Genomic DNA, 1,153,433 nt, shown 5'->3' with positions numbered 1-1,153,433 from the left:
TTCTTTTTTCAAACATAAGTAGTCCTCTGCCCAAAAGTCCTGCTCTTACAAGAATCCTGGAAAATCTGCAACATGCCTCTAATATTAGGCCTTTTGAAAGATTCCTTCCACAAAGGACACCTCTAGTATCTTGGGCTCTGCCAGGCCACATAGGCTGAAAAGCAGAGCAGCTTGCACCATCTTCTATAGAGCTGTTTCTTCCTTCACAGACCATGAGATCCCTAAAAACTTCACCTGTGTGACAGACCCCTGAATTTGTACCATGTATCTTTGCTGTCTGGTATGTGTTTCTCCTCCTAAGGAATCCAGAGTATTTCCTGTACCCTGAGTCACTTGGCATGATGTTATCAGCATAGTGGACAAGGATAAATAAAACTGCTGCAAACATCCTTGTACATTTTGGTGGGCACATACATTCTTCTTTCTTGGATATACCTAGAATGTTCAGGTTGAGGAGACAAAATCCAATCATTTTCCAAGGTGGATATACACATTTATACTCCCATAATCAGTGTATGAGCATTCCAGTTGCTTGATCTTAATATATATATTACATATATATATATAAAATATATATAGTCTTATTTATATATATATATATATAAAATATATATAGTCTAAAGAAATAGTCTTTCTTTATCATTAGGACTTCCCATATCCTGCTTAAGAAATTTTGGCCTACCTTCATATTCTCCTGTGTTTTGTCTTCAAACTTTTCTTTTGGTTTTGAATGTCTATAGTCTTCATAGATACTGCTGAATTTCTCTCGATTATTCTCATTTACATTTCTATCTTTAGTATTATGAGCTAGCTTATTTCCCCATATCGTCCCCAACACCAGGTATTATTAAATTTTTCATGTTGGCAACGTGATATGAGGTGATATTTTGTAGTTTTTAATACTTTTTTTTTATGACTCTGGCTGAAAATACTGCGTTTATCTTTTTTTTTCTTGAAAATCCTCTTCATATCCTTTGCTTCTTTTTTTAATTAAGGTATGGTTGCTTTGCAATGTTGTGGTAGTTGCTGCAGGAACGGAATTGTAGAGACATGGATGGACCTAAAAACTGCTTATTTTTTTAAATTGAAGTGTTCAGTTTTTCCTTACTGATTTGTACAGATTCTTTATAAATTACAAAGTTAGCTCTTTAACAGTGTTATAAGTGTTACAATTTTCCTGGTTGGTTGGTGCTCTTTTGGCTGACTTTATGAAATATTTTACAGAATGATTACATATTTATGCAACTCAAATGTATTAACTTTTTCTCTGTATGTTTTTTAGGGCTTTTACTATAACTTTCCCCACTTTAATACTTTCAAAACTTGGTCATGTCTTCTGAGAGTGTATTATTGAATTTATTTATTATGTTTAAATCATTGAGCCATCTGCAATTTAATGTTATCTAATTTTATTTGGTCTTGTATCAGGGAGCATGCTCTGTAAGGGACACCATGTGGACAGGGTACCTGAGCATCATTCTCTTAGTCAGGTTAAGCCCCAAAACATTGATTCCAAGAGAGACCACAAGCCTCCCATGTACCTTGAGATAGGTCCCATGGTTACTGTATTCCAAGTGTATATACATTTCTTTCTCTTGTTTTTTTTTTCCCCCCGAAGAATTGGCTCACCTTTTAAGTACTATTTTTTTTCACTTGTCTCTTTAGGAACTGTTCTCATTCTCTTCACAAAGAGAGAAAAAGAGGTGAAATCTATACATTATAATTGCTGATCTGAACTGTATGTGAAAAGATAGACTTAACAGAAGCCCTCCGAGTACCATACTTTCCAGCCTGTCATGCTCTGTACTGGTCTTACCTATTTCTTTCCTTTTTCAGCTTTCGATTGCTGGAGATATTTCACTGAAGGAAAATTTTATTTTTCTGCCATATTTCTGCTCTCTAGTTGGGGTGAGGATGAAAATGTTGAGATGACAGGAAGTGGCTTTTTTGCAACATTTCTCTTGGTTGCCTACTGACCCATTTGGTTGGTTACTCCATAGATTAATGAAATTGTCCAGATTTTTTTTTTATTCATTCTTCCCTCATTTTGAATTTTAAAAGTAGATACCACATGTCAATTCTTACATAATTGTCTCCTTCTATTCACGATTAACACTTTAAGTTATGGAATAAGCATGTACCCTTTCCTTTGTCTATATGTGATTACAAGAGCCCCTTACCTTATACTCAGTAGAAGGCAAAACTAGAAAGTATTTACAAAATAACATGAGAAAATATGATCTCAAAGTAGGGAAGATGTTCTAAATAAGATACAAAAAACATAAACCGCAGGAAAAAGCTCATGAATTTAACCACATTGAAATTAAGAGCTTCTGTTTACCACCACAAAGCAAGTGAAAAGAGAAACTAAGAGCTAGAATTAAATTTGCAATACACACAGTAAATAAAGGATTAGGATTTAAAACATCCAAAAACAAGCAACAAAAATTATGACCAAAATGATTTTTAAACGTGCAAATTAAATAAACAGGAATTTCACAGCTGAGGAAGCATAAATAGTACTACACATATGAAAAGATTTTCAATTTACTAGTAATGAGGCAAATGGAAATTAAAATTGCAGTAAGACACAGTTTCACAGCCACTTGAATGATAAAAGTTAGAAGTCTCATAATACCAAGAGTTATCATGGATGCAGAGTAAGGGAAACCCCTTAATCCGTTGCTTATAGGAATGTGGGGCTTCCCTCATGGCTCAGTGGTAAAGAATCTGCCTACCAAGGCAGGAGACAGAGTTAGATCCCTGGGTCAGGAGGATCCCGAGAGAGAGAGGAGCCTGGCGGGCTACAGTCCATGGGGGTCACGAAAGAGTCGGACCTGACTTAGTGATTAAAACAGCAACAATAGGAATGTAAACTGCTGCAACTTTGGGAAACATTTAAGTATTATTTAGGAATGTTGATCGTGTACATCGACCAAGATTCCCCTCCAGGCAATATTTTCTAGAATAGCCCATGTTCATGTGCATCAGAAGACATGCACAAGAATGTTCAAAACTACATTATGCACTCTAATATTCATCAACAGAAGCATGGATAAGTCAGATATGGCAAAGTAACTCAGTAGAATATTAAATAGCAATGAAAAATAACTACAGCTACATCAATGTGGATGAATGCCAAGTGCATGTATAGGTAACAAACCAGTCCCAGTAGACAGAACCAAGCAGTATGTTTTCTATGAATATTTTTATGGGTGGTAGAATCTCCAGTGAAAATTCCTGGATCCTAAACCTATTTGCATACAGCTGAGAAAGATGCCATTTAAAGAGGGAAATTTTAACTTGGAGTTAAGTCCGTGAGAACGAAGGAGAGAATGAACTTCACTTTACTTCTTTCTCTTATTGTGGTTAGGAGTGATATTATACAGGTGGTAATTGTATGATTCCTATTTTATTTTCAGTAATTACCAACTTGTAATCTACCAATCAAAACCTTACAGATTGATAGGAAGTACAAGGACAAAAGTTTTTAATGAGTGGTTTGAGTAAGAAATTGAATCACCTTCCAATACTTCAGTGTGTATTTCAACAAACAAGGAAATTCTAGCCACAGTACAAGGAAACCTAGTCACAACACAACCATCCAAATCGGGATGGCTAACTTGGGGTGGACACTGATGTTAACTTAGATATTGATTACTTTCATCTAATCCTCACACTTCATTCAAGTTTCACCAATTGTCTCAATAATGTGCTTTATAACAAAAAGACCCAGCATAAGTTGCATTGAATTGCCTCCAATCTGAAACATTTCCTTAACCTCTACATATTTATGACCTTGACACTTTTCAAGATGAGAGGCCAGCTATTTTGTAGAGCATCCCTCAATTTACATTTGTATGATGTTTCAGGATTCGTAGATCTAAGTTATGCATCTTGGCAGGAATATCACAGGAGTGATGCTGTGTACTCGCCATCCTATTCGGGTTCATCTTTCTCATTTGTCCCATATGGATGTCATTCACCTCGATGACGCAAAGATACCACTGAAAAAAGGGGCCTGCAGGCTTCTCCACTGTAAAGCTAGTCTTTCTCATTGTCATTAGTAAGTATTTGGTGGGAAGGTAAATCAAAACTTTGTCAACACACTATTTGTCATCAAATTTTCCACTTATTCACTTACTTATTTATATCTATTTGAACTCATGGTTCTCTATATCATTTAGTGAATTATCTGATTATTCAGTGGATAATCTGTTACTACACTATTTATTTGGATCCTCCAGTTGTCCTAGATTTGAGTATCAGGAGCCTATTCAAGTTGACTAAACTTTTTAGTACTTTCTGTATCTTTCTTTGATCTCTTCCTTGCTTTCTGGACAAAAAAAAAAAAAAAAAAAAGATGTTTCAAGCTTATCTTAGCCTTTCCCTGTCCCATCTCTGGAATCTGCTATCTTTCTAAGAGGCCCTGGTTTTTTAGAGAGAAAAATGGCATTTAGAAGGCACCATTTGAGTGCTAGTTGTGCTCATTGCTATGGAGGTGTCTCCCCTCACTCTCAATCAACAAGAGAAGACAATATACTCACAGCTATGTTTATTTCCATATCTAAATATACTTTAAAAACATGAATTCACACAGATATCTCCAACTGTAGTTCCATACTGCAAATTATCTATCCTCTTCTCATGTTTGTAACCCACTTCTCCAACAGTGAGAAACACGGCTTTCACTTCCTTACATATTTTCTTATTTGAGTAATCCCTCTGTGTAATCAATCTTCTATCTCAATGCTGCTATCTCCTGCCCAGAAGAAGTGCCCTCCTCTCTCAATTCAGCTCTGACTCTTAACCAAAATGAACTTTAATGATTTCTAAGCTTCCCAGGTGGCTCAGTGGTAAAGAATCCTCCTGCCAATGCAGGAGATGTGAGTTCAATCCCTGGGTCAGGAAGATCCCCTGGAGAAGGATATGGCAACCCACTCCAGTATTCTTACCTGGGAAATCCCATGGACATAGCAGCCTGGTGGGCTACAGTCCACAGGGTTGCAAAGAGTCAGATACAACTAAGCAGCTGAGCGTGAAATCTTTACTAAACTTGGGACAGGTATCTTCTAGATTATAGGTCCCTGACTAAAGGCCTCCCTTTCCTTAAAGCATTTACTTTAGAAAATTTGTTGTTGCAAATTATTTCTTTGCCCCTTTAAAATGTATGCAAATATTCTCCTAGCCTGGTTCCAGTTTTATAACCCAGGATTGTCCTTCTCAAGCACCAGGGAACTAGGTATTTGAAATGTAAACATCAAAGGAGATAGCACCCCTGTTTCCCAGTATCTGTGAGAGGGTGGAAACCTTGGATGCATGTCAACTAGCAAACCCAGGGGGCCTAATCACAGAGAAAAACATTTGCAAACTAAGCAACACAGTGTCCTTCAGGCACCCCATTGACCAACCTACCACATAGTAGTCCAGTTTTTTCCACTAATTCATTCCAGGGTTTAAAAACCTTCCCATGTTTTACTTAAGAAGAGCTGAATTCAGTCTCTCTCTCTCTCCCCTCTATTACCACAGAGGTGGTTTAGTTGCTAAGTCATGTCCGACTCTTGTGACCCCTGTGGACTGTAGCCCACCAGGCTCCTCTGTCCAGGGGATTTCCCAAGCAAGAATACTGGAATGGGTTGCCATTTCCTTCTCCAAGGGATCTTCCTGATCCAGAAATCAAATCCTGGTCTCCTGCATTGCAGGCTAATTCTTTATTGACTAAGCTATGAGTTCTCCAATAAAGTCTTCCTTGCCTGTTTAACTTTCCTCAGTGCAATTTTTGACCCTCTTCATTTTAGGATCTTCTCCCAGAGGAACACTCTCTTTTCTGCTTGGGCTCTAGTAGCCCACACCAGATCAATCCTCCACTGAGACACTCTGCTCACTGTGCTAGCGCTCCGACACCACACCAGACGCCCCTGCACACCCTCCACACCTCCGTCAGGCTCGGATGCCCAGCACTGGGTCACCCCCACAGGTGGATACTCCCTTCACACCATGCAGGTTCTGACCCGCCCCACCTCGACCGCACCCCCACCCCGCCAGGTCATCCGCCTTCCTAGGCCCTGACTTGCCACTCTCCCACCGTAGACATCTACTTTTCTCTGCACATGTAATGATTTAAGGACTGAACTGCTTGAAAATGGAAAAGAGATAAAAAAGAAGGTAAGGAAAAGAAAGGGGAAGATGAAGACTTCATTTTATTCTAGACATTCTCGCTTTGTCTATATATTAGAACTACTTAGGAAGCTTTTAAAAATTTACTGATATGTGGCCTTGTCCCTAGAGATGTATGATTGCCCAAAAGCAGTCCTGGGTGTTTTCTGCTTTTATTGAAAACTCCAGGTGACGTTATTGTGGAGTCTGGGTTCAGAACTGCACCCTTAGCTACAAAGAAGGGGTAAACAGGGGCACATGTGGGCTTAGGATCTGGAGAATGAGGTATATGAGAAAGCCCACCTGAAGCCTTCAATTTTGCTCAGTAAGTAGGAAGAGATGTCACCAGGGGAGGATGAGGGGATCAGAATTTTCAGGAGATGGGAAATGGAAAATCTAGTAAACTGTACTTATTCAGAGAGGGAGACAAAGTGTAATAAAGAACAAAAGACTGTGGACATAATGCTGAACTTAACAAAAACTATAGCAAGAGTCCTACTGGGGTGGATTGTTCATCTTTAGCATATTGTGGAACACAGGAACATGCGCATTCCAAAAGTCCACACTCACTTGGGTTTTAATATAGCCCACCAGTTTGGTAAGATACCTGGGAGTATCAGTAGACATTATAGCTCAAACAACTATAAAAATGATCTTCACGTAATGAAAAAATGTTCATCATATCCTTAGAGAATTTTGTTTAACTAGCTTACCAAGGTTGTGGGGGTGTGTGTGTTATTAAGATTTTATTGTTTATTAATTATATCATTCCATACAATTTTAAGTAAACAGACTTTGAGAAAATACACTGGGAGATTTAAACAGATGATGGTAATATTGATGAAAATGTTCAAATGTGTTACATGAGATAGTAAGAGGCACCACTTCCACTATCATCCCCCAAATTTGTAGATTTCATGTAAGAATAAAAACAGTTCATGGCATTCTTTATAAGTCTATGAACCACAATGTGTGTGTGTGTTAGTCACTGTGTCCAACTCTTTGTGACCTTAGGGACTGTGGCCTGCCAAGGCTCCTCTGTCCATGGGATTCTCCAGGCAAGAATACTGGAGTGGGTTGCCATGCCCTTCTCCAGAGGATATTCCCAACCCAGGGATTGACCCGGTTCTCCCATACTGCAGGCAGATTCTTTACCATCTGAGCCAGCTGGGAAACTCTTGAACCATGATACACCTAAACAATGTCAAAACTTCAAAGCAAAACAAAGCATTTCTTCTACTAGCAGATGTAGCAGTTTCAGTTTCTTTAAAAAGCAACAGCAGAAGCTAATGCAACATTGCAAAGCAGTTTTCCTCCAATTTTAAAATGCAAACAAATTAACAAAAACTATACACACAATCCCCAAAGTTGTCATATTCCAGTGGTTCTGAATTTTGATATTCATATCAGAATAATTCAAGAAATAAAATGTGATTCAGCATTTACTGGGCAGTGTTCACTACCTATTTGAAATTATATGTTTCAGAGTCTGGTAAAATTTCTCAAATATTAAATTTATATTTGAAAAATATATGAATAGAAAAAAGTATAATGGAAAACAAAGATTGCATTTGGATAATATGGTTCCTCCCCTTTTTTCTATATTCTGTATTTCTTAAGTTTGAAAATGAACTTCAATTATATTCATAATTAAACTAATGTTCTAATTTTTAAACAATAATGAAATTCATGTAAGTATTAGCTTGCAGGGACTGCCATAACAAATCTCTTCAGATAAGATGAGTTAAAAATCAGAAATTTATTTGCTCACAGAGGTTTGAAGACCAAGATCAAGGATTTGCCAGAGTTGGTTTCTTTTAAGGCCTCTACCTTTGACTTATACATGACTGTCTTCTCCATTCGTGTGTGTGCGTGTGTGTGTGAGAGCATGTAACACCAATCTCTTCTTACAAGGAAACCAGTCATATCTGGATTAGGGTCCACCCTATGACCTCATTTTAGCTTAATTAACTCTTTAAAGACCTTCTCTGCAAATACAGTCACATTCTGAGATAAGGAGGGTTAGGGCTGCAACCTATGAATTTGGGGAAACAGTTCAGCCTGTAACAGACACTTGGATTACTCTGAGCTTTCAGTGTTTTCCCAGTATTTTTTTCTGTAGGTTTTTTGTTTTTTTTTTCACCTCATTTTCTTAACGCTGGATGACTTGAAACTGTGTCTGGTGGACAGGTTCTCAGCAATCGTTCAACTTTGTTGATTTTCTGTGATGTTAATCTTTTAATATTTTATAACCATTAACATATATTTACAGATATTTAATATTTTACAAACCTAAAGAAATACGTTCGAAAGCAAAACTGAAACTGTTTGCATTTCTGCTTCCTCACTCTGCTTCTGCACAGGGTCAAGGTTCCAGAAGACAAGTAAACGTCACAACCTAAAGCCTTATTTTTTAAAAAGGATTCTAACAGCCACACATCTCCTACCCATGAGAAGAAGAATAAGAAAGCAAAAGTTAAAAAATCAACCGTTTAGAGTTTCTGATATAAGAAGTTTTCAGAAGAATCCTGGTAAGTTTCCCAATCGTTACACTTTTATTTTTTTTATGCTTATGAGGAAACTGCTATTTTTATAAACTCCAGCTGTACTTTTTAATTAAAACAACATGTGCTTGTACATAAGCCATTACTTGTAAAACTATTGAAAGTAGAAATACCAGTGTTTTAAATCTCTATCAGTATATCTAACTAAGACTATCTTTGTAAATGTTCTTCTAAAAAGAAATGGATCATTAAATATATTTAAGGTGGTGAGGAGGTTTCTGGTCATGGGGCAGTAGGGAAAAACGATACAGAAACAATGCAAAGACCGTCAGAAACTTTAACATAAAAGATTGTAAAGGAACCTGTGGTCATGTGCAATTCTGCCTTCCAGAACTTGCAATGTTATTAGAAGTTCAACAGAATATTTAATCAAAGATAATATCCCCCGGAGGCTATTTTTTAGGTTAAGTGCTTCCTTCACATCCATCTCATACAGCAATTTGGTTTAAAAACTAAAATGAAAACTTATGCTTAGGAAAATAAAACTAAGTTTGGCTTATGTGTGGTTTCAGTTCGTCAGACCATCAAAAGACAGTGTGGGTAGCCTTCCTGGGCAGCAGCCAGGATTCTGAATGGTCTCTCCCCCAGTCAGCTCTCAGTCGTGTGAAGCAGACAGCTCCTCAGGGCATGATATCTGGGATGCTACTGAGGACCTTCGTCTTCCCTGGTGGCTCAGCAGTAAAGAATCCACCTGCGATGCAGGAGACTGAGGTTCAATCCCCGGGTCAGGAAGACCCCCTGGAGAAGGGAATGGCAACCCACTCCAGTGTTCTTGCCTGGAGAACTCCATGGACAGAGGAGCCTGGCGGGCTACAGTCCATGGGGTCGCAAAGAGTCGGACACGACTGAGTGACTAACCAATAACAACTGAGAATCCCTTGAGATGAAGGTGGGTGAGCACCAGTTCTCATCCTGACGAGTTCTGCTGATTTGGTGCTTCTTAACACCTCAAGAGAGAAGACTGGAGGAGTCACTGGAGAACGGAATCCTGTAGCTCCTTTGTCAATGATTAGTTACTACCACTACTACTAAGATTTGTGTTCATGATTATTTCAAAGCAGGAAGATGAGGGCCCCTAGGAAACCAAGACTGGGGCAAGGCATTCTCAAAATTTGTGCGCACCAGTCATTTTGACCTTTATATATTTCCAACTATATACACACATGCATACATACGGTCTTAAAATCGATGAACTGTAAACTACTTTAAAAGCATTACTGAATATAATAGGTTAAAATCATTATATGTCACCACTCCTATCATGTGGGAGAGAGGAGTTGAGAAACTTTTGAAATTATAATCAGTCCACAGATATTTTTAAAGAGTTTAGCATATTTTATTGAGACCAGGTATTGTTGATGTTTACATTTAACAGAAGAAAATACATTTAACATTACATTTAACAGAGGAATAAATGTCAATGACCTTATGTGAGAAAAGTATTTCTATTTCCCTGGTATCTATAGGCAGAATCTGAACAAAAAGATGTAACAGAGAACTGTCACCTGTTAGATGGCACGAAGTTCCCTTTGCAGCATCCCCCAGGTTAGACACCAGTGAGTCACTGGTGGTTTAAAAGCCAAGGAAAGAACTGTAAAAATAAGGGACTGATTACACATGAAAATCAAGGAAATTCTTTCTTTTTTTTAATTTATTTTTAATCGGAAGATAATTACTTTACTATGTTGTGTTGGTTTCTGCCGTATAACAACGTTGAACCAGCCATAAGTATACATATATCTCCTCCATCCTGAGCCTCCCACCCACCCACCCCACCCATCCAGCCCCTCCAGGTTGCCACAGAGCACTGGGCTGAGCTCCAGAGGGAAATTCTTGATGTGCTGCTTCATTTCCAGAATGTTGGGCCTTATTGGAATATTGTAGTCACTGGTTAAATCAAAAGAGAAAATTTGGAGTCTGTCCTCTGAGTCCTTAGGATATGCAGAGAGACGGGAGATGCTTAAATTACTGAAAGCAGACCTGGGCTAAGAGAAGGTATTGCATCAGACCCTAACAGACTACGTCTGTGGAAAGAGGCAGGTGCCTCACGTGGAGATCAGCTTCCCTGAGCAGAGACAGCAGGTGAAAGCAGCAGAGGGGCTGAGGCTCCAACCCTGAGGGCCCAGGAGAAAAAGGGACCCACGCAGGGAGAAACCTGGTTTGGGAAATGGCCTCATTTGGGGACTGGGAGTGACACAGCAGAAAAGTTTTATGGAGTATTATGGAACTGGGGTACCTAGAAGGACTGGGGGAGAAAACACACTAACTTTCTTTTCCTTTTGATAAAACTTTTTTTTTTTCTTCTTTTGTGACCAGATGATTGAAGCTAGAGTTAGGTCTGGCCTAACAGGCAGCAGAGTAAAGAAAGTTCTCCAGATTTCAGTCTGGGATTCAAGCCAAGGAAAATAAGTGCCCTAGTGTAATGAGCAAAAATTCCTTGACCCAGACATTGCTAACTCAACGGTTTTCAAAAATTCATTATTTTTAACTACTCTAAGAAAATATGTTATTTGCTCAACAAATTTTTGTTAAGAAGCTACCACATGCCAGGCACTGAAAAATAGTGAACAAAACACACAAAAACTCTTGACACAAAATAATGGATAGAACAGAAAATAAAAAGGTAAATAAGTAAAAATACATGGAATGGAATACTGGATTGTGGTAAGTCCTATCTAACTTTTTAAAAAAGCCAGATGAGGGAAAGGAGACATCGGGAGATGGGATAGTATTCAGTAGGTGGCCAGAGCAGTGTCTCTGTGAGCAGGTGATGTTTGATAAAGACCTGAAGGAAGTGAAGGAGTGAGCCCTCTGGTGTCCAGGGATATTCCAGGGAGAGGAAACAAGTAGAGTGCTGGAAGCAGGAACAGATGCCACCTGCGAGGAGCAACAGGGGAGTCAGAGAGCTGTAGCAGGTTTAGAGACAGAAAAATAAAACTAAGATGTCATATCAGAGGGGTAATAGGGTGCCTGGCCATCTGAGGCCTGGGCTTCCCATGTGGCACAGTGGTAAAGAATCCACCTGCCAGTGCAGGAGACCCAAGAGACACAGGTTCAATCCCGGGGTCAAGAAGATCCCTTGGGTAGGAAATGGCAGCCCACTCCAATGTTCTAGCCTGGGAAATCGCATGGACAGAGGAGCCTGGTGGTCTACAGTCCATAGGGCCACAATGACTCAGACACGATTGAGCAAGTAACACACACACATGAAGTTCATAATAAGGGGCTCAGCATTCACTGCAAGTCAGATGGGAAGCCGCTGGAGGAACTGAACAGAGTGTTAGTGTGTTACTTACTTTTAGAAAGGGTCACTCCAGCCGAGATTTTGAGATGTCCCCAAAGGGATCAATTACAGCAAGGGTGAAACTCGTGAGAGAGCCACTCCTCAATTTAGGAGAGAGATGATGGGACCTGGACCAGGAATGGAGGGGCTAACTGGTAATTGGATGACTGTTTTGAAGATGCGACCTACAGAATTTGCTCCACACTGAATGTAGAATGTGGGAGAAGAGAAAGAGAAAGTATGCCTGCAACAAATCTTGAATGTTTATTTAATTAAAATTATTTATATTTAGAAAGAGATGCCATGTAGCTGAAGAATGCGCTTTTAAATTTTCTACACTTGAAAAATTTTCTAGTAAAAAGTTAAGGGGAAAATCTGTCCCACAAACAGTTTCTAGTAACAGTCCAATCAATTGCATTTTAATTTTGCTGTGATTTTTTAATGTAATAGATTCTCAACAAATATATCCTCAGGTAAAGTTGGGCAATGACCAGGTCTTCTCTTCTCACACCTCTGCTTCCTCATAGATGCCTTCTGGGATGTAACTCCTGTAAATTCACAAGAAAATGCAACTCCTCTAACAGCGGGAGATCAAAGAACCTCTTGAAGACCTATTTCAAGTTGCTCTTGTGAAAATGAGGAGTTTTCAGAAAAGCCCTGGTAAGTTTCTAAGAATTAGAGATATCTGTTTCATCAACTTTCTTTAAAAGCTATCTTTAAAAACTAATTCTAAAAACTAAAACATAACTTTGGAAATGAATGTACTTTGAAGTGTACATAAGCCATTTCTAACAAAATGATTCTAAAAGGAATGAGAGATCTCATTGCTTTCATATACACATCGCCAGATGCCACTGTTTAAAAAAAGAGAAGCCTTCCAACCAGCAAGGTGCAGAATGTTTCTGATGGTGGAAGACTCTGGAGATGAGGCTAGAAGAACTAAGTAAAATTTAGATCAGAAGATCAGGAGTTCAAGCGTACCAAACCGTGCAGAAAATTGTGACTACATGCAGCTATGCAAAACTCTGTCTGACGTAACTCAAGATGGGATCAAAAGTTTTTGTTGTTGCTGTTGTTTAGTCACTAAGTCGCGTCCACCTCTTTTGCAACCCCATGGACTGTAACTCCCCAGGCTCCTCTGTCCATGGGGTTTCCCAGGCCGAGAATACTGGAGTGGGTTGCCATTTCCTTCTCCAGAGGATCTTCCCAACCCAGGGATCGAACCCTAATCTCCTGAATTCTTTACCACTGAGCCATCAGGGAATCCCTATCAAAAGTTTACATCTAGTTAAAGATGAAAACCTCCCAAGTTTAATCAGCATTTTACTCAAGGCTTTCCTTTACAATTAGCTTGTATAAAGACTATGAGAAGAATTACATAATTTTAATGTAGTTAAACACAGTCCTAGAAAATGAAACTAGCTAGCTTTGTAGTTTCAGTCTCAAAGAACATCAGAGCAAGGCATATGCCTGCTGGGCTCCGGCCAAGACTGGGAACATCCTTTCTGGGAGGCATGAGTACCTTCAGGCTGCTGAGGCCGTTTCCTCAAGGTGGGGGTGGGCACCAGTTCTCACCACAAAAGCTGCTAGTTTGATCCTTCCTGCTCACCACTCCCCAAGAGAAAAAATAAAAGACTTTAGGGAATGGATCCTGAGAGTAAGTACCCATGAAGGGAACTCTGGGTTCAAAACTTTCCCAGAGCAGAATAAAAAGGTAAACTGCAATTCTTCTCCCCAGCTGCAGGAGCAGCTCCGCCTTTACCCATTTTAGACATAGATGTTTCTAGTGCATTTCTTTTGAAGAAGCAAAGCAAAAACAAGCAACAAACAAGACAACACTGGTTCTGGTCCAGTTGCCCTATACGCACAATGAACGGTAAAACAGATTAGCTGAGAGGAGACATAATTTAATTATGAAATAGTTTTCCTGATCGCAACTCCCCCCACCCCCTTTACTTACACTGTGTAGTCTTGCCAAACATAGAGGTCTCTCATGTTTAAAAATATGCCAACACTCCAGAACGTAAATCTGATCAGGTGATGTTCATGAAAGGATTTTGTAAGCCTCAGAACAGTGAACTAGATTAAAGCTCTGTATAAACACTAACAAACCATCACTGAAAAAAAGGTTGAAGACAGTGATTGGCCTAGGAGTTATATTAAAGCACTGTGAGAAATTTTTGCTCTAATTATTGTCACCTTGAATTAAGTACAATATATCACTCCAGACCAAATAAGGATCAGTGACCATATAAGTTGTTCATGTAATTGACAGAGTGCAAAATTCATGTGAAAGCATTACCAAATATATAGTAGCTTCAAATCAGTATGTATCTTCTCAGCTCCCATCATAAGAGTGGGCAGTTGAAAAATTTGTTGATGTTATAAACGGTCTTCATTTTTGAATAATGGGGGAGGCTTTGAGATAACGCAAAGGATTTAAAAAAAAAAAAACTGGCTTGGGAAGAACAGATGTCAGTCACTCTATTCCATCTCCCTGGATAGAATTCCTGGGAGAATTTAAACAATGAAGGAGAAAGCAAGAAAGAGCCTGTCTCCCTGTTAGGTGGCGCAAAAAAAAACAAAAACAAAAAACAAAAAAACCAACCAAAGATCCCTCCCGCCATCCCCACGTTACACATGCGCACATCCACATGCCGGTGCGCGCGCACGGTGTCTCCGGGCAGGTGATAGCCTGTAAACAGGAAATCCTGCATGGGCTGTTTCTTGTCGAGTTCCGGGGCGGAGGCAAATGCTGTAATCATTGGCTCAAACAGGAGAGAAAACCTAGAACTCTTCTTTACAGTCTTTGGGGGTGCCCAGAGAAGCCACGGGTGGGTAGCTTACTGAGAGAAGACACCGGCTAAGAGAAGGTAGTGCCTCAGACCTGGGCAGGGCAGGTCTGTGGAGAATGATAAGAGCATCTCCAGAGTCAGGTCTGTCTGGCTGTCACAGCCAGAGCAGTTAAAAGAGCAGAGGATAATGCAGAGACCCCCTGAGTCTAGCTCACTGAGGCTCTAAAGTAGAAAACTCTGGAAACAGGGTGAAGCAGGACAGCCAATGGAAAAGGCTTATACTTAGAAAATAGCTTAGCGTGCAAGCCCAGCAGTGCCAGCCCTCCACAGAGCGAGTTACACAGGTAAGTTAGAACTCTGTTTTCTCACTTGTGAAGTGAAAATAAATTTTGTTTGCAAGCATCTGGTAAGGATTAAATTGAATAGTGTAAGTTATGGATATGTATCTGGCACTTAGTAGGCTGTTATTAGAATGAGATAATTCACATACTATAAAATTCTCCCTTTTAAGTTATACAAGTCAGTGGTTTTTGGTATATCCATAGAGTTGTGCACAATCAATTTTAGAACATTCTCATCACACCCTTAAAAATCCTGTACCCATTAACAGTCAGTCACCATTTACCCTATCCTCCAGCCCTTGGCAACCACCAATCTACTCTCTGTCTCTATGGATTTGCCTATTTTGGACACCTATTTTGGACATTTCATATAACTGGAATCACATAATATATGTTTATTTGTAAATGGCTCCTTTCATTTTGCATAATGTTTTCGAGGTTCATCCATGTTATGTTATCATGATTTCATTCCTTTTTATTATTAAATAAATTCCACTGTATGAATATACCACATTTTGTTTATTCAGTCATGAAGACAATTTATTTTTGTGAAGCACTAAATGAATATTGCTTTGTTGATCTAAGATGGGAGTGTTTTACCAAGTTTGCCAAGATCGTCTTGAATTTAAATAACTGTCTTTGTCACTCCATTTCAGTCTTTATTTAAAGTCCTTTATTCACTGATAGTCTATTTCAATCCCCTTCTCCTAAACATATAACCTTAGTTTTCTCAAACTGTATTGTTTACCCCTTTTCCAATACTCACCTTCGCATTTAGTTATGTCATAGGTACATCAGTTTATATGATTTAAATAAAAACAATATTTTTCTAATAGTTGGAAAACTAATTATCACGCTGGAAACAAGGAAATGAACAACTGGATGGATAGTTTTTTTTTCCATTATTTATACCTAAGTTAAGTATAAATTGAAAAAAAATTATATCCCAGAATGTTTCTTCAAACCATTTGAATGTTTTATTTTTTAATTTTTATTAGAGAAAACAAATATCATTCCTGAATACCAAATATACATGAGTTATCTAAGAGCCAGGATATCTTTAAATATGGTTGGCTTCTACTAATCACTGTGAAGCCACGTCACAATACCTCTGAAGGATAGATAAATACAGACTATTTGAATCAGCAAATTCTTTAGGGAACAATCATTCTATTTTCCAGCTTCAACAATACTCTCAATATTTCCTCAAAACACTTGACTAAATAAACAGAGACTGGGTTAGACAAAAACTTACAGTAAGCTTGATATCACTCTGAAGGAATAACTAGTATATTAGTGTGGAAATAGCTATGATAAGAAATGCACAGCCAATGTGGGATTTTAAATCATGTGAATAGTATTTTAAGTTACCAAAAAGACTCTTAACAAAGAGACATGGAACAAAGAGGAAGAAAAATTTGTTTTGGCTGCACCGTGCAGCTTTGGAGATCTTAGCTCCCTGACCAGGGATAGAACTCAGACCCTAGCAGTGAAAGTGGAAAATTCTAACCACCGGACCGCCAGGGAGGTTTTAAGAGATGTCAGAGGTCTCTGCTTAAAGCTGAGTAACCCTTGAGTAAATAAAGCGTATCTGTGTGCTCTGAGTTTAACCAATCTTTTTTTTTTTTTTTTTTTTAACAGTCTATGGAATAGAGACTCTGTTGTGCAAACATACCTAGTCTCTGTGGGAAAACTGGGCATTCCCAGTGGACAGCTGGCAATGATTATCTATTGCTCATAGGATATAAGCCAGTTTCTGAATGCGGTGGACTCTTCAAGGAGCCTCATGTGTCCAAAAAACTGAACACATGCATTGGATATAAATAGCCATAGGAATATTCATTTTGTTCTTACAGTCTTAGAAAAATGGAAAGTGGCATTCAAATTAGTCATGGCACACAATTTATAAGTCCATCCACAAAGAAGAAATTAGTAAGAAATAGAGAGTTAATAGGAAATATCCACATGGTCTCCTATTATTTAAAAGATATTCATTGTGTGCAAAGGAGCAAGAGCTGCCTGGTAGAACACAATATCCATATGTGATCCTCATAATGTCACTTTATTTTGTTCTTTCAACTACTTGTATTAACTTTCCATCTGTGCACTCAATATATATAAAGCAGATTGACTTTGCTGGCTTATCTTATAAGTTCTGAAATGAGGTTCCTTGTAGCTATTGTAAAAATATAAACATTTGAGTGTCACATTTGACCCTTCCTAAGATGGTGAGAACATATTAGGCAGTTCTAACATCAGGCCGTATAGTTTGGGTACCAATTAAACTAAAACACCTTTTGCTCACAGATGTGGTAGGGTAAAATTATGATATTTGGCAGCCTCAGACTCTTGATACAGATATGCTGAGTATCATTATTTCTTTATTCCTAAACTTACCGGGTGAGATTACACCAGTTCCTTATTTCACTTTGACTGATAGAGGGATCTGATGCAAAGACTCACCATGCCTTAAAGAGTATTGCTTCTGGTATGAGTTTGGGTGAAGGCTTGACAGTTTCTTAAAAAGTTAAACAGGCAGCTATTAATATTTGATCCAGCAATTCCTTGCCAGGGCTGTTTACCTAAGAGAAATGAACATATATGTCTGCATAAGACTTGTGCAGAAATAGTCATAGCAGCTTTCTGCATGACTGCCAAAAATGGAAATAGCTCAAATGTCTATTAAAAGAAAATTGGATAAACAAAGTGTGGCATGTTAATAGAACAGAATACTATTCAACAATAAAAAGAAACAATCTATGGATACATGCAACATTTAGACCAATCTCAATGACATTATATTGAATAAAAGAAGTCAGTCACAGAGGAGTACATTCTATATGATTCTAGTATTTCAATTCTCAGATAAGGTTAAGCTAATCTGTGTGTGTGTGTGTGTGTGTGTGTGCCAAGTCACATCAGTTGTGTCTGACTCTTTGTGACCTGTGGACTATAGCCTGCCAGGCTCCTCTGTCCATGGGATTCTCCAGGCAAGAATACTGGAGTGGGTTGCCACACCCTCCTCCAGGGGATCTTCCTGGCCCAGGGATCGAACTCATGTCTCTTATATCTCCTGCATTGGCAAGAGAATTCTTTATCACTAGCGCCACCTAAGAAGAATGGTTTCCTCTGGAGGGGGTTAGTAGTGACTGAGAAGGGACATGGGGTGACAGAAATGTTCTGTGTCTAGATTGGGGTGGTTTGTCAAAATTTTACAGTGCACTCCAGTTTTACCTCAGGGCAAGTATAGCTGAAATAAGAGTAACTGAATGTAAAAAAGAGAGGGAGAATAGCAGGAGGTCAATGGCTCTGAAGCTGAGTGATGGACACAGTGTTCATTATGCTGTCCCGTTTACTTTGTATGTAAAATTTTCCAAAGAAATTGTGCTGTAAAAGTCTAGTTCATGATGTGAGGAAACAGAAGCTATAGTTTGATGAGTGGGAGGACAAAATATTATGACACATGCTTCTCCTGTTGGCAAATCTTTTGCTGAGAGATTACAAAAGAGTGAGATTGTACACCAGAAATGTTAATAACCATGAACAAGGGATAGAAGTCAGGTAGATCTTGTTTTTTGTTTTTTTTTTTTTCCGTAGTTGTTTCTGATTTTTTAATTGGACACATATTAGTCTTTTAATTAGAAAAATATATCATAAATATTACTGTCTTAAAAATACTAGGACTTCCCTGGTGGTCCATTGGTTAAGAATCCACCTGCCAATGCAGGGGACACAGGTTTGATCCCTGGTCCAGGGAGACTCCACATGCCATGGGGTAACTAAGCCCGTGCACCCATACTCTAGAGCCAGCGAGACACAGCTACTAAGCCGCCGTGCCCCAGAGACCATGCTCCGCAACAAGAGAAGCCACACAGTAGAAAGTTGCGCACCATGACTAGAGAAAGCCCACACGCCACAGCAAGGCCCAGCACAGCCAAAAATAAATGAACAAATGTTTTTTAAAGTTTTTAAACAATAACACACCCCCCCCCCAAATGACTCTCAGTCCTAATTACTCTGAAGCAATAACAACAAGGGTAATGTACTCCGGATGCTTGCAAAAATCCTGTCTCATGAGCTAAGAGGCTTCTTGGTACTGTAATATGGCAATACTTCCTTCATCTGAGAGAAAGAGGAACATGGTCAAATGTAAACCTTTTGGTGGTTTTGTTCCTAAGAGAAATTTTATATAAAAACAAGAGCATGGAATGAAAACATGAGCTATTCTACAGAGCATTTCTAGATCATGACCGATTTTTCTGTACTTACTACATTATAATAATTTTATTAGTGCATAAGGACCCCAAATGAGTTAAAAGAGAAACCCTGATCAGATAGTATCCAGGGAGCTTAACTTTGAACACTCTTAAAGGGATCTTCACTCTTTGGTTTATTGAAATAATTTTTTAAAGATAACAAACCTCATTCCAACAAAGAGTTTAAAAGAAGGCCTGGAAGGGACAAGGAACTTCCCTCGATCTATAGCAAAGAATTCCTCTCAAATATAGATCATGACTGCCAGTGAGACAGGTCACATCCCAGGATTATTCAGAGGCTGACTCCCAGCAGGAGAGGGCTGGTGGTTGAAGAACCAGACTGAGATCTTAGAGTGCAGGAGAAGAGAAGGAGCTGGACAACATCAGAATTCACCAGCAGAATCTACTCCCTCAGGTGGACAGACATAACTGGTTCCGTTTTCTATACAGGACTGTTTGAGGAAAGAGTTGGCCCAATGAACTCATATGCAATAGCAGGACTGAACCAGCAGGGTGGGTGAAGTAAGGAGGAATCCAGGCAAATAGTATATGCACATCTAGATCATGCATTCTCAACTTACCTCTAAGGAGTAAAAATTGCTTCTTAGAAGCAAAAAAAAAAAAAAAAAAAAGAAAAGAAAAAAAATCAGGCCTTTCTTTAAAGTAGACCTCATTGTTAGAGCAGTTTTAGGTTCATAGCAAAATTGAGAAGAAGATACAGAGATTTCCCAACTTCCCTCTGCCCCCACATATATGTTAATACTACCTCCCCCACTATCAACATCCCTCACCGGGGTAGCACATTTGTTACAATTGATGAACTTACATTAACATATCATCACCCACACTCTGTAGTTCAGCTTATGGTTCAGTCTTGGTGTTGTATCTTCAATGGGTTTTGGCAAATACATATGTAATGGCATATATCAACCATTATAATGTCATAGAGAATAATTCCATTGTCATAAAAATCCTCTATGCTCCACCAATTTATCCCTCACTCCTCCCAGACTCCTGGCAAACACTGATCTTTTTGCTGTCTCCAAAGTTTTGCCCTTTCCAGACTACCACAGAGTTGGAATCATATAGTATGTAGCCTTTTCAGATTAAGTACTTTCACTAAGTAATATGCATTTAAGTTTCCTTCATATCTTTTTATTGCTTGACAGCTCACTTCTTTTCAGCACTGAATGAAGATTCCATTGTCTGGATGTACCAGTTTATTTATCCATTCACCTGCTAAAGGATATCTTGGTTGCTTCCAAGCTTTGGCATTTATGAACAAAGCTGCTATAAGCTTTTGAGCACAGGTGTCTGTGTAGACACAAGTTTTCGATTCCTTTGGGTAAATACCAAGGAATGTGATTGCTGGGCCATATGGTGAGAGAAGGTTTAGTTTTATAAGAGACCACCAAACTGTCTTCCAAAGTGGCTGCACCATTTTGCATTCCCACTAGCAATAAACGAGAGTTCCTGTTGCTCTAACATCCTCACTAGCCTTTGGTGGTGTTAGCAGATTTCAGCCATTCTAATAGGTGTGTATTTCATTGTTTGAATTTGCAATTCCCTGATGACCTTTGATGCCCCTGTTTATGTATAAGGCACAGATATACATAAACTCCTGCAGTATATCTGTAGTATTACGATTTCAAGGGAGAGGACAACTAGGTTGAAATCCTCCTCCTTAAGGGGGAAACAGTCTAATAAAGAACCGGAGAGGCACTGTCTGGGTCGTCAGAGAGGCAGCAAGAGGAGAGAGACACAGGACAGACGAGAAGGACTGCACACGCTGGAGAACTGGAACCTGGCCTCGCAGGGAATCTGAGCAATGAGACAAGCCAGGGGAATAAAACTGAGTATGGAAAGCAGAGCGTCAGTTAATTTTTGTAACCTGTTTGTGTTAGGCAAGGCTCTCCAGAGAAACAAAACCAGTAGTACATATTGGAGAGAAAGAAGGGGGGAGACAGATTATTTAACAGTTTGTGCCTCAGTTTCTTCAGCTGTAAAATGGAAACAATAATAGCATCTACCTCAGAGGATTGTGGTGAAGAGGAAATAAGTGATGGAAAGCACTTAGAACAGTGCCCAGTACATAGTATATGCCCAACAAACGCATAAAAAACAGATGAAGCCAGTCTGAATGTGGAAGCCAAAAGCTAACTGAGTTCGCATAATACATGTTAACACTTGCTATTAATTTTTTTTTTTTTTTTTGCTTTTTAGAATTTTTATTTGTTTTTGGTTCTCTAGTCACCATGAGCCGGGGCCACTCTCTCTAGTTGAGGTGCGCCGGCTTCTCATTGTGGCGGCTTCTCTTGTTGCAGAGCACAGGCTCTGGGGCACGCAGGCTTCAGCAGTTGCAGGATGTGGGCTCAGCAGTCGCAGCTCACGGACTCTATAGCATGGGCTCAGTAGCTGTAGCACACGGGCTTAGTTGCTCTGCAGTGTGGGGAATCTTCCCAGACCAGGGATCAAAACTGTGTCTCCTGCGTTGACAGGTGGATTCTTTATCACTGAGCCTCCAAGGAAGCCCCGCCACTTGCTATTAATTTTTTAAATGCTATCTTTGCCACTCTCAGGCGTTCTGTGCCTGTCAGTCAGACGTTAGAAAAGATGAATCCCAGCATAGTGGCCACTGGGGGCCCCACCCTGGTCTGCTCTGCAGAACTAACCTGGAGGGCTTTAGCATTCATGTGAATATGAATGTGCTAAGTCACTTATTCATGTCCAACTCTTTGCGACGCTATGGACTGTTAACTGACCAGGCTCCTCTATCCATGAGCTTCTCCAGGCAAGAATACTGTAGTGGGTTGCCATTTCCTCCTTCAAGGGATCTTCTCCACTCAGGGATCGAACCCACATCTCGTCTCCTGCATTGTAGGTGGGTTCTTTACCACTAGTGCCACCTGGGAAGTCCCTCAGTTCAGTTCAGTTCATTTCAGTCGCTCAGTCGTGTCTGACTCTTTGCGACCCCATGAATCGCAGCACACCAGGCTTCCCTGTCCATCACCAACTCCCAGAGTTTACTCAAACCCATGTCCGTCGAGTCGGTGATGCCATCCTGCCATCTCATCCTCTGTCGTCCCCTTCTCCTCCTGCCCCCAATCCCTCCCCGCATCAGGGTCATTTCCAGTGAGTCAGCTCTTCACATGAGGTGGCCAAAGTATTTGAGTTTCAGCTTCGGCAGCCGAGGTCAGAGGCGGCGGCCGAGAGGAGCTACCCCACGCCCAAGGTCAGGAGCGGCGGCGGAGAGGAACTACTCCACGCCCGGGGAAGTCTCTAGGGAGCTCCAAAAAGGCCCTGAAAGTCATTCCTTTATATTCTCTTTGGGAAAACAGAGACAGATGGATAGTGCACCCAAGAAAACCAGTGAAATGCCAGCTTAAAGTCTTACCAAGTTCTGGGCTCTTGGCAGCCCTCAAAAGTCTTAAGCAAAGAACAGATTTTAACATTTTAATTCTAACCACACACACCAGCAGGGTGGATGAGTAATGGCTTACCGAAGGACTCCTTTCAGAGAGAGAAAAAAGTCACTTCAGCAAATGCAGATCTGGGAAAACGAAACTGAAATCAAATCTGCAGACTTCCTTCTCCCCACCTTCACCAGTTTCAGCACACCCATACTGAAAAACACTCTGCCATTTCTGAGCCAATTAGAGCTCAGACTGAAGTGGAAGCAGAGGAGAAAAGTGCATAAAAACCTGACTGAAAAAAAAAAAAGTGTTTTTCTCTAACCTAAAAGAAAGAAGAAAACACAGACATTTGAATGCCTCCTACACTGAAATACATGATTTTCCTGTAGTTTATGTAGAAGAACTTTGCAAGAAAAATCTGGGTGAGTACAATATCTGTTATTAACAGTATTATTACTATCTATAGAAGCATTTTATTGAATAGGAAGGAATCTACTTCTCAATTAGAAAATTGAAATATACTCCAAAAAATAATATTTTAAGCCTAAATTTTTTTAGCCTAAACTGTTCACTGCTGTGACACTGTGTGCTTTATATTAATTGAAAAAGAATCACAACATTCCATAAAATATACAGTTGAAAACTAAAGGCACTTTTCCTCTAGAGGTATTTTTATTGATGAACTCCCCCAAGGCATTAGCAGCATCTTCAAAAAGAACATATAATGAAAATTTTAAAATGTACTTTCTATTAATCTACTCTGAGTTGCCAGAAAATAAAACTCCCTGATAAATCCTCAGATATTAGTGTCAGATGATATGTATTATAAACAGACAGTGGTAGAGATGTAGACAGACTACAGGAAGTACTTGAAATTATAACAGCCTTCCTCTTGCCTGGTAAAAATCTTGGGTTTATGTTTGATTTTCTCCAAAATAAGGAACAAGGTAGTACAAGAGGGTGAGGGACATACAGTTCTGATTAAAACCCTACTCTTCAATTTCCTTTTCCTTTAGAAAAACTAACCAGCCCTAAAGTTAACCCTACAGCTGATAAGTATATACATGTTTGATCAATCACTAACAATCAATTAACAAGTTCCTTTTTAAAATACTAGTTGCTAAGAAGCTCAGAACCAAATTTTCGGGACAGTTGTAGTAAAGCATATAGAACTGAAAAATTATTTTTGCAAATTTCATCTGCATGTACAATGGGAAAATCATGTATTTCGGTGTAGGAAACATTCAAATGTCTGTGTTTTCTTCTTCCTACTATATTAGAGAAAAATACTTCAGGGTCTTTTATGGTTCCATACAAATTTTAGAATTATTTGTTCTAGCTCTGTGAAAAATGCCTTTGATATTTTGATAGGGATTGCATTGAATCTGTTGCTTGCCTTGGGTAGTATGGCCATTTTAACAATATTAATTCTTCCAGTACATGAACATGGTATATCTTTCCATCTGTTGTATCAGTGTCACATGGTTTCCAGTGTACAGGTCTTTTACCTCCTTAGATTTATTCCTACCCATTTATTATTTTTGATGCAAGTATAAATGGGATTGTTTTCTTTACTTCTCTTCTGATAGTTTGTTGTTAATATATAGAAACACAACAGATTTCTGTATATTAATTTTATATCCTGCAATTTTATTGAATTTGTTTATTAGTTCTAATAGTTTTTTGGTGGCATTTTAGGATTTTCTATATATAGTATTATGTTATCTCAAAACAAGGACAGTTTTACTCCTTCATATCCAATTTGGATGACTTTTATTTCTTTTTCTTGTTCAATTGCCATCACTAGTATTCCAATGCTATGTTAAATAAAAGTAGCAAGAGTAGGCATCCTTGTCTTGTTCCTGATCTTAGAGGAAATGCTTTCAGCTTTTCACTTCTAGTTTGATGTTGACTGTAGGTTTGTTATATACGGTTCTTATTATGTTGATATATGTTCCCTGGGTTGGGAAGATCCCCTGGAGGAGGGCATGGCAACCCATTCCAGTATTCTTGCCTGGAGAATTCCATGGACAGAGCAGCCTGGTGGGCTACAGTGCATGGGGTCGCAAAGGGTTGGACAGTACTGAGCGAGTAAACACAGCACATGTTCCCTCCATGCCTGCTATCCTGAGAGTTTTTTTTATCATAAATGGATTGTCAAAAGCTTTTATTGAATCTTTTGAGTTGATCAGATCATTTTTATTATTCAACTTGTTAATGTGGTCTTTCACATTGATTGATTTACAGATATTGAACCATTCCTGCATTGCTGGGATAAATCCCTCTTGATCATGTTTATGATCCTTTCTCATCTAGTGTATTGCTTAAGGCCAGTGTTTCTTTATTGATATCCTGTCTGGATAATCTGTCCACTGATATAAGTGGAATGCTAAAGTCCCATAATACTGGTATTAGTTTCGATTTCTTTCTTTATGTTTGTTAATATTTGCTGCATGTAACTAGGTGTTCCTATGTTGGGCTTCCCTGGTGACTCAGATGGTAAAGAATCCACCTGCAGTGTAGGAGACCCAGGTTCTATCCTTGGGTCAGGAAGATGCCCTGGAAAAGGGAATGGCTACCCACTCCAATATTCTTGCCTGTAGAATTCCACGGACAGAGAAACCTGGCAGGCTACAGTCCATGGAGTTGCAGAGAGTCAGACATGACTGAGCAACTAACACTTTCTTTTTGTCTTGGGTGCATCTATATTTGCAATTGTTGCCTCTTCTTGTATTGATTTATCTTTATGTAAGGTTCTTTTTTTCCTGTCATTTGTTGTAGTCTTTCTTTTAAAGTATATTTTGTCTGATAAATGTGTTGCTACTCCAGCTTTTCTCCTTTCAATCTGTGAAGAATGTGGTTTTCTTTCCCCTCCCTTTCAATTTGCCCATCCCCCTCCCCCACTCCAGCACCTCTTAACCTCTGTTCTCTGAGTTCAGCTTTAAAGGGGAAGTGGTGGTTTTCTTAGATTCCACATATAAGTGAGTTCATACAGTAATTGTCTTTCTCTCTCTGGCTTATTTCACTTAGCATAATGTCTTTCAGTTTCACCTATATTGTCACAAATAAAAGGATTTCCTTCTTTCTCATAGCTAGTGTAAATATGTTTATATGCTACAATGCACATGGGAGTGCAGCTGTCTCTTCAAAATACTTATTTCATTTCTTTCTGATATATAGTCAGAAATGAGGCTGCTGGGTCACAGAGTAATTCTGTTGTTAATTTTTTGAGGAATCTCCATACTGTTTTCCATAATGGTTGTACCAGTTTACATCCCCACTAGCAATGTATTTTCTCCCCATCCTCACCAGCTTTCATTATCAGTTTTATTTTGAGTAATAGCCATCTAACAAGTGTGAGAGGTTACCTCATTTTGATTTCGATTTGTATTTCCCTGATGATTAGTGATGTTAAACACTTTTTTCCTATATCTGTTGGCCATTTGTGTGTCTTCATTTGAGAAATGTCTGTTTGGGTCCTTTGTTTATTTTTCAAATAAGATTATTTTCTTGCTATTGAGTAGTTTGAGTCCCTTATTTATTTTGGAGGAGAAGGGGGCGACAAAGAATGAGATGGTTGGATGACATCGCCAACTCAATGGACATGAGTTTGAGTAAACTCCGGGAGTTGGTGATGGACAGGGAAGCCTGAAGTGCTGCAGTCCATGAGGTCGCAAAGAGCTGGACATGACTGAGAGACTGAACTGAACTGAACTGAGATATGGTTTGCCAGTACTTTCTCTCATTCCATAGGGTGCCTTTTAATTCTGTGGATTGTTCCTTTTGCTGTGCAGAAGTTTTTTAGTTTGATTCAATCCCATTTGTCTGTGTCTTATTTTATTGTTTGTGTTTTTGGGGTCATAGCCAAAGCTTGTTGCTCAGACTAATGTCAAGAAGATTTTCCTCTATTTTCATCTATAGTTTTTTGGTTTCGGGTCTTAGAGTTAAGTCTTTAATCAATTTGTGTTTTCTACTCAAGATCACTTTTTCATGGGTCTTTTGTAGTTCCATATGAATTTTAGGCTTTTTTTTTCTATTTTTGTGAAAAATTTCATTGGAATTTTTATAACTATTGCATTGAATCTCTAATTGATTTGGGTAGTATAAACATTTTAATAATATTCTTCTAATTCATAACACAGGATACCTTTCATTTATGTGTGTCTTCTTCAGTTTCTATGTTTCACAGTGTTCAGTGTATGGATCTTTCACCTCCTTCTTCAAATGTATCCCTAAGTAATTCTTATGCTACTGTAAGTGAGCTCATTTTAATTTTTTCAGATGGTTTACTGTTAGGGTATAGAAATGCAGCTTTTTAATACTGATTTTGTATCCTGTACCTTTTCCTAATTTGTTTTTTTGTTCTAAAGCTTTTCTCTTTTTTTTTTTTTTTTGGTGGTGGTTTCTAAGGTTTTATGGGCTTCCCTGGAGGCTTAGATGGTAAAGAATCCGTCTGCAGTGCAGGAGACCTGGGTCTGATCACTGGGTTAGGAAGATCCCCTAGAGGAGAGCATGGCAACCCACTCCATTATTCTTGCTTGGAGAACCCCCACAGACAAAGGAGCCTGGCGGCCTATAGTCCATGGGGTCGCAAAGAGTCAGACACCACTGAATGACGAAGCACACACACAAGGTTTTATGTGTATAATATCATTGCAAACAGAAACAATTTTGCTTCTTCCTTTTCCTGTTTGGAGGCCTTTATTTGTTTTTCTGCTAATTGCTCTGGCTAGGACTTTTAGTTTTATATAGAAGGAAAGTGCCTGGAGTGAGAATTCTTGTCTTGATCTTAGAGGAAAAGCATTCAGTTTTTCAGTACTGAGTATGATGTTAGTTATGAGCTTGTCATATATGGCCTTTACTGCTTTTAGGTAACCCTAATGCTTCAATGTGGAAACAGTTTCAGACTTTATTTTTGGGGGCTCCAAAATCACTGCAGATGGTGACTGCAGCCATGAAATTAAAAGACGCTTACTCCTTGGAAGGAAAGTTATGACCAACCTAGATAGCCTATTAAAAAACAGAGACATTACTTTGCCAACAAAGGTCTGTCTGGTCAAGGCTATGGTTTTTCCAGTGGTCACGTATGGATGTGAGAGTTAGACTGTGAGGAAAGCTGAGTGCCGAAAAATTGATGCTTTTGAGCTTTGGTGTTGGAGAAGACTCTTGAGAGTCCCTTGGACTGCAAGGAGATCCAACCAGTCCATCCTGGAGGAGATCAGTCCTGGGTGTTCATTGGAAGGACTAATATGAAGCTGAAACTCCAATACTTTGGCCACCTCATGTGAAGAATTGACTCATTGGAAATGACCCTGATGCTGGGAGGGATTGGGGGCAGGAGGAGAAGGGGACGACAGAGGATGAGATGGCTGGATGGCATCACCAACTCGATGGGCATGAGTTTGAGTGAACTCTGGGAGTTAGTGATGGACAGGGAGGCCTGGTGTGCTGCGATTCATGGGGTTGCAAAGAGTCGGACATGACTGAGCGACTGAACTGAACTGAACTGAATGCTTCAATACCTAATTTGTTGAATTTTTATCATATAATACAAGTAAAGAATTTCATCAAATACTCTTTCTGGATCTATTGAGATGATCGTATTATTTTTATCCTTCATTCTTTTAATGTGGTATGTTGCATTTATTGGTTTGCGTATCTTGAACCATTCTTGCATCCCAGAGATAAATCCCATTTGATTATGGTATATGATCTTTATAATGCTTATAATGTTCTGTTGAACTTCATTTGCTTGCATTTTGTTGATGATTCTTACATTTATGTTTATCAGCGATATTGGTCTGTAACTTCTTTTCTTGTACTGTCCTTAACTGGCCTTGGTATCATCTTTATGCTGGCCTCATAAAATGTACTTATATAACTGTTCCCTCCTTTTCTGTTTTTTGGAAGAATTTAAGAAGAATTAACATCAATTCTTCTTTAAATATTTGGCAGAATTCACTGGTAAAGCCATGAGATCTGAGGTTTTTCCTTCTTTGCAAGGTTTTAATTACTAATCCAAACTGCTTACTCATTATTGGTCTGGGAGGTTTCAGTTACTGATTCAAACTCCTCACTCATTGGGCTGTTCAGATTCTTCATTCATGATTCAGTCTTGATGGTTTGCATGTTTCTAAGAATTTATTTATTTCTTCTACATTGTCCAATTTGGGGCATATAAATGTTCACAGTGGTCTCTTAATATACCTTGCGTTTCTGTGATACCAGTTGTAACATCTCTCTTTCATTTGTAATTTTATATATTTGAACTTGCTCTCCTTGTTTCTCAGTCTAGCTCAAGGTTTGTAAATTTTGTTTATGTTACAAAACAATAGTTCCCAGTAGCAAGGGAAGGTTGATGCCTCAGTCACTGATTTGGCTGGTCTTCTTTTCTCTTTGCAGTGTTATTTCCTTCATGCCCTGCTGCTTCGAGATACAAACTATTTTTTAAGAAACTTGGTATTGATGCAATGGTGGAGTAGAAGGACCCTAAGCTCACCTCCTGAATGCACCCAAATCACTATCTGAAGAATTATCTGCAGAACAACCGTCATTGAAACACACTGAAACCTACTAGAAAAGATCCTCTACAACTAAAGACATAACAACAACTAAAGCCCATCCCCCCCCCCAGGTGGGTGACCCACAGATAAGAAAATAATTATATTACAGAGGTTTTCTCAATGGGAGTGAGATTCTGAGCCCCACATGAGTCCTCCAGTTCAGGGGTCTGGCAGTGGGAAAATATGACCTTTTCCATGGTTCTTCTAGTTTCTGTTTCACTTATTCCTCTGATCGTATTATTTCATTCCTTCTGTGAACTTTAGGTTGAGTTTGTTCTTGAGGTGTAACACTGGGCTGCTTATCTGAGACCTTTCATAACGTAGGCCTGTGTCACTGTTAACTGCTCTCTTACAACTGTCTGTGCTGCATCTCATAAGTTTTGGTGTACTGTGCTTCCACTTTTATTTGTCTCAAGATATTTGTTGAGATCCCTTTTGACTTCTTCTTTGATCAAATGGTTGGTCAGAAGTATGTTATTTAACTTCCACGTATTTATGAATTATCCAACTTTCCTTCTATTATTGTTTGCTAGTTTCATATCATTGTGGTCAGAAAAGATACTTGATGTGGACCTCTTAAATTTGTTAAGACTTCTTTTGTGAACTAATATAAGATCTATCCTGGAAAATGTTCCATGTGTATGTTGAAAGAATGTGTACGCTGTTGCTCTTGGGTGGAATGTACTGAATATGTCTGTTAGATCCATTTGACCTATGGTGTTTTTTAGGTATGCTGTTTCCTTATAGATATTTTGTCTGAATGATCTATCCATTGTTAAAACTGGGATATTGAAGTCACCTACTATTATTACATATGTCTATTTCTCCCATTTAGTTTTACTAATACTTGCTTTATTTTTAGGTACACTGAAGTACCTAAATTTTGGTATATTATATATTATCATCTTGATGAATTGACCACTTTATCATTATATAGTAACCTTCTTTGTCTCTTTTGGCCGTTTTGACTTAAAGTCTATCTTGTCTAATTACTACCACTCCTGCCTTCTTCTCGTTGCTATTTGCATGGAATATATCTTTCCATCCCTTTATTTTCAGTGCATGTATGTCCTTAAGTCTAAAATGAGTCTCTTGAAAAGACAGCATATCACTGTTGGATCTGTTTTCAATCCATTCAGACACACTATATCTTTTGATTGGATAATTTAATTCTTTTCTATTTAAAGTAATTATTGATAGGTAAAGAGGTAAAGAATCTCTCTCTTCAGGAGATGCAAGAGACATGGATTTGATCCCAGGGTCAGGAAGATCTCCTGGAGCAGGAAATGGTAACCCACTCCAATATTCTTGCCTGGACTATTTCATGGACAGAGGAGCCTAGTGGTCTACAGTCCATGGGGTTGCGAAGAGTCAGACACGACTGAGTGACTGAGTGCACATGCACACAGGATTTGCTGTTGCCTTTTGTTTGCTGTTTTCTGGCTGTTTTGTAATTCCTTTGTTTCTTCCTTCCTCTCTTGCTGTCCTCCTTTGTGATTTGATGACTTTTTGTAGAGGTATGCTTTGACTCCTTTCTCTTTATGTTTTGTATATCTGTGCATGCTTGTGTCCTAAGTTGCTTCAGTCATGTCCAACTCTGCAGGCCTACGCACTGCAGCCCGCCAGCTTCCCCTGTCCACGGGATTCTCCAGGCAAGAATACTGGAGTGGGTTGCCATGCCCCCCGCCAGGGGATCTTCCTGACCCAGGGATCAAACCCAGGTCTCTTAAGTCTCCTGCATTGGCAGACAGGTTCTTTACCACTAGCACCACCTGGGAAGCCCTTTGTATATCTACTACAGGTTTTTTACTCGTAGTAATCATGAAGCTTTACATTATTCATCCTATAGCTATAACAGTCTCTTTTAAGTTTATAACAACTTAACTTCACCCACATACAAAAACTCTACACTTTAACTTAACTTCTCCCTCCACATTTTGTGTTATTAATGTCACAGTTTACATCTTTTATTCATATCATATCTACTAACACATTATCTTACAGTTATTTTTAGTACTTTTGTCTTTTACTTTTATATCAGAGTTAAAAGTGATTTATCTACCACCATTACAGTATTAGAGTGTTCTGGATTTGACTATATTTTCACCATTACAGTAAGTGTCATACTTTCATATTCTTTTCATTTGTCAGCATATTTTTGTTACAACTCAAAGACCTCTCTTTAGCATTTCTTGTAAGATAGGTTTAGTGGTGAATAACTCTACAGTTTTTGTTTTGGTCTGGGAAAGTCCTTATTTCTCCTTCATTTCTGAAGGACAACTTGAAAGTTTCTTAAGTATTCATGGTTAACGCTTGTCTTTTGGCACTTTGAATATGTCATCCCACTCTCTACTGGCCTGTAAGATTTCTGCTGAGAAATCCACTGATAGTCTTATGCGGGTTCCCATGTATGTGGGATTTTTTTTCTCTTGCTGCATTTAAAATTCTTTGTCTTTGATTTTAGTCTTATTATGTGTTTTAGAGAAGATCTTTTTGTATCAAAACTCTTGGGGAAATCTATGAGCTTCAGGAACTTCAATGTCCAAATCTCTACCCCCCACCCCGCCCCCGCCCAACAACTGGGAAGTTCATGGACATGACTATTTTTTTAAAATTTTAATTGGAGGCTAATTACTTTACAATATTGTGGTGGTTTTGCCATACACTGACATGAATCAGCCATGGGAGCACATGTGTCCCCCTTCTCAAACCCCCCTTCCCACCTCCCTCCCACCCCATCCCTCTGGGTTGTCCCAGAGCACCAGCTTTGAGTGCCCTGTTTCATGCATTGAACCTGGACTGGTCATCTATTTCACATATGGTAACATACATGTTTCAATGCTATTCTCTCAAATCGTCCCACCCTCGCCTTCTCCCACAGAGTCCAGAAGTCTGTTCTTTACATCTGTGTCTCTTTTGCTGTCTTGCATGTAGGGTTGTCATTACCATCTTTCTAAATTCCATATATATGCATTAATATAGTATATTAGTGTTTTTCTTTCTGACTTACTTCACTCTGTATAATAGGCTCCAGTTTCATCCACCTCATTAGAACTGACTCAAATGCGTTCTTTTCTATAGTTGAGTAATATTTCATTGTGTACATATACCACAAGTTTCTTATTCATTCGTCTGCCAGTGGACATCTAGGTTGCTTCCATGTTCTAGCTAATTGTAAACAGTGCTGCAATGAACATTGGGGTACACGTGCCTCTTTCAATTCTGGTTTCCTCGGTGTGTATGCCCAGCAGAGGGATTGCTGGGTCATATCAGCCATGATTTCTTTAAATAAACCTTCTGCCTTTTTCTTCCTCTCTTCTCTTTGGATTCCAACAATGAATGGATTGTTACATTTGATGGTATCCAATAATGCACGTAGGCCCTTTTTTCACTCTTTTTCATTCTTTTTTCTCTTTTATTTTTTTCTCCTCTGAATGGAGAATTTCAAATGTATTGTCTTCAGAAGTTCACTGATTGTTTTGCTTGGATGAGTCTGCTATTGAAGCTTTTTATTGAATTCTTCAATTTAATCATTGTGTTCCACAATGCTAGGATTTCTGTTTGTTTTTAATGGTTCCTGTTTCTTTGTTGAACCTCTCATTTTGTCCATTCATTGTTTTACTAATTTTGTTTGTCTGTGTTTTATTGTAGTTCACAGAATTTTGTATGAAGATTATTCGAAAGTATTTATCAGGTAGTTCATTGACTTTCATTTCTTTAGGGTCATTTATTGGAGCTTTATTAGTTTCCTTTGATGGTGTCATGTTTCATTGATTATTCATAATTCTTGTGGCCTTTCATTGTTGTCTACACATTTAAAGAAGCAGGCACCTCTTCCAGTCTTCACAAATTGGGCTTAGGCAGGAAAAGGCCTTCTCCAGTCACCTTGTCCAGAGATTGTAGGTGAATTGTCTGGTAGATTCTGAAGATGAGCTTGATGCTGGAGTCCTCAAGTGGGCAGGCCTGGTGCCTGGGTCAGTGACTGGGCTGGACTAGTGCTTGGGTTTATAAGGGTGGGCTAGTATTTGGGTCCATGGGGTAACCCTGGCCCCTGAAGTCCTGGTGGTGGACTGATAAAACAGAATTTGGCCTATAGCCTGGGGCTGCTGATACTGGCCTGAAGGTTGGGTCCATGAGGTGCAGCCTGACACTGGGGCTGGCCATGTGCCTGAGTCCTCAGGAGCCAGTCTGGAATCTGGGGGCAGGCGAGGAGCTTGACTCCAAAGGAACCAGTCTGGAGTCTGTGTCCATGGAGCCCAGCCCAGCACCTGGGCAAACAGAGAGCCTAGGTTCATAGAAGCAGGCCCAGTCCTGGAGTAAGGCAGGAACCTGACTCTGCAGGAGACTACTTTGAGCCTGGGGTCTCCGGTAACTGTCTTGTTACTAGGGTGAGGCAGGAGTCTTGGTTCATTGAAGCTCACCTCAAGGCTGGGTTTGCAGAGGCTTGGCTAGTAGGGTAATACCAGCTTCATAAAATGAATTGAGAAGAATTCCCTCTTTTACTGTGTTCTAGAAGAGATTATATAAAATCAGTGTTAATTCTTTAAATGTTTGGTAGAATTCTTCAGTGAATCTGTCTAGACCTGGAAATTTTTCTTTGTAGGGAGATCTTTAAAATTAAAAATCCAGTTTTCTTTTAAGTTATGGGACCATTAAAATAATCTGTTTCATATTAAATGGACTACAGAAGTTTGTTTTTTGAGGAATTGTTCCATTTCATTTCAGTTGTCAAATTTGCATGTGTGAAGGAACCTTGGTATAACTTTTTATTGGTTTCTATAGATGTTACATTATGTATACATAACTTGTGATAGTTCAATAGTGGGGTTTTTTTTTTTTTTACCAGTTTGAGTGAAGCATAGAAATCTTCATAGAAGATATCCCTTACCTGTCATAGAAAGCATAGAAGCACAGAAATCCCCTTACCTGTCATGTATAATGATCTTAAATATTTTCACTAAATACATTTAGAACCATATCAGACAGTGGTTTAAAAATCAAACATAAGTTTTAAAAACCAAAGAGAAGTCGTCTATTATATTTACCAGTTTTTTTTGCTTACTGTGTTCCTTTTTCCATCCTAATGTACCAAGGTTCCTTCTCTTATTATTTTCTTTCTGTTTAGAGAACTTCCTTTTCACCATTCTCTTAAGCTAGGTTGTATAGGTTGCCTCTTTTCATATTCCCACCAGTAGTGCACAGAGTTTCCTTTAATTTCTCCACGTCGTCCTCACTCTTGTTATTTTTCTGGACGTTTTTAATAGTAGTCATCATCATAGGGTCGCACAGAGTCGGACACGACTGAAGCGACTAGCAGCAGCAGCATCACAGCAGATGTGCAATGACACAGCATTGTGTTTTAGGTTTGTATGTCTCTAATGATCAGTGATGGTGAACATCTTTTCATGTGCTTGTTGGTCACTGGTACATCTTTGGTCTTTGGAGAAATGTTGAAGTCCTTTGCTCACTTTTAATTGGGTTATTCGTTTTGTTGTTGTTGAGTTGTAGGAGATTTTTTTTTAACATATTCTAGATTAACCCCTCATCAGATCTATGCTTTACAAATATTTTCTCCCATTCCATAAGTCACCTTTTCATTCTATTCATTGTGTCCTTTGATGCATAGTTTTTGAGTTTGATATAGTCCCACAAAAGGGCTTACTTTAAAAGTTAGTACACTTAAAATAATTTCCCACCTCTTTTCTTTCTCTCTTTCCCCAGCTTATTTTAAATTTGAGCTACTTAGTATCTACAGGCCAAATTACTGAAAGAAATTTCACCTAATTAAACTTTTTTAGAAGGCATTACATCTCTGTGGTTTCTGATTGTCATAGTATTTTAAGAATTTCCATCAATTGTGCATATCTTTGCCAGTTTTTGTGTTGATATAGCAAAAGATAAGCTATATCTTTTATTCACTTAATATGAATACAGGAATTACTAACCAGAGAATAATAGCTTTAACCTTGGGCCATTGGTCTGGCAGCTTTATGTCTGGAAGGGGAAGTAAATCCTAACCTGAGTTTTTATCTGCCTCTTGTAGGCAGTATTCCTGTGTATTAATTATTTCATGGAAGTGTACCTATATAGTCTATTTTCCATATCCCCGAGGCTTTTCTTCTTTGTTGATTTGATTCTCCCATAGTGATTTTATAGGAATGGCTCACATTTTTGGAGCAATTTTTGGATTGTACTGAAAGCTATTTAAGCTGTACTTAAAGCTCACATTTTTTAGCCATTTGGGGTTGTACTTAAAACTATTTTTGTCTATTGTTTTTTATCCCTAACCATTGCTATATATCCATAACCCAGATTGCCAATGATTTTCCAAATAGTAGCTTGCCATTTGTATACCAAATAGTAATGCCATTTGTTACTGCCCAGGAATCAGCTATTACCAAATATTATGTGAAAATTTACATGAATGTAATAGTAGCCTCTAAATTCACTACCCAGCAAGCTATCCCAGAAGTCATGAAATTGAATGGCTCACAGATCAATCTAAGGTATTTGAGGCACATCTTCATTGAATCAATTAAAAGGTCTTTCCAAGGGAAATCAGCAAATACAAGATACCTTGTGTCAGTGAAGTCCACTTGCTCCAATCAGAGAGATGCAGAGGGGCATGTATGCCTGACTGCAGCTCTAACTAATCAACTAGCCTCATAAGCTACTCAGGATTTTGTTTATGTTTCTTAATTACAGGACACTAGAGATCAGAATGGGTGTCAACAGTAGGTGACCCAATTAAAATTTTAAAACATATAAAGTGCTTCAAGAGTGCCTCATGAATATTTAATATCTATTTGGCCCTTCAGTCTCTTCCTAACTATGTTTAACACTCACATGTGCTATTTACTTAATCTATGTCTATTATAACATGTTTCACAAATGACTTGCTTCCATACCTTGCTTCGTAAATACTTCTCATTTTACATGTCCATCTCTCTTTAGTTTCATATACCCTTTTTTGTTTCTCTTATTTTCTATAGCAGAATTGAATATTTAAACAATAGAGCTAACACACATTATAGAAAACAACCATTAAGGAGGAAGAAACTTCTCTCTCTCTCTCTCTCTCTCTCTCTCTCTCTACTAGAAGCATCCCCAAGATGCAGTTAATGAATAAGGCAAGGCAAAGGGAATTGTGCATGGTATGTTGCCATTGAATGGGAAAAAGTGCTCACTCATTTATATTTGGTAGTATTTCTCTGGAAGGATATAGAAGAAACTGATAATGGTAATTTCCTCTCAAGAGGGTCATTAGAGGGTGTGTATATCCTTTTGTGCCATTTTCAATTTTCTAGGACACACACATATTGTCAATTGAAAAATTAACTGATTATTTTTTAAATTTCTTTATAAAAATACAAAATAATTTTTCTTTTTCTATACACAGGTATCAGAATGGCAGCACAACTTAACTTACCAGAAAATACAGATGACTGGACAAAAGAGGATGTAAATCAGTGGTTAGAAAGTCATAAAATTGAACAAAAACACAGAGCAATTTTGACTGCACAAGATGTGAATGGTAGAAATTTGAAGTACTTAACTAAAGATCACCTTGTTGCTATGGGCATAACATTTGGACCAGCTATCCAAATAGAGCATCTCTTCAAAGAGTTGCTGGAGACATCCTCTGGAGATCCTTTCCAGACATGTAAGAGTGGAAAAGGCAGTAAAAGTGTTCCTAAAACACATGAGAAAGATGGAGAGACTTCAAAACAAAAGAATAAAAAGAAATCAGATAAGGTTAATGACTCTACAGTGAGTACAGTTACTAAAGGTTCTAAGTCACTGAAAAATGAGTTCATGGAAGATGAAATAGATGACACAAAGAAAAAGCAGCCATCCACAGAGCCGACATGCGTGTCATACCCTTTTGATGAATTCAGTGATCCATATCGTTACAAATTGAATTTTAAACTGCAGCCTGAAACAGGACCACTCAATCTCATTGATCCAATACATGAATTCAAAGCCTTCACAAACACAGAAACAGCCACAGAAGAGGATGCTAAAATGAAATTTAGCAATGAGGTTTTCCGATTTGCTTCTGCTTGTATGAACTCACGTACCAACGGCACCATTCATTTTGGAGTCAAGGACAAACCTCATGGAACAATTGTTGGCGTGGAATTTACCACCATCACCAAGGAAGCTCTCATTGACCACTTCAATCTGATGATCCACCAATATTTTGAAGACCATCAGGTCCAAAAAGCAAAGAACTGCATTCGAGAGCCAAGATTTGTAGAAGTTTTACTGCCAAATAGTTCTCTATCTGACAGATTTGTTATTGAAGTGGATGTTGTTCCAAAATATTCTGAATGTGAAGTTGATTATTTCCAGATTAAAATGCAAAATTACAGCAACACAATATGGAAACAAAGTCCAAAATTCTCAGTCTTTGTGCGAGATGGGGCCAGTTCTAAGGACATCATGAAAAGTAATGCAGATTTCAAAGCATTTAAATTAGATTTGAAAAAACTGGCGGAATCTAGGAAAGAGGCAGAAGAGAAATGCAGAGTAAAAATAACTAAAAAAGAGAGCGAGGGGCCAAAGCTTGTTAAATTGTTGACTGGAAATAAGGATTTGTTAGATAATTCATACTACGACTGGTACATTCTTGTAATAAACAAATGCCATCCTACACAAACCAAACACTTAGATTTCCTAAAGGAAATTAAATGGTTTGCTGTGTTGGAGTTTGATCCTGAATCTGTGAGCAAGGGTGTGGCCAAAGCATATAAAGAAACCCGAGTAGCAAATCTTCACTTCCCAAGTTTGTATGTGGAGGGGAAAACCACAAATGAGAAGATTGCTAGTCTGAATCTTTATCAACAACTCAGCTGGATTTTCTGCAATGGCCGGTTAGATCTTGACAGTGAAAAGTATAAACCCTTAGATGCAAGTTCCTGGCAAAGAGAAAAAGCGTCTGAAGTCAGGAAACTGATATCATTTCTTACCCAAGAAGACATAATGCCAAGAGGGAAGTTTTTGGTGGTATTTCTATTACTCTCCTCCGTTGATGACCCAAGAGACCCCCTCATTGAGACCTTCTGTGCTTTCTACCAAGATCTCAAAGGAATGGAAAATATATTGTGTATTTGTGTAAATTCACGCATATGTCAGGGATGGAAAGATCTACTTGAAGCAAGATTAACAACACAGCAAGATGAATTATCAAACCAATGTATTTCTTCTTTAAGTCTTGAAGAGATAAATGGAACTATTCTTAAGCTAAAATCTGTGACTCAATCTTCCAAGAGATTTTTACCATCTGTTGGTTCATCTACTGTCCTTCTGAAAAAAGAAGAAGATATCATGACTGCTCTGGAAATTCTCTGTGAAAATGAATGTGAAGATACAATCTTAGAGAAGGACAAAAAAAAATTACTTGAATTCAAAGCATTGAAAGAGGAAGATTTTTATCGAGGTGGCAAAGTAACATGGTGGAATTTCTACTTTTCTTCTGAAAACTATTCTTCCCCTTTTGTGAAAAGGGATAAATATGAAAAACTTGAAGAAATGATTCAAAGAGGGGCAGATTCTTCTAAGTCGACGTGTGTCAAAATTATTCATCTGTATCATCATCCGGGCTGTGGTGGGACTACGTTGGCCATGCACATTCTCTGGGAACTAAGGAAGAAATTCAGATGTGCTGTACTGAAAAACAAGACAGTGGATTTTTCTGAAATTGGAGAACAAGTGACTAATTTAATAACCTACGGGACAACAAATAATCAGGAATACTTACCTATATTGCTGCTTGTCGATGACTTTGAAGAACAGGATAATGTCTATCTCCTGCAGGCTTCTATTCACACAGCTGTAGCTAATAGGTTTATTCGATATGAGACACCTCTAGTGATCATCCTAAATTGCAGGAGATCACAGAATCCTGAAAAAAGTGCAAAGATCTCAGACAGTATTGCCCTAATACAACAACTGTCTCCCAAGGAACAGAGAGCTTTTGAGCTTAAATTGAAAGAAATTGAAGACCAGCATAAAAACTTTCAAGATTTTTATTCCTTCATGATTATGAAAACCAACTTTAATAAAAAGTACATAGAAGATGTGGTCAGGAATATCCTGAAAGAACAAAATATTTCCACCAAGGAAGCAAAGCTTTTTTCCTTTCTGGCCCTTCTTAACTCATACGTGCCAGATACCACCATTTCATTATCACAGTGTGAAAAGTTCCTAGGAATCACAAACAAGAAAGCTTTCTGGGGAACAGAAAAATTTGAAGACAAAATGGGCACCTACTCTACAATTCTAATAAAAACAGAGGTGGTAGAATGTGGTAACTACTGTGGAGTACGCATTATTCACCGTTTGATTGCCATTCGTTCATTGGAAGAGTTGAAGATAAGCTATGACTTGGATAAGAGTCAAATTATGCTGGATATGCTAACAGAAAATTTGTTCTATGATACTGGAATAGGAAGAAGCAAATTTTTAGAAGATGTGCAAACATTGCTGCTCACAAGACAGCGCAATGAAAATGAAGGTGAATTAGGAACTTGGTTTTCCCCGTTCATTGAAGCATTACATAGAGATGAAGGGAATGTGGCAGTTAAAACTGTATTACTTGAAGGCATTCGTCGGTTCAACCCAAATGCATTCATTTGCCAAGCCTTGGCAAGACATTTCTACATTAAAGAGAAGGACTTTCACAGTGCTCTACAATGGGCAAAGCAAGCAAAAAAGATAGAACCTGACAATTCTTATATCTCAGATACACTGGGTCAAGTCTTCAAAAGTAAAATAAGATGGTGGATAGAAGATAATGAAAGAAACAGGAGCATTTCTGTTGAAGAGCTATCTGAGCTTTTGGATTTAGCAGTACATGCCTCAAATGCATTCAAGGAATCTCAACAGCAAAGTGAGGATAGAGAGTATGAAGTTAAGGAAAGGTTTTACCAGAAGTCAAAAAGGCGGTATGATACTTACAATATAGCTGGCTATCAAGGGGAGATAGAAGTTGGGCTCTACACAATCCACATTCTCCAGTTCATTCCTTTTTTTGACAATAAAAATGAACTGTCTAAAAGAGATATGATCAACTTTATATCAGGAAGTAAAGACATTCCTGGAGACCCAAACAATGAATTTAAATTAGTCCTCAAGAACTTTATTTCTTACCTAACCAATTTGAAATTTTCTTTGAAAAAGTCCTTTGATTTTTTTGATGAATACTTTGTCCTTCTAAAACCTAGGAACAATATTAAGCAAAATGAAGAGGCCAAAACACGGAGAAAGGTGGCTGGGTATTTTAAGAAGTATGCAGATATATTTGGCCCCTCAGAGGAATTACAGAACACAGATTTTGGCCCAAAGCTTAGTTTGCCACTTCAGGTAGAGCTGTATCGGAGAAGACTGGAAGTTTTAAAAGCGGACAAGTTTTCTGGACTCTTGGAATATCTTATCAAATCTCAAGAAGATGCCATACACACCATGGAAGATATAATGAACAAATATACTTTTCTCTTTGAACAATGCGCTGTCAGAATCCCGCCAAAGGAAAAGCAAAATTTCATCCTGGCCAACATCATTCTCTACTGTATTAAACCAACCTCCAAAATAGTGAAGCCAATTAAAAAACTGAAAGAACAGCTTCGAGAAGTCTTACAACAAGCAGGAATGTCATGTCGGTATCCAGAACCTTATTTCCTAGCTTCCCTCTTATTCTGGCCAGAAAACCAACAACTAGATCAAGATTCTAGACTAATGGAAAAGTATGCTCGGTCACTGGAAAATTCTTTTCGGGGACAATATAAGCATATGTATCGTATAAAGCAACCAATTGCTTATTTCTTTCTTGGGAAAGGTAACAATATGAACAGACTTGTTCACAAAGGAAAAATTGATCAATGTTTTGAAAAGACAGCTGATATTAATTCCTTGTGGCAGAGTGGAGATGTATGGAAGGAGAAAAAAGTCCAAGAGCTTTTGCTTCGGTTAAAGGGACGAGCTGAAAATAATTGTTTATACATAGAATATGGAATCAAGGAAAAAATCACAATACCCATCACACCTGCTTTTCTGGGTCAACTCAGAAGTGGCAGAAGCATAGAAAAAATATCTTTTTACCTGGGATTTTCCATTGGAGGACCACTTGCTTATGACATTGAGATTATTTAAGAGTTTGGCCTTCTCCCTCCAGGAATATGGACAAAATGCCACTTAATTTTTGAGACCCAAGAAGTATACTTTTTTTTTTTTTTTTGGAGGATAATTGCTTTTCAGTGTTGTGGTGGTCTCTTCTGTGAATCAGCCATAATTATCCCTTCCCTTTTTAGTCTCGCTCTTCCCCACTCCCCACCCATTTTACCCACCTAGGTGATCACAGAGCACCAAACTGGACTCTGTGTGTTACACAGCAGTTCCCCGCTGGTTTACTGTTTTACACATGATAGTGTATATATGTCATTGCTACTTTCTCAATTTGTCCTACCCTCTCCTTCTCCCACCATACTTTAAATTGGCAAATTTATAGATACAGCCTCTATTTTTTTGGCCCTGTGAATACAGTATTTATATTTCCTTGTAAGCATGTTGTAAGTCCCACATCGATTGTGATGAGAAAGCAAGGAATGAGAGATGTGAAAACTATCTCCTATCTTCCTTGGCTTGGACAACACCACTGAGGGCAGAATAAGAAGGAGCCGGATGGAACTGGGCTTCCCAGGTGGCTCAGTGGTAAAGAATCTGCCTGCCAAGCAAGGGACACAAGAGACATGCATTCAGTCCCTGGGTCAGGAAGATCCCCTGGAGAAAGAAATGGCAACCCACTCTAATATTCTTGCCTGGGAAATCCCATGGACAGAGGAACCTGGCATGCTACATTCCATGGGGTCGCAGAAGAGTAGGACACGACTTAGTGACTAAACAACAACAACATGGAAGGAATGAGAAGCAGTGAATGTAATCATTCAGCTGCACAGAAACCCACCATTCCCTCAATTAACCAACCAAGGCATGGATTGAGGAAGATTGTCTACTTTCTTCTTAAATGTGAAAATTTTCACATAACCAAAAGACAATGGTTATGGTACCAAGACATTATAATATCTGCAAAACTATTTCACAAAAAAGGTGAAAACCTCTCAACAATAACATTTAATCTTACCAGGAAGACTGGAAAGGTACTCTGTACTTGGCACTGAAGGATCTTTCAGAGCAGAGGACCAACCAGTTCTCTGAAGGTCATAGCCATAGAAGTATGCAGATCTTACCAAAGTAGGTTGGAGAAGCAGGCTTCCTTTTCATGAAGTAGGTGACAATTGAGCAGAAGTGAATTTTGTTTCTATAGCTAAGAAGCTCATAGGCTTCCAAACAAACAAAAATACAGCAAAATTCCAAAGCTAAGGAATAAAAAGGACTCTTGTGAAAAGATTAATGAGTCCCCAATCCAGGGGATCCCATTGTTCTAGCAAGTATACATATAACCAATGCACAACCAATGATAGGTCATCAAAATGTCATTTTCCCTAATAGAATTATGGATCTGGGAAATCGTCAGTGGTTACTAAAACTGATTTTTTTTAGAAAGCTGATAAAGAACTATAATAGATGAGTCAAACTGTCCTAAATGCTGATCAATATTAACGTTGCTGAGAGAGGCCCAGACATTACTGTCCTGGAAGCGCTATAGGAGTGCACACTAGAACCCTGAGACAGTCTCACTAATTAAATGAACCTGAATCTAATCAAACCTCTGGATCTTACTTCCAATATAAAGGAAATACAGACATTGGATATGTTTCTAAGTAATTCTGTGTATGGGATACGGAGATGGATAAAAGAGAGTAGATGGACATTATAGCTGCAACAAGATTGAACCAGAGTTAACAACTGCTATGTTATGAGGACATGAGAGGTCATCAGACTCTGCTCTTCTCTTTGGACTGTGCTTTTGAAGTTTTCTGTTATAAAATATTTGTAAAACCAACAAGAAATGCTGTTTGTTTTTGCCTTAACAGTCCCATTCAATTTTTTTCACTGGAGGAGGTTTTTCCTTTGCTCCTGCATGAAATTTCAGCTTCATAACTTATTGGCTCACTCTTGGCATAAAATAATCCTCTGTTCAAACACAGTCTCAATTTACAGATGAGAAGGTCAAGTCACAATAATTTCTCTGGGGCCACTTCCCATACTGTTCCAAGTTTTGTTCTACTCTACAGAGAATAGTCTCTGTTGGAGTCCTCTCACCTTCCCAGGTGTTCCTTTTGAACTCAGACCAGCTTAGGCAGGTACGTGAGAAGCACTTACGGATGTTTGTTCTACCATTGGTTCAGAGTGCATCTAACGTCCAGTCTTGAGAACAACATGCCCCATATAGCCAAGAGGATGCATCAAGCATGCCACATGGTCCTCTTGAAGCCTCCTCCCCACCTCCCAGGCTCAGGATGAGAGTCTCATGGTGCTTGGGAGAATTTTCACCAAAAGAGCCTGTTGATAAACCCTCTCTTCCTCAATGCCAGCAGTGGACAAGCTACAGCTTGTGGGCCAAATCCAGCCTGTCATTTACTTTTAAATAAAGTTTTATTGGAACACAGCCATACTCACTCATTTAAATACTGGCTTTGGCTGCTTTTGTGTTGCAACAGAGTTGAATAGTTGCAACCGAGCCCATCTAGCCCACAAACCTGAAATATTTGCATAGCCATCTGGCTCTTTCCAGAAAACACTGCCAACCCCTGCTCCATGCTATCAACTCTTTTATGTCTTAATTGTAGGTCAGTTGTCTAATTGGTTCTTGGACATTTACCTTGAAAATACACATCTTGGTGTATCATCTAACTTTGGTATCTGAGTTCTGTCATTTTAGGGCCAAAGTTAAAATTTAAGAAGAATTTTATCTCACAAAATCTGTTTTTCACAGATAAATCTAATTATGCTTTATTTGGGGACTCTGTATGCCTAACTTGTTCATCCTAAGAAAGCCAGAGTCCCAGACTGGCCCATGCTGCTGCCTCTCCCTTTTTTGGGATCTGTGGGGGAGTGGGGCGGGCAGCCCTGCTAGTGTATCTCTCCCTTTCAAGAATTTCTAGACCATCTCTGGAGAGCAGATGGCTATGAGGTGGGGTGGGGTTTGAAATAATGTGCTAACATATTTGCTTTTTTAGGCTGTTGTTTATTCTGAGCTGCCTTGACTGGACTCTCCCTTGCAGCTGCAGTAACTATGGATCTTTATCAAGGTGGTCTTGGGGTAGAATCCCTCTTTTATTTTACCATGTGATATAAAACATTTATTTTTGACCTGGCCTGTGGCTTCCAACAGCAATATGTTTCCTTTTCCTAGTATGCAAGTACTGGCTTTGTTTGCTCAATTTTGTGAGTGCTTTGGAATTTAGATGATCATATAACTCAAGAGGGACTTCCCTGGTGGCTCAGATGGTAAAGCATTTGTCTACAATGTGGAGACCGGGCTCAATCCCTGGGTCAGGAAGATCTCCTGGAGAAGGAAATGGCAACCCATTCCAGTAGTCTTGCCTGGAAAATCCCATGGACAGAGGAGCCTGGTAGGCTACAGTCCATGGGGGTCGCAAAGAGTTGGACACAACTGAGCAACCTTCATTATCGACCTTCATTATAACTCAACAAGATCATGATCACTTTATTATCTTGCTCAAAATAATAATTATAAACATCATCAGCATCCAGGCCACTTCACCAAGGAACAGCAGAGTAATAAATGTGTGTCAGTTTTTCTTTTTTGCAAATTAAAAAAATAGCTGAATTATGCTGGACAAATTTGACAAGTGTATTGATCTAGCATTCTCTTTACCTATTTAGCTTTATATTTTCCTTAGGTCCATGGAATTTGGTCTTGAAAAACAGAAATTTGGAATGTTAGATTTAAATATTAATAATTTACTATTCCGTAAGCCAGCAGTTTCAGTTGAACAGAATCCCCTGAAAGGTGTTTCCAAATTGCCTGTTCTATCTCCCAATTCAGACAGAGTCAACCTAGACCAAGAAGGCATCAGATATTTTTTTGTTTAACTTGAAAATCATTGATTAGGTCATTGTAATACAAGTTTCCCAGGAATTCCCTGGCAGTTCAGTGTCTAAGACTCAGAACTTTCACTGCCATGGGCCTGGTTTCAATCCCTGGTCGGGGAACTAGTATCCCACAAGCCATCTGGTACAGCTTCCCCACCAAAATAAGAAAAAAGTTTCCCAACTCAGTATTCAGAAAGAAATATTAATCAACTCTGTTAAACAAATGGTGGCCAGAACAAATGAGCTTTGGAAACTTAATGGGATTCTTCTTCTGGTTATTTGGAATGTAGATTAGCAAAGAAATCTCAGTAACATCAAAGGGAAGATCACTTTTTAAATAGACTAAGTTATTTCTCTTAAAAATTTTTACTTTATTTCCTCACTTATTTTTATATTTCTTGCTTCTCCAAAGGTCTTTCTGTTGGAAACTTGGAAAATACTAAAAAAGAGCTCCTATGCACTGAAATGTTTATAGATTTTTCACCTTCTCTTTTCCTACTGTCAAGAAGCCCAGCGCCAATTAAAGTATGTATACTATTATTCTCTGTTCCTTTCTGTACTTTCAAAACTTAATTATGTATGTACACCATCACCATAATATTGTAGACCAGTTTATAATTCTAGGGCAGGCTTTGTAGCCTGAGAGTCCTATGTCTCCACTGAATACATTTAAAGTAAGTAAAAAACTATTTTCTTTCATTAGTGGAAGGAGAAAATTGTTCAGTTTGAAATCCAGAAATTTACCCTTTAGTTAAATGTTATCATCATCTCATCCTATTTGTTGAAAATATAGTTAAAGCCTGTATTTTAGTGATTTACTTTATGTCACTTGGCTAGGCCACAGTACCCAGATATTTGGTCACCCACATGTTATATCAAACAGCCATCTAGATGTTGCAGTGAAGGTATTTTTAAGATAATATTAGCATTTAAATCATAGATTATGAGTTTAATCCTCCATAATATGGGTGAGCCTCATCCAATCAGCTGAAGGCCATAAGAGAAAAAGGACTGAAGTCTTTTAAGGAAGAAGTTCTAGAGAGAGCGCCTCCAAACTCCAGCTACAAAACAAACACGCACCACACACATACACGCTATGTGCGAGTGTGGATTGTGTGTGTGTATACATCTTTCTCTGTCTTGTTGTTGTTTAGTTACTAAGTCCTGTCCTACTCTTTGTGACCCCATGGACTATAGCCCGTCAGGCTCCTCTGTCCATGGGATTCTCCAGGCAAGGATACTGGAGTGAATTACCATGTCCTCCTCCAGGGGATCTTCCCATCCCAGGGATCAAACTCACGTCTCCTGCTTGGCAGGCAGATTCTCTACCACTGAAGGCCTGGGAAGCCCCTATATATATATATATATACATATATACACATCCTATCAGTTCTGTTCTCTAGAGAACTGACTGTCACCATCCTTAAACCAAAAATTAGCCATCAGGAGTCTCAGATCTTCCAGAAACCAGCCTTGGTATCCTTGCTTTGATCAGTCACTGGTTGTGAAAGGTCCATGGAATTTGCCTTGATGCAAATGCAGGAATGAATTTCAGAGTCCAGCAGCAAAGGTGCTTGGTCCATTAAGCTCCCTACAGTTAGAGATCTGCAAAGTGCATCTTCACGGCTATCACAAACACCAAGCTCAAATAAAACAAAATTAAAGTAGTTCCAAGTCCTAGACAAAAATGGATTACATTTGGTAAACTAAGACAATCTGATTTCTGAATGTCTACACAAGAAGATGTCTCTTTAAATATCTCTATGGAAAGCTCCAAGTGAGCTAAGTGTTTAAGAATAATTTAGCATTAATTCAAAATCATGATACAGGAACAAAAAGACATTATAGCTAGTTTATTGGATAAGAAAGAAGTTGAGAAGGTCCCTGGTGGTGCAGTGGATAAGAATCCGCCTGCCAGTGCAGGGGACACAGGTTCGATCACTGGCGCTGGAAGCGCCCACATGCCTCAGAGCGACTAAACCCATGCACCACAACTGAGCCCATACTCCAGATCCCACAAGCTGCAATTTGCTGCAACTACTGAAGTTGCATGCCTTATGTGTTCCACAATGAGAGAAACTACCACAATGAGAGGCCCACACACCACAATGAAGGCAGCTCTCACTAGCTGCAACTAGAGAAAGCCTGTGCAAAACTCAAAGACCCAGTGCAGCCAAAAAACAAATCAATAAAAGAACTTGGTCTGCACGTAGTTCTGATTCACTGGTCCATGGTAATGGCTAGACGTAGGGTGAAGGTGAAAGCCGCTCAGTCAGTCCAACTCTTTGCGACCCCATGGATGACACAGTCCGTGGAATTCTCCAGGCCAGAATACTGGAATGGGTAGCCATTCCCTTCTCTAGGAGATCTTCCCAACCCAGGGATCAAACCCAGGTCTCTCACATTGCAGGTAGATTCTTTACCAGCTGAGCCATTAGGGAAGCCCAAGAATACTGGAATGGGTAGCTGTTCCCTTCTCCAGCAGATCTTCCCGACCCAGGAATTGAACCAGGATCTCCTGCATTGCAGGCAGATTCATTACCAACTGAGCTACCAGGGAAGCCAGATATAGGGTAACAGGGATCACATAAAATAGAGAAAAGTATCCATTTCACAGAAATGGGTTGCTCATTCGTTTAGTGTGTTTCATGCAGTATTATATTCTGCAGTCTGAAGTGGGGCTTTAGGATTTCACTGGATCCAAACACAGAATCAGCAATAAGAAAATGACAAATGAAAAGGTAGCATGTTCTTTTAGTCTCATTAAATATGACATCAATAGTTCAAGATCTTCAGAATTAATGAGAAAATCTGTTGCAGTTCATGTTCTCCTGAAAACAGACTCAGACACCGATGTGACCAGTCCTCAAGTCTTCAGGGTGTTTATCTCCCATCCTCTAGGGCGCTTGTTTCTTACCAAGTGTTCTAATGTGCTGGCCTGCTCATCTGACTTGATTAACATGATGTTATCAATGTAAGGGATCACAGTGATGTTCAGCAGGATGTCCAGATATGTGCATTAATATCGTGACAGAGGGACCAAGAATTTATGCAGTCTTCAGGCAAAGCTACTGACTGTATACTGCTGTCCATTTCTGATCAGGCTGGACCATAAGGCATTGTCTAAACAATGCCTTCATATCATGTGCCTGACAGCATTCTAATCTTCTCTGGGGAAGATGCCACAACTGTCAGTGAAATTGCAATTAGGGCTTCTATTGGTTAAGTCTGTAGTATTTATTGTCTAGAGAAGAGGTCTTAACAACTTCAAACAATAAGCATAAGGGATGCATATTCTTGGACTATAATGCAAGGAAGTCAGAAGTGGATCATAAAAATAACTAAAATACCCCTATATATTTGGAAATTTAAAAACAAACCAGAAAACTTATAAGCTAACAATAAAATAAAAAAGTAAATTTTAAAGCAATTGCAACTGAATAAAAATTAAAACATTACATTTTAAAACTTGTGAGATGCGGCAAAAGTGTTACCTGGAGAAGAACGTATAGCCTTAATTACTGATTCCAGATAATAAAACATAATGAAAATTAATCAACTGGGTGTAAACTTATGAAAAAATAGAATATCTCAAAGAAAATTTTAAGGTATATTACAATAAAGATAAAAGCAGAAATTAATGATATAGAAAAGAAGAAAACAGAAGAGCTGGATAAACTAAAAAATGGCTCTTTGTAAAACCTAACAAAATATGCAGACTTATGGCATGATTGATCATAAAATAATTAAAGAAGAAACATAATTACAGATAAAGCTAAAAATAGATTTCAGCTTTTATGAGGATGGATTAGACACACTTTTCCCCATTCTTTTCACTAACTACAAAAGACATACAAAAGATGGCTTTTAAAGGTAGACAATGGAAGGTAAACTAACTAGGGACCTAGCTATCGAAAGAAACAACGTGATGCAGGGTGTTATCATCACCAGAACTCTCATCCTCATTCAGTGGTCATGCCCCACTGCACTGTCAATGGAGGCCAGTGGGGAGGCTGGGAGGAACAGGGCAGAGCGCACTCTCATTCTCCCTGATGGAGTGGCATCACAAAAAGTCAATTACAACAGAAACTTCACATAAGATTTGGAACCTCATAACAGGATACCCCAAATGTCCAGGCTTCAATAAAAAAAAAAAAGTCACGCATCATACCAAGAATTAAAGAAAAGGCCTCAGAAGGAATGAAACAATACACTTGATTGATGCCAATACCAAGATGACAGAGAGATTTGAATTCTCTAACAAAGATTTTAAAACAGTTATGGTAAAAATCCTTGACTGAAGACATTGAAGGTACTTGAAACAAATGAAAAAAGAGTTTCAGCAAATAAATAAATTTAACAAACAAAAAGAAGATGTAGGAAGAACGATATAGAAATTTTAGAACTAAAATCACAATAATTAAAATAGACAACACAAAGGACTAACTCAGCAGAATTCAGGGAACAAAGGAAAGAATTACTAAACTTGAAGATAGAGTAAAAGAAATCACCAATCTGAAAAAATTGCAGAGAGATTCAAGAACCATGGGTCCATTAAAAAAAAAATCTGTATTTTATTTAATAGTAATCATAGGAGTGGAGAAAGAGGGTGGGATTGAAGAAATTATTGGAAGAAATAATGGCTGCAAACTTCCCAAATTTGGCAAATATATAAATTTACAGATTCAAAAAGCCAAGCAAACTTCACCTGAATAAACCCAAAGACAAACACACCAACATATACTAGAGTCAATGATGAGAGAAGAATTCAGTGAAATTGAATTCAGAACAACAAATATAGAGAAAATCAACCTGTAAAAAGCTGGTAATTAGAAAAGAAAATTGACAAACCTCTAGTAAGACTGACAAAGAAAAAAAAAAAACAAAAAACAAAGAATTACCAATATCAAGGAACAGGGGTATCATTACAGACTCCAAAAACATTAAAAAGAGGGAATACTATGTGGGAGACCTGGGTTCGATCCCTGAGTTGGGAAGATTCCTCTGGAGAAGGGAAAAACTACCCACTCCAGTATTCTGGCCTGGAGAATTCCATGGACTGTATAGTCCATGGGGTTGCAAAGAGTCAGACATGACTGAGCAACTTTCACACACACATGAACATCCCTACACACATAAATTTTACAACTTAGATGAAGTTGACCAATTCTCAGAAAAGCAGAAACTACTATATCTTATCCAGTGTGAAACAGATCATTTGAATAACCTTATAAGTGAAAGTAGCTCAGTCAAGGCCAGAATGCTGATAGCTGTTCCCTTTTCCAGGGGATGTGGAAAATCCCAAACCAAGGATCAAACCCAGGTCTCCCACATTACAGGCGGCTTCTATACCATCTGAGCCACCAGGGAAGCCTGAATAACCTTATAACCTCTAAGGAAATTGAATATATAATTTTTAAATTCCCAAAAATGAAGTCTCCAGGCTCAGATACTTTTACTGGAGAACTCTGCCAAAACAAGAAAAGCAGTGTTAATGCCACTTCTATACAATCTTTTCCAGAAAATAGAAGAACCACTCCTAATTGATTTTATAAATTTAGAATTACCCTTATGCAAAAATCAGACAGACTGCCTCACCTAAAAAAAAGCAGACCAATATCCCTCATGAACATATACACAAAAGATCCTTAACAAATATAAGCAAACAGAATTCACATATAAAAGGATTATATACCATGACAAGTGGCATTTATACCAAAATATGAGGGTGATTCAATGTTCAAAAATTAATCAACTACCATATTTAACAGGCTAAAATAGAAAATTAAACAGCAAATCAACTTATAGAGAGAAATCATGTGACAATATTCAACATTCATTTGTGATAAAAAAAATCTCATAGAAAACTAGGAATAGAGGGAGACTTCCTTAACTTAATAAAGAGCATCTACAAAAAACCATGCAATTAAATCATACTTAATGGTAAAAAAAAAAATAAATGTTTTTTACCCCAAGAATGAGAAGTAGGCTAAGATATCTGCTCTTATCACTTTTATTCAACATTGTACTAGAAGCTCAAGCTAATGCAATAAAGCAAGAAAGGAAATTAAAAGATACAGATCAGAAAGGAAGAAATAAAAACTGAAAATTATGTAATTTTCTACATAAAAAAATCCTAAGTAATCTACCAAAAAAAAAAACAAAAAACCACACCTAGAATTAATAAGGGAATTCAGCACGGTCACAGTAGACAAAATGAATGTACAAAAATAAATTTTTTTTCTATATATGAGCAATAAACACATGAACACTAAAATAAAATATCAATACTATTTATAATCACTCAAAAAAGGGAAATAGCTCAATTTAAGTCTAACAAAACATGTGCATAACTCTTATATTGAAAACTACAGCATGCCAATGAAAGCGATCAAAGATTAAATGGAGAGACATACCATGTTAAAGGATTAGCAGACTCAATGTATCCATTCTCCCCAAACTGATACATTTTTAGTGAAATTCCTATTGCAATTTCAATAAGATTCTTTGTATAGACAAAATTATTATAAAATTTATATAGAAAGGCAAAAAAAGAATAGCTAAAGCAATCTTTTAAAGGAATTAAATGGGAGGAGGTGACTTACCTGATTTCGAGTCATAAAATGGTCAAGGCTGTATGACAGAGACAGATACAAAGATCAAAGGGACAGAATAGAAAGCTTATAAATAGCCTCACATAAATATGCTCAACTGATATTTTACAAAGTTGTAACATTAATTCAATGGAGGAATAATAGCCTTTTCAACAAACGGTGCTAAAGCAATTGATCATCCATAGGTTCAAAAATGAACTTAAACCTCGTGTTTAATGCAAAAATTAACTCAAAATGGGTCACAGGTTTAGATTTAATTATGTTTTTACAATTTTATAACATTATAAAACTTTTAGGAAAAAACATGGGAGAAAGTATTTGGTGTCTAGGGCCAGGCAAAGAATTCTTAGACTTGACACCAAAAGTACCATAGAGGAGAAGTTAATAAATTGGACTTGATCAAAGTCAAAAACTTTTGCTCTGTCAAAGATTCTATTACGAGGATCAAAAGACAGAGATAGAACAAAACAAAATATTTGCAAACCACATATTTGACAAAAGACTATTGTTCTGAATATATAAAGAAGCCTAAAATCGCAACTGTTAAAATCACTCAACTCCATCAGAAATGGGCAAGGGTGCATGCTGCAACTACTGAAGCTGGCGTGCTCTAGGGCCCATAAGACAGCCACTGATCCCGCAAGCTGCAACTCCTGAAGCTCCTGTATTTAGAGACTGTCCTCTGCACTGAGAAGTCACTGCAACGCAAAACCCACTTACCGCACGGGAGAGAAGTCCCCTCTCACCGCAACTAGAGAAAGCCTGAGAGCAGCAAGGAAGACCCAACACAACCAACAATAAGTAAATAGACAGAGTGTTTAAAAAAAAAAGGAAAAAGAAAGGTGGTGAGGGAAGAATTAAAAATGTGGTCTCCAGACCAGCAAGATTAAGAAAAAAAGAAACGGGCAAGTGACATGAAAAAACATTGAGATGTTTCATCAAAGAGAATATATAGATGGCAAATGAGAACGTGAAAAGATGCTCTGCCCAACATTGTTAGCCATTAAGGAAACGCAGACTAAAACCACAGTGTGTTATCAGTATTTGCTTATCAGAATGGCTAACAGAAAAAAGTAGGGCCAATGCTAAATTTTGGAAGGAAGCTGAGAAACATATGCATTGTAGATGGGATATAAAATATGATATAGCTGCTCTGAAAGATGGTTTGGCATTTTCTTAAAAATCTAACTGTGTAGCTATTATATGATCCAGCAGTTGCACCCCTGGGCATTTATCCCAGAGAAATGAAAAGATATGTTTACACAAAGTCTTATACAGTAATGTTTTAAATACCTTTACTCATAACATCACCAAACCAGAAACAACTCAGGTGTCCTTTAAGATAAATAGCCAAACAAACCACAGAATGCCCATGCTAGGACTTACTACTTTGCAATAAAATGAAATAAACTACTGATACACTCAACAACTTGGAATTGGCTGAGTAAAAAAATCCAGTCTCACAAGTTTCCATACTGAGTGATTCCATTCATATCACAATCTTGAAATAACAATTATAGAAATGGAGAACAGATTATTGATTGCCAGGAGTCTGGGGAAGAAAGTCTGGGAGAAAGATGGGTACAGCTATAAAAGGGCAATAGAAGTGATCCTTGTAGGGATGGAATTGTCTGTATTGTGTCTGCATCAGTGTCAATATCCTGCTGGTGATTGTAGCTCCTCTAGATGTTACCATTGGGGGGAACTAGGCAAAGCATACCCTGAATCTCTGAATTACTTCTTACAACTGCTTGTGAATCTACAATCTTCCCCTCCAAAATTTTTTAAGTGAAAAAGAAAATTAGTAAGATGGACTTCCTTGGTGGTCCAGTGGCTAAGAACCCACTGCCAATGCAGTGGACACAGGTTCTAATCCTGGTCTGGGAAATCCCCACTACCACGGGACAGCTGAGCCTGGGCACCACAGCTAGTGAGCGCTCCCTCTAGAGCCGGCACGCTGCAACTCGAGAGTAGGGGCCCTGACTCCTGCAACTAGCAAAAGCCCACACACAGCAACAAAGACCCAGACTAGCCAAAAGTAAATAAATTCTTTCTAAAGTTAATAAGAGGATACTCCCCAAAATTTACAACTTTGAAAGCAAAGTAGTAAATTCATATAGATTAACTTATATTTATAGATTTACTCACATATATTTATATTTCTTCATATAATCTGACTTATGTTGTCTTTGTAAGAAGGTTTAAAATCATGGTTTAATTTTCCATAATAGTAATAGGACTTTTCCAAACTTACTTTTTATTTAAATCCAGTTATGTAAATTTTCTATAACTTAAGTAAACTGGATAAATGAATAAATGTGTATATATATGCATGTATAGCATAATTATACACTATATATGCATAATAATATATGTGAGTTGAAATAATCTATCAGTAGCCCCTCGCATGCTATAGCACTGCAGTTACTAAGACTTTCATCTGTGGTAAATCTGAATGGCATACAGTAGAAAGATAATCTGTGCGATACTTATACTCTTCGAGACTTAGACAGAAAATAGTAACTATGAAGCATGTGGAATTAGTTGGTGGTTGCCAGGCTCTATTGATTAATGAAGACAGAGAATGATATGCTCAAATCATACTAGAATTGTAGAAGCTGGATTCTACTGTTTCAACACCCCAAGGCTCAGCAGTCCTCTAATCGGAATCATTGCTGGAGACTTTAGAAAAGTGAAGACTCATTTCCTCTTCCACTCCATAGCTAGTGCATAACCTTGCATTAGCCAGCGTTTGAAACATGTTTGTGCTGTGCGCAATCATCAGTCGAGTCTGACTCTTTGCAACCCTTTGGACTGTAGCCCACAAGGCTTTTCTCTCCATGGGATTTCCCAAGCAAGAATACAGAGTGGGTTGCCATTTCCTTTTCCAGGGGATCTTTCCAACCCAGGAATTGAACATGCATCTCCTGTGTCTTCTGCATTGCAGGTGGATTCTTAACCTGCTGAGCCATTGGGGAAGCTTGGAACATGTTTATTGGTCATTATATTTCATTCTCCAAAGGCTTTTATTGTTCTGATAGCTTCCACTTGCCCCATGGGGTCTATTCTCCACCCTATCCAGCCCTGCCTTCTGCCCAAGATGCTCACCTACATGGACCACATAAATAGGCCTCCTTCTGAACTCTGGCGTCCAGGTGGGGGTGGCCATGAAGGATGTCTCAATAAGAAACTGGAGGGAAGGAGAAAAGTAAGGATATTTATTAGCCTGGTTGCTTTGCAAAGTCACCTTTCCAGCTGTGTTCCTGACTAATGGTAACTGCTTCTTTCTAGTGTGACTTCTTGACAAGACTCTCTTTCCTTTTGGGTTCCAAAACCTCTCCCTGTTTTCATTTCTTCATGGGTTGAAGGTTACAGCTCTGCTGCCGCTAACTCCAACACAGCGCGTGTGGTTTCCCTGATCGTCATACCTTTGTATGTGTTCCGTTATTAATCTTCCTCAAGTATTCTAATTTGCATGTGTCATCTATTTCCTGCTAGGATCTGACTGATGCATGTATTCTGTGCTTTGCTCTGAAGCATCTCCTAGTGGCTGGATATGATTAACTTGGAATGACCTTAGCCAATTCCAGAAGGGATGCAAACTTTGAAGAAACATCTCTCTCTCTGTACTAGTAAGCCCAGAGCCTTAGCCTCGCCAAAATGAGAAAACATACAAATTTTCACCAGGTCCTTTTCTTTCTCCTCTCCCCTCTCCTCAGGTCAGATACTCTGTATAGCTCCCCCTTAACTGATTGGATTGTTAATTTCAACTTAATTGGATGGTTAATTTTATGGATTGTTTTCTAAACTTTGCCCTGCAGAACCCCAGGTTTTGATGGAAGGTCTTTGGGAGGTTCTTTGGGGAAGAAAGTAGAGCAAAAATGAAGACCGCCTCTGTCATTAGAGCTTTCTGATACCCATTTCATTTAATTTTTAAAAGTTATATACTGTGGTCCCCTATGAAATTTTATTTGAAAGGTAATTTCAGTCCGACAAATAAAAAGGTTTTGATTACTGGTTTAATTCACTTTGCTAGCCACTGACAAGTCAAAACTCTTTAGGATTCAAAAAGCAACCTCTAATGGTAGGACTTCGGTAACAGCAGAAGTAGAAGTGGTAACAGTGTACATTTAGAGTCAGGTTACTCCAGTCCAATGTACTTCAAATTAAGCCCCGTAAAAGAAGCTGCTTTTTATCAATAGCCACTCAAAAGCTCTGATGATCTGTTTCTTTGTCAACGTGGATACATCCTTTATTATTTACAAATTCCAATCTCCAGCTGAGTCAATCTTTATCTGATTATTTTTATCTTCCTCCAGGAACTCTTCCCAGGCTAAGTAGTAATCAGCCTTCAGCAATTACCATCTGGTGTTATTTAGTGGCTTCCAATTTGTGAGTCATGGAATCACAGAAACTTATTGAGTTGGGGTTGTCAAGATCACTTGGTCTAGTATTCCTTCCCTGCCAGAAATCCTGCTCTGTTTTCCCTGACTAGTCACGACTCAGCCACCCTAATGCTTTCAGGTAACAGGTAAGGCCCTGTTTTATGAGGTACTCCACTTGTAAAAGAGTTTTTCCCTCTATTAAGTCAAAATGTGTGTTTCTGTGCATGGCACCAACTAGTGTCATGCATTCCCTGTAGAGAAAAGACTTGTTCTCCTCCTTATTTACAGAAAAATTCTTAAAGTATTAGCCAACAGGAATCATGCCTTTGGGCTTCCCAAGTGGCACTAGTGGTAAAGAACCCACCTGCTAATGCAGCAGACATAAGAGATGTGGGTTCAATCCTTGGGGTGGGAAGATCCCCTCGAGGAGGGCACGGCAACCGAATCCAGTATCCTTGCCTGGAGAATCCCACGGACAGAGGAGCCTGGCGGGTCCTAGTCCATAGGGTCGCAAAGAGTTGGAGGACTGAAGCAACTTAGCATGCGTGCTTTTACTTAGCTTCTCCACAAAAACCATCCATCACTACCAGATCTAAAACTGTTCCTCTGAGGACATTTAATAGTTTCCAGACTGCTCACCATGCTCATAGCCCTTTTCTGACTGTGCTTCAGTCTTCACTTCATTCTTAACATTTATGCTCGCTATAGAACACGATTCAGGAAACATGTTCTGACCAGCTGAGCCCACTGGCTACTCTACTAAAGACATTAGACTGATTAACATCACCAAGTCTGTATACACCATCAGTCACTACACACCATCAGGGCTTCCCAGATGACGTGAGTAGTGAAGAACCCGCCTGCCAATGCAGGAGACATGAGTTTGGTCCCTGGGTCAGGAAGATCCCCTGAAGGAGGAAATGGCAACACATTCCAGCATTCTTGCCTGGAAAATTCCATGGACAGAGGAGCCTGGTAGGCTACAGTCCATGGGGTCTCAAAGAGTCAGACATGACGGACTGCACGTGCACACACACATACACACACACACCCCATCATTCTGACTCTTAACTGAATCAACTACAACACTCCCATCTTTCTCACATGAACCCTTACAAAGGCGGGTGTCTCCTGTCCTATGTTTGTATCTAAATTCAAATATCACAAGGTGGGTACATTCTTCCTAGTCTACAGGCAAGAAAAACTGCATTCAGAGAGGTTTGGTATTTTTTAAGGATCACACAAGTGGCTTAGCAGAAATCTGATTTTATATCAAAACCTGTATGTTTTCTGCTTGGTCATGCTGCCTTTTCATTCATTTACCCTCTCATCAAATATAACTGAGCACTTTCTATGTGTCAGACATGCTAGGCCCTCAGGATAAAGTGATGATGAACACATGTCCCTCATGGAAAATAAACTCTAGTGAAGAATATGGTTTACATGCTTGAAGACAAGTAAATGAATATAGGAAGGATTTGCAGAGACATAGAAGAGAAAAATATCAATGCCATTACTTTTTTTTTTTTTTTTTTTGCCTAATTGATCAGGGTAGAACTTCCTGTACTGTGTTGAATGGGTGTAGTGAGAGTGGGCACCCTTGTGTTGTTCTTGATCTTAGAAGAAAAACCTTTCACACCGAGTATGATGTCATGGTGGGTTTGTCATTATAGCCCTTATTTTATTTAGATACATTCTTTCTATACCTAATGAGAATATTTATCATGAAAGGATGTTGAACTCTGTCAGATGCACAGATTCTTTATCTATTAAGATGGTCATATGATATTTATTTCATTCTAATATTGTGATATATTCTATTAATGATATGTGTACGTCAAAACTTTCTTGCATCCCAGGAATAACTTTCACGTAATCATGATATATAAGCATGTAACGTAAGATTGTTTATTTGAGATCTTTCTATTTCATTAGTGTAGATGTTTATTGCTATGAACCTCCCACTTGGAACTGCTTTTGCTGCATCTCATGAACTTTGGTATGTCGTTTCCATTTCCATTCGTTTCAAGATATTTTTTGATCTCCCTTCTGATTTCTTCTTTGACTTGGTTGTTCAGGGGTGTTTTGTTTAATTTCTGTATATTGGTAGATTTTCCAGTTTCCTCCTATTACTGGTTTCTAATTTCACACCATAGTGATTAGGAAAGGTTCTTGATGTGATTTCAGTCATCTTAAATTCGTTAAGACTTGTTTTGTGATCTAACACATTATCTGTTCTCAAGAATGTTCCGTGTGCACTTTAGAAGAACGTGTATTCTGCTGCTATTAGGTAGAATGTTCTGTAAATGTCTGTTAGGTCCTCTTAGTCTAAAGTATAGTTCAAGTCCAATGTCTCCCAATTGATTTTCTGTCTGGATTATCTATTGTTAAAAGTAGTGTGTTGAAATTCCCTACTATCACTATACTGTTGCCTATTTCTCCCTAAATTGGCTCAATATATTTTGGTGCTCTGATATTGAGTGCATATATAAAAAATGAATTGCAAATTGGTAAAAATGTTGAAACTGAATCTATGAGGCTAAAGTGCACTCTAAGTAGAAGCCATACAAGTAAATATTTACCTACATTTGTCCATATAAAAGCAAAAGATTTTTTATTCATCCATTTCTCCAAGATTATTGAGTGCCTACTCTGCATTAGTTCTAGATACTAAAGATACAACAGTGAACAAAACACAAATTTTTCTGCACTCCTGGAGCTTGGATTTTAATAGTGGAAGTCTAGTTATTTAGTATATCTCTGGCATAGGCCTATGGAGGAAAAATAAAGCAGAAAAGGGGCACAAGGAATGTGAGAGTCGTGGAGGTCAATTAAAACAGAGTGCTCAGGAAAGGCCTCGGAATAATGGTGATTAAAGTGTTCTGAACTCAAGCCGTGAGTGCAGGTCACATGGAATCGATCAAGCAAAGGAGACAGCAGATGCAGAGGCCCTAACGTGGGTACAGGATTGGGCATGTTTGAAGAATGGAAAGGAGAGCAGTAGAGCTGAAGCAGAATAATCAAGGGGGAAAGAACAGGGCATAAACAGGGTAGCCAGGGCCAGACCTGCTGAGTTTTCAGAAGCCATTATAGGACGCTGGATTCTACTCAGGGGGAGATGGGGACCATAGTGTCTCTCTAGTCGCTTTTGTCAAGAAGGATCATGTTAGCAAGGCTTTATTGAAATGAACCATCTTTGTATTTTCCCAAAATTTTAAGAATAGACTGGGGCTGGAGGTGGGCAGTGCGGGAACAAGGAAGGAGGCAGGGAGAGAAGCTGTGGGCTATGGGCTATTGTGAGTATCCAGGCCAGAGATGATGGTGACTTTGAAAATAATGAACACAGCAGAGATGGCAGAGAGTACCCAGATTCTGGTATACTTTCAAAGTATAGTCCACAGAATTTGCTGGCAGATTTAGTATGGATTGGGAGAGAATGAGAACATTGAATGATGATCCCAAGAGTTTCAGCCTAACTGGAAAGATGGAACTGAAATGGGAAAGACTTCAAATGGAGGTGGTATGGAGGGAAGACAGGGGATTCCATTTTGGCTAATGTAGGTCTGAGAGGCATATTAGACATCCACGTGAAGATGCTGAATAAACAGAGGATAAATGAGTCCAGAGTCTACGGGAGATGTCTAGGCTGCAGATATAAGTTTGGAAGCTATTACTGTATTGATTCTAAATAAGGAAAAATATACCTTAAACAAAGACAATAAACAAGGGATTAGAGAAAACATAGATAGAGATAGAAGATAAAATAGAGATAAAAGTATGTGTGTATATGTATATACATAAATATGCATACACACATAAGAAAACAGTAGAAAAGAGGACAAAATAAACAACATGTGATTTGCAGAAGAGAAAAACTGAATGGCCAACAGATGTATAAAAAGAAGCTCAAGGTCAGTAGCAAAGAGGAAAATGTGAATTTTAATATAATAAAGAGATAACAAGTCACACCCATCAGATTGGCAAAAATTTTTTTAAATATTGGCAAGGATGTAGTACAAAGGGAACACTCATTCACTGCCAATAGACATGAAAATCAGAATGAACTCATGCAGTCACTTCTCAGTATATTAAAAGTTAAAGGCATACATGTTCTAACCCTGAAATTCCACTTCTTATATTCCCTTGAACTGTGGATCTTCAGATCAGGCGCTTTGTATTTTCTGAGGGTGTGTGAAAGCCTTCCAATGTGTGACAGGGTACGGATAAAGAACTCAGCGTTAGACTTCCCATCTCTACATCTACTCTTCCTAAAAGCGATCTACCTAAAAGAATGCCTACTTCATTCACTCTTAGGCTCATCCTTCCATTTTACCAACACCCTTTCCAGTTTACAATGCTCAGAAGTTTGAATCACCAGAGGGAACTACTCTAGAGCTCTTTTTCCTTTGCTACAATAGGTAGCAACACCGCAGTGGAAGCAGCCTGGGTACCAGAGCAGGGACAATGTTCAGTGGAGCCCCAGCTAATCCAAGACGACAGGTAGGGTTAGAGATAATTAAACCTCATTGTTTTAAGCTACTGAAATTTGGGGGTTGTTTGTTACTATACCATGAATTGCCTATACTGAGTGATTGAGCGACATGACCCTGCTCACTCTAAATTTTATTATGGTGACTTGCTTCTGGTGTAGAAACCTCCAGAGCACCAAACAAAAATGCAGTTTAAAAAATTGGTTTCTTCTCAAATGATTGACCTATGCACCATAAACCAAAGTCTTTTTTCTGGCTTATATGTATTTCTTTTAAGACAGAGAAGCCAAGTGTTAGGAATAGGATATTTTGGCCCATGTTGGGATGTTGTGAATTTAAATTGTGGTGTACAAAGATGGAAGAGATAGCTCCTGCATTGCAGGTGAATTCTTTACCAGCTGAGCCACCAGGGAAGCCCAAGAATACTAGAATGTTTAGCCTGTCCCTTCTCCAGCAGATCTTCCCAACCTAGGGATTGAACTGGGGTCTCTTGCATTGCAGGCAGATTCTTTACCAGCTGAGCTGTCAGGGAAGACAGGGAGAGAGAACATTCATTTAATGACTTCATCTCTTCAGTCTCTTTCCTACTGCCAAACAATTCTTCTTGCTAAAAAGTACCATAAGAGTAATGCAAGGAGAACATTAGAAGGAAATAATGCCCAAAAGGCTTTTTCTACATATTTTAGTGTAATTAACTCATATAAGCTAGTCTCAAGATTGTAGAAGTACCATCACATCTGAAAAGAATGAGTCTTTGGACAGCTGAAGCAGGACAAGTTAATGATGCTTCTTCATTTAAGAGACACTGGGAAAATATTCAGGACCACCTTATGTTTCAAAATACACTACATGAAACTTAAGGATGACAGTTTAGTGGCTATCCTTCAGATTCAGTGTACACTGTTTAGTATAAACCTACTGTGCTTCTCACTACCTGTGTGAGTGTTCAAGGTACCTCTCCTGGCCTTGGTTTCCTTGACTGTAAAATGGGGATAATTACTGTAGCTACCTGACAGAGTTGTTCTGAGGGAAGTAAACCAGTGTGTATTTGTAGAGCCCTTAATGAAAGTGAAATGAAAGTCATTCAGCCATGTCCAACTCTTTGGGAGCCCAAGGACTATAAAGCCCATGGAATTCTCCAGGCCAGAATACTGGAGTGGGTAGCCTGTCCCTTCTCCAGGGGATCTTCCCAACCCAGGGATCAAACCCAGGTCTCCTGCATTGCAGGCAGATTCTTTACCAACTGAGCTATTGGACCAGAGAAAAAGCTGTTTTCTATTAAACAATAAAGAAATTAGTGAATAAATGTCCCACGAGATAGCTAAAGCATATTTAGCAAATTCTATTCTGAATATTTATACCACTTACATAATTATATAATAAAAATTATATATGCTTAAATAAGATGATCTGGTATCACCTTATAAAATGTTTATTTCTAATTCTTGTTAAAATGTGGTCCAATATATTTACAGCAAATATACCCTTTTTATTAAATCAAGAGGGAAAAGTTTAAATGTTTATTGAGATTACTAAAGTTATTTCTGATTTTTTTTACATGATTCTTAATTATTTCCAGAAGGTAAAAACCAGAGTTTAATACACACATACACACACTCTCACACTTTTTTACTGAAAGAAATATCACATCTTTGTTTATATTTGCTTCACACATATCATGTAGCTTGGCTGCATATTATGTTGTGTTAGTTCTAATTAAGGAACGAAAGACTTCATTATTGTCCTACTTTATATTATGATGCAAAAGGAATAATTTCTATTAGAACCACATCACATTAACCCTGCCTTTTCTTCTATTAGTCTGTTTTGCAAGGTACATTTTAATTTGTCATTGGCTTTTATAATATACCTTGAAATGTGTATTAACATATATTTGATTTTAAAATTTGAAGTCACTTTCTGACAGAAAGTTTAATTTCGCTGATATATTTGCAAATTAAATTTCAGGTTGTCATTTCAATGAAGTAGATAAATCTATAGTTCTAAAATTTTGATAAAAATCTTTAAAACATGAGTATAGCTTTTTATATAAAATCACAATTAGCAGAGCTGTATTGAAATTAACAATATATTTATTTTCCCAAAACTTTCTGACTGTATTGAGTCAAATAAGATGCTTCTAAGTGAAAGAGCAACAAATACAATTAATAATTTTTCCATTGGACTGCTAACCTTTTTGGTACATTTCCCAGAAACTGAGAAAGTGACTGACTATAATATAATATCATATAACAAACTATTTTGCAAGTCAAGCTGTTTCCAAATCTTTGCATTCAATAAAATTGAATACAGACATAATCGAGTTGTCAGATCATTAACTTTTATGATAGATGATTACATTATTTTTATAGTATAACTTATTCCTCATAGGTTCAAATAACTGACATAGTCTTAGCAAAATACTCCCTTTCCATTCATTTTCAAAATGTGAACAAGAGTTTTCAGCAGCTTCATCCATAACGATAAAGTGAAGTGAAAGTCACTCAGTCGTGTCTGACTCTTTGCAACCCCATGGACTATACAGTCCATGGAATTCTCTAGGCCAGAATACTGGAGTGAGTAGCCTTTCCCTTCTCCAGGGGATCTTCCCAACCCAGGGATCGAACCCAAGTCTCCCACATTGCAGGCGGATTCTTTACCAGCTGAGTCACAAGGGAAACCCATAACAATAAAAATCAGGGACAAAATTGAGGCTGAATTCATGTATTTCCAGCAATAACCATTCTTTATTGATGGCTATATAAACTGAAGAAACAGTCAAGTATATTTTATCAAATACATTTCTAAGAAAAATTTAACATTTATGCTTAATGAGTATTTGCCAAAATAATTATATGCCTTGACCAATTTTGTACTACTAATGATAATGCTAATAACTCAGAATAAAATGTTTTAATTTTCTGAGTCTTTTGGTCTCAGGAAAAAAAGTTTAAAAATTTTGATACATATTTTATTGTAGAGAAATATGATAAGGCAATTGAGAAAATATTTTTCAAACATCAAAAATGTATTAGGATAGATCTCTGTGGAGTGGAATGGAAATGTGAGTTCAAGGAGAAAAAAAGAACAATGTATAATTTCAGACTACTATATGATAAGAGCCTTTTATGTTTCTTTATATTGATGATGGTGCCTGTCAACTTTACTATTTACAAAGCACAACCCAAAGTATCTTATTTGAGCTTTAAAATAGCATCCATGTTTTTCTGATGAAAACACTGGGACTCTGAATGACAGTTGCCCCCATGGTAAGGAAGAGACAAAAACGAATGTCCCCTCAAGCCCACTGGAATCCAAATGCCACTAAGTCACAGCTCTTCCACTTTCCATGCTGAAATGTTTGATGAGATGTGTTATAAGCAAACTCTTTGGTGTGGAAAGCAAAATAAAAACATTCTTCTTCTATCTGACATCTTCCAATTCACTAACTCTTCTCTGTTTTAAAATGAATGATGTTCATAAATACTCTTCAGGAGACTATTAGAACTTAAACACTGTCTATCGCCATTGTAATCCTCATACTTATGGGGCTCTGCATGCATGTTTTTATAGCCAGAAATAATTTCTGCATAATGCCTGCTAGTAAATTTGAGCAAATGATGATCCTAAATGTGTCTTGTCAGGAAGTAAACCACTCAGCGGCAAGAAGGGCACTGTATCTGTATATAAGTCACCCACATTTGAATCTCCACGATAATCTCCTTTCTTTTGTCTTCTCAATGGCTTCCCCATTGTGAGCGGGGAGAGTTCTGGGGAGAAGGGTAGAAACCCATTGATTTTGCTTTAGTTCTCCAAGATTCCAAGCTCATCTCTATTTGGAAGGAAGTTCTCATAACATTGTGAGCTTTCTACCTGTCCAGAGATACTTTTCATTTATTTTTACATTCTGCATTCTCCCGAGCCTGCGATCTCTCCAGATGTGGGATCATCAAAAGACTGTTTTGGTCTTTTGCATCAGGCAATTTTGTTTTCTTTCTTTAGTAGTTTCAACCCACAGAAATCGACTTGAATATTAGGCTTTATCCAAAAAGAAATATCAACATGTGGCAGCAACTTCTGTCTGGAATTCCCTTCTTTCCTTCAACTGAACAAGTAGCTGCATTTAAAAATAATATTTACAATGAACCAGAAATCACATAATTTGTCACTATTCAAATTTAAAATGAAAAATGTCATTTTAAAAAATTTTATTTTAATTTTTAACTGGATACAATGTTGTGTTGATTTCTGACTAAATATTATCTTTAAAATGTGCAAGGAATGACATCATCTGTCAAGATTTTTTTAGGGGATAGGAAAACAAAAAATTCAAAGTTGCTTTGAAGACATTCTCTTATGCACATGGAGAAATGTAAAAGAACACTATTCTAATGTTGCTTGAAATAAGGGAAACTGAGGAAAGAATTTACCATCCATCAACAAGAGAATGGGTAGGAAAAGGAAAAAAAATAGAGATGTCAATGGAATACAGAAATTAAAAGGGTGAACCAGATATATATGAATCAGTGTGAATGAATGTCAAAAGCATAATGTTGATAAGAAAGTAATATTATTTATATAAACATTCTAACCAGAAAAACATTTAAAACTATTGAACTACATTGTTTAGCCAGAAAATATAGAATAAGATTTTAAAACATATGTGGAATTAATAAATATAAAATTCATGGTAGGGGTTAACTGTCAAGAGGGAGAGAGTAAAATGAGGTTGAGGGGTACACAGGGCCTCAACTGAATCTATAATTTTCTTTCTTATTTAATAAATCCAAAGCAGTTCCAGCTGAATGTTAGGGTTGTTAAAACTTCATAAAACTGGGAGATGGGCATACAGATCATTATCTATTTATTTGTATATTTGAATGATTTTCCCTAATTAAAAAAATAGTTAAAAGACAATATGTAAAAGAAAACCAGGAATACAATATATCCTAAAACAGTAGAGAGAAGAATTTTTTAAATATATCAATCCCATAAATGACAGCAGGATCCTCTATGACCCACCTCCCAGAGTAATGGAAATAAAAGCAAAAATAAACAAATGGGACCTAATTAAACTTAAAAGCTTTTGCACAACAAAGGAAACTATAAGCAAGGTGAAAAGACAGCCTTCAGAATGGGAGAAAATAATAGCAAATGAAGCAACTGACAAAGAATTATCTCAAAAATATACAAGCAGCTCCTTCAGCTCAATTCCAGAAAAATAAACGACCCAATCCAAAAAAATGGGCCAAAGAACTAAACAGACATTTCTCCAAAGAAGACATAAAGATGGCTAACAAACACATGAAAAGATGCTCAACATCACTCATTATCAGAGAAATGCAAATCAGAACCACAATGAGGTACCATCTCATGCCAGTCAGAAGGGCTGCTAGCAAAATGTCTACAAACAAATGCTGGAGAGGGTGTGGAGGAAAGGGAACCCTCTTACACTGTTGGTGGGATACAAACTAGTACAGCCACTATGGAGAACAGTGTGGAGATTCCTTAAAAAACTGGAAAGAGAACTGCCGTACGACCCAGCAATCCCACTGCTGGGCATATACACTGAGGAAACCAGAATTGAAAGAGACACATGTATCCCAATGTTCATCGCAGCACTGTTTACAATTAGCTAGGACATGGAAGCAACCTAGATGTCCATTGGCAGACAAATGGATGAGAAAGGTGTGGTATATATACACAATGGAATACTACTCAGCCAGTAAAAAAGAATGCATTTGAATCAGTTCTAATGAGGTGGATGAAACTGGAGCCTATTATACAGAGTGAAGTAAGTCAGAAAGAAAAACACCAATACAGTATATTAATGCATATATATGGAATTTAGAAAGATGGTAACGATGACCCTATATGCGAGACAGCAAAAGAGACACAGATGTAAAGAACAGTCTTTTGGACTCTGTGGGAGAAGGCGAGGGTGGGATGATTTGAGAGAATAGCATTGAAACATGTACATTATCATATGTGAAGCGGATCACTGGTCCAGGTTCGATACATGAGACAAGTGCTCAGGGCTGGTGCACTGGGATGACCCTGGGGGATGGGATGGGGAGGGAGGTGGGAGAAGGGTGCTGGCTGGGGAACACAGGTGCGCCTGTGGCTGATTCACGTCGATGTTTGGCAAAAACCACTACAATATTGTAAAGTAATTAGTCTCCAATTAAAATAAATAAATACATTTAAAAAAAAACCCTCAACATTCAAAAAACTAAATTAAAAAAAAAAGTCAATCCAGTAGATCTTAAGGAAAAAGAAAATATAAAAAATAAACAGTAAATAACTGTAAATTATGTAGTGGAAGTAAGATTAAATAGATCAATCATCACAATATATGTAAAGAGAATAAACTCACTATTAAAATACAAAGATCCTCAGTTTTAAGTTAGCCGTATATGGTTTATGAGAGACATACTGCAAACGAAAAGACACTTTAAGGTTAAAGATATTAAAAGAGATTTAAAAAATACAAGCACATTTTTTCCTAAGTGATTGTAGCAATATTAATGTTAGATAAAATGGAATTTAAGGCAAAAGACAACAATGCGGATAAAAAGAGAAATACACAATTAAAAAGAATATTTCACTAAGAAGATTCAACAGCCATGAACTTGTGTGCATTTAAAGTATATACAAAAAGCAAAAAGCTCATTAAAGTATAACACGGTATTGACAAACCACAGTCATGGAGGAAGATTTTATCTAATCTGTATCAGAATATGATAAATTGAGTAACTTGAACAAACAAGTCAGTATTTAAACTTCACAGGTGTATATGGAATCCTGCAAAAAGCAAAAACAAACAAACAAACGAACAAAAATACGGTATATGCTCTTTAGAAATGCACATAAAACAACGACAAAAAGCTAGCACAGTTTAGTTAGCTTTCAAGTCTCAATAAATTTCAAATGATCACATTCCATTACCACAATAAAATTAAATTAGAAAACATAAAATGATAATTTTAAGTAATAACAAATGTTTTAAAACTTATATATATACACTCTTAAAATAAGGAGAAAGGGCTCTTAGGTTTGTCCTCTGGGATTTGTAGAACTATGGTGTTGGAGAAGACTCTTGAGAGTCCCTTGGACTGCAAGGAGATCCAAACAGTCCATCCTGGAGAAGATCAGTCCTGGGTGTTCATTGGAAGGACTGATGCTGAAGCTGAAACTCCAGTACTTTGGCCACCCCATGCGGAGAGCTGACTCATTGGAAAAGACCCTGATGCTGGGAGGGACTGGGGGCAGGAGGAGAAGGGGACGACAGAGGATGAGATGGTTGGATGGCATCGCCGACTCGATGGACATTGGTTTGGGTGGACTCCGGGATTTGGTGATGGACAGGGAGGCCTGGCGTGCTGCGGTTCATGGGGTCACAAAGAGTCGGACACGACTGAGCGACTGAACTGAACTGAACTTAAAGTTAGCTCTGAGTTTAAGCTCTACCTCAAATAGTGGCAGTAACACAAAGTATCCACTAGATGTCAGTATTACTTTACGTTCATTCTCATTTGCCCACATGTTGACGTCGAATTACACCCAAGACCACCCAGTCCAACGAGTTAGATTTCAGACCCAGTTCTAGCCCTTTTAGGTTTGATTCAAGTATCTAATAATGCAGAAATAATAATACCTATAGTGAAAATTTTTAACGTGCTATATACAAATGCAAATATTTATCATAAAATAGTTTCCTAGATCTCTTTCTGTGTATTTTCCCTGAATTATTAATTTAGCTTGCTAAAGCAGTTTTGTATAGTTCTCTAAGCCTTTTGAGAGACAAGGGAAGCCTTTTGAGTAAGCATTTCCTATTTTGGTGGGGGGAAACATCCCTCTAAGTGGTCTTCAATTTGTATTTGCACATTCCTCTTAGCAATATAGCCCTGCGACAGAACTAATGATAACATTGAAAGAGATCTCTCGAGAAGCTATCTATTCTAACTGCCTGCCTCTTAAACACCGACAAATGGGGAACTATTCTATTTTTAAAGACTGCAGGGAAGGAAATCATCAGTCAGGAAGTTCTTCTTCCCGTCTAATCTAATTCCTTCCTGGTGAAATGTAATCCCATTTCCCCTAGCGTGAGCCTTTCCAGCTGAGGATGAAGGAGTAAACTGCCCACAATCTTCATGTGGGGAATGACCCCTCACATCCTGGAGTATGTGCCTATAAGTCTCCTGAGCTACAAAGTAGATCTCAACAAGCGAGGAGGCAGCAGCATTGCAAAGTCAGGTAAAGTCTTAATAGACCCAAAGTTATTGAGCTAAGACTCTCTCACAAAAGCCTTTTGTAATGTAAAGAGACCCGACCTTGAAGTAAAGCAATAGGTTTTCTTATCTCCCATTAGCTTTCTGGGTTAGTTTAGGAGGTTGGATTAAATATGATCAGGATTGAGCACCTGCTAGGAACAAGGTTTTTAATCAATTCTGAAGGTTTCATCTATTCTTAACATAATCCTTACAACAGGCCTGCAAGGTAGGATGCTTACCACCATTTCCAAAGAAAGAAACTGAGGCTCAGGAAGGTTAATTACATTGCCCAGAAGCAGACAGAGCTGGGCTTCGAGTTCTCTATGATTCCCAGGCCGAGGATGAACAGCAGACTTCTTGTTCTTCATGTTCTTAAAGTTCACAGTGATGGGCTCTAAAAACAGAAACATAGGAATAGGAGTGTAGAAGGGCATTCCTCATCTAAGCCACTGCTCCTGTCTCAACTTCCAGGTGGGTCATTGAAAGCTAACAATGTGTGTCTTCATATATGGTGACCAGCTGTTCAGATTCTACATTAGGGATGTGAGTGCATCCTCAGTTGCTTCAGTCAGGTCCAACTCGTTGCAATCCTGCGGACTGAAGCCCACGAGGCTCCTCTATCCATGGGATTCTCCAGGCAAGAATACTGGAGTGGGTTGCCATTTCCTCCTCCAGGGGATCTTCCTGACTCAGGGATTGAACCAGAGTCTCTAGAGTCTCCCTTATTGGCAGGTGGGTTCTTTACCACTGAGCCACCTGGGAAGCACGTTCAGTTCAGTTCAGTCGCTCAGTCGTGTCCGACTCTTTGCGACCCCATGAATCACAGCACGCCAGGCCTCCCTGTCCATCACCAACTCCCGGAGTTTACTCAAACCCATGTCCATCGAGTCGGTGATGCCATCCAGCCATCTCATCCTCTGTCGTCCCCTTCTCCTCCTGCCCCCAATCCCTCCCAGCATCAGGGTCTTTTCCAATGAGTCATTCTTCACATCAGGTGGCCAAAGTATTGGAGTTTCAGCTTCAGCATCAGACCATTCTCAATCAAGTGAAGTTGAGGAATCTTCTGCTCTATCTTTAAAAGTAAGAAATAGTCAGAATCATCTCGGGTGTGAAATCTGGCCCTACCTGAACTCAGGGAGTGCACTAGAAGGAATCATTCTTCCAAATATGTCCATGTGTGCAAACTCAGTCGTGTCTGACTCTCTGCTGCCCCATGGGCTGTAGCACGGCAGGCCCCTCCGTCCATGGGATTCTCCAGGCAGGAATACTGGAGTGGGTTGCCATGCCCTCTTCCAGGGGATCTTCCCGACCAAGGATCAAACTCCTGTCTCTTGCATCTCCTGCATTGGCAGGTGGGTTATTTGCCAACTTCCAAGTTAAGTCCTGACCAATTCTGAACGTTGATTAGGTGGTTTCTGCCTCTGCACTGCAGACACCTGTTTTCTCCCTCTGTCCTCTTCCTTCTTCATTCCCTCCTCTCCTTTTTTCCTTTTCTTCCTTTCCTTTTGCCTTTCTTTTCTCCTCTTCCTTTCTTTCTTGAAACATTCAGAGGTGGGGTAGGGGTAGGGTGGGGAGATAGAAATGGGTCAGTCAGTCAGTTCAGTCGCTCAGTCATGTCCAACTCTTTGCAACCCCATGCATGCAGCACACCAGGTTTCCAACAACTCCCGGAGCTTACTCAAACTCATGTCCACTGAGTCAGCGATGCCATCCAACCATCTCATTCTCTGTCATCCCCTTCTCCTCCTGCCTTCAATCTCCCAGTATCAGGGTCTTTTCAAATGAGTCAGTTCTTCACATCAGGTGGCCGAAGTATTGGAGATTCAGCTTCAGCATCAGTCTTCCCAATGAATATTTAGGACTGATTTCCTTTAGGATTGACTGGTTTAATTTCCTTGAAGTCCATGGGACTCTCAAGAGTCTTCTCCAACACCACAGTTCAAAAGCATCAATTCTTCAGTGCTCAACTTGCTTTATAGTCCAACTCTCACATCCATACATGACCACTGGAAAAACCATAGCTTTGACTAGATGGACCTTTGTTAGCAAAGTAATGTCTCTGCTGTTTTTAATATGCTGTCTAGGTTGGTTATAGTTTTTCTTCCAAAGAACAAATGTCTTTTAATTTCATGGCTGCAGTCACCATCTGCACTGATTTTGGAGCCCAAGAAAATAAAGTCTGCCAGTTTCCATTGTTTCCCCATCTATTTGCCATGAAGTGATGGGACCAGATGCCATGATCTTAGTTTTCTGAATGTTGAGTTTTAAGCCAGCTTTTCACTCTCCTCTTTCACTTTCATCAAGAGGCTCTTTAGTTCTTCTTCACTTTCTGCCATAAGGGTGGTGTCATCTGCGTATCTTAGGTTGTTGATATTTCTCCCGGCAATCTTGATTCCAGCTTGTGCTTCATCCAGCCTGGCATTTCACATTATGTACTCTGCATATAAGTTAAATAAGCAAGATGACAATATACATCCTTGACGTACTCCTTTTCCTATTTGGAACCAGTCCATTGTTCCGTGTCTGGTTCTAACTGTTGCTTCTTGACCTACAAATAGATTTCTCAGGAGGACAGTAAATGTGATCTGGTATTCTCATCGCTTAAGGATTTTCCACAGTTTGTCGTGATCCACACAGTAGAAAGGGGTGGGGGGGTCAAAAGGTACAAACAACTTTTAGTTATGAAATAAGTAAGTCCTTGGGATGTAAGGTACAGCATGGTGACTATAGTTAGTAATAGTCTATTGTATACTTGACCGTTGCTAAAAGAGTAATTGTAAAAGTTCTCATCACAAGGAAAAAAATTTGCAACTATAGGAGGTGACAGATGTTAACTAAACTTACTGTTGTGGTCATTTTGCAATACAAACATGTATAAAATCATTATGTTATACAGTTTAGTTCAGTGGCTAAGTCGTGTCCAACTCTTTGCGATCTGATGGGCTGCAGCACACTAGGCTTCCCAGTTCCCCGTCCTTCACCATCTCCTGGAGTTTGCTCAAACTCATGTCCCTTCAGTCAGTGATGCCATCCAACCATCTAACTAATACAGTGCTATGTGCCAATTTCATCTCAATAAAACTGAAAAACATTTTTAATTACAACAATACATTCATTGAGAAAAAAATTAAACAGTATGGGCTTCCCTGATGGCTTAAAGGGTAAAAAAACCTGCTTGCGATGCAGGAGACTCAGGAGACACAGGTTCAATTTCTGGATCAGGAAGATTCCCTGGAGGAGGAAATGGCAACCCACTCCAGTATTCTTGCCTGAAAAACCCCATAGACAGAGGAACCTGGGCAGGCTACAGTCCAAAGAGTCACAGAGAGCTGGCACAACTAGACAATAAAGACATACACGAAAGGCTGATAGAAAGTGTGTTTTTTAAATTGGAGTATAACTGCTTTACAATGTTGTGTTACTTTCTGTCGTACAACAGAGAGAATCAGCTATACGTGTACATACATCCCCTCCTCCTGGAGCCTCCCTCCCACCCCTCCACCCTCGTCCCACCCCCTAGGTCCTCACAGAGCACCAGCTGAGGTCCCTGCGCTGCCCCGCAGGTTCCCACTACCTATTTTGCACATGGTAGTAGCGTCTTCCCCCTAGTGGGGGTTTCAGTATCTGCAGAACAGCTCAAAGGGTAGGGCTTAGAATATCATCTATAGCCCTTGACTTTGCTTAATGGCTAACCTAATATCATTTTGTCTTCCTTGACTGTTTTCCGAATTTCTGTGCTTTCTCACTTTAAAAAGATGAAAGTTCTCACTTGCCATCTCTCCACCCACCTCTCTCCAGGTGGTAACCACGGATAATAGTCTGATGTGTATCCATCAGGGCATTTTCTATGCATTTACAGAAAAAAAAAAAATGGAGAGAAACTAAGAGAGAAGGCAGGGAGTTATTTTTACAGAACTGGGACCATATTGTTCACATTGTTCTGTAGCCTGCTTCTTTCACACGCAACTATCTCATAGACATGTACTTTTATACTTTCAACAGCTGCACAATATTTGTTAATGTAGATGTGCCTTAATTAGTTAACCATTCCCCTACCCACAAACATGTAAAGTGTCTCCAATTTGCTCCTATTCCAAACCATGCTATAGTGAAATCATAGCCCACATATACTTATGCATTTAGTATGATTATTAGCAGGGCAGGTTTCTACAAGAGGGATTTCTGGGTCAAAGATAGTCTATTCAAAGTTTGATAGGCTCTGTCAAGTTTTCCTTAAAAGCCTCTAAGAAGTTACACATGTACCAATTATTAGCTTTTTTAAAACTCTTTACATGAATTAGGAACCAGTCTAACTTTCACAGCACAAGCAAATAGGAGTGATGAACAGAGAATATGCCAAGGCTTCAGGACCACTATTTAAAGATATTTTCAACATTTTTCTAACATTATTTTTCGCAATTGCTTTATTTTAGAGGGGAAAGTGGTAAATATGAGACTGGTTCGTTTTTTTTTTCTTCTTTCTTTTTAAAGACTTTTTAGAGCAGTTTTAAGGGCTTCCCTGGTAGCTCAGCTGGTAAAGAATCCACCTGCAATGCAGGAAACCCTAGTTTAATTCCTGGTTTGGGAAGATCCCCTGGAGAAGGGATAGGCTACCCACTCCAGTATTCTTGGGCTTCCCAGGTGACTCAGCTGGTAAAGAATCTGCCTGCAATGAGGAAGACCTGGGTTTGATCCCTGTGTTGGGACGATCCCCTGGAGAAGTTAAGCATGAGATTGGTTGGTTTCTTGGCTTTTTTTTTTAAAGACTTTTTATAGAGCAGTTTTAAGTTCAAAGCAAAATTGAGGGAAAGGTACAGAGATTTCTCATATTCCTCTCCGCTTACTGCTCCCCCATTATCAGTATTCCCCACCACAGCAGTATGTTTGTTTGTTACAATGGATCACCCTACACTGACACATTATAATCACCCAAAGTCTATGGTTTACATTCGGGTTCTCTCTGGTGTCACCTGTTGTATGAATTTGGACACATGCAAAATGACATGTCCATCATTATATTGAGAGTAACATCCAGAGTATTTTCCTGTTCCTTTGTCCATGGGATTATCCCAGCAAGAACACGGGAAGAGATTGCCATTTCATTCACCAGGGGCATCTTCCCAGACCAGGGATTGAACCCACATTTCTGGCGGCTCCTGCATTGGCAGGCAGATTCTCTACCACTGAGACACCTGGGAAGCCCACAGAGTACTTTCACTACCCTACAAATCATCTGTGCTCCAATTCATCTCCCTTCTCCAACCCCTAGCAATCACTAATCATTTTACTGTCTCCATAGTTTTTCCCTTTTCTTGAAAATCATATAGTTAGGATCATACCACATGTATCCATGTCAGACTGACTTCTTCTGCTTAGTAATATGCATTTAAGTTTCCTCTGTGTCATTTCTTGGTTTGATAGCCCCCTGCCCCTATTTTTCGTGCTGAATGGATGTATCATAGTTTATTTATCTACTGAAAAACACCTTGATTGCTTCCAACTTTTGGCCATTATTAATAAAGCTGCTATAAACATCTGTGTGCAGGTTTTTTTTTTTTTTTTTGGACATAAGCTTTCAACTCTTTTGGGTAAATATCTATCCAGTCTGGATACTGGATTTGCATGCTAAGAGTAGGTTAATTCTATAAGAAACCACCAGACCGTCTCCCAAAGTTGCTGTAACACTGTGCATTCCCACCAGCAATAGTTTAGAGTTTCTGTTGCTCCGTGGGCTCTCCTGGTGACTCAGTGGTAAAGAATCCACCTGCAATGCAGGAGACATGGGTTCAACCCCTGGGTCAAGAAGGTCCCCTGGAGGAGGGCATGGCAACCCACTTTAGTATTCTTGCCTGGAGAATCCTGTGGACAGAGGAGCCTGGCGGGCTACAGTCCATGGGGTCACAAACAGTTGGACATGACTGCGCACAGCACATCCATGCTATTATATGATGTGCAGCATCTCTTCATATGCTTATTTGCACCTATATATCTTCCTCGGTGAGGTGTCTGCTAAGGTCTTGGCCTGTTTTATAATCAGGTTGCTTTCTTACAGAGTTTTAAGAGTGCTTTGTATATTTAGGATAACCGTCCTTTATCAGAACTCTTTTCCAAGCCTTTTCTCCCACTCTGTGACTGATTTTCTTATTCTCTTGACATTATATTTCACAGAACACAAGTTTTTAGCTTTAATGAAGTCCAACATATCACTTTTTTTTATATAGATCATGCTTTCAATGTAAAAAGACATCACCTTACCCAAGGTCATCCAAGTTTTCTCATATGTTATTTTCTAGGATTTTTTTAGTTTGCATTTTACCTTTAGGTCTATGATCTGTTACGAGTTAATTTTTGTAAAGGGTGTGAAGTCTCTGTCTAGATTCATGTTTTTGCATATCAATGTCCAGTTGTTCTAGTATCATTAGTTGGAGGGACTGTCTTTTTTCCATTGTGTTGCTTTTATTCCTTTGTGAAAGATCGCTTAACTCTATATACACGTGGTCTGGGCTTCCCTGCTGGCTCAATGGTAAAGTATCCGCCTGCAATGCAGGAGACGCAGGTTCAATCCCTGGCTCAGCAAGATCCCCTGGAGGAGGGCATGGCAACCCACTCCAGTATTCTTGCCTGGAGAATCCTGTGGCCAGAGGAGCCTGGTGGGCTACCGTCCATAAGGTTGCAAAGAATCTGAAGTGACTTAGCACACACATGTGGTCTACTTCTGGGCTGTGTATCCCATTACACTATTTTGTTGCCAGTACTATACTGTCTTGATAACTGTGAGTGAGTGATAGTCGCTCAGTCATGCCTGACTCTTTGCAGCCCTGTGGACTGTAGCCCGCCAGGCTCCTTTGCCCATGGAATTCTCCAGGCAAAGAATACTGGAGTGGGTTGCCATTTCCTTCCCATAATTGTGCTTTATGGCAAATTTTGAAGTCAGGACACATGTGTTCTCTTATCTTCCCTTCTTCAGTATTGTGTTGGCTATTCTGGATCTTTTGCCTCTCCACATAAACTTTAGTATCAGCTTGTCAGTATCCATGGAATAGCTTCCTGGAACTTTCATTAGGGTTGTACTGATAAACTGGGTAGATCTGACATCTTAACAATGTTGTTGGCTTTAAAAAAAATGAGGTCAAATTCATATAGAATGAAGCTCAGATATCTAAAGTATACAATTCAATGAGTCTTGGTAAATGTAATTGAGATTATTTATATTACCTCAGTGGAGGAGAAACCCACTCCGTATTCTTGCCTAGAAAATCCCATGGACAGAGGAGCCTGGCAGGCTACAGCCCATGGGGTCGCAAGAGTTGGACACGGCTGAGTGACTAAACCACCACCACCATATCACCTCAGACGATTCCCTTATATTCACGTCCAGTAAATCCCAAATCTCATGAATTCTATTCTCATACACAATTTTTTCTGGACATAATTTTTTTTCATTTGAGCAAGTATCTACAAGTAGAATTACTAAATGATGGCATAGCTAAATATATAACCATAAGAAACTACCATATAGGTGATACCGTTTTGCCACTAACATGGTATGAAATTTTTACACTTCCAGTCTCACCAATTGGCGAGCCTCACCATGTGGTATGAAACAAAATATCATGATGATTTTAATCTGCAATTTTCTGACAGCTAGTGGTGTTTGAGCTTTTATTCTTGTACATTTATTTTCTGAAGTATCTGTTCAAATGGTCTGTCCATTTAAAAATTCTTGTTTGGTTTCTAACTGTTGATTTGTAGGACTCTTCTTTATGTATTCTGTATGTAGGTCCTTTCTCAAATATGGATATTATATTTTCTAGTGCTCTGTGGCTTATCATTTTATTTTACTAATGGATCCTTTAGATAAAAAGAAGTTTCAAAATTTTTATAAAGTCCCAATTTACAAATTTTCCTTTTATGTTTAGTGTTTTGGTCTCCTCATCAGAAATCTTTGCCAATTCATGGTCTCAAAGATATCCTCCTATGCTTTCTTCTAGAAACGACCTAGTTTTAGCTTTTAGGTTCAAACATAAAATTCATCTCAATTTCTGCTTTTGGTGTGAGATAGGAACTGTGAGCTCATTCACTGAGTGTGTATTTGCTGAATGCTATTTGTTGACCTAAAGGCATAATATTCTCTTATTTTCTTCTATTATCATTTTAATGTCTGTAGGATCTGTAGTATCATTTTCTGTTTTGTTCCTGATATTTATCATTTGTGCTTCTCTTTTTTTCTTAATTATCCTTGCTAGGAGTTTATACATTGTATTAATCTTTTCAAAAAAGCAATTTTTGGTAATTTCACACATTGTGTTCTATCTTATTGATTTCGGCTCTTATCATTCCTTCCTTTTATTAATTATTCTTTTTTATAGCCATTTTAAATAAAAACTTACATCATCGATGTAATATCTTTCTTTATTAAAACATAAGCATTTAAGGTTTATTCCCTCTCGGCACTGATTTTAGCTACATTCCACAAATTTTAACATGTTGTATGTTCAGTAGTTTCTAATTTCCCCTGTGTTTTCTTCTTTGACTCACAGTCATTTAGCAGCCTTCAGGATATATTATTATTGTTAATTTCTAATTTAACTCTACTATGTAAGAAAATAACTTTTGTAAAATTTCAATCCTTTGAAATTTGAAACTTATTTTATGACCCAGCATATGGTTTATCTTGGTGAATATTCTATGTGAACTTGAAAAGTATATGTATTCTGAAGGTGTAGGTAAAGACATTCTATAAATGTCAAATAGGTCAGGTGGTTGGTAATGTTCAAATCTCCTATGCTCTTGATTTTCCATCTAGTAGATCTATCAAGTACTGGGGGAGTAATATCAAAGTCTCTAACTATGACTAGATATTTCTCTTTTTAGTTCTGTCCATTTTTCTTCATATATTTTGAAGTTCTGTTATTAATTACATATGCTTTTATAGTTGATTATTGTGTCTTTCTGTTGAATTGGTCATTCTATCAGTATGAAATGCCTTTAAGTTCTAGCAATGTTCATTTTGTGAAGTCCACATTTGTCTTGGGTTAACACGGCCACATCTTATTTCTTGTAGTCACAGTCTGCATGATATAACTTTTTATTTTTAAGCTATCTCTTTATATTTAAAGTGCATCTCTTAAAGACTGCATATGGTCGAATCTTGCCTTTTTATGCTATTTGGCAGTATCTATCTTTTAATTAGTGCTTAGCTTATTTAATACTGATACAGTTGAATTTAGGTTTATTGTTTTATTATTTGTTTTCTACTTGTCCTATCTTTTTCCTTTGTTTCTCCCTCCCTACATTATTTTGGATTTATGATATTTTTAAAATATTAACTTTAATTTCTCCATGCATTTGACTCTACCTTTTTGTGTTACTAAGTGATTTCTCAAGTTTTATAAAATGCACTCTTAACTTACCATAGCCTACTCAAATTGGATGTTTTACCCCTTCACATAAAACTTAAAAATACGGCAACAGTGAAATTCCATTAATGCCCATAATGCATATCACTGTATTACAAATACCAAAATACATAATTTTATAAATTACAAATTTTGCTTTAAACAGCGATTTTTTTTAAATTTTAAGGAGATAAAATTGGCATGCATCACTGTGTAAGTTTCAGGTGTTCGGGATAATGACTTGACTTACATACATCATGAAAGTATTACCACAATAAGTTTAGTGAACATCTATCATCTCATAAATGTACACAATTTAAAGAATTAGAAAACAATTTTCCCTTGTTATGAGAACTCTTAGGATTTACTCTCTTAACAACTTTCATATATAATGTTAATTCTATTTATCATGTTGTACATTACATCCCTAGTGACTAGTGACTCATTTCTTCAGTAACTATGTTTGTCCTTTTATATTTCTATTGACATGAATTTGTATCTGTTATTATTTCCTTTCAGCCTGTAAAGTTTCTTTTAACCCATCTTTAGCAAGTCAACCTTTACCTTCATTTTTGAAGGCTATTTTTGCTGGGTGTAGAATTCTGGATGGATTGAATTTATTATTTAGCACTTCAGTGATATTTCCACTGTCTCTGTCTCCACTGTTTCTGTTGAAAAGTCAGTTATTATCTGTATCATTGTCCCCTTATGTGATGTCTTTTCCCTCTGAGAACTTTTCAGGATTTTCTCTTTATCATTGGTTTTCGGAAATTTGGCTAACCTGTGTCTAGATGTGGTTTCCTCATACTCTGTATGGGGTTTGCTAATCTACTTGGATCTGTAATTTGATGTTTTCCATCAAATTTGGGAATTTTTCATCTATTATTTTTTCAATTGTTTTTTCTCTTTCATATTTTTCTCTCCTCTTCTCCTGAGAAACCTATTCCACATATGTTACACTGTTTGGCATTTTCCCACAGGACCCTGAAGTTCTTTTCACATACTTAAAAAACTGTTTTCCTCCCTATTCTTCACTTTGGATAGTTGGTATGGATGTATTCAGGTTTTCTGACCCTTTATACTGCTCTTAAGACTATCTGGTGAGTTTTAAACATTATAATTTTCAGTTCTAAAATGTCCATTTGGCTCATTTTTTGCAGTTTCCATTTCTTTGCTGTAATTCTCCATCTGTCTGCTTACTATAATTATCTTATTCTTTAGCCCTTAAATGAATATTATATTATAGCTGCATTAAAGTCTTTGTAACATCTTGGACATCTCAGGTCATTTACTGTTTGGTCACATTTTCCTGGTTTCTTACTATGTCTAGTAATTTTTAAATTTTATATTGAACATTGTAGAAGATAACATTATAGGTTCTGTTATTTTCCTGTGAACAGTATTTAATTTTGTTCTATCTGCCAGTTAAATTACTGACTGATCACCTTGGAAGTATAGAGGCCTGGTTTGATGCTTTGACGGGCTCTGTTTTCGTTTTGTGATTAGTCCTAGGGCAAATACCTCAATGTCTAGTCTTTGTACCCAGGGCGTAACTTTTCTAGAGTTTAAGTCAAAACCTTGAAAAGCTACCATACTTGGCATACTTGGCAAAATCTAAGCGCTGTCTCCATACAGTGAACAGGAGCTAAAATCTCTATTCTGTTTTTTCAGTCTTCCAGCGATGGTTTTCCTATTCCCTCTGCAGTATCTCTTTTAGGAATTTTTACCCCTCAATTTCCAGTCACTGTAACAAACCCAAATTCTGTTCTCTGAATTCTCAGGCCAATTAAGATGGTGTGGCTTTCTGCTTCAGTTACAGTTGTCCTGTAATAGGTGGACCCTCTAGGTATGCTCAGGAAAATCCATAAGCATACTGATAAACATATGGATCTTTCTTTATATCTCTTTTGTCATTTTTAAAAATTTTATTTGCTTTTAATTGGAGGTTAATTGCTTTATGATGTTGTATTGCTTTCTGCCATACCATTCATCAGCATGAATCAGTCATAGATATACACATGTCCCCTCCCTCTAGAACCTCCCTCGCACCTCCCACCCCACTCTGGATTATCACAGCATGCCAGGATGAGCTCCCTGCACTATATAACATCTTCTCATTAGCCATCTATTTTGCATATGGTAATGTACATATTTCAATGTTACTCTCTCAATTCGTCCTACCCTCTCCTTCCCCTACTGTGTGTGTAAGTCTATTCTCTATGCCTAAGCCTCAATTCCTGCCCTGAAAATAGGTTCATCAGTACCATTTTTCTCGATTCCATACATATGTGGTAATATACGATATTTTGTTTTTGTCTTTCTGACTTACTTTACTCTGTATAACAGACTAGCTTCTGTATAACAGGCTCCAGTTTCATCTACCTCACTAGAACTGAATCAAATTCATTCCTTTTTATTTCATTGCATACATGTACCACAACTTCTTTATCCATTCATCTGTCAATGGACATTTAGGTTGCTTCCATGTCCTGACTGTTGTAAATAGTGCTGTGATGAACACTGGGGTAAACATATGGATCTTATCCAGTGTAGTTTCTTATTTCAAGGATCAAATTCCCTGCAGTTTCTGCCTGCTTTGGTATCTGACTAATACGTTTAAATAGGTGTCTTTTAATAATTTAACCAGAGTTTATAATTGCTATCTGTAGGAAGGACAGCCTGACAGAAGCTACTCCACCATGATTAGAACCAGAACATATACAGGTAACTTTTTCATTTGATTTCACCGAAATGATAGCTGCCTTCTACACATGCAGCAAAGGTTGTTTACAATTTGAGGATGAAGCTTTCATTTTTTAATCACTGGCTTCCACTTCTAGATCATCATCATGGCTTTACTAAAAGGTAGATACACCAAAGACACAGATATTTGCCTTCCTTGTGACAACTTCAAATGAAGTACCATGTCTGCTTTTGAATAATTTAGTGTCTATAATAGAGATTTAGGACCTCAGCTTTCTAAAACTCTTCAGCCTGAAAGATGTGATTTTACAAATAGTGCCTTGGAAATATCTTCTTGACTGACCATTTTGTAAATAAGGGAAACCTCTGTTTTAAATAGCTTTACTGGGTATACTGGGCAAATTAAGGGAAAGAGAGCCAGGTAAAAGAACTTAGTGTGCTAGGAAATGTGGAGTGTTTATTTTGTAGGATGTGGTTTATAGATTCCTGGTTGGAATGGCCCATACCATGAGAGTTCCGGGTGGGTGCCATGCCACGCAGGAAACAATGGTAGCCTGCCCCCGGGAGTGAGCCGGGGAGCTAACAAATTCAGTGTGCATTGAAATGCTTCATCAACACGCCTTCTGCAGGGCCTGCCCTCTCTGCTGGGTCACTGACCTTTATAAGTGCACAGTCATGGCCACTGCCTGACAGGCATGAAAAGGAGACAGACAATGGGCGAGGAGGAGACATGCTCAGAGCGGGAAAATGCACTCATTCAAGGGATTTACTGGTCAGGGGTGTCTTGTCCTATGTCTAACTCCAGAAAGCAAGCGATGGGGTTTAAACCATGCATATCAGGCTGAATAAATATAAGGAATGATTATTATCCACATAAACATACCCCTGAGAATTGTGATGAGTTTTATGGCAGCATAGAACAACGTAGAAAGTTGCTCTTTGCTATGAAAATTTTCATCAAGTTCTAAAAGCGTTACATCATTAAAATTGATTAGAGCATCCTCCAGCCTGATTTCAAAGGCATTCCAGACCTCAGAGACAGCATCATGTAGCAGCTTCAAGTGGGGGGAAAATAATTGAATTTGGAGCCTGAATTCATCACAAAGTAGCTGTGTAACCTTGAACTACTTGCTGCAAACCACCTTCATCTGTATGAAGAATGGGTGTTCTTCTAGTAGAACGGTCCATTTCCCTGGTATCTTAGGGTATCTGTGTTTACTGTCCCCTTGCAGTCTCAGATGATTTGTATAGCTTCTTGTTCAGGAAGTTTAAAAACCATGTTAACCCAGTGATTTTTCAAAACAAGTTCCTGGAACCCTAAATGCTTCCTCAGTCCAATAATATGCCATGGTATTATTTTACATGTTAGAATTACATGTAGGCTTGTGTTTATTTTTATTTTATTTTTAAGAAGGCCCATTAGGAGGAGGAAAAAGCATTTGAAAATCCATTCTCAAGGATGTTTCTTCTACTTCCAAAGGCCTATAATTTTTGTAATGAAAAAGGAAGGCATAAATGTGTACCTCTTACTGATAAACATTTTTCAGAGGTTTTTATCAGTCACATTAAATGACATATCACTCCTATTGATTCTTGACCAAAATGCTCTTCTGACAGAGAAATAATGTACTACAGATACATATGGAAAGACACATGTGTTCTGAGAAGCGGAATCTAGAATGGGGACACCGTCCTAGCTTGTATACACACCCCTCCCCACTAAAGAGACAGTCAGGTAGAGTGGTGGTATCAGCTGGTTCTGACTGCATTTCATGGTCTCTCAGTCCTACTGCCCTTTTCTGAAAATTACGTCCACCTACAGTGGCTCAGCATAAAGAATTCTACAGGTAAAGAATTCGCCTGCAATGCAGAAGAAGTGGGTTTGATTCCTGGGTCAAGAAGATCCTCTGGAGCAGGAAACGGCAAGGCACTCCAGTATTCTTGCCTGGGAAATCCCATGGAGCCTGGCAGGCTATAGTGCATGGGGTCTCAAAAGAGTCAGACACGACTTAGCAACTCAACAACAACAAATCTAACTTTAACATTAACTGAACCTGAACATAATTACAGGCAAAAATTTGCAGAAAGAATAAGTGTATGAAGCATTTCCAAGCCAAATAAAAATGATTTCTATTATTGATCGCTGAGAAGTAATCTTTCTCACTACTACCTTCTATAAATACAAGGCAACTAAAGATGTGTTAAAGTGAAAGTGTTAGTCATTCAGTTGTGTCCGACCTTTTGTGACCCCATGGACTGTAGCCCGCCAAGCTCCTCTGTCCATGGGATTCTCCAGGCAAGAAGTAGCCTGGAGCCACTAGCAAGTAGCAAGAGTAGCCATTCCCTTCTCCAAGAGATCTTCCCAACCCAGGGATTGAACCTGAGTCTCCTGCATTGCAAGTGGATTCTATACCATCTGTGCCACCAAGGAAGCCCAACTAAAGACGTTAATGTGTGTGAATAATCTGCAAGTGGGTTCCTAACTACAAAATATATATTCAATATTTGCAGTAGCTTTCCCTTCCAGAACCTACTCCCTTCTGTGGTAACAATTCTACTCTCTCTTTGAAAAAGTAAAGAAAGGTAATCCTGGAGAGAATGACATCAAGGTTCATTTTAATAGTCAAGATAATTGTCCTTGACCACTGAAGACCTGAGCTCTCTGAGAGAACAAAGTGTCTGATTAGGTATTAAGGGGAAAGCCTTGTCCATCTTCTGGAAGAAAAGGTTGATACTTCCTGCGAGTCTCTAAGCCTTTGTAGTTGAAATAACTGTTCTGGGGGCTTCGTGAGAAACACTGAAAGAGCAATCATTATGTTTATTATATTTATCCACACCACCAAATGCAAAGGTGCTGGAACACCCTCTAGGAGTCTTAATTTTGTTGAGTAAAAACGCACGAATCATTCCCATAGCCTAAAATATCATAGACGCTGAACAGTACACACTTAGCTTTTTAGATGTCTTTTTAGTTCTTTATTTCTCTATTTCTTCATAACGGTTTTCTTGCTAGAGGGTGGAAGGGGGCCCATTTAAATGTAATAGCGACGACTGTTAGAATTCTGAGGGAAGTAAGCGTAGTCACCCCACCCATTTCATCCCATTTCTTCCTGTGTGAGGTAGGGTTTGAGTCATATTAATTTGTCCCAGACCACACCAAAATTAAGCTGTTCACGTCCGAAACATTCCATGAATTCAGTTGCGAGGAGGAATTTGTTCAGCCATGTTATGGATTCATATTTCCCTTCTCTCCCAAGAAGGTCTGGGTGTCCTTATAAGGGAGAACGCCTCTGTTTCCCACAGTGTGGAGAGCTAAATAAATACTCTCTCACAGTCAATGCAGAGGTAACTTTTTTTTTTTTAATGGATTAAAAAAAAAAAAAAAAAGCAGTTCTGAGAGTCCATCACTGTTTCAGCATCCCCATTCAGAGAGGGGGCTTTTGTCTCTCTCTCAGTGGGAGCTGCCATTTTAATGGGGCCTCCAGCGGGGCCTAGTTTGATGATGTGAAGTAGGCCTGCAAGAATTGAGGAATTTTTTTTAAATTTAGATTTTGGTCAAGTTAACCATACTGGCTTTCAAATGAACTGAAATTTTAAAAAGTGAATCCATGGTAAATGTCTCTGAGAAGTTGCTACAAGAGAATTTCAGCAGTTTCTCATTTATGAAACAACTTTTTCACATGAAAACCAATCCCTCAAAGTCCTAATAAATATCACCTCCCCCCTCCCAATAGTCCCCATCTGTGTGCAAAGATGAAAATTGGGAGGGGGAATTCATTCTTTAAATTATACCTATATATACACACACATAAAGTGGGCACAGGCATGCACTTCTAAGTGCTAAATGAAAGCATTTTCCAAAAATGGCTTTTAGCTGATTGGTGCCACCAAGCCAGGATTGGGGTGGCTTGGTGGTAATCCTGGGGTTTCCCTCTGGCCTGAGCTGGGAGCACAAAGGTACAGGCAGTACTGCCCCCACCCATGCCCCCCTCCAGTGCCAATGTTCCTCTCCACCCCACAGGGACACCAACCTCCCAAAGCACCTTTCTAGATACAACTGATGCTCTCAGTAACCAGGCCTGAGGCTGCAGAGCCAAACTGGCCCACCGGCCGCTTTCCACAGACCTGCTCTGCCCCTGCCCTGCGGCCCCACGGCCACACACTGGCTGCGTCTGGCAGCTGCAAGCCCAGATGCCAACCGCTGGAATGTGTTTCATGTTCCCAGGTCTCTGCCTGGCCGGCCTCGGGGAAGGCGGTTCCCTGGCCCTGCCCGGCTGGGCCAGCAGGGGAGCTGTTGCTAGATCCCATTACAGATGAGCCTTCACCCCTCCGTGGAGGGTTTGTCTGCGCCAAGTCCATGCAGGACGCACGCTGAGCTCTGCATGGTCGTGCTGCCCCATCTGAGCTCCCAGGCATTCCTGTGTGCATGTGGGTACGTGAGTTCATATTCTTACACAGAGGCACTCACTCGTTGCAGAAACAAATGAATAGGTGAATAAGTGAATGAGGTTTTTAAAAAAGCATGGAAGAAGGGATGTAGTTCTGAAAAAAAGCAAATATCTGAGAAAGAACCATAGGCCTGTATACATTGTCACGTGTATCTATCTCTGCTCCCATTATTGGGAAGTTTACATAAAGATATCTTACAGTCAAGTAACCAGCAAACAAGAAAAGCACTCCTTGATGAAAGTGGGGGGGCACGGAATTGTCCCTACAAAATAATTTTAAATTCAACTTAAATTGTTCCATAATGCCCTTCTTTTTACTCAAAAGCATCTATCACGGACAACCCTGCATGCCAATAAATACATTCTTTTTTTTCCCAGTATATATATTCTTTTTAGAGGTCCGTAGTATTTCAGAATACCAATATATGGTGGTGTATTTAGTCCTTCCAAAATGATTTATGGTCATTTAAGTTGTCCCCAAGTTTTCAGTGATACAAATAATGCTGGCATAAATATCCTTGTATGTACACCATAAATTTGAAGCATATTGTATTTACTATAATCTCTTCTTTTTTGCCATGCGGCTTGCAGAATCTTAGTTCCCCTGCATGCATACATGCTAAGTCACTTCATTCGTGTCCAGCTCTTTGAGACCTCATGGACTGTAGCCCACCAGGCTCCTCTGTCCGTGGGATTCTCCAGGAAAGAATACTCGAGTGGGTTGCCATGCCCTCGATCTTCTGGATTCAGGGATCGAACCTGCATCTGTTACGTCTCCTGCATTGGCAAGTGGGTTCTTTACCACTAGTGCTAACTGGGAAGCCCCTTGGAATTCCCCTTGGGAGTCCCCTACCAAGGATTAAACCCGGGCCCCAGACCACCAGGGAATTCAAGCATGTCTTATTTAGATTCAGTTGCCTGAAACTGTCGATTGAGCAGACAGAGGCAGCAAGGAGTGAAGCACAGGTGTTGTATAAAGTGTGAGGCCGCAAATTGCAAAGCAGTGAGTTACAAGTGGCTTACAGAAACAAAGTACACTCACAGCAGTTGCACTAGGGTTTGGAAGGTATTATTTTTCACAGTCAGGAGACTATGTTCATAAATTCTTCTTTCATATATCACACCTGTAGATATATAAAACTCTGTCTCCAGCTTTGTAACTAAAGTGGGTATGGATTCCCATCTGCCATAATAATCATGAGGATAGGAATAGTTGTAAGGTTCTCTGTAGCTAAAATGACTTTAAAGGTTACTGCAACCTATAGCCATTTTCCCCTTACTTCTCAAGGCCTGAAATTAAACATTAAAATTTATTTTTCCTTCAGTTTGATCTCCTCTATTGTACATTGTTTATTTTATATATTTTTAAGATCCCCCCACATCTGTATTAATTGAGTCTAGATTCATTCCTTTATCCATTCAATTATTGATATGGATAAGAATACAATAGAACTCAATAATCTTCAGTGTTCCAGGACAAAGTCATCACAACTTAACCAGCTGGGCCAATGAGTCCTTTTTATTCATTTATGTTTTATATTTTTAAGTCATTTTATGAATAATTTCTAGAAATAACAGGAGAGTTAAAATGATTTTGTTAGAAATAATAAGAACTTAAACATAGTAAATTCAAATTTACATTCCATATTTTCCTGGTTTTGAAGGTGTCTATGCCCAAAATGGGCACCGTCTTTAAAATTCAACTAACTGTCCATTGCTTGTCATGCAGAATCATATCTACACTGTAAATACTTATTCCAGATTTAAAATACCTCTTTAAGAAGTTTTAATGTATCATTATTCCTGGTTCTTATTGTGTTTGGCATTATCAAAATGCAATTCAGGTCTGGAACATATAGCTAAGATAAAACTGGCCCATCACAATGCTTTGCAGAAAGCATTGGATAGAAATGGAAATTTAACAAATTATTGTCTGCTATGCATGCATGCTCAATTGCTTCAGTTTCATCCGACTCTTTGCAACCCACAGACTAGACTGTAACCCACCAGGCTCCTCTGTCCATGTGATTCTCCTGGCAAGAATACTGGAGTGGGTTGCCGTGCCCTCCTCCAGGGAATCTTCCTGACCCAGGAATTGAACCCATGTCAGGAGCATGGCCAGAAGCATGGTGACCAGAGGTAGGCTTTGGGGTCAGCAAACTGTTTGAAAGCTTAGCCTTGCCATTGATTAGCTGCATGATCTTGCAGCAGTTCCTTAAAGTCTATAAGCCTCCGTTTCTTTATCTGTCGAATGGAAATAACCTCTTTATCTAGTATTTGTGTGAAGGTTAAATGTCTACCCTATAGTTAGGGCTCAGGGAAGTCATTGTTATTATTGGATTTTCCTTGTATGGTTATCCTTCCCAAAATGCCCTGTGTCCCCAAAGCATATCCCCAGAGATATGCTTTCCTTTTCCCCAAATAAAACCTGCTCTCAGAAGAACATCAGAAAAATTATTTTCTAAAAACCATAGCTGCTAAGTGCATTTTTCAGAGGTGACTAGCATGGTTTTGGCATATAGTAGACATCAAAATTGGAGAAGGCAATGGCACCCCACTCCAGTACTCTTGCCTGGAAAATCCCATGGATGGAGGAGCCTGGTGGGCTGCAGTCCATGATGCTGCTAAGAGTCGGACACGACTGAGCGACTTCACTTTCGTTTTTCACTTTCATGCATTGGAGAAGGAAATGGCAACCCACTCCAGTGTTCTTGCCTGGAGAATCCCAGGGACGGGGAGCCTGGTGGGCTGCCGTCTATGGGGTCGCACAGAGTCGGACACGACTGAAGCGACTTAGCAGCAGCAGCGGCAGCAGACATCAAAATATTTAGAGTCAATTTTAGCAACTGATATTACTAAAAGCATCTACCTTATTAAATCATAAGAAAAAACATCTCATTCATTCAACAAACAATTACTAAGCACTCATACTGAGTTTCAGGCACTGTGCTAGATACTTGTTATATGTATAGTAGTATTCCAAGCTGATAACGTACTACATTTGTAGAACTTTGACTCAAACAAACCAAAACATAAGTAATAGTTGGATTTCAAATACTGGTGACTGTATAAGGTGGGAGGTAAATTTCAGGCATCCTCCTAATCACAACCCACTATATTTTATTTTATAGTTTAATCAGCATGATGGAGAAGAGAGTTTTAGGGGCCTTAGGAGATGAAGAAGAATGATGGGGAATAATAAAGGAAGAAAAAATTAAATGAAGAATTTAAATTCCAAGTAAAAGATCATTTTAACAGGGTGAAAATAATCACACAAGCAGCCCTAATTTCAAATGGTTTCTTGACTGAGATCCAAGGTGGCAGACTTCATTCTTGTTGTTTAGTTGCTCAGTTGTGTCCAACTCTTGGGGACCCCAAGGACTGCAGCACACCAGGCTTCCCTTAATAAACTATTAAACTTCCCTTATTAAACTATTTATAGTTTATAGTGGTGGACGTATAGTTTATTCTCTGATTTACAACCTACAAAGGATGTGGATTGAGTTATTCCATGGAAGCAACTAGTCTGGCCTTGAAGGGACTTGGCATCACCTTTTGGTAGAGGAGCAAGGAACAGGAGACTCTGATTCTTTCTCATCAGGAACTTCCAAATGAATGAGGGAGAGAACGCATGCTCCGTCCTTCAGGACCTGGTTACCTGCTGAGTGTAGGCTCCTGCAGGCCCCACACATCTTAATACTGAGAATGCTCCTAGTGTGGTGGTTGGTGTTCAGTCATTCAGTCACGTCTGACTCTTTGTGACCCTGTAGACTGCAGCCCATCAGGTTCCTCTGTCCACAGGATTCTCCAGGCAAGAATCCTGGAGTGAGTTGCCATTTCCTTCTTCAGGGGATCTTCTTGACTCAGGGATCGAACCCATGTTTCCTGTGTCTCCTGCATCGCAGGGGGATTCTTTACCACTGAGCCACTGGGGAAGTCCAAGTGATGCTCATAGAGTTTATCATCCAACTTTACTTCTGCCGACTGAAAGTCCCTTGGGACAACCCAGGATATTCGACAACATGCTCAGCCTTGGAGGCTCATGACTAAACCCCGGAATACGTGCAGGAAACGCCACAGATCCTGAGATGTAGAACTGTCTTAGCAAACACACATCGCTCATAGTGTGAGACTCGTAACATTCCCTGCCTCCAGAGTTAACTGGGGCTGCTTACCTCGGCGGCTTCCTTGTCTTCTGAGAAAGCAACGGCGGGTGCTAGCAAGCTACTTGTGCACAGGACAGTGAGTGCAAGGTGCTCCAGGCTTTCAGCACAAATGCCGAGGCTTCAAACCAAGCCAACCAGTGTCTACAGGGGGAAGGGAACCTCAACAGCAGAGGTGCGACCTTCTGCTCCACGGGATGCAGACATACCAGGCACGTCCAGTGAACCACGGGAGCTGGTCCCAGGACTGGTTTGTAAGAGGGTTTGTGTCTGAAGGACCAGAGCAGAGCGCGGGCTTTCAGGTGAAGGAGATCACAGAGAACAATGTATTCGGCATTACGGGTTCTCCTTCCTCACCTCAGCCCCACGGTCTCATGTCTGAGCCCTGTGGAGACAGAAACTGAAGGAAGAGTTTTCCTGAGGAACTCTGTGAGGCAGGAAATATGAACCTCACTGCTTGGGGCCTGGAGACCAGGTACAACAGCCAGATAGCAAGAACTGTGGTCCCCATGCTGGGGTTGGACGCAGCAGCATTCTCACCAGGGCTCTGGGGGACGCTGCCCTGTCCCAGCGTGGTAAGGATATGCACTTTAGAAGGCATCATGGCACCTTTATCCCAGACAAGGGCATCCATGGGGTGGTGGTACCATTTAATGCCATCAGGGGTGGCTGAAACCGAAAGAGAAGCTGTAGCAAAAATCACTTGAGGACACTGGGTGTGAGTTTCTTTTAGAAACCCAAGGTCTCCTGTGAATCAACAGGTAGGATTCCAAGCCTGTGCTAGCTTCTGTGTTTGGAGGTAGTCAGAAGAACAAGATGCTTTGAATAGTTTCTTAAAATGTGACCCACAAAGGCTTTCATTGTCCAGAAAATGGAATTTCATATCTCTAAAAATGAGTTCTGAGAATCCCAAACCCACTCGTGCAACAATGGCTTCGACCCTCTCACTTCTTTCTTAGCTTTCTTACTAGCTCCTGCCTACTCGTATCATCCTGGCCTTTCTTCTTGTTCCTGGCTGTCCACACTGGCATTTTCTCTGATGATTAATGCATTGGGCTTCTCCTGACCGGATCTTCTCTTTCTTGAACACTGCTTGCTGTGGGTTATCCCACCCCTCCTCAACGTAGGGCCTTCTCAGGAGGAGCCTCATTCATCTGCCCAGCTTTGCCATGCCTCTCACAAGTGTAGTCAAATATATAGAGAGAAACTTTTTGCACACTATGGTTTAGTGAAAGCAGACAGCAAGTAATTGAGACCCTCCACATAACAAAAAAATTGACATCTGTAGTTTACAGGATACATGCTTTTAGGTTAAAGGACAATATATTACAAACATAAATGACACTTTCAGGGAAGCATATTGTATATATTATAATTCCTAACATTGTAAAACAAGAATGTCAGAAGTCCCCTAAAGAAAGAAGAGAACATCTGTGGGTTTATGACATGAAGCAGATGGACTAGCATCTGAGAAGTGCTTAACCGTTTCTCTTCCTGATGTTGTCATCAATTCAGTCACGACTGGAATAGTCTGAGAAGGGTATTTTCAAATCCCAAACTGACAGTTTGTAGGAGGCACTGTAGAAATGATGGGGTGCCTTGGACTTCACCCCAGTGATTAAGCATCCACTATGTTCCTGGCGTACATTGATACACCATGTCATCAAATGTGACTCTGTATCCTACCAAGAGAAAAACAGCTGTGAAAACCACACTTTTTCTTTTCTTTCCTGATTTCTCCCTGATGTCACTAGTCCCATTACTGTCTAGCACAAGACTGCCTTAAAAGTTTTGCATAGCATTTCAAGGTCTTCAAATGGAAAGAATCAAATAAAGGGAACAAATAACCTCACCCTTTTATTAAAAGAGACTTTGGCTCTATAATGCAAGCTGCGGTTGTCTCAAAGCACAACAGTCAACTGTACGCCCCCTGAGCAAGAGCCCTGGGGGGCCTTGGAACCTGCATTTTAATATACTCCATAGGTACTTTTTGGGCTTCCCAGGTGGTGCTAGTGGTAAAGAACCCACCTGCCAATGCTTAAGAGATGCAGATTCAATCCCTGGGTGGGGAAGATCCTCTGGAGGAGGGCTTGGCAACCCAGTCCAGTATTCTGGTCTAGAGAATCCCATGGACAGAGGTGTCCATAGTGTGGCAGAGTCTGACATGACTGAAGCAACTTAGCATACAGGTATCTTTTGCACAGTGAAATTGGAGAACTGACGCAGAATATTCTAGTTTGCTCTAAAAATATGAGAAAATGCTCCACATACACTAGGTCGTGTTCTCCACGTAATCTCAGAAGCCAAAATGAATAAAATCAGGATGCTTGTTGTTTTGTTTGTGACGTTTTGCTTAAAAGGAATGAAAGATATGCAAATAGTTCAAGAGGAAAGCATGCATGATAAAGGTTTAAGGAAATGAATTATACATATCTTCCAAAGGAGAATTAAGACAGTACAACCTATGCATTTTTACAGCCTGGGTTAAGCCTGTTCTATGGCATCATACAATTAGAATTTGTGAGAGAAGGATTACTTTGCTGGGAAATCAAAGCAAAACAGCTTCCCAAATATCATATGTCTTTTCTCACAGACATAAAGCACAAAAAAACTATTTAGGCAAATTCACCCAGTGGACCCTGTTTATTACAACATACTTTTAGTAAAGCCTCTTTGGACTAGATCAGCTCATAGCAGCTTGAAGTGGAATGCCCAAACACTGGAACAGCTGCTCTTTAAGTAAAATATCTTGTTACAGCTTCATTAACCAACCAACTTTCAGAATGTGTTATCAGTGTTATCACACAAACATACACAGTGCTGTAAAACTATCCAAAATCTACTAAAATCCAATGAACAAGAATGGCTAGTTCTCCAAAGACAGTTCACATTCAGTCACAAAGCCCTTCCCAACATCCTTTGTTCAAGTTTGTAGAGTAAATTAGCTCATTTATTTTACCGTGGGCTACAGCTAGCTTCAGATGCCTCTTGAAGCTCCTGTGATGGCTTGTCCTGTCCCTGGGTCTGCCAGGCCTCAGGGTGGCATCTGATTTCTCCCTCACCAAATGGTCTCACCAGCCCAACACCAAATCGAGAAAATTTAGGCTGCTCTTCTGGAAGCTTCCCGGAAATACATCTGACTAGCCAAGAAACCCAGCCTTGTCCTAAACTTCCCTAAAAAAGAGACTGAATATACAGCCAAGCCAGATTTAGTGCCTTCTCTTCTACATTTTGAAGTAATTGTAACCAAACACAGAAATCCTTCACAAGGGTTCCGTAGTTGGGCTTCCCTGATTCCATAAAATGTCTGAGATAGTCTGTAAGGATTTCCTGTGTAAATGTGCATATGCATTTCCCTAAAGAGTTTGTCTACAGCATCCTCCGGTTTCCCAAAAAGGGTCTTTTAAAGGTATGCCAGTCACATCTAAAGGCTGAATGTAATAGAGGTGGGTTAGAATCTACCTCTAGTGTTTACAATGACTTACTTTACCGTTTGAGCAGCCCCTTCTTTGTGTCATGTGGACTACCCACGTACTGAGAAAAAAAGTAAGCAGCTTGCCTTCTGCATCAGTTCGGAATTAGCTTTGCCTACTGGTAACACAGACCCTTGTCACAGTGGCTTAAACAAACTAGGGAGTTTTCTTGTAAAAGAAATCTGGGAAAGGAAATCCAGAGTCTTTATGCAGCCAACAAGATGCCATTAGAGACACACAGTACTTCCATCTTTCCATTTTTACATCCTCAGTCCCTAGCTTTGCATTTTACAATGACAAGAGAGCTGCCATCTGTCTATTTTTCAAGGACCTTTCCTGTATGTTCCCCCAAATAAAATTTAATTTATATGCTACTGGCCAAAACTTAGCAACGAGGGAGACTGAGACATAAAAGCCGAGATAGGCAACTTACCTTCCTTCACCCCGCATCCTCAAATTAGGTTTTTGTTGGTTTTTTTTAGGAAAGAAGAAAGGGAAAACATATTCAGTAGGCAACTAGCAATCCTTTCTATCTTTTATGAAAACAAGTATTAATGAAGTTATTTTCTGCCTATGGGTCCTTGGGAAGAAGTGCTTTGTAACAGGTATTCATTCAACAAAGCAGAACCAAGTCTATGAAGCACACCGCTCTGCAAGAGCGTGGATCGCTCGCACGCACGCACGCACGCGCACGCATGCGCCCTCCCGGCCAGCACACGTGAAACTCATTGAGGAGCCGCTGACCGGCTCTGGCCTGGCGGCCGCGTTCACCTACCCGCTGCGTCCTCGCCTCACGCGCCATCTATCTGCTGGCGCACATACCTGGGAGAGAACAAGGGGCCCCTCCTCTTCCCACTGCTCTACTTCTCTCTCCGTCTTTGAGAAGAATGAGCAAAGAGGCTGTCTCTCCATCCAGAATTCCTTCGCTTTTCTCCCCACGCCGTGGCTGCGCTCTGCCCTTCGGGGATCTACCTGAGCCTTCCTGGTGAGTCGAGTCCAGTTCACTTGTTTGTAGAGTGGAGGTCGGAATCCCGAGCTCTAGATCCTTGTCCATACTCTACCTCACTTCCTGTGATTTTCACGATGAGCCAGATGGGCTGCTTTTCTGTCTGACGTGAGAAAACACCCGGAACCGCATTTGTCTTTCTTTCCTGAGAAGGATTCTGACTTATTACCCAGAACGAGTTCTCAGAGTGACCTCAGCGGGTCCACGGGGGCCGGGGGCCTGCGTCCTCCCATGGTCAGATGGGATAGGAGTGTTCTAAGGCAGTGGTCCCCAACCTCTTCGGCACCAAAGACCGATTTCATGGAAGACAGTTTTTCCCCGGACAGGGGCATGGGCTGGGGGAGCGGATGGTTCGGTTCCCCGCTCGCCACCTGCTGGGCCGGCCGGTTCCTGACAGGCCACGGACCAGTCCCGGCGCCTGGCCCCCGCGGGGGCGGGGCTGGGACCCCTCTTCTGAGGCCTGGTCTTTCTGTGTCCTTGCAGCGGTGACTTCTGCTTGCTAAACCTGCGTGCTCACAGAAGTCAACTGGCAGTGACCGGAACTTCCTCAGACTTGGGCAGACGACGCTCTTTCACCTGAAAGGTAGTGCTTTGGCCAGGGCCTTCGTCCTCCTAACTCCTTGGGCACCGAGAGAACACGCCTGTTTGAGTGCTGGCCGCCTGTGGCGCCAGTACTTGCACTGCAGAGTCTCACTTCCGGTCCCTGAAAGCGAGCGGGGCTCAGGGTCCTGCGGGGGGACCGGGGAGTGGCCAGACCCCCGCTCAGCTGGGTAAAGGACCGACAGCGTTCTGAGCTCTGTGGATGGTCTGACGCATCCTTTCAGCCAAGAAAAGCTGATGGCTGCAGGATGAGCCCGGAAGTCCAGGAGAGGTGCTGTTAGGGAAGGAAATGGGCTCCCCCGCCCTCCCCGGGAGCTGATGTGGTCATCCTTAGGACTAGCTAGGGGGCGGCTCTCGTCCAGAATGGTTTCTCTGTTTGGTTTTCCTGTCTTGAGAACTGGATGTGTTATAGGGTCACAAATGCTGTGTGGAAGGGGGCTCTTTAAAAACAATTAAACTGAGAAGCCCTGGCTGCTGCTGGCTGAGCAGTCTGCCTCCTCTGCCTGCCAGAGAATACAAGCCCTGCCTGACTTCCTGTGAAGCTAGTCAGGGCAGAACATCTTTTCTCCGGATCCTCTTCTCAGCAGCAGCCACTGCAGTAAATCTTCAGAGAGGCCTCATTAGGCAAGTTCCTTTTTGAACTCCCTCCACCCACAGACCTCTCGAAATCACCACCGCCATTCTGGCATGTTATTATTTTTTCCTCCTAAGCTTGCCGTTTTCCTCGCTCCTGGCACTCAGGCCTCCCTCCACCGCTCTCACTTTCCTTAACGGACTCTTCTCTAGCTGGAATCTCTCCAAAGGGTGTGTTCGTGCAATCAGAAACTTCCCTTTTTGTTTTATCGCATCACTGAACAGACCAGATAAGGCCCAGCTGAGGGAGAGAGGGAGGGAAGGAGGGGTCTCCACAGGGTTGGGCTGGTAGGGGGGTGGGGGGCAGGTGAAGGGGGCAGATGAAATCTTCCCATCAGTTCTTAGGAACACATAGGGACAGCAAACACAGGCACGTGGGTATATGGTATAGCTGGTCCCCATTGGAGCCCAGCTGCCTTTCAGGAAGCCACACGCCCTCATTCAAACCTGTAGCAAATGACCATCCACGACTTGAAAGGAGCATCATATAGAGCAAACCAGACACAAGACACCATGAGCCCCGGAGACCAGGGCTTTAAATAGTTAATTTTTAGCAAACCCAAATTGCATTTCCATCATGTGCAAGTAGTCAGCTGCTATTGTAGGTCACCAAGATACAACGCATTATTTCTACAGTTTGTGGAAAACATTAGGCAGCTGTAATAAAGTCGATGGTATTTCCTTCCTTACTGAAACATGACTTCAGTAAATCCCTGTTTAAATTTTTTCCCCTTTCTAAACATTTCTCTCCATCTGCACGATAAGTCAATAAAAGAAATTAAAAGTTAAAATGTCTAATGAAATTTTATCAGGCATGAAATGGCATTTAAACTAGAGTTGCCACCCGGGCTTCAATGCATGAAAACTGACCCGAACTTCAGGGGTTATAAAAGGCAGGGGGAGGGTAACAGCAAGTTTCAGTGGCCTTTATGTATCTCAGCCACTGGGGGAAAAAAAAATCATTCCAAAGAGGCATTCCATGAAACCGACAGTCTCTGAGCAGTTAAAATTTTTACAGGAGGTACATCATTTCTGTAAACCTCTGCATTCTTTTAGGCCACCATTCTTTTTTCTTTATTCACTTCTTCGTGCTGACATGCTTGTTTTGAAACCAGTCTTCCTCTGCGTACCTCTGCCATGATCTCAGGCAAAATGACAGGAAGAAAGCCTGAGAACATTTTTAAGAAGAAGGAACAGATAGAAAGAGTAAGGGACTTAATTCTTAATCTTCCTTAGAGAAGAGCTTTAGGATGTTCCATGGAGACTCAGAAAGAGTTTGAAATATATGGAAGGAAAAAACTCATTCTTCCCTATATGAAATTGTTTATTTTCATGATTACTGACTGCCTCATCCTAAGGTCAGAATTGTGCTAAGTCACTTAAGTTGTGTCCCGCTTTTTGCGACCTTATGGACTGTAGCCCACCAGGCTCCTCTGTTCATGGGATTCTCCAGACAAGAATACTGGAGTGGGTTACCATGCCCTCCTCCAGGGAATCTTCCTGACCCAGGGATCAAACCTTTGTCTCTTAGGTCTTCTGCATTGGCGGGTGGATTCTTTACCACTCACACCACCTGGGAAGCCCTTAGTTCAGAATAGGCATCTCATTTTCATAGAAGCCTAAAAAGAAAAGAAGCCAGTCAATGGGTATGTGGATACTCCCCAGCTTTACCATTTGAAACAGTAAACTTCTTTCAAAGTGAATCCCAGAGTCCTCCCGCATACGGGACATCCACTGCGGTCAGGAGACATTATGCCTAAGAATGGACAGCAGAGGCAGACTAATGAGAAAGCATATTTAGAACTTCCAAGTAACTTCCTAGAGTTTGTAACCAGAGGGCTATACTTCAAAGTCATTGGCCTTACTGATTGCCTGGGTGAAAAGGAAGTGGTTGTCCAGCCTGCAGATCCAGGAGAGGGACTCCATCCATTTCTAATGGCTCCAGAATTGAGCACGGGATGGTGCTCTTCCCACAGGGTGTTCCATTCAACTGCACACTGAAGCGTCAGCTGCAGGGGTTCTGAGCCCAAGCGATGGGGGAGCGAGTCCTCGCCTCCATCTAGAAACTGGCCATCAGGTAGGCAGGAGAGTGTGTGTGTGAGCTGCGGGCCCCTCAGTTACGAACAGATCTTACCAGTGCCCATCCAGCTGGACAGATACGTTAAAATTCAGGCAAGGTGATGCCATTTTCAAATATTTACATAGCTACCAGTGCCCCCCGGGCTTTTAAAAGTTATCCAAGAAAGATGGGTTGGCAAGTCCAGGAAAAAGCACTTTTATTTTTTTTTAAAGCCTGACCTTCTGTCATAATAAAACAATGTAGCCTGAATTTTCGAGCTTTTGCCTTCCCAGTCTAACCTTAGAAATCCTGTAGTATTAAAGATCCGTGACACTAAAAGGGAGGCTTCCCAGGTGACTCAGTGGTAAAAGAACCCACCTGCTGATGCAGGAGACACAGGTTTGATCCCTGGGTTGGGAAGACCCCCTGCAGGAGGAAATGCCAACCCACTCCAGTATTTTTGCCTGAAGAATCCCATGGACAGAGGAGCATGGTGGGCTGCAGTCCAGAGGGTTGCAAAAGAGGTGGATAACCAATCACAGAGCAAGTGAATGTGAAACCAACCTGGTAAACGTTGAAATGAAGACTATTAGAGTTACTGTTAGATATAACTGGTCCTTCATGAATCTAGACCCCAAACATCATTAAAAACAGACTTGAGAGTTCAAACCATTGTTAAAGCAACTGTTGAACAGAATATCTTCATAGTAGAGACAAACCAATCTTATTAGTCCCGATTTTTTTTTATCTCAAATAAAATCTGTAAGATGTTGAGTTCAATATCCTTTTCTCCACTCTCATATCAGCTGGTTAACTGATTGATTCCAAGAGGAAAATACAGTTAATGCTTCTAAGATTGTCAAAAGCATTAGCAGTTAAAGAATGTACTTCCCTTCAGCCCCAGAGCTGTGTGAATATCTTGGTGATATTATCAATATTCCAGATAGCATTTTGCTATTAATAACTAGAAAATGGCTCTTTTTTGAGGAAAATTAAACTGGGGGTGCCCCTAGTCCCTAAAAATGGGTTTTGAGTTGAGTGAACACAGGAGTTAACACCCTTCTAAACAAAACTGGTTGCCTGGGAGTTTCATCCCAAAAGCTGGAGTGGTCAGTAGTCCTAGTGATGCTATCAGAATAACTATCTCTTCTAAAAGGATTGGAGGTCATTCCAGTGGACATGACCCATTTCCCACAGTGCAGCATGAATTATAAAATTGTCAGAGTTGCTATGGCTATCCCGTATCAATAAACACAAAGTCTATGTGGTTTTTTTTTTTCCCAGGAATTCAACAAACATTTATTGAGGGCTTAATTTATACCAGCCCCAGGTATATAGAGAAACTCTTCTGGAACTTAAAATATATATGATACGTGTATACATGTATTATTTACTTCTTACATACTTACATGCAATATTTACTTCTTACATACTTAGCACATAGATACCACACCAGACCCCCTCCTCTCTCTCTCTGTCACACACCCACAAACACTCACACACACACGTAAACAGGAGAAGCCTGTGGGCCACATTCACTTGCTTTTCTCACAATTCCAGGAAGCTAAATTATCATTTCTAATGTAGTGGTTCAGTAATGTCATTGCAAAACAAAAAGCATACCAGCAAGAGTGGAGGGAAGCGATTAAATGAACAAAGGAAATGCAATAATTTAGAACCATTTCATACAGGGGCAAACAACACTACATCCTCCATAGTCTCTGAGATACCAGGTGATGTTAAATTGGTTCAGCATATTCCATTATTAATACGAGGAATGTACAGTTCATTTTAGAAAAATATTTTAGTTTTAAGGTGATACTTTGTTACATTTCTTCAATAATATGCTAAACACATGAGCTGCTATTATGCAAAGACACTTGTCTCTCACCAGGAAACTCGTAGTCACTGTTTGTCCTTCACTAGTTTGGGAAGAGAAAATTACAAGTAGGAAAATAATTATAGAATGGTGAGTGATATAATGCACACTTCTTGCACTGTGAAAATAACAATATTTCTGTCCCAAACTCCCTTTGGTGACAGAAGAGAGGGTCTCTGCATTTCAAAGATGAGGACAGGACTGTGTTTTCAGTATAAATCCCCTTGATTTCTGACATAATAGTTCACGTGACTCATGTTGATTCCTCATTTCCACCGACTGAATTGGGGAAAGATTTACTTTCCCTGAAATTCTCAAGACTTAAAAAGCCAGCTGTTTGCTATTTTGAGTGCAACCTGCACAACCTGTTTTCAAAGCCTCCCAAGAATCAGGGAACCGTGGGAGAGCAGGATAACTTGAGAGAAAAGTAGAGCTGTTCAGTATCAGTGCCCCCCTTGCCCCTCGTGGTGCTGGAGGCCTGGCCTTTGTGCCCCCGTGACAGATAATGCACATCATGGACATGAAGTGATCTGCTCATGGGGTTCATTTGCAAGAGAATATGAAAGCTAGGCTTTATAATGAACTCTTAAAATACTTCAGACTCACAGCCGCTGATGTAAACTATTACAGGAAACAGAGATGCTTCCAAAATACGTACAAGCGGCCAGTGTACTTACGTGAGAAAAAGAAATATCTTCTCTGAGTATTTCCAAATTTGAGCATCTATAAATCATGTAGTGAAAGTTGGAGGTCTCCTACCACCTGATTTCAAGATTTAGTAGAGAGCTGCAGTAATTAAAGCAATGTGGTGCTTGCATAAGGATAAACATAAAAGAGAGTCAGAAATAGAATTACACATTTATAGCTAATGAATTTTTGACAAAGATGCCAAGGTTATTCAGTGGGGCAAAATAGCCTTTTCAATAAATGGCACTGGAAGAATGGACATAAAGTATGAACTTTGATCTTTGCCATCATATGCAAAAATTTATTCAAAATGGCTTACAGAATTAAGCATAAGTGCTAGAACTATAAAACTTTTAGAAAAACTAAAGAACAAGAGAAAATCTTTGTTACCTTGAGTTAGGCAGAGATTTCTTAGGACATAGATATCATGAACCATGAAAGAAAAAATTGGTAAATTGGACTTCATTAACTTAAAAATGCCAGCTCTTTCAAAGATAATGTTAAGAAAATTAAAAGCAAGACATAGACTGGGAAAAAAATGGTTTCATGTCACATGTCTGATAAAGATCTTGTATCCAAGGTATATAAAAGAAATCTCAAAACTCATAGGAAAGCAAACCACCTGATTTTTTTTTAACAGGCAAGCAATTTTAAATAGTTCACTAAAGAAGATATATATGGCAAATAAGCACATGAAAAGATGCTCAATATCATTAATCATTGTGGAAATACGAATTGGAACCCTGATGTGATACAATTACACACTCATCAGAGTGGCTGAAATTTTAAAATATTCTTGCAAATGTTGATCAGTCTATGGAGTCCCTTGAAACTCTTGTATGTTGCCAAGGGAATGTAAAATGGCACAACCACACTTAAGTGAGTTTAGCAGTTAAACATCAAATATAATGTAACAATTCTATTTCTGGGAAGAGAAACTTTATTTCTAAAGACTGACTTCTACACAAAAACCTATATACAAATGTTTATGTTTGTGAAGTTTTTATTCATAGCCACCAAAAGCTGCAAACAACCTAAATGTTCAACAGCTGGTGAATGGATAAACAAATTGTGGTACATGCATAGGATGGACTAGGACTCAGTAACAAAAAGTAGCAAAGTACCAATACACACAACAGGTGTGATGAATCTCAAGAACATTGTGCTGCTGAAAGAAACCAGTTTCAAAAGGCTTTCTGCTACTATTTGATTTCATGGCTCATAAACTCAAGCTCTTTAACACAGCTAAGATTGTAGCCAACACAGAGGCACATTACAGAATACAGAGTTTTCATGTGCATTTTCTATTTGATTAAATTTGTAGTTTTCCCCCCTTTAACTACTTATTAAGTGGAGGTTAAAGAGCTTTTCTTGAAAGTCAGGCAGAAGCTTTTTACCATCAGATGTTCAGTGTTTGAAAGATAGTTCTTGGTGATGCTTGGCCAGTTTAAAACAGCTTCACCACACTTTGAAAGTGTGCCCTGAATTCTACCTTCCTTATTTCTGAGTCTACTCATACTGAAAAAGAAGACTGGGGAGAATATGACTGGTAGGGATCTGGAGGAAAGGAACTTAGAAATTGAACAGAAAGATGTTAGCTGGTGCCCAACTGGAACTTCACAATTAAGAACTGAGAGGTCTTGTTTGGGTCCTGGTACCTAGCCCCCTACCAAACCTTCAGTAAACCATCCATTTCTGTTTAACATGTTGTGCAATTTAACCCATTTCTACATGACATCTAAGTACTTGGTCTTCCTTCACAGTAGGAGTAGAGGAAAATGAGGGTTTCCAGAAAGAAGTAGCCAGGTACAGATGCAAGGCTAATATAATTGGATTCTCTAAATTATTCTGAGAATTAAAAAAGGTATTAAAGTATCTTCTACAGGACTGGGCACTCTATATATATTCACCAAATTTTTATTTTCCTTCACTTTCTTTATGGAAGGAGAATATTTTTAGAACTGAAAAGAACTTGGAAGTTATCTTTTTCAGTGTTTTAATTTCACAAATAACAAAACTAAATTCAGTGAGATTAAGGGTATTGCTCAAGCTCACACAGAGTTAGAAGTCCAACTTCCAGTTCTCATAGATCTTTTTCATGAAGCATCTGCCTTCAACTGTGATGCTCCCTGGAGCAGGGCCTGAGGAAGTTTTGATCTGTGTATTGAGGGATCCATGGACTCTTTGCTTCTGGTTCTGTGTTCATTTTAGCTATTTTCTTTTTTTTTTTTTTATTCCAAGAATGAAAGTTACTGAGAAGCCTTTCTGTTCAGAGGCTATGATTGCCAGATTTAGCAAATAAAATACCAGGCACACAAATAGATTTGAATTTCAGATAAACAACATAATTCTTTAGTCGAATGACAAATTTGGAACATACTTACATTAGCACTTTATCTGTCCACCTTACCAGGGACTCAATAGTAGGTAGTTCCCAACTATGAAAATTTCTTTTTAACCCTAAAACAAATAAACAATGGAAGATTGTTTGCATAAATCTTGACTGACCATTTTCTTCCCCATGACCATTTTTCCTCACCTGAGATCATCAGGACAGCTGTTGTGAACAGTCTCTGTGACCAAGGCTAAGGCTGATAAAGACAGTGATGGAATAGGAGGAAGTCAACGATGTGCCCAAGCAGCCCGAAGCAAAGACATTCTTTGCCAAACAGGAAGTGCACAATTCTAAGCAGAGGGACTGAAATCCAGATCCCTCTCTCTCACTAACTCATGACTATATGGCTTTGAATAAGTTGCTTAAACTCTTCTGTACCCATCTACCTTTGGATTCTGCTTTTTTTTTTTTCATATAAAATAAGGATACCTTTTGTTTTAGTGAAGATCAAATATGATAACAGGAAGAAAGCACTGACCGCTGTGCTTGGAATATAATAGCTACTCTTATAGTCTGTCATTTTTTAAACCATACAGCTTTGCATGCTTTTCTGTGGATTTGATATAGTTCACAATGAAGATTGTTTGATTGTTTAAGCAAAATTGCCTGATGCTGGGAAAGATTGAGGGCAGGAGGAAAAGGGGGTGACAGAGGATGAGATGGTTGGATGGCATCACTGATTCAATGGACATGAGTTTGAGCAAAGTGGGAGATGGTGAGGGACAGGGAGGCCTAGGGTGCTGCAGTCCATGGGGTGGCAGAGTCAGACATGACTGAGTGACTGAACAACAAGGAGACTGGTGAAGGGCTTAAGTAAGTGCTGGGGTCTACTTTGGATGCTAAATTTTATTCTGTAGTTTGTAGGGGAACCATGGTTACCCAGACAATGTCTGGGGCCTTACAGTCAGACAGCCTTTCTCTAAGTTCCCCTGAAAACTACCTGGGAAATTTTGTAGCATATCATTTCCTACTGGGTCAGGCATACATTAACCAACATAGAATGAACTGACCTGCCTTCTCTAAGCATCTTCTTCAGTTCCTTCAGATCCAGCCTTGACAGAGAAGAAAATGAGAAGTTGTCACTCTTCCCATCGATCTACTTTGTGGGGCATGAAAAATGGGCAGGCATCTGGCACGGTCAGAAGTAATTCCTGCTTCGACACTGGTTTCTTAATGTCGATGTTGTTCAATCGCTGTGTTGTGTCCGCAAACCCGTGGACTGCAGCACGCCAGGCTTCCCTGTCCTTCACTGTCTCCTGGAGTCTGCTCAGACTCATGCCCGTTGACTCAGTGATGCCATCCAACCATCTCATCCTCTTGCCCGTTCTCCTCTTGCCCTCAGTCGGAGCAGCCTTCTCCAATTTAACCAGCCCCTTTTGTGATCCATACAATAGGGATAAGATCACCTAAGATGGTAGGGTCTTAGAATTAAGACTACGGCAGAGTGTCTGGTTATAGGATGTGCTTGATTTCTGGGTTTTTATTTTCTGCTTGGGTTAGAACACTATACTTAAACTTTATGAATCATACATAGGTCCCTGGAGTGTTCTTTCTCACACTTATCACAAAAATCTTGTGACTCAGTTTCAGAAGACTGTCCAAAATTGAGGACCAGTTGTTCAAACCAACTTTGTTTAGAAAATTGTTTTACCAAAATATCTTAGACAGTTGACACCTGAGCGAGTCAGACTCTTACTCAGCCTTCCACTTCACGCCGTGTCGGCTGCAGTTCTAAGGTTCACCGGTTCTCCACTCAGGCCTTGCGAACCTGCAGATGTGTGTTATCTGCGCCTTCTGTTTGGTCAGCTCCAAGTGCTTCTAATCTTTTTATAACCAGTTCTGTTAGCTGTTATCTGGATTCCTTTTAGTGCCGTGTCTATTGTACATTTTTAACAGGTCTCCACCCTCTTCCCTGGCAATTAGAAGGGCAATATAATTATTTTACAATGTGTCTTCTATCGAATAAGCTCCTTAATTGGACCTTTTCATCCTTTGGCATTTGTGTGTGTCTGTGTGAAAAATATCACTGAAAGGTTTTTCTGAAAGTGCGATTCTTACACAGTTTCCTGAATTAAATGCCAAAGGAGCGCCCACAGCATCTTCTAGCCAATGGCAGCCCCTCTTCCTTCTCTCTCAATGCTTGAAGACATGGCTATTGTTTGTTACAACCTGAAAAGATTATTTGGACTTACTGCTTTTGTTTTGTACCTCTGTTGTGTGTTATTTTCTTGTATAATCTTACCACTCATCCTATTCTGGGGTCCTTCTCTGTGTGTGACACCATAGTTAGTGAAATCTCCAATTCCGTAGTTAATCATAGAATAACATGGGATAGTGGGGGGGGAAATGAACTTTGAGTCAAGGGAGGTTAGTTTTTTTTCCAAGCTCTGCACTAACTAGCTATGTGTCTTTGCCAGGTCAGTTAATTGCTTTGGGTTTCAGATTCTTTATCTAGAAAAGAATCTATGTATTCTAGAGAATACATACTTTTCCCTTAAAATTTGAGCTTTGTACACCTTCACCTCTGAAGCAACATCTATGGATTTTCCTGTTCATTCCCAACCACCCAGCAAAGAACTGTTTTTATTTTATTACAGTTTTGACTTTTGTTGTTTAGTTACTAAGTTTTATCCAACTCCTTGTGACCTCACGTGTGTAGCCCGCCATGCTCCTCTGTCCATGAGATTTCCCAGGCAAGAATACTAGAGTGGGTTGCCATTTCCTTCTCCAGGAGATCTTCCTGACCAGGGATCGAAGCTGTCTTCTGCATTGCAGGTAGATTCTCTACTGCTGAGCCGCCAGGGCAGCCCATTTACCTCTAAGTTTTTACTAAATGACCATGCTATTTTACTAGCTCCAAGTGGCTCAATTAAAACCCAACATAAAGCATTTCAATAATTTATTTATATCATTTCCCCTTATAGATCCACCAACCTAACTATAATTAGAACTACTATTCTCTGTAATATTAAAATATTAAGTCATATCAGTTTTCCCTAAATCATAACATGAATTTATAATTTAAAAGTGAAATTGTACGTATCCTAGTCAAGTTGTGAAATTCCCTCCTCTTTTTCTTAAAAAAAAAAGGTGGGGGTTGGTGGGGGCTGCTGCTGCTGCTAAGTCGCTTCAGTTGTGTCTGACTCTATGCAATCCCATAGACAGCAGCCCACCAGGCTCCACCATCCCTGGGATTCTCCAGGCAAGAACCTGGAGTGGGTTGCCATTTCCTTCTCCAATGCATGAATGTGAAAAGTGAAAGTGAAGTCGCTCAGTCATGTCCAATTCTTATTGACCCCGTGGACTGCAGCCCACCAGGCTCCTTCATCCATGGGATTTTCTAGGCAAGAGTACTGGAGTGGGGTGCCATTGCCTTCTCCGGGTTGCTGGAGGAGGGTTAACTATAAACGACATTTGTTGCCCTCATGAATTAGAAGAGCAGTAACCAGATATATTATGTTCCTGGAAAGGCAAAAAATAAATTCCAGATGAGAATTGAAGACCCTCTCCATCTTTCCTAAGACTTGTCGGGTTCTTTCCTTCTTAGAGCTTGGGTGTCTCCCTGGTTGCTGATTAGCATATAACAGTAGAGCTCAGGCTTCCAGGAAACCCCCCTAGGGTGTGGGCAGGAGCCTTGAGATAGGAGTTCCCTACAGCTTGGGCCCAAATCCTTGCATTATCAGAACCCTCCAGCCAGTGTAAGGACGCGCAGAAAGCAGCCCACAAATTTACTGACCACAAGCTACGCCCAGCTCTGGACTAACAGCCTCTCCACCCCTGACCCCAGAGTTACATTGGTGAGAACAAAAAGGGGGGCATCTTAGCTTTGAAGGTGAAGCTATGCTAAAATGGAAAAGAAGTTAAGTGTGTCCTTGGTGGTGTTTTTCTTTGAGTGTAATTGTAGCTCATCGGGGAAGGGTGCCACAGAACGTGCTTGTTGCTCTCCTCCCAGCCTTTCTTTCTTGGCTAGGTTCAGGCTTCCCCATCTCGCTCGGCCACCTGTCCTGCTTGAGTGATCATCCTGTCTTCAGCCGCACCCTACCTGCAGGGTCAAAGTGATTTTCCTAAAACTCCGAATTCAATTGGAATTTTTCCTGTAGAAAGTCCTTACTGGATCCTGATCGTCCTCAGAATACAAAGGTCTTTACCATTCCCTACTCAGTATCCTCCATAATCCTGACCTTCCTACTTATCTTGCCTCACCCCTCACTCTTCTCCCCCTTGCATAATCATCTCTAGCAGTGCTGAACTTTTCACGTCTCTGAACACAGAGTACAACTTCAAACCTCTAGAGTGCCCTTCTCTCAGACTCTTACCCTCTTGTCCACTTAATTAATTTACATTCAACCCATCTGATAGATGGATGGATAGAACTTTTAATGCAGTCTTCAAAACCCAATTCATAAAAAGTTAACAGGAAAAATGGTATTTTGACATCATTTGTAGTTGCAAACATTTTTATTACTAGTAACATTCAAGTTTTTCTTTTTTATCAGTCACTTATATTTCTTATTTGAATGATTTAATTCTTTTATCTTTTTCTGTTTTTACAGTGTTTTTAGAAGCAGTGCATAAGATATTTTGCTATAAGGAAGACCCATTTGCTTGTCATATTTAGGGGCAAAACTTTTCTTCCAGTATATTGCTCATCTTTTAGTATCCTGTTTCAGTAGACAGTTTTACATCATTGTGAAAATTTTATCTGAAGTTAAATTCAAAGTTCTATTGTTGATGTTGGCTGCTTTGAAGTCTTGATAGTAGCCATAATTAAGAATTATATTCTAATTTTAAATTTCTAAATGTAAAAATACACTAAATTTTAAAAATACACTGTACTTAACAAAACAGTGACAAACTTGTTAGTCACAGCCCCCAACATAGAGCAGGTGTTCAGTAAACCATTTCTGAGTGGAATGGTACACAGAAAGCTAGGATCTAAGTGGTAAAGTTAGAACCTTTCTATTTTCCTTTAAATTCCATATTCCTTCTGACTTCCATGGTTTCAGAGGTGTCAGATGCCAGAAGCTAAAAAGGCATCTAAGAAAGTACCACTTCCCCCCAGTACTTAGTCTCTCTCAGAAGATACCAGTTCCACAGACCTGAGAAAACCAACCAAACCCTAAATCTCCTTCGTTCCAGAAGAAAAGGGAAGAACTATTCCAAACCTTACCTGGGATGGTCAGTCAAATGATGTAGTCACTTCACTTGTTCTTTTGATTGACCCTGGGTCCAGAAGTTGTAAAGCCATTACCTGCTAGCATCTGTCCCCAGATCTGCTGTGATAGATAGTTCCAGCCCCTGGAGCATTCATGTGGTTAGTCTTGGGCTAACTTGGCCAGAATTTTGAGGGTCATTTCTGTCCGAAACATTAGCAGGACCTTGGTCCTGCTTTAGGTCATGACTGGTGTCCAGACCAGGGTAGAAGAAAGATTCAGTTCTGGCCTCTGGCATTAGTTTTCCTCACATGATAGAATCCTTGAATTCCTGAATTGTATTTTCCCAATGCCTTTCATATAATGTGAGAAATTATATAACTTTAAGATTTAAAATATTCACAAATCGTTCTTAACAATAGAGAGAAACCTTTAGATTCCATTTTAAAGATAACATAAAATCATACTGCTTATGCAGTGACCAGATATGTATTAAGTGCTTCTCTGAGCTAGACACTGAGAATAGAGTTGATATGGAAATACTTAGAGCATAGAAACTTATAGCAAGTAACAGTAAGTATTAAAGATTAAATTAAAACAGCGATTGAGAGAGTTGCATTGAAGCCTATACACTACCCTGTGTAAAATAGATAGCTAATGGGAAGTTGATGTATAGCACGGGCAGCTCAGGTCAGTGCTCTGTGATGGCCTAGAAGGTGGGATGGGGTGGGGCAGGAGGGAAGTTCCAGAGGGATGGGTGTATGTCTACTTAGGGTTGATTCAGGTTGCTGTATGGCAGAAACCAACACAACATTGTAAAGCGATTATCCTCCAATTTAGCTTTTTAAAAAAGAATTAAAACACTGGAAACTTTTAAAGGAGAATACACCACAGCCTTTGACTGTGTGGATCTACAGCAAAGCCTTTGACTGTGTGGATCACAACAAACTGTGGAAAATTCTGAAAGAGATGGGAATACCAGACCACCTGACCTGCCTCCTGAGAAATCTGTCTGCAGGTCAGGAAGCAACAGTTAGAACTGGACTGGCTCCAAATCCGGAAAGGAATACACCAAGGCTGTATATTGTCACCCTACTTATTTAACTTATACGCCGAGTACAACATGAGAAACACTGGGCTGGATGAAGCACAAGCTGGAATCAAGATTGCCAGGAGAAATGTCAATAACCTCAGATATGCAGATGACACCACCCTTATGTCAGAAAGTGAAGAGGAACTAAACAGCCTCTTGATGAAAGTGAAAGAGGAGAGTGGAAAAGTTGGCTTAAAACTCAACATTCAGAAAACTAAGATCATGGCATCCAGTCCCATCACTTCATGGGAAATAGATGGGGAAACTATGGAAACAGTGACAGACTTTATTTGGGGGGGCTTCAAAATCACTGTAGATGGTGACTGCAGCCATAAAATTAAAAGCTTTCTCCTTGGAAGAAAAGCTATGACCAAACTAGACAGCATATTAAAAAACAGAGACATTACTTTGCTAACAAAGGTCCATCTAGTCAAAGCTATGGTTTTTTCAGTACTCATGTATGGATGTGAGAGTTGGACTATAAAGAAAGCTGAGTGCCGAAGAATTGATGCTTTGAACTGCGATATTGGAGAAGACTCTTGAGAGTCCTTTGGACTGCAAGGAGATCCAACCAGTCCAACTGGTTCCTTTCCTTTAGTTCCTTTCCAACTAAAGGAAATTAGTCCTGAATATTCATTGGAAAGACTGATGCTAAAGCTGATGCTCCAATACTTTGGTCACCTGATGCAAAGAACTGACTCATTGGAAAAGACCCTGATGCTGGGAAAGATTGAAGGCAGGAGGAGAAGGGGACGACAGAGGATGAGATGGTTGGATGGACATGAGTTTGAGTAAGCTCTGGGAGTTGGTGATGGACAGGGAAGCCTGGTGTGCTGCAGTCTATGGGGGTTGCAAAGAGACACAACTGAACAACTAAAATGGATAAATGAATGAAACTTTTAAAGTTTGATCGCTCACCTCAGTTAACAGCTGCTGTTATTTTGGTTGTTCCAAATCTAAAACCTTATTCTCTTGACTCCTTTCTCTCTTTCTTTCAGATGTCCAATTCATCACCAAATCCTGTCACATCTAAATTTCAAAGATATCTATGATTCTGTGACCTCTCTCCAGCTCCACCGTTATCTGCCTGGTCCAAGGTAAATAATCCCTTTTAACTACTGAATACTCAACCTGATCCTCCTGCTCTGCCCTTGTCTCCTACAATCTGCTCTTAACCCAGTAATCAAGGTGATGTCACTTCTCTACCCCAACCCCTCCAATGGCTTTCCATGTTACTCAAGGTAATAGTCTTTGCCTGCCGTGACCTCCCCTCAACTGTCTCTCTAGCCTTTTTCACTCCCATTCTCTGCTTTTTGAAGAACCAGTAAGACCTCGGTTCTTCACTATACTACTATACACTATACACTACTTACTAGAGTATAAAGTTAGTCTTTCAACTGAGACTAGCCATGTAACATAGAATTGCATATCACAACAGGGAGCACATATCAACTGAAACTAGCACTCCTGGTGTAGGTGGATAAGTGAAGTTGTAGCTTGTGTTGTCCAGTAGTGTTGAGGAGTATTTTCGTGTACATCCTGCCCAATCAAACCTTATGGTGACCTTTGGAGCTTGACAGGAAGAACTTATCAAAATATATGACAGATTTTAGTGTTATTTTTTTGATAATATCATCTCCTTAAATATATATATATATATATATATGTTTCTTCAAAACCAAAGACAAAAGTGGAGATTGTTGTGATGATATAATGACCTTAAAAATTAGTTAACAAGAAGCTCACCATTGAAAACATTTACATTAGCAACTAATTGTGTGGTCTATAAGTTGTTCATCTACAAGACAGCTTTATATGTTCTTTTTTAGCAAGAGAAGGGAAGGAAAGAAACTATTAAAAAAAAAAGATATGTTTCTTTTATCCCTTGATTTCCAAGATAATTAATGGCAAATCCATTTCCCAGATGATGTAAGCGACTCATCCCAAATTCCTGGTAATATCCTTTCCTCAATTTCCACTGGCTAGCCCAGGTTCTGTTCTAACGTTAACTGTACTGTTTTATACCATAGTACACCTTGTAAACTACCATAGATCTTTTGGGGGTTTGTTTTTTTTTCTTGTTTGTTTGTTTTGTTTGATTGTTTTTTAAAGTCTTCACTGAATTTGTTACAATATTGCTTCTGTTGTTTATGTTCTAGTTTTTGGCTGCTAGGCTTACCATCTTAGCTCCCCCAGCAGGAATCAAACCCATCCCCCTTGCATTGGAAGGTGAAGTCTTAATGACTGGACTGCCAGGGAAGTTCCTACCATAGATTTTTTTGAAAGTGGGCAGGAAAATGCACCTCCTTGATATTTTAAAACTTAACTGTGCATCATATTTTTAAAAGTCCTTTACCAAAACTGTCATTTCTGAATTTCAGAATCAGTCCAAGATTTCCTCTTTTCTATTCATATTCTTGGAGTCTAACCTTTGCCTTCAGGTTTGAGACTTCCCTGGTGGCTGAGATAGTAAAGAATATGCCCTTGGAGAAGGGCATGCAACCCTCTCCAGTGTTCTTGCCTGGAGACTTCCACAGACAGAGAAGCCTGGCAAGCGATAGTCCTGTGTGCTGTGTGTGCTTAGTTGCTCAGTCATGTCCGACTCTTTGAGACCCTGTGGACTGTAGCCTGCCGGGCTCCTCTGTCCATGGGTATTCTCCAAGCAAGAATACTGGAGTGCATTGCCATGTACTCCTCCAAGGGATCTTCCCAACCCAGAGATTCAACCTGAGTCTCTCACATTGTAGTCATATTCTTTACCATCTGAGCCACCAGGGAAGCTCAAGAATACTGGAGTGGGTATCCTTTCCCTTCTGCAGGGGATCTTCCCAACCCAGGAATCAAACTGGGGTCTCCTGCATTGCAGGCTTATTCTTTACCAGATGAGCTACCAGGCAAGCCCAGCTCTAGTCCATGGGGTGGCAAGGAGTCAAAGATGACTGAACAGGTAACACTTTGGGTTATTGGATTGCTATGGTTTGTTCTATTAATACTTACTTTACTTTTCATTTATTTTTGAGATATAATTTACATATAACTTTGGGCAAGTTAAAGTGTACATACAACCTGTTGATTTGATACATCTGTGTCTCTTTTGCTGTTTCACATACAGGGTCATCATTAGCATCTTTCTAAATTCCACATATATGCTTTAGTATACTGTATTGGTGTTTTTCTTTCTGACTTACTTCACTCTGTATAGTAGGCTCCAGGTTCATCCACCTCATTAGAACGAATTCAAATGCATTCTTTTTAATAGCTGAGTAATATTCCATTGTGTATATGTACCACAGCTTTCTTATCCATTCATCTGCCAGTGGACATCTAGGTTGCTTCCATGTCCTGGCTGTTGTAAACACTGCTGTGATGAACATTGGGATACACGTGTCTCTTTCAAGTCTGGTTTCCTCAGTGTGTATGCCCACCACACCAGGTCGGGTGGGATTGCTGCGTTGTATGGCAGTTCTATTTCCAGTTTTTAAAGGAATCTCCACACTGTTCTCCATAGTGGCTGTACTAGTTTGCATTTCCACCAACAGTGTAAGAGGATTCCTTTTTCTCCTCACCCTCTCCAGCATTTATTGTTTGTAGACTTTTTGCTAGCAGCCATTCTAACTGGAGTGAGATGGTACCTCATTGTGGTTTTGATTTGCATTTCTCTGAAAATGAGTGATGTTGAGCATCTTTTCATGTGTTTGTTAGCCATCTGTATGTCTTCTTTGGAAACATGTTTGTTTAGTTCTTTCACCCATTTTCCAATTGGGTCATTTATTTTTCTGGAATTGAGCTGCAGGAGTTGCTTATATATTTTTGAGATTAATTCCTTGTCAGTTGCTTTGTAGTAGAACCTAAAGTCAGGCAGTTTGATTCCTCCAGTTCCATTCTTCTTTCTAAAGATTGCTTTGGCTATTCAAGGTTTTTTTGTATTTTCCTACAAATTGTGAAATTATTTGTTCTAGTTCTCTGAAAAATACTGTTGGTAGTTTAATAGGGATTGCATTGAATCTATAGATTCCTTTGGGTAGTATACTCATTTTCAGTATGTTGATTCTTCTGATCCATGAACACGGTATATTTCCCCATCTATTTGTGTCATCATTGATTTCTTTTATCTGTGTTTTATAGTTTTCTATATATAGGTCTTTTGTTTCTTTAAGTAGACTAATTTCTAAGTATTTTATTCTTTTCATTGCAATGGTGAATGGAATTGTTTCCTTAATTTCTCTTTCTGTTTTCTCATTGTTAGTGTATAGCAATGCAAGGGATTTCTGTGTGTTAATTTTATAATCTGCAACTTTACTATATTCATTGATTAGCTCTAGTAATTTTCTGGTGGAGTCTTTAGGGTTTTCTATGTAGAGGATCATGTCATCTGCAAACACTGAGAGCTTTACTTCTTCTTTTCCCATCTGGATTCCTTTTATTTCTTTTTCTTCTCTGATTGCTGTGGCTAGAACTTCCAAAACTATGTTGAATAGTAGTGGTGAGAGTGGGCATCCTTGTCTTGTTCCTGTCTTTAGGGGAAATGCTTTCAATTTTTCACCATTGAGGATAATGTTTGTTATGGATTTATCATATATGGCTTTTATTACGTTGAGGTACATTCCTTCTATGCCTGCTTTCTGGAGGGTTTTTATCATAAATGGATGTTGAATTTTGTCAAAGGCTTTCTCTGCATCTATTGAGATAATCACATGGTTTTATCTTTCAGTTTGTTAATGTGGTGTATCACATTGATTGATTTGCAAATATTGAAGAATCCTTGCATCCTTGGGATAAAGCCCACTTGGTCATGATATATGATCTTTTTAATATGTTGGATTCTGTTTGCTAGAATTTTGTTAAGGATTTTTGCATCTATGCTCATCAGTGACATTGGCCTGTAGTTTTCTTTTTTTGTGGCATCTTTGTCTGGTTTTGGTACTAGGGTAATGGTGGCCTCATAGAATGAGTTTGGAAATTTACCTTCCTCTGCAATTTTCTGGAAGAGTTTGAGTAGGATAGGTGTAAGCTCTTCTCTAAATTTTTGGTAGAATTCAGCTGTGAAGCCGTCTGGTCCTGGGCTTTGTTTGTTGGAGGATTTCTGATTACAGTTTCAATTTCTGTGCTTGTGATGGGTCTGTTAAGAGTTTCTATTTCTTCCTGGTTCCGTTTTGGAAAGTTATACTTTTCTAAGAATTTGTCCATTTCTTCCAAGTTGTCCATTTTATTGGCATATAGTTGCTGACAGTAGTCTCTTATGATCCTTTGCATTTCTGTGTTGTCTGTTGTGATACCTCCACTTTCATTTCTAATTTCGTTGATTTGATTCTTCTCCCTTTTTTTCTTGATGAGTCTGGCTAATGATTTGTCTACTTTATTTATCTTCTCAAAGAACCAGCTTTTAGCTTTGTTGATTTTGGCTATGGTCTGCTTTGTTTCTTTTTCATTTATTTCTGCCCTAATTTTCATGATTTCTTTCCTTCTACTAACCCTGGGGTGCTTCATTTCTTCTTTTTCTAGTTGCCTTAGGTGTCAGTGAGTTCAATTCAGTCGCTCAGTCATGTCCAACTCTTTGCCCACCCATGAATTGCAGCACGCCAGGCCTCCCTGTCCATCACTAACTCCCGAAGTTTACTCAGACTCATGTCCGTTGAGTCGGTGATGCCATCCAGCCATCTCATCCTCTGTCGTCCCCTTCTTCTACTGCCCCCAATCCCTCCCAGCATCAGGGTCTTTTCCAATGAGTCAACTCTTCACATGAGGTGGCCAAAGTATTGGAGTTTCAGCTTCAGCATCAGTCCTTCCAATGAACATCCAGGACTTATCTCCTTTAGGATGGACTGGTTGGATCTCCTTGCAGTCCAAGGGACTCTCAAGAGTCTTCTCCAACACTACAGTTCAAAAGCATCAATTTTTCGGCGCTCAGCTTTCTTCACAGTCCAACTCTCACATCCATACATGACCACTGGAAAAACCATACCCTTGACTAGACAGACCTTTGTTAGCAAAGTAATGTCTCTGCTTTTAAATATGCTATCTAGGTTGGTCATAACTTTCCTTCCAAGGAGCAAGCATCTTTTAATTTCATGGCTGCAGTCACCATCTGCAGTGATTGTGGAGCTGAAAAAAATAAAGTCTGACACTGTTTCCAACTGTCTCCCCATCTATTTCCCATGAGGTGATGGCACCAGATGCCCATGATCTTAGTTTTCTGAATGTTGAGTTTTAAGCCAACTTTTTCACTCTCCTCTTTCACTTTCATCAAGAGGCTGTTTAGTTCCTCTTCACTTTCTGACATAAGGGTGGTGTCATCTGCATATCTGAGGTTATTGATATTTCTCCCGGCAATCTTGATTCCAGCTGTGCTTCTTCCACACCAGCGTTTCTCATGATGTACTCTGCATAGAAGTTAAATAAGCATGGTGACAATATACAGCCTTGACGTACTCCTTTTCCTATTTGGAACCAGTCTGTTGTTCCATGTCCAGTTCTAACTGTTGCTTCCTGACCTGCATACAGGTTTCTCAAGAGGCAGGTCAGGTGGTCTGGTATTCCCATCTCTTTCAGAATTTTCCCCAGTTTATTGTGATCCACACAGTTGAAGGCTTTGGTGTAGTCAATAAAGCAGAAATAGATGTTTTTCTGGACCTCTCTTGCTTTCTTGATGATCCAGAGGATATTGGCAATTTACTGGTTCCTCTGCCTTTTCTAAAACCAGCTTGAACCAGCTTTAGATGTAGAGTTAGGTTATTTATTTGATTTTTCTCCTGTTTATTGAGGTAGGCTTGTATTTCTATGAACCTTCCCCTTAGCACTGCTTTTACTGAATCCCATAGGTTTTGGGTTGTTGTGTTTTCATTTTCATTCATTTCTATGCATAGTTTGATTTATTTTTTTATTTCTTCTGTGATATGTTGGTTATTCAGAAGTGTGTTGTTTAGCCTCCATATGTTTGTATTTTTAATAGTTTTTTTCCTGTAATTGACATATAATCTTGCTGCACTTTGATCAGAAAAGATGCTTGAGATGATTTCAATTTTTTTAAATTTACCAAGGCTAGATTTATTGCCTAGGATGTGCTTTATCCTGGAGAAGGTTCCATGTGCACTTGAGAAAAAGGTGAAATTCATTGTTGTAGGGCAAAATGTCCTATAGATATCAATTAGGTCTAACTAGTCCATTGTTTTATTAACTATACCAAAGCCTTTGACTGTGTGGATCACAATAAACTGGGGAAAATTCTGAAAGAGATGGGAATACCAGACCACCTGACCTGCCTCTTGAGAAACCTGTATGCAGGTCAGGAAGCAACAGTTAGAACTGGACATGGAACAACAGACTGGTTCCAAATAGGAAAAGGAGTACGTCAAGGCTGTATATTGTCACCATGCTTATTTAACTTCTATGCAGAGTACATCATGAGAAACGCTGGTGTGGAAGAAGCACAGCTGGAATCAAGATTGCCGGGAGAAATATCAATAACCTCAGATATGCAGATGACACCACCCTTATGTCAGAAAGTGAAGAGGAACTAAACAGCCTCTTGATGAAAGTGAAAGAGGAGAGTGAAAAAGTTGGCTTAAAACTCAACATTCAGAAAACTAAGATCATGGCATCTGGTGCCATCACCTCATGGGAAATAGATGGGGAGACAGTGGAAACAGTGTCAGACTTTATTTTTGGGGGCTTCAAAGTCCCTGCAGATGGTGACTGCAGCCATGAAATTAAAAGATGCTTGCTCCTTGGAAGGAAAGTTATGACCAACCTAGATAGCATATTTAAAAGCAGAGACATTACTTTGCTAACAAAGGTCTGTCTAGTCAAGGCTATGGTTTTTCCAGTAGTCATGTATGGATGTGAGAGTTGGACTGTGAAGAAAGCTGAGTGCTGAAAAATTGATGCTTTTGAACTGTAGTGTTGGAGAAGACTCTTGAGAGTCCCTTGGACTGCAAGGAGATCCAACCAGTCCATCCTAAAGGAGATAAGTCCTGGATGTTCATTGGAAGGACTGATGCTGAAGCTGAAACTCCAATACTTTGGCCACCTCATGTGAAGAGTTGACTCATTGGAAAAGACCCTGATGCTGGGAGGGATTGGGGACAGGAGAAGAAGGGGATGACAGAGGATAAGATGCCTGGATGGCATCACCAACTCGATGGACATAAGTTTGAGTAAACTTCGGGAGTTAGTGATGGACAGGGAGGCCTGGCATGCTGTGATTCATGGGGTCACAACGAGTCAGACACAACTGAGCGTCTGAGCTGAACTGAGTCCATTTTATGATTTAAAATTTGTGTTTCCTTGCTAATTTTCTGTTTAGTTGATCTATCCATAGGTGTGAGTGGGGTATTAAAGTCTCCCACTATTCTTGTGTTACTGTTAATTTTCCCTTTCATGCTTGTTAACATTTGTCTTACATATTACAGTGCTCCTATGTTGGGTGCATATATATTTATATCTTCTTTTTGGATTGATCCTTTGATCATTATGTAGTGTCCTTCTTTGTCTCTTTTCATGGCCTTTATTTCAAAGTCTATTTTATCTGATATGAGTATTGTGACTCCTGCTTTCTTTTGGTCTCCATTTTTGTGAAATATCTTTTTCCAGCCCTTCACTTTCAGTCTGTATGTGTCCCTAGGTTTGAGGTGAGTCTCTTGCAGACAGCATATATAGGGGTTTTGTTTTTGTATCCATTTAGCCAGTCTTTGTCTTTTGCTTGGGGCATTCAACCCATTTACATTTAAGGTAATTGTTGATAAGTATGATCCCATTGCCATTTACTTTGTTGTTTTGGGTTCGAGTTTGTAAACCCTTTCTGTGTTTCCTGTCTAGAGAAGATCCTTTAGCATTTGTTGAAGAGCTGGTTTGGTGGTGCTGAATTCTCTCAGCTTTTGCTTGTCTGTAAAGCTTTTGATTTCTCCTTCATATTTGAATGAGATCCTTGCTGGGTACAGTAATCTGGGTTGTAGGTTTTTCTCTTTCATTACTTTAAGTATGTCCTGCCCTTCTAGCCTGAAGAGTTTCAATTGAAAGATCAGCTGTTATCCTATGGGAATCCCTTGTGAGTTATTTGTTGTTTTTCCCTTGCTGCTTTTAATATTTGTTCTTTGTGTTTGATCTCTGTTAATTTGATTAGTATGTGTCTTAGGGTGTTTTGCCTTGGGTTTATCCTTGGACTTGGGTGGCTACTTCCTTCCCCATTTTAGGGAAGTTTTCAGCTATTATCTCCTCAAGTATTTTTTCATGGCGTTTCTTTTTGTCTTCTTCTTCTGGGACTCCTATGATTCAAATGTTGGGGCGTTTACCATTATCCCAAAGGTCTCTGAGGTTGTCCTCATTGCTTTTAATTCTTTTTCTTTTTTCTTCTCTGCTTCATTTATTTCCACCATTCTATCTTCCACCTCACTTATCGTATCTTCTGCCTCAGTTATTCTACTGATGGTTCCCTCCAGAGTGCTTTTGATCTCAGTTACTGCATTACTCATTATTGATTGACTCTTTTTTATTTCTTTTAGGTCCTTGTTAAACTTTTCTTGCATGTTCTCAGTCCTTGTCTCCAGACTATTTATCTGTAACTCCATTTTTTTTTTTTTTCAAGATTTTGGATCATTTTTACTATCATTATTCTGAATTCTTTTTCAGGTAGACTCCCTATCTCCTCCTCTTTTGGTTTGGTGGGCTTTTATCATGTTCCTTTACCTGCTGAGTATTTCTCTGCCTTTTCATCTTGTTTAGGTTGCTGTGTTTGGGGTGACCTTTCTGTATGCTGGAAGTTTGTGGTTCCTCTTTATTGTGGAGGTTCCTCCCTGTGGGTGGCATTGGACGAGTGGCTTGTCAGGGTTTCCTGGTTAGGGAATCTTGAGTTGGTGTTCTGATGGGTGGAGCCGGATCCCTTCTCTCTGAAGTGCAGTGAAGTGTCCAGTAGTGAGTTTGAGGTGTCTATGGGTTTGGTGTGACTTTTGTGCTCAGGGTTATGTTCCTGCATTGTTGGAGAATTAGCTTGGTATATCTTGCTCTGGAGCTTGTTGGCTCTTGGGTGGAGCTTGTTGGCTCTTGGGTGGAGCTTGTTTTCAGGGTAGGTATGGAGGCTTTTGGATGAGCTCTTGTTGATTAATGTTCCCTGGAGTCAGGAGTTTTCTGGTGTTCTCAAGTTTTGGATTTAAGCCTCCTGCCTCTGGCTTTCAGTCTTATTCTGACAGTAGCCTCAAGACTTCTCCATCCATACAGCACTGGTGATAAAACATCTAGGTTAATGATGAAAAGATTCTCCATAGTAAGGGACACCCAGAGAGGTTCACAGAGTTACATGGAGAAGAGAAGAGGGAAGAGGGAGATAGAGATGACCAGGAGGAGAAGACGGGGAATCAAAAGGGGAGAGAGCAATCTAGCCAGTAATCAATTCCCTATTTGTTCTCCACAGTCTGGAACACTCAGAGAGATTCATGGAGTTCCATAGAGAAGAGAAGAGGGAGGAAGGGGATAGAGGTGACCAGGAGGAGAAGAGGGGGAGTCAAAAGGAGAGAGACCAATCTAGCAAGTGATCAGTTCCTTAAGTGTTCTCCGCAGCCTGGAACACCCAAAGAGATTCACAAGGTTAAGTAGAGAAGAGAAGGGGAAGGGAGGAGATAGAGCTGACCTGCGGGGGGAAAAGGAGAGTCAAAAGGAGAGAGAGCAATCAAGCCAGTAATCACACTCCTAAGTGAAAATGGGTACTGAAGATTGGATTCTTAAAGGTGCAAAATTGATAACAAATACCAAAAAGCAAAGATTAAAAATCTAGAGTAGAGGTTACACTCTCAAAATTACAATATTAAAGAAACAAAACAAAGTTGTAAAAGTTATTAAAAATATATATATGAAATGTGCTTTAAAAATAGGGTCTTTTTTTTGCAAGGTAATAGTAGATTTTAAAGATGAAAATTAAAGGAGTAATAAAGAACTTAAATATTCAAAAAATTTTAAAAATTTTAAAATGATAATAGTAAAATATATCTAGGAATTTCTCTGGAGCTGTTGAGGGCAGTGTGGGGTCAGTTCAGTTTCAGATAGTTCCTTGCTCCTGCTTATACTTCTTCTCAAGGTCTGTAGGCCCCTTCCAATGTAGTCAGTGCTAACTACAGGGGTTTAATCTGTTGCACCTGTCACTTCCAGAGCGGTTCCGTCTTCTTTGTTTATTTTGGCTTCCCCTGTTTGCAAGTCTCTTCAGTGTCTACCTTCCGCCCTGACACAGGGGGGTGAAGGTGGTCATTTATTTAGGCTGACTTGTTCATTTGTGCTGCGGGGAGGGAAGAACACTGCAAACAAATCTCACTGGTGTGTGTGGGGAGTGCGCGCAGTGTCTGGGCCACACTGGGTTTGCCCCCACTCACGGTGTGTGTGCTTTCCCGGTCTGCACTGCTCAGGCTCCAGGTTGCTCTGCAGGGGAACTGTCTAAACCAGACCCTGGGTTGCATCCACTTCCCAGGTCTCAGCCGCTCAGGTTCATGTTCTCAGGTATTCCCACAAAGGCACAGACTCGGTGCCTGCGTTTTGTGCCCTTCCCAGGTTGGAGCAGCTCAGGTGACCAGGTGCTTGGCAAGGGCACTCTCCCCAGGTGGGCGGTGCATCTTATCACCTCCCCGGTCCCAGCCGCAGCGGTGTGCCGGTGTGCCCTGTGTCTCCTCTGGGGAGCTGATCTCTGACTGCGGCCCTCCTGGCAGATGTCAACCGTCCAGGATCCCAGGAAGACTTGGTTAGCAACTGGGAGCCTGCTCGCAGTTTGGAAGAGGATGCCATCTCTGGGGCCGAGTTTGCCCCTTGCCTTCCAGCTCTGGCTGTCACCCGCCTGTAATGGCAGGACTTCTTTCAGCCTTTTTTCTCAAGGCCAAATATTTCGTTGTATATATACCACATCTTCTTTATTCGTTTGTCCCTTGGCAGAAAGTTAGATTGTTCCCATATCTTGGCTATTGTGAATAATGCTGCAGTATACTTGGGAGTGTAGGTATCTACTCGGTGTCTTGTTCTCATTTCCTTTGGATGTACACCCAGAGAAGGGTCAGTTGGATCATATGGCAGTGGTATTTTAGTATTTTTGTGAAACCTCCACATTAGTTTTCCAAAGGGGTTGAACCAATTTTCACTCTCACCAACAGCAGACAGGGGCTCCATTTTCTCCACACCCTTGGTATCACTAGCTATCTCTTGTCTTTTGATGGTAGCCATTCTAACAGGTGTGAGTTGATATTTCATTGTAGTTTTGATTTGCATTTCCTTAAACGTTAGTGATGTTGATCATCTTTTCATATACCTGTTGGCCATTTGGATGTCTTCTTTTTAAAAATGTCTATTCAAGTCTTCTGCCCATTTTTAGTTGGATTATTTGGTTTTTCCTGTAATTGAGTTGTATGATTTCTTTCTGTATTTTGGATATTCACCTCTCATCAGATATACGGGTTGCAAATATTTTTTCTCGTTCATAGTTTGCTTTTCATTTTGATTGCTTCTTTTGCTGTGCAGAAGGTCTTTAGTTTGAGCTGATGCCACATGTTGATTTTTGCTTTTGTTGTTTGTGCTTTTGATGTCATATGCAAAAAAATTATTGCCAAAATGAATGTCAGGGAGCTTCTTCCCCATGTTTTCTTCTAGGAGTTTTATGGTATCAGGTCTTCTGTTTAAGTTTTAATTCATCTTGAGTTAATTTTTGTGAGTCGTATATCTCTCATTCTTCTTCATGTTCTTGGTTTTCCTTTTATTTATGTGTGTGTGCCAGGTCGCTTCAGTCATGTCTGACTCTTTGTGACCCCATGGACTGTAGCCTGCCAGTCTCCTCTGTCCTTGAGATTCTCCAGGCAAGAACACTGAAGTGGGTAGCCTTTCCCTTCTCTAGGGGATCTTCCCAACCCAGGGATCAAACTCCTATCTTTTGTGTCTCTTGCATTGGCAGGCAGTTTTTTAACCACTGGCACCCTGGGAAGCTCCTTTTGTTTATAGATTTTTCTTTTTAAATCAAAACTCTGTGTGTGTGTCTGTGTCTAGTGGGAGGAGGGAAAAAGAACGAAGGAGAGGGAGAGAGGGACTGGTGGAATGGCTCTTTAAAGGGGTTTTCCAGTATTTACTTTATGAAAAAAATTTGAAGTTTTTCTTTAACTTTTAATGAAAGCCAAATGTTAGAAATAGTAATTAAAATGTTTACATTGAAGTAGATTGCTAGATCTGCAATGTAGCCAAGCCTGGCAGCTTTTGATAAATTCGAATGAGCCACACAGGCTGGCCTTTTTTCACTAAAATGCCACAGTGTCTGGAAAGCAAATCCTCCTCACACACTACCCTTGTTTCAGATAAACTGAGCAAACATAGCAAAATGCCTACCAACATAGCTAAATGCCCAAGAGAAACTGGAAATTGCTATCAGTGGGTGAGAGTGGCTTTGCAGAACGTGAAGATAAGGGTTTTGATGTAAGGTTTGATCTTTGGGCTTCTACCAAACTGCCCTTCATTCAAAGAAGCGTCACTCTGGGTCCTTAAGGTGACCATCATTATAGCTTGATCAGCCCAGATACCACTGACACATTTGAGAAAATAGAAATGAAGAGAAGGGAGACAGCTCTTCTGGCTCACTTTCCCTAAATGCCCTTATTTAAAAACCTCTCCCAGACCCCAGAAAAACACTTGTTTCACTCTTCCCTGAGTGAATAAATCTGCGGCCTGCAAAGTTGCCACAGATATCTGGCAGAATAGTTTTGGAACTTTCACATGATTCCCCCACACAGCAGTGCCTTCTAAATGAAAGAAAGAAATTGCCAGTGAACACACTTTGATGACTGCCTCCCATATTTAAATCAGACCTTCTGATCAAGGAATAAATAATTCCACATGTCCCCAGAAATTGCAGTGTATTTAGAAATTATCATGCACAGAATGGTTCTCAACATTGGCTGCATGTAGAGATTGTCTGGGAGCTTTTAAAAACACTGAGGCCTGTGATCCACACCTAGAGCCCGAGGAAAGGGTTGGACATCAGTGTTTATCAAAAGCGTTCATACACAGTCAAAGCATTCATACACAGTCCTTCCTGCTAATGCTAATGGACAGGCAGGTCAAGAGCCACTGGCTGTGGAAGAATGACTGATGTTTAGAAATTTGTGTTTTAATTATTATGGAATTTTGTATATTGTAGCCCACTAATGGAAGCATCTCACTTGGTCAAGTAACCTTCACTTTTGTGTGGTATGTCAGAGACCTGGAACTCTTGCTTTTTAAGTGATATTTGGATATGCATACCATTACAATGTCTGTGGAGTTTCTCAGATGGTAGCCACCTTCTTTAAAAGAAAGATATGTAATTTGATTGCTTTGAAAACAATTCAGTAAGTCCAAATGTTAACATACAAATAATTCTCAGGGCCATGGTTAACACTTTAAAAAATTCATCATTAGTTGCATGAAAAATAAAAGTAGCCAAGACTTGTTCCCATATATTAGAGAGCTTTTTCTCTTGAAGAAACTCAAAAAGAAAACCATAGATTTTAATTTGGTTTGGCGGGGCAGAAGAGTGTGAGAGAGAGAGATTTGGTTCTTTAAAAAAAAAAAAAAACAGTGTCATCAATAGTCATACTTTGTAAACATGGAAATAATGCAGCCTTACCCTGCTGACTCAGATGGTAAAGAATTCACTTGCAATGCATGAGATGCGAGTTCAATTCCTGGGTCTGGAAGATCCTCTGGAGGAGGAAATGACAACCCACCCCAGTATTCTTGCCTGGAGAATTCCATGGAGAGGAGCCTAGCGGGCTACAGTCCATGGGGCCGCAAAGAGTCAGACATGATTGAGCGACTAACGCACACACACAAAATAAAGATAATGATACCTGCTCTGTAGAGATCATCTGTCCTCTGCAGGATTAGGGCTAAAATATGTAGCTACTTTTGTTTTTACAACTCTTGTAAAGAAAAGTAATCTGGCCTATGGCCTTTAGAAAGGTACTCCACAAAAATAATTAGTTGTTTCTTAAACACATTTGTCTAAAATACTTACTCATCCTTTTTGAATCTGCCATGCAAGTCTATTAAATTTACAAATAACTGAAGTTAAACCAGATGAAAAGAAACAGAAAATCATGTAGACATAAAAATATGTAGTGGGAAATTCTTAATAAGACATGAGCTCTGATGAAATTCAATTTAGCAGCAGAGCTTGAAAGCCACCAAAAAAGAAGTAAATTCTTGGACTCTCTTTTCTCTTCCCAGCTGTCCCACTTGGCTGTGACATAAGAGTGGGCACAGGCAGTTACCACAACCAACAAGCAGACTAGAGTTTCACCTTGGATCTAGAAGAACCACATGAGGGAGGTACCAAAAGCTTCAGTCCAAGGAGTGGCTGAGGGCTGAGAGCTGAGAAGAATGACTATGATGATGAGAGAGACAGAGGAGGAGGAGAGGGAGAGGAAAGTAGGGAACTCACGGAGGCAGCCATAGGCACCTTGCTCGTTCTGAATGCCTGTTTCACAGACTTGTCGTGGCAAAGTAAAACATAGAAACCCAAAACCACACGAAATCATAGCTTAACGAATTATTACAAGGGGAGCACCCCATAGCCACCACCCAGGTCACGAAATAGAACGTTGGTAACATCCGTGAAGCACTTCTGTGTGTTCCATCCAAATTTAACACCGTCCCTCATCCCAGAAACACACACCAACCTGACAAGCGTTGTAATCACTCCTTCTGTTTCTTCCTTGTTTTTACCAGCCCTAGGAGGCACCTTAGACACTCTTGATGAAGACTTCCCTAATTTAAAAACATTATTTTTAAAGTCATCTTTATTCTAGAGATTTCCTCTCTGTATCTTTTCTTTGCAGTTGATCTGTTGAAGAACCCAGGGCATTTGACCTGGAGAGATTCCCATAGTCTGGATTGTGCAGGTTGCACAGAGTTTAACACTTCTCCTGCCCTCTCTGTTTCTGGCAAATTGGCAGCTGGAGCCAGAGGCTTGGTCAGACTTGGGTTTGTCAAGTTCATAGGTGGTGGCGTGTTTTTTCATCAGGAGGCACAGGATATAGCTCTTTAGGGATGTTAGTAACCTTGGATGCTTGATGACTTAATAGGTTCATTGGTTAGGGACTGTAAAATGGTAATACTCTGCCATTTGTTTTATATTCATTAGCTGGAACACTTATATCAAGATATATTTCTTTCATCTACTTTAGATTATACAGTAGTATAATGCAGCTGAAAAGACAGGATAATTGCTTGATTCTTTCCTTTTATTTAGCAGTTTTCAAAATAATAAGTTGATTGAAGGTGACTGGGGTTTTTTTTTTATTATTAGTTTGAACCCGTGAATTTAAACATATTCAACAGTTCAGGTTGCTTTTATCAGTCATGTGCACTGTGTTTTAAAGACAATAGTTGGTATGTGATTCCAAGTATTTATTTCTTATGCCTTTTTTTGTATGTACCATCAGAAAATTGGAGTTAGATTTGCTAATCCTTGATAATACCACCTTGATAAAAACTAGTTTTATGAAACTTGCCTATCACAAGTTCATCCTAAACTGATTATTCTCCCCCCAAAATATATAATTTCCAACTTTACTGAAAATAAACAAGCTAATTATTAATTAAATCTGAGATCCTAGAAGTCACGGGAAGAGAAATACCAGTCATCCAACCAGCAGAGGGAGTGCAGTTTAACTGACAAATATAATCTTCCATGCTCTGCTTTCCTACTGGTGAAATCACTGGTAATATTTTGGAGAGAAGAAGATACCAGGAACAAAACCGGACTGTGTGACTATTGTCTGTTGGATGCAAAAGAACTACATTGTGTCTTAACAAAGGGAAAAAAAAAACTACAGCAATAAGAGAAAAAAGGATTCTCCTGAATTTCATCAGAGCCACCTTTGCTCAGAATTAAACACATTGTCCACAGCCTGATCGATACCTATCTTGGAAGAATAAGAAGGTAGAAGATATGATTACCTCATTTTTGGGTAGATTTTCAAAATAGAAACATCCAGTGGTTGTGTGCATTTCTTAAAGTAACATAAGCTCAGAGGTAGAGGCACAATTTAATACAAACCATCCAAGCCCCATCTCAGCTTTTCACAGGGAACCTTAGTCAATGACAACTTTTTTTTTTTCTTTTAAAGGAAAGAGAGCTTACAGAAGTATCTTGTAGTTTTTCTACCTGTCTTTGCTAATAATGATCCAGTCAAGGCAAGAATAAGAGCTTGAGACTACAGAGCACCCCAGCATTCCCTGCTTTCTTTGCAAAATTTCCTCTGGGGTTGGTGCTTTAATTTCCAGTAACTCTGAGTCAATAACGTATGGTTTCAGTGCCATTACTGCCTCTCACAATTTCTTGTCTCAGTCCCATAGTTCGTAGAGCTTGGGGCTTGGGGTCACTGGCAGGGGTTTTGATTTGCAGCTCTCTGTGTTTACACAAAAGGGCAAGTCAATATCTCCCCTGTATCGGTGAATTCTGGACTAAACTGATCTATCAAGCGTTGTAAACAAATGAAGACCCTAAAGGACAGAAAGAAGCCTCTCTGGCAGTCTCCGCTGCCTTTACGTTTCATTGAGTCCACAGACTCGCTTGCTCCCCACAGGGATCTGTGTACAGCTGAATAAGAAAGAAAGAAACGTCTCCTGAGAAGAATGGAATGCTCTTAAGTATTTTTAGGCTGCAATGTATACTGAATTCCATTCACACAGTCCTGCAGGAGGTTTCCCCTGTCTTCACAGAGCATGCAATTGCTGCTTATTGCAACAGATACCTTCATTTCTCAAGAACTGATAATAATTAAAGAAAAAACAAACCGAGAGCCTCTTTTCATAGGATTGTTAAGGCAGACTTTCCCCTTTTCTTCTGTTGATACTTCTTTTATAAAAGAAGACAGTTAAACTGATAAACTGGTGTTGGAAAGTTCATCTCTTTCTCCAACTTGACGGATTCATAAGTGTGCACCTAATTCAAACCAGTTTTGAAGATCACAGAGCAACTTCTAAATTTCTGAGAGGCTAATGAAAAAAATAAAGTTTTTGAACAGTCTACCTCATTTTTAAAGAGATAATACAGAGATGACTTTTTATGAAAAGAAAAATTTTCCTTGGAGACATGGGTTGAAAAAATGAGGACTTCTTAGTGATGGCTGTAAATGAATGAGTTCAGTTCTTGCTTTCACTGAACTTGAAGGGTGTGAGTTCCTACTTGCATGTTCATTTGTCTTTATTCTGTGAATCTAATCTGTCTAGTCTACACCAACAGACAGCAAGGTCTCCTGAAGCCTGCTCTTTCTCTGTCTAGGATCCCTCAACCCAGATACAAGGCTTTAATTGCTGCTGAGTGTTCTGAAACACCCAAGTCTGCACTAAGCTCGTTTAGCTGCATGCAATACGAAGTTAATGAAGTCAAGGTCATTGATTCAGTTGTGCATAAGAGGAACTTGCTGATCTTGTCCTCTCTGTCAGCTGAACACATGACCACTGCACACATCCCTACTGGCATTGCATCCGTTAGTCAAAAAGGGTAAATGATAGGTGTATATAGATGGAGTCAGACTGTGCTAAACTGTCTCAGCCGTTTCACAGCTTTGCAGATTCAGGTTGCTTACTTGGCGTTTCCATTTCCTTATCACAAAATGGAATAATAACAGAAAATACTTCATAGGATTGTTATAAATATTTAATGAGATTACCCATGTAATGTGCTTAACAAAAAAGTAGGTACATAGAGAATACTCAATAAATGGTATTTTTAGTTCATTTTTTGCTGAAAAGCTGGCTTAAAACCCAGCATTCAAAAACTAAGATCATGGCATCCAGTTCCATCACTTGATGGCAAATAGATGGGAAAAAATGTAAACAGAGATTTTATTTTCTTGGACTCCAAAATCACTGCAGATGGTGACTGCAGACAGAAGAAAGATAACTGGCTCCTTGGAATAAAAACTATGACAAACCTAGACAGCATATTAAAAAGCAGAGGCATCACTTTGCCAACAAAGGTCTGTATAGTCATAGCTATGGTTTTTCCATTAGTCATATATGGATGTGAGAGTTGGGCCATAAAGAAGGCTGAGCACCAAAGAATTGATGCTTTTGAAATGTGGTGCTGGAGAAGACTCCTGAGAGTCCTGTGGACAGCAGGGAGATCAAACCAGTCAATCCTAAAGGAAATCAACTCTGAACATTCATTGGAAGGACTGATGCTGAAGCTCTGATACTTTGGCCACCTGATGCAAAGAGCCAACTAATTGGAAAAGACCCTGATACTGGGAAAGATTGAAGGCAGAAGTAGAAGGGGACGAACAGAGGATGAGATGGTTTGGATGGCATCACTGACTCAATGGACATGAGTTTAAGCAAACTCTGGGAGATAGTGAAGGACAGGGAAGCCTGGTGTACTGCAGTCCATGGGGTCACAAAGAGTCAGATATGACTTAGCAACTGAGCAATAAAAAATTGTTTTTATTGAACATTTCAAAACACATGAATTTAATAGTGGCTAATTATATTTAAGTATGAGTTATAGCTTAAATTCCTTTAGCATTGGTACATATTAGTGTTAAAACTTAGGTCCACAAGGTACATAGAAGAAGCCAACACACCTTCATGAAAATGCAAAGGAGTTAGGATACCTCCATTCTCAGAGTAACTTCACATATCACACACTTGTATCAGCCAACACAGCTGAATATAAGCAGAAAGTAATTTACTGGTGCTCACAGTGACTTTCTAATCTGCTGAGGACCTCTTCTCTTCCAATGACAAAACCTATATGAGTTTAGAAATGAGGAGTGTGGATTAATTCAAGACATGAAAAAGATGGTCTCCTCTTTTAACAAATCTAGAATGCAGCCATTAAATGGTTATAAGTGGTTATTTATACATTTTTGCCTTTGAGGAGAAAAACAATGTTGAATTAGAAGAGTTTTCTGTTTTGTTTTCATTTTTTCTTTCTTTTTAAAATAAAATATGTCATTAGTTTTATACTGCACTAGTCAAAAAAAGGGGTAAATAATACTAGATGTTTTAGAGAAGTATCAGTATCTATTTCAGATCATTTCCCATACCAACTGCAAGTACATATCTACACAACTTAAATGTGGTCACTGATTCTTCACTTCTCTTTAGCTTGGATGTATAGCCTAAGAAGTATATCTTAAGATGGATGGAAAATGAGAATATTGCAAATACTTCTTTTTTTTTTTTTTATTAGTTGGAGGCTAATTACTTCACAACATTTCAGTGGGTTTTGTCATACATTGATATGAATCAGCCATAGATTTACACGTATTCCCCATCCCGATCCCCCCTCCCACCTCCCTCTCCACCCGATTCCTCTGGGTCTTCCCAGTGCACCAGGCCCGAGCACTTGTCTCATGCATCCCACCTGGGCTGGTGATCTGTTTCACCATAGATAGTATACATGCTGTTCTTTTGAAATATCCCACCCTCACCTTCTCCCACAGAGTTCAAAAGTCTGTTCTGTATTTCTGTGTCTCTTTTTCTGTTTTGCATATAGGGTTATCGTTACCATCTTTCTAAATTCCATATATATGTGTTAGTATGCTGTAATGTTCTTTATCTTTCTGGCTTACTTCACTCTGTATAAGGGGCTCCAGTTTCATCCATCTCATTAGGACTGGTTCAAATGAATTCTTTTTAACAGCTGAGTAATATTCCATGGTGTATATGTACCACAGCTTCCTTATCCATTCATCTGCTGATGGGGCAAATACTTCTTTAGATTTTAGCAGAAGTAGTGACTAACATGGAACAGTCGTTAATCCTATTAAGAACACCAATTCCTAAACAACTCCTCTAAGTGATTCTGATTCAATAAGAATGAGAAGGGGTCCAAGGATCTCTGTTTTTTAACACTCATTTCAGTGATTCCTATGATCTGACACATTGGGAACATTGGTCCTCTGTTGTTTTTGTTTGGTGGACTCTCTTCCTTCTTCTGATAAGAGCACCTTAATTTTCTTTTGATAAAATCCTCCTCCCCAACTCTCAGACCCTGTGGATGGTTGGTGCTCATTCCATCACCAGCTTCTAAAGGGAGTCTAGATCCCAGGCCTGTTCAGTTGTTGTAATCAAACATTCAGTATCTCTGGTTGAGTGTGAAACTCAATCCTGAAATGGTGAAACCATTGGAAAGAGGAGCTCTCTCTTTCCTCTGTGTTTAGGAAGCTCTATCCATCTCCAACCAGGCTTCAACAGTACGTGAACTGTGAACTTCCAGATGTTCAAGCTGGATTTTGAAAAGGCAGAGGAAGCAGAGATCAAATTGCCAATATCCGTTGGATCATTGAAAAAGTGAGAGAGTTCCAGAAAACATGTACTTCTGCTTTATTGACTGTGCCAAAGCCTTTGACTATGTGGATCACAGCAAAATGGAAAATTCTTCAAGAGATGGGAATACCAGACCACTTGGCCTGCCTCCTGAGAAATCTGTATGGAGGTCAAGAAGCAACAGTTAGAACTGGACATGGAACAACAGACTGGTTCCAAATAGGAAAAGGAGTACGTCAAGGCTGTATATTGTCACTCTGCCTATTTAACTTATATGCAGAGTACATCATGAGAAACTCTGGGCTGGAGGAAGCACAAGCTGGAATCAATTGCTGGGAGAAATATCAATAACCTCCGATATGCAGATGACACCACCCTATGGTGGAAAGCGAAGAAGAACTAAAGAGCCTCTTGATGAAAGTGAAAGAGGAGAGTGAAAAAGTTGGATTAAAACTCAACATTCAGAAAACTAAGATCATGGCATCTGGTCCCATCATTTCATGGCAAATAGATGGAAAGAGTGAGAGACTTTATTTTGGGGGGGCTCCCAAATCACTGCAGATGGTGACTGCATCCATGAAATTAAAAGACGGTTGTTCCTCGAAAGAAAAGCTATGACCAACCTAGACAGCATATTAAAAAGCAGAGACATTGCTTTGCCAAAAAAGGTCCTTTTAGTCAGAGCTTTGGTTTTTCCAGTGGTCACATATGGATGTGAGAGTTGGATTATAAAGAGAGCTGAGTGCCAAAAAATTGATGGTTTTGAACTGTGGTGTTGGGGAAGACTCTTGAGAGTCCCTTGGATTACAAGGAGATCCAACCTGTCCATCCTAAAGGAAATCAGTCCTGAATATTCATTGGAAGCACTGATGCTGAAGCTGAAACTCCGGTACTTTGGCCACCTGATGTGAAAAACTGACTCATTTGAAAAGACCCTGATGCTGGGAATGATTAAAGGTGGGAGGAGAAGGGAACAACAGAGGATGAGATGGCTGGATGGCATCACCAACTCAATGGACATGAGTTTGAGTAAGCTCTGGGAGTTGGTGATGAACACGGAGGCCTGGCGTGCTGCAGTCCATGGGGTTGCAAAGAGTTGGACACAACTGAGCAACTGAACTGAACCTGGAAAGAAAGAAGCTAACACAAAGATGGAATAAATGGAGAAAGGAGAGAGAAAATTAATTTAGATGACATTGTTTAGATTCCTAGACCCAGGTGATTTTTTTAATTGTAAAAACTTAGCTCATAATGACAGCAATAAAAGAAATTAAATGGAAACATAACTAAAAGTTTACAAATTCAGATGGAAATGACTTAAACTATATTACCTAGTAATAACTGTTTTCTGAGAGTTTATTAAATGAGGCATAGGAAACTGTGGTGATCAGAGATACATCATAAGAATAAGGGTATGTTGTGATTTTTATAGAATTTTTCAAACTTAATAATTGCATTTTAAAATGAACTGGTTAATTATCTTTACCTAAAATGGCATATTTCAAGTATAACTATGCTTAAAATATATGGATGGGAATTCCTTGGTAGTCCAATGGTTAGGACTTGGTGTTTACGCTGCCATGGGCCCAGGTTCAGTCCCTGGTTGGGAACTAAAATGCACCATTCAACAATAATAATTGAAGACTTTAATACTTTGCTTTAAATAATGAATAAAATGATAGAAAATCAACAAAGAAATAGAAGACTTAACACTATAAACCAAATAGACCTAACAGACATCTATAGAACATTCTACACAGCAAAAGAATATACATTCTTCTCAAGTACACATAGAACAGTTTTCAAAATAGACCATACGTTAGGCCATAAAACAAGCCACAGTAAATTCAGAAGGACTGAAATAAAACAACATATGACCTCCAACCACAATGGATCACAAATAGAAATGCAAAACAGAAGGAAATTTGGGGAGTTCACAAGTATGTGTAAATTAAACAGCACACTACTAAATGATCAACAAGTTAAAAGCTAAACCAGGAACAGAATTGAAAAATTCTTTGAGATGAATGAAAGTGAATACAGGACATACCAAAATTTATGAAATGCAGCTAAAGCAGTGCTTCAAGAGAAATTTATATCAACAGATGCCCATTAAAAAAGAAAAGTCTCAAATCAATAACCTAACCTTCCACTTTAAGAAACTAGAAAAATAAGCTAAAACTAGAGGAAAAAGAAGCTGAGGGAAAATGAATGATTAGATAGAAAAACTTGAAATAGAGAACATAAAATCAGTAAATAATCAATGAAAGTTGGTTCTTTGAAAATGTCACCAAAACTGACACACCTCTAACTTCAGTACCTATAAGAGAGAGGAGACTCAAATTACTAAAATAAATAGTATTTTGAAATAATAAGTTTCTTATCTTATAGAAATAAGAATTATAAGAGAATATCATGAATTATCACATGCCAACAAATTAGATAACCCAGTTGAAATGGACAAATGCCTGGAAGGATACTAACTACCAGAACTGTCTCAGAGGGAAATAGAAAATCTGAATCAGCCTAGGACGAGTAAAGAGGTTGAACTAGTCATCAAAAAAATTCCACAAAGAAAAGCATATGCCCAAATAGCTTCACTGGGAATTCTACCAAACATAAGATCATTATCAATCTCTCACAATCTCTTACAGAAAATAGTAAAGGAGGAAACATTTCCAAATTCATTCTGAAGTCAGTATTACTCTACTACACAAACCAGACAAGGACTTACTGAGAAAACAAAAATTCCTCAACAAAATACTAGCAAAGCAAATCCAGCAACATATAAAAAAGATTATAAACCATAATCAAGTAGAATGTAACCCAGTTAATTAAGGTTAGTTCAGTGTAATATACTGTATTAATAGAATAAAGGACAAAAACACATGATTGTCTCAAATGATACCAAAAAAAAAAAATATTTGGCAAAATGGAACACTCTTTCAGGATAAAAACATTCAAGCTAGGAATAGCAGAGAACTTCCCCAACCAGATGAAAGGCATCTATGAAAAACCCATACCTAACATAATCATTAATGGTGAAATTGTTCTGCAGACCTTAATTCCCTCATGGACTACATTGAAAATGCTATAAGCCCTAGAACTTTCTAGGTCAAGGCTTTGGATTTTACTCTGATCTTGATGAGGTGTCATTAGAGGAACTTCAAGGAAGAGTGAGTCATGATTTGATTTTTATTTTTAAAAAACACTTTGTCAAAAAAAAAAAAATAAACACTTTGTCTGCCATATAGTCATCCATTGGGATTCCATTTGTACTGGGAGTGGGGAACAGGAGGGAACCCTGGTAGACTTAGCAGACTATGGAAATAGTCCAGAGGAGAAGGTAGTAGTAGAAACAGAGAAAAGTAGAAGTTTTCAGAATACTTTTGGAGGTTAAGTTAGCAGGCCTTACTAAGGGTTTAGATGTGAGGATGAATGAGGAAAGGAGAGGAATCAATGTTGAATCCAAGATGATGTTATGTACTGAGAAAAAGACCCATTAGGGTTGGACTTGGGAATGACAAAGGAAAGTTCTATCTTGAACACATTAAATTAGAGATACCTAACCTATTTAACAGAGAAGGCAATGTCACCCCACTCCAGTACTCTTGCCTGGAAAATCCCTTGGACGAAGGAGCCTGGTAGGCTGCAGTCCATGAGGTCGCTAAGAGTTGGACATGACTGAGCGACTTCCCTTTCACTTTTCACTTTCATGCATTGGAGAAGAAAATGGCAACCCACTCCAGTGTTCTTGCCTTGAGAATCCCAGGGACAGAGGAGCCTGGTGGGCTGCCATCTATGGGGTCGCACAGAGTCGGACACGACTGAAGCAACTTAGCAGCAGCAGCAATCTGTTTAAAATCAGTGTGGTGATGTCAAATAGGAACCTGAATGTTTAGTCTGGAGCTTAAAAGAGAGGTCAGAGCTGAACATAGAGATTTGGAAATCATCAGCATACAGATCGTATTTAAAGCCATGGTACTGAATGAGGTTAATTGGGAAAACTGCATACATAAAGAAAAGAAGGGAGAGCAAGACAGAGCCCTGGAGTGCTAATACCTTTAGCATTCAGATAGAGGACATGATTGAAGTGACTTAGCAGCAGCAGCAGCAGAGGAGAAGGCAGAGCCCATGTAGAAGACTTAAGAAGCAGAGGCCAATGAAATAGAAACCAGGAGAGTATGGTGTCATGGATTCCAAGAAAAGTAACTGTTTCAAGTTGGAAAGTTAATAAGTCCTAGGGATCTGCTGTACAAAATTTTGCTTATAGATTATATATATTGTATATAATATACACTTGAAAATCTGAGAGTATATTTCATGTTGTGTTCTTATCACAATAAAAAAATTAATTTTTTTTAAAGAAGGAAAGGATGGTCAACTTTCTTGAATACTGCTAAGAGGGCAAGCAAGAAAGGAATGGCAGAGTCCATGGAGTTATAGGGACAGGTGTCTAATTGAGGTAGGTTAGGAGAGAATGTGAATTGAAAAAGTAAGAGCAGCAACTCTGGATAACTCTTTGAAGAGAATTCTTATGAGGAGCAGCAGAAAAAAGGAACAATTCACAGGACATACGGATCTGAGATATTAGAGATAATTGTAGAAATTAAGTCCCTAGAAAAGATCTGGAAGACAATGGATGACCTGATCAAGTTGTCCTTTGACCCGGGCCGAGCTCCGTCATCTGTAGTAAAGAGAAGGAGGCAGAAGGGGAGGAGCAATGTGGCAAGCAGACTGGTAGTTTTCAGAGGCGTTTCTGTCTAGTTGCTTCTCCTTTCCTGATAAATTTATGATAAGCGTATGTTAAGTAGTGGGGCTTCTCTGGTGGCTCAGCTGATAAAGAATCTACCTGCAATGAAGAAGACCCAGGTTCAATTCCTGGGTTGGGAAGATCCCCTGGAGAAGGGCTGGACTTCCCACTCCAGTATTCTTGGGCTTCCCTGGTGGCTCAGACGGTAAAGAATTCATTCTCCTGCTACCCACTCCAGTATTCTTGCTGGAGAATTTCATGGACAGAGGAGCCTGGCAGGCTATAGTCCTGGGGATGCAAAGAGTCGGACATGACAGAGCAACTTTCACCCTTTCACTATATGTTAAGTAGCGAGGGTACGGGAGAAGCTGAATGAGTTTCAGAGCTGAGTGAAATGATCATTTGAGAATTGCTACGAACTGAGTTGTATCTCCCTAAAGCTTATATGTTGAAGCCCTAACTCCCAATGTGTCTTTACTAGAGATAGGGTCTTTAGGAGGCAGTATATAAATACACACACACACACACACACACACATATATATATATATAGTGTGCATGTGTGTGTGCGTGCGCACGCGTGCTCAGACGTGTCCGACTATTTGCAACTCCGTGGACTGTAGCCTGCCAGACTCCTCTCTCCATGGGATTCTCCAGGCAAGAATCATGGAGTGGGTTGCCATACCCTCCTCCAGGGAATCTTCCTAACCCAGGGATCAAACCCACATCTCTTTTGTCTCCTGCATTGGCAAGTGGGTTCTTTACCACTAGCACCACCTGAGTTGAGATTAAATGAACCCATAAAGGGGGAGCTCTAACCTGATAGGAGTGTGGCATTATAAAAAGAGGGAAGGAAGGAAGAAGAGAGGAAAGGGGCAGGGATCTTGAGAAAAAGAAAGAATAAATATATCTCTGCACTGTGAAAACACAGCCATCCACATCCAGGAAGAGGGCCCTCAGGAGAAACTGGAACTGGCCAGCACTGATACTGGACTTCTCTACCTTTGGAATTGTAAGAGTGATTTCTGTTGCTTAAGCCACACAGCCTCGTATCCTGTTATGACAGGCTGAGCAGACTAAGGTAGGAAAGTAAGATGGTGAGGATGTTATTCAATCTTAGTAGTATTCTGGACATGTTGTGTGCCCATCTGAGATTTGGTGCTGTGGAACTTAAAGAGGGAGTAAGACACGCAGTTAATGTGTTTTGTTTTTGTCATTTCAGCTGTTCAGATGCCAGCGCAGGGTCAGCAGACAGATGGGTTTAAACCTAGGTTATGACTTTGGAATTAACTCCAGCCTCGAGAATTAGGGGTATTCATAAGGGTGTTTAAATGAGAAGAGATAAAAATGTGGAAGGTGGCAGCTTTAAAAACAAGTTTCTCTGTCTCCTGTCTGATACAAAGATGAGCTTTGTTAAGAAAGGTTAGGGTAGATGTTCTTTACCCATATTTGCAGTAAAGTGTAGATCTATTATCTGTCATTATCAAATAATGCCACTGCAACTGGTAGTGTATTACTTTAGAGTAATTGTTGAAGTAATCCATATATGTTGATATTTGTGTACTGCAAACATTCAAATAGACTGGAGAGCTAAGTAATCAAGAATCAGGTGAGTACATATTTATTGAAGAAACTCAGAATAGAACTTAGAGTAACTTTGTCTGACCTTACTAATTAGAACTTCCATTTAATTTTTCACTTCTAAGGCTATTTTCTCTTCAGAGCTTAATATGTTTTATCTCAGTCTGGTATCAACATGCATCGGAGGAAGTAAGATTGTACAGGTGAAATTTTGCCTTGGAAGTTAAACTATGTCCAGTTTTCCATCCTGTTCAAACTTTGAGCTAAAATGCTGAAAATGAAAACCATTTCTAGACTCCATGAATGCCCTAATCCTAAATTCTTCCTGAATTGTGAAGTGGAAAGTTAAATCGTTTTTGTTGGAAAACTCCCTGTTCAGTGGGTCCAGATCAGCACTCAGATGATGTCAGCAAATGTTACATTTTTTTCCAATTATGAAATGAATTATGGGGCGCTAGCTAACCACAGTCAGTCATTAAATAAAGCTATTTTGGCTGATACATTGTTGTCCTGCCAGAAAACACAGGTGTTTTGTTTTTAAAGAATTTTTTAAACATTTCTTTAAGAAACGATTGCATTAACAATCCTTCAACACAAGCAATATAGGAGCATAAATGAGAAGGTGCTATTTATAGAGAATTTGTGTGGCAGGGGTAGAGATTGTATTTTCATAAATGAAATAAAGACTTGCTTTATGTCCAAGGAATTGAAACATTTGGCCTGTGATGTATGAAGACAGTGATATATGACCGTGCATATTTAAATGCATCTGTACACAGTGTCTTAAGAGTTTAATGAAAGACACCTTATAAACATGAATTGTTATTATTGAGAACAAACTTTCTTGGACTGGGATTTTCAAAGAATATTAGTTCATTCGTTCTATGACGACTCCCAAGGGTTTCAAGTTCATAATCTCAAAATGATGGCATGTACATCTGTCAATATCAAATATGTACTAGTAGAACTAGAGTTGCATTTTCGTTTGGAGGTATTCCTTGCAAGATGAATGAGCATAAATTTTTTCAATTGGCCCAGTAGTCATAATGACTCTTTAATCATTTTGTATTTTTAATGATATCTTTTCACTTATCTCTTTTTTTCTCCCTTGCAATCTACTATCTTCAATTTACATATCTCTAAATCGTTCCTAAACGAAGCAGCTGCTTTCAGTTGATTCATCTAAGGAATTTGATTATCTCATCCAAACTATGACATCTTGAGTCATGCATTAATGGCATGCTTATGGAATGAAGCAGTTTTCTGTTTCAAAATGACTTTTTTTCTCTGTGTGTGTAAGAGAGTATAAATACCACATATCTACTATAATCCTCAGAACTCAAAAGCTTGTGCAACAGTCAACTTCTCACTGGGTTAAAACTAGGCTTAAAAAGAACAGTGAGTTTTAACAAATGCTTTTTCTGCATCTGTTGAGATTGATCATGTGGTTTTTGTCGTTTCTTTTGTTGATGTGGTGTAGCTCCTTGATTTGTGTGTTGAACCATCTTTGTGACCCTGGGATGAATACAATTTGATCATGGTGTATGATCATCTTTTTTATGTATTATTGGATTCAGTTTGCTAATACTCTGTTGAGAATTTCTGCATCTGTATTCATTAAAGATATTGACCTATAATTTCCTTTTTTGGTTGTGGCTTTGTCTGGTTTTGGTATCACAGTGGTGGTGACTTCACAGAGTGACCTTAGGAGTGTCCCTTCCTCTTCAGTCTTTTGGAAGAGTTTGAGAAGGATTGGTATATGTTCTTTGTATGTTTGGTAGAATTTCCTAGTGAAGCCATCCAGTCCTAGGCTTTTGTTTGCAGGGGGTTATTTTATTACAGATTCTACTTCACTGCTACTGATCAGTCTATTCATAGGTCTGTATCTTCTTGATTCATTTTGATGGATTGTATATTTCTAGAAACTTGTGTATATCTTCCAGGATGTCCAGTTTCATGGCATACAATTGTTCGTAGTATTCTCTTAAGGTTTTTTTTTATATTTCTGAAGCATTGGCTGTTATTTCTTCTTTTTCATTTCTTATTTTGGTTATTTGGGTCCTGCTGCTTTTCTCGGTGAGCCTGGCCAGAGGTTTGTTGGTTTTTGTTTACCCTTTCAAAAACACAGGTTGGTTTGATTGTGTTTTTTTCCTATTTTTTTAATCTCTATTTTTTTTTACTTCCTCACTAATGTTTATTATTTCCTTCCTTCTGATGACTTTAGGTTTTATTTGTTTTTCTTTTCCTCCTTTTGATAACTTCAGGTTTTATGTGTTTTTCTAACTCCTTTAGGTTGTTTATTTGGGATTTTTCTTGTTTTTTTTGAGAAAGGTCTGTATCGCTGTGAACTTCCCTCTTACGACTGCTTTTACTGCAATTTTGTATAGTTGTATTTTCATTGTCATTTATCTCAAGGTATTTTTTAAATTTCCTCTTTGATTCTGTCATTGAAAAAGTCAACATCCATTTGTGATTAAAAACAAAAAAAAAGCTCTTGCCAAAGTGGGTATAGAGGGAACATATCTCAACATAATAAAAGTTATTTGTGACAAACCCACAGCAACATAATACTCAATGGTAAAAAGTTGAAAGCCTTCCTGCTAAAACCTGGAATAAGACAAGGGTGCCCACTCTCACCACTTCTATTCAACATAGTATTGGAAGTCCTGGCCATGGCAGTTGGGCTTCCCTGCTAGCTCAGCTGGTAAAGAATCCACCTGCAATGCAGGAGACCCCAGTTTGATTCCTGAGTTGGAAAGATCCCCTGGAGAAGGGATAGGCTACCCATTCCAGTTTTCATGGGCTTCCCTGGTGGTTCAGATGGTAAAGAATCTGCCTGCAGTGTGGGAGACCTGTGTTCAGTTCCTGGATTGGGAAGATCCTCTGGAGGAGGGCATTTCAACCTACTCCAGTATTCTTGCCTGGAGAATCCCCATGGACAGAGGAGCCTGGTGGACTACAGTCCATGGGGTTGCAAAGAGTCAGACATGACTGAACGACTAAGCACAGCACAGCATGGCAATTAAACAAGAAAAATAAATGAAAGGTATCCAAATTGAAAGAAAAGAGGTAAAATTGTCATTAGATGGCAATGACATGATAATATATAGAGAAAGCACAGAGACTCGCCACAAAAACTGCTAGAACTGAAACAAATTCAGCTAGGTATCAGTATACAACATTAACATACGAAACTCAGTTGCATATAGTCACACTAACAATGAAATATCAAAAAGGAAAACTTTTTTTAAAATCCACTTTAAATTCACATTAAAAAAAGTTAGTAGTAAACCTGACTGACCGAGGAGGTGAAAAACTTGTATGCTGAAAACAATAAGACGTTGATAAAGGAAATTGAATATGATTTAAAGACATGGCAAGATAGCCCATGCTCTTGGATTGAAAGAATTAATATTGTTAAAATGCCCATACTACCCCCAAACAATCTACAGGTTTAATGGGATCCCTATCAAATAATTTATGACATTTTCCATAGAACTAGAACAAATAATGCTAAAGTTTGTATTGTATCATAAAAGACCCATAATTGCCAAAGCAATCCTGAGGAAAAACAACAAAGCTGGAAGCTCTCCCAGACTTCAGGCAATACTACAAAGCTATAGTAATCAAAACAGCAGGATATTGGCACAAAAAGAGATGTATGTATCTGTGGAACACAATAGAGAGCCCAGAAATAAACTCACATACCCACTGTGAAATTAATCTTAGACAAAGAAGGCAAGAATGAATATACATTGGAGGAAAGATCATCTCTTCAGCAAGTGATGGAGGGAAGACTGGACAGCCTCATGTAAACCAATGAGATTAAAACATTTCCTCACACCATACACAAAAATAAACTCAAAATTGCTTTAAGACTTAAATATAAGACAGAACATTGTAAACCTCCCAGAAGAGAACATAGGCAAAACATTTTCTGACATAAATTGCAGCACTGTTTTCTTAAGGTTGGTCTCCCAAAGCAGTAGAAATAAAAACAAAAATAAACAAATTGGACCTAATAAAACTCAGAAGATTTTGCATAGCAAAGGAAACCATAAACAAAATGAAAAGACAGCCAGCAAACTGGGAGAAAGTATTTGCAAATGATGCGACTGACAGGGGCTTAATTTCCAAAATACACAAACAGCTCATACAAGTCAAGAACAACAAAAACAACCCAGTCAGAAAGTGGGCAGAAAACCGAAATAGACATTTCTCCAGAGAAGACACATTGATGGCCAGTAGACACATGAAAAGATGCTCAACATCAATAATTAGTGAAAATGAAAGTCACTTAGTCATGTCCGACTCTTTTTGACCCGATGGACTGTATAGTCCATGGAATTCTCTAGGCCAGAATACTAGATTAGATAGCCTTTCCCTTCTCCAGGGGATCTTTCCAACCCAGGGACTGAACCCAGGTCTCCTGCCTTGCAGGTGGATTCTTTACCAGCTAAGCCACAGAGAAATGCAAGTCAAAACTACAGTGAGGCATCACCTCACAGCAGTCAGATTGGCCATCACCAAAAAGTCTACAAACAATTCATGCTGGAGAGGGTGTGGAGAGAAGGGAGGCTTCCTTCACTGTCGGTGGATATGTAAATTGATACAACCCCTATGGAGAACAGTGTAGAGATCCCTTCATCCCAGAGTTTGTAAATGCTTTTATTGTAGACTTTAAAAAGTTTTCCTCCTCAAAGTAATTATGATATCTTTAAGTGCTGGAATATACCACAATCATTAGTTAAATTCTGAGAGTGTCTTAAACATACATTTTAATCAACAGCATATTCAGAATTTCACTAATTATTCACAAATGTGTAGAATTCACTAGAGTAAAATAACAATTTTTAAAATAATGAAAAGACTTAAATACAAAATTGAATGATTCTGTAATAGTCTGGTAGAGGGTCAGCTGTTGTTCAATTAAATGCTAGGGACAGTTTACAAAATGAGATAGTTCATCTCAGTGACCAAATTTTATTTTTGTTTTAAGTCTATGAACATAGAACTCCTACATCATTTCATGAATTTCAAGCTTAAATGTGGTAACTTCTGTTATCAAGGTTAATTGGGAAGTATATTCTACTTTATCAAGGTTCAGGTTAAATAAATGGTTAAAAAATTATATAAAGAAATACATAATACATATAGGATAATAGATTATAATATATCTAGACATATGTATTGGAGAAGGAAATGGCAACCCATGCCAGAATTCTTGCCTGGGAAATCTCTTGGACACAGGAGCCTGGTGGGCTACAGTCCATGGGGTCATAAAGAGTTGGACACAACTTAGCAATTAAATAACACCACCACCCAACACGTATTACACCACCACCATACATGTATACCAACTTTCAAAGAATTTCAATGCCTCAGTATGCAACTAAGCATATTTAACCACAAATAAGTGGTTAAACACTGTCATCATCACATTCTAGAACTAATCTACATGTATGACAGTGTCTCTAAGGAAAAAGGCATATATAATTCTTGCCCGTTGTGTCTAGAACTTTGTTCCTAGAGGATATCGTTACTCCCTGCTCCACTTGCCATCCTTGACCTTAAACAGACAACAGGAGCTAGATTCCCACAGTCTCTACCCAGTAATGGTAGCCTCTAAAGCTGGATCATCATTTGAGGATGTGCAGAGCTGAAGGTAAACTCCAGAAGACTGAAAAGCTATGATAGAGTGACCAGAGGTCTTCCTCAAAATTCTAAGGAAATCTGGGTCAGGGAGGATGGAATATTTAAGTACCTGAAGGTAAATTTTCAGCCTGATAAATTAAAGGGTGAGATTATTTACAGAGGAAAAGGATGACAGTGTGTTCCAGGGACATTTGAAGAAACACATTTTCAAGTGTTATGAAATGTAACTCTTTAAATAATTAAAAAAGGCAGAAATTAGCTAAAATGTTATAGCTACTGATGATTTGCAAAAGTAGAAATTTGCATATCCATTTTATTTTCTTAATATAAAACTATTGATTTTTTTTTTAATGTCTCTGCTTTTTTTTTTTTTTTATTAGTTGGAGGCTAATTACTTCACAACATTTCAGTGGGTTTTGTCATACATTGATATGAATCAGCAATAGATTTACACATATTCCCCATCCCGATCCCCCCTCCCACCTCCCTCTCCACCCGATTCCTCTGGGTCTTCCCAGTGCACCAGGCCCGAGCACTTGTCTCATGCATCCCACCTGGGCTGGTGATCTGTTTCACCATAGATAGTATACATGCTGTTCTTTTGAAACATCCCACCCTCACCTTCTCCCACAGAGTTCAAAAGTCTGTTCTGTATTTCTGTGTCTCTTTTTCTGTTTTGCATATAGGGTTATCGTTACCATCTTTCTAAATTCCATATATATGTGTTAGTATGCTGTAATGTTCTTTATCTTTCTGGCTTACTTCACTCTGTATAAGGGGCTCCAGTTTCATCCATCTCATTAGGACTGGTTCAAATGAATTCTTTTTAACGGCAGAGTAATATTCCATGGTGTATATGTACCACAGCTTCCTTATCCTATTGATTGTTTTTCACCAGTTTTTATAGAAGGTAAACAATATACAGTTGGATAACATTCTTTTTATTTTTCAAATGCGCAAAACTCTTAAATAGATATTTTACCAAAGTGGGTAAACAGAAGTTAAATAATCACATAAAAGATGGTCACTATCATTAGCCATTATCAAAATGCAAATTAAAGCAAAAGTGAGATTATGCTACACATGTATTTCAATGGCTAGAATTCATATAAAGTAAATCACAATACAATTCAAATTTGGTGCAAAAAAATACAACTCTTTGAATAATTTTCAATGCATGGGCATAATGTTTCTAAAATATATTCCCGATATCTTTAATTAATAATCTTTATAAAAGTATATATTCCTGTTTCCTATAACTAAATCTAATATTCTTCTCCATTTTGGAATTTGTCCTTACGTATTTGTGTGTAGCATAACACCTGATCATAGCAAACACCCTCTTCCAACAACACAAGTGAAGACTCTACACATGGACATCACCAGATGCTCAATACTGAATCAGATTGATTATATTCTTTGCAGTCAAAGATAAGAAGCTCTATACAGTCAGCAAAAACAAGACCAGGAGCTGACTGTGGCTCAGATAGTGAACTCCTTATTGCCAAATTCAGACTGAAATTGAAAAAAGTAGGGAAAACCACTAGACCATTCAGGTATGATCTAAATCAAATCCCTTGTGATTATACAGTAGAAATGACAAATAGATTCAAGGGGTTAAATCTGATAGATGAGTGCCTGAAGAACTATGGACAGAGGTTCTTGACATTGTAAAGGAGGCAGTGATCAAGACCATACCCAAGAAAAAGAAATGCAAAAAGGCAAAATGGTTGTCTGAGGAGGCCTTACACATAGCTGAGAAAAGAAGAGAAGCTAAAGCAAAGGAGAGAAGGAAAGATATTCCCATTTGAATGCAGAGTTCCAAAGAACAGCAAGGAGAGATAAGAAAGCCTTCCTCAGTGATCAATGCAAAGAAATAGAGGAAAACAGTAGAATGGGAAAGATCTCTTCAAGAAAATTAGAGATATCAAGGGAACATTTCATGCAAAGATGGGCACAATAAAGGACAGAAATGGTATGGACCTAACAGAAGCAGAAGATAATAAGAAGAGGTGGCAAGAATACACAGAAGAACTGTACAAAAAAGATCTTCATGAGCCAGGTAACCACGATGGTGTGATCACTCACCTAGAGCCAGACATCCTGGAATGTGAAGTCAAGTGGGCCTTAGGAAGCATCACTACAAACAAGGCTAGATGGAATTCCAGTTGAGCTATTTCAAATCCTAAAAGATGATGCTGTGAAAGTGCTGCACTCAATATGCCAGCAAATTTGGAAAACTCAGCAGTAGCCACAGGACTCAAAAAGGTCAGTTTTCATTTCAGTCCCAAAGAAAGGCAATGCCAAAGAATGCTCAAACTACCACACAATTGTGCTCATCTTACACACTAGCAAAGTAATGCTCAAAATTCTCCAAGCCAGGCTTCAACAGTATGTGAGCTGTGAATTTCCAGATGTTCAAACTGGATTTAGAGCAATTAGAGGAACCAGAGATCAAATTGCCAACATCCAGTGGATCATCGAAAAAGCAAGAGAATATCAGAAAAACATCTATTTCTGCTTTATTGACTATGCCAAAGCCTTTGACTGTGTGGATCACAGCAAACTGGAAAATTCTTCAAGAGATGGGAATACCAGACCACCTGACCTGCATTCTGAGAAATCTATATGCAGGTCAAGAAGTAACAGTTAGAACTGGACATGGAATCATAGATTGGTTCCAAATCAGGAAAAGAGTATGTCAAGGCTGTATATTGTCACCCTGCTTATATGCAGAGTACATCATGAGAAATGCTGGACTAGATGAAGCACAAGCTGGAATCAAGACTGCTGGGAGAGATATCAATAACCTCAGATATGCAGATGACAACACCCTTATGGCGAAAGTGAAGAAGAACTAAAGAGCCTCTTGATGAAAGTGAAAGAAGAGAGTGAAAAAGTTGGCTTAAAACTCAACATTCAGAAAACTAAGATCATGGCATCTGGTCCCATCACTTCATGGCAAATAGATGGGGAAACAGTAAGAGACTTTATTTTTGGGAGCTCCCAAATCACTGCAGATGGTGACTGCAGCCATGAAATTAAATGATGCTTGTTCTTTGGACGAAAAGCTATGACCAACCTAGACAGCATATTAAAAAGCAGAGACATTATTTTGCCAACAAAGGTCCATCTAGTAAAAGCTATGGTTTTTCCAGTGGTCATGTATGGATGTGAGAGTTGGACTATAAAGAAAGTTGAGTGCTGAAGAATTGATACTTTTGAACTGTGGTGCTGGAGAACACTCTTGAGAGTCCCTTGGACAGCAAGGAGATCCAACCAGATCCTAAAGGAAATCAGTCCTGAATATTCATTGGAGGAACTGATGCTGAAGCTGAATCTCCAATACTTTGGCCACCTGATGCGAAGAACTGACTCATTGGAAAAGACCCTGATGCTGGGAAAGATTGAAGGCAGGAGGAGAAGGGGACGACAGAGGATGAGATGGTTGGATGGCACCACCATGAGTTTGGATGTGAGTTTGAGCAAGCTCTGGGAGTTGGTGATGGATAGGAAAGCCTGGCGTGCTGCAGTGCATGGGGTCGCAAAGAGTCGGACATTACTGAGCAACTGAACTGAACTGATTTGTGTGTAGGAGGTGATACAGGAAATTTGTTCTATAATTTTATAATCTCTACACTAAGAGGAGCCATAATTAACTGGGCAACATTCTGATTACTACGATGTTATTGCTTTTTCACACTTCTGCTGAACCAATAACCCAGATACTGAAAAGATTGAACCTATATGTGAAGAATCAGTTGGGGTAAAGAAAAACATGTAGATCAGTAGTTTAGATTACAAAAGCTTATTCACCCATTTATTCTAGCAGGTCCTAAATTGACATCTCTAACCGCACAATTAGGTTTTCATGAGCAAAGTCTTATACATTGGCCTCTTTTTTTTTAAATAGAAATTTATTTATTTTAACTGGAGGCTAATAACTTTACAATATTGTATTGGTTTTGCCATACATTGACATGAATCCGCCACGGGTGTACATGTGTTCCTTATCCTGAACCATTGACCTCTTAGTTGACACAGTGCAGGGATTTCAACTCTAGGACAGAAGAGGTTCACTAGAAGAAACCTGTAAATGTCCATTTAACTAAGTCTTGCTTGGCTAATTAAAACACATTAGGATTTTTCTAGTTTTCTCATCTGGGTGGGAAGATTCTTGTTAGTGATGAAATTTTTCCTGTCAGGAGTTTTTCAAATAAACTTCCTTTTATATGTAGTTACAGATATGGATTCAAATACAACTGCTTTTGTTGTCCAATTTAATTTTTTTACATTATGTTTAAATTTTCCAAATAATTACAGAATCAGCTACCTAATTTGAAAGGATAAGGTTTCAGGAAAGTTTCCATTTTACTTGAATTGATTTATTTCTTAGGCTGCTCAGAGTTAGAGCATCCCAGAAACATGGGCTTATTCATGGTTATGAATTGGCATTTTTTTGGCAAATGTTTTTAAAAAAATAAAAACAAGGAAGTGAAAATCATTTACATGTGTTTTATATATATACACACACAAAAAAAACTTCAAATAAAAAAAAAAACCCAAAATTGTCCTTAGGCATATATGAGTTAAACACAAAATCAGATTGAGTAATGACTATGGAGATTTCCTCCAACATTTAGAAAATATGTTCCCTAATGCAGAGGAAATAATGTATCATGTTATCAAATGGCTTTTTCCTGATAAAGGAAGCAACTAAGAAAGCTTTATTTATTTGTTCAAAGTGACCAGAACTATAGACTCAAAAAATAAATAAAAAACAAAAACCAGCACCTCTAATACAACTTCAAAATGAACATATGAGACTTTATCTTCTTTAGAATCTAGTTATTTCTTCATACTAATAAACCAAAAACCAAGACCCACCGTTTATATACATCAGTTTATGTATATATGAAATTATATGTATGACAACGTAGACCACTATTGAGCTTCATTTTCTGGACAAGAATGTCAAGTTAGTCTGTGCATAAGTGGCAGTTACAATCTGAGCACACTTCATCTTTGCTGCTTCTACCAGCACCAAGTCTGCCTCATCTGAATCTTCCTGCCCGCTTCATGAGAAGCATGAATTCTCCACTGCTGTCTGTGCACCAGTTATTTGTTCAGGATCATACCCCTGACACAGCCCTTGATTTGACAGCAGCATCTCTTTTTCTTTGATTCCCTGGCGTCAGATTCACTGCCTGATAAAGATTTTCTTTTTGTACCACCTTTTCTGTACCAGCTGTTGGAGAATTAAGAAGTGTTTCAGTTAAGTCTGGGTAATCCGAGTTTCCTTTCAGAGTCCCGATATCATCAACATCTGTATTTCCTTTTCACTTGAGGAGATACCATCTCCCACCCTTTCACTACAAGTCAGTTCTGTCTTTTTCCATCATCAGTTCTTCAGGCTTTTCTCTCTGACTTTTAGTCTTTGCGTTCTGTTTCTTTCCCACGCTTTGCAGTGCAGTTTTATTGGAGGCTGTTGTTATTGCAAACTGGAAGAGGCATCACTCCCCGCCTTCGCGCTGCCCCAGCTGTCCCTGCCGTCCAGTCCTGCACGCCTCACGCTCGCGCTCCCTTTGATTCTCATGTGTCGGGTGCAGCTACAACCCAGCTACCCTGCGGTGGGGTAGGAGTGGGAGGGCTCCCTGTGGGTCTCACCATCGTCTTTGCCTCAGGCCCCAGCCCTGTCCCCTCCGGCCACGGCACCCCCACAGTGAGGATAGCATCAGTCATTGCAGCTCTCCAGGGGACAGGAAAGCAGAATGGAAGGCTCGCTGGACAAATGTCCCCCATGTGGGGAACGGTAATGAAGGCTCATCTCTGTGCATGAGAGCTCTCCTGATTCCTCCTCACCTATGACCCTCACTTTCACTAGCCTTCTTCCTGAGCTCTCACTCCACAGGCTTGCCCTCCCCTGGTTGTCTTTTTGACTCAGAGGAAAGAAATGCTCACCATGGATTGGACAAAAAGCTGAGGAGTTATCTGCGTCTGATACACAGCTGCTCTCCTCTCCTCATCAGGACATCCTTGGTGAACATTTCCTGGCAGATCTGTACCAGACATAACCTGGGGAATTGATTCTCCCTGTCTTTGACCCGGTTTTATCAGGGGACAGCTAGCAATGAAGTGATAAAGGTAAGTGAATACCTAAGGCTACATAAAGCATAACTTAAAAACGTGCATTTTTAGGCTATATCTCATTGCAAGCTAACTGCAGGCTGAAGCTGGTCTTTCCAGCGCATCACCATTCCACTGAACTCCCTCAGTGTTCAGCAGCAGGTTACCGTGAAGAAGTGCAAGAAAAGATGCCATGTGCTTCAGTCAGATTGATAGATTTTCGAAAAATATTTGCACCAGTGAGTTCCCTTTGTGGGAAAGAATCTTTTCAAAGAGCATTGGGTAGGTTTTTGTCTATTTATAAAAGTGGTGGAAGATCAAGTACAGAAAAGCCCCAAAAGCATAAGAAGGAAAATAAAAATCATATTCCACTTCACAGAGACAACCACTGTTAACATTTTGAGAGATTTCTTTTCAGCCATGAGAGATGAGAGAGAGTTACCACAATTGGGATCTTATTTAATTTATGGATGCATTTTTATGCCTTGCTCTTTTCATTTAACACTACATCATTCATTTCATATTCATCAAATGTTAATGGACCACTATCAATCAGAACAACACATGTCTCTGAATACTATGAGCATTTTCTGACAATACTAAATGCTCTTTGAAAAAACATTTTTAAAAGATATAGTATTCCAAAAATTTACTGTTCTATAGCATAATTAAATCATTCTCCAACTTTTGAACATGTGCGTTATTTCTCTTGTTTTAACACCTTTATTAAAATGTAATTATCTGTTCATATTTAAAGTATGTGTATGTGTCACTCAGTCAAGTCCAACTCTCTGTGACCCCATGGACTGTAGCCCACCAGCTCCTCTCTCCATGGGATTCTCCAGGCAAGAATACTGGAGTGGGGTGCCATCCCTTCCCCAGGGGATCTTCCTGACCCGGAGATTGAACCTGAGTCTGCTGCAATGCAGGTGGATTCTTGACTGTCTGAGCCACCAGGAAAGCCCATATTTAAAGAGTAAAGTTTGCTAAGTTATGACTAATGAATGTACCTATGAAACCATAATCACATTCAAGATAATGAACATATGCTTCACCCACAAAAGTTTTCTTGCTTTCCACTGTAATCCTTCCACCTGCCTCCCCCAGCCCCAAGCCCCATCTCCAGGCAACCTCTGATCTGTTTTCTGATCCTATAGGTTAGTTTGGGTTTTTAGACTATTTTATGAATGGAACAATACACTGTGTGCTCTCTTTTGTCTGACTTCTTTCACTAACCATATTTATTTTGAGATACAGCTATGTTGTACAGACAGCAGTTTGTTTACTTTTATTGCCAAGTAGTATTCCATTGTATGGATATACCACAATTTATTTATCCACTCACCAGTTGATGGGCATTTTTGTTGCTTCCTTTTTTAAAAGATTATTACAAATAAAACTTCCATGAACATTGCATGTATCTTTTTATAGCCATAAATTTCTTTTTCTCTTGGATAGTCTATACAAAGTTCAGTTCAGTTGCATAGTCGTGTCTGACTCTTTGTGCCCCATGGACTACAGCACGCCCGGCTACCCTGTCTATCACCAACTCTTAGAGCTTACTTGATCAAATTCATTTCCATCGAGTTGGTGATGCCATCCAACCAAAGTATTGACCCGGTTCAAAGTATTGAAATTTCAGCTTCAGCATCAGTCCGATAAATATTCAGGACTGATTTCCCTTAGGATGGACTAGTTGGATCTCCTTGCAGTCCAGGGACTCTCAAGAGTCTTCTCCAACAGCACATTTCAAAGCATCAATTCTTTAGCACTCAGCCTTCTTTATAGTCCAACTCTCACATCCATACATGAGTACTCGAAAAACTACAGCTTTGACTAGATGGACCTTTGTTGGCAAAGTAATGTCTCTGCTTTTTAATATGCTGTCTAGGTTGGTCATAGTTTTTCTTCCAAGGAGCAAGCGTCTTTTAATTTCATGGCTGCAGACACCATCTGCAGTGATTTTGGAGCCCCCCAAAATAAAGTCTCTCACTGTTTCCCCATCTATTTGCCATCAAGTGATGGGACCAGATGCCATGATCTTAGTTTTCTGAATGTTGAGTTTTAATCCAACTTTTTCACTCTCCTTTTTTCACTTTCATCAAGAGACTTTTTAGTTCTTCTTCACTTTCTGCCATACAGAAAGCAAAGTCTGCGCAGACTTACACACAAATATTTTTGATTCTGAGGATGAAGTGTCTTTGTCACATGATATGGATGTAGATGTGCATATTTTTAAGAAACTGCCAGACTATTTTTCCAAAGTGGTAGAACCATTTTCATTCCCATCAACAGTTCATAAGAATCCTCCTTGTTCCAGATCCTTGCTAACACCTGGTATGTTCAGTGTGTGCCATTTTGGATACTCTAATAGGAGTATGGTGGTATTACCTTGTATTTTGTGTATCCCTGATGAGTAATAATTTTGAGCATCTTGTTGTATCCTTACTCAGTCTATTGGGCAAATTTGTAAAATCTTCAATCAGGTTTAACCTAAAGTGAGTTTCAGTCACAGAAAAGTACTTCAAATTTTATTTTACTTTTTTGGCTGTGCCACGCAACTTGCAGAATCTTAGTTCCTGGAAAGGAATCAGACCCGGAGCTCAGGCAGAGTGTTTAGTTCTAACCACTGGACCGCCAGGGAATTCACAGAAGAGTGCTTCAAAATGTAAGTTCTTAGAACATTATTTTGTTAATGATACACTTCTGCCATTTTGTCTCACTCCTATTCAAAGCACTGAAGATGGTCTTAGAAACAAAAGATTGATCATATTAATAGATGACTAACAGGTGATGATGGACTTCCCTGGTGGCTCAGAGGGTAAGGCGTCTACCTTCAATGCAGGAGACCTGGGTACAGGTGATGATGATAATTTACAAGTCATCATGTGGACAGCTTCAAAACAAATGTATTTTAAAGAGGAACATCACCTTTCAAACTACCCACCAGCACTTTCTAAAAGACCACAGTTCCCAAGGTCTTGACAATTATCATATTACTCTAAGCCTTTCCTCAGAAATCTCCCCACTTCTTCAAAGTCAGTCCTGTTGAGCAGTTCTGATCACTTCTGGCTCTTTTCCCCCACCCATTTCTTCTTCACACTCTCTGCCCCACCCTGTTTCACCCCCCCTTCCATTCTCTCTCTCAGCAAATGGTCTGTTTCTTATCAAGAAAATAATCTATTGGGTGTGATTTCTACTCCCTTCTTTCCCCCAGTTTACAAACACATCTGCTTTTTCACTCAGGCTTCCCTCCTCTGCCTCATATTGAGAAACACATAATTCTCTTCTTACCTAAGACCAGCACTGCCTCCTCCAGCCTCCATCTTTCTACTCCAAATCTGAGGGCATCTAGTATCAAGTATCTGCCTCTCTCCTTCAAGTCTTATCTAACCATTGACTTCTTTCTTTCTGCATCCATACCTGTTTAAGATTTTTACAGCTTAAGATCAAAATCTTCCTCCATTTTATGTTTTTCTTCAGATAGAGCTTTCCTTCCCTTCAGAGCCAAGCATTCAGAAGACAGATTACTCTACTTCCTCTTCCTCATCTCCTATTCATACCATAATCCCTGCAGTGTGACCCAGTTTACCTCCCGGTCAGTGTTTGCTAAGAATATCAAAGGTTTCCTAACAGTCAAAGCTACTAGACACTCCTCAGCCCTGATCTTTCTTGACAAGATAGCAGTGTTTGACCCTCTTGAGTAACTCCCCTCATTTGGTTTCTGTTTCACAGTTTTTTTATTACTTTTTTTCCCCACAGTTCTTTTAAAATCAACAAAATGGTTTCTGTTATCTGCACCTGAACTCTGAATGATCTAGTGTCCTTCTATATTTTATCCTCCTAAAGGATTAAACCAGCTCTTTGCACTGCCTCTACACAGCATGCTATCTCTTACTTCCCAATCTCTGATCACAGTGTTCTTTTACCTGGAATGCTTTTTCCCTTTAATTTGCCCAGGTTACTTTAGTGAGATGGGAAACTTTGCATGTATTAAAGGAGCTGCCAAGGAACTGTGGTATGTAAATGTGTCAGTCCCTAGGTTTGTAAAGCTAAAGGTTTCTCTGTAATATTTCTCCTAAATTTTTCTTCTATTCCTGATGTACTAATGACAAAATATATCACTTCAAATCACCAATTCAGTATACACCCATGAAACTTTGGCTGATTTCTGATAGCCAACTACCGTCTATTTCTATCTCTTCTTTTTTTAAAAGAAAAAACTACATTTTAAAATTCCACTTCTATTTGTCTATCTAAAATTACTAGAAACAAACCAAAAATGAAAATCTCTGAGAAAGACCCACTCTTTCCTCAGGAATCCATTTTGTATGGTGTTCATGGAAAAGTTCTATAGTACAAAGAGAAAAAGAAGCAATTAGAGGCTTTTTATGAAAATACCAAGATCAAATCTCTACAGCCATGAACTTGAAAGTTTTATTCCTGTTCCAAGCTAGAGCTTTATAGATGAGATAGAGACTGAGAAAAGAGAAATTACATACCTACTACAGTGGTCTTGCATATTTATGACAAAGTTGTATCCCCTAATTCCAGTTAAAGTATCATTTCCACTATTTTTTCAAAACCTTTCTTTGTCAACATTTCCAACACTGATCAATGGTCTGAAAGATTCAGTTTTTAAACTCTTAATTTTGGGGCAGCTGGGAAATGGAGAATTTTTACACAATGCAAGTAAAACCAAAGAACAACATATTCAAAATCTGGAAACCAAATTTATCTTTTCAATTAATTGTTTGTTCTGTCCTAAGTTAGAAGGGAACAGGCCCTGGAGAATTTGTGTATGTTACAGGATAATGCAGTTCAATCTTTTCTTATGTTTCTCCAGAGCCAGTACGGATGGACTTTCAGTTACTGCCTAGATTCAAAGCTATGCTTCATATGTGCTAAATAAGTTTATGACTTCTCTCATTTCAAGTACATTTTGGGCTTCCCACAAGGATTTCCAAATAAGTACTACTTCTTAACTGAGTTAAAATAGCAGCCTCTTTCTTAACCAAGTGGAAAGAAAGTAAATCTATTTCAGCTAGACCTGTTTTATTACCATTCCCACTCCTAATTTTGAAGCTTTCTGACTAGCCAGATATCAAGACAAGATCCATAATGATTTGTGAACCTCCACAAATTAAGAAACTGGAAAAGCACCAGGGACAGTAACTGGGTACTATCCCAGATGCTAGCAGCCAGTCTCATCCGTGTGGGTCCCTTAGAGAGCCAGGCTTGAATGACCAGGGCTGGTGTGTAGGTCACCATCAGACTCCAAGTCAGATAGCAGTTTTTACAGATCTAGCTACTGTTGCTCAACTTGGTGTCCATGGAAACCAAAAAAAATTGGTTTGTTGCCTAGAGAAGTGGAAAGAAAACCAAGTCATTTGGTTTCTATGCGGTTACCACGAAGCTAAGGAAATTTTTTGGCAAATGATAAAAACAAGGATGGCTAAAGCTACATGATCCCCTTGGTCATTTCTTGATCTTATCAAGAAATATTCTCTACATATATTATTCAAAGATATGAAAATATTCTAAATGAAGGAGTACCAAATTCTTGGGTTATTTGATTCTTGGTTAGATTGGGAACAATTCCTTAAAACAGTGACCAATATATATAACAAAACTGAGTAGGTTAAAAAGTCCCTGGATTCATTATATATGGAAAATGTTTCTCATCTACAAATTCAACAGAGTTCCAAGTACGAAAGAAAAAGCGAGGATTTAATGAGAACAGAGGAGACTTAAACACCTATTCATTAATCCTATGGAAATATTTGTCACTCGTATGTAGCTTTTAGGGAATCAGGTAAAAATAGAACCCTCCTAAGAGTTCAGTCATCTGGACATGGGCCTTTATCTATCGGAACAAGTAAATATGACATAACAGTGGGCAAGGGATTTGTACAATGAAGTCTCTGATAACAGGAATACTGAGGTGACAACTTGGCCCGTGGTGGCATGATTTCACAGCATCTGTTGGCCTGCCGTCAAATAGAAAACAACTTCTGGCAGATTCTCTTTGTCAATGAATACACAGAATTAGCCAGGCCAAGAAATATGGTATACATGAGTTACAACCACGCGTTGGCCTGACCTCAGCTCTTCAGCATTTATGATAGTCAATGCTGCATTTAGCTTGTCTAAGAATATTTAGGAGAAATACCTATAAAAATTCAGCTTCAGACAGGAAAATAAAAATTGGTTTTATCCATGAGTCACAAGCTAAAATGCACATAGATGCCAAGTAGGGAATGAAAATCAATGTGTGGAAGCAACCAGAAGTGAAACAAGAGTGCTATTGTGACGATAAACACCATTGACACACAGGCTCAGGGTTGGGAAATAAAATGGCGTAATGACCACTGTAGAAAAGCGAGGAACACTTTTTTTTTTTTTTTTTCATGAAAGGGAACAGTTCCAGTTCCAGTCTAATCATTTGGTGCCACATCTTCAGGTATTTCAAAGGAAGCTAGCTTTCATTTGCTTGCATCTTGCTGGAGTCCCAACAATGATCTATTTATTTAAGGAAAGAATAGTAAAAGGGATGTGAACACAACCACTAGAACAAATTCATAAATCATTAAAATTGCTGTGTGATTTTGTACAAATCACATGAAAAATGTAATTTTATACAAATGTATACCCTGCTGAAAATACATACATGCATGTATACAGACACACATACCCACACTCAGGGTCCACGGCTCAGAGATAAAGAAGAGCTGACTTGGTTAGTATACAAAACAGTGAAACATGGGCTCTGAGTCCTTTGGGGATTGAGGACAGTGTTTTCCTGCCTCATGTTCCCAGACCATTTCCTGCATGTGTGTTTTGGCTTTGCATTCGGGATGTAAGTCATCAGGAGGTTACAGCGAAGGAGCACATGTGATGATGGCTGACATCTCCTCTGCCTGTAGAAGAGTTGTCTCTCTATAAGCCATTCTACCTCAGTCATGTTATTTTTCGATCCAATATCTTCCCTTGTTTCCCAGTGCCTGTGAGATAAAGAAAGCCCCGACTTCTGGGTTCAGGCCCCAGCAAGCTTCCTGCATGTGGCCCCCTGCTGCACACCCTCGGCTTTCACCTGACCTTCCCTCCTCGTGGTTCCTTGTAACCCACAGCCAGGTGATCTTCATCGGCCTCTGTGCAAGGCTTTTCCTCTGCCCTTCTCAAGCCCCTACTTATTCTTCAGTGTCAGTGTAAAGAATTCACTTTGTCTGAACCCCTCCGAGACCAGGCCAGTCGAGGGCTGCTGCCTCCGTGGAGTTTTACACAGACTCATGATAAGAGTGATGGGGATCCTGACCAGCATGTCCTGGACTCTGCCCTCAATGCTTGATTTGCCTGACTTCATTTACTCCTAGTCCCTGACTCTTTGCAGTAGCTCTTGATTTAGTTTTTGGTGGTACTGAGTCTTTGTTGCTGTACAAGGGCTTTCTCTAGTTGCAGGGAGCAGGGACCACTCTCTAGTAACGGTTTGCAGGCTTCTCATTGCAATGGCCTCTTCTGTTGCCCAGCACGGGCCCTGGGTGTGCAGGCTTCAGTATTTGTGGCACTCAGGCTTAGTTGCTCCGCTGCATGTGGGATCTTCCCTGGCCAGGAATTGAACTGGTGTCCCTTGCATTGCAAGGCAGATTCTTAACCACCAGACCACCAGGGAAGTGGCTGAATTATACCTCTTAATAAATTTGTTAAACTGTTTCTCACAAGAAAAACTCTTGTAAAGTGTGTTTAGAAATTCTTAACTCGGAATTTTCACCTCAGTGAAAAGTATGAGTGTAATATAAATATCTGATGCCCATGCTCTGTTCACATTTACAGTCTCATCCTTACCACACGAGAAGGCAAAAGATTTTGAGGTTAATAGCACAAATTAGAGGTTCAAAGTCATTTAAATAGGGAGAAATAGTGGGAAAACCCAGCCATCACACAATGTATGGTAATAAAGGGGAAGCCAGTCTTGAAGAGCTGGCTCACAGCAGTCAGGACCACATTTAAAAGAGTAAGTATATCATAGTATCACAGGTCCTGGTTTGTACCTGCCATCTTGTGTGGTAATAGCAATAAGAGTAGTGGCAAACCCATAGTTAAGGATTTGTTATAAAACAATTTTTTAGTATTATTTTTAGGGTGCATTACTCAAATGATTAGCATGAATACAAGATCACTGATTAGGGGAAGGCTAACGATAATGACTCAAACCATGGTTTACAGTGCTGGGAATCAAGTTAATATAGATATTTTTTCCATATCTAACCCAAAGTTCAAACAAGACCATTCATCACATCAAGCTTATGCTGTTCATCTGAATTACATTGTTTTGCAGTTTTATTTGTATTAGATCCCTAAATTTCTCTTTTTTAATTTTAGTAAAAGCTCTAAGTATTATAAGTTTAAATCTGGTTTTTATCAATGTACATATTATATAAGTATAAAATTAAAAATAACCTCAGGGTTAGAAATCTATGTATATTATTTTCTTCTAAAAAGGTTTTGTGCCTTTATTTCTTGTGAGAGTTCAGTGAGACAGTCTGTAAAGTGCTTAGGCGAGAAATGCAGATTTTAGACTTGGGCAAAACTAATGGTCTGAAGTCTCATGGTCTGAAACTGCAGTGAAGCTGGGCATCAGAGAAAAGAGAACATTAACTAGAATGTTTGAGACTACTCTGCTTTGAATAACCAGATATTTATTTTTTAAGTTTCAAGCCTCCTTGAGTTTAATCTTTATTTTATGACCTAGAAACTGACAGAGCCTCAGGTTCACTTTTCAGCAATAAATTCTTACTATAGATCCATAATTACAGAAAATAAAACAAGAATTTACTCTTTTAAAAATGTAGTGCATAAGAAATACCAATTTCTATCCTGTTTCAGCAATGGAATATATAACATGAGTTTTCTCCATGAAGCTTTTCTGTGTGTGTGTGTGTGTGTGTAGCAATATATATATATTGCTACTTAGATGTAGGATTGATCAGCCTACAGAGTTGAGGAGGAGGTGAGTCATTTGTCCCTGTGGGCAAAGCAGCCAGGAAAGTTTATGTTCCGTTTAATACACTTTGGTTGAATGACTGAACAAGAAACTGCGGGAAGGATCTGGAGACAAGTAAAGAGATGAGTGAGATGCTATTACAGACGTCTTAGAAGTTTATAGCCAAAGGAGAAATCAAAACTTTGTAATCCTGTGGCTTCAGTGGGCCTCAAGGCGCAGCTGCAGTGACCAGCCCTAAGGCTGAGAGAACGTCTGAACACTGAGGATCCCAGCGCCATCCACGGTGGTGATGGGACGTCAGCCTGTAGCCCGTCTAGGGAACCAATCAATGTCAGGACAGGGCCAGTTCCTGAGAGGCCACCACAGGTTCTGGGCAGAGCCCTGTCCTGCTAACAACCTTTGTAAAAGATGAAAACACAATGATATTTTGCAAATATTTCAGATTTGCAGTTAAAAACAAACCAGAAAGGACAGCAAACACAGGATGAGAGAATCGGGATCCAAAAAGCTGCAACTGTTGGCTAAATTTAACAAGATGATTGCAAAGGGGAAAATGGAAGTTCCTGCATTCTGGCCCATAAAAAGAAAAAAGAAAAAACCACTGTGTACAAATGCAGGATGGGAGAGGCATGGAACTGTGTGTGTGTGTTTTAGAGTCAGACTTGAACTGGCAACCATGCAAAGAAGGAATATAAATGATTCATAAACAAAATGGTTTATCTTCATTATTATTCCAAGAGATTTAAGTTGAAACAGTAATCCCTCGATCTACCAAATTGATAAAGGTAGGAAGAAGGATAATTCTCAGTGCTGACAAGAATTTGAAGAAATAGGCATTCTCATATACTTCATGTCAAAGTGTGAATTGTTAAGTCCCTCTTCAACAATTTGGCAATATGTATTGGAATCATAAAACCATGCAGACTTTTTATCCTAAGAATTACACTTTCAGAAATTTCTCTTAAATAATTAAGGATACACATAAGTGTTTGGCTACTAGAACATTAATCATAGCATTTATTTTTTCTAGTTTTACTGAAATATTATTGCCATAATGCATAATTAAGGTGTGCAAATAGATCTGATACAATTGTGGAATTGTTACCTCATTAACATTATTTAACATATCACCTCATTTCATATAATGACCTTTTTTTTTTCTTTTTTGTGGTGATAACACTTAAGATTTACTCTTAACAACTTTCAAGTTTATAATACAGTACTGACTACAGTCACCATGATGTACATTAGATCCTCAGAACTTATTCATCTGTAACTGGAAGTTTGTACCCTTTGACCAACATTTTACCATTTCCCCACAATCACCATTCCACTCTATTTCTGTGTGGTTGGCTCTTTTAGATTCCACATACAATAGAAAACACAGTATTTGTTTTTTGCTGTCTGACTTCTTCACTTAGCAGAATGCTCTCAAGGTCCTTCCATGTTGTCACGAAAAGCAGGATTTCCTTCTTTTTTATGGCTGAATGACGTTCCATTTTCTTTCTTCACTCATTCGTTTCACATTCTCTTTATCCATTTATTCACGGATGTACCGTTAGGTTGTCTCCATGTCTTGGCTGTTGTGGATAATGCTACAGTGAACATGGGGGTGCAGACACCTCCCTGAGGTCCTGATTTCATCCTTTCAGACATGTACCCAGAAGTGGGATTGCTGGATCATGTGGTAGTTACATCTGTAATTTTTTGAGGAACCGCCATACTCTTTTTCACAGTGCTCTACAAATTTGCATTCCCACCATCAGCGCACAAGGGCTGCCTTTCTCTACATTCTTGCCAATACTTAATCTCTTGTTGTTTTGATAATAAATACCCTAATGGATATGAAGTGATACCTTGTGATTTTGATTTGCATTTCCCTGATGATTAGTGATGTTGAGCATCTTTTCATGTACCTGATGACCATGTGAATGTCTTTTTCTTTGGAAAAATGTCTGTTCAGATCCTCTGCCTATAATTTAATTGGATTATTTGTTCTTTTGCTGTTGAGTTATATTAGTTCTTTATATATTTTGGATATTAACCTAAATACTACCAGTAGATGATTTGCTAATATTTTCTCTCACCCATATGTTGCCTTTTCACCTTGTTCATTGTTTCTTTTGACATGTGGAAGCTTTTAAGTTTGGTATAGGCCTACTCAGAGAGGTCAGATAACTTGCCGACAGTCACACATGCATTAATGCTAGAATTAGCAACTCAAACCCAGGATCTGTCTGTGCTGTCAGCCTTCATACAGACTACCTCACATCTCAACAAGGGAAAACAGACTGGACTTGTTTGTGTGCCTCCAAACGGGTAGAATTAGAAGAGAGATTCAGGGACACAGATATCAGCTCAATATTCAAAAGTTTTCTCTCAAAAGAAAAAAGAAAAAATTAAAACTGTCCATTGGAAGATAGCAGATGTCCCTCTGCACATTTCATGTCGGTTCGGTGATGTTCTGTGATGTCTGAGAAATCTCAGACTTCAGTACACGTTGGACTCACCTGGGGGAGCTTTGTGGGACAGATTCCTGCTTTCACCCCTAGAGATTCAGATTCAGGTGGGCTGGTGAGACTCGTCAGTTTGCGTTTCTGTCAGGCTTCTGGGTAGTGCCGGTGCTTCTGGTCTAAGATCATACATGGGGATTTCTTCAGACCCTAAAATCTTGTTACTTTTAAAGAGTCATACTCTACAAAGCAGACGAATTATGTGTTCTGCACAACCTCTCTCAAGGAATGGCAGCCATAATGCCCCTAAGCCATACAACAAGGCTTGTTTGTTTTTCCGATTTACCAGTCAGTAGAGTGAACCACATCTTTTAAAGTAGATGTTCATGGTTTTCTTTAAATTCCCAAGGTTTACTCATATATTAGAGACAGTTTTTTTTTTAAGAAATCCATATATATTTCTGATAAACAATGAATAAAAGCAGACCTCCTTAAATTATGAGACAAGAAACTGATAAATCTTATTAGTACATTCACATTATCCAAGAGGAAGTGTAGTTTTCTAACAGTGATGCACTCTTCAGCCGTCTAGCTCAATTTGGATTGAAAAGTAGAAATGCTGTTGTCTGCCAAGAAATAAGGACAATGACCATATATTGTAAACTGTACTTCATTGTTTTCCACAGTGGCAAACATGGTGTTAAATAGTGTGAATTTTTCAAAACTTCTGAACTCTTCTCATATCTACCTTTAAGGGCAGCTTTATCTGTTTTTCACTCCCACTTTTTGATGAAGTTAAAACTGCTGTCCTTAAAGTAGGCAAAAACACTCCAAAGTAAAATATTAAGGAGAAAAATAGGTCCCTGTGGATTGCACCGTTGGCGCTCTCCTTCCTGGAGGGCGGCTGATACAGTGCCTACAGCTGCTTTATTACACACCGGCTCGTCCTCTGCACCTCCGAACAGCCAGCATCTCCATTTGAGAACCGCAAGTGGCTTTTAAGTGATAAGATAGAGTTTAGCTGCTGTATTTTATGACATAATTCAGTTGGTGTTCCTTTACAGAGTGCCACTGGCTGGCCGACTTTAAACAGTCATAAACATTTGATGGTGGAGTAATTTAATTTAATGATTTCTTTAATCTTCAAATTGCGAGACTGTTTTCAAAATATTTTGTTGCCATGTGATCTCCTTTCAACCCACAGGATTAATAATTGATGTTGAAATATGGATGGGAAAAAAATTGACAATGGACTTCTTTCTAGAGGAAGTAGCACCTGGAGAAATACCAGATTTACACAGTGACTCCCCTAGATAACAGATAACTGTATTGACCAAACTTGTAAAATTGCAACATTTTGAATTGAAATGTTTCTAAAATGTCTTACATGCTTTCTTACCACTTTAAACAGTGGAACATTCTTAAACATCCTTTGATGAATCAAAATAATCCTTATAAATAAGCACGTCTCTATGGTATAACCAAATAGTTTTTAACCTCTTAAAAATGCCTTCAAAACTTTACCCCATGTTAGTCACGTTATTGAAATTTTACAGCATTACGCTTTCCCTTTTCACTTAAATGTACCGACCCCTGTTAATTTTTCCTTCCCTTTTAACTTGCTATTAAATTTACTACATGCTAGAAATCTGGGTTACTAAATTTACTAGGAGTTTGTGCAAATGAGTATGGGGAGTTTCTGAGAATTGTCTGTGGCTCCTAAGGTGTGTCAAGTCTGCACTGGTTAAGTTTTAGCCTCTCCAGGAGTTTATTTTGAATGATTCCGTTTTGTATCTGTTTTGTCCTGTAAATCAGGTTGCCAGATACACTGCCCCTGGTTAAGAAAAGTCTTAGCTGTGACCAAGCAATGATAACCACTGGTTTGTTTTCTTCCCACTCCGCCCTAGCCAGGCAGACTCTTTATATTCAAATCCACATCTTAGAGTGTAGCACCCACAGTAGCAAACAGAACTGAGATGACTCTTCTTTTCCAAACCCAGCACTCTTCCATCTCTTTATCCTTTAGACCTCACACAGGAAACTAGAGTGAGAGGAGAAGATGGGAGTTCAGACAGGAGTTGAACCACTCATGAGAAGGTCCCTGCAGCGGAGTTTTTTGTCTCCCCTAATCACAGAGATTAACGAAGGAACAGAAATAGGAATGGAAGGAAAAGTGCACCATTTTACCCTTCTGAAAAGCAGTCTTTGAAATTCTTTTCGAGTTTCGGGTACCTGTTCTGTGTGCTGCTCTGAGAAATGGCATTAATCACTTTCATCATCAAGTACAAGTACCAACTCTGGCCCTCTCAATCCTCTAGGATGTGGCTCAATTCACTTTCTGATCTCTCCTTCCACTGCTGTCTGTGTGCCAGACCAAATCCTCCAGACTCCCACATCTCTTTCACTTTTCTGCTCTGGAAGCATTTATTAGGTGCTAGCATGTGCTTCTCTGAGGGGAGAAAAGCAGGGTCAGGGTGCCATAGTAAGATAAATTTGGGAAATGTTGAGTTAACCAGTATAAAACAAGTTTCTTTACTAGAGTACTTTTCAGAGTCTTTTAAAATCCTAATCTTCATTTTAATCTTCAAATGGGGATTCTGGTATAGAATGAGGGTCACCATTCATCCCAGTCTGCCTGGGACAGTCCCAATATACACCTGTTGTCCTGGCATAATTAACATTGTCTCTTTTCAGCTTAAAAATGTCTCATGGTTTTCCTATCTGTTGCTGTTTAGTCGTGTCCGACTCTTTGCGACCCCATGGACTGTAGCCCGCCAGGCTCCTCAGTCCATGGAATTCTCCAGGCCAGAATACTGGAGCGGGTTGCCATTCCCTTCTCCAGGGGATCTTCCCAACCCAGGAATCGAACCCAGGTCTCCTACATTGCAGGCAGATTGTTTACCCTCTGAGCCTCCAGGAAAGTCCATCTAGATCTCAAATCCTGTCCCAAATAATTTACGCTGTAGTGGAGGCTCCCTTACTATTGGTCCTCCTCCAAGGCAGGAAGTACTCCTCTACTGAGAGTGATAATACCATGTCAGTTTCTTTCCCTTGTGACATGAGTGTTTTCTGCCCTGTATTTAGTTTGGGGGTTCAAGCCTTCCCTCCTCTATTGTACCATTAGAGTGAAAGCCAGGTTGTGTTTCACTTTGTCTTCACCCTCAATGCCAAACTCAAAAAATATCTTTGGAAGATTAAATTTAGTTGCCCTGGAAGCTGCCCTGTCCTCTCTGTCACTATACAGAGATGCGTCCTTGGTGCGGGCCAGAGCAGCTCCAACCACTGCCCTTTCTTGCCTTCTCAGAGACCTCTGCTGACTATCTCCACCCTGGCTCCTATCTCCCGTGAGCACTCAACATGCTCAAGATTCTCCTACTTAAAAAAGCTGGTTCTCAACTTTGTTCCTCCAGCTCCCACCTTGCCTTTTCCCCATCGTTCACCGTTCAGATCCTCACAAGACTTGAACAAATAGCTGTCTCTGCTTCTCCCATTCACATGCCAGTCCACTCTAATCTGGCTTCTGTCTCCTCACCTCCACCCCCGCTGCTCATAGCAGGGTTATCGATCACTTCTTTCTTTTTTTCCTAAATCCAATTGACACTTCTCATTTGGGCTTGCCTCTGTGATTTATCTCTCTTTAAAAGTGCCCAAACTTCCTTGAAAAGTTTAACACAGAATTGCCATTTGACCCAGCAGTTTCACTTCTAAGTGTGTACCGCATGGAGTTGAGAACAACGACACACACAGATAATTGTACACTGATGTTCATGGCAGCATTATTCACAGCAGCCAAAGGCCAGAAACAACTCAGATGTCCCTTAGCAATGAACGGATAAGCAAAATAGGGTTTTTACATACAGTGGAATATTATTCAGCCTTCGAAAGGAATGAAAGTCTGAAACGTGTGAAAACATGGGATGAGGGCTTCTGTGGTGGATCAGTGGTAGGGAATCTGCCTGCCAATGCAGGAGACACAGGTTCAATCCCTGATCCGGGAAGATCCCACGAGTTGTAGAGCAACTAAGTGTGTGCGTCACAACTACTGAAGCCCATGTTGCAGCGGGAGAAGCCAATGCACTGAGAAGCCTGCATAGCAATAAAGATCCAGGGCAGTCAAAAATAAATAAATTATATAAATATTTATAAAGACGTGGGATGAACGTTGAAGACACTGTGCTGAGAAAAGAAGCCAGACACACTTTGTGAGGACAGTATTGCATGACTCCACTTACATGAGCTACCTAGAATAGGCAAATTCATAGAGACCGAAAGCAGAAGAGAGGGAACCAGAGCCTGGGGGAAGCCGAAATGAGGTGGTGTTGTTTGATGGGCACAGAGTTTGTTTAGGAGGATGAAAAAGTACTGGTTGCAGAACATTGTGAATGTATTCAATGCCACTGAATTGTACGCTTTAAAAATGGTTAGGGACTTCCCTGGGGGTCCAGTGACTAAGACTGCAGGCTCCCAGTGCAGGGGAACCCGGGTTCGATCCCTGGTCAGGGAACTAGATCCCCTGTATTGCAACTGTAGATCCCGCATGCTGCAACTAAGACCCAGCACAACCAATAAATACTTAAGAAAAATAATGGTTAAAATGATCAATTTTATGTGGTGTATCATCGTAACAGGGGAAAAAAAAAGAATGCGCCCAAAGTATCAAAGTTCCTGAAATGAAAACCTTCACAGTAAACAGAGAAAAGTCAGTTTCGTAACTCCCCTCTATTCAACAAGAATCTCCTTCTGGGGGAAGAAATCTGCCCTGGGGAATTCCCAGGTAGGCGTCCTGAGAGGCACCTTGGAAAGAGCCTTCTGCTTCAGCTTATCTCTAGCCTTTCAGGTTACACAGCCACACCTTGTTTTACCAGTAACAATTGTCTCTGTGACGTGAGGAGCTAAATCACATCTTCCCAATGACATGGGTTCTAATAGGCAGAGGGGTTTTATCTCATTTATAACTGCTTTTCAGGTGGCACTGCTCGAAAGGTTTTTCTTTCGCTTTCCTTCAGTCCTCTTCTACCTTGACCCCACACCTCCCTCTCCAGGAGGACAGTGGTGTATAGACAGGTGCTTTGTAAGCAAGAATAGAACCAGCCACCTGCACAGTCAAGTGAAAAAAGTAGGGGTGGTGTGAATGGTGATGAGGGTGATTGGGGAAGGGCCTCGAAATCTACTCCTGCAGGCCCAGATTCAGTCTTTCCTCGAGCATGAAGTTATCAAGTTATCGGTGCTTGAGTTTCCAGCCTGTGGTATATTTATACTTGTGTCATACAGGCTTCCCTGCTGTCTCACTGGTAAAGAACCCTCCTGCCACGCAGGAGACATGGATTTGATCTCTGGGTCTGGAAGATCCCCTGGAGGAGGAAATGGCAACCCACTCCAGTATTCTTGCCCAGGAAAATCCCATGGAGAGAGGAGCCTGGCGGGCTACAGTCCAGGGGGTCGCAGAGAGTCGGACACAGCTGAACGACTGAGCACCCACGCGGTCCTCTTGTGTTGATGTAAATAGCCTCCCCATGCCCAAGTTTTCTGTGACAGCAGGAAGCCAAATACATAAAGATAATTTCTCCAGTGTTTCAAAAGTAACACATGACTCGTTAGTGTTCGCTGATGATGTACCCATTGCCTATGAGGAAAGTCTTCCTCATAATTCTCAAACCCCGTGTAAAGGGTCTTGTTCCCTCACAGGTTTGCTGTCCGCCCATCATAGAGAAAGCCCCTCGTGTTGCAAAGTGTGAGCTTTTATTTGGTCTGGTAGCACTTGTGAGCTCCTTGTAAAATTCCCACTCAAAGAGTAAGAAGTCCAAAATCCTGCCTGGGGCGATTTTCACCGCTGTGAATTCCGGAGACTTGAGGGCGGGTAGACAGATACAAACGCTGAGGCTTCTCAGGACACCGCGTTATGAAGGCCTGAATGTGGGGTGTAGTAGTGGGAAAGGAAAGAGTCCAAAAATATTAAAAACACGAGAAAGGAGGCCCTTGGTATCTGAAACATTCGTCTCTCTGTGTGTCTTTTTCTCAGCTTCTCCAAGCTACCTGATCACATGGGGGAAAGTTCCCTGTTAGAATAAAGTTCCAGGAAGCCTCTTTTTCACTCTTTTCCCCTAAAAAAACAAAAACAAAAAAACAAAACAAAAACTTACCACAAGAGCTCTTTACTGCCCTGGAATTTCGAGGAGATCCTGTGAAACTGTGCGTGAATTGTACCTCCTCCAAGGACACTCCCTCATGCACACGACGCTGGCCGGATTTTGTAACTGCGTTTATGACTGATTTACGGAACTTTTACTTGGCAGGCCCTACTGTTACTGTTAGCTGGTTACTATGGATCTTTCAACATGCCACTCTGGCATGTTGCATTAAAAATAACCTCCCAAGACTGTACAGAATGCATAGAACAACGGGAGTACAGTCAGCGCCTCAGACTCCAGGCGCTGTTTCAGTGCCGACGCAGTCACATGTGCTCCCACGTGAAGCAACAGCAGGAAAAATTTTCAGACACCTCTGAAAAGGTCTGGTTGCATTATAATTTTTCTGATTCCCCAAAAGCAGAAGTTCTCAGAGATCAACAACATCCTTAAAAAAAAACAAACAAAGGAAAACTGTAGACCGAAAGAATAAGAAAAACACACGTTGTATTTGGGAAGGGCACAGACCCAGAGGCAGGCAGGCTGGGTTTGACTCCAGGACTTAACTAGCCCTGGGATCTCAGCAAGCTGCACCATGACCACAGCTGTCTCACCTGCAGAATCGCGTGGTAGCAGTGTCCGGCTCAAAGGGTTCTTCTGAGGATCAAGCCACGTAAAGGCCATTGGTTCGGTACGTGCACATTAAAGGGGCACTCATTAAATAGATCATTATCTTTTGAACACCATCCTTTCTGCACATAGACTCATAGCATTTATCAATATGCGGCTTAATCAGCCCTGAGTATTCACGGAAGGATTGATGCTAAAGCTGAAGCTCCAATACTTTGGTCACCTGATGCAAAGAGCTGACTCATTGGAAAAGACCCTGATGCTGGGAAAGATTGAGGGCAAGCGAAGAAAGGGGGTGACAGAGGATGAGATGGTTAGATGGCATCACCGACTTGATGGGCATGAGTTTGAGCAAACTCTGGGAGTTGGTGAAGGACGGGGAAGCCTGGCGTGCTGCAGTCCATGGAATCGCAGAGAGCTGGACATGACTTAGCAACTGAACAACAATAGTGGCTGGCGTTGAGGTGCTGAAGAGTGATGCCCAGTTACTTACCTACATGTCTGACATGCTTTCTAGAATATATACTTCTTAAGATCAGAGCTATACTCCATTCATCTGTATACTGGTTTTTTTAATCCAAGTGTAATTGCTTTACAATGTTGTGTTGGTTTCTGCTGTTCAACGATGTGAATCAGCTAGACATATACATATATCTCCTCCCTCTGGAGCCTCGCTCCCCCCCGCCCCACCCTGGCCAGCATCCTGCCCCTCTAGGTCATCACAGAGCACCAAGCTGAACTCCCTGTGCTATCTAGCAGCTTCCCGCTAGCTGTCTCTTTTATCCATGGTAGTGTGTACATGTCCGTGCTACTCACTCAGCTTATCCTCCCCTCCCCAATCTTATATTCTCCGTAGCAACATGGTGGGTGCTGAATAAATATTTATCAAATTAAATGGAAAGAGAGGAAGTTCCCTGGTGGTCCAGTGGTGAAGAATCTTACCCTGCAAAATCCAAGGGACATGGATCTGATCCCTGGTCCAGGGACTAAGATCCCACATGCCAAGGGGCAGCAAGGCCCTCATGCCACAAGTACTGAGCAGTGAGCCTGTGCTCCAGAACAAGAGAAGTGCCACAACTAGAGAAAGCCCCAGTGTAGCAGCAGAGACCAGTGCAGGCAAAAATAATGAATAAATAAAAATCTAAACAATGCCTTTAAAAATGGGAAGAGAAAGGCCATCACAATGTAAGAGGCAACAGTTCATATGTGAACTGGTAGCCAAAAAAAAAAAAAAATCACAGTCTTCAGGGGCAAATAAAATCCATTGCCAAGAAAACCCTGGTGTTCCCTGAGACTAAATGACTATATCAAGCTACATGTGAATACAGTATTTGTAATGCTGGGTCTGGCTCAGTGAGTCTGGTTCTTACTGGGTTCGGCAGAGGAGAGAAAAGCTTTTATCTCTGTCCCAGCCCTGGCCTCAGCTCATGAGCCAGCCTTGCCCATGACTCAGGAGAAGAATTGCTCTCCCGGAGCCAGCCACCACAGCCACCACAAGCAGAGTACTTTCCTTACAGCGTTTCAAATCGGGGCTCGGTGGCAACAGCGCAAACACAAGGGGACGCGGGGCCTGGACAGGGTGGTCCCTGCCCCCCGGCTCGTGCTCGGCCAGCGTGACCAGGGCTGCACCACGCAGAGGTGACAGGAGGCGGCACCTCCCGGGAGGACAGCCAGCGGGCCCTGCAGGGGCCTCGGCAGGGATAACTGCAGTCGGGTCTGTGACTGCGGACTGAAGTCAGATCTACCAGGCAAAAATGAACGAATAAGTCTGGGGTGTGTGTCTATGTTTGTGAAGAACATTGTTTTTTTTTTTCCCCCGACATTGCACTTTCTAGCCAAAGGGCCGTGGGAAAGCACACCTATCGTTGTAAGAAGGAGCCCTCTGAACCTGGCTGCACGTATTTCTTCACCTGACTATTCATCCGGATCCTTTACCAGAGCCTTTATTATGTGCCAAACCAGTCAATATAAGCATCTCCCTGAGTTCTGTGAGCTAGCAAACTGTTGAACTTGAAAAGTGGGTCCTGGGAGCCCCGAGCCAGTCGCTCAGAAGTGAAGAGGGTAGCCTATGGTTTTGATCAGCTTCTGACAGTTTTATGAGACCGAGCCCTTACCCTGTGGGATCCAATGATAACCGGAGGTAGATTGTGTCAGGACTGAATTGAACTGCGTGACAACGAGTAGGTGTCCACCAGGAACAGAAGAAATTCTCAGTGTGTGGGGAAGCCCTACACGTTTGGTAGCGAGAAACACGAGTGTGGTGTGTGGGGTGCTCAGTCGTGTCTGCCTCTCTGTGACCCCATGAACAGCAGCCCACCAGGCTTCTCTGTCCATGGGATTTCCCAGGCAAGAGTACTGGAGTGCATTGCCGTTTCTTACTCCAGAGGATCTTCCTGACCCAGGGATCAAACCCACCATGCCTCTGGTATTTCCCGAATTGGCAGGCAAGTTCTTTACCACTGAGCCGCCTGGGAAGCCCTGCGAGTGTGGCAGTAATAGTGAATAAAGTGATAGAGAGGAAAGTGAGGTTTTTCTTACACTGTTATATTTGGGAGTGTAAGCCCGAGCCAGCAAGAGTAGGAGAAAAAGAAAATGAAGCAGGAAAAGAAGGGAAGCCACACAAGGTGAATGATCTCCACGCTGGCCACTGTTTGCCACGCGCCAGACACAGCAAGTCTCCTGACAGACCGTGTGGAGAAGCTGTGCCTCGAGGGAAGGAGGAGGAGAAGAGAACAGATCTGCCACCTTCTCTCCCGGTTCCCACTTGCTGTTAGTCCAAGTCTGGCCCCTGGGCCGTGAGTTTCTGAGCCCTTTCAGGTTGCCACCTTCAGTTCCTTTGGCATCCTCTGGGAAAGCTGGACTCCACACCTTGCTGGGTAGCGTTTCATTCACGTCCAGAGAGGACAGGCACCGCTGCAGTGGCTGGCTCTCCCGGGACTGGAGAGCGGCAGATGCTGGAACCACCTGGATGCTGCGGCTGAGACCGCGCTGGGGAGGTGGCTGAGGCTCGGGAGACGCTGGTACGGAGTGAGCCTGCAGAGCCCTGGCACTGTTTCCCATGCACTCCTCTGACTGCCCAGGTTTCCCTCGTTTTCTGCTTCGGTGAACGTCGAGCAGAGCTTGGTACGTACTCTCAACGCACAGACGTCTAGTGTCTCTCGTGTTTGGCTCTGCTCTCCCTCCTGGGCCCACAGGAAGGTCCCACTCCTGCCTCCGCGCGGGCATGTGGGCGATGCGGCTGCCTGATGGTCACGGGAGGAAGTGCCCCGTGTGCTTCTGGTCCAGAGCCTGTACGAGCGAGTGTAAGTTCTCACACTCTTGCTCTGGTGCCGTGATCCTGGGAGCTCTACTGAAACAGAAGAGCTGCATGGAGGTGGATGGAAGCCCTGAGACAGTGGGTGTGGAGAGGAGCTGTATTTACCTTTGGTTAGTCAGACTTTTGTTAGTGACCCACCATTGCAACCGAAGTCTTATCTAACTAACTCCAGCAAGCTAGAAAGGGCAGCTGGAGAAGCAGATTGAGAGTGTGTGTAGGAACAAGAGACTTGACAGTAATCATACTCAAGGTCCAGCCGTGGGAACCATTGGCCAAGCACATCCTCCCTGTCCCATGGACAGTACTGTGGACTCTCTTTGCTGCCATGAAAGTGAAATGAAATGAAAGTGTTAGTCGCTCAGTCCTGTCTGACTCTTTGTGACCCCATGGACTGTAGCTCACCAGGCTTCTCTGTCCATGGGAATCTCCAGGCAAGAATACTAGAGTGGGTTGCCATGCCCTCCTCCAGGGGATCTTCCCAACCCAGGGATTGAACCCAGGTCTCCTGCATGCAGGCAGATTCTTTACCATCTGCCTTAGTCACAAGAGATGATCCCTGTGCCTTTGTGTCTACTTTCAGGATAAAAATACCAAGGGAAGAAATTATCTTAGCCTATATGGAATGTACACACCCCAGCCACAAGAGGGATGGGAGAAGGGACTTGTATTTCACGCTCCTTTCAACACTCCAGTACCACACAATGGACTTTATTGCAGATAGGAAACATCTTGGATGCTAGGCAGCCAAAAATTTAAAAAAATTAAAAATCCTACAGATGTTCACTGCAGTTATATATGTATGCAGTCATATGTGTATTTAGTCATATGTAACACAAGCCTACAAGTCCATGGGATTTCCCAGGCAAGAATACTGGAGTGGGTTGCCATTTCCTTCTCCAGGGGATCTTCTTGACCCAGGGATCCAACCCGCATCTCCTTCATTGGCAGGCAGATTCTTTACCACTAAGCCATCTGGGAAGTCCTGTAGAAAGTATGAGACTAAACCTAAAAAGATCCATTTCTCCTTTGACTCTGTTTCTACCATGCAGTATATCATTATCTGTTTCAGGAAACCAATCCTAGAGAGACAAAGAAATTCTAGGTGAACAGATAACAGATTATTGTTTAGCAACTTGTTTGACTTTGACTGTGTGGATCATACCAAACTGTGGCAGATTCTTAAAGAGATGGGAATACCAGATCACCTTATCTGGCACCCACCTCATGAGAAATCTGTATGCAGGTCAAGGAGCAACAGTTAGAACCAGACATGGAACAATGAACTGGTTCCAAATTGGGAAAGGAGTACATCAAGGATGTATATTGTCACCCTGCTTATTTAACTTATATGCAGAGTACATCATGTGAAATGCTGGGATGGATGATGCACAAGCTGGAATCAAGACTGCTGGGAGAAATATCAATAACCTCAGATACGCAGATGACAACACCCTTATGGCAGAAAGCAAAGAAGAACTGAAGAGCCTCTTGATGACAGTGAAAGAGAAGAGTGAGAAAGTGGCTTAAAACTCAACATTCAAAAAACTAAGATCATGGCATCTGGTCCTATCACTTCATGGCAAATAGATGGGGAAAGAATGGAAACAGTGGCAGACTTTATTTTCTTGGTCTCCAAAATCACTGCAGATGGTGATTGCAGCCATGAAATTAAAAGACGCTTGCTCCTTGGAAGAAAAGTTATGACCAACCTAGACAGCATATTAAAAACAGCAGAGACATTACTTTGCCAACAAAGGTCCATCTAGTCAAAGCTATGGTTTTTCCAGTGGTCATGTATGGATGTGAGAGCTGGACTATAAAGAAAGTTGAGCGCTGAAGAATTGATGTTTTTGTTGGAGAAGACTCTTGAGAGTCCCATGGACTGCAAGGAGATCAAACCAGTCAAGCCTAAAGGAAATCAGTCCTGAATATTCATTGGAAGGACTGATGCTGAAGCTAAAGCTCTAATACTTTGGCCACCTGATGTGAAGAACTGACTCATTGGAAAAGACCCTGATGCTGGGAAAGATTGAAGGCAGGAGGAGAAGGGGACGACAGAGAATGAGATGGTTGGATGGCATCACTGACTCGATGGACATGAGTTTGAGCAAGCTTCAGGAGTTGGTGATAGACAGGGAAGCCTGGTATGCTGGTATGCTTTGCCACGGGCTCGCGAAGCATTGGACACAACTGAGCAACTGAACTAAACTGATCTGAGGAAGTTGTTAATGATAAATAAGGCATTATAAATACCAAATAAGATGCTGATCAATATCTTCAAAACCTTTTGAGACTCTCCACAAAATTTTGGTGTAGAAATAAAATACTGATATGGGTAGACACAAAATCTGACAGGTTAGCACATTTTATCTCTAAAATTCCTAAAAGGGATCATTAAACACTAAACTTAGAGTTTAAGGAAGACTGTCCTGGTCATTTGTGTAGAAAGAACTGGAACAAGGTGAGTGAAGACCAGTGATAAAGACCAGGATGCAGGCTGTGGAGATAAAGGGAAAGCATAAATCTAGGAAAAGTCTGCTGTCTTATCCAGCAGGGTGTCAGTGATAGATGCTGGGAGCGGTGGGTGAGAGGGAGTGCATACCACTGGAAGCAGAGGGCGTCAGGCAGGCAAACATTCCAGCTCCCCTGTTGCAACACAGGGTGACATTCTCCAGGTGAGTGCGGAGATGAGATGATTGTTTTGGCAACGATCAGCAGTATTGTTTGCTGTTTAGTCACTCAGTCCTGTCGGACTCTTTGAGACCCCAGGGACTGTAGCCTGCCAGGCTTCTCTGTTCATGGGATTTCCCAGTCAAGAACACTGGAGTAGGTTGCTATTTCCTTCTCTGGGGGGCCTTTCCAACCCAGGAGTTGAACTTGTGTCTCCTGTGTCTCTTGCATTGGCAGGCAGATTCTTTTACCACTGAACTACTGGGGAAACCAGTAAATCATCAGAGCAGCAGTCAAAGGCATCAAGCCCCAAGCCAATGATCTGAAAGGGGTTCCTTCCTCACTTATTGCCCCCAAAATGTGCGGAATGGTTTCAAGTGTTCTGATTAAGGGCAACCAGGGGATGACAGGATTTTTGCCCTTAATAATAACCATCACTGATTGATTGGCTACTCAATGGGGGCCACTTTATTAGGTACTTAACATAGCCTCAGGCTTCTGAGGTCAAGCTAGTGGTAAAGAAGCTACCCACATACTGCCTCATATACTCTTTACATAATTTTTACACATGAGGAACTGAAGCTCTGAGAGGTTCTATAATTTTTCCAAGATCACATAGCAAATAAATGGCAGAACTAGGAACTGAACCTAAGGATCCCCAGTTCCAAGTGCATCCTCAGTATACTGAAGCACAGCATCTCAAAACAAATGTGCTGAAAGAGAAGGTGCTTGGCTAATGATTGAGAAATAATACCACTGTGAATTACAGTGATAGGTGATTACTTAGCAGCAACAGAGCCAAAACCTTTTCCCTGGTACTACTGTCACATTTAAAACATAAATTTAGAGTTCTTCTTGTGTCAGTGGTACTGGGAAATTCTGGTTATAACTCTTTGACAACCTGGTCACCATTTTGTAGATAAGTACAGTATTCTTTATTTAATATAAAACTCCTGCTTGGAAAAACCAGTTTAAAACATATTACTTAAAATGCCCCCAAAGATTAATTATGTATAATTAGGTATATGCACTGCTTCCCCATGAATATATTTTCCTTTTCCTTTTGGTAATGATAATGTGATTTTTCTGTGTTTCTTTTGGCCCTGACTTTCAGAGCCAAATCTGATGCTCAACACAAAAATCTATCTCAATCTGTATATTTAGAAAAGTTGCTTTCTGTTATTTTCCTTGATTCTAATTTTTATTTAATTTTTCATTCACTCAGTAACTATTTGAGTACCTAACACATGTCAGATGTTTTGTCAAGTACAGTGCAGACAAGACAACATGATAAATGCTACAATAAATTTATGGCATGAAATAGTAGAAGGACAAGATAGAAGGGTCAGATTGGTGAGGGGTTTTGAGTTAGATCTCAAAGTATGAGACTGTTTGATGGATGGAGGGCTGACTGAGGGTCAGGGGTTGAGAAAGAGCATGGCGAGTAAGTTTATAATTATTTTGCTTTTTATTAACTTTGTTGTTGTTGTTATTGTTTGTTGTTCAGTCACTAATTCATGTCCAACTCTTTGCGACCCCATGGACTGCAGCACGCCAGGCTTCTCTTTCCTTCATTATCTCCCAGAGTTTGCTCAAACTCGTGTCCATGGACAGAGGAGCCTGGCAGGCTACAGTCTCTATGGTCACAAAGAGCTGGACATGACTGAAGTGAATTAGAACACACACATGTCCATTGAGTCAGTGATGCCATCCAACCATCTCATCCTCTGTCGCCCCCTTCTCCTGCTGCTTTCAGTCTTTCCCTGCATCAGGGTCTTTTCCAGTGAGTCAGCTGTTCAGATCAGGTGGCCAAAGTACTGGAGCTTCAGTCCTTCTGGTGAATATTCAGGGTTGATTTTCTTTAGGATTGACTGGTTTGATCTTCTTGCTGTCCAAGGGACTCTCAAGAATCTTCTCCAGCACCACAATTCGAAAGCATCATTTCTTTAGTGCTCAGCCATCTTTATGGTCTAACTCTCATAACCGTACATGACCACTGGAAAAACCATAGCTTTGACAGTACAGGCCTTTGTCGGCAAAGTGATGCCTCTGCTTTTTAATATGCCCTCTAGGTTTGTCATAGCTTTTCTTCCAAGGAGCAAGCGTCTTTTAATTTGTGGCTACAGTCACAGTCCACAGTGGTTTTGGAACCCAAGAAAATAAAATCTGTCACTGTCCCTACTTTCCCCCATCTTTTTGCCATGAAGTGATGGGACTGGTGGCTTCCCAGGTGACACTAGTGGCAAGGAACCTGACTGCAGTGTGGGAGCTGTAAGAGGCCGGGCTCCATCCCTGGGTCGGGAAGCTCCCCTGGAGGAGGGACAGCAGCCCACTCCAGCATTCTGGCCTGGAGAGTCCCATGGACAGAGGAGTCTGGCCTGCTGTGGTCCATAGGATCGCCAAGAACTAGACACGACTGAAGCAACTTAGCAAGCATGCCTGCACAATGGGACCAGATGCCAGGATCTGAGTTTTTTGAATGTTGAGTTTTAAGCCAGCTTTTTCACTCTCCTCTTTCACCCTCATCAAGAGGTTCTCTTGTTCCTCTTCACTTTCTGCCATTAGACTGGTTATCATCTGCATATCTGAGGTTGTAGATATTTCTCCTGGCAATCTTAATTTCAGCTTGTGTTTCATACAGCTCAGCATTTCACATGATGTACTCTGATCAGTTAAATAAGAAGGGTGACAACTTGACGTACCCCTTTCACAATTTTGGACCAGTCCGTTGTTGCATGTCCAGTAACGTGTTGTTGCCTTTAGGATTGAATAGTTTGATATCCTTGCTGTCCAAGGGACTCTCAAGAGTCTTCTCCAGCACCACAATTTGCAAGCATCAATTCTTCTGCATTCAGCCTTCTTTATGGTCCAACTTTCACATCCATACATGACTACTGAATAAACCATAGCTTTGACTATATGGACCTCTGTTGGCAAAGTGATGTCTCTCCTTTTGAAATTTTATTAACCTTATTGAGTAAATATATTTTTATAAAAATTGCTTTAGATCTGTCTCAGAAAGAGATGGAAGAGGATAGAATAGATAGACTAGCAGATTATCGTGCCAGTGGATTCTTACGCATTTGGGACAAAACAGGCACACAGCTGAGCGAAGCCTGAGAACAGACTCAGAGTTGCGTATAACACAGGAAGCTCAGACCAGAGCTCTGTGACGACCCAGAGGGAAGGGTGGGATGAGGGAGCGGGAGGGAGGTTCCAGGGGGAAGAGGTACGTGTATATTTACGGCTGATTCACGTCGTTGGACTGCAGAAACCAAGACGATATTGTAAGGCAATTATCATCTAATTAAAAATAAATGTTTAAAAAACAGTGAAAGGTACATTGACTTGCACATCCAGGGCTCTTTCCCTGCCCCCCCCCCACTTCCTCAGGAGGTTTGCCCCCATCCTGTCCATCTCTCCTCATTGCTCGTTTTCTCCACAGTCACACCCTATGCTGTCCTCTCTGACTGCTCTCCCAGGATGTTGGCATAAGTCTCAACAGATTTTTATTTACTAGTGATAAATGCAGTTCAGTTCAGTCTTTTAACCTATCATCATTGATTCTACTTTTTCTCACCTAAGAAAACATACCCCCTTAAATTGGGCTTCCCAGGTGGCGCTAGTGGTGAAGAACCCGCCTGCCAGGGCAGGAGAGGCAGGTTCAATCCCTGGGTCGGGAAGATCCCCTGGAGGAGGGCATGGCAACCCCGTCCAGTATTCTTGCCTAGAGAATCCCACAGACAGAGGAACCTGGTGGGCTACAGTCCAAGGGGTCACAAGGAGTCGGGCATGACCAAAGCGAGTTATCTCACACGCATGCACCCCCTGAAATGCTGAGTTGGCTGTGCTGCATTGTTGCCCCGGGTATACAGTTAACCCTACTGTGCTCTAACCCTCCTGTCTATTCCTCACTCCTTGAGAATCTCTTTGCTTTGAGGATTGAGCGTGGAGTAAAAGCCTGGACTTTGAAGTCAGATCTAACTTTGAATTCATGCTCACCCACTTACTACCTGTGTCATTCTGGTGAGTTCCCTGGCCTCTGAACCTCAGTTTCCACTTACATAAAGTGAGGACATTAAATCAGCCTCTGAAAATTGGTGAAGTAATATCTGCACGGGGGTCTAGCAGGTTGTCGGGCATGTAGTAGCTTCAGTACACTGTGGTGGTGTTTTAGTAGCTAAGTCATCCTAAAGTACACTAAGTCATACTTAGTCAAGAGTAGCTAAGCTGACTCTTGCAACCCCGTAGACTGTAGCTCGCCAGACTTCTCTGTCCATGGGATTCTCCAGGCAAGGATACTAGAGTGGGTTGCCGTGCCCTCCTCCAGGGGATCTTTCTGACCCAGGGATCATACCCACATCTCCTGTATTGGCAAGCGGATTCTTTTCCACTGAGTCACCAGCCACTGCTAAAGTATTAATGCTGCTTCACTACATATATAATTATTGTCACAATGAGATTCATTTTTCTTAACCTTTCCCCCTGCTCTCAAAACAAAAAAAAAAGTTTTCTTTCAAGAGTATTTTACTGACTAAACCTCATGTTTACTTTTAAAAGATTTCTTTGAAAGTCCTCTATCCCCTCCCCATTCCCATCCCCACTTTCCCAGAGATTTCAGCCTTTCTTCTCTTCTCCCTCGGCACCCTCTCTTCCTCTTCTGCCAACTCTTCCCCACATAGAGATTCTATCCCCCTCTCTGTTTGTCCACATTGGAACATAAGCACCCCAGGGCAGAAAACTTGTCTTTCTACATATTTGTCAAGTGTCGTGTTCACGTAGAGATGAACTCAATATATAACAAATACAGTACAGTCAGAATACCTTACGTGTTCAATAGATACCTTAGGTATTGCCTCTTTGTTCTAATTATACCAACGCTATGGACATGAGATGTATAAAGAGAAGCCTGGCTATTATAGTTTTGGCTGCTCTGCATCAGTGACAGGCTCTCAGTGGATGGGTAGCCAAGGTGTTTCCTACCCTGCTCAGCTTCTAAGAGCAGAGCCTCAGCCGTCATACTCAGGGTCATACTCAGAAGGCTGCCCAGCATCCAAAGACGAGCCCAGGGCATCTCCTGCAGCATCAGCCACGGCCAGGCCGCTGAAACCCTCAGTGCAAGAAGGTTGTGCTTCACAACTGCTTGCCTCTGTGTATTTGTGGTGTTGTTCAGTCACTAAGCCATGGCCAACTCTTCGTGACCCTGTGGACTGCAGCATGCCAGGCTTCCCTGTCCCTCACTATCTCCCGGAGTTTGCCCAAGTTTATGTCCATTGAGTCACTGATGCCATCTAGCCATCTCATCCTTTGTCACCCCCTTCTCTTCCTGCCTTCAATCTTTCCCAGCATCAGGGTCTTTTCCATTGAGTCAGTTCTTCACATCAGGTGGCCAAAGTATTGGAGCTTCAGCTTCAGCATCAGTCCTTCCAATGAATATTCAGGACTGATTTCCTTTAGGATGGACTGGTTTGATCTCCTTGAAGTCCAAGAGAATCTCAAGGCTCCTAGAAATTGCCTATTCCTTCTTTTTGGATCCCCTTACAATACTGAGAACTTATTCTATACTCAAGAATTACTTGTTTTGACTTGAAGAGGCATAAAAATGATGGTCCCTTGTGTAAAGTTTTGGCTTTCATTTCTTTTTAAAATGTTTTCAAATTGTGTGTATAAAATATTTCCAGCATATAGAAAAGAACCAAAAGATAATATGATACCTATGCACCCAGTACCTAGATTTAAAAAATGTGAATATTTTTCCATGTTTTCATCAACCCTCTCTTTTGTTTTTATATGCTACAAACACAGAGAAAATTACCATTCCTACATTCTCCCTCCATCCCTCAAGGTTTCTTTTAGTTGGTCTAGCTCATTCACCTCTAAAGTTTTTATCTACTACATATGTAATTATCTATATGTTGTTACATATGTTGTTATCTATATTATGTTACAAGTGTTTTACTGCTTTATTTAAATTTTTGAGCTTCCCAGGTGGCTCAGTGGTAAAGAATCTGCCTATCAAACAGGAGATGCAGGTTCAATCCCTGGGTCAGGAAGATCTCCTGGAGAAGGAAATGGCAACCCACTCCAGATTTCTTGCCTGGAAAATGCCATGGACAGAGGAGCCTGGCAGGGTACAGTCCATGAGGTTGCAAAGAGTCGAATACAACTTAGCAACTAAACCACACCATGTATTATGTTGAAAGTGCTTTACTTCTTTTTAAAATTTTTATTAAAATATAATTGATTTGCAATGTTTTGTTTAGCTTCAGGTAAAGAGCAAAGTGATTCAGTTTTTTATATATACAAACTTTTAAAAAATTCTTTTCCATGCTATGTTATCACAAGATACTGAGTATAATTCCCTGTGCTATACAATAGGTCCTTGCTGATGATGTATAGTAGTGTGTATATTTTAACCCCAAACTCCTAATTTATCCCTCAAGTATTTTAAAAATTTATATCATCCCCGGTGTACTTATATATATCTTGCTGTACCTTGCTTTTTCTTACCAGATTCTATTTTTTGAGATTCATCTGTGTTGATATGTGTGGATTTAGTTCATTCATGTTAGCTCCTGAAACAGTAGCCCGTGGGTATAGCCACCCATTCACCTTTGGACGGCAGTTTGACCATTCATGCCTTTTTGCTGTTCTAAGCAGTACTGCAGTGAACATTTGTGAACATTTATAAACACGGTTTCTAGGGCATGAACTTCTCCAGGCAGAATTGGGTAGACAACACCTTAGGCTCTGAAACCCAGTTGCCCATTCCAAATCTATGTTCCACCACAAAGTCACAACAGTGTGATCCTGGGTGTGTTACTTAATTTTTCCATGCCTGGTTTCCTCTTCAGTAAAATTAGAATAATGATAATACCTCCTTTAAGAAAATAAAGCTGTGAGAACAGAGTCTTACAAAAAGGAAGCATTCAGTGTATGATAGCAGTCATGATTATTAGGAAGCAGTTCTAAGCATCTGTGGCTTTACTGCTGCTGCTGCTAAGTCGCTTCAGTTGTGTTCGACTCTGTGCAACCCCACAGACAGCAGCCCACCAGGCTCCGCCGTCCCTGGGATTCTCCAGGCAAGAACACTGGAGTGGGTTGCCATTTCCTTCTCCAATGCATGAAAGTGAAAAGTAAAAGTGAAGTCGCTCAGTCATGCCCGACTACTCACGACCCTATAGACTGCAGCCTACCAGGCTCCTCCGTCCATGGGATTTTCCAGGCAAGAGTACTGGAGTGGGGTGCCATTGCCTTTTCCTTGTGGCTTTACTAGGTAATCCCAAATTGATTTTCAGTTGGTTGTAACAGTATGTGCTCACCAGCACGATCTTAGTTTCTTGAGAAACCTGTATACAGGTCAGGAAGCAACAGTTAGAACTGGACATGGAACAACAGACTGGTTCTAAATAGGAAAAGGAGTACGTCAAGGCTGTATATTGTCACCCTGCTTATTTAACTTATATGCAGAGTACATCATGAGAAACTCTGGGCTGGAGGAAGCACAGGCTTGAATCAAGATTGCCGGGAGAAATATCAATAACCTCAGATTTGCAGATGAAACCACCCTTATGGCAGAAAGTGAAGAAGAACTAAAGAGCCTCTTGATGAAAGTGAAAGAGGAGAGTGAAAAAGTTGGCTTAAAGCTCAACATTCAGAAAACTAAGATCATGGGCATCTGGTCCCATCACTTCATGGCAAATAGATGGGGAAACAGTGGAAACTGGCTGACTTTATTTTTCTGGGCTCCAAAATCACTGCAGATGGTGATTGCAACCATGAAAATAAAAGACGCTTGCTCCTTGGAAGGAAAGTTATGACCAACCTAGACAGCATATTAAAAAGCAGAGACATTACTTTCCAACAAAGGTCCATCTAGTCAAGGCTATGGTTTTTCCAGTAGTCATGTATGGATGTGAGAGTTGGACTATAAAGAAAGCTGAGCACAGAAGAATTGATGCTTTTGAACTGTGGTGTTGGAGAAGACTCTTGAGAGTCCCTTGGACTGCAAGGAGATCCAACCAGTCCATGGTAAAGGAGATCAGTCCTGGGTGTTCATTGGAGGGACTGATGTTGAAGCTGAAACTCCAATACTTTGGCCACCTGATGCGGAGAGTTGACTCATTTGAAAAGACCCTGATGCTGGGAAAGGTTGAGGGCAGGAGGAGAAGGGGACAACGGAGGATGAGATGGCTGGATGGCATCACCGACACAATGGACATTGGTTTGGGTGGACTCCGGGAGTTGGTGATGGACAGGGAGGCCTGGAGTGCTGCGGTTCATGGGGTCGCAAAGGGTCGGACATGACTGAGCGACTGAACTGAACTATCTTAGTTTGTTCCCCGCATCCTCACCAGGGCTTGGCATTTAGCACTGTGACTTCCTACTCTTTTCAAATGCAAGAAGATCCAAGAATGAGATAGGCTAATGGGAGGAAAGAGAGGAGTACTGGTGATGAGTGATCAGGGGGTCAGCTAACCTCCAGGAGGAAAATAATCAGTGGCAGATTTAGGAAAATGGAGGAATGTGAATTATTTTAGGTGGAAACAAAAGATCATTTACAGAGTCTGACTCACTAGAAGGTCTGGGGATTTACAGAAAATAAGATGTCACAAAACTAAGGAATAACATTAACAGAGGGCGTGTATAAGGTGGAACTGTGAAAGGGTTAGTTACTCAGTCACCTCCAACTCTTTGTGACCCCAAGGACTGTAACCCACCAGGCTCCTCTGTCCATGGAATTCTCCAGGCAAGAGTGCTGGAGTAGGTTGCTGTTTCCTTCTCCAGGAGATCTTCCCGACCCAGACATCGAACCCTGGTCTCCTGCATTGCAGGCAGATTCTTCACCCTTTGAGCCACCAGGGAATAATGTGAGGGAAGGAGAAACCCCAGTGACATGGGGAGATAAGGAGACGCGTTTCCACAAAAGAAGTCAATTGAAAACTATCTTTTTTTTTCTGAAGACCAGCAGACCAGAGTCACCTCTGTGGTAAAGCATCAGCACTTGCAACCTCTCTGATCTGTTCTTTTCACTCAATTCCTGCAGCCCCTGCTGTCCTCCAGACCCTGACTCCATCACACCCGTGTGGCCGTGATGGACCACGTGTGACTGACGTGGGGTGCTGAAGCAGGCCGTCAAGGCAGGTATCAGCATTCCTGTTTTATCAGCGCAAGGACTAAGGCTCAGACAAATTCACTGACCTGCTCAAGACTGTACATCATGAAAACGGTGAAATGGAGACCAGAGCCTGGGTGTTCTGATTCCAAGTCTAGGGCTCTTTGCATCAAAAAGAATTGATAATCATCTGAAATCTTTCATTCTCAACTCAGATCTTAAGAGGGTCACATTTGTCTCCCCAAGACAATCACTACTCTTCTTTTTGACTTTCAAGGACTTTCATTAGTAACTCTTGTCTCTCTCTCAATCCTCTTTCCTATCACCTTCTTAGCCATACTCTTAACCTCTCCACCCAGGACACAATTTGTCTGATTTTTGAGTTCATTAAGTTCTTTCCCACCTCTATGCTTTGTTCATGCCATTCCCCTCTCTTAGAGAAATTTCCCTTCTTTCTCCACCATCTTTCTAGGCCCAGTTTCAGTCTTATACGTTCTGTGATTGCTCCAGGGAACACTTTCTGAACTGCCACATTGGATATTTCATCATGAAATATGACTCTATTGTACATTCTCTTGATGTCCTCAAAGTGTTACCCTATGTAACAAAATGCAGAGTAGATCACTGCAGACAGTTGTTTGTTTTTTTCTTTTTAAACCAACTCCTTCTTTTTATATAGGGATCTTCCAATTACCCTTAGACTGACACTAAACATACTTGGTAAAATATGAAAGATACTTGATAAAGCATGAAACATACTGATGAAATATAGAGGGATCAGAATTAATAGGAAATACAAAGTATGAAAACTTGGAAGTTAGAAAATCAGTAGTCACGATGAAATTCCCTAAGCCCTGATAGAAAATTTTAATGACAAACGCGTAAGGCAAGCTGGTTAAAAAGATGAGGAAGCAGAGGTCAGCACCAGATTGAAATGGCTTTTTCTGTTCCTTCTCTGATGGCTCTGGATTTCTGGCATTCTGAAAAACAAAGGAAGTGACTTCTAATCACTACTTAACAAATAGGCTCCCCCATGCTCAGAAATAAGCAGTATTAGTCTGCAAATGATGATCACTTTGTGTACTTACGCAGCCAAAGTTGTATTCAGCATTTTATGAACTGATGCAAAAGTTTTTGTGCATATTCAATTTTCCAAACTTAATGAGCATCTCATATATAGAGATATCAAGAAGAACATTACCCCTGCCCTTGGGGAGTGAAATTGTGTGTAGTTAGGAGAAAGTACTCATGCACAAGTAAATTGGTCCTTTGCAGAGCAACAGGTGAACTAATGTAAGTTCACAGAACAGTGTATGTATTTCCATGTGAGGTAACAGTGATAAAAAGAATTAAGTGGGAGATTTCCAAAACAAAATCAGTAAAAAATATGCACTTCATTTCATGTAAGGGAAGGGGAAAAACAGTGTAATGTCTGCAAGGTATTGGAAGTGGAAACACAGACCTTATCACAGTTCACCCAGTAGAGAATATATTATTAGTATAAGTGTTAGCATTGCTGCAGGAGAAGCCAATTCTGACTACATGTTGGAATGGTTTCTTTGAGTTGCTTTTCATTGTTTTTGTCACTATAATCATGCACAATGGCCTGCCTCAGGGAATCCTGCTTATCTGCCCGACTGTGGAACTAAAGTGCCCTGGTTCAGGACCCTGTCCACCTGTAGATGGCAGGAAGGAAGAATTAACATATCCCCTGCCTGAGGCTTGCCATTCTAGGAGATATTTGCAAGATTAATGGCCTTTTTACATTGTTTCCTCACCTCTTCCCATCTCCAATCCATAAGATAACCTGACATCCAGGCCCTGACAACATGGTTATTTTGAGACATTAGTCTGCCATCTTCTGGGTCTGCCAGCTCTCTGAATGAAGTCCTATTCCTTGCCCCAACACCTGTCTCTGATTCGTTGCCCGGCTGTGCGGTAAGTTTGGACTCTGTAACAGTATTAGCGTTCCCATTTGATCACAGGAAATGGCTAGACATCTAAATTAACTTTCCCTAAGTCATATGGCAAGTTACTGGCGTAGCTAAAGCAAATGACATTTTGGGAACAGTCTGCATCATGAGACACTAAAGCTGTATATTTTTCAATGCATGCAAGTACTCCCAGATACTCCTTAAACAACGAGTAAAAAACGAAAACATATTCATAAAATATTTGTTTTACAAGTAGTGCAAATGACAGAAGAAGATGCTTTCTTATTCCCCTAGGTCAGGAAATCAGAGAATATTAAAAAAAACACAAAAGCAAAAAACCCCCCAAGATTCATTAACAGTGTTTCCTGAGGAAGAATATAGACTTCCAGACGGTGCCAGAATTCCACATTACTGCCTGAATTCAAAGATTAAGGGTGTGTTTTGCCCACACCCTACATTTTTTGGAACATAGGCCTTGCCATTATGTAAGGTCTACTCAACAAGGCTGACATGACTCTCCTCTTCATGGGAGAGCCCTTCTTCTGATCCATAACATGCATATTTTTATATGTACCTCATCTATTAACCAAACTGACAGATTATCACCCAGATTAACACGAATCTATTTATCTCTACAACTGCCAGCTCCTGTAGATGGTAGCTGTTACACAAGACAGAAAAATCTCTTGGAATGACCTGCAGACTTGTTTCAGTCATCCACAGAGCCATAAAGTTGGATGGATTCAGAATAGAGAAGTGGCTGGCTGTAAATATGATATAATTTTTCTCCCAGGCCAGTTCTGAGCACCTCGCACACCACAGCACCGCAGTATAGTATGGGCCTTTGTTGGGCCTTATATTTCCCACCTGTATTTCTTTTTCTTTTTTCAGCAAGTCTGTCTTTGTGCCAACTGCTAAATAACCATAAATTTTGTTCTTATAAACCTTAATGAATGCTTGGCCAAGATGCTGTAACTATTGGCTTCTACATTGGAGCATAAATGGAAAGGAAAGAAAAAAAAAGTGCACACTGTGAAAAACTGGATAAAATGGAAAAAAAGATCACAGCAAACCCAAAGTCGCAATTTGCCTTTAATGTGAAGGAGGCCTTGTTTTCACGGTGTGGCAGCTCTCAGGGGTTTTAATCTCAAAGTAGCTGATCAATTTAAGGTAAGTGGCAGGCATTTGGCCTGGTTCCCAGGCTTTGCTTTGCTGCTCTGAGAAAAGAAAGGATTCAGTCAGACACACAGACAACAGGCATCATCAGCGGCTCCCACATTCCAAGCATTTTAACACAGATTAGGTTGGCATGATTCTACTGTTTACCGAAATCTCCTAGCTGTTGCATTTTTCCTTCTCCTTGCCACGGTTATCCAAGATGGTTTTCTCAGGTCAGGACCTTCATATGCCAAATAGCTTGCAAGGCTGCAAAGGAAAACAGAAGAGCATGGGTCAAGACGTCTGATTAAAATGCTGTTTCACTGGCTCACTGCAAAATATGAGACTGCAGACAGCAGGTAATTGAGCACTGAACTTTTTGCCTTAGGCATGCATCGAGACAGGAACTGTTTTACATGCATTCCTAAGAGGGGAAGAAAACGAAGATAATTTCTTTAACAAGGACAAACTTAATTCAGCCAGAAGTGCCCCATGGATTAGCAGGGTGACTGGTGGTTATTTTCTCTTCAGATTTTATAAGCAGGAGCCATATACATATGTTAAGCAAAATTGTAACCAATAAAGTCCATGTGTTAAACAATTTCAGATTAATTATTCTTCATTTTTTCAGAACAGTAATATTAAATGAGCTCGACAGTTCCCTTACCAATATCTTATTTTCCTAGCAAAAGTGAATTTCTTAATCCATCTGACCTGTAACCTAAGTTACATAAAATATGTATTCAGTGAATCAGACCGAAAAATACATAAAAATCATCTTCCATGTGTTTTTGACTGTATCATGCTTTTGGACAAATTTTGTATTTTTAAGTACATTTTTACTGTCTTTAAAGATACTTTGTCTTTAATATATTCAAGATGCCTCTCCCCTTACTCATCTTTATGGCAGATTTCTACATGTGTTTTTTTTCTCAGAATTTTATCAAAACAAGTAACTGATATGAATTTTTAAATATAATTTTTCTAGCTATTAAACTTTTTAAGCACAGTGTCCAAATTATTATACTTTCTAAATCCAAAATGCCTTAATGTTTCATAAATTTACATTGACATGTTTCTTCCAAAAATAATATTGTTACAATTAAGTAGTTTATGCTAAGAATGAATACTTTTTTTTTGAGGGGGGGGGGAATACCTACAGCATGCAGGACCTTAGTTCCCTGACCAGGGATTGAACCTATACCCCCTGCGCTAAGAGTGCAGAGTCTTCCCTGCACCACCAGGGAAGTCCCAAGAATATATATTCCTGTCAATAAGGGTTAGCTTAGAAACTAATGCAATTATATGCATTTATTTTAATTTCAGATGTTTCCCTGGTGGCTCAGACAGTACAGAATCTGCCCACAATGCAGGAGACCTGAGGATCTTCCCTGGGTCGGGAAGACCCCCTGGAGCAGGAAATGGCACCCCGCTCCAGTGTTCTTGCATAAAGAATCCCATGGAAAGACCCCCTGGAGCAGGAAATGGCACCCCGCTCCAGTGTTCTTGCATAAAGAATCCCATGGAAAGACCCCCTGGAGCAGGAAATGGCACCCCGCTCCAGTGTTCTTGCATAAAGAATCCCATGGAAAGACCCCCTGGAGCAGGAAATGGCACCCCGCTCCAGTGTTCTTGCATAAAGAATCCCATGGAAAGACCCCCTGGAGCAGGAAATGGCACCCCGCTCCAGTGTTCTTGCATAAAGAATCCCATGGAAAGACCCCCTGGAGCAGGAAATGGCACCCCGCTCCAGTGTTCTTGCATAAAGAATCCCATGGAAAGACCCCCTGGAGCAGGAAATGGCACCCCGCTCCAGTGTTCTTGCATAAAGAATCCCATGGAAAGACCCCCTGGAGCAGGAAATGGCACCCCGCTCCAGTGTTCCTGCATAAAGAATCCCATGGAAAGACCCCCTGGAGCAGGAAATGGCACCCCGCTCCAGTGTTCCTGCATAAAGAATCCCATGGAAAGACCCCCTGGAGCAGGAAATGGCACCCCGCTCCAGTGTTCCTGCATAAAGAATCCCATGGAAAGACCCCCTGGAGCAGGAAATGGCACCCCGCTCCAGTGTTCCTGCATAAAGAATCCCATGGAAAGACCCCCTGGAGCAGGAAATGGCACCCCGCTCCAGTGTTCCTGCATAAAGAATCCCATGGAAAGACCCCCTGGAGCAGGAAATGGCACCCCGCTCCAGTGTTCCTGCATAAAGAATCCCATGGAAAGACCCCCTGGAGCAGGAAATGGCACCCCGCTCCAGTGTTCCTGCATAAAGAATCCCATGGAAAGACCCCCTGGAGCAGGAAATGGCACCCCGCTCCAGTGTTCCTGCATAAAGAATCCCATGGAAAGACCCCCTGGAGCAGGAAATGGCACCCCGCTCCAGTGTTCCTGCATAAAGAATCCCATGGAAAGACCCCCTGGAGCAGGAAATGGCACCCCGCTCCAGTGTTCCTGCATAAAGAATCCCATGGAAAGACCCCCTGGAGCAGGAAATGGCACCCCGCTCCAGTGTTCCTGCATAAAGAATCCCATGGAAAGACCCCCTGGAGCAGGAAATGGCACCCCGCTCCAGTGTTCCTGCATAAAGAATCCCATGGAAAGACCCCCTGGAGCAGGAAATGGCACCCCGCTCCAGTGTTCCTGCATAAAGAATCCCATGGAAAGACCCCCTGGAGCAGGAAATGGCACCCCGCTCCAGTGTTCCTGCATAAAGAATCCCATGGAAAGACCCCCTGGAGCAGGAAATGGCACCCCGCTCCAGTGTTCCTGCATAAAGAATCCCATGGAAAGACCCCCTGGAGCAGGAAATGGCACCCCGCTCCAGTGTTCTTGCATAAAGAATCCCATGGAAAGACCCCCTGGAGCAGGAAATGGCACCCCGCTCCAGTGTTCTTGCATAAAGAATCCCATGGAAAGACCCCCTGGAGCAGGAAATGGCACCCCGCTCCAGTGTTCTTGCATAAAGAATCCCATGGAAAGACCCCCTGGAGCAGGAAATGGCACCCCGCTCCAGTGTTCCTGCATAAAGAATCCCATGGAAAGACCCCCTGGAGCAGGAAATGGCACCCCGCTCCAGTGTTCCTGCATAAAGAATCCCACGGACAGACCCCCTGGAGCAGGAAATGGCAGCCCGCTCCAGTGTTCCTGCATAAAGAATCCCACGGACAGACCCCCTGGAGCAGGAAATGGCAGCCCGCTCCAGTGTTCTTGCATAAAGAATCCCACGGAAAGACCCCCTGGAGCAGGAAATGGCAGCCCGCTCCAGTGTTCCTGCATAAAGAATCCCACGGAAAGACCCCCTGGAGCAGGAAATGGCAGCCCGCTCCAGTGTTCCTGCATAAAGAATCCCACGGAAAGACCCCCTGGAGCAGGAAATGGCAGCCCGCTCCAGTGTTCCTGCATAAAGAATCCCATGGAAAGACCCCCTGGAGCAGGAAATGGCAGCCCGCTCCAGTGTTCCTGCATAAAGAATCCCATGGAAAGACCCCCTGGAGCAGGAAATGGCAGCCCGCTCCAGTGTTCCTGCATAAAGAATCCCATGGAAAGACCCCCTGGAGCAGGAAATGGCAGCCCGCTCCAGTGTTCCTGCATAAAGAATCCCACGGAAAGACCCCCTGGAGCAGGAAATGGCAGCCCGCTCCAGCGTTCCTGCATAAAGAATCCCATGGAAAGACCCCCTGGAGCAGGAAATGGCAGCCCGCTCCAGTGTTCCTGCATAAAGAATCCCATGGAAAGACCCCCTGGAGCAGGAAATGGCACCCCGCTCCAGTGTTCCTGCATAAAGAATCCCATGGAAAGACCCCCTGGAGCAGGAAATGGCAGCCCGCTCCAGTGTTCCTGCATAAAGAATCCCATGGAAAGACCCCCTGGAGCAGGAAATGGCACCCCGCTCCAGTGTTCTTGCATAAAGAATCCCATGGAAAGACCCCCTGGAGCAGGAAATGGCACCCCGCTCCAGTGTTCTTGCATAAAGAATCCCATGGAAAGACCCCCTGGAGCAGGAAATGGCACCCCGCTCCAGTGTTCTTGCATAAAGAATCCCATGGAAAGACCCCCTGGAGCAGGAAATGGCACCCCGCTCCAGTGTTCCTGCATAAAGAATCCCATGGAAAGACCCCCTGGAGCAGGAAATGGCACCCCGCTCCAGTGTTCCTGCATAAAGAATCCCACGGACAGACCCCCTGGAGCAGGAAATGGCAGCCCGCTCCAGTGTTCCTGCATAAAGAATCCCACGGACAGACCCCCTGGAGCAGGAAATGGCAGCCCGCTCCAGTGTTCCTGCATAAAGAATCCCACGGAAAGACCCCCTGGAGCAGGAAATGGCAGCCCGCTCCAGTGTTCCTGCATAAAGAATCCCACGGAAAGACCCCCTGGAGCAGGAAATGGCAGCCCGCTCCAGTGTTCCTGCATAAAGAATCCCACGGAAAGACCCCCTGGAGCAGGAAATGGCAGCCCGCTCCAGTGTTCCTGCATAAAGAATCCCATGGAAAGACCCCCTGGAGCAGGAAATGGCAGCCCGCTCCAGTGTTCCTGCATAAAGAATCCCACGGAAAGACCCCCTGGAGCAGGAAATGGCAGCCCGCTCCAGTGTTCCTGCATAAAGAATCCCACGGAAAGACCCCCTGGAGCAGGAAATGGCAGCCCGCTCCAGTGTTCCTGCATAAAGAATCCCACGGAAAGACCCCCTGGAGCAGGAAATGGCAGCCCGCTCCAGTGTTCCTGCATAAAGAATCCCATGGAAAGACCCCCTGGAGCAGGAAATGGCAGCCCGCTCCAGTGTTCCTGCATAAAGAATCCCACGGAAAGACCCCCTGGAGCAGGAAATGGCAGCCCGCTCCAGTGTTCCTGCATAAAGAATCCCACGGAAAGACCCCCTGGAGCAGGAAATGGCAGCCCGCTCCAGTGTTCCTGCATAAAGAATCCCATGGAAAGACCCCCTGGAGCAGGAAATGGCAGCCCGCTCCAGTGTTCCTGCATAAAGAATCCCACGGAAAGACCCCCTGGAGCAGGAAATGGCAGCCCGCTCCAGTGTTCCTGCATAAAGAATCCCATGGAAAGACCCCCTGGAGCAGGAAATGGCAGCCCGCTCCAGTGTTCCTGCATAAAGAATCCCACGGAAAGACCCCCTGGAGCAGGAAATGGCAGCCCGCTCCAGCGTTCCTGCATAAAGAATCCCATGGACAGACCCCCTGGAGCAGGAAATGGCAGCCCGCTCCAGTGTTCTTGCATAAAGAATCCCACGGACGGAGGAGCCTGGTGGGCTACAGCTCACAGTGTCGCAAAGAGTCGGGCAGGACACACACATATCGCACATGCAAGGGTGTTTTTAAAAAAAATAATATGTTTACTCATTGATTAAAAATAAAAGGGGATAAATAAGAAAACAAATTGCAGCCATCATTCTGCTCCTGCTAGATGAGTCTGAGATGTGACGTCTGGAACTGCAGTAGCCATCTTGCAACTATGCCAGGAGCTAGCCTAAGAGACCCACCTGACATGCTGAGGATGGCAGGCAGAGAAGATAAAAAGAGCATGGTTCTTAGTTAGGCCACTGAGCTACAGAACCGAAAATCCTGGGAATACCCAACTTGAGACTTCTTCTTATGTGATATAACAAATTCCCTTTCATTCAGTCAACAGTATTTATTGAGCACCTACCATGAGAGGATGCTCTAGGTACCCTATTATAGGTATTCAGAAAAAGAAAGTGTCAGTTGCTCTGTTGTGTCCAACTTTCTGTGACTCCATGAACTATAGCCCGCCAGGCTCCTCCGTCCATGGGATTTTCCAGGCAAGAATACTGGAGTGAGTTGCCATGCCCTTCTCCAGGGGATCTTCTTGACCTCGGGATCAATCTGCATTGCAGGCAGATTCTTTACCATTTGATCTACCTGAGAAGCAAGTATTTGGAATATGTCGATAAATCAAGTACACAAGAGCCCTACTCTGGCAGAAGTAACATTCCAGCTGAGATGGATAAATTAAAAACATGAATAAGAAAATACTATACTATCTTAGGAAGTACTAAGTGGGGAAATATAAAAATAGAGCATGGTGAAAAGAATCAGGACTGCTGGGATGGAGGGAACAGTTTTGGCTGAATAAAGTGAAGGAGGGCGATTTGAGCAAACACTTGTAGGAAATGAAATTTTCTTGAAGGCATAGGATGTGGGGATTTGGGGCTTTTTATTTTTCTTTTTGTTTCAAATCCACTAAATGAGGAAGAGAAGTGAAGAGATTGAGACAGAAAGAGAGAAATTGATGTTGATTTGGAATATATCTGATCCCAGTTCCAGTTCAGTTCTTCCTCATTCTTTTGAGCCACAACATTCCTTCCTCTGCTTAAGTTTAAACTGGGTTTCTGTCACTTGCCACTGAAAGGGGACAGACTAGTACATTTTAAATTGGTCACATGAACTATCTCTGCTTCTACAGACCACAGGTCCAAGTAGCTACTAGACCATAATTCCATCCTGTACGTAATGAGCTTCGTGCTTCACACTGGAGGTATCTCGGGAATGGTAGTCAGGACAGTGTGATGTTGGTCAAAGAACAGGCGAGTAAATCAATGTAACAGAATAGAGAACCCAGAAATAGACTCCCATAAATAGAGTAAACTGATTTTTGACAAAAGAACAAAGGCAAAACAGTAGAGCAAAGATAGTATTTTCAACAAATGATGTTGGAACAACATCCACACGCTAAAAGAAGAAAAGAAAGAATCCAGACAAGAACCTTACACCTTTCACAGAACCTGACGTAAAATGAATTGTATAGCTAAATGAAAAACATAAAACTATAAACTCCTAGAAGATAACATAGAAGGAAACCTAGGTGATTATGGTTGGGCATGGCAGTGACTTTTTCCACACAACACCAAAGGAATGATCCATGAAAAAAAGAATGGATAAACTCAACTTCACTGAAATTAAAAATTTCTGCTCTGCAAAATATCAGGAGAATGATAAGACCAGCCACAGATTGAAAGAAAGTACTTGTAAGAGACATACCTGATCATGGGGTTATTCTAAATATACTAAGAAGTCTTAAAGTCAACAATAAGAAAACAAGCAATCAGATTATAAAGTGGGCTAAAGATCATAACAGACACCTCACCAGAGAAAATATACAGATTGAAGAAGCTCCACAATGCATGCCCCCAGGAAAGTACAAACTGAAACAAGATAGCACCACACCACTGTTAGAATGACCAAAATCCAGAACACCGACACGAGCAAAGGCTGGTGAGGAGTTTTTCTTCATTGCTGATGAGAATGCAAAATGGTGCACTTTGAAAGACAATTAGGCAGTATCTGACAAAACTAAATGTAATCTTACCATCTGATCTAGCAATCAGCAGTTGAGTCGCTCAGTCGTGTCCAACTCTTTGCAACCCCATGGACTGCAGCACACCATGCTTCCCTGTCCATCACCAACTCCCAAAGCTTGCTCAAACTCATGTCCATCCAGTCAGTGATGCCATCCAATCATCTCATCCTCTGTCATCCCCTTCTCCTGGCTTCAGTCTTTCCCAGCATCAGGGTCTTTTCCAGTGAGTCAATTCTTCTCATCAGGTGGCCAAAGTATTGGAGTTTCAGCTTCAGCATTAGCATCAGTCCTTCCAGTGAATATTCAAGATTGATTTCCTTTAGGATGGACTGGTTTGATCTCCTTGCTGTCCAAGGGACTCTCAAGAGTCTTCTTCAACACCACAATTCAAAAGCACCATTTCTTCAGTGCTCAGCTTTCGTTATTGTCCAACTCTCACATGCACATATGACTACTGGAAAAACCATAGCATTGACTGTATGGGCCAACCATAGCATTGATTAAAAAGCAGATGTCTCTTCTTTTTAATATGTAGTCTAGGTTGGCCATAGCTTTTCTTGCAAGGAGCAAGTGTCTTTTATTTCATGGCTGCAGTCACCATCTGCAGTGATTTTGAAGCCCAAGAAAATAAAGTCTGTCACTGTTTCCACATTTTCCCCATCTATTTGCCATGAAGTGATGGGACCAGATGCCATGATCTTAGTTTTTTGAATGTTGAATTTTAAGCCAGGGTTTTCACTCTCCTCTTTCACCTTCATCAAGAGGCTGTTTAGTTCTTCTTCATTTTCTGCCATAAGGGTGGTATTATCTGTGCATCTGGGGTTATTGATATTTCTCCCAGCAATCTTGATGCTAGCTTGTACTTTATGCGGTCTGGCCTTTCACATGATGTACTCTGAATATAAATTAAATAGGCAGGGTGACAGTATACAGCCTTGACATATTCCTTTCCCAATTTTGAACCAGTCCATTGTTCCATGTCCGGTTCTAACTGTTGCTTCTTGACCTGCACACAGATTCCTCAGGAGGCAGGTGAGGTGGTCTGGTATTCCCCTCTCTTTAAGAATTTTCCACATATTGTTGTGATCCACAGTCAAAGGCTTTAGCATAGTCAGTGAAGCAGAAGTAGATGTTTTTCTGGAACTCTCTTGCTCTTTTTCTGTGATCCAACGGATATTGGCAATTTGAGCTCTGGTTCCTCTGCCTTCTCTAAATTCAGCTTCTACATCTGGAAGTTCTCGTTTCACGTACTGTTGAAGCCTTGCTTGGAGAATTTTGAGCATTACTTTACTAGCGTGTGAGATGAGTGCAATTGTGCAGTAGTTTGAGCATTCTTTGGCACTGTCTTTGTTTGGGATCGGAATGTAAACAGACCTTTTCCAGTCCCATGGCCACTGCTGAGTTTTCCAAATTTGCTGGCATATTGAGTGCAGCACTTTCACAGCATCATCTTTTAGGATTTGAAATAGCTCAACTGGAATTCCATCACCTCCACTAGCTTTGTTCCTCGTAATGCTTTCTAAGGCCCACTTGACTTCATACTCCAGGATGTCTGGTTCTAGATAAGTGATGACACCATCATGGTTATCAGGGTCACTAAGATCTTTTTTTGTATAGTTCTTCTGTGTATTCTTGTCACCTCTTCTTAATATCTTCTGCTTCTGTTAGGTCCATACCATTTCTGTTCTTTATTATTCTGTTCCATCTTTGCATGAAAGTATCTCTAATTTTTGAAGAAATCTCTAGTCTTTCCCATTCTATTGTTTTCCTCTATTTCTTTGCATTGATCACTTAGGAAGGCTTTCTTATCTCTCCTTGCTGTTCTTTGGAACTCTGCATTCAGATGGATATATCTTTCCATTTCTCCTTTGCCTTTCATGTCTCTTCTTTTCTCAGCTATTTGTAAGGCCTCCTCAGTCAACCATTTTGCCCTTTTGCACTTTTTCTTCTGGGGGATGGTTTTAATCATCGCTTCCTATATAATGTTATGAACCTCCGTGCATAGTTCTTCAAGTACTCTATCTATCTGATCTAACCCCTTGAATCTATTTGTCACTTTCACTGTATAATCATAAGGGATTTTATTTAGGTCATACCTCAATAGTCTAGTGGTTTTCCCTACTTTCTTCAATTTAAGTGTGATTTTTGCAATAAGGAGTTGATGATCTGAGCCACAGTCAGCTCCCAGTCTTGTTTTTGCTGACTGTGTAGAGTGTCTCCATCTTCAGCTGCAAAGAATATAATCAATCTGATTTTGGTATTGACCATCTGGTGATGTCCATGTGTAGAGTCCTGTCTGTGTTGTTGGAAGAGGGTGTTTGCTATGACCAGTGTGTTCTCTTGGCAGAACTCTGATAGTGTTTGCCCTGTTCATTTTGTTCTCCAAGGCCAAAGTTGCCTGTTACTCCAGGTATCTCTTGACTTCCTACTTTTGCTTTCTAGTCCCCTATGATGAAAGGACATCTTTTTTTAGTGTTAGTTCTAGGAGGTCTTGTAGGTCTTCATAGAACCATTCAACTTCAGCTTCTTCAGCATTACTGGTTGGGGCATAGACTTGGATTACCGTGATATTGAATGGTTTGCCTTGGAAATGAACAGAGATCATTCTGTCATTTTTGAGATTGCACGCAAGTACTACATTTTGGACTCTTTTGTTGATTATGAGGGCTACTCCATTTCTTCTATGGGATTCTTGCCCACAGTAGTGGATATAATGGTCATCTGAGTTAAATTCACCCATTCTGGTCCATTTCAGTTCACTGATTCCTAAAATGTCGCTCTCCACTCTTGCCATCTCCTGTTTGACCACTTCCAATTTACCTTGATTCATGGACCTAACATTCCAGGTTCCTATGCAGTATTGCTCTTCACAGCATCACCAGTCACATCCACAACTGGGTGTTGTTTTCACTTTGGCTCAGCCTCTTCATTCTTTCTGGAGCTCTCTCTCTACTCTTCTCCGGTAGCATATTGGACACCACCAACCTGGGGAGTTCATCTTTTAGTGTCATATATTTTTGCCCTTTCATCCTGTTCATGGGGTTCTCAAGGCAAGAATACTGAAGTGGTGTACCATTCTGTTCTCCAGTGGACCACGTTTTGTCAGAACTCTCCACCATGATCCCATCTATCTTGGGTGGCCAGCAAGCATACTCTTTGGTATTTACGCAGAGAAGAGGGTAACTTAAGTTCACACAAATACCTGTACACAGATGTTTATAACAGCTTTGTTTATAATTGCCAAAACTTAGAAGCCACCAAGGTTACTTTCAGTAGGTAAATGGATAAATAAACTCTAGTATATCCAGTCAATGGAATATTATTCAGTATAAAATAATGAGCTATGAAGCCATGGAGGAGCCTTAAATGTGTATTGATAAGTGAAAGAAGTCAGTCTGAAAAGGCTACACACTATATGATTCCAAACATATGACATTCTGGAGCAGAAACTATGAAGACAGTGGTTATCAATGGTTATCAAGGGTTGAGAGGGAAGATGAAGAGAAAGACAAGAGATTTTTAGGGCAGTGAAACTACTCTGTATGATACTATAATGGGGGATAAATACCATGATTCATTTGTCAAAACCAAAAAAGTGTACAACATAAAGAGTGAAATGTAAATGTAAACTATGAACTTTAGTTACTAATAATGTATCAGTATTTGTTCATCAGTTTTCAGGAATGTGCCATATCAAATCAATGCATGATGTTAATAATAGGGGAAACTTGGTGAGTAGGGCTGAGTATATAGGAATAAAAGTTCTTTCTCTCTGCTCATTTTTCAATACGCCTAAGACTGCTTTAAACAATAAAGTCTATTTTCTTTTGGAAAAACACCATCATAGGAAAAAGTAGTCATTTAGATGTATTGTAATTTTAAAACTTCTATTCATCAAAAGAAGTTATTAAGAGAATGAAAAGGCAAGATACAAAGTAGGAGAAGATAATTTATGTATATAAATCACACAGATAACTCATATCCAGAGTGTATAAAGATTTCTTGTAACTCAATAAGAAAAAAATTGACTCAGTTTTTTTTAAAAGAAATCCTCAATGATATGAACAGAATTATGAAAGAGTATATGCAAATGTCAGTGAACATGAAAATGTGTTCAACATCATTAGTTATCGGGAAAATTCAAGTTGAAAACATAACAATATCTCTACACACATCCCAGAAGGGCTAAAATTTAAGAGGTTGATGATACAGATTTTAGGATATAGAGCAACAGAAACTCCTGGAATGCTTGAGAGTGTGAACTGGTAAAACTACTTTGGAAGTTTCGTTGCCAGTTAAATTAAGCATATGTCCACCCCGTGATTAAGCAATTCAACCCCTAGGTGTAAATCCAAAAGAAATGCATACATATGAGCATGAAAGATAATTCTCAGTACATTATTCTTAATAGCACCAAACTGGAAGCAACCCAAATGTCTATTAACAGTAGAATGGATAAATAAAGTGTGGCATGTATTGCTATGTAGCAATGTAAAGAACTATTTCTGTGTGCAACACCTATGTATGTCAAAAGATGTAACATTTAGCAACAAAAAGATTACATACTATAGAATCTCAATTATATAAAGTTCAAAAACAGGCAACCTAAATTTATGGTAAGAGAAATCTGTGTAGTGATGCCTTTGAGGCTGGGAGCACAGAGTAAGCCTCTGTAGTAATGGTAATATTCAACAGTATGATAATCAAGTTATAAACAGTATGATAATCAAGTTATAAACTTAAGATGTGTGCCCTTTTTGGTCCACATGTCAAATTTAGATAAGAAAATTAGATAAATATTTTGTTCAAAGTATTTATGGTTGCCTAAATCAACCAACCATAAATTAAAGCCATCAAAGTTCCTAGGTTACTTTTCATCCTATCTTTGCAATAAAGATGGAATTATTTCTTCAACATAACCAGTCAGATGGGACCACAGTACTTGAATCTTGAAGCTAACATATAATGATCTCTCATTTATAAGACTCCAAGCTATGGCTCTTAACTCTAAGATAAATGACAAGGACTTTCTCGTATCACGTTTCACTCTTATTTAAGCAGTCCAATGTACTTCTTGTGCCCCACAAATTATTAATAATAGTAGCTAATATTTTAGGGATCCTTACCGTATACCAGTACCATAATGAACACTGGCATGCAGTAGCATATTTACAAGTCTCCTACTAACCCTAAGAGATAGATACTACTAAGCTACTTTACAGATGAGAAAATAAGGTGAGAAAACTTAATAAAATTTTCCAAGGTCATTGTATCAGTCAGTAATCTTAGTTATATTTTTTAAAAAGCCAAAAGTTGAAGCAGAAAAGAAGGTGTTAAAAGGTGACTGGATAACTCCCGCAGTTGCCAGCATGGACGGGTTGAGAACGATGCAGTCGTGGACAGTACTCCAGATCCAAGACGTGGATAGCTGCTGGTCAGCCCTGGACAGTGTGAGCTACTCTGCCCACCCTGGAACCGGACGCAGCCAGCAGGAGGACCGCCCTGCTGGAGCTTGCTGTGACTGCTGCCGGTGTAGCGGCAGGAGGATGACCCTCCGCTCCTCCTGCACCAGTCACGGGAAGAGCACACCATTCATGCCCTGGGGCAAAAAAGGGATTTATGCACACTTCTAAAATCACAGGTCCAGGGGTGGTGAGCAGGGATTTGAGCCCAGCCAGCTGGGTGCCAACATCCAGGGCCTCAGCTGCCATGCTAGGCTGCCTCCAAGTGAGTGATGGGAGTTTATCACTTTAAAGACCAGGGAAGGCAAGCAAGTATCAAAATGGCCAGCAGCACCCCATGCCACCATATCCTGTAGATCAGAAAGCGTCAGCCACTTGCTGCTTGACTAATTTAGAAAGACAGGGTAAAACTACTCATATGCAATGTGGGCTTCTGAAATCACCAAGTGCTTTAATAAAGGCAGGTCGGGAGGATCTGGCATGACAACTCATCAAGAGCCGTCGCTGTCCCATGTGGGGCCATGTGGCTGCATGCTGACTCAAACTGGTCTGGGGGGGGGGTGCCTCTGAATCACCAAGACCACATCCTGCCCCTCCCTCATTTTTTCCCCTGGAAGCTGCCCATCAGTTTTCTTGCTGAGATCTCCACCCAAAGCATGGGGCACAGGTATTTGCACCAAATGTCTGTGAATGTCTAAGAAGTCCCATTTTCCAGGAACATTTGGCCCTGGTTGTTTCAGTGGCATCTATGTGTGAAGTTACTATGACTAAGTGTGAAACTGATAGTCTGTGCGTGAAGACTCAGGGCTCAATTCAGGCCATTTATTTAGTTTCCACTGTGTTTTGGTGGACACACACCAGCATGTAACATCACATATACTTGCCTTCAACCATTTTTTATTGCTTATTTGACCTAAAAGAAAATTCTTAATCAAAATGCCAGCTAGATAGTAACTTGGGAGAAATATGTTCTTTTTGAGAATGGTGTCACAGACACACATTCATTATAGCCAAAGACTAAGCAGGAATCTCATCCTGCTCTGATTCATTTTGGGAAAACATGTGGTAGGCGATTCATAATCCTCGCCCATTTACTTTCAAATACAGAGTAAGAGGAAAGGGCAATTTTCTGTCTGTCTTTTCTTTTTTCTGTAAAGGCATTTTACTAAAATTAGTATCTGTTGGGGCTTTTTTGGTTTTGTTTTGTTTGGGGTTTTTTGGGTTTCCACTGAAGGTAGTAGTGGGAGTTAGGATCAGAGAGGCTGAAAAGTCATCAGTAGATGGAGGAATTTGAAAGTTCAGATGAAGGAGTCAGAACTTTACTCTATAGGCAGCAAGTAATCCATAGAAGTTTTTAAATTTTATTTTTAAGTCAAATACAACAAATCAAAAAATGTGGAAGTCAGATGTAAATTTAATTTACAAAATGACAAGGCAAAATTTGTGCAACCAGCATATGTGACAGGATGGGGGTGGTAGCTAACATTATAGTGGTCATCATTTTGTGATTTATAAATGTATCAAATCAACAGATTATACACGTTAAACATATACAATGGCATAAGTCAATTACATCTCAACAAAGCTGGAAATAAAAAAGAAAAGAGAAATAGAAGACTGCCAGCACCTCAGAAACTTTCTTAGTGACATTTTTTTTTTTTTAATTATGAGAATACAGAAGAGCATGAAACACTTACACTCAGTTTAACATGCCATCACCGTCAAGGTCAAAAAGTCTAAGGTCAGTCACATCCTAAAGTCTCCTTGAATTTACCTTCCCCAGTCACAACTCCCTTCCTCCTCCCCCACCCACGATAATCACTAGCCTAACATTTGGGGAAATCATTTTATTTTCTTGCTTTTCTTTATGGTTTTACCCCCTAGGTATGCATCCCTAAATCAGATAGTATAGTTTTGCCTTTTTTGAACCTAGTTTAAACAGAATCATGCTTTTTGTTTTCTTGGTTTTTTGCTTCTTTGACCCAACAGTACTTTTTGAGAGTCATCTATGTTGACATTTGTATTTAATAAGTGAAGTCGCTCAGTCGTGTCCGACTCTTTGCGACCCCGTGGACTGTAGCCCACCAGGCTCCTCCATCCATTGGATTCTCCAGGCAAGAATAGTGGAGTGGGTTGCGATTTCCTTCTCCAAATGTATTTAATAGTCCTTTGCTTTCTTTATTGTAAATGAATTCTTTATTCGTGCTGCAGTTTTTACACAGTGGGTTGTTTCCAGCTTGGGGCTGTTACAGGGCTATGGCATATGTGTGCATGGGTATATCTGTGCCTGTCTATAAGTATTCGTAGTATAAGGCTGAACTCAGGGAGAAAAGAATTAAGGGGGAGGGAAGGTTGGTCGGAGGCTCAATTGTATAATATTTAACATTTGAACTTGGTGATTAACAAAAGGAGTAAGAGGCAATAGATTCCTAGCAGTTCACAAGCAGAAGGTATGTTCATTTACAGTTTTCAGAGATGCTATTACATTTCCTTCTTAAAAGGCTTTGTCAATGTACACTCTTACCAAAGGCTTTGTGTGTGAATAAGGATGCCCATTCCTCTTTATTTTTGCTAACTTTTAATAGTATCCAAAATTATCAGAAAAAGTTAAGATCTCAATTTTGTTTCCCTAATTGTTAATGAGTTTGAACATTTTCATACACACTGTTGTGTTTTGTGTTGTGGTTCTTCAGTCACTCAGTTGTGTCCAAATCTCTGTGACCCCCTGGACTGCAGCACGCTAGGCTTCCTGCCCTTTACCATCTCCCGGAGTCTGCTCAGACTCATGTCAACTGAGTCAGTGATGCCATCCAACCATTTCATCCCCTGTCATCCCCTCTTCCCCCTGCCTTCAATCTTTGCGGGCATCAGGGTCTTTTCCGATGAATCGGCTCTTCACATCATGTGGCCAAAGTATTGAAGCTTCAGTTTCAACATCAGTCCTTCCGATGAATATTCAGGGTTGATTTCCTTTAGGATTGACTGGTTCAATATCCTTGCAGTCCAAGAGACTCTCAAGAGTCTTCTCCAGCACCACAATTCAAAAGCATCATTTCTTCAGCACTCAGCCTTCTTTGCGGTCCAACTCTCACATCCATATATGACTACTGAAAAAAACATAGCTTTGACAGTATGGACTTTTATCAGTAAAGTGATGTCTCTGTTTTTTTTTTTTTTTTAATTTATTTTTTCAGTGGGTTTTGTCATACATTGACATGAATCAGCAATAGATTTACACGTATTCCCCATCCCGATCCCCCCTCCCACCTCCCTCTCCACCCGATTCCTCTGGGTCTTCCCAGTGCACCAGGCCCGAGCACTTGTCTCATGCATCCCACCTGGGCTGGTGACCTGTTTCACCATAGATAATATACATGCTGTTCTTTTGAAACATCCCACCCTCACCTTCTCCCACAGAGTTCAAAAGTCTGTTCTGTACTTCTGTGTCTCTTTTTCTGTTTTGCATATAGGGTTGTCGTTACCATCTTTCTAAATTCCATATATATGTGTTAGTATGCTGTAATGTTCTTTATCTTTCTGGCTTACTTCACTCTGTATAATGGGCTCCAGTTTCATCCATCTCATTAGAACTGGTTCAAATGAATTCTTTTTAACGGCTGAGTAATATTCCATGGTGTATATGTACCACAGCTTCCTTATCCACTCATCTGCTGATGGGCATCTAGGTTGCTTCCATGTCCTGGCTATTATAAACAGTGCTGCGATGAACATTGGGGTGCATGTGTCTCTTTCAGATCTGGTTTCCTCAGTGTGTATGCCCAGAAGTGGGATTGCTGGGTCATATGGCAGTTCTGTTTCCAGTTTTTTAAGAAATCTCCACACTGTTCTCCATAGCGGCTGTATTAGTTTGCATTCCCACCAACAGTGTAAGAGGGTTCCCTTTTCTCCACACCCTCTCCAGCATTTATTGCTTGTAGGATGTCTCTGTTTTTTAATGTCCTATCTACTTTTGTCATAGCTTTTCTCCCAAGGAGCAAGTGTCTTTTATTTCAAGGATACAGTCACCATCCACCGTGATTCTGAAGCCCAAGAAAACAAAGTCTGTCACTGTTTCCACATTTTCCCCATCTATTTGCCATGAAGCGATGGACCACATGCCATGATCTTAGTTTTTTGAATGTTGAGTTTTAAGCCAGGGTTTTCACTCTCCTCTTTCACCTTCATCAAGAGGCTCTTCAGTTCTTCTTCATTTTCTGCTATAAGGGTGGTATTATCTGTGCATCTGAGGTTATTGATATTTCTCCCAGCAATCTTGATGCTAGCTTGTACTTTATGCGGTCTGGCCTTTCACATGATGTACTCTGAATATAAATTAAATAGGCAGGGTGACAATATACAGCCTTGACATATTCCTTTCCCAATTTTGAACCAGTCCATTGTTCCATGTCCGGTTCTAACTGTTGCTTCTTGACCTGCATACAGGTTTCTCAGGAGGCAGGTGAGGTGGTCTGGTATTCCCCTCTCTTTAAGAATTTTCCACATATTGTTGTGATCCACAGTCAAAGGCTTTAGCATAGTCAGTGAAGCAGAAGTAAATGTTTTTCTAGAACTCTCTTGCTTTTTCTGTGATCCAACGGATATTGGCAATTTGAGCTCTGGTTCCTCTGCCTTCTCTAAATCCAGCTTGTACATCTGGAAGTTCTCATTTCATGTGCTGTTGAAGCCTCGCTTGAAGATTTTTGAGCATTACTTTGCTAGCGTGTGAGATGAGTGCAATTGTGCAGTAGTTTGAGCATTCTTTGCAATTGCCTTTCTTAGGGATTGGAATGAAAATGGACCTTTTCTGGTCCCGTGGCCACTGCTGAGTTTTCCAAACTTGCTGGCGTATTGAGTGCAGAACTTTCACAGCATCATCTTTTAGGATTTGAAATAGCTCAGCTGGAATTCCATCACCTCTACTAGCTTTGTTCCTAGTAATGCTTCCTAAGGCCCACTTGGCTTCACACTCCAGGATGTCTGGTTCTAGGTAAGTGATCACACCATTGTGGTTATCTAGGTCATTAAGATCTTTTTTTGTATAGTTCTTCTGTGTATTCTTGTCACCTCTTCTTAATATCTTCTGCTTCTGTTAGGTCCATACCGTTTCTGTTCTTTATTATTCTGTTCCATCTTTGCATGAAATGTTCCCCTGAAATCTCTAATATTCTTGAAGAAATCTCTAGTCTTTCCCATTCTGTTGTTTTCCTCTATTTCTTTGCATTGATCACTTAGGAAGGCTTTCTTATCTCTCCTTGCTGTTCTTTGGAACTCTGCATTCAGATGGGTATATCTTTCCTTTTCTCCTTTGTCTTTTGCATCTCTTTCTTTTTCAGCTATTTGTAAGGCCTCCTCGGTCAACCATTTTGCCTTTTTGCATTTCTTTTTCTTGGAGGTGGTTTTGATCACCGCCTCCCGTACAGTGTTACAAACCTGCATCCGTTGTTCTTCAGGCACTCGTCTGTCAGATCCAATCCCTTGAATCTATTAGTCACTCCCACTATTTGTGTATGTACTACCTATTCATATTCTTTGCTCATTTTTCTATCAGCTGTTTCATGACTTTCTTCTTGATTGGGAGAACTCAATAAATTTTGAGTATTAATCCCTTTATTATCCCTATTGTAGATAATATATTTTACCTGTCCATTGTCTCTCTTTGTTCACAGTCTTTCACTGAACATAAATTTTTAATTTGTATATATGATGACTTTGAGCTGTCAACAGTATCCAGTTATTCAACCATATGCTAATCTTGGTTTTGCTGTAAAAGTATTTTAAGATGCAATTAAAGACCCTAATCAGTTGACTTTAAGTAAGGGAAATTATCGTGGACAATTGGTGGGGTGGGTGAGGGGAGGGTGTTGCTGATTCAATCAGTTGAAAAGCCTTAAAAGCAGAACAGAGGCTTTTTCCAGAAGGAGAAAATATAGTTCCAGTCTACTTGTGATGTTCTCTTCCTGAAGATCTGCTTTACTGATTTAAAATTTTCTTAGTCAACATCCCAAATTATACACACACACACCTACATGCTTTTCCACTTCTCAGGTTGAACTCTGAGTGATACAGTGTAGAAGTCTTACATGGCCTGTTCATTTCGTTTATAGCATTCAGGTTTCATATCTTACTGAGCTAGGCTTCATACTAAGATGTGTGTAAATCATGTTCATGCAGCATTGGTTCAGTTCAGTCGCTCACTCGTGTCTGACTCTTTGCGACCCCATGAATCGCAGCACTCCAGGCCTCCCTGTCCATCACCAGCTCCCAGAGTTTACTCAAACTCATGCCCATCGAGTCAGTGATGCCATCCAGCCATCTCATCCTCTGTCGTCCCCTTCTCCTCCTGCCCCCATTGGTAGTAATGGCTAAAAACTGAAAAGTCCTTCTTTACTCCTCTTTGCCATTCTTTACCCATCTAGAGGGTAAATAAGCTGGAAGTATATTTTCCAGCTGCCTTTTTATGTAAAAAACTAATATCCCACAACACATTAATAAAAGATTAAAATCACATGGTTGTCACAGCAGATGCAGAGAAAACACTTAACAAAATTCAACATTCATTCATGGTAAAAGCTATCCACAAAATTGGTATAGAGGGAATATACCTCAATATAATAAAGTCTATTTATGGCAAACCCACAGCTAACATCATACTTAATGATGAAGAGCTGAAAGTTTTACCTCTAAGATCAGGAACAAGACAGTGAAACCCACTCTCACTACTTTTATTCAACATAGTATTGCAAGTCCTGACCATAGCAATCAGACAAGAAGAAGAAAGGAAAGGTATCCAGATTAGAAAAGATGTAAAATTGTCACTATTTTCAGATAATACAATTCTATATACTGAAAAATCCTTAAGAACCACCAGGGAACTGTTAAAACTAATGAATGAATTCAGTAAAGATGCAGAATCCAAAATTAGTATTCAGAAATCTGTTGCATTTTGATACACTAGTAATGAGCTATCACAAACAGAAATAAAAACAATTCCATTAAAATTAAATATAAAATACCTGGGAATATTATATTTCACCAAAGAAGTGAAAGATCTGTGCTCTGAAAACTATAAGATATTAATGAAAGAAACTGAAGATGACACAAATCAATGGAAAGACATACCGTGCTTAGGGATCAGAAGAATTAATGTTGTTAAAATGTCTGTAATTCCCAAAGCCATGAACAGATTCAATGCAACCCCTATCAAAATATCAATAGCATTTTTCCCATAGCTAGAGTAAAAAAATTAAAATTTTTTAATGGATCTACAAAGATCCTGAAAAACCAAAGCAATCTTGAGAAAGAAGAACAAAGCTGGAAGTATCACCACATTTCCAGACTTCAAATTATACTGGGAAGCTACAGTAATAGCAGTGAGGTACTGACGCAGAAAAGAGACACGTAGATCAGTGGGACGGAATGGAGAGCCCAGAAAAAAAAAGTTACACACATGGTCAATTAATCGGTGACACAAGAGGCAAAAATATTAAATGGGTAAAGAAGACAGCCTCTTCAATAGCTGGTGTTGGGAAAACTGGATAGCTACTTGTAAAAGAATGAAACTAGACCATTCCTCAGACCATGTACAAAAGTAAACTCAAAATGGATGAAAGACGTAAATGTAAGACCTGAAACAATTAAAACTCACAGAAGAAAACTCTGAGTTTTCTTAATTAATATCTCTTTCATATTAATCTTAACAGTGTATTTTGGATCTGACTTCTCAGGCAAGGGCAACAAAAGCAAAAATAAACAAATGGAACCAAATCAGCCTACTGAATGGGAGAATATATTTGCAAACGCCATGTGTGATAAGGGGTAATATCCAAAATATTGGAGGGAATAATGAAATGTTTTGGAATTAGTAGTGTTGGTTGTGCTATTCTGTGAATACACTGAAAACCACTGAATCAGTTCAGTTCAGTTCAGTGGCTCAGTCGTGTCCGACTCTTTGCGACCCCATGAATCGCAGCACGCCAGGCCTCCCTGTCCATCACCAACTCCCGGAGTTTACTCAAACTCACACCCATCGAGTCAAGTAATGCCATCCAGCCATCTCATCCTCTGTCGTCCCCTTCTCCTCCTGCCCCCAACCCCTCCCAGCATCAGGGTCTTTTCCAGTGAGTCAACTCTTCGCATCAGGTGGCCAAAGTACTGGAGTTTCCGCTTAAGTAGGTGAAGTGTACGAATATGAACCATGTCACAATAAAGTTGTTATTAAAATTAAGTTAAAGACTGGATGGCAGAAATAGTACCTAGCCATACCCCTACAGGCAGTGGAATGGGATAACAATAAAGATGCTCTGTTGTTGGATATGTGGAAACAGTTAACTCTGACAGCCAGCTCTTTATTGTATAAAGCTCAAAGATTTCCAAATTTCTCTCCTCTAGCCCGAAGCCTCAAATTGAATTTAATATAGCACAATTCAGTATAACCAAAGCTTTGGATCATTCTCTGGGAGTTTTCGCAGACTAGAAGACTGAACAAGATCATGCATAAAAATCAGGGGTGGGCTAGTTTTTTGGACAGACGTACTAGACAAGCTAAAAGGCAAGAAATCTCAAACAGTTGCAGTCTCTGAATTGCAGCTGTACCTGCAAAGCCAGACAGGTTCCACACGTGCTTCCCACTGAAAAGATGGCCCATCAGGAGTAATGATGGTGTGCCTACTGTGGGCCACACACCGTGCTCGCTGCTGGAGATGAAACAGTGAGCAAGGCAGTTTCTCTGCTTCTGAGAAGTTCCCAGTGAAATGAAAACCAATAGCTGACAGATAAATGCTATCATGGAGGTCCGCAGGAAGTGCCGTGGGAGCAGCGCGGGGGCGCAGCTGACTGTAGGAGTAATGCTGAGAACAATTCTTGTGAAGGTGACCTACCTGCCGGGTCTTGGAAAATGAGCAGAAAATGCCTGCAGTGCCCTCTAGGTATTTTTATGCATATAAAATTCTTGTTATGCTATTATACAGTGTTTACATATACCATTATCTAAAAATGAAGCAGAACCAAATCAATACCAAAAAGGCACTAAATACTCCAAAAAGCTATTCAGAGAATAATAGACACGTGTATGTGGTTTGAGACATTTACAGGCATTCTTTATCCTGCATTCTTTTTAGTAAGAACACAGATAAGTAACAAAATAATCTATTGTCGACCCTAATTTATCTGCTAATCATTAAGGCTTTTCTGCTCTGTTTTGCATTATCAAACAACAGACTCATTTCTGTATGAAAGACTGGGCTGAACCATAAAATCCCTTAATTGTAGAAACAAGCAACTCCAGTGTGTCCTCTGTGCATCTCGCGTTTAGGCCTGGCTGGGTTTAGTTACTCCTGGTCTAAGTTTTTTCTTTTCTTAAAATAGTTTAGAAGGATTTTCCACAACTTTCCCTCATAATCTATCTTCTGTCGTCTGTGGTCTCAGCTGTCAGCTGTTAAGTGAAACAAAGTGGAGTTCTAATGTGCAATTACAAACAAAAACAAACTGGCAACCCAAAAGAATACTCAAAAGCTATGGGCATGGGATTTCTCAAAAGCTTGAATTCCTCTGAAATTGGAGCTTATCAGCAAATGGCCTGTGAACTCATTTTGGCCCTCAAATATTTTAAATACTCCATCTCTGAATGAGCAAAGGGTTTTTATCTCAATATTTGTCAAGCAATTGCAAAGACACCCTACCATTTGATTTCCAGGCTGCCATCTCCCATTGTGTTAAAACTGCAATTTTTGCTGTCAGTTTGGTGGGAAAAGGGCAGAATCATGATATCAGGAAGAAAAGTTTTACTTTAGGAAAAAATAAAAAACTTTCCCCTCACAGAAGAGAATTTCCTTTTTTTCCATCCTTGGTCTTTACTGCAAATGTCTTAGCAGTCAACAGACACTCTTTCTCACCCACTATGCCTGGTTATGGGGCTTCCCAGATGGCACAGTGGTAAAGAACCCACCTGCCAATGCAGGAGACACAGGTTCAACCCCTGGGTGGGGAAGATCCCTTGGAGTAAGAAGGAGTAACCCACTTCAGTATTCTTGCCTGGAAAGTTCCATGGATGGAGAAGCTGGGCAGGCTACAATCCATGGGGTTGCAAAAGATTTGGACATGATTGAGTGCATGCACACATGCACACACACACACAAACACACATGATTGAGCGCGTGCACACACACACGCCCCATGCGTGTGCGTGGGCATACACACACACCCACCCACCCCTACCTGGTTACACTTTAAATTAGCCAAATAGATTTTCTGCTTACATTTGTGGATTCTCTGTTTTTGTGTAGCTAACAGCGTGACAGATTTTGTTTGCTATTCATTAAGCATGACTTTACTTTTTTAGAATTTTTTATTGGAATATAGTTAATTTATGTTCAATGTTGTGTTCATTACAGGTGCTCAGTAACATGAATCAGCTACCAGTTCAGTTCAGTTCAGTCGCTCAGTCCTGTCCGACTCTTTGCAGCACACCAGGCCTCTCTGTCCATCACCAACTCCCGGAGTCCACCCAAACCCATGTCCATTGAGTCGGTGATGCCATCCAACCATCTCATCCTCTGCCGTCCCCTTCTCCTCCTGCCCCCAATATTTCCCAGCATCAGGGTCTTTTCAAATGAGTCAGCTATCTGCATGAGGTGGCCAAAGTACTGGAGTTTCAGCTTCAACATCAGTCCCTCCAATGAACACCCAGGACTGATCTCCTTTACCATGGACTGGTTGGATCTCCTTGCAGTCCAAGGGACTCTCAAGAGTCTTCTCCAATAACACAGTTCAAAAGCATCAATTCTTCTGTGCTCCGCTTTCTTTATAGTACAAATCTCACATCCATACATGACCATTGGAAAAACCATAGCCTTGACTAGATGGACCTTTGTTGGCAAAGTGATCTCTGCTTTTTAATATGTTGTCTAGGTTGGTCATAACTTTCCTTCCAAGGAGCAAGCGTCTTTTAATTTCATGGCTGCAGTCACCATCTGCGGTGATTTTGGAGCCCAAAAAAATAGTCAGTCACTGTTTCCACTGTTTCCTCATCTATCTGCCATGAAGTGATGGGACCAGATGCCCATGATCTTAGTTTTCTGAATGTTGAGCTTTAAGCCAACTTTTTTACTCTCCTCTTTCACTTTCATCAAGAGGCACTTTAGTTCTTCACTTTCTGCCATAAGGGTGGTGTCATCTGCATATCTGAGGTTATTGATATTTCTCCCGGCAATCTTGATTCAAGCCTGTGCTTCCTCCAGCCCAGCATTTCTCATGATGTACTCTGCATATAAGTTAAATAAGCAGGGTGACAATATACAGCCTTGATGTACTCCTTTTCCTATTTGGAACCAGTCTGTGGTTCCATGTCCAGTTCTAACTGTTGCTTCCTGACTTGCATAGCGATTTCTCAAGAGGCAGGTCAGGTGGTCTGGTATTCCCATCTCTTTCAGAATTTTCCACAGTTTATTGTGATCCACACAGTGAAAGGCTTTGGCATAGCCAATAAAGCAGAAATAGATGTTTTTCTGGAACTCTTTTGCTTTTTCGATGATCCAGCAGATGTTGGCAATTAGATCTCTGGTTCCTCTGCCTTTTCTAAAACCAGCTTGAACATCTGGAAGTTCACAGTTCACATATTGCTGAAGCCTGGCTTGGAGAATTTAAGTATTACTTTACTAGCATGTGAGATGAGTACAATTGGGCAGTAGTTTAAGCATTCTTTGGCATTGCCTTTCTTTGGGATTGGAATGAAAACGGACCTTTTCCAATCCTGTGGCCACTGCTGAGTTTTCCAAATTTGCTGGCATATTGAGTGCAGCACTTTCACAGCATCATCTTTCAGGATTTAAAATAGCTCAATTGGAATTCGATCACCTCCTTAGCTTTGTTTGTAGTGATGCTTCCTAAGGCCCACTTGACTTCACATTCCAGGATGTCTGGCTCTAGGTGAGTGATCACACCATCATGATTATCTGGGTTGTGAAAATCTTTTTTTGTACAGTTCTTCTGTGTATTCTTGTCACCTCTTCTTAATATCTTCTGCTTCTGTTAGATTCATACCATTTCTGTCCTTTATTGAGCCCATCTTTGCATGAAATGTTCCCTTGGTATCTCTGATTTTCTTGAAGAGCTCTCTAGTCTTTCCCATTCTATTGTTTTCCTCTATTTCTTTGCATTGATCACTGAGGAAGGCTTTCTTATCTCTCCTTGCTATTCTTTGGAACTCTGCATTCAAATGGGTATGTCTTTTCTTTTCCCCTTTGCTTTTTGCCTCCCGTCTTTTCACGGCTATTGGTAAGGCCTCCTCAGATAGCCATTCTTCTCTTTTGCATTTCTTATATATACACATATCTATTCTTTCTTAGATTCTTCCCCTTATAGGTCATTACAGAGCGTTGAGTAGAGTTCCCTGTGCTATAAATAGGTCCTTCTTGGTTATCTACTTTATATATAGTAGTGTGTTTGTGTCCATCCCTATCTCCCAATTGATTCCTCCCCCCTTTCCCCTCTGGTAACCATGAGGTTGTTTTCTACAATAGTGATTCTATTTCTGTTTTGTGAATAATTTCATTTATCCCATTGTTTTAGAGTCTGCATATAAGCAATATCATTTGATAATTTGTCTGACTTCACTCAGTATGACAGTCTCTAAGGTCCATCCATGTTGCTGCAAATGGCATTACTGCATCCTTTTTATGGCTGAGTGATATTCCATTGCATATGTATACCACAGCTTCTTTATCTGTTCATCTGTCAATGGACATTTAGGTTGCTTCTGTGTCTTGGATATTGTAAATAGTACTGCTATGAATATTGGGGTACATGTGTATCTTTTTGAAGTATGGTTTTCTCTTGATATATGCTCAAGAGTGGGATTGCTGGATCATATGATAGTTCTATATTTAGTTTTATAAGGGCCCTCCATACTATTCTGCATAGTGATTATACCAATTTACATCCCCACTAACAGTGTAAGAGGGCTCCCTTTTCTCTCTCCCTTCTCTCCCATCTCTCCCATCTCTCCCATCTTTCCCCTCTTTCCTCTTTCTCCCCTCTTCTCCACATCCTTTCTAGCATTTATTGTTTGTAGACTTTTGGGTGATGGCCATTCTGACTCGTGTGAGATGATCCCTCATTGTAGTTTTGATTTTCATTTCTCTAATAATTAGTGATGTTGAGCATCTTTTCGTGTGCTTTTTGGCCATCTATATATCTTCTTTGGAGAAATGTCTGTTTAGATCTTCTGCCCATTTTTCAATTGAATTGTTTGTTTTTTTGATATTGAGCTGCCTGGGCTGTTTGTATATTTTGGAGATTAATCCCTTGTTGGTTTCTTCCATGTACTTTCTTAAGATTTAGTTCTTGCTTTAATTCCTTTAAACTGTTTCAACATCTGCTTCCTCCAAGAGGATAGGCTTTGTTATGCTAAAAAAAACAAACAAAAAACCCTCCATTTCATTGAAATGTAGGATAAATTTTGAAGGTATCCAGAGATTCTTATAAGTGTTTTCCCCAATATAATTTTGCCACAAAATGGGATCAGAACAATCTTGGGCTTGAGTTAGTACTGAAAATTTACAGTTTACACAGACTGTCTACTAGTGGCATGTAATAACTGGAGGCCAACTGAGTCGCTAGTTGTACGTGAGCAATGTCCTAATGGGCATGAAAGCAGAATGTTATTTCTTCTCAAAGGAAAAGTTAATTGCATATGACAGCCTACAAATTGAGCAGAGAATTTGGGTGGAGACCCAGTTAGGGACCGGCAGGCCTGTGGCCTCCGCCACCACCGGTCCTTCTCCCCAGGCCCCAGACCCTGGCCAGCTCTAGTCCAACCACTTTCCAGGAGCCTATGTGCTAAGAGCTTGGAAACCAGAACTTCTCCCGGAGGAAATCGAGATCAAGAAGTTAGTTCATCCTGGCCATCTCGGCCAGTTACACTCCTCCCCTGAGCCCATGCTCTCTTAGAAGTGTGGTCAGTGCGTAGCATGGTGACTCCTTTCAAAGAGGGTTCACCCCAGGGTCCTACCATTTCCAGTCTTACGGTGGAACCAAACCTGAGAAATGGGTCAATTCAGGTGGACTCATCCTGAATAGTTTTAGGACACCTTGATCTATCATCCATTCTTTAGACAAGTTTATAGGTGGCCTGTCCAACTGTGCAGTGGGAAACTGAGCTTTGCAGGCCATGCTAGCCATGAGGAGCCCATCAGAGAGAGGCATGGCAGACCCAAGGGGTGGAGCTCTGGACCCAACTGTACGTTCGTGGGCAAATGACCTAACCTCTCTGAGCCTCAGTACCATAAAATGGGGATAATAATAGTACTTACACCATAAGTGAGTGGTTTTAAAGAACGAATGAGTTAATGTAAGTAATTAGAATAGTGCCTAAATTACATGGTAAATGCCACAAAAATATTTGCTATTGTTATTTTTTGAGCATAGCCAAAATAGATATCTAAAAGATAGGTATCTAAAAGTCAGTCTGATATAATTAAAAACAAAAGTACACTTAAATAGGCTTCAGCTTTGACTGGATTTCCTTAGATTGCTGGCTATATTACAGCATGCAGCACACATTTGATTATTATTCGAGAGCAACTATTCACACACTTCTCAAACTGGTCTTAACACAAGATTATTCCAGAAGATGTTTGTGAGGTGCCCATAATTTTTTTTTTCCTGCAGCAGACAAATTTATTTGTTCCTCCATTAAACAAACTGTAATTGATTTCTTGAATCCAGAACTTCTCAGTCTTTCAGATGATATGTGCTTTATGAAACCCAGGAGAGAGATTTGCTATGCATGGTTTATCAAGTGTAATTGAGCGCAGACCCTTTGTTCTTAGAGTTCTGGTACATTCACCACCTTCCCCAAACTGTGTTCCCAAGGGGATGCTTGTTACTTGGCAACCGACAGAAAGATTATTACTGTCAAGTAACATTGAAATCACGCCTTCCTAATTCCTAAATGGCATGAATAAGCCATAGCACACTGGAAACAAAACTCTGGAAGTGTGGAAATCAATGTGTAGTGTCTAGGTTCAGAGACTTCAAAGACCGGTAACATCAATTGTCCTCGTGCTTAGTCGTGTCCTACTCTCTGCAACCCTTTGGACTATAGCCCACCAGGTGCCTCTGTGCATGGGATTTCCCAGGCAAGAATACTGAAGTGGGTTGCCATTTCCTTCTCCAGGGGATCTTCCTGACCCAGGGATTGAACCCATGTCTCCTGTGTCTCCTGCATTGCAGGGAGATTCTTTACCCACTAAGCCATTGGGGAAGCCCCACTAAAATCAAAAGGTTGCCACAATTTCACCTTGCCAAGAAAGGTCATTGACATAAATTGTCATTTGCTATTACCATTGTTTCATTTGAAAAAAAATTTAACAGCCAAAAAAGTGAAGAAATAATTTAAGAGTAAAGGACAGTTATCAAAATTGAATATATTTAGCCATAATAAAAGTTCAGTACCTTATTTGTATTTTTGTCCTTTTGCCTTGTATCAGGGAAAACTTACTCTTGGTCTGTTATCTGAGAATCACTGATGTTTACCAGCTGCACATGGAACTTGTCAGATTAATCCTGAGTATTTCAGATGTGTTTTATTTTGCCAAAGATTGCTTCTTTCTTATTTATTGGCCCCATTGGTCACTGTTACAGAGTCCTACACGTCTGGGTGGTTACCACATGTATGTCTGGATATTATCATCATGCAGAGATATGGTGCTTTTTAAAAAAATAATGTTATTTATTTTTGGCTGGCTGGGTCCTCATTGCTGCATGGGCTTTTCTCTAGCTGTGGCAGGTGGGGGCTACTCTCTAGTTGCGGTGCACGTGTTTTTCATTGTGGTGTCTTGTCTAGCTGCAGAGCACAGGCTCTAGGGCGTTCAGGCTGCAGTAGTTGCGGCCCGTGGGCTCAGTAGTTATGGCTGCCAGGCTGTAGAGCAATAGTCGTGGCGAATGGGCCCAGTTGCTCCATGGCATGTGGGGTCTTCCCAGATCAGGAACCAAACCCATGTGCCCTGAACTGGCAGATGGACTCTTCACCCCTGAGCCTAAGGGAAGCCCGAGACAGGGCCTGTATCTTGCTGGTGTTCGGAACCCCGGGGCAGTGAATGCGCCACTGCAGGGACACCGCTGCCCTGTAAACACATCTCCATGCTCCTCTGGGCATCTTCTTCAAACTCACAGCTATATCCTCTGGAAATCCCTTCTGTAATGAACACCCTCTCTTTTCTCAGACTCTCTGAGTGTGTGCCACCTTGCCCTAATTCCGATATGACTGTCCCTCGCAGTCTCTCAAGTAGAAGTTATTCATTTCCCCCGACTCCATCAGGGTTAGGAGGGGCCGGTGTCTTTATTCCCCAGTACAACTTCCAGACCCTTCTTGCTCCACTTGTGTACACAGACTGCTTGGAACCCTCTCCTCTCAGACTTTGGGAGTGCTCCCTGCTCCTGGTGTCCTCCTGGCTCTCCCGTTTCTTAGATTCCTTCAGAGGGTCCTCCTTCAGAGGGTCCTTCAGAGGGCCCCTTCACATGTGGCATTCCTTGGTTTGGACCCTACTCTTTTTCACTTGATACTCTTTCCCTAAAATTTCTCATCCAATTCCACAGTGAAAGTAAAAGTCTTCGTCACTCAGTCACGACCGACTCTTTGCTACCCCATGGACTGTAGCCGCCAGGCTCCTCTGTTCATGGGATTTCCCAGGCAAGAATACTGGAGTGGGTTCTTTCTGACCCAGGAATCAAACCCGTATCTCCTGCATTGCACGCAGATTCTTTTACCATCTAAGCCACCAGGGAAGCCCAATCCTATAGTATCAGTTACCATCTATTTGCTAATGAGTCTCAGATTTTTACCTCTGGTCCAAAACTCTTCTGGGCTTCAGACTTACATCCTCCTCCTCATCCTCCCCGGCATATCCCACAGGTTTCTCAGTCACCCTGTGTTCATGACTTCTCCCAGAGCCGGCACTTCCTATTTCAGACACTGTGCCGTCATCCAGACACGCAGTGCTGACAGCTGAGGGACATTTCTCTTTTTTTCTTCACCTTCCCCAATCCCAGAGCCCAAACCCAATTCTCCCTGGAGCTCAGTCAAGTGAACCTTCCAAACTTCTCTAAAAATCTGTCGTTTTCTCTTTTCCCGGACTAGCCCCTGCTCTTCTGTAAGTTACTGTCACCTCTTGACCATATAATGAGAACTCCAGCGTCATCCCTTCAGTATTTTCTCCACTCTGCAGAGTGGTCTTTCTTCTCAGATCTGACTACAACATCCCCCGATGCCCTTCAATGGCTTCCCCTATTCAGACCCTTTAACGCGATGGCAGAGTCCTTCCTGGTCTGGCCCATGCTTGCTTCTGTAGCCTGTGTTGTCTTCTTTCCACACCCAATGACTCTTTCTCTTTTTTAAGAATTTATTTATTTATTTATATTTGGTTGCAATGGGTCTTTGTTGCTGCACATGGGCTTTCTCTAGTTGCAGTGAGTGGGGACTACTCTCTAGTTGCATTGCACAGGCTTCTCATTGCTGTGGCTTCTCTCGTTGTGGAGCACAGGCTCTAGGCACACGGACTTCAGTAACTGCAGCATGCAGACTCAGTAGTTGGGATGTGTAGGCTCAGTGGTTATAGCTCCTGGGCTCCAGAGCACTGGCTCAGTACTTAATGGTACACGGGCTCAGCTGCTCTGTGGCATGTGGGATGTTCCTGGATCAGGGATTGAACCCAAGTCCCCTGCATTGGCAGGCAGATTCTTATCCATTGTACCACCAGAGAAGTCTTGACTCTCAGGTCTTAAAGAAGCCAGTCTTTTAGGATTCTAAGCCTTTGCATACCTTACTCCCTTGTCTGAAACACTTCTCACTACACGCATATACCATCCACCACACACCTCCCTTTACCCAACTTATTTTCCTCTTATTTCAGGCCTAACTGCAGATCCCTCTTTCTCCAGGAAACTTTCCCAGATGCTTCAACTTTATGCAGGACCACCCCCCACCTCTGCACACATAGAATGCTATCCTTTCCCTACTGTAGAATTTCATACACAAAACAATAATTATTTGTTTATTTGTCTATCTCCTCCACCAAACTGTAAGCTCAGAAAGACATGGACTAAGTTTTTATTAACCATCATATCCCTTGAGCCTGGCACTTGGATGGCTCATAATAGACACTCGATAATATTTTGAATAAAAAAATTAATGCAGTTGATGATTGAGTTGATTTTAAGTGTCCTGTTTGTGGACACATCACTTAAGTCCCAAGAGACAAGAGCACACCCCAAATAGGATAATTCAGCAGCAGGTAACTTACAAAGGGATTATATACAAAAATGGCATAGAGAAGAACCACTGGTAATGATACAGTTACTGTATCCACTCTTAGGCCAGAAGCTATTGCAGAACAGGAAGGAGAGAGAGTCATATACAGTTAGACACTCGAGAGGACCACTGGCCTTTGGTTAAGAGACCACCAGCTCAAGGCTACAGCCAGGGTTCAACCAAAGAAACATAACTAGTGGTAGATAATTATTAAGGGGTTTATTACAAGGAACTGGCTTATGTAATTGTTGGGGGCTGGCTATAGGAGCAGACCATCAGGAAGGGCAGGGTGGGGACTCTCAGGCACGGGATGAAGCTCCTGTCCCCAGGCAGGATTTGCTCTTCTGGGAAGCCTCGGTTCTGCTCTTTGGCGCATGTCAACAGATTGAGTTCAGCCCACCCAGTTTCCTTAGAGCAGTCTTCCTTATGGAGAGTCAATTATTTATTTATTTTAATCACCTTTGCAGAATACTTTATTGCTTTCTTTTTGCTCTAAGACATTTTAATGTCTTTTATTTGGGGGTATGGAATCTGCAATAAAATAAAGCTTAAATCATAAGAAGGCCATTTAGGTTTTAAAACATAATTCTGTGAATTTGGTTGCACTAGGTTTTAATTGCTGTGCAGGCATCTCTAGTTGCAGAATGTGGGCCTCTCATTGCAGCAGCATCTCTTGTTGTGGAATACAGGCTCTAGACATGCAAGCTTCAGTGGTAGTGATGCACAGGCTTAGCTGCTCTGTTACATGTGGGAGCTTCCTAGACCAGGGATCAAACCCATGTCTCCTGAATTGGCAGGCAGATTCTTTACCACTGTGCCACCTGGGAAGCCCTTCAGTTTTTAAACATGTAATTCACCATTGAAAGAAGGAGGATGTACTGAAGTAGCTTATATTCAGACATTCTAATTTCTCATCTATAATAATAACACTTTTCTTTGATCAGTGTCCCCAGACTCCCCATGAACTATCAATGCAGAGCTTCATAATTCTCCATATCTATAGAATACTTTCACAGAAATACTCAGTATTTGATTGAATAACTGGAAAGTTTAGTTGAGCTAAGTTGACACATAAAATTGATCATCTCAGTTAATGTGAAGGAAGGGAGCCAGAAAATGTACATCCTGACCTTTTCTTTGGCTCCTCCATTGGGCGGGCTCTACCAGTAGTCAGAGGCAGAATCTATTGATGGAGTCCTTAAGGTTCCTGGACCCCAAACATTACCCAGAGTGTGAAGGAAGGAGGTGGAACCAAGCTTGGACCACACTCTATGGGTTGGATTGAAATTTCTCAAAAAAGATGAATGAGGATCAGATTTAGTCATTTTGAAAAGAAGAGCCTCAAAATTGAGTGTTAGTGTCTGACTCTTTGCAGCCCCGTGGACTGTAGCCTGCCAGGCTCCTCTGTCCATGGGGATTCTCCAGGCAAGAATACTGGAGTGGGTTCCCATGCCCCGCTCCAGGGGAATCTTCCTGACGCAGGGATCGAACCTAGTTCTCCTGCATTGCAGGCAGATTCTTCACCATCTGAGCCACCAGGGAAGTCTCCAAATTAGAAGCCTAAAAATTAGAGGACCCTAAAAGATTGGAAACAGGGGTATTTCTATCAGAGCTCCCATGTAAAAGGTTTGTCTCTTTGGGGGCTTTTCCTTCGGCCTAGACAGACCCACACAGCGTGTGGTTCCACATATCTCACCCTTCGTCAGAAATGTCATTACTCACACCGAGACTTCCTGGCGGCTTCGCTGCCCCGCTGCCATTTCTGAGGCCCCAAGCGGCAGGGCAGTACAGGCAGTGTGGCGTGACCCACGTCCTTCTCCGGTGGCTGTCCACAGGGGGAAACTGCAGCCTGGGGACCGAGGGCCAACCTCTCCTGAAGTGGGAGGACAGCCACGAAGTGGACAACTGAGGTACCTTGAGGTTAGCCCCCGGCCAGGCTTTCCCAAGTGCAAAATGATAAGATGACACTGGAACGTGGTCAGCTGTCTCCTGGGTCATACGTACTTTTCACGGTTAAAAGTTCAGACTCTACAAACTTATGGTTGCAAAGTGGGGAAGAATGGGAGGAAGAGATAGGAGGGAAAAGTTCATCAGACCTAAAGTTAAACTGTTAAGGTGCAAATTCACTCAACCTTAAGCCGCTTCACCACTTGCTGAGTATATGAGGTTTTTAGGTTGCTTAACCTATAAGAAGAAAATTAGCACTGAGATTAAACTACTAAAAATTTCAGAACAGTACCTAGGGTCATGAATGCTAGCTATTATTAGCATCATTAAAAGCAAATTGATATGCTCAGTTTCCTAAATACAATAAGCTTCAGGAACTCTTCATGAATTTAGAGCAGGGGTCAGCAAACAAAGCCAAATCCACTCTGCTGCCTGTTTTGTAAATAAAGTTTTATTGGAACACAGCCACGCCCAGTCATTTACAAACGGTCTCTGACTACATTTGCTCTGCAGAGGTGCGTAGTTGGCACAGAGAGGCACAAAAACTAAAAAATAAATATTTTTTGTAAATATAGAGAAAGTATATAAATATCTGTATCTTTTTGTAAACAGAGTAACAACCCCTCATTTAGAATACGCAAGTGATAACTTGAAAGAGATTATATGAAACTGCTTTGTATTCACAGAATAGATACCCTCTTGCATGCATGCATGCTCATTTATGTCTTGACTCTTCACGACCCCATGGACTGTAGCCCACCAGGCCCCTCTGTTAATGAGATTTTCCAGGCAAGAATACTGGAGTGGATTGCCATTTCCTTCTCCAAGATACCCTCTTACAATACAAAACATTTGACTTTTTTCCCAAAGAATCTTACCACTCATTACATAATGTTCAGAAACAGGCATAAAGGATGTTCTCCACCCATATTCCTCCACCACCTTTTAAAAAAATTTTGCCATGGCAAATAGATGGGGAAACAGTAGAAACAGTGGCTGACTTTATTTTGGGGGGCTCTAAAATCACTGCAGATGGTGATTGCAGCCATGAAATTAAAAGACGCTTACTCCTTGGAAGAAAAGTTATGACCAACCTAGACAGCATATTAAAAAGCAGAGATATTACTTTGTCCACAAAGGTCCATCTAGTCAAGGCTATGGTTTTTCCAGTGGTCATGTATGGATGTGAGAATTGGACTATAAAGAAAGCTGACTGCCGAAGAATTGATGCTTTTGAACTGTGGTGTTGGAGAAGACTCTTGAGAGTCCCTTGGACTGCAAGGAGATCCAACCAGTCCATCCTAAAGGAGATCAGTCCTGGGTGTTCATGGGAAAGACTGATGTTGAAGCTGAAACTCCAACACTGGCCACCTGGTGTGAAGAGCTGACTCATTTGAAAATACCCTGATGCTGGGAAAGATTGAGGGCAGGAGGAGAAGGGGACAACAGAGGATGAGATGGTTGGATGGCATCACTGACTCAATGGACATAGGTTTGGGTAGACTCCGGAAGTTGGTGATGGACAGGGAGGCCTGGCGTGCTGCGGTTCACGGGGTCGCAGAGAGTCGGACACGACTGAGCGACTGAGCTGAACTGAACTGAACTGAAAAAGAGAAATCTGACATAAGATTTCAAAATTGAATTTTAAAAATGAAGAGCCAGAAAATTCCCTCTTATGTACTACTTTGATTGCAGTCTGTCTACAGCAAGTTAGTTCAGTAGGTTAGAGAGAGTTGCTAGTGAAATTGGCCTCAAGACTTTGGGCCACACCTGGGTGCGGATGTCACTATACATGGTCCTGTACAGTGACCTTGAATGAATGTAGGTCAACAGCTGTTTCCAGTTGGGTGCTTCACAAGGTATGCAAGGACTCATGGTGCTATGGGGACTCACGAGTGTCACTCATGCCAAGTGACACTTTGACCCTTCAGAATTTATCATCGCCACTGATAGAATCAATCAAGAAATACACCACACGGTGATTCAGAGACATCCTGTTTACCTGTGCTACAGGAACTGTTTTTATGGACCTTACTGTCTGTGTGGGCTTCCCTGGTGGCTCAGTCGGTAAAGAATCCACCTACAATGCCGGAGACCTGGGTTCGATCCCTGGGCCCGAAAGATCCCCTGGAGGAGGACATGGCAACCCATTCCAGTATTCTTGCCTGGAGACTCCCCATGGACGGAAGAGCCTGGCGGGCTGCAGTCTCTGGAGTTGCAAAGAGTTGGACACGACTGGGCGACTAAGCACAGCACCCTGGTGGCTCAGAAGGTAAAGAATCACCTGCAGTGCAAGAGACGCAGGTTTGATCCCTGGGTGGAGAAGATACCCTGGAAGAGAAAATGGCAACCCACTCCAGTATTTTTGCCTGGAGAATCCCATGAACAGAGGAGCCTGGCAGGCTATAGTGCATGGGGTTGCAAAGAATCAGACACTTTCAAGAGTCAAGCATATTCAGGGAAACACATGAGTTGACCAAATAGGGGTTTATCTTATAGGTGAGATCTGTTGGGATTTAGAAGAAATATTAAACTACTTAAAACCCTCTCTCCAGTCATCTGCATATCCTTTTTTGCAATGTTTCCTCTACCTTTTCCTACTTTACTTATTGCTATTAATATGTGCTTCTGACCTTGAGTTGGCAAATCTGGCTTTGTTTTTTCTAAGTCCTGATTTAAAAGTGGCAACCTGCTCTGCTCCCCATCTTTCCTAGATTCTCCCGTCCACCTTTTTAGTCCAGCCTGGTAACTTGACCCTGAACTTCTGTTACTTTCGTTGTTACTTGATTTAGGAGAGAGGGATGAGCCCCTTCATACACATGAAACAGTCTTCCAATGAAAAGAGCCGATCAGTGCAAACAGGATCAAGTGTGGAGAAGGTCAAATGCTCGGTATTGTATTTTCTCCTTTCCTGTTGTAGTCTATCACATCCATGATAAATCCACAGTAAAAAAAAAAAAAAAAAAAAAAAAAACACTTCACTGGAATTACATACATTGGAAAATGCTGTATTTCTACAACACAATGTACTCTCTTAGCCAAGCACACTTATTTTAAAGAGTTGGTATGCAATTAATGTATTTGGAACACATGGCTGATTAAAAATAGCAGCACTGTTAAGTTCTAACTTTGTTCTTTTGCCAGTTTTGAAGTTCTATGAGAGCAAAGGATTTAACGATCATAGTAACTAGATAAAACCAACGCTTGTGTATATTTGCCTGCTTTGTCTCATTGAACATGTCCAAATCTGCGTATGCAGTCCAGGTCAGGCACTGTGACAGTGGGCTTTCTCAGTTCAGTAGATCATTTAGGACCCTGGCGTCACTTGTGGTTTTCTAATGTATTTTACATATTACCTTACTTTATTAGATACACTTGTTTTCAGTGGAGCTGGACTTAATAATAAAGCACAATTTTTAGAAGGTTGTTCAACAAAATAAACCTTTATTTTTCAAGCTTACCATATCCTAAAACTTTGTGCTTCCTGAAATTCCTTTTGAATTCTATCCTATGGAACAGGTTTCTTTTCAGAAAAAAAAAAAAAAATATATATATATATATATACACACATACATATATACACATATATATATATGTATTGATCTGTTAAATTTATTTATTTAAATTTTTTTTGCTCAGTCCGTAAAAGCCATTTCTGTCTTGCCAGTTCATGACACCAAATGTGCCTCTGTGATTCTCGAAAAACTAAATTAAATAACTGTATTAATTGGCCCAATTGAAAACTTGTTGGAACTATCACACTTGAATGAATATACTTCTGGTATCTTTAGTCAGCCAGTTATCTTCTAGGGCATCTGTCTGGGACTCAACTAACGGTGGAACCTCCTGCTTCAGAAAAAAACACACTTCACGTGGCCTCCAACCAGCTCCAGACCTCTGTGCTAGCAGTTATTCTCTCTTCTCTCTTCAAGTTCCTCCTCCTTGTCCTCTCCCTGGAAGCTGTAAACAAACTGAAGCTTCTCCGGTTCTAAAAGTTTTTTGAATACATAGAAATAAACTAAAAAGTAAACTTTGCTCCTTCTATGTACTCTCTCCCAATCTACAATCTTTTCTCTCAATTTCTTAAAGCAGTGTATTTCTTCAAAGGATTAATCCATACAGACGGTTTCTGCTGTCCTACTTCCAGTGAATTCTGCAAGTCTGATTTCTTCCTCACCATTCCTCACCAATCACCAGTACAGAGATTATTTTGCTCCCCTTCCTCTGTATTTCTGTGGTATTTGACGTGGTTGAACACTTGTCAGTGTTAAGAGGGTAGCTCCCTTTTTTCTGGCTCCATGCTTCCATGTGCGGCAAAGGCCATCAGAGTAGCACTTTCTTTATCATCCACGGGGAAGGAGTGAATGTTCATTTTTCCTTTTTTTTTAGTTTTTACTTTTTGACTGTGCCGCACAGTGTTTGGGACCTTAGCTCCCACACCAGGGATGGACCCCGCACCTGCTCGTTGCAGTGCTGAGTCTTAACCACTGCCGCTTCCCCAGCTGCTTCCTTGCATGTCCCTGCTCACCTCTCCTTACAGGCAGCTGGGAGGCTGTCATTGACTGACAGTAAAATTAGACAATTCTCTTGAGCCTGTTTAGCTGACAGACCTGAAGTCACATCCTCTAACCTTTACTAGAATTAAAAGTGATTGCTTTGATCTCCACTTGCCTCTCTCAGTTGTTGCCAGAGTCCATGGAGCTGAGAGGCGTTTTGTGTGGCTCCCTCTCCGCAAACTCCAAAGCTTGCTGCTTTAGCTTCTTTTTATGCCTTTCGTGTCTTTCTCCTCTCTGTGCACGTAGCTGTAGGTGTTATATTGTAGCACAAATTACATTGCATCTTTAACATATTTCTTGTTATGTAAGTAATTCTTGCTATAGAAAATATTTTAAATAAAAAAGTATAAAGATAAAAGTAAAAACTTATAAACCTAGAATTCAGAGATGGACAGATTTAGCAATTTGGTCTTTTTTCTAAGGGTAAAATAAAAAAATTATATATAATTTTTACACACAAACATGTACTATTTTTCATCATTAGAATTAAATTTTATATACTTTTGTTTCCTGCTCTTTTTCAAACACAGTGAACATTTTTCCCTATCATTCCCTATCATTAAGCATTCTTCTAAAATAAGATTTTCAGTGCCTATATACTATTCTATTATATGAATTTTTCATAATTTATTTAAACAATTTCCTATTATTGAAACTGTTCCTGTTTTTTACTATTAAGTATACTAGCTATTCTTTATTCATGTTGATTACCTGCCAAGAACTATCTATGTCTTACAAAGGTGGCCTCATTATTTATCACAACAATCCAATGAGGAAGTGAGGTTATCACCAATCGACAGGAGAGAAAATTGAGGTTCAGAGACTTGCTCCACATGTAGAGCTAACTGGGCAGAGTAGGCTTGGTCCATCTCACTCCGACACCCGTGCTCCGAATCTCCTGTCTGTTCTCCACCTCTAAATGATGTGATAAACAGCATAGCACATACATGACTACAAGGTCAATCTTTTAGAACACCTTTGATCACACAAGATCCCCCCCTCTTTTTCATTGTAAACAATCAGAATTATCAGCTAAGCACATACTTTTTAAAAGACTCAGTCCTTACATCACACCAGTCTCAAAAATAAAGTCGAGATGAATTAAGAGCTAAATATTTTAAATATATATATAAAATGTGGGGGGTATTATGGGAAATGTATTTGTAAAAGCTGGAATTCTCCAGGCACGAATACTCGAATGGGTATTCCCTTTTCCACGGGCAGATCTTTACCGCCTGAGCCACCAGGGAAGTCCTAAATTTAACAGTTGAGAAGACATGAACTCCAGGTGCAGTGAAGGAAAGGATAGACAGATATAACTACAAAAAAATTTAAAACTCTGTTTGATAAAACACTCCAGTTGTGGCGCTAGTGGTAAAGAACCTGCCTGCCAATGCTGGAAATGCAGGAGATTCAGGTTAGATCCCTGGGTTGGGAAGATCCTCTGGAGGAGGAAATGGCAACCCACTCCAGTATTCTTGCCTGGAGAATCCCATGGACAGGGGAACCTGGCAGGCTACAGTCCATAGCGTCACACAGAGTCAGCCACAACTGAAGCAACTTAGTATGCATGCATGCATTTGTTGTGGAGTTTGATTCTTCACATTTCCAAGAAAGGGAGGCTAGGAACAGGAATCCCTTTGGAATTTTTAGAGAACAGTTTCCTCTCACTGCTCTCACTCTCTTAGAAAGAAATTGTGATTCCCAAACCAATTCAGCACTGCCAAGAAAAATCTTTGTCCCCCCACAAACAGATGAGCCCCCAGTGACAACTCAACTGGGGCTTCCCAGTTGAAGCACAGTGCTAAAGAATCTGCCTGCCAATGCAGGAGATACAAGAGATGTGGGTTTGACCCCTGGGTTGGGAAGATCCCCTGGAGAAGAGCATGACAACCTACTTCAGTATTCTTGCCTGGGAAATCCCATGGACAGAGGAGCCTGGGGGGCTACAGTCCATAGGATCTCAAAGAGTTGGACACGACTGAAACGACTTAGCACACAAGCACACACCAGTCACTGGACACTGGTTGGATTAGGTGGCCCAAAATCTTCCTTTAAGTCAGAGCTGGTTCCTGTTTGTCCGTCCTCCCCTCCCCAACTGTCAGCTACTGCTGTACCTGGACAGTTGATGCCACTTCTGATTCCCAGGAGGTCAGGAGATCTGAGTTCAGTTAGTAACAGCATCACAACCACCTGATAGTGATTGTTTGAGAAATGGGCACAAAATCTAAGGCAGAGACATTAGAATCAAATCTCACCATTGGCTTTGGTTTGACCTGTTGGGGAAGGTGATTTTCCATCTTCTGCTGGACTTGGTGTTGCCAGAAATGAGCTAGGAACTGCAAAGAAGATCCCGAGAGTGAAGTCATCACAATTACAGGCAGAATGTAAACTCGACAAACAGAAACTTGTGTCTGTTTGGTTCACTCAACAGTGAATTTTTAGTTTCCCAGAACATTGCCTAGTACATAGTAGGCACTTAAATATTTGTTAATGAATGGAGAGAGAAAAAAAAGTACATCTTAATGACATTAGTTAAATCCTGATTCCAGGTGTACTTGCCACTAGTCCAAGTTTAGGCTTTTTAGATGTATAATGAACTTCTGTTTTTACTTAATGCAGTTTTAATTTGACTTGTCTCTCATTTGCAACTTGCTACAGTCTGAATAATTGTGTCCCCCCCAAAACACATATGTTGAAGTGCTAACCTCCAAAAGTGATGATATTAGTAAGTGTGGCCGCTGGGAGGTGATTTGGTCAAGAGAGTGGTATAGTGCTTTTGTAAAAGAGGTTCCATTCCTCATTGCTCTTTTAAACACTCAGTATCAACCTAGATTTACCCATATATTAATATTTACTCTTCCCATTGCTCTTTTTTTGTCCTTTCTGTATCTATGCTTCTATCTGTTATTATTTTTCCTCTTATAAGGCAACTGGTGGCAAGTTCTCTTAATTTTTATCTGAAAATGATTTATTTCACCTCTGTTTTTAAAGGGCATTTTCACTGTACATAGCATTTTAAGACTGGCATTTTGCCCCAGTGCTTTGAAGCCATCATTCCGTATTTTTTCTGTGGTCCAGTGTTTCCATTGAGAATACAACTGTCACTATATTTTTTGTTCCTTTAAAGGTAGTACATACTTTCCCTCATCTTTGACTGCTAAGTTTTTTTATAATTGCCTTTTATTTTCAGCAGTTTTACTAAGAGGGACCTAGATATAGTTTCTGAGCATTTATCCTGCAGTCATTCTGAGAACCTCTTGAATAACTCTCACTGATTCTGAACTTTGTCAGCCATCATTTTTTCCCTGTTTGCTTCTTGCTTCTGCCCCATTCTCTTTCTGTTCCCCTTCTGAAAGTTAGACATTTTCACTCTGCCTTCCCTGTTTCTTATTTCATTATTTTTTATTGTTATAACTGACATAATGTTATATTCATTTCAATACTTTTATATGTTGTAAAATGATCACCATAATAAGTCCGATAACATCCATCAGCCTACAGAGTTACAATTCTTTTTCTCATGAGAACTTTCAAGATCCACTCTCCTAGCTCCTTTCAAATATGCAATATATATTTGCAATACAAATACAAGAAATTTTACAATATAATACAAATATGCAATACAGCATTATTAACTATGATGTATATAACTGTTATCACAGCTATATTTATATCCCACTTCACAACTAGAAATATGAATGTTTTTAACCCCTTCACCTGTTTTGGCCCCCTAACCTCAGGCAACCACAGTCTGTTCTCTATATCAATGAGCTCCAGTATTTTTGTTTGTTTGTTTAAGACTACACATAAAAGTGAGATCATACAGTATTTTATTTCACTTAGTATAATGCCCTCAAAGCCCATCCATATTGTCACAAATGACAAGATTTAGTTCTTATTTATGGCTGAATAATATTCTATTTCATATATATGTATGTATATATTAGTGATAGACATTTTTCTTGGGCTCCAAAATCACTGTGGGCAGTGACTGCAACCATGAAATTAAAAGACACTTGCTCCTTGGAAGAAAGACTATGACAAACCTAGACAACATATTAGAAAGCAGAGACATCACTTTGCCAATAAAGGTTCTGTATAATCAAAGCTATGGTTTTTCCACTAGTCATGTATGGATGTGAGAGCTGGACCATAAAGAAGACTGAGCACTGAAGAACTGATGCTTCTGAACAGTGGCGTGAAGACTCTTGAGACTCCCTTGGACTGCAAGGAGATCAAACCAGTCAATCCTGAAGGAAATTACCCCTGAATATTTATTGGAAGAAATGATGCTGACGCTGAAGCTCCAATACTTTGGCCACCTGATGTGAAGAGCAGACTCACTGGAAAAGACCCTGAAGCTGGGAGAGATTGAGGGCAGGAGGAGAAGGGGACGACAGAGGGTGAGATGGCTGGATGGCATCACCAGCTCAGTGGACATGAGTTTGAGCAAACTCTAGGAGATAGTGAAAGACAGGGAAGCCTGGTGTGCTGCAGTCCATGGGGTCACAAAGAATCAGATGATTTAGTGACTGAACAACAATACCATGTTTTTCTTTATCCATTCATCCATCAATGGAAACTGAGGTTGTTTCCATGTCTTGGCTATTGTAAACAATACAATAACCATTTTCTCTTTAGAGGCATATATATCTTTGATGAAAGTAAACACCAAAAAAAAAAAAAAAGGAGAGGAAGGTAGTGAAAGGGATCCCTACAAATTAATGAGATATAAATTGGTTTCTTGAGAGGAAAAATGACAACTTTCTGATCACACTAAACTGTTTGCATGTTAGTACCTGTTTTAAAAAGCAAAGGGGTTTTTATTTTATTTGTCAAACAAGAGAGCATGCTGTAAATTTTTTAGCAGAAGAGTCTCATTTGTTATGACAAGTGGTAATAGAAATAAATTGAGACTATCTTAGGAAAATAATTTTTAAAAAATAACAACAATGCTGCAGTGAACATAAGCGTGCATATATCTTTTTGAATTAGGGTTTTCATTTTATTCAAACAAATACCCAAAAGTGGTATTGCTGGGTCATAAGGCAGTTTTATTTGTAATTTGGGGGAAAACATCAATACTGATTTTTATAGTGGCTGCCCCAATTTACATTCCTACCAACAGTGCATAAGGGTTCCCTTTTCTCCACATCCTCCCCAACTCTTAATTCTTGTCATTTTGATGACAACCATTCTAACAGGTGTGAGGTGGTAGCTCATTGTGGTTTTGATTTGCATTTCCCTGATGATCAGTGATGTTGAGCATCTTTCATATGCCTGTTGACCATCTGTATATCTTCTTTGGAAAAATGTCTCTTTAGGTCCTCTGCTCATTTTTAAATCAGATTGTTTGGTTTTTCACTATTGAACCATGTCAGTTCTTTATATATTTTGGATGTGTGTGTGCTAAGTCACTTCAGTCATGTCCAACTCTTTGCAACCCCATGAACCATAGTCCACCAGACTCCTCTGTTCATGGGATTCTCCAGGCAAGAATACTAGAGTGGGTCGCCATGCCCTCCTCCAGAAGATCTTCCAGACCCAGGAATCAAACCCGTGTCTCTTATATCCCCTAAATCGACAGGTGGGTTCTTTACCACTAGCACAACCTGAGAAGACCATATATTTTGGATATTAACCCCTTATCAGGTATGTGATTTATAAATATCTTTTTACATTTAGTAGGTTGTTTTTTCATTTGATGATTGCCTTTCCTGTGAAGAAGCTTTTTAGTTTGCTTATTTTTGCTTTTGTTGCCTTTGCTTTTGGTGTCAAATCCAAAAATCAGGTCTTACATTCAAGTCTTTAATTCATTTTGAGTTAATTTTTGTGTATGGTAGAAGATAGTGGTTTAGTTTCATTCTTTGGCACATGGCTGTCCCATTTTCCAACACCACTTATTGAAGAGGCTATCCTCTCTCCATTGTATGTTCTTTGACACTTTATTGATAATTGACTCTACGGGCTTCCAGGTGGCACAGTGGTAAAGAATCTGTCTGCCAATGAAGGAGGCACAAGAGAGGCAGGCTTGATCCCTGAGTTGGGAAGATCCCCTGGAGGAGAAAATTACAACCCACTCCAGTATTCTTGCCTGGAAAATTTCATGAACATAGGAGTCTGGTGGGCTACAATTCTTGAGGTTGCAGAGACTTGGACACAACTGAGAACGCCAAATACATAAAATAGATAGTTGACTCTATATGGGTGTATTTATTTCTGGGCTGCCTATGCCAATACTGTACTGTTTTGATTGCTATAACTTTGTAGTATAGTTTGAATCCAGGCTGTTCTTTCTAAAGATTGCTTTGACTATGTGGGGTCTTTTGCAGCTGCACACAAATTTTAGCCTGGTTTGTTCTATTTCTGTGAAAAATGCCATTGGAATTTTAATAGGGATTGCACTGAACGTATACACTGCTTTGGTAGTATGGACATTTAACCAATGTTAATTCTTCCAATCCATGAGCATGGAATATCTTTCTAATTATTTGTTTTTTCTCAATTTCTTTTGTTAATGTCTTATAGTTTTCAATGTACAGGTATCTCACCTGCTTGGTTACATTTATTCCTAGGTATTTTGTTCTTTGTGATGCCCTTGTAAATAGGATTGTTTTCTTAATTTCTCTTTAGTGTATAAAATGCAACAGATTTTTGTATATTGATTTTGTACCCTGCACTTTACCAAATCCATTGGTTAGCTTAACAGGTTTTCGGTGGAGTCTTTAGGGTTTTCTATATATGTCATGTCATCTGCAAACTGTGACAGTTTTACTTCTTCCTTTCCAATTTGGATGTCTTTTGTTTCTTTTTCTTGCCTAACTGTTCTGCTAGGACTTCCAATACTATATTGAATGAGTAGTGAGAGTGGGTATCCTTGTGTTGTTCCTGATCTTAGAGGAAAAGCTTTCAGATTTTCACCACCAAGTATCATGTTAGCTGTGGGCTTGTCATATATGACTTTTATAATGTTGAGGTACATTTCCATAACACATGCTATTGAGGATTTTAATCAAAAGTGGATGTTGCATTTCCATTATTTTTAATATTCCATTCTTTTTCACTCCATGCTCCATTTTGGATTTTTTCCCTTACCTTTCTTCTAGTTCTTTATTATTGCAAATCTGTGAATCTGAAGATACTAATAAAAATTAATATATATAACAAAAGCAGTCCGACAGAGCTCCCCCTTTGCCATATGAGGATAGAACCAGAAATCTGTCACTTGAAAAAGAGCCTCACCTAATCTCCAGAATTGTGAGCAATAGATTTCTGTTGTTTATATGCTTCTCAGTCTATAGTATTTTGTTACAGCAGACCAAATGACTAAGATGCAAAATTGGTACCAAGTGTGAAATTGCTGTTATAACAAGTACCCAAAAATGTAGAAGCATCTTTGGAACTGGATAATGGGTAGAGAAGATCCCCTGGAGTAGGAAACAGCAATGCACTCCAGTATTCTTGCCTGGAAAATCCTATGGACAGAGGAGCCTGGTGGGCTAAAGTCCATGGGGTTGCAAAGAGTGGGACATGACTGAGTGACTGAGCACACACACTCACAATGGGTAGAGACTAGAAGAGTTTTGAGGTACATGCTAGAAAAAGCCTCTATTAATGCACATCAGTGGTTAAAAGTAATTCTAGTAAGAGCTCAGAAGAGGAAAACTAGCAAAACACTCAATCTTCTTAGAGAATACCTAAATGGTTGTTAATGGAATGATAGTAAAAATATGGATGATAAAGGTCATTCTGCTGAGGTCTCAGAGGGAAATAAGTAACATGTTATTGGAAACCAGAGGGAAGGCTATGCTTTCCAAGTGGCAAAGAGCTTAGTTGAATTGGTTCCCGTCCTGGTGTTTTGTGGAAGGTAGAACTTGTAAGTGATGAAAAGTGGCTATGTGGGTGAAGAAATTTCAAAGCAAAGTGTTGAAGAAACAGCCTTGTTTCTCTTAAATGCTTATAATAAAACTCAAAAAGAAAGAAATTATTTAAAGGTAGAATTGTTCATCAAAAACAAAGCAGAACTTTAACATTTGGAAAACTCTTGCCCTATCCATTTTGAAAGAAATAAGAAAGTTTGTTTGTAAAAATCAATGTGGGCCGCCATCTTGAATTGAGGTGTAGTGGGCGTCTTTTTCGCACTAGGAGCTCCAGCCCAAAGTTCTCAGGGCAAGGCCTCTGCATGCGGCACCTCATGAGCAACTGAAACTACACTAAGCACAAAGGGAGAAAAGGGCCAGTATTTCCTTCTGCATGGTCTGAAATACCTATTGTGGGTGTTTTGATAACCAGTGTATAAGTCGCTCTTTAGAGCCATAGGGAGAGAATTGCTTCTAGAAATAGGTCAGCCTCATCCAGTCAGTCGGAGGCCTTAATAGAACAAAGACTGACCTCCCTCACGAAGAAGGAATTCTGCCAAAACACTGCCTTTGGACTCAGACTGCATCTATTGCCTGGTCTCCAGCCTGCCAGATTAAAGATTTGGGACACCAAAGACTGAAAGCTTCCACAATCATAGATCAAGTCCTGAGCTTTTGGAGTGGGAGCACTGAGTCCAAGACCCTAGACTACCACAGAACTAACCCTCAGTTCAGTTCAGTTCAGTCACTCAGTCGTGTCCGACCCTTTGCTACCCCATGAATCGCAGCACACGAGGCCTCCCTGTCCATCACCAACTCCCGGAGTTTACTCAAACTCATGTCCATCGAGTCGGTGATGCCATCCAGCCATCTCATCCTCTGCCGTCCCCTTCTCCTCCTGCCTCCAATCCCTCCCAGCGTCAGGGTCTTTTCCAATGAGTTAACTCTTCGCATGAGGTGGCCAAAGTATTGGAGTTTCAGCTTCAGCATAAGGAGTATCAAATAGTGAGAACTCACGCAAAGGAAACCACTTGAAACAGCCAGTAGCACCCTGTGCAGGACGCCTCATCTAAACAACAAACAAAACAAAAATGCAAACCAAATCATCAGCAGACAGGATTACCACCTCACTCAGCCTTGCCCCTCAGAAGAAAAACAAACAAACAAAAACTCAGGACAAATTTCACCCTATACAAAGCTTACACAAACCACTGGACCAACCTGAGGAGGGCAGAAACCAAAAGGAAGAAAGAATTCAAACTTGAAGCCTGGGAAAAGGAGACCTCAAACACAGTAAGTTAAAAAAAAATAATAAAAAGGCAGAGAAATACTACACAAATAAAGGAACAAATTAGAAACACAGAAGTCCATGAAGAGGAAATAGGCAAACTACCTAAAAAACAATTCAGAATGATAGTAAAGATGATCAAAAACCTTGAAAGCAAAATGGAGAAAATGCAAGAATCAATTAACAAAGACCTAGAAGAATTAAGGAATAAACATACAGAGACAGACAACACAATTGCTGAAATTAAAAATACTCTGGAAGGAATCAATAGCAGAATATCTGAAGCAGAAGAACAAATCAGTGAGCTGGAAGATAAAATGGTGGAAATAACTTCAGAAGAGCATAATAAAGTAATAAGAATGAAAAGAACTGAGGATAGTCTCAGAAACCTCTGGGACAAATCAAACAACACCAACATTTGAATTATAGGGGTCCCAGAGGAAGGAGAGGAAAAGAAAGAGTATGAGAAAATTTTAGAAGAGATTGTAGTTGAAAATTTCCTCAGCATGGCAAAGGAAATAGCCAATCAAATCCAAGAGGCGCAAAGAGTCCCACACAGGATAAACCCAAGGAGAAACACGCCAAGACACGTACTAATCAAACTAACAAAGACTAAACACAAAGAAAGAATATTAAAAGCAGCAAGGGAAAAGCAACAAGCAACATACAAGGGAAATCCCAAATGCTTATGAGCTGATCTTTCAGCAGAAACTCTGCAGGCCAGAAGGGAATGTCAGGATATATTTAAAGTACTCAAAGGGGAAAATCTACGACCAAGATTACTGTACCCAGCAAGGATCTCATTCAAAATTGATGGAGAAATAGAAACTTTTCAGACAAGCAAAAGTTAAGAGAATTCAGTACCACCAAACCAGCTTTACAACAAATGTTAAAGGGACTCATATATATAGTCAAGAAATACAAGAGAAGGAAAACGATCTACAAAATCAACCAAAAACAATTAAGAAAATGGCAATAGGAACATATATATCAATAATTACTTTCAATGTAAATGGACTAAATGTTCCAACCAAAAGACACAGACTGGCTGAATGGATACAGAAACAAGACCCATATATATATGCTCTCTACAAGAAACCCACTTCAGACCTAAAGACACATATAGACTGAAAGTGAGGGGATGGAAAAATATATTCCATGCAAATGGGAAGCAAAAGAAAGCTGGAGTAGCAATCCTCCTATCAGACAAAATAGACCTTAAAACTAAAGAAGATTACAAGAGATAAGGAAGAACACTACATAATGATCAAGGGATCAAGCCAAGAGAAAGACATAACAATTGTAAATATCTATGCACTCAGCATAGGAGCACCTCAATACATAAGACAAACACTGACAGACATAAAAGGAGAAATTGACAGTAACACATAATAGTAGAGACTGACACCCCCCTCACACCAATAGACAGATCATCAAAACAGAAAATAAGGAAACACAAGTCTTAAATAATACATTAGATGAGAGGGATCTCACTGATATCCTTAGGACATTCTATCAAAATGCAGAAGAATACACCTTATTCTCAAGCGCACATGGAACATTCTCCAGGATAGACCACATCTTGGGTCACAAATCAAAGCTCAGTAAATTTAAGAAAACTGAAATCATATCAAGCATCTTCTCCGACCACAACGCTATGAGAATAGACATCAATTACAAGGAAAAAAAACTGTAAGAAACACAAACATATGGAGATTAAACAATGTGTTTCTAAATAACCAACAGGTTAGTGAAGAAATAAAAAAATTTCTAGAAATAAATGACAATGAAAACACAACAACTCAAAACCTATGGGATGCAGCAAAAGAAGTACTAAGAGGGAAGTTCATAGCAATACAATCCTACCTCAAGAAACAAGAAAAACATCAAATAGACAACCTAACTTTACACCTAAAACAACTGGAAAAAGAAGAACAGCAATAACAACAAAAAACCAAAATTAGTAGAAGGAAAGAAATCATAAAGATCTGAGCAGAAATAAATGAAAAAAGAATTAAAGGAACAATAGTAAAGATTAATAAAACTAAAAGCTGATTCTTTGAGAAGATAAAAAAAATTAACAAACCTTTGGCCAGACTCATCAAGAAAAAAAGAGAGAAGAATCAAATCAAAATTAGAAATGAAAAAGAGGTTACAACAGACAATGCAGAAATACAAAGGATTATAAGAGACTGTTATGAACAACTATATGGCAATAAAATGGATAACCTGGAAGAAATGGAAAATTCTTAGAAATGTTCAGTCATCCAAGATTGAACCAGGAAAAAATAGAAATTATGAACAAGCACTGAAATTGAAGCTATGATCAAACATCTCCCAAAAAACAAAAGCTCAGGACCAGATGGCTTCAGAGGAGAATTCTAGCAAACATTTTTTTATTGAAGGAAAATTGCTTTACTGAATTTTGTTGTTTTCTGTCAAACCTCAACATGAATCAGCCATCAGTTCAGTCGTGTCCGACTCTTTGCAACCCCATGAATCGCAGCACGCCAGGCCTCCCTGTCCATCACCAACTCCTGAAGTTTACTGAAACTCATGTCCATCGAGTCGGTGATGCCATCCAGCCATCTCATCCTCTGCCGTCCCCTTCTCCTCCTGCCCTCAATCGCTCCCAACATCAGGGTCTTTTCCAGTGAGTCAACTCTTCGCGTGAGGTGGCCAAAGTATCGGAGTTTCAGCTTCAGCATCAGTCCTTCCAATGAACACCCAGGACTGATCTCCTTTAGGATGGACTGGTTGGATCTCCTTGCAGTCCAAGGGACTCTCAAGAGTCTTCTCCAACACCACAGTTCAAAAGCATCAATTTTTTGGCACTCAGCTTTCTGCACAGTCCAACTCTCACATCCATACATGACCACTGGAAAAACCATAGCCTTGACTAGACAGACGTTTGTTGGCAAAGTAACGTCTCTGCTTTTTAATATGCTGTCTAGGTTGGTCATAACTTTCCTTTCAAGGAGTAAGTGTCTTTTAATTTCATGGCTGCAATCACCATCTGCAGTGATTCTGGAGCCCCAAAAAATAAAGTCTGACACCGTTTCCACTGTTTTCCCATCTATTTCCCATGTACCCTTCAATAAATAAATAATTTATTTATTTTTAAAAAAACCACAATGCGGCCAAATTTGATGAGGCAATTAATGTGGATTGACCATCTCAGTGGACCACAGGAACTATTTTCAAGATAATGGAGCCACCAGGTTGGCCCTCCAAACAGAAGGTGGGACCTGTTGTTTAACAATAGAAGAATGAAATGCCCAAAGGCATTTTAGACTTGGCCTTCCATCACAAATCCTGAGTTCATGGCCTGTGGGCAAATTGTTGTTTAGTCCCTAGTGTTTCTGACTCGTTTCGATCCCAGGCTCCTCTGTCCAAGGGATTTTCCAGGCAAGAATACTGGAGTGGGTTGCCATTTCGTTCTCCAGTGTATCTTTCTGACCCAGGGATCGAACCCAAGTCTCCTGCATTGCAGGTGGATTCTTTACTGCAGAACCACCAGCAAAGCTTACCCACACAGCAAATTCCCGTTGGCTATCTATTTTACGTATGGTAATGTACATTTCCATGTTACTCTTGCCATATATCTCACCCTCTTCTCCCTTCTCAGAAGAGAAGGGAAGAGTAACAGTTTTGAAGAATATCAGTTTTGAAAGAGGGGCTGCTGGCTGCCTAAGAAAGCAGGCCTGCTCCCCAAATACCCGTGTTGTGCTCCTCAGCCTCCAGGTGCCACATACGACAGCCAAGGTTCCACCCCTGTGGAGGGAACAGGTGGTAAACCTTGGAGGAGTCCCTACTGAGTGCAGAGTGTAACAGCCCTGGAAGCATTTACAGCTCCATCTAGGTTTGGAAGACGGAACCCTCCCAGAGCAGTGGGCTCAGGATGGGGCGGGGCCATGGTAGAGAGGCCCCCATTAGGTCAGTGACCAGTGGGGCTGTAAGGGCAGGGTTACTCCTGAGACCACCATGTCAGCCCCAGAGAAGGCAGACATGAGACTCTAGCCTGTGAGAGCTGCCCAGTAGGCTGTGTCTAGCAAAGCTGTGCCGATGGGGCCACTCCTAGGCTTGGGGGCCCACTGCCCACCCCAGTGTGTCCAGAGATGGGCTGTAAGGTTTTGGGCTTGCTTGGAAACTATTTACCCTTTCTTCTTCCCTATTTCTCCCTTCAGAATGGAAATGTCTATCCCATGTCTGTCCCTCCACTCTATTTTGGAAGCATCTAAGGAGTTTGATTTCATAATTCATAACCGGAGGGCCATTTGCCTAAGGATAAATGTCTCACCCATATTTGATTTAGATGGTATCTAGATGAGATTTGACATTAGATTTTTTAAAAAAATTATTTTATTTGGCTGCACTGGGTCTTCATTGCAGCATTTCAGGATCTTTAGTTGCAGCACACAGGATCTATTTCCTTGACCACAGGTTGAATCTAGACCCTCTGGATTGGGGTGTGAAGTCTCAACCACTGGACCACCAGGGAAGTCCCTATTGTTCTTCAGTTGCTCAGTCATGTCCGACTCTTTGCAACCCCAGGGACTGAAGCATGCCAGGCTTCCCTGTCCTTTACTATCTCCCAGAGTTTGCTCAAGCTCTTGTCCATTGAGTCAGTGATGAGAGCCAACCATCTCATTCACTGTCGTCTCCTTCTCCTCCTGCCTTTAATCTTTCCAAGCATCAGGGTCTTTTCCAGTGAGACTGCTCTTCACATCAGGTGGCCAAAGAATTAGAGCTTTGGCTTCAGCATTAGTCCTTTAGGATCAACTGGTTTGATCTCCTTGCAGTCCAAGGGACTCTCAAGAGTCTTCTCCAACACCACAGGTCAAAAGCATCAATTCTTCGGCCCTCAGCTTTCTTTATAATCCAACTCTCAACATCCATACATGACTACTGGAAAAACCATAGCCTTGACTAGACAGACCTTTGTTGGCAAAGTAACGTCTCTGCTTTTTAATATGCTGTCAAGGGTGGTCATAACTTTCCTTCCAAGGAGTAAGCATCTTTTAATTTCATGTCTGCAGTCACCATCTGCAGTGATTTTGGAGTCCAAAAAATAAATTCAGCCACTGTTTCTACTGTTTCCCCATCTATTTGCCATGAAGTGATGGGACCGGATGCCATGATCTTAGTTTTCTGAATGTTGAGCTTTAAGCCAACTTTTTTACTCTCCTCTTTCACTTTCATCAAGAGGCTTTTTAGTTCTTCTTCACTTTCTGCCATAAGGGTGGTGTCATCTGCATATCTGAGGTTATTGATATTTCTCCCAGCAATCTTGATTCCAGCTTGTGCTTCGTCCGGTCCAGCGTTTCTCATGATGTACTCTGCATATAAGTTAAATAAGCAGGGTGACAATATACAGCCTTGATGTACTCCTTTTCCTATTTGGAACCAGTCTGTGGTTCCATGTCCAGTTCTAACTGTTGCTTCCTGACTTGCATAGAGATTTCTCAAGAGGCAGGTCAGGTGGTCTGGTATTCCCATCTCTTTCAGAATTTTCCACAGTTTATTGTGATCCACACAGTGAAAGGCTTTGGCATAGTCAATAAAGCAGAAAGAGATGCTTTTCTGGAACTCTCTTGCTTTTTCAATGATCCAGCAGATGTTGGCAATTAGATCTCTGGTTCCTCTGCCTTTTCTAAAACCAGCTTGAACATCTGGAAGTTCACAGTTCACATATTGCAGAAGCCTGGCTTGGAGAATTTTGAGCATTATTTTACTAGCATTTGAGATGAGTGCAATTGTGCGGTAGTTTGAGCATTCTTTGGCATTGCCTTTCTTTGGGATTAGAATGAAAACGGACCTTTTCCAGTCCTGTGGCCACTGCTGAGTTTTCCAAATTTGCTGACATATTGAGTGCAGCACTTTCACAACATCATCTTTTAGGATTTGAAATAGCTCAACTGGAATTCCATCACCTCCACTAGCTTTGTTCCTAGTGATGCTTCCTAAGGCCCACTTGACTTCACATTCCAGGATTTCTGGCTCTAGGTGAGATCACCCTATCATGGTTATCTGAGTCATGAAGATCTTTTCTGTATAGTTCTTCTGTATATTCTTGCCACCTCTTCTCAATATCTTCTGCTTCTGTTAGGTCCATACCATTTCTGTTCTTTATTGAGCCCATCTTTGCATGAAATGTTTGTTTGGTATCTCTAATTTTCTTGAAGATATCTAGTCTTTCCCATTCTATTGTTTTCCTCTATTACTTTGCACTGATCACTGAGGAAGGCTTTCTTATCTCTCCTTGCTATTCTTTGGAACTCTGCATTCAAATGGGTACATCTTTCCTTTTCTCCTTTGCTCTTTGCTTCTCTTCTTTTCACAGCTATTTGTAAGGCCTCCTCAGACAGCCATTTTGTTTTTTTCCATTTCTTTTTCTTGGGGATGGTCTTTTCTTGGGGATACTCCCTGTCTCCTGTACAATGTCACGAGCCTCCGTCCATAGTTCATCAGGCTCTCTGTCTATCATATCTAGTCCCTTAAATCTATTTTTTCCACTGTATAATCATAAGGGATTTGATTTAGGTCATACCTGAATGGTCTAGTGGTTTTCCCTGCTTTCTTCAATGTCAGTCTGAATTTGGCAATAAGGAGTTCATGATCTGAGCCACAGTCAGCTCCCAGTCTTGTTTTTGCTGACTGTATAGGGCTTCTTATCTTTGGCTGCAAAGAATATAATCAATCTGATTTCAGTGTTGGCCATCTGATGATGTCCATGTGTTGCTGGAAGAGGGTGTTTGCTATGACCAGTGTGTTCTCTTGGCAAAATTCTTATTAGCCTTTGTCCTTCTTCATTCTGTACTCCAAGGCCACATTTGCCTGTTACTCCAGGTGTTTCTTGACTTTGCATTCCAGCCCCCTATAATGAAAAGGACATCTTTTTGGGGTGTTAGTTCTGAAAGGTCTTACATGTCTTCTTTCTGACATTAGAGTGGTATTATCTGCATATCTGAGGTTATTGATATTTCTCCCAGCAATCTTGATTCCAGCTTGTGTTTCAGGCAGCTTGGCATTTTGCATGATATACTCTGCATAGAAGTTAAATAGGCCAGGTGACCATATAGAACCTTGAGTACTACTTCCCAATTTGAACCAGTCCATTGTTCCATGTTTAACATGTTCTAACTGTTGCTTCTTGACCTGCATACAGGTTTATCAGGAGACAAGTAGGTGGTCTTGTATTCCCATCTCTTTAAGAATTTTCCACAGTTTGTTGTGATCCACACAGTCAAAGGCTTTAGCATAGTCAATGAAGCAGAAGTAGATGTTTTTCTGGAATTCCTTTGCTTCCTCTGTGATCTAACAGATACAGGCAATTTGATCTCTGGTTCCTGTGCCTTTTCTAAATCCAGCTTGTACATCTGAAAGTTCCTGGCTCACATACTGCTGAAGCTTACCTTGAAGGATTTTGAGCATGAACTTGCTAGCATGTGAAATGAGTGCAATTGTATGGTAGTTTGAATATTCTTTGGCAGTGCCCCGCTTTGGGACTGAAATGAAAACTGACTTTTTCCAGTGTTGTGGCCATGCTGGGTGTTCCAAATTTCCTCACATATTGAGTGCAGCACTTTAACAATATCATCTTTTAGGATTTTAAAAACACCTGCCATTCCAGGGAAGCCCCTGGACTTAGACTTTTGAGTTGATGCTGGGACAAGACTTCTGGGTTGTTGGAATGGAATGAATGTAGTCTGCATGTAAGGAGGACGTGAATTTTGGAGAGCTAGGTAGGGAGTGCTTGGGTCCTCCCCAAATTCATATGTAGAAATCCTAATCCCCAAAGATGACTGTTGGGCCTTTGGGAGGTGATTAGGTCACCAGTGCAAAGCCCTCATTAACCCTCTTCATGCCAATTCAAAGGCTGGTCCAGAAAGACCCTTTGCCCTTTACACCACATAAGGGCAGAGTGAGAAGGTGCCGGCTACAAACGAGGAAGTGGGCCCTCATGCAACCATGTCTACACCTTGATCTTGGATGGTCCAGCTTTTAAAACTGTGAGAAATAAATTTCCATTGTTTATAAGCTACCTAGCATATGTTATTTTGTTATAGTAGTCTTATAAATTAAGACACAACTAAAAGAGTCTTAATAGTTATATTCAAGCTAAGAGTTAAATGACAGAGAGCAGAAAAAAAATACTTGCTACAGAAATAACAGACAACAGAACATGAAATAATTCTTCAAATTAATTAAAACAGCTACCTAAGAGAAAAATGGGCAAAGGAAATTAACAGGCAATTTATAGAAGTAATATAAATGAATCTTATGAAAGGAGTTCAACCTCACTGGTAATCTAGGAAATATAAGTTACGTCAATAATGTAAAATGATTTTAAAAATATAATTGACAAAAATTTAAAGGATGGATAAGATCCATTATTAGCAAGATTGTGAGCAGTCTTTTTCCTATACTCTTGGCAAGAGAGTCAACTAGCAAAGCCTTTTTAATGTGGTAGTATCCATCAGAATTTTAAATATGCGTACCCTTCAGTCCACACACTGTGTGGATCACAATAAACTATGGAAAGTCCTTAGAGAGAAGGGAATACCAGACCATCTGACCTGTCTCTTGAGAAACCTGTATGCAGGTCAGGAAGCAACAGTTAGAACTGGACATGGAATCACAGACTGGTTCCAAATAGGAAAAGGAGTACGTCAAGGCTGTATATTGTCACCCTGCTTATATAACTTATATGCAGAGTACATCATGAGAAACGCTGGACCGGACGAAGCACAAGCTGGAATCAAGATTGCTGGGAGAAATATCAATAACCTCAGATATGAAGATGACACCACCTTTATGGCAGAAAGTGAAGAAGAACTAAAAAGCCTCTTGATGAAAGTGGAGGAGAAGAGTGAAAGAGTTGGCTTAAAGCTCAACATTCAGAAAACTAAGATCATGGCATCCGGTCCCATCACCTCATGGCAAATAGATGGGGAAACAGTGTCAGACTTTATTTTGGGGGGCTCCAAAATCACTGCAGATGGTGATTGCAGCCATGAAATTAAAAGACGCTTACTCCTTGGAAGGAAAGTTATGCCCAACCTAGACAGCATATTAAAAAGCAGAGACATTACTTTGCCAACAAAGGTCCGTCTAGTCAAGGCTATGGTTTTTCCAGTGGTCATGTATGGATGTGAGAGTTGGACTGTGAAGAAAGCTGAGCGCCGAAAAATTGATGCTTTTGAACTGTGGTGTTGGAGAAGACTCTTGAGAGTCCCTGGACTGCAAGGAGATCCAACCAGTCCATCCTAAAGGAGATCAGTCCTGGGTGTTCATTGGAAAGACTGATGTTAAAGCTGAAACTCCAGTACTTTGGCCACCTGATGTGAAGAGCTGACTCATTTGAAAATACCCTGATGCTGGGAAAGATTGAGGGCAGGAGGAGAAGGGGACGACAGAGGATGAGATGGTTGGATGGCATCACCGACTCGATGGACATGGGTTTGGGTAGACTTCGGGAGCTGGTAATGGACAGGGAGGCCTGGCATGCTGCAGTTCATGAGGTCACAAAGGGTCGGACACGACTGAGCAACTGAACTGAACTGAACCCTTCAGTCCAGTATTTCTTTGTCTAGGCTTCAGTTCTTGAGAAGTACTCACATATATGCCCAGAGACAAGTACAAAGGCGTTTTCCCTAGCATTGTTTCCAATAGCCAAATATCAGGATTGGTCAGATCAATTGTGGTAGACATCTATGCAGCATTTAGAGATACTGAAGTAGATCTTTATATTATTAACTTGGAAAATGTCCAAAATACATATTTAAAATAAAAACAATTACAAAACAATATGTGTAGAGATATACTATTTATATTGCAAAAATTATTTACATTGGTAAAGACAGATGTATATATATTGAAAATTTAAGAAGGATACACAACAACTCGAAGCAGAGTTGATGGACATTTCTTAACATCAAGAGATGGGTGAAGTAGGACTCTTAACTTCTCACCCTATGTGTGTGTTTGTGCTTGGGCATTTCTGACTCTTTGCAACCCCATGTCTGTAGCCTGCCAGGCTCCTCTGTTCATTCAATTTTCCAGGTAAGAATACTGAAGTGGGTTGTCATTTCCTACTCCAGGGGATCTTCCCAACCCAGGGATTGAACCCGAGCTTCTTGCGTCTCCTGCATTGACAGGCAGATTCTTTACCACTGAACCACCTGGGAAGCCCCTTTTACCCTCTACTCCTAGAGAAAACCTCTATTAATATCTTTCACTTATTCTGGACCTTTCTTAAGCATATTTTACCCAAATATCACCAGGCTGCACAGTACTATGGCTTTTGTTAAAGTGTTAGTTCGAAGTGAGAAAATGTAAGAACATGGAAAACACTTGTCTTTGTGCCGTCCTTTGCCCAGGGCCACCTGCACTGCTGGGGTCACTAATCCTTACGAAGTGCTGCTTAAGCCCCAGCAGATTACAACACAGTCATGGCTTCACATTTGAATCACAGCCCTGTGCCTCGCTCAGGCCACTGTTTCCTCTCCAGTGTCCCCTCTTTGGCAACCTGGAGGACCCACACTCATCCTTCCTCTGAAAGTGGGCAGGAATGTGACTCTTCTCCATAGGCTGGACTCTCTTAGGGGTTCTAAAAGCAGCATGAACTGGGCCCTAAGGTGTTATAGCCCTTTCTAGCTTTACACACACACATCCCTTCTCCCACCAGAGTGTATCTTTGTAGAGAGGATAGCTAGGTGGTCACTTTCAAATAACAAAAGCCTAGTGGACTTCCCTGCCAGTGGCTAAGACTTCCTGCTCCCAGTGCAGGGGTCCCAAGTTCAATCCCTTTTCAGGAAACAAGATCCCTCATGCTGTAATAACACCCAAGGCAGCCAAATTAATAAATAAAATATAGACTCAGAATTACTTATGGAGGAATTAATCATGCAGATATTCATGCCCAGGTGAGAAATGACTTTTGTGCAAAGTCATTCTTAGTAGCATTGTTTGTAATAGCCAGAAATTTCTAGCCAGAGGTTAGAAACAACTCATGTCTGTCCAAAACAAATGGTTAAATAACGATACATCTACACCTTAGAACATTAAGCAGCAGTTTAAAAAGAATGAGGAAACTTTCTTTATACCAACAGGGAAAGAAGTCCAAGATAAACAAACAAACAAAAAGAAAGGTGCAGAATGATATGTAAAATATACTACCTTTGTAAACAAATGAAGAACAATAAGAATCTATGTTTGGCTTTGCTTGTATTTGCTTGAAGAAACTATGGAAATTGACACAGGAAATGAAGAACAGTTACCAGTCTAGGAACTGGGTGAGATTTGATCAAATAGAGGGCCAAATAGTAGGACAGGAGAGAGACCCTTTATTGTACGTGTGTGTGCATGCATGCTAAATTGCTTCAGTTGTGTCCGACTGTTTGCAACCCCTTGTAGCCCACTAGTCCCCTCTGTCCATGGGATGCTCCAGGCAAGAATACTGGAGTGGGTTTGCCATGCCCTCCTCCAGGGGATCTTCCCAACCCACGGATCACACCTGTATCTCCTGTGTCTCCTGCACTGGCAGGCGAATTCTTCACCTTCTCTACCGCTGCACCACATGGTATATCTTTTTATATTCTTTGATTTTTAAACCCGAGTTTAAAATTTATGTTTTACCTATTCAGTCTTCAGATTTTCTGGTCTTAAGGTCAGGTCCTTCTCATGGAGCCATGCAAGTGAAATCCTTGCAAGTTAGCCTCCTGGCCCCAATCCTTGTTGTTTTGTTCTCTCAGGAGGTTCTTCTAGGGATTTGTACATTCAGTCAGTGTAAATGGGTGTGAGAGAACACAGACCTTTTCTACTTGATCTCCCCTTGCTCAGGATATGGAACTTTGTTTTACACACCCACAAAGATAAATGTGTATATAATAACATGTATCATATTTACATAAATGAATTCTCTTTGTGTTACAAATACCAGAAACTCAACTCAAATAACTAACAATTTTGAGATTGCCTATGAGAGTGCTGACAAAGGTTCGTCTAGTCAAAGCTATGGTTTTTCCAGTGGTCATGTATGGATGTGAGAGTTGGACTGTGAAGAAAGCTGAGCGCCGAAGAATTGATGCTTTTGAACTGTGGTGTTGGAGAAGACTCTTGCGAGTCCCTTGGACTGCAAAGAGATCCAATCAGTCAATCCTAAAGGAGATCAGTCCTGAATATTCATTGGAAGGACTGATGCAGAAGCTGAAGTTCCAATACTTTGGCCACCTGTTGCAAAGAACTGACTCCTTAGAAAAGACCCTGATGCTGGGTAAGACTGAAGGCAGGGAGAAGGGGACGACAGAGGATGAGATGGTTGGATGGCATCACCGACTCAATGGAAATGAGTTGGAGCAAGCTCTGGGAGTCGGTGATGGACAGGGAAGACTGGCATGCTGCAGTCCATGGGGTCACAAAGAGTTGGACACGACTGAACAACTGAACTGAATTGACAGGATTGCCTGTGGACACCAACAGGTCTTCCCTGTAGCTCAAACGGTAAAGAATCTGCCTGCAATGCAGGAGACCCGGGTTCACTCCCTGGGTCAGGAAGATCCTCTGGAGAAGGGAATGGTAATCCACTCCAGTATTCTTGCCTGGAGAATTCCATAGGCCAAGGAGCCTGGCAGGCTACAGTCTGTGGGATTGCAAAGAGTCAGACACGACTCAATGACTAACACTAATGCTACACTACTATGGACACCAGGGGTAAGAAAGCTCCTAATAAGATTCCTAGGGGATTCCCTGGTGGTCCAATGGTTAGGATTCTGCACTTCCACTGAAGGGGGCACAGGTTTGATCCCTGGTCGGAGAACCAAGATTCTGCATGCTGTGCGTCATGGCCAAAAAAAAAAAAAAAAAAAAAAAGATCCCTAACTCCTAGGTTGAACTTTGTCATGCACCTACTTCATAGTCAATAGCAAATAAATGTTAGTTGTTATCATTTGTGGGGATTTCAAAGCATAGTATTTGCTTTTCTGTGTCACATGTCTGAATATTATTGATAAATGTGCATGATCTATTAAACAAGTCTTAGATTTTAAGATCTGTCCTTCATTTACACACAAAAATCTCCATCAGGCAAGATAAGAACAAGAAGACAAGAAGAGAAAGCCCACAATGAACTTTGAACCCAAAAATTTTAAATGATTAGACAAACCTAATTTAAACTTCCAAGTGAAATTGAGACCAGGACTCTTAAGAAAATGCCAAATAAGAGAATCTAGAGGATTCCAAATGGTGCTTGATACTCATTCAATATCTCAAATACTTTATAACAGGGGGAAAGATGAATGAGTTGATTGGGCAGCAGTTATTGTTAAGGGAAAATAAAGTGGAAGAAACTGAAATATTTAGGTACCTATCAAGAAGTGATGAAGTCCAGCCATGGAAAAAGATTCTGTAAGGGAGAGTTTCTGTATTAGAGAGGAAATAGCTGTACAGTGTCAAAAAGGAAATCAGGGAGATGGAAAGCAAGGAAACCCACCAGAAGAAGTGCCATCTTCACAAAAGCATTCTTCACATACAACCCCAGTGTTTTCTTCTTACTGTGCCGTGGTTTAAAAATTTTGCTTCATCATTCATGTTAATTTATGTCCAAACTCTTATAGCTGTCTCATTCATTTTAATATTTGTTTTTAAAAATATCTCTTGGGATCCCAGAAATGTATTGTGGTATGTCTATTGTTCCACAGGCTGAATTTATTAGTTGGGATGGGGATGGGGAGAAAGTGTATGGCAGTTTTCAGAAGATAGCCCTTCAGTGTTAAAAGCCAAATGTGTGGATTCCTACACAGAAATAAATCAATGATTCTGAATTATTCTTAACATACATTTAAACACCGAACAGCATTTATATCCTGGCAGACCTGTTGGCAGCACCTTCCCTATATAAATATAATAATGTTGATGGCACCCACTGGCCATCATTACCTGAAATTTTTGTTTTAAAAATATCTTGAGGTTGAGCTGTAAGTCGGCCATTGAAATATGTTGCTGTAAGATGTGTGATGACTAGAATGTGGAGCTGACTATACATACAGCCGCAGTTGAAGTTTGTCTTCCTTGAAGCATCAGACGTTTTGACGTAGCCTTGTGGACTGGAAAGCCACTGATAAGCAAACTGCAAGTGGCTCATTTTAGATATTCATCAACAATGCCGTGATGGTTAATGGTCTGTGTCAACTTCACTGGTGCCTAGATATTTGGTCACATGTTATTTCTGAGGGTGTCTGTGAGGGTGTTTCTAGATGAGATTAATATTTGAATTGGGAGACTGAGTAAAGCAGATGGCCCTCCCAACGTGACTGGGCCTCGTCCAATCTATTGAAGGCCTGAATGGAATAAAAGGGTGAATAAGAAAGAATTCTCTCTCTGTCTGACTGTCTTTATGTTGGGACATTGATCTTCCCCTGCCTTTGTATTGTCACTCAGAAAGAAACTTACACCACTGGTGCTCCTGGTTCTTGTACTCAGACTGAAAGTATACCATAGGCTTTTCTGGGTCTGGGTTTCTCAGCCTCCAAGGTTGCAGGAGCCAATACCTTATCATAAATCTCTTTTAAATAAATAAATATATATATATGTATATATATATACACACACACACACACACACACACTCATGTGCACACATATGTATTTTTCCCCCTCCAATTGTTTGTTTCCATAATACAAACCAAAAATAATTTGGGGTCTTAAAATCAGGCAAGACATCATGAAGGAACAGATAGTCTTGCAAGATTTCCAGGACTTCCTGTGTTCAGTTAAGGCAGCAATGCCACGAGATGAGCCTTTCTTGTTTATTTTTATACTTCCACTTCCTGTCAAGTGCTGTTTACCATCGAATTCAGAGGTGCATGAACATTTAAATAAACTCAAAGTGTGCAAAATTATGTGTTTAATACCACCCTCCCCCAACAAGTTCAATCTCTTTAGAGATTTCTGTGGTTTTCCTTGTACTTGATTGGCTGGAAGAATGTTCACTTTAACTCGAAGGTGATTATCACGGCCTCTCTCATTTCTCTAAGGAGATATGTAAAGATAGTGTTCTTTCTAGGAGAGTAACTGTAATAACAAAAAATATAACACCCCCTGCTGCTGCTGCTAAGTCACGGCTGATTCTGTGTGACCCCATAGACGGCAGCCCCAGGCTCCCCCGTACCTGGAATTCTCCAGGCAAGAACACTGGAGTGGGTTGCCCTTTCCTTCTCCAATGTGTGAAAGTGAAAAGTGAAAGTGAAGTCGCTCAGTCGTGTCCGACTCTTAGCGACCCCATGGACCGCAGCCTACCAGGCTCCTCCATCCATAGGATTTTCCAGGCAAGAGTACTGGAGTGGGGTGCCATTGCCTTCTCTGAATAACACCCCCATCAGTCCTTTATGGCTTATACCAGCGTTTCTCATATTTTGGCCTCTAGACCAACAACATCAGCATCATCTGAGAATTTATTAGAAATGTAAGTTCCCAAGCTTCACTCTAGACCTTCTGAATCAGAACCTGTCTGAAGTTTGAGAACCACTGGCTTACACCATCACTTCATAAGCCTTACTTCATTACATCTTCAAAACATAACATTGGTACTATTATCCCCGTTTTACAGGGGAAAAAAAAAGGCTCGGAGGTGCAAAGATGGCTTCAGTGAACACCCAAGTAAAAGGCAGAGCTGAGGCTCAAACCGCGTTCCTGTGACCCAAACCCAGTGCTCCTTCCACACTGTAGTTTTCTTCTCAAAGGACTCAGGTGTGTTCCTAAAATGTTCCCGCACTGCCACGTAAGACCTGGGGTACCACTCCATAATGGCTCCACGCCATGGAAACCTGCCGGTCTAATGGGGAAACCAGGAATGTGGCCCTCTCGTGGAGTTCCTCTGTGCTTCCCCCTCCTTCTGCACGGCAGCGAGGCGGAGAACCAGAACCTCAGGAGGTTTGGCTCACGTGAGAGCAACAGTTCGTTCTGCCCCAGCCTGCCTCCAGCCCTCCTGTCATCAGGGTTTCATGTCATCCTTTCAGTTCAGGTATAATGCAGTACAGTTTTGTAAGAGCAGAAGAGCGCAGACAGCCTCAGTGTCCATCGGAAGGGAATGGCTTATTGAATTCTGCCACAGTCATAAAGCATAAGACAGCTCTATACGGACTGATACGGAAAGATCTTTAAGACACATTAGTAAGTGGAGAAAGTAAGGTGCAGGCATGATAGAGTATGCTATCATTCATGAGGTGGGGAAAAAAAAAAAAACCCTCACACACATACATGTTTGTAAATGCATAGAATTTCTCTAAAAGGATAAATAACAACTAAGTAGCCGGGAGTTTGCTCAGCAAGGGGACCTGGCAGGGGAGGTGGGAGGAGAAGACTGTGAGCAAGGAGGGGGACTCATTGTTCATTGTACACACCCTTTTGTATTGTCTGAAATTTTTAAAGCTCTAATTAAAATTTCCTGTTTAAATATATCTTTATCATACATATATTTTTATATGTGTTATATACTGAATATATAATCACTTATGTTTTCAGTCCCAGAAAGTGTCTTTTAATTTTAACCTAAACTATCTTTATATAAATTACCAAATTTCATCTCTTTGGGTGAAACTGAATTTATTCTTTTTAAACTTGAAGCACTGCTTCCTAATTCTAATAATCTAGGAGTGCTTTCTTCATCCTTCAACAGCTGTTAAAAACTCCCAAGTCCACAGTTTTCTTGCAGGGCTGAGTCATCTTTCTGAGTTTGAGGCTCTCCATATCGATTGATTCTTTTCGAATGTGGACAAATCGCTTTCCACCCTGGTTCCTCCAACCTCCAATCGCAGCTTGCCTAACAGTTTTCAAATGAGCCAATGCCTAATAGATAATAATGAGGTGTGAAGGTGCTCACGGCCAGGTACCTTTCTTCCTGTGGAAGAATTCCCCACCTCCGCTCCAGACCCCCAGGCTCTGCTCCAGACCCCCAGGCTTTGCGAAGAATAAAAAAGATGAGCAAGGATTAAAGAAAGGGAAAAAATGGTCTTGATAATTACTTTTTTTCCTGGCTCACCATAAGAGCTAACTATAATTGTATAAACTAGCATAAGCAATGGAGAGTTCATTTAGGAGAGATGTTAAAAATGTTTCAAATAAGGAAGGAAGAGTGGTTACTGTATTCTGAAAAGTAAGTGTGTAATTTCTAGACTATGTAAAATTTTGAGTGATTCATAAATAAAGCTTAGAAGAGTGTAGGAAGCAGGATATGGGCTAAGTGAAAATGGATGTACATGGGTTGATAATATTGGGAAATACCCATAACACCACAACATAACTCAAGGGGGAAAAAAAGAAAGAAAAAAATAAAGGGGAAAAATACAGTGATAGTAGCTGGCTTAAACAGCCCAACTTTGAGAGGACTCACCATGCTAAAAGAAAATCTGGGGTCATTTAATATAATTACTAATTTGTATTACTAATAATTTAAAGCACCTAAGCTCTACAGGTAATGAAGAGCTCACAAAATAACTCACAGTTGTTAGCCATAGAAAATAGGAACTCTGAAACCAGACTCCCTCAGATCAGTGTTCCAGTTTATAGCCCAGGGAGCTTTTTCCTGTTGACTGATTTTTATAAAGTGAATGTATATTATCTGTGCAAATCTACAAGTGGAGAGGAACCCAGGGAAGAGAGAAGTGCTGATTCTTCTGATCTTCACTTCCTCCATAACTTTCCCCCAACTTGCCCACCTCAACTGATTATACATACAATCACGTTCTCTTCTGTCCCATAATTTGGTGATTATGAGAAAAACACCAGTAGGAGGCTTTATAGAAACATTACGGTTCTTGGGACCAAGGGGATTTTCAGTGTAGTTTTTAACCTTGGTTTTTAGCATAAATTTGTTAAGTAACTTCAGTTACCTTCTTTTTTATTTTCCCTTTAAAAAAAAAAACAGACTCCAGGGTGTGGGATGTTACATATTTATTGGCATTCCAATGCCTTGAGCAAGCACTGTATGGCACTTTATGTGTTCACTCCTTTCCTTTTAATTCAGCACTCTCTGAGTCTCAGTTTCCCACACGTCAGGGTTGTTTTCTAGTCCCTTAACATGATCCTTCTCTAACAAATGAGAATTTTAAATTTACTGTGCAGGTGATGATCACTGTTGGTGAAATGTTCACAGTAAATTAATAAGCACTTAACAAAATGTATCTTATATAGCCATTCAAAACAAAAGCACCATTTGACATCTAAAAGTAACTCAGATACAATACTAAAGGCTTAGGGGCTTGGCAGTTTGTTTGCCAAACATTTATTTGGTACCTACTGTGTTCTGGGCACTGTATTAACCACTTGTGTGGCCATGACGATGAATGAGATGAGGTTCCCTGCTCCTGAGATACTCTCAGTCTCGCAGGAAGAGACGGAAAAGTAAACATATGGCGTCAATATAATAAGTGCTGTAATGGAGAACACGCATAGAAAATTGTAGGAGAGGTGACAGAGGACTGCCAACGCGTCCCGAGGCAGGCAGCGAAGGCTTTCTGTTTCATCTCAAAAATGAAATAGGAACTTGGGGAGAATCCTAGGCATAGGAGAAAAATGAACATGGCTTTGGAGAAGCAGGTAGCCTGGCAGGGAAGACAGACTAACAGACAAAGGGCGGTAGGACGAGACAGGACTTTAAGGGGAAGCATGCTGGTAGCTCAATGGTAAAGAACCCACCTGCCAGTGCAGGAGACATAAGAGACATGGGTTCGATCCCTGGAACGGGAAGATCCCCTTGAGCAGGAAATGGCAACCTACCCCAGTATTCTTGCCTGGAGAATCCCATGGACAGAAGAGCCTGGCGGGCTGCAATCAATCCATGGGGTCGCAAAGAGTTGGACACGACTGAAGTGACTTAGCATGCACGTGCATAAAATGGTCTGGGAACATCAAAGGCAGAACAGTTAAATTTTTGAAAGTTGTGGGACTGGGGTAGGAGCTGTGGTCAGTGAAGACCAGTGCACTAGAAGGGAGGTGACCCTGGAGTCCATGTAGCCATGTGAGCATTTCAGGGGAAAGGATCACCCTGACCCTGGCTATGAAGGCACAGATGGGGAACATTCTGGAGTGTGTAAAGGCATATGGGGGTGGGCGACCAGAAAGTAATTAGAAAACTAGGCTTGGTCACAATCTGAAGGGGATCGTATGCCACACTAAGGAGTTTGGACTCAAACACATTTTGTAGGCAGCTGGAAATGGAAGGAAGGCTTTACTCCTGGCAGTGATAGGATCAGATATAGTTGTAGAAATATAATCCTAGATGCAGCCTCCCATGTGTAGAAATATAATCCTAGATGCAGCCTCCCATGTGTGAGACAATGAGGTCCGATCTAGACTGAGGTAATGGAATGAAGAATGAAGAAGGTAGAACTGAGAGGAAGTACGACAAGATAAGAAGGCTCGGATCCCTCCAGGGCATCTGAGAGGATGGTGAGGTCCTAACGGAGCAAGGGAGAATAGGAGAAGTGTGTGTGAGCAGTTCTCGTGGAAGGCGTTTGCCATGTCAGTTCTTTCCTGTGTGCTGAATCCTGAGGTGCCTCAAGGAGAATTCCTATGAGTAACTGGTGATGCAAGTTTCTGGCTGGAAGAAACTCAAGAGATTGCCTAGGGATGAGAAGGAAGAGGAGCGAGGGGAGGAGAGAAGAATGAGAAACCTTAGAAAACCTGAACTTCTAAGGGATGAACTGAGGGACAGAAAGCAAAGAGAAGCGCCAGGACATTTAGAAGGATACACGAGGGGGACCAAGGGAAGGAAAGAAGACAGAACTCAGAAGATGCTTACCTGCTGGAGAGACTAATCCTGAGTGGCAATCGGAAAAGAGAGGCGAGTAAGAGGAGAACTGAACGGTGTTCCTTGATTGGCGAGAACAGCAGGGTGGGGCAGAAAGCAGAGGACAGGCGATTAAAAAGAAAATCAGACCTAGTACCTAAAATAAGGCATGTTATCTTTCTTAAGAATTTGATGGTGAAGAAAAGGTGAAATGTAAGGCAACAGCCCAGAAAAAAAAGGAAGTTGAGCTAAAGAAAGGGTAGTTGTTTCTGTCACTAGTTTGTCTTTTTTTTTTTTTCTAACGTCTGGCGGAGTCTTGAGCACATGTGTACCCAGAGGAAAAAGGGGGGGTCAAGAAGTGAGAGGAGGTGAGATACTAAGGAGGCCAGAGGTTTGGGGCACACATTGAAAGTGAGACTTAGAAAGAGGTAGACCTTTCTCTTCTGGGATAGTAAGGAAGAAGGAGAGTCAGTGTAAGCCTAGAGAAGTCTGAAGACGGTGAAGAAGGCAAACTCAGGGAGTTTCTACTTGATGACGTCTTTTTTCTTGAAGAAGCAGCTGGCTAGGAAATCACTGAAAGTGAAGTCAGAGCGAATAATCTGAGAGAGAAATGTTGTTAATACATACCACTGTCTTGTTTATGCCCTTAAAAACACGGCTGCACTTTCTTTCATGAGGGAGTTCAAGTCTTATCTCCAGAGAAGTGGTTCAGTGTGACTGTGGAACATTTGAACCATAAACTTCCAGATACAGAGTGTCCGTATAGCAGGACCCACACCAGCCTCACACAGCTTTTCCTGGGGCTCAGCAAAAGCTTTTGATAACACTTCCTTTAAGCAACTTTGGGGTGAATTCTGGGTAGAGGGTTTAGAATTTTTCTGGGGTTGAATATGTTGGTACTTCACATTGTACCAAAAAGATCAAAGAAAGATAAACAAAAACTGTGGACCTTCCCTTAGCACGAGAAATACATGAAGCTTAGGAGAGAACTGATGTGCCTCACTAGCCTTTTTAGAAAGTCAGATCACTGATTATCAGGTCTGGGGTGTGCTGCACAGTTGCCCTGAACAAATGAGCCACAGACACAATCATAAAAGAAAGACATCAGACTATACAAACTACCATTTAGAAAGAATTAAGACAACCAAATTGTATGCTAACCATCAGCTCATCAGCTGCTGCTCCTGTGTCTCTAGTCTCCAGAGGCTACTTAATCTCATTGAGACAAGACAGCCAGCCTAATTGATAACAAAAAATGAAAGCCCTTTGATCTCACATCAAACAGAGCCAGACTAAGTGAAGGATCCAGCAGGCAAGATGACCATCCTCCAAAAGAGAGTGAGCACTGCCAGAAGGACAAGTGGGAAAGTGGTAATATCTTACTTTGGAATGCCTTGGACTTGATTTACTTAAATAAAGATTGAAAAAGTAGTACATTCATCCCAATGAAGGAATAGGTTTTGTTTGCTCTAAGTGATAAAGCACAAACTGTAATGTTGCAATGAAATCTTTTGAATTGTCAACATTTTCAGATAAGAGGGTAGAGATGAAAAGCCCAACAAAAGCACAATAAATGTATGAACACCTGCTTTTTAGCACATACTATAAAGGACAGGTGTTGGTCAACGTCAACCACATACTGCCCCTACTGTTCCCTGGAAGGGATTTTATTATAATTTAAATAGCATTCATGATGCTTTGTAAATAAAAAGGGAACCATCATGCAGAAAAACTGGCTTTGAAATAGTCAGGATATCCACAAAGATACTACTGTGACTGTAAATTTATCAGACCATTATTTGTATGTCAGGAAACGTTGTGTTCTCTATTCCAACGCAAAAGGTACACCTTGCGATAATCACATCAGTTGTATTTTATATACTTACTATAACAGTGGTTTCAAAACTAGTCCAAGGAATTCCCTGACTGTCCAGTGGTTAGGACTCATCACTTCGAAATAAAAATACTTGTCTAGGACTATGATTATATAAGTAAGATTAATAGGAAAAAGGAACATTATAGAAAAACATTATAGTTTTTCTTTTAGATGCAGAGGATTATCTTGAAAAAAATGACATACCCTCTAGTGGTTCTGCCAACTGGATCTCATTATTAATGTATGTAAAAAGCCTAGGGAGCCTTACAATTATACAATTAAAGTGAGAAATAGATTTAAGGGACTGCATCTGATAGAGTGACTGATGAACTATGGATGGAGGTTCGTGACATTGCACAAGAGACAGGGAGCAAGACCATCCCCAAGAAAAAGAAATGCAAAAAGCAAAACGGCTGTCTGAGGAGGCCTTACAGATAGCTGTGAAAAGAAGAGAAGTGAAAAGCAAAGGAGAAAAGGAAAGATGTACCCATGTGAATGCAGAGTTCCAAAGAATAGCAAGGAGAGATAAGAAAGCCTTCCTCAATGATCAGTGCAAAGAAATAGAGGAAAACAATAGAATGGGAAAGACTAGAGATCTCTTCAAGAAACTCAGAGATACCAAACAAACATTTCATGCAAAGATGGGCTCAATAAAGAACAGAAATGGTATGGACCTAACAGAAGCAGAAGATATTGAGAAGAGGTGGCATGAATACACAGAAGAACTATATAGAAAAGATCTTCACGACCCAGATAATCATGATGGTGTGATCACTCACCTAGAGCCAGACATCCTGGAATGTGAAGTCAAGTGGGCCTTAGGAAGCATCACTAGGAACAAAGCTAGTGGAGGTGATGGAATTCCAGTTGAGCTGTTTCAAATCCTAAAAGATGATGCTGTGAAAGTGCTGCACTCAATATGCCAGCAAATTTGGAAAACTCAGCAGTGGCCACAGGACTGGAAAAGGTCAGTTTTCATTCCAATCCCAAAGAAAGGCAATGCCAAAGAATGCTCAAACTACCGCACAATTGCACTCATCTCAAATGCTAGTAAAATCATGCTCAAAATTCTCCAAGCCAGGCTTCAGCAATACGTGAACTGTGAACTTCCAGATGTTCAAGCTGGTTTTAGAAAAGGCAGAGGAACCAGAGATCAAATTGCCAACATCTGCTGGATCATTGAAAAAGCAAGAGAGTTCCAGAAAAACATCTATTTCTGCTTTATTGGCTATGCCAAAGCCTTTCACTGTGTGGATCACAATAAACTGTGGAAAATTCTGAAAGAGATGGGAGTACCAGACCACCTGACCTGCCTCTTGAGAAACCTGTAAGCAGGTCAGGAAGCAACAGTTAGAACTGGACATGGAACAACAGACTGGTTCCAAACAGGAAAAGGAGTACGTCAAGGCTGTATATTGTCACCCTGCTTATTTAACTTATATGCAGAGTACATCATGAGAAACGCTGGACCGGATGAAGCACAAGCTGGAATCAAGATTGCTGGGAGAAATATCAATAACCTGAGATATGCAGATGACACCACCCTTATGGCAGAAAGTGAAGAAGAACTAAAAAGCCTCTTGATGAAAGTGAAAGAGGAGAGTGCAAAAGTTGGCTTAAAGCTCAACATTCAGAAAACTAAGATCATGGCATCCGGTCCCATCACTTCACAACAAATAGATGGGGAAACAGTGGAAACAGTGACAGACTATTTTTTGGGGCTCCAAAATCACTGCAGATGGCGACTGTAGACATGAAATTAAAAGACGCTTTCTCCTTGGAAGAAAAGCTATGCCCAACCTAGACAGCATATTAAAAAGCAGAGACATTACTTTGCCAACAAAGGTCTGTCTAATCAAAACTATGGTTTTTCCAGTAGTCATGTATGGATGTGAGAGTTGGACTATAAAGAAAGCTAAGTGCCGAAGAATTTATGCTTTTGAACTGTGGTGTTAGAGAAGACTCTTAAGAGTCCCTTGGACTGCAAGGAGATCCAACCAGTCCTTCCTAAAGGAAATCAGTCCTGAATATTCATAGGAAGGACTGATGCTGAAGCTGAAGCTCCAATACTTTGGCCACCTGATGTGAAGAACTAACTCATGAAAAGACCCTGATGATGGGAAAGATTGAGGGCAGGAGGAGAAGGGGAGGGGACGACAGAGGATGAGATGGTTGAATGGCATCACCGACCCTATGGACATGAGTTTGGGTAAACTCCGGGAGTTGGTGATGGACAGGGAGGCCTGGCGTGCTGCAATCCATGGGGTCGCAAAGAGTTGGATGCGACTGAGCGAATGTACTGAACTGAACTGATCTGTTATTTAGGAAAGTGTATCCTCCCACACTTTGGCATTTTTAAGCTGGGGGATACTAAAGAAATCCTACAAAGAGCCATGTCAGAAAGCAGTCAAGGAAGAATATAAAATAGCATCTTCTTCTTACCAGAGCAGTATCTGTAGTGATGAATAATCAAATCAGCAACAAATTAACATTTTTTTGAATTAATCTAGCAAAAATGCAGTTATCTGATTATATATAGTGTATATAGTATTATAGATGCCTTAAAAACAAATTCTGACCCCCTTGGGAGTTTCTCCCCCGGTAATTTACAAACCAAGACTTTAAACTTTTGGACTACTCACTGTCTACTTCTTTTTCCTTCTCATATAAAATTGACATCAGTTCTCTGTTCCACTCTCTTAAAGGCGCCACAGCTGTTGTTTACTGAACTCCTATGAGACCCACTTCCACCTTTCTAGATGAACACAGCACCTGGCTAATTTTCCTCCACATCCTCACACCTCGTCTTCACTTATGACATATTTACAACTCATGCTAGAGATCCATCAGTCACTGTAACTGTAGAGTCCCACGATCTTGTTCACTGCAGTCTTCCAATCCCACCCTGCTTCAGCCATGTGCCAGCAGAATCACTCTCTGAATTTAACCATTAGAGGTACCGGACTGCTTGTTTTTTATAGACAGTCCCATATCTACCACTGCACCTCTGCCCCTTCCAATGTCCCTCCCTGCTTTCTGCTCCCCGAGGTCAGTGAACACTATATCCTTCAGTTTGACCTACCTAGGAACCCTTGACTCAGCCCATTACTACCTTCTCTAACAACACGGCTACCACCATGTTCTTGGGACCCACCCTGTCACTGGGAAACCCACCCCAGGCACACTGTCCAGCTTTTCTATTTATGCCCAGGAACACTGCTGGAGAAAACCCGGGAATTCTCTGGCTCCCTATAACACATGCTGGCTACAACAGTGCCAGGAATGCCAACAAAAATCCCCTGGTTCGTTGCAGGGAATATTCCCCCAATAATTCTATGCACCTGATTTTCATCTGTGTACCTCAAAATCTCATCTATCTTCCCTCTATCATTCATGGCAAAGACTTCCTGTATATGTGTGTATGCTCAGTCATGTCTGACTCTTTGCAACCCTATGGACTGTAGCCCACCAGGCTCCTCTCTCCGTGGGATTTCCTAGGCAAAAATACTGGAGTGGGTTGCCATTTCCTCCTTCAGGGGCTCTTCCTGACCCAGGGATTGAACTTGTGACTCCTGTGTCTCCTGCATTGGCAGGCGGATTCTTTACCACTGAGCCACCTGGGAAGCCCTGAAGAAGCAAATATATTAATTCATACCTCTTCCACACCTCCTCAGCATAAACCTGTCTTTCCACTCAACTTCCCTCAGTTTTCATCTGCTTCAAAGACATTTTTACTACCATTTATCTGACTTACAATTCTAGATGTTTAACCTTAAAATCTCTCCAGAAGTTCAATGCCACATTAACAACTTCTTACATCCTTAGTACCCAAGCTGGCACACAGTAGCCACTTAATAGATGTTTATTGATTGAATGAATAAATAAATAAATCTACACCTAGATGTTCTACTTCCAATTCAACTCTAGATTAAGTGGAGTTACTGGAGAAGAAAGAAAAGGATAGTCAAAAAAGAAGACTACTTTCTGCTCCTTCCACTCCAGACGCTATAAACTCCAACTCTAAGTCTTTGAAGGTTCTGTTGGTTTTTCAACTTAGACTTCTTTGGGAGATAATTGGCACATGGAATCAAACCCACATATAATTACTCTAAATGAAATAAAAACGATTGATTGCACACACAGTGTTTTAAAGGGCAATAAAATCATATTACTTAAATACATGGTGTACATAAAGTAACATACTTATAAAATCAAAGGAGCATAACATCACCCCTGAACCATCTTGATCACTAGCATTCTTCTGCTGTACCCAGATTCTTATAGCTGGATGGCTACTTTTGTGTTCTTCAAACACGTAGGAGCTTCATGATAGTATAAAAAAAGTCACCCACCACCCACCATTGTTCTGTATGCTTTTCCACATGCTGTTTCTATTAGGTATACTATTTTAAATGTCTTATGATCTTGTTTAAAGTATGTATTTATAAATCGTAAATTCTGTTTTTCTGGTTTATTCATCTATGATTTTTTTTTTCCCCTCTCATGTGAATGGATTCCAGAAAACCCAGAAACAGTATCTATCAAGATCCAAGCAGCAGAGGAAGGAGAGGACTAGCAAATAAACATTTTCCAGTGTCGGGTTAGGAAGATATTCGATATTTCAATGTGTTCAACAAATGGGTTTAATAATGCACATTTCAGTATAAAACAGTTCACAACAGAAATATTTGCTACTCAGCCCATTTATCCTGGGAATTACACAACATGGACCATTTTCAATAACTCTTTTCATTATAATGATTTCCTCCTGCTCAACCAACAGAAATGTACAAACCATTTTGGTCTAGAAATGTAATATGATGAGATACAAATGTATTAAAGAAAAATTAAAGTACAGTTATTTCTATCACTTTGGTTTAGGGTTATACTGTCTTTCTCAGGTAATTCAGCCTCTTTAAATCTTTCCAACCAGAATATAAAATCGCTTTTTATTCAGAATCCATTCAACTAAACAATTTGAAAAAGCAGGTTTATTTTAAAGTCTTAGTAAAATACCGGTAGACCAAAAATAGATTAAATTACATTTTGGGGTGCCTAATTGGTTTCTTTTGCTTTTTTTTTTTTAGTGCCCACAGTATTTGTTCATCATTTATTTGTTGAGAGACTATTCTTCAGCCCAGATATTCATAGTTTCATGGTTCAGGAACACAGGTAAGTGACAAACTTCCATGGAACTCAAGCAAAGAAATTCTTTATATTTCAAATCACTTTGCACTTTGAGAGATACCAGCCCTCCCCTTCACCTCAAAATCTTTCATGGAGTCATAATTTCTATAGAAATCTGCATATGCCTTCTTTCCTAGTTCAGCCACAGCAAAGTTACAGAAAGTTGCAGTTCCCAAGGAGACAATGAATGTTCCAACAATATGAAATTGCAGATGCTTGGCCAGAAAGCCATGCACCTGAGGTTTTGTCAAAGAACTGGATATAGTAGTTTTTCTCCTTGGTGGCCCAACAATGACGTCCTTCCAGACATGGAGAAATGAACCTAATTTTATAACTTAAAGATCATGAAGTGCTTTTTGAATCAAAAGAGATAACATATGTTTAACATAATTGTGACTTTTAAAATTTTATGTTCTAATATCAATCCATACAGATTATATAGGTAGTAATTTTTGCTTAATAAGGCCATCCTGTTTTGTGAAGCCTTTTCAAATATTCTGAATGACCAGAAATTGGGCTTCTCAAGTGGCACCAGTGGTAAAGAACCCGCCCGCCATTGCAGGAGACATGAGACTCGAGAGACACGGGTTCGATTCCTGGGTCAGGAAGATTTCCTGAAGGAGGGCGTGGCAACCCACTCCGGTATTCTCAGCTGGAGAATCCCGTGGACAGAGGAGCCTGGCAGGTGATGGTCCATAGGCTTGCAAAGAGTCAGACATGACTGAAGCGATTTAGCACAATGAATAAATGACTAAATGGTGAAGTTTCGGCTTAGCATGCATGCATGCAACTTCACCATTTAATCATTTATTTAGCAAACAGGTACTGAAGTATATGATGTGTATGGTGAAACAGTAGGAACTAGTTCCCCAAGTAATAGAATAATAAATAATCAGTAATAGGAAGAATTGAGATATACTTCCATATCACTATAATTTTCAGTAGTAACTGCCACAAAAGAGATGGTATAAAAATTCATAGAACTGTAGAGAATTGTGATCATGTTTTCAGTGATGTTTTCTAATTAGTTCTAAGACTTTTATGTTTTACAAAGCCACCTGAATGATTGTCCCATAAAGCACCATCCTTATTCATGGTTTTCTTCTTGTCGTCTTTGTGTACTCAGAATTTTTGACCACTTTTGTCTAATTCTTGAGAAGTGAAAATTCAGGGCATGTTTATTTACTGAACACATATTCTGTTCATATGTTAGGAACATATGTTCATATCTAAGCTAGATGCTAGTCGTATACCTCAGTACGACAGCAGGCATGGTCCCTTCACTCATGGAGCTCCTAATCTAATAGGGAAAAAGGAAAAAAAAAAATGTTTCCACTGAACATGTCTTTCATTCCTTTCTACATTCTCACCGTCATTCTCACTGGAATTGAACATTATTAAGCACCACAGTGACCACATTATTTCATTGATGTTCCTTAAAAGCAGCAAGCGATACAGTTGGTTATGGTCGATTTCATGGTTTGCCTGTGATTGTTGAGAAGACACGGCAGTGTTTTCTAAAGCATTTCGTGGATGCTGCTGGCATAACCCACATATGGGTTAGAAATGCTGAGATGGCATTTCTGATTAACCTGAGCAGCCAACAGTCTTTGATAAAAGGCCTCTGATTTCTAAAGCACGGCCTGCTTGAAAGAGCAAAACTCTATTCAGGAAGTGAGAGGTCTAAGACATGTGCTTCTGGGGACTCTTCCTGGTGACATGACAGGTCCCTTCCCTCTAGAACTCTTCCTCTGTGAATGAGAGCAGAGAGGAGCAGCGGAAGAACGGAGGAGAGGAAAGAGAGACTCATGCAAAACAGACTGTGCGGTATGCGAGAGAGAAGTAGAGAAGAGTGAGCAAAGGCAGAACTCAGGAGGAGGAGGAAGGAGGGGGTGGGGGTGAGGGAGCAAGGAAGGAAGGGACGAAGGGAGGGAAGGAGGAAGGAAAGAAGGACGGGAGGGGAGAGGAAAGGAGGGCAGAGACCGAGCTTTTATGGAACACAAGCAGCAAGGGCTCCACGGGTGTGGCGGCAGTACCCAGTGGACACAGCACTGTGGGGTCAGTCCCAGGCCAGGTGCCCAGGGCCAAGGACAGTAAAGCACTTAAGTGACCGCTGTTTTATCAGGAGGAATATTAGCGAAAATCACAGCTACTTGCGCTTTCTTTGTGCCAATCCTAAAAGTGCTTTACATGAATTACCTCATTAGGTCCTCAGGACAACCCTAGAGGCAGAGAGCCATAACCCGGATAAAGAAACTCAGAGCAGTTAAGTAACTTATCCAAGGAGACAAAGCTGACAAGTGGCAGGGCTTGGATTCAAACCAACACAGCCAGCCTTCAGTGCCTCTGCTCTGAAGCACCATGACTGGTGCTCATTAGACTTGCAAGAACCTGCCGTAATAAGATGGCAGAAAGGAAGTGTGGTGGATTGGGGCATGAATCTGAATTGGGGCATTTCTGGTTTTCCAACTGCTCCCCCCTCTTTATGTGAGGAGAGACAAATATTTTAAACAAATCAAACACTTGTTACACACACATTTCAGTGTAAGAGATAATTGCAATTGAATATCCTGATTTTATAGTCTCAGTGATTTAGATATAATTTAACCCAGGGTGCATGGATCAAATTACCCTTAACTGGCACCTTTGTGAACAATCCCAGCTGAAGTCCCCTAACAGAAGTCGGTTGATTGTGAAATAACCTAAATTTAGGAGGATTGCACTAATAGATGTGGGTTTCCCAGGTGGCGCTGTTGCTAAAGGATCTGCCTGCCAGTGCAGGAGACAGGAGTCACAGGTTCCATCCCTGGGTCGGGAAGGTCCCCTGAAGGAGGGCATGGCGACCCACTCCAGTGTTCTTGCCTGGAGAGTCCCATGGACAGAGGAGCCTGGCGGGTTGCAGTCCACTGGGGTCGCAAAGACTCAGACACAACTGAAGTGACTTAGCACACACTAAGGTATGTATTATAGATACTTACTCTTAATGAGTCAAGTTAATGAACCCAGCCCAGGACTGACTAGTTATAAGCCTGGGTAATAGGAAGAGAGTTCATCTATTCATTCAACAAATATTTATGCAGTAACCACTCTGAGTGACTATTTTAGTTAATACAAGAGTATACAAAGCAAAGCTCTTCTGTAGATTACATTCTGGGAGGGAGAGTGGAGACTGATACTAAACAAATAAACTGATATAATGTGTCAGATGACAGTAATGCCAAAAAAGAATGATACGGTGAAATAAGATGGATAGAGAAACCAGAGTGAATGCAACTCAGGCAGGGTTGTCAGAGAAGGTCCCTCTACTGACCTCTGAGGGCGATGAGGCAGACAGCCATGCCTATGTGCAGGTGAAAAGCATTTCAGCCAGAGGACACAGCCAGTGCAAAGGCGAGGGGGCATGAACGTGCTTGGGGACGTGAGGAACAGAGAGGAGGCCAGTGCGGCTGTGCAGAAGAAGCAGGCGGGGGAGCAGCGAGAAGCACTGGCACAGAGAAGGAGGAGGGCACGCCTGGAAGGCTTGGAAACCCTCGAAAGGACGCAGATTCTACTGAGAGAAATGGCACGACCCTGGAGAGTCTTTGACACTAGACAGGAATGATACGATCTCACTTTGGTTTTAGCAAGCATCATGTTGACTGCTGTGTGCAGAAGGTAAAGGGGCAAGGATAGAAGCAGGAAGACCAGTTAGGAGGCTATTGCAAGAGACCAGGTGATAGATGAGATGACTGCTCTAGTGGTGTGGAGCGCGACTCTACGGCTGGCAGGATTTTACCGATGGAGTGGACACAAGGCTTGAAAAAGAGAGCAGAGTCAGGCTGCGTTGCTACATTTTGGACTAAGCTACCAGACCAATACAGATTTTATTTACTAAGGTGGAAAAAACTGTGGGAGAAGTAGGTTTGGGGAGGAAAATGAAGAGTTCAGTTTTGGATGGGTTAAATTTGAGATGCCTATTGGATATTTGTGCTGCCTGCCAACGCAGGAGTCATAAGAGATGCGGGTTTGATCCCTGGGTCGGGGAGATCCCCTTGAAGAAGGCATGGCAACCCACTCTAGCATTCTTGCCTGGAGAATCCCATGGACAGAGGAGCCTGGTGGGCTACAGTCCATAGGGTCACAGAGTCGGACATGACTGCAGCGACCTAGCATATACACACACACATGCATCAAATATCATGTAGGCAGATATATATATATATATCTGGAATTCAAAAGGAGTATCCAGGTGAAGGTATAAATCTTGGAGGATTAGTATGCCATGATATTTATTTAAAGTCATGGCACTAGATGACGTTACTCAGAGAGTGAGATTGAAGAGCAGGGAAAGGAGGTATAAGGATTAACCCTTAAAACACATCATATGGTCTCCATGTTTGTGTCCTCCCCAAATTTATACATTGTAACCCTAATCCCCAGTGTGGTGGTGTGTGGAGATGGTGGTTGCTGGGAAGTAATTAGATCATAAGGGTGGAGCCCTCATAAGGGGATTGGTGCCCTTATAAGAAGAGTCTCCGCTCTCTGCCCTGTGAGGAGATGACTGTCCATAAGCCAGGCAGAGGGTCGTCATGGTGGCACCCTGATGTGCCTCCCAGCCTCTAGGACTACGAGAAATAAATGTGTGTTGCCCACACCGCCCAACTTACGGTATTTTTGTTGTAGCAGCCCAAACTGACGATATACCAACCTAGAGGCTTGGAAGAAGGAAAATGACCAACGGGTAAATAGGTGTGCCCATGAGAGAAGAAAAGCAAGAGAGCGGGGTGCTGGAGACAGCAAAGGAAGCAGTCCAAGAGGGGCAAGCGTGCAAGTGGGTGGATTTCTCCCTTCATTTCTTCTATTTTCTCAGTAAAATCAAAAGTAGGGCATCATGAAATGAGAATGGGAAGAAAGTGCTGGAGATCTGAGAAGACAGAAAATAGGAAATAATCTTTGGGAAACCAAGATCAAGAATGGACTAGGGACATACAGTAGCACTGCCTAGGCAGGTGGGCTGTCTTGAAAGCTGGTGATTTGGCAAACACACTCATGGACCAGAGCAGGTTGGCTGTGGTGGCTCTGCGGTCCAGAGTTCAGTGTCAGGCTTGTTCAGCTTCAGGGTTAAATGTGCAGAGGGAAGGGAGAGGACATTAACAGAGCTAAGACAGACTCAGCAGGAACATCACCTTCTAGCACCTGGTCAAGATGAAAGGGCAGGGAACAGGGCTGGATTAAGCCAAGAATTTCCCAGAGTGGCCTAAAATACTTGTAACTGGGGAATACCTACCCTACGATGGACTAGTGGTTGAGTAGAGATATCAAAAGTGAAGACCAACAGAGTAAGAAGAGATCATAAATTTGAAGAGTTATGAAGTCAACAGACAGAAATATTAAGAACAGGTATAGAAAAAGAGAGTGAATCAGGTTGGGTTTGTGGCTAGGGTCCAGGCAGTGACAACTATCAAGAAAAGGATGATGGAAATCCATTTTTATATGCATACCACAGGGGATGTTCTGATAGGTTAAATGGGAGCCAGTGAACTTGCAGAGGAACAGTCCAACCCATGATTGCTGAGTCTTAGAAGATACCTCCAGACGTGGGGCAGGACCCAGAGGAAGAGCTGGTGGTGCAAAGCATTGTTGTTGCTGTTCGGTCACTGAGTCGTGTCTGACTGCGACCCCATGGACTGCAGCACGCTGGGCCTCCCCGTCCTTCACTGTCTCCCAGAGTTTGCTCAAATTCACGTCCATTGAGTCAGGGATGCCATCTCATCTTCTGCTGCCCTCGTCTCCTTTTGCCTTCAATCTTTCCCAGCATCAGGGTCTTTTCCTGTGAGTGGGCTCCTCACATCAGGTGACCAGAGTACAGCTCAGTTCAGTTCAGTTGCTCAGTCGTGTCCGACTCTTTGCGACCCCATGAATCGCAGCATGCCAGGCCTCCCTGTCCATCACCAACTCCCGGAGTCCACCCAAATCCATGTCCATCAAATCGGTGATGCCAACCAGCCATCTCATCCTCTGTCGTCCCCTTCTCCTCCTGCCCTCAATCTTTCCCAGCATCAGGGTCTTTTCCAGTGAGTTACCTCTTTGCATAGGGTGGCCAAAGTATTGGAGCTTCAGCTTCAGCATCAGTCCTTCCAAATTCCAACCCAATTTTGGGTTGATTTCCTTTAGGATTGACTAGTTTGATCTTCTTGCTGTCCAAGGGACTCTCAAGAGTCTTCTCCAGCTCCACAGTTCAAAAACATTATTTCTTCATTGCTCAGCCTTCTTTATGGTCCAACTCTCACATTGTACAAATAAAAGAACATCAAATCAAGAAGTGGCAGAAGTCATGGCCTGTGACAGCTAAGGCAGGAGAGAATTTTTGGAAAAGATGAAAATGAGCATGTGATAAGTGCTGAGCCTAACTGAGAAAAAACTGGCACTGATGGTGTCAGTGATGATATGGGAAAGAACAGTTTCACAGAAGCAGTGAGAGGAGCACACGCCCCGTGAAGGTGAAGGAGGCCTGAGCAGAGGAGGGAATGCCCGCACCCCGAACGTCCATCCCAGATGTTCCAGCGCAAAGGCAGGCCTTCTACAAAATTCGCAGGCTCAGTCCAAACGGACATGTAGACACCGTGCTCAAAAATTACTACAGCGGCCACAGCAGAGCATTCTACCCAGCACGGGGCTCTTCTATGTAACTCGTGAAACTGGCCCCGCAGATGGCAAAGGGGGAAAAATAGCAGAATCATTTGAAAACAGCCCTGGGAAACTGCAGGATGGTGGATCTGGGTGTATTTTAAGGTGGAACTAGCCAAAAGGGGCTTCCCAGGTAGCCCGAATAGAAAAGAACCTGCCTGCTATTGCAGGAGATGTAAGAGACCTGAGTTTGATCCCTGGGACAGGAAGCTCCCCTGGAGGAGGGCATGGCAACCCACTCCAGCATTCTTGCCTGGAGAATCCCATGGACAGAGGAGCCTGGTGGGCTGCCGACCACAGGGTCGCAGAGTCACACACGACTTAGCTCACAGGCAGGCAGAGGGGAAAGGCTCTGTGCTCCATGGGGCCACGGGGTATTTTCATTTGTCTGTCATCTCAGATTCCAAAGTGGAAACCCTAAACCTTCACCAAGGCGACTTCCCTTCCAATGCAGGGGGTATGGGTTCAGTCCCTGGTCGGAGAGCCAAGATTCCACATGCCTCATGGCCAAAAAACCCAAAACATAAAACAGAAGAAGTATTGTAACAAATTCGATAACTTTAAAAACAGTCCACATCAAAAAAAATCTTAAAAAAGAAAAAACTGGAAATAGAACTGCCATTTGACCAGCAATCCCACTGCTGGGCATACACACTGAGGAAACCAGAATTGAAAGAGACACGTGTACCCCAGTGTTCATCGCAGCACTGTTTACAATAGCTGGGGCATGGAAGTAACCCAGACATCCATCGGCCGATGAATGGATAAGAAAGCTGTGGTACATATACACAATGGAATACTACTCAGCTGTTAAAAAGAATGCATTGGAGTCAGCTCAAATGAGGTGGATGAAACTGGAGGCTATTATACAGAGTGAAGTAAGCCAGAAAGCAAAACATCAATACAATATATTAATGCATACATATGGAATTTAGAAAGATGATAATGACAACCCTATATGCAAGACAGCAAAAGAGACACAGATGTAAAGAACAGACTTTTGTACTATGTGGGAGAAGGCAAGGGTGGGACGATATGAGAGAATAGCATTGAAACATGTATATTACCATATGTAAAACAGATGACCAGTGCAAGTTCAACACATGAAGCAGGGTACTCAAAGTCGGTGCTCTGGGACAACCCAGAGGGGTGGGGTGGGGAGGGAGGAGGCTTCATGGTGGTGGGACACACGTGCACCAATGGCTGATTCATGTTGATGTACGGCAAAAACCACCACAATATTGTAAAGTAATTAGCCTCCAGTTAAATAAATAAATTTTTAAATAAATAAATAAAAGCATCCCTTGAACAAAAAAGAAATAGTCCACATCAAAAAAATCTTAAAAAAACTTCAGGCCATCTCATTTTGCTATTTTTCTTTTTATCTATTATAGACTATATTATTACCACTGTTATTATTATTAATTATTTTGATACCCTGAACGCAAAGCCTGGTTAGAAGTTTCGTCCTGTGCCTCCATTTCATTGTCTACAAAATGGAGATAATGAGGGAGTTTAAATGGGTTAATTTATATACAGTGCCTGAGCTATCCTGGCAGGCTATATACATGTTAACTCTTCCCATAATTCTGCTTATCTTGTTATTAACCAAATCCTGTTTGATATTTCCTCTGAATTCTCTCTTATAGCCATTCTCTGTCTATATATATCCATTCCTATCATCTTGGTCTTTTCACCGCTGGCAGGAGCTTGGCCTCCCTGATTTCAGCCTCTTAACCCTGCTAGTACCCAAGCACACAACTTTTATGCTATCACTGCTCCAAGAGCAACGTTCTCTGCTCAAGAAAATCTTAAATCAGTTTTGTGTTTTGCCCAGAAATCAAGCTTCAGCGTCCCTGCCTGGATCTCATGGCTCTCCCTGACCACCATGAGCCCACAGGTCAGATCAACGCAGCTTCATGAGCTTTGTATCAGCCAGTCTGTGTTTTCCCGTGTCAGGGGAGGTGGGGATGGTGCAGCCCCCAGGAGGAGACCTTTACGTCCCCTGCTTCAGAGATCACTCTTAAAGAAGACTGTGTGGAAGCCAGAGCGGAGGGGACAGGGAGCCTGGTGCTCCACAGTGCAGTCTGCACTCAGATGAAGACCCCTTGCCGCCCCGTGTTTCCTGTGATCCCGTAGCTTTCCTCCAGCCAGTACCTGTGGCTCCCTCCTCGGGGCCCGGATTTAGAGATGAAGCCATAAAAACTGCAGATCCCACACTGAAGGAGTCTCGTCATCCCGGGGGGACCTCAGTAGGAGACAGAACAGAACTCCAGGAACTGGGGGTGCATCTCTCTGATGGTAAGGAGGTGAAAGCTGTGTGGAAAATGGCCCACAAGGAAGCCCTGGGGTATCAAAGGACAGGAAGCTGAGGCGATACCGCTGGGAAGTTCAAAAAATAAAACAAAAATTGAAAAGGGCAGGGGAGGACTTCCCTGGTGACACAGTGGATGAGAATCTGCCTGCCAGTGGAGGGGACACAGATTCGATCCTTGGTCCCGGGAGACCTCACACCTGATGGAGGAAGTGCGCCACAAGCACTAAAGCCCGCGCGCTCCAGAGCCTGTGCTCCGCGCGGAGCCCGAGCTCGGCCACGGCCAGCAGCCCCGGCTCGTGGCAACTAGAGAACGCCCGTGCAGCAACAGACACAGCACAGTCCAAAATAAAAATTCCTTAAAGACAAGGGCAGGGGCGACAGCGTAGTTCCCCTCAAGAGTTTCTACGGAGAGCACATGGGGTGGGGAACGCAGTGTCATCTAAGGCAGCTTCTGCTAAGCCAAGAAGAGCAGGTCGGAGCGGAGTGAGGAGGTGGAGAGGAGGACAGGCTAACAGCAGTCAGCTCTGCGAACCAGAGAAGTAGGAGCCAGCGCCTGCAGAGGCATGAGCAACAGGGGCGCTCTTGAGGGGGGCAGCCAAGCCCAGGGCTCTGGAGACAAGTGTCAGCAAATCTGGGGTACAGACTGAAGGGGCAGAACGAGGTGCCGCCACACCAAAGCAGTGGGGAAAGGAAGAACAGAGCCGCTTGTAGGGAAGAGTGCGGAGGACAGTGAGCAACAGACCGAGGAGATGGAGCAGCCCTGGGATGAGATCTGGACAAGACGGAGCGGCCTCAGGAGAGACACCCCACCTGCTCTTCTGTTCCCCACATGCCCAGAGATAGCCGTGGTTTCGTTCAAGTCCACTGTCATTTGAGGTCTGCTCTGTTTCAGGTTGCTCCTTCTGCAACAGGTAGATGTTTCAATCCAGTTAAAAAGAATGACCTGTCAGTCAAAGGGTTAGCTGTCCATAAAAACGGAAAGACTAGGAAACCTGCTTTCACGAAAGAGATACTGACTGTGTCCTACTACTGGTTAAGGGTCTGCTAAATGCATTTCCTTAGTTCTCACACCAACCTACTGTGGCGGAAGATAGCATCCCTACTTTATGAGTGAGGGAAACCGGAGATCTGAATGTTTAAGAACCTAGTCCAGGGCCACGTGGTGGAGCCAGGCTGCTAACCCAGGACTCTCTGGTTCCAACTGCCTAAACGTTTTTTATCCTGTGCCTCTAGGGAGGACCTTAAAACCACACACATGGGCTGATATGGTAGAAAACAAAAGCACAGAGTCTGCTTTTCTCTGCACGTTATCATAATGGCTTTGGATCAATAGCTCTCGGAATTTCTGGTTTCCACTGGAGCCCCTCAGATTCACTGCGTACTGCTTTTAACCCTCCGGCCCCCCACTTTGCACTGCCTCCCAGGGGGCCAGCGGCCCCTGATGTTTACAGTACTTTACAGATATGTCACATCTCCCAAAGTTAGGATTCATGATAGCTTTTTTTTTTCATGATATCTTTGAAGAATTTGTTTTCATCCAAGATTTCTAATCTTGAGTATCCTAGTTCAATATGTACTATTATAATTTATTGATCAAAGTTTATTAATGAGGGTTGATTCATTCACTCATCATATTTAGTTTCAGCCAAAAAAATTAAAACCTGGCTCCTCCCTCCCCGTTTCTAAGGAAAACGCTAGTGAATTCCCCTAATGTTTTTCTGAAGTCCTCATTTCTATTCAGTCTTGAAAATCCAGAGAGTTAAGTTGCAGAGATCCCAGTAACTCACATTTGAAGTCCAGACCCCTCTCTGGGGTGCTAATGTCAGAATCCCGACTTCTGTCACCACTCTAATTTAGGGCATTTATAAAAAAACGGATGTATCATGATGGTGCCAGGCTTGGCATGCTGGACTGGACTACAGCACTTTCGAGGTGCAGCTGCCATACAAACCGTCCAGTCTCATCATCTCTTTTACGGACAAGGACCTTAAGGCCCAGGGCCTTCGCTGAGTCACCCAAAGTCACGCAGGTAGTTTGTAGGCAATTTCATCATAAATTCCACGTGGACCCGCAGCCTCCATGATACTCTGTATCTTCTCCTGTGAAGGTAAAACTCTTTACTGCTTCTCTCCAAACTATTTTCCTAACATCTTCCTGAATGATTAATTAGCAAACCCATTTGATAGGCACAGATACCGAGGGTCAGCAAGGTTAAATATCTGTTCCTGAGGGTACAGAGAACCTTGCTGAGAGAGGGAGAGCCAGGAATCAAACAGAGACTCCTGACTCAGAAATCAAGGGTTCTGCCCTTTAGGATATATGGACACTAAGGATATTGGCAAATAAAATGAGTATTCTTTCCAGGTTCTGGACTCTACAGTATCTAACTTACCTCGGAGTTTTAGTGTTGGTTCTTTTCAGAGAAGAATAATTGGGATTTTTAGGGTTAGAGAATAGAGACAATTCTCTAAACACAGTTTCTTTCTGTTAAGATTTTAGAATTCGTCTTTCAGACAAATTTAGAAATTTATGTGAACGTGTTTTCTTTTAGACAGAAATGTTGTCAATGACTAATCTCTGCAACGCAAGAGAAACCCTAAGAAACCCACACAAAGTAGCCGGATGCCCTTGTTCTTCCTTGTTCTTTCCCGTTTAGGAAAAGTGGACCACCACCCTCCACTGTGAGACGTTACCCTCACTATGCCCCACGACCCCAGGCTGCTCTGTGCCTGTCTGCCCCAGTAACGCGCCAATGCCGCCTTCGTTGACCACCTACTACGGCCAGATGGCGCCGCCGGGGGCTGGGACGTTGTGGAAGGGCGCTGGGCACAGTGACGTTCTCGGGGAGCTCTGGTGGAGGAGAGCAGGGCACCAAGCTTTGAGGAAGGTAAGAAGCAGATGGGCTCTAGGAGTTAGAGCAGAGAGGTTCGGCTGAGGGACTCTCCCGGGTTTTAAGGAAGAGCTGGGCCCTAAAGGGACTGTAGAATTTAGTGAAGAGGGCTAAAAGGAAATGGAGCAGAAGACAGAAGAGATTCATTTCTAGGGTCCTGAAGTCAGCAAACTGATCCTTAAATTTTGGTTGGATTATATTTAAAAAATAATCCTGATACATCCCTCTGAAGGAAATCAACCAATTGTACCCAAAGAGGAAGGAATAAAGGATACAAAGTCAACTTTCCCATTGACAAACATTTATTGGACCCCAAATACTTGCCAGTTACTGTGCTAGATATCCGGGATACAAACCTTTGCGAAACCTTGAACAAAATTAAAGTGGGCATTAAAAATTGGATCCTCTCTTCAATTCATGGTAAAATGTTTGACCCACAGAGCTATGCTATTACATACTTTCTTCTAGACATTCAGAGAATTCTGCCAAGAATTCCATTCTATGTTATTTTCAGGGGAAATCCATCATGAGACAACATAAGAGAGTTACATGAATATGGACCAATACACTATGCAGTCTCATTCACTGCATAATAGGAGAGACACAGAATGCTGTTCATTCGGAAAGAATCAGTTGTCTGGACATGCTATACTTAGAGCACTGAGGAACATCTCTTGGCCCCGGGACCTTAGCATGTGCCTTCTTCACATATCCCTACTACCAAGCCATTCACAGGAGGTTCTCCCCAGTGACCTTCTCTCTCCTTCTTCCTATCTCCTGGATCCCACTTTATCATCATTCACCTTCATTGTGTTGGACCTACACTGCTTCATCTGAACAATCTATCTGAAACATGTATACACCTTTTAGCTCAACCACAGGCAGCTATGACGACACAACTGTTAGGCCACGTGTGCAGCTGAAATACAAGTACTCTCTTGGAAGAGAAATGTAGGAAGTCACTAAATAGTACAGGACACTATAAAAGGAAAAGTAAATGGAGGTATTTCAGTGTGACTGTCACCATCTTTGTAAGTGTATTTCCATAGTTATTTTTCTGATAGTTCAGAATTCTAATGTAGTTGATGAAAGAATCTTAAGAACATGTTTCAAACGAGTCATAACAATATGCCAAGACATAAAGGTATTCACACTCGCACACAAAGGGAACAGAAGATAGGAGTGTCTATCAAAAGGGAAAAAATTGAAAAGATGATGACAATTATACAGATATGAACATAGTGCTGACATGTTGCATGGGGATAATTGTAATTTCATTCCATGAAAATGGAATGTTTTCAATAGATAATATTATTTGGCTTTTCTCCTTAAATTTTATAAGCTACTAGTTCATTTTTTTTTTTGTCATGGCAGTATCAAAACCGTTTCAAGTCCCACTGTTCAAATGCAGTGCACTAGATCATGCAACAGCAGGAAGAGAAGAATCCAGATCATTTCCAAATTGACAGGAAGCAATTTATTTAGAAGGTTGAACTTAAAGTCCAAAAATTTACAATTGAAAAATTTTGTGGTACAGTTGACTTTTTCCAAGATATTTAGCAGATTTTCAATATTATATTTTAAAGGCCAACCATCCAAAAAAAAAAAAAAAAACCAGCTTAGAAATGCCTAAGGGAGGGGAGAAAATGCATTCAAATGCACTGAATTATATTATGCCTTTTCTGTTGAAATAACATTTTTTGTGGTAATTACTTAATAAAGGTAATGTTCATATACACATATAACTCAAGGTAAAATTGAGGGTAACTAATTTCAAAGTTATTAAACCAAAGAAGTTTTTTTTTTTTTAATCAAGATGATAAACAGAACTTTGTAGACAAAAATTTAAATTTATATGACCTCTAATTAAACCTATTGTAGAGTAGATTCTAATAAAACTTCATTTCTGAGCTTCTTGAAAATGTACTTTATAAACTCAAATGGCTAATATAAATCAGAGATCATTTAGAATTAGATGTACATTATACAATTACTAATTTTAAACACATTTCTCATTTCTTAAACATGTTATAAAAGTATGGACCAGAATTAAAATTTTCATTTTTATTTTAGGAAAAACAAAAACTTCCAGATATTTGGTATAAAATGTTCACACAGGGAATGTATCTCTTATGTGACACTCAGAAAAACTGTAGGGTAAGCTACAGTAGCTTATCTGGAAATCCATGAATTCCAATTTTTAAAAAACTAAGGTGATTTGCAACTTTAGAATATCTGAGATGTAGTGTGAAATACTGGTACAAATAATTATTCTGGAATGATGTACTCATTCATGGAGGACTCCTAAACAAAGGAGTCGGAATTTTGTTCACAGTTTGTAAACTTGGCACAAATTTTGTTATGATAACCTGTTACCCACAAAGGAAGGTATCCATAAACAAAAACAATCTGGTATTTACTAATTTTATACAATCCATTGTAAAACTTCCTGATCTGAAGCTTTAACCAACCTGGAGTTTGTATGAACCATAACCAAGGAGAGTGAACATGACAAATTAACAGTATCAGAGAAAGCAGATGACATAGAGAGGTAACACTCAGTATTAATGTATGTAATTAAATAAAGTTTCATTGTTTTTGACATTGCCCAAGTGATCTAGTAAGCTAAATCTTGGAGTTTCTAATTCATCTATGGTTGTTATCCAATTCAGTAATGAAAAATGCAACCCAGTGTAGAAAAGATATTTTTCTGTTAATTTAAAAGATATTTACAGCTTAATATTTTTTAACAAATTATTTACTCAAATTCTTACAATCATTTGCTGGTTCCTATGACTATTTCTTGACAATTATTTCTGAGTTACATAAATGTGTTAATTACCAACAAATAAATCTTGTTTTAAAAAACATTGATAGTGTGAGCAATTATCAAAATGGAGGATTCCCATTTGTGTCTCTGGTTTAAAGTCTAATTAGTGATTTGTAGTGATCCAATATTTTATAGAAATACAAATTCCAACACTTTGTTTTCTTAAGTTTGTAAAGTATATGAGATTGTAGCTATCTTTACAAGTATAAATTTTGTTCAGAAATTGGATTTCATTTTAGAAGATATGCTTCTAAACACAAAAAAATGTATTTTATGAACTATCTTAAGCATCAAAAACACAATTATTCATTTTTTATTTTTTAAGAATAAATTATTATAATGCCTTGCAAAATATTTGCTAATGGAAATGCAACAATTTTTATTTACCTAACCTGTTACTTCACATTATACTACAGAACCAATTTTATAAAGCAAAATTTTGATCTACTGTGAAATTAGCAACATAGTTTAATTCAAAATGTCAAAAGATTTATAGAGGTAGTATTTTTCATTCAAACAGAATTTTTCTGGGTTTTAATTTTTACACAGAGTCCTGAAATAAATAACATTTTTTTAGGGTTTGCATAAAGATATTTCAAAGGGTTTCAAGTATTTTACAGATAGAGATTTTGGATAATACTGAATTCTTTCAAAATAAATAGTCATTTTAAGTTTTATTTTACTTCATTGTAGAAAGTCTAGAAGTCTTTTCTTTTTCTCCAAAATCTCATTTGCACCTGAAATATTCAGGTTTTCTCAGCAGGTAAAGTATACATTCTTACAAAGTTTCAAATTTCAGAAGTTCAGTAATGCATTTAAACTCAGCACCCATCGAATCGTGTTCTCTCCTCTTTGTGTGTGTGTGCGTGTGTCTATTATCTTGCTGTTCTGTTATTTAAAGTCAATTTTAGGCTTTTTACCTCCACAGAAATACCTTAGTGAACCCTCAGCAGTTACTAATCACTTAATAACTGTGAACCGGCCAGCCCCTTCAAGTAGATCGTTAACCACAAGAGTGCCAGACAATTTCCAAATCATATCCTCTGTCCAAAAGGAAAAGATAGGGCTTTGTGAGGCCGAAAGGAAGCGAAGGAAAACAAAACAAATGTAGCTCATGCTGAAAGTGAAAAGTGCTTGGACAGATTAGTATTTTCTTTTCTGCAAGGCGTCCTGCCAATTTTTTTTTTTTAATAAAGTTCTTTTTTTGGTCTGATTTTTCAGTTTCTTGGAAAGTGTTAGTATTTACCACCCCCACCGGCCCCTCATGATTATTGTTGGTCGTTGTGTTTTCCCCATCCGTCTACCCCACTGACTGCTGAAACCCCCCGCCCGCCTCGCTCTGTCAAAAACCCCAACTCGGGGCGACCCTGGGTTTGGTAACTCAGCCGACTGCAGACCACACATCCCACTCTCCCTCTCACGCCTCTCATTTTAGTCGCCCCACTCCAGTTGCAGCGAACGCCGGAAATTTTCATTTAGCTCCCCCCTCTTTCTCGCCCCCCACTCGGAGCGGAGAGCCGGGGAGCCGGAGGCTCAGAGCACAGCCGGGGCTCGGCCGCCTGCCCCCTCTCCGGAAGGCTTTAATTTGCACACTCGCCGGCCACTGAGCGGCGAGCCCCCCACCCGGCCGCCGGGAGGGTCGCGGGCCGCCGGCCCCCAGGGCCCCCGCCGCCGCCGCCTCCCCGGCTCGGGCCCCGAGCCCCGGCCGGAGCCCCGCGGCCCCCGTCCGCCCCCAGCGCGCCGCGCGGGCGGCGCCCTCCGCCGTCCCTCCGCCCTCCGCCGCAGTGCCCACCCCCTCGCCCGAGCGAGCGCCGCTAACTCCTTCCTCGAGCCGGGTTACCTGCTCCGCGCCGCGGCGGACACGTGCGAAGGTCGACCGGTCCCCGCAGCCCCCTCGCGAGGCCCGCCGCGGCCGGGCCCCTCAGGTGAGGCGCTGTGCGCCCCGGTGGGTGGGCGGCAGGGTGCGGGGTGGGGCGGGGGGGGGGTCCTCGGGGAAGACTTGGGGGCTTGGCCGGGGTCGGAGGCGGGGGTGGGTGGGGGTGACTGGGCCGGGGGGGGGGGGCGCGGGGGGTTCTCGGAATCGGCTTTGGTTAACCCCTTACGGTCCGAGGCGGGGTGGTTACAGGGGCCAGTTTCGGGGGAGCTACAGGAGTTTCTCCTAATCTGACTAGAGGGGAACATCCCACACGAGGGACTCCCCCCAACGCCGAGCTCCTGTGGCTCCCACACAGCCTTGCGCACAAACACCCACACAAACACTTCTTATCCAGTTTTTCAAACGGAACTCAGGCTCCACTGGGAAAGTCACCGAGCAATTTACACTCAGGGTTTAAAATGCACTGCTTCTGGGGACCTCACGCGGGAGAGAATGTGTTTCGGTGCCTTGTATTTATTTCCCCACGAAAGCTCCCCCTCCATCTCGCCGAGGTGCGGGTGTGAGCTCCACCTTCCCCACCACGAGATAAATGTTAACGCAGACTTCTTGCTGGCAGCCCCCGCGGGCGTGTTCTGCACTTAAGAGAGGAGTGCACGCCGGCGGCCAGTGCCCAGGCTGGGAGTCCCCCCGCAAGGATGGACGCTTGCTTTAGTTTCCCAGTTTACTTTCCTAATTTAAAATATCGACGTTAAAACGCACGCCCCCGGGGTGAACACCTCCGGGCCCGAGCCCCGCGCCCGTCACTGTGCACGTGGGCGCATCTGCGTGTGCACACACGCGGGAGTCGTGGTCCCCGGGGCGGCCTCTGGTCGCCGCGCTGGTGGCGACCCTTGGGGTGCTTGGCAGGCTTCGGGAGAGGCACATGAAGGATTTCATTGAGTGTGAAGACAGAGAGCAGAGACAGAAAGCAGAAGGAGGCGGCTGCAGCCTTTGTAGTCGCGGAGGAATGCGGAAATGTTGAAGCACTCTGTCAAACTTTTTGAAATGGGGTCAAGTCACATTCAGCCAGCGTGGGAAAGCAACAACAACAACAAAAAAAGTGGACGGGGCGGGGGGGAGGCACGGCTGCTCCCGTTTCTCTCCGCCGGAGCCGACAGTCCGGGGAGCGAGGGGGGGAGAGCCGGGCGGGCGGTGCGGGGCCGGGCGGGGGCGGCGGGCGCAGCTCCCTGCGGGGGTGGGACGTCCCCGCCGCTTCCTTCGCCGCCGGGCGGCGGGCAGGACTGGGGCGCGGAGGGGGCCCGCGGGAGGGGGCGGGCGGCGCGCTCGCCGCGGCTCCTCCGCTACCTGTGTGGCCCTCGGCCTGGCTCCGACCGCTGGGTCCTCGGCTTGGGGGGCTCGTTCCTCGGCCCCCCCCCCCCCCCAGGACTGGCCTTCACCTTTTAAGGAGAATTCTGAATGGAGAGAGTGTGAGGAGCCCGGTGCTCTCTGCGGTCCCCTCCGCCCGCAGACCGCGGGGGTCGCGCAGTCTGTATCTTTAATTCCTGGCGGAAGGCGAGCGAGCCAGAGGTTGCGGGGCAGGTAATTCCGAGGAGCTCCGGGAATTTCGGACACGCAGTCGGAGCGGCGAATGTCCGGCAGAGGCCACAGTGTTGGTGGAGCGGAGGTCCTCTGGGTCCTGGATTGCAGCTTGAATGGGAAAGAAGAGTGCGAACCCCCCCCCCCCGCTTTGTTGTGTGTGTGTGTGGGGGGGGGGGTGGGCTCCGGGGGCCCCTGGCTGCTGTTCGGACCCGACCTTAAGCTGAAAGGGGAGTGGAGCAACCACCTCTGCTACCTACTTCGGGAACAACCCTGAGAGTGGGGAAAGGTTCGCGAGTCCCGGCCTCGGGGGCGCAACCCCTTTTCGCTTTCCCCTGGAGGCAGCCTTTACTCCCCCCACCCCTCACCCTTTTTAAGGGGAGGCTTGTTTCGCTCAGGTTGCAATCGGTTGAAAAATTCAAGGCGAGTCACGATTATGCCGCCTTGCTTCTGAAGTTCTCCAAGGAGACGACCAGCTGAACTGCGGCAAGCACCTCTTTATCCCATTCTTAGGGTTCGGCAGGAGACTTCACCCGCTCACCCCCCCGCCGCCCCGCCACACCGCAGGGGGAGGCATCGCTCACCCACTCCAGAGGAGCGGGAGCTCCCGCCCTCTCGGATCTGATGGGTTTCCACCAGGGAGGTCTTCCCAAGTCAGAGGAAGGATTCCGTTTCCAACCCAGACTCTTTTACCCTAAAAAGACCATTTGTGTGTCGTCTTTAAATGTCTCCTCGTAGAAAAACTGAAAGTAGAAAGGAAGCAATTTCCGAGCAGATGTCTGACCACCCCTCCTCGCACACTCCCAGCATCGGGTTACAAAGGTCCTGGGAGCCCCCACCCACATTCTGCGGCCGCACTCGGGCGGACCCGAGGTCTCTCCACAGCGGGCTGCGCACGACCCCAGAACGCCCCCACGGCACCCATGGAGCCCCTGTCCCCTGACGTCCAGGCCCGGCAGGCAGGGAGGGTAGCAGCGCAACACAATAATACAGGGAAATATTAAGCCGTGACATTGACGTGCCCGGCGCCTCCCCTCCCCCGCGCTCCCGGCACACTCTGGGCTGCTTGGCACGCCCCCTCTCGTTCCACTGCGTCCCGCGCCCGGCGCTCATCCCCGAGGGGCCCCTGCAACCTCTCCGCACGAAGACGGCTCCAGCTCTGCAGGGAAAGAAAAGTAACTTCGTTTTTCTCGGAGGAACCAGGAAGGATTAAGCGGCCTGGGAGAGGGCAGGAGCTCGCAGAGGGTAGCGATGGGGACTGCGTAGAGGAGGAGGAGGGGTCCCGGTAGGAACCCCGGAGAAGGCGCCTGGGATGTCTGATTACACTTTCTTCTTGTCCTCCCGTCTCCTCTTTTAGGTGGAATGACCGTGGACTGAGACGCGCTCGGGCTGAGACTGAGACTATGTAATCGCCTCGGTGACTGCAGAGGACTGCGCTTCGGGGAGGGAAGAGGAGGGATCGGCTCGCTCCTCGGCGACTCAGCAGGCGGAGTTTCGCAGCGGCGGCACCAGGGTTGCGCCCGCCCGCGGGGAGGTCGCTCCATCCAGCCCCAGCGGCCGCGAGAGTCCGAGCGCCCGAGCGCGGTAGTCGGCGGGGGGGGGGCTGAGAGAGAGCGAGACCGAGCTCCGGGGCGCGAGGGAGTCCGCCGGGGAGTCCGGGAGGAGGCGAGCGGCGGCCACCAGCGAGCCGAGCGCGCCCCCCGCCCGCCCCAGCGGCACCGCGCCGGGCGGCGTCCGGGCGGCATGGAGAAGGACGGCCTGAGCCGTGCCGACCAGCAGTATGAGTGCGTGGCGGAGATCGGGGAGGGCGCCTACGGGAAGGTGTTCAAGGCCCGGGACCTGAAGAACGGAGGCCGTTTCGTGGCGCTGAAACGCGTGCGAGTGCAGACTGGCGAGGAGGGCATGCCGCTCTCCACCATCCGCGAGGTGGCGGTGCTGAGGCACCTGGAGACCTTCGAGCACCCCAACGTGGTCAGGTGAGCGGTGGATCGGCGCCCGTGCCGTCGGGGGCCGTGCGCTGGGGGAGGGCCTGGGATCCCCGGCCCCACGAGGATGCTGCGCGTGCGGGAGGGCGGGGGGGCGGCGGGGGAGGCAGGGCGCCATCCGTCGACCTTACGGAGTGAGAGTGAGTTTTGTCGACAGAGCCCCGAGCCAGAGCTGGCGACCTTGCCAGACAGCGAGCAAAAAGACCAGTCAGAAAATATGACCTGCGCAGCCTTCCCCGCCGCTGTGCCAGTTCTAAGTGTTTTCCTCCCGGTTCTTCCTGAAAGGGGTCCGGAAAGATGGGTGTCTTTTAGGGGACAGAACAAGGCAACCTGAGACGGGCGCCCAGCCCCCCAGGCCCCCGCGTAGTTTTCTTGGCCATTGGGGGAGTTTTTGAGAATGAATGAGAGGTAACAGGGTATGGTGGTAATTAGTAGGGGAAAAAAGTCTTCTGCCAGAGCCTCGTATAAATGAGGTTTTAAAGTGCAGAAACACTTGAGAATAATTTTGTCAATTACACCTACAGTTTCTTTTCGCTAACATTGCATAATGATAAGGATTCCTGATGAAGGACTTCAGTGCCGACGCCCAGTTTGTGTCATTTTTAAAATGTCTTCCAAATATGTTACCTGTTCGTATTATTTTGTGTGTCTAAGAGGGCATAGTCCTTAGGCTCCTTCTCCAGGCAGTCAGTCCAGGTTATAGAATATTTAGATTGCAAATGTCCTGCCCAGGATTCTCCTCGGTGGGCTGTGCTGGCGGGTGGGGAGGCAGCAGCTTTTACAGTGTCTCTTGTGTGGGAACCAGTATTAAACCAAAGTGTGTGTGACTTTGGATAATGGTGTTTTCTTAGTGATCCTGGAATTTCCCCATTGTGTGTTTGACATTGTGTGGTGTGTCATCCTTTTCTTTTTTTAAACAGAGGTGCATAGTTTTAAGCTGAAAAGGAATGCCCAGAAACTTCTACAAATTAGGGTGTGATTTTACCTTTCTCAACTTCGAAGATAATAAGTTGGAGAAAGGAGGTCTTGAGGTCTTCTTCCTGTCTCCTCATCTGTCCAGGGGCTCCGTTCAACAAATACATATCTACTACTGTATGTGTGCTGTGGATGAGATTATGTAAATAAGCATAGCTAAATATTTTTGTGAAAAGTCAAACAATTTAACATTAGTCACCGAAGTGGAGAGACCCAAGACTGACCTTTGAAATACCAAGCCCTCCATAGACTCAGGGGGCCCACGTGTCTACAGAGTCTTCCTGGGAGGTTTCAACTTGTCTCCTCTTATCCCAGGCTGGATGACTTGTATGCTGCTTTGTTCCTGCCACAGTCAGGACTCAGGCTAGAAGGCAGCGAAGAACCATGACTACATAAACAGGGTAGTAAATGGCTGTAAAGCTAGGATCCCAATATACCTCTATTTTAGCCAATAGAGAAGAGAGGGATTGAAAGAATCCGTGATTTAGGAAGATGAGATTAAATATAAAAGCAGTAGGTAACCTTCTGTGTATTTTTTTGTTCTTGTTGAAAAACAACAGAAACCCTTTTGGGGCGTCTTTGTGATATTGGAGAGGAAAGCAAAGGGTACATTTGTACCTGCAACTTAGTTATCTTCCCAGCGGAATCACCCAGTCACTTCCCAAAGGGTGAATTCTACCGCTAGAATTGTAAGTCCAAAATTCTTGTTTTATTTTGTCTGTTACCTATGGATAGTGTCCAGTTAAGGGTGATGATCATGTATGTAAATAAAATCATGTCCTTCCAATTGTAGAGGTATTACAGAGGTACCCCTGTGTAACACCGTCCTTTCCCTAAAGCACACAATTTACTCTCATAACAGAGGGAAGTTGTTTTTGCCCTTGTGCCAGCAAATCCGACTTATTCTCTTGCTTTATCCTCTTGACGTTGGTGTGTCTTTATACATTTCTAACCAAGCCATGTCTTGGATTCTGTACTGAGAAATTTTAGGAGATTACATTGATAAGTTGAGATTGTACTGCTATGTCAAAGACAAAGGCATCATTTTCTAAAACTGTTGCACATGTTAAGTGGTGAAGATGACATCAACCTCTTAAGAATCATGAAGAGAAACTGAGATAGTGTATATGTGAACAGTTTGTAAATTTAAGAGTGCTTCAGATGTCCAAGTATTATTTGTGTTCAAGAAGATTGACAGTGGGGGTGGTGGGGTGGGGAGGGGCCTACCGGGGGCTTGCCTTGGTAAAAGTTCCCAGTAGGGCATTAGTTCACCTGTCCTTTCCTGTAGGACGAATCATACTCAAGCCCAGACATTACAAGCTCCGGAACCACAAAGCTACTCGAAATATAATGAGCCTGTAGTTTGTCAGAAAAGACCATCAGTCATATGCCATGAAGTTCAATGACACTTGAGAACAGCATCGATGATGTCATCCTCACGAGCTGCAGATCTCCATTCCATTTGTTTCCTTCCTGTTTCTTCCCTTCTGCTTCTGCCTGGGGCAATTACTGGTCCCCATGACTTGCTGAGCTTGACTAGGAATTCACATTTTAGATGATGGTGATAATTCTTCGGGCAGGATTAGGAAATCAAGGACAGGTGACAAATTCTTTCCTTCCAAAGGAGAGTTGTCAGAGTCGGGCCCCCAAACCTGTGATTTATTGTTGCCCCAGAGGATCCATTTTACAGTCTTGTGGCTGATTCTTTAAAGGTTTCTTAAAAGGGCAGATAGGTGCCTGTATAAATGCCTTCAAGTCACAAGTAATTGATCATAATTATAGGTCCTTCCCACAGATAGTTAAGCCTCAAAGCTTGAAGAAGCATAATAAACACATTAGTTTTTCTAAAGTTTGAGATATTTGATGGATTTGCCTGAAAAGCTGTCTTGTTAATGCTGGCTCTGGGACTGCCAGCATGCACAGGGATAATGACTTGAAATTCTTGCTTACCTGTGGCTTGATGTATCCCAGGCCCAAGCTTGATCAGCCAGTCAGTGTCTGGGATATAAATTTATTTCTATTTTACAGTTAGTAATTCTAAATCCGGGAGCCTTTGCCAGAATCAGACTTCAGTATGAACCTATATTAGAGCTTCTGCACTCTACAAATGAATCCCGTCTTACATTCTGAACTAAGTATACATAGTGGATAAAATAACTTGTTTTATCAGCAGTCTATCCATTCACCAAGTATTTATCAAGGGCCCAATATTTGCCAGACACTGCTAGAAGCTGGGGATACATCAATGAACAAGTTGAAAAAGTCTCTACATTTACAGAACTTAACCTTGTCATGGGATGAGCAATTCTTTGATCTTTTTAAAAATTCACTTCTCTTTCTTTCCACTGACTTTTTGCTATATTTCACCTAACCATTTTTTTTTTTTTAGAGCAGCTAATATTTGTGATAATTTGGTTACCGTGAATTTGCTGACTGAATAGTTAAATAACTGAAACAGTAATCAGAATCAAATGCTTTGGTGGGATTAAATTTCACCTTAGGGACATACACAGATATCTGTGTAAGACAACATTGACATGCAATTGATAGATATGAACATCTGAGCTCCACTTACTCAACAAGGATTTAGGAAGGACCTACTGTTTAAAAACCAAGGGGATTTTAAACAATAATTTTCCCTGGTTTTGAAGGAATAATATGGTCACCATAACCCGGAGACGTGAGTATCATGTCATTCCAGAGATACTGGTTAGCGCTATCAGTGTGTCTCCAGGGATGAAATCTGTTAGGGTGGCAGGGGAAGTAATTCAAATTCAAGTACTTGTTCAGTAATCTAAAACTCACAGTATTTCAGTGAGTAAACTGGTGATGTCTTGAATATGTTAAATTATTACTATTAGCAAATTTAATCACTGCTTTAAGAAAACCAGAAAAATGCATATAGCTCACTGATTATTATTCAAGGAGAGTTTTCCCATTTCCTGTTTTTAATGATCTCAGTAATATCATAAAAAGAATAAAAATGTGATTTCTCTAGGAAAACCTCTTAACAGAGTAGAAAGATATATGATTTGTTGCTGCATAAACATGAATGCTCAGGTGGGTTAGTTTATGGGAATCCTTCTGAATAAAATGTTATTTTGTGGGTGAATAATATGTTTATTAGGGCTTGTTTCAGTGAAGGCAGGAGAAGCAGGAATTTAAAATGTTTTTTTATGTGAAAAGTAAGCTTTGTCTTTCATTCTCTGAGAGCTCCTTGAGAAGTTTCCAAGTTATTGAACTTATTTAGTAAATACACATAAATAAATAAATACTTGTTGCCGCAGAAGAACTTGGTAGTGCTGAATTGTGGCCATGGATTGCGCTGTATCCTTTTCACACAACTGTTATCACTATGGAACTATTAGAAATTTCTCTATCAATGAGAAAGTAGCTCCTAAAAGGAAGATCTGTTTAAACTTGAGTATCTTTTAGGGTATTTTCCTATGTTTAGAACAAAGGTAAGTGGATATCTGTGAAAACAGACTCCTTATTAAAAGTAAATTACCCTTAGGAAGGAGAGAGTCGCCTTGAAACATATATATTACTCTGTGTAAAACAGATAGCGAGTGGGAAGTTACTCTATAACACAGGGAGCACCACCTGGCCTCCTGTGACGACCGAGAAGGGGATGAGGGTTGGGAGGAAGGCTCAAGAGGGTGTACACACACACATACACACACACAGAGCTGATTCACACTGTTGTATGGCAGAAATCAACACAACATTGTAAAGCAACTGTCCTCCAATTAAAAATCAAGTTTTAAAAAAGTAAATTAAGAAAAATCATGCCTCACTATTAATGATTTCCTAAGAATGTTTTTAAAGAATAAAACATCCAGTACTCACACTGTGTCATGAGAAACTCATGAATGATAGGATTGGAAGACACTTTGGAGGTCTTTCAGCCCTTTGGTATTCTAGATAAACTAAAGTCCAGAGGTCAAGCAGCTTGCCTGTCATGCCATTTGAAAGTTGTTGACGTGCTCTAAAATCTCAGTAGCAGTTTTAAAATAATTTTTTTGTTTGATGGAAGAAGTTAACTCCAGTGAGTACATTTCTAGTTTGGAAAAAATGAACTATATGTAGACAAAGATGATGGTTTGCCAGGAATAAATGACATATCAACTCGGAAAATTCCTGAGTTCTGCAGTATGCCTTACTGAAGTAAATCTGTAAAAAGTGTGGTGATTATCCATTAAATTCTGCTTTTAAGGAAATTGGGTAATAACTATGATCATTTAAATAGGTATAGTATGGATAAATAATGTAGTTAAATAATTAAGTAATAATACTAAATTCATTTGACACAAAGAAAAGTTAAAAAAAATCTAAATGCTTGGTATTCATCTTATGAATGAACTATTTCATAATGTGGCCCTGGCATCTAATACCGAGTTAGTGAAATAAACACTATAATACTTGAAAATTAGGTAGGATAGCAACTTCTAGACTCCTAAGCAAATATGTGTTGCCCCTGCTTCTTGAACTAGTCACACCATTTCTGGTTCTCAGGAGGCTCAGATAAACTTCTCATCTTCTTTTTTAAGGTTTATTTTCTTTGTTTTTGTCTGTGCTGGATCTTGAGCACTGCGCTCAGGCCTTTCGGTGAGTGGGAACCCCTCTCTCGTTGTGGCGTGCAGGCTTCTGACTAGTGGCTTCTCTCTTGGGGCACCCTGGCCCCAGGCATGTGGGCTCCCAGAGTTATAGCTCAGGGGCTCTAGAGCACCCACTCAGTAGTCACGGCGCACAGGCTTAAGTTGCTCCGTGGCGTATGGACTCTTCCTGGACCAGGGATCGAACCTGTGTCCCCTGCATCGGCAGGCGAATTCTTAACCCCTAGATCCCCAGAGAAGTCCTCAGTCTTCTTAGGAAGGAAATTAATCATGAGCTTCCTAGTGTTAACACAGCAGAGATGAAATCTGGGTACAGGAGGGGTGGGAGTACAAGAAGGTAGTGTTTGGAAGCGGGGCCTTTTCCACGCACATGGAAAATGGACACAGGTGGTTGGTGACAGGCCTGCCTACATAAAGGTTACCATTTGATTGATCATCTATAGATGCTAAGTCTACTGGGGCAGGCGAGTGAGCAGTCAGAGGGAGGAGTTTTGTAAGAGCTACTGGGCAGTTGTTCTGAATGTCACCCGTGTGTTGCCCTGCTGGATTTTGTTTTACCAGCTACTCATGTAACTGCTCCCCATTAAGGTGAAATAAAGGCATCTTTTAAAAATATATATATATTAATTTAATTATCAGCATGTGGGATCCAGTTCCCTGAAAAGGGATCAAACCTGGGCCCCCTTGTCTTGAGAGCTTGGAGTCTTAACCACTGGACCACAAGAAAAGTCCCAAGAACTTTTTTTTTTTTAAATTATTTTTAATTGGAGAATCATTGCTTTCCAATGTTGTGTTGGTCTCTGCCACACAGCAGCGTGGATCAGCCGCAAGTGTACATGTATCCCCTTCCTCCTGAGGCTCCTTCCCACCCCCCGCCACTCCTTCGGGTCATCTCAGAGCACCTGGCTGAGCTCCCTGGGCCGCACAGTGCTTCCCACCAGCTGGCCGTGTCACACGTGGGCGTGTGTATGTGTCAGTGCTGCCCTGTCAGCGCATCGCCCCCTGTCCTTACCTCGATGTGTCCACAAGTCCGTTCTGCACGTCTGCATCTCTATTCCTGCCCTGCAAACAGGTTTGCTGCTGCTGCTAAGTCACATCAGTCGTGTCCAACTTGGTGTGACCCCATAGACGGCAGCCCAGCAGGCTCCCGTCCCTGGGATTCTCCAGGCAAGCAGGTTTATCAGTACCCTTTGTCTAGATTCCATATATATGCATTAATATATAATATTTGTTTTTCTCTTTCTGACTTACTTCACTCTGTATAACAGACTCTAGGCTCATCCACCTCACTGCAGCCAACTCAAATTCGTTCCTTTTTATGGCTGAGTAATAATCCATTGTCTATATGTATCACAAAATAAAGGCAGCTTAAAACATGTGGCAGGAATCTGTGTGTGTGTACACACGTGCGTGCAGCAGTAGCCTGGAAGTCCATTTGAGATGGAATCATTATTAAACAGTTAGTAGTTTACCTAAATTTGGACAACTACTTACTTTGTCGTTCAAGTAGCCATTTTAATTACTGAGTCCTGTTTAGTCTTCCTAAAGGATTTTAGTTCAGTAGAATTAGAATCACAGTACAGGAGTTTTTTTCATTGAAAAGGATTTTAGATTTAACTTGATTCAACCCTCTTTGACCTGTGTAGAAATTGTTGTGTAAATGCATTAAAAATTTGTCTGATTTTTAATCCGTTATTTTATTCCTCAGTTACATGAGTTGTAGATACAAACTGAAGATAACTAAGGTTCAAAAACAGGTTTATCTCCCGTGTTAACAGAACAGGATGACTGATGGGCATTGCATATCAGAGAACATTGCCTTGAATGAGAAAAGTATTTTCAGTTAAATGATTTTGTTTGCTGACTTGAAGACAAGTATCTTTTATATCCATAAATAACAGGGTCCATATGTTAGTTGCCCAATATGTTTCCTGAATGAAGTAGAGTAAACTAAATTACAAGTCCCTCACATGAGAACTTTTCATCATTTTAAAGTTGCATGTAACATTAGTAGGGCTTCCTTGGTGGTTCAGTGGTTAGGAATCTGCCTGCAGTGCAGGAGATCGATCTGGTTCGATCTCTGGGTTGGGAAGATCCCCTGGAGGAGGACATGGCAACCCACTCCAGTACTCTTGCCTGGAGAATCACATGGACAGAGAAGCCTGGAGGGCCACAGTCCATGGGGTCGCAAAGGGACGGATACTGCTGAAGTGACTGAGCAAGCGTGAAGGCACACATAGTAAGTATCTCGAGCTAAATGCTGGCAGATTATTGCTTTTAACTGTATCTGTACACCACGCTATTTAGTAAGAACATTCAAATACTTACTGATATTTAACATTTTCCCTGCGACTGTCTATATTTTTTTAATCTTTAGTCCTAACTTCAACTTCGATAGGATCTTCTTGTGTTTTCTGTCTGCGTTCACTCCTGGCGTCCTACGGTGATATTGACTAGTCCATTTCCTCTCCCTGGGCTCCTTGCCGCCACCGCTGTTTCATGGGAGCTGGTCTCAGAGGATGCTGGCCTCCCTGTACCACCTGTTGAAATGCTATGTATGCATCCTTCAGAACCAAGCTCTAATGCCACTTTTTTTTTTTGGCATACAGTCCTCTTTATTATTTGTAGTATTGCTGTTGGGTTGTTCCTTACAAACAAAGGAATTCTGATGAATTCAATTTCACACCTTCCTTATCCCAAAAGAAAAAATTAGTGCACCAGTGTTCGTAACTGCATATGTTGAGTTATCAAAGTTATCTGTGACACGGGTCAATTTCCATTTTGAGCAAACACTGATGAAAATCAGTTTCTTCACTTAAAATTTTACACGTCGGAGGGTTGGGAGAATTTTCCACAGTCCAGATTCTGTCTTCATGGGTTTCAGACCCTGTTTCTCCTCCGCTAGTCATGTGCTTCCTGACTTTTGTGTGTCCTTAATACCTTCATTTGGATAAAATTTTTGCTTCCTTTGAACCTTAACAACTTCAGCCCTCTCTTATGGTACTTAGTATATGTCTGTCTGCCTGTATATTATTATGCCTATTATGTAAGGTATAATATCAGTCTTCCCTCCTCCCACTGTTTTCTGATCCTTTAACTTTCCACACCCCAGTGGTGAGCTCCTTGAGGCAGAAAGTGTGTATTGGGTCATGTCCATTTACATTCTACATCCAGTGGAAATAAAATGAATAAATGAACAAATGAATGAATTAAGGAAAAGGGGGTCTAGGTGTTAAGTAAGGGATCATGTGGGTTGTTTCCATCACATGAATGTTAATAAAAAGAAGTGTCGAATAAAGAGGGAAAATGAATCTGTATATTGGGTTATATTTATTTGGTTTCCTGGGAATAATAAATATTGAAAAGAGGAATTTTCATTTTTGTTTCACTCCAGCATATATAGTTTATAGTCAAGTAAGTTTTAAAATTTAAGTAATTCCCATGGTTAACTCTACAGTCTTGGACTTAATTTACATACTGTAGAGAACATTAACATCAGGAAATGTGCACACATTCAGTAAAAGTTGAAAATGATTTGCACATTTTTTAATATGAGAATTGTAAGTTACTCTGAATACATTTTAATCATTTACTTGAATTCTTTTACTTTTCTTTTTACCACTAATGTGGATTTCTGTGCTGGAAGAACTCTTCGGAGGAATACAGTGAAGTGAAATCTTTCTGTGTGCTAAGTCATTCAGTTGTGTCTGACTCTTTGCAACCCTGTGGTAGCCCACCAGGCTCCTCTGTCCATGGATTCTCCAGGCAAAAATACTGGAGTGGGTTGCCATTTCCTCCTCCAGGGGATCTTCCCGACCCAGGGATCAAACCCTTGTCTCTATGTCTCCTGTACTGGCAGGCAGGTTCTTTACCACTGAGCTACTGGGGAAGCCCCTTACCCAGTATCCTGTTCATTAATGGGTGTATTGTGGACAGGTCTGAGGACACAGCAACCCTAAGAACACATTGTCAGAACCGTTGGAAGTGTGATGATATCTTTTTTAGTTCACTGCTCAATTTAGCTCAAGGAGGAATTGAATTCTGTGTTCTTTCTCTTTTTATTTCAATATCTCAAACGGAATTATTCCTTTTTATGTCACACACTGGAATTTCTGCTTTTTTAAAATTTTCCGAGGCTCTTCTTATGGCATGACCACCTTAGGACATTTTAAATTTCGTTCCATATACTCCGTGTTTAAGTCATTAAGATCTATCCACAGAAAAGAGGCAGTTCTCCTTCAGGGACACTAATGTCTAATGAAGTCTCTCTTTTATTTTGCTTCCTTTGATTGTTAAGTAATCTCATAAATTTCTGTGTTAGGTATGCCTAACAATTAGTGTAAAACATGTACTTTTCCTAATGTTTTCTTTTCAGAAGGCAAGGTATGAATGTGTAAAGTTGGAAACATTAACGCTTAGCCCTATTCAGCAACAGAACAAGAAAAACAAAATCTGTCTTTGCATTTTAAATGTTAGGCTATTGGCTCTGACCAATACATTTTAAAACTTTTTGGTGGAAACCAGGAAACTAGCTGAGTGGTTTCAAGTTGGGAGTTTTAGATGATGTCGTCTACATTCCAACCATGAGGAATCACTTAAAGGAGCTATTAAATAGCCTTGGATAAAAATGGGATGTTTTCTTGTTGAGCCATAAGAAACCCGGAGACAAGATTTAGAGATTGGGCTGGAAAGGACTCCTGTTGCTGATCATGACTGAAGTGTATTTAAGTTATGGAAGTCCCCTTAAAGAACAGGGACTGCATCCCTTCTTTGAAATAACATACCTCTTATGTATTAAGATGAAAAGAAAAGTTGCGACATCCTGCTAGTTGTTACAAATTCTTTTAAGCCCATGAGATTTAATCAGTGGTAATTTCTCTAACCAAGAGCTCATTAGGCTGGAGCTTAGGGTTGATGATGCCTCTTGGGTCCTCAACTAAACCAGTTAGTTTTGCAAAGAGCAAAAGGTTGACTTAGAGGGGTGGAGTTGGTCTCCAGAAGAACTATACAAAAGCATGGTTGATTCGGTGGTACCCATTCCTGATCCTAGAAAAATAGTGGACTTTTGAAATGAGTCAAGAGTAGCATCTTTGTTTATGCAAAATGATATAATTTTTTTCCCACTTTAGGTGATAAAGTTGAGAGGTGAAACCATCATTAGGCCAATAGAGAATAGTTAAGAGATATACCTTCCTTACGAACTGAAAGGACCACAGACTCATTAAAAGGAGGGAAGAATATGGCAGAAGGTAAGCTAAGTTGAGGTAGAGCTGAGAGATACTATATGGTGAAGATGTAAAATAGTGACAGAATCTGGCAATGCTTGGATAAATCTAAGTTTTCTTGGAGTTCAAGATTTGAAACCTAGTGAAGCCTAAAGTCCTGGCACGTTTAGAAAGACCACAACCAGTGTTTGTTGAATAAGTAAACTCAGGCTATCATTCTTTTTAATCCCATAATGATACAATAGCATAGTTGTCTGATTCCTTTTTCTTGGGTACCTTATTTTAGCCATATTTGTATTGTCCATTGTGCCTACCATGCAAATGTCTTGAAGGAATGCATGAATTAATATAGAATGTATGCTTCACATTAGAACATAAGCTCCATGAAGGCATGAATTTTTGTCCCTTTTCTTCACCACTTTTATCCCCAGTGTCTAGAACAGTGTCTGGCATATAAATACCTGTTGAGTGCCTTACCAAAGAGCTAAGCAGTGAGCAAAGATTACTCTTTTACAGGAGTTTTTATGATAGTAAAAATGTAAATTAACGCCAAATTTAGCAGCTGCGTTATTTTTCTATTCACTCATTAGTATTGCATTTAAAACTCTTAAGATTATATAGTCTAATAATTATATTAGTAAATTGGATTATGACAGTAATTAGGAGTTATAATAATTAGCAAGTAGACTGGACACTAAGATATATTCCCTCTAAACTAATTTTTCCACTGATATTTTCATTCAATTATGAACATAATTTTACATAAACAGTACTAACTGATATTTTAAATGGTCATATGGTTTGTGGCAGAATTGATTTAGATATTTTGGTGGGAATTTTAGGATATAGTTTCAGATTCCCTAGGTCATGAAATTTTATAGAAAGGATTGACATACAGTTTCCTGAAGAGTTTGAGCTGTCAAGTTGTGCTGTGAGCCCCTCTCGCTGTCCTTATCACAGGCCAGTCTCCCCGAGAACCTTGACCCAGTCCTGCTGTTCGGCGCTGCTGCCTCTCCAAACACCTTCTTCTCTGCTCAGATCAGTGATCACCCAAGGGATCTGACATTACTTAGTTGTGACTAGTAGTAATGATGGAAAGAAAAGGAGAAAAAAGCAAAAAAGGAGTGAGAAGGGGAGGAATGGAATGGTGTGGAATAGACTAGAATAGAGTGAAAATGTGTGGTGGTCCCAGTCTGTTGTCAGATGCGTTGCCAGGCGTTGTAACTGAAGTAGAATACCAAGGGAGTTATTTGCAGCTTTTAATTTAAAGTCATTGTGTTTTCTGTTAAAGAAGTTGTTCTGATTAATATGGCTGTGTAGCAAATTACCCCAGAATTTAGGGGCTGAAGACAACCTCTTTCTTAGGCTCAAGCATTCGGTGGCTGGGAAAGAGCACAGTGAGAGTAGGATCTCTGCTCTTCGATGTCTGAGTCTTCACCTTGAGCTGACACAGCTACTGGGGATTTGCTTCATTTTGAGATGATGTCTTCATGCACAACAGTGGTATTCAGTCAGGCTGGTTGATAACTGCTAAGACCTGAGCAGGGGGCCTGTGGTCCGAAGCATGGGTGCCTTGCTTCTGCGTGTGTCCTGAGCTTCCTGTCAGCATCCAAGCTTCAGAGTAATCGGACTTAGGTGGCCCTGCATGGCTCCACAAGGCCGTCAGTGTCCTCAGGACCATTACTTCTGCCACATTCCGTTGGTTACAAGTGAGTTCAAAGCCCCACAGATTCAGGGGAGGGCACATCTACCATCTCTTACTAGAAACTATTAAAGAATTTGTGCCTCCCCCCTTGATAATCATGACGTATGTGCTTGGTGTTTAATATAGCAGAGTATATGATAAAGAAGCAAGGCTCCTGTCCCAACTGTCCCATGGTGTTTAATATAGCAGAGTATATGATAAAAAAAAAGCAAGACTCCTGTCCCAACTGTCCCTGTGCCCAGTACTCAGATACAACTTCTTTAAATTCTGTTTTTGGTGCTTCTGGTTGTTCCTCTGTGGATCTAGATAATATACTATGCTATATTTCTTGATATCTAAACTTCAGATAATCACTATTGACTTCCTGCTCTGAAAGATGAAGACTTGGCTCATCAGTATTACTCCTTGTTAATCTCCTTCCTCTTTGGTTTGATAGGGACATTTTTATTTTTTATGACGATTGAAAATAATATCTTTAAACCTAATTTTTTTTGGTTCTTTCTCTTTTGGCAGTGTCTCTTGAGTCTACATTTAGTAAGAGAGGAATTCTTTGTTTCCCTAACCTTTCCTCTGCCTTTGTACTCCATTTAATGTCACATCTGCCATCAGCTACTTTGCTAAAGTTGTTAAATGTTTGCATTCTGTTTTGCAACCTCAGGTATAGGTCTGGTGTTAAAACCCTGTGAGGCTGAGGGAGTCCTCCTTTCTTCAGTACAGACATCTGGATTCTCTTTTCTTATTCTGCGTCACTTTTGAAAAATTACACCTATTTTAGTGTTCTGCTTTTTCACACCATGACTTTCTTGTGCTGCTTTATTTTTCCTGGACTTTATGATTGCCTTTTTATTTTTCTTACACTATTTGCCTTTATCACAGCCAGAACATCTTCTTTTCAAACACCTCATCATATCATCTATTTCTGTTGAATTGCCTGCTTTCCTGAAGTTTCTCTGAAGTTTTGGTTTACTTAGAATTGGCTGTTTACTTGGATTGATGAAGCGTTGTCTTCCTGGGAGTTTTTCACTGCTCCTCTGACTTGGAGCTACTCATTCCCACATCCTGACTCTTCTCTTTAGTGGTTCACACCCTTCTTTTTGCTAGTGTAGGTTTGTGAGAAACTCCCTAAGAAATTGTGTGTGGGAGATAAGCTTTTCTGAATCCTCACCTGTTTGAAAACATCTTTATTGTCTCTTCCAATTGATTATGACTTGACTGTTTTTAGAACTCTAGGATGAAAAATTTTTGCCACAAAATATTGCTTTCTCTGTATTCAGTGTTACTAATAAAAAAAAGTCATCTACTGATATGATTTTCTAATTAGTTCTTAGTGACTTTTTGTTTTGCTCTGAAAGCTGCTAGGATGTGTTCTTCAGAAATATGTGACTGGGTGTGGTGCTTTTGTAAGTTGAATTTGCTGGGCATTCCTTGAGATCTTTCTGTGCATATTTATTTTGTTTTTAAAAGTTACTTTTTCCTATTTGTTCTGTTCTTTCTTTATGAATTCCTCTTGTTCGTCAGATATTCATTCTTTCAATTGGGACTTCTAAGTCTCGTAAAGTTCAGTTTTACAGACTGGCCTCTATGTTTCTTACCTTCTTTTCCTCTACTTTCTAATTATTCTATTTCCTTTGGGCTTGTTTTGCTTTATTCTAAAGAAATCTGTGTTGTTTTCTAAACATCTATTGAATTCACTCTTTTCGCAGTTATATTTTTAACCTCAAACCATCTTATTTGATGTTGTTCTTTGCTTGTTGTTTTTTGATAAACATTCTATTCTGGTTTTTTGGCTGTACTATGTCCATGAATTGCTCTAAATTTCGAAAAGGTTCTCCTTATTATCTCTGTTTTAGTCAGTATTTTGTTCCTAACTTTTTTGTTTTTCCTGTTGCTGGATTCCTTAAAAGCTGAGTAGTATTTGGATGGGCTTCCCTGGTGGTTCAGACCGTAAAGAATTCACCTGCATTGCAGGAGTCGTGGGTTCAATCTCTGGATCCGGGAGGATCCCCTGGAGGAGGGATATGGCAGTCCACTCCAGTGTTCTTGCCTGGAGAATCCCATGGACAGAGGAGCCTGGCGGGCTACAGTCTATGGGGTCGCAAAGAGTTGGCACGACCGAGCGACTTTCACTTCACTTCAATATTTGGATATTATTTTGCTTTTTTAAAAAAAATCAAGTTTATTGAGATATAATTTACATACAGTAAAAGACATCCATTTTGAGTGTGTTTTTTAGTGAAGTCTGACAAGTTTATACTCTCATATAAACTACCTTCACAATCAAGATCTAAGACATTTCCATTACTCCAGAAGTTCCCTTAGGCCCCTTTGCGGTCAGTCTCCTTCCTCTGCCTGAACCCCTGGCAACCCTAATCTTCTTTTTGTCATTATAGATTTTATTTGTCCTTTCTAGAGTTTCATACATGGTATCAAACGGTATTGTGTTTTTTTGTATCTGACTTGCACAGGTATTTTCGAGGTTCATTTATGTTGACTGTATTAGTAGGACATTCTTTCTCATATGAATTTGCCATGATGTGCGTTATTTATTTATTCATTCACCTGTTAATGGTTATTTGTGTTGCTTCCAGTTTGAGGTCATTATGAATAATGCTGCTATGACATTCGTGAACAGGTCTTTGTGTTGATACGACACGTGCTTTCATTTCATTTGAGTAAATATCTAGAGGGCTCCTCTTGTAGCTCAGTCGGTAAAGAATCTGCTGCAATGCAGGGGACCCAGGTTTGATACCTGGGTCTGGAAGATCCCCTGGAGAAGGACATGGCAACCCACTCCAGTGTTCTTGCCTGGAGAATCCCATGGACGGAGGAGCCTGGTGGGCTACAGTCTATGGGGTCACAAGAGTCGAACACGACTTAGTGACTAAAACCAAGTATCTAGAGGTGGTTTGCCGACTTGTATGGCAAATGTATTAATATGCTTAATTTTCAAAGAAACTACCAAGCTTTTCCAAACTGGTTGTACCATTTTGTATTTCCACCAGCAGTGTATAAAGGTTCCACTTGATTTGCCTTCTACTCAACATTTGGTATTGTCAATCCTTTTAATGTTAACCATTCTATATTAAGTGTGAACCGATACCACATTGTGGTTTTAATTTGCATTTACCTAATGACTAATGTTATTGACCATCTTTTCATTTGCTTATTGGTCATTCTCTTACCTTCTTTCGGGAAGTATCTATTCAAATATTTTGACCATTAAAAAACTGGATTATCCCATTGTATTGTGAGTTTTTTATGTATTGTGGAACACTCTTTTGTCAGATGTATGTGTTGCAGATATTTTCTCCAGGTCTTTGGCTTGCCTTTTCATTTTCTTAACAGTGTCTGTCAAAGAGGACATTTTAATTTTTCCAAAGTTTATAATTTTTTTCTTTGATGGATTTTGTTTTTTTGTATCCTATCTTTGCTTTCCCCAAAGGCACATAGATTTTTTTTCATGTTTTCTTCTAGAATGTTATAGTTATTGCTTTTATGTCAAGTCTGTGGTACATTCACATTAAATCTGTGTGTGGCTTGAGGGAAGAGTCGGGTTTCATTTTATTCTTGTATGGATATCCATCTGTTCTAGCACCATTTGTTAAAAAAGACCATGCCTTCTTCATTTTGAATTACCTTGGCACTTTTGTCACAAATGAATTGACCATGTAAATTTAGGTCTGTCTGTGGACTCTCTGCTCTGTTCCATTGATTTATATATTTATACTTTTGCCAGTGCCATGATGTTTTAATTACTATAGTCTAATAGTAAGTCCTGAAATTAGGTAGTGTAGGTTTTCCAACTATTTTCTTCTTTTTTGAAAGTTGCTTTTGCAATTTTGTCTGCTGAAATTTTGCTAAGAGTTTTTGCGTCTATGTTCATGAAGGATATTGTTATATAATTTTCTTTTTTAAATAATGTCTCAGCTTTTGGTTTGGAAGTAATCCTGATATCATATAGTGAATTGTATAAATGTTTCTAGCTCTTCTGAAAGATTTCATGTAACATTAGTATTATTTTCTTACATAGTTAACATTTTACCAATGAAGTCATCTGAGCCACGGATTTTCCTCATGGGATGGTTTTTAACTTCAGATTTTATTTCCCTAGTGGACATGGAGCCATATAGATTGAATCACTTTGTAACTTGTTTTTCAAGGAATTATATGTTTCATCTGGCCTTTAGGGTTTACTGGCATAGATTCTTTTATTTTCTTATCTTTTTAATGTCTAGAATCTGTAGTGATGTCTTCCCCCTTCATTTCTGATATTAGTAATTTGTATGTTCTCCCTGTTTTTCTCGATAATACAGGTAGATTTTTGTTAACTCTGTTGGTGATAAACCAGTTTTTGGCTTCATTAATTTTCTTTATAATTTGTCTATTGTCTATTCCACTGATATTTACTTTTAGTTTTATTTCCTTTTCCTACTTACTTTGAGTTTAATTTGTTCTTATTTTTTAGCTTTTTGAAATAGTAGCTTTGTTCATTGTTTTTAGAATTTTATTCTCTTCTAATATAAGCATTTATGTTGTGTTATTTGCTTCCCACAAATGTTGACATATTTTGATTCCATTTTTGTGTGATACAAAATATTTTAGCCCTGTTTTGGTGATGAATTTTTGACTTGTGGGTTATTTAGATTTGTGTTTTTAAGTTTCCAGACATATACAGAATTTTTCAAATGCCTTTCTGTCTAATTAAATTCTGCTGTGATCAGAGAACAATACTATACGATTTTATCCTTTTTAAATTTATTAAGACATGTGTTGGTCCATAAAGTGTATCTTGGTACTTGTTCCATTTGGTTCTTTTAAAAATACTTCCCATTTTCCTCTCATATGTTCATGTTTTCCTTTAAGTCTTTAAGAACTTTTATAATAGTTGCTCTTTGTCTGCTATTCCATAATCTGTGTTATTTCTGGGTCTATTCCTATTGACTGATCTTTCTCCTATATGTATGCATGTCTGATACCTTTTTATTGGATGCCAAACATAGTGAATATTTCATTGTTGGCTGCTTGATTTTGTTCCATTCTTTGCAAGAATGTTGAACTTTTGTTCTGAGGGGCAGTAAGTTACTTGCAGTTGAGTTTGATCCTTCCAAGGCTTACTTTTAGTTTTTGTAAAATGTAGTCCATGGGGTTGCAAAGAGCCGGACACAACTTAGCAACTGAACAACAACAACAAAATGAGGAGGGGCGCTACTCTGCTTTGGACTTTATTTCAGGGCCGGGTAAGGCCCACTGCTAAGGCAGCATTACCCTCTTGTGGTCTCTCCTCTTTGGTTAGTGGGAACTAGAGAGATTTCTTGCCTCTGGTGAGCTCTAGGAATCATTCAGTTTACAACTTCCTGGTAATTGTTCTTCCTCAGAAGCAGTTTTTCACTTGGCCTCAGGCAGTTGCACATGTGCAGATTCAGGCGGGAAGTCAGTAGGTCCCATGTGGATTTCTGAAGCTCTTTTCCTGGGTAGTTTTTTCTTCACCTCTCTGTCTCAGGAATTTTAAGTCACCTTAGCTGCCTTGTCTTCTCAGCTCTGATTTCTACCTGCTCAGCTCAGATGCTGGACCTCACGGGATGTTTCTCTTGCGGGTGCCCGTGGTCTGGAAATCGCCTCCAGGCATAAAGGCCGGGTGGTCCAGGGCACCTCGTTTGCTTCCCTCATCTCCGGGGTCACAGTCCTGTGCTTCCCACACTCCAGTATCTGAAAACAGTTGCTTCATGCGTTTGTCCAATTCCTGGTTGTTTGTGTCAGGTGAATAAGTCAGCCCTCGTGCTTACTTTATAGCTCTAAAAACCCATTAGTTTTTGTAAAAACTGGGTAGCCAGTATGGCTGTTTATTGCTGCATTCCTGAATTTGGAGGACGTGTAATTAATCATCTGGAAAGGAGTAATAAATGTAGAAAGAACATCATCTTTTTCTTCCATTACCTGTCGCATCTGGCTATCTAAATCCATCATTCTAGATTTTCATACCATATTCATCCTTAAGGCCAACAGCCAGTTTAAAGCCCATATCATGCAGTAACTAGTTTGATGTCATTGATTTTAACCAACTGGTTTTTCTTATGAGAAACAAACTGAGAAAAATAAAACTCAAGATGAATTAATTTCTTTGCAGGAATTTCCCATGTCTTGATGATTTAAAAGAATCTATTTTGCATTTAAATGAATCATTATGAGCTTGATTGAAGCTTGTTGGATACTCCAGATTACTCACTGTAGTGTGTTTTTTGATGGAGGCAGGAAGTGAAAAAGCAAGGTCTATGAGATTTTTGTGTCTGTGAAGTAGTTTAATGTTTCTCATTGAGGCTTTGGTCACTAGGGTAAATGACTCAAGGTATCTATTGCTGCTTAGCAGTTCTTCAGGGGGAATTTCCCCCACCGTGTTTCTCCCCTCCCCAAAATAACTAATTATATACTGGAAGTTTCAGTAAGTTGTTCACAGTTTGTGAAGTCAGCATATTTCTGGAAGCTCACTGTGAATGTAATTCTTCGCTGTACGCATGCTTTTGTTTCTCCGTCCTTGCAGCCAGCACTGTACTGTAAGGACACAATTCTATCGCTATTTTTCCCCCTCTCTCATTTGATGTGGTAGTTTGCATACAGCTGCAAGTAGACAGTTACCTTTGAAAGGAGCATTTGGCCGCTCTAATTTGATTAAAGAAAACCACCTCAATCATTTCTAGACTGAGAACGTTTTCATTTTAACTTGGCAGTCGGAGTTGGGAATGTACTCAGTGCACTTAGATATGTGGGGAGCCTAGTCAGGGAACAAAACCGGCTGCTCAAATGAAGAAAGCTTTGGTGCAGTTTTTTTTTCTCTCTCTCTTCTTAAGGCAAGCAGTGTTTTATAGGATTGCTTCTCTTCTCTCCCAAATTTTCTACAACCATGGTTTTCACCTCCATCTCCTCTTCACGGTTATTTACTTAGGAATCCCAGTAAACTAATTCTGGCAGGGATAAATTACTACCCTAACACAATCCAAAGGACTTTAAAATCCTTAAAAATTACCTCATTTTTGTATAGAAATAAAACCCCAAATCATAAAGGACTGTGAATGGCATAGGTTTTTTTGGCCACTGTTGGGCATGGCCAAAGACGTGTTTAGACCATGGGTACAACTGAGAGTCTAAACAACAGCAAAAATGCAGACCAAGGTTTGGAATTTAGCTGTGGCTTGCATGGAAGAAAATTACTCCCCATCAGAAGCCTGCAGCTCCAGCCCTAGGCAGTTATCTCACACGTGCGTCCTTCTATTCTGAGATAGAAGATCTGATCACCTGGCTAGTGTGACAGTTGGAAATATATTCTGCAGATGGTGGGTTGGCATCAACTTCATAGATGTTATTGAAAATGCTCGAGCAGGAACTTGATGTCTTATCAGGTAAATCATGAACAAATTCATGAACCACAGTTCAGTAATGTATGGTCTTTGGGGGAAAGATACTATGTGGGCATCTTAAATTTAAAAGTTAGAGTGTGAAATTTTAAATATAAGTTTCAGAGTACACATGGGCCCTTGGAGACACAGTTACATTATTGTTTATTAAACAGTTCATGTCTTGAAGCTACCATTAATATCTGATATGATATCTGTGGGTTTGATCCCTGGGTCGGGAAGATCCCCTGGAGAAGGAAGTGGCAAACCCACTCCAGTATTCGCCTGGAGAATTCCATGGGCTGAGAAGCCTGCTGGGACACAGTCCATAGGGTCATAAGAGTAGGACCCAACTGAGCAACTAAACCACGACCACAGTGATATTTGCCTGGGGCTTTGCTGTGCATGAAAGCTAGGCAGATCTGAGAGATTCCTGCAAGACTTAATCATTCTAAGAGATGGAGAGATGCACGTAATAGTAGGATTTGAAGAGGACTTGATCGCGTTCAGTCTCCTGTTTCGTGAACAAAATCACTCTCCTTAAAAAAAAAAACCAAAACAGAACACTCCAGATGGTTGAGTGGATGTATTAATATTAAGGGCTGTGCAATAAATGTCTCTCAAAGAGGCATGATGAGCAACTGAACAACAGCAAATAAATGCTGTTTGCTAGAGCTGTGTTGTCATCGTGCGTTCTTCTCCCTCTTCTGCCATTTTCAAGCGCTGGAGTCATTTCCACCTTTCATCTCAAGACTTGTAGTCACCCTAGTCTTGTCCTTCCTTTGAGAGTCAAGGGCCAAGAAGCAGTGCAGTCTTGCTGTTCTGTTTTCACACGCAGTAGGGAGCATGTAAATCTCCCCTTAGTCACGTCTACATCATCGCAGCATATGAAGGTGGTAAAGAGACTGAAAAGATGACCGCTGCTCAGCTGGGGTTTGGGGGTTCGAGGGTTTTGGTGGAAACAGCTTTGTAAATGTAGTTGAACCGCACCCTGGCTAGCTCACAAAGCTTATTTGTTCCAGTATAGCCTAGCTGCTTCTATCCATGCGATTTTTCAGGCCAGAATACTGGAGTGTGTTGCCATTTCCTCCTCTAGGGGTTCTTCCTGACCCAACGACCAAAGCCCAGTCTCCTCTGTCTCCTGCATTGCAGGAGACATTGGGGAAGCCTGAATAATATACTACAGTGCAATCAAATATTGCAAAAAGTAATGCTTGCTGTTTTTGTTTTGTTCATATTCTACAAGTATAACATTAAGTAGCATTTGAGAAATAAAATGCTGATGATTGAGGAAAAGTTAGTTTAACATGGATAAAGTATTTGGAGACTGATGGAGATTCTGGAGGAAACTGCTTAATACTGATTCTTTAATATCGACTTCAGACTTTCTCTCTCCTCAATAGAGTATTGTTGTAATATTTCTCATATATAATTGCCTTTTTAAAAGTATACTTTTGTATTGCGCAGTACTACATACAGAACATTGCCCAGGAACTACTGTTGGAGGTCTCAAGGTTCTCTTCCGTGGATTCTAACTTTGGGGTGACAGCTGTTGAAATGCAATGAAATTATTGAATGTTTCTGATAAAATGTATAGAAACTAGCCTGAGACCAAGGTCTTCTTTTGTTCTGATTTGTTTTTAAATAGGTAAAGAATGTGTCATTCCCTTGTGTGTGGCAGTTGTTTCCTTCTTAAGCGCTGTTAGTAGATTTATTCTTGCAGTAACAGAGGGTGGGGGATGATTGTTAGTCCCATTGTGCAGGTAAAGAAACAAACACAGAACTTCTGCATGATCTGTTCGAGGTCACCTCAACCTCAGGTGTTATTTCCCCTTAGGGTTCTTGTGTGGTACTACAGAGTGTTTTAGTCGCTCAGTCGTGTCCTCCTCTTCCAGACACCATGGACTGTAGCCCACCAGGCTCCTCTGTCCACGAGAGTCTTCTCCAGGCAAGAATCCTGGAGTGGGTTGCCATGCCCTCCTCCAGGGATCGAACCTGCATCTCTTGCGTCTTCTGTATTGGCTGGCGGATTCTTTGCCACGGAGCCACCAAGTGTTTTAGTCATGCGAAAATCATTTGGACATAGGACTCTTTTTGGCTAAGGCCTCTTTGGGAAATGAAGCAAACATATACTGCGTGCTGACAGAGGCTGGACTGAATTTTTGGGAGAAAATTATCTTCTTATAACCAGAAACTAGAGGTCTAATTGCTTAATTATGACAAGTATTAAATGCTGTATATATAACATATCCATGTTTTTAGATTAAAAACTTTTTTTTCAACTAGTTGTTTTAATAACGTATGTAGAGATAAGTGGCCATGGAATTGGGACTGTTCCATAGTGTTATTTGTCAGGGTTCACGCTGCTTCACTTGACGGCAGTCAGTTTTCCATGCCCGAGGCCAGTGAACAGAGGAAGGAAGAGCCGGGGGTCAGAGGAAGTCGGCTCACCTCTGACTCTGGCACCAGAAGTGCTGACGAGGTGTCATTTAGGCTCGGGATGACTCAGCACTTCCTGGTTGCTCGCTGCAGCCCGCTGCGGCTAATAGTATCAAATGACCTTGGTCCCAGCTGAGGGTTTCAGGGAACCTTTGGTTTCCTCGCTGTCAAAACTTTGAAATAAAAAAATCATGCCTTCCTTTCTGTTTCTTCTGAATTCAGGGTATTAGGTGTGAGCCCTTAGTCTCTGCACTGGTTTACATGCTTTTCGGTTCTGGACTGGAAGTAGCTTTGGCCCTGAGCTGTACATAAATATATCCTTACTTCTCAAGTGAAGGCAGCCGTGTCATCATTCATTTGGTCTTTGTATTACTTCTGTTCAGTCCAGTAACTGGGGCAGGAATGGAAGGAAGTGAAGTTCAAACTACAGTTGCCGTGTATTTGTTAAGTTCGATCTTAGGAAAGGTTTAGTGACCCCAGAGGCCAAGAGAGGGAGGGAAATCATAGATCTGTTCATTGGCACCTCATCAGTTTCTGAATAGTCCACAACAGGCCCGCTATGTGAGCAAAAAGGAATTGTTTTTATTAGTTAGTTTTATACTTAGAACTAAGCAAAATTGTTACACTCTAAAGTCATTCTTGGGCTTCCCAGGTGGCTCAGTGGTAAAGAATCTGCCCACCCATGCAGGAGACGTGGGTTCGATTCCTGGGTTGGGAAAATCCCTTGGGAGAAGGGAATGGCAACCCACTCCACTATTCTTACCTGGGAAATCCCATGGACAGAGGAGCCTGGCAGCCTTCAGTCCATGGAGTCGCAGCGTCCGACACGACTGAGCACGCACGGACACACGCAAAGTTATTAATATCAAGACATCTGAAGATGAACTATTTCAGAAAACCTTAAAAATTTTAGAAGACATTTTTTACCTGTTTTCCTGAGGTGTTAATAGGACCTGGTTGAGAGTTTATTCTTGTTAACAACCAGCTGGTTTAAAATTTTATGAAAAAGATTTTAAACTATTTTTATTATTTATAATAGAGTTTATAGACAAAGTTCTCTAAAACTTGTTATTGAGACAATATTAAAGTGATTTTTAGCAAAGTAATACCTATATCACAGAAAGAATAATGTTGTATTTAAGACACAAATATTTATTGTTAAATGTTTCTTTATGTATTTCCATCTTTACAGAAGCTTCTAAATAGCAAGAATTTCTAGCTCTTTAACTGGTTCCAAATAAGCAAAAGTGAAAACTCCTACAGAAAACACAACCCTGACCTTTTTGCACATGTAATCCAAATAAAAAGTTAGCTTTGAAGTGGCATCTTGTTACATAATCATACTGAAAATATGCAGTAATGTGTATCCGTTTGAATATCTTTCATCCAGAAACATACTTTTGTTTTTTTGACTATCCTACCAGCTGAAAATGGGTTGTGTTCTGGTTGTTCATCTAACCACCAGCCTCAAGGTACTTGAGAAATTACGTGAAGAGCTTCGCTTCAAAGCATGAGATTTTCAGAAAGGTTCAGGCCACTGGAGAATTGAAAGTGGAATTTCACTCTGATGATGATTAAAATAAAAAGTAAATAATGGAAGAAGAGAAGCAGAATTGACAAACCCAGTTTTTGCCAGTCAGAACATCTGTCCAGTCAATTGTAAATTTAACTTACACAACATTTACTGTCTAGAAGGTGCTTAATGTAAATCATTTGTTTGAGACATGTCTAAGCATTTCTACCAAACTATTTGGCCAACTTAACTTTAGGGTATACAGTGTTAGAAAGCATCGCAAATCATTACAGAGAATATGAGAATAATGACCAGGACAAGAAGAAGCAAAGGAAACCCTGTGTTTTCTTGTGCATTCTTTGAGATGGTGCTCTAGAACTTGCAGAACGGGTGGCGTATACTTAAGACTCCACATTTCTGGTCCTGCCCACCACAGTACAGAAACTCACATTTTGCTTTCTTCTGCATTTTCTCATCTTTTGCTGATTCAATGAGTGTTTTGCGTATTGAGCTATAGTAGGAAATTCTGCATGATTATCACTGAAAATGAAAAATACCTTCTGAGATTTCTGATTTTTTAAACTCTTTTTTTCAACTTTCAGAAGGGAGTCTTTTTGTTAACTTGCATAATTAATTGAGGAATCAAGTGCTCCAGTTAAGAAAGCCTAGTGAATAGAAGGTTATCATCTCTTCTGAGCATTGTCTCATTTTCCAAGAATTAGACTATGACAGACTACACTGAACAGTAAAACTAATAATTTATTACTTTGTTGATATTTGAGGAAATATTTCAAGATTTATCCTTTATTGTAATGTTCATGAGCTACAGTTATGATGAAGACTGTGCCTTCTCTCAGAGAATTATAGTTAATAAAATGTTTACTTGGTTATACAGATTGGCTATTCATGACAGGCAAGAAAAGGCCTTGTATCATGTCTGTTGAAGAAACAGTTATTATGGTATTGTGTTTTGATTAGATAATAAAATTTTGCTCTTTTAAACTTGTAGATTACGGAGGGAAAAGTTGAGATGTTGAGGTGTGGTAGCAGTGAGACGTATGCAGGAAGTTTAGATGGAGAATAAAAAATGAAAAATATAGAGGAAGAAGAAAATTCTGAGAGTGTATGAATAGATAAAATAGAAAAAGAACCCCCAAATTTAAAAGAGATCAAATTAAGGAAATTCTGTCCTAAAGTTTTGAAAGGTCAAAATAAGTATGGCAAAAAACTGATTCTGAGTGGATGTCTCTAGACTAGACAGAAGAAATGAAGTTAAAGGGGAAAATAAAGAAAAAACACACCTAGAAATACAAAGGAGTCATAGAGAATTAAAATGAGTTTGGCTCCAAAATGAATAAAAGCTACAGTTTCAACATGCTTAATCTTACATTGTTGACCTCTTGCCCAAAACCTAAACAAACATACATTTGTTTGTTCTTTTCATCTTATGTCTCTTGTGGGAAACAGAAGGTACATTCATCCTGTATTCATCCAGCTTTTGGTCTTACGGTAGAAAAATGGGAATAAAAGAGTTGTTATACTTGACATGCAAACAAGGTTTTGGTCTGTCCCATATGTTGTAAAGTTCCTGTTGGTTTTTCTCGTTGACATTACGATACCCAGTATGCTATGCCCATTATCTGGTTCCAGAGAAACTCTTGCCTTGTGGTGTTAAAATATGAACTGACTTCTTTAAACATACACACTAGATAAGTGGTAATCAATTTAGGGCATTGGGTTCTTCTTTTCTCACTCACGGTCCCACCCCTCTCCTCCCTGTTCTTTTTCATAGGGATAAATGTGCATATCCATTTGCATTTCATTGCATATGTTTATAAAGATGCTAATAAAGTGGTAAGCAGTGACAAAAACAGAGGAATGGTGATGGGACAGGAATCATTAAAAAGGGGGGGGGGGGCTAGTCACTTCATAGTCTTCAATTATTTACTTTTTGAAAAAGACATTTTAAACAGTCCTTGATACATTCTCAAATACATTGCTAAACTTGGGAGAATTTGGAACATACTTTTGTAAATATTCTATTAGGGGGAAAATCCCCAACTATCTAGTCTTACTTAATGTTGAGGATTAGAATCATCTATAGACGGCATGTTTCAATCATACTTTTTTTGAGAAGATAGTTTTTCTTTTTTTTTTTTTTTCCCCTCAGTGGTCAAATATACATAACATAAAATTTACCATTTTAACCATTTTCAAGTCTACAATTCAGTGTCATTAAGTACATACACCACACTGTTGTGTAGTCATCACCACTGTCCATCTCCAAAACATTTTTTGTCATCCTATGCTGAAACTCTGTAGTAATTAAAATGCTAACTCCCCATTCCCCTCTCTCTCCCAAGAAGGTAGATTTTTAAATGACATTTTATGGCCAGGAGATGAGGACCAGGCCAGGTCATGACATAGCCAGGTAGCAGCCTGGTATTAGGATTGGAAGGAATAGAGACCCACTGAAGCTAGCTCAAGAAGGAGGGGTTTTATCTAAGGGAACAGGGCCCTCATGAATCTCTTTACACACTTGGTCTCCTGAAATGGGTTCTGCACTCCGGGTGTTCGTAGTTCGTCTTGCAGGCAGGGACTGATCGCCTCTGACTTCTGCCTTCACCGCTTCCTGCGTGTCTCCATGCTCAGGGCTCCCTCACACTCCACTTCCATGAGCCGTCATGGTCTTCTCAGCGCTGGTGCTGAAGGAGGGTGATGATGCCCTGGATTCCAGAGAGGCTTAAGATCTGGTGTGGGGCCTGAAAGCCCCAGCCTAGGAAAGACTGGATTTTGGTCTCAGTTTCATATGGTTAAGAAAATGGGTTGACATTTGATTCTTTGTTGTTCTAGCTAAGGTCTGAGTCTTTAAGAAGCAAAATCCCGTGTTTGTCATGAAAACACAGCTCGAGGATAATTCTTAAATCATTCTGAAGTTTGACGAAGCATTTCCAAAAACCATCTGTGTGTCACTAGACAGATTTGAAGTTGTATGCAAAGACTCAACAGTAAGTGTTCCGTCATAAACACTTGGAGACACGTCGGGTGTCGCAGGCCCTGAGAACCCTGAAGGAGTTCCTAGGTTGCCTGGATGAGCATGGGCCACAGTGGTGTCTCCCACTTACTCATTTTGGTGGGAAAAGCATGCTTCTCAGATGGAAAAGTGGGAACATCATTATAGATAATGGATTTTAAACCACTGAGCAGACGTGCTGCTTGGCTTCATGGTTTTAAAAGACACCTTATGTATAACTAACTCACTAGCTTTTGCCTTTATCAGCTGGCCTTCAGAGCAGCCTCATTTTGACCCCAAATGACGTAAGCCCAGGGGAGGTGACCTGGTGGCGGAGCAGGCTGCAGTATTCAGTTTTCAGCTCATCCTGCTGAGCTGTGCCACCCTTCATGTGCCTCCCTTGAGGACACAGAGCCATTGGAACTTCCAGCATCTCTGTTCCTCATGTCCTAGTGCCTGTCACAGCGAGTGCATGTCATGTTTTACGGTTTTCGTTCCCGTGCCTCCATTTATAAAATGTCATTATTTCATAGGAGGTGATTCAATAAAATAATCAGTGGAGAATGCTTAAGATTAATTAGGGTGGGTGATATTGAAGTCTGTGAATGTGATAGACACATTGATAGGCTGAGACCTCATTGTTTTCTGAGTCGTTTGGACTTGAACCTTGAAGAGTAACCTTTTCTGCTTGACACAATCATCCAAGTCCGGTAGGTTTTCCCTTCAGAATGCCCCCCGTGCTGACTTCCCCCTCTTCGTTGTCATTGTTACTATTCCAGGGTTCTATCAATACAGGGCCATATACATTTTTTCCCCTGCCTTTTGTGTTAACCATCTTCTAGTTCACACCATACTCTCTTCCAATGAAACTTCATGCCCAAAATGACCTTGCACGCCTACCATGTCAAGTCCAGATTTTATCTTTCGGAGCCCACTGTAGCCTGGACCTGTCTTATGTGTTCATGCTCCTCTGTCCTCTGAATGAACTCTTGCTTACGTGGCTCTCAGGCAGAGCCTGCTGACTTCTTCCAGCAAGTCTTGTTCATGTGGCTCCCTTGTCTGGCTTGCCTTATCTTCTAATTTGTTTGATATGCACACATCTTCAAAGGTTGAGCTAGATCTCATCAACTCCATGAGGGCCCTTCTGGAGACTCGAGTACTCCCATTGACCACGTAGCCCTAAGCAGTTTCTTTCACCTGCTTAGCTCTGTGTTCTGTCTGGTCCTGCAGTGTCCATGGCTGCTTCACACATGCATGTTCCCTTTCCTCAACTGTGATGAAAGCTCTTTGTGAAAAGTGTCCACAGCTTTCATCTTTTTTTGTTGTTGTTCAGTCGCTCAGTCGTGTCAGACTCTCTGCAACCCCATGGACTGCAGCACGCCAGGCTTCCCTGTCCATCACCATTTCCTAGAGCTTGCTCAAACTCATGTCCATCGAGTTGGTGATGCCATCCAACCATCTCATCCTCTGTCATCCCCTTCTCCTCCTGCCTTCAGTCTTTCCCAGAATCAGGGTCTTTTCCAGTGAGTCCACTCTTTGCATCAGGTAGCCAAAGTATTGGAGCTTTAGCTTCAGCATCAGTCCTTCCAATGAATATTCAGGGTTGATTTCCTTTAGGATTGACTGGTTTGATCTCCTTGCTGTCCAAGGGACTCTCAAGAGTCTTCTCCAACACCACAGTTGAAAAGCATCAATTCTTGCACTCAGCCTTCTTTATGGTCCAACTCTCACACCCATATACGACTACTGGAAAAATCATAGCTTTGACTGGACAGACCTTTGTTGGCAAAGTGATGTCTCCGATATTTAATACATTGTCTAGGTTTGTGATAGCTTTTCTTCCAAGGAGCAAACATCTTTTAATTTTGCTGCTGCAGTCATCATCCACAGTGATTTTGGAGACCAAGAAAAGAAAATCTGTCACTGTATCTCTCTTTGGTGGTTAGGATAGTGCTGGTCATACTGCAGGTGCTTAATAAATGCTTACTTGGTTGATTGTGTAAGATATTCTCTGCCTTTAAAAATTACATTGAAATAAGGTGCACAAAACCAGTAACAATTTTTATATATAAGAACACTTGAAAAGATTAACTACCACCAATCGTCCTGGGATTACATGGGAAGGGTGTGTTTCAGAAATTTTATTAGCCCATAATGCAGTGTGGACTCTCCTCCCTCAATTTTAGTTGTTCTCACCTGAGGGTGGCTTTACCCCCAGGGGAATTTGGCAGATGTTTTTTGGTTGACAAATGGAGGGATAGTATTGCAGTCTAGTGGGGTAGGCAGTCTTGCCTGGTGGCTTAGCAGTGAAGAATCCACCTGCTCTACAGGAGACGTGGGTTTGGCCCCTGGGTCAGAAAGATCCCCTAGAGAAGAGATGGCAGCCCACTCCAGTGCTCTTGCCTGGAGAATCCCATGAACAGTGGAGCCTGGCAGGCTGCAGTCCATGGGTTAGCAAAAGAGTCAGACAGAACTGAGCGACTAAACAGCAAAACAGCTCGTGGTTAGAGGCTAGGGATGTGATGAAACATCTTCCAATGCAGAGGACAATCCCCCAGAGCAAAGAGTTAGGTGGCCTCAACTGTGACTAGTGGCAGGGACTGAAACTCCAGTCTGCAGCATGGTGTGGACACCACAATTGACATTTTTTTATCACCTGAAGGAACAAGAATGTTCAAACACTAATGCCATTTTATGTGGAGGGAGTGATCATATGCTGTAAATTCCTAAATGGTGGGGACTGCAGCTATGTACATAGACCAGAAAGACAGAGAGTTGATAGCTGCTTGTGTAATAAAAGGGCACTTTATGTCTTAGGCCGTGCCTTTGTGGGGAGAGGACAGTATGTGGAGAGAATTCTCTTAAAGCTGAGTCCACGTGTCTCATGGTTTTAGAGAATGACAGGCATTTGCTGTCCCAGAAGGATGTGTTAGAATATTTGGTCACGTTTTTAATAAGGTGAAATTCCTTTGAAATGATTGATAGTTGTGTTAGAAGATTGAAGCTTGCAGCCTTCTACTTTTCCAAATATTTTGAAAGCTTCCTTGAAGAACACTTGATAATGTTTAATGGTCTTCCTCCCGAAAATAAGTTTGAGAGGTCCCTTTTTGCTGCATGCAGGGGCAGAATGGTGCAGTGGAGAGACCAGAAAGTTCTCAGGGATCCTGGGTAGGACATCTTAGTCATCCTGAAGCTCAGTTAGCTCATTTCAAAAAGAAGGACTAAGACTAAGGACTAAAATTCTTATTTTCAGAAGGAAGGATGAAGATTTGATGACCTCTAGCTTTAAAATTCTACGTTCCTGTAATTTCAGTTTCTAGTAGTAAAAAACAAACGATTGTTTATACAAGGTAGTTTATGAAAGAAACTTTGAAGGCGTTAATTATTCTAGTTTGTTTCTTAGAACCTTCAGAAACATCTCTTTCTCTAAAGACTTAACTCCAGTGTTTAAAGAAAGAAAGGAATTCCTGTTACAAGTAAAAGTTGTCCCCACCCCCAAGCGAAATAAAGAGTCAAACGAAATTTACAGCTGATTTTAAAATGTCATCGTTAGCTAATTTTGTCCGTTTTTTCTGATGTGTAAAAAAAAATTTTGTCCCATTTTTTCTGATGTATAAAGAAAATATTTTAGGTATAAAGAAAACATGTTAATAGTACTAATAATACTGAAATTTTCACACGTCTCATGTTAAGCTCAGTAATCCAGATCTGAGAAATTTCCTGTTTGTAAAGGTAGAATGCATTCAGTTCAGTCCAGTCGCTCAGTCGTGTCTGACTCTCTGCAACCCCCTGAACCGCAGCACGCCAGGCCTCCCTGTCTATCACCAGCTCCCGGAGTCCACCCAAACCCATGGCCATCGAATCAGTGATATCATCCAACCACCTCATCCTCTGTCATCCCCTTCTCCTCCTATCCTCAATCTTTCCCAGCATCAGGGTCTTTTCCAATGAGTCAACTCTTCGCATCAGGTGGCCAAAGTACTGGAGCTTCAGCTTCAGCATCAGTCCTTCCAATGAACACCCAGGACTGATCTCCTTTAGGATGGACTGATTGGATCTCCTTGCAGTCCAAGGGACCCTCAAGAGTCTTCTCCAACACCACAGTTCAAAAGCATCAATTCTTCGGCCCTCAGCTTTCTTTATAGTCCAACTCTCACATCCATACATGACCAATGGAAAAACCATAGCCTTGACTAGACAGACCTTTGTTGACAAAGTAATCTCTCTGCTTTTTAATATGCTATCTAGGTTGGTCATAACTTTCCTTCCAAGGAGTAAGGAGAGATAAGAAAGCCTTCCTCAGCGATCAATGCAAAGGAATAGAGGAAAACAATAGAATGGGAAAGACTAGAGATCTCTTCAAGAAAATTAGAGATTCCAAGGGAACATTTCATGCAAAGATGGGCTTAATAAAGGACAGAAATGGTATGGACCTAACAGAAGCAGAAGATATTAAGAAGAAGTGGCAAGAATACACAGAACTGTACAAAAACGATCTTCACAACCCAGATAATCACAATGATGTGATCACTCACCTAGAGCCAGAATGCATTTAGAAGCTCTATTAAGGTTTTTCAGCCTACCACTTAGTAAGTTATTGGGCTCTGAACCAAGTGATGAAGCTTTCCTGTTTGTTAGATGGACAATTAAACAGAACCTTAATAATTTTCTCCTTTATTCATTCTTAAAGTTGACAGTTCAAGATATTCACAAGGCTGGGGATATTGGAGCATCCCAAGAAATGAAATGGCTTATGTACTCTCTCTGTTCTGCAGAAATGGAGAGATTGGTTTTGGCATATTCTCATTTGCCCAGGACCTAGTCTAGTACTTGGGTAGTGGGATTGCCTGAATAGAAGATGCTTTCAGCATAGATCCAGATGCTGAGGGCATCCAGCTACAGTTTGGATCTCGTTTCCAGAGTCAGTGTTTGTTGCCTACAGGGAGTAGCAGTATGTGACACGGGAGATGTTCTTAAAATAGTGCCAGAGATGGTGCTTCACGGAGCAGAGGTTAGCTAGCACCTCCTGGATGCAAGGCACCTACTAGAGCGAGTGTGCACAGCGTGAAACCATAGGGATCACTCAGTCCCTGCTTTCAATGAGATCATAACCCAGTGGGAGGAGAGAAAGCCTGGACTGTATGCAAACGGCTGTCATACAAAGATCGTAGGGGTAAGGACCATCCCTGGATATAGATACAAATCAAGGCTACTTCAGAAGAAATTTAGTTTAATCTGTGGGAGCAGGAACTTGTGCCTCCGTGGAAGAGGTGACCCACATGAACAGAATCTTGTGGAGAGGGATGCCACCTGCAAGACAGACCAGCCTGAGGGGAGGCCGTGACGGGGGGGGGGGGGGGGGTGAGGGGCGGAGAGAGGTGGAGGTGTGCCGGGGAGGGGGGGTCGGAGTACTAGCAGCGGGTTCACCAGGTTGAATAGAATCTAGAGATGAGCAGACCCATTAGGAGATGGGCCATTTCCTGGGAGGTGAGCAAAAAATGGTGGCCTATTTTAGGGCCCTTCCCTTAAACTGAGAGAGATTAGCCGAGTGCAGGAATTGGCCAGTCTGAGTGGCTGGGTGGGTGTGTGGGGGGACAGGGCTCTCAAGTCAACCAGATAAATTGCATTTTTTTTTTTTTTTGGCTGCACCTCGAGGCATGTGACATCTTAGTTCCCTGACCAGGGATTGAACTGGTGCCTCCTGCCGTGAAAGCCTCTGTTCTTACCACTGGACCGCCAGGGAAGTCTGAAATTACAGTTTTAAGTCAGACGGTGGGGCTGCCGCTAGAAACCAGATTGGAGGGAGAAGGAGTGGGTTTGGTGGGACGCTGGTGAGTTCCGTTTTGGACGTGTTGCGTTGTGTGGGCTCTCAGGAGACAGCCAAGGCAGAGTTAGGATGGAAATGCAGAAAATTGAGAGCTCCAGAGAGGAGTTCAGAAAACCCGGGACACTCTTAAAGGAGCCGTGGGTCTTTCTGAGCTCCGCACTTGGAGCACATCCTGCGTCCCACCTCAGGGAGCAGCCCACAAGGGCCCCGGTCTGCAAGCTGAGCCCGGGACTGGCCTTGTGTCACCAGCGGAGTGGCTTGTTCGCAGCCGTCAGCCTCTGCAGCACAGAGGGTTCAAACCGTGCCCAGACAGAACTCCTGTCTCTATAGTGTACGCATATACTACAGAGTATAGTAGATATATGGGCTTCCCATGCGATTTTCCAGGCAAGTGTACTGGAGTGGGTTGCCATTTCCTTCTCCAGAGGATCTTCCTGACCCAGGCATCGAATCCAGGTCTCTGGCATTGCAGGCAGACGCTTTACCATCTGAGCCGCCAGAGAAGCGTAGAGTATAGTAGGTATTTGGGCTTCCCAGGCACTAGTGGTAAAGAACCGACATAAGAGACGTGGGTTCGACCCCTGGGCTGCGAAGATCCCCTGGAGGAGGGCATGGCAACCCACTCCAGTGTTCTTGCCTGGAGACTCCCATGGACGGGGGAGCCTGGTGGGCTGCAGTCCATGGGGTTGCAGAGAGTGGGACTCTACTGGAGTGACCTAACACACATAGTAGGTGCACAGTAAGTCTTGAAGGTCGCTGTCAGACATGACCCTACGTATTACATAAGCAAACAAGAACTGCCTTATTTTGAGGGGAAAGATAAGACTAAGAGTGGGACCTTGAGATTATGTACATTTAGGTTTTTTTTTTTTTTTGGAGTATAGTTGCTTTAGTTTGTTAGTTGCTATTGCCGTGTTAATTTCTCCTGTATAGTAAAGGGAATCAGCTATATGTATGCGTATATCCCCTCTTTTTTGGGTTTCCTTCCCCATTTAGGTCACCACAATACACTGGGTAGAGTTCCCTGTGCTACACAGAAGTTTCTCTTTAGTTATGTTTTATACACAGTGGTGTATATATGTCAACACCAATCTCAGTCCATCCCATGCCCCGCTTCCCCCCTTGGCATCCATACAGTTGTCTGTACGTTGCATTTAGGATTCAAGGGGAAAAGGTGGGCAGAGAGGAAGTCAGAGACCAGAGAAGCAGAGGAAGAAAAACAGAAGAAAACCGGGGAAGCTGCAGGAGGGGAGCGTTTCAAGGAAAAGGAGGCATTTCACTCCTTTATCTCAGGTGCTGCCAGCTGAAGAGGTGGAAGACTGCATTGAGTGGTGGGGAGCGGTCAGTTTCCATGTCTGAGATTTCCCTGGAAGAAAGGAAGCCAGTTAACGGATAACAGAGTGAGAAGCTGTAGCACAAAGTGTGGACAGACGGTGTTTGTCGCTCAGTCTTGTCTGGCTCTCCGCAACCCCATGGACTGTAGCCCGTCAGGCTCCTCTGTCCATGGAATGTTCCAGGCAAGACTACTGAGATGGGTTGCCATTCCCTTCTCCAGGAGATCTTCCCGACCTAGGAATCGAACCCGGGTTTCCCACATTGCAGGCAGATTCTTTACCCTCTGAGCCACCAGGGAGTGGTGCGTTGTTGGTAGGATGACACCCCAGTTGGCGTAAAATTGATGTACTGTTTTTTTTGTTATTATAGAAGGTAAATATGAGTGTTTGTAGGTGTGCAGAGGAGAGGTTGGGGAACAACGGTAGGGAGTAAAAACTAATGAAAGGAGGACTTCGCAGGAGGTGGAGGGCCCCGTCGGTGGGGAGCACTTCTCCTTGGAGAGGAGAAGACTCTCCTGTGAACACAAGGCTGGACAGAAGGTCTGTGGATGAGCTGCATGGCTTTGATTTCCTTCTTTTACAGGAAAAGGCCATTTGCAGAGAGAGGGGAAAAACTGGGAGCCTTCAGTCAAGGCTGAAAGTGTAATTCTTGAGAGCTGGGTGGTGAGGGCAGGCCCCAATTTGATGACCAGAAGTGGAGGAAGGGGCTGTGCTGAGAGGGACTTGAACAGGGAGAAGAGTCTAAAGTGGTCCGCGTCCTTGGAGTCCCTCAGCCCCAGACACTGTCCCTTGTTACTCAGTCAGTGGAGGCTTTATAATGTGCTAAAGGCTTGCGTCAGAAGAAGCCTTATGCTTTAAAAAAAAAAAAAAAAAAAGCTCTAGTAAATGAAATAAAAGCTGAAATTCTTAAGAATAAGTCATTTTCATCCTCATCCTCCTCATCCCACACCTGACGTTTTAATTGAACACTTAGTACATCCCAAGCCCTTTGCAGCCACCCTGCTGTATTATTGGGCAGCGTACCTTAAAGTAGGTAGATTTCGTGCTTTGCATTCTTTCTTTATTGTTTCCAAGATTTGATAGGTAACTTCTTGGTATTTACTAAAGATGATTAATTAACTTATGTGTAGACACTTAAAATTGTTAAGGTGACATGTTTATGAAAGGAAGACCTGTTTTACATGACAGCTAATCGGTCAAAATGAATGCTTGGTAAAAGTTAGATGAGTCTTCCATGAAACAGTTACTATTTGTTGAATTCCTTTTTTACAGAAATGTTAACTCAGAGTTGAAAAGCAAAAGGTCTGATAACAGTGTTTTGACGTTTGGCATTTTAAAGTAATTTCATTAGATCATCAAGCTTTGAATTATTGAAGATTGTTCTACTGTAAACAGTTTTTTCCATTATCTGTCTTTGAATTAGAAACAAGTTGCATACCGTTTGCCAGGAAGAAGGTGAATGTATTATGTGCTAAAATATACAAAGCTTTTGGCACTTTATTTTCTCTGCTTTTTCTTAATGAATGCTTTTGTTTAGTCTTCCATCAGATGAATAGAACAGATTTGTGTTTTGAATAGCTCAAGGCAAAAACAGAATTCGCTGTAACAGTGTTGACAAAATTCACTTGAAAAGACTCATTAAATCTCAATCAAGGTGCGTCCTTTTCAGCCTTATTTGTGCTGCAGCGCACCTGAGACAGGGATCAGACGGATCCGTGCCAGGGGCTCTCCAGGACGGCACCCCAGCCCCTTCCTGAGGGGACAGTGTTGTTAACCGCCGTACCTTCAGCATTGGTACATGGAAGGTTCCAGAAGCCCACTGTCGATCATTGGCTGATGCTCGATGGACAGTGACGAAGAAGTGTTTGACAAGCCCCGACAGGGCTTTTTATATTATCTGCTTCTCTCACACCCTCTTGCATTTCTCACCCAGGAGGCAATTCATAATAAAAACAACCCAGTATAAACAAAGTCTAAAAATGAGCCTTTTCAAAAGTGCTCATCTATACTGGTCTCCTCTGTAGGAGTCCTTCTGGCAAACCCGGGTAAGTACATCCGGAGGCAGTGTCTTTATTCTTCCAGTTAAAAGTTGCGTGAATGAAAAGTCAAAATGCAGAAACAGTTCTGTTACAGTGTGAAGAAAAGGTATGTCTCAAGGTCAAGGTAACCACTGTTGCCTTTTCGGGAGGCAGTCAGAATTATGGCTCGCTGCCCATACACAGGGAGCCAGTTCTCTGGTGCGGTTGCCATGTTCCAGGATCTGCCTGGCATTGAAGGCTGGAAGCCTGATTTTATTAGTATACCTAGAGGGATTGAGAGTCCAGGGATGATGGACTCATGCCAACTTCACAAGAAACCGAGGTTTGAACCAAAATGTTAATTTACTCTTTTCCAGTAAAAGCTGTACTTTTTCAAGGGTACTCTGATCTGCCAACCAGGGCTTTGCCTTTCTTGCGTGCTTATCTGTGGGAAAGCCAGATTACAGAGGACAGTTGCACAGTGTGGAGCCCGTGAACGGAGGTGGAAGATAATCTTCATGTCTGTCGGCCTCAAGCTCCACATCCAGTGCATCATCTTGACTGTAGCGAAGGAAGTTCTGCTTGTCACGAAAACTCCCCAGCCTGTGACAGAGTCGGCGCCCCACTGCCAGACTGTGTCTTTCCAGAGATGGGTTTTTTAAAAAAATCATCTTCCCTATTTTTCACTGTGCTGTGTCTTTGCTGCTCTGCGGGTTTTTCTCTAGTTGCTGTGAGCGGAGGCTGCTCTTCATTGCGGTGTCCGGGCTTCTCGTTGCAGTGACATCTCTTCTTGTGGAGCACAGGCTTTAGGTGTGCGGGCTTCAGTAGCTGGGGCACAGGGTCAGCAGTTGTGGTACACAGGCTTAGTTGTTCCACAGCGTGTGAAATCTTCGTGCAGCAGGGATCAAACCCATGTCCCCTGCACGGGCAGGTAGGTTATTTACTACTGAGCCACCAGGGAAGCCCGCAGAGATTGCTTTCATGGAGATAAAATATGGAATTCTTGTAAAAGTCAGTTGCATTGGTTACTTCGTGCCGTGTTAATTGCATCGCTGCCTGATCCTTTAGATTTGGGGTGGCTGGAGTCTCTTGGCTCTTTGTACTGGTAGCTCAGTCTCTTCACTTACATTTTGATTTTTCCCTCCTTCCATCTTAGAGTTTTCCCTTCAGTTTAGTTCAGACACTTAACACGTTTTCTGTCCCATGGTCCTACTTATGAATACTTTCGTGTCTGTTCATTGAAATAATTTCCCTGACTAAAAGTAACCATCTAAAGATAACTTTTTCACATCATTTGATAGTGGTATTTGAAAAAAAATTAACTAGTGTAGAAGTGGAGTATTTTAAGAGTTCCCTGGTATTTTATTTACATCTATAGTTAATAAGTACTGATTTCATGCAAAGATGGGCACAATAAAGGACAGAAATGGTAGGGACCTAACAGAAGCAGAAGATATTAAGAAGAGGTGGCAAGAATACACAGAAGAACTATACAAAAAAAGATCTTCATGATGCAGATAACCACGATGGCGTGATCACTCACCTAGAGCCAGACATCCTGGAATGCGAAGTCAAGTGGACCTTAGGAAACATCACTACGAACAAAGCTAGTGAAGGTGATGGAATTCCAGTTGAGCTATTTCAAATCCTAAAAGATGATGCTGTGAAAGTGCTGCACTCAATATGTCAGCAAATTTGGAAAACTCAGCAGTGGCCACAGGACTGGAAAAGGTCCGTTTTCATTCCAAGTCCAAAGAAAGGTAATGCCAAGAATGCTCAAACTGCTGCACTGTTGAACTCATCTCACACACTACCTAAGTAATGCTCAAAATTCTCCAAGCCAGGCTTCAGCAATACGTGAACCGTGAACTTCCAGATGTTCACGCTGGTTTTAGAAAAGGCAGAGGAACCAGAGATCAAATTGCCAACATCCACTGGATCATCGAAAAAGCAAGAGAGTTCCAAAAAACATCTATTTCTGCTTTATTGACTATGCCAAAGCCTTTCACTGTGTGGATCACAATAAACTGTGGAAAATTCTGAAAGAGATGGGAGTACCAGACCACCTGACCTGCCTCTTGAGAAACCTGTAAGCAGGTCAGGAAGCAACAGTTAGAACTGGACATGGAACCACAGACTGGTTCCAAACAGGAAAAGTACATCAAGGCTGTATATTGTCACCCTGCTTATTTAACTTATATGCAGAGTACATCATGAGAAACGCTGGGCTGGATGAAGCACAAGCTGGAATCAAGAGGATGAGATGGTTGGATGGCATCACTGACTCAATGGACATGAGTTTGAGTAAACTCCGGGAGTTGGTGATGGACAGGGAGGCCTGGCGTGCTGCAGTTCAAGGGGCCGCAAAGAGTTGGACAGGACTGAGCAACTGAACTGAACTGAACTACAGATTGTATATGTGAGGTTTTAGAATTTTCGTACATAGTTTTTTTTGGAATATCTAAAAAATAATATGTATGTATTTAAGGAGGAAACTGCCCTACTCTTACTACTCAGTTTTTTAAAAAGAAACTGCTGTTCTGATTCTGAAAGGGAAATATACTGTATAGCTGAAAAAGAAAAGAGAAGCATCAAAGAAAAAGGTCCAACAATATGTTATAGTAATTAACACACATTTAGCAACTTGTAAAATATAACCTCCTCTCAAAGTATTCTATGAGAATGATTAGAAAGACTAAAAAGAGACTGTAAACACTGTCAGGTTTATTATCATTTTAGCATCTGATAAAGGTCAGTAAAAACTGTGAGCTCATTGCTCTGTTAAAGAGGGATATATAGCTGATTTGACTTTTTGGTTTTACTTCTGACAAAGAAATACCAGCGAAAAGGTCAGTAATTAAACATACATATGTCTAAAACTTCAAAAAAAGAATTAGTTTCTTATTTTATTTTTATTCAGTTTTAAAATTTTTTGGTCATGCTCTCTAGCATGTGGGATCTTAGTTGAAAGCAGAGTCTAAACCACTGGACTGCCAGGGAGGTCCTATAACTTTTAAAAAGCTGTATAAATATGTTCATTCCTAAGGTTATGTTTTTCAAAACTCTTGTTTACTATCTAACAAAACTGAAATATTCTAAGTGAAATTCTCCTCCACCCCCTTAGGATAGGATTTCTTTTTCCAATTAATTTCTGCTGCCAGTGACGTTGCCTCTGTCTGTATTTGATAACACTGCTGTGTTTGCTATTTCTCACCTTAGTTCCAGTGGGTATTTTGCAGACAGCCATCTTATTCAGTGCTTGTAGACTCAAGTAACTCCTATATCCAAGATTATAAGAGGGTGGCTTTAGCAGAATGAAATCCGACCAGCAGCTTAGAAAGACTAGTAACTGACATTCACTCTCATTCGCTGAGCTGTGCTTACTGGGCTGACACTTGGCCCTGACCTTTGTGTATACTAATTCCAAATACATAATGTACAAATCTATAAAATTCTGGCACGAGAAAAACGGGTTAGATGAAAATACATGAATCATCGTATTTAGAGAATTGGGCAAGATCTCTGCAGGGCATGGGTGGGCTTGGTGGTGTGTCCCGATCCACTTGGGAGGAGCAGTGAGGGTGGATGTGTGCTGTGACACAGAGGAGCTCTCATCTATGGTTTTGATCGTGCCCTAAATCCAGATGGGGCTTCTCTCAGATGTGATTTAGGGTATGATGTTCCTTTCTGGAAGCTTCCTTTTTTAGTTCCTTGGATATTTCTCAAAGTGTTGGACGAGTGAAACACTGGTGTGAACACACTTTGTGACCTAGTTTTGGCCTCAGTGCACTTTCATCCTGGCAAGATGCACAGGAGGTTTAAGCTCTACTCTTAACAGCTAAATGAACTCAAATGTATACTGCATGTAAGTTGCTTTGAAGGCTGTGGATCACAAGTTAATAGATTCTGGACCTTATTTTTTCCTTTCATGAGCCAGACATTCCTTGGATTTAAGGGTAGGTTTAAATTAAAGAGTAGCAAATTGCTTTCCTCTTTGGAAATAAGCAAAATCACCCTGTGATAATAAAGTATTTCTTTAACATGTCAGGACAGTTACTGAGGAAAGAAAGCACGCAGGGGGAAGAAAAAAATGGGGATAACTTATTTAGTGGCTTGCTCTTTAGGAAATGGAATATTTTTCATAAAAATGAAGTTGTCTTACACTGTGTGACTTGAAAATAATGAGACTAAGGAAAAGAAAAAACAAAAACAGGTACTAGAACTTACATGACCAAATAAATCTTGTCCCATGGCAGGCAGTCCAATTTTTCTAGCTCTGTCCTAATTGAGCAAAACATTTTCAGATTCTTGAAATTGTCTTCAGAACTATTTTATGAGCCAAACCCCCAAATCAGCATCTTTACTTTATTATCACACCTCTTTTTGGAAACAGAAGACTATTACTCAGCCTGATCCCCCGCTGAATTTATCAGACTTGGCTCAGGCTATTTCCAAAGAATAGAGTGTACTCTTTTATAGGACAACTGAATATTCTCATTCACTTGTTTATTCATTCGCACATCGTGACTGAGTGCCCCTGGTAAGTCAGGTGTGTTGTGGTTACACATAAGGGGCCCAGCTCCAGGAGTGGGAACAGAGACAGGTGAGGATCCCAGGGGCTGTTCACCCCTGTGCAGTCTTTGCAAGTGAGTAGGAGGTCCCCAGATGCCCAGAGGAAAGGAGAACTTTCTAGGTAGAGGTAACAGCTTGTGTCAAGGCACAGCACAAAAGCCATGCACATTTCATGCAAGAAATGCCATAATTTCAGGGTGGACGGAACCTAAGTTAAAAGATGAGAATGGAGTGGTTATTAGGGGTGGGATCGTGAGGGTCCTGGAAGCCATGGGATGGAGCATACAGTGGTTAAGAGAGTTCTGAAGCCTGGCTCAGTCATGCTCTGCATAGCCTGGTTATCTGAGCTCAACTTCTGCTTCCTTCATTTACAAGCTCTGTGATGCTGGGCAGTCTACTAACCTTCTATACCTTGGTTCTTTTCATCTGTAAAAGAGATGATGACACTTGCATTAAAGGCTTAGGAAGTTTAAATACATAAACACAGGGAAGGTTCGGGCTTCCCAGGGGGCAACAGCGATAAAGAACCGACCTGCCAGTGCAGCAGAGAGAAGAGATGCGGGTTTGATCCCTTTGTCGGGGAAGAGCCTCTGGAGGAGGTCATGGCAACCCAGCCCGCTCCAGTATTCTTGCCTGGAAGATCCCACGGACAGAGGAGCCTCGCGGGCTACAGTCCATAAGGTCACAAAGAATCAGACTCAACTGAAGCAATTAACACGTACAGCACGCAGAGAAAGTTCTTAGCACCGTGCCTGGCACACGGCTATGCACCCCTCACCACAATCTCATTTTAGAACATTTTCATTCCCCCTGAAAGAAATCCATACCCATTAACGGGGACTTCACTTCCCCCCCAACCCCCACTGCTCTACATCCTAGGCAACCATTCATCTACTTTGTTCTTCTGGAGATTTGTCTGTTCCAGACATCTCGTGTGAATGGAATAATACAGGATGTAGTTTTTAGTGACTGGTTTCTTTCACTTAACGTAATGTTTATAAGAATCATCCATGTTGTAGCATGTACTTCACTCTTTCTTTTGTGGCTGAATAATACTCTGTTGTGTACATATATTTTCATTTATCCATTCGTCAGCTGATGGACATTTGGAATGATCATTATGAGTAATGCAGCTCTGAACATCACTGTACAAGTTTTTTCATGGGCATCTGTTTTTATTTTTTTCAGGTATATAGCAAGGAGTGGAATTGCTAGGTCATATAATAGCTGTGTGCTTAACATTTTGAGCAACTGCCAAACTGTTTTCCAGAATATCTGTACCGTATTATAATCCCACTCGTGATGTATAGGGTTCTGTTTTCTCTACAACTTAGCCAGCATTTGTTATTAACCAACTTAGAGTTATGAAGTAGTACCTCATAGTTTTGATTTTAATTTTTCTGCTGGCTAATAATATGAACATCTTACCATATGCTTGTCGGTCCTTGCTGTATCATCTTTGGAGAACTATCTATTCAGCTCCTTTGCTTATTTTATTTTCTTCTTCTCAGCTTGACTGAGTTATAATTGACAGCCTTTGTTTGTAAATTGAGTTGTTTGTCTTTTTATTATTCTTAATTTATTATTATTTTAAACATAATTTAAATTTATAATTTTATAAAAAATTTTATAACATAAAAATCACATAAATTTTATATAATTTTTATAAAATAATTTTAAATATATAATTTAAAATTATTATTAATTCTTAATTCTTAAATTGAAAGAACTTTTTACATATTCTAGTTATGTCTCTTATCAAATATATAATTTGCAAATAGTTTGTACCATTCTTTGGGTTGCCTTTTAATGTCTTTGATTGTGTCACTTGTAGCACAGATGGTTTTATTTTTGATGAATCTGGTTTATCTGCTCTTTGTTCTGTGGCTTGTACTTTTGCTGTCATAGCTGAGCATTGCCTAACCCAAGTTCATGAATATTTACTCCTACATTTTTTCTAAGAGTTTTATAGTTTTAGCTCCTAGGTTTAGGTTTGTGATCCATCTTGAATTTAATTTTTGTGTATATTGTGAGTTAGGAGTCCACCTTCATTATTTTGCATGTGGATTTTCAGTAGTCCTCACATCATGTGTTGAAAAGTCAGTTCTTTCCCCATTGAATGGTCTGGGCACCCTTGTTGAAAAATCAGTTGAGCATAAAGCTGAGAGTTAATATCTGGGTTCTCAATTCTATTCCGTTGATCTATATGTTTATCTTTATGGTAGTACCACACTGTCTTGAATACCAAAGCATACTATGGTAAGTTTTAAAATCAAGAAGTGTGAGTCCTCCAATTTTTTTCAAGATTATTTGCCCTTGCATTTCCTTACAAAGTTTAGGATCAGTTTGTCAGTTTCTGATCAACAGTCTGGAATTTAAATGTGGGTTGCATTGAAGCTGAAGATCAGTTTCAGGGATATTCAGTTCAGTTCAGTTCAGTCGCTCAGTCGTGTCCAACTCTTTGCAACCCCATGAATCGCAGCACACCAGGCCTCCCTGTCCATCACCAACTCCTAGAGTTTACCCAAACTCATGTCCATCGAGTCGGTGATGCCATCCAGCCATCTCTTCCTCTGTCGTCCCCTTCTCCTCCTGCCCCCAATCCCTCCCAGCATCAGGGTCTTTTCCAACGAGTCAGCTCTTCGCATGAGGTGGCCAAAGTATTGGAGTTCCAGCTTCAGCATCAGTCCTTCCAATGAACACCCAGGACTGATCTCATTTAGGATGGACTGGTTGGATCTCCTTGCAGTCCAAGGGACTCTCAAGAGTCTTCTCCAACACCACAGTTCAGAAGCATCAATTCTTCAGTGGTCAGCTTTCTTCACAGTCCAACTCTCACATCCATACATGACCACTGGAAAAACCATAGCCTTGACTAGACGGACCTTTGTTGGCAAAGTAATGTCTCTGTTTTTTAATATGCTATCTAGGTTGGTCATAACTTTCCTTCCAAGGAGTAAGTGTTTTTTAATTTCATGGCTGCAATCACCATCTGCAGTGATTTTGGAGCCCAGAAAAATAAAGTCTGACACTGTTTCCCCATCTATTTGCCATGAAGTGATGGGACCGGATGCCATGATCTTAGTTTTCTGAATGTTGAGCTTTAAGCCAACTTTTTCACACTCCTCTTTCACTTTCATCAAGAGGCTTTTTAGTTCCTCTTCACTTTCTGCCATAAAGGTGGTGTCATCTGCATATCTGATATTTCTCCCGGCAATCTTGATTCTAGCTTGTGCTTCATCCAGCCCGGCGTTTCTCATGATGTACTCTGCATATAAGTTAAATAAGCAGGGTGACAATATACAGCCTTGACGTACTCCTTTTCCTATTTGGAACCAGTCTGTGGTTCCATGTCCAGTTCTAACTGTTGCTTCCTGACCCACATACAGGTTTCTCAAGAGGCAGGTCAGGTGGTCTGGTATTCCCATATCTTTCAGAATTTTCCACAGTTTATTGTGATCCACACAGTGAAAGGCTTTGGCATAGTTGATAAAGCAGAAATAGATGTTTTTCTGGAACTCTCTTGCTTTTTCAATGATCCAGTGGATGTTAGCAATTTGATCTCTGGTTCCTCTGCCTTTTCTAAAACCAGCTTGAACATCTGGAAGTTCACGGTTCACGTATTGCTGAAGCCTGGCTTGGAGAATTTTGAGCATTACTTTACTAGCGTATTAGCCTCTTAAATTATCAAGTCCTTCTGATCTACAAATATGGCTATCTTTCTACTTACATAGATCTTTAATTTCTTTTAACATTGTTTTATAGTTTTCAGTGTACATCTTTTATTAAATTTATACCGATGTATTTTGGTTTTGATGCTATTATAAATAGAATTGTTTGCTTAATTCCCTTGTTTTGTTTGTGTGTGTGTGTGTGACATCATTTTCTTCAGCTCTTTTCTTGCACACATCTCTGGTTTATTCAGGGATGCTCTTCTTCCTGTTGCTTATTATAGCCCTCAGAATTGTCTCACTTGTATGCTGATAGCTCCCCAAACGGTTACTTGACTCGTGTCCAAAACTCCCAAGTCTGTGTTTACAATTACTCAGGGGATGTTACCACCTGAAAATCACAGACATCTCGAATTCATCTCTTCTGGAGTGAACTCACTGATTCATCTTCAAATCTTCTTTTGTTTTTCTTCAGCTATTTGAAAATAGCACTACCAACCTTGTTGCCTAAACCAGAACTCTGAAAACTCATTCTAACCTTCCTTCCTTACTTCTCATTCTACATCCTAGTCGGTCACAAAACCCTATGTATTCTGCCTCCTTAGATACCATTATGGGAATATAAATTGATGTAATCTTCTGTAAGGCAATTTGGAGCAAAAACTTATAAAAAGTGTGTATATTTTGATTCAGAAAACGAGTATACCTTTTGATTTTTGCAGTGCCACTTAAAGGAACTTACCTTAAGGTAATGAGCCAATGTTGTGAGAATAGAGAAACAGTTTAATAAATCACAAATATAATGCATTTTAGGGCAATTTAAACACAGTTTCATATATATGTATGTATAAGGAGAATTGTGAAAGCGTTTGCTACATTGCTAATTATTTTTAATTGCATTACGTAAAGTGTGATTCTTGTTTTAACAACAATAGAAAATAAGCTCTAAAAGAGCAAGGATCTTGTCTTGTTGACCTTGATACCCCTGGAAGAGAGGAGGTGCTCTGTAAATATTTGTTGGTTATATTGATCTCTCTCTCCTACTCTTGTTTCTCTAATCTATCTGTATTTCTTACCTGGACTTTTGCAGGCACTTCCATTTTGCTCCCCTCCAGTCCAGCTTCTGTTCTGCAGTCAGAGTGGTTATTTCCAAGTGGTAAATCTGGCCAGAGCACTGCCCACTGTAAAGTCCTTTGGTTCTTCCCCAATGCCCATAAGATAATTTCCAGACTTCTCAGCCTGGATTACCGAACTCTTTGTAATTTTGCTTCTGTGTACTTTTCCAACTCTTCTCTTGCCATCTTCCAAGATAATCACCAAGTCATGCCAAACTGTCCACAATTCCCCAAATATGAATTTTCCTACATACCTACATACCTTTGGACATGCTGTTCCTTCTGCCTGGACCATGCGAAACAGCCTTTGTTTATCTGGCAAATTCCAGATCATCTTGGGAGACTTGGCTCCCCAGCCGCTTTCCCTCATTTGAGTTCCTCCTCTTCAGGGTTTCCATAACCTCTTGAACTCTTTTCCAGCCCTTAATATATATGGGATAGACGTCCCTTAATACATACGCGATAGACGTCCCTATCAGACTAGAGAGTCAGTGAAGGCAGGGACTACATGTTCTTCTGCCGTCCACTCATCAGGTTACCGCTGAGCGGACAGCTTCTCCTATATATCCATCTCAGGGCTTCTCAGTGTTGGTCTGAGGCCTGGTACCAACTTTCCAACGTCTGTGACGAAATTAGAAAAATAAGGGCCCTGTGGTGAATTTTTCGGAAAGCTCAACCTATTTACATTTTGGGTGTTAAAATGTACTCTCTTAATGAGATGATGTTGATAGTAGATGGGAGGGTGTATTTATGTCTTTAGTTGGCAGCCGGATGTCAGAGCCCTAAAGTTGCTGGAAATGTTCCAGGTCCCTGGAAACCAAAGGGCTGGGAACACTGTATCTCATGGGGTGGCAGCAAGTCCCCAAAGTCAAAAGCCCGTGAGTCATCCTTGGCTTCTCCTCCTTCCTCATCTCTCCACCCCCGCCACATTCAGACACTTAGCAAGTCCTGCCAATTCAACCTCCTAAATATTTCTGGAATCTGTACTCTCCTCTCCATCCTTGCTGCCAATTCCTTAGGACAGGCCCTCTTTATTTTCCTGTACAACTGTGGCAGCGGGCTCCTTATATTGGTCTTCTTGCCACTGTTCCTCTTTTATTCCTGCTAATCAGAATGAGCTGTTTCAGAAATCGAAAGGAGATACCTGTTTTCCACAGGATACAAGTTTCTCGTGGCATACAAAACTTCTCCCCAGTGGGACTTCTTGTTTTGTTTTTTAAGTTTTTTTGGCTGTGCCCAGTCTGGGTTGCAGCCCGCCAAGTCTTCAGTCTTCCATGTGGCCTGCGGGATCTTTAGTTGCAGCGTGCGAACTCCTCGTTGCAGCGCTTGGGATCTAGTCCCCCAATCAGGGATCAGATCAAACCCCCTGCATCGGGAGCATGGAGTCTTAGCCGCTGGACCAGCAGGGAAGTCCCTCCAGTGGGGCTTCTTGCTGTCTGTTTGCTCACACCTTCTCTTTAAAAAATAATAAGTTTATTTACTTCTTTGTTTGTTTTTGACTGTGCTGCACAGGATTTTTTTTCTCTCGTTGCAGCAAGTGGAAGCTGTATCCTCTAGTTGCAGTGTTCGGGCTTCTTGTCGCTGTGGCATCTCTTGTTGTGAAACGCAGGCTCCAGACGCGTGGGCTTGAGTAGTCGCGCTCCCCGGCTCTAGAGCACAGGCTCAATAGCTGTGGCCCACGGGCTTGGTTGCTCCTCAGCATGGGGGATCTTCCCGGACCAGGAATCGAACCTGTGTCCCCTGCATTGGCAGGCAGATTGTTTACCATCGAGCCACGAGGGAAGCCCTTCGCCTGGTTTTCAGTACCCTTTCTTTGCCAGTTGTTTAGGTAACACTCGATGGCCTAAGTTCAGTTGTCGTTGCTACAGACCTTTTCCTACAAGTCTGAGTGAGTTGTGTCTCTCTGTGACTCTTAGAATACCCTGTGTTTATCTCTCCCTCAGCATTTCCAGATTAGTTAATGTTTATCTCCTTATGTCTGCCACCACGCTAGGCTCTGAGCAAGGTAAGAAGATCTGTTCCATCCTTTGGTTCTTCTGTCCCCAGCACCCGTGCAGGCGTGTGTGTTCAGGCTCTCGGTCGTGTCTGACTCTTTGCAACCCCACAGACCCACCAGGCTCCTCTGTCTGTGGGCTTCTCCAGCATGAATACTGAAGTGCATTACCTTGCCCTTCTCCAGGGGATCTTCCCGACCCAGGGATCGAACCCACGTCTCTTATGTCTCTTACTTTGGCAGGCAGGCTCTTTACCACTAGCACCACCTGGGAAGCCCAGTTAATATCTTAAACTTAGCTTGAAATAATACTCACTTACATTCTATGGTATATAAAACCTTTTTTCCTATACAGCTCTATATCTCTTCCCTTTATAGTATTGTCACAAATCACATCTTTATTCATGGTCTGCCCATTAACTGTAGATTTATAATTATTTTCATATGCACTTGTCCTTTTAATCATATTAGGAAAGAAGTTCAAACCAAAACACAGTAATATTGGCTTTTATATTTACCTAAGTGGTCGTTTACCTTTGTCAGTGATCTTTATTTCTTCATGTGTCTTTCAACTATTGCCTAGTTTCTTTTCATTTCAACCAGAAGGACTCCCTTTAGCATTTCTTATAAGATGTATCTAATGATAACAAACTCCCTCAGCTTTTGATTATCTGGGAATGTCTTAACTTCACCTTCTTTTTTTTTAAAGAAGTTATTTATTTATATTGGGGTGTTAGGAGGTCTTCCTTTGCTGTGTGCAGGCTTCTAGTTGTGGCAAGCAGGTGCTCCCCTTCCTTGTGGTGCCCAGGCTTGTCGGCAGGTGGGATCCTCCTGGACCAGGGATCGAACCTGTGTCCTACTCTTATCCACTGTACCACCAGCGAAGTCATTTTTATTTTTAAAAGATAGTTTTTCTGGATTTTAGAATTCCTGGTTAACAGTTGCACTTTAAATTTGTCCTCCCACTGCCTTCTGCCCTCCATGGTTTCTGATGAGAAATTGGCTGTTAATCTTACTGAGTTTCCCTTGCAAGTGATGAGTTACTTATCTCTGGTGGTTTTCTTTGCTCTTTGACAGTTTGATTTATAATATGTCTCAATCTCCTTGTTTCGTGTTCATGTGCATTCAGATAAAGGATCATAAAAGTGATGCTGAATTAAATGATTATAATTTAATGTTAATAATAATGACCATGAGTCATTCATCAGTAAAACATAATCAGTACACTGTGCTTAAGAAGTCAAGAAAATGTTCAATGCTTATCTCAAAGAACTCCATTTAGGTGCTTAAGATGAATAAAAATCAGTTATCCAAAGTAATTACTTACATGGAACACCCAGTTGGAGAAGGAAATGGCAACCTACTCCAGTTTTCCCGCCTGGAACATCCCATGGACAGAGGAGCCTGGCGGGCTGCAGTCCATGAGGTCGCAAAGAGTTGGGACAGGATTTAGTGACTAAACTGCAACACCCAGTTGCCTAATTAATTCCCAGGGTGAGTTGTTCCTCTGGTTCTCTGCAAAAGAAAAAGTATGCCTTGGAGGAGAGACAATTACAGTTTCATTTACAAATTCTTACCTATTTTAGTTTTTAATTACTCTTCACACTATGGAATATTTAGCTTATTATCTGAAATAGTCCTAAAACAAAGATCAAACTCTAAAATAAACTTGAAGTAAAAACTTATTAAATCATAACTTAATATTTACACATTTTTACCTTTGAACAAAACCTAATTTCAGATCCTTAAGGGTAGTAGTTGATAGAGATACCAGTTATTTCAACTTTTCCAACTGTGTCCTGTTTTCTAGTCTTCTAATATAATTCCCTGATGAGGTTCTTAAAATATATACATATAGAATTTTTCTCAGTTCTTAAAAAAATCATTCCTGGAAATTTTGTTGGAATAGACCTAATTTCAAAATGTGAGGTGTTAGGTGTTAATTTTTAATGCCTTTTTTAAAGTCATGCTTTAGGTATTTTGGTTGCTTGTACCATATTATATTAATATGGACACTAAATTCTGTCCTGAGACCCAAGTATCTTATTCCTTCGTTAGTTTTGACGTTCTGCACTCTCTTGGCCTGTGTTGCCTCATCTGTGAAATGACTGTATAGAACCAGATAATCTCCAAAGCTCACCGTACTTATAAAGTTACATAATTCTGCCACACAGGACTTTTTTCTTTTTTGGCCTGTATAATGAGCCTTAGAGTGATTTTAAGATATTTTGAGTTATTTTTGTTTCTCTTTTATTTCATGGTAACTCTTACTTTTGACTTGTTAGCCAGATATCAGAAAAGTAGTTTTATTTTTCCTAGTTTCTCTTTTGTAGAGTTAATCCATCCATAATAGGGAAGATTGAAAATCACATAGCTTTAGTGAGGCAGTAATGCATGCATATTGGGTTTTTTTTCCTAGAACAAAGTTAAGAATTTAACATATTTAAGTTTTAAAACTACCTTTTCAGAATTGATGATCAGGATTGCCTTATTAATGTAGTGGAGTAGATGGAAAGAAAAATATAAGTAATGAAAGGAAAAAACCTTGATCAAGGAAAAAAGCATAATTCTTGTTTTTAAAATGGTGATTTTTTTCTTGTTAAAAATTGATAATTCTCATTGTATTGATAATAAAAATACAATATATTCTCATTGTATGTAAAAACTGATAATTATCATTGTATCAACAAATAGAAAACACAGTTCTGTAATTTCACCACCCAGAGAGCTAGCCATGTTATTAATAGCATCTTGATTTATCTTTCTACTATTTTGTTTATATATGTAGAGTCATACTGTATGTATTCTTTTAAAGCCTGAATTTTTCCTTAATAACACCATTCTCGATCCCTGGGTCAGGTTGGGAAGATCCCCTGGAGAAGGGCATGACAACCCACTCCAATATTCTTGCCCGGAGAATCCCATAGAGAGAGGAGCCTGGGGTCACACAGTGTTGGACACGACTGAGTGACTGACACCTTCCATGTTCAAAAACATGAATCTGTATCATCATTTTAAGGACCACATGATATCTGTGTGTTTGTGTATCCAGATTACTCTTCTAAAAAGGTTTTTTAAATCAATTTTTACTCCTATAGTCATGTGGGTCCATTTTCACAAACCCTCACAAATGCTGTGCCCTTTTATCATTTAAACATTTTTGTTACCCAGTTTGAGGGGCTTATAAATAGTGTAGCGGGGAGGCCTGGTGTGCTGTGATTCATGGGGTCGCAGAGAGTCGGACACGACTGAGGGACTGAACTGAACTGAATGGTATCATTTATGTGTCTTTATTACTAAAGTTTAACATTTTGTCCTGTGTTTCTGTTCCTTTATGTTTCCTTAAAAGGAACTGACTTTAGTGGGTTTTATGAGATAATAACCCAATTATCAGTATCTGAGTGAATTAGTGCAGGGATAGATTTACTCACCTAGTAAGGATGTGATTAGGGAAGATATTTGGCTTATGGTGTAGGTAAAATTTGGTTGTTGTTTTTTTTTTTCCTAAGACCCAGCAGACAGTCTTCATCACAGACGGCTGCCTAGTTTTGGCTGATGCCTCGTTTTTCCTCAAGAGAGGCCCAGAGCTGAAGAACAGGGCTTTTACAGGTCAGAAACGGAGACAGAACTGAATGTTGAAAGCTGGCCAGAGTGTTCCTGCTCTCCTTGTGACTCGGGCCAGAGCTGCTCACTTTGCTTTCAAAATGATCACTGCACTCCTGTATTTCTGAGATCGAAATATATTTTTCAGGCCCTGTTGGGTGAATTACAGTCTGTCATTTTCTAACTAGACAAGGGAAGGACTCAAGAGATGAGAGTCTAGGAGATCAACAGTCTTCAGCTTTATTTTAATTTTCCTGCGAAATTTCCGACACATTTTTGTTTTTTCAGCCCAGGAGGTAGAATATATATCGGTATAGCCAAGCTAAGCAAAGACCTTTGAGAGTTGGCATTACCACCATATCTGTCAGCAATGGGTCTCATTTACCATAAGGAAGTCTGTGCCCCCAAAGGTGTGCCCCATACGGAGGTAGGCTTGCAGAGTGGTCAGCAGGTCAGACTTGGAAACCAGGCAACCTGGTTTCAGATCCCGTCTTCACCACTTACAGTGCCTGGGCCTTAGACAAGACCCTAAACCTCTCTATGACTGTTTCTTGAGATATACTCTGTGTGCGTGCTCAGTCGTTCAGGCGTGTCCGACTCTCTGTGACCCCACGGACTATAGCCCACCAGGCTCCTCTGTCCGTGGGATTCTCCAGGCGAGAATACTGGAGTGGGTTGCTGTGCCCTCCTCCTTCCCAACTCAGCTGTCAAACCTGCATCTCTTTCTTTGGCGGGTGGATGCTTTACCACGGAGCCACCTGGAAAGCCCAGAGATAGACTGTGCATGCCATCAAGTTCACCCATAGACATGGGTAGAGTTTGGTGGTCCTTTAGGATGTCTGCTGAGTTCTGCAGCCATCACCATGATGTAATTTTAGAACATTTTATTACCCTAAAAAGAAACAGAAGTCATTCTTCGTTCCTTCATCCCTCCTCCTCCACCACCCCCAACCCTGTGTGCTAAGTTGCTTCGGTTATGTCCAACTCTGTGTGACCCTATGGACTCTAGCCCGCCAGGCTCCTCTGTCCATGGGATTCTCCAGGCGAGAATACTGGCGTGGGCTGCCATTCCCTCCTCCAGGAGTTCTTCCTGATCCAGGGATCCAACTCACATCTCTTATATTTCCTGCACTGGGAGATGGGTTCTTTACCACTAGCGCCACCTGGCAACCCCCAGCCCTAGGCAGCCGCTAATCTACTGTCTCTATGGATCTGCCTATTCTGGAGGTTTCACATAAAAGGAATTATGAAATACTTGGCCTTTTGTGATTGGTACCCTTCAGTGAGCATAATCTTGTTGATTCGTGTTGATTCATGTCACAGCATGTATCTGTGCTTCGTTCCTTTTATTACTAAATAATATTCTACTCTGTGGATGATACCATGTTATATTTATCCATTTAGCAATCGATAGACATTTGGCTTGTTTCTGTTTGGGGCTATTAGATGCTGCAGTGAATATTTGTGTACATACGTCCGTCTCTTCACCTATAAAGATGAGTACCATTTCATAGAGTTGTTATGAGGAAGAAAAAAGTCAAAATACGCAGAAGTGACTAGTGAGGAGCAAACCAACAGCTCTTTGGGCTATATTATCGGGTAAATGGGGTACTGTATACTGCTCCGTTCACATTCAGAATGAACATGAAATAATAGAATTCAGACTCCTTTCATAGTCCTCTAGCAAGCACAGTCTCTGCTGCTTAGTCACCCAGTCGTGTCTGACTCTTTGCAACCCCATGGACTGTCGCCCGCCAGGCTCCTCTGTCCTTGGTTGGTAAATGGTGTTAATTTCTTTATTTTTAATGTGTTTATTACTTTATTTGGCTGCACTGCATCTTCGTTGCTGCACTCAGGACTTCGATTGCAGTTGCAGCATGTGGGACCTTTAGTTGCAGCCAGTGGGATCTAGTTCCCTGACCAGGGATCAAACCCAGGCCCCTTTCGTTGAGAGTGCAGAATCTTAGCCACTGGACCACTAGGGACATTCCAATGGTGTTTATTCTATTAGTAATCAGGACGTAAGCTCCGGGAGTTGGTGATGGACAGGGAAGCCTGGTGTGCCACAGTCCATGGGGTCGCAAAGAGTCGGACACGACTGAGCGACTGAACTGAACTAAACTGAATCAAGACGTAATGGTCCCTCATTTTCTTAGTCAGCAGGCTTCTTCTTTTTATAGAGTTGACTTTATGCTGTTGTTGACCTTAGGAAACTCTTTTGTGTTGGAGCTGGCTGAAGCAAAAGTGTGAAAGTCATCGTTGTCTAGCTGCCTCTGTTTTTCTTTCTCTTGATTTTGGGGAGATGGTGTTCCACATGGTGACTCAGAATATTTTGCTTCTGCTACCATTCTCTTCCCTTTAGGAGACATAGAATAGGTTTCTGTGATTTCCTCATGTGTCTTAGCTGGTTTCCCGTAATAGCATGTAGTTAGCATATTGGTGATGGTACTCACTCTTTCTTCTGTCTGCGCCTTTCATTCACGTAAGATGCATTAGGTGTTGGAAGGCTTGTGCTTGAAATATGAGTGCCTCTGGTGTTTGCTCTGGGCTTCCCAGGTGGTGCTAGTGGTAAAGAACCCGCCTGGCAGTGCAGAAGACATAAGAGACTCGAGTTCGATCCCTGGGGCAGGAAGATCCCCTGCAGGAGGGCATGGCAACCCACTCCAGTACTCTTGCCTGGAGGATCCCATGGACAGAGGAGCCTGGCAGGCTGTGGGGTCGCAAAGAGTCAGATACGCCTGAAACAACTAGCACACAGGGTGCTTGCTAGAGGACTGTGAAAGAGAGTTGACTTCTGTTATTTTATGTCCATTTCAGGAATGCGTCTTGATGTGAGCAGAGCCGTGTACAGTATCCCATACGCCCGTTAAGATGGCCCAAAGGGCTTCTTTGAGGCCCAGCTTGTAGTACCCCAGTGTTGCCCTACTGGGTGATAGATAGCAGTGCGTCTCCGTATACACAAGCTTTACTTTTGCTCTCTTCTAAGTGTTCACTGTAGTACACGTCACATCTTGTAACCTTGCTCAGTTTGGGGGCTCCCCATTTTATTTGTAAAACACTTTTTGATTAGTGTATGCAAAAATATAAACTCATAGATCTACACTGCCGGTATATGTGGATAGAAGCGGAAACTAAAGATGAACTGGAAGAAAATGAACGGTGAGGCTTCCTTGTGAACATACTTTCTAAGGCTATAAAGAATAAAAATGGTTTAGTAAATAGAAAGTGTTGACTTTGCATTCCCTTAGCAGATGGTGGGAGCCTTCAGGGTAACTGTATAATCACAAAGGGGTTTCCCTAAATGGGGTTACTACTGATATGGGGTCCCTGTGCATTTACACTTTTCAGCAAGAGCTAGTGGAAAGGCGGTTGCTTAACTAAGGGTTTTAGGAGTACACGTCTCTGAGCATTGGACTCAATCTTTAAATGAACTAAACTCAGTATCTTTGTATTATTTCTTCTCTTCACTTCCTCTTACCAACTGAGGCCTTTCTGGTTCTAGGTTCCATATTCCTGTTTGCTATGAGCTTATCTCTCTTTCTTCCTTTCTTTCTTTTTTTCCTCCTTAAAATGCCCCTGTGGTCAGACAAGGAACCACAAGGAGGACTCCTGGGAAGAAGCCGCATGGCTTCTTGGGAGACATTAGTCAACTCTGCGGCTGTCAATTACCCCCCTGGCGGGCACACGCATGGAGAACCCGCTTAAGGCAAATAGTCTCCCAGCAAATCAGGGAACTGGGGTAGTCACCCCACTGCTGTGTTGTTGTTTAGTCAGTCGTGTCTGACTCTCTGTGACCCCATGGACTGCAGCACGCCAGTCTTCCTGTCCTTCACTGTCTCCTGGAGTTTGTTCAAACTCATGTCCGTTGAGTTGGTGATACCATCCAGTCATCTCATCCTCTGTCACCCCCTTCGCCTCCTGCCTTCATTCTTCCCCAGCAGCTTGAGCTTAATTCATTTTGTCTAACATATAAGATGTATTTGAGGTCAGATATTGATGTTTAAAGTCATTTAATTGTTTCAGAATGTTTATAGATGTCTTAGGACTTTTTTGTTTTAAGTCGTATAAAACCCAACTCAAACGGGATAAGCACCAAAGCAACATTACTAGCTCATGTACGTAGTGAATCCAGGGGTAGGCTGGGCTCAGATGGATCCAGGTGCTTTACTGATGTCATCCATAGTCTTTTGCCTGTTATCTCCCCGCTCAGGCTGTCCTCCAGTGCTGGCTGCATTCCATGGGGGGTGCACTGAAGTGGTGGCAGAGATGGCCACCAGCAGCTGCAGGCTAATCACTTGGCAGTTTGGTAATCCCAGAATAAAGAGAGCTCTACTTTCCCAGAAGTTCTAGTAAAATTCCTTGGACCACGTCTCATGGTCCTGTCCATCCCTGAATCAGTCATTATCACTGTGTCCAGCGTAGGGTACATGCCATCCTCTGCAGGCGCCCCACAGCTCTGTTGCCTGAGTATGGGCTAGAAATGGTTCCTTAGCAAAAAGTGATGGTATGGTTTCCAGAAGAGATCATGGATGTTGGAAATGGAGACATCACAGATGTCTCTCTGAGGTAGGATGTGGAATGAATTTACTCTGATGTTGATATTAAAGTTTCACATAGTATTTGTAGATTTAGTACATAGCCATATACCACTACTTGTAGTTTTACAAGTTTACCTGTTAGTTGTCTTTCCCGCAACTGGGTATGACACTCTTAATTAAAACGGTACCCGTCTTAGATCTGTTGGAATCTCTAAAACCAAGCACAGTGCCTGCACATGGCAGGTACTGATAAACGTTTACAGATGCTGCTGAAATGGTGCTTTCCTTCTAGCAGTATGCTCATTATTGCTGGCAGCAAATGCTTCTGGAATTACACCATTCAGTGCTGGTTGAGAATAAGCACACATAGTCTATATTTAATGAGCAAAAGGAGAATACCCTGGCCAGTATCCCGTAGTGTAGCGCTAGTGGAATGTGTGAACATAAATTTGGTGCATGCAAGCTATAACCACAGAAGGTGCTCTGTGGGCCATAGAGGAAGAGAGTAGAGATTTTTTTTTTTTTTAATTTCTCAGTTCTGAAGACTGCCGATAGTTCAAATAAAATTGTATTTAGCACTTTTAGGCAGCTGTGCCAGACATCTCACAGCTCTTGAACTGTTTGATGTCCAAACGTTCAAGAGTATGGAAAAAAAAAGTGACAGGAAAAAGAATCCTCATAGAACTTCCTGTGACAGGTCAGAGTTTAATCACAGCAAATAATGCAGATTTCCCTTCAATTATAACCAACCACAATAGAAAGGCAGGGAATGTGTTTACAGAGCATGTTGTTTGGGAGGCCTTTGTAAATTGTAAATCTTTGGAAATCCCAGCCTATTGGACATAATCCCATCCATTAGACGAAGACAACTTGCCTATGCAATAGATCCAGAATAGCAAGTTAAGTGGAGAACACGAACAGGAAGCAGTCGCTCCAAGTTACAATGGGTAGGATGCAGAGTTAATTCATGGAGATATTTTGTTATGAGATGATTACATCACTAGGACAGCTGGAAAGCTGAGTGCAGCGCTGGACCGCGGTGCTTGCTCTCTGCCCTGCAGCTGGGGTGTCAGGACAACAGAGACAGGGAGAGGATTGCTTTATGGGATAGTTAGGGGCTTGTCTGACTTAATTGTGAAATGATAATGACCTCTCTGCCTTTTTTTGGATCATGTTTCTTGCAGCTAAATTGGATTCATAGGCTCAGTAAGCACTGAAGAACCACTTTCCATTTCTACTTTTTGAATATTCACTTGGATCGCATTAAGCTAAGCCCTAATGGATAAGTTTTGAATGGTAGTTCTCATTTCCTCTAAAAGTCATCTGAGATATTTTGTTCATCTTCGGCACAGTGTGATTATATTTCTCTAACAGCGCTGTAGTTATGCAATCGCTGAAATGGTATTTTTGTCAGTTTACTGAATAGCAAAGAGATTTTTTTTTTAAGTTTTAGAAAGCTTTAAGATGTTGATCAACACAAGAGATCAGACAGTTGAAGTTGTTTCCCAGGGTTTATGTTCAAGTGTTCAGACCTGTCTGGCCCTTTTGTTTTGCAAGTGTAGGGGCTCTAGGCAGCCTGGCCACATTCCTTATTGATTTATATAAATATATTACAGATTGTTAACCTCCTGCCAAATACCAGGGATTTCAGTTCTTGTTTAGCTCAGTTGCTTTATGTGAGTCTGATCTGTTATATTAAAGCATCTATCTTCTCTTTATTGCTCACCAAAGTGATTACTATTTGCTTTGGGCTGATTCCAGATAGAGTCATTGTAGATGAGAAAGCATCCAAAATATTATGTTCTAAAATTCCTAAGATTAGTATTTATAATTGTTGATTCAAAGTGCATTTTCTACCCATTATCACTAATGTCCTGAAGGAGGAAATGGTAACCCACTCCAGTATTCTTGCCTGAAGAATCCCATGGACAGAGGAGCCTAGTGGGCTACAGTCCACAGGATCACAAAAAGTCCGACACGACTAAAGTGACGGAGCACGCAAGCACGCAAACAATTAAGTCAGGCTAAATTTCATGTTTAATACAGAGTAGTATTTCCCAAAATGTCTCCTGTGGATTATTGAGTCTGTAGGATGTTGATGGCCAGCACTGGAGTCCAAAGCCTACAGGTTCTTCTAGGACTTTTACTTCTCTTGATGCCACCTTTGAATTTCTAAGGAAACAGTAATAGGCTCCATTTCCCAAGTGAAATTATTATTATTATTATTATTAATATTATTATTATTCATAGTATCAGGTAAAATTTTATCTTAAAAAATAAAAGTAATTGTCTCATTGAACCAGCATGAGCCACTTCTACTGAGCCACCCTTCTTTTCATAGCCTAGAAGAATATATAACTATATGCATTAAAAAGTTATACAAGAATATTCTACTCTGTGTCTCTTTAAATATGTCTCTCTTAAAACTCCACTTTTAAAAATATTGCCAGTGAAAATTAGTGCCTTTTCTCCATGGCTCGTCATTAGGGGCAGGTAGCAGCGACCCCAGGGAGCTCACGCTTGGATATCACAGGTGTGGAGTCCAGGTGCTACGGGCAGCAACAGTGAATCTTAAGGAATGGCAGGGTGCTATAACTTTGAGAAAAATAACTTGGATGGGTTCGATGTTATTCTTGCATTGTGACACGCAGAGTGTTTAAAGACGGTTTCAGTGAGATGAAGCAACGTAGCGTGCTGCCAGGGGTGTTAGGTAACTAGCAACGGTTTGGGAGCAGGTGACCCTTTGGTTTAGCAGAGTTTTATGAGGACTTCATTCTCTAGTCATGTCCCTGTCAGTGTTTTGTTTTTTTTTTTTCCCTTTTGAAAATTACTAAAATGTCTGATGTATACAGACCATAAGTGCAGTAAGAACTGAAGTTACTAGATCTTTACTGACTGGAGGCAGTGATAAGCAATGTATTTTTATTAAGGAAATATTCTGTTGATAATAATAGACATTTTGAAAGTAATGTGTAAGAAGCGCAGCTGTAATGATGCAGTTCTCATGTTTGTATCTGGTTTTAATACACGCCATTTTTGGTTCATTGCTGTTTTATTTTATCACAAAAAGAGAAGCAACTGATATAAAGAAGCTTGGTGATTGTGGAAGAAAAAAGTAAAACTGTCAAAGAATATGGGTTTAGTGGAAAGAAGATGGTTCAAAAGAGCCGATGAATAAATGGTAGTTACCTCGAATTCCAGTGGTCATGTATGGTTGCGAGAGTTGGACTGTGAAGAAAGCTGAGCACTGAAGAATTGATGCTTCTGAACTGTGGTGTTGGAGAAGACTCTTGAGAGTCCCTTGGACTGCAAGGAGATCCAGCCAGTCCATCCTAAAGGAGATCAGTCCTGGGTGTTCATTGGAAGGACTGATGCTGAAGCTGGAACTCCAATACTTTGGCCACCTCATGCGAAGAGCTGACTCGTTGGAAAAGACCCTGATGCTGGGAGGGATTGGGGGCAGGAGGAGAAGGGGACGACAGAGGATGAGATGGCTGGATGGCATCACCTTCTCGATGGGCATGAGTTTGAGTAAACTCCGAGAGTTGGTGATGGACAGGGAGACCTGGCGTGCTGCGATTCATGGGGTCACAAAGAGTCGGACACAACTGAGTGACTGAACTGACTGACTGACTGACCTCGAATAACCAAATTCAAAGAAGTGTTTTCGTAAACTTCCCAGGTTTCAGATCCATTGTTGTTCAGTGTCTGACTCTTTGCGACCCAATGGATTACAACACGCCAGGCTTCCCTGTCCTTCACTATCTCCCAGAGTTTGCTCAAACTGATGTCCATCGAATTGGTGATGCCATCCAGCCATCTCATCCCCTGTCACCCCTTTCTCCTCCTGCCCTCAATCTTTCCCATCTTCAGGGCCTTTTCCAGTGAGTCTACTGTTTGAATCAGGTGGCCAAAGTATTGGAGCTTCAGCTTTGGCATCTGTCCTTCCAATGAATATTCAGGGTAGGTTTCCTTTAGGATTGACTGGTTTGATCCATGAATGATAGCAATCATATTTTTCACAGTACGGCATGCATATGATTTATGGCTCTATTTGTAATACATTTTTAAATGAGGAGTTTTTGCTTTATCAGAATCTTTTTTTTTTTTTCAGAATAAATCACATTAGTGATATTCAAAGACTTTAGAAACTTAGAAGTTAATTTTATAAGTAGATGATTCAAACTTATAATGTTTGAAAGTAGACAAAGTAGGGAAGAAATTTGGTTGATCTGAATTGATTTTACTGGAGTTGGAGACCTCACCCCAGGCTGCCCAGAATTAAAAAGGAGTTTGGATCTGGCTATGAAGTATGTGTGGTTGTTGGTGGTGTTCACTCCATCTGATTTAACTTAATTATAGTGTTCTTTTAAAGTTTACTTTAGATTTACAGAGAAGTACCGAAGGTTGTAGAGCCCATCGATTGCAGAAATGCAGTTGAGTGGCATGGTGAACCAGTTAGGCATTAAAATTTAAGTGGTAATGTACAAAGTGGCTAATTGTGAGTCAACCCTGCATTTTAGTACTTGGGTTATATGCACATTTATAGTTAATTTCTTTGAAGAAAGTGTTGTTTCATTTTAAAACATGAAAGAAAATAATATGAATAGAATTTTTATTAGCCTTTCCTTAGTATTTATATTACATTCTTGTCCTGAAATTTATTTCCAGCTTGTTTATGGGTGGCGTGTTTAATTCTTTATATGTTTGGTGAGCATCTCATGTCCTCTCCCCCCACTCCCCCCAGGTGGTGTCCTTTGACTGTTGAAACTAAAGGAGGATCAGTCCTTTGGCTTGAAAATTCTTTTGATTACTGAAGGCTTTGTTTTTAAAACTTAAATTTTGAATTAGTTGTAGGATTTTATGGGATAAATTGAATTCTCCCATCCAAACATAATTATAAAGTTTGTCAATCTGCCTTTATCATCTTAGGACAGAATAGTTTGCCAATGCAATGTCTGCATCCCCCTCAAAAAAATTAAAAATTCACCATTTTTATTAGCATGATATTTGGAGTTTTAAAACAAAGAATTCATGCCCTTTCCAGGGAGATGATTGGATTGACTAGGAGGAGAACACTTTCTTAGAAATAAACCAGATTTCTCCATATTCCATTTTAATTACTTTCATAGGCATGATTTGAAGACCTTAAATTCCAGGAAAATCTAAATCGCAGAGTCCAGTATCCTCAAAGAATGCTTAGTCTCTGTCTCTTCAATAATTCTTGACCTATGAGCTAAGAACCATGTTTTTTATAGAGGCTGCAGTTTTTGAAACTATCTCCACCAGCATGTTCTCCCTAAGATCTTAACTAAGGAACTCTCCAAGCAGACATTCTCATGTTGCTTTCTATTCGCCACTGTGAATTTTGTCACCACTTAACCAAGTGCTCCTCTCCTGAGCTTTCATATTAAAGTGTCAGACCCAGGAGGCATTAGTGATAAAGAATCTGCCTACCAGTGCAGGAGACACAAGAGATGTGGGTTCAGTCCCTGGGTTGGGAAGATTCCCTGGAATAGGGGATGGCTGCCTCATCCAGTATTCTCGCCTGAATAATCCCAAGGGCAGAGGAGCCTGGCAGGTGACCGTCCATGGGGTCTCAAGGACACCACTGAGGGGCTAAGCACCAATAGGTATCCTTACATATTATCACAAGGGATGATCAAATGTAGTCCCCCCCCCCTTAATTTTGTGATCAAAGGATATGTGTAAGACTTTCAGATTACTTCTTTTCGTATTACCACCTACCTAATACTTCTTTCTTTTTCCTTTTAGGTTGTTTGACGTGTGTACAGTGTCACGAACAGACAGAGAAACCAAACTAACGTTAGTGTTTGAACACGTTGATCAAGACTTGACCACTTATTTGGATAAAGTGCCAGAACCCGGAGTGCCCACTGAAACCATAAAGGTACTAAGAGTCCTCTCTCTGCCTGGTCAAACAGTCACAATGTTATTTAAACAGTGGCATTCTTTCCTTATGAAAATTGCCAGAAGTAGAGCCTTTGGAACTCAATATATAGTTAAATATATCTAGTATGACTAAGTGGGATGTTTAAAGAATGGGGTATATTCTAGTTCACTAATTTTAGAACTCAGTGGAAAAAACCCTTTAGTTCTAATATATATTAAAATTATTGGAAATACCTGTTTGTACATTATCTGGCCCTGAGCCTACAAAGTACAGTTTAATAAATATGTTAATAGCTCAGCCATTTTCTGATGGTTTGTGAACTCTGAATTTTTTCCTCACTCATAAAACATTTATAGGAAGCCCCAAAGTGTCAGGTACCATCCCAAACTCTTGGGATTCAAAGATGACATTAGACTCCTTGGAGGTCAGCAAGCTAGATGCAGTATATTGACTCCAAATCTTTTCTGCCTTTAAGTTTGAAGGAAAGAGCTGCTTATAAAGCTTTATTGGTCTTACTTTGTTCTGCTTAATTGAACTTCCCAGTTGATCTTTTGGATCTCTGCACATACGTGCAGGTGTTCATGGAGATCTGTTTGTTTTTGTGAATTAGGTGAAACAGACTCTTTACCTTATCATTCATTGTGTAGAAATGACTTCTAGAATCATTTTAGATAGGAGTGAATAGCTATTTTAGTTTATATTCTGAACAGAGTAAGAAAGATCTTTTAGTGGCAGCTAGGGGGTTCCCTTGTTTTGGTACATTTAGAACTTGACATATTGAATGAGTAATTTATTTGGTTTTAGACCAATATAGAATTTATTTTCTCCCGTCTGCCTTTCATAAGAGAATGTGGTGCTCAGGAATGGTTTCATTGCTTCTTAGCAGTTTCAAGGACAGTAAGGCCCTCTAACCATAGGTATTCCTAATTACGGGTTTCCCAGGTAGCACAGTGATAAAAGAATCTGCCTTAAATAATGGCAAATGAAAAAAAAAAAAAAGAAGAAGAATCTGCCTGCCGTTGCAGAAGACACAAGAGATGTGGGTCTGGGTTGGGAAGATGCCCTGGAGGAAGAAATGGCAACCCGCTGCAGTGTTCTTGCCTGGAGAACTCCATGGACAAAGGAGCCCGGTGGGCTACGGTCCCTGGGCTTGCAAAGACTCGGACACAACTGAGCTACTGACAGACGCACAGTCCTCATTACGTGTTCTCGGGCATTTCCTCTTCTATCTCTGCATCCTTCTTTCCTCCGGAATTCTTTTCCAGTCGTGTGACTTCAGTTCTCTCCTTTATGAGTGTGTCCAAAATACTATGTTCAGCATGCAGGGCAGAACACAACCCCGTTCCGTGTACTCTGCTTTCTGGCCAAATTGGACTAATCCGCACCCTCCTAGTGTGGCTCACAGCTTCCTCCCTCCGAGGCCTTCCTTCTCATTGCTATTTCTTTGCTCCCCCCACTAATAACTATCTGCTCACATTTTTCAGGGCTGACCCCAGGTACCATTTGACTAACTTTTACAGCTGGATGTGATCTCATTTGTCTTTTAGACTTGTTCTACATCTCTCTTCATCATATTTTGTTCATTTGTGATTATTTGTGTCCATATCTTACTTATTTGTTCATCTTTGTGTCCTGACAGTCCATACTCAGAGATTTATACACATAGGTACTCAATCAGTAAGACACGTCACCAACCATTCTTCAGATATCATTCATTGAAAATTATTATTTTTTTAAATGACTTCCAATAGCTTAAACATAGACTGTCAACACAAGCATTGGCTTCTTCTGATCTATTTCTATGTTCAAAAATTTCATTTGGGAGAGGTCAGTTTTTTAAACAGCGGGACAAGGTAATCATTTGTTTACACGCTGCATTTCCAGCTACATAGGTCTTTTGAACTTCACGTTAAATTCTCCTAGGATGTTAGAGGCTGCCAAGTGGAATCATTTGCAAAAGTGAAAGTGAAACTCGCTCAGTTGTGTTTGACTCTTTGCGACCCCGTGGACTGTAGCCTACCAGGCTCCTCTGCCCATGGGGTTTTCCAGGCAAGAATACTGGAGTGGGTTGCTATTCTCTTCTTCAGGGGAATCTTCCCAACCTAGGGATCGAACCCAGGTCTCCCGCATTGCGGGCAGATTCTTTACCATCTGAGCCACCAGCAGAGCCTAAGAGCACTGGAGTGGGTATCCTAACCCTTCTCCAGGGGATCTTCCTGACCCAGGAATCAAACCGGGGTCTTCTGCATTGCAGGCAGATTCTTTACCAGCTGAGCTACTGGGGCTTCCCATTTGCAAAAGTATCAGTAGTTTTAAAACAGTTGATAAACTAAAATGAGGTGCTTAAACTAAGGCTTGATCAGGCAGGTGTAGAAAATAAAGTGGAGTGGGGGAAATTCCACTTGCCCTCAAGGGTGGGGGTCGAGAGGTAAGCTGGATTAAATGAGGCACAGGCAGAAAGGTGGTCTCCGAGGCGAGGAGGAAGGAGAGGAGTGGAGTCGGGGAGTGACCGAGCCAGTTTCGGGAGCAGAGGATTGGTGCTTATCAACAGAAGCCTTTCATAAGGCAACTTGTTGAAAGTATTTCTGAGTTCCTCACCTATCCAAAGGGAGTGTCACTTCACTGTGTGTTGAGCAGAAGATTGTCCTGGAGGCTGTTAAATGTCTTCAGCCGTCAGGGTCAACGCCACTCACATAGATGGAGGCGGGGGCAAGGACTGTGGTTATTCAAGGTTTGTGGTTAATCATGTATTGATGTTTTCACAGTAAAACCAAACTATAGTCAGGCAGTATTTCAGGCAGTTAATTTGTATGTTAATGGCTAATTGAACATCTTTCGATAACTTAAAAAATGGTCACAAGACACTTTTTGTCTTCACCCTTAATTTTTTTTAATTGAAGTAAAGTTGATTTACAGTGTTGTGTTAGTTTCTGGTTTACAGTAAAGTGATTCAGTTACACATATATGTATATTTGTTTTCATATTTTTTCCACTATGGTTTATTATAGAAATTGAATATCCTGTAATATCCCTGTGCTATACAGTAGGGCCTTGTTTATTTTATATATAGTAGCTTGTATCTGCGAACTCCAGACTCCTAATTTATCCCTACCCGCCCCATTTCCCTTTGGTAACCATTTTGTAAATAAGTCCACTTGCATCATTTTTTTTTTTTTAGATTCCACCTATAAGTGGAATATGCTATTTGTCTTTCTCTACCTGACTTCACTTACTATGATAATCTCTGGATCCCATCCATGTTGCTGCAAGTGGCAGTGTTTATTCTTTTTTATGACTGAGTAATATTCCACTGTGTGACCGTTCAGGTTGTTTCCCTGTCTTGACTATGTTAAATAGTGCTGTGATGGACACTGGGGTACATGTATCCTTTCAAATTAGAGTTTTCTCCAGACAAATGCCCATTCATCCTTAATTCAAAAAAATGTTGTTGAACTGTGCAGATCTACTTTTCTTTCTTATTAAATATAAGAATATAAGGGTTTGGGGTTTTTTTTTTTAGAATTTGAGTGCTTGAGATTCTTTAAGGTCATTATCGAAAACATGAGTAATCATTTATAAGTGCTGTAATACCATCAAGTGGATAGTGGGTTTTTTGGAAATGGATAGTTTAAAGTTCAATATATGATTGATAAAAGTTTATTTTTAGTGAATATTTGTGTCTTTTGTTTGTGAGCTGTTGTCTTTTAAAGCATTGGTATGCAGGATAAATAGTGGCTAGGTAGAAAGTTCTGGCTAGTTGAATTTTTCAAACCTGCAGCCAGAGAACAGAAATATTTTGTTGTTGTATAGCTCATTTGTGAGAAGTCTTAGTAACTATATCAAGAGAATATTGTTATTATGAGGGACCTATTGGGGACATGGATTGAACTGTTTACACAGAATGCTTTCTCGTAATAAGAGTTTTTCTGAGTATACTTGTGCAAACATTAATTAAAATTTTACAGGGCAAGTTCCATGCTAAGCACTTTGAGGACACCAAACTGAATGAGTCGTGAGTCTGTCCTCAGGGCCCTTAGAGTGTAGGAACACACAGAAGCATGTGGGACACTTCTCTGTGGTTATATAAGTAGTTCAGCTGGTGTCTTCAAGTTTTAAAAAGCCCACTTATTTATAAATAGACACAGTTTGTAGCCAATTCTTGCATTATGGTACCAAAATATTTTCTAAAATGTGCTTCAAAATCATAAATATTATTGTCTTGCATATATCAGAACATGTTGTGTTTCAGAATAGGTAAATAGGTTAAATATTTTAACATGAAATAGGCATAGAACAGAAAATCAAGGAAAGAGACCTCTTATTAAGATGGTGTGAGCTGTGAGATTTGCCCCCACCACCTGTCCCCCACCGTGTCGTCTTTGACACCGTTTACCTGTTGGTCCTCCTCAATTTAGCATCTCCTGAGTGCACGTTCAGGACATATATTGCATTAGGTGAGCTGTGTTTGGTAAAACTAGGATGCTGCATGGTCTCTGACTAACTGTTCCAGAGGTAAAATCTTTCTGTTCAGGACCGTTGTCATCAGTCTGTCTGTTAAAAAAAAAAAAAAAGAACACATTGTTAAAACTAGAAGCTGGGCTTATTGTCCCAGTATACGTACATCACAAAGCAATTTTTAAATGCATTTAAATACCATTTGTTTTTAAAAGGCAAAAGACTACCCCTGAAGCCCTAAGTATTTGCGATGATTGAAAGTTGGTGAACTCATTAGGGGAATTCCTGTCACTATTGTAGGGCTTCCCTGGTGGCTCAGACGGCAGAGGATCTTCCTGCAGTGCAGGAGACGCGGGTTCAATCCCTGGGTCGGGAAGATGCCCTGGAGAAGGAAATGGCAACCTACTCCAGTGTTCTTGCCTGGAGAATCCCATGGACAGAGGAGCCTGGTGGGCTATCCCTCGGATCAAAAAGAGTCGTACAGGCCTGAGAGACTAACACTTTCACTTTTACTTTGTCATTATCATATGATCTGGACTGAACACTGTCATTGAGAGACTGATGAGAACACAGTAAAATTGCAGGTGGTTCCCTCCAACATTTTAAAATGCTCTTCTCCTAAAAGTGAATAAATAATCACATCTCATCGTATTCATACTTGATCTTGAAATTTTCATCACATTCTTTAATGTCTTTTCTTGATGTCCTAAGATACAGTCATTCATGCTGATGGTAACATTTGCATAAAGAAACCTCTTGACTCTTTTTTTTTTTTTTTTAATTTTTTTATTAGTTGGAGGCTAATTACTTCACAACATTTCAGTGGGTTTTGTCATACATTGATATGAATCAGCCATAGATTTACACTTATTCCCCATCCCGATCCCCCCTCCCACCTCCCTCTCCACCCGATTCCTCTGGGTCTTCCCAGTGCACCAGGCCCGAGCACTTGTCTCATGCATCCCACCTGGGCTGGTGACCTGTTTCACCATAGATAGTATACATGCTGTTCTTTTGAAACATCCCACCCTCACCTTCTCCCACAGAGTTCAAAAGTCTGTTCTGTATTTCTGTGTCTCTTTTTCTGTTTTGCATATAGGGTTGTCGTTACCATCTTTCTAAATTCCATATATATGTGTTAGTATGCTGTAATGTTCTTTATCTTTCTGGCTTACTTCACTCTGTATAAGGGGCTCCAGTTTCATCCATCTCATTAGGACTGGTTCAAATGAATTCTTTTTGACGGCTGAGTAATATTCCATGGTGTATATGTACCACAGCTTCCTTATCCATTCATCTGCTGATGGGCATCTAGGTTGCTTCCATGTCCTGGCTATTATAAACAGTGCTGCGATGAACATTGGGGTGCACGTGTCTCTTTCAGATCTGGTTTCCTCAGTGTGTATGCCCAGCAGTGGGATTGCTGGGTCATATGGCAGTTCTATTTCCAGTTTTTTAAGGAATCTCCACACTGTTTTCCATAGTGGCTGTACTAGTTTGCATTCCCACCAACAGTGTAAGAGGGTTCCCTTTTCTCCACACCCTCTCCAGCATTTATTGCTTGTAGACTTTTGGATAGCAGCCATCCTGACTGGTGTGTAATGGTACCTCATTGTGGTTTTGATTTGCATTTCTCTAATAATGAGTGATGTTGAGCACCTTTTCATGTGTTTGTTAGCCATCTGTATGTCTTCTTTGGAGAAATGTCTGTTTAGTTCTCTGGCCCATTTTTTGATTGGGTCATTTATTTTTCTGGAATTGAGCTGCAGGAGTTGCTTGTATATTTTTGAGATTAATCCTTTGTCTGTTTCTTCATTTGCTATTATTTTCTCCCAATCTGATGGCTGTCTTTTCACCTTGCTTATAGTTTCCTTTGTAGTGCAAAAGCTTTTAAGTTTCATTAGGTCCCATTTGTTTAGTTTTGCTTTTATTTCCAATATTCTGGGAGGTGGGTCATAGAGGATCTTGCTGTGATTTATGTCAGAGAGTGTTTTGCCTATGTTCTCCTCTAGGAGTTTTATAGTTTCTGGTCTGACATTTAGATCTTTAATCCATTTTGAGTTTATTTTTGTGTATGGTGTTAGAAAGTGTTCTAGTTTCATTCTTTTACAAGTGGTTGACCAGTTTTCCCAGCACCACTTGTTAAAGAGGTTGTCTTTTTTCCATTGTATATCCTTGCCTCCTTTGTCAAAGATAAGGTGTCCATAGGTTCGTGGATTTATCTCTGGGCTTTCTATTCTGTTCCATTGGTCTATATTTCTGTCTTTGTGCCAGTACCACACTGTCTTGATGACTGTGGCTTTGTAGTAGAGTCTGAAGTCAGGCAGGTTGATTCCTCCAGTTCCATTCTTCTTTCTCAAGATTACTTTGGCTATTCGAGGTTTTTTGTATTTCCATACAAATTGTGAAATTCTTTGGTCTAGTTCTGTGAAAAATACCGTTGGTAGCTTGATAGGGATTGCATTGAATCTATAGATTGCTTTGGGTAGAATAGCCATTTTGACAATATTGATTCTTCCAATCCATGAACACGGTATGTTTCTCCATCTGTTTGTGTCCTCTTTGATTTCTTTCATCAGTGTTTTATAATTTTCTATGTATAGGTCTTTTGTTTCTTTAGGTAGATATACTCCTAAGTATTTTATTCTTTTTGTTGCAATGGTGAATGGTATTGAGAAACCTCTTGACTCTTAAGCTGTGACGTGAACAAATACTCAGACTTTGCCTCGTAGGCTTATCATTACTGTATCTTGTTTTCCTGTTTGTAGTTCAGAATGTTATTTTTTGATCTACTTAACTGTGGAGGAATTCGGTGCATCTGTTTAATTTGATCATTTGAGATTCGATATTATCTTCTTAGACTTCCTTGCTTAAACTTAGGAGGCAATAATTGACACCTTATGATTGTCTTATTCTTTTCTTTGGGAGTTCATAGTATATTTTGAGTATATGTGTTTATGTAGCCCCTTTCACTTGTGGGGGTGGAGTGCTTTATAAGGAAAGAAAAAACAGCGGCGTCCAGATTGTTGGGTTTTCTCTTTCATGCCTTTGTCTGCCACTCTGTGAGAAAGGGTCAGAAAGAACTATAAACAAATTCCCTCACTTTGCTCCTTTGTCATATGTAACTGCTACCCAGAAAAGAACTGTATGACAGGACATATATATATATATATATATATATATATATATATATATATATATATATGCTAAGTCGCGTCCGACTCTTTATGACGCCATGGACCGTAGCCTGCCAGGCTCCTCAGTCCGTGGGGTTCTCCAGGCAGGCATACTGGAATGGGTTGCCGTGCCCTTCTCCAAGGGATCTTCCCAACCCAGGGATCAAACCCAGGTCTCCCGCATTGCAGGCAGATTCTTAACCACCTGAGCCACCAGGGAAGCCCATGAATACTGGAGTGGGTAGCCTATCCCTTCTCAAGGGGATTCTCCCAACCCAGGAATCGAACTGAGGTCTCCTTCATTGCAGGTGGATTCTTTACCAGCTGAGCTACTATATATCTGAAGAAACTCCTGTGTAAAAATCTCACACTTTACACGCCTGCCTGAAAAATGTAATACCCTCTTTTATTAAACTGTCAGTGGGTCCTCAGACTTCCCTCTCTAGTACATTATCTCTCCTGGTGTCTGATCTGGCTTCTCAACTATCTTTTGAACTCTCTGAAATCCCTGTATCATTCTTTGGACATTCTGTACATGTAACATGTCTTTCACAAGCAGAGATTCAAAGGCACTGAAAGCTCACACAGAACACCAGCTGACTCTCTAAAACAGAACACGGCTCTTTCAGCTCAAGACCACATGGCCTCTTTGGATGACTCAGTCTTGGAATAAAAATTATATTTTGTGCATGTATCTCTGTAACAGACAAATTCTACTGGGCTTGAGAAGGCCAAAAGACCTCAAGGTTTATGAGTCTGTGCGGGTCATTTTCTCTGTGAATTAGATTTCATTTTATCTTCGATTGAATGTTTCTTGGAGATTTCTGTTGGTTGTAACATTTTCAGTAGGAGATAAAATGTACTATTAAGTTTATGTTACAAAACCCAGACTTCAGAGACTGACACACACTGTTAATAGCACCTGTTTTCTGCCTCTGGGAAAGATCTGTTTTCATGAATAATATCTGCTTGCAGTAAACAGTGGCCCTGGTGTCAGGATGGGATGGCCGGGACCGATTCATCTTTCTCCGTCTGACATAATGCGAAGTGACTGCCTGGTCCCGTTCCTCTGATGAGGGAAGCCCCCCAGAGCCTCCTCTCCTCCCACCCATAAAGGAGTCAAGCCCTGGCCCCTCTCGGCTCCTGGTGGTCCCCACTTTGCCTGAATTATGAGCAGGTGATTTGTCTCATCTTTGCAGGACACAGGGCAAATTAACATGAAAATATCGCTTCCCAGAAAACAAGGCAGACTTGAATGCCCTGTCGCTGGCGGTCATTAGCCATCTGCCACCGACACTCAGACCCTGTTTATCACATTTGAAATTCAGAGCAGATGTTGCATAATAAAGTGATCCCAAAAACAAGACGAGAAACTCAGTGAACAAATACCCCACAATGACGATAAGGGTCCTGGAAGGACATTTGTTTCAATCTAGTATCACGGCTGGACTTTGCTGAATAGACCGTGGGTTTTTGAAATACACAGAGACATGTGCACACACATCTCTCCCGGTGTTTAAAGCAAACTGCTTTTCAGAGTCACATGAAATAATTTTTTGAAGAAAGTGCGTCCATGACGGATGCCTGAGAGGACTGTTTAATAAGATTAAACAGTGGAATGTTACAGTAACACTAGTTCTGGTGCAAAGGACCTCACCGGCCAGTGGCGGTTTTTACTCTAAGATGGGCCTCAGCCTACAGCAGTCTGCCTCAGAATAGTTCACGCCTGTGGTACAGTGGGATTTCTCAGGGCTTTGGGACTTGCCAGCACGGTGGCCCAGACAGCCGACTTGCTTCGTGGTACTCAGGGCCCTGTATTCGCTCTGCCCTCTGCCCGCCCGGCCCCGCACCGTCCCCACGCCCCCACTCTCTTCTCCCTCCTCCCCAGTGCACACACAGACACGCTCTTGGCTTTCCCAGGGTCTTCGGAGTGCTGCCCCCCAGCTTCCTCGTCCGCCCTGGGCTGTGGGCTGTCTCAGAGACTTTCCTTCACGTTTCCCTGCCCTTCCACATTAAGGTAGCGTTTTAGAGGATTGCTTATGGTAATGTTTTATCCACAACTTGTGCACATTCTACATTGCGTTGGCAGGCGAATTCTTTACCACTAGCACCACCTGGGAAGCCCCTTCTGCCCATTCTAGACCCTTAGTATGCCTTTTAAAAGGCACGTCACTCGTGCATTAATGATCATACTCAGAGGCATTCTGCTTTTTAAAAATCAGGCGTCTGAACTTTCATCAGGAATGTAACCTATGTCATAGTTTTTCTTTGTGGGAAGTCAGCTTGGAATGTAGACTTCTGACTCAAAAAAAAAAAAAAAGCCTTCTCTGAGCAAACCACACCCTGGCCCACACCCTTACCTGGGTAGGTGCCCATCTCACCCCCCTAGACGCACACACAGAATTTGGGGGGATTTTTAAAAACAGGAACATCAGCCATAATGCTAAGTGGAAGTTAGGCAGCCAGCCTGGGAGTTGCTTGAGGGTTAAATCAAAGTGGCTCCAGCCATTGGCCACCGTCAACTCTAACAGGAGAGATGATTGGAAGGAAGTGCGTCAGCCCTGAGTTCACCTCAGATTTAGGGGGAAACCTAGGGTGAGTGAGCTACATCTGTGGTAACTTTCAGTAACCCTTCAGGGAGAGCACTTTCAGATAGTCTAGATTTTGAGGACTCTCCCAGAAACAAATCCTTAAGCAATTTCCCAGGCCCTTTTAGTAGTTGAAAATATCAGAAAGAGGACAGAATTATGCAAATACATGATTATCTCAAAGTATAACAGATGATACTGTTATACTATACATATATATAAAACCTATATACTATATATAATATATGTATTATTTAGATAATATGATTATCAAAAATTATAACAGTATGGTAAATTATAATAGAGTTATTTAGTGGCTGGGTTTTTCTTTTCCCTAACAGGAAATATATGGGTTAAAAAAAAAAAACAACTGGTATCTTTCTAAAGGTACTGTAAGACTGACTCATTAAAATAAATACTGACTCACTAAAATAAACAAGTGACACTTTGATCAAGCTAATAATAGGTTAGTTGGAGTCTCTTTAGAAAGTGCTTCCTCACCTTGGGCTCTGTTTATATAGCCCATGAAAAAGTTGCAGGCAATGTATACCCAGTGTGTATCACTATGGTGACAGATGGTGGAGAGATGCTCCACATAGTAGAGGGATATTCCTCACCCAAGTTTGGAGTGTGCCTAAGCCGCCTGGTTACAGGTTCTTTCCTGGCTCTCTTCCTCTGCATCTTGGAACAGTGGAGGCTTCTCGATCCCCAGCTCTCTCCTCTTCCCTGCCTACACTTTCTGGCCAGGTGATACCATTCAGCCTGAACCTTCAGATATCATTATTCTCTAGCCCGACGTTTCCCTCTTGCTCTGAATGCATTATAATCAACCAGCTGTCTGATATCTTGGGACCAAAACATTACCCAAGAATCCTCTCCCCAACTCAGGCCTTCCCCATCTGCCCAGTTGTTTGAGCCCCAAACCTAAGGATCCTTCTAGGTTTCTTTCTTTCCTTCACAATCTTCATCTAATCCCTTAGCAAGTACTTTTGGTTTTATCCCGAAAAGATAACCCCAGTCTGGACTGCTTCTTAGCATCTTTGTTGCTAAAGCTCTAGTCTGGCCCACAAAACCAGCTTTCTACTTCAATATGCTATTTTCACTCCTGTCCCTATGTAGCTCATCCTTGCTATGACAACCAGAGGCACCTTATTGAAGCATAAAGTTATTACTCAGACCTCCCTGGTGGTCCAGCGGTTGGGAATCCACCTGCCAATACAGGGAGCATGGGTTTGATCTCTGTTCCAGGAGGATTCCACATCCTGCAGGGCAGCTAAGCCTGTGCACTACAACTGCTGAAGACCACACACCCTACAGCCCATGCTCTGAGATAAGAGAAGCCACTGCAGTGAGAAGCACACACGCTGCAACTAGAGAGAAGCCCCTGCTCCTTGCAGCTAGAGAAAGCCCGTGTGCAGCATTGAAGGCCCAGCCCAGCAAAAAATAAACAAACAAGCATTTAGAAAAAATTTTAAAAGGTATTGCTCCTCTGCTGAAAACCACTTTTCTCCAGTGGTTCCCTGTGACCTACAGAATAAAATCAGAAGTCCTGCACTATCTTGTGCTCTTTCTTCCTCCCCTCCCCTCCCCCCCAGACCCTTTCTGCTTCTTTGGTTCACTGTCCTTCAGCCACACCTGCCTTCTCTCCATTCTTCCAACATGCTTCCAGCTCAGTGTGGGTACGTATTGTTCATTCTGTTTGGAATGCTCCATGCCTCTCCCTCCCAAGCCCCACAGGAAGGGTGCCTGTTTCTCGTCGTCATAATACCAACTCAGGTCATGGCCTGATGCCTTCTTGTGTGACCACCTCACCTACCACTGCACGTCTGCTCACAGTTTACCATGTTACACGTGGTGCCCGATTTTATCTTCTTCACTACACTTAGCCGAAACGATCTCATTCATTTTTTCATGTTTGTTGTTTATCTTTCCCAACTGGAAGGTAAGAGCTTTGAAGTCTGAACCTAGTTTATTGTGCTGTCTCTAGTACTGTCTGGAATGTACAGTGGACCTTCAGTAAACTTGTTAGTAACAAAATATCAATGCCTGTATTTCAGTGTTAATTAGAGGGTTGATTACATCAGCAACTACTTTCCCATTGTACAAGTGAGGAAGTTGTACTTTTTCAGGGATAGATTTGTATATATTTATATATATTTACTTTCCTATTATATATGCATATTATTATCTATACATGTGCATATATAATAATTTATATGTATGCATATACATGGGCTTCCCAGGTGGCCCTGGCGGTAAAGAACTCACCTGCCAATGCAGGAGATGTAAAAGACATGACTTCGATCCCTGGGTAGGGACGATCCCCTGGAGGAGGGCATGGCAACCCACTCCAGTATTCTTCCCTGGAGAACCCCATGGACAGAGGAGCCTGGCAGGCTATATAGTCCATGGATCACAAAAGAGTTGGACACGACTTAGCGACTAAACAGTAAAACATACGTATATATATATGCATATACATATATATAATAGAAAAGTAAGTGGAGAATATGCCATATTGTAACATATCTACTTGGTTCTTTCTTCATGCTGGGCAGAGACTGTGGAATTATCCATATCAACTAAGTATGTGCTTGGTTGGCTTGGCTTAGATACAGTCTAAAACCAGTAATTGATGTCCACTACAACTATAATGCCTTTTCTCCTTTCATATTAATACTGACATACTGACTTAACTAAATTCCAGAAGTTGTTCTCTTTCAATGTTTGACTCTGCTAAGTGTGTTTTGTACTATGCATGGGAAACTGAGTCCAGTAAAGTGATTGATGCTATCAATCTCAGAGCCCATTCTCATTTCTCAGGTGTGTATATAATAGCTGAGATAATTTGGTACTGACGCATTTTTAAAAATTTAAAGGTAAGTTTCCGTAAGCCAACTGTTGTGTGCAAAGCTCTTTGTCATTCCCACCATGAGCAGTAGCAGCTTCAAAGAGTTAAGTTACTTTTAAAAAATCTAATTGGAAATACTCTCCTAATCGTTTGGATTTTTATCATTCTTATCCAGAAAGTTCAGATACCCATGTGATTGTGCAGTTTGGAAGTTAAGAAAGCACATTCTACTAGAGCAGTTGCTAATAATTTATAGTCACTAAATTTTACATTAGTGAAAGGCAGCTAGAGAAAATATCCACCAGTTGTCTAAGATTGTAACTTTTCCCTCAGTCCTAAGGAAGGTGGAAAGACTTGATCAATTATTTCATTGCAGTTAAAATCATTATTGGTTCTATTAAGTATTTGTTGAGATGAATAAGGGCTTTCACAAACAGTTGCGTAATGAAGCCCATAATGCAAACACTGTAATGGTGTCATGAGCACCAACTATCTCCAGCAAATAAAATATTGTTGCAAATACCCTCATTCTGTGCTTGCTCTTTCTTAGCATCACTCTCAAAAATTTGTCCACAGAGATCGATTCCAGTGGAAAAATCAAATGAGGAGAGTTTGACCTGAATTTGGATTCGTATATCTAAATCAGGGCCTTGATGCACGCATCTGGACACTGCGACTCTTTCTTTTTTTTTAGTTCTTTATTAGGCTCTGTCAGGTCTTGGCTGCAGCACGTGAGATCTTTCATTGCAATGAATGGACTCTCCAGTTGCAGCACCCAGATTCCCTAGTTGCAGCATACAGGCTTAGTTGCTCCTCGGAATGTGGGATCTTAGTTCCCCAAACAGGGTTTGAACCCACATCCCCTGCACTGCAAGGCAGATTCTTAACTAATGGACTACCAGGGAAGTCCCACCTGTGACTCTTGACATCTTAGGAAGTAAAAGAGAGTTCTGTGGGTATTAGAAATGACCAAGTATAAATTTAATCTTCAAAAACTCTAGCTACTACCATACAGTGGAAGCCTGATTTGGATGCCTGAAAGATAGACTAAACCAACAAAGTTTGTAGAAATGTGTCACCATCTGAAAGTGAAAGTCACTCAGTTGTGTCCAACTCTTTGCCACCCCATGGACTATGCAGTCCATGGAATTCTCCAGGCCAGAATGCTGTAGTGGGTAGCCTTTCCCTTCTCCAGGGGATCTTCCCAACCCAGGGATCGTACCCAGGTCCCCTGCATTGCAGGCAGATTCTTCACCAGCTGAGCTGTCAGGGAAGCCCCTAGATGGTGGTGTGACCATCTGCTAAGGGGTTAATGAAGTTAAATGTAATGCTCTTTCTCCAGGTGTGGCCTGTGAGCCAGAAGGGAAGCCCAAAAATACTGGAGTGGGTAGCCTATCCCTTCACCAGCAGATCTCCCCAACCCAGGGATTGAACCCAGGTCTCCTGCATTACAGGTGGATTCTTACCAACTGAGCTATCAGGGAAGCCCCTAGATGGTGGTATCACCATCTAGTAAGGGGTTAATGAAGTCAAATATAATGCTCTTTCTCCAGGTGTGCCAGTGAATCATCTGTATAATCACCACCTGGGGTGCTCATTTAAATCTGCAGCCTTGCCCTAAACATAGTCTCAGAAGGGAGTTTCCAATAAGTACCCTCTGATGATGCCTAAAGACATTACTATTTAAGAAATACTTTCTTACTGTTTGACATATGACCCTACTTGGGAATGGAAAATGTCTTGAGATGACTCAGACCTTTGGAATATCTGCTTGCTCATGCGTAGGTGGCCCCAGCCTTTCAGAGGACGCTAAGCCCAGGTGAATCAGGTGTGGCATTTTAACTAAAGTCGTCCATATATACTTATTTAAAAGCACTGATATTTTATCCCTTAAGATGATCTATTGGAAAGTGCTAACTTATTAATATGAATTAGCGAGAAGATGCTTAGGAACATGAGGATTCTAACGAGAAATTCTTAAGCCTCCCAGAAAGCTACTCTTTAAAAAAAAAGTTCATGAAAGCTACTCTTTAAAAAAGTTCAGGACACATCATAATTTGACCTTCGAAAGATGTTTTTTGTTTCCTTTCGCTTAATGTTCTCACAGTTCTCTGTGGTCCTAAATTAGTAAACCATTGCCCGATCTGCACGTGTAACTGATCAGAATTCCTAACCCTGTTCTATTGATAAGGAACCAAGACACCGTGAAACCTAAGTGGATCATAGGTGGAGATGTTTAGTGCTGACGCTAATGTGGCCAGAGTGTTCAGGTGCTTACTTTGAGGCTCATGTATTAGAAGATATGAGTGCTCAGAATTTCTTCCACTTGTGGTTCTAAGTCTTTAGCAAATATAAGCTAGTAGCTTTGTTGGTTTTTATATTTACTATTGCTCTCTGCTGTCCCTGACCATACTTGTTCATTTTTCCTTTCTTGGACAAAACCAAAGAAATATTTATCATTCTACTCTAGTATAGTCACAGCACTTTTAGATTGGAAAGCTAAAATAGAACATAGCGGAGAATTGGGGACCAGAGGGCATAGGAGGTTTCACTCTGAATTAAGCTTAGAAACTGCAGTGTTAAAGGGTTTAAGTCTAGGGACTTCACAGGTGGTACAGTGGTTAAGGTTCCATGCTGCCAATACAGGGGGTGTGGGTTTGAACCCTGGTTGGGAAACTAAGATCCCACATGCCATGTGGTGAGGCTAAAAGACTAAAAATGATGAGTTCCAGGTTTAAAAAAAATTTTTTTTAAGGTTTAGGGCTACCCTGAGTGATCAGATACTGATTGATCTGGAAACAGATATCCTTAATTGAAGTTGTTCTGTGCATGTTTAGTTCTGTTGATATGTTGGAACAATTACTGAACACTTAATGAATATTTTAATCTCAGTATCACATTTTATCATTTAAATCTGGAACTCACCATCACCCATAGCTGAAGACCTGAAGTGTTTACTGAGACAGAGGTGGTGTAAAAGCTGCAGGTGAGGGCTCTGCTTCCCTCTGTCCCTTCCCTCTATAAAAATAGATTCCAAATCAGGAGGGTGGGGGTACAAGAAGAGGGAAGACGTAGGTTTGTGGCAACAAGAACAAAATTGATTTAATGGGCTCTAGGGGAAAAAGAGAAATCTATGTACTCTCAGTAAATACCCTAAAGTTAACTCTTTTAGAAGTATGTGATACAAAGTGTAAATACCTAAAACATTACATAACTGACTTTTGTTTTCCTCATTATGATTCTTACTCCAGTCGTAGCAATTTATCTTGTAGACCTGAAGTCCTTGAGTGTTTCAACCAGATAAAGATAGCTTGATTCATGCCTTCAGTGCAAAACTCCATGAATCCATATAAATGAAAATCAAAGACGTTAATATTGGTGAAGTTTTGTCTTTGGCATCATCTATTTTAAATGTTGCCACTATATTAACGGCCCTTGATATGTATCTTGTCATTGCTGTAAGATCTTGATAAAAAATAGGAGTTGAGAAGAAAGTGAAATATAAATTACATTAGAATGAATTAAGAAAAGAGTTGCATTTTGGTGTTCTACCAAGCAGGGAGATTTATGAAAGCATCACACACCAAGAGAAAGGACTTCTTTCCTTTTCTGTTTCAACTCCATCACTTTCACCACCACGGTTTCATAGGACTTCTTACTTTATTTATCACCAGGTTCCATAATTAACATATGGTTCATGTTATTGATTTCTCAGGTTTCAAAGTAAAATAAATTGAGCTTTCTTCCACATTTAGAATATACAGTTTTTTTAAGGAACTCTAAACAAAGACATGCATTATTTGTAAGTTAGAGAGCAGCTGCCAGAAAACAGAAAATTAGGAATGGAGTCATGGGTGAAATAATGGAGATACTGTTCAGAGGTAACCCTTTGTATGGCAGGAAATTTTCCTTAGAAAAGAGACAGCTGAGTTTGCTTGTAAATTTTGCTAGAAACAGTCCTGATTTAGTAACATTTAGTGCTGGTTAGGAGGCTGAAGACAGCATTTCAGCTTTGGACACTGAGCAAGCATTCTCTTTTGTGGTTTTGCATAAACTCTAAACACTTTATAGTTTTAAAAGGTATGTGTATATGGGGGGGGGTGACACTACTAATTTTTTAATGAATAGAATAATATATCAACTGTCAAATCAGAGAGTATTCTAAGCATTAAATAGTAGAAATGATCACAAAGGAAACAATTCATAGATTAGACCCTAAAAATTTTAAACTTAAAACTAAACTTAGAACTAAAAGGCAGGTAAAATATTTGCCAAAAGTACAGCAGAGGTTTCATATCCTTAACATACAAAAAACCCTTAGAAACCAATAAGAAAAAGAAAATTATATAATTTAGATATAAATAAAGAACATTAACAGACAGATCTACAAAGAAATGATACATAGACCCAGAATGGCTGGTAGAAGTGTATTCTACTGCACAAATAATCAGTGAAATGTACATTTAAATCTGAAGGTACCATAATAGGAGATGATTAAATGAATTATGAAAATGCATTTAACAGAATGTTTCAAAAAGGCTTATTTTTAAAGAATTGCCTAAAGAAAGATGATATTCATCTTTATTATCCGTATATATAATATGATCCCAACTTTGAAATGTATTTCAAATATATGTATAGAAAACTAGAAGGCAATATGCTAAAATACATGTCTTTGTTAAGGTATTATGGATTGGGTTTTTTTTGTTTGTTTGTTTAAAATGAGCATGTACATTAAGCCATATGAAGTTGTCAGTGGTTGACTGCTTTTGCCCAGTAAAAATGGCTGTTTCATATATTTCAACCTAGTATTTTTATCATCTGACAAAAGGGTGTTATAACTTGTGCTTTAGTGGGGAATGCCTTCTGTTACAGAAAAGTTGAAGTTCTTTTCTTGAGCCCATCCTAAGAATTAGCAACATAATATCATGTCATTTGTTGTTAGGCAACACACTAGAGCAGATTTGTAAAATAGTCAGTGTGTGTATATTGAAAACATGGAGTACGTGATTATTGATGATGATGATGTGGATAAGGGCACAGATGTTAAAAGACTGGGAAAAAAAATGATGTGATTGATTTTCTAATAAGACCCCCTGACACTATTGTTCAATTCAGTTCAGTCGCTCAGTAGTGTCCGACTCTTTGCGACCCCATGAATCGCAGCACGCCAGGCCTCCCTGTCCATCACCAACTCCCGGAGTTTACTCAAACTCATGTCCATCGAGTCGGTGATGCCATCCAGCCATCTCATCCTCTGTCGTCCCCTTCTCCTCCTGCCCCCAATCCCTCCCAACATCAGAGTCTTTTCCAATGAGTCAACTCTTTGCATCAGGTGGCCAAAGTATTGGAGTTTCAGCTTAAGCATCAGTCCTTCCAATGAACACCCAGGACTGACACTATTGTTACTATCCCCTTTAAATCTTTTCGGCATTTTACCATTAAATAGTATAAATAGGCAATGGAGGAATTTCATTCTGTTGTAAATGGAAGCAATTGCTGGTGAGTAGTAAACTTTTAAATCAATATCTGCACTTAGAATAAAGTAAAGTTACAAGCCTGTTTTTACTACAGTGGCAGGTACTGGTGTGGGTTTCTTTAATGATCTCTAGGTCATTAAATATTTTTCACTATTTTTTACATGAAATCAACTTTCAGTCCTCTTGTTAAAATGAGCTCATAACACTTATAGTGGAAGCCCAGTATATAGTTTAGCAAAGAATTTTTAGGACTATGCGTTATTCTGTCCCTGCTAAAAAAGGAACATTTCTTCTTAAACCGTGAATCGACATGTACCAGGAGATTGCTCACAAACAGATAAGATGCTGTGAATGCAGAATTAGTTTAATGAACAAGTGTCAGATGTCTTCCCAATTTTTTCTGAAGTAAATTACTTCATTTGTGACTCAAAATGCCAACAGTGGTCTTGGTAACATGCACTTGCCTTAAAATAACATGAATAATTCCACCATCCACTCCAAGACAGCCCTACAGTTTTTCAAAATTAAAGGGGGACAGTGACACCAAACAAAGGGAATTTGAATATATGTTTATTATTATTATTTTTGAACCATTCCTTAAAGCATATTGTCTTTGCCCATTGTGGCCTTTTGAACATATGAGGATGAAAACAGAGCGGGCTAGATGATAGAAACGAAAACTGTTGAGGATAAGATGTTTATGCAAAGATGAACAACGCAGCTTTGGTGGTCCCCTTGTTGGGTTTAGAAAACAGCATCACCAGACACACTCAGAATAGCTTGGATCCCATACCTGAATCCTTGGTACACTAGGTAAAATTGCTGTGTTTCAACTGAGTCCTGTGAGCCCCTAACTAAGCACATTCTCTGAGGGCAAAGACACAGCAATTCTTGATGATAACCTCAAATACTGGGTAGGAGAGAGTCCCATTTCACTTGGAGAGAAACCACTGAGCTTTCTTTCCTCCAGCAGAATAACAAAGTCCTGGACCCTGATGATTGATGAGCATGTTGCCAGGGGAAATGGACTGGAAAATCATCGCCTTGTCTTTGACTTGCCACAGGAAAGCCATAACAGAGATCTCTATTCTTCTCATTCTGATAAGATGCCTAACGAAGCATCAGGAAGGGTCATGAAGCCTGGAAGTGTGTTACATCCAGCTGCCTCTTAAAATCCAACTCACAGTTCCCTAACTCACAGATGGAACATATGTGCAGTTCGATAGCCTTTGACACGCCATGCAGCTTTTTTGACCATTACACTGTGGCCTTTGAGCTGAGAGAGACTGCTTAAATAAGTACAGGTATCCCCTGTTTAACCTAGAAATATGCATTTCAAAATATATCTGTGCAATCAGATTCCATATGTAGCATTCTTTTACTCCATCTGGCATTATTAAATTGGCTCTTTATAGGCTGGAAAAACTCGGGAGCTCAGAAATGAAAACTAGAGCTAAATTTGTTAATGCAAATAATATTTTTACTAATAAGAAACACTGTGAGAGGCACCCCCCTGCCCCCAAGCACACCTCCTGCCCACCTTCATGTAAGGCTGCAGAGAGCTGTGGGCATCACATTGCAAGCACAAGATTTCATGTGCATGTGTCTTCAGGAAGCCCTGAGAGATTCAGACTCGGAGCAGGCAGTTGTCACATGAGAGGGAATGTCTGAATTTGTTTGGGATTCCTGTTTATTGAGGTTTCCACACTGATCTTGGCAAAAGGGGACCTGTTATTTAGGCTGTAGGTTCTCAGCACTGTTTGAATTTTCATTAAGATACTACTTTGTTATTAGAAAGCATGGGCAGTGAACACGAAAAACAGACTCAGGTAGCCTTATATAGTATATTTTGGAAATGTGTTTGTTTAAGAGATTAGGGTTTCCACTTCCATGACTTCTTCCTCTGTATATTTTCCAGGCCTGCATTCCAGTTCTGAGTTGGAAACATTGTAAACCTTTCCTAAATTATACTTATGGAAACAACAGCCCATCCACTAAAGTTATTCCCATAGCCTTTATGTGCTAGAGGTGGGCTTGCAAGCTGTTTCATTCTTTGTCTCCGGTCTTGTACTTCTGCCTGAGTGACTTGGAGACCTTTGTCCATTCCATTTATTTGTAGAAAGTGAGATGGCCAAAGAATGACGATCCTGAGGCTGCCAATCTAATGCTGGCTTTGAAAAGTCCTCTCAGAAGTGAAACAGTGTCTTCTCTCCCCCTGGGCCAACCTGGTAACACTGCAGGTTATTTCAGTTTCTCCTCCCATTCTTCGTTCCCCCAAAACAAAAGGCCTGTTGAACTGAGATCAAAACTTCCACACGATCCACAGGTTCACTTACTGAATTCCCTGGTTGCTGCAAGTATTCCCTATGTTCTCAGAAACTGCCTACATCTTCACTTTGGTTAGTACACTGTAAAACTGGGGATGAAAGAGAAATTTAATTGAACAGATTCTAGTTGTTGTTTTTTTTTAATATTTATTACTTGGCTGTCCCAGGTCCTAGTTGCTGCATGCAGGATCTTCGATCTTCATTGCAGCCTCTTTAGCTGTGGCATGTTCTGGGATGTACTTCCCCAGAACAGGGTTAGAACCCAGGACTCCTGTGTTGGGAGTGTGGAGTCTTAGCTCCTGGACCACCAGGAAAGTCCTCAGATTCTTGTTTTTATGAGAATATCTACTCCTTCAGAGCACCCCAATTTCACTCCATGCTGTGCCCAAACACAAAATTGAGGCATCCCTTTGTTGTGCCTTTCTGACATGCCTGAGGGCCTCCCAGTTTATTATAAAACACTTACCAGTACAGTTTTCCCATTACAGCTTTCTCTCTCTCTCACCTTCAATTTGACTTTTGAGTCATACACAATGTCATAGTTAGGTGATGTTTCTGCTCGCCCTTCCCTCCCTTTAAAAAAAAAAAAAATGTATGTGCCTTGATTTGTTCTTCTGGGCTGGAATCAGCATGGCCAAGTCTATAACAGAGACACCATTTAAGTGCCCACCGACTGAGCTTGAATCCTGATTACAGAAAGAGGAGAAAGCGAATCTTGCCAAGATGGGGGCAGATTCCCCAACCTTGCAAAACGTTGCAGAGGATTAACGGGCTTGAACTGGGGATTCTTTTGTGCCTGTACTTGTATATGTGAGAAAGAGGGGAAAAAATACCCTATGCATAGAATTTTTAAACTGGGCAGCCCCATGGTAGTTCGCTAGAGGCAGGAGATGCCCTGCTGGCTTGTGGGCCTACTGGAAAAGCACCCTTGGAGACAGATCTCACGTGGCTTCCTTGTGCCTGAAGGATGTTCCTCCCGAGCTTGTACCTGAGAAAGCTTTGGGAGAGGAATCCTTCTTCTAGCCAAAGTACTGTGGAGACCGGGGTCCTGCACTTTGCCACTCAGGAAAATAAACCGGCATATGAACTCGCAGCAAACGTTACCTCCTTGGTTGGAAGCGGTTTGTAAAGCGTTTTCTTCCTGGTTTGTGCGCCCCGCATTGTTCGGGCCCCTCTCATCACTGACCAGCTGGCTTGTGGGTGAATAGAGCTGTGGGCCCCTCGCCATGTTTCATGTGAGGTCTTGGCTGGGTGGCAGACAGGCAGCCTGTAGCCAGTGTCAGCAATTCAGGAGGAATTGGCACAGCAGTGTCCCCATTAATTTCTGCTTGTCACATACTGTCATGCAAGTTACACCAGAGAGGAAATGACCGTTAAAAAAAAAAGGTACCCTTGTGGTACTGGGTCCCCTCCAGACGTTCCCCGAGGTTAAACAAGTGGATGCAATTTGCTCTGCACGGACAGCTGCAGGGAGGGGAGCCTGGGAGTGGGCCCCCCAGCGATGTGTCTTTCCTGTTAGCGAGGAGTGTCAGCTATCAGCATCTGCCATATTTTAACCCTTCAAAGGGACCGGTAAATTAAGGGGAGCCATTATCCCACGCTCTGCTGGTCATCATCAATCATAATGCCTGGGGACATTTCCACAGTGCTGCTGCCTCGGTGGCAGGTTTTGTCCTTGCAGGCAGTGTTTTTTCTTTTTTGTTTTTGCCGGGAGCAGAGCAGGGTGGTGGGGGCAGAGAGGGTGAGGAGAAACTGGCTTCTTTAACCGTTGGTAATTTACTGCCCACAGGGAAGGGGACTAGAGTGGCAATAAACTCTTCTTCGGTTCAAACCGAAGTCATTAAAATTGGTGGACTCCAGACGGCTTCCATTTCCAAAGAGATCCATCTTGCTGACTGACTTTTGTCAAGCCGTCTTCTCCGAGAGCGATGGCGGCTTTTAGAACACAAACAAGAGCTTTTGGGAAATGAGAACCAGTTTTTGAGGAGAAGGGCAGTCCAAGATGAGAAAAAGAAACTCGAAAATAAATTAGAGGCTTCCAAAAACTGTTTTTTGTTTTTTTTTTTAAAGATTGAAATGATTAAGCTGCTGTGATGCAAATAGAGTCCTGACTAACCTTTGTAAGCACATTCTGTGCTTTGGGGTAGATTTGTCTGGTGAAAATCTGATCGCCAGCATGGAGGGAAGGATGAATGAGACAGTTGCATGTGAAGTTTTGTTTATTAAAATTTATTCATTTGAGTTCATCATTAAAACTGGGGGGTGGGGAGGAGAGAATGGTTCGTTACCGTGTTTTAACCCCAATAGGTATTGGGTTTGTATTTGTGTACTTAGGACTTTTCTGAAAAGGATTCCATTTTGCTTGAGGACCTGAGTATTTCTCTGTCAGACTCGACTTCTGACAGTGGTCAACAGGGGGGACGATGGGAGATCTGAGGCGATGCTCACCTGTGTGAGCAGACAGTCACCTGTGATTGCACACAGAGAAGGCAGTGAAGGGAAACATCATCCTTGGATTGTCCTGAGTCCTTAACATTACCACAGAAAGTTCTGGCACCACTCAAAAGAACTTGAAGTGAGGGCTAGAAGCCACCATCCGAGTAATAGTAGAAGTAACACTGTCGTATTATCTAGACTTCATCTCGTCCTGTATGGCAGAAGAGGTGGCGTGATCGCCAAGGAGAGCTGGGAAGTGTTGTCAGCCATGAATGTGAGACCTGTTCCAGTCTAGGGCACCGTGAGTCTGAGACCTTCATTTTCTAGGTTAGGTAACGGAATCGCCGGGACTGGTGAAGCAGAGGCAGAGCTCCGGTCTCTCCTTCCCCGGTGAACTGTGCATATCATTCGATGGGCTGACTCAGTGGAGCCAGTCTCAGCAGCAGCAGATAGGTTCCCTGGCCTGGTTGACAGCAGGGAGAAGGAAGGAGCCACCACCAATCTGGGGGAGGTCACTTTCTTCAACAAGGGCCGCAGTCAGCTTTTGCCACGACGTCAGGCTGTGAATTCGATGTACCAGTTTTAGTTGGCCCTGTTACAGCAAGAGATTCCAGTGTTAAAAAATGGTCTTCTTGTCCAGTTTTAAGTATATGTAGAAATACCTTAAAGTATTTCTGAATTTTAATTTCAGGATAATTAGATTTGGAGAAATTAGCTCCTTTAGGTATTTATAATTTTTTAAATATTAGATCACAAAGAAGAGTCAGTAAAGTGTACGTAAAGGTACAACCCCTAACTGTGAAATCTCTTCTTCTCTTGTCAATGTAGACTACATTTAAGTTTCTGTATTACTCAGAGCCCTGATTTAGGGGGTAATCAGTGATGGACTTGGAGCTTAGCTGAATATTGAAGTACATAATTTTATTAAGTTGTTAAAAGTCACAGTTTGATGTTCAGAAGTGGATGTATTCACCATAAAGTAGATTTTAGGTAAGTTAAAAACAAGAACATAGAGAAACTAAATTGTAGCTTTTGGTTGCTCAGAACTGTTTTACCATTTCTTAGGCCTGATTTCAAGATCTGTCGTACAATGTCAGGCTTCACTAGGAGCGCATACCTGAAGACAATGCAGGCTCCGGAGGAATATCGGATGATTGGAGACAGAATAGCAGAGAAAATACCAATTTAGTGAACAACAGTGAGCCAATTAGTCAAAAAACATTGGCTTGAATTTCATGGGAAGGCACCGAGTCATTACTAACCCCTGTGGTATTCAGAATCATAACATCAATCATGATGAACCACTTTGGTAGTCATGTGTTCATAATATGTAATTCTGTAAAAATTCTCCTGGTTTTGGCATTAATTAATAGTGGCCATATTTTATGAAATGGCATATTTCATTGAAAACACTTGTATTTAAAGACATCAGCTGAGAACTTGAAAAAAATATTTCTAGCATTCATTAGAATTTATAATTGCTGAGTTCTCACGGGAAAAAGTAGTTTCTCATTTTAAGTCCTGAAGTTTCGATAGGATTTGGTATAGCATTTCATTTCACTTCTAGTCTTAATGACTCACTGCATTCTTTTCCCCAGAACTTATCCCCTGTTTACCCTCAGCGTTCTCGCTCATGTAGACACAAGCCTAGTGAATCAATAAGCATGACTATTTTCATGAACAGTTGAATAGTTCAGCGCTTGCAATGCCATCAGAAGACATTATCTAGTGTGCAAGTTTCAGAAAAATGAACATTTCTTATACCTTTATATCTTGGTTGAATTTGTTTTTTTTTTTTAAAGATTAAATTCTGCGGGAGACTTGTCAAAACTGAGCCTGGGACATTCTCTCAGAGTTGAGAAGTAGCACTGTCCTCATTTTACAGAGAGAGGCAGCTGGCATCACCACCTAATTAATGACTTGCCCAAGTTCACACAAGTAAAAAGCCAGGAGCTAGATTTGGGACTCTTGCACAATCCATTAGACTGTTTTCATCTAAGTCATCGTAATGGAATTAAATATAATTTATATATCTTTGTCAGTGCTATTTAATGAGTAAGTCCTATTTACATAAATGTTTTAGCATTTCCATGCCCTCCAGGCCATTAAGGCAATTCATTTTTATAATTTTAATTATTATAAGCCTCTAAGTGTATAAAATCAGAAGCAAAACGAAGACAGGTACATGTAATTTTATTATTGTTAAATCCCATGGTGCCAGTGATAGGATGCAGAAAGAAAAATTGTTCATTAGTTATTGGCTGCTCATTACATATATTGTGTTTTGTTTAACACCTCTAAAATTATATTCAGAGTTAAAGAGAATATATCCTTATTTCTGCAGGTTTACTTTTAAAACCATTCAGGAATATAGCGTGTTTTCAAAGCTAAAGCTTGATTCTCGAACGTAACAGTCTGTAAAAAGTGAACAGAACTGCCCGTGTGATCAGTGCTTTTTGTGATTTTCCTCCCAGATCTGTAAATCATCTCCGGCCTGTGATTGTTGTTGCCGTGTCCTCACTGAGAGAGGATTCCGCATTAGGATAGTCTCTAGTTAAATTTTCTTCTCTCCAGTGAAAAGATCCTTCCCCTTCTTCCCCGTTTTTTTTTTAATTTGGGGAGAATGACAGAGGAACTTTAAAGCAGTTGTGAATGAGAACCCAGTTTAGTTTATGACACAAATTTATCCCAAATACCCTTTTTCTTCCTAAAATATCATTAATAATCAATCCAGCATCTGACATAGGAGATTCACTATCACTTTAGACTTCTTAGCAGTTTTCCTTGTGACTTAATATCTTATGCCTTTATTTGAGAACAAATAATGATTGTTAAAGACCACTGGAAATAGAATTTTAGCATTTTGAAGGAATTACTGTATTATATTGTTCCTCCAAGCAATTCAGAAACTACTCCTGGAATTTCTTTTTGTTTATTTAATGTTCTGTAGGTTTTAGAACTTGTGTCTTCTTCCTTTGTAAAAATGAGGGTGACCTCCCAGGCTGTAATTTTTAATATCAACTTCTGTAAGAATCAAATATGACATCCATATAGAAGATATACCTTATAGTTGTTTAAGTGGTAATCCATACTCTACCTTAAAGCCTAGGAATAGTTTTAGTAAACCATTATAAACTCTATCATTAAATATCATTAAATCCTTTTTTTTAAACTCCACTTATGCCAGGTATTTTTATATTGTGAAAGCTGGATTAAACCAAAACAGAGCTTGCAGAAACCTATCAGAAGACACTCGAAATTTACACTGCAAGAATAACAGGACAGATCTTTAAAACCAACATTCTAGTTGTCCCATTAGGTTCCCAAAGGTGACTAGGACGTTGAAAAGGCTCACCTTCCAGAGTGTGACATAAATCCGTTACTTTATTTCTCTTCAGAAATGGCTTATTGTAATAGGGTTTTGTCACCATGACTATAATAGATCATGTGCATCCATTCTATCCCCATTTTGCTGTTCCTCGTTCAGTTGCCAAGTTGTGTCCAACTCTTTGCGACCCCATTGACTGCAACATACCAGGCCCTTCTGTCCTTCACTATCTCCCAGAATTTGCTCAAATTCATATCTGTTGAGTCTGTGATGCTGTCTAACCATCTCATCATCTGCCTCCCTTTTCTCCTCTTGCCTTCAGTCTTTCCCAGCATCAGGGTCTTTTCCAGTGAGTCGTTGGCTCTTTGAATCAGGTGGCCAAAGTGTTGGAGCTTCAGCTTCAGTGTGAGTCCCTCCAATGAATATTCAGGGTTGATTTCATTTGGAATTGACTAGTTTCATCTCGCAGTTCAGGGGACTCCATTTAGAGCCAGTTCAGCTTGAAATCTTGAGAAGTTGACAAGGTTTACCTAGTAGAGTCTATTAGTTCGAAGTGTCCAAAAGCAGAAGAATCATTTTTAACCTACTTAGACAGGCATTTATAATAGCGTGAAGGTATCACTTATACACAAATTAGGAAAATGGTAAAATTTTCAAAATTAGAAAATACCTTGGGATGTTGTCTAGACATCGGACATTATGTTTAAGGATGTGAGTTTAAAAAAAGTTGACTGATGTGCTGACAGTCATGCTTTGGACTCGTCCTAGAACTGTATCCCAAGCCCTGGTATTCTAGTCCAGGGGGCTTTCCAGAAACCATATAACTGTGGTTTTGTTCTTATTTCTAATTATTCACTATTTTAAAGACCTATACTTAAAACATTTTGTTGTTGGTTTGGATAAGTTACTGTACTTACTTGCACATTCCTCTAAAAGCAGTGTTAGTTTGAACTTTGCCCTTGTTTTTACTTACCTAACCCCAGAATCCTGGAATGCTTTCTTTGCTAGAACTTTCATTCTTAACATTTCATTCTCTTTAAATACAGCCTCATTCCACATGTATTTTTTTTTCCTCCACGAAGAGTTGTGATTTGTCTACGTATTTCATTTCAGTCATGTTCAGGCACTGTCAAAATTCTCGTCCCTTATTCTATTTTCCTGGTAGCTTCTTGCACAATTACTTACATATTTGTCAAGTAAGGATATATGTCAACTTAGCTATTCAATCCAATGACGTTTATTGCACACCTTCTATATGCAAAGCTCTGTGCCATCTCAGGACTAAAAATAGGCAAAGCAGAATACCTTCAGAAACTTACAGGACACCCAGGTCATGTGCTGCAAAGCAGTCATATTGTAGGAAAGAGAGTGAGGTGCGAGAGGATGGTCACGTCCGAGTCCCTAGCATGGCTGCCTATGTGGGTTCTTGGCTTCACTCAGGAAAGAATTCAGGAGTGAGCCCTAGTAAAGAGAAAGAAGGTTTATTCAGGAAGGAAGCACACTCCATGGAGAGAATACAGACCATCTTGGAAGGCAAGAGAGGCACAAGAAGCCCGGGTGTGGGGTTGTCAGTTTTTATAGGCTAGGCTGGGTGATTACATAGGCTAATGAGTAGGAGGAACTTTCCAGCTATTTTGGGGATGGGGTGGGGGTTTCCAGGAACTGGGTCACTGCCCACTTTTTGACCTTTTGTGGTCATCCTTGGAACCATCATGGCCCTGGGGAGTGTTACATTGAACATATACTCAGGCTCAAGGTCAAGTGGAAGTTGAGTCTGCCATCTTGGACCCAGTTGGTTCTTATCAGTTTATGCCCTGTCCTTGGACTACGCCAATCTTTTAAAGGTTGTGCCCTGCCCTTTTCCTGTCCCAGTCAGACCTTCGCTGTGAGATATATAAAGGAGATGCAGGAGGTGCAGGAGGGCCTCCAAGGATCACAAATGCACACAGGATTAAAGGAATTAAACTCCGGCCTGAAGAATTTGAGATTCAGCTTTGGTCCTTGGCTTATACTTTATGAGTTGATCTTACATTACCAAAATCACCTTGCAAACTTCATATTTTCGTTCATTAATTACACAGGTTTGACTGGGGACATGGAGGAGGGGAATGCACATAATTATGTATTTTCTTTGTATGGAGCCTTAGGAAGCAGCACCTCAGTGGACTTGGGGAAGTGCTAAAATACTGAAAGATCTTACAGTTCAGGAGATACCATCTGCTTATTTCATTTTATTTCATTGTTGAGAGAGTCCATGGCAACAATATTCCTGGTGACCTGAGCCATTCTCTGAGCCTCAGTTTCCTTATCTGTAAAAAACAAGGATTAAAATGTGCAAATCAGATGAGTTAAAAATGTATATTTTATAAACAGTCCACCATCCTAAAGACATAAAGGACGATAATTGTTCACCTATGTACTTTCCAGTTACCCTCATGTACTATTCTTTTTTTAAAAACGTTTTATTTTGTATTGGGGTACAGCCAGTAAACAATGTGATAGTTCTGGGTGGGCAGCTAGGAGACTCGGCCATACGTACACGTGGATCCATTCTCCCCCAAACTCCCCTCCCATCCAAGCTGCCACATAACATTGAGCATTAGTATCTCTAAAGCCATTTTCTGCTTTGGGCTTTGTTGACTATAAAACTCCTTTTTTGCACTTCCTTCTATCTCTTGCTGATGATATTTATAAGTTACCTCCTTAATTACTGTAAAAAAAAAAAAAACTTCAGATTCTCTGGAAAGTCAAATCTATCAACTTTTATCTCTGAAATTTCTAAGTATAGAACACACAATGTGTCATCGTAGTTTAAGGAGTTGATTTTAAGAGTTTTCCATTGTGTACTGGTGCAGCTGAGAAGTGAAAGCCCTGGAAATAATATAGCATATTTAACATCTGTGCATTTTCCCTCAATTTTTAGTCATGGTTTCCTGCTGGCAGCTGACCAAAATGAAATGGTAGTTTTTAAGCTAGTCTAATATTTGATGTACTTCAAATGCATCAACTTTTATTGGCATGCTTTAAATGGGAACAAGACCTGTCTATTAAGGAAATATAGTTTTGTATCTAATCTATTCTTTAAATACTTGTGCAGCAGAATGTGGAAGCCACTATGCTAAATAATGTGAATGTTATATAAACATAACTGATAGTTTAAAATCTAGAGAGAGGGAATAAAATATCTGCGTAGTCACCCCATAAGGCAGTATATGGCAGTGTCCTGTGTCACAGAATGACAAAGGCTACAGGAATTCAGAAGGATGAACCAGGGCTCACTTCTTGAAGAAAGTAGCAGTTGTGTAGTGCCTTAAAGATACTACTCTGAGACAGCGAGTTACACACAGCAGAAGCAGCAAAGAGAACAAGAAGCTGGTTGATCAGGAGATAAGTGGCCTTGGTCACATAGGCTCTGGGAAATATGGCAGGCTTTTGGGTGGTGGCTGACGTTAGCACGGTAGGGGTTTAAGTTCTGCTGGTGATGTGCAGACGGCAGGCTGCCACCCGGGAGACGGTGAGGGACAGGGAAGCCCGGCAGGTGCAGTGCATGGGGTCGGGAAGAGTCAGCCACGACTTGGCGTCTTTCGGAGGGACTGCTGCTCTAGTAGTTTGGGAATGAGATAACCAGGGCCATAGTACAGACGGAGCATGGTGGTTAAAGAGAAAGTAAGGAGAAACGGTGAAGAAAGAACGACAGGACTTGGTTACTCATCGAGAGCAGAAAAGGAGAAGCCGAAATAAATAAGTAGAGAGCAATTATCAGTTTGGAGAAGAAAGTGGCTGTTTACTTTAGTCTTGTTGAATTTGTCCCGGAATGAGAAATTATATCTGAGGGCATTGCAAGAACTTGTGGCTGCAACAGCTGAGCCCCAGGTAACCTTTGAGGATTCACAGAATTTAGGAGAGGTGCCAAAATACTGGGAATGGGAAATGGCCTGTTTTGTGTGTGTGTGTGTTTTTAAAGACAGGAAAAACGTGGATTCTACCCAATACAGTGCAGTGAGATTGTTGCTGTTCTTTGGTTATTAAAATGATGAGTTGTGAACATGTAGAAAAATAACTGGCTAATCAATATGAAAAGCTGTCCAAACATCACTATGATCAGAAATGAAAAGCCATACAATACTGAAATCCTTCTTCCATCAAATTTGGGGCAAGCAAAACAAACCAAGAAAAGTTTGGTAATGCCAGGTGTTGTTGAGACTGTTGAGAAATGAATAGTCTCAGATACATCTAGAGGAAGCATCAGTTGGTACAGCATTTTGAAAGCAGTTTGACTGTGTTTATTAAAACTGAAAACGCATATATTCAGTGACCAGGAATTTTCACTTCTCAGAGAAACCCTGGTATTAGTTACTGCAAAGGAGTTATCACTAAGAAACTTTATACTAATAGTGGGAAAAATGGAAATAATGAAGTGTTCATCAGTAGGGGGATGACCAAACAGACCGATAGTATGAAATAGTATGTGACAATTGAAAAGAATGACATACATCTATAAGAAATTACCTTTAAAGCATAGTGTTGAGTGAGAAGGTGGCTCAGTGGTAAGAATCTGACTGCCAGCGCAGGAGTCAAAGGAGACACAGGTTCGATCCCTGGGTCAGGAAGATCCCCTGGAGGAGGAAATGGCAACCCACTCTAGTATTCTTGCCTGCAAAATCCCATGGATAGAGGAGCCTGGTGGGCTACAGTCCTTGGGGTTGCAAAGAGTCAGACATGACTGACCACACATGTTGAATGAGGAAAAAGAAAAAAAAAAGCTAATAATTTTAGAACTGTAACTATACCCTGCTTCCATCTGTCAGAAGTACACATGTATATCATATAACCCATAGGACCAAGTCTCGGCAAAATATACAAACAGACTGATAATGATGGTAGTCTCTTGGAAGAGATTAAGGTTAAAATAGGTGATAAGTTTGCCAGATTTAGCAAATAAAAATACAAATATTCAGTTAAATTTTAACTTAAGATGACGAACAAAAATTTTCTAGTATGAGTAGGTTCCAACACATGTTGGGTGTGCTTACACTAAAAATTACTGTTTATCTGAAACTCAAATTTAATTGAACTTCCTACATTTTGTCTGGCAACCCTAGTAGGGTTTTGGGGGTTGTTTTTGTTTTTGTTTTTGTTTTTTTTTAGGGAAAAAAAAATATTTATAACATAAATATATTTAGATATTCTTTGTATGATAAAAAGTAAGATTTAAATGTATACAAAGAAAAATGTACTAATCACTAGGTGTTTGCTTAGTTTCATTAAGAAATTGTCCTTGGATCTAGTCTCATCTCCATGTCAGATAGCATTGCTAAACTGATAGATTAAAAGAACTATACACACACACACACACACACAAGATTTTTATTGAAAAAGACTGCATTTGGACTCCCAGCATTCAGCAGAGTGCCTGTGATTTTCTTTTGCTCTGTATTCAGTTTTATGAGCTTTTATTGGATGGCCAAATGGATAAATAAATTGTAGTATGAAGCGTATTTTTGACATAATTGTGAAAAAACAACAGATTTATCAGCAGCATGGGTTCCTAAAAAGAATGGAGCCACATTTTAAATTTCTCATGGAAAATTGTTTTCAAACCAGAACATACTACCCCAACATTATCTGATTTAATCTTTATAACAATCCTGTGAGGATAAATACTGTTATATTAAAGAAGAAACTGAGATTCAAAAAGGTTAAATATTGTTATTTCATTGGTTCTAAGATGCCCTTTGGGGATACGTTTTTGGTCACTGTCAATGGGCTTCCATCATGATTGAGTTGTTACTGACTGCACATGTACTTGAGAATTTGCAGAATTCATCAATGACCTGGATAAAAATCCTGAAGATAACAGGGAGCTTGACTGCTCACGCATCAATACTCTTGATTGTAGAGAGGGTAAAACTGTGTGGGGAACACAGACATGGAGAATTTTGAGTGGAAGCATGATATGAGGGTGCTGAACTATGAGTGTAGAGAAATTTTTGGAATACCTAAAATACTCCACTTAAATTTTCATCTGAATGTGTGTTCAAGAATGATACATGAGGGCTTTCCTGGTGGCTCAGTGGTAAAGAACCTACCTGCCAATGCAGGAGACACAGGTTTGATCCCTGGTCCGGGAAGATCCCACACGCCGCAGAGCAACCAAGCCCCACTGCAACTACCGAGCCTGTGCCCTTGAGCCGGAAGTCACAACCACTGAGCCCACAGGCCGCAAGTGCTGAAGCCGAGACGCCCCAGAGCCTGTGCCCCGCAGCAAGAGAAGGCAGCGCAGTAAGAAAGCCACGCACCACAGCTAGACAGTAGCCCCTGCCGTCTGCAGCTCGAGAAGAACCTGCACAGCCACGAAGACGCAGCACGGCCACATCAGTAAATGAATAAATGAAACCTTTGTTGTTTTTTTTTAAAGAATGATACATGATGAAAATCCACATCTGAAGACAGCTACAGAGCCATTTTAGCTTCTGTAACTAAAGCTCCTACGTGACAAAAAAGAGTTGTGTCATCATTTGCTCAGCAATTACTCTTCTTTCTTAGTATGCCTTGAAATAACAGTAAATCTTAAAATAGACGATGTCTTATTTAGATTTAATGCACAAAGGTACTCAAGGTCTCCCAGTGGAAGAGGTCCAGAGTCAGAACCTCATAAGCCTGTACCCTGAATCACCGTAGTCCACCATGAGGTGAAAGGGAGGGATTGAACACTTCTAATCTTGCTCATAATTAACTCTCGACATTTTGTGTCTCAAGAAATTAAGAATTATTAGGGAATTGGCAGTGATAAAAATGTGTGTGTTAGTCACTCAATAGTGTCTGACTTTTTGCAACCCATGGATTATAGCCCACCAGGCTTTTCTGAAAATGGGATTTTCCGGGCAAGAATACTGTAATGGGTAGCCATTCCCTTCCCCAGGGGATCTTCCTGACTCAGAGATCAAATCAGGCAGATTCTTTGCTGTCTGAGCCACCAGGAAGATAAAAATATTGTGTTCTTAATATTATTTGGAGAAACATCGACTCTTCCAAATATTGAACACTTAATGCTATTCAAAGCACTTATACACCTGTGTATTACCTGATTATTATAATAGGATATGAAAAACCTGTGTCATCCCCCCATATACTAATGAAGAAACTGATACAGGTAGAAAGTAGGTGAAGCTATTTTTCTACTTGGCTTTTCAGGTGGCACTTGTGCTAAAGAACCCACCTGCCAGTTCAGGAGACCTAAAAGACGTGGGTTCAACCCCTGGGTCAGGAAAATCCCCTGGAGGAGAGCATGGCAGCCCACTCCAGTATTCTTGTCTGGAGACTCCCATGGAGAGAGAAGTCTGGCCGGCTACAGTCCATGGGGTCGCAAAGAGTCAGACATGCCTGAAGCAACTTAGCACGTATTACACTACCCAGGCCTAAGAAGAAGTAGGTTCCAAAGGAAAAGAGATCTCTCTCTAGTCCATAAGACCTCTAACGATGAGTCTAGTGGAGAGGTTCCTGCAAAGCATGCCTCAACTGGAAAAACCCCCAGATTTGGATGAATATTGGAAAGATAGGGATTTTTTTCTAATTTGAGGTATAGGAGACGTAATAAAGATGGTGCATTGATCTCAACTGTGCCTGCAACTTGATTTTTTTTCCCTTTTTTGCTAATATAATAACTATCCAGATCAAGAAAGAGAATATTTCCAAAGGCTTCTTCCTGACCATCCGCGGTCTACAAGCCCTTCCCTGAAGATAATCACTCACTGGCTTATATCATATAAAAGTGTGTACTGTTTTGTGTGTGGCTTCTATTACTCAATATCCTATCTGTGAGATAGATTTTTGTTCTTCTGTGTGCCAGTAGTCCTGCCAAACAGTTTCTCAAGTGACTTAAACTGTTTTGTTTTTGCATCAGTGCTATGGGAGAGTCATTTGCTGCCTATCTTTATCAACATATGAATGTTGTCAACTTAAACCATTGTAGTAGTATCTTGTTATGCTTTTAATATTCAATGCTGTGAAGTCCAATAAGGCCAAGCACCTTTTCATAAGCTCTGGACATTTGAAGTTCCTCTTTTGTGAAATGCATGTTCTTACTTTTCACCATTTTTGAACATTTGGTCATCTGTCTTTTTCTAATTGATTTTTAGGAGTTCTTTATACATTGTGGGTAATGCTAAAATCTCCCAGTGAGTAGGAATTTGAATGGACCCTTTCCTCTCTCTCTTTACTCAGAGCATCAGGCATGATTTAAGCATCTCCTGGACCTCTCTTATGTTGTTGTTTAGTCTCTCAGATGTGTCCAACTCTTTGTGACTCTGTGTGCTGCAGCATGCCAGGCTTCCCTGTCCTGCACTACCTCCCAGAGTTTGCTTTATCTAAAGTCCGCTTGTCCGTTGAGTCAGTGATGCCATCCAACCATCTTATCCTCTGTTGCCCTCTTCTCCTCGTGCCCTCAGTCTTCCCCAGCATCAGGGTCTTTTCTAGTGAGTCAGCTCTTTGCATCAGGTGGCCAAAGTATTGGAGCTTCAGCTTCAGCAGCAATCCTTCCAATGAATATTCAGGGTTGATTTCCTTTAGGATTGACTAGTTTGATCTCCTTACTGTCCAAGGGACGCCCAAGAGTCTTCTCCCAGCACCACAGTTCAAAAGCCTCAATTCTTCAGTGCTCAGTCTTCTTTATGGTCCACCTCTCCCATCCGTATCTGACTACTGGAAAAACCATAGCTTCACTATACAGACCTTTGTAAGCAAAGTGATGTCTCTGCTTTTTAATATGCCATCTAGGTTTGTCGTAGCTTTTCTAACAAGGAGCAAGCATCTTTTCATTTTGTGACTGCAGTCACCGTTCACAGTGATTTTGGAGCCCAGGAAGATAAAATCTGTCAACTGTTTCCACTTTTTCCCCATCTGAACTCAACATTCAGAAAACTAAGATCATGTCATCCTATCCCATCACTTCATAGCAAATATATGGGGAAACAGTGGACCTCTGTCACTGCTGATCGCTTTAAAAATGCATAGAGACAAAATGTTTCCCTAATGCCTTTTTAACCTATTTTGACAACTCATGATATAGCATTCAAATATTGGTACATTTTAAGTTTCCAGTAAAGTGTTTTTAACTATGAACTAAATATATGGGACAGGTAGCGAAGCCTCATAGCTAGGCTTTTAACTGTTAAAAACTTTCACTTCCAGTCCGCTTCTTGTCTACAAAAAAATTACTGAAAATACAGTGCCGAAAGAGAAGAATTTTATGAACTTAAAGGATGCAAAAGCAATTCTTTTTTAGCTTATCCATTTTACTACTCTGTGTGTCTGTGTGTGTGTGTGTGTGTGGGTGTGGGTGCAAATACCATATCCCTCTTAAAAGTACTATAAATACAAAATAAAAGTATAAACTATATTGAAGTATAGGCTAGTAAAAAAACACCAGTAAGCACTGTTAACCCTGGCACCGCTGGGCTAATAACAAGTGTCATGTCTGACAGAGTCTGTGGTGACCCTGAAATCTCTCTAAAAACTAGCGTACAGTGTTACAGGCCAGTTAAAACACTTCAGAAACCATCTTGAAAGATCATGTATGCTGATTCCAGCAAAGAATAGGAAAGGAACAGGGACTGGAAATAGTCACGGCAGATGAAGTGTGGTTGTGATAGGTCCTTTGTTGTTTAGTCACTGAGTCGTGTCCAACTGTGTGTGACCCTGTGGACTAAACCACCAGGCTGCTCTGTCCATGGGATTCCCCAGGCAAGAATACTGGCGTGGGTTGCCATGCCCTCCTCCAGGGGAACGTCCCAAACCAGCAGCTGAACCCATGTCTTCTGCATTGGGAAGCAGGTTTTTTTTTTCCATTGAGCCACAAGGGAAGCCCCCATGATGGGTGCTACTTGGGATATTTCACGTTAGTTATTTTGCCTGCAAACTTTTAAGCTTTTGATTCTTAGCCTAAAGAAAGTTTGGGGTTGTTCCGAGAGGGCATTATTGATTTACCATTCATTCTGTTGATAAAATATTTCAATGTGTATGTGCTAAGTCATTTCAGTCATGTCTGACTCTTTGTGACCCCATGGACTGCAACCTGTCAGGCTCCTCTGTCCATGTAATTCTCCAGGCAAGAATACTGGAGTGGGATGCTATGCCCTCCTGTGGGGAATCTTCCCAACCCAGGGATTGAACCTGTGTCTCTTATGTCTCCTGAATTGGCAGGCGGGTTCTTTACCACTAGAGCCGTGTGAATAGGTATATCCCAATAGTTAGAATAAATAAGAGTCTAAAAAACAATCTGAACAACTGTTTGTATCATTAGCTCTTCCCTTAAATGGATTACTTTACTGTCTTTCTGAACCTTCTCTTTCTCTTACTTAATTAGTAAAACTATTTTATTTATTCAGCACCAGTTCTTCTGTAGGATCTGTGTCAGAAAGTGGAGGTTAAAAAAAACACCTGAGTAAGCCGTACTCATAATTTTTAAGCAGCAGTAGTCTCTTGAAGACATAAAGCAACACTGTTTACTGCAAGTAGAAAAAGAGCGATCATTTCTTAGAAAATTCTGAAGCTTTCTGATTTTTGTTTCTGTGGTGTATTTTATAAATGGTCCTTGTAGGATTATTCATGTTTCATAAACTTTATCAGAGACACTAAATTTTTTATTTTCAACAGTATACAATTTCTGGCTAGTAACTTAAAAACTGTCATTAGTAAAAGGGACATTGGGGATTTTCCTGGTAATGCAGTGGATAGGAGTCCGCCTGCCAATGCAGGGGACGCGGGTTCTCTCTCGGGTCTGGGAAGATTCCACATGCTGCAGAGCAGCTAGGCTCCTGCACCACAATACTGAAGCCCAGGCTCGCTGGGGCCACGCTCCCTGACTGCTGAGGCTGAGCGCTGCAGCCACTGAAACCCAAGCATCTGGAGCTTCTGCTCCCCAACCGGAGAAGCCTCCTCCATGGGAAGGTCGCACACCACAACAGAGACCCCATGCAACCTAAAAGGGGGGATTTAAATACATTTACTTACGTAATTTTGACTGGCATCTTTAGAAGAGAGCAGAAAAGTAAAAAAACACCTATCGTTCTACCACTTTAAGAACTTGACATCAAAAAGCAGAAGTCTCCTCTGTTTGTTCCTCCTTTTACACCTACGTCCAGAGGTTACGGCCTTTAACTGTAGCTATACCTCCTTCTGGGCCTCTGTACATTTTTGTATGTGTTCACGTGGGGTTGGTGGCTTCCCAGGTGGCGCTAGTGATAAAGAGCCTACCTGCCAGGAGACATAAGAGACATGGTTCGATCCCTGGGTCAGGAAGTTCCCCTGCAGGAAGACATGGCAGCCCATTCCAGTATTCTTGCCTGGAGAATCTCCTGGGCAGAGAAGCATGGTTAGCAACAGTCCAGAGGGTCACAAAGAGTCAGACATGACTGAAGCAGCTAAGCAGGCTGGGTTGGTAGATTTACGAGATAAAGACATTCAGTTCAATTTGAATTTCAACAAACCACAAAAAATTTGTTCATATAAATGTGTCCTTTATATTGCAGGGGACATATTTAAACTAAAAATGTATCTGTTGGTTATCTAAAATTCCGACTTAACCCGATGTCCTGTATTTTATCTGGCCACCGTAATGCAGACATGTTCACACATACATAAATATGTACACTTTGCTTTATCAAAATAGAATCAAACTGTATGTGTTACCTAAGGCATGTTCTTTTACTTATTAATTTATCTAGTTAGCGTGTTAGAATTACCCAGGTTCTTTCTAATGGCTGCTTGTTATTACATTGCAGACTCATCACAATTTATTAAACTATTTCCTTATTGGTAGACATTTTAAGTGGGTTTTTTTGTTGTTGTTTTTTTACTCTTTCAGACAAAATAGCATTGACCCTCTTGTATTGACTTATTCTGAACTGTGCTGTTGGTTCTGTTGGGTGAATTCCTAGAAGTGGAATTGCTGGGTCATAGCACACTGTCAAAACATGGTTTGTTCATTACCTTCAAACTGATTCACTGAACAGCTGAAGAGGCCACGTGCACCTGGGGTACCTGGTCGGGTGGAGCCAGTCCTGGTTGGGAGGCGCCTCCTTGACCTCACAGAATCGGCCTCCTTTCTGCTCCGCCAGGAGGGCCATGAGACCAGGCACTGTGGTTCTCCAGCCGAGCACAGCGTCTGCCTCCAGAGCTGGCCTGGGACACAAGCTCAGACTAGTTACTCTGAGTTTACTCAAGGGGTGGCTGTGAAATTAAAGGAATAGTGTATGCAGAGTGCCTGGGTTAAAAAACACATCTGTAAAATGCTGCTTTGTTTTTCTCACCCCACTTGCATTTCTGGTTTCTTCCTCAGCATCACGGGGCTCTAATCTAGGGAGGAAGATATCCTGGTTACAGAAAAGCAGGGTATGTTCCCTAACAGAACTACACCTGAGTGCTGTGGGACGATAGAAGGGGGCGCCAGGCTTAGCCTGTGGGTGTGAGGAGGTTTGCTCGGGACTTGGCCAAGATCTTCTTAGAGTAAGTCCTGGAAGACAGATGGCAAAGAATCGGATGGACAAGATATGTGCGTTGTGGAGCAGGACGGTGGAGGGGCTTCCCAGGCCCAGGGAGTAGCATTGCAGAGGGACAAAGATAGTGCAAAGCTAATCACCTTCAGGGCACAGAAACAGCTAGAAATGCAACCAGAGGCAGTTCAGGATCAGACATGAAAGTGTTTCAGGAAGCAGCCAGGTTCTACCTTTGTCTTATACTGAACAGTAGGTGACTTCTGTATGAAGATTTCCATTTCAGAAACATCATTTATTATGGAGACAACATTATGGAGAAGAGAGAAGATTTAAAATGCATGCTTAAATCTAAAGACAGGGGCTGTGTTGGGACACATTGCAGTCATATAGGCAAGAGATACTGGCAACTTGAGAAGGAATGTAGAGATAGGATTTGAAAGAAAATTTAGGAACCACATTACTAGGACTGGTTGGGTGGAGAGAAGGGATCTAAAATGTCTATCAGATTTTTGGATCAGTCATTTGGGTGGACAGTGGTGCCATTATTTAAGGTAAGAAATGCAGGCTGCAAAGTTTGATCACGGTGAAGAAACTGTATTGCTATCTGAGGACATACTGAGATCAGTTGCTATGGAATATTGTAGAAAAGATGAGCAGGAAGCATTGACGTGTGCATGTCTGACACTCAGGGGAGACGGCCCATCTGCCAGCATGACTTTGGATGCTCAGAGTATGACTGACTGACGGAGCCAGGAATGAGTGCGGTGAGGAGGTGAAGGCAGAATTTAGAATTTAAGATTCTTCTGAGACACATGATTGGAACCACAAACAGATGCTGCATGTTTGTGGTAACTGTTGTGGGCAGCAAAAGGGAGTTTGCCAGAGACCCAGAGAAAGTGGTACTAAACGCCCAGGTGGAATTGGAGACTAGGACAAGTAACCTTTCCCGGTCTTAATTGTAGAAGTTGGGATGAGCAGGTGTTTACTAAGGTGAGGCCTTGGAGGATCAGTGGAAGATGATTTTTGTGGTTCCTGGAAAGAGAATGATCCAAAAGGCTAACTGGGAATTTTAGGTGGACCGGGAAAAAGATTTAAAGACTAGAGGGGTGTGTTCAAGACCACCATCCTCACAGTGAGGAAGGGAGAGGATGGGATGAATTGAGAGTAGCGCTGGTGTGTGTACACCCCCACGTGTAAAGTGGATGGCTAGTGGGAGGCTGCCGTATAGCCCAGGGAGCTCAGCCTAGCATCCTTTGATGACTTGGGGTGGGGGGATAGGGTGGGGGTGGGGGGATGAGATTCAAGAGGGAGGGGACATATACATACTTAGAGCTGATTCCCTTGGTTGTGGCTCAGTGGTAGAGAACCTGCCTGCCAAGCAGGAGATTTGGGTTCAGTCCCTGGGTCAGAGAGATCCCCTGGAGAAGGAAATGGCAAAACACTTTGGTATCCTTGCCTGAAGAAGTGCATGGACAGAGAAGCCCGGTGGGATGCAGTCCGTGGGGTCACTAGGGTTGGACACGACTGAGCGACTGAATCACCACCCTGTGTGGTAGAGCCGAAATCAACACAACGCTGTAAAACAATTATCCTCCAATTACATTTTTTTCTAAAAATAATAATAATAAAAAAAATAAATAAAAGACCATGATCCTGCATTTAGGGGAGAGGCATCCTTAAACCAGAACAACACTCGCTGTATAAAATTTACCTGTACTTAGTACCTGGGTGCTCCTAAGACTAAGCTTCCAAGCCTGGGTGCCACCCATCTTTCCCTAGACACTTCCTATTGCATTGGCTATTTTAACACTAACTTGCTGAATTCTTTGTACAGTCAGATAGTCATTAGATTCTGAACTAAGTGTTGGGTGTTTCGTTTGCTTTCGCCTTGTCGAATGCTCTTCCGTTCCCTTTAGCCTAAAGATCCCCTGTTTTCTCTTGGCCTCCCTGCTTTTCGTGTCTAGATATGACCACCCAGAGTCTCTTCTTCCTGTCCGTGGAAGGACTTATTAGCCAGGAGCATTTGTTCCTCCTTCCCCTGGAGATGCATTTGCCGCCTCTCTCCTAGGAGGCTGCCAGCTTAAAAACTCAGTCCTTGAGACAACACGAGCTAGCAACTGCTGAAGCGCTGCCTCTTCTGAGCCCCCTTAAACAGCTGCGCACGCGGCTTGACCCAGAACAGATAATACACGCAGATGTGTTTATGGGAAGGAGGCACCAACACTCTCAGGGTGTTGTTTTCGGCTTCTCACCACTGCAGGGATTTCTCCTCTTTTTCAAGGAAGAGGTACATTGTGGTAAGCAGTGTTTTATGACCTATAATAAAAACCCTTGTAAAGACCATTTTTTTGACCCAAAGAAGCTAAGTATTCTTTTCGCTCCTCTCCGCCTCTCTGTATTGAAATGCTAATGTGTAACATAAGGGAATAATATCACAAATTCTCATTCTTATTTAAGCTGGGAAAGCAACCAAAGTTAATTATGTAAGAAAATCCATGAGGAATGTGTTTCCCTACTTAGTAGTAGCTTCTGAACAAATATGTTGATTAAGTAAAAAACTGTATTGCATTTTCTAGCATGTTGTTATTATCTCATGGAAACACCCATAGGACCATTTGAGGGAACCTCAACAGAAAAGTCAGTCCCCAGGAATACGTTAAAAAGCAACTTGAAGCCGGCTTAGAAAGTTGGGTCTTCTAAAGAGATGTGAAATACATTCAGTGAATAGTAACAGATGATTTCTAAGGACCCTTCAGGACCTAAAATGCTAGCAATCTTTAATCTTTCAAAATTAAGAACAGGCAACATAACACTTGATTTAAATAAAGTAATAACTGCTTTAAAGGTGTGTCCTCTAATGTGCACACGAGTGTTTATTGACCTTGGTGGCTCAGGGGCAAAGAACCCGCCTGCCAATGCAGGAGACACAAGAGACGTGGGTTTGATCCCTGGGTTGGGAGGATCCCCTGGAGGAGGGAATGACAGCTCCCTCCAGTATTCTTGCCTGGGATATCCTGTAGACAGAGGAGCCAGAGTCAAACCCGACTGAGCCACAGCACCACCACCACAATGACTGTCTGGAAAGTCGGAGACTGTTCACGTCCCAACTGGAGAAACTAGATGAGTCTAAACCCGGGGTGTTGCTGGACACCATCGCTAATGGCAAGTCCTCCTGTTGATTTCGTGGCACCAGTTCTGAACCCAGTAGACAAGCCAGGAAATTCACACAGTGTTTTTCGTTCTCACAGCCGCCCTCAAGAGAGTGTTATCCCCCTTTTACAGATGAGGAAACCAGGGCTGGATGCGAGGGAAGGGAAGGTAGGGGTTGAGTAGCAGGCCTCAGTACACCCAGTGTCTAACTTGGAGAAGTAGCAGAGTCCTCGGAAGATGGCTCCCTAAAGTTGACCTCTGGAAACAAGCAGTAACATTCTGCATTCGTCTCTTGGATTGCCTTTCCCCGCTTTCCTTTTTCAGGTTCAGATTCCTGTTATCTCATGTCTTACGTCTTTTTTTTCCCCTTGTGTTTTGGTTTTTCTACATTTAACAGTGAATACGTGTTACATTTCTAATCAGACACTCAGAATATCTTTCCTTTTTGGAGAACAGTGAAGAGGAGGGAGGGATCCTGTGTGAAATGCCACGGCAGGATTCAGTTAGCTTGTTGGTTGTGGCAAGTCAAGTGCTTATTGGTGGTTTTGCAAGAGCCATTGCGTTTCCCTTCACTGTATGGATGTGGTGTGGGTGGGGAATGAGAAAATGTGCACAAGGGACGATAGAAAGGGAAGTCCCAGATACAGTAGGAAGGGCAGCGGTTAGTAGAGCGAGGGGCAGGACTTGAGGAAGCTGGGATGAAGGAGAGTCAGAGCACGGGAGGAAGATGAACACTGCAGGGGAGGGAGGAAGGCTTTCCCACCAGGAGCTGAGGGAGACGGGTAGATGCCAGTGCTCGTCAACGGGTGGGTGGCGCCCAGGAAGTTGATAGCATCCCTTGCTGGTCTGTGTTTCTCTCTCAAGTGGAGCGCACTCCAGTGTGCTTGGAGGAGGAAGAGAGGTGATAAAGTAGGACAGCAGTGAGGCTTTCACCTACAGGGACACCTCAAGAGCTAACCAGGGACCTGCACGGTTCCCTGGCAGCACTGTCGTCGTCAGGGTTGGAGACTGACTTCGTATTAATGGTAGACGTATGTGGTCTACCATTAATGTATGTGGTCATTTTTTCCCACTTAACAGCTCTCTGAAGCACAGGTAGAACAGCTGAGAAAGATAGCATTTGGGCTAATTGAGATTAATCTTTGCCTAGAGGATGAGATAGAATGACCACGGAACCAAAGAGGTAAGGAAATTGACAGATTTAACGAATGATGCTTGAAGAAGTTGCTTTCCAAGTTTAATTAATTATGCTAAGAAGTTTATGTGAATTTAAGTGGTATTTTGACATCCAAATAAATGTAATTAAAGAACGAAGTTAAGTAATAATGTGTTCCTGATTTTGGCCATGGGAGTAGATGGCACAGAATGGAATGGAGTTGAAGAAGTCCAAGTTTCCTGAAGCTAAGGGGGTTGAGGGGGGCGTGTTTCATTGGGGGTTGGGGGTTAAATGAAAGGTAGTGACCTTAACAGGTTTTAGTTAATGTAATTTGAGTTGTTAGAATGATTTTCAGTTATTCTGAAAATTGTAAGAACAAGTCACAATTGTTCTTGTAAGAACAATTGATGGCAAGTTGTAGAACACTTGATGAAGAAATGTCTTGAAGTAAGAGCATTATTATTGCCAGGAATTCCCTGGCAATCCAGTGGTTACGATGCTGTGCTTCCACTTCAGGGGGCCCAGGTTCAACCCCTGGTCAGGAACTAAGATCCCACAAGCCAATTTTTGGGCTTCCCTGGTAGCTCAGCTGGTAAAGAATCTGCCTGCAATGTGGGAGACCTGGATTCAGTCCCTGGGTTGGGAAGATCCCCTGGAGAAGGGAACAGCTACCCACTCCAGTATTCTGGCCTGGAGAATCCCATGAACTGTATAGTCCCTGGGGTTGCAAAGTGTCAGACACGACTGAGCCACTTTCACTTTCAAGAGCATTATTGGGCTTCCCAGGTGACGCTAGTGGTAAAGAACCCACCTCCCAAAGTAGGAGACTTAAGAGACTCGGTTTCCCATCTCTGGGTCTGGACGATCCCCTGGAGGAGGGAATGACAACCCACTCCAGCATTCTTGTCTGGAGAATCCCATGGACAGAGGAGCCTGGTGGGCTACAGTCCATGGGGTTGCAAAGAGTCAGACACAACAAGCAACTTAGCAAGCACTCACGCAAGAGCACTGTTGCCCTAACTGCGAGGCCAGTGGTAGGCAGCCCCGAAGTCGGTCCTGCTATTCGTGATGTCATCAGAGAGCAGACTCTTTCCCTCATTACCCTCTGGCATGGCCTGTGTGCAGATGGAATCTCCCTTTCCGTGTCAAGGTGGTTGCTACAGTCTCCAGTTCCCGCCCTCAAGCAATAGCATCATTTAGTGTAAGGTGCACGGGTGGAGAGTGAGGGCTGGGGGATGAGGAGGAAGTATAGCAGAGAGCTTTCTGCAGTGGTCTTGTTAGGGGAACGGTACTTTCTGAAATGTGCCTATATGTCTCAGTAGCTAGGACTGGGTCTCATGTCGGTGTCTGGATCCACTCCTAGCAAACAGGAATGTGACTGCCATGGTCCAGTCCTTCATGACAGGCACCCAACAATATAGGCAAGCAATCACATGCTCTACTCTTTGGAAAAACAACGTCTCTAGTATAGTGTCTCATTTGGAGAGGAGGGAAGTGTGGAGTGAGAGACAAGCTTTCACTTGAGGGAAGTGAGAAGGAAAATGCAGGAAGACAGAGTATTTTGTCCAGATGCAGTCACTAAAAAGCATACTCTTGGGGACTCCCCCGGTGGTTTGGTGGTTAAGAATCCACCTTGCAATGCAGGGTTCCATCCTTGGTCAGGGAACTAAGATCCTAGGTGCTGCTGAGCAGGTAAGCCCACACACTCCTGAGCCTGTGGGCCACAACTCGAGAGTCCGCGGGCCACAACGAAAGATCCCACACACCACACAACGAAGACCCGACACAGTGAAATGAATTAATTTTAAAAAACTTATTAAGAAAAGCTTACTGTTAATTTTTTTTATTATGAAGAATATGTTTTGAAATGGGCAAATAGCCACGGTATATTGTTAAATGATTTTAAAAGAATCACAAAACAGTGTGATCTATGTTTTGTCTAGAACAAAAAACCATTTTGAGTCATTAGCCAGCAACCTAAGTACTTATACTTTGTATTTTCTTATTTATGCAATGTCAATTTTTGTATCCCAATCTGAGGAAGTTATAATTGACATTGTTATTTGTAGTTTCAGTTCCCAACGACTTTCCAGTGTGGGTTAGTAATAGCCATCATGATGAGGTAATGATTCCTTCTTTTAGACGGTCTGTTTAGCCATTGCATTGTCCCTCAAACACCAACAGTGTTTCCAGGCTTGGTGAACGTCAGTTGTGATTTTCTTATTTCCACTTAGTTGGGACTGATCCTTTACTTACTCAACATTATCGTCAGTTCCAGGATTGAACAATGCGTATAGCTCCTTTTTATGCTCTCTTCAGAATATGCATTTTGTTAATAAAATTTACGTAGGAAATGACTTTTATTGTGCTTTCATCCAGTTGCCTAGAAGCCGTGGGGGTGAGAGAGCCAGCACCTGCCTGAGGGGCTTTGCCTTTGTTTCTGCGGAAGAAGCCCAGGCCAGGCCTCCCTTTCTGCAGCCAGCTCACCTCCTCCCTTTGGAAGCGAATGGCCCATGCCTTACGGCTGATCTCCAGGGCCTCCCATCTATTCCTTACTTTCAGTGTACCAGTTTTACCTTCCAGCTAATCTGAAGCTTTAGGGAGCCCGCTGTAACCCTCCTCTTGCTTTTTTGGAGTGTGCTTTGCCCTTTGTGATTTGAGGTGAAGCGTTCTGTGGGTTCTCCTGAGGACCAGAGTGAGAAGTTTGGAATGCCGGCTTTGCAGCCCGTTGTTAACACTGTTGACTCGGTCAGTGAGAGCAGGAGACGCCGCGCTCAGGTTTCGGGTAGAGTACGGTATAGACCGAACACCAAGCTTAATAGCGTGACTTCAGGCAGATTCTCCTTAAGCACAGAAGTGGAGGGAGTGAATGAAGCCACCTGATAGACTGCCCAGGACCAGGCTGTGTCACCCCATACTTCATTGCTTATGCAGTAATGTTGTACCACATTTTACAGGAGAGCTGTGGTTTTTTCCAAAGATCCTGGGACTAGATTCAGCAATCCACTTGTGGGCCTATATACCTGAAATTATTGAAAGCAGGGTCACAAAGAGATACTTAGATTTATATACCTACATTCGTAGCATATTCTTACAGTAACCAAAATAATGCAAGTTCATCCTTCAGCAGATGAATGGATAAGCAAAATGTCATCAGTCCAGACGGTGGAATATTATTCAGCTTTAAAAGGAAGGAAGTTCTGACACATGCCACAACATGGATGAACTTTGAGGACATTACGCTGAACGAAATAAACCAGTCACAAAAGCAAATACATTATGATTCCACTTACATGAGGTATCTAGAGTAGCCAGATTCACAGAAACAGAGAGAAGAGCAGTGGTTGCCAGGGCCTGGAAGGAAGGGAGCAATGAGTTGTTTGGTGGGTCTAGAGTAGAGTTTCAGTTTTGCAAGATGGAAAAGTTCTGGAGATTGGTTATATAGCAGTTTGAATATACTTACTACTAAACTATACAGTTAAAATTGGTTAAGGTGGGAAATTATATATATCTTACCACAATTAAAATTTTAAAATAGATGCTTGTAATCATCAAAAAGAGGAAAAAGAGATCCTGAGACTAGCCCTCACTATTGTCAGTAGTCTTCTGCTTTATGATCTCATCATCATGTGATCTTTTACTTCTCTTCTTATAATTATAGTTAGTCGCCCAGTTGTGTCCAGCTCTCTGTGACCCTCTGGACTGTAGCCTGCCAGCTTCCTCTGTCCGTGGAATCTCCTAGGCAAGATTACTGGAGTGGGTTGCCATGCCCTCCGTCAGGGGATCTTCCCGACCCATGAGTTGAACCCGACTCTCCTGCACTGCAGGCCAGCCAACATGTTATTAGTTTAGTGTTGGTAAAAAAAAAAAAAAACCACAAAAACCTTTGTTGTGTTGATCTGTGAGATTCCTCTAACATCCTTCATAAGAAACAAACTGGATAGGAGATCTTTGTACAAAACAACAAATCGTTTATAAATAGACGCTTCTGTTAAAACTTGGATAACAAATTTGAAAAGACTGTGGTTTATACATCCTAAGGAGAAACAAATGATTAACGTTGTACAAGCTATATATGTCTTAGCTGTTTAAATCAGTAAACTACTGACATATATTTTTGTTGCTGAAACCTGACGGTGTGGATACATCGCCTAGATTTAGGTAGATATATCCAAAAGTCCAGAATTATCTATTGAGAGCTGTCATTTCTGTGATTTACTTTATGATATAAAAGTTGGTGTTTTAAGTATCTTTTGAAACCACTTTTTTTGTCGCTGGGAAAAAAAAGACCCAATGATAAAACTTTTTCCCATTAGAAAAGCTTGAGGTAGATTTTCAGTTTGCCTGTTTGTTTTATTTTCAAAGAAATGAGAGAATGAGAGCTCTAGAATACCTCAGAGAAACTAATTGTTGTTACAAGGCTTTGAAGACTTGTCTTCAGACTGAACTCTGGAGTCTTTTTAAGGGAGGCCAAGGACGAAACCCCATCTGAAGTCACTGGGACCCAGACTTCATTCCAGGATGGTGTCCTGTTGAAACAGGCTCCCGCGTCACATGTTTCAGAAAGACAGAGTGCGGGCCCCCAGTGACTGTTTATCATTAGTGGGACTAAACATTCAAACCTTTTATACCAGAATTGGGCACTGTAACATTAAAAGGTTTTAAACCTATGTTTAACTTAATTGGCAGTATCCGTAGTTTCATTGCATTGCATCACTGGGATTACTGTGAAATATTTGAGTCTTGTATAAGACAGATTAATTTAGATTAAAATCTTGAGGAGCTAATTTAAAAGTATGTCTCACGATACTATAAATTGAGATGGAACAGATAATAAGCTTAAGTAGAGAATCCTTTGAGATGTCTTTGATCAAAGCATTTGCGATGCTGAAGGAAAGGTGGGTTTTTTTCCTTTCTTTGTTTAGTGTTACAGTTTATCCATTCATATAATTCTCAGAAATTGGGACCAGAGTTCTTATTCTTATTTGTGACCAGAGTTACAAGTCCGTCATGCTCCAGTGCATCAATGCATTGGAATTAGTGAAGGAAATGAGATTTTTGGCAATTTTTTAAAAAATCGTTAACTCAAGGTTTGCTAGTTCGAAACTCTAATTGTAGCTGGTTGTTGCGGGTGTAAAAGAAAACCCAGCTTGCTAACCAAAAAAAAAATTAAGTAGCCTGATTAAATCTAAAGAGTGGTAATTCTTACATAGAACCAACTCTTTATGCATGGGTGTCATTTACATGGAGTCAAACATTAGACCAGTATGTGTGTTCTCACTGCTTAAACCATGCTTTCCTATGATGTTAACAAGTCATTTTTATCTACATTCGCCTTTAAATAGAGGAGAACTACACTCAGAGTAAGTAGCAAAATAACACAACCTAAAACCAAATAATTATGATTATGGCATAGAAGGAAAACTATGCAGCCACTAAAAATCATATTGTATTAAAAAGTTACATTTTAGAAGAATTTTGTTGAAGTGGCAAAATATTCACAATGAATTGTTAAATCTTTTTAAAGCAACTGTAAAATGTGTACCAAATAATAACAATTTCTATTTAAAAATATGTTGTATTTATATATCAATGTTATATATATTGGTATATGATATATTTTATATACAATGCTTCAGTATTAAATAGATATATTTACACCTGTAGATATACCAGTATCTGTTTAAAAGACGTGAAAGACAAAGTTATTTAACAGTAGAGTTTTCTCTGTTTTCTGAGTGGTGGGGTTTTGCATGATTTTTTTCTTCCTCTGGATTTTTAATGAATTTTTTAAAAAGATTTCTACATGCATTAAGCATGGACCAGTTTTATACCTGAGAAAAATATAGTATGTGCTATGAAGTGAAAGTCTCTTAGTCATGTCTGACTCTTTATGACCTCATGGACTATACAATCCATGGAATTCTCCAGGCCAGAATACTAGAGTGGGCAGCTGTTTCCTTCTCCAGGGATCTTCACGACCCAGGAATCAAACCGGGGTCTCCTGCGCTGCAGGCGGATTCTTTAACAGCTGAGCCACCAGGGTTGTGTAAATACATGAATGAAAGCAGTATACATGTATTTAAACTCAGATGGCTCAGTCAGTAAAGAATCCGCCCGCATTGCGGGAGACCTGGGTTCGATCCCTGGGCTGGGAAGATCTCCTTGGAGGAAGGTATGGCAACCCACTCCAGTATTCTTGCCTGGAGAATCCCGATGGACAGAGGAGCCTGGTGAGCTGCAGTCCATAGCGCTGTAAAGAGTCAGACATGACTGAGAGACTAAGCGCAGCACACAGTTCAGGCTTTTTATAAATTTCAGTTCAGTTCAGTTGCTCAGTCGTGTCTGACCCTTTGCGACCCCATGAACCGCAGCACGCCAGGCCTCCCTGTCCATCACCAACTCCTGGAGTTTACCCAAACCCATGTCCATTGAGTCGGTGATGCCATCCAGCCATCTCATCCTCTGTCGTCCCCTTCTCCTCCTGCCCTCAATCTTTCCCAGCATCAGGGTCTTTTCCAATGAGTCATTCTTCACATCAGGTGGCCAAAGTATTGGAGTTTCAGCTTCAACATCAGACCTTCCAATGAACATCCAGGACTGATCTCCTTTAGGATGGACTGGTTGGATCTCCTTGCAGTCCAAGGGACTCTCAAGAGTCTTCTCCAACGTATAAATTTAGATGGGCCTTATTAGTATTTACTTGGTTCAGATTTTTACATATTTATTCTACTCATTGGCTGCTTACACTGTTTGAACACTGAAACATGAATCAAGCACATTTATTCTTGGTACTGTTTGAAAGGGTTGGTGCTTAGTGTATAAGAAGCTAAAGATGGCAAGCCAGCATGACATTACTTTGGGTTAGTTTTGCTGTTTAAAATCCACCGCATACAAGTTGTGTGCATGTGTTTCCAATAAAGACTTGTGTGCCACAGAAGATTACTTCATTAACATTTTGTGCTTCACTTTCACACTCTTATTCATTGCAAGTTGCTTTAGCCTCGGTGGTTCTTAAGTCTGGGACCACTGTCCCTCAACAGTGCAGTCTGGTCTTTACATCTTTGGAAACTTAGAAGGTAACCCCGGCCAGTTCATCAGATCCATTTAGGTGGAACTCGGAAAGAATTCCAGTTCACCTGTGTCATCCCCACGTAGCGCTTTGTTCACTGACCTGGTGACGGTGGCCACGTTTTCCTCTGGTTATTTCTGACTCGGTCTCCCCCAGGAAATGGGACGCTTCAACGGTGATCATTTTTTTCCTGCAAACTACACAGCCTCTTCACATGCATTACTTCATTTACATCTCGTATTGTGAAAAGTAGGCCCCATTTTCTCCTTTTTATAGGTGGAAAACTCAGGCTTTGGTTTTGAATAAGCCAGGAGCTAGAGATAGAACTCCCTGAAGAAAATACCAGTACTGTAAAGTCAATAACCAAATACAGCCCAACTGGTGAGCAAGTGTGTGCTCACTGCCCCTCCCAGCTCTGAAGCCCCTGATGCTGCCTAAGCATTTTTCTAACCCTTACGAGAGCCAAATTAATTCCATCCTCCCTTTATACGGCATTCTCACGGTTTTATGTGGGGTGGAGGAGGTAGGTCCGTCTTACGAACCTCCAGATTTCAAAGGGTCATATCACGTTCACTATCTTAAATTCTTTCCATCCGACACTGTTTCTGAGTTTAAAATATTGTATCTGCTTTTATAAGTTCTAAAATTAGAAGAAGGTGTGACACTGGTCCAGATGCCTCCATGCTGGCTGATTCTGTCTGCAGTAAGTGCCTACTGCGGTCAGTGATTTCCAAACATTGATCCTTGCAGTAGGTTTTGTCACTTTCCTGTTTTTATGGACAGAAAAAGTGAGGCTTGGTGAGGTTACACTGCTTACCTGGTTTTCCATACTCGTATGATCATTGATCTAATAAAGGAGTGCCTTGGGAATTAGAATCCAGTTTTCCTGGACTCTGGTTCAAATCAAGACTCTGTTTTTATTGCCAGTGGTGCTACTTTGGGCTAATTACATACACCTACTATGTATCAGCTTCTTTTATTTACCCGTGTTGTGATATGGATTAAGTGAATTACTAAAGCAGTACTTGACACATAGTGACTGCTAAATAATAGGTGCTATAAAAATATTAAGAACTACCATTGCTGTTAACGTTGTTTACTGGATTTTAATTGTTGAAATCATGAGTTAAATCATATAAAAGTTTGTGAACTGGAAAATGTCTGTCTCTTGCCAGCTGCTTTCTCTCCCCACCATTAACCCTGGACACCAGTTTGGTATATATCCTTCCAGAATATTTCCTATGTCATCTGAAACTTTTTTTTTTTTAATATTTATTTGGCTTCGCCAGGCCTTAGTTGCAGCACATGGGATCTTTAGTTGAGGCATGTGAACTTTTTAATTGTGGCATGTGGGATCTACGTCCCTGACCAGGGATTGAACCTGAGCTCCCTACATTGGGAGTGCAGAGTCTTAGCCCCTGGACCACCAGGGAAGTCCCTGAAATTATTTTTAAATCATCCTTTCATTAATAAAATACAGGTGGAGAGCGACACATTTGTAGTAATCTTGAGCTTGGGAGAGTGGAGCCGTAGAAAGGGGGACAGATTCATTCATTCAGCAGGTATTTAGCAAATGCTTCGTCTGTGCCAAACACTAGTCTGAGTACTGAGAATTCAGCATGTTGAATTTCTCTTTTGGCGATTGATTGATTTTGTTTCTTGATTTTATTTAGGACATGATGTTTCAGCTTCTCCGAGGCCTGGACTTCCTTCATTCTCACCGAGTGGTGCATCGTGATCTAAAGCCACAGAACATTCTGGTGACCAGCAGTGGACAAATAAAGCTGGCTGACTTCGGCCTCGCTCGCATCTACAGTTTCCAGATGGCTCTTACCTCGGTGGTGAGTGAGAAAGCACTGTTCTTTCATTCAACTTCATCTTCCTCTTTGGAGTGACAGACTGCCCCCATTCCGGGCCCCTGATGTTATTACTGCCCGTGGTCAGTTTGTGGACAGAGTGTCTTTGCCCTTTTTATATGGCAGGCGGTAGGAAGAGAGTGTTCTGCTTACAACTGCTGACACATCCGGGCTGGTCTTGCTGTGGACAGAACCCATTGCAGAAATAGACCGTTGCTTCTCAGCCACTAGAAAGGAATCAGTTACAAGTTTCCCAATGGCTTTGCCATATGGCTTTTTGCCATAACCACTGTTTCCAGGGCGGCATATGTAGGGTCTGGGGAGACACAGCTCAAGGTCAGGGAGGAGAAAGCGCCAAGAACGTGTCCCTGTCCTCGTCCGAGAAACGGCCGGGCACCTGCGCAGGTGTGTGAAAGCATTCCTGTGAGGCTGTGGTGTCGGCTGTGAAGAAGAGATTGCATTTACAGTGAACTTCTATGACCCGCGAACAGGCAGCGCCTCCCCGCCGCATGACGGGCTCCTCCAGGCCGCCACACAAAGCGCAGACCCACAGGCTTCTATTTTGGCCAGGGAGGACAGTTGTAATATTCTGGTTTTTGTGTCTCATGCAGACATAAAACCATAATAGCCGCTGACTTTGGTTAGCTTCTGTTTCTCCTAATGTAGTTCATTGTGGTGAAAATACACCCAAAATATACAACAGGAGCCTGGAAGTGAGCACTAATAAACCGTTGTCTTTGAAGGGCCTGTTTTACATACAGTGAATTCATGCATAGATTTTTTTTCTTTTTTAAGCCAGGGAATGTCCCTTTGCTGTGCTAAGGACGTGGATGTGGGCTCAGAGAATCCTTTTGATTCCATGAACACTACAAACATTGCCCCTAAAGCTTTACATTAAGCCTTAAGTAAAAGAGTCTTCGTGGGTCAATATGTCATTGTCTACGTATTATCCATCTTTTTTTAATTAATTAATTAATTTTAATTGGAGGCTAATAACTGTACAGTATTGTGGTGGTTTTTGCCAGACATTGACATGGATCAGCCACGGGTGTACATGTGTCCCCCGTCCTGGACCCGCCTCGCACCTCCCTCCCATCCCATCCCTCTGGGTCGTCCCAATGCGCCGGCTTTGAGTGCCCTGTTTCCCGCATCGAACTTGGACTGGTGATCTATTTCACATTTGGTAATATACATATTTCAGGATGGTAACGATGACCCTGTGTGCGAGACAGCAATAGAGACAGATATAAAGTCTCTTTTGGACTCTGTGGGAGAAGGTGAGGGTGGGATGATTTGAGAGAATAGCCCTGAAACATGTATATTACCGTATTGTCCGTCTTTTAGCCTCAAGGTGGTTCTCAGTCAAGGGTGGCGCTGGAGCGGGGAGGGGAAACGCGGTTGAGAAATGTATGATGGCATCTTTGGTCATCATGACAACTTGGGGGGTGGAGGCGGCTGCAAGGTGGCTAATATTCTGCCTAACAAAGAATTGCCTCCGCAGATTCCAGTAATGCCCCAGCTGAGAAGTAGAAGTTCAGGAGGGGAGTTGGAAATTCTCAGAACTCGCCTTAGAAAAACACTCAATTTGCAAAAGTATTCTGCTTCCTCATCCCCGAAATACAGATGCTGGAACCTGGTACATGTCAGATCACATGGTTTCCCAGTGTTCTACACTATAGCTAGGGCAAGAGAGGTTTTTTTACAGAAGATTCCTTTGAATGCGTCACCATTGTTGAGACAGAAGCATTCTTCTTTCCTGTTTGCCCAACACACACTATCACTTTTGAGAAGAGTGGGCACAGAATGGTGTTTAAAGGACACATCTCCGATTTGGGTGGTGTCAAGTGAGCCCTTGTATGCTTATATAATCGCACCAGAAAGGGCTGAGTCTGTGTGTTTCCCCAGTGGGAAGGGTGAGGTAGGCTGCGGCTTCCCTAGGAAGTAGTTTTGTGTGTTGTTTCAGGGCCCTGGGGAGAAGCTTGAATAGGCTTTGCGATCTGGACAGATGATGGAAGGAACTGGTCTCCTTGGGTAGCTTAATTGAAGGAAGGATGAGCCATAACTCAACCACTTTATTTTAATCCCCCCTCAACGGGGCACTGAAAACCGTAAATAAAAACAGGAAACCCAGTTGGGTTTGTTTTGATTTTTTTTTTCTTCTTCTTCTTAAATTTGAGGAATGATAGCCCAGCTTGTGCGTAACACCAATTAACATTCCATTCTCACTGAAAGTTGATATGTTCAGACAGGAAAATGGAGACAAATGATTTCATACAGAAAAGGGGAAAGGCAATCATAAATACCTGATTTTTCAGTATCTAGCTTGTACTGCATACTCTATACTTCTTATGTGACATAAAATAATTCTTACATGATATAAAATAAAAGGATTAGCAATCGGAAAAGACACTGGAACAAATTGAAATTATACTTGAAACAGTAATAGCTGAAATTTAATGTTAAGAATAAAGAGTATGTATGATTCCTGTAGAATGCTGCATTAAATTTTTTCCCACTGTTTTTCTTTTTAAGGGAAAGTCCATTTCTATAGTGATACATTGGTTTACATACACATGGTGACACGCAGACTTGGAATTGTTTTTTTTTTAGACTGAACTGGTATTTTTGTTTTGTTTTCTTTTTTGCATTTCTCGAAGAGAAAAAGACTACACTCCACTTCCTGGAAATACGCATATTTTAGTGGGTTATGTCATACAGGAACTGGGAATCAACTTGATTTGTGGAATGTTAAAGAAATTACAAGTTAACTGATTCGAAACTGACATTTTACAACCATGAGAAGCGCTAATATATAACTTCTGTTCCAAAGCCTGACTCAGATTTCCTCTTTTGGTACCCCCTGCAGAAATTAATCCCACCTTCCTCCTGCATTATTTCCAAAGAAGCATCTTATTAATGCCTTTCGTAAGACTGTTTTCTGTCTTGTTTGTAATTATTTAGGGATTTTGTTTATCAAGTTCTAAGTTCCTTGAAGGAGTTGGCCTTTTGGGTAGAAATTAATTTAGGACAGTCCTAAGTCTGGACTCTGGTTGTGGCTAAAGTTGGTGTAGCATAAGGCCAAATGATCTGGTTTGGCTTGTCTCCCATCTGATAAGGGAGGCTTATGTGCCCTTAGGGCTTCCCTGGTGGTTCAGCGGTAAAGAGTCCGCCTGCCAATGCAGGAGACTCGAATTCGATCCCTGAGTCAGGAAGGTCCCCTGGAGATGGAAATGGCAACCCACTTCAGTATTCTTGCCTGGGAAAACCCATGGACAGAGGAGCCTGGCGGGCTACAGTCCAAGGGGAGGCAAAGAGTCGGACAGGACTTAGTAACTCAACAACAATAAAGGGCCCTTAAGTGGGTGCCTCCCCCGTGACACAGAGGTGTCTTAGGAAGAATTGGGGTCTTGCTGTCACAGCGTCCAGTCAGGTATGCACATGTAACCTCAGAGGGAAAAGTGCTTCATACTTGTTTCTGTGAACGGTACAGAATCACGATGTGGATGGCTACAGCGAAGACCCTGGCACCAGGCGGGAGGGTCCCGTGGCCTGGGTTTCACAATTTGCAGGAGCCAGCTCTGGCCCTGCTCTCGCCACGCCTCCCTTGATGGGGACAGAATCCAGGTACCTCTCTGGTCTGAGACGCCCACGCTCAGCCAGCCACACGCAAGGCATTGGAGTTCCCTGACCGAATGGGGATCGCACAGGCCCTTCTCTCCTTCCTAAAAGCACATCGGGCCACCCGTGTGCTCCCCGCACGCCTAAGGGGCAGAAGCTTGCAGACGCTGGGCAGGATGGAGACACGCAGATGGGGGTGGCCGTAAGCACGTACATGAGGCCTCTTGCTCTGCAGGGAGATGCTGGGGAGGTGAAGAGAAGTGGGGCCCATTATACTCAGAGCCTGGTGAAGAACTGTTTCTGAAACCCTGAAAATCAAATTCTGCGACCTGTATTGAAATAACTACATTTGTAGAAAACCAGAGAATAGGTCAGAGGGAGCTTCTTTCCATTGTATGTAAGTGACCTATACGAATCATGCCCCATGCGGTTATATATAATCTTGTGGCAGATGGATTTCAAGAATACAGGCATACCTCATTTTATTGCACCTTGCTCTGTTGCATTTAGCAGATGTTGCATTTTTTACACACATTTTGTGGTGACCCTGCATCACAGCACCATTTTCCAACAGCGTTTGCTCACGTACTGTCTCTGTGTCACTTTTTTGTAATTCTGGCAATATTTCAAACGTTTTCAATCTTAAATTGAATATTTGTTGTGGTGATCTGTGATGTTACTGTTTCAAAAACATTATGAGCTGCAGAAGGCAGCATTTCTTAGCAATAATTATTTTTTAATGAAAGTATGTACATTTTCAGGGCTTCCCAGGTGTCACAGTAGTAAAGAATCTGCCTGCCAATACAGGAGACACAGGAGGCATGGGTTCAATCCCTGGGTCGGGAAGATCCCCTGGAGCAGGGCATGGCAGCCCACTCCAGTGTTCTTGCCTGGAGAATCCCATGGGCAGAGGAGCCTGGCGGGCTGCAGTCCATGGGGTCCCAAAGAGTCATACAACACTGAGCAAACATGCACACGTGGACTTTTTGTTTTGTTTGCTTTTTAATTAATCTGTTTTAATTGGAGGAGAATTACTTTGCAGTGTTTTGGTGGGTTTCGCCATACATCACCATTGATCGGCCACAGGTATACACGTGTTCTCCTCCCCGCCCCCCACCATCCTGAACTCCCCTCCCACCTGCATCCCCACCCTACGCCTCTGGGTCGTCCCGGAGCACCGGCTTTGGGTGCCCTACTTCATGCACAAACTCAGGTTGGTCATCTGTCTTACATATGGTAATATACGTTTCAATGCAGTTCTCTCAAATCTTACTACCCTCACCTTCTCTCACTGAGTCCAAAACTCAGTTCTTTACATCTGTGTCTCCTTTGCTGCCCTGCATGTAGGAACGTCAGTACCATCTTTCTAAATTCCATACATATGTGTTAACATACACTGTTTGTCATTCTCTTTCTGACTTACTTCACTCTGTATGATAGGCTCTAGGTTCATCTACCTCATTAGAACTGACTCAAATGTGTTCCTTTTTATAGCTGAGTAATATTCCATTGTGTAAATGGACCAAAGCTTCCTTATCCATTCGTCTGCCGATGGACATCTAGGTTGCTTCCATGTCCTAGCTATTGTAAACAGTGCTGCAGTGAACACTGGGGTACATGTGTCTCTTTCAATTCTGGTTTTCTTGGTGTGTATGCCCAGCAGTGGGATTGCTGGGTCATGTGGGAGGTCTAGTCCCAGTTTTTTAAGGAATCTCCACACTGTTCTCCATAGCGGCTGTACCAGCTTGCATTCCAACCAACAGTGTAAGAGGGTTCCCTTTTCTCCACACCCTCTCCAGCATTTATTGTTTGTGGAATTTTTGATGATGGCCATTCTGACCCGTGTGAGATGGTACCTTATTGTGGTTTTGATTTGCATTTCTCTAATAATGAATGATGTTAAGCATCTTTTCATGTGTTTATTAGTCATCTGTATGTCTTCTTTGGAGAAATGTCTGTTTAGTTCTTTTGCCCACTTTTTGATTAGGTTTTTTTTTTTTTTTTTTTTTTGGTATTGAGCTGCATGAGTTGCTTGTATATTTTGGAGATTAATTCTTTGTCAGTTGTTATGTTTATTATTATTTTCTCCCATGTGGAGGGCTGTCTGTTCACTGTGCTTGTAGTTTCCTTCATTGTGCAAAAGCTTTTAAGCTTAGTTAGGTACTGTTTGTTTATTTTTTGCTTTTATTTCCATTACTCTGGGAGGTGGGTCATAGAGGAACTTGCTGTGATTTATGTCGGAGAGTGTTCTGCCTAACACATACACATCTTTAAAGACATAATGCTATTGCATTCTCAGTAGATTATGGTTGCTTGGTTGGTCGCTAAGTCATGTCCAACTCTTTTGCGTGTGTCTGCTCCCTTAAAATCATCCAAGTGCCTGATCACGACAGTGCACACAGCATGCTCCTGTATGGTGTGAGCCTGCTTTGAGGGCCGTTCAGAGCAACGCCAGGGTTGATGTTTTTATATCCAGATGTAATTGCCACATCTGTGCAGTTAGAGTGAGCTACTCCCCAGGGCAGCCACCACGATGCCACCCGTGGATAGAGAGAAGGCTACAGCTTAAAATGAGCTCGTTCCTTTTGGGGCATCAGTAACTTCTCATGCTGGGATGAAGTCCAGAATTGGCCTGCCGTAAACCTGTTTCTGTTCTTCAGTGGACAATAAGCATTACAGTGCCTTTCCAGTGTTTGGGGAGGGCCTTTATTCAATTGTTAGACAAATGGGAGAATTAGCAGTTTTCCTCCAAATGCCTGTGCCTAACACACAGTTTGGAGGGAAAAAAATCCACTTTGCACCATATGGAAGAATGAGAATATTCTTCTGTCTTTTCAGTGACTTAGTAAAAATTCTCACTAAGTGAATTACATTCTCCTTCTCAAAAGTTCCTTTTTTTATATTATCTTTCCTATTAAAGGACATATGTATTCATGTGAAAGCACCTTCCTCTCTGTAGAAATAAAAGATAACAACTAAATAGTAAACATGGGAAGACTTTTTTGATAGTTATACAGATTACAAAAATTCACTTGGGGATTTTTTTTTTATATGAAACTGATAAAAATTGCCGTATTTAAGATCACTCCACAAGAATTATTTAATACAAGAATTAGAAAAAAAAACCCAATTGCTTGCATCCTCTCCTTATGCCTCTGGTGGTTCCCTCTTCCAGTGCCCGCATGGGAAGCAACTGCATGCAAGAATGAGTGCTCGGTCACTTCAGTCGTATCCAACTCTTTGTGACCCCATGGGCTGTATAGTCCACCAGGCTCCTCTGACCGTGGGATTCTCCAGGCAAGAATACTAGAGTGGGTTGCCATGCTGTCCTCCCAGGTTCTTCCCGACCCAGGGATCGACTCTGAGTCTCTTACATCTTCTCCTTTGGCAGGCAGTTCCTTTGGGCCACCTCGGAAGCCTGTGGGTAGCATTTAGTAAACACTAAAGAAACCTTGTGGATTCAGAACCTTTTTGATAACTGTAGGGTAGACAGTTTGAAATGGAGTTGTGACATTCGGTCAACAGATACTGACCATTTTCCACATGCCAAGCACTGTCGGTAACTCCGAGGGACTGTGGGGAACAGAAGTGGAGCTCAAAATGGGGAGGCAAATCTTAATCAGTTAGTCATGCCAAGAAGTGTAGAGTTGGAGACAGAGATAAGTGCGGTAAAGGAGAAGGGCAGAATACTGCAAGGCCCTGGAGTCAGGGAAGCCCTCCCCGTTCACGCTCTCCAGGATGGGAGATGCTCTGAGAGGTCTCCAGCATCCTCCCTGGATGCAGGCCCCGGGGAGGTGCCCGTCCTGCAGTCTCTGCTCATTTTGTCTGTTTCTGTTGGGGATAGCTCACTTGACAGCACCCAGTTGGCACCACCACGCCGGCAAAGGGAGGCCGGCCCCAGGATCAGAGAACAATGTCATCTTTTACAGGAGAAAATAAATTGTTTATGCTTGTTTCCTCTTCGTGCGTGTTGTGTTTACTATGGAGACCTGGCAGGGTCTGTGCCTCCTTGGGCAGCCGAGCTGCTCCCACAGAAGCCTGCAAAGCCTGCCAGTGCATACTGAGGAAATCAGAGCAAAGGCGTGAACCGAGCATAATGGAAAAAACCCAAAACCCGTCGCCAGGGCACCTCGGCGAAAGGGCAGGACACACCTCGCCAGGCTCCCGCGGCTCCCGCCCCGTCCGACCTCTGCTTGCCGGGAGCCAGCCAGGTCTGTGCTGTGGAAGCTACCGGCCGCCAGTACCTGCTTCCCAGCTCACAATGGAGCGTTTGTGCAGCTTTCGTTTTCACTTTCACCAGCGAGGGAAGTGGAGCACAATGGGGCCGTGCCCACGCTTGGGAACAGCACACGTTTTTCCTTAGGATTCCCAGGGCTGGGTACGTGGAAAATGCCAGAGCCAAGACAAACACGAGCAGCCAGCCAGATCCTCCGGTACACTTTCCCAGTGGCAATCAAATACATTCCGGTTACCATCTGATGGGTAGTCTCTGCTTGTGGGGTACTGTTGACCACGCTGAGCACCTTCCCTGAAGAAAGAGCCTGTATTCCACACCGTGCAAGATGCCGCCGTAGGTGTGTCTGCCTGTGTGCGTGCGGGTGCCTATCACATCGCACCAGGTGTTCTTGCTAAGTTCATCAAATGACTGCTTTCCTCGTTTGTAAAAGATAGACATTCATTTGACTCACCTAATTCCAGCTCCTTCATAAGCGATCACTGTTGCGAATTAGTTCTGGACAAAAACAGTTTAACTGTAATGCTGCTGCTACCTATGCTTCCTCCATACATCTGTTCGGCCAGCTCAGCCAGGTATGATATGGACAGGGTCCGCTTGTCACCTGGTTATTTACATTCATCCTACCTCTGTCTACCCTGTGTGACGCCAGTCAAATCTCAGAAGTAAGTTGAATGATGGCTTAAAGGTGAGTCACTCAGTCATGTCTGACTCTTTGTGACCCCATGGACTGTAGCCTGCCAGGCTCCTCTATCCATGGAGTTCTCCAGACAGGAATACTGGAGTGGGTTGCCATTCCCTTTTCTGGGGGATCATCCCGACCCAGGGGTCAAAGCCTGGTCTTCTGCATTGCAGGCAGATTTTTTACTGTCTGAGCCACAGGGGAAGCCCAAATCTCAGAAGCTTGAGGCCTGGTTTGAGTGTAAAAACCAACCATTGTCTTAACGTTGAGGAGACCAAGTGCTTTAGAGAGGTTTTGCAAACAGAGGGTTTCTTAGGGATCCAGAAGCTGGAAAAATTTTGTTGCCTCTTCCATTTAATATTCTTATGGGAATGCACCTTCTGTGGTTGGTTAGGGGCTCATCTGTCAAACTGCATTTAAGGGGATTATTCCGTCTCCCCTAAATTCCCTTAACTCAAGTGTCCTTTCATGTGCCTTCAACAGAGTATGAGACGGTCCTTAGAACTGAGTGCAAAACAATGTCTCTATAACTTGGATTTTTACATCCTCTCTAATTCTTAGGATATGTCGCTTCTGGTGTTTTGCAGATACCGCCGCTTGCTTCCTTGTAAGGTGGGGGAAAGATAGGAGTATCTTCAGTTTGCTTGGGCTTGTCTAGTCTCCTAGTACAAGTTCCTGAGTTGAGATGTGTCACTGAAATTCTGTTACATTGAACACTGCCATTTTTATTCACTCACCTGCAGTGTTGTACTATTTTAGTGTTTCCTACAGCGCCCTCTTGGCCCATGGTAGGCACTTGATAAACACATAATGAATGAATGAAACAAATCCTCATGATTCTCCATTGTCTAAAGAATGAATTCCGACTCAGTAGCATGGCACACAGAGGATTGTTTTTTGTTTTTTCTGTGTTCAGTTCAGTTCAGTTCAGTCACTCTGTCATGTCCAACTCTTTGTGACACCATAGACTGCAACATACCAGGCCTCCCTGTCCATCATCAACCCCTCCATCCTCTCCCTCCCACCTACAAATCACCCCCATACTCATAAAGACATATTCCTTATTGTCGAACACCATCATTTCTCACTACTCTTTAAATTAAGTTCTTTCACAATACCCTGTTTTCACAGATGAATTTATGAATGAATTTCCAACTCTGCTTTTTCTGTGTCGCTGGTGGGACCATTGCATCATTATTCGGTTCAGTTCAGTCACTCAGTCATGTCTGACTCTTTGCGACCCCATGCATGCAGCATGCCAGGCCACCCTGTCCATCACCAGCTCCCAGAGTTTACTCAAACTCATGTCCATTGAGTCGGTGATGCCATCCAACCATCTCATCCTCTGTCGTCCCCTTCTCCTCCCACATTCAATCTTTCCCAGCATCAGGGTCTTTTCAGAAGAGTCAGTTCTTCACATCAGGTGGCCAAAGTATTGGAGTTTCAGCTTTAGCGTCAGTCCTTCCAATGAATATTCAGGACTGATTCCTTTAGGATGGACTGGTTGGATCTCCTTGCTGTCCAAGGAACTCTCAAGAGTCTTCAACAATACCACAGTTCAAAAGCATCAATTCTTCAGCACTCAGCTTTCTTTATAGTCCAACTCTCATATCCATACATGACTACTGGAAAAACCAAAGCTTTGACTAGACGGACCTTTGTTGGCAAAGTAATGTCTCTGCTTTTTAATATGTTGTCTAGGTTGGTCATAACTTTTCTTCCAAGGAGCAAGCATCTTTTAATTTCATGCATCTTTTAATCACACCATCTGCAGTGATTTTGCAGAGCCCCCCCAAAATAAAGTCTGTCACTATTTCCATTGTTTCCCCATCTATTTGCCATGAAGAGATGGGACCAGATGCCATGATCTTAGTTTTCTGACTGTTGAGTTTTAAGCCAACTTTTTCGCTCTTCCTCTTTCACTTTCATCAAGAGGCTCTTTAGTTCTTCTTCATTGATAAGTGTCTAAAGATTTATTGTTTATTTTAAACCCAGCTTTCAGCTAGTCCTCCCAGTTGCCCACTGCGTCACTCCCTGATGGTCACTGGAGCTCTGAGGGAGCAGCAGTTACACTTTGAATATCTGTTGGGGCAGCCAGTCCTAACCTTCAAATAGTTACTATGCTTCGTCCTCCTTATTTGAGATCACAAGCCTTCCTATTCCTCTCCTGCGTGTGCAGGTACATTTCCTATATGGTGTGTTTAAGTTAAGGTCTTTGGGGATCCTTAAAGGAACCGTAATTTGTAGGAAAAGGTAGAAAATGTCTGTGTTATTGTTTCCTTTAGTCATATTATTTAGTCCACTTGGGTTCTTGAGAAGTATAGGTACGTGTTTCTGTTAATCTAGTATGTGGGTGTGTGCCTGCTCAAGTCACTTCAGTGGTGCCCAACTCTTGTGAACCTGTGGACTGTAGCCCACCAGGCTCCTCTGTCCTTGGGATTGTCCAGGCAAGAATACTGGAGTGGGGTACCATGCCCTTCAGCAGGGGATCTTCCTGACCCAGGGATCAAGCCCAGGTCTCCTGCGTCTCCTGCATTGGCAGGCGGGTTCTTTACCATTGAATCACCTGGGAAGCCCTCATCTGTATAGCTATCCCCAAAAGTTCAGCTCAGACTTGTATGCAATCGCTTTGTTATGCTGGATTTTCTTTCCTGTTGTAATGACTTTACTGCTAATATTTCAAATGTGTTTCTCCACGCTGCTCCCTGGGCTGCCGAACAATGCCTCTTGCTGCTCCCACTTTCTGTTTTCCTTTTCTTTGCAGAGTGAAGCACAGGGAGAGTGACGTTATGACACCCAATGTCATAAGGACACGGATGATTTTTAAGTCCCTCATAAATTTGCATGCTAAACTTTACAGTTGGCCGTGGAGGAATAGTCTACCTTCAGGTCTCAGGGAAACATCCAACAGAAAGGAGGGGAACGCGTAGGAGAATTTACTTTAGCACTGCTCATATATTTATTTTGAAGGCTGGCAGAATCTAAAAGTGGGGGCCATAAATTTAACCACTCAACCATAAAAAGCCCAAAATAAGGGATAAAAATCTCTCCTACTTCTAGGTTTGGATACTAATCTAAAGTTACAAAGACTTCTCTTCTGCTATTTAACCTTTTTTTTTTTTTTTTAATTTCTAAGCCATCTTTCCCTTTCTTCTTTCCCATTTTTATTGTGATGAATTCCTCTTTAAAGGTCAGCATGCTTCTAGATGTAGGGACGTGTTCTCTGAACGAGGCTGATAGATTCCTTGGTGACGCTGACAGCTCCCTGCACCTTATGTAACGCGGGGTGATTTCAGCGAGGTGGGGACCGCACTTGGTATCTGTTCTTGTGGGAAAATATGCTTCAGTGGTTTACTGGCACTGGTCTTGGAATGTGGCATTTAAAAGTACCTTTTTACAGTGGGAAAGAATTCTGTCAAGAATAAACAGTCTGACCTTGTTAAATGGGCCAAAGTCGGTCTGTAACCTAGTTCCAGAAAACTAGCTTTTACTAGTTTAGAAAAAGCAGATGAGAAACGTTACCACAAAAACTATCTAAAGAATAGAAAAGATTCTTACAAAGAATTATGAGATGAGTTCCTGACATGAGGGTCTTTATCTATATTCATGAAAATGTCTTGACTGGACTGTAAAATCCCACTTTTCCAGAGCAGATAGAAAAAACGAGGACTGCAGTTCATCAGAAAACCAGATTTTCTTTTTCCTGGAAAGACAAGACTGGCTTATTGAAAGGAGCTGTGGGAGGGGCCACGCAGCATGGACCAACCGTGGGAAAACCAGCTGGCCTGGGGAGACGGAGGAGGAGCCCAGATTGCCACGGGCTCCCCAGTGCCCCCAGGTTAAAAAGTCTGTGCTCCGAGCTGTGGATTCACGTGAAGCCGTCTGTCCCTCCCCTTTCTCTTGTTGTTGTTATTGTTGTTTAGTCTCTCAGTTTGTGTCCAACTCTTTGCAACACCATGGACTGTAGCCTGCCAGGCTCCTCTGTCCATGGGCTTTCCCAGGCAAGAATACTGGAGTGGGTTGCCAGTTCCTTCTCCAGGGGATCTTCCCGACCCAGGGATCGAACCCAGGTCTCCTGCATTGCAGAAGAGTTCTTTACCACTGAGCCACCAAAGACGCCCTCACCTTTTTCTCCACCCCCTTTTCCCACCCACCTCAAGGCCACCCTCCGTGATCTTGCCACTCCAGACCTCTTTCCTCTCATTTGCAAGGACAGGCCAATAGATTGTGTGCCTCCAGACATTAGATCTTCCCTCTGCTTAAACTGTTTTTCCCTTTTTCAGCCTAGCAGACTCCTACTGAGTCTTCTAGAAAGGCCACCCCCTCGCTGAAATCGGCCAGATTCTCTAGGACAAAGTTAGGCCCTTCTTTTGCATAACCTTTGATTTTGAGAGAGTAGCCGTCATATGATAATGCCCCCATTGGTTTGCCTTCCATTTTAAAAAGAATAACTCTGTAAAATATCCATTGAGGTAACAGGACACAAGCACCAAGGTATTGGTCTGTGAGTGTGTGTGTGTGTGTCTGTGTGAGATGAAATACTGGGTTGGCCAAAAAGTTCATTTGGATTTTTCCATACCAGCTTATGGAAAATTCTGAGTGAATTTTTTGGCCACTCCAGTCAGAGGTTTCTGAGTAGCGGAGGTGTAGGGAGGCTGGCTTGGGTGGGGGTGCTGAGTGAGATGGAGATAGGGAAGCTGCCCCCCACCCCCAAACATCAACTTTCCTAAAACGTGTCACCGGAGTCTGTGTCTGCATCTGTTTTGAAATTTCAGCATCAGGAATGAAACTTGTTTTATTAATCAGTTTCACTGCTGAATCTTGTGTTTATATTTAAATGATATTCTGGAAAAACAGGATTTGACTGCTTTTACTCAGATGCATGAACATCAAGTAGGTGGTTTGGTTACGTATTGTCATAGCGGGCTAGATCTAGTCACAACCACTTTTATTTTTTTTAACCTTTATTTTGTATTAGGGTATAGCTGATTGACAGTGTTGTGATAGTTTCAGGTAAACAGCGGAGGGACTCAGCCATACATATGCATGTATCCATTTTCTCCCAAACCCCCCTCCCATCCCGGCTGCCGCATGACATTGAGCAGAGTTCCCTGTGCTATACGGTACATAGCCCCTTTTAATGTTAAACAGCTAATTTATCAGTAATGAATTAAATTGAAGAAAATTTTTCACCAGTTATAGTAGAAATTAGATCTTATGTTTTTAAAAAAATTGATACAGCTTTCAGAAAACTGTGTAAGTTAAAAAAAAAAAAAAAACCCTAATGTGTAAAATAGATAAATAATCAGGTACTTTGCAGATGAGTTTATGGCAAGGTTTTTCAAAAGTAGCCTCTGCAATCTAACATAAAATTAATAGATTAAAGTTCATTTTCTTAAGCCTTTCCAGAATTATATATATCATGAAAAACTACTTACTCTATCTGACCATTCTAGTTTTCAGTGGTTCTTACATACAAAAAATTTTTTTAAAAACCCTTTGTGAATTTAAAAGTGTTAACCGTCCAGGAAAAAAAAGAGGCTCACATGTTCCTTTTATACCTGGACATACATAGGCTACTATCATCATGACTATTGCTTGCTAGTTGAAATTTAAAATGTAGCAAAACATTTAGGATTTTGACAAGATTGAGTAAGCAATCCATTTGAAGTAAGAAAAGCATCTTCAAGTTTGAATTTTAATAATGGTATAGTAAGTCAAAACACAACAAACTGGAAAATTCTTAAAGAGATGGGAATACCAGACCACCTGACCTGCCTCCTGAGAAATCTGTATGCAGGACAAGAAGCAACAGTTAGAACTGAACATGAAACAACAGGCCAATTCCAAATCGAGAAAGGATTACGCCAAGGCTGTATGGTGTCACTCTGCTTATCTAACTTATATGCAGAGTACATCATGAGAAACGCTGGACTGGATGAAGCACAAGCTGGAATCAAGATTGCCGGGAAAAATATCAATAACCTCAGATATGCAGATGACACCACCCTTATGGAAGAAAGTGAAGAGGAACTAAAAAGCCTCTTGATGAAAGTAAAACAGGAGAGTGAAAAAGTTGGCTTAAAGCTCAACATTCAGAAAACTAAGATCATGGCATCTGGTCCCATCACTTCATGGCAAATAGATGGGGAAAGACCCTGATGCTGGGAAGGATTGAAGGCAGGAGGAGAAGGGGACAACAGAGGATGAGATGGTTGGATGGCATCACTGACTCGATGGACATGGGTTTGGGTGGACTCCGGGAGTTGGTAATGGACAGGGAGGCCTGGTGTGCTGCAGTTCATGGGGTCGCGGAGAGTTGGACACGACTGAGAGCCTGAACTGAACTGATATGTACCACAACTTCTTTTTATCTGTCGATGGACATCTAGGTTGCTGCCATGTTCTAGCTATTGTAAATAGTGTTGCAATGAACAATGAGATACATGTTCATTTCATGAGATACATGTCTTTTCAACCCTGGTTTCCTCAGGGTACATGCCTAGGAGTGGGATTGCTGGGTCATATGGGGGTTTTATTCCGAGTGTTTTAAGGAATCTCCATACCGTCTTCCATAGTGGCTGTGTCTGTTTACATTCCCACCAACAGTGCAAGAGCCTTCCTTTTTCTCCACACCCTCTCCAGCATTTATTGTTTGTAGACTTCTTGATGATGGCCATTCTGACCAGTGTGAGGTGATATCTCATTGTGGTTTTGATTTGCATTTCTCTAATAATGAGCGATGTTGAGCATCTTTTCACGTGTTTGTTAGCCATCTGTATGTCTTCTTTGGAGAAATGTCTGTTTAGGTCTTTTTCCCACTTTTTGATTGAGTTGTTTGTTTTTCTGGCATTGAGTTGTATGAGCTGCTTGTATATTTTGGAAATTAATCCTTTGTCAGCTGTTTCATTTGCTATTGTTTTCTCCCATTCTGAGGGTTTTCTTTTCACCTTGCTTATAGTTTACTGTGCAAAAGCTTTTAAGTTTATTCAGGTCCCACTTGTTTACTTTTGTTTTTATTTCCGTTACTCTAGGAGGTGGGTCATAGAGGATCTTGCTTTGATTTATGTCATCGAGTGTTCTGCCTATGTTTTGCTCTAAGAGTTTTATAGTTTCTGGTCTTACTTGTAGGTCTTTAATCCATTTTGAGTTTATCTTTGTGTATGGTGTTAGGAAGTGTTCTAATTTCATTCTTTCACATGTAGCTGTCCAGTTTTCCCAGCACCATTTATTGAAGAGGCTATCTTTGCCCCATTGTATATTCTTGCCTCTTTTGTCAAAAATAAGGTACCCATAGGTGCACAGGTTTATTTCTGGGCTTTCTATTTTGTTCCATCGGTCTGTGTTTCTGTTTTTGTGCCAGTACTGTACTGTCTTGATGACTGTAGCTTTGTAGTGTAACCTAAAGTCAAAAAGCTTGATTCCTCCAGCTCCCTTCTTCTTTCTCAAGGCTGCCTTGGCTGTTCAGGGTCTTTTGTGTTTCCATATGAATTGTGAATTTTTTTGTTCTAGTTCTGTGAAAAATGCCAATGGTAATTTGATAGGGATCACATTGAATCTGTAGATTGCATTTGGTAGTAGAGTCATTTTCACAATATTGATTCTTCCTACCCAGGAACGTGGAATATCCCTCCATCTGTTTATGTCATCTTTGATTTCTTTCGTTAGTGTCTTATAATTTTCTGTGTACCGTTCTTTCATCTCCTTAGGTAAGTTTACTCCTAGATATTTAATTATTTTTGCTGCAATAGTGAATGGGATTGATTCCTTAATTTCTCTTTCTGATTTTTCATTGTTAGTATATAGAAATACAAGTGATTTTTGCATGTTGATTTTGTATCCTGCAACTTTGCTAAATTCACTGATTAGGTCTAGTAATTTTCTGTTACTATCTTTAGGGTTTTCTACGTATGGTATCGTGTCATCTGCAAACAGTGAGAACTTGACATCTTCTTTTCCAATCTAGATTCCTTTTATTTCTTTTCCTTCTCTGATGGCTGTAGCTAGGACTTCCAGAACTATGTTGAATAATAGTGGTGAAAGTGGACACCCTTGTCTTGTTCCTGATCTTAGGGGAATGCTTTCAGTTTTTCACCATTGAGAATAATGTTTGCTGTAGGCTTGTTATATATGGCCTTTTCTATGTTGAGGTAGGTTCCTTCTATGCCCATTTTTTGAAGAGTTTTAATCATAAATAGGTGCTAAATTTTGTCAAAGGCTTTTTATGCATCTATTGAGATGATCATATTGCATTCTTTTTTAATTGCTAAAATTATTTAAAAATGCAAACATGCCAGATAGATTAAAAAAATGAAAAGAGAAATTTCTCAGTTGTCTTTCCTCTCAGAGAAAAACACTATTAACAGTTTGGTAAATGAATGTTCATATCTTTTTCTGTTTATATGCACCCATGTGTCTGTGTACACATGTAAACACATATTACATAGTATCCATACAGGTTTTTTTGGGGGAGGGGGGCAGGGGAGGGGCTCATTTTTAATTACGTCCATACATCTTATGCAGTTTTCCATATCTAACATATAGCTTGTTTATTTTTCTTACCTTCACTGTGTGAATATACATAGTAGTTCATTTTACCCAGTCTCCTAAGATGGACCTTTGGATAGTCTTTTAGGAGGGCTACAGTGAACATCCTGGACTTACGTCTTTTCATCTATTTCATCTATTTTTTTTTTAAATACTTTTGTATAGGATAGGTTTCAAGAAGTGACATTACCAAGACAAAAGACAATGTGTGCACAGTTTTCTTCTGTCTTTATGTTTAGTTTTATAAGAAACTCCCAAACTGTTTTCCAGATTGGCTGTCCTATCTGGCATCCCCACCCTCAGCAGTGAGAGTTCCCACTGCTCCACACCCTCAGCAGCACTTCGTGTTGCCAGTGTTGACCTTGGCCTGTCTGGTGAGACTGGAGTGGTGTTTCATTGTTGTTTTAATGAGTGTTGCTGTTGCTCAGTCGCTCACTCATGTCTGACTCTTTGTGACCCCGTGGACCGCAGCACGCCAGGCCTCCCTGTCCTCCACCATCTCCCGGAGTATGCTCAAACTCATGTCCACTGAGTCGGTGATGCCATTCAACCATCTCATCCTCTGTCGTCCCCTTCTCCTCCTGCCCTCAGTCTTTCCCAGCATCAGAGTCTTTTGCAATGAGTCAATTCTTTGCATCAGGTGGCCAAAGTATTGGAGCTTCAGCTTCAGCATCAGTTCTTCTAATGAATACTCAAGGTTGATTTTCTTTAAGACTGACTGGTTGGATCTCCTTGCAGTCCAAGGGACTCGCAAGAGTCTTCTCCAACACCACAGTTCAAAAGCATCAGTTCTTCAGTGTTCAGCCTTCTTTATGGTCCAACTCTCATGTGTATGCACATTTCAAATTCTGATAATACCACATTCTTATTCCACAGGATTTCACTTTTCCTCCTCTCCTCTTGTCACAATATGATTGCGCTCTCTGCCTCCTCTTTCCTGAGTGTCTCTGGTGACCACCTTTTTGGCCCTTCCTGTTCCTCCTCCCCACTAAGAAAGCATCCTGAGTGTTCCCACCTCAGCCTTTTCACAGATCTCACCCAGGTCCACAGCTTTAACCTTCATGTCTGTGCAGAGGCAGCCCAGCAATCACCTCTGCCAGGGGTCCCCTCTGAGCATCAGACCCTCAACCCCACTTTTCCCTTCATGTCTCCACCTGGTGTCCCATGTGCAACAGAAACACAACATGACTAAAATTTCACTGAACCAGGCAGTTCTGCTTCATTTTCCTTTCTTTAATTTTATTACTAGTAATCACCAAGGGGCTTCCCAGGTAGTGCTAGTTGGTAAAGAACCCACCTGCCAATACAGGAGACGTAAGAGACATGGGTTCATTTGCTGGGTTGGGAAGATCCCCTGGAAAAGGGCATGGCAACCCACTCCAGTATTCTCGCCTGGAGAATCCCGTGGACAGGGGAGCCTGTCGAGCTATATTCCATGGGGTCACAAAGTGTCAGACATGACTGAAGCAACTTAGCACACATGCACGGTCACCATAACTGAAATCCTTAGGGTTTTTTTCCTGGATTCCGTTGTGTCAACGTGCATTTGATTATAGGTTCAGAATGCTCAACCAGTTTCATCTTGAATAACAGTAGTTTTAAAATCTGACCTAAGAAGCCTGGAGATAAATAATTCTGCAGCTAGTTCAACTGTTCGATGGTGGCATCTTGAGTCCCATAACCGGTGATTAGGAACGTTCCATTCTCCTCTCCTCAGTGAATGACAGTTTCCCTTGTGGTCTCAAGGTGACTGCTGCATCTTCAGACATCACACCCTCATATAGCAGTGGTCTAAGCAGGGAATGGGCTTCCCAGGTAGCTCAGTGGGTAAAGATTCCACTTGCAACGCAGGAGATGCAGGAGACACGGGTTCAATCCCTGGGTTGGGAAGATCCCCTGGAGGAGTGCACGGAAACCCGATCCTGTTTCCTTGCCTGGAGAATCCCATGGACAGAGGAGCCTGATGGGCTGCAGTCCACGGGGTCGCAAAGAGTCAGACATGACTGAAGTGCCTGAGTGCAGACACACACAAGCGGTGGGTGAGTAAGGAAGCAGGGGCCTGAAAAGGATTTTACTGCCTTCTTGATCAGGGAAAACAGTCACTTCCAAAAGCTCTTTTCAGACTCACTCACTTTTCATCTCCCAAAACTGAATCATATACCTCCCCACAGACCAATCACACTGCAAGTAAGCTTTTTTTTTTTCTTCCTACCTAAGGAAAATCAGGTTGTGGTAGTCAGGGAGAAGGGGAATGTCTGTTCCTTGGCAACCAACAATGAAGGGCCTTCACTGATCTAGGAAACTCCCCGAAGCAATGGGGCAGCTGTATGGGTAGAAACTTATGCTCCTGGCTCCTTATCAGGGGTCGCAGATATGTTCAGTGATCTCTAATAAAATAGTTTATTTAGTACAGTGCTTTTACCCCTTAATGCTCCATATATGTTAAAAGCAGAAAGCTTTAGAATTTTATGACAATGTTGATTAGGCTAAGAATGAATGCTTACCACTCTCACCAGGACTATGATACTTTAGGGTCTTTAATAAGAGAATTAACAAACACTTGAGGGGGCACTAGCAATCTGGAAATAATCTACAAGTGACATCTCTGCATGCAGACTTCATTGGCTATGTCAGAAGCTAAGGATAGTTTTTAAAACAGTGAAGCAGCAAGAAATATTTAGTTAAACGTATCACTTCTAAAGGATATTTATTTCACTAATTTCATTAATATATTATTTAGATATATTATTGTAATATATCAATATTTATGTTATTAGCATCTGTCAGAGGTATTATGGGTTTGGTTCCAGACTACTGCCATAAGGCAAATATCACAATGAATTCATGTGAAAGTTAGTCACATGAATTTTTTGATTTTCCAATATGTATAAAAGTTATCTTTACACTATAGTGTAGTCTGTGAAGTGTGCAGTAGCATTATGTTTCAAAAAATGTACATACCTTGGACTTCCCTGGCGGCACAGTGGACAATAATCCACCTGCCAATTCAGGGGACACAGGTTTGACCCCTGGTCTGGGAAGCTTCCACATGCTGCGGAGCAACTAGGCCTGTGCTTCACAGCTTCTCAGCCTGCACTCTAGAAGCCTCGAGCCTAGGCTGAGTCCTCACACTGCAGCTCCTGAGGCCTGTGAGCCCAGAACCTGTGCTCGGCCGCAAGGGAAGCCTGCACACCGCAGCGAGGACTCGCCCCCACTTGCCACAACCAGAGAAAGCCTGAGCACATCAGTGGAGTCAGTGCGGCCAAAACTAAGTAAACAAATAAAAATGTACATACCTCAATTAAAAATACTGCATTGCTAAATAACGCTGACCATCACCTAAGCCTGCAGTGAGTCATAATCTTTCTCAGTAGCAACATCAAAGATCACTGATCACCATAACAAATACTACGTAATAAAGTTTAGAAGTTTGAAATATTTTGAGAATTACCAAAATATGACACAGAGACATGAAGTGAGCAAATGCTGTTGGGAAAATGGTATCAATAAGACATGCTCTGCTGAGGGTTGCCACAAACCTTTAATTTGCAAAAAGGAAAAAAACAAACTCAGTATCTAGGAAGCACAATAAAATGAAGTAATACCTGTACCTAGTTAATGTGCTTATTAGTTATTAATATACTTACATATTTTTTTAAATAATGCTACTTACTTTTTAAAGCATCAGTTCAGTTCAGTCGCTCAGTCGTGTCTGATTCTTTGTGACCCCATGAGTCACAGCACACCAGGCCTCCCTGTCCATCACCAACTCCCGGAGTTTACTCAAACTCATGCCCATCAAGTCGGTAATGCCATCCAGCCATCTCATTCTCTTGTCGTCCCCTTCTCTTCCTGCTCCCAATCTCTCCCAGCATCAGGGTCTTTTCCAATGAGTCAAGTCTTCGCATGAGGTGGCCAAAGTACTGGAGTTTCAGCTTCAGCATCAGTCCTCCCAATGAACACCCAGGACTGATCTCCTTTAGGATGGACTGGTTGGATCTCCTTGCAGTCCAAGGGACTGTCAAGAGTCTTCTCCAACACCAGGTCAAAAGCATCAATTTTTTGGCGCTCAGCTTTCCTCACAGTCCAACTCTCACAGCCATACATGACCACTGGAAAAACCATAGCGTTGACCAGACGGACCTTTGTTGGCAAAGTAATGTCTCTGCTTTTTAATATGCTGTCTAGGTTGGTCATAACTTTCCTTCCAAAAAGAAGGAAAGACACTTCCAAGGAGTAAGTGTCTTTTAATTTCATGGCTGCAGTCACCATCTGCAGTGATTTTGGAGCCCAAAATAATAAAGTCAGCCACTGTTTCCACTGTTTCCCTATCTATTTGCATGAAGTGATGGGGCCAGATACCGTGATCTTAGTTTTCTGAATGTTGAGCTTTAAGCCAACTTTTTCACTCTCCTCTTTCACTTTCATCAAGAGGCTTTTTAGTTCATCTTCACTTTCTGTCATAAGGGTGGTGTCATCTGCATATCTGAGGTTATTGATACTTCTCCCGGCAATCTTGATTCCAGCTTGTGCTTCTTCCAGCCCAGCGTTTCTCATGATGAGCTCTGCATATAAGTTAAATAAGCAGGGTGACAATATACAGCCTTGATGTACTCCTTTTCCTATTTGGAACCAGTCTGTGGTTCCGTGTCCAGTTCTAACTATTGCTTCCTGACCCACATACAGGTTTCTCAAGAGGCAGGTCAGGTGGTCTAGTATTCCCATCTCTTTCAGAATTTTCCACAGTTTATTGTGATCCACACAGTCAAAGGCTTTGGCGTAGTCAATAAAGCAGAAATAGATGTTTTTCTGGAACTCTCTTGAATTTTCGATGATCCGGCGGATGTTGGAAATTTGATCTCTGGTTCCTCTGCCTTTTCTAAAACCAACTTGAACATCTGGAAGTTCACGGTTCATGTATTGCTGAAGCCTGGCTTGGAGAATTTGAGCATTACTTTACTAGCGTGTGAGATCAGTGCAATTGTGCGGTAGTTTGGAATTGCCTTTCTTAGGGATTGGAATGAAAACTGACCTTTTCCAGTCCTGTGGCCACTGCTGAGTTTTCCAAATTTGCTGGCATATTATACACGTAAATCTGAAGTTGCCTTTGTTTCTCTATTCTAACCAAGGAAACCTAGGTGAATCAGGAAGCAGGAATTGTTAGATGTGGAAGAGCTAGGAAATGCTGCACAGGGGAGGTGATTTTTGAGTCAGGTCTTGAAGAATGAGCAGGAGTTCGCCTGGCAGACAACAGAGAAAGGTGTTGTCTAGGTACCATACTAAGAACCAGCAGAGCATGTACACAAAAAAGTGAAAAGTATGTGGGTTGGTGAGCAAGGTGTCTTGGGAGAACATGATCGAACTGTTTCTTTGTTTTGCATCTCGTTGTTTTGTTTTTCTCTCTAAAGATCACTCTAATGCAATGTGATGAATGAATTGATAAGAAGCTTTGGCATAAATTAAGAAATTGCTGGCAGAGAGACCAGTGTGGAGGCTGTTTTAAGAGAGATATATGATGAGAGGCTGAGGGAAGGCAAGAAAAAGAGGAGATAGAAACTGTAAATGTAGATACAGGGAAAACACATCACATGGCCAAGTCTGATATGAAACTTGCAGTAGGAGAGCAGCGCTCAGTCGTGTCCAACTCTTTGCAAGCTCATGGACTGTAGCCCGCCAGGCTCCTCTGTCCATGGGATTTCCCGGGCAAGAACACTGGAGTGGGTTGCCATTTCTTGCTCCAGGGGATCTTCCCGACCCAGGAATCGAATCCACGTCTCCTGCACTGGCAGGCAAGCCACTTGGAAAGCCCCTGGTATGAAACTTAACTTATGAGAAAAAAATAAAAAGGAATATTCCTTTAAATTGAAAACTCTGTGGTCATAATCCTCTTCATAGTATACTGTTGTTGATAATAATGTAGACACACGCTTAAGACATAGCAGCCAATATCAGTGTAATCATTACCATTTTTATTGGTAGTGGTATCAATATGTATGGTAATTTCTTTTGGTGTGATGAGCATTTCCATTCAAAGTGGACTAGATCATGCCATGGAGGATCTGCATTTCACTAGTAGTTGTGTGAATCAGAAATTTTCTAATGGTTTAATGTATCTCCCAGTTGTCATTTAGATGAATCTATCATAAAATGACTTTTTTTTTTTTCATTTACAAACAGAGCCTTTTTTACTAAAACTTTATCTTTTCATCAGGACTTAAGTGATACATGCTTTAGCTTATTGGGCCTTAAAGACCCAATACATAGTTATATTGTATCTAATGAGTCACCTGTCTTTCTGTTTCATCTTTTCCATTTCCATAATCCAGTTTTTGCTGAAGTTGGCAAATTACATCCCTCACATGTGGTCATTATATGACTAAACCCTAATGAGGGTTATGTTATGTAAACAGCCACAAAATGCCCATAATTTACTCTTTTCATTAGACAACAAGCACCCTGAGGGAAGAAACCCAGGCATCACACATATTATGCTCACGGAATAGTAATTGGTAATGATGATATGCTTTTAAGATGTTTACGTCCGTTATAAAAGTAACACATCTTCATTACGCGCAAATTTGTGTGGTCTCGTTTTATCTCCCTCTCCATTCTCTTGGTCCAGCTTTTTCATCCACTAAAAAAAAAAACAAAAAACGGTGCCATGGATTTATTTTGCAGTTTCCAATGCCAGAAAGTCAAAGAAGAATGAAGCTAGTAAAAAAAGGGGTCAGATATTTTTTCAGCCTTTTGTTAGCTAGATCTCTTCTTCAGACCACTCAGCTTCACCTTTCTTCCTTCACTACTCCTATGGAATAGCAGGTTTAGAAGTTAGATATTGGATGTCATTCCACCAAGAGTCTGTCGAGTTTGAGCATTATTTTCAAACTTTAAATAAAAATTTCACCATCAGCACCACATGCCCCCCTTCCTCCAAATATTATATACTTGAAAATGGCCGTTTCTCTTAGAAAGACCATTGTCACTTTCTTGAGGCTCGATGGTAAGTCAGAAGAATTTGAGAAGATACCAGAATTTTGGAATTTCAGCATTGTATGCCTACAGTGTTCTTTTTTACCTTGCATTGGTTTATCATGTGTGTGTTTTCTATATCTCAGCAGGTATTGGTGAATAAATAGTTCACACCCTCCCAAGAGAATAAGGTCTTTCTTTTCTTTAGACAGTGACTCCATTGATCCTGTTTCAGAATTTCTTCCCTTGTTTCATTCTTCCTTCTTGGCGTCCTTGTTTTTGAAGCCTTAAATTGATTCAGAGTGTTCCTGGAATATTCCTTTTTCTCTTCTACCATTTTCAACTATAGGCAGCAAGATTTTTTTTCCCCCAGAAGTTTTGATTCATTCAAGAAATTGTACGGCACAGCCCATTGACTAAAACGTGAGGTTTTATGTGGGGTTTATCTTGCTATTTAACAAGCTGTGTGAACTTAACTTCTTTAGCCTCCTCTTGGTGTCCTGTTTGTTAAAATGAAGAATACAAATGTACCCACTTTTTAAGATTGTTGTGGGAATTAAATCAGTCCATACGAGAAAAGAATAAGTACTCAATACAGTCCTATGGAAATACATAGTAGTAATAGTCATCTTTGCACCTAGACATGAAGACAGGTACAGAAATGAGTATAACTAACTAAACCGTTTTCTCACTACTAGCCAGTTACTACTAGGGACCACTCATATTACAGTTTACCTTACTGACATCTGAGGGAGACCCTTCTCTCCTTTTTCATTATTATTTGTTTCTCAAAAGGGAGAATGTTTCTAGGACTCCTGAAATGAGTATATTGAGGAAATCTTCTTTCCACTATCAGTATTCTTTGAACGGCGCTGAAGTTTGGGAAAAAATAAGATATATCCTTTCTAAGAGTATACACGTCCCTGGTCTTTGAATACAAGAAATCGAGTATGCAAGTCCAACAGTTACAGGGTTTTCACTAAGAGACTGACTCAGAATGGGTGCCCATGTCCCTGTGAATTAACTGCAGAGACAGAGAAGACTGTCTCGCTCGCGGGCATTCTCCGCCTCTCAGTGTGAGGTCAGAGAGTCCCAGAAATCCAGTGCTCTTTTTTCAGTTCTTATAAGCTGCTCACGTTCACCTGCCAGGCAGATAATTGAGGCTAGAGGAGAGAGCTGAGTTTTGACCCTGAAGCACAAACCTGCTTGCCGCTCCTGGTCTTCCTTACCACCCCCAGGGCAGGCTGCAGAAAGATAAGGAACAAATTGCTCAGGAAGGCCATGTTCTATACTTAATCTCTGTAGGGAGGAAGTGGATGACTGCAAACCAGCAATTCCTAAATTATGAAACTACATTCCTAACTGTAGTCAAAATGGACCTTTTCATCTTATTTCTACACCAGACCATTCTGTATTCTGGTTATCACTGTCTCTTGGGGGTAGGTGCTCAGTAGTTAATATTCAGAAAGTTTCATTTTCCAAATAGGTTAGATTCTTCCCCGGTCAATAAGTGACTCGTTGTACCAACCACAGATTAGTAATTAATGTCACAAATAACATACGCCTCTTTCCCATACTCTGCTGAAGATGTGTGTCACACAAGAACTCTGCCGGCTGTTAACCTTTCCAAAAAGTCAGTTGAAAGAAATTCCTGAGGCTTTCAGCCCAGCCCTTGTATAACCTGCGCTGTCTTGTTTTGTTTTACAAAACCACGCAGGAATGCCCCACCATTCACAAAAGGAGCGGGCACCTAAGCGAGTAACTCAATGGCACGGTCAGTCTGCCATCCATGGAATGTGTGTGTGGCATTTTATACAGTTGCTTTCTCTCTAACTTGGTTTTTTTTTTTTTTCTTTAAAGAACATTTGTGTCAGTATTGCTCTTATCTGTCTCACGCCTGACTCAGGATTCAGATTAAGCCATGATACTATTTCTAAAGAAAATGTACTCTGGCTTTTCTTAGATTCAAAGGAAAGGTGTGGTTTGGCCACAGAAGCAGCGTTGTGTGGAAATGTGATTCAAGAGCTTCTGCAACCCGATCTTACTGGGATCAGGCTCTCTTTAGACACTTCCTGCTCTGAACTCTGACCGCCCTTCGGAAGCCACCCACTTCAGGCTTCACACGAAGCCTTTCACTCTCTATTTACGTGTCATGGGACTTACACCTTTTTTCCTGCTGCTCCGAGCTCCTTCAGATTAGTAACAATGACTCTGCCAAGCGTGCTCGCATCGTTGGAGGGGCCCAGACATGGCGGAGATGGTGGATTGCTTGGTAAATGTACTCTCCTGCTCTTGGGGTTGATAGGACCTTGTCAGTGCTGCTGCTATTGCAGATTTTTTTATTAACTACTAATGGCTTCCCTGGTGGCTCAGTGATAAAGAGTCTGTTTGCCAATGCAAGAGAGACGGGTTCGATAGCTGGGTTGGGAAGATTCCCCTGAAGATGGAAATGGCAACCCACTCCAGTATTCTTGCCTAGAGAATTTTGTGATCAGAGGAGCCTGGAGTACAGCCCATGGGGTATCAAAGAGTCAAACGCAACTGAGCGGCTAAACAACGCCATGAAATGTGTGTATGTACATTCTAAGTACAGAATACCTTCACAAGATAAAGACATTTTCAGATAAACAAAAACCAAGAGAGTTTCCCTCCACCTTTTCACTAACTAAACTTCTAAGGGACATAACTTCTAAAGGACATAACTTCATACTTTACAGAAATTCATGCATGTGTGCACCAATATTCAGAAATATTCATAGCAACATTGTATGTCATAGCAAAAACCTGAGAAAACCAAAGTGTTCACAGAAAAAAGGATGGTTCAGTCCCTCGGGTATATTCACACAGTAAAATTATCCAGCAGTGAAAATGAAAATGAATGAATGATCGCTGTAGACAATAACATGGATGAATCTTAGAAGCAGTACTGAGCGAAAAAAAAATGATAACATATATGAAATTTTAAAGTATTTAAAAATTATAAAGTATATGAAATGTTATAAACTTCAGAAACAAGTAATTACTGAATATATTATTTAGGCATATTTATGTGATAAAACCAATATTTCTTGACAGCACGGAAATGAGAAACACCGAGTACACAGAAGGATAAGGAGGCAAGAGACTAGAATTACGAGGAGTGAGGAATGTTAAAAACACCAGGAGGGAGGAGGGCTCTTACACCCAAATATCTGTAAAATCTTTAGAGCCTTGCAATCACCTCTAAGGACTTTTTTAGACACATACTCTTATTTAACGTGATTTCTTAAATTTTCTCTATCTGATTTCCACTCTTCAGGCACTGAAGTGAGAGTACAGAAATTGATGAGACAGATAAAATCTCAGTCTTGTGGGGAAGGTGGATGGGATAAACAAGTAAGCAGTTATACACAGTCATCCCTCGGTATTCTTGCGAGAATGGGTTTTGGGAAGCCGCTCCCCCACGCCCACCCCGCCGCCGCAGGTACCAAAATCTGCAGTCTCTTGTATAAGACACACAGTACACTCATCTTCGGTATGCAGGGCTGCAGAACCCGCAGAGATGGAAAGTGCTTAGTTGCTCAGTCGTGTCCGACCCCAAGGACTGTAGCCCACCAGGCTCCTCTGTCCATGGAATTCTCCAGGCAAGAAAACTGGGGTGGGTTGCCATTTCCTCCTCCAGGGGATCTTCCCGACCCACGGATCGAACCCTCGTCTCCTGCACTGGCAGACCATTCTTTTTACCACTGAGCCATCTGAGAAGATACTGAAGGCTGTAATTTCAGGTTCTCCAAGCCACCGTGAGGGGCTCGAGTGTGACAGACCAGGCAGAGATGGATATTTACAAGGAGGGTGGTCAGAGAAAGTCTCTTATTGAGGAAGGGGCAGAACCAGGCTGAGATCCTGGAGCATAGCAGGCAGAGGAGGTGTTGCCTTCACAGGCCCCCTGGCAGGAGGGAGTTGGATTGTCCAAGAGAAGCAGATTGGCTGGTGCAGAGTGAGTGGCCAGTGAGGGGTCAAGGCTGAGATCAGGGAGGGGGTCCTGGGTCCCTTCTCAGAGGTCCACGTAAAGTGCTTGAATGCGTTTTTTTAAAGTTTAATAGGAAACCAATTAAGGGCTTTGCATAAGGGGCCTAGTCCATATTAGAAGCAGAAATTCTGAAAGGAATTGGGCTGAAAGATACAGGCAGTGATACCAATAGGAAAGAAAACAATTGGTAAAGGGACACAAGCATGCAAAAGCTGAAATGATTATAGTAATATATTTTCAGAGTACGAAGAGAAAAACTTAAGTAATCTGGGAAATTTTGTTATACTGAAGTCTTCATTTCTGTTCCCAGATAAGTCAGATGCTAAAATATTAGCTACTCATATACATACTCACACACTCTACACATACTTTTTCACAGCCTATTCATGTCATAAAAATAGGACATTTTTATTCAGAGTATTGAGAATAACTTGTTTTGTGCTTTAATAGCTTAACCTTAGGTGATGTTGTAGCAGTTAATGAGGTCATTTAAAATGTGTCTTTGCCCATCCTGAGATTTGCAGAATGTGTGTGAAATGGGTAGTAGTATCATTAAGTATTATGCAGTATAAAAAGAGACCTGTTAAAAAAATGTTATTACTCGTTACTCAGTGAAGTTCAGCTGAGATTATTAGATCAGAAGTGATTTACTGTGCCTAATGGGTTTTCAGCTCCAGACCTCACTTGCATGCACATACGTGCGCGTGCACGCACACACACACACACCCCAAGGCCATGGGAAAGGCCCCAACAATGTGTGCATATGGTCTTTTTTTTTTTCCTTTTTTTAATTGCACAAGTCAGCTGTTCTAAATGCAGTTAACTACTCTTTTGCTCGTCTGTCCCATCCTAGGTTCTTTCACCTCAGGTAGCTCTAGAGTACGTGGCTGTTGTTTGGAGTGTTGTTAACCCTACAGTTTTATACAGGCAGCCTTCTCCCCCCATGTCACTGCATGTATATTTTAAAGCCCTCATCTCACTTAGCATCATCTGGTATGCCTCTGCTTCTCTCTCCTTTGTTGTTGTTCAGTCGCCAAGTTGTGTCTGACTCTTTGCAACCCCATGGACTGCAGCACGCCAGGCCTCCCTGTCCCTCACCATCTTCCAGAGTTTACCCAAGTTCATGTCCATTGAATAGGTGATGCCATCCAACCATCTCATCCTCTGTTGCCCACTTCTCCTCCTGCCCCCAATCTTTCCCAGCATCAGGGTCATTTCTAGTGAGTCGGCTGTTCACATCACAGGTGGCCAGAGTACAGGACTTCAGCTTCAGCATCAGTCCTTCCAGTGAGTAGTAAGGGCTGACTTCCCTTAGGATTGACTGGTTTGCCCTCCTTGCAGTCCAAGGGACTCTACACAGTCTTCTCTAACATCACGGTTCAAAAGCATCAATTCTTCAGCGTTCAGCCTTCTTTATGGTTCAACTCTCACATCCATACATGACTACTGGAAAGACCATAGCTTTGACTGTAAGGACTTTTCTCTCTTCTTTACCTCTTGTAAATATCCACCTTGGCTTCTGTGACACAGTTTCCTGTCTGCCCTACCTGTCTCACTCCTGGTGGCAGACTACCCTCCTCTGTCTTCCCCCGACTTCGGTGCTACGTATGCTCTCTTGCTCAACAATCTCCTCTTCCTGTAGGAAGAGAGGGCTCATCGTCTTCCCAGCTTGGTCTGCTCCCTTGATCCCCAGACCTACGTATGCAAGTGGACGGCTTCACCAGTAGCAAGCCTGCATGACATTTCCCTTCTGGGTCCGCATTCAGATTGATGGTCCCACCATGCACCCTGTCACCCAGGCCAGAAACCTGGGACTTAACTCACATTTCTTTTTCCTCCCCTTCTGCTTCATTTGACTGGTTTAAAATTATTCCTCCTGCTTCTCTTCCCCTCCCTGCTGTAGGTTGGTAGGTCCTTGTCCCAAGGCAGCCAGATCATGGCAGCCTTTTGATTGAGCTCTTTCTCAGCCTCAAGGATCTTCTCCAGTTTTATCCTAGACAGTTACCAGCGTATTCAGTCAAAAATGAAGATCTGATGTGTATCCCCTGCATAAAACTCTTCCGTGCCTCCCACTCCCCTGAGGATGAAGTCTAGGCTCCATCGTAGGATGCTTAAGGTCCTTTATGAGCTGCTCAGGAACCTTCTGCTCAAGCTGCTGCCCCTGCCAGGCATACCTTCGCACCTCCCCTCTGAGCAGAGTCACACCGTACACCTCAGCCTTGCACCTGCCCTGCCTTAGAGAGTGGTGTATATATAACACATGCCAATAGCCAAGATTTACTCATATAAAAACCAGCAGCTGCGAAGTAGTTTTTAGACCTTACCTCATGTCATTCTACAGTTGTCCTGTGAAATAGGTACTATGGATTTCCCATTTTGCAGGTGAGGAAACCTGCAAAAAGAGGACCAGGATTTGAACCCAGGCTGTTAAGTCACGTATGTCCGCGGGCACAGGCGCTTATGCAGTTGATAGTTACACGCCTGCCTTCCCTGCTCAACTGTGAACTTTTGCAAGCAGATTCATCTTTATAGCCAGGATCCAGTGCTTGTCACATATTGGTACGTTAGTGTATATATGAATGAATGGATCAATCAATCAATCATTGAAATAGTTTTGTAAATATCTCATAAACTGCATGAGATGTGATACCAAGAGTATCTGGGAGTAAAACACATGTATCCATATTTCCCCTACGTGTAGTTTGTCCATGAGAATCTCACAGCAGTAGAAATGTTATTCCTTCCTTTAATTGAGAAACTTAGATAGGTAAAAAGAACTTAAATATTGAGCATTAAAAGCCATTCTTACTCCTGTTACTGACGGACATTATTCATATTTATAGCAAGCAACCTATCTTGTTAAGGGTTGATCGTGTGCTAACAGCTAACGGCATCAGTGGTTTAATTATTGACTTATTCTAGAGCAGACAGACTTCCTAGTACTTTGAGAACTGCTAGCCACTTTAAATGTCATCCTTTGGTAACGATAACCCTATATGCAAAACAGAAAAAGAGACACAGAAATACAGAACAGACTTTTGAACTCTGTGGGAGAAGGTGAGGGTGGGATGTTTCAAAAGAACAGCATGTATACTATCTATGGTGAAACAGATCACCAGCCCAGGTGGGATGCATGAGACAAGTGCTCGGGCCTGGTGCACTGGGAAGACCCAGAGGAATCGGGTGGAGAGGGAGGTGGGAGGGGGGATCGGGATGGGGAATACGTGTAAATCTATGGCTGATTCATATCAATGTATGACAAAACCCACTGAAATGTTGTGAAGTAATTAGCCTCCAACTAATAAAAAAATTTTTAAAAATAAATAAATAAATAAATGTCATCCTTGCTTTGCATGGGATCTTGTACAAGTGTTAAGCGTCCCATCTTCCGATCATCAACTAGTTTATCAGTTAAAATGGAAGGGAGGCTTCCCAGCCCAGTTGAAATTGGCAAGATTAATCATCTTGCCTATATCCAGCGTATACATAAAAATGGTTTCAGTTCCTATTTTCAGGGCAAAAACAGTATGCTTTAAAATATAGATACAGGCGCACTGCGGTTTCTGGAGCTGCCCTCCTGGAGAGTCATGGAAACATGGTCTCTAGCGTGCTTTGTAATAGTAACATGCTTATGTCATGAACTAGGACCCATCTAGCCAAAAAGCTTTTTCTGCCCGCAGCATGCAAGGGCTGACAACTGAATGAGGGAAAAAATGAATTAATTGCATGAATATTAAGAGGTTACTTATCTATTATAACGTTGGGCCTCAAGTTGACTAATTAAAAGGAATGCCGTTTGGAAAGCTGCCACAGACCTGCTGCTTTCCTTTAGAAGGCCACAGGCTGAAGCCAGTGATTGTGCAGGACGGGCCCAGGGAGCGGTGGTGCAGCGAACAGGCCGTCTACATGAAGCCTGCGCGTCTGAGGGACGCCGACGACAGGGTGGCCTACAGGCAAACAGCATGGTTAAACAATACATAATCAAGTTTTTATTTGGTATTTCCTGCGAGGCTGTACCAGTTGCCAGGGAGTGTACTGTATTTTTTTCTTCGGCTATATTAATTGTTGACCATGGCTGGCAGAGCACCAAACAGGGACAGATAAGGAGGAAAATGGCATCTGGACATTAAAGCCCCAAGTGTACTGGGGGGTGGGGGGAGCACACACAAAAAAATTACAGCATATATCAGGAATTTTCCAACTAACGATGTGCGGATGTGAAAAAGAGCCAAACTGAGCTTTCTTTGTTCGCTACGAGAGGCCCCCCTGTAACATTCCTTTTAGCTGTGCATATTTTGGCTTCATTTGTACAGTTTTAACTTTATACTCTGTGTGGAGAAGCTCAGTTGTAACTGGTTGTTCCTAATAATTATATTGCAATAATTAAAGTTCACAGATAGCTGTTAGGTTCTTGGTCATTGAGAAACTGCTTCAAAAACCAAGTCAAAGCCGAAGACTTCTTTTAAGCGACCTTTCATTTCTGTCTAAAAGATTGCTATAATTATTTCTTTGATTTACCAACAGTTTTTTTAAAAGACAAGATTCATTGATGGAAACAAAAGAGAAACAATGTCTTAAAAACTTGGGGTACAAGGGATGGGGGGCAGAGGAGGAGTAATGAGATCATGTAGCCTGCAAATAAAATCTTCCCCAACTGGTTTGTAAAACATGAAAATCTTTGATAGGGACAGTCCCCTTTGCCACGTTTTGAATCCATTTAAAAATGCAAAACTAATACATACGTATTCGTAAATCTGTTGCAAACAAAGTATGGCTGTTTTGTGACCTCGATTAGAAATCATGTTACTGGTTTAATTGAGTAATAAAATGAAAAATCTCCAGCTGGACACAACTCCCTTCTTGAAAGACTGGTCAGCCTCGGGGCTCCCCAGTAACCATGAAAATGACGATGTATACTGAACCGTTAAGGCTGTGAAGTATGTTTGGCGGGGGCTTCTGTTGTGGTGTTACTGATCTGTGTGTGTGTATGGCCCTTAGGTCCAGTGGTCATACCTGCAGCGCCCGGGTTACGCTGCATTTAAGTTCTAACTCCGAAATGTGGCTCCCTACAGTTATTAGCATGTTCTGCACATCAGTTTCCTCCCCAGAATATGGGCAAGACATGCAGTGCCTACATCACAAGTCAATACAGCATTTAAATGACCAAATTTGTAACGTTCTTAGTGAAGTGCCAGACATAAGGAAATCTCATGGTAAATTTTGCCTGTTATTACATCTTTTCTATTGTGGAGCTCTGACGTTTCTTTTTGCTTCACAAAATAATTGTTTCTAGTTAGCATCTGCATTAGACTTGAATATATTTACTTAATCACCATTGACTTCTACAATAGAACAGGTTGTTTTGTCTGTAATAAAAGCCGAGATAGTGGTTTTGTTTACTCTTAAACATTCTTGGAGAAGCTGAAATTTTAATACCTGTTTTCAGAAGCCCTTATTAAGACCAATTTAAATTGAGAAAAACTGAAGAATAGTATTCTCAAATAGCGCCATTCTTCTAGAGATGGACTTCTAACCACAGGATACGCATACTTGATGATGTTATAGACAGCTGCCTGGTAACACAAAGGCCATGACTTCATCTCCAAACACTGAGAGAAAATCCTCTCTTATTACTGTCTCATATTTGATTGGATGGTTTTCATAAGACTTATTTTAATAACTTTTGTGCATTTCAGTTACATTTTCTAGTGTTTGTTGTTGTTCACTTTCATCTCCAGAAGTCTTAACCTTTAACCTTAAACACATGTTAGGGATTCATAGACTCTGGATATTAGAATTGCACAATTCATTTCAACACCCCAGGAATTCTGTGTGCTGTCCATTCAAATAAAGGGACGACATTATTCATGATGATCAATATACAGGTACCAAACATTTTTAAATCCACAAAACTTCTTGTAGAGCAAAGCATCTGTTAAAGTAGACACAAGTCCTTGACATCAGACCGGTTTTTCTCAAAGCTAAATCTTGTGTCCTGAAAACATTTTGAGGTCTTACATAACATTACTGTTGAATAACATCTTTTGAGTCATTTAGGAAAGACATACACACATGTGGGAAGTGATTTTTAGTGGGATCTTTACATCTTAACAGTAGGAATAAAAGCTTTCTTAATTCTCTTCCACCGAAACGGTAACGACTGTAATAATAAGTGGAATGCCGTCAGCTTTAACTTAAAACTGGAAAGCTCGCTTTTCATTTCTACAATTGGCTTTTTCTCTTCAGCTGCTTTTTAAGTCGGGCTGTTAGCAATTTAGCATGTCTTTAATTTTAAGCACCATTCTTCCAGTCCGGAGATCCCTATAGGAAGCCCCACTCTCCTAGCCGCGCCCTCTCATTGGCTTGCTGGGAAAAGAGCATTTCTGCATAAATTGGATGCTTCCTTCTCCCCGGGAGACCAAATATGCTCATGTTTCACAATCCCCCGGTTTGTGAGCTTGAGTCCGTCGTCTGAAGCTGGAAACTTTCACTTTGTAGAACACAGCCCACGTCGAAACCCAGACCCCATAGCCCCAACATGCTGTGGGTCCGATAGTGGGCTGAATGCATGCTTGTCAACCCAGTGTTTCTGAGCTGCTTCAGCCGAAATCAGAAACCGATGTGCCTGAGAGTGGTATCCTCCAAAGAAAGGTATTTCCTTTGTGCGGCCCCAGCACACACAGTATCCAAGGGGTTAACCTGAGAGCTGCTTTGAGAACGGAGGCGAAGGTCACCGGCGGCAACAGCAAAGACTTTTAAAGCCTGCCGTCCTGAGCCTTTCACCCTGCCTTTCCCACCCAGGGGATTGTAAACATTGGCTCCCGGCCACCACGTCCCACAGCACAAAACTTCTCTGTGCTTTCAGCATATACATTTATGCTTTTTTTCTCTTTTTTTTTTTAAATGGAAGCTGAAGCAAAGGCGCGTTCTTGCTGGGAGCACAGAGAACATGTTTCTGTTCAGGGAAAGGAAAGAGATCCCATCCTGCTGGAATGTGGAAGCATGCAGATATGCTTATTTAGCGGTGCTTCACATGAAACTTAGCGGCTGCTCTTAGCCTGACTTTCTCAAGTCAAAAGAATGTGTAGAATGCTGTCACTTAATCAGAGCCCAGAAGAGCTCTTTTATCTGCCATTTGTTAGTAACTAGCAGTATTGCCCTTATCTCTTTGTCCTTTACCTCCAGCCACTGCCCTGGGATATGAGCACTGGTACCATGAAAGAAAGCATTTACTACCTTTGCTTCTTGTTTTTCTTTTTTAAAACTTAAGAGTTCTTTAATCACCATCTAAGAAGTTGAAAGGATTTTTTTTTTTAATTTAAATAAAGTTGTCTTAGTCCTAGGACCATGGTTGTTCGGTGATGTGGAAAAGAAACTGAGATGATTCATATACTTACGCTGCCATTGATACCTGCTTCTACAAAAGTCTGTTATCCACACAACTTGTAAATAACCTTTATGGATTCAGTCACATGAAAAAGTGGAATTTCCAGAAATATTATATGTAGCTTAAATTTCTCCCTCCTCAGTGTTTTAATATTTTAATATCCTTTCACCTATTTTAAGTAATTTCATGTCATTTCAGTCATTTGATATAATAGCTTTTTTTCTCTTCAGTGATTTCTAAAGATACAACTGAAAATTTCATTGCGATCAATCCATATGTTATAGCTCAGGGCAGAAAAAAGCATACCCCATGACATTTTTTTAAAAGTGTATTTCAGAGGCAGGCATATAAAATCATACCCGTTTCTTCTGAAATGGCTACTATGAGCCCATTTTGGAATAAATTTGGATACTTGCCTACAGAAAGGTCAGTCACTAAACGTTCCTGTTTGAGTAATGATGCTTGATTCTGAAAAGCCCGACATCAGCCCCTGCCACATCGCACAGACATGCAGACAGGCTCTGCTCTAGCCTCTAGCTACAGTTGATAACAGATATGTGACTTTGCCTTTTGCCTCTCAGCTGAAATGACTCTTAAAGGTTCTTCACCGACTCTTCTGGAATTCCAGTGTTGCTGTATGGAATCACAAACTCTGTTGTGTACTTAAGAAGGTCCTTTACGTTTTCCTCTTGATCAGAGTTTCTGTTTCTCAAAGTGTGACGGTTTTGTGATCAGCGACCCTCACCTGGATGTATGGGTTGACAGCACCATGTCCAGGTAGCGTCACTGAGCATGTAGAATGTATTTATTCTTGGTTATTGGATTCTAGGCTTGGAAGGACTTTAGAAATAATCTGATGTGACCTCTGGATTTTATAATTGAGGGTGCTCAGTTGTGTCCAGCTCTTTGCATCCCCATGGTCTGTAGCCCTCCAGGCTCCTCTGTCCATGGGATTCTCCAGGCAAGAATACTGGAGTGGGTTGCCATTCCCTTCTCCAAGGGATCTTCTCGACCCAGGGATCAAACTTGGGTCTTCTGCAGTGCAGGCAGATTCTTTATTGTCTGAGCCACCAGGGAAGTCCCTATAGTAGAGGAACCCAGGGTCCATTGATACCGAATTACTTTTTTTTTGAGACAAAACATAGATGTTAATTACTGATATATCTGGAACTAAAACCAGGTCTCCAGATTTCAGTCCGGGACTGTTTCTCTTACTCCATCTAGCCTTGTAGCCCCTGTACTGCGTGATGAGTTCCCTGACAACCAAAGGTGGGCATGAGGTACACCGATGCTGCTATTAACACCACGGGTGTACCTCCACAGGTTGAAGTTGGCAGAAGTGATTATGAGCAGATGTTTTGTACCCTGAGCAGGAAGTCACATGAAATCTTGGTCCCTACTTATTCCCAAGGTGTCTAGTGACTGGCATTTCAACTCTTTAGCTCATCAGCTTGTCATGCCTCGGTTTTACTGTGATAAGTTTCTCTCAATTCCTATAGCATTCTCTTTTTCTCTTGCCTATTTAACATGTCTCGGCTGACTCTACATTACTGCAGTGAACTCTCCATCAAAGCTGACAATATGACCAAAGCTATACACGGAGGCTGACTGAGAGCACTAAATGCTTTTATGTAAAATGCATCAATCCAAGGACCATAAAAGAAAAGGAATTCTTTTCAATAGGCATCTATTGAATTTACTGTTTTCTAAAGATGAATGTACCCATCATGAAAAACAGAAACATTGTTGAAGTGCATAATGATTAATTAATTAGAAAAATGTCTATATGAATCAGGAGGCAAGAATAAATAATGTTTGAAATACAAATGAAAAAAAAAATAAATTAATTAATTAAAAAAAAAAAAAAGAAATACAAATGAATGAATTAGGGGGGAAAAGTGTAAAAGGGAAAAATAAACCAGAGTTGGTCCCTCCTAAAGACTAATAGCAGAGACAGTCTTCTGGCAAAGAAAAGTGTGTGTTAGTCACTCAGTCGTGTCCAACTCTTTGTGACACCATGGTTCATGGGATTCTTCAGGCCAGAATACTGGAGTGGGTTGCCATGGCCTTCTCCAGGGGATTGAACCTGACCAAGGGATTGAACCTGGGTCTCCTGCACTGCAGGCAGATTCTTTACCATCTGAGGCACCAGAGAAGTTACTTCTGGCAAAGCTGCTCGAGAGAAAAGAGAGTCCTGTTTTGGAACACATCAGTGACCTTTGCTACTGGCTAGTAGACCTTTTTAAAGAACTTGGTGGCATATGAGACGGGACAGATAGAATAGGGTGGAGTGCTGATCGGGAAACCTGGAACATCAGGGCTCCTCCTCTGAGCGCCTGCCTTCCAGGTGTTAAGGCTGGGCTCCCCATGTCTCTGTCTGTGTGTCTCTGTTCAATAACCTAGGTAAGAAAAACAAATTTCACCTATCTCTATATGTTTTAGGTTCTCATGCAAGCAACAGAACAGAGAAAATATATCCTGTAACAACAACAAAAACAGTTTGGGACTGAGCAAAACAGATTGCTATTATTATTTTCTTTTTTTAAAAATTTATTTAATTGGAGGCTAATTGCTTTACAGTATTGTGGTGGTTTTTGCCATACATTGATATGAATCAGCCATGGGTGTACATGTGTTCCCCATCCTGAACCCCCCTCCCACCTCCCTCCCCACCCCATCCCTCAGGGTCATCCCAGTGCACCAGCCCTGAGCATCCTGTCTGATGCATCGAACCTGGACTGGTGATCTGTTTCACATATGGTAATATACATGTTTCAATGCTATTCTCTCAAATCATCCCACCCTCGCCGTCTCCCACAGAGTCCAAAAGACTGTTCTATACATCTGTTGCTATTATTATTTTCAAAACTCCTGTAAGTCATTCTCAGCAGACCCTGTTTGTCCATGACCTCTGTGTAAGAAATTAAGTGCTGAGTGGTAGGGGAATGCAATATTAGGAGAAAGATTATGCTTGAGAGGTTTATAGTCTGGTATAATATGGTAAACGTGATAAAAGTTCCAATCAATGTGGTACCCTGTAAAGAGCAATGACAAAAAAATATCATGGAGGTACCAGCGCATAAAAATGCCTGATTTTCATTAATAAACACTTTTTCTCACAATACTCCCCATGAGAAGAATCATGGGATGCCTTGTGGCTCCATGAAAAAATGAATTTATTGTAACAGTCACAAAGGATTCGGGTATCTCAAGGTAGAAGCTCCGTTCTCTTCACCAGTAGCAACTTCTCCATCTTGGAAATTGAGACAGAACGGTACTGCCTTTGTTGGTTGGTTTATATAGACTTATCTTGGGAGTGAGACTCAGCACACATTTACCTCTGACTCACGAGCAAATGTGCTACTGAAGGTCCTTCCTGTTAATGTCAATGAGTTCGATTTTGCTGCAAAATGTGTTTCCTATCGCCAAGGCTTTCAGATGGGATGGTTCAGACTTTCAGTCCCGTAAGTCTCATGGGAGCAAGAGTTTGACATCCTTCAGTTTTTTCAATGACTGCTTATTGTTCTCTTATATTACATTTCAGAAATTTTAGGCTTTCTTTACATCTCAGGTCTTCTATTTCTTTGTACATACTTAAGGTTTTCCTTTGAAGAGGTTTACTCCCTCTGCTGGTTCTAACTATGAAATGAATGAACGCATGTAATAAGTATATTTCTGATGACAGATCCCAGGGGTTGCTTGCCTATGGTGTTCTTTGCCTTAGACTTTCTCCAAAGTGTAAAATTCTCCTTTTGTTTGACTCCCTCAAATTCTGGGTATAAAATCGCGCAAGAATCTGAGAGGTTTTTTTATATTTCTTTTGAGAACAATATGAAATTCTATGAGACTTGTAGTAATTTGACACTTAAGTAAGTCTGGCATGCAGATTTATAGTATATAATGTAATAGATGCTTAATAAATCTTATCAATTTCTTGATTGCAGCTATATACAGACAGATTGTGCATACTTTAATGCAGGAGTGATAAATCACTGATTCTTTTTGATGAAGTCATTGGTGTTTCCATAGAGCTTTCTCCATGTAGTTCCATGTAGCTCTTACTGTAGTTCCAGCCACACTGGATTACAGTATTTCTTTTTATGTTTGCCTTGCTAGACTGTGAACCCCTCCCGAACAGACATTGTCTGTTATTTGTCTTTGGAGTCTCAGACCCTGTTGGTCAACTTCAACATATTATGCAACTAAAAACTTCTTCCCAAATGGTGTCCAAGAGCCAGAAAGTTTAAGTAACCAGAACTTTTTCTCCATTCTACTTTTACCATAAAAAGGTAATTGAAGGTAAATAACTTATTCGAAATACCCACTTTCTAAATGTGAGCACATGTGTACTACAGAATATAGTTAGTATAGTTAATACAGACATAGCAAGACCTCCCCACCATCTCCACTTGTATATTATATAGTAGCAGTCAGTGCTATGATGGTTACACCAAAGCCCTGAACAATCTTTTTGCAACTTATATTTTCTTTTTATACCTTCATTTTCAATGCAAAACCAGCTTTTCATTTATATTGCTTGCTTAAAGCAAGCTACACCAGCTCTTATTTTTCAGGATGGCATTAGTTAAGAATTCTAAGTTGCGTGCAAGCATACGTTCCAAACTTATGTTGGGTTGTTTGTGCTCCTAACACCAGATGTTGTCTTAGACCATTGCTTTTCGAAGCATTTTCCAAGAACCTCTAATTCTATAGGATAGTGATAGGTATTATATGAGTGGGCGGGGAGGGGGGAGGCACACTTCATTAATACTTAGTAAATGTTGAATTAAATAGATTTCTTTTTTAAATGTAGAACTTCTCAGATCCTCTAATATTCCGGGGTTAAAATGTGAATTTCAGGAGAGTGAATTGAGCATATTCCCAAATTTTTTTTTATTTAGAACTGTTTTTTGAAATATTTTTATGTATGTATTTATTATTTGTCTGTGTCAGGTCTTAGTCATGGCACGGGATCTTCGCTCTTTGTTGTGGCATGCAGGATCTTTTTGATGAGACGTATCTTGGCATTACTGTCTTCCAAATTCCCTTTGGGAAACAGGAGTATAGAAAATCAGGACTTAACACTATAACCAAATGGGTTCCTTCCTCATTCTCTCCAAATACTGTCAATATTCATCTCTTACTGGAAATGATTCTGTTAATAGGAAATATTGATGGAATGGCTTGAGTCTGTTTTTGAAGTCAAATGTAAAATCTCACAGATGTTGTGTGTGTCTTTCTGGCCTGAGTCACAGGATTCCTTCCTGTGTTTCTCACTACACTTCTGAAATCAGTCAGACGCTAAAGCCCTGTAAGTACAGGAACTGAGGTTCATTCACTAGCACAGAGCGCCCGCCATCAAGTAGCACTCTGCAAATGTTTATTTGGCAAATGAAGAAAATAATTTTTCCAGTTGTTCAGGTTTCTAAACAAAGGAAAACGGTACCACATGTACACTGATTATTGTCCTGCAGTGCACCCCTCACCCCCAGAATAGTTGTCATGGTTCCCTGTGTTTAAATTTCATGCCAGAGTGAATGTGAACGCAGGCTCACCACAGAAGGAAAAGTGGCTACATGACCTCTTCAGAGGGGAATGTGGCAGCAGGGGCCAATAGCTTCGAGTTTGCTTCTTCACTAGGCTGCAGGACTGTGTACCGACAGGTACGACTCTACTGTATAATGATGTTTCAGCATTTTGTTCATAGAGGAAATCTAGTAAAAACCACCACCACCAACTTCTACAGCTTTTACGTTATTAATATTTTAACTTAGAATCTTGGCAGAGGCATTCCAAACTACTTTACTGTGTAGTTTCCCTACTCAGTACCCACATTATCAAGAACTTTGTATAAATAGTTTTACAGCTCCAGAGTAGGACAAGCAGATGCTTAAAGAGTTGGGAATTTGCTGAAAGTCAGTTAGCAAGAGCAAAAGCGAAAAATCGTCTTTAATCTATTGAGCCACACAAATGATAGATGTCATTATTGATTCTGCCATTTCAAAGACTCAAGCTAGGGCTTTAGTAAATACAGACTATATTATAATGTTTTAGAAGTTTATGTTCTTATAAATTTATCAGTCAAAGAGTAAGAGGCTCCACTACACACTAACTTGACTGGTTGGGAACATCAAATGTTGGCAAAGAAGTGGAGACACTGGAACTCTGATGCATGCCTAGTGGGAGTAAAAGATGGTTCAGCTACTAGACTTGGAAAAACGGTTTTGTAGTATTTACTGACCATATGCCTTCCCTCTCTCAATAGATAAGACAGACAAGTAGATAGATATATGTATTCAAGAGAAATGAGTGCCTATGTCCGATAAGAGACATGCACAAAAATGCTCATGACAGAATGTTCATTCACCATGTGAGTTAATCACTATAACCAAGAACTAAAACACCCTTCCAAGGAAAAAAAAAATGGCTAAATAAATTCTGGCATGTTGACACAATGGAATACTACACAGCAGTAACAGGGAAAAAACTTCTGATATGAACGACAAGCTCCTGATATTATCAGCAAGTTGTTAATAAAACAACTTACATATTAAGTCGAGTCAAAAAAAAAAAAAACGGCCAGACACAAAAACTGCATGATTCCTTTTATATGAAGTGCCAGAAGACCCAGCAGTATTCATCCATGATGATAGTATGGTATTGCCTAAGAAAGGGACAGAGAGCACTTTCTATGATGATGTAAATGTTCTGTATCTCGGTCTGAGTGGTGGTTACCTAGGTTTGTACATATCTAAGGGTTCAGGGGACGGAGAGAAAGAGAGAGATGGCAATAGGTAGCTAAAACTTATTTGCTCTTTATGAGAAATTTCCTCTGAGGTACGATGTATAAATGTGATTCTGCTTCCTTATTTATGAATGTGAAATACCTTTTGTATCTTCAGAATAATCTAAAACAGATGTATTATTTTTTTTCCCCTGGTCTTGTCTTGTTTTTGTAGTTTGGGGGAAAATTTGCAAGAGCCTCTCTCTTGGTCTTACATGTAACATAGTCATTGAATGTGTCTGGTGTATGCCAGACACTGGGCCAGGCTTTGGAGATCCAAAGGTAACTAAGGTCCAATGCTGCCATTGAGTCTTGTCAGGGTGATGGAGATGGAAACAGTTTCTTGTGGTCATATCACACCTCAGCCGGGGCTATAAGAGAGGTGTGGAATGTAGAGCCAATAGCCTGTCAGAATGTTCTGGAAGGCTTCACAGAAAGCATCTTTTTTTTTTTTTTTTTTTTTAATGAAATTAACTTTATTATAGAAATTATTCTGAGGCTTTCTGGGGAAGACAAATACATTTTGACATAAAACAAATTGTATCAAAGACACACTCTACCTTTTAACTGCCAACTTTTGTTTTTTCCTTGAGTTTATATCTTACCGTCTTTTTTGCACAGAAATTTCACCCATTAACCACCTTTGGAAAACCAACATATATTTCTTTTTTTTAATTCATTTATTTTCATTTACAGTATTGCGTTAGTTTCTGCCGTACATCAACAGGAATCAGCCAGAGGTATACATCTGTCCCCTCCCTCCTGACCCTCCCTCCCATCTCCCACCCCATCCCACCATGTAGGTTGTCAGAGAGCCCCTGGTTTGAGTTCCCTGAGTCATATAGCGAATTCCCACCGGCTGTCTATATAACATGTGGTAAAGTGTGTATTTCCATGCTGCCCTCTCAATTCGTCCCACCCTCCCCTTCCTCCACTGCGCCCACACGTCTTCTCTATGTCTGCGTCTCCAGGTGCTGCCAGTAGGTTCAGCAGTACCACCTTTCTAGATTCCATACATATAGCATATACATCTTACTTAAATCTAGTACATGTTGTTCCAGGTTTAATTAGATGCCACGGGAGGACACAAACCCGGAGCATCAGCCCATAAACTATAAACCGAAAGGTAGACGTAATTGATACATCTCAATAAAACTCTGAAATTTATGGCCCTGCTTTTCTTTTTGCCATAGATCAGGGTCCTCAATATATTAAGCAGCTCAAATGGTGATTTAAGATTACTTTTCAATGGCTAAAGAATAATTAAAAATTTTTATGTAATCTGCATTTTTCCTTAGATATCATGGTTATGACTTCTTAGGCCACTTATCAAAGCCCTAACGGTTTCAAGGATAAAAGAAGCTTACCTGCCACAGATTTCTAGAAAGCAGCAACATTCTTTGAAATGTTTATAAATGGAAAAGTCATCTTTCTTTGAATTAGCTCTGAGGTAAAAGCCAAGTTATACCCAGACTGGAGAGTTACTTTTCCTTTCAAGTAGTCTTTGCATGCAGCAACCACACTGCCCCGAACACATGTGCAGCCTGAGCTCCTGAGCATAGGTGAGAAGCCTTCCGCTGGTTTTTATGTTCACACATGTCTCTCTCTCCTGATAGCGGATGTACCTAGAAATACTGGTGAGTCCTTGGTATTAGTGTGGTTCTTCCTAGAAACTGAGACAATTTTAAGAGAAGCCTTGCAGCTCATCAAGAGCAAATAAATTCTGTATTTTATAAGTATTTAAAGAACTGTCCTCCCTTTTGATGATCTTTTCCTTCCCCTCCTCGCAGAGAAGATATAAGATACTAAAAATTCTTTAAGCATAGGAAAGAAAGGAAAATAAGGAAAGAAGGGGAAAATAAAGGGCACATTATACCTATCCATCTTTGCTCCTTTTTAGTAATTTGAAAATCAGACTGTAAAATCCAGAACAATGTTATGTCCATACGGTTACACTGAACCTTCAAATCTGAAAACATTGTATGCCCAGTGATGTGAATGAAACAGTGGGTGGTAGTATCCAGGCTGTCCAAACTGTGTTTTCCGTTCTCTGGTTTCCACTGCCCTAGTACACTGTGCATTTCGCTGTTTTATCAAGTTAAGAAGGCCCGCTGTTCAGCTGTGTCGGCATAAATGGATGAGGGTGAGTCTGCCACAGAGTCTAGCTTGGGGAACTGGTTAGATGGGGATTTCATTTGCAGAGACAGGGAATGCAGAAGGAGAACAAGTTTCAGGGGAAGGTCTTTGCCGTGGTCCCCAGAGAAGGAATGTTCTGGGAGGACATAGCGAACTTGCCTTTGGTGATCACAGCGCACCAGAGCACTGTGGCTGGGGACACCTTCCGTATCCTCCATCCACGATCCTGAGCCCTCAACTGGTGACCGTCCTGGTGAAATCCTTTGGGATACCATTTCCCTGGGTGGGGGGAGGGGCAGGAGGGTGGGAAACATTTCTTTTGTTCTTGGGTATCATTACCCTGGGGAAGGGGTGCATAGCGGGGGAAACATGTCTTTTGTTCTAGTCAGCTTTCCTGTTAACTCACATTGTTATGGAGATGATTGTTTGGGGGGGGGGTGGTTTTGCTTTTGTGTTTGTTGCTTTTGTTTCTGGCTGTAAGCGTGGCTTACAGGATCTTAGTTCCCTGACCAGGGATGGGATCGGGGCCCATGGCAGTAGGAAGCACCAAGTCCTAACCACCGGACCTCCCGGGAATTCCCAGAAATGATTGCTTTACAAATACAGACATTTAAAATCAGAATTAGGCAGAAGACCAAAAAGCAAACAAAGAAAAGACCCAAGGTTATTCAGTCTCTGCACTGAGGAGAGTCAACCTGAATCAGATAAACCTTGTTTCAGATCTCACTTGTACCATTTACTAGTTGATTGGGTCTTGGTCAAGTTGCTTAATTTCTGGAGTCTCAGCTTCCTTATCTTTAAAAATAGTCATGGACACTGACTTCTTCCACTAACCTGCAGAGGCTCCAAGCAGACAGGTTAAGTCCATCTGGCACAGGATTGTACATTCTCTGTGCTCTGCGCGTGTTTTCTTTCCCTCCTTCCCTAACCTGCTGCTTCACCCCCCAGATGGGATAAAAGTGAAAGCTTTTAAGAGAAGAGATCACAAAATAACACAAAATCCCGCTGTAATCCGTCTGCCGTTTAACAGTGCTTCTTGTCAGAGCATACTTCCTTCTTTCTAACCAGAATTCCTAATGGTGCAATCTAAGTCCTCAGCCTTGTGGCCTTCTCGTTTTTTGTTTGCAGTTTTAATCTTGCTAAATGAACGGCGTGAAACATCCTAATCTTTGGGAGCATATTTTTTCTTTAGTTCTTGCCTGTAATAGCGAAAGCACAAAATATAGTGGGAACTCTGGAGTCCTCTGGAGAATTTACGTTTATTGCCGGTTGCCCAGACTAGTTAGTTAGCATGCATCTCTGTGAACCTTCTAGATGAAGGTGTGTCAGTACAAACTTTGGGGAGAGTGGTTTTTTCAGAATGAGCTATACCTTGGTAGTTCCCTCCAGCCCAGAAACTCCACACCCTTCCCATTTAAGGAAAGTAGAGCCCACAGATTTTAAGATGTTGAAGAATGTTTGAGCCTAAACTTAGGTCCTAAAACGGTGCATCCATTTCCCTCATCACTTGCACTGACCAAATAACCTACAAGTGTTCATGTAATAGTTCTACATGCAGCCTGTATTAAGAATGAACCTAGTCACCAAGGAGGAAGAAGGCATGGACTTAAAGAGACATGCAGCTGTTTTCATCGTAAAAAGTTAATTTGTAAATTTACTTCCAAGTCTGAGTGGTGATGAGGCTTCCCAAAGCATATAGATTTTCTTAAGTGTTAAAACAACCTTTAAAAGGAAGCGATGAGCTCCACAGCCTGCCATACCCTGTGTGCAGAATAATTTTCATTTCTACTTATCTGTGAAGGTTGAAGGAATGTCTACAAATATTTGCTTGGTTTCTATGGTGAAGGCAGAGAGAGATCAAGTGTGTGATTGTTCAGTGTCAAAATCAAAACTACACTATACTGTATTTCTAAAAAAGAGAGTGCGTTTGTTGCTTGAAACATAATAAGACATTTAGTGAGTAGTAACTATTTTAAGTTTCACAAGTTCAGGATGAAATTTAAACAATACGGCCTGAAGGAAAACATGGGCCCTTCAGGCATGTTAAAACTTCATTTTCCAAAAATAAAATGATCCTCACACTTTATTAAAAAGTCATCTGTTGATTAGAAATAATGTTGGTGGACTCTATGGATGCCTCGTGTGGGCATGGGGACATGACCACAGTCTGTAAATTTCTTTTTTTTTTTTTTTTTTATAATTTTACTTATTTATTTTTGGCTGTGCTGGGTCTTCTTTGCTTTATGCAGGCAAGCAGGGGCTACTCTCTGGTTGTAGTGCTCGGGCTTCTCATTGCAGAGCATGGGCTCTGGGGTGATCGGGCTCAGGGGTGATCGGGCTCTGGGGTGATCCGGCTCAGGGGTGATCGGGCTCTGGGGTGATCGGGCTTCAGTAGTTGCAGCATGTAGACTCAGCAGTTGGCAGTTTGTGGGCTCTGAAACACAGGCTCAGTAGTTGCGGCCCACGGGCTTAGTTGCGTCTCAGAATGGGGGATGTCCCCGGATCAGGGATCAAACCTGTGTCTCCTGTGTTGGCAGGAGGATTGTTTGCCAGTGAGCCACCAGGGAAGCCCTATAAATTTCTACTATGTTAGAAACACCTTCGTCTGCCCTGGGTATCCCTCTTAACCCTGGAGCCCTCCATTCATTCTGGCTACCCTTGCATTTTTTAAACATACATTTTTTTCGTAGTTCCTTAGGTTTTTAGTTTATTATTCTTTATGCTTTAAGTATACAGTACATACTATTTTTCATATTTGAAAAGTCAAATAGTAAAAAACAGTTTTCTAAAAAAAAATGAGTGAACGAAAGAAAGAGAGTAGTTATCTTAGCATTCCGGTTGGTGTGGGGGTAATACATTTTAATCAGAAGCACCAGACAAGTGGAACATACATTTTTTTTTTAAACCTCATATGCACAATGCTTTGTAAGGTGCTGAGAATGAGAAGTCCGCTTAGGAACAGCCTCTACCCTCAGACGGTAAAGAATTTGCCTGCAGTATGGGAGACCTGGGTTGGATCCCTGGGTTGGGAAGATCCCCTGGAGGAGGGCATGGCAACCCACTCCGGTATTCTCGCCTGGAGAATCCGCACTGACAGGGAAGCCTGGTTGGCTACCATCCATGGAGTTGCAAAGTCTGCCATGACCAAGCGACTAAACACAGCACAGGCAGTGAGTACACGGTAGATGGGATACAGCGCTGCGTTTCCATGTAATTGGGCAGGATCGGGCAGGGCAAGACTCACAGGAATTAAGAATGGAGTCATGAGAGAGAGAACTTTCCAGAGAAAGGATTTCAATCTATGAGAAGGCCACGAGGCATGCATGACATAGCACGCATGTTTGTATAGCCATAAAGCCGCTGAACGGGTGGAGGAAGCTTTCCCGTGAAGGAGGGGCAGGCGATAAAGCCAGAGAGAGGGTGGGAGCCAGATCATGAGTTGAACTTGAACTTGACCCTGAAGGCTCTCAAGAATGGTGGAAGGATTTTCAGGAGGAATGGAGTGAGCACAGCTGTAGATGCAGAAGAGAGGCCAGAGTGGGAGACAGTCTGGTGGGAGAAGACCCCTTAGGAAGCTGCTGTGACCGGGAGCAGTTGATGGTGGAGCTGTCAGGCTCTGCTGACTTGATTGAGAGTGGGGCTGTGCGGGAAGGAACCTGGGCGGCTGGTGACTTTACTTGCAGAGAGAGGGAATCTAAGAGGAAAGGCAGTGTGTGCATTTTGGAATTGAAGTACCTATGGGAGTACCAGGGGCTTCCCAGGTGGCGCTAGTGGTAAAGAACCCACCGGCCAATGCAGGAGACGTAAGGGAGGTGGGTTTAATCCCTGGGTCGGGAAGATCCCCTGGAGCAGGGCCCAACAGCCCACTCCAGTATTCTTGCCTGGAGAATCCCATGGACAGAGGAGCTTGGCGAGCTACAGTCCGTGGGGTCGCAAAGACTTGGACACGGCTAAAGTGTCTTAACATGTGAGCACCAAGTGGTGACGTCCAGGAGACAGCTGGATGTGTGCGTCAGAATTCTGGATACCATACGGACTTGAGGGTCATCCATGATGATGCTCCCCAGGAGTTGTGCATCACATTTAGAAAGCAGTTGCCCAAGACTATCCTTGTTGTTGCTCAGTCATGTCTGACTGTGATCCCGTGGACTGCAGCACGCCAGGTTTCCCTGTCCAGAAAACAATTATTTAAGGGACTGATTGGGAAAGAGATGGCCAAGGGGTTACTGGAAAGTCACTGGGACCCCACCCCCAAGTTCTCCTTCAGTCAGCTGATTTGACTTGCTGCTTTTCTGGTTCTGACCCACCCTGTCCAGGATAACAGGGTAGCTCTCATAGAGTATACACTCACATGATGAACTGAAGTTCACTTGGAGCTTTAAAGACTTGATGTCTAAAATAACACCTTTTAAGAGTAATTTTGCTTAGACATGAGCAAAATGGGAGAGAGGTATAAGGCTTAGGAAGAGATGGTCAGTGCCACTGATATCATGAAAGGTCAGAGCCTGGCTCCTTGAACTCACCTTCATTCACCCTTCAGAGGGTCATTGTCCCCCTCAGACGCAGGACGCAGGACAGGTCTTCATCTACAGAGTGCCTCTTCTCCAAAGATTCCCTTCACCTTGGGCTCAGCTCCTTTCCTTGTGCCATTGCCCTTAGAGTTTTCTGACACATTCTCAGAATCAAATGAGGTTCAGCCCACCTCCCTCTTTAGATACAGTTCCTTTTTTAAAAAATACACGGTGAGTGGGACTTCCCAGTGGTTAAGACTACATGTGTGTGATGCAGGGGGGCAGGGGGGATGCAGGTTTGATCCCTGATCAGGTAACTAAGATCCCACATGCTGCATGATGCAGCCAAAAAAATTTTTTTTAATTTAATAAAGAAATAAAAATGCAGAATTACTCAGAGGTCCTCAGTTATTTTAGACATTGTTGTCCCTATATTCTCCAGGGTAGAGGACTGCCTCTATCTACCATCAACACTGACTCCAGGAGTGAGTTCCCTGTGGTTCTTTCTGTGTCCAGTCATGAGATAATAAGTGAGCATCTTCCATGCATTGACACTCTGTATACACTGTGGCCGATGAATGGAATGACTCTAATGGAAAATAGGAGCTATAACGGTGCAATGCAAACTCAGGGGAGAGCAACCACCCCCAGCTAAGGGATCAGGAAGGGCTTCCTGGAGGAAGTGATCTGTGAACATTCAGACCAGCAGAGACTCAGGGAAAGAATATGTCACAGAGAGAACCACAGAAGCAGTGACCAGGTCGTTGGAAGCCAGTACATCTGCACGGGAGCCAGAGGTGGTCCGCACTGGCTGGTCCCCAGTGAGTCTGGGCAGCTGGGGTTCTGGAAGGACAGACAGCCTTCCTGCTGGTAGCAGACGCACAGCAGAGGCCATGAGTGTTGTTGGCTCAGTGCTCAACTCCAGGAATCTGAAAACATTTTTGTGTAGACTTCGGCCATTTTTTGTCATGCACCAGAACATCTTTTTCTGGCCCTTAGGTTATAAATGTGTCTAGTGGAGATGATTCTGTTATTATTATTTGTTGAAAGCACTTTGTATGTTAACTTTTATTGGCATTGTACTCTTTTAATGCTTTCCATTTAATTGGCCTTACAATGACAAGACTGGGCCGGAAGGAATTAAAATTCTGATGTTTATAGTCTCTTAATTTAAATGTGTGATTTTAAAGAACTGAATTTTGAGACCCTTTAGGAAGAGTCAGTGAAATTACCACTAATTTTGATGTTCCCTTTGCAAAAGCGTGGATGTCTTTTGGAGGGAAGAAACAGACATACTAGAGAGATTTATGGGCTTCTCTGGAGACCAGTGGTAAAGAACCCACCTGCCAATGCAGAAGACCTGGGTTCAATCCCTTTGTTGGGAAAATTCCCTGGAGAAGGGCATGGCAACCCACTCCAGTATTCTTGGCTGGAGAATTCCATGGACAGAGGAGCCTGGTGGGCTACAGTCCATGGGGTCACAAAGAGTTGGACACAATTTAGCGACTAAACAACAACTTTACAACAGAAAGTTTTATACTGGTGTGAAGAAGATAAATGGCTTAGAGAACAACTTAGAAAGCCTTCACTTGGACAGTATAAAAATCGTGAGTTATTCTAAGGATTTTATCCTTATTTCTCAGAAATCGCTACAGAAGTTTACATTTGAGACTTACTGAAATTGGCCCCAAAAGAACCACCACACTGTTTCCCCCAACAAGTACTTACTAAACCAAACAGCAGGCAAGGATGTCTTGGTTCTATACAATATATGGTTTTTTTAAGTCATTACCGTTGCTACATCATTTAAGACCTCTTAGAATGCTAACAGAGCTCCCTGTACAAGTCATCCAGTCTAAATGTCCTCTCTGACAGATAAGAAAGCTGAGAAAAAGTCGCCACCCACACTAGTTTCTTCATCAGCAAACTGTGGATGTGTTAGTCAGTTCCCACCAGGAAATAGACGGCAGACTCAAAATAAGACAATTCAAGGAAGGTTTGTTTACAGAGACAAGATTTACAAAGAAGCGGGTTTAGGGGAAGCCCAGTGGATAGTCCGAACTTGAGTCTTACTTGCATCAAGCTGTCACCATTCATTTGCAGGCTTGAAGGGTGATGGGGAGCAGTTAACTGGAGGTGGGGGGAGTGGGCTGCCTGGGAGGGACGTTGACTTTGTGGTGACAGCCCTGCCCGCTCTGGACCACCTTGCTGGGAGGAAGTCACGGGGTTAAAGACTCAGCCTCACTGTTCTCCTTCTCTCTGAACTCCTGCCTTGGCTTCCCATTGGCCAAACCCAATAAGAAGGTGAAGGCAAATGGTCGACACAGGTCAACCTCCCAAGAATGGGGCCCCCATGCAGAGAGGCGAAGGGAAGAGGCCACCTCCCAAGAATGGGGCCCCCATGCAGAGAGGCGAAGGGCAGCGGGCCCAGCACAGCATACCTACCGAGCTTCGCTGCCCTGTAAGCACGCAGCCATAGATTAAGGATGACTCAGAGCACGTCTGCTTGTTTTCAGGATCTTGGTGAAAGTCTTTAGACTGCAAAATCTAATATTAAGTAAGAATGCTTCACTCTGACATGTATTTTGAGTCAGAGTTGGCCTTGGCCCTACTTTATCTTATACTGTACTGAACTGTTTCACAAAATTGTGAATCGAGATCAAAGCAGTTTAAACAGATACATCCACTTGTGTAAATATCCTTGAACTCCCCTCGTCTTCCGTTCCCCCTCCTGTTGCCAAATCCATCCAGCACCTCTAGAGGCTGTTAATACATGTAATGATTGTAATAAACATCATATTTGCTTGGGTTCCAGCTGGCTGCAACCACCAAACTCTGTCCATAGTTCCTATTGTTATCTTTGCTTAGTAGACAACTTCATTGTTACTGTTAGAAGCCACCTTTGTCTTAGATTTCTAAATGTTGATCTTTATACATTGTCCTCATTGTTTACCACAGCATGTCTTTTAATTGACCATTATATTTTGTTTTTAAGGGTATGTAGAATTATTAAACTTAGAAAATATGTGAGTAGAAATTAATTGATTACATTGTTGAAAGTGTTCTATGTTACTTCATGCACTAAAACCTTGAAACATTTTTTTATCAGTTTTGTCCATTCTGTATAAAACTTTCTATTAGAAATTAGTAAATCTGCTTTCCTACAACTTAAACTGGTTTTAAGTGAGACAGTCTTCCATCAGAAGTTTTTAGAGGTACAGAACTGTAATAGTTCCTTAGGAAACAGAATTTATACTTTAATGTCAGGGAAATTTGTTACAGTTTGTTCTCAGAAGCTTGGAAGTTATGTATTTGAAATCCCATGAAATTATAGAAATTGTCATCATTTCAGGTATTTTAAAATTACAGTGACTTAAAGTGAGGATTGAAGGACTCTGGGTCAGAAAATGGAACAGCCACATGTATTAGCAAATTAAAACTAGGGAAGCTTACTTGATACATGAGATAATGTTACATAAATAGGGAATAATTGTTAGATTTATGTCTATTGCAAAAGACAGTCATTTATTATTTTAAATGTAGGTTCTGGACAGCGTTGGGGTTATTTTCTTGGAGAATCAACTAGAAATGTATAGTTCATACTTTTTGGCATTCATGCATTTGAATTCTATAAGGATTAACCAAAAAGATATCTCTTTAGATAAATGCTGATGGTTCAAAAAGAGTATAAACATAAACCCAATGAGTGAATCTAATTCCTCTCACCTTGTTACAATGATTTACATACACATAGCCCAATTAAAAATCTCTAAGAGTTAATAAAGAGATATTTAAATCTTAACTTTCGTTGAAGTTATCAAATGGGAATTTGATGAATACATTTGTACCATGCAGAGCACTGTTGTGGTTTTGAAGTGAATTTTGAAGTTAAAAGTGAAGCCTTTTTTTAGAGTAAATCACTTAACCCCAAAGGATAGCTGCATTTTTGAGATTTTTTTTTAAGTTCATGTTAAAATATTTCAAAGAAAATTTAAAATCCTTTTCTTTCAGTTCTTTAATTGCAACCTGTATGTTTGCCTGCTGATGTGTGGATGTTTGGAATGCTGAAAGAAAGGGGCCGTGTTGGATGCTGAGGAAGGAGTATGGGGTTGAAATCAGTGTCCAGGAGAATCCCACGTGGCAGCTCCATGACTCTGGCTAAATTACCCAACCTCTCTGAAATTGTTTTCTCAGCTATAAAATGTGCTTACCAACAGCAACTGACTGACCTTGTGCCTCTGAGATTGTCATCCAGCCCCTCCTTTCTCTTCCACTTTTCACCTCCCGCATTGCCATGTTTCCATGACAACTGTCCTCTTAAAGCTAGATGTCTATGTATAGAATCCTGGCAGACATTTTTGTATGCATAAATGACTATTTACACCCACACATAATCTTTAATAAAAATTGAAAAATATTTTGCACTGCTTCAAAACTTACCTATTCACTTAACAGTGGTATCATGAATATCTTTTTATGTGAACAGGAATGAGCAGGATGACAACTAACTCATGTTTCTTGATGACTGAATAGTATTCTCCTATTGGGAATTATTGTGGAGTGAACATCCTTGCAAATACCTCTTTGTATACTAGTCTGAGTATTTCTATAGGATAAGTTCCCACAGATGGACCTCTGGTTCAGAGACATAGGCACTATTAATTTTATAGATACTGTCAGATTGTCCTTTAAAAAGGTTGTGCCAGTTTGCGATTTAAAACATACAGGGTTCCTTCCTTCCTTCCTTCTTTCCTTCCTTCCTTCCTCCCTCCCTTCCTTCCTTCCTCTCTGCTTTCTTTCTTTTCTTTCATTCTTTTTCCTTTCTTTCTTTTCTTTCTTTCAATGAGATTGAGTATCTTTACTAGTTTTTTCTTTCGAATTTTTTCATATTTTTATCCATTTTTCTTTTGTATTGTTTTATTGATATAATTTGTTTTAGATGTTTTCTCCCAGGTTATCGTTCACCCTTTGCCTTTATTTACAGTGTTTGGTGAAGAGGATTTCAGTTTTAAGTAGCTGGGTCTGTATATCTTTTCATTTCAGGCTTCTAGATTACCCATCATGCTGAGAAAGACCTCCACATCCCAAGGTCCTCTTCCATTTTCCTCTAATACATTTTTCTAGCTCTGCTTCTTACATTTAGATCTCTATCAGTATAGTTTCTTTCTTCTTATACGTGGTATAAAGTAGGGATCAAACTTACTTTTCTTCCAAATGGATGGCCAGTTGTCTTGCTTTCACCTGTTGAAGTGCATTTTCTGTCTCACTCTAAGATGAAATTCAGCCTACCTTATAAATATCACCTTGTAAATATCTCATTCTCTTTCTGGACTTTATTCATTTTTTAATCTGTTAGCACCTACTGTTTTATTTGCTGTACCTGCTTCCCTGGTGGCTCAGGTGGTACAGAATCCACCGGCAATGCAGGAGACCTGGGTTCGATGCCTGGGTTCGATCCCTGGGTTGGGAAGATCCCCTGGAGAAGGGAACAGCTAGCCACTCCAGTATTCTGGCCTGGAGAATTCCATGGACTATACAGTCCATGGGGTTGCAAAGAGTTGGATCCAACTGAGCGACTTTCACTTCACTTCAGAGTATATTTTGGTGACAAAGAACAAATCCCCCTCCTCCTAATTTCTCAAACTGTTTTTGGCTCTTCTTAAGTATTATTCCGCCAGAGACACCTAACTATCAAAGTTAACTTACTCCCCCACATCATTGGATTGTCTTAACATTTTTGTGTTAAATACAGGAATGATAATTATCTTTATGATATGGCTTTTTCCCATCTTAGTCACAGTCTGTCTCACCGTTTATTTAGTTTTTATTTTATATTCTTCAATAATAGTGCATCGTTTTATTTATACAGATCTTGCTTTTTAAAATTCCTCAGTGTTTTACATTTTTTTGTTACTATGTGAACGTGATCTTTTCCCATCATATTTTATAACTGACTTAGAAGCACTTGTGTATTTGTTTTGTACTTTATGTCTACTGTCACCCAAACTTTTATTATCTATATAATATTTTGTTGTAATTAATTCCATATATTAAAACATAAAGCCAGAGTGTTTAAGGCAGAAACCCTTAGAAGTACAAGGAAATTCTGGGGAAAGGAAAGCACAGACTCAATTATCTTTCAGTTTGACACAGTATAGAAAAATATAAGTAACGATCTGTGTGAGACAAACTAATTAATAAAGAACTTTACACTTAAAAGAGAGTACTCTTCTTACATCCTATGAAACAAAAGCCAGTTATATGTACAGTCTTAAAGGATAGACATTCTACAGGTTGCATTCTCTGGCTGTGATGTAATAGGACTAGCAATTAAATAATCCAGCAATTAAAAGTTAACCATAAATATCTAACCATATGGAAATTTTAAAACTCTTTTCTGAATAATTCATCATATTAGTTTATTCTTAAAGAGAAAATTAAAGGTAAATTATGTATTATTTAAAGCTGAACAAAAATGAGGATTGTTTATTTAATAATATATAACTAAATGTTCTATCATTAATCAAAAGTGAAAATAAATTATCCAAGTTTCAACTCAGAAATAAATTTTAGAAAACAAAGAAATTAGGAGAGAGGATTTAAAAAGATAAAAGTAGAAGTCAATAAATTATAAAACAGTAAGCCTCCCAAAGTGAAAGGACATTTTGAAGTCAGTTTTTTAATAAATAATGTAGCTAAACTCTTAACAACCCTGACTGATACAAAGAGAAAAAAGTGAGATTTCCTTTCTTAGAATACCAAAAAAATAAATGAGATAAAAATAATTACAAGAAATACTATATAAATGTAAGCCAATATATTTTAAAATATAGACTAAGGATTTTCATAGGGAAATTACTTATCATTACCAAAATTGACTAAAAACAATGTTGAAACCTGAACAGACTAATTACGAAGAAGAAAGTCATGAGACTGTTAAAAACATACTGCTCGGAAAGGTCCAGATCCAGGTGGTTTTACAAGTGTGTCCTTTCAAGGAACTGATTATTTGTATGCTGTTTATAATATTCCAGAATATAGAAAAGGTTGGACAGTTTGCATATATCCCTAACAACAGACATGGAAAATTACACACAAAAAGAAAACTGTAGATTAGTCTCATTGATCAGTGTAAGTTAGTGTCCTAAATAAATATTAGCAAATAGAATCCAAGTCAAATAAAAGAATAATAAACTATGATAAGGAATGATTTATTCCATGAAGAGAAGGGTGGTACAATATTGGGAAATATATTAATGTAATTAATCTAGCATTAATAGAGTAAAAGAGAATGGTCAAATGGTTATTATTAATAGACATTTTTAAAAGCTTTTGATAAAAATGCATTACCCATTTTGAGTGGTAACTACATTTTAAAAGGAAACAAAAGGAACTTCTTACATGTATCAACATTTTTCTTATTATTTTAGCTGTCTAAACATTTATTTGATGATCATAATAAGTATCACTGGTTAAAGAACTAAAAATGAAGATAGTTCTACTAAAGTGTTTACAACTGAGTAATCAGTCAGAAATCACAGCCTCTTTAAACAGCTTAAAATAATGCTATATTCAGATTAAACTTTTCATCTCATATGTTTGACTTTATTTCAAACTGAAGTGAGAAGATAAATTTGTAATCTCACAATATCTGTGTATATCTGTAAACCACTGGACTGGAACTTTATGGTCCGTTTGCCCCTGCACCTTGGTTTATAGTGTATTAGAGAAATAGGAAAATGTTCCTCCAGCTAGAAATATTAGTAATACAGAAATAAATTATGTAACTAGACACTGAAGCCCAGAATCAGACACTTTTCTTAACAAAAGTAGTGAGTACCTTCTCTTTGGGGATTGAATTTTGCCCCCTTATCTTCTAGGAATGATTGCCTTAAAATCATCAATTTGGTATTTGTTGAAACACAGTTGTTACATGCTCAATACTATGATGGACATTTACAGACATAATGATGGGTGAAACCAGGTCCATGGCCCCGGGAATGACCCATATTATGAACAACATTATGTGCTAAGTCAGTTCAGTGAGAACTATATTACAAGGTATGATTTTTCGGTGGCAGTGGGTCCAGAGCGGTGATGCTATCAAAGCTGAGCTTTGTGGGAGAAGCAGAATTTCAACCGGTGGAGTAGAAAGTAGAGTTTGCCAGACTAGAACAGGGTCTTCAAAAAACATTAAGGCAGGAGCTGGAAGATACATTTGTATAATTGAGTGGTGCTCAAACCTAGCCAAGGGTTAGGGCTACCTAATGAAGTTTAACCAAAAGAAGGAAAAAAAAAAAAAAGAACGAGGAGGAGAAAGAAAAAGAACTCCAGAGGCCCCACCCATGAATATCTAATTAAGTTAGGGACAGGATAAGGCCCAGACACATGTGTTTTTCTAGAAGCCCCATGGATGATCCTGGTACACAGTCAGGGTTGAAAGCCAGTGATGTGGTCTTGTGTGTGACTAAGTCATGTATTTCTTTATCAGTCAGAATCCTGTGAGTTAGTGGGACTCAGCTGGGCAGTTTTCTGCTCCATGTCATGTTGGCAGGGCCCACAGTCATCTATTGGGGTGACTGATCCGGCTGCAGTGTCCAAGATGGCTCGCTCACATGGTCTTTCAGCTGAGAGCTTAGATGAGGCTGTCAGCTGGAACATTTCTGTGGGCTTCTCACCGCATAGCAGCTGGTTTCCAAAAGGAAGCATCTTAAGAGCAAATGTTCAAAAAGGCCCAGGTAATCAGTCTTCCTATAACCTAGCTTTGGTAGTCTCAGAAGTCACTTCCACCATATTCTGTTGGTCAAGCAAGTCACTAAGGCCACTTCAGATAGAAGGGAAGGTGAATTAAACTCCAGTCTTTAATGAGAGGAGTGTGTATATAAGGAATGAAGGAAATTAATAGCAGCCATTTTTTCTCCAAAAATTTCTGCTACAGTCTTGATGCATTACGTTCTATAGCATCAACATAGATAAACAGAATTTCAGGAAATTTAGATAGACATCAATGAAAGTACAATTAGCTAAAACAGAGTAATGATAAAAGGAATCTGAATAATGTAAAATGCTTATGTAATAGATGTGGTATTGAATTCTTACCTGACAAGAAAGAATATATCTTTGATTCAGACATCCATAGAATTTCTGCTAAAAAGAAGCACTTGAACCCCTATTTGCTCTGATAAATCTAGAACCTGAATGATATGATTTCCTCACCTTTCAGTGTTGCAGAAACAGTTTGTTGTGTTTGCTTTGTCTGTTATTACACTGCTCGGTATAAAATAGGGTTCTTCCCATATGGGAATCCCTTCCTTTGGATGACATTCTCCACACGGTGTAAACAGTTGGGTTATACATTCTCTCTCAAGTTCCTGGTGTTTTGTTTTCTGAGCAGAGTGGCATTGAAGGGGCTTTGTTTTGATTCCCCACAGTCTCATGATAAGAGTAGTTTTGACTTGTCCTGGGCGCTCTGTAGTCTTCAGGGACACCATCCAACAGCCCCTGGAATCATCTTCTAATTTCCCCAAATGGCTGACCTGGGAATTGAGCTGAACACGTTGCCATCACCCGTTTTACATGTATTGTTTTTTTAAAAACCCCTTAAGAAAGAAACCATAGTTTTAAGGTAAGGGTTTGTTTGCTTGTTTTTTAAAGTCTTTGCTTTTGCTCTCTGACATTCAGTTATTTTGCCATCCTAGTAAGACACCCAGAGCCTGAGGTGGGAACCCAGGTTGTGGGGCTGATGTAATTTCCTGACCTGTCAGCCACGAGCCCACGTTATTTATTGCTCCAATCTCAGTGTCCCCCGCAAGATTTTAGGGGTTCTTTCCAAACCGAGTCTCGGTGTGAGACCGCTCGGGAGGCATGAACGACGGCCATCGCCCGCAGTAACGCTCCGCTTGTCCTTGCAGGTCGTCACACTGTGGTACCGCGCTCCCGAAGTCCTGCTGCAGTCCAGCTATGCCACCCCTGTGGACCTCTGGAGCGTTGGCTGCATATTTGCAGAGATGTTTCGTAGAAAGTAAGAAATACTTTTTGTTTCTGTCTGTCTCCCTTGGAAAGAAACGTTTGGGGTCTTGGATAACTTAAGTGGCAGCCTGGTATCTCTCTTTCAAGGAGGATCATGGTACCCACATCCACATGCCTCCGGCTCTCGCTTCCAAGTCGGTCCAGAAACCACCTTCTGAGTGCTTACAGTGTCGCTGTGTGTGGTTGTCGCTTCTGGCTCTTGGAAGCTCTGTTTGGGAAAGAACACTCCACTGTTCCTACCATTTATTGTTTCTGTTGGTGATAATAAAACATGAAGCATGTTATAGAATTTTGTTTTTAGTGAGAAACAGCCTTAAGGTGGACTTTCCCACAGGAGGAGGACCAGGAATGTTATGTATATGAAAATTTTGATGATGGGTTGACAAAACAGAATGTTTAGACGGAAAAGGAACAGACAAGAGAGACGTCCGAGCCATTTCAGACGTTAAATGCTGTCAGTTGGAGGAGAGATTAGACAGACTCAGGTGCTATAGAGGGAGGAACTAGAACCAGAGGTATTAAAATTACAGAAACAAAGATTTTTGCTTAGAAGGCGAAAAAAATCTAATGACTAGAGTTATCTGAAGAGCATATCGGGGCTCTTGGAAATAGCGCGTTCTCACTGGCTATCCAAAAGCAGAGCAGGCCACCGCACACTGGACATGTTTACAGTTTATTCCTAGAGTGGGTGGGTGGGCTCGATGGCCTCCAGGGCACCTCTGACTCTCAAAGTCTGCGGTTCATGTGTGTGATTTTCAGATCACAAGAAATAGCCAAAACAATATAATAAAGGTCTGCCAGGAAAAGAACCCACACCTTGGTACTGAACTCAGCCTGGTTAAAATTAAACAGAGAGAAAAAAAAAAAAAATTAAACAGAGAGGCTAATCAGAATCTAATCTCTCTTTGTCTTCTGTTTTTATTTCCATGGGAAAATGTGAGTTTGGAAGCTGAGTATTCTCCCGTTGGACATGTTATATTCAAAATGTAACTCCATGATAGCTCACAAGAAAGAGATGCAGTCAGCTGCTGTTTGCTTGCTCGTTTGTTTGTTTTAACCAAAGGAAATTTTGTGCGTGTAACAAATCTGGGGACCTGCTTCTAGACCTCAGCAGATTCATCCGTGGCTCACAGAGGGGGATCAAAGTACACAGATGTTTAAGGCAGGCCCATTGTGTGCCAGTCACAGGACCAAACCTCTTTTCATGCGTTACCTCTTTATTTCTCACAATAAGAGATAGCTGAGATGCAGTGGTAAATTTGTCTGACATCAAACAGAAAGTATGAGGGATATTGCTCCAAAGGAAGTCTTGTGAGTCTGGTGGTGTTTTTCTACCAAGGAGGGAAGAAAAAAAAGACCGCATTCAGCCGCAGTGTTTGCTAAATAGGCTAAATAAGTGGCTTTGGAAGTGTGGTTCTTGGACCAGTAGCACCAGCATCACTTGGGGGACCTTTTAGAAGTGCAGATTCTTGGGCCTTACCCCACACCCACTGGATCAGAAGCTCCTGGGCTGGGGTTCATCCGTCTGTGTTTTCACAAGTGCTCCAGGGGATCCTAACTCACCCTCCAGGGTAAGAGCCACTGGGGTGGATGAGAGAATCACCAGCGGTGGTGTGGTTTAGTCACTAAGTCATGTCTGACTCTTTTGCAACTCCATCGACTGTAGCCCACCATGGTTCCTCTATCCATGGGATTCTTCTCCACCCAGGGATTGAACCCACATCTCCTGCTTCGGCAGGCAGATTCTTTACCACTGAGCCACCAGGGAAGCCTCACCAGGGATAGCAGTCTTTAAATGTACGACTCCCAGACCTCTGTCTTGAAATTCTGACTTCTTATTGGGCTAGGGCCTGGCATTCTTGTCTTTAATTAAAAGTGCCTCATGTAGTTCTTTTCTTCAAACAAATGTGGAAAATACTGGGTTAAACACTTATGGTCAGAACCAGGAATAATTTACTGGCAACATTGCAGTGTGGGAGTCAAGACGGTCATTTCAGTTCATCCCATGAACAACTTGGTGCAGATGAGAGATAATTAGAGAATGTATTTTGGAATTACTTTGATGTGTCTAGTGCTGTGTTCAGTTGCTCAGTCGTGTCCGACTCCTTGGCAGCCCTATGAACTGTAGCCTGCCAGGCTCCTCTGTCCATGCGATCTTCTAGGCAAATAATGGAGTGGGTGGCCATTTCCTACTCCAGGGGATCTTCTTGACCCAGGGATCAAACCCATGTCTCCTGTACTGTCAGGCAGATTTTTTTACCACTGGCGCCAGCCACCTGGGAAACCCTGATGTGTCTAGCTAGAATTGTCTTCAAATGTAAGATTGGGTCCTTCGTTTGTTATGAAAGGAGGGGGATCAGTTATTTTTCAATAGTATAAAACTTGAATACCAGCCATAATTGATGATAAAACCAATCTTCTTCTGGAAGATGTTAAAAGAAAGATGAAATTTAAGATATGTGGTGTTACATGTTCTCTAGTAAGGAATGTGCTGTATTTTTAAGGATAGGTAGCCACCACTTATGGGACAGTTGCAATCCATATTTTCATTTTACAGCCACTTTTCATCTTTACAGCCATATTTTCATTTTGCCACTGATGTGGTGGTATAGTTGGTAGTCTGGTTCCCAGACTAGCTTGCAGAGAATCCTGGAACAACCTGGAACATACACAAAACATTATTTATAAAAATTTTCTACTTAACAGCAGTTTTTTCTATGGGAAAATCCATTCTGTGCTTCAGTCCAGGAGACAGGAGTACCCATCTCTTCACCCAGCACTGGATCTGAGAAGGGACTCTGATGGAGGCATAGAGAGCCTCCTCTGACGTCAGCAGCAACGGTCTGCTTCCCTGTTCTGGGAGAGCAAGCTGCTGGGGAGAGATCCATCAGATGTGCACAGAAGAAAGTGCCCCCTGTCTGGGAGCCTTACACGGGAGGGCAAACGGAGAAGTAACTGCAGGCAGCAGGAAGCCATATCAGAATCCGGACCCGTGTGCCTTTAAGGCTGAGGGACAATGAATCCATCTGGGCCTGCCACACACGCCCTTCCTGGGGCGGGTGCTCTGTCTCCTGGGAAGTTCCTGCCGGTTTGGATGCGACCTTGAAAACAGCCATGGCATCTGACCCCTCTTCCTGCTCAGTTCACGTTTTGGTATTTCCTGCGATAACACCCAGATATCTGAGTGTGCAGGCTTCTCAGTCATGCCAGCTGGATGCTGGGGTCCAGCCACCGGCTTGACCTGCTTCCAGCGTGACTCCTGACTCAGTGCTGACCCACCTATGGTGTCCAGCTGAGGGCACACAAGCCGTGCCTTCTGGAAGCAGACTCTCGTTGCCTTAGCTGACCCCACGTCAGGGAGCCCCAGCCTGTGTCCCCTCCCTCTGGCTTCCTCCTTGTTGCTATGGCAGTAGCGCCCAAACTGTGGCGTCTCTTTTAACACCTGCATCATTTTTGCCATACTCTTAGGATAACTATACTTAGTTTTTTTTACTACCTTAAATTAATTAGTGTATTATCTCGCTAAATCCACATTCTGAGGACTGTTAATTCAGTCTGTAGGTGATGAACCACAGCCTTCTACAAGGAGTGTGAATAACTTGTCACGGACATCCAGCTGTTCTGTAGTAGAACCAAATTTGAACCCTAGTCTGTCTGACTCTCTAATCTTTGATTTTACCACTCTGCCATGTTTCTGCCTTGGCTGTGGTTTTATCTGTGGGGCCATATTTTTTTCTGCATTAATTTATGCATTATTACAGTGTAGCAGCAATAATATTTTAAGGAGGTGAAGAAGCAAACCATGCATCTAATAGCTTTGATTTCTAGTCTCTCCTATAGTGGAAAGGCTGACCAGTTTTCTGTGACTTTGTTAAGAGGTGCCTGCCTTTTATTCTAAAATGGGATACCTAAGAAATATGAACTCAGTAAAAAGAATCTTGGGGCAGACGGTTGACAAAGAGTGAGAGAGTTTGAATACCACCTGTCATTATTATATGAATTTAATAATTGCTACACTGACCTTCCGTGTGTGTGCATGCACTCAGTCATGTCTGATTCTTTGGGACCTCATGGACTGTAACCCGCCAGGCTCCTCTGTCCATGGAATTCTCTGGGCAAGAATACTGGAGCTGGTTGCCATATCCTTCTCCAGGGAGTCTTCCAGACCCAGGGATTGAACTCGTGCCTTTTGCATCTCCTGCATTGGCAGGTGGGTTCTGTACCAGCTGAGCCATCAGGGAAGCCCCTGGATCTTTTATCTCCCTCCTTTAACTCTTCATCCATGGGTGATCCATCTTTACTCCACACTGAGTCATATTTTAATAGTAAAAAAACATTCTGTGAATTGGGTCAGTAGACATTCTGTGAATTGGGTCAGTAGACAACTATCCAGCTTGAAGATTGGGATGAGATGGATGGAAGGATGGACAGATGAATGACAGAGATTGATTTTTAACTTCATAGCAAGATAGATTCACAATTGTTAAATCTCCAGGTATCTGTCTACTGCCTTGTGATCATGGTCTGAACTGTTTTCTGTGGTTTGAAAGTTATGGGGTTTTCCAAGTGATGGCAAAGTCATGAAAAGAAAACGCACATTTAAAAAATAAAACGTGCTACTAATTCTTTGAATATGGAGATTGTGGTAAACAGATAGTAGTTCTTAGAAGTCCCAAGTTGCCAGCTCTGTTGATCCCTCGCTAAAAATTGCCAGATGCCACCAAGAAGAACATAACAAATACAGTCCCTGTTAGAAAGAAACAAACAAGGCTTCATGATTTTACTCTGCCTCGGATGGTGGCCTCTCGAAGCTGGCCATAATTGATTTCTATGAATTGAACACCCAGTAGCTAAGAAACTGACAGTGAAACTGTCCTTTGTGGCTGAGTGGTCTGGGAGCAAACATCTTTAAAATGTCACTGAGTGCCATGCCAACTGTCCTACGGGGTACTGTGTTGGCGTTTCCCATTCTTGAGCACTTTACTCAGTGATGTCAGGAAAATGAGGTCCTTGACCAGAGGCTCTGAACTCCAAGGTACCGAGGCAGGCCCCAGCCGCTGAGAGGAGACCTATCACCCCAGCTTAGATCAAAACATGCGAGTGGAAACCAGGGCACTCCCTGGACCTTGAGGTTTCTTGTCTCTTCTTGGATGTTTTTTTGGATCTTTTTTGTTCTTCAGAGGACCCACCAGATGGGAAAAACTCCAAAGAAGCATTTACTTGAGTGAGGAAATACCAAAGGTGGTGGTACCCAGGAAAAGAACTGATCTTGTTAAACTGCACATGGGGAGTTCTAAGGAAGAACCAAGGAGTACTACTTTTTAATCATAATCAGTGTTTTTTTTTCTTGTTCTTGATGTCCCTGATGTGGAGAAAGATTGAGGGCAGGAGGAGAAGGGGGTGACAGAAGATGAGATGGTTGGGTGGCATCACCGACTCAATGCACATGAGTGTGAGCAAGCTCCGGGAACGGTGAAGGACAGGGAGGCCTGGTGCTGCAGCACGTGGGGTGGGGAGAGTCCGACACGGCTTATCGACTGAGCTGCAGTATCACCTTAACAGGGATGTGTTTGTTTTCGCGGTGTGTGCTGAGACGCCCCCATCAGGCCAGCCTTTCCCCACAGCTGCCCAGCTTCCCACCCTTTGGGTCTGACTCCATGGGTCTGCCTGCCAGCCTGTTTTCCTGTTTCTTGCCTGTTTCCTGCCTCCTTCCGATGAATTAATCTTTCCATTGTCACCCTTTTTCCAAAACTTGTTAAAACTGGTGTAGGATCCTTAACCCCCAAGACCTTTAAAAAACCCCGACTGCATTCTGCCCATGTCACACCGTATTCTCCAAGATGTAAATGTATGTTCGTGAAGGAGGCCTACCTCTTGGCCCCAAAACGTGTCTTGAGGTCTTCCGCCTTAGAATCCTTTCAGTTCTTTTATCCTGGGTGGGCCCCTGCCCTCTCTCATCTTCCAGAGCTAAACCTGGAAGGTGTCTCTTCAGGGAGGAGAACCACCCCCTCCCCAGAGACGCCCCCCCAACCTCACGCCCCTACATTCTGTATGTATGGTGCCAGAAAAAAAACAAACCCTCAATAATGAGACAAACAGCCCAGTTCAAAATGGGCAAAAGATTTAAACATTCACATCACCAAAGAAGACACAAGGATATCAAATAGGCGTATAAAAAAGTGTTTGGTATCATTAGCCAGTGCCTGCATCCTCAGTCACTCAGTCGACTCTGCGTGACCCCCATGGACTGTAGCCCAGCATGGAGCTGAGTGTCTTTATCTGTAAAATGGAGAGACTGGGAAGATAATACATCCATGGCGTTCCGACCTTCACAGAGGTATTCGTGTCCTTCTACAGTCTAAGAGTGTCCAGCCCTTTTCGTTCCCCTGCTCAGCTTTGTTCAGAGCAGTTTGATTTCATTTTTTGTATCTACTGGGCTTCTGGAATCTACAAGGGTTTTCCAACACAGGAGTGGATGTTGTCCAAGATTCACTCTAACTCTGATATTCTTTGCTTTGGGGTGAAATTGTGGGTTGGTCATTTCTAGAATGACTTAACATGTCATGCAGAGCTCACCCTTGCTGACAGAGGTGTTATTACACATCCTTGTCATGGTTCTGAGAACTTGACATACATTATACAGTTTAGTCCTCGCAGGCAGCTTGCCCCAGGACCCCACACCTGGTTGTTGGCAGAGCTGGAACTCAGAGCTGTATGACCTGTGAAGTGTGAGGAGCTACACTAGAACGCTAGGTGGTCACATAGACGTGCAGGGCGGCAGCGTAACAGATGCGGGGGGCGGGTAGTGGTGTGTGCCTGTGTGTACATGCCTCTCCCTCTCCACTGTTCCCTTTTTTACACATTTAAATATATAGATAATTCATGTGGAATGTCTGAAAGTCTAAACCAGTTCTGTCCAATAGAAAAGAGAATGTGAACCATGTCATTTTACATTCTCTAGCAGTCACATTAAAAATAAAAAGAAAAAAAGTAAAAAGAAACAAGTAAAATTGATTTTTTAACACAATACATCCAAAATGTAAACAGGGAATAGGGCTTCCCTGGCTCAGATGTAAAGACTGCCTGCGATGCAGGGGACCTGGGTTCAATCCCTGGGTTGGGAAGATCCCCTGGAGAAGGGCATGGCAACCCACTCCAGTATTCTTGCCTGGAGAATTCCGTGGACAGAGGAGCCTGGTGGGATCCTGTCCATGGGGTGACAAAGACTCGGACATGACTGAGCAATTAACACACACGCATCCAAAATGTTATTATTTAAATATGGAATAACTATAAGATTATAGATCATACATTCTATTCAATACTAAATTGTTAAACTCCAGTGTACATTTTATGCTGGCAGCACATCTCAGTTAAGACTAGGTACATTTCAAGGGCTCATAGACACATGTACTATATTTTATGTTGTTGTTTAGTTACTGGAGTGGGTAGCCATTTCCTCCGCTAGGGAATCTTTCCGACCCAGGCATGAAACCCACCTCTCCTGCACTGGCAGATGGATTCTTTACCTGAGCCACAGATTTAAACTGTCAAATGAAAAGATAAAGAAGAAACAGACATCTCACTGTTTATTGGGAAGGGGAGAGAGAATGAGTCCGTGCCCTTCTACCCTAGGCTCACTGATTTCTCAGTCTTCTTTGTCCTACATTGTCATCTTCTCTAGTTTGGGTGGAGGCCAGAGAAGTTGGGGTCCTTGATGTAAAGCCAGTAGAGCTGATGTTGGTGCAGCGGCCTGGCCTTTGTCCCTGAATCAGTGACACTTAGGTGCCAGCCTGTAAATACAGTGTTATCAGCCCTGGCTGGTCAGTCTTCCCCACCGTGTCCTCTTCAAAAGCACATGCACCTGGAGCCTCAGTCTCCACACGCTCTGACTCTGCAGGCCGTTTTCAGAAACGAATTGTGTGGGAAGGAACAACTTAGGAGATGCACATGCCAGTTAGCTTTATTTAAAAAAAAAAAAAAAAAGTTTGAGAAATGAAATTGTCTTTCCTATTCTCCTATCCAAAATCCATTCCCAAAGACACCCCCTGGATATATTTCCAGATCTTTATTGCACATTCAAACGTGTGTGTTTGCAAACATCTACATATGTATATGTATAGATAAACACATGCACACCTCTGTCAGTTTATCTCACAGAAATGGGCTTATGCTATACATATGTTGCCTTATTCATTTTATTTTATCACAATATATTAGGTCAGTTCATAGAAATCAAACTCTTTTTTAAACGGCTGAATCCTTGTCAGCTCATTTGTTGCATAATTTAATTTCCCATTGATGAGCATTTATGGATTGGTTGGCTGGTTGCATTTGGTCTTATTATAGACAATATTGCAGTCAAATCCTGTGCTTATTTTGTGAAACATTTGCCCAAGTATTTCTGCATGGGTAAATTCCAGAAGGGAAATTATAGGGTCAGATCACATGCCTATTTAAAATTCTGCTGGCTAAACCAAACTGCTTTCCAGCAAGTAAACTCTGTTTTTACGTTAAGGTGGGAAATAGGATTGAGTCTCAAAAATGAAGAAAGATTGTCAAAAATAAAACAAGACAAGGACTCTTACGTAAGCCCTGGCTTCCTCCTGCTGCTTCTGCGCCTTTTTAAAAATAATGTCAAGAGGAAAACCTGAGTGAATATGGTAATTATAAAAGCTGCTGTTAAGTTGGTTTGAAGCCTGAGGGACCTCTTTCAACTGTAAAATTGACTGTGGGTTTCCTCTTTATCAGTTGTGTAGTGATAGGGAAGAAATCAACCTCATTTTGTCAGTTAAAAAAAAAATTATCTGAAGATAAAGACCCAAGCAGTTTTTCAGACTAGTTTTTCCCAGTGCAGAGACAGCATATGAAGATCATTCTGTAGAGTTCCGTAGCGTGGAAGCTTGGAAAGTAATGTATATTGAGTTTTGATCTTCCTTCCAGCCTGGATGTAGATATGGGTACTCTTCTTCCTTAGTCACCAGACCTCATGCATCTTTCCTTCAGATTTTGCCTTCTGGGGGACTTCCCTGGTAGCTCAGTTAGTAAAGAATCCTCCTGCAATGCAGGAGACCCCAGTTCAATTCCTGGGTCAGGAAGATCAACTGGAGAAGGGATAGGCTACCCACTCCAGTATTCTTGGGCTTCCCTCATGGCTCAGCTGGTAAAGAATATGCCTGCAATGCAGGAGACCTGGGTTCGATCCCTGGGTTGGAAAGATCCCCTAGTGAAGGGAACAGCTACCCACTCCCGTATTCTGGCCTGGGAGTTCCATGGACTGTATAGTCCATAAGGTTGCAAACAGTCAGACATGACCGAGTGACTTTCACTTTCTTTTCACTTTCTTTGCCTTCTGAGCCTATTTGTGGGAATAACTCTGGAAGCCCCTGCATCAGCCCTGACCTTGAAAGAGAAAATGAATCTGACTAATAGTCTTAGTTTTCTACATTAGTCATAAAGTCTTAGGTCTTGCTGGTCACATCTCTCAACCATTGATTTGGATAAAAAAATATTTGATTTGAGGCAAGAAGCGGCCCCTTTTTAAAATATAAAACACTGAAAAAAATAAAATATAAAACACTGACAGAGAAAGTAGCTATATTGTACATTGATAGCCAGCTATTACTAGTCTGATCTTGACTCAGTCAAAGGCAGACTTCTCATCACTGTTCCTGGTACTTATGAACATGAGTTGCTTCCCAGCAGTACAAAATAAAAAGTACCAGGCCTACACAAAGTTATTGTAGCTGGAGCTTGGACCTCTGATCTGAGTTGAGTCCGGCCTTGGGAAAGCCCATAAAGCATGATGTTACATTACACTTGTTGCTTTATAGCTATCATGCAAATGCATTGGACAAGACAGTAAATATAGTGAATGGTACAGTGAGTCCCCAGATGGGAGCCTTCATGTTGCACACTTTCAGAGTTGCAGGCGTGCTTTCACGTGGCCGGTCACGTGAGTGAGTTCACCTGTCTGGCGCCCGTTGTTGTGTGCATGCACCCTCCACAGGTGCCTTTGCTGTTGTGTGCTTTACAGCTCTCCATAGAGTAAAGTAGTACAGTGCCGGCACAAAATAGAAGTGTTCGTTTATTGGTACTAGTGCAAGGACTCCTTAGCAGATGCAACCTCAGATTAAAATACGTCTTTAAAAATTATACTTCAAGTCTATAAAATAACTTCACTCTGGAGAATTTTTGAATGGGAATGTACATTAGATATTGCAGATAATGGATTAATAGATTAAAAATCAGATATGTTTTTAATCCAATGACTTTACTGTGACCACATTTGTTAAAACTGAGTTCAATCTGATGTGTGGTCTTTAGGATGTCATTAGATCCTTAGTACCTATATTTATTTCAGCAGATATGACATTCTTCTGGGAAAAGTATTATAAACTTATTACAGTAGAGTTGGAGAAGGGAATGGCAACCCAGTCCAGTACTCTTGCCTGGAAGATCCCATGGACGGAGGATCCTGGTAGGCTACAGTTCATGGGGTTGCAAAGAGTCGGACACGACTGAGCGACTTCACTTTCACTTTATGGTAGAGTACTATATAGCTGATGTGTTAGTTGGGTACCTAGGCTAACTTTGTTGGACTTAGGAACAAATGGACCTACAAACAGATTCTCAGGACAGAACTCATTTGTGTTTAGGACACTTAGTGTACAGGGTATTTCAGGTAAATGTAAATTTTATGGGATTTCATTGTACGCCTAAGTAATTTCCCATAGAACGGTGCTAAAGAGCTGAATTATAGCAAATGGTAAGGTGTGACGAAAAATCCCACCTGGTCTTGTCCTGTAGTGACAGGCTCTAATGACAGTCTGCTGTGGCTCCATGTGGCCGCCTCTGTGGGATCTGGGTCTGTCTGATACCCATGCCCCACTCTTGGATCCTGCGTCTCTGCCTCCCATCTGGCCTTCCCATAGTGGCTGGAGGAGCTGATGCCTGATAAGACTCAGTCCTTGGCTTAGCTGAGAAGCAGTGGGCATTTTCTCATAAAAATAGAAGGTGTTACCTGGTTCTTTCTTTTCCTTCTTTCATCTCCTTTTCTCTTCAACCCTTGCTGCTGACTCTCTCTCCCTCTTCGGTCCCTCCTCCCGGTCTCTCGTCCACTCCCACGCAGTTCATCTTTCCCTTCCTCCTCCCAATTTAACTGGGAAATGCAGAGCATTCAACATGGCCTCCTGTATATACCTTCCCCAATAATACATGGTAGTATTGAGTTTCTGATTTACTGCTTCAATTTTGCTGGATAAATTAAATTTGCAGGGATCCGAATTTACTCAGTGATAGGCTTAAGAGCCGTTGGCTGCTTGGGGGGCGGGGGTGTGCGCATGTGCACATTTATAAAACCAATAAAATCTGTAAAATGTATTTCTAAATCTTCTAGTTTTCTTATAAACATTTTAGAGTTTTAATATGAGAAAAAAAAAAAAGTGTGGCAGAAACAGCCACAGACATGTGGGCTGTGTTTACTCACAAATTGAAATATTGCAAAGGACAATTCAGAATGGCAGGTTTCCGGTGGAAATTAGATTTTACTACAAGCTAAACTGGATATTATTAGCTCTTGTCTTATCACTGGCACAATTAGAGTTTGCTGGACACTCTCAGTCCAGATCTGGGAGAAGATCCAAAACTTTGGAAGTCAGGGATCAGGAGCCTGCCAAATGTGTTTGTGCTATGTTGTCAAACTGTTTAACTGGTAATAACTTTACATATTAATATTTCAATATGAAGAAGTAGTTTGGAAGCCAAATGCTGTGTCTGTTTTGCTGGTCAGAGTCTTACTGAATTCTCCGGATATCAGCATAAAATAAAGTTAATTTTAGAGGCACTCAGGTAAATGGGATACAGCCCCAATTAAAAGTGGCACTGAACTGAAATACATAGACATTTCTCATTTTTATCTAAATTGATACTTTTTTTATACATTGAGTAAAAACAGTTTCTTGCTGTATTCCATCTGTGAGCCCTCAATCAGAACACATTAAACATATTAGAAGCTCTTAGTTTAAAATGATACCTGCTGCCCTTTTCTGTCTCTTACTAAAAAGGTGAAACCTCCGACACTCATAACTGGCAATGAAATAATTATCAAAATTATTTAAAAGAATTCCCATTTAGCCAGAACTAGATTTAAAATCCTATTTGATGATTCAGGTATGTCATGTGCACCTGGAAATAGACCTTTCTTTCCCTCCCTCATTCCCATTTTTAGAGACACAAAGTTGATTGTAGTTCAAAAAATGGTCAGCTCTTTCCACCACAGATCCTAGTGAGATCTCCACAGTGGTACTGACTCCCCTCTGCAATCAGTATTATATCTCTTTCTCTTTCGGGTATTAGTACAAATACCAGGAACACATATGTGCCAAAAGAGATCAGGGGAGGTGAGGAGAACAGGATATTTAGTATGTGGAGACAAGAGATATGAGAGCAGTATGTGGGGAAACATGCGAGATATGAAGGCTGATCTCAGAGCTGCCCAGAGACTGTTAAATGTTTACAGAACGAGCCAAAGTCATGTCTACATTTTGTTAACTACACATTGTCGGTCTGGGGAGACTGTCCTTCTCAGAAGAATGAGATAAACTAAAAGAATACAATTCTTGTTACTTCTGAAAAAATATCACCAAACAAGCAACAGTCTCTAGAAGCCTAAAAAATGATATAAAACTCTGAAAATGATTAACTAGCAAAACCAGAAGAAATTTATAAAAATCAGTAGACTAACTCAAGGCAGTGCTAGAAGACATACTCTCTAAAAGAGAAACAGTGGAATCAACACAAGTGTCCATCGACAGATCAATGGTTAAAGAGGATGTGTGTCTGTGTGAGATACGCACAATGGAATATTCCTCAGCCATAAAAAAGAATGAAATAATACCATTTGCAGTAACATGGATGGGTCTAGAGATTATCATACTAAGTGAAGTTAATCAGACAGAGAGATACAAATATCATATGATACCATTTATATGTGGAACCTAAAAAAAAATTGTACAAAAGAACTTATTTACAAAACAGAAATAGACTCACAGACATAGAAGACAAACTTATGGTTACCATAGGGGAAAGGGAGGGAGGCATAAACTAGATCTTAGGATTAACATATATGTACTACTATGTATAATATAGATTTTTTAAAAAAGAAAAGCAATGACCTACTGTATAGCATAGGGAACTATATTCAATATCTTATAATAACCTGTAATAGAAAAGAGTATGAAAAAGAATATATATATATATTACTGAATCACTTTGCTGTCACCTGAAACTGGCGCAACATTGTAAATCAACTATGCTTCAATAGAAAATAAAAGAGACAGAAGGGCAGCCAGAACCGAACATTCTGAAATGTAGAAACGTAAACTGCAATGAAAAGGGAGATACGTAAGATGTGAAGTTATAAAGAAATCAAGTACAGTAGCACAGTTGAAATCTGAGAATAAGGGAGTAAAAAGAATTAATAATATAGGAAATGGAATCTTTGATGTAAAGGACAGTGTTGAGAAGTTCTCACATAACATTGATGAACAAAAGGTTTTAAATGGTAAGAAAAGGACAAATATGAAGACCAGAGAATGGGAATCTGGCATAAGAAATCCATGGTCTTAAAATGCAGTCATCAAAAACATAGGCTAAGACATGACTTGAGTGTATGGATTGAAAGATCTCACAATATTTTGAAGAATATGATTACAGAAGAGAAAACCAGTAGTTTGGGATGCTTAGGGCTATGGGTACAGAACTCAAATCAACTTAGATAAGCTAAAGACTAAGGAATTTGTTAGCTCACATAAACGGTGATGCCAGAGATAGGTGAGCTTCAGCGTTGGCTTGATCTACAAGCTGCAGCTCCATTTCGCTGAGACTCTTTTCATTGTGGTGGCATCTTTGAAGACTGACTTCCCTCATGGCCAAGTGATTCTGGTAGTTCCAGGTTTTGGCAAAGAACACATTCTTTTGTCCCAGGGTTCCAAATAGGTGCACTGAAATTCATCCTCAGAACTGTTATGACACATGCCTACATTTAAACCAAGGAATGAGACCAGAGAAGTGGGATTTGCTGATCAGATGGTGGTCTGAAGAACATCAGACTGACATGAAGTACACCCTGGGACGTGTTAGAATTGCATAGAGAAAGAAAAAAGCCTGTGAACACAAATAAACTTATTTGAAAGCCATACAAGAAGAAAGGAAAATCAGGCCGACCTCAGACTTCTCTTTTATTCTAAAAGTCAGAAGAGAGTAGAGAAATGGCTGGATTTGTGAGGGACAGTCTGTGACCCCAGAACACAGAGGTTCCAATATGTAAGGATTCTGTGACTGTCTTGTTTGTTTGGTTTTTTGTTTATTAAATACCACTTGGGCATACTTAATTTGACTGAGAAGGATATCAAAATGAGCACATCGAGAATAGGTGACCACCAGAATGTAATTTGGTGCAGCCACTATGGAAAACAGTGTGGAGGTTCCTCAGAAATCTAGAAATAAAGTTCCCATATGATCCACCAATCCCACGCCGGGGCATATACCCAGACAAAACTATAATTCAGGAAGATACATACACCCCTGTGTTCTTAGGAGGACGATTTACAATAGCCAAGACATCGAAACAGCCTCAGTGTCCAATGGCAGATGAATGGATAAAGAAGATGTATGTGGTATATACATTGGAATAGTAGCCATTGAAAAGAATAATGCCATTTGCAGCAACAAATGGATGGACCTGGAGATTATCATACTAAGCAAATTAAGTCATAAAGAGGAAGACAAATACCATATGCTAGCCCTTTTATGAAATCTAAAATATGACACACAAAAAAATAAATAAAAGATGACACAAATGACCATATATACAAAACAGAAGCAGGCTCAGACACATAGAGGACTCCGCTGTGGTTGCCAGAGGTGGGGGCGGGGAGGGGAGCACCAGGAGTGTGGGATTAGCAGATGCAAGCTGTTATATACAGGATGGGTCAGCAGCAGAGTCCTTCTGCATAGCACGGGGAACTGTATTCAATATCATGTGATAAACCATAATGGAAAAGAACAGGAAAAAGCATATATGTATTAACTGAAGCCCTTAGCTGTACAGAAATTAACACAGCCTTGCAACTCAACTGTACTTCAATAAAGATTTTTTTAAAAAGGAAAGAATGGGTGACCACAGTGTGAGAGGACTGGGGAGATGCCCTGTGGGACACACTGTCTGTAGACACCCAGCTCTTCACAGAAGTCCTGAGAACCGTGGCTTCAGCAGCCCTCACCTGTTGGTACTGGCCATCTAATGACCCCGTAGGAATGTGGTCGAACTAGTATATTTTTCACAACAGCATCTGGATGAAGCTTAAAAGCAAATAATTTCATTATAAATTAATGGTCCTTATTATGAGAATAGCCCTATAATTGGACTTCAGAAATTCCCCTGAAGAAGCTTCAGGCAGAATGTACCATCAGATTTAAAAGTCTAATTAAGTGGGTCTGAAATTATGTTTCATTTTAGGCCACCTATGACTAAAAAGAAATGGTTTCTAAAGGCCTTTAAAAAAGAAGAGGAGTCGGTCAAAGGAAAGATGAAATAGAAAGGGAGATGAATGGGATAAGGAACAATTATAAAGATGTAAAATGAAGTAGCCAAATTATAGCCCCCTTAGGAGGCAGAAGAGAGAACTGACACTTAGGAGAACTGAGGAAATGATACAAAAGGCAAATCTGGTTAAACTTTCAAGTGTGATACATTGTGATACATACCTTTCTATGTAATTCCTGACATTTTCCCATTTTTCTTTTAATCCTGAAATTTTCTATTTAAAGATTGTCTATACTAATACAAAAAAACCTGGAGTCAGTCAGCATGTTCAACATCAGTGGAATTGCTTTGTAAATAACCGCGCATCAGTACAGTTTATGAGGAGGGCTGAAATAGGAAAGCGCGTGCTCTGCAGTTCTTAGAAGTGAGAGTGCCCCCTGGCGTGTTACTCCTGTTGCTGGGTGTCACTGTGTTGTTAACATCACTGCCTCCATTACTCGTTGTTAAGATACTGACATACTTCCAGTTTTCCCGGTGCTAAAAGACCCACTGCCCCGAGAACCCCCAGTTTCCTACGTGGCCCCTGCCTCTCTTTCCCCAGATCACCAGGGCCTCCCTTGGATCCAGCTGAAGGGTTGTGGTCACTCAGTCGTGTCTGACTCTTTGTGACCCTGTGGACTGCAGCACGCCAGGCTTCCCTGTCCATCACCCAACTCCCAGAGTTTACCAAACTCATTCATGTCCATTGAGTCGGTGGTGCCATCCAACCATCTCATCTTCTGTCGTCCCCTTCTCCTCCTGCCCTCAATCTTTCCCAGCATCAGGGTCTTTTCTAATGAGTTGGCTCTTTGCCTCAGGTGGCCTAAGTATTAGAGCTTCAGCATCAGCCCTTACAGTGAATATTCAGGGCTGATTTCCTTTAGGACTGATTGCTTCGATCTCCTTGCAGTCCAAGGGACTCTCAAGAGTCTTCTCCAACACCACAGGGACTGAAGGCTAGCATATCAGGGTTTTCCAGAATCATACTCCAGCCCTTTCATGTTTAAAACAAAAAAAATTTTAAATATTATCTCGGGCTATGGAGATGCTTCCCTAAGAATATCCGTTTGTATCAACCCCTGTATTCTCTTCAGTCCCTGGAAGTCATCCTCTGCTCTGGCAGTGGATTCTTCCAGCTACCCTTTGCTGATGTCAGGAAGATCATTTTTCTCTTTATATCAGAGGCCTTCTACCAGTTCCCAGCTGGCTGCTGATTTTTATCCTATTTCCCAGGCCTTGCAGGCTCCCGGAAATGAGTTAAAACTTGGAATTTAACGTCTTTGCTGTGAAACTCTTCCTTTAGTTTGGTTTTGTTTTTTCAGGCACATGGTTAGCATATCCTTCACCTGTTAGCCATCTTGGCACAGAAATGTCCACCAAGAGTGGTACCCAGGATGACCCCTAAACATGTTTAAATATGCCCCTGATTTGTTTTGTTATAACGGGTTAAGGGATTTTGCAGTGTAATTAGGATAATGAGCCTTGAACTTCTGGTGGTACAGTGGATAAGAGTCCACCTGCCAATGCAGGGGACTTGGGTTCAGTCCTTGTTCTGGGATGATCCCACACGCCGCAGAACAGCTAAGCCCACGGTGAGAAGCCTGTGCGCCGAAACTAGAGCATAGGCCCCACTCACAATTACAGAAAGCCCGCGCACAGCAGTGAAGACCTAGCAGAACCAAACATAAGTAAAAAAACTGTGTTTAAAATAAAGTGAACCTTAAAATAAGTTATTCTGGATTATCTGGATGGGCCCAGTCTAATGATATGGACTTTTTTTCCTTCATTTTTAAAAATTTTAGTTTGGAGAAGAGTTGATTTACAATGTCGTGTTAGTTTCAGGTACACAACAAAGTGATTTAGTTACACATCTGCTCAGACGATAAAGAATCTGCCTGCAATGCAGGAGACCCAAGTTTAATCTCTGGGTCAGAAAGATCCCCTGGAAAAGGGAATGGCAACTCACTCTCCTATTTTTGCCCAGAGAATCCCACGGACAGAGGAGGCTGGTGGGCTACAGTCCATGGGGTCGTCGCAGAGTCGGACATGGCTGAGTGACTAACACGTTCACTTTCACACGTAAATCTGTTCTTTTCTAGATTTTTTTTCCCATACAGGTTATAACAGAGTATTAAGTAGAGGTCCCTGTGCTATACAGTAGGTCCTTGTTGGTTATCTGTTTTATATATTGAAGAAGGAAATGGCAACCCACCCCAGTATTCTTGCCTGGGAAATCCCATGGACAGAGGATCCTGGCGGGCTACAGTCTACGGGGTCGCAGCAGAGTCAGACACGACTGAGTGACTAAAAACAAGTTTGTTTTCTAAGTCTGTGAGTCTGTTTCTGTTCATAAGCTCTTTAAAAGAGAACTTTCTCAGGCTGGAGGCAAAAGAGATGGGACAGAAGAGGAAGTCAGATTCCAGGCGTGAGAAGGATTTGACCCACTGTCACAGCCTCTGAGATTAGAACCAGAGAGAGGCCTCTGAAGGGAGCGGAGGGCCACTGACGGCCAGCAAGAAATCAGGAACCTCCATAAAACAGCCACATGGAACTGGATTCAGCCAGCAACCCCAGTGACACAAGAAGCAGATCCAAACCTCCGGAGTGGAATGCAGCCCTTTGCGAGGCTCTAAGCAGAGAGCCAGTTAAGCCGAGCCGTACCTGGGCGTTTGATCTGCAGAACCTTGAGATGAATCATGACTGTTGCTTTCAGCCACAGAATTGGTGGTAATTTGATACAGCAGCAGCCGAAGGCCAACACACCGATATATAAAATAATCACAACACAACAACAACAAATACACCTGGCAGGATGGGATGGAAGAAATGGCAGATGCTGCAGGACAGACTGTTCATCATGGCTGGGGAAGTGTTTTCAGGCTGGGAATGTCTACGTGGTGAGCACCACTAGTTCTGAAGGCCAGGAGGACCCAGAGCGAGTCTGCACTCAGCACTCAGCTAAGAGTATACATAGGATTGGGTGTCTGGGGAAAAAACACATGTATCATTCTTTGTAAGAAAAGTGTTTTAGAGACGAGCTGTTTTAACAAAGGGGCTTCTCTGCTGGCTCAGTGGTAAGAATCCTTCTGCCAGTGCAGGAGACTCGGGTTCAATCCCTGGGTTGGGAAGATCCCCTGGAGAAGGAAATGGCAACCCACTCCAGTATTCTTGCCTGGAGAATCCCATGGACAGAGAAGCCTGGTAGGCTATAGTCCTTGGGGTCTTAAAAGTGTCGGACACAACTTAGCGACTAAAACAGTAAAAAAAAAAAAAAAGAAAAAGAATCTTTTGTTAAGTGGCCTTGTACAGTGCTGTGATTCAAAGAGAGTGAGTATATTTGTAGATTCTTGTTTGTTTTCCTAAGGTTACTGTTGTGTATAGTAAGAAATTGGTGAGAAGAAGGAATTATACAAAAGGGAGATTGTTTTGACAGTAGGTCCATGCTGTCCCATTTGTGTGTAATTTCTTCTGGTACAACTGTAAAACTTAGACAAGCTTTTCAAGCTGTATTAGCAGAGTTCTGGGTGTTATTTATGAGAGCTGCTTACATCAGGCTTCAACTCGACTTAAAGGTCCAGTGAGTTGCTTTGTGCTGTGATTACACTGGTGACCTGGCAGTTTGCTGGTTGGCACTCTGGAGCCAGACTGCCTGGGTTTAAGTCCCAGCTCTTTCACTGACTAGCTGCGTAGTCTTGGGCCGGTTACTGAACTTGCCTGTACCTCAGTTTCCTTTTCCGTGAAAATGGATGATAAGAGGACCTCTCTCATAGTATATTGTGAGAACTTAAAGTGCTCAAACTAGCACCCAGCACATTGATCAGCAGCAACAATGTTAGCTATAATTATGTTTGTTATGCTTTCCCGAAACATGCAAACATTCCTGAAACTGGGTCTTTCTGACTCCTTGGACCTGAAAAACAATTGAGCCCAAGGATCCCCGAACTGCAAATGACCTACCCGTTGTGTACCAGCAGGCCAAACCAGGAAATCTAGTTACCTGGCATCCCTTTCTGTCCCTTCTTACTGTTATTTTCCACTTCACATTGATGGAGCTTTACAGATAATGTGGCCTTATATTCCTTACCAGATAAATCTTCATTTTTTTAACACCTTAAAAGAACATTCTCTATCTGCTCTTTTATGAAATGATGTTTCATAAGATAATAGGCATGCTGTGGTATAGCAGAATAATATTAAAATAACTTTGGAAATGCTAGGTTTACTTTCCTTACTCAGGATTTATCAGAGCCTTTATTATTAATGTGAGTTTTCAATGTCCGAGGATATATAGTGCATTGCTCTGCAAACATATTTGACCACGGAACATATTTTTCAAGATATGCCTCTTTGAATTTCCTAGAAGGGTTCTGCACATCCAGTTTGGGAAACAGCTGCCCTGAAATATGAGCATATTTTACCAAGATTATTTAGTATTTTAAAATTAAGATTTTTATGAATTGTAGCTTGTTCTACAAAAGACTTTATAGTTCCAAATATATATATATATATATGTTTACAAGTTTCCCCAGTGTCTCAGTGGTTAAGAATCTGCCTGCCAATACAGGAGATGGGGTTCAAGCCCTGAGTTGGAAAGATCCCCTAGAGAAGGAAATGGCAACCTACTCCAGTCTTCTTAGGACTAAACAACAGCAATGTATGTTTACCCAGATTAGACTTAGATAAAGCAAGGGAGAGTCTAATTCTTATTTTTTTAGATTAAAAACAGCCCCTGTTAGGTCAGATTAATGACTTTTCCCAGTGGTCCTTCTCTGAGATAGATAATGAAGATCTCGTTTTGTACAAGGACATGATCCTCTACTTGGCAAAGACTCGGTCATCAAATGCATATTGAATTGGGCAGTCCCCATCTGTCATCCATAAAGTTAGTGAGGCCTTTTTAAAGAACAGCTTGTAGGGGCCTTCCCAGGCGGTCCAGTGGCTAAGACTTCATCTTCCAGTGCAGAGGGCACAGGTTTGATCCCTGTGGGGGGTGACGATCCCAGGTACCTCATGACCAACAAACGAAAACTTAAAACAGAAGCAATATTGTAACAAATGCAATAAAGATTTTAAAAGCGGGGGAAGGAGAGTGGGAGAGTAGCACAGAAACATATACACTGCCATATGTAAATCAGAGAGCTAGTGGGACGTTGTTGCATAACACAGGGTGCTCTCTGTGACAACCCGGGGGGCGGAATGTGTGTGGGGTGGAAGGGAGGTTTAAGAGGGAGGGGACGCATGTATACTTACGGCTGATTCATGTCGCTCTCTGACAGAAACCAGCACAACATTGTAAAGCAGTTTTCCTCCGATTAAAAATAAATTTTAAAATAATTTTTAGAAGACTTAAAAAATAAAACAGCTTGTCTTTTCAGCCAGCACCACTTATTGAGGTGGTAACTTCTATAAGGTTGCCCTCTCTGTGAAGAAATTCCTTCCTTTTGTTCTAAACTTACCTCTCCCAAATGTGAGGGATTGCTTCTTTGATTTGATATTCAAGATAAGTGAACACAACCAAGTTTCTTCTTCCCGATTTTGTAGACTTCAGCCTTCTCCCCTTCTCGGTGTTTTCCTTTCTAAAGTAAAAAGTCCTCATTCTTCAGTCTTTCGGTTGACTGTGAAGATACTACACTATTGCAAGCTAACATATTAGCCTGCCACAGTTTCATGGACGCTGGCAGAAGACAGAAGACTCCTGGGTTAGAGACAAAGGCTACTTTATTACTCCCTGCAATGGTAGTAGCTAATTACATATTTATTAGAGTTCCTGGTTTAAAACCTGTCTGTCCCATCACTCATGAAACTCTGGACCATCTCTGTTTCGCTCACCACCGTATCCCTAATAGCTCACATAGCATGGTGTGGAGTGGGCACCACTCCGAGTAAATAAATAATGAATGAATGAACACACTACGGTCTATCTAGCTCAGAGCCTAGCTATCATTCTGAGTAGCAAAATGGGCCAAATGTGTGATTTTGGTCCATGCCTTCCTCTAAACAGTTTTGTTGTATTTCTCCCTGTTCACACAATCTCAAAATTTGTCTTTAGTGAAGTTTAATCATTTTTTATTTTATATTCCCGTGCATGCATGCAGTCACTTTAGTCGTGTCCAACTCTGCGACCCTATGGACCATAGCCCACTTAGACTCCTCTGTCCGTGGAATGTCCCAGGCAAGCATACTGGACCAGGGTGCCATTTCCTTCTCCAGAGGATCTTCTCAACTCAGGGATCGAACCTGTGTCTCTTACATCTCATGTACTGGCACGTGAGTTCTTTCTACTAGCACCCCTGGGAAGCCTATTCGCAGGAAGCACTTAAATTTTAATTTAGAGATGTTACATCATTTTACTAATTGAAATGAGGTAGACGTATTAAATGTTACCAGTCCTAGATAACTAGTGCTAGCATTGTCCACTTGGGGAATTCTGATGTTTCCATTTAACTGACTCGCATCATAAGGAAATGAAAGGCACTGAAGGCTGGGACTCCTACGGTGTTTCAGTTATCTTTTGCAAACCTAGGTGGTTAAGATTATTCTGGGCACTGTGGAAGATGGCAAAGTGAAACATCGCTTCTCACTTACACATGCATACCAAGGTCTGTGGCCAGGACCAAGACCAAAGAGGTTAGAGTCTATATGGGCAAATAAGAAACACAGATTTGGTGTGTTCACACGTAATCATGGTAAGCAAGCTGCGTTAGAATCTCAGCATGTGTCAGTGCTAAGCTACATAGTACAGATTTAAATACCACGTGAGAGTTTGACATTACTCTGAACTGGACTACAACACTATAGAGATTTCATGAAGTTCACTCTGGGCTGGATTTTGAAGCTGTTAGACTGAATCTTTAACAAGGACTTCATTAGGCAGGCCACAGAAATTGCAGCGTGCTCTTGGAAACGCGAGAGCCGGCTGGAGGGGTAGGCTCCAAATGGGAAAGCGTGTGTTCCGTGCACAGTCAGCGTGGGGCTCTAAGAGCTGCATGCAGCCTTTCTGTCTCCTCTTCCATTCAGTTTAGCCGTTCGTAGTGAGGAAGCCACACCTTTGGGCAAATACAGCTGGGATGGGGGGCGGGGGCAGGCAGAAGACGGGGCCCTTCTAAGGAGGATCCGTGAAGTAAATAAACTGCGAAGGAAAAGCTTGGAACGTCAGCCCGTGTACTCATAAATTCCAGCTATTACCAGAGATGAAAGGGAAGTGAGAGGACCGGGAACAATAGGCAGGGGTGTTCCCTGGGACCTTCTAACCGCCTGTTTACAGTGGAGGAGGAGCCGCGGGGCTGCCCAGATGGCGGGGCCAAAGCGAGAATGAAGCTTCCTCGCCCTGAGACCTCCTTAGGAAATCCTGTTTGTGCCGGTGACTTCACTGCAGAGTGATCAGGAGTGCTCCCCTGGGTTGTACAAACTCACTTCTAAAACTGTGAGCAACCACGGTTTCTAATGAGCTTGAAATCTTATTATCATGTGCGTTCAGCAAGATGGAAACTGGGTATCAGGTGAGGCTTGGGTCAGACCTTATTTTGCAAGCCTCTGCCTATCTCTCTTGTGCCACTGACGTGCTGGTTACACAGTAGCTGAACTGTGAGATAAGCCTCATCTTTTTTTCCTGTGTCGGTATGTTAGGGAATGATGGTTTTGATGGCCTTTAAAAAGCAGGAAAAGGCAAAGTCCCGTGATACCATGTCTTTGGCACTGCATTGCTTCAGTAAGAGAACTATCTTGAAAGGCTGCGAAATGCAGCCTAAGATTGTTGAGAGCTGGGTCAAAACACCGTCAAATCCAAAGCCGATTGACCAGAGGGCCCTCTCTGGAAAGATCCACTTTTTACTTCCACCCTTCATGTCTGCCCTTCTCTCCTCTTTTCCTTCCACCACTCAAGTGCTTTTGGACCTGGGGATGGGGGGCAGTCTGCTTTCCACGCCAAACCTGACAAAATGGGATTTGTCTTCCATCGCAGACAGGTGGCCAAGCCGTTAGAGAGAGAGGGCTTTGGCCGCTCTGGTACGTGGCCCTGTGACGGCGCGGCACCAGGCCACGCGTCTGGCCCCGTGGGCAGCCTCGGATGGTGACCGCTTCGGTCAGGCGGCGCGGAGGTCCCCTGGCCGACAACAGAGAGCGGGAGCGTAGCCGCCCTCCGGCGCTTCGGTGTGATGGGAAGAGATCTCTGAAACGGAACACAGCCGCCCCAGTGCCGAGAGCATTGGCCTTCCTCCCTCTGTCCCAGGGCGGACCAGCGCTGGGAAAGGAATCTGGGCCTTCTCAGACCATGCTTATTGTTATTATTTTGGCTTGTGGGATTTTAGTTCCCTGACCAGGGACTGAACCCAGGCCCCTGGGCGTGAGAGCACAGATTCCTAACGCTGGAGCACCAGAGAATTCCCCCATTACCTAATACAGCCTTCTGCACTTATGACATGCATCAGGAAGAGATTTCACAAGCCTTTTTCCTAGGAGACTAGATTAGTCATTAGGGTTAATTATTCAGTAGTTAGAGGAAACACTGTGATGGAGAAGAAAACAAACTTCTGGAAGCCAGGAAGTAGAGGGCCTTATAACTTCAGATTGCTCCGTGAAGACAGTACACAGTGCAGTCTTTGTACCCAAAATCTAATCATGATTTGAACTCTCCAGACATCAAAAACACTCCCTCCTTAGCTTTAAATGGCCTCCGGTTCCAACTCCACATATTCTTAGGGAGCATCCTTCTCCCAGAGGAAATACAGTTGGATTGTAGTGAGAAAAGAACCCTGGGTCTTCTGTGCTGTTGCCTTCAGCAGACTCTGCCGAGCCTCTACCGATGAGATAATAAAATTACCATTTCCAGAAATGTGAAGGAAAGAAGCCTTTTGGTTTCGAGTTCCTCATCTAACCACTACACAGCATTGATAGAAAAAAATCTGGACCCAGTTCACTGCTTTTGCCTTCCACTCTCCCCCTAAGGGCCCACGTGAAAAGCAAATTTGGCCTTGCTTCCTTAGCATCCTCTGGGCCCAATTCTTGTCTTTCATCATCTTTCCTAAAGCTGATATGACAATTCCGCAGGGAAGAAGCAAATAGTACACTTGGATGAACTCTACAAAACGCAGAGTTTTTCCTCTTGTCCCTGATTCTGAAGTGATTTTCTGTATTTAAGAAAAAAGGAATGAGGATAGTTCTGGACTGAACAGTTCCGTATTGTTTATATCATATTGGTGATATTTTAAACTGGGCAGAGAAAGCATTAGTGATCAAGCATACAGATTGTTGGGCTTCCTAGGTAAAGAATCTGTCTGCCAATGCAAGAAGTGCAGGAAACTCAGGTTCGATCCCTGGGTCAAGAAGATCCCCTGAAAAAGGAAATGGCAACCCACTCCAGGATTCTTGCTTGGAAAATCCCATGGACAGAGGAGCCTGGTGGGCTACAGTCCGTGGGGCTGCAAAGAGATTAACATAGCTGAGCACATAGACACGTACAGATTGTGAGATAGTGGTTGGCCTGCTTTAAGGAACCCAAGTTGTAAATACCCTTGAAAAGTACTAAAAAATTCCAGTTACTACCAGAGATGAAGGGGAAGTGAACAGATCTCATCAACTGCTGCTTCTGTGTCATCCTCTAGGTTAAATGTCAGCACCTTTAAGAGAGGCCTTTTCTGACCGCCCAGTTCTTCTTCATCAGAGCGTCGTATTTTCTCTTTTGCACTCATTTATTTAATGGCCATTTCTCTTTCTTCGTCCCTGAACTTGAAGGGACCACATCAAGGTCAGGGCCTGCATCACGCATGCCTTCCTGAAGCCCCTTCGCGTGGCACAGTGAAGCACATGTCCCAGACCCGCAGGAGTGCTGAAGGAATGAATGAGCTATGGAAGCAGGGCAAGCTGGCTCCAGGTTCTTAGTGAGTCTCAGGTCTTTGGGACTCCTCTTTTCTTTTCTCAGACTCAACTAAAGAATGCTTCTTGACCTCAACATCCAGCTTATCAGGGTTGGTTCCATTCATTAATTTTTCTTAAAAAAAAAAAAAAAACTACAATTTTTGTTCAGTCAGAGTTTCAGGTCCACTAATATCTGAAGAATGCAATGTAGTGAAGGGGTTGCAGGAAGCAGTTTTGGAGCCTTTAATTTTGTCTCCATCTCTTCTTAGCTGGGTAGTGGTGACTCATTATGAACCATCTCTCCCACCTCAGTTTCCTCAACTGTAAAATGAGGATATTAATGTAGAGTTCTCACCTGCTGTTGACCTGAGGTTAAATTACACAGCGTGTGTAAAGCAGTGAGCTTTGTGTTTCAGATTGCATATGCTTAGTAAAATTTAACCCCTGTCATTTCGTTCATATTGTTAAAGTACCTGGGTGTACCATTTTTTTCTGGAGCAGGATAAGGGGTGGCTTCTTGTCAGAGGTAACCCTGGACATGAGGAGTATTCAGGGTCAGAAAGCCTAGGACCTGGAGTCCTGGATCCCAGCAGAGCCTCCTGCCTGAGGGCACAGAGCGTGAACTTCGGTCACAGCTGCCTGGGCGGCATGGCCAAGTGACTCAGTGTTGAAGTAGTGACTAATCGTCGCAGGGCTCCTCGTGTCTCTTCCCCTCCACCCCACCACAGTCACCACAAGGCTAGAACTGACCCTGGAGTCTGGCGAGAGGCAGCATGCAGTGAGTTTCAGCAGACCCATCTGGTGAGATGAGAGAAGCCAGGTAGGGCACTCCGGGTGTGGGATCAGCTACCTCTGGGATGGAGAGAAACTGGGGTTGCCTGTCCTGTTCTCCTGTGCGCCTCACAGAACCCAGTGTGTACTGGCCATCAGAGAGTCTTATTCTGAGGCACCGGAAGAGGCGCCTCATCCCAGCTCATAGGGAAACTCCAGACAGTCAGCAGGAAGAAACTCAGTCACAGATGAAAACGATCTCGTCTCACCGTGTGTCTGTGCAGGAATCTGAGGGGGAAACGAGACATGCATTGAACAGAACATGCTCTGTTCCTTTTCATATCTGTGGTTGTGGGCCTGGCTCACTGGTCTCCATCAGGGAAGGAGCAGTGACTTACGCGTTTAACTCTGTGACCCCATGGAGCAGTGTAGCCCGCCGGGCTCCTCTGTCCATGGAATCCTCCAGGCAAGAACACTGGCGTGGGTAGCCACTCCCTTCTTCAGCGATTCTCCCCAGCCTAGGGATCGAACCCGCGTCTCCTGCACAGCAGGCAGATTCTTCACCATCTGAGCCATCAGGGAAGCCTCATTTAATGATCTTACTGGACAGAATTGCCTTTCACACTGATTTGTCAGGCAGGTACTTCCCTCTCCTATCTCACTTGGAACTCAAAAGAGGAGCCCATTGGCTTTAGTATTTCAGAAATACGTAGGGTCAGCAATCTGGACATTAAAATAAATCTTTCATTATTGGTTGTGTTCTTTCATTTAACAAAACTAATCATGGCTACTGTAAAATATATTTTAAAATCAGAGTGAAGAATATAAGATAAGCCTCTGTGTGTATGTTAGTCACTCAGTCATGCGATCCTTGTGATTTGTGATTTGTGATCCCATGGACAGTAGCTGTCTGAGCCACCGGGGAAGCTCTTTAAGAAAAGCCCACTACGAACAACGCCTAGTGGAGGTGATGGAATTCCAGCTGAGCTATTTCAAATCCTAAAAGATGATGCTGCAAAAGTGCTGCATTCAATATGTCAGCAAATTTGGAAAACTCAGCAGTGGCCACAGGACTGGAAAAGGTCCGTTTTCATTCCAATCCCTAAGAAAGGCAATGCCAAAGAATACTCAAACTACCGCACAATTGCACTCATCTCACATGCTAGTAATGCTCAAAATTCTCCAAGCCAGGCTTCAACAGTACATGAACTGTGAACTTCCAGATGTTCAAGCTAGATTTAGAAAAGGCAAAGGAACCAGAGATCAAATTGCCAACAACCGTTGGATCATCGAAAAAGCAAGAGAGATCCAGAAAAACATCTATTTCTGCTTTATTGACTATGCCAAAGCCTTTGACTGTGTGGATCACAACAAACTGTGGAAAAATTCTTAAAGAGATGGGAGTACCAAACTACCTGACCTGCCTCTTGAGAAACCTGTATGCAGGTCAGGATTAAACAGTTAGAACTGGACATGGAACAGCAGACTGGTTCCAAATAGGAAAAGGAGTATGTCAAGGCTGTATATTGTCACCCTGCTTATTTAACTTATATGCAGAGTACATCATGAGAAACACTGGGCTGGAAGAAGCACAAGCTGGAATCAAGATTGCCTGGACAGAAATAGCAATAACCTCAGCTATGCAGATGACACCACCATTATGGCCGAAAGCAAAGAAGATCTAAAGAGCCTCTTGATAAAAATGAAAGAGGAGAGTGAAAAAGTTGACTTAAAACTCAACATTCAGAAAACTAAGATCATGGCATCTGGTCCCATCACTTCATGGCAAATAGATGGGGAAATAGTGGAAACAGTGACAGACTTTATTTTGGGGGGCTTCAAAATCACTGCAGATGGTGACTGCAGCCGTGAAATTAAAAGACACTTACTCCTTGGAAGAAAAGTTATGACCAACCTACACAGCATATTAAAAAGCAGAGACTTTACTTTGCCAATAAAGGTCCGTCCAGTCAAAGCTATGGTTTTTCCAGTAGTTATGTATGGATGTGAGAGTTGGGACCATAAAGAAAGCTGAGCGCCGAAGAATTGCTGCTTTTGAACTGTGGTGTTGGAGAAGACTCTTGAGAGTCCCTTGGACTGCAAGGAGATCCAATCAGTCCATCCTAAAGGAGATCAGTCCTGAATATTCATTGGAAGGACTGATGCTGAAGCTGGAACTCCAATACTTTGGCCACCTCATGAGAAGAACTGACTCGCTGGGAAAAGACCCTGATGCTGGGAAAGATTGAAGGCAGGAGGACAAGGGGACGACAGAGGATGAGATGGCTGGATGGCATCACCGACTCAATGGGCGTGAGTTTGAGTAAACTCTGGGAGCTGGTGATGGACAGGGAGGCCTGGCGTGCTGGGATTCATGGGGTCGCAAAGACACGGACATGACTGAGTGACTGAACTGACTGAATGAGAGCATCTTGCTGTGTCAGATAAGAAAATGCTAATAAAAAAGAACTGGTAATATGCTAAAAGGGCACAGAATCCAGCCTAAAGAGACCACTAGACAATTCTAAAACAATCTGAGGCATTAAAATATATAATTACAGTAATGGATTAAATCCACTGAATAAAACAAAAATCCATGAGTCCATACTTTTAAGACAGGAGAGAAGAGAAAGCTCTTTCTTACATTGTGCTCAGTCGCTCAGTCGTGTCTGACTCTCTGCAGCTCCATGGACTGTAGCCTGCCAGGCTTCTCTGTCCATAGACTTTTCCAGACAAGAATACTGGAGCAGGTTGCCATTTCATACTCCAGGGGATCTTCCCAACCCAGGGATCAAACCCACGACATGTGGGTCTTCTGCATTGGCAGGCAGATTCTTTACCACTAGTGCCACTAGTGGGAAGCCTTTCTTTCAATAAATGCCAACTAATATAATAGAATGATAGAGTTAGAAAAGCATCAGCGGATGCTAAAGCTCTGAGTGAGTTTATTTGATAAAGATTGAGAAATTTATATGATCTCAAAATAGCTCTCTATAAAACACTTATTTTTTTAAGGTGAGTCGAGAGGAGAAAGAAAAATAAACCTTAAGCCAGTAACCAAGAGTTGACCATTATTAGTAACTTAACAAGTGTCTTTCAATTTTTTTCTAATGTTATAATGTTTTTAATTTCTTATAAAAATGAACTCATGCTTTTTTAAACCTTTTTTCTCATATAAAAATATATCATGATCTTATTTACTTGTATTTAAATATTACTAGGCACATACTGAGTATTTATTGAGTGAGTGAAATTCACAAGCCTTTAAAAAAGCAAGGTTGTGCTATATGCTCTTGCAACTCTCCTGTACTCCCAGGATTTTTTTCCTTAGTACTAATTCCTGGAAGTGGAATAGTGAGGTAAAGAATATTTAGAACCCCATGGCCTTTGATATATGGAGCCAAATCACCCTCCAGAAAGATTTTTCTACCTTATTTTCCCACTAGTGATGTATTAAACACATGCCTTTCAGTACATTTTAAAGAAGACGACTGGGATTACTGTATATGAAACACCCAGAGGAGGACCCAAGTCGTTGAATCAGAAAATAATAGTCATTCACATCCTCTTCTCTCTGTAGGTTAGGTTCTGTGAAAACTAAAAGCTGGGGATCACTGTTTGGCAAAACCCTCACTCTTATCAGATGGGCTTTTTGTTAATGCAGAAAGCTCCAAGTTAGGATAGAACCTGATTTTAGTTTAGTTTAGTTTAGTTTAGTTTAGCCACTCACAGACCAGACCATCATCTTCTAGCCTTTGTCAGAAAACCCTGGACTTCCATGGTGGTACAGTGGATAAGAATCCTGCTGCCAACATAGGGGACACGAGTTTGATCCCTGGTCCGGGAAGATTCCACATGCCGCAGAGCAGCTAAGCCCGTGTGCCGAAACTACTGAAGCCCGTGGGCCTAGAGCCTGTGCTCCACAACTGGAGGAGCCTGCGAGCCGCAGCTGGAGCCTAGCCCCGATCCCGCAACCAGAGAAAGCCTGCGGCGATGAAGACCCAGCACAACCAAAAATAAACAAACATGAGTCAATATAGGTATGGATATAACTGAACAAGATTCTGTACACATATAGCAAACACAACATTGTAAGTCCCGTTTATTCCAATGAAACATTTTTTATTTAAAAAAAAAAAAAAAACCCCTACCACCCATGCTAGACCTGGAGTCTGCTATGTCAAGGTCAAGGGTGAAGAGAAAAACCTCATTTCTCATGATGATAGGCTGGCATCAGGCACCACTGTTATCAACACAGAACCTCCAAAAGGGCCTCTTCATTTGGACTTGGATGCTGGGTCCTTAAGACCCTTGAACACCGGCAACCAGTGCAGTTTCCAGAGGTGACGGGGCAAAGTGCGGGTTGCACCCGCCCTCCACTGCAACTGAGCAGGCTGCCCTCGCAAGCCCGATGGTCCCCATGGCAACTCTCACCAGCTGACATAAGCCCCCAGCTAGTTGGAGCAGAGGTCTGTCTGCATATTCTCCGGGTCCATATGCGATACCGATGATTAAGGAGAACCAAGAAGAGGATATTCAGAGAAGCATCTTTGTATTCCAAAGATGAGAAATCAGTAAAGCTGTAACCATGATATGGCTTTGCTTATATTTTCCTTTTTTGACTGCCACCAGCTCACATGTTCTCAAGTGATGACAGTTGGGCTGATTGAGAGCCGTTAGTCAAATCCAGTAATAGTATTAATCTGTGGTTGGAAATGACTGTTAAAGAAAGTGCCAGGCTATTCAGTTGTGGTTTTTCTTCCAGCTTCCCGTCGTGCCAGCCTTCCAGTGGGAGGAATAGAGGCTGTGGTAAAGGAAACCGTTGATAAACGAAAGAAACCAGAAACTGTCACTACCCATAACAACGAAACAACAACAAAAAGATTACAGAAAAGAGGGGGACACAAAGGAAATGGTACAGAACAGTTTCGGCCTGCAGTCTGATGTGATCATGAGGCAGGAGGCTCGCGTGGTGATGCCTCAGGCACTGACTCCAATTTTCCAGTGAGAACAGGAAGACTATAAGTACCGAGGAGCAGTGCTGAGCAGGAAAGCTTTTCTTGGGGGAAGAGAAAGCCTGGAGTTGAACTGAAGCTATTTTTATCAGCTTCCTAACATGCTTCTCAGACCACGGATACACAAAGGAAGCTAGGAGTCCAGTCACCAAATTATGTCAAAAGAGCTTACCCCGTAATCCTCTTGACTGAATTTTCTAGAACAAATGGTTCATAAGGTTGCACCATTGCTGAGTTTTCAAGAAACGCTTGTTGTAACTGAGAAGGGCTTTAGCAGTCAGCGTCTTCTATTTGCTGTTTTTGTTTCGAGAACTTTAGACTGGCAGCTCGCCATGTGTGTTCACCAAAGCTCAGAGATGCATTTTTTGTTTGTTTTAACTTTAAAAAGTGAAAAAACACTGTCAGTAAATATGTATTCAGTGAACTGAGAAGTTAAATGGTTCTATAAAGGAACAGAAGGTGTAAGTTCCAGAGTTAGATCGAGAAGAATCTGAACACTGTATGCCTGAAGCATTTTGCTGTCTCCTAACAAGAAAACAGCAGTTTTACCAGCTATTCTACCATGTTTCTGGAGAAGGCAATGACGTCCCACTCCAGTACTCTTGCCTGAAAAATCCCATGGATGGAGGAGCCTGGTAGGCTGCAGTCCATGGGGTCTCGAAGAGTCGGACACGAGTGAGCGACTTCACTTTCACTTTTCACTTCCATGCATTGGAGAAGGAAATGGCAACCCACTCCAGGGTTCTTGCCTGGAGAACTCCAGGGATGGGGGAGCCTGGTGGGCTGCCGTCTATGGGGTCGCACAGAGTCGGACACGACTGAAGTGACTTTACAGCAACAGCAGCTCCCATATTTCACATATTGTACCTTTTTTCCATTTTTTATTATTTTTAGAATCAGGATGTACATTGGAATCGGTTGGCAGCACCTTAGATTTAGTGAAAGGTGGTACCAAGTCGCTTCAGTAGTGTCCGACTCCTTGCGACCCCAGGGACTGCAGCCCGCCAGGCTCCTCTGTCCATGGGATTCTCCAGGCAAGGATACTGGAGTGGGTTGCCATGTCCTCCTCCAGGGGATCTTCCCGACCCAGGGATTGAACCCACGTCTCTTACTTCTCCGGCATCGGCAGGCGGGTTCTTTAACCACCAGCACCACCTGGGAAGCCCTCAGATATAATGTACAGTAATGATACTTATATTTATCATGTTGTACATTATATACCTAGTACTTGTGTATCTTATAACTGGAAGCTTCTACCTTTTGACCACCTTCAGTCGACCTCCCCCTCCACCTCAGCCCCACCCCTGCCTCTGGTAGGCACAAATCTGACCTCTTTTTCTATGAATTTGTTTAAGTATAATTGACCTACAACACTATGTGAGTACTTGGTACGCAGCACCATGACTTGCATGTCTCTGCATTTTAAAACGGTCACCATGATAAGTCTAGGAGCCATCTGTCACCATACAAAGGTATTATGTAATTGTTGGCTATATTCTCCACACGTTACCTTTCATACCCGTGACTCAGTGATGGAAAGTTTGTACCTTTTCATTTCTTTCATTTCATGTCTCTTTGTACCTATTTCTCTGCTCCCCCAACCCCTATTCCTCTGGTAACTACCTGTTTGTTCTCTGTGCCTATGACTTCATTTGTTCCACATATAAGGGAAATCGTATGTTATTTGTCTTACTCTTTCTGACTTACTTCACTTGGTATAATACCCTCTAGGTCCACTTATGTTGTAGCAAATGTCAAGATTTCATCCTTTTTTATGGCTGAGTGATCTTGCACTGTGTGTGTGTATGTGTGTGTGTACTGTAGCTATACTGTGTATGTCGACAACTTCTTTTTTTACAGTGTCACTGTGGTTGTTGTGGACAGCTTCTTTATCCATTTTTCTATCAATGGGCACTTAGGTTTGCCTTAATGTCTTCTTGTTGTTCAGTCGCTAAGTTGTGTCCAACTCTTTGTGACCCCATGGACTGCAGCACACCAGGCTTCTCTGTCCTTCACCATCTCCTGGAGTTTGCTCAAACTCATGTCCATTGAGTCGGTGATGCCATCCAACCATCTCATCCTCTGTCGGCCCCTGCTTCTCCTGCCTTCAATCTTTTCCACCGTGAGGGTCTTTTCCAGTGCATTGGCTCTTCCCATCAGGTGGCCAAGGTATTGGAGCCTCAGCATCAGTCCTTCCGATTGTAAATAATGCTACAATGAACATAGGCATACATATATTTTTTCAAATTGGTGTTCTCATTTTCTTCAGATGAATACCCAGAAGTGGGATAGTTGGATCATGTGCATATTTTTAATTTACTAAGTAAGTCCATAGAGCATTCAAGGAATGGCCCAAAGAGCCTAAGGCTGAGAGTTCGTGTTGCCCTCGGGGGTCACTCACTACCGGCCAGTGGCAGAGTGGGACTGGGGCCACTGTCCAGCCCGGATGATCCACACAGGGTGTGCTGTCCTGCTGCCCACCAGAGCCTGTGCCTCCGCCGCAGGCCTCTGAGGCAAACCCCACATATGCTCTGAAGCGTCCTTCTATCTGGGCATTGGCAGAACTCCCAAACAAGTGGGGAAAGGTACCAGGAAAGTTCATCCTCAGATGAGCGGATCAGTTAAACATCGGACAGTAGGACGTTGTTCCAGGAGTGGCCGTGGCACCGGTGTGGCCGCGCTCCCCAGCCACGCCAGGCGCACCCTGCAGACACGTCCCTTGTGTCAAGGTCTTCCTGCTCTCAGGAGCCCCATGTATCTTTTTAAAGAAAGTGTTTGTTTTGAAAGTAGTGCTGGTGCTAATAAAACAATAGGATAAAAACACCAAAGGTATACCAACTATACAGTATGACTTGGTAAATTCATAAAGAAGGGCAGGGACTTCCTGGTGGGGTAGTGCTGGAGACACTGTGTTTCCAGCGCAGGGGACGCAGGTTCCATCCCCCAGTCGGGGAACTGAGATCCCACATGCCATGCAGCAAAAATAAAGAAACAAAGTGCTTCTCTTATAAAAAAAAAAAAAAAAAGAGTAGCAGTTCAGTTACCTTATAAAATTCTAATGTAAATGTCTTTAAGACTTTTTAGCATGCAAAACCAAAGGAATCTAAAGAGCATATTAGTTTTGTGCTAAAGGTACACGATTTGAAAGTACGTTTAATGAGCAAGGAATACAGTGTGCACTACCAGGCTATACCAATATTTTATTTTAACTGTATTAGATACTTCCACCTATGATGCTTTAAAAGCCGTGTGTGTGTGTGTGTGTGTGTGCATGTGCATGTTCAATCATGTCTGACTCTTTGCGACCCCATGGACTGTAACCCACCAGGCTCCTCCGTCCATGGAATTTCACAGGCAAGAACACAGGAGTGGGTTGCCATTGCCTTCTCCAGGGGATCTTCCTGACCCAGGGATCAAACCCATGTCTCCTACATCTCCCGCATTGCAGGCAGATTGCTTACCACTGAGCCACTAGGGAAGCTGTTATAAGCTTCAAATGGCTCGAATTTAAAGAGATGAATTCACTGAGATAAACACAGTACAAGCTTTCAAGTTTTAAAATTTATTTTGAGCCTCACTTTTTTGAGTACTTTCTCAAAATTCGGTAATCACCCTGTATTTGTACCACTGGGTGTGCTGTCTGCTGTTTATTACCTATTAATAGTAGATGTTAGACTTGATAATTGATCTAAGGCTCAGTTCCTCCTTTTAAAATGAGGATAATATTATGTACTTAGCAGAATGTTCTTAGAATTAAATGAGATAATACATGTAGAATAGAGTAAAGCTGCCCCTGGCCTACTGCATGTGCTTGGTAAGTTGCATCTGTTATTAATAGCCATCAGTGGTGAAGAAAAGTTACCTACTCAACATCTTTTAGGTGGCACTGGTTTTTATCTACATAATTTCTCTGACGTAATGGTCTTAAGGCTAAGGTTTCTTATATACTTTCTTAAAGTTTTCACTCAGAGTTTTAATTTGCCTGTTGTCGTCAGAAGCTTGTTGGTAGTTTGAAAGAATCTAAACTTCACTTTTCAGGAAAAGGCATACCTCAGTTACAGTGCCAAGCCTACCAGTGATGATCAGAAAGTCCCAAAGGTCAATACATAATTATACTTTATAATCAGAAAGTAGACATTTAGTTGTTTAAAACCTGAAATTGGACCAGACTATTTTCTGAACTGAGAACCAGTTTTTGAATAAGTGTCCAGCCACAATTGAAATCTTTAATCTAGTTGAGAAGTATGTAACACCTAATGTAATCTGACAGCCCCTTTGACCGCATAGTCTTAAGTACATTAAAAAAAAATGCCTCCGAAAGTTTTTTTTGAATATCTATATATTCATCTTTTCCTAAGACCATCAATTTAGAGATAGCAAAACATAACTGGACTTTTTTTTTAACAACTTTTATTGTATTTTTCTTCTTAGAAAGTAATACATTAGCAAAATTTTAAAGTCTGATTTTGGAAAATGCAGAGAAGCAAAAAAGGGAGGGTGAAAATTGCCTGCAACCCATAGATAGATAACATATATCTTAAGATTTTCATTATAACCTTCTTTGTAGTCTTATATATATATATATATATATATATATATATATATATAATACACTATGAATATATTTTCTATTATGTATACATTTGACCTATATTTCCAGTTTTTTAACATGTAATTTCAATATATAAATTTACAGTAATTATTACTGTACATATTTTTTACCAGTTGTTTCATTTGTGTGACTGACACAACATTATGCCTATAATGTCCTTCTCTTACAATTGTTAAGTCAAGTGCATGGTGGATTGAGTCTCTAGAGAATGTGTAATCCAATCAGATTCTGAATATGTTCATTTGTTTCATAAATAAGTACTATGCACTGGGGCCAAAGATTTCCCTAAATAACTCGTGTGTAACTTATTTTTAGTGTGCTGTGTTAGTTGCTTAGTAGTGTCTAACTCTTTGCAACCCCATGGACTGTAGATCTCCAGGCACCTCTGTCCTTGTAATTCTCCAAGTAAGAATACTGAAGTGGGTAACCATTCCCTTCTCCAGGGGATCTTCCCAATCCAGGAGTCACACACTGGTCTCCTGCATTGCAGGCAGATTGTTTACTGTCCAAGCTATCAGGGAAGCCCTTTAATGTTCTATGGTAGATTGCATTTAAATATATAATATAATAACATCAATAAGAAATCATGATTAACAGTACTAATTCCAGCATTTGCACTTACCACATATCTGACTGTCTGTTTCAGTTACAAAACCCTCCTCTGAGTCCCAGCTTCCTCATCTGTAAAATGAGGAGAGTATTGCCTGTGCTTCAGGATTGTTCGTAAGGATTGGAAAAATAGGTCTTACCTCTCATTCCTATCCCATTTCATTAGGTAAAATTATCTGGCTTTGTTGGAAACTGAGAAGTAGACATTCATAGAATTATTGCCAGTGGTAAATATGCATAAGTATGAAGGTGTTCAAGCTCACCACTAATCAGGGGAATACACATTCTAGTAACAGTTTATGAATGCACTCAGGAAGGGGAGGGTTTTTCATTTATTACTATATTGTTAGCATCCAGAACATCATCCGACACTCATTCTCTAAAGTATTCTCTGAAGGAAGGAAGGAAGGAATGAAGAAGTGAATGAACAAAATATCAAACGTTGAGCAAGCCATTGAATTTTGCAGGACCTCAGTTTCTTCATTAATATAAGGGAAAGACCATAGTCAAGCTTTGTTGATGGGAGTAAAGAGAGGAATACTCTAAAAATTAGTCCTACTGCCATGGATACTGAATAAGAAAACACATTTTCTCTCCTATTTGTCATTATCCTAACTATATCATCTTTAAAGTTTTCTGAGCCAGTGATATTCGTAAGTAGCACAGCAGAATATCATGGGTACATTAAATTCAAAGATGGGGCAAAAACAAGAGCATTGAATTTTCTTTGCATACTTAGCCAGAATGAAACTAGGCAAAGAAATTACCAGCAGGGACAGGGGCGGGGCAGAGGCTAGGATAGAAGGTAATACAGTACGGAGCAAAAATAAGTCACTTTGCAGTACGTGAGTGTTTATTATATTTGCTACGATTTTATTTTGAGGTGTAGTTGACTTACAGCGCTGTGTTAGTTCCTGATGTAGAGCTGCGTGACTCAGTTATCCATATGTATATTTTTTCATCTTCTTTTCCATATGGTTTATTACAGGATGTTGAATGTAGTTCCCTGTGCTGTAGGATAGGATCTTGTTGTTTATCCATCCCGTGTGTAATAGTTTGCATCTGCTAGTCCCAAATTCCCAAAGTATTTGCTGCTTGATTAATAGTATGACTTTTACCAGGCAGCTAATCTTACTTGCCAGCAGTTCTGATTCGTCCAGTTTGTAATTTTTGCAGCCCATCTGTGGTATAGAGTGGGACAGGAGCTGTGATGTGGATTCTTGAGCAGATGAGCAGAGAGGTTAAGTGGCCACCTGCCTACACTCAGTGATTCGTTAATCAGTTACAGAGCCTGTTAGGAGCTGGGTCTCTGTCTCTGGGGTTGTATTCCTTTTCCATTACACGTGGCTCAGTGCTTCTGTCTTGTTCTAAAGAAGACGCTACAGGGGACACAGCCCTGTCCTGCTCCTGAAAGAGCATTGTTACCTGACAGGCTGGTCTGCCAGGAGGACCACTGTTATCTTTTTTAGAAGGCTGGGGTTTAATCTGTTTTTTTTTCCAAGAGGAAGTAGCCATAACGGTGCACCAAAAATAACGCCTTAACTGCTAAATTCTACTTAGTAGGTGGTTTCCCAGAGATGATCCAATGCAATGAGTCATCACTCTGAGCATATTAGCACGTTATTTCTCTTTTTCACTAACCCCTGATGCTTTTGGTTACATATTTTTTAACCTTTAGAGCCTTTCTGGAAGGCTCAGACTTCATGCTATGAATATAAACCATCCCCACATGACCCTCTTTTTCTTCTGCTTCCACTTTTGAAATCGAAGGTAACCCCTGACTCGAGAACAGTCAGGATCATGACCTCAGATAAAAGAGCAAGTTTTCTCCGGCTAGAAGTAGCTCTATCTCACACCCAGTAATAATCAAGAATGTAAATTAATATAAACAAACATGTGGGACCCAGGTCAAGAAAACTATAGAACTTGATTGAGAGATATAAAAGATGTACCTCGATGTGGAGATTTGAATACTGGAAATATACTACATTTTCCTGAATGAGAAGGTTGAATGTTCAAAAGATGCAAGAACTTTCCAAATTAATTTATAGGTTTATGCAGCTTCAGTCAGAATTCCAGTGGGATTTTCTAAAATACATTTGGAAGAGCTACATTGATGAAAGTAGCCAAGCACTGTTCATCAAAAAAAAAGTTAAAAACGAAACTTCTACCACCAATCAGTAAAATGTATGTGTTATGCAGCCAGAATAATAAAAGCAATTTGGTTCCAGCAGAAGAGATGACAGACATTAATGGAACAGAACAGACAGCCCCCCAAAAAAACTCTAATCCAGGAAGTGTTATAGTTTATCATAAATCACAAATCCTGGAAGACAGAATAGCTTGTTCAACAAATGAGGTACAGTAACTGACCAACTCACTGGGCGGGGGCGGGAGGGGGGGGGGGGAAATGGTAATCTGATTAGATTCTCTCTGTTCTTTACCACAGAGCAAGTAACAGGTGGCTTAAAGATTTATATACTAAAAATGAAACTGTAAAAGTATAAAGAAGCTATAGAAAATATCAATGCCTCTAAAATGGAGCTAGACTTTCAATGCGTTAAAAACAAGGGAAAATGTTAATGTATTTGACTATATAAAAATTGAAAGCTTCTGTTCATCAAAAAAATAAAGATGCTGCAAAGTTTCAGAGCATATGGTAAAGTTGGAGAAAATGTTTGCAATGAGTATGACAAAGGCATAACCTCCTTAATGAAGAAAGGGCTCTAAAAATTAATTGGGAAGCTCTAGCACACCCCACTGTCACTGCACCACTTTCCTATCACATTATAGATTAATACATGTCTGAGTGCAACATAGCTTTTGTAAACAAAATACCATTCATATGACATGAGTGAAAGAAATTCAGATCTTATTTTCCATTCACATATTCTTTGTTCAAAGGCAGTTGAAGGAAACGACACATTATGCTTTAAAAACTTCAGGACAGTTTGTCCACATTGACACTTCCATTTCCTAAAACGAAACCCTCACTGGCCCACAGGGAGAAAAAAGGCGAGCTTTGTTAACCAGCTTTATTTCAACAAGCACATCCATAGGGTCAGAACTTCCTCTGATGAGTCATCCACAGTTGTCAAACACCAACTTTCCTTTGTTTGACCCGTGCAGAAACAAAAGTCTGTGGAAGCATAATGCAAGAGTATGAATCATTTAATTGTGTTCTATTCCTATCTGAATTTGCATCCGTCACAAACCCACTGTGTCGACCATGAAAAATTGCATTCTTCAAATATCACTGAAAAAAAAATACTGTTCAAATGGTTCTGTTCTGTCTAGATAGTCTGTGAAATTTCTAAGGAATGTTGTGGGCTTTGCTTCCTGTGCTAAATTGTTAAATTATCACACATTATTGGATTCCAACCAAAATGTTCTGGATAGGAATATTATATTCATACAGGGTACTAGTTGTCTTGACCATTTAGAAAGGAATAAAGGGAAAGGATTTGAACTGTTCCTTGTCATAAAATAGCAACTCTAAAAGGGTAGGTAGAAATGTGTGTACAAATAATGTTTTTTTAATATGTCCTTGATTCTTTTCTTCATAAAGGCTTGAATCATATTCAGTCTCAGCTTTGTTTTGACGGCCAATCACCGTCTTGTCTTTTTATTCTTGTTCAAACCAAGGACTGTACAACCAGGATTCCCATCCTGGTCTGGAGTATAATGCCATCTAAGTTTGTTTGAAAGAGATCCCATCTTAACTGCTTAAATATAAAAAGAGAAAAGAAATGATAGTTTGATTTCTTCTAATTAGTTTGCTGTATTTTCCAGTTTTTCTACAATACATTTATATTTCATAATCAGAAAAACAATTTATTTTTAAAGTAGCTGCCCATCATTAAAAATATAAGCACAATAAGTAAGCCTTTTTAAAAAATTCAGCTGGCTCTGAAGTCAGCAGAAATTTACCCTGAGAAAAGAAATGCTAACTTTTGTTGATTGATCACATTAATCTCTCAGTACTAGAGACATAGACAAACCCCACTGACATTCTGTGGCCAGTGCCCTTATTTGTATGCTAAGCAGATTTTTTTTTTTTTTTTAAGGAAAAAATGAGAAAGTCATTTTCCACCATTTGGAGAGTATTTTTAACCAATGATTGAATCCAATTTGAGGATATTTTTGGATCATTTGTAATACTGTATGAGTGATACTTTTGGTTCCCTTTTGAGAAAAACTGCTTTTTTTTTTAATAAGCCACTTCAACCAATAGACACACGTCTTTTGCAGAAAACTTCTAGTGATTATGTTACTCCAAAATCATCATTAAAACTTGCAGCCTTGGATTATGCATCATTTTGCTGACAGCTGGCTGATGTCAGTATTAGAGTGTTTGCAAGAGAGAGCATGTGCATGTGAGCGTAGAGGTAATCATAATTATCTGCTCAGAGACACACCCACATGAGAGCCCGTAAAACTCTCTTTGGCAGAAATTGTGTCAAAGACCAGACCAGTGGATTCAAAGACTAAAAGGAAGAGTGGTTTTGAAAGCTACATTTTTCTTACCGTAACTTAAGTAATATTTGCTATTGGACTGTGTCACTAATCAGTGGGCTTACTTTAACACATTCTGCCTTGAGCTCATTGTGTATTGCTTTGATGTCTGCCTCTCGGACAGAAAACTTGACTCACATGTGTCACCGTGGTTCACGCAGCTAGTTTGTTTTCCATGGTATATGTTGCTGGTTAATCACAGTTTTCTCTCCTGCTGCACCTAGGTTGTTGTTGTTGAAGGCCCACTGCACCTTGGTAGCATAGTTTCTAGCATTCTCTTTGTCCTCCTAGATGTGTGATAGCTCCATCCCAGTCTCTATTGAAGGTCTCCTCTTTAGATTATGCCGGGCTTCCCTGGTGGCTCAGATGGTAAAGGATCTCCCTGCAATTCAGGAGACCCAGCTTCGATCCCTGGGTTGGGAAAATCCCCTGGAGAAGGGAACGGCAACCCACTCAGTATTCTTGCCTGGAGAATCTCATGGACAAGGAGCCTGGCAGGCAACAGTCCATGGGGTCGCAAAGAGTCAGACGTGCCTGAGAGACTAACACTTAGATGTGCACTTCCCTCACCCAGTTAAGTTGACCAGGCAGATTAAACCACAGGCAATACTCTTTCCCTGTGCAAGAGGTATACGGTTTTACAAGGTCTTTTGCTAAAATGGAGTAATAACAAATTGAATTTTGGTGTGAGGAGGAAGCTACTGAGTGTCTAGTCCCTTATTGTATAGAAACAGTGAGTTACTAGGAAAAACAAAAATGAACTTGTCTCTTTGGACCACCTTCATTCTTATTATTTTGAGAGATCTCGTTTGATTGTTTACCAAAGACCTCTGAAATAACAAAGATACTGTTTTAAAAATTAGTCTTTTTTTTTTTTTTTCTTTTACTATAACTTCTTGTACTGGGTCTCCTGGGTAGGGTCACCAGCCACCCTGGTTTGCCTGGGACAGAGAGGTTTCCCTGGATACAGGATCTTTAATGCTAAAAGTGGAACCATCCTGGGCATCCTAGATCACTCGGTCACCTTGTTCATGGGTGCCCCACCACATGGCCAGTGTTGAGGAACAGAGGTTCCAAGATTCCCACCCAGCCAGCTCCCTCATATAGGTCTGCTTTCTCTCCCAGGAAGGCACAGTATTAAAAAAGGCTAGGAATTATGGGACAGAATGATTTTATTATGTGATGGGTAAGTTTGGGTAAGTGATGGTTCTAGTTCACATTTCTGCAGAGTGAAGGTAATTGATAAACCCTGAGCCCAGTTAGTAATTAAAGCCTGGTAGACTACAGTCTATGGGGTCGCAAGAGTCAGACATGACTTGGCAACTAAACCATTCACCAATCAATCTCTGACACTACTTTTGCCAAGTGTTCCTGGTAATCTCTGATAATCCTTTCTATGTCTCCACATGCCACCAATCACCCTTGCCCCAAATGATCTTCCAGCATGTTGTCATTAAAGTTTTTCAATACCAAGCCCAACTTAAAATACAGTGCATATTACAGCTCGAATTTCCATAAGGGAGGAAGAGAGTTATACAGACTCTGTAGTTATATGAAGAGACAGAAGATTGCCTTCCCCAGGGCATTGAACCTGAGATGTCTGACTATAAAAGAAGCTTATCATTCATGGTGAGAGAGGTGATTCCATGGGAAGTCCCAGATCCTGGACTTGCCTCCAGATTCCTAGTAATTAGTAATACTAATACAAATGCTTTACGCTTGCAAGTTAGCACATCTCAGCTTTGACTCAAACCTCTTTTCCTGGTTCTCAAGCTTTGTTTCAAATGCAAAGTTATATTAGTACTTGCTAGTTGTCCAAGTTTAGGTTAGACTGAGGATGAAATGCAGTAATGTAGGGAGTACCCTAGCCTTTAGAAATGCTCAGTTACCTGATCATTTCTTTCCTGCCTTAGGAGCTCCCCCGATGGACTTCCCTGGTGGTCCAGTGGTTAAGAATCCACCTGCCAATGCAGGGGACTTGGGTTCAATCCCTGGTCTGGGAAGATTCCACATGTCATAAGGCAGCTAAGCTCATGCACGGCCCCTACGGAAGCCCACATGCCTTAGAGCTCATTCTCTGCAACGAGAGGCCACCGCAATGAGAAGGCCACGCACCGCAACTCGAAAGTAGCCCCAGCTCTCCGCAACTAGAGAAAGCCCGTGCGCAGCGTCAAAGACCTAGGGCCACCAAAAATAAATAAATAATAAATAAATTAAAAAAAAAAAAACCTCCCCTGATGAGCAGAGTGATTAGACAGCAAGAGATAAGGGAGGCATTGGGAGAGTAACAAACATGTTGTTTGGCAAGAAAAATTCTTGGAAATTATATGAAATAAATACTTGAATCCCAGACACAGAATGAGACAAATCTTGTTTGTTGTTCCTATTGGACCAAAACATGCCAACCCAGCCTTCTACTTTTAAAGGTAGGAGAGATGTTGTATTTAATAACTTGAGGAAGGAAGTTTTATGGACTGAATGTTTGTGTCCCCTTCAAAATTCGGATGTTGAAGCTCTAACCCCTAATTTGATGTGATTTGGAGATGGGGCCTTTGGGAGTTGATTGGAGTTAGATGAGGTCATGAGGGTGAAGCACCCATGAGGAGATTCAGTTCAGTTCAGTCGCTCAGTCGTGTCTGACTCTTTGCGACCCCATGAACCGCAGCACGCCAGGCCTCCCTGTCCGTCACCAACTCCCAAAGTTTGCTCAAACTCATGCCCATCGAGTCGGTGATGCCATCCAGCCATCTCATCCTCTGTCGTCCCCTTCTGCTCCTGCCCCCAATCCCTCCCAGCATCAGGGTCTTTTCCAATGAGTCAACTCTTCTCATGAGGTGGCCAAAGTATTGGAGTTTCAGCTTCAGCATCAGTCCTTCCAATGAACACCCAGGACTGATCTCCTTCAGGATGGACTGGTTGGATCTCCTTGCAGTCCAAGGGACTCTCAAGAGTCTTCTCCAACACCACAGTTCAAAAGCATCAATTTTTCGGCACTCAGCTTTCTTCACAGTCCAACTCTCACATCCATACATGACCACTGGAGATTAGTGCCCTTCAAAAAAGAGACACCAGAGAACTTGCTCTCTCTCTCCATCATATGAGTGATGCAATGAGAAGGTGGTCTGCAAACCAGGAAGAGGGTCCTCAGCAGAAATCAATCATGTTGGCACTTTCTTCTAGGACTTCTCAGTCTCCAGAGCTGCAGGTTATCAACTTTAGTCATTTAAGCCACCCAGCCTATGATTTTGTTATATCAGCCCAAGTACCCTAAGACTAGGAGAAGAGAAAGGCAGTTCTTTCATTAAATAAGTGTATATGAGAAATAATAGTTTCTGGCAAATAGTAGATACTCAACATTTGTTCAGATGATTAGAAGTGACTTTTTTTACATCTTAATGACTGCTTAGACTTTCTTAGTCATGTATAAAATTGACTAAGTCAGTAAATATATTAATTTGTAAGTTTTGTAATGTTTCAGAAATCTCAAGTGGTTGGGTGAGCTCTAGTTTAATTGGCCATTTTGAATCGAAAACCATTGGAGTTTTCCTCTCTCTCCCCCTCTCTTTTTCTCTCAAGGAAGTTACTCACAGTCCACTAAATACGAGCCCTCTGTGGAGAAATAAATTATTCACAGCTGGTAACTGGTGAAAATGAATTCAGCTGTTTACTTTTAAGGAAATGACCAGACTGAGTGTCCCCTGCCGTGCACAGAAATGGCATCACCCTGTAACTTGTGTTCATCTGGTTTTCACTGTCAGGACCACCTCCCTCACCGACAGAACTTCATCTCAGGTTCTTTTTGCCCCAGTCCTTCGTTTTTCATTCCTTGGACTTTTCATATTTTTTTTTCCTCCAGCCCTTCTTCCTCTCTGGGCTGGCTTTCTTCCAGCTCCTGTTTCCCCTCCACACCCTCGTTAATCCCTCACTCTCTGTTTCGCCTTTGCTACCCTTCCTGCACTTTCCTCTTTGTCTTCCAAGGAGCCCATCCCTGTCCTGCCTACCTTGATGAAGTAAGCCCGCCAGGGCAAAAGTTCTACCCCCACAGGTCTCTTGCTGCTTCTCTGCTGGTTTTGGCAAGATTTCAGATTTAGGGGGCTAATCATCAGGTCGCGTGGTTTTTAAATACCCACTGTTTGCAGATACTGCCTAGCCCAGAGAGCAGGTAAAGCATGAATGGATACAACGGTAGAAATCAAATCCGGTGTCAGCTCTGACTGTGTATACATCTGTTCACACATACGTATCTGTGCAAACACACATGCTCACACTTGAATTACCCAGAGACGAACCAAGGAAGTGAATTTGGAGATGTGCGAGACTGAACCTTATGGAAAGACTAGAGAGGAAAACCTTGGTAGAAGGAACAGTAACCACTCAGTATGTATTTTATGAGTGCCAGTTATGGACAGAAAGTTATGGGCCCTAGATATAGAAGCAAGTAGAGGTTGATCCTGTCCTCGGGGAGCGTCTGGTTTGGCTGTAGAGACCAACAAGTAAATGAGGTAGAAGTGGTTAGCCCAGAAGTGGGGAATGAAGAAGTGAGATGAACAGATCAAGTACGTGCAGTATATGGCAACTTGCAATATATGGCAAGTATATGGCAAGCCATGTTGGGGACTTTTTCCTTCTGATTTTAAAAAATAACTGATGCTCAGGACTTCACTGGTGGTCCAGTGGCTAAGACTCAACATTCCAATATAGGGTGCCCCAGGTCCGATGCAGAGAAGGCAGTGGCACCCCACTCCAGTACTCTTACCTGGAAAACCTCTTGGTCGGAGGAGCCTGGTGGGCTGCAGTCAATGGGGTCGTTAGGAGTCGGACACAACTGAGCGGCTTCACTTTCACTTTTCACTTTTCATGCATTGGAGAAGGCAATGGCAACCCACTCCAGTATTCTTGCCCGGAGAATCCCAGGGACAGGAGAGCCTGGTGGGCTGCCGTCTATGGGGTCGCACAGAGTCGGACATGCCTGAAGCGACTTAGCAGCAGCCTTAGGTTCAATGTCTGGTCAGAGGACTAACTCCCACAGGCCAAAATAAGACCCAGCACAGACAGATAAAAATAAATGTAAAAAAATTTTAAGTAGCTAATGCTCATATAATAAGGCTTACTTACCAAGTGGCTCAGTGGTAAAGAATCCACCTACCAAGCAGTAGACGTGGGTACAATCCCTGGGTTGGGACAATCCCCTGGAGAAGGAAATGGCAGCCCACTCCAGTATTCTTGCCTGAAAAAATCCCATGGACAAAGGAGCCTGATGGACTGTAGTCCATGGGGTTGCAAAGAGTCAGACTTGACTGAATGACTGAGCGCATAAAGTGAAGTGAAGTTGCTAAGTCATGTTCGACTGTTTGCGACCCCATGGACTAATGTAAGCCCACCAGGCTCCTCCGTCCATGGGATTCTCCAGGCAAGAGTACTGGAGTGGATTGTCATTTCCTTCTCCAGGGGATCTTCCCGACCCAGGGATCGAACCCTGGTCTCCCGCATTGCAGGCAGATGCTTTAACCTCTGAGCCACCAGGGAAGCCCGACTGAGTGCATACACATACTCATAAATGCTTAGTACAAAATAATAGAAAAATGCAGGGGGAAAAAATCACCCATAATATCACCATCCATAGGAAAGCATTAGATAGTTTTCTGAGTGTCTTTTTTAATCCATAGACATTTGGAGGTTTATTATATAACCCTAATCTGATAAATCAGGTCTTTGAGGAGATTTAGATACTAGTAGATTATTCAGAACTTCCAAAGCACTTCTCTCCAAATGAGTAGGTGGTTGAATATATGGTAGAAGAAATGTTTATCACTGTACTTGAATACCATGTACTTTTCATATATTTAGCCCTAAAGCAATTTTCTTAGTGTTTTGTTTTTTTTTTTTTCCTGTCCTGAATCTGTAATGTTTGCTTGGAAATATAATTTAACTACTTTTTAAAAACAGCTTTATTGACATATACCTCACATACCATACAATTCACCAGTAACAATTTTACAGTTCGGTGGTTTTTAGTGTAGCGTATCCAGAGTTGTGCAACTCTGACCACAGTGAATGTTGGGAGTATCCTCATCACTCTAAAAAGAAACCCCACACTCAGCAGTCACTCCTCATTTCCCCACAAGGCCCTGCCCTAGGCAACCATTGATCTACTTTCTGACTCTCTAGACGTGTCTCTTCTATGTAAATGGAATCATACAATACGTGGTATTTTGTGACTCACTTTTATTCGGCATAACGTTTTCAAGGGTCAGCCACGTTATAGCAGCATTTCATTCCTTTTTATGACTGAATGATACTCCAGTGTATGGCAGTATCACATTCTGTTTAGCCCTTTGTCAGTTGGTGGACATCTGGGGACTTTCTTCCTTTTGGTTATTATGAACATGAATATGCTTTGTACATCCATGTACAATTTTTTGTAAGGACATCTGCCTTCAATACTCTTGGGTATATGTCTAGGTGTCATTTTTAACTTCACTGATAACAGCTTTAGAACTGAACATGAGTTACAAGTATAAAATAGCAGACATTCTTCTGGGTAATATTTTCCGAAAGGTCATTTTATGAACGTGGAAAATTCCTCTACTAGTCAAGAAAGAGAGCAGTTAAAGCGTAACTGCAGGTCAAATGCAGGTTACAGAGGTGTTTGTAGGGTGATCCATGACACTCTCGTCTTTTTAGTACAATGGAAGTATTGTAACTAAACGAAATCTTTGATCTTCCATTATGCATGAATCATTTCCTTCCTATAAGAGACATATCACCATACATGTCTTGTCTGCTAGAAAACATACCCTACTTCTAAACATTATTTTGCACCGTCCGTTGAGATTATGAATAATATTTATATGTTCTTTTAGTTGTTTGTTTTAAAAGGCATGTAGTCTGAAACTCAGTCCCCTTTTGTAATTTGACCCAAGAAAATTCACTTCACTGATAATGGTGAGCAAGTTTTTGGCTAAACTTACATTCAGAAGAGGAAAGGATATTGCCAATTGATGATGAGTTAATCTTCACTAGGAAAATTTGACATTCACTTTTTATTTTCTTGATGATAAAAGTGTTCAGTGTTATAACAGATGTGCCTGCTAAGTCGCTTCAGTAGTGTCCGACTCTGTGCGACCACGGGGACTGTAGCCTGCCAGGCTCCTCTGTCCATGGGCTTCTCCAGGCAAGAATACTGGAGTGGGTTGCCACTTCCTTCTCCAGGGGATCTTCCTGACCCAGAGATCGAACCCGTGTCTCTTACGTCTCCTGCACTGGGAGGCATGTTCTTTACCACTAGTGCCCCTGGAAGCCCCATTACAGATGTAGAGAATATATAGTGACTCCAGAGGAAGGACTATTAGGTTTGACTTGGGCAAACCACCACACTGACTAAATATTTTACCTTATCATCTGTGAGTAATAGTGGCCAGAACAAGGAACATCTACCACCTGTAAAGCGTGTGTATTTAGCCGCTACTTATTATGGGTCTACTATAAGCCAGACGTTTTTACAGATGACGCAATCAAGGTTTAAAGAGGCTCAATGACTTTCCTAAGGTCTTACAGGGAGAAGTGGCTGAGTAGGGGTTCACACCCAGAACAGTCTATCACCAAAGTCCATGCCCTTTCCCCAGTCAGCATACATCCTGAGAAATCAATATGGTAAAGGGTTGGGGGAGTATTAAGGCTTGCATGCATGTGTGCGTGCTCAGTCGCTCAGTCATGTCCAACTTTGCGACCCCATGGACTATAGCCCACCAGGTTCCTCTGTCCATAGGGATTCTCCAGGCAAGAACCTGGAGTGGATCACCAAGCCCTCCTCAAGGGGATCTTCCTGACTCGGGGATCAAACTCTCATCTCTTAGGTCTCCTGCACTGGCAGACAGGTTCTTTACCACTCACACCACCTGGAAGCCCATGTTAAGGCTTAGCCTCTCACAAATTTAAGAAAGCCTTAGAGAAATCCTTGGTTTAAAAAAAAAACGCAAGGTCTACATTTATTTTGGCACAGTGGTGATATGAAAAGAAAAATGACTTTGCTATGGTTTGAAATGAATGCAGTTTGCCATTGTATTTTGTAGTAATCTCCCTTTGGTTAGGAAAAAGAGAAAAAAGTTTATATGCATAAATGAAAATGTATGCCTTTCATAGAATTTGTTTTATCAGCATTAACTATTATCAACTATTATGATGAAGAAAGCTATTCGAATACTCGGAAATCATGTAAAATCCTCTTTTATAAAAACGTGGCCATGTTCAGTTTCAGATGTTTTCCTCCAAACATTACGTATCTTGTCAAATAATTTGGCTTCAAAGGGTAGCACGGGCAAAGTCCTTCTGGAAGTTTATCTGGGAATTCAAAATAGAAGGAGGCTCAGGGACATGAGAAACAGAAGGAGAGTTTATGCAATAGACTGTAAAAGTTCCAGAGACTGTGGAGAAGATATTTTGGAGAAAAAGGAGGCTCATAAACGAGAGGAAGAGAAAAGGGATGTAGGCATAAAATTGGAAATGGATTCATGAAACTTAGATTGAACATTTGTGTACTGTTCCCCAACCACTCGGTTAAACTACTGAAAAGTATTATGACTGGCAATCCCACTACTGGCCGGATACCCAGAGAAAACCCTAACTGAAAGAGATACGTGTACCCCAGTGTTCACAGTAGCACTTTTTACCTTAACCAAGACACAGAAGCAACCTAAATGTCCGTCAACATAGAAATGGATAAAGATGTGGCACATATATACAATGGAATATGACTCAACCGTTAAAAGGAATTGTTAGGTTTCTATATAGTAAAATGCGTAAAAGTTACCTTAAGTAATGTTATGTATAATAAAAGGATTTTTTAACATGTTAATCCAGTAAAGCAATTATACTCTTTATTTTCAGACGTTTTTGGTAATAGTAATCTTTCTATTTTGTTATTCAACCCCCACCCCAAAATATGTATATAGGAATTCTTTTTAAAAATATAAAGACAGGCTTCAGATTTCCTACCTTCAACAGAATATCTCTGTTGATAACTATATTTTTAAGTAATTAGTCCAAAAGAATTCACACGTCAGCTGGGAGTCTTATGTCCAAAACCAGACAAAATTGGATAGCTTTGTGGGTCTCTCCCCTCTCCCACAGTGATTTTTTTTTTTTTTTTAATGTATGACTTATCTTTAAAAAAAACTATTTGTCTAATTTGTTTACTTAGCTGTGCTGGGTCTTAGTTGTAACATTCGAACTCTTAGTTGCAGCATATGGGATCTAGTTCCCTAAGCAGGGATCAAACCCAGTCCCCCTGCATTGGGAGAGTGGAGTCTTAGCCACTGGACCACCAGGGAAGTGCCTGTGTGATTTTATCTTTGATGAGGCTCTGTCTCATGAATATAAAGACAGCATTCCTTTTCCATCTTCATTCTTCAAGGGGAGCCTCTAAGTACAGCCTACGATTTCCAGGAGAGGTGGATTCTTAGGCAGTGGGAAGAAAGAGAGTTTAAAATTCTGTCTCTCTCTGGCCATCTCTGTCTTAGTCTCAGTCTTTCAGTCTTTCTGTGTCTTTGATTCTCCCCTGTCTTGCTCCTTCAACCCTTTACTTCTTCCAGCTTAGCTCTAGTGTACGGTAATAAAGAACCAAGCAAGTCCTACTCATACATGTGTGTGTGTTAGCAATTATTCAAGGCAGTAATCACTAAACCAAAGATTATGATCAAAGATTATGTTCATATTTGTCCACCTAAAATATGCCATAACTTACATGAATGGAAGCCTATTTATCTCAGCTAATCTGAAGGAGGAAGAACTATTCAAAATAATCTCGATGAAAATATCAGTCCTGTATGTTTTTTCAGTTCACGGTGTGTGCATACCTGATGCAGCTGAGACTTCTTACTAAAGAGCCTTATTTAAAGATAGAATAAGGTCCTTGTTAGTCGCTCAGTCATGTCTGACTCCTTGAGAACCCATGAACTGAAGCCCACCAGGCTTCTCTGTCCATGGGCTTATCCAGGCAGGAATACTGGAGTGGGTTGCCATTCCCTTCTCCAGGGGATCTTTTCGACCCAGGGATTGAACCTGGGTCTCCTGCATTGCAGGCAGATTCTTTACCATCTGAGCCACCAGGGAAGCCCCAGGGAAAGTCCTTCAGTTCAGTTCAGTCGCTCAGTCGTTTCCGACTCTTTGCGACCCCATGAATCCCAGCACGCCAGGCCTCCCTGTCCATCACCAACTCCCGGAGTTTACTCAAACTCATGTCCATCAAATCGGTGATGCCATCCAGCCATCTCATCCTCTGTCGTCCCCTTCTCCTCCTGCCCCCAATCCCTCCCAGCATCAGGGTCTTTTCCAATGAGTCAACTCTTCACATGAGGTGGCCAAAGTATTGGAGTTTCAGCTTCAGCATCAGTCCTTCCAATGAACACCCAGGGCTGATCTCCTTTAGGATGGACTGGCTGGATCTCTGTGCAGTCTAAGGGATAGGGTGATCTTATTCTCACATCTCCATGCGCCACCATAGCACAGCCAGGAGTTCATCATGATGAAAAGTTTCATCTGTCCTCTAAACCCATTGTCCTTCTCCATGATCCTGATGTACATAGCATCCTTTATCATAAAACGGGCTCATACAGACTATTCCAAATTTTCACCCGAAAACCGAATAGGTGATTTTAAGAATTTGATCACATGGCCAGCCTCTTGGTCAGCTGAGAGTACCAGTTCCAGTTAGTCCTAATGCCCCTTCTCTTGTCTTGTGACTATTTCTTTGCATCTAAAGATCCATAGATCCAATTTAAATTGCCAGCCGTCAGGGTCAGTCGCTCCATGTAATTCAAGCCAACCCACATCTGCTGCAAAGACAAGTTAATAGACCTCAGAATCGCACACCAAGTCTTCCTAAGGCGGCAAAGGCAATGTGAGCTCTCCACCGTATTGTCGCCCCTGAGTTTCTGGTATGTCTTGGCATGCTTTGCTGAGTACTCACAGAAGGGTGGTTATGGTCCAGACCTTCTGCTTGCTGCCCTCATTAAAGGAAGGCGAGTGATGAGCCAGTCCTCATGCAAGAAGGCAGGGCACTTTTCATCTCATGGGACAAGTCCACCCAACAGAGATAAGACTACAGGTCCTTACAGTATGGTAGACGACCTGACTTGAAAGTCCTCTGTTAAAACATGTAGCAAATGTAAGATAAGATAGAGCAAGCACAAAGGCAGAGTGGAACCAGCAAAAAAAAAAATAAAAAAGAATATTGCCAAGGGACAGAAACAAGAGGAGAGCTGAAAACCAAAACAGTAAAGACAAGAGCCACTACCAGTACAGCCGAGCTTCGGGCCGTCTCGGGACCCACCCCTGAGAAAGAGATGTCCTTACGCCTTTGCCTGGAGACATCCATTCAAGTTAACCTGCTTTGTTGGTCCCCCAAGAGCTATGCCAACAAACTTATTTTAAACTGCTCCATAATCCTTGCAAGTAATTTCTCTCATGCTTGTGGATACCAGTCTTTTTCATGAAGGGTGAGGGGCCTGGCATGTTGACGTAGCAACTTAACCAGCTCAGCAGATTAGACCGATGCCCCCTGTTCCTCTCTGCTCACTGACCTGGCAACCTCACCGCTCCAGCCATCTCAGATGCTTGCTTAACAAGGAGGGGACTTTTGTTTCTGTTCCCAAACCTAATGCCGGCTGTACTTAGCTTTATATATTTATACTTTTAATATTAAGGAAATAGGTGAGTGTGAAAAGAAAGAGAACTGTTGATTCTGTGTGACTTGAGTTCTGGGCTTTCCAAAGGATTAAGAGATGATGTATCCACGAAGATGTGTGAGCTAAACAGCTATAAAAGATTGGGCTGTAGGAAGAATTTAAAGATGTAGAAGGGCCATCAGTCAGTAAGTTTTTATGAAGAGGATGGAAAGCCTTGATCTGGTGAATCGCTTTGTTCCTTGTTCAGGTAGAGCAAGAATTTAAAGATGGTTGGACGCTTGCAAAGCAATGTAAGAATCCCATAGACAGACTTCCCTGGTGGTCTAGTGGTTAAGAATCCACCTGCCAATGCAGAGGACATGGGTTCGATCCCTAGTCCAGGAAGATTCCACATGCCAAGGGGCAACTAAACCCTCACGCCACAAATACTGCGTGAGTCCGCGTGCCCCAGAGCCCGAGCTCTGCAACAAGAGAAGCCCCCACAGTGAGAAGCCCTTGCACTGCAAGTAGAGAAAGCTGATGTGCAGCAACCAAGACCCAGCACAACCGTTAATAAACAAACAAATAACTTTTTATAAAAACCCATAGGCACCCACTTACAAGACATCAGTTTCTCTACAAAGTGCTCGTCAAGGGTCCCTGTGCTGCTTCAGCCCAGAGGCTCGGCTAAAGGGACTGTCTGTGATTGCAGGGAACATTAGTAACCAAAATCAAAGTAGAACAACATAATAATGAAGCATCCAGCAGACCTGGTTTGAATTTTAAGTCTGCAATTTGTTATGAGTGCTTAGGTAAGTCATGAAGCTTCTCCAGTCCTCGGTTTCCTCATCAGAAAATAGGGATGATAATCATACTGTCTTGCTCCTGAAGTTTTTGTGAGAATTAAATGAGATAATGTTAGGGCAGCCCATGGCACTGTGTCAGATACCACACCAGTGCTGTATAAATCATAGCCGTTAAGATTCCACTTAACATTGAGCGTTTCAGAAAGTTTCACTTCTCACCTTGCTATCTTTTAAGACCACTGTGGATGTCTTCTAGAACCCAGCCCCATAACTTCTTTAATGTTTGTTTATTTATTTGGCCATGTCAGGCCTTGGTTGCAGTTATGTGGGATCTTTAGTTGCGGGAAGCAAACTCTTCGTTGCGGCATGTGGGACCTCATTCCCTAACTAGGGATCGAACCCAGGCCCACTGCCCTGGGAGCAAGTCGTCTCAGTCACTGGGCTACCAGGGAATCCCACCAACTCCAAAATTCTTTACTAATTTGGCTGCGTTAGTGGTGTCCGTGTTAGTTTGCTAGGGTTGCTACAACAAAATACTGAAGACCCGAGTGGCTTCAGCGACAGAAGTTTGTTTTCTGACAGTTCTGGAGGCTGAAAGCCCAGGATCAAGGTGTCAGGCGGTTGGGTTTCTCTGAGGACGCTCTCCTTGGCTCACCTTCCTGCTGTGTGCTCATGTGATCGCTTCTCTGGGCACGCGTGCCTCTGGATTCCTCATCTCAGAAGGACTCCACTCAGGCCGCATCAGAGCCCATCCTTATGACCTCATTTGAACTTACCTATCACTTTAAATTGGGCTTCCCTGGTGGCTCAGATGGTAAAGAGTCTGCCTGCAGTGCAGGAGACCTGGGTTCAATCCCTGGGTAGGGGAGATCCCCTGGAGAAGGAAATGGCAACCTACTGCAGTATTTGAGAACTCCATAGACAGATGAGCTTGGCAGGCGGCTGTCCATGGGGTCACAGAGTAAGACGCAACTGAGTGATGCTTTAAAGACTATATCTAAATACAGCCTCATTCTGAGGCACTGGGGCTGGGCTGCCACGTGAAGTGGGGGTCGGGGGACGCGAACACTGTCTCACCCGTGATGCCACAAATAAATTACTTTCCACTGCATTTGAAAATAACCATTTTTGAGAATTCCCTAGTGTCCAGTGGTCAGGGCTCCACACGTCCACACCGGTTTGATCCCTGGTCTGGGAACTAAGATCCCGCAAGCTGTGGTGTGGCTAAAAATAAAACGAACAAAAAGAAAAGAATGATTTTCAAGAACAATGGCCTGAATGGAAAGTATGGTTGAGGAATTTTAAGGTGTCTTCTCGCCACTAAACTGCAGTGACTTTGCAGAGGTCTCCATATATAACTTATATAGCATGTTAATTTATTGTGTGTAAAAATATTTAAGAGGTCCAGTTTAAGGCCTTATAATTGATATGTAATATTTTAAAAATATCTCTGATAATAGGCAGCACATATTTTTAAAAACACACGGCTGTTGAAAAATACCTTTTGGTGTCATTCATTGAACCAGGAGTTAGGGAACTTGTACCTGTGTACCATAGGATATGTAAAATAAAATATGTATTAACTGGACACCGGTTCGGGTAAAGCACTAGGTCAAAGGTTAGGGGACAGACCTAGAAAACTCCCTGCTCTCTGCTTAAGAAAGTGCCAGACATGTCCCCAAGTGAGTTCACTTGTCCCCAGGTGAGTTGCCAGTTAAAGGCTTGGTATAGATAATGAGGCTTGCATGTTCACGATTGCCTCTGAAGCCCAGAGTTAGGATTTTGAACTAGTAGCTGTCATAAAACTGGGAGAACAGGACGTGGTATAATCAGAAAAAACAGCCCCATAGGTAGCTCACTGCAGCATTCCAGACAAGTGGAAGGAGAGAGACCCATGAGCAAGTACTGTGATAGCAGAGTAATATTAAAGAAAGGCACTCTGCCAGAAAACAAACTTAGAGTTACCAGAGGGAAAAGTGAGGAGGAAGGGATAAATCAGGAGTGTGAGGTTGATAGATACAAACTACTATACATAAAATAGATGTGGACCTACTGTATATCACAGGAAACTCTATTCAATGTCTTGTAATAACCTATAGTGGAAAATAATTTAAATATATGTGTATGTACATACGGGCTTCCCCAGTTGCTCAGCGATAAAGAATCCACCTGCACACTGTTTACAATAGCCAGCACATGGAAGCAACCCAGATGTCCACTGGCAGACAAATGGATAAGGATGTTGTAGTACATATACACAATGGAATATCACTCAGCTATAAAAAAGGACACATTTGAGTCAGTTCTAATGAGGTGGATGAAACTAGAGCCTATTATACTGAGTGAAGTAAGTCAGAAAAAGAAACACCAATACCGTGTATTAATGCATATATATGGAATTTAGAAAGACAGTAATGTTGACCCTATATGCAAGACAGCAAAAGAGACACAGATGTAAAGAACAGACTTTTGGACTGTGTGGGAGAAGGCAAGGGTGGGATGATTTGAGAGAATAGCATTGAAACATGTGTATTACCACATGTGAAATAGATGTCTAGTGCAAGTTCGATGCATGAAGCAGGGCACTCAAAGCCGGTGCTCTGGGACAACCCAGAGGGATGGAGTAGGAAAGGGAAGTGGGAGGGGGCTTCAGGATGGGGGGACACGTGCACCCATGTGTGATTCATGTCGATGTATGGCAAATACCACCACAATGTTGTAAAGAAATTATCCTCCAATTAAATAAATGAAGTTTAAAAAAAAAAAAAGAATCCGCCTGCAATGCAGGAGACCCTGGTTCGATCCCTGGGTTGGGAAGATCCCCTGGAGAAGGAAATGGCAACCCAGTCGAGTATTTTTACCTGGAGAATCCTGTAGACAGAGGACCCTGGAGGGCTGCAATCCTTAGGGTCACAGAAAGTCAGGCATGACAGAAGCAACTGAGCATGCACATATGCACATATAATATGTTCATATATACATATATCCACATATAGAGAAAGAGTTGGAAAACTTTGCTGTATGCTTGAAACTAACATATTATAAATCAACTATACTTCAATTACAGAAAAAGGAAGGGTGCTCTGAGAAGGATCTGACCAAGAGTAATTTCAAAGAATTCCACACACCTCTGGTTTGAGACTAGAAGGTTTGCAAGAAAAACTTTCATTGACGAAAGGTTACTTATTCCCCACCCAAAGAATATTTTGATTTCTGTTAAATAATCATCAGGACAAATAGGATTGAAATGTAACCGGAGAAAATTCCTTGTTTAATGTGTGTCTTTCTTTCAGGCCTCTTTTTCGTGGAAGTTCAGATGTCGACCAACTAGGAAAAATCTTGGAGTAAGTAGTACCTGTAATTTTGTACCCGTGTCTGTAGCATTAGAACGTTCACGGTGACCTTCCTCTGACGTTCATATAATACGTTTATCTCTTGTCTCTCCTGCCCCAAGCTGCTGCTGCAGACAGTGTTACTATCTGTGTGGTGAGTGGGGACGTGGCAGACGTGCCGTTTCGTGCAGAGCCCGTCGTGACGTGCGGCCTGACTGCTCTGCCGTGGGAGCTTGTGTCTTGCTCGTGTGGCTCTTTTGGCAGCTCCCCTTTGCTTGGCTGAGCTCCCGTTCTTTAGTTCTGTTGTGTTGTCTGCTTGGAGTCTTTTCAGATGCTTCCACCATCAGAGGATGGCGCGCTTAGTGGCTTGAGAACCCATCCTTATTCACTGGGCTTCATGTCCCCATTGAACATCCTGTAATCAACCAGGTTGGCTTTACATTGTTTGGTTCTGTCTTCCTGGGCAAAGGGTGGTCTGCTACTTAATTGATTTTTCTTTGGAACACTGAAAAAGGAAATGAGAATCCTAGGTTCCATTCCTCTGTCTGTGGCTAAAGAGCTCTGCAGTCTTGAGAGGGTCACTTCGAACACTGATGCCCGGTGTTACGTAATAAATGCTTGTAAGAATGCTGGCTCTTACTGTAATTCATCATTAATTGTTTCATCTTTTTGTTCTTCTTCACCTGAGAAGTGACACTTAAAGGTCCTCCGTTGTGCTCGAACCCTTTGGTTCCATTTGTCTGTGACGTAGCTCCTTGATGATTTTCAGAGTTCCGTTAAGAGTCTGCGTGTTTGTGCATGTGAGGCTGTGGGTGCTTCTGTGTGTCTAGAATGTGAAGAAGAGGCTTTTCTTCTCACAGAGCATGCAGTAGGGCATCCTGTGGGGATTCTGTGTGTTTGCCAGACTCCATAGGATTGGAGTGGCAAGAAACGAAATGGGAGTTCTAGAACCAAAAATAGCTCCAGTCATTGGTCTGTTCCATTTGATAGGAATCCCAGTGATTATTATGATATTCAGGCTGCAAAACTGATGAAAAGTCCCCCTAAAGAAAAGCTTTATATTTTAGCACTGTCCTCTCATGCATAGCTGCTGAAGACAGTTGGGATAAAACGGGAGCCTGAGTTTGTTCTTTTGGCTACTAGAAGCAGCTGCAGCAGACTTCTGTGAGTGCCAGCATCACTGCTGAGTGTCACACCCAGTGGCTTTCAGGCCTGAAAAAATCATGTGCTCCTTTTACTGTCTGGGGGCTTCCCAGGTCTAGGACAGGTACCACAGTGACTGCTCCTGCCGCTGCTACTGTCCGCTCTGTAGGAAGGGTGAACTCAGGACCAAACTTGCACGTGACTCTGCTTCTGGGTGTCAGGTTCTCCGATCATTCAGAGATGAACTCCCATCGGTTCTTGCCTTTCCCTGTTGAGTATGTTTTGTGTGCATGTGATCGCGAAGAGGCAACTGTGAGAGTCAGGCCTACCCGTGACCCTCCTGTTAAAGTAAGAACACTCTTGACTGAAGCCAGCTTGTCAGACACCAAGGTCTCCGCCTGCTTTTTCTAGCTGACCCCATCTGGGTGTTCTGTCTGACTTCAGCGCCCTTCTTAACACTGCTGGTGCCCCAAATGCATGAAGCCCCTGAGATGGACCAGAAGGAACCTTTGACAAACACACTTGACTTGCTTCCAAGGGAAGCCAGTTCCACTTCTGGAAAAGGCCTGAGATCTGAGGTTGCCAGCAGAAAAGAAGCCATGAAGCTCGATACGTTTTGTGCCTTTAGATTTTACGTCTTGATTTCTGGCCTTGTGTCACTGTAACTGTGTTCCGTTTCCTCCGAACGCTTTCATTACTTTGGCAGAGAGAAAGGGACAATGCTGCACCCTAGTGTCCCGTTGAAGTACTAGAAAAATAATTTCTGTCCCAGCCATTCATGCCGTTTATAGGTTTTGTGGACTTCCTTTGGAGCTCAGCTGGTAAAGAATCCACCTGCAATGCAGGAGACCTGGGTTTGATCCCTGGGTTGGGAAGATCCCCTGGAGAAGGGAAAGGCTACCCACTCCAGTATTCTGGCTTAGAGAATTCGATGGACTGTATAGTCCATGGGGTCGCAAAGAGTCGGACACAGCTGAGTGACTTTCACTTTTATAGGTTTTGTGCTCTTTCCAATACAAACGTCAGCTTGTAAGGCTTATATTCAGCTTGATCCAAATACTGAAATTCGATGCAAGCCCTTTTGAATGGACCTATTAGAATTTCACAACACTCATGTATGGACCATAAAAGTTCGTAATAGATATTAAACTGAATATATTTTAAAGGGAAGCCGTATTCACATTCTCTTAAGGGGAAAATTCTTTCTGTGTTTAGGAAGATTTATACTTTCAAAGGACAGCAAGTACTTTGAAAGTGAAACTGAGTGCTTTTAGGCCGTGACATTTTAGAGCATTTTTAAGAGCAGAGTCATAGTAAAATGGAAATAAAATACTGGATTTGGGGTAAGCTCTCTCCAGCCTCTGGGCTGAACTCTCTGTGTGTGGCTTTGACAGTTCATTTTATTCCTCATCTTAAGTTTCCCCACCTATGTAATGAAAATAATAATATCTAGGCTATATGTCTCAGGAGGTGGTAGATTTTAAAACACTTTTAAATTTATTTATATACATACAGGGACACTGTCTTTCTGAGAATTTTTGGTATTCAGCTGCCAACATTGCCAGACTTAACTCAATATAAATACATTCCAAACTGCAAATAAAAAAAGATTTTCAATTTGCGCTGAGTTGTTATAACTGATTTCTAGGTAACTGGTAACAATACACAAAAATATTGATATAAAAATGGCCAGAAAGCCAAAAATGAAAGAAAGACAATGTTTTAAAGTTATTTAGTAAACATTCTTCTGTTCTTCCTCTGCCTGTCCCATTCTATCCAAACACACACAGATTTTTTTTTTTACATAATTAACGGTAACGTTTCCGCTTTCTTCTTTTTATTCTTATTCTAGATCTTGCTACTAAACAGGTTTGTGTGTTGCTTAGGCTCTCATTTCCCTTCGTTTGTTTCCGTGTGTCTGTGAGTCTGTCTTTATCTCCCTCAGCAGCCCGGCTCTCCCTGCATGTCTGGCTCAGGTAGGAGGGCAGTGTCTTTCTCCAGACAGCCTGTGGCAGGTGTCTGCTCTTCCCGGGTGAGATCTGTGGCCTGGGCTCTGTCGAGGTAAGAGGAGGGGAGCAAAGTCCTGCAGAAATCTTGTGAAATGTACCACTACCTGTTCCCACGCCCTGGAGACCCACTCGGGAGAACACCCCAACCACCACCACCCAGGCCTGTCAGTCCCGGCAAGTACTGGCCAAGGAGACTGTAATTCAGGGCAGCACCGTTTCTACCTGTAGTCAGAAGAGTTCACTCAATATTTGAATAGCCACGTATTCTGTCCGCTAAACTCTAATATTTCTTGTGGTTGTTGTTTAGTCGCTAAGTTGTATCCGACTCTCTGTGACCCCATGGACTATAGCCCACCAGGCTCCTCTGTCCATGAGATTTCCCAGGGAAGAATGCTGGAGCGGGTTGCCATTTCCTTCTCCAGGGGATCTTCCCGACCCAGAGATTGAACTGCATCTCTTGCGTCTCCTGCCATTGGCAGGCAGATTCTTTACCACTGCACCAACCAGGGTTCAGATTTAATCAGAGTCTATATGAGATATAAGTTCTTGCTTCCCCTGAATTTCCTTGTTCAAACCTACTTACTACCTGTATATAAGTTATAAGGAACATCTACATAATGTATAAGTTGTGTAAGGCCCCAGGCCTACTAATAGTTCTGAAGAACCTTAAGTCACACACCCGTAGAACTCGTCAGTTGATATTTTCAGTGAGTTGGTGATGCATTGCCTGCACATTTTAGATTAATAACATCATTTCCCTCTTATGATACTAATGGGTAATGCATTGATATTGATATGCAGTACATTGATCCTGATATTGACAGATCCTGTGTGCCAGGCACTGTGCTGTGCATTTTATAGAAATCATTGCTGATCGTTAACACCACAAATTATCATCCTTGTCATATAAATAAAAGTTAGATAATTTGTTCTTACCTACCAATAAGGCAAGTTCAGGATTTGAACCCAGTTCTGCCTGTTTCTAAAGCATGTGCTGTTTTTATATCTCTTAGTTCTTTCTCTGCATTTCTGATCCTAGGATGAGTCTCAGAGGAAACAAAAGATAATGGGTTTTTTAATGAATTGTTCGCTCACTTTGAAATACCAAAAAATGATTATATAAAATATGTAAATAAGTTAAATTTGTAATATGTAAATAAGTTAAATTTGATATTAAATGATAAAATAGTATTTGTGTTACACAGAACTAACTTACCTTTTAGCCTCATTTGGGGGTTCTGACTCTAATCTATGAATTTCTGTTTGGGGACTCATTCTTTAACCCAAAATGCAACCCAGTTCACATATCAACAGATCATGTTAGATGAGCATCCTAAAAGCGTGTCAATACAGCATGTTTTGTCAGGACACAGAAAGCCATCTGGGGCATGCAGGCAAACATGATGTGTCCATGCGGGTCTCCTTTGAGTACATAGATCCTGGTCTGACAGTGTTTCGGGGCTTACCGGTAATAGTTCCCATTTCTGCGTGATCTCTCACATTTCACAGCTGCTGCCAGAGTGATTGCGTCTCTCTCTTCCCAGTGGCTCTTTATAATTCTCCTGTGAGCCTGCCCTCCACCCCAGGCTCACCACATCTAGTAGGACAGAGAAGAGTCCTGCCGGTCATACAAGTGGGGACTCCCGGGGCTCCGTGTTCCCCCAGGTGCCTCCCAGAGACTTCACCTTCTTCTGGAATTGGTAGAAAAGTCGCTTCAGCACAACAGCTCATGCTTACATTCACCTGTGGTTCTTTTGTAGCGTCATTGGACTCCCGGGAGAAGAGGACTGGCCTAGAGATGTTGCCCTACCCAGGCAGGCTTTTCACTCAAAATCTCCTCAACCAATTGAGAAGTTTGTAACAGACATTGATGAACAAGGCAAAGACCTACTTCTGGTAAGTTCATGCGATGCAGCGTTGGTCTTCTCTGCGCTCATGAATAGAACTCATCAGCTAATATTTTTAGTGTGCTGGTGATGCACTGCCTACACATTTTAGATTAATGATGTTACTTCCCTCTTAGGATGATAATGGGTAATGCATTGATATTGATACGCATTGATATTGCATGGATATGCAATGAATTGTTATTGCTGCCAACAAGTCCTATGTCCACAGTGGGCGCTGGGCACAGCATCAGTTCAGCCTCATATGCCACAACCTCACAGGACAGAGCTTTCATTTCTACCCCATGGTGGCTAGTGACTTTTGATTCTGCAGTGTCTTCAGGTCCTATAGAGAGGAAAAGAGTCTGATTCACACCCCTTCATTCTGCCATTTTTTAATGTTCTTTTGAATGCAGCCTTGGAATCCTCTGGATTCGTCTAAACATATGCTTCAGTAGAAGTAAATATTATGTTTCCTTGTTTACACTTTCCTGCCACTTTAAGCAGCTTGCTTGGCGTTTTAAATGTGTCTTTTCTTAAACAGGCACATCTTTAGGAAGATGTTTTTCCAAAGGAGCCAAATAGCAAGACTCCTTCCAGTTACTGATTTATTTAAGAAGTATTGAACGTGCCCTGACATATAAAATACCTCACCAAAAACAAAGATCTGTGCCCTGTTTGAGACTCAAACTCATATACTTGGCTTTGCACATAATTCCCTGTACTTGGAGAGTAGGGCAGAGTAGAAAAATGTACCTACTGGACTTCTCCTGGTGTCTGGAACCCAATGAGTAGTAATGAGTGTATTCTTTACCAGCCAAATGAACAACCTTTGATATCTAGCCAAGAAAGTGCTCCTAGACTCAGAGGAGCCAGTGCTCCCATTCTGTCAGTGTATTACAAATTTTAGATACAGACCTAAGAGTCTATAAGTCCGAGTAGAAATGTTATGCTTCAGCTCTGTATGGACACAGCCATTGATTGGCCTGTTTGCAGAACCATGGACTTTTCCCAGTGAAAGCCCTAACTCCATCTTCACCTGATGGTGGCTCATTTCCTGATGGTTAGGCAAAAGTTCCCTCCACTTCCACATTACAGATGAGAACAGCCCTATACTCTCCCTGCTGTTTCTTTGTAAGACACTCACTAAGGACCTTGGCCCACATCCTTTGAGATAGATTAATTAGAGAGAACATTCACCTAGACACAGGGGCTCACTGTATACTGTATACACAGCCAATGGTTTACCTGCTATCGAGGAAATTTCTTCCTTGATTTCTCTTACATTTCACAGCTCATTTGGGGGGGTCTGACTCTAATCTTATGTAATTATTGTTTGGGGAATCTTTCTTTAACCCAAAATGCAACCAAACATGTATTTGCATTACCTTAAGAAAAGGAGATTTGATGGATGGCTTCTGATGGTGGAGAGCCATCCGGAGTATGTCACTGTTGTGTGCATCACCTTCTCTTACCAATTCTGCTTTTCCCTCCCCTTTACTCCACCTCATTGCTTCTTTTCAGTTCTACTGTCTGTTCCCCTTAATGTCATCTGGTCCCTTGACTACCAGAACTTCAACTAATTCACGGATCCTTTCAGCTCCAGTCCCTCTGCTAGCATTTGCCCTGTCTCTGTTTCCTTCATCTGATTCTTACAAAGAGGAATCTGGCTGGCACACCTCACCCTTTTGCTGCCAAACCATGGTATGGGTCGGTACCTAAGGCCAAGCTGCACTCCTGGCCCAATCAGCTATGCTAGGAGGGGGTGAGGACTACCTGATATAAAATATGGCCACCATAGGCAGGAACTTTGAATGAAGTGTTTCTCTTAGTAGAGGGTTCTGGGTAGAGAGTCACAATGATGAACAACTTTAAGTAAAGTAACCCACTCTTTCAGCTACTGGAACATCCAAAGACAGCCCCCAAGATTTCCTTGCCCCAACATCAGTAGGAATCACCGAGAAGAACTTAAAATTTAAAGATAACAGACAGTCCCATGTGTTCATTCAGGGTCCCCTGAGAGCAGTGGTGGCCTTCAAAGTCAGACTACACATGAGTGCTAATCTGAAGAAGTAGCAGGAGACAAAGAAAGAAAAAGGAGCAAAGAAACCTACCAAAGCGAGAAGGCAGTCGGTAGATCAGGAGTGGCAGCAGAGATTAGAAAAGCAAGGGATAGGAATAAAAAGCAGAGCTCAGACTCCCCTGGTGGTCCAGTGGTTAAGAATCTGCCCGTCAATTCAGGGGGACACGGGTTCGATCCCTGGTCTGGGAAGATCACTCAAGCCACAGAGCAACTAAGCCTGTGTGCCACAGCTACAAAGCCTGCATGCCCCAGGGCCCATGCTCCACAGCGGGAGAGGCCACCACGGTGAGAAGCCTGCGCACGACAACTGGAGAAAGTCCGCACACAGCATCAGAGACCCGGCACTGCTAACGGTCAAAAGATTTAAAAAGCAGAGCCGGGAACATCATGACCAGCTAAGAGTTAAGCACGAAGCATGATATGCACAGACATTCGGGGAAAGGACAGTCCAAGACCTTAAACCTCAGATCTAAAAGCTGTCACTGTTTCATCTTAGAGGGACACGAGTTAAAACCGTAAAGCTGAGAAAACAGGCCATTCAGTATAAGAGAGGCCCCCGCGACCCTCAAAGTGCTGTTCCTCCGTTGAAGATGTTTTACTGAGCAGGGCAAGGGAAAGGAAAATTGGTGACAATTAACATTTAAAAGTTTAACGCTGTAAGAGTAATCCTTCATTTCTATCTGAAAAAAAAGTCGACTTTATATAATGCTTCAGTCATACGTGTATGATATATATATCGATAGTTATGAACACTCTTATGTAAATCTATAAGGAAAGTAGCATGCAGTAACAAGACACTTCAGGGGAAGAATTATTTTTAGCAACCCAAACCTACATATCTTTACAACTTTGGCCCTGTTCATCATGATTAACTTTGGAGGCTGGGTACATCCTCCAGACATGATGCTCTTGTAGAAAAGAAGTTTTGGAGTTCTTGCTATCTTAACTGCTTTCAGAACCTGAGGTAGTACCTTTTTTTTTTTTTTGGATACTTGTATCCGTCTGCTTCTGCTGCATAACAAACAACCAAAAGAAATATCTGAGGAGCATCCAGCAGTAAACCTTTGTCTCTTGCTCATGGGTCTGCACGTTGGCAGAGACAGCTCTGTGAGTCATCTGAAACAACTCTTCTTCAGCCAGTGGGTCAAGCACTGGTCTTGCCTATGTGTCGCCTTCTGGGACCCAGGCCAAAGGGACTTTGGCTCCCTGGGGCATGTTTTTCTCATCATAGAAGGAAGGTGGGTCCTCCCAGAAGGGCAGGCAGAAATATACGATGCCCCTAACGGCCTAGGTAAGCTTGGAAAAGGTACCCTACTATTTCTGTCCGTGTTCCATTGGCCGATGAAAATTACATGGCCAAGGCCAGCTCTAATAGAACAAATACTCCCCCAATGGAGGCAGAGAAGGAAAGAAAGGAAATTTGTGTTAGAAAATGATCCAAATCCACTGTAGTAGTCAAGTAGCTGTTCCAAAAGCTCATTTTAAGTCAATTATTTGGCAAAGCAAATTATATTTTTCTGCAGAAACATTATTACACAAGACTTTGAAATTAATTCTCAAAATAGCCAGTTGCTCTGGTGAAGTAGAGCAATAATAAGACTCAAGCACTTTTTCTAACAATATTTCTGTAGGACAAAATGTGTTACAACCTCCAGCTTGAGATTCTCACACACATGCCCCGCCATAGGCTAAGGAGTTCTCCTCTCTACCACGCTCCCAGCTCTAAGCCATCCGTGTCGTGTGGGAACAGGGCTTCCTCCCAGATAATCCTCTAGGGATATCTCTCTCTTCGACATATTTCCACAACTTTTTTTTTTCTTCTTTCCTATGTCCTGGGAATTAAACTAGCAACTTCCTTTTCTAATGCCACTACGTAATTTTCTCCTTCTTGGACTCTGGGAAGAGAGCACTCAGGCTTAAGAATTTTGCCCCTGCTTTCCTGTCCTTTGAGAATTCAGCCCTTGTAAAGCTTTTCTCAAGATGTTTATTGCTGTTAGAGACAGTAGAACAAGCTCCTTCCTCTGCTTGTTATTTGGGTCTAATTTTCAGAAGACAGCTTGGCATCCATAGACTGGTGGGGAGCTCAGGATAAATAAGATTTGGGGGGACCCAAAAATTCACTTGAAGTTAAATGTAGGATTTTCTGTTTGTACTTTTCTAGGTCAGCTGTATTCAGCAGAGTTTTAGGAGTCCCTAATCCAATCAGGACTGTGAAAGACTCAAGGGCTCAGATTAAATGGAAGAGGTCTACCTAATTGTGATAATGTTAAAGCTAGATTACACACAGCAGGGGTCCCCAGCCTCTGGGCCACGGACCAGCACCTCCTGTCAGATCAGCAGTAGCATTAGATTAAAAATAAAGCGCACTATAAATGTAATGCCCTTGAATTGTCCCCAAACCATCCCCCCCCCACCCCCATCCGTGGAAAAACTGTCTCCCACGAAACCAGTCCCTGGTGCCAAAAAGGCTGAGGACCACGGACGTAGAAGACTGAAATTCAGAGACATCTCAGATCCCCAGCCGCGTCAGCAGGCACTGGGTCACAAGGATGGAGGAGCTGGCATAGCTTCTCTGCTCCCCGGGAGCTCCTGAGGCAGTGGTGTGGATAGCTGGGATGTTACTCATCGCTAGTGAGTGCTGACCACCTGCTAAGCATGCTGGAGGAGTTGGTAGAGGAGAGGGGGAGGATTTGAAGAACATGATTGCCTGTGGTTGGAGTGGAAATGGAACTGAAATTAGAGGAATGTTAATAACTAATTGATTGTGTATCGGCAGCTTAGGAAGGCAGATGGTTGCTTTCCTCTCCTCTCACCTTCCACCTGCACTTGGTCAGCAGCCTGAAATAGTTTAGTGACTTGAATTAAATCTAATGGTCTCCCTGTACGGCTACTGCTAGCCCATATGGCACCTTGACATGAATTAGAAGGAAGCCATCTCTTCCTCCGGGAGACACAGCCCTAGGGTGGGGTACATGACTTGCTAGTGGATCGGGATAATCAGGGTCTAGGTTTAGCCCTTACTTGTTGCCCCCTCCACTGGCCCTGTGTTCAGTAATTAGCCTTACACCGGAACAAGGCAACCCCTTTCCATTTCCCGTTCATGGATAAAACTTGGGCAGAGTGAAAAATCAGGGTGAAGACTGCCTTTGGCACCAAGTTTGCTAGCATTAGAAAAATCACTTCCCTAAAGTTATATGCATGCTGTAATAAGGGCTTCCCAGATGGCTCAGTGGTAAAGAATCTGGCTGCTGAGCAGGAGACCTGGGTTCAATCCCTGGTTCAGGAAGATCCCCATCCCTGGGTTGAGAAGATCCCCTGGAGAAGGGAATGGCAACCCACTCCAGTATCCTTTTCAGGAAATCCCATGGACTGAGGGGCTTGGCAGGCTACAGTAAAGAGTCAGACACAACTTAGCGACTAAACCACCACCCCCACATGCTGTAATAATAATATGATTGAGTTGGAAAGAAATCTGGGTAGGTAACAGTCCACAGGCAATCCAAAAGGTGTTACCTTTTCCTGAGGGGCAGTTTATACATTAGGGACATGTAAAAGATGAAGCAAAAGGAGAAGAGGGCAGCAGAGGGTGAGATGGTTGGATGGCATCACCGACTCAATGGACATGAATCTGAGCAAACTCCAGGAGACAGTGAAGGGCAGGGAAGCCTGGTGGGCTGCAGTCCATGGGTCGCAGAGTCGGACACAACTTATCGACTCAACAACAACGTCAGATGAGTACTCTCTACGTTGTATTTAGTGTCCCTGGAAGTAGATATCCATTCTCATTATGCATGCCAAGTTGCTTCATTTGTGCCCGACCCTCTGAGACCTGTGGTGTGTAGCCTGCCAGACTCCTCTGTCCATGGGATTCTCCAGTCAAGAATACTGGAGTGGGTTGCCAAGCCCTCCTCCTAACACATGACAGTGAAGAGATACATAACTATGTAAGCACATGGACGTGTTTTATGTCACTCTGTTATTTTTTCTCCATCACAGAAGTGCTTGACATTTAATCCAGCCAAAAGAATATCAGCATACAGTGCCCTGTCTCACCCTTACTTCCACGATCTGGAGAGGTTCAAGGAAAACCTGGATTCCCACCTGCCGCCCAGCCAGAACAGCTCGGAAATGAATACCGCCTAACCTGCCTTGAGCTGATCATCCGGGGGACCTCCTTGGTGGCTGAGGGGTCCCCCGAGGAAGCCTTGCAGAGCTGTCGAGGATCGCTGGCTGGAGACCTCCTAGCTGCTGTCTTCAGGATGGGCTCTGCTTCTCCGAGGGAACCACCTCGTTTACTGTTTTGAAATCAATGCAAGAGTGATTGCAGCTTTATGTCCATTCATTTGTTTGTGTGTCTGTTTGTTTCAAGAACCTGGAAGAATTCCAGAAGAGAAGCTGCTGATCCGTTGTGCTGCCGTTTCATTTTTTCTGATCTTGAATGCTGCCCGTGTGACGTGAGCAACCTGGGCACAGCTGAGTGAGATCGCACGTGTAATCTCTCTGTAGCTGCTGGGGCCTGCTTTGGTACTTCTGAGTGAGTGTGTGTGCATGCGTGTGTGTGTGATTCTTGATCTCTTAAAAAGTGTTACTTTCTATAAACAAGAGGGAGAATTGAATCTTAAAGTCTCAAAGTGACCGCTAAATAACAGGTGTCTGTTGACTATAGCAGATCCACTAAAATGGGCTTCTCAAACTAGAAAATTGAGTCTATGTCCTTAGCATTTCTTTTCTGGTCAAAAGCAGTCAATTCACTAATAGTAAAGGGTTCACCATCTAGGTGAAGTTTTATACACACAGCGAAAAGAAAAAAGAATTCTAGTATCTTTTAAGAAACCTGTTTCTGAAAGCAAATGTGCTATTTACTCTTCAAAAAGCTGCATTTACTCCTTGTCATTTTAACCTGTATAGTATGCTTGATTGTTTCTTTTAAAGAATACCCTTATAAGCTTGCTATAGATTTAGGGAGTGTACCTCAGCAAGGTAAAATTGTCAAAAAAAAAAAAAAATAGAGAAAGCCTTTATTTCCTGGTTTGGAGTTTATTTCTCTTTTGGTTTTTATTGTTACTTTGTTTTGGTTTTGATGTTAGGAATTTTCAGGAACTGTTTCCTTTTTGAGTTGGGAGGATAGTTCTCTCTGACCAGAGGCAGGAATGCCCTGTTAAGTTTGCCTCCGCCTTTTACACTGTACTTCTTCTGCAGTGCACTGCTGAATTTGCAAAGTGTACATCTTTATCTGTCCCCCAGCGTGTCTAATGTACTTCACTAGCCTTACACAGTTAATGACAGATTGCTTAGGCTGTTCTCATGCATCTCCTCCTTTCTTTCCTCCAGTGAACCTTTCATCAACAGTTTGATTCAGATGATGGCTTATGGCTCCAATTCCACAGCCCTAGCAGAATCCCATGTATTCTCCCGCTACTGCAATCTTCCTGGCATTTACTGTTGTTACCTAGGCAGTGAGCAGAAGACTGGTTCTTCTCCATCACTGAGATGTAGGTTGCTTTAAAGTGTTACTTAGTGTTTTGCATTTTTGTAGACTATATTGTCAGTGTAGTGTCTGAGGGAACATCCTGAACTATTTTTTAGGGATGTATATTTACTCTGTAAAATTGCCTGTTCTCCATCCACCAGGCTGTGCTCATTCTAGCGCCTTATGCACGTTCCCCGCCCCCTGCAGAGCCAGCCTGACCTGGGCGTTGTGAACAGCTTCACCTTTGCTCTTGCCATTTTTCTCTGCAGTACTATATATTCCATGCCATCTCTGCCGTCTACGTAGTTAGTGCTCAGTCAGCTCTAGTAACCAGAAGACACAGAGGTGAAGTATCCTTTGGTAAGTTTTAGCTCCCTTGGCTTTCCAATTCATGTTTCGCGTGTATGAAACAGTTAGATCGTGTTTAGCATTAGGGGCTTCAAAGAATGGACGTTGCTTCCCTCAGAAGAAAATGTTCTATATGATGTTTATGCATAATCAGGCCTTTCCGAGTTCTCCAGAACTTAATAGTGCATATGACTATCTTGAACAAGAGAAAAATTAGGAGACTTTTCTCTTTGAGAGCTTTCTCGGTCGGGACCCATTCTTTTCTAATATCTATATATTGTTTAATATTATTCTAATTCAATAACTTTAAGAGCAGGAAAATTTTTGCTAAAGCAAGCTATGAATGAGAAGATGGGCCATGAGAATGTTTTTTACAGTCTTCCTTGTGACAGCATCGAGATTATGTTTTGTCATCACTGTAAATGCTTGAGATATAATGGACCCAGAATATTCGAGGCAAATATACTTGTGGTCTACCCAGATAAGTGGGGGGCGGGGGGGGGGGGAACACTGATAAATGAGTTCTGCCTTTCCTTTGATCGGAGGTCAAAATAATAAAGACCAGGGGCCTAGAAATTGAATTTTAAAACACTGCACTGATCCATCAGGAGCTTTGCAGTGAGTATCCATGGTTAGACTGAACATAACTTGGGTTTTGGCTTTTGCAAAAATTTTTCGGAAGTTCACTCAAGAAAAATGCAGCTGTTATAAACTGGAATTTTTCAGCATTCTTTAGCATTTTAAACACGTAGAAAGTCCAACTTTTATATCCAACATATGCTCCTGATTCATTTATTGGTGGTATTTATAAAGAAAACTTCAAGCATGAACATTTAGATACTTGCCAGATTACCCTGTGAGAGGCAGAACTGTGAACTCGTTAAAGAGTCTGTCCCCAGCTCCTCCATCCTGGCGGTTGTTGCACTTGAGTGATTACTTTTTTATTTTATGTCTTTCACATCCGGCTCACCACTTCTGAGACCCAGATCCCACACATGCACCTTTGCCATTAGGGCACTCTGAATCATAGAGCAGAAGACAAGCTTACTGAATGCGGCTTATTCTTCTGTGACATATGGTTTCAGACGGCTTTGCCAAAAGCTAGGCAGTGATTAGCTGAAAAGGTCATATCGCCCCAGGGTTACACTGAAGCAGCTTATAGCTCTAAGAAACAGGATGACAGACTTGAAATCACATTTGCATTTCTTACTAGGATGGGGACAAGAATGTTTGCCCAATCGTTTCTATGTATTTCGATCTAGCGGCCCAAGCGTTGGGAACTGCTGTGCCAGGGTGGACTTGTAACAGCCTACATGTAAAGAGTCCATTTAGGCATCATGAGCTCTCACCTGGCAAAGGTAATAAGGCTGGAACCTTATAATCTTAAAAACACAATCCCCAAGAGCTTGTCAGAACCCGGTGCACTGGGGCCTCCCACTTGGCCTCCCCCTTTGAAGTGGATGGGAACTCAAGGAGCAGAGAATCTGTTTCGGAAGAACGCTCCAGGCCATTTTAGCCCCCTATGTTCTCATGGTTTTCTCTCAGGAAACACACATTCTGAATGACTGATTTTTCACTTAGCCTCAGGTGACTTATACTAAAAATAGTTCAAAATATTCACCTGATTCTCAGCCTCTTCGTTTTGGGTAAAAATGAAAATTTCAGAATGCATGGGATGTTACTATCTTAAATAAAACATGGACCTTTTAATAGAGAAATTTATGATATGACTTCAGAATGTGATACTGTCCATCCTGTTGAGAAAAAAACTTAAATATGACTAAACTTTTGAGTCTTAAATAATGGATTTAAATTGAGTTTTTAACTAACTATAGCTACTTCTCTTAAACAGGGGTACCTATAAAAATCAGTAATGACAATTCTTATTTCTTAATAGAAATTAAATCATGTATGCTTCCTAATATCATAAACATACTAAAATTCTTCTCTAAAGAATTGCTTCTCTTTTTAAGTGACTTTACTGTAATTTTTATAAGCACATGAGAGTGTCTCATTTTCCAAAAACAGGCCAATGTTGCATAGGTGGGTCTAGGAAAGAATGTTGAAAGTTAATAAGCCACTGTAGTTACTTAATTGTGTTAGTACAATTTCTTGGAACGGAAATAATTGAATATTATATATTCCAGATATTGATAGAATTCAAAAGAATGCTTAAAGACATAAAATAGTGTCTTTATAAAAATTAAAATGTGATTATTTCTAAATTTTTTAAAAACCAGAAGATACTAGGCAGTGGCTAGAGGAAATTCTGGAGAAAATGAAGGTATTCAAAGAAGGATAGTTTCAAAGTTATGTATACTTTATTTAAAGTCACCTGGCAACTATGAACATGATATGGTCAAAAACAAATTTTATGGAAAAGCCATTCCAAACAGTTATCGTTTCAAAGGTTGAGCTAAAGCAAGTTAAACCACCACTATTCCTTCCACATTTCATGGGAAGACACAGCCATGTGAAGCTACTCTCGTTGTGCAAGCCTTAAAATGTTCATTGTTAAAAACTAAATAAATTTTTTAAAGGTATGTGTTTCCTATGCCACCAAGATTTTTGAAAACTTGTGGAACCTAAACCATTTATCATGTGCATTCAGTACATACAGACACATGATGAGGAAGATTAATTACATGGTCCTTCCCCATAGTGGAAAAACTTCAGGCTCCCATAAACCTGCCAAGCAATATAAGTGCCCAGATAACTAGCAGTGGTGTTTTCCTCAAAGGCATAAGCAGATAGAATTTTCACTTTTTTCTGCATGCAATTTTCAACCTGGTTTTATTACACACCTATATCTCAAGCATTTCTAGTTTGTCCTTTTTCAGAAAATATACCAAAACTATTCCTTTGGCCTTATCCATCTTCTGACCTTTGTTAACAACAAAAAATGGAGAAAGAGGAGGGGTCTGATTTTTCAATGTTTTCCTCAGTTAGTTGTTTTTGTTTTTTAAATGAAGTGCAAGTCAGCTTTTCAAATGTTTTCTATTTCTTAGCATTCCCTGAGAGTTAATTTAGATAAAAGAATGGACATCCATCAACATATTTATGTTTTCTTAATAACTGGTGCTCTGGCCTTCGAGAATATAACAATACTCTCCTGAAAATAAACACAGTTTTTTCCCAACCATCTAGTTAAATACTAGTACAGCAATTTTAAGTCAATATGTTAGGAAAGCGAAGTGGTTTTTCTTTCACATGTCTGTTTTAAAATTCACATTGTCCTAAGGGATGGCCTTTCTTGTTTTATTCTAGTATATTCCACAAGGTGGCACTTTGAAGGAGGGGTATGGAATCTGAGCTACGCCTCTAACTTTATTTTTCTGCATACATTTAACTTTTGCCTAGCACCTGTTTTTCAGGATGATTCATAGTCCTCACAATGTTCTGTAACTTAGATATTTTAGCTGTTAGCTAAGTTCTGAACAGTTGTCTACAAGTAAATTGTTCTTGAGGATGCATAATACACCCATTTTGATTATTTAAGTGCATGAAGAGAGCCTAGTTGTTCATTTGTTCATGAAACATCTTTTGAGGTATCTAATTACCTCACTTTTCCAGGTCCAGAAGTTAGAAACGTGGACAGGCTTATTACTCAATAGGCAACACTCATCTGTGAACAGGATAGTGTTGTTAGGAGTGTAAGATTCCTCCAGAGGCCTCAGGCACAATATGTATATCCCATGTCAGCTGCTTTCCCATCACCTACTGTGGTGGCCGTTAACACAATCCAGTTTAAAAATCCTAACTAACAAAATCAGATGCAGACACTAAGTGACACAGAGCTACCAAATAGACCAAACTTTTTTCAAAGATCTGCTGTGCTGAAACAGAGCCCTAAAGTACTAAAAGACCTGCAAATTTGTATAGTCACAAGTATAAATTCACAAGATATTCTTAATTGTTTTAAATTTTCTTTAAGCCTATGAGCTAATAACTTAGGAGTATATCTACATTAAGTGATATCTCCATTTGTGAAGCTCCTTGGCAACTTCATGTTATAAAAATATATATGTTTTCATAGACTTTTGTTTTAATTCACAGATCTGCTCAGACACCATTATCCAGCTGATGATTTTAGTCAATTTGAGAAGTCATTTTCTTCCATAGTGTCACTGAACTTTAGAAGGAAGGAAATTATTTTTCCAGCCTTCCCTTAGCACAACCCAGCGGAAGGCCGTTTATTCCTTCTGAGTAGCAGAAACTCTGTAGTCCCTGCTTCACTTTTCTCCGGAGTAGCCAGTTGGCTAGTCTCGGTAATTTATACTAAATCAAAATACCGCACACACTGGAGGCTGTCAAATCTTCGGCCTGTCCCTCTTCTTAAAATCCCATTGAAGAAGATTCCAGTTTAAGTCCCTCAGTGGAAGGCCGAATTCAAACCTCCAGTCTGTCATCATTTGGGCCAGTCTGAACCCTATTTACTCCTGCTCAAAGCCTCCCTCCCACCGAAAAAGCCTGCCCGTGCGCTGCGCCGTCGCCCCGCCCCTTTGGCCGTAGAGGGTCAGTGGGCGGGGCTGACTGAGACCCGCCCACCGCTCACCTGTTCGTGCCTGATATTGATTACAGACCCGGCGGGATACTGTCCGAGGTCCGTGTTGCCCTGCTGCTGTCTCAGAGGCATCTGTTTTGCAGTCTTAGGAAGTAAAATGTCCCTAGAGGCAAACGATGTCTTCTGTGCATAAATAAGTACAACACAATTCTCCGAAAGTTCGGGTATAAAGAGATGCTACTCTATCAAGCTATCTATCAGGCATCTCTCAAGCTCTAAGCTCTGCTTTTTTTTTTTTTTTTCTCTAAGAGAAGATGTATAATTACAGGAAAGATTTTTTATTTTTTTATTTTCTATCATTCTACATATATGATGGCAAAAGATATGCCTGGAAAAGTTTTGTTTGGAAAATTTATTTTCTGCTTCATCCTCAGTTGGCAAAAGCTCCTAACTCTTTAATTTCAAACTTTTTCCTTCTCCTTTTTCTTTGTCAGGTAAATAAAGGTATGTGAGCAAATTATGTTATGTAGGAGGGAGACTCTCCTGTTTAGAGGAACCTTTGATGTGAACTGTTTTGTCAAACAACCCCTTCCCTATTTAAGGAGTTTGGATTGTCAAATGTAGTTTTTCTTGAAGGGGACACATAACTGCATAATGCTGTAAAGAACTATGATTGTAGCACTAATCAGCAAGCTTAAAGCCACAAGTTATATCATTCCTAACTCTGTGGTGTCTAGCCAGACCCAATGAAGTGCTTAGGTTACAGTCCTGAAGAGACCCTTCATACCCTTACTTGAAAGTTTCTAATCTTAAGTTTTATTAAATGCAATAATATGTATTAACTAGCAATATTTGTGTGATCACCAGCAACTCTGAATTTGACCTTGAAGTCTCTGGATAAGGAAAATAGATCCCAGCAGTAATACACATCTTGAACCCCCAGCCCCCACCAAGTGTATTGTATATCTTGCCATTTTGGTCCTGTGTTTGCAAGAAATGTATACGGGAATATTTTAATTCCTTAACTTACTTTGTATTCATTTTATTTTTCTGTGACCAGTGATAAGTCTGTTAGTTAGCACATGGAATGAATAGCATCAACTACTCCTAGGATCAGCATTTAACACGGTGGGAAATTTTTATTCCAAGTTGTTCTACATTTGCATAAATTATTTCTATTATTGTTCATGTATATTATTTATTTCTCAATCACATTAGTCCTGTGAAAGTGCAACAGAAGGCAGACCGCATTAGGATTTGCATTTAATGCTCATTATCATGGTCTTGATGGAACTAAGAAAATTAAAATTAAGACTAAGCCCCCAAGTAAGCTGCATGCATTTTAACATGATTAGTAGAATTTAAGTCTATAGAGATAGTATTTTTTGTGTCTAGGTGTTTTATAAGTATGTAAAGGAATTAAAGCAAAGAACTTTGTTCTCTTGTCAAGTATTGCATATATTATGGTGTGAAATACAGCAAAAATTAAAACTGCAGATAGCAAAGCATCAAATAAGGCCTTCAGTTAGGAACTCTGCCAGGTGGTCATCATAATAGATGGCAGGTAGAGACAGATGCCTGGTTGGCACTTCCGCTTAGCTGCCCGAGAGAAGCAGCCCACCCCCCCGACCCCGCAACTCGATCTGTGCCCTCATAGGTGTTGGGTACAGTAGGGGGAACAGGTAGCCCTGTTGAAAGGAGACCAATGTGTGAGTTTTCTGTAGAAGCAGAACTGCCAGCCTGTGCCATGAGGCTTCCAGGACGTGCCAGATGGGAGAAGTCCAAGGTTCTGTGCTTCAAGCAAGGTGGTTTTGTAGAGAAGCACTGCAGTCCGGTCATTAAAACAAAGAAGGGCTGTGGGTACATTGTCAGCAATGGGATTTTAACCACCAACAGTCCCTAACACCTCAAAAGCTTGTTGCATGTCTGCTATTTTAAGTTTTGACCTGAAGGTTACAAGGCAAGTGTTTTGTATAGAAGAGCAGTATGTGTTAAGAAAAGCACAGTGTCGGTTCCTGTAGAGTGCAGAGTAGGACTAGAGGATTTTATAGGCTTATCATTTCTAAGATGTGTGAAAAAAAAAAGCATGTTTTCACCTTAAAATGTGTTGGTGTTTCTGCACTCCGATAGGGCCTAGTTAAAACTTTCTTCTAGATTTCAGCAAGGCTGTTGCAGCCAGGGAGTTATTGTTTGCTTTTTTTTTTCTTTTTTTTTTTTTACTTATTTTTATAATAGATGTTTTTAAAGTAGAAGAAAATCTTAATTAGGGCTTCTGACTTGTTGGTTTCTGTGTTTGAAATCACGGTTCTGGAGATGTAAGGATTGCGCATGTGCATGTCAGATACTAGTTGAGGCTGTGTGCACCAGCCCAGAATGACAGATGCTCCACCAGCCTCTGCGTCCTCCCTCCCTCCCTCCCTCGGAAGTGCTCCCTGCCCCCTTCCTGGCTTTTCCATCTGCTGCTCTTCATTCTCCTCTGCTGTACTTTGGGGTCAGGGACATGACGAGAGATGCTTTGAGCATCCCAGGTATGCCTATCCATCCCTATGGCCATAGTTCTCAAGAGAAGGTTCCTGGTGCTGAACAGAGAACAGTCAGGACACCAATCACAAATGCCTTCTAGCCTCTTCGTAGGGATCTTGATTTTTAAACCCAGTCATTCTACAGAGCATTCCGTTTCGGCTGTGGTGCAAATAGAGAAACTAACCCAAGAATATAAAGCACATTCCAGGCTGCTGTTTTCTATCCATCTACAGGCTATCCTTTCACTGTATTTCTTCATACTTGAAATGCATTCTGCTATTTTAATATCAGGGTACAGACTTACAAGGGTGCATGTTCCTTAAAGGTGCGAAACGACTCTCATTCCGTTTGCTCACATTGCTACAGAATGCTCTGTTCCGGTGCTTTGGGTTCAGCGGGTTGGAGAAGCAGTGCAGAAGCTCACTGCCGCGGACACAGGTTTACCCGAATGTCGGCAGATGGCTTGGTGGTAGATACGGCTTCCACTCTTTTCTCTGTCCACAAGATGGAGAGTTCCCACCCTGGTGTGAGGTTCACCGGGGTGGCCTTCCTCACGGGGTCCACAAGCCCTGTGCTCTCCCCAAGTGTGGGTGCAGCGCACCTCTCCAAAAGCAGGGGCCTTCCTACGTACCCAGGTCACTTAGCCCTCAAAGAGAAATGACCTCGGGTGTAGACAGGAGAATGGAAAGAGCCGTCTCACTCTAGCGGCCAACCTCATAGAAAGCCCTCCTGAGGCAAAAAAAAAAAAAAAAAAAATTCAAAAAAAAAAAAAAAAAAAAAAGGAAAAAAAAAAAAAGAAAGCCAATCTGTAAAATTAGCCTCCTCCTAGTGCCCTGAACTGAGTGATTTTGCTTCCTTCCTTTTAGCTAGATGAAAATATAGGTCAGTTTACTTAGACTCTTCCCGCTGGAAGAGTAAAATAGAAAAGTAGGTTATTTGTGTCATGGGAGATATGTAATCCAAGGACCGCCAAAACACACATTAAATACCCCCATTGCTAGCAATCTGTTCCGCATTAGTTCAAGTAAGTGGTGCATGATGACCCAGGTTGCTGAGGGCAAAGGTAGGTCTCCTAGCTCTTACTCTTAAGACTTGTTTGGAGAGGAACTACCTGTGGTGACTGAAGCGATGGAATGTATCAGAAAATTCAGAGGGTTACAGATCAAGAATCCTTTGGAAACTGGATGTCTTACTGGGTGCTAGAATGCAAATTTAGGTATTTATTGTCAGGTAATGGAATTCATTGTCTTTTAAGAATTGGTGTTGAAATGTCATTGTCCAGTTTATTGTTTTCACTTATGCACAAGCTGAATTGAGGCAAAAAGAGACAATGGTTTGTATATTTGTCATATCTTTTGTATTTCTTACAATAAAACTCTTGGTAGCAAATAAAAATAATAAAAACAGCAATTTTGACCTGCTTTCTTGGAGATGAATTACTATTCTATTTTTCTTTTTGCTTTAATGTAAAATAAATGTAATTCTTGTGAGTAAAGTAACATATAATTGCAAGTTTTAGCAGAATATGTTTCAAAGTTTTAAGAGGCTCCTTTTCAGGCTTCAAATGTTTAAAAGTAGCCACTCATTGAACTTAAAATTTCCATAACACATACTTAGTAAGCTCTTATTAGTCGACTGTGGTAATCACTGAAGACCCCAAAATAAGTAAAGCACCAGGAGCAGTCCTTTCTGAAACTTCCAGACTGAGACTATGAAAAAGGTTTGTGTAACCAATTGCTGATAACCTGGGGAGGAACAAAGATCTCACATTGGAAATGTGGCTTGCACCTGTGTGGGTGTGTGTTCAGACGTATCCAACTCTGCGACCCCATGGACTGTAGCCCACCAGGCTCCTCTGTCCATGGAATTTCCCAGGCAAGAATACTGAAGTGGGTTGCCATTTCCTCCTCCAGAGGATCTTCCAGGACCAGGAATCAAACCTACATTTCCTGCATTGGCAGGCAGATTCTTTACCACCAAGTCACCTGGGAAGCAGAAATGGTGCTTGAGTGGACTAAAAAGTTAATGCTGGTCAGTCACGCAAGGAGAAGTATTTTGTGTCTGCAGTGGCCTGGAGTTATGAAATAGCAGACAAGAAAAGGCAGGAGATTGGTGAGGCCACACCTGGAGCAGTGGCTTTTAAGCTTTTGGATCATAACCTACAGAAAGAAATATAATCTAAGAGTATGGCTGGTGCACACATACACACGTGGACACACATAAACACCTATTAGAAACTTACATACCACAAAATGATACTGCGTGTCCCACACAGGTTTTCTTATTATCCTCCACACTTTGAAAATACTGGTGGAAAGCCACTAAATTCACTTCATATAACTCCACCAACAGGCCGTGACTCAATGATTTAAAACTGTAAGGGGGAGGGGAGTGAGGTCCAGAAGAGCTTAATATGCCATATAAAGGAGTTTGGAACCATTGAAGGATTTTAAAGAGGGAGACAATTTCTGCTAATGTGTGCCCATTTCTGTTTGACTTACATACTAGATCAGAGTAGTAGATGTAGCAGCTCCTGAGATGCTACGGGCAAACCAAAAGTGGGACTATAATCACTGATATTTATATTCCCGTCTTTGTGTCCAATATCAGGTATTTTAACATTAGTCCTCCAGAATTCCTTGGGAGCTCTCATTAAGACTTGTCTTAACTTTTTAACAGGCCCTAAATTGCATCTACATTTTTAGGATCTACACAGAATACTCAGAAGGGATGATACAGAGTCAGGAATTTGATCTTTATTAAGAAATGGAAAGTTTGCTGTTTGCTAAGAGATCAGTCATGACTACCTGTTTCCACAAATCATAGGCATCCACAACCAGGTTTCGCTGGACCATTTTCTTCAAAGTGGTTTACAGAAGACTCAGCTAGTTAGTTATCTCTGTGTCTGTTTAGCTCACTTAGAACCTCACTCCATTAAAAGCGCAATAGGCCTCCACCACTGATTTTTCTCTCTGGACTGTGAGCCCAGTTTACAACTCCCAGTTCTCTAGGGAAGAACTCCTTGTGGACAGCGACGGGCCCCAGGAAGTCATATTTGTAACAGCCCTAGCAAACTAATATGTTAATTCAATGAAGAAAGGATAATCTTTCCATCAAATGGTTCAGGAGAAACTGGATATCTATATGGGTAAAAAAAAAAAAATGAAGCTTGATCCTTACTTTACACCATGAAAAAAATTCAAAATGGATCATGGCTCTAACATGGAGCTGAAACTATAAAACTTGCAGAAGAAAACATAAGAAAAAGATCCTTGTGACAGGGTTAATATCTGTAAAGTTCCTGAGATATGAAAAACACTATCAATAAGCCATGAAAACAAACTTCATCTTGTTCAGACAGAGAAGCCTGTCCTTGGTAAGAGGATCCCCAGCTTAAGTCAGGGGTGAGGGAGAAGGAGGAGGAGAAACGAAATCTTGGAGACCCAATTTACAGTAAGAAGTAAAGTGGTGTTACTAAGGAGAATGAACTTTCAGTATGGAATAGAACCCCCAGTGGCTGCATTTGAGAGTCTGGGAAAGTTCTGAGAGAACGGGAGTTGGCATCATTTGTTGTGTGATACAGCATGAGAAAGGGAAGGCGGGGGAGACAAAGTGGGAAGGTGGTTTTAAGAAGTTTTCTTATATTTGAGTATAAGCCCATTTTGACATTTTCTAAGAGTCTACAAAAGATCCAAATTGATTTTCAATTTCTAATGATGTTGTGCTGAGATGGATCCAGGTTTATCCAGATCTATTAATTCTAAGTGAATATAATGACACCTTCTCTGAAGCCCCGGAACACGTCCCTTGAAGTTTTAGTGTTTTACTGACATTATTATGGCATGCCATGTAGTAAAGTTGACCCTGTGTTTATCTATCTCCCTAACTAGCTTATAAACAGGCCCTTTGAAGGTAGCACTTGTGTTTTAATCTTATCTTTGTGTCTTGCTCATATCCAGCTTCCAGTCACTCAGAGAATTACACCAAGTAGGTGTTCAAAGGGCTTTCCTGGTGGCTCAAAGGATAAAAAAAAATCCTCCTGCAATGCGGGAGACCAGGGTTCGATTCTTGGGTTGGGAAGATCCCCTGGAGGAGGGCATGGCAACCCACTCCAGTATTCTCGCCTGGAGAGTCCCCTAGACAAGGAGCCTGGTGGGCTGCAGTCTTGGTGTCTCAAAGAGTCGGACACGACTCAGCGACTAAGCACAGCACAGGTGTTTAAAAATTAGTGTGAAATGGATACATGAGCGATAGATGAACGGAACTGAGCTTAAAAGGCAATGTCTTTAGCAATATCTATGAGAACACTGACTTCTCTGCCACCGCTTGATGGATTCTGAGGGAGTACCTCCGTCCTAGTCCTCGCTTTATGGATTCCCAGCATCCGCACTATGCCAAGCACACAGGCATAGTGGAATAATAGTGGAACACAACAGGCCTTGGAATAATCATTGTATCCTCTGGAATGAGGATTTCAGTACATCAGGAATGGCAGAAAGCAAAACAAGGCCAAATAGAAAGCAGCTGCCTGGGCCATGCTGCTGTATTGCTGCTGCCGCTGCTGCTAAGTCACTTCAGTCGTGTCCGACTCTGCGCGACCCCATAGACGGCAGCCCACCAGGCTCCGCCGTCCCTGGGATTCTCCAGGCAAGAACACTGGAGTGGGTTGCCACTTCCTTCTCCAATGCGGCTGCACTGGCTGAGTGGCAAAGGACAGGAATCCCCAGGCGACCCCTGGGAACCGCAAGTGATCGCGGGCGCCCGCCTCTCCTCCGAGGCGGTAGGTGGCGCTGTGGGCTCCCGCTGCCGCCGGGTCCGCGAGGCGCCGCTCTCTCAATGGGGTGGGGAGTTGGCCGAAGGACCTGCTTCGGGCCCTCTTCGGTGGCCGCGCTGGCCTGGTCTCCCCGCTGAGGGCTGGCTGAGCTCGCAGTCCGGCACCATGGGGAAGCGGGACAATAGAGTGGTGAGTACCCGGCGGGGAAAACAGTGGGGCGACGCGGGGCGCGGCGGCGGGAGAGCGGGACCGCTCGCCCTTCCCGGCTGGGCCTGAGAAGCAGCCGCGGCGCTCGGACCTTGAGCCTGGAGACCCGGCTCCCCCCACAGCGGGGCCGGCCCCGGACGCGCTTGCGCCGCGCACGCCGTTGGCGCCTGTGGGCCCCCCACTCCTTTCCCTTGTCTCTCAGGCCCCCCTTTTCTTTACATCCGGTCAGCCCTGCCGCACCCTCTGGCAGTGCTCTCTGGCATCCTTCTCTCCCACATTCGGGCCAGCAGTGCCCACTTTATAGAGCCGCCGAGGGTCCTCTGACCCCTCCTGTAAACAAGTCCGAAGTCTGAGGCCCGGGAAGGCGCCGGAACTCGCCCCCGCCACCCCGACCGGTATCGCCCGCCTCATCTCTGCGCCCCTCTCGCGCACTCGGGTGGCCCCGAGGCGAGGAGGTCTTGGACGCTGTCCCTACACCCGGGGGGCCTGCAGGGCGCCCAGTTCTAGAGGCAAGCGGGCTCCCTGGTTTGAGAACCAGGATCAAAGCCAAATGCTTTGATGCGGCCCCAGAGCCCAGCACTACGTAGGTGTGTGTGTGTGTACGTCGCTCTGTCGTGTCCGACTCTTTTGTGACCCCATGGACTGTAGCCCGCCAGGCTCTTCTGTCCATAGGATTTTCCAGGCAAGAATACTGGAGTGGGTTGCCATTCCCTCCTCCAGGGGATCTTCCCAACGCAGGGATCGAACCCGGGTCTCCTGCGTTGCAGGCAGTTTCTTTACCTTTTCAGGCATCTGGGAAGCCCACGGAGCACTTAGTAGGCCCCGAGAAGGAATAAATGGCTTGTTGGTTGACTCTGGACTCAGACCCAGGCTGGAATGTCGGTTTGGGGCTCTCCGGAGTTGGATGACCTAGGATACGTCGCTGTTTTCATCTGTAAAGTGGGATCAGTGCAGCCCATAACTTTGTAGAATAGTTGAGACCGCACAAGGCCAGATGGACGGGCGAATGTTTGGTCTGCAAGTTGTTACTCTGTAAATGAGTGAAAGAGACACAGAAATAACTAATAGCAGAATGTAAGAAATGGCTGATGAAAACTCGAAGTTCTCCGTTTTCACAGGCGGAGATGGGAGGAAGGCATTCTAGGTGTCCACTAGCTTGGTTTGGAAAGCCCAGGTTCTGAATCAGATTGGATGGGCCATAAACATAAGGAATTTGCGATAAGCTTAGGTTACAGTTGCTAGGCTTGGCCATGATAGAGCTTTAAACCAACGTGCAGCAAAATTTTTAAAATGCTGTCGAAGTTAATGTACTAAATTTAATAAACTAGCTTTTTAAAAAATTAAGCGATTAATTTCCTTTGCTGTTTGGGGGAAGGAGAGGTGCTCAAAGAAATTTACTTCTCTGAAATACTTCATATGTTCAAAACTCTTATCTTAGTTATATATTATATATAGTCTTTGTAATCAAAGATGTCTAGGAACCACAGTGGTGAAGTTTGATTACAAGGTTGAGGAATGTTCTTTTCTCCTGCCTTCCTTTCTGTAGGTCAGACCTTATGGTATTGATTCTCATAGAGTTGAAATGGTGTTCTCATGGAGCTTCCTTAGGCTTGAGGTATTGAGTGTTTTGGCTGTTTAATGACCTTAGGCCTTAAATGTTTAGAAATCACTGGACCTTGGGTACAGTTTTCATGCAAAGGCCTAAGATGTTTTGTTTTACTGGCAAAAGGTGTTAGTTTAGACATTCTTTTAAAGCATTTGAAAAACGAAATTTTCAAGTTAGTTTCATTTACTAGAGCATTTTGACGACTCTGGGCTCTGCTGATTCCTTGGTATGTTGTCTCGGCATAGGTAGTTCCAGTAACATTTTGTATGCGCTTGAAAGGTTATAGAAAGGAAAACAGGAAATTAAGACATAGAAGACACAGGTTACCCAATTCAGCCTCCTCGCTGCAATGGAGGAGGTGAAACTATTAAAGTGTTGGTCGCTCAGTCGTGTCCGACTTCTTTGCAACCCCATGGACTGTAGCCTGCCAGGCTCCTCTGTCCATGGAATTTGCCAGGCAAGAATACTGGAGTGGATAGCCATTCGCTTCTCCAGGGGATCTTCCAACCCAGGGATCGAACCCAGATCTCCAGCATTGCAGGCAGATTCTTTACCCTCTGAGCCACCAGGGAAGCCCCCGGAACTATTAAAACTGGGACTCCCCAAAAAAAACACTGTGGGTCATCTGGTAACTTAGTTCAGTACATCATAACTTTTAACTTTAAATAAAATGAACATTTGCATCTGAAAATAATGGCATTTTTTTCTTTTACATTGATGATAAAAATCATGGTTTTAGAGATGACAGAATTGCTTTCTAAAAAGCGATAAATTTCAGGTTGAAGTTTTTTTTTAAAATAGGCTTTACTTTTTGGAGCTGTTTTGGTCTCAAGGCAAAATTGGGCAGAAAGTACAGAGAGTTCCCATATGCTCCCTGCTCATAGACATGCCCTGCCTCCCCTATCTTCAACTCCCACACCTGAGCAGTATGTTTGTTATGGGTAATGAGCATATATTGGCGCATCATTTTCACCTGAAGTCCTTAGCTTAGGTTCGATCCCTGGGTTGGAAGATTAGAGTTCCCTTTTAATGTTGTACATTCTTATTTATTTGTACATTCTTAAGCAACTTTTTTCCCCCCACTAAATATTTTAATCCTTGAGATTTGTAAAGCATGAAGGTGTTAGTTGCTTAGTCGTGTCCGACTCTTTGCAACCCCGTGTAGCCCACCAGGCTCCTTTGTCCGTGGAATTCTCCAAGCAACAACACTGGAGTGGGTAGCCATTCCCTTCTCCAAAGGATCTTCCTGACCCAGGATCGAACCTGGGTCTCCCACATCACAGAAGATTCTTTATACCATCTGAGCCACTGGCCACCCTTTGTGCCCCTTATTTTCCAGAAGTTTCTTTCATGTTCTTTTCTGTTTTTACTAAAACAGATGTATCCTCTAGATAAAAATAGATAATCAAAGTAACAAATGAAGTTCTGCACATTTTGTCCTCAACAACTTGACTGCAGTTGCTCTTTTCCTAGCTGCCCACTTTCATATTCCCTTGAGCCCATTTTGCCATCCTGACTTCCAAAAACCAAACCCATTTTCTGTTACCCAAGCTCATGGAGCAGTTTGGAGCCACAGACAATTCTAGTTACATATAAGTATGGGTGTTTGATTTAAAAGGTCACAGTATTTTAAATGATTAAGTCATAGACATTTTAAGAAATTGCACAATTTATTTTGATTTATGCTCATCCATTATATAAACTATGTAAAACGCACTAATGTTAGAAGCATTATTTTTCACACTTATGCATAGTAAGTGAAAGAGCTTTACCTTTGTGAAATGGTTACTTTTTTGGTTTTTAAAACCTTTTTGTTGTGCATCATAAAGAGGAGCACTGTTACTTAATGATTATGAGCACAGACTCATGATCAGGTGTTTTGCGAGGAGTTTTTAAGATGCACTTCATAAGTATTACCATTGCAATTGAAATAAATAATGGAGCTATTTAGAGTGTACTTAGACTGGGCATAGTGTTTATCAAAAGCTTGAAAGTTAAGCCTTATTACATACTCAGTAATAGCTCACGGAATTGTGCCATAACTTGTCCATGATTAACGTGGACTCCTAGCATATGAATGTACTATTTTATATTCCTCTGAAGAGTAAGCGGTAAGATAGGATGATACGTACTTTGAGCATGCAGTTTCACAGTAGACATTAAAACTCATTAGTGAGTTTTTAAGATACGTGCTAGAAAATTTAAAGGCTGTAAAACATAGTAAATGTGTCTTTAGATTATTTAAAACTACAGTGAAAAATTGCCGCTATACTAAGTCCTCTGCATACGAACCTTCAAGTTGCAAACTTTCAAAGATGCAAACACGCTCTCGCATATGTAGTCATGTAAGTTAGTTCGCCTGTCTGGCATATGTTGTCATGTGTGTGCGTCCTCTTCAAGTAGTTGTGCTTTTGTGTACTGTGCAGTAGAAGACAGTAGTGCGGTGTGTTTATGTCAAGTCCTGAATGTCTGGAAGCAAGCACAAAGGCAGTGGTGATATAGCTGTTACTACTGTCCTCTTCCAGGTAATGTACTGTAATATTAAAAAATGTTTTCTTGGGACTTCCCTGGTGACCCAGTGGTTGGGAGTCTGCCTTCTAGTACTGGGGATGTGGGTTTGACCCCTGGTCAGGGAACTAGGATCCCACACGCCATGGGGCAGCTGAGAGCCCATAACTAAGACCCACTTTTCGTGGCACAGCCCAGTCTAACTGAGAAATGGTTCATTGTTGCATAGAACAAGAGAAGGCGACACCAGAATGACAGGTGTTTTGATTTGTGGGCAGCTCATGAGGTACTGGGAGAAGGCGATGGCACTCCACTCCAGTTCTCTTGCCTGGAAAATCCCATGGACTGAAGAGCCTGGTAGGCTGCAGTCCATGCGGTCGAGAAGAGTCCGACACGACTGAGCGACTTCACTTTCACTTCTCCCTTTCATGCACTGGAGAAGGAAATGGCACCCCACTCCAGTGTGCTTGCCTGGAGAATCCCAGGGACGGGGGAGCCTGGTGGGCTGCCGTCTATGGGGTCGCACAGAGTCGGACACGACTGAAGCGACTTAGCAGCAGCAGCAGCATGAGGTACTGACTTACCGAGCTTTTTAATGTTTTCAGTTCACTTCAAATGCCAAACAGAATGGTTTGCTGTTGAGCTCTTAGGCAACTTCTCATGTAATTGTAAGAGGGTCAACCTCGATGATTGCTCTCAGATGGTCATTGTAAACTTGAGATGACTGGCCGCTGCGCTCCTCATCTTCAAGGCTCTTCTTTTTTCCCTCTGCAACACTTCTTGAACTACCACTGCTCTGTACATTTCAATAGCAGTTCTTGGGCCGAATGCCTTGTTGATATTGGGAGTTGTCTCTACTGCTTTACGGCACATTTTGAACTCTTAGTAGGAAAATCCTTTGCTTTTTGTCTAACATCATTTCCATAGTCCAAAGTAAATATAAAATAAACAAGTAATAAGTCATTAACCAAAAACCATAAAATGAGAAATGTGCATTAATTATGACCACATTTATTATGAGTGTGTTCCAGTGTCAAATGGCAAATTTCAACAATGCAAAAACCGCCGTTATATTTGCACCAACCTAGTATTTCATTTGGGGAATATAGTGTATTTGATGACTCTCAGGTTGATGGCTATTTGGGTATTTTCTTTTTTTTTTTTCTATTTGGGTATTTTCAATATTTCCTCTTCTGGTGATATAGTTTTAACATCCATGTATATATTTATAACTTTGAAAATAAAGTTTTTACAGTTTCAGGCTTAAAACGGTTTACCATTAAGTACTGCTAAAATTATGACATGATACCTAAGAAGTAAGAAGGTGATGGATACTGTACTCCTGGTTTAAAAGTGATGATCTCAGTTTGTACATTATATTTTTGATCGTTAAGATGGTCAGTGTCATTGGGTGGGCCAACAACTGCTCTGTTGTGGCCTTTGTTGGTTGTCATTTCCACATAAACTGATTAAAAATCTCAGTAGAGACAATTGAATGAAATATTTAAGGGCATAACATTTGATATTAAAAATATGACTTTTATGCCTCGGTCTTCAACATTGCATTGACAGCCACATGTAGCCCCCGTCCTATAAATGTCTGTGACCTTAGGAACTCTAGCTGTAAGAAAATTATATTAAAGGTTTAGCCGTTTTCATCTCAGGTAATTAGGCAGTATCCAATTGAATGGAAATAATTCTCACAATGTGTTGTTTATAGTGGTTGTGTATTGTTTACTCTGCCAGAGAAATCTAGACGTGTATAACTTACATTTGTTATGAAGGTGGAAAATGTTGTCATTTTTAAAGATTTTAAGTAAAATGAAGTGGATGAAAGTACCTTTTTATTTTTTTTTTGGAATGTTAAGTACTAAATTTCAGGCCTTAAAATCAATCTTTGTGATAGTCGTTTTCAAGCAAAGTTCTTTTTATTTAAAGAGTAGAAGATGGAGAAGGAAATGGCAACCCCCTCCAGTATTCTTGCCTGGGAAATCCCATGGACAGAAGAGCCTGGCGGGCTACAGTCCATGGGGTTGTTAAAGAGTCGGACGTGACTTAGCAACTCAACAACAACAACATGGATTTGTCAGTTTCTGTTATGAGTACTGTAAGAAGTTAAATAATTAAAAACATTATTTGTGATAAAAAGAAAAAGTGGAAGAGTTTTTAATAAATGTTTGTTGACTTGAATTAAATTGGAAAACTTAATCATAGGGTCAAGAAGTTGAGACTGAATTAAAGACTGGATTTTGTATCTGTTCTAAAGTGAATTCTAATAAAACATTGTCTGCTAGACACTGTCATTAACAAATATTCTGCTTTATTTTGTCTCAGTATGTTTTTGGGGAAAGTGTATAAAAATATGTATTTCTGCTCTAGTAAGTGTAGTTTACAGAGCATAATATTATAGTTTTGTGGGGTTTTGTTGTACAGAAATAGATATAATATAAAGTTCATCATTTTAACCATTTTTAAGTGTATAGTGCATTAGATACATTGACGGTGTTATACAGTTATCACCACTATCCATTTCCAGAAGTTTTTCATTATCTCAAACAAGAAGCTTTGTACCCATTACACCACTCTCAGCCCCTGGTAAACTCTTTTTTTTGTCTCTGAGTTCACTTATTCTAGGTACCCCAAATAAGTTGAATCATACAATAGTTGTCCTTTGGTGTCTGCTTTATTTCACTTACTATGCTTCCAAGGTTCATCTGTGTTGTAGCATGTATCAGAATTTCACTCTTTTCTGAGGCTGAATAATATTCCATTGTATGTACTGAATTGGCCAAAATGCTCATCTGGATTTTCCCGTAAGATGGTATGGAAAAACCCAACCAAACTTTTTGACCAAGCCAATATATAGTACATTTTGTTTATCCATTCATCCATAGGTGGATGTGTGGATTGTTTCCACCTTTTGGCTGTTGTGAATAACGCTGCTGTGAACGTGGGTTTACATGTATCTGTTTGAGCCCCTCCTCTCCATTCTTCAATCCTACTTAGAAGTGGAGTTGCTGAATCATATGGCACTTCTATGTTTAACTTTCTGAGGAATCGTCAAACTTTTCCAAAACAGCCACACCATTTTTTATTCTCACCTGCAGTGCTTAACGGTTCCAATTTCTTCACATCCTTGACAACACTTTTTATTTTCTGTTTTTCATAGTAGCCATTCAACTAGTGTCTCATTGTTTTGATTTGCACTTCCCTCATGACTAGAACCTCCAGGAGATGAGGGAAGACAGAGGAGCTGGGCATGCTGCAGTCCTTGGGGTTTCAGAGAGTTGACAACAATGACAAGTAACAGCGAACATCTTTTCATGTGCATATTGGACATTTGTATATCTTCTTTGAAGAAATGTCTTAAGTCCTTTGCATATTTTTGAATGGGGTTTGGGGGTTTTTTGTTGTTGAGTTGTAGGATTTTATTTTCTTCCATTCTGTGGCTTGTCTTTTCAGTCTTTTGATAGTATTCTTTGATGCACAAATGTTTTTAATTTTGCTGAACTTGTTTATTTTTTCTTTGGTTGCCTTGCATAATTTAATTTTTGATAGTTAACAATCTGTGTATAAAATTGCTATTAGGATGGCACAGTATTTCCTGAGATAAAAGATAAAGTAGGATAAACAATGAATTTCGTGTTAGGTCTTCGATCTTTGAAACCGAGTTTCTTCATTTACCATAGTATTCCTACCCTTAGAGCTTTGTTGGGCTTTTGGAGAAAGGAAGAGAAGAGGTATCAATGTTATTTTCATCAAATTTCTGGTGAAGATACATTTTCTGTGAAATGGTGGTATTACTTACCTCCCAAACTTCTGAGGCCTAATGATGTTGTTCAGTTGCTGAGTCCAGCGCCCTGCAGCCCCATGCACCGCAGCGCGCCAGGCCTCCCCGTCCTCCACTGTCTCCCTGGTTTGCTCAGACTCAGGTCCGTTGAGTCGGTGACGCCATCCAGCCATCTCATCCGCTGTTGCCCCCTTCTGCTCCTGCCTTCAGTCTTTCCCAGAATCAGGGTCTTTTCTAATGAGTCAGCTCTTCACATCAGGTCGCCAAAATATTGGAGCTTCAGCTTCAGCACCAGCCCTTCCAGTGAATATTCAGGGTTGATTTCCTTTAGGATTGACTGGTTTGATCTCCATGCTGTCCAAGGGACTCTGAAGAGTCTTCTCCAACACCACAGTTCAAAAGCATCAATTCTTCGGTGCTCAGCTTTCTTATAGTCCAACTCTCACATCCGTACATGACTACTGGAAAAACCATAGCTTTAACTAGATGGACCTTTGTTGACAAAGTGATATCTCTGCTTTTAATACACTGTCTAGGCTGGTCATAGCTGTTTTTCAAAGGAGAAAGTGTCTTTTAATTTCATGGCTGCAGTCACCATCCACATTGATTTTGAAGCCCAAGAAAATGAAATCTGACACTGTTTCCATATTTCCCCCATCCATTTGCCATCAAGTGATGGGACCAGATGCCATGATCTTTGTTTTTTGATTGTTGAGTTTTAAGACAGCTTTTTCTCTCTCCTCTTTCACCTTCATCAAGAGGCTCTTTAGTTCCTCTTCACTTTCTGCCATAAGGGTGATGTCATCTGTATATCTGAGCTTGTTGATATTTCTCCTGGTAGTCTTGATTCCAGCTTGTGATTCATCCAGCCCAGCACTTCGTATGATGTCCTCTGCATGTAAGTTAAATAAGCAGGGTGACAGTATGCAGCCTTGACGTTCTCCTTTCCCAGTTTTGAACCAGTGGTTGTTCCATGTCCAGTTCTAACCGTTGCTTCTTGACCTGCATACAGGTTTCACAGGAGGCAGGTAAGATGGTCTGATATTCCCATCTCTTTCAGAATTTTCAGTTTGAGGAATATACACTTTGACTGTGATCTACACAGTCAAAGGCTTTAGCATAGTCAATGAAGCAGAAGTAGATGTTTTTCTGGAACTCTCTAGTTTTTTCTGTGATCCAGCGGATGTTGGCAATTTGATGTCCTATTCCTGTGCTTTTGCTAAATCCAGCTTGTACATCTGGAAGTTCTCAGTTCTACTGTTGACACCTAGCTTGACGGATTTTGAGCATTATTTTGCTAGCATGTGAAATGAGTACAACTTTGTGGGAGCTTGAACTCAAGTTCTTTGGCATAGTTTGACCTAGTATGCGTTTATAGTAAAGATTGCTTTATGAGTAAGAAAATGATTATTTTAATGGAGTTAATTTTTGTTTTTTTCCTCAAGGCCTATATGAACCCAATAGCAATGGCCAGATCAAGGGGTCCAATCCAGTCTTCAGGTCCAACGATCCAAGATTATTTGAATCGACCAAGGCCTACCTGGTATTTGTGAAACAATTTACCTATATAACTATATATAAGGTTTTCATAAATGTTTTAAAGGTCATTTTACAACTTCTACTGATTGCCAAGCAGTTGCTAGATACATCATTATTTGAAGTAGTGTTTAATATGTGCTTACTTTTGAACGTATAAAACACATGCATGAATATAAAGCAAGCATTTAGGAACCCACCACCTAGTATAGCTAAGCTAAAGCACTGCCAGAGAATCTTTCACACCAAACACATCTCTGTCTCCCAAAAGAGACCTTAACCTTGCAGTATTCCAGGCTATTTAAAGTGGTAGGTTTGAATAATTTAACCTTTCTTTGAGGTGTAACAAGTGTTGAGAAAGAAAATGTTAGGCCTTGTTTCTGGTTTTATCTGCTGGCTTTACAGTATGTTAGGATTTCCCATTGTCTAAGTTGTGTGTTAAAGTTTGTTTTGCCCTTGTTGAGTGGCTCTAATCTTTCGTAAATAAAGCATCATAGCTCTAACATTATTATTTTTCAGTATGTCTTATTATTAAATACCCATACTCCTGAAGTGACATAAGAGAAGATTCAGAGCTGTTAGCTTTTTATTCCTTCTAAGGGCCCCCAAGAGCTGGGCAGCTATAGTTGAAACGTGTGCTTACACACAACAAGGAATCCTTCCTTTGAGTTAAATACGAAGTAAGCTGTGTCTGCCTCTTCATCAGTGCCATTGTTTATTGTTGCAGCATATAGGAAAATAAATTATTGCAAAACAAAGTCTGTTTTATCTTTAAGATTGGGGAGAAGGGATGAATACTTTTTATCTTTTTTTTTTTTTGAGAAGGGAAAGGGGAAGTGCCTAAGCTAGTGAATTATACATGTGGTCAGACATCCCCAAGATAACCCTCAGGTTGGGTAATTGCTAGAAGGATTCACAGATAGTTCTACTCATGGGCAAGAAGGATACTACTCCTGGGTAGAAGGATACCAGGCACAGTCAACAGAGGAGAAAGGCACGTGGGGAGAAGTCCAGGGGAGATTGGGGGTCAACTCTAGGACTGCTTCTGTGGAGTCATACAGGATGCTGCCTTTAATTCCCTCAGCAGTGAGTTGTGATAACATGTGTGAGATGTGGCCAACTAGTGTGATTCAGTATGTCCAGCTTTTTTATTGGTGATTTATCAGCCTCTGCCTATCAGCTGCCAAAATTTCAGACTTCCAGAAGGAATGCAGATGTTCATATAAACTGTTGTATGTGTATAGATAGGCATGGTGAGCGCTCTTATCAGGGGACGGTGCCAAGATCTAAGTTCCCAGATACCAGCCGGGGCCACTCTTCCTTGTAAGCAGGTGCATTATAAAGTGGGTGATTTAGTAGTAGACTATGGTAGTTCAGTCATACAGGCCTTAACTCACCCTGACACTGCAGCTACGGGCTTTGTGACCTTCCCTAAGCTACAGCCTCTTTCTCTCCTATATAATGGGAGTAATAATGCTACCTTTTCTCAGAGGATTGTTGTGAGGATTAAAGGAAGATGTATTTAAAACAGTACCTGTTGTGTGCCTGTGTGCTCACTTGCTAAGTCATTTCCAACATGGACTATAGCCCACCAGGCTCCTCTGTCCATGGGAGTCTCCATGCAAGAATACTGGAGTGGGTTACCATTTCCTCCAGGGGATCTTCCCAGCCCAGGGATTGAACCTGTGACTCCTGTATTGACAGGCAGATTCTTTACCACTGAGCCACCTAGGAAGCCCTTACCTACTGTATGGAAGTACTCAAATGTTTGGTGTTTAAATATTAGTGTATATTTATATAAACTTATAGAAATTTAAATATATATAAATATAAATTTTTATAAAATATTAGTTTTTAAAAAAAATATATATTAGTTTTTATAAACCCATGTTCTGGAGAGGAATGATTATGTTATCTGATAGGATTTATTATGATAATTAATTTACAAGGACATGAGCAAAGAAATTTTAAATGTAGCAACACTGGAACTGGAATGGAGGCTTATTAGGACATTAAAAACTATGAAATTTTTGTTGTCAGCATCCATCTCTAATCTGAACTGCTTGAAAATTTATTGTATATTCTATTTTTTAAGGGAAGAACTGAAAGAACAACTAGAAAAGAAAAAGAAAGGCTCCAAGGCATTGGCTGAATTTGAAGAAAAAATGAATGAGGTTTGTAAACTGTGCCTTTATAGAAAAAGACACTAATCTTTTTTCTTACAATAAAAAAAAATGACATAATTTTTAATAAGCCAAGAGTTTGGGCCTAGCTCTTTAAGGGGACTCTGTATTTTAGAAGTGTTTTTGTTACATTGAATATGATTTGTATTTAAGTATTTGACTTCTTTAAGAAAGAAATAGAGAAAAACCGTCTTAGGGTAATTTAAATCATCTTACGTTTTCTAAGTGTTAGGTTCGTCCCTTCTCTCCCCTGGTCCCCAGAGCCTCCATCTTACCCTGGGATTTCCACGATGATGTTTGCATGTTGTGATTACAAATCTACATGTAGTATTTCAGCCACAGTATAGATTAATTGAACTTTTATTGTCTGGAAAGAGAAGTTAACCACCTTTCTTAGAAAGAAAAAAGTTCTCAGTCTTAGTGATAACACCTACTCCTCCTTTGAGTATACAGTGTGGAATTTCCACCTCATAATATCCTCTTTGAAAGGAGCTCATTAGAGGCTCCTTTGGTGACAGGGGAAAGGATTCTTAAACCTGCAGCATCTTTTGACTGTAATTAGAGGCTGAGATGGGAGCAAGATAGTAGAGGATGGAAGGAAGGAAGTAGTTGTTGTCTGCACATTTCAGTATAAAAAGAGAAGGGGGCAACGGGATGAGATGGTTGGATGGCATCACTGACTCAACGGACATGAGTTTGCGCAAACTCGGGGAGATAATAAAGGACAGGGAAGCCTGGCGTGCTGCAGTTCATGGGCTCACAAAGAGTTGGACACAACTTAGTGACTGAACAACAATGGACAACAACATTTAGATATATTAGGAGGGGAGAGACGACCTCTGATGTGTTTATAATTTTTCTGCAGAACTGGAAGAAAGAACTAGAAAAACACAGGGAGAAATTGTTAAGTGGAAGTGAGAGCTCATCCAAAAAAAGACAGGTAATGCCATTTTTATTTTATTGCTGTTCTTACTCTCAGAGTTGGGTTTACATAGTAATGCTGTGTACTGCTGTTAATAGGTCCACTGGAAAACACTACCTTATTTAGATTTGTACTTGTATTTGTTTGCTTTTAGAGAAAGAAAAAAGAAAAGAAGAAATCTGGTAGGGTGAGCAAAAGTTTTCCATTTTTTCTAAATGTTATAATCAAGAGCCTACAAAACAAAAAGTAAGAGTAATTGATACAAACTGTATGCTAACTCTAGATAAGTCAGAGTCTGGAGGTCCTTTGGTAGTTATGGGTGGTTTTCTTCTGTTAGTGATAATAAAAGGAAGGTGCTGACCTCATAACCTTGTGACTCCTTCGTTACAGTTAAAGAGGGAAAATTGACTACTGTTGCCACATCTTTGTTACTTTGGGGGGGTGTGAAATTTGACATTAATATTTAAGTCATATGGCATCTGTTTCTCAGAAACTAGATTGATTTCATTAAGTATTTGAGAGACTTAGTAAAAGAGAAGTTCCTGCATCTCACAAGCTTTAATTGTTTTGTGCTTGGTCAAGTATTCATCTTCTTCTTCATCAAGCTCTGATTCTTCCAGCAGTTCTTCAGATTCTGAAGACGAGGTAATGTTCGCTGCCGTGACGAAATGTGAAATACGTGAAATGGCCTCTCTGATATCTTTCATAACAAGGGAAAACCTGTTATGAAGTGTCTGTTGGAAATGTTTACTTCCAAGTTTTGATTGATTATCTCTGAGAGCACTGACATGAATAAATAACTAGATACTTAAATACTGGTAAATGTATTTTTTAGATTCCTAGATTTGTCTTGTTCATTTAAGAATATTAGTAAAAGAAATGGATTTAAAAATCGGAAAATCCATTTTAGCTAAGAATTACATGTGACTCAAATCACTTAACGTTTTTAATTTTAATTTTAAAAAAAGTGATGTGTGTATGTTATATTTTAAATATTAATTTTAAAATAAAACATTTACAAGCTGATATTTTCATTGTTTTGTTCATTGATAAAGTTTTGATGTCAATTAAATGCAACAAATATATGCAACGAAACAAAGCAAATTATTTATGTTTCATGTAGGATAAAAGACAAGGAAAAAGGAAAAAGAAAAAAAAGAGTCGTTCACATAAATCTTCTGAAGATTCCATGTCAGAAACTGAATCAGACAACAAGGTAAAATTGTTTAAATGAGCAATGTTTTGGATAGCAGACATTTACTTAGATTTTCTTTTCTTTTTTTGGTTTTTTTTTTTAGATTTTCTTTTCGTTCTTACTATCTTAAATAGCTCTCAGCATTGAAATGTGACACTGTTTTTTGTACTTTGATACTCTGTGCCACTTAATTGATGCACTTAATATTGTACATAGGGCATTTAATTGTTCTCTAAATGCTCTAACATATAGATAGGTCTCCGTGTCTCAAAATTTTCATGGTAACTTTATGATAAACATGGCAGACATTGTTTTTCCCATCTTCATAAAGAATTTGTAGTGCAGATATAAAGCATCTTGCTTAAATTCATACAAATAGTATTAGAATTGGAAGTTGAATCTGTCTTTTGATATCTGATCCTTTTTATGGTACTATACCTCATCTGTTCTGTACTATCCCGAATTATCAGGTAAGTTAACTCTCAAACATTAGTGGTCATAAGAAATACATGCAGGTTATAATAATAATGTAGATTCCTGGGCCCCATCTCCACAGTCTGATTTAGTGAGGCTGATTAGGATCAGAAGTCTACATTTTTAACAAATAGTCTCTTTGATTCTGACGTGGTGTTTCACAGTTGACAAGCACTGTCCTGGGGGTCAAGGAGAACAAAACCACTATGTGGTTTTATGGCGGATATCTGCTTGACCTACTGAGATTCCTTCTGATAAAATGCCTGGCATCTAGAAGTACTCAGTAGATGGTAGTTTTGTTTTTAAAGCAGAAGAGCCAGTTTAGTGATCCTGATAGCTAACATTTATTGAACGCCTGCTATGTATTAGGCCTAGTTCTAAGCACTTAACTTTTAACTCAGTCCTCTCAGCACTCTATGAAGTAGATATTTATCCCATTTTATGGATAAGGAAGGCTGAGAGAGGTTAATAGCTAGCTCAGAGGGATTCAAAAGTAGAAATTCTTGCCTGGAAGTAGATTTCTTTCAATCATTATCACCTTTTTTATATTTTTGTTCATTGTGGTATAATGCTATATCTTTCACATTTAAAATTAATATATATATGTGTGTGTTTGTTTAGGATAGTTTAAAAAAGAAAAAGAAGTCAAAAGATGCAACTGAGAAAGAAAAGGTAATTTATATTTTACGTTGCCTTTTGTATGTTTGTGTGTGTATATATATTTTAATATTACTCATTTAGTTTTGACTGCGCTGGATCTTCATTGCTTTGTGTGGACTTTCTCTAGTTGCAGCGAGTGGTAGCTACTCTTTGTTGCAGTGCATGGACTTCTCGTTGCCGTGGCCTCACTTGTTACAGGCTCTGAGGCATGCGGGCTTCAGAAGTTGTGGCAAACAGGCTCAGGAGTTATAATACGTGTGCTCAGTTGCTCTGTGGCATGTGGAATCTTCCCAGGCCAGGGGTTGAACCCATGTCCCTTGCACTGACAGGTGTATTCTTCCCACTGAGCCACCGGGGAAATCTCTACATTGTTTTAATTTAAGATACTTCATTTCCTTTAAGAATTGCTTCAAGAAATTAACAATAAAGCATTCCCTTTTTAACTTAAGCGATTTCTTTTGCTTATTGGGTTCGTTATTGAAGGTAAAAGATGAGAAGAGTATTCCTGCAGAGAATTTGTGTAGATGTAGTATATTATCTCAAAATTGAAATAATGTAAGATTTTAAACATTCCGTTTGTTTCCTCACTCATTTTGTTTTATTTTATTTTATTTTAAAAATATGGAACGCTTCACGAATTTGCGTGTCATCCTTGCGCAGGGGCCATGCTGATCTTCTCTGTATCGTTCCAATTTTTAGTATATGTGCTGCCGAAGCGAGCACTCCTCACTCATTTTAAAGAAGGTCCTTTTAATGAAAGAACATGGATTTCTGTTTCAAATTGAGTATACCATAGACAATTTGGAAAATCTTTTTTCTACTGTAAATAGATGTTTTATCTTCATTTATAGCTTATCTATGCTTAATGCTAAATTTATGCCTCTCTAAGTTTCTAATTCATGATTTTTAGTCTTTCTGATTCCCTGGAAAAGGAAATGGCAACCCACTCCAGTGTTCTTGCCTGGGAAACCCCATGGACAGAGGAGCCTGGCGGGCTACAGTCCACGGGGTCACAGAGAGTCAAGCACAACTTAGCACCTGAGCACACGTGCAGTCTTTCTGATTATTAAAAATAAAAGCCTAAAGAAAGCATTACTAATAAAAGAAAACCAAATACCAATGTCACCAAAGTTTATTCAGTCTTTTTATATCATTCCAATGGACATGAAGTTGGGCAGATTCTGGGAGATGGCGAGGGACAGGGAGGCCTGGTGTGCTGCAGTTCATGGGGTTGCAGAGTCGGACACAACTTGGTGACTGAACAACAACAAAAATTGAGGTGAAATTCACATAATATACTATGAACCATCTTTAAATTATAATTTGGTGATACTTAGTTTATGTACAGTGTTGGGCATTGTTAAGCAGATCAGCTCTTTAGTTTCAAGACTTTTTCATAATTCCATTAAAAATACCCATACTCATTAAGTACTCAGCTTCCTTCTCTGTTCTCCTCTTCCTGTGCTGGCCTCCAGTCTGCTTTATGGCTCTGTGGATTTATATGTTCCGGCTGTACCAGATAAAAGCAGTTATACTGTGTATGACCTTATGTGACTGGCTTCTTTCCCTTAGTCTATCATGTTTTCTCTTGGGTATATATGTAGAAGGGCTTTCTTTTTTTTTTTTTTCAGTTTGCAAATAAATACACTAAAAAGAAACCATATTGACAAAGTTGGTTTCATTAATTCCAAGGATTCAAGGATATAAAATTTATCAATATAACTTGCCATATTAACTGGTCAAAGGAAGGAAACTGTGTGATTATTTTCAGTTCCAATAGGGTGTGATATAATTTCAACAGAAATTCCTGATTTTCAAAATCATTATAAAATAATAAGTGGTTACTTTCATGTGTTTAAAAACAATGTAAAACTGAGAACTGGCGGTTTACAAACATGAAATAACTAATAAAACATCTGCACTATGATTTTGAAGTACTTCAAAATATACAAAATATAGAGTAATATATACATATATAATAAATAACACATATACATACCCAGTAGCATTAGCAAATGGTTTAATTTTGTCATGTCTTGTTTTATTGGCAGAAGTCTCTGTCACACTCTCCTTCACTGTAGGCAGCTGTTTTTGAAATTACTGTGTATCCTTCCCATCCACCTTTAGATAAGTGTGTGTTCACACTTATTTTCAAAATGGTATCATTATGTTTTCTTCTGAAACTTGTTTTTTTTTTCATGCAACTGTGCTGTTGACATTTATCCTTCTTGATACTCTGAAGTTTGTTTCTTCTGCTTCTAATAGTCCATTATTTTAATGCACCACAATTTGTATTTCTGTTCTTTTGTTTGTAGACATCTAGGTCATTTTCTTTCTTGAGTAGTACAAACAGTGCTGCCGTGGCTATTTGTTATCTTTTTCTCCTTTTCCTTAGCTTTTCATTGATTTTCTAAGGTATACCTGGGACTATAATTTCTGGGTCTGGGGAACATATTGATACATTTAACATGTCAGCATTTTGCTCGCCAAAGTGCTTATTTTCTAATTTACACTCCTACTAGTAATATATGATAGTACCCCTGTTCCTCGTACATACTTAGCACACTGTTGAGACCTCCTTTTTCGCTAGTTTAATGTGTGGAGATGTCTGAGCCCCTCCATTGATTAGCCATGCAGATTTCATTCTCTGTGGATTGCCTCTTCATGGTCTTGGCCCATTTTTCCATTTGATTTAAATCTTTCCAATTGGTAAGAGTTATATACCTTGATTGCTAATCTTTCAGACACATAGTTAACATCTCTTAAGAAAAGTCTACGATTTCTCTTAATCTTAATTAGGATGTCTATTATAATCTTATAATGTTTTAATTTTCAGTCATATATATCAATCATTATTTTTAGCTCCATTTTTATTTTAAATTGTTCCAAAGTGCTTGGCAGTGCAATACCTAAGTAGAAAATATAATAGAAAAATCTATTTCATTTATAATATTTACAAAAAACACATAGGAAAATCTTAAGGAAGTGAGCAGGACTAATTTAAAGAAAACTACACACATCTATTCAGAAACACATGAAAATTTAGTAAAATTTCTGGATGTGACTTGCTCTGCTAGAAGTTGAAACATTTTTCATATACTTTGATTAAAGCAATGTGGTATGGTACAGGAATAGAAAAAACAATGGAACATTGTAAAGTCCAGGTAAAAATTGGTAAGTATTTGTGGAATTTATACATGTCAGAGGTGGCATTTCTTGGGCAAAAGTGACTAACCATTTGAAAAATTTAAAGTTTAACACTCCTTAAGGCCAAATAAATTCCCAGATAAGTCAGAAATGTATGAAAATGTAGCTAGAGAAAGACATGGGTGAATATAACATCAGAGTGAGAAAGGCCGTTGCCTCAAAACTCGGGAACTTTTGACCATATAATTCAAATTCTGAATGGCAAAAAGACATTTAAGCTATGGACAAAGTTAAATATATATGAATAGACTAAGAAAAACTACTAGGAATATGTAACACAAAAACCTTGTTCTTCATTAATTAAGGGAAAGAGAATACCTCACACGCATAAAAATAGGCAAAATACGTGTGTATGTGCTTAGTTGTGTCTGATTCTGCAACCCCATGGATGGCAGCCCGCCAGGCTCCTCTGTCCGGGGCATTTTCCAGGCAAGAATACTGGAGTGGGTTGCCATTTCCTACTCCAGGGCATCTTCCCGACCTAAGGATTAAAACTATCTCTTGCATCACCTGCATTGGCAAGGTAGATTCTTTACCACTGTGCCACCTGGGAAACCCAAAAAACATGTTTAGGCGATTCTTAAAATATGAACTATATTCTAATAATCTGAGATTGCTATGAGTGACGAAAGAATCTGATGAAGAGGCTTTTTGGTGACGTGTGATTGATGAATGAATGAAATAAACAATTTTGAGGGTTGTGGGAGAGGGAGACAGTGATTTAGATGAAGGCTGCTTTGGTTTTTTATTTAGTCTTTATTGTTAGATAAAGATTTTTCCCTCACATACCATTTACCCTGTTTCAACTTTAATAGCAAAAACCTATATGCCTGCTCTCCAGAAGGAGATGGGTTAAGTAAATTGTGAGATATACTTTCAATGATACATAGTTTCAATGTATATCAAAAGTGGCCAAAAATGATGGTGTAATTGGCATGGAAAGATACTGTTGGGTGAAAAGAGTGGGTTACATAAACAGGTATTTATGTAAAGGCATACATACACACATAGATGTTTCCCAAAACCCCTGTAGTGGGATTTGGGTGCATCTTCTTTTTTTTTTTTATTATTTTTTTTTTTCCCAGTGGGTTTTGTCATACATTGATATGAATCAGCCATGGATTTACATGTATTCCCAATCCCGATCTCCCCTCCCACCTCCCTTTCCACCCGATTCCTCTGGGTCTTCCCAGTGCACCAGGCCGGAGCACTTGTCTCATGCATCCCACCTGGGCTGGTGATCTGTTTCACCATAGATAGTATACATGCTGTTCTTTTGAAATATCCCACCCTCACATTCTCCCACAAAGTTCAAAAGTCTGTTCTGTATTTCTGTGTTTCTTTTTCTGTTTTGCATATAGGGTTATCGTTATCACCTTTCTAAATTCCATATATATGTGTTAGTATGCTGTAATGTTCTTTATCTTTCTGGCTTACTTCACTCTGTATAATGGGCTCCAGCTTCATCCATCTCATTAGGACTGGTTCAAATGAATTCTTTGTAATGGCTGAGTAATATTCCATGGTGTATATGTACCACAGCTTCCTTATCCATTCATCTGCTGATGGGCATCTAGGTTGCTTCCATGTCCTGGCTATTATAAACAGTGCTGCGATGAACACTGGGGTGCACGTGTCTCTTTCAGATCTGGTTTCCTCAGTGTGTATGCCCAGAAGTGGGATTGCTGGGTCATATGGCAGTTCTATTTCCAGTTTTTTTAAGAAATCTCCACACTGTTTTCCATAGCGGCTGTACTTGTTTGCATTCCCACCAACAGTGTAAGAGGGTTCCCTTTTCTCCACACCCTCTCCAGCATTTATTGCTTGTAGACTTTTGGATAGCAGCCATCCTGACTGGCGTGTAATGGTACCTCATTGTGGTTTTGATTTGCATTTCTCTAATAATGAGTGATGTTGAGCATCTTTTCATGTGTTTGTTAGCCATCTGTATGTCTTCTTTGGAGAAATGTCTGTTTAGTTCTTTGGCCCATTTTTTGATTGGGTCATTTATTTTTCTGGAATTGAGCTTCAGGAGTTGCTTGTATATTTTTGAGATTAATCCTTTGTCTGTTTCTTCATTTGCTATTATTTTCTCCCAATCTGAGGGCTGTCTTTTCACCTTGCTTATAGTTTCCTTTGTAGTGCAAAAGCTTTTAAGTTTCATTAGGTCCCATTTGTTTAGTTTTGCTTTTATTTCCAATATTCTGGGAGGTGGGTCATAGAGGATCTTGCTGTGATTTATGTAGGAGAGTGTTTTGCCTATGTTCTCCTCTAGGAGTTTTATATTTTCTGGTCTTACATTTAGATCTTTAATCCATTTTGAGTTTATTTTTGTGTATGGTGTTAGAAAGTGTTCTAGTTTCATTCTTTTACAAGTGGTTGACCAGTTTTCCCAGCACCACTTGTTAAAGAGGTTGTCTTTTTTCCATTGTATATCCTTGCCTCCTTTGTCAAAGATAAGGTGTCCATAGGTTCGTGGATTTATCTCTGGGCTTTCTATTCTGTTCCATTGATCTATATTTCTGTCTTTGTGCCAGTACCACACTGTCTTGATGACTGTGGCTTTGTAGTAGAGTGTGAAGTCAGGCAGGTTGATTCCTCCAGTTCCATTCTTCTTTCTCAAGATTATTTTGGCTATTCGAGGTTTTTTGTATTTCCATACAAATTGTGAAATTCTTTGGTCTAGTTCTGTGAAAAATACCGTTGGTAGCTTGATAGGGATTGCATTGAATCTATAGATTGCTTTGGGTAGAATAGCCATTTTGACAATATTGATTCTTCCAATCCATGAACACGGTATGTTTCTCCATCTGTTTGTGTCCTCTTTGATTTCTTTCATCAGTGTTTTATAGTTTTCTATGTATAGGTCCTTTGTTTCTTTAGGTAGATATACTCCTAAGTATTTTATTCTTTTTGTTGCAATGGTGAATGGTATTGTTTCCTTAATTTCTCTTTCTGTTTTTTCATTGTTAGTATATAGGAATGCAAGGGATTTCTGTGTGTTAATTTTATATCCTGCAACTTTACTATATTCATTGATTAGCTCTAGTAATTTTCTGGTAGAGTCTTTAGGGTTTTCTATATAGAGGATCATGTCATCTGCAAACAGTGAGAGTTTTACTTCTTCTTTTCCTATCTGGATTCCTTTTACTACTTTTTCTGCTCTGATTGCTGTGGCCAGAACTTCCAACACTATGTTGAATAGTAGTGGTGAGAGTGGGCACCCTTGTCTTGTTCCTGATTTCAGGGGAAATGCCTTCAATTTTTCACCATTGACGGTGATGCTTGCTGTGGGTTTGTCATATATAGCTTTTATTATGTTGAGGTATGTTCCTTCTATTCCTGCTTTTTGGAGAGTTTTAATCATAAATGAGTGTTGAATTTTGTCAAAGGCTTTCTCTGCATCTATTGAGATAATCATATGGTTTTTATCTTTCAATTTGTTAATGTGGTGTATTACATTGATTGATTTGCGGATATTAAAGAATCCTTGCATTCCTGGGATAAAGCCCACTTGGTCATGGTGTATGATTTTTTTAATATGTTGTTGGATTCTGTTTGCTAGAATTTTGTTAAGGATTTTTGCATCTATGTTCATCAGTGATATTGGCCTGTAGTTTTCTTTTTTTGTGGCATCTTTGTCTGGTTTTGGAATTAGGGTGATGGTGGCCTCATAGAATGAGTTTGGAAGCTTACCTTCATCTGCAATTTTCTGGAAGAGTTTGAGTAAGATAGGTGTTAGCTCCTCTCTAAATTTTTGGTAGAATTCAGCTGTGAAGCCATCTGGTCCTGGGCTTTTGTTTGCTGGAAGATTTTTGATGACAGTTTCGATTTCCTTGCTTGTGATGGGTCTGTTAAGATCTTCTATTTCTTCCTGGTTCAGTTTTGGAAAGTTATACTTTTCTAAGAATTTGTCCATTTCATCCAAGTTGTCCATTTTATTGGCATAGAGCTGCTGGTAGTAGTCTCTTATGATCCTTTGTATTTCAGTGTTGTCTGTTGTGATCTCTCCATTTTCATTTCTAATTTTGTTAATTTGGTTTTTCTCTCTTTGTTTCTTAATGAGTCTTGCTAATGGTTTGTCAATTTTGTTTATTTTTTCAAAAAACCAGCTTTTAGCTTTGTTGATTTTTGCTATGGTCTCTTTAGTTTCTTTTGCATTTATTTCTGCCCTGATTTTTAAGATTTCTTTCCTTCTGCTAACCCTGGGGTTCTTCATTTCTTCCTTCTCTAATTGCTTTAGGTGTAGAGTTAGGTTATTTATTTGGCTTTTTTCTCGTTTCTTGATGTAAGCCTGTAATGCTATGAACCTTCCCCTTAGCACTGCTTTTACAGTGTCCCATAGGTTTTGGGTTGTTGTGTTTTCATTTTCATTCATTTCTATACATATTTTGATTTCTTTTTTGATTTCTTCTATGATTTGTTGGTTATTCAGAAGCGTGTTATTTAGCCTCCATATGTTTGAAGTTTTAACAATTTTTTTCCTGTAATTGAGATCTAATCTTACTGCACTGTGGTCAGAAAAGATGACTGGAATGATTTCAATTTTTTTGAATTTTCCAAGACCAGATTTATGGCCCAGGATGTGATCTATTCTGGAGAATGTTCCGTGTGCACTTGAGAAAAAGGTGAAGTTGATTGTTTTGGGGTGAAATGTCCTATAGATATCAATTAGGTCTAGCTGGTCCATTGTGTCATTTAAGGTTTGTGTTTCCTTGTTAATTTTCTGTTTAGTTGATCTATCCATAGTTGTGAGTGGGGTATTAAAGTCTCCCACTATTATTGTGTTACTATTAATTTCCTCTTTCATACTCGTTAGCGTTTGCCGTACATATTGCGGTGCTCCTATGTTGGGTGCATATATATTTATAATTGTTATATCTTCTTCTTTGATTGATCCTTTGATCATTATGTAGTGTCCTTCTTTGTCTCTTTTCACATCCTTTATTTGAAAGTCTATTTTATCTGATATGAGTATTGCGACTCCTGCTTTCTTTTGGTCTCCGTTTGCATGAAATATTTTTTTCCAGCCCTTCACTTTTAGTCTGTATGTGTCTCTTGTTTTGAGGTGGGTCTCTTGTAGACAGCATATATAGGGGTCTTGTTTTTGTATCCATTCAGCCAATCTTTGTCTTTTGGTTGGGGCATTCAACCCATTTACATTTAGGGTAATTATTGATAGGTGTGGTCCCGTTGCCATTTACTTTGTTGTTTTGGGTTCACATTTATACAACCTTTCTGTATTTCCTGTCTAGAGAAGATCCTTTAGCATTTGTTGAAGAGCTGGTTTGGTGGTGCTGAATTCTCTCAGCTTTTGCTTATCTGTAAAGCTTTTGAATTCTCCTTCATATCTGAATGAGATCCTTGCTGGATACAGTAATCTAGGTTATTCTCTTTCATTACTTTCAGTACGTCCTGCCATTCCCTTCTGGCCTGGAGGGTTTCTATTGATAGATCAGCTGTTATCCTTATGGGAATCCCTTTGTGTGTTATTTGTTGTTTTTCCCTTGCTGCTTTTAATATTTGTTCTTTGTGTTTGATCTTTGTTAATTTGATTAATATGTGTCTTGGGGTGTTTCGCCTTGGGTTTATCCTGTTTGGGACTCTCTGGGTTTCTTGGATTTGGGGGGCTATTTCCTTCCCCATTTTAGGGAAGTTTTCAGCTATTATCTCCTCGAGTATTTTCTCATGGCCTTTCTTTTTGTCTTCTTCTTCTGGAACTCCTATGATTCGAATGTTGGGGCGTTTCACAGTGTCCCAGAGGTCCCTGAGGTTGTCCTCATTTCTTTTGATCCTTTTTTCTTTTTTCCTCTCTGCTTCATTTATTTCCACCATTTTATCTTCTACCTCACTTATCCTATCTTCTGCCTCCGTTATTCTACTCTTGGTTCCCTCCAAAGTGTTTTTGATCTCATTCATTGCATTATTCATTTTTAATTGACTCTTTTTTATTTCTTCTAGGTCTTTATTAAACAGTTCTTGAATCTTTTCAATCTTTGTTTCCAGGCTATTTATCTGTAACTCCATTTTGTTTTCAAGATTTTGGATCATTTTTATTATCATTATTCTAAATTCTTTTTCAGGTAGATTCCCTATCTCCTCCTCTTTTGTTTGACTTGGTGGGCATTTTTCATGTTCCTTTACCTGTTGGGTATTTCTTTGCCTTTTCATCTTGTTTAGATTGCTGTATCTGGAGTGGGCTTTCTGTATTCTGGAGGTCTGTGGTTCCTTTTTATTGTGGAGGATTTACCCAGTGGGTGGGGTTAGACGATTGGCTTGTCAAGATTTCCTGGGGTGCATCTTCTTAGAATGAATTATTTTCTACCAAAATAATAAAGCTGTTCACAGAAACAAATCACCTGTAATCTAACATGTACCACCACTTTTAGTTTATTTCCTTGTTTACCTCTTCAAAATTGGGTTCATGCTATTAAAAAATGGTCATTTTTTTCTGTGTAAAATTATGTGGTGAACATTTTTTCCTTTATGTGGTTTTGTTTTTGTTATGAACTACTTCATACATACAGATAAAGTATATAGAAAATATAAAATGACAACTGGCATATCCAGAATGCAGCTTTAACACATTTTCATGTTTTGTCGCTTTTGCTTCAGATGTTTTCAGAGTACTTCTCCCTTCTCCCAGTCTTACTCTCCTTTTCTCCCCCCAGGTTGTACATTTTCTCATCATTAAATGCTTAGGGATTAAGTTTGGGGTTTTCTGTTTTGTTTTGTTTTTTAATGTGAATTTAACACCTTAAATGCATTAAAGTGCAGTAATCTTTTTAGATTCTTTTCTATAGCACTAGGCCTGTCTGATCCAACCCTGGATAGAAACAAAAGAGTTAGAATGCAAAGGACCCAAATCTTACGCTATGTTTTCATTAACTCTTTAAGATTCTATCATGTTTAATTAGAGAAAGTAAAGAAGATATTACATCTAAGTGGATGTATAGTTATTTCTTTTCAAGTTACTTAATAAAAGTAACTTTTATTGAAATTAGAAACTGATTCCTGATAAATGTCACCAATTTTAGACAGTTCTAAAATGAAAATAGGTAGTTTTTGTGATAATAGGAAAAAATTTTAAGTAGAACTTAGAAACATAAAATTCTTCTGGCATACTATTATATCTGAGTCAACATACATGTATTTATTTTTCATAGGACATTAAAGGGCTCAGCAAAAAAAGAAAGATGTATCCAGAAGATAAACCATTATCATCTGAGTCAGAGTCAGAATCAGAGTATACTGAGGAGGTAAGTATATAATTAAATCCATTTTCTTTACTTTAAAATACCTAGTTATTTGACTTAATGAATGTGAATTATTAAAAAATAATTTTTCATAAGTTTTTGACTCACTTTTCTAACATGTTAAATGCCATTTAAGATTAAATTCTGTATTTTTACAGAAGATAGTAATACAGTTTTTATTTTGATAATTATATTCCCACATACCTTTCCTATCTGAGAACTTTTATTTTTACTCTCCTAATATTTTCTTTAAATTTTACTACCATTTTGATGATATGAAAAATACTGTATAGTATGTAGCACATTAAAACCCAGCATTCCCTTGTTTTGGTGTTTTTTTTTTTTTTTTCATTTATTTTTATTAGTTGGAGGCTAATTACTTTACAATATTGTAGTGGGTTTTCCCATACATTAACATGAATCAGCCATGGATTTACATGTGTTCCCCATCCTGATCCCCCGCCCCCACCTCCCTCCCCACCTTGTTTTGGTTTTGAGCTGCTCTTTAGGAAGCAGAAAGGTTATAAGGTAAAGCAGAAATGTTGATAGGACCTCAGTTTTCCTATCCATAAAATGAGGGACTATGATTATGTAATCTAGACCATCCTTTCCAGCTATAATATTTATGTCTTAGATTTTGTACTCTATTGGAATTAGAGTCCATTCTTAGTTCATTTTGGTTTATAAGTTATCATCTTTGATATAGTCCTCTGCTTAGACTTGAATTCCTCATTTGAAAAATAAAACCTGTAGCAATTTTATAGTAATATTTATGTAGCAATATTTCACGCTATTCTTTTAATGAAATTTGTAGGTAATATAGCTTACCTGTGCACATTTTTATATTATTGATAGTATCCCCTAAAGAAATAAAAATGAATAGAAGAAAATAATATATAATTTTATAAAATTGTATTTCGGTATATAAGTATTTGAGCATAATAACACTAGAAGACATAAAATATTGAGCTGCAGCAAAATTCAGGCTATAGCAGGCAAATTGACCTATGCCCTTAAAAAGCCATACAATAGCATTGTCATCGGTGACATTTTCAAAAATAGTAGACGATTCCCAGTAAAGCTCCCAGTAAAGCTCCGAATGAAACAAAAGACAGTCTTCCCTCTATTTACATGATATCGCTCTTATAGGACATTTACTATCCTGTCATTCTTCCATGTCTGCAGGGAGTTGGTTCCAGGACCCCTGTGGATATCAAAATCCGCAGGTGTTGTCTCTTACACAAAATGGCATAGTAAATACTTGTGTATACAACCTATGTACATCCTCCCATGTATTTTTAAGTTATCTGTAGAGTACATATAATACCAAATACAATGTAAATGCTGTATAAATAGTTGCTAGCATGTGGCCAATTCAAGTTTTGCTTTTTGAAACTTCCTGCCGTTTTCTCCCCCAAATTAAAAAAAAAAATTTGTTTACTTCTGGCTGTGCTGAATTTTGGTTGCTGGGTGGGCCTTTCTCTAGTTGCAGTGAGCAGGGGCTATTCTCTAGTTGCTACAGGCAAGCTGCTCACTGCAGTGGCTTCTGTGGAGCATGGGCCCTGGGGTGCGAGGGCTTCAGTCGTTGTGGCGTGTGGGCTCGGTAGTTGCGGCTCCTGGGCCCTAGAGCATGAGCTCGGCAGTTGTGGCTCCTGGGCACAGCTGATCCACGGCGTGTGGGATCTTCCCGGGTGCAGGGGTTGAACCTGCATCTCTGGTATTACAAGTAGATTCTTTACCACTGAGCCACCAGGGAATCCCCTTCCCAAAATATTTTTGATCCGTGGTTGATTGAATCCATGAGTGCTGAACCCGTGGATATGGAGGGCCAACTGTATGTTAAAACCCAGTACAAAATACTTTGTGTTCATATTTTAATAAACTTGTTCAGTCACTCAGTCATGTCTGACTCTGCGACCCCATGGACTGCAGCACACTAAGCTTCCTTCACTATCTCCTGAAGTTTGCTCACACTCTTGTCCATTGAGTCAGTGATGCCATCCAGCCATTTCATCATCTGTCATCCCCTTCTCCTCCTGCCCTCAATCTTCCCCAGCATCAGGATCTTTTCCAGTGAGTCAGCTCTTCACATCAGGTGGCCAAATTCAGCTTCAGCATCAGTCCTTTAATGAATATTCAGGGTTGATTTCCTTGCAGATTGACTAGTTTGATCTCCTTGCTGTCCAAGGAACTCTGAAAAGTCTTCTCCAGCACCACAGTTTGAAAGCATCAATTATTTGGCACTCAGCCTTCATTATGGTCCAACTCACATCCGTATATATGACTACTGGAAAAACCATAGCTTTGATTATATGGACCTTGTTGGCAGGGTAGTGTCTCTGCTTTTTAATATGTTGTCTGGGTTTGTCACTGCTTTCCTTCCGAGGGGCAAGCGTCTTTTAATCTTGTGGTTGCAGTCACCATGTTTCCCCATGTATTTGCCATGAAGTAATGAGACTGGAGGCCAGGGTCTTAGTTTTTTGAATGATGAGTCTTAAGCCAGCTTTTTCAGTCTCCTCTTTCACCGTCAAGAGGCTTTTTAGTTCCTCTTTGCTTTTTCCATTAGGGTGGTGTTATCTGCATATGAGGTTATTGATACTTCTCTCAGCAATATTGATTTCAGCTTGTAATTCATCCAGCCTGGCATTTCAAGCATGATGTACTCTGCGTATAAGTTAAATAAATAGGATGACAATATACAGCCTTAACATACTCCTTTCCCAATTTTGAACTAGCTCGTTGTTCGATGTTCAGTTCTAACTGTTGCTTCTTGACCTGCATCCAGGTTTCTCAGGAGGCAGGTCAGGTGGTCTGGTACTGCTGTCTCTTAGAATTTTGCACAGTTTGCTGTGATCCACACAGTCAAAGGCTTTAGTGTAGTCAATGAAACAGAAGCAGATTTTTTTTTGGAATTCCCTTTCTTTTCTGTGGTCTGGTGAATGTTGGCAATTTGATATGTGGTTCCTCTGCCTTTTCTAAATCCAGCTTGTCTATCTGGAAGTTCTCAGTTCACATACTACTGAAGCCTAACTTGAAGGATTTTGAGCATAACCCTGCTAGCATTTGAAATGAACACAATTATTGTGTGGTAGTTAGAGCATTCTTTGGCATTGCCCTCTTTGGGACTGGAATGAAAACTGGCCCTTTCCAGTCCCGTAGCCGCTGCTGAGTTTTCCAAATTTGTTGGCATATTGAGTGCAACACTTAACAGCAACATCTTTTAGGATTTTTTACTTTTCATAATTGGGTCCATTATATGAATGTCAAGCAGGCTATTATAAATTTATGTCAGGGCTGTCCTAGACATTGCATGACAGCCCTCCCCTGTATTAACCTGGCCCTCCCCACTCAGTCATTGTGATGACAAGAATACCACGAAAAACAGTATTTTTATTTTCTAAGTGTTTTCACGGGAGAACTACCACCCCTGTTGAAAGCTAATAGTTTCTAATGTTTATTTGTTCTATTCCTTTAGTCTGTTTTTGTTTGTTTGTTCTAGTGTTAGTTACTTTTCATATATTTAACATATAGTAACCTAGCAGATAAACCAAACAATTCAACATTTTGGCAATTTCTGCCCTTTACTATTATAATATGTTGTATTAATTATGTATTTCTTAATAAAAAATGTTATACTTGGATTTAACATTAATACACATCAGCTTTAGCAACTTTGAATGTAATGTAAATCCAGTGTATCACACTTTAAAATATTTAAATAAAATATTAATGGGGTAATAATTGTTACTTTAAAAGATTTTAATCAGTTCATTGGTACCAAGTATACTATATACATTTTTTTATATATGTATATACACATATAAAGCTACTATTTATTACCAACACCTTAGGTAAGAAAAGTACCTACTGTATTCCAGCCCGCTCCCTTGAGGGTGGGTTTTACCTACATTTTACCAAGAAGCTACAACTGAGAGTAATATATAGCAGAGGTAGGATTCAGAGCTTAGTCTGTTGTTTTCTTTCACAGCTCAAATTTTTTATCTACTATACCTCTACTGCTGTTTTTAGGTACTGAAAGAGTGGCTCAGTGGTAAAGAATCTGCCTGCAATGCAGGAGACCCAGGTTTCGATTCCTGGGTCAGGAAGATCCCCTGGAGAAGGGAATGGCAACCCACTCCAGTATTCTTGCTTGGAGAATCCCATGGACAGAGGTGCCTGGTGAGCTATAGTCCATGGAGTCGCAAAGAATCAAACACAACTGAGCAACTAACCCTTTCACTTTCCTTGAAAAGTTTTTCATTGAATCCTCCCTGTGATTTAATAGAAGATTAAGGAACAACAAAGCAACTTAAAATGTTATTTCATTGTCCAAAAAAAGTTTTTTACATAAAATTTTTAAAGATCCAAGTTATATTAGTGGGAAAAAAAAACACCTTGGGTATAAGTTACATATTTAACTTTTCTCCACAAAAATTTTAATTCTGTAGGTACGAGCAAAAAAGAAGAAAAGCTGTGAAGAACGAGAAAAAACAACAGCAAGTATCACGTTTTTACATGATAACAGTATAGCTATTTTGTTTAATGTAAACGTCATGATAAAGCATGATTGCATTTATTAGAACTAAATGTTTATTGAGAAAGATGTGGTGTTCAGCAGCTTCACTTAATGAGTTGGAGAAAGTTAAATTGGCTCAGAGGAAGAGGAGGCATATCCTGGTAGCATTTCAGTATTTCACTGTTAAAACTGTAAGCTTAAACTTTTGTTTGACTTCCTTAAATGATACTAGGAAACATGAAGCTAAAGTATGGTGATTTCCTCCATCTTCGAGAGTAGTTATTCCCAGATCTACCAAACTGATACTAACAGAAAAAAGCTCCTGAAGCACAAGCTTCAGTGAAAAATAAGCAGGAACATGACAGTATAAATGATTCAGTAATAAAGATGATTCTTGTCATTTCTGAAGCCATCTCTACTGCTGTGCAGGTTGAGAAGTTGGAAGACGGGAATAAGGAAAATGGACCTGGTACCCAATGAGAAGTAGACCAGCCTAGAGAAAGTGTATAAGAAATTACCAAAGAGAAAGGGAGGTCATATCACCAGAGTAATTTAGGAGCACTCACATAAGTGTGGGCTGTGGCCTTTGAAGGCGTTTTCTTAGGGAGAAATAAAAGAAAAATGAACAGCATCATTTGTAGGTTTGACAGTAACTGCCCCTCCTCAGAATGTCTTTTGCTCTTAAATGAGAGTCCCCTGAAAAGAAGGTTCACCTGATAATGTGTGATTCATAGCATTTTATATGCTCCAAGATCAAGGACACGTTTAAGAGACTTTTTTCCTGAGTGGGAAAATAATTTGGGTAAAGACTGCTTGCGTCTTTGGTTAGATTATTGACACATAAAGTTAACTGATTTGGGATAACTAACTTGTATTTGCACACTTCAGTTCCGTGTGTTTATTAAGCTTCTCTATGCAGGACTGGTTCTGTCTTGGTAGAGCTGTTAAAATGGAATTCAAGATAGATAAGAGGGTGATAAATGAGGGGCTGACTGAGGGAGGGGAGGCCTCTTTGAGGAAGTAAAATTCAGCTGAAATCTGATTCACAAAAAAGAGCCAGCCAGTAGATGAAAGGAAGACTGTCCGAGACAAAGAGAAGAGTTCAGGACCTGTGGTGGGAGTGAGTTTGGTACATTTGAAGAAATGAAAAAAAGGAGGCTTGGCTCCTTCGTAGAAGACAGAGGAAGAGCATACAGTGAGGCTGGAAAGTAAGCAGAGGCCCTATCTCCGAGCACACCGGGTTTTTATCAAAGCAGACAGGTGGCCTAAGTCAGCTTTACCTTTTTAAAATATTTGACAGAGGTGATGGTAGACATAAATGAGAAATGCTATTACTTGTATTGCAGTGATAGTGGTGGAGATGGGCTGGCCTGGTAGATTCGAGATATGTTTTAGACTTAGGTGGTAGGACTTGCCTGGTGCTTCAGGGGTGGAGGGTGGAGGTAGAAGAGTAGAGCCAAAGAAGCTTAGATGGTTTGGCCTAACTAAAATGTGAATTAATTAGTGGTGCCATTCACTAAAGTGGCTGAGAGGATCTTGAGAAAAAAATTAGGCATTTTTAATGGTAGTTTTAAATATGCGTGGTAGAGCTATTAATGAGGTACTTGCAGTCTTCAGAGCCTAGGACTGGATATAGAGATTGGTTTGTAAGTGGTATTTAAAGCCTGTGATTGGGAAAGCATGTGGAAAAGAAGGAAGCCCACAAAGGTTGAGCAGAGGAAGAACCAGCAAAGGAACTGGGGCCTTTGTGATAGAAGAAAAGCAGCAGTGAGGTGTCATGGGAGCCAAGAAGAAACGTTTCTAAGAACAGAATGGCCAGCAGTCCTTTTATGAAAAAGGAACCTGTACCCAAAACTTACCTTTAGAAGTCCAAATATAAAAAATTTAAAAATTAAAAAAAAAAAGTCCAAATATAAGATTTGGACTCTGTAGCAGTCCATGAATACTTGGACTTGTAATGAGAAGAACAATGGAAGTTGTTTTAAGAACCATAAAGTAGTAAAGACCTTAGTGTGGGGGCAAGGGGTGGAAAGTTCTCCTAGATTAGGAGATGGACTGGAAGCTTGGCTTTTGCCACCTCTGTGTGCCTCTTCCCCTTTTACTTTCTTCTGAATATCAGCACTAGTATATTACTTGATGCCCCATTTCCACATATCTGTTTCTAAAAGGTCTGCCTTTCTCTTTTACATCAGAAAGTCAGGGTGTAGCAAAATTTTAGCTTCCTTTGTCTAGTCACAGTATCACTACTTTTACAATGGCCTTTTCCTCTAAAAATCAAGCGCTAAATAGACTTTTCAACTTTGCATCAGTATTTTGTACCAGTTAGTTGTTAAGTTAATGAAGTAGTCCTACCAGCCTAAGCAGTACATAATATCTTTTCCTATTTACTTAAAAAATAGGTTTCATGTATTTTTCGTTTGAATGCTACCATTTTATAATTGTTTTACTATGATGTGACGTTTCCTTTGCAGTAACTATAATTATTGCAGCTTTAGAAATTAGATAACATAAAGTATAGTAGTTGATACCATAATTCAGTTGAATTTATCTCCTATAGGAAATGTTGTTAGAAGCCACAATAACGTGCTGCTGACACAGAGTTTTTCCTTATATTTTGAAAATTGACAAGTACTTTCTTAGTCCTCATACAGTATTATTGAGGCTTTTTGAGAAATGTTTTGAGTAACTTGCTTGTTTGTTTGGATTGTTTGAAATGACTATATAGTAACTTAGAAGTACCGTAGTGAACTTGTTTTTAATTTGCAGGTTTTCATGTAGCTATATCTAACACTGAACTATCTTTTCAGGAAAAAACAAAAAAGAAAAAGAAGCATAAGAAACACAGTAAGAAGAAGAAAAAGAAGGCTGCTAGTTCAAGTCCTGACTCACCATAACATCAAGAAGAATCAGGATTCACTTGTAAAGAAAGTGCAATGTCTAAGGAAATTTCAACTGTGAAAATTATGACATATTTACTAAAATGCATGAATTTTCTTGTTTTTAAATTATTCCTGGACTATCAGTAGCCACTCAGATGCCACTATGTGAAGAGGCCATAATTGTTGCCTGCTGCTTGAACATCTATTTTTTTCCCTCTTCCAGTAACTCTGGGAGGTAATACACTGCAGTCATACTAGTGGTTTAAGATATTTGGGAATAAAGTTAATATTTTGACTAGAAGTATCTAATATCAAAAAAATTGAATCTGTATACATCATTAAGATGTAATCAGAAATGACCAGATGACTCTAGTTAACCTTTTTTGAAGTAGGGATTACGTTGATATTTCAAAATCCTTACTCTTGTAGATAAGTGTATTTTAAATTTTCCCCCTTTTTATTTACCTGGGGAAGGAGCTTTTAGGGGTGGGGGTGGTTTGCTATCACTTTAGCTAGCAGAATAGCGTGCCTTTATCCTCACACATCTTATTTTTGTGGACACAGCAGCCATGCTTCGTGGGGAGGTCAGAGCCAGGTATGGCGGCCCTGCCCTTCTTGAGCTCAGTCACCTCGGACTCTGCCCCGTGCTGCTTGAGCGAACCAGAGGAATAGCCTTTTGCAGCATGAGAATGCCCCAGAAGCTCTGGGGTTTACCTCCACTTCGATAATACTGAATGTTTTTTAGCGTTAGAATGTGTTATAACATTTGAACTAATTTTGACTACACTTTGGCTTTGAAAAGGAATCATTTCAGATAGACACTGGTACTTTTTGAACTTGATAGCTAAAGATTCTGAAATGCATGTTTTATACTGTTAAGTTTTAACCAGTCAGGAAAATTTTATGTAACCAGTGATAGTTCTTTTATTTTTTGTATGAATTTTGTTTAGGCTGTAATGTTTAGCTTTTTATTAACTTCTTATTCTTGCTATCTTAAATTCCTTACTGTGTTTAACAGCATACTTGCCAAGCTATTTAGCATGTAAAAAGCAGGTTTTTGATTTTTTTTTTTTTTTAAACAGCTTCATATTGAAGCTGAGACTTACCATAAATAAGTTGAGTGGCAGGCCTGGTATGCTGTGTCTTGTTACATAAAACTGTTGCCAGAATCTTAGTAAATATAACGTTTTAAAAGTTTGTCTTTGTATATTCACAACAGATTATGACAAGTTAAATTTAATTGAGAATTACATTATTGCTTTTCCTGTGTCATATTTTACTAAGATTTTGTGCCTCATATCTCCTGCTGAACTGTTTACTAGTAATGTTAAAGAGAATTGATAAATCATTTTCACTTTACATTTTTATATAATCAGGTAACATGAAATATAATTTGATGTACAATTTTGCCTGTTACAGAGGGTGTGCTAATTATAGTGGCATATGCACAAAACATTTTAGCATGACAAGAAGCTGAATAAATAGCTATTTTACGTAAAAATAGCTGTGTTCTTATCAGCTCCCTTTGAGTCACAAGTTATAAACATTAAGAAACACTGTTAATTATGAAATGGTAGATGGATAAGACATGTCCCCAAAGTTTTAGCAAATTTCCCTAAATTTTATGCTTGAATTTTCATAATCTTTCCTCTTTAAAGAAATCTACAAGGTTTTGAGTACACAGCAAGTTGGGGAGACATTTTTTATCCTAAAAGAAGTTTCTCAGAATTGTTCATGAAATGCTAAAGGATAGGACAAACTTATCGGGTTACTTGTTGATCAGATTTGCTTTGAACATAAAAGTATACCTTTACAGACTGGTCCTGTATAGGATATTACGTCCCACTAACAGCAGCAGTTCATCTCTTTCTCCCTCCACCAAACTCGTTTTTCTTAAATAATTATATACTAATTTTATAAACATAAAACATGTTATTTGGATAATGATGCCAAGGTAACTGCAACAAAATTGATGAGTGTCTGGGTTGAGAAATTGAATTTATACCTGGTGCTACCTTTTTCTGATTGTTTCGAATTCCTTTGGTTGCCCTTAGTATATTTAGGTGTTTAAAATACCCTAAGATTATTCTGAATTTATTTTATCCAGAGTATGGATTCATATTCCTCCAGTCAAGATGTGCTAAGAGCCTAATTTTCTTTTAATTTCATGGAGAACAATTGACTAGCCACTAAGAATAGTTATTAAAACTTGCCAGTTTTCAACTTAAAATCAGTGAACATTTGGCATTTCCTTAAGAAAAGTTTTGAGAGTTTTGTTCTTTCCCAGTTGTATTTGCCTAATTTGTTTTTATATGTTATTTAAAATTTAGTAAGAATACATTGTTCTAGATTCTGAAAGTCATTTTAGTACTTTTTTTCCCCTTGCTTTACCACAGTGAAGACCAGCAGACATACACAAGAAGATGTTTGTTCTTTATACCAGGATTCGACAGTAGATATGAGAACAGTTACCATCTTGGCTAGCTTTGACATAATCATACTATGTTTTCCTACCAGTCAGTCAGATAAGTTGGAGGGGTAAATGTGAAGATTTTATATTTCTCTAAAGTTCCCAGATTGAGGCCTCTGCTTATCATGAGAAGGTACTTGGTTAGAGTTTTCAGAGGAAGTTATATATAACCTTTGAAGGAGATTTTTATAGCCTAGGGAGTTATTTTTATTTCTACTTAAAGATAAGGTCTTTATTATTATTATGTGTTCATCCATAAACATATTCAACTGTAGAATTTGTTCTCGGGAAATATAAGTGGTGATACTCTTAGATACCACTTGAAGTGGTGTTGAACCACAAAAATCAAAGTTGGATTAGCTGTAATATTTCAGATCACAGTAACGCTAATGAAATCACTGAAATTTTTACTGAGTAGTAACAGCCACTATTGCATATTTTTCCAATTGCTTGAGAACCTTCTGTGTTTGGTTGCTGGGATGTTGCCATGGTCACGTTCTGTGTTGGTGTGGAGTGGGGAGTTGTGGAATCAGTGGCAACCCAGGACGCCCAGGCTTGGAGGTAGGCTGTCTGAGAAGTCTTCATTGTTTTGAAGCCACACTTGACATGGACCAGAAGGTTCTGAAGAGACTGGTGGAATCCATCAGTAAGAGTGTCAATAGCTGTAAGTACTGACGAGATACCTAGCGCTGCCTGAACATCTTCCGTCAAATAAAAACATTGGGTAGTTGGCCAAGAACAAGTGCTTTGTAACCCCAAAGTAGAGTTCTATTTTCTATCTAATATTTTGGTCATTTTAAATACATAGGTAGTAAGTGAATGATAATCCCTGCACTTACACAGAAAACATTTCAGTCATCAGGTGTCCTAAAATACGTTACATGTGTAGGAAGACTGGCTTGAGAATTTATGTGACCGTGAAAATGCTAAAGGACTATGTGCCTGCAGAGTTCTGGTTTTATTATAGTCTGAAGTTTCATAAGAGACCTCAAAGTGTAAAGGTTTGCTTTGACAGCCCTCCTGGGTTCTCTGGCACAAAAGCCATAGCAGCAGATGACTGCTGCGCTTCCCAAGATTGATAGAGGTACATGAGGCATTTTAGATGTTAAAGAAACACCTTGTTGCTTTTGCACATGGCAAGTGTTTGTTAAACTAACAGACTTTTTTTAGGATTCCTTGCCCTGCCAGACTTTAAAAAAGTAATCTTGTGAATTTTTTGTTTCTGAAGCCTGACCACAAGCAATCCTGACCGCATTTCTAAAAATTTGTTTCTAGACTTTGAGGAACTATTATTTCAGCCAGCTTTACGGCCTCATTATTGGGCACTTCCATTTTTCTTTGCGTGACCTTGGCAGGATAGTCACTACCTTGTTTAAGCATCTCATTGTGGATATAATTCAGTTTTCTCTTTTAGTTGGATTTTAAATGATCTAAGTTCCTCAAGCACTCCTGGGCCCGGTTTACTCCTGTCGTCCTACTACCCGTAAAATCCATTCAGCAGATTGACCTAGTGTTGAATGCAGTAAGAAATGCCTGCTATTAACAGCCCGAGTTTTAGAACACTCAAAAGGAAGTTACGCTTGCTTTGCAAACCTGACTCCTCTCCCTTCCTGATGAGATTGTTCTTAGTGGCGTCTGCTACCCGTACGTGTGTTTACAGTCATTCTTCGTTACTCATATTTGAAAGCGATTCTCTGAAATAGTAGACACGAGTATGTAAAACTTAATGAGAAAAAAAAAAAAAAATGAGACCCATATCCCATATAGTCTACAAAGAAGATAAAGCTGTTTAGGAAAAAAGAAGTTGCATTCCTTCCTTATTCCAAAGTTTTTGACACTTAATAATTCTTAAGTTACTATTAAAAGTTCAGACCCTAAATACTTGAACAGCTAAGTGACCAGGATAACCAGATTATTAACAGCTGATGTTGTTGAGCTCTTCATTGACAGGATACTGCAAAATGGTTTATGTCCATTGTCTTCTCTTCCATTGAGGTAGGTGATGTTATCCATGTTCTTCGGTGAGGAAACTGCATCTTAGTTTAATTGTTTATGTAAAGTTACCCAGTTAGTGGGCTGAGCTAGTCTGATGTACACTCAGATAATCTTTGTTTTTTCAAATTAATCGGCATTATAGCCCCTGATGGTCATTCTGTACTGTTGTACCATAGTAAGGGCGCAGTGAAAAGTTGTTGAAATCAGTTCCCGTTCTTGAGTCCTTGCAGTTGAGACCAGGATAGACGATGTGTCTCATGACTAGAATTTGGTTGATGATGGATAGGGGTGGGAAGGACTAATAAGCTGTTGCTGCTTTGGCCATCCCAAGAACGGACTGTCTTTATTTCTCTTGGTGTTCTAATTGTGTGACAGAAAGTTGAAGTGATTTTTCCTGGGCTTTGCTTTAGAGCTTCTTAGGAGGGAGCCTTCATAATTTGCTAGGCCCCTCAAATGCCACATGGCCATCCAGTCCAAGCCAGGACCTTTGTGTGACTGTGCTCAGATTGTCAACTGGTCACCTCCGGTGACCTCCCAAAGGAAATTCACTCCCTTGCTAAACAGCTGTTTCCTCTTTTTTTTTTTTTTCCAACAGATCTAGAATGTTTTGTATTCTAGAGCTAATATGACTTCTGTCTTCATTTACACTGCTCTCTAGAGCTACATTGTTCATTATAGTAACCACTAGCTTCATGTGGCTATTTAAATAAAATATGTGGAACTTAAAATCCAGTTTTGGTCACACGAGCCACTTTTCAGGGTTTAATACCAACAATTGGGTTGTGGCTACCAAATTGAACGGCACAGATATAGAACATTTCCATTATCTCAGAAAGTTCTATTAGACCTTGCTGCTATAGAGTCATGCAAAGAAATTATTCCCTTTTCCAAATAATGGCCCTTTAATCTGATGGGGGAGGCAGATAATTACCTCATGGTATATAGTAAATGGCTTCATGGGTGAGTAACCTGTGTGTTCTCATAGGGCCCCATGCTAAGTTTAAGGCTCTGCTAACACTGACTTAAATAATTTTTTATGTTTTTATTCTTACTTGTATTTGTTTATTTATTTGGCTGTGCCAGGTCTTAGTTGTGGCATGCTGGGTCTTCGATCTTTGCTGCAGCACGCAGGCTCTAGTTCCCTGACCAGGGACCTGACAAGGGCCCCGTGCATTGGGTGCACAGAATCTTAACCATTGGACCACCACATCCAGTCCCAAAATTGGAGACCTGCATTTTCATTTTGCATTGGGCCCACAAATTCTGTAGTTGGTAGTGGCCATGACCTCTTACTTGTAGTATGGTAGGAGTAGCTCCCCCTTCAGAATCACCTGAAGGTTTATATTGAAAAGGTGGATCCCTGAGTACCATCCTTAGTGTATTTTAAACAATCTCTTGTCAGTGGTGCCAAGCCTCCAGATGTTCACTTCATGTGTTCTTAGACACTATAAAGTTTGAGGATCCTGATCTGAATTGTCTTTTCCACTTTAGACTTCAATTCTGTAGCCTAATGTCAATCCCAGTTTGACAGTGAGCTGGGAATCGACCCAGTCTTTTTCACACAGATTGTCATTTTTATACTTATGTACATTAGCAAACTTTATTTTAAAGTGAAGAATTTTAAAATGATTCTTAGTAGTGCCATGTGGTTTCATTCAACTGATCATTTTGGCATCTCAGACCTACTCTAGATCTTGACTCTCATCCAGCATATTCCTTAACTTCTCCCATTTACAAGTGATTGATTGTCATTTATTTAGCAAACATGTATTGAGAGATTACCGTTGTCCTAAGCTCTACTGGTTACTGAATAGATATTAACCTAAAAATAAGAGATTTTGCTAAAATCCCAAGTATTTAGTGAATTAATGTTCCCTGATCCACTCCTACCAGATGGAGGAAATAGTTAACTGTAGTATGATTTGACTATGTAAACTCATGAGCCTGTCTTTTCTGAGCACTCAGGAGTTTTTAACACAATTGATCGTCTTTTTTAGGACTTAGACCAGGACCACCTAAGGGCCCACTAGTCCAATATGTGGCTTTTTCTATATTTGTGATATGTAACATGAGCCAGTGTGTGCACATACATAGGTTTGTGTACATACAGACTTCCTAGCTGTGGCTGCAGAACAGGCTTAGAAATCCACAAAGAACCAGATTTCCTTAAAGCAATGGCTGAACAGAGCAGAGGGGAAACCTACACGACTCCTCTTTTTACTCTAGCACTGCTGCCATGCTCATCTGGTCTCCAACTGTGTGGAGGTTTTTCCCAACAAACAGTTCTCTGTGACACTAGCTGAGTGCCCCTATAATTAATATAATAACCAACACTACCTGGAGAGCATCAGATTCTACAGGTTAAGGGTTCAGTCCAGAAGACAGTACCCCACCAGATGCCGATCACAAGTCCAGGTTATTAGCTGTGCTGCTGACCAACTGGCTACAAATCATGACCCCCTCCTGTGGTCAGTTAATTTGCTAGAGCACCTCACAGAACTCAGGATGCAGCTTACTCCAGGTTACCAATTTATTATGAAAGGATATAGTTGAGTAGCTGGACGGAAGAGATGCATAGAGCAAGGTATGTGGTAAGTGGTATGGAGTTTCCAGGCTCTCTGGACACCTCTGTGTTCACCAGCCCAGAAGCTCCCCCAAGCCCCACTTTTGGGTGATTTTATGGAGGTTTTATTACACAGCCATGATAGATCATTAACTCAATTTCCAGCCCCCCTCTGGAGAAGGGATGGTGGTGGAACTAAAATTTCCACACTTTTAAACATGATTCGGTTTTTCTGTTGACAAGCTCCCACCTAAGAACAACCAACAGTCACCTCATTAGAACGAAAGACATCCTGTCAACAAGGAAATGCTAAGGGATTTAGGAGCTCTGTGCCAGAAAGCAAGAGGAGAGACCAATTTTTTTTTCCTGCCTGTTATTTCATACGGATAATACAAGATGGGACTGGCGAGCACTGCCAGAATGCAAGAAGTGTTGCACAAGGGGGAGGGCATGTGGGACAGAAGAGCCTAACCTGAAAGCCCCAGGGGCCAGAGCTGAAGCAACCTGAGCAGCGACATTATTGAGAAGTGACATGGTGTTGGCCTAAAATAAACAAATGTGACTTCATACTGATGTAGATGATTAAATGGAAAAGAGACAAATCTGCCTTTGAAGAATTTAATAGTATAAATACCCCTTCCCTATGAAGTGGAGTTTAATTAAACCTTTATCATGAGAGACTGGCTTCTAAAGACTAGAGAAAGGAGAAGTAGATTCAGTGGAGAAACTGAACCGTGTGATCCTGCTTAGCAGCAGTGATACATTATGTTAGTGTCACGTATCTGATACGTGACAAAAACAGCACTTTATCCCTCTAGTATTTTTCCCCAAAACACAACCACACTTTAATTATGAGGAAAGCATTAGGCAAACCTAAGTTGAGGAACATTGTGCAAAATAAAAACTGTCAAGTTCATGAAAAGGACTAAGACAGAACACTTGCAGGATTGGAGATGTGACAGCCAAATGGATCCCGCGTGGGATCCTAGAATAAACAAAGGAAATTGGTGGGAAAACAGGTGAAATCTATAATTTAGTTAATAATAATGTGCCAGTGTCAGTGTATTAATTTTGACAACTGCCCCATGGTTATGTAAGAAGTCAGCAGGAAGAAACAGTGAGGAGTTTAGGGGAATCTTACTATCACTGCATCTCTTACGTAAAATAAAACTATTCCAAACTAAAAAGTTTAATAAATAACGTGTCAGTATATGTATGAACACCATTCTCATTACCCACAGTTTCTCAAGTATCAAATACAGGGGTTCTTTGACCACACGTGTAAGGTCTTTAGATATAATGGAAGTGAGCTGCATAGGTAAAACTCAGAAGTTACTACCTGCTGCAGATTGTGTCTAAAATCCTTGATTATTTTGCTGGATAACTTGTTAGTATTTGATTCAGAGCAATTCCCGACTCCTGACTCACTTTCTTCAGATATCTATTTCACGTCGCTGTAACACTCAAACGTTAATTCTCCATCAGAGTTGAGCAGGGCTAGTTTCAGGCAAACATTAATGTAATATGTATGCAATGTAGTGTGTCCACACACGAATGTGTTTCTCCTCATATTCCATAAAAGGAGAAAAAAAGAGACTTCGTCCTCAGAGCACCTGCACCCCCTTCTGTGACCAAGTCTTGAAAAGTCACGTTGCTTTATTTTATTGTACTCTTGGTTGAAATGGCGGTCAAAAAATACCCCTAGTTTTAAGTGGAGACACAAACCCCATCTTTCTAAGGGAGAAGTATCAGAAGTCTCATTCTAAGAAGACCATATGAGTGGGACAGGATTTAAAATTATCTGGGAATATATAACCTGTCACCTCTAGATTGACCATTCATAAGGCAGTTTAAAGAATCCACTGCCAAAGTGATCCTCCTTAAATGCAAATCTGATTGTTAACTTGCCAGGCAAAATTTTTCAATAAGCCCCTCTGTAAAGTCAAACAGTTCCGCCACCTCGCTGCACCAAACCATCTGTGGCTCTGAGAACATGCCACCCTGCCTTCAAACTGCCTCCTCTTACTTAATAATGCTATTAATTATTTATTAATTTATTAATCTATTAATTATAACTTATATTGTATATATTAATAGATAATGTAAATATAAAGTATAAAATTATAATTTATATAAATTAATTATAATTTAATAACAATAATAAGTGCTTACCCCTGTGACTGGCTTTAGCTCGAGGGACACCTCTTCCTGGAGCCCCTTCTCACTCACTCACTGCCTTTCCCCACTTAATGATTCCTTTCTTTGGGTCACTGCCAAACACTATAATCACAGTGTTTGTAACACTTTTATTTCATTTCTTTTTCTCTTGACTAAAGTGTAATAAATTAAGGGCAGAAATGATGGTGTATTCATTGCCTAGGTTCATGGGAGGCCCTTAATAAATACTTATTAGATGGATAAAAATGACTTTTATGTCAAATCTTGGGGCTATGTATGAAGCCTGAGACTCTAGTTCAGTTCATAAATAATGTTAGGTATCTTTGTAATTGTTTATTCTATAGATTTATCAACATTTACCCTAAGAGTCAAGTCATTCTGACCATGTTAGAAACCCTAATGTAACCTGCATATTTGCTGTCAGTTCTCATTGGTTTTTGTTGAGTAACTTGAAATCACCTCGAAGACAACATCTAAAAAAATATTTCTCCTTCCACCCTCCCCAAAAGAGGGAGGGAGGAGAAGGAAGAGAGAAATAGAACCTGTAAACAGCTTCCCTCCTAACTCTCCAGTTCAGTGGCTCAGTCATGTCCAACTCTTTGCAACCCCATGAACCACAACACGCCAGGCCTCCCTGTCCATCACCAACTCCCAGAGCTTACCCAAACCCATGTCCATCCAGTCGGTGATGTCATCCAGCCATCTCATCCTCTGTCGTCCCCTTCTCCTCCTGCCCCCAATCCCTCCCAGCATCAGGGTCTTTTCAAATGAGTCAGCTCTTTGCATGAGGTGGCCAAAGTGTTGGAGTTTCATCTTCAACATCAGTCCTTCCAATGAACACCCAGGACTGATCTCCTTTAGGATGGACTTGGATTTCCTTGCAGTCCAAGGGACTCTCAAGAGTCTTCTCCAACACCACAGTTCAAAAGCATCAATCTTCTGCGCTCATCTTTCTTTATAGGTCAAATCTCACATCCATACATGACCACTGGAAAAACCATAGCCTTGACTAGATGGACCTTTGTTGGCAAAGTAATGTCTCTGCTGTTTAGGTTGGTCATAACTTTCCTTCCAAGGAGTAAGCGTCTTTTAATTTCATGGCTGCAATCACCATCTGCAGTGATTTTGGAGCCCAGAAAAATAAAATCAGCCATTGTTTCCACTGTTTCCCCATCTATTTCCCATAAAGTGATGGGACCAGATGCCATGATCTTAGTTTTCTGAATGTTGAGCTTTAAGCCAACTTTTTCACTCTCCTCTTTCACTTTCATTAAGAGGCCCTTTTCTTCTTCACTTTCTGCCATAAGGGTGGTGTCATCTGCATATCTGAGGTTATTGATATTTCTCCCGACAATCTTGATTCTAGCTTGTACTGCTTCCAGCCCAGCGTTTCTCATGATGTACTCTGCATATAAGTTAAATAAGCAGGGTGACAATATACAGCCTTGACGTACTCCTTTTTCTATTTGGAACCAGTCTGTTGCTCCATGTCCAGTTCTAACTGTTGCTTCCTGACCTGCATACAGGTTTCTCAAGAGGTAGCTCAGGTGGTCTGGTATTCCCATCTCCTTCATAATTTTCCACAGTTTATTGTGATCCACACAGTCGAAGGCTTTGGCATAGTCCATAAAGCAGAAATAGATGTTTTTCTGAAACTCTCTTGCTTTTTTGATGATTCAGCGGGTATTGGCAATTTGATCTCTGGTTCCTCTGCCTTTTCTAAAACCACCTTGAACATCTGGAAGTTCACGGCTCATGTATTGCTGAAGCCTGGCTTGGATAATTTTAAACATTACTTTACTAGTGTGTGAGATGAGTGCAATTGTGTGGTAGTTTGAGCATTCTTTGGCATTGCCTTTCTTTGGGATTGGAATGAAAATTGACCTTTTCCAGTCCAGTGGTCACTGCTGAGTTTTCCATATTTGCTGACATATTGAGTGCAGCACTTTCACAGCATCATCTTTCAGGATTTGAAATAGCTCAACTGGAATTCCATCACCTCCACTAGCTTTGTTCCTAGTGATGCTTCCTAAGGCCCACTTGACTTCACATTCCAGGATGTCTGGCTCTAGGTGAGTGATCACACCATTGTGATTATCTGGGTTGTGAAGATCTTTTTTGTACAGTTCTTCTGTATATTCTTGCCTCCTCCTCTTAATATCATCTGTTTCTGTTAGGTCCCTACTATTTCTGTCCTTTATTGAGCCTATCTTTGCATGAAATATTCCCTTGGTATCTCTAATTTTCTTGAAAGTTTTCTCAAATTATCTTTAATTCATAGAATCAGACTTTTAGAAACTGAGGGACTATCAGAGATCATATAGAATAATACTCAAATTGTATAGGTGAGGACTCTGAGGCATAAAGAAGTTGAATTGTGTTAAGTCAACTATGTAGGATACGAAATGGAAGTGGAACCCAGACTTAAGTCTAGTACCCCCAACACACAAAGCCTAATCACTTAGTTCTCAGTTCGGACAGTGCATTAGAGTCACCTTTGTGCTTCTTAAGCAGCATCTCAGGCTCCCTGCCCGCTTTCTGATCTCATTTCTGTGGTCCTAAGTAAAGCTTATTGCTCCAAGCCAGGTTTCTAGGCTTCCAGCTTTCCCCTTCAGTACAACTTTGCCAGATGGGTTTTATTAAACCACTTCTTGACCCTTACAGCATAGAAGAATTAGCTGAGCTTTTGTTTCAAAGGTAGCTCCTGGACCCACTGTTAGCAACTGTGACTTAGTAGGTCTGGGGCAAGGCCTTTGACAAGCAATGAGAGGTGGGTGATTTTCATACAGAGGGTCCAAAGATGATACCACAAGAAACCCTGCTCCAGAAAAACAAACATTAATCTTCTGACCAAGCATTCAAGGCTCTATTTCAACAGCCTGTCCTCTTCAGTCTTGTTTTTCACTTCTTCCCAACTTGCTATGCTCCCAACAAAACATATTCAACCTCAATCTCAATTCTCTCCTTTACTCATGTTATTCCCTCTTCCTGGAATTCTCCACTTCTTTACCACCCTGAATACATTCCTTTCTGGATAAATTGCTCTGCATCCATCAAGGCCCAGTTCAAAGTCTACGCTCATGAAAATAGCACAAGTCTTTCTCATACAGATTTCTCTTCACATGTCTATAGTGGTGAGTGTTATATGACATAATTTAACATTTATATACTGTCTTAATGAGACCTCTGAGTGGCATCTGTCTTGACTGTGTGAGCTCTTAAGTAACAAGTCCATGTCACAGTTTTTAAACCACTAGTGCATCACAGAAACAAAATAGCTATACATTTAATTGGGTTGGAGAACTCAGAGGTTAAATCTAAGTTGTATTTATTTGTATTTTCATTTTACAGTCAAAAAGAGTGAAATAGAGTGTCTCATAAGGATTTTTCACAACTTGGTGGGAAGAGGTGACATAAAACTTGCTAACGCTGGACTAGATCGTAACACATTTCGAGTGATCCTGCACAGCGTATTTGGAATGACTGATGATGTGCTAATGAACAGGGGTAAGGAGTCCTGGAGACTGAGATGGGCCAAGCTGCGGTGGCAGATGCGCGCGTGTGTGTGTGTGTGTGTGTGTGTGTATACACACATACATATATACATACACATATATTCAGTTTTCACCAGACTGAAATTTTTAAAGCAAAAACTATACATATAATTCTGGTAGTGCTACTGATTTAGAACAGTAAATCTGATTTGATGATCAGGATGGATTTTATTATAAACTCACTCAAGTTCTTGTCTCATAGCTGTAGTACTTTGAGAAAGAACCAGTAAGGAACTAAATAAGCTAGCAGTATTTTTTTTTTAAGATAAGTTTGTTAAAAATAAAGATAAGCTTGTGGTTTCCATTGTCTTTGGATTCATATGCTGTAGACATGTAAAACATATATAAAGACATGTTGACTTCTTCAACAAACACAAAAAGAAAATTACTCATTATATTGAAAAAAATTAAATAATTTTATATTTAAAATAAGAAATTATATAACGTGTTCCAGTCAGTTTCAATAACAAACTTTCAGTGTTCAATTTGATGTCTTGATGTGTGTATACACCATGAAGACCGTATCATGTCATGCGGTGGTGCTCAGTCATGTCCGACTGTTTGCAGCCCCCGTGGACTGTAGCCTGCCAGGCTCCATCCATGAAATTTTCCAGGCAAGATTACTAGAGTGGGTTGCCATTTCCTTCTCCAGGGGATCTTCCCAACCCAGGGATTGAACCCTCATCTCTTGCATCTACTGCTTGGTAGGTGGGTTCTTTACCACTGAGCTACCTGGGAAGTCCATAGTCAAAATAATTAATGTTTCCATCAACCCCAAAGGAGACAATAATATTTTGTTTTCTATAGGATAATACCAAGATTTCACTGGTAATTTTAAAAATAATGTGTTATTTTACTAATTGATCTTTAGGTATAACACAAATTCTTTAAAACAGGATTTTACCACTCTTTTTAGAGTGGTAAAAATTATCACATTGATTATCTACATTGTTGGTCTTTTTTCCTCAAAATAACCATACAAAACATCACAAGTGACACTCATCATTAACCATGGGGAGGAGAATGGCTTCTTTTTGTAAAAATCTGTTGGAAATATACTTCCAGTTATTTTTGATTCTTTCAAGAAAGATTGTACCAAAACCTTCTGTCCACCCCCCTTTTTGGGAGGGAATACTTTTTTACTCTATTCATAGTACTCTTGAATAATAGCTATAAATTACAATACACTAACACATTCCTTTTCTTTCAGTATTTTTTGCATTTGACAAAGACAATGATAACTACATAAATGTGAAAGAGTGGGTTAAAGGACTATCAGTGTTTCTTCGAGGGACTTTTGAAGAAAAGCTGAAGTGTAAGATTTCTATATAAATATTAACATATATAGTATCAATTTTACATTTAATTAATCCTTAAATCATTTTTTAAAAAATATAAACTCAGTGTTATTCTCTATAGCACTCTTGCAAAAGTAGTTGATGAGAGTTTAAAAAAAAAGGCAGATGAAATGGGTGACCTCTTTTATAGGAGAGTCCCTGGTCCCCAAGACACTTACTTCACTAGTTCTGTAGCATACAAATACCACCAGCATGGCTCTTTGGCTCCAGGCCTGGGCAAAGAACAGTAGCTACAGGTCAGGACAGGTGCCGACTATGATGATAGGCAAGGCTGAGATCTCTGGGGCTGTGTCTGGGCTCAGCAGGAAATGGGCCTTGATTATGGGCAGCCTCGTAGTCCACAGTGGGACTATTGCTTGTCTTTTCATCAGAGTAGGGATGAGGGGTTGACACAAGACAAGGTAAAGCACACAGCTGTCAGACACCAACACTCTAGTGTTAGAATAAGTGTAGGTGAATAAAGGGAATGAGACTGAGGCAATGAAACCCCAAAGGGAGGAAGTATTATAAAGGGAGCTTCCTACAGAAGAGCATCATTAGGAATTCCAAAGACGAAAATCTCCCAGTTCACAATTTTGTAGAGATAGCTCTGGCTCGCCTCACCTGTACCACTGATGTGACGCATGTTTTCTATGTTTTACACCTCCTGTGCCAGGATTTGGGGTGTGAAACCTAGAGAGAGAATAGGAACAATTTTAAACAACAGTGTTCAAGGGAACAAATGTCAAATTACATAGGAAAAACTGCAGAGTTCTTAGTATGTAAGCAAATTTTTTCTTCATTTATTTTTATTAGTTGGAGGCTAATTACTTTATAATATTGTAGTGGTTTTTGTCATACATTGACATGAATCAGCCATGGATTTACATGTATTCCCCATCCCGATCCCCCCTCCCACCTCCCTCTCCACCCGATTCCTCTGGGTCTTCCCAGTGCACCAGTATGTAAGCAAATTTTTATCCCTTCTGCCACTTGATTCTGGTTTTGGGATGTTCAAAAGAAAATCTCTAAGTTAAATACATGTTTTAAAAATGATAGTAACGGAGAAGGAAATGGCAACCCATTCCAGTATTCTTGCCTGGAAAAGTGCATGGACAGAGGAGCCTGGCGGGCTGCAGTCCATTGGGGTTACATGACTGAGCATGTGTGTGCAAGGGTGGAGGCAGATGGGTTGGTAGCAATAAAGTGGTAGAACTAAAAAAATAAAAATAAAAATGATAGTAACATTTTAAAGACTCACCAACCATATTTGACATTTATGACTTTTGTTTCTCTCTTTTATTTGGAGGAGGTATTTTTTTTTCCTTTTTTTTAATACTTAAAAAATTGAAGTATAATTTGACATACAACATTGTATACTTCCTTTTTTTTCTTACAACATGTTTTTTCCCCCACTTTTCTCCAGTCTAATTTTCACAGGACACCATTAAGTACAGTAGTCACTTGTTCCTTATAACTGCAGTGTTCTTATAATCTCACTGAGAAATGAAAAGTGAAGTTTCATGAATGTAAATTCTTGTGAGACTTCTGTATAACAACACTGGACATGATGAATTGCTGTTGTTTAGTCTTTAAGTCGTGTCCAACTCATTTGCCACCCCATGGACTGCTGCCTGTTAGGCTCTCTGACCATGGGATTTTCCAGGCAAGAACACTGGAGTGGGTTGCCATTTCCTTCTCCAGGGATCTTCCCAACCCAGGGATCAAACCCATGTCCCCTCCATTGGCAGGTGGATTCTTTACCACTGAGCCAGCAGGGAAGCCAGGACATAATGAATTAGCATCACATTATCAAATTTTTTTTCCTTTTCTAATCCCACTGCCTAAAAATACTTCATGTATTATACATTTCAATACATGTTAATTTGGGGAAAACACTGTTTCTAGTAGGGTTGTGTCACAAGCTTATATATGCTATATGTTAGAAAAATGCAACAAAAGAGCTAATCTGATACTCTGGAATTTAATACCTGGTTCTTTTTCTTCCTCACTCCCTCCCTTCTTTTCTCCCTATCTTGCTTTTCTTTCTTTCCTTGTCTCTGTCTCTCTCTCCCTCCCCCCTCCCTTCCTTTCTTTCCAAAAACATTTAACTAGATTACGAACTCAAGAACTACCTCACTGCTCTATTCCCAGGACCTGAATAAGGTCATTTGTGGGATGAAGGATAAACTGTAGTAGTGCTTACATGGTACAGTGGAAATCATGAAATCATTCTCCAGGGAGAGATGGATCATTTTGGATAGTGAAATGGGCAGTCTCCAAGGAGTTGACAGACTCACTACCCACTACCCAAATATATAGAACAATTTTTTTGTCAGTGATGTAATGATGTGTATACTCTAGCTTTTTTACTCTGTGTAAGAAGGAAATTATAGCAGTAAGATACACACACACACATATATATGTGTATATATGTAAAGAAAGACTTTATACACATATGTGTGAGTGTGTGTGTGTTTATCACAAAGGATATTTAGTCTTGTGGAAAGATTTATAAAATTCTCTACTGTGTAGAATGTTGTTCAGTCGCTAAGTCATGTCTGGCTCTTTGTGACCCCATGGACTGCAGCACGCCAGGCTCCTCTGTCCTCCACTGTCTCCCAGGATTTGCTCAAATTCATTCATTGAGTCTAGACTGTAGATTGTCTGAACTGTTTTTATCCTTCTTTAATTACATACTGAAATAACTGAGAAGACTAGTGACATTTTAATTATTTTTATCCTTGTCTATAAACTTCTTATGCTTTGAAAAGTTTGTTTTGAAGTTTATTATTTCAATGGTGATGGTTACATTTCTCGAGAGAGAATATACGACATGTTGAAGAACAGTCTACACCAACAGTCACCTGGAGAAGAGACTGATGAAGGAATAAGAGAGTTGGTAGATATAGCACTGAAGAAAATGGTAAGAATAAAAAAGCTGTAATTCATTATATTCAGTCCAGTGGATGTGAGAAAGCTAAAGCTAAATAAATGATTTATTTTCCTACACAGTGAATGTAACCTTTGTGAGGGCAGGAGTTCTTATTTGTTCTCTGCCCTATCCATTGCCTAAAACAGTGCCAGGCTGATGGTGGTTCCTTCATAAGTATTTATGGGATGGCTGGGTGATTAAATGAATCACTACATTAAATGAATGTTAATTTTATTTATTATTGTACTATCAGCTAACTGTCATTATCTGGAAAGGAGGGTGATAGATTTAGTTCTTTTAAAATTGAATGCCATTGTAGTCTGTCTTCGTGACCTTTGCTTTCTCATCCATCTGGACACTCATTATAATGAAATAACCCTTATAAAGTGCTTACTACACGCTGGACCCTTCACAGAAGTTTAATATGTAAACATGTTTTATCTTCAAAACAACGGGATGAAGTAGAAAATATTATCTCTATTTTGCAGATGAGAAAACTGAAGTGCAGATAGGTTTATACAAGGCCATGATGGAAAATGAGGTGCAAAATTTATCTTTCAGTGAAACCAGTAACACCTCTTTATTATGGCCATAGTGATTTCTTTTTTTCCCTGTGACCCTAGACTGGATACCAATGGTTTAAGACTCTGAGGCCGCCGAGGTCCAGCTCACTACCTCTTTGGAGTTCAGGAAGTAACTGATGAGGGGGTCTGCCGAGTCTCAGGGTCTCAGATTCAGCTAACAGAGCACAGGGTGTCCTTTTCCATTAGACATGCCCAGTAGCCACTGTGAGCCTGGAGGGCAGACTTCTTGAGACAGTATCCTTCCCAGTACACACCCACACCCACTCCCCCTTCTTTTTTTTTTTTTTCATCCTAAATTTTAATTTTTTTCAAAGTTGCCATTTTTTTTCATTTATTTTTATTAGTTGGAGGCTAATTACTTTACAATATTGTAGTGATTTTTGCCATACATTGACATGAATCAGCCATGGATTTACATGTGTTCCCCATCCTGAACCCCTGTCCCACCCCTTCTTTTTTTAAAATACTTTTTTTTTTTAATTTACTTACTTGGCTGCACTGGGACTCAGTTGCAGCACATGGGATCTTTAGTTGCAGCGTGCAGGATCTGGTTCCCTGAAGGGCGACTGAACCTGACTGGGCCCCCTGCATTGGGAGCATGGGGTGTTAACCACTGGACCACAAGGGAAGTCCCCTACCCCCTTCTTTTGGAAATAAAATGTCATGGAGTGACTCTTTTTCTGAAAATTATTCAAACCTTTCTTTAAATTAGACCCCCCAGCAACCTTGATTTAGTTATGCCCAGAAGTGAAAAAATAAGGACCCGTCAAGTCAAATCCAAATTGAATTAAGCAGTTAAAACTATTCATAATCTACTCACATGATTTAGTTAATTTCCCATAGTCCCTGTCGTGAACGCTGCATTCCAGCCTGGTCTGTCTGCTTCCTGACTTGCATTCTGGCATACTGTCATAATCCATGTTGAGCCATTCTTCTGCTTTTCCTCCTGACACCTCTCCACCTATCTATACCCCAACCATCCTTAAGGGCCTAGCAGGAGTCTGCTAGCTTCTTCTCATGATCCTAGTCCTTCTTGCTTTCTCAGTGCCTGCTCCTTATTAAGCAACTTCACTTTTATACATTTTACATGATATCCTTCTCTCAAGTTTAAGAGATGCTTTGTGAAACAAGACTAAAATTAAGCTTAGGAATCTTTGGCACTATTTTTTCACAAAAGTAGCAGTATTACAATGGCCTTCCTCTAATTTTCTGTTTTATTTCCCCAATTCGGGTAGAAGTCCTTTAAGGATTTTAATTATTATTACTGACTTACTTGGCTGCAGCAGGTCTTACTTGTGGTGTGTGGGATGTCAGCTTCCGGCCCACCAGGGAAGCCCCTAGGGACAGGGTTTTATATGTCTAAGGTGACGCTTGGGCTGCTGTGACCAAGTATCATCCTCCGGGTAGACTGAACAGCTGGAATTTATTCTCACAATTCGGGGAATCTGAGAAGTCCAAGATGAAAGTGCCAGCAGGTTCACTTCCTGGCTGAGCGCTCTCCTCTTGCCTTGCTGACAGCCACCTCCTCAGTGAGTCCTCACACGGCAGAGACAGGGAGCTTTGGCCTTTCTTTTACTCACGCGGACACTAACAGCACGTTGGGGCCCTACCTTCATGACCTCCTCTGAACCTGTTACCTCCCAAAGACCCCCACCTTCAAATACCATCCCACTGCCGTGGTCAGTGGAGAGACAAACGTTCTATTCATAATATCAGCTATTAGATTAAAAGGAACAAAGTAAATAAGCACCTTTTGATGTGTGCAAGTAGTGCCTACAGAAGTATGAACGTAAGTTTGATTTGGTAAAACCTTTTTTTCTACAGTTATTTTCCATGCAGAATTAACTACTCTTGTCATTTACCAAGAAATCATCTTCCTCTCTAGGATTATGACAATGATGGCAAGATATCTTTTGCAGATTTTGAAAAAGCAGTGAAAGAAGACAGACTTTTGTTGGAAGTGTTTGGACCATGTTTACCGGAGGCAAAGGTACAGTGGCAGCAATGAATTGGTTTGGGGGGAAATTCCAAAGGACCTAAAAAGAAATACTTGCTAGACACTTACCTCTGTAGGGTTCCGACCTACTGCTGAAGTTCAGCAATCAAGGTCTCTGCCCCATCTTAGCATTTGGGACCCAAGACCGTAGTGACCAAGGAATTATACTCAAGATTTTTTTTCAGCTTTTAACCACCTTGACCATACACAATTCCTAATATTCTGGATGTTAATATTTTCTCCCTCCAAACCCAAAGTATATTGGCTTGCTTGAGATAGAACAGCAAATACAGAGTGGATTCAGCAAGAACCTACCATAAACTGCTAAGAGAAAACTTGATCTCTTTCTCATTTGTTGTCAATGAGAATACACTTTCAAAAATTTTGATCACGTGCATAGGACTTTATAGTATTTTATTTGTCCTCAAAAAGTATTGAATTTGACAAAGGTTTTCTGAGCCAGAAGAGCCAGCCTGATAATTGACTTCACTATTTCCTTTCTTAATTCTTCGTTTGAGCAACTGTGCTTTGCAAACATGTGATATAAGAAGAAAGTTTCTATTCTCTGCAGTAATTTAGATGGGTGATTTTGTGGATGAATTTGCATAATGTTAAGCTATCCTTCATAGCTCAGTTGGTAAAGAATCCACCTGCAATGCAGGAGACCCCAGTTTGATCCCTGGGTTGGGAAGATCCCCTGGAGAAGGGAAAGGCTACCCACTCCAGTAGTCTGGCCTGGAGAATTCCATGGACTGTATAGTCCATGGGGTCAGAAAGAGTCAGGCACAACTAAGTGACCTTCACTTTCACTTTTTCACTTCAAGCTCTCCTTATGCAGACTTATCCACCTACATGTTAAGCTATCCTTGGGCTTCCCTGGTGGCTCAGACAGTAAAGAATCTGCCTGCAATGCAGGAGACCCTGGGTTGGGAAGATCCGCTAGAGAAGGGAATGGCAACCTACTCTAGTATGTTTGCCTGGAGAAATCCTGGACAGAGCAGCTTCGCAGGCTACAATCCATGGCATCGCAAAGTCAGACATGGCTGAGCAACTAACACTTTCACTTTCAAGCTATCCTTAAGTCATCTCAGCTTGTCCTGCTGTAGTTTATCCCCACATTTTAACTGTCTGGAAACCTGTATTAAAAATCAATGTGTAAAAGGCAAACTTCTCTAAGAGGACTGATGGGTTAAACGGTATAGAATAACAGGCTAGAGCCAGTACTTAGGTTCAGATGGAACAACCAGGGTTCTTCAGCAGCTCCCCTCGAGTCCATCCGTAGCCCAGTGATCTAGAGTCTTACTACTGCGTATGATCTGTGCACCACTGGTATCCCCTAGAAGCTTGTGAGAACTGCACTCTCAGATCTCTCCTCAAACCAGCTGAATCAGAATCTTGTCTTTTTTTAGTGTGTGACACAGGTTCGGTTCATTTTCCCTCCCATATCATGGTCCATCCTGTGTATGTGGCCGGGGACGGGGAGCAGTGCTGACCTCCAGTCACAGAAAAGGTCAGGGACACGGAACCCACACAGCAGCTCCTCCCGTCAGGACTGTCAGAGAGCATTTTCAATATTCACAAAATACACCTGTCGTAACATTTATCTTCTTAACCAATTTTAAGCCTACAGTTCAATAGCGATAAGTACATTCATGCTATTTTGCAACCCATCTCCAGAACTCTGCTCATCTTACCAAACTGAAACTCTACACCCATTAAACAACTTCCCATTCCCATCACCCACCAGCCCCTGCCACCACCATCTGAATCTGCATTGTAATAAGACCCCAGAGACTCAAAACACCTCAAAGTCTGAAAAGCCTGATCTAGACAGCAACTTGCTCTAATTCTATGCTGAAGTCGCTAATGTATTTTTTGACTAAGAGTGCCACAGAAAGTACAGTTGACCCTTGAACAATATAGGTGTGAACTGGGAAGGTCCACTTATATGTAGAATTTTTTTCTATTAATAAATACATACCATATGATCACACATACATACCATATGATCCATGGTCGGTTGAATCTGAGGATACAAAACAGCAGATATGGAAGGCAGACTGTAAAGTTACATGTGGATTTTTGCGTGGAGGGTCAGCAACCCTAACCCCACATTATTCAAGGGTCAATTGTATATCTGATTATCTCACAAGGAAGTAGGGCTAGTCCCCTTGCCTGCAGCTTCTTTTAATATCATTCACAACTCAGTGCCATCCTAGCAAGCTCGCATAATGTCATAAATGAAGGTAAAAGTTTCTAACCTTTATATTCAAAATCAATCCATTAGGCAAGAGACCCTTAGGATAGGGAGAAAAGGAGACACCATCTGGTATGGGCCTCCTCAGGTTACTGTTATCAGCAAAAAAAAGAAAAAAGGGAAACATCCTGGACATACTTGGACTTGCAATTATGTGGCCCTCTGACAGGAAAAAAATGTGGGAAGTAGTAGTGAAAGTCTACCATTTACAAATATTGATTTGTTTCTGCCACAGATGAAGTAAATTATCTTTGAAGTTAACTAAAGCATATATGCTTCTCATTTCAGCTTTGTTCTAACAGTTTATTAACTTTTTTGCTTTGCAGAGTTGTCTTGATTTTGAAGCCCTGGCATTCCAACATATCCTGACTTCTAGTTTTTGAATGTTACTCATCCAAAATTATTAAAATCAGAAACAGATCCTGGTCGCCTATCTTTATATTGTGAAGTACCTATATTTGCTTCAATTGGTTTACATATAGTGATTGCAACATGAGAAATTATATTGTAATGAATGGTTTCTATAATATTAAGTATGGATCAAAATAACATCAATTGATATAATAAGTAATGATAAACTAATTAATTTGTTTAGTTAGGCCAACAACCTTAGATCTTGGGGCAAATGCTGTTAATCAGCCATTCACAATCCTCTTTTTTCTTGCTTCCTCACAAACAGAAAACCTAAACATCTGACATTCTAGACTCTTGTGTCAGGAACGGCCACGGCCCAACTCCAGCTAATAAGATATAACCAAAGTCACTGAGTGCAGGTTCTGGAAGTTTTATATTTTTTAAACGGACATAATTGGCTGGCATGTTCTTTGTTCACGATAAACTAATTTTAAAAGAGGAAACTAAATTAGACAAATAGCTTGAATGAAACTACAAAGAAGAGAATGCATTAAAAAAAAAATACCAGCAGTAAAATCTCTTCAAGAATTCAAATGACAGCCTAAAAATAAAAAAGAGTCCTTTAAAAATGTTCCTTTACGGCGGGCAGTTTATATCCTCCTTCTTTGTTTTAAAGGACGACTTCTAGGCACATCTTCCACTTTGTCCTCTGGAGGCTTTGGCACAGATGAAATTACCTAGTTTTAAAAACAGAACCACCAACAGTTTAATTTTTACAGTAGAAGAGTAGTAAACTATTAGAAGAGGTAAGACATACTCCCAATAGTTTAATCCTTGCCATCATCACATTGAAGGCAGTCAGCCCAGGTTCAGGTGCAGCCTACAATCTAGGCACAGAGCAAAGTTTTCTGTCCAAATAGTGATGGGAGTAAAATTTTTAAGGCCATCTAAACAAGAAAAAATTTTGAGGGAAGAAAAGCAAATGTATACTCTACTTTAACATTCCTTTATAGATCTGTTATTTTATGAAGTCACTTGTAATTTTATGAATACAGAGAGATACCCTGGTATACCTTTTGTATAACTTGAAATACGGATAATGTTTGATACATTCAGAGACAAGGAGGCTCCAGCCGGGATGGTGGGAGAAAAATGTAGAGAAATAAGCAAAAATGCTAGAATCCTCAATTTCTTAGGGAAAAATGAAACCAAATACATCTGAATAAAGTAGACAATATAAGTTAAAGCACATACAACAGTCTTCACTTAAAATTAAAAATTACCAGAATCTGACATAACTGTATTTAGTATTTCTCCTTCTACAATATCTATATCTAGGATTTGGACCTAACTTCTTCCTTGAAAATACAGTCAGCTATGGCTAAGGTAACTATGTACGTGTATCTGTGTCTCAGTCTATCTGCACCTGAAGGCTGGGCGCCAACACAAGCAAAAACAATGTTACAGAAGTTTAAGCATAAAAACTGTGTCCCTCAATTTTTATTATTATAAAATAATTCAATCTACCTTAGCCTTTCTTAATCACATTTGTGAAATACATGTACCACTATGTGAAAAGCACCTTCTGAACCTGAGTTCAAGTACGAGAGAATGGTCTTTCTCCTTCAGATTATGATTTCTAAAGACTTGCCCCATAGTAAGGTGTCTTTCAAAAGGTATCTCAAATGTTAACTTTTATTTGTGCTTAGAAAATGGAAAATGATAATGTAAATAACATTAAAAAACTACTACTTAAGAAGGACAATCTATCAATAGGTCTAGTCTACTTAAGAAATTTAAAATTAAAATGCAGACCTGCAGGCCTAATCTTTAAAAATCTCACCTTCTATGATTATTAAAGAAGCAAAATAAGCATTTGAATTTTTTTATTTGTAATTATGAACTTGAGAAATAAATTATAATAATTTCCCCTCAATGCAGTAGTTCTCCACGTTGGCTCATATTAGAACTGTCTGGAGAGGGACAGTTTTGTTTAAAAAGGGAGGGCCTGGGATCCATTCTCATAGACTGATCCGACTGAAACTACTGCTCTTATATTTCTACCGAGAGTAACATAAAATATATTTAAAGAAAGGATTAAAGGTATCAAAACAAATACATATCTATAAGTCAAATTCAGTTACTTCAACACAGAATCGTAGGAAAACACATCTAAACATTAAAAATGGAAAAAAAAGAATGACAATACTGAAGTTCCTACAAATAATTCTCCACTGAACTGTTAGTCCTTATAACCAAACTGTCTCTTAGAAGTTTCTTTTTTAAACGATCTTACCTCTTTAAGTTTATTCCTAATTAAGTTTGCTGTTGTATTCAAGGAGTCGTCATGCATGTCCACTTTAGGAATGACTGGTAACTGAGGGCCAATCATAACCTCATTACTACTTGTGCTCGCTTCAAGAAGAGTTTCGCGTTTACAGTCATCTTCCCTTCTTCTCTTCCGCTCCTGCAGCTGTGTTGTCCTAGGCATAAACCTGTCAACTGCCTCTGAAGGAGTCAGAGCCTTCTGTGCGCCACGGCGGGCCAAGGAATTGTGTGAAGTTTTCATCTGCATTTTCTGCAGAGAGTCACAGTGGTCACAAGGCCCCAGGGTTTCATCAGAGTTTCTACCATCCTGAGAGGAGTCTGATGGTCTGTCTACATGTTCTCCTGACGAACATGTACACTTGGGGGAGAAATAACACAAAGGCAACTCAGAAGAATAAGGAAGACAAGGATCTGAGTTCCCAGTAGAAGTCTTCAGAGAGGCTGCAGGAAATCTAGATGTCTTTGAATGGAAGTCCCCTCTAAAATCTTTTGCATCTTTATGCTTCTTTGTCACGTAATGATCTGTATGTTACAATTTAAAAGGCAGGGAAAGGGAAACAGAAATGGTTCATTTACTGTTTTCATCATGTAGAAACATGTAATTTTAAAAAGAAACATTACTTTAAGATGTTAATAAATGCTACCCTAAACAATTTACTCTTGAACAAGCACTGTTATGTACATGGTTCACAAGCTAACAAGGTTATCTGTCCAGTCTTCTCCCTCCCACTCAGCCCTCCTGTTCTCCTATAATACCCACTTCTCTGCATCTCTCTGCCTTCCAGTTAATTCTAAGTCTTGGGGAGATTTTCCATGTCATTATACAGAAAACTTTCTGTATCTTCAAAGTATTTTTACTGTTTGAACGTATTATGCTTAGTTTGTGTTTGTAGTTGTTAAAGGAAACAATACGCTGGGTCCATATTTTATTATTTCTTTCGCCACACATACACGTTTTCCTGGAGCCAGTTATTTACACATTTACACAGATTATAGCTCAGCGCCTCCGCATGACCAAAGACTCCCAACAGCTCTTGCCAAAGTTTCAGGGGAGTTTTCCACTTCTCTCTTCACACTGCCAGGTGCCCCTTACCCAGTCAGTCAGAAACTCATCATATTCAATAGCTTTTTAGACAGTGTCTTTGTCTTCTTAACCAAAGGGTGAAAATCTGGTAATCTGAGCCTCTAGAATTATTCAGATTTCAGACCACACACACTATCACAGCCCAGTGCTGACCCCTCTCATTCTACGATCCATGAACTAGATCCTAGGACTCCACTCTGTGCCCTGGGAATTTGTGTCCAGGGCAAGTGATTAGAAACATGGGGCATCTGGCCAGCTGGTGTTGATAAAAGTGGAATTTCTCCACTGTTTTCAGTCTTAGATTAGCAGTTCACACTGGTCTGCATATCAGAAGTTGTTCCTCACTGCCTTTTGGTCAAAGCCTTAATTCCTCAGCATGGACACAGGCCTTTCAGGATTCACTTACTGTCCCCTTTTCTAATCTCAGATTCACACATAAGCTGCTGTGTTGTGGTTATCATACATTACTCACAGCTCCTTAAAATGCATGACGCTCATTTATTCCTCTGGCCCATCTTTCCATCTGTCCCTCTCCCTTTCTGGGTAATGTCTACTTACCCTTCAGAACTCGGGCACCTTTCTCATCCTGTAGAAATCTTCCATGAGATAACATCTATCCCTTCCCAGCCCAGATTACATAGCATTCTGTAAAGAAAAATCTTCACAGCTTATAGTCACTAGACTGGGAAAACTCCAGGAGGATAAACTCAGCAAAATGCCTGACACATAGGAGGTGTTTAGTAGTAGGCTTTACATACCTTTATTTTTAGTCATTCTTGCTACATAAGCATTCCTCTCTTGTAATTTCTTTCTGGTTTCTTCAACTGTTTCAAATTCTGGAGCATAGCACACATGAAGCAACCCGCCAAAGAAACTCTGTTCATCCATTTTTCTCTTGGCTATCCTAAACAGAAGTGCATGATATCATGGCTTACTAATCTAGATTTACTTAGGATGAAAGCTTAACTAGTATACAGTGCATTGATCTAAAAAGCAAAGTCCAGATATTGTTGTGTACATAAATCCTATAGCTTGGGAGTTAAGATGCTCTGCACGTGAATGGTATTGACCCTACTGATCCACTGCATATTCTTTCAGAGCCTTTCTTCCCCTTTCACAAGAGTTTTCATAGGTTTTAGGCTAAGTTTTCCAAACATATCCAGACTCCCTTTAACCAACATAGGATTCAGCTGGTTGGCCTGAGGTACACAATCTGTGGTCACGAAATAGAGATTCTGTGTTAAAAGACCCTCGAGAATTAGCTCATGCCCAGCTTAGCCTTTTCAGCACAATGTGTTCCTATAATGGGGTTCAAAGATAAGAAATTAATAAAAAAATATTACAATTATAAACATTTAATAATGGAGGAAACACAAATGTGTAACAGTAAATGAGAAAAGGAGAGGATAGTATTCATTTAATGTATACTTACTAAACATCTATGGCTGGGCAGGAATTGCTACAAAATTAAGTACTTCTGAGTCCAGGGAAAATGGTAAGAAATATTCACTGAGATTTTACCATGTGCCAGGCAGTGGCCTAAATGCTTAAATGCTTCACTTGAAATCACACTTCTCAATATCCCTATGATGACTCTGAGGCATGGGGAGATCATTTGTCCAAGCTCATCTTGGTTTGTGGAGTCAGGATTCAAATCCACATGTCACACTGGCCTATTGTAAAAGGGGTGTGGGAGATGCAAAAGTTTCGTGGAATGAATGCCAAATGAGAAAATATGCTTTCCTAACCATGAGGAGCTGGCAAGCTGGTTAGGGCAGTGAGATTATAGGTAAGAGCAACTGGAGACCAATATATGGCCCACATACCCCAGTACTATTTGTAGCACAAAAAATGTGAATTGTAATAGCCAGGGAAGGATGGGTCTTGAAGCGTATTAATGACAAGAATATGAGATAAGGCATTTCATATTTCCCTTACTAGAGCAGAGGATTTATGCTATACAGAAGAAAAAAAAAGATGGGGTCAATTCATATAGATGCATAACAAGAAACGTTAACAGCTAATGTTGTTTACTGAATTCTGAACAGGAGGCATTTGCTACGCCCTTTACATGGATTATCTTATTTCATCCTCATACAACTTAAGTAAGTAGATCCTTTTTTACAATACACATTTTATAAAACAGGAAAACAGGTTTAATGGGATTAAATAACTTGTCCAAGGTCATGATGTTAGTAAGCAGTGAAACCTGAAAACTTAGTCCAAACCCAGTTTTTAATCTACCACACTACAAAGACAGAAAATAGTTAAGCGTGGGGATGACCTGATGGACAGACTTTTGATAAAGCTAACACCTACATTAAGAATATTGGAGAAAAATAAAAAGCCATGTTAAATTACTGGGTAATTCATGAAAGAATGCGGAAGACCAAAATGACAGCAATGGCAACAGAGAAAATGAGACACTGCTGAACTTGCACATTACCTTGCGCTCTGTAAATTGAGAAATTTAATAAGATAGACCTCTGTAAAGTCTTCTGCTGGGTATTCGTCTAGAGCATTGTACTGTTCAATTGCACCATATAGAGCAAATCGCTCAACTAATTCCTTCATTGCTCCCACTGCAGGAACTCCTTGTATTAATAAGTACCAAGACTCCAAGTTGATTGTATATACCTAAAACAAATGCCGACACATTAAATGTATTTCACAAACAAGCCCAAGACAAACCTGTTACTATTTAAAAAAAAAAAAAAAGCTGAAAACAAGAACTACTCTGGTCAGGTCTGCAGAAAAGTTTTTTAAAAATCTGCCCCTCTCTTTGCATAAACAGTAACTAACCCTACGTGTGAGAGCTTCGAGCTAAAGCACGTAATAGACTACTTCCAATCGATATGTCTTCAGAAGTTGCCTCGGTAAATGTTACAGGAAAGAGTTAAATATTCACTACTGTAAACACAGACCCTGTTTTCACGGAGCTCCAACAGCTGACTGATACTCCGCGAGAGTATCTGGTACCTGAGTACCAGCGTTCCTCACACTCATCTCCAGCAAGTGGATGTGACCGCAGCCTTTAAGACTTTATTTACATTAACTAGGCCTGTGAAGCTACAGCTCACATAAAGCTACCGACGACAACGAATGAAACCAAAATCACTTTACCTTCACGGCGCGAGGCCGTCGACCCTCCCGATACTTGGCTCTCGAGTCGCACACAGCCCTTTGGACGTGGTGGTCGAATACGCCGCCAACTTGCCCTCCGCTCGACGCCATCTTGGCGGCTTAGGCCCTCGCAGAGACGACAACATCCGCCTTGTTGCCCTCCGGATTATCCAATAAGAGAGAGGGATGGGTCAAGGCGCGCCGAGATTGGCTGACGGGTCGACAGGGTTGGCCATCGTTTCCTGTGAGCAAGTAGTCGGCGAGCGAGCTGCCGCCCTCCAGCGCCGCGGCGGAGAGGCCCGCCGAGCCGGCGTGGGCGTGCTTGCCGCTCCGGCTGCAGCGGCGCGGCGGGCGCGAGGGGCGGGACCTGGGGGCGGGGCCGACCGAGCGTATCTGGCCCGGACGCGCTCGGCCCGCAGTTAGCCCGCGTTCGCTGGGGTGGGCCTCCGGGGGGTCCTCGCTTGCGGAGGATGTGGGGAGGCGGTCGGCTGGCGGGTTCTGGTGGCGGGGCGGCCGTGACCGTGGCCTTCACCAACACGCGCGACTGCTTCCTTCACTTGCCGCGGCGCCTAGTGGCCCAGCTGCACTTGCTCCAGGTAACGCGCCCGCCCCACGGACTCCCCAGCCCGGACTCGGGACTCCTGGGGGGCCGCCTGCGGTCGCCCGGAACCCGGGCCTTTTCGGGCCGCAGCGGCCGCTCGGGCGTCTCCCGACGGCGGGACGCGGGCTGCTCTCTCCGCGCCGCCGACCTGTTCAGCGGCGAGACCGTGGGCCGCTCCGGAGCAGGGCCGGTCCGGGCGGTCTTTGCAGCCCTGCCACGTCGGGTGCAGCCCCAGGCCTTTGCGTTAACTTGCCGTACGTGTTCCAGGTCTTCACTGGGTGAAACTGGGCTTTCACACATCCTGGTAATTCTACCTCTGAGTTCCCCTGTTCCTCACTCCAGGTTGGAAAATCTTTGGAGAAGTCGAGTTTGTCTTTGCGGGTTTTGTTTTTTTTCTTTCGTAAAAAACGTTTTTCCTGCCAGTGATTTCCAGGTGCGCCTGCCTGGCTGTGGCCCAGGAGTCCCTGTAAATTAATAGAGACTGAGTCGCGAGCGAGATAGTTTATTAAGATGAAGGTTCTCGCTGCGTCTCCGCGGCTCAGAATACCTCCGAGGTGTGCCCGGAACGTGCAGTGGGATTATGCATACTTGGACCTCTGCAGGCAGTTGCCCTCTGGACATTGTGATTGTGGTAGTTCATAGTTCTAACCACATCCCTAGTTTCGTAATTATAAAACAGAGGCACCTGGTCTTAAGAGTTTGAGTGTGCTGTGAGGACAAAAAGAATAGTTGCAATCTTTGAAAATCCTGGATGCATAGTACCCACCATGGGCTAATCCTTGCAGGAAATATTTAGGAGTTTGCAATAATTTTAAATATCCCACCTCTCCATTTTAGCTACTTCCCTGTAATTACTTTCCTAGATTGTTTTCCCCCAGTCTTTCAAAGCATGTTAATTTCAGTAGATCCTGCCATTATTGCTTTTACAATAGAGAGTCTTTTGGGGTCTCCCACGTGACAGCTAGTGGTAAAGAAGCCTTGGACCAATGTAGGGGATGTAAGAGACGCCGGTTCGATTCCTGGGTGGGGAAGATCCCCTGAAGGAGAAAATGGCAACCCAGTCCAGTATTCTTGCCTGGAGAATTCCAGAACAGAGGAACCTGGCGGGCTACAGTCCATGGGATGGCGAAGAGTTACAGAACATATGAGCCACAGACAGTCTCTAGGCTCTGATGAGCTATCCTTCATGGCAGGAGGTGAGTTAGTTTTGTCACCAAGTCCTAGGTAGATCCTGCCGCCCCGTACTCAGTCAGCTCTGATGGAAATTTAAATCATCACCTCCAGACTTTATTGGAAACACTCCTCACCTGCTGAGCTTATAGGAGTGCTTCCTTACAGTAACTAATTTGCTCCTAGATTGTGGGTGCTGTATTAGGTTTAATGGTCTTCATCTTTGTTTTAAATTTTGAGCCTTTGATAAGTATTTGTAAGAATTAATTCATGGATATCTTTCTGAAACCTAAACCCCTTTCACCTTGGAACAAACTGTTGTTTCTATCTAGCCTGTGTCAGAAGACCAGGCCAACTCTTCTCCCTAATTATAAAAGTAATACATTATGTAGAAAATTTGGAAAGCATGGAAAACTATAAAGAAGAGAATAAAAGCTACCCATAACTCCCAAACCTAGAGATAACAAATGTTAACAGTTTGGATCAAATCTTCCAGTTTTGTTTCAAATCTTCGTTTATTTCAAATCTCTTATTTTTAACAGAGATCGAGGCCGCACACACTGGTAGTTTTGTATACTGATATTTTCTTACAGTCTTATGAGTGTTTTATTTTATTAAAAGGTAATTGTCATTTTTTTTTTTTGAAAGTTGCTCAGTCATGTCCAACTCTTTGCCACCGCATGGATTATGGGGTCCATGGAATTCTCCAAGCCAGAATACTGGAGTGGGTAGCCTTTCCCTTTTCCAGGGCATCTTCCCAACCCAGGGATCAAACCCAAGTCTCCTGCATTGCAGGTGGATTCTTACTAGCTGAACCACCAGGGAAGCCTGGTAATTGTCATTTTTTAGAGGTATTGATTAGCGTTCTGTCATAAGTTTGCCATAATTGTTCACTGGTGCATTCAGTTTTTAAGACATTGAAAATGATACTATATTTTAAGAAAAAGTTAAAAGTAGCATATCTTTGTGTAATGTATAATAAAATGTTGTTTTATTTTCTGGTTAAAATAGGCTTTCAGAAATTATTGAGTTAGAGGGCATAAATGAGTTTTAAATTTTTTTATTTATTTTTGGCTGTGCTGGGTCCTCATCGCCGCACGTGGGGTTGTGGCCAGTGGGGGCTGCTCTTCGTTGTGGAGCGAGGACTTGGCATCCGGGTGGCTGCTCTCCCCTCCTCGTGGAGCACAGGCTCTAGGGCACGTGGGCTTAGTTGCCCCACAGCACCTGATGTCTACCCGGGCTGGGGATGGAACCCGTGTCCCCTGCATTGGCGTGTGGATTCTTAACTACTGGACCACCAGGGAAGCCCCCATAAATAATTATTAAGGGAGAAGTTCATGAATTGGGAGTTAATAGGTTGAGTTATTTTACGTCAGCTGAAGCATTGAATACATAATACAGGTGATACTATAATGGAAAAAAAGTTAGAATGATTTTCTGAACTGTATCAGACTTAACCTTTTTTTCCCCCTTTCAGTTTTATTGAGATATAATTGACACACAGCTGTGTATAAGTTTCTTTTCTAATATTTATTTATTTGGCCATGCCGGGTCTTTCGTTGATGCTCTCGTTGACCTTTGATCTTTGTTGCGACTTGCAGGATCTTGTTCCCCAACCAGGGATCGGACCTGGGCCCCTGTATGGGTGTGCAGGGTCTTAGCCGCTGGACCACAGGGGAGTCTCCCTGTGTCAGTTTAAAGTGTACGGCACAATGGTTTGACTTGCATCATGAAATGATTATCAAAATGTTTAGTGAACATCCATCATCTCCTATAGATACAAAATTATAGAAAAGGGGAAAAAATGTTTCCCTTGTGATGAGAACTCAGCGTTTACTCTCAACCACTTTCATGTTTTAATGCAGCAGTGTTCATTGTATTTAATATGTTCCTAAACACTTTAAAAATAGATATTTTGGTTCTTGGATGGACCTGCTGAATTAGAATCTTGAGGAGTGGGCTTCAGGCATCTGTAGTTTTAGTAATAAAAGTATTTAAGGCTTCTTGGATGCACCGAGTCAAGACCCACTATTCCAGAATCATACAATGTTTATAGTGAAAGAGGCCATCGGTATTTAGGTCATTTCTGTACTTTAATGTGTAAGAGAATTAGCCAGTCCATTTCCATGCAGTTAATTTGCCCTCATCTATAACTCACCTGGCTTCCCAGGTGGCTAAGTGGTAAAGAATCTGCCTGCCAATTCAGGAGACATGGGTTCAATCCCTGGGTGGGGAAGATCCCCTGGAGGAGGAAATGACTACCCATTCCAGTATTCTTGCCTGGAAAATCCCTTGGACAGAAGAGCTACAGTCCGTGGGGTTGCAGAGAGTTGGACACGGCTGAAGCAGCTTAGCACAGCACAACAGTACTGAAACTTCCTGAGATGTTAAGTGTTCATGGCTATTCGTGAAACTCTTACTTTTTATTTAAAATGATCTGTATGTGAAAATATGTACAATAACAAGGATAAGTGGGGGAAAAGGATTACTAAATCATAACCGTAATACAACAGTTAACTTGTGCATAGAAAAAAGGATTAGCCAGAAAAGACCAAATTATTTCACATGGTTGATATTCTCATGGGAGTATCAGTCATTCCTTTTATACATTTTCCAAGGTTTATGTATTTTCTAAGGTTTCTGTAATAAGTTTGTAATTTTTTAATCATAGAAAATGGCTTTAAAAAAATGGCTTTTAACCCTGAGACATACTTACATATTTTATATAATTTCTATTAATAATTTATATAATTGCTATTAATGAGAATAAATTTTATACTTTGCTTTTTTTACTTATAAATATGTTTCCATAGTTCAAGACTTAAAATTACTTAAGCTGAATAACATAAAATTTCTAGAATGCATAAAAGAAGCTATTAGCAGTGATTATCTCGGGCATAAAAACCAGCCCTCACATTTTATGTCTTTATACTTTTTGTGCTTTTACCATGTGCATTTATTACTCATCTAATAAATAAAAGCTAATGCTTTTTATTGATTATCTTTCTACTTATTGACTTATTCTTTACTAAAATAATAAATTTATAGCTTATTCCCATATTGCTAGACATATAAAGATAGCCCTAAGTTTTCATAATTATAGAAAATAACTGCAGAGATGTGTTCTGGTATAGTTTTTTTCCTTGAATCATTAATCCTAAGTAAGTAAATAAGGTCAAAGGCTATCTAAGTTTACTGGCTGCCTGTTGCCATTGTGAACTCTGGAGTGGTTGAATCAATTTATCCTGCCATCATAAGGATATAAGGGTATTGGTGTCACCCATAGTATCATCACCATTAGGTTCTGGAAATGATCACAGCTTTTTAAATGCTGTGATGAAGGTGATCACAGAGAGCTATCAACTATCTATAGAGCTCTTTTTGTACATGTGGGTTGCAGTTGGTAGTTTATCTTTTCTGTGAATCCAGAGAACCATATAAAAACTTTCAAAACCTTTCTCCCCCATTTCTTATTTCTTGACTAAATAGAATCAAGCTATAGAAGTAGCCTGGGGTCACCAGCCTGCATTCTTGAGCTGGGTGGAAAGCAGACATTTTAGTGATGAAGGTGAAAATGTGGCTGAAATTAACAGACAAGTTGGTCAGAAACTTGGACTCTCAAATGGGGAACAGGTAAGCACAAAGTGTGATGACAATGACCTTTTTAATGTTACATAGCAAAAGAAAGAAAAGTTCAGATGTATGTTTTAGGGAGGTAAGAGTTCACCTAACTTGTATGCTACTATAACCAGTCTAAGATATTCAAGTTGTATAGTATTGGTCATATGCTCTGTTAAGGCATTGTCTAATAATCCCCCATACTCTCTAGTTGATTTTCTGTTCTACCTTTTATTGTATTCAGTTCCCAGGTTCCTTAATTTGTTCAGTTATTCTTTATGAATTATTCAGTTTTACTTACTGTGCTTAGATTGTAGACTCCAAAGCTTACGGACTCGTGTCTGTCTCCACTTTATCTCATTCACCAGTTTATGTTTACTAGCTTCTAGCTTTGTACCTTCTCAGAGTCACACCTTTCAAGTGGTGTACATGGGAGGTGCTGAGGGAAATAACTGAGGAGCGGGCAAGACGCTTGGGGAAATTCTGCCCCAGCCCACAAAAGCAAGAAGGAGCATTTACTCCTCGGTGGCTTTGGATTTTACTCCTCTAATCCCCAGAAATGCCCATAGAAGTGGAAATAGAGGGAGTGAGTGGATTCCAGATTCTTGAGAGACACTAGCATTCCTGTGTGTCTGTAGACTGGAAGGACAGAGTATTTGTTTCACTATATTTTTAGCTATGAGTGATTATACTTCTGAATAATTCTAAATGATTGGTTCTGATCTCTATTTCAGTGTGTTACTAACTTTTCCAGAAGCACCATGGCTTGACATTTAGTTATGAAACTAAGTTGCAAAACATCTAGAAACAATAGTATTTATATACTAGATCAAGCCATGACTTGATGACATCATTGTTTTTCTTCTCTTTTTTAACTTACATTTCTTTTCTTTAAATGGTTGTGTTTATATTATTTTTTCAAATGTGTATTGCACTAGGATGTATTTTCCTGTATTTTATAGTTGTGAAATTTTTTTTCTAAAATGTTGAATATGTCAACACCTACCTAAGAATAAGAGCTTAATAAATATTTGTCAAATAAAGGATGACACACACACTTAACTACAGAGCTAAAGGAGAGAAGTCCCTATTTTCCAGGGATATAAAAAAAGTCTTTTAATGGTGGTTTTATACTTTAATTTTTTTTCCAGGTGTTTCTCAAGCCTTGTTCCCATGTGGTGTCTTGCCAGCAAGTTGAGGTGGAACCCCTGTCAGCAGATGATTGGGAGATACTGGTAAAGAGAACACAATGAGAACTGTCCAAGTTGAAGGTTAAACTACTTCAGAACATCAGTGTCTTTGATGTTTTTTGAGTGTAGTTATTTACAGTGCCATGCTGATTTCCGCTCTGCAGCAAAGCGGCTCAGTGATACACATATATACATCTTTTTGTTTCCCTTCCATTGTGATTTACCCTAGGAGATTGGATACAGTCCCCTGTGCCATACACTAGGACCTTGTTATTATCCATTCTGTACCTAATAGTTTGCATCTGTTAGTCCCAGATTCCAGTCCTGCCCTTCCCTCCCCAGCCCCTTGAGCAACCACAGGTCTTTTCTCTCCGTGAGCCTGTGTTTGTTTTCTACCTATGTTCATTTAGTGGCATATTTTAGATTCCACATGTAAATGACATCTTGTGGTGTTTGTCTCTCTGGTTTCCTTCACTTCGTATCACAATAGCTAGTTGTGTCCGTGTTGCTGCAGATGGCATAGTTAGTATGTATTGTTAGTAGCATTCCGCTGTGTGTGGATTGATGGACATTCAGGCTGTTTCCGCATCTTGGCCATTGTGAATTGTGCTGCTCTGAACACAGGGGTGCGTGTATCTTTCTGAATTATAGTTTTGTCTGGATATATACCCAGGAGTGGGACTGCTGGATCATATGGTAGTTCTATTTTTAGTTTTCTGGGGGAAGTCCACGCTGTTTTTCATGGTAGCTGCACCAGCTTACATTCCTCCCAACAGTGTAGGAGGGTTTCCTCTTCTCCAAACCCGCTCCAGCACTTGTTATTTGTAGACTTTTTAATGATGGCCATTCTGACTGGGGTGGAGTGATACCTCATTGTAGTTTTGTTTTTGGTTTCTCTAATAATTAGTGATGTTGAACATCGTTTCATGTACCTACTGGCCATCTGTATGTCTGTTTTGGATAAATGTCTACTTAGGTCTTCTGCCCCCCCCCCCTTTTTTATTTTGATTGGCTGTTTGTTTTCTTGAATTGTATGAGCAGTTTATATATTTTTGAGATTAAGCCCTTGTCAGTTATATCATTTTGCAGATATTTTCTCCCGTTCCTTAGGTTGTCTTTTCATCCTTCCTTTTTTTTCCTCCCCCTGTGCAAAAGTTTGTAAGTTTGATTAAGTCCCATTTGTTTATTTTGTTTTTATTTCTATTGCCTTGGGAGACTGACCTAATAAAACATTGGTACAATTTATGTTAGAGAATGCTTTGCCTGTATTCTCTTCTAGGAGTTTCATGATGTCATATTTTGTGTTTCCGTCTTTAAGCCATTTTGAGTTTATTTTTGTGCATGGTGTGAGGGTGTATTCTGACTTCATTGATTTACATGCAGCTGTCCAATTTTCCTAGCACCACTTGCTGAAGAGACTTTCTCCCATTTGATTTTCTTATATTCTTGTTGACGATTAATTGGCCATAGGTGTGTGGGTTTATATTTCTGTTCCATTGATCCATATGTTGGTTTTTGTACCAACACACATTGTTTTGTTTATGGTAGTATTGTCTGAAATCTGAGAGACTTACGTCTTCTGCTTTGTTTTTTTCCCCTCAGGATTGCTTTGTCACTTCTGGGTCTTTATGGTTCCATGTAAATTTTTGGATTACTTGTTCCAGTTCTGTGAAAAATGTCATGAGTAATTTGGCACGGATTGCATTAAGTTTTAGATCGTTTTGGGTGGTATTGCCATTTAACAATACTCTTCCAGCCCAAGAGCATGGGATGTCTTTCCATGTCTTTGAATTCTCTTGAATTTCCTATATTAATATTTTATAGTTCTCAGCATCTAAGTCTTTCACCTCCTTCGTCAGGTTTATTCCTAGGTACTTTTATTTTGGTCCAGGTTTAAAAGTATTGTGTTCTTACATTTCCTTTCTGATACTTCACTGTTAGTATAAAACAAATGCAACTGATTTTTGAGTGTTAATCTTGCATGCTGCTACTTTGCTGAGTTCATTTATTAGATCTAGTAGTTTTTGTATGGAGACCTTAGGGTGTTCTGTATACAGTATCATGTCATCTGCACATGGGCTTCCCTGGTGATAAAGCATCTGCCTGCAATACAGGAGATGCAGGAGACTAGGTTCGATCCCAGGGTCAGGAAGATCCCCTGGAGGAGGAAGTGGCAACCTAAATGTCCTAAATGTCTTGCCCGGAGAAGCCCATGGCCAGACGAGCCTGGAGGACTACAGTCCATAAGGTCACAAAGAGCTGCACACAGCTGAAGTGACTGAGCAGGGATGCATTGCATATAATGACAATTCGACCTCTTCCCTTCCAGTCTGAATACCTTCTATTTCTTTTTCTGTCTGACTGCTGTGGCTAGGACTTCCAATATTATGGTGAAGAAAAGTGGTGAGTGGGCATCCTTGTTTTGTCCCAGATTTTAGCAGGAATGCTTTTGGCTCTTCACCGTTCAGTGTTACATTGGCTGTGGGTTTGTCATAAAAGGCTTCTATTATATTGAGCTTTGTTCTCTCAGTACCCACTTTTGAAAGAGTTTTTATCACGTTGTTGCTGTTCAGTCGCTAAGTCATGTCCGACTCTTTGCAAACCCCGCAGACTGCAGCACACAAGACTTCCCTGTCTCACTGTCTCCTGGAGTTTGCTCAAATTCTTGTCTGAGTCAGTGATGGTGTCTAACCATCTCATTCTCTGCTGCCCCCTTCTCCTTTTGGCTTTAATCTTTCCTAGCATCAGGGTCTTTTCCAGTGAGTCGGCTCTTTGCATCAGGTGGCCAAAGCATTGGAGGTTCAGCATTGGTCTTTCCAAGAAATATTCAGGGTTAATTTCCTTTAGGCTTGACTGGTTTGATCTCCTGCAGTCTTAAGGGACTCTCAAGAGTCTTCTCCAGCACCACAATTCAAAAGCATAAATTCTTTAGTGCCCAGCGTTCTTTATGGCCCAACTCTCACATCCATACATGACTCCTGGAAAAACCATAGTTTTGACTATACTGACCTTTGCAGCAAAGTGATGTCACTGCTTTTCACTATGTTGTCTAGTTTTGTCATAGCTTTCCTTCCAAAGAACAAGCATCTTTTAATTTCATGACTGCAGTCACCATCTGCAGTGATTTTGGAGCCCAAGAAAATAAAATCTGTCACTGCTTCCACTTTTCCCCCTTCTACTTGCCGTGAACTGATGGGACTGGATGTCATGACCTTAAGTTTTTGTAATGTTGAGTTTTAAACCACCTTTTTCACCCTAACTTGCTGCAATTAAAGCAATATCATCTACATACTCTGAGGTTCTTGATATTTCTTCCAGCAATCTTGATTCCAGCTTGTGATTCATTCAGTTCAACATTTTGCATGATGTACTCTGCATATAGGGCTACCCTGGTAGCTAAGCTTGTAGCTCAGCTGCAGTGTAGGAAACCCTGGTTTGATTACTGCGTCGGGACGGTCCCCTGGAAAAGGGATAGGCTACCCACTTCAGTATTCTTGGGCTTTCCTGGTGACTCAGCCAGTAAAGAATCCGCCTGCAGTACAGAAGACCTGGGTTCAATTCCTGGGTTGGGAAGATGACCTGAGCAGGGCATGGCAACCCACACCACTTCTCTTGCCTGGAGAATCCCCAGGACAGAGGAGCCTGGCGGGCTCAGTCCATGGGGTCACTAAGTGGGAAACAGCCGAGTGACTAAGCACAGCACACCTGCACTCTGTGAACAAGTCAGATAGGCAGGGTGGCAGTACACGGCCTTGGCATATACTCCTGTCCCAGTGTGTAACCACTCCGTTGTTCCATGTCCAGTTCCAATTACTTCTTGACCTACATTACAGGTTTCTCAGGAGGCAGGTGAGGTGGTCTGGTATTCCCGTCTCTAAGAATTTTCCAGTTTGTTGTGATCTACACAGTCAAAGGCTTTAACATAGTTAATCAAAGTGAACAAAGTGAAGGTTGCTCAGTGGTGTCTGACTCTTTGCAACTCCAAGGAATTCTCCAAACCAAAATACTGGAGTGGGTAGCCGTTCTCTTCTCCAGGGGATCTTCCCAACCCAGAGATCAAACCCAGGTCTCCCGCATTGCAGGCAGATTCTTTACCATCTGAGCCACCAGGGAAGCCCTAGTTAATGAAGCAAAAGTAGGTTTTTTTCTGGAATTCCCTTGCTTTCTCTATGATTCAACGAATGTTGGCAATTTGATCTCTGGTTCCTCTGCCTTTTCTAAACCCATCTTGTACACCTGGAAGTTCTCAGTTCACGTACTGTTGAAGCCTACGCTTGAAGTATTGTGACCATAACCTTACTAGCATGTGAAATGAGGGCAGTTGTACAGTGATTTGAACATTCTTCAGCATTGCCTTTCTTTGGGGTTGGAATGAAAACTGACCTTTTCCAGTCCTATGGGCGCTGCTGAATTTTCCACATTTGCTGACATATTGAGTGCAGCACTTTCACAGCATCATTTTTTAGGATTTGGAATAGCTCAGCTGGAATTCCATCACCTCCCCTCGCTTTGTTGGTAGTAACGTTTCCTAAGGCCCACTTGACTTCACACTCCAGGATGTCAGACTCTAGGTGAGTGAGCACACCATCCTGGTTATCTGTGTCATTAAAAACTGTTTTGTTTTGTTCTTCTGTGTATTCTTGCCACCTTGTCTTAATGTCTTAATCTCTTTTGCTCCTGTTAGGTCCTTCCCCTTTCTGTCCTTTACTGTGCCCATCCTTGCAGGAAATGTTCCCTTTGATATCTCCAGTTTTCTTGAAGAGATCTCTAGTCTTTCCCATTCTATTGTTTTCCCCTATTTCTTTGCACTGTTTGTTTAGAAAGGCCTTCTTACCTCTCTTGGCTGTTTTCTGGAACTCTGCATTCAGTTGAGGCTGTCTTTCCCTTTCTCCTTTCATTTTTGCTTCTCTTCTTTCCGCAACTCTTTTTTTTTTTTTTCTTTTGTTCAACCTAACCCAAAACAAAAGAGAAACATGATCAACCTGAGAAATCAAAAAGTGTAGGTAGGTGATCCCAGAAATAGATTTGAAGGTAAGATGGTGGGGAGGAAAAAGGAAGTAATGAGGGAACATATGAAAATAAAGGAAGGAGAGTCATGCTAAATTTATTAAAGTGGCTCAATTCAATCCAACAAGTGTTTATTGAGTGTGAAGCGTTTTGCTGGTCTTTTTAGTAATGCCAAGGTGAGCAAGACAGTCTTTGCCATTAAGGGTTTGGGAGTAGGAGGTGAATTAAGAAGGGCTGCTGCTGCTAAGTTGCTTCAGTCGTGTCCGACTCTGTGCGACCCCACAGACGGCAGCCCACCACGCTCCTCTGTCTCTGGGATTCTCCAGGCAAGAATACTGGAGTGGGTTGCCATTTCCTCCTCCAATGCATGCACGCATGCATGCTAAGTCGCTTCAGTCCTGTCTGACTCTGTGCGACCCTATGGACAGCAGCCCACCAGGCTCCTCCCTCCACAGGATTCTCTAGGCAAGAATACTGGAGTGGGTTGCCATTTCCTTCTCCCCGCAACTCTTATAAAGCCTCCTCAGACAACGTCCTTGCCTTCTTGCATTTCTTTTTCTTTGGGATGATTTTGGTCATGCATCCTGTAGAATGTTACAGACCTCCACCCATAGTTCTTCAGGTACTCTGTCTACCAGATCTAATTACTTGAATCTATTCGAGACCTCCACTGTGTAACCATAAGGGATTTGATTTAGGTCATAGCTGAATGGCCTAGTTGTTTTCCCTACTTTCTTCAATTTAAGTCTGAACTTTTATGCAATAAGAAGTTGATGATCCAAACCACAGTCAGCTCCAGGTCTTGTTTTTGCTGACTGTATAGAGCTTCTCCATCTTTAGTTTCAAAGAATATAATCAGTCTGATTTTAGTATTGACCATCTGGTGATGTCCATGTGTAGAGTTGTCTTTTTGTGTTGTTGAAAGAGGGGCTTTGCTGTGACCAGTGCGTTCTCTGGATGAAGTTCTGTTAGCCTATGCCCCGTTTCATTTTGTACTCCAAGGCCACACTTGCCTGCTATTCTGCGTATCTCTTGGCTTTCTCCTTTTGCATTCCAATCCCCTGTGATGAAAAGAACATTTATTTATTTTTTTTTTTGGTGTTAATTCTAGAAGATGATGTAGGTCTTCATAGAACTGGTCAACTTCAGCTCCTTTGACATCAGTGGTTGGGGCATAGACTTGGATTACTGTGATGTTGAATGGTTTGTCTTGAAAATGAACTGAGATCATGCTGTCATTTTTAAGAGTACACCCAAGTACTGCGCTTCAGACTCTTGTTGACTATGACAGCTCCTTTATTTCTTCTAAGGGATTCTTGCCCACGGTAGTAGATGTAATGGTCATCTGAATTAAATTCTCCCATTCCCATCCATTTTAATTCACTGATTCTAAGACATCGATGTTCACTCTTACCATCTCCTGCTTGACCATATGCGATTTACCTTGTTTCATGGATCTAACGTTCCAGGGTCCTGTGCAGTATTGTTCCTTACAGCGTTGGACTTCACTTTGACCACAAGACACAGGAGCCCCCGGAGTGTTGGTCCCACTCTGGCCCAGCTGCTCCTTTCTTTCTGGAGCCATTAGTAAGTGCCCTCTGCTCTCTCCCTAGTAGCATACTGGACGCCTTCCAAACTGTGTCATGACTTTTTGCCTTTTCATACTGTCCGTGGGGTTCTCACGGCAAGAATACTTCAGTGGTTTGCCATTCCCTTCTCCAGTGGACCACTTTCTGTGAGAACTCTTCACTGTGACCCATCTGTCTATGGCCCTGCACGACAGGACTCATAACTTCATTGAGTTATGCAAGTCCCTTCACTATAACAAGGCTGTGATCTGTGAAGGAGTGTTAAATTTTGTCAGATACTTCTTCTGCATCTGTTGAGATGCTCATGTGTTCTTTTGACTTTTCTTTTGCTTCTATGGTGTATTACATTGATTGATTTCCATACGTTAAACCATCCTTGTGAATTTGAAATGAAGCTCAGTTAGTAGTGGCGTATGATCTCTTTATGTGTTGTTGGATTCAGTTTGCTAATATTCTGTTGAGAATTTTTGCATCTGTAGTCAACAGAGATACTGGCCTGTGACTTTCTTTTTTGATGTATCTTTGTCTGGTTTTGGTATCAGGATGATGGTGGCTGTATAGAATATCTTTTGGAGTGTACCCTCCTTTTCAGTCTTTTAGAAGAGTTTGAAAAGGCTCAGTATAAATTATTCTCTGTATGTTTGGTAGAATTCACCTGTGACACCAACTGGGCCTGGACTTGTGCTTGTTCTTTCCTGTTCAGTCGCTAAGTCATGTCCGACTCTTTGTGACCCCCACGGACTGCGGCACACCAGGCTTCCCTGTCCCTCACCATCTCCCAGAGCTTGCCCAAGTTCATGTCCCCTGAATCGGTGATGGCATCCAACCATCTCATCCTCTGTCACCTCCTTCTCCTCCTGTCTTCAGCCTTTCTCAGTATCAGAGTCTTTTCCATCTTTCTCAGTATCAGAGTCTTTTCCAGTGATTCGGCTCTTCATATCAGGTGGCCAGAGTATTGGAGCTTCAGCTTCAGCATCAGTGCTTCCAATGAATATTCAGGGCTGATTTCCTCTAGGATGGACTGATGTGATCTTGCTGTCCAAGAGACTCCCAAGAGTCTTCTCCAATACCACAGTTCAAAAGCCTCAATTCTTCAGTGCTCAGCTTTCTTTATGGTCCAACTTTCATATCTATAGGTCTTCCCTGATAGCTCAGTTGGTAAAGAATCTGCCTGCAGTGCAGGTTTGATTCCTGGGTCAGGAAAATCCACTGGAGAAGGGATAGGGTACCCACTCCAGTATTCTTGGGCTTTCCTTGTGGCTCAGCTGGTAAAGAATCTGCCTGCAACACAGGAGACCTGGGTTTGATCCCTGGATTGGGATCTTCTCCAGGGAACCCCTTGGAGGAGAGAAGGGCTGCCCATTCCAGTATTCTGGCCTGGAGAATTTAATGGACTGTATATAGTCCAAGGAGTCGCAAAGAGTCAGACACGACTGAGTAACTTTCACTTTTCTCATATCGGTACATGACTATTGGAAAAACCATAGCTTTGACTACATGGACCTTTGTTGTCAAAGTGCTGTCTCTGCTTTTTAATATGCCGTCTAGGTCTGTCATAGCTTTTGTTTGTAGGGAGGTTTATCATTACAGATTCTATTTCACTTTCAGTGACTGGTCTGTTCAACTGATCTATTTCTTCATTCACTTTCAGTGGGCTGTATGTTTCTAGAAAGTTGTCCATTTCTTCCAGGTTGTCAAATTTGTTGGCATATAATTTGTTCTTGTTTTTTGGACATGTTGTACTGCTTTCTGGATCTCAGTTCCTCAGCCAGGGATTGAACCTGGGCCATGGCAATGAGGAGCTGCAAGTCCTAACCACTAGATCATTAGGAGTTCCCAGCATTTAATTGTTCATAGTATTCTCTTACGGGTTTTTGTATTTCTGCAGAATTTGTTGGTTTCTCCTTCATTTATTTTCTTTATTTAGGTTCTTTCTCTTTTCTTAATGAGCCTGGTCAGAGGTTTGTCAATGTTGTTTACCCTTTCAAAGACCAAGCTCCTGATTTTAATAATTTTTTTTCTGTTGTTTTTTTTAATCTTTATTTATGTCCCCCCTGCTCTTTATACATCCTTCCTTCTACTAACTTTAGGTTTTGTTTGTTCTTTTTCTAATTCTTTTATGTGGTAGATTAGATTGGTTGGTTGGATTCTTCTTGTTTTTTGAGGAAGACCTTTATTGTTATGAACTTCCCTCTGAGAACTGCCTTTGCTGCAGGCCATAGATTTTGTATTGTTGTGTTCTGATTGTTACTTGTCTCAAGGTATTTTTTAATTTCCTTTTGATTTCCTCATTGGTTTTTTAGTAGCATGTTGTTTAGTCTCTACGTAATCTTCTTTTCCTCATTCCTTTTCCTGTGGTTGATTGGTAATTTTGTGCCACTGTGGTTGGAGAAGATGCCTGAAATACTTTCTCTACTCTTGAATTTTTTTTTAATTTATTTATTTTAGTTGGAGGCTAATTACTTTACAATATTGTGGTGGTTTTTGCCATACATCGACATGAATCAGCCATGGGTGTACATGTATCCCCATCCTGAACCCCCCTCCCGCCTCCCTCCCCATCCCATCCCTCTGGGTCTTCCCAGTGCACCAGCCTTGAGCACCCTGTCTCATGCATCGAACCTGGACTGGTGATCTGTTTCACATATAATAATATACATGTTTCGATGCCATTCTCTCACATCATCCCACCCTCGCCTTCTCCCACAGAGTCCAAAAGACTGTTCTCTACCTCTGTGTCTCTTTTGCTCTCTCGCATATAGGGTTATCATTAGCATCTTTCTAAATTCCATATATATATATATATGCGTTAGTATACTGTCTTGGTGTTTTTCTTTCTGACTTACTTCACTCTGTATAATAGGCTCCAGTTTCATCCACCTCATTAGAACTGATTCAAATATATTCTTTTTAATGGCTAATATACTCTTGAATTTGTTGAGGTTAGTGTATGCCCTACTGTTCGGTCAGTCCTAGAAAATGTTCCATGTGCCCTTGAAAAGAATGTATATTCTACTTTGGGGGGATGTAATGTCCTGAAAATATGAATTAAATGTAACTGTTCTATTGGGTCATTTAGGATTTCTGTTGCCTTACTGATTTTCTGTCTAGAATATCTGTTCTTTGATGTGAGTGGGCTGTTAAAGTCTCCTACTATTATTGTTGTTTAGTTACTAAGTTTTGTCCAACTCTTTCTGACCCCATGAACTATAGTCATCCAGGCTCCTTCTGCCCATGGGATTTCCCAGGCAAGAATACTGGAGTGGGTTGCCATTTTCTTCTCCAGGGGATCTTCCCAACCCAGGGATTGAACCCACGTCTCCTGAATTAGAGGTAGACTCTTTACCACTGAGCCACCAAGGAAGCCCTTGTGTCTGTTAGTGTGTGTTTTATATATTTGGGCGCTGCTGTATTAGGGGCATGTATGTGGACAAGTGTAATATCTTCTCATATTGATCCTTCTACCATTATGAAGTGTCCTTTATCTTTCTTTATGGCCTTTGTTTTAAAGTCTGTTTTGTCTGATGTTAAGTGTTGCAATTTCTGCTTTCCTTTTATTTCCAATACATGAAATCTTTTTCTGTGCCCTCACTTCTAATCTGTGTGTCTTTTGCCATAAGGTGGGTCTCATATAGGCTGCATGTTGTAGCCTTTTTTTTTTTAATCGAGTCTGCCACTCTGTCTTTTGATTGGAGCATTCAGTCCATTGACATTTAAGGTAATTATTGATACATATGTATTTATTGCCATATTAAACCTTGTTTTCCAGTTGCTTCTTTGTTTTTCTTCCTCTTTTTGTGGTTTGATGATTTACTTTATGCTTGTGTTCTTTTTGGTTTTTGTGCATTTATTTTATGTTTTTGATTTGTGACTGCCCTGGTTTTTTTTGGCCCTGTTTTTTAAGTATGTTAACCCTTTCATATATGTGCTTGCTTTAAACTGATAGTCATATCTGCTCAAACATATTCTAAAAAAAAAAAAGAATGCATTTTCTTACTGTCCTTCCCCACATTTTATGATTTTGATGTCCTTTTTTACATCTTCATGTTTATCCTTTTTCTGTTGCTTGTATGTATCATCACTTTCACAAATAGATTTTTTTCTTTTGTTGGATATTTATACTAGCCAGTTTAAATGATTTACTTTCCAATCATGATTTCTGCCTTTCTATATCTCCTTGCATCTTTTCTATTTAAAGATCTGTTAATATTTCCATAGTTTTACTATTGATATATTCATTTAGTTTTTGCTTGCCTGAGAAATGCTTTATTTTTCTTCTTATTCTAGACAATAATCTTGCTGGGTAGAATATTCTAGATTGCGGAATTTTCCCTTTCAAGACTTTGAATATATTTTGCCACCCCTGTTTGGCCTGCAGTGTTTCTGTAGAGAAATCAGCTGATAGGCTTATGGGGGTTCCCTTGTAATCAACCCTTTGTTTTTGTCTTGCTGCCTTTAGAATCCTCTTTAACTTTTGCCATTGTTATTTTACTATGTCTTGGTGTAGGTCTGTTTGGATTCATATTGTTTAGGATCCTCTGTGCTTCCTATGTCTGGATATCTGTTTCGGTTCTTCAGGTTTGGGAAGTTTTTAGTCATAATTTCTTCAAATACACTTTGAATCCCCTTTTCTCTTCTCCTTCTGGAAAACATATTACACATAGATTGACACACTTTATATTATCCAGTGGGTCTCATATTGCTTTCATTTTTTTCATCTGGCTTTCTGTCTGCCGTTTTGTGTAATTTCCTTTGTTCTGTCTTCCAGATCACTTATTCCTTCTTTTGCATTATTTATTCTGGTATTCATTACCTTTAGTTCAACTTTCATCTTGGCAAATGAATTTTCTAACTTTTCTTGGCTCCTCCGTATAGTTCCTAGTTCCTTTTTATAGTCATTTGCATTTCTGTTGATAGCCTTTCTTAATTCCCTTAGCATTTTCATTACCTGTTTTTGAAGTTGGTGTCTATTAGACTGCCGAGGTCTGTTTCACTGTTGATTCCTTTAGGGGAATTCTCTTGGTCTTTTAGTTGGGAGTAGTTCTCTGCTGCTTCACTTTACTTATATCTCTCTTAGTCTGTGAGTTTAGGAGAAACAGTCATCTACTGTAGCCTTGGAGGTCTGTTTATATGTGAGGGCGTCCCTGCATAGCTTGTGTGGATGTGACACTGTTTTGAGGGTTGTTTTCGGTTTGAATGCTCGCCGTCTCTCTTCTCTGCGTGTGCTGTCCATCATCCACTCGATGAGGGGTGTGCAGGCGCTTGGCCCATGCACAGTCCCAGAAAGGCACGGGCAGCGGTTGGTGAGCAGTCAGGGGACCCTTGGTGCCGGCGGTGGTCTGCGGCTCCCTCTGGAGTCTGCGGTGGTAGCGGCTGCGTGTGCCTGCCCCGGAGCATATAGGTGGTGCGTGTCAGCTGAGAGCGCACAGGGGGAAAGGAATTCTGTGGGATCGTGTGCCTCACCTTGCGTGCCCCCAACAGCATCACCTTACCTCTCTGGTGGGCCCAGGCCCATTCCCGTACTCCCTTGGCTTGGGCACGTGGCATCCTAGTCCCCTTGGGCTGTGCACACAGCCAACCCCAGTCCTCTCCCCAGTCCTCCCTCTGAAGCCTGAGCCTCGGCCCCCACCTGCCTGCGTGGATGAGCATCTCAGACTGGGGAGGGCCTGGTGGCAGCACTGACCATCTGTGCGGGTCTGTCTCTCCGTTGCTCTCTGAGACTCCAGAGCCCGTCCTCTGTCCCCACTGGTCTCTCCGCCTGGGACAGGGCTTCCAAGTGAGCAGAAACCTTTCCCCTCTCATAGCTCCTGTCCAGATTCCTTTCTCTCTCTTTTTTTTCTTTTTTCTGTCCTTCACAGTTAAATGGAGATTTTTTGCCCTTTGGAAATCTAGAAAATGTTCTACCAACATTCACTAGATGTTCTGTGAGAACAAGTCCACATGTAGATGTATTTTTGATATATTTGTGGGAGAAGGGGAGCTCCCCATCCTACCCTTCCTCCATCTTGATCTGATCCCCCAAAATATTGGTGTCTTTAGATTTCTTTTTTCTGAGTGGTATTATAAACCAAGTAGGTTTGATTGATAAGAAAGAGTTGAGATTTCCTTTCTAAACACAAAATAAGACAAAATATAAAGGGAACCGACCTTTTTGTTTGTTTTTTTCCTAGGAGCTGCATGCTGCTTCCCTTGAACAGCACCTTCTAGATCAGATTCGAATAGTTTTTCCAAAAGCCATTTTTCCTGTCTGGGTTGATCAGCAGACTTACATATTTATCCAGATTGGTAGGTGCTATTGTAGCGTTTTCTGTGATACTCTTCACTTCACATTGAATCCACAGTAGAGGTAAAGGCACACTCATGACCCTTGTTTTATCTACAGTTGCGCTAACACCGGGTGCCCCTTATGGAAGGCTGGAAACCGATAGCAGACTCCTAATTCAGCCAAAGACCCGCCAAGCCAAAGAGAGTACATTTTCAGAAGTGGGTAAAATACCTGGACAATTTCATAATCATGGAAGAGACCAAAAAGGATTGGCAAAAGAACTTCAAACCAAGCAACTTCAGTCAAACACTGTAGGAGTCGCTGGGTCTAAAGAACGAGATTCAGAGGAAAGGATCGACTCATCATTTCTACCAAGCTTATGGACTGTGATAGGAAGCATTTTTTCTTCTGGTTCTGAGAAGAAACAAGACACATCCTGGGGGGTAACTGAAATCAATGCTTTCAAAAACATGCAGTCAACAGTTGTTCCTCTGGACAATATTTTCAGAGTATGCAAATCCCAGCCTCCCAGCATATGTAAGGCATCCGCAACGTCGGTGTTTCACAAACATCATGCCATTCATGTATTCCCATGGGACCAGGAATATTTTGATTTGGAGCCCACCTTCACTGTGACCTATGGAAAACTAGTGAAACTGCTTTCTCCAAAGCAACAGCAAAGTAGAACAAAGCAAAATGTCCTATCACCTGAAAAAGAGAAGCAGATGTCAGAGCCTCTAGATCAAAAACAAGTTAGCCCAGACCATAGTCACAAAGCTGGCAAGACCTGTGTGCTAAAGGTAGTCTGGAATGGACTTGAGGAACTGAAGAATGCCGTTAAATACACCAAAAATTTAGACACGCTTCATCTTGGGAAAGTCTGGGTTAGTATAAGTCTTTCTTTAAAAATTATACTATATTATGTTAGTTGCTCAGTTGTGTCTGACTCTTTGCAACCCCACGGACTATAGCTTGCCAGGCTCCTCTATCCATGGAATTCTCCAGGCGAGAATACTGGAGTGGGTAGTCATTCCTTCTCCAAGGGATCTTCCCAACCCAGGTATTGAACCTGGGTCTCCCACATCACAGGCAGGTTCTTGACTGTCTGGGCCACCAGGGAAACCCAAATTATACTGTAGTTGATTGACAGTGTTGTTTGTTTCTGGGGTATAGCAAATGGCTTAGTATAAATCTTAGAAAATAATTTTATGTTGCTTGAACTTGCCCAAATTTTGAACTAAAATATTATAATATTTTATGCACAAGTTGAAAACCAGTGTAATAAATACTATTTAAAGTCCCCCCTCCTCTAGGCTTCCCTGGTGGCTCAGATGGTAAAGAATCTGCCTGCAATGCAGGAGACCAGGGTTCGATCCCTAGTTCAGGAAGATCTCCTAGAGAAGGAGATGGCAACCCACTCCAGTATTCTTCCCTGGAGAATCCCATGGACAGAGGAACCTGGCAGGCTACTGTCCACGGGGTCACAGAGTCGGACACGACTGAGTAACTAACAGCAGAAGTTCCCGTGGGGACACATTTCTGATTGCAGGGTAGAGTCCTTGTTTGGGTAAGGTTTGTGTGTTTTTCTGGCTAATAAACTTGGACAGGTAAAAGCTAAGATAGGTGCAGGCCCAGAGAGGTCAAAGTTACCTGCCTGGGGTAATAACGAGTCAGTAAGTAGAATGAGGATTCAAACCCTGACAGGCTGACTCTTGAGTTCATGCTTCTAATGGAGCGCCCTACAAAGCCTCACATCTTTAATGCCCAAAGATTTGCTTCCACCTTCTTGAAAGCAAAGGAATGTCTTGGTACGTGCTGGGGGAAATGCCCCGTGTCGGGAGAGACCCACCGCATGAGATGACCTGGATTCAGAGGTACCCAGAAAGCTCCTTGCCTTGCTGGTATTGGTTCTTTACTGTGATGGAGAGCGAAAGCAGCACGGCTAGCATTCCACCTCCTCATCCTAGCTTCAGATGTTAATGTTAATTTTATATGAAATGAGTCACCAGCCTCCTTTATTTTAACCTAATTTTGAACCATCATGAAATGTAATTTCAGGGTGAGAAGGAAGGACAGGGAAGAGCAATGGAAAGGAAAGGGAGTCTCCTTAGTAGATTTCTTTTATGCTCACAGTTTAGACTGTGACCTTTAGGTAGGTGGCTTGCAAGTTGTAATCTCTTCAGCCTACATCACTCTCGAAAGCTCCAGCCGTGCCTCACATTTTCTGTTATCTCTGTTCTCTTACTCAAGAAGATCCCACTGCATCTTGAAAATCGTATTGTCTGAACCTGTCAATGGACTTGCCTGTTTCTAGTAATGGTGCTGCCATTAGGCAGGAAGCACTGTTACTTCCTTGACGTTATATGGTGAGGCTGGGGTGAAAAAGTGGCGATCGGGTCCTGGAGACCAACTGAGACGACAGTGAGGAGCCTGCACTTCCCCCTCTGCGGTCAGGTTGGGAGGGTGGCCCGTGAGAGGCGGCAGCTGCCGGCAGGTGCTCAAGCTGGGTTAACCGGCCAGATCAAAACTGATCACCTCTGAAGAGGATGTTAAAAGAAACTACTGTAGGAAAAAATTGAAATGTTAGCATCATAACAGTACCTGAATGCCCACCTATACTATGAATCATGGCAGTATCTTATCATTCACCTGAGTTGATAGAAATTAATATCAGTGTTTATGCTGTGGAGTATTTCTTAAGATTTTAACGTTTATATTTTTAATTCATTTTTATATATTTCAGATTCCAGATGACCTGAGAAAGAGACTAAATATAGAAATGCATGCAGTAGTCAGAATAACTCCAGTGGAAATTACCCCTAAGATTCCAAGATCTCTAAAACTACAACCTACAGAAAACTTAGTGAGTTCACATTTATATGTTATATCACAGTTGTTTTACATGCATTGTAAAATTTCTGGTTGCTTTAGCTAAGTAATAACACTTTACTCCTTTATTCTAGAAGGGCAAAGAAGTCTTATTGTCTTTTGGTTTTATTGTGGTAAAATACATATAAGATAAAATGCTGTTTTAACTCTTTAGGTGTGCAATTTAGTGCCATTAAGTACATTTATAACATGAAACCATCACTATTTCTGAAACTTCTCCATCCCCTGAATAGAAACTTTGTGCCCATTACACAATCAATCCCCATCCTTGCCTGCCCCAATTCTCAACTGTGATCAGTCTCTGTGAATTTGCTTATTCTAGATCTTATATGCAAGTGGAATCATACAATATTTGCCCTTTGTATCTCGGTTATTTCATTTAACGTGTTGTCAGGGTTTATCCGCACTATAGCATATATCAAACTTCATTCCTGTTTATGTTTATTCCTGTATTATGTTTGTTCCTTCATTCCTGTTCATTCCTGTTTATTCCTGCATAGTATTCCATTGTGTGTATATAGACATGTTGTTTATTCATCTGTTGATGGACACTTGGGTCATTTCTGCTTTTTTTTGTTTAAACTGTGTGATTAATGCTGCTATGAATATTGATATACAGTATTTGAGTCCCTTCTTTCAGTTCTTTTGGGTATATACCTAGAAGTTGAATTGCTAGATCATATGGTATTGTTTACCTATTTGAGAAACCAAAAAGTCTTCTTTTTTTCCTGCCCTGGAACTTTGTTGCTGCAGGCAGGCTTTCTCTAGTTGCAATGAGCAGGGGCTACTCTCTAGTTGCATTGCACAAACTTCTCACTGCAGTAGCTTCTCTTGTTGCAGAGTAGGGGCTCAGTAGTTGCAGCACTTGAGCTTAGTTGCCCCATGGCATGTGGGATCTTCCTGGACCAGGGATCAAACCTGTGTCCCCTTCACTGGCAGGCGGATTCTAAACCACTGGACCACCAGGAAAGTCTGCAAGAAGTCTTTAACGAATGATATAACATATATTGTGTCAATGCAAATATGGATAATTTGGCATTTAAAGGACTGCTATTTTTGCTACATCTGGGCAGTTTTTTAAGAAAATTCTCACATGTTTCAGTATTAACACTGCAGTGTAAAAGAGAGCTAGACTGTTTTTCTTTGAACACTTAATTTGGATAGAAACTGAGATAGTCAGGAATTGAGGTATGGAACTTAATTTTAAAATCTCTGTAGAATATTATCAGGGTTTCCTGATAGCTCAGTTGGTAAAGAATCTGGCTGCAATGCAGGAAACCCCAGTTTGGTTCCTGGGTCGGGAAGGCTTACTGGAGAAGGCATAGGCTACCCACTCCAGTATTCTTGGGCTTCCTTTGTGGCTCATCTGGTAAGTAATCTGCCTGCAAGGCGGGAGACCTGGTTTGATCCCCGTTGGGAAGATCCCCTGGAGAAGGGAAAGGCTACCCACTCCAGTATTCTATCCTGGAGAATTCCATGGACTGCATAGTCCATGGGGTCGCAAAGAGATGCAACTGAGCGACTTTCATTTATTTTCTTTTAGAGTGTTATCATCTGTACCAACTTAGATTACCAGTTCTCAGAGAATTGTAACACAGGAAAATTATTATATGTTTAGAAAATGCCAAATATGATTTAATCCTTCTCTGATAATTTGCATTATACTTCTGGATCCTCTGGATAATGATGGTCATTATGTCAAGGTCATCATATAACCATTTTAACAGATCTTTCTGCTTGATGAAACCTCATATAAAATAGTTTATATTTTGTGACTAGAGAAGAAAACAAATAGAATACATGCCATTTCCATAATAGTATGCAACTGAGCATTTAACATATTCACTGAACAATATATAGTGATTTAGAGTTTTTAACTTTTTGATTCTTTGATCTTCAGTTGTTTTCTGATTTGTACTTTATATTATAGTTGATTTACAGTGTTGTATTAGTTTCAGATGTATAGCAGATTGATTCAGTTCTACGTACATCCATTCTTTTTCAGATTCTTTTCCCACGTAGGTTATTGCTGAATATTGGCTGGAGTTCTCTGTGCTATACAGTAGTTCCTTGTTGATTATTTTGTATACAGTAGTGTGTATATGTTAATCTCAAACTCCTAATTTATCTTCCCTCCACCTTTGCACTTTGATAACCATAAGCTGTTTTTGGAATCTGTGAGTCTTGTTTCTGTTTTGTAAATAAATTAATTTGTATCATTTTTTTAGATTCCACATATAAGTGAAATCTTTTTCTGCCTGAAATAGAAGTAATTCAATTAGTATGATAATCTAAAGGTCCATCCATGTTGCTGTAATGGCATTATTTCATTCTTTTTCATGATTGAGTAATAGTCCATGCTTAACGTGTACCACTTGTTTATTCGTAACTGTCGATGGACATTTAGGTTGCTTCCATGTCTTGGCTTTGTAAATAGTGCTTCAGTGAACATTGGGGTGCATGAAGCCTTTTGAATTAGGGTTCTCTCTGGATAGAAGTCCAGGAATGGGTGGGATTGCTCCATCATACAGTAGTTCTGTGTTTAGTGTTTTAAGGAACCTCCATACTGTTCTGCATAATCGTTGTACCAGTTTATATTCACACCATCAGTAGAGAAGGGTTCCCTTTTCTCCATACCCTCTCCAGTATTCATTGTTTGCAGACTTTTTTTGTCGATGCCTATTCTGACCACTGTGAGGTAACAACTCATTGTAGTTTTGGTTTGCATTTAATAGTGATGTTGACCATCTGTTCATGTGCTTTTTGGCATCTGTGTTTTTTCTTCAGAGAAAAGTGTATTTAGATCTTCTACTCATTTTTTGATTGTTTTTTTTTGGAGAGGGGTTCTTTTATGTACAAACTGCATGGGCTATTTGTATATATTGGAGAGTAATCCCTTGTCAGTCATATCAGTTGCAAATATTTTCTCCGATTCTGTGGCTTGCTTTTTTGTGTATAGTTTCCTTTGCTGTGCAAAAGCTTTTAAGTATGATTAGGTCCCACCTTTGTTTTTATTTTCGTTACTCTAGGAGGTGGATCCAAAAAGATACTGCTATGATTTATGTCAGAGTGTTCTGGCTATCTTTTACTCTAAGAATTTTTTAAATTAGATTATAGTTACTTTACAGTGTTTTACAACAAACTGAATTAGCTATTTGTTCAGTCACAAAGTCATGTCTGACTCTGTGCCTGCGACCCCATGGACTGTAGCAACCAGGCCTCCCTGTCCTTCACTGCCTCCCAGACATTGTTCAAACTCATATCCATTGAGTTGGTGATGCCATCTAACCATCTCATCCTCTGCTGACCTCTTCTCCTTTTGCCTTAAATCTTTCCCAGCATCAGTTTGCAGTGAGTCAACTCTTTGCATCAGGTGGCCAAAGTATTGGAGCTTCAGCATCAGTCCTTTCAATGAATATTCAGAACTGATTTCCTTTAGAATTGACTAGTTTAATCTCCTGAAGTTCAGGGGACTCTCAAGCATCTTTTCCAGCACTGCAATTTGAAAACATCAATTCTTTGGCACTTAGCCTTCTTTATGGTCCAATTCTCTCATCGATACCTGACTAGCTTTGACTGTACGGACATTTGTCAGTGAAGTGATGTCTTTGCTTTTTAACAAAACTGTCTAGGTTTGTCATAGCTTGCTGTCCAAGAAGCAAGCTTCTAATTTCATGGCTGCAGTCACTGTCCGCAGTGATTTTGGAACATAAGAAGAGAAACTCTGTCACTGCTTCTACTTTTTCCCCATCTATTTGCCATGAAGTGATGGGACCGAATGAATGTCATGATGTTAGTTTTTTGAGTGCTGAGTTGTAAGCCATCTTTGTCACTCTCCTCTCTCACCTTCGTCAAGAGGCTCCTTAGTTCCTCTTCACTTTGTGCCATTAGGGTGGTGTGGTGTCATCTGCATATATGAGGTTGTTAATATTTCTCCCAGCAGTCTTGATTCCAGCTTGTAACTCATCCAGCCCAGTATTTCGCATAATGTACTCTCCATGTAAGTTAAATAAGCAGGATGACAACATACAGCCTTGACGTACTCCTTTCTCAGTTTTGAACCAGTCTGTTGTTGCATATAAGGTTCTAACTGTTGCTTCTTGACCAGCATACAGGTTTCTCAGGAGGCAGGTGAGGTGGTCTGGTATTCCCATCTCTAAGAATTTTTCTCAGTTTGTTTTGATCGGCTTTCCCACAGTCAGTGAAGCAGAAGTAGTTTTTTTTTTTTCTGGAATTCCCTTGCTTTGTCTATGATCCAGTGAATGTTGGCAGTTTGATACGGTTCTTCTGCCTTTTTCAAGTCCAGCTTATACACCTGGAAGTTCTTGGTTTTTAAATATTGCTGAAGCCTAGCTTGAAGGATTTTTGAGCATAATCTCACTAGCATGAGAAATGAGTGCAATTGTGCGGTAGTTTTTACATTCTTTGGCACTGCCCTTCTTTGGCATTGGAATGAAAACTGACCTTTTCTAGTCCTGTGACCACTGCTGCGTTTTCCAAATTTGCTGACATATTGAGTGGAGCACTTTTATAACAGCATCATCTTTTAGAATTTGAAATAACTCAGCTGGAATCCCATCACCTCCACTAGCTTTGTTGATAGTAATGCTTCCTAAAGCCCACTTAACTTCACACTCCAGGGTGTCTGGCTCTTGCTGAGTGACAACACTGTCTTGGTTATCCAGGTCATTAAGAGCTTTCTTGTACAGTTCTTCTGTGTATTCTTGCCACCTCTGCTAAATCTCTCTCTGTTTTTTCAAGCTTCCGGCCCTTTGTTAAACATTTCTCGTACCCTCTCAGTCTGTGCCACCATTCCTTTTTTGTGATCTTGAGTCATCTTTAATTACTCTGACGTCTTTTCCAGGCACATTGCCTGTCTCTGCCTCACTTAGTTGTTCTTCTGGGGTTCTGTCTTGTCTCTTTGTCTGAAATTCCTCAGCGGGGTCATCCTTCTCACTTTCGCTGTCTGTGGTCTGCGTTCCTCAGGCTGCAGGATTGTGGTTCTTGCTTCTGCTGTCTCCCCCCAGTTGGTGAGGTTGATCCAGGGGCCTGACAGGCCTCCTGTTGGGAGGGGCCGCTTCCCGCCCCCGGTGAGTGGGTCTGGGTCTTGTCTCTCTGTCGGCAGGGCTGTGTCAAAGGGTGTGTCTAGAGGCAGCTGCTGGCTCGGGGAGACATTTAGCAGCCTGTCTATCCGTGAGTAGGCCTGTGTTCCCACCCCGTTGGCTGGCTGTTCTGAGGTGTCCCAGCACTGGAGCTGCGGGCTGCTGGGTGGGGCCAGGCCCGAGGATGGCCTCCGGGAGAGCTCATGCCGATCAGTTTAGCCCCTGGAGCCTCTGTCACCAGTGTCCTTGTCCTCCGCAGTGAGCCACAGCCAGTCCTCAGGTCCCCAGGAAACCTAAGGCCTGCAGGTAGTTTTGGCCCAGGTTCCCATGGAGTCGCTGTCTTGCCCCGGATCCTAGTGCACATGAAACTTTGTTGAGTGCCTGCTCTTCAGCTGCACTGGCCTTCACAGGCCAAATACTCTGGTGGCGCCTCCTCCCAGCGCCAGACCCCCCAGCCTGGGCACCCTGACGTGGGGCTCAGAACTCTCACTCCTGTGGGAGAACTTCCGCAGTACTGTTATTTTCGTTTGTGGGTCTCCCACCCAGCGGGTATGGGATTTCATTATATCACAGAAGCGCCCCTCCTACTGTCTTATTGTAGCTTTTCTTTGTCTCTGGATGCAGAATATCTTTTATGGTAGGTTCAGGTCTTTTTTGTAGATGTTTATATAGCAGTTAGTTGTGATTTAGCTATTTTCTTGAGAGGAGGTGAGCTGAAGTCCTTTTACTCGCCCTCTTATCTCTGTCTTGTCTCTCAGTATGTTTTTAAAAACCATGTGAAAGAAATTTAGCATTGTCTTGATAACTCCAGGATTTTCAAAGTCAGATATTTGCTGTCTATATTGCATTGATATTCTTAAGTAATCTTTAAACATATAGTATAAAAGTCTTTGTAATGTGGAACTTTTATGGCTCTTGACTTATATAAAGTTTTGAGTTTTTGTTTTTTTTTCAGTTTATAGGAGCTCTGCTTTTAACGTGGTTATTGATCTTGGTATTTTTTTTTTTTTTTTTTTTTTTCAAAAATTAGGTCTTATGTACAAAAATAATTAGCCACTGCTCATTGGTTTTCTGTTTTTTCCTCTGGTATCGGCAATGGGGTATTTCCTTTCCTGTCCCTAGTTGTGTGCTTTGGTGGAAACTGTGTGACCTTGGCAGGTCTCTCTAGGCTGGTTATATCACTTAGGACATAAGGATGTTTGGTTCTAGAGGAACTGTGAATTGCTTTCTGATTCTAAAAGTCTTGATTTAAAATAGTTTTCATTTTATGACTTTCTCTAGGTCTTTAATCCCATTTTCCAATAATATACAAAGAAGTAACTGACTTATTTCTATGATTTTTAAGAGTGGGAAAGTGATGCCTTTTCTTATTTAGCTTACTTTTTTAGTGGTGAGCGTATTGTAAACTGAGTTTAATCAGTGGATCTAATGGATGAAGAGAGGTAACAGATATGAGTTGTTATGTATGAGCTGTTAGATAATAGATGTGGGAATTGCAAAATGGTAGAAGTTTATTCTCCTAGGCAGATAGTGTCTTTCACATATGAATTTTGATTAGTTCTGATTTGTATTTCAAGAAGATTATTTAAACTTAATAATATTAATCTAAAAGTTTCAGAAATTAGCAGTGTTTTTCTCAGAATTTCTTCATATCTTTTAAACAGTTTATTAACACTCTACTTGTTGAACGTATCAGCCTTCATAGAAAAAAGAGAAAGTGACACTAACATGTAAAGAGTTTGTTTTTCTCATGTGCAAAGAAGTTTGGAGGAACTCACAGGTGGTTAAACCATGTAACCAAGGACCCGGGCTCCTTTGATCTTTCTCTTCTGTCATCTTTGTCTCTCCTCCTCTTAGGTGCGAGGTATCTGCGGTGGTAATCGACAGCGCGTCTGCATTCTTGGCAGCAGAAGGACAAGTGCAAAGCAAAACTCTTCTCCTTGCAGGGTTTCTCTACCGTTTAGTTAGGGAGAGAAGGCCTTCTCTTGGATCGCTGATGGTGATGCATTGGCCACACACAGGCACACACAGCTCCAGGCTGGGAACAGAGGAGCCTGCTCCCTGACTACAGAGTTTGCTTCACAGGAAGCAAGAGAGACTAGGCTGGCATGGTTATCAAGTGAGCTAAATTGTGCTCTGTGCATCACTGGGCGTAGAAAAAAGGAGCATTTAAAACTTTGCCACTTGTGTGACTTTTTCTTCAGGCTGCACCATACTCATTGTACTATAATGTCAAGTCCCAAATCTGTGCCTGTGACCATCATTTTACTGGCAAGATAAGGTATTAAAATAAGACTGTTAAGTTCAGGTAATAGAATATCGTTACTGTTTCTTTCCTTTCCTCTGGCAGTCTAAGGATGTCAGTGAAGAAGACATAAAAAGTGTGTTCTATTCATGGCTACAGCAGTCTGCCACTACCACAGTTCCTCTGATAGTATCAGAGGAAGAATACATTAAACTGGAAATGAAAGATGGTGAGTATATTTTATTTGTTATTTTGATATTTTTCCTATTAAAGAAGTTGGAAAATTTTTCATTGTTTTTCCATCTTGTGATAGGTATGAACAGGAAACCTAATGATGATAATTAAACAGTAGATTTTATGTATCAAAGAATCCTTTTATTTAAATGTAAATAAATTTAAATTTTAAATTATTTCATCTCAGCTGCAGTACTAACTACATTTATTACTTTGTTTTTAATAGGATTGAAGGAGTTTTCTCTGAATATCGTTCATTCTTGGGAAAAGAAAAAAGAAAAAAGTATTTTTCTATTGAGTACCAATCTGCTGCAGAAGATGACAATACAAGTAATTACATACTACTGAATATTTAATGATAATATTTTCACATGTGATTGATTCTAAAGTATGAATTTACTTCTTAAGACCTTGCATCCTAAACTGTATTAGAAACTCAAATGATAAGAGTAAGGAATAACTTGATTTAAAATATTTTATTCTGTAGTCTCTTTAACTTACTTAAGCAAATGATTGATTTATCCTAAATTTAAAATGGATGCTTCAGCAGAATTGTTCCAGGAATAGAATTGATCATGTTAACTGGCCAACGGATCATGATTTAAACTCTTCTAGTATTGGAACAAATGAAAACTTAGCTGAGGGGGGTAACTTTTTTTTTATTCATATTTTTATTTGCAGTTTTGCTACACAGCCCATATTATTTTGTCAGTTCTTAAATTCTCAACTCTTCACAACTATTATCAGATTACTTTTCTCCAAGATATATTTTTAAAGTACTCTTTTTAGAACATTATATTTTGGTTAAGATATTTACTCTTGTCATTATAGAACTGAAGATGAAATGAATAAAGTCATTAGAATTTCAGTGGTTTGAAACTAGATATTATTTCTCTACTTTTGAAATAGAATTTAAGGAATACCATTCAGAAATGATAAAGATGGAAGATTGTGAAAAGAATGTGACATAAATCAGGGCATATCAGTAGACCTCACCTTGCTATGTCTCGGCTTGGTGAGGGGGACAGCATATGCCAAAGGAAATGTGGAGAATGTGGAATGACTGTCAGATGCAGCCAGCAGAATAAGTGGTTTGGCTGAACTGTCTTATTCCCACATCCCTCCCGAGGGATCATTGGATTTGAACCTCTCCTTTATCTGTTTGGGGTTGGGGATCTCTTCAGCAGTTTGGGCATTGCCTCCTATTGCCCTGGGTAACACAGGGTCGGTATATCTTTTGTTGTTTTAAAATTTTTGTTGTTTTTCCTTTGGGTTGTGTACATTATGTTAATCCTTCTGTTAACTTGCAGAATTTCTCTGAAAGAAATTGGTTGGCAAAAATTAAACTTGAGTCAGTGTACTAATAATCTATTCGTTTGTCTATTTCTTACCAGAAAAAAAAAAAAAAAAAGAATGTGACATAAATCAAAATTGCAAATAAAGATATATCTCTAAACTGCATGAAGACATTCTTTACTGCTTGTTAACTATAACTATTTATATTCCTTAGATGAGTAAATTGTTATTGTCAGGGTTATTTTAAGTAATAATCTTGCATGCACACTATATCTTTTCTCTCTGGTGTAACAGAATCAGCAATTCAGTTTCCTGGAATCCAAGAAAAGCAGGCAAAAGGTATTACTTTGACATGTAAAATTGATTTTTCCTTGCTACTATAGGTCCTTCTAGATCCTATGGTAAAAGAAGAAAACAGTGAGGAAATTGACTTTATTCTTCCTTTTTTAAAGCTGAACTGCTTGGGGTAAGAAGTTACGGCCAAACTGGCACATTTAGACACGTTTTACATTACCTGTCTTAGGGCTTTTATGTGTAAATATTAAATAAGATGTCGGTGTCATTGACTAGTCTTATTAATGTAATGGTAGACAGTTTTTTCAAGGGTTGTTTCTGTTTTCACACCTGGCTTAGTATTTGCCTTCTCTTCTCAGATAAACAATGTCTGAAACATATTAGAAATTTTACTTTGCGATTTGATCTGTGAGAAGAGAGCCAACTAGATATGACCTGGATCGTACATGCGTAATAAAACAATAATCTTTTGAAATTAATAAATTAGCTTTGAAAGTTAAATCCAAAGACATTAGTTGAGTGTTTAAAAATATTTCAAATTAAGTTATTCCTTCACTGTCTTATAGATGTACTGATTGATGGGAATTATTTGTGTTTTCCTTAACCTCTAAGACAAATTTGAAAAGAACCTCCTCAATTTCTTTAGCTCTTAATACAGTATAAGAATCTCACATAAACTGTTGTGTCTTACAATTCGTCACAGAGGCCTTTAATGGATGTAGTAGTAGTGATTTGATTTTCTGTAATAGTATAATCTAGAAAGGTTTTAGTTAAAGGATTAAACTACAAAGCAACAATTAATCTGCTTTTTAAAGTAAATAATTTATAAAGTAAAAACTCTGCAGACTAATTTTAAGAATTTATGATATTTATTATCAGAAATAAACTGGCAGAATCAGGAAGTAGGTTAAAGTTCATGTTTGTATAATCTTCAGATTGAAACTGGATTTCAAAGATGATGTTTAAAAGGAAATAAGTCTTCAGTTAGTTATCTTAATACTTTAAAAGCACTCATGTATGATAATGTTGAATAACAAGCCAGAAATCATTTTGAGGGGGATATATGTGTGTATTAAGACAAATCCCCTTAAGGATTCCTATTTGGACAGAATTTCTAGTTACTGCACATGTTTGAAAGTAGTAGAATTCGTTTTAAAATCTGTGACTCAGATTTGGCATTAAATCATTTCACTTTCAAGTAAAGGAAAATTTCCAAAATTTTACTCTTTTTATAAATCATTAACTAGCCTGTGAAGGAAAATTGTTTATAGCTAGATTTTATCCTGTTCTAGCATTTGATCATGCAGTTTACATGTTTTGCAGAGGAGTGAATTCCTTGGGTGTCTCCTCCATGGAGCACATCACTCACAGCCTCCTGGGGCGCCCTTTGTCTCGGCAGCTGGTGTCCCTTGTGGCAGGACTTAGGAATGGGGCCCTTTTACTCACAGGAGGAAAGGTATGTGGTTAAAATATGCTCATTTTCATTCATTAGCAATTTTTTTTAACTTTCAAAAAAAAAGTTTAAATATTTGTATGGCTGCAGCTGGTCTTAGTTGCAGCATGCAGGGTCTTTTCGCTGTGCCAGGCAGCCTCTTGGTTGCAGCCTGTGGGATCTAGTTCCCTGGCCAGGGATCAGACCTGGGCCCCCTACGTTGGGAATGCAGAGTCTTAGCCACTGGACCATCAGGGAAGTACCTGATTAGCCATTTTTAATTCCTCTCTCTTTGAGTTTTAATCATGTTATATAGGGTTGTTGACACGATAGATGGGAAGAATTTATTCATTCACTAATATTTTTGAGTGCCTGCTATTAGATATTGAGAAAACACTGTTGAATTAGGTGATGCTCTCCCTGCTCTTTTTCTATTTCAGTTGATATGATTGTATGAATATTCTTTTTTATGATGCCAGTGGGGTGTTAAATAGGGATTCCCTGGTGTAGTAAAAAATCCACTTGTCAGTGCAGGAGGCACAGGTTTGATCCCTGAGTTGGGAAGATCCCCTGGAGAAAGAAATGGCAACCTGCTCCAGTATTCTTGCCTGGAAAATCTCGTGGATAGAGGAGCCTGGCAGACTACAGTCCATGAGGTCGCAAAGGGTCAGACATGGCTTAGTGACTAAACAGCAACAAAGGGTGATAACGGGGCTGATTAATTTTGAAATGTTGAGTCGGCCATTCAACTCTGTAATAAATCCCACCTGGTAGTGGTCTGTTATTCTTTTTATACTTTGCTGAGTTCTATTTGCTGATATTCTGTTGAGGATTTTTGCATGTAAATTCACAATCAATATTAGCCTGTGGTTCTGCCTTTGGTTTTGCTCTCAGAGTAATACTGGCCTCACAGAATGAGTTGAAAAGTGTTCCCTTCTGTTCTGTTTTTTGGAAGAGATTGTATAAAATTGATGTAAATTCTTTAAAATGTTTGGTAAAATCTCCACCGAACCCATCTGTGCCTAGAGATTTCTTTATATATTTGTTATAAATTCAGAGTCTTCAATCATCTGTTTCATTTTGGCAGGTGTTTGGTAATTTGTAGTTTTTGAGGAATGTGTCTGTTTCTTCTAAGTTGTCAAATTTGTAAGCATGAAGTTGCTTGTAGCATTCTCTAACTGTGCTCTTTTAAAAATTTTTTGTAGGAGTAGTTGCTTTACTGGAGGAGGGCATGGCAGCCCACTGCAGTACTCTTGCCTGGAGAATCCCATGGACAGAGGAGCCTGGTGGGCTGCAGTCCATGGGGTCGCAGAGAGTCGGACATGACTGAGTGACTGACAGTGTAGTTGCTTGACATGTTAGTTTCCACTGTACAGCAGAGTGAGTCAGCTAGAGGTGTACATGCGGGCCCTGTTTGTTAGACTCCCTTCCCGTTTGTGTGTGTCCCGTTTAGCTCACAGTGGAGCATTGAGGAGAGTTCCCTGAGCTATACAGTAGTGTTCTTATTCGTTATCTGCTTTATACGTCATATCAATAGTATATATATGTCAATCCCAGTCTCCTAATTCATCCCACCACCCCTCCTTTCCTCACTCGATGTCCATAGGTTTGTTCTCTACGTCTCTATTTCTGCTTTGCAGATAAGATCATCTATACCCTTTGTCTAGATCCCACATATATGCATTAATATGATATTTGTTTTTCTGACTTACTTCACTCCATGACAGTTTCCAAGTCCATTCACATCTCTACAAATGACCCAGTTTCATTCCTTTTTACGGCTGAGTAATATTCCTCTGTGAGTGTGTGTGTGTGTGTGTGTGTGTATGTATGTGTGTGCACACGCACGCATGCATACACATGCGCCACATCTTTTTTTTACCACCTAAAGCATTTTGTGTTGGGGTATAGCGGAATATTGTGAGAGTTTCAGGTGAACTGTGAAGGGACTCAGCCATACGTATAGATGTGTCCATTCTCCCCCAACTCCCTTCCCGTCTAGGCTGCCACATAACATCGAGCAGAGTTCCTTGTGCTGTCCAGTAGTGTTTGGTTGATCATCCATTTTAAATATAGCGGTGTGTACATGACCTTCCCAAAGTCCTTAACTGTCCCCTCCCCCTGGCAACCATGAGTTCATTTGCTAAGTCTGTGAGTTTCTTTCCGTTTTGTAAGTAAGTTCATTTGTATCATTTCTTTTTAGGTTCCATATATTAGGGATGTCATATGATACTTTTCCTTCTCGGTCTGACTGACTTCACTCTGTATGACAGTCTCCAGGTCCATTCACATCTCTACAGATGACCCGACTTTGTTTATTTTTATGGCTGAGTAATATTCCATTGTGTGTGTGTGTATATATATGCCACATCGTCTTTACCAGTTCCTGTGATGGTCATGTCTTAGCTTGCTTCCTTGTCCTGGCTGTTGTAAATGGTGCTGCAGTGAATATTGGGCTGCATGTGTCTTTTTGAATTATGTTTTCCTCTGGGTATGCCCACTAATGGATTGCTGGGTCATATGGTAGCTCTGTTTTTAGTTTTTTTCAGGAACCTCCATACTGTTCTCCACAGTGGGTGTACCAGTTTATATTCCCAACAGCAGCACTTCTTACTGTGCTTTTCGTAGATGGGAAATCTGTTATGTCCTGTTTCCTGATATTGGTAATTTGTATCTTCTCTTGTTTTAATCTTTGTCAGTCTTACTAGAGGTTCCCTGCTCTTTGAAGGGGCTTACAGTTTTCTCCTCTACCAACGCAGTACTTTTTCCAGGGCTGGAGTGTGATTTTTGTGAGTCTTGTGTGTTTTTTTTTTTTTCCAATTCAAAATCATAAGGCTTTTTTACTTCTATTCACTTTTAGCTCCAGTATAATAACTTTTTTCCTCTTACTACCCCAGTTGGCTTTCTTTTGATTTCTTACTTAAAATAGAGCAACTACTCCAGTAATCCCAAGTTTCTACTTTAGTAAACTAGAAACAGAAGAGCAAATTAAATCCAATGTAAGCAAAAGAAATAATATGAATTAGAGCAGAAACCATTGAAGTGAAAACAGGAAATCAGTAGAGAAAATCAGTGACACCAAAGGCTTTTTTTTTTTAAAAGGTCAGTAAAAATTGATAAACCCTTAGGCAGGCTAAGGAAAAAAAAAAAAAAGATACAAATCACTAGTATAAGAAATGAAAAAGAGGGCAGATCCCACAGACATTAAAAGGATAATAAAGCTCTGTGTTGACCTGGTGGGGTATCATGGGCAGGGGGTGGGGGCGCGGCTCAAGAGGGAGGATAAATGTATACTTAAGCTGATGCATCGTGCAGGCAGAAACCAACACAGCATGGTAAAGCAGTTATCCTCCAATTAAAACAAATTTTAAAAGTGGATAATAAAGTAGTAAGAGTAATAAACAGCTTGTGCCCCTAAAAATTTTTAGCTCTATGCCTAAAAATTAGATAACCTAGTTAAATAAACCGATTCCTTGAAAGACACAGGTGCCAAAACTCACACAAGAAGAATAATGACAATACAAAATGGCTTACATCTATTAAAGAAATTGAGTCTGTAATTAATATCATTCCAAAACAGAAAGCACACACCCAGATGGGCGCACTGGGTACATTCTACCAAACTCTCAAGGAAGAAATTATCCCGGTTGTCTACAGTCTCTTCCAGTGGGTGGAAGCAGAGGAAAATCTTCTAGTTTATTCTGTGAGGCCAGCATTACGTAATACCAAAACAAGACAGGCATCAAAAGAAGACTACTGACTAAGATCTATCAGGAATACAGGTGTAGAAATCCCTAATAAAATATTAGCAAATGTGATCAACTAATGTATAAAAAGAATTCAATTCAATTCAGTTGCTCAGTCGTGTCCCACTCTCTGCGACCACATGAACTGCAGTCCCCTTCTCCTGCCCTCAGTCTTTGCCAGCATCAGGGTCTTTTCCAGTGAGTCAGCTTTTTGCATCAGGTGGCCAAAGTTTTGGAGTTTCAGCTTCAGCACCAGTCCTTCCAATGAACACCCAGGACTGATCTCCTTTAGGATGGACTGGTTGGATCTCCTTGCAGTCCAAGGACTCTCAAGAGTCTTCTCCAACACCACAGTTCAACACAATCAAGTAGGGTTTATTCCAGATATGCAAGGCTGCTACAATATAGCAGTTACTCAAAATGTTCTCTGAATTACCTATGTCAAATTTCAAAATATATCATCATGGTAGAATATTATTTTAAAAAACAATGTCCTATTGACTCAGAAATCAGACCTCCACCATCTGACTTGGGGGTAGCATGGTTAATGAGACTAGTGGAAGAACTGAATTTGAGTCCCACTTCTCTTATGTACTTACTGGCTGTGACTTAAGGCAGTTTTTCAGTTTCTAACCTTGTCTTTTAGGATTAATCTCACTTAAGAGAAATAATATATATGAAAGGGCTTTGTAAACTAAAAAGTGCTAAAATGTGAATTACTTTGAGTGAGAGAAAAGGCCTTCTGACTAAACCAAAAGTATGACAGGTGGGACATACAGCCCAGTACCCCTAATTTCTTTATTCTTTAGGGTCCACTGACTTTAAAAATAAATGCAATTCTGTAAACTATAATGATGGTAGTATTGTTGAATGCCTGCTAAATTTCAGACTTTACACAATAAGGTTGGCTGTTTTTCCTGTTCACAGTAAATAAAAAGCAAAATATTAGAACTGGTGCAGGGCTGTTAAAAGCCAGGCAGGGACTTCTCTGGTTGTCCAGTGGATAAGACTGCACTTTATCGCAGGAGGGCTGAGATTTGATCCCTGGTCAGGGGACTAGATCCCACATGCCACAACTAAGGCCTGGTTCAGCCTAAATAAATTTAAAAAATATATATGTTAAATAAAAAGCTCGTCAAAGCAACAATGGTAAGAAATTGTAGTAGACTGAGGGAGGAAGCCTCTATTAAAAGAATTATAGAAACCTAACAGAAGCAGAAGATATTAAGAAGAGGTGGCAAGAATACACAGAAGAACTGTGCAAAAAAGATCTTCATGACCCAGATAATCACAATGGTGTGATCACTCACCTAGAGCCAGACATCCTGGAGTGTGAAGTCAAGTGGGCCTTAGAAAGCATCACTACGAACAAAGCTAGTGGAGGTGATGGAATTCCAGTTGAGCTACTTCAAATCCTGAAAGATGATGCTGTGAAAGTGCTGCACTCACTATGCCAGCAAATTTGGAAAACTCAGCAATGGCCACAGGACTGGAAAAGGTCAGTTTTCCTTCCAATCCCTAAGAAAGGCAATCCCAAAGAATGCTCAAACTACCGCACAATTGCACTCATCTCACACGCTAGTAAGGTAATGCTCAAAATTCTCCAAGCCAGGCTTCAACAGGACGTGAACCATGAACTTCCAGATGTTCAAGGTGGTTTTAGAAAAGGCAGAGGAACCAGAGATCAAATTGCCAATATCCGCTGGATCATCGAAAAAGCAAGAGAGTTCCAGAAAAACATCTATTTCTGCTTTATTGACTACGCCAAAGCCTTTGACTGTGTGGATCACAATAAACTGTGGAAAATTATGAAGGAGATGGGAATACCAGACCACCTGACCTGCCTCTTGAGAAATCTGTATGCAGGCCAGGAATCAACAGTTAGAACTGGACATGGAACAGCAGACTGGTTCCAAATAGGAAAAGGAGTACGTCAAGGCTGTATATTGTCACCCTGCTTCTTTAACTGATATGCAGAAATGCTGGGCTGGAAGAAGCACAAGCTGGAATCAAGATTGCCGGGAGAAGTATCAATAACCTCAGATATGCAGATGACACCACCCTTATGGCAGAAAGTGAGAAGAACTAAAAAGCCTCTTGATGAAAGTGAAAGAGGAGAGTGAAAAAGTTGGCTTAAAGCTCAACATTCAGAAAACTAAGATCATGGTATCTGGTCCCATCACCTCATGGGAAATAGATGGGGAGACAGTGGAAACAGTGAGAGACTTTATTTTTTTGGACTCCAAAATCACTGCAAATGGTGACTGCAGCCATGAAATTAAAAGACGCTTATTCCTTGGAAGGAAAGTTTTGACCAACCTAGATAGCATATTAAAAAGCAGAGACATTACATTGCCAGCAAATGTCCGTCTGGCAAAGGCTATGGTTTTTCCAGTGGTCATGTATGGGTGTGAGAACTGGACTGTGAAGAAAGCTGAACGCTGAAGAATTGATGCTTTTGAACTGTGGTGTTGGAGAAGACTCTTGAGAGTCCCTTGGACTGCAAGGAGATCCAGCCAGTCCATCCTAAAGGAGATCAGTCCTGGGTGTTCATTGGAAGGACTGATGCTGAAGCTGAAACTCCAATACTTTGGCCACCTCATGCGAAGAGTTGACTCATTGGAAAAGACCCTGATGCTGGGAGGGATTGGGGGCAGGAGGAGAAGGGGACAACAGAGGATGAGATGGCTGGATGGCATCACCGACTCTATGGGCATGAGTCTGAGTAAACTCCGGGAGTTGGTGATGGACAGGGAAACCTGGTGTGCTGCGGTTCATGGGTCACAAAGAGTCGGACACGATTGAGTGACTGAACTGAAGTCTTCTAGGGGGCACTTACAGCAGTGTTTAGCAAAATTTAAATGTGTATACCCTTTGATGTAGTATTAACTTGTAGAAATTTATTCTAAAGGTATAATCTGACAAATAAACATATCTGCATGGATATTTATTTTAGCTTTACTTCTCATGGTTAAAAATTGGGAGTAACATAAATATACATCAGGAAGGGTTTTGATAAGCACATCATGGTCCAGTACATCCTCAGAGTGGTATTGTACTAGAGAGCTGATGAACCTCTATGTCTGTTGATAAAGAGGACAGTGATTTATTGTAAACCCTCAGGAGTACTCTAATCCCAGCTTAGTAAATTTGCATAAAATGTGTATGGAGTGTCTGGAAGGAAGATATGGCAAAACAGTGGACAGTAATTTTGGGAGGAGGGGTGATTACGGATTTTTTTTTAAGCTTTTGTCTCTAGTAAGTATTTATAGTTATCTTGTATTTTTTAAATGTTATTTTTAAATTAGGGATGTGGATTTTCTTCTTTTTCCCCAGGCTTATTGAGATTTAGTTGTTATATAGCATTGTGTAGTATATACTTGATTGATGAGGCTGAATCTTGGTGGTTACCACAGTGACAAGGGCTATTGCTGGGACTGAATACATTGAGAGTTCTTACGACACAATTATTTTCTAGGGAAGTGGAAAATCAACTTTAGCAAAGGCAATCGGTAAAGAAGCATTTGATATATTGGATGCCCATGTGGAAATAATTGACTGTAAAGCTTTACGAGGTATGAATATGGTAATATTCTACATAAATGTCTTTTTTGGTAGAAAGAAATGTTTATATTTAATGCTGCTAAGTAATAAATACAAATAGCTAATTTTTATTTAATTTTTCTGTTTGTCATTTGGTCATTGAAATTACTTAGAAATTTTAGATCTTTGGCATTCTAATGTTTTTAATAAAAATTTTAAAACTCCCCATATTTGCTGGAGGCTTTTTTTTTCCCTAGCCAAAACTCTTTGTAGACAATACTCCTAAAAAATGCCAATTTGCACAACTCTGAGAAAATTAGTATTTAGAATATACTCTAATTGAGATAGGTTACTTCTGAATTGTTTTGGGGAACTCGTGGGGTGACTGCTTCGGGGGAGGGAAAGTGGGTGGCTGTAGACAGCAGAGAGGAAATTTACAACCTGCCACACACAGCTGACTCTTGAACAGTGAGTGCCTTAGGGGTACCAACCCTCCATGAAGCCAAAAATCTTTGTATAACTTAAAGTCAGCCCTCTGAACACGTGGTTCTGCTGTATCCACGAATTCAACCAACCTTGGACCGTATAGTATTGTAGTATTTCCTACTGGAAAAAATCCACGTATATATAAGTACACTTGCACAGTTCAAACCTATGTTGTTCAAGGGTCAACTGTATGCTTATACTTCTGAAAGTCTGTAACATATTATTATCCAATAGTTTAAGAATCAGAAAAATTTAATGAGTAGTTAATTTTTTCTCCCCTTGCTACCTCTCCTACTCACAACTAGTCATTATATTGTGTTTATTAATCTAGCGTATAGTAAGAAACTAAGAAATAGCCTTTTTTTTTTTAATAGTTTTTTGATGTGGACCATTTTTAAAGTCTTTATTGAATTTGTCAGAATATTGTTTCTGGTTTATGTTTTGGTTTTCCGGCCACAAGGCATATGGGATCCTAGCTCCCTGGCCAGGGAATGAACCTGCACCCCTTGCATTGGAAGGTGAAGTCTTAACCACTGGACTGCCAGTCCCAAGATATAGCCTTTGAAAACCGATTACTTCATATTCTATAAAGCTGGTTTTTAGAGACCTTGTCCTTCTCTTAGAGTCTTGCTTGCAGCCTCATGTGAAAATTTTAAGATTGAAGTAACAGGAACTCTTGACCTTTCTTGTGAATTGGTATGTTCTCTATTCTTTGAAAATGAAAAGTTTGTAATTCACCATGAAGATGGAAGTCAAATTAGTGATTTAAATATAGCAATTCTAGGATCTTGAGGCAGCTATATTTGTGTTTGCTTTTATCTGATTCTTGACCCCTTACTTTCATTTATATTTTCCCACATCCTGTTTTTATTTTACTGTTTTGTTATAAATAGGGATCTGAAATTCTCCATGGAATGAACAAACGCATATGTATAGAAATTATAGTAGCATAGTCTTTCAGTTTTATAAAATTCAGTACTTTACTGAGTCCTTTGAAGCTGTATTAATTAAACTGTGTTAATGACTAATAATTTTAGTGATTGGTATATTAACAAAATACTGTATGGATTAAATTTGCATAGTCAAATCAATATTGAGCTTTTCTAATGCTTTCAAGGGCAGCCTGAACTCTCTCAGCCTTCAAATAACATTAAAACCACTTTGTATCTCCTGTGTTAAGGAAAAAGGCTTGAAAACATACAGAAGACCCTAGCAGCAGCTTTCTCAGAGGCGCTGTGGCGGCAGCCCTCTGTTGTTCTGTTGGACGATCTGGACCTCGTCGTTGGCCGCTCTGCCCTCCCGGAACACGAGCATGGTCTGGAGGCCGTTCAGAGCCAGCGGCTCGCCCACGGTAATGCACACGTCCTGCTGGCTGCAGGCCTTTTCCTTTATCAGTCAGCATTTTTAGTGTTAGCAGTAAATCTGTGCTCTTCAGAGAACAGAATATGTGCTATGTAATGTGTTGCTTTTGAGGCCTCTGGGAACATTGTATAATTGTGTAGTTATCTTGTATTGGCAAGATCCATAGAGCAGTGTGAACATTCTCCAACCTCATCATTAGTCTTTGGGGCCATATTCTCCTCTGCAGTGGGTTTCCATTTCCTTCTCCAGGGGATCTTCCCGACCCAGGGATTGAACGCAGGTCTCCCATGTTGCAGGCAGATTCCTTACCATCTAAGCCGTCAGGGAAGTTCTCCCTTCTCCACTTATTAGAAATTGCTGAACTGTACAGCTTTACTCTTGTTTTGCTCATTTGACAAATACTTCTCTATCGCTCATGCACAGTCTCTAGTCTCAGAGTCTTGGAGAGGAGATAAAAGTAAACAGAGTTAGTACGGAAGACTCACAGTGATAGCCGCCGTGTGTGGACTGCGAGGGGTTGCTTTGTATTCCCCATGCAGACACTCTCCTGGTTTTCCAGTTGAGTAAATGGAAACTCAAGGTCAGGGAATTTGACCAGGAAGACACAACTAGGAGGTGGGTAGGATGTGTTCTGCTGGAAGTGTGTCCAGGGCGCAGTAGGAGCACATAGACTAAACTGGAGGTGGTTGGGTAAGAAGTTGTCAGGGGAGGTTTCTGAGAGGAGTTCGTAACTGAGGTGAGTTTTGATGGAGGAGTAGAAATTGGCGCGGAGCGGCCAAAGGTCCAAGCAATTCCAGTGGAGCTTAGGGTTCTAGGAGAGGATGGGATCAGGAGTTGGAGGATTTGACAGTGTTCTTCTGCATCAGGATTCTTATGAGATGAATCCAGAATGCAACCATAACTGCTGGATCACCAAAATAGTGTTAATTTCACATTTGGAATCTCGTAGTGTCTGAAAGACTTGCTAGTCTCATGTTTAAGGGAATGCTGCAGATTCCTAGGTCAGGATCAGATGTACGTTTTTAAGGCCTGTTTCGGTTCTTACCTCATACCAGTCAAACCTTTCTTGAGCCAGGTTGTCCAGAAAGCCGTAGGTATATAAGCTGTATTTTGCTTGCTCAATAGAACACAACATGAAAGTTTTTCATCCTTCTATAATACTTATTTCAGAGACTCCTTTTCTTTTTTTTTTTTTTCCATTTATTTTTATTAGTTGGAGGCTAATTACTTTACAATATTGTAGTGGTTTTTGTCATACATTGACATGAATCAGCCATGGATTTACATGTATTCCCCATCCCGATCCCCCCTCCCACCTCCCTCTCTACCCGATCCCTCTGGGTCTTCCCAGTGCACCAGGCCCGAGCACTTGTCTCATGCATCCAGCCTGGGCTGGTGATCTGTTTCACCCTTGATAATATACATGTTTCGATGCTGTTCTCTTGAAACATCCCACCCTCGCCTTCTCCCACAGAGTCCAAAAGTCTGTTCTGTACATCTGTGCAGAGACTCCTTTTCATTTATCTATTAAGATCCAGAAGTTTACCTAGTAAGAACCAACCTCACTAGGCATGGTTCTGAGTACACGGCATTTACATTGCTTCCCTTGCCTCTGTTAGAGTAACTGGAACCTGGCTAGTACTAGGTCCTCAGTCTAGATGAACTGCAGAATGAGTGGAAGATTTAATTTTTGAAAGGTAAAGAGGGGCCATACCTTTCATACTCTACTTTAAAGCTCGACTTTAGGTTATTATTATTATTTTTTTTTTTAAAGTTGAATTTGTTCTGATTTTCACTCAAAAAACCACTACAATATCGTAAAGTAATTAGGTTATTATTTTTAATTAGTGTATGATTTTAAAATTTCACTTTTATATAATAAGCTTTTACACTGTGTTGCTCAATTCCAGCTTTGAACGATGTGGTGAAAGAATTTATTTCCATGGGAAGTTTGGTTGCGCTGATTGCTACAAGCCAGTCTCAACATTCTCTGCATCCCTTACTTGTTTCTGCTCAAGGAGTTCATGTATTCCAGTGCGTCCAGCACATTCAACCACCTGACCAGGTAACTTACTACTTGTGAGGACTGTTGAAATGTGTCCCCTTCTATATAAATTATTTATCCATTTTATTAATGATGTATAACTTTAATTTAAATGTAATGCTTATGTTAGTGATCCTAAGAAGACTTAAAATCAACCTTCAGTGCGTGTTTTACTTAGATACAAAATTCTCATCTGTAACCATCTGAAATATTACCAGGTACTTTCCAAGGAAATATCTTTTTTGAAAAGAACATTTCTTCTGTTTTTCTTATTAAAGTTTTTTTTTTTTACTACATTTAAAAAGAAACAAAAAACCCTGAAAATTCTGAACTGCTTCATTCCATATCAGTAAAATCTGTAAATACACTAAGGAAATTAGAATTCTTTTTAGATTTAGTGAGATACAGTTGACAAGAACAATTATATATATTTAAAGTGTACCACAGTGATTTGATACACATATACATTGTGGAATATTTACCACAGTCAAGTTCCTTAACACATCCATTACCTCATATATTTACCTTTAAGAGTTTCTCCTTTTAAAAATGTGACTAGCTAAAACATTTTTTTTTTTACCAGCACTAATATTCTGTGCCCGCTGTGATTCTGACATCCGTTTCCAGGATGTGGGGTTTCTTCCCCTCACCACCAAGCGATTCTTGTAGACCAGCCGGGTGTCCCACATCAGCCTGACTCTGACGCTGCCCAGAGCGCATCAGATTCCCCGGGTTGAGGGCTCAGCCCCACAAGATGCCCTCCACATCAGATGCCAGTGTTACCCCATGCTCCGGAATGGTTTTCCGTCAGAGGTTCCCTCGACTCCCTCTTTGGGTTCCGTTAATTTTCGATAGCAAGTCAGAGAACTTGGAAAACTAGTTCACTCAGTGGATTACCAGCTTGTTACAAAGAGTATGAACAGATACAGATCAGCAGTCAGGTGGAAAGGCACACAGGATGAGGTCGGGCACAAAAGAGCGTCTGTCCTTGCGGAGTTTGGGACTTGGTCCGGGTCTCCAGCCTGAGAGCAAGTGCGCTCCTTGCCCAGTCGTGTCCGACTTGTTGCGAGCCCATGGACGGCAGCCCGCCAGGCTCCTCTGTCTGTGGGATTCTCCAGGCGAGAATACTGGAGTGGGTTGCCAGTCCTTCTCCTGAGGATCTTCCCGACTCAGGGACCGATCCCAGGTCTCCTGCGCTGCAGGTGGACTCTTTACTGTCTGAGCCACCGGGGAAGCCCTCCTCCCGCCTGGGAGCTCTGCAGACCCTGTCCTTTTGGGGTTTTGTGGGAACTCTGTTACGTAGGCACTGTTAATTAAATCATTGGCCATTGGCACTGACTCAGCCTCCAGTCCCTCTCCCTCCTGGGAAATCAGGGGTTGGGGCTGAAAGCTTCAGTTCTCTAGCCTAGGCAGGTTACTGTGGCAACCAACCCCTGTACTTAGGTGCTCCCAAAAGTCACCTCATTAACATAAACTCAGATGTGGCTGAAAGGGGTTTGTTAGGAATGTCAAGACGCGTTTATCACTCTTATCATTTAGGACATTTTACAGGCTTTAGGAACTCTGTGCCAGGAGCATGACAAAGACCAAATGTACATAAGCACACACAACCCATCATCTCCTCTGGGGCTTACAGTCCTGATGGTTTTAGTGGCAGCGCGCTCCAAGAATGTTCCCAGACAGGCAGCCATATTTTAACTTTCCATTTAAAATTCTTACCTAGCATCCACGCTAAGTACTCAGACCCTATGCTGATTAACTGTTATTGTAGTTAGGGTGTCTGGGGTGGTCAGGTACACACTGCTGTATTCAAAACGGATAACCAACAAGGACCGACTGTAGCACAGGGAACCCTGCTCGATGTTATGTGGCAGCCTGGGTGGGAGGGGAGTTTGGGGGAGGATGGACCCATGTGTATGTATGGCTGAGTCCCTTCACTGCTCACTTGAAACTATTACAACATTGTCTTGTTAATCAGCTATACCCCAATACAAGATAAAAAGTTTACTTAAAAAAAAAACCCATCACATTGTACACTTTAAATATCTTATAATTTTATTTGTCAATTATATCTCAAAGCTGAAGGAAAAGAAAAGGATAAAAATATACTTGTTATTAAGCATAACAGAACATAGTGATATCGACCACTAAATGTTTTTAGAATTATGTTTTATGGGAATAACAACAACAAAATACTCTTAAAGGAGCCAAAGTAAAAATCTTTTTACAGCTTTATTAAGGTATAAAAAAATTGAAGACAACAAACTCACTATTTAAAGTGTACAATTTGGGAGTTTCCCGATGGAATACTGGTTAGGATTCAGCTCTTTCACTGCTGTGGCCCAGGTTCAGTTACTGGTTGGGAAACTGAGATCCTGCAAGCCACACGTTGCAACCAAAAAATAAAATAAAAAATTACAGTGTGCATTTGATGAGTTTTAACCTGTATGTACCGTGAAACCATCACCACAGTTAAGGCAGCAAACGGTTCCCTCCCTCCCCAGTGTATCCTTGGTGGCCTTTTGCAGTCACCACCCCCCAGTCTATCTGCAGGCAAACACAGGCTGCTTCTGTCCCTGCAGATTATGGCAACTGGGTTTTCCCCAAAATACACGTACAAAAGTTTGCACTCAAGTAAAATTATAAATTTGAATTTTGTGTTTTTTTTCTTAGCATCAAAGATGTGAAATTCTGCATACTATATTAAAAAATAAACTGAACTGTGACATGAAGAGGTTCACCGGTCTTGATCTGCAGCGTATAGCTAAAGAAACCGAAGGCTTTGTGGCCAGAGATTTTACCATGCTTGTGGATCGAGCCATACATTCTCGTCTCTCTCAGCAGAATGTGTACAGCAGGGAAGGTACGTTTTATTGCTGAAACCAAAATTTCGTTCCTTCCTTCCGTTGTGGAGAAATGTAGTAAGGTAAGAATTAAATATAGTCCATGTTAGCATTCAATTAAGCAGGTATTTGAGTAGAAAATGGGCATTTCCAGCTAAATTAATGACATTTTTTTAACCGAGTTAAGATTGGCTAAGTGAAATCAGATGGGGAAAGACAAATACCACATGATTCTATTCATGTGGAACATAAAAAACAAAATAAATGAACAGACCAAACCAAACATAAATACGTAGACATGAAGAAGAGAGTGGTGGTTGCTAGAGGGGAGGGCAAGCTGGGTGAGTGAGAATTCATATGTAGATGAGGCTACCAACAGAAGTTGTGTTTATTTTTAAACAGAATTAGTTTTGACAACATTGGACTTCCAAAAGGCTCTCCGAGGATTTATTCCTGTGTCTCTGCGAGATGTCAACCTACATAAACCTAGGGACCTGGGCTGGGATAGGATCGGTGGGCTACATGAAGTGCGGCAGACACTAGTGGATACTATCCAGTTACCAGCCAAGGTACTTAAAAAATTGAGTACTCCCTGCTTCCTGTAAAACCCCTGAATCATTGGCTCTGGCTGTATGTGTTGGCTTGCCCAGTCTCAGTTTGACCCAACAAGAATTGATTGTTACCAAATAAATGTCCAGTCCTATTTGGGGCACTTGAACAGATTTTAAGTATTTGATATAGTCCTTGCCCATAAAGCTGGGGTGATATTTACAGTAAATAACTTATTTTTATTTTTGCCTGCACTGGGTCTTCATTGCTTTGTGGGGTTTCCTCTAGTGGTGAGCAGGGCCTGCTGCTCCTTGGAGTGCCCGAGCTTCTCATTGCAGTGGCGTCTCCCTTTGTGGAGTGCAGGCCCTGTAGGGCACGCGGGCTTCAGTAGATGTGGCACATGGGCTTAGCTGCTCCAAGGCATGTAGAGTCTTCCTGGACCAGGGATCGAACCCATGTCCTCTGTATTGGCTGGCGGAGTCTCATCCACTGTGCCACCAGGGAAGTCCTGTAGTAAAAATACAGTTTGATGTCAATTTCAGAGTTCTTGGATTTTTCTTGAATAATACACATTTCACTGAAGCTTATGAGCCATCAGTTGGGATTGAGCAGAAACAGATAGAAATCAACTAGAAGGTGGGAGAGTCAGTGAGGTCCACAGAACTCAGGATCAAGCCAGACTTGGATGACAGTCTGGAAAGGCAGAGTTAGCAGGCAGCACCGACCAGGCTGACTGTTCTTTAGATCAGCAGTAGAATCTAGAAGGTGGTGTGTTTGGATGAGAAACCTGAGAGAGAAGGATCTTTGCATGAGATCAGGGACCCGACTGAAGATAAAGAAATGGGTCAGGCCCTCAGTTACGGGTAAGTCCTGGGAACTGGCTGGTGGGGACTGGGACGTACTGAGTGCCGCCCACAACCGGGGGTTAAAGCCTGTGTGGAAGGACATGGGCGTGGGACGTGGCCTGCAGGGTCATGACCCGAAGGCTGGGTCTGGGCATCAGCATCAGTGTCCAGGTGTGTGAGGCCATCCACGTAAATGCTGACTTTGGGACCTCATTCAGATTAGAGTGGAGGTCAAGGTGAGGTTGGGATTTTGTCAACAGTGGGACTAAATAGACATACCCAACAGAGGAGACCCAGTGCCCCAGTGGCTCAGGAGTAAAAAATCCACCTGCAGGAGACATGGGTTCAGTCCCTGGGTCAGGAGGAGCCCCTGGAGAAGACTGGCAGCCCACTGCAGTGGTCTTGCCCGGAGACTCCCGTGGACAGAGGAGCCTGGCGGGCTCCAGTCCCCGGGGCAGCGCAGAGTTGAACACGGCTGAGTACAAGCTGCCAGGGGAGACCGGTGGCTGCTGACAGAGCCAGAGGGTTTTCTGGCTGTTCAAAAAGTTTTCTTGCAGAGAAGCTGGTGGTTTAGAGGGTGAAATAGAGCAGTCACATTACTTGTTCAGCATGGAATGTCCTGGGAGATTTTATTATTATCATTACACATGTTTCTTTATTATTTTCTTTCCTTGATTAGGGTATATTTGAATAGATGTAGCAGTCACAGCTTGCCCCATGAGCCATACGAGTGGAGGGCAGTATACTTATTTTTATTTTCTTAATGTTTGGGGGGATAAAACAGGAAAAGTGGAAAGAAGTTCAGATCCATTTAGATGCATTTTATGTGGAATGTATTCCATGGTCCAGTGGGAAAAATCTGTGATAGTTCCTTTGAGTTCATTTATTATTTTAAGTAGGAATTTTTTTTCTGTCATTGCACTGTTACAGAGATGGCAGTTGTTACCGTCCAAGGACTTTTTTCTGTACACTGATCTCTGGCTGCTCAGTCATTTGTTTCAGAGCTGGGCTCTTTGTCATATTTTTGTATTTTTCAGTACCCGGAACTATTTGCCAACTTGCCCATACGACAGAGGACGGGGGTGCTGCTGTATGGTCCCCCTGGGACAGGAAAGACCCTACTAGCCGGAGTAATTGCACGGGAAAGTGGAATGAACTTTATTAGTGTCAAGGTATGTTTGGCTTTTTTATTTTTTCTTTTTTTTAATTGAGGCAAAACTTACATAGTTATTTTAAAGTGTACATTTCAGTGGTATTTAATGCATTCTCGGTACTGTGTAGCCACCACCTCTCTAGTTGCAAAACCTTCTCATCACATTCGCAATCCTCTGGCAATCACCAGTCTGCTTTCTGTCTCTCTGGATTTGCCTGTTCTAGATATTTCATAGAAAAGGAATCATGCCGTGTGTCACCTTTTGTGTCTGACTTCTTTCACTTACCATGATGTTTTCAGGGTTCGTCCAAGTTGTAACGTGCCTCAGGACTTCAGGACTGTTTATGGCGGGATGATGTTCAGTCTTTTTTAAGTTGATGTGGATGTGCCATGGTCTGGTGAACATCTGGATTGTGCCCACTTCTTAGCTGTTATGAATAATGCCACTGTAAACATGTGTGTGTAAATTTTTGTGTGGACATATGCTTTCAGTTCTCTGGAATACACATATGCCTCAGAATATAATTATATATATAATCACTCATACGGTAATTCTGCGTGTAACTTTTTGAGGAACCACCAAACTTTTTTCATAGTGACTATACCGTTTTACATGTATAGCAGCGTGAGAATGAGTATACCTATTTTTCCATATCCTCGCCAACCCCATTTGTTTCTTGATAGTGGGTTAGTCTCATATTTGGAAAACTATTAATAGTAGAAGCAGTGATCAGTCTGTTAAGCTGTGTGGGAAAATGAATAATGAGGCATCTCTCTTTTGTAGGGCTTATTATTATGTTTTTGCTTAAGGCGGCAATAGAATTATGTGTAAGTGTTCAGATAAAAGAGCAAACTTGAAGGGGGAAGCAGAGCTAGAAGACTAGGGCCTGGAGACCACTCTCAGGCAGAAGGTGCAGTTTTATGTTTCTGTTGCTTGTTGTCTGTATCTCACCCTTGCTCCATCACACCAAGTCTTAAGTTTTCTCAGATGCAGGGTGAGTGTGGTACAAAAAGGGCATGCTAGCAGATCACCAGGCAGTCACCAGGTGGCGCTGGTGGTAAAGACTGCCTGCCAACACGTGCGAAATCGGGTTTGATCCCTGGGTCTGGAAGATCCCTTGGAGTAGGAAATGGCACCCCACTCCAGTATTCTTCCCTGGAAAATTCCATGGGCAGTGGAACCTGGCAGGCTACAGTCCGTGGGGCTGCAAAGAGTCAGACCTCACTGGCACGCAGTGGATCGTTTTGAGTAATGCTTCTCACTCCACCACTGGTGTGTCATTATGGTCTGGGATGTGATGTCTTATTTGTACAGTTTCAGCGCCCCAGCCATATGTATTTGCCAAAGAGCAATTACTTTTCAAGGCAAAGGAATCATAAGCAAATTTTCCCCCACCGCCTGGAAGTAGGATGTTTCTGTGAAACATTTCCGTAAGTCAGGATGGTATAAAGCAAACTAACAGCCAGACACATCCTGCTAGTGGATGAAGAGAGTAAACTGAGGTAGAGCCCCGCTGCTCCCAGACGCGGTCCCAGCTGTGACAGCTCGGTTCTGAGTGGAGGACGGGAAGGCTTGGGAGGAGGCCTGGCGGCGCCAGCCCCGCTGCTGGGCGTGTGCTGCCTCGGTGATGGCTCGCAGCAAACAGACACAGTGCTGTCTTCACTTCTGCTCCATTTCATAAATGTGAGGTGTTTCTTTGGATTTCTTGTCAGTGAAAACAGTTACTGAATAGGTCTTTCATGAATGCAAAGTAGTGTAAAATGAACTTCAAAAAGAAAGGGGAGGAAAAAAGAGGGAAACCTATATTGTAATCTTATTCAAAATTGATTGAAAGCCAGTTTAGTAATTTGCAGTTGTGTTACATCTACCCTCTTTATCACGTCAGCTTTTGTGAGCTGGTTACCTGAGTATCCTGGCATTGATGGAGAGCAATGATCACATTCTTTCTTCTTCACTTGTCACTAGAATGTAGCTGTATTGTGTGTTTTTTTAACATATTTTCAAGATTAACACTTGCAAATATTTTTGTACTTTGGGTTGTTCCATTAAGGGGAACGTCTTATCTCTCCCCTTCAGTAAGTCTTCAGAGCACAGTTGGGATGGGTCTCGGTAGAGAGTGAGGCTGTCGTCAGGGTGGGTCCTAGGAGGTGTGCATCAGAAGCAGGCCTGTCACTGACGCCAACATGTTGCCTTAGTTATTTCTTATTTCATCCTCTATAGTTCTCTATGTTGAGAAAATACAATTAAATACCAGTATATTAAAAGATATCAAATGATGGCTGAATATTAGAAATTCTTTATTTCGGTCACATATCCTGATCATATTTGGTCTTTTTATGGTAATGATTTGTCATTGGAGACAACGTTAGGGCTTATTCAGTTTTTTTAAATATCCCAATTTAAGGAAAAACTGTCCTCATTATTAATTTTGATAATTATATGTACTAAAGCTTGTTTTGAAAGTTTTTTCTGTTGACTTTTAGGAAAAACAATATATTCTTCAAATAACTTATCTATTTATTGAACAAATAAATTGGTTTCAGTAATTGAAGATGCTGATTAAAGAAATTCATGTCTCATTACATGTATTTTGGAGTCTCCAAAGATTGGAGAAAGATGGAACATTTTCCCTTTTTAAACCATTCATTACTTTACTAAATCAATTATTCAGCACTTATCATGTAGCAGGCACTGTTACTGGATTCGATAATAAAGCTGTCTTTTCTGAGCCAATATTCTGTTACTGGAGAGAGACAGTAAACAGACACTTTAATGTATAATACACTGTCAGGTGGTCGTGGATGCTATGTAGGAAGACAGTCAAGGAAAGATGTAAAGTAACTGGAGTGGATTGTAGAGGGGGTTGTCAGACAAGGCCTTTCTGGGGATGTGACATTTTGTCAGAGGTCTGAATGAAATGAAGCAAGAAGCTGTGAGACTCTGGGGACAGACGTTCTAGGCAAAGGAGACATCAGGTATAGAACATGTGGTATAGAGAGTATTTATTCTACTTAGGTTAAGTTTTTACATGTATTTTGGAGAAATCCATTTAATTAAATGTTTTCTATTGTTACATTTAGACTTAGCCATGGACAAAAATGGTACTTTGTTTTTAGTTAGTTTTGAATTCATTATAATTTAATTTTATTTTACCTAACAGGGACCAGAGTTACTCAGCAAATATATTGGAGCAAGTGAACAAGCTGTTCGGGATGTTTTTATTAGGTTAGTACCCTATGAATGTTTTTTTAACTAACTCTGTGGTTATTTATCAGTCAATACTTGTTGATCTTGTTTTTTTTTAAATCTGATTTTTGAAACCTGTGATTTAATGTAGGTTATTAATACGCTGGAGAACAAAATTTCACTGTTTTACCAAACACTACTTAAATATACAACATTTTTCATACTAAGCTTTAGAAATTATTTGGTTTTATATTTATAATAGAAATATTTCTGAAATGTTGAAAGTGAAATCATTATCGGTTATTCATAGATGCTCAAAGTACATGAAGCACATAATTTTATCTCTCTTATAAGATTCCATGTGGCCAACTTAATTAAAATAGAGTATAATTATTACTGCATTTATTTAAAAATAAATGTGAATACAGAAGCTAATATTTAAGAATGAAAATAATACTTAAATGTGATGGGATTACAGAAAGCTTATGAATGAAAAAGCCACTTTGTTCCTTTACTGAAATTTTATTATGAAATATGCAGTTAGAATATATATAACATATCTATATATTTTAAAGAATAATAAAATGAACTCTTATTTCTACCACCTAATTTAAGAAAAGACTATTACCAGGAAAGCCTTATTACAGATAAAGACAGTCAACCACATACTGACCAACAGTTCAAATTTACCAGAATGATATTACAGTTATAAAATTGTATCTAATACTGTAACTTCAAAATATTTATAGCACTCCAAAGAGAAACTGACAGATCTATCTTCATAGTGGAAAATTTTAACACAGTTCTGTTATTAATTTAAAAATAGTAAAGAAAAAAAGTAAAAATTTAGAAGATTTAAACAACATATTCAGCACGCTTGATGTAAGGATATTTAGAATATGTGCCCAACAATTGGGGTATACACATTCTTTTTAAGCATACCTGGAACATTTTTGAAAATTGGCCATATGTCAGGCCATACATAGCAATTGTAGTAAGTTTCAAAGAAATAATGTAATGTGGACTCTGTTCTCCTTTTAAAACAAGTTAAAGGATGAGGGCCCCCCCCCCAATACATTTAGTTGGGCTTCCCTGGTGGCTTAGACGGTAAAGAATTTGCCTGTAATGCAGGAGATGCAGGTTTGATCCCTGGTTTGGGAAGATCCCCTGGAGAAGCACATGACAACTGACTCCAGTATTCTTGTCTGAAGAATTCCATAGATAGAGGAGCCTGGCAGGCTACAGTCCCATAGGGTCACAAAGAGTTGGACACGCCTGAGTGACTAACACTTTCACTTTCAGGCTGGAGAACTGGAACACTTCCGTTTGCCACCAGACCAAGTTCCAGCGATGAAAAAGATAATAAGAGAATATTATGAAATAATAATGTAAATTTTATGCCAGTATATTTGAAATTTGGGCAACGTAGACAAAATATATTTGACCAAAGTCAAGCAAAGAAGAAACAAAATCTGAATTCTTTTTTTTTTTTGAGTTTGAAAATTGTAATTTATTGATGAAAGTGAAGTCGCTCAGTTCTGACTCTTTGAGATACCCCATGAGATACCTCATGGACACCAGGCTCCTCCGTCCATGGGATTTTCTAGGCAAGGGTACTGGAGTGGGTTGCCGTTTCCTTCTCCAAAAATCTGAATTCTTGTACCTGTGGGGAAAAAATGAGTCACTAGTTAAAAATTCTTGCACAAGTCAAACATCAGACATCTTTGGTTTTTTAAGAGAGTTTTGCCAGAGATTCAAGGCACAGGTAATCCAGTCTATTGTCAGTGCCAGATTTATCTTACTTGCCATGTATTTAATAAAGTTTTTTTTTTTTAATCAACTTGATGGTTATTTTGTATTAAGGGTGATTCTTCAGATCTCTAGTCTATTCTTTTGCCAGAGATGAGATTTATTTTCATTTTATTTTGTAAGGTTCTCTATAAAATAATTTTAGTCACATACGTTTTTTCCTAACTTGAACTTTTAGTTTTATTAATTGACTAACTTTGTATTAATTAAAAAGAAGGTAACATAATAAGCGTGCCAAATTTTAAATTCACAGAAGACATGAAGAGACATTGCACAAAAGAAGTGCAGGTGGCCAAAGCATATTAAAAAGAGTTTACTTGTAATAAGGATCAAAGAACCTTTTTTTTTTTCCAAAGAAGCTTTTAACTTATTGAATAAGACTGGTCCAGAAGGCACGAATCTTCCCTGACTTCTCTAAGACCTAGTTTACTAAAAGCAAGGATAATTACCCTTTCTTAAGGGTTTGTTGTGAAAAATTAAATACATACATATGCATGTGTACACAGATATATATATATATATATATGAAATCGCAAACCCGGAGGCCCTGTTCAACTGTGAGATACTGTTTGTTTCCCCAGAGCACAGGCCGCAAAGCCCTGCATCCTTTTCTTTGATGAATTTGAATCCATTGCCCCTCGACGCGGCCACGATAACACAGGGGTTACAGATCGTGTGGTTAACCAGTTGCTGACTCAGCTGGATGGAGTCGAAGGCTTGCAGGGTAATAATTGTAAATACAGAAATACCTTCTAGGAACCAGATTCCCCCAGGATTTAGTAAAGTATTTTCTTTTCCCTCCAGGTGTTTATGTATTGGCTGCCACTAGTCGCCCTGACTTGATTGACCCTGCCCTGCTCAGGCCCGGCCGACTAGATAAATGTGTATACTGTCCTCCTCCTGATCAGGTGACAATTTCATATACCTACACACGCGCCACTTTCCTTGTGAACTTTACTTCTGCCAGGTAATAGCAGTTGTCCTTAGAAGACCAGTTTTGGGCAAAGGCCCTAGTCATTGTTTTCTTACAGCATGAAAAGATTCTGAATTAGATGCAAAGCCTTTCTTTGGCCCAGCCATCCCATGCAAACTCCCATCTGAAGACTTTGTGTTAGCCGGATGGAAAAAAGGGAGGGAAACAGAGTATTGATGTCCATGTTCCCTGTGTTCAGAGATCACACACCTCATTATCTTGACAGAAGACTGATACAGAATCAAGCATAGTGTATAGGAAGCGTCCATGCCGGTTACGTAGAGATATGCCTTTTAACCACTCTAGTCCTGTGTTCCCAAATTTAGAAACGAATGGATAAGTGAAAGAAGAAATAGACAAATCAGTAGTCAAAGGTATAAATGTATATCACATGTAGCAGTTACTTTTAATTTTCTTTTTGAAACATTTCTTGGCTCCTTTGCCCAAATCCAGAAGATAAGCACTAAGAAATGACCTACACTGAATGGTTGAGAATGTTGATTTTCATTCATTTTCCTCCCTGTGTTCCTTCTGTTAGACAAAAAGGACCAAGGAGGACAGATGTAGCCTGGTGGTACATTCCTCAACTTATTTATAAGTAAAACTTGTTAGATATATGAAGTGAATGTATAAGAAAAATCCTGTAAGATGCACAGTTGAAAATACTGTATTCAATGTTATTTGTTAAGTCAATGAGCTTTTCTCCCTTCAGGCGTCACGTCTTGAAATTTTAAACGTTCTCAGTGAGTCTCTACCTCTGGCAGATGATGTGGATCTTCAGCATGTGGCGTCAGTGACCGACTCCTTTACGGGAGCGGATCTGAAAGCGCTGCTTTACAACGCCCAGCTGGAGGCCTTGCACGGGAGGCTGCTGTGCTGTGGGCCCCAGGTGAGCTTGGAGGAGGCCGCTACCGTGGTGTCTTACGGTGGCGGGAGCCGTTCAGTGTCAACCTTAAAAAAATGTTTATTTTTGAACGACTTCAGTTTAACTTTATAGAAACTTGCTTTTAGTCACGTGTACCGTAATTGGGATACTGGCTTTATAGAGAATTTGTAATTACATGGAGAATTTGGTGTCTGTTTCTTTGACCTTACCTTACTATTGGCAAAATATAGTTGGTGTGTTTAAGGGTATCCTTTGAATTGAGGTATCAGGAATTACATTGCGGATTTCAAATTTTTTGCTTTTTTAAAAAAATCATCAAGTAGTTATTTTGAAGCTCAGACTGTCCCAGATCTGGCCAGTAGGAGCCCCTTTTGGTGGCTTCTGCCTTCGTGGCGTGTCGTCCTCTTTCTCTGATCACCTGCTTCCCTGCAGGACAAGATGTTCTAGATTTATCTTGTACTTTTGGTACTCCAGCCCCAGAACGTTTTTTTCTCTAAGGATAATATTTTAATTTTTGCAGCAAAGAATTTGAACTCTGCCACATTATGGACTTTTCCACATATTTTCTAGGAAGGCTTTTCCTATATACACATTTTGTTGGAAGTTATTGCAGGGACTAAATTAGATACTTCCAAGTTTGTGCTACTTATTTTGGTAAGCCATTGAAGGTGTTTCCTCCCCCCGCCCCATTTCACTAGCAGAAAGGGTGTTTATTTGTAAAGCAGTCCATAATGTTGCATCAGCCATGTTTTAGACTGCTTTCTCATTTCAGAATAGAAAAATGTGAATTTAAAGAGACATGAAAATAAAATCCAGAGGTCTGAGTCCTAGCTTTGTTAGTTTTGGGGAAGATGGTTGGCAAATTACCTGTATATTCCATTTTGTCTTTCCTTATTTTAATAGTTAAAATTATGTGACATGCCTCAGAACCATTAGAGAATCGATAAGAACTTTTGTAAAAAGGGCCTGGAGTTTCCTTGGTCTGTTAGAATGCTGTGTGGTTTATTTTTGAATTGTGGATTATTTAGAGCTTTACAGCGGATTGCCCTTTTGTATGTTTTAGGATGGAGGTTCCAGCTCTGATAGTGACCTGAGTCTGTCTTCAATGGTTTTCCTTAACCACAGCAGTGGCTCTGATGATTCAGCTGGAGATGGAGAATGTGGCTTAGAGCAGTCCCTGGTCTCTCTGGAGATGTCGGAGGTGCTTCAAGATGAATCGAAGTTCAGCATGTACCGGCTCTACTTTGGAAGCTCTTACGAGTCAGAACTTGGAAACGGAACCTCTTCTGATTTGGTAACTTGTGTAGTTGTACAGTTCTGAAATAGCAAGCCATATGTTGGTTCAGTTTGTGTCCTAACCAGCCCCCCGTGTTCTTTCTGGTTGGTGTGACTCCGTCAGTAAAGCAGTCTTTCCGTACACTAATCAGTCATTTTCATTCCTTGTGAAGACGGGGCTGGCAGTAAGGGGAGCCGAGGTAGCCACTGGTTGTGATCACCCTTTGGTTTCTTTCAGGTTTTTCTCTCTTCATTAGCAGCTTTAAAACATCTTCAGTAGCAGGTCCATTTTATGTTAAACTTAAATTCTCTTATTGTAGAATAGTCGAGGATAATGAGAAATTTAGTATGATAATGTCAAAAATTCTGACAACAAAATGTTGTCTTTTAGTAATACTTCTGGTAGAAAGTATAAGCATAGTGAAAAAGCTATTAGTAATGTTTCAGCAGGGAAAATGTTTAGATTAAATTTATGTGTTTTAGTCACTAAGTCGTGTCTGTGACTCCATGGATTGTAGCCCGCCAGGCTCCTCTGTCCATGGGATTCTCCAGGCAAGAATACTGGAGTGGGTTCCCATTTCTTTCTCCAGGGGATCTTCCTGTCCTAAGGAATCGAACCTGGGTGTCCTGCATTGCAGGCAGATTCTTTACTGACTGAGCTACAAGGGAAGCCCAGATTAAATTTGGGCAATAGCATTTTTCTAAATTAAAATAGCATTCAACAATATCTCAGAAGACAGTGATTCACTGTTTCTTTATTGGTAATCTTAACATTTTTACAAATATTCAGTAATTTTTTAGGTAGATTTCCTTAATTAGGTTTTAAAAAATATAATAAAAGTAACCCATTTTTATTCTCAAGAATAGTAAGCAGTTTTAATTCTAGTCTTTGTTTTGTGTTTCTTAACATGTAGAAATGTCCCAGAACTTTAGTATACCCTATCACTAGAGCATTAGTGGTGGATTTATAACAAAGCATTTAAAAAAAAACACCTTGTATCATGGCAGTTTTCACTCTGTGGTGGTTCAACCACGTAGGTATAGATGATCCTTTATAGAATATGAACATATTTTAAACCTGCTTCAATTTTAGCTAGTTAAAATGTAAGTTTACCCATGTTAAAGTTTTCCTGCTGAAAGTTTGTCACTTTATCTTTGATAAGCACATGACTTTTTCCTCCCTTGCTCTTTTTCCTTCCCTCCCATCTCTCATTATTGTACTGAACCATGCAGAGCTCACAGTGCCTGTCAGCACCGAGCTCCGTGACTCAGGAGTTTCCCGGAGTCCCTGGGAAAGATCAGTCATTACGGCCCCCACTCTTCAGAACAGCCTCCCAAGAGGGTTATCAAGAACTCACACAGGAGCAAAGAGATCAACTGAGGGCAGATATCAGCGTCATCAAAGGCAGATACCGGAGCCAAACTGGGGTAAGGCTTTCCCCCTTCGTCATAATCGTAAAACTTCTTACAGGTTGTTTTTCCGGTTTTTGATATGTGTTTTTTTGATTTGTAAATGCGCTGTCTTTATAAAGGGCTGAAACACATCGATCGGTCAAATGGTTATGTGCTAACAGTTTTTGGTAATCTTATGAGAAAGGGAAGGCATAGTCCCAAGAAAATGGCAAAAGCAAATAACATTCTTTTTCAAAAGCAAATAACTCTTTTTCATTATGTCCCTTAGTTCACTTTCTGTCATTTTATTTTTTGTTTAAGGAGGATGATGCTCTTAACCCACCAGGACCGACCAGAACCAGTTTGGCTATTAGCCAGTCACATTTAATGACTGCGCTTAGTCACACTCGGCCATCCATCAGTGAAGATGACTGGAAGACCTTTGCTGAGTTGTAAGTAACAACTTCTGATTCAGAAGTATACATGCTGTTACAGGTGACAGTTCTTCAAACTTCTAAAGTTCTAAAAAGAAAAAAAAACTTCTAAAGTTCTTTTTCGAATCACAAATAATATGTGGAATATTTAAAAGCCAATTCAGAAGCATTTGCTTAGTAGACATGCATTCAAACACAAAAACTTCAGGAATAAAGAAGTCAAAAATAAATTATTTTTATATAAATGTATATATAAATCAGATTTAATCAAATGAATTGGTTAATGGACTTTTTTTTGTTTGTTTTTGTTTTTTTGTTTTTTTTGGGTTTTTTTGGACTTTTTAAAGTAAAAAAAAAAAAAGTAAAATCATTTTTCTTTGATTTCATTCCAAACTGTATGTTGGAATAATTTCTCAAATGACCCCCATTTCTAACATAAATAATTACAGTAAGACTAAACTGTTTTCAAATTTAAGTCTAGTTTCAATTTGGGAAATGATTCCAATATATAGTTTGTAGAAATTATGATAATACACCTGTTTTGTTTTCAAAATAATTTATATTAATCTCAAAAACATTTAAATATATTCACATTTATTCACTTGTGGACCATGTTTAATACTTATTTGAGTTTATAGGCTTCTTCAGTTGTCTCTGTAAAAACTTTGGAGTCTGAGACCTGTAGACTGGGGACCATTCTAGATCAATAATTCAACTTAAGAGATGTAGTCCTCTGTAATGTATAACATGATGACTACAGTTAATAGTACTGTAGTGTATATTTATAAGCTGCTAAGAGAGTAGGTCTTAAAAGCTATCACAGGAAAAGTAACTGTGAAGTGATGATAGTTGACATCTAGACTTACTGTGGTAATTCTTTCACAATATATTCATATATCAAATGACTATGTTGTACCCCTAAAACTAATACAATGGTATATGTCAGTTGTCTCAGTTTAAAGAAAGTCAAAAATGGGAGAAAAAAAAAGAAGTGTATTCCTGGTGTTTAGAAGTTACAACCTTCTTGTTGAGTTTTGCTAAACTCTGGGGTATGTGTGTGTACATTGAAAGGGTAGAAAAATTATTCCTTCCCTTCTAAGTTCTTTGGGTGGTCTAATAAATTGAATAAGGTGGATTAACAGGAGGAAAATCTAATGTTGTACATTCAGGATCTGCATAAAAATAGAACGAAGGCAACCGGATAGTTGAGGTTTATATATTGTCTTGAGATAAGGGGCTGGACTCCACGGGGGAGGAGAGCAATTCACAGGAAAGTGGGAAGAACAGATGTTTGGTGATCAGATGTTTGTCCTAAGTCTTTTGAGATAAAAAGAAGAAAAAGTTCTTTCTCTCTGGTCATGACTTCTTTCTGGTGCAGACCCCCTTCCTAAATTCTTCTTGGCAGTTAAGGGAGGGATAGAAAGCTTTTCTCAGCTCTGTTGGGTCTTGATTCTCTTTAGCTCAAAATAATCCATGTGGCAGTTTGGGGTGGGAACTAGATTAATTCAGGATCCAGTCTGTTAATAGTTGACAGGTAGAAAACCAAATGTCAGAGACATTTAGCACCAGAATCTGATATCCACAAAAGTACATTAATGAAACATGATTTCTCTCTCTAAAACAACCCCCATTTCTAACTTAAAGAACCACAGTAAGACTAAACTGTTTTCAAATTAAATCTAGTTTCAATAAACTTGGCCTGATTATTTACATAAGTTCAGCAAGAATAGTAATTGACCATATAGGTGCTTTTTGCTGGAAATTTTCAGAAGGAATCTCAGTTTGATGTTTTGAAAGACTTGATGCTTGGAAGCCAAGGCAAGTACTTACCATAAGATTGTGCTTGCAGTAGCTATAGCCTGTTGACCCTCAAACAACATGGACTTGAATTACATGAGTCTACTTATGCTCAGATTTCCAGTAAACATGCACTGTAGTACACACAGTCCATGGCTTGTTGGATCTGTGGATGCAGAACTGTGGACACAGAGGGCTGACTGAAGATTTATGTCGTTAGTGAGGGGTGGGGCTGGCGCCCCTCACTGCTGTGTTGTTAAAGGGTCAACCATATTCAGGTGGGTTAAATTCCTCTCTTTTGGCGGTCCCCAAGATACCCTGAAGTCCCTATACCTGCCAGGAAATGACCTTCCTAAACTTATCTGGTAAGGTTACTGGGAACTCTGAAAAAAAGGTACCAGGCGGGTTTTCCATAAAATCAATCTTAGTTTCTTAAAATTGTCCCGTCTTTTCTGTTCTCCATGCATTCTCACATATGACGTTACAGTCAAACCCTTGGTAATATAACCAGTGTGTCCAGCTGCGTCCTGTTACAAGGAGAAAGGATTCTTATTGAACTTATGGAAATAACTGTAGCCATAGGAATATTCATTGAGAGTTTCTGAATTCTGGAAGGATCAGGTCGGAGAAAACATGTTTCATTTTTGTTCACAAAGGCATACTTAACCAAATTATTGATAGCTTAGAAGAAAAAGGTTTCCTTAAATCTGCAAAAATAAAACAATACTTGATAAACACAAAGTCATAAAAACTATAATGGTCCTCAGTAGTTCATTCAATCCCATGTAATTAATTTTTATGGATCTTTTGTTAGCAGTTTTATGAAACCATCAGTTTCTCCATTAGAGTTCTACAAATTCTTACCTAAGTCAGTGGTATAAACTGAAAGTTATCAGAAACCAGCTCTTGTAAGAGTCCATCTCATGAGTCTCACTGAAGATCTAGCACTTTTGCAGGAACACTTTTACAATAATTATAAATGACAAAAGACTTAAAAATGACCATGGTTAAAGATTTGATGAAACTCTTTACTATCTTTGCCAACTTTTCTGTAAATCTAAAGCTCTTCTCCTAAAATAAAAAGTTATTAAAATTTTTTAAAAATCTGATGAAACATCACTATAATGTAGTTGGTGAGGAAATTTGGTTATTTCTGTGACATATAATTTTAAGATAACTGGAATTACAGGAATTGTATAAAATTCCTAAATTTCTAATATGTAATATTCATAAGGCATATCAATAACATACCCATATAACTTTGAGTATCATTTGTAGTGTTTTTTTCTTGCCAGTGCTTCCCGTGTAATGTAATAATATCAAGTAAGCCTAATTTATCTCTCTTTTTGTAAGGAGAAAGGGAACAGATCTCTTGAGATGTTCCAGGGGACCTCTGGAAAATCACAGTTCAAAGTCAAAAAACCTTATTTAGAATTTGGGGAAGTTTGTCAAAAATATCAAGAGGTTTTAAAACACCGGTACTATCTTAGGTATCTTACTGTTAAATACTTATTCGCTTAACCATAGTGTCAGAGACTTTGCAGGCAAATACAGAGTTACATAGTTGTAAAAACAAAACACTTAAGAGAAGACTTGAGAAATAAGACATGAGTCTTAGGAAATTATTTGAATAAAATAGGATTTTGATTTTTAAAAATGTTTTCTATGAAGACTTCTTAAAAAGGTAAAGAACCTTTCACACAGTCTCAGCAGTAGCAGACCAAAAAATTTTTGTCCTGAAGGAGAACATTTTAATATCAGTAGTGTATAAAACTAAAACTTTTTTTAAAACCCTGTAGTAAATTTATTCCATCTTATCCACCTTGACTGCACAGTCTCTCTCTCTCCAAGTTTCTGTATTCATTTAATTTTTCCTTTATTCTTTCCCATTCTGAAACAATCAGAATAGAGTTGCATACAGTTGTTTTCCTTGTAATGTCTCAGTTCTAATACATTAATTAGACTTCTTAACACAAACCTTAATTTCTGGTAATTTTGAACTGTCACGCTAGCATTTTGTAGACTGGCAGATTACTGCATACATTTCATAATTTCTGAAAGACTACACCTTAACAGTACAATTCTTCAGTGTAGAATAGGACACATTTCTTTATACTTTGAAATATTTTTAGTTTATACATTGTAAGAAGCCAAAAGTAAACAATACTATGTTCAGTAGTTAGTATTTTATCATATTTAGAAATGATCTAGATATCCAGTGAATTTTCATCATTTACCAAAACTAAGGTTTTAAGTTACCAAATAGATTATGGAAACAAAGTAGACATACCATGAAAATTTATTATTGAGAAGTTCACTTAAGAATGAGTTTTTTAAATATGATATAGATTACTTATTAAAATTTTATGGGATATTAAAGCAGTTAACTGTCATGGCAAGTTTCATAACAGATATACTTTAATTTTTTAATGGATAGTATCCCAGATCACTTGACTTGGATTAGTTTGTATTATGTTTCTGAGAGTTGAGAAATATTAAATTTGTGCTGCTTTTTTCTTTAAGCCAATTAAGTAGATCACTTTACACATTATGGCAGTATTCATCCAAAATATCACATACACATCGATATAGCAAACACAGACAAACAGACCCTGTTTAACTTCCACCCCCAGATTTTAGCCTTGGGAGGTTTTTTAATTGGACTGTTTTGCTGTGCTGCGTGAATCAGGTGTCCGCATGCGCGTGTCCTCTCCCTCCCTCTAAGCCTCCCTCGCCCCACCCCCCAGGTTGCACCGGAGCGCCCAGCTGGGCTCCTGTCACACAGCGGCTCCGATAGCTGTTTCACACGTGGTCATGTGTGTGTCCGCGATGCTCAGTGCATCCCACCCTCCCCGCCCCCCGCCGCGTCCCCAAGTCCACTCTATACATCTGCTTCTCTTCCCGCCCTGCACCTAGGTTCATCATATATGCACTTGAGTTCAGATTCTAGATTCCACCTATATGCAATAATATGCAGTGCTTGTTCTGACTTACTTCACTTTGTATGACAGACTCCAGGTACATCCACATCACTGCATATGACCCAAATTCATTCCTCTTTAAACCATGGGAGTTTGTGTGTGTGTGTGTGTGTGTGTGAAAGTCGCTCAATCATGTCCAACTCTTGCAACCCCATGGACTGTAGCCTGCCTGGCTTCTCTGCCCATGGACTTCTCCAGGCAAGAATACCAGGGTGGGTTGCTGTTTCTTCCTCCAGGGGATCTTCCCAATCCAGGGATTAAACCCAGGTCTCCTGCATTGCAGGCAGATTCTTCACCATCTGAGCCCCTGGGGAAGCCCAGGAATTGGTATAAGTCTGTAGTTTTTAAAAAGCTTCTCCTGCTGCTGCTCCTTTTTCCCCCAGTCCCAGGTGATTGTAGACTGTGTTTTAGCTGTCTCCTAGGATACATACAGGGACAGAGGAAGAAAGTACGTTTTCTGCTTGTGTTTCGAGTTGATTTACAGTGTTAGCTTCAGGTGTGCTACATAGTGATTCAATATTTATAGATTACACTCCACATAAAGTTACTGCAAAGTAATGGCTACATTTCTCTGTGATGAACAATATAGTCCTTGTTCCTTATTTTATACAGAATAGTTTGTACCTCTTAATCCCCAAACCCTGGCTTGCTCCTTTCCTTCCTTCTCTTATCTGGTAACCACTAGTTTGTTCCCTATATCTGTGACTCCATTTATGTTTTGTTTTATACATTCATTTGTTTTTTTAGATTCCAAAGTAAGTGATAACAGTATTTGCCTTTTCTGATGATATTCTCTAGGTCCATCCATGTTGTATGAAAGGGCAGTATTTCAGTCTTTTTAATGGCTGAGTAATATTCCATTGTGTATACATACATCTTATGAAGCCAGCTGTTTATTGATGGACACTTCTGTTGCTTCCATACCTTGGCAATTCTAAATAATGCTTCTTTGAACATTAAAATGCATGTATCTTTTTAAGTTTCTATTTGTTTTTCTACTATCTTACTTACTATACACTTAATATTCTATATATCTAGCAAATAGAGCATACTAATACTATATGCCATTACTATACTACATTACCAGTATTACTATACATAGTAATATCTAGTATACTAATTAATACCATATATACAGTAAACTATATGTTACTATACAGACCCAGATTAGATTACTGGTTATATGGTAGTTCTGTCAGTGTAGTTTTTTGAGGAACATCCATGTTGTAAGGAGCCTGTATTTTGTTTTCTATGGTGGTTACACAAACGTTCGTTTACACCAGTAGTGTCAGACGGTCCCCTTTTCTCCTCATCCTTGCCTTTATTATCTATAGTCTTTTTGATGATAGCCATTCTGACCGTTGTGAGGTGATATCTCACTATGCTTTTGGTTTGCATTTCTCTCATTGGAAGATGTTAGAAGGCTAACATCTCTAAAGAATGTCTTCTTTGGAAAAGGTCCATTCAGATCCTTTGCCCATTTTTTTCTCAGGTTTCTTTGATATTGAGTTGTATGTACTCTTTATAGTTTGGGTATTAACCACTTATTGGTCATATCATTTGCAAATATTTCTTCCCATTCAGTATGTTATCTTTTTATTGATTATTTCCTCTTTCTAGGAGTTTGGAGGTATATTTATTATCAGAAATCTAGAGTAATTATTTACATAGTTCTAACATCCTGATCTTTTATACTACCTGCAAGCATTTTGAGAACAATAGGGGAGGTCTGGGGGTTGGTAAAGAGAGGTGAACTTTTGAATTGTTTCTAGAGCCACGCTTCTCGTTTTGCAGAGACTAGCTTGTAAAATATGCACAGTTTCTTATTTCCTCAAAAAACTGCATTGCAGCCTGAATGCTGTCAAGGGCCTGACCCAACCATCCAACTACGTGAAGATTTTTAATTATGAAGGAAATCAAAAGATTACTACAATAGCCTACAATATGTTGTCTATAAGAGACCCACCTTAGGGCAAAGGACATGCGCAGATTAAAAGTAAGGGAACGGAGGAGGATTAGCTCAGGACGGCAGAGTAGAAGGGTGTGAGCTCACCCTCTTCCTGCAGAAACACCAAAATCACAACTAACTGGTGAGCAACCATTTACCAAAAAAACGATATTCTACATCCAAACACAAAAGCCACAATGAGATGGTAGGAGAGGCATTATGCAAATCCCATACCTGCTGGGTGGGTGACTCACAAGCTTGGAAACAATTCTGCCATAGAAGTTATCCCACAGGAGTGAAAGTTTTAAACCCCACATCAGCCTTCCCAGCCTGGGGGTCCAGCCCCCAGAGAATCTGGCTTTAAAGGCCAGTGGGGTTTGACCACAGTATTTCTACAAGATGGGGAGAAACACAGAGTCTGCTCTTAGAGGGCGCACACACAGTCTCATGTATACGGAGACCCAGGGGAAAAGAGCAGTGACCCGATGAGAGACAGGGACAGACCTACCTGCCAGTGCTGGGTGGTCTCCTGCAGAGGTGGGGGACAGGGGGAGTAGCGACCTCGACTCACTGCAAGGACAAAGACACTGGGATGTACTTACTAGTGTGACCCCTCCCCAGGCTGCCGTTGGCCTTGCAGGTTCCAGCGCTGCGTCCCCTCAAGCCAAACCACCAACGAGGCAGGAACACAGCGCCCCCATCAGCAGACAAGCAGCTTAAAGACTCCCTGAACATGGCCCTGTGCACCAGAGGGACAAAATCCAGCTCTACCCACCACTGGACCAGAATCAACCCTCTCATCCCGAAGCCTGCACAAACCTCTTAGACAGCCGCAACCACCAGGGGGCAGACAGAAGAACTACTCCTGCGGCCTGTGGAACAGAAACTGCAATCACAGAAAGTTAGTCAAAATGAGATTGAAAAGGAATATGTCCCAGATAAAGGAACAAGATGAAACCCAGAACAACTAAGTGAAATAAAGATAGCCAACCTACCGGAAGAAGAATTCAGAATAATAGTGAAGATGATCAGAGATCTCAGAAAAAGAATGGAGGCAAGGATTGAGAAAGATACAATAAGTGTTTGCTGAAGACTGAAGACTGAGAAGAACTAAGGAACGAACAGTTGAACAGTATGAAATGAAAAATACACCAGAAGGACTCAACAGAATAAGTGAGGCAGAAGAACAGATAAGTGACCCAAAAGATAATAGTGAAAATCACTGCCACGAAACACAAAAGACAAACACAGTCTAAGAGACGTCCAGGACAATATTAAAGGCACCAACATTTGCATTACAGAGTTCCCAGAAGAAGAGAGACAGAAAGGATCTGAGAAAATATTTGAAGAGATAATAGCTGAAAAATTCCCTAACATGGGAAAAGAAATAGTCACCAACATCTAGGAAGAATAAAGAGTCCAGATAGGATAAACCCAAGTAGGAACATGTGTAAGGAACATGCTGAAACACATATTACTCAAAGATTGAATACAACAAAGAAAAATTACAAAGATTAAATATAAAAGCAACAAATGCCATCCAAGGGAACTCCCATAAGTTTATCAGCTGATCTTTCAGCAGAAACTCTGCAAGCCAGAGGGAGTGGCATGATATATTTAATAGATGCAGAAAAAGCTGTTGACAAAATTCAACATCCATTTATGATGAAAAGGCTCCAGAAAGTTGTTTCAGAAGAAATACACCATCAATATAACAAAGGCCATATATGGTAAAGCTACAGCTAACATCTTCAGTTCAATTGCATCCGACTCTTTGCGACCCCATGGACTGCAACACGCCAGTCCTCCCTGTCCATCACCAACTCCCAGAGCTTACTCAAACTCATGTCCATTGAGTCAGTGATGCCATCCAACCATCTCATCCTCTGTCGTCCCCTTCTCCTCCCACCTTCAATCTTTCCAAGCATCAGGGTCTTTTCAAATGACTCAGTTCTTCGCATCAGGTGGCCAAAGTATTGGAGCTTCACCATCAGTCCTTCCAATGAATATTCAGGACTGATCTCCTTGAGGATGGACTGCTTGGATCTCCTTGCAGTCCAAGGGACTCTCAAGAGTCTTCTCGAACACCACAGTTAAAAAGCATCAATTCTTTGGCACTCAGCTTTCTTTATATTCCAACTCTCACATCCACACATGACTAGAAAAACCATAGCTTTGACTAGACAGACCTTTGTTGGCAAAGTAATGTCTCTGCCTTTTAATATGCTGTCTAGGTTGGCCATAACTTTTCTTCCAGGGAGCAGGCATCTTTTCATTTCATGACTGCAGTCACCATCTGCATTGATTTTGGAGCCCCCAAAAATAAAGTCAGCCACTGTTTCCCCATCTATTTGCCATGAAGTGATGGGACCAGATGCCCTGATGTTAGTTTTCTGAATGTTGAGTTTTAAGCCAACTTTTTCACTCTACTCTTTCATCAAGAGGCTCTTTAGTTCTTCACTTTCTGCCATAAGGGTGGTGTCATCTGCATATCTGAAGTTATTGATATTTCTCCTGGCAATCTTGATTCCAGCTTGTGCTTCATCCAGCCCAGCATTTCTAATGATGTACTCTGCATATAAGTTAAATAAGCAGGGTGACAATATACAGCCTTGATGTACTCCTTTCTTGATTTGTAACCAGTCTGTTGTTCCATGTCCAATTCTAACTGTTGCTTCCTAACCTGCATACAGGTTTCTCAAGAGGCAGGTCATGGTGGTCTGGTATTCCCATCTCTTTCAGAATTTTCCAGTTTATTGTGATCCACACAGTCAAAGGCTTTGGCATAGTCAACAAAGCAGAAATAGATGTTTTTCTGAAACTCTCTTGCTTTTTTTGACGATCCAGCAGATGTTGGCAATTTGATCTCTGGTTCCTCTGCCTTTTCTAAAACCAGCTTGAACATCTGGAAGTTCATGGTTCACGTCCTGTTGAAGCCTCGCTTGGAGAATTTTGAGCATTACTTTACTAATGTGTGAGATGAGTGCAATTGTGTGGTAGTTTGAGCATTCTTTGGCATTGCCTTTCTTTGGGATTGGAATGAAAGTTGACCTTTTCCAGTCCTGTGGCCACTGCTGAGTTTTCCAAATTTGCTGGCATATTGAGTGCAGCACTTTCATAGCATCATCTTTTAGGATTTGAAATAGCTCAACTGGAATTCCATCACCTGCACTAGCTTTGTTCCTAGTGATGCTTCCTAAGGCCCACTTGACTTCACATTCCAGGATGTCTGGCTCTAGATGAGTGATCACACCATCGTGATTATCTGGGTTGTGAAGATCTTTTTTGTATAGTTCTTCTGTGTATTCTTGCCACCTCTTCTTAATATCTTCTGCTTCTGTTAGGTCTATACCACTTCTGTCCTTATTGTCCCATTTCTTCATGAAATGTTCGCTTGGTATCTCTAATTTTCTTCAAGAGCTCTCTAGTCATTCCCATTCTATTGTTTTCCTCTGTTTCTTTGCACTGATCACTGAGGAAGGCTTTCTTATCTCTCCTTGCTATTCTTTGGAACTCCGCATTCGAATGGGTATATCTTTCCTTTTCTCCTTTGCTTTTTGCTTCTCTGGGCTGAGACATGGAAACAACCTCGACATCCATTGACATGAATGGATAAAGAAGCTGCAGTGTGTGTATATATATATACACATGTATATATAAATGTATATACACATATAAACACACATATATACACGTACATATATACACATACATATATATACACACACATACACCTCGGAATATTGCTTAGCCAAAAAAAGTGGAATAATTGCCTTTGCAGCAACATGGATGAAGCTGGGGAGACAGGTCAGAAAGAGAAAGCCCTGCAGACACACGCAAGCCCCAGGCTGGCTGTTGTACTCCTTTGTGCCTCCTTTTTACTGTTGTCTTTCCATAGGCAACAAAAGATACTTGTTTAGCATGAGCTCTTTCATGTGTTTTTCAAAAACAGAAGTTTTCTCCAGTTTAAAGGATCCATCTGGCCACTGACAGATAGGGTCTTAATGGTGACTGTAACCTGCAACCCTTTTTATGGCTTAACCAGGAATGACCACAAGAAGTGTCCCAAAAGAGTACAAAAGACGTAGCTTTCACAAGGTCCACAGTTTCCTCACAGAACTAGCCAAAGAAAGCGGAGCCCTGCGTGGTCAGAGGCAGTGAGAGTGGGGCGGGGAAGACGGAGTCTCCCGTCTCCCACCAGAGTGCGTGGCGCTGCAGTTGCAGACCTGCCCATCACCGCACGCACAGGAGCTACTGGAGTGGGACTTCCCCGCGCCAAGACGACAGTGACGCTTGAGCCAGCAAAGGCCCCTGAGGGCTGGGGCACCGTAAGGCAGACGCCCTACGAGCTGGCACAGTGGCCGAGAGAGCGCCGCTTCTCGCTCTCAGACCCTGAGTTTTCCTGATGCCCATCAGATGCAAGCTGATACTTAATCTTCTGGCTGGCTTCTCACAGAGAGTCACAAACCCATACCAGCCACAAAGCCAAGCTCTCAAGACAGAACAAGACAAGGGGAAACCTCACCTGTTTAAATACAGGGGACCCACTGCAGAGTGTGTCTAAACAAATGCACGTCTTTTAGAACCATGAACTCACCAGTCTGTGAGGCCACTGGGCTTGAACAATGGGTGTAAATTAGAACCTATCCCTGGTAGCTCAGCTGGTAAAGAATCTGCCTGCAAGGCAGGAGACTCTGGTTCAATTCCTGGGTGGGGAACATCCCCTGGAAGACAGCATGGCGACCCACTCCAGTATTCTTGCCTGGAGAGTCCCCATGGACAGAGGAGTCTGGCAGGCTACAGTCCCTGGTGTGGCAGAGACCTGGACACAGCTAAGCACACGGCACACACTGCATCTCTCTCTCTAGAGAGGTTTTCCTCCTCGTGAGACGTGACGCAAAGACTAGAGCTGGAAGCAAACAGTAGCCGTGTGCGGGGAGAACTGGATCAACAGAGGACAAGAGTACTCAGAAGGTGTCTTTCCCAGAGTCGCTGTAGCTAAGGCACTGCCGCTGCTGCTGCTAAGTCGCTTCCTTCGTGTCCAACTCTGCAACCCCATAGACGGCAGCCCACCAGGCTCCCCGTCCCTGGGATTCTCCAGGCAAGAACACTGGTGGGGCTCCAGTTCACACAAAAATTTTTCTTCTGCTTCTGAATTGAGAAAAGGACTCTCCCCACCCTCACTTCCACCGAACCTGCAGGCAGAGACCCAGGAGACTGACGTAAGGATTCTGACCCTTGACTGGCTCTTCTCAGCGGTCCCAGGATCTCCCACCCGCAGCCAGGGGAGCCCCCCATATGCACCAAACTGCAGGGGTAGCAAAAACTTTCCCTTCTGGGTTCTTTGGCTTGTCTGTGATTGACTGACATAGGATGTTAACAGGTGATAAACTAATTTTGTAGACACAGGACCCCCATAAAAAGAAGACTCATTGGCGGTCAGTGAGCTGAGGCCTCTGTAGTGTCCTGAACTGAGGGAAGGGATGGGGCCTGAAGCTTCAGAGGTGAAGAGGGCAGTTCACAAGGGGATGAGAGGAGCAGATGCTCGCCCCGCCAACAGATAACAAAAGCCATGTCTGCTAGTGGCTCTGTCTGGTGCGGGCCGTCTCAGTTCTGTAAGGCAGTGAAGAGACAGGCAGAAGGCTTTCCCGGGTCTGCTGCGTCTCGATTCCCTTCAGCTCAAGATAACCCACGTGCCAGAGTGGCTCACTGGGGGGCCATATTCTGCTCCCCTTCAACAAAAATGTGCTTACTGTAGAAAAATCAGAAAACAAAGGGGAAGAAAAACCACCAGCAGATTCCCTAAACCTCACTACCTCCCAAATCTCATTTGTACGCTTGTTTTCTGTTAATAAAATAAGACACTCTGCACATACTGCTGTATCGCAGTCCCCCATCCATCCACACATCTTTAACATTCTGTCACATTTTAAATACATTTACTATTTTGTCATTTTATATAGTAAAGCTATGGCGTGACATCCAATTTTTGGACTTTATCACATTGCTCATAGTGAAAACCTTTCTCCTACCTATGTTTGCACATATCCTTAATTATTTCACTGGGATAGGAGTTGTCGCATCAGTTTACTCACATTTTTTTTAATGCTTTTGAAATCTACTGCCAAAGTGTCTTTCAGAAATGTGTGTTACAATAGTAATGTAATTATAGTACCAGCCTCACCATACCCTAATGTTAAATATTTTAGTATTTCTCTAAACTTGGCCAATTTTGAGAACAGTTGTATGTATCTTAAAATTTTACATTTCTCTGATTAAAATATAGTGGTTGATCATTGTCATTCGTATTTTCCCTTTTCTAATTTGTCTGTTCATCCTCTTTGTTCCTTTTCTATTGGAGTGTTCAACTTTTAAAAACTCTTATAAGAACTCTTTTGTTTCTTAAAAACTTGTTTGCAGCAATCCATTGTTTTGTTTTGTAAATTCAGCATTTATAAGTATTAAATGTTATCTTTTTTTTTAATAAGGTATGAAAGCTTTCAAAATCCAAAGAAGAGAAAAAATCAAAGTGGAACAGTGTTTCGACCTGGACAGAAAGTAACCCTGGCATAAAATATGCTTCTGACTGTGTGTGTGTGTGTTTATGTGGTGTTTGTCCCTGTGTTGTAACAATGAAAATGTCATCTGTACATTTCTTTTAATTTAACTTGTTAATCTATAAAATCAAAGATTGTTAAACCTGTTATCTAATGATCAGGGTTACTTGACAGTAATACTTTAAAATAAATTGAGATATTTATAACAGATTCTGTATTTTATTTCCTATATATATAAATTCTTATTGAAATAATATTGGCCACATAGAATAACTGATTTTTTTCTCCTTTGAAGAAAAGAGAATGTAATTAAATACATTTCTTAGAATTCACGATTGCATATTCAACATCTTTCTTTCATTTGATAAGTTTTATGCTTAACACCTTGATTATTTTGGAAATAAAAAATTCAGTTATCTACTGATCCAATGATCTGTTCTTTTTATCTGAAAATGTAGAATTTGCACACAATTTAAATAAACTGAGTTGTTCCTTCAATCAGAAGTGAAATGACATCCCCTAACATAAACTCCGTCCAGCTGCCGGGCCAGGAGCTTGAACGAGGTACAGCCCTCCCCGCCAGCTCCATGACAGGTCTGTCCTGCCGCGCTCTGTGAGCTAAACTGCAAAGTCACTGCCATCAACACAAGCTGTGTGTCGTAATGTGCTGAGGGGAGAGGAGAGCGGTCAGTAGACCACGCGAGTGAACACATGAGAGCAAATGGAAATGTATCGGCTGTAACCACTGCCCTTTTTGCAGCTAATTGTTTGGTCGTGGCTGATAGGTTTTATTTCTCTCTTCCGTTATTTATTCCATGTTCCTCTGACTTCACCCCTCATGTTTGTGGATTAGAAGCTTCCCTGGTGGCTCAGCTGGTAAAGAATCTGCCTGCAGTGTGGGAGACCTGGATTCGACCCCTGGCTTGGGGAAAAAACCTTGGAGAAGGGAGTGGCACCCCACTCCAGTATTCTTGCCTGGAGAATCCCATGGAGAGAGAAGCCTGGTGGGCGACAGGCCACAGCATCACAAAGAGTAGGACACAACTGAGCAGCTAGCATTTAGTGGATTAGAGGCCTTTACTAAGTAGGGTGGTCTAAGCTGTCATTTCCATCTTCGCCTTTGGTGACCTAAGATTGCAGGGGTCCTCCGTTAAATTAACCGTGCACACTCAGTCTCACAAGGGTGCACACTCAGTCTCACAAGGGTCCAGCCATTCTTCTCCCATCACCCATCGTATAGCATCAGCCGCGTATTCACTCAGCCAACATGGTAAATCCTCCTCCCCTTTCAAACCAATGGAATCATCACTGTGTGCCCTTCCCAGAAGCATGCCTCCTTTGTTTACCTCTAAATCCGCAAAGCCCAGAATCACAAGAAAGGCAAGCAGAGATGTTTCAGTCACTAGGAATTAACTGAGAGATGTCATTCTCCCTTGCACTTTGGTTCCCAGCTCCTTAGTGCCTTCCATTAAGGCCACGGGCCTTAATACAGTATATATACTCTGTACTGCATCTTGCAGAAAGGAACTCCAACTTCACAGTCAGTTATATCCCCAGAAGCCCAGCTGTTTCCAGGTGAGGGGAATTTACATTAAGTCTAGGGAATTCACTATAAAGCGAGTTTTGTGATCAGGAGCAAATGCCGTAAGGGATAGAGTAATAGTGTGAGTGTGTGTGGTGAGTCCGTGAAAGAAACGCTGGGCTGGATGAAGCACAAGCTGGAATCCAGATTGCCGGGAGAAATATCAATAACCTCAGATATGCAGATGACACCACCCTTACGGCAGAAAGTGAAGAAGAACTAAAGAGCCTCTTGATGAAAGTGAAAGAGGAGAGTGAAAAAGTTGGCTTAAAGCTCAACATTCAGAAAACCAAGATCATGGCATCTGGTCCCATCACTTCATGGCATATAGATGGGGAAACAATGGAAACAGTGACAGACTTTATTTTGGGGGGCTCTGCAAAATCACTGCATATGGTGACTGCAGTCATGAAATCAAAAGATACTTGCCCCTTAGAAGGAAAGTTATGACCAACCTAGACAGCATATTTAAAAGCAGAGACATTACTTTGCCAACAAAGGTTCGTCTAGTCAAAGTTACGGTTTTTCCAGTGGTCACGTATGGATGTGAGAGTTGGACTATAAAGAAAGCTGAGCACAAACGAACTGATGCTTTTGAACTGTGGTGTTGGAAAAGACTTGAGAGTCACTTGGACTGCAAGGAGATCCAACCAGTCCATCCTAAAGGAGATCAGTCCTGAATATTCATTGGAAGGACTGATGCTGATGCTGAAACTCCAATACTTGGCCACCTGATGCGAAGAACTGACTCATTTGAAAAGACCCTGATGCAGGGAAAGATTGAAGGTGGGAGGAGAAGGGGATGACAGAGGATGAGATGGTTGGATGGCATCACTGACTCAATGGACATGAGTTTGAGTAAGCTCCGGGAGTTGGTGATGGACACGGAGGCCTGGCGTGCTGCAGTCCATGGGTCGTAGAGAGTCAGACACAACTGAGCGACTGAACTGACTGACTGAACCTGGCTTCCCAGGTTGCTCTAGCAGTAAAGCATCTGCCTGCCAATGCAGGAGACCTCAGAGACTGGGGTTTGATCCCTGGGTCAGGAAGATCCCCTGGAGGAGCACATGGCAACCCTCTCCAGTATTCTTGCCTGGAGAAGCCCATGGACAGAGGGGCCTGGCAGGCTGTAGTCCTTAGGGTCACAAAGAGTCAGACGTGAGTGCTGCTTAGCCTAGCACCAAAGGTCTCTACCTCCAAATATATTCTTTAGATTTTGCATGTAAAAGGCAAATACATAGTGCTTGTCTAAGCCTTCTCCTTCTATTACTGTCTCCCTGGGGCATGTAGTAGGGACAGGACAATAGAAGGAGCTTCCTTTTACAAGGCTGACCCCACACAGATGGAGGTGATTTGGGTATTCAAGCAAGGGACACCGGCTGGGTCACTATCAAGCAAGATTTCAAAAGGCTGGGGATAAAAGGGACTCCAGTTTTATTGGGACAGTAATTGGGACATCCCAATTACCAGGATTCAACTCTTTTCCAATCAATACCTAACTTTTTCATAAGAGACTAAAATGGCTGTGAACTCAACAAATAATGCCGTCCAGTAAACTGTGCTATCAAAATCCTGTTTTTGTGTCAGAATTTGGCACAAAAATATAGATCAATGGAACAGAATAGGAAGCCCAGAGATAAACCCACACACTTATGGTCACCTGCTCTCTGACAAAAGAGGCAAGAATATACAACAGATAAAAGACAGTGTCTTCAATAAGAAAATAGAAAATGGGACAGCTATGTGTAATAGAATGAAATGAGAACATTCTCTAACAGCATATGCAAAAATAAACTCAAAAGAGAACCCTTTTACACTATTAGTGGGAATGTAAATTGGTACAGCCACTACAGAGAACAGTATGGAAGTTCCTTAAAAAACTAAAAATAGAACTACCGTATGATCTAGCAATCCCACGCCTGGGCATATATCTGCAGAAAAGCATACTTCGAAAAGATACATGTCCCTCAATGTTCATTGCAGCACCATTTACAACAGCCAAGACAAGGAAGCAACCTAAATGTCTATCAGCAGGGCAATGGATAAAGGCGACATGATATATACATACAGTGGAATATTACTCAGCTATAAAAAGAATGAAACAGGCTGTGGGAGGAACCCCGGTGGGGCAAGGATTTGACCCAGGACCACTTCCGCCCGTGTCGTCTGAGGGGCCCCTTTGTCAAAGAGTCCAGAGAGAAGCTCCAGCCTCTGCCGGGGATTACGGTCACTGAGTCACCTGCCCACTTGCCTGCTGCCTTTGTTGAAAGTCATCATGCCTCAGGGTCAGAAGAGCAAGCCTCGTACCCGTGAGAGACGCCGCCAGGCCCAAGTTGAGCCCAGAATCTGGGTGTTCAGAGAGCCACAAGTACTTCATCCACTGAGTCCACCCACAGAGGCCATATAGATGAGAAGGTGGTTATAATGGTGTAAAAATGGAAGTAAGCTGCGATGCAAGGCTGAGAAATCGGATCGAGATTCCCAAGACAGGCCTGCTGATGGCTGTTCTGGGTGTGATCTCCATGCAGGGCAATTGTGCTAGTGAGGAGCAAGTCTGGGAAATCCTGAATGTGATGGGGCTATATAAGGGGAGGAAGCACCTCATTTTGGGGAGCCTAAGAAGCTCATTACCAAAGATTTAGTGCAGGAGAAGTGCCTAGAGCACCGCCAGGTGTTCTATGTGACCCTCCATGCTGTGAGTTCCTGTGGGCTCTAGAGCCCACGCTGAAACCACCAAGATGAAAGTGCTAGAGTTTATGGCTAAGATCCGTGATATGGTCCCCACTGCCTTCCCATCCTTGTATGAGGCGGCTTTGAGAGACGAGGAAGAGAGAGCTGAAGCTAGAGCTTCAGCCAAGGCTCGTATTGCTGCCCGGGCCAGGGCCCGCTCCAGTGCCTTAGCCAGCAGTTCCTCCCGCTCCAAGAGAGTCTGAGGCAGATTCCTTACTTTGTTGTTAAAAAGAAGTTCACGTTCTAAGTAGTAGAAGGTTGGGGCGGGGCTGCAGACAATACTGTGCGTAACATATTTGTGTTTTTGTGTTCTATGCAGTATCTTGGAAAATTTTTAAAAATTGCTCCTTTTAATAGAAGATTTAAGTAGCTTTGTAATCCAGACTTCTGAGTGATATTGCTCAAACACCGATGCTATGGGTGAGATCTAAGAGTTTTATTGTTTGTATAACTGGAAAAGTTCCACCTTACTTAGTAATTTGGAATAAGATAACATGGCAATGGATGAGGCATTACTTTGGAAATGTGAAAAACTCAGCATTGTAATAGTTGTGGTCAAGAAATGCATAAATAAAAGATAAAAATTCTTGGTTTCCAAAAAAAAAAAAGAATGAAAAAATGGCATTTCTAGCAACATGATGGAAAAAGAGTTATGACTAACCTAGACAGCATATTAAAAAGCAGAGACATTATTTTGCCAACAAAGGTCCGTTTAGTCAAGCTATGGTTTTTCCAGTAGTCATGTATGGATATGAAAGTTGGACTATAAGGAAAGCTGAGTGCCAAAGAATTGATGCTTTTGAACTGTGGTGTTGGGGAAGATTCTTGAGAGTCCCTTGGACTGCAAGGAGATCCAACCAGTCTATCCTAAAGGAGATCAGTCCTGAATATTCACTGGAAGGACTGAAGCTGAAACTCCAATACTTTGGCCACTTGATGTGAAGATCTGACTCATTGGAAAAGACCCTGATGCTGGGAAAGACTGAAGGCGGGAAGAGAAGGGGATGATAGAGGATGAGATGGTTGGATGGCATCACCAACTCGACGGACATGAGTTTGAGTAAGCTCTAGGTGCTGGCGATGGAGGGAAGCCTGAAGTGCTGCAGTCCATGGGATTGCAAAGAGTCAGACATGACTGAGCAACTGAACTGAACTGATGGACCTAGAGATTAGCATAGAAATCAAAATAAGTCAAAGATAAATATCATATGATAATCTAAAAAAATGACACAAATGAACTTATTTATGAAAACAGATTCACAGACTTAGAAAACAAAAAAACGTATGGTTACAAGGAGGGAAAGGTGGGGGGAGGAATAAATTAGGAGTTTAGGATTAACATATATACTATTATATATAAAATATATAATAACAAGGATCTACAGTATAGCAGATACCACAGCACAGAGAACTCTACTCAATACTGTGTAATAACCTATATGGGAAAATAATCTGCAAAATAAGGGATATAGGTATATATATAACTGAATCAAAAAGATAGGACACTGAACCCCCCAGGTGGGTAGATGGCCAATAGGCCAATATGCTACTGGGGAAGAGCAGAGAAACAGCTCCAGAGGGAGTGAAGAGGCTGGGCCAAAGCAGAAACGACGCCCACCTGTGGATGTGTGATGGTGAAAGTCAAGTCCGACGCTCTAAAGAACAATATTGCATTGGAACCTGGAATCTTAGTTCCATGAATCAAGGCAAATTGGAAGTGGTGAAACCGAAGATGCCAAGACTGAACATTGACATTTTAGGAATCAGCGAACTAAAGTGGACTGGAATGGTGAATTTAACTCAGATGACCATTATATCTACTACTGTGGGCAAGAATCCCTTAGAAGAAATGGAGTAGCCCTCATAATCAACAAGGAGAGTCCGAAATGCAGTACATGGGTGTAATCAAAAACAACAGAATGACCTCGGTTTGTTTCCAAGGCAAACCATTTAACATCACAGTAATCCAAGTCTATGCCCCAACCACTAATGCCAAAGAAGCTGAAGTTTAACAGTTCTGTGAAGACCTACAAGACCTTCTAGAACTAACACCAAAAAAGATGTCCTTTTCATCATAAGGGGCTGGAATGCAAAAGTAGGAAGTCAAGAGATACCTGGAGAAACAGGCAAGTTTGGCCTTGGACTACAGAATGAAGCAGGGCAAAGGCTAATAGAGTTCTGCCAAGAGAATGCACTGATCATAGCAAACACCCTCTTCCACCAACACAAGAGAAGACTCTACACATGGACATCACCAGATGGTTAATACTGAAATCAGATTGATTATGTTCTTTGCAGCTGAAGATGGAGAAGCTCTATGCAGTCAGCCAAAAGACGACTCGGGAGCTATCTGTGGCTCAGATCATGAGTTCCTTATTGCAAAATTCAGACCTAAATTGAAGCAAGTAGGGAAAATCACTAGGTTATTCAGGCATGACCTAAATGAAATCCCTTATAATTATACAGTGGAAGTGACAAATAGATTCAAGGGACTAGATCTGATAGAGTGCCTGAAGACTATAACCAAATCGATCTACACATTCAATGCAATCCCTATCAAAATTCCAATGGCATTTTTCACAGAAGTAGAACAAGCAATCCCATAACTTGTATGAAACCACAAAAGCCTTCAAAGAACCAAAGGATCTTAAACTTATCTGGAGGCATCATACTCTGATTTAAAACTATAATAATCAAAACAGTAATAGTACTGCCATAAATACAGACGCATAGATCAATGGAACTTAACAGCCCAGAAACAAACCCACATATTTATGGTCTATTTATGACAAAGCCAAGAACATGCAATAGTGAGAGTATCTTCAATAAATGGTAAGGGGAAAACTGGACAGCCACACACACACAAATGGAACATTATCTTATACCACACACAAAACTTAACTCAAAGTGGATTAAAGACTGAAATGCAAGACCCGAAATCATAAAACTCCTAGAAGGGTGATCTCCATAAGCAAAGGCAACAAAAGCAAAAATAAACATGTTGAACTACATCAAACTAAAAGCTTCTGCACAGCAAAGGAAGCCATCAACAAAATGAAAAGGTAAACTACCAGTGTCAGAAAACATTTGCAGATATTTCTGATAAGGGGTTAATATCCAAAATATACTAAGAACTCATTGAACTCGACAGCAAAAATAATGAAATAATCTAGAAAATGACCAGACATTTTTTTCAAAGAAGACATACAGATGGCCAACAGGTACATGGAAGGATGTGCCAACAGGTACATGGAAGGATGTTCAACATCACCAATCAGGGAAATGCAAATCAAAGACACAATCAGATAACCACTCACATCTGTTAGAATGGCTATTATCAAAAGTACAAGAAATAAAAAAATGTTGGCAAGGATGTGGAGAAAATGAAACCCTTGTGCACTGTGGATGAAAATGTAAATGGATGCAGCCACTATAGAAAACAGTATAAAGTTTCCCGAAAAAATAAAAAATAGAACTACCATGTGATCCAGCAGTCCCACTTCTGTGTCTTTGTCCAGAGAAAACAAGAAACACTAGCTCAAAAATATACAAGCACCCCCGTGTTCACTGCAGCATTATTTACAAGAGCCGAGTTATGCAGACAAGTGTCCACTGATGGGTGAATGGATAAAGAAATGGCAGTATGTGTACACAGTATTAACCAGCCTTATAAAAAGATATAAATAACTAAAAAGATTTAAATCTTGTAATTTGCAGCAAGATAGATGGACCTTGAGGGCATTAAGCTAAGTGAAATAAGTCAGAGAAATCAAACCATACAATTTCACTTACGTGGAGAATCTAAAAAATAATAATAAAAACATGACCTCATATAGAGAATGAACTGCTAATTGCAAGAGATGGAGACAGGGGGTGGAGAGGTGGCGAAAGGGGTAAAGTCAAAAGGTCCAAACTCCCAGCTATAAGTCATGGGGATATGATGTACACACAGCATGGTGACTATAATTAATAACACTGCTTTGTATATCTGACAAGTTGTTAAATCTTAAAATTTTTCATCACAAGAAAAGTTTGTAACTATGTATGAAAGTGAAGTCACTCAGTCGTGTCCGACTCTCTGTGACCCCATGGACGTAGCCTACCAGTGATCTCCATCCATGGGATTTTCCAGGCAATACTACTGGAGTGGGGTGCCATTCCCTTCTCCAGGGGGGTCTTCCCCTCCCAGGGATCGAACCTGGGTCTCCCACATTGCAGGCAGACGCTTTACCCTCTGAGCCACCAGGGAACTATGTATGGTGACCTGTTAACTAGACTTATTGTGGTGCTCATTTTGTGATGTATACAAACGCTCCATCATTGATGTTGTACACCTGAAACTAATGTTGTGTGTCAATTACACCTCACTTTAAAAATATTTTTTAAAGGAAACAAATAAGTATCACATTCTGTTTGGGAGCCATTGCTTTCAATCGCCCTTCTTAAGTGAAGTATCCTATGCAGTGGGGAGGTTCCCCGTAATAGCCACCGTAATTCTAGGTTGTCTCAGTGAGATGTTGCCATTTGTGTAAGTATTTACAGCCTCTGGGGCCACAGTTCTCAGATACCCATCAGGCAGGTGTGCTGGGAGGTGGTGAGCTCAGTTCTCCGAGACTGAGGACTCCACTTCTTTAGCTACACCTTGGGTCTCTCAAAGCCAACCGTGTGCTGTTTTACAGCGCACCTTGTTAGTTACATGGAAAATTTCTTGAGCCTGGCAGGTGGCAGGTGTCAATCCAGCCCATTCGTGACCAGCTTAGCATAGCTCAGGTGTCTTAGGTGGCCAGAGCTCTACCAGCTCTGCCTGCCAACTTTGCTGGCTTCGCAATTTCCACTAGTGACAGATCTGTTGTTTTTTTTCTGAGAAGATTTCTCTTACAGTGGTGGACACTGTAATGGCTTTAAATATTCTGAACTGTGCCTACCTACCCCAGATTGTACCGGCTGGTGAAAACCACCAGATACTTCTGGTCTCCACTTACTTCCGCAAGTTCCAGAGCAGTTTACACTGTGGACTCACCTTGAGGCTTCGCGAGTCTCCTCACACTTTGCCATCTTGCTTCTCTTAGGTTGACAGGTCCCCATTATTATTCCTTGTTGCAATGATCCCAATTCAACCAGACTTAGTGTTTCTGGCTGTCTTTTTTTTTTTTTTAAATTGCTGTGTGATTTTATTACTCTAAATAAACAGTAAAAAACAAAAACTAGCCAGAATACATCAAACGATAGCTCACGTCAACCCAAGACAGGCCAGTCTGCACCCCGTCCTTCCGAGTTACGGGCACTATTACTGATGGCAAAGGCCAGGGTGCTGGATGTGGGAGGAGAGGGGTGAGGAGGGGGACACCACCCCACCTGGGCGTGTGCGTGCATTAGCATGCTTGCACCCGTGGGCACCTGTGAGCGGGAGGGCAGGGGCGCAGCCCCGAGTGTGGCCTCTGCTCACAGGCTCAACCCAAGAGAAAGGAGTCACCCCCCACCGAGTGCCCCACTCAGCTGAGCCTCAGACTGGGCCGTGGCCACCCCAGAACCGTCCTCCCCAGGGCAGCTCCTCGGGCAGCCAGACCCTCTCTGCCCACCAGGGACGTGTCTGTGCCCGGGACCTGCAGACCCCCCACCTGGCTCGAGGTCTTGCTGGGCAGCTCTTCCCAGTGGGGCACCCAGACTGAGCGTCCCTTCTGCCTTTGTTACCCAGAAAGTTTATCTTTAAAAAAAGACAAGGTCATCTCAGATGGGACCCACAAGGTCCCCCCTCAGGCGCCCCAGAAAGAACCAATCACAGAGCGAGGCAAGGGGCAAGGACCTGGCAGGGCCTCCCCGAAGTGCTTACCTTGCAGAGGAGGTTGGCTGCAAGGTCCCAACGCCGTCGCCCACGAGACCTGGAGCTTCTCATGCTCCAATTGTCCTCCAGGAAGGATCCAGACAAACCTGAAGAGCTCAGAAGGCAAACTAAGAGCATCCTGGCGAGTGGCAAAGAGGCAGTGAAATCCAAGGGCTTCCGGACTCCCTTCGCCACAGTCGGGAGCCCCCGGCATCTCCAGCAGCTGTCTGCAGGACCTATGTTGTGGTTCAGTCGCCCCAGTTGTCTCTGACTCTGCCACCCCACGGACTGAAGCAAGCCAGGCCTCCCTGTCCCTCACCATACCCTGGAGTTTGCCCAGGTTCATGTTCTTTGCATCATGGGTGCAGTAGAGCCATCTCATCCTCTGATGCCCCCTTCTCCTTCTGCCCTCGATCTTTCCCAGCATCAGGGTCTTTTCCAGTGAGTTGTCAGGACCCATGTCCTCACCAAAACTGTCAAATGATAAAAACTCAAGCAATTTAGTAAGGATTTTGGAGTCCTTTGGTCAAGGGAAAACCACACACGGATTCAGGAGGCCCAGGACCTCCCAGCAGCACAGCCTCCTCCCAAATGCTGGGCAGGAGCTTCATCAGCCTTAGAGGCTATGTGGGAACAGCCTGATTGGTCAGGGGGCTTCACTAGGAGGCGAGCAGGTCCCGCGCTCTAGGGCCAGGTAAACGAGCCACAGCTGAGCTGGAGTGTAGCCTAGCGTGCTCAGAGTATGTCCATTCCCTGACAGGTGACTAGTTACTTTTAACAAGGCTAACTGGTATGAACAGGCCTTTGATGAGCTTCCTAAATTACCCCAAAGCAGGTGTAGAAACTGAAGTCCTTATCAGCTGCATTTTATATACAGAGAGAACTAGCCTGAGAAGTGGTTCTCATCTCTGGCTGCACATCCGAGTCACCTCTGGAACCGTAAACACTTTTTTGGCTTCTCTTACATTTTACTAGATTCTTGGGAACCTAAGGAGGTCCCAGTCTCACGCCCACAGACACTGATTTACTTAGTTGCTTGTCAGAACTTCCCAGCAGGGTTTCCTTTTTCCTTTTGTAATTTTTGTTTCTAGTTGTTAAAGCTCCACAGGTGATTGTAATGTGCTCCTGATTCACTGGTATAGATGCAGGGGAGGCCAGTGGAATCTAAAAACATACTCAAAATCCATATAATTCTTAAAATATGAAACATGGATAATTCGAGTGTGATATTTGTGAATCTGTGACTATAGAGGAGAATGAATAGAAAATGAATTTTCCTTCAGCAAGAGATGATGGTGTTGGCCTTTGTAGTTCAGAACCTCTTAGTCCTGTTAATAAAGCCACAACCACGAGGACCACCAAGTATGGTGGTAGAGGATAAGCCCTGACCGAGGGTCCTGGGTGGGTGGGAGCTGGGCCTCTGGGCCTCTGCCCCAGCCCTGACGTGGCCGCCATGTTGAAACCCTCACAGACGCCAACATGTCGTCCTAAGCGTCCCCCACTGTGAGGCCCGAGTCACGAAGCTGCCCACTTCTCCCTCGTCCAAATTAGGGTGCTGCTAAGGACAAAGAGGAATTTAAAATAAGACGCTTGAAATTTACCAAAATAATACCTGTACACAGTTATTTTTAAAAAAGGCCAAGTAATTCTAAATAGTTGTAATGAAAAACAGCAGTTCTTCGCTTTATCCTTCAGTGTCTCCACAACTGTATCAGGATTTGAAGAGAGAAACAGAGCCACTTAGAAAGGTAAGAATCTATTACAGAAATATTACCTTACCCAATGATTGGAGCCCACTGAACAGCCTGTGGAAGGCTTTTGCTTCTATGAATGGGCTGGGGTCTAAGTCGCCAGGGCAGGCAGCCTGGAGGGAAGATGCTCATGAAAGGGGAGCAAGGACAAACTAGAACCTGCATTAGCCTCTCAGCCGCTTGGCGACGAGGCTGGGAGCACAGTCTGTGGGCCCCCTCAGCGCAGGCCTCCATTATATGAGAAAAGACACAGATCTACACTGTGAGTAACAGCAGCCACTGGTGTTTGCTAAGGAGGCAAACGAAAATTCAATCTTAGTTCTAAAAGATATTACACAAGTATCCACCAAATTATGAACAAATGGTCAGGTTATACACTGGTTTTAAAATAAGTCATTTAATAAATACCTTACTTTGTATTCATTTTATTGATCAGTCATTCTTTGAGTATCCTAATATCTATTACATATTGATGACAAATCTGTCACTCCAAATTACAAGTAGTACAACACTAGTGTCTTCTACTTACACCATTTTTGGGTGGAAAACCCTTATTTACATGAAACAAATGAATGAAATAAATTCAAAGTAAATATATTGGGAAAAATACATTTTAATCCACAGCTCTGAATACTAGCATTTAGTTATTGACAATGGTATTTACAATCAATTTTACAACAACTTTTGATAAGAGAGATTAACTATAACATAGGGCTATGTATCTACAATGTACAAATTGTAACTTTCTTCCAACTAATAAACCATAACTGTGTATAAAAATGGTAACAGTTAAAACTGCTACAATTCAAAATCATTATAATTAAATTAGATTCTGATAAATTTTCTTGGGGTTGTGAAATAACGGTCAGCTCAGAAGAGGAGAGGAGGCAAGTACGTATAAGCCCCACTTCCTCCCACTTTGAAGCTGTTGCTCCCTGACGCAGCTGACCTGCCCTTGAAGTAAAATCTGTCCCTGAATTCTGACTAGAATTCCTGTGCCTGGCCTTCTAAATCTCAAACACTGTTTTAGGCCTGTTATGATGAATCCACAGCAGATGGCTTTAACTTGGGGTGGACTTTTTTTAAGATATCAATGCTCAGTACAGTTCAGTTGCTCAGTTGTGTCCGCCTCTTTTCGACCCCAGGACTGCAGCACACCAGGCCTCCCTGTCCATCACCAACTCCCAAGTTTACTCAAACCCATGTCCCTTGACTCGGTGATGCCATCCAACCATCTCATCCTCTGTCGTCCCCTTCTCCTCCTGCCTTCAATCTTTCCCAGCATCAGGGTCTTTTCAAATGAGTCAGCTCTTTGCATCAGGTGACCAAAGTATTGGAGTTGCAGCTTCAGCCTCAGTCCTTCCAGTGAATATTCAGGACTGATTTCCTTTAGGATGGATTGGTTGGATCTCCTAGCAGTCCAAGGGACTCTCAAGAGTCTTCTCCAACACCACAGTTCAAAAGCATCCATTCTTCGACGATCAGCTTTCTTTATAGTCCAACTCTCACATCCATACATGACTACTGGAAAAACCATAGCCTTGACTAGACGGACCTTTATTGGCAAAGTAATGTCTCTGTTTTTTAATATGCTGTCTAGGTTGGTCATAACTCTTTTTCCAAGGAGCAAGCATCTTTTCATTTCATGGCTGCAGTCACCATCTGCAGTGATTTTGGAGCCCCAAAAAATAAAGTCTCTCACTGTTTCCCCATCTATTTCCCATGAAGTGATGGGACCAGATGCCATGATCTTAGTTTTCTGAATGTTGAGTTTTAAGCCAACTTTTTCACTCTCCTCTCTCACTTTCATCAAGAGGCTCTTTAGTTCTTCACTTTCTGCCATAAGGGTGGTGTCATCTGCATATCTGAGATTATTGATATTTCTCCCGGCAATCTTGATTCCAGCTTGTGCTTCTTCCAGCCCAGCGTTTCTAATGATGTACTCTGCATTTAAGTTAAATAAGCAGGGTGACAATATATAGCCTTGAGGTACTCCTTTTCCTATTTGTAACCAGTCTAACTGTTTGTAACCAGTTCTAACTGTTGCTTCCTGACCTGCATACAGGTTTCTCAAGAGGCAGGTCATGGTGGTCTGGTATTCCCATCTCTTTCAGAATTTTCCAGTTTATTGTGATCCACACAGTCAAAGGCTTTGGCATAGTCAATAAAGCAGAAATAGATGATTCTCTGGAACTCTGTTGCTTTTCTGATGATCCAACAGATATTGGCAATTTGATTCCTGGTTCCTCTGCCTTTTCTAAATCCAGCTTGAACATCTGGAAGTTCACAGTTCACATACTGTTGAAGCTAGGCTTGGAGAATTTTGAGCATTACTTTGCTAGTGTGTGAGATGAGTGCAATTGTGCGGTAGTTTGAGCATTATTTGGCATACCTTTTCCTTAGGACTGGAATGAAAGTTGACCTTTTCCAGTCCTGTGGCCACTGCTGAGTTTTCCAAATTTGCTGGTCATGGTGGAGGGTTCTGAAAAAACGTGGTCTACTGGAGAAGGGAATGGCAAACCACTTCAGTATTCTTGCCTTGAGAACCTCATGAACAGTATGAAAAGGCAAAAAGATAGGACACTGAAAGATGAACTCCCCAGGTCAGTAGGTGCCCAGTATGCTACTGGAGATCAGTGGAGAAATAACTCCAGAGAGAATGAAGAGATGGAGCCAAAGCAAAAACAACACCCAGTTGTGGATGTGACTGGTGATGGAAGCAAGGTCCGATGCTGTAAAGAGCAATATTGCCTAGGAACCTGGAATGTTAGGTCCATGAATCAAGGCAAATTGGAAGTGGTCAAACAGGAGATGGCAAGAGTGAACATCGACATTTTAGGGATGTCAGTGAACTAAAATGCCTGGATATGGTTAATTTAACTCAGATGACCTTTTTTTTTTTTTTTTTTTAGATGACCATTATAATCTACTATTGTGGGCAAGAATCCCTTAGAAGAAATGGAGTAACATCAAGGTCAACAAGAGTCCAAAATGCAGTACTTGGATCCAATCTCAAAAAAGAATGATCTCTGTTCATTTCCAAGGCAAACCATTCAATATCACAGTAATCCAAATCTATGCCCCAACCAATAATGCTGAAGAAGCTGAAGTTGAACAATTCTTTGAAGACCTACAAGACCTAGAACTAACATCCCAAAAAGACGTCCAAAAAGACTATAGGGGACTGGAATGCAAAAGTAGGAAGTCAAGAAATACCTGAAGTAACAGGCAAATTTGGCCCTGGAGTACAGAATGAAGCAGGGCAAAGGCTAATAGAGTTTTGCCAAGAGAGTGCAATGGTCACAGGAAACACCCTCTTCCAACAATACAAGAGAAGATGCTACACATGGACATCACCAGATGGCCAACACCAAAATCAGTCTGATTATATTGTTTGCAGCCAAAGATGGAGAAGCTCTATACAGTCGGCAAAAACAAGACTGGGACCTGACCATGGCTCAGATCATGAACTCCGTATTGCCAAATTCAGACTTAAATTGAAGAAAGTAGGGAAAACCACTAGACCATTCAGGTATGACCTAAATCAAATCCCTTATGATTATACAATGAAAGTGACAAATAGATTCAAGGGATTAGATCTGCTAGACAGAGTGCCTGAAGAACTATGGACAGAGGTTTGTGACACTGTACATGAGACAGGGATCAAGACCATCCCCACGAGAAAGAAATGCAAAAAGGCATAATGTCTGCCTGAGGAGACCTTACAAATAGCTGTGAAAAAAAGAGAAGCAAAAGGCAAAGGAGAAAAGGAAAGATATTCCCATTTGAATGCAGAGTTCCTAAGAACAGCAAGGAGAGCTAAGAAAGCCTTCCTCAGTATCAATGCAAAGAAATAGAGGAAAACAACATAACGGGAAAGACTAGACATCTCTTCAAGAAAATTAGAGATACCAAGGGAAATTTTCATGCAAAGATGGGCACAATAAAGGACAGAAATGGTATGGACCTAACAAGCAGAAGACATTAAGAAGAGGTTGAAAGAATACACAGAACTACACAAAAGAGATCTTAAATGAGCCAGATAACCACGATGGTGAGATCACTCACCTAGAGCCAGACATCCTGGAATGTGAAGTCAAATGGGCCTTAGAAAGCATCACTATGAACAAACCTAGTGGAGGTGATGGAATTCCAGTTGAGATATTTCAAATCCTGAAAGATATCATTGCTAATGACCTATTAATCATTTTTATGGCTGTCCAATGTTAGACCTAGGTGCGGTCAAGAACCTACTGCTCTGGGGTGCCTACAGAGCATATTTCCTGTATGTTCAGAGAAGGTGACTGTCCACACTGTAAGCCTAACCTTTTGATGAAGCCTCGTTCCGACTGAGAAGGCAGGTCAGAGCAGTGAAGAGCAGCTCTATTAAAATCAACTAAATGATTATGAATTTCTCTCTACTACAGAAGAATTAAAGTTTTAAAATGCCTGGGCTAATAAAAATCATCCACCAATCATTTTCCTTAATAAAGCAGTCAACAGTCTTAATTTATTTTCTAGATAATAAAATAAAGCTTTTTTAAGAGATGCTGTGAGAGAGATTGTTGATCACAGCTATATTTTACTTGATTTAGCCCTTGGTTAGAAATTTATATCTTAATTAATATTTTATTCTTATAGAAAAATACAATCCATTTTATGAGTTTCTAGAAATAAATTAAGGAGAAAAATAGACACTACCTGTTCCTAATAGTCTCCCTGGAAATGACAGTATTTGCCTGGGAGGATATACACACTTAATGTGTGTGTAATACTTCATTTCAAAATATATTTAATTCTTTTCTATCTCTTTTAATTTTCTAAGTGACTACTAATAAACAAGCTAGTGATACTTTAGTCATTTTTCCATCTAAGAATTTCATTAAAGAAACATGTGGCATGTCTTACAGTGGTACAAATGCAAGGGAATTGGAAATCCAGGTTTACTTTTTAAACTATAAATGGTTGGCAACTGTTTCCTTAATAGTTATTGCAGGAGTAGGTCCAACATGAGTCCATATATAGCCCTTCTCTGGTCTGGTGGGAACTGTGGGAAATGGTGATGAACGTGACTTGAAATATTCAGAAGGTGCATGACAGACAAATTCCAAGTATTCCATCTTCCTTGGAAGATCCTCCTCTGGTCCTGGAAGGGAGCCACCATTTACATTTTTGAAGATATATATCATTTTCATAAAAATTAAAATTCCTAAACACTAAGAGAAACTGGTCTGGTGCTAACGTGACATTACTCCTTGAAATATATATTATTTTGAAGTTACTTCCTATCATTTTTTTCTGCTTTAACTGCTTAAGGAAGATAGCACTCTCCCCAAAATGTAACTCAATATAGAAAGGATTCCAAAAGTGATATTTAGCCTTAGATAATATCTACTACATGTCTACACTGATCTAAATACTTGCCAGATACATCAATGCTTTGAATCCTCACAGCAACCCTCTGAGTTAGGTACCATGATTATTCCCATTTTACATGAGGGAAAGAAGCAAGAGAGATGAAGGAACCTGCCCGAGATCACACAGCTTCTAAGTGGCTGTCCTGTGAACCCAGTCAGTCTAGTTCAGAGTCTGGGCTCTGAAACTTTATGATATGTGGTCTCCTTCAGAACATGAGGAAGAAGGGGTGAGAGAGAAGCCCGAGAGGCGGTTCAGGCACATTACTGCCTCTGCTGACAATCCGACCTGATAGGACAGGTAAATGAAAGCTCACCCTTCTATGTACTTACAAGCAAAAGACTAAAACTGCTTGGCCATGTGTCAAAACTTGACACGCAGGTGAGAATAACAGTGATACATTATTTGTCCTTCCGTTCTCTCAGAAAAATACCTTCTGTGTTTTTTCTTAGAATGAAAAAGTAATGTATGCTCATTGCAGAAAGGTTGAAAAGTTTGGGGTAATTTTAAAACTCTAAACACTCTCAAAATTCTATTTATCAACAACTTCTTGTGAATCTATGTCAAGAATCAATTCTTTGGTCAGCCTGGAAATCAATAAGTACAGTGGCTGCCATTTCAGCCACCACCACCAATGTAACAGGTTACAAAAGGTCCAAGATGACGTGTGTGATATATAGAGGAACATACGTTGATAGTTTGTAAGATGTTGAGACATAAACATGACAGTTCCTCTAGAAATTATTTTTGAGTAACTTTTTGTATGTTACCTAAATAATCTAGTTCTTGAGCAATAAATTCTTTATTTTAATAGAGTTTAACCCTGGGTCACCCAGAAAAATCTTATCCACACAGCTTTTTAGTAGGTGTATGCTGCCCCATAACTCAAAATAATTGATAGCCTCAAACCCCAGCTTTATAAAATTTCATATTTTCTCTAAAATCATCTTTTTTGTACTTATGCTTCTTTGTTATGGACTGAATTGTATGCCCCCAAATTCACATGCTGAAGTCCTAATCCCTAATGTGATAACATTTGGAGAGATGGCCTTTAGAGAGGTAATTAATGTAAAATGAAGTTGTAAGGATGTGGCTCTCATCCAATAGAATTGGTGACCTTATAAGAAGAGGAAGAGATGCTAGGAGTGCACGCACACGGAGGAAAGTTCCTGCGAGGACACAACCGAAAAGCGGCTGTCCACAAGCCAGGAAGACAGCTCTCACCAGAAACCGACCCTGACAGCACCCTGACGCTGGACTTGCAGCCTCCAGAACTGTGAGACAGTAAATTTCTGTTGTTAGCCCACTCAGTTTATGGTATTTTGTCATGGCGGCACAAGCAGACGAATACACTTTCACATAATAATGGAAAATAAACCGGTTCAAGAGCCTGCCCGTCCCTGTCTAACTCACCCACGATGTAGGACGCAGGGTCGAACTGGTCCCTGGGGCTAGCCAGGGTGGGAATGAGCCACGTCAGCGCCGCACTCTTCTCACAGTACTGGTCCTGGATAAAACCTCTGATCTGAGCATAGTAGGGCTTTCCATCTTGTTCGTCAATTACAGAAACAACATCTCCAATCTGGTAATAGACTCCCTGGGAGAAACAGAAGATAAGCTCATATTTAAAATAACAGAACAACACTACAGGTGCGAATGGAAACTTCCTTAATATGAAAACAACAATTTTCCAAGTGGTCAAGAGAAGGTCTTTGAGATGATCTAATGCGCCGACATTTATATGGTCGTGACTGATGCCAATTCTAAAGCTGTTTCCTTTTTCTCTCTTTGGCTGTGCTGGGTCTCTGCTCTGGGCATTCTTCACTGGGGCCTGTGGGCTTTCTCTAGCTGTGGTGCACAGGCTCTCTTGTTGCAGTCAAAGGGCTTCTTGTGGTGGTGTGTGGGCTGAGTAGCTGCAGCACATGGGCTCTCTAATTGTGGCTCACTGGCTTAGCTGCCCCTAGGTGTATGGGATCTTATTTCTCTGATCAGGGATCAACTCAAGTCCCTTGCACTGGAAGGCAGATTCTCAACCAATGAACTACCACGGAAGTCCCTAAAGTTGTTTCATTTTTGAATGAAAAAAATTTCACATACACATGGTGACTTGCAGCTGGAGAAAGCATTTGTTTATAAACGTAATTTTATACCACAGTAGTACGATCCCTACATTTTTCCGCCAGAGCCACTGCACTGGACAAAGTTAAGAGACTTGCTAAAAGCTACCTAAGGCAGCACTGCAGCTGAGGCTCCTGTATCAGCCGGAGTCCACCTCTGTTCAGTCTTGAAAAACAGCGCTTTTATCAAAACAACGTCACCTCTCTCTCCCTCACCATGGACTTCCGGGAGCAGCCAGTCCCCACCACTGCCCTTCTCCTTTCACTTCTTAAAGGCATGTGTGAACCTGTCTGCCTACTCCCATCTTTGTATCAGTCTCCATCCTCTATTTGTCCAAATTGCTCCTCTACCTTCTTAGCCTTCAATGTTGTCAGGTTGACTAGGACGGCTCGTTGCCCTGGCTCCACACCGCACATTTGTATTTTAAAAACAATTCCCATAATCTACATTAAAAAATACTTCAGATCCTCATATAATATTTCAATAGGCAACTTCCTCTCCCAACTCAGCTCTGGATGTTTTATGATAGCCATGTATGGGGAGAAAGAGCTTAGAAAGGAACAAAAAACACAATCACATCTTATACAGAGTAGCAAAGATCTTTAGACTAACCCATATTTTAGTACCACATTATGCCTTCCAGGTGGCTCAGGGGTAAAGAATCCACCTGCAATGCCGGAGATGAAGGTTCAGTCCCGGGTTGGCAAGACCCACTAGAGGAACAAATAGCAAACCACTCCAGTATTCTTGCCTCGGAAATCTCACGGGCAGAGGAGCGTGGCAGGTTACCGTCCATGGGGTCACAAGAGAGTTGGATAAGTGACTAAAAAACAAAAAAAACCCACAATAGATTCAAATCTTCCTTCAATAACTATGATGCTCACCTTGTAGAAGATTGATTCTGCAGTGATTATGGTGGAAACAGACTCAGGAGCTTTGATGGGCTATGAAAAAACAGAAGTAAAAATATTAGCACATTCATAGTGTGTGTGTGTGTAGTGTGTGTGTGTAGTGTATGTGTGTATGTGTGTGTGTGTGTGTGTGTGTGTAGGCATTTTTCCAGACACATATGAGTTCTGTAATCTGAGAAATACTAAAGTTGTTTGGTGACAAGAACTGCAGTGTTAAAAAAAAAAAATCTTCTGAAGATTGTGGCAAAGCATGGTCTGAATATTTCTGCTGTTATTTCCGTTACCTTTAGCTTAAAAATTGCTGAGACTCAAAGGACAAGCTCCTGATTATGTGGCTGAGACCTAACAGAACCCTTCTCAGAGCTTTACTGCACATAACAATCTAGTTTAAAAAAGTATCTGTGGCTTTAATGGCCAGAGCATGACAGAGGTGGAAATAACAAACAAGTCTCCTCAAAGACATTTTCCATTTCAACTTAACTATAGCTATGATAATATCATCAGAACTAGTTTTCTAACTAGTCTGAACCAAGGCCAAAGGAAGCTTTCTTGGGAGTGGCTAGTAATTTGCCACCACTCAATCATCATCGAAATTCCTTCTTAAGCTGTAATACACACTTTTATGCCACAACACAGTAACTAGGCCTTCCCAAATATGTCTTGGTATCATCCTTGAAGACAGCGGTTGCCAGAGAAATTAATATTAAAATACTTTCAGAAAACATATTCCACCATACTTAAGAGGAAAAAGGTGTTTAAGTGTGTACAACTATAATCAAGTATTCACATATTTTGTCTAGTCAATAATCACATTTTAGAAAACAAATTCATTAAAATCCTAAATAAATTAGAAGCAACTACTCTCAAGAAAAAGAATCCACAATCTGCACAAGAATATAATGCAAGGCCTCTCTGAGTTTTTTAAATGAATACATCCAACTTCAGAAAATGTCTTTACTGGTGAATGAAGCATTTCTGCTCTGAAAGCGAAGAGTATCATACTGAGGTTTAAAAAAAAACAACAAAAAACAGTATCTAATGCTTTGCCCATTGTGTCTGACCACTGTCTCTTATATTTACAAAACCAAAAATAAGCTTTTTCAGTTATTTCAACACAAATCTTTCAATGATCTATCTTCTTATAAAAGAAGAGATAAAGATTTAGTAAAACTTTTGATTCATATTCATCAAGTTGATCATTATAAATCAGTAAGAAACATTTTTCTGGGGCCATATAACAAGCAAATATGGAACTGAATGAATTCCAGTGTTATTATTTACTTAGAGCTTTATGGAAAAAAAAATACCATGCCCACACCAAGAACTGTAACTGCAGCTCATCCTTTGCACAGAGAACCCAATAAAATGTGCTCAAGATTAAGGTTTCTTTTAGAATCATGTTTTATGTTCCCCCGGGGGGGGGGGGGGGGACTAAAACAAGGAAAAGAGGATATGGTTAACTTTATAAAACAATAAGCCTCCTAAAAGAGTTCCTTCCCTTTCTGAAAGCCTGGATCAGTCCCCAGAAGGCTACAGAAGGGCTGCCAAGAGCAGAGTCCAAGTTCAATGGTGAGAGATGAAGGCGGTGGTTGGTCACACTACACACAATGCCACAATTACAGTACAAGACACTGTCCACAATCATCTTACATTTTTTAATTTAAAAATATGTCTTCTCCCTTTCCCTTTAGTGGAAACTTTCTTTTCAGCAGCTGGAGCGGATTTGTATTTAGTGTTTCTGAGACGAGCGGACCTCCTGTGAATTTCCTGCTTACTCTGTTACGTAAACAAAGAACAAAAAAAAGAGAAATAAAAAGTGTAGAAAGTTTGCTGTCCTGATACCACCATCTTACAAGGATCCCAGAGTATGCACTTTAAACGAACATTTAAAAATTAAGAGTGCAACTGTTCTTTTCATGCTGGGTAATAATCAAACGAACCGGCTTAATTTAAAAACGGAGAGCCACAGGCAAACATCTCCAGACTCCAAAAAAGGTGTGAACTACTTGTAAAAGGGCAACGGGCAGCAAGAGGAGTCAGTCAGTCTATGCCAAGGTAAGAACCATTCATCGGTTGCGTTTATAGCACAAAAGTCCTTAAAAACTCAACTCGCCTAAGCCAGAGAATGGGTGTGGTATGCCACCTCCTGCAATGGAATACTTATGTTACCATTGAAAATGACCTGATAATCTTAATAAAATGACATTATGACAAAGTAAACTTTATTAACAGGGAAAAGAGGTCCACTAGCCGTGACCCTGCAGGCATCTCTGTGTAAACGTAGGTACCCTGAGATGTCCGGCTGCTACCCAAAATATACACGGGAGGGCCTTCTGAGGGGTTTTTCCTCTTCCTGCTTCTCTAGACTTCAAACGTCTCATAAGAAAAGGCGCTGAGAAGGGGCCACACCAACGACGGCCTTGTCGCGAACTGGAGGGGGCGGCCCGGCCCAGTCAGGGCGCGGCCGAGCTGGGAGGGCGCCGCGCCGCGCCGCGCCGGCCTCCGCCCGCGGGAGGGGCCGCAGGGGCTCACCTGCTTGCCGCCCCCGCCCCCGTTGCTCTGCGGAGGGGCGGCCGAGGTGCTGGCGAAGGTCGCGGCGCCGAAGCCGCCCCCCGCCGCCGGCGCCGCCGCCGCCCCCTGCGCCGCCGGCCGCCCCCGGGCAGGAGCCGCCGCCGCCTGCGCCGCCCCGGCCTGTGCAGAGGTGGCAGAGGATCTCCCCCTGCGCACCCTTCTTCCACATGGAGGACGACGTGGTCTTGCAGACGCTGCAAGTGGGCTTCAGGCCCAGCGGCATGGTGGCCGGCTCGGGCGGCCCCCGCGGGCGCAGCGACACGGGAATGGCGACCGCCGGCCTCGGCGGCCCGCGGGCCGGCCCGCCACTCCCACAGACAGAAGAGCGGCGCGGGCGCGGCGCCGAGCTGCCCAAACTGGGACCGGGCCGCGGCCGCCGCCCCCTGGAGGCAGGAAGCCGGTTCCGCCCGCTCCGCAGCCAGCTCCAGGCTCCGGCAGCCAGAGGCGCCAGGAGGCGGGGCGGGGCGGGGCGGGACGGGGTGGGGCTTGGGAGGACAGCCTGGCCTCGGCCTTAGGGGCTTCCGGTGATGGGCGGGGCGGGGTGGGGCGGGGCCTGGGAGGACAGACCTGCCTCGGCCTTAGGTGGCTTCCGGTGATGGGCGGGGCGGGGCGGGGCCTGGGAAGACAGCCTTACCTCGGCCTTAGGAGGCTTCCGGTGGTGGGCGGGGCCGCACACTGGCCGCCAGCCTGGCCGGAAGTGCCTTGCCGGGAATTACTGGGGCTGCGGGCAGGTTCACCAGCTTTTCGGCCGTTGCTTATCTGGAATTTAGATTCACTTAAAGTGAATCTAAATTCCAGATAAGCAACTAATAACTTACTAACGCCAATGTACCCCATGCAATGTTCGTTGCTTATCTGAATTCAAATTTAACTGGGCAGCCTGTATTTTTAATTTTCCAAGTCCAGCACTCCTACTTAGGACCCCATTACACTCTTTAAAATTATAATTGACACCCCCAAATACTTTTGCTTATAAGGGACATTTGAGTATTAGGAGTTGGAACATATTTTAAAGCCCTGGAGACGACGTATACGTTCATTGGCCCTTGAGTGGCGGTGTCATCTTGAGTCCCATAGCCTCTGAGCATTAGTCCCGGGAGATAGTGATGGTTTGGCATTGTTGGGAGGCAGATTTGGCCCTGGGAACTTCCAGAAAGAGTCTTGGGTCCTCCCTGGACCGCACTTGGGAACAGCTGGCCTAGGACAAGGGCATCATGAGAATCCAGCCTTCTCAATTAATGCCGCTGGTCAGTACCAGCCTAGCCAGGGAAACGAGTCTGTACCCAGCCTCTCTCAGTGGAGCGGTGGTTGCCTACCTGTCTTCGTGATCCTGGGTTTCCTAGGCTTGAAGTTCTCTCACACATGTTGATGAATATGTTGGTGGAGGGGTGGGGGAGGAAGAAAAAAACTGTATTGACTGCCTTATCAAGTTGTGAAACTGCATTTAGGGCTTCTGCCAATTGTGATTTAAGATATTATCCCTATTTTCCTCTTAACTGATGATCAACAGAGGGACTGTGGTTTGGCCTGGATGCCCCGGTGGACACTGGTCTTGGAAGCACACCTGGACAGGGCTCTATAGCAGCCCTGCATTCTAAGTTGTGGCTCTGGTCCTCCTGGCTCTGAGTCTAGGGTTCCCCAATAGTACCACAAAAAATTAACTACTTTTCAGACTGTTATGGGCTGTAAGAGCAGTTGTGAAAGTGGCTGAGGAGAACAGGTACACAGTGTGGTCTCCTCACTGTAGAAGGATGCACTCTGTGAGAGGCATCTAGGTATTAAATTCTGTGCTCCCTAATATATCTCTCCTGCTGATACACCTGTTTTCACACCTCCTCCTGGGAGATTACTGCCTCTCACTCACAGAAAACTTTGGCCCCTGGCTCACCAGCTTCCTCTCCAGAGACACCATCCTGGTTGGGGCCCACATCCACATGTATAACCGTTCAATGTCCTCTTTTCTCCATTCTTCCTCATTCCAACATCTCCATCTCCTGTCCTTGTAAGCTCCCATAGCTCCTGGTTACACCCTCTACCCTTCTGAGATCATCAGAAAGAACCACATTTTTTCCTTGATTTTTAAAAAAAATTTTTACAACCTTTTAAAATTAGGTGTAATATACATACTGTAAAGTATCCAATGCATCTATATACAGCTTATCACAAAGTCACCGCACGGGGCCAACCAAATCAAGAAATAGAACATTAGCCCCTCACATGCTCTTTATCCAGAGATCACCACTATACTGATTGCTAACACTGTAGATTTTGTGGCTTCCCTTTGTCAGGGTAAGGAAGGTCCCATCTATTCCTGTTTTCATCATGAATGTGTAGAATTTTATCCAACAGTTTTCTGTGTGAGATGATCATAATGCTCTTTCTCCTTTTTAAAAAATTACTTACTTTTCCTCTGTTGGGTCTTTGCTGCTGCACGTGGACTTTCTCTAGTTGTGGAGAGTGGGGGCCGCTCTCCAGTTGCAGTGCTTGGGCTCCTCATTGCCCAGTGGCTTCTCTTGTCACAGAGCGCAGGCTCTAGAATTCTCAGGCTTCAGTAGTTACAGCGTGTGGACTCAGCAGCTGGGGCTCGTGGGCTCTAGAGCTTGGGCTCAGTAGTCATGGTACATGGGCTTAGCTGCCTGTGGGATCTTCCTGGGCCAGGTATCAAACCCGAGTCACTGGTATTGGCAGGCAGATTTTTATCCACTTTACCACCAGGCAAGTCCTGCTTTTTCTTCCTTGTCTGTTAATAATGTGAATTCAGGTTTCTCAATGTTATATTAATATTGCCACTAATGGATTGAATCCAACTTGGTTATTGCGTACTGGTTCTTTTCACATATTGCTGGATTACTTTACTAATATTTTAAGATTTTTTGTATTTATGTTCATGAGTGGGGCTTATAATTTTCCTTTCTTGTAATATCTTTGTCAGGCTTTGGCATCAAGATCATGTCAGACAAAGAAAGGACTTTGGATTTTATTCTCAGTGAGATGGGAAACCATTCAAAGCTCTTCTATTAATATTTACTGATATGAAAAGATTTCAGATATAATGAAGAGGTGAAAAAGCAGTTTATAGAACAGTGCATAGAACATGATCACTGTATGTAAATTAAATATCTGTGTACCTGGTGTGTACCTTTTTTAGTTATTCAGCAAAAAAATTGTTGCTAATCGATACACAGAGATGGTGAGACAGGCTTATACTTTTCTTTTTGCACCTTTTTTTTTCTAACAGCTTTATTTATTTGTACAAAACAGTTCACCCTTTAAAATATACAATTCAGTGGTTTTTAATACATTCACAGATTTGTACAACTATCACCACTATCTAATTTTAGAACATTTTCATCACTCCAGATAGAAACTATCCATTAAGTAACCATTAAGTAGTCAAAGGGTTAAGTCAAATCTCCCCCAACCACTAATCTACTTTCTTTCCCTATGAATTTGCCTGTTCTGGACATTTTGTATAAATGGAATTATACAATATGTAGCCTTTTGTTTGCACCTCTATCATTTGAAATATTTCTTACCACATTGCGTGTTACTTTTACTTTTAAAAAGAGGGAAAAGTATCAAAAGGAAAAGAAGGAAATTGGTGGTTTCTTGGTCCTAAAAATCCTCTGCCAGTTGGAGGTGGTAGGTCACAGCAGACAGTATCTAGTCAAGGACTGGCAAGCAGACCACCTCTCAGCATCTCAGTCCCTTGTCTGTAAATTGGGAAGGGTATCGCCCACCCCAGGGCTGCATCAAGATTTGATCAATTATCACACCTGGCACAAAGTTCTCAGTCAAAACATAGGGCTTCTCTTCCAAGCAGCAAAGCCATAGTGTCACAAAGCTCCCATGCAGATGTACTGGAGTGTTAACAGAATAGACCAGTGTGCTGCAAGGATAAATAGGACTATGTGACGGGTAGGGGGGAGGCGGGTGGGGTCAAGCTGGGAGGTGAGAGAAACGGGCGGGAGAGAAGGATTCAGGAAGACACTGTCAGTGGAGGCTCTGACCCAGTCCTGCTCCCTCATGGGCACCTCAGCAAGAGCTGGAGCCACCACTGGCCAGGCCAGGGCTCCCCGAGGTGCCACGGGAGATCTCAGATTGACAGGAGAGAGTCCTAGCTTGGACCCAGGGGAAAGAGATGATTTGGTGCCTATGGGGATGTCTGAGAATATTCTGCAGGTGCAGTGTGTCTGTGAGTATGTATGTTTGTGAGTGTGCAAGCTGTGAACACAAAAATGAACACCTCCCAAGGTCTTAACATTCACACTATGCGAAAGAAATAAAGCTGAGCTCCCCAGGGGATTATCATTGTCAACATGCAGTCTAATTTGCATGATTTAGGTGCTGCATGCTTCATTAATTAAAGCTCTTTTTAAAAAATGCATAAAATATATCCCACAAATATATTTTCAAAGAGATGCTGTTCACCACATCTTGTATCTTGGTTCTGTTTGGACGGCAGAGTTCCTTGTCCAACCACACCCTTGTCCTGCATACCTCAAGGGCACACAGCCACTGAGTCTCCTTTACCTGCCTGTCAAATGAGGATGACGAGAGAGCACACCTCATGGGTTAATGGGAGGATTCAGTGAGTTAGCACAAGTGAGGTGTTAACAGCTCTTCAACCTGGGCACTGCTTGATATAATGCCAATCCTAAGGCTAATAAGACAGGAGGAGGCATTCTTTTGACAAGGCTGGTCAAATGTATACCCCTCTCCCCCAACTACAATCTTGGAAAAAGTGTAATTAACTCAAGTTGCCTATTAACATTGACAAACTAGAGAAAGAAAGCGTGAGGACTGGGCAGGGTGAGCCCTATGGAAGTGCAGGAAGACAGAGAGGGCCAGGGCAGGTACTCCTGCTACCTCATCTCTGTCCTCAGGAGGGGCATCATGGCAGCCCTGTCTCCCACTGCAGCCACACCTTCTGTGCAAATAACCCAGAACTTACTTTCTGTTTCATGTGTGTGGCCCCATGGTTCCCATGCCAATGCCTCCGTTCAGGGTGTTCTCCTTACCTGGAATATGTTCCCTCTCAAGGCGTCATAAGGACCCTATCCATCTTTCCAGAATCAGCTCAGGCATCACTTGGTCCAGGAAACCTCATGCCAGGAGTCGCAGCCCTCCCCCGCCCCTGCCAAACTAAGTAGCTCTTCCTTGCTGTGCCTTCTCCCTCCTTTTACCTTAGGGGACCCTCGTCTCCTCCGCTACACCAGGAGCACGTGGGGGAAAGGAAGTTTGCCGTTTTCCTCTTTGTGTTTCTTCTACCTCCCCACATCTTGCATTGTTTGTTCTTGTTGTTTAGTCACTGAGTCATGGGACTGCAGCCCACCAGGCTCCTCTGTCTGTGAGATTTCCCAGGCAAGAGTACTAGAGTGGGTTGCCATCTCCTCCTCCAGGGGGCCTTCCTGACCCAGGGATTGAGCCCAAGTCTCCTGCACTGGCAGGCGGGTTCTCTACCACCGGGCCAGCAGGGAAGCCTCAGTAGGTAGGCATCAGTTAGCAGTCTAATGCGTGTGGGTTAATAGATCAGTCAGCCTTTCCTCGGCTGAATGAACAGCGCCCGCCCCATTGCCCTCCTCACTGCCCCCACCTCATCACCTGACTTCTCACCGACCAGCCTGCATCGGGCCTCCCTGCCTGCCTCCTCCCTGGCCTGCAGCCTAAGCAGGCATTCCCCTGCACCACAGTGGGCACTCAAGTTGCCCATTAACGTCATCGCCCGCCATCCAGCACTGGCTGGATCACAAGAGTCTTCCTTATTGGAAATAACCATGCCGGACCCCTGGTGGAGCTTCCTAAGCGTCCTCCTCCTGTTTGGGAAATGGTGATGATGTGGTGCGGATTCCGTGTCCTCCGGTTGCCTCTGCTAAGGCCTCGGGACCCTCCTTGACACGGAATCGGCTTGGAGATGGCGGAACAGGCCTCCCTGAGACTCAGCGCCGAGGGCCTTGGCCGTGAGCGGCCACTAAGGGCCCAGCAGAGGGACCGGACTCAGACCCCCTCTCCCGGGCAGCGGGGTCCCGGCCCACCCCATCCTCCAACTGTCGCTCCCCTAACTGCCACTCAGAACTTCGCTTCTCAGTATCCCCGCCTGTGCCGACCTGTCCTTCGATGACTGCCAGCTTAGCAGCCAACACAGCTCTTTGAGGACTGGGTGAAAGCCACATTTTGTGATTCAGGTAGCCAACCGCTGTAGTTTTATAAGGCAGTCTCAGCTGTCTTTGACTCTTCTTCCTTTGGTTCTGGTCTCAAGAGCTCTTTGAATCTTGCTGCCTCTCCGCCTTCCGATTTTCGGGATGTCTAGGGAACAAAACCAACTTGATTGTTTGAACATCTTTTAACCCTTCTCAGCTGTATGTGAAGACTGTGTTCCTCAGAGGAGTCCGGATTTTATCAAAAAGGGAAATATTTTATTTACCCGAGGAAATGTAACTATCTTTTTAATATAAAAAGTTTTCATTATAAAAATTCATACAATTCAGCATATCCCTCAATTCTGCTGTGTTAGTGATAACCCATTCCTCTGATGTTGGATATTTAGCCTGTTTTAAATTTTTTGGAGTTAAAATGACTGATATAATGAACTTCCTTACACACGTATTGTTGCCTGTTTGTGTGGATATTTTTATGAGGGAAATTCCTAAAAATATAACTGTTGTGTCTAAAGTGGCACACATTTTGAATTGTGATTGATGTTGCCAAATCACTAACCCACAAAAGTCTGCACCACCTGCCAACTCCTGTGAAATTATGTTAGGGCTGATTTAGTCACTGGACACGGAAGATGCATTGCTGAGGGCCCACAATAGTTCTGGGGGTTATGAAAACTTAAAATTTCTTTTAAAATCAGGAGAAAAATGAATACAATAACAATATATAATATACAGTGAATCCAGCCTGGATATTATTTTTAATACTAATGAAACCCTTAAAATATACTCCTTCATAGTTTATTACGGAGGTAGGACACAGGAAGGCAAATATGTATAGGGCCCTTACCAGTCATAACGTGGCCCTGGCTTATCCATTTATCCACATCCTTGCAACTCTGAGAATCCTCTTTTTAGTTTTTGCCAGTCTTTTATGCTAAACAAACAAAAAAAGCACTTCACGATTGTATTTCTTTTCTTTGACTATTTGTGAGGTGTGGTCTCCTAAGTTAATTAACCATTTAAATTTCCTGTATGAATTTCCTGTATGAATGTATAAATTTCCTGTACTTATGTTCCTTTCTCATCTTTATATTGACTTGCTCATTTTTTCCATGTTAAAAAGTTCTTTTTACATTATAGTAAATATTGCAAATTTTATTTTCAGAATTTTTCATTTCAGATTTGTTGATATCTTTTTATGATGATATTTAAAGTGTTCCTCTACCCCAGATCTGTCAGGCATTTTTTTCATGGTATCATTCTCACAAAGGCTTATACAAACTTCATTGATATTTTCTTATTTGGCTATTAATATTTATTATTATAATCTTTCATTCATCTGCAATGAATTATTGTAAAAGATGTGAAATAGCTATTAAACTTTGTTTTCCAAGCATAGCTAATTGTTCTGATACCACAAGACAATGGAAATACCACCTTTACCAAATATTAAATTCTTACATATATGATTCTATTTCTTGAATCTCTTCCATCCTGTTGATCCATTTATCTGTTGCCCTGTGAACACTACACTTTTAATTATTTAACTTTATTATATTTTGATTCCATTTTCCCTCTTACCCAAAATCCTCTTTCAATTTTTGTCTTGATTATTCTCATACATTAACTCTTTCTGGTGAGCTTTAGAGTTATGTTTGCAAGTACTGAAAAAAATTTCAATAAGTTTTGTAAAATTTAGAGATTAATTTGAGAAGAAGGGATAATTGTATACAACAGAGTCTGCCTCCCCAGGGGCGTGGTATCTTGTTCACTTTCTTCAAATGCCAGTCCCACCTGGTCCATGGTTTGCCCAAGCCCTCCCCATCTCATTCATCTCCTCAGACATTTCCATGGTTCTTTGTGGGGCAGGGTGCCACTAGCAGGAGCCTGCCTGAGTCTGCATGTTCCCAAGAGGTGAATGGGGGCCTTTGGCTTTGCCATAAATGATCTGCTTGGTACTGGTTTTCTGAGAACTCTGTTCTGTTGAGAAGCGCTGTGGCAAAGCCCACCAGAGTCTCTTACTGGATTTCTGGTCTCCGCTTCCACATTTGCTTCCTCTGGTTGGCTCTCCACACTGCGCCTCCTGTAACCTTTCTAGTCAGATCCGCGGGGCCTCCTGCTGGAAAACCTTCAGCGATTTCCCCATTGTATCAATTACTTATTGCTGTGGTAACAAATTAGGACAAATGTAACACCTTAAAACAACACAAAAATTTGTTATCTTAGAGTGCTGGAAGTCAGAGGTCAGAAATAAGTTTCACTAGGTTAAAATCAAGATACATTCCTACAAATGTAAGAATACATTTCCTTACCCATTCCAACTCCTATGGGCCTCCTGCATGTCTTAGCTCATGGCCCCTTCCTCCATCTTCATAGACAGTCGCTGAATCCCTCTGACCTGTGCTGCTCTTATCACGTCTCCTTCCTGACTCTGACCCTCCTTTCTCTTTTTTTTTTTTTCCTCCTTTCTCTTTTAAGTATGGTGATAAGGACCCTTGTAAATCAACTGGGTCCACCCAGAGAGTCCCACCTCATACTCCTTGACTTAATCACGTCTGCAGTGTTTCTTTTGCCACATGAAGCAACAGGTTCACAGGTTCAGGGGTTAGGACGTGGACACCTGCGTGCGTGCGTGCCCAGTTGCTAAGTTGTACCTGACTCTTTGTGACCCTATGGACTATAGCCCACCAGGCCCCTCTGTCCATGGGATTTTCCAGGCAAGAACACTGGAGTGGGTTGCTTTGGGGGACCACTACTCAACCATGGCCTTCAGGATGAATTTGACTTGCCAGCCCCACAGCAACCTGCCCCCTCTGCTCTCCTGTTTCTAACCTCATGCTGCTTTCCTCTTCCAACTCCCAACTCCATCCACATGCACTTCTTTCAGTTTCTGGAACCTGCCTCTCTGCTTCCTCCAGTCCTGGTCCAGACAGACTCTTCTGCCTCGGAAAACCTTCCCCTACCTCTTACCTGTCTGACTCCTTCTCATCTCCTCAACTTGCCTTAAACCTCACTTTCTCTGGAGGCTTCTGACAGCTTCTTCTATTCCCTGCATCTTCTTCCACACTTTGTTACTCTCATAATATCCTCCATGTTTCTGGCCCTACTTCTATTGCCTTTTATATGATTGCTTATTTGATTATCTTCTCTCCCAAAATGTAAGCTCTTTAAGGGCAAAGGTGACAAGGGCAACTCAATATAAGAGGGAGTTTATTCACTCATTGCAGAATAAAGCTATAAACATATTACTCTCATAATAGAAATCAAGTTATTTTAATCTATTGTTCTCATATTAAAACTATTTTTCATCATTTATTCAACCAGTATGTGTGGAGCAATGACTTGGAAAGTACAGAGCCAAGGGAGTTAAAGAAAAAACATCATCTGATATCATGAAGTTGCTAAGGTTGTAGTGATACACTCAGAAGGACCTGACTAACAGTGTTCCCTCTCCAGGAAAATGGACTTGGAGGTCAGTGAACCCATAGACTTCAGCTCTGGAGATCATCAACATCTGGTTCGGAAAGCTTCAGATTCTTATCCTGGGGGCAAGACTTCTCGGTCCTACGGAACTGCACCTTCCACTGAGGGGCCACAACAAGCTCGTGGAAATCCACACTCAAAGGCTGGTAAGCGAGCAGATACCTACGTGGTGCAGATTTCACCAGAGACGACAACAGACGACGTCAGCCCAGACCCATTTTCAGAAGCAGCTGTCCGCAGAGGTAAGAATGAAGCAATGGCCTTTTTGCAAGAGAACAGCAGAAGTTTCCTTAAAATATTTCCACGGGATGGGTTGTGGGATTTAAATTTGCCTTTAGTTTTTCCAATGACGCTTTACCATGAAACATGACATATGTAAGAACAGACGGCTCCCCAAGTTTTCCAGGGCATTCATAAATTCATGATAGACATATTATGGTGAATAAATTGTGGTTTTCTTAAGAAATGTGAACTCGTCATTGAACACAGAATGTCTTAACTTAAACATGCAAAGTGATACCATGATACTGGTTTTAGTTTTAAAGAACACTAATTCAGAGCCCTACTTATTAATTCTATATCAGAAATACATTCAGCTGTAACAGAAGTCCAAAAAACTATGGCTTAAATAAATGAGAATTTTTTTCTTTCATGAAATATGAAGTTGGAAGTGAAGCAATTCAGGCAAATGCTGTAGGTCCTCAGAAAACAATATGCCACGCTTAGACTTTCTTCTAACTCTTCTAACTTCTAACTCAATGAAACTAAGCCATGCCATGTAGGGCCACCCAAGACAGACAGGTCATGGAGGAGAGTTCTGACAAAGTGCGGTCCACTGGAGAAGTGACTGGCAAACCACTTCAGTATTCTTGCCTTAAGAATCCCATGAACAATATGAAAAGGCAAAAAGATAGGACACTGAAAGAGGAACTCCAGGTTGGTAGGTGCCCAATATGCTACTGGAGATCAGTGGAGAAATAACTCCAGAAAGAATGAAGAGACGCAGCCAAAGCAAAAACAACACCCAGTTGTGTATGTGACTGGTGATAGAAGCAAGGTGTGATGCTGTAAAGAGCAATATTGCCTAGGAACCTGGAATGTTAGGTCCATGAATTAAGGCAAATTGGAAGTGGTCAGACAGGAGATGGCAAGACTGCATGTCGACATTTTAGGAATCAGCGAACTAAAATGGGCTGGAATGGGTGAATTTAACTCAGATGACCATTATATCTACTACTATGGGCAGGAATCCCTTAGAAGAAATGCAGAAGCCACCACAGTCAACAAAAGAGTCTGAAATGTAGAACTTGGATGCAATCCCAAAAACAACAGAATGATCTCTGTTCATTTCCAAGGCAAACCATTCAATACCACGGTAATTCAAGTCTATGCCCCAACCAGTAACGCTGAAGAAGCTGAAGTTGAATGGTTCTATGAAGACCTACAAAACCTTTTAGAACTAACACCCCAAAAAGATGTCCTTTTCATTATAGAGGCCTGGAATGCAAAAGTAGGAAGTCCAGAAACACCTGGAGTAACAGGCAAATTTGGCCCTGTAGTACAGAACAAAGCAGGGCAAAGGCTAATAGAGTTTTGCCAAGAGAACGCACTCATCATAGCAAACACCTTCTTCCAACAACACAAGAGAAGACTCTACACATGGACACCACCAGATGGTTGGCACTGAAATCAGTCTGATTATATTCTTTGCAGCCAAAGATGGAGAAGCTCTATACAGTCAGCAAAAACAAGACTGGGAGCTGACTATGGCTCAGATCATGAACTCCTTACTGCCAAATTCAGACTTAACTTAAAGAAAGTAGGGAAAACCACTAGACCATTCAGGTATGACCTAGATCAAAACCCTTATGATTATACAGTGGAAGTGAGAAACAGATTTAAGGACTAGGTCAGATAGGCAGAGTGCCTGATGAACTATGGACAGAGGTTCATGCAATTGTACAGGAGACAGGGATCAAGACCATCCCCAAGAAAAAGAAATGCAAAAAAGCAAAATGTCTGTCTGAGGAGGCCTTACAAATAGCTGTGAAAAGAAGAGAAGCGAAAGGCAAAGGAGAAAAGGAAAGATATTCCCATTTGAATGCAGAGTTCCTAAGAATAGCAAGGAGAGATAAGAAAGCCTTCCTCAGTGATCAATGCAAAGAAATAGAGGAAAACAATAGAATGGGAAAAACTAGAGATCGCTTGAAGAAAATTAGAGATACCAAGGGAACATTTCATGCAAAGATGGGCTCAATAAAATACAGAAATGGTATGGACCTAACAGAAGCAGAAGATGCTAAGAAGAGGTGGCAAGAATACACAGAAGACTGCACAAAAAAGATCTTCATGACCCAGATAATCACAATGGTGTGATCACTCACCTAGAGCCAGACATCCTGGAATGTGAAGTCAAGTGGGCCTTAGGAAGCATCACTATGAACAAAGCTAGTGGAGGTGATGGAATTCCAATTGAGCTATTTCAAATCCTGAAAGATGATGCTGTGAAAGTGCTGCACTCAATATGCCAGCAAATTTGGAAAACTCAGCAGTGGCCACAGGACTGGAAAAGGTCAACTTTCATTCCAATCCCTAAGAAAGGCAATCCCAAAGAATGCTCAAACTACTGCACAATTGCACTCATCTCACACACTAGCAAAGTTGCTCAAAATTTGCAAAGCCAGCAATACATGAACTGTGAACTTCCAGATGTTCAAGCTGGTTTTAGAAAGGCAGAGGAACCAGAGATCAAATTGCCAACATCTGCTGGATCATCAAAAAAGCAAGAGAGTTCTAGGAAAACATCTATTTCTGCTTTATTGACTACGCCAAAGCCTTTGACTGTGGGTCACAATAAACTGTGGAAGATTCTTCAAGAGATGGGAATACCACACCACCTGATCTGCCTCTTGAGCAATCTGTATGCAGGTCAGGAAGCAACAGTTAGAACTGGACATGGAACAACACACTGGTTCCAAATAGGAAAAGAAGTACATCAAGGCTGTATATTATCACCCTGCTTATTTAACTTATATGCAGAGTACATCATGAGAAACGCTGGACTGGATGAAGCACAAGCTGGAATCAAGATTGCTGGGAGAAATATCAATAAACTCAGATATGTAGATGACACCACCCTTATGGCAGAAAGTGAAGAATAACTAAAGAGCCTCTTGATGAAAGTGAAAGAGGAGAGTGAAAAAGTTGACTTAAAGCTCAACATTCAGAAAACTAAGATTATGGCATCTGGTCTCTTCACTTCATGGCAAATAGATGGGGAAACAGTGGAAACAGTGGTTGATTTTTTTTTTTTTTTTTTTTTTGACTCCAAATCACTGCAGATGGTGATTGCAGCCATGAAATTAAAAGACACTTATGCCTTGGAAGGAAAGAATGACCTATCTAGACAGCATATTAAAAGCAGAGACATTACTTTGCCAACAAAGGTCTGTCCAGTAAAGGCTATGGTTTTTCCAGTAGTCATGTATGGCTGTGAGAGTTGGACTATAAAGAAAGCTGAGTGCCAAAGAATTGAACTTTTGAACTGTGGTGTTGGAGAAGACTCTCGAAAGTCCCTTGGACAGCAAAGAGATCCAACCAGTCCATCCTAAAGGAGATTAGTCCTGGGTGTTCATTGGAAGGACTGATGTTGAAGCTGAAACTTAGTTGGCACACCATTGGCCAACTCTAAACTCACATTCCCTTTCCTGTCCTCAAGAAAATCAGAGGAAAAACTTATTTCACTAAGTGTCAAAAAAAGGCAGTTACATTTATACTTTTACTTTTGAATATTGTATCATAAAAATAAGTTTTTGTCTCCTCAGCTTTCATCGTAAAAGTGTTCTTCCTCCTGTCCATTCAGCTTCTGATCACTGGGGCAATCATCAGCCTGTTTGTTTTCTGGTAGGTCTTCATTACTGATGGAGATGACCTATTAAGTTGCCCACATTAATTCTCACTATTTAGCTTGACTGAATTTTGATCATTAAAAAATTATTTTTCCTTAATCATTCATATGTGTCTGAGCTCAGTTGCATCTGACTGCGACCCCACGGACTGTAGCCCGCCGGGATCCTCCATCCATGGGATTCTCCAGGCAAGAATACTGGAGTGGGTTGCCATTTCCTTCTCCAAGGGATCTTCCCAACCCAGGGACCGAACCTGCATCTCTTGTGTATCCTGCATTGATAGGCGGGTTCTTTTCTACTGGGCCACCTGAGAAGGATATACCATTTCTATTGCTTTGTTTTTCTGAGGCAACTCCTAGACCAAAGTGTTAGTAGACTTCTAGAGTTTCACTTTATTTTTTTTTCCAACAATAATTATGATATTTATTTAAAGTAATACATTTACAGCCCAAATAGTTCTACATCGTACATTTTAGGTTTAACCAACTTCATAAAAATACTTGAGAACAGCTGTATCCACAGATTTAGACTACTAAGTTATTTCTTTGCCCATTCTTCTCTCTCTTTTCTTTCCCAAATAACCTCTTTCAGATACAGTTCAAGGTAGGATTTATCCTCCTCCTATTTTGTCCACTGCTCTTTAGGCAGGATCTGCTGCCTCATGCTGAGGTCCAGTGCTCTCTTAATGGGAACCACTCTGTCGTTATAAAGGTTCTCAGGAAGCCTTCTTACGGCTTCTTTTACATCGTCATTCTCATGTATTGTGTCATCTCGCACGAAGCCCAGTTTATTGAACCCGGCAGCGTTGTAATACCGTTTTCGAATACCCTCCAGCCACTTGCTTGATGATGAAACAGCCAGCCTGCCCGCCATGTTGACCTGACCCAGAAACATTGCCTCCTGGGTCCGGAGTTTAACTTCCTAAGCCAGAAACTTTTCCCTTACTCTTATTTTGGGTACTATTTTCTTTTTTATTTTCCCTGAGCTATTTCCACAGACAAAATCGAGTAAAGGAAAAAACGTGAGATTGTGAAGGCCTTGAAGGCTAGATCTCTGTTAAATGCAGAAATTATTTCAGGGAGTATGATCCATCACTGCTTAAGCTCATCCTTTGAAAATCTATATTTTAGAAAAATATATGAAAATTTTATTACTTTTGTTTATATACATATCTCGGTATTTCTAAATAAAATCTTCACTGGGACATTTGCATTTATCCAAATTTCACTTACTACTTATGACTGTACTTTTTATGACCCTATTTTAAGAAGTGAGATACAGTTTATCTTTATCTTACAGTTTAACAGTTATATGTTTCACTGTTTCCTTTCCCATCTGTCACTGTCAACTACTTAGGGTTTTCCCCCTTTCTTCTCGTGAGATTGTTTAATTTATACTTAAATATTATACTAGTTAGCAAAATAAACTACTTATTGTGTAAGACAATATCATTCTTTTTTTTAACCAGGGACGCTTTACGATCTTGGGTGATCAAGCATCCCTGGTTCAATTACTCACTCTTGTAAGTATTACTGGATTAAATAAAAGGTGTTCTTTCTACTAGCTATCAGTTGATGTTCTTTATTAAAAATTAGGTAAAGGTAACATTTTCTTGTAATGACAAAATTATAGAGATGAAAAACAAGCAAATTAGTGGTTGCTGGGAGTTAGGGCTTTATGAGTGCATGTGTATATGTGTGTGTGTTACTATAAAGGGATGGTACAATAGTTTAATGATGAGATAGTTCCACACCTTGATTGTGGTGCTGGTTACATGGATCTGCACACATATTTGTGTCACAGGTCTATGCCATAGCATTACATATATACACACTATACCAATGTCACATACTGGTTTGGGTATTCTACTTTAAATATGTAAAATGGGGGCAAACTGGGGAAAGGGTACACAGGGCCTCTGATCCTTTGCAATTTCCTGTGAATCAATAACTATTTCAAAGTTTTAAAGAACCCACAAACTGTGTGTGGATGGCAATGGGAAAAGTTAGTTTTAAAAGCCAAAAAAAAAAAAAAGAGGTAAAAATAATAATCTTTATTTTTCTTTATCATACTTATTATCAGACCAAATGTCTCTATATCTATCTACCTGTAATACATCACATGATATAAGCCCTGGAAGCAAATAACACATGGTTTTAAATTATGCCCAGGCCAGCCTTTTTCGTTGTATTTATTATACTTGCCTGCTGTGGGAAACTCCGCCGCCAGGTGCCTGCGAATTACATTCTCCTGGGATTATTTGTAAGTAAACCTCTTTAGCATCCGTTGTCATTCACCTCTGAAATATATTTTCATCTCATTATTAAGTTCATTCCTTTTTTTTTGTGGAAAAATCTTCCTATGGAATAAGAAGATGGAAATTATTTGTGAGACGTTCTCTTGGATGAATTTTGAAGTCAACTTACATATGAGGGGGAATCCACACCCTTTTAACAAGCCAGAGAATTTGGGGGCCTGTGGCTACTCCGTCGGGCCAGCAAACTTGCCTTTGAGAGGCCTGCTCCCAAGTCTCCCAAGACAGTTAACCCAACTGTCCTCTGTCAGGCACAACAAACTCATTTAGTTACAGAGAGTGAGTTCCACATTTAGTTCACAAATTGTGTGCAAGAAATGTAACTTTCTCTGTAAAATTTATGTTACTTCTATTTCAACATCTCCTGACTATGTTGTAATTGAATTGGTTTCTGTTCTGTTAATGCTTATACCAGTTGGGCCAACACTCTTGCCTCCTGGAGGCAGTGAACTCACTGACAATAAGCATTGACTCCTCTTGGCAAAACCCAGAGGAAATCTCACTGTGGTTCAATGAGTTGGAAAGAAAGTCAGATTCCATGCACTTGCTCCCATGAACTGCTGACCGCCCTTCCAATGAGAAGATTTACTCACCAATTCATTTGCTTTTCACCTGGTTCCACATCAGTGTTGAGGCAGCTTATAAAAATACACACAATGTAAGAAGATAAGTTGGTGGGGAAATCTGATGGAAGGAAAAATAAGGAAAGGAAAACGAAGCCAGAGGTGAGATTAGTGCACAAAATGCCTAGTCCCAAGCATTTGAGTTTGATCAGCCTAGATTTGGATCTGCGCCTCCTGGTGGTCAACATGAGCAAGGACACATGGGCAACAGTGAGTTTGTCAGCACTCTGAGAATCTTGCATCTTGCATCCTGAAAGTCTGAGGATCTTGCACTGTCTAACGTGAATTGCATGTTGGGAAGAATAGCTTCCTCGTGTCACTGGAGAAGACAGAGCATCTGGCCGGCTGGGAATGTCCTCAGGCCCTGCAGCACTGCTGACCGCAGCTCTCAGCGGCCTGCCAGTCAGTCCTGGAGCCGACTGTGGGCCCAGGCACACCATCACTGCCTTCTTGGTCTCGCCCTCCGGCTTGACTGCCCTCTGGTTCTCAGCTCCCCTGTCTCTCCCACAGCGCCCCATCTCTGGTCCATTTGGACCAAGGGAACCCTCTGACCCCATACAGCCCCCATGCTGCCCCGACGCAGCCCACTTCAGGGCTGAGGACTGGCACCTACCAGTGCAGCCACGTGCTCTGTAGCTAAGTGTCCTCCAGCCCCACCCCCAGGTATTGAGGTCTCGATCCTCATCCCACATCTGAGGGTTGAAGCATTTGTTCTCATCCAAGCACTATGGGAAAGGTCAGCACTGAAACAGTTGCTGTGGCGTTAATAGAAATAGCACATCCTGCTCTGAGAAAATGTTAAGATTTGTGTGGATGGTCCCATTTGATTAATGACAGTATGGTCTACAGATAAAGCTTATACCTTGGTTCCTACATTCCTAATTAATACATGTTTAACTCACTGAATATGAAAGTTGAATTGAAAGTTACTATTGTATTCTAAGAACTTTTTACTCATATGAGAATAGTTTTCTTGTCAGAAGACTGGGAGAACATTAAGAAAATGTTTATTTCCATTATTTCCATATGGCATAGCCTATAGCTTTGTGTGCTAAGATCATGCATATTCCTGCTAGTTCCCTCTAACCTTCCAGAACACACACACCTCAACCAGCTCTTCTGGATTTGGCGCCTTGGGAAGCAGCCTTCTGATTCATTGTGAATTTTGTTTTTAGACAATTCTTCAAGGTTTGCTGCTAGGAACCGTGTCAGTGTAAGTCTCTGATACCCGTTCTTTTCATTTGTGTGTGTGTGCTGTTCTTCTAATGTTATGTGAGCAATAACCACAGTCTCTGGTTTTAGTTTCTATGACGCCGAGGAAGTGTTATGGGCAACAGGAGTGACTGCTCTGGTGACGCTATCACTCAGTTTATTTGCTCTTCAAACAAAAGTACGTATTTTTGAAGCAGCTTGCTGTCATGGGCAGTGTGTGACTGTCTTCCTCGGCCCCTGCTGACCCATTCTGCTTTCTCCTCCCCCTGGCTGGCTGCTTCCTGTGGGCCTCACCTCCACCGAGCACTCGTCCTAGTGACCGTGCTAAAAAAGTAAGAGGGACTTCCCTGGAGGCCCAGGAGTTAAGAGTGCAGGGGGTGTGGGTTCAATCTCTGGTCAGGGAGCTGGGATCGCACATGCCTCACGGCCAAAAGAGAAAACATAAAGCAGAAGCAATACTGGAACAAAATTCAATAAAGACTTAAACAGATGCTCCACATCAGAAAAAATTTTAGGTAAAGGGAAACAGGTAAAATTAATGATATATTTCATTTAACCCAATATATACGAAGGGTTATTATTTCAACATATAATCAGTAGAACAAAAGTAGTCATTTCACATTCTTTTTTTTTAAACTAAAATTCAAAGCCAGTATTTTCTACTTGCAGCCATCTCAGTTTGAAGTAGCTCTATTTCCAGTGCTGATTAGCCATGTATATTAAAAGCACAGCTCTAGACGAGTTTTCTTGGCAGACGTCATAGCCACCTGGAGAGCTAGTGAAACGTAGGCTGCTGAGAGCCAGGCCTGTGAGAAGACAAGGTCTGGGCTGTTTCACTTCCCAGGCGCTGACGATGCTTCCAGCCCCAGAACCAGGCTCGGTGACCTGGTACCTTATTCTCTTGGTGAGTTGAAGGCAGGGAGTGACATAAGGGAGACAGATGAACTAGGAAAACATGTTTGCAAGAAAACACATTGGATTCGAGGATCTTCTTTTGCTTCCTAATCCAATTTTTTTCAGGTCAGAAGATGCATATTTCTCTTTCTTTTAAAAATGCTAATCTTCTCTAAGCTGATTTGGTTATTGATTCATAAAAGCACATTAATAAATTTTAGGTTTACAAAAGGATCATTAATTTTTGAAAGCTTAGTATATATATTTCTACTGAAACATATACACTAAAATTGATACATACAGATGTGAAAAAGGTACCCAGTTAATATCTTCATCTACTGAATGCCATTAACGTATTCTATGCACATGCTTTTAAAAATATGAATGATTATGATCATACTATACTTACAAATTTACATCCCACTTATTCAGTGTACATTTTTTATTAGGGAAAATTTTATAAAGATACACACAAATAGAATATTTTAATGAACCCCCACGTGCCAATTACCTAGTTTCAAAGATTGCAAATTTGTGGCTCCTGTTATTTCATCCATACCTTACCTTTTCTCTCTCTTGAAGAAATACAATACCTTTTAGGTAGCATTTTTCAGTGTGTAGGGCTAATGGATTTCCATGGTTCTCGGGATTAGCCAGGGTACATTGTTAGCAAATGGGCCAGTTTCTGTCTAGGGGGTATGAGATACATCTCTAAACACCCTGAAATCCCTATGGATGATAATTGAACTGTTTTTGTGTTTTTTATGTTTCCTCAGTGGGATTTCAGTTTGCTAAATGGAATGCTGTTTGTTTTACTCTTCGTACTTATCATCTATGGAATTCTCTTAATCTTCATTCGATCATATGTAAGTGGGACCTCCTTGAAAACCCCAGAGGACTGGTAGGATATCAGGTGAAGTGCTGGTTGAGTGGTTAGTCCAGAAGCAGACACCAGATGGGTGAAACGTGCAAGGACACTGGTGGGAGAAATGTCTGTGACAGAACAGCGTGGGCGTGACAAGAGCTGGCAAAGCATGGCAGCTCACGTGAGCCCAGGCGGAGGAGAGGGAAGTAAGAGGGGAGCTTGCCGGATGTGGTGCCGTCTAAGGAAGCTCTGGCAAGGCCATTGGGGGGTCCTGGGTCTCCCAGGAAGGCTCTGCTGCCCCCTACCAGTGACTGACAGGGTAAAGCATGACCCAGGAAGGAAACTGCAGTGGGTCTCACCGCATGGCCACCAGGGCCCTGGTCAATGACACGCCCCTCCCCATAGCTGGGGGTCTCCGAGGTCGCCTGCCACACCAGTGTGGTGGGGGGACCACTGACAGGAGGTCTGGGTATGAAGACTGAACTCCAACCCAGGACAACAGCTGTCCTCCCCCGAGAGGATCATGGAGGTGACCAACCCACAGGGCAGATCAGATTCCAGCTTCCCTACATGGTGCTGCCTGCCTGAAGGAACGAGGGTGCAGAGATGGGCAAGCCCGGATGGGCTTGCTCTTCTGACAGCAGCAGCCTAGAGGAAGCTCCTTGTTTTCCAATTCCAGCTTTCTTCCTTCCATTCTTTTTTTTTTTTTTTTTTTGCTTTACTATATTCAATCCTTTCTTACTAGATATCATACATAGGCCTATATGTTTTTCACAAAGGCATCAAAGTTAACTGTCACAACATTCCTGACAAGTACATCTCATCTAATCTTATAGAAAACAGGCTCAGAGAAATTAAAGAATTCACACTCCACACTGCACCCAGGGAGTAGATGGTAGGAGTGGGGTTAGAGCGAGGTCTGTGTGATCGGGTGGTCACACCCTTTCCACCACGCACACGGTCCGTGGACTGAGTCCGGTGTGCAAGTGGCTAGGCAGAATGAGAAGGTCTGGCCCCAAGACTGGCAGGGGCCTGGAGTGGCCCCTGTATGGAGACCTTGCTGGAAGCCAGGCTCACAGGACCAGCCTGGGTCTGGTCTAAAGCTGGACCATCTAAAGCTGGACCATCTGTCTAAAGCCCTGAGGCCAACTTGGTCCTGCTGCTGAATTAAAGAATTTCTGCGGCAACAAGTGGCATTGCTAAATGGACTTCAGACATAGAATCAGTATTTTTGCCTGGATTTTGGAGATAAACTCAAAGACATCATAGATACGTCTTTAAAGGCCACAGTTCTCCATTTATTGTTACTGACGGTGGCACAGATACTGTAGTAATAATACACATATTCATGTGGTGGGTGGGTTCCTTACATCTTTACCATGCCACTCAGGAGCAGTTGAGAAACTGTGTTTCCTACTAGATACACGAACCCTAGTTTCCATTCTAAATTTCCTGTCACAAATACCAATCGTATATAATCTTCTGCATATGATTACATGGCAGACTGACAGAACTGTGTCCTACGTATGCATGCCCGCTGGGCCCTGGCAGTTCTGAATCCTGGGGACTACAGCCGTCAGCTGTGTTCTCACACCAGCTCAGCCTGGAACACTGTGCCTCACACAGTGTATCGCGGGCATCTGCTTTCTCTTTTTCCTCAAGAACCTTCTCTGGTTAGCAGAGTGTTCCCCATCTCTCCTAGACCAGCTCTCTCACCCTGAGGAGTGAATGCCATGGTGTTCCTCAGATGATGTACACCACTTCCTTATGCTTTTCTGCAGCGTTTAGATCCATTTGTCAGATACGCTGATCAGGGCTGTTTTGGTGGCAAGGGACATATACCACTCAGACGGGCTCAAGGCAAAGGCCCAGAGACTCTCATGGAGCTTCTAGCTGGGAAGGGGAGCCAGACTTCACAGAAATGGAAACCCCACCTCCCTTTCTTGGTCATCTCTGCTTGCAAAGCACTAACTAATCACACAATGGCTGCCTGGATCCCTCTATCATGACAACTGGTTTCTACCTGCCCCAGAGGATCTCTTTGATCCTGGTCATGTAAGAGGTTCCTGGTCAGTCAAGAGATTCACTGCTGTCGGAGTGGCATCTCCCACCTCTTGTCAATCAGCTCTAGCAAGGCTGTGTGAGGGTCACAATATTCCCTGAGCTGAGGGGAGGGCACTTTTTCTAGAAGAGCTGTGTGGATGGGGCAAAAAAGGAGACATACTCAGTATATCCCATTTGCCGTACTATGCATGAGATGTTTAGTACTTGCTCGATGACCCTTACTTGATATACATAAAGGCTAGTTTTCACTTGCTTGCTGAATGGAATTGAGTTGATACTGTCGACTGACTATGTTAAAAAAAATTAATTTCCTCACAGTTTTGACTTTCTAAGCATCTTATCTAACAGCAGTGACCTAAGTGACCCCTGTGTTGTTCCCAATCTTGCTCCTAACATACGTTGTATCCTTTCTTTCTGCAGTGGTTGCATCTATTGTATGCTGGACTTGGAACTGTGCTCTTCTCACTAGTAAGTTCATTTCTCCCTTTCTTTGATAAAGAATATGAATGTGCATTGGCAGGGCCTTAAGACCTCCCCTAGTCCTGGAGTCAAGTGGAGTCAGTAATTCACTGGAAAGCCCTCCCGCTGACTTGCTCCTTCTTTCTTCTCATCCTCTTCCTTCTCCTTTTCACTTTTTATAAAGATAATTCTTCTTGGAGTAGCTTTAGGTTCACAGTAAAACTGAAAATCACTGTGGATGGTGATTGCAGCCATGAAATTAAAAGACACTTGCTCCTTGGAAGGAAAGTTATGACCAACCTAGACAGCATATTAAAAAGCAGAGACATTAGTTTGCCAACCAAGGTCCGTCTAGTCAAGGCTATGGTTTTTCCAGTAGTCATGTATGGATGTGAGAGTTGGACTATAAAGAAAGCTGAGTGCCAAAGAATTGATGCTTTCAAACTGTGGTGTTGGAGAAGACTCTTGAGAGTCGCTTGGACTGCAAGGAGATCCAACCAGTCCATCCTAAAGGAGATCAGTCCTGGGTGTTCATTGGAGGGACTGATGTTGAAGCTGAAACTCCAATACTTTGGCCACCTGATGCGGAGAGCTGACTCATTTGAAAAGACCCTGATGCTGGGAAAGATTGAAGGCAAGAGGAGAAGGGGATGACAGAGGATGAGATGGTTGGATGGTATCACCGACACAATGGATATGGGTTTGGGTGGACTCTTGGAGTTGGTGATGGACAGGGAGGCCTGGAGTGCTGCGGTTCATGGGGTCGCAAAGAGTCGGACATGACTGAGTGACTGAACTGAACTGAACTGAAAACTGAAAGGAAGACACAGAGATTTCCCAGTCTCCATGCCAGCATCACCATCCGCAATGTCAATATCTGCCACCAAAGTGTAACATTCACTACAAGTGATGAACAAACCTACATTGATATATTACAGTCACGTACATTAGGGTTCACTCTTTGGTGTTCTACATTCTACGGGTTTGGACAAATGTATAATGATATGTACCCATCACTGTAATACGATACAGAGTATTTTCACTGCTCTAAAAATCCTCTTTGCTGCTCCAAATTGATCCCTTCCCCATCCCCAACCCCTGGCAACCACTAATCAGATTATCTTACTGTTTCTAAGTTTTGCCTTTTCCAGAATGTCATACAGTAGGAATCATACAGCATGAAGCCTTTTCAGATTGGCTTCTTTTACTTATTAGCATGTGCACTTAAAATTCCTCCATGTTTTCTCATGGCTTGGTAGCTCATCTCTTTTTAATGTTGAATAATATTCCACCATCTGGATGTACCACAATTAATTTATTCATTCATCTCCTGAGGGGCATCTTATTTGCTCTCAAATTTTGGCAATTATGAATAAAGTTGCTACAAACATCCGTGTGCAGGTTTTTGTGTGGACAGATGATTTCAGCTCCTCTGGGAAGATTCCAAGGAGAACATTTACTGGATCATACAGTAAGAATATGTTCAGTTCTGTAAGACAGTATTCCAAAGTGGTTGTAATATTTGCATTCTCCACTAGCAGTATATGAGAGTTCCTGTTGCTCCATGTCCTCACCGGCATGTGAGGTTATCAGTGTTTCAGATTTTGGCCATTCTAATAGGTGCATAGTAGTATCTTATTATTATTTTAATTTGCATTTTCCTGTTGACAATAAGATGTAGGGCACCTTTTCATATGCTTATTTGCCACCTATATAACTTCTTTGGTGAGGTGTCTATTAAGTTCTTTCGGAGAAGGCGATGGCACCCCACTCCAGTACTCTTGCCTGGAAAATCCCATGGATGGAAGAGCCTGGTAGACTGCAGTCTATGGGGTCTCGAAGAGTCGGACAGGACTGAGCGACTTCACTTTCACTTTTCACTTTCATGCATTGGAGAAGGAAATGGCAACCCACTCCAGTGTTCTTGCCTGGAGAATCCCAGGGACGGGGGAGCCTGGTGGGCTGCCGTCTATGGGGTCGCACAGGGTCGGACACGACTGAAGCGACTTAGCAGCAGCAGCAGCAGCAGCTATTAAGTTCTTTGGCCCATTTTGTAATCAAGTTGTTTGTTTTCTTACTGTTGAGTTTTAAGAGTTCTTTGTATATTTAGGGTACCAGTCCTTTATGTTCTCTTGCAAATAATTTCTCTCAGTTTGTAGCTTGTATTAATTATCACTCTCTTCACATTATCTTTCACAGAGCAGAAAATATTATATTAATTTTAATGAAGTCTAATTTATCCATTACTTCTTTAATAGATAATACTTTTTAGTGTCATATCTAAGAAACCATCACCATACCACAGGTCATCTAGATTCTCTCCTATGTCATATTCTAGGAGTTATATGTTTTACATATAAGTCTATTATTCATTATTTTAAAAATTTATTTATTTAATTTTTTGACCATGGTGCGTGGTATGCAGGATCTGGAGCAGGGATTGATTCTGCACCTCCTGCAGTGGAAGTCCCTGTTATGAGCTATTTTGTGAAAGGTTTAAGATCTGTGTCTAGATCCTTTTTTTTTTTGGCATGTAGATGCCCAGTTGTTTCAGCACCATCTGTTGAAGAGACTAATGTTGCCTTTGCTCTTTATTCTGTTCTGCTGATCTATGTATTTGTTAAGCCTTTCTGCTAAGACCATTCTGTCTTGATTACAACTTTATAGTAAATGTTGTTGCCTGGTAGCATCAGTCCTCCCAACTCTGCTCTCCTCCACTATTATGTTGGTTGTTCTGTGTCTTTCGTCTCCCCATATCAATTTTAGCAGCGGTCTGTCAATATCCACAAAATAACTTGCTAGGGTTTTGACTGGGGTTGTGTGGAATCTATAGATGAAGTTGGGAACAACTGCTATTTGACAATATTGAGTCTATCCATGAACATGGAATGTCTCTCCATTGATTTCTTCCCTAATCTCATTCATCAGAGCTTCATTGTTTTCCTCATACAGTTCTTGTCCGTATTTTGTTAGATTTATATCTAAGTATTTAATTTGTTTTGGACGCCAGTGGAAATGTTTTTGTGTTTTTAATCTCCAGTTTCACTTATTCATTGCTGGCATATAGGAAATCAGTTGGCTGTTGTGTAGTAACTGCGTATCCTACAACCTTATTATGATTGGTCATTGAACCCTTAAATGTTCCTGGGGCTTCAGACCTTGACCAGGGCTTCCCTTGGAGCTGGCTGCCTCTGGCATGGTGCCCTGAGTCCTCTTTCCCTGGGGCCCGGGGGCAGACAGCTTGATGCCAGCTCACTTGACTCTCCCACTTCCCTGTCTGCCTTCAAACACACACCCTCACCAGGGAGGCGCACTCTGCACTCCTCACTACCGACACATGACATGATCAGCAGTCATCATCTCTCTTAGAAGAGATAAGATAAAGTCAGCAGTTCTTGGAGGGGAGAGAGAAAGAAAAGCACTTTTCCATAGAAGTTAGGACCCTGGGGGGACAGATGGAGGCTAGGGGCAAGGCTGGAAGCTCAGCTGCTGGAGGCCTTTTTCTAAGGATGACCAACTGTCCTGGTTTGCCTGGGAGGGAGGGGTTACTGAAGACACATGAAGTCCCTGGGCAAACTGGAGTGGTTGGTTCATTCTAGTTTTTTTCTGCACAAAGTTGCTGGCATCAGACATTGGGAGGGGGAGGATAAGTGGGATGAGACTCAGTGGTCCAGGCGAGGGAGCTGCCTTGGCAACCCCAGCCTCGGGTTTGACTCCCTTCTCTACCACTTGCCACAGAGTGATCTTCCCTTCTTGGAGGCTCGGTTCATCTCACCTGCTTCAACTAAGTCGTTCCCACTTTATATGAGATGATGTCTATCATGAACGGATAAGAGGCTACCTAGAAGGTGCCCAATTCTTCCTTTTCCTCCTGTTCTTTTTTCCTCCTCCCCTGTTCATTCTTAGAAGCCTGAGTGGGAACCACGACCCAGGAAGAGCTGATAACCTGAACTACTTGGGATGGGTTTCACAGTAGTGGGTGTTGTTCTAAAATGGATTATTTTTAAGAATCTTTAAAACCCCAGGAACTCCCTGTGGTGCTAAGATTGCCCTGCCGCCTCACGGCACTGGACTCTGAGCCCGCAGTCTGGATATAAAGGCCCGGGGAGCCGCTTGTGTGCCCTCCCTCCCTCTCATGCACTTGCGCTGCCCACATTTGCTGACTTTGCAACAAACGCAAGGGTGAGAGGCTCTCCGACTTTCTTCTTGATGTTTAAGAAGCTTGTAATTTTACCTACCACAGCTGAGCTAAAACGTCTATTTGGGGGTTATTTAACCATACATAAATCTTCTCCTCATTCTATTTTGGAAATACTGACATCATCACAAGCCATCTCCCATGTCAAGCTTTGAAAAATGCTATCACCCAAAGGAGAGTCCAGAACTGCTGCTGTGGGCAATGTCAGTATCAGGGAACCATCTGTCTCTTCCTTCTTTGTTTTCAGTGGGAACATGCTAGAAAGTCACAAACACAGGGCATTTTGTAGTTTCTCTCTGTGTCCAATCAGCCCACCTGGTCACGTCACTGACCAGAGGCACAGAGGTTTCTGGACTTGGAAGGAAAGGAAGGCTCACAGATTTGGTCCCACTGGCTTCAGGAGAGTGAAGCACTTGCTTTAATAGATAGAGCACCAACCTGGGGAGATTGTGAATGATTGAGGCTGTAAGAATAACATCTCTAGCTACACGTTTACTGTTAGTGATATATTTACTGATGGTAAAATACTTTCCAGGTAATCTCAGGACACTTCTTTGATCAAAATGTACAGTTTAAGTAGCTAATTCTTCTTTCTTTTCTTTAAGTACTTGGTGATGGATGTGCAGCTGATGGTGGGAGGGCACCATCATCATTCTAACCTGGACCCTGAAGAGTATGTTTTTGCTGCCCTGAACATCTACATGGACATAATCAACCTTTTCCTTTTTATTTTGCGACTGATTGGAATGGGACGGTAGTCACATGGGCAAGGCTGGCTCATGCTGAAGAGAGGGAAGGAGGGACGGCTGTGAAGACTGCAGAGGTTACCACTCCATAAGCCCCTCTATTTTATAAAATAATTTTTAAAATACCTTTTTTCTTGTCAAATGAAAGCAAGCATTTGGTAGACGGTAGCTATAGCTGTTATATATATATATATATTTAGTTCCACTGTTAGGTTACAAAACTTTCTGGTGGACATTTTCTGATTTTTGTAAATTTAAAAGATGAATACATAACTACATACTTACAAACATTTGTAAGATGCTCATTACTTTGTTGAAGTTTTCCAGGTACTACTTAAAACTGTAAACAGTGTCCCTACATGAATAAAACTGATTACAGAAACCTATATTTACTACATTCTCTTCTCTTGATATGGATATTTGGTGGGAATATTTTGCCATCTGACTTGAGAGTAAGGTGAACCAAAGAATTCTGCCTTTCTCTTGGATTCAAGTCAGACTGGAGAAGTAAATTCTATCTTGATAGATCTCTTTATTTCTGTCTGAAACAAATATCTGTTTGCTCCCAGGCCAACCTCTGAGGGCTGAACTACTTCAGTGTCTGGCAGGAAGATAAGCAGGGGCCATTTCTAGCACGGATGGATTGTGCGGGGGATAGGATGGGGAAATCAGATGACATCTTCTAGTCTCTCTAGATTTATCATGGAGCTTTCTTTCTAGATTTAACTGAACATACAGATCTCAGATAGGACATATGGGCGTAAGTAAAAAGCACTATAGTCACTTACACCTACCTGAATTTGATTACCTGTTTCAAATTAGCCATATCTCCACTCCTGTGGTAGAATTTCGTTATATAGTGTTTGTACTCTCTTATTACCAGCAAAGTCCTGAAGATGGATGTAACCTTTGAAATGTGAGCAAGTAGCAGAGAAAGGGACTTCACAGCCACCCAGCAAAAAAAAAATCTAGGACGCTGTAAAGCTCCTGGGTAGGGCTGTCTCAACAAATACCACCACGTGCCCATACACCTGCCTAAGTCATGGGGAACTACCTCCACACGAGAAAGCAAATTCCCCTGGGAAGCCTGAGGTTTGCATATTCTTTTGGCATCAAGACAACCTTCCTGCATGTCATAGGGACACCTGGTCAGTTTATTTCTCCATTGACATTTCTGCTGTCCCCACACCACATTAGGCATTTCTGTTGCCTCAGCAATGCTCCCAGCACAGTCCACTCTGACTCTGCTCTATGTGCCATCACATGGAAGTCTGTCACTATACTCTATTTAGACTGATGGTCGCTTAGTCGTGTCTGACTCGTTGCGACCCCGTGGACAGCCACGCTCTTGTGTCCACTGGGGTTTTCCAGGCAAGAATACTGGAGTGGGTTGCCATGCCCTCCTGCAGGGGATCTTCCCAACCCAGGGATCAAACCCAGGTCTCCTGCACTGCAGGCGGACTCTTTACCAGCTGAGGCACCAGGGAAGCCCCTGGTGGGGTGACCCAGTGATGACTCAATTAAAAGAGATTCTAACACTTCTATGACACACTTTTGACTTCTGCATTTCATAAGGACTCTGAGCAAGACATACCTTTTAGGGTCAGTCTATGAAATGAGCAGATTACTTTGTTCTCAAGGATAGAAATTCATCTTTTGAGAAGACAGTCCATGATTTGAAAATCTGTCAGAAGTGGTCCCAAATTCCGTGATGGGTAGCACATCTGTAAAGTCAACCCAAGGTGTCCAGAATGGGGCAATGGAAGCTTAAAGAAAAAGAATCCATAGAAAAATTTAGGTTATACTTTCATAATGCTCACAAATGCTGGGCCTATAATTTACTTTTAGATTTTGTTCTTTGTGTTATCCCAAATGGGTATTCCTTCATTTACCTTTGGGCGTGGTTTGCTGAGCAAATCTATCATACACAAATAGACCCTGGTGAAACTACTCATGTTAAAGGCTAGTATGCTGTTAGCCATGGCATTTTTAACAGTGGTATGTCACTTAAAGAATGTCAATGGCCCAAATGCCATGCCATGTATTTGACACAAATGTTGGCAGTTTCGGTATCTTTTGCTTAATCAAAGTCCTTGAAACGAATCAACTGCTGAAAATGTAAAATCATCAATGGTTTGCAAGTTGTAGCACTTTGATAACTCATAATGCACTAAGGTAACGTTTATCTGATTGTTGTGCTAAAGCAGGGGTCAGCAAACGTACAACACACACCAAATTTAGCCTGCTTCCTTTTACATTTTTAAAATTTTATTTTGAAATAATTATAGATTTACACGAAGTCGCAAAGGTACTTCAGAGAGAGTACTCTTGCCCCCTAGTGGTTACCTCTTACATAATGTACAATATCAAAACCAGTCAACTCACACTGGGTACAGTATGTATGTATAGTTGTCATTTTACCACATGTAAACGCATGTAGCCCCTATTGTAACCAAGATACAGACTGTTCCATCACCACAAAGATGTCCTCTTTTCTATCCCTTTATAGTCACACACATAGCTCCCTTCCCCTCCAACATCCCTAACTCATGGTAACCGCCGATTTGTTTCCATCTATATTATTCTGTCATTTAAAAATGGCAAATGGATGAAACCACACAGTGTGTGACATGCTGAGATGATTTTCACTCAGAACGCCCCTGAGATCCATTCAAGTTGTTACAAGCTGTGTCACTAGTTCACCCCTTAAATATTCCATTTACTGCAGTAAATCATGATGTTACTATAGGACATTTTGGTGGACTTCAGTGTTTGGCATCAAGCTGCTATGAACAATTGTGTACAGGTTTTATGGACCTAAATTTTTACTTCTCTGTTATCAATATCCAAGAGCGCAAATGCTTGGTCATATGGTTAGTGTAGTTAGTTTTTAGCAAAACTCTTCAGCTATTTCCCAGGGAGGCTGTCCTGCTTTACGTCCCCACAGGCAGTGTATGAGTGACCCAGTGGCATCCCTGGCAGCATTTGGTGATACTGCTAATCATTTTAGCCATCCTGGTACGTGTTTAGTCTGCCTTGTGTTAACCCCTCGGTTGTGTCTGACTCTGCGACCCCACAGACTGTACCTCGCCGGGCTTGTCTGAACATGGAGTTCTCCAGGCAAGAATACTGGAGTGGGTTGCCATTCCCTTCTCCAGTAGCGTGTCTTACTATGGTTTAAACATGCATTTCCTACTGGGTAGAGATGTTAAACATTTTTTTCAGGTGCTTATTTGTTAGCTAAACATCTTCTTGGCTGAAATGTCTTTTTTCCATTTTATATTGGATTATCTTTTTACTGTTTAGAGAGTTCTTTATATATTCTCGATATGTGGTTTGCAAACATTTCCTCCCAGTCTGTAGCTTGACTTTTCATCTTCTTCATAAGGTCTTTTGCAGAACAAAGCTATAAATTTTGATTAAGTCCAATTTATAAATTTTTCCTTTTATGGCTCATGCTTTTGGTACCAAGTGTAAGATCCTTTGCTTAATCTAGAACATATTGTTATTTTTTCTGAAGTTTTTTCAAGAGTTTTGTATTATCTACGATCTAGTTCAAGTTTTGTATAGTGTGCGGTTTAGTGATTCATATTTTTGACTGCCTTATTTAGTATCACTGTCCCTCCTCTGTTGTAGCATTGTTGTACATTTGTCAAAATCAGTTGATGATGTGGGAAGGAGACTATTTTTGATTCTCTGTTCTATCAATGTATGTGTCTATCCCCCTATCAGGATCAGTTTTGATTACTGTAGTTTTGAAAATGGGTAGAATGACTTTTCCCACTTTTTCTTTTCCAAAATAGTTTTAGCTGTTTCAGTTCCTTTGCCTTGCCATATTTTTAGAATACTTCACAATTTCAGAATTATTTATAGCTATAGGAAAATATTGCTGGGCTTTCCTAAAGTTGCTAATAAACAACTGAACCAAACCCAGGCATTCTGCGGACTGAGACCCCTGACGAAGCCAGTGGCTTTTCTTTAGGAAGTGAAGATATACACAAAATATCCCCCCAAAGATAGCGACTGATTTTTCATGTAGTCAAAATACTTGTTGCAGCAGGAGGCTGGCTATGCTAACTTACCATTTGTTTGACTTGCAAGGCCTGTTGGGTCCCCGTTGGTTGCCAGGCAACCCACCCCAAAGTGGAGATGTCACATCAGTGACTCCCAAGGCCTCCAGGGGTCAGGCTTCAGTTTCAAGAAGAGCCTAGGAGCCAACTGGAGTACCGGGTGGCTGGGTCAGGCAGGCTGCAATGTCTTGCTGGGAAATGGCTTGAGTGCTTGGGCTGCTACCAAGTCTTTAACAAAAGGAGTGATTTCCCTTTCTCTTGCTGGACTTTATCGTACTGAAACAGCTGGACCACCAGAGAGACAAAGCAGCAGAACGGGGAGGGACTCAGGCCCCACTCTCACCTTGAGGCAGGTAGCAGTCCCTAAACAAGAACAGCCCCGCTGACACTTAGACAGGACCTGTGGGTGCATAACACGTCAATCCCATTAGACCTTCAGAGCTGGGAGCAGCGTGACAGTCAATCAGCCAAAGGGAAGCCTCCCTTCTCCACTAAGGAGAAACGCCCTTTTCCGAGCTGAAGAGTCTAAACTGCATGAGTCAGGAGCCATATAACAAAAGGTGGCAAATGGATGCCACATCACCTTGTCCCTTAGCTGAGAGGGTAAGGAAGCCAGGGGTGGGGGAGGTAGGCTGCTGGGGGGGAAACTGAATTGTTTTGGTCTTTCCCCGCTCCCCCACCCCTTGCTCCCTGGCAGTGCCTGAAGATCTGCACAACTCTCTCTCCTATGGCAGTGGTGATGCCTGCAGGTATCAGAGCAAACTACAGTCTAGGGGCTCCTTTCTTCTTCACATGCACAACTCTGTAGTCCTCGGCACCTTCTGTCCCTCACAGGAACTGCTGGCCCTGTCATGAAAACATTCCTTCTTCTCTGCATGCCAGAGTCAGCAACAATCAAGGCACATTCGGACAGTTTGTTTCAACCCTATTTCTACCATTCAGCCTGTAAACATTAACTCAACTCCTGTTCAGTAAAAGCTAGGCCAGTGGGAACACTTATCCTCCCCCCATCTTTACTCATCTCGAGTGACAGCATTGACTACCAGACTGATTCCAGGGAATCTAATATTCCCAAACCTGGCCCAATGGTTCACCTTCCAGAAAAGTGTGTCTCTGTCAGCATTCCAATCCTTGCTGCTGAAACAATCAGGTCTGAGGTTTGATTTCACCCAGTAAGTCAGCCTGTCAGTTTTGTGGGTGCTGACAGAAGACACAGGATCCTTGCTCAGAGGCAAAGGCCTCTATTTCTACCACTCAGGGTGTGCAGCACGCAGAGGGAGTGTCAGCATATTTATGTCAGTTCCCACAGGCAACACCGCGGGCCTGGATGAATGCCAAGCATGCAGCGGTCTGTGTCACAGCTGACCAGCAGAGTGCAAGGAATCCAACACTTTTACAGCAAACCTGCTTCTCGTCCCCAGGCTTACTAGCGATATAAATGCTGAGAAGTGGCTCAGGCAAAGCCCTAATCAGGCCTTGCAGTCTTGGCACACTCAGCAAGATGTGTAGGCACTTCAGAGGCCCAGGAGAGCTGGACTGTCTCATCCCATAACTACCATTTTCTGTACAGTATTCTGTTTATTCCTCATGAATCTTTCTCCCAGCTTGTCTGTAAACTGATGCCTTGTGAAGGCTAGGCTGGCTAAGAGATGACATCTATATCCTGATCAGGAATATTTTCAAGTTACGATTTTAAAGACTGAATAATTTCTTCAAAAGTTTGGCCACCACTCAGTTGGTCGAGAGAAGGAAATGGCAACCTACTCCAGTGTTCTTGCCTGGAGAATCCCAGGGACGGGGGAGCCTGGTGGGCTGCTGTCCACAGGGTCGCACAGAGTCGGACACGACTGACGTGACTTAGCAGCAGCAGCAGTTTGTCAGCCACTTGTCAGTCCTAAGTGCAACAGAGAGCTAAATTTAGGAAACTGTTCCGGTCCATCTTTCTTTAAGCATGACTAGTCCCAGTTCCTAGAAGAAAGATCACATACATCTTTCCAGAAAGAAATCTACTGGAGAGAAGGGGATAATGACTGACAAGGCAGTAACATACTGTTGCTAGGAGACAACCTTGTAATTACAACCACAGCCCAGGGCTGAGATACAACTACTACTCAGCCCCAGAGCCAAGCACATCAACACTTTTCTCCTATGGAGTTTGATTTCAGCCTTAAAAAGGAAAAAACCCAAATTTGTATTATCATGTAATATTTAGATTCTAAAATTTTACTCTTTAGTGATTTACTAACTGTAACTTTTAAAATTATGACTAAATTTCAGTAAGTCTGAGGCTGTAATTTCATAACAAGTAAGCCACAGTGCACGCTATGTCACTTCAGTCGAGTCTGACTCTTTGTGACTCTGTACTGTAGCCCACCAGGCTCCTCTGTCCAAGGGATTCTCCAGGCAAGAATACTGGAGTGGGTTGCCATGTCCTCCTCCAGAGGATCTTCCCAACCCAGGGATCGAACCCATTAATCGAACCCAAGAAATTACTCCTGCACTGGCATGGGGATTCTTTACCACCGAGCCACCAGATTTTAATGTCATTAACGGTTAAGCAACATGATCCAAGGACTAAAAAGGGAACAGAAATGAGATCAGTGGCTGTAATAAACAACATTTAAAGAATAATTCAGCATACGGACATTGGAGTTAAGCTTGGGATCCACAAACTGACAGGCACAAGTAAAACGACTCTCAGAGGTTACCACGGGCACATCTTATGCCGCGTCAGCTGGGGGTCTGGCACTTGTGCCTGAGCACTGAAGTTCAGATGCCGGGGGCTGCTGTAATTACTTAGATGGGAAAGAACAATAAAATGATTGAGAAGCAGGCATTTCTATTCATATGGCATAAAAAAATTTTCCTATCCTAGGCAATTTCACAAACCACCTTAAAATTCTTTTTCCATGTCTATTAGAGACTTCAAGGAAAAACCATAAGTTTTCTTTTGAAAGTTACAGTGATTAAAAATAATGAGTGCTGAAGTCACAATGTTTTAACACATTATCATGCAAAGTTTTAGGCTTATCTCTGGGATATAAAATGCTCAGTAAGTGGGCTAGTATAAAAAATATTAGGAATTAATCTATTACATGTAAGAACCAAATTAACCCCATCAATTAGAGGGAATTTAATGTGAAGAAGATTAGCTTCCTGACTTGGTTAAACAAAGTCTATAATGAGACAAAAGTGAAGTAGTTTAAGTAATAAATGTTTAATCAAAGAATTTTACATATTATTAACAGCATTCATTTGGCCAAACATCTACACGTTTGTAGAATCCTACTGTATATAAAGTGGGAATGTATCAAGTATAGACTATGAAAGTGCAAATAACAAGTCAAGGTTAGAGTAATTTTTTCTTACATTATAAAATTAACTTGTTTACAAAATAGGCTTTGCCAAACTTTATTTCTGAATCGTAAAGTCAGTGACTGTGTTTTTAAAATATGTACCAAGGAAATACAAATTGGATACTGATGGTTTTCATGCTCAGGAGAGACCACAGAAACACAGGGAACTGCACAAGAGTGTGGACCCAGAAGCCCCGACCACACTGCGGCACACGGCGCTCTTCCTCACTGCACCGCGGCGCTCAAGCCGCCTCAACGCGACACAGACTCCTCCTACTGAAAAGCTACAGCTTGACCTAAAAACCGACTGGTGTTGATATTTCAATCTAAAATAAATTTGTAAAAAAAATCCTTTAATGGACTATTTCAGTTTCATATACAGTAATACACTGTAGATAAAGGTAGTATTTTCCCCAACTAATTTTAATAGGGATTGATATCAATCAATGTTTCTGATAGCTGGGGAAATAAAAACCAATGTGGACTTCCGATATCCATGGCACAGGAGCAATTCCTACACAGTTTATCCTAAGGGAACAGGGGAATATTAAATACTCTAATATAATGTCTGAGCCATACGATTCGAAGTACAAGGAAATTTCAAAAGCAGGGTTTGGGAACAAAAAGTAATCAAAAATCGTTAATTACAGCTCATGTGGATATTAATACTAACATAAACCTTTCACCCAGCCCAGGACTTGCCTGTACAAACTTGGTACTAGAATTTTGGTAACTGTAGATTTCGGATAAGAATCTGGCAAAACATTAAATAGAGTGTTGCATATCTACTTTGCTTATGTTATGCTAGTTTTCATAATATGTAAGTAAAACAGCCATTCCAACAGTTTATTCTAGTTTTAATTACACACTGTACCACTGTATCTTAATTACAACTAAGACCAGCATTTTCTTCACAGTAAGACACTGATAACTAGGAAGTTGATTTTTTTCAACACTAAACAGTAATCACACAGCAAATGAGTATTGTGCAATAGAACAAACACGTCAGCATTTGCGATTTAGTCAAACAAACCGATTGGACATTTAGTTGTTATATTTACTGTAAAGGCAAGGCCATGGGTGGTTTTATGGAGGTCTTTGCAATCCATACAGCATAGTTACTTCAGAAGAGACATTGAAGTTGGAATTACTTACTTGACTGGCAACTACCCATTGAGGTGAGGCAAAGGCACGGTAACATGTTGCGCAGGATGCTTTACTGAGTTTTTTTTTTTTTTTTAATAATTGTGGGATTTACTATAACTCATGAAAACTCCACTTTTTTTTCTATTTTATAAAACACTTACCATTAAAAGTAATTGCACCCATTAGTAATTAGAATGCACTGTAAAATTGTGAAAACAAAGAACTATGATTGCACTTCCAATAAAGTGTCTCTTAAAATACAGCACCGCTGTTGCTAATCAACTGTATTTTAATATTAAAATAAACTGTTTTGAACAGCAGCATTAGATTTCGTTAACTTAAGCTACAGGCTACATTTATTTAAATGCAGTCTCCATGGCAACAAAAGCCCATTAAATTCCGGAACAGCACTGCTACCGAGTGGCACCGGTTACCTCCAGGAAGGCTGAGACTGCTTGGAAGCCCTCTGGACACCGCACACCTGAACGCCTTGCTAGCGCACGAGTCAGTTTGGCACACGTGGACTGGAAATAGACATGAAAAGAGATCTCTGATTCATGTGAAATTAAAATTAATTACACCGTGGTAGATGCAGTGTTAAAGAGAAGCCCTGGCTACCTCAATTCACACCGCTCAGACAAGAAGGCAGAAGGAAAGTTACAGAAGAGCACAGAGAGATGGAGGAATGAAATGTTATTAGATCTGTCCAAAATAACTTCTGAAATGAAGAAAACTTTCAGTTTTTTCTTTTTTAAAGGAAAAACCACCCAAGGATTAGAGAGTAAGCCTTTCATTTAATGTTCAATTTAAGTACTGCTGACCTAAAGAGAGGACTGCACTTTCTTCGAATGTGGAATCTAAGCTATTTATTCCATTTGTGTTGCTCTCTCCTGCTCTTCTGTCTGTCAGCATAAAGGGGAAAAGCTATCCAATTAAATACAGAAGAAATCCCCTGTCAGGTTAAAATAGAAATGAAGCTATGCCATTCAAGGGAACTCCTTCATATTTAATCCTAATGTCAGTGGTTTATAATTAGTTGAAATTAAGTGGATCAAGTCTCTATAAAGCATACTCCTCTAGCATACCATCTGTACCTGCATTCACTAGAGCCCCGAGATGTGCAGTTCATACTAAGTGTACTTGTTCAGGCCAGTCACTTGAGGTCTGAGGTGTCTGACTGGGAACATCGGAACCATCCCCCTTGCTGGCAGCCTCATTACCACTGTTGCCAGCTCGAGATGCTGCTTCCCCAGCCAGAATATTTCCCTCCAAAGGATTTTCTTCTCTTTGGGTTCCTCTCCCTTCACTGATCGCAGCATCTTCAAACACTGAATCTTCTGGAGGTATCAGTTCCACATCCCTCACAGCTTCTGACTCGTCTTTGACACAGGGGAGCTGAGAATCTGCACTGATTTCTGTAGCTGCTGGAGGAATCAGAGCAATACTTTGAGGGTTCATGTCATGAAACCAAGCCATGATATTGCCAAGAAGATTGTCATTGATGTTGGCGTCCTGGCTGGCTGAGTCAGGGTCACTGGATGAGGGGAAGAATTCACTTCTCGCCTCACTGGGAGGGTGGGAACTCAGGGTGTCAGTTGAAAATGGGTCTCTTTCTGCTCCTAGTCTCATGAGGCTGTCACCAAGTTCCAACAGCTCAGAGCTGCTCAACGCGGCTCGAGGGCTATCTGTGTTCCTGGGGACGGAGTCCAGTCTGGAAGGTAAAGAGGTACCTATTGCTCCTAAGGACGCTTCGTTACTGAGAAAGTCTGTACTTTCTTCATCGATGGCCAGCCCAGATTCTTGCAGAGATAACTGTATTGCAAGAAGTATATTGGGATCATCTTCATCCAAGGAACTCAGAGCCTGAGGCAACAGAAAGTAAAACTACTTCAAAATTTAAAAGGAAAAATGACTGAACCCAGTGAGGTCTGCCACTGTTCTTTTACCAAACAGATAATTAACAGTACCTCTATTTATACAGAAGAACTTTTTGACCTACTAGAATCTTAATTTTCTCCTTGCCCATGATCATGGGAAAATAAATTACTTAAGAGTAAATCTGAAATAGAAAAATCTTTCCCTGTAGTACAGCTCTGAAGCAAAGATTGTGGAAGGGAAGGGAGAAAAAGGAGAGCAACAAAAGTAAAAGTAGGAAGCCAGGCTCAAGGGAGAAACAGCAGAAGGCAGGGGCAATGAAGCCGCGCAGCAAGGCTACCTGAAGGGAGTCCTGGTTCTCGGAGCGACTGGCAGGCGTGTAGTCCCGCAGGGAGGAGGTGTGCAGCGCGCTCATGGACGCAGAGCTCACCACGGAGGCGCCCGGCCTGCGGCCTCCGCCACCGTCAGGGAGATCTGTTTCAAAGCAAGCGGCGCCAGAGAGTTTGGTCACATCAGGTCTCACGCATCTTTTTAACTAAATCAACGACTTCTCTTTGAGTGGTGGTGAAAACCCGGGGTCACAAGTTCACGTCATCTTTCAGAGACTTTTCATCCATATTGTCTCACCACAGGCAACAATATATATCTAATACAATTATTTCAAATTCATGATCGGTCTTTACAAGTTTATTTAGATTATACATAGTTCTATTCACAAAGGCAAGTGCTACCAAGTGTTCGTTTTCTTCCCCTTAGGCAACAAGAAAGGTGTTTTAGTTTTCAGAGTTCTTAAAACTAAAGAATTTGCAAGTTACAATAGCCCCCAAAGCTAATCTTTAGGCCTGTCAATCCTGATATATTAAAGATGAGCTGCTGACACTGCTGTGGTTTGAAGATTTTGAATTAACAATTTAATATTTAAAGGATGATAGTTTATCTTCACTACTAGAAATTTTTAAAATGTTGACAGGAGAACTGAGGTTAGGAGAAAAATATTTCATGAACACACTGAGATAACCAACAGCTACAGTTTATCCAATGTTCGCTAGGCGCTGTTAGTGTGTAAGGGTCTCACACGCACTATCTCATTCAATGCTCACAACAAGCCCACAGAGTACACTACTGTTACTGCTTCCTTAGAATGAGGAGACCAAAGCCTGGAGAGGCTCAGTGACTCAGGTTTCACACTGACATGCGGCAGAGCTGGAGTCATGAGCTCAGGTCTGTCTGACTCTCCATACTCTTAATCGCCCTGGTTTTCTGCATCCTGTAACATTAGAAGCACCTGCATGCTGACTGTATATCTAAATTACAAACTCTCTCAGAACATTTAGATTAGCCACTTTTATGAAGACATGCAAGAGAACTAAGAGATTACAACAAACCCAATGCAAGGACTCACCCAAAGTGCTTTCACTTGGCTCGTCGGGGTCTGGAGGGTTACTCATCAGACTGTGCACATCTCCTCGACGGCGCTGTTGTCTGTGCCTCCTCCGATACTGAAATTCAGCATATTCCTGCATAAACCACAGGTTATAAAATACGGGAGAGCATGCACACTTTAAAATGCAAATAAAACCAAACATACACTCTTTTTCCAGGAAAAAAAATGTGTGATTTTATACACATATTATAAAATCACTTGGCTTTAGAAAAAGAAACTTCAGGCTTTGCCATGCCAAAGAAAACAGAAAAGGTTGCCAATGGAAAAGAAAATGGAAAAGAAAAACTTTACATAGCCATTATAATTGTCTGAATAAATTGGGAATACTTGCAAGCTCCAATGCTAGATCATAACTGAGCCTCATTTCATGTGCCTGGATCTTATTATCTAAAGTTATAACTAATACCAGAATGATTTTACTGATATGAGTTAGGCCCTCTGTGAAGGTCTGGTTTTTAAAAAAGGACTGTGATATATGTAACAGGAAAAAAAAAAAAGGAAAAATAAAAGCACACACAGTTAGGTACTTGTTAGACTGATTGATTTGGTATTCATTGCAAAAAAGAATATGAGGTTATCTTTAAAATAAGGTACTACTTGGCTTCCTTCCTGTGTTAGTGCATATGTAGGGTGATCTACAACCCAGGCAAGGCAAAGTGTTTTCAATTTAGCATATGGGAAGAACACAGATGTGGGCAAATGTCCCCGAGTCTATTTCACATTTGTGATACTAGTTTTAAGTGGGTCTGCTATCACCAGAGGCAGAACCTGGGACTCTGTGCTATCATCTGGGTATACATGTCCTTTTCCAGACTTTAGCGACAGACAGACCAGTATAGATGATACCAGCATTTGTGTGTTAGTCGCTCAGTTGTGCCCAACTCTTTGTGATCCCATGGACTGCAGTCCACCAGGCTCCTCTATCCATGGGATTTTCTAGGCAAGAACATTGGAATGGTTTGCCATTTTCTTCTCCAGGGGATCTTCCTGACCCAGGCATCGAACCTGGGTCTCCTGCACTGCAGGCAGACTCTTTACTGACTGAGTTACCAGAGAAGCCCTGATACTAGCATAAAAAGGCTAATTTTGAGAATCACTGTAGAATTTTTGAGTGATACACACTAAAATATGATTTTAGTTTATGATTCGTGATTATCTAGTTACTATGATTTTATGATTATCTAGTTACTCTAGAATATTCAATATGATTATATTGTGAAAGTAACAGAAATAAATGAGAATAAGTTTTATAATCCCAGTAAAACTTTCACATCGTATGACTCACGTGAAATTCTTCTTTATCTATGTAAGTAGCTGGACTCTAATTAAAGAATGGAAGGCATCCTATCAGGTTAGAAATAAATGAACATAATACTACAAGTGTCCAGAGAGATTAACCAGGTTCTTTAAATTTACAGCTGAGCTGAGGCATTGTTTCCTCTTTTACTGGAGGCCGATGATCTAAAACCGGATGACTGCTTCATCAAGGTTCACAGGACCACCAAGTACTACCACATTTCTCAGACAAAGACGGCAATGAAATATTATGCCACTTTGAGATTTACCTTTGTGATCCACACAGTCAAAGGCTTTGGCATAGTCAATAAAGCAGAAATAGATGTTTTTCTGGAACTCTCTTGCTTTTTCGATGATCCAGCAGATATTGGCAATTTGATCTCTGGTTCCTCTGCCTTTGACTATGCCAAAGCCTTTGACTGTGTGAATCACAATAAACTGTGGAAAATTCTTCAAGAGATGGGACTACCAGACCACCTGACCTGCCTCTTGAGAAACCTGTATGCAGGTCAGGAAGCAACAGTTAGAACTGGACATGTAACAACAGACTGCTTCCAAACAGGAAAAGGAGTACGTCAAGGCTGTATATTGTCACCCTGCTTATTTAACTTATATGCAGAGCACATCATGAGAAACGCTGGGCTGGAGGAAGCACAAGCTGGAATCAAGATTGCTGGGGAAAATATCAATAACTTCAGATATGCAGATGACACCACTCTTATGGCAGAAAAGTGAAGAATAACTAAAGAGCCTCTTGATGAAAGTTAAAGAGGAGAGTAAAAAAGTTGGCTTAAAGCTCAACATTCAGAAAACTAAGATCATGGCATCCAGTCCCATCACTTCATGGGAAATAGATGGGGAAACAGTGGAAACAGTGGCTGACTTTATTTTTTTGGGCTCCAAAATCACTGCAGATGGTGATTGCAGCCATGAAATTAAAAGACACTTACTCCTTGGAAGGAAAGTTATGACCAATGTAGACAGCAGATTTAAAAGCAGAGAGATTACTTTGCCAACAAAGGTCCATCTAGTCAAGGTTATGGTTTCTCCAGTGGTCATGTATGGATGTGAGAGTTGGATGGTGAAGAAAGCTGAGTGCAAAAGAACTGATGCTTTTGAACTGTGGTGTTGGAGAAGATTCTTGAGAGTCCCTTGGATTGCAAGGAGATCCAACCAGTCCATCCTAAAGGAGATCAGTCCTGGGTGTTCATTGGAAGGACTGATATTGAAGCTGAAACTCCAATATTTTGGCCACCTGATGCGAAGAACTGACTCATCTGAAAAGACTCAGATCCTGGGAAAGATTGAGGGCAGGAGGAGAAGGGGACGACAGAGGATGAAATGGCTGGATGGCATCACCAACTCAACGGACATGAGTTTGGGTAAACTCTGGGAGTTGGTGATGGACAGGGAGGCCTGGTGTGCTGTGGTTCATGGGATTGTGAAGAGTCAGACACGACTGAGCAACTGGACAGAACTTGAGATTTATCTTTAGGAAGAATTTGTTTACTTTGTACACTTGATGATGGTACAAAGTTATTTAGAATTAAACTACTTCATAGAATATACATATTTCCATTGAAGAAAACTAAATAGTTGAAAAACAACTGTGAAAGAAACTTGTTACAATTATTCTGATAAAAATCAAACAGCATTCTCTCACCATGCAGTAGACTTTTAAAAAATTGTTTTCATAAAATTAAACTTATCTGAAAAATTCCATGGATTCCTAAGATCTCCGGGTAAGTATATGAAAGGCTTTAGTCAAAATACTCCAAATGGTTTGAGAGTGTTATGGCTATTTGAGAGTGTTACGGCTACAGGGAAGAGTGAGAAGTTCTAGGATTTATAGGGGAAAAAGCTGCCAGGAGTTTTTACTGAACACCAGTTCTGTCAGTGACTTAAGCAGATGCTTTAATCCTTCCAGAACTTCCATGGGGTAGATATCATGATCCACATTTGAAGGATGAGAAACGAAGGAAGGTACATCCTAAGTTGACCTTAAGTTACAGGGTTAGACTTTGAGTTCTGGTGTCCCTGAGACATCTCGATCACACGCTCTCCTCTGGGCTCCACTGCCTTTGTTGCTGTTTCAGTTGCTCATTCGTGTCCGACTCTGTGCGATCCTGTGGACTGTTGCCCGCCAGGCTCCTCTGTCCATGGGATTTTCCGGGCAAGAATACTGGAGTGAGTTGCCATTTCCTTCTCCAGGGGCTCTTCCCAATCCAGGGATGGAACCCATGTCTCAGGGAGCACCTGCGTTGGCAGGCAGATTTTTAACACCGAGCCACCAGGGAAGCTGCAGCCCTCAAAGCGGCACCAAACAGACACTGCTGCTGGCCAGTGACTCTCCCACTTTAGTTCAGGAAGGGTAAGATGTAATCAACTTTAACAAAAACGTAAATTCAACCTCAAAGTCTTCTCCAGTTTGGCAACAAGAGCTAAGTTTCAAAGGTATAATTTTGGCAGATGCTTGATAATCACACACATGAAGAATGTTAAAATTTCATACTGCATGGTAATTCTTTAGAATTGCAATGTTTTAGAATTTGCAATGTTTACACAAAACCTTGGTGCTCAATGTGCCAAAGGCCTTAAAGATTAAAAAAGTTAAATTATTTTTAAGAATAAAATATTATTTACAATTTCACATTTTTTCAATCCCTGGAGAACAAGAGCGCAATAATTTTATTTAGAAATATTCACCCGTGAGATAAAAAGCTTCTCTATTTTTACTAAAATGAAATTGTGTCAGTCCTATTAGTAGGCTCTCAACATTCAAAGACAAACATTTTGAAATTCTTTAGGTTCCTGCCATGAGTCAGAAGTCTGAGGATGACGCACACCTGACTGTGAATATGTTTTTGCTCTACTGTGTTCCTACCTTGATACTGAAATCTTTGTACTCTGTTTTTGATAACTGAAGGTTATTTATTCCTCCTTTTAGGTAGAAATTTTCCAAACTATCCTCAAAGCTGAAATTATATTATAACACAGAAATATTAAAGTATAGGTTCAAGTAAAGAAAAGGTTCATAATTTGTTCTACAATAGAAATTTCATTAATATATCAAAAATGTTTTAAAATTTTAAGTGACTTTAAAATTTTCGTATCAGAGCTCTAAGCACAAATTTTTCCTCAAGTCAATGCTGTTTGGATATATCTACCAATATCAAAAGGCCACAGGTGATTGCAAGTATTCTCAGCAGCTGAAAAGAGAAAATATCTGATTTAAATACACCACAGTCGTTTACGAATAATAATCAATTCCACTGTCTTTCAGTTGCAGTTATTATATGGGCTATAAATGATAAAGGTTTCATAGTTTGTCCTTCCCCCTTACAAGGATTACATTAAAAGATTATATCAAAGTGTCAAATGTTATACTGTTGTATGAAGACCAACGTAGAGAAAACTGCTAAAACCATTTAAAATCAGACTCAACAGTGACAGTGGCAATTTAAATCTCAGAAAATAGCAATGTGATTAAGATTTTCACTTTATCGTGTTTTTATTGTTATTTGCAGTATTAAGGACCTTCCTATTTTAAAATGGGATATAAAAAACAACAATGAAAACAAGAAGATTGTGAAAATCTTAAAGACAAGCAAAGAGCAAATGATCAAAGCATTCTTTCTGCATAAAACATTAATGTTGAGCTTTCACCTAACTGATTATAAATCAATTCTAACAGGTTGTTTCAATAACAAAAAAATAGATTTTGTATTTATGTTTTTTATAAATTCAGACTGAAACAAGTAATATTATCATTAGAAGTGCATTTCTAATAAATAAAATTTCTATTTCTGTTAAAGATATTTTCCAAAAATGTACCCTGTAAGTTGGCCTTCCATAATTAAAATTCAGTAATTAAAATTTTAAGAGGGGGTATGCATTTAATAATGTGATGATAATTCAATACCATAAGAAGGTAAATGTAGGCTTGGCTGAGGCACTGTTACTATAAAGGACAGAAAAAAAAAACCACTGTTTACAGCCTCAAAGGGATATTTAGAAAATAGAAAAAGTGAAAGGGAAAGTGAAGTCGCTTAGTTGTGTCTGACTCTTTGAGACCCCATGGACTGTAGCCTACCAGGTTCCTCTGTCCTGGGATTTTCCAGGCAAGAATAGACAGATGAAGGTACAAATATAAGCAGGACTGCACTAAGGAAAATTGTAACTAATCCAACCCAACCCAATCCCCCATAAAACAATTACCTCAGGTGATGCAAATCCTAGATATTCCCAATCCCATGTTCCACCAGCAAAGCTACAAGGAAATTAAACACACCATTTGATTTATTATCAGTACAACAAAGTACAAATAATCAGACCCTTGTTCTTTGAACATTACTTCTAACTCCTTTGCTTGGAACTTGCTTAAGCAAAGACCAACTACTGAATATAATTAAAATAATTCTTTCATTATTTTTTTCAAATTCTATGTTGTTTTGTTTATGTAAAACAGTGGAAAATTAAAAATCACCATGCTATACCAGAGTATTTTTTATGATTGCTTCTATTTTTGAGTGTTTATATAAAAATAAGGGTCCAAGGAATTTTTAATCCTTAAAACTAGTACAAACAAGAAAATATGCTTCAATTTATAATGGCAGTGTAAGTGTCTGAAATAAAACAACCAAACTCAACTTTTCTTTAATGGATGAGTATGTGGATCACTTACAAAACTTTACTAACATCAGATTTCTAATTTCCTCGCAACTTTTTACCAGAAAATGCAAGTATGATGATAACAATTTGGCAAGGCTTCCAAATTCTACATCATAAGATGTCTATGACTATCAAAATGACACATTAGAATACTTGTTGAATTATGAGTTCATTGAAGTGTGAAATTTACCTAGCTTAATTAGTCTGAGAAACTACAGAATGACCAACAAAAAATAACAAGAAAAACAGAAATAGTACTGGAAGAAAAAAAAAATCACCAAAAAGAAGTTAATATACTTTTATCAGCTATCCATATTTCAGGTATAAGTAACTTTCAGGAATATGCATCCCAGATGGACAAAAAATACACTTGCTGCCTCTGTGGCTGGTGCTAGGGTGAGGTTCACAGTGTGTATCCTTTTTACCTGCGTCGTGGAGCTTCCGGTGAGTCTGCAGGAGCAACTCCCCGAGCCACAGATGCCAGGAACTCTTGCCTTTTCTGCTGTACAAGGCATGCAGCCTTGATGATCTTGTGGCGGGGTGTGCGAAGGTAAGGCCTATTGACTTTTTGGGCAAGGTCTTCAGTGACCATTTCTAGGTCTGTCTATGTTAAGAAAAAACACACAAACAAAAAGATTATAGGATAAATGGGTAAGTCAATAGCAAATTCAGTGTCTGTCTGGTTAAATCTAACTCTCTTTTGAAATCAGAAAGTAACCCAACTTTCGTAGTAACTTCCAATTTAACATGTAAGTTTTAGGAAAACAGCATTCATTAAACAGGCATTTATAGCAATGTAGTTGGTATGGATTACAAAGTAGTAGTGAGTACAGCAGCTGTATAAAAAAATTTTATAACTTGTCTGTGTGAAAAAGAACTAATAAAATTCAAAGCATTATACATGCAAGTGCAAGGCCACATGGCACAGACTTTATGTAAATGCTGAAGGAAGGTGAGGCAAGGCAAAACCTTTGGGATCTGGGGCTAGGTCTGGAAGACCTCATGGAGAATATGAATATCAAGCACTGAAAGAAATATAAGACATAAATTAGTAGAGGGGAGTTTAAACGAATGAAAAAAACATCCGTATCAAGAGGAGAAAGTTTAGTTACTTCAAAAAAAGAAGAATGTATAATGTACTTGGTTGGCTACACTCATGTCAGTTGGCTTAAATGTTTTACTTATTTTTAAAAGTGCTCTAAGTTTTTCTTTCAGTTGCACTGTTAAAACGAACTGGCAAACACCAATTTTCTCATCTAGTAAGTGATGCTGTTAGTTTCATTTTTGAAGATAAGATTCTATCAGACCAGATTTCAACCTCAACCAGTTTAAAACAAATAAGTGTAGTAGGAAATGCTTGCCTAGCTCAGAGCTCCCTCGAATCTGCATAGTGACAAATTCAAACATAAAGAAAATTTCAGTTTATTACCGTAACTTTTGGTTTATTTAAAAACCATATTAAAAATGGAAACAAAACTGTTTATTACACTTTAGTAAGATAAAACTTAGTTATAAAGCGGTTGAGAAAGGAGAAAATCTGTTTTTCATCATAACTACATTTAAGTTTAATAAAAAAAGATATCTTACTTGCATGAGTTCAAAAATTTCTTTCTTTGTGCTTTTAAGTTCTAAGAAAAATCCATATGGATAAGAACACTTAAGAATGCGTCGAGTTTTTAAGAGCACATGAACTGCATCTTCAATGAAAGTGGTATCTGGACAGGCTCCTTCAGCTATAAAGTAAACCAGGCACCGTAAAAAAATTTTTTTGCAAATACGCTGTTATAAAATTAATTAAATGACTAAGTTTTCTTAAAAGAAAGGTGAAAAAAAGAAGGGACAAATCTCTAAGAAGAAACTGAAGAAGCTATATCATAAAATGGACTTGACTCAGACTAAAAACCTATGTAAAACTCATACATTTTGCATTTATGTGAGCTGCATACATTTATAAATGGAGCACACCCCTGCAGTAGCCCAGGAATGCAGTCCTAAAGGAATGCACACAATGACCGTGGATTCTGCTCCCACCCTGTCTGTACACAAATCCAACTTTAGGTCACCTCAAAGGTTCCAGGCTTCACTAAGTTTCTCAGGTTGTCCATGGCAGAATTTTGCTTATCATGATTTAGAACAAATGCCTTGCTAGGGCCTCAAAAAAAAAAAAAAAAAAGAGTCTAATTATAAATTATGCTTCTGCAAAAATGATACTGTAAGGTAAAAGATCCATCGTGGGAAACTACTGGGTAGCAAATGCTATTAGCAGTAAATGAACCCTTCAGGGAGAGAAAGAGCAGAAGTGGGAAGAGCAGCTTTATTTCTTCCTTTCTTAATTTTCTTCTGATTCTTTCTTATATCTTACTATGCTATCTAGAACCTCCAAAAGGTTGAACAGAAGCAGCAATTCAAATCTACAAATATTTATTTTATATTTACATGTTTGGGGCACTGTTCTAAGTATTAGGGACACATCGGTGACAGAACATACTGTACAACCTCTGAGGATTTTTTCTTTCAATTTTTACTGTGGACAATTAACACTTTAAGAGTTTGCTATTGGCTTGATATAGTTATGTCATTACTATGGTCTAAGAACTAGTAATTAACAAGGAGATTAAGCTGCTATTGATGCTTTTTGTCCCATTCTAAGCTATTTAGCTTACGGTTATTGTTTTAATAAGGAAGTTATTCTCATGAAAAGGCTGTTAGTACTCACTACTTCTATAAAATGGACCAAAAAAACATAAAGATGATCGATTGCATTTTGGGCTTAAAACCTTTTATATATAAGCTATGATAATTTTAAAAATATGACTTTTTAAAACAGACATGCCAGAACCTGTATGCTGTATAGTCACTGTGAGGTATTTATTATATTCTAATTATGTAAATAGTATTCAATCCATTTTTAGGGATTTTCTTTTTGAACTTCCACTTTAGGAACCGTAAGTAAGCGCTATCTCATGACCTTGCTTTTTGACTCCAATGTCCATTATTTACTAATGAGATGATTTTCTCCCAAACCTGCACTTGACTTCCATTCCATAAGGCACTCTGCTAAATTTCTCAAGAATTTCTGGGAGTTAGTCATGCAACCAGACAGCTTGTGAGTCCTGCTCTGTTGACTAGGTCAGGAATGCCTTTTCGGTCGCATCGGCCACGGTGCTGAGTAAGCAAAACCATGCTGTGTGCTTACCGGCCAGCAGTGGAGGCTGCACTAAGAGGAGCAGATGAGGTAACCCAGGCGGAAAACCTAATCAGAGGTCTCAAATGCTAAACTGCACTCTGGACTTCAAAGAGCTTCAAACTGCCAAATGAGCTAATGGAGATAATATATTCCTTTAAGGGTCTTAATCTCCTGCCAAAGAAGTGACTTAGGCATGACAGATACTTTACATTAACTGTCACATGTATCACTTATAACTTACTTTCTTTGAGAGCTCTACTCAATTGCTCCATCTTTTCTTTGGCTGTTTTAAGAAGGCGTTGTTCTAACTAAAGGAATAGAAATAAACACATCATTTTCTTTCTTATTCACAACAGTATTATTCAGTACATCTGAGATGATATAGGACATACCTGATAACTATGTTCATGATTTTTAAATCTTGTGTAATAGTGCATAAATCTGTCAAGTTCCTGAAATCGCTTGTGTTTTTTTTCAGCCTAAGAAACAGAAGTACACAAAGGACTTTTATAATACAAACAAAAGTACTAGCTATTAAAATTGGACTTTTTTTTGACCACACAAAAAATTTTTATTAGTAAAAGATAGTAATGCATACAAATTTGCTGCTTGCTTTGTTGAGAAAACAATAACCAGTATAAAGTCTTGAATTTGTATTTTCTGTGACAAACCACTGAACCCACTATTCCCAGAGTGTGAAGTAAATATGTCTCTCAAGCCCTATGGTCATCACATCTTCAGTGTTTTATTATACTGTTTATTGCTATGGACTGAAAAGGGTCTCCCATCAAATTCATGTTGAAGGTCTAATCCCCAACATGACTGTATTTGGAAACAGGCCCTGTGATATCACCCTGAGGTGATAAAGGTGGAACAAGGTCCTGAGGCTGGAGGTCTAATCCAGCAGAGCTGGTGCTCTTACAAGAAGATGGAGGGACACCAGAGCTTGCTCTGTCTCCTCACTGTGAAGACACAGTAAAAAGACAGCTGTCCATAAGCCAGGAACAGACTCATCACCAGAAACTGAACTGGCACAGATCCTGATCCTGGACTTCATAGTCTCAAGAACTGTGAAAAATACATTTTTGTCATTTGAGCCACTTGGTCTATGGGATTTTGTTATGGCAGCCAAGCAGACTAAGATATTTATTGTATGAAATAACAATATGATATTGTTCATATAATGTTAAAATTATTTTTAAGTCATTTTAGAGATATGCTGGGATATATGTCTTTTCTGATATTACCCATACAATCAAGAAAAAAAAAAAAAAAGAGCCCAGGCTTATAGAGCCATTTTGTTTAAATTAAAAGCTATTTAAAAGTGTATTGAATTTAATGCCTCATTACAATAAAGGTAGGAAAAGAAGAAATGCAAAATACTTCCACTGGTATTAAGGGGCTTAACCAGAGGTCTTGGCTTAAACAGTTTTCTCTACCTCCACGGTCATTTCCTTGGATTGCTCCTCCACATGCTGAATGACTTCATAGCGAGTACATCTGTAATATCCTCCAGTGGAAGAACTATGTTTTTTCCATTCTTCCAGACAAATCCAGCAAAAGTCATACTTGCACTGCAAAAGAAACATGTGCAAAAAAATGTGCAAACATATCTCCCCATGTTGGTATGCAAATTACTTTCCAATTCTTAGTTAATCAGTTTGTTGAGACTGAACAATCCTGCCTGTGTGACCAGGGACACAAACCTTCTCAAAGACAAGCTCTCTGTTTCAGGTCTTCTCTGAAGGCCTTATCTGCATTATGGAAAGATGTGGGGGTAATTTAAAATTATTGTTTATAAGGATAAATTAAAATACAAATAATATTATTAAGTAATCTCAAGAAATCTTTAAAAATATCAATATGATACTTTTTCCAAAAAACAGAAACAGATACTGACAAATGTTTCATTTTTCACGTGCACAGCAATCTTACTTTGGTCTCTAAAGCTCTACGAGTGTATCTGAAAACTTCTGTTGACTTTGACAAACTGGTTTTGAAACTGGGAATAAGTTAAAAAGGTCTTTAATCAGAACATCTAGCAAAAAACCTATTTCTCATTAAAAAAAATTCTTTCTTAATTACTGTAACTTGCAAACAATGCTAAAAATATGAGCATTCCAGTATGAAAATATATCCATTTTTTTTCTCTTAAATGCTTATGGATTTTGAGTCAGAAAGATCTTCCTAATTTAAATCGATGTTTTCTCGTGGTAAGTTTACAGCTTATTTTTAAAAATTATTTACATCTTTGATCTGTTCAGAATGTATCTGGGTATTCAGTATGAATTAAACTTTTGTCCACGTGGCTGTCCAGTTGTCTCAGTACCATTTATTACACAGCTCACATTTCCCTACTGGTTGGCGATGTTTCCTTTACCAGCACGAAATCCCCATGAATGTATCTATTTTCTGGGCTTTCTTTCATTGATCTGTAGATTCATGTGCCAGAGCTATGCTGTTTTAATTACTGAGCCTTTATAGTGTGGCCTACTATTTGGACAAGGATAGTTCCTCCTCACTGTTCTTTTTCAGAGTTTTCTGGCTCTTATTTCGTTTCTCCATATGAATTTTTGAATTAACCTGTCTAGATGCAGAAATAAAACCTGCTGGTATTTTTGTTTCAATCTTTCTAAGAACTTTGTTAGCTTTCCATTTGTTTGTCGGCTTCTGTGACCTAAAGTTAGAGGTCTTAACATTTTCTTCAGGTACTCTTATACGTTTCTTAAGCTTCTTTCTAGATAAAGGAAATCTCTTCTTTCAGCACATACTCTATCTGGGTGTTGCTGGAACATGTGAAGGCTATTACTCTCTGTGTATTACTTTTGTATTCTGCTAGCTAATTAAATTTTTCTTGTTTGCAATAGTTTTTCAGTTGATTCTTGTGGGTTTTCTAGGTATACAATCATGCTGTCTATAAAAAAAAGACAATTTTATTACCTCATTTCTAATCTTTACATCCTCAATTTCTTTTCACTGTTGAATTATGTTGACTGGTATCCTTGGTCCAATGTTAATAATATTTGTGATGAGAGCATTTTTATGTTGTTCTCAATTTTAGGAGAGTACCACTAGTTTCCCCACTAAATACCATGCTAATTTTTGGACTAAGGTAAATTTATTTTTATCATACTTAAAAGGAAAATGATATGTATTCCTGAGTTTTTGTTAAATGCTTTTCTACCATCTATAGAAAATTTACATGGTTTTTCTTCTTGTATCTATTAAGTTGAGGTACAGTAATAGCTTTTTAAATATCAAGCCATTCTTATATTCCTGAAATAAACCCCATGTGACTAATTACCTTTTTAAAAAATTTAAAACATGTTTTTTCATTTAGATATAACCAATGGTCAATTACTCTTCTAATGCACTCTGCTGGATTATATTTGCTAACATCTGTATTTTCTCCTCCAATATCTTATTTAGGACTCATTCATTGTTATTTATAAATAAGACTGATCTATACTTTCAATGGGGTTCCTAGGTGGTGCTAGTGGTAAAGAACCCGCTTGCCAATGCAGGAGACTCGAGATAGGTGGATTCAATCTCTGGGTTGGGAAGATCCCCTGGAGAAGGAAATGGCAACCTGCTCCAGTATTCTTGCCAGGGAAATCCCATGGACACAGGAGCCTGGCGGGCTACAGTCCTTGGGGTTGCAAAGAGTTGGACATGACTCAGTGTGTGCGCGTGCACACATACACATACACATTCAATATTTATCAAGCGCTCATATCAAAGTTCTGCTCATTTTATTGCTTTTAAAGAAGACATTGTTGAAAAAAACTCTTCCGGGGAGTGAGTTTGTTCAGATATTTCTTCTAGGGTTAGTTTAATAAATTAAATTTTCTTAGAAAATCAATCCATTTCAAGTCCAAGTTCAAATTTATCTGAAAGAGTTGAGCAAAATTATCTATTATTATTTAACATTCTATGATAAGAAATTTTACATTCTACGATGAGAAAAAGAAAATAGAACTTTGATAATCTGTAATTTTTTAGTTGCAGGATATAAATTTTCCACGGAGTCAGATCAAATTTCAAGTGATTTAAAATGTGTAAGAATATAAAATTTAAATAGTTTCCTAAAAATCATCTAAAGGGAAACGAATTTTTTAAAAAAATGAACCTATTTTTATATTGCCAAATCTATCATTCTTTTAAAATGTTTCACCATTTTATTCCAGATAGTAAAAACTATCTATTGAACAATTACAAACACTGAAGAATTAATAAAGGTATATTATCATTTAGTCATTGTGTTAGAATATGGATTCAATTACATATGACTTCTTGTTCTACCTTAATAGTTAAAAAGAAAAAACTCTAAAAGCATAAAAACTTTCACTTTCTAGATGTCTCCTTTTATGTCATAAGAATGAAAGAATTACTCATCAGTTTCCTCTGTTGAATGCAAATACTAAAACAACAAGATTCTGTAAAGTGATTATCCTTCAATTAAAAAAAATAGGATAGGACAGGGCCTGAGTTTGCTAGAATGAGATAGGACAGGGCCTGAGTTTGCTGGAAATAAATTTTATTTGATAATGTACAGAAATACTGACCATAAGAAGAAATAGGTATGTGTTTACATACATATAATTTTATTTTATTTTTTTTTTTTTTTTTCTTCTTTTTCCACTGTGCAACCCGCTTCAGTGCCTGCAGCCTACTGGCAGAGGCCAGGCAATGGTTCGGGGTCGCGTTTGCTCTGGCATGGGACACTATGAGAGGCTACATACATATAATTTTAAATCAACTATTAAAAAATGTTGAGCAACAACAAAAATAAGACTATTCTTATAGAATGTAAGTAAGTGCTCCTTTTATATATAACCGAAACTTAAGCAAACTTTAAGATAAGTTACCCTGTATCATTAGCCTGATTAGTTCATGAAAATTTTATTTACTTGATATGTATTTATCAACTATTTACTGTTGGTGAGTGCTATGACTGAAATAAAGGTAACGTTGGATTTGGTCTTTTTATTAGTACTCCAGCTGTTGATTTTTTATGGTCAACCTTTTGTTGTGTAAAAAATTTTCTTTTACACATCTATGTAGTCTGTATCAGACTGTCCAAGAAAAAACTAATATGAATGTTGGAAACACAACTGCATATGAATGAAAGAATTTTGGTCTGATCAGCTGAACTAACCAGCACTCCTGAGCATTGAGAATACTGTGTACAAAGTTTTTCTTCTGAGGAAATCACTGCTGTCTCACTAAGACAATTCACTCATGTTAATTTATTATAATATAAAATCATCTGGTAACTGTCATTATTTTTGAAGTCATAGTAATAATCATCATTAGCTTCAAGGTAAAAAAATCAGTAAGTGCTTAGAGAAGATATTGATGTCTTTTATCGAAATCTTAACTGTACGGGTTTCTTTCACATCCTAAATCAGAATAATTACATTGTTCTTCTCTCAATAATTTTAAATACATATTTTTATATACATGGCAATTCCAAGGAAAAGGAAAAAAACTGAGACAATACAATTAAACAAAAATGGTCATGAAAGTAGGCATGGGTTAATAAAATATTCTTAACTTCTAGAATATTTGTTTTAAATATAGTAGCTTCTTTCTGTGCAACTAGGTCAGGAGGGTAGCCTTTTGAAAGTAATTATGTATATTAATTTTTAGCCAAGTGACATTTTCACTTTCAATATAGTAATGAGTTACTTATTTAATTAATTTTATTAGCAAATCTAAAGTGTGCACACTGCTTTGGGCACTTTTCTTATACAGGATTTAAATTTGGGCTTAAAGGAGTTGCTTGGGGCCTGATTTGAACCTTAAGACTAAGCAGTATGCTCCAAAATAAGCTTTGTAACATCTCTATGTAAGGTAGCACTTGATCATTTACACATACACAGAACTCTCTCAGGATCAAGAACTCCGGCATCTCTGATGTGAACAAGGGCCATCGAATCCTTACCTTTGTTTTTAACATTCACTATGATTGTAAAATTTAGTAATATAAATCAACATTTATGTTGATTAACAAAGAATGTAGAATACAATCTCCTAGAATCACTCTGAAAGACAAGATTTTTATGCTTACAGTATTTTTCCTTTGGATTCACAATCAAATTAAGGTTCTAACCGCAAAGCAAGTACAATCCTCTTTAACTTACCTTAGCACACTGCATATGATTGCATCCCTCATTCTTCTGTATCGGAGACTTACAATTAGCACAAGGCTTGGAATTAGTTAACAACCAGAGACAATTGGCAGCATCCTCATAAGCTTCACTGACTCCCACGACTTTGGGGTATTAAGCACAAATACAAAAATAAACAATTTAGTGTACAACTTCAGATGGAAAAACACTCAAAGTTTTCTTTGCAGGTTGCCTCTCAATTTTAAATATATATACTTATTTTCCTATCAGAGACTCCTATCAGAGTCTATGGCAAAGTTTTTAATCCATGATTATTTAAGATAAACTAAAAATGAATCCAACGATATGTCTAGAACTAAACTCATCATTTCCCCCAAATCTTCTCCTTTCCCTATCCCCTGCCCTGGTAAATGATTATCTACCCAGAATCAATCTAGGAAGAACATGATCTTGGACATCTTCCTCTTTGCCTCATCTGCTGTATCCCATGGGTTCTATCTCTTACTCTCTCATATCCATCTCCTCTCCATTTCCAGGTAGGATCCTCCAAACCTTTTGCCTAGACAATTAAAACAGAGAAACCAACTTATCTCCCCAGATCCTTCTCCCTCGTCCCCTAAACCCACACTATATTGCCTCTGTAAGATGATCTTTTAAAAATACAAACCTTTAAATCTTTTAGTTGTTCCTCACTGACTACAAGATTAATCACATTTCTTTAGCAAAGAACACAACGGCCTTCATGATTTGGCCACTGACTGACTACCTGGCGAGGTCCTCCCACCTGCTATCCCGACACCAACCTTATCCTCTTCACCATCTTATAAACCATTTATTCTACTTTAATATGAGATCTGCAAGCTTAAAGAATGCCAGGGTTTTTAAGGACTCTAAATTTTACATTTTATATTCTATAAATCCCTACCACCACCTATGGAGAGATTTAGGGGCTGGAGAGAGTGGCACATGCGTAATTTAAAATTTATTTTTTCCTGCAAGATTGTCAGTACTCAAGTTTGGTTTCTAATTTCAAGTACAAAGGTAAGTTCTACCTTTTCTTCACTGAAAGAGATTTTGAAAATCACTGTGAAATCCTTGAGTGGTCCATTCTGTTAAGGCCCTCATTATATGCAGATTGTCTAGAAAGGGTGGGGTAAGAGGTGAGCCCTACAGATGAAAGCAGGGGAGAAATCAGACTCTAAGTTTTGAAGTCTAAAAGAAAAAGTCACTCAACTCCCAGATTCAAATCCCTGAAGAGGGAAGGGGACAAAGGTCTGTGCGGGCTGACCCTTGGGAAGTAGTTCTGCATGTGAACTGGAGGCGCTGAGCACCAGCAGGAGCCCTCTGATGGAGTCCAGCAGTGGAGGGGGATGGTGTCTTGCCACACGGAGCCCTTAGTATCTACCTACTTAAGTTGGTGTCAACAACAGAACAGCAGCTACTGCTCGACTGTAAAGCGCTGCTATTCCACATAGCAGAGAAACAACTGCAGCAATGAACTGCTGACTCCACTCCATTTCTAAACCCACGTGGTAAGATGGTTTCATTAGGGTGCTGGTGCAGAGAATTCTTTGAAAATTTCGTGGAAAACAGGAGTTTCAGAAGGAACTTACTACCCTTACCCTTAGTGGCTGCTAATCAACTCTGGAGGTAACGCTGTTTACCAAGGGTACTGCTATAAAACCTAATTTCTAAGTACAATGTCTGATTTCTGTTTAAAAGTACTGGCCTTTCTCCTCCCTTTAGCAAACCATTATTTTTAGCTCAGAGGCTCCAACATATTCTTATGACCTTTATTGTCCATTGTTACAATAAATAAAGCACAAAGGCATTTAAACAAAGCAGCTGTGTGGCCTGCAACATAACAGTTTTATTCTCGCACCCTTGGAGAAAGAATGCTAGTTTCTGATTGCATTCTAGGGGATTACATGAAGTAAATGGTGTTCAGAAAATAATCGACTATCAGAACAACAAATCCTTGTGCTGGAAAAAAATGCCTTCACTACCAGTGCTCTGAACATGCTCATGTCAGACATCTGCCCTTTGTATATCTTTTCTCAGTATCTCCAACATGAAGATCCCTTCAATCTACCTGGTGAGCCCTCTTCACCCCTTCAGACTTCCAAACTCTTCTTTCAGCTGCATGTCTAATATAGCTTGATCTTCTTTCCTTAGTAGTCTAGTCTCTTTGTAAGAAAAATTGACTTCATTTAATCAAGTATTACAGTATAACAATATATTAATATAATCAACATCCATAAGTGAAAACTAAGTTGCTTTTAAGACTTTATTGTGAAAAAAAAAGACAATTCTTAAAAAACTATTTGAACTTCATTTAATAACTATTATTATGAAAACACACTGGTGTTAAATTTTTATAAATTATCATTTCACAGAAAATATAATCATTCCTGTTTTTTGCTCTGATTAGCTACAAAAGAGGTAGGTTTGGTACTGAAAAACGGTGTTTCAAATTTATATGGGATTAATTATTTCTTTTCTTTTTTTTTTTTTTCTTCTTTTCTTCGAATTAATTATTTCAATTGAGCTCAGTATATTTTCTAGTATTTCTCTCATCAATTAGACTCTGTCACTCCTTTTAGGTCTCATAATTCAAAAAGACTGGAAAACCAGGGATAAGGGAGAAAACAATCTCATGAATCTACCAGTTCTGTTGAAAATTCTTATGCCATATATATGTGACCCTGACCTAAGCTAATATGTAAACCCAATACAGCAGGGAATCAAACTTTTCCTTTTTAGAGTATTATTTTTGTATTAGTATATTTAACGATGATGTTCTACTTACGTATTACAATTGGCCTATTATTGTTTGCTTTAAGTCTTACCATAAATTTCATACACTTCAAAGTGGCTATTAAGAGTTTACTGGTCACCACCAGCTTTCACTGTGGTGGGTGTGCATCAGGACAGTGAGAAAGTTCTCTCAGCAAGAGGGAATTTTCTCATCTAGGAGAGAGGTAGGGAAGGCTTCATAAAAATACTTGATGCCTAAGCCATATCTTGAAAGGTGATGGATGTTCCTCACACAGATGGAACAGGAAGGGCATTCTAGGCTCATGTGCAGTAGGGCTGTGAAACAGCACGGCATAGCCAAGACTGCACGTGCAGGGGTGGGGCTGTGTGTAACGCTGGGAATTTTCTCTGCAGTCTTGCTGTTGGCTCCCTCTACAGTAGACCACTTGTGGGTGTCCTGGGTCTCTTGCTTCCTATCCAATTTTCTAAAGTTCCTCCATCTTTCTGAAATAAGATACCATTTGGGACTCTTTGAGGGTGATCTTCAGTTTTTAACTTGAGGTCTCCCTGTCTCTGGGCACCAGAGATAGCCATGTATACACCGTGTACACCATTTTCTAATTCTATTTGTCTTCTTTCTTCATTATCAAGATCTTTATCTTATGCAAGGATATTCTGTCACAATTCCACCAAGAGTCCCTAACTCATCATCCACACTTGCACCTGACTGATTTTTCTAAGCAAACATCTTCAGTTATCATCCACACTTGCACCAAAAAGGAGTTTTGAGAAAGGAAATGATAACTGAAGATGTTTGCTTAGAAGAATCAGTCAGGTGCAAGTGTGGATGAAGAATTAGAAAATGGTTAATTCTGTTAATAGGATAAATTCAGACAACTGGGCAAGAACTCTTTCAATCTGGCAATACCTATCTTTCCAGCCTCATCTTTTGCAAATTTCTCCCATGGACCTTAATTTTAATCTCTACAGAATGTATAAAGACATGCAGGTAGGTGGGCAATAGCAAGCCATCTCTAATGGAAATATAGATGTTTCCAGGTGTTAGAAGCAGGAAAAGGAAAGCAAAATCCAATCATCTTACCATATTTAAATGTGTTGGAGGGTAATGGTAGTAATATCTCTATGGAACTCTCATATACAGACATACTACACACAGATGGAGAACAGGGAAAATGGATGGGTAACTGGAGAGCAATGACACAGTCTACCTGGTATTCAGAAGAGAGATACGATGAACCAGGGGACCAAGAACAATCTATACAAGCCTTTCTGATTTGGGAAGCAGATGTTCAGAAGATATTTGACTGAATTATGAATGTTCAGGAAAGAAATGATTAATCAGATATCACTATAAAATATCCTAAGACTATCCAGTTGCCTTTGTTCCTGTTTAAAGGACATGTGTTTTCTCATCATGTGAAAGAGATCACCCTCATGGTCTATTAATAAACTGCTATTCTAGTCTACCTAAGTTGTCTCTTTTCCATGGGTCTGAATAATCCGCAGTCAGTGCACAATATCATCTTGTGAATATAGAATGTTGAGAACCATTTTTCAGGCAATGGTATATTGTCCAATATAACAGTAATACAGGCCTGAGGAACTCAAGGCTGCCAGCCAGTCTCTTCCAGTACTGCTTTAGTTGCTGACAGATATGCCTCTGCAGTATGCTAACATTCAATTCATATCTTGCTGCTGTCAGGAGGATTCCTTAACATCCTCTGTCCCCAACCTAGTTAGTTGTTATTGTACTCTCATCTAACCTAACTATGTTAGCTACCATATGATGCTATAATATCTGGCTGCTTCCCTACTAGCCTCTGTACTCCCTGGAGACTGATGTCATCTGTATTGTGTGCTTTGCTCATAATAAGTGTAGATGAACCACGTGAATTCTTAATCCTGATTTGCAATACCTCAAACGCCAATATTTAAAAAGTAAAAAAACTCCAAATTAGTTTTAATTTATATTAATTTAAAAGAAAACAGCTGTCATAAAATACGTCAGGGGGTAAAAAATTACGGCAAAGCAGATATATTTACCTGTCAAACATAGGAACTGCTATTAGGAAGGCTAATTCAAACCTATTCTATTTGCCCTGTGTCACTCAATCCAATCTGTTAGCTTCCTATCTGTGCAATGGCATAACTAGCATCAGTCTCACAGCATTTCTGTGAGGATGAACAGAGATATTATACTTAGAGACATCTCATTATAAACTAGTTAAACAGACACTGCATTTACTATAAGTAAATCTACAGAACCACATAATACCAAGAAATTGACTGGCCTTACCCTCTACTGGAAGCTTCCTCTCAGTATAGACCATGCATTTCTTTTCATGAAGTCTAGAAAAGCTGGTGAGCTCACTCCAAGATAAAAGGGAAGGACTACAGGAGCAGAACTTAGTGTGAGCTTGTCTACCTTGGAGTCCTAATAAGTCCGTCAGAAACAAGGAACCCGTCTATGCTTCCCCCTGAGCTCTCCAAAATGATACTGGCTAGAGGGCTTAAAAGGGGAGCTCTGCATTAACAAACTTGAAAACTTTAGAAATGAAGACTAAGAAACAGGACCACGTTATCTTTGGAATGCTATTAGAAAATATGTAGCTATCTAAAATTCCCCTTACGTTCTTCCGGTTTCATTTCAGTTATTTTTTGTAGCCAGTTTTTCCACGTTTGGCAGTCACAAGGCTCATGGGCTTCACCAAGGCACTCCCTGAAGAGGAAAACATGGAAAAGGCAATTTAAAAACATCCTTCATCAACATCAAGGTAAAAGAGCAGGTACTGTTTTGAATGTAAAGTTGAGAACACTGAGGCACAGCGGCCACTGAGAGACGAAGCATTTCAGTAGAGGAATGCGAGCATGACTCGACAGCTCGGCAGCACTAGGTCAGAGTTTTCCTTCAGCAGTGCATCTATTCACACATTTTAAAAAGCCCTAAACAGATTAACTAATATTTATAATTTAGTCCTTCAGCTTCCCAGGTGGTGCTAGACGTAAAGAATCTTCCTGCCAACACAGGAGACATAGGAGACATAGGTTTGATCCCTGGGTGGGGAAGACACCCTGGAGAAGGAAATGACAACCTACTCCAGTATTCTTGCCTTCTAAAAGCTGGTGTGGGTTGTCATTTCCTTCTCCAGGGTATTTTCCTCATCCAGGGATCAAACCTGCATCTCCTGTCACAAAGAGTTGGACACGCCTGAAGTGACTTAGCACGCAGGCAGGCCTTAAGAGCGGTAAAGATATTTTTATCATTTAGGTTCTGTCTCACTAACAGTTTAAATTTTTGCAATTCAAAGTGTGTTTCCCTGGGGAACAGCACTGTCATTACTTGGGAGCTTGTTTATGTGCAGAGGAGCAGATCCCATAAAACATACTGATTAGAATCTGCCTTTTCTCAAAATCTCCACATGACCCTTCTGCATTTTAAAGTTTGGGAAGTACTATTTTACATCACACTCTTGTCACTACTTGTACCTCTGAATCCCCAAGTAACAGCAAGGGCAATCTAATTTACTTTCAAGTCTTTGACAAATCCTAATTTTCTGTTCTATTGGCATTTGGCAAATTTTGACTTAAATAATAAAAACCATATCAATTTATTATTTGTAACTTAATTATATATTCTTTCTATAGGCAGGCATATAAAAGTCAAACATTAAAAATGACATAGAACCATTACAAACTGTTTAATTTATACTGTATAGGACAAATTGTTACAGTTAATAACAAAATATCATTTTTTGGGAAAGAAAAAGGCAATCTATAGGTGCCATCATCACCATTATCATCACCAGTGTCATTTTAAACAAAAATCTTATTTACAGTTTAGCTTTGTTAAGAAGACGGGCCAACTGACAGATAGAGTCTTACAAACTATGAGGTAACATTCCACTGTGTTAAGAATGTATCAATTCTACTTCATACCCATGGCTACTATTTTTGAAAAACAAGACAGAACAAGTGTATGGAAGAATGTGGAAAAACTGGAACCCCTGTGCATTGCTGGCAGGAATGTAAAATGATGTTATGGAAAACACTTTGGTATAGTTCCTCAAAGAGTTTCAACAGGATTGAAAATAAGGACTCAAACTTTTATGCCAGTGCTTATAACATTATTCACAATAGCCAAAAGATGGGAACTACACTGTTCACTGACATATGACTGGATAAACAATGAATATATATATACATTATATATATACACAGTGAAGTATTAGTCATAAAAAGGTGTATCTATACACAATGAAATGTCAGTCATAAAAAAGAATGAGCTTGTGATACATGCTATAACATGGAAAGAATCTTGAAGACATGTTAAGTGAAATAAACCAGATACAAAAGGATAAATATTGTATGACTCCACTAGAATAGGGACATTCATAGAGACATAAAGTAGAATGATGGTCACCAGCAGATGGGGTGGGGAGGCAGGATGGGGCGTTACCGCTTAATGGTTACAGAGATTTTGTTTGGGATGATAAAAATGTTCTAAAACGGATGGGATGACAGTTTCACAACACTGAATGTACTTAATGCCATCAAATTGTATACCTAAAAAAATCACTATGTACTCCTTGAAAGAATAATTTTCTTAAATTTCTGATTATTACCATATTTGGGGAATCTTTTCCAAAACTGGTTTTATGTAATTTAGCTATAATTTAACAGCCTTTAAAAAAAATATTGGGTTGATTAAAAGTGGAGGTAGATGTATTCAGTATATATTTTAGCACATACTAAAATCAACTCTGCTTTCCAGAAATGTAAGGGATATCTGTTGTAACTGTTCATTTTAATTTGACACATATATTAGAGTAAGAAATACACCACAGATCTAAGAACAGTATTTCCATGTGTTGTCTGAAAATGGAATACAGAATCTATATTTCTCATGAATCATCAAAAAAACCCCAAATGAACATAAAAAACCAAAGTGCAGAAATTTTACATATCTGCAATATCTAAAACAAAACAAACGAAGTCAGTAAAATACATTATTCTCAATAAGTTTAGGATTTCCCTCCTCCCCCGGAAACTAAATAGCATATTCAATATTTTTTTCCTAGTAGAATCAGGATCAGTATGACTGACTGTGCTGTCAGCACATTTTCTGACAGAAAAAAGAAAAATAATAATGGAGGAAGGCGTCCTTTGCTTTCAAATAGAGTCTGAAAAAAATGAATGCCATGTCTTCAAAAGGCCGTGCTTGCTTACTAGTGGGCTTGGCTCACGGAGGCCATTCTGCATTAGAGAGCAGTATCAGTTTTTCTTTTCTAAAACCTCACAGGAGGGCACAGGTGCTTCCTCAATCGCTAGCCTAATCAGTATGATCATGTCTGAGTGTTACAGCCCATTGGCACAGTTTCCACCACTTTCCAATGCAATGCTAATGGGTATAAAATGCAATGGGTATAAAAAGAAGCACATGAATAAACGAGGAGCTAGAGCAGAAACCACGACTGAGAAAGTGTTGCCACTGAATACCACCAAGATTCTCTGAAAACTAAGACGTAAGAGAAAACAAGCCTGAACTTCTGCAAAGCACCGTAATGACAATGCTATCAGATGTCAGTAGGTGACTGACCATCTAGATCTAGCCATGTGCAGGAAGAGACACTATTCTGATAGGGATAATGAAGATACTGGAAAGTTCTGCAGACGCTGGAAAGTTAAACTCCTGAAGAAAGTGTTAACCAAGACACCAATGACTGGTGGCAAATACTTTGACAAATTGCCATCACACAGGCTATTGGGAGAAAGCATTGTAGGTTCAGTTATCAGGGGCACAGAACTTGTTGGTGAACAAGTTAGAACAGAAGGGCTGTCCTGTGGTGGGAAGGAAAATGCCCGCTCCCACCCTCCCTCCTAACAATGAAGTATTCATTGTGTCCAGGCAGACATATCCTGGGGACAGCTCTCAGCTGATTCTGTCACATTTAGTTCTTAAAAAGAAGAAATTATTATTGGCATTTCTGATGGTTTTTGCAATCATATTTAGCAAGTATTTTTGAACTTTTGGGAGAAAGAAAGAAGCAAACCCTGAATCACATGCTTTTATTTTATAAAGATGTCACTTGCAAAGCTTCCTTTTGCATGAGGCAGATTTTTTGTCTTTGAAACATGAGATAAGGGCAGCAGAATTCTACTTAGAACTTCTTTTTTTCTTAGAATTTCTGACCACAGGCAAAGCTCTGAATACAGTCAGTGAATATGAGTAGGAAGCTATGTAAAAACAAAAAATGCCAATTAATGGTTAGAGAAGTAAAGCAATAGAAAAATCCTAGAAAATACATATATCATACACCTACATATATCATTCTTGTAGCTTAACGAATTTCAAAACTGAAAAGTAAGGTTAAGCCTTGAATTGCTGTGTTAGAAAATGATGATACTATTCGTATCCTACCACCCTACCACCAGAAGGAGTAAATAAGTGTGATCTTAAATCCACATGGCCATCCGCAGACCCCTTAAACTGGGATAAAATTCGAACTAGGGCCTGTGATTTTGGCATACAGTTTCCAATGGAGATTGAGTATATCCAGCCTAATATTTTGGAGTATGAGAAAGAGTAAGCTGACATATTTCTCTAAACATTACACTAGAAATGCACAGCGTCTAGCATCATGTCTGTGTATGCACGTTTTACCATCTCATCTATCTTGGTAGGTTTCTCTACTAGTTTCCATATTTCCAGTTAAGCCACACTTGCTACCTATAGCATACAAAGAGAGGTGGGGAAGAATGTAAGAACATAAAAGCAAATTCTGAGTAAAAACTAATAAAAACTAGACCACAGAAACCAGAGTTTAAGAAGACAACGCCAATCACAGGTTTTTCTTTCCTTTCAAAACTTTATTACCCTCAGATCTCAGGAAATGTTATCGTCTTATCTTCTAAATATTTTACTAATTTGTGTTTTCTATTTTCTAAAAATCTTACTAATCTATGGTTTCTATTTTTGTAGGCTCTTCACCAACCCTCTTAATCAGAGAGCTCAGAAAATGATTTTCTGAAGGACAGTACATAATTAATAACACTCTAGGTGGAGTGAAGGTACTAGAACTTAAGTTTCTCAAGAAAATAACTTCAAATAAGTTCTTTTATTTCCTTATTTTAAATACTCTTACTTTAAATAAAGTAGACTCATATTAATCTAAGGATAATTTATCTACAATTAAGTTTATGTACATTCATTAACTCACTTCCCACTTCTGTTGCTGGATCCTTATCTCTTCTGCTGGGGTAATGAGGTGGAACTAAGGGTCAACCACTGAATGATAAAACATGTAAAATTAAAAATCTGTTATTGCTGTTTAGTCGCTAAGTAGTATCCGACTCTTTTGTGACCCCATGGACTGAAGCCTGCCAGGCTCCTCTGTCCATGGGATTTCCCAAGCAAGAATACTGGGGAGGGTTGCCATTTCCTCCTCCAGGGGACCTCCCTAACCCAGGGATCAAAACCACATCTGATTTGGCAGGCGGGTTCTTTACCACTGAGCCACTTCAGTTTAGTTCAGTCACTTAGTCGTGTCTGACTCTTTGAGATCCCCATGGACTGCAGCACGCCAGGCCTCCCTGTCCATCACCAACTCTGGAGTTTACTCAAACTCATGTCCGTTGAATTGGTGATGCCATCTAACCATCTCATCCTCTTTCGTCCCCTTCTCCTCCTGCCTTCAGTCTTTCCCAGCATAAGGGTCTTTTCAAATGAGTCAGTTCTTCGCATCAGGTGGCCAAAGTATTGGAGTTTCAGCTTCAACATCAGTCCTTCTAATGAATATTCAGGGCTGATTTCCTTTAGGATGGACAGGTTGGATCTCCTTGCAGTCCAAGGGACTCTCAAGAGTCTTCTCCAACACCACAGTTCAAAAGCATCAGTTCTTCGGTGCTCAGCTTTCTTAACAGTCCAACTCTCACATCCATACATGACCATTGGAAAAACCATAGCCTTGACTAGATGGACCTTTGCTGGTAAAGTATAACCTGTCTGCTTTTTAATAAGCTGTGCCACAAGGGAAGCCCAAAAGTAAAAATTAGGCATGTGTTTTTTAAATGTTGTGAAAAACTACCTCATGTGGATACAGGCATGTGGATATACTCTAAATATTTATTCAGTATTTTGTTGCTATTGTACTTGTTGAATCTGATTTAGTTATGAAAGGAGTAAACATTGTTTTTCTTTTATTAATCACTATATTCAAGCAGTTAGCATAGAAGCCTAGCAAACTTTTTCTGTAAAGGATCAGATAGTAAATATTGTGAGTTTTCCAGGCTACATGGTCTCTGCTCCAACTACCCAATACTGTCATAGTCTGAAAGCAGCCACAGAGGATAGGTAAACAAACTGACAGAAGAGGGTATGGCTGTGTTCTAATAATACTTTATTTTAAAAAATTGGTGCAGACGCTACGTTGTTGAGCACCTGACCTAGAATTCAGTGCTATATATAGGTTGGCAGTTCAAGTAATAATTTTAGTTAATGATAATGATGATGAGTGTAAGAAATAGATCTTTCATGGTAGGGACATTTCCCTAACTATGCCTTTTTACCTACCATCTAGCAGTGCTACAATTTGACTTTGGATTCTGATAGGTATACTAAATAAAGATTAGTGTTTTATATCCACCTCAAATATATCCTTGCATATGTGGTAAATCTGGAAATGAGCAAAAAGCATTACAAATACTATTTCTTCCTCTGATCATTAAACAAAAACAAAAGTTATTATAATTGAAACTACTCTGAATAAAGTATAATGCTGATGTTAGACAAACATACAGTCAAGTGACTACACATACTGACTATACTGATTATACTAATTCATTATTGATTTATCATTACTGATTTATCAGTTCATACTTACTAAGTACTTATCAGGCACTAGAAATTATATAAAACACAAGATCCATGAAGTGGTTTCTAACTGGGACTGTGCAACAGAATCACATAAGAGTTTTTTTTTTGGAGCCCCACTCCAAAATCCACTAAATCAGAATTTCACTTGTTGGGGTCTAGAATGAAAATATGGAAAAGGTGTCTTATATTAAACTCTGGGCATCCCTGGTTAAGTATCACTGCTAGACACTTCTACTTTAAGAAAAAATATCAAACTAAATATTTTCTAATCTAAGGTCAATAATTTGGTATTAAAGCTCAAGTTCATGGGCTCTAGCATCAAACATAGATGGGGTCTAATCTCATTTCTACCAGTTCCTAGCTATATAGTCCAGGGCAACCACTCTGCATCTAAATTTCCTTATCTGTAAAATGGGTATAATAACAGCATTCCATTCACAGCACTGTTGGGAGAATTCAATATTTGAAAATTTTGACAAGGTGGCTGGCACACGTCAAGCACCCAGTAAATGTAAACTATCACTACTGTATACATTTTTTAATGAATAATAATGGTATCAAAAATACTACAACTTGAAGGCATGATTCGGAGTATAAAGTCTCTTTAAAAACCGTCAGAAAGGTGACTAGGCTATTCCAACTTGTCCTGTACTGACCAGCAGAAGAGGTGTCCTTTTCCACAGTCCACAGCAGGAGCTCTGAGCAAGGGGAAGCTGAGTGTATCAGACCCAGAGGTGTTTGATCCTTGTTTTGTCAGTCTGACTGCTCTTTCACAGCCTGGAGTAGGACACCATTTAATGGCAGGATTATTTTCAACAAAGGCCTGTTTAAACAGCAATAACAAAACATAAAAAATATTTTAACTCTCAATTCTAACACAGTGTACCCTATGTCAATTTATTTCAAAGTAAAAACAGAATGAAATGAAAAAACAAACAGTAGTCAGTCTCAAGAAACACCTAAAACAGTACTGGAATGTATAAAATAAGAAGGAAAAAATGTGGCAATTACCTTAGTAATAATGTTTAAAATTTATGTATTCTTTAATCTAAGAAGAAAGTAGATTGATGACAGAGTAAAAATGCAACTATTCATACATAAAATGTGTAATTTAAAAATGTTTTCTTACAATATGCCACTTTTCTGATGGAAAATAGTTATAATAAATAGAATCTTATTTGAGTATTAGCTGTATTAGAATAATAAATTTCTATATGGTACTTTAATAATACATAAAAATCAATATTACAAACACAGTTATCATATGATCCAGTAATTCCACTTCTGCATATATACCCCAAATAATTAAAAGCAGAGACTGGAATAGATATTTGTACACCCATATGCATAGGAGCATTATTGCTGCTGCTGCTGCTAAGTCACTTCAGTCGTGTCCGACTCTGTGCGACCCCATAGATGGCAGCCCACCAGGCTCCCCAGTCCCTGGGATTTCTCCAGGCAAGAACACTGGAGTGGGTTGCCATTTCCTTCTCCAATGCATGGAAGGGAAAAGTGAAAGTGAAGTTGCTCAGTCATGTCTGACTCTTAGCGACCCCATGGACTGCAGCCCACCAGGCTCCTCTGTCCATGGGATTCTCCAGGCAAGAGCACTGGAGTGGGGTGCCATTGCCTTCTCCAAGGAGCATTACTAACATCAATCAAAAGGCACAAACAACTCAAATGTCCAGGGATGAAAGTGTGGATAAACAAAATGTGCTACATACATTATTGGAATATTACTCAATCTTAAAAAGAAATTCTGATACATGCTACAATGTGAATAAACCTTGAAGACATTAAGCTAAGTGTAATAAACCAGGCACATAAGGATAAATACTGTATGATTCCACTTATGTGAAATAATATTATATGGATATAATACGGTTTATAAGGATAAACACTGTATGATTCTACTTCTATGATTCCACCAGGCTTCCCTGGGTCAGGAAGATCCCCTGGAGCAGGAAATGGCAACCCACTCCAGCATGCTTGCCTGAGAAATCCCATGGACAGAGGAGCCTGCCAGGCTCCAGCCCATGGGGTTGCAAGAGTCAGACACGACTTAGTGACTAAATCACCACTGACTGCCACCACTTACATAAGATGCCTAGAAACACACAGAGACAGAAAGTGGAACAGTGCTTACTGGTGGCTATGGGAAGGGGAAATGGGGCATTTGTGTTCATGGAAACAGAGTTTCAGTTTGGGATGACGATAAAAATTCTAACCATGAAGGGTAATCATGGTTGCACAATAATGTAAAAGTACTTAATAACAACAAATTGGTCACTTAAATCTGTTTAAACTGGTAAGGTTTATGTGTATTTTGTCACAATAATGAAAAATGTAAAAAAAAAAAAACCAATATTATCATACTTTCTGTGTTAAAGAAACAGTAGGACTTCTTTCTTAAAAGTCAATATATTAGGGTTCAGACTATAAAAAAATCTGAACACTCCTGTTAAATCACACAAAAAAGATTTGCACATAGTAATGAATAACTCCTGAGTAAAAATAAAGAAGATGAAATAAACATTATAATTTATTATATGAAACTATTAAGCAACCTAGATGCCCATCAGCTGATGAATGGATAAGGAAGCTGTGGTACATATACATCATGGAATATTACTCAGCCGTTAAAAAGAATTCATTTGAATCAGTTCTAATGAGATGGATGAAACTGGAGCCCATTATACAGAGTGAAGTAAGCCAGAAAGATAAAGAACATTACAGCATACTAACACATATATATGGAATTTAGAAAGATGGTAATGATAACCCTATATGCAAAATGGAAAAAGAGACACAGAAGTACAGAACAGACTTTTGAACTCTGTGGGAGAAGGTGAGGGTGGGATGTTTCGAAAGAACAGTATGTATATTATCTATGGTGAAACAGATCACCAGCCCAGGTGGGATGCATGAGACAAGTGCTCGGGCCTGGTGCACTGGGAAGACCCAGAGGAATCGGGTGGAAAGGGAGGTGGGAGGGGGGATCGGGATGGGGAATACGTGTAACTCTATGGCTGATTCATATCAATGTATGACAAAACCCACTGAAATGTTGTGAAGTAATTAGCCTCCAACTAATAAAAAAAAAAAAAGAAACTAATACTTGAAATATAAAAAAATCCATAAATTTCCAGGTTGATAATCTTTATTTCTAAATATTTATACTGAGGAGTAAAAATACATCATTTAAAAATTTAAAATAGCTACTATTTAATATGAATTTTTTTTGACCAATTAGTTACAAAAGTTCAACACGCAAATCAATAAATAGTTCTGCATAATAGTTTTATTTTCTGGTAAACTACCATTGCCACTTTCTACTTTTACTTCTATCATGATTATAAAATAATACTTTAGCTTAAAACTTTAATTTAGGCCACTACTCCTTTATTCTGAGAGACAAAAGCCAGAGTCCATTATTTTACTTTCGAAAATAAAACAAAAAATTAAAATTTTTAATATAGGTTTAATAAAATTTAAATTGTGGAGATCACACAGATAATTGGCAACATACCTTAATATCAAACTGTAGGTATCGTTTGTCCATCTCCTTAGAAACTACACTTTCTATTATATCCACAGGCACAAGTTGGAAGCAATCATACGCAGGGCAGAAAATGTTGTGAGCTTCACCTTCTTGAATTTTCAGATTCAAAAACCTAATAAAATTGTCAATTGATAGAAAAAAGGCAAGGATACAATTTATTTGCATATTCTAAGAATTTTTTCCTGATGCTGAATTTTCTGTTAGAGTATAATTAAAATACACCAGTAAACAAAGGGTACAGTATCAACTGTAATACATTAACTCACATAATTCACAAACACTGAACATTTATCATCTGCCCAGCCATTCACTACATATGTATGACTATACATACATCTATGTTTTATACATTTTTTACATTTGTTTGCTCTGTCCTCTTTAAAAGCTTGAAAAATATATTTAAGAGTAAAAATTTAGAAATAAGTGAGTTAGAAAAGTCATATTCTATTCTCAGTATTCTATGCCTTTAAAAAAAGACAGCAATGGTACAGATTTAAGCCACACAAAATTTAAGAGAGTTTTGAGATGGCACCAGAATCTAGTGCAACTTTCAGAAGAAAAGGTTTTCTACTTATATTCAGATAAACATTAAAATGTGTTTCATGTCCTACTCTAGGCATACTAGTTGAGGTAGTAGGGAAAAGGCATCCTAGAAAGTGACAGGAATCTAACCCAAGGTCAATTAAGTGGTCAAGAGCAAGATTTGGAATTAGAAGTCCAGGTCTGCTACTAACAAGTTGTATGATCTTAAGTAATTAACATTTAAGCATTCTGTGCCTCAATTTCACTATCTATAAAATGGAGATAACAATATGCACTTCCCAGAGTTGTTTTCAGATTATATGACACAATGTATGTGAAATATCTACATGGTGCTGGGCACAGAATAAAGAATTAAAAAATTTTTACTGAGGGTTTTCTTATTAATAATATTTCCCATGGAAAAAGAAGAAACAAACTTTTGAAGTGTGAATTTCCCTTGCCTGAGGGAAAAAATCACCAAGACTGATTTCAAAGACCTTACATTCTATGTTTTATTCTAGAAGTTGGTGGTTTCAGGTCTTACATTTCAGTCCTTTACTCCATTCTGAATATATTTTTATGCATGGTATATGAAAGCAGTCCAGTTTGATTTTTTTATTCGTGACTGTCTGACTTGCCCAGCACCATTTACTGAAAATATTAATGCCGTCTCTTCTCCATCGTTGACTCTTCCCTCACTTGTCGCAGATTAACGGCCCACGAAGTGTAGCTCGTTTCAGGGCGCTTTTCCTCTGCTCCACAGAGCTCTGTGTCTCTGGGCCAGGACCATACTGACTGACAACTGCAGCTCTGTTGCTGCTGCTCAGCTGCTCAGCGTGTCTGACCCTTAGCGACCCCATGGACTGCTGCACGCCAGGTTCCCTGTCCTTCCCCATCTCCTGGAGCTTGCTCAAACGCATGTCCATCAAGTCGGTGATGCCATCCGACCATCTTATCCTCGGTCGCCCCCTCTCATCCTGCCTTCTCTCTTTCCCAGTATCAGAGTCTTTTCCAATGAGTCAGCTCTTTCCACAGGTAGCCAAAGCACTGGAGCTTCAGCTTCAGCATCAGTCTTTTCAATGAATATTGAGGGCTGATTTTCTTTAGGATTGACTGGTTTGATCTCCCTGTAGTCCAAGGGACTCAAGAGTCTTCTCCAACACCGAAGTTTAAAAGTATCAATTCTTTGGTGTTCAGACTTCTTTATGGTCCAAGTCTACATCCATACATGACTGCTGGAAAAACCATGGCTTTGACTATATGGATCTTTGTAGTAATGTTTAAAATCAGGGAGTGTGACAAATTTACCTTATTTCTTCTTTCTTAAAATTTCTTTGGCTATTAAGGGTCTTTTGTATTTCCATACAAGTTTTAGAATTATTTGTTCTAGTTATGTGAAAAATGTCCTCAACAATTTTTAATAGTGTAAAGGGGTGTTGAGACTAAAAATTTGAGAACTGCTAACTACAAGTTGCTTTTTCAACAAAGCAGAAACCTCTTCCTTTTAGCTATGAACAGGTTCCCTGTGAAGTCAGATATAATTTATCTTAATACTTATATTCCCCTGTCACAGTGCACAATGTACACAGACATAGTTAATATATGATGTTTTTAAGTTTTATGTATTCTAAATATATCAGAGCGGAACTGGAGTGGTGAGCGGCTGAGAGGAGATACCCCATGTCCAAGGTCAGTAGTGGTGGCCGTGAGGAGATACCCCATGTCCACGGTAAGGAGCAGCGGCTGCACTTTGCTGGAGCAGCCGTGAAGACATACCCCACGTCCAAGGTAGGAGAAACCCTAGTAAGACGGTAGGTGCTGAGAGAGGGCATCAGAGGGCAGTCAGACTGAAGCCACAATCACAGAAAACTAACAGATCTAATCACATGGACCACAGCCTTGTCTAACTCAATGAAACTAAGCCATGCATGTATGGCCACCCAAGACGGACGGGTCACAGTGGACAGTTCTGACAAAATGTGGTCCACTGGAGAAGAGAATGGCAAACCACTTCAGTATTCTTGCCTTGAGAATCCCATGAACAGTATGAAAAGGCAAAAAGATAGGACACTGAAAGAGGAATGCCCCAAGTCCGTAGCTGCCCAATATGCTACTGGAGATCAGTGGAGAAATAACTCCAGAAAGAATGAAGAGACGCAGCCAAAGCAAAAACAACACCCAGTTGTGGATGTGACTGGTGATATAAGCAAGGTGTGATGCTGTAAAGAGCAATATTGCCTAGGAACCTGGAATGTTAGGTCCATGAATCAAGGCAAATTGGAAGTGGTCAAACAGGAGATGGCAAGACTGCATGTCGACATTTTAGGAATCAGCGAACTAAAATGGGCTGGAATGGGTGAATTTAACTCAGATGACCATTATATCTACTACTGTGGGCAGGAATCCCTTAGAAGAAATGCAGAAGCCACCATAGTCAACAAAAGAGTCTGAAATGCAGTACTTGGATGCAATCTCAAAAACAAAATGATCTCGGTTCATTTCCAAGGCAAACCATTCAATACCACGGTAATCCAAGTCTATGCCCCAACCAGTAACGCTGAAGAAGCTGAAGTTGAATGGTTCTATGAAGACCTACAAGACCTTTTAGAACTAACACCCCAAAAAGATGTCCTTTTCATTAGAGAGGCCTGGAATGCAAAAGTAGGAAGTCCAGAAACACCTGGAGTAACAGGCAAATTTGGCCCTGTAGTACAGAACAAAGCAGGGCAAAGGCTAATAGAGTTTTGCCAAGAGAACGCACTCATCATAGCAAACACCCTCTTCAAACAATACAAGAGAAGACTCTACACATGGACATCACCAGATGGTCAGCACTGAAATCAGTCTGATTATATTCTTTGCAGCCAAAGATGGAGAAGCTCTATACAGTCAGGAAAAACAAGACTGGGAGCTGACTATGGCTCAGATCATGAACTCCTTATTGCTAAATTCAGACTTAAATTGAAGAAAGTAGGGAAAACTACTAGACCATTCAGGTATGACCTAAATTAAATCCCTTACGATTATACAGAGGAAGTGAGAAATAGATTTAAGGGACTAGGTCTGATAGACAGAGTGCCTGATGAACTATGGACAGAGATTCATGCAGTTGTACAGGAGACAGGGATCAAGGTCATCTTCAAGAAAAAGAAATGCAAAAAAGCAAAATGTCTGTCTGAGGAGGCCTTACAAATAGCTGTGAAAAGAAGAGAAGTGAAATGCAAAGGAAAAAAGGAACGATATACCTATTTGAATGCAGACTTCCAAAGAATAGCAAGGAGAGATAAGAAAGCCTTCCTCAGTGATCATTGCAAAGAAATAGAGGAAAACAATAGAATGGGAAGACTAGAGATTTCTTCAAGAAAATTAGAGATACCAAGGGAACATTACATGCAAAGATGGGCTCAATAAAGAAGAGAAACAGTATGGACCTAACAGAAGCAGAAGATATTAAGAAGAGGTGGCAAGAATACACAGAACTGTACAAAATAGATCGTCACGATCCAGATATTCATGACTCTAGTGTGATCACTCGCCTAGAGCCAGACATCCTGGAATGTGAAGTCAAGTGGGCCTTAGGAAGCATCACTACGAACAAAGCTAGTGGAGGTGATGGAATTCCAGTTGAGCTATTTCAAATCCTAAAAGATGATGCTGTGAAAGTACTGTACTCGATATGCCAGCAAATTTGGAAAACTTAGCAGTGGCCACAGGACTGGAAAAAGTCAACTTTCATTCCAATCCCAAAGAAAGGCAATGCCAAAGAATGCTCAAACTACTGCCCAATTGTACTCATCTCACATGCTAGTTAAGTAATGCTCAAAATTCTCCAAGCCAGGCTTCAGCAATATGTAAACCGTGAACTTCCAGATGTTCAAGCTGGTTTTAGAAAGGCAGAGGAACCAGAGATCAAATTGCCAACATCTGCTGGATCATCAAAAAAGCAAGAGAGTTCCAGAAAAACATCTATTTCTCCTTTATTGACTACGCCAAAGCCTTTGATTGTGTGGATCACAATAAACTGTGGAAAATTCTGAAAGAGATGGGAATACCAGACCACCTGACCTGCCTCTTGAGAAACCTGTATGCAGGTCAGGAAGCAACACTTAGAACTGGACATGGAACAACAGACTGCTTCCAAATAGGAAAAGGAGTACGTGAAGGCTGTATACTGTCATCCACTTATTTAACTTATATGCAGAGTACATCATAGAGAAATGCTGGGCTGGATGAAGCACAAGCTGGAATCAAGATTGCCAGGAGAAATATCAATAACCTCCGGTATGCAGATGACACCACCCTTATGGCAGAAAGTGAAGAACTAAAGAATCCCTTGATGAAAGTTAAAGAGGAGAGTGAAAAAGTTGGCTTAAAACTCAGCATTCAGAAAACTAAGATCATGGCATCTGGTCCCAACACTTCAAGGCAAATAGATGGGGAAACAGTGGAAACAATGGCTGACATTATTTTTTTGGGCTCCAAAATCACTGCAGATGGTGACTGCAGCCATGAAATTAAAAGACGCTTACTCTTAAGAAGGAAAGTCATGACCAACCTAGATAGCATATTAAAAAGCAGAGATATTACTTCGCCAACAAAGGTCCATCTAGTCAAGGCTGTGGTTTTCCCAGTAGTCATGTATGAATGTGAGTTGGACTATAAAGAAATCTGAGCACCAAAGCAATGATGTTTTTGAACTGTGGTGGTGGAGAAGACTCTTGATAGTCCCGTGGACTGCAAGGAGATCCAACCAGTCCATCCAGTCCTCAGTGTTCATTGGAAGGACTGATGTTGAAGCTGAAAGTAGAATACTTTGGCCACCTGATGGGAAGAAATGACTTTGAAAAGACCCTGATGTTGGGAAAGATTGAAAGCAGGAGGAGAAGGGGACGACAGAGGATGAGATGGTTGGATGGCATCACCAATTCAATGGATGTGAGTTTGAGTAAACTCCAGGAGTTGGTGATGGACAGGGAGGCCTGGCGTGCCTCACAGTCCTTGGGGTCGCAAAGAGTCGGACACGACTGAGCGACTGAACTGAACTGAAATACATCAGAACAGGTTTAATTTCTGGGGAATTACAAGACAGAAACCAGAAGACCTTACTGAAGAACAGATAACTTCTCTGTGAGCTAGGCTATCAATTTTCAGCAACATAAAATTTCTCACTAAATTTAAAAGTATAACATAATGTTGATAAATGTTAGTAAAAGAGGGAAATCTTGATCAAGCTTAATTTATCTTGTAGGTCAGCTTCACAGATTATATCCTAAGCTCCCACTCTACTGTTCATTACTGAGCTTAGTAAGATTCTGATAACTAACATTTACTGAGTGGTTACTATGTGCCAGGCGCTGTTCTAAGCATTTTACATGTATTTAGCTGTTTAACAATTAACTGGAAACACTCCTATAAAGTAACACCACAGTTACCATTTTATAGATTACAAAATTGAGGCACAGGGAAGTTACTGTTTACTTAAATCAACAACTAATAAGTAGCAGGAAGGATATTCTAGGTTTGACAGAAAAATACTAATTTTCCTTTCATTTAAGCCCTTGGCATATATGCTTCAAAGCATCTGCATGGACTGATGAGACAAGGGGGTAGAGAAGAGTAAGATAAATTAAGAGGTTTTCAAACTATCTAAGGGCCTTTAAAAATTCTTCCTTGCTTCTTAGACTGGGGAGTTTCTTTTCTATGTCCGATGAAAGGACTGCAATTAATTTCAAAATTGTTTCATTCACATATGAATCACTCAACCTGGAACGTGTTTTACTGATACTGTAGATACTTGACTGGACAAGAACTACCTGGTAGGAGTGAGGAGAACATTAGGTGGGCTGATAAGGGACCATGGAAAAAAACAATTAGTCTTTCAAATTTAAATCTTACCATTAATTTCTCATGGCTAGTCTGTCATGAGTATGAGAGATGGTTCCTGTGATAGGAGTTTGGTGAGGAAGATGAAAAAAATTCAAAAAAACTCAAGTAAATCTCTTAGGGGGGCTCAATTTTATAGAGAAATCAAGGTCAACAATATCAAACTTGGTAGAACCCAAATACTACTTCCTAATGCAATTCAGTTGACAGTTTTAAGCTAAATAAAGTACTAAACCTATGGAGGATTTTCTGTGCTTAGAACTAGGTCAAAGTTTGCTTGTGTTGTGAGCTCTGACCCTTGCCAATGAATTTATCTGTTATCAACTGCACTGATTTGATCCTATCTAATTAGACTCAGAGTTGAATCTAATCTATTTTATAAAAAGAACAACCAGATAATTTTTTTTATTCTGATTTTTTAAAACCCTTTATAAAAGGTTCTTTTACTCCCTCCTCCAAATAAAATCTTGCCTTATATTCCAATTTGGAAAACAGATAGAGAAAAGGTGATGTGCTGTGTGCTCAGTCATGTCCGACTTTTGCGATCCCACAGACCACAGACCACCAGGCTCTCCTGTCCATGAGACTCTCCAGGCAAGAATACTGGAGTGGGATGCCGTTTCCTTCTCCCAGAAAGACAGAAAGAAGATCAGTGGTTGCCACAGATGGGAAGTAGAGCGGGGTGGTGGTGGTGATGGTGCAAGTGTAAGATGGAGGTAGGAAGAGATGGGTGGGATGCATTTCAGGGAGAAATGAGGAAACAATGGGGGGTAATGAATATATTCATTAACTTAATTGTTTCATGACATTGTATGGTATATAGAGTCAGAGCTTTTTGAATTATTTCATTTGATTATGTGGCTTACTATATGTTAATTATACTACGACACAGTTACTAATAAAAGAAAACCAGGAAACGTCCTCAGGTCCTTGTCTCATCCAACATAGTGCTCCTCAATTCCCTACACTTGGTACTCAGTTTTAAAAACTTTCATATAGTTTGAAAGAATAGTTCTAAAACTTTTGTCTTAAATATTAATGACATGCCTTGCTTAGGTCATCAATCAATAGATTTATGTGTCTCCAGGGATAACCTGATATCATATTGCTCATTACAGTGATCTTCATTTTGTTTATAAACCTCCCTTGAAAAGTATATTAGAATAAAATTAGTGGATGGTGAGAAAACATAAATTGGCAAGGTAATGGGAAGGAGAACAGAGACAAACATGAGAAGGAAAATAAAATTTCAATTTGTAATATAAACCAATCATACCTAGAAGAGACATATAACTTTGAATTGATTAAAAAGGAATTTTAAATATCCGTATTCTTACAGATATTCAAGTCTATTGGCTTGTCACAAAAAGTTCAAAGAATGAAAATAAGTGCCTAAAAAAGCTTGAGATATAAGAAACTGACTACAACATGAACTAGCATACCAAGAAAACTTATTTACATATATCTGCTTTCTTCCCCACAGTATCTCACATTAAGCTAAATAACCTTAATTACTAAATTAAACAATTTTATAAAATTAATAGATGGGAAGATAGCAAAATAAAAACAAAATTCTGCTTTAGTAGCAAAATATAATACATTTCAGTGTAACTCTGAAAGCAACATAAATAATCCATATCACTGAATACTGAAAGCAAGCAGCTTTACTGCCCAATCACAGCGCTACCCTGCAGTGAGAAACACTGAGTTGCGTGTATACTCACGACTCCCAGCATCCTCTGCAGAAGTCATGTCCACAGGGCATGTCCACTGGGTCTTCAAACACTGAAATACTGCACATGCAAATGTCACACTGAAAATGAAGGAAAATGAGTTCAACAAAGTCATACTCTCGAAGGAGAATATTCCTTTGTTCATTAGTTCATGGCAAAAAATGCCAGCAATTCATGTAATCAAAGTGTTCCGAAATTATAAGGGAACTTAAAATTACTGTGCCTATCTTTGACTAAATAACAAATATCACGCTTACCTCATTATAAATTGCTGTGGGATCGAAATGTTTTAATGCAAAAGTTAAATTCTTAAATTCTAAACTTATGTGCTAAATTAGTCAGCAACTATTTGTTTTGAAAGGAAACATAAGAAATAAATCATTACAATCTATTCAGGTCAAGATCAAATTGCTCCTTGCGAGATAACCACTTCAATATGGTGTCCTCCACCCTATACTCAACCCAGAAAATCTACAAAAATAAAAAGTAACTTTTTCAATACAGCAACTCAGGATATTCAGAGTAGCAATTGAAGGATTTCTACCCAGGGAACCATGCTACAAAGCTTTGTATCTTCTAGCATAACTAGGAGAATCAAACTTTAAAATGTTACAGATACCATGGAAATGAATATGAAATTCCAGCAATAAGAAATGAACAAAAGATTGGAGCTGAAGACCTTAAGTGCTTGCTTTTTGCCTGTTGACCAGATAACTAGAACTATCTGCATTATCTATGCAGCATGGGGTTTTTATTATTTTTACCTAAAGACGTCTCTTTTTGGTAATGACAAACGTGTTTTTTAAAAAAAAAAAAAGCCTGTTTTTTCTCAATACACCTTTAAAGGTTTTTAAATTGTTTCATATCTGGTCAAGTTGAGATTTTTAAGAACCTCATTTTTAATTTGTAATAAAAGTTTACAGCTTGATTTTTAAAAAAAAAAAAAGTCAACAAACTGCAAGCACCTGTTAATAAAGGTCTTAAATAATAAAAAAAAAAAAAAAAAAAAATGTTACAGATGCGAATTACATAAGTAGGATGCTGTTTTCCAAGAAGGTCCAGATAAAATCTGGAGTGCATTCATACTCATCATGTATTTTGAGCAGCTGAATTATTCAAGAAACATAAAAATTGTTTATATAAGTGCATCAATGGTCTGACAATTAAAAATGGATATAACGGCAGTACTGTGTCTCAATAAAAAGCAAATATTTATTAGGAAATGTATCTGGATGAATAACTCCAGAAGCTTCATTGAAACACAGTTATCAACATATTATAAATGTATTCCAAAAAATATAAAAATATTTTCATATTTTTGGTTTTAGGTGCCTATCACAAACTCAACTTTTAACATTTCAATATGGCTTATTCAAAACTGTAAGTAACTGGAGTTTTTCAGTGAAAATATCATAAGCAGTTTTGCCAAAACCTTTAATGTTTCTTGTTTTAAAAGAGAAAAGAAAGCCCACTTGTTTTTCAATCTATAATTCAGGGATCACAAAAACAGTCTCTGATAATAAATATTTAACCAAAGCATGAAATAATCGAGCCCTTTAAGCAGGGTTCAGGATTCAATTACAAGAATACAACTAGAGGCTCCATGAAACAACGTTAAAATTAAAACTATGAGAAGTACACTGAGTACTAAACCGTACCAAACTGGTGTCCAAATCCCCAGGCGATAAACTTAATTCATCTGGAGAGGTGACGGAAGAGCGGGTAGTCCTTGGAGTTCTCGGAGAAGGGAGTGTGTCCCAGGCGTTATACCCGCTTGGTGGTGGCGTTGGCATCTGAACACCCGATCGCTGGCAGCAGTTCTCTGGGTTGGACATCCAAGCTTCAAGTAATTTCTCCCTGTCCCAGTCTTTAAGACAAATGGAATGGATATCTCTCAAATAACAGAGAAAATATGGTGCTGTTTTAAGAGCTTCATAATAACAAAAGAGAGACTAAATTACAGGGCTATAGGTCCTGTAGGAAGAAAAGTTATTTGTTAGCAAAGTTGTAATTACAAATGACATATTTAGGTATGTTATATCCATTCATATTTTTAAACAGAATTTAAACTTTTATAATTTACCATGGCTAACCACCATGTCAACATTTAAATGATGGCTAAAAACTTCAGGCATTTCTACTCATAATCATAAGTGGTGGCTCACACATCATTGGAATTTACTAAATTTTTATTGGTAAAGGTTTGATTAAGCCATTTTATTCTTTCAAGAATAACATATAACTTCACAATTGGCCTCACTGCTATCAAGTTGTAAAATATTACATAGTTCATAATAAACATGTCAAAATGCCAGCAACTCCTAAAAATTCATTTGATAAACATCTTGAAAGCAGAAAGAACTTCTTAAGGGATTATGATTATAAAGTTTTAGGGAATTTGATGTAAATTATATATTAAGTGAGCCTGAATCTGGCTTAACTAAAAAAGGTTATCTTTCTACTATGAATACTTTTAAAACAGCCAAGTGACCTATGTTATTATACAGAGTCACAAAAACCTAAACCTTTAAAAACAATAAACTGATATATCCAATGATTTTGCTAGGTGTTTAACATATATTATTTCACCCATTCCTCCCAATAAACTTTCCAATCATTATTGAGGTGAAGAAACCAAGACTTGGGGAAATTATGTGACTTGGCCAGGCTCAAACAGATATGAGGTATGTGAAGCAAACTTCTGTGAATTCAAAGTCTGTGTTCTTTCCACTGCAGCCCAATAAAGCACAGGTCAAGAGTAACATAGAGTAAATTATTTATCATAGGCCCATTCTATATCATTTTACAAACCAAATACAAATATCTGTGGAAACTCTGTATGGAAGACTTTTTTCATCCATACTGTCAATATATTTGGCGGTTTAACAGGATAATTAGGATTCAGGTATGCAATGAAGACAGAGTGTGTTTCCACAGGTGCAAAGGCATAGAAGTTCAATGGAGAGATGTGAACAGCTCTGTAAAGTTCCAGGGTACTATACTTTGGTTTGGGGAGATGGAAGATAAGATTGGAAATAGGAGTCAGACTACAAAGAAGAAAAATCCAACAACTGAAAAGCTCTGCATACAAGTGTATTCTGGGAAATGTTGCTAAATGGACCTGAGGTTTTTGATAGGTCACCACAGGCATACTTTGAAGATATTGCAAGTTTCCTTCCAGACCGCTGAAGTAAAACACAGTGTAACAAAGCAAGTCATACAATTATTTTTGTCTCCCAGTACATGTAAAGATTATGTTTACACTACATGGGCTTTTTTTTTTTTTTTTTTTTTTACTATAATGCTATTGCACACTTAACAGGACTACAGTACCGTAATTAAAATACTTCATTGCTAAAAAACACTAACCATCGTCGGACAAGGTAGGGTTGCCACAAATCTTCAAGTTGTAAAAAAGGCAACATCTACAAAGCACAACAAAGTGATGTGCAATAAAACAAGGTATACTTGTAATTAACAAGTTCAAACTTTCTTAGAACAGTATGATTACTTTCCAAGTCTCCATTAAAACACTTTTAAATAAAGGGAGAAAAGAACGGCAATAATTTAAATACACACAAACAAATTAAATTCTAGTCTTGGATTCTGTCATATAGCTCATTTAGCAAACATCTATTGAGTGTATTTTATGTGCCATATACTATGCAAGCTGTAGGGATACAATGGGAAGGAAAAATAGGCACAATTCCTGCTTTCAAGGAATGTAAAGTCTAGTAAAGAGAAAGTCATTAAATAAAATCAACACATTAAAAAAAAATCATCACTGTCAGAAGCAGCATTAAGAAGAGGTAGAGACTCCCATTTAGGGAGGTCAGAGGTGACTGGGGAAATGGCCCGGAGTGAACATCTGAGGGATGAATGAGAGCTAACTAGGTAAAAGGGAGACGTAAAAGGGAGAGCTAACAAGGTAAGAGGTCTCCAGAGACCAGAAGGACCGTTTGAGGGAGGCTGAAGAAACAGACCGGGACTAGGCCATACAGGGGGCTTCCCTGATGCTCAGTGGTAAAGAATCTGCCTGCAGTGCAGGAGCTGCATGAGACACGGGTTCGATCCCTGGGTTGGGAAGATCCCCTGGAGGAGGGCATGGAAACGCACTCCAATATTCTTGCCTGGAGAATCCCATGGACAGAGGAGCCTGGAGGGCTACAGTCCATAGGGTCACAAGGACTTGGACATGACTGAAGCGACTTAGTATGCATGCAGTCCATATAGAACTTCTAAATAACACTCCTGTCATCAGTTTATGAGTGACAGGAAGCCAGTGAAAAATTTGGCATACGGGTAGGAAGAAAAGGTTGTCACAGTTAGATCTGAACAGATCTTTCTGGCTACAGAATGGAGAAAGAAATCGGAGAGGGGGATAGTGGAGGAAGGGCAGACTAGCGAAGAGGCTACTGGGAAGTACAAGTAAGAGATTATGCAGCTAAGGCCATGGCTGGCGCAGTGGAGATGAAAAGAAAGGGAGAAGTTAAGATTTGGGAGGTCAGACTGAAAATTTGGTGACAACGGGATATAGTGACTGAAGGAGAAGAAATGTCAAAGTTTTTGTCCCTGTTCTACCATGTTGGTTGGGTGGTGCCGCCTTCCATGTAAATAGGAAATACCAGAGATTCAGGTACAGGTTTAACAGTGTGATTTTAATTTTAGACATGATGAGATATTCTAGAGGTACTTTTAAATAGGCAGTTAAATATAAGTGTATAGAGTTCAGAGAAGAAGTCTAGTCCAGAGGGAGAAATGTCTACAGAAGCCTTGGGAGAAGATGTCATTTCCTAGGAAGAGAGTAGTGAGAGGAGATGTGGACTATTCAAGTTTAATTACCTTAGAAGTGATGAGTCTCCAAAGGAGCTTTAAAAAATACTTTAATATACATTTACTTCAAGGACAGTCAAACTAGACTGGGTCTCATATTTTAAAAAGCCGAAATGGCAACCAGCTCCAGTATTCTTGCCTGGAAAATTCCATGAACAGAGGAGCCTGGCGGGCTAGAGTCCACAGGGTCACAAAGAGTTGGACACGACTGAGTGACTGAGCAAACACACAAGTAAATTTTACTTATTTTCTCATTAGGTAGCTTTCAACTATTAATACATGTTACTTTTATTACTGAGGAAATGCTCAGAAAATGACCTTTGTATTTTTAACAGAGTCATTCTTAAAATTCAATTACTTCTCAGTAAACATAGCCAAACATTTCTGTCTTCTGTCTTCAACCTCATTACTTTGGGACTAAATTTGACAGTACATACAATAATGCTTAAATCTATTTTCTTGTGGAAAGCTGAATGAATGTTACCAAGGATACAACCTATAAATCTACCAAAGAGTTCAGTTTAATAGCTCTGAAACAGAGCCCATCTGGGTTTTGACAGCAATTAGTGTAAACTGTAGTTCTGTGTACTATTTTATTCACTAACATCATTTACCTCTGAAAATCTTATTTGATTATCAAATGTCATTGATATTACCTAGAAGAATGTAGAAGAAATGTTTATTTGAAAGCCTGCATGAGCCTCTATTTTATGTTCTAACAAGGGAATGCAATATATTAACAGAACTCTTAAGTATCAAAAAAGTTATCACAGAATAGACAAAAGTCAACTAGTAAAATTCAATTAGATATCACCTTATTAGAGTTGAGCCTATTATGTAATAGAAGTTAAGGAAATATCAATGGAGTGAAAATGGAGTTTATCACTTAAAAATACTTGATGACATAATGTGTAAACACTAGAGAAGAAAATCTTTGTTTTAATTACAATAAAGTTACTGGTTAAGTTAGCCTTAGATTTTTACAGGATACAATAAGTCAGAATTATGATACATTATATAACTTAGCTGAATGTAGACACCTGTGGCAGAAATGGGTCTACACACAGAGCAGAATTGCTGCTTACAGTGAAATGTGACCATGTGACTAAATTATGGTCAGTGGAATGATTTATGTCAGGGGTGATTTATGTCACTTCTGGGACAGGCTCAAAAAACCTCCCACATCTTTATCTGCATGCTTTTTCCTTTCTGACTGGTTGGCTGGAACGGAGAGAATCCCTAGGGCAACCTCCAAAGCCACTGTTAGGATGGCAGAGTTTCTCAGTCAGTCGGGATAACTGTATGGAGCTGAGCCATTGCCCCATTCCTAACCTAAATAAAACACCTTAGACTACTATTATGATTAAGACACATTTACTGTGGTTGACTCTATACTTTCACTTCAGCAGTGGCCTACTCTAATATAACTGGCACAACACAGCCCCTCACAGATGAATGACTTCTACTTTTATGTCAGCTCTATATTATATGTAAATACACTCTCTTTATTTGAAAGCTCAAGCAAAGGACAGGTCGCTGTGAACCTTACACAAAAGAAACACAGTTTAAGATATTTTGTATTTCTTTACAAGTTTCTATATTATGACTGTTAAGCATTATTACTGATTAAAAGGAAAATATCTTTAAATTCTAAGATTTTAAAAACTATTTTGAATTCCTCAATTTCATTTTTGAACCAGGTCTAGATTTTTTCCCCAAAGGATTACTTCAAAGTTCTAAAAGATGACAATGGAGAAATAGGGTTCTATAATAAAAAGATGGGTTTAAAATGTACAAATAACATTTCAAATATATTATCTATTCATTCTGTAACTATGTTCTCAGGGCTTAAGGGATGGTTATTGTGGAAACAAAAAAAACAATAAAAAGCTGCCCTCTAAGAGCTCTCAGGTTAATGTAGAGAAAAAGCAAATACAGAGATTATTATAATATTGTATTCTAAGTTTATGACACATATATGCACAGAATATAATGGGAAGAGACAGGAAGGCTCTCAAAGTAACCCTGGGAATACATAAGCTGAAAAGATTTCCTGGAAGCGGTGCTTAATGAAGACAAGCAGGAGGGGTAAACACATGGAGACTGACAGCCCAGATGCACAAGCCTGAATCATGAAGATATACTGAAGAGATGGGATGTTCCACGTCTGGGGAGAGCCAGTGAAGGGTTTTTCAGCAGGGGAGATAAATGCTCAAAATTTTAAAATGCAATATAAAAAATGAATACAGGTAAAGAGGAATGCCAACACTGGACTACAATTTAGATGAAAAATAATGACAAACTGAATTTAAGTCAGGGGCAGTGAGAATGGAAAGAGCTAGGGAGACTGGGGAGAGGATGGGAGCTATTTAGGAAGAGAAATGAGGAGGCTGTGCTCAAATGTGATAGAGAGGTAGAAGGAAAAGTGTGACTTCTCAGTCTGGTCAGGGTGACTGAATGAATGTGGAGGCCATTTATCAAGACAGTGGGAGAAATGATGAGTTCATGTATGGACATCCTTTGGTTGGGGAGAAAAGGTTAAAAAGCCATTTAGAAATAAAGTCTTGAATACTTCATTAAGGTCAGGTTGCAGACATGTTCTTTATTATCTAGGTGGTTTTTGAAACCCTTGGTGTCATTAGATAAATGTGCACAACAATGTTTCTCAGATAAGGGTCTATTTGGTAGGCTGTTTATAACACATGCTTTTATGCCTATTCCCGCACCTAAAGAAAAGACTTAGATTCTCTAGAAGTTATCCTAAGAATTTCTAGTTAGTTTTCCAGGAAATTCTTATTTATACCAAAAGTTAGAGCCACTGGTATATAAAGTGGAAAAGAGTGTCAAGTACAGAACTCTGGGAAATAGCAATATTGAAGCTGGTGATTCTGGAGGGTTATATACCAAATTATTCACAGAAATGACCAAAGGAAGATGAAATATGCAGTTTAAAATTTTCTTCTAATCAAAAGATCATATAAAAATTTTTGGAAGTAGGCATTCTATTTTAATACAGATGATAAAGATTTATAGTTAAAACAAAGAGGTATGTTTCAAAATTACTGGATGAGAAAAGCCATTCACCTTTCCCTTTTTAAAAGTAATTTCTAAATCAGAAAAAAAACTCTTTGAATAAGCCAAAATGTCAAATATCAAGTGTGCAATTGGAGGGTCCAACTCAACATGTGACAATTCCCAGAATGGTTGTCTTAAGGATCACAGAGGACTTAAAATAAGCTAAGCACTTTTTCTAAGTAAAGTTGGTAATGTCCTCAAAAAAATTTTGAAAATGAACGAAAAAAACCCCACCTTAAAAGGAACAGTATGTTCTTGTGTTGACCCTATAGATTTTGCTTTGTGCATTTCATGGTGAGGAACAGTTTTTACATAAATACAACTGACAAAAAAAAATAACAAACTGCTAGTTAACTGACTTTATTTAATCAGCTTTAGTAAAAATTAATGTCAAAACCAGGACTAGGACTATGGACTCCAACTCTCAACCCTGCTCAAATCAGATACATTTCTAAAATTAGACAATCTATAAGTTGGTTTACTTGTTCAATTTTCAAAAAGAGATTTCTTATTTCTTCTCTATGATTCATAGCCAGTTTATATTTACTTCAAAACACAAGGATGTCGAGTACTGCAGTAACCACTGCACAAATAACAACTCAGGCTTGTTTAGCAAACTATTTTGTTTTATATTAAAACATTAAAATAGCCACCTTTTTTTTTTTTTCATATTGATTGATATTTATTTCAGGACATGCCATGTCAAAATAAAACGAGAGAGTCAATCCTTGCCTTTAACAATAACATTGTATTATAAAAGCGCTTTACAACTCCATCCCATTTTTGAGTACCAGTTACTAGGGTATGTGGGCTGATGATTATCTGAAAGCATTTCTCTATTCACATCCATAATCCAAGTGCTCTCTGAATATTATAAGGTGACAGTAAGTGGGAAGTGGAGGAGGAGGAGGAAAGAGAAGGGAATAAGTTTCTCCCAGTTAAGGGTTTGTTGCAATGAGGGGATGAGGATGTATGAAGATATTTTTGCTGTCTTTTCACCTTTATACTGTGTTAAGTAATGCTTACAACATAAATTCAGCAGGCTTTTCCTGAGCTGTAACTCAGAAATTTACTTCCTGCAAACAATGTATTTACAAATGTGTTTATTAACTTACACAGCAATCTCACAGTAACTAGTAAAGATTAAAATGGTGCACTCCTAGTATATTTGTTTACAGTGTTTTAAGGGAAATACATATTGCCATTGTGATGAAGCTCTAAATAGACTGAATAAAACATCTAAAAATTGAAAGTAGTTAAAAAAGGCAAAGAAATAAATATCACCAAAGAAAAAAGATTAATTGTAGCTTAAATATAAAACTGAATCACTAATTAACCAAACTATACAGATCTAATAAAGAGCAAAACCACGTTGAGAGAACATTAAAAAAATGCTGAAAAATAAGGCATAAATCTGCATAATGTTAAGTTTTATTTTCATTCTCTCTTTTCCCTCTTCTATGTATGCTTGTTCAGATCTGCCTCTAAGGGCTTATAAGAAAACTTTCCATATTCAATTTGATCTCAAATGTTCTGGGCAAAGTATCTGCTATTCTGTTGAAGATTCTATACTTGGTAAGCTTTAGATATCATTGTTTCCATTTGTTACAGTAATTTTGATCAAGGTGCCAAATTTACATTCTTCTAAAAATTGAAAGTAGTTAAAAAAGGCAAATAAATAAATATAACCAAAGAAAAAAGATTAATTGGTTCTTCTTAAAGGAATTTGATCTCTACAGTGCCTTGCCTGCATAGCATTTTTTAAAAAAGAAACAAAGGAAGAAATAAAGAAAAGAAACTCAAGAGAAATCTATTGCTTAAAAAACATTTCTTTTTCAAACAGATCTCTATTTTGATGATTTTAAAATCTTGGGAGAATTAGCTCTTAGAAGAATTAAGTATTTAAAATGTTCTGAAAAAACAAGAGAAACGTAAAAGTGCTTCAAAACAGCCATCTTTTAACTGTGAAAAGTTTCAGAAAGTACTCAGGACATTTCTTTCATTACCATGAGCTCGAAGTAAAGCTTCAGCAGTAAATAGTGGAGCCTGGAGCATGTCTGCTGTTTCCACAATAAGCATATCTTTCAATCTACGAAGATCCTGAGGTCTTAATCCTTCATATGGCTTTAAAAAGAAGAAAAACAAAATTAAATTGGCTATTATACCTTTAGGAAGTTCCGCAAATCTGTAAATAAATATATATGGTTATCATTTATTTAATCTTTCAGTTCTGGGTTGGCAATGAAGCTAAAAAGGCACTCACTGTATCTTCCACTATCACGAATTTCAAAACTACTTTATCACAAGTCTTTTTTTAAGTTGGAAAGTAGATGCCTGGTCTCATGAACCTCATCACTCTAAAACAAAGAATTATACTATAACGACAAGATCATCTTACTTGATAGTTTCAAAAATCTAAATAATACTAAAAAAAAAGCATTAGAAATAAAAACCTACAATTTCACCACTGACCAATGGTCATGATTAACGCTCTCAAGTATTTTTATCCAGTCTTTTCTTTCGGCAAATCAGCTGTATGTGAATATGTATGTATTCACTTAGATACAGTTTTAATCACTGAACCACCAACATTTACACTTAGTAAGACTGAATTTGGAGAAAAGTGATTATGACATACTATTTAACTTACTCATAAATGTATTATCTCTGTTTATTCAAGTGTTTGTTAACACTCCATAAAGGTACTTTATCATTTCAGGTGTTTTTTTATTCTTCTGTATTCCTTTATCCTTTCCCCCCTTGCTTTTAACAGAAAATATATAAAGAATAAAATCACAAATGTCTCACTATTCATTAGTTTATAAATGCCAAAATAACCTGTGACATGTTTTCCTCATTTCATTTCCCTAATTTCCCCACCCTGCTTATGGCAATCACTACCATGAACTTGATTTGTAGCTACTGTAATAATAAGGCATAACATTAGCAATTTGCCTTTATTTTTATTCAATATTGCATTTTTATTACTAATACTGATATAAATATCTACTTCAATCCTTTAAACAGATGTAACCAGCTTACTGCAGTAAGCACAGAACTAAAGGTAACAACTTAAAAAACAGCAGAAATTCTGAACTACTTATCAGAACTACAACCACTGAGGATGTCCTTTGGTGACATTTATCAAATATTCCAGAGAGTTCTGGAAACCCCAGAACAGTATGCAGTTAGTAAACCCCAACTTTTACAGTTGATTTACAGATATTTTAAAATTAGATATTAACTTTATTTCTTGTTTTGCTTTATTAAATTATCATGGAAACCATTTCCTCAATTCTTACTCAACCCCATATGACAGGAACTCTATTCATCAAGGCTATTTCTCTCACTTGATACAAGTTTTCTAACCCTAACATGTCTTCTGGTAAGGATGCATATATAAGCAATGAGTGCACTCATGACAGGAAAGACTGACAGACTTGACTGCAAAAACACTGCCAAGATTTAAACATAAAAACTGTGTTGCTTTTAATACATAAGGAATCTGTGGCAATCAGTAAATTTAAAATATCGAAAGTCACAAAAACACAAACATCCTTAAGTATATAAGCTCTTTACCCAACAAAATGGCTGTTTGAAAACAAAAAACAAAAAACCCAACCACCACCCTCAATATTGCTAAGGTTGTAGTGAAATAGTCCTCTGATATACTGTGGGTAAAAATAGTAATTGGTATGTCATTTAAAAACTAAGCATCACATCCCATGAGTCTTTAAAATATTCATCTTTTGACTCAATAATCTTACTTACAGGAATTCATCCTAAGGTCTAATTGCAATGTGAACAGAACTGGTCATCTGCACTGTTACTTATAAAAGTGACAAAATGCAACTAACTCAAATGTACTTTAAGGGAGTTAAAGGATATCTACATGTTAAGAGTAGTCAGCACTCACTCAAAATATTTCCTGTAAGTTTATAAATATCAAGAAATGTTAAGGAAAATAAAAAAGTACAGGATACAAAATGTCCAATATCATCACACTGATGAAAAATGGAAGGCAATATGTTACAAGTATTATTTATAAGTGGTAGAACAATGAATATTTAAAATTTTTACTGTGCTTTTTATAAAGAGCATGTTTGGTTGAAAAAAATTTAATTAAAAAAAATTAAAGAAAAGTCACTGGGGCTGTTAAAGAGCTTTAAACACTGGCGGAGCATGCACTCAGTCAGTCTGCAGTGTTACTCTCTTTATAAACGACGGTAAAGCCTTATACTGAATACACCACAAGGCACGCTCTTGAATAGTCTACTATACCAATACATGCATTCAGCTATACTGCCATGAATCTCTACATATTACAGGTATCCTATGACCCTAACTAGAAAAAAAAATTAACCTAAACTTCGAATATAGTTTATTATTATATCCCTCTCTAGGGACTAACTAAAAAGAAATTAAAAAGGGAAATTTAATCCAAACTATCCTTTAAATAGTACCCCCAAATCATCATGTAAAGCTTGCTTTTAAGCTAATTTATAAAATACAGCTTTTCACGCAGAAACTCACAAATCCCTTCACGATTAAATCTGAGTATTCATTCTGGCCTAGAAGTTATTCACTATATATAACACTGCTTCTAGAAAATGTGCTCTAAGTTCAGATTTGGGACTCCAGGTATTTTTCTTGGCTACTGATAATGAAAAACAACATTTCTTGATATTCCCAGTGGTGGCAGCTGTATATTTCCTGGTATTAATTCCTAAATGTTCCTCTTTAGAGTAGCCTTCATTCTACCTAACTTATGTTGAACAAAATAAAATTTGATTTTAGATATATTAAGAAAGGAATAATGTAAAGCAACCTGTATAGATTCCTTTCTTAAAAAAATACACAGCTTAAAACTTAAATAAGTAACAATGGAGGAAAAATAGTTCTTGAAGGAAAAAGACATACTGCCTACATGAACATGTAACATGATCACTCTGAATCTCTGCAATTGAACTAGGTTATGTGAAGCATTTTAATACATTGTTTAGTTCCAGGTCAGTAGGAATCCAATATGCTACTGGGGAAGAATGGGGAAATGCTCCAGAAAGAATGAAGAGGCTGGGCCAAAGCGGAAACCATGCTGAGTTGTGGGTGTGGTCTGGTGGGGAAAGTAAAGTCTGATTCTATAAATAATAGTAACACACTGGAACCCAGGATGTTAGGGTTCATGAATCAAGGTGAATTGGCTGTTGTCAAGCAGATGGCAAGAGTGACCATCCACATCTCAGGAATCACTGAACTAATTAAAATGGGCGGGAATGGGAGAATTTAATTCAGATGACCACTATATCTACTACTGTGGGCAAGAATCCCTTAGAAGAAATGGAGTAACTGTCATAGTCAACAAGAGAGTCTGAAATGCAGTACTTGGGTGCAATCTCAAAAACAACAGAATGATCTTGGTTCACTTCCAAGGCAAACCTTTCAGCATCAGAGTAATCCAAGTCTATTAGCTCCAAACACTAACACTGAAAAAGCTGAAATTGAATGGTTCTATGAAGACCTACAAGACATTCTAGAACTAACACTAAAAAAAGATGCCCTTTTCATCACAGGAGACTGGAATACAAAAGTAGGAAGTCAAGAGAAGCCTGGAGTAATAGGCAAGTTTGGCTCTGGAGTACAAAATGAAGCAGGGCAAAGGCTGACAGAGTTTTGCCAAGAGAACGCACTAGTCATAGCAAACACCCTCTTCCAACAACACAAGAGAAGACTCTACCTATGGACATCACCAGATGGTCAATACCAAAATCTGACTGATTATATTTTTTGTAGCTAAAGATGGAGAAGCTCTACACAGTCAGCAAAAACAAGACCAGGAGCTGACTGTGACTCAGATCATGAACTCCTTATTGCAAAATTCAGACCTAAATTGAAGAAAGTAGGGAAACCACTAGACCATTCTGGTATGACCTAAATCAAATCCCTTATGATTATACACTGAAGGTGATGAATCAATTCAAGGAATTAGATCTGGTAGACAGAGTGCCTCAAGCACTATGGACGGATGTTCGTAACACTGTACAGGAGGTGGTGACTAAAACCATCTCCAAGAAAAAAGAAATGCAAGAAGGCAACATGGTTGTTTAAGGAGGTGTTAAAAATAGCTGAGAAAAGAAAAAAAGTGAAAGTCAAAGGAAAGAGGGAAGATATACCCATCTGAAGGTAGAGTTCCAGAGAACAGCAAGGAGAGATAAGAAATCCTTCTTAGGTGAACAATGCAAAGAAATAGAGGAAAACAATAGACTGGGAAAGACTAGAGATCTCTTAAAAAAATTGGAGATACCAAGGGAACATTTCATGCAAAGACGAGCACAATGAAGGACAGAAACAGGAAGGAGCTAACAGAGGCAGAAGAGACTAAGAAGAGATGGCAAGAATACACAGAAGGACTGTACAAAAAAGGCCTTAATGACCCACATAACCCTAGAGCCAGACACCTTGGGGTGCGAAGTCAGGTGGGCCTTAGGAAGCATCACTATGAACAAAGCTGGTGAATGTGATGGAATTTCTGCTGAGCTATTTCACATCCTAAAAGATGATGCTTTTAAAGTGCTGCACTCAATATGCCAGCAAATTTGGAAAACTCAACAGTGACCACAGAACTGGAAAAGGTCCGTTTTCATTCCAATCCCAAAGAAAGGCAATACCAAAGAATGTTCAAACTACCATAATATTGTACTCATTTCACATACTAGCAAGGTAATGCTCAAAATCCTTCATGCTCGGCTTAAACAGTACGTGAATCAAGAACTTCCAGATTTTCAAGCTGGATTTAGAAAAAGCAGAGGAATCAGAGATCAAATTGTCAACATTCACTGGATCATAGAGAAAGCAAGGGAATTCCAAAAAAATTCCCATCGACTTCTGCTTCATTGACTTTGCTAAAGCCTTTGACTATGTGGATTACAACAAACTGGAAAATTCTTAAAGAGAAGGGAATACCAGATCACCTTACTTCTCTCCTAAGAAACCTGTATAAAGGACAAGAAGCAACTGTTAGAACTAGACATGGAACAGCAGACTGGTTCAAAATTGGGAAAGGAGTATGTCAAGGCTGTATACTGTCACCCTGCTTACTTACAAGCAGAGTACATCATGTGAAACGCCAGGCTGGATGAATCACTAGCTGGAAACAAGATTGTTGGGAGAAATATCAATAACCTCATATATGCAGATGACACTAATGGCACAAAGTGAAGAGGAACTAAAGAGCTGCTTAATGAAGGTGCAAAAGAAGAGTGAAAAAGCTAGCTTAAAACTCAACATTCAAAAAAATAAACATCATAGCATCCAGTCCAATCACTTCAGGCAGAAAGATGGGGAAAAAGTGGAAACAGTGACAGATTTTATTTTCTTGGGCTCCAAAATCAGTGCAGACAATGTCTGCTGTCATAAAATTAAAAGTTGCTTGCTCACTGGAAGAAAAGCTATGACAAACCTAGAGAGCGTATTAAAAAGCAGAGACATCACTTTGATGACAAAGCTCCGTACAGTCAAAGCTATGGTTTTTCCAGCAGTCATGTATGGAAGTGAGAGCTGGACCATAAAGAAGGCTGAGCATCAAAGAACTAATGCTTTCAAATTGTGGTGCTGGAGAAGATTCTTGAGAGGCCATTGGACAGCAGGGAGCTCAAACCAGACAATCCTAAAGGAAATCAGTCCTGAATATTCACTGGAAGGACTGATGCGGAAGCTCCAACACTTTGGCCACCTGATGTGTAGAGCCAACTCATTGGAAAAAACCTTGACGCTGGGAAAAGATTGAGGGCAGGAGGAAAAGGGGGTAACAGAGGATGAGATGGTTGGATGGCATCACTGACTCAATGACATGAGTTTAAGCAAACTCTGGGAGATAGTGAAGGACAGGGAACTGGCATGCTGCAGTCCACGGGATCGCAAAGAGTTGGACACAACTTACTGACTCAAAAACAACAACATGAAAAAAAAAACCAACAACAACAACATGGAGGCAGTATCCCTCTCTACCGCAGGAAGGATTAAAATGAAGGCGCCTTTCTCTTTTCTGTTGCAAAGATAAACTGCTTCTATTTTCAGATTAATACAAACCATCAATAACCTTCAAAGTAGTCCAATACTGATACCAAGAAAGAAAAAGTAAACTACTTTAAAGACAAACAGGGAATAAAAGTGCCTCTTTTGCATCAGTGCATATTACTGCTACCAAAATACCACTGAAGAAAAGTGAAACAGTCCAACATATAAATTGTACCACTTTGATGCCATGTATAAAGTGACAGTATCTTCAAAAACTGTTTCAGAAGAGACTACGACAAAGGAGTTATTAAAGAAATATTTATTTTCCCCCACAACTAAAATAGCTTTCCCCTGATTATATAGGTGAAATAAATTCACTGTTAGAAAAAAATGAAAAAAAAAACAACAACAGGTATTTATTGACCAAGTATATTGGTAACTGTTAAAATTTTAAAAGACACTCGGGGAAGAAGAGGCTATTTCCAATTTCTCTCAGTATCAACCTCACATTAGCTGACCCCTGAGCTTAGCCTGGCTCAGCGGTAAAGAACCTGCCTGCCAATGTGGGTGACAGGAGACTCAGGTTCTATCCTGGGTTGGTAAGTTCCCCTGGAGAAGGGAATGGCTACCCATTGCAGTGTTCCTGACTGGACAATCCCATGGACAGAGGAGCCTGGCGGGCTGTAGTCCACGGGGTTGCAAAGAGTCGGACACGACTGAGCACACAGCACAGAGCTTACTTAGCCTGAGAAAGAGTGGGGAAAGAATAGGCAGAGAAAGACTGAGGGCTCTCAGAGGAAAGCAGCTACCCCCTCCTAAGTGTGGTAGCCAGCCAAGGCAATGGCCAACCATACTGGTTCCCTGTCAGAAAAGGAGCTTCGAGCCTTCCTGAGTTATAGGCTGGGAGGGGAGAGGGATGGGTGGGCTCTTGAGATGGCTCTCACAGCACTGTATTGCTCAGTTTTTCCTTCCCTTATCTAGCTACCGTCACACAGTCTTCTCTCACAGAGCCTGACTCTTACTAGAGTCTCCGTTCCTTCTTTGGGGGGTTGGATAAATTAAGTACCCCCATTCCCAGCTATCACTCTAATATTTAATCACCTTGTTTTTATGTCTTCAAACCAGTTACAACTCTCAGATATTGTGTTCATTTATTTTTTAATCTTACTTGTGAGCATCTCTCGACCTTTGCTAGAATATAAGCTTCTAGAGGGCAGGAGATCTTCGTTCCTCACTGTATCCCTAATTTCTGTTAAAATAGTGTCTGGTAAAGTAGTCACTCAAAATTTTGTCAATGATGGGCTGAAGAAGACTGCCCATTTACAGACTAATCACCTGGAGGAAAGGACTAAATTAAAATGTGTCAGGACTTCCCTGGTGGTCCAGCAGTTAAGGCCTCGCCTCCCAATGCAGGGGGTGCGGGTTCAGTCCCTGGTCAGGTCGCTAAGATCCCATGTGGCTCATGGCCAAAGTACCAAAACATAAAACAGAAGCAATATGGTAACAAATTCAGTAAAAACTTAAAAACAGTCCACATTAAAAAAAAAAAAACTTTAAAGTAATCTTTAACTAAAGAAAACACGATAGGTAAAACAATATAAATCTTTTAATTTTAAGAAACTTTTTTTGGCCATATGGAGAGGTAGGAGCTTACAAACTGTCAGAAATTCATGGGAAATTAAAAAACAGACAATAGAGTAATTTTTCTAAACACAAACAAATAATAGTTATATAAGTCCTATCAGAACCAAGTTAGCACTGAATAAACATTGAGAAATCAATCACTTTTAGAGGAAAAAATTTACTGTGTATTACAATAACTTCTTTATTTAAGTATTATCTATGGATGTCCACTGTACAAGCAGTGCTTTCAGACGTGGAAAATATTCTGCTGAATAAGAAAGTTATGATTCTGGCACTCACAGAATTGACAATCTAATAAAAGAGAAAGGGGGTAAACAAGTAAACAAACACATAAAATAATTAAAGCATGTGATAAAAATAAACAGGGTACTATGACAAAGAGTAATGGAAGGAGAGGGGCCTACTTCAGAAGAATGGTCTAAGACTGCCTCTTTGAAGATCTGATATAGTCAAGAGAAAACTTGGGAGATGATTTCAGACATAAGGAATAGTAAGTGCAAAAAGCCTTAGTGTAGTCTCAGTACGACAGCATGCCAGGAAAAGTCATTTAAGATAAGGTTGGAAAGGTAAATAGCGGCAAGACCATATAAATTCTTATGTCTGAGCAAACAGTTTGGATTTTATTCTAAATGCCATGAAAATCACTAAATGGTTAAGTGATATGATATAATTTAAGTTTAATAATGTCACTCCGGCTACTGTGCACAAAACGGATTCTAAGGGGACTAGAACAGAAGGCAGGAAACCAGGGAGGAAACCACTACAGCAGTTCAGATGAAGAGTGAAGGTGGAAAGGACGACTGAGGGAGGGAGGAGTAGAGAACCAGAGAAGTAAATGGATTTAGGTTCTATTTTTGGAAGTAAATTGACAGACCTTCCAGATTGTTTGGATGTGATGAACTGAAAATGTTGCCACATTTATGCTTGAGTGGGTGGAGGTAATGTTTACCGATATAAGACTTAAAGGAAAGCCAGGAAGCAAAGTCACTGCAGCCCAGGGAAGAAGTGTCTCACCAGGGCGCTCAGGGCTGGTGCACTCGGATGACCCAGAGGGATGAGATGGGGAGGGAGGTGGGAGGGGGGTTCAGGATGGGGGACACATGAACACCCATGGCTGATTCATGTCAACGTATGGCAAAACCCACTACAATACTGTAAAGTAATTGGCCTCCAATTAAAATAAATAAAGTAAACAAAGAAAAAAAAAAAAAAGAAGTGTCTCAGTAAGAAGGGAGTGGTTAATTGTGTCAAGCGGTGCTGCAGAATTCAGGTGAGATGAGGAGAGAAAAGCATCAAGTAAGAGGAGGAGAGAAAAGGATTTGGCAAGATGGTGACTCTTAATGTCTATGTCAGTGCAGTTCCATCAGAGTAGAAGGGAAGAAAGCTACCCTGCAAAGGGCTGGAGAGTGAAGGGAAGCTGAGGAAGTCAGTATGTACAGACATCTCTTTAAATTTCATTTTTCTCATATGAAGATCAGAGATATGGGGCTATAACTGAAGGGGGACAGAGACAGGAAGAGTGGTTAATGGAGAAGTTGTTTTGTATTTTAAGATGGGTGTAATCCAAGCATGTTTGTTGAGAAGAGCAATCCAGACAGGCAGAGACTGAGGAATAGAAGGACTGGAGTCTTGGAGTCAGCATCTCTTTATATAATTAAACATATATATGGGGCTTCCCTCATAGCTTAGTTGGTAAAGAATCCGCCTGCAATGCAGGAGACTCCGGTTCAATTCCTGGGTCAGGAAGACCCCCTGGAAAAGGGATAGGCTACCGACTCCAGTATTCTGACCTGGGTCACAAAGAGTCAGACATGACTGAGTGACTTTCACACACACACACACACAAATGTACATATGTCAAAGGACAGGTTTTCTGGATGTTTTTCATACTCATGGCTTTTTTAGATGTATTTTCATACTTATGGCTATACAGATGACAGAACGTATAGCATACTGGAAAGAAGACCACATAAACTGGCTTTTAAAGAAGAAAAAAAAATTTAGTACAGTATTTGCACAATTTCTTTCATTAAAAAAACTTACCTCTCGTTTATCTAAAGCAGCATATTCAGCTTCTATTTCTTCAGCTTCAGGATCTCGTGAGAAAACCATCTGAGATTCTAGATTGAGGGCCAAATCTTTGTGGTGTTGCTTTTCAGCACAATCACAAGGAGTATCTTTATTCTCATTCTCAGCAAACAGGTCTCCTCCATGTTTTACTAAAAGCTAAAAAAGATTTTTTCAAAAAACTTGCACCTATAGATTTAAATGACAAGTTATTCCATGCTACATATTAAAACTTTTTAACATAATAAAAGAAGCATGACAAAAAATCAATAATATGTAATAATATGAATTGACAGTAAAAGTTAGATACCAGTGGCTTCTGATTTTAAGATAAGCAATTATTGTTAGTCAGTGTTAAGATGACTTCCTTTGGTTAAAAACAGCAAACCTGTTTCTTAAATTTTATAAAGAAATTCTTGAACATTCTGTCCAATCCAAAGTTTTACTTAAAAATTAATAATTTTATAGCTATTCAATGCTTTAAATTTTATACATTTCTACAAATCTTTCTTAAACAAGAAGGACATAACCACTAACACCTGATGTCCTGGCAAGGCAGACAAAAATTTTCATTTGTATCATTTATCATCCAGTTAAACACTGAAATGAAATTAGGTTGAGCAAATCACTGAAGCAAAACTGTTTCCAATATTACTCAAAATAAGCAATGGGAATAGCAGCTCACAGCCAAGGTGAGAAGATACTCTATCAAATCTCTTGATATTTAAAGAAAGGATTTCACCCAAAGAAATCCCACTTGTAAAAATGCATGAAAGAGTAACAATGTGTTTACTACTGAGGTTTCTGCTGATTTTGTAGAAGCTTAATACACTGTTACTAAGGGCTGTAGGTTCAAGGTTCCCCATTACACCTGCAGAGGCACTGGGAAGGACACGAATACCATGAGGGCCATAATCCAGGACACCCCAGGACAGCCTAACAATCAGTCACAGAGCCGATTCTTTTACAGAATTCACTCACCACCATATAACACAGTAACAGACACCACCTATTGTTTTCTAAGTGCCAAGCACTATGCTGAGACTTCTAATACATATTCTTATTTAATGTTAACAACCCCAAGTAGCAGGGATACTATGATGTTTCAGAAGAGTTAAATAACTTGACCAAAATTACCCAACTAATAAGCAGCAGAACTGGGATTCAGACACAAGTCTGACCAAGTTCTTAATGACACTGTACTGACACAAAGAACAGGCTGATCACAAACATTAGAGAAGTCACATGTATCCTGGGCCTACCGTAAAGTTCTGGCCAGATCTCATTTATGATCTAAACATGCATACTTTTTAGCGATTTTCTTTGTTTAAGGGAGTTAATCAAAATGGTAGCTTCTTTTCATTTTCTTCCAAATTTTATCTCCTCTCCCTCCAACAAACACAGATCTTCCTGTAAAATTCCTTTATTGCTTCTGCAATTCTCATGGTTCCTCTACAGTCATCCCAAGAGGCCCTGACAAAATAAGGGACCTACACCAATGCCAGGCCTGGAAGCCACTGACAAGCCTAGTGGACATGACTCTGGCTTCTTGCTCTAGGCCAAAGGTATTCCTCAGAGCTAAGATGGTTTACAACATTTTTTAAGTTGTAAAAACAAGCAAACAAATCAAGAAGAATATGAAACACAGACTTGTGGTCTCAAAGCTTAAAATAGTTACACATTACATCTGGCTTTTTTTTTTTTTTAACATCTGGCCCTTTAAAAGAAAAAAACCATGTGAAGCATAAGTCTCAGCAGCCACTGTTACCATCTGGAACCCTTCAGTCTAAATGCGGTCTGGGGACCAGTGGTGTCACTGGGGGTTTGTTAGAAATGCTGAATCTCAGTGTTACCACCCAAGCCCCTCCCCTCCAGACCTCTAAATCAGAATCTGATTCTAATCTCAAGGAGCTTCTTAGGCACAAGCACTGACCCTACACCCTGGCCTAAGTGACATGGAGACTGGCACCTTTATATCACCTACTCTACTCAATACTGGGAAGGAGCAAGCCCACAGGCTTACCATACCAACTGCAGGATCCGTTACTGTTTTCAGCCGTTCAGCTTCACAGGTTATCCAACACAAAACAATTTGCTTCTGACTGCTACAGAACTAAGAGCTGACTTTGTTCTCTGGTTCGTTATTCAGAGCAGTAGGAAATGATTTCTAAAAAGCACACTGGGATAGCTTTCAAAGCCGTGATTTGATTTATGTCCAAAATAGATACTACCACAGAAGACATTCCAAATATTAGCAAACGAGATAAATCATATTTAACTTAATTATCCCAGTCTTTAGCAAAAGCAAAGACAACAAAATTTAAGAGGCTGTGCCATTCCAAAATATTGGTGAGAGGAACCTTCCAGTCTGCATTCCATGGGGTTAAAAAAAAAAAAAAAAACGTGTATGGAGAGGGAATGTGTGAGAAGTCATTGTTGAGAGTCACTTTTGACAATTTTCAGAAGTTGAGATTTCTTACCTTGACTGGTGATCTGTCTTTGAAAGCAGTCCCAAAATGAGTCTGATGGGAGTGGGGTGAGAGGTCCCAAAAACCTGTATCTCATTGCTGGAGAGACACCCGTAATGGGTGATGGAAGGGAAGGTTCGTGTTTGCAGTGCGTCCATTTGTCTTGGCAAGGAAATCAATGTATATGCTACTTTTGGCAGAGAAGCTAGCTAGCTAATAGCAGTGCTGCCTGACAATGGAGGAGGGATTTTTTAAAAAGTGTTTCAGCATACTGACCTTTGGGGCCTAAGGTCAAAACACCAGTAAAAAGAAGATGTCAAGACATGGTAAACTTCTGCTACATGAGTTAGTCGCTCAGTCGTATTCGACTCTTTGCAACCCCATGGTCTGTAGTCCGCCAGGCTCCTCTGTCCATGGGATTTTCCAGGCAAGAATACTGGAGTGGGTTGCCATTCCCTTCTCCAGGGGCTCTTCTTAACACAAGAGATCAAACCTGGGTCTCCCACATTGCAGGTGGACTCCTTAATGTCTGAGCCACCATTTTCTGCATAAAGTCAGATGTTTTGCTTTTGCCTAATAGGGAGTTACACCTGGTTTTGAAGAGGCAGTTTTTAAATGCTTCAACCAAAGCATCCAAGTATCATTTTCTTCACTCTCAAGCAAGGAGAACTGAATATTTCATATATATATATTTTTAGCCTGTCTCACATACTTGGTGGTATATACAATTTTCTACCTTAAAAGGAACATCCAATTATCACCATCTCAGCACATCTGTTTATCGACGTTGTCTTCCTTTCTATTCATAATCCCACAGGAAGAGGGGAAGAACAGCTTCGAGTTGATGACAAATCCCTTTCCACCCCTTTGATCCTTCACCTAAATGGCTGGTGACTCTGCATAAGTCATTTAACTTCTCTAAGTCTCAGTTTACACAGGTCCATTTGTAAAATGAGGCTTACATTATCTTGAGAAAAAATGTAAAAAGAAAGATGATTCTTAAGAGTCTGTTCTCGTTGTAAAATCACCGTTTCCTAATCTGCCTCCTCGATGACCCCGAGCACTCCGTTACTCCCACCCTTCAGTCTCTGACTCCACTGGCTCCCGGCAGAGGAGCCCCTATCTTAATTCTGTTAGTCCTCTAATGACTTCCTTAATACTTTCTCAGCCACATTTCTGAAATCAGTGACTGACACTCACTGTCTCTACATTTCCTCAGCAAATTACTCAATTTCTCCCAGCAATCTAACTTCTACTCTGCCCACTTCACTCTAATATTATTCCTGAAAGTCATTAATACCTCTCAAAGCCAGGAGCCTTTCTCAGTCTTCTATTTCCTTGCCCTTTCTGAAGCATGTCAAATGACTGACTGCTTCCTCTCCTTGAAATTCTTCTCTTGGCATCCTCGACACTGGATTATTTTGGTTCTCTTCTCTGCTTTTTTGTTTTTTTGTTGTAGGCCACTTCTTGTTCTCATTCCCTTTAAACACAGACATTCTCCAAGTTGATGCTGTGACTTTAATTCTGTAATTTTATCTATAATCTAAAGTCCTGTCCTTGGATTTGTCATCTATACTTTATCTTGCTTTTAGTTATCAACTCTATGGAGATAACATTTAATTCTAAATCTATATAATCTATATTCATTACCCCCAGTTAGTTCTAATTTTTAACAGCCTGAATATCATTTCATGTGGATAATCTAAGGCCTCAATCTTCTTCTAAATGACAATTCAAGATATTCGCCTTTCCTTCTAACCAATTTCGTCACCTCATCTCACTTTTAATTTTTTTCTTTATGCTATTTAAGTACAGTTCACATACAACACCTGAACTCACTTTTTAGATGTCTGTCAATTGCTAGCAGGCTTCAAAGTGAACTAGGTTCAAAATCATGCTCAGTTTACTTAAAAATAAAGTTAACTTGCTTTACTCTAATTATAGATATGACAGCAGATTGTTATACAAAATGCAGAAAAATCAAAGTGAGAAAATTATATTATCCAAAGATAGCTCACCATTGTTAATATTAATATTTTAAAGTCTTCATCATCTTTAACCTTTGTCTTACCTTCTTGTATCAACTGACCAAGTCACCAAAATGCATTTGTTTCATTCTTTCCATTTCTAATACCACCACACATATCCAGGCTCTTTATCAGTTCACAGTAGAATCAATGCAAATAATATCCTAACTCCTATCACTCCTTCTAGTATATTGGTTTTCAACCTTGGCTGTACACTGGAATCATCTGGAGAAGTTTTATTACAGGGGGCCCATGCTCAGAAATCCAATTTTATTGGTTTGAGATATGGTCTACAGAATGGGATTTTGTGTGCAGACATGGTTACAACCACTGTTCCAACACAAAGGTTTCCAAATTGTTTAAGAATCACTTGGGTAGTCTGATAGTTATAATAGGGTGACCTGGAATGGAGACTAAGTATATGCACATTTTACAGATGATTTCATTGTAGGTCCCACAGATTACTGCTCTAAGGTAAGGCTTCTCAAACTTTAATGTGAATATGGATGACTTTAGGGTTCCTGTTAAACTACAGATTCAGAATCACGTGATCTGAGATGAGACCTGAGATGCTGCATCCCCAACAATACCCAAACTGATGCCACAGTCTGAGGAACAGTGTCTGGGTAGCAAGGCTTTAATAACCACTCCTTTAGAAGTACCCCCTTTCAAATAAAATCTATTCTACATTACAACCATTAGGCTAATCTTACTATATTTGCTTTCATAATCGCACCAATCAAAAAAATTAAATGGCTCAATTTTCTATAAATAAATTTCAAATTCTTGGCATTAGCACTTAGGATTTTCTACTTACTATGGCTTCTATCTTCATTTTAAATCATCTGTCTTATCAAACCTCTGCAAGATATTTCAATTTGCATATGTTTGAGATATAGAACAGTCCTTCTCAAACTGCAACATGCAAATGAATAACCAATGAAACTTGCTTAAAGTATTCCTAGAGTCTACCCCAGAGATTCCTATTTGGTATCTGGAGGTCTGGCGGGCACAAGACTTTGTATTTGCAACAAAAGTTACTGATGCTACAGGTCTGAGGACCACATTTTGAGTAGCCTCCTCCAAATACTTAAACTGAAGTCTTATCCACTCAAATATTACTACTATCCAAAACATTTTCTAGGATTAGGAAAATTAAAATGATCTTTCTTCCCTTCAATGCCTGTAACAATATTTTGGATGCAATAATGAAATCATAACTATCTTGATTAAAAATTAGGAAACCGAGGCCCAGACAGGCACAGTTACTCCCAGTTGCTAAGCTGGGACCATAATTTCCTTATTCTTTTTTACAGTTTTAAAACTCCAGGTGCTAAAAACACAATATAATTAAGTAAAACTTTTCAGTATAACTTGTGAATGATTTTTATGGCTTTTCAAAGAAGTGTGAAATGCTCTGACAGCTGCTGAGTGTCATATAGGCCCTGTGGCTATAAAGGGGAAGTGGGACTTACCAGCTTTGGTTTCCTAGTGACCTTTATTTGATCTGACAATAAGTAGCAACACTTAAAGCTTTGAATAAGCAGGTAGGACAAAGGTGCATAGGAAATATCTAAAGATAATATTCATTTAAAAAAACGCTTTTCACAAAGAGTTGAAGCACTATCAAACACAACAGCCACCTCTGTCATATCAACCATTTCTTGAATCACTATGACAGGTGAAGCACCAATATAAATGAGGCTTAATGACTGGGCTTGCTCTAGGCAAGTCAGCCAAGGGGAGAAAAATCACGAATTAGGCCTTGCTAACAGACCTATGCTGGCCAAAAAGCAATAGTGAGAACCCTGGATCAAACAACTGACTGGTTCAGGATTGAGAAAGGAGTATGACAAGGCTGTCCATTGTCACCTTGTTTATTTAACTTACACGCAGAGCATGTCATGAGAAATGTCAGGCTGGATGATTTATAAGCTGGAATCAAAATTGCCAGGAGAAATATCAACAACCTCAGATATGAGGATGATACCACTCTAATGGCAGAAAACAAAGAGGAACTAAGGAACCTCTTGATGAGGGTGAATGAGGAGTGAAAAACCAGTTTAAAAATCAGTATTTAAAAAACTAAGATCGTGGCATCTGGCCCCATCACCTCATGGCAAATAGAAAGGGAAAAGGTGGAAGCAGTGATAGATTTCTTCTTCTTGGGCTCTAAAGTCACTGCAGCCATGAAATTAGAAGACAACTGCTTCTTGGCAGGAAAGCTATGACAAACCTAGACAGTGTGTTAAAAAGCAAAGACATCACTTTGCCGACAAAGATCCATACAGTCAAGACTATGGTCTTTCCAGTAGCCACGTACAGTTGTGAGAGCTGGACCATAAAGGCAGAGTGCCAAAGAATTGAGGCTTTCAAACTGTGGTGCTGGAGAAGACTCTTGAGAGTTCCCTGGACAGCAAGGAGATCAACCCTGAATATTCACTGGAAGGACTGATGCTGAAGCTCCAATACTTTGGCCACCTAGTGCGAAGAGTCAAGTCACTGGAAAAGACCCTGATGCTGGGAAAGACTGAAGGCAGAAGGAGAACAGGGTGACAGGGGAGGAGCTGGTTGGGTGCCATCACCGAGGCAATGGACATGAGCTTGGGCAAACCCCGGGAGATGGTGAGGGACAGGGAAGCCTGGGGTGCTGCAGCCCAGGGGGTCACAAGGCGTCGGACACGACTTGGTGACTGAACAGCAGCAGGCCCAACACATCATTCCTCTCCAAAGTCTATCTCTACTCCAAAGGAGAAAACAAAAACTCAGCAACTAAGGAAAACATGCGTTATTTATAGCATGAAATTCTTCTAAGACTTGTATTTTTTAAGTCACTTATTTATTCACTTATGTTTGGCCGTGCTGGATCTCTGCTGCTGTGTGGGCTTTTCCCCAGCTGCAGCGAGCAGGGGCCCCTCTTCACAGCGGCGTGCAGGCTTCTCACTGTGGTGGCTTCTCTTGCGGCGGAGCACGGGCTCCAGAGCACAGGCTCAGTAGTTGTGACACGTGGGCGAAGCTGCTCTGTGGCATGTGGGATCTTCCCAGATCAGAGACTGAACCCCTTTCTCCTTCACTGGCAGGCGGATTCTTTACCACTGAGACACCAGGGAAGCCCGAAGATTTAAATTTTAATGGAGTTCCATTTTTGCATGCTAGGCATCCATTACTTAGTATTTTTAAAGTTCTTTATATACTTAAAGTGTACAGGAGTTGCTACATATTGATAATTTTACATATTTAAAATAAGCTTCTATAGTAGGACATCCTCTTCGTTTTCCTCTCCCAATCTTTGCATAATGCAGGGATCCACTGCAAACTTGTGGGCCAAATCTAGCCTACTGTCTGTTCCTATACAGCCTGCAAACTAAACTTTGTACATTTTTAAATGGTTGAAAACAATCATAAGATTATTTCACGATATGTGAAAATTGTAAGAAATTCAAGTAGGAATGCCCATAAACAAAGCACTACTGGAACACTGCCATGCTCATTTACACACTCTATGGCTGCTTTCACCATACTGCGGCACGGTTGAGCAGGTGTCTAAAGGAGTTACCATCTGGGGATTTACCTGTTGGCACAGTGGGTAAAAATCCACCTGACAATGCAGGGAACATGGACTTGATCCCTGGTCGGAGAAGATTCTACATGCCATGCAGTAACTGAGCCCACGAGCTGCAATAAGGGTGTAACTTCTGAAGCCCACTGTGCTCTCGGGCCTGCGTGCCGCAACTACTGAAGCCTGGGTGCCCTAGAGCCCGCACCCCACAACTTCTGAGGCTGTGTGCCTTAGAGCCTGCACACCACAACTTCTGAGGCTGTGTGCCGCAACTACTGAAGCCTGTGTGCCCTAGAGCCCGCACACCGCAACTTCTGAGGCTGTGTGCTGCAACTACTGAAGCCTGGGTGCCCTAGAGCCCGCACTGCAACTTCTGAGGCTGTCTGCCTTACAGCCTGCACACCACAACTTCTGAGGCTGTGTGCCTTACAGCCTGCACACCACAACTTCTGAGGCTGTGTGCTGCAACTACTGAAGCCTGTGTGCCCTAGAGCCCGCATACCACAACCTCTGAGGCTGCGTGCTACAACTATTGAAGCCTGTGTGCCCTAGAGCCCGCGTACTGCAACCTCTGAGGCTGCGTGCTGCAACTACTGAACATTCGTCTAGAGCCTGTGCTCCCCCTCAAGAAGCCCATGCACCATAATGAACAGTAACCCCAGCTCGCCTCAACTACAGAAAGACCCCACGTGGCAATGAAGCCCTAGCAAAGCCAAAAATAAATAAAATTATAAAAAAATTTTTTAAATTAAATATACACTACCTGGGCTTTCACAGAAAAATGTTTGCTTACCCTTGGAATGATTCTTTGAAATATGAAAAAATTAGAATGAAAGGGACTTTAATTTGCATTAATAAATGTTCAACATATAAGCATTTCTAATTTTCAAACAACTGCAGTCTAGTCTTGTGTTAGTTTTATCTCATAAATAATCTGAATGATTAGTCAAACTTCAAATTTTCCTACTTAAGGAAAAAGTAGGATTTGATATAAGCATAAATAAGCATCTGTTGTTAGAAGGTGCCCAGTAGAGATAAAAAGAAGAGGCTGGCCAAAATAGGCAAGGAAGAACTATATTCTGCAAATTAGTGGCATGAGTTTGACACACACACAAAAAATAAAACAAAAACATTGCCAAGATAATTCCAGGTATTAAACGTAGATATGGTGGTAACGGTAGCATCATTAATAGGAACAAGGCAGTCCATAAGAGGACCTAGTGGATAGAGAAGCTTGAGTAGTTTTGGAAACCCTGAATTTGAGAGACCGCTGGAAAGTCCATATGAGGAAATCAGCTAGGCAGTAATACAGCATGAGAAACTTCAGGGTGAGCTCTCCATATACGTGTATGTGCGTGCGTGTGTGTGTGTGTGTGTGCGCGCGCGCATGTGTGTGTGTGTATATAGATAGATCAGTATATCTGTATCTTATGTTTAGCCACTGATGCCTTCACACATGCAAGTTTCTAAAAAGACTATGATTAAGAGGTTTCTTATATTCTGTGTATGTACATGTGTGTGCCCCTTTAGCTTACTACAGAACATAATTATTACAGAGAGAAGGGGAAGTTATAAACATTTTATTTAAATGGTTCAAAATAATGAGCCACAAGAATCTATGTGTTTAAATGCACATACAAAATTGCCCAATGTTGACTTTATCAACTCTGTCCTTAAATAAACACAGAAAAAAACATCTTCAATAGCTAGAAAAGACCTACTTCCATAGACATTTATAAATAAATCCTTAGAGTTAAAAAAAAAATAGTTTGGCCTTAACCATGGAATAAAATAATCAATTTAACCTTAAAAGCCAGACATTAAAAATGGGATATATTTTACTACAATCACAGATTAACAGAAAAATTAGTGCTAAAGCGTTCTTTTGAGATAACTGTGATAGTTACCTCTTGGATGGTTGGATAGTTTCCTCTTCTTTGATAATCTCAAAGAAGCTGAGTGACTGAAGGTCTACAAATAATCACTGTGAGGACCAGGACTAGATATCAGTGCTCTTTACACCATACTATGATAGCTTAATGAAAAAAATTAATAAACATCTGATAATACTCTTTCACTCAACCCAAACCCTTTGTATCATGCTTGGTACCAATGAGCACTATGAATACTAGGAAGACCTTACACAAAGACACCTAAGGACTAATACTCTAAGACGTACAGTTACAGAGTAGGTTATATATGTCAATGTATTTGTTTTATGTACTAGAACTAGAAAACACAATAAGGTCTCTGGAAATTAGTTAATGTACACTTTCTTGTGAAACTCTTTGTGTTTAATTAACAGTAAACATTATCAAAAGTCATTTAAGACCTGAGGCTGGGTAAATATACAGTCAAGTATATAAAACAGATTTAAAATAGCTTTATATGGGTAAAATGACATGCTACAATCTGTTGATGACAACTAGAATAAATGCAATGAAGGTATTTATAGGGTTCTATTTATGGTTTTTACATTAAGTCAAAGAGCTCTTTTGAATACAGAAAAATGAAAATAGCTATTAAATGGTGTGATTTGAATAATATCATATACTGAAAGATCAAACAGTAAAACATACACATTCACACCAAGCAAATCATCAGGCTTGTCAGTCAGAATAAATCTGGCATTAATTTTCTCCACTGAATAAAAAGTGATATACAAACACATAAATGTGTTGGCAAAAATACTACATTCACTTTTTGAAAACAATTTAATAAGCCCATCACTGTAAACGTACTTCAAAATCAACAACTACTAAAGCAATGCTTATAGAGAATTTTTGGAAGCAAGATACAAAGCAGCAATTTAAGAGCAATATTATTACTATCAAGAATAAGCTATTTTCTACCCTAGCTCACTTGAAAATTATTAATATTTTGCTGATGCAGTCCTGTCAACAAGTCACTATAGTAGTGATTCATTCATAAGAGGTGGGTGTAGAACAACATATAAAAAAACTTGTGTAAAAGCCTCAGGAATTCTGTCAATAGCCTCCTTCCATGCTAAATCCTAGGACATCCTTCTACCACAGAGAGAATCAATGTTAGAAAGTAAAGCTTAAGATTAGTTTTAAGTTAATGACCGTCACTGGACTTCCCTCATAGCTCAGTTGGTAAAGAATCTGCCTGCAATGCAGGAGACCCTGGTTCGATTCCTGGGTTGGGAAGATCCCCTGGAGAAGGAAATGGCAACCCACTTCAGTGTTCTTGCCTGGAGAATCCTATGGGCAGAGGAGCCTGGCAGGCTACAGTCCTTGGAGTTGCAAGAGTTGGATATGATTTAGCAACTAAACCAACCAACGAAATGACTGTCACTTACTAAGTAGTGGGCAAAGGTGACACAATTCCAAGAGCTGAAATGACTAAGATTCTAAAAGATCAGTAAGTATCACAAACAAGAGCAAAAAACACAAGATCAAATCAGAAGACTTTCAGAAGTTGAAAACAACTGACACTTCAGATACACTAAAGAAGTCATATAAATGGCCATAATCTTTTAACATGAGTAAGAAAATGGAGAACTTTCATGGTTTTTTGTATATTTACCAATTTAGAAGTTTATACACATGAATAACATTAAGGAAATACTAAATTTTCAGATATATATTTTAATCTTATTAGCATATATTTAATCTGGAAAACTATTTTTCTAATCAAGTCCTACATTTCTGGTAAATGGATACTCTGATTCAATTTATAATGCTCCCCACTGAAACTTAAATATATTTACGCAAAAGAACTTCTAAGAGTTATGTATGGATTGACATGTGCATAGCTGAGAGACTATAGCTGTATAGCAGCGAGGACAGTATAAAGAACAATGATTTCTTAGCTTGGTTAAGACCTTATACTATATGGCTGATTTTACCTAAGCCTGTTGTTGGATATTTATATATATAAATATACATATATAAACATATATATATATGAAAAACATAGATGGAAAAATTAAAATACAAGGTACTCAGGTACTTCGGCGCAAATTACACAGGAAAAACCTAGCACATTTTAATATACACATTTTTTAAAGCCCCAATAAATATATTAATTAATATTTATCCCTTGCTGCTGCTTCTTGTTTAGTCAATAAGTCGTGTCCAACTCTGCAACCCCATGGATTATAGCCTGTCAGACTATAGCTTCTTTTATCCATGGGATTTCCCAGGCAAGAATACCAGAGTGCGTTTCCCAATCCTTCTCCAGGGGATCTTCCTGCCTGGGGATCGAACCCAGGTCTCCTTCATTGCAGGCGGATTCTTTTACTGCTGAGCCACCTGGGAAGCTCATATGCTTAGGGAACTGATCAATTCTAGATAATATAGGTAAACGTCCCACTTGTCAAGATTTGCCATATGTATACATTCTATAAACTGGCGTCTAAAATCAGTGACAAGTGAAACTTTTGATATCAAAAGTATTACTCTCAATAAGACAGTGTTTGTATGACGACTGCTGTCTTCAGGGATATTAGTCAATCTTAAATTGCTTCTGATTTCATTTTATTTCTGAGGATGAATGTTTGTGGGTTTGTTTTCCCTAAAAGAAGAGCTCCTAGTTCTTTTAGAACCACAAGAGACAGAAATGACTAGTCAAATTAACTAAGTAAAACAAATACTGATTATTACACATTACCAAGACACAGATTTTACCATGCAGAATGCTAAAACAAACAAACAAACACACCAAAGTTTTACCTCTACACAGGTTTTCATCCCTGAGGCAGCAGCATAGTGCAGGGGTGTGTTCTTTTTGTTATCAACAGCATCAATAGCTGCTCTCTCATATTCGCCTTGGTCAAGTTTTGCTCCTTTCCATCTTAAAATCATCTGTAGACAATCCGCTCTTCTAAAATCATCTTCTGCAGGGCGTGCTAAGCGAGGATGAAGGGCTCCTTCTGAGATCATAATTTGAGGTCCCATACACAACAAATGCATAGATGTTTCATTGTGCACATTCCGTTTATTTGGATTTCCATCTCTACCAAAAAGAAAGGTCCTAAAATGGTAAAGAATGAAAATCAGGTTTTTCCTACCTGGAAATAATACACAGGAGATACATTTAAAGCTCTACTTCTAAGCTGCTAATCCAGTTTCTACTGAAGCACTGTTTCACAATAGGTTGAATGACTTTTTTTTTTTTTTTTGCTTGTGCTGGGTCTTTGCTGCTGTGTGGGCTTTTCTCTAGTTGCAGAGTGAGGGCTCCTCTCTAATAGCGGTGCACAGGCTTCTCACTGCAGTGGCTTCTCCTGCATGAGGGCCTCAGGAGTTGTGGCACATGGGCTCAGTAGTTGCAGCTCCCACACTCTAGATTATGGGCTCAGCAGCTGTGGTACACGGGCTTAGTTGTTCTTTGGCATGTGGGATCTTCCCAGATCAGGGATCAAACCCGTGTCTTCTGCATTAGGAGGTGGATTCTTTACCACTGAGCCACCAGGGAAGCCCCACTAATTCTTAAAATTGTAAAAAGAAACTTCATTCTAGAACACTACTACTAAAAAAACAAAGTTGACTATCATCACTGTATTTGCTAATAAAACAGAAAAAGGCACAGGAAGAAAAAAGAAAGGTAAGGAAAAGGAAAATGAAAGAGAAGGGAAAAGGGAAAGGAGGAAGAAGGAAAGGAACCAAAGGGCCACATAATGGACTGCTGCTGCTGCTGCTTCTGCGTCACTTTAGTCATGTCCAATTCTTTGTGACCCCACAGACGGCAGCCCACCAGGCTCCCCGTCCCTGGGATTCTCCAGGCAAGAACACTGGAGTGGGTTGCCACTTCCTTCTCCAATGCGTGAAAGTGAAAAGTGAAAGTGAAGTCGCTCAGTCGTGTCCGACTCTTTGCAACCCCATGGACCGCAGCCTACCAGGCTCCTCCGTCCACGGGATTTTCCAGGCAAGACTACTGGAGTGGGTTGCCACTGCCTTCTCTGCAAAATGGACTAGTATATCAATTAACATAAATGTCTTAGGTACATTATTAAACATATCCCAGTGATTTATTTTTTTTGTTACTGCTCTATATTTTATTTCTCTTGAGTACATATTTACTTAAGAAGGATGCTGACAATATAGGAGAAGCAAGCAATGCCTAAGTCTGGAAGTAAATGTTAAATCTAGGAAAAATTTATCTGAGTTTTCCGTAGCCTTTGAAAGAATAAGGCATATATTTATACAATGTAATACCTTCTTAAGGCAGTAAGCTAGGTGAGTTCTGGAAGACCACGATCTAATTTCAAGGTGGTAGACCTTACCAATGATTATAGATGAGCTGCCTTAACTTCTGCCAGATCCAGATCTGAGCTGTGCCTAGCATCCACTACATCTTTTGGGCTAGGCTCAGTGGATTAACATTTGAGCCAGTTCAGTGGCCATAATAGGAAATGTGTTGGATAAAACCTAGCATAATTCAGTCAGCCTGCACTAAAAAACACAAATATACTATGAAATGGGCATATAGTCCCATATTCAAAGATGAGTCAATTTACTATGGAGGGCTGGTATCACTTGCATTCCTATGTCTAAGGGCAGAAGAGCAATGGGAAGGGAGCAGAAGAGTCAAACACTTAAATCCTAGTTACAATTCAGTTAAAATCTGAATTGTTTTTAGGTTAGTTTTAGCTTAGAACAAGAAAAAACAAAGACAAAACCCTGACCAGAAAGGAACTAGGATGAGCTCTTCAACTTGAATGAATGAGCCAAGCTAGAAAGCTCTTATGAGGAAAATGGCTGAGTAAGACGTCCTAAGGTGGTTTCCAGATTTTTAGAACAACTCTGGATATCTCCTGCTTTTATCATTCAAGATTCTAGACAGCTCAGCAATACAGCCCTTCAAAACTAGCCTATTAGGCTTCTAGGGTCCACACTGATTTGAGTCATCCTGAAAGTAAAACATGAAGTCTCTGAAGCAGGAACAAATGAAATATTATAGTAACTAGTCCCTCATACCCCAACTCCTACCACTGGGGTGATGCAATCTGAGCCAGATCAGACATCATACAGTACATGCACTGGGGTCTGCACTGCAGGGCAATGTGACCAGCAGGCTAGTATCTCCACCCCAAAGAGGTCTATGTCCTAATCCCCGGGACCTGTGAATATGTTACCTTAGACAGTAAAAGGGACTTCACAGATAGGATTAAATTAAGGTTTTTGACATTGGGAAAGTATCCTAGTATCCAGGTGGGCCCAATGTAATTACAAATCCTTAGAGAAGAAAGACAGGAGGGTCAGAATCAGAGACGTTGCAAGATGCTATGCTGCTGTCTTTAAAAACAGTGGAAGGGGCCACAAACCAAGAAGTGCAGGCAGCTTTTAGAAACTGGAAAAGGTAAGGTAAGGGATTCTACCCAAGAGCATGCAGAAGGAATATAACTCTGCCAACACTTTGAGTTTAATTCAGTGGAACCATTTCAGATTTTTGACCTCCAGAGTTTTAAGATAATACATTTGTGTTGTTTTTAGTCACCAAGTTTGTTGTAATTTGTTATACCAACAATAGGAATAAGCCCTAAATATAAGACTGTGGGAAGCCTGTGTAGTAGATCTCCTTCCCTCTGGAGATCAGGGAAGGTGTGAAGAGAAGAAGGGGTTGGCAGTGGGGTGGGGATGGGGGTGGGGGGGTGTTGTGTGTGTGGAGGGGGAACCTATCCCTGCGTATGAACACTGTTCTAGGGAAGATCTTGGGTTCTTATGCTTTGTAATGTAAAATATGTTTCTGGGCAAAAGATAAGGCTATCATCTCTGAATCTTACAATTCAGGGAATGTAAGAATGGTCACAGGTCTCATCCACTCCTTACCCCCCAGTCAAATGTTAAACAAGTATCTCCTGAGAAGTAAACCTTTGGAGTTCTCAATCTCTACTCAGTCCAAGTTTAACTTTCAAAGCTTGTCTTTGAAGCTCAGGTCCCACGTCCTAATAAAAATTTGCTCAGAAAGCCCCATTTTCTCTAAAGGCCTACAGAGCCTTTATGGCCTTCTGACTCCCTCAGTACATGTGTAGGCTCTTTATTGCTTTCTCTGCTATCTGGTTTCCAAGGATCTGACCTAGCCATCTAAACAAACCCAACCCTACTTAGAAGCCTCTTTACACTAAGCTCCCTCCTCCAGTTGCTTTGATCATTCCCTTCTTTGTCTTCCTATAACATCCTAATTATATAATTCATTATATCGTATCACAGTTACTTTCTTACATATCTGTTCCTTTCTCCCACTTGGTTTATAGCCTTTTAAGGCAAGGTCTATACCCTATTCTTTCTTGAATCCCCAATATAGTGTCAAGCACAGAGGAGACTCTTGCTATAATTTTGATAGATGAACTACTTTGTGCATTACTTTTATAATGAAGATTAGTGATGTGGCATTAGGAATACATTAGGACAGAATTCTAGATCTCTCAAGCCAGTAGCACAGCAGACTGGGCAAGAACACAGTATCTACTGACCAGCACAGACGGCCTGGCTGTAGTCCTAGTTCCGTCACTTTCTAGGTGTATGGTCTTGCATAAAATAGCTAATATATAAATTATACTATGCATGTAACCAATAGAAATATACAGCTAATATATGTATTATATACCTAAAACCAACTAATATATGGTTCCAATTCTTTGACCAAGTAAACCTACTCCTGAAATTTATCCTAAAGGAAACAAAGAATAAAAATGTATAATAATAATGATATTCAATAGAACTGCTATTTTGAACAGAAAAAGTTGTAATCACTTAAATGTCTGGTTTTAGGAAAACTGGGAAATATAAATCAGTATTTCTGTACAATAGAAAATTATAAAGTCATTAACAAGTCTATATAAGAATATTTATAGCAAAAATCAGAAGGGACATGGAATGATTCTAACAGTTGTTTAAGGGAGGCAGCAATGTGAGTAGTTTATTTATATAACCATAATGTTGCTTCATAGTTAAAAAAAAGGAAAAATATATTTTTTCTAAGTCAACAACTGATGATAAAATTTTCAATGATATTTCCCTGTATTTATAATGGCTGAATTACAGTGAATAACCAAAATTTAAACACTACTCTAAAAATGTGTTCAAGATTAAAATCTCTTCCAAGAGTCATTAATAACAATAAAAAAGATTTCATTTTCTTAAAAATTTAATTTAGAAGTAAATTATGAAAATTAATTCAGATTCCATAAGATTCTGTACAACAACATAGACTTAGCTTTTCCTAGCCCTATTTCCAATATGTCACATATTTTCTCTTTTAGTTTGTTCAAGAGACCTAAGGTTCTCATCACCATGGAATTTAATACAACTTGGAAGGATGTCAGCTGATATGGAGACCAAGTCTCTCATTACACAATCCTACATCCTCCCCAATAGAGGGAAGAGATAATGTGATAATTTTGCAAACATTCTTATACCCAATCTGTCAGACCCTGATTAATCAAACCAAAGCAAGCTTATTATTCTGAAGTTAAAATATTAAAATAGCTTAATTACATATATTTATTCAGGAAAGATTCTCAAATTTACTAGATACAGTAGTATACCTGCATAAACATTTTGTACTAAAACTGTCAAGCTGGATATTCTACTTTTATTGATTCACATTACTACTTTTATATTATATGCTTAAATTCAAAAGTAGAGTCTTCTTTAATTTACATGAATGAATAAACAGAATTACAAATTCGTAATTGACATGTAAGTTTTAGATAGGCCCCTCTAGTAACTATGCCAGTAATTATGAAGTGTATTTTACTACTTACACACAAGGTTAATTCTTGGACCAGGATAGGAGATAACTGACAGGAAGGTAGAGTAAGGAAAACATTAACCTGGAAAAAAATTCCTTTCAATTGATCTTAATACCCCATTAAAAGTCATCTGTTTGTCTAGATTCTTTCAGTGTTCATTGTCAGTCAATTTATAACTGTAACCTATAAATCTACATTTACTCTCCACTTCAATATGACCCGATTCAGATCACTGTACTAAAACTACACTCTTTCACATCATCAGGAATTTCCTAAGAGTTAAGTTCTTATCCTCAATTCTTGTTTTAACCTTAAACTGCTAATAAGTCATTTATATCCTGATCTCTTTATTACGTTGGTTTCCCTAACTACCCATCTTTTTAAACAGGTCTCTTAATTTTTCAGAACAATCTCTCTTTTACCTATGATGATGGCTCTACTTTCCGATCTCCTTAATGGAAGCAAACTCACTTTGTGAGACTATTTTCTTCTCTGTACATCTTCCTTCCTTTCAGATAGCACATCCATTCTTAAAGTCACTTATCTTTCGGTGGTTTCTATGAATACACTTTGTAAACTGTTAACTTTTATTGGAACCCAAATGACAGAGAGTGATAGCAGAATCATGGTTTTTTCTCAAAGGGCTTCTACTATTATTTCAGTGACAATTCTTAATGCTCTATCACCCTGACTACTACCCTGACCTTCAGACCATATTCTAAATTTTTATGGCTTTCCCTGGTGGCTCAACTGGTAAAAGAATCTGCCTGCAATGCAGGAGACCTGGGTTTGATCCCTGTGTTGGGAAGATCCCCTGGAGAAGGGAAAGGTTACTCACTCCAGTACTCTGGCCTGGAGAATTACATGGAATGTACAGTCCATGGGGGTCACAAAGAGTCTAGGGCCCATTTCTCTTGCCCATTCCATCATTATCTCATATTCAGCTGAGCTCTCCTGAAAATAACAGTCTTCCCTGTTACAGTCTCAATTTCTTGTCGTAACACTATTATTCCAGTAGTTACTAAGATACACATATACTTTCAGTTCCCTTTACATCTTTCCTTTCGAGCAACATTATTTTTGAGTAGCTGTATTTGCCAGGTACTATTATAGAGGTTAGGCATATTGTTAAGAAAACAGATTAAGTACCTGCCCTTACAGTGTGTACACAGCAAGGGAGCTTAGGAGAGAACTGAATTTCAATCCATTTATAAGAATTTAATAACTCCTGAAATACAAGAATCAAAAAAGCCCCCAAAAAACTGGAAACTCTATTTTAATTCTCAAAGCTTGATATTAACATACGCTCTGATACACATGTACTCTAATAAAGATTTTATATATATATATATATATATATATATATATATTTTAACCTTTCAAAGAAGTGCCTTTATTTATTTACAGGGTTTAGGAAAGGGAAAAAAAGCTCTAGAAAAAGGAAATTCCAAAATAGATGTCTTCGGCAAGGGTCGGGCGCGGTGACAGGTTCTGACCGGTCCGGGCTGTAAGTCTTGCTCTTGCCGGCGGTCACTTCCAGGTGGTGAGGACGGTCCTCCCGGCATCTCTCTATCGGCTCCCTCTGGGCCCCAGCGACTGGCCCGGCGGACTCCTCAGCTCTCAGTCAGCCCCGTCGCCCTGCACCAGCTCCTCGTCGTACAGGATTTCATAATTGCCGAGGATTTCCTTTGGGGTGACTTGTTCCATTTACAGTCTGGCATTTCACCGTTAGGGCCCGCGATGTTGAGGGTGTCGTCGATCAGGCTGTACTTCAGGATTCGGTAGTTGGCAGTGCTGGAGGAGAGGGACGGGGACGCGTTTACCTCGATCAGCCAGGGCTTCAGTTTGTCGTCGATGATGATGATGTCGTAGCCGTAGCACTCAAAGCAGTGCTTGTCGCTGTTCCCCACGGGCACCGCGGCCTTCAGGGGCTGCACGACGATCCAGCGGAGCTCCTCAAACAGCTTGTTGGGGCTCTCCAGGTTAGAGTTCCTCGGGTGCTCTCCAGGTAGAGCCTGTGTTCACGGTCCACGTGCCCCCATGGATGTGGTTGTAGTCCTCCCCGTGTTTCTGAATGGCGACACTGGTGAGGTGGACTAACATGTCGTCCAGCTCACTGGTGCTCGGGGTGTATTTCACTGCGCAGAAGCGGCAAAATCCAAGTTTATACATGTAGCAGCGCAGCGGGCGGTACGTAGACACCAGAACGCACAAGCGCAGGTCGAACTTACTGCCGCCGATTAGTAACGGGTTGTTAATGTACAGAGAGATCACGTAGGCTTCCTTGGTGGACTGAGTCATGAACAAAAATGTTTTGCTGTCCCGGGACCACTTCTTGATCTGTGAGAGCTTGCTGATCAGGAAGATGACCTTTCCCTGGGCTTTGCCACAGGGTTTCACAATCCAGGTACTCAAGGGGCTTTTCCGGACTCCTCCACGAACAGGTTGTAGTCGGCGGGCAGCAAGTAGGTGACGGGGACAAAGTCCAGGTAGAGTACATCCCGCTTTTGTCCTCCGCCAGCGGGCTCCCTTCCTTCTCCAGCTCCTTCCTGTATCTCAGGTCCTTCCGCATCAGCTCATAGCGGTTAGGGAAATGGTTGACTATTTGACCATCCGGGAGCCGGGAGCCAGTTTCGACACTAAAGATATTGCAGATGGTCTGCACGCTCATCCAGTAGAAATTCCAGTCCTCGTTTTCTGTCACTTGGCCCCATCCTCTCTTCTCAAAGTTATTTATCAGCACCGACTTCTCGATGTCAGTGACCCACTTCACTTTTCCTACCATAATCCATAGGTATTTATGGAGCCAACAGGAACGTCCGATTTCTCTTCAGTCTCCCTGACTCTTGCCTTGGGTTCTTACCTGACGTCAGATTGTTTCCCTGTGACTTTCTCCTGTGGGCGCAGAGCGCTGAGAAGCGCCTGGGAGCGCGGAGCAGTGAGGCCCGCGCCGCGGCCCGGCCCTGCCTCCAGCCCCACTCTGCGATCACCGGAGGACACAGCCCACTTCCCCGGCGCGGAACGGCCCTCCGCCCACCGCGCTCTACTTCCGGGGCGGCTGGGATTTTACATTTTATTTATACCAAAAGACAGGCCCCTTTCATATTCTAGGAAGCACAAGAAGTTATCCTATAAAATCTAAGGAACAAGCACTCTAATTTCCCATTTTATACATGCCTATCCAAACTAGAACATGTGGACTCCAAAGTCTAAACAGTGCTTTTGCTACATTAAGTAGTAACTATTTATGAATATGGATTTAGTTTCCCATGAAAGAAGCACTGTGGTATGGTATAACGTAAACACACAGCATTTAGGTTCAGAGAGATACAGATGCAAACTAGCTCCTAAACTAAACTGCCCTTCTTTTACCATATTACTATGCCTAAGAAGAGGGGAAAGTCGTGCCTGCTGTTGCAGGTACCATAAAGCTAAAGGAAATGGGGATTAAGTCAAGGCCTTATTGCAATTTACTTTATGGCTACTAAAGTATATTGTCTTGGCTAGGTATACTCCTTTGTCCACCCATATATGTCAAGTGTTAGGAATTTAGCCAAGCTGAGTCAGAGTCTATACCAAAGTTGGCAGGCAGGTATGCCAGGTTACATGAGGCAGCATGAGAAAATAATGGCCATCAACTTGTTAACAAGTTTAGAAAAAACACACAGTAAAACACTTGAAGCTATCTAAAACACAAGCAGTTAAAACAGAGCCGGTACTTCACTTAATGCTGATGTGTGCTATTTATCCTTATTCTACTGAATGCACGACACAGTGTTAGTTCAGCTCAGTCACTCAGTCGTGTCCGACTCTTTGCGACCCCATGAACAGCAGCACGCCAGGCCTCCCTGTCCATCACCAACTCTTGGAGTTTACTCAAATTCATGTCCACTGAGTCAGCGATGCCATCCAGCCATCTCATCCCCTGTCGTTCCTTTCTCCTCCCTCCTTCAATCTTCCCAGCATCAGGGGCTCTTCAAATCAGTCAGTTCTTTGCATTTGGGGAGTTTCAGCTTCAACATCAGTCCTTCCAATGAATATTCAGGACTGATTTCCTTTAGGATGGACTGGTTGGATCTCCTTGAAGTCCAAGGGACTCTCAAGTCTTCTCCAACACCACAGTTCAAAAGAATCCATTCTTCGGCGCTCAGCTTTCTTTATAGTCCAACTCTGACATCCATACATGACCACTGGAAAAACCATAGCCTTGACTAGATGGACCTTTGTTGGCAAAGTAATGTCTCTACTTTTTAATATGCTGTCTAGGTTGGTCAAAACTTTTCTTCCAAAGAGCAAGCATCTTTTAATTTCATGGCTGCAGTCACCATCTGCAATGATTTTGGAGCCCAAAAAAATAAAGTCTGTCAACTGTTTCCACTGTTTCCCCATCTATTTGCCACGAAGTGATGGGACCAGATGCCATGATCTTAGTTTTCTGAATGTTGAGTTTTAAGTCAACTTTTTCACTCTCCTCTTTCATCAAGAGGCTCTTTAGTTCTTCTTCACTTTCTGCCATAAGGGTGGTGTCATCTGCATATCTGAGGTTATTGATATTTCTCCCGGCAATCTTGATTCCAGCTTGTGCTTCATTCAGCCCAGCGTTTCTCATGGTGTACTCTGAATATAAGTTAAATAAGCAGGGTGACAATATACAGCCTTGACATACTCCTTTCCCTATTTGGAACCAGTCTGTTGTTCCATGTCCAGTTCTTACTGTTGCTTCCTGACCTGCACACAGATTTCTCAAGAGGCAGGTCAGGTGGTCTGGTATTCCCATCTCTTTCAGAATTTTCCACAATTTGTGGTGATCCACACAGTCAAAGGCTTTGGCATAGTCAATAAAGCAGAAATAGATGTTTTTCTGGAATTCTCTTGCTTTTTAAGTGTTAAGTGACATAGTGTTAAGAGTTATTTAATTCCAAAATTGACTAAACAATTAAAACAGTAATATGATTTGTGATTTTTCTCTGCACTAAATAAATTTTGAAAAAAGATACACAGATTAAAGAAATTAGAGTTGTCTAATCTTAGGAATGGAGAAGGCAATGGCACCCCACTCCAGTACTCTTGCCTGGAAAATCCCATGGACGGAGGAGCCTGGTAGGCTGCAGTCCATGGGGTCGCAAAGAGTCGGACACGATGGAGTGACTTCACTTTCACTTTTCATTTTCATGCATTGCAGAAGGAAATGGCAACCCACTCCACTATTCTTGCCTGGAGAATCCCAGGGATGGGAGAGCCTGGTGGGCTGCTGTCTATGAGGTTGCACAGAGTCGGACACGACTGAAGTGACTTAGCAGCAATCTTAGGAAAGGAGAGCAATAAAGTAATTTCTGATTCTAGGACAGGGTGTTAAAGGCTTTAATAAATAAACTCTCAATCACTGATCTCCAAACAATTAAGAAAAAAGAAAAAACAAACACTTTAGACTGAAACTGAAAGTATAAAGTAAAAATATAAAGTATATGGCCAAATCATAAAAACAGTAACTTTAAAAGAGAATATATAGTCATCTTTTCTTCAAGTCTTTAAACACTCATTCAATAGAATGATAAGCAGAAGATGGAGACAGATACATCCCTTCTTAGAGAAACCAATAATATTGATCAAATCAGCAATTTTTAAACTTTCTGGTAGTAGACTTTTATAACTTTTAAAAATTTAAAAATTACTGAAGATTTGTATTGGGAAACTGGGATTGACATATACACACTACTATATATAAAATAGATAACTATAACAATAAGGACTGACTTTATAACACAGAGAACTCTACTGAAGACTGCAATGACCTTTATAGGAAAAGAATCTAAAAAAGACTGGATACATGTATATGAATAACCAATTCACCATGCTGTAAAGCAGAAACTAACACATTGTAAATCAACTATACGCCAATAAAAATTTTTTAAAAAGATCTCTAAGAGCCTTTCTTTATATGAGTTATTATGTAGAGATATTCATCATATTAAAAATTAAGATAAATTCATCCATTAAAAATAAACTCATTATATATTTCACATTCCTAATATCTTAAAATGAAAAATAACTGTATTTAACAAAAATTAAGTGAACACAAGTGAACACAATTGTTTTACATGTTTACAAATCTATTTTAACATTTGGCTAATAGAAGACAGATTCTCATAGTATTAAATCAGTTATGTTTCATTTGGGTTGAAGCATATGAAGAAAATCCAGCCGTATATAATTAGAAAAGAGAGAAATGTTTTAAAATAGCCTTTTCAGATAAGTGTGAATATTCATATTTGATACCAAAAACTCAACAAGTAGTCATTTCTTACAAATTACCTGCAGTATAAAATCTGAAATCTTATCAATGAACTTTTGCACTGTTTAAAAATCTACTGGTTTACCTTATATTTTGAATAAATCTTTTACCCATGCATACCTGCAAAAAATCATATACTTATCTTCTGAAAAATACTAATTCACTAAGTTATACAGATCTTCTAGATTTTGTCACATTTCATCATATAGTATTTTAAAAACTCATGTTAATTTATATCACTGCCAATCTTATTTAGAAAAGTCCCTACGTACTGGGAAGCTGTCAAGCTTCAGGCAGTAAATATAAGCTTTCAAAATACCAATACTCACTGGCAAGCTCAATCATCTTTTATTGTTGTTATTAGCTTAAAATGTTTTCATGAAAAAATAAGCATCAACATTTCAACTCACACCTCAAACAACAGTACAAGTGTTCTTCCTCAAAGCTATCAGCATACAAGAGCAGAAGTACTTTATGCATTCTTCTCATTTATAGACTACTTAAAAGATGTGTACTCAAGGACGGAAATTAATTAACATTAGTAATTCTATTGCTTCATCGAGGACACTTTAAGTAAAACTGGCGTTTGTTTTTTTTTAATTTTATTTTTTTCATTTATTTTTATTAGTTGGAGGCTAATTACTTTACAATATTGTAGAAAAAGAGACACAGATGTACAGAACAGACTTTTTTTTTAAAAAAAAAAAAACAGCAAGTAGCTGACAGAGAGGAATACAGTAATTACTAGTAAGGTTCTGTGCCACTGCCTTGATTCATTTAAAAGCATCGGCAGTTGTATCCTCCATTTTTTGCACTATCACCACAAATGTTAACACAGTGAAAAATGCAAATAACATCTTAAAATTAGTATAAAAATAGTTTTGATCTATTTTACCTACTTGAAAGTATCTCAGGATCCACAACTCCCCAGAACGCACTTTAAGACTCACTAGATTATATGAAAACAACCTAAATGTCTGTTGACAGATGAATAGATAAAAAAAGACGTGCTACATATACACAATGAAATATTTACTAGTCAGCCATAAAAAAGAATGAAACAAAGCTCCTGAAGCAACATGGATGGACACAGAGATTACCATAATAAGTGAAGTAAGTCAGAAAGACAAATACCATATGATATTACTTATATGTGGAATCTAAAATGTGACACAAATAAACCTAAATATGAAACAGAAACAAAATCAAGGACACAGAGAACAGACTGGTGGCTACCAAGGGGGAGGAGGGGTGAGGTAGGGCAGGAGTGAGAGTTTGAGATTAGTAGATGCAAACTGATATATACAGAATGGATAAACAACAGGGTTCTACTGCACAGAACAGGGAACTATATTCAGCATCCTATGATAAACTATAATGGAAAAGATGTGAAAAAGAATATATGTATAACTGAATCACTTTATTGTACAGAAATTTATATAGTGCTGCAAATCAACTACATTTGAATAAAACTAAAAAAAAACCCTCACTGGATTAGATAAATCTCTTAAAGTTTTCCAATTTTATAAAGTATATACATTTTTCATTTATTTTTATTAGTTGGAGGCTAATTACTTTACAATATTGTAGTGGTTTTTGCCATACATTGACATGAATCAGCCATGGATTTACATGTGTTCCCCATCCCAATCCCCCCTCCCTATAAAGTATATTTTAAGTTATACTATAAATTATTAAAAAGTATTTTGCTACTTGAGTTCTTTTATGTTAAAATAGACATATTACCTTAGTAGTAACATTCAAAAACATTTTACCATGGTATTCTAAGAAAGTTTTAATTAATCACATAATAAGACCTGATATTAAATATTATTGTTAGTGTTCAATATTCAGAAGCTAAAGCAACAGTTTCATAATCTCACTGAAAATGTTCAAATAAAAAACAAAGACTGAATAGACTAAGTAATCAAGAATTAATCTACTTAGAGCATTCCTGTCCAGCAGAGTATTTGTAATATTTACAATCTAGTCAAAGAGATGAGTTTAATAACAACTGGATGATTTAAAATATAAGTTATAGGAATTTCTGAGAACAAAGAATACTGCAGGTCAGAACAGTTGGTAATGAATTCATAAAAAGGCAGAAATCAAGTGAGGACTTAAAGGACAAGGAATTAGAGAAGAAACAAGACATTCTGAATTAGGGATTAACAAAAAAGCTAAGGGGGTGGCATTTTTAAAAGTGGGAAAAGCAAGAGGGAAGGCAACCAGTCTGACTAATATGATCATGTTGGAGAATAATGGGAGATTAGGCTGACTCGGTAGAATGAGGGCAGAGAAAAAATAAGGCTTTAGAAGCCAAGTAAAATAAGGCAAACAATAGTGTACCGCTACAGTTTTCTTATGACAGAACATTGAAAAGGATAAACTTTTAGCAAGATTAATCTGAACATGAGACTTGAAGAGGAAAAGACTTGCAAAAGGAACATTTAGGAGTCAAGTACTTTCAGTATTGGAAGAAGGGGTTGATAAGGGTAAACAAAGTTTTAGGCAACAGGAATGGAAAGATGTGAACCCAACAGATAAGACGGAGTGAACTCTGCATTAGTAACAGGTTAGGTAAAGGAGATGAGTAAGTCAAGGATAATCTGAGGATATCTAGGGTTACAAATTTGAGAAATAATAAAACTATATGCTAGGCATCATGAAACATAACACATTCATTTAATTATACAAGCTTAATATGTATCTATTTTACAGACAAGGAAACTGAAATCCAGAGTAACCAGTCTGTCTTGCCATTAAGTGTTTTAGGATTCCAGGGGGTGCTAGTGGTAAAGAACCCACCTGCCAAGGCAGGAGACGAAAGAGATGTGGGTTCAGTCCCTGGGTCAGGAAGACCTCCTGGAGAAGGGCCCGGCAACCCATGCCAGTACTTTTGCCTGGGGAATCCCATGGACAGAGGAGCCTGGTGGGCTACAGTCCACGGGGTCACAGAGAGTCGGACACAAGTGAAACGACTTAGCACAATAAGTGTTTTAGGCACTCCTGACATACAAGCTTATCTGACTATAGAGATAAGAGGCTATCACAGTGTTGAAAGCCTAAAGACTATAGTCATCTGCCTATGTGGGTAGTTAGCTTTGCCATTTATAAGCTGCAGAGTTCTGATAAGTTGTTTAACCTCTCTGAGCTTCGGTTTTCTCACTTCTGAAATGCAGATGATAAACGACCTTACAAAGCTATAATGAGAATTAAATGAGACAAGGCACGTAGAGCAGTTAGTAGTGCCTACAAAATAGCAAGCCCTCAACATGTTTGCCACTATTTTATTAGTATAATATGTCAGGGTAATTAACATAGGCAAGATCCATTTTTGAAAGAAAAAATGTAAAATTTCAAACAAGATTAGGTGGAGGTGGCTTCTAAGTGGGTATTTTTAGAGAAATGAAAATAAGAGATAAATGAAAAATGGAGAGGTAATAGAAATATCTCTTTTTAAATCAAGAAATACCTATTTTATTTTTAAGAGGTTACAAAAATACCTACTTGATAATCATAGGCCTGAATAAACTATTCATGGAATTTTTCTCATTCACAAATCCTGATCATAAAGATAATATCTGTGCAATGATTTTTAGAAAGGTCCTATTTACTTTGTGTAAGATACTATGCTACATGTTGGAAGTACAAAGGAAGAAGCTGTAATTTAGGTAGGCAAAGAGTAGGTTTACAAAATTACAAAACCAATGGGATAGTATATACCACACAAGTTGATATTGATATTTTCAGTTTCAAGAAAATGTTTTACTTTTAGAAAAGTCTTTTCAGGTAACTGAATCTTTTAAAAGAAGGAAACTCAAGTCTGATCAAGACTAGGTAAGGCAAACACATCAGTTTTTTAACTTAAATTGCTTTGGACACCATTCCCTGCAATTTTTTGATAGATGACAAGCACTTTTCTAGAACTGAAACACTGTAAATTAAAACACTACACTGTTATAAAGAATTCATACTATGAAACATACTGAGGATCAAAATGTATTTACAGTAAAAAGAATATGTGAACTAGCCTCACAAATGAAACACATAATGAAAAAATCATACTTAATAATTTAGGCATATTCAGTTTTACAAACTTTAGTTCACTACAGTATCACATAACATGCACATATGTATGCATGTATTCTCAAAGACCAGAGTGTTTTTTTTCCCGTTTCTCTAATCTGTTACCAACTGGTTTACAGTAATACTTACCCTAATATTCTATTCATTCCATGTCTAGCAGCATAGTGTAATGGAGTATTGTGCTGGTAGGGCTCCCCGTAAGATGTGTTTGGATCTAGGGATTCTTTCAGCTGAGGGTTGCTTTCATATATTTGGCAGGCCAGGTTTTCATCACCATTGATGAGTGCTTTACGGAATTTGGTGGTTGAACTTCCCATGTTTTGTTTTGCTTTTTTCTGGTAGGCAATGGCACTTTTTTCCTTCACCCTTCAGCCACTTCTTAAGTGCTTCTGCAACATGTTTCACATTCTAATGGAGGAAAAAATATTAGATTGTAAAACCAATAATTATGAAGCAGTATCCTAAGGAAAAAATACCACAATTAGGAATGCTAATAAAACCTAGGAGCATATATTATGTTTTACCAAATTTATCTTAATAGCCAAAAAAATCTCAAATGTTTAATACTGCCCAAGTTAACTTCTTAAACTGTAATATTTTCCCATACAGAAAGTGATGGTTTCACAGGCTGTACTTTATACTATAAAGTTAGCTATATACATGGTCTTTTCAATTTTCTCCTTCACAGAGGCAGGAAATGAACTTGATTCAAATTTATGGTTGAATACACTTAAATTCTTGTATAAATTACGTATAAATCTGATTCGGCCAATTTCTAGGATATGAAAAATATAGGAAATTTTGCTCATAAAAGAACTCCAGAATATGTTAAATTATAATAAAGTAAAATGAAATTGTTCAGTACTTAGGACCTCAAAGAAAAGATTTTTCAAAAGTAAATGAATAAAACTAATTACAACTAATTACACACAGAATAATGAAATAGTGATTATTCTACCATAATACCATTACATTTATTTTCTTCTACTGTAAGTAATTCAAAACAAGGCTGAAAACATGAACTGTTTATACCTACTGTATTTGGAAAGAGGTTCTAATAAAGATCACAGGTATTTACTACTGAAGCAATGTGAGGTGGGTAGGGGAAAGACAGGAAAACAATCACTTAATGTGGAGTATGAAACCTCACATTTACCTACACTAGCTATGTAACTGTAACACCCTTTTAAAGCCTCAGGTTACTGTCTATACAGTAAAAGGAAACAACCATTTCTTAAGGACAATAGTAAGGATTATTAGAGCTACTTATTTAAGTACCTACCACAGTATGCTTAATAAATGCTAGTTTTGTTCCATTCCAATCAATGTTTCTGAATCTAGTCTTCAGCCATTATCAAAATCAGTCATAAAGGAAACAGCCTATGCAAAGGAAGGTATGAAACAAAAGGTTTATTCAATTGGTGAGTGCCTCTAGTGTTGTGCTAATAGAAGATAAAACTGAAAATAGGTTGTGGCCAGATTAAGAAATGTATACTTTAACCGGTAAAGAATGGATGAAAGTGAAAGTGAAAATCACTCAGAGTAAGAAATATGTCTTTCCCTAATTTCCTAATTATCTTTTAATTGTGAAGGGCTCTATAGTTTTTGCTTTTAAGAATGAAATCTGTCTTTCTTATTCTTTATTTTTTTGTGGATATAAGGTAACACTTCAATAGTATATGTGACATTAAAACTATACCTCCAATTGTGTTAATTAATGTTTGTACTCAGAGATTTTTGTTTACAATGAACTATACTATGGCTCAAATTTTAAAAATCTATTATAGTAAGAGGGTTAAGCTCAAAGGTCATATGTTAGGGGGGCAGAGGTGCATAGAACCAGCTGCTACAATAAGTAACCTTACAAGGGAGTGTAAGATTCCTCAACAGATTCTTCCAGTTTGACATCATATTTCTAAAGGTTATCTTTAATACCAGTTAAATTAAGAGTAGGAGCCAATCATTTTGTTGAGGCCAACCTTCAGCCCATAATAATGACTTTAAAAATAGTTTACTTTTGCAGTAAAAGGTAACATATTAGGAGATAGATATTTATTTTTTAAGAACTTCATCTTCTACAAAAGATTTCTGGGAGTAGTTTATTAATTTAAGCACACTTGAGTTTTTGAGGTAGTTTATTAACCTATGAATGAGGAAACTGAGAGACATGCATTGAATCATAGCAGCAGAAAGCACTATATTTAAATCATACCAGCCTATCTTTCCAAATTTAAAACTAAAAGCTTTTGAACATTCACAGGTTGTTGCTTGCCTTCATCATTATCTTATTGCTCTTGTCCAAGTCTAATGCTTCAGTAAGACTGAAATTGATACGACAGAATGTACAGTCAGTTTACAGTACCTCTAAACAAAGTAAGGTTTAGTGCAAGTATCAGCAAACTTTTCCCATAAAAGACCAGACAGTAAAATATCTACTTGTGAGTCATATGGCTCCCTGAGTCATATGATCCCTGCCATAAGTACTCAACTCGGCTGTTACAGCTTGAAAGCCACAGGTAGTATCTAATCGTAGAATAGCTGTGGTTGTGTTCTATAAATTTCATCTACAAAAGTAAGATCCGAGATGTGGTCCATTAGCTGTAGGCTGCCAGCTAACTCCTGATGTGGTGGGAGGAAAATAGCTGGTTTGGAATCCCACATCTACTTCTCAGTACTAATAACACAAATCATTTAACCTCTCTGTACCTTAATTTTTTCTTATGTAAAAAAGGGATAAGGCCACCTACCCTGCAGAATTGTCAAGATCAACTAGGTTTAAGTATGTAATACAGTGCATACTAGGTACTCAATAAATTTTATCTCCCTTCTTCTATCTGTAAGCCACTGGTTAAGAGTTGCTGCCTTTAAAGAACTCAATACTCAAATTCTTTTCAAAAGACAGTGAAACCTTAAGAAAAATGTCACCTACTCTATGTTTTATATCAGAACTGATATGTAGCCGGTAGTCTAAACTTCATCATTTATTAGGGGTCTGACCTTTGACAAGATAAATACTATGTATTTTTTTTAAAACAGTCTTCTGAGTCAAAGTTAACTCCTCTTAAACTAATTTTCTAGGTCACTGCCAGTATTAACAAAGGTCTCTCAGTGTAACTGCACTTATAAATACTAAGTGAAAGGCATACAAAATTTAGTACAAATCCAGAGCAGGAGACAGAAGTTCACACTGGAGGTACATGGAAAACACACATACACACATAAACATATATAAGGCAGGGAGTAGGAGGTCTTACTCCAAAATGTTGCTACAAATGCAATATAGTTAAGTGATTTGGGAATTAGCTTGCCTAACTGCATATTAAATTGAAGTCAGGTGTAGCTTTAATGTTGATGGTTTCCTGCAAGAAGTTCATGAACATTGGCAGTCTACAGAAAAACTTGTGGGTATTAGAGAATACTATCAAAATGATCTGAGCTGAGAAAAAATCTCTTAACCAAGATGGCAACTTCCTTGTAATATACATTCCAGAAACAAAATGTCCAGAAAAACATGAAAGTATTATTCTGACAGCTCTAGAAAACTCATTGTGGCAGTCTGGCTGTCTGAGGTTTCTGAGCAACCAAGGAAAGAAATAGTCCAACAAATTCTGGCTGTTGCTGGATACCATTTATAACTATACAGTTTTCACTGTATGGAAAAGGATGCTGCAGTTAGTAAAGAAAGAAGTGAAAACAGCTGCAAAGGGCAGCAACTGAGTGCTTCTTTTTGCCAAACTGGCAGATGAACACTGAAAACAGCGTGAGGACCACGGGTGGAAAGCTGCTCAAACACGGGATACAACCACTGTATGCAGCAGCACTCTTAGAATTATTCTATTTCCTGTTAAAACGTAATTATCTGCAATCATCAGAGAACTTTAAGTTCTAAACTCCCCACTAGCAAAATTTTCAAGTAGCTAAAATTTTTCTTAGATGGTATTCAGCTTTCATACATTTGACTTTACAACCACTGAAAATATGTAGTGCTCAAAATGAATATTTTGGGCTCTGATGTTAAGTTAATGTCAGTGAAGAGCTCAATTTTAGCAAGTTTGGCATATCTGGTTATTTAGCAGTGCTTGCTTTCATAATTTTTGAATACTATATTGTCCTTATTTCCTGAACATAGGTAAAAATGTTAAATTGGAAGCATTTTAGTGTGGTGTGAAGAAATCAGAGTCTTAAAATTGATGCAACTGGGAAAAAGAATTACTTATGCCTCAAACTGAGGCTGCCTAAACTTAAATCAACTATATATTCAATTAAAAAAAGGATAAATATAACACACCATTTACAAAACATTAGAAATTTGTAAACAAATATTATTTTAAGAGGTAATAATTATGAGATGAAAACAAGATGGTGGAAAGAAAAGACTTGAGCTCACCTCATCTGGAACCTAACAAAAAAAATACTGTAGTTCCAAAGACAAAGACAAAGCCACAATGAGATGGTAGGAGGGGCAAATTCGTAATATAATCAGATTACAACTTGCAAACTGGAAAATAATTATATCATGAAGTTCTCCTACAGAAGAGAAAGTTCTGAACCCCATGTCAGGCACCCCCATCCAGGAAGGACTCATGAAAGGACTCATGTGCACTAGGATCTAGGGTGAAGCAGTGACTCCACTGGAGCCTGGACCAGACACCTACAGGTCTTGAAAGGTCTCCTGAGGAAGCTGGGGTTGGCTGTAGCTCACTTAGGGACAAGGACACCAGTACCAGAGGCCCCAGGGCATGTTCCTTGATGAGAGCTCTACTGGAGGTCACCACTTTGGCACTGAAACCTTGTTTCACCTGGAGGATCCAGTGGTGGGATGCCTCAGGTCAAAAAATCAACATGGTGGGAGCACAGCCCTACCCAACAGCTAACAGGTTGCCTAAAGTCATCCCGAGCCCACAACTGGCTCTAAACACATCCCTTGACAGAGCCTTGATAACCAGAGGGATAAGACCCAGCTCCACTCACGAGGGGTCAGGCACCAGTCCCTCTTACTAGGAAGTGGGCGCAAGTCCCTGGACCAATCTCATTCACCAAGGGGCTCATAATCCAGTGATCATGATACCTACTCAAAGGCGGTGAAAACCTATAGCCACACAAAAACCTGCAAATGGCTATTTTCTGTAGTTGTTTAATTGCTCATTCGTATCCAACTCTTTGCAACCCCATGGACTGTAGCCTGCCAGGCTCCTCTGTCCATGTGATTTTTCAGGCAACAATACTAGTGTGAGCTGCTATTTCCTTCTCCAGGGGATTTTCCTGACCCAGGAATGGAACCCATGTCTCCTGCACTCACAGGCGGATTCGTTACCGTTGAGCAACCAGGGGAGCCCACTTGGATGTCTGTGGCAGCTCCATTCATAACTACCAAAACTTGGGAGCAAATAAGACGCCCTTAAGTAAGTGAAGGAATAAAGTAACTGTGGCACATACAGACAATGGAACAGAATTCAGCACTATAAAGAAATCAGCTATCAAATCATGAAAACACATGAGGAACTTTAATTGTACATTAGCAAGAAAGAGAAGCCAATCTGAAAAGGCTACAGTCCACAAGATTCCAACTACATGACATTCTGGAAAAAGATAAAACTATCCACAATTTTAAAAAGATAAGTGATCACTAGGGCTGGGGGCAAGGGAAGGATGAATAGAGGGAGAACAGTGAATTTTTAGGGTACTGAAAGTATGCTGTATGATATTCTAATAATGGATGTGTATTATTAATACATTTGTCCAAATCTACAGAATGTTAAACACTAAGAGTGAATCCAAAGGTACACTGGGTTTTGAGTGATTCTATCGTGTTAATGTAGGTTCACCAGCTTAACAAATGGACCATTCTGGTGAGTAATGTTGATAATGGAGGAGGCCATACACACACAGGGCTAGGGGATATGTGGGAAATCTCAGTGCCTTCCTTTTCATTATGCTGTGAACCAATAAAGCCCTAAAACAGATTCTTAAAAAAAAAAAAAAAAAAGACTTGAATCCTAATCTTTATGTTAATCTCTGGGCACTAGCTTCCTTGACAATACAATGAACATGAGCTATTATGAAAAATAAAACTGAAAGTAAAGTATTTAGCACAGTGACTAATGAAGAAGGCATTTCATAAATCTATGTACTTTCCCCTGGGTGTGTGTATGTGTGTGTGTTTTTTCCAGAAGCCATTTTATACTTACTTATCGGTTCAGAACTTTAGGACAGTTTAAAGAGATAGAAATTTAACCACCAGATAGGTTGTATATGACTATCCAAATCTAAGTTGTGAGAAAACTTCGAAATAATATTTTATCATTATGTACTTATAATTCATTTCTGAATAGTGCTGGAAACTAAAATTACTTAAGTAAACCAATACATATGCAATAAAAAGAAACAGAAAAGACAAGGAAATATGTTAGGTTAAAATTAGTTCATTTTAAACCAAAATTTTCATCAGTTCAGTTCAGTCGCTCAGTCATGTCTGACTATTTGCAACCCCATGGACTGCTGCATGCCGGGCTTCCCTGTCCATCACCAGCTCCCGGAGTTTACTCAAACTCATGTCCATCACCTTTGGTGGTGCCATCCAACCATCTCATCCTCTGTCGTCCCCTTCTCCTCCCGCCTTCAATCTTTCCCAGCATCAGGGTCTTTTCCAGTGAGTCGCTTCTTTGCATCAGGTAGCCAAAGTACTTACACATACTTGTAAGTATACTTAGAAGTATTTCTTACTTTTACAAAAATAATGACAAATATACTTATATTATTTAATATTGTTAAAAAGGTTTATTCCCCCTATCAAGATCCTAATTTTAATTTAGGGTGTTCTGCCCACAGGAAACTCAAGACTAAGAGGAAATCAATTCTTTTTATGCAAACTAATGTTCTCTCAAGGTTTTCCTATCAAAAATGAGCTTAAAACTTCATAATGACTCTTATAATTTACAATATTATTAATTTAAGAAAGCTCTAGGGAAAATTATAAAAATTAGAAGAAACAGTAACACTGAAAGTATGTGAGCGCCTAAAATCTATGACTTTAAACAGTATATTCTAAATATACATCATTAATATTAGAATTATGCTACACATAAACGATTCTTTTAATTGTTAATATTACAGTTTTTATTTACTATGTTGAGTATAAGTCATAAGTATGATACTGTATGGTCCTTCTAACTTCTGAAACTGTGTGCATGTTAAAAACTGAATCAAATTCCAATTTTTGGAGTTTTAAATTTTGTAACATTTATAGATAAACATCTAATTTCTCAGTATTGGAAAGTTATTAGCACCACCTATTATAGAACCATACGAAGAGAAGTGGAGAAAACAAAAGAAGGGAAGCTGCCAATTTTCTTCTTCTGTCAGTCTTTTATTCACAATAAGCTATCTGAAGATCATCAACAGGGACAAGGGTAAGTGATTGATAATCTCTGATGTCACCCCCCCACTTATATATTCAAGTGAGAGGGAAACCCAGAGGGGTAACAATGTTTGGATCTTGCTTGCTGATCATCCTTCAGATACAAGTGAGATAAATAAAAACATCATTGTTTTTCTATTTCCCAAATATAAAATGGATCCCTTTTCCAAAATTTCATTTTCAGTTCCTTGTATGGAACTTAAAACCTAATTTTAGAAATAATTTTAAACTGCTTCATTTTATTTCTACAGCATATCTAAGGAAAGTTATTTCAATGCATGAAAATTCATAAACTAAGTGTTCATAAATTTAAGAAACAATAGAACTTACAATCCCCTTAAAAAAGAAAAATCACTAGAAATACCTATAATGCAATAAATGAATTACACTTCAAAATAAAATCACAATGAATTTTAAGTCTTAAAAAAATCTTTTCAATATCTCTATCATAAACTAGTCAAATACAGTATTATTTTAACTTTCAATTTAAGAGGAGAATATGTCTACTTTAATCTAAAATATATGAAAGAAAATTATTCTAATACTCAAACATACAAGTAGCTCAACTGCTTTTAAATTTTCAATTTCCAAGAAACTGTGAACAAATATTTCTCAGTTTAGGTTCCAATTAAGTAAATTATGGTAAATCCATTCAACAGAATGCTAGGATGCATTAATTAAAATCATTTTTATAATTTTATGTGGAAAAAAGCTTTTACCATAAATAAATGCTACATATCCTATCAGCGCCACTTAAAAAATATACATCCATAGAAGAAGACTAAGGAAACACAGATTACCCCGTTAACTCTGAAGGGAAGAACTATGCCAACTGCACTTGGAATTCTTCCTCTGTTCTTCTTGGCATTAAAAAAAGGTATTTAAAATAGATCTAGCAAAAACGGACATAAAAGGGAGAACCTGACAAGAATACAGTAACAGTAGGATTTGGACACTCTACTTATCATCGATGGATACATGATCCAAACAGAAAACCAACTGGGAAACAACGGCATTGCATAACAAACTAGACCAGTTGTACTTAACAGTTACAAAATATTCCATCTAAAATCAGCAAGATATATATTCAAGTTCACATGGAATGCTCTCCAGTATAGGTCACATGCTAGGTCATCAGGCAAGTCCCAATGAATTTAAAAGGACAGAAATTATATCAAGCTTCTTTTCTGATCTCAACAGTATAAAACCAGAAATCAAATACAGGAAGAAAACTGTGAAAAACAAAAACACATAGACACTGTGCACCTCAGGAAACAAGAAAAATCTCAAATAAACAAGCTAAACTGTCATGTAAAGGAATTAGAAAAAGAACAAATCAAACTAAAAGCCAGCGGAAGGAAGGAAACAGTAAAGATCAGAGACAAAAAAAAACCAAACTAGAGAACCCCTCCACCCAGAAAAGATCAATGAAATAAGGAGTTCTTTTTCTTTTTTAAACATAAAACTATTAAGCCTTTACACAGGCTCATTAAGAAAAGACAGAGGACCCAAATAACAAAATAATAAGTGAAAGAGGAGAAATTACAACCAACATCACAGAAACATAAACAATCATAAGAGAACACTATGAAGAGTTATATGCCAACAAATTCAGCAACCTGGAAGAAATGGATACATTCCTGGAAACATACAATCTTGCAAAACTGAATCAGGAAGAAACAGATAATTTGAATAGACTGATACTAGTATTAAAACTGAATCAGTAGTTAAAAACCTCCCAACAAAGAAAAGTCCAGAACCAGACAGCTTCCCAAGTGAATTCTACCAAACATATAAAGAAGAGTTATACCTAGCCTTCTCAAATTATTCAGAAAAACTGAAGAGGAGGTCACACTCCTAAGTACATTCTAAAGTCCACCACTACAGATGTCAAAACCAGACAAAGACACTATGAAAAAGAAAATTATTTCAATATCCTTGATGAATATAGATGCAAAAATCCTAAACAAAATATTAGCAAACCAAATTCAACAATATACATAAAGGACTATAAATCATGGTCAAGTGAGATTCATTCTGGGGATGTAAAGATGTTTCAATATCTATAAATCAATGAATGGGATATACCATGTTAGCAAAACAAAAAATAAAAATCATATGATCATCTCAACAGGTACAGACAGACCCCCTGACAAAAATTCAACTTCCATTCATGAGAAAAACCCTCAACAAAGTTGGCATTGAGGGAACATATCTCAACATAACAAAGTCCATTTATAACAAACCCACAGCTAATTCATGTTAAATGGCAGAAGAGTAAGTAAAAAAACAATCCCAGTGACCACTGCATTAAAAAGAATGAAATACCTAGAAATAAACACACCAAGAAGGAAAAATCTACACTCTGAAAACTATAAGACATTGATAAAGGAAACTGAGATTGATACAAATAAATGGAAAAGCATTCCATACTCATGGACTGGAAAGAGTAATATTGTTTAAAGGTCCATAAACCTAAAGCAATCCTTATCAAAACACCCCTGACAATTTTCACAAAATTAGAACAAAAAATCCTAAAATTTTGTGGTACAGAATCATAAAAGGCCCCAAATAGTCAAAGTAATCTTGAGAAAAAAGAGCAAACCTGGAGGTATCACACTCCCTTAACTTCAGGATATAATACAATGCTACAGTTAAAAAAAAAAGGTAAGGTTCAGTTCAGTTCAGTCATTCAGTAGTGGCTGATCCCTTCAGACCCCATGGACTGCAGCACGCCAGACCTTCCTGTCTATCACCAACTCCTGGAGTTTACTCAGACTCATGTCCATCAAGTTGGTGATGCCATCCAACCATCTCATCCTCTGTTGTCCCCTTCTCCTCCTGTCCTCAATCTTTCCCAGCATCAGAGTATCTTCAAATGAGTCAGTTCTTTCCATCAGGTGGTCAAAGTATTTGAGTTTCAGCTTCAGCATCAGTCCTTCCAATGAATATTCAGGACTGATTTCCTTTAGGATGAACTGGTTGGATCTCCTTGCAGTCCAAGGGACTCTCAAGAGTCTTCTCCAAACCACAGTTCAAAAGAATCCATTCTTCAGTGCTCAGCTTGCTTTATAGTTCAACTCTCACATCCATACATGACCACTGGAAAAGTCATAGCTTTGACTAGATGGACCTTTGTTGGCAAAGTAATGTCTCTGCTTTTTAATATGCTGTCTAGGTTGGTCAAAACTTTTCTTCCAAGGAGTAAGTATCTTTTAATTTCATGGCTGGAGTCACCATCTGCAGTGATTTTGGAGCCCCCCAAAATAAAGTCTGTCCACTCTTTCCCCATCTATTTGCCATGAAGTGATGGGACCGGATGCCATGATCTTAGTTTTCTCAATGCTGAACTTTAAGCCAACTTTTTCACTCTCCTCTTTCACTTTCATTAAGAGGCTCTTTAGCTATTCTTCGCTTTCTGCCATAAGGGTGGTGTCATCTTCATACCTGAGGTTATTGCTATTTCTCCCAGCGATCTTGATTCCAGCTTGTGCTTCATCCAGCCCAGTGTTTCTCATGATGTACTCTGAATATAAGTTAAATCAGCAGGGTGACAATCTACAGCCTTGACATACTCCTTTTCCTATCTGGAACCAGCCTGTTGTTCCATGTCCAGTTCTAACTGTTGCTTCCTGACCTGCATACAGATTGCTCAAGAGGCAGGTCAGGTGGTCTGGTATTCCCCTCTCTTTCAGAATTTTCCACAATTTGTGGTGATCCACACAGTCAACGGCTTTGGCATAGTCAATAAAGCAGAAGTAGATGTTTTTCCGGAACTCTCTTGCTTTTTTGATGATCACTGGATGTTGGCAATTTGATCTCTGGTTCCTTTGCCTTTTCTAAAACCAGCGTGAACATCTGGAAGTTCACACTTCATGTTTTTTGAAGCCTAGCTTGGAGAATTTTGAGCATTACTTTACTAGAGATGAGTGCAATTGTGCGGTACTTTGAGCATTCTTTGGGATTGCCTTTCTTTGGGACTGGAATGAAAACTGACCTTTTCCAGTCCTGTGGCCACTGCTGAGTTTTCCAAATTTGCTGGGATATTGAGTGCAATACTTTCAGGTATCATCTTTTAGGATTTGATATAGCTCAACTGGAATTCCATCACCTCCACTAGCTTTGTTTGTAGTGATGCTTCATAAGCATCACTTGACTTCACATTCCAGGATGTCTGGCTCTACGTGAGTGATCACACCCATGATTATCTGGGTTGTGAAGATCTTTTTTGTACAGTTCTTCTGTGTATTCTTGCCACCTCTTCTTAATATCTTCTGCTTCTGTTAGGTCCATACCATTTCTGTCCTTTATTGAGCCCATCTTTGCATGAAAAGTTCCCTTGGTAACTCTTATTTTTCTTGAAGAGATCTCTAGTCTTTCCCATTCTACTGTTTTCCTCTATTTCTTTGCATCTGGTCACTGAGGAAGGCTTTCTCATCTCTCCTTGTTATTCTTTGGAACTCTGCATTCAAATGGATATATCTTTCCTTTTCTCCTTTGCTTCTCACTTCTCTTCTTTTCACAGCTGTTTGCAAGGCCTCCTCAGACAGCCATTTTGCTTTTTTGCATTTCTTTTTCTTGAAATTGGTCTTGATCCCTGTCTCCTGTACAATGTCACGAACCTCCATCCACAGTTTATCAGATCTAGTCCCTTAAATCTATTTCTCACTTCCACATTATAATCATTAAGAGATTTGATTTAGGTCATACCATTATGGTCTAGTGGTTTCCCCTACTTTCTTCAATTTAACTTTGAATTTAGCAGTAAGGAGTTTATCATCTGAGCCACAGTTAGCTCCCAGGCTTGTTTTTGCTGACTGTATAGAGCTTCCCCATCTTTGGATGCAAAGAATATAATTAATCTGATTTCAGTGTTGACCATCTGGTGATGTCCATGTGTAGAGTCTTCTCTTGTGTTGTTGGAAGAGGGTATTTGCTATGAGCAGTGCATTCTTTTGGCAAAACTCTAAATTTGCCTGTTACTCCAGGTGTTTCTTGACTTCCTACTTTCGCATTCTAGTCCCCTATAATAAAAAGGACATCTTTTTTGGGTGTTAGTTCTAGAAGGTCTTGTAGGTCTTCAAAGAACTGTTCAACTTCAGCTTCTTCAGCATTACTGGTTGGGGCATAGACTGGGACTACCGTGATACTGAATGGCTTGCCTTGGAAACAGAGATCATGCTGTTGTTTTTGAGACTGTACCCAATTACTGCATTTCAGACTCTTTTGTTGCCTATGGTGGCTACTCCATTTCTTCCAAGGGAATCTTGCCCACAATAGGAGATACAATAGTCATCTGAGTTACATTTACCCATTCCAGTCCATTTTAGTTTGCTGATTCCTAAAATGTCGATGTTCACTCTTGCCATCTCCTGTTTGACCACTTCCAATTTGCCTTGACTCATGGACCTAACATTCCACGTTCCTATACAATATTGCTCTTTCAGCATCGAACCTTGCTTCTATCACTAGTAACATCCACAACTGCATTTTGTTTTTGCTTTGGCTCCATCTCTTCATTCTTTCTGGAGTTATTTCTCCACTGATCTCCAGTAGCATATTGGGCACCTACCAACCTGGGGGGTTCATCTTTCAGTGTCCCTTCTTTCTGCCTTTTTATACTGTTCATGGGGTTCTCAAGGCAAGAATACTTAAGTGGTTTGCCATTTCCTTCTCCCATGGACCACATTTTGTCAGCACTCCGCACCATGACCTGTCCATCTTGGGTGGTCCTACATGCATGGCCGTGAGGACATACCCCACATCCGATGTCAGGAGAGGCAGCTGCGCTTCACTGGAGCAGCTGTGAGGAGATACCCCATGTCCAAGGGCAAAGGAGAAGCCCCAGCAAGATGGTAGGAGGGGTGAATTTGCATTCAGAGTTGGACCCTGCTCCCGCCAGAGATGCCCAAGCCCTCTGAGCATGCCCTCTGCCTTCTGTGCACTGGGACCTGGGGACCCCACAGAGACTGGGACAGCACTGTGCTGGAGCACCTCCTGTGGAGGTGTGGGTCAGTGCTGGACTGCTGCTCTGGCTGAAGCAGACTTGGGTATGGAATACGCCCTCTTGGAGGAGGTTGCCACTGACCCACTGCAGAGCTGCCAGAGCTTACACAGGACTGGGAAGCAGATTCTTGGAGGGCACAGGTGGAGCCCTGTATGCACCAGGACCCAGGAGAGGGGAGCGGTGACCCCGTGGGAGACTAACCCAGACTTGCCCGTGAGTGTCCGGGAGTCTCCAGCGGAGGCATGGGTCCGTGGTAGCCTGTTGCAAGGCTGGGGGCACTGGGTGTGGCAGTGCACACATGGGATCTTTTGAAGGAGGTCGCCATTGTCTTCATTACCTCCACCATAGTTTCATCCCAGATAAACAGCAGGGAGGGAACACAACTCCACCCATCAACAGAAAATTGGATTAAAGAGTTACTGAGCATGGCCCTGCCCATCAGAACAAGACCCAGTTTCCCCCTCTGTCAGTCTCTCCCATCAGGAAGCTTCCATAAGCCTATCCTTCTCAGAGGGCAGACAGACTAAAAACCACAATCACAGAAAACTAACCAATCTAATCACATTGACCATAGCCTTGTCTAACGTCCATGGGATTTTCCAAGCAAGAATACTGGAGTAGGTTGCCATTTCCTTCTCCAGGAGATCTTCCCGACCCAGAGATTGAACCTGGGTCTCCCACATTGTAGGCAGACGCTTTACCATCTGAGCCACCAGGGAAGTCCAGCATAAAAATCAGACACGGATCAATGGAAAAGAGTAGAGAGCCCAGAAAGAAACTTATGAACTTATGGTTAATTAACCTATGATAAAGAAAGCAAGAATATATAATGGGGAAAAACAATCTAGTCAAATAAGTAGTGTTAGGAGAACTGGACAGATAAAAGAATGAAATTAGAATATTTTATTGCACCATATACAGGATAACTCAAAATGGATTAAAGGTCTGAAAATATAACCTAGAAGAAAATACAGAATACACTTTTTGACATAAATCTTAACCATGTTTTTTTGAATCTGTCTTTTTGGGCAAGAGAAACAAAAGAAAAAATTAAAAAATGGGACCTAATTAAATGTACAGGCTTTTGCACAGCAAGGGAAACAATCAATAAAGCTAAAAGAGTACCTACTGAATAAGATAATATATTTACAAATGATATGTGTGATATGAGACTAATGTCCAAGATATATAAATAGCTAATAAAAATCAATATTGAAAAAGCAATTAAAACATGGGCAGAAGACCTGAATAGACATCTTTCAAAGAAGACATACAGATGGTCAATAGGCACATAAAAAGATGCTTAACATGACTAAACATCAGGGAAATGTAAGTCAAAATTACAGTGAGATATCATCTCACACATGTTGGAATGGTTTTCATCAAAAAGACAACAAATAATAAATGCTGGTAAGGATGGAAGAAAGGGAACTCTAGTTCACTTGTTGGTGGAAATGTAAATTGGTACATCCACTATGGAAAACAGAATGAAGTTTCCTCAAAAGATTAAATACAGACTATCATATGATCCAACAATTTGAGACTTGAGTATATATCCAAAGAAAATGGAAACATTAATTTCAAAAGATATATGCACTCCAATTTCACAGCAGCATTATTTATGACAGCCAAGATACAGAAGCAACAAAAAGTGTCCATCAACAAATCAATGATAAAGAAGATGTAATAAATATATAATGGAATATTTATCAAAAAAAAAAGGAAATCTTGTCATTTGCAACAATGTGACTAGAACTGGGGGGTATTATGCTTAGTGAAGTTAGTCAGAGAAAGACAAATACTGTATGTTTTCAATTATATGTGCAATCTAAAAATTAAACAAATGCAGAGGATGTGAAGAACAGGGAACCCTCTTACACCACTGGGAGGAATGTAAATTGACACAGCCACTATGGAGAATAGCATGGAAATTTCTTTAAAAACTAAAAACTGAACTACCATATGACCCAGCAATCCCACATCTGGGTATATAACTGGATAAAACCATTAATTCAGAAAGATGCATGCACGCATTGTTCACTACAGCACTATTTACAACGGCTAGGACATGTGTGTGTTAGTCTCTTAGTCGTGCCTGACTCTTTGTGACCCCATGGACTATAAACCACCAGGTCCCTCTGTCCATGGGATTCTCTGGGCAAGAATAATGAAGTGGGTTACCAGTTGCTTCTCCAAGGGATCTTCCCGAGCCAGGGACCAAACCAGGGTCTCCCACATTGCAGGGAGATTCTTTACCGTCTGAACCACCAAGAAGCCTAGCTAGGACATGGAAGCAACCTGAACATCCATCAGCAGAGGAATGGGTAAAGAAGATGCAATACATATATATAACTAAATATTATTCAGCTGTAAAAAGGAAGGAAACTGTGCCACTTGCAGAGATGTGGATGGACCTAGAGACTCACACAGAATGAAGCAGAAAGAAAAAAGCAAGTGTCATTTAGTATCACTTATATATGGAACCTAGAAATTGATACAGATGAACTTAATTACAAAGTAGAAATAGAGACACAGATGTAAACAAACTTATGGATACCAAGGGGGAAGGAGGTGTGGGGTGAATTGGGAGGCTGGGAATGACATATATACACCACGATGTATAAAATAGATTAACTAAAGACTATACAGCTCAGGGAACTCAGTGCTCTGTGGTAACCTAAATGGGAAGGGAATTCAAAAAAGAGGGGACATATGTATAGCTGATTCATTTTGCTATACAGCAGAATCTAGCACAATATTGTAAAGCAACTACACTCCAATAAAAATTAATTTAAAAAATAAATAAAATAGAAAGCAAACAAGCAAACACATATAACAAAACAAACTGAGTCATGAATATAGAGAACAAGTGAGTGATTACCAGAGGATGGAAGGGCAAGACAGAGGAAGGGGATTAAAGGGGGTTGAGAGGTATTAATACAAACTACTATGTAAAATAAGTAAGATGCAAGGATGTAATATACTGTGGGCTTCCCACTGAAGCACAGAGGTAAAGAATCTGCCTGCCAATACAGGAGATGCAACAAGAGATGTGGATTTGATCCGCATCTGGGTTGGGAACATCCCTTGGAGTAGGAAATGGCAACCTGCTCCAGTATTCGTGCCTGGAAAATTTCATGGAGAGAAGAGCCTGAAAGGCTATAGTCCATGGGGTCACAAAGAGTCGGACACCACTGAAGGACACGCACACATACACAACATACAGTATATAGAATATAATCAACATTTTATAATAACTTTAAACAGATCATAATCTATAAAAATAATCATTATATTGTGCACTTGAAACTAATGTAACATTGTAAATCAATCATACGTCAATAAAAAATAAAAGTAAAACTGACCTAATATGACTGTGACATTTAAAAGTAATAACATAGGATTCAAGTTTTAGATTATATAAGTTAACAATGCATAATTATGTATAAATTATTATATAATATAAATTCTACTTACATTTAGTGTCAAAAATATATTTACCATAAACTTAACAGAAATTAAGACTCCTGCTGCTGCTAAGTCGCTTCAGTCGTTTCTGACTCTGTGTGAGCCCATAGACGGCAGCCCACCAGGCTCCCCCATCCCTGGGATTCTCCAGGCAAGAACACTGGAGTGGGCTGCTATTTCCTTCTCCAGTGCATGAAAGAGAAAAGTGAAAGTGAAGTCGCTCAGTCGTGTCCAACTCTTAGTGACCCATGGACTGCAGCCCACCAGGCTCCTCTGTCTATGGGATTTTCCAGGCAAGAGTACTGGAGTGGGTTGCCATTGCCTTCTCTGATATGGAAACAAATATTGTTGGGATTAAAGAAGATCTAAATAAATGGAGAAAGGAAGGAAAGAAATAGATGAGGAAGACTAAGAGGTAAAAACTTCCAGTTGCAAAATAAATGAATCATGGATATGAAATGTACAGCATGGGGAATATAGTCAATAACTATGTAATATCTTTGCATGATGACATGTGGTAACTAGACTTATTACAGTGATCAGTTAGAAAAGTAGAGAATATCAAATCATATGTTGTATAATAGGAACTAACACACTGCTACAGGTTAATAATTTTTCTGAAACAAGCTCATAGATCAGATTTGAAATTATGAGAGGTGGCAGGGGTGGGGTGGGGTGGGGGAGGACTGGATGAAGAAAGTCAAAAGGTACAAACTTCTAGCTTTAAGATAGGTATTAGAGATGTACAGAATTATAAATATAATCAACACTGCTGAATGTTACAGATGAAAGTTGTTAAGAGAGCAAATTATAAGAGTTCTTATCACAAGAAAAAAAATTTTCCCATTTCTTTAATTCTATGTCTATATGGGATGAAGGATGCTCACTAAACCTGCTGTGATAACCACTTTAATGATGTATGTAAATTAAAGCATTATGCTATACACTGAACACTTATCCAGTGTTGTAGGTCAAGGAAGGAGACAGGGAGAGAAAGAAAGAGAGAGAGAGAAAGAAAAAGAAAGAGAGAGGGAGGGTTGGAAGAAGAAAAAGGGTAGATAAACTATGTTTATAGATTGGAAGACTAAATACAGAATTGCAAAAATCCTAGAACATATTCATCAAACTTGAAAAAAGGGATGGTGAGACAACTTAATTGTCCAATTTCAAGATGGTGTTATACTAGCATAAAGGTTTAGCAAATAGATTAATGGAACAGAATAAAGTCCTCAGAAATAGAATCAATAGCATTATGGTGCTGGGACAATTCAATAGAGGAAAGTTAAGTCCTTTCATCAAATGACAAAAATTAATAGATATCCATTTGGGAAAAAAACTGAACCTTCACCCTTATCTCAGAAGATGTGTAATAACAGATCCTGGATCTTACTGTAAAACTTAAGCTGATAAATTCAGTATACAGAATGAATTAAGAACTTCTATTAAGTGATATGAACAAAAACCAAAAGAATATAGTGACAGACTACAATATTGTTTCCAATTATTCACTTCTCTCTCTATAGGAGGATTTTACTTCCTTGCCATTTACACCAGTGTTGGCCATTTGATCTGCTGTGGCCAATGAAAGATGAATAGAAATGAGCATGACATTTCTGAACCAAAGCTTTGAGAGTCATCATGTAATAGCTGCTCTTTTTTTCAATACCACAAGACCCAGGCAGTAGCTTCTCCTTCAACCTGGCTCAGAATGAAGACATGAAGCAAATCTGAGCAGATCTGTACCTGACATGTAACTGAATAAAAAATGTTTGTTGTCCAGAAAACTACTAGAGCTAATCAATGAATATTGTAAAGTTGCAGGATATAAAATTAACACACAGAAATCCCTTGCATTCCTATACACTAACAATGAGAAAATAGAAAGAGAAATGAAGGAAACAATACCATTCACCATTGCAACAAAAAGAATAAAATACTTAGGAGTATATCTACCTAAAGAAACAAAAGACCTATACATAGAAAACTATAAAACACTGATGAAAGAAATCAAAGAGGACACAAACAGATGGAGAAACATACTGTGTTCATGGATTGGAAGAATCAATATTGTCAAAATGGCTATACTACCCAAAGCAATCTATAGATTCAATGCAATCCCTATCAAGCTACCAACGGTATTCTTCACAGGACTAGAACAAATAATTTCACAATTTGTATGGAAATACAGAAAATCTTGAATAGCCAAAGCAATCTTGAGAAAGAAGAATGGAACTGGAGGAATCAACCTACCTGACTCCAGACTCTACTACAAAGCCACAGTCATCAAGACAGTATGGTACTGGCACAAAGACAGAAATATAGATCAATGGAACAGAATAGAAAGCCCAGAGATAAATCCATGAACCTATGGACACCTTATCTTTGACAAAGGAGGCAAAGACATACAATGGAAAAAAGACAACCTCTTTAACAAGTGGTGCTGGGAAAGCTGGTCAACCACTTGCAAAAGAATGAAACTAGAACACTTTCTAACACCATACACAAAAATAAACTCAAAATGGATTAAAGGTCTAAATGTAAGACCAGAAACTAGAAAACTCCTAGAGGAGAACATAGGCAAAACACTCTCCGACATAAATCACAGCAGGATCCTCTATGACCCACCTCCCAGAATATTGGAAATAAAAGCAAAAATAAACAAATGGGACCTAATGAAACTTAAAAGCTTTTGCACAACAAAGGAAACTATAAGTAAGGTGAAAAGACAGCCCTCAGACTGGGAGAAAATAATAGCAAATGAAGCAACAGACAAAGGATTAATCTCAAAAATATACAAGCAACTCCTGAAGCTCAATTCCAGAAAAATAAATGACCCAATCAAAAAAATGGGCCAAAGAACTAAACAGATATTTCTCCAAAGAAGACATACAGATGGCTAACAAACACATGAAAAGATGCTCAACATCACTCATTATCAGAGAAATGCAAATCAAAACCACAATGAGGTACCATTACACACCAGTCAGGATGGCTGCTATCCAAAAGTCTACAAGCAATAAATGCTGGAGAGGGTGTGGAGAAAAGGGAACCCTCTTACACTGTTGGTGGGAATGCAAACTTGTACAGCCACTATGGAGAACAGTGTGCAGATTTCTTAAAAAAACTGTAATTAGAACTGCCATATGACCCAGCAATCCCACTTCTGGGCATACACGCCGAGGAAACCAGATCTGAAAGAGACACGTGCACCCCAATGTTCATTGCAGCACTGTTTATAATAGCCAGGACACAGAAGCAACCTAGATGCCCATCAGCAGACGAATGGATAGGGAAGCTGTGGTACATATACACCATGGAATATTACTCAGCCATTAAAAAGAATTCATTTGAATCAGCTCTAATGAGATGGATGAAACTGGAGCCCATTATACAGAGTGAAGTAAGCCAGAAAGATAAAGACCAATACAGTATACTAATGCATATATATGGAATTTAGAAAGATGGTAATAATAACCCTATATGCAAAACAGAAAAAGAGACACAGATGTACAGAACAGAATTTTGGACTCTGTGGGAGAAGGCGAGGGTGGGATGTTTCGAGAGAACAGCATCGAAACATGTATATTATCTAGGGTGAAACAGATCACCAGCTCAGGCTGGATGCATGAGACAAGTGCTTGGGCCTGGTGCACTGGGAAGACCCAGAGGGGTCGGGTAGAGAGGGAGGTGGGAGGGGGGATCGGGAGGGGGAATACATGTAAATCCATGGCTGATTCATGTCAATGTGTGACAAAAACCACTACAATATTGTAAAGTAATTAGCTTCCAACTAATAAAAATTAATGGAGAAAAAAAAAAGCTTGTTTTTATAAACCACTTAAATTCTGCAGTGATTTGTTTTTATAGCATAATTTGGTGCGAGCTATTATAGGACTGTATCAACAATTCACAGTAAACCCCAAAAACCTAAAAACATGGCTAAAACAGACAAAGTTTATTTTTATCACGTAACTATAAATCAGGAAGGATTTAAAAGTAGCCCAAAGCTCTTATATAACCTATAAACTATATAATGTCATCAATGTCCTGAGCTCCCCCAATTTTATACTCCGCCATTTTTAGCTTGTAGGCTTCATCCTCATGGTCGTAAAATGGCTGCAACAGTTCCAGACTGTACCTTTGTTAAATCTCATTAGGCTGATCTAGATCACACAGCTATCAGTAACTTCAAGGAGAACTGGAGAATAGTTTTCACCTTTTAAAGTTTCCATAGTTGAACCAGGAAGAAAGAAAAGATTTAAAAATAAAGATTAGGTCAACATACATAAAGTGTGGGTCACAGATGCCACTTCTACTTATCAGACTAGTAGAAGAGACTGGAAATGAACTGAAGTGCTTATTTATTACTGGTGGGAAGTATAATTTGAAACAATAATTTCATTGTTTTAAAGTATTTGTTCATGTTGAAAATGAATGTATCATCGGCCTGGAAAACCTACTCCTATATATATATATATATATTCTTATATAATCTTATAATCTCTATATATTCTTATATAATATATATTTACTTTTATATTTAAAGGAGACATAATAAGGCCAATTTATTTCTTTTAATAAACTGAAAATGTGTGTGTTAGTCGCTACAGTCATGTCCAACTCTTTGAGACTCTATGGATTGTAGTCTGCCAGGCTTCTCTCTCCATGGGATGCTCCATGCAAGAATACTGGGGTGGGCTACCATGCCTTTCTCCAGGGACTCTTCCCAACCCAGGGACTCTTCCCAATCCAGGGATCAAACCCACACCTCCTGCATTATAAGCAGATGCTTTACCCAATGAGCCATCAGGGAAGCCGAGACTTAAAAGTATCAGAGTATATTTATGTATGAAAGGTAATTCTATGGAATTTTTATTTCCATAAATAAATAAATACACACACACACACACACACACACACACAAACACATTCAGCATGTATATGTGTGTTTGTACCAGGTTATGATAATGTTACTTCTTACTGTGGGTTATGGTTTTAAAAAACTAACAGATATTGTCTTAGGATAACTCCTGACAGGTACACAAAGAGATCTGTACACTTAGGCTTATTTTGTAATTATTTATAATAGGAGGGCTTGGCAACCAGCAGACTCTACTGTACCATAAAACTGGCTGAGTGGTTTCATTGTGATCCCAACTGTACAATGTTTAGGTCTGTTCTTTTAGGCTAAACAGAAGAAGGAAGCTGGGGTAGATCTGACCAGTTAGTATGTATACTCCCACCTAAGCCCATTTCCAGAATGATACACACCCTCAGCGGGCTGTCCCTGTGCTTCTAGCACACTTTGTTCAGATAGCATACATCACGTTTTCTTCCAAACAGAAGAGGAGCTGAGATGCACAGAAGGCACCGGTCTGGACAAGTTTACTCCACATAAAATTTTTCAAGCTCTGCTATTTTAGTCACATCCGTCACTTCTTCCTTCATAGCTACCTGTACCTCCAATTTTTATATTTTTGGGGTTGCTTTAGCATTACTCAGCTTTTTTGTTTTCTTTCACAACTGTAGAATTAGGTTTGAATTTTGCTTAATCATTTAGCTTTGCTAAATCCGTTGTTTTTGTAATTTTTTTGAAGTTTTTCATCTGCTGTTGTCTCCTCTACTGTTCTTTTTTACTTTAACGTAAAAGTCTGACGTAAGTTATGACATACATTCATATTGTTGTGTAACCATCACCAATTTCCATCTCCAGACTTTTTCACTTCTCCCACACTCAAAGTCTGTCCCCAGTTCGCCCTCTCTTCAGCTCCTGGCAACCACCATTCTATTTTCTCTTTCTCTAAAGTTTGTGCTTTTAAAAATTCAATTTTCCAAAATGGAGATTGATCTCCTTCATTCAGTTCTAGGACAAATTCTGTGATCATCTTTGCCTCTTCATTCCTCTGTTCTCCCTTTCCAGAATTCCTGTTGTCTGGATAGTGGATGTCTTAGCTAGATCTAATTTTTTTAATCTTCCTCTCAACTTCTATCTCTTTACCTTTTTCTTCTACTTTTAGAAAAATTTCCTTAATTTTATCTTCCAACTATTCTACTGTATTTAAATTTTAGCTACTATGTTTTAAATTCTGAGCTCTTTCTTGTCATCTGGTTGTTCCTTTTCCTATAATATCCTATTCTGGGATCAAGGATATAACATCTTGTCTCTAGGAAGATATTAAAGTATTTTCAAAAAACTTTTGTAGATTTAACATAGAGATGTCAATTCTCCTGAAATTATAGAGTTAATACAATCACAATCAAAATCCTAGCAGGAATTTTCACAGATATAGACAAGCTGAATCTAAATTTTATATGGAAAGGTAGAGAAACTATAGAGTAATTAAAAACAAATTTTCAAAGAAGAATAAAGTTGGGGAAAATATCAATTGATTTCAAGACTTAAAAGCTACATTGATAAAGACAGTGTGGTACTGGCAAAGAAACAGACATATAGATTCATGGAAGAAAAAAAAGACTCCAGAAATATATCCATACAAAAAAATTCACTTTTGACAAAGGTGCAAAAGCAATTCAATAGACAAAGAGTTTCGTTTCTAAAAACAAATGGTGTTGGAATAACCAGACACCCATTTGAAAAAAGGGGAAAAAAAAAAAAAAAAAAAACCAGAACCAGGACCAAAGGTGCAAGAACAACTTACTCTTTTAACTAAAAATGGTTCATGGATCTAAAGACAGAACGATAAAACTTTAAGAAGAAACCACAGGAGAATTAATACATTTTTATATTGGGTTCTACTTCCTTTTTCTAAGTGAAAGACTATTTTAAAATCAGGCTTTTCTGAGGACAGCAAAATTCTTCTATTGTTAAGTAACTACAGCCCTCAATGTAAGAAGGACATTTGTTTAGAATCTGGGGACATTCTATTCTTTTCCTGTTCCTCAAGGCTGTCCCACTGACTGAATCTAATATAGGGTAAGATATGCTATTACAAAAGAGATTTCAAAAGAAAGTGAACCTATCTCATAGGTACTGTACAGTACATAATTGCATTAAAGATGAAAGATACAATTTCTAATGTTCTTTGTGCTTAATGTCAAACATTAAGAAAAGTCTGGCAAACACTGTGTGATCCATGGCCAGGTCTACAAAGGTATCTTCTCATGATGAATAACTTATAGTTTAGAGTACTACTCTACCCAAACACTCTACCACAAGCTGTTCTAATAACAAAGGGTATTTCTCCCTTTAATCCTTTGAACAAAATGTACTAAACAAAAAGCTAAGGAAGAGATGTAAGCTGAAAGGAAATATCCACAGTGTACTGTGGTGGTGTTGCTATTAAGTCAAATGACATTGATTAACAGTAAAGACAAATTCTAAAAGAAGATTGAACAAAGTCTTCACAACATGATTTTTTAACTTGCTGATTTTACAAGACAGTTGTATTTCTTTAAAGATCAAGATTCTACAAATGCTTTCCTCCATTACATTCCAATTTATTTGTATTATCTGGCAGGTGTTCCATCATTCTCTGGTAAAAAACAATTCAATTTTTCTGGAGAAAAATTCCACCACAAGCAGGACATGTTTAGATAAGGCTGGCTCTACTCCCAATTAAGTTCAGCTCAGTCGCTCAGTCGTGTCTGACTCTTTGCGACCCCATGGACTGCAACACGCCAGGCCTCCCTGTCCATCACCAAGTGGCGGAGTTTACTCAAACTCATGTCCATTGAGTCAGTGATGCCATCCAGCCATCTCATCTTCTGCTGTCCCCTTCTCCTCCTGCCCCTAATCCCTCCCAGCATCAGGGTCTTTTCCAATGAGTCAACTCTTTGCATGAGGTGGCCAAAGTATTGGAGTTTCAGCTTCAGCATCAGTCCTTCCAATGAATATTTGGACTTATTTTCTTTAGGATGGACTGGTTAGATCTCCTTGAAGTCCAAGGGACTCTCAAGAGTCTTCTCCAACATCACAGTTCAAAAGCATCCATTCTTCGGCACCCAGCTTGCTATATAGTCCAACTCTCACATCCATACATGACTACTGGGAAAACCATAGCCTTGACTAGATGGACCTTTGTTGGCAATGTTTCTGATTTTTAATATGCTGTTTAGGTTGGTCATAACTTTTCTTCCAAGGAGCAAGCGTCTTTTAATTTCATGGCTGGAGTCACCATCTGCAGTGATTTTGGACCAAAACATAAAGGCTCTCGGGGATTGCAAGATGGCAGAGGACTAGGTGGATGTGGAGTACATCTCTCTCCATGATACATCAGGAATACACCTTACGACACAGAAGTGCATGCAGAACACCAGCTGAGAGTGGAGAGGAGTACCTGACCAGCAGAAAAGAATATATAGAACCAAGTTCGATCGGTAGCGGGAGCGGAGAGCGGACCCCAGAGAGCCCTGAGCAGCCCCACCGCCGCCGCCGGCCTAGTTACCATCACACCCCGGGAGGAGCCGCAGCTGCCGCAGCCGGCCCCAGTCACCATCACCGCAACCATGAGCAGCGAGGCCGAGACCCAGCAGCCGCCCGCCGCCCCCGCCCTCAGCGCTGCCGACACCAAGCCCGGCACGACGGGCAGCGGCGCAGGGAGCGGCGGCCCGGGCGGCCTCACATCGGCGGCGCCTGCCGGCGGGGACAAGAAGGTCATCGCAACGAAGGTTTTGGGAACAGTAAAATGGTTCAATGTAAGGAACGGATATGGTTTCATCAACAGGAATGACACCAAGGAAGATGTATTTGTACACCAGACTGCCATAAAGAAGAATAACCCCAGGAAGTACCTTCGCAGTGTAGGAGATGGAGAGACTGTGGAGTTTGATGTTGTTGAAGGAGAAAAGGGTGCGGAGGCAGCAAATGTTACAGGCCCTGGTGGAGTTCCAGTGCAAGGCAGTAAATACGCAGCAGACCGTAACCATTATAGGCGCTATCCACGTCGCAGGGGTCCTCCACGCAATTACCAGCAGAATTACCAGAATACACCTCAGTGTTCATGGCAGCACTATTTACAACAGTGCTCCCGAAGGCCAGGCCCAACAGCGCCGGCCCTACCGCAGGCGGAGGTTCCCACCTTACTACATGCGGAGACCCTATGGGCGTCGACCACAGTACTCCAACCCTCCTGTGCAGGGAGAAGTGATGGAGGGTGCTGACAACCAGGGTGCAGGAGAACAAGGTAGACCAGTGAGACAGAATATGTATCGGGGTTATAGACCACGATTCCGCAGGGGCCCTCCTCGCCAAAGACAGCCCAGAGAGGACGGCAATGAAGAAGATAAGGAAAATCAAGGAGATGAGACCCAAGGTCAGCAACCACCTCAACGTCGGTACCGCCGCAACTTCAATTACCGACGCAGACGCCCAGAAAACCCTAAACCACAAGATGGCAAAGAGACAAAAGCAGCCGATCCACCAGCTGAGAATTCGTCCGCTCCCGAGGCTGAGCAGGGCGGGGCTGAGTAAATGCCGGCTTACCATCTCTACCATCATCCGGTTTAGTCATCCAACAAGAAGAAATGAATATGAAATTCCAGCAATAAGAAATGAACAAAAGATTGGAGCTGAAGACCTTAAGTGCTTGCTTTTTGCCTGTTGACCAGATAACTAGAACTATCTGCATTATCTATGCAGCATGGGGTTTTTATTATTTTTACCTAAAGACGTCTCTTTTTGGTAATGACAAACGTGTTTTTTAGAAAAAAAAAAAAGCCTGTTTTTTCTCAATACACCTTTAAAGGTTTTTAAATTGTTTCATATCTGGTCAAGTTGAGATTTTTAAGAACCTCATTTTTAATTTGTAATAAAAGTTTACAGCTTGATTTTTTCAAAAAAAAAGTCAACAAACTGCAAGCACCTGTTAATAAAGGTCTTAATTAATTGTTAAAAAAAAAAAAAAAAAGAATATATAGAATCACGCAAAACTCAGTCGGACAAAGGAACTAGAGGGGGAAATGGGAGTAATAGTAGGACTGGACTGCCGTAGGCAGGTGGGGAAACTGAAGCAGGGGGCTGATCCCTACACTGGGCAATTGTCTGAGTCAGAGGAGAAACATTTAAGGATGAGAGGGAAACAGCTGATCTGTGGCAGCCTAAATGGAATGAGAGTCAGACAGTCCTTGCCACAGCCATATGTACCCTAGATGGCACAGTAACTGGGAGCTGGAGTTTAGGGATCGTGGAGCAATCCCAGGGCAAGGGCTGCTATTGACTGTGGAGAGAGATTGAGGGGATGTGAGGGAAGAGATTGTGGTGGGAAATGCCTGTGGAGGAAAGTCAGGCAGCCATGGAAGCAAGGCAATACTGCTGAGTCATGTGTAGGGGGTGGAAGCATCCCCACAGCCTCTCTCTCCCCACATGCCAGCATCAGCAGCTGAACAACAGAGACGCTGGCCCATCAAAAATCTGACCCACTGAACTACAGAGTAGGACTCCACTCAGGGTGCTCCTTTAAGTGCCTGATGTGCTGATCTACAGAGTAGGACCCCAGGCAGGGGCCCCTCCATGTGCCTGGTGGGCCGAACAACAGAGAAGGAACCCAGGCAAGAAGCCCTCTAAGTGCCTGAACGGGCAGAGCTGCAGAGAAAGACTGGCCAAAGAGGCCTTCTGATCGCCAGGTACAGGAGGCTCGAAAAAAGGCTCTGAGAGCGTCATAACTCCTGCGGCAGAGGCAGTCCGTGTCCTTGCACACGTGGCGCCACCAGGGTCCCGGGAAGCCAAGCAGCTGCACCACATTCACGCTCAACTCTCACGGGGGCAGGGCTGCCACAGGCAAAAAAAAGTCTTGTATCCACGCGCGCGCAGGGTTGCTTTGGTAGTGTCCGACTCATTATGACCCTGTGGACTGTGGCCTGCCAGGCTTCTCTGTCAGGGAGGCGGGTTCTCCAGGCAAGAACACTGGAGCGTATTGGCCAGCACTGGCTGCCATGCCCTTCTAGGGCACTATATTTCCTGCTGCCCCAGCCGCCAGCTCCCCTGGGGACCTGGTGCTGCCGGAACCCCTGCGACCCAAGCAGCTGCCCCGCCTCCGCACAGGGCCCTCAGAGGGTCAGACCCAAGTCCTCCAGGGCAGCCTCAGGGGCAAACCCCAGGGGACGGCCCACATGCAGAGGTGGGAATAAAACCACAGGTGAAACCCAGGGGTGGTGTGACTAAGGAAGAAGACCCCAAACCTTCCCACCAGCTGTACAAATTAAATTCACACAATCAACTGGGCAGACTCTGCATCTGCGGAATATATAAAACGTCATTGAGAGCTCCCACAGAAGAAAACGCACTAGTTCTGACAGCTGTGGACATTGGAGGCAAGAACACACAAGAGTAGGACCAGATTAGAATCTGAGCTGCCCCCACGGCAGGTCCAGAGACCAGCACAGCATTGGGCATCCGAGGGGGGCAAGGAGGACTGTGACTCCCAGCGAGGGAAAGGACTCTGACAGCAGAGACTCAAGAAAAACATTATTATTATGATGTTTTGACTTCTGTAGATTTGTTTGGATATTTTTTTTCTTTTTTTCCCTGCTCTGTTCTAGTTGTCGATTTTATTGGCACTATGAAATCTAACTAAGCTTTTGAGCTTTCATTTTTCTTTTTTTTCTCAGTCGCGTTTTTTATTGTTGTTATAAACCTCTGCCTCTATATTGGGCTTCTGCAGTTCTGTGGAGTTGTTTTTCTTTTTTTTCTTTTCTCTTTTCTTAATTTTAATTTTTAATTTTTTAAGTCTATTATTATTTTCCCTACATTTATTCCTTTGTTTGCTTTTCCTACTGTTCTTTTCCCCTTGCAGTTAATCTTTAATGTACATAAATCTTCTTTACCTACCTCTATTTAAATTTGCATAGCTATTCTTCCTTTTCTTTCTTACCTTTAGTCTCAACATATTTGTTAGTTTTATTTTCATTGCTTTATGGATGGTAAAGTGTCTGCCTAAAATGCGGGAGACCCGGGTTCAATCCCTGGGTTGGGAAGATCTCCTGGAGAAGGAAATGGCAACCCACTCCAGTATTCTTGCCTGGAAAATCCCTTGGACGGTGGAAGCTGGTAGGCTATAGTCCATGGGATCACAAAGAGTCAGACATGACTGAGCGACTTCACTTTTGGCACCTTGCTTTAGTTTTGTTTTCCAGTTTGTGCTTTAGTTAGTTTTGTTCTGGTAGACATACCTTTTGGTTCCCTTTGTTCACCAGGTCAATCTACTGTACTATATTTTTGCTGGACTGTTTTGATTTTGCTTATGGGCATATATACATGTGTATATATTCAGTCACTTTTTATTGTTGTTATAAACCTCTGCATCTACCTTGGGCTTTTGCAGTTCTGTGGAGTTTTCCTTTTACTTCCTTTTTTCTTTCTTCTTCCGTTGTTTTTTTAAAAAATTTTTTTCTTTTTATAATTTTAACTTTTAATATTTTTAAACCTATTATATTTTTTCTACATTATTCCTTTGTTTGCCTTTCCTACTGTTCTTTTCCCCTTGCTGCTGCTGCTGATGAGGCTAAGTCGCTTCAGTTGTATCTGACTCTGTGCGACCCCACAGATGGCAGCCCAGCAGGCTCCTCTGTCCCTGGGACTCTCCAGGCAAGGAGTGGGTTGCCATTTTCTTCTCCTTTCCCCTTGAAGTTAATCTTTAATATACATAAACCTTCTTCATCTACTTCTATTTAACTTTGCATATCTAGTCTTTCTTTGTTTTCTTTCCTTTCCTCTCAACATATTTGTTAGTTTTGCTTTCATTGCTTTATTCCCTACTTGGCACCTTGCTTTAGTTTTGTTTTCCAGTTTGTGCTTTAGTTAGTTTTGTTCTTAACTGGTAAATATAATTTTTTATTTCCTTTGTTTGCCAGGTCAGTCTATTGTACTTTGTTTTTGTTGAACTGTTTTGACTTTGTGTATATGTATATATGTATATTCCATTATTTTAATTATTATTTGCCTGATTTTGTAACTGCCATTTGTCTGGGGTTCATCTTTGGTTTCTTGTTTTGGGATGTTTGCTTTAATCTCACTTAATGCCATAACAAACCACTTGTGGAGTCTTCATTCCTGACCATAGATCAAGCCTTGAGCCTTTGGAGTAGGAGCACTGACACCAAGACTCTAGACTACCAGAGAACCAACTCTAGGGAGTATCAAATAGTGAGAACTCACACATAGGAAACCACTTGAATACAAGACCCGGCATCACCCAACCACCAATAGCACCCTGTCCAGGATGCCTCATCTAAACAACAAACAAAACAAAAAAACAACCCAATCATCAGCAGACAGGATTACCACCTCATTCAGCCTTGCCCACCAAAGGAAAAACAAACAAAAAAACTCAGCAGAAATTTCACCCTATTTGAAGCTTACAGAAACCACTAGACCAACCTTTGAAGGGCAGAAACCAAGAGGAAGAAAGAATTCAACCTTGAAGCCTGGGAATAGCAGACCTCAAACACAAAAAGTTTAAAAATAAAAAAGGGCAGAGAAATACTACACAAATGAAGGAACAAACTAAAAACACAGAAGTCCAAATAAATGAAGAGAAACAGGTGAACCACCTGAAAAAGAATTCAGAATAATGATAGTAAAGATGATCAAAAACCTTGAAAACAATGGAGAAAATGCAAGAATCAATTAACAAAGACCTAGAAGAATTAAAGAATAAACATGCAGAGACTAAACAACAGAATTACTGAAATTAAAACTACTCTAGAAGGAATCAATAGCAGAATATCTTAAGCAGAACGAATCACTGAGCTGGAAGATAAAATAGTGGAAATAACTTCTGAAGAGCAGAATAAAGTAAAAAGAATGAAAAGGATTGAGGATAGTCTCAGAGACCTCTGGGACAATATCAAATGCACCAACATTCGAATTATAGGGGTCCCAGAAGAAGAGAAAAAGAAAGGGTATGAGAAAATTTTTGAAGAGATTATAGGTGAACATTTCCCCAACACGGAAAAGGAAATAGTCAATCAAGTCCAAGAGGCACAAAGAGTCCCACACAGGATAAACCCAAGGAGAAACACACCAAGACACATACTAATCAAACTAAAAAAAGAGTAAACACAAAGAAAGAATATTAAAAGTAGCAAGGGAGAAGCAACATATAACATATAAGGGAAACCCCATATGCTTAACAGCTGATCTTTCAGCAGAAACTCTGCAGGCCAGAAAGGAATGGCTGGATATATTTAAAGTACTGAAAGGGAAAAATCTAAAACCAAGATACTGTACCTGGCAAGGATCTCATTCAAAACTGATGGACAAATCAAAAGCTTTTCAGACAAGCAAAAGTTAAGAGAATTCAGTACCACCAAACCAGCTTTACAACAAATGTTAAATGGACTTATATGGTCAAGAAATACAAGAGAAGAAAAAAGATCTACAAAATCAACCCCAAACAATTAGGAAAATGCCAATACAAACATATACATCAATAATTAATTTAACTGCAAATGGATTAAATGCTCTAACCAAAAGACAGACTGGCTGAATGGATGCAAAAACACGACCCGTATACATGCTGTCTACAAGAAACCCACTTTAGACCTCAAGACACATGTAGACTGACAGTGAGAGGATGGAAAAATATATTCCATGCAAATGTAAGCAAAAGAAAGCTGGAGTAGCAATCCTCATATCAGACAAAATAGACCTTAAACTAAAGAAGATTATAAGAGATAAGGAAGGACACTACATAATGATCAAGGGATCAAGCCAAGAGGAAGACTTAACAATTGTGAATATCTATGCACCCAGCATAGGAGCACCTCAATACATAAGGCAAACACTGACAGAAAAGGAGAGACTGACAGTAACACAATAATAGTAGGAGACTGACACCCCCCTCACACCAATGGACAGATCATCAAAACAGAAAATAAGGAAACACAAGTCTTAAATGATACATTAGATGAGAGGGATCTCACTGACATCTTCAGGACATTCTATCCAAATGCAGAATACACTTTCTTCTCAAGTGCACATGGAACATTCTCCAGGATAGACCACATCCTGGGTCACAAATCAAACCTCAGTAAATTTAAGAAAACTGAAATCGTATCAAGCATCTTCTCCAACCACAACGCTTTGAGACTAGATATCAATTACAAGGAAAAAAAAAAACTGTAAGAAACACAAACACATGATTAAACAATGCCTTTCTAAATAACCAACAGGTTACCGAAGAAATCAAAAGGGAAATAAAAAAATTTCTAGAAAGAAATGACAATGAAAACACAACTCAAAACCTATGGGATGCAGCAAAAGCAGTCCTAAGAGGGAAGTTTACAGCAATGCAATCCTACCTCAAGAAACAAGAAAAACATCAAATAGACAACCTAACTTTACACCTAAAACAACTGGAAAAAGAAGATAAAAAAAAAACCCAGACGCTGTAGGTTAACTCCTGAGCTCAGGCCACCCTGTCCCACCCCACCCCACCCACCCCCAACCCCCCAAGAGATGAGCGATGCCCAAGACCCGGCCACAGTCCCTGGAGCTGGCACCCAGGTGAAGCTGAGGGGCTGGAGCCGTCAAGGTGAGGGTGATGAGTCTTCCCACCTCCGCAGACACCAGGAGCTCCAGGCCTTCCTCCACCTTCTGGAGCACAGTTCCCTCCAGGATTTCCTCTCCAAAGATCCCTGTTTCCAGATTTCAGACAAGTACCTCCTGTCCATGGTGCTGGTCTACTTCCGGCGTGCCAACCTGCAGCTCAGCGAGTACACCCACAGCAATCTGTTCCTGGCACTGTACCTTGCAAATGACATGGAGGAAGACCTAGAGGACCCCAAAAGCGTGATTTTTCTGTGGGCCCTGGGCCAAGATTGGCGTCATCAAGTGTCAGACTTCCTGCATCAGAGGGACAAGCTATGGGCACGGATGGGCTTCAGGCTGTTGTGAGACGCCAGAGCTGCGAGGAGGTCATGGCCAAGGAGCCGACGCACTGGGCCTGGACTCGGGAGCGACACCCCCACCATGGCAGGGCTCAGAGGAGCTTTCCAAAGGCCCAGATCCCCCTCCCCGGGGGCCCCGGCCTCTCGCCACCCCACTGTTCTCTTTGTGCCTTGCCCCCTCATCACAGGCTCTGCTGCCCCCGCCCCCGCTTGCCTGTCTTATCCAAGTGCCTTTCCTACAATGCTGAGTGGCAGCGCCCTTCATCCCAAGCTTGGCCCTGGAGTAGGGGCTTCCTCATTGTCCTGCCCACCCAGCTGCCGCTGGAGCCAGGCACCTACACCCTCCACATCTTCTCTAAGCTGCTGCTGTGCCCTAGGCGCTGACACTCGCAGGGTGAAGAACAGTCCTTCTGCTTGCCTGCTGGCCCAGTGCTCTACTGACTGTGGCCCCTACAGCCTCCTGTCTTCTTGGCCTCAGGCTGGCAGGGCTGCCCATGCCTCCTGCCCCTTCCTCCCAACCTGCAACTTGTACCCACTCTGACCTGACTCCTCTAATAAATTCATGCCCACAGGACACCGGCTGTGCTTAGGCCCTGGTCTGGGTCCTTCACCCAGGGTGGGGGTAGGGAGGGAGTTTTGGGGAGAGGGGGGTCTGCCAGATTTAGGTACCAGTGGTTGCGACCCCTGAGCACAGGCCCTGTAATAGCCCTCCCTTCCCACTGGCGACCAGTCATCCCACTGTTTCTCCTCTTTAACATCTTAGTGGATGCTGAGACCTACATAGAGCCCACAGAACTGAATGAGATGAGCTATATGCAGTCTTTAGAGGGCCTGGGACCTACTGGACCAAAAAGCGCTCCAAAGGAAAATGGCTCTATAGTCAGTCTAGAAATGCCTACAGGGTGAGGTCTTTTTCAGAATGAGCCTTGGTCCTTGCTCTGGGCTGCAGTTGCCTCTTGTGACCCCATGAACTGTAGCCCACCAGGCTCCTCTGTCCATGAGATTTCCCAGGCAAGAATACTGGAGTGGGTGGCCATATCCTTCTCCAGGGGATCTTCCCAACGCAGGGATTGAATCCAGGTCTCCTGCATTGCAGGGACTGTTTCCCGACTGAGCCACCAGAGAAGCCCATATAGTGTGATGAACTATATCAAGTTTGCCCATGCTCGGGTGGTGTGGTGAGGAACAGGATTTTTGGAAAGACCATCTAGAGTAGTGATTAAGACTTGGTCTTTGGTGCCAGACAGCTTAAGTTCAAACTCCAGGCTTCTGTATGACTTTAGCACAATAGATTTAATCTCCTCTACTGCCTTATCTGTAAAATGAGTATTACACTAAGGAGGATACTGTTTGAGATTTGGATGAGATAATACTAGAAGGGTTTAGAACTAGATCTCAAGAAAGGAGCTCAGATGTGGATGTTATCAGTAGAGAAAGGTTAAAGGGGAGTGTATCTGGAACAGAAAGAAGACAGAGATGTCTAAGGGGTCAGGTGGCAGAGGAATCTAAATGTAATTCCCCTCCGTCCTCTCTGAGTGGCTCCCAAGAAGCATGGGGGTGAAGCCTGGAGGCTGCAGACATTAGAAGCCAAGACAAGGACTGTAAAGTATTTTTAAGAGTTTTTCAAATAGATAATATATTCACATGTATGTTTTAAATTTTGAACCAAGAGTCACCTCCTGCCCCTGACTACCAGCCACCTGGTTCTCCTTTCTGGAAACAATGGAAGTGATCATTTATGTCCATCCAGAGAAAGAATCTAAATATATGTAGCCAAATGTATAATAAAAATATACAAATTAAAAAAAAAAAAAAAAACCAAAATTAGTAGAAGGAAAGAAATCATACAGATCCAAGCAGAAATAAATGAAAAAAGAAATGAAAGGAACAATAGTAAAGATTAATAAAACTAAAGCTGGTTCTTTGAAAAGATAAAATTGACACACCTTTAGCCAGACTCATCAAGAAAAACAGAGAGACTAATCAAATCAACAAAATTAGAAATGAAAAAGGAGAGGTTACAACAGACAATGCAGAAATACAAAGGATTATAAGAGACTATTATGAACAACTATCTGGCAATAAAATGGGTAACCTGGAAGAAATGGACAGATTCTTAGAAAGTTCAATCTTCCAAGACTGAGCCAGGAAGAAGCAGAATTTATGAACAACCCAATTACAAGCACTGAAATTGAAGCTTTGATCAAAAATCTCCCCAAAAACAAAAGCCCAGTACTAGATGGCTTCACAGGACAATTCTACTGAACACTTAGAGAAGAGTTAATGCCTATCCTTCTAAAACTATTTCAAAAAATTGCAAAGGAAGGATCACTTCCAAACTCATTCTACAAGGCCACCATCACCCTGATATCAAAACCAGACAAAGACAACACAAAAAAAAGAAAACTACATGCCCAAATCACTGATAAACATAGAGGCAAAAATCCTCAACAAAATTTTAGCAAACAGAATTCAGCAACACATCAAAAAGCTCATATACCATGATCAACTTGGGTTTATTCCAGGAATGCAAGGATTCTTCAATATACGCAAATCAATCAATGTGATATACCATATTAACAAACTGAAAGATAAAAACCATATGATCATCTCAACAGATGCAGAAAAAGCCTTTGACAATATTCAGCACCCATTTATGACTAAAACCCTTCAAAAATGGGCATAGAAGGAACCTACCTCAACGTAGTAAAGGCATATATGATAAGCCTACAGCAAACATTATTCTCAATGGTGAAAAACTGAATGCATTCCCCCTAAGATCAGGAACAAGACAAGGGTGTCCACTTTCACCACTATTATTCAACACAGTTCTGGAAGTCCTAGCTACAGCAATCAGAGAAGTAAAAGAAATAAAAGGAATCCAGATTGGAAAAGGAGAAGTAACGCTCTCACTGTTTGCAGATGACATGACAGTGTACATAGAAAACCCTAAAGATAGTATCAGAAAACTACCAGAGCTAATCAGTGAATTTAGCAAAGTTGCAGGATACAAAATCAATACACAGAAATCACTTGTATTTCTATTTACTAACAATGAACAATCAGAAAGAGAAATTAAGGAATCAATCCCATTCACCATTGCAGCAAAAAGAATCCTAAATATCCTAAAAAGAATTCCTAAATATCTAGGAATAAACTTACCTAAGGAGACAAAAGAACTGTACACAGAAAATTATAAGACACTAATGAAAGAGATCAAAGATGACATAAACAGATGGAGAGATACTCCACATTCCTGGGTAGGAAGAAGCAATATTGTGAAAATGACTCTACTACCAAATGCAATCTACAGATTCAATGTGATCCCTATCAAATTACCATTGGCATTTTTCACAGAACTACAACAAAAAATTTCACAATTCAGAGGGAAACACAGAAGACCCCGAACAGCCAAAGCAGTCTTGAGAAAGAAGAATGGAGCTGTAGGAATCAACCTTCCTGACTTCAGGTTATACTACAAAGCTACAGTCATCAAGATAGTATGGTACTGGCACAAAAACAGAAACACAGACCAATGGAACAAGATAGAAAGCCCAGAAATAAACCCATACACCTATGGGTACTTTATTTTTGACAAAGGAGGCAAGAATATACAATGGGGCAAAGATAGCCTCTTCAATAAATGGTGCTGGGAAAACTGGGACAGCTACATGTAAAAGAATGAAATTAGAACACTTCCTAACACTGTACACAAAGATAAACTCAAAATGGAGTAAAGACCTAAATGTAAGACCAGAAACTATAAAACTCTCAGAGGAGAACATAGGCAGAACACTTGATGACATAAATCAAAGCCAAGATCCTCTACGACCCACCTCCTAGAGTAACGGAAATAAAAACAAAAGTAAACAAGTGGGACCTGATTAAACTTAAAAGCTTTTGCACAGCAAAGGAAACTATAAGCAAGGTGAAGAGACAGCCCTTGGAATGGGAGAAAATAATAGCAAATGAAACAGCTGACAAAGGATTAATTTCCAAAATATACAAGTAGCTCATACAACTCAATACCAAGAAAACAAACAAACCAATCAAAAAGTGGGGAAAAGACCTAAACAAACATTTCTCCTAAAAAGACATACAGATGGCTAACAAACACGTGAGAAGATGCTCAACATCGCTCATTATTAGAGAAATGCAAATCAAAACCACACTGAGATATCACCTCACACGGGTCAGAATGGCCATCATCAAGAAGTCTACAAACAGGAAATGCTGGAGAGGGTGTGGAGAAAAAGGAAGGCTCTTGCACTGTTGGTGGGAATGTAAATTGATATAGCCACTATAGAAGATGGTATGGAGATTCCTTAAAAAACTAGGAATAAAACCACCATATGACCCAGCAATCCCACTCCTAGACATATACCCTGAGGAAACCAGGGTTGAAAAATACACATGTATCTCATTGTTCATTGCAGCACTATTTACAATAGCTAGAACATGGAAGCAATCTAGATGTCCATCGACAGATGAATGGATAAGGTAATTGTGGTACATATACACAATGGAATATTACTCAGCCATAAAAAGGAATGCATTTGAATCAGTTCTGATGAGGTGGATGAACCTAGAACCTATTATATAGAGAGAAGTGAGGCAGAAAGAGAAAGATAAATATCATATTCAAATGCACATAAATGGAATCTAGAAAAATGGTTCTGAAGAATTTATCTACAGGGCAGCAGTGGAGAAATAGACATAGAGAACAGACTTATGGACATGGGGAGAGGGGAGGAGAGGGTGAGATGTATGGAAAGAGAAACATGGAAACTTACATTACTGTATGTAAAATAGCTAGCCACTGGGAATTTGCTGTGTGGCTCAGGAAACTCAAACAGGGGCTCTATCAACCTAGAGGGGTGGGATGGGAGGGAGATGGAGGGAGGTTCAGGAGGGAGGGGACATATGTATACCTGTGGCTGATTCATGTTGAGGTTTGAAAGAAAACAACAAAATTCTGTAAAGCAATTATTCTTCAATTAAAAAAATAATTTAAAAAAAAATAATAAAGGTTCTACTCTAGTGGTAAGCATAAGGCCCAAATCTGGCTAACCCATGTTTTTTATTCTCCTATCCACAGTGAATGGTTCGTGCAAAGTGGACCACTGACTTAATTCTAAGGCTTTTGTTGGAGGGACCAAGAAAGAAGTGTTTCCTTCTGCATCTGAACAAAGAATGTGTAAGTCATTGTGTTTTGTATCACGTATTTCCCCCATTACCACTGGCCCACAGCTATCTGGACTAAGGATGAACATCTGACCCAAAGTGAAACTTCTAGCAAGCCAGCAGCCTATTACAAGGTCTGGTTCAAGAATTCTACTTAAAAGCAGGTCCTATACTAGATAGTAACTAATTTAACCAAATCCTCTCTTTTACAGAATTTGAAGGTATTGAGAGAGAGGGAAAACATGAATTAACTGCACTTTCATACTTCATTATTTCTCCTCAACCCTCCACAATTCTTCCCTGCAAAGACTTATCTGCTCAGGACCTACCCTTTTCTCATGAACAAAACAAGCATATGGAAGGAATGCAAGCACATGGAAGGAATTCCTTCATCTTCTCACAGTCAGGTTTATAAACCAACTTGCATTCATTTTTTTCTTCTCTTCCTGTTAGAATGAAAGTGCATGCATCGCTTTCAAAGCAAAGGTAAATGACCTACTTATGCTATGAATTCCTTGCTTTTTAAACAGTTTCTTCTTTTCCAAAAACTATACTCTTTCGTTTACCTTATCCCATTCCTAGGCCAGTAGTTCCCCAGAATCGAGGGATGATATATGCCCTGATCACCTATCAACATGAAAACATGATCATTATTTTCCACTTTAAAAAATCTCCTCCTTAAAGGATGGTCTTCTCAATAATGCTTGGTCAATGACATCTACATAGAGAAAAAAAGAAAAAAAGCAATCTTGAAATCTACCTAAAACCTCACACAAAACTGAAATTCCAAATGAATGGCAAATCAAAATGTGAAAGACAAAACAGTAATTCTTTCAGAAAAAAACTGGGAGGGAACACATTTATAACTAGGCGAAGTAGAGATACTTTAAACAGGATATGCTAACATTAGTTTATTTCATGTATATATCACTGTCTTTTCCCCCATAATTGTTTCAAATCTCTGCATTTTTAAAGGATGTAATACATAATCAGGTTTTTTCCTCTGCCACAATCATTTCTCTCCCACTCTCTTCCAGAAAAACCACTACCTTGAAGTTGGTTTTTCTAAATATATGGAATAACCTAGCTATTCATCAGTAGAACAGATAAAATAAATGGTGGTTAGTCATACAATGGAATACTGTGTAGTAGCTAAAACATACCAAAAAATCTACACAATCATTATCTAAAGAAACTTTTTTTTAGTCCAATCAAAATGTAAATTTGTGGCTAAGTATAGTTTTATACTTCTTTATATTTCCCACAGATAAGAGTGTCTGTATCTTCCAAATCCAAACTTAAGAGTCAGGTAGAACAATCTAAAGCCCAAATACGATACTTGAAAATACTTATCCTGGATTTTCTGACAGGTGTTCAGCGTACCCAAAAGCAACAGAGCAACTGAATGAAAGAGTAAACAATCTGTATCTAATCATAGTAAAAAAAAAAAAAAAAAAAAATCTGTATCTAATCTATCTACTGTGTTGATTATAAGAATAGCTATCAGCTGGGACTCAGTTCATCATACATAAGCATTTCAGCAGCCTTTTTACACTAACTTCTAAACTGCTAGACAAAGTATGAAACTTAAAACTTCCTGCCCTCCTGATGATTTTTTCCATTTGCAAGGAGCCCAACTGGTGTAATATTTCTGATCTTTGTCTACTCCGGGATATAAACAAATCTGGAGAGAAGGCAGGACCCAGCAGGGCCCCTGCCCCTGGCCAGCCTTGTCCAGACCTTCCTGGCCTCCGGGGGTACTGCCTCACGAATGGGGCAGGCTGCGGGGAGTGTGTCCAGACATGCCCGGGCGCCTCCCCAGGCTCACCCCCGCTAGCGCCTTTCCCCTGGGCGACTGGATATGCTTACTGTTTTTACCTCTCAACTTGCAGAACTCAGGGAAGAAACAGAAATACTTCCAAACGTCACTCAACAAAACATTAAGAATCTTAAAGAAGGTGAGAAACATAAACTTTACCCCTTTTAACAAAGGATCATTAGCACTGATCTTCACTGATAATGAAATTTCCGAAAATGACTACAAAATTACATTATATAAACATAAAAACTATAAAGAATAAAATTCCAATTGATGGATTCACTTTTCTGTTCCTTGACAAAATGTAACTTATAGGCTTAATATTGTAAATTTCAAATAATGCTATTAATGAAACTAACAACTCAAACAATTCATGTACAGAAGTCAACTGAAAAAAACGCCAGAAGCCTCGGTCTATAAGGAAGAGCTCATGAAAACACCTAGTCAAAAAAAGAAAGAAAGAAAAAACACCTAGTCTTATGGTTCAACCTATACTACAATCCCACCTGCATTTTATAGTAAAGAAACACAGGCTTTGGGAGTTTAATTATTTGGGGAAGGCCTTATGGTACATTTAGAAAATTCTGAAGACAAACTTCAGTTTGAATCCTGGCTCTGACACTTACTAGCTTACAAGCTACTTAAAATTTTTGAGATTTTTTTTCTCCCATATGTAAAATAGATAATTAAGCCTCCATTGCTGGGCTATTATAAAACAGAGTGACAAAGTATATAAAATACATTCAATATTTGCTAAATACTAGGTATTCAGCAAATGTACCTGGAGGAGGAAATGGCAATCCACTCCAGTATTCTTGCCTGGGAAATCCCATGGACAGAGGAGCCTGGTGGGCTACATAGTCCACAGGGTTGCAGTGAGATGGACATGACTGGGTCACTGAGCATGCATGCACTGTATAATGTAGCCATCACCATCATCATTACTGACTTGCCTAGAATCACACAGCTATATCTAGTTCCAAAAACTTTTTTCCTTCTTTAAAAATGCTTAATAAAATTTTGTACAGAGTATAAAAACTGGAAAATACATAGAAAAAGATAAAGAAGAAAATTAAAAGATCACTATTAACCTTAAACCCTGTAATAAAATGTACAGAGCCTTCTTTTAAGTCCAGAACTGGATGGATCATGATGTAAGAAAAGGTGAAATTCTTTCTTTGGCAGTTAATTTTTACCATGAGCATTTCCTCATTTGATGAACACATAATTTTGATATGGAACATAGATAATTGGGCTTCCCAAGAGGTACTAGTGGTAAAGAACCCACCTGCCAATGCAGAAGACATAAGAGACACAGGTTCGATGCCTAGGTTGGGAAGATTCTCTGAAGAAGGGCATAGCAACCCACTCGGTATTCTTGCCCGGAGAATCCCATGGACGGAGGAGCCTGACAGGCTACAGTCCACAGGGTCGCAAAGAACTGGACATGACTGAAGTGACTGAGCATGCACGCACATAGATAATAAATTAGTCCTTTCTCTATTGCTTTATATTCAACTCAGTTGCTAAATTGGGTCTGACTGTTTGTGACCCCAGAGACTGCAGCACGCCAGCCTCCCTGTCCATCACCAAGTCCCGGAGTTTACTCAAACTCATGTCCATCAAGTCGGTGATGCCATTCAGCCATCTCATCCTCTGTTGTCCCCTTCTCCTCCTGCCTTCAATCTTTCCCAACATCAGGGTCTTTTCAAATCAGTCAGGTGTTCACATGAGGTGGCCAAAGTATTGGAGTTTCAGCTTCAGCATCAGTCCTTCCAATGAACACCCAGGACTGATCTCCTTTAGGAAGGACTGGTTGGATCTCCTTGCAGTCCAAGGGACTCTCAAGAGTCTTCTCCAACACCACAGTTCAAAAGCATCAATTCTTCCGATGCTCAGCTTTCTTTATAGTCCAACTCTCACATCCATACATGACCACTGGAAAAACCATAGCTTTGACTAGATGGACCTTTGTTGGTAAAGTAATGTCTCTGCTTTTCAATATGCTAAGTTGGTTCTAACTTCACTAGTATGGCTAAGCCTATGTAAACCTTTGAAGCTATGTTTTTACCCCCCACAAGAGGCTTTAAGCCATGTGGCAGTACCTGTTTTCTCAGCAAAGTCCCTACTATTATTATACATGTTGACATTCAAGTCTTGGTTTGCATCCGGAAGAAAGAATCCGTTTACACTTTACATTATCTTTAGCTATTGACATTGCATCTTAGCATTAAGTACATTCCATTGCCATAGCAACAAAATAAAGGTTAAGGGCTTCCCTATGTCTACTGTCTGCTGTGCAAGCCAAAGACCCAGACTGAGACGGGAGGCTCTTCAACAGCAGAGACAAGAACCTGGACCCTATGCACCTGAATTCAGTTTATATTCCATATATCTTAGTGAAGTAATGAAAGACAGAGGCCTATAACAACCTTTAATACCTAAAAAAAGACATGAAAAATTCATATTTGAGCCACCAATGTTTCCCTGAATCCTGAAGAAATAGCAACAGGATGAACCTAAGTGCTTCAGTGACACTTTTCAAATTGAAAAGTTAGGACAGGATTACAAACATGACAGTAGGGCACAATATGTGAATTGAAATATCTAAAGTGTATGACTTCCACAGCAATACGATTCAAGTCTTGTTGGGCTTGAGAGAAAGAAGGCAAGGTACCTCTATGGGATCTAACTGCTCCAATTAAGGTAGTTTAGTAAGCATCAGCTACACAAAAACACTAGAGCCTACAAAGTACTCAAATATTGAATCGGGACCAAGTACCCTCCATCCCGGTTTACAAGGAGGAACAGGTATTGACCATTCTTGGAGAATATCAAAGAAGCTACAGTATAAAGTTATAAATCATGATGCAGAGTCATCTAAAAGCAAGCTCCATACCAAAATATAATAATGACTGTTAGGAAATTCCACTTTCAATGACAGTGATGAAAAATTCGTATGCTTTACAGAGGATTAAAAGATGCTCATTTCTCAAAAGAATATATAGACTTAGGGACGATGTATGCTAGGGAAGCACGCTGCAATAAAAATCAGTCAAAAAGTAATTTCAAGTTGAAATAACAGGCATAGAACATATTTTTAGAAAAGGGAGAAGCAGAAAAATAAGATCTGGAAGTCAAAGATTTGTAGCCTATTCCAGATGCACGTGATTGTCAGGCACACTTCTCAGAGCATAAGCAAAATAAGCACATAATATAATAAATTCATGCAACAAATATTTATCGAGCATCAACCACATCCCAAGCGTGTAGGGGAAATACAGCAGGAACAAAATAAAATATTTTTATTTCCATTCCCAGTATTTTATTCCCCATTCCCATGGAGTTTATACTCTATATTCAATAGTGTAAGGTGTTATTGAAAAAATAATAATAAAGTCAGGAAAGGGATAGAATTGGGGGATGCAGTAATTTTTCATAGGATGATTAGGAAGGGTGACATTTAAGTAGATGAAATAGTGAGCCACGTGTTATCTACGGACAAGAGTATTCCAGGCAGAGGAAACAAGTCAGTGAAAAGAAACATGCCTTGTGTGTTCAAGGAACAGAGAGGAGACCTGTGTAGTGCACAGTGAGGAAGAAAGTGGTAGGATATGAAGTCAAGAGATAAAATGGGGGCAGGCACACTGTCTAGGGTCTTGAAGGGTCATCATTTCATTTTGGATGAAAAGGGAAGGCACTAGAGGGTTATGGGGAAAGGAGTGAAATGACCTGGCTTGCTTTAACAAGATCACCCTAGCTGACTGTCTAAGAAGACTAACGGTGGTGGTGCCAAGGTTGGAAGCAGGGAGACTATTCAGGAAGCAGCTGCAATAATCCAAGTAAAAGATGATGACAGCTTGGACTTGAGAGTTAGCAGCAAAGGTAGTAAATACTTGATCAGACTCTGGATTTATTCTAAAAGTAAGAAGAGACAGAACTTGCTGACAGATTGAAAGTAGGGATGAGAGAGAGAAGGAAAAGACAAGAATGACTTCAGGGTTCTTGGTTTGAACACCAGGAAGAAAGGGGTTATTACTGAGACAGGAAGATTGCAAGGGGTGAGGTGAATGGAAAGGAAGGAGATCTACCTATATTTGAATGCTACACTCAAGAGACCTATTACACGTCAGGTAGACAAAAGGATATATAAGTCTGAAGCTGAGGAGAGAGGTCTGGACTGGAGCTACCATTTAGAAACTGACAATATACAGGTTGTACTTCTTTTTGTATAAACAATTTAACATTAAAATATAAGCCCGCTGATGCTTTCCACACATTTTTCCAATTTTAAAATGCTGCAATTTCCTTCCTATCTATTCTAGACTATTCAATTATAAATTACTTAAATGCATTAAATAGGATACAAAAATGAGAAGCCAAAAGTCCAATTAAGGAAAAGAAGTAAACAAACTACATGTGAATAAGGAAAGAGTGTGAATAAGGAAAAGGCAGGTGGTGAGAGGCATCATGGAGACAGTTAAGCTACACATTACATTAAACAGGTCATTGATTTGTGATTGACACTGCCTGGATTTAAGGGCAGAAAATTTCATATGAAGAGAGGTCGCTTTAAAATGATACTCTAGATAGCAGGGGAATGAGAGACACTCCTGTGTAAATGGGATCTGAACATTTTTTTCTCACTCCAATCCATCCTGTACCTGATTGCTAATCTTATATATGTACAATTTTGTGTTTACCTTCTTTTATGAAATAAGATTTGGAATTATGGCTAATTTCATTCATTTCCCTTTTAAGACATTTCATTGTAGACTTTCTTTAGTTTTGGGAGAACTGCTTTTAGATCACTGTGATACACACACATTTATATCCTGAATTTTTAAAACTTAACATCATAACCAAAAGTTATGCAATTTTAAATACTGCATTAAAATTAAATTGTTGCAAAATTTTTTCATTCATTTTATTATCTCCCCTGTCAGGGCTCCTCATCTAAAGAACTCTGAACACAGAAAATGATTTTCAATGAGGAACGGTTTTTTAAAATTCTCGCAATGCTTGTATACACATAGTACCATCCCAGAAGCATGAGAGAGAAATGTTAATTCCCTACAATAGATGCCAGAGACACCAGCAGCACCTGGGAACTTGCTGGAAGTGCAAACTCTCAGGTTCTTACCCAGACTTACTAAATCAGAAACTTTGGGGGTGGGGCCCAGGAAACTGCACTGGCAAGCTCTCCCAGTGACTGATACATGCTAAACTTTGAACATTAAGGCTCAATTCTCTCAAGGAATGTCTGTTGAAAAAGGCTACTAGACCATAAAATCTTGAACATAGAAACCTTATGTTTCACTTTTGACTGCCTTATGTAACTGGCATTTAATCCACGTTCAGAATTTTGGAATGGTTAAATGAAAAAATCAGAGGTACCCCTTGTTTTTCTACATTCTATGATACCAAGTTACCAGCCCAACCTTTACCCTTCCTTTTTAGTCCTCACTATTCTATAGCCTTTCCAATCAGAATATTATAACTTTTAAAGTAATTCTGTGGATGCTGCGTCGTCACATTTCACAGCAAGAAAAATCCTTCAGAAGATTCTCCAAAGGCATCAATTTACGGATGAGAAAATAAATGTGTGGAGAAATCACATGACAAGCAAATCCTTACAAAAGTAGAGACACTAAAAGATAAAATTATTACCTTCAGTCAGCTTTATCTGGCCTGAAGCTAGTATATTAGATTTAAATAAAGAAAGGTGTTAGAAAGATTGAAAGAATCATCTTTATACCTGGTTTCTGGAAATAAAGATAAATGTAACACCAAAATCCATCACTTTATTTACTGGCAACAGTGTGTCCCCTTTTCTCATTCCTTCATCTATACATTAACTATGGGGGAAAAAAGATCCCTAACACTGTAAGAATGCTATTCGGCTACCTAGTGAAATGGCATGCAACGCTTGACCTCCGCAGGGCACCCAAAGCTGGTGCTCTGGGACAACCCAGAGGGATGAGGTGGGAAGGGAGGTGGGAGGAGGATTCAGGACGGGGGACACATGTATACTTGTGGCCAATTCATGCTGATGTATGGCAAAAGCCATCACAATATTGTAAAGTAAATACTCTCCAATTAAAGTAAATTAATTATTTTTAAAAATATTAAGTTTCCCAGAAGGGAATCTCAAGACTGTTTACAGTAACTGTTTCATTCAGTTAATGTGGCAATTTTTCTGACCAACATTTATCTTCCTGGTTATACTCCATCCAACACAGAGGCTGCCTAGAGGAAGGAGCTCCTTTCATACTCTGTATCCCAAATTGAAAGCAATTTTAATTGTATTCTCATCTTATTTCACAAGGATTCAGAAGTAATTTATAAGCAACATACTGATAATTAAATAAAGAAGGGGATATAGTGTACTGAAGGTAGCCTGGTATACTTAGAAAGTATATGGACTTTGGAGTCACAAAGATCTTCAGGATTTAAGTGTGTGTGTGTGTGTGTGTGTGTGTGTGTGTGTGTGAAGATCTATTCAAGTGTTTTTATTTTAAAAGGTTTTAAAATTGTAGTTGATGTATGACACTGTTAATTTCAGGTGTATAGCATTTAATACTTTTGCAGACGGTATCCCAGTATGGGTTACTGTAAGATAATAGATGTAATTCCCAGTGCTACATACAGCAAATCGTCTCTGCTTATCCTGTTTTTTACACGTGTGTGTGGTAAGCTGCTTCAGTCGTGCCTGACTCTGCGACCCCATGGACTGCAGCCAACCAGGCTCCTCTGTCCATGGGATTCTCCAGGCAAGAATATAGGAGTGGGTTGCCATTCCCTCCTCCAGGGGATCTTCCTGACCCAGGGATCAAACCCACATCTCTTGCATTGGCAGGCGTGTTCTTTACCACTAGCGTCACCTGGAAGATCCACTATTTTTAACACAGTGGTTTTTATCTGTTAATCCCATACCATTGATTTATCCCTCCCCACCTCCACTTCCCCCTCTGGCAACCATAAAATTGTTTTCTATATTTGTCAGTCTGTTTCTGTTTTGCGTATACATTTATTTATATTATATTTTAGATTCCACATATAAATGATATCATATAATATTTGCTTTTCTCTGTTTGACTTATTTCACTAGGCATATCCTCTAGGTCCATGCATGTTGGCAATATTTTATTTTTATCGCTGAGTAACATTCCATTGTGTCTATATATGTATACATATATAGATATTTACATACTACACCTTAAGCTATTTGTCTGTTGATGGCCCCTGAGCTTGCTTCCATGTCTTCAGTTCAGTTCAGTTGCTCAATCATGTCTGACTCTTTGCAACCCCAAGAACCGCAGCACGCCAGGCCTCCCTGTCCATCACCAATTCCTGGAGCCCACCCAAACTCATGTCCATTGAGTTGGTGATGCCATACAACAGTCTCATCCTCTGTCGTCCCCTTCTCCTCCTGCCCTCAATCTTTCCCAGCATCAGGGTCTTTTCCAATGAGTCAGCTCTTCATATCAGGTGGCCAAAGTACTGGAGTTTCAGCTTCAAAATCAGTCCTACCAATGAACACCCAGGACTGATCTCCTTTAGGATGGACTGGTTGGATCTCCTTGCAGTCCAAGGGACTCTCAAGAGTCTTCTCCAACACCACAGTTCAAAAGCATCAATTCCTCGGTGCTCAGCCTTCTTTACAGTCCAACTTTCACATCCATACATGACCACTGGAAGAACCATAGCCTTGACTAGACGGACCTTTGTTGGCAAAGTAATGTCTTTGCTTTTTAATATGCTGTCTAGGTTGGTCATAACATTCCTTCCAAGGAGCAAGCATCTTTTAATTTCATGGCTTCCATGTCTTAGCTATTATAAATATTGCTGCTATGAACACCAGGGTACATGTATCTTTTCACATTAGTGTTTTCATTTGTTTTTTTTTGATATATCCCCAGGAGTGGAATTGCTGGATCATATGCTAGTTCTACTTATAGTTTTTTGAGGAACAGGGATTTCCTTTTCTCCAGATCATATCCAACATTTGTCATTTGTAGAATTTTTCAAGATAAGCCATTCCAAGCAGTGTGGTTTGCATTCCTCTAATAATTAGCAATGCTGAGCATCTTTTCATACACCTGTTGGCCATCTGTGTGTCTTCTTTATAAAAATATCTACTCAAGTCTTCTGCCCACTTTCTGATCAGATTGTTTATTGTTTGACTCTAAGTACAGGGCTTTACTTTTGGGCTATTATGTTCCATTAATCTGTGTGTTTTTGTGCTAGGATCATTCTGCATTGATTACTGTAGCTATATAGTGTAGACTGAAATCTGGGAGGGTCTTAGCTCCAACTTTGTTCTTTCTTCTTAGGATTGCTTTGGCAATTCTGAGAAGTTTGCAGAATTCGTTTGCAAATTTGGCAATTCGTTTGCAGTTCCATATAAGTGTTAGGATTATTTGTTCTAATTCTCTGTGGATTCGAGTTTTAATTCTTACCCGTACTTGCCCTCGTTTGATAGAACAGAAGCGATAATGTTAGCATAATGCCTCATACTGTTGATTATCTAGACTTTAGTTATTTTAAAATACAAAATTCTTGAGAATAGAAACTATGTTTAATGTTATTTCTGTATTCTCTTACATTATATTCAATTAGGTGTTCAATAAATATTTACTGAACTAATATGGGACAGATTTTAATACATCAGATAAATGTCCTACCTAATAGGTACCCGTGCTTCCAGATTCCAGTCCCCAAAGCATCCCCCTAAGCCAACTAGCTTAAGACAGATCTGTTTTTGCCCAATTCCACTTAAAAACCTTCCAAGGCTTCTAGCCCTTAAGCTGTTAAAGAAAAGTTCCTGCCAATACCAGAAATGATCTCACCACAGTCTCTCTCTTGTAACTCAGACTGACCTCTAGACTAGCTGAGCTCCCGCAGTGCTCTTCCCATGCCCTATAAACTCCTCCTCGGCAGGCTAACTTCTACTAGTCATCCAGGTCTCAGTTTAGAAGCCGTTTTCTCTATCAAGGTCCCTGATCACGGTTCTCCAAGCCTCCACTACCAGTTAGGTGTCCTGCCTCCCTAACTTGATAATACACTCCACTCACCATCTAATACTATAATAAAGTGTTTAACCTGCTTCCCTAATTAAGTGGTAAACTTGAGGACAGGATCACACAACATTCAGTTTTATACCCACTGTTAACCAGTTCTGGCACATTTATTGAGCATACTGATAAAAGTCCTGTGTTCTCAACAACAGTTTCCAATTTGAAAATACCATCATGCTTATTTCCCTGTTTACTTATAAATAACTGGGGACAAAAACAGCCGGCTGACTAATAGATTAAAGAAAAAGATTCTGGGGCCTTATTCTGCACACATTTACTATGATACAGAAAGCAAAATCAGCATTAATTTTTTTCAAAGAACAGAAAAACTATTTTGTGAGTACTTATTACTAATGGGGGACTTGTTTTGTCTTGGTCCCAAACCCAGAGGTTACAGTCATCAAACTGGATTTGATCCTCAACTAAAAGAAGCAGAGCCATGGTTGATGGAAGAAGAAACAGAAGTTGCTGCTCAAACTGGAATGCCATCCTAGGACTGAAAGGTGACAAGCACCTGTTATGGATGACTGAAAAGAATGGCAAGTGAGTCTGCATCCCTGATAGGCCAATGGAACCACCACTGGAACCAGCCCTAGGCTTCCCTCTAAATTTCTCTTTACAGTGGTCCTCCATATCCATGGATAAGAAACCAGCCGATATGGTGGGCTGATTGTAAGGGACTTAAAACATCCACAGATTTCTGCCTGGGGCCCTGGAAATAATCCCTTGCAGATACAGAAGGATGACTGTACTTAAGGAAAATGCCCAACCCCCAGTTTGTTTCTACCACTCTCTTTTTGATTTCTAGAGCAACTGAAGATGATTTCTGATTGACAGGAAAGACAATACAAGATCAGAAGAAAATTCAGAAAAAAAATTTGTATACCCAGAACAGTATAGAGATATTCTCAAGACTAGAATACTGGAAGCCATGGGGGAAAAGATAGACATAAATGATAAAGTGAAAGACCAAAAGAAAATGTGTGGCCACTGATTCTATAAACTAAGACAAAAAACAGAAGACAAGACTGACAAAACATACTGGCAAACAAAGCTAAAGGATTATATCCAGAATGTATCAAAGGCAACCAACAGGTCAATAAGGAAAAAATCCAACAGGAAAAAATAAGTAAAGCTATGAATAAGCAATTCAAAGGCCTGAAAAATCAAAAGGACCAACAAATATATGAAAAGATGCTCAGCTTCACAAGTAGTTAGCAAAATGTGGAATTAAGCACCATAAAAAACTTTTAAAAACTGACTTTATAGTCAAAGAAAAACATCAGGGATAGTGAGTTTCTGAGATAGTTACTCTCAGATTGTAACGATGGCAGTAAGAACTGTGTCAACATTTCTGGAAAATAATCTGGCATTATTTGTCAAAATTAAGCAGTATATATTATGTACAAGATATTTGTCACAATATTGTTCGTAATAGAAGACTAGAGACAATGCAGATGTCCAAAATGAAAACAGATATGGCTTCAGATATCTACTGCTACAAAACTAACCACTTCAAGCTTAGTGCCTCTAAGCAATGCCATTTCTCACAACTCTTGCTTTTTTCACCTCTGGTTCCTCGGCAGGTGCATTCAGCTCAACCGTCAGCTAGGTTAGTACGTCCAAGACAGCTGGTTGATGCTGACTGGGGTGTCTTGGTTCTCTCACCCTCCTGTAAGCTAGACCAGCTTCCTTACATAGTAGCTGTGGGAAAGCATTCTTTGAAGTCTTCTTGAAGACTAAACTCCAGAATACATCATATCCATCATATTCATTGGCCAAAGCAAATCACAAGGCTAAGACTCAAGAGGTGGAGAAATAGATGGGAGAAGCAGCAAAGCCTTGTGTCAAAGAGGAATACATACCAGTATGGGAGAACTTTATGGTCATTAATCATTCTATCACTGGTAGGTGGGGGTGTGTGTGTACTATATACATACACACTATGTTCATAAATCTAGAGTTCTATAACAGTAATATTATACAGTTATATATTTCATCACATATATGTATGTTTGTAAATCTTGGAAATACGCTTATAAATTAACTAATGAAATACTGAGCTATGTGAAGTAGTCAGAATGCGGGCCGAGAACGCGGCGCACTGAGGGTATGTCAGGAAGGCCAACACGGGTGTGGCCCAGAGGTGAGGGTAACGGTGTCGTATGCAGACATGGAGTTGCACAGAGCTGTGGGCCCAGTGAGGGCTTGTGGATCCACAGGCCAACAGGCTCAGCAGTCAACGATGCAGGGTGTGGCAGGGAGAGATACAGGGAGATGACGGTCTGCATGACAGACCGAACAGAAACACAACAGCTGGACAAATGATGACCATAACGAGGTTAATGTGGAGCTAAGGCTCTCACCACCAGAGAAGGCATTATAAACACGGAAAGGGCAAAGACTAGAGCGAACCCTGGGATATCGGACTGGAACCGGAAGTCCTGGTTTTATAACGTATGTACACAGGTACAGAAATAACGATGGATGTATATGGGTGTATTATACATATAAATACGTGTATATAAACCATACTCACACATTTCCTAGTTCCTATAAGCAATGACACCCCAGTGGCAATGAGCAAACTAAGTCTCTAAATTTTTGTTTTTAAAAACCATCTTCTACCTAAACAAAAATACCAAATAAGGCTCCTTGGAGAAACAGCTGATTCCAGGGCTAGGCCAGGCAAAGTACAAGACGAATCAAGAACAAACAGCATGTGCCAGAAGTGCACAATGAATGAGACAGGGCATGATAAGTTGGCACGGGAGTCAGCTTGAAGCGGCTCCCACTGGCTAAACCAGGGATAACTGAGACAGCAAAATAAAGTAACAAATCACAGCACACTAAAATCAAAACCCGTGAGTCCTTACTGATTTAATAAACTCATAAACAGAGGAGAAAGCAAAGTTCTACGTTAAAGTATCAACTAGTACAGGTAAAAGGACTAACAGAAACAGAGAAATATACAAGCAGTTAATTCAGGTGGGAGTCATCACTGATACCCACACCAAGGCGAGTGAGTAGAGGTTTGATGAGAGTCAAGATGTGCAATCTTGGAATACCTCTTCACACATACACTAATCAAATACAGAAGGACACCAATATGATCAAGGTGTTAATCACCAGCAGTGGCATCATTTGATATCACATGCCTGTGGATGCAAGGCACCGGGAAAGGCACAGCCCCACCTCTGTGGTATTCCTGCCAGAAATGCCAGACTTGATTGGAGTCACGAGGAAACAGCACGTGGACCCAGTTTAAGGGTCATCCTCAAGAACGGAGAGTCTGTACTTCCCAAAACTGTCAAAGACATGAAAGACAGGGGGAAAGGAAACTGAACAAGTCTGTGAAAACATGACAACTAAACACAACATGTATTCATGGATACGATCCTAGACCAGAAAAGAAAGAGATATTGTTGGGAGAGTCAATGAAATATGAATTGGTTGGTAGGGTTGTATCAATGCCTATTTTCTGATTTGGAGGGTTACTTAAGAGAGCAGTTTGTTTTTGAGAAATAGACACTGGTATTTATGGGTGATGGAACACCATGTCTACAGCTTGCTCTGAAAATTTCAAACAAAAGACTGTGATAATGGGTATATATGTGTGATTGCATTTATACACACATACACAAACATGTAGGTAACATACACATAAAGAAATAGAACAGGCAATGGAAAAAATACCGTAAAATATTAACAACGGTGAAATCTGAATGAAGGAGATATGGGAGTTCTTTGTACTGTTCTGGCATCTTTTCTGTTAAATTTGAAATTATTTCAAAATAGTTTTTTTAAAATGTGATTATCAATATGTGATACAGAACATCTGGTGTTACAGCAAATGATAAGCAGCTATTGTCTGAAGCTAGGAGACAGAATGAAAACTCTGCCTTAATATGTATATTTACTTACTTTCCTTTACAATACCCAGAGGGGAAACATGAATAGGAGGGCAATGTTTTTATGCATTTGGCATAAAGGCATTTCAATGTTTTCGTTTTTGAATTTTATCTATTTTGGCTGTGCTGGGTTTTCGTTGCTGTGCGGGCTTTTTTTACTTGCAGCGAGTGGGGGCTGTTCTCTAGCTGTGGGACAAGGGCTTCTCACTGCAGTGGCTTCTTTTATTGTAGAGCACCGGCTTAGTTGCCTGTGGCGTGTGGGATCTTCCTGGACCAGGGATTGAACCCATGTTCCCTGCATTAGCAGGCAGACTCTTAACCACTGGACCATCAGGGAAGTCTCATTTCAAGGTTTTTAAGTGAACTTTCCTATCTCTTCATGGATTTTAAACAGGTATTTTGACGTTCCTTAATAAAAGGAATTCTGATTTTATTCATCTGTGTGGTCCCAGTACCGAACACATTAATGATTTTGTCAGTATGTCTTGAATACAAATTCTATCCCCAGTATTATTCCAACCAGAAAATACAGTGATCTACAGTGATCTACAAGAATTCTACTACACTGAATTCTATGTCAAGCTAAAATATATACATAACATATTAGACTGATGATAGAAAAATATCAAGGATTATCTTTCGTAGGAACTTGAAAGATTATATGCTCTACATTCCTAAAAACAATAATGTATAATCAGAAGCAAAAGGCCTTAGTCTAAAGAATGGCTAACTGTTGACAGTTTTTGGTTTAAAAAAAGACAAAAACCCTACAAACCAAAAAAGACAGAATACAAATGAAACTTGGGCTAAAGACCTGATACTGGTTGATCATCTTTTAAAAAGTCTAAGAGGATATGAAAAATAATTAGATTGGACTACAAAGTGCTGATAAAGCATATATCCTCCCAACAGATGAGTTAAAATCATTTCTAAATCAGAAGGAATACATTTTCACTTCAGAAACCAAAACTCTTTAAGGCATCAAAGAGTTGTTAAAATTAAACTCAAAATGTTTAAAAGCTGAATAGATTTTATATTGCTCAATACTCTCTCCTTCATGGAGAATACAAATATTTTTAGTACATTTTCTAGGCTCCTGGTCCCACTGATTAACTAGAAGAAAAAAAGTTACATATGCCTGAAAATCTATGTTACAGTTAACCACAATGAACTTCAGAATTGCCTTTTCAAAGGTTTAAACAACTGAAAATTACATTTTGATACTATACAATTCATCTGCTCCAGTAAATAAAAGATACTAACACCTCATGAAATTAGAATCTTTCAAAGTATTATTAACCTGACCTGACCAAGGAGGTGCAAGACTTATATACTGAGAACTATAAAACATTAATAAAGGAAACTGAAGACGAGTCAAAGAAATAGACAGATATCCCATGCTCTTGGATTGGAAGAATTAATATTGTTAAAATGGCCATACCACCCAAAGCAATCTACAGGTTTAATGTGATCCTTATTAAATTACCCATAACATTTTCCACAGAACTAAAATGTGTAATCCTAAAATTCATACAGAACCATAAAAGGCCCAGAATTGCCAAAGCAATCCTGAAGAAAAAGAACAAAGCAGGAGGCATAACCCTCCCAAGCGTCCAACAATACTACAAAGCTACAGTAATCAAAACAGCACGGTATTGGCACAAAAACAGACATATAGATCAATGGAACAGAACAAAGAGCCCAGAAATAAACCCACACAGACAAAAAAGACAAGAATATACAATGAGAAAAAGACAACTCTACAACTCTTCAGCAAGTGATGTTAGGAAAGCTGGACAGCCACATGTAAACAGAACACATCCTCTCATCATACACAAAAATAAATTCAAAATGGCTTAAAAACTTAAACATTAGACATGACACCATAAAACACCTAGAAGAGAACATAGGCAAAATATTCTGACATGAAACATATCAATGTCTTCTTTGGTCAGCCTCCAAAGGCAATAGAAACAAAAACAAAAAGAAACAAATGGAACCTAATCAAACTTGCAAGTTTTTGCAAAGTAAAGGAAACCATAAAAAAAGAAAAAAATGAAAAGACAACCTACAGAATAGGAGAAAATATTTTCAAAATGATGCAAGTGACAAGGGCTTAATTTTCAAAAAATACAAACAGCTCTTACAAGTCAAAAACAAAACAAAGAGCCCAATCCAAAACTGGGCAGAAGATCTAAATAGACATTTCTCCAAAGAAGAAATACAGATGGTCAATAGGCACACAAAAAGATGCTCAACACCTCTAATTATTAGAGAAATACAAATTAAAACTACAACGAGTTACCACCTCACACCAGTAAGAATGGCCATCGCTAAAAAGTCTACAAATAAACAACAAATGCTGTAGAAGGCATGGAGAAAAGGAAACCCTCCTACACTACTGGTGGGAATGTAACTTGTTGCAGCCACTGTGGAAAATGTAAGGAAGTTCCTCAGAAAACCAAAAATAGAATTGCCATATGGATCCAGCAATCCTACTCTTGGGCATATATCTGGACAAATCTATAATTCAAAAAGATACATGCACCACCCCCTATGTTCAAAGCAGCACTATTTACAATAGCCAAGACACGGAAGCAATGTAAACGTCCACTGATCGATGAATAAAGATGTGGTACATGTATACAATGGAATGCTACTCAGCTATATAAAAAAAAGGAATGAAAAATGCTATTTGCAGCAATATGGATGCAACTAGATATTATCATAATAAGTAAATGAGAAAGACAAATACCACACAACATCACTCGTATGTGGAATCCAAAATATGACACAAATGAACCTATCTATGAAACAGAAACACAGACAAAGAGAAGAGACTGGGGGTTGCCACGGGGAGGGGACTGGCAGAGGAATGCAGGAGGCTGGGGTTAGCAGATAAAATTTTTATCTATATAACAGGTAAACAGCAAGATCCTACTGTACATCACAAAGAACTATATTCAATATTCTATGATAAACCATAATGGAAAAGAGTATTTTAAAAAAGATGCATATGTATCTATAACTGAATCACATTATTATACAGCAGTAATTAACACAACATTGTAAATCAACTATACTTCAATTTTAAAAGTTGTTTTACCTACAGGAAAAAAAAATAAAACGGTTAAAACTATGTAACAAGGACTTCCCTTCTGGCTCAACTGGTAAAGAATCCGCCTGCAATGCAGGAGACCTGGGTTTGATCTCTGGGTTGGGAAGATCCCTTGGAGAAGGGAAAAGCTACCCAGTCCAGTATTCTGGCCTGGAGAATTTCATGGGCTATATATAGTCCATGGGGTCACAAAAAGTTGGACATCACTGAGCGACTTTCAACTATATTACAAGTCTTTTCCCTTAATGGGAAATCTTAATGTCAAATCTTTTCTAGTGTATAACAAATAAACCAATATTCAGCATTACTATAAACCAGAATCTGTGTGGTTTTTAAATGGAAATAAAATACTTCTTAGGAAAGTAATAAGAATCAAATGAAATAAAGTAATAACTAAATACATGGTGGTCAGTGTGAATTAAACACTCAATAAACGGCCTTTACTGTGTTAATTCTCACAGGAAGTCAAACAATTCTGAAATACGGTCAAGTGAGTTAAAAACCTATTAGAGATGTCTGTAAAGGCATATGGATAAAACCACAGTCAAATATACAGAATGGCAAATTCAATAAGGAAAGGAATCTTAATTTACTTATCCTCAGTCCCAGAATCTAACACAGAGCCTGGTACACAAAGTAGGCATTCAATAAAGGTTACTGAAATGAAGTGAATATGAAAGCTAGTTATCTGAACAAGAAAAAAAAAGAGGTACTCTGAGGTTGTCTGAAAAATAAAGAATCCCCAAATTACCAATACTATTCTCTGAGTAAATCACACTTTGAGAAAGAAAACAGAATACCTAAGCATTTTAAGACCATGCACAGAAACTCCTCTCAGACTGGTCTTTTTAATAATGACTGAGTCACTCTCAAATCTGTTTTGGCAAATGTGTCATACATAAAGTTCAATATTAGAAATGTTTTAAAATTTCACCTAATTAACTGTGCAACCCAAAAGGGGGAAAAGTACCCAAAACACTGAGGAATCTTACTTCCATTGAAGGGGAATCAGATAAACTTAAGTCACGGTTCTTCCATGTGTTTATATATGAAAATCAGTTTAAGCTTTTACCTACAAGTAAGTTGTAAATACACATATTTCACTTTCACAAGTTCAAATGCACACCCCAGAGAAGGAGACAAAAAAACCCCAACTCTCTCAAAAGTGGGTAGTGCTCTGACAGAAGTATACCAGGAGTAGCAAACAAAACTTCTCTCCCATATCTCAGCAGCCACCTGTTACAGCCCACACTTATGGCACAGGCAGCATGGTTCGGGAACACTTTCATATTGAAAACTCAAAATTCCCAGTGCAATGGGCAAGGGAAAAAGCATAATGTGGAAATAAAGCCTTGTCTTCTCCACTCTAAGTCCAGAGGTAACAGAGGTCAATAGACTTTTAAAAAAAATATTTTCTTCAAGTTATTTCCCATTTTACTAAAAGTAAAAACCACACCCTTAATAATATATTCAACTCTGTGTGGTGCTTGGCTTCTGAAACATGCCAGGAAAGTACATTTCCAGAGAGACAGCTGGAGCTACATCTCTTAAGCCTACTTCAAACTAAAATCTGTGAACAGTGTGCAGTTACAAATCAAATAATAGCCTCAAATCAACTGCTAGGAGGTTTTGAAAACAAACAAAAAAATCACTGTTAAATACATTTACCTTTCTGAACAAAATGACAATGTTATCAGAAAAGAAAAAAAAAACCAAAACATCAAAGCTACCAGTCTACATTAGGGAATAATTTAAAGAACAGTAACAGAGAGCCTGCAATACACAGAGGAAAATCATTCTTAAATTATCTTTTGCTTTCTACAATGCTTTGAAAAGTATAAACTGCAAGAAGTCACCTAGAACTACTGTCCAGTCACTGACAGCATTACAGTTATTAAATCTAATTTCTGGAAAGTTCTGCAGTGACAATTTAAAAAAGCAAGCCAAATTTTAACGAAGAAAAAAATGCTTAGGTCAAAACCTGGAAATACACGTTGACGGTATTTACAGTTAATTTTTTTTTTCTTTAAGAAACAGGAAGGTGACAGGCACACTCGTGTGTAATATCTGTAGGTGGTTGAGCCGAACCAAATTCAAAAAGATTTCTATGGAATTAAGGATTTAAAATAATATCTTGACAAATATAATATGACATGATCAAAAATCACTTTAGCTATTTTTTTCCTTTACTAAGAAAGCAAAACCTTCCAATACAAAGGTTTTCACATCACACACACTTTCAGAATTAAATGTAAATCCAAAACACTAAAATTGTCAAAAGGTAACCAAAACACATTTGAAAATATGAGACTTCTGTTTTTCATACTGATTTCTCAGACCTACTAGTAAATTTCCCCTGGAATGGGTCTTTTCAATACAAGATTGTTCAATATGCCACTTCGTGTGAATAGAGCTTGTGAGACTAATTCTCCAAACCTCCTCGGGAGATGCTTAATTACATCTCTAATTCCAATTTCCTGAGACTCAAACAGTCACATACAGAAAACAGCCTATATACACAGGAGAGGAGAGGAATGGAGGTCCAGGGGAGCGGCCCGTTTTTGTGTGGTGGCAGAAGCTGCAAAAATAAAGGTTCACTGGAGCTATTATCCCCACCCATCACAGCCCTCAAGAACGCTTTCATCCATCCACCCGCTCCAGACTCTCGAGCTCTCCAGAACGGACGAACCCGTGGCTTTCCACGTCTCAGAGGATGGGCGGGGGGGGGGGGGGGGGGGGGGGGGGGCTGTGAGGTCCGGGGTACACATAGAAAAAGAGGGAGGACACAGATCCTTTGAGGACGGAGGGACAAGATGCATCCCGATGAGGAGGCTGGGACGCGCCACGGAGACACCGAGGCTTGCAAATTCGCTGACAGAAAAGCTCACATGAAGCAGACAGAGGACGTTGCCTGTTCAGAGACGGGAACAGACAATCCTCCAGAAGAGAAGGGAGACAGCATCTGTAAAAGTCCCGGGAGGGCGTGAACTAGGTAGCGCTGAACTCGGAGCTCAAAATGGGTAGAAACCGCCTCAAAAAGACCCACACGGCGAGGCTGAGACTTACGGTTACTTCCCGGGCTGAGGGTAAGGGTCGGGTGGACCCTGCAGCTCTGCAGTTCTGCCACCGCCGTGGCGCCCCTGTCTCTCCCGCCGAGCCGGTGACCTCAGGTACTCTCTGCGCCCCACCCACCCGGGGGGACGCCCCTTCTCGGCGTGCGCCCCCTCCTCGCCGGCCCGGATGCTCCCGCCAGGCAGAGACTGCTGGGGCCGAGAGTGCGCACTGGAGGCCCGCGGGGACGCTGCGAGAGCTGGAGGCGCCCGCGGCGAGGCTCAGACTGGGCGGGCGCCCCCCATCCCTTTCTGGCCGCCGCGCCGCCTTACTCGGGGGAGGGGAAGAGGGGGCGGTGGCTCTCGCCTCCGCCTCGCGGTCAAGTCCGGCTCAGGCTCCAGCCTGGAGCGCGCGCGCGCGCAGCCCGGGCCGTCCTCCTCCCCTCCCCCGCCTCCGGCTCAGCTGCTGGCGCGCCCGCAGCCGCCACCACCCCGTCCCCGAGCCGCTCGGCCACCAGCCCCAGACAGCCGGCAGTCCCAGCGAGAAGCGGCAGGAACCGCAGCACCTCAGCCGCCGCCCCGGAAGCTCTTCCCCGCCAACCGCGAGGCTCCAAGGGGTGTGAACCCGGAAGCGATTTCCTCGCCCCGGTAGCAGCGGGATGGAAAGCTAAGGCCTTTGAAGACCTGGAATCCCCTAGTTTAGAGAGCAGGTGAAGTGTGTATGGCGCAGAGCTCAGAGGCGAGCAGAGGCCAGTAAAGAGCCAGTGGGCAAGAGGCTCTCCGATCCCAGAGACCGGATCTCTCGAGTTGCCGGGTGTGGGTCGCGGCCGTACACGCCGGGCGGCTTCAGTTGGCGACCGAGTGTTTGTCTGTCACAGGAAGTTGGGCCTGGCCGCTGGGAAAGCGAAGGGAAGGCGGAATGAGAAAGCTGTGAAGGTCCCCCGCCCCCGCCCCCCAGGTGACTGTCCCACCCACTGAGTTGAATGTAGCGGCCCGGGAGGCGCTCGGCCCCCAGCACGGGTGAGACGAGGAGGAGGAGGAGGAGGATCCAGACTCCAACGAGAGAGACGGAGTGGTAGGAGGCCGAACTGTCTCGATCCAGGCAAGGACTTCATTTCTTATAAGTAGTTACAGAGAAGCCAAAGACACTCTTTGGGTGGCATCTCTTTGTGCAAAGAGGCGTGCCCGCCCTTTTCTGGTAGTGGGCGCTGATGGGTGGTGGTGGCCGAGGAAAAACCTCCTAGGAAGTGTTTATTTTTTCACTTCAGGAAAAGCGATTGACAGCAGCTCACCCCTCCTCTCTGTCCTCTGCATCTTTTAAAGCTTTTGGCTGTCTTTCTTTGCTTGTTTCTCCGTGGTGGTTTTAGCTTCACCAGAAATTTTTCATCTAGCTGACCTGACTCCGGATTTCACCTCCATTCCCATCTCACTCATGGAGTGAGTTTAACTTCAGTTTGCTTGCCAATGCTTCCTTCAGCATCATGTTTTTTAACTGTTTTGATGTCCTTATTTATTTGAGGGAAAGTGTCAAAAGCTCGAAAATGTTTTCATGACAATAGAAAATCGAATATTTGATGGTCTTTTCGACTTAATCCCATGTTAGTGTATTGGTTATTTTTCTCTTCGAACTGGGTTGTGGAACCACAGTAGCACTTGATATAAAGTATATTTGGATATACTAGGGATGAAATCATGCTCCCCCAAATAACCTCCTTAAATATACCTGATGTTCACTGTAGGAATTCATTAGTTCCTTCTCTGTTAGTCAGATTTTACTAAATCTGCCTTCAAAAGTTATTTGAAAATTATTAAATATCTTTCAGAATAGAATGTGACTTAATAGAAAGAAAGTACTTGAAAATTACCAGTGATGCTTTTTGATATTACCTAATGTTTGGTAGAACTGGTTGAAAGGACAGGAACAGAGCAAACTAGAAATAGCACCAATGACTTTTCTATTCTGCTGTATTATTGTTTCCTCTCTTTTTATTACTGTAAGCCACTTTGAGTGGGAAAAGGATGAAGTTTCTAATGGTCAGCCTATCCTTGGAGGGAAGTTCTTACTGATATTTAATTGCCATCTCTTGTCTCTAATGCTATAATGCTTTAAAATATTAAATTGTTTTATGAGAGTGGAGAAGCGGCTGGTAACTTAGCTACTCCGCCTCGGTTTTTTTCTTCTGTAAAATGGAGATAGTAATAATACCTACATCATCAGGTTTGGGGAAGAATAAAATGAGTTAATGCATGTAAAGCCCTTAGCACAGTATCTAGAATGTACTAATCATTGTAAGTGGTGGTAATTATTCATATTATTTTTAAAAGTTGAGAAACATTGCTTAAGGATGGAGGAGAGAGAATCAGAACATCCTACAGAGCCCTAAGATAATGCTCCATTTTTTTGTTTTTAATTCATGAAGTACACTTTCTGATCATTGTTGCTAATTTATATTAGCATATACTTTGCAAACTGGTAAATCATCTTGTCTGGAGTAGGAAATGGCAACCCACTCCAGTATTCTTGCCTGGAGAAGCCCATGGACAGTGGAGTCTGGCAGGCTACAATCCATGGGGTCTCAAAGAGTCGGACAAGACTGAGCAGCTGCATACACGAATCATCTGTCAGTTTTGACTTCTGGTAACTAAATTTACAATACCTATATTCATGTACTGAATCTTCTCTTTTTCTGCACTGCAAAAATACTTTGAAAGTTTGTCCATCTCGGGGATTCCGTGGCGGTCCGGTGGTTAATTTAGACTGTGCATTCATTGCCTAGGTCCCAGTTTCAATCCCTAGTCAGGGAACTAACATCCTGCAAGTCTTGTGGCATGGCCTAAATAAATAAATTCATTTCATTAAATTTGTCTATCTGTACTCTATGTAGTAAACGTTTCTTATTAACAACATTTTTGGCAGTTTATTCAACAGGACCTGCCCCCTGAGGACCAAATGGCATCTGTTCACCCCATTTCTCACCCAGTCATAGTGATGAGAAATGCCTGTATTTTCAAATGATGCCTGGTAGATGTCATGGCCAAATGAGAACCTCTTCACTTATTTGTAAGGCATCATTAGTCAGGCAACATATTATCATCTACACCTAAGCATTTTCCAGAATAGAATGATTCATGAACAAAATGCCACATTCTTCCTATTCTTGGTCACTTGAACGCTTATCTAAAATCAGTATAAACACATTACAAACTCTAGTTATACCTTTTCCTATTATTTTTAGCTCAAATTACTCTCTTTCAGTCCTTTTGCATGTGATTCTGCCTTAGCAGTTTTGACTTCATATACTAGTAGCCTTTGTTCTTTTCCTAATTTAAGCCTTTGTTTTCTTCTTTCATGTCACTGAAAGTATGTATATTTCAAATATTCATTTTTTTAATTGTATCACATTTGTTTATCTTTTAAAAATTCAGTGTACTGTGCAATACCAAATATTCTAGATAAGTGATAAGTATTAGGAAATAAAGCACTTTGCCAATAGATTTTTTTTTTTAACATGAGGTGACCAACAGTTTAATTAATTTGCTTTAAAGTGTGTTTAGAAAACTAAGAATTACTTGAATTCTCATTTTAGATGTTTAATAGAAAAAGGCTTTCTGTAATTGTGCCATGTATGTTATACAGTGTATTCATAATGTGTGTCTTTCTTTTGGGGACTGTCAGTATTCAAAGAGGCAGGATTCATTGCAAAACTTAGTAGGTTTTATATCTTGAAGTCATTGTTAATCTGAGGTGAAAAGTAAATGCTAAATTGAAATTCGGAGATGAAAAAAGTCTCATCTTTTTCACTAATAGGAAGTTCTATTGCATGAGGTGGGTTTTAAGATGGTCTTATGAAAAAACCGAACTGAAAAAAATCCCCACAAGGTATAGAGTGAGAATGCATGTCTTCAAAACTTTTCACAAGATGAAATGTCTCAAACCTAATGTTTTATTGTAGTTTCTCTGTTATCTATAGTTTGTCTGGATCTAAATTAGTGAAAATTTTTATAACCTAAAATTTTTTTAATTTATAAATAAATCTTATAATTTAAAGTTGTATTACTTAAATAATTTATAAATTAAAATAATTTAAAAATTTTGTACAATAATTTTAATTTTTTAAAAATTTTAGCTAGTGTTTACTTAAAATGTCAAAAGTTTAAAATTTTAAAAGCATTCTTTTTAGGGAAATTTTCCAGTTTTAAGGCAGTGGAAGGGAGTAAATTAAAGATTTTTTGTTATTATGTAAAGAAGTGAATTAAAGATTTCCGTATGACTTTATTTTGCAGTTGAGAGAACAGTAAAAAGTCCTCTGTCTCCTCTCAGATGACATTCAAAACCTTTCTTGAAAATGAGCTCTATTTTTCTGAGAGTTGGAGCAATAAGGAAATTATTAAATATAAACAGATCATTTTAATGCCTAATGGACTTTTAAAAAAACTGAAGAAGGTTCATCTTACCATGGACGGGAAAGCAACTCTTTGCTTGATGTTCTTGTCGAAATTTACTAGCATATAAATGAGAGGGAAATTAAAAATAAAATAAAATATATTCAGTACAAAGAGATGTATTTTAGTCTGTGTGTGCTGCGTTTAGTTGCTCAGTTGTGTCTGACTCTTTGCAACCCCATGAACTGTAGCCTACTATGGGTATTCTCCAGGCAAGAATACTGGAGTGGATTGCCATGCTCTCCTCCATGGGATCTTCCCAACTCAGGGATTGAACCCAGGTTTCCCGCATTGCAAGCGGATTCTTTACCATCTGAGCCACCAGGGAAGCCCATGAAAAAGAAAAATTAGTCCAGCCATGAAAAAAAAATTATAATAGCACTTAATGAGGAGATGGGACTATTAAACAACCAAGAAAGTGCTTGAGCTTCAATTACTTGTTGGAAATTGCCCAATGGAGACTTAAAATTAGTCTGGGGGAGAAAGTGTACATATGTATATGTGTATATATATATATATATTTGAAAGCAAATTTTTGAATTATCTAAGGCATTGATAATGGAAGTGAAGAACATTTGTAAGTGGATATCAGAAAGCTTTTATCAGCTGATTTAATGTTTTTGTGTCTGTGATAGGCATCTCCAATGAAAATTATAAACTATCCTTAAGTTCATCCAAATATCAAAGTTCTTTTTAAAGATTCTGGAAAGAATGTCAATGGCAGCTACCTATTTTTAGCTTCCATACTTAACAATATGACATTCGCTTTTGGAATTTATGGATACTATTCTGAATCACTATTTCAAGGCATTTTTGCTTAGTATTTATAAGATGTTTTATAATTATATCACCTCTTTTACAGGTCCAAAAGGCAGATTCTTAATTAAGAATCTGCCAAGATCTATAAAAGTATATATCCCCATTTTAAAAAAACAAAAAATCTAGAATAGGAAAGGAAATAGAATAGAAATAATAGAAATATTAGAATATATTAGAAATATTAATTTTAATATTTATTTAATATCATATATAATATATAAATAAATTTAATATTTAATATTAATATTAGAAATAATAGAAAAGGAGACAAAGACTACAAGGTATCTTAAATTATGCGTAGAGGTTTACTAGTGGTGAGATATGATCAGTCATCTCGGCTTGCTTTTTATATACTATAAATATTCTAAGACAGAAAAACCAACATTTTATTAATTGTTCTCATCATGATTATGTCTCCTTTAATCTTTCAAGGGATTTCTTTGTTTTTATAAAGCAATGGGAAATCCAGAAAACATAGAGGATGCATACGTTGCTGTTATTCGGCCAAAGAATGCTGCCAGTCTCAATTCTCGGGAATACAGAGCTAAGTCATATGAAGTGAGCACAGTTTACTAACATTTGATTTTCTACCACTGAATGTTATCCTCCATTATCATTTTCATTTACATATAAAGTCTTACCATAGCCTGTAAATTCTTATTGATAACCTAGATATTGACAAGCTAGAATTTACGATTGTAGAGCTCTGCCCATCACCGTGTCTTTTTCTTTCTGCTGCATGTATTTTGACCATTTTTCTATTCATTGATATGGATAAATTCTTAGATAGTAAAAGTTACTTATTTGAGTTTTGCATATATAATTTATAACAGTTTGGTTTTTACTAGAGTTTATGGAATGGCTTGCAGAAAAAATTGCAAAATTCAGCTTATTCAAAATTCCAGTCTAAATTTTGTTCATGGTTATTTTCCAAAACTCTGTTTGTAACAGTTTATTTAAAAATATCTTTACCTTTAATTGTTTTAGGCAATTAAGTTACTTCTCTGAAGTCTTAAATACATTATTAGTATTAGTAAACATGACTGAGACTGAAAAAAAGAAAAGCCCAAAGCAGATTTTATCTTTACTATGCAGCAGATTCAAGCATCATAAAATAATTCTAGTCTAATCTAATTTCAACTAACTTCTCTGCAGGCGTGCATAGCCGCTCAGTCCTGTCCAACTCTTTGTGACCCCATGGGCTGGTGACCTCATGGGCTGGTGACCTCATGGGCTGTAGACCCCCAGGCTTCTCTGTCCATGGGATATCCCAGGAAAGAATACTGGATGGGTTTGCCATTCTCTTCTCCACCCAAGGACTGAGCATGTATCTCTGAGTATTCTGCTTTAACTGCCTTTTTAAGGTTAGCTATCTGAAACCTATTAAAGGATATTGCAAGGATTCTGAGAAGGTTGCCATTCAGCAGTGCTGTGGCTTATTGCTTCTCAGTCCTGGCTACACTTTAAATCACCTGGGGAAGTTTAAAACTTCCAGCACCACGACCTCACTCCCCTGACATTCCCATTTACTAGGTCTGAGATGAAGCTGCACATTGATACCGTTTTGAAAGGGTTCATGTTATTCTAATGTGCAGCTAGGCTTAAGGTTAAGAAAGATTGCTGGCTAAATTCTAGGGCAAGTAAATTTTATTTTAAACATTCTCTTAATGTTGTTTTTCTCATCCAAGATTTTGCTGCATGAAGTTCCCATTGAAGGACAGAAAAAAAAGAGAAAGAAGGTTTTATTGGAAACTAAACTGCAAGGTAACAGTGAAATAACACAAGGCATATTGGATTATGTAGTAGAAACCACCAAACCGATTTCTCCTGCAAACCAGGGTATCAGAGGTAAGAAACTTTTCTTTTTAACACAGTTGGTTTTAAATGCTTGTGAAGGAAGACATTTTAAAAAATATGTTAAAGTCAGTTTCTTTTTATGATCCTTTTCATTGAAAAACTTGAAAAAGGCTCATAAATTTCTAGGTTTTTTTAAGCTGGAAGCAAACTCCCTTCAAGAAGTTCCTTGACTATAATGCTTTTTAAGTTAAAGAATATTTTTTAAATATTTGAATAATTTTAAGTAAAAAAAAAATTAAAATATTTTTGCAGTTTCTTTCTTTTTAATCGGAGTATAGTTGCTTTACAGTGTTGTGTTAGTTTCTACTGTACAGCAAAGTAAATTAGCTTCAGTCCAGTCCAGTTCAGTTCAGTCGCTCAGTCGTGTCTGACTCTTTGCGACCCCATGAACCTCATCACGCCAGGCCTCCCGGTCCATCACCAACTCCCGGAGTTTACTCAGACTCATGCCCATCGAGTCGGTGATGCCATCCAGCCATCTCATCCTCTGTCATCCCCTTCTCCTCCTGCCCCCAATCCCTCCCAGCATCAGGGTCTTTTCCAGTGAGTCAACTCTTCACATGAGGTGGCCAAAGTATTGGAGTTTCAGCTTCAGCATCAGTCCTTCCAACGAACACCCAGGACTGATCTCCTTTAGGATGGACTGGTTGGATCTCCTTGCAGTCCAAGGGACTCTCAAGAGTCTTCTCCAGCACCACAGTTCAAAAGCATCAATTCTTCAGTGCTCAGCTTTCTTCACAGTCCAACTCTCACATCCATACATGACCACTGGAAAAACCATAGCCTTGACTAGACGGACGTTTGTTGGCAAAGTAATGTCTCTGCTTTTAAATATGCTATCCAGGTTGGTGATAACTTTGCTTCCAAGGAGTAAGCGTCTTTTAATTTCATGGCAGCTACATCTATACATAAATCCCCTCTTTTTTTAATTCCCTTCCCATTTAGGTCACTTCAGAGCACTGAGTAGGGTTCCCTGTGCTACACAGTTGGTTCTCATTAGTCACCTATTTTATACATAGTAGTGTATATATATGTCAGTCCCAGTGTCTCAATCCATCCCACCCTCCCCTTCTTCCCTTTGTATCCATGTTTGTTCTCTATCTCCGTGTCTCTGTTTCTGCTTTGCAAAGAAGCTCATCTGGGACACTTTTCTAGATTTTACATATATGCCTTAATATATAGTATTTTCCCTCTCTGACTTCCTTTGCTCTGTGTGGCCATCTCTAGGTCCATCCATATTTCTGCATATGGCACAGTTGTGTTGCTTTTTATGGCTGAGTAATATTCCATTGTATGTATGTACCACATCTTCATTCACTCCTCTGCGGATGGATTTTTAGGTTGCTTCCATGTCTTGTCTATTGTAAATGGTGCTGCATTGAACATTAGGATGCATTTATCTTTTTGAATTATGGCTTTCTCCAGATACATGCCCAGGAGTGGGATTGCTGGATCATATGGCAGTTCTAGAGAAATATTTCAGTTGTGTTAATGATTTGTTCAAGAAAGAGAGAAAGCCAAAGTGGCTTGAAAACTAATAAGAAAGCGCAAGTTATTTTTGTTAGAAGTATATTTCCCTAGATAAGTATCTTTGAACTATTATTTTTATTTCTCTACTCCAGGACACAGAAAACTATAAACCTCTCTCTATAACTAAGAAACAGTTAAGATTCTGTGTATTAGAGCAAGTCATATAAATTACCAGGTAGCAGAGGTTTTCTTCCCATTTGGTCACAAGAAGAAAATCATTTTCAAAGAGCCAAACTGAGAACTGTAGAAATATTCACTCTGAAAGGTTCAGGCCCCATTTACAATATTAGATAATCTATAGCTTATGAAACTGATTAAATATCAATGATCAATTTTATCAGGCTGTGCCTCACAAGAAGCAGATAGCAGTTAGAAGTTCTAGAAATTATATATCTCTGTCCAGAATTCAGGCATTATAATTAAAAAGGTAAAGCTAAGTTCAGTCAGACAACTGTTGAACACAGTTGTCAATAGTGAAGTAAAACATAACTCTCTGTGCCTGAATTTTTGTTTTTTTACAGCTTATTCAGTTTTTGTTTGTTTGTTTGTTCATCTTTATAGAGGATAGTTATACAATTCATCTCTTTTCACTAAAGAGACTATTTTTGTTGCAGCGATAAGGCTGAATCATGTCATTTGATTTGTTGGTTATTTGGGATACTTGTTCTCTAGAGATAGCTGAAATAAGACTGTTTCATAACTTCTGAAGGTACCATTTACCATATTTTACCTCCCCAACAGGTAACCTCCTCAGTAGGGCCTGAAGAGCTTTTGCAGCTCTGACCATTGTAACTGGAGATTATAAGAAGTTCCTGCATAAACTTACAGCTCTTTGACACACATTCTGAGTCCCACAAAGAGAATCCCCTTTCCCTGTTTATCAGGTTGACTTTTTAAATAAAGTGATCTAGAAGTGATCTTAGCTGAAAAAGGGGACTGTCCCTGTGGGTGATCAGGCATGTGAAAGGCTCCTTTGGATGCCACAAACTTGTCAGCTTTTTCTACCTGTCTTAGACTTCTCTTAGTAATTTGTATTACTATTACTAAATTATTTTAGTTATCAGGATCTATTCTGAGATCAAATTACTGAGACAAAGTCTGAGCCCAAATCACGTATTTGAGCTGAGATAGACAAGTCATAATTTGCTCTGAGTTAGCCAAACTCTAACACTTGGTTCATTCATCAAGGAAGGGGATAGAAGTGATATTAGTGTGAACAAAAATGTCCCCTGGCACAGAGGAATGGGTAGTTTTTCTTAGAAGTTACGAGTGGAGAGGCACCCTGAAATATGTCTAGCACAATTATGTCTTGTATACTTAGACAGTAGAACGTGCTAATAAATTTTCAGGTAGCTTTTAATAAGAGAAATGAAAACAAAGAAGTTTTTACTTAACTAAATAGTTAAGAATATGATTTCTTACATAAGCATCACATGAAAATTAGAAATGACTTTATAACTGCAGTAGTTTTGCCTTTTTGTGCAATGCTATATGTAGTTTACAAAGCACTACCACAATTACTTATCCATGAAATTCTTAAATTGATCCTGTGAGTTGGTATATAGTCATTTTCACATCTGTAAAACGGAAATGCAGACATAGGCACCTAGAAAAATCATATTCCCATTTGTGGAAGAGTTAGGACGAGAACTGTATTTCCCAACTTGTAGTCAGTGCTTTACTCCTCCCCGGACCCCCCCATACACACCACACCCCCCCACCCAAAATAGATCTCATAGTTGCATATAAAATTGGCAAAGTAGTCAGTTTGGATCAGAACTAGGTTTAAGGAAGCTACAAGTCAGGAAAGATTAAGTGGGACAAGACCTCAAACCAGACAAAAGTAATATTACCTCTGAAATTTATTAGAATGTTTTTCTTTATCTAACACTTGTATTTTGTACAAGTGTCAATTTTGTAGAAAATTTTTTGGGGGCTGTAATAATAATGGGCCATAATAATCAGAAATATTCACTCTAGCATTTTGTGAATGAATGAAGCTGTTTGAATGCTTGTAGTATCTACTTGTCCACAGATGGCATCCAGCCAGGCCTTCCTACTTGGGTCGAGAACAAGGTTCTGTTTCTGGGGGTGGGGAGGTTGGAAGGGTTGATAAAAATCATGACAAAGATAGCCAGAAAGTGAAAGGTTTCAGAGTGAAAAACTTATAGGTTATTATTTATTGCCCCCTTGCTGCCAAATCAGGAACAACAGACTTAAGAATGACGGTTACAATTCAAAACAATAATTTATAGCCCAATCAGATTTTAATAAAGCCTGAAATTGAGGATGGAGGTTGAATATTAAATGAAAGGTTACTAAACTTTAGAACTCTGTAATTTATATATACTACCCTTCTTGGCCAGCTCAGACTTTAGTGAAGTCCCCACCATCTACATCCCAACTGAATGAAGACGTCCGTGCCGCTTCAGCTTGCAGGACGCTCTGCTGTTGAGCTGCGCTGTCAGTCCTTAGTGGGCGGATCTCCTTGCTGTGTGTGGGGAGCTTCTCTCCTAGCGAGTCAGAGCCAGGGATCTGTTGGTTAACTGCCTACAGAATGATGTACGTTATTATCAGAATTACCAGTTTTTATTAGCGCATATAATAAAATTGACTTTTTATATTTCAGTTCCTCTTAATACTGCCTTTAAAATATTTTTTCTAATTCTCAAGGTAATTTATAAGATTTTAAAAGGCCCATTATTTTTATCTTTACTGACTTAAAACGATTAGGAAAACGAGTGGTCCTGATGAAGACATTTCCTCTGGATGGGGAGAAGGTGGGCAGAGAAGCTGCGTTATTTATTGTTCCGTCAGTTGTTAAAGGTAAAGCCTTGAGTTTCATCTTGTGAATCGTGGTGTACCTTAGGTGCTAAGCTAAAGTCTATGGAGGAACTTAGGAATTTGGAGTCATAGTTATTGCAATACTGTTGTAAAAATCATGTTTTTAATATAATGGAAGATGGAGAAATTTGTTACTTAACAACGTTTTGATTCCCAAGTAATAATCAGGCTTGTGGACTAATCGTCAAGTTTTTGTTTCTGTTTTTAAAAGTAGAATAAGGATGAAGGAAGCTATAATAAAAACAAAAAGTTTTCAGGTTATAATGAGGAATTTTTCCGACTTTGCTATATAAAAAGAAATAAAAATGTATGTATTTTGGAAAATTAACAGATTATGATTAGGACCTATCTTGTATTTGGGATAAGAAAGTGTCAGTAATAGTTTTAAAATACTCCACCCAACAATAATGGTAATATTTAAAGAACTTAGATCTAATGTGAAAATTTAATTTGAGCTTTGACAAGGAATTTATCCTATTATCCTGGAACAATAGAAAAAATATTGAGCTTCATCAGACCTGCAGTCTACTAATTTTTTGTTATGGGCAAACCACTTCTTTAAGCCTCACCTCTTTATCTGTAAGATAGGTATCTGCTCCTGCTTGATTCATTGTGCTGGAAGAATCCAATGAGGTATTTATTAGATGTAAAAATCGCTTTGGAACCTGTAGCGCACTGGCCTCATGGAAGGTAGTCATGATACTGATGATATATCAATGGCCCAGTGTGGACATCTCATCAGACTGCTGCTACACAGTACTTAACATATATTTTATTAGCCAGCTCTGCCATTCCAGATTTCTTTTTCCGAGCTATACTTAGGTTAAATACTTCAGCATTTTACATGATATTGGAAATCTTATTATTAATCAGAATTTTACAACATTGTTGAGCAAAAGAAAGAGGAAACAATTTCTGTAATCCTACAAGATTCTAAATCCTGCATTCACCCAATTGGACAAGGTCACAGAGCTGGCCAGCCCTTGAATCCAAGTCTTCTAATTACAAGTCTAGAACAACTTATACTTATCAATTTTTTAAAACATACTGTATACGTTTAAATAAAAAACACGCAGTTGTAAGCCTTTTATATGATGGCATAAATCTTCATTTTTCTTTTTCAGATAATACTAAATATACTTATACTCCAGGATGCCCAATTTTTTACTGCTTACAAGATATTATGCGAGTCTGTAGTGAATCCAGCACTCACTTTGCTACACTTACAGCAAGAATGTTAATAGCCTTGGATAAGTAAGAACTGCCATTAAAAATATTTTTTAATAAATCAAGTACATATTCATAATAGAAATTAGCTTTGTGAGATAGATATACTTTATGGATGAAAATAATAAAATTTATAATATATATATTACAAAATGGTAAGTTTTTGAAGTATAATATAAAAATTTTAAACGCCAAAGATAAGATTCTCCTGCTTTGTTTGCAACATGTTAATTTTATTCTTTGAAAGTGACAAAGATTGCCCTGGCTTAAGAATTAAGATTCCTTTGTTATAAAACAAGATTTATTATTGATTTACCCTTATTAGTGAACAAGTCATTTAACCTGTCATGCCTTTGTCCTGTAACAGCAGGTCTAGTGTCACCTGTATCTCAATGGTTTAAATTTTAAAGTGCTTCATGTTTTTGAAATGGTTTTAATTATTTAGTGTTATATACATTTTTTTGTTATATGCATTTTAAAAAAGTAGTTTGCTGTGTCCAGTAATAAAACTTTTATTTACAGTAAGTGAAATACTTAACTAACACTAATTAAAATTATAAAAATCTGAATGTAGTATTAGAAAGAGTTAGATAATAGTTTACTTTTTTAATCTTCACTTTAGAGCAAATACTTCTACTGCCTCTTCTTTCTGTTTTGCCAGGTGGCTAGATGAACGTCACACACAATCTCACTTTATTCCAGCCTTGTTCCGACCTTCTCCTCTTGAGCGGATAAAAACTAACGTTATAAACCCTGCATATGCTACTGAGTCAGGTCAGGCAGAAAACTCACTCCATATGGGCTACAGCGCACTGGAAATAAAGAGTAGAATGCTAGCCCTAGAGAAAGCAGATACCTGCATTTACAACCCTTTGTTTGGATCAGATCTTCAGTATACAAACCGGGTAAGAATTTTGGCTCTTATTTCAAAAGATATTTGATTTCAAAATATCATTTATTTTTCCTGAGACAAATACATGTATTAGTAATTGTAAACACTGAGATGACATCCTCACTTAGCTCTGCTTTTATACATTAAGGTCATAAAGCTCCTAAACAGTTTTTCTGTTTTCCCTTTGTAGGTAGATAAAGTGGTAATAAATCCATACTTTGGTCTCGGAGCTCCGGACTACTCGAAAATCCAAATTCCTAAACAGGAAAAATGGCAGAGGAGCATGAGCAGTGTCACCGAAGACAAGTACTGCTCTGGTTTTACTCCACTTTGCTTTTTTAAAAGCCTATATTCTAATGTTAAAAAATTATTTTAAATGATATATGCAAATAGTATGCAGTGTAATCGTCACGTAAATGATTTAGTTTACAGCTGTTCGTTGATGTGTAGCTTTCATAGATGTGTCATATTTGTTTTTTGAATTTCAGCAGTGCTGTTTTTGTTTGTTTTTCATGATTAGGGAACGACAGTGGGTAGATGATTTTCCTCTCCATCGAAGTGCCTGTGAAGGAGATTCGGAATTATTAAATCGACTTCTCAATGAAAGATTTTCAGTCAACCAATTAGATAGTGACCACTGGGCACCCATTCATTATGCATGCTGGTAAATAGATTACTTACTCTTTTCTTTTTAGAAAGAATGAATCTTTAGTTATTAATGTTAGTGTTTCTTTTCAAAGCTGTTCTCATTCCAGCCAATTTTTCCTCCACCATGTTTGTTTACCTTCTGAGCTTTCTCTGTGGGAATCTTTTATTACTATGCGTGTGCCACAGCATCTGCCCCATTTGAAAAGTATCATTAACGTTCTCAGGCATTCCTTAGGTCATGAAGTAAGATAGCTAATGACTAACAAGTGCCACTGCACGGCACTTGGTCCCTGATTCACCCTTGCAGTTTCTATTGTTTTGTACTGGAGTTGTATTATGTTTGCTTATCCTTCTTATAAAATGTACATGTGTTATTAGCTACATATGACTTGACCTTGCATCATGTTAGAAAAGTATCCTTTTAGTTCTTTGGAAAGCTGTGGTATCTGGAAACATCCATAAGTTTTCATTATAAGCTGTGGTATCTGGAAATATCCATAAGTTTTCATTAGAATTAAATCCTGTTTTTGTTTTTTTTGGGGAAAAGGATTAGCTCTCAGGAGTGAGGTTAGCTCTCTCCACTAGTTGCCCATGGAGTTCTTGCTCTTGTACTCTTCTCACATAATCATAACTCTTCCCCTCAGCCTGGACTGAGTTCTTAAATTTATGTTCATAGCAGTAGTTAACCATTTGCTATAGCCTGTCCTCTAGAAAGGATGTAATGAAGTTATTTACCCTTATATAATTGGAGGCTAGTTACTTTACAATATTGTGGTGGTTCTTGCCAGACACTGACATGAATCAGCCACGGGTGCACATGTGTCCCCCTTCCCGAACCCCCCTCCCACCTCCCTCCCCACACCATTCCTCTGGGTCATCCCAGTGCATCAGCTTTGAGTGCCCTGTTTCATGCGTTGAACTTGGACTGGTGATCTATTTCACATATGGTAATATACATGTTTCAATGGTATTCTCTCAAATCGTCCCACCCTTGCCTTCTCCCACAGAGTCCAAAACTCTGTTCTTTACATCTGTGTCTCTTTTGCTGTCTTGCATATAGGGTTGTCATTATCATCTTTCTAAATTCCATATATATGCATTAATATACTGTATTGATGTTTTTCTTTCTGACTTACTTCACTCTGTATAATAGGCTCCAGTTTCATCCACCTCATAGAACTGACTCAAATGCATTCTTTTTGATAGCTGAGTAATAATCCATTATGTACATGTACCACAACTTTCTTATCCATTAATCTGCCAATGGACATCTAGGTTGCTTCCATGTCCTAGCTAATTGTAAACAGTGCTGTGATGAACATTGGGGTACGTGTGTCTCTTTCAATTCTGGTTTCCTCGGTGTGTATGCCCAGGAGTGCGGTTGCTGGGTCATATGGCAGTTCTATTTCCAGTTTTTTAAGGAATCTCCACACTGTTCTCCATAGTGGCTGTACTAGTTTGCATTCCCACCAACAGTGTAAGAGGGTTCCCTTTCCTCCACACCCTCTCCAGCATTTGTTTGTAGACTTTTTGATAGCAGCCATGCTGACCAATGTAAGATGGTTCCTCATTGTGGTTCTGATTTGCATTTCTCTGATAATGAGTGATGTTGAGCATCTTTTCATGTGTTTGTTAGCCATCTGTATGTCTTCTTTGGAGAAATGTCTGTTTAGTTCTTTGGCACATTTTTTGACTGGGTCGTTTATTTTTCTGGTATTGAATTGCATGAGCTGCTTGTATATTTTTGAGATTAATTCTTTGTCAGTTGTTTCATTTGCTATTATTTTCTCCCATTCTGAAGGCTGTCTTTCCACCTTGCTTATAGTTTCCTTCATTGTGCAAAAGCTTTTAAGTTTATTAGGTCCCATTTGTTAATTTTTGCTTTTATTTCCATTACTCTGGGAGGTGGGTCATAGAGGATCTTGCTGTGATTTATGTCAGAGAGTGTTCTGCCTGTTTTCCTCTAGTTTTATCTTATATTTTACGGGAAAGTTGTTTCTGACTTACTGTTTAAAATGAGCTTCTCTGGCTAGTTTGAGAAGTGCCTACATCGTTTACTGCCTGTTAAAGTCTACAGCTTTTTAGCCACATGTCATTGATCAAGTTACTTTACTTCACCTCTCTGCATCTTAGTTTATTTATCTATATGTAAAATACAATAATTAGATCATTTTCAACTGAAAGTCTTTTGATTTCTCTGATTTCAATATTTGTGATTAAGTAGCTAAATATAGTTGCTTTTAATATATATCTTTTCTCTATTGACAATATGCTATTTCCTTAAAAATATCCTTTATTAAATATGCTCAATTTTTTTCTGCTTCCTTAAAAATATATTGTTTTATTCTATAAATGTAACCTTAATGGTTTTTCCATTATAGGGATTTTTATACTCAGATTTGAAAAGAATTACCCTAAATCTTCTTTCACTGAACTTATAATTGTTTCTTCAGATTACTGGTAAATACTGGTAGCAGCAACAGTACCAGAAGAAATCACATGCTTTTCCGTGAGCTAAACAAAAAGAAGTAGAGAATATAGTTCAAACATCATGAATTGAGAAAGACAGAGCCAGTGAATTTTAGCTTAGGAATCCCAAAATTACACTTGCCTGAATAGTTGCCCTTTCTGTGGCAGGGCCTCATTTCCTTCTCTGTTAAGAGAGTGGTAATATTTTCAACTATGTGTTACATAAAACAGAAGTATGGTATTGTATTTAATGTGCTTTGGAATGTACCTACATTTCAGTCCCTACTGAATATTTTAGTTCCTAAAAGTATGGCCTTTAGCAAATTAGTTAATGTCTCTAAGGATCTATTTCTTTATCTAAAAGATGAGCTTGATTTTAGTGCTTTTTTTAAGATTAGAGGAAAAAATGTGAATAAATGCTTGGAAGGATACCTGGCAGTAATAAGCACTCAAAAAAACGGCTGTTATTAAAGTATTAAAAAACTTTAAAGATTTTGATGTCTGAATATAAAATTCATTCATCTGTTGTATTTTTTTTTTTGGATATTACTCCAATACACTGAGGAAGAGTTTTATCCTTCAATAAAATCAAATTTCCATCAGCTGGAAATAATAACCAAGTTTAATACACCAGTAGTAGTAGTAATATGGGTCACCTTGCAATACTTTTAATAAGATATATCATTTGACTGGTGTGAACTTGAATGAAGACTGCTTAAACTATTTAGTAAAGAACATAAATTACTTTATCTTAGAAATGTACGCCTACTTAGTAATTAATACTAGGATTAGAAGGGGAATACTGGTCTGTCTCATCAAGAGACTGGGATGGGGTCCGTCTTTATACGCTTAGACAAGATGTTTTATCTGTCTTATTCTGTCTTCTCATCTTTAAACTGAAGGATTTTTATTAGATCAGTGGTTCTCAAACTTTTGTGTTAAAACTCCTTTTATTCTTCAAAATTACAAGATCCCAAAGAGCGTTGGTTTATGTGAAGTAATAGTGTTTTATACTTTATTAGAAGTTAAAACTGAAAAATGTCTTTAAGAATTTAATTATTTTAAAATAGCATGTTAATATAAATAGCAGAGTTTTCCAAATATATCTTATTTTCCAAAATAAAGAAGTTAATAAGAAAAGTAGCATTGTTTTACATTCTTGCATTGTTTTACTGTCCAACCTTGGAGAAAATAGTTGGATTCTCACATCTGATCCTGCCTTTAATTTGTTGCAATTTGCATGTCAGGGAGCTTCTAGAAAACTCCACTGTACACTTATGAGAAAATCATAGTGAAAAGGGCAAATAACATCTTCGTATTACTATGAAATATGTTTTACCTAGAGGACACGCTGAAAAACTTTCAGTGATCTTTCTGATTTCCTGGATCAGTCTTTGAGGATCACTTAATTAAATCACCCCTAGGATTGCTCCAAGCTTTAGAAATTATCATACTTATGACAGGTGCCTAAAAACTTTTCTTTAGCAGAATCACCATTCCCAAAACTATTTAATTTGGCTTTCTCCCCATATGGGTAACCTCTCAGCCAGTCAGTAAATGTCTCACTGACATCTCATATTTTCTCACCTCTCTCAAATCAGTGTCTTCTCTCTCTGATAGGACTTCCAGGCTCCACATCATTGCTAGAGAGTGTTTCAGAACTCTGATGATTTGACTCCCTACGAATTACTCCATCCGATTTCATTTGGGCCTTCACTGCAGCGAGCTGTGTGTTGTCTTTGTCTCATTCATCCTGTCAAGCTTCTGGTCCCCTATTCTAAACCTAGGAACTTCCGTGGTGGCTCAGACGGGTAAAGAATCTGCCTGCATTGCGGGAGACCTGGTTCAGTCCCTGGGTTGGGAAGATCTGCTGGAGAAGGGAATGGCAACCTACTCCAGACAGAGGACTCCGGCAGGCTACAGCCCATGGGGTCACAAAGAGTCAGACACTTCTCTGCACTTTCTGCTTTTCTGTACTTTCTTTTCTCTTGTCTTCAAACATACATGAATCCTATCCCTACTTGAAAAAGAACCTTAATTTGAACCTGCTCCCTCTTCTGGCCACTGTCCTGTTTCTTTCCTTCCTTCCACAGCCAGACTTCAATGATAACGGGACCATACTCACTGCTTTCTCTTTTTCAGTCTTCATGAACCTTCTTAACCTTTGCTGAGTTTTTAATCTCTTTCACTGCTCTGCTGCATTTAATAGTGGTGACCACCCCTTTGTTTGCAGAACAAGTGGCAGTTGAAAGGGCACCTATAGAAAGAAAGAAAGTGAAGTCGCTCAGTCGTGTCCGACTCTTTGCGACCCCATGGACTGTAGCCTACCAGGCTTCTCTGTCCATGGAATTTTCCAAGCAAGGGTACTGGAGTGGGTTGCTATTTCCTTCTCCAGGGGATCTTCCCAGCCCAGGAATCGAACCTGGGTTTCCTGCATTACAGGCAGGCGCTTTACCCTCTGAGCCACCAGGGAAAATATGAATGCAAGATAATTGTTATCATTATTATTATTGAAATGCTAGTCTTCATCCTGTGACCCAAGCATGTTTTAAATAGTATGGAAACTGTTACACTAAAATTCAGAAAATTGGATTTTAACTGGTTAACCGTGAGACCTTGGGCAAGTTACTTAACTGGTACAAGCTTCATTTTTTTCATGTTTGTTAGAAATATCTCTGCCTGCCTCATAAGTTGTTGTGAAGATTATAGTAAGTAATTATAGTACCTTAAAAACTTTTTAATCATACACAGTGTTTTTTTATTTTAGTTATTACTTCTTGAATTCTCCCCATCAGTATCTTTTCCTATCCTGAAAGTATGTTTTTCAGGATGCATTTCATTGTTCTAAGATGTTCATCTTTCTCTCTCAGAAAGATTTCATCCATTCCCCCAGCTTTAACAGGCTAATTCTGATACCTCAAGCCTTTGCCTTCCTCCTGAGTATCAAGTCTGTGTTTTCATTTGCCAGCTGAACAGTTTAGTCACCCGTTTTCTTAATGCATGAGGCAGTATGGAGAATGCAAAGATAAAACTTTCAAGGAATATCCAGGCTGACAGAGATGTATATATACAAGGATGAAAGTAAACGATGAGATTAAAAAAGTTAAAGTAAAACGGTAAATTATAGTGGGAATATTTAGGAGGTAGCTGGTAAACTGTTTCAGAGAAATAACAGAACTTAACCTGAAATAAAATCAGGAGAAAGAAAAAAAGACATCTCAAGAATAGCTAAGAACATAAGCAAACAGTCACATGAATGAGAAGGGTAGGATACAAGTGGCAAGTTTGGGGTATAGAAAAGCCAGAGCATATGTGAAAGGGAAGAAAGTTGACAGTAAATTGGTTTAGTTCTAAAGATGTGCTGTTTGCCCCTCAAATGCACCATATCTAAGAGCAAATTTCCTTTCCCTTTTTACCCATTTATTTCCAAAAAAATGAATTGCCTTTTCACCATTGCATTAGATTGCAGCCTTCTATAAGTCTTTGTAACCAGATGGTAAATTCACTATGTCTGGCACATTCTTTGTACTCTTTGCTTACTTTTTTTTCCCACTACCTAGAATATTTTACTTCAGCATCTCTTCAGCTTTCAAATTGTTCTTCTATCAGAATACTTTTCAGGACTCTCTTAGGCTGAAATCTTATCTTCCTTTTCCAACATTTTCTAAAGCATCATTATATACTATTATGATTTGACAAATATATATATTCTGATTGTTACCCTCAACTGTTACTTAAATTTTACAGCATGATGTAACTTATCTCACATGTTTGTTTTCCTCTGATTACATTAGAAGCCTTTGCCAGAGCAGACACCATTTATCTTAACATATCTTTGTGTCTTTCACATTGCCTCCTTCAACAGCTACATGTAAATAGGTCTTGGGCCTATTGTAAATTAAAGAAAAGCATTATTAAATTTCTGAGTTACTTTCTGCTCCTGAAAATATTTTTGACTAAAAATTTTATCTCCCTAATTTATAATTTTTGTATTATATTTTCTATGATTGTAATTCTATATCCTCTGCTCTATCTTGTATTTGAGATTATATTTTCTCCCAGTTGATCAGAAATAGAAACATTTGAATTAAATCAGAGTACTTCATAAGAAATCTGTAAGCACTGAAAGCATTTACATAAATGTCTTTATTCCTTGTTCTCTGCCATAGAAAAATCTTAAATTTCTTTGAGATGTCTGAAATTTGGATTTTTCAAACACTTCATATGACTTTTGTAGGTGTTTTATTTTGTAGGTATGGAAAAGTTGAAGCCACTCGCATATTGTTAGAGAAAGGCAAGTGCAATCCAAACCTTTTAAATGGACAACTTAGTTCTCCTCTTCATTTTGCTGCTGGAGGAGGACATGCTGAAATAGTACAGATCCTCCTAAACCATCCAGAAATTGACAGAGTAAGTTATTTCCCAGGCTTTTTTTTTTAACATCCAAACAGTAAATAACTAGTAATGGCACTTAAAATGTTCAGTTGTACACTTGAGAGGTCAGCTGATAAATGAAAACAAATTTAACTTGCTATGTAGAATAAGTAATATGTATACACTTTGCTTTTAAATTGTAATAGAATACACCTCACATGAAATTTATCATTTTCACCGTTTTTAGATGTACAGATCAGTGGCATTAAGTACATTTACATTGTTTTACAACCATTACCACCATGCATCGCCCAAGTGTACATAAAATTTGGCTTCCTTTCATTTTATATAAAGTGTCTCCTGTATTGCAGGGAGATTCTTTACCAACTGAGCTATTAGGGAAGCCCTTATATAAAGTGTATTTTCTAAAAAATATATTAAGGAAAAAGATATTTTGGAATTTGTACTAACAAATTTGTAAAGGGAAAAATAATAGCTTTAACAAGACCTTTGTTGTTGCTGTAAACAGAATTTTTAAAAAACAATAGCCACAGTGATTAGTGCTTTGAATCTTTCATCTTTGGCTGTTCATGTTTACTTGAAGTATAGCATGCAATAAGTATGCTTAATATGTACTTAACATTTGCCGATAGTCTTTTTAATGAAATTTTGATTGACTGATATTTTCCCTTACTTGTATATTTGTAATGCCTTTTTTCTTTTTTTTTTGTAATGCCTTTTTTCTTTAACCTGTGATTCTTCCCTCACATTCCTAGCACATAACAGACCAACAGGGAAGATCTCCTTTAAATATTTGTGAAGAAAACAAACAAAATAATTGGGAAGAAGCTGCAAAATTGTTGAAGGAAGCCATTAACAAACCAGTAAGAATTAACTTCATAAATAGTAGTTAGAGCCAAACATTGTATTTAAGTTGATAAGTAATTTGAGGATCTGAGGTAAGAATGGAAGGATGAATGTATGGATGGCTTCTCTACTGCTTTTATAAAACCTCATGTTTAGACATCATAGATATTAAATTTGCTATCATCTCTAACATTTGAGCATTTATTCTTACATATTGAAATAAAAGTTTGCATAAATAAATCTTTCAATCACTTAAAATTAATCTAATTCCCAATGTAATCTCTATACTTTATATGCTGATTACAAATTGTAACCTTTCATTGAAGCATCTCTCTCTACTTAGGCCTTCTAAGTGAAGTGAAAGTGTTCATCATTTAGTCATGTCCGACCTTTTGCAACCCCATGGACGGTAGCCTGTCAGGCTCTCCTCTGTCCATGGAATTCTCCAGACAAGAATACTGGAGTGCGTAGCCATTCCCTTCTTCAGGGCATCTTCCCAACCCAGTGATTGAATCCAGTTCTCCTGCGCTGCTGTCTTTACCGTCTGAGCCACCAGGGAAGGCCCTAGGCCTTCTAAGCAATACGTCATATTTGTAAATAATCATATTACACATCACCCAGTAATTTAATTACTTACCTAGTTCAGATTCATTTTCCTCCTTAAGATTAGTGACTGAGTTCCTAGCCTTTTATTTTGCCCATTCAGCTTGGCCTTTCCATCTACTTACGTACAAAATAATTAGCAGTGGCATTAAGATAGAGAAGAATTAACAATTAGAAAAAACTCTGTCATGCCTCAAAGTTATAGTGACAGTAAACTGTTTTCTATGTAAAAATTGTTTGAAAACTTGCAAACCAGATAAAAGAATTTATACCAACTAATAAAGGATAAAAGTTTTATACCAACAGGATATAACCCATATATCCGAGCCTTTCCAGACATTTCCATTAACTAGATAATATGTACTTGTTGAGCATTTCTGTAAATTTACCACCATGAAATGCTGAAAGTGATAAGTGATAAATAATAAATACATGATCTCTGTCTTAAAGGGAAATTTCACACATTCATACACGTTTTGTCAAAACGTTATTCCCTGAGCACAGGACAAAAGCAAGGAAATAGATAAGCAGTACAGGCACCCTTATATTAACTTCATTGCAATTTACTTTCTAATTGTATAGTTAAAAACACAATTTTTATTTCTCATATAATCTTTAAATCTGGATGTATAAGATAAAAGGAATTAGGTACTTTTACCTAAAATGAACTGTCCTGGAAGTTGTTTAGAGGCATCAGTTACTTCCTATAACAATAAAAATGAATTGATAATATCATTTCTCTCTGTGATTTTCTGAACTGGAAGGAAGAAACTGGCTCAAGGTCCAGTGTTCATAACTTTTATCTGCAAAATCCTTTATCACAGATTCCTCTTGGGACAAATTATTGCTGGTACACATTTCTACATTGTAATTTGTGGCCCACTAAACTCATGAGATAGTTAACTAACACCAGATTTAGTTAACCAAGTCTATATCCCCCATTTGGTATTTACATTGTATGTTAATAGTTTTAAAGTATTCTCTCAGAAGATTCTGAAGTTGAATATTTTTTTAAAAACCATTTGCCTTCATTTCTCAAACTTATTTGACCATGGAATATTCAGAGGAAAACATGTTTAAAAATATAAGTAATGGAAGTAAATTTTTAAAAAATATTGCCAGAAGTGGTTAGGACTGTAAGCTTCCAGTGCAGGGGGCACAGGTTTGATCCCTTATTGGGCCACAAAGATTGCAAGCTATGCAGCAAGGCAAAAATGGAAAAAATAAAATATTGCCAGAAGATTCTCACTTAAAGTAGTTTTTCTGATATTTTCCATATTAGAAATCTATAATAAAGCAGATGAAGTTGAAACTAAAGCATTTTGGGGGGTTGGGATGTATAATTTCTACCCAGTTTGCATAATTTATTATCGTTCTTTGTCCTAGTATGAAAAAGTTCGAATATACAGGATGGATGGATCATACCGTTCTGTTGAACTGAAGCATGGAAATAATACTACAGTGCAGCAGATAATGGAAGGAATGCGTCTCTCTCAAGAAACACAGCAATATTTCACTATTTGGATCTGTTCAGAAAACCTCAGTAAGAAACTTGTTATTCTGATGTATAAACCCCATTATTCCTTTTTGAGAGTGAGTTGGTAAACTAAAGTATAGCATCAATTATTATTGACTTTTAAATTTTCAAATGATATAATATTCTTTTCTTTTACATAAATTGTTCATGTTCAAACTGCTGAAACAGATAAACCTCTGCTTGCACCTGGCCCCTTTTTATTCATACTATGTTGGGGGTTTTGACTAATTTTACTTACGTATGTATTTGTGGCTGTGCTGTTGCTCGTTGCTGCGTGGACTAGTTTCTAGCTGTGACAGGTGGGGCCTGCCCCCTGGCTGTGGTGTGAGGGCCTCTCACGGCAGCACGGGTCCTAGGGCGTGTGGGCTCTGGGCACAGGCCGGCACACGGGCCTGGCTTCTCCACAGCATCTGGGGTGAGCCCAGATCGGCCACCAAACCTGTGGCTCCCGCACTGGCAAGTGGACTCTTTACTACTGAGGCACCAGGGAAGCGCCATACGGTATTGGAAGTGGTAAAAACCAAAACATTCTTTGGCAATGAAATTTGATTTGAATGCTGTTTAAATGCAGTTTACATTTGATTTAAATGCTATTTAAATGCATCCAACTTGCCTTTATTTGATTTGAATGCTGTTTAAATGCAGTTTACATTTGATTTAAATGCTATTTAAATGCATCCAACTTGCCTTTATTTTCAGTGCTCACCTCCTCTCAAAATAATACAGATATTCTTTTTCTTTATATTGGTTTTCTATCAGATCTTTTTATTTCAGTTCAGTTCAGTTCAGTCGCTCAATCATGTCTGACTCTTTTTATTTAAACTCAGCCTAATGTCACTATAGATTTGGTCTCTCAGACAAAGTATTGCAGATACATAAGGGATTTCATCAAGGTGGGTGTGATTTGTTTTCTAGTGATTTAACTATTTTTTAAACACCAAATTTTTACTGATTTTATCATAATTAGGCTACCGTGGAATTAAGGATCTTAAATTCATTTGATAAATTTTAATTCATTTCCAGAATTATTCTCATAATTCTTACATTCTTAAAAAACAGTTAACCTCAAATTGGGCATAATATTGATTACAATCAATATTGATTTAAATTTAGACCTTTAATTTGTGTGTGTTCAATACTTAGGCACAGAATTTAATGAAAAGTTTCTATGTGTTGGTGTAATTAGCTCATTTTTACATTATCCTTTATTAAGGGAAAGATGTTTTTCAGGCCTTCAACTCAAGCCTTATCATAAACCATTGCAACATGTTCGTGACTGGCCAGAAATACTTGCTGAATTGACTAATTTGGATCCCCAAAGGGAAACACCACAGCTTTTCCTAAGAAGAGATGTGAGACTTCCTTTGGAAGTTGAGAAAAAGGTTTGCCCAGAAATCTTTTCTGTAGTCATTTAGATGTTCAGAGTCTGCTGAGTTCCTGTTTTAAGCACTAGAGGCAAACACTGTGCTCCTTTACAGAGGGTTCATTGCTGTTTTTCTGTTCAATCCTCAATCCCTGTTGTAAGTGATAGAGAGTTTGAGTCAGTCCACTTACAAAGCCCCTGGTTGGTTTTTCCATTTCCACCTCCACTGTCTTACAAAAGAAATAGAGACTCCATCCTAAAGAGAATAGAGAGAACTAAAAAAAACATTCTGGATAGAGAAGATTATATTTACAAAGGGGACATTAAAGTTATTCCCAGTAGTCGGTATGTAGCTATTCTTTTAGATTCAACAGAGAACTATACATTTATAGTTCTATACATATATAAACTATACATATATATGTATATATATAAACTATATAAATATATAAACACATATAAACTATACATAATACATATATAAAAAAATGAGAATGGAATTTACATGATTAAAAAAGTCTGTCCTAAATAAGTATGTCTGGATTTGAATTACTGTAAATGTTAGAAGTGAAATAATGCCATCTGAAGGATGACCAGACAAGGGAAAAACCTAAGGGATATATTACAAGTTAAACTAGGTAATAGTCTAAATACAGCAATAGCTTTGAAAACTGGGGAAAAGAAAAGTTCTAAGGTCTCATAAATTTGGTGAAGAAAAAATATACAATGCATTTCCTCATTCTTTTATTCAAGGAAATACTAAACACATAAGGTTAAGCACATTTCAACACGTGAAAATTTCAGTGACCTTGTCCAAACTTGGTAAATGTTTTATGTCTGACTATTCATATTGTCCATCTTATATTACCCAACCTTAGGTAGAAAAGACATTTGACAAAAGCCAATGGCCTTTCTTGATGGAACTCTCAGAAAACTAGAAGGGGAGCTTCCTCAATCCAATAAATGGCATTTATAAAAAACCCGCAGTTAACATACTCAATGGTGAAAGACTGAAAACTTTTCCTCCTAAGATCAGAAACAAGACAAGGATGCCTGCTTTCACCACTGCTGTTTAACACAGAACAAGAAGTTCTAACCAAAGCAATTGGTCACACTCTCCCCAGCAGCACCCCTAAATGTAAAGCAAGGGGGGAAAAAGGGCATCCGAATTGAAAGGAAAAAGTTAAACTGTCTCTGTTGATAAAAAATGACATGATCCTATATATAGGGAATTCCAAAGAATCTACACAAAAGCTACTAGAGCTAATAAATGGACTCAGAGTTGTAGGGTACATGCTTAACACCTGAAAATCAGTTGTTTCTATAACCAGCCACAGACACTCAAAAAAAAGGAAATTAAAAATCCTTTACAATAACTTGTATAAGGATAAAATACCTAGGAATAAATTTAATAAAAGAGATGCAAGACTTATACATTGAAAACTATAAGAATAAAGTGAAGGGATTCACATTTCCCAATTTCTTAGTACAAAGCTACAGTAATCCAAACAATTTGATACTGGTATAAGGATAGAATTGAGAATGGAATAGAATTGAGAGTCCTCAAGTAACTGCTTATACCATACCAACTATTTTGGCAAGGATGCCAAGTGAATTCAATGAAGAAAGAGTAGTTTCTTCAACACATGATGCTAGGGCAACTGGAAATTCACATGCAAAAGTATCAAATTGGACTCTGATCTCACATCACATCAAAAATTAACTCAATGTCTCAATAACCTAAATACAAAAGCCAAAATCATAGAATTCTTAGGACAAAATATATGTGTATTCTTTATGACTTTAGATTTGGTCATGGAGCTTTAGATATGACACCAAAAACATGAGTAACAAAAGAAAAAATTGATAAATTGGACTTCATCAAAATTAAAAGCATTTGTAAATCAAAGGACATTATCATTAAAGAGAAAAGACAAGCTATATAATAAAAGAAGATACTTGCAAATCATATATATGATAAGTGTTTCAGTTTAGTTCAGTTCAGTCACTCAGTCATGTCCAACTCTGCAACCCCATGGACTGCAGCACACCAGGCTTCCCTGTCCATGACTAACTCTCAGAGTTTACTCAAACTCATGTCCATAGTGTCAGTGATGCCATCCAACCATCTCATCCTCTGTCATCCCCTTCTCCCACCTTCAATCTTTCCCAGCATCAGGGTGGCCAAAGTACTGGAGTTTCAGCTTCAACATCAGTCCTTCCAGTGAATATTCAGGACTGATTTCCTTTAGGATGGACTGGTTGGATCTCCTTGCAGTCCAAAGGACTCTCAAGAGTCTTCTACACCATAGTTCAAAAGCATCCATTCTTCGGCACTCAGCTTTCTTTGTAGTCCCAACTCTCACATCCATACATGACCGCTGGAAAAACCATAGCTTTGGCTAGGTGGACCTTTGTTGGTAAAGTAATATCTGCTTTTTAATATGCTGTCTAGGTTGGTCATAGCTTTTCTTCCAAGGAACAAGTGTCTTAATTTCATGGCTGCAGTCACCATCTGCAGTGATTTTGGAACCCAAAAAAATAAAAAGTCTCTCACTGTTTCCATTGTTTCGCCAACTATCTGCCATGAAATGATGGGACTGGATGCCATGATCTTAGTTTTCTGAATGTTTAGTGTTTACTATTCAGAATATAAAAGGAACTCCTGCAACTCAGCAACAAAAAGACAACTCAATTAAATTGGGTAAAGGACTTAACATTTCTCCAGTAAAGATACACAGGTGGCTAACAAGCACATGAGATGTTGTTCAAGATCATTAGGCGTTAAGGAAATGCAAATCAAAACACAATAAGAATCCACACCTACTAGGATGGCTGTAATAATAAAAATTTATAAAGGAAGATATTGAGGGTTGAGGAAATAGAGAAAATAGAACCTTTGTATACTGTAGATAGTAGTATAAAATGGTGTGGCCTCTGTGGAAAATAGTTGAATAGTTCTTAAAAACACTAAACATAGAATTACTATTTGATCTAGCAATTCCACTCCTAGGTGCATACCTAAAGAAAACAAGAGCTCAAATATTTGTATTCCAACATTCTTATCAGCAATATTTATAATAACCAAAAAGGTGGACACAAGCTAAGTGTTCATCAACAGATCAATGGATAAAGAAAGTGTAGTATATACATACAATGGATTCTTACTCATCCATAAAAAGGAATGAAGTTCTGATACATGTCATAACATGATGGACCTTGAAATTATGTTAGGTGAAATAAGCCAGACACAAAAGGAAAAACAGTGTTTGATTTTACTTACATTAAATAAATATCTGCTGCTGCTGCTAAGTCGCTTCAGTCGTGTCCAACTCTGTGTGACCCCATAGACAGCAGCTCACCAGACTCCGCCATCCCTGGAATTCTCCAGGCAAGAACACTGGAGTGGGTTGCCATTTCCTTCTCCAATGCATGAAAGTGAAGTTGCTCAGTTGTGTCCAACTCTTCGCGACCCCATGGACTGCAGCCTACCCGGCTTCTCCGTCCATGGGATTTTCCAGGCAACAGTACTGGAGTGGGTCGCCATTGCCTTCTCCAAATAAATATCTAGAATAGGCAAATTCATAAACAGAAAGTATGTTAGAGATTACCACAGGTGTGTTGTGAAGAGAATGAGGACTTACTGGTTACACAGTTTCTGTTTGGATGTTGAAATGTGAAAATGGTGATGGTTCACAGCATTATGAATGTAATTAATGCCACTAAATTCTACACTTAAAACACAGGTAAAGTGGCAACTTTTGTTAAACAAAATGTGATAGATCTATGAAATGGGCAAGTAATCTAAGCATACTCAGCCTGTCTTTCTTCTCCACTTAAATAGTATCTTCAAAGTTGGCTGGTAGAGAAAGAGTAATAATAATGATAGTACTTAGACATTGAATTAATTTCATTTTATACTACAACTTTGGTAAAGTAGGTTCAAGTGAAAAAGAAGCAAGGTTTAGGAGTACTTACAGTGAATCAGAATATCATCATCTGATAAAGTGGTTACGTCCTTTCACTCCTTGTGTAATTGAGAAATTCGTGTTTCTACCATCTGAAAAATAGAAGAATTGCATTTTTTTGGTTAGGATTATTCTTTTAGGACAAGAAGAGACTACTTTCATTTACAAAGAACAGTTGTTGACTAATACTCCCTGAATACACTATTAGGAATTATAACTATTCTCTACTCAAATTCTTCAAATTCACTAAGTCAGTTTTTACTAGAAAAATGTTTTCTTTTACTTTTTCCCAACTTTTTCTTTTCACTTTTTAGTTTCAGAAATTAAAAACCCATAGGAAAGTTGAAAAAGTAATAAAATTCATACCATATACCATTCATTAAATTCACTAATTGTTAACATTTTACTATATTTGCTTCACCTTTCCTCTCTTTTCTTTGTAAACCATTTAAAATTGAGTTGCAGGCATCATGGCATTTCATCCTTAAATATTTTAACATCATCTTCAAAGAACAAGGATGTACTATACATACTACAGTACCACTATCAACCTAATAAAATTAATATTTCCACAATAATATCTAATACCAGACCCATATTCAGATTTCCCCCCAGTTTCTCAGTCTCTTAAAACGCTCAACTGAAGAAGCTAGTCAGCCTTCATGCTTTGTATTTGTTACCTCTTTGCTTCTTTTAGTCAAGAGCAATCCCCTTATCTTTTTTCCTCCATGAAATTGTTTCAATTTTTTAAATATTGTGTAGAGTGTTATTTTAGTTAGCAGACAACAAAACCTTTTACTGTAAGGAATTTGGGTCATTTTGAATCATATATGGAAATTCTCAAGTATTTATTTAGAATCTCTGTAATTGGTGATCATATTATTCCAGTTAGATATGTATTCTGTAGGGTAGCATTTTTCAGTCTTTTTTAATCTTATCAGATAAAGGGAAACTTTAGTTTTTAAAAGTTAAAGTATGCTCTCCTTTCATGTTATTTATCAAATAGAAACTGTTAAGCTCTTTTCAGACTTCATGTTTCCTTCTGGGAACTGACAGTACTTCCTTTCATCTTCTTTGTGGTTCACTACTATGTTGTGTGAAGCATAAATTATAAAAGGATGTTTGAGGAATATAAAGAATTTAAGTAAAATTGTACTAGAAATTACTCACACTCCCATAAACTGATGATAATTTTACTGGACTTGAATCAGAGGTTAGCAAACTGGCCTACTGCTATATCTGAACTGTTGCCTATTTTTGTATATCCTGTAAGCTATTAATGGTTGAAAAATTCAGAAGTTAATATTTCATGTCATGTGAACATGTCATGAAACTCAAATTTCAGAATCAGTATCAAAAGTTTTAGTAGAACTCTGACATTTGTAGATGTATTGTCTACAGCTGCTTTTGTGCTAAACCAGAAGAGCTGAGTCACTCTGTTAGAGACTTTATGACTCACAAAGCTTAAAATCATACTGTCTGGTCTTTAATAGAAAAGAATTGTCCACCTCTGCTCCAAAGCAAAAATAGCGTATTTATATGCAGTTACATAGCTTTTGCTTTTTCATGTTAGTGACAAGTTGTACATTTATAACAGGAAATTGTGGCCTAATAACCATACTATATTTTCTCCTTTAAGATTGAAGACCCACTAGCTATTCTTATTCTCTTTGATGAAGCCAGATACAATTTATTGAAGGGCTTTTATACAGCTCCTGATGCTAAACTGATAACGTTGGCAAGTCTACTGTTGCAGATAGTTTATGGAAATTATGAGAGTAAGAAACACAAGCAAGGTTTCCTAAAGTAAGTATTTAATATAATTCATGGTCTTGTGCTATGCCCAAGATTCAGTTTACCAAGAAAGTTTAGAAATACGTTATTAAGAACTATAGACACTAATTTGGAATTAAATAATATAAGGCATGGAATGAGAAGAAAACCTATAGTAATGCATTCTTTTAAGTTATATTCTCTCCAAGGTTATTTTTCTTATATTTGAATATAGTGTGAGGTACCTTATACTTGTCTTTCTTTACTGTATGTTTAAATAAGTTCACTAAAACCTTACTTAGATAAGTAGTAACAACAACAACAAAAAAAGTTATAAGGCAGACACATTTCAGAATCCCACCCAAAAACTAGTTCATGTTTCATGTTGTGAGAAAACACTGAAGTTTTAGCACATCTAAAGTTTGTTTATTGTAGTTTCAGCATTCAAAAATATTTTGTGCTTACTGAAAGAAGAAACATTTCTCTAGACTGAGCAACGTTGAGATCACGACTTCTTGCTTAAAATGTTGAGTTCTCTGATATTTTAAGTATAGTATTTTTCAGCTCAAAAATCATTTAAAGCCATTTGTATCTAGATGATTACATTACTTTAGCTACTAAAGATAATTTATTTTTTAAATGTTGGGATATTTGCTTACAGTGAAGAAAATCTCAAATCTATTGTACCTATTACCAAATTGAAAAGTAAGGCACCTCACTGGACAAACCGAATACTTCATGAATACAAGGTAAGCTGTTAAATAGAAATAAAAAGACATAACCTAGTTGAAATTTTGTTAGTATTTTTAGTGCTTTAAACATGGGTACATTAAATTTATATTCCTGAAATAAAAAAGTTATAATTCACATATCTGAAAGAAAAAGTAGCAAGATACTTTATTTTTAACAATTTTTTTTACTGAATACCTTCTGAATGCTGGTACTGTGGCAAGTGCTAGAGATTTTTAAAAATAAGAAATAATACACTATCTTTATCCATGCACTTAAAATATAATAAATAAGCATTGTTTTTAGACCTTGTCTTTTTTAATAGAAGATCTCAGAAGAAAAGTGCCCTTGGGATAGTCACACATGTTATTCTTTGGGTTAGCCTTGATTTTAGAAACTGTTTAGTTGACCTGTCTGTCACATCTCCTTATTTTACTTTGTTTTTAGAATCTTAGTACAAGTGAAGGTGTCAGTAAAGAAATGCATCACCTACAGCGCATGTTCTTACAGAATTGTTGGGAAATTCCTACATATGGTGCAGCTTTTTTCACAGGACAGATATTTACAAAGGCAAGCCCCAGTAATCATAAAGTCATTCCTGTGTATGTAGGTGTGAATATAAAAGGACTTCATCTCCTCAACATGGAAACTAAGGTAGATTTTTATCTTTTCAACTGTTTTTGACCAGTCACACTATATATATAATATCTAAAATAACAGTACTAGGCTACATGAACAATTTCATTTATAATAGCAGAGGATGAGGGTTGAAAATAAAATGATTACCAATAGGGAGTTAATATTAATTGTAGTACATTTCTACATTGAAATACCTTACAGCCATACAAAAGAATGAAGAATATTTTTGTGTAGAATGATCTCTAGATATATTTGGTGCTGAACCATATGTAATATGCTATCATTCATGTAAAAATGGGTGGAAATGGGTAGTTAATGGAAGAAAACAAAAACACTAACACAGAAAGATACACGCACATCCCTTTTCATTGAAACATTACTTACAGTGGCCAACATAAACAACTTAAGTGTCATCAGTGGAGAGATGGCTAGAGAAAATGTGTGTGTGTGTGTTATATGTTCTTACAGAATTGTTGGGGAATTCCTACATATGGAGCAGCTTTTTGCACAGGATAGATATTTACAAAGGCAAGCCCCAGTAGTCATGGAGTCATCCCTGTGTATGTAGGCATGAATATAAGGTTATACACAAACACAATGGAATATTATTATTTGGCCATTAGAAAGAATGAAGTCTTGCCATTTGCAACAATATGGATGGACTTTGAGGGCATTGTGCTAAGTGAAGTAAGTCAGACAAAGATAAATGCCATATGATCTCACTTGTGTGCGGTGGGATCTTAAAAAAACAAACAAACAAACAAACAGGCTCATAGAAATGAGAACAGATTGGTGGTTGCCAAAGGCAGGGAGCTGGGAGATGGGCAAAATGGGTAAGGGGGTCAAAAGATGGAGACTTTGAGCCGTAAACTAAGTCACGGGATGTAGTATAGAGCATAGTCAATAATGCTGTATTGCATATTTGAAAGTTGCTGAGAGAATAGATCTTAAAATTCCTCATCACAACGAAAAAAAGTGTTAACGGTGTATGGTGATGAATGTTGACAGCACTTGTAGTGTATACAGACCCTGAATCATGCTGTATACCTGAAACTAATATAACACCATATGTCCATTATACCTCAAAACATGTGGGCAAGTGAAAACTACATTTACAGAAATATGTGTTGTGGTGCTTCTGTATGCAGAAAAAGTTTCTTATGCCTTTGGAGAAGGGAAACTATGTAACTGGGCATAGGAGAAGGGAGACATTTCACTGTATAGCATTTTGCAACTTAAAAAAAAATTTAACTGTGATTGTATTATATATTTAAAAATTAATTAGATATAAATGAAAAAGATTCAAATTTAAAAAGGAAGTAAAATATCTGAAACAAGTGGTTCATTTTGAAAATTTGAATTAGTTACAAGAACATTTTTGGGGGCAGGATGAAGTGTGGATAGGACTGTGAATACCTGTTAGAACACTTCACAGCTTTTCTATTCCACCATCTTGATCTGGCCGCCCCTGCTTCAGAGCTTTTCAGTCAGAGGCTTATTGGGATGTTGTGCTCCTTTTTCTAACCAAAGTCATGATAATATAAATATGGAGTTATCACTTATTTTTAGCATATTTAATACATTTCACAGGATAAACAGCTTTCTAGTTAGTAATAGGAAGCAAATGAAAGTCTGTTTTGTTTATTCAGATTGATGAATAGACTATTCTCGGACTCAATTTAAGTAATAACTAGGCTTATGTAAGCCTTATGTAAGCCTGATGAACTATGGACAGAGGTTCGTGACATTGTACAGAAGACAGGAATCAAGACCATCCCCAAGAAAAAGAAATGCAAAAAAGCAAAATGGCTCTCTGAGGAGGCCTTACAAATAGCTGTGAAAAGAAGGGAAGCGAAAAGCAAAGGGAAAAAGGAAGGATATACCCATTTGAATGCAGAGCTCCAAAGAATAGCAAGAGATAAGACTTCCTCAGTGATCAGTGCAAACAAATAGAGGAAAACAATAGAATGGGAAAGACTAGAGATCTCTTCAAGAAAATTAGAGATACCAAGGGAACATTTCATGCAAAGATGGGCTCCATAAAGGACAGAAATGGTGTGAACCTAACAGAAGCAGAAGATATTAAGAAGAGGTGACAAGAATACACAGAAGAACTATACAAAAAAGATCTTCATGACCCAGATAATCATGACAGTATGATCACTCATACTCACCTAGAGCCAGACAGCCTGGAATGTGAAGTCAAGTGGGACTTAGGAAGCATCACTATGAACAAAGCTAGTGGAGGTGATGGAATTCCAGTTGAGCTATTTCAAATCCTGAAAGATGATGCTGTGAAAGTGCTGCACTCAATATGCCAGCAAATTTGGAAAACTCAGCAGGGGCCACAGGACTGGAAAAGGTCAGTTTTCATTCCAATCCCAAGGAAAGGCAGTCCCAAAGAATGCTTAAACTACCACACAATTGCACTCATCTCATACACTAGTAAAGTAATGCTTAAAATTCTCCAAGCCAGGCTTCAGCAATACGTGAACTGTGAACTTCCAGATGTTCAAGCTGGTTTTAGAAAAGGCAGAGGAACCAGAGATCAAATTGCCAGCATCCACTAGATCATTGAAAAAGCAAGAGAGTTCCAGAAAAACATCTATTTCTGCTTCATTGACTATGCCAAAGCCTTTGACTATGTGGATAGACTGTGGAAAATTCTGAAAGAGAGGGGAATACCAGACCACCTGACCTACCTCCTGAGAAATCTGTATGCAGCTCACGAAGCAAGTTAGAACTGGACATGGAACAACAGACTGGTTCCAAATAGGAAAAGGAGTATGTCAAGGCTGTATATTGTCACCCTGCTTATTTAACTTATATGCAGAGCACATCATGAGAAACGCTTTGCTGGAGGAAGCACAAGCTGGAATCAAGATTGCCGGGAGAATTATCAGTAACCTCAGATGTGCAGATAACACCATCCTTATGGCAGAAAGTGAAGAAGAACTAAAAAGCCTCTTGATGAAAGTGAAAGAGGAGAGTGAAAAATTGGCTCAACATTCAGAAAACTAAGATCATGGCATCTGGTCCCATCACTTCATGGCAAATAGATGGGGAAACAATGGAAACAGTGGCTGATTTTATTTTTCTGGGCTCCAAAATCACTGCAGATGGTGATTGCAGCCATGAAATTAAAAGATGCTTACTCCTCGGAAGGAAAGTTAGGACCAACCTAGACAGCATATTAAAAAGCAGAGACATTACTTTGCCAACATATGTCTAGCTAGTCAAGGCTATGGTTTTTCCAGTGGTCATGTATGGATGTGAGAGTTGGACTATAAAGAAAGCTGAGCACTGAAGAATTGATGCTTTTGAACTGTGGTGTTGGAGAAGACTCTTGAGAGTCCCTTGGACTGCAAGGAGATCCAACCAGTCCATCCTGAAGATCAGTCCTGGGTGTTCATTGGAACGACTGATGCTGAAGCTGAAACTCCAATACTTTGGCCACCTCATGCGAAGAGCTGACGCATTGGAAAAGACCCCGATTCTGGGAAAGATTGAGGGCAGGAGGAGAAGGGGACGACAGAGGATGAGATGGTTGGATGGCATCACCGACTTGATGGACATGGGTTTGGGTGGACTCTGGGAGTTGGTGATGGACAGGGAGGCCTGGCATGCTGCGGTTCATGGGGTCGCCAAGAGTCAGACATGACTGAGAGACTGAACTGAACTGAAGCTTATATAAAAAGGCGTTTTAGATTAGGAAGTTTCACTGTAAACCTAATTTTTATTTTCATCATTTAAGTCTTATTTATGTAATCACATAACTTCTGAAATGGTAGTTATTTCATGATTACTCAGAATCATTGTTATTGGCAGCAGTTATTTTACCATATTGTTAGATACACCTGTGAATGGAGATAAAGACTATGCAGGGACATATGTAGAAGAGGGACTGGCTTCAGTAATTCACTTGGAACTTGACTTTATGAAGTCTTTGATATTGGCTTGTTTTTGAGTCATTTGCTTATCATTTTCTATTTAGACTATTTTATTCATAGAAAATAAGCTGTTTCTTATTAGCTTATAACTACTTTTTTTATTCCTATTGTACTCTTTGTTAAAGGAAATGAAAGAGAAATTCCCCTTGTCATTTCGAGAAATTTTTCCTCTATTTTAGAGCATTTTATATCAATATCTGCAAATTCTTCTTCATTGAACTGGCTGGTGATGCCATGGGCATAACACTGAGCCTTTTCTCTAAACTGTGTATTATGTTTGACTTTTGGTAGCATTCCAAATTTAGGCAACAGTAAAAAGCTTTATATAGTATTCAAATGATGGTTCAGTAATAGAACATTTCATACTATGAATAATATTCTCTTCCAGGAATTGAGTGAGATAGCAGTTAACAGGCAGAGGATGATAGTAGTATTATTAAGAATCTACTTTTTCTAGAATAGAAATGCTGTCATTGGGTATAGACAGAGGTGATTGAAACCAAGGGTAACAATGTTTTCTCTCCACATAATTATTACCTGTGTGCTTTGTAAGCTACCGGTAAATTTTTGGCACTATAAAGGCTCTAAGATTTTCAAACCATCAAAGATGAGAACAGTCAGCTTGTCGTCAGTTGTCTTAGATTGACCAAGCCCTAAGGTGTCTATGTGGTCAGTATGACAGACTTACTTAGAGTAAACACCTTCATCTGAAAAAAATCCTCATTTGCATCTAAAACTCTGTTTCAGTGTATACTCAATATACTTATTTTAAAGGATGGCATGAACATTTTCTTTGTATATATGTGTGAAAAGAATATATTTATTTTTAGGGTAAGAAAATATAAGTTATTACCTGGAGATAATTATTTCTTAAATAATCAAAATAATATATTGGATTCCTATTTAAATATACCATTATTTAAAACATGTAGGTACAAGGTACTGTAATTGTTTTTTAAATAGTTCTGTTGAATATATGAAGGATATATTATTAATTTTTAAAATAATGCTTATATTTACTATAAATATGGGCTTCCCCCATGGCTCAGGTGGTGAAGAATCTGCCTACAATGCAGGAGACCTGGGTTTGATCCCTGGGTTGGGAAGATCCCCTGGAGAAGGGAAAGGCTACCCACTCCAGTATTCTGGCCTGGAGGATTCCATGGACTATATATAGTCCATGGGGTCTCACAGTCAGACACAGCTGTGACTTTCACTTTCTTTCACTTATTATAAATACAGCAGTGTACTTATTTTCAGTGATATGAAATTGCCTCAGTCACCAATTTTACTACATTAAATAAATTTCAGATCTGAAAGTACTGTATGAATATTCAAAAGGTACTGAATATAATAAAAGGAATTGTTTTTAACCTGCAGAAAGTAAAAACTTTCAGTACACTTAATTTTCTTGAAAACCACTGATAGAATGGGCATCTTTGTTTTCCCATCATTGGGTAAGTTTAAAATGTACAGTGTGTTGATTTGTTATACTTAACCTATTTCAAAATGGCTACCACTATAGCATTATCTCTATCACATCACATAATTATAACTTATGTTTTCTGGTGAAAACATTTAAGATCTACTCTCTTAGCAACTTTCAAACATATAGTACAGTATTGCTAACTATAAGCACCATGCCCCACATTAGATTCCCAGAACTTAATTCATCTTTTAACTGAAAGTTTGTACTACTTTGACCAACATCTCAATTCCCCCCACCTGCCAGTCACCGATAAAACCACCATTCTGCTCTTTGTTTCAATGAGTTTGGCTTTTTTAGATTCCACATGTAAGTGGTAGTATCATCCTGTGGTATTTGTCTGTCTTTAGCTTAAGGCCCTCATGTTCCTTCCATGTTGTTGCAAATGAGAAGATTTCCTTATTTCTCATGGCTGAATGTGTGTATGTGTGTGTGTGCATAAATAAACATACATAGCACAGAATGGGCATCTTCAAAAAATTTTGTCATTCTGATAAAAAGAGTGTCATTGCTCAAGAAGTCTGCCGTGGCTCTTTGCTGCAGGCTATGTCAGGTTACCAAGTTTTATTCTAACTTTCAAAACCATTCTGTTTAGACCTGGCTAGATAAGTGTAGATAGTAAGAGAAGAAAGGTATTGTTTTTAATAAATATTTCAATATTAACGATTTGCAATTATGTTGCAGGCTTTACTCATCAGTCTTAAGTATGGTTGCTTCATGTGGCAGTTGGGAGATGCAGATTCATGTTTTCAGATCCATAGTATGGAAAATAAAATGAGCTTTATAGTACATACAAAACAGGTAAGTACCTAATCAGTTCTTGATTTATATGATAGTAATAAACTCTACTGTATTAGTAAAATTATTTCTTTCTTAAAAAATGACAGTCCATTTTACTTCAAGTAAAACCTCTTAACGTGAAATTAACATTATTTAAGACCAAGGTAAAAAGGCAGGTCTTTCCTAAGCAAAGCAAGAAACTTAGCTGAATAATTTATTGCAGTCTTACAACAATGAAAAATTCCTTCTCAAATACAGAACAGTCTGCCTACTGCATGTATGTCGTTTACACGTTCTTATATGCTTCACATTTATTGGTGACATATATTTTACTTTTTAGGCTGGCCTTGTGGTAAAACTACTAATGAAGCTAAATGGACAGTTAATGCCCATGGAAAGAAATTCGTGAGAGGAAACCAGCTGATACTCAAGCCACCACATTTTGTGATGTAGATTTTTTCCATGAAAGATTTCTTAAACTATTACTTTTAACAAGGCATTTAGTCTCTTGTAATATATACATATATACTATTACATTGTACAGAATCTGTACTCATGTTTGGTGTGTAATATACCAATTAGTTTTGTATAATATCCTTGTAAGTTAATTTTTAAGAGAAACACACAAAAATGTGTAGATTGATAGTCTGTATAACATTAGACAAAACAGTAAGCTTTAAAAAAAGTTATTTTTGGTAAATGATAAAGAATTTAGAGGGGACTATGATGAAATTAAAAATATAGCTTTGCTATATCTTTATGTGTGTGTCATTTCAAAATATATAGAAAGTCAACATAATTTGAATAAAGAAAATATGTTTTCTGCTTAAAGCATATATAGCACTATTACTTAAAATGTGTTTTTGTAATCTTTGAACATTTTTCAACATGTTTTTAAGATACTTAGTTAAAATAAGCTAATATATCTCAAAGTATTATAGTTCTTGAAACCCCTGTGTCATAATTATCTGAGTACTTCTTAAAAACAAGGGTTTCAGGGACTCATTCTAGACAAGTTCACTGTCTTCCAAATAGCAGGGCCTGTGAATTTTTCCTTAAGTTTTAGTTTGTTTTCTGTTGATATAATTCCATACCCAGAAATGAATTTGTATTATTAAAGTTAAGTAAATTATACAAACTTCCTGGCACACAAACACATACACTTATGGACACTTAGACTAAGGGACAGTCTCTGGCATTAGTTGTTTCATTTATTAAGAACATGCTGTATTTTTATGAGTTGGCACAATGGTGTAATATTGCCTTTACGTTGTAGGAAGTAGATCACCAAATATCTGGTGGTTTTCTTTAGGGGAGCACTGATGTCATGTGAGTAGCTAACTTGATTAATCTGCTATTTAATATTGAAATTAGGCTTTCTAAGCTTTCCAAGCTTTGAAATTAGTCTTTCCAATTCCAAGAATTGTTGTATTCAATTCAGAGGCAGTCCAGAGATTCAACAGTCATATTTAAAATTAGCCTACACATTGCAGATAATTTTTTTATATCATCATCTACTCTTCACATTGACTTCTGCATGTTGTTAATGGTGGTGTGCTGAGCTTTATTAAGAATAGGTGGTTAAGTAAATGAGAAGAGAAGCCGTGATTTGTCTTTGACTAAGTGCTAAGCATTTTTGACTGCATAGACAGTGCTCTGTCAGTTTCATCCATTTCAGTAGCCTCAGGTGTTACCAAATACTCTGTTGACTCCCAGACCTAAAACTCCAGCCTCAGCCTTAATCTGAGTTCTTGATCTTAATTTCTTGCTATTCCTGCTCCACCTCAGTGGTTTGCACAAGGAACATCTGTTCATCACAGCTGGAAGCAGTCTGCTCCCTCTCCTGCCCCATTCTCTCCTTATGCTTGTGTTGTCTGGTTAACGGCATCAGACTGCATGTGGCTGCTCAGCCTGGAAATGTGGGAGTGTTCTATAGCTTTTCTGCCTTTAATCGTCTACACATTCCTCTTACCAAGTTCTGTCACATGTCCTGTGAGTCCTTTCCTATTCCCTGCCTGTGTTTGCATGGCAGCCACCATAGTTCAAGTCCTTGCCATCTGTTCCTGGGCTCATTGTAGCATCTTCTCCTGGCTTCCCAACTTAGAGTCTACATTCTGCCCATCTGTTTCTCCACACCTCTCTCATAGTTCCAATTATTTCATTACCCTCTGAAAACCCTCCTCACTGCATGTAATGTTAAATTCCAGTTTCTTAGTACTGAATATGCTAACCCGCCTATCCAGGTTAATATCTATCCGTTTCTCCCACACTCATTCTGTGCTTCCAGCCCATTGTTTCCCAACCCTGGCTCTGCAGTAATGTCACATGGGGAGTGTGACATAGTGTGACATTTACCACTTTATGACTCAATAATTTTAGGTAGGGCTCAAGCATTTCTGTTTTAAAGTATCCCAGGTGATTTTGATATACAGCTTAGGGTTTAGAACTGCTGTTCTAACTAACTGTAGGAGATAGCTGAATGCTTTTTCTTTCATAGAGGGAGGTGAGGATACATCTCTGCTGCATCAAATAACTCCCTCCTCTACTTAATACCACATACCCTCCTGGAGTTGTATGGTATGGCAGCTCTGGGAAAAAGGAAGAGGAAACTATTAGAGTAGCATGGCTATTAAAAGCTTAAAAATATACAGCATTAAGAAGTCAATTTCAAAATTAGTAGGGAAAAAATGCATGATTGTCAGACCACAACAAACCAGAAATAAAGGGGAAATGCAGGCAGCTTTTAATGAGTGCCTAGGAGTATATGAGCACTAAGGGTGAAAGATACTATTTTCCTTTTCATCATCCTTTCAATAAATTTGAGTGCCTTTTATATGCCAGGGAGCCAGTGGTAAGAAAAAGTCTCTGCCTTCAGAGATCGAAGTTTAATGAGAGAGGCAAAGTACTCATATAAACTGTGATATAAAAGTTAAAATTACTATTTAAGCAAAAAGAGGGAAACTTGATAATAGATCAAGAGAGGATTCCTCGTGCCAGCGCTGCTTGAGCTGGTGTCCAAGGAATAAGCAGGAGTGTATGCTCTGAAGACAGCTGAGGGGAGAGGAGATGAAGTGAGAAGTTTTGACCTCAAGGATGGTCTTGGAGAACTGATGAGAGGAATTACAATTTTCTAATTTTTAGCTAAGAAGTGAATACAAACTGTTGTTTATCCAAGTCGCAGCAAATGAATTTCCATTATAGAAATAAAACCAGAATAGGTAACACTGTGCATGATGACTGCATTAAGAAGAAAATGTACTGAAGAACCACATCTTATAAGATTTAAAATTGGCAAAAATTTTTTTTCCTTTATTTTTATTAGTTGGAGGCTAATTACTTCACAACATTGCAGTGGGTTTTGTCATACATTGACATGAATCAGCCATGGAGTTACATATATTCCCCATCCCGATCCACCCTCCCACCTCCCTCTCCACCTGATTCCTCTGGGTCTTCCCAGTGCACCAGGCCCGAGCACTTCTCTCATGCATCCCACCTGGGCTGGTGATCTGTTTTACTATAGATAATATACATGTTGTTCTCTCGAAACATCCCACCCTCGCCTTCTCCCACAGAGTCCAAAAGTCTGTTCTGTACATCTGTGTCTCTTTCTGTTTTGCATATAGGGTTATCATTACCATCTTTCTAAATTGCATATATATGTGTTAGTATGCTGTAATGTTCTTTATCTTTCTGGCTTACTTCACTCTGTATAATGGGCTCCAGTTTCATCCATCTCATTAGAACTGATTCAAATGAATTCTTTCTAATGGCTGAGTAATATTCCACGGTGTACATGTACCACAGCTTCCTTATCCATTCATCTGCTGATGGGCATCTAGGTTGCTTCTGTGTCCTGGCTATTATAAACAGTGCTGCGATGAACATTGGGGTGCACGTGTCTCTTTCAGATTTGGTTTCCTCAGTGTGTATGCTCAGGAGTGGGATTGCTGGGTCATATGGCAGTTCTATTTCCAGTTTTTTAAGAAATCACCACACTGTTTTCCATATGGCTGTACTAGTTTGCATTCCCACCAACAGTGTAAGAGGGTTCCCTTTTCTCCACAGCCTCTCCAGCATTTATTGCTTGTAGACTTTTGGATAGCAGCCATCCTGACTGGTGTGTAGTGGTACCTCATTGTGGTTTTGATTTGCATTTCTCTGATAATGAGTGACGTTGAGCACCTTTTCACGTGTTTGTTAGCCATCTGTATGTCTTCTTTGGAGAAATGTCTGTTTAGTTCTTTGGCCCATTTTTTGATTGGGTCATTTATTTTTCTGGAATTGAGCTTCAGGAGTTGCTTGTATATTTTTGAGATTAATCCTTTGTCTGTTGCTTCATTTGCTATTATTTTCTCCCAATCTGAGGGCTGTCTTTTCACATTACTTATAGTTTCCTTTATTGTGCAAAAGCTTTTAAGTTTCATTAGGTCCCATTTGTTTATTTTTGCTTTTATTTCCAATATTCTGGGAGGTGGGTCATAGAGGATCCTGCTGTGATTTATGTCGGAGAGTGTTTTGCCTATGTTCTCCTCTAGGAGTTTTCTAGTTTCTGATCTTACATTTAGATAATCCATTTTGAGTTTATTTTTGTGTATGGTGTTAGAAAGTGTTCTAGTTTCATTCTTTTACAAGTGGTTGACCAGTTTTCCCAGCACCACTTGTTAAAGAGGTTGTCTTTTTTCCATTGTATATCCTTGCCTCCTTTGTCGAAGATAAGGTGTCCATAGGTTCGTGGATTTATCTCTGGGCTTTCTATTCTGTTCCATTGATCTATATTTCTGTCTTTGTGCCAGTACCATACTGTCTTGATGACTGTGGCTTTGTAGTAGAGTCTGAAGTCAGGCAGGTTGATTCCTCCAGTTCCATTCTTCTGTCTCAAGATTACTTTGGCTATTCAAGGTTTTTTGTATTTCCATACAAATTGTGAAATTATTTGTTCTAGTCCTGTGAAGAATACCCGTTGGTAGCTTGATAGGGATTGCATTGAATCTATAGATTGCTTTGGGTAGTATAGCCATTTTGACAATATTGATTCTTCCAATCCATGAACACGGTATGTTTCTCCATCTGTTTGTGTCCTCTTTGATTTCTTTCATCAGTGTTTTATAATTTTCTATGTATAGGTCTTTTGTTTCTTTAGGTAGATATACTCCTAAGTATTTTATTCTTTTTGTTGTAATGGTGAATGGTATTGTTTCCTTAATTTCTCTTTCTGTTTTCTCATTGTTAGTGTATAGGAATTCAGGGGATTTCTGTGTGTTAAAAAATTGCCAAAATTGACTCTAGAAAGACTTGATGGAAATATTTAACAAGGTAAAACTACCCATAGTTCTTGACCAAATTTAATAAAGGGTTGGATACATTTTATTAGATTTTAATTTGATCCTGAGGAACTCAGTGGCAAAAACTAATTAGAAGAATTTGATATATGGAAAAAAACTGATTTATTAATCAGTTCCTTACTTTATAACAGAAAAAAACACTTGCAGTGAAATTATTTCAGTAAGATGAAAATAGGAAAAATTTAAATTGTTTTTGCTGTACTGTGTGTATAGAAACTGAAAAATTAAGTTGGTGTGAGTACATGCAAAAAATAGTACCTCAACAAAAATTCATCTGTGATGGTATGATTCCCCTTTAATATTGTATTCATAAAGCCAGAATGCCTCTATGATCATACTTGATATTTGAAGAGGCAGGGATAAGCAGAGTGGAAAGGACCTAAAGCAAAAGAAGGGTAAGCCCTGGAAGTTCTTAGATATAAGAGTGCTTGAGGCAAAGAAATATATTTTGGACATCTAAGGGTGTAGGTGAGAAAAACAATTTCAATACATTCGGACAATTTCTATGACAGGAGGAAGTACTGGTTGTTCAGAATCCACTGGAAGGGCACCAAAGATAAGCAGAAAATTAGGCACCTACTTCTCCATTAGAATGTAGAGTTCCAAAGAATAGCCAGGAGAGATAAGAAAGCCTTCCTCAGCGATCAATGCAAATAAATAGAGGAAAACAACAGAATGGGAAAGACTAGAGATCTCTTCCAAGAAAATTAGAGATACCAAGGGAACATTTCATGCAAAGATGGGCTCAATAAAGGACAGAAATGGTATGGACCTAACAGAAGCAGAAGATATTTAGAAGAGGTGGCAGGAATACACAGAAGGACTGTACAAAAAAGATCTTCATGACCCAGATAATCACGATGGTGTGATCACTCACCTAGAGCCAGACATCCTGGAATGTGAAGTCAAGTGGGCCTTAGGAAGCATCACTATGAACAAAGCTAGTGGAGGTGATGGAATTTCAGTTGAGCTATTTCACATCCTGAAGGATGATGTGATGAAAGTGCTGCACTCAATATGCCAGCAAATTTGGAAAACTCAGCAGTGGCCACAGGACTGGAAAAGGTCGGTTTTCCTTCCAATCCCTAAGAAAGGCAGTCCCAAAGAATGCTCAAACTACTGCACAATTAAACTCATCTCACACACTAGTAAAGTAATGCTCAAAATTCTCCAAGCCAGGCTTCAGCAATACATGAACCGTGAACCTCCAGATTTAGAAGTTCAAGCTGGTTTTAGAAAAGGCAGAGGAACCAGAGATCAAATTGCCAATATCTGCTGGATCATCGAAAAAGCAAGAGAGTTCCAGAAAAACATCTATTTCTGCTTTATTGACTATGCCAAAGCCTTCGACTGTGTGGATCACAATAAACTGTGGAAAATTCTGAAAGAGATGGAAATACTAGACCACCTGATCTGCCTCTTGAGAAACCTGACCTGCCTCTTGAGAAACCTGTATGCAGGCCAGGAAGCAGCAGTTAGAACTGGACGTGGAACAGCAGACTGGTTCCAAATAGGAAAAGGAGTACATCAAGGCTGTATATTGTCACCCTGCTTATTTAACTGATATGCAGAGTACATCATGAGAAACCCTGGGCTGGAGGAAGCACAAGCTGGAATCAAGATTGCCGGGAGAAATATCAGTAACCTCAGATATGCAGATGACACCACCCTTATGGCAGAAAGTGAAGAGGAACTAAAAAGCCTCGTGATGAAAGTGAAAGAGGAGAGTGAAAAAGTTGGTTTAAAGCTTAACATTCAGAAAACTAAGATCATGGCATCTGGTCCCATGACCTCATGGGAAATAGATGGGGAGACAGTGGAAACAGTGTCAGACTTTATTTTGGGGGGCTCCAAAATCACTGCAGGTGGTGACTGCAACCATGAAATTAAAAGACTCTTACTCCTTGGAAGGAAAGTTATGACCAACCTAGATTGCATATTAAAAAGCAGAGACATTACTTTGCCAACAAAGGTCTGTCTGGTCAAGGCTATGGTTTTTCCAGTGGTCATGTATGGATGTGAGAGTTGGACTGTGAAGAAAGCTAAGCGCCGAAAAATTGATGCTTTTGAACTGTGGTGTTGGAGACTCTTGAGAGTCCCTTGGACTGCAAGGAGATCCAACCAGTCCATCCTAAAGGAGATCAGTTCTGGGTGTTCATTGGATGGGCTGATGCTGAAGCTGAAACTCCAATACTTTGGCCACCTCATGCGAAGAGTTGACTCATTTGAAAAGACCCTGATGCTTGGAGGGATTGGGGGCAGGAGGAGAAGGGGACGACAGAGGATGAGATGGCTGGATGGCATCACCGACTCGATAGGAACGAGTTTCAGTAAACTCTGGGAGTTGGTGATGGACAGGGAGGCCTGGCATGCTGCGATTCATGGGGTCGCAAAGAGTCCGACACGACTGAGCGACTGAAGTGAATTGAACTCCCCATTAGCTAAACAATACAAATAGCTAATACTTTAAAATGGTGTTTACTATAGGCCCGGCATTATTCAGAGCACTTTTAGATATGTTAATTCATTCAATCACTGAAGCAGTTACTATTATTCCCATCTAACAGATGGAGAACCAGTTAAGTGGTTTGTGAAAGAACATAGCTAATTAGCTGTGGAGCTGAGATTCATATCAAGTCAGTCTGGTTCCAAATACAAATGAATTAGAAACATACATGGTTGTAATAAAAACAATATTTGTTTTCTATCTTTTAAAAAGCTTAAGAGTCAAACTTCCTAACAGTAATGTAAATGTTTTCATTTTAGAGGTTATGCAGTTTCATATTTCACTTGAAAGTCGCTCAGTCATGTCTGGCTCTTTGCAACCCCATGGACTATACAGTCCATGGAATTCTCCAGGCCAGAATACTGGAGTGGGTAGCCGTTCCCTTCTCCAGGGGATCTTCCTGATGCAGGACTCCACCTGCAACGTGGGAGACCTGGGTCCAATCCTTGGGTTCCATGGGTCACATGAAGAGTCAAACGCGACTTAGTGACTAAACAACAACAATGCTTATGATAGGGAAGGGAGGAGGAGGGTTTGAAGAAATGTGTTGAAAATCCTGGTGCCTAAGGGACATGTAGGTAGAGATGCCCCTGGCCTGAAGCAGGAGTGGCAACTGAAACTACAGGAACAGATTTAAAGCCACCCAGGAAGAGTAGAATGAGAATCAAGCCAAAGAATGCCATTTGAGAAATGGGCAAAAGGAAGAGCAATCCACAAAGCATCTTGTTAGGTACATGGTTATCAGTATGGAAAAGAAACATCTTGGCACCATCCTGCCCATAAATTTCATATAGGCAAAAATTAAGAATTAAAATAATTTTTAGGGCATTCTTTTTTTATTTCACATTCTTTTTGCGGGGGTTGCTATGCTGGGTCTTCCATGTGGTACGCGGGCTTCTTGGTGAGCTAGCTTCTCTCGTTGGGGAGCATGGGCTCTAGGTGCAGCTTCAGTAGTTGCAGCCTAGAGGCTTAGTTGCTCTGTGGCACATGGGATCTTACCGGAGCAGGATCAAACCCACGTCCCCTGCACTGGCGGGCAGATTCTGAACCACTGGACCACCAGGGAAGTCCAAGGACGACCCTTTTAAAGCTTTTTGTTTTCCTTCCTTTTTTTGATCTGGTTCTTCAACTACATCCTCATATTCTACAAATGTTCCCGGTTTTCTGATAGTACAGTTACATTGGTTGTATTAGACTAGGACTAAATTAGTCATGTAACTTTCCCTTGTCGTCTTGTTTAGATGATGAGGTTTGAAAGGAGGTCACACTCACCTCAGGACCTTTGTCAAAGCTCAGCCACGTCTCCGGCCCACATTCATTCCCCAGTACTTCCTGGAAACTTCAAAGGCAGCCCCGCCTTCAACTCAACTCCTCTAGGTCTAGGGGACCCCTTTAAACACTGGTGCAGCCGCCACCTCCTGGAGTTGCGCATGATCCGTTATCCAGAGCTCCAGTCGCTCACCTTCAGCCTGGTTCAAGGTATGGAAGCCTCGTCCGGCCTGAAGAATGGCCTAGGAGTAACCGAAACAAAAGAGGGCGGACTCCACGAAGCGGTTTGGTCAAATTCAATGAGATGGTTTGGTGACAAGCTGCGTCCTCCACTTTACTAAATGCCATTGTCCGCCTGCCCCCCCGCCCCCCACGATTCACCCGCCATTTACCCCGCAGGCACGAAAACCAGGTTGGGGAGCAGCACCTCAGAGCACGACTCTCCGTGAAGTTGAACCCGAATGGGTTAGCGGGTTGTAACCGCTGAGGGCCAAGCCCTACCCAGTGACTTTCCACTCCGGCGGCTCCTTAGACTCAGAAGCCAGGGCCGCCGCCGACCACTCAGTCAGAACCCGCCTCCCTGCGAAAGGCCGGGGCTCAAGCTGAGGACCCAGACGCGCGCTCTCGGCTCCGCACGCGGCGGCCGGCGCGCGCCCCTGCGCGGGTTCTCGCGTGACCCGGGGCCAGCTCACAAACGCGCGGGTGCGGCGGAGCCCCGGCGCCGGGCCACTGTCGCCGCGGGCCAGGCTTGCGTCCGAGCCGAGCAGCAGGCGCATCCCCCCGGACTCTTGGCGTGCGACCCCTCCTACCACTCGCCAGGGGAAGACTCCAGGTGACGCGAAGCTCTCTGACTTTACATCAGCGACCCTCTCAGCCAAATCCAGGTTATCTCCCTGTTTCCCCTCCACACCTGCAGCCCTGCGTGACCTCCCTTTGTTCCATGTCCCTGGGATACCCACCTTGAGCACGTGTGCATCCTGTCACACGTCGCTTTTTTCACAGTCTAGGAAGTAATTTGTCCAAGCTTCACTGTGTCTTTCAGCTCTGTAACAAATTACACTGGGTCACTGTTGAGCTAATTAATATTTAGGATAACAGAAGTTGGGATCTATTTTTGCCTATCAAATCGGCAATATTTAAGATGAAACTCTCAGTGCTTGTGATAATGAGGGGAGACTATATCCTATAGCTTTTTAGAATGTTGTTTAGTTGTGTGTGTGAGTCTTAAAAATATTCACATAGGAATGGTCAAATAATTGATGGTACATCCTTCAATGGGATATTTTTCAGGCATGAAAAGTAAACTTTCAAATATTTGATGGCAAATCATGGTATGTTAACTATGACATATTCTGTGACAATGTAAATGTTTCATATCTGTACTGTTCAGTAAGGGAGTCAGCACCTAAGGTAGTCAGTCCAGTATGACTGAGGAGTGAAATCTTAATTAAACCTAAACTAAAATAAGAGAAGGCAATGGCACCCCACTCCAGTACTCTTGCCTGGAAAATCCCAGGGATGGAGGAGCCTGGTAGGCTACAGTCCATGGAGTGGGAAGAGTTGGACATGACTGAGCGACTTCACTTTCACTTTTCACTTTCATGCACTGGAGAAGGAAATGGCAGCCCACTCCAGTATTCTTGCCTGGAGAATCCCAGGGACGGGAGCCTGGTGGGCTGCCGTCCATGGGGTCACACAGAGTTGGACACGACTGACGTGACTTAGCAAACTAAAATAGCCACATGTGGTTACTAGCTACCATACTGGATGATGATGCATGGTCTCATTTTGTTTTTTCAAAAATGTATGATATTCATCATTGGTTATCTCTAAGAAAGGGACACCATAGTTGCTTCTCCAGCATCTAATCTTCCTTTGGGTTGTTCTAACTCCCTGATATGTGTATATACGTGTGTGTGTATGAATATATTCTCACATATACACATCTCATTTCTGAGTCAGTTTCTCCTCCAATGCCAGTCCAAACTGGGTGCAGTATTCATGGTCAATCTGCAGGTACCTTCACATGGAGACCAGAGCAAGCAACCCTTGTCCAATTCTGTATCTTTTAAAAACAACCCTTTTGTTACACACAGCAATGTAAATGTACATAATGCTACCAATTGTACACTTTAAAATGATTAAACTGATAAATTTTATGTATATTTTACAATGAAAACAAAAAAACCAACCCTTTTTCAGAAAAACAGCGAGAAACCTGAGGATACAACTACCGTAAACCATGATGACCCATCAACATCACGCCCCCAGGTCTGCCATGCTTACTAAAGCACAAAAGCTAAAGCCACTTAAGGAAGCTATTCCCACAAAAGCCAACTGCACAATCTGGGCTGCTACAAAATACCAAGGTCAAAACTCTAAAGCTATAAAACATGAACCCTCACCACCCCAGAGTCTTAATTTCTCTAGATGCATTTATTTTTCAAAATGTTCAGCCAATGCACCAGATGTTGCAAATTGTGGCAAAGAAAGACACCCTTTTTACCCCTCCCAAGTTCTTTATCATAAACTATAACCAAGTAGAAAAGAGTCAAAGTAACACAATTATTACTGGCAAAGCAGTTTAGAGATAGTGGTTTTGGTGTGCAGCTAAGTGAACTTGTAATAACTCACCAATGAATTCGACATAATTGCTTTGCCATCACACAGATGGACAACCTTAGCTCCCCCAGCAGTTAGGCACCGCCCTTATTCTCTGGAAGACAACCGCGTGGGTGCGTGCTAAGTGGCTTCAGTCGTGTCTGTGCGTGACCATATGGTCTATAGCTCACCCAGCTCCCAAGAGGAGCTGAGTTCATCTGTCATCCAACTCTCGTCTTGTCTATAGAGGAGGTATAGCAGAGGAGACTCAAGGCCAAGGGCATTGCATGAGTAGAGTTTCTTCCACATGGAAACCTGAGGTCAGGAGAAAGCAGTTACTCCCCCACATGTCTCAAGAAGAAAAAGAAAATTTGGACAAACCAATAATCGTTAAATCAAATGCATGAGCGATCAAGAAGCAAGTTTCACAGAACCTTCAGGGAATAGATTATTCCTATAATATTCAAAATGCTTTAAGAAGCAGATAGTTCGTATGCTACCCAGTTTGTTTTACGAGCATGGTATAACCTTGACAGTAAAATTGGACAAGAACAGTACAAAAAAGGGAAACTGTTAGCAAAATTACTCTTAAACACATAAAAATTCTGAGTAAGTGTTATATTTAATTCAGAAAAAGTAATCTATCATGATCAAGTTTGATTTTTCCAAGAAATGCCACATGTTCAATAAAAAAAATCTATTAATGTAATATACCCCATTAGCAGATTGAAGTAATAAGACAGATAGCAGCTGTCATTTCTCCACATGGTGCTGAAGGGCTTAACAAATGTATTAAGACCATAATAATAAACAAGAGTCAGAGAACTGGATAAGAAGAAACAAAAATTGCCAATATTTATGATATTGTCCCTCGAATATCCAGGAGAATGTGTAAAGTTATTAGAATAAGACAGCCCAATCAAATTGCTGGATACAAAATCAACATACAAAGATTAGTAGTGTTCCTATATACGAATATTTTAAAAACTGAAAGAAGAAACACAGGAGACAGATAACATTCCCAGTATAAATAGAGCTATATCACATTATTAACTAGGAAGACTTAATGACAACAACACATCACTTCTTCCCCAAATTAATTTACAAATTTAATTAAATACTTATTGAAGTACAAGCAAGAGAGTTTATGGAACTTGATATGCTTATCTTGAAATTGATCTGGCAATGTAAACAGCTTGTGGGATCTTAGTTCCCCAACCAGGAATTGAACATAGGCTTTTGGCAGTAAGAGTGAGGTCCTAACCACTGGACTGCCAGGGAATTCCTTGCACTTTACTCATCTGGGTGAGCCATTCGGAGTTGGGTCAGCTGAACAGTTCCTCTGATAGCCCTGGCAAGGGCTATCTGTGGTCAGGTGGGTTACTCTGCTTTGGAGTGTTGGCTGGTTAAAAGCTGGAGTGACAAGTCACATGTCTCTCGTCATCCAATAGGCGAGCCCAAACTTCTTCACATAGGTAGGGGGTCTCAAGAACTGTTGAGAAGCCAGTTCGTAAGTTCCAATATCTGTCAAAACTCTGAGGTGTCATGTTTGCTAATGCTCCAGTATCCAAAAATAAGTCACATGACCAACCTGAGACTCAAGAGGTAGAATCTGTTTCATACAGAGTTAGGAAACATTTATGACCCTTTTGAAATTTCTGATTCTGCTTTCTGCCCCGGGGGGCTGAAGTATATGGACATCTTCAAGTGTTTCTCATGCTCTTTGGCTTCTCCTGGGCTCAGCCAACGGGAACAGCAGGGAAGATAAGAGGAGAGTGAGACTGAGGATTTATTCCCTTGGGTCTCTTGCTGCAGACTGACTGGTTCCTCAAGCCAAAGGCCCAGTTCCAATCAGGTGGCTTTTCTCCTACAGTGTGACAAAACACATTGTAGAAATAGAAAATTATAGACCCAATTACTTGGGCTCAGCCATAATTGAAATTGTAGTTAAAGCCTTAAGCCATACATTTTGAGAAACTTTAAGTAGAAATCATTTGGACAAGGACTATTTTAATAACCTTTAATACTCAGGTGTTAGAGTTAGGTGTTAAAGTTAAGTGAGCAGATAGGTGACTCAGATGGTAAAGAATCTGCCTGCAATGCAGGAGACCTGGGTTTAATGCTGGGGTCAGGAAGATCCCCGGGAGAAGGGAACGGTTACCCACTCCAGTATTCTTGCCTGGGGAATTCCATGGGCAAAGGAACCTGGTGGGTTATGGTCCATGGGGCCACAAAGAGTCAATTATTTGGGCTTCCCTGGTAGCAAAGATGGTAAAGAATCTGCCTGCAATGCAGGAGACCCCAATTTGATTCCTGTGTCGGGAAGATATCCTGGAGAAGGGAACAACTACCCACTCCAGTATTCTTGCCTGGAGCCTGGCAGGCCATAGTTCATGGGGTTGCAAAGAGCTGGACACGACTGAGTGACTCATTCACTTCATTAACACTCAGTTAAAGCAAAAGCCGAAAGTGTACTGGTTAAACCCCAGTCCAGTCTGGCATGGTTATGGTTCTATTGAAGTTAGATCTACACATGGAAATAATATAATTTAATATGTCTCCTATTATGGACATGTGTTATTCCCAATCTATTACTATCACAAACAATGCTTTTTCTGTCCACTTAAGAATTCATTCTCCTTTAACCAAAATAATATATTATGATAAACAGTAAGGATTCACTGCATAGCACAGGGAACTATATTCAATATCTTGTGATAAATTATAATGGAAAAGAATTTTTAAAAAGAATATATACATATGTATAACCAAATCACTTTGTTGTAGACTTAAAACTAAAACAATAGTGTAAATCAACTATACTTCAATATAAAATAGTAAAAAGAATTCGTTCTCTGTTCTCATGTATGAAGACATCCTCTTAATATCATCTACTTGGAAAGTCTTACTGTTTTACTTTTCACATTTAAATCCATAGTCCACCTAAGATTGACTTTTGTGGATGGCAAGATAGGGGTCAAAATCTTTTTCTTTCTGTATGGATTCCCAGTTGACCCAGAATCAAAAGCTATTCTTTCCCCATTATTCTTAATGCCATCTTTGTCATAGATGAAGGTCCATTTATGTATGGGTCTCATCCTCTTAATGTCAATCTTTCTGTGACCTTATACTTTAGAGTTATCTTACATAAAGAACTCCGACATTAATCACAGCAAGATCCTCTATGACCCACCTCCCAGAATATTGGAAATAAAAACAAAACTAAACAAATGGGACCTAATGAAACTTAAAAGCTTTTGCACTACAAAGGAAACTATAAGTAAGGTGAAAAGACAGCCCTCAGATTGGGAGAAAATAATAGCAAATGAAGAAACAGACAAAGGATTAATCTCAAAAATATACAAGCAACTCCTGCAGCTCAATTCCAGAAAAATAAATGACCCAATCAAAAAATGGGCCAAAGAACTAAACAGACATTTCTCCAAAGAAGACATACAGATGGCTAACAAACACATGAAAAGATGCTCAACATCCCTCATTATTAGAGAAATGCAAATCAAAACCACAGTGAGGTACCACTACACACCAGTCAGGATGGCTGCTATCCAAAAGTCTACAAGCAATAAATGCTGGAGAGGGTGTGGAGAAAAGGGAACCCTCTTACACTGTTGGTGGGAATGCAAACTAGTACAGCCACTATGGAAAACAGTGTGGTGATTTCTTAAAAAACTGGAAATAGAACTGCCATATGACCCAGCAATCCCACTTCTGGGCATACACACTGAGGAAACCAGATCTGAAAGAGACACGTGCACCCCAATGTTCATCGCAGCACTGTTTATAATAGCCAGGACATGGAAGCAACCTAGATGCCCATCAGCAGATGAATGGATAAGGAAGCTGTGGTACATATACACCATGGAATATTACTCAGCCATTAAAAAGAATTCATTTGAACCAGTCCTAATGAGATGGATGAAGCTGGAGCCCATTATACAGAGTGAAGTAAGCCAGAAAGATAAAGAACATTATAGCATACTAACACATATATATGGTATTTAGAAAGGTGATAACGATAACCCTATATGCAAAACAGAAAAAGAGACACAGAAATACAGAACAGACTTTTGAACTCTGTGGGAGAATGTGAGGGTGGGATATTTCAAAAGAACAGCATGTATACTATCTATGGTGAAACAGATCACCAGCCCAGGTGGGATGCATGAGACAAGTGCTCCGGCCTGGTGCACTGGGAAGACCCAGAGGAATCGGGTGGAGAGGGAGGTGGGAGGGGGGATCGGGATTGGGAATACATGTAAATCCATGGCTGATTCATATCAATGTATGACAAAACCCACTGGAAAAAAAAATAATAATTAAAAAAAAAAAAAAAGAACAATTAAGTTTTGTTTCTTTTTTTTTTTTTTTTACAAATTGGTTCCTTTTTCCATTCACATCTATTTGATTATCAATATGTTTAGACTGGATACTCAATTCTACACTGATGGTGACTTTCACCAAAGTTGCTAGGAATTCTTTTCTCATTTTGTTATTCCTTTTCGTGAAGTGTTCCCTCCCATCGGATTGCTCTCATGATATTTTGATTGTTTATAATGTTCTATAGTTTCAGGATAAAGCTGTTTAATTATTCTGTTTTGGGTATTGTTGTACACCATGGATCTGTGGATTCATATTTTTCATCAGTTCTGGAACATTCTTAGCCATTATTTTTAATTTTTTCATAATTTTATTTATTCATTTTTGTCTGTGCTGGGTTTTTGTTGCTGCAAGTGGGGGCTACTCTCCAGTTGTGGTGTGGGGGCCTCTCATTGCCGTGGCTGTCTTCTTGCAGAGCATGAGCTCTAGGTGCAAGGGCTTCAGTAGTTGCGACATGTGGCTCAGTGGTTGTGGCTTCCGAGCTCTAGAGCACAGGCTCAGTAGTTGTGGTCCACGGGCTTGGCTGCTCTGCAGCATGTGGAATTTCCCCAGACCAGGGATCGAACCTGCATTGGCAGGCAAATTCTTTACCACTGAGCCACCAGGGAAGCCCTCATTATTTTTAAAATATTGCTTTTGCTTCATTGTCTTCACTTTTTCCTTTTGAATCTCTAATTAGATATATGTTAGTCCATTACATCTTCCATGTGCTGACTTATAATTTCCATCTCCTTATCTGTCTTTACTACATTCTGGATATATCTTTCATATTTTCTAGTTAAATAGTTGTCCAGTTGTTCTAGCATCATTATTGAAAAGACCAGTTTTTCCCCAACACTACACAGTCCCATCTTTTTCATAAATCACGTATCTGTATGTCATAATCAAATGTCTGTTTCTGGGACTTGTATGTTTTCTACTGATCTATTTGTATATTCTTGTACCAATTCCATATCCCCTTAATTGCTGTGGCTTCATAATGAGTCTTGATATCCAACAAGCAAGTCCTCCCACCTGATTTTCCTCCTTTAAGAGTGTCATGACTATTCTTGGCCCTTTGTTTGTCCAAGCAGTTTTAAAAATCAGCTTGTCAAGTTCCACAGAAATAAGGTTAGGGTTTTGATAACAACCTTACTCAGTGTGTAGACCTGGGGCAGACAGATCCTGGGAGAAGACTGCCACAGAGGCAGTCAGAGCCCAGGCGGCTGCAGCGCCACCTCAGTTCTTGCAGCCCTGATGCCCCGACCCCAGCACCAGGCTCCTGCACACCACAGCCGTGTGCTAGATGTGGGACAAACACAACAGAGAAAGGGATGCGACCTTGGGTTTCTTCTGTGTGGAACTGCAGATGCCTACGCAGGCAGCGCATAGGTTTGCTGTGACCACATATGCGGCCCTTGCTTTAGCAATTGTCTCCTTTGGAGCAAGGCACACAAACAAGGGCAACGGAGTCTGATCAAACCGGGCCCATCAGAGCTTCTACTCCAACAACCGGGGAGCAGATCCCACCCCTAGTAGGGCAATGACGGCCACAGAGGAAGCCCCACTTCACATCCAGCACGATCTCTCAACACAACATCCATCACACTCCCTAGCAAGGGACAGCAGTCAGCACACTCTAAAGAAAGACATGGTTGTTATCTATACCAAAACCAACCTTTATGCCAAAAATATTGAAAACACACAGTATTCACAGGGATGATCTTACATAAAAACACCCCTTTAAGACCACAGTAGATAACTATTTCTCCTAAATTCTGAGAAACTTAGAATTAAGTAAAATGAAAAAGCAGAGAAACTACTTTTAATCAAAAGGACAAGAGAAATCCCCTGAAAAAAATAATGGAACAGACCTCAGTAGTCTATCAGACCCTGAGTTCAAAAAGCAGGCAATAAAAATGCTAAAGAAATTAAAGGCTATTGATAAAAATGTAGCTCTCTGTAACAATGAACTAAAAACTATAAAGATGAGTCAATCAAACAATTCAATTGCTGAAATAAAAACCAATCTAGAAGCAATGAATAGCACTATATGACAAAGAACAACAAATAAGTGATCTGCAAAATAGAATAATGGAAAACATGCTGTTGATACCAATATGTGGGATCTATGTGATAATATAAAGTGTGCTAACTTACATTTAATAGGACTTCCCAAAGGAAAAGACATAAAAGTGGGAATCAAAAATGTATTGGGAGAAATTATGGCTGAAAACTTTCCAAACGTAAAGAAGGAAATAGATATTCGAGTACAGGAAACAGAGAATCCAAAACAATATGAACCCAAACAGATCTGCAGCAAGACACATCATAATTAAAATGGCAAAAGTTAAAGAGAGGATTCTGAAGGCAGCAAGAGAAAAATAAAGATTAAGTTATAAGGGAACTCTCATTAAGACTATCAACTGATTTCTCTGCAGAAACTTTGCAGGCCAGAAGGGAGTGGCATGATGCATTCAAAGTCATGAGAGGGAAATACTATAAAATAAACTATTCTGTCCAGCAAGATTATCATTTAAAATAGAAGGTGAAATAAAAAAAATTTCACAGGTAAGCTAAAACTGAAGGAATACTAAACCTACCCTAAAAGAAATACTGAAGGATCTTCTCTAAATAGAAAAGAAGCAAGAATCTATAGGAGGTGAAAAATCATGATAAGAAAGGCAAATGAATAAAAGACTTGAGGATATTTAAATAAACCAGTACATAGTTTAAAAAACAAACAAAAATTTTTGTAAAAGTGATTATAACTATTACAATAAACAGCAAAAGGATAACCATGAAGATATGAAGCAAGATGTCAAAACTGCAGAGTGTGGGGAGAGAAGTACAAAAATTAGATTTTTAGAATGTGTTGGAACTTGTATAACTGTCAGTTTAAAGCAAGTGGGTATAATCATGGGTCAACATACTTGAAAACTAGGTTAACCACAAATCAAACACATACAACAGATTCACAAAAACCAAAAAAGAAGGAACTTAAGCATACTACAAAAGAAAATAATCAAACCATGAAAATAAAAACAAAAAGAAGAAGAAATGAGCAAACTACAAAAACAAAGTTTAAAATGGCAATAAGTACATACCTACCAATAGTTACTTTAAGTGACAATGGAATAAGTGCTCCAATCAAATGACATACAGTAGCAGATTGGATTAAAGAAATAAGAATCTACAATATGCCACCGACAAGACACTCACTTCAGAATGAAAGACACACACAGAATAAAAGTGAGGGAATGGGAAAATATGTTTCGTGCAAAGCAAATGGAAATTATAAGAAAGCAGAGGTAGCAATACTCAAATCAAACAAAATAAAGTTTAAAACAAAAGTCATAAAGAAAGATAAATAAGGATATTATATAATGATAAATGAATCAATACAACAAGAGGATATTACACTCACTGACATATATGCACTCAATATATAGGAGCACATAAATATATAAAACAAATACTAACAGACACAAAGGGAGAAAACAATAGCACTCCACCAACATTAATGGACAGATCATCTGGACAAAAAAGTCGAGGGCAACAGGGGTCCTAAATGATACAACAGACCAGTTGGACTTAATTAATATCTATAGGACGCTATATACCAAAAAAAAGTGGAATACACATTCTTTTCAAATGCACATGAAACATTCTCTATAATAGACCACATACTAGGTCACAAAACTACTCTCAACACATTTAAGAGGATAGAAATTATTTCAAGCATCTTTTCTGACTACAATGGTATGATACTAGAAATCAACCACAAAAAACTAGTCTCAACACATTTAAGAGGATAGAAATTATTTCAAGCATCTTTTCTGACTACAATGATATGGTACTAGAAATCAACCACAGAAAGAAAAATGGGAAAAGAATGAATGCATGAAAACTAAACAACATTTTACTGAAAAACCAATGGGTCAACAATGAAATCAAAGAAGAAATCAGAAAATACCTTGAGGAAAAAAAAATGAAACTACCACCTTACAAAATCTCTGAGATGCAGCAAAAGCAGTTGTAAGAGAGGAGTTCATAGTGATACAAGTCTACCTCAAGAAATAAGAAAAATCTCAAATAAACCATTTCACAATCACCTAAAAGAATTATACAAAGAACAAACAAAACCCAAATGCAGAAGGAGGAAGGAAATAATAAAGATCATAGGTGAAATAATTAAAATAGAGGTTGAAAAAACAATAGAGAAAATCAATAATACCAAGAGCTGTGTGTCTGTGTGTGTGTGTTTAAAAATAAACAAAATTTACAAACCTCTATTGAGGCTTCAGTTCAGTTCAGTTCAGTCTTTCAGTTGTGTCCAACTCTTTGCGACCCCATGAACCACAGCACGCCAGGCCTCCCTGTCCATCACCAACTCCCAGAGTCCACCCAAACCGATGTCCATCGAGTCGGTGATGCCATCCAACCATCTCACCCTCTGTTGTCCCCTTTGTCTCTGCCCTCAATCTTTCCCAGAATCGGGGTCTTTTCAAATGTCAGCATCAGGTGGCCAAAGTACTGGAGTTTCAGCTTCAGCATCAGTCCTTCCAGTGAATACCCAGGACTGATCTCCTTCAGGATGGACTGGTTGGATCTCCTTGCAGTCCAAGGGACTCTCAAGAGTCTTCTCCAAACCACAGTTCAAAAGCATCAATTCTTCAGCACTCAGGTTTCTTCACAGTCCAACTCTCACATCCATATATGACCACTGGAAAAACCATAGTCTTGACTAGATGGACCTTTGTTGGCAAAGTAATGTCTCTGCTTTTTAATACGCTGTCAGGTTGGCCATGACTTTTCTTCCAAGGAGCAAGCATCTTTTAATTTCATGGCTACAGTCACCATCGGCAGTGATTTTGGAGCCCCCAAAAATAAAGTCAGCTACTGTTTTCATTGTTTCCCCGTCTATTCCCCGTGAAGTGATGGGACCAGATGCCATGATCTTAGTTTTCTGAATGTTGAGTTTTAAGCCAACCTTTTCACTCTCCTCTTTCACTTTCATCACGAGGCTCTTTAGTTCTTCTTCACTTTCTGCCATAAGGGTGGTGTCATCTGCATATCTGAGGTCACTGATATTTCTCCCAGCAATCTTGATTCTAGCTTGTGCTTCCTCCAGCCCAGCGTTTCTCATGACGTGCTCTGCATATCAGTTAAATAAGCAGGGTGACAATATACAGCCTTGACATACTCCTTTTCCTATTTGGAACCAGTCTGTTGTTCCGTGTCCAGTTCTAACTGTTGCTTCCTTACCTGCATACAGATTTCTCAGGAGGTAGGTCAGGTGGTCTGGTATTCCCATCTCTTTCAGAATTTTCCACAGTTTATTGTGATCCACACAGTCAAAGGCTTTGGCGTAGTCAATAAAGCAGAAATAAATGTTTTTCTGGAACTCTCTTGCTTTTTCGATGATCCAGTGGATGTTGGCAATTTGATCTCTGGTTCCTCTGCCTTTTCTAAAACCAGCTTGAGCATCTGGAAGTTCACAGTTCACGTATTGCTGAAGCCTAGCTTGGAGAATTTTGAGCATTACTTTACTAGAGTGAGAGATGAGTGCAATTGTGAGGTAGTCTGAGCATTCTTTGGCATTGCCTTTCTTAGAGATTGGAAGGAAAACTGACCTTTTCCAGTCCTGTGGCCACTGCCGAGTTTTCCAAATTTGCTGGCATATTGAGTGCAGCACTTTCATAGCATCATCTTTCAGGATGTGAAATAGCTCAACTGGAATTCCATCACCTTCACTAACTTTGTTCGTAGTGATGCTTCCTAAGGCCCACTTGACTTCACATTCCAGGATGTCTGGCTCTAGGTGAGTGTGAGTGATCACACCATCATGATTATCTGGGTCGTGAAGATCTTTTTTGTATAGTTCTTCTGTGTATTCTTGCCACCTCTTCTTAATATCTTCTGCTTCTGTTAGGTCCATACCATTTCTGTCCTCTACTGAGCCCATCTTTGCCTGAAATGTTCCCTTGGTATCTCTAATTTTCTTGAAGAGATCTCTAGTCTTTCCCATTCTGTTGTTTTCCTCTATTTCTTTGTACTGATCACTGAGGAAGGCTTTCTTATATCTCCTTGCTATTCTTTGAAACTCTGCACTCAAATGGATATATATTTCGTTTTCTCCTTTGTTTTTTGCTTCTCTTCTTTTCACAGCTATTTGTTAGGCCTCCTCAGACAACCATTTTGCTTTTTTGCATTTCTTTTTAGAGGATGGTCTTGATCCCTGTCTCCTATGTAATGTCACAAACCTCCATCCATAGTTCATCAGGCACTCTGTCTATTAGATCTAGTCCCTTAAATCTATTTCCCACTTCAACTGTATAATCGTAAGAGATTTGATTTAGGTCATACCTGAATGGTCCAGTGGTTTCCCCTACTTTTTAAAGTTAAGTCTGAATTTGGCAATAAGGAGTTCATGATCTGAGCCACAGTGAGCTCCCGGTCTTGTTTTTGCTAACTGTATAGAGATTTCCATCTTTGGTTGCAAAGAATATAATCAGTCTGATTTTGGTGTTGACCATCTGGTGATGTCCATGTGTAGAGTCGTCTCTTGTGTTGTTGGAAGAGGGTGTTTGCCATGACCATAGCATTCTCTTGGCAGAACTCTATTAACCTTTGTCCTGCTTCATTCTGTACTCCAAGGCCAAATTTGCCTGTTACTCCAGGTGTTTCTTGACTTCCTACTTTTGCATTCAAGTCCCCTATAAAGGAAAGGACATCTTTTTTGGGTGTTAGTTCTAGAATGTCTTGTAGATCTTCATAGAACCATTCAACTTCAGCTTCTTCAGCATTACTGGTCAGGGCATAGACTTGGATTACTGTGATATTGAATGGTTTACCAAGAAGAAAAGAGAGGGAACCCAAATTCAACAAAGTAAGAAATTAAAAGAAATAACCACCGATACCACAGAAATAAAAAAAAATAATATTAAGAATAGCTATATGCTAGGAAACCTGGAAGAAATGGACCAATTTCTAGAAACACATAGCTTGCCAAAACTGGGTCAAAAAGAAACAGATAATTTGAACAGACCAATCACTAGAAGTAAAACACAATCCATAATAAAATTCTGTGCAAACAAGTCTAGGACTGAACAGCTTAAGAATTCTACCAAACATACAAAGATCTTACACCGATCCTTCACAAATTATTCCAAAAAACTGAAAAGGAGGGAAATTCATTCCATGAAATCACTTACCCTTATACCAAAACCAGACAAAGACACAACAAAAAAGAAAATTACAGGTCCATATATTTGATGACTATAGATGCAAAAATTATCAACAAATATTAGGAAACTGAATCCAAAGATACATAAAGGATCATACACCATGATCAAGTTAGATTCATTCCAGGGTCACAAGGATAGTTCAACATATGTAAATCAATCAGTTGATAGACTACATCAACAGAAGAAAAGACAAAAACCACATGATCATCTCAATGGATGAAGAAAAAGCCTTTGACAAAATTCAATATCCATTCATGATAAAAACTCTTACCAAAGTAGGTAGAAAGGAACATATCTCAGATAATAAAAGCCATTTGTGAAAAACTCACAGTCAACATAATATTCAGTGGTGAAAAGCTGAAAGCTTTTCTGCTAAATTCAGAAACTAGACAGGATACCCACTCTCACCACGTCTATTCATTATAGTATTAGAAGTCCCAGTCACAGCAATCAGGCATGAAAAAGAAATAAAAGGCATACAAATTGGAAATGAAGAGGTAAAACTGTCACTATTTCCAGGTGTCATGATAATCTATATAGAGAACCCTAAAATCTCCATACAAAAATTATTAGAACTAATCCATGAATTCAGCAAGGTAGCAGAATATAAGATTGATATATATAAATCTGTTGCATTTCTTTACACTAACAATGAAATACCAGAAAGTTTAAAAAAAAAATCCTGTTTAAAAGTAACTTAAGAAATACCTACGAATAAACTTAACCAAGAACAGAAAAGATTTATACAATGAAAACTACAAAACATTGATAAGGAAATTGAAGGTGAGTCAAAGAAATCAAGAGATACCCTGTGCTCTTGGTTTGGAAGAATTAATACTGTTAAAATGGCCATACAATGCAATCTACAGATTTAATGCAATCCCTATCAATATATGCATGACATTTTCTACAAACTATAATAAATAACCCTAAATTTTATATGGAGCCACAAAAGACCTAGAATTGCCAAAGCAATCCTGAGGAAAAAGAACAAAGTTGGAGGCATAACCCTTCAAGACTTCAGACTAAAAAAAAAAAAAAAACAGACTTCAGACTATACTACAAATATAAAGTAATCAAAACATCACAGTACTGACACAAAAACAGACATATGGATAAATGGAACAGAATAAAGAGCCCAGGAACAAACACACATCTATAGTTCATTAATTTACTACAAAGAAGATAAGAATATACAAAGGAGAAAAGACTCTTTTAACAAGTGGTGTTGGGAAAACTGGACAACTACAAGTAAATCAATGAAATTAGGACACTCTCTCACACCACATACAAAAATAAACTCACAATGGCTTAAGGAATTAAATATAAGACATGATTCCATTAAACTCCTAGAACAAAATATGGGCAAGACATCCTGACATAAATCATAGTAATATTTTCTTAGATCAGTCTCCCAAGGCAAAAGAAATAAAAGCAAAAATAAACAAACAGGACCTAATCAAACTTAGAGCTTTTGTAAAGCACAGGAAACCACCAACAAAATGAAAAGGCAACATACGGAATGGGAGAAAATATTTTTGAATAATACAACAAAGGATTAATATCCAAAATATACAAACAGCTCATATAACTCAACATTGTAGAAAACCACCTAACCAAAAAAAGTCTAAATAGACATTTATTCAGAGAAGACATACAGATGCATAAAAAATGCTCAACATCTCTAATTATTAGAGAAATGCAAGTCAAAACCACAATGAGGCAGCACTTCACATGAGTCAGAATGGCCATCGTCTACAAATAACAAATGCTGGAGGTGATGTGGAGAAAAGGAAACCCTCTACACGGTTGGTGGGAAGGTAAATTGGTGCAGCCACTATGGAAAACAGTATGGAGGTTTCTTTAAAAGATAGCTACCACATAATCCAGCAGTTCCACTCCTGGGTATATATCTGGAAAAGATGAAAACTCTAATTAAAAAGATACACTCCAATGTTCATGAAGCACTATTTACAATAGCCAAGACATGGAACTCATCAACAGATGGCTCCCTTAAGAAGATGTGGGGTGTGTGTGTGTGATGGAATAATACTTAGCCATAAAAAAGAATGAAATATCACCATTTGCAGAAATATGATGGACCAAGAGAATATTAGAGAAGCAAGTCAGATAAAGACAAGTATTATATGGTATCACTTACATGTGGAATCTAGAAAAAAATACAAACGAATATATATACAAAACAGAAATAGACTCATAGGCATCAAAAAAAGAAACTTATGGTTGCCAAAGGGGAGAGGTGGTAGAGGGGAGATAAATTAGAGGAGTATGGGACTAACAGATACAAAGTACCATACATAAAATAGATAGGCAACATGGATTTACTGCATCACACAGGGAACTATATTCAATATCTTGTAATAACCTACAATGGAAGATAATCTGCAAAAATATTACTGAGTCACTTTGCTATACACCTGAAACTAACACAATACCATACATCAACCGTATTTCAATTAATAATAATAATAATTTGTTAATATAGGGAGTTGTGTAGACAGGTATTGGAGTACTGAAAAGGTAAAGCTGAGGCTGCAGCAACAGAGACAATAAATACAAGAAGCAGCTTCCACCCCTAGGGATGCAGGTTGGGCTGTTAAAACCCATAAACTTGAAAGAGGGACCTACAGGGGTCAGATTCATACCTCTTGAGGAGGTTGCTCCCTAGCCTTGCAGGTCCTCAAGAGTTACATGAAAGACTTAAAGTCAGGCATTAGTCCTTGAAAAGGTTGTTTTACCTCTAGTTTACTTTTATTGAAAGCATCCCCCCTTCCTTAAGACATTTTACTTTCACCTACTGGAGAATTGTCATACACACTGAATTTGTTGGGACAAGATACTTGAATACCATATGTAAATCTACCATATGTAAACATACCCACAATGAGAATGATACTCTCTCTACATGGGGCATGAGGGAGTCACTGGCTACACCCTGTCTTTCAAAAAGTTGAGTTCTTTCATTCCTTTATGTGTCCTTTCTCATTTCCTTTGATATTTTTATTCCTTTCTATAATCTTAATGTGATTTTAAGAGTTATCATGTGATAAATGCATCCAATCAATAAATGTCTTTAGCCAGTAATTATATATAAGTTAATTAGTTATAAATGTTTTTTAATGATTATGAAATTCATTACAGAATAAAAATTATTGTATTAAAATTCTTTTGTAACTTTAACATCTTTATTATATCTCTTAACATCAACATTTGTTTTGTAGGTTCAAAGGAAAAAATTAAACATGAAAATTATAACTGAGTTACAATCTTGTATTGGTATAAAATATACCCACAAATAAGATGTCTGAAAAGAAGCGTACTTCAGAAGAGCTAGAGGATATCATTAGTCGATTTAGGAAAGAATCTAGATCACGGTCAGTGGAGGAATCTGGACTTACTAAAGAAATATCAAATTTGTTAAAGGAAGATTCTGATGAGACATCTTCCAACCAAATTTATGAAACGCTTCCTAGAAAGAACACATTAGCTATAGATGATGATACATCAACATCCTCCTCTGGAAGTAAGTCTAAGAAATATGAAGAACAAAGGAAAACTCTCCAATTTTCTGAAACGATTGCTACATATGACAGCCTGCAGTCAAAAACTGGAGTTTCACAAAGTTCATCATTATCAGAAACTGAGATGAGGACTGAATATCAGGCTTTTGTTGACTCCCTACCTCATGAAACATTAGGAAAAATTAGTCCACAACTCTCTGAAGAAAATCAGGAAGGATCTGGCTTACCATCAGATAACTTTACAATTAACCTCAAAGCCAAGGGTTTACAAGAATTCCCTAAGGACATTTTAAAAGTCAAATATGTAAAATATCTGTATTTAGATGAGAATGAAATCAAAAGTTTTAAAGGGGCAGACTCAAGGGATATGCTAGGACTTGAAATTCTATCCATACAAAAAAATGGGCTAGCAACACTTCCATCTGAAATTCAGTTACTTCATAATTTAAAACTATTAAATGTCAGTCACAACCAAATATCACATATACCTAAAGAAATATCACAACTTGGGAATATTAGGAAACTATTTTTAAATAACAATTGCATTGAGGATTTTCCTTCTGGCTTGGAAAGTCTTAAAAACTTGGAAATTTTAAATTTGGCTAAAAATAAGTTAAGACATATACCAGATGCCCTGTCTAGTTTGAAAAACTTGAGGGCTCTTAATCTGGAATATAATCAGTTAACAATATTTCCTAAAGCTTTGTGCTTCCTTCCCAAGTTAATTTCACTAAATCTTACTGGAAACCTGATAAACAGTTTGCCAAAAGAAATTAAGGAGCTTAAAAATTTAGAAAAACTTTTACTGGATCACAATAAACTTACCTTTTTGGCTGTGGAAATCTTTTTATTGCTCAAAATGAAAGAACTCCAACTGACAGACAATAAATTGGAAGTTATTTCAAACAAAATTGAGAATTTTAAGGAACTTAGGATTCTAATACTTGATAAAAATTTATTGAAAGACATGCCAGAGAACATTTCCCACTGTGCAGTGTTGGAATGCCTTAGTCTTAGTGATAATAAATTAACAGAACTTCCTAAGAACATCCATAAGCTTAAAAACTTAAGAAAACTCCATATAAACAGAAATTATCTAGTGAAAATACCTGAATATATTTCACATCTTAATAATCTGTTCAGCCTAGAATTTTCAGGAAATTTTATCACAGATTTTCCCATTGAAATAAAAAACTGCAAAAACATAGCTAAAGTTGAATTGAGTTATAATAAAATAATGTATTTCCCACTAGGTTTGTGTGCTTTAGGTTCTCTTTATTATTTGAGTTTCAATGGAAATTATATTTCAGAAATACCTGTAGACATATCTTTCAATAAACAACTGCTTCATTTAGAATTTAATGAAAACAAACTCCTTATATTTTCTGAGCACTTATGTTCTCTTATTAATCTTGAATACCTGGATCTTGGTAAAAACAAAATAAGGAAAATCCCGCCATCTATTTCCAACATGGTATCACTCCATGTCCTTATTTTATGCTGTAATAAGCTGGAAACTTTCCCCATAGAAGTGTGTACTTTAGACAATTTGCGAGTACTTGATCTTTCAGAAAACCAAATACAGACTATACCTTCAGAGATCTGTAACTTAAGAGGAATCCAGAAATTAAACATCTCAAACAATCAGTTTATATATTTTCCTATTGAACTTTGCCATCTTCAGTCACTGGAAGAGTTGAACATAAGCCAGATAAATGGGAGAAAGGTAAGAGACAGACGGCTTGGGCTTTGTGGGGAAGGGAGGGCTGAGGGGATCCAAATCTCAGCTGCAGTGTGTGTGTGTTTAATTTAACTGAAATATTTTATTTTTTAACCTCAAACATGGCTTACAAATAAACTTTTCAACACAAGAGTTTAACAGGAAAACATTTCACTAAAATGAAATGCCAAGTAATTAAAGGTGACAAATTTATAGATTTATTTTCACTTAACTTACGGATGTAACATAAACACATTATTGAAGATTTGGAAAATTGACAAAAAAGAAGTAAAAATAAATTCCACAAGCATACCATCACAATACAACTAACGGACATACATTGATACAACTTACTTTTACTCTTGCTTTTTCTTATTTATATGATTTTATAAGCAATTGTAGAAATATTGTATACTCAATTTTAAAGTCTTCTATTTTCACTTAACATATAAGAATTTACCCATAACATAATCTTCCCAATAATTTTTATAACCAATGCATGATATGTGTAACTAATCCTCTCTTGTTAGGCATTCTGTGATGTTTCCATTTTTCATCATCGTAAATAATGCTATGATGAACTTCTCCATAAATGTACCCTTTTCATATTTTACTATTTCCCTATGGAATTTCCCCTAAAGAACTGCCAGACCATGGGTATAAATGTTCTTACAGCATTTCAGTTTACTCAACACTGAATTTTATGGAAATATTTTTTAAAAATCAAAGAATTTGATTTATATATTAAGATATGATTTATATATTAAGATCTCAGTAAACAAGTGGAAAGGACACAGCTATTACCTAGCTATCTTTAATCTGACCACCACAGTCAAATTAATGTGATAGAGGCTTGACTATTATCTGGAGAAGGGATAGGCTACCCACCCCAGTGTTCTTGGGCTTCCCTGATGGCTCAGCAGGTAAAGAATTCTCCTGCAGTGCGGGAGACCTGGGTTTGATCCCTGGGTTGGGAAGATCCCCTGGAGAAGGGAAAGGCTACTCACTCCACTGTTCTGGCCTGGAAGATTCCATAGACTGTAGAGTCCATGAGGTCACAAAGAGTCAGACACAACTGAGCGACTTTCACAAGTCACACAAGTCACAAGGGACTATTACGGACAGCAAGATTTCCTAGTGTGTGTGTATGTGTTATGTGTCCAACTCTTTGCAACCTCATGGACCAGAGCCCACCAGGCTCCTCTGTCCATGGAATTCTTGCTCCTCTGTTCAGGCAAGAATACTGGAGTGGGTTGCCAGCTCCTCCTCCAGGGGATCTTCCTGACCCAGGCATCAAACCCCGGTCTCCCGGAAGATTCCAGGCAAATTCTTTACCGTCTGAGCCACAAGGGAAGCCCAAGATTTCCCAAAGTCTGTTACTAAAAAATACTAGGCCCATGAGCTTTGAGAAGCACTGGGCTCTTTGAGAATCACAATGGATTCAAAACATTAAAAGCTCTCAAGTGGCCTGCGCAAAGAGATTGATTTGTCTCTATTTAACCCACATTTCCCAAAGTTATTTTTTAAACCTATCTGCTATATATACATTTTACAGAAAGACTACTTCAGAAAATACTTGCTTAAGTAGATGGAATGAATAATAATACATGTTATATTTTAAAAATTTCTCTTATACTAAAAGACATGTTTTAGTTCTGTACTATAATTGTCAACTAATTCCTTGGCTGATTTATAATCCTCTCACTTTCTCTTCTTATATCTTACTAGGGAAATCTACAAAGTTATGTCTTTAATTTTCTCTTTGCTATTAACTGCTTCCTAGACCTCAGCATGCACATAACTCTCAGATCCACATGTCTGGAGCTAATCTTTCCTCAGTGCACTAGTACCACAGATTTGCTGGATATTCTCTGTTCTCTTATTCTTCTACTGTCCAAAACTCAATATAACTTCAAAATCAAACCCACCTTTCTTTCTAATGCAACTCCCTTCAAAATTTCCCCATTTCTGTTTGTGATGCCACTTTCTTCAGACCTGCCAATCTAGAAATCATGGAACCATCACCAATCATACTGAATCTTACACCAAAGCAATTTCATTTTTCCTCTGAAAAAGCTCTTGGATCCTCTCTCTGATTTTCCAATGTCACTGGCTCCATCCTGGTCCATGCTCATTGCTCAGTTCATGCCTAGACTACTCTGGGAAACTTCTGCTATTCTCTTTGATTCTGTCTCCTTCCTTTTCTCAGGACTCATCAAAACTATCAGCCTTCATTTCACAGGGCCATTCTTAGGAATCTAGATTCCTTGGATGGGTGGACGGTTGCCAAATGCCTGTCATTAAAACATCAATTTGAAGGTCACCAAATGAGAAAAATGATATATCAAAACTCCTTTCAAAAGGAATATCCTCTATCATTGGAAAGATCACTTTGATAACCCTCTTGGGGTGAAGGTAATATACTCAAAAGATTAATCTATATAATAGCATATATTCACTGTACAGTCATCTGAAGAACAGGAATCAGGTTAATTACAGGGCTTTTATTTTGCTGAGTGAAGGATGCCCAACAGGACTTTTCCTTTCAGAGTAGCTCTCTCAGTCACACAGTTCTGAGGCACTTCCTCTAAGAAATGCTGAGCAAATTGTTCAAGAATATTTGTTTGAAAGAATGTCAAATTGTAGACCTAGCTATTTGTATTGATCAGATTCCTCCCAATAGGCCCAGATTTCAAGTCTTGCCAGAGGTTGGTTCCATATTCCTTCTCTAAATATATCTCCTTCTGCTTCCTATCACCTCTTTACTTGTCAGCTTTTCACTGGCCATTTTTATGCATGATATTTGTCTTGCCTAAAGTGTCCTGTAACTTCTATACAATCCTATTCATTCTCAAAAAACCATTTGAGTCCCACCTGAAACTACATGAAACTTCTTTTTTGTTCTCTCATTTATGCTGATATACATTCCCTAAATTCTCTCTCTATATATTACTGTTAACGTTATTTTGGCACTGAATTACTTATTGATTAGTGCTGATTTCTGATTGTTTCATATGTGTATATTTTGGGCTTCCTAGGTGGTGCTAGTGGTAAAGAACCCACCTGCCAATGGAGGAGAAGAGATGCGGGTTTGGTCCCTAGGTCAGGAAGATCCCCTGGAGAAGGGCATGGCAACCCACCCCAGTATTCTAGGCTGGAGAATCCCATGGACAGAGTAGCCTATCAGGCTACAGTCCACAGGGTTGCAGAGTCGGACACCACTGAAGTGACTGAGCATGCACGCATGCATTTTGTTCCCAAACTGAATTTTAATCTCCCTGAAGTTAGGATCATCTATTATGCTTCTTTTATACATGGAAGAACACTGAGCTCGATATGTAGTATTTACCTTGTTGTCTGATTATTTTTGAGGGGCCCATATATTCAAAACACTTTTTTCACTCACAGGACTTCCTCTATTTCAGAAGCCACTTGTGATGACCTTATTTTTTCTGGAGATGCGTATTTCTTCTTTGCCTTAGCAGAGTATCTTAATTCCTGTTACTTTGCAATCCTTTTTGTACTCGGAATTTTCATTTGAAGCTACATTGCCAAACTGTGTGTGTCTATTACAAAGGAATTAATGAGCACTTACTCAAAATGTATCATGATTGGGAACATGCATACAAAAACTATATGTCATTTAAAAATCCAAGGAGAATACACAAGGGATTAATAAAAAAGCTATGTTGATGAGAGTAGGAGCAAAGAGATCAAATATGGAAGAGAATAGTTTAGAAAGACTTCAGGGAGAATAAATCAAAGCTGCTAAGCTTTAGGGACAGAAGGGATAAGGTGGGACTGAACATCAAGTACTGGGAGAGAGAAAAAAGTAGTTAGTAAGCCACAGGGTTGAATAGGTAGCATCGGTCAGGCTGGGGAGATATGTGGATGTTACACAACTTGTGGGTTTTATTAAGGCAGGGAATCACAAAGACTTTGTGACATAGTGAAAATGTCTCCTTTTTTGGAACAAAAAAAATAATCTCTCCTTCCCTTTTATTTCAGAAAAAAGTTTTCACCATAGAAATATTTATTAAAAATATAATTGTTTAACCTTTGTTACAGCTAACAAGACTTCCAGAAGAGCTGTCTAATATGACTAAACTTAAAGGACTTGATATTTCAAATAATGCAATCAGAGAGATGCCAACAAATATAGGGGAACTGAGGAGTCTGGTTAGTCTAAACGCAGACAACAATCAAATAAGATATCTGCCGCCATCTTTTCTATCTTTAAATGCTCTCCAGCGGCTAAACTTGAGTGGTGAGTGTCAAGTGTAATCAATAAGCATTATTAATAAGTTGAGTTTTAGTTTCTAGGTTGCAAATTTTGCTGACAAGACAGAATGGCAAACACTCAACACCATGTATTAAGTGCCCATTGGAAGGAAATGGCTATTGCACATAACAGAAAATGAGAGCAAAGCCTAAAGTCCAGTTCCTTCCCTGAAAGAGGTTATGATCTAGCTGGGGAACTTGAACATATTTTCATTTCTTTTCTGTCTTCTCTGCCTATACCTAATCATTCAGCATTTCTTCCCTTTGTGAACCTGACCTCTCTCCATCTACACATACAACCTTAGGTCAGCATTTTCTCTATTTTCCTTTCCTGCTGGCTACCCTGAGCCCACTCCTACACCCTATAGTAATCTAATATCTTACAGTCTTTTACAAAGTAAATCACTTCAATTACAACAACAAAAGTAAGTCATTCTAAAAATATCAGAATTCTCAAAGCTAGACTAGTATTTTTCTTAATTTTTATTATAAAGTATTTCAGGCTTACAGAAAAAACCACTTATGTGCTTACTCTCAGGTATAAGGAATCATTTACTTGAGTTTTTTTCATTCTTTTTTTTGAATTAACTTAAATATTTATTGAAGGATAATTGCTTTACAGAACTTTGCTGTTTTCTGTCAAACCTCAACATGAATCAGCCATAAGAGGGGATACATGTATACTTGAGGTTATTTTTGACTGTTAAGAAATAAAACAGAATCGAAACTTCTTTTGTACTTCTCCCCAAGACTGGAAGTAGGGGCAGGTGGCTCACTGGTAAAGAATCCACTGACAATGCAGGAGGCGCAGGTTTGATCCCTGGGTGGGAAAGATCCCCTGGAGAAAGAAATGGCAACCCACTCCAGGATTCTTGCCTGGGAAATCCCATGGACAGAGGAGGCTGGCAGACTACCATCCATGCGATTGCAGAGTCACACATAACTAAGCAACTAAACAATAATAACCAAACTAGAAATAACCACTGTACTGAAATTGGTGTATATCTTTTTTCTACCCATTTTTTCCGTCCTTGATAATCATACCACATACTCTAAAAAAGTATATTCTGCAAGTGTTAGGTACAGTGTTTTATAAATATCATATAAGTACTGGTTGATAATCTTGTCGGAATATTCTGTCTTCATTGGTATACTGTCTTGTATTAGTTGCTTTGGAGAGGCATTAAAATCTACAAGTAGGACTGTGGAATTTGTATGATTTTTGCTTTAGTTATCAATTTTATTCATGTATTTTCAAGGACTATTATTAGAAAAACACAAATATGATTGTTTTTAATAACAAAATGGTATTGAATTTTGTCAAATGACTTTTCTGTATCATTGAGAGAATCATGAGCTTTTATTCTTTTTTCTCTTAATATCACATGTTACACTGATTGATTTTCTTATATTGTACCATCCTTGCATTTCAAGATAAATCCCACCTCACAATGGTGTATAATCCTTTTAATATTTTGCTAGATTTCATTTGCTCTTATTTTGTTGAGGATTTGTGCAAAAAGGATATTGATCTGTAGTTTTCATTTCCTGAAGTGTCTTTTTCTGGCTTTGGTATCAGGGTAATGGCAGCTTCATGAAATGAGTTATGAAGTGTTCGGTCCTCTTCAATTTTTTGAAAGAGTTTGAGGACTGGCATTAGATGTTCTTTAAATATTTGGTAGAATTCACCAGTGAAGCCACAAGGTGTAGGGTTCTTCTTTGTTGGAGGATATTTGATTACTGCTTCTGTCTTCTTTCTAGCCATAGATCTATTCAGATTTTCCGTCTTTCTCCATGATTTAGTCTTGGCAGGTTTTGTGTTTCTCGCTATTTGTCCATTTCCTCTAGATTATCCAGTTTGCTGGTATAATAATGGTCATAGTACTCTACAATCTTTTACTTCTGTAGAATCAGTAGTAATGTTTCTACTTTCATTTCTGGTTTTAGTAATTTGAATCTTTCTTTTTCCTTAGTCCAGTGAACTAAAGGTTTATCAATTTTGTTGATCTTTTCAAAGAACCATCTTTTGGTTTTGTTGATTCTAGTGATTCTCTATTTCATTTATATCTGCTCTAAAAATTCCCAAGTGGCTCAGTGGTAAAGAATCTGCTTGCCAACACAGGAGATGCAGGAGACGTGGGTTCAATCTCTGGGTCAGGAAGATCCCCTGGAGTGGGAAATAGTAACCCACTTCAGTATTCTTGCCTGGAAAATTCCATGGACAGAGGAGCCTGCGGGGCTACAGTCCATGGGGTTGCAAAGAGTTGGACACAACTGATTGACTGAACATGCTTGCAATCTTTATTTCCTCCTCTTCCTGATAGTTCTGGGTTAATTTACTTATATTTTTCTAGTTAATTTATATATAAAGTAATTACATTGATATTCTTTTTTAGTGTTGGTATTTTCAGCAATAGATTTCATCTTCAGCACTGCTTCTGCTGCATCTATAATTTTTGGTTATTGTGTTTTCATTTTATCTTTGCATTTTATAATTTCCTTTTTGATTCCACCTTTGACACAGTGGTAGCTTAAATTTGGCATGCTGCTTAAATTAGTAAAGTTTTCAGTTTTCCTTCCATTATTTTTGGTAGTGTCATGCCACTGTGGTCAGAAAAGATATACTGTATGGTTTTTTTTTAATCAATCTTAATGAGATTTGTTTTGCACCTTAATATATAGCCTTTCATGGAGAATATTCTATGTGTACTTGAGAAAAACATGTATTCTGCTGTTGGAATGTTATATGTGTATCTATTGGGTTTAATTGCTTTATAGTGCTGTTCAAGTCCCCTAAATGACTTTTTGTCTAAATGTTCTATCCGTTACTGAAAGTGAGGTATTAAAGCTTCCATTTATTATTGTAAAACCACCAGATTTTCCCTTCAATCCTATCAGTATTTGCCCAGTATGTTTTGGGGCTCTGTTGTTTGGTTTGTACATACTTCTAATTGTTATATCTTCTTGATGTAATGATCCTCTTATCAATATACTGCCCTTTGTCTTTTATAACAGTTACTGACTCAAAGGTTTTGTTATCTGATATTACTAAAACCACCCCAGCTCTTTGGTTAGTATTTGCATGGATTTCTTCTTCTGTCCTTCAATACCCAGAGCCATAAAAGAAAATACTACTTTCCCAGTCTTTGCAGTTTATCTCTAAGCTGGGACACTTTAACACTAAGCCAGGCCACCTAAGACTCTGTCTTAGTCTTTTCCTGATTGTGTGAAGCCCAAAAATCCACCTCAGGTGCAAGCCTAGGATTCTCTCAGTTTTCTTCTGGGCATGTGTCCAGTTCTGAATGTGCTTATTGCATTCCATTTTCCCCAGAATATACTGTGGCTCTTCTGAGCCCTAATTCCCCCAAGAAACTTCCTCCTCAGCCTTCTCCTTCCTTGGCTTTTGAATTTGTTTGCTGCTTTGTCTGCTGTTCTTTGCCCCCCTCCCTTGTGGGGGACGGGGAGACAGTGTATGTCTTTACACGGGACAACAACTGTCTGAGCCGGGGGAGCAAAACAAAGGTCATTCTCTGTGCCAGTCCATCAGGAAATCAGCAGACAGGTCAGAATGCAAAACCACAGTATTAAAAGAACAAAGTCTAAGTTGGCTTTCTGATACCAGCACGCTGTACCAGGAATGCAGGCTGCCCCAGCCCGCTCTTTGACTGCTGCTGCCTGGGAAATGGAGAGTGGTAGGGAGATGAGTGAAAAAGTCAAAGTGCTCTCTTACCAAAATTCTTCTGCCTTTTTCTTCCTTGAGCAGTATCCTACTAACTGTAAAATTCTGGAGTAAATGCCAGAATTCTGAAAAAGCTGATTCTATCATTGCTTTCCAACTTTTGATTGATTCAAGTGGAGGACCTGATTTTTTGAGAGGATTACTCTGAACTTTCTGTGACATTCATTCTAGGTGTGGTTTTCATGTTTATTTATACTTCTTGGATTTTGCTGTTTCTGGCCTGGATATTTTACTAAGTTGGGGATTTTTAACCTATTTCTTCAAAAAGTTTTTCTGCTTCATTTTCTCTCTTCTCTTGGTAAGATTCCAATTACCTTTACATATTGTCTTACAAGTCCCTAAAACTGTGAGTGTGTGTGTGTAACACACACAGCTTTTAAGCATCTCATATTGATCTACCTTCAAGTTTACTGACTTGTCTATGATCTCTATTCTATTACATCTGTCCAATTAATTTTTAATTTCAGATACTAAATATTTCAGTTCTAGAACTGCCATTTTTCTTTTCGTAGTTTATATTTCTTCTCCAAGATTTCCCTTTTTTTCATTCATTTGAGACTATCTTTCTTTATATTCTTAAACTTCATTGTATTAGCTGCTTTAAAATTCCTTTATTGTTAACTACAATTGAGTCAGTTTTTTTCTCTTGGGAGTGAGCCACACTTTCTTGTTTCTCTGTTTTGAATCCTGAAGTCTATCATCAATTCTGTCTCTCTCCAAAGAAAGTTGATATTTGTTCTGGTTGCTATTGTTGCTTCATCAGGCACTTAAGTTGCTGGACTGAAAATGCAAACTCCTTCCCTGCAGTTGGCAGCTCCTTAGATCTCAGTTCAGTACTTTCAGCTGGTAGCTGTTATATCAGTTATCTATTGCTGTGTGACAAATTTCCACAAAATTTAGCTTCTCAAATTAATAAAATATTTATTTCGCACAGTTTCTGAGGGTCAGGAACCCAGAAGGCGTTTAGTTGACTTGCTCTGTCTCAGAATCTTGTGTGAGATGACAGCCAACCTGTTGGTTGGTACTACAGACAGGCTTGATTAAGGCTAGCAGATTTGCTTCAAAACTTATTTATGTGGCTGCTTGCAACAGAATTGAGTTCCCTGCCATGTCAGCCCCCTTATGACATGGTAACTAGTTTTCCCCAGAGCTAGTAATATCAGGAAGAGAGAATATACATAAGTCAGAAGCAGCACATACTCCAAGAAACAATAAGCAACCTAGTGCCCAGATCTTGGTTTCTAAAACCTTTCTTCACTAAAAGGAACCAGGTTCCTTTATTCTTGGCTAAAATAACATAACCATAAAACACACAAATAACACAAAGGCAAACTTTAGGCCAGTTCCTCTTGAAATGATTACAAATTCTTTGTCAGTAATCACAGTTTTACTTTATATGTCAAGTTTATATTACCAATAGATTAAGGTGGTTTTGAAAAAATTACATTTAAGGAAGTGGAACTTACCCTCCACCCTATGAGGATGGACTAGACTTTATAACCCAGTTCTAAAGAAAAAGTATGGAAAGGAGAAAATCAAAACATTACATTGCAGAAACCTGGCAGATCCCATTTTAGCCAAGGGATCAAGGTTAACATGCCAGTGACGGCTTGTGGATGTCAGGTACCCCTGAGGTGAAGAGAGCACTCAATCTCTGTGGCGTTCTTTCCAAAAACCCATAACCCCAGTCTCTTTCTGAAAAAATATATCAGATAAACTCATATTAAGAAATATTCTTCAAAACCCTAACCAGTTCTATACAAAACCTTTAAGATCTTGAGAAACAAGGACAGGCTGAGGAATTCTCACCGACTGGAAGACATACCTGTATGCGGTGTGCTATCCTGGAATAGATACTGGAGCATAAAAAGGGCATTGATGGAAATATAATGAAATTCAAAAGCATCCAAAGCTTATTTAATAGTACTGTGTCAGTGTTAGCTTCTTGGATTTAAAAATGTAACATAGGGGACTTCGTGGTAATCCAGTGGTTAATACTCTGTGCTTCTACTGTAGAGGGCACAGGTTCAATTCCTGGTTGAAGATCCTGCACACTGCATGATGTGCCAAAAAAAAAAGTAACATAATAATGTGAGATGATAACCTCAGGGAAAACTAAAACTAGATGAAAAGTATTCAGAAGCTCCATACAATTTCTGCAGCTTTTCTGTAAACCTGAAATTCCTGAAAACAAAGAGTTTATTTAAAAAAATTACCAAACAAAAGTACCATCACACTTACTCTGTAAAGTCCATTCTGGTATTGCAAGAGGGAAGCCTCCTATCTTATCTTGTCATTCTCGATGAGAAAAAAGAATCCTTGCTCTGCTTCTGTACGTCCTCCTTTTCACTCCTAGCAAGTGGACAACAGTAAGAACTTAAGATTTGCCAGCACCGTGAGGCACCTCCCGCACTGCGTCAGTGAGACACAGTAGAAGCCCATTCATTGCTGCTGTTCAGTCGCCATGTTGTGTCCGACTCTTCGTGACTCCATGGACTGCAGCATGCCAGACCTCCCTGTCCTTGACATGGTTACTTGTCTCCATAGTTTTCCTTTACAAAAGGATATAATTCATTTTTTTTTCCTGCTAGGAAATAATCTTTCAGTTCTGCCTAGTGGTATCTACAACCTTTTTTCACTGAAGGAGATAAATTTTGATGATAACCCTTTGCTGAGACCGCCAATGGAAATCTGTAAAGGAAAACAATTGTATACTATTGCACGCTATCTACAGAGGGCAGATGAAAGAGATGGTAGGTGATGAGTGAGTGATTAGCTAGCTTACAAGTCATTTTCTGGTATGAGTATATTAACAAATAATTTGCTTTAATCAGAGGTTTTCAATCTGGCAGGGACACTAAAGTATTTATCATCTTCCCTTTTCTGAAGGCTAGGAGTTTATTTTGATAATTCAGATTATTTAATGCAGGTCTTTACAATTTGAACCATTGAAAAACAGGTAAATTTAAGTCACAGATGAGTTGCTTCCCATCTATTAGCCTTGATGCTCTTCAAGAGGTTGTGGCCATCATGATTGTGGCCAGACTCAGAGAATCTACCTATTTGAAATTTTTATCAGTTCTGGACTATATCACCATATACAGTTGTTCCAAAAGTCATATTTGGCCTTGAAGGAAGTTCACAGATCAGGTTTACACTGATGCCCGTCAGTTCTTGGCTCATTACGATCACCTGTCTGCAATCCTTAGGCAATCTTCATTCCTGCTGTTCTTAAGTACTCCTCTGATTACTTCAGAGAGCGGGTCTATTTTCTTTAAATGCCCTTTCACCAGATGGAGACTGGTTTCTTCAAGCCTTTGGATGGAAGTTGCACTGTCTCATTCTTTCCCTGGGTTTGGGTTCCCAACATCTAAGGTTTTTCCTGGGACTCTGAGTTTGCTGCTCACTGTCAATCCTCAGAATAGACCCAGATTTTTGTCCTCCAATTTAATGCAGTTTTAAAGTATTAAATCAATTTAATGATCCAGATTTGGGGAAAGAGAATATATACAACTCTCCCCCCAAATCATTCTATTATGTACCCTGTCTGTGTAATCAAGAGGCTTATATCATCATAATCCTTTAATCTGTTGAGATGGTCACTAAAAAGATATGGTTACAGTCCTCTGTAAGCCACAATATGTATGATTACCTTTCTGAAGATTTTGCAAGAAGGCCTCATTGATGGAAGGAGCCTAAGCAATAAAAAGTCACAGTAGTTGTTTTCTCTAACTTGCTATGCAAGTTGGTTCTGCTATTATAAAAGGGGAAATTTAATGGTAAGTTTACTTTTGTAAAACAAAGGTTGAAGGCCTTTCTAAGGATCTGTATTATTGCTAGGTTACAGTACTTTAGAGAAGGGCTGTAAAGTTACATAACTGAACTTTCTTGTTAACATTCTGTTACTCAAGTTCCTGAGGATAGAAGGTTCATGTGGTTCTAGCCTCTGTAGGGAAAGTTCAACTGGCAATGACAATAAATCAAAGCCAGCAAAAATAAGAGAATTCAAGTCATTTATCTCCTTTCTTTATTCCCATGGGGCCTTCATACTGCAAGCTTGGCACCACAGAGACTGAAGAGGAAGTCATCATGGGAGATATATTTATTCTGCAATTAACAAGGAACATGGGGTCTCTTCCTTAAAATTTCACTTAGGAGACTGGATTTTCAATTATATCATTAACATACAATCTAGCTTGAGTGATTAATGGTATGGATAAATATTTTAAAACAGCACTGAATATATTTGAGATGATTATAGAGGGGTGGCAGATCTCTAGTTTTTTAAAATTCTCAAATTACCTTGGTTAACAGAAAGATGGATCTAGTTCATATTAGCTAATAGCTTTTTAAAAACTAAAAACACTCTATGTCTAAGCCAACAGTCATTAAATAAATGATGTGAATATAAAACAAGCATATATATGTGTGTGTACACCATATTTATAGTAGTTTTAAACTTGGTTTCTCAGGATAATACCCAAAGAAGCATATTAAAAAGCTAGAACTGAAGGAAGGAGTTAAATTCATTTCAAATCCTGAAAGAATTAAAGGGTTTAATGATCACTTTGAAGTTGCTTATGATATTCTTTTAAACAGACATTTTATGTGAAATTGACATTTATGTTTAGGGTTAATTAGAATTGAGAATTGAGTAGTTCAAATTTATATTTTGTTATCTTCTCAAATTTCAGTTAGTATATTTGTACTTTATTTTTCAATTTTGTTTGATATATACATTGTATAAGAGCACAGAAGTAAAAAATCTAGCTATAATATTAACTCAAAATAGAGTATGTTTTTCAAAACAGATGGCCTAAATTTTCTTTTCTGTTCCAATGCAGAGAAAATCTTAGCGAAGATCTTCAAGATAGTTGCCAAGAATATTACTGAAACAAATTTTCAATTTTTGTGTCAAAAATTAAACCTGACAATCTCAGAAAGTGATAAGTCTGCATTGAGGTATGTATAAATGACAACATGTAGTATAGGCCTATTCTAATTTTCTGGTTTATATCATATTGATATTACATGCTTCTGAAACATTCATATGAACATGAACTCTAATTTGTTATAAAAGACTGATTTTAGTTTACTATATGTTTGAGATCCATATGGTTACAGTAGTTTAAGAGAAAGTACTCTGAGGATAGAATGGTTGGCTCTAAATCCCAGCTAGTTCTGTGACCCTGGATAAGTCCTCTGACTTTTGTATGCCTCAATTTTCGACTAGTAAAATAAACAGATTTACCTAAGTGAGCTGTCATGAAGTCAAGTTACAAAGCGTGTAGTGCAGGAGCAGTGATGCACTGTCTACAGTAAATAGGCCACAATTATATTGAGGTCTTGAGTAAACCTCTCTTAGAATCAAATGTTAATTGAATTGTCAATTTTGTACAAGGCAACAAGGGCTGGCATAGGACTGACATTCACTTACTGTGTATGTGTCAGACTCTGTGCTAAACTTTTATATAAACTGTCTTCACGGGTTAATTTAATCACTCTGGTAAACTAGGTTGAAAATCTAGATATACAGTATTGATACAGTTTAAAACAATGTTCCTAACTGATAATTAAAAGAGTTATTATTTAAAATCTTTTCAGCACTGTTTCATTAGGTGAGAGAGTCCACCAAGTACTTGATAAGTGGAAAACGGAAAAGAACAACTTGTCAGTAACCACTGCTGCTCTAAGAGATCAGCTAACTCGGGCGCTAACCATGATAGGAGCATACGAGATTATGGACAAAATAACAGCTTTAAAACTTTTTTCATGTGCAATTAAATTCTGAACAGTGTATCTGGAATAAGAAATGAGAACGTAGGATGCACTTACATAATTGAAACTGGATAGAAGAGAAATGCACGTCATGTCTCTTTTTATGAATTCCTAAGAGATGATAAATTTTGGCTACCACTCTAGTGTCATCATAATAAAATATTACAGACACTATTTTGTGTATTAGTTCTTTTTTTTTTTTTTTGGTGTATTAGTTCTGTTCTCTCTCTACTCTCCCTTCAGAGATACAAAGACAGCTATTCTTCAGTTCAGTTAAGTTCAGTTGCTCAGTCGGGTCTGACTCTTTGCAATCACATGGACTGCAGCATGCCAGGCTTCCCTGTCCATCACCTGCTCCCCGAGCTTACTCAAACTCATGTCCATCAAGTTGGTAATGCTATCCAACTATCTCATCCTCTGTTGTCCCCTTCTCCTCCCGCCTTCAATCTTTCCCAGCATCAGAGTCTTTTCAAATGAGTCAGTTCTTCACGTCATGTGGCCAAAATATTGGAGTTTCAACTTCAGCATCAGTCCTTCCAATGAATATTCAGGACTAATTTCCTTTAGGATGGACTGGTTGGATCTCCTTGCAGTCCAAGGGACTCTCAAGAGTCTTCTCCAACACCATAGTTCAAAAGCATCAATTCTTCAGCGCTCAGCTTTTTTAGCGAATATAAATCCTTAGGCACTCTTATTACTATGGGAAAAGTTTAAAAATAGAGAAGGACTTAAGAAACAGGTGCTGTAGTTGAGAACTAGTATTTCATGTTGCACTTCTGAAAAAACAACAAAGACAATAAAATACGTGGTGTTTAAATCCAAAATGCTGTACTGTGCACTGTGTTTAAGTACTGTGTTTAATTTGGTCTCACATCACAAAGTGTATCTTTTAAAAAGAAGGTTATTTTATAAAGTGAATAAAAACTGTACACTGTCTAAAATATTCTCAATCACTTGGAGGACTCAGGTCACACTAGCTGCTTGTCGTCGTTCAGTCCCTAAGTCGTGTCCGATTCTGTGACACCATGGACTGTGGCCTGACAGGCTCCTCTGTCCATGGGACTTCCCAGGCAGGAATACTTACTGGAGGGGGTTACCAGTTCCTTCTCCAGGGGATCTTCCTAACCCTGGGATCAAACCCATGTCTCCTGCATTGCAGGAGGATTCTCAACCACCGAGTCACTCAGGTAGCCCCCCACGAGCTTAAGTCAGTGAAAAGTGAGAAATCCAGAAGTATTATTCGTTTCACCTGTGGTTGTTGTGATGGTTAACATTCTCAACTGGCAGCAAAGTATTTCCATAGGACATTAAAATAGGAAGGATCTTGGAAAACTATCTATTATTTTACAGATAAGAAAAGTAAGACCTAGAATAATTAAGTGACATAGGCAGGTTCTGTATCCTTCCTTCAGAGATACAAAGACCAGAAAATTTTCTTGGGAAAACTTTAGTCTGAAGTGAGAGAGAGAAGAAAACTGGATAACATCAGAACAACATCACAACTTTTGCCATTGAATGCTACAACAACCTTTCAAACAGATGTTTTATCGTGTTTGTTGTTGTTTAGTTGCTCAGTTATGTCCAACTATTTTGCGACCCCATGGACCCCACCAATGAGACTCCATGGAGCCTGCCAGCCTCCTCTGCCCAAGGGAGTGGGTAGCCATTCCCTTCTCCAGTGGATCTGCCTTCCCAACCCAGTTATAGAATCTGCATCTTCTGCACTGGCAGGCAGATTCTTTACCTCTCACCCATCAGTTTCCTGTCCTATCCTGTAGACTCACCCAGAGCTCACTGTATTTTGCTGCCAGATTTATCTTTTAAAAACACAGATCTAACATATCAACCTCCTGATCAAAATTTCAAATTATTCCTTTTATAGTGTAGATCAAGGGCAGCCAGTCTGGCGGCAAGAGAGGTTCAGGTCAGTCTTCCTGCGTCTGTGGGGCAGCTGAACTCCCCCAACTCCTTGGTCCTTTGGCGCCACCTCAGGAGCAGGGAACGATTCTGACTGAGGAAGGGTCGAGAAGGTTCCTTGGAGAGACTTCCATAGAGAGAGAGAGGTGGGCTCTGAAGAGTTTTAGCATCAGTCCTTCCAATGAATACTCAGGGTTGATTTCCTTCAGGATTGATTGGTTTGATCTCCTTGCAGTTCAAGGGACTCTCAACAGTCTTCTGTAGCACCACAATCCTTTATACATACTGTACAAGGAACCATTTTCTAATCCAAGATCATGAAGATTTACACCTAAGTTATATTAATAGGGCTTATACCAATGTAAATCCTTTTGTTTCCACCAGTAGCTGTTAAAATAGCTGATCTTCACAAATGCATGTGTTTAGTTTTCAGAGCTACCGCAGGAGGAAGATGGGAGTAGATTAAGTTAAAAATCCTCGAACCTTGATGTTCTTATCAAGATACAGCTGCTTTTCTTTAATGAACGCTTCATGGATTGATGACAGGTTTTGATTAATTTTCAGAGTTCTCAAAAAATTGATTCTGACACATTTTGGGTCTATTTTCTTGTTATTTTAGAGGGGAGAATTCTAGGAATTTTTGACTGCCACTTTCACTGACATCACTCTATATGTATAGTTTTATATCAACCATCTTGTTACATGTTTTCCATTTGTCTCACCTTCTTGTGTTTATTCTCATATCTGTCTTAATTTGACCAATCATTTTATTATCTTTTCTACTGATTTTATTGCTATTATTTTAGAGATTACATTGGAAATCACAACATTCATATAGCAAAATACACAGGAGCTAAAACTTCTTAATGCATGTTCTCCTCTCCTCATTTGTTGTGTTGCATTTTTAATTCTATATTTAAATTGGCTAACTTTATAATCATTGCTTTTAAAGTCAATATGTATGTGTATATATACACATATATATACAAATTATTTCTCCCAGGGTTCTTCATTCCTTCTTGCATTTCTGTCCTTCTGTCTAGATCATTTTCCTCCTGCCTAAAGAATTCCCTTTAATGTTTACTTTAATTCAAATTTTCTCATGATGAATTTTCTGTTATATTTGACCAAAAATAGTTTGGCCTTCAGAAATTCATTTTAACAATGTTAGCACATTACTCATTACATGCTTCTATAGTGACCTCTTAGTTTTTCTTGAAACTCCCAAATAAAAACTCCCAATTTTTTTTTGGCTCTCCCAAAACTGAAATGGTTCAAGAGTCCCATTTCTCCTCAGAGTCTGTCAATACTTAAATTTAATCTGCTTGGTTGTCTCATGATCGCAGCTCTCTAACGGTTTCAAAAGAAAACTATGATTTTAGAAATTTTTTTTTTCTCTAGGAATTTGGATTTAAGATGGAGGCAAGGCCCTCACATGGTTTTCCTCATCCTAAATAGAAGCAGAAATCCTAGTTTCTTTGTATATTATTCCTGGAATGCTTTTCCATCTCTTTGCTTAAAAAATTTTAATATTGGTTTTGGACCAGTGCTTCCTGCATGAATCAAAAAGCAGGATGAGTTTACTCAAGTTTTCATCCTTCATTTTGAGGCCCTTAGTTTAAGTTTCTTCCCAGTCTCCCATATGGTGGTGATTGGCCTAAGGTCTAAAAACACCCTTTTAACAGAAAATGTCTCCTCCTTCCGGGTAACTAAACTCCATCTTACTTTTCCTTACCTTGAGCAAATTATTTTGCAACTCTGTGCCTCTGTCAGATTCTCACTCTGTTAACTTTTGTTCTTGCTGATGACCTCCAGAAAATAATGGCCTCACACCCCTAGGCATGGCTCTGCTTGAGGGTGAATGTTGCTACTATCACTTCTCTACGTGATTCTCTTTCCACTCATGTTTTGCCTTCTAGCCTCAACCATGGCAATGTTCTTTCTTCCTTCATTAAATCTTTAACCTCAACCTAAATGCAGAAGAGGCGATAAAACCTCCTCAAAGTCAGGCTGGCACAGTGCTTTCACTACTAGTTATTCCAGTCCTTTGACAGTAAGGTACATGGGTTTATTTCTAATTATCCCCTATTCTTTATAGAACAAATACCCAAACACATATTGGCTAGCATGCATGTATTATTTTCCCAATTTCAAAGTCTGGCTTCTTACAGAAATTAGAGTTTCCACTTCTTTTGAAATGTATCTGAACATAATCTTGCTCAGTGTACCAATACTGTCAGAAATACTACGTTTTTTGTTTTGATTTTGGTAGACAATGGTAGCCAACAACAGTTTCAGGTGAGTTAGGGTTAGTTACATTCCCCCAGAACCTCACTCTATCAGTGAAGCAAGTCTGCTTTTTGATTCATGCAGGAAGCACTGGTCCAAAACCAATATTAAAATTTTTTAAGCAAAGAGATGGAAAAGCATTCCAGGAATAATATACAAAGAAACTAGGATTTCTGCTTCTATTTAGGATGAGGAAAACCATGTGAGGGCCTTGCCTCCATCTTAAATCCAAATTCCTAGAGAAAAAAAAAATTTCTAAAATCATAGCTTTCTTTTGAAACCGTTAGAGAGCTGCGATCATAAGACAACCAAGCAGATTAAATTTAAGTATTGACAGACTCTGAGGAGAAATGGGACTCTTGAACCATTTCAGTTTTGGGAGAGCCAAAAAAAAAATTGGGAGTTTTTATTTGGGAGTTTCAAGAAAAACTAAGAGGTCACTATAGAAGCATGTAATGAGTAATGTGCTAACATTGTTAAAATGAATTTCTGAAGGCCAAACTATTTTTGGTCAAATATAACAGAAAATTCATCATGAGAAAATTTGAATTAAAGTAAACATTAAAGGGAATTCTTTAGGCAGGAGGAAAATGATCTAGACAGAAGGATAGAAATGCAAGAAGGAATGAAGGCTTATTTCACTTAGCATAATGTCTTCAGGGTTCATCTATGTTGTAGCATATATCAGAATTTCATTCACTTTTAAGCTTGAACAATAGTCCATTGTGCATTTATGCCATATTTTGTTTATCCATTTACCTATTGATAGACACTTGAGTTACTTCCACTCTTTGGTTTTTGTGAATAATACTGCTATAAACATGGGTGTACAAACTTTTGTTCAAGTCCCAGCTTTCAGCTCTTTTGGATATATATCCAGAAGTGAAATTGCTGGCTGATGGTGTGTGTGCCCAGCCAACTCTTTGTAGCCAAAGCGTCTTCCAGTTCTTTGCAGCCCCATGGACAGTAGCCCGCCAGGCTCTTCTGTCCATGGGATGTTCCAGGCAAGAGTACTGGAGCAGGTTGCCATTTCCTACTCCAGGGGTCTTCCCAAACCAGGATTGAACCTGCATCTCTTGCGCCTTCTGCACTAGCATCACCATGGAGAAATGCTGGATCATATGGTAATTTTATGATTAATTTTTTGAGGAATCACCATGCTGTTTTCCAAAATGACTGCACAATTTTACATCCTCACCAGAAGTGCACAAGAGTGCACTTATCTTGGTAAGACTTGTTATTTTCTATATTTTTATAACAGCCATTCTAATGGATATAAAGTGGTATTTCATTGTGGTCTTGGTTTGCATTTACCTAATGTGAAGAGTTGTCTCATTGGAAAAGACCCTGATGCTGGGAGGGACTGGGGGCAGGAGGAGAAGGGGATGACAGAGGATGAGATGGCTGGATGGCATCACTGACTCGATGGACGTGAGCTTGAGTAAACTCCGGAAGCTGGTGATGGACAGGGAGGCCTAGCGTGCTGAGATTCATGGGGTTGCAAAGAGTCGGACATGACTGAGTGACTGAACTGAACTGAATGATTAGTAATGGTGAACAGTTTTTCATATGTTTATTGGCTATTTGTATATCTTCTTTGAAGTAATATCTATTCAAGTTCTTTGCCTATTTTTTAAGTTGGGCTTTTTGGAGAGAATTTGTATATTCAGGAGTGTCTCAAATATTTTAGCCAATGCAATATATATATAAAATGTCACTAATTTCTACAGTTAAAAACCCGTATTTTATTCTATATTTACATACCATATATAATTTTAGCAATGAAAACACATTTCTAACATTCACTCTGAAAATTATGAAAGTCCCTGGTATCTAGCTTTTAGTGGCTGTCTCTGATATGGCCTTTCTTATTCAAACACTAGCTGACCATCCTAAGAATTAAATTCCATATTGTAGCAACTGCCTGCACATACATTAACACACAATACCACACTGCTATGCTGAAATCTTTAAATTAAATCCCACACACCATAGTTGAAAGATCTATATCTGCTTCTCTGGTTATGGTGCTTATCTTTCTGCCCTTCACCCACCATTCCCAGTCACATTTGTTACCTATTCTATTTCTTGAACAGCCAGTTTGCACATTCCTAACCCAGGGTCTTTGCACTTGCTGTTCCTTCTTCCTTTTGATTCTCTCATGAACTTACCCTTGTCACTATCCAGGTCTCAGCTCAAGGGTTACCTCCTTAACGAAGTCTTCCCTGACCCCCAAACTACAAGTAGCTCCTTTCCCCTAGTCTTTCTCAATCAAATTGTCCTGTTCATCTTAAACTTAAGTTTATGTCTTTATTAGCCCCATGAGAAGAAAGACTTTTTATTCGCAACTCTGTACCCAGTACCAAGGTGAGTGCTTTGGCCTATGGTAAGAGCTCAATAATTTTTTTTTTTTTATATTCACGTGAATTTTTGGATACCTAGAGTGTGACATGTGTCATAATAGAGATAAAAAGAAAGTACTATGAGAACACAGAGCAGGAATACCTAAATCATAATACCAGAACAGGGTAGGTGAGAATTGTCCAGATAAGTAGATTAGTCAGTATGGGCTGCCATAACAAAATACCACAGATTGGGTGTAACAACAGAAATTTATTTCTCACAGTTCTGGAGGCCAGGAAGCTCAGGATCAAGACACAGGGTGATCTGGTTCCTGATGAAACTCTCTTCCTGGCTTGCAGATGTGTCCTTCCACGGTGTCCTCGCATAATGGAGAGAGCAAGCAGATGGCATCTCTTCATCTTCTTATAAGGACATTAGCCCTATCAGATTAGGGTCCCAACCATATAATCTAATTTAACCATTATCTCTGCCTCACAGGTCTTATCTCCAAAAACAGTCACATTAGGGGTTGGGGCCTTCAACATAAGAATTCTGGGGGTACGTAAACATTCAGTCCATAACAAAGAGCTACATAAAGAAGGGCAGGCATTGTTGGGAGACACTCCTCCATTGTCTCTTACACTGCTATGCATTTTGCTGGGGCATGACAAGAATGAGGGCAGTTCCAGGCACAGTGCTAGGTCAGTGAAGAGAGGGCCTTCCCTTGTACTTTGAATGGCTGTTTCACACATGCGTGATCTTGCAACATTACGTACTGGACATTTGAAAATATGGGCTCTTGTAATTATACAAAGATTCAATATGTAGACACATTTTACTACACAAACAGCACTTGTTACTAAATTTCCTCTATAGAGAAGTCTCAAGAATTGGTAAGTTGTCAAGCTCATATAGGCAGATGTAAGTTTTCTAAAATTCTTAATTTTTATTTGAACACTTTAATTTTATCATTGACAACAAATACTGCCAGTGGTTTTCCTTGAAAGGAGAGGCTGACTTCATTTTCAAGAAAACATCTGTCAGATACCCAACTCTGAATGACCAAAGTCTGCCACTTGTTCTTCAAGAAAACATCTGTCAAATACCCAACTCTGAATGACCAAAGTCTGCCACTTGTTCTTTCAAGCACAAATGCCATTCCACAGAAAAAGGAGCTGGGGCTTTCCAGGTGGCTCAGTGGGTAAAGAATGTGCCTGCTAATGCAGGAGATACAGGACACAGGTTCAATCCCTGGGTCAGGAAGATCCCCTGGAGGAAGAAATGGCAACCCACTTCAGTATTCTTGCTTTAAAATACCCTTTTAAAAAGGAATACTTATGATTTCATCCACAACATTCTTAAGTGAAGCAAGCAATGTTTTTCTACTACAAGTGCATGGCAGTGAAGAATAACGACTACTAGAGTCTGGTGCCACTTACCATCGGTTTGTGCTAAGGCCCCAGAAGTTCTATTTGCTACTGATTTGACACCATCACTGCAAATTCCAACAGTGAAAAAGTAAATCACGTATTATTATTAAGAGCTTTGACTTTGCAGACACCCCTGGGGTCCTGGGGATACCCAGAAGGCCATGAACCACACTTTGTGAACAGCTATGAATCAGAATAAATGCAGAATATAAAAACAGTTAACACATGGTCCCTATTCTTAAGTTCATCTGGTAACAGAGGAAACTGATGAAGTCAACTGCAGCACAGCTTTAGTGACAGGAGAAACGGTAGCCTTTGTGGACGGTAGATCAAAGACAAGGACTAGGGTCCAGTTGGCCTATGACTGCAGTAACGCAGACAAGCAATGACCAGGGCCGGACTCAAGGCAGTGGCAAGAATGGAGCAACCTTTAAGGTGGTGGAATTACAGGACTTGGTGACTGATGAGCTGTGATGCGCAGCGCAGGAGGGCAGTTTGGTGGCCACCGGTGCCCCTCCTACAGACGCAGTACGGAGGAGCGGGCTGGCAGCCAGGTGAGTGAAGATTTATGAGTTTACTTGGCGTTACTCATCTGATACCAGCATCAGATCTCCAGAGGAGTCAAAACAGGCAACTGGTTGTTTACTGCTCCTTCCACTGGGCCTCGCAGTTTTCTCATTCACTGCTGTATTCCCAGGGCCAGGCATGGCACCCAGCTCTTAACGTTGACTGCATAAAGCAATGAATCTGGCCAGGGGCTGGTGACAGTTAACTAACAGGAGGGTTCCACTTGGCGGTCATTTTACATCCATGTTTGTTTGAAACCACAAGAGTGGATGAGCTCAGGGTGCGTGTAACAGGAGGACCGAACTTCCGTTTCAAAATCTGTCTGGCCCTAAACAGCCAGAATAAGAGGCGTTCTTGGTATTGCCTCAAACAGGTCACGGCGGCCTGTAACATATAAACCTAGCTTGCAAAATTTGCTTCTGTTAGACGCAGATAACCAATAACCACGACTTGCTAGCTCTATCACTGCATATGAATTTGCATATGAATCTGATTTTATTCGAGGTGAGATAGGACTGACCTCAGCGTCCCAACCTTCAGGGCGTAGAAGGCGTCTTTCACAATCTCCCTTTATCGCGGATGATATTTGGAACTTTCCGAAAGCCCAGGACGCTGCCCTCCGAAGGGTTCAGGTGCGGCGCCCTCGAGCGCCCAGGCAGGGGGCGGCGCCCCAGCCACCCGCCCCGCTGACGCCACATAAGCCGAGATCACCTCAGCCGCGCGCGGTGCAATCACCGAACGCGCGCCGCCGCCGCCGCCACGCCGCAACCCTCTCCCTGAAATCCTTCCGCCCGTCCCATCACGGTGCCGTGTCCTGGCTCCCGGCATCCAGGACACACAGGCTCGGGTGGCTCGCGATTCTTAGGGTGGCCTCCTCTTAAGCCTATGTTTCTCTTCTGTCTCTGCACTTCTCGTGCCACAGGTGCAGCCTGATTCTTCAGTTCCTCTCTCTCGCGGCGCAAGGAGACTTCGGCATGGTGGCTCTACTTAAGGGGCGTGGCCAGCTGCAGGCCCCGCCCTGTTCTGTGACGTACAGGGTGGTGCGCGAACGAGCCAGGAGTTACAGTGCATGGGGCTGGGCTTCGTAGGAGACCTGCTGGCCGGGGCCACCTCCTATCGCCCGTCTGCCAGCTTCTCTTCCTCCGTGGATTCGGAGGAGCCGCGGCGACCTTGGCCTCCAGCGTCTCAGGCAAACTGACGCGGGGGTGGCGGCCAGGATGGTGATGCTGGACTTACTGCAGGCGGGCGGGTCAGTGCTGGGGCAGGCTATGGAGCAAGTAACGGGCGGCAACCTCCCATCCATGCTGCTCATCGCCTGCGCCTTCACTCTCAGTCTGGTCTACCTGCTCCGCCTCGCGGTTGGCCACCTGGCCCCACCACTGCCGGCTGGGGCGGTACGTGCACCCCTGGGGGTTCTGCTGGGGGGACGCTGCGACCAGGGCGACCGAAGAGCTAGCGAGGGGCTGGCACCGCGGTGCTGCTGGGCAGTGGCGGCGGGCGCGCTGGAGGCTGGCGTTGGGCGGGGGTCGAGGGGCAGCAGCCCCGATTCTGGTGGCGCGGGCGGTCGCGACTGCCCTGACCTTGCTGAGCTCGGTGCTGGGTGCCCTGATGTCGGTCGCGTGCCTCGGCCTCGTTGGGGTCCTGTTTGCCGCGACTGTGGTCTCAGTGATGGCTCTGTTGACCGGGGCACTACCGGTAGCCCTAATGGCCGGGGTCGGGGTGGCGGCTGTGGCCCTGAGCGTCCGGTGATGGTACTGGCCGCCGTAAGGGGTGTTTCAGCCCTGGTGGGGGCCCTGTTGGTGATGTTTTGGGCAGCTTCGGCCCTGGTGGTTGTCATCCTGGGTGGCTGCCCTTGAGTGGTTCAGTGTTCTATGGGCTGTGTCGTTACCCCTAGTGCCGATTTTACATCAGTGTGGAAAGGAATGTGTTGAGTTTGGTAGAGTGAGCGTGATGAGTGTTGCAGGGACCTTCGTATGATGCTAATAAAATATCAGATTCTCTAACTTAGAGCCTTTACTGACCACTGGCTTCTATTTCCCGAATATATGTGATGAATGCGTTTTTAGCGAAACCAAGTAGCACTGACAATAGAATACATTTTTTACTGACAGTGGAAATCACAAACTATTGACCAAGTAGTTTCTGAAATGATTTTTGTTTGACCTAAAACAGGCATGAGGCAGTTCTATTCCCCCCTCCCCCCATGTGTGGTATTTTTGAGGAAGTGTTATCTTTGGAAAGACAACTGTAGTATTTTAAGATTGTTGCTACTATTGTCCAAAGAGTGAGTTTGTAGAGCTCCTTTGTCTTTGAGACTACGAAAGATATGAGGGCTATTGTCCTTTTCCATAACTGCATATTTGATTTCAGGAGACTTGATGCTCTAATCTGTGAGTCTCATTTTGGGGCACCTGAAGTACATTTTAAGCCCGCATGCTCAGTGGATCATTCCTGTCTGACTCTGCAGCCCCATGGACTGTAGCCTGCCTGGCTCCTCTGTCCATGGAATTCTCTAGGCAAGAATACTAGAGTGGGTTGTCATTTCCTCCAGGTGATCTTCCCGGCCAAAACCTACATCTCTTGCTTTGGCAGGTTGATTCTTTACCACTGAGCTATGTGGGAAGCCCAGAAGTACCTTTCATAGTGAGTGCTAAAGTGTTCCTGCTAAAAAAATAAATAAATAAAATGTTCCTGCTAGAACTGATTTTCTCTCTCTTTAAAATCAATGGATCTAGATCATTCCTTGAAAGAAATGACAATGTGTTCTGTTGACCATACTGAGGAATATAGCATCTTAAACATTTCCCTTCTTTCCCTCAAGTTACTCTGTTTTTTTCCCCATTGTGGGACTAAAGATTTAGGCAAGATTTTGGGACTAAAATTGTGAGTGGTAGTAGAAATAAGTGCTCAAGAAACCATAGTTTGAGTTTCGTATTGTTTTTACTCATGGTTAGGAAGGTTGCCTAGAGCCACTGATAATACTGGGCATATTCTAGAAAGTGTTCAGCATTAATAATTGCAGTACTGTGATGTTTGTCTGGTCATTTATCTTATACCAGAAGAGAAGAGTTTCTCTTCTTTTTCCCAAAGCTGCTCTCTCTAAGGTATTTGTGGTTTGCTTGTTGTGAAGTTACTTTTGGTGCTTCCTCTTTTGGTAACTTCTTAATATTAAGGACAAACTTCTTTCTTTTTTTCTTTTTGAATTGTGAAACTAAACTGAATGTCTTATAATAGGAAATGTAAACTCGAAGTTTTTTTGTTTGTTTTCTTTTGCAGAAAAGTCCACCATACATTTTCTCTCCAATTCCATTCCTTGGACATGCTATAGCATTTGGGAAAAGTCCAATTGAATTCCTAGAAGATGCATATGAGAAGGTAAGTGTTACAGATCATTAAAGGAAAAGAAATTAGTGCTTTTCCAATTTTAATATAATAGTGGAATTTTTTTTTTTTTAATGTAATCTTATGCCTATCCCCAGTACAGGTAACAGATAAAATTGGAGCTGCTCTGGATTAAGAGCTGGAGGGGTCTTAGAGACCCTCTTATGTTCTCCTTTGTTCTGGGATTATCTCTGAGGAAATTTAGTCCTGGCAACTATGGTTTAAAAACCACTGGCCTCAATTTTGTATTCACTGATCACAGTTAACATGGATACTATTAATAATTGACCCTTTTTTTTTAACCATGCATCTGGAATTTTCTAACCCCCTCTCATGTCCCTCCCCCTTCAGCAGGTTTCTGTACTTAGTCTCTATTTCCACACCTCCTCCTTACTCTTTAGTCCACTTTAGTCTGTCTTTCAACCCCTTCACTAATGAGCACTGTGTCCTAATACAGTGAACTGAGCTGTATGTGTCAGTGATGACCACTCCCACCTTAGCTGTGGCTTCTCTCACTTTTTCTTCTGCTTCTCTGAATGCTGCTTTCCTAACTCATTTGTGGGCTCACGCTTGGCCATTGACTGTTGGGATTCACTGAGGTTTGGTCCTTGGCTTTTATTCTTTCATAGCTGATCTTGTTTCTACCTGTAGCTTCAGTTTTTAGCCACATGAAGTCAAAGTGTGAAAGTGTTAGTCCCTCAGTTGTGTCTGACTCCTTGTGACCCCGTGGACTGTGACCCACCTGCTTCCTCTGTCTTTGCAATTACCCAGGCAAGAATACTGGAGTGGGTTGCCATTCCCTTCTCAGGGAATCTTCCCAACTCATTTTTAATTTTGAACCCGCATCTTCTGCATTGACAGGCACCTGGAAAGCCCAACCAGATGTAAATGACACCCAAATTAATGTCTCCAATTCAGGTCTCTCCTTCGGTCTTCAGACCTGAATATCCACCTCCCACATGATTTTTTCTCAGTTGTCCAAAGTCACCTGAAATCAGACATTTAAACAATCTGACCCTGTGATTTTTCTCTCTAATCCTGATCGTCCTTCCTGTTCACTTTGCTCCTCATTGTTCTACCAGTTTTGCAACGTACCAGGAGCCTAGGATTCACTCTTGATACTTCCTGCTCCATCCAGCAATTCATTGCCAAACCTGCAGATTTTCTCTGCAAAATAATTCTGCATCCTTCTGCTGCTGTCTCCACCGCCTCCATTCCATCGTCCCAGGTGCTCATCACAGGTTCCTGTGACAGGCTCGCTGGTCGTCTGGCTTTCCTTCAGCTCCTGTCTCTTCCTTCCCTCCATCCAGGAGCCAGAGGGATCTTTCTTTTAAAATATGCACAGATTATTATCTTTCCCGTGCAGTTTAAGACCTTCCATCTCATTCCGTTGCTTGCAAGGATACAGCTCCCTGCAGGTGGCTTCTAAGGCTCTGTATGGTGCAGGCCCTCCTAGATAGACTCTACCCTCATCGAATCCTTGCCTTCCCTTTTACCTTTAGAACTCTGCGCATGCTCTGCCATCAGGCTAACTACTGCCCCTACCCATGCTTTAGGTCTCAGCTCTGGTGTCTTTTTCTATTTTTAGTCCCTTTTATCAGTTCTCTCATTGAAGAGTTGCTTTCCTTTGTGTAGTACTTGTCACATTTGTAATTTTACATTTGTTAATGCGATTATTCAATTGAGTTGTATCTTTTTAAATAGACTGGAGTTCCTTGAGTCACAGACAGTATTTTTGTTCATGATTGTATCCCCAGTAACTGAAATCTTTAATAGTAATCAGAAAACTGCAAAGTAAAGCATTTAGCACCTAACCAGATGAACAAAAAATTAAAAATGAGATCATTCAGTGTTGGTGAGATAGTGGTAGGACTCATCACTAAATAAAATTCTGGTATCTTCACATAGCAAGGACTTTACGAAAGGTCATATTTTTTGGCTACTCCTCTAAAGTTACCTTTAATCAAAGAGAAAATGTATCTATATTCTCAGAGATATTCATTACATAATTATCTATAATAAATAAAAAATGGACACATCAACCATAGAAAGAACAGTTAATATGATGTCTGTGAAAGATAGAAAATATTTTCAATGTAAGGAGTGAAAAAAGCAGAATAGAAAGTTTTATTTATGTTTTATTTGGAACTGGATGAACATAATTATACATTTGGACAAAGACAGGGGGAAGAATTGCATTAAGGTTCGTGGAATGTTTTGATCTTCAACAATGTATTATTTTGTTATTTAAGATGAATGTCTTAGCGCTTGCAGATTTTTTGGTAACGTCACTGTGGGTACTTTTCTCTCTTCAGTATGGACCTGTATTTAGTTTTACCATGGTGGGCAAGACGTTTACCTACCTGCTGGGGAGTGAGGCTGCCGCACTGCTTTTTAATAGTAAAAACGAAGACTTGAATGCCGAGGATGTCTACAGCCGTCTGACAACACCTGTGTTTGGGAAAGGAGTTGCCTATGATGTGCCTAATACAGTAGGTGACATGGTTAACTTGAAGAAAGACAAATCTACACTATACAATTTGTAGCTAGTGGTGTAAGCTCTGCTGCTAACGTATAGAAGAGATTGTTCCTTGCCTCAAAACTCTGAAGAATCAGGAGGCGTTTATGAGAAGGAAAACCAAGGGTAGCTGACAGAATGGGTATTTTGCTTTATAGCTGCTGGTGTGGACTAAGCAATTTTAAAGGGCTTCCTGTGCAAAGAAATATTAATAGATCAATGAGAACTTAGCGTGTTAGCATTAGATTTGAGATAGTAAGAAGGAAAAACTCATTTCATCAGAAGGGCCTCTTATTAATACTTTCCCACCTCCTACCTGAAATTCTAGGATGAGAGCTCTTTTGAGCTAGAGGTTGTTGGTTTTAGAAGTTTGTGTGATTTCTTTGCTCCCCCAAAGGCAAATATTTAAGTGCTACAACTTGGTATAAAATGCAGATCCAATAATTGGCTTAATTACTTGGTGCAGGCTCTGGCTATCAGTGTACCATGCATTACCCAGTACTCTAGTATAGCAGCTGAGAATTGCCATTAAGTGTTGCTTCTGGGGATTGAGGAGGTATGGGGGAATGAACAGCTCTCCTTAAGACCAAAAGCGAGCAACCTAGATGCCCATCAGCAGATGAATGGATAAGGAAGCTGTGGTACATATACACCATGGAATATTACTCAGCCATTAAAAAGAATTCATTTGAACCAGTTCTAATGAGATGGATGAAACTGGAGCCCATTATACAGAGTGAAGTAAGCCAGAAAGATAAAGAACATTACAGCATACTAACACATATATATGGAATTTAGAAAGATGGTAATGACAACCCTATATGCAAAACAGAAAAAGAGACATAGAAGTACAGAACAGGCTTTTGAACTCTGTGGGAGAAGGTGAGGTTGGGATGTTTCGAACGAACAACATGTATATTATCTATGGTGAAACAGATCACCAGCCCAGGTTGGATGCATGAGACAAGTGCTCGGGCCTGGTGCACTGGGAAGACCCAGAGGAATCGGGTGGAGAGGGAGGTGGGAGGGGGGATCGGGAGGGGGAATACATGTAAATCCATGGCTGATTCATATCAATGTATGACAAAAACCACTGAAAAAATAAATAAATAAATAAAGGAAAAAAAAAAAGACCAAAAGCGAAACAAAACAAAACAAAAAAAAAGACCAAAAGCGAAAGCCTAGGTTAATCCCTCTGGTTGGATATATCTAACCAGAAGTTCTATTTTAAGAACTTTCCCAAAGGGTTTATTGTATTAGTGTGAATTTATTCCCACTGTATTACATTCTAATTCAACTTTTGGAAGATAGTGTGAGTGAGGAATGATATTTGTTTGGGAATAAATGGTAGAATATGTGAAAGAGGATAAAAATATTAACAAAGCATAATGGACCTTTGGGAGATTGTGTTGGCATCTAGGTTGGGTTGGAAGACTAGAATATAATGAAATAGGAGGAGGCAGCCTTCGAGTCAAGAGTGGGGAAAGCATGTATATATAGGAAGGAGGGCCAGAAGTGGGGTTCCTAATTTTTCATTTGAATTGAACCTGCATAGCATGTGTCTACTACATGTTACTTCAGATATATACATGAAGTTTTATCTGGTGTGGTGAAGAAAATTATTTTATCTTTGTTTTCAATTTTTCAGAAGATTGCTTTCTTTGAGTGTTAAAGAGTTATAATAACCCAAATGAGTCTCATGATAGAACTGTTTTAATACTTGTATACTCTTAATATTTTGAAGGTTTTTTTGGAGCAGAAGAAAATGTTGAAAAGTGGTCTTAACATAGCCCACTTTAGACAGCATGTTTCTATAATTGAAAAAGAAACAAAAGAATACTTTGAAAGTTGGGGAGAAAGTGGAGAAAAAAGTAAGCACAATATTTTGGTTTTTCATTTGTCCTAATACGTCTACTTTTCTGTGACTAGAAGTTTTAAGAATGTGTGTGTGTATGTGTGTGTAAAGAGCAAACTACAACACATGTAAAACCACCTTGCACGCTTGCATGCTGAATCGCTTCAGTCGTGTCTGACTCTTTGCCACCCCATGCACTGTAGCCCGCCAGGCTCCTCTGTCCAAGTGATTCTGCAGGCAAGAATACTGGAGTGGGGTGCCATGCCCTCCTCCAGGGGATCTTCCTGATCCATGGATCAAATCCACATCTATTACATCTCCTGCATTGGCAGGTGGGCTCTTCACCACTCACGCTACCTGGGAAGCAAAACCGCCTTATATTTAATGAAATGAACATGTTATGGAGTTAAAAGACTTGAGAGGAAGTAATTATTGCTGCTCACTTAGCAAAATCTTAAAATATTTTAATTAATGTGCATACTATTTAGCTCAATTGTGTGAATTTGGAGAAGGCAATGGCAACCCACTCCAGTACTCTTGCCTGGAAAATCCCATGGATGGAGGAGCCTGGTAGGCTGCAGTCCATGGGGTCGCTAAGAGTCGGACAGGACTGAGCGACTTCACTTCCACTTTTCACTTTCATGCATTGGAGAAGGAAATAGCAACCCACTCCAGTGTTCTTGCCTGGAGAATCCCAGGGACGGGGGAGCCTGGTGGGCTGCCGTCTATGGGGTCGCACAGAGTTGGACACGACTGAAGTGACTTAGCAGCAGCAATTGTGTGAATTACATAAAAATGATTCATGATTGAATTTTGAAATAAACCAAATGTAAAACTTACATTCAAGGTCATTTTAAGATAATATATAAAATAAAAAAATTTGCCCTTCATGTCAGCAAGTTGAAGTCTAAAAGATTAAATTATATATGTAATACATTATTTTTCTAATGTTGTATGGGAATGGTTTATTTCAACAAAAATGTAAGTTTAAATACATAAGCTTGCTGTACTCCCAAAAGAGCGATTTTAGCTGTTCCCATTAGAAATCTTTAAAAAACGTATTATATACTTTCTCACCTTATGTAGGGAATATATTGAATGTAACATAACATTCTTTGGACTCTGTGAATCCAGTTTTTATACTGGACTGCAGTTAAGTGTTGCCATTGAAAGCATTGCCATAGCCCTAGCAGGAAGCAACATCTGTCTACAGGGCAGTGAGACTACTGCGTGGGTCGTCACATTCTGGGTCTAGTCTTCAGCTTCTGTAAAAGGTCCAGGAACCTGGTTTTATTTAATAGACCCAAGCTTTATGTGACATACTTGGTATTCTACAAGAAGCTGATGTATAAATGAGAATGCTAACTGAATAAATACAAGTGAGATGCAATTATGGGACCAAGAACAGCATAATACTTGCGGAACTTCTCTTTGTTGGCAATGTAATTGGAAAGCCAAATGATAACTCAAAGTTCGTTTGGTGAACATAGAATTAAAGAACAGGATATCGACTGAGTAATTGTTAGGACTTTTAAAGGGTGTGCTTACTTGATGCATCTGTCTCTAATGTTTGCATATACAAGATGGTGATTAGTTAGTTCTAAGACTTTTTCAAGACTTTATTTTTTTCCCACTTATGAATTTCCCACTTTTGATCTGGGGAATAATCCATTCTTCAGTCTTTGGACTGCTCTTTCTTAGAAAGCATCCTTTTATCCCCTTATGTACTAGATAATCTTTTTATTGCCTTCATTATCCTGTGACCTGGAACTCAGATAACCACATTCATTTTTATCTTCTTTTTCTTTCTGAGATGAAGGGCTCATGAGGATGAGTGAGATTTTAGTTGCCTCTGTGGCATCCGTCTTGGCTGTCCACAGAGGGGGGCTGCCTTTGGTTTCTCTTTATTGTAGCCTGTCTACAGGCTTCTTTCAGTGGTGTGAATAGGATTTTGTTGGTTAATGAGTTAAATTTTTATTCTCATTTCCTTCACAGTACTTTTGCATCTCTAAGAAAACAACATTTCAAAAGAATTTTTGGCAATGGTAACGGGAATGATCTTTTTCCCTCTAGATTTGTTTGAAGCTCTTTCTGAGCTCATAATTTTAACAGCCAGCCATTGTTTACATGGAAAGGAAATCAGAAGTCAACTCAACGAGAAGGTGGCACAACTGTATGCGGATTTGGATGGAGGTTTTAGCCACGCAGCCTGGCTTTTGCCAGGCTGGCTCCCTCTGCCTAGTTTCAGGTATGGATAAAGAGATGATGCTTGGTCATTTCACTTTGTTTAGTTACTGTACTGTTGGTTTGCTTTGCATTAACAAAAATAAAAATTAAATATAGAAACAAATTGGGGGAGATTATGAGCCTCCCTTCTTCTGTAAGAATTCAACATTTTTTTTACATAGGGAGCTCATTTAAGGTTAAGTTTCAGTTTTAGAAGGGTTAATTTGTCTGTCCTGATATTTTAAAACCTACTTGACCCATGTATTCCTTGTACTCAGGAAAGTTCCTGAACTCTTACCTAGAAGCGATGCAGCCTTCTAAGCACTTGAAAGTAGTTGACTAATTTGTAGTTTGTTGTGAAGTTTCTTTGTTTTGAAGTATTCACACCTTTCTTTGTCTCCTTGTCAGCTGGATTGTGATCTCCTTAAGGGCAAGGGATCATCTGTGATACAGAGAAACACTGCTCATAGGACTTGACATGTAGCTTAGTGTTTTGCCTATTAGTAGCCTTTATTGATTCATTTCTGTTCAAGTGAGGAATGGGAGGTATTAAAATCTTAAATCCTATAGAAGAACCAGAGTGAGTCTGTCCACTTTAAGAATTAATTTGCTTAAAATTGGGATTTCATGTTAATGTAAAGGTGTATTTCTGCTTTCTTTTAAAATGGAAAATGGCTGTAAAGGAATAATCATTTGAGTCTTCAATTATAACATAGGTAGTGTGTTCAGAATCAGGGATATGTATAACACATTTCCTGTCCTTAAGGACCTTAGAAATTCCTAACAATATAAGATTCTCATGGATTCTTTTTTTTTCTCTTGGTTCTGAGTTTTGTCAATTGATGCCTGAAAGTATTGCTTAATTTTTTAAAGTCATCTTCATGTTTGAATTACAGACGCAGGGACAGAGCTCATCGGGAGATCAAGAATATTTTCTACAAGGCGATCCAGAAACGCAGAGAGTCAGGAGAAAAAATTGATGACATTCTCCAAACTTTATTAGAGTCTACTTACAAGTAAGAGCTCTTCAGATCACATATTAAAGTGAAGCAGGAAATTCCACATAAAACACATAAAATATAGTTAAATGCATTTAACTACATGTACATTTAAGTACATTTAAAAAGTAATAATACTGGCAAAAATTAGTAGCTATGACCTTTCAACTTCTTAAATGGATGAGACCTAAATTACTGGAATCCTGTACCTTACTGGAATTTAGTACTGTGCATGTGAAAAGTTTGTTAGTAAACTGCAATGAAGTCTTTGTAATTAATGTCATATTTTTTATTGGCCTCTCTTCTCTAAAGGGGAAAAAAAATTTGGACTTGTGATGGGCAAATGCAAGAGAGAAAAGGAACCAATTTTTATGCAAAGGTTGGGGTATAAAGTGCATCTGCAAATGTTAAATTTGTGCATGTGGTCCGTTCTGTAGGGATGGGCGTCCTCTGACGGATGATGAAGTAGCAGGCATGCTGATTGGACTGCTCTTGGCAGGTCAGCATACTTCCTCAACTACCAGTGCCTGGATGGGCTTCTTTCTGGCCAGAGACAAAACGCTGCAAGAAAAATGTTTCTTAGAACAGAAGACAGTCTGTGGCGAGAATCTGCCTCCTCTGACTTATGACCAGGTTTGTGGGATTTTCAGCTTCATTGCTGCTTATGATACTGAGTGTGTGTGGCTGATTTTTAAAGGGGACAATTTGGGATCTTCTATATACTCTAGATTAAATTGATTATTTTTAGAAAATTCCCCATAGCCTCCCTGAAATGTCCTAACCCTGGATCTGTTTGCTGGTGTTTTGTTGAGGACTTTTGGACTATATTCACAGGGGATAGTGGGCTGTGGTTGTATTGTTATGTCTTTGACAGATTTTGGTATCAGGGTATTGTTGGTTCTTAGAGAAGGAGTTTGGAAGCATTCCCGCCTCTTTTTCCTTTTAGGAAGGCTTTGTGAAGGACTGGTATTGCTGCTTTCTTAACTGTCTGGTGGTGTTAACCCGGGAAGCCATCTAGGCTGTGCTTTCTTCGTGGGCAGTTTTTGATTACTAGTTCAGCGTCTTCACTTTTTACAAATCTGTTCACATGTTCTGTTTCTTTTAGTTAGTTTTTGGCAGTTTGTGTCTTCCTAGGAATTTGTTTCATCTAGGTTACCTAACTTGTTGGCAAACAGTTGTTAAAGTATTCTCTTGTCATTCTTTTCTATTAGGGCAGTGGTGATGTCTCCTTTTAATTCCTGATTGTAGTAATTTTTATAGTGATAGCTAATTACATACTATAAAATCGACCTGTTAAAGTATATAATCCACTGGTTTTTAAAAATATTTTCAGAATTGTGAAACCATCATCAGAGTCTCATTTGAAAATGTTTACGCCACTTCCAAAAGAGGGCCATGAGCAGTCCATTTCCCCTGCCCCTGGCAACCACTAATGCCTATTGGACATTTCATATGAATGGGATCATACAGTATGTGATCTCTTGTGACTGGCTTCTTTCACCTAGCATGTTTTCAAGATTAATCATGTTGTAGCATGTATCAGTACTTTAGCCTTCTTTATTGTGAAAGTGACATTCCATCATGTGGCTATCCCACTTTGATTAGCCTCTTCACCAGTTGATTGACATTTGGATTGTTTCCACTTTAGGATACTATGAGTACTGCTGCGATAAACATTTGTGTGCAGTTTTGAAAAAGCTGAAACTGATAATTTTTGCTACTGTTTTCATGTTTTAGATGGGTAAATTTTTGCAGGTCCTTACCATGCCATGATGTTACCTTGCCTTCTTTTTCTTTGCTGACCATGGACAGTAATAAAACTGTTTCTATTCAGCTACTCTGAACTTGTTTGTATCCTGTTGCAGTTAAATGTTTGTAAACCTTGGAAAACTTTTCTCTTTTTAGCTCAAGGATCTCAATTTACTTGATCGCTGTATAAAAGAAACATTAAGACTTCGACCTCCTATAATGACCATGATGAGACTGGCCAAAACTCCTTTGGTGAGTCTCCTGGCTAGAGCTTTTCCTCTGTGGCCTCAAGTTTTATTTATCAAAAAGAAATAGTGTAATATCGAAGAGAATTTTTTTAAAGACATAGAATAATCACTTGTACATAATTTTCAGTTTTACATATTCTAGATATATAAATATTTTTACACATTGCAGACAGTATACATGCTCATCTGATCTCCCTACATTTTAACAATTAGGGCTTTTAAAATGGAAGTGTAGTTTTTTCCTTGGTTTTTTAAAATAACATATATGTTGTTATAAGTAATTGTAACTGTGGAACTGTGTAAATTGGATTGTGAAAGGCTTCTTGAAATCCCATCCCCAGCCCCATGGCATTATGATTTTTTAAAATTTGTGTATGTCCTTCCAGCCCAATGTTGTGTCATATGGAAATCATCTTGAGTTAAAATGACTTTTAACTGGCCTACCAGCCAGTTTTAAAATATATGTATATTTCATGTATACTAGTGCTTTATTGTACAGAGATCGGATTATTTGGTGGAATATTCAGTTATCTAATGAAGTGTGTTGCTTTCCTTTGTAGACTGTGGCAGGGTACACCATTCCTCCAGGACATCAGGTGTGTGTTTCTCCTACTGTCAATCAGAGACTCAAAGACTCATGGGTAGAGCGTCTGGACTTTAATCCTGATCGCTACTTAGAGGACAGTCTAGCATCAGGAGAGAAGTTTGCTTATGTGCCATTTGGGGCTGGTAAGATGATTACACTTCATATTTGAAATGTTAGTTCTGATAACGTATTTGTTAAATAATCCATGTGAATTTTATTTACAAATATCTTCCCTTTTCTTATGGGGACATGCCTACAGACATTTGTAGGCATGTAATCTTTGCAGGTTGGAAGAAATATTTCATTTGTACTAAAAGAAACAGTTCTGTGAATCCTTATATAGTGTTCTATTATCTTTTGTAACCCATCTAGTTTTATAGTTCTGATTTTTGTAGTCTACCCTGTTTTCCCTTATGCTATTTAAAGCTCTTTGTGAATTATGTTTTAAAGAACTGTTGAAGTTAGCACGCCATTTAGCATTTGAAGCTAAATATGATGAGATAATCAGCATTTCAGAAAAGAGGAATGGCATGGAAGCTTTTCTGGATTGTTAGTGAGCTTTTTGGTTGTTTATGTATTCTTATAATGTTCTTTAAATTTGGACAGTAGTCATGTATGGATGTGAGAGTTGGACTATAAAGAAAGCTGAGCACCAAAGAATTGATGCTTTTGAACTGTGTGGTGTTGGAGAAGACTCTTGAGAGTCCCTTGGACTGCAAGGAAATTAACCAATCCATCCTAAAGGAAATCAGTCCTGAATATTCATTGGAAGGACTGACGCTGAAGCTGAAATTCCAATACTTTGTTGTTGTTTTTTTTTCCATTTATTTTTATTAGTTGGAGGCTAATTACTTGACAATATTGTAGTGGTTTTTGCCACACACTGACATGAATCAGCCATGGATTTACATGTGTTCCCCATCCCGATCCCCTCTCCCGCCTCCCTCCCCATCCCATCTCTCTGGGTCTTCCCAGTGCACCAGCCCTGAGCACTTGTCTCATGCATCCAACCTGGGCTGGTGGTCTGTTTCACCCTTGATAGTATACTTGTGAAACTCCAATACTTTGGCCACCTGATGCGAAGAACTGACTCATTGGAAAAGACCCTGATGCTGGGAAAGACTGGAGGCAGGAGGAGAAGGGGACAACAGGATGAGATGGTTGGATGGCATCTTCAACTCAATGGACTTGAGTTTGAGTAAGCTCCGGGAGTTGGTGATGGACAGGGAGGCCTGGCGTGCTGCAGTCCATGGGGTCGCAAAAGGTCAGGCATGACTGAGTGACTGAACTGAACTGAAATTTGGACAGGTAGTGCATAAATGTGCAAACCTCTGCATTTCGATTAAGATCCTAAAATAATGCAGGCTGACGGCTGTTCCTCCAGTAATTTCTCTAGTCATTGGTACTTTGCACGGATTTAACTGTATTCTATGACTTATTTGACTTTCCAAAAAGACCATTTAAGTGACATGACTTGTTTATCATTGGTCACACCTTTTCCTCACGTAAATGAAAGTATAAGGTCCTTTGGAAACTTTAGATCTTAATAACTATTTACTAAAGAAATTCAAAAGTGGTATACCATATACATAACATAGAAGAGTCATAGATTGTTCAAGTGGTTGGAAGGGGCATTAGTTATCAAGCCCAAATTCTGCCTCAAAAAGGAACCATTTCTAAACTGACACTTACCTGGCTTCTGTCTGGGGTTAGTGCAGACCGCATTGGTGAAGGGCTCAGTTCCCCCACCACGTTAGATGCCATTTACAAGTGCAGGTTGTTAGCTGTTCTAACCAACTGGCTGTAAACCTGAGGCTCTCTGGACGCCCGCTTTGCGCTTCCATGATTTGTTAGAATGGCTCACAGAACTCCGGAGCGCTTGCTTACTGACTGCTGGTTTCAGTCAGTCAGTTCAGTTGCTCGGTCGTGTCTGATTCCTCGCGACCCCAGGGACTGCAGCACGCCAGGCCTCCCTGTCCATCACCAACTCCCAGAGCTTCCTCAGACTCATGTCCATCGAGTCAGTGATGCCATCCAACCATCTCATCCTCTGTCATCACCTTCTCCCCCTGCCTTCAATATTTCCCAGCATCAGGGTCTTTTTGCATCAGGTGGCCAAAGTATTGGAGTTTCAGCTTCAGCATCAGTCCTTCCAATGAATATTTCAGGACTGATTTTCTTTAGGATGGACTGGTTGGATCTCCTTGCTGTCCAAGGGACTCTCAAGAGTCTTCTCCAACACCACAGTTCAAAAGCATCAGTTCTTCGGTGCTCAACTTTCTTTATAGTCCAACTCTCACATCTGTCCATGACTTCTGGAAAAACCATAGCTTTGACTAGATGGACCTTTGTTGGCAAAGTAATGTCTCTGTTTTTTAATATGCTGTCTAGGTTGGTCATAACTTTTCTTCTAAGGAGCAAGCGTCTTTTAATTTCATGGCTGCAGTCACCATCTGCAGTGAGTGATTTTGGAGCCCAAGAAAATCAAGTCTGTCGCTGTTTCCATTGTTTTCCCCATCTGTTTGCCATGAAGTATGGGACCAGATGCCATGATCTTAGTTTTCTGAATGTTGAGTTTTAAGCCAACTTTTTCACTCTCCTCTTTCACTTCTTCAGAAGGCTCTTTAGTTCTTCTTCACTCTCTGCTATAAGGGTGGTGGCATCTTTGTATCTGAGGTTATTGATATTTCTCCCGGCAATCTTTTTTTTTTTTAAAGATTTAAAATAATTTTTTTTTTTTTATTAGTTGGAGGCTAATTACTTCACAACATTTCAGTGGGTTTTGTCATACATTGATATGAATCAGCCATAGATTTACACGTATTCCCCATCCCGATCCCCCCTCCCACCTCCCTCTCCACCCGATTCCCCTGGGTCTTCCCAGTGCACCAGGCCGGAGCACTTGTCTCATGCATCCCACCTGGGCTGGTGATCTGTTTTACTATAGATAATATACATGCTGTTCTCTCGAAACATCCCACCCTCACCTTCTCCCACAGAGTTCAAAAGTCTGTTCTGTACATCTGTGTCTCTTTTTCTGTTTTGCATATAGGGTTATCGTTGCCATCTTTCTAAATTCCATATATATGTGTTAGTATGCTGTAATGTTCTTTATCTTTCTGGCTTACTTCACTCTGTATAAGGGGCTCCATTTTCATCCATCTCATTAGGACTGATTCAAGTGAATTCTTTTTAATGGCTGAGTAATATTCCATAGTGTATATGTACCACAGCTTCCTTATCCATTCATCTGCTGATGGACATCTAGGTTGCTTCCATGTCCTGGCTATTATAAACAGTGCCGCGATGAACACTGGGGTGCACGTGTCTCTTTCAGATCTGGTTTCCTCAGTGTGTATGCCCAGAAGTGGGATTGCTGGGTCATATGGCAGTTCTATTTCCAGTTTTTTAAGGAATCTCCACACTGTTTTCCATAGTGGCTGTACTAGTTTGCATTCCCACCAACAGTGTAAGAGGGTTCCCTTTTCTCCACACCCTCTCCAGCATTTATTGCTTGTAGACTTTTGGATAGCAGCCATCCTGACTGGCGTGTAATGGTACCTCATTGTGGTTTTGATTTGCATTTCTCTGATAAGGAGTGATGTTGAGCATCTTTTCATGTGTTTGTTAGCCATCTGTATGTCTTCTTTGGAGAAATGTCTGTTTAGTTCTTTGGCCCATTTTTTGATTGGGTCATTTATTTTTCTGAAATTGAGCTTCAGGAGTTGCTTGTATATTTTTGAGATTAATCCTTTGTCTGTTGCTTCATTTGCTATTATTTTCTCCCAATCTGAGGACTGTCTTTTCACCTTACTTATAGTTTCCTTTGTAGTGCAAAAGCTTTTAAGTTTCATTAGGTCCCATTTGTTTATTTTTGCTTTTATTTCCAATGTTCTGGGAGGTGGGTCATAGAGGATCTTGCTGTGATTTATGTCGGAGAGTGTTTTGCCTATGTTTTCCTTTAGGAGTTTTATAGTTTCTGGTCTTACATTTAGATCTTTAATCCATTTTGAGTTTATTTTTGTGTATGGTGTTAGAAAGTGTTCTAGTTTCATTCTTTTACAAGTGGTTGACCAGTTTTCCCAGCACCACTTGTTAAAGAGGTTGTCTTTTTTCCATTGTATATCCTTGCCTCCTTTGTCAAAGATAAGGTGTCCATAGCTTCGTGGATTTATCTCTGGGCTTTCTATTCTGTTCCATTGATCTATATTTCTGTCTTTGTGCCAGTACCATACTGTCTTGATGACTGTGGCTTTGTAGTAGAGTGAAGTCAGGCAGGTTGATTCCTCCAGTCCATTCTTCTTTCTCAAGATTACTTTGGCTATTCGAGGTTTTTTGTATTTCCATACAAATTGTGAAATTGTTTGGTCTAGTTCTGTGAAAAATACCGTTGGTAGCTTGATAGGGATTGCATTGAATCTATAGATTGTTTTGTCTCCCGGCAATCTTGATTCCAGCTTGTGCTTCATCCAGCCCAGCGTTTCTCATGATGTGCTCTGCATATAAGTTAAATAAGCAGGGTGACAACATACAGCCTTGATGTACTCCTTTTCCTATTTGGAACCAGTCTGTTGTTCCATGTCCAGTTCTGTTGCTTCCTGACCTGCATACAGGTTTCTCAGGAGGCAGGTCAGGTGGACTGCTGGTTTACTGCACAAGTATACAACCCAGGAATAGCCTGACTGAAGAGAAGCGCAGAGCAGAGCAGAAGGAAAGGGAACACAGCTGCATGCCCTCTCTGGCTGTGCCACCCCCACCCCCAAACCTCATTTGCAAATTCAAGTTGTGGTTGAAAGGGGCTTGTTATGAATAACAAATGGCTCTTTTCTTCTTTGACCTTTATTTGCTCTCTTCACTTAAGAAGTTCCAGTGGTTTGAGGAACACTGTGCCAAGAAAGGAAGACTAAATACATATTTATATTTATTACAAATCATATTATCAGAGGTTGTGAAACATTTCGTTATGAAGTCAGATTTGAAGTCTTACGTCCTGCAACATGGTTCTTCTTTTTCAAGACTGCTTTGGAGATCTAGTCTTTTGCATTTGTCTCTGCATTTTAGAATCAGCTTGTCAGTTTTTATACGTATATGACCCTTTACATTTTGATGTGTTGCTATTTTCAGTGTATTAAATTCCGTTTTCCATTATCATTTGAAATGGTGTTTAAAGTTTTGATTGGAAGGTTCATATTAACTTTTAACTATGGGTCTCTTGGGAGAGAAGAGAATATTCTAATATTCTGATGTTCAGAATATTCTAGTGTATCTCCAAACTTGATTACCACTGTGTGTTTCAAACGTTACATATCTTTAACCTAGATAGATGTTGGGTTTCAGGAAAAAAACAATTGGAAAAATCATTGTATAATACCCCTGTGCTGTTTCCCCTAAGAGACATTAAAAATCTCTTGGGATTTTTATGGTTACTTACATTGTTATGAAAACAATGTCTCTTTACTATAGTATCTGTATATCTGCTTTTCACCTTTAGTTAACTGTAGATAAACAAATTTTATCACTCTAGACTCAAAGAGATGAGAAAGAACTTCAACCAATTGTTATGGAAACTTTTTTTTCTTTTATAGGGCGTCATCGTTGCATTGGGGAGAATTTTGCCTATGTTCAAATCAAGACAATTTGGTCCACTATGCTTCGTTTATATGAATTTGATCTCATTGATGGGTATTTTCCCACTGTGAATTATACAACTATGATTCACACCCCTGAAAACCCAGTTATCCGATACAAACGAAGATCAAAATGAAAAAGGCAGCAAGGAACTAAAATGTGAACATCACTGTAAACTGCGAAAGCATTGAAGAGAATGAAGTTTATGAAACAACTCCCAGTATACTCTTTTTTTTTGAGTTTGTAATTTTAAATAAGTTTATTTAAGCTTATGGTTTTTATGTATTAACTGAACAGTGCCATCAAATCCAATGGCATTTCAGATATTTCCTAATAGTTTTATGATGGATACTTCATATGCTCTCTTTAAGGAAATCAAGCTAATTAGTTTGGGGGTGAGGATCTTTGTTAACTGGCAGACTCTAAATAACACAATTTCCAGGTGTTAAAAGAGCATACATAGCTCTTGGCGAGAAAGTTCAGAGTATTTAGATCTTGTACTAGATCTCCAAGTATAAAAGCCCAGTGAAACATCTGGAAGCCTTAGGTTATTCATTCATTTATTGGGCAGTGTATGTATATATAAGGATGGATGGGGAGGGAATAAACTCACATTTAAAGCCTTGGATAAAAGAGAATCCTATTGTTTTGGTATGATGATATTTAGCAATGATGGAGCTATACTGTAGGAAAATATAGCCTTTGAAATAGCTGGAAGCACTGTCCATAGGAAACAGATTTCTGACAATGACTAATTATATTTCCTAAAAAATAATACAAAATTAATTTTGTGTGACTTGATCTAATTACTGAATATCATATATTTATCTGCCTGATAAATTTGTATCTGGGTCCACATAGTTCCATTGGTGTGGAAGTCCAAAATAAAGTCCTTGAAGGATAAGTTTTGTTCTCTTTGGCCCAAGGTGATTTCCATATCCTCTCTAGAATCTAATCAGGGGTTTTTGTGACTAGTTCTGTTAATTTAGGTTAACAAGCTTTTTTTTTCCTTGTTAAATACAAAACCTGAGATCAGGAACTGTGGCTTTAAGACAAGGGTAATACAGTGCAGGATTTCTTGGGAGTGTATCTCACTGGTCAAATTCTTTGAAGCCTGTGTTCAAGAATCAACTCAAATTATAACTGGAGATGCGACTGTGTATTACAGTTCTGTTTAAAAGGTTAGCAGTCTCATGTTAAGCTATTTGTGAAGGCAAAATCCGTGTTGTTGAGTTTTTCACATTAAATTATCTTTGAGAATATAGTCTGTATTCATAAATTGTGAAGTGTGTGGTTCAATGAGAAAAATTCAGGAATCTAGGAACTGGGATGGGAAAAAAAAGTGCCATCTTTATATGTACTAATTTCAAACCATAATATTTCCTTTATTCATGAATTTATGTAACCACATTAGTATTAGCAGTATTCATGATTTTGCAAACAGAAATCAGATACTTTTCATATCACATTATAGATGTCTTTTAACTTTTATCACTACTTTGAAATTATGGTATTCTAAGACTGTTAGATCTGTTAGATCTTACTTCTTTACTCACCACAAAAATTTTTTAAAGTTTGAGTATGTCTATATAATTGGTGTCCTTTGCAATCTTATATACTGTATGTTTTTAAAAACATTATTCTGGGGACTCCCCTGGCGGTCCAGTGGTTAAGACCTCACCTTCCTGTGCAGGGGGTGCGGGCTGGACCCCTGGTCGGGAGCTAAGTTCCCGCATGCCTCGGGGCCGAAAGACCAAAACATAAAACAGAAGCAATACTATAATAAATTCACAAAGATTTTAAAAATGGTCTATATCCCAAAAGCATTATTTTGAGAAGGGATCCATAGTTTCACGAGATTGCTAGAAAGGTTCATGGCACAAAAAAGTTAAAACTCTGTGGTAAGGCTGGTTCATGTTTAGTGAATAGTTCTAAGATAATAAAATTTAGTTTTCAACTACAGAATAATTATTGAGAAGCATTAACAAGTCTGACTGGAGGCCTAATGTTATAAGGATGCTGACTGGCAAACAGTGGGAGTGAAACTGATCAGAGTACCCACTCACTCTTTTCTCATTCTCCCTTAGAGTGGAATCACCTTGAATGGAAAGCTGTGCTTAGCTTAAAAAAGGTTTTACCCATGAGCTCCTCTCTCCAACTGTTTTAGAATACATTTGTAACTTCTAGAACACTTTATTGGAGCTTAGCTGCTAATATGGAAAATTTAGGTAATTTGAAATTTCCAAGAATGTAGATTGCCTGTTTGTCTTGGTATAAATTGTAAACTATCTAATGTTAAGACAAAAGCCTCTGGAAGGTAAGTATCAGATACTACTCTTCTTGCTGTTTTAGTGGTAGCCACGTTATCAGGGAGGACTAGTTTAAAGAAATAACATTGAGATCTTGATTACCTCTATGAGAGCGTCTTTGAATTGGACAGCATGAATGCTGCTTAACTGCTGCACTATGCTTAATAAAGTTAAAGATTTTGCATCATCTCTGGGCATGGCTTTGAGGAAACACCTCTGGATACAAATAACCCTAAATTTATATATGGTAAATATGGACCAATGTAAATACGGTAAATTTGTGTAAATATGTGTAAAATATTGTGTAAATATGGTAAATCCATTAGGTAAATATGGATTAATCACAAAAATATCCATTTGGCTTCTAAATGACACTGTATGTAGACTTAAAGTTGATACAAAGACACATAAGGAAAACTCTTCCTCGAGTGGGGAAAGGAAAATCCCGGTAATGTTTAATTCTAAAATTAGGACAACTTTCTGAGTCTCTAAATCCTGCATATTTGAGATAAATAATAAGGTGATAGGTACTACCATAGGCTGAATGCTTGTGTCTCTCCAGGTTTGTATGCTGAAAGTGAACCCCCAGTTTGTTGATATTTGTAAGTGGGGGAGGTGATGAGGTCAAGGGGGTGGAGCTCTCAGGAGTGGGATTAGTGCCCTCATAAGAGAGACTTTAGAGATTACCCTTGCCCCTCTGCCATGTGAGGACACAGAAAATGACAGTCTACAAAATTAGGAAAACAGACTCTCAGCAGATAGCAAATCTGCTCAAATCTGCTGGTGCTCTGATCTTGGACTTTCTAACCTTCAGAACTGTGAGAGATACATTTCTATTGGTGAATAAATCACCCACGCTATGGTATTTTGTTATAGCAGCCTGGACAGAGTAAGACATGTACTGAAAACTAAGGCTCATTAAAAATGAAGAAGGTTCTTTTTGGCTGCACCTTGGAGCTTGCAGGGTCTTAGTTCTCTGACCAGGAATTGGTCCTAGAACCTGGACAGTGAAAGCATAGAGAAAAAATAAAATAACATAAAAATGGGCTTAAAGAAGTGAGATCCTAGTATTTATGGAAAGACATAGAAGAGCATTTCTATAGCTTTGAGGCTAGAGATGCTTTATTTATTTTCAATTTTTAAAGTCAAGCTATGGACAAAAACATAGCAGATATGGTGCTGATTGTAAGATACATGGAGAAATTAACCCCTTTGGCACTGTGACAGGAAAGTTTGGCTTCAAGAGATTTCAGGGGAGTGAGAGGGGGAACCTTAATATTCTCATCTTTTGAACTGGAAAATCAAAAGTTACTATGAAAACTTGGAAGAAAAAAAACAGGTTTAAGATGGTCTCTAAAGTTATAAAAAAAAAAAATCACAGCAGACGAAAAAAAATAATTAGCTATAATATCTATATTGAAAGGAAAGGAAGCCCAGTGTTAGAAAATTAAAGGTTAACTGTCTTATTGGAGAGTCAATAGACCATACTGAGTACAATATATAGAGAGGTGATATGTCCAGAACTAAAGGTATTAGCAAATACTGTAGCTGTAATTGTTGTCTATCAAAAGAATTAGAAATATCAAAAACTATCCTTGAGTCTAAGGTTGGAGCAAGAAGGATGGGGCAACATTAGCTTTGCATCCTAAGCTCTTGTGAACATTATAATTTGTAGAAGTGACCATGTGCTGTAAATATAATTTTAATAAAAATGTAATAAAATGTTAAATTATAAAAAAAAATGAAGAGGGCTCAAATACAGTGCAGTTAAAACAGTGAAGTCATTTTTATTTCAGTACTTGACAAAATACCCCATAAAATTCAAAACTTCTACCATTATACAAAAATAGGTCTCTACAAGTGATATTATCTGTCTTCATCACCAGTAGCAAATATATTAGGCAGAAACATGTAACTTCAGTAGCCTTATAAGAAAAGTGCAGGACACCTCAAGCTACACATTCAACTGTATCATAATGCCAAAAGTTTAATCTTTTCACCCATGAGATAAATAACACAATGTTTATAATTTAATCATTTAAATTAGCATTCCACAAATATACATGTAATTGAATGATTATTGTGCATGAATACATACACAGTGCTTATATGTACAAATTCCAGTTTGTTTTCATGTGCTGGCAAGGGCTCTGTATACAATCATAAGCTGTGTTTGCATTGGTCCCATTGAATATCCACAATACAAAAGCACAAAAGAACCACTGATTTACAAAAGGAAATCTGTTTAAAATCAATTCAGATGTTTCAAAGGATTATCTTCTCATGCCAGCATGAAACTGAGTTGAACCTATAAGACAGGAACAGGACAGTTCAATGATTTCAAATCAGACTGTGACTTAGACTGACTAGTTCATGATGGGCAGAAGATTATTCCCTATCATTTAAAACAATGCTTTGTTTTCTCCTAAAGAAGTTTTATTCAAACCTGATTTTTTAAGAAGAGATTTTGAATATATGTATTTAAAACAATCTGTGGCTGGCTCCATAGCATGCTAAGTGAGATTAACATTAAAGATTTTCTGTAAAGTGCCCTGTGGACTGAATGTTCTATAGAACATTTTGCTCTTTAACATCTTGTGAAATTTAGATGCTCAAGCCAACAAAGTCCAGCCGTGATGATAAAAGTTTCCTATAGCAACAAGTTGTTTGAGTTAGACGATTTCTTGTATGAAGAGATAAACTACTAAAAATAACCGGTGATGAGTTCTATCTATTTTGTGGGAATAGCAGAAAAAAGGGTCTCTAATAATAGTTGTGTGTGTGTGTGTGAAAGTTGACTTAAAGGTCATTAAGTTAAAATAATTCAAAACCTTTGAATCAGGGGTGAACTGAAGAGAGGGAAAGAGGTTTCTCTCACAATCCATTTTTAAGAATGAAATTTTTTGTGTATGTTTTTGAGGAGAAAAAATAAAAGGTCATCCTTACAGTCTCTGGACTGGGATGGGTTCCTCGGATCATACATAAAAGCACAAGGTTGGAACAAAGATTATAACTGCACCAAGTGATTAAAGAGCCCGCGTCTTCCTCTCACCTCCCTATACCTTATCCGAATGCCTCAGAACCGATTACTCTGGAAGCTTCAGAGTATCTGCACACCAGTGCTCATCGTGCATTTCACCTAATCTCAATGAGACGAGCAGGGATTTTTGGGGGGCAGAGTGGGATCCAGGGTGATAAATCCTCTTTTGTCTTAAATTCCTAAAGTGTAGCCTGATAACTCATTTATTGAACTACAAAATTTGATTAATCTAATGAGGAAAGTCAAAGAATTTCAAAAAGAGGAAGAGTTCCCGGCCTATCTAGCGCTGTGGTGCTGCCAATACTTGGTTAAGCTAGGGTACCTGACTGTACAGTCCCAAGTCGTCTTTGCAGCGCCTCTAGCCGAGTGATGTAATCTGTCAGGGCTCTGTCAGGGTCATAATTCTGAAGCTGAGAACATGCTAAGGAACCAGGGTTTAAATCAGCTGGAAGGCCTGGGTACCTATGAGATTAAAAATATGAAGATGAATCCAAATTATCCAGAAAGAAAGCAAGGAACTCACCAACCTACCTCCACCCTGCCCTCAAAAGGCAGACCACATGTATACTCCCCAATCTATATATATCCCCCCACCTCTGAGTCTGCCTTGTGTTAAGGAAAAAACTTGTCAATAAATTCAAAGCAGTCACTAAGTCATCAAAAGAGTGTCCAGCCCACTGCTGCTGCAGGGAACATCAATGAAGGCTGCATATGTATAAATGCATCTTGTCCTGCAAACTTCAGAGATTTTTTTTCATAATTCCAAAGACTCAATGCCAGTTCATGCCTTTCTTAATGTGTAGCCACAGCACATATACTGAATAACGCTTCATCAGCTGTTTGCTCTACCCCTGGAAACCAGTCACAAATTCAATAACTATTTTTGGTTCTGGTCATTAGATTATGTAAACAATCTATAACTAAAGACATGTTTAGCTATTTCATTGCAAAGAGGTCAAAGCCCCAACAGTGTCCTTCATTCTCTGTTAATTTAGTGTAAGGACTGATGCTGAAGCTGAAGCACCAATACTTTGGCCACCTGATGCAAAGAGCTGACTCATTGGAAAAGACCCTGATGCTGGGAAAGATTGGGGGGCAGGAGGATAATGGGGTGACAGAGGATGAGGTGGTTGGATGGCATCACCGACTCAATGGACATGAGTTTGAGCAAACTCCAGGAGATAGTGGACGACAGGGAAGCCTAGTGTGCTACAGTCTATGAAGCCGCAGAGAGTTGGACATGACTTAGTGACTGAACAATAACAACAACATTAGTATAGATTTTATCAAACTCTTACCTATTTTGAAACGGTAAAGGAGACCTTGGATAGTCCAGATCTGATCTTGAGCGATATGCAGTATGTCTCGGTTCTCCATAGAGCTCCAGCCCGCCAGAAGAATGATAAAATGTGTCAGTCTTTTCTGCACCTAAAGTAATCCAAAATGTACCTTGTAAAGAAAAGAAAAATACCAAGCCCTTGAAAAATTTCTACAAAACACGTAAGGTTCAAAAGACTGATTATACTACTCTATACTATCTCCTATTTATAATCATTTTCAATTATTCTTGCTACAGAAATAGCAAGAGAAATTGCTAGAGAAACTATAGGTTATTTTTTTTACTTTTGAATATTAGAATTTCTGATAATCTGGAACTATACCTCTAAGAAAATTGAGTATTTTATTTTCTTACTCTGAGTGAGGAGTGTCTTGAGTGTGTGTGTTATGAGAGAAAAGGCAATGTGGATTAAAAATATTAGACTATTAATGTTATTAATATATATTAAGTCCTTTTATCACTTTATTCTACTGATTTTCATTGGAAAAAACTGGAACAAAGAGATGCTAACTTACAACACAGAATTCATTATGGTTCAAATTTCAGCTGTTTCAGTGTAAGAATGTATGCATATGTGCTCAGTGGTGTCTGACTCTTTGTGACTCTATGGACTGTAGCCCTCCAGGCTCCTCTGTCCATGTAATTCTCCAAGCAAGAATACTGGAGGGGGTTGCCATTCCCTTCTCCAGGGGATCTTCCTACCCAGGGATTGAACCCGCGTCTCCTGCTTTAGTAGGGAGATTCTTTACCACTGAGCCACCAGGATGCATGTTTCAAGAACACTTCATTTTGAGTACCAAATATATTCCTTCTATCTCTGCACAGAAGAGGAAAAGGTGGTTTACCACCAGTACATGTCAGTTACGCTGTGTGTCTGTAGCTCTATGTACTCCCCAGCTTCTGATCTCCTCCTTTTGCCTGAAATGCTGAAGCCCTAGTGTTTGAGTATAGAGAGAAGGAATTTTAACTTTTATATCACCTATTGATAAACTCAGAAACCTGTTTAATATTGCTAAATTGTGAAAACTTCAAATTGAAACTTCCACATAATAGAGTAAGAGCAATCCTATCTCGAACCAGAGCCTTAAATGCAGTTGAACAAGGAGTGGGCTCTGGAGCCGACTGCCAGGGCTCGATGCTGGCCACCATTTCCTACCGGGTAATTTGTGGCAAATGACAAACGCTTTCTGTGCCTCAGCTTTTCATCCGTAACTGTGCTTACATCACAGAATTGTGAGAGTACATGGAAAAAAGCGGGGCCTAGTGTGAACTAAGTCTGCCATAAAAATCAGCTCTTTTACTACTCTTCAGAAGAGCAAGGTCCTCAGCTTTGTTGGCTATAAAGGCTCTGTCTTTGGCCAACACAGGTCCCAGAACACATTATTTGGAAGATATTACATATGCAGTAATTTTAGAGAAATCACCAACATAAGAAAAAATTCTATTTTGACTTCACCTGGATTCAATCCAAAGCCATCCCTGTTCATATTGATGGAACCAGAACTCGTGACTCGATGCCACCGTCGAACCAAAAATTTCATTCTAAAAAAGATTCCAACGGAAAATTTCACAGAACATCTATAGTGTAAAGAGTATAGACACACACTTTCTACAGAATTCAAGTCATATATTTAAATATTCATGCAGAACAAATTTAAATATAATCACGCAGCTAACATTATGCAAATATCCCCTGGTTTGTGATAAAACGAACTGAAACAGAATGGGGCTTTTCCCATGAGGCACAGAGGTCTCCTGTGGCCAATACCACGTTCTGGCTTTAGAGGTACATGGGACACAGAGACGAAGAGCAAATGTAACAGGAAAGGGCACCTGGGTGGGCAAAGAAAGGGCGAAGAAAAATGAAAAGAGGAGGAAAGAATGGAGACTAAGGGCAGAGGATGGAAAGAGAACAGAAAGATCCTTAAATCGGCAGTGAGCGCGAGCTGGGAAGCAAGAGGAGTGAGGCCGTGTAGTCAGGGATGAAATACAGTGCTGGCTTCAAAAGGAACGGGGGTGGCTATGTCACAACCCAGCTGTAGCAAGTTGCTGCCTGCCCCATTCCGGCCCCAAGAGCTCATGAGCACCAATTCTGGTTTCTTATCCAACTAGTTCCAAGGCTCGGTTTTTAGGACAGTCAAAACACAAGGAACATACAAGAGAACAAGTAGAAGACAGTGACAGTGTGAAGTCCTTCAGCGATAACTGGCTCTCAAGGAGCCTTCCCGAATCTGTGAGGCCTGGATGGACAGCTAGCTCCTGTGACTTCTCACCTGGAGCCTCCTGAGCTCCTTGTATATTGCTCTGCCCCAAGTGAAAGTGAGCTGCCTTGAGCTGCCTTCGAGGATTGAGTCTTTTTGTCAACGCACCCCCCAGCACTTAACCCTGGAGAGGCTGTAGGTGACGAAGAGCATGAAAGGAAGGAAAGCTCTTCGCTTTCTCCAACCCTCTAATTCTTCTGCCAGTGCTGAGAAACGACAGAACCAGACAGGAAGCCATCTGGGGGACACAGTCTGCAGGCTGTAAGGCTCTGGCAGTGCGGAGGCCAGCTGAGAAGGGCAGTGAGGAGCTGAAAGACAGCACACGGTCCCCAGCACACAAACACACTAATACCACCTCTTATTCTGCCTGTGTGGCCTTCTGGGGTACTTGTCAGTAACCTGAATACAATGGGACTGGATAGTACTTAAAAAAAATGTCCTCTGAGACTGTCTGGCTCCTACAGAAGCAAAGGGAGGGGCAGCAAGAACCAAGTATCGAGGCGTCTGGGTGTACCCAGCCAGGTGAGAGGGCGGCGGCAGGCTGGGTCGTCAAGGTAGTCAGGTTCCTGGCTCTATCTCAGCCACATACAGAGTGAGCACGGGAGTGCCTAGCTTGGAAGGGCCAGAAAAGCAGCAACAAACGCCCCAGCAGAGTCCGACACAGACACAGGCCACGGATTTCTACAGCTGGGCTGCTGGAGGGGCTGTGTAGTAGTGAAGAAAACGAAGGTATGTCAGCCGAGGTTAACTTTTCAAAAAACATTTTTCTCCCTTATGATCTCATTTCTTTATATGTCTGAACTAGTTCATGGGCTTATTTCGATTAAAAGAAGAGAGGGACCACCCAGACCGGATATTCCAGCTGAGTCTGTCATTTCTCAGCACTGGCTGCCTCTGGGAGGGCCCTTTCTGTAGGGCTGTCGGGGAAGCGCCCCTCCCTGACGAGGATGAACCTGCACAGACGGAGGCGTTTTAGTGACGGCAAGTGACTCCTACTGGGTGAACACGGCGCACGGGAGGCAGAGCAGAGAGGACTCAAAATCACTTAGTTTCTCAGAATGCATCTTCTCAGAAAATGCATTTTTCTACTCAACACCTTTTCTTTTGAGTACTTCACCTGGAAATTGCCATGGACACTCTGACGGCTGACCGAAACCTGGTGAAGCCCTTTGGTCGGTTGGTGATCACCTCCAGGTCTGTGAAGGCCGGCTGTCCCCCCATGCGGGCCAGCAGGGCCAGGGTGGCCTCCTCACACTCCTGGAACCCGCCCAGTAACAGGAGCAGGTATTTCTTCTGATAAATGAGAGCTTTCCGAAAACTTTCTGCCCTCAGGTATTTGCCATAAATTCTCTGTGTTTAAAGGGAAGAAAAACAAGAAAGACATTATTCAAACTGTTCTGGAGGGGAAGATAATCTAGACTTTATTTTTAAAGCCTATAGTTGGACTGTGAAGAAAGCTAAGCGCCGAAAAATTGATGCTTTTGAACTGTGGTGTTGGGAGAAGACTCTTGAGAGTCCCCTGGACTGCAAGGAGATCCTACCAGTCCATCCTAAAGGAGATCAGTCCTGGGTGTTCACTGGAAGGACTGATGCTGAAGCTGAAACTCCAATACTTTGGCCACCTGATGCGAAGAGCTGACTCACTGGAAAAGAACCTGATGCTGGGAGGGATTGGGGGCAGGAGGAGGAGGGGACGACAGAGGATGAGATGGCTGGATGGCATCACCGACTCAATAGGCATGAGTTTGGGTAAACTCTGGGAATTGGTGATGGACAGGGAGGCCTGGCGTGCTGCGATTCATGGGGTCACAAGAGTCGGACACAACTGAGCAACTGAACTGAATTGAACCATATTTAATGCCAATATTTTTGTCTTAGCAAAAAAAAATTTTTTTTAAATAGTATAGAGCTACTTTTATTATCATCACTTATTTAACTTTTTCAATGTTAATGTTTTCTGTCTCTTTTAAGAGTGATAAACTTATATTCACGCCATAGTTGGAATAAATATTATAAACATTTTCTTTCTTTTTCTTGGATTTTAAGTTAGCTGATTAAGGTAGCTGTACTGTTAGTACAGTACTCATTATGAGTCATGAGAGAGGCTATTCAGAGGGCTTGTCATTACAGAGCATGATCCTCTAACATTGACAGCAGTAGAGCCTCAACTCCATAGAGCTGAAAAGCTAACCTTCTGTTGGCCTATCAGGGATGAGACTGTGGGAATGGGGACCATGAGCTCAGGGTGCTGCCTCTGTGACCTTAATCTGGCCCCAATCCTGGGCAAGCTTTACTACAGTTTTTTTTTTGTGTGTGACCAGCTAGAGACCTCATTCATGACACCCTGAGAGACCCAGAGAAACCACCTCAGTGTGACCTGAAATTCTCTAGGCTGACCATTAGGGTCAGTGAGAGATGAAATAAGGCAAAAGCAGAGGACCGACTTTAACGTATGTTCAGCTGGAGGATGTCTCCTACCTTTAGAGTGGCATGCTCGGAATCAGGGCTCAGATTCTGAAGTAAAGCTTCATTCCTTAGCTCAGCTTTCAGTTTGTACACTTCAGCTTCTGCCCTCTTCAAGGATTTCTGGAGAGCCAGTTTTTCTCTGTTCCAGACTTCTTTTTCTGAGGTGATGATGGCTTCAATGTTGGGGCCACCACTGAGTGAAAACCTAGAAGACTGCAGAGGCCAGAGCCTACTTATGTGATTTTAAAGAACAAGTCTCTGAAGAAAAATCTGAATTTAATTTATTAAAGGTATCCCTATGGGAGATATAGAGTAGTATTCAGCTTTCCAACCTCAGATGGAGAAGTTTAAAGCCAATCTCAACTGACATTAGGAGGCTCAGATGGTAAAGAATATGCCTGCAATGCGGGAGACCTGGGTTCAATCCCTGAGTCAGGAAGATCCCCTGAGACGGGAATGGCAACTGCAGTATTCTTGCCTGGAGAATCCCATGGACAGAGGAGCTTGGAGGGCTACAGTCCATGGGGTCGCAAAGAGCTGAACACGCCAGAGTGACTAGTAGAACATTAACTTTTAAGTTTATGACCGTGCTGAGGAGATTAACTTTACAACTAAAAACCCCTATGAAAGCCCAGACCCAGAGATGTTTAGATTAATAGAGCATTGAACTAAAAAAGTCTACAGTCTTTTTTTTTGGCTGCACCACAGGGCTTGAGAGACCTTAAGAGTCCTGACCAGGGACTGAACCTGGGCCATGGCAGGGAAAGCACTGAGTCCTAACCACTGGACTGCCAAGAGAATTCTTTCTGTTGTTGTGTTCTGGGCGGCAGACTTTCAAAAGGGACCATCTGGGTCCAAATGCTGAGCCTGCTCCAAAAGTAGTACACTGGAAAAGTGGGGGGAAAATCCAGCATGTACACAGGGAAGCAGGTCTCTGCAGAAGCTGTGTGGATGTGTTTGTGTCTGACCACAAAGTCAGTCTTACAGGTCTTTCCTGTCTTCATACTGATGCTAATAGAGCTGGCAATGTATATTTTATAGTTTTTAAATGGGAAAAATGTAAATAATTTCCTGAAGTAGTTTATTAGACTGAAATCCAAAATTTAATAGCATTTTCACTTGAGTTGTGAACACAGTGAGTGATAAATAATTGACAAGAACAGGCAGAACACACATTTGAACACTTCTTCACACGTGTCTGCAACTGGCCCATAGGCAGGAAGTTACCCGGCTTTGAAGATAAATGTGTCTTGGTTTGACTACTAACCTCAGTTTTCTCATGTGCAAGGCTGGGTGTGGGTTAGACATTCTGAACATATACAACCCAGAATCTGGCAGAGAAGATTCCCAATCAATCAACAAATAAACAGCGACTATGATTCCTATACAATTTTCTAGTGATCCTACTACACATCAGATGCTAAGTATGCAGCTGTGATAAAAACAGACGTACGTGATCTCTGCCAGCTCCTGCCTGTCGATACCACCTGATCTGCTCCTCCAGCTTCATAAGCATGTTTCTTAAATCATTCTTTTCTTCAGTCAGTTGGCTGATATGTCCCATCAACTCAGTATTTTGTCTTAGTAGTCTTTCAGTTAATGAGCCACAAGAAGTACCTGGGGACATTAAGGTAGGCTAAAAGACAAAATGGCATAAGGTAATATGAGCACAAATGTTTGTGAATAATGCATATAAAATGTGAACTCACTGAGAACAACAGATTTCATGAAGAACCATGGCTTGTGCTGAGTCTTGAGTAATAACCAGGACTTCACCAGGGAGGAAAGAGGGCATATTAAGTAGACACAACGCAAGTGTAAAGGCACAAGGCTTGAGTGACAGTGTGTACCTTTAAGGAGTTACAGACATGCTTATTAAGACTAACCGCAAAGGCTGCTTTCATTATACGGATGACAGACCTAAATGTAGGTAGTGAAGAGCAATGAGAGGCTTGAGGCTGGAGCATGCCATAGACAAAATTTATGTGTGACAAAGAGTCCTTCGACAGTACCCTGCAAAGTAAAGTACATTAGAGAAGACAGACGGTGGCGCCAAGCTGCGACATCAGGAAGTTACTGCCCACAGTCTAGGTGAGGAATGCCGAAGGCCTGAATGCAGGCAATGACTAAAGGCCCAGGGCCAGACATTTAGGAACCGTAAGGCACAGAACCCAGTGACTGCTTGGGTGTGCACGTCAGAGTAAAGGAATGTCATCTGTGGTGACTGTCAGCTCTCTATGCTGGGTGATATCATGACCAGAAATGTGGGATTAGGACCGGAAGGAGGAAAGGAAGATGATGCTCAGTCTGGTCTGTGCCTGTGAGGTCCCTAAAGAGGTTACTGTCGGGGTACGTTTACGTAAGGAAAGGTGTTGCATAAATAACTGAAAATATAAACCTGGACCACAGGACAAAGGCCTGGACTAGAACCACAGTCCACGAGAAGACAAGCTACACAAGGGTGAGGTTTTTATCAGATTTGTTCATCGTAGCCTCAGAACCCAATATAGTACCCGGCACACACTAGGTGCCCAATATAAGTATTTGTTCAATAATTAAGTCTACTTAGAATTCAGGCTTTGGGAATGAATGAGCTTTCACAGTAAGAGGAAAACAATGGACGAGCATAGAAAGGAGAGGAACTCATGAAGGTGAATGATGAAAGAAATGGAAGAAACGAGAGACTATTAACACAAAAGGTAAGGAAAGAGGGTATTTTAAATGGAAGAGGTCAAAAGTATCAAATGCTACAAAGAAGCCAAGAACTACAGAGACTGAACAGATTTACCACATTAGTCAACTGTGAGCACATTGGCAGCATCCTGAGCGTGGTTTCACCAAGCAGTGAGGGTAAAGGCAGACTACTGCTGTGAGAAACTCTTCATAATGTAAGTAGGAGGTCACTATAATTTTTCAATAATGATAATATTGCTTCCCCTCAAACTTTCACTATCTTCTGTTTGGGTAAGGCAAACATATTTTAAATAAATGAAATGATAAAAACTCTTTTAGAAAATGCAGTGCCAGTATCAAAAGATTCATGCAATTTTCATTATAGCTTTGCTCTCGATACTTTAAAAAGTGTTTTTAAAAAGTCTTACCTCTTCGCCTGGCTGGCCAGTTAATTTTTGTAGTTGTAAAACAATTCTATCAATATTTTCCTGAACCCAAACAAAATCTTCATCATCTGCTGTTTCAAACTGTAGTCTTCAATAAAGAAAAAAAGGGCAAAAAGTCAAGACATATCAACTCAAGGAGCAGCGTTACTAACACAAACATCACAGGTCAGGTGACGCTACTTCACCTCTTTTTTCTCCTTTATATTATGTGTTCTCTTTGCCTGAGTCAGGGTGTTGTAAGAATTGTTTTCAGGTATATGAGTTCTGTTAAAGATCACCTTCTAATGTAAGCATGCATTAACTTTAAAATTTTACTAGCTACTAGTGAGGGACAGACTCTGCCATCCTGGGCTAGCTACTAGTGAGGGACAGACTCTGCCCAGCTTGCCTAAGAATGCCATTTCCAAAAGTTAGGCAGAAAATTCTAACCTATTGGAGGCTTTCTGGGCTAAATGTTGTAGTTTCGAAGCCACACATTGAAGTTTTTGTCTGATTATTTCTAATTCATGATTATAGCCAGTTCCTCCTCCATTCATTGCAATCATTTTAGGGTAGCTTGATTCCTTTGTCTCTCCCATTTTCTGCTGAAGAACCCAATTTCTGGTTCGGTCATTGGTTAAACTCCATGTGGTTGGCTAGAAATTTTGGACAGAAAAAGAAAAACAAAAATTGTAACATGAATAGCACATCACATTCTTTCTTAAGGGAACATAATTACTGTTTATATTCCAAATAAACTTCTATAGACTTTTAAATGATTGTACATCATTTAATCCAGTATCAAAATTATATGATCACAGGACTGCAATATTTTTCTAAAAGATATTTTAAAACAAAACATCAATTTACCTCATTAAGATTCTGGTACAGAATTCTTCTACTTTCTCGTTTTTCTTCTCGTTCCAGTTCTTGCTTCTGGAATTCCTGCATAATTCCTTGCAGTCGTTTTCCTTCCAGGTCTAGTTTATAAACTTGTTGCCTTTTCTCTTCCAGTTGGCGCTGAAGGTCTTCCACCTTGGACTGAAGCTCGTGCATCTTCTTCTGTCCCTCTGTGTTGGCCTCCTGTTCTGTCTGCAGTGTCTTCCTGTGAACCTGCCTATCCTTTTCCATCTGCTGTCTTGTTTGCAAAGAATCCAATTTATATTTCTCAGTCTCATTTAACAGTTCTACGATGCGACTGTGTTTCTCCTCTAGCTGTCTTTGCAGCTCTTTAAGGAGGTCCTCTGAGGGTAAGGATGGCCGAGGCTGCCCACTGTCATTGCTGCTCTGCAGCTGTGCATGTAACTCCCGCTCCCGATCCAGGGTACTGCTCATTTCCCGAATCCGAACTTTCTCAGACTCAAGAAGTACTTGAAGCTCTAAGTTGCGGCCTTGTTCTTCAGCTAACTGGGCATCGTGCAGCGCTCTCTGTGATTCCATCTTCTGCTGCGATTCATTCAGTTGCTGTTTCTGTTGTTCCAAAAGCTGACTTAGTTGGATATTTCTTTGTTTCTGACTCTCAAGTGAAAACTTCAGATCCTTGTAGGAGAAAGTTCAATTTGAGAATTTGTTCATGTTAATATTAGCAAAAATACTTCATAAGTATACAATTGTGCCAATTGTGCTTTTACTAATACTAAGTTGGTAGTATTTGGTACAAGAACTGGTTACCCATTTTACTAACTCATATTTTCAGTAGTTAGAGTATAAAACTATTTGGACAGCCAGTTGATTTTCATCAAAGAATATCAACAAAAGAGAGTTAAGCTAAATAATACTTTGCTCTCCCAACATTAATCATATCTGGTTAAGGAATATGAAGCAGATTAATAACCTTTAAAAATAAAAGTATTTATCATATAATGTGGTGGGAGTTCCTGAAACTCCTTGAATTTTCCCATACGTTACCACGTAACTAAAAATAATTGGGCTTATGGAGAAGGCAGGGAGACAAAATACTCAAAAATCTATAAACATCTGTAATGATAAAAAATATTGATATCTGAAGAAATAACATGTCCCTGCTAGGCAGAAAGCTCACAATGCCTGGTGGCTACCATGGAGGAACGTAGAAAAAAAAAAAATACAAATGTAGCCGGGTAGAAATTCTGGTTGGGCTTCCCAGGTGGCGCTAGTGGTAAGGAATCTGCCTGCCAAATGCGGGAGACCCAAGAGACGTGGGTTTGATTCCTGGGTCAGAAGATCCCTGGAGTAGGAAATGGCAACCCACTCCAGTATTCTTCCCAGGGAAATCGCACGGACAGAAGAGCCTGGCAGGCTATAGCGGATGGGCTTGCGAACAGCTGGACACAACTGAGTCACTGAGCACAGAGGAATTCTGGCTGCATAGTTTTTTTTAGCACACAGCTAGCAAGTACTGGGATTACACAGACAGAAGGGCTCAAGGGGAACTCTTAAAATGGCACTGCATGTAGTATGACCTGCTGTGAGCTGTGCGAGGCTGGGGTGTGCCTCTCTGGAAGAGAGCCCGGCATCAAGGGACTCATTGTAAGTTTTCATAACATACAGTAGCAAGGGCTTTTGCTACCAGAAAAGTACCACTGCTCTCCTTTCCTAGGAGAAAATAGGAACTGAAACCACTTCTGGGCTAAAGAGATACAACTGCCATGTTTATCAAATCGTATATACACGAATTCAAATTCCTAAAACACATGCTGTAGCAGAGGAGTCTATGCATCCTTGCGTGAAGAAGAAGAAGAAAAGGATCATACCATTAGCAATTTCTAGTAATACTTTGGATAGCATCATAAGAATGTTCAACACTTAGTAAACAATTTATTCCGCCAGATGAAGAGTGTAAGGCGGACACTGTAGGAAAAGGAGCGTCTCTCTTCTGCGGGCATTTAAAGATGCAGGAAACAGTACCTCAAGTTCTTCTTTATCCCGCTCTTCACTGCGTCCCTGCTTGGCTTTCTCTTTCTCCAAAGCCCACTGGAGCTCCCTGCATTTCTTCTGTTCACTGGCTAACGTGTCATTAAGCAAATGAACTTCATCTGTTTTATCTTTAACTTCCAACCTAAATCAGAGAGACAAATGGCTTGTCATAAAACTACTCTCTCTGACCAAGTATCTATTGAAAGAGAGAGAGAACAGCTTCCACTGAAACGTGGTGGCATATTATAAACTAATAGAAAAATATACACCGTATCAAGATTAAAGACTTTTCACTGTGGTTCACTTCCAACTGTTTCTAGTAATAACAACCATTAGTTATTATTTACCATTGTAAACAATTTAATGTTTGGAATGGAATAAGGATTTCCGTTAACTTTTACTGAATGTAATAATCATTTGTGTGTGTGTGAAACTGTTCAAAACAATGACTATACTTGTAATGAGCCCTTGGCAAACAGAATATCACAGTATTTACATCAACAAATTTATCCTTTTTTTTTTTTTAATTTGAAATCAAATTTATTCTTTATCAACAAAGTTACAACTTTACTACAGTCTATAAGTCCAAGATATTTTAAATAGTATTTGGTCGCTGAGGGAGACATAAGTTATAGTAAGCATCCTTGTTCCAAAACTCTGGGCCCTTCCATCCACACCAGCCCTTTTCCAAAATAACCTGCAGATCTTCAGCACCTGTATAATGTGGATCTAAAATCAGAAATTTTATCTGTCCTGTAATTTCATTCCATGCAACTCCTAGTATTGTGTGAGCCAAAACTCCTCCCCCAATCATTATTGGAGTTCCTTCACTCTGGAAATGATTAGCCAGTTCTCGTCCCTGAGAGGCCATGGAGCAATCAGGGTGTTGCAAGTCCTGATTACGCAGAGCCGTTAATCACGAATCATGCGAGCTCCAAATCATCATGTTCATTTATCCTTTTTAAAAGCATTATCTTTCTAAAATTTTGCATATTTTACCTAACTAGACCATGAATTCCATTGAGATCATAAATATCATTTCACATTACTTGATGGTAACATGAAGGTCAAATTTATGTATCTTATACAACAACAAGTCTCAAACAGAACTGAAGCCCTGAAGAGAATATGCCAATACCTAATCCTCGGTTTATCATTTAGAAAAATAGTAGTGTTTCCTTTCCACTGTAGTTTTTTGTATAACTAACAGCTTCGTGACATATATAATGTGTCACATATATGTGCCACATACATGTGTCATTATATATGTCATATATAATGTCACATTTTTGTAAGATCTGCACAGTGTCTGTGACAAAATCATTCCAAGTCCTTCACTAATAATGGCTTCCCTGGTGGCTCAGATGGTAAAGCGTCTGCCTGCAGTGCAGGAGACCCGGGTTCATTCCCTGGGTCTGGAAGATCTGGAGAAGGAAATGGCAACCCCCTCCAGTACCCTTGCCAGGAGAACCCCACGGACAGAGGAGCCTGGTGGGCCGTGGTCCGTGGGCTCGCAGAGAGCCGGGCGTGCCTGGGCAGCCCCCTCCCCACTATAACACAGGCCCACGGCCCAGAAGCCGGGCGCACCTGCACGCCTCCAGCTCCCCGAGGCGCGTGTGCTGAGCCCTCAGCGCCGCTTCCAGCTCCAGTCTGGTCTGCGCGAGCTCGCTCCTCAGCCCGGCGGCCGCCGTTTCCTCAGCGCTCAGCTGCTCCTGCAGCTCTGCGGCTCTGTCTTTCACACTGCCGAGCTCCACCTGCATCTCCAGCATCTGAGACTGCTTCTGCTGCATATTATATTCGAAGAGTTCTACATGAAAAAATGTCAGCATTTAGAATATGATCCAGAAACTCGTACTTCGTTTATAAATATTCTGTTGACAATAACAGACGTGTTGTTTAGGAAATTACTACAAAGCAAATATGAAATGATTACAGCCCGTGAAGTTAGCAATTTATATAAATACATGAATGTGTAAGATTTTCCTCATAGTGCTAAATCCTCAAGATTTCAGAACTATGAACATGTAAGGATGATAAAAGTTGAACAGAATTCATTACTGGATACAAGACTTGATGCCATAAATAGGAACTTGTATTTGTTTATTCAGAATTTCGACAGCTCACACAAAAATATTCCAAGTTTCTGACAGCCAAAGCACTGATGACTCCGACTACAATGATCAGCAACGCCTGCCGGTTTTGTTCAGCCCCCCTCCACAGCAGTCCCTAGGAACTTCACCATAACAGAAGGGGGAAGTCCAAAGGCCAATTTGGATCATGGTTTTGTCTTTAAAAACAGACCAAATCCTTGCTACATGTGTATTGCAAGAAAACAAAGTAAAATATTTAAATTTCTAAGTATACTAAGTGAAAAAAAGGTAACGAGATATTTATCAGGATCCATCTTAATAAAGAAATATAAACTTATGTACATATGCACAATGAAAAGGTCTGAAGACATATTTCCTGGGTGTTAACCGTCATTTACTTTAGGATTTAGGAGATTCCAGGGTGATTTTTTTTCTGTTTCTTGTTCTACCACAAATGTATTTTTCTTTACTTTTGGCTGTGCGGGGTCTCTCTTGCTGGTGGCCCTTTTCTCTGGGTGTGGCGCTCGGCTTTCTCATTGCCGTGGCCTGTCTTGTTGCAGAGCATGGTCTCCAGGCTCGTGGGCTTCAGTCACCGTGCTCCCAGGCTCCAAAGCACACAGGCTCAGCTGCTCTGAGGCACATGGGATCTTCCTGGACCAGGGATCAAACCTGCATTCCCTGCACTGGCAGGCAGATTTCTTACCACTGAGGCACAGGGGAAGCCCTACCCTAAGTGTATTTTTAACTTAGAACAATTTTATCAAAGCTCATCAGTTCCTATCAGAAGTCATATTACTGGTGTCAGGAGATAGGAATAACATTGATTTTAGACTAGTCACGTTAATTTAAGCTTTCAAAACTATTTCTTAGGGAGCAGAGTCTCAGGATTTATATCTATAAATATGTATCTATGGGATAGTAACTAAGCTTTCAACGGGGTCCTATTTATTTAAATGAAGTAATAGCAATAAATTCTCCAAAAATAATCTTCAATTAATCCTATGTCTAAACATAAGGGATATATTTAATTTGTGGCCTTATCACACCTATTTTATCGAAAATATTTTAAGATATTTAAATTCTTCAGCTTTTCAATGACAAATGTGAGACTGATATAAATTTCAAAATAGGCAAAAGTATAGGTGTTTCTACCTTTATATTAAACCAAAATGAAAACAAAGAAATGTATCCTCACTACATATGATGAAAATTCAGATTTCACTTTATTTTTTAATGATTTTAAGAGAAATCAGCTCTAATGAACAGATACTCCTCTTGAAAAATGAAGAAAAGATTTGAACAAGCATATCACAATAGCACAAATCCAGCTAGCCAGTAATCATATGACAAACTTAGAGAAATGTAAATTAAAACCATAATAGCAATCCACTGCATACCCACTAGATGGGCAATCAAGGGCTGACATCATCAACTTTTGGCAAAAAGGTAGAGCAACAGAACTTTCATATACTGCTAGAAAGTACACAATTGATATGACCATGTTGGTAAAGAGTCTGGCATTATCTAATAAATCTGAAGACATATATTCTATGACCTAGCAATATACATACCCAGAAGACTCATGCAAGAATGCATCAGAAACATGGCATAACCATGTGCAGAACAGTACTGAATTTAACAGCTAGAAAGTAGAAATAACCTCAATGTTTAACCACAGAATGAATATATAAATTGATATAAACTGTGAAGTAGTCACACAAGGGAATAGTAACAAGAATGAACTAGAGATAAAAGTAACTCAGAAGAATGTGATAGAGAGGTGAAAGAGATAAGACACAAAATGTATCAGTGTGATAAAGTTTGAGAGTAGGAAATACCTTAAACTTATGTGGTCTAGGAACATATAAACAGGCAGTTAAAAAGTCAGGATAATGGTTACCTCTGGGCACCACAGAGGAACACGTGTTCTTTATCACTACAAGTAGCAGAAGCGGGCTTCTGGAATACTTGATACGGGTGAGGTTTCCTCAGGGACTCATTATAGTGTTTATATTGCATATTTTTGCATTTTGCACTTATCTATACATGTTACAGTTTGCACATACAAAAAAAGTATTAAAAAAGAAATGGGGCTTCCATTGAGGATTTCTTTTTCTTTTAGATTATCCTCATACAGAGCTTCAAAACAAAGATAAGGAGCTTAATAACTAAACAAGGCAATAACTGATCAAGGCAATGCCTGCTCATTTTAAATTAAAATTAAATATATCTGTTTATATGGGCTTCTCAGGTGATTCAGTGGTAAAGAATCTGCCTGCCAATGCAGGAGATGTGGGTTCGATCCCTGGGTCGGGAAAATCCCCTGGAGAAGGAAATGGCAACCCATCCCAATATTCTTGTCTGGAGAATGCCATGGACAGAGGAGCCTGGTGGGTTATAGTACACTGGGTCGCAAAAGAGTTGGACAGCGACTAAATAACAACAATCTGTTTATATGTCAGAAAATTGCTGTCTCTTGGATTAAAGTATTCAGTAAGAGTTACCACCATTCTCTTTCCACACATAGCTAGCTAAAGTCAATTTCAACTTTTGTAGAAGATAAAGGGCTTCCCTGTTGGCTCAGATGGTAAAGAATCCACCTGCAATGTGGAAGACTTGGGTTTAATCCCTGGGTTGGGAAGATCCCCTGGAGAAGGGAACAGTTACCCACTCCAGTATTCTTGCCTGGAGAATCCCAAGGACAGAGGAGCCTGGCAGGCTACAGTCTGTGGGGTACAAAGAGTTGGACACAACTGAGGAATCTTCACTCAGCCATAGGAGATAAAAGCAAAGTCCTGTGCTATTTTAAAGCATGTCCTTACCAGCCTGTTTGGCGCACATAGCGTTTTTTTCTCTTGCGACTGAGCAATAACCCCCTTGCTTCCACCACTGCCGCACATGCCAAGTCACTTCAATCATGTCTGACTCTTTGCAGCCTCATGAACTGTAGCCCGCCAGGCTCCTCTGTCAATTGGAATCTCCAGGAAGAATACTGGAGTGGGTTGCCATGCCCTCCTCCAGGGGATCTTCCCAACCCCTGGACTGACCTGAGTCTCTTAAGTCTCCTGCACTGGCAGTCAGGTTCTTTACCCCTAGCATCCACCAATACCACCTCCTCTCAATTTCAAGAACTATTGCTTTTTTTTTTTAAGATGGAGCAATAAGCTTAGACGGCATAGCATAACTGAGCATTTTTTATCTCATTCCCAAAGCTGAGTATGAGTTTTTGCCTGGCTAGAAAACCCTAATGTAAACGAATATATTTCAATTCTAAAAAATATATTAAGTATTATACATGTGTGTATATCTATCTTTTATACATATATCTTAAAACAAACTGGATCCCTCTTTAATCCCTATAGTAATTAATGCAGATTAACATACTGATAGGAGAATGAGGAAAAAATGTGACTAAGAAGAAATGTGTTTTAACTGAGTAACAACAAGGGAAAGAAAGTGAAACAGTTTCTTTCACCTATTTATGCCACCATATGAGCCTGTTGTATAGCATACCTTGGCTTGGCTGATCAATCTCTTGCTCTCTTTTCAGAGTCGTCTTCTTAATATTCATTTGAGCATGCAGTGCTTGAATTTCAGCTAACAAACTCCTTCTGTCTGCTTTCTGGAGGCATTCCATAGCTGCTTGATATTCAATACCCTGTTTAAAAAAAAAAAAAAAGTCAAGGGGGTTGTAAAGACAGTAACATTAAAAACTAGGAAGTCTGAAGAAGAATGACATGCTAAAATTCTGGGAAAAGTTATTAATTTTCTCTTCCTGATCATTAGGATTTACTTTTCAGATTATTAGTCTTTGCATTTATTTCAAAAATCTTTAAACACACGATAAAATATGATGAGCACTATAATAAACACGCATAGCCCCTACACAGCTGAAGTCCCTCGGGTACAACTCCATGGACACACCCTCCCCTGCACTATCTGCTCAAGAAATGACTAGGTTCTAAGTCTGGTGTTACTTTCATGTACTCTGTATAATATATTACACACACACACACCCCCTAAAAAATATACAGTTCTGTCTTACATGTTTTAAAACTGTGTGCAAATGGCATCATACTGTGTCCATTTTTGCTTTTTTCACTGGGTACACTGGTGAACCATCCTGGCTGACACACTCAGCTCTACTTCACACTCATTTCAGTGTCATACAGTATTCCCTGGTATGAATAATACAGCACATTTTATTTGAGCATCTTTTCATATATTTATTGGATACTCTTCATTTCTTTCATGAGCACATACTTTAACACCTGTCCATTTTTCCACTGACTGTTCTATTTTCATTAGGTATTTGGTTTGTAGATGTCTTTTCTTGGGATATTTCTGTCCAGTTTTAGAGTTAGAGCAATACTGGCCTCACGGAATGAGCTGGCAAATATTCCTTTTTTATTTTGCAAGAGTTTGTGAAGAACTAGTATTACTTCTTTCAACATTTGGAAGAATTCAGTCGTGAGCCATCTAATCCTGAGCTCTACTTTGTGAAAAGTTTTAAAACTAGGAATTTAACTCTTTGTTATAGGTCTACTCAGACTGTCTACTTTTTATCAGTTTTAGTACTATGCATACTTTTAGGAACTTGTCCATCTGATGCTACTGTAAGTAACTGGTTTTAACATCACACCAGGGCCGTTCCCGGTGTGCGGTGTTTAAGACTCTGCACCCCACTGCAGACTGCCCAGGGTCGGTCCGCGCTCCGCCTGTGTGCTTAGTCGCTCAGCTGTGTCCAGCTGACTCTCTGCGACCCTCTGGACTGCAGCCCACCTGGCTCCTCTGTCCGTGGGATTTTCAGACAAGACTAGAACAGGGGGTTGTGGTCTCCTTCTCCAGGGGGTGTCTTCCCGATGCAGGGATCAAACCCACGTCTCCTGCGTCTCCTGTACTGCAGGATTCTTTAAATGCTGAGCCACTGGGCAAGCCCCCTGATCCCTGGTGGGGGAACTAAAATCCCACATGCCTCATGTTGTGGCCAAAATTTAAAGGGTGTTTTACCATTTTCCTTAACTTAGTCTCCAGAAAAGCCTCTATTTTATTTACCTTTCAAAGAGTCAACTTTTAACTTTTCATCCTCTCTACTGTAGCAGTGTATCCATTTCATTAATTTCTTTTTTCTTTATTAGAGTTGAGGCTCATTATTTGTGGATTACATATTTAAGAATCTGTCTACTCATGAAAATTTATCTGTGACCCTAAATTCAATACTTGTGATGCTCTTAACAGTCACTCTCAAACATGTGCACAGAGCAGCAAGAAACTTAAATTGCCACATTCACACGTTTCTAGTGGAAATCGGGCAAGGTGATACTCTGCCATCTTTTATTTCTTATGCTATAAACAAGTATCCTTTTGTCATCTATTTAGTGCCATGTTTTGGGTACTTTTGTGCTTTTTATTGATGATTTTGCTGTTTAAAATGGTTCCCAAGCACAGGCACGAAGTATTACTGTCCAGGATGCCTAACAAGGCTGAAAGATACATTACAGAAAAAATGCATGTGTTAGAAAAGTTTTGTTTAAGTTACAGTGCAGCTGGCCATGAGTTCAATGTTAATGATTCAACAATACATAATCAATAGGGTGTCTTTAAATAGAAATGCACATAAAATAAGATTATATATTGACTGTTTGACAGAAATGTCACCACCAGGGACTCACAGGCTTTCCCCTGCTGGCAATGGCTCAATATTCACAACAGCTTTACCAATCTTACTACTGCAAATAAAGAGAACTGATGGTATTTTATTCTTTCTGTTTTCTTTAGACTTATTTTATTACTCTTTTTCTAACTTCCCAAATTCAACGATTAACTCATTAATTTTTAGTCCTGCTTATTTTCTAACATAAGACAAAATATTTGTAGTAATACTTTTTATCCTAAATATTCTTAGTGGCTCCTGTTAAAATTTTAACCATAAGACTTACTCTAAAACTAATAAATAACTCATTTTCTCATTACTATTAAAAAGCATTCTTTGTTTTAAAGTTTTTTTACAGTATCATTTTGATACCTGTTCTTGTATTCTCTGTTCCAAACAGTTTAATAATTCAACCGCATCTCCTGTACCGAGAGCTGTCAGCTCAGTCTGAAATGCGGCCAGTAAAGCACTGCGCTCCTTTAAGAAGACCCGCTGAAGAGCAAGCAGCAGTTCACCTCGCCAGTCGGAGGAGCTCTCATGAGGTTGGGAACTATCATAAACCTAGCAGAGTAAAAAAACAAATGTTAGTTTTCAAGTAAGCTAAGAACTGTTCCAGAAACGATATTTGTCTGCTAACCAAAATCAGCATCAGAAGCCTGAAAGGATACAAATTTATTTTCAAGTGTGCAACCTGGAGCATTTAAACAATACATAGAAATTTATGTGAAAAACATCATACAAGACAAGTTAATTTGGCAAAGAGCCTTATTACTGATAAAAATCATATAAAGCTACTTAGATGCACAATAGTCTTTGAGTACCTTGGCTTCTCTTTGCACTTGCATTTTGGTAATTAAATCCTTAAGAGATGAGATGGTACTGAGGTAAGCTCTTCTCTCTTCCAGCCAAGACTCTGAGGTCTGCTGAGCAGAATGGTCTTCTCCGTCACTACAGGGAGACTCAGTGAGAGACAGCACTTGCATGCCTTCAGTATGGACAGCTCTCAGTAAGCCCTAGGAGCCAGAACACAGAAGCCAGAATGAAGACTTTCAAAAGCTGTAAGTCAGACACGAAAAGAGAACTCCCAGTTAGACAGACTTAGAAAAGCCACTACAGCAAGAAAACACCAGCCCACCATTACTGAATGCTTTCTTCCTGTGGAGGGGTAAGCCAATCCCAGAAGACTGTCTATGCCCTTATGTAGCTCTCCTCTTGTAAGTTCTTTCTATTTATCTAATGTGGATTTAGTATCAGGCACTAATTTGACCAAAAGAAATTTGTAGAAGATAGGTTCTAGTCTTTGAGACTGCTTTAATAATTTGGCAAACAAAAATATTAGGAGTAGAAATTTTTAAAAATCTTTATACAATTAAATATACTCTACTTTATTAACTGTAAAATACATAAATAAAACTAAATAGAGCCGCAAGCTTCCTTCCAGCTATGAAATTCTCTCTTCAGAGAGATCTTAATATAGTAAGATCTTCTATACTAACTTCTAATAAACTATTATGGTTCAACATAGAAACTACGCTGGCTAAGTTTTACTGAAAGATGGCTGTCTTCTAGTACCTTTATTTTCTTTGGAAACGAATCTCCTGAACTTTCACCTTCTTCTCCTCGGCCTTCCGATGCTGTGTCAAATCCCTGACTTTGTGAAAGATAAATTCCCTGACCCCAGTCTGATCCAGAATCTAAAATAAAGAAGACCGTTGAGAACCAAAGTGAAACAAACTCTTTTTAAAGTAAGTACTATAAAAATTCCAGAAGTTTATATAACTTACCACTGGAACATATTTCTCTAGTTTGGTAAGCATCAGAATGTGTTAAATCAGGAATTGAGGAGCCCTAATCAGAGAAAAGAAAAGAAATAAAACATTTTTTGCTTTACTAAAAAAAAGGTCCGATGAACATTTTACTTTTTTTGTAATGCTGTCAAACAAGTATGTCCACACCTTTCACAATAAATAAAACTATCCATGGTTTACAGTAAGGGTTTAATTTTTTTCTTCGGGGATATTACCATAATAAGAAACATTAATAAATTAAGCAATGATAACATCAGGTTCTAAATCTGCATAGAAGCTTTATGGGACATTATTATTTGACTACAAACAAAAGAAAGATTTTAAATTATAGTTTTATTATAAGGAAGAAATTGCCCCCAAATTTGTCTCTTAACAACATAAGATTTTGAAAAGAAAAAACAAACCACAGAATGTTGAAAAAATACTGTGAAAACCAGATACCTCTCTAGACCTCAGACACTGCATCACCGCCTTCAAGGTACTACATTCCTCTGTCAGTAACTGGACAGCGACATAGTGATCTCTCTTTAAGGCTTCAGTTTCTGAAATGTGTCTGGATTCCATATCCAGAATTTCAGCAGCATGTAGTTCTTGCATCTGCTCAATCTTTTCAGTAAACTGATTAATTATTTCAGTGACTTCTTCTGATGAACATTCCCTCTGTAAGTCAATCTGGATTCCTGCATTTCTAACAAGAACTTGTGGAGTCTGATTGCTGCTGCTGACCTTGAGGGTCCCATCTGTCTGGGATGCGGAGCTTCGACCCACTTTTATAGGAAGTGGCTCTAATGTGAAGACTTTTCTGTCTTCCTGTACCTCAGTATTATCTTCTCTTTCTGAGAAGCAGGATAATTTTGCTTCTGCCTTTTTGAGTTGATCCCTAACTTGGCTTAAATCTTTCTGGAGAAATGCTGTATATGTTTCTTTTACCTAAAACATAAAACAACAGTTTAGAACATTCAGGTAAAAATATCACATGCAGAATTTAGGGTTGAGAGTATAATTCATTCTAATATGCTCATTTTCCACAGAATAACAGGGAAAACATTTCAGAAACAGAGTTTTCATACACATTTGCATATACATAGAGTCACAGATTAACACAGAAGTGAAATCATTTTATCAGACTCATATTTTTGGTTCTCAGGGGTTAACATCCATCTTTCTCCTTCTTCATTAACTAGACTAGAAGATTAAAAGCATCTCCCTTTTAAGAGACTAAAAGATTAAAAGAGATTCCAAAGAAAACCAAACAAGAAAGATGAGAGCAATGAAATTTATAATAACTTTTCATCAAGCTTATGAAAGATTTTTTCCTAGCTGTTAAGTTATAGATCTAGAATTGTTTTCATATTAAGAGAATATACACTTTGAAATAAAATAGGTAGAAACAGAAGCTATGTTATTAATTTTACCAAAAGCTCTTCTTGAAGTTTTTCTGCTTTCTCTTTGTAACTGGCAAGTTCTTCTTTAGTAGCTGCTGACTCCGCTCTAACACTCTCAAGCTGACCAAAAAATCCATTTTCTTCATTGGTATGAAACAGCTCAGCAGTTGTCTGAATGGCAGTGGAAAACACAAACACGTCATTTTCAAAAAACAAAGCCAAATTCAAGGTACTTGAATCTCAATAAAGCATTTTCAGGAACAACTGCCTATCAGATTAAAGGGGTTAAAATGACCCATGTTCTTTCAACAAATAGGGAAACTCTTCAGAGCCATCATTTTATATTCTTGAGTCAGTACACACACACAAAAAGAAAGATTTTTCTGGGAATGAAAGGTAAATCATGTCATTAGAATATATCTTTAAAAATTTATAATTAATGAAATAATTTTAGTTATCTATTCAAAAATTGTTCATATTTATATCACCCTCCTCAAAAGATATGAGGTGGTTTACTAAGATTTTTTTAGATATGAGGAAATAATAAAATCTTACTAAGATATTTTAATTATATGGAAAGTCACATTGCTATTTTAAATATTATTTACAGTAATTTATATAGTTTCAGTTAGCTAGAAGGAAAAAGCCTAGTAAATGGAAAGAATTACTACTTTTTGACAAATAAATATTCATAGGGACCTAATATATCAGTTAATTTCTGGTGTTCAGATAAGACTACATATTACTCAAAATTACAAATATATAAAGTGAGAATCTGAAAATTAAAGTCCTTTCACATCTGTCCTATGCTAAGAAATACCTACACTTTCAGGACTTTACATAAACAGACTTTCAGAGAAGAAAGGATGAAATCTAACAGAGGTACAGAATCTGTAAAAGCAAATGATTTATCACTCATACATTAATGCACTAGAACACTAATATATTCCGATATTTTTCATTGTGAAAAAGGAATGATAACACTTAACATGCATATTAGAAGAAAGAGGAAAAAAATCCACACAAGTTCCAGGGGACATTTGCCATACTTAACATTTCCACGTTTCTTGGGACGGCTCTGCTTATGACTGCTCATAATGACTATAGCAGTAAAATAAATACTGTGATTTTAAAACTATACAAAATACAGTTTGTATCCATTATTCTAGTGATAATATTATGACCGTACAGAATGGTAATTTTTTTTTTATAGAAACCCTTTATATATGGAGTTGCTATATATAAAGAACATTGTATGAATTTAATAAGTTAGCAGTAAGTTTAAGGAAAAGGGAAAAGAGTTTCTTAAGGTATTTAAGTGAAAAACATCAAATAGAAACTAACCTTGAGAACTTCAAAATCTCCTGGGGGGCTTCCTTCCCTTTCTTTGCCTCCCTGTTTTATCTCACTGTCCTCCAATAGCTTCTGCAGTTCTAGTAGCTTCTTTTCTTTTTCCAGAGCATTTTTTTCTGCAATTTCTATCTGTTCTTTTTCTAAAATCAAACTAGTCTGCATTTCAGCCACCTGGCTTTCTAATTCTGATATCCTCAAGGTAAGTGTGGACACATTTGACTCCATTTCATTTTCTGTTAGTTGAGTCACGTTCTGTATATCTGTTCTTTCAGGTTCTGATGAAGCTGATTGTTTATCTTGCCAGAATTTTGCATATTCTTTAACTGCTTCAAGTTGAACTTGACTCACAAGCGCAGCGGCAACTTTCTCCTCAAGTGCACGCTGCAGGTCTACGATCTCCTTTTCCAGCACCTCTTTCTCAGCCTGGCCTCGCTCCCGCACGTCCTCTATCTGTCTGCGACACCGCCTAAGTTCTACGTCCTTTGCGCGCACAGTGCTCTCGAGCTGAAGCACCTTTGCTTCCAAGCTGCTTATGGAAACTCTGCTGTTTTCTTCAAAAGAACTGAGGTAAGTCTGATTTTCTAGGGGCTGAAGAACATCCTCAGGAAGGACTACTTCTAGTCCTGAGTTGTTTTTGTTCAGGTCATCTACAGCCATGTTAACACTTTTCTCCGGTATGCTATGGATTTTTTCAATATTTTCACGTTCTCTCTTTAAGTTGCATAATTCTTCTGTTAGTTGGTTCATTTTTAAATTGGTTTCTTTAAGTGCATTTTTCGTCAAGGCCATTTCTTCATTAGTGTTTTCTACTTGCTGTTCCAAAGCCAGTTTTTCAGCTGTTACCATATCCAACTGATGTTTTAAACTATCTGCTTCTTCTGGGAGAGAATTAGCAACCACTGATGTCTTTTGTTCAATATTTGCCAATTCCTGTTGAAGTTTTTCAATCACTTCATTCAGCTGCTCAATTTCTTCTTCTCTATTTTTCTTCACACGTTCTTGATCACTCAACAAACATTCTATCTGGGTTTCAAGATCCCTTATAAGTTCATTTTTTTCTTCAATAACCTATCAGTTAACAAAAAAGCAACATAGGTAATAACTATTTATTTATATTTGGGGAATTTTATTTTATCAGGGCAATATCTTAAAGTGTTGATCACATACACAAAAATAATATACTTCTCAGAAATACTGAATTAATTTTAATATAGACCACAAGTCTCACATCATACCAAAAATGACCTTATTTAGAACTTCTTTCAGAAAATTATTAAATATAGAGTAATTCATGCATTTAATAGCTGATTTCCTGTAACTAAAATTGTCAGTATCAATACATTCTAATTGAAAAGGATGAAAAGTATTGAAATAAAAGTCTATAACAGATAGTGCTTAAATATCATTATCTGATTTAAAAACTCAAACATAATAGAAGAATTTTGAAGTTTTTAGTATTTTGGTTAGAATGATATGACGAAATCTGAGTTACCAGAGACTATGAAACATCAAAAATGTTTGACAATATTAGGAATGGATACAAATACACATAGCTTGTTAAACTAATATGTCTTAACAAATTAAAATTAATGGATAAAAGAGAATTAGGTTTTATTTGGTTTTTACATTCAAAAAGAAACTGAAAAATAACTATTTTGTCCTTTAAAATTCTAGCTTAAACACTATGAAAAGCAGTATGGAAGTTCCTTAAAAAACAGAAAACAGAACTACTATATGATCCAGCAATCCTACTCCTGGGCATACATCCAGAAAAGGCAAGAAGTCTAATTTGAAAAGATACACACCCCCCAATGTTCACAGCAACACAAATTACTATACATAAAAAAGATAAGCATGAAAGGTTCACTGGATAATGGAGGGAACTCTGTTTAATATCTTGTAATAACTTTTAATGGAAAATAATCTGGAGAAAACTGGATCCGTTTGCGGTACACCTGAAATTAACACCACAGTGTAAATCAACTACTTCAATAAAAATAAAATTCTCATTTAAACAGCTTCATATAGTAATTTTAAATTAGTGTACCTTGTTATCTGTTGTCATTTTAAGTTGATGCTGAAGTTTCATAATTTGCTCATTCAATCGGTCAATTTCTACCTCTTTTTCTTGCATTATTTGAGCAAATTTCCCAAACAGTACATGTTGATCCTGAGTAGAGACAGCATCAGATTCCTTTATGATAAATCCCAGTTTCTCCATTTCATCCTAGGAACAAAGATAACCATTTCAGTTGGATAGAGCATTACATGTGATCTTTAGAACATTCTGTCAATTAACTCTTACCAAGCTACAGCACCCAAAACGTTCAGAGCTACTATATAATTATTGTAAATTAATAAATCTTAAAATGTTTTGATAAAGGTCTCCAAAATTTTTCATATCTTATGAATTCAAACATTTATGCTGGGTTGAAGATAAACTCTATGCAAATCCATTTGCAGCTATTACTCCTCTGTTAAATACTATGTAGCAGTTGGATTTAGCAAATGCTTAATACTATGACTGTACAAGACAAAAACAATGAATTATTTAGAGGCAAACTTTTCCTTGAGCAATTACCTTAAATAATTTGTTTTCTTGTTCAAGTTCTTGTAGGCGGGTAGTAGATTCCTTTTTCTGTATTTCTAACTGCATATGTAGTTGCTGGACTTCTTCATTCTTATTTTCCAGTTCTTCTCTGAACTGTTCTAATTGCTCTTCTAAGTTTGTGATCTTTGATACCAAAATTATCAAAGGGAAAGAGAAAAACAACTGTTCATATAGATGTTTATTTGTCAAGAGAGAATGAAGAGTGCTGGATTAAGCTCTACAGTATACATGCTCAAAACAGGTGAGCCATGAAAATAAAGGAAAGGGGTTTCTCTAAGCCAGATAAAACTGCGTGGTTTCTAGACATTTTCAAACTAAACACTTTAAAACTATCCTTCCCAAACTGTCCTTCAGAGGAAGGCTATAAGGAGTCATTTCCTACCAAATATTATCTTCTGATAAAGCATAAGAGTCATGAGAGGAAGGGAAAGAATCCACATTTTATATCTTATTTTATGTTAAATTAACTGCTATCAAAAAGGCTCAAGAAAGCTGTAGATTTAAGTCAGTTATTTTAGCCACCAAGTGAGACTAACTCAATTTAGTCCATATTAATACTTAACCCCATAAAAGGTTTGGCAGCCACATGCCTCATTTGGGCAGAAGGGAGCAGATGGAGACTCTAAGACCAAGAGACCACTTAGGTCTGACATACAGAAACTTACAGCGTAAGTTAGTAAAACCATTTTAGGAGAAAAGTAGAGTGTTCCTATATGTAAGACAACTGAAATTCAGCTCTGAGTGCAGATTACCACTAATGGTAAAGCAACTGCTCTTGACAGTTATATAGAGATTGAAACTCATGGTGAATAGTAAGAGCTAACTCTATTTTAAAAATTGGGCTTGTTTGAGGACGGGAACAGTTGTTTACCTCAGTGCTTTGCAAGTTCTTAGTACATTTTTAATGAATGGATTTTCAAATGTTTATTTATCTAATGATCAAAACTGCTGCATTAAAACCAACCTAAGATACAAGGGCAGCATTTAGTGGCAGCTGGCCCAGAGAAAACTTACAGATCATTTATTATCTTAGAACCTGAAAGGGGGAACATTCTGATTACACACCAACATGTAGTCAGATGGAGGAGGAAATGGCAACCACTCCAGTATTCTTGCCTGGAGAATTCCATGGACAGAGGAGCCTGTAAAGCTATAGTTCATGGGGTCACAAAGGGTCGGACATGACAGAGTGATGGAGTACAAGTAGTCAGAATTCTATCTTAGTATTAGCAAAGCAAAGACCTTCAAAATCATTTAACCTAGTACTTCTGTAACAGAAATCATATTTATATTAGTAATAAAGTCATCATTTATATCTTCCCTGATGGCTCAAATGGTAAAGAATCTGCCTGCAATGCAGGAGACTCAGGTTTGATTCCTGGCCTGGGAAGACCCCTGAAGAAAGGAATGGAAACCAACTTCATATTCTTGCCTGGAGAATTCCATGGACAGAGGACCCTGGCGGGCTATAGCCCATGGGGTTGCAAAGAGTTGGACATGACCGAGCAACTGACGCTTACAGGCAATTTACTGTTAAGACACTGCATAATATGCTTTATATGTATTATTTTTTAAAAGCCCTGTAATGACTTTATACATCTTTACTAGGATTATCTCCATTTCAGAGATGAGGAAGGGAGTCACTGAGACAGGAGTCCCTTGTTCTGCAGTCACAGGGCTAGTATGTGGAAGTCACTTTTGAACCTGAAGAGTTTACCTCTGGAACCTGACATTCTTAACCATTATTTATCCTACCTCTAATAACTAATGCCTAAGACTTACATTTAAATAATTTTCTTTAATACTGGTATTAAACTCAGTAATAACACCTGAAATATAGTTAGTAGTTGCACACATATAATTATCAGGTTAGTCTCCTGAAAACTGTGATGATTATATCTTCTTCAAAGTTACCTAACAGATGACATTTACACTTCTTCTATGACTACTTTTGGTGACAAGGTATTATTTCAACACACACACAGATATTTAAGCTCAAAATTGCTGCCCTAATTGCCTGTCTCACCTGATACTTATTTTCTTTTTTGGTAAAACAGTTTACGGTCAAATTCTTAGCCTTAATATTCAAAGCATAGTCCCGGGAGGAGAACTAGCATCACATGGGAACATGTTTGAAGCAGATTCTCAAGCCTCACCCTGGGCCCACTGAATCAGAGTCTTCATTTTAAAATGACCCTAAGGGGATTCATAGCGCATTCAAGTTTCAAAAGCACTCATCTAAAGCACTAACATCCCCATCATAAGCAGCTGAACTTCAGGCATCAAAATAGAGACTTCAATTCCCAAAATGACACCATGAGGCATTCTTTTTTCTTCTTAGCCAGACTTCAGTTTCAGTCCCTGGCTGTCTTTTTTCTGAGGCTATGATAACCAAGAACCAGAAAAATATTATTAAGGTTTAAAAACAGAATGGCAGCTTTTTGGTTTAACCTTGTTTAATTTAGCTATCAAATGATATCTAGATTGTCTGGACTACATTAATCAGCACCTATTTGTGTTTTAAGAATTTTTTCTTTCAAATATGTACACACACACACGGGCATTAAATGTGTACACACACACACGGGTGTTAAATGTGTACACACACACACGGGCTACACACACACATGCACACATGTACACACACACACGCTTCCCAGGTGGCACTAGTGGTAAGGAACCCTCCTGCCAATGCAGGAAACGTAAGAGATACAGGTTAGATCCCTGGGTCTGGAAGATCCCCTGGAGAAGGGCATGGCAACCCACTCCAGTATTCTTGTCTAGAGAATTCCGTGGACAGAGGAGCCTGGTGGGCTACAGTCCGTGGGGTCACAAAGAGTCGGACACGACAAGCAACTTATCACAGTCCAGCACACACATACATATATATATATCCTAATTAGACAGAAGATTCCTTGAGATTGGTGCTGGTTTTAAAATTGGGCAGTGGTGCTCTACACATGGCAATTCAATAAATACTGCATGACTGTCTATGATAATTTCTCATCAGCAAGGCAAAACATGCCCGGATGTTTTGACAGTAAAGCATCACAAAGCTCCAGAATCAGAGAAATCGAGGAGGAATTCTTGTTCAGCCGCTTACTGTGTACAGACCATGGGCAAGTTCCTTAACCTTTATTAAGATTTGGTTTACTCAAGAATAAAGTGGAAACTCCAAAAGAACCTATCCTCAGGGAGAGTGTAAGGTTAACGACACAAGGCATTAATTAAAATACCGACAACTTTCTAGCACAGACCTCAGCAAAGTTAACTACTATTATTTATTATTGTCATTTGTAAGTTAGATCTCACTGCTGCTGCTGCTAAGTCGCTCTATTTAAACCCTATCCTATTGAAAGCATCTTTTTCTTAAAGAAATTCTTCTATTGCTCTCCACATTATTCTCCTTCTCTTATACAGCCTGAAACCCTTATTTTCTAAGGTTTTCTTTTCTTTCACTCTGCATTTCTAAATATTGTAATAAACTTCTTAAAAAGCTGTACACACAGTTAGGCTATGAGAGTAGTAGGAAGTATCTCAAATATAACGACACATAGACATCTTATGTTTATACTGTCAGACGTCTGAAAACATTTGTCTAGTGCAGGAGAGAATGCTTAAGAAGTTATTTTCATTAAAAGATATGTTTCAATTTCACATCCCTATCTTTCAGTCTCCAGTTACTGAGTGACTGGGTTCTGAGAGAACACTTGTCACTGTTCTTCAAAATCAGCAGACCAAGTTTGTTGTTTAGTCGCTAACTTATGTCCACCTCTCTGTGACCCCATGGACTGTCGCCCGCCAGCTCCGCTGCCCATGGGATTCCCCAGGCAAGAGCACTGGAGTGGATCAAGGTTAGCTGTCAACTTAATTCTTTACTCATTCAACAGGGTTGGCTCTGTTTCAGCTGTAAAGACTGGTAGCTAGTTGTTACAAGCGCTCTAAGGTCTCTCGTAATTCCAACAAATATAATTCTAAGTAAGTAGGAGACAGTTATTGGATCCTTACTTCAAGAAATGAAGCAGTTAAGTAGTGTTAAATAAAATTCAAATGACAATATAAAATCTTACTATATTTAATCAATTTACCTCTGCCTTTGTGACCAGTTTTGGAGTCCCATCTTTTTAGAAAGCAGATCATCTATTTGATTATTTAGTGTAAGAGAAATCTTTAAATGTTAATTCTTTTTGAAGCACACATAACAAAAATGGTTATATGTCAACAAGTGTCCCCAGTCACTCACATAAAAGCCAAAAAAAAATAAGAATCTCTTAGATAAACATTAGTTAGTGCTATGAGATAATGAGAAAATAATAATTTTCATGAAAATAATCATTTCCATTATTTATTTAGATGACTTTTTTCTTCTCTAAACTACAAGTTCTCTGAGCTATAATTTTAGGTGACATCTAAATCAATCTTCTTTTTTGCAAAGTACTCATTAACATTTATAAACTGTTTACACTCAATAAATACACATCAAATGTTCTGAGAAAATTATATGGAAAGAGATAAAAATGTAACTGAAACTTCTGAAACATTTAAAATGATATGCTATAGCTATATAGCAAGGTACAATATGCTAGAGAAAAACTGATGATGGACAAAGGATTATATAATTAGGACTTGAAAATGACAGCTGTTTTAAAAGTGCATCTTCTGGTTTTCTCGGGGTAGGGGGAGGGAGGGAGCAAAAAACACAGAAGAACTTTATAGAATTAAGAACGTGTTTATTAGTATACTATAAAAAGGCACTATTATCTCCCATGGAAATATAACTTTAGAAAAGACAAACTCCACAGGAAAGTGGCAATAATTCAAAGTCTATGGCAAGGCCAGGAGGAAGACACTTCCTTGTGTCCCAACACTAGTATCTCTCTCTACTCTCGTCTTCATTTAATTCATACCTACCAAACTGGCCACCTTGTTGTACTCAAAACTCCCTCCTCTGTCAAGGCTACTTGTCCCCTCCTCTTCATTCCAGTTTACTGGTTCAAATGTTTACTGTCTTCAATGTCAACTTAGGCAATGAGCTAAGAAACAGTCTATACTTTGGCTTCACACCATACTATTCTAATTAAATTAAATTTTCTAAAGTAATTCAAGCCACATTTTGTCATTAAAAATAAACTTACCTCTTTTTCCTTTCTGTCTATGGCATCTCGCTCTGCCTGCAATTGTATCTCTAGAGACAATTCTGCTTTAGCTTCTACAGCTCCAAACTGTTTTCGGTCCTCTACCTTTAAATACATAAAAATTTTCTCAAAATTTCAGACATTAAATCCTGATTATCCATTTTAATTGGGGAAGTAGCAATTCTATTTCTTGAATTAGAAGTAGCCTACATTAGTGAATAATCAAAAGTTACAACATTTACTCTTGAATGCACTTTATATAAATGAAAACAAGAATGCCTGACAATCTTAAAATTCATTTCTCAGGTAAAATGAAGGCTATCCCCTCATCTCCTCCCCTCCCAAATTTCCTTATCCTGCTTTTCTTTAGCATAATAGGAACAGATCTCACTGCTTCTTAGCCTGGGGCACAGCATCAGCTTGAATTGGTGCCTACAGATTTTCACTTGGCTGTTATTTTAGAATCTTATTAATGCTTAAAAGAGTAATTAAATCTTCTGGCTTAATTAATCTTTCTTAATCAGGACCCAGTATGCAAGGGATATTTGGAGAAAAGAATAAACATAAACGGTTATGATGTCAATGAAGACATACAGATACATTATGCAATATCAACAGAGTCCTTAGTAATTTTTTTATGTAAATAAACTGCTGTTCATGTAACTAAGTGTAATCGGTACTAAAACATTTGATAAAATTAACCCAAAGAAAATGTCATACCTTTTGAAAAGTGTCTGCACTAAGGAGTAAGGCTTGCTCCAGCTCTCTTACTCTGAACTCCAGTTTCTCAATTTCTTCATTCCGCTCCTGTATATCCCTCTGAAGCTGCTCTTTAGACAGCAAAAGCTCACTGCACTTGTCTGTTTTTTCTTTCAGATGATTTGTTAACTGCTCAACCTGGAAATATAATAAGCAAAAACTGTAATGTTAAAATATGTAAGCATGTTAGTAATCTATCCTCCTTTCAATTTCTTTTTAGATACTATGCCTAATTTTATTTTTGATAAGGATGGCACTATCATCTCCAACTATAGCAACATTTTCTGAGTTGATGTATCCAAGCAGCACTAAAGAGAAATAATATTGCTTTCACCAACTCTTTTAAGAGAGTTCTATTAAGACTGAGGTTTTCTCTAGCTAAGAGGAAAAAATAAATGCATTTTTAAATAATGTTGAATTACAAGCTCTAATAGCACAACCACACTAAAACCTAATAAAGAAAACAAGTTTACACAGTACTTATATTCATATGTGAGATACAATGACCTAAAAAAAACTTCATGGATTATACTTTTCTTTCCACCAATGGTTTATCAACACATATAATAATACAGTGGTTCAAAAATACCATAGGGACAGAAGGGAACTAGGGACCTTTAATACAGTTATTTGGAAAAAAGCTTTTCAGCCCACACATTCCACCAGCCACCAGAGAGATCAGATTCCACCAGAGAGATCAGGATGCCAGGCAGTGCGAGGGATCCGTGTACCCTGAAAAAGTGATTCGGATAAGAAGCAGATGGAAGGATATAGGAAAGATCAATAAGATAGCTTGTGAAATTAGTTCTGGTCAAATGAAGAGAGAAAGCTTGTTAAAAAAAGAAATATGATGGTAAGGAAAAAAAAACTCTACCTTATTTCAGTGAGATTCTTGGAGGAAATTATCTAAAAATGGCACATCTTCCTTAAAACATTAAAAGAAATGCTAGCTTACCTAAAAGTAGAGGTTGAGAAAGGACAGTAATAAAGCCTGAGGAGAAGCTTTGAACAAAAAAGGTGCACTAAGAACTGAAGTAAGGTTAAAGGAGACAATAAAGCAGGTACAGCAAAATGGCTCAGTGTACTGTTAGCAACGAGATTTTTTTTTTTTTTTTGATGCTGAGAAAATCAGAACCTAGAGAATCAGATCTGGCTAAATAAAGAGAAAACAAATGGATCACCAAGTTTTGGAAGAAAATCAAACACATACTTTCGTGTTAGTTTCCTAAAGTTTTATGAATGAGGCAGATCACCCTTTTTAAATATAAGGAAACAAATAGTAGGAAATGACTAAGTTCTAGAGCTTAATTATTCTTTTGAGATTCAACAAACACACAGCTATTTTACAAAATGTAGAATATGTCAGGAACATGATGAATGACTATAAACTCCGTGGGGATTGCTAACTTTTCTACTGCTCCAGTAGGTAACGCTTTTCTACATCAGATTCCTTCTGGTCTTTTGCTTTTAAAGATACCTTTTGTTAAAAAGACTGTAGATAACATTTTATGACAATGAGTTATAGGTATTTTATACTTCTTTGGTATCTTTACCTTCTCATGTTGAATATTTAAGTTTCTGATTTTGAAAACTGATATACAATAGAAAGAATTCAAGTTTTTTAAGATACGAATCTTATTTTATACGTAACATACCAAATTAATGTATGGAAGACAATAGCAATAAAAACATTACCTCTCTAGTCTGGTGCTCACCGCCAGGCTGGAATCGAGGCACGGCCTTAAGCTGTTGCTCCAGTTTCTGTATTTCCTGTTGGAATACATCTCTCTCGTGTTCTCTATCAACAGCTTGTTCCTAAAGTTTAATAACGATAGTAACTGAACAAATAATATTTATTGAAGTTATTATTTCCCTTACTTCCCTTTAATTGTAGGCACAGTTGTCTGTCTGAAGATGAACAACTGATGATCAAAGAAAGGCTCCAAAGCAAAAAGGCTTAAAAAGATAATACTTTTGCGTGGCACATAGCCTAGTAGGCCTCTTGCCGTATGATACATAACCTAGGGCTCTTCAGCAAAAATGTAAGCACTTAAACGTTATCTGAAGCACAACATTTTAAAAAGTTCAAGTAATGTTAAATACAAAATGAAATTAAAATGGTCTCCTTAAAATGAATTTACTTTTTTGGAACAAAGGAGGACTCCCACTATTTAAGCAAAATAAGTAGAACAAATTGTGTTGTAGATACATTTTTTTCATTTTAATCTAGGTTTTTTTTAATACCTAAAATTACAAAGTGTGTTAGAATCTGATTCTCTGATCTGTGAAGATAACATAAAACTTAAATGAAACTCCAAAGAAGAAAATCCACATGAAATTAGAGATTTAACATCTTTTTTGGAAGACAGTAATGACAGCATGAATTAGCTGCAGTTCTCTGCTTCCAGGGCACACTGTTACTTGTGTGTATACGTTTTATGGGTGACATGGTGGACAATTAGCTCTTAGGATCCTTACTTGCTCTGACTACTGGTTAAGAAAAAGACTAGGACAAGTTTCTTAACTATGAATCTGGAAAGGCTAACTGGTAGAGCTTATTCATAATCTGTTTGTACTGCTTTTAATTCTGAAAGCTGCATAATAAAAATTTTTAATTGAAATAATACTTTTCAATTAATTAGTACATGACACAAATAGATAAAAATATTGGAATTTAAGTCTTTTCATAATTTAAAATCCACAACATAGTACAGTAGCAAGTAGCATTCCAATGAAAAAATTATTAAAGTTGAGAATACTTACATCTAAAAATTTTCTCATTTTTTCTAACTGCTTTTCCAGTGCTTGGTTTTGTTGTCTTAAATCCATTAGTTCAGCATTTTTTTCCTGTTCCAGTTCTATAAATCTACTGACTTGTTCTTCAACATCTATTTCTAGAGCTTTCACTTGTTTTTGAAGGTCATCACGCACTTTCTCAGCTTGACACTGTACCTCTAGTTTTTCCTTCATCAGTTTTTCTGTCTCCTGTAGTAATTCTGTTCATGAATGCAAAAATATACTACATTAAGTCACAATTAATGATGTTGTGATAGGGAAATCACTCATAACTGTGTTCATATTTTAACTTCATGAAATTAAGGGGCTGAGTTTTATTTCAAAAACAGGTAAAAAAGGAAAATACTCATGTGAAAATATCAAAATAACATATTCTTATATAAGTAAGCAAGCTAGTATCAATAAAATCATACAGAATTAACAAAAAGAATTATGTCCTATCACTAAAAACAGTATTTTTGTGAAAAGAACACAGCAAATGACCCCCTCAAAGTCCACTTTCACTACAAGGAAACAAGCAAAATCTAACCAAATTCAAAGCACAGAAATAACTCACCTCAGGCAAAAATCAATCCATTCAAAACCTGTAAAGTCATTTTTATATGCATACACAACACACACGAAAATCAAGTACTGTCAATCTTTAACCAAGGTCAGTAAGAGTTACAGAAAAGAAATATAACCAGAATCAGAGTTTCCTGTTAGTCTTACTCCTTATTTGATCCACATTCCTGAGTTAGTCTTACATGTTCACATGTATGTGTATCAAGGGAAAATTGACAAGTATGAGAGGCAGTGTGGTGCTTAAGCGCAAAGACTGTGGGTTAACGTCCTAACTCGACCACTTGTGATATTTAATATGATGTCCTTCAATTTCCCTGTATGTCAAATGGGAACTAGTAACAGTACTGATCTCTGAGTTATTTCCCCACAATAAGTTAATATATATCAAATAAGTTAATACATCAATGTGTGAAAAACAGTGCCTAGACTATGGTAAGCACTACATATAAGTGTTAGCTATTATTATTATTAATCATACAATAATAAACTTTATATAGCAAAGTAAAACAATTCTCTAATGAAGAAAATGGAATGAATATAACTCCAGAGTCTTTACACTAACTGGTCTGTCAACACTGTACTCAGGATTAGGAATCTACAGAAAGCAGCTTTCCTTTTAAAACAACCAAAAAGTAATCAACCAGAAAGTCTCTTCACTAAATTTCACTGATCCTGTTGATACCACCATCTTATACACTGCTTTAGAAAAGAGTACTGTGAAAAGTCACAGGTTGTAAGAACTTAATATACTCATTAAAGAAAAAAAGTGTTTTAATTCATATTATATTGCCTACCACTATTTCATCCATTTTCTTGACAAACATGAAATAGTCTTAAGCTCTGTGGGAATAATACGATGATGGTCACTATGAATCTCAGTTTTTAATTCCAAATTTTTATTGTAAAAGTCTTTTTGTTGTTAAAGAGAAAAACGTGTAAGTATGAACATAGCAGCAAAATTAGATATATGTTAGTTGACTGAAAAATCCAAGGGTCACCCAATGGCCATGCAACTGTGTAAACACACCTGCTCCAGGCGCTGCATCGACTGCAGCATCTACTAGTCCTATTAGGAAAAAACACACACACACACAACAAAACATGGTGATTTACATGTCAGCTATTTCCTAAAACAGAGTAATACATACACACACACAGAAAACAACTAGGAATAAAAGCTGAACATACTGTCTGGTTACATTTTGAGACGTAGCCATATTCCTTGAATATTTTACATGCATGATACACATACTTTGCACATGAAAAATGCCAACCCTAAACCCGTGTTAAACAAATTTGAGTAACCAGAAAAGCTTCACCATATTATAAGAATGTATGTTGTATCTCTAAATTGATAAAATTTAATTAGTAAAACTACACATTTATAATTCTAACTGCATGTATAACATAAAGGTTAAAGTGAAAGTCACTCAGTCGTGTCTGACTCTGCGACCCCATGGACTATACAGTCCATGGAGTTCTCCAGGCCAGAATACTGGAGTGGGTAGCCGTCCCTTCTCCAGGGGATCTTCCCAATCCAGGAATCAAACTGGGGTCTCCTGCATTACAGGCAGATTCTTTACCAACTGCACTACCAGGGGAGTCATAATATAAAGGTGAAAGGATATGACTAAAAGGATTTAAAGTTCCATTGTTACAAAGACTGACACCTATTTTTTAAACCACTAATTACCTAATTTCTCACTTAAGAAAAGATTAGAGGTTATCTGTAAACTTATTTATTCTTTGAACTCCTGCTTATATTCAACTAAACGTCAGCCTGCTTCTAACAGCCTTTTCAATCTATTACCTTGCAGGCTGAAATCCACCCCGTCTGCTCACTATTAGTGCATGATCAAGTGCTCTTAGCTAGTTAATCCAGGCATACATTTTGCTGCCTTTCTGCAATTGAAAGAACTAAATCTCATACAACTTAGAAAAAAAATCCCGCTTCATTATATCCAGCTTTCTCTTTAGGCAGAGGTTTGAGGAGAAACAAAGAATTATCTTCCCTGTTAATATATGCCAAAGAAAAAAAAAAAACCAAACCTGATTTCACATGGTTGGCTGATAAGACAATTACCAGTAAGGTAGATTTTCTTATTATTTTTCAATCCTTATATAAAACATAAATAATGGCACTGAAAGGGGAAAAAGAAGTCATCCTGAACTTTTAAGGAATGTTTCATATAAAGTCGAGAAATACGTACGTTGTTCAACAGGGCCTGCCCCTGCTTTCATAGCCTCCTTCTGCCTCGACAGTAATTCTCTTTCTTCTTGGATCTGCTGTTGCTCTGCTTCTAGTTCTTGTAATCTATTACCTGCACATAACAACTCCTGCTCAAGACGATCTATTATATCAGTTTTCTCCTGAATTTGCCTTTCAAAAAGTGTTTTCTCATCTGCATAGCCATCAATGACACCTATAAAATAAAATTAACAAGGAATGCAATTATTTCAAATTTCACTATTATATATTTATATAAATAAAAAAGGTGTACTGTCAGCAAATTTTAAATCATTTCAGCCTATTAAAAATCTTAAATCAATTTGCTGCTGCTGACAGTAGCACCTATAATATGTTCAATACAGTCTTATTAGCCATGGTGTTTAAATACGAAATTTCTCTGAATTTTCTATTACTTGTTAAGCTAATTTATCTCATCATGTTGGTGTAACATATTTTTTTAAACAGACAGGTTCCTGGAAAGCTTAATATAAATCAAACGCCTGTGAACTGAATTACATTTTAAATATACTAGAGAAAGTTAATACTTTAAGTGATTCTAGAAGCCTAACACCCACAATAGCATGGTACGATATAAATAGCATGGGGTTTCAGAGGCTTAAAGCCTGGAATCAGCATTTAAAGGTGACTTTGAACAATTTATTAGTATCTCTGTTCCAGTTCCCTCATCTTTAAATGAAAAGAGCTGTCTTAGGATGGAGGGATTATGGTAGCAACTCACTATCATCCACTTTTTTATTTTCTAAAATTTTAAATACTTTCATATAATTCTATTAAGTACTTTCATAATTAAAAACTATATAGATAAATAGTTTTAAAAGCTGCTTAGAGGAATTTTGAAGACAAGCTAAAACTATTTTTCAATGGTCATTTGAAATTAAAAGTATATAAATTCCGGTTAAGTGTTAAAAGAAAAAAAAGTAAAAGCAGATTGCTGGTTTCCAAACTTGGCTTGCACCCAAATCTCTCTTTAGACTTGAACTGTCTCCACCCTCAGCAGCCCGCGGCAGGCACTCACCCTCGGCCTTGCTGAGCTCCACGGCCAGCTGCTCCCGGGCCCTGGACTCCTCTTGGAGGCGCTCTCGCAGCTCTTCTTGGCACCTAAGGGACTCCGTCACTTCTTGTTTCTGTCTGAACGACTCACGCATCAGTTCTGTCTGTGTCACTTTTGCATGTTCCAGCTAAACAAAGAGGGAAAGTATACATGAAGGAAGACAAAGTGTTAAGAATACCAGTGCCGTTTCTCATTAAAACTTAAAAAAAATTTTTTAATGAAAATACACTGTTGAACTGTAGTCATTTAATATTTCCAGTGCATGCTAATATTAGTAGATAGTGCAATTCAGTAGGTAGATTAGCTGTGTACAACAGATGTACACAGCGATGTATTCTAACTTTACTGAACAGAAAAAATTGCTTCTCACTGCCAGCACCTGCTTTCTCTGTTTTTACTGAAACAACTATAACAGGGAAAACTGAGCTCAAATATTTCTAGTACTTAATATTAACATTATAAAATTAAAAAACATTTACCACAGCATTTTAAAATTTACCATAGAAAATAGATTTTAGAGTTATTAAAAAAGGCTTTTGGTGGTAACTTTTTTTTTCTTTTTCTTTTTTATAAAAATATGGACCGCTTCACAAATTTGCATGTCATCCTTGCGCAGGGGCCATGCTAATCTTCTCTGTATTGTTCCAATTTTAGTATATGTGCTGCTGAAGCGAGCACTTGGTGGTAACTTTTTGTTGTTGGATAAATCAGTATCTATCTGAACTATTCTTGTTTTAAATATCATTCATAACTTATTACTTGAAAATAATATTAACATACATTTAAGAGTCATAATGGAAAATTAAACACATTTTAATCACAAAATATTTTCTAAAATATCTCTAGTAATATGCTGTTACCTCAACAAAGATAAAAATTCATGTATATATATTTTTACTTCTGACTGGCAAAAGATTATTTTCCTTTAATGTGGATAACCAGTACATATTAATTTTTAATATTAAAAAGTGACCATAAAATATGAACTATTTATATACAGCATGCTTCTGAACTTATAGTCAGAGTCAATATGTTAAAAATCAATCAACTGCTTCCACATGTAATTTTTTTCTGTACATTGTAAAATGGCTGCCTGGTAAATATATGAATCTCTAAGAGTTCACAACTAGAACTAATGAGGATACGAGTTTTTTCCTTCTTCAAATTTACTATACAAATATAATACACTTACAACAAAATAGATACTTCCTTTAGAAAAAATTTTAAAGCTTACTTCTACGTTCTATTTCTTGACAAGGTATAAAATTTCATTAAGATGTGTTTAAATATTACTGTAAAACCACAAGAAATATTAGTAACTTCAATTTTACAAAGCAGAACAAAAAAGTTGGCAGGGACTAAAATACAGTAGATCTAGCAAACAAATTTCATTTATTATAGCAGACAGCACCAATACCTTATTGGAATAGAGACTCCTTCAAATATTTATGTAAACATTTTAAATGTTAAAAAATCTCTCCTATCCAGGTAAAGTACAGTTTATTCCTAATATTTATACAATACCTATACCTAATTATGTGAAATACATAAAAATATCATATTCAATATTTTCAAATAATTTTAAAACTACATTAAAAGTACTTATAAACAATTAGTAAATATTATGTCACTTTAACATATAAAAGATTCAGGGGAGGTAATGAAACTATTCTGAAAGCATCTGAAATATAAGGTAGTATATGGTTAAAGCCATGAAAGTCATTAAAAGGGCTGAATAACTTGTAGTAAATCATTCACAACATTTAAAAGTCAAATGAACCTGAAAGACTAACTATGCTAAATACCCTTAACACTGTTAATAACATACATTTCACATAAAAAGTAGAAAAAGGTATTTTCTCACAGGATTAGTAGGCATATTAAATATAAGTTCCTTAGGCAGTTAGCAAAGAAACTGAAATTAGAATCCAGGCTTTCTTTTTTCTTTTCTGGAACTACAGCCAATATGCCAAACAACTGGCTCAATGACAATTCACGTAGCTATTTCAGGTAAGAGAATGCCTATTCCCTCAAATACAGCCAGCCTGCTTTTACTAAGGACCGGCATCATAAACACAGAAGTAAGATTCTTAAGGACAAGCAGGGTCTTTTTAAATAGCTTGTCTGGCATGACAGAACTGAAATATTATCTCATTCAGCTTTATGGAACTAAACACATAGCCAAGTTGGGGCTTGAGGATGAAATTTTGCCCTTCAATACATTAATCATTACAGGATGAATGAACCAAACAACAGGAAAACAAGATTCTATTCCATTTACCCTTACCAAAGACATTTAAAGTTCATTTCTCATTATAGCTTTTTTCACTAAATATATAAAAAACTGAAAGCATAAAACTATAAAAAACCAAATTTTTATACTTACTGAATAAGGAGGGGTAGGCAGGGAAATTTTAGAAATAAGCTTTAATATGTGCCCATTTCTTTTATGAATAATATGAAAAATAGAAGTATTAATAATTACTGAGTTATTTTCATCCAAATGTTCACACAGAGGAAAAGGATGTGGTAAAGGTACACGGGATTCAACCTCATAAATGTCTTCATCTTGTTCTTCCAACCACGAGTCACTAAGTTTCACAGTTGCCAAATAGGTCTTGTAAGAATCCATTCTAGCAGTTGTAGCTGCTAATTTTCCTCATTTGCTTTACCAGTTTTCCACTACACTAAAAAGTTCTGTTTACTTTATAAAGATATACCATAGCAGTATGAAAACTTTTCTTTAGCACTATCAAATAAACATAAAAATTAATTCATACAACAACAAAAGGAAAAAAAAACCCACAAATAAGAAAAACTAGGTCCCCACCAGTCTTCAGCAAAACAAAACAAAGAAACCAGAACAAAACAAAAAGACAAAACTAAAAACAAGTAAACATGTTTTTAATTAGAATAATGATTAAAATGTTGAAGAATGAAAGAATGAAAATATAAATATTGAATTAGCTAAGCAATAAAACTGCTTTCGCTATCAAATATGTCTGTGGAAGTAAAAGCCTTCCCAGTAAAACCTGGCAGGGAAAGTCAAGTTTGAAGTCTCCATAGAAGCAGTCTTAAGAAACGTAGTTGCAACATTATTTCCCTTGTTCTTGCTGCTTCACTCAATGCTCTTCCGAACTGAGGTATTCAAATAGCCTCACATGCTGAGCCAAAGTATTCTAGTCAGTGTCCCCTGAGGAAAGGTCAGAACAGAGGGTGTGGTTTAATGTCTGTACCTATAGGTACACTGACAGGTGGAATCTGAATTAACACGCCCAAATAAAAGCCTGCCTAACAGGATCCAAGTTCCACGTCAGAGCTCTGAAAAGGATATTTAGATAAGTTTATAATGCTTCTAAGATAAGCTAGTGTTTTTCCATTCCATTAAAAAATGGTTTAATTTAAAAATGTAAAATCAAGGAGGTCTGAATCCACATTATCAATCAGTTCTTCAACTATACCCAATAACTGTAACTCTTTCTGGAAAACTAAGTATTTCCTCTTGATATTTCCTTAAAATAATACTCATTCTTTTGAGTAGTCATTAAAGCTAAATATAGACGGTTTGGTTATAACCTATTTCTACACTGAATTATTTACAGAGTAGTTGTTAAGGAAAAAAAAAAAAACCCTCTTTTTAAAAGCTGCATTGTATAATTTACAATAGCTGATAACTACACCACTTAAGCTACACTCTGAACTCTGACTAAGACTTAACAGCACAAGTTGTATATAATGGCCCTCTGGTAGCTTCAGAAACCTCGACAATAGTGAATAAGCCAGTTACTCAGAATTTTTAAAGCTGAACAACATGAAAGTTGTTTTAAATAAATGAAAAAACTTTCACTGTGGTGACTTTTCTCTACCCAGTAACTAAATATCCTTAACTCACAAAAACCTTATCTGCTATGGGAAAAACCCACACTAAACCAAGCTTACCAACAAAAACCCATTTTTATAGCTACTTTCACTACACAAAATATCTTCAGAGGAGTCAATATCCAAGCCCTTCAGTCGGTTAATATTTAGGGCAGGGAAAATGAGATTTTCTACAGAAAGCTCAGAATCTATAGTGATATGGTTTGGGATGGGGGAGGAGTACTGCTGCCTAGAATTCCAGACGAGGCAATGACAAATTCCTATTTATTATGATTTCTTATATGAGGGCTCCAGTTAGTTTTGAGAAGACACCTTAACATCTGTACCAGAGGGAGATACAGCCCGACAACTGATGCAGCTGAATCTGACTTTCTTGGGGCTTCAGCAGTTACAAAATCACCAATATCCTAGATTTTCAGCTTTATGAACTGGCTGGACCCTTGCTCGGCATTTCAAACACCTCTCAAAATACTCTTTCTCAGCTCCTTCTGCAAATTACAGTTTACTTTGATAATCTGGTGCCCAACTTCTCTTTATTTGAAGAAAAAAAAAAAAAAACCCTGAAAGTAAGACATATCCTTTTATAAAAAGAAATATTTAGGTCAAGGGAAGAACTAACTACAAAGAAAAAAGAGAAAAACTAGGAGGAAAAAAAAAACCTCAAAAAAGCAGCAGATTAAGATGACTCAGAATGGGGCAAACGGCCCTCACAACAAGAGTACATTAACTGATGGCATGATTCATGTTCAGAAAGGTGACCCTGAATTAAAATAATTCAAATAACAGTATGTTTGTAAGAGAGTGCAAAACAGCTCTCCCCCAAACAGCATATTAACAGATGGTATATTACATATATTGATGTTCAGATAGGTGACTTGAATTGGAATAATTCAAACAATATATTCTTTTTCTTGAAATTTTAGAAAGCACAAAACACCCTTTGCAATCAAAAACAGTTAAAATAATTTCAATTTTTAAGAGGCCACCCTTTTAATTTTCTAGACTAGCTCATCATTCCCTGGTTTCAGGTAATTAAGATTTGCAATATATGTTTGAAGGCTATTAATCTGTGGAACAGAGTTATGTTTAGCTTTACTTTAATTGTACAATGTCAAGTCATTTAACTTTTTTCCCCAGAAATATTTCCCTCAACTTGTAAAACACTTCTGTTGCTCTCTTTTGTATTTATTTTATTTTTCTAAGCTCTTTAAGAGATACTAAATCCTGGCTACAATACCCTGACAGAGCCCTGACTGATGCTTATAAAATGCACAAGAGGAGCAACACCTAACAGCAAATGTATTTCAACACTTTAGTATAGCTTATGTTTAAAATGTAACAAAATGGTTCGTTTTTTTGTCATAACAAAATGACAAAACAAAATCTTAACATTACTACTGTTTCATCCTCAGAAAAAGGCTCCTTTTTAGAAAAAATATAGAAATATGTACCTTAAGTTCCATCATTCTAAAAAATTATTATTTATAAGTTCATGAGAGTTACCTATAATAAAAATCTTTCTTTGGTAGTAAATTTCTCATTCATTGTTTTCTTCTAACACCTAAAGGAATCTCTTGGTAAATAATCTCCTCCGGCTCTAAACTACTTCTGGATTCTAGAAAACTTTAATTGCTAAAAGACTATTTCCCACAGAACAGACTGATTCCTATTTGTACTTGATCCAAAAATCAAGAATCTGAAACCACACTCTCACAGATAACTTTTCTGCAGAACCACAGACTACTAAATAAAGACAAGGTTAAATACATTAACTTTCTAAGGGCTTGAGAGTAACCTCTGAGCACTTTTACTCCTAGTCCAACAACAGCTATCCCAACCTGGGACATCCCCGGTGGTCCAGCGGTTAAGACTCCATGATCCCAGCTGTTTTTTCTTTTTTTTTGATCCCAGTTTTTTAAGGAATCTCCACACTGTTCTCCATAGTGGCTGTACTAGTTTGCATTCCCACCAACAATGTAAGAGGGTTCCCTTTTCTCCACACCCTCTCCAGCATTTATTGCTTGTAGACTTTTGGATAGCAGCCATCCTGACTGGTGTGTAGTGGTACCTCATTGTGGTTTTGATTTGCATTTCTCTGATAATGAGTGATGTTGAGCATCTTTTCATGTGTTTGTTAGCCATCTGTATGTCTTCTTTGGAGAAATGTCTGTTTAGATCTTTGGCCCATTTTTTGATTGGGTCATTTATTTTTCTGGAATTGAGCTGCAGGAGTAGCTTGTATGTTTCTGAGATTAATCCTTTGTCTGTTGCTTCATTTGCTATTATTTTCTCCCATTCTGAAGGCTGTCTTTTCACCTTACTTATAGTTTCCTTTGCTGTGCAAAAGCTTTTAAGTTTCATTAGGTCCCATTTGTTTAGTTTTGCTTTTATTTCCAATATTCTGGGAGGTGAGTCATAGAGGATCCTGCTGTGATTTATGTCGGAGAGTGTTTTGCCTATGTTCTCCTCTAGGAGTTTTCTAGTTTCTGGTCTTACATTTAGATCTTTAATCCATTTTGAGTTTATTTTTGTGTATGGTGTTAGAAAGTGTTCTAGTTTCATTCTTTTACAAGTGGTTGACTAGTTTTCCCAGCACCACTTGTTAAAGAGGTTGTCTTTTTCCCATTGTATATTCTTGCCTCCTTTGTCGAAGATAAGGCGTCCATAGGTACGTGGATTTATCTCTGGGCTTTCTATTTTGTTCCACTGATCTATATTCCTGTCTTTGTGCTAGTACCATACTGTCTTAATGACTGCGGCTTTGTACTAGAGCCTGAAGTCAGGCAGGTTGATTCCTCCAGTTCCATTCTTCTTTCTCAAGATTGCTTTGGCTCTTCGAGTGTGGAGATTCCTTAAAAAACTGGAAATAGAACTGCCATATGACCCAGCAACCCCACTCCTGGGCATACACACCAAGGAAACTAGATCTGAAAGAGACACGTGCACCCCAATGTTTATTGCAGCACTGTTTATAATAGCCAGGACATGGAAGCAACCTAGATGCCCATCAGCAGACGAATGGATTAAGAAAGCTGTGGTACATATACACAATGGAATATTACTCAGCCATTAGAAAGAATACATTCGAATCAGTTCTAATGAGATGGATGAAACTGGAGCCCATTATACAGAGTGAAGTAAGCCAGAAAGATAAACACCAGTACAGTATACTAACGCATATATATGGAATTTAAAAAGATGGTAATGATAACCCTGTATGCAGAACAGAAAAAGAGACACAGATGCTCAGAACAGACTTTGGGACTCTGTGGGAGAAAGCAAGGGTGGGATGATCTGAAGAGACTAGCATTGAAACATGGATATTTATCAAGTGTGAAACAGATCCCCAGCCCAGGTTGGATGCATGAGACAAGTGCTCAGGGCTGGTGCACTGGGAAGACCCAGAGGGATGGGATGGAGAGGGAGGTGGGAGCGGGGATCAGGATGGGGAACACATGTAAATCCATGGCTGATTCATGTCAATGTATGGTAAAAACCACTACAATATTGTAAAGCAATTAGCCTCCAACTAATAAAAATAAATGAAAAAAAAAAAAATAAAATAAAACTCAAATCTCTAAAAAAAAAAGACTGAGTGACCCCAAAGCAGAGGGCACTGGTTCAATCCTGGTCATGGAACTAAGACCCCACACGCTGCACAGCATGGCCAAAAAACCAAAACCAAACCAAGACTGACTTTAACACAAATGATTAAAAACCAAAAACAAAATTATCCTAACCAACAGGAACTATAATAGGTTGAATACAATCCTGAATATATGTATGGTAGCCTGTCTCGGCAAAAGAGAAGTGAAATCCATCACGGAAAATATATCATTACATGGATTTGGACATACCATGGGGCAAATCACTTGTGAAATCTAATACATAAAGCAAAACATTCCTCACAGATACTATGAAATCAGACTATAAAGGTAGACATCCTGATACTTCATAAGGAAAATGATTACTTATTATTTTATTAAAGCAAGATACATCTATGGAAACTAAGTGAAAGTGAAAATGTTAGTTGCTCAGATATATCCAACTCTTTCCAACTCCATGGACTGTAGCCTGCCAGCTTCCTGTCGATGGGATCCTCCAGGCAAGAACACTGGAGTGGGTTGCCATGCCCTCCTCCAGGGGATCTTCAAACCCAGGGACTGAACCCAGGTCTCCCACACTGCGGGCAGATTCTTCACTGTCTGAGCCACCTGGGAAGCCCATGGAACCTAAAGCAGTCTCCAAACTTAAAGCTAAGTATAAGGCTTAATTACGATTTTCCAGTAAAGTTATATAACATAAAACCAAGCCAGTTTTTAAAAAAAAGGAAAGAAAGGACCTTGAATATTTGAAAATATTTACTTATACGTTCGGGCGTTTTCATTGAAACTCCTCCCCAACACCAAACAAAGGCCCACAATCCCAGACAATAACTCTCTCGCCATCTTAAACGCAGTTTAATCCCTCTGACCCAAAGGCCACATGTTCCCCTTGTGTCCTGGATTCCACCTTCTCCCACCCCAATGATCTGGCTTCACAAGGCCCATTCCCTCCAACCCGCATATTCTACTTTTCCATGGCTACTCAACATAAACATCTGAACTTTAAAAAAGTATCCTGCCCCTTTCAACTGTTTTGTTTTCTTCACAGCCAGATGTCAAGAAATTGCTGTCTCTATTTCTCCAGCTCCATTTCTGTAACTGTCTGAACTGTGAATTCCTCCTCTATCAACTCCACAAAACTGTTCTCATGAAGGTCACTGATGACACTTATACTGAAATATCCAATGGACACTAAATTCTCAGCATTCATTACCTTTCCATGGTATCTGACAGTTATGGAAAATCACTCCTCATCTGGCTTTTAAGACACTATTCTCTAAAAACAAAAAAAGACATTATCCTCTTGATTTTCCTTGCTCCTTCTCTCAATCTCTTTTGTAGATTGATATACCTTTATTCCCTTTTAAATCTCAGCACTCTACCAGTACAAAAATTTAGTTCTCTACACTTTTCAAAACCATAATTTTATATGTCTTTAAAAGTGATGCCAACTTCTAATCTAGTCTCCCAAACTCTAGACTCTAGAGAGTATCTTTTCCCTCTATGCACTCTAAAACTGCACTCATTATTCATTTCTTTTATATCCCCCAACTCAGTAAATGAAATATACCAATAACTGAGCTGGTCAAGGATCTACGTGTGGTTTCTTTCCTCTTCCATTCCTTATCCCCTACATCCAAAGTCACCCCAATTTCTATCAAATTCAATTTCCTACAAGTTTTAAAATCACTTCCCTCTTGCCCTAACTTGATTTCTACCCTTTTCACTTGGAATATTTTAACTAAGAGTCTCCTGTTTCTGCACATTCAGCATCTCTCCTCATTCTTTTTCTGCCCATCTATCCACCACATTGCTACCAGAGGAAATCCCCATAAGACACAAATCTGAGAGTATTTTTCTACCAAAAATATCTCAGTGATTCCCCACACTTTTCAGCATAAACTTAAAACTTTTCAACTCAGCCCTCAAGGGACACTGTGCTGACTGCTACAATCCTCTACTCTCTGCTCCCCACATCCCATCCTGGATGTTCTTAACACAAAACGACCCACTATCCTCAAACACATCATGCTGGCTTATGTCAACATGCTATGCCCTCTGACACAAATTTCCTTCTTGACCTACCCACTTAGTTTCCACTAGTAAGTCTTTTCCTTAAAAGACTCCTTTTCCCTTGAATTACGATTTCACCTTCATTACTTCATGCAAAGATGGGCTCAATAAAGGACAGAAATGGTAGGGACCTGACAGAAGTAGGAGATATTAAGAAGAGGTGGCAAGAATATACAGAAGAACTATACAAAAAAGATCTTCACACCCCAGATAATCATGATGGTGTGATCACTTGAGTCAGACATCCTGGAATGTGAAGTCAAGTGGGCCTTAGGAAGCATCACTATGAACAAAGCTAGTGGAGGTGACGGAATTCCAGGTGAGCTATTTCAAATCCTGAAAGATGGTGCTGCGAAAGTGCTGTACTCAATATGTCAGCAAATTTGGAAAACTCAGCAGTGGCCACAGGACTGGAAAAGGTCCGTTTTCATCCCAATCCCAAAGAAAGGCAATGCCAAAGAATGCTCAAACTACTGCACAATTGCACTCATATTACACGCTAGTAAAGTAATGCTAAAAATTCTCCAAACCAGGCTTCAGTAATACATGAACCGTGAACTTCCAGATGTTCAAGCTGATTTTAGAAAAGGCAGAGGAACCAGAGATCAAATTGCCAACATTCGCTGGATCACTGAAAAAGCAATAGAGTTCCAGAAAAACATCTATTTCTGCTTTACTGACTATGCCAAAGCCTTTGACTGTGTGGAACACAACAAACTGTGGAAAATTCTGAAAGAGATGGGCATACCAGACCACCTGTCCTGCCCCTTGAGAAACCTATATGCAGGTCAGGAAGCAACAGTTAGAACTGGACATGGAAAAATGGACTGGTTCCAAATAGGAAAAGGAGTACGTCAAGGCTGTATCTTGTCACCCTGCTTATTTAACTTATATGCAGAGTACATCATGGGAAATGCCAGGCTGGATGAAGCACAAGCTGGAATCAAGATTCTGGGAGAAATATCAATAACCTCAGATATGCAGATGACACCACCCTTATGGCAGAAAGTGAAGAGGAACTAAAGAGCCTCTTGGTGAAAGTGAAAGAGGAGAGTGAAAAAGTTGGCTTAAGGCTCAACATTCAGAAAACTAAGATCATGGCATCTGGTCCTATCACTTTGTGGCAAATAGATGGGGAAACAATGGAAACAGTGGCTGACTTTATTTTTCTGGGCTCCAAAATCACTGCAGATTGTGACTGCAGCCATGAAATTAAAAGATGCTTACTCCTTGGAAGAAAAGTTATGACCAACCTAGACAGCATATTAAAAAGCAGAGACATTACTTTGTCAACAAAGTTCCATCTAGTCAAGGCTATGGTTTTTCCAGTGGTCATGTATGGATGTGAGAGTTGGACTATAAAGAAAGCTGAGCACCAAAGAATTGATGCTTTTGAACTGTGGTGTTGGAGAAGACTCTTGAGAGTCCCTTGGACTGCAAGGAGATCCAACCAGTCCATCCTGAAGGAGATCAGTCCTGGTGTTCACTGGAAGGACTGATGTTGAAGCTGAAACTCCAATACTGTGGCCACCTGATTCGAAGAGCTGACTCATCTGAAAAGACCCTGATGTTCGGAAAGATTGAAGGCAGGAGGAGAAGGGGATGACACAGGATGAGATGGTTGGATGGCATCACCGACTCAAAGGACATGGGTTTGGGTAAACTCCAGGAGTTGGTGATGGACAGGGAGGCCTGGCGTGCCGCGGTTCATGGGGTCGCAAAGAGTCAGATACAACTGAGCAACTGAACTGACTGACTTCACTAAACTTGCTCTCGTCAAGTAAGCAACGTGCTCCCCTCACACACCCACCTTCAACCACCTGCATTAGATTTCAGAATCCACTCCTCAGGCTGTAAGTTGACCTGCCAGCAATAACTGACAGAATGATTCACTCCTTTCATTTCCAAAGGGCAGAAAAAGTGCCTGTCAAGAGCATGGACTCTGAAGTCAGTCTGCCTGGCTTCAGTTTCTAACTTACACCTAACTTATAAGCCTGAGCAAGTTCTCTGGTTTCTATGCTTCTGCCCTGCACCCCTCTATCCCCTCAGTCTCTATTTAACAGGGTGGTCAAAGTGATCTTTTTGAAAAATGTAAGTGAGATCAGTTACTGAAAAAATCTCTAATGACCCAAAGCTGGAAACAACCTATATGTCCTTTGGATAAACAAACTGGTTCATACTCTTCGGCTCTCAAAAGAAACAAACAATTAACACACATAGATGAATCCTACATGCATTTTGTTAGGACAATGAAAGCAGACCCAAAGAATGCATAATGCATGATTTCATTTATGACAATCTGGAAAAGGCAAAGTTACAGGGACAGAAAGTAGCTAGTAGTTGCCAAGAACAGGAGGTGGAGGAGGGGCTGACTATGAAAGAATGGAGGAGCACCAGGAAATTTTGGGGAGACGGAACTATTTTGTATGTTTGTGGTGGTAGTTACATAACTCTACACATCTGTCACAACCAAAAGAACTGTCTACACACAAAATGAAATTTATTGTATGTAAAATTTTTAAAAAATTAACCAAAGTGTCAGGGAACCCAAACTGGAATAAAAACTGGAACAAATGATCATAATTGCACTAAAAATGAACAAGAAACCCACACTTCAGGGGTAGGGAGAAAAGATTTAACTTAAAATACTCTGAAAAACAGTACTTTCTTTACTGTAAGGCTAAAGACAAAAAAAGTCAGTCAGGTCAGTTCGGTCTCTCAGTCATATCCAACTCTTTGCAACCTCATGGACTGCAGCACGCCAGGCTTCCCTGTCCATCACTGACTTCCAGAGCTTGCTCAAACTCATGTCCATCAAGTCAGTGATGCCATCCAACCATCTTATCAAAAACAGTACTATACACAAATATTGTACTCTAGTTAGTAGAACTGTTTCTCCCAGGGGTATATGTTAGCAACTGCAAAATTACTTTATGGGTATATATGGGTATGAAATTACTTTATAGGTATACATGGTTAACAAGTAAGTAAAACTACTATAGATAATGAGAGCCTGGTCTCTCATCTTTGGAGAACAAAGTTACAAAGGAAAGGGGAGAGGGTAGAAAGAATGCTGTGGTAGTAGTTGGGAACTGGAGGTGTCAGAATGAACTTATACTTTTATTATATATACAAACAGAAACAGAAAAAAAATAGATGCAAACTGTTTTTCAAACTGTCTGCTAAGAGGACCATGACACCTTACTAACAATAAGCACATATAGCATCCAGGTCTTGGTTTCAAAGTATCATTCTCTAATAAAGGGAACTTCTAATAAAATAAAACTCCCCTGGAGAAGGGGTTGATTCCAGGGTTGGGAAGGGAAAATACAAGATGGGCCTAGAGACTGATACTGTGAATGTTCAAAGGAGGAAGCACTATGAAAGTTCCCCAAGAGCCAACCTGAAAGAACTCTTCATGTCAAAGCCAAAACAGAACTATTACAGTATTTGATTATAGATAACCCATTGAAAAAATGAATAGCTATGAGTCCATACGAGGCCTGATTAGTTAAAATAAATGTGAGTGAAGAAATAGCTCTTACAGAAAAATTCCAATCAATAAATGAAGAACGATGAATGATGATCGAAAATCACCACTAGTACATCACAGTAACAACGGTACAGGCAAGATCTACCAATGGATGCTAAGACTAGTGGGCAGAAGTTTAAAGAGAAACAGGATATTTGCATAGTATCAAAGTACTTCTCCCAAAATATTTATTAATTACAAGAGGAAAATAATAATAGAATGAGGAAACCCAGCAGATACCACAAGTAATGGAGATTAACAGCACTAGTAGTAAGATGTGTGCCTCTGAATTTGGTACATAGGGAAGGGCACATTCGTCCTGTGGTATTCTTTTTAAATGCATACGCTTCATATAATCATAAGAAAATATCAGACAAAATCAAATTGAGGGACATTCTACAAAGTAACTGGCCAGTTCTTCTCAAATGTCAAGGTCATGCAAGGCAAAGCAAGATTCAGGAATAGTCAGTCTGGAGAAGAAAAAGACATGACAATAAATGCAAGGTGGGATTCTGGAATAGATCCTAGAACAGAAAAGGACACTAGTGGGAAAACTGGTAAAATCCAAACAGCTTATAGTTTATAGTGATGCACCACTTTTCATTTCTAAGGTTTGATAATTATGGTTACACAAGATGTTAACATTAGGGAAAATTGAGTGAAAAGCACATGGGAACACTTGGTACTATTTTTGCATCTTTTCTGTAAGTCTAAAATTATTTCAAGGGCTTCCCTGATGGCTCAATGGTTAAAGAGTCTGCCTGCCAATGCAGAAGACACGGGTTCAATCCCTGATCAGGGAAGGTCTCACATGCCGCGGAGCAACTAAGCCACAACCGCTGAGCCTCTGCTCTAGAGCCTGGGAACTGCAAGTACTGAGCCCATATGCTGCAACTACTGAAGCTCATCCACCCTACAGCCCATGCTCCGCAACAAGAGAAACCACCACAGTGAGAAGGCCGTGCAGAGCAAAAAGAGAGAGCAGCTCCTACTCGCCACAACCAGAGAAACGCCTTCGCAGCAACAAAGACCCAGCACAGCCAAGGATAAATAAAAAAAATTTTTAATTATAAAAAATAAAATAACTTCAAAATAACAAGTTAAAAAATTGTACCCAAAGACTCCACATCTCATTATGAATTAAATTCCAAGCTCCATGTGCTCCAGTCCGCAGGTATCACCCTGACCTTGGCTCCCATACTTTCCCCACTCTTCAGTTTCGTCTGCATGGGCTTCTGTCAGCCATAAAGAGAAGCAGCACCAGACCACTCCAGGGCCTATACTCACTACTCCTTTGCCTGAAACATTCTTTCCCAACTTACCTACCGGCTGTCTCTGCTTGACTGTCACACTACCAGAGAGGTCGTCCTTAACTTTCCTATGTAAAATGTCCTCTCCCCCATCACGCTCTCTCTCTCCTATTTTATTTTTCTTCACAGCAGGTATCACCATCTGGCATACAGTGTTTATTTATCATCAGGCTCCACCAGTATATCGTTAGCTCTATGAGACTAGAGACTTTGTTCATTTTCTTCAATGCTGTACTTCCAGTACTCAGAAGAGCAACCATTATATACAAGGTGCTCCATGATGATGAATGAGTGACTCTTCTCAAAGCTCATGCCCGCCAACAAGCTGTACTTGTTCTCACCTCACCCCAAACTTTCAGACGCTGCTCTCTTTTTTCTAGTCTCAGGGTACCCTATGCAGAGCTATTTACCTGAAAGTCTCTTTCACTGCAAAAAGGTGCCATAGCAGTGTCGGCTGTTTTAGATTTTTATGACAAGTTTAAAAAAAAAATCAAGGTAAAAGGGAAATATTCCATTATGAAGAAGAATCAAATAATGCCTCATTAAAAGGGAAATAGAATACTAGTCATTTCACAAAGACAACTATCCATTATTTTGGAGTTAAAATAATTGGTAAAAATATTCATCACGTTCAAAATAATTTTAGTTATTAATGAGAATATCATGAAGTCAATGTCTTTAAACGTCTCTCATGGAAAAGCAGTAACTGAACTAAATTTAAAGAAAAATTTTCAAAGTTTCATTCCCACTGCTTTAAAAATGTAACTCATCTAAGAACTATCTAATTTTTACATTAAACATCAATAGCTACTTCAATCTTTTTATATAACAGGTTATTATTAGAACTATTCAGAATTCTGCGAGAATAATGTGGCTATGATAATAATTCCTAAGTCGTGGTTCTCAAACTTTAGTCTGTATCAGTGTCACCTAAAGGACTTGTGAAAACACAGGTTCTGGGGCTCCATCACTCAGTAAGGCTCAGGCAGGGGCTGAGAATTTACACTTCGAGCAAGTCTTTAGTGATGCTTGTGTTGCTGCTTTGGAAACTGCACACTGGGGACTACTTACTGATCTAGGCAAAATTTCTGTGCTCTATTCAGCAATATTTTAACTAAAAAGATACAAAAAAATCTACATGACATATCGCTGCTTTAGTACTTAACAAACTGAGAATAACCAGGCTCCTAATGCACCTCAAAGGGCCCGCCCTGGTCACATAAGCTCATTTGATAAGCAGTAACCTTAGCCTGGGAAACAGTGCTTCAGGTGGATCTCCCACGCTTGCCTGTTGACAGTGTTAATGAATCATGGGAACGTTTCTCTTCAGTAGCCTGAAAAAACAAGTCCAACCACTCATCACTTCTGATTTATTTACCCTGGTCTATTTACCCATGGAGCTTGTCAAACGCCAAATATACTGCATTAACTAGCCTGTCCATAAATCACAATGGGTATCAGGTAGTAGCAAAAGCATTAACAGAGCTCAAGACTGAGGTCAGAGTATTTAATAGTGGTCAAAAAAGGAAAAGCATTAACAGCTGTTTTCATGGCATAAACGATAAATACAGAAGTTAAATACCAATGTGGCTGAAATAAAAAAAAAAGGATCATGTGGAAATTCAGTACAGAATTATCTCTACTACATAACTTTCACAGAATAAAATAAATAATTATGATGCATACACATTCAAGCATTAGAAGTGCTGAAAAATAACAGCTGAAAATGCTTAGAGTGGCGCAGCTGACTTAGTAGAGCAGCATGTTGTTTAAGCGGCTTACACATAAGCATTCTAAAAGAAAGCCAAACCCAGCACTTAGGTTAGTTTTGTTAAAGACTTCAAAAGATATCAAAACTTAGTAGAAAATATGTATCTTTAAACTGTAGCTGCATTCATAATTTCAATGCTTGAGCTTGAGTTGGCTACACCTGAGGCTGATAAAAAATGTAATAAACATAATTATTTGATACAAAAGTATAATTTAATGTCTTGTCAAGTTAATAACACCGTGAGGCTGGTTTTAATTGATGCCATTTCCTTAACAGCACTCAGAATGTTGAGAATGAAAAATAACTCATTGTGATTATGGTGAAGATGGGACCCCTATCATTCTTTGTGTAAATAGTCATCCTTCCTGTTTGTAAATATACAAAGATTTGAGTTTTCAGGAATACCACACGTTTTTTTAGTTCTTTGCGGATGCTCAGGAAAGTTTATGAGTTACTGAAATAAAGGTTTTTCAATCCATATGTAAAGCAAGCTTCAGAAAAACAAAAAATTACCCAAACAAAACAATTTCTTCTATACTATATCATATTTCTATCTCCAGAATTTATCTATGAAAACATTTCTGAGACCCACTTAACTGCATATGAGTACTTTAGATTGTTCAGACAATCAAGGTACAATCCGGAAGTTTAACAGTAGATACATGAAGATATATTCCACTGGCCAATCAGTCAATTCTCACTGCAATGTGTGGTAATGTTAGGGTTCTCCTGCTCTCAAAGACAGAGCCCAGACTCTGCCACAGAAGAAAATTGAGACTGTATTCCAACAAAGAAGAATGAATCTGAGGAAAACTCTAATAGCCGAAAACTATTAGGAGGTTAAATATTTCATTGGAAATATATATTGCTTTGATAATGCCTTCTTAGTTTAATGCCAGTAGCAAATTACCCAGAGGGAAAAAAAAAGAATAACGGATTGATAATGATGTTAACCAAACAGTAGGTGGTTAACAAATTATTTCAACGGTCACTAAATAAGAGATGACTCAAAAATCAGTGTATAACCACTGACTTAACATAAAAATAAATGAATCTTGCATTAAAATATATACAACAATATTTGTCAAACTTGATACATCTAATAGTCAATGCTGCTGCAGAAACAGAATGATTTCTTGAAGGAAAAAAGTGGCATCAGTGGAGCCCAGACATCAGCAGAGACAAGAGATCAAACATATTCTTTCAGCTTCTCACCTTCCGTTTGAAATGCACATGGATTACTTAGAGCACACTGAATAAAGGTATCGGTGAAAAATGTTAGTAACACTGGCCCTGCAGCTGATGACAACGAGGCACCCATTAACAGGAGCGCTGCGATTCTACAGGCAAATTAAATCTTTAAAAAATACGTGAAATTTGTTCATTTTAAAACAGCAAATAATTTTTAAAATTCTGCATAGAGTACTTAAGAGACACTTATAATACAGGGTGTAAACATTTTATAGACAGGGAAAACTGCAAGTTAAGGTATAAATACAATGGTATATACTCTTGAAAGTTCTATGAAAATAATACTTGAAGGTAGAAACTGCCCCTCATTCTAATTACCTACAAAGGTAGTAAAGTGAGGTATTCTAATCATATTTGTAAAAAGAATGCAAAAATCATGAAGAAGTTGTGGGCTTGATTTGTTGTATTTAACAGTACTGTTATGACATGTGTGAGCAGATGGTTTATTTTAGCATATCCGTATACTATTCCTTCAAATAAATATATATATTATAATGGAATACTTCATACAATGGTAAAGTTAAAACCTCTTTTGATGTCAAAAAGGTAGTGTGTAGTAAGAGTCTAGAAAAATCTGAAAATTAAAACACTGAATTTTAGAATTTAAGATTCTATCAGTATATTATATTAACCCTTACCATTTGAAAAGAAGACTACTGATACAGTATTGGTTGTCACAAAAACAACAAATTATTAAAGGGAAACCAAACTAGATTCCTGTGAGACGCAGGAGAGAAAACATTTAGTTGTAGTTCCTCAACTTAAAAGAAAACCTACTTCAAACTCAGTGTATATTAGCAACATAAGGAGGTTACCTGACTACTAGTTTCACTTATGGCTTCCAGGAGTTTTTCAACTGCTGCTTGTAGTCGAGAGCTGATATTCAGCATAAGCTCTTCATTTTCAGGGTCTATTTCAGGTCCAGTGAAGCCACTCCTCACGAGCCGCTGTGACAGCTCCGTTCCTTCCTCAGTTACTTTGGACCACATGCTACTGTCATGTCTTGGAATGTCACTTCCAGAATAAGAGGGTATAGATTCATCTGTAATCAGAATTATTTTGAAGGTGTAAATCAATTATAATGAATCATTTTAGTAAAAACAAAAATTACAAAATAAAATCAAATTAAAACTTGAAATCACTGGAATCAAAGTGTTATTAAGATAACACTGTAACAAAACAAAATAGGCAAATTCAGAATGTAGTATTATTTGATGACCTACCAGGTATAAAAATGGGAAGAATAATACTATGCTAATAGGGCTTTGCATAAATTAATACTTAAAAGAGAGTTAGTAGTTTTCCTTTGATAAAAAATTTTAAAATACCTTTCAATAGATATTTACTAAGTGCCCACCGTGTAGGGTTTACTAAGTTTTGGAGATATGTAGGTGGCAAGATGTGGTTCCTACCCTCAAGGGCATTACACACAAGTGTAATGAGAAAACAAATATTTAAACAACAACACAGAAGGAAAACACTGTGCTATGGGATATTCCAAGTGTATGGGAAGATGGAAGTGCTTGATTCTGTGTGGAGAAAACACTTTGATTTCTGAGCACTATACTGGGCAGCATCATCTGCTTGGCTAGACAGTAGAAGGGACTAAGACCTTTTTGTAACTGGTCACTCCCAGGTGGCTCAGTGGGTAAAGAATCTGCCTGCAATGCAGGAGACACAGGAGACAGGGGTTCAGGGAGATCCCCTGGAGGAGGGCAAGGCAGCCCCTCCAGCATTCCTGCCTCGAGAATCCCAAGGGCAGAGGAAGCTGGAGGGCTACGGGTCCAAAGGGTTGCAAAGACTCAGTCACGACTGAAGCAACGGAGCATGCAGCTCGCAAACCAGGAAGAGGTCAGACTGACCGACAGTCCTAGTCTAAGTCGCGGCCTTATGCTTCCACACTGGCCTGTTTTCTAATGCAAAGAAAACTCAATCAAAAAAAAAAAAAAAAAAAACTCAGGTCACATGGGCAGAAGAGAAAGCTTTGTAAGTGTTTTCCCTAAACTGAAATAAAAGCACAGGTTATTTATCACTTCCATGGAATACTGTATTCCTCTGTGGCAGCTTGCTACAATCAAACAGTGAAATTTCCTGAAGAGGAACTATCTGTTCTTTTATTAATGTGTAGCACATATTCATCAGTTACTGTGCAAAGTTAACAAATTAAGAGCAGAAGGAATTTTAATTTCCAAGGCACCTGGAGTAAACATTCAGTTCGATACAATCACCCAGGAGAATAAGAGCTGTTCTTTAAAATGTTCTGCTGAAGTAGCTGGTGCCATACGGAAGACTCTCAATCTCACGCAGTAAAAATGTCAGATGCAGTTTCAGACACGAGATCTGAAATCAGGACAATTCAGCGTTCTCTAAGGACCTCCTCTGTATAAGTCACTGGCTGAAGAACCCAAAACTGTATTCCAGAAGATGACTTAAAATGTTTGCTCTTATGTAGTGGTGGTGGTTTAGTCACTAAGTCGTGTCTGACTCCTGCTATTACATGTGCTGTGTGCTTAGCCGCTCAGCAAAAGTTAACAAATTTACTTTTAACTTCATGGCTGCAGTCACCATCTGCAGTGATTTTGGAGCCCAAGAAAATATAGTCTGTCACTGTTTCCCCATCTATTTGCCATGAAGTGATGGGACCAGATGCCATATTTTCATCACTTGAATGCTGAGTTTTAAGCCAGCTTTTTTACTCTCCTCTTTCACTTTCATCAAGAGGCTCTTTAGTAGTTCTTCACTTTCTGCCATAAGGGTGGTGTCATCTGCATATCTGAGGTTACTGGTATCTCTCCCAGCAATCTTGATTCCAGTTTGTGCTTCATCCAGCCTGGCATTTCACATGATGTACTCTGCATATAAATTAAACAGCAGGGTGACAATACACAGCTTTGACGTACTCCTTTCCCAATCTGGAACCGCTCAGTTGTTCCATGTCTGGTTCTAACTGTTGCTTCCTGACCTGCATACAGATTTCTCATGAGGCAAGTCAGGTGGTCTCGTATTCCCATCTCTTGGAAGAAATTTTCCACAGTTTGTTGTGATCCACAGTCAAAGGCTTTGGTGTAGTCAATAAAGCAGAAGTAGATGTTTTTCTGCAACTCTCTTGCTTTTACTATGATCCAGCGGATGTTGGCAACTGGATCTCTGGTTCCTCTGCTTTTTCTAAATCGAGCTTGAACCAGTTCTTGGTTCATGTATTGTTGAAGCCTCACTTGGAGAATTTTGAGCATTACTTTGCTAGCATGTGAGATGAGTGCAACTGTGTGGTAGTTTGAACATTCTTCGGCATTGCCTTTGGGACTGGCAATTTGGGACTGACCTTTTCTAGCCCTGTGGCCACTGCTGGGTTTCCCAAATTTGCTGGCACACTGAGTGCAGCACTTTCACAGCATTTAAAGCAGGAAGTCAGGGGAAACTGGAGGAACAGGCAAGTTTGGCCGTGGAGCCCTGACTGAAGCAGGGCAACGCACTGGTCATAGCAAACACCCTCTACCAACACCACAGGAGAAGACTCTACACTTGCACATAACCAGACAGTCAATACCGAAATCAGACTGATTATATCCTTTGCAGCCGAAGAAAGAGAAGCTCTATACAGTCAGCAAAAACAAGACCAGGAGCTGACTGTGGCTCAGATCATGAACTCCTTATTGCAAAATTTGTACTTAAATTGTAGAAAGTAGGGAAAACCACTAGACCATTCAGGTATGACCTAAATCAAATCCCTTACAACTATACAGTGGAAGACACAAATAGATTTAAGGGATTAGATCTAATAGATAGAGTGCCTGAAGAACTATGGACAGAGATTCATGACACTGTGCAGGAGGCGGTGATCAAATAAAAACTGAATGTATTGATAATAGGGACTAACAGTTTATAAATACTCATGAGTTCAAAATGACCTTAGAATTCAAAATGAGTTCAGATACTGTATAATGTATATTACAAAGTCACTAAATAAAATTAATGTAGCCTAAAAAATGAATGATATTTTTGATGAAGCAAGAAATATTAATAGCTTACAATTGGTGCTAAAACTAAAAATACACATATCACATCTTTAGCTGAGCAATTAAATGCATTCTAGTGACATTTTCTTTTAATGGATACAGACAATTTAACAAATCTGAGGCAAGATGATGGTCTGAAATGATGGTAAGTCACGGCTTTGTGGAGTCAAAGAACGTGGAGAAGCAAGAATGAGGTAGGACAGAGAGCTGAGAAAAGGTAGCTAAAAGTAGGCTGGATCCAAGTTGTGAATGGCCTTAAATTTTAAGAAACTGGGGGCTTTGTTATACATAATGGAGAAGTAAATAATTTTTTGAGTAGGAGTATCAATTCTATGGATCAGGAAGCAAACTATATCAAAGCAGAAGGAATGGTTAGGAAAGAAGAGTCTGGTAGGAGAGCTATTTCAATTGTTCAGATGAGAAATGATAAAGATGGACGAGGGCTGGTTACTGGCTGGAAAAAAACGGAATGTGTAAGACAAGGAGGACAGAAAAGCAGTAAGAGATGACTGGGTTTTTCCAGCTTAGATGACTCTCAGACGACGGAAGAGTCTTTAAGAGAAATAATTAAAAATTAGGAGAAAGTGTGTATAGTAAGCATGAATAATGATTAGTCTAAACTGCTAATGGGCTACATGGAGGAGAGACGTTAACTTTTGGAAATTTGGGAGTCATCTGTAGAAAGCTGAGAGGTGAACCTTGGAAGTAACCACGTTTACCCCAGGAGCAATATGTAGTGAGAGGAGGACACACAGTCGGCATCTCTGTGTAGAATAAGCCAACAAAAAATCTCTGTAAAAAAATCTCAGAGAAAGACAGGAGAGAGATGTTCCAGTTTCAAAAGAGACTTCAATGATCCTGTTTGTCTAGAAGGTCAAACAGGACAAGAACTGAGATGCTACTGGACTTGACAACTGGAAGGTCACTGTTGTCCGCACAGAGAGCAGCTTTGATCTCTCACAGCGTTTGTTGTGCTTTATCTTCAGAGAGGGCAAAGTTGAGAAAAATCATTTTTTCTGTAATATTATGAAGATACCAGCAAGTTTTAGGGTATAAAGGAGGAGTCAGTGGTAAGGAAAAAAACTGAAGATGCTATATATAACATTGGAGGAACTCTCAAACACAAAGTACAAAGGATATATAAGAAAAAGTGGCTTATAAAAAGCCACTGAATGTTAGTTTTTTAATAGCTAATAAAAAAATACATTAAAGTACCTAATAAAGGTGAAGATATGAACCAGCTTAATGTACTTTACTGATGACATTTTGAAGATATAAACAAAAATAATCTCAATATGTTCCAATGAAGATACAGAACTTCATTTATTCCAATGAAATACAGGAATGGGAACAATATCAAACTTTTATCATATTTATAATAACCAGTCTTTGGAAGGAAAGATATAAATTGGCAGGGCAATTTCATTAAACGCCAGTAGAAATCTCAGAATGATCAGTTTGATGAAGAGAATCATGATGTCAGACTGGCCAACCACTCAGACCTATATCTGAAACATGGTAGATGATAGTTATCCAAAAAGTCTTTAGTCATTTATTCTGTGGATTATACCATGTTCATTCCATAGCGACAGCAATTAGCTTCTCAGTTTAAGCAGGGCCCGTGATAGGATAGAGCAGTCCCCTGCCCTGGCCTGAAGATATCTAGGGCTCCAACTGGAAACCACTGGTTCTGGTCTGATTTTTTTTTGTACCTGACAGATGACTAAACTGAACTGAAGCCTCAGGAGAGTAAGAGACTCGCCCAAGGCCACAGTGGGCTAGAAGAAGGACGTTCTCATTACTAATCCAGTATTCTTGTTATAACAACGCATTGCTCCAAAAAAAAAAGCTGCAGCAAATAAGATTCAGTCCCTGGTCTTCTAAGGGGGAGGGACAGGTATTTTACCACTGAACCATCACAGTGTAGGCCTACAGGACATTTTCTTTCAGTATGTCCTAAGGAAACTTATTTTTATCAACTAGTCTAATATTCACTCAAGTTCAAGCAATTCCACAATCGCTCAAAATTTCCCTTCACTTTCATAAACTAGGTTGCTCTCATGAGGAAGCAAACATTAGCAAGTCAATTATTTTTTTTTTTTTAGAGAGTGAACAAGTCCACACATGTCTAAAATCTAAACAAGTTTAGACTTGAGAACTGCAAAGAGATTACAAGTGCTACTACCCACAACAAAAAGTCATATATAAAAATTGAAGAGCAAGAGTTGTTTTATGGAGAAGAAAACAGCAACCTGCTCCAGTATTCTTGCCTGAAGAATTCCATGGTCAGAGCCGCCCAGTAAGCTACAATCCATGGACTCGCAAGAGTCAGACACGACTTCGCAACCAAACCACTACCACCAGTTGTTTTATAATCAGATTAAAACTGAACTTTTTGTTATATTAAATAAGATACAAAATAACTATTTCAGAAGTTCATTTTAGTTTTTACAGTAATACTCCCATTAAACATATGAAGAAACACCAGGAAAAAACCTTACATATGGAACATGGTATCAGTATTTTAAAGACTGTTCTTTCCTCAGCTTTAAATTATAAATTCTTTAAATTCAGTATTTCCTTCAAGATGTAAAGTGAATCTAAGTGCCCCAAAACGATACTAGTGATCTTCCTAATTTTGTTACCAAGACTACCACATCATTGCCAACACAATAACATATAAACTGATTAAATGGAAATTATACATTCTAACACCAGCAAAATTCTTATCTCTGCTTTAATAGTCTTTATACCATATTTCTTAATAGTGGGTCTAATTTTTTTCTCTTGTATCTTAGTATTATTCATTCAAAATATATTGATAATTAAATAATTATTTTAAAAGGCTTAAACGATTCAAACATGTAGAAAAGAGTATTAAATAAAACATTAAGAACCATGATTTTATTTTGCCTTGAATTGAAATTTCCATGCCTTCTTCACTGGACTGAGAATTGTTGTGAAGCAGAGAGCAAAAAAAAACAAACAACTTTTCAATAAATGTTTGTAAAGCTGAACTGATAAAACTACTTATACTGAAAAACTACTCTATTATTGGAGATCTTAAAATAGTAGCTAGATATATTTCATATTTAGAGATTTAGAGGACTATGCAAGAAAGTGAGTCCCCTGGTGGCTCAGATGATAAAAGCATCTGCCTACAATGCGGGAGACCTGGGTCCAATCCCTGGGTCAGGAAGATCCCCTTGGAGAAGGAAATGGCAACCCACTCCAGTACTCTTGCCTGGAAAATCCCATGGACGGAGGAGCCTGGTAGGCTACATACAGTCCATGGGGCCGCAAAGAGTTGGACACGACTGAGCGACTTCATATATATGCAAGAAAGTAAGCCAGTAGATCAGATGTCCTCTTAGGTCTGCTTTATCATAGAAAAGGAATGTAAACATAATCCTCTACACGTGAGTCAAATTACTAATCTATTTCTTTTCATAACTATGGGCGCACTGCTCTGGAAGTGAGTTTGCTATCTTTTAAGAAATGTCGTTTGCCGAACACCTCAGCAACCACTTTGAGAAATGTCTAGGAGAACTGCTAACAAAAACAAAAACTTTCTGTCATGTACCAAACATTCCTCAGAGTGTCTTTTGGATATGGTGGAGGTCTTAAAGCAAAGTGCCCCTTTCCCAGATGGTTAGGTGAAACGAGCTTATGAAATGACTATTTTTTTAAAAAGCATGATTTGATAAATACTTTTACAATGAGATCAAGAAAATTTTACCTAATTCTTCTCTATACATCAAGATTTATATGCAGAAAACAAACAGTCCTTGATTGAGAGCTTAACCAACAGTGAAATAAAAAAAAAATTGCTACAAAGTTTGAAACAAATGAAAAGAAAATTTAAAGTTACAGCATCATTTCACCTGACTTCACTAAAATTAGTTTTTAAAATTATCTTTGAATTCAACTTAAGTTTTTAAAATCAATTTTAGTTAAAACTCCAAGCTTTTCTCTGCAATAGAAACATTAAGTGGCCAACCTGTAATTAAGCAAACTTTCTCTAAGTGGAATAATTTCTTCTCATTTTTCTACATGAAATTTAAAACAGAATGTTCTCAAAAATTGCATAACTGGCATTTTTAGTTTTAGATGACTGGCCTCCAACTGGGGAGAAGTTCTTGGGTATGGAATGGCAGTGAAGGAAGGCCTTGATCTTCTGGTTCAAGTGGCTGGACCCTATCTTTCCCCATATGACAAAAACTTTCTCCTTCAGAGGGTGGTTTTAGGACATTGCTTATACCACGTAAATATTGGTAAGAGTCTTGAGTGGTGATATGAAATTTTTCTTTTATTGGTGGCGAAATTAAACAGTCTTTGATTTATGTAGCACAATAATAACCCTGAATATGTGTAATGACAACTTTAAGACACCCACTTGCAAATGCTAAACAATAATGGTGTTTTGAGATTAGCTCTAGTGTATTTGTGTTTGGAGGATTTTTATTGGAAAATAGTATTCTTTCTTCTATATTTTCAGCACTAGTAATGTGCTTGAACTCTGCAAGATTTATTAAAAATAATTATGACAGTTTCAACAGCATATAAAACTTACCTCCTGTCTGTTCCTCATGGACACAAGACTTTATTGGTGGCTCTGCTTCCGACCTCCAAATGAGGCTGGCAGAAGACTGGCCTTTACTAGATCTATCTAAAATACCCAGGACGTGGCGACCAATTGTTTCTTCAACAGCTGCTGTTGTCTTTACAACTTCTAAGAGGATCTTCAGAAGTCTGTTATTAGCTTTCTGGAGTGCATACCTGTATAGGTAAGGAAACATTCATTAAAATGTTTAATCTTTTTAAAGCAAACACTTAGGTCTACAAAAGAAAAATACACTACAAAACATCTGACTTAAAAAGTAAAACTTCATAAGATCCTGTTAAAAATAATATGCAGTAGCACCTACAATGAAGTGCTTTTTGTATTTATGTTAAATTATAAAATTTGTTCTCTTCTGAAAAATTTTCATCAGTCAACTAGTTTTTGAAAATGTGCAGCATTTTACTGACCTGAAAGAAATCAAGTAACTAAAGTTTTAAGCTAGCAGCTTCTAAATTAGAAGAAAATTTTAGGGAGATGCAAAAGTTAAGTTTCAAAAAGTGTGCACAATACCTAATCATAAGCAAGTTACTGAGCTGGTAACTCATGGTTACTCTTATATATTTTAAACTTTAAAATATCTTTTGGCATGTTGAGCAACATATTCTAAAATAAATTCAAAAATTCCACCAGGAAAAATGTTTGTGTTTCTATAACTTAATGGTGATGATCTATATGGTTAAATTACAAAAATAGGCAGAGACCTGTTTTTATAAAGGTCTACAGTACAATCTCACTATCTGCCAACACCAGAGGTTGAAAACCTCAGGCTGCTGATTATTATATCTGCTCCAGGGACAGAAACTTCTCAAGTTACACATACCACACTCATTTCAGTCAGCAGAAGGAACCTATTTTCAATCAAATGGAATTAATAGTGCATCTCCCTCTCTTTTAATAAGCAATACATTATTATTTAAAAAAATCAGAAAAATGCTCCTACCCACCCACCTCAGAGATAACCATGGTTAACATATTAATGCCTAAGCATTCTAGGCATTTTCCCTCCTCTCTCTCATAAATATATATACAAAACAAAAATGGGATTATCCTGGACAAAGTGTTTTTTACAAGCTTTCTTTTGTCTTTAACACAAACATCTTCATGTGTCAAAAAGTATACTTCCATAAATGGTGATTCAGAAGGTTATCTGATTAATCTTCTGAATAACTAAACTCTCTTGTCTAATAGCTTAATTCAACAAAGGTACTATGGTGGCAAACTATATATTTAATACACGTAGACAAAATAAGAGACTTTCATGGGAAAAGGTCCTCTGACTTAAGACACTTTCTCTTCAGCTTCACATTGTGGGAGATCACCAACAAACAGGTTAACGGGTATTTGCTCTCACAGGCACATGACGTGACTATTTTAAGACAAAGTAGTAAACGGAGCAATTTTCCTTCAGCATTTGTCAAGTGAAAACGACAGTTCTATTTTTACACCGAGATCAAGTTCTCTGGTTACATAAGGAGGGATATTAAAAATAAAACTCTAAATAATTTAGTTAGTAGGAAGTAAGTAAAGGGTTTATTTCTTTAGTTTTTTCTCAGGTTTTGGTCAAGCTTCAAAAACGCCAGGACTAGGATAATTTGAAAATATTCCTACATAAGAGAAATAATTCAAAATAAAAGGATGGTAAAAAGAAATAAATAGGAATACTCATTTATCAACACTCACTACAAAGATTCCTAAAAAGTAAACACTGTATAATTTTAAAAATATACCAATTAGAGATAAATAATATAAAATAAACATTTTGTTTATTTTATATTGCCATGGTAACTCTAATTTTCGTACACTGTCTTTCTTGTTTGAGTTCCATACTGACTGTGTTCCATACTGATGATCCAATGGGGAAGCCAAAATCTTAGGGGCCAAATTCCTCCATGCAAGCTGAGGAAGGAGGTTAGGAGGACACAGAGGGTTGACAATAACAGAAATTGGAAAAGGAGGAAATTAAGTTAGTAGGTATTAATTTTAATTTAAAATTAAAGAAATTCTTTTCATTTGAACAAAACAGATTTTAAAATATTGTACCTAAAATCCTTAGTATTAATGTGGGGTAACTATTCTCATTTTTACATGAATCTCTATGAAATCAAAGTAAGGGAAGTTTTGTTAACATCGGATCATGAATTTATTCCTCCATAAAAGTGGGATATAGATTAATAAGTCTCATCTGTTATACAGTAAATGCATCAAAGAAGTTAAATGTATACTATCATATTTAATCATTTATTTTTTTCTTGTCATAAACCAGGGGGTGGCTTATACTGAATGCATGTCTGAACAGTGAAGGAATAAACTGACATGTACAATTTTGTTTTTTAGGATAAAAAATGGCATGTGAGCAGAATAAAATTAATCAAGAAAGGTTCACTAACCAAATAACCTCAGCCTTATCATTTATTGAGTTAAGTGCATGCTCAATAGCCAATAAAATTACATACAAGAGATTTTTTAAAATTTGTCTATTTAAAGTTAGAAAACTGATCATTGTTTACATATAGAGTACAATGTACAAATAAAATAGATGTACGAGATAAAAATAAAGACAAAGTTTATAACACCAAAACAACTATTTCAATTCACTTTACATTGAAAAAAATACACATTCTGTATACCTTTCATTGGACACAATTTCAGGAGGCACCTCTTCAGGTTTTTTGTCCAATACCTTTTCTTTAAAGGTCTGTTCCTCAACTTCTCCTTCGTTTTCATTTCCATTCTGTTTAAGTGTGCGTAAAGGTAGGGAGGACAAGACAGAAAGAAAACCTGTCATCTTGGAAATAGCATGTCATTCTTATATTGCTATTAAGCGAAAAAGAAACCTCTGCGTGCAAAACAGATACTATCCGAAATAATGTTTAACTATATTTTATCAGGAGATTAGCATTATCAAAAAAAGGCATGCTATAATGTGACAGTAAAGCTTGTTCGGTTACTGGGTTGCTAAATCACTGTTAAATGGAACGTAAGGCATCTTGACTCCACCTACCTTCAATGCAAACAGTCACAAATATGCTAAGCTCAGACCTATAAAAAAACACATTTGACACAACGACAGAGACACACAGAGGCCACTGCACTGCTGCCCCACGGCCCCTGGGCGGGCCGAGTCCACACTACCTGTGTCTGCGTACTGCTGCTGCGGAGCTCACAGCGCAGCTTCTCTCTTCCAGCTGGAGACAGCTGCTTTAGCGCTTCCAGCTCCTCTAAAAGCACCCTCTCTCTCTCTGAAATCAGGTTTTCATTATCTACTGAGGATCTCTGAATAAGAAAAAAGGTCATGAGAGAACATTGTTTGCGACAGAAGGGAAAGGCAGGAATATTAAGCAGATTTTCTTTTAACCCGCTAGAACCAACAGGCCTTGGTTCTACCCTGATTCATATTCCATGATTAGGGGGTTAAAAGCATATATCAAGTTCAATGCAAAATTTAAAACTTAAAAAAAAAGGCCTAAATATTCATGAATTTTTACAGCTTAATTGATATTATTTTAATATGCCAGTTTTGCATTGAAAATTCAGAAGTTTCAAGTCACAAAATGCAATGAAGAAAAGCAAAATTAATTTTTCCAAATGTCTTATGTTCAACTACCAAGTTTCCTATTATTCTGTATCTGAAAGCATACTTCAAGAGTTCTCTTTTGTTGTCTTTGGTTTTAGCTTAACTTTTCAAAATAAATTGAATAAATTTGTTTTTATAGGAACTTTTACATAAATATTTGCTTTTCTGCAATGATTTTGTGAGTATATTACATACAGCAACTGATAAGAATTCAGTTCCCAAATACCAAGGAGTATGTAAATTTAGTCAAGAAAGTGGTTAAGAATATTATGCAAATTTGCATTTCTCAAATCAAGAAGAGATGTTTCTGTGGATTAAGTTCCAGAAACATACTACTTCAGATTTCCATTCACGATTAAAAAGACAGATTAAAGATAGATAAAGGTAAACCATGGAGATGCCAATTGGTAGACTCACAAATCTATAAATAAAAATGGGAAAACTGAGTATCAACTGCACCTCAGCACAAAGAATTTCCCAAACTGCCAAAGTACTCTTGCCACATATGTACTCAATGGAATGGTTAAAAACAAGCAACCTTAGAACCACTTTTTCAGTGCTTAAAAGGGCAGATAAGTCAAATGGTAGACAGACAGTGCTCTCCAAGGTTGGGTTAGGCACCCTTAACAAGATCTTAGTCTCTTGTACTGGTGGAGTCTGTTCCTGATGTTAAATATTCGTATTTATTCAGATCTCAGCAATAATTCTGACTTAAAAAAAAAAAGCTCTATGAAGAACACTGCTTTTTAACTGGGGAGGAAAGGGACTCCTGGTCCCATACCTGCGCTAACTGCTTATTCAGCCTCTTGATCTCTTCTTGCAGCTGCTCCTGGTCTTCGCGCTGCCTCTCCATCTGCCGCATGTGCGCCTGCCTTAAAAGCTCTGTCGCCTGCTGATGCTCCTGGTACTGCCGGACGAGTTCCTGCCTCATGTCTTCCAACTGCTCCTCATTTAACATCAGCTGTCTGGAAGCGTCCAGGCTTGATACCACAATCTCATCATGGAGCTATAACAGTTAAAAATTCAACCGTAAAACATTTTGTGGAAATCTGTCAGCACTGATTTTTTTTAAGTACATATGAAAATAATTCTAATACTAACCCCACAAAGCATGTCATTTTAAATTTCACGTTATTAAACTAAAAAATAAATAATTTAAGAAATTTGTCTTTATAATTTCAAATCAATGTGAAGGTAATTATTATTATACATATTGTTCTCCAAAAGCAAAATAACTATCAGTTATTTTAGATGTAGTCTAAATCAAAAGGAGGAGGAGAATAACGAAAGACACTCAAGATTCCTCCTATTCATAATGAATAACTCTATTATTCCTCTTGACATTTTATGAGGAAAAATATAAATGGAATTCTTCTATTTTAAAATTTAATTTACAAAATGTGAAATTTTATCTCTTTATATTATGCAGTGGTCATTAGAGTACTGTAGAGAACTGCTTGATAAGAAACAATCTTCAGTAATGTTTATTTGGAAATAAAAGCCTTGTATTCCACTTTCTCAAACTTGTAAGAAGTCGACACCTTATTGGATTTCAACAAGTCCTGAAAAGCTACACTTAAACAAATCATTCTGCCTGGAACAGTTGCTGGCAAGTTAAAGGGGTTTTGCACTTCAAAAAGAGTTGACAATTTTATTTGAATATGTTTCTAAAAAGACATAACCTGTCATGAATATTAATAAAAAATTTGAATTAAGATAATTTTAAAAGAAGTAGCATTTACTATGTTCTGTTAAAGGTACAAACAGTTGAGGTACAGATCCTCCATTAATAAATAAGTAGAGGGTATTAACATATACAGAGGAGAATGCTTTAAATCATTGTAAGCGGGCAGCTCTTTCCTTCTGATTATTATCCTATTAAGCAAATATTTTATCATACATATTGCCAAATTATAGTATAATAATTTGAATTGACTGAAAATTAATGTGGGTACAACTTACAGTGAGGTTTTACCATGCACAATATATGTAAGACAAACAGAAATATTATGAATCCAACCAGTTTATCTAATAATAATATTAAGCCATTCATTCGTACACTTTAAAAGTCACTTTTCCCTGGTGGCTCAGAGGGTAAAGTGTCTGCCTACAACGCGGGAGACCCGGGTTCAATCCCTGGGTCGAGAAGATCTCCTGGAAAAGGAAATGGCAACCCACTCCAGTATTCTTGCCTGGAAAATCCCATGGACGGTGGAACCTGGTAGGCTACAGTCCATGGGGTCCCAAAGAGTTGGACATGACTGAACAACTTCACTTTCACTTTAAAAGTCACAGGTCAAGACTGAATCGAATACTTATCTTCTCCATTAAACAACATTACTGTTAATATTTTTATATTCAGAAAAGTCACCATTTTTTAAATATATTTTATACTCAAGGACGTGTACTTACAGATTCTCTGACCATAAATGTTCTATCTTTGGAGAACATTTCTTCTGAAATAGTCAGTTCATGGTCCTTTGATTCTAGTATATCGTCGAGATGATCCTTGCTTGGTAACAGAACTTCCTTTCCATCTTCTCCTAACTCCTTACTAAGTGGTTTAAATTCTTCTTTAAATTTCCTATCTGTTGCCTCAAAAGTCTGAAAACCACTCTGACCTTGTGATAATTTCATTTCATTTAAGTAATGCTCTTGATGACAGAGAGTAGATGCTTCTGATGATGGAGCATCTTCTTTTTCCCCAGATATTCTGGACAGTTCAGTTTGCTGAGCAAATGCTATACTCATTGACACAATGACCTGAAGAAATAAGGTAATCAAAAAGGATTCAGTTTAAGAAAGGATTAGATCTGTAAATACTAGCAGGAATTACAAAAGCAAGTTTTAGTAAAAAAGATGACCTCATGCTTTTAAACTAAAAGAAATCTTAGCATAAAGTGATAAGAAGATAAAGATTCTCCGTTTTATAATGAATCTAATATCAAAGCGTTTTACTGCCTGCCTTTTTAAAATCAATAATTATAAAAAATTCTCTTACTATAACAGCAGTAAATGTTTGATACAGAAATTAAAAAGGAAATAAAAGCCCTTGTATTTCCCTCCTCCAAGACAAATCACTATTAACACTTTAGTAAATACATTTCCAAATCTTCCTCTTCTTTACATTTAGATGAACTGAACTGAAGGATATAAACAGATATAGACAAATATTTTTCTTAGTCATATTCTAATACTATAACCTGTTTTCCTAACTATAGTAAATATCTTTTCAAGTCAAGAAATACATTTCTATATAATTTTAAATGGGTTTAAAGTTTCATATTATACAGATGTACTATAAATGTACTTAATCAACTATCTATGCTGGACATTCAGATTGATTCATCCTTCAGGCTATTTTAAACACCACTGTGATGAAATCTCTTTAACCATATCATACACATATCCTTTCCAATTTCCTTGCAGTAAATTCCCAGAAGTACAGCACTAGGTTCGTGTGATTAGTGAAACTGAGCGAGACCCTGTGGGGCTCCTGGGCATGGAAGCCTTTTTTGGTCCCCATTTCCTGTAGGCCAAACTCCAGACTCCATGACCTTCCCTGAGTTCCAAAGGGCAGATTCGAACAGTTGTTAGCCAAGGAAGGAGCAGCCAAGAAACAAGCTCAGGCTGGTTACTGGGGCCAGAGAAGCTCTTCAAGATGAGAAGACCCACCACCTGAGAAGAGAGGAAGGGAGTGCAAGCCCAGCTCATACCCCCCTCTTGTCAGAAGCCCCGCCCCTGAGACCGCTGCTATAAACAGCACCTCCTGCACTGGCAGGCGGGCCCTTCACCACTGCGCCACCTGGGAAGCCCCACTGCTATAAAACTCCGCATCAAATCCTCCCAGGTTGGGACACATGGCTTTTGAGGACAGGAGCCTGCTCTGTCTCCCATTGCCTGGCAAAGCAATAAAGCTATCCTCTTCTATTTCACCCAAAACTTTGTCTCTGAGATTTGATTTATTACTGGTATACAGAGAAGCTGAGCTTTCGGCATCATTGGTAAACATGATGATACAATTCAATCTAATCTATTTCACTTTCCACTTCAACTATGATCCTTAATTCCTGCTTATGTTAGTTCCACCCACCATAGGTACCTAGAAATTGTGACCAGCAGCCTTGGCTCTGAGAAGTCTAAGCCTCTGAGAACCATCTATTGTTGTTCAGGCACTAAGTCATGTCTGACTATTTGCAACTCCATGGACTACAGAACACCAGGCTCCTCTGTCCTCCACCATCTCTTGGCGTTTGCTGAAATTTATGTTCACTCAGTTGGTGACGCTATCTAACCACCTCATCCTCTGTTGTCCCCTTCTCCTTCTGTCTTCAATCTTTCTCAGCATCAGGGTCTTTTAGAATGAGTCAGCTCTTTGCATCACGTGGCCAAAGTATTGGAGCTTCAGCTTCAGCATCAGTCCTTCCAATGAATATTCAGGACTGATTCCTTTAGGATTGACTGGTTTGATCTCCATGCAGTAAAAGGGACTCTCAAGAGTCTCCTCCAACACCAGTTTTCTTTTCTTTTTTTTTTTTTACCAGTTTTCAAAAGAATCAGTTCTTTGGTGCTCAAACAAAAATCTGACCAGATGTTAAGTCACAAATGAAATTTTTAAAAAATTGGTCATTATAAAGATCACTTTCTTTTGTATACACATTTAGATTAGAAATGAATAACAAATAATTAAAAGAACCGTTTGTTTTGGAAACTAAACAAACAAACAAGCAAGCAAACATAAAAACCAAGCTTAGACTAACTACCTTGTAATTCTCTCCTTTCTATTCACCACCATACCATCTAACCAAATTCCACCTGTGTTTACAATTAACTCTGCCTAGTCTGTGTCTGTGCAGCTGAACTTAACTGAGGATAAAAATGAAAAAACAAGCTGACTGGTCTTACTTTAACATCATAACCACTATCCTTGAAGTGAGCCCTTAGTAATACCGGGCGATTCTACTCAATTTCCCGTGTCTTTTCCATTTCTTATTCCTTCTCTTAGCCCTTTGCTTTCTCCTTAAAGCTCCAACATCATCACTTCCTTTCTCATTTCAGGTGCTGAGTTCGCTTTTTATTTTACTGAGAAAAATAGAAGTAATCAGAAAAGAACTTCCACAGTCTCTAAATACTGCATCTGAAAACGTACCTGAATCATGAGTCAAATATTCTTACCTTCCTTCCTGTTTCAATGAATTAAAACTACCATGCTTCGATCTAATGGCAGCTTTTCAAGGGATCTGCAACTCTTCTCATCTACTCAAGGGCACTGCTCCAGCAACTAGTCCCCTGCCTTTTTAAATCAGCAATTTTTTTCTTTCTCTCCTCAACTGCTTCTATCAGCATAGAAACACGATGTGGTATCTTTCATCTTAAACAAAAACAAAACAGCAACAACAATCTACCACTCGATTCCCTACATCACTCTTTAGTTAGCACTGTACTTCTCTCCTCCTCTTTAAAAACAACTCAAAATTATTCATTTCTTCATTCTGCTCCTTCACACTCTCTCAAATCAAATCTGATCAGAGTTTGTCTCTGGTGCTGCTGCTGCTGCTAAGTCGCTTCAGTCGTGTCCGACTCTGTGCGACCCCATGGACAGCAGCCCACCAGGCTCCTCTGTCCATGGAATTCTCCAGGCAAGAATACCGGAGTGGTCGCCATTTCCTTCTCCAATGCATGCATGCATGCCAAGTCGCTCAGTCGTGTCCGACTCTGTGTGACCCCATGGACAGCAGCCCACCAGGCTCCTCTGTCCATGGAATTCTCCATGCAAGAATACCGGAGTGGGTTGCCAAGAGTTTGTCTCTACCATCCATCAAATGTGTTCTTGTGAAAGTCACTGATGGCTGCACACTGTAAAATCCAATGGTTAACTTGTAGTTTCAACCTTTCAAGACTTTATCAGAAACGTTTGACAAAGTTTAATACATTCTCAGCAATAAACTTTCATCATTGGCTTCTCTGATGCAATCTTTTGTCATTTCCACATTTAATTTACCAATTCTTCATTTCCTTTGCTCTTCCTCATCTCTCTGACCTCAAACAATGGCATTTTCTGGGCTCAGTTTCCAGCCCCTACTCTATTTACACTCCTATATTAATATTTTTCAATATTTCTTACTGAAACCATGGTAAACATACACATACAACAACAAAAATAAAACATTTTATACTGCGAACCAAAGCACACACAAGTTCTTGTTTGTCTATGTGTTTAATATAATTGAATGTTTCCATTAATATCAAAATCCTGTACCAAACCAAATTTAATTTCATGCCTTAAAAAGAAGTTCTAATATCACAGTTTGAAAAACATGGCTCTAGATACTACCATATTTCCATGTCGAGTTGTATCTTAGTTCCTGAACTCTAGATTTATATATCCAATCATTTCTCATCATTTATATTTACACATTTAATGACTGTTTTTCATTTAATGGATCAAAATTTGAATACGTAAGTCACCCACTCCTCTTCAAAAACTACTCCTTTGTATTTGTTTTCATCCTACATCTAACACCTAAGTAAACAGCAACTCCATTCTTCCAGCTGCTTAGATAAAATTACCTGCAGTACTATCTTCCCTGGAAGAGGAAGTCCTTGCCCCTCTTTCCATGTATTTCCTCTTCCTGTATGCAGTTACATCTGCTAAGGAAATAAATCTGTACCAGGGTTTCACAATATTTCTCCAAATGGAACCCATGAATACAAAGGTAGCAGGACTGAATCAAACCATCCTCCAACTCAGCAATGCTGGCAGTTGGGCAGGTGGTTTTCAAACTCTTGCCAATTCTCCTTGGACACCTCTTAGAGACATCCACTGGAAAACTGCTGACTCTCTCTCTTGCATCCTACTTTCTTAAAAGGTGCTCAATCTATTCTCTTCATGATTTACTCTCCCCCTTTCATCTGGACTCTCCCATCATGACAGTTCAAAAGTGAGGTCTTCTGTGATTCAGTTCAGTTCAGTCTCTCGGTCGTGTCTGACTCCTTGTGACCCCATGAATCAGCACTCCTGGCCTCCCTGTCCATCACCAACTTCCAGAGTTTACTCAAACTCAGGTCCATCGAGTTGGTGATGTCATCCAGCCATCTCATCCTCTGTCGTCCCCTTCTCCTCCTGCCCCCAGTCCCTCCCAGCATCAGGGTCTTTTCCAATGAGTCAACTCTTCATATCAGGTGGCCAAAGTATTGGAGTTTCAGCTTCAACATCAGTCCTCCCAATGAACACCCAGGACTGATCTCCTTTAGGATAGAGTGGTTGGATCTCCTTGCAGTCCAAGGGACTCTCAAGAGTCTTCTCCAACACCACAGTTTAAAAGCATCAATTTTTCGGCGCTCAGCTTTCTTCACATTACCTACATACAATAAAACCACCTCACCCCCCATGGAATCTTCTAGTCTTATTATCCTGGTTTGTTTTTCTCTTCAGAGTATCTATTACTCTTGTACATTGTCTACTTGCACCAACTAGATAAAAGGTCGTGGCTTCACAGGCGGCTCATTAGTAAAGAATCCGTCTGCCAGTACAGGACTCGTGGGTTCAATCCCTGGGTTGGGAAGATCCCCTGGAGAAGGAAATGGCTACCCACTCCAGCATTCTTACCTGGGAAAGCCCATGGGCAGAGAAGCCTAGCGGGCTAGAGTCCATGGGGACACGAAAGAGTTGGACATGACTTAGTGACTAAACAACAACAGGCATGAGGTCTACAGGAGCAATGATTTCATCTATTTTTCCTCTGCTACACTCTGCACTCAGAATACTGCTTGGCAGTGAAATGAAATGCTAATGAATGTCTATTTTTTCAATAGTACATACGCTGTTAGAAAGTGTTCTAGTTTCATTCTTTTACAAGTGGTTGACCAGCTTTCCCAGCACCACTTGTTAAAGAGTTTGTCTTTTTTCCATTGTATATCCTTGCCTCCTTTGTCAAAGATAAGGTGTCCATAGGTTCATGGATTTATCTCTGGGCTTTCTATTCTGTTCCATTGATCTATATTTCTGTCTTTGTGCCAGTACCATACTGTCTTGATGACTGTGGCTTTGTAGTATAGTCTGAAGTCAGGCAGGTTGATTCCTCCAGTTCCATTCTTCTTTCTCAAGATTACTTTGGCTATTCAAGGTTTTTTGTATTTCCATACAAATTGTGAAATTATTTGTTCTAGTTCTGTGAAAAATACCGTTGGTAGCTTGATAGGGATTGCATTGAATCTATAGATTGCTTTGGGCAGTATAGCCATTTTAACAATATTGATTCTTCCAATCCATGAGCATGGTATGTTTCTCCATCTGTTTGTGTCCTCTTTGATTTCTTTCATCAGTGTTTTATAGTTTTCTATGTATAGGTCTTTTGTTTCTTTAGTGAAACTAGAACACTTTCTAACACCATACACAAAAATAAACTCAAAATGGATTAAAGATCTAAATGTAAGACCAGAAACTAGAAAACTCCTAGAGGAGAACATAGGCAAAACACTCTCCGACATAAATCACAGCAAGATCCTCTATGACCCACCTCCCAGAATATTGGAAATAAAAGCAAAACTAAACAAATGGGACCTAATGAAACTTAAAAGCTTTTGCACAACAAAGGAAACTATAAGTAAGGTGAAAAGACAGCCCTCAGATTGGGAGAAAATAATAGCAAATGAAGAAACAGACAAAGGATTAATCTCAAAAATATACAAGCAACTCCTGAAGCTCAATTCCAGAAAAATAAATGACCCAATCAAAAAATGGGCCAAAGAACTAAACAGACATTTCTCCAAAGAAGACATACAGATGGCTAACAAACACATGAAAAGATGCTCAATATCACTCATTTGCATCAGAGAAATGCAAATCAAAACCACAATGAGGTACCATTACACGCCAGTCAGGATGGCTACTATCCAAAAGTCTACAAGCAATAAATGCTGGAGAGGGTGTGGAGAAAAGGGAACCCTCTTACACTGTTGGTGGGAATGCAAACTAGTACAGCCGCTATGGAAAACAGTGTGGAGATTTCTTAAAAAACTGGAAATAGAACTGCCATATGACCCAGCAATACCACTTCTGGGCATACACACTGAGGAAACCAGATCTGAAAGAGACACGTGCACCCCAATGTTCATCGCAGCACTGTTTATAATAGCCAGGACATGGAAGCAACCTAGATGCCCATCAGCAGATGAATGGATAAGGAAGCTGTGGTACATATACACCATGGAATATTACTCAGCCGTTAAAAAGAATTCATTTGAACCAGTTCTAATGAGATGGATGAAACTGGAGCCCATTATTCAGAGTGAAGTAAGCCAGAAAGATAAAGAACATCACAGCATACTAACACATATATATGGAATTTAGAAAGATGGTAACGATAACCCTATATGCAAAACAGAAAAAGAGACACAGATGTACAGAACAGAATTTTGGACTCTGTGGGAGAAGGTGAGGGTGGGATGTTTCGAAAGAACAGCATGTATATTATCTATGGTGAAACAGATCACCAGCCCAGGTGGGATGCATGAGACAAGTGCTCCGGCCTGGTGCACTGGGAAGAACCAGAGGAATCGGATGGGGAGGGAGGTGGGAGGGGGGATCGGGATGGGGAATACGTGTAAATCTATGGCTGATTCATATCAATGTATGACAAAACCCACTGAAAAGAAAAAAAAAAAATAGTACATATGCAAATCACAGGTTCAATCTAATGTTATCCATGTTAGCAATCACTAACTCTGCTGGTTTCTTCTATATACTCTGTGCTTTTAAAACAATGTTTCTCAATATTTTTCTAACTTCTTATAGGATCGCGCATAACCCCATCTGTTCTGGTGACTAATATAAACAATCTGTCCTATTCTGGGGCTTCACTGGTGGCTCAGATAGTAAAGAATCTGCCAGCAATGCTAAAGACATGGGTTTGCTCCCTAGGTCAGGAAGATCCCCTGGAGAAGAGAATGGTTACCCACTCCAGTATTCCTGCCAGGAGAATTCCACAGACAGAGGAGCCTGGCAGGCTACAGTTCATTGAGTCCCAAAGTATAGGACACCACTGAGCAACTTTCACTTTTCATATACTATTCTAGGATCAATCTGGGCCATCAAGTGTTGTCTCTTGGATCACAGTATTGGGTTGCCCAAAAAGTTCATTTGGGTTTTTCTGTAAGATGCTATGGAAAAACTGAATAAACTTTTTGGCCAGCTCAATACCTTGGCTGCCTCTGGAATGGTCTTCACTGACCTGTACTCTAGCGATCTGCTATATGTTTGATGAATGATGCTTCACAAAACATATTTATATCATCACCATTAACACAGTAGTAAGGCTACTTTAAAAGATGTCATTTATGAGTCTTTATTATCTTCTAAGTGTCTTATGGCATCCAGTCCCATCACTTCATGGCAAATAGATGGGGAAACAATGAAAACAGTGACAGACTTTATTTTCTTGGGCTCCAAAATCACTGCAGATGGTGACTGCAGCCATGAAATTAAAAGACGCTTACTCCTTGGAAGAAAAACTATGACAAACCAAGACAGCATATTAAAAAGCAGAGACATTACTTGCCAACAAAGGTCCATATAGTTGAAGCTATGGTTTTTCCAGTGGTCATGTATGGATGTGACAGTTGGACCATAAAGAAGGCTGGGCACCAAAGAATAGATGCTTTTGAACTGTTGGAATTGCAGAAGACTCTTGAGAGTCTGTTGGACTGCAAGGATATCAAACCAGTCAACCCTAAAGGAAATCAATCCTGAATAGTCATTGGAAGGATTGATGCTGAGGGTGAAGCTCCAATACTTTGGCCACATGATGCGAAGAGCTGACTCACGGGAAAAGACCCTGATGCTGGGAAAGACTGAAGGTAGGAGGAAAAGGGGACAACAAAGGATGAGATGGTTGGATGGCATCACATGAGTTTAAGCAAACTCCAGGAGATGGTGAAGGACGGGGAAGCTTGGTGTGCTAGTCCACGGGATAGCAGAGTCAGGCACTTTTGAGCAACTGAACAATATAAATCAAAATAGGAGCCTTTTATGTATTAGTTCATTGAATCTTCACAAGAATTACTATTACTTCTATTATTCCCCTCTTTTGCATAGGGGGAACTGAGACTGAATAGTTAAGTAATTTTCCTAAGACTGCAAATCTAATCCTATCCCAAGCCTCATATTCTTAACTACTATACTAGGACGCCCTGCTACAAACATTTCACTTGAGAAGTTTATGTAAGAGATAAGTAAAAGAGAAAGCCCTGCAACTCTCTAAAAGAACTAGATAGTGAGAGCTGTATAAAAGTGATGGTGCCCAATGTTCATCGCAGCACTGTTTATAATAGCCAGGACATGGAAGCAACCTAGATGCCCATCAGCAGAAGAATGGATAAGGAGCTATGGTACATATACACAATGGAATATTACTCAGCCATTAAAAAGAATTCATTTGAATCAGTTCTAATGAGATGGATGAAACTGGAGCCCATTATACAGAGTGAAGTAAGCCAGAAAGATAAAGACCAATACAGTATACTAACGCATATATATGGAATTTTAAAAGATGGTAACGATAACCCTATATGCAAAACAGAAAAAGAGACACAGATGCTCAGAACAGACTTTGGGACTCTGTGGGCGAAGGCGAGGGTGGGATGTTCTGAGAGAACAGCATTGAAACAAGTATACTATCAAGGGTGAAAGAGATCACCAGCCCAGGTTGGATGCATGAGACAAGTGCTCAGGGCTGGTGCACTGGGAAGACCCAGAGGGATCGGATGGGGAGGGAGGCGGGAGGGGGGATCGGGATGGGGAACACATGTAAATCCATGGCTGATCCATGTCAATGTATGGCAAAAACCACTACAATATTGTCAAGTAATTAGCCTCCAACTAATAAAAATAGATGGAAAAAAAAAAGTGATGGTGTTTCACTTTTTTTTTAAAGGTTTTTTTGACATGGGCCATTTAAAAAGTCTTTATTGAATCTGTTACACTGTTGTTTGTCTGTTTGGCCACAAGGCTTATGAGACACAAGCTCCCTGACCAGGGATTGAACCTGAACCCGCCCCCCCACCCCCTGCACTGGAAGGAGAAGTCTTAACCACTGGTCTGCCAGAGGAGTCCTGGTGCCTCACTGCTCACTTTGAACAAAGTCATTCGATTCAAATATGGAAGTGCGTAGGTCCTTATGACCCAATACTTCCTTGCGTATTGACCGCCTCGTCTAATTTACGTTTAATCTAATTTTTTATGCATTTCCTATAAATTCTACCCTTCCTCTTCCACTAAAATGCATATACTCCAGTAGGACTGTTATACCAGAACAGTTCAAATACTATAAAAAACAAGCAAGACAAACTCAGAATCCAACTATTCCAAAATAAGAACCCAATTATGAACATGCATTTTAAAAGAGAATTCAGAGACAAAGAAATGCAATCATAATGGCATAGGAGGTAGTACACGTGTTACTCAGGAGTTTACGAGAACAGTTCTGGGCACGGCAGCTAAAAGCATCTCTAGTCATAAACATCACAGTCACCTGTCTTTTTATTTGTTGGTTACTCTGCACTCAGATCCAGCACCCTAAGTTCAGCAGTTCCCTAAGCAGGGGAAGGTGACAGTTTCTACCTCCTAGGTCAGTGGTGCAGAAGCAAGAAGGCTGCAAGCCCCCTGAAGAGGCACCTGGAGGAAGCCTCGTGGCCCCCTGGACTCCATGCATCCCCCAGGTCAAGCTCAGGAAAGACACAGTCGCAGCTCCCCTTGGGCTCTCAGAGGAAGAACCCCACACTTACAGGAGACCACACTTGACCTCCTTTCTGGGGTCCAAATGCGTTTCTGAGCCAAGGTTTTCCAGAATCCATTACTTTGTGGTAAGCAGGAGAGTGATTATCTTCAGTCATACATTCTGCCTGCAGGTGAAAATTCCCTCCACCAAGATTTGCAAGCCCAAGGCTCTCTTTCCTGTGGACTAGAGCAGCCTTTTTCCCTCAGGAGAAGGATGAAAGAATGAAGTTGGGTACAAGCTTCTATCAATCCCTAAATAATCCCCATATTTCAGGAAACAGACTTTCCAGATGGCTCAGTGGTAAAGAATATGCCTGGTAATAGAGGAGACACAGAGATGTGAGTTTGATCCCTGGGTTGGGAGATCTCCTGGAGGAGGCAATGGCAACCCATTTCACTATTCCTGCCTGGAAAATTCCATGGACAGAGGAGACTGCCAGGAGACTAGCAGTCCATGGGGTCACAAAGAGTCAGACACCCCTGAGCGACTGAGCACGCACACATGTACTACTTCTCTGGGAGGAGGCAGGTAAAACTAATGTATTAATATAAAAGACCAAGCATATTCTTTCTCATGTCCTATCACATCCTCCACCTTTCAGGAAGGCCAAACTCCTTCCTATGGTACTACTTACAAGGTAACAAATTTATAACTCTGACAAGTTTCTAACTGCTATTCTACATCAAGAGAAGAATGCTTTCCTCATAGGAAAATTCACAGAACATTCCATTCTAAGGCAACGGTGGATAGTTACAGTATCTGACAACTTAAAAGAGCTAAGTGTAAAATTTACAACAAAAACCAGTGCTTTATCGTCAATAAAATCAGTATTTTTTGAAGGCTCAAAGGGAACACAGACAACAGTATTATCTTTCAAATACACTGTACTTACCTTAGCCACTTCTTCTTCTAACCGTTCCTGGTACTGTTTCTCCAGCAACTTAACCACGCTTGTTTCCCTTTTCACTCCAAATTCACCAGAGTACTAAATTAAAAAGCAAATATGACATTGATTTGTACTAATTATACACTTATTTTTAAACTTTTCTCAAAAGATTTCTTTAGAAAGTTTCTTAAAAGCTTTAATAAGTAAATAAATTGTTGCTCAATTAAAAGCAATAGTTCTAGTGAATAAATTCTACTATATAATTCTACTAAATTAACTGTACTTACTATTGTGAAGTTAACTAAAATGCAAACTGAGAAGCACGCTAACAATTACTAATGTACAGTTCTAGAGTGGGGGAAGAAAAGATACTACTTAAGAACTAAAAATTTACTGAATGAAGCCCAGGGTTTTACAGTTATGTTTGGGAAAAGTGGCCACAAGTTGGGAATATACACAGTGTTGAGAAGAGGCAAAAGGTGGTTTGGCTAGATGAGATATACTGGAAAAGATGAGGGACTTTTCTATCCTGTATGGCCTGTGCTGAAAAAAGCCTTATCCAATGTCCTAGCCCTAGGCGTATTGAATTTTGAGAATTCCTAAAGAAAACTCTAGAGATAGTCTAGTTCAACTTCTCATGGTAGGAAGAAAAGCTGTTTCTCTTTTTTTGAAACTAATTTCTTGTAAAGTTCAGGGCACTGAAATTAACTCACTATACAGCCCATGTTATATAAAACAAGACAAATTTTAAACCATAATATATTTAGGGGGAAATAAAACCTCTCAATTTTAACTTTTCTGTGTTTTTCCTAAGCTGTGAAAGCACATCAGGCTTACAAAGTGGCACTAATGGTAAAAACCAGCCTGCCAATGCAGAGGCTCGGGTTCAATCCCTGGGTGGGGAAGATCCTCTGGAGGAGGCAACAGCAACCCATTCCAGTATATCAAATTTCTTCACTTTATATATTCCTCTGGATCTTTATTCTCATTTTTACTATACTTAACTCCAGCAACTATTTATTGGATAATTATTAAATCACAGACATTAAAATGATAGTAACAAAAATACAATTAGTGTACATAACAGTTTAAAAATACCTCTGTACCGCCACCAAAGTTCTGTTCTAGACAACTTGTTGGGTATGTTGTTTTCTGTACATCAGACTCAGTAATTATCACTGAATCAATGGAGAAGCTAAATATAAATAAAAGAGGATGAAAGGATTAGTGTTGTGTGTGAATTTTACTATAAGTAAATTTATAGCATGCATAAAATGTATTGGAGCAGTGGGGTATTGTAACATAACTCATTATTTTTTACTAATTTTTTCACTTAAAAGTAAGGCAGCAGAATTACGTGAATATTTAACAGATTATCCCTGAATTTTATGCCATTTTATAAAGTCTACTACAAATGTATGGCATGGAGCTGTTTATAAGTAGAGATATTTTTTAATAGTTACCTATGCTATTATTGAGTAAGCAAGTTTATAAAACCTCATTTTTATTAAAAATTTACACACAAATGCAGAGTGAAAAAAGTCTGGAAGAATACACATCCAAAGTAACAATGACTACCTCTAGAGGAATAGGGGTATAGTGACAATGGGAACCGTTCGTAGTTTTATTCACAACTACTTCTGAAATTTGTTTTTCATGTATTCATGTGCCTTTTGGTATTCATGTCTTTATTCTGTATTGTATTGGGTCACCTCCAGATGTTCACTACTACAAATAATGCTACAATACAGATCTCACAAATGTTATCTCTGCATACATCTATAGATATTTCTACATGATAAAATCTTGTAATTTTAATTTTTAAAATTTAAAGTAATGCCAATTTGAAAATGTTACATTAATTTAATTCCATAATCATACCATTTAAGTATTTTCTCAAAACTTCAACAGAGACTCTCAATGATTTTAAAACTTTCTTAGAAGATGTATGTCTTTGTTTTTGAGATTATACATCCTTTCAAATGGGAATGTACGAAGAAGTAGCATTCTTTGTGCTGCTGGCCACGAAAGTTTCTTCTGTTGTGAACTCCCTATATATCTTCTATAGTCATGTTAAATTATCATAAAAAGTCATTTTTCTTGTCTTTATTCTCTGCCATTTCCTGGTTCGTTTATCTTTTTTTTATCATTTCATCTGTTTCTTCATATCTTCTTGCATACACTGTTCTGATCCTTTGCTTCATGTCTCATTTTCACAGCCCATGAAAGATCCCCCACATTATTTATCCAGCTATAGAGACCCAAATTAAAAAAAGAAAAAAAAATGCTGCCGAGTCCACAATGACTTAATTCTGTGGCTTTATAGCCTTTGAAAATGTTTATCCCAAATTCAAAAACACAGACTACCTAAAATCAAATTCACTGTTTCCATCTTATAATTAAGGTCCTAACCTTCCACCTGCATGATTTCTTTACTTATATTAACACATCATAAGCCTCCATATTCTCGAGCTACAATACAGGTCATCTTTCCTCTGTTTTGCTCCCAAGATTCCTTCCATCCCAACATCTCACAGTATTCCCTTTATTTCCATTTCTCCTGGAGCCACTGCAAAAAGCGTCATTACAGAAATGTGCAAAAAAAAAAAAAAAGAAATGTGCAGCAATGGGCACTGAAAAATGCCACAGACTCATGGCTTTACATTCCAGCACTTTGGCTGTATCATCATGTTATATTCCCCATCACTTTAGAAATTATTGTTCTATGAATAAATATCATTTCAATGATTGGACTGAAGTCCCCTGAGGTGAGTGAAGTGAAGTATCAGTTGCTCAGTCCTGTCTGACTCTTTCTGACCCCAGGGACTATACAACTCATGGAATTCTCCAGGTTAGAATACTGGAGTGGGTAGCCGTTCCCTTCTCCAGGGGATCTTTCCAACCCAGGGATCGATCCCAGGTTTTCCACATTGCAGGCGGATTCTTTACGAGCTGAACCACGAGGGAAGCCCAAGAATGCTAGAGTGGGTAACCTATCCCTTCTCCAGGAGATCTTCCCGACCCAGGAATCAAACTGGGGTTTCTGCACCGCTGGGGGATTCTTTACTATCTGAGCTATCAAGGAAGACCCTTGAGGTAAAGGGTCACTTTACATACATCTCAAGTTTTCTCCACAACATTTAGCCAAGTCTCTTTCCAGTCACAGGACTGGAAAAGGCAGTTTTCATTCCAATCCCAAAGAAAGGCAATGCCAAAGAATGTTCAAACTACTGCACAATTGCACTCATCTCACACGCTAGCAAAGTAATGCTCAAAATTCTCCAAGCCAGGCTTCAACACTACGTGAACCGAGAACTTCCAGATGTTCAAGTTGGATTTAGAAAAGGCAGAAGAACCAGAGATCCAACAGACAACATCCAATGGATCACAGAAAAAGCAAGAGAATTCCAGAAAAACATCTAATTCTGCTTTATTGATTACGCCAAAGACTTTGACTCTGTAGATCACAACAAATGGTGGAAAATTCTTCAGGAGATGGGAATACCGGACCATCTTACCTGCCTCCTGAGAAACCTGTATGCAGGCCAAGAAGCAACAGTTAAAACTGGACATGGAACAATGGCCTGGTTCCAAATTGGGAAAGGAGTTCCTCAAGGCTGCGTATTGTTACCCTGCTTATTTAACTTACATGCAGAGTACATCATGTGAAATGCCAGGCTGGATGAAGCACAAGTTGGAATCAAGACTGCCGGGAGAAACAGCAATAACCTCGGATATGCAGATGACACCACCCTTGTGGCAGAAAGTGAAGAGGAACTAAAGAGCCTCTTGATGAAGGTGAAAGAAGAGAGTGAAAAACTTGGCTTAAAACTCACAATTCAGAAAACTAAGATCATGGCATCTGGTCCCATCACTTCATGGCAGATAAATGGGGAACTATGCAACAGTGAGAGATTTTATATTTTGGGGCTCCAAAATCACTGCAGTCATGAAATTAAAAGATACCTGCTCCTTGGAAGAAAAGCTATGACCAACCTAGACAGCATATTAAAAAGCAGAGACATTACTCTGCCAATAAAGGTACGTCTAGTGAAAGCTATGGATTTTCCAGAAGTCATGTATGGATGTGAGAACTGGACTATAAAGAAAGCTGAGCACAGAAGAATTGATGCTTTTGAACTGTGGTGTTGGAGAAGACTCTTGAGAGTCCCTTGGACTGCAAGGAGATCAAACCAGTTACTCCTAAAGGAGATCAGTCCTGGGTGTTCATTGGAAGGACTGATGTGAAGCTGAAGCTCCAATACTTTGGCCACCTAATGTGAAGAACTGACTCATAGGAAAAGACCCTGATGCTGAGAAAGATTCAAGGCAGGAGGAGAAGGGGACGACAGAGGACGAGATGGTTGGATGACATCACCTACTTGATGGACATGAGTTTCAGCAAGCTCTGGCAGTTGGTGATGGACAGAGAAGTCTGGCGTGCTGCAGTCCATGGGGTTGCAAAGAGCTGGACACGACTGAGCGACTGAACTGACTGACTTTCCAGTCACGGTTTCTTTTAATCCTCATGGTTCTAAGGTAGTTTTTATCCTCAGTATTACTTAGACATGGGTTTCAAAGGGGTGGCTCAGAGGTAAAGAATCCACCTGCCAATGCAGAAGATGTGAGTTCAGTCCCTGGGTCGGGAAGATCCCCTGCAGAAGGAAATGGCAACCATTCCAATATTCTTCTTGGAGAATCCCATGGACAGAAGAGCCTGGTGGGCTGCAGTCCATGGGGTCACAAAGGGTTAGACAGGACTGAGCACAGCACGTATTACTTAGATATGTTTAAGTATCTGTCTAAGATCAAATGGCGGCTCAAGGGTCCAACTGGGAGTCAAATACAGGTTTGTCTGACTCTAAAGCCCATAGCTGTTCCAACTCCATACTATTGCCCCAAGAGGTTTCATGGATAACATTACCAAATACTTGTTAAATGAATGACAATTAGTTTTTCTTAAATTATCTCAAATCTATATTAGAAGAACAAAATACTCTTTATTCAAAAAGTGCCACAGCTGTTTCCAAATATGTAGTGATATTTCACAAGAAATAACTTTAATTACATATTCATAGGAGAGAATATGGCAGTCAATAAACCTCATTGCTGGGATCTAAGAGAAAACTAATGGTTTTGGTTGAAAGGTACTGTTAATACATTTTGATTGATTATTTCAGAAACTCTGAAAAGCACAACAAGTTGGCAAAAGCCCAAGTGTAGGAAGAGCAAAGTAGATCTGCTCTTCCAGAGATTTTCCTTTTCTTCATGCTTCAGAGAGAAAACATCACTAATTAAAGGAAGGCTACTTGAAATACGTTAAAAGGTTATGAGTTCCTGTTATCCACTTATTTTCTTTCATATAAAAAAATCTAAAGTAATAGTTTCCAAATGTCAATCTATGAACTGCCTGTATCAGAATCATCTTGTATAAATACAAATGACCAGAATCTATGTCAAAGCTACTGAATCTACTCATGCTTCAAATGTAAAATCCAGTAATTTGCAATTTTCCGTAGTTGAAAAATAGTATTACATTTCAAAAACCTCCAATGTTTAATGCATCGTAAAGTCTGGGAACCAATGACCTCAAATAAAAGGGAAGCTTTGTAAGGCTGTGCCAATGTGGGATAAATAATTCCAAAGCCTATATACAGACACTGAATAAAAGCAGCAGAAACAGAGTGCTTCCAACGAAGTGAGGACACTCAGTGGTTTGTCTTCAACACACACACACAATAAAACACAAAAACTCTCTTCAGGTTTCAGTAACAAGTACCTATGGAGGTATCAGTCCTAGAGCAGCAGAGCCAGTCAAAGTTAGGTTAAAACTCTGAGGACTTTATAGAGCTAGTAAAATACTACAACACATTTCCCGACTAAATTCTAAGTTGTTCAATCATTTTAACAAATATTTACTGAGCACCAACTATTCGTAGGGAATTATTATAGGATTTGGGATATAGGAAATTACATAGACAAAAATTCCCTTAACAAAGCTTGAAGTCCAACACAGGGGACAGATAATATAAACAAATAAATAAACCTTCCCTTCTATCTATACATATACATATAAATACATATATATACCCTTATCTTTATAGTTACATATATATATAACACACTTCCCAGGTGGCTCAGTGGTAAAGCATCTGCCTGCCAAGCAAGAGATGTGGGTTTGATCCCTGGGTTGGGAAGATCCCCTAGAGAAGGAAATGGCAACCCACTCCAGTGTTCTTGCCTGGGAAGTCCCATGGACAGAGAAGCCTGATGGACTACAGTCCATGGGGCCGCAAAGAGTTGGACACAACTCAGCGACTGAACAACAACAAAATATATATAACATAACATTAATACAGAAAAACGAAACAGGAAACTCATGTGTAGAGTTTTAAGGGATGATTTTAATTTAAATCGGGTAATGAGGACAGGCCTCATGAGAACATGACACCTGAGTAAAGACCCGAAGAGGTGAGTGTTGGGCATGCAAATAACCTAGAGAAAGATCAACCCAGGTAGAAGGAACAGCAATGAGAAGAGAAATTCTCAAAGCAGGAGCATCCCAACAGCTTGAGAATCTCGAGGAGATTATGTGGCATTCTAGTAGTAAGTCATAAGCAGGGCAGCAGGAGATAGATTCAGAGAGAAACAGAACCCAGTAAGTAAGGATCTGGTAAGGCACATTAAGGACAGAAGAGCCCTGGAATAACATGACTTGTCTTAAATTTTAAAAGCAAAGCTCTGGAACTGTGTAGAGAACAGACTCTAGAGAAGAGTTAGGATAAAAGCAGTAGTCCAAGTGAGACATGATGATGGCAGGGATTAGGGGCCTGGTGAGAAGTGGTACAGTTTAGATTTGTCTTGCAAATAGAGATAACAGGATTTCTTGCCAGACTGGAAGTGTGGTTTGAAAGGGGAGTCACCAGAGATGGAGTCAGATGGCTGCAGAAGGAGCAGATTTTGAGGGAAAGATTCAGAGTGGGTATTCTGGACGTGGTAAATCCAAGTATTAGACAACCAGGTGGAGAAAGTCCAGCTATGACTGGCGTGATCGTATCTTATATCCTTTGTGTACTGCCTATATCAAAGTAGCAAAGACTAAGCATACAAAAAAAAACAAACATGTGCACACCGCCTGGTTTAACTTAGCCTATTCATAACAAAGAGCCTCTTTAGAAAATAAAGCTGTAATTAATAATCCTGTTATAAAATATATGTGGTTTACACTAACCTTTACTTCACACATTTCAGAGATGAAGAATTACCTCCTGTCCTTATTTCTTGATAATGCTACAGCTCATCTCTTTCAAGCAAAATTGTTTAAGTTACATTTTTTTCTTAAAACAACCATATTATGACTGCTACTAAACTACAAATACTACTGAATGAAATTATAAGTTGACGGATACCTTGGCTGAATTGTGGACTCATTAACAGCTTGAAGCCTTTCCTGCAAAGAATGAATCTCTGCCTCATAATTTTCTTCAGTTTCTTTCAATTGCTGCTTCAAAGAGGATACGAGGTTTTCTAATTCTTGAACCTGTCCTTCAAGTTGTTTCGTTTTTTCATTATCTTGCAGTGGAGGTAACTTGCTTTTATGACTAACATCTAAGTTACATGAATAGAAGAAAATACACATTTCAATAGAAATTTCTCAATGAAATACCAAAATCACTTTTTTGAAGTAGGAGAATATTCATTCTTCTTTGAAAGATAATGTTTTTTAATAGTATAACTTGGGTATCAGTCTAAACTCATGTAGACTTATGATAAGAAAACATGAATCATGTAAATCAAGATCATTTTTTCTATCTTCATGGCAGCAATACCACTACACCTACCAATTTTATGTCTTTAAATAGAAAACAATTTAGAATCAGGAAATGTAAGATGTAGGAAGACACAGACAGTCCAAGCCTCTCATTTGAAAGATGAGAAAACTGAGACCAAAGAGGGTTATCGTGAAATGCCAAAGGCACTAAGTTGTCTCAGATTTTAAAGTAAAAAGTCAAATTACTGAACATTTGATACAAAAACCACATTATGGTATATAGTCCAAATTTACCAATGTCTTGCAAATTGGTCATCTGAGGATGAGTTGATAAAAAGTCTGTTTGCTTTTCTGGCAGGTTCGCTTCTGCAAATTCAAGTTTCCTATCACGTGCCTGCTGTCTCTTAATCTATGAAAAATAACAGAAGAAAAGCAGTGACACAGATATATGACTCAGGATTGTAGAAACTATACAAAGCAACTTTATCTTTAAAAAGTTTTTTTTTCTTCCCCAAATCACCCAGAACTGTACCATTCTGATACAGGTATTTTCCCTTCCAAGTTATTCCACACTCTAACACAGTGACTCACATTGCATTCCCTTCACAGGACTGAAATTATATTAGTAAATATAATGTTCTTTCATATACAGGAGGAATTTGATCTAACTATAAAAACAGGAGCCACACAGAATTTTGGTATAACGTTCACAGCAATATTTAAAACATGACTTAATCTTTGAAATTTCAATTCATACAGAGTAAATTTTATATTATGAATACTTGATCACATATCTGCTATTAATCTCTGAATGTAACCTACATACAATCAGGTAGCTGACAAATGTGTGCTACTCTTTATACAAAAGCAAGGAAAACAACAAAAACAGATAAACCTCAGCTTCTTTCCTTAACTATTAAAACTAGGCAGCAATATGTCAGATGTGTGTGTGTATTACTTAAGTCATTCTTCAAATATTTAATACTCAGTCTACTATGTGGCGAGCACTCTGACAAGGGAGGTAAGAATATAAAATCAGTGGGGAAAAATGCACACACACATATACATGGTACATTTGCCCTCACAGAATTTCACAATTGGGGAAGCAAAATTAAATAATTAACAATGCATTAAACTATAACATGTGACTAAAGGGTGATAATAGAAGACAGACTGGTATGGGTCTGATGGAGGAAGTGAAATTTGGTTTGGGCCTCCATCATTTTGGTCAATGATTAGGAAACGTTCCAAGGAAGGCAGAGTAGGAGCATTCGTGAAAGGGTGGCCTGCTAGAAGTGGTGAAGACAACGGTCCTGAAGGATAGGGGAAATTGTGTATGCCAGATAAAGAAGACAGATGAAGATGAAAGAGCACCCTAAAAGCAAGGTGCGAGTTTGGATTTGCTACACTAGGTGAACAAAGAATTGTGTAGATGGAGGTGAGCACCGGGATAAAATGTATTTCCCAAGAAGGCCATTTCAGTTGGTACTACTTTATCAAGTCCTCTACCTGACTCCTAATCCCATGTACATTTCAACCAAGAATCTTGCCAGAAGAAATAAAGCCCATCAGGTAAATACTTTACTTTTCAGCTCTACCTTTCAATACTATCAATTCATTCAGCAAACATACAGTAAACCTTTTACCATGTGCTAAACAAAGCACTGTGCTAAGAGGAAATGAAAATCAAGAGAAGACTTCCTGACTTTGAAGGGTTTAGTGGGGGTTAGCCTAGTGGACATGTCACATGTCACCACAACTCCATACACCATAATTAGTGGATCAAGTAGAGATTCTTGGTGACTGTAGGTGGGTGGGCAAAACCCACAATGAAGGCTTTAAAAGCCACAGAACTAAAGTGACATAAATTAAGGGAAAAAAATATTCTAAGACAAGAGCTAATACTACAAAAAAAAAAGTAGAATTAAGAAATTGGGCTTCCCTTGTAGCTCAGTTGGTAAAGAATCTGCCTGCAGTGCAGGAGACCTGGGTTCGATCCCTGGGTTGGGAAGATCCCCTGGAGAAGGAAATGGCAACCCACTCCAGTATCCTTGCCTGGGAAATCTCATGGACAGAGGAGCCTGCTGAGCTGCAGTCCATGGGGTTGCAAAGAGTCCCACACGACTGAGCGACTAACAATTACTTACTTATTCACTTAGTGGAAGATACATTGAGCATCTGTTTATACCTAAGGAGGTAACGTAGAGATCTGACTTTCATTACTGGCTACAGAAGTATTCTTTCGGGTACCAAACAGTTTTTCTTGTATTTTTTTTCCTAATTGCTTCCCAATTAGAAAAAAAAATTTTTTTTTAAATGTTTAATCCTTCCCAATATTTAAAAAGGCAAAAAGACTTTATATAAGATTCGATCATAAAGTCGATGACCTGAAGGAACGAACACCAGGCCCCACTCCCACATGTGACAGCACGTGAAGCTGAGCAGCCTCTGTCCCCTTTAAATGAAGTATGTTTTCTCCAGGTTTCACTTTCCCAGCTTTCACTTGGCCTTCTTCATTTATTTTATGAGCTGAGCTCACATAGGCATTTATGTTATGATCTCCGACATACACCTCTCCTCTTTCCCCATGACTCAATTAAAATGACAATGAATCTGTACAAGATAAATCCATAATAAACCAAAAAAAAAAAAAAAGAGACCAGCAGATTTCAACAGAAAAGAATAGCGATTCAGCAAGGAAGGAAGGGGCCACAGCAGCCTACAGCACGCTGGAAGGGAGCTGCAGGTGGAGGAGCAGTTAACTTGCCTAGCAGAACCCTAGAGAGACACCAGGCTCAGAGAGAGATCAATGACAGGCAGACATCAGAAAACAAATATATCAACCCTTAACTAATCACAGCACAGCCTTTTCAGCTGACCCAGTCAGGCAGAAGTCTGGTGGTGCGTAAAAGTTTTTCTAAAAAGAAACTGAAAGAAGTGTCTGGGGAGAACTAAGGAGCCGAGTGTGGGTGTCTGTGTTCCAGAGCAGGCTCCCACACTCCAGCACCAGGGAAGGGGCATCTGTGACTCATCAAAAGAAACCGTTCCCCACTCACTGTCTTCAAAGGAAAGAGGCAAAATGACAAGCATCAGTGTAGTTACTTGTTTACTGCAAGTCCTCCTACACTATTTAATAGTTTCAACCATGTCCTGTCACCAGGAAAAGCAACACATTTTTAAAAGGAAGAAAGACAACAAGGAAGGAAGGTGAGAAAGCAGAAAGGACATTAGATGATTAAGAATTCACTGGTAACTTCTGCCAAAGAAAGTTCAGTGAAGCATGAGCTGGGAGCTTGTTTACAGGTGGGTAGAAGAGACAGCAAGAGGTGGGAAACCGACTGCAGTCTCTTCTTTCCTTCAAATAACAAGGCAATGAAGGAAGGAGAACACACAGGAGGTATCGGGTTCAGGGAAAATTGGTTGCGTTCTGAACGGTGGAGACAAGAGGCATATGCAAGGCAAATGAAGGACAGAACAAGGAAAACAGACAAAGAACCTGAAAATAAATACAGAAGGGACAGAAGAAACAGGCTACCAGTCTTAGAAGAGGGGGAAGGGGACGTTTACAAAAGCACAGAAAATAAGATAACCTTGGTTATGAAAAGGGACAACTTCTTCTGAGACAGAGAAAAAGAAATTAGGGTATTTCCACGTTTAAAGAAATGCCTATTGGTCTACAGGTAGCAAGGTGAGATCGCTTATAACTGTTAAGGTTAGTACAGAAAAATGGGAAATAAGGCTATCTGCGAAGGAAAAAAAGGGGAGTAGAAATGGAAAGTGTGACTTTATAACTAGGGAAGTTATAAAGTTAGGGAACATCCACTGAGGAGCCTATGACAGAATGAATGACCACATGAAAGAATTGTCAGCTACGGTCAGAGCCCATGACTATGCAGCGTCACCAAGCCATATCACCATCTCACTCTGTCAGCAGTGCTCAGAAACCCAAGGGTGAGTGGAGAAAAAGGGTCTCAAGAGGTAGGGAAGGGCAGCAGGAAAACAAGAAATCTAGACTACGAAGGGTACTGGTATGAAAGTTGTACGATGATTCTGAATAGGGTTAAATATTCTAGCTATGAATGGGAGGAAAAAGAAAGTAGCAATGGTAGAGAAAGGCAGAATTAAAGAAGGGTTTTTAACCTATCTACCTGTCCTCCTACAAAGTTATCTGTAAGATACTGAAATAGGTTTGCATGTTTTAGAAAAGACTGAATAAGGTTGTGCACAGAAAGAGAAAGAAAGGGGGAAGGGAGAAAGAAGGGAAAAAGAGGAGGGGAAGAGAAAGAGGAAAAAGAAAGAGAATTTTAGCCAGAGTATCCCTCATCAGCAATATAACTTTCAATTAGTTAAATCTCTCAAATCTGCCCAAATATCTTAATACAATGACATCAAAAAGTACCCAAATAAGCAAACAGAGTTTTTTCTGGTACTTTTCTCATACAACATGAGGATAACAATACTTAATATTTGCTGATGTATGTCATTTTTCTGAAATAGCTAATAAATTATATGATGCGTCTATACTGTCTTACATAGCTTTTTATGCACACATTTCTAAATATATGTAACATGATGTGAAACTAATTATCTATGTTCTAAACAACTATTGCTACAGTTTAAAAGAGACTCACTGCTTTAAAAAATACTTCAAATTAAATGCAACTGTTTAACAAAGTTTACAATTTGACATTTTATATATATTTTAACTTTTATCTTGATTTCAGAAGCTCTCTAAAGGGGTAAAGAGTATTCAAACTGCAGAACTTCTTCAGCTCACTGATACTATAAATATACGTCACTCTCCCCTAATTTTCTTTCCATGTTTATTCATTTTAGAAATTTTCGGTTGATAAAGTAACTTACAAAATAGCAGGTAATACAAGAAATGCAAACATTATTATATATTTTCCATACTTTACTTAATCGTGATTGAAGTACCAAGAGTCTGCTGTATGCTTCTGCTGCTTTGCTGCGAAGAGTCTGCATATTTTCTTGAAAATCTAAATGATAAACAATGATAATAATTTCACTTATAGTAAAAGTCTGCTTCTTTCAATAAGCATTATTCATCTATTCATAACTTTTAAAAAATATTATTTTAAAAACCAATTTTTCACCATAATAACTTCTGGGTTATTCTAATTATGATTACTACAATGCTGTTGTTCCTTACTGATTGTTTATTGCTAGATGTTTTAACCATACAGTGAGGCTAAATAGCTTTTTTTTTTCTTTCTTTTGTGGCCTGATTTATTAATCTTAATGTTGTAAGTGGCATGTTTAGAATAGCTCTTATCTTTAAATCCTGAAAACTATATTCAAGTTCTAGATTGTCCAGTAACTATTTCTATGACAGTTCACCTCTTTGGGCCTGTGTTATCCTTTTTGTGTGTGTGTTGTCTTTTTGTAAAATAAAGGGATTTAGCAGTATCATCTCCAACTCTTCTGTATCAGCATTAAGATTCTATGATTTATAACATTTCTTTGAAATATTGGTCTGAGTTTGGAATTGCAAATAAAGTTTAAAAATGGTTGTATGTAACCTGTGAGTATCTGTAGAAAGAGCCTTCCATACCTACTTGTTTCTGAATAAATAGATATTAGTCAAAAAAAAAAAAATAGCCTGCTGGAAGTAAAATTCATGTATTTAGTAACGAAAATCTCATTAATGTGGAACGCATGCTACAAAGACTAACAATTTTATATTAAAATACAGTAACTTCTGTTGGCATTCATTAATTTCTACACACTTGTTTATTATTCATACCAATGAACAAGGGTAGGAAACACTTGTGAAGGGATCAGTTAAGTTCAGTCACTCAGTCGTGTCCAACTCTTTGAACCCCATGGACTGCAGCACGCCAGGCTGCCCTGTCCATCACCAACTTCTAGAACTTGCTGAAACTCATGTCCATCGAGTCAGTGATGCCACCCAACCATCTCATCCTCTGTCATCCCCTTCTCCTGCCTTCAATCTTTCTCAGCATCAGGGTCTTTTCCTATGAGTCAGTTCTTCACACTAGGTGGCCAAAGTATTGGAGCTTCAGCTTCACATCAGTCCTTCCAATGAATATTCAGGACTGATTTCCTTTAGGATGGACTGGTTGAATCTCCTTGCAGTCCAAGGCACTCTCAAGACTCTTCTCCAACACCACAGTTCAAAAGCATCAATTCTTCAGTGCTCAGCTTTCTTTATAGTCCAACTCTCACATCCATACAGGACTACTGGAAAAACCATAGCTTTGACTAGATGGACCTTTGTTGGCAAAGTAATGTCTATGCTTTTTAATATGCTGTCTAGGTTGGTCATAACTTTCCTTCCAAGGAGCAAGCGTCTTTTAATTTCATGGCTGCAGTCACCATCTGCAGTGATTTTGGAGCCCAAGAAAATAAAGTCTGTCACTGTTTCCACTGTTTCCCCATCTATTTGCCACGAAGTGATGGGACCAGATGCATGATCTTAGTTTTTTGAATGTTGAGTTTTGAGCCAGCTTTTTCACTCTCCTCTTTCACTGTCATCAAGAGGCTCTTTAGATCTTTTTTGTTTCTTGCCATAAGGGTGGTGTCATCTGTATATCTGAGGTTATTGATATTTCTCCTGGCAATCTTGATTCCAGCTTGTGCTTCATCCAGCCTGGCATTTCCCATGATGTACTCTGCATGTAAGTTAAATAAGCAGGGTGACAATATACAGCCTTGACGTACTCCTTTCCCAATTTGGAACCAGTCCGTTGTTCCATGTCCAGTTCTAACTGCTGCTTCTTGACCTGCACACAGATTTCTCAGGAGGCAGGTCAGGTGGTCTGGTATTCCCATCTCTTTCAGAATTTTCTACAGTTTGTTGTGTTCCACACAGTCAAAGGCTTTGGTGTAGTCAGTGAAGCAGAATTAGATGTTTTTCTGGAACTCTCTTGCTTTTTCTATGATCTAATGGTGTTGGCAATTTGATCTCTGGTTCCTCTGCCTTTTCTAAATCCAGCTTGAACATCTGGAAGTTCAAGGTTTCCGCAGTGTTGAAGCCTGGCTTGGAGAATTTTGAGCATTACTTTGCTAGCGTGTGAGATGAGTGCAATGGTGTCGTAGTTTGAACATTCTTTGGCATTGCCTTTCTTTGGGATTGGAATGAAAACTGACCTCTCTTCCAGTCCTGTGGCCACTGCTGAGTTTTCCAAATTTGCTGACATATTGAGTGTAGCACTTTAACAGCATCATCTTTTAGGATTTGAAATAGCTCAACCAAAATTCCATCACCTCCACTAGCTTTGTTTGTAGTGATGCTTCCTAAGGCCCACTGACTTGGCATTCCAGGATGTCTGGCTCTAGGTGAGTGATCACACCATCGTGATTATCTGGGTCGTGAAGATCTTTTTTGTACAGTTCTTCTGTGTATTCTTGCCACCTCTTCTTAATATCTTCTGCTTCTGTTGGGTCCATACCATTTGAACACCAAAAAGTTAACTGAGGTTGCAAATTGGAAAAAGGAACTAATATAGGATTCCTATTAAAAAAGATAACTGAATGTCTTCTTATTCTTTTTATAAAAATAAACCCCTGACATATACTTATTCAACAAATACAATGACTTTTAAAGGTTTGGATCTATGGTATAAAATTAAGAATTACAGTGAAGAAAAGACGGAAATAGAGGAACAGAGGATAAAGAGACAAGAATATTTGCAGACAGCTTTGGTTTTCTTTTTATCACGATTACTGCATTGTAAAACTAAACATGTACGTTAAAGGCAAGATTTCATGAACCTGAAAAAAGATGCTAAGATAAACTCAAATCAGCTAAGTGATTAAATCAGGAATTAATGGAAATAGTTTATCAACAATTCATGTAAGAAAATTAAATACTCTGTTCAACAATGCAGTAAAGTCTTTATTACCTTGGACTTCACATCTGTAATCTTGCAATCCCAGTTCTTGATTTTCAGAAGTGTGCACACCAGCAGTCTCTTTCTCTTCTCCATTTACTTCACATTTTAAAGCAGGAGTGTAATGTTCACCATGGACATTGCAAAAAGTCTGTCGACAATAAAATTAGGTATTGTATGAAATTATGAAGTTTTGATTTCTACCTCTAGAGATTATTAAACATTATTTCCTATATGTAAAACAGAGTCAAAAAATGTCACAGGAAAAATCAGTAAGAAAACATTTCCGTGTATCAAATCAATCTGCCAAAGAACAAACAAGTCTAAATCCTTCTCTCTCTACATGCAAGACACGAATTCTTCTCACATCAGGAAAATGTGACAGCCTTCATTATCTATAATATATATTAAATATATATGTCTAAACTATAATATTTTTATTTCTTTGTAATAATGAATGTATCTCGTACTTTACCACTTTCTAGTATACATCCTATACAGATATTCCCTCTGTAATGTCAACTACCCATGAGAAAAGGTGAAAAGATGAGGACAGAAGTTCAACAACGATGACTAGAAAGTAGTGTATAAATTCTACAGAAACTATATAAAGTAGGAGATCACGTTCACAGACTTTAACACAAGAGAATACTATTCATGGTTTATACACAGAAGAAAATAAAAAATATTTGACATATTATTCTGGTTTTTCTCCTGAGCAATGGACAATTCTATCATCACTTATAAACAACACATACCACACAATCATCTGACACGCCTAAGGAAGTTTCTAGTAAGTTTCACCTTTCCACCTCATGCAACTGGAAATAAGTCAACAACTTCTAGACCTAACCATTTTGTTTACTGTTGTTATTTCGTGAGATCTGCCTAAAAGTGAAACTATACTATTAATTGACTTTATTAAATTTCCAACATAGTTTCTAAGGTAGAATTTATCATAAATTGATTCAGGTTGGTAGAAACCTGAATGATCAGCCAATTTACAAATAAAGCAAAAGACTCAGAAAGATGAAATAACTAGTCCATAGTAACATCAATGATTAGGGACAAAATCAGATTCATGATGAACTGCAAGGGACCTCTCCATTACAACAAGCTGATTTATGTTTCAAGTTGAGATTAGGGGTCAGGTAAAGACATTACTAGAAGAAAAAAATATATAAAGTCAGCTTATAAATGAACTACTATGACTTTGGAGAAGGAAATGGCAGCCCACTCCATTATTCTTGCCTGGAGAATTCCATGGACAGAGGAGCCTGGTGGCAAAAGCCCATGGGGTCACAGAGAGTCAGACACGACTGAGTAGCTAACACACACATGATGACTTGGGCCCGCTTTATATTTACAGACCATCAACAATGGATATGAAAGCGCAATGCCTGAACCTGTCAGCAGAGTGGAGGCCCTTGGTGTGGATTTTCCTGACTTTTTTTGTTTTTTTGAATACTGTTTCCAAACTATTCCACAGGTAATTAGAACCAGTAAGGCAGCTTTACCCTCCCAACTAACATCACCCTCCCCACCCCTTCAAATTATAAATACACTGGCTGAGATGGAAACCTGTGACAAGTCTAGGTGTGTATGTTAAATCTTGAAATATTTCAAATATGCAGAAAACAGTTCATCTATTACCCAGCTATAGCAAATACTAATATTCTGTCATATTATATCCATATTTTTTAAAAGTTGAACATTAAATACAGCCTTGAAGAGTTCTGCATTAAGTACTGCTTATCTATTTCATTCGCCTCTCTGCCCAGAGGTGATTATCTAACATGCATGTTTTTATACATTTTTATTTTGAGATTTACTGACATAACAAAGACACTCTTGCAAGGAACATATCTGGCTGTGCACGCATGTGAACCTAAGGAGAAGTAAATGCTGGACTGTGTCATACATAAGCTCGACAATATACCTTGACCATCTGCTCCTCAAGGTGGCACACTCCCAGCAGGGGTACAGAAGTGCTGTTTCACCTGATCTTCACAAATATGATTATAGCTGGTATAATCAGTTTTCAGATTTGGCAATCTACAGTGTGAAATACTGTCTCACTAGTCATGTGCAAGACCCCCAGCTAAGTCATCAAATTCATTCAACCACCAAAGTGGGCAGGAGTAGGAAACAGACCTGCTTAAGGCTCTACTGGTCTGTTTTTTAAAATTAGGCAAATCTTCTGTAGAATCTACTACTGAGATAATTTACCTAAGTTTCTTTTATTTCAAACTGATTATCAGGAGAACATTTAAATACTTATTTTAAACTTAAAAACTCAGGAATATTTTCCAAATACAGTTCTGAAGCAAGATTGTAGGGAAAAGTAATTCAGATGATTCTGCTAAATCAAAATAGTAATAACTTAAAATTTAGCATTACTCGTCTAAAAGTACTTTTTAACTAATATCTTACCTGTGTAAAATGAGAACATTCTTCAGATACTGCCTTGTGAAGTTTTCCAATAAGCAGTTGCAAAGGCTTCATTTCACCTAACAGAATAGATAGCGCATTAAAAATGTTCAATTTACATGCTTAGAAACTATTTTCATATTAAACTTACATCAACTGGAAGATTCCTGGGAATAAGATTAGTTCTAAGTTCTTTATTTCTTTCAATGTTATTTTGTACTGCTCAGCATTAACTGTATAAGATAATTTGTAGGATTTTCAATTTATATACCACAAAAATGGTACAAAGCACTGATTTGTAATTTTTTGTATTACAATCCAATACAAGAACTGTATCACACAGCATAACCCTACATATATTCACCCATATAAAACTGAAACAAAAAGTTCACAAGTATTTATTTTTTATACATCCTATGCACTCCAATGTTTTCTGTTCTACTCTATTATTAAAAAAACAAACAACAACAACAAAAAAAACTGGTCATTACTCACTGAACTAACTTCATCACCCATTAATGACCCACTAATTAATTTGTAGTGTGAAAAACTACAGATTCTATCTGAAGAGGATACCAATACAAACAACATATGCTTAAAATCTTACTCCATTCAAACCCAAAGAACTCCTTTTTCCTGAAGTGAAAAAGGATTATATTCTTATTTAAGCCACACTTTAAACTCTACTGTTCAAAAGAACAATTCCAAACCTATGAACCATCTCATTCATAAAGGTAGATCTGTCAAGAATGGAGGCCTAAAGATACCCTGAACAGAGAAAGTCTAATTAATTGAATAACTGGATAATTACTAAAGATAAAGGTTAACCACGACCAGTTTTCCACTTATGGTTCCTTAAATACTGCTGCCGACACAGTGCCATCTTAGTCTTTTTGCTCACTCTAATCTTCCAAGGTGTCTCATTCTTGTCCCTGGCCTCAAATGATCTCTTGACTTACAGATCTTTATCTTGAACTTAAACTTCCCCCTTAGGTTTCAGCCTTTATTTTCAATTGCATACTAGGTATCGCTTTTTCAAAGTCATCAAGTATTTTTAACTCAATGTTCCAAGCTAAATACACTATTTTCCTCACAAATCTACTCCTCATCCTCCTCATGACTGCAGTCACCCTCAATCCAATTACTCAAACTAGACACGCAGGGATCATTCTCAATTCCTCCCCCTTACTGCTAATACTAACTGCAGACTACAACCCACCTCTTTAACGCTTAAACTTTTCTTCCTTCTACAATGCCCAATGCCATTTTAGCTCAACATCTGAACGTTAACAGAGTAACTGCCAAAGCTGCTTAACTGGTCTTTCCATCACGTTATCAGTTCAGTTCAGTTCAGTCGCTCAGTCGTGTCCAACTCTTTTGTGACCCCATGGACTGCAGCACACCAGGCTTCCCTGACCATCACCAACTCCTGGAGTTTACTCAAACTCACGTCCATTGAATCCATCACTTATCATCTCCCTTAATTTGCTCCAGTGATGTCATCTTAAAAATCTTACTATGTTACTCTATTTAAAATCCTGCATTAGCTCTTAAAACCAACAGCATAAAGAGTAAACATGTTTCGGTCAGGGTATGTGAAATCTTTTCTGATCAAGCTTCCGACAATCTTTATCCGTCACTACTTTTGCACACACCTTGAACTCTCAATTCTCCAAAATGGATGTCGTCTCTCACATCTCTAAAGTTAAGACTTAAGATCCTTTCCTAAAATTCCAACCTCCCTCCTCCTGCCTACTGCCTCACTCTTCCAGGAAGCACTAGACTTTTCTCCTCTTTGCCTCCATTCTTTCTGTTCATTCTTCTATTATAGAAGATTTCCTATTGTTTTCTAAGAGTTTATTTTATATTGCTTTTCCACAGGACTGTTGATTTCTTGGGGAAAATAATTCAGTGATTTTTAGACTTCTCAAGCACTTACATGAACAGCCTATGATTGTATGAACAAATGAGTCTAGAACTGAGAACACCCAGTCATGTTCCTCCATGGGGTCTAAGTCAAGAACAGAATCACAAAAGAAGTGGCGGGCTCTAAGTGATACTTACTTACTTAGAATTTTGTTAGAAACCATTTACCTGTTTCTTGTGTTTTTATATTCTGTAGCTCTAGCTGGTGTATTTTCTGAAGTTCCTTGATCTTTTCCTCTTGAGCAGAAATAAGCTCCTGTTTAAGATTGCAAAGAGCTTTATCTTTTTCATTTTCCATATATTCGCGAACCTGATCCACATGAGTTGAATAGACCAGAGACAGGCATATACGTTGGGCTTCCATCTGGAGCCTTAAATCATTCTTAAAGTGAATTAATGTGCAGGTTAGATAATTTAAAATGACAAATCAAACAATTTACTTATTTTTGCATATACTCATTACAAGGGGGGGGGAATACATGAAATTATAAACTATAATTGAGTGAGAAAATAACTAAATTAGACATCACTTTTCTTACATGAAATTATTTTCTCACTCAATCTGTTGCACTGACCTCGGAAAATAGTACAACTTTTTCAAGGAAAATAGCACAATATTTTCATCACTTCAACTTCATGGTAAAGTTTGATATTGGGTAATGTGAGGATGGCCTCACCTTTCATTTTTGTTCAAAAATGACATTTTTAAACAAATATGGGCTTCCCTGGTGGCTCAGCTGGTAAAGAATCCACCTGCAATGTGGGAAACCTGGGTTTGATTCCTGGGTTGGGAAAATCCCCTGGAGAAGGGAACAGCTACCATCTCCAGTATTCTGGCCGGGAGAGTCCACGGGGTTGCAAAGAGTCAGGCATGACTGAGTGACTTTTAATAAACAAATATAGAGAAATGCAAAGAATAATGAAATACACACTATGTACACATATCACAAAGTAATAAATGCAATCATTTTATCTTTTTTCTTCATTTCTCTATTATTTTGGTTTAGAAATGAAATATAGATAAAACTTAATCTATCACGTTCCCAGTCTTCCTTCCCCAGAGGCCACCATATTATAAATTTGATAAATCTGCTACAATTCAGTTCACATCTTACACTCTCATTTCTCAATCCATCTATAAACAGTGCATATATTTTATGTTTTTAAGAATTTACATAAATGGTGCAAAATGGCATTTATTTTGCAAATTACTCTTCTCATTCAATACGCTTCTGAGATCTTTCCAAGCAGATACACATAAATTTATTTTAACTTGGTGCTGTATATATGAATATTACAATTTGTTCATTTCCTTTTTGGAGATCAAATGGATTATTTCAAATTTTAGATATTCAAAAAATGCTGCAATAAATTCTTATATATATATATGCCCTTGTACATATATGATAGTGTTTCTCTAGCACACATGTGTGCTAAGTCGCATCAGTCATATCTGAGTTTTTGCAATCCTACGGACTGTAGCCGTAGGCTCTTCTGTCCATGGGATTCTTCAGGCAAGAATACTGGAGTGGGTTGCCATGTCGTCCTCAAGGGGATCTTCTTGACTCAGGGTTCAAATCTGTGTCTCTTGTCTCCTGCACTGGCAGGCGGGTTCTTTACCACTAGCACCACCTGGGAAGCCCTTCTTGATTGTAGTGATTCTCAAAACTGTAGCCCAAATCAAAATCACCTGGAGTGCTTATTAAAAGAGATTTCTGGGCCCCTACCCCCAAGCTCTACTTAAAGAGTCCTGGTGTGAGCACCAGAATTTGATTTCAACCTGTTTTCAAGTGATGCTGACACTGCTGGTTAGGGACCACACTCACTACCAGCAGAAATGTAAATGCTACATGGTAGACCATGTATATTGCATCAATATTAGATTTTAACAAAATTTTTTATGCAATTACACAATTTTACACTGATATATTTAATGTTAAGTGAATACTCATCTCCCCACATCCTCATCACAGTTCTTATTGTGAACCTTATTTTGTCAAACTGATAGGTATAAAATTTCACCGTTATATCAATTTATAATGCTGAAAGCATCTTTTCATGTTTATTAGCCAACCAGCAGAAGTATTTCTGTGGCTGCAGTATTATTCTAAGCACATTTAGATCGCTCTTTGGTGTTACTGCTGTGTAAACTGTTTCTCAATTTTCTCATGAGCTTCCTTCCATAAGCACACACCTCACTGTCCTCCCCATCACTAAGGGGTCTGCCTTGGCAGTGATGTATGTGTCAGCGACAGCTTTTGCGTTTGTCTCTGTTTACTTTATAGATGTCAACGTCAATTTTAGTATATGTGCTGCCGAAGCGAGCACTAGATGTCAACATCAAGGAAATGGTATCTAAATGTCACTGAAAGTGTCTTTAGTTAGAAAAAAAGAAATGTTTTGGTGAGAAAAATCTGACCATTTTGACAACTTCAAATTTGGGTCCCCTCCTAGTAATGCCTTCAAAATTTTTTTTAAATGATCTTCTGACATTTTTAGGAGTGATAAAAATTAAACCCAATTATGATTTTGAAAACAATTTCAGGTATTTCACAAAGCATTAACAGTTATGTAATTAGAACTTCTTAACTATTTGGGTTATTAAAATGTAAAATTTGATATAAGATCATAAATATGAGCACATTTATTAAGAAGCAGAAAGAAAAAAAACTTTCCAAGGCCTTCCTACTATATAGAGAATAAAATTTCAGGTTCTTACAAAGTCCGTAAGACTCTCCAAGATCTGGTCTTTTCCTTCTTCAAACTCTTTTTCTTCCACTCTCTTTCCCTCAAACTCGACCAAACAGGTCTTTATTCTGTTCCTCAAACTTACCTCTGCCGTCGCAGTTGCTCTAATTTCCCTGTGGTAGATCCTCACTGCCATTCAGACGGCAGTTCAAATGTCAGTTCCTCCTAGACCCCTTTCCTGACCACCCTATTTAGTGACTACCCACCACTCTCTATCCCATTCTCTCTTTTATTTTCTTTATAAAACATCACTATTTCTTAACTCTTCTACTTATTTCCTCATTTACAATCTGCCTCCCTCACTAAAACATATGTTCTGTGAGAGCTAGAACCAACTCTTACTCTTGTTCACCACTGTATTCCTATCTGGCAAGAGACTCTATAAATACTTGTTTAGAAATGAAGAAACACACATAAAGCTCTAGTTAGCACCATTATACAATGTGCCCAGTGGGATCTTCCTGCGATTTCTAATTTCAGTGTCTATCAAACATAAACTGTCAGGAGTGATCTAGTATTACTCATTATATGTATTCTTTAGTTGTATTTAGAATATTTTTTTCCCCTTTAGCTATAAGAAGACTCTGAAAAAACTAGGATTTAAATCAATATCTTCTTCTCAGGGAAACAGTTTCATAACTATTGAACAACTACATGAAGTACTAAAAAGGTTTAAGAGTTAATCTTCAGTTAACCTTGAAAACACCAATACAAAAGGAGACTCTCAAACCAATCTTTGGAATTGCAACGAAATATTACAAAATAATTATTTTAATGCTCTGACTCTCAGCAAAGTTATTTAAATTTGCTTTTTCAAAGAAAATGTGTTCTGTTTCCTGAGCAGACTAACTTAAAGATTAACTAAAAGAGAGCTAACATGGTTTAACAAAAAACAGATAAAAGAAATGTAAATGATAGGTCTAAGTGAGAATTACATCACTGGGTTTACTTTCATTCTCTTGTAAGGAGGTTAATTTATGCTGTATGAAGATGAAAACTTTCAGTCTGAAATGTACACTTTACTGTATGCACATTAAGTAAACATACCTGTTCTGATTTAAGTACGCGGAGCTCCTGCTGAAGTTTATCGCTTTCACCTGGATCAGTAGTCCCAAGTGATGATTCATTTGTCACCGACGGCAAGTGAGCAGAAAACTGTTCTTCCTTGCTTGCTTTTTCGAGAGTCGTATTTTCAAAAGGAATTTTATTTACCTCCATTGTTTTTGATTCTTTACCAAAATCATGCTTTATTTTGGGAACTGAGCCTCCAGGATCCCTGCTTGATGAAACTCCATCTTTCAGAGAGCTTAAATGGACATCATGCACATTTACATTTTCTATCCTACTGTGGTCAATTATGACTTCTAGCTCTCTACATCGCAATAAAACTTGCTCTTTATCTTGCTTTAAAGATTTAACTTCTTCCGTTAGAAAACTTATCTCATCGTGTTTCTGTTTTAATTGCTCAGAAAGGTCAGACAGTCTCTCTGACAGCTCTAACTTTTCTCGCTTGGTTACCTCAAGTTTTTCCATAAGCTCTGTTGTATCTTTCTCAACAACCTCACCAATTTCCAATGGTTCTGGTGTAAAAGTCTTGTCATCGTCAAAGACTGAACTTTTCATTTTCACTATACTCGGGTTTATTCTTTGCAAATGATGAAGCTCTTCACTAAGTGCTTTAAGCTTACTTTTATACTCTACTTCTTGCTTATTTTTACTGTCTTCTAAATCGCTTTTTACCTTGAGAAGGCAAGCATAATCCTCCTGTAACTCCTGATAATTAACTTCAAAATTTTTTTCAGCAAATGAAAAAGTGTTCCTTTGCTTTTCAATCTCTTCAGTTAGCTGAATACATTGTTTTTTGAGGTCCTCATTTTCCTCTGTAAGTATTTCTATCTCTTTTTGCCAGCTACAGTCTTTGGATCGGGACTTAGCGGAATCTATGAAAGTTAATCTTTCTTCTTGGTTAACAGGAGTATGTATTTTCAACATGTCTTCAAGAGCCTTCTTTTCATCTTTAAGAATGCTATTCTCTGCTTCAAGTTGTGCAAATTTTTCTTGAAGGTCATCCTCTTTTTCCTTCATTTGTTTCTCCAATAATTCAGTTTTAAGTTGTAATTCTTGAACTTCCTGTTCAAGTGTACCCTTTTCCTTTTCTTCTTGTCTGAGTATTTCGATTTCTTTTTGTAGTTCATTGATCTGAAGGGTCATTTCTTCTGATTTTGAATTCACGAGGGACTGCTGTAAATCTTTTAGCTTTGAAATTTCCAAAATCAGTTGGTTCTGCTTAGTTATCAAATTGTCTTTTTCAAACTGCATGGTTTCTATCTTTTGACTCATTTCATTCTGTAAACCATCTATCTGCTGTTTATAGTGAATGCCTAAGTTATCTTTAAGCTTTTCAATACTTATTCGATGTTCAATTTCCAAATCTTCCTTCAGTTTGCTAAGTTCTTCCTCATGACTAAACAGGAGCTGTGTCCTCAGCCTCTCCAGCTCAGCTTCCTGTGACTCAGCCATTCTGTCCAATACAGCATTCTTTTCTCTTTCTAACATTTCAAGCTTTATCTTATAATTTGTAACTTCTGCTTCATGTTTTAATTCTAGTTCTTTCCTGGCTTCAGAAGCAGAAACAATCTCAGCCTTCAAATCTTCCACTGTACTAAGCGACTTGTAGGCTTCACTGAGCTTACTTTCTTGCTCAGCTATTGTCTGCCTGGCCCTCTGAATCTGGTCCCTTGAGAAGCTCAGCTCTTCACAAAGGTCTCCCAGCTGTCTCTGGAGAGCAGACTTTTCTCCCAAGATTATGCCTACTTCTTCCTTGAGCCTTTCCCTTTGAGACTTAGCATCTTGCAATTTTATATTCAGTTCATTTATTGCCATATTCATTAACTTTATTTGATCTTCATTAACTGTGATACTTGGATGTGATCTTAAAGCATTCTCCAGTTCCCCCTTATGTCGTGTCCTGAGTTCATCTATCTGTGACATGTGTTGTTTTATTAACTCTTGTTTCATCTGTACTATCTGCTGCCCATACATCTCATCCAGCTCTGCCCGGAGTTGTTCCAACTTTCTTTGTGTTTCTTGTTCCATTCTTTGTAGGATATCCGTTTCAAATTGACTGTCTTTATGATTTTTCTTCTGAAGTTCCTCAACTGTCCCCATTAACTGTTTTATTTCTTCAGAACACTGTCTTTCCTTTTGCTTGGAATTAGTCAGTTCTAATTTCATATTTTTTATCTCTTGGTTCTTCTGTACAACCTGCTCTTGTAATTCTTCCAGTAATTTATCAGCAGCTGTTACTTTATCCTTTAGGTCACGAGTTTTTTTTTCTTCTTCTATTATTTTTGTATTTAATTCTTCAATGACTGCTTCCTTTTCCTGTATTTCTTTATTTGAGTTTTCTACTTTTTTATCCTGTTCCTTTATAAAGAAAAAATGAAAACATAAAAATGGCATTCTTAGTTTCTGGTTACTTACACCCCTTAACCCCATCACCAAAAAAAACTGATAGAAAACTGCTTTTCACATTATTCTATAAAAAGCAACGGCTGAGCCTGCTCCTTCATTTTTCTTACGTCAATGAGACACAGGACTTGTGTAGCCAACACTACCTATGAGCAAATATCATAGCAATGTTGGTCTTCTTCGGGGGGAAGGAATTTTTCTTGCATTGCTATGATTAAATGTTTTAATAAAAAAATTTAGTAAGATCAAAATGTGTCTTAAAACCAAAATGTGTCTAAACCATTATATTTTCTTCTTTCTTATTAACTGATCAACATTCTAAGTATTTGGTATTTGCAATTACAAGAGGACTACATACCCTTTACAGTTCCAGAAATAATCCTAAAAATAAATCAATGTTCCTCCCATACAGTATTTTAGTAACCTGAAGGTTTGGTGGGCAGGTGCTACGAAAAGAGTAAAACAACAAAAACAGGCTCCTAAAGGTCAGCCTTAACTTCACTCCTAAGGCTAAATGAATCAGAAGTTCAGGGATATGCCATGCTTAAGTTGTTGAATTGCAAGTGACATGCAAGACAATTATGCCATTTAGGGCCTATCAATTTGATTCTACATTTTGGGGGTGAATAGAAACTTGAAAGCAAGACAGATTTTTTTTCACCCCTGTTCTGATTTAGGACTTTATTTTGGAACTGCAGATAAATCAAAACCCAAAACGCATGCCAAGGCATGTCCCTAATCATTTACAGAAGTGTCACAGCGTAAGACAGTCAAGTAGAAGCCCTGGAGACAAAGTTTTGTCTCTGTCATTTACTTGCCTGAGTGGTTAGGGCTGCAGTCCCAAGGACAGAAAAAACAGTAAAATTTACAGAGAAGAATATACGTAAGTAATTAAAATCACCTTCAGAAGACAAAAGTCCCAGGTCAAGAAAGAGGGCTTAAAGGCACCTCAAATGGATGTGTTAACTTACCTTTCGAAAAAAAAAAAAAGAAGAATGTCAAAGCCCAGGGAAAAAGAAAGTCTGAGGGAAATAGTGGCAGTGCCCATTCAAGAATGGTTCAGGAAAGAGAATCAAGGTACCTGGAGACTTTGAGAATTCTAATCCCTCTGGGAAAAATCACACCTAACCTAGAAAGCAAGGTAGGGGCTGCTGTAAACAGAATTAAGAATTTCAGTCCAAAGGCATGGCCATTCCTGCTGTGAGATGGACATATGAAGTTATCATAGCCTAATCGGCTTTAGCTTGGTATCACATATCCCATCAATGTCATCATGCCTTATTGTTGATACTGAGCCTTCTGGACTAGACTATCTTCTGGCAGTCTGCCAGGCCTAAACTGCCTTTCTCTTCTTACCTCCTGGAAAGGATCATTTTCAAAGACGACTGTTTTGTAATCAAACTATTTTTTGATGCTGATAAAACCTTTTTAACATGGTTCAACCTGGGTCTTTATGCACACTCCATCCTGTTTAAAATGTCCTCTTATCAATTCAGATTTATAATTTATTCTCTGTTTCCCAAACAAGTACTGAAGAGCTGCTGTGTGTCATATGTTGCACCAATTATGAAGAAAACAAAATACAATGAAAGGGAATTGTTCTAATTTACAGACTTACCTCAAATATCACTTCCCTGCTAACTACCCTGAATCACTTCCCTTATGAAGCCAGACCTGCCCAGAATTTTCAAAACACTTTTTACCCATACTTAGCCTTGTTTCGGCTACCATGAGTTTTAGTGAAGAAAAAAGTGCATTTAAGCATCACTATCTCTTGCAAGAGCCTGATGCAAAACAAGTGTTCTATAAACATCTATAAAATGATTTTTAAATTACTTTGGTTGTAAAGCATGTACATTTTGTAATTTCAGTATCTTAAAATTGTACATTTCTAATTTCCCTAAGCGACAGTCTCTGTAGTCAGACTACATAGATTTGAAAGCTGGCTCTACCAATGTATTGCCTGTATACCTGGGCAATTTACTTCATCTTGCTTTGCTTTAACTTCCTCATCTGAAAAATGGGCGTGATAACAGTATTTACCTCATAAGATTGTTGTGACGATTCAATGAGATAATATGTGTAAGATGCTTTGAGTATTTTCTGATACCAAATAAACAAAAATAAATGCTCCCTAACACTTTTATTGTTATCCAAACAGTACTCTTGTTGTGCTGGTTTCTCAACATCTTGCAGAAGAACTGCCTAAATTTATAAAAAATACTGTACTGTATGTATAGTCTGTCCTCATTATTCAAATAATCCAAATGTGTGAACTTGCCCACTTGTTTAAATTGATAGATAACCCCATAAATCAATACTCAGTCATTTGTAGAAGTGCACAGAGTGGTAAAAAATTTGAGCTGCTGGACATGCATGATTCAAGCTAAGATGATGTCAAGCAGATGAGCAAGGTGAGAGAACAAGGAAGGAGACCATGAGGATGGAGGTGGTAGGCAGTAGTGGAAAGTACTGTAAAAATTTCTGGCTCTGGGCTAGTCCAATAGGGTTTGAATCCCAATTAGGAGGAGAGGGGTGCTATCTTCAGACCAGTCACTTAACACTTTTGACTTTCATGTCTCTTTTGAAAATTAAACAAGCTATAATCTACCAGAATCGTTTTAGGATTTAATATTACAATCTGTATGATACACACAATGTTGTAAGTCAAATATACTTCAATAAAATTAAAAAATAAAATACAGTGGAAAGAGTAAAAAAAAATCTATATAATACGTATGTGTGTGTGCATGTATATATGTGTGTGTGCATGTATGTATGTGTGTGTATACCCTGGGAGCATCAATTGTTGAATAAGTGTTCCAGGCAACTTTACAACACATAACTACCACAAATAAAGAGAATCTGTATTTTTTTCTAATTAAAGTGTGTGTTAGTCGCTCAGTCATGTCTGTCTCTTTGAAACCTCATGGACTGTAGCCCGCCAGGCTCCTCTGCCATGGAATTTTCCAGGCCAAGAATACTGGAGTGGGTTGCCATTTCCTCCTCCAGGGGATCTTCCCCACCCAGAGACTGAACCCAAGTCTCCTGCAATGCAAGCCGATTCTTACTGTCTGAGCCATCAGGAAAGCCCTTTTTCTAACTAAAATCCATAAAATTTCATTTTGCCATGAAAATATTTACAGAATTACATAACCATGGCTAAAATGAGTAGAAACACCTTTAGATGAAAAAGAAAAAAAGGACAGACGTTCTGGTTATATATATAGATTTTCCTGAGGGCTCAGTTTAACATAAGCTGATTACTTTCGAAGAACTCAATAATGAGTATTATCTTAATACTACTACTGGAAGACTCCCAATTGCTTTGAAATACATTATTTTTCATGCTTAAAGAACTTTTCTGAATTATGAAACTCTGCGACTCACGTGTAGAACAAGAAGATAAACACTTGGACAGGAAAACCCTACAGCTAACTGCTAAGCTGTGGCACACGGGTGGGCCTCCGCAGAACAAACATACCGCCTCACACGCTCTGATCCTCTCCTGCAAGGAGCTGATCTGCATCTTGAAGGCCTCCTTCTTTCTGTGATAATCTTCTAGCAGGTGGTCCTGTTCTTCCAGCTGCTGCTGATGGGTGAGGATCTGCTGCTTGGCTTGCAGTAAATCTGCAGCTGTGCTACTGTGCGTGCTGTTTCTCAGGGTTTCGCTAGCCTGTAACTTGAAAATATAAAGAAACCCCAAAATATTAAATTCTTAAACGAGTGCACCAAGGAATGGACATCCTTGGTGGGTGTTGCTCGGCTAACAGTTGCTCTCTGGGAACTGTGGTGGATTCAGAGGTCTGAGACTCCACCCAACACGCTTCCATAGCTGATCAGGTAAGTATGGGTACATTTCCTAAGCTGACAGATTCCTCCCTTATCTCAAATTATTTTCTGTTGCTCATCATCAGAAACCTGATTAATACAAGTCGTTTCCTCTGGATCACATTAAAGGTAAATGGAATATATTCAATCGAGTTACATTCCAGAACCTAACTAAAATAAAATCATAGCAGGGTATGACTTCAGACATCCTTTAGACAAAGGATGTAACTATAGGTTAATTTCTGCAAAAATTCACTTTATCAAACTCATAAGATTTTAAAATATAGATGAGGAAGAAGTATAAAGAAACTAATAGCATAAAACCACTCAAGAAGTATGAATTAAATTCCTAGTTAATATAACAAGTATTTACCAGTTTTTTCAACATAATAAATTAATAAGCAAACACAACCTTTAAACAAATTTATATTTGTTCTAGAAAATATGAGAAAAAAGTTTTAATTCATTATTAAAAATTTAATAAATTTTCTTCTACTAGTAATACTTACATGCTGGAATTGAATCTGTAATTTTTGACTCTGCTCTGTCAACTCTAAAAATTCTCTCATTGTCTCATCCTTTTCTCTTCTTGCCTGTTGTAAATTAGCAGTGAGCTGGGTTATGATGCCATCTCTCTGCTTAATGGCGGCTTCAAATTCTTGCAACTAAAAGACATCAGTGAAAATTAAAAGTGCTACACTTATTTTTTCAACAAAATTAAATATTAGTACAGGTAACTTCAAAAATATGATATTCAAAATGCATTGGCAGAATTATTACAATTTTTAAGCAATCTTTTGCATATTTGAAAGCTATTATCTTGCAACAATTAGTTTTACTTCTAAACCAACTCTAAAAAGATTATCTGAACTAGGGAACAAAATATATTAGATTTGCTGCTGCTGCTGCTGCTAAGTCACTTCAGTTGTGACCAATTCTGTGCAACCCATAGACGGCAGCCCACCAGGCTCCTCCGTCCATGGGATTTTCCAGGCAAGAACACTGGAGTGGGTTGCCATTGCCTTCTCCAACATTAGATTCGACTTACCCATGTATCTACTTCTAGAAGGACAACTGTCTTTATATTTAAGGATGCTCCAATGTTTGTAGGTATTACCATGATCGCCATGCTTAAGCCTTACTTGTTTCTAGAGAAGGCGAAATATATTCTGTCACCCTCATCAATGTCTTATTTCACCTTGTTTTCATAACTGACTGCCACAAACTAACAGATGTCATTTTAACTATAAGAAGTTATTTACAAAGACCTGCTGACAGGTTTAATGAGTCTAAGTCATAATGTATTGACGTGGTTTACAGTATAAGTTTCTCTCAGGCTGATTACAAAAACATCCATCCATACTGAAGTGATTTCATCCTAGCTATCTCATAAAGTTTGATAAAATATCTACGTTATATTTAGGCTTAAGCAATGCTGTTTATGATATATATATATAAGGACAAACATCACGAGGTGACTGTAAGTCACCCTTTAAAAACCCCATCTTTAGAGAATGTATCTATACTATCATTCACATTTCCTATTTTTGTTTTGTGAGTAACAAAAGAAAAGCCACGTAAGGTGAACACACCTGCTTCAGCCCCTCGGTCCCATAGGCAGCCCTCATCTCTTCCAGTTCTCTGCTGAGCTCGTCAATCTCGTGTTGCTTCCCAGCCAGTTCATTTTCCATCATCTCTAGGTGGGTCTGATCATACTGTGCTCCATGTTCAGAGTAAGAATCATCAACACCAAATTCTTCTTCCTACGCCAACCCAGATTTTACATAATTCAGTACTAGCAACATTTTCTCGGGAAAAGAGATTCAAAAAACTGAATCCCAGAGCAAAGTCCACTTTAAAACATCACTCATCGCCTGGGAGTTTACCAGCATGACAACCTACTTTGTTGTTAATGTGATAAATACCTCAAGAGCAAAAACAAGGTTATCTGCAAATTCTGTTACAACTGAGTTTTAAAACAAACAGTGGATAATTTTGTTTTGTTACACATTAAAAGCATTTAGAAATCACACACAGAAAGAAATACATGCATGAAAAAGCTTTGTTAGTAACCAGCTTTAAATAGAATGAAACATTAGTATCATAAGTAGTTTTAAATACTGTACCCTTAATAAATTTGTAGGCTTTCCTGTTCTCACCAAAAAACCGCAACCATTTACCTGTACAAAAACAATTTCCTGAAATATTATGATTTTAGAAATTTTATTCCAAGCTAAAAATTGATTTGTGCTAACTGTATTCATGCTTTTCTTATGCCTAAGGAAAATGCCACATTGGCAAAAACAAACGTAGTGATTAAATTTAAACATGTAAAAGACATATGACTGTTTCAAATGCCACTAACTCCTCATACATTTGAGTGTTACAATGAAAACGACACTGTGCTAATACATTTCCATTTAAGTGAATTAAAGCTCTAAGCACAGTTCATCTTTTGTCTTAGACCCTCTTCTACAAAACACCTAAAATCATGTAAATATTTTTTTGTAAAGCCCTATTGATTTACAAGTAAAACTGTTTACTGGTACAAGTCTACTGGAGAGCAAGTGAAGAAGGAAGAGGACATAAAGAGCTAAGGAAAACTCTCCCAAGAATTTTCGCCTGGGGGTACTATGAGAGCCTTGCCAACTCTGACAGAGGTGGAGACTCTCCACAATACAAATGCCTCCATCACTGATATTTTGTGGTAGAAGGAAGAAAGTTGGCAGAATAGGTCTCTGAGGCTGACCTGGAGGCAGATTAACTTCAGATCAATTAATCTACTCAATAATCCCTTCTTTCCCCCTAACAGCAAACAACTGAACTTCATGCTTGCTTACATCTCAATTTTTCACATTCTATGTTAACAGAATCCAAGTTATGAAGCTTTTAACACTGAAAATACATAGAATATCCTAGAATTAGGATTAGGTCTCTATGGATCACAACACTATAAAAGGGGATGATCCTAATTAACAGTTCTTTATAAAGTCTGATTCCTTTGCTTTTTCGCCGAGGATAATTTCAGAAAACAAAACCAAAGTTTAAAAAAACTCACCTTTATGGCAACGCATTACTGCAATTTGTGAAAACTACCAGGACACAGCAGTACTAGCTTTATTAAGATTATTAATAAAATCACTTGTGACAACTTTCAATTAAATTCGTCTAAATTTCAACTAGTTTTCCTTGATTTATTAAAAATCTATTGATTTTAATTGGAGGATAATTGCTTTACAGTATTGTGATGGTTTTTGCCATACATCAACATGAACTGGCCATAGGTATACACATATCTCCCCCATTCTGAACCCACCTTCTACCTCCCTCCCCACCCGTTACGAAGCACTTTGATAAATGTCTACTAAAACTCTTCCTTTAGGGTAAGAGAGTAATTAAATGGATTTTATTAATATTTTCAAATACCATACTAAGCAAAGGATGTTCCTTTAAGTGGTGATGATACCACTATTACGTAAGTTAGTTATCTATTTATTTTAACTCTATATACAAACACACTACATAGCCAACATTCAGCCTAAATTTTCTCTAAGTTGAGCACATTTTATACTTGAGCTACTCATACGCATTGGCTTCTATGCATAAAATACTACATGACTGTTTTCAAAACTTAATTGACTTATTATAATAAACATAAAAATCCTGTCAATATTAATAGTTTTTAGTATCATGTAAGTGGGTAACAAAAGATTATACACCAGAACTAAACTAAAACAAACTATATTTCTCAAAGTTAAAACAGAAACACTCCTCAGAATATTAGGATCATTAATAGCAATAAATTGTTATGATTTTTAATCTAGATAATTACTTCACTGGTACCTAAAGGGTAGAGCATTTGTCTCATCATCTTACAATAGCCTTTTAAAGTAATACTTTGTAAACCATAATATGAAAGTACATTAATAACTTGAAACATGAAGAATAGACGAACAGACTCCTTCAACTAAAAAATGCTAACTTTTCTTAAAATCCTTCTTCACTGTAGCATCTGTCAAAATTATTCCACCTTTAGGTTATACCAATATAGTCTTGTTGAATTCACAAGTTATTCCACCTGTGTAGACAACCTGAAGATTTGGGAAAGTACATAAGGCACATTCTAAATTTTAAAATGTTCTATAGGGTATCATTTCCTAAAAATACTGCTATTCAGAAAAAATCAGAGGAAAGATTACTCATAACTATGTTCTTCACAAAAAACTTTTCAGTGAACATCAGTTCAAAAACAGAAGAATAACTTAACTTTTATTAATGATTAGTACTTTATCCTTACACTTAATCTGATGTATCTACAAAAATTTGAATAATGGATGTTTTAATAAAAAATAGAATCTGATAGTTGAAAAAGTTCATAAAAATTACAGGATTTCAGTGTACCTAGCTGACTCTTGGATTAGAGCCAAGAAACTAAGGAGGTTAAGATCATTCATTCAAAGTTAAATATCAAGCACCACGTTGTACACCTTCAAAAAATACAATTTTAAACTGTCCGTTATACCTTAATAGAGCGGAGGCAGGCAGGGAGAACATTTTAAAAATGGCGAAGTTAAAAAAAAGAAAGAAAGAAATCCAAGTCAAAGTTGAAAGGCTGTTGACAGGCTAAGTTTACATTACTCAATGGCTGGCTATAGACTACGTCTCCAATCCCAGTTATTTAAAAAAATGTGATGAGTCATGTAAGTGACTTGGATAAGAAGTACAGAATAATGGAATCTGAATAATGAAATCCATAATGAGACTGTATGCTCTCCTACCATTTCATCTTTCTACACACAGCAAAGCAGATTTATTTACTTGTTTTATCTCTATGTATTGACTGTAGCATTTCCTACTTTTCCCAAATAACCCTGCTCAAAGGGTATCAATAAAAACATTTTACGTAAATACGGTATTTGAGATATGAAATGTCCCTTCTCCAAGAACTGAAAAGATTATGTATAATTTGAGTTAATTTGTAAAAAGGGTATTTTCCATTTACTCTGATTTCGCTAGTACACCTAACTGGATATATTTTGATACAGAACAGATCTTAGGTAGGTCATAGGATAAAATTATCTGACTAATGCTTTCTAGACCTGAATCCATTTTTTAAGCCAAGGAGAATACTAATCATAGAAGTCAAGAACATTAAGCACTACCATATCTACCAAAATAAAACTTCCAAGCTAGTTTTAATTAAACATATAATTGGAATCTGAAATCCTTCTGAGAATAATTTGTTTAAAAAAATTCCTTTGTTTCTTACAAACTTACCATGAAAAAAAGCACACTTCCATTGAAGCACTGTAAAGAATTTCTCTTGCTGACTGTTTTTCATGCATCAAACATTATATTAAGATCACCAAATAACCCTCAAAACAACCCTGTGAGATAGATATCATTTCCACCCTTTTACAGGTAAGGAAATTGTACTCCAGAGTTTAAGTGAGGTATCCAGCTTCAAACAGCTCAGAGATCAGAAATCTAAACACACACTTTCTGGGCTCCAAAGCCCCTGCCTTTTTATATCACCTTCTTTTGCTATGCAGCAGAAAAATGACAGTGATATTTAGACAAACTACAAGACAATTACGTGTCTTATGATTAAAACCATATAGTTTTGAAATTTTAAAATTAATCAAATGCAAACAAGAGCAGCCAAGATTATTAAACTTTGCAAATCTGTAATTTGTAGTTATGTGTTGCTTAGAAAGGAATTTCATTTTTGAGGGGTATTACTCAGAAGTAATTACTAAGAGTTTTAATATGAAGAGTATTAGAATGTGAGATTTATTCCTTGGTTTGTTTTTTACTTTTTATTGAAATGCATTTAATTTACCATGCTGCGTGTTCCTTAGTTTATAAAACTGAACTACTGAAGATTTTTCTGTCTTCTAACACAGGGACTATGGCTTAGAAGTTCCCTGAAATTCTATCTCGGTCAAATGAGTCCAATATTCTTAAATCAACTGGCTAGAGACCCAAAACTAGTCCAGAGGATCATGGACTGAAGCCAGTATCCATTTCAGCAATCTTGATATGACTTCATCAAGTATCTCACAGATGATGAATTGTTTCAGTGTATTCTACAGACAAATTAAAATATTTAAGTTTGTCAAAGTATAATCCATTATGAAGCAAGGCCCCAAATGGATAGCATTAAAAGGATTATGATTCAAATCTGTCAAAGATTATTTGATAATTATCTTTCAATGTAAACTTCTAAATCACTAATTTTTTTCAAACTATAAATCACCTAATTGAGCTTCAGTGATCAGCATCAGAAAAAGCATCAGAGGACTGGTCACACAGTAAAAGTATCTCTTCCTGAAAATTTGGTTTAAAAAAATATGCATGTATGAATTGGTATATTATGTGCACAATTATTCAGGTATGTTGCTTTTGTTCAGTCACACGATTGTGTCCCACTCTTTGAGACCCCATGGACTGCAGCACATCAGGCCTCCCAGTCCCTCACCATCTCCCGAAGTTTGTCCAAGTTCATGACCACTGTATCAGTGACACCATCCAGCCATCTCATCCTCTGACGCCCTCTTCTCTTTTTGCCCTAAATCTTTCCCAGCATCAGGGACATTTCCAATGAGTTGGCTGTTCGCATCAGGTGACCAATACTACAGCTTCAGCATCAGTCCTTCCAATGAATATTCAGAGTTGATTTCCCTTAAGATTGACTGGTTTGATCTTCTTGCAGTCCAATGGACTCTCAAGAGTCTTCTCCAGCACAAGTCAGAGAAGGCATCAATACTTCGGCGCTCTGCCTTCTTTACGGTCCAGCTCTCACAACCGTACGTGACCACTGGGAAGACCCTTGACCCTTGACTATATGGACATTTGTCAGCAGACTGATGTCTCTGCTTTTCAACACATTGTCTAAGTTTGTCATAGCTTTCCTGCAGAGAAGCAATCGTCTTCTGATTTCATGGCTACAGTCACCATCCACAGTGATTTTAGAGACCAAAAAGAGGAAATTTGTTACTGTTTCCCCCTTTTCCCCTTCTATTTGCCATGAAGTAATGGGGCTGGATGCCATGATCTTCAGTTCAGTTCACTTCAGTCTCTTAGTCGTGTCCAGCTCTTTGCGACCCCACGAACCACAGCACGCCAGGCCTCCCTGTCCATCATCAACTCCCAGAGTTTACTCAAACTCAGGTCCATTGAGTCGGTGATGCCATCCAGCCATCTCATCCTCTGTCGTCCCCTTCTCCTCCTGCCCCCAATCCCTCCCAGCATCAGGGTCTTTTCCAACGAGTCAACTCTTCATATGAGGTAGCCAAAGTACTGGAGTTTCAGCTTCAGCATCAGTCCTTCCAATGAACATCCAGGACTGATCTCCTCCAGGATGGACTGGTTGGATCTCCTTGCTGTCCAAGGGACTCTCAAGAGTCTTCTCTAACACCACAGTTCAAAAGCATCAATTCTTCGGCACTCAGCCTTCCTCACAGTCCAACCCTCACATCCATACATGACCACTGGAAAAACCATAGCCTTGACCAGATGGACCTTTGTTGGCAAAGTAATGTCTCTGCTTTTTAATATGCTATCTAGGTTGATCATAACTTTCCTTCCGAGGAGTAAGCATCTTTTAATTTCATGGCTGCAATCACCATCAGCAGTGATTTTGGAGCCCCAAAAAATAAAGTCTGACACTGTTTCCACTGTTTCCCCATCTATTTCCCATGAAGTGATGGGACCAGATGCCATGATCTTAGTTTTCTGAATGTTGAGCTTTAAGCCAACTTTTTCACTCTCCTCTTTCACTTTCATCAAGAGACTTTTTAGTTCCTCTTCACTTTCTGCCATAAGGGTGGTGTCATCTGCATATCTGAGGTTATTGATATTTCTCCCGGCAATCTTGATTTCAGCTTGTGCTTCATCCAGCCCAGCGTTTCTCATGATGTGCTCTGCATATAAGTTAAATAAGCAGGGTGACAATATACAGCCTTGACGTACTCCTTTTCCTATTTGGAACCAGTCTGTTGTTCCACGTCCAGTTCTAACTGTTGCTTCCTGATGTGCATATAGGTTTCTCAAGAAGCAGGTCAGGTGGTTGGTCTGGTATTCCCATCTCTTGAAGAATTTTCCACAGTTTATTGTGATCCACACAGTCAAAGGCTTTGGCATAGTCAATAAAGGAGAAAAAGATGTTTTTCTGGAACTCTCTGGCTTTCTCGATGATCCATGATCTTAGTTCTTTAATATTTAGTTTTAAGCTGGCTCTTTCACTCTCTTCCTTCACACTCATTAAGAAGCTCTTTGGCTCCTCTTTGCTTTCTGCCATTAGAGTGGTATCATCCACATATCTGAGGTTGTTGATGTCTCTCTCACCTATCCTGAGACAGCTTGTAACTCATTCAGTCAAGCATTTCTCACGATGTGCTTAACATATAGGTTAAGTAAACATGGTGACAGCAGACAGCACTGTCATATGCCTTTCTCAATCCTGAACTGATCAGTTGTTCCATACAGGGTTCTAACTGCCGCTTCTTGACCTGCACACACGCTTCTCAGGAGACAGGTAAGATGGTCCGGTATTCCCATCTCTTTAAGAGCTTTCCTCAGTTTATTATGATGCACACAGGCAAAGTCTTTAGCACAGTCGATGAAACAGAGGCAGATGTTTTTCTGAAATTCCCCTGCTTTCTCTATGATCCAGCGAATGATGGCAACTTGATCTCTGGTTCCTCTCCTTTTCTAAACCCAGCTTGGACATCTGGAAGTTCTCTGGTTCACATAATGCTGAAGCCTAGCATGCAAGATTTTAAGGATGACCCTACTAGCATGGGAGATGAGTGCAACTGTATATTCATGTATATAACTGTATGTATATATGTAAAACCTGCGTGCTGTGTGCTTAGTCACTCAGTTGTGTCCGACCCTTTGTGACCCCATGGACTGTAGCCCACCAGCCTCCTCAGTTCATGGGGATTCTCCAGGCAAGAATACTGGAGTGGGTTGCCGTGCCCTCCTCCAGGGGATCTTCCCAACCCAGGGATTGAACCCGGGTCTCCCTTTTGCAGCCAAATTCTTTACCATCTGAGCCATCAGGGAAACCCTATATAATACATATGTAAATATATAAAATTACTTGTATATATGTATGTAAAATATAGTTCTTACTGTTGAAACATGGTCAGTATATTCTAACTTTTATCTGTAAGACTCACATTTAAAATTGTTTTTACCTAACTTTGAAACACATCATACTTACTAGGTATCAGATATACAGATTCAATAAACTTTTCTGGACCTAACCATAATTCCTACCAATTTTTTAAATTTGAAATATTTAGGCAAAAATTCACAGTAATAAGAATTTCCAATATTATTAATTTAGCTTTTCATAAAGAACCTGAATCACATTTTTGATGTCTTCAGTTTTGAATCTATATTAATAAAAGTTAAATTTTGTTTTCTTATCCCAATAGGAGAAAACAGCTATACAAATTTTAAGCAAATTTCACAGGCATGTATTAGATGGTCAGGTCTGTCATGATCTGGATTATAAAAAATTCACTTTGGTATAAAGAAAAAACAAATCCAGTTATGGATGTAACTGGTGAAGGATGCAAGGTCTGATGCTGTAAAGCACAATAATGCATAGGAACCTGGAATGTTAGGTCCATGAAACAAGGGAAAATGGAAGTGGAGATGCCACATCTCAAACAGAGGATGGCAAGAGTAAACACTGATATTTTAGGGATCAGTGACCTAAAATGGACTGGAATGGGTGAATTTAACTCAGATGACCACTCTATCTACTACGGAGGGCAAGAATCCCTTAGAAGAAATGAAGTAACCCTCACAGTCAACAAAAAAGTCCGAAATGCAATACTTGGATGCAATCTCAAAAATGACGGAATGATCTCTATTTGTGTCCAAGGCAAACCATTCAATATCATGGTAATCCAAGTCTATACCCCGACCAGTAATGCTGAAGAAGCTGAAGTTGAACAGTTCTATGAAGACCTACAAGACCTTTTAGAATTAATACCCAAAAAATATGTCCTTTTCATTATAGGGGACTGGAATGCAAAAGCAGGAAGTCAAGAAACACCTGGAGTAACAGGCAAATTTGGCCATGGAGTACAGAATGAAGCAGGTCAAAGGCTAATAGAGTTTTGCCAAAGAACGCACTGGTCATAGCAAATACCCTTTTCCAACACAAGAGAAGACGCTACACATGGACATCACCAGAGGGCCAATACCGAAATCAGATTGATTATCTTCTTTGCAGCCAAAGATGGAGAAGTTCTATACAGTCAGCAAAAGCAAGACCAGGAGCTGACTGTGGCTCAGATCATGAAATCCTTATTGCCAAATTCAGACTTAAACTGAAGAAAGTGAGGAAAACCACTAGACCATTCCGGTATGACCTAAATCAAATCTCTTACGATTATACAGTGGAAGTGAGAAATAGATTTAAGGGACTAGATCTGATAGACAGAGAGCCTGATGAACTATGGATGGAGGTTCATGATACTGCACAAGAGGCAGGGATCAAGACCATCCCCAAGAAAAAGAAATGCAAAAAAGCAAAATGGCTGTCTGAGGAGGCCTTACACATAGCTGTGAAAAGAAGGGAAGGGAAAAGGAAAGATATACCCATTTGAATGCAGAGTTCCAAAGAATAGTAAGGAGAGATAAGAAAGCTTTCCTCAATGATCAGTGAAAAGAAATAGAGGAAAACAATAGAATGGGAAAGACTAGAGATCTCTTCTAGAAAATTACAGATACCAAGGGAACATTTCAAGCAAAGATGGGCTCAATAAGGAAAGAAATGGTATGGACCTAACAGAAGCAGAAGATATTAAGAAGAGGTGACAAGAATACACAAGAACTGTACAAAAAAGATGTCCATGACCCAGATAATCATAATGGTGTGATCACTCACCTAGAGCCAGGCATCCTGGAATGTGAAGTCAAGTGGGCCTTAGGAAGCATCACTAGGAACAAAGCTAGTGGAGGTGATGGAATTCCACTTGAGCTATTTCAAATCCTGAAAGATGATGCTGTGAAAGTGCTGCACTCAATATGCCAGCAAATTTGGAAAACTCAGCAGTGGCCACAGGACTGGAAAAGGTCAGTTTTCATTCTAATCCCTAAGAAAGGCAATCCCAAAGAATGCTCAAACTACCACACAATTGCACTCATCTCACACGCTAGTAAAGTAATGCTTAAAATTCTCCAAGCTAGGCTTCAGCAATATGTGAACCGTGAATTTCCAGATGTTCAAGCTGGATTTAGAAAAGGCAGAGGAACCAGAAATCAAATTGCCAACATCTGCTGGATCATCGAAAAAGCAAGAGAGTTCCAGAAAAACATCTATTTCTGCTTTATTGACTATGCCAAAGCCTTTGACTGTGTGGATCACAATAAACTGTGGAAAATTCTTCAAGAGATGGGAATACCAGACCACCTGACCTGCCTCTTGAGAAATCTGTATGCAGCTCACGAAGCAACAGTTAGAACTCGACATGGAGCAACAGACTGGTTCCAAATAGGAAAAGGAGTACGTCAAGGCTGTATATTGTCACCCTGCTTATCTAACTTATATGCAGAGCACATCATGAGAAACGCTGGGCTGGAGGAAGCACAAGCTGGAATCAAGAGTGCCGGGAGAAATATCAATAGCCTCAGATATGCAGATGACACCACCCTGATAGCAGAAAGTGAAGAAGAACTAAAAAGTCTCTTGATGAAAGTGAAAGAGGAGAGTGAAAAAGTTGGTTTAAAGCTCAACATTCAGAAAACTAAGATCATGGCATCTGGTCCCATCACTTCATGGGAAATAGATGGGGAAACAGTGGAAACAGTGTCTGACTTTATTTTTGGGGGCTCCAAAATCAGTGCAGATGATGACTGCAGCCATGAAATTAAAACATGCTTACTCCTTGGAAAGAAAGCTATGACCAACCTAGATACCATATTAAAAAGCAGAGACATTACTTTGCCAACAAAGGTCCATCTAGTCAAGGCGATGGCTTTTCCAGTGGTCATGTGTGGATGTGAGAGTTGGACTATAAAGAAAGCTGAGCACCAAAAAATGATGCTTTTGAACTGTGGTGTTGGAGAAGACTCTTGAGAGTCCCTTGGACAGCAAGGAGATCCAACCAGTCCATCCTGGAGATCAGTCCTGGGTTTCACTGGAAGCTGAAACTCCAATACTTTTTCCACCTGATGTGAATAACTGACTCATTTGAAAAGACCCTGATGCTGGAAAGATTGAAGGCAGGAGGAGAAGGGGATGACAGAGGATGAGATGGTTGGATGGCATCACCGACTCAATGGACATGAATTTGAGTAAACAACGGGAGTTGGTGATGGACAGGGAGGTCTGGCATGCTTCAGTCCATGGGGTCACAAAGCCACGACTGAGTGACTGAACTGAACTGATAAAGAAAACAATGCACTTTGTGGAATCCTAGGCTGCCCCAAAGTCTCCAGTGGTTCAAGCATAATTGAGAGACAAGCTCTAAGAAGTAAGGTATTATAGAAGAGAAAAGCAATGTTTTCATATTTAAGATCCATATTTAAAGTCACAGGGCAGATTCTCTGAATAGCAACCTGTAATTTAAACTGAGATATTACCTATAAAGGCAACTTTATGTAGCTTAAATTAGGAAATAATTTATTTATTTAACACTGGTTAGTTATTTTCCTGATGAGAATCACTAATAAATATATTCCCAGCTTCCAACTACCTTAAGCTTTTGAAATGTAACAGTTCTTACTCCCATTAGCAACCTAAAACAGTAATAAGTTCATTTAAGAACATGAAGTTTTTTTTGTTGGACAACTATGATAAATCAAAACTCATACAAGGCTTGACAGAAAACAACAAAATTCCATAAAGCAATTATCAAATAAATACATTCCATTAGAAAAAAACTTCTAGAATATGCTGAGTTGTTCAGCCATTCAGAGTAAGAAAGTTTTCCATGTCCTCAAATATTGGACCAAAAATAAATGACAAACATGTCTAAAGGAAAAAGATAAACAACACATTTATTAACACATAAAGAAAGTATCTCCTAAAGTGCCCAATGCCCATATCAGCCTTTATCACCTAAATTAAAAGTCACTATTGCAACATTAATTTCAATAAATGGATTTATATAATTAACTAGAATTCAAGCATTTGTAAAAAAATTACACAAAATAAAATAGCCTATATTATGAAAGGTTTACTGTGTTAAATATAACCTTATAACAAAACCCAATTTCAAACACTTCCCTAGAAACTAAAACAAGGTCTCCATCTAATTAAGGACCATGTTACTCAAAGATATTTAAGACTTTAATTAATAATCTGAAAAAAAAGTCAGGAAAACATAAACTTCAAGTTTTCTAGGTTATTTACATTATACTATGCTAATTTTTATTATATTTATAAAATAAGAAAAGCATGTGAGTTGTAAGTAATAAAAAACTAATAATCAGCAATAATTTTTAAAAATATAAAATGTCAATCACAATGCTACTTATTCTTACCTCTGAACTATAATCATCTGCTGTGGTTGAAATTTCACTTTCCGGCTAAAAAAGAAAGCAAAAACTGATTATTTATGATCTTTCTACAACTCCCCTTCCAAATACTTTACTTTATTAGCCCATTACTATTGGTAACTTATTAAAGAAAACTCAAAAAAATCACTAAAAACAAAGAAAAAATTACTCAATATTTTAAAAATTCTACTCTGATTATGAATCACTATGGCTAAATAACATCTAAAATTTATCACTAGACAATTTTCTAAGTATAAAAGTATCAAGACGTACTTTCACACAAGATTTTTCACATACTACAAATCATTTCTAAGGAAAGAGGACCAAATAAGATATCATCCTTCTAATTCCTATACTTCTTTTAAATAAAATAGTCCTAAATTATTACTCAAAAAAGTTCAATTTCTTTAAGATAAAGAATCATCAACCTTAGTGCTAGAAAAATAGTAACAACTTGAAGAAAATTACAAACTTCTGTTGTTATTAACACTGTTGTCCCTGGTATTTGGGTAAGAAGTGAGTGGCTTTTCCAAGCTTCCCTCAGCTTAGAAGTACTGAGAAGAGTCAAGGAGAAAATCCAAATTTTCACTGCTTTCACTGTCTAAGAATCTAATTTTACAAGTGAGAAAAGAGACCTAGATATTTCCTTTTTTCATTCAACAAATACAAACCATACATGCACTCAATATAGGAGCACCGAAATAAATAAAACAAATACTAACAGATATAAATGGAGAAACTGATGGAATATAATAATAGAAGACTTTAATGCCCCACTGACATCAATGGACAGGTCTTCCAGGCAGAAAACCAAAACACAATAGAGATCATAAATGACACAACAGAACAAGTAGACTTAATTGATATTTTCTGGACATTGCATCTCCAAAATCAGACTACACATTCTTTTTTAAGCACATACAAGCATTCTCTAGGACAGACCACATACTAAGACACATGGTAACCTTGGACAAGGGACAGAGTCCCTTGGACTGCAAGGAGATCCAACCAGTCCATCCTAAAGGAAATCAGTCCTGAATATTCATTGAAAGGACTGATGCTGAAGCTGAAACTCTAATACTCTGGCCACCTGATGCAAAGAACCAACTCATCTGAAAAGACCCTGATGCTGGGAAAGATTGAAGGTGGGAGGAGAAGGGGACAACAGAGGATGAGATGTTTGGATGGCATCACCAACTCAATGGACATGAGTTTGAGTAAGCTCCGGGACTTGGTGATGGACAGGGAAGCCTGGCATGCTGCAGCCCACGGGGTCACAAAAAGTCAGACATGACTGAGCAACTGAATTGAACTCAACTGAAGCCTAAACGTATTTAAGAGGATAGAAATTATTTATCATCTTTTGTAGTAACAACAGCATGAAATTAGAAATCAACAACATCTTTTTTTTTATCACAACAGCATGAAACTAAAAATCAACCACAGAAAGATAAAAGAGAAAAAAATAATTAAAGGGAGACTAAACGATATGCTGACATAAAGCAGGAGATGGTAAGATCAAATATCTACATCTTAGGAATCAGTCTAATGTGGATGGGAGTGGGTGAATTTAATTCAGATGACCATTATATCTACTACTGTGGACAAGAATACCTGAGAAGAAATGAAGCAACCCCCAGAGTCAACAAAAGAATCTGAAATGCAGTATTTGCGTGCAATCTCAAAAATGACAGAATGATCTTGGTTCACTTCCAAGACAAACCAACCAAAATCACAGTAAACCAAGTCTATGCCCCAACTTCTGATGCCGAAGAAGCTGAACAGTTCTATGAACACCTATGAGACCTTCTAGAACTAACACCAAAAAAGATGTCCTTTTCATCACAGGGGACTGGAATGCAGTAACAAGTCAAGAGATACCCAGGATAATGTGCAAGTTTGGCCTCAGTGTATGGGGCAAAGGCTAAGAATTTTGTCAAGAGAACACATCGGTCATAGCAAACACTCTCCTCCAACTAAACAAGAGACAGCTCTACACACGGTATCACCAGATGGTCAATACTGAAACCACACGAATCATGTTCTTTGCAGCCGAAGGTGGAGAAGCTCTATACAGTCAGCAAAAGACCTGGAGCTGACTGTGGCTCAGATCAAGAGCTCCTTATTGCAGAATTCAGGCTTAAACTGAAGAAAGTAGCGAAGACCACTAAGCCATTCAGGTATGATCTAAATCAAATCCCTTATACAGTGGAGGTGATGAATAGATTCATGGGATTAGATCTAGTAGACAGGATGCCTGAAGAACTATGGATACAATTTCATAACACTGTACAGGAGGCAGTGGCCAAAACCATCCCAAGGGAAAAAGAAATGCAAGAAGGCAAAGTGGTTGTCTGAGGAGGCTTTATAAGTAGCTGAGGAAAGAAGAGATGTGAAAGGCAACAGAGAAAGGGAAAGATACACCCAACTGAATGCAGAGCTCCAGAGAACAGCAAGAAGAGATAGGAAAGCCTTCTTAAGTGAATAATGCAAAGAAACAGAGGAAAATGATTGAATGAGAAAGACTAGAAATTTCTTCAAGAAAACTGGAGATCTCAAGAGAACACTGCATGCAAGGATGAGCATGATAAAGGACAGAAATGGTATGGACCCAACAGAAGCAGAAGAGATTCAGAAGAGGTGGCAAGAATACACAGAACTATACAAAATAGATCTTAATGACCCAGACAACCATGATGGTGTGGTCACTCACCTACAGCCAGACATCTTGGAGTGTGAAGTCAAGTGTACCTTACGAAGCATTACTACAAACAAAGCTACTGGAGATGATGAAATTCCAACTGAGCTATTGAAAATCCTAAAAGATGATGCTGTGAAAATGCTGTGCTCAATATGTCAGTAAATTTGGAAAACTCAGCAGTGGCCACAGGACTGGAAAAGGTCAGTTTTCATTCCAATCCCAAAGAAGGGCAATGTCAAAAAATGTTCAGACTTCCATACCATTGCAATCATTTCATATGCTAGGCAAGGTAATGCTCAAAATCATTCAAGCTAGGCTTCAGCAGTATGTGAACTGAGAACTTCTGTATGTACAAGCTGGGTTTCAAAGAGACAGAGGAACCAGAGATTAAATTGCCAACATTTGCTGGATCATGGAAAAAGCAAGGGAGTTTCATAAAACCATTTATTTCTGCTTCACTGACTACACTAAAGCATTTGACTGTGTGGATCACAACAAATGGTGAAAAATTCTTAAAGAAATGGGAATACCAGATCCCAACACCTATCTCCTGAGAAAGCTACATGCACGTCAGAAGCAACAGTTAGACCTGCACATGGAACAATGGACTGGTTCAAAATCAGTAAAGGAGTACGTCAAGGCTATATTGTCACCCAGCTTATTTAACTTATATTCAGAGTACATCATGTGAAATGCCAAGCTGAATGAATAACAACATAAACTCAAGATTGCTGGGAGAAATATCAACAACTTCAGATACGCATATGGTACCACTCTAATGGCAGAAAGCAAAGAGGAACTAAAAAACCTTTTGCATGCTTAATTGTTTAGTCATGTCCGACTTTTTGTGGACCCATGGACTGTAGCCCGCCAGGATCCTCTGTCCATGGGATTCTCCAGGCAAGAATACTGGGGTGGGTAGCCGTTCCCTTCTCCAGATCTCCAGGGATCTTCCCCACCCAGGGTTTGAACCTGTGTCTCCTGCATTGGCAGGTGGGTTCTTACCACTGAGTCACCAGGGAAGCCCCCAAAGAACCTGTTAATGAGGGTACAAGAGGAAAGTGAAAAGGCTAGCTTCAAACTCAACATTCAAAAAACTCAGATCATGGCACCCAGTCCCGTCACTTCATGGTAAATGGAATGGGAAAAAGTGGAAGCTGTAACAGATTTTATTTTCTTGGAATCCAAAATCACTGTGGACGGTGACTGCAGCCAGGAAAGTAAAAGACACTTGCTCCCTGGAAGGAAAGCTATGACAAACCTAGATAACATATTAAAAAGTAGAGACATCACTTTGTTGACAAAGATCCATGTAGTCAAAGCTATGGTTTTTCCCACAGTCATGTACGAATGTGGAGCTGGATCATAACAAAGGCTGAGTGCCAAAGAATTGATGCTTTGGAACAGTGGTGCTGTACAAGACTCTTGAGAGTCCCCTGGTCTACAAGGAGATTAAACCAATCAATCTTAAAAGGAAATCAACCGTGAATACTACTAATGCTGAAGCTCCAATTCACTGGCCACCTATGTGAAGAGCTGAGTCACTGAAAAAGTCCCTGGTGCTGGGAAAGACTGAAGGCAAAAGGAAAAGGGCAGGGCAGAGGATGAGATGATTAGGCGTGAGTCTGAGCACACTCAGGGAGACAGTGAGGACAGGGGAGCCTGGCGTGCTGCAGCCCACAGGGTCGAGAAGGTCGGACACGACTTAGCACTCAACAGTAACGACAACACAAAATGCTACTAAAAAACCAACGGACTTCCCCAGTGATCCAGGAGTTAAGGATCTGCCTGCCAATGCAGAGGACACCGGTTTGATCCCTGCTCCAGGAAAGATTTCACATGCCGCAGGGCAACTAAGCCCGTGTGCCACGACTACTGAGCCTGTGTGTGCTCTGGGACAAGAGATGCCACCACAGTGAGAAGCCCACACACTGCAGCCAGGGAGGAGCCCCCACTCGCTGTAAGGAGGGAAGGCCCTTGCACAGCAGTGAAGACCCAGTGCAGCCAAACATAAACATAAACTTCAAACTGTTTAAGAAAAACAATGGCTCAGTGATGAAATCAAAGAAGAAATTAAAAATACCTGAGACATCACTTCTTGGCCTTTTGGCTAAGATCAAGTGTAAAAAAATACCTCGATACAAATACAATAACCACACAACCTACAAAATACAGCAAAAGCAGTCCTAAGAGGGAAGTTCACAGTGACACGTCTTCCTCAAAAGAAACAAGAAATTTCTCAAGTAAACAACCTACCACCTAAAGGAAAAAGGAAAAGAAGAAAAGCAAAACCTAACATCAGTAGAAGGAAGGAAACAGTAAAGATTATAAATAAATAAAAGAGAAATTTTAAAAACAGAAATAATAAAACCAAGAGCCATTTTTTTGAAAGGACACAATCGCCAAACCTCTGGCAGGGATCAGCAAGAAAAGAAAGGACCCAAATAAAATAAGAAATTAAAGACGAGAAATAACAACTGATACCACAGAAACACAAAAAACCTTAATACTATCAACAATTATATGCCAACAAATTGGACAACCTAGAACAGACCAGTCCCTAGAATCATACAGCCCACCAAAACTGAATCAAGACAACGAGAGAATCTGGATAGACTCATCTCCAGAAGTCAAACAGTATCTTTTAATTGAAAAAACAAAACAACACTCCTGCAAACAAGCCCTATGGCTTCACTGGGGAACTGGTAAGCAAAATATTTATACCAATCCTTCTCAAACTCTTCCAAATGATTAAAAGGGAGGGAACACTCCCAAAGTCATTTTATGAAGCCACCATTACATTTATACCAAAACCAGACAAAGAAACAAAAAAGAAAATTACAGGCCAAAACCTCTGTTGAATTGCCTTGCCCAAGGGATACGAAGGGAACATTTCAGGCAAAGATGGGCTCAATAAAGGAAAGAAATGGTAGGGACCTAACAGAAGCAGAAGATATCAAGAAGAGGTGGCAAGAATACACAGAAGAACTGTACAAAAAAGATCTTCATGACCCAGATAATCACAATGGTGTGATCACCAACCTAGAGCCAGACATTCTGGAATGTGAAGTCAAGTGGGCCTTAGGAAGCATCACTAAGAACAAAGCTAGTGGATGTGATGGAATTCCACTTGAGCTATTTCAAATCCTGAAAGATGATGCTGTTAAAGTGCTACACTCAGTATGCCAGCAAATCTGGAAACCTCAGCAGTGGCCACAGGACTGGAAAAGGTCAATTTTCATTCCAATCCCTAAGGAAGGCAATGCCAAAGAATGCTCAAACCAACGTACAATTGCACTAATCTCACGCGCTAGCAAAAGTAATGCTCAAAATTACCCAAGCCAGGCTTCAGAAATACGTGAGCTGTGAACTTCCAGATGTTCAAGCTGGATTTAGAAAAGGCAGAGGAACCAGAGATCAAATTGCCAACATCTGTTGGATCATCGAAAAACAAAGAGAGTTCCAGAAAAATATCTAATTCTGCCTTATTGACTATGCCAAAGCCTTAGATTGTGTGAACCACAATAAACTGGAAAATTTCTTACCAGACCACCTGACCTGCCTCTTGAGAAATCTGTATGCAGATCAGGAAGTAACAGATAGAACTGGACATGGAACAACAGACTGGTTCCAAATAGGGAAAGGAGTACGTCAAGGCTGTGTATTGTCACCCTGCTTATTTAAATTATATGTAGAGTACATCATGAGAAACTCGGGGCTGGATGAAGCACAAGCTGGAATCAAGACTGCCGGGAGAAATATCAATAACCTCAGATATGCAGATAACACCACCCTTATGGCAGAAAGTGAAGAAGAACTAAAGAGCCTCTTGATGAAACTGAAAGAGGAGAGTGAAAAAGTTGCCTTAAAACTAAACATTCAAAAACCTAAGATCATGGCAGCCAGTCCCATCACTTCATGGCAAATAGATGGGGAAAAAGTGGAAACAGTGGCTGAATTTATATTCTTGGGCTCGAAAATCACTGCAGATTGGTGACTGCAGCCATGAAATTAAAAGACGCTTGTTCTTTGGAAGAAAAATCTGACCAACCTAGACAGCATGTTAAAAAGCAGAGACATTACTTTGCCAACAAAGGTCCATCTAGTCAAGGCTATGGTTTTTCCAGTAGTCACGTATGGATGTGAGAGTTGGACTATAAAGAAAGCTGAGCACTGAAGAATGGACGCTTTTGAACTGTAGTGTTGGAGAAGACTCTTCAGAGTCCCTTGAACAGCAAGGAGATCCAACCAGTCCATCCTGAAGGAAATCAGTCCTGAATATTCATTGGAAGGACTGATGCTGAAGCTGAAACTCCAACACTTTGGCCACCTGACGCAAAGAACTGATCCACTGGAAAAGACCCTGAAATGTTGAGAAAGATTGGGGGCAGGAGGAGAAGGGGATGACAGAGGATGACATGGTTGGATGGCATCACTAACTCAATGGACATGAGTTTGGGTAAACTCCGGGAGTTGGTGATGGACAGGTAGGCCTGGTGTGCTTCAGCCCATGGGGTCACAGAGAGTTGGACACGACTGAGCGACTGAACTGAACTGACATTTGATGAACATAAATTTTAAAATTCTCAACAAAACAAGCAAACCAAACCCACTAACACATTAAAAAGGACCATGCGCCATGTTTAAGTTGGATTCATCCCAGGTTCACAAGGTTGGTTCAACAGACACAAATCAATTACTGTGATACACCACATCACAGAAAAAAGACAAAAAACGTATGATCATCTCAACAGATGCAGAAAAAGCATCTGATATAATTCAATACCCATTCTGTTTTATAAATTTTTTTGAATATTTTATATTGGATTATAGTCGATTAAAAATGTTGTGTTAGTTTCAGATATACAGCAAAGTGATTCAGTTATATTGATACAAACCGACGTATCCATTCTGTCTCAAGCTCTTTCCCATTTAGGTTATTATAGAATATTGAGTGGCATTCGCTGTGCTATACAGTATGTCCTTGTTGGTCATCTATTTTAAATGTAGCGGACTGTACATGTCAATCCCAAACTCTCTTATCTATTCCTTCCCCTCACACCAGTCAGAATGGCCATCTTCACAAAGTCTACAAACAAAAAATGTAGCAGAGTGTGTGGAGAAATGGGAACCCTCATACAGTTTATGGGAAAGTAAGTTGGTATAGATACTATGGAGAACCATATGGAGGTTCCTTAAAAAATTAAAAATAGAGCTACCATAAGATCCAGTAGTACCACTCCTGAGCATCTAACTGCAGAAAACCAAGTTCAAAGGATACACACACTTTAATGTTCACTGCAGTGACAACAGCCAAGACAGGGAAGCAACCTAAACGTCCACTGACAGAGGAATGAATAAAGAAGATCTGGTCAGTCAGTTCAGTCGCTCAGTCATGTCCGACTTTGTGACCCCAAGGACTGCAGCATGCCAGGCCTCCCTGTCCATCACCAATTCCTGGAGTCCACCCAAACCCATGTCCATTGAGTCGGTGATGCCATCCAACCATTTCATCCTCTGTCATTCCCTTCTCCTCCTGCCCTCAATCCTTCCCAGCATCAGGGTCTTTTCCAGTGAGTCAGCTCTTTGTATCAGGTGGCCAAAGTACTGGAGTTTCAGCTTTAGCATTAGTCCTTCCAATGAATATTCAGGACTGATTTCCTTTAGGATGGACTGGTTGAATCTCCTTGCTGTCCAAGGGACTTTCAAGAGTCTTCTCTAGTACCACAGTTCAAAAGCAGCAATTCTTCGGTGCTCAGCTTTCTTTATAGTCCAGCTCTCACATCCATACATACATGACTACTGGAAAAACCATAGCCTTGACTAGATGGACCTTTGTTGACAAAGTAATGTCTGTGCTTTTTAATATGCTGTCTAGGTTGGTCATAGCTTTTCTTCCAAGGAGCAAGCATCTTTTAAAAAAATTTCATGGCTGCAGTCACCATCTGCAGTGATTTTGGAGCCCAAGAAAATAAAGTACATATATGTAATGGAATATTACTCAATCACTAAGAAGAAAGAAATAATGCCCTCTATGCCAACACTGATGGACCTGGAGATTATTATACTAAGCGAAGTTAGAGAAAGACAAATATGATATGATGTCAGTTTTACACAGAACCCCCCAAAAATGATACAAATGAATTATTTACAAAACAGAAACAGATTCATAAGCTTAAGTGATTATAATTTGCTATATTCTGACTGGTATGAGGTGATATCTTACTATAGTTTTGATTTACGTTTCTCTAATAATAGTGGCTGGATGGCATCACCGACTCGATGGACATGAGTTTGAGTGGACTCCGGGAGTTGGTGATGGACAGGGAGGCCTGGCGTGCTGCGATTCATGGGCTCACAAAGAGTTGGACATGACTGAGCGACTGAACTGAACTGAACTGAATAATTAGTGATGCTGAGCATCCTTTCATGTGCCTCTTAGCCATCTATAAATCTTCTTTGGAGAAATGTCTGTTTAGTCCTTTGCCTAGCTTTCAATTGGTTTGTCTTTTTGATATTGAGCAGAATGAGCTGTTTATAAATTTTGGATATTACTCCCTTATTGGTCACATTATTTACAAATATTTTCTCCCATTCTGTATTTTGTCTTTTTGTTTTGTTTAAGGTTTCCTTTCCTGCACAATAGCTCCTGTGCTTAATTAGGTTCTATTTGCTTATTTTTGCTTTTATTTCCATTCCTCTAAGAAACAGATCGAAAAAGATATTGCTACAATCTATGTCAGTTTCTGCCTACTTTTTACTCAGTTTTCTAGTACCCAGTCTAATATTCAAGGTCTTTTATCCATTTTGAGTTTATTTATATATATGTATATATTTTTGTGCAATATCCATTCATGATAAAAACTCTTATCAAAGTTGATATAAAGAGAACAGATGTCAACATAATCAAAGCTATTTATGACAAACCCATAGCCAACGTAATACTTAGATGATTACCATATGAACCAGCAATCACACTCTCGGGCATATATCTGAAGAAAACTCTAACTAAAAAAGATACATGCATCCCTAATGTTCATAGCAGCACTATCTACAACAGCCAAGACACGGAAACAACGTAAGTGTCCATCAACAGAAGAATGGAGAAAGAATTTGATACACACACACACACACACACACACACACACACACACACAGATAACAGAATATTATTCAACCATAAAAGATGAAATAATACCATCTGCAGCAACATGAATGGACCTGGAGATTATCACACCAAAAGAAGCAAGTCAGACAAAAATCATATGATATCAGTTTAAAAATGACACAATGAACTTATTTACAAAATAGAAACAAACTCATAGACACAGAAAACAAACATGGTTACCAAAGAAGGCAGCAGAGAGAAATTAGAAGTTTGAGATTAGCAGATACAATAATAGATTAAAAAAATAGAACTATATTTTATACCTTGTAATAAACCATTACAAGTTTAATGGTTTATTAAACTTTAATTACAAGTGGAAAAAATATTACAAAGTATACATAAATATATATGTATATATATGTATAACTGAATCACTTTGTTGTACACCAGAAACTACACAACATTTTAAATTAGCTATACATCAATTAAAAAAAATTTTGACTCATGGGTTCCACTCAGACTTGCTGAATTAGAAATCTGCATTTTAAAAAGATCACACACATGATCTGTATACACACTGAAGTCTGAAGAGTATTCCTTCAAAATGGGGAAAGATAACACAGTACCTGTCCAATGACCCCCCAAAAACAAAACAACTCACCAACCAAAGAAACCAAAACCCATAAACAACCAAATATGAACCATCACTGTCTCCCGTCTCACCTACACTTACAGAACTTTTACTCAGCTCTCAAGACCAAGTTACAAGACCATCTCCTCAGTGATGTAGTAACTGATGCCAGGAACAGACATAATAAGCTTGCTCCTATTCTAAAATCCTGTAACTGACTTACGTGGCCCTCTTTTACATCTAATGTACTTTCATGATGTATGCCCTCTTGGTTTGTTCACTCACTAAAGTCTTTTAAATGGACTACTGATTAAACGCATATTGTGTATGAAAAACTGTGCTGCTGAGGATAAAATGGTGAACAAGACACTCTGCACCTGAAATGCTAAAATTCCAGTGAAGGGTCCAAGTATTGATTTGTCCAGCAGAAAATGAAAATATTCTTCAAATCAAATCAAGCACCACAGTTGTCATATTTTATTACATAAAAGATTCAGACTTCAACAAAAAATTATACAGAAAAAGGAAAATATGGCCCATATACAAGAAAAACAGTAGTCGGTAGAAACTGTCCCTAAGGAAACATAGATATTGCACTTATTGGACAAAGATTTTAAGTTACATATTTCTTAAAAAGTCACATAAATGGAGGAAACAATGCTTAAAAAACTAAAGAAAATTGTAAGAACAATGTCTCACTAAATAGGGAATATTAAAAAAAAAAGAACATATAAAAAACCAAACAGAAATTCTGAAGCTAAAAGTAAAATAACAGAAATTCACTAGAGGGGTTTAACAGCAGATCTGAGGAGGAAGAAGAATCAGCAAATTTCAAAAAAGTTCAACTGAAATTACCCAGTTTGAGGGAAAAAAAAGAATGTTTTTAAAAAAGAACAGGGACTTCCCTGGTGGTCCAGGAGCTAAGAACCTGCCTGGCGATGGAGGGGACACGGCTCAGCCCCCGGTCAGGGAAACCGAGACCCCACGTGCTGTGAGGCAGCCAGGCCCGTGCACCCTGGAGTCTGTGAGACGCAAGTGGAGAGCTGCGTGCTGCAGCCAAGTAAGTAAATGAAATAAACAGATAAGGTGACTGATCATCAAAGATCTGTGCAACAATACCTAACGTAGTAACATATGCATAATGGAGACGCAGAAGGAGGAAAGGGTCAGGAAGAGCATTTGAAGGTGTAATGACTGAAAACTTCCCAAATTTGATGAAAAACATTAATCCACGTATCCAAAATGCTCAAGAAACTCTAAGCAGGAAAAACTCAGTAAGACCCACTCCTATGCTGAACAGCAAACCCCTATGACATACACCTCTGACTCCTGACTGAAGCCTATGCCTCTAAATCCTATTCCCAGCTAAGGACGCCAGCGCACAGCCCACACCACCATCATCATACGCCCTGGCCAACACTCTTCCTCCTCAGCACCCCTCAGTTCTCTACGCTCCGTCTTAGTGGGAGTGCCACCATTCCACCCCCACCCAGTCCACTCTTAACCTCTCCCTCATCTCCTTGTTCTTGGAAATTCCATCATTAATGGGGGGAGGAAAATGAGCATTTATTGAGGAAAACTTCCTATGGGCCAGGTGTAATCTCCCCCACACCTTTACCACCACCTTCTCGGGGTCACTTGGATATCCATTTAAAACTAAACTACTTAAGGATTCCAAAACACATCACACTGGTTCATGTCTTTGAGAAAGCTGATTCTTTAGCACAGATGTTGTCTGTCCTACTTCTTTGCATCTAGCTAATCTTAACTCACAATTCAAGACCTGGTTCTATCATCTCTTCCAGGAAACTTTCCCAAGTAAGACACATTAGACTAATTTGGGCATTCCCCCAAATCATGGCACTTTAGGGTACCATATGCATTGTTGTTAGCACAGCTCTCATCAGACTATCCAACCTGTCTTACGTCTACCTTCCCCACTAGACTGACCTTCCTAAAGTACAGAGACTATCATATTTATCTTTGTATCCTTCGTGCTCAATCTTTGGTGTATTACAGTTGTTCAATAAATGTGTGTTGAATCAAGCTCACAAATATCACACAGGATATTAATGAGTGATGTCATTACAATAACTTTATACTTAGAATGCTAGTATTTATAAATCGGGATGAATACTTACTTCAACAGAGAAGACCTGGTCACATTTAACTATTTCTCCACTGTGTAAAGTTCTCGTTATTGTGGATTCAGGAGGCACGGCTGCTCCTGATCTCTGAGAATTATTTACACACATCTCATCACTCTGTGATTGCTCAATGTTTACAGCATGGTATGCTGACACATCATGTTTACTGCTTGAAGTTTTTCTCTTTTTTTTCTGCTTCTTAGGATTCTGCCCATCAGACTGAGCTTTCCTTTGTCGAAACTGGGCAAGCTACAGAAAAAAAAAAAAATCATTATTGTCAAAGATAATTTTTCTTTATCACCACTAAGAAATAAGTAGCTTTGGAGTAATTTTCTTTAAAGGATCAACCCATCACTAAAATGATGACAAAATAAAGGACAATGGATACTGTCTTTAATATAAGAATGACTGCTGAATTGCAAAGAAGGCAGGTATTTCTGAATGAATGCTATTCAAATGTTGAGAAGAACTGAAAACATCATGTCTAAAGAAAGAAATTAGCCCAGAGTTGGGGAGAATAAAAACAACTAAAATCAGGTGCCCTCATTCATTGTTCAGTAAAACTATAATCTCTGGATATGAGATTACATGAAAATACAGGAAATCTAAATACATTTGCTCTGTGGAATTTCCGCAAATTCTACTTACATATTCTAGTAAATGTAATTATTTCATGCAAAAAGCTTTAGCTACACAAATGATCAATGCAGCCTTGTTTATAGCGGGAAAAAACTATAAATATTTTTATCAATACTGTTTTATCAAACAACAGTGCCCCCCAGCCCTTAACCATCTGCATTCCACCTTCAGGGTTTTGCCATATTCCAGTTGTCACCTAGACTTACCATTTACTTAATATGTTTTAACTAGTGTATTTTTCTTATTCAGATTTATTTCAAAAGGAGACTTTGAATCCTTGACATAAATTAAAAGACAATGTCATTTGATTAAAAAAAATAGAAACAAAAATGAATACAATATAAAATACAACTATATTATTAAAATTTTAGCTAGACATTGATGAAGGTTCTAAGAGAAACAGACAAGTGTTAGAGGGGTGCTAAGACTCTATTAGTACCAGACAGACTTTGACTTGTCATAAGCAGACAGATTTAAAGAAACCTGGAAAGTAGTTAACCTTTTTTTTTTTAACAATACTATCTACTGTTATTTATTTAATACTAGATCAACAACATATCACCTAAAATATCTCATCACTATCTAAATCAGAAATATAGATTACACACTTTGGCCAATATTGGATTAATTAAAATAATACTAATGTAAACCATTATTAATATTAAAATATTAATGTAAATCATTATTAATAAATGTTTATGACACAGCAGTAGGTATAATAAAATAACCTTTTTTAGTAAAAGGAAAATTATGTGCATCTCTTTTAACAAAGATAAGAGCGGCCTCAGGCTCATAGCCTTCAACAATTATATCTACCTTAAATTTTAATAACATATATATAGGCATGGGTAAACACTGGAAGAATATAACCATAACAACTTTGGTCTATCTCTAGAGATTACAGCTACTTTTCCTTATGCTCACATGAAATTTCCTTTTTGCTGCAGTAAATTTTCTTAATTTTATATGAAGTAACTATTAACACTTCCTAAATTTAATTTGAACCCAGTGAGAGAAAAGCATAAGAACAAGTGTAAGCCCTTTTGCCTTAAAAAGAGGAAATAGATGAACATATTAATATATAAATTAGAACAATTACAAAGATGGTCAGTAAATGCCTTACGATATAAAGTATTAAAGAAATCTTGATAATGTTGATGTCATTAACTATCTAATTATGTGACAGATATTAGAATAATAGATAGCATATGTTATACTTTTGTTTGCTGTAGATAAAGAAAAGTTAATAGATAAGTACTATTTATTTAACAAACATCTAATTAATAAGTGAGAAATAGCTAATCACTGACCTTGTACAACATAAAAATACATCACATTTAAAATTTTTCCTCAGCTGTTTAGCAACTATTCGGTTATTCTGCTATCTGCTTAAGGAACAGATGCAAGACTAGTTGCCTCTATTTGTACATTATTAAGCTGCTGGAATGCATTTAAACTACTTTGGATAGGAGATTCATTCTTAAAAATAAACCAACTGAAACACTATTACACATTATCTGTAAATAGAATCAGAAGTCTAGGCATATCATTTTAAAAGGATCCCTCAGAAAGAATGCAAAAGCAAAAAGGTATTAATACATTCTTGATATTTAAAAACATATTCAGACGGCAAAGGATATCAGGACAAAGATGAAGATTCTGTTTAAAATTCCATCTCTGTAGGGTTATATATAAAATTTATACTTAATGTTTATATGCACAAATACATAACAAAAGCAAGTTTCTGTTAAAATTATGCACTATAAAAAGATTTAAAAAACCAAACAAACCTGTGTCTGAGACAACAATATCCATTATTAAATGAACCTAGTGAAAAAGTTAATAAAAGATATGGAATAAAAAGTAAAACAGTTTTATTACTGTGTTTAGAACTAATCACTTCTAAGACCAAAAAATTACCAAACACTGTTTCAGTAATTCTATGTTATTGATTAAATGAAGTCATATTATTTTTTCTCAACAATTAACCCAAAGGTAAACTCCATGAAGCTAAGAACTTTTGTTCACCGCTATATATTCAAAACCTAGAGCAGTACTCAATAAATAAAGGTTGAGTGAAAAAAAGATAATGCATTTTTTTTACAGAAAAGTTAACACTGAGGAATCATTTTAAGCACTGTTCCACGGAACCTAAGAACTAAGATGATATAAAAGATCCACTACCTAAAAAAGTTCCATGGTCTCAGAATTCAAAGTGGTAATTAAATGAATTAAAACATAAAATATTCCCTCTAATCTCTCTACTCCACTAAACAAAACAAATAGAAAAACCAAACAAACATCAAAATTAAATTCTCAGAAAAATATGTTTTGTAAAAACATGATAAAGAAAACAAGATCACATCATAAATAGCTATCAAAGTTATTTTTTATCTTAAACCTGAAAAATGACAGATAAGCAAAAATCAGAAACTCTATTCAATTGCTAATCATCTGATACTGAAATGATACACTTTATTACTGGAAAAACATTTATTCTAAAACATGCTGGAAATTCAGACTACAGCCATCTGTGTTTGTCATTTGGAAGCCAAATATAAAAATGTTAACATATGTAGGCATGGAAATAGCTGCAAGATTTACTGGAAAGAGATTACGTCCATATACACTTGTCTCTCAAAACTAATTCAGATCTCAGGCAAATGTTTTACCCTAACCAGAACACGAATAAATGACTAAATAAAAATGACTAAGAATTTATTCCATAAACTCAGTTTTTATTGATAAATGAATATTCTCAATAAAACAAGGAGATTTTAAAATGCCACTAAAAAATGCCAAGTTTCTATAAATGTCACTTCAAAAAAAGTACTAATTGGAACTTGTTTTATTTTTTGTCTTTGTCAGATATGTATGTGCGAGGCACTAAGCCAGATATACGTCAAAACACACAGTCCTGACTGTAGGATCGTTTAGTCTAGGCCAGAGTTCTTGCCTGGAGAATCCTGTGGACAGAGGAGCCTGGTGGGCTGCCGTCTATGGGGTCGCACAGAGTCAGACACGACTGAAGCGACTTAGCAGCAGCAGCAGCAGCCTGATATTTCAGAGTTGTGAGAAGCAAGAGAAAAGTTAGCGTACAATTTTGTACACTCAACAGTCCTATATATATATATAAGGAGGTAGTACGGGAACATCTCTTGTCCTGATTTTCTCAAAGAAGGCTTTCTGTAAGAGGTGAGGCTGCAGAGTTTTATAGCTGTGAAGGAAATAACTTGGTATATGATAGACAGTGGTGAGTAGTTCATTTACTGAAAAAATATTTATGGACAGCCTATCACATGTCTGCCCTGTGCCAAAGGCAGAGGAGGTAGTGATGAAATGGATACAAGCCCTACTCCTCTGAATTGTAATCCAAGGAGGAAGAACAAATAAGCAAATGTAGACAAATAAAGAAATGTATCATTTCAAGAGACAGAAAGTGTTTTGAAGAAAAAGTTTAAGTACTAAAGAAAGTCTAAAATAGAAAACACTTCATTTGGATGGGAATGCAGGGAGGAGTCATGAAATATCTTACTGAGAAAAGAATGTGAAAGCTGAGATTTGAGGACAAATATGAGTTACTTCTCCAAGAGTAAGGAGCAAAACAGAACACAAACATGTGATTCCAAATCCAGTATTCTTTCCATTATACCAATCTGCATTACATGCATTTGCTCTTTTCCTTCATTTGTCATTAAATGTAAAAACACTTAAAATAAGCAGGTGACATACGGCTTTGTACTCCTTTCCCGGTTTTGAACCAGTCAGTTGTTCCATGTCTAGTTCTATGAACAACTGTTGCTTCTTGACTAGCATACAGATTTCTCAGGAGACAAGTAAGGTGGTCTGGTATTCCCAACTCTTTAAGAATTTTCCACAGTTGTAATCCACATGGTCAAATGCTTTAGAGTAGTCAATGAAGCAGAAGTAGATGTTTTTCTGAAATTCTCTTGTTTTTTTCTATGATTCTATGAATGTAAAGTTATATACTGTCACCCTGCTTATTTAACTTATATGCAGAACACATCACGCAAAATGCCAGGCTGGATGAATCACAAGATGGAATCAAGACTGCCAGGAGAAAGAGCAATAACTTCAGACATGCAGATGATACCACTCACATGGCAGAAAGTGAAGAGGAACTAAAGAGCCTCTTGATGAGGGTGAAAGAAGAGGGTAAAAAGGCTGGCTTGAAACTCTACATTCAAAAGACTAATATCATGGCATCTGATCCCACCACTTCATGGCAAACAGAAGGGGGGGAAAGAGGAAGCAGTGACAGATTTCATTTTCTTGGGCTCCAGGATCACTGTGGACGGTGACTGCAGCCATGAAATTAAGACGCCTGCTCCTTGGAAAGAAAGCTGTGACAAACGTACAGAGCATATTAAAAAGCAAAGACATTACTTTGCTGACAAAGGTCCATGTAATCAAAGCTATGGCTTTTCCAGTAGTCACATATGAACATGAGAGTTGGACCCTAAAGAAGGCTGAGTGCCAAAGAATCGATGCTTTCGAATTGTGGTGCTGGAAAAAGACTTGGAAGTCCCTTGGACTGCAAGGAGATCAGACCAGTCCATCCTAAAAAAAAAATCAACCCTGAATACTCACTGGAAAGACGGAAGCTAAAGGTGAAGCTCCAATATTTTGGCCACGTGACACAAAGAGCTGACTCACTGAAAAAGACCCTGATGCTGGGAGAGACTGAAGGCAAAAGGAGAAGGGGCGACAGGGTGACATGGTTAGACAGCATCACCAACTCCATGGACAAAAATTTGAGGAAGCTCCGGGAGAAAGTGGAGGACAGAGGAGCCTAGTGTCCGCAGGGTCGCAGAGTCAGACAGGATTTAGCAACTCAACAGCAAGAATTAAAACCAGTTAACATTAAAATTAGAACACGAGGAGGTTTAAAGGCATGAACAAATGAAATCACCAAAACAACAAATACCTTTTTGACAACACTAGAGGAAAAATACAAACACAAACACACACACCTCCAAAAAGATTATAAAGTTGTTTTAAAAATGTTACCAACTTTCTCTAGTTTTCAAAAACTGCTGTAAGTAGAGTTATTTTCTATATTTTCACTGTAGAAAATATAAAAAATCATTAATTCTAATTATGGTGACTATTTGTACTTGTCAGTATGGTCTTTAAATCTTTGTGATACTCCTTAATCAATGTTGCATAAGCATGCTGTACAAGCTATTACAACAAAACTCCACAGGCTTAACTATGAAAACAAAAAGAAGACTAACACAGTTGATCGAAAGACAATTAGTATGTAGATCTGAAGCAGGGCAACTGAAAGCAAAGAGAACAAAGGCGACAGGTTAAAGATGCTCTGAAGAATATTTTCCAACAACATCACAAAGATACAAACTGAAATAACAGTGCCAAACAGACCCGGGGAGATCGGATATGAAGAAGACCACAGAGCTTCACCTTACGGAGCCAACAGTCTTATTTATACCCTATAACCTCACTCAATGCAGAATTTTTCTTAAATTTTGGAAAACTTTCGTGTCTAAGAAAAAAGATTCTGCAGTCTAAAAAGTTATCTTAATTTTGCACATTTTACCATATTTCACTGTCTCCCACATAGGTCCAGACACTTTTTTGAATGCAAGTAATGTTTCAAAAAGAATACAGACTACATATCATAGAGTGCTGGACTGTTGTGTCTATACAGACTCTAATAAACTAGCTATGTGACAGTGGACAAGCCACTTATCCTCAAGAAAACTCAGCTTTTTCACCTTACAACGAAGAGGAAGAACAGGAGGGTCTCTTAAAATTTCTTTCAGTTTTACCATATGATCCAGCAATTCTACTCCTAAGTGATATATCTGAAGAAAACAGAAACACTAATTCAAAAACATACATGCATCCCAATGTTCTCAGTAGCGTTATTTACAGCAGCCAGTATATGGAAGCCACCTATGTGTCCATCAACAGAACACCGGCTAAAAAACGGTGTACACACACACACACACACACACACACACACACACTCTGGAACACACACACACACACTCTGGAACATTACTGAGCACACACACACACACACACACACTGGAACATTAATGAGCGCGCGCGCACACACACACACTGGAACATGACTGAGCACACACACACACACACTCTGGAACATTACTGAGCGCACACACACACACACACACTCTGGAACATGACTGAGCACACACACACACACACTCTGGAACAATACTGAGTGCACACACAGACACACACACACACTCTGGAACATTACTGAGCACACACACACACACACACACTGGAACATTAATGAGCGCGCGCGCACACACACACACACACACTGGAACATGACTGAGCACACACACACACACACTCTGGAACATTACTGAGCGCACACACACACACACACACACACACACACACTCTGGAACAATACTGAGTGCACACACACACACACACTCTGGAACATTACTGAACACACATTCTGCAACATTACTGAGCACACACACACACACTCTGGAACATTACTGAGCACACATACACACACTATGGAACATTACTGAGTGCACACACATATATACACACACTCTGGAACATGACTGAGCACACACACACTCTGGAACATTACTGAGCGCACACACACACACACTCTGGAACATTACTGAGCGCACACACACACACACTCTGGAACATTACTGAGCGCACACACACACACACACTCTGGAACATTACTGAGTGCACACACACACACACACACTCTGGAACATTACTGAGCGCGCGCGCACACACACACACACACACACACACACACTCTGGAACATTACTGAGCCATAAAATATGAACTCCTGCCATCTGCAACAATGTGCATGGACTAGAGGGTGTCATGCTTACTGAAATAAGTCAGACACAGGTGAATACCCTGTGCTATCACTTACACGTGGAATCTAAACACTAAAACAAACAGATGAATAGAACAGAGCAGAAACAGACTCAGACACGGAGAACAGACCAGCGGTCACCAGAGGGGAGCGGGACAGGATACAGGGTCGGGGATGATTGCACCGCACAAGCAACAGACACAATGTTTCACAATGCCTTTAAGTGGAGTATAAAAATACTGAATCTCAATGACGTACACTTGAAACTAACATTGTAGGTCAACAATATGTTAATCAGTAAAATTTCTTTCAGTTTTTAATGCCTATTTTAGAAAAACTTTTTTCAATTATTTCTTTTTCTTCTTATTCCCCTGTACTATCACATAATTATATAAGAGAAAAACTACAATTCTACATTATAATAAGATTTTTAAAACATTGCTTAAAAAAGCAATTCAATAAACAGTATCCATTACTAAATGATCCCAAATGGAAAAAAAAAAAAAAAAGATATAGAATAAAAAAATGGAATGATTACATTATAGAGTTTAGACCAAACTTCTAAGTGTATAAAATTATGAAAATACTGTTTAGGCTTCATATATATGAAGTCAAATTATTACTACAGAACAAATAACCAGAAGATAGCTCCAGGAGGGCAGGAGTTTTCACCAAAATCAAAGGCCACTCTAAGTCTCAAACAGTGCTTGTACATAGGTTCTCAATAAACACCTGCTGAGTAAAAAATAATAATAATAATTTTTTTTTTACAAAACAGAGGCACCAATAAGCAATAATTCTAGGTTTATTCCTTAAAAAAAGAACTAAACTGATATATCAGGTCCATGGTTACATTACTATACAATCATACAGGTAATATTACGCAGCTGACAAAGACAACGTTTTCCCAAAAAATTCAACGTGAGAGAATGCTCTCAACATACAGTCGGGGGAGAAAAGCGGCCAAAATTACATACAGAGTATGACACAAGTTAAGTTTAAAAATATACACAGAAGCAAAGAACCAACAAACTGTCAACAGTAACTACTTACAGGTTATGAAAGTATGGGGAAACAGTGACAGACTTTATTTTCTTGGGCTCCAAAATCACTGCATAATGGTGACTGCAGCCATGAAACTGAAAGATGTTTGCTCCTTGGAAGAAAAGTTATGACAAACCTCAGCAGTGTATTAAAAAGCAGAGACATTACTTTGCCCACAAAGGCCATCTAGTCAAAGCTATGGCTTTTCCAGTAGTCATGTAAGGATGTGAGAGTTGGACCATTAAGAAGGCTGAGCGCTGAAGAACTGATGGTTTGGAACTGGGGTGTGGGATAAGACTCCTGAGAATCCCTTGGACTACAGGAGATCAAACCCGTCAACCCTAAAGGAAATCAACCCTGAATATTCATTAGAAGGATGCTGACGCTGAAGCTCCAATACTTTGGCAATCTGATGCCAACAGCCGACTCATTGGAAAAGACCCTGATGCTGGGGAAGATAGAAGGCAGGAGGAGAAAGGCATGACAGAGGACGAGATGGCTGGATGGCATCACCGACTCGATGGACATGAGCTTGAGCAAGCTCCGGGAGTTGGTGATGGACAGGGAAGCCTGGCGTGCTGCAGTCCATGAGGTCGCAAAGAGCCAGACATGGCTGAGCAACTGAACAGCAGCAGCAACAGATCAGAGTATGGGTAATTGTTTCCTTTTTTAAAGATTTTCACTGCCTCCCTCCCTCCCTCAAAGATCTGTAAAGACTATTCATTATTAAAACTTTGGGCCCATATGTTGGTATCACTATTTTTAAATGGACATAATACAATTACACATCTATCAAAACTTTCATCCCAAAAGACAGAAATAAGGCAGAAGTCCCAGGAACTATACTGTCCTGGGACCTGACCTCTTTCATTAGCCGCTCCAGACACCCTCACAACATCCCACAAGCGTAACTCCTACCAGTGAGAGGGTATCACACATCACTGTTCTGACGCCACCTGGTGGCGGCGGTGGCTTAGTCACTAAAGTTGTGTCCGACTCTTGGGACTCCATGGACTGTAACCTTCCGGGCTCCTCTGTCCATGGGACTGCCCAGGCAAGAATACGGAGTGGGCTGCCATTCCCTCCTTCAGGGTATCTTCCCAACCCAGGAATCAAGCCCGGGTCTCCTATATTGCAGGCAGGTTCTGGACCAACTGAGCCACCTACTTCTGTCTTATTTCACTGTCACCTCATTCACTGCTAACTCTGAATGGTGAGAAGAACAGCACTGTGCCCTACCTTATCTAGTCTCTGCATAGTATAAAGTTTAATCTCATTAAAAGTAAATACATAAATAGCAGTTCACGTAAAGGAGAATCCCAAGATGTATCTGCAACGGATGCTGTCATGCTCAGCAGCGTAAATACATCCAGATTATCATCTGAGGTTTACTCATCTATAAACCATAAGTAATGGACTATTCCCCTTCATGGATCACAGCTAGCATGGTTATGCTCAAGATCCTTCAAGCTAGACTTCAGCAGTACGTGAAACAAGAACTTTCAGATGTACAAGCTGGGTTTTGAAGAGGCAGAGGAACCATAAATCAAATTGCCAACATTTGCTGGGTCATGCAGAAAGCAAGGGGGTTCCAGAAACACATTTACTACTTCTGCTTCATTGACTACACTAAAGCCTTTGACTGTCTGGATCACAACAAACTGTGGAAAATTCTTAAAGATATGAGAGTACCAGACCACCTGACCTGTCTCCTGACAAACCTGTATGCAGGTCAAGAAGCAACAGTTAGAACCAGACATGGAACAATGGACAGGTTTCAAACTGGGAAAGGAGTATGTCAAGGCTGTATACTGTCACCCTGCTTATTTAACCATGCAGGTTACATCATGGGAAATGCCAGAATGGATGAATCACAAGCTGGAATCAAGATTGCCAGGAAAAAGATCAACAACCTCAGATATGCAAATGATGCCACTCTCATGGCAGAAAGTAAAGACAAACTAAAGAGCCTCTTGAAGAAGGTGAAAAAGCTGGCTTGAAACTCTACATTCAAAAAACTAAGACAATGGCATCCAGTCACACCACTTCATGACAAAGAGCCAGGGGAAAGTGGAAGCAGTGACAGGTGTTATTTTCTTGGGCTCCAAGATCACTGTGGATGGTGACTGCAGCCACGAAAGGAGCAAGATGCTGGCTCCTTGGAAGAAAAGCTAAGCCAAACCTAGACAGGGTATTAAAAAGCAGAGACATCTGCCGACAAAGGCTTGTCTAGTCACAGCTATGGTTTTTCCGGTAGTCATGTATGGATGTGAGAGTTGGACCAAAGAAGGATGAACACGGAAGAATTGATGCTTTTGAACTGTGGTGTTGGAGAAGACTCTTGAGAGTCCCCTGGACTGCAAGGAGATCCAACCAATTAATCTGAAAGGAAATTAGTCCTGAATATTCATTAGAAGGGCTGTTGCTGAAGCCAAAGTTCCAGTACTTTGGCCACCTGATGCAAAAAGCTGACTCACTGGAAAAGACCCTAAAGCTGGGAAAGACTGAGGGCAGAAGTAGAAGGGGGAGACAGAGGATGAGATGGTTGGATGGTCACTGACTCAATGGGCATGAGTCTGAGCAAACTGGGCCTTCCCTGGTGGCTCAGTTGGTACAGAATCTGCCTGCAACACGGGAGACTTGGGTTCTACTCCTGGATTGGGAACATCCCCTGGAGAAGGGAAAGGCTACCCACTCCAGTATTCTGGTCTGGAGAATTCCATGGGTTGTATAGTTCATGGGGCTGCAAAGAGTCAGACACTGAGCAACTTTCACTTTCAGGGAGATAAGGAAGGGGAGCCCAGCGCGCTGCCGTCCACGGGGTTGCAAAGAGTCAGACACAACTCAGTGACTGAAAAACAACGATGGACTATTAACCTCTCTTATATGCACATTTTTTGTAGGAAATATCAACTTAAAAGCATAAAAGAATTGCCATAGTCGGTCACTTCACTGGCCCACCTTGTCAGGTATCGGGACACACCAACAGCTCCAAGGGACATGTCAGAGCTCATCTGCGATGCAACTGCATGCACAATAAACACACAAACGCCAGCTGGCTTTGGGTTTTGTTTCCTCTTCCCACCTCACTCCACAACACAGTCACTACTCTCCGTGGCCTGAAGGATCAAGGGATTATGATCTCTGCACTCCTCTAGGCCCCTGGCACATGCCATGCCTCAGAAAACGAGCTAGTTAACACGGCACCAGTGTTTGTAACAGTGAGGAAAAACTGCAAACAGCCGAAATGCTCATCGGTATGAGAATGCTAAACGAGGTAAATTCTTAATAATGGAATAGTATGTGTAATACTGAACAAAAAGAAAATCTCTGACTGCTTATAATATCATTAAGTTCAAAAACAGCAAAACGAATACACTGTTTAAGTAAACATATGTAGTATAGAAAAGCAAGGCACTAATAAAGAAAATTCAGAATCGTGATTACCTGAGGTGGGGAGGGGGTAAGATTAGGATGGGAAAGGTTTCAGATGTATTTAAATGTGCATATTCCTTAAACTGGGTGATAGGCATAGAGGTAGTTTTTAAAAAATGGTTTTCTTATCCATATATCTTATATGTATTATTTTTTGGTGAAACATATTTAAGTATTTTTGAAGAATGCAGTTTCCTGCTGAGGAAACTGGCCAGTGCTCAGAGATGCTACCACGCAGGACGCCCCGGCTGACCCTCCCGCTCGTGGACTGATGAGAAAGGAGGCAGTTGATGAGCTCTCTTTTGGATTAGAGAACAGAGTTAGAAAGGATGTCTAGGAAGTAACAGGGAAGAGACGAATCTTACTGAAGGATTTTAAAATCAGCGCACAATGCAATAATCCAATACATATCCTTAAAATCACTCACAAAGTACATCTGTGTATCAACCTGCTAGTCATGTTGCAGACTGAAATATTTTTTTTCTCTATCTACAAAGCCAGCTTTTCCCTCTGACATGAAATCTTCCACACTTCTTTAGTTGTACACCAAGTAAAGTAGCTGGCATATAAGAGCATGTATATAAGAGTAAGTATATTATGTAAGATGTATAATCAACTTAGTTTTGCAGAATCACGCAAAGCAGCTATGTCAGTGGGACCCAAAATTTATTGCATATTAGTGATCTTTATAAAATAGTTGAGTCCTGGCTCGCACCCCAGATTTTCTGATTTGGGGATGGAGTGTGACTTAGGCTTTGAAATTGTTTTAAGCTTTCCAGATGCTTCAACTGTGCAGCAAAGTCTGGGAACTGCTAAGCTAGATGCTTACTCTATGAATTGATCTGGTTACACTATTTAAATAATTTTTCTTTTCCTCGTCTTTTAAGTGTCCATCATGGAAAACAATTCCACTGAATAGAACAGATCTGGGGATTCAGCCTGTAATTTTTTTGTCTTGTACAAACTGAGGTACAAGGAGAGGAAGCTGATTTGCAAAGAGAAGAGTGTCAGATATGAGAGTGAAATAAGGGATGACAGAATGCACGGATTCCAAATGGCTTTTCAGTTGCATATGAGGCCCAACTATACTTCTCTTAGCTTCCTTTGAAATCTTTCTATCTTTTCAATTACCCTCTTTTTCTCTCCTTCACATAACTAATCAGTTTTTGGGAACAAAGTGCCCTGCTAGAATTCGGGTGTTTACATTTAGCTATCTGAATCAATTAATATTTCATATTAAAACACACACACACGGTTACACATGCACACACGGTTTTACTGCTTCACCTACACACACACACACGGTTTTGCTGCTTCACCTACACACACACACACGGTTTTACTGCTTCCCCTGCACACACACACACACACACACACACACACACACACACACACACACACACACACACACACACGGTTTTACTGCTTCACCTACACACACACACACGGTTTTACTGCTTCCCCTGCACACACACACACACACACACGGTTTTACTGCTTCACTTACACACACACACACATGGTTTTACTGCTTCACCTACACACACACACACACACACACAGTTTTACTGCTTCCCCTGCACACACACACACACACACACACGGTTTTACTGCTTCACCTACACACACACACGGTTTTACTGCTTCACCTACACACACACACACGGTTTTACTGCTTCACCTACACACACACACACGGTTTTACTGCTTCCCCTGCACACACACACACACACACACACACGGTTTTACTGCTTCACTTACACACACACACACGGTTTTACTGCTCCACCTACACACACACACACACACACAGTTTTACTGCTTCCCCTGCACACACACACACACACACACACACACACACGGTTTTACTGCTTCACCTACACACACACACACACACACGGTTTTACTGCTTCACCTACACACACACACACACACGGTTTTACTGCTTCACCTACACACACACATGGTTTTACTGCTTCACCTGCACACACACACACACACGGTTTTACTGCTTCACCTGCACACACACACACACGCGCGGTTTTACTGCTTCACCTACACACACACACACACACGGTTTTACTGCTTCACCTACACACACACATGGTTTTACTGCTTCACCTGCACACACACACACGGTTTTACTGCTTCACCTGCACACACACACACACGCGCGCGGTTTTACTGCTTCACCTACACACACACACACACACGGTTTTACTGCTTCACCTGCACACACACACACACACACACACGGTTTTACTGCTTCACCTGTTTTACTGCCACACACACACACACACACACACACACACACACACACACACGGTTTTACTGCTTCACCTGTATAGCAATAACATATACTCACCACCTGGAGGCAGCATACCTGCCTGAATACAGCATATAATATTTTCTGGAAATGAATAACCTCTTCAGAGTTTAAACATGTGACATACACATTCTTTCACAGTTTTTGGCTACTTTTAGGGTAAAATCCACACTCTGTTACCTGACTTACATGGCTCCTCATTATGTGATCCCAGACTACTTCTCCAATCTAATTCTCTGCTATACAGTGTAATCCTCTTTGCTCCAGCATGAGAATGATGATGTTGATGACAGCTAATACTTCCTGTAAAGTTCTTATAATTTGACAAAGTTCTAAGAGCTTTATATGTATAAGCTGAATCCTCACAACAACCCCAACGCAGATAATATCACTGTTCTTATTTTCCAGGTGGGAAACAGCAGTACTGACAGGTTAAGTAACTTGCATAAAGTCACAAAGATAATAAACTGCAGAGCCAAGATTTGATTCCAGACTGTCTGGTCTAGTGCAAGCTCATAACCACTAGTATTACAATGCTTTTTATAAAAAAAAAAGAAAAGAAAACCTTTGAAAAAGATAGCATTCACCACGCTTTCCTGATTCACATTCATTCCCCATCTCACAATAACCTGAATTACTCACATCCCTTTCTGACCAACTATTGCTAGAGTTAAAGGTTACTTTTAAAGTCTTCATCACACTTGATTTTTCATTTTTGACAAGCGGCCATTCCTTACTTGAAACGCCTTCCTTAGTTTCACAGACATCATCATCTCCTAGCCTTGTAAACAGTCTGCATCTCAGTATTCTCTGTGGATACTTCAGTTCAGTTCAGTTCAGTCGCTCACTCGTGTCCAACTAGTCACGACCCCATGGAGCAGCATATCAGGCCTCCCTGCCATCACGAACTCCCGAAGTTTACTCAAACTCATGTCTATTGAGTCGGTTACGCTATTCAACCATCCCATCCTCTGTCATCCCCTTCTCCTCCCGCCTTCGATCTTTCCCAGCATCAGGGTTTTTTCCTAAGAGTCAGTTCTTCACAATAGGTGGCCAGCTTCATCATCAGTCCTTCCAATGAACACCCAGGACTGATCTCCTTTAGGATGGACTGGTTGGATCTCCTTGCAGTCCAAGGGACTCTCAAGAGTCTTCTCCAACACCACAGTTCAAAGGCATCCATTCTTCGGCGCTCAGCTTTCTTTATAGTCCAACTCTCACATCCATACATGACCATTGGAAAAACCATAGCCTTGACTAGACGGACCTTTGTTGGCAAAGTAATGTCTCTGCTTTTTAATATGCTGTCTAGGTTGGTCATAAATTTTCTTCCAAGGAGCAAGCGTCTTTTAATTTCATGACTGCAGTCACTATCTGCAGTGATTTTGGAGCCCCAAAAAATATTCTGTCACTGTTTCCACTGTTTCCCCATCTACTTGCCATGAAGGGTCATATGGTAGCTCTATTTTCAGTTTTTTAAGGAACCTCCATACTGTTCTCCATAGTGGCTGTACCAATTTACATACCCACCAACAGTGTAGACAGGCCCCTTTCTCTTCACGCCCTCTCCAGCATCTATTGTTTGTGGATTTTTTATGACAGCCATTCTGGCTGGTGGGAGGTGATATCTCATTGTAGTTTGATTTACATTTCTCTAATAATTAGTGACTCTGAACACCTTTTGACATATCTCTTGGCCATCTGTATGTCTTCTTTGGAGAAATGTCTGTTTAGGTCTTGCAGCCATTTGCTGATTGGGTTGTTTGTTTTGAGGCTATTAAGCATCACGATGGCTTCCCCAACGGTTCAGCTGGTAAAGAACCCACCTGCAACGTGGGAGACTTGGGTTCGATCCCTGGGTTGCAAAGATTGCCTGGAGGAGGGAACGGCTACCCACTCAAGTGTTCTGGCCTGGAGAACTCCATGGACCGTATAGTCCATGGGGTCGCAAAGACTCGGACACAACTGAGCAACTTTCACTCACTCACTCAAGCATCGGGAGCTGTTTGTAAATTTTGGAGACTAATCCCCTGTCAGTCACATCATTTGCAAATATTTTCTCCTAATCTGTGGGTTGTCTTTTTATTATTTCCTTTGCTGTGCAAAACCTTTTGAGTTTAAGTAGGCCCTATTTATTTCTTTTTGTTTTTATTTCCATTAAATGAGAGCTGTCTTGTTAAAGGGAAGTGCACTGGGTAAGAATGACCAGACATCTATTAATATTTTCTTTAGGAGAGGAATTTATATAAATTAAAAATTAAATATCAGTTTGGCAAATATAGATGGTTTTACATTAAAATATACTCAATGTTTTATCTTTGAAAAGTTTCTGTAACTTCCAGCCAAAACCTATTATTTCATATAAATTCCCAGCAAATATTTTTAGTTATAATTTGTCCCTGTCCCTGTATTCCCCGGGGAAACAGTAAGGCAATATCAACTTGAAAAAGTGAGACCCTTGAGGAATAAATACTGTCTAGTCAGAGTCCACAATGATCCTTAGTATACAAGGAATTTTGTTCACAAATTTTGTGTGCTCAATATCAAGAAGGAAAGAGATTCTTGACCACATACCCAGTTAGTGGTTCAAAGCTCTGGAACTGGAGAACTTAATTCAATTAACACAATTTATAAATTCAAATCTTTATAGATGAGGATTTTGAATATCAAAGTTTAGTATAGTTCTTATTAGTAAAAATAATAATTTGGAGGTTTTGAGAAATGATCTCTTAAAAGAACTCACTCCAGGGGCTTTAAGAAATGATTTCTTAAAAGGAAAAAAAAAAGTTAGACTTACAGAGAAACTTTTATACCACATAAGAATCTCAGTGAACAGCAAACCACAATAAGAATCATAACCCCGATGGCAACTGAAAACAAACAGCACACTGTTCATGAACAAAGGGGATAAAGGAACTTCTCATGGTACAAAAGAATCTATAGATTTAAATAAACAACGTAGGGAAAACCACTTCTGGAACAATTCTAAGTTTTTGAATCGCACTAAATCCATGGGCAAATCAACCACAGCTTTATGCAACATACCTAAATGAGCTTTAAGTGTCCTAAGTGATATTTTGGTGACCATGACCACAAAAACTCTAGAAGTAAAAGGGGAGTCACTATGATAACAAAAATATCTTACACTAGCAAAATATCTATACAGATCTGTTGTGTTCACATATGCAAACGGCAGGTCTTTTTGTTACTAAAGAAGATTAGGTTATTTTCTCCCACAGTGAAAAAGGATTGGTAACGATCAAGCCAAAAACCCAACAGGTGCCCCCTGGACCAACTGCATGCACTTGTTAAACAGCTGGTCAGAGAACCAAATGACTCACTGGCCCACACAGAATTCATACTTTAGTATCATGCTCTAGTCAAACCAAGAACTGAGAGGAAGGACCAGTCTAAATTTTGGCAGAGAGGAGAAGGCCTTAAAAAAAAGATGGAAGATAACCCTACTGAAGATGTCTCTCTCTCTGTCTCCACCACCTGCCCGAGTGCATGTTTCTCACTCTTTCGCCCTCTCAGGATATAAAAATACATATGTAACATAAATATAAGCAATAATAATATTATGCAAAAGAAGTTGGTAACAACCCTATTAAAAAATGGGCAAAGGACATGCATAGACACTTCAAAGCAGACAGACAAATGGGCAAGAAGCGCATGAAAAGATGTTCAACATTCTTAGTCACTAGGAAATTAAAAAGTAACAGCAAAATGAGATATCGCTTCCCACCCACTAGAATAGCCATAATTTTTAAAAAACTAGAAAACAGTAAGTGTTGGTGAAGATATGGAGACATCAGAACTCTCATACACTGCTCTCGGGAATGGGTATAGCCACTTTGGAAAAAGTTTGGTGGTTTCTCAACAACATAGAATTACCATATGATTCAGAAATTCTACTCCTAGGTGTATACCCAAGGGAAATGAAAACTGGTACTCAAATACTCTATGTGAAAGTTCACAGGGGCACTATTCACAATAGCCAAAAGGTAGAAACAACGTAAATGCCCATCAAAGAATAAACAAACAGAATGTAGTATGTTTGTACAAGATAATACTGTTTGGCCATAAAAGGAAATGAACAACTGATACATACAACACTGATGCCCACTGAGAACACTACACCAGGTGAGAAAAGGCCCTGGGGTCAAATGGTACGGTTACATTCATATGAAATCTCTAGAACAGGTAAACACTGACATAGAAAGCGGACTGGCAGCTGCCAGAGCCTGGGGAAGAAGGGAAGGAAGACTATCTTCTTAATGCACACAGGGCTTTATTCTAGGATCAGAAACATGCTTTGGAACTAGACAGAAGTTGTATTGCACAATGCTGTGTACGTACTAAATGCCTCTGAGTTGTTTTAAGATGGTTGATTTTTATATGACTTCAGGTGGCTCAAGTTAAAAAAAAAAGAAAAATCATAGCTTCTTATATCTAGCACCAGAAGAACTCAAAAAGCTTTCGATCTTTAACACATTTTGTCTTCAAAACACCTGTTGAGAGTCATGGACTGTGACAGGATTTTTCCCACAGACAACAAGGCACAGAATTCATCATAATTTAAATAAGTGCTTGCCAAGTAAAGTCCATAGCTGCAGCTGTAGGCGTTCAAAAATGTTGGTTGAACAAATAAGCAAATAAATGTCTTTTCTTGTACGACAAACAGCATATAAATACAGAAGTTCCAAATGCAAAACAGCCCTTTTATAAGCTTATAAATACACTTTGAAAAATTCTGAAGCTTTCCAAATTAAAGTTTTTAAAGAGATGCTCACTAGTGAAATAAGATATTCAATTTCAATTTCAGCAGAACTGAACTGAGATATAAAAAATGTTTATCATTTAACGTTTAACAATTTACCACAAGAACCTTTTCTAGCTTTCGTATTAGAAGAAATTCACCTACAGTTCAATAATCAGTAGCCTACAAGAGATAAGTATTTTACAGTCATAGTTTAATTCTTACTGCAAACTTTTTATATATAAAAATAAGAGGTGTTTTGTTTAAAAATAATTTTTGCTATAACCTTGTCATATTCCAATCACTTGGATATATCGTATCTTTTTCATTTCCTCTTTTCCATGAGCTTATTCAACTTTCAGTTTCACTAACAGGACACCACAGACCTCCTTACCAAGTCTCTCTTCATTGGATCTTGAGGCTCTTTTACCCAATTACTGCTCTATCCCTGTTCCTGCCATGTCCCTGGATTAGCCTTCAAAACCTCTCTTCAGTATACACTTCGAGAAACCTGTTCTGCCCATTCTTTCCTCCATATTCTCTCTTTACAGCTCATAAACTAAAAATCACGTTTTGCTTTTTTCTTTCAACAAACACTAAAGGTCATGAGTTGGTTTTTAAATCGCAGAGAATGCACCACTCTTACAATAAATGTTGAAGGTATCAAACTGCAGTATCTACTTTGAAAGCTAAGCAAACTATGTCACAGATAAGAATAAAAAACTAGAAAGTATAAAAGAAACAGGGATGGACAGCAACGTCCTTAGTGGTGGCGGGGAGTGTCTGAAATATGCAAAGAACAGTTATACACTATGACTAACTTTGTCTATAGGAGTGGAAATAACGATTGAAAAGTCCTATTATCAATAACCTAATACACAACTTGCAGAGAGCACTGTCCTTTTTGTACAGAACTGGCACTATTTCTCAAACGGAAAATGCTCATTAAACAATCATATAATTATTAATTACTGAATGCAACAGGCAAAAATTTCTATAATTATTCAACAATGCCAACTATATAAAATCCTGAATAGCTGATAAAAAAAAACTTTGATTTTACAGAATTCTGCCAGTAGAATGTTAAGAAGTATACATACTGTGAATATGCAGAAGTAATTTTATACTAAATATACAACTGTCCTCTAATTCTGTTTGCTAATATTACAACACTTTCTTTTACATAAACTTGTAGATAATTGTACTTGGAAAAAAACTGAAGTCATTTAAAGTGGAGTCAGAAGTCTGGATCAACACAAGGACAGCCTGTGTAGTCCTGTCCTTGTCAGCACCTTGCAATGAGGTTAGCCTGGTTCTGAAAATATTTACTTAATGCAGTAATGTCTCATGCCTCCACGGGTCACACTTCTTACTACATCAGTACTGAGGAAGCAACTGAGGACCCAACAGCAAATGAAAAAACCAACAAGTAGCAGAAGAACGAAATTATCATAAAGCGCATTCACAAGGCTCCATCAGTGCTTGGTTATTACAGACCATCCCCTCAAGCTAGTCACAGCAAATCTAGAGCAGCAAATTAGGAGAGGAGGCAGGTGAGATGGAGCAACGCAAGACAGGCATGTTCATGGCAATGAGAATCGACAGAGAAAAAGCTTTGTAAGATCTACAAAGCCCGAAAGGAGATATAGAAACATCTAATGATAGAGAATCCCAACTACATAATGGAAACGGCACTGGAATAAGAATTATAGTTCCAGAGCTACACTAATGCCAGGGCCCTTGGGAAACCTGGTTACCCTAGGGCTCATCTTCTTGTTCTGTATAATGATCAAACAATAAAACATTCTCTTCAACATACTATATTTGATAAGCTTTTATTGTTTTTAAAAATGGCATTTAAAAAAATGGCATTTAAACATTTTTACTGGTCATAAAGGAAATATACTGCAGAGAATCTGGAAAACACTAAAAAGTGTAAAGGAAATTAAAACTGCCTATAACCCACCACCCAGAAAGAACCATCATTTATATCTTGGTGCATTTTTCTGTCAGGTGTCTTCACATATAAAGATTGTATATATACTTTTTTTGGTAACATTTTTATCAATCTGGTGTTATATATGGGCATTTTCCCAAATCAGAACGTTTCTGCAGAATTATTTTAATGGTGACATATACGGAAATTTGGGCTTCCCTGGTGGCTCAGACGGTCAAGAATCCACCTGCAATGTGGGAGACCTGGGTTTGATCCCTGGGGTGGGAAGATCACCTGGAGGAGGGCATGGCAACCCACTCCAGTATTATTGCCTGGAGAATCCCCACGGACAGAGGAGCCTGGTGGGCTACAGTCCATGGGGTCACAGAGTCAGACACGACAGAGTGACTAAGCACAGCACACATACCAAGTATATTCTCCTATCATTGCGAATATTGGTTGGTATAACACATTTTATGAAGTGTATTATACTGTATTCACAACAGGTCATTTAAAATATGACCATACATAGATACAGAAAGGAAGTAGTTTTTCAATGAATAGTTTAGCAAACACCAAGAAGAAATTTTACAAGTTGTGGTCTGTAAAACTAGATTAGCAAATACAGTATTTAAATTCAATGAACAAGCAAGGCATTTTGAGAGCCAAGTATCTGAATAAAGTTTTAGAAATGGTTATTTTAAGTGATTTCTAATGCCAGCAATGAGACTTCCAATGACAAGAATTCTGAATTACTGTTATTAAATTACAACATGCTAGTCAAGAACCACACATTAACACATCATAGTCATTCTGCTCATTCATTAAGCTATAGGTATCAGGCTAGACTGCATTAAGTATCAATATCAAGAACCTTCTTTGTAAAACAGTCTTAAAAATGAGGTAGCAACATTTAACAGATTTTAACAAATGAAACAATTTGCCACAAATCCTACAATACCACCTCTCTCACTGCACTTATTACCCAGTATCTGTCCTGCTAAACTTTGAGCAACTTCAGAAGACAGACTGTAACCATCTCTGCATTTCCAGCTCTTGGTGTAAAACAGAGTTTGACACAGGTTTGCTTAAGGACCTTACACTCACAACCCAAAGTTTTAAAGTCCTAATATAAAAGCATACATTTATACAAAAGAAGTAATGTATACACTATTTTCAATGTCCATGTTCCTATTGTCCATGGTCCTATCAGTCTTCATAACCTTAATGGCTGAAAAATATTCTATCATACTTAAATAATATAGTTTAGAAAGTGATTCTCCTAACATTGTCTTTGGAGGTTGTCCCAGTGTTTTTATATTTTGGTGCCAATGCTCCAGCAAATATATCTTGCCTTACATGTCTCAAATTTATTTCTGACTAAAAAAATTCAGCTCAATTCTAGAAGATAATCTTCCACAATGAAAGTGAATGTAAAAAGAAGATTTTTATCCCATATACACAAAGAAACTAGAATTCTTTTTTGCCAAACCAAAGCAATTTAAGTAAATCCTCTATTATGAGAGATGTTGTCCAAAGTAAACTATGTTTTCTGGACTGCTTCATATATACTTAGGAGAGATACTTCTGGAAGCAGATCGTAAAAATACTGAGGTAACAAGCCAACAAACAAAAAGTCTAATGAGAACTTCAATGCTTTTGGAAGGAGGTGCACACTTTTCCTCCACTTTCTTGGATTCACAGACGGTACTCAGACCCTCAAGACTGCAGAAATGTAAGCAACTTTGAGATCCTAAAGATGTCTTGATTTCCTTTCCCTGTGTATAGATCCTAAAATAACAATCTACCTGATACAAACACTTAAGGTTTGACCTTAGATAATACAGAGCTAGTTTACATGTTTATATTAATTTAAGAAACTCATGTTAAGCATCTACGATTCTATCTCTGCAGTGTGGTTCTTTAGTGATTACTGAAATCAGAGACCCAGTCTCGTTTTGCTTATTTGGAGGGAGGAGATGGAGAGGAAAAGAAACAGTTAAACTATATTATAATTTAATTGAGATGCAAGTATGACTGTGAACAGTCATCTCTAATAAAACATACAATCTATGAATTGTAATTTCGTTATAGGGAGGAAGGGGTCCTTTTGGCCAGTCAAAAAATATGCTCAAGCACGTAATTAAAAAAATATATATATTCTATTTAATTTATGTTTCGTCTATGTCAAATTTTTCATGAAACCCAGTGAATAATAAACCTTTTCCATTGTTTGCTTTCCAGTCTTTTTCATACACACACGTAAGATAGGGACTCGACAAGAAAGGAAGAATTCTATAGGTGATGCTAAGAATATGGACCCTTTCGTCCCCAGAAGTTCCACTCACAGACTGCAGTAACATTCCACACAATGCAAGGCGCATGCCGTGACAAAGACCTCCAAACACAAACACACAAAGCCACGCTAAAAACGCCCCTCCAGCGAAGTTCACAACTGGCACTTGTGGCACACTCAAGCCACGACTGAGGCAGCTGTCACAGGCCAACCACACACTCAAGAGTGCCAGCGTGCCACCTAAGAAAGCCAAGCCGATGATGAGCGTACAAATCCCCAACCGAATAAAGAAGAGCCCCAAATCCCCACCCTGAAAAGCACAATGTCTGCACAACCCAGAAAACTCCCTCAAAACAAGTCAAAGGTTGGAGATTCAGAAGCAAGCTATATCAGCTTATACAGTAAAAAAGAGAGGCTTTATTTGGGCATCCAAGAGAAAGGAGCCACACCACCCAGTCATCACGGAAATAACCGCTATGTAGTGTCTCACCAGGCTTTTTCATTTAGAAAAGGGAGACGAAGGCAAGGGGGAAAAGCAGACGCCGCAGCACCTCCGTCCCAGGCAGCGCCGGGGCTGCTGAGCTGAGGCCTCCGCTTCGCAGGAGCCCTCCCAGCCCTCCCCGGCCACCGCCTCCCAGCGCGGGCCGGGCGGCCCCCGGCTCTCTCACCTTGGCTTTGCCAGCCTCCAGCTTCTTCCGTCTCTCTTCGTCCTCCATAGCTTCTGCGGGGAAGGCTGGGGGAACACAGGCAGGGGGTCGGGGACGGAAGGGTAAGGTCGCTTCCAACGGGGGTGGGTCCGCAAGGCTCCGCGGCGCAGGGCGCAGGGCCGAGCCCGGCGCTCGCCCCTCCCGGAGTGGAACCAGTCTGCGCGCTCACTGGCTGCCCGTCCTCGGCCGCACGGGCAGCGTCGTCACCGCCGCCGCCATCTTCGTCTCCACGTAAACACACGGCGGAACGGGAGGGGGGAGCACGTCGGCCGCGCAGCCGCCGCGAGTCCCGCCGCGCCGGGCAGGTGCGCCCGCGGCCCCGCCCCGCCCCGCCGCGGCCCCGCCCCGCCGCGGCGACCCCCGCCCGGCCTCCCACCCGCGGCGCCCCCGCCCGGAAACCCGGCTCTCGGGGGAGCACACTTTCCCGGGGGTGCGTGCTGCTCCCCGGGTGGCGGCCTGGCCGAGGGGGTGGGAGAGAGAGCGCTGTGTCAGGGGCGCCGGTCGGACCCCCCCCCCCCCCCATCGTCCAAGGGACTCAGGGGTCATTTTTTAGAAGATTTGAGACTTTTCAAGTTTCAAAGCAAAGGAGAAAATACAGGTGCCTAACGGTGAAATTGGTGAACGCTGAAAAGCCCCAAAGGAAAAGACGGGGGCGAAGAGGGGGTTGGGTTGGGGAAGGGACCCACTGGACGACAATTTTTCAGCCTAGATTGACTGGTCAACCCGGAGGACTGGCAGGGCGGCCAGTAGCCTTCACTCCTTCCTGAGCTGAAAGTGCCTCCTTTTTTTCTCACAGGAGGCTGCCCAATCGCCTGTTCAGCTTCGAGGCCCACCTCACTCGCCGCCCTGACTAGCTTTTCTGATCTCTTTGTTCTCGCCAGTCTTAACTTAATCCCTTCCCACGCCTCCTAGGAGCTTCCTCTTAGCTATGGTGTCCTGAAAGGAGCCTAGGCTTTCTACCTTGGTTGAGGACAAAGCCAGCATAGGCTTTTTCGCTTAAATGACCTTGAACAAGTTACCTATCCTCCTCTAGCTTACCTGGAAGTTTTGGAAGGCTTGTTAACATATGTGAGTTAACATATGTGACTGCCCCTGGCATATTAAAATACCCTTAATGTCAGTTCTCTTCTCCCTGTATTTCCTTTATGTACTCTGCATGATGTTTTAATAACTTGTGCCCTTGTTAATCGGAGAAGGAAATGGCAACCCACTCCAGTATTCTTGCCTAGAGAATCCTGTGGAGGGAGGAGCCTGGTGGGCTGCTGTCCATAGGGTCGCACAGAGTCAGACAGGACTGAAGCGACTTAGCATGCATGCATGCATGCATTGGAGGAGGAAATGGCAACCCACTCCAGTATTCTTGCCTGGAGAATCCCAGAGACAGAGGAGCGTGGTGGGCTGCCGTCTGTGGGATCGCACAGAGTCGGACACGACTGAAGCGACTTAGCAGCAGCAGCCCTTCTTAATTCACCTCCTACTCCCAAACCCTTAATGGCAAAGACTGTCTTGCTCACCTTGGCATTACTAAAAAGACCAGCAAAACGCTTCACACTCAATAAACACTTGTTGGATTGAATTGAGCCACTTTAATAAATTTAGCATGACTCTCCTTCCTTTATTTTCATATGTTCCCTCATTACTTCCTTTTTCCTCCCCACCATCTTACCTTCAAATCTATTTCTGGGATCACCTACCTACACTTTTTGATTTCTCAGGTTGATCATGTTTCTCTTTTGTTTTGGGTTAGGTTGAACTGAAAAACTAGTATGTGTGAACTAGAATAAGCTATGCGTTAAATCATACAAGTGGTGTTGAGTGAAAATTGGGTTTAAAAAAAAGAAAAGGAAGAAAAGTAAAGATCTCAAATCTACCACAAACTGAAGACCAGTTTTGAATAGTCCTGATTTAGAAAATCTTAGATTTAAAAAATATATATTTTTTGTTCTCAGACCCCATAATGCATACCTAATTGTGGCAGCTTGTAACACCCAAGTATATATCGTCCTGTTTTCCTAACCTGAATTGAGAAGTGGATGAGATTAAGCATTTGATCATGGGAATAAATAATTCAGACAAT

At 39.9% G+C, this 1,153,433-nt stretch overlaps 15 protein-coding genes, 4 non-coding genes and 5 pseudogenes across 41 annotated transcripts; 11 read left to right on the top strand and 13 right to left on the bottom strand.

Moving 5' to 3' along the window:
* Positions 1–8,162: 8,162 nt before the first annotated feature.
* Positions 8,163–43,940, top strand: LOC122673798 (sterile alpha motif domain-containing protein 9-like). Of its 4 annotated transcripts, XM_043871659.1 has the most exons (4): positions 8,163–8,274; positions 8,520–8,687; positions 12,531–12,663; positions 36,771–43,940. In XM_043871659.1, exons 3-4 carry the CDS (start codon positions 12,639–12,641, stop codon positions 41,522–41,524), a joined length of 4,779 nt encoding a protein of 1,592 aa, XP_043727594.1. In that variant the 5' UTR covers positions 8,163–8,274; positions 8,520–8,687; positions 12,531–12,638; the 3' UTR covers positions 41,525–43,940. The 4 variants fall into 4 exon arrangements, with proteins under 4 accessions (XP_043727594.1, XP_043727596.1, XP_043727597.1 ...); XM_043871661.1 differs by lacking the exons at positions 8,163–8,274; positions 8,520–8,687; positions 12,531–12,663 and adding exons at positions 22,835–23,230; positions 29,211–29,442; XM_043871662.1 differs by lacking the exons at positions 8,163–8,274; positions 8,520–8,687; positions 12,531–12,663 and adding an exon at positions 22,835–23,230.
* A 102,151-nt stretch (positions 43,941–146,091) lies between these two features.
* Positions 146,092–147,837, bottom strand: LOC122674682 (annotated as a pseudogene).
* Positions 147,838–184,539: 36,702 nt separating this feature from the next.
* LOC122674680 (translation initiation factor IF-2-like) lies at positions 184,540–277,486 on the bottom strand. The gene is made up of 5 exons (XM_043873205.1): positions 277,217–277,486; positions 276,958–277,059; positions 275,231–276,484; positions 184,792–184,890; positions 184,540–184,682 (listed from the first exon to the last, which is right to left on the bottom strand). Exons 1-3 carry the CDS (start codon positions 277,484–277,486, stop codon positions 275,849–275,851), a joined length of 1,008 nt encoding a protein of 335 aa, XP_043729140.1. The 3' UTR covers positions 184,540–184,682; positions 184,792–184,890; positions 275,231–275,848.
* On the top strand, positions 274,699–528,616 carry CDK6 (cyclin dependent kinase 6). Of its 3 annotated transcripts, none has more exons than XM_043871671.1 (8): positions 274,699–274,847; positions 277,731–278,349; positions 339,676–339,811; positions 392,001–392,168; positions 450,972–451,081; positions 507,812–507,862; positions 512,763–512,898; positions 518,968–528,616. In XM_043871671.1, the coding sequence occupies exons 2-8, from the start codon at positions 278,117–278,119 to the stop codon at positions 519,112–519,114; spliced, it is 981 nt and encodes a 326-aa protein (XP_043727606.1). In that variant the 5' UTR covers positions 274,699–274,847; positions 277,731–278,116; the 3' UTR covers positions 519,115–528,616. The 3 variants fall into 3 exon arrangements, with proteins under 3 accessions (XP_043727606.1, XP_043727607.1, XP_043727605.1); XM_043871672.1 differs by lacking the exon at positions 274,699–274,847 and adding an exon at positions 277,294–277,548; XM_043871670.1 differs by lacking the exon at positions 274,699–274,847 and adding an exon at positions 277,294–277,618.
* A 4,019-nt stretch (positions 528,617–532,635) lies between these two features.
* On the top strand, positions 532,636–567,032 carry FAM133B (family with sequence similarity 133 member B). The gene is made up of 11 exons (XM_043871618.1): positions 532,636–532,779; positions 542,147–542,244; positions 544,333–544,411; positions 545,286–545,360; positions 545,497–545,529; positions 545,925–545,987; positions 546,466–546,558; positions 547,633–547,683; positions 558,045–558,137; positions 562,583–562,630; positions 565,458–567,032. The coding sequence occupies exons 1-11, from the start codon at positions 532,756–532,758 to the stop codon at positions 565,542–565,544; spliced, it is 744 nt and encodes a 247-aa protein (XP_043727553.1). The 5' UTR covers positions 532,636–532,755; the 3' UTR covers positions 565,545–567,032.
* On the bottom strand, positions 548,287–548,394 carry LOC122674943. Its single transcript, XR_006335106.1, has one exon. It is a non-coding gene; the product is annotated as a U6 spliceosomal RNA (small nuclear RNA).
* Positions 567,033–567,169: 137 nt separating the features above from the next.
* LOC122673766 (EF-hand calcium-binding domain-containing protein 1-like) lies at positions 567,170–587,818 on the top strand. The gene is made up of 6 exons (XM_043871619.1): positions 567,170–568,663; positions 578,087–578,242; positions 579,500–579,604; positions 582,401–582,552; positions 585,031–585,135; positions 587,725–587,818. Exons 1-6 carry the CDS (start codon positions 568,606–568,608, stop codon positions 587,779–587,781), a joined length of 633 nt encoding a protein of 210 aa, XP_043727554.1. The 5' UTR covers positions 567,170–568,605; the 3' UTR covers positions 587,782–587,818.
* Positions 587,819–588,166: 348 nt separating this feature from the next.
* RBM48 (RNA binding motif protein 48) lies at positions 588,167–594,440 on the bottom strand. Of its 3 annotated transcripts, XM_043871615.1 has the most exons (5): positions 594,288–594,440; positions 593,611–593,801; positions 591,923–592,068; positions 590,049–590,602; positions 588,167–588,489 (listed from the first exon to the last, which is right to left on the bottom strand). In XM_043871615.1, exons 1-5 carry the CDS (start codon positions 594,396–594,398, stop codon positions 588,403–588,405), a joined length of 1,089 nt encoding a protein of 362 aa, XP_043727550.1. In that variant the 5' UTR covers positions 594,399–594,440; the 3' UTR covers positions 588,167–588,402. The 3 variants fall into 3 exon arrangements, with proteins under 3 accessions (XP_043727550.1, XP_043727551.1, XP_043727552.1); XM_043871616.1 differs by lacking the exon at positions 593,611–593,801 and having other exon boundaries at positions 594,288–594,410; XM_043871617.1 differs by lacking the exon at positions 594,288–594,440 and having other exon boundaries at positions 591,923–592,063; positions 593,611–593,743.
* A 214-nt stretch (positions 594,441–594,654) lies between these two features.
* Positions 594,655–667,453, top strand: PEX1 (peroxisomal biogenesis factor 1). The gene is made up of 24 exons (XM_043871614.1): positions 594,655–594,883; positions 599,548–599,691; positions 600,828–600,911; positions 613,633–613,747; positions 613,845–614,611; positions 616,471–616,590; positions 624,069–624,192; positions 624,424–624,527; positions 625,877–625,959; positions 627,111–627,243; positions 634,444–634,540; positions 636,175–636,345; positions 638,267–638,421; positions 641,074–641,263; positions 641,646–641,812; positions 643,675–643,809; positions 646,952–647,016; positions 649,368–649,510; positions 649,591–649,694; positions 650,472–650,648; positions 651,709–651,939; positions 653,154–653,348; positions 653,634–653,764; positions 666,961–667,453. The coding sequence occupies exons 1-24, from the start codon at positions 594,758–594,760 to the stop codon at positions 667,043–667,045; spliced, it is 3,846 nt and encodes a 1,281-aa protein (XP_043727549.1). The 5' UTR covers positions 594,655–594,757; the 3' UTR covers positions 667,046–667,453.
* A 15,938-nt stretch (positions 667,454–683,391) lies between these two features.
* Positions 683,392–690,342, bottom strand: GATAD1 (GATA zinc finger domain containing 1). Its single transcript, XM_043872910.1, is given in 6 exon segments — positions 683,392–684,059; positions 685,742–685,925; positions 687,331–687,390; positions 689,008–689,133; positions 689,890–689,982; positions 689,984–690,342. Coding segments are annotated over 6 exon segments (822 nt in total). The 5' UTR covers positions 690,152–690,342; the 3' UTR covers positions 683,392–683,868.
* On the top strand, positions 689,104–717,236 carry LOC122674509 (protein lifeguard 2-like). Its single transcript, XM_043872909.1, has 10 exons — positions 689,104–689,412; positions 699,543–699,811; positions 703,394–703,472; positions 704,946–704,999; positions 705,649–705,739; positions 707,590–707,627; positions 707,717–707,804; positions 709,297–709,386; positions 711,870–711,917; positions 716,712–717,236. The coding sequence occupies exons 1-10, from the start codon at positions 689,405–689,407 to the stop codon at positions 716,862–716,864; spliced, it is 918 nt and encodes a 305-aa protein (XP_043728844.1). The 5' UTR covers positions 689,104–689,404; the 3' UTR covers positions 716,865–717,236.
* On the bottom strand, positions 704,015–704,905 carry LOC122674511 (annotated as a pseudogene).
* A 6,884-nt stretch (positions 717,237–724,120) lies between the features above and the next one.
* On the bottom strand, positions 724,121–874,219 carry ANKIB1 (ankyrin repeat and IBR domain containing 1). 5 transcript variants are annotated; one of them, XM_043872898.1, is made up of 21 exons: positions 874,083–874,219; positions 867,183–867,294; positions 815,296–815,574; positions 799,765–800,065; positions 786,990–787,172; positions 777,296–777,413; positions 769,040–769,248; positions 767,373–767,461; positions 759,211–759,355; positions 756,338–756,504; positions 749,440–749,528; positions 744,044–744,174; positions 739,337–739,471; positions 738,290–738,376; positions 738,139–738,205; positions 736,298–736,443; positions 735,136–735,314; positions 734,258–734,309; positions 728,702–728,816; positions 727,640–727,773; positions 724,121–727,287 (listed from the first exon to the last, which is right to left on the bottom strand). In XM_043872898.1, the coding sequence occupies exons 3-21, from the start codon at positions 815,481–815,483 to the stop codon at positions 726,550–726,552; spliced, it is 3,273 nt and encodes a 1,090-aa protein (XP_043728833.1). In that variant the 5' UTR covers positions 815,484–815,574; positions 867,183–867,294; positions 874,083–874,219; the 3' UTR covers positions 724,121–726,549. The 5 variants fall into 5 exon arrangements, with proteins under 5 accessions (XP_043728833.1, XP_043728834.1, XP_043728832.1 ...); XM_043872899.1 differs by lacking the exon at positions 867,183–867,294 and adding an exon at positions 816,449–816,546 and having other exon boundaries at positions 874,083–874,213; XM_043872897.1 differs by lacking the exon at positions 867,183–867,294 and having other exon boundaries at positions 874,083–874,213.
* Positions 742,537–742,657, bottom strand: LOC122674988 (annotated as a pseudogene).
* Positions 806,165–808,659, bottom strand: LOC122674507 (annotated as a pseudogene).
* On the top strand, positions 840,383–841,906 carry LOC122674508 (annotated as a pseudogene). Its single transcript, XR_006334984.1, has one exon. The product of XR_006334984.1 is annotated as a Y-box-binding protein 1-like (transcript).
* On the top strand, positions 847,466–848,288 carry LOC122674677 (speedy protein C-like). The gene is given in 2 exon segments (XM_043873198.1): positions 847,466–847,900; positions 847,903–848,288. Coding segments are annotated over 2 exon segments (813 nt in total). The 5' UTR covers positions 847,466–847,473.
* A 492-nt stretch (positions 874,220–874,711) lies between the features above and the next one.
* On the top strand, positions 874,712–913,695 carry KRIT1 (KRIT1 ankyrin repeat containing). Of its 3 annotated transcripts, none has more exons than XM_043872904.1 (17): positions 874,712–875,168; positions 879,761–879,886; positions 881,017–881,176; positions 885,449–885,541; positions 886,684–886,813; positions 887,448–887,691; positions 887,869–887,984; positions 888,199–888,342; positions 895,049–895,205; positions 895,946–896,053; positions 898,026–898,182; positions 899,407–899,558; positions 905,147–905,313; positions 905,942–906,029; positions 906,457–906,663; positions 912,769–912,885; positions 913,205–913,695. In XM_043872904.1, exons 2-17 carry the CDS (start codon positions 879,785–879,787, stop codon positions 913,271–913,273), a joined length of 2,211 nt encoding a protein of 736 aa, XP_043728839.1. In that variant the 5' UTR covers positions 874,712–875,168; positions 879,761–879,784; the 3' UTR covers positions 913,274–913,695. The 3 variants fall into 3 exon arrangements, with proteins under 3 accessions (XP_043728839.1, XP_043728840.1, XP_043728841.1); XM_043872905.1 differs by having other exon boundaries at positions 874,724–875,168; positions 879,783–879,886; XM_043872906.1 differs by lacking the exons at positions 874,712–875,168; positions 879,761–879,886; positions 886,684–886,813 and having other exon boundaries at positions 881,155–881,176.
* On the bottom strand, positions 893,197–893,268 carry TRNAY-GUA. The gene has a single exon. It is a non-coding gene; the product is annotated as a tRNA-Tyr (tRNA).
* Positions 913,696–922,764: 9,069 nt separating the features above from the next.
* On the top strand, positions 922,765–955,410 carry LRRD1 (leucine rich repeats and death domain containing 1). Its single transcript, XM_043872903.1, has 6 exons — positions 922,765–922,868; positions 939,455–941,480; positions 945,543–945,741; positions 952,086–952,247; positions 954,339–954,456; positions 955,099–955,410. Exons 2-6 carry the CDS (start codon positions 939,534–939,536, stop codon positions 955,283–955,285), a joined length of 2,613 nt encoding a protein of 870 aa, XP_043728838.1. The 5' UTR covers positions 922,765–922,868; positions 939,455–939,533; the 3' UTR covers positions 955,286–955,410.
* Positions 955,411–964,839: 9,429 nt separating this feature from the next.
* On the top strand, positions 964,840–984,271 carry LOC122674506 (lanosterol 14-alpha demethylase). The gene is made up of 10 exons (XM_043872907.1): positions 964,840–965,212; positions 967,095–967,193; positions 969,515–969,691; positions 971,462–971,588; positions 973,646–973,820; positions 974,695–974,814; positions 975,234–975,429; positions 976,702–976,797; positions 977,354–977,522; positions 982,965–984,271. Exons 1-10 carry the CDS (start codon positions 965,036–965,038, stop codon positions 983,141–983,143), a joined length of 1,515 nt encoding a protein of 504 aa, XP_043728842.1. The 5' UTR covers positions 964,840–965,035; the 3' UTR covers positions 983,144–984,271.
* A 2,807-nt stretch (positions 984,272–987,078) lies between these two features.
* On the bottom strand, positions 987,079–1,151,611 carry AKAP9 (A-kinase anchoring protein 9). Of its 9 annotated transcripts, none has more exons than XM_043872888.1 (51): positions 1,151,318–1,151,611; positions 1,127,334–1,127,588; positions 1,114,738–1,114,782; positions 1,103,349–1,103,420; positions 1,102,815–1,102,985; positions 1,101,732–1,101,887; positions 1,100,876–1,101,073; positions 1,094,968–1,097,346; positions 1,091,341–1,091,554; positions 1,089,250–1,089,326; positions 1,086,829–1,086,967; positions 1,083,854–1,083,939; positions 1,079,234–1,079,348; positions 1,078,578–1,078,776; positions 1,072,267–1,072,363; positions 1,071,175–1,071,267; positions 1,059,919–1,060,269; positions 1,058,288–1,058,512; positions 1,057,065–1,057,205; positions 1,056,560–1,056,663; positions 1,053,882–1,054,087; positions 1,046,108–1,046,334; positions 1,027,836–1,027,998; positions 1,026,780–1,026,992; positions 1,025,597–1,025,635; positions 1,023,973–1,024,205; positions 1,022,905–1,023,024; positions 1,021,171–1,021,347; positions 1,020,451–1,020,555; positions 1,015,286–1,015,438; positions 1,014,752–1,014,931; positions 1,012,696–1,013,772; positions 1,011,382–1,011,522; positions 1,010,408–1,010,896; positions 1,009,943–1,010,006; positions 1,009,731–1,009,852; positions 1,008,980–1,009,171; positions 1,008,531–1,008,719; positions 1,006,019–1,006,163; positions 1,002,003–1,002,222; positions 1,000,407–1,000,557; positions 998,391–999,059; positions 997,971–998,176; positions 997,524–997,629; positions 995,876–996,058; positions 994,435–994,635; positions 993,074–993,306; positions 991,152–991,237; positions 989,655–989,805; positions 988,679–988,818; positions 987,079–987,624 (listed from the first exon to the last, which is right to left on the bottom strand). In XM_043872888.1, exons 1-51 carry the CDS (start codon positions 1,151,363–1,151,365, stop codon positions 987,590–987,592), a joined length of 11,781 nt encoding a protein of 3,926 aa, XP_043728823.1. In that variant the 5' UTR covers positions 1,151,366–1,151,611; the 3' UTR covers positions 987,079–987,589. The 9 variants fall into 9 exon arrangements, with proteins under 9 accessions (XP_043728823.1, XP_043728825.1, XP_043728824.1 ...); XM_043872890.1 differs by having other exon boundaries at positions 989,655–989,784; XM_043872889.1 differs by having other exon boundaries at positions 1,103,349–1,103,402.
* LOC122674979 lies at positions 1,001,285–1,001,389 on the bottom strand. Its single transcript, XR_006335137.1, has one exon. It is a non-coding gene; the product is annotated as a U8 small nucleolar RNA (small nucleolar RNA).
* LOC122674927 lies at positions 1,028,443–1,028,549 on the bottom strand. The gene has a single exon (XR_006335091.1). It is a non-coding gene; the product is annotated as a U6 spliceosomal RNA (small nuclear RNA).
* Positions 1,151,612–1,153,433: the final 1,822 nt, after the last annotated feature.

Source organism: Cervus elaphus, chromosome 18, assembly GCF_910594005.1.
Source record: "Cervus elaphus chromosome 18, mCerEla1.1, whole genome shotgun sequence".
In the NCBI taxonomy this organism is placed as follows: Eukaryota; Metazoa; Chordata; class Mammalia; order Artiodactyla; family Cervidae; genus Cervus; species Cervus elaphus.
This window is presented reverse-complemented; position numbering and strand designations above follow the sequence as displayed.

Bases quoted from the DNA above. Each gene is read 5' to 3' on its own strand.
- ANKIB1 (XM_043872898.1), bottom strand. From the start codon at position 815,483: ATGGGAAGTTCAACCACCAAATTCCGTAAAGCACTCATCAATGGTGAT. The intron at 769,249-777,295 runs GTAATGAAAGAA...TTTGTCTTAAAG, and splicing joins AGCTTTACTTCGAGCTCATG to ACTGGGACAGGGAGAAATTA. The intron at 727,288-727,639 runs GTAGCCTTGCTG...CTGTTGCCTCAG, and splicing joins AGAACCAGGACTCCCTTCAG to GCTCTGAGTTCCTTGGATGA.
- RBM48 (XM_043871615.1), bottom strand. From the start codon at position 594,398: ATGGCGTCGAGCGGAGGGCAAGTTGGCGGCGTATTCGACCACCACGTC. The intron at 592,069-593,610 runs GTAATGTGCAAG...ACTTCTGTTTAG, and splicing joins CTCAATTTACAGAGCGCAAG to GATAGCCAAGAGAAAAATGG. The intron at 588,490-590,048 runs GTAAGATCGTTT...TTTTAAAACTAG, and splicing joins TTAGGAATAAACTTAAAGAG to GTAATTTCATCTGTGCCAAA.
- KRIT1 (XM_043872904.1), top strand. From the start codon at position 879,785: ATGGGAAATCCAGAAAACATAGAGGATGCATACGTTGCTGTTATTCGG. The intron at 896,054-898,025 runs GTAAGAATTAAC...TCTTTGTCCTAG, and splicing joins AGGAAGCCATTAACAAACCA to TATGAAAAAGTTCGAATATA. The intron at 899,559-905,146 runs GTTTGCCCAGAA...TTCTCCTTTAAG, and splicing joins CTTTGGAAGTTGAGAAAAAG to ATTGAAGACCCACTAGCTAT.
- LOC122673798 (XM_043871659.1), top strand. From the start codon at position 12,639: ATGAGGAGTTTTCAGAAAAGCCCTG. The intron at 12,664-36,770 runs GTAAGTTTCTAA...TTCTATACACAG, and splicing joins GAGTTTTCAGAAAAGCCCTG to GTATCAGAATGGCAGCACAA.
- AKAP9 (XM_043872888.1), bottom strand. From the start codon at position 1,151,365: ATGGAGGACGAAGAGAGACGGAAGAAGCTGGAGGCTGGCAAAGCCAAG. The intron at 1,010,897-1,011,381 runs GTAAAATTAATA...TTTATGTTTTAG, and splicing joins AACTTCAAGAAGAGCTTTTG to GTAAAAGAAACATATACAGC. The intron at 1,009,853-1,009,942 runs GTAAGTTATATA...TCTTTATTTTAG, and splicing joins TAGAGAAATATGTTCCAGTG to ATTCTGGATCAGACTGGGGT.
- LOC122674506 (XM_043872907.1), top strand. From the start codon at position 965,036: ATGGTGATGCTGGACTTACTGCAGGCGGGCGGGTCAGTGCTGGGGCAG. The intron at 976,798-977,353 runs GTGAGTCTCCTG...TTTCCTTTGTAG, and splicing joins GACTGGCCAAAACTCCTTTG to ACTGTGGCAGGGTACACCAT. The intron at 977,523-982,964 runs GTAAGATGATTA...TTTCTTTTATAG, and splicing joins TTATGTGCCATTTGGGGCTG to GGCGTCATCGTTGCATTGGG.
- PEX1 (XM_043871614.1), top strand. From the start codon at position 594,758: ATGTGGGGAGGCGGTCGGCTGGCGGGTTCTGGTGGCGGGGCGGCCGTG. The intron at 594,884-599,547 runs GTAACGCGCCCG...TTGACTAAATAG, and splicing joins CCCAGCTGCACTTGCTCCAG to AATCAAGCTATAGAAGTAGC. The intron at 600,912-613,632 runs GTAAAGAGAACA...TTTTTTTCCTAG, and splicing joins CAGATGATTGGGAGATACTG to GAGCTGCATGCTGCTTCCCT.
- CDK6 (XM_043871671.1), top strand. From the start codon at position 278,117: ATGGAGAAGGACGGCCTGAGCCGTGCCGACCAGCAGTATGAGTGCGTG. The intron at 507,863-512,762 runs GTAAGTAGTACC...GTTCTTTTGTAG, and splicing joins CAACTAGGAAAAATCTTGGA to CGTCATTGGACTCCCGGGAG. The intron at 512,899-518,967 runs GTAAGTTCATGC...TCTCCATCACAG, and splicing joins AAGGCAAAGACCTACTTCTG to AAGTGCTTGACATTTAATCC.
- FAM133B (XM_043871618.1), top strand. From the start codon at position 532,756: ATGGGGAAGCGGGACAATAGAGTG. The intron at 542,245-544,332 runs GTATTTGTGAAA...CTATTTTTTAAG, and splicing joins AATCGACCAAGGCCTACCTG to GGAAGAACTGAAAGAACAAC. The intron at 545,988-546,465 runs GTAATGTTCGCT...TGTTTCATGTAG, and splicing joins CTTCAGATTCTGAAGACGAG to GATAAAAGACAAGGAAAAAG.
- LOC122673766 (XM_043871619.1), top strand. From the start codon at position 568,606: ATGGACCAGAAGGTTCTGAAGAGACTGGTGGAATCCATCAGTAAGAGT. The intron at 578,243-579,499 runs GTAAGGAGTCCT...CTTTTCTTTCAG, and splicing joins TGATGTGCTAATGAACAGGG to TATTTTTTGCATTTGACAAA. The intron at 585,136-587,724 runs GTACAGTGGCAG...TTTGCTTTGCAG, and splicing joins CATGTTTACCGGAGGCAAAG to AGTTGTCTTGATTTTGAAGC.
- LOC122674509 (XM_043872909.1), top strand. The intron at 703,473-704,945 runs GTAGGTCTTCAT...TTTTTTAACCAG, and splicing joins ATCAGCCTGTTTGTTTTCTG to GGACGCTTTACGATCTTGGG. The intron at 707,805-709,296 runs GTACGTATTTTT...ATGTTTCCTCAG, and splicing joins TATTTGCTCTTCAAACAAAA to TGGGATTTCAGTTTGCTAAA.
- LRRD1 (XM_043872903.1), top strand. From the start codon at position 939,534: ATGTCTGAAAAGAAGCGTACTTCAGAAGAGCTAGAGGATATCATTAGT. The intron at 945,742-952,085 runs GTGAGTGTCAAG...TTTTCCTGCTAG, and splicing joins CCAGCGGCTAAACTTGAGTG to GAAATAATCTTTCAGTTCTG. The intron at 954,457-955,098 runs GTATGTATAAAT...AAATCTTTTCAG, and splicing joins AGTGATAAGTCTGCATTGAG to CACTGTTTCATTAGGTGAGA.
- LOC122674680 (XM_043873205.1), bottom strand. From the start codon at position 277,486: ATGAGCGCCGGGCGCGGGACGCAGTGGAACGAGAGGGGGCGTGCCAAG. The intron at 277,060-277,216 runs GTGGGTGGGGGC...TTAGGGTAAAAG, and splicing joins CCCGAGTGCGGCCGCAGAAT to AGTCTGGGTTGGAAACGGAA. The intron at 276,485-276,957 runs GTGAGCGATGCC...TTCCCATTCAAG, and splicing joins CTCCCGCTCCTCTGGAGTGG to CTGCAATCCAGGACCCAGAG.